A 1,153,433-nucleotide genomic window follows, 5' to 3' on the forward strand; every position below is an offset into this window, starting at 1 on the left:
GTCCCCTGGGATGGCTTTGGGGGAAGCCATAGAAAAGCTTCACCCTAATGTCCTGCTCTGGGGTGGAAACAGCAGGAGGTGTCAGCTGCCTTCACTGCAGCAGGCCCCAAGGGACAGTAGAAAAGGGAGCTGCCCTGACCCAGGGGCCGCAAGGGAACCCCAAAGAGCAATTGGGAAAGACAAAGAAGGGGGCAGACCCACCTGGCAGTTCCCACCCCTGGGCAAAGTGGCTTTTTGCATTTAAAAAAAAATTTTTTTTTTGAGTTTACGAAACCATCATGCATAAAATATGGTATTCCCGTATGCCACCCCGCCACCAACACCTTGCATTGGTGTGGAACATTTGTCACAATTGATGATGGCACTTTTTTTATAATTGCACCATTTTTTTTTAGTTGTTACCTTTGTTAAAACAATGAAAGATGACTAAAATAGTTCTATCATCCATCATTTACATTAGGTGTATTTTTTCCCATTTACCACCCTATTATTACCACCTTGTATTAGTACCATACATTTGTTATAATTCTTGAAAGAACCTTACACTTGTACTAGTAACTGTAGTCCATCATCTACAGTAGGGTGCACTGTGTTGAACGGTCCTATGTTTCATCTTTTAATTTTTAGTCTAGTAATATATCCAACCTAAAGTTTCCCCTTTTAAGCACACTTATCTACATATTTGAGTGCTGTTGATTACAGTCAAAATAATGTGCTACCATCATCGCCATTCAATTCCAAACCTTTATAATCAGCCTAAATAGAAATCCTGTACAAGTTAAGCATCAACTCCCCATTCTATAAACCCAAACTATCTCCTGGTAACCTATATTATAGATTCTAATACTATGAGTTTGCTCATTATAATTAGTTCATATCCATGAGATCATACAGTATTTGTCCTTTTGTCTCTGGCGTATTTCATTCAACTTGATATGTTCAGCGTTCATCCATGTTGTCACATGCATCAGGACTTCACTCCTTTTTTATGGCCGAATACTATTCCATCGCAAGTATATACCACATTTTGTTTATCCATTCATCAACTGATGGACACTTGGGTTGCTTCCATCTTTTGGCAATTGTGAATAATGCTGCAATGAACATCAGAGTGCAAAGATCTGTTGGAGTCCCTGCTTTCAGTTCTTCTGAGTATATACGTATTAGCAGGATTGCTGGGTCATAGGGCAACTCTATACTTAGCTTCCAAAAGAACTGCCAAACTGTCTTCCACAATAGCTGCATCATTTTACATTTCTACTAGCAGTGAATGAGTGTCCCTATTTCTCCACATCCTCTCCAACACTTGTAATTTTCTGTTTTTCTAACAATGGCCATTCTAGTAGGTGTGCAATGATATCTCATTATGATTTTGATTTGCATTTCCCTAATGACAGTAAGGTTGAGCATATTTTCATGTACTTTTTAGCCATTTGTATTTTTTCTTTGAAGAAATGTCTATTCAAGCTTTTTGCCCATTTTTAAATTGGGTTGTCTTTTATTTCTTTATATATTCTGGATATTAAACCCTCATGGGATATGTGGTTTCCAAATATTTTCTCCCATTGAGTAGGTTGTCTTTTCACTTTCATGACAAAGTCTATTGATGGGAAAAGTTTTTAATTTTGAGGAGGACCCATTTATCAATTTTTTCTTTCGTTGCTTGTGCTTTGGGTACAAATTCTAAGAAACCTAACTTGAGATCTTTAAGATGCTTGCTGACATTTTCTTCTGGGAGTTTTATGGTCCTGGTTCTTATATTTAGGTCTTTGATCCATTTTGAGTTAATTTTTGTATATGAATGTAAGATGGGGTACTCTTTCATTCTTTTGCATATGGATATCCAGTTCTCCCAGCACCATTTGTTAAAGAGGCTATTCTTTCCCAGGTGAGTTGACTTGGTAGTCTTGTTAAAAATCAATTGACCATAGATGTAAGGGTGTATTTTTTTTTTAATTATTTTTATTTATTTATTTTTATTAAATTCAGTTTTATTGAAATACATTCACACACCATACAATCATCCATGATATACAATCCACTGTCCACAGTATGATAACATAGTTATGCGTTCGTCACCACAATCTATCTCTGAACATTTTCCTTACATCAGAAAGAACCAGAACAAGAATAAAAAATAAAAGTGAAAAAAAAAAACACCCAAATCATCCCCCCATCCCACCCCATTTGTCCTTTAGTTTTTATCCCCATTCCTCCACTCATACATACACTAGATAAAGGGGGTGTGATCCACAAGGTCTTCACAATCACACTGTCACCCCCTGTAATCTACATTATTATATAATTGTCTTCTGGAGTCCAGACTGCTGGGTTGGAGTTTGGTAGTTTCAGGCATTTACTTCTAGCTATTCCAATACATTAAAACCTAAGATGTGTTATCTATATAGTGCATAAGAATGTCCACCAGAATGACCTCTCGACTCCATTTGAAATCTCTCAGCCACTGAAACTATTTTGTCTCATTTTGCATCCCCCTTTTGGTCAAGAAGATACTCTCAGTCCCATGATGCTGGGTCCAGATTCATCCCTGGGAGTCATATTCTGCATTGCCAGGGAGATTTACAACCCTGGGAGTCAGGTCCCACGTAGGGGAGAGGGCAGCGAGTTCATCTGTTGAGATGGCTCAGTTAGAGAGAGAGAGAGGGCCACATCTGAGCAACAAAGAGGTACTCAGGGGGAGACTCTTAGGCAAAATTATATGCAAGTTTAGCCTCTCCTTTGCAGTAACGAGCTTCATAAGGGCATGTCCCATGATCGAGGGCTCAGCACATCAAACCGCCATTTCCAATGTTTGTGACAACATCAACACCAGTCCAGGTGAGGATGTCCAACACATCCACACCTTCCCCCAGATCCTCGGGGCTGGGGAGGGGGAGGCTGTAAATATATTTTTTATTCTCTGCCCAAATTACTCTGGGATATGTCACTATTTCACTCCAGCCTATACTAACCTACCGTATCTCACTTCCTATTCAAAGTTCCATGCAATTGTGGTGTTCAAACAAATCGACTGTAGAGTTGTACCATTAAGAAAATTTAGATCCTGTACCAAATAGATATCTCTTCCCTTGGTCTCATATGGAAGTTGAAGTTTTAAAACACAGTCAGTTTCAACCTTTACCCTTTGGCCTGGCTTGCCCTGGTCTTAACCAGACCTGCTTCATTCATATCACTAATTGAAGTCTGGGCTCTTTTTCAGCTTTTTTTTTTTTTTTTTTTTTTTAACAGTGGCTGTATGCACTAATACTGACATTCATATCTGCCGAGCTCTAGCTCTGAGTTTCAGGTGTCTCAGAGATACACATTGTTCCAGAGACCAATCAGGTTATACGCTAAGGGATCAGCATCTCAAAGTTTAGAGATAGGCATTACAATTCAGGGATAGAGTTAACTGCTGTAAGAGCTTACAATCTAGGGACTGTTACAATAATTATGTCCATGTTAGGCTATGTTCTAAGATTCAATTCTGAGTTAACACATTGTAGTTAGTCCATATTGGTGAGGCATTAAAGTGTTTGCCTTTATTTCTGATGTACTTCACTCAAATACTGTGTACAGGATCCATTCACCTCGTGTGTCTCACAGCTTCACTCCTTCTTGTAGTTGTTCAGTGTTCCACTGTATGCATACACCACAGTACACTATTCTGTTCTTCAGTCAACGTACCCTTAGGTCATCTGCAGAGGGTGTATTTTTGAACTCTAAATTGATTCCATTGGTCAACATATCTATCCTTATGCCAAGACCGTACTATTCTGACCACTGTAGCTTTATAAGATGCTTTAAAGTCAGGAAGTGTGAGTGCTCCAACTTTGTTCTTCTTTTTCAAGATGCTTTTGGCTGTTAGAGGCCCCTACCCTTCCAAATAAATTTGAAAATTGGCTTTTCCATTTCTGCAAAGTAGGCTGTGGGAATTTTGATTGGGATTGCATTGAATCCGTACGTCAATTTGGATAGAATAGACATCTTACCAATATTTAGCATCCCAATCCATGAACACAGAATTCCTTCCATTTATTTAGGTCTATGATTTCTTTTAGCAATGTTCTGTGATTTTCTGTGTACAGGTCCTTTACATCCTCAGTTAAATGTATGCCTAGATATTTGGTTCTTTTAGTTGCTATTGTAAATGGATTTTTTTCTTGATTTCCTGCTCAGATTGCTCCTTACTAATGTATGGAAACACTACTGATTTTTGCTTGTTGACCTTGTATCCCATCACTTTGCTGAACTCATTTATTAGCTATAGTAGCTTTGTTGTAGGTTTTTTGGGACTGTCTAAATATAGGATTATGTCATCTGAAATAGGGAAAGTTTTACTTCTTATTTTCCGATTTGGATGCCTTTTATTTCTTCTTCTTGTCTAATTGCTCTAGCTCAAACTTCTAGCATAATGCTGAATAATAATGGTGACAGTGGGCATCCTTGCCTTTTTCCAGATCTTAGAGGGAAAGCTTTCAGTTTTTCACCATTGAGCACGATGCTAGCTGTGGGTTTTTCATATGTAACCTTTGTCATGCTGAGGAAGTTTCCTTCTATTCCTATCTTTTGAATTGTTTTATCAAGAAAAAATGCTGGATTTTGTCCAATGCCTTTTCTGCATCAATTGAGATAATCATGTGGGTTTTTTCTTTCATTCTGTTAATGTGGTGGTATTACATTAATTGATTTTCTTATGTTGAATTACCGTTGCATACCAGGGATAAATCCTGCTGATCATTGTGTATAATTCTTTTAATATACTGTTGGATTCAATTTGCAGATAATTTGTTGAGGATTTTTGCACCTGTATTCATTAGAGTAACTGATCTGTAATTTTCTTATCATGTAGTATCTTTATCTAGCTTTGGTATTAGGGTGATGTCAGTTTCATAGAATGAGTTATGTAGTGTTCCCTCCTCTTAACTTCTTGGGAGAGTTTGAGCAGGATTGGTATTGATTCATTTTTTTTTTCTTTTTTTTTTTCTTTTTTATTGAGATTGTTCAGATACCATACAATCATCCAAAGATCCAAAGTGTACAATCACTTGCCCCTGGGTACCCTCATACAGCTGTGCATCCATCACACTTAATTTTCATTCAATTTTTAGAAACTTTTCATTACTCCAGAAAAGAAATAAAGTGAAAGATGAAAAAAGAAAAAAAGAAAAGGAAACTCTAAATCTCCCCTATCCCTAAACAACCCCCCTCAATTGTTGACTCCTAGTACTGATATAGTACGCTTGTTACTGTTTATGAAAAAATGCTGAACTACTACTAACTGTAGTATATAGTTTGTAATAGGTATATAGTTCTTCCCTATATGCCCCTCTATTATTAACTTCTAATTGTATTGTCATACATTCGTTCTGGTTCATGAAGTGATTTCTAGTATTTGTACAGTTGATCATGGACATTGCCCACCATAGGATTCAGTTTTATACATTTCCATCTTTTGACCTCCAACTTTCCTTCTGGTGTCATATATGACTCTGAGCTTCCCCTTTCCACCTCATTCACACACCATTCGGTGCTGTTAGTTATTCTCACATCTTTCTACCAACACCCCTGTTCATTTCCAAACATTTAAGTTCATCCTAATTGAACATTCTGCTCATACTAAGCAAGAGCATCTACATTTCTTCCACAAGGCAGGAGGGAGAGTCAAAGAGGGTAGAGAGGCAAAAGAAAGAGGAAACAAAAAAATGACAGCTAGGAAGCAGCAAAAGGAAAAATAACCTTAAATCAAAGTAGAATAAAGAATCAGACAACACCACCAATGTCAAGTGTCTAACATGCCTCCCCTATCCCCCCCTCTTATCTGCATTCACCTTGGTATATCACCTTTGTTACATTAAAGGAAGCATAATACAATGATTCTATTAGTTACAGTCTCTAGTTTATGCCGATTGCATCCCTCCCCCAATGCCTCCCCATTTTTAACACCTTGCAAGGTTGACATTTGCTTGTTCTCCCTCGTAAAAGAACGTATTTGTACATTTTATCACAATTGTTGAATACTCTAGATTTCAGCAAGTTACACAGTCCCAGTTGTTATCTTTCCTCCTTTCTTGTGGTGTCTCACATGCTCCCCACCTTCCTCTCTCAACCATATTCATAGTTACCTGTGTTCAGTGTACTTACATTGTTGTGCTACCATCTCCCAAAACTGTGTTCCAAACCACACACTCCTGTCTTCTATCACCCTGTAGTGCTCCCTTTAGTATTTCCTGTAGGACAGGTGTCTTGTTCACATAGTCTCTCATTGTCTGTTTGTCAGAAAATATTTTGAGCTCTCCCTCATATTTGAAGGACAGCTTTGCTGGATACAGGATTCTTGGTTGGCGGTTTTTCTCTTTCAGTATCTTAAATATATCACACCACTTCCTTCTTGCCTCCATGGTTTCTGCTGAGAGATCCACACATAGTCTTATTAAGCTGCCTTTGTATGTAACGGATTGCTTTTCTCTTGCTGCTTTCAGGATTCTCTCTTTGTCTTTGATATTTGATAATCTGATTATTAAGTGTCTTGGCGTAGGCCTATTCAGATCTCTTCTGTTTGGAGTATGCTGCGCTTCTTGGATCTGTAATTTTATGTCTTTCATAAGAGATGGGAAATTTTCATTAATTATTTCCTCTATTATTGCTTCTGCCCCTTTTCCCTTCTCTTCTCCTTCTGGGACACCAATGATATGTACATTATTGTACTTTGTTTCATCTTTGAGTTCCCAGAGACGTTGCTCATATTTTTTCATTCTTTTCTCCATCTGCTCCTTTGCGTGTAGGCTTTCAGGTGTTTTGTTCTCCAGTTCCTGAGTGTTTTCTTCTGCCTCTTGAGATCTGCTGTTGTATGTTTCCATTGTGTCTTTCATCTCTTGTGTTGTGCCTGTCATTTCCATAGATTCTACTAGTAGGTTTTTTGAACTTTTGATTTCTGCCGTATACATGTCCAGTGCTTCCTTTACAGCCTCTATCTCTTTTGCGATATCTTCTCTAAACTTTTTGAATTGATTTAGCATTAGTTGTTTAAATTCCTGTATCTCAGTTGAAGTGTACATTTGTTCCTTTGACTGGGCCATAACTTTGTTTTTCTTAGTGTAGGTTGTAATTTTCTGTTGTCTAGGCATGGTTTCCTTGGTTATCCAAATCAGGTTTTCCCAGACCAGAACAGGCTCAGGTCCCAGAGGGAAGAAATATTCAGTATCTGGTTTCCCTGCGGGTGTGTCTTAGAAAATTGCTCCATCCTTTGATGCCTCAGGTCACTGTGCTTTTCTGCCCAGCAGGTGATGCCTGTTAGCCTATAATTCTTGACTGGTGTGAGGAGGTGTGGCCGTGTTCCCCCAGGCTCTGGGGTCTGGTTCTGAATGGAAAGGGCCCCACCCCTTTCCTCCTAGAGAAGACAGAGCCCCCAGGTGGAGGTCATTAGCATTTCAATGGTCTCACTCTCTGCTTGTGGTGTCTCCACCCTTCCCCGAGTCACAGCCCTGGAAACTGAAAATGACTGGGGTTTTCTCCACTGAGCCAAAGAAGAAACAGATAGTCCCCTTCAGACCCAGTCAAGGCGACCCTCCGGCTCTCCCAGGTCAGTCGTCACCCAAAGCCTCTGTCTGTTTTTTGGGGCTGTGTACCTGTAGTGAGCAGTTCACACTCGCTACTTAAAACCCCAGTTGGAGCTCAGCTGAGCTATATTCGCTTGCTGGGAGAGAGCTTCTCTGTGGCACCACAAGGCTTTGCAGCTCGGGCTATGGGGAAGGGGGTCTCCCGACCTGGTTCCGCAGGTTTTACTTACAGATTTTATGCTGTGTTCTCGGGCATTCCTCCCAATTCAGGTTGGTGTATGATGAATGGATGGTCTCGTTTGTCCCCCCGCAGTTATTCTGGGTTATTTACTAGTTGTTTCTGGTTTTTTGTAGTTGTTCCAGGGGGACTGCTTAGCTTCCACTCCTCTCTATGCCACCATCTTGCCCAAGTCAGAAGTCAATAATCCGGTATTGATTCATTTTTGAATGATTGGTAGAATTCACCTGTGAAGCTATCTGATCCTGGGCTTTTCTTTGTTGGGAAATTTTTGATTACTAATTCAATCTATTTAGTTGTAATTGGTTTGCTGTGCTCTTCTGTTTCTTCTAAAGTCAGTGTAGGTTGTTCCTGTGTTTCTAGGAATTTGTCCATTTTATCCAAGTTATCTAATTTGTTGGCATAGAGTTTTTATAGTATCCTCATATGATTCTTTTTATTTCTGTGGGGTCAGTAGTAATGTCCCCCCTCTCATGTCTGATTTTATTTACTTGCATCTTCTCTGTTTTTTTCTTTGTCAGTCTAGCTAAGAGTTTTTCAGTTTTATTGCTCTTCTCAAAGAACTAACTTTTGGTTTTGTTAATCCTCTCTTTTGTTTTTGAGTCTCAATTTCATTTATTTCTGCCCTAATCTTTGTTGTTTCTTTCCTTCTGCTCACTTTGGGGTTATTTTAATGTTTTGTTATGTTTTTTTTTTTTTTTAGTTCCCATAGATGTGCAGCTAGGACTATGACTTTAGCACATTCTTCTTTTTTCATGTAGGTATTTAGGGCTAAAAATTTCTCTCTCAGCACTGCCTTAGCTGCATCCTATATGTTGTGTCCTCATTTTCATTCATATTGAGATATTTACTAATTTATTCTTGCAATTTACTCTTTGACTCACTGTTTAAGAGTGTATTGTTTAACTTCTGTATATTTGTGAAATTTTTTGGTTCTCTGGCTGTTATTGATTTTCAGCTTCATTCTTTCATGGTCAGAGAAAGGGCTTTGTATAATTTCAATCTTTTTAAATTTATTGAGACTTGTTTTATGACCAAACATGTGATCTATCCTGGACAGTGATCCATGTGCACTTGAGAAGAATGTATATTCTGCTATTTTGGGGGTGTGTTGTTCTGTATATGTTTGTCAGATCTAGTTCATTTATCATACTATTCGAGTTCTCTGTTTCCTTTTGATCCTCTGTCTAGAAGTTCTATCTATTGATGAGAGTGGTGTATTGAAATCTCCACTTAATATTGTGGAAACATCTGTTTCTCCTTTCAGTTTTGACAGTGTTTGCATCATGTATTTTGGAGCGCTGTGGTTAGGTGCATAAATATTTATGATTGTTCTTTCTTCTTGGTGGATAACCCCTTTTATTAATACATAGTGTCCTATGTCTCTTATTATTCTGCATTTAAGATCTATTTTGTCCAATATTAATATAGCTACCCCATAGTGGTGTTATTTGCTGTCCTTAGTAGTATATTGTATTGTATGACGTTATTTTTCTTTTTATCATTTTTTCTTATTGCTAAAAAAAAAAAAAACAATTTTTCTTGTAGTAATCAGTATGTTCAAATGCTGATTGTGGTGATAAATGTACAACTTTATGATGATACCATGAACAACTGATTGTACACTGTGGATAAATGTATGGTATGGGAATATAACTCTATAAAATTGTAGGAAAAATATATATATAGGAGTAAAAGTGTTGGAGAAAACATGGTGAGAGGGATGATGCCTCACCAATATGGACTAACTACAATGTGTAAACTCAAAATTGAATCTTAGAACATAGCCTAACGTGGACACAATAATTGTAATAGTCCCTAGATTGTAAGCTCTTACAGCAGTTAACTCTATCCCTGAATTGTAAGGCCTATCTCTAAACTTTGAGATGCTGATCCCCTACCGTATGTTGTCACAAACATTGGGACTGGCGGTTTGATGTGCTGAGCCCTCGAGCATGGGACTTGCCCTTATGAAGCTCATTACCACAAAGGAGAGTCTAAAGTTGTATGTAATGGTGCCTAAGAGTCTCCCCCTGAGTACCTCTTTGTTGCTCAGATGTGGCCCTCTCTCTCTGTAACTGAGCCATCTTGACAGGTGAACTCGCTGCCCTCCCCCCTACGTGGGACCCAACTCCCAGGGGTGTAAATCTCCCTGGCAACACAGAGTATGACTCCCGGGGATGAACGTGGACCCGACATCGTGGGACTGAGAGTAACTTCTTGACCAAAAGGGGGATGCAAAATGAGACAAAATAGTTTCAGTGGCTGAGAGATTCCAAATAGAGTCAAGAGGTCACTCTGGAGGACATTCTTATGCACTATATAGATAACACCTCTTAGGCTTTAATGTATTGGAATAGCTAGAAGTAAATACCTGAAACTACCAAACTCCAACCCAGCAGTCTGGACTCCTGAAGACAATTATGTAATAATGTAGATTACAAGTGGTGACAGTGTGATTTTGAAGACCTTGTGGATCACACCCCCTTTATCTAGTGTATGGATGAGTGGAGGAATGGGGATAAAAACTAAAGGACAAATGAGGTGGGATGGGGGGATGATTTGGGTGTTTTTTTTTTTTTTCACTTTTATTTTTTATTCTTGTTCTGGTTCTTTCTGATGTAAGGAAAATGTTCAGAGATAGATTGTAGTGATGAACGCATAACTATGTTATCATACTGTGGACAGTGGATTGTATATCATGGATGATTGTATGGTGTGTGAATGTATTTCAATAAAACTGAATTTAATAAAAAAAAAATATAGCTACCCCAGCTCTTTTTAGTTACTATTTACATGGGATATCTTTTTACAACATTTTACTTTCAGTCAATTTGTGTCTTTGGGTCTAAGTGGAGTCTCTTGTAAACAGCACATAGTTGAACCATGCTTTTAAATCCATTCTGTCCATCTGTGTCTTTTGATTGGGGAGTTTAATCCATTAAGATTCAATTTATTACTGTAAAGTCAGTACTTACTTCAGACATTTTATCCTTTGGTTTTTATATGTCATATCTGTTTTTTCTCTCTCTTTTTACCTTTTTAGCTACGCTTACTGACAATCTTCATTTATTCACACTGCTCCCAGCCATTCTCTCCTGTCTTTTCCTTTCAGCCTATGGAACTCCCTTTGATATTTCTTGTAGGGCAGGTCTCTTGTCAACAAACTCAGTTTCTGTTTATCTGTGAATATTTTCAACTCTCCCTCTTTTTTTTTTTTTTTTTTTTTTTTGTTTTTTTTTTTTTGTTTTTTTTTATTTTTTTTTTATTTTTTTTATTTTTTTTTTTATTTTTTTTTTTAATCATCATTTTATTGAGATATATTCACATACCACGCAGTCATACAAAACAAATTGTACTTTCGATTGTTTACAGTACCATTACATAGTTGTACATTCATCACCTAAATCAATCCCTGACACCTTCATTAGCACACACACAAAAATAACAAGAATAATAATTAGAGTGAAAAAGAGCAATTGAAGTAAAAAAGAACACTGGGTACCTTTGTCTGTTTGTTTCCTTCCCCTACTTTTCTACACATCCATCCATAAACTAGACAAAGTGGTGTTTGGTCCTTATGGCTTTCCCAATCCCATTGTCACCCCTCATAAGCTACATTTTTATACAACTGTCTTCGAGATTCATGGGTTCTGGGTTGTAGTTTGATAGTTTCAGGTATCCACCACCAGCTACCCCAATTCTTTAGAACCTAAAAAGGGTTGTCTAAAGTGTGCATAAGAGTGCCCACCAGAGTGACCTCTCGGCTCCTTTTGGAATCTCTCTGCCACTGAAGCTTATTTCATTTCCTTTCACATCCCCCTTTTGGTCAAGAAGATGTTCTCCGTCCCACGGTGCCAGGTCTACATTCCTCCCTGGGAGTCATATTCCACGTTGCCAGGGAGATTCACTTCCCTGGGTGTCTGATCCCACGTAGGGGGGAGGGCAGTGATTTCACCTTTCAAGTTGGCTTAGCCAGAGAGAGAGGGCCACATCTGAGCAACAAAGAGGCATTCAGGAGGAGACTCTTAGGCACAAATATAGGGAGGCCTAGCCTCTCCTTTGCAGCAACCGTCTTCCCAAGGGTAAAACTTATGGTAGAGGGCTCAACCCATCAAACCACCAGTCCCCTATGTCTGTGGTCATGTTAGCAACCATGGAGGTGGGGTAGGCGAATACCCCTGCATTCTCCACAGGCTCCTCAAGGGGGCACTACATCTTTTTTTTTTTTTTTTTTTCCCCTTGTTTGTCTTTTTTCTTTTTTTTTTTTTTTTAACTTTCCCTTCTTTTTTCAAATCACCTGTATGAAAAAAAAAGTTAAAAAGAAAACATACATACAATAAAAGAGCATTTCAAAGAGACCATAGCAAGGGAGTAAGAAAAAGACAACTAACCTAAGATAACTGCTTAACTTCCAACATGTTCCTACTTTACCCCAAGAAAGTTACATAATATAGCAACATTTCAGTGAACTTGTTCCTACTACAACCATCAGAAATTAACAGACCATAGTCATTTCTGGGCATCCCCAGAACGTTAAATAGCTTATCTGTTCTTCCTGGATTATTGTTCCCCCTTCCTTAATTGCTCTCTACTGCTAGTTCCCCTACATTCTACATTATAAACCATTTGTTTTACATTTTTCAAAGTTCACATTAGTGGTAGCATATAATATTTCTCTTTTTGTGCCTGGCTTATTTCGCTCAGCATTATGTCTTCAAGGTTCATCCATGTTGTCATATGTTTCACCAGATCGTTCCTTCTTACTGCCGCGTAGTATTCCATCGTGTGTATATACCACATTTTATTTATCCACTCATCTGTTGAAGGACATTTGGGTTGTTTCCATCTCTTGGCAATTGTGAATAATGCTGCTATGAACATTGGCGTGCAGATATCTGTTCGTGTCACTGCTTTCCGATCTTCCGGGTATATACCGAGGAGTGCAATCGCTGGATCGAATGGTAGCTCTATATCTAGTTTTCTAAGGAACTGCCAGACTGACTTCCAGAGTGGCTGAACCATTATACAGTCCCACCAACAATGAATAAGAGTTCCAATTTCTCCACATCCCCTCCAGCATTTGTAGTTTCCTGTTTGTTTAATGGCAGCCATTCTAACCGGTGTTAGATGGTATCTCATTGTGGTCTTAATTTGCATCTCTCTAATAGCTAGTGAAGCTGAACATTTTTTCATGTGTTTCTTGGTCATTTGTATTTCCTCTTCAGAGAACTGTCTTTTCATATCTTTTGCCCATTTTATAATTGGGCTGTCTGTACTATTGTCATTGAGTTGTAGGATTTCTTTGTATATGCAAGATATCAGTCTTTTGTCAGATACATGGTTTCCAAAAATTTTTTCCCATTGAGTTGGCTGCCTCTTTACTTTTTTGAGAAATTCCTTTGAGGTGCAGAAACTTCTAAGCTTGAGGAGTTCCCATTTATCTATTTTCTCTTTTGTTGCTTGTGCTTTGGGTGTAAAGTCTAGGAAGTGGCCTCCTAATACAAGGTCTTGAAGATGTTTTCCTACATTATCTTCTAGGAGTTTTATGGTACTTTCTTTTATATTGAGATCTTTGGTCCATTTTGAGTTAATTTTTGTGTAGGGGGTGAGGTAGGGGTCCTCTTTCATTCTTTTGGATATGGATATCCAACTCTCCCAGCCCCATTTGTTGAAAAGACCATTATGGCTCAGTTCGGTGACTTTGGGGGCCTTATCAAAGATCAGTCGGCCATAGATCTGAGGGTCTATCTCTGAATTCTCAATTCGATTCCATTGATCTATATGTCTATCTTTGTGCCAGTACCATGCTGTCTTGGCAACTGTGGCTTTATAATAAGCTTCAAAGTCAGGGAGTGTAAGTCCTCCCACTTCGTTTTTCTTTTTTAGAGTGTCTTTAGCAATTCGAGGCATCTTCCCTTTCCAAATAAATTTGATAACTAGCTTTTCCAAGTCTGCAAAGTAGGTTGTTGGAATTTTGATTGGGATTGCATTGAATCTGTAGATGAGTTTGGGTAGAATTGACATCTTAATGACATTTAGCCTTCCTATCCATGAACATGGAATATTTTTCCATCTTTTAAGGTCCCCTTCTATTTCTTTTAGTAGAGTTATGTAGTTTTCTTTGTATAGGTCTTTTACATCTTTGGTTAAGTTGATTCCTAGGTACTTGATTTTTTTAGTTGCTATTGAAAATGGTATCTTTTTCTTGAGTGTCTCTTCAGTTTGTTCATTTCTAGCATATAGAAACATTACTGACTTATGTGCATTAATCTTGTATCCCGCTACTTTGCTAAATTTGTTTATTAGCTCTAGTAGGTGTATCGTTGATTTCTCAGGGTTTTCTAGATATAAGATCATATCATCTGCAAACAATGACAGTTTTACTTCTTCTTTTCCAATTTGGATGCCTTTTATTTCTTTGTCTTGCCGGATTGCCCTGGCTAGCACTTCCAGCACAATGTTGAATAACAGTGGTGACAGCGGGCATCCTTGTCTTGTTCCTGATCTTAGAGGGAAGGCTTTCAGTCTCTCACCATTGAGTACTATGCTGGCTGTGGGTTTTTCATATATGCTCTTTATCATGTTGAGGAAGTTTCCTTCAATTCCTACCTTTTGAAGTGTTTTTATCAAAAAGGGATGTTGGATTTTGTCAAATGCTTTTTCAGCATCTATTGAGATGATCAATTGATTTTTCCCTTTCGAGTTTTTAATGTGTTGTAATACATTGATTGTTTTTCTGATGTTGAACCATCCTTGCATGCCTGGAATGAACCCCACTTGGTCATAGTGTATGATTTTTTTAATGTGTCTTTGGATTCGATTTGCAAGTATTTTGTTGAGGATTTTTGCATCTATATTCATTAGGGAGATTGGCCGGTAGTTTTCCTTTTTTGTAGCATCTTTGCCTGGTTTTGGTATTAGATTGATGTTAGCTTCATAAAATGAGTTAGGTAGTGTTCCATTTTTTTCAATGTTTTGAAAGAGTTTGAGTAAGATTGGTGTCAGTTCTTTCTGGAAAGTTTGGTAGAATTCCCCTGTGAAGCCATCTGGCCCTGGGCATTTATTTGTGGGAAGATTTTTGATGACTGATTGGATCTCTTTGCTTGTGATGGGCTGGTTGAGGTCTTCTATTTCTTCTCTGGTCAGTCTAGGTTGTTCATATGTTTCCAGGAAATTGTCCATTTCTTCTACATTATCCAGTTTGTTGCCATACAGTTGTTCATAATATCCTCTTATAATTTTTTTAATTTCTTCAGGATCTGCAGTTATGTCACCTTTTTCATTCATTATTTTGTTTATATGGGTCTTCTCTCTTTTTGATTTTGTCAGTCTAGCTAGGGGCTTGTCAATCTTGTTGATCTTCTCAAAGAACCAACTTTTGGTGATATTTATCCTTTCTATTGTTTTTTTGTTCTCTATGTCATTTATTTCTGCTTTAATCCTTGTTATTTCTTTTCTTCTACTTGGTTTAGGATTGGTTTGCTGTTCATTTTCTAGCTTCTTCAGTTGATCCATTAGTTCTTTGATTTTGGCTCTTTCTTCCTTTTTAATATATGCGTTTAGTGCTATAAATTTCCCCCTTAGCACTGCTTTTGCTGCATCCCATAGGTTTTGGTATGTTGTGTTCTCATTTTCATTCGTCTCTATATATTTAGCAATTTCTCTTGCTATTTCTTCTTTAACCCACTGATTGTTTAGGAGTGTGTTGTTTAACCTCCAGGTATTTGTGAATTTTCTAAGTCTCTGATGGTTATTGACTTCTAATTGTATTCCATTGTGGTCAGAGAATGTGCTTTGAATAATTTCAATCTTTTTAAATTTATTGAGGCTTGTTTTATGTCCCAGCATATGATCTATTCTGGAGAAAGTTCCGTGAGCACTAGAAAAGTATGTGTATCCTGGTGATTTGGGATGTAATGTCCTGTAGATGTCTGTTAAATCTAATTCATTTATCAGATTGTTTAGGTTTTCAATTTCCTTATTGGTCTTCTGTCTGGTTGATCTATCTATAGGAGAGAGTGATGTGTTGAAGTCTCCCACAATTATTGTGGAAACATCAATTGCTTCCTTTAGTTTTGCCAATGTTTCTCTCATGTATTTTGTGGCACCTTGATTGGGTGCATAGACATTTACGATTGTTATTTCTTCTTGCTGAATTGCCCCTTTTATTAGTATGTAGTGGCCTTCTTTGTCTCTCAAAACATCCCTGCATTTGAAGTCTATTTTATCTGAGATTAATATTGCTACACCTGCTTTCTTTTGGCTGTAGCTTGCATGAAATATTTTTTTCCATCCTTTCACTTTCAATTTCTTTGTGTCCCTGTGTCTAAGATGAGTCTCTTGTATGCAACATATTGATGGTTCATTTTTTTTGATCCATTCTGCGAATCTATATCTTTTAATTGGGGAGTTTAATCCATTTACATTCAACGTTAAAACCGTGAAGGCATTTCTTGAATCGGCCATCTTATCCTTTGGATTATGTTTGCCATATTTTTCCCTCTCTCTATTAATATCCTTTATTGTACCCATACCGAATCTCTTTAGTACTGAACCTTTCTCCAAGTCTCTCTGTCCTGTCTTTGTTTCTCTGTCTGTAGGGCTCCCTTTAGTATCTCCAGTAGGGCAGGTCTCTTATTAGCAAATTCTCTCAGCATTTCTTTGTCTGTGAAAAATTTAAGCTCTCCCTCAAATTTGAAGGAGAGCTTTGCTGGATAAAGTATTCTTGGCTGGAAATTCCTCTCTCTCAGAATTTTAAATATATCGTGCCATTGCCTTCTCGCCTCCATGGTGGCTGCTGAGTAGTCACTACTTAGTCTTATGCTGTTTCCTTTGTATGTGGTGAATTGCTTTTCTCTTGCTGCTTTCAGAACTTGCTCCTTCTCTTCTATGTTTGACAGTGTGATCAGTATATGTCTCGGAGTGGGTTTTTTTGGATTTATTCTATTTGGAGTTCGCTGAGCATTTATGATTTGTGTATTTATGTTGTTTAGAAGATTTGGGAAGTTTTCCCCAACAATTTCTTTGAATACTCTTCCTAGACCTTACCCTTTTCTTCCCCTTCTGGGACACCAATGAGTCTTATGTTCGGACGTTTCATATTATCTATCATATCCCTGAGGTCCATTTCGAGTTTTTCAATTTTTTTCCCCATTCTTTCTTTTATGCTTTCATTTTCCATTCTGTCATCTTCCAGGTCACTGATTCGTTGTTCAACTTCCTCTAGTCTTGTACTATGAGTGTCCAGAATCTTTTTAATTTGGTCAACAGTTTCTTTAATTTCCATAAGATCATCCATTTTTTATTTAGTCTTGCAATGTCTTCTTTATGCTCTTCTAGGGTCTTCTTGATTTCCTTCATATCCCGTACTAGGGTCTCATTGTTCATCTTTAGTTCTTTGAGTAGCTGCTCTAGGTGTGTCTCTTCTGGTCTTTTGATTTGGGTGCTTGGGCTTGGGTTATCCATATCGTCTGGTTCTTTCATATGCTTTATAATTTTCTGTTGTTTTTGGCCTCGTGGCATTTGCTGTCCTTGATAGGGGTCTTTTAGGGTTTGTAGACCAGTTGAAGTCCTTATCTCTAATTTATCAGATCTACAGCTTCGTGGAGTACACTTTCTCTAACTAACCAGCAGGTGGCGTCCACGAGCCACCTGTTCTCCACAAGCCAGATCTCCCCTGCTTAGCCTTTTTGGTGAGTGGGGGAGTGAGTCTTGTGGGGCCCAATTGGTGTCCCAAGCTTGCGTGTGTAGTTGGTGTTGCCTGCCCTGTATGTGGGGCGTGTTTCTGGGCAGTCGGGGAGGGGGGGTGGCCCTAACAATCAAATCTCCCTGATGATCCTAGAGTTTTAAAGCTACTGCAATAGTCTAATCCTTCAGTTCAGTCCTGCCACAGTTTGTCTCTGCCACTGACCCACAAGTCTTTGGTATTGGCGTATGGCTCCTGAGACTTGCAAGTGGGCCCCTCTTCCAGGCTGTGCACCCCGGGTCCTCTGTTGAGGGATGACTGTGCTATGTCACAGGTGAGTGCCGTCCCCCCAGGGCAGTTCTGGGCTGCTGGGCTGTGTTGGGAGGCTCCCAGTCTGCTCAAATGATGGCTGAATGGGGCTCTGTTAATTCACACTGCTCCCCCTTCCCAGCTCTGGGACATTCAGCTGAGGTTGCAGGGAAGGCTAATGTCCACGCCCAGTTTTGTGGTGTGTGCCTTTTATTTGAAGCACTTCCGTCACACTGGGTTGTCTGGGGCAGCTCTGGGCTATGGGGCTGGCGATGGGCAGGAGTGTTTCCTGTCCACCAGGATGGTGGCTGTGAGCGGACACCCCCCTTTTCTTGGGAAGTTGTGTTGTTTAGTGAATTTTCTCAGCCACTGGATTATTGCCTTTTGTCTCAGAGCTCTCTTAGTTCTGCTCTTGACTTGACGTGCCCAAATTTCAATTCTTTGAAGCTTTCTGTATTGAGCTTCTTAGAGTAATTGTTTTAGAAAAAGCAAAAAGGATTTAAAAAAAAAAAAAAAAAAAAAAAAAACAAAAAAAAAAAAACGGCCCTCCTCAGAGATCTAATGGGTTATTGAAATGCTAATAGACAAAGCAACCAGGGCCATTAAGGAAAGGTGCCCTGGGCAGAGAGATCAGCCTTGCTTCGGGATTTGCATATGCGCCTCAAGGCCTGATCTCCGCCCTTCCCCTTTCTGTGTTCACCAGAACTCCAAAAATCCTCTGCTTTTACTTTGGAGCTTCTCGTGTTGTTTTCCTTCTATGCCCGTCTCCTCTCTGCTGGGCTGGCTGCTCTCAGAGTCTCTGGTGTCTGGCCTCAGTCTATCTATGGTTGGAGTTTGAATCAGTAGAATGAGTTTCCGATGAGAGCAGCCACTGCAATTCTCCCTTCTCCTTCCTGGAGCTGACAGCCCCTCCTCCCCCGGGACTGAGCCTGGCAGGGAGGGGCGCGGGTCCCCTGGCCGCAAAAACTTACAGATTTCGCTGATCTCAGCAGTTCCACGTTTTCATGAGTGTTGTATGAAGTATGCCCAAAGACAGATTGCTCTGTGGTGTCCAGTCCACGCAGTTCCTGGCTTTTTACCTACTTTCCTGGAGGAGTAACTAAAACATACAGCTCACCAGTCTGCCATCTTGCCCCGCCTCCTCTCCCTCATTTTTAAAGGATAGTTTTGCCAGATAAGAATTTTAGGCTGGCAGTTTTTCTCTTGCAGTACCTTAAATATATCATACCACTGCCTTCTTATCTCCATGGTTTCTGCTGAGAAATCAGAATTTAGTCTTATTGAGGAGCCCTTGTATGTGCCAACCACTTTTCTCTTGCTGCTTTCAGAATTCTCTGTCCTTGGCATTTGACATTCTGATTACTAGATTACTATGTGTCTCGGAATAGGTATACTAGGATTTATTCTGCATTTAAGATCTGTTTTGTCCAATATTAATATAGCTACCTTAGCTCTTTTTAGTTACTATTTGCATGGAATATCTATTTATTCTGTTTGGAGTTCATTGCCCTTCTTATGTCTTTCATAAGAGTTGGGGAATATTTGGCCATTATTTCATCAAATATTCTTTCCACCCCCTTTCCCTTCTCTTCTCCTTTTAGGACATCCATAACATGTATGTTTGTGCACTTCATGCTGCCATTCATATTCCTAAAACCCTGCTCATTTTTTTACATTCTTCTCTCTATCTTTTGTTCTGTCTGTAAGATTTCAATTGTCCTGTCTTCTATGTTGCTGATTCTTTCTTCTGCCTGTTCAAATCTTCTGTGGTATGCCTCTAGTGTATTTTTAATCACTTTCATCCCCATAATTTCTGTTATGTTTCTTTTTATGCTTTCAAATTCTTCTTTATTCTCACAGATTGGCTCCTTAATATCCTTTATCTCTTTAGCCATATTTTCCTTCATCGCCTTGAATTGATCTACGAGACTTGTTTGAACATCTTTGATTAGCTGTTACAAATTCTGTGTCTCTTCTGAACTTTTAATCTGTCCCCTTTACTGTGCCGTGTCTTCCTGTTTCTTAGTGCAGCTTGTAATTTTTACTGATGTCCAGGCCTCTAATTATCTTGATGAGTTTACTCTGAAGGTCAATTTCTCTCTTTGTTGCTTAACTTTGTGTTAAGACTCTTCCTTGATGCTTGGATCAAATTATTCTAGACCTTTAGAATTGCTCATGATTAACTGATCAAATTTTTTCAGCTCTTCTTCTTCTGGTTCTTGCCTGGATATATGGTACAATATTTGAGATTGCACTTTTTAGGCAATTGTTTCCCCTCCAAGAGAAAGCTTCCGTTCTCCTGTTTATTCTCAAGGAATCTGTTTGGTTTTGTTTTGCCCCTATAGTGCCTTTTCCTCTGTTATCTCTAGCTGCTTTTGCCTGGAGGGCAAATTCTGGGAGAAGGGTATACTGGTTTGAAACTATTATGTACCCCAGAAAAGCCATGCTCTTTTAATGCAATCTTGTGAGTGCAGACTTACTGTGCATGGGATCTTTTGATTAAATTATTTCTATGAGTGACCCTGCTCATTCAGGATGGGTCTTAATTAGTCTAATGGAGTCCTTAAGAGAGCTCAGGGAGAGAGAGTGAGCTCAGAGCCTACACAGACCCAGATGATTGGAGAGGAGATGCAGACAGAAAGACGTGTGGAGATGTTAGGCTAAGAGATGAAGCTAAGAAGTCTGCCCCAGAGAAGCTAAGGGAGAACCCACAGATGCAACTTTAGTAAACCAGAACAGATTTTAATACCAGAGAAGTAGGGTGCTACTGAGTTTGCAAATACCACATGTTGGAACAACTTTTTAAATGGATAAGGGGAAGATTCTGGAAGAATTGTGAGGAGTTTGATAGAAAAGGCCTAGATTGTTTGGTTCCCATGACCCCTGTTTTCCTTCCAATCGCTCCCTATGGCAATGGGAACATTTTTCCTATCACTGTCCCTCCTTGTATACTGGAAGCAAGATAACTTGTTCTAAATTTCACAGGTCTACAGCCAGAGGAGAATTTTGCCTTGGAACAGATCATGCCTGAGATTTTGTACTGTTTTTGACTTGGTATTGTATTTGTATTGTTACTGAAATGATTTAAGGCTTTGTGTATTGTGATGGAATGAATATATTTTGCATTTGGAAAGAACATGTCTTTCTGGGGTCCAGAGGGTGGAATGTGCAGGTTTGAAACTGTTATGTACCCCAGAAAAGCCATGCTCTTTTAATCCACTCTTGTGTGCACAGGTTTGAAACTGTTATGTAACCCCAGAAAAGCCATGCTTTTCTAATCCAATCTTGTGTGTGCGGACTTGCTGTGTGTGGGACCATTTGATTAGATTATTTCCATGGAGATGTGACCCCCTCCATTCAAGGTGGGTCTTAATTAGTTTAATTTAGTCGTTAAGGGACCTCAAGGAGAGAGAGGGAGAGAGAGAGAGTGCTGACACAGACCCAGACACTTGGAGATGCAGACAGAGAAATGCTGGCCTAAGAGATGAAGCCCAGAGTTTGCCCTGGAGAAGCTAAATGAGAACCCACAGATGCTTAAGGAGAAAGCCACTAGAATCAGAAGCTGAAAGCAGTGTAACCTGGGAGCAAAGGTCCAGCAGATGCCAGCCATGTGCCTTCCCAGCTGACAGGAGTTCTGGACACTATCAGCCTAACTTTAGTGAAGGTACTCTCTTGTTGATGCCTTAGTTTGAACACTTTTATGGCTTTAGAACTGTAAATTTGTAACTTAATAAATCCCCTTTATAAAGACCAACCCATTTCTGGTATATTGCATTTTGGCAGCTTTAGCAAACTGCAGCAGTGGGTCACCCTAGAGAGGACTTTGCAAGTCAGTATTTCCCAGTCAAAACTGCCAGGGATGCAGACTGGCTCTAAAATGCCCTGGGAAGGGAATCAGGAAGGATGCCAAAAGCCTCACTGACAGCTTCCTAAAGCTGTGCTTTCCTGACCTGCCTAACAAATGCAGCCCTTCAGTTAACTGTTCCCCAGCCCCTGAGGGAAGCACTGTGTCTTTAAATCTTCACTGCCTCTGTCCCTTTCTGGGGTGGGGTTGAGACATTGACTGCTGCTGCCTTTGTCCAAGGCAGGTTGAAATAGAAGCTCAGAGCAGGGACCAGCAATCTGAATTTGCTAGTAAAAATCCATGATCATTGATCATCTGTGCAATCCCTGATCTTGGGGAGGAGGATTTTTATGTCCCTTTCTGTCTCCAGCAAGGTAGCCAGGGATTGGATCTCAAGGCGGCCCACTGCCAGAGTGGGGGATGGGCACCGGCAGCCGCTGCATGGCGAGAGCAACTCACTGTTCTCCACTGTAGTTTATCAGCCTCTTATCTGACTTTACCTGGATGCTATACAGTGCTCTTTTGGCTTCCGGAGCCCCAGAACACTTGTCTCAGACAGTCCCTGCATGTTCAACAGCCACTTTGGTAGAAGGACTGAATCCTGTAGCTTCCTGTTCCACCATCTTCCCTGGAAGTCCCCCAATGTGGCTTTTTCTAAAGCAAGGGGTAGAGAAAACAGAAATTGATAGGACTCCTACCAAAGAGCTTCACCAATACTACTGCCATAAGGGGGTGTCCCTCCAAATTAGGAGTGAAGCCCCTGCAATGTGCCATAAAGCAACCGGAGGAAGAGGGCTCACAGGATGGGAAGGATTTAGCATCCCACACTCCAAGTCCCTGAATGCAGTTGGGAGAGAAGGGAAGGATATAGCCTCCCTGCACCTCAATCAGGACAGTGAGGAAGAGAATCTCACCTATCATCCCATTGCATCAGAGAGGGAGGATGATCTCTGTTGCCTAACCCTGATCTTACTCCCTTTAAGACGAATGCTTAGGGGTGGGGCCAAGGTCTCCAGGTCCCTATGGGGATCAGTGGCCCTGTGCTCCAGAAGGGGAAAGGGGGGGAGGTTCTGGACTGTCATGGGCTCTTAGATATAGGTACCTGAGTGATGGTAACCCCAGGCCCCACAGGTGCAAGGGCAAGCTGGTGGCACTGGGGGCCTTTGGAGTGGATCTGGTTATCAAGGCAGGCCAGTGCACAGTTGCTTGTGTGTGGGGCCCTTTGGACCATTCAGGAGCCAATGACACTGAGTGCATTACAGGTATTGACATTTTGGATGTCTGTGGCACGTAACACCACCAGGTCTGAGGGGGTACGCCCCCTCCTTACAAGAAATTCAAGCCATAACCATGGGGCATATCCACTCTCACCTGCAACTGGAGTTGCTAGAGCCTCTGGGTTGTTCAACAAAAGCAAGTCTGCCTCCCAGGTAGGGAAAAGGACATTACTTTGTTGGTTTAGGACTTGCTTCAGACAGGTGTGTTGAGAAACACTGTGTCACAATTTAACAGCCTGGTATGGCTGGTAAAAAAGACCTCAGGAGCCTGGAGGCTGGCACTAGATTACTGCAGATTAAAGACACCCACCCTCGGACCCCACAGCGCCTGATATCATTGCTGTCACTGAGGCGGTGGCAGCCCACACGGGACTGTAGGCTGTTTCACTGACATGCCATATATGACTCTGTCACCATAGCTGTGCATTCTCATGAGGATTCACTAATCCCACTAACAACGTAGGACTGCTCAGCAAAGCTCCATCATCAAATGGAAATAGTGTATAAGACAGCCCACAGGGGCTGCTTCTGCCCCTCTCTTGTCTAAGTGAGCCCCCAGTTTGATTATGTTCCCACTGATGTTATGGCTTGGTTCACAGGTGGTTCTGCAAAACTCAGGGCTGATGGAGTCCATTGGGATGCTATGGCCATCTGCCCCAAGGATGACCACCTACTGACTGAGCCAGGATGAGGGCCTTCTGCCCAGTGGGCCAAACTCCATACAGTGGTGATGGCTGTGCAAGCTGCTCCAACCACAACTTCCTGCTACATATTTATGGATTTGTGGGCCATTTTAAACAGGCTAGCCATGTGGTCTGGTGACTGGCAAATCAATGATTGGACTATTCAAGGCCCCCGCATGTGAAGACAAGGTTTGTAGAAACCGCATGCAAATTGGGAAGGAGATCTATTCATCACCCGTGTAGATGCCTATGGCAAAGGCCATTTGAAGCAGAACATGAAGGGAATCCTCACACTGACCAAGCATGCACCCAGCAGGAGGCCATGATTGCCTGCTGGGTCCATCAGACAGGACACAGAAGCCCACCTCAGATGCAAGAGTGGGCCAAATTACCAGGACTCACCATGGAGGAAGCAGAAGCCAAAGACATAGCACAGTCATGTGACTCCTGAGACGGTGCCCAGGCCACACAATGTGGTGAGCTGGGCCCTTTAGGCTGGAGATTAGGTACCACATGAGTGTGGCAGCTCAACCACATAGGACTGCTGTCCCCTAGCCCGGGATCTGGTGGTGTCTTGATGCCATAAATACATATTCAGGATATGGGACAGGAATTCCCATTCATCATGTGGGTGCTGAGACCACCATTGCAGCCTTGGAGAAACACCAGTGCCGTGTGTTCAGATATCCAACTGGATTCCAATCAGATCAAGGTACCTCATTTACAGGGCAAGTGACCCAGTGGTGGGCACACTCCCACGGCATAAGATGGACCATTCAAGGGGCATCGTGGGAAGATGGCAGAGGATGGAGCCCCAGGACTCAGTCCTTCCACCACAACAGCTATTAAACAGGCAGGAACTGTCTGAAACAGCCATTTTGAAACTCTGGAGGTTAGTAGAACATTGTACAGCATTCAGGGAAGACTAGAAGAGGCAGGTAAATATGCTAAAGAACAGGAAATTACTCTCTCTGTGGTGCGTTTACAACTGCCGTGGGTGTCCTGTCCCTGTCTAGCTCACTGGTGACAGAAAGGGATATAAAAATCCTCTCCCCCAATACCAGGGTGGGCAGAGCTGATCGTTTTTCATGGCTTTTAGATTAAAGACTTTGGATCACTGGAGGACCAGCTCTGAGGACAGCCATTGTTCCAACCCACTGCAGACAAAGGTGGTGGTGGTGGAGACTTGAAGATGCTACATTTCCTCAGGGCTTTGGGGGACAGTTAGCTGAAGGTCTGCATTTACTAGGCAGGTCAAGAAAGCTCAACTTTGGGGGGCCATGGGAGAAGCTCTTTGTGCCCTTCCTGATCTCTCCCCAGGGCACTTTGGAGTTAATCTGTTCCCCGTTTGTGTGTCCATGGCCCAGTTTTGGCTTGAAAAGACTGACTTGGGAAACTCGTCTCCAGAATGCCACCCCTCCCGGTATTTGAGACAATGAAAGAAGTATAAACTATAGAGACAGGCAATTTGAGGCAAAGGCTTGCCTGCTTTAAATACCTGGGTGAGAAAAGTTTGTCTCCTGGGAAATAGAAGGGCCATTCAAACTCCTGTAAACAGGACGACTCCAAAACAAACTAACAAGCAAAAGCCCAAGGCAAGAAACAGGCCAGAAAAGACAGGGAAAAGCCTGACACACTGCATTCGCCTTGAGCAGACCTTCCTGATAGGAGGGCTGGAGCTCAACAAAATCTCTGCCTTATCACCAGTTGTTTACAAAATCAAGAAGCAGACATCTCAGGCAATAAATCCGAAGGTTAACATATTAAAATATTAAAATGTACACTGTGCAAACAAAGAAATAGGAAATGGTGGCTCACCTAAAGGAAGAGTATAAAAATCCAGGAAAAACCAAAAAAGAAGATGAGAATGTAGGCATACCAAACAAAGGCTTTAAAAAATAATCTTAAAACTGCTCAAGGAGATGCAGGAAAATACAGAGAAAGGAATAAAGGATATCAGGAAAACAGTGAAGGAACAATACGAGAATCTAAATAAAAAGACGTAAATTTTTAAAAGGAACCAAAAGAACTACTAAAGTTGAAGACCACAATAACTGAAATGAAAATTGCCCAGGAGGGCTTCAAGAGCAGATTGGAGGTGACAGCAAAAAGAATCAGCAAACTCAAAGACAAGATAATTGAAATGAGTCAGGCTGAGGAGCAGAGAGAAAAGAGTTATGAGAAGCAAAAATCACCCAAGACACCTCTGGGACACCATCAGCATACCAATATACACTTTATGGGGATCCCAGAAGGAGAAGAAAGAAAGAAAGGGGCAGAAGGAATATTCAAAGAAATAATGACAAAGAACTTCCCAAACTTAACAAAAGACAAGAATACACACATCCAAGGAGCCAAGAGAACACCAAAGTGGATAAACATGAAAAAAATCACACCCCATCATATTTTGATCATACTATCAAATGTGAAGGACAAGCAAAGACTTCTGAAAACTGCAAGAGAAAAACGTGTTGTGTGTAAGTGTGTTCCAGTTAGACTGAGTGCCAATTTCTCATCAGAAACCATGAAGGCAAGAAGGTAGCAGGTTAAAATACTTAAAGTGCTGAAAGAAAACAATTGACAGCAATGAATTTTATATCTGGAGAAACTCCCTTTCAAAAATGAGGAGGAGATTATGATCTCAAATAAACAAAAGCTGAGGGAGTTCATCACCACTAGACCTGTCCTACAAGAATGCTAAAGGGAGTTCTTCAGACTGAAAGGAAAGGACACTAGACAGTGGATTAAAGCAGCATAAAGAAACAAAGACCTGTGATAAAAGTAACCATTTGGGTAATTATAAATGCCAGTATTATTGTAGTATATTGTTTGATATGACCTTCACTTCTTTCTACAAGTGCTAAAATGCAAATGCACATGAAGTAAAGATAAATCCATGGTTTTGGACATATACTGTACAAGGATATAATTTGTAACAAGTACAAAAATAGGTAGGAGGATGGAAGGGTGTAGGAACAGTGCATGTGTATGCTATTGAAATAAAAGTTGGTATCTAATTGAAAATGATTGTTATATATTTAGGATGTTAAATTTTAATGCATGGTAACTACAAGGCAAAAATATGAAAAATATATCCAGATAGAAGACAGAGGCACTCAAAATGGTTCAACACAAAAAATCAAATAAACATAAAAGTAAGCATTAACAGAAGAATTGAGAAACAAAAAAGCATGACTTACAAAGGCTAAATAACAAAATGGCAGAAGAAAATCCTGCATTATGAGTAGTGACTTTAAATTAAGTGTATTAAACTCTTGTGTCCAAAGACAGAGATTAGCAGAGTGGAGAAAAAGCATGACCCAACTATGTCATGTCTGCAAGAGACTCATCTTAAATTCAAATACTCAAGTAGATTGAATATGAAAGGATGGAAAAATATATATATAATATCATACAAGTAGTAACCAAAAGGGGGCTGAGGTAGCTGTACTCATATCAGATAAAATAAACTTGAAGTAAAAAACAGTTATTAGGGACAAATATGGTCATTGTATACTGATAAAGGGGGAAATTCAACAAGATTAACAATTATAAGTGCACCTAATAGCAGATACCAAAATATATGATGCAAATACTGGCAGATTTGAAGGGAGAAATGAATGGTTCTACATTAATAGTAGGAAACTTTAGTACACAGCATTCAATAATGGATAGAGCCTCTAGTCAGAAGATCAATAAGGAAATAAATAGTTGAATGATACCCTAAACCAAATAAACCTAGCCAATATATATGTAGAACACTTCACCCAACAAAATCAAAATACATGTTCTTCTCAAGTGCACATGGATCATTCTCCAGATAGACCATATGTTAGATCATAAAACAAGTCTCAATAAGTTAAAAAATATTGAAATCATACAATGTAGCTTTTCTGACACAATGGAATAAAGCCAGAAATCAATAACAGAGGGAGAAATGGAAAATTTCTTTAGGAATTTTCTCTAGAAACGTGGAAATTACTCTTAAGCATACCCTTAAAGAACTAATAGGTTAAAAAGGAAATCAGAAGGGAAATTAGGTAATATCTTGAGGTGAATAAAAATGAAAACACAACAATCAAAATTTATAGGATGCAGTAAAGGCATCCCAAGAGGCAAATTTATAGATCTAAAGGCTTACATTAAAAAGAAGAAAGACTTTCTATACACAAGACCTAACCTCAAAACTGGAAGAACTAGAAAAAGTAAAGCAAACTAAACCCAATGCAAACAGAAGGAAGGACACACCAAAGATTAGAGTGGATATAAATGAAATAGGGAACACAGAGAGAGAGAAAGAGAAAGAGAGAGAGAGAGAGAAATAGACTCAACAAAACCAAAAGGTGGTTCTTTTAGAATATCAATAAAATGGACAAGCTTTTAGCTAGACTGACAAAAAAAGAGAGAGGATTCAAGTTACAAAAATCACAAATGAGAAGGGAGACATCACTACTGACCCCATGGAAATAGAAGGGACTATATGAGGATGCTATGAACAACCAACAAATTAGATAACCCAGATGAAATGGACAAAGTCCTAGAAACATAAAAATTACCTAAACTGACTGAAGAAGAAATAGAAGATCTCAACAAACAAATCACTAGTAAAGTGATTGAATCAGTAATCAAAAAACTACCCACAAAGAAAATCCCAGAACCAAATGGCCTCAAAGGGGAATTCTACCAAACATTCCAAGAAGACTTAACTCCAGTGTTGCTCAAACTCTTGAATATTGAAAAGGAGGGAACACTCCTCAATTCTTTCTGTGAGGTCAACATCACCCTTATACCAAAGCCAGATAAAAATACAAGATAAGAAAATTATAGGCCAATATCTCTTATGGACGTAAAAATCCTTAACAAAATACCTGCAAATAGAATCCAACAGCATATTAAAAGAATTATACATGATGATTAAGCAGGATTTATCCCTGGTATGCAAGGGTGAGTCAACATAAGAAAATCAATTAATTTAATACATTACATTAACGTAATGAAAGAAAAAGCCCGCAAGATTATATCAATTGATGCAGAAAAGACATTTGACAGCATCCTTTCTTGATAAAAACACTTCAAAAGATAGGAATAGAAGGAAACTTCCTCAACATGATAAAGGTCACATATGAAAAACCCACAGCTAGCATTGTGCTCAGTGGTGAAAAACTGAAAGATTTCCTTCTAAGATCTGGAAAAAGACAAGGATGCCCACTGTCACCACTGTTATTCAATATTGTGTTAGAAGTTCTAGCTATAGCAGTTAGGCAAGAAAAAGAAATAGAAGGAATCCAAATTGGAAAGGAAGAGGTAAAACTTTTCCTATTTGCAGATGGCATGATCCTAGGAACAGAAATCCTGAGAAGTCCACAGCAAAGCTACTGGAGCTAATAAACAGGTTCAGCAAAGTGTTGGGATTCAAGATTGATACACAACAATCAGTAATGTTTCAATACCCTAGTAATGAGCAATCTGAGGAGAAAATGAAGACCAAAATTCCATTTACTTTTGCAACTAAAAGAATCAAATATTTAGGAATAAATTTATTCAAGGATGTAAAGGACCGGTACACAGAAAACTAAAAAAAATTATTAAAAGAAATCCAAGAAGACCTAAATGAATGGAAGGACATTCCATGTTCATGGATTGTAAGACTAAATACCAAGATTGTCAATTCTTATGGATAAAATGCAATTCCAACCAAAATTCCAACAACCTGCTTTGCAGAAATGGAAAAGTCAATCATCAAATTTATATGGAAGGGTAAGATTCCCAAAGAGTTAAAGCCATCTTGACAAAGAAGAATGAAATTGGAGGTTTACACTTCCCAATCTTAAAACTTATTATAAAGCCACAGTAATCATACCAGCATGGTACTCACACAAGGAAAGACATATAGACCAATGGAATCTAATTGATAGGTCAGAAATCAACCCTCATATTTATGGCCAACTGATTTTTAACAATGGAGAAAAGACCACTCAATTGAGAAAGAATAGTCTCTTCAACAAATTGTGCTGGGAAAACTGGAATTCCATTTGCAAAATAAAACAAACAAAAGCACCCACAAACAAGTATGAGGATCCCTACTTCACATCTTATACAAAACTCAACTCAGAATGGATCAAAGTCCTAAATATAATAGCCAGAACTATCAAACTCCTAGAAGAAAACGTAGGGAAGCATCTTCAGGGCCTTGTGTTAGGCAATGGTTTCTTAGACTTTACACCCAAAGCACAAGCAACAACAACCAAAAAATAGATAAATGGGACCTCATGAGAATAAAAATAATTTGCTCTTCAAAGAACTTTTTCATGAAAGTGAAAAGACAACCCACACAATGGGAGAAAATATTTGAAAACCACATAAGCAATAAATGGCTAATATTGAGAATATATAAAAAAATCCTTCAACTTAACAACAAAAATACAAACAACCCAATTTAAAAATGGGCAAAAGACTTGAATAGACATCTTTCCGAAGAAGATATACAAATGGCCAGAAAGCACATGGAAAGATGCTCAACTTCATTAGCCATCAAGGAAATGCAAATCAGAATGACAATGAGACACCATGGCTTCTATAAGAAAACGGAAAATTGCAAGTGTTGGAAAGGATGTGGAGAAATAGGAACACTCATTCACTGCTGGTGGGTATGTAAAATGATGCAGACACTGTGGAAGACAATTTGATGACTCCTCAGAAATTTAAGTGTAGAATTACCACGTGACCCAGCAATCCCTCTGCTAGGTATATACCCAAAAGAACTGAAAGCAGGGACTCAAACAGATATTTGCACACCGATGTTCATAGCGGCATTATTCATAACTGCCAAAAGATGCAGGCAACCCAAGTGTCCATCAACTGATGGATGGATTAAAAAATGTGGTATACACACACAATGGGATATTATTAAGCCATAAAAAGGAATGAAGTCCTGATACATGCAACAACAGGCATGAACTTTGAAGGCATCATATTGAGTGAAATAAACCAGACATGAAAGGATAAATATTGTCTGATTTTGATGGCATGAAATAATTAGAATATACAAACTCACAGAGTGAGAATCTAGAATACAGGTTATCAGGGGATGGTGTGGGGATGGGGAATGGGAAGCTAAGACTTAAAATATACAGAGTTCCTATTTGGAATGATGGAGATGTTTTGGCAATGGATGGTGGTGATGATAGCACAGCCCTGTGAATGTAACATCACTGAAATCTGAATGTGGTTTAAAGGGGAAATTTTAGGCTGTATATATGGTAACAGTATAAATTTTTTTTAAAAAAATCCATGGATCTGCACTACACAGTGAACCCTAAGTTAAACCATGGACTATAGTTAATTTTCCTCAATTGTAACAAATGTTCCACACCAGTGAAAGTTTTAAATAATAGGGTGGTATATTGGAATCCTGTATTTTATGCATCATAGTCCTATAAATCTGAAATTTCTCTAGTAAAGAAAAAGAAAGATGGACCTTGCATGCTTCCTATCATCCCCAAGCTAATGGGACAATAGAACACAGGAATAGGAATGGAAGGCTCACACCAGAACTACGCAAAGGCTATCAGGAAGAACAACCTACTGGGTGGTGACCCCATCTAATTGATGATGTTTGGACATTGAACACTGCCCTCCAGCAGAAGGGAAACCCAGCACTGCTATGTATGGTAGGAAATACTGAGCTTGGAGGGGGAGGACAAGGCGTTCACATGATTAGGCTACACTTGAGGAATCCCAGTCTCACTTTACCCAGCTGCTCTTTTTCTTTTTTTCCACTGATGTGCCCATGTAGGGCTGTTTTCTGGTCCAGGCTGCCCTAGTATTACTACAAGGCCTCCTGATTCCAACCTGGAGGTGATGCTACCCTCAGGTGCCTCTCTCTTGTGTAACTCCATGGGAATGGGGGATGGGGTGGCAGAACACCAAGGCACTAGGGTTCCTCTGGTCCACCTGGGACTCCCAACCCTTAGGTACAGGTGAGTGACATCATAGGCTATGTCAAATTTGTGCAGGATATGACTTTCCTCCCTGGACCGATTAGGGCTGAAAAGTCTGGGTTAAACAACAGAGGCAATGGGTTCCTGCAGAAGTTGTGGCCTTGGGGCTTGGATAGACAGCCTGGGTGGCCATACCTGAATTTAATGTTACTGTGGCAACACTATTGCAGTTTATGACAAGGCAGCCCAATGTACAATGAGTAATGACCACAGCTGGTGCACTGGCGAATCTTATATGCACAGTCCTGCTGGGGTATGGAGCACCATGTGTTCCCCTAGGACAGCAACACCACACAGGTGCTTGGACAGACCTTAAGTCTGGCTCACCTGGCTTGGGGATGGCAGTAACCTATTTAGCTGCACTGCCAAGACGGTTGGCCTTCTCTACCACCTACAAAGAAATGTGTACTGTTCATACAAGATGGCCGGGTGGACTTTGGCTGAGTATCATAGGGATTGAGTATGCACTGATGCCCAGCCAACTAAAAAGAAAGGTAGAGATACCCATTTCTCATCTAACTGGTGGGTCAAGGGGACTGCACTAAGCCTGGCATTAGGGGAATTTGGACTCTTTGTTTGTGGGATCATTCGCTTAAGGCCTTTCTCCCTCCCTTGTGGGGGTGATGTGGCTTAGGATATGTGGTTCCCAATATCACTCAGGAAAGAAACATAACACCTGCTAAAATCTGCAACCAGGGCTCTTTTGCACATCACAGCCATATCACAACAGACACCCCGCTTCTGCAAAACAGTGGTGCCTTCCTCTAGGCAATATGTGTCCTGATCACTGGAATATATATAACATCTCCAATATTCTAGAAAGGGGATTTAATTTAATACTTGATTCGTTGGGACTACTCCAACATGAGGTGGACAATGCAGTGGCTGTTGTCTTCCAAAACCTCAGGGTGCTGGACATTCTGATGGTGCAAGCTTGTGTTGCATGTACTATGGTAGGAGAGATATGTTGCCTTTACATCAATGAATCTGGGCATGTGAGTAGCTTGGAGGACATAACAAATGCTGTTCAAGTCCTCCACAAGATTGAAGAAATACAGCCCTTTGACCTAGTCTGCGGTCGTGGTTACTACTTCTAGGGGGAGAGGCGGCCGGTAGCCGAGCCCTCAGCTCTCGGGGCTGCTCAAGGGGTACCGGCGGCGGGGGCTCTTTCCCGGAGGCGAGGGCGAGGCGGAGGACGTGGCCAGGGTCCTCGGCGAGAGGCGTGCAAGGAGGGCGGCGATAGGGACAAGACACTCTTCATCCAGTAGGAGTATGCGCCAAAGAGATTTATTCAGGGGTGATTACAGGTTATATAGGCTGGTAAGAAGGGCAGGGCTGGAAAGGAGGTGAAGCAGCCTTAAATGGCAATATTGAAGGGATAGGGGCTAGGATTGGTTCTGAGAGAACGCCGGAACCGTTGCAGCGGGGCGGGGGTAGTCCTGGCCACGGGCATGCGCGCTGGCGGTGGCAGGAGTGGCCTTGGCACCAGGGAGTGAGTGGGTAAGATAAGGAAGTGGGGAAAGGGCAGTTGGGAGAAAGGCGGTTTCCTCCGGCAAGCCTCCCCTGCCAGTGGCATTTTGGGTGAGGAAAAGGGAGCTGCCTTGACCTCGCTCCCCAGGCTCGGGGGGGCTGCAGAGGGCACTCACGCCCGTACCTACTACCCTCCCCAGGGGGTGATATCAGGTCCCCTGGCCCAGGCCTGGTAAGTCGAGGTACAAGCTCAGACACCCGCAATTCCCCTTTCTTTTCTAATTAGAGGAAGAGGCTTTACCGGAGAGGCCCGCTCAGTGTTGGTGTGGTGCCTGGGCGCTTGACAATGGCTTCGCTGCAGCGGGCTGGGTGAAGGTGAGGGGTTTAAAGTTCAGGGGTTCAGAGAAGCTGGAACTCGAGGCGAGAGCGATGTTCAGGTGATTGAGAAGGGTCTCGTGGTTGGCGAGTCGACCGGTGGCGTTGAGGTCGCGGAGGGTTGGTTGTCATCTTGGAGTGGGGGGCGTCAGAGGTGGCGAGTCGCTGATACTGGATTTGCACGAACGAGGAAAAAATGGCATCCGTTTGTTTTCTTACAAGCTGGACAATTTTGCGGATGAGGCAAGGTCCTAAGATGAGAGCTAGAATAATTATTAATAAGGGGCCAAGAAAAGGAAGGATGTATGGGAGGATGGGAGTGAAAAAACTGGACCAATAACTGGTGGCTTCACGATCTCTTTTACGCTTTTCTAGTCCCTCTCGGACTCTTTTCAGGCTATCCTCGACGAGACCTGTGGAATTGGCATAAACACAGCACTCTTCTCCTAGGGCGGCGCAGAGGCCTCCCTCTTTGAGGAGGAGAAGGTCAAGACCTCGGCGGTTTTGGAGTACTACCTCAGAGAGGGAATTGACAGAATTTTTTAGATGGTAAATAGCGTTTTGTAAGTGACGAATGTCTTCGTCAACAGCCGCCCTGAGGTGAGATAGGGCGGAGCCTTGACTGGCTAGTGCAGCGATTCCGGTGCCAGCGCCGGCAAGACCTAGGAGGGAGGCAATTGTAAGGACGGTGATGGGCTCTCGCTTTTGCAGTGGGGCAGGAGCTGCAGTTTTTTCTAGATGGAGGAAGAAGTCTTCTTCGCTGTGGTATAAGACCCTAGGGATAAGGACAATTAGGAGGCAAGTTTCTTTATATTCATTGATGACATTCGTGCTGAGACAGGGGGTAAGTCCTGTAGAGGAGCAGAGCCATTGGGAGGAGTTATGAGGAATGAGAAATTTTGCTGAGCTGCTGGGAGATGAATAGCTGGCACAGGCAGTGAGGTCGGGAGAGTTACTGGAGTGAGGGCGGACGCACTTTCCCGTATAGGAGACTGAATGAAAGGTCAGGGGGACGGCAGAGGTATTCCAATTGCATTCCAAGGGGCTGTTTTCTGTGCTTTCTGAAAAGGAGAGGTTGGAGGCAACGGGCTCGTATAGAGAGGAAGAGGTGGAGAGGCAGAGCCAGCAGGATGAGGTAAAATTGGGGTTGGAGGAGTTTACTGAGGCAAAGGCGGCTTGGATGAGGCTGAGGAGGGGAGAAGAATAACGAGAAGGGGGCAGAGGAAGCTGGGGTGGTGGGGTTGGCGATGCGTTGTTTGTAGCTGAGGTGCGGCTGGTTGGAGCTGAGGTGCGGCTGGAGAGCTGTGGAAAAAGGGGGTTAATGACTTGGTTGGAACCTATGCTAGAGGGTGTTCTTAATGCAGTATTTTGGTATGGTTGGTTTACAGCCTCCTTTTTTATAAGAATAAGTGATTCTCGGTCGGCTCCTTTCTCATAGATTCTGAAGCCTCAAGTTTGACCGAGTAACCAGGAGGGATCAGTGGGGAGCTGCACTGTAAGATTAAGATGTGTGCAGGATCTCTTACTTTTTTGGCCGAGCCAGTTAACAGTAGGGAGTTTGCACCCTGTAGGGGCTCACTTTAGGGTAAGGTAATGATCAGGAACAGGAGGCTTCCAATTAGTGGTTAGTGTTTCACACCCCCAGTATGCACAGTAGTACTCGTTGGGGGAATTACAGTACGATTTTTCAGGATTTGAGGATGTGCACATGTAATATTGGGCCTGGGGATTACTTACCTTTTGAGCGCAGGTTTCTTCGACTCTGGAGACAAAGGTGGCGAAAGGCTTACTCGGCTCCTGGAAGAGCTTGGTGAATTTATTAGGCCGACAGGCAGAGCAATTGGCAAACGCGCATAAGGCGATTCCCCAAAGGATAGGCCAAAAGGTGGCAGGTGCATTAATATAAGCAGACGCACTTAGAAATGCTCCAGTGCCCAAATAGGCTTCAGGGGGATGATAGACTCCAAGGGCTGCGTCTTGCTCACCTTGCTGAGCAGCTTCTGCCTGGAAGTGAGCACGCCAGTCAACAAACTGACCGGGGTTAAGAATGGAACGGGCAAGCGAGGCCCAGTCTTGGGGGATGCAATAGTCCATGCCGAGATCCTGCAGTATTTGGGAAGCGTATGGGCTACCTAACCCGTCCTCCTTGACAGCCCTGCGAAGCTGCTTGATAGTATCTGAGTTAATGGGATACCAGTCATACGGTTTCTGTGGGGTGGGGGCAAGGTTAAGAGGAAAGCAGCGAAAAGCACGAGAGAAAGGAGGACGCGCTTGAAGAGGGCTTGGCGCGGAAGTGGGGGTAGGGGGAGCGTTGCCCCAAGGGTTGCCTTGAGGTGTAGAAGGCAGCCAGGGGTTGTTAGTCGGTGGGGTGGAAGGAGCGGCGGCAGCTGCCGGTAGCGGCTCCGAGGGGGAGCTCGCCGAAGGGGGAGACGGGAGTGGGAGGCCCCAAGCGTCGCAAGATGGCGGCGCGGTGGGCGTGGCTAAGACACAAGATGGTGGATCAGCCCCGCCCTGTGAAAGGGTGGGGCCCAAGGCATAAGATGGCGGACTAGCTCCGCCCTGTGGAAGGGCGGGGTAAAGCATATGTGGTTTCCGGCCCAGCTTAGGGCTGATGTCATCGCTTGGATTTAACGGGGCCTCGATCAGGGGGGAGGGAGCCTTGAAGGCAGGAGCGGATGGTTATCAAGGTGGGGAGCAAGCCGGGAGGGAAGCGCTTGCTCTCATGTTCCATGGCATTAGTGACTCGATCAATAAGACGATCATAAGTAACAGGGTCCCAAAGATGGCAAGTGGTGAGCCATGGGTTAAAGGGCAGCAGGAGGTCCCAGTACACCTGCAGCTGCCGGACAGACACTTTGCAGCTATGCGTGTCTAGGAGACCCGCTAGAGCACGAACTTGAGGTGCCTGACATGTAGACAGACGATTACCCATAGCTGAGGGGGGAAGAGGGGGGGTTACTCCCGAGCCAGGCCGGCCGGCTGGCAGGGAGGAGGAGGAGGAGTTGATTACCGAGCAGAGAGAATGAGATAAGCTGTGGCCGCAAGGCCGAAGGAGACGGCGAGAGCAGAAAGCAGTGCCCTTTGGCAACGGGAGCAGTCAGGGGGGGCGGTTGCAAAGAGGCACAGAGCACCAAATGAGGAAATAAAAATACAAAGAACTACAGCAAAGTAATGTAGGGGAAGAGGGAGAGTGTTAGGAGGAACGGGGGTCATAGAAGTGCGCATACAAGAGGACGCAGAGAGCGTGGGGGAAGGGAGGAGTTCCTACTGGATGAAGAGAGCGTGGGGGAAGGGATGAGCGGCTTCGGAGCAGGGAACCTCCCACGGCTCCAGAAGCGGCGAAGGAGAGGCGGCCCTACCTTGCAGGCGAGGAAACGGGAAGCTGGAGAGGCGTCCGGGCGAGCGATCGACCTGCTGAACTGTTGTGTGGAGACGTTCCTCACACGGGGCACCAGTTGCGGTCGCGGTTACTACTTCTAGGGGGAGAGGCGGCCGGTAGCCGAGCCCTCAGCTCTCGGGGCTGCTCAAGGGGTACCGGCGGCGGGGGCTCTTTCCCGGAGGCGAGGGCGAGGCGGAGGACGTGGCCAGGGTCCTCGGCGAGAGGCGTGCAAGGAGGGCGGCGATAGGGACAAGACACTCTTCATCCAGTAGGAGTATGCGCCAAAGAGATTTATTCAGGGGTGATTACAGGTTATATAGGCTGGTAAGAAGGGCAGGGCTGGAAAGGAGGTGAAGCAGCCTTAAATGGCAATATTGAAGGGATAGGGGCTAGGATTGGTTCTGAGAGAATGCCGGAACCGTTGCAGCGGGGCGGGGGTAGTCCTGGCCACGGGCATGCGCGCTGGCGGTGGCAGGAGTGGCCTTGGCACCAGGGAGTGAGTGGGTAAGATAAGGAAGTGGGGAAAGGGCAGTTGGGAGAAAGGCGGTTTCCTCCGGCAAGCCTCCCCTGCCAGTGGCATTTTGGGTGAGGAAAAGGGAGCTGCCTTGACCTCGCTCCCCAGGCTCGGGGGGGCTGCAGAGGGCACTCACGCCCGTACCTACTACCCTCCCCAGGGGGTGATATCAGGTCCCCTGGCCCAGGCCTGGTAAGTCGAGGTACAAGCTCAGACACCCGCACTAGTCACCTGGTTTGGGCAAGGCAAAGGGTGGGGTCACTGGTTGCAAGCCCTCCTGCAAGCAGGCCTGACTGCCCTGCACAGGATTATCCTATTAGTTGCCCTCCTCAAATGTTGCCTAAAAATTTTAGGAAAATGGTGCACAGAAGAGACATTTATCAGAGCTGTGTACATGCCCCGGACATGTAGCTCACCATCCGAAATGGATGATGGGCATATCAAGATATTTAATTTGTCTATTAGGATCCCAGGAAAAGTTGCGGGTGGACCATGGTAGTAGGCAGCCCTAGTGCAGCCTGCTGCCTCTCCCTGGGGCCCACAAATATAGCCTGGGCTCAGGACCAGGTGTATCAGCCTGGTGGGATAAAACACAAACCCCTGGTGGACACGGGGACTTCCAGTACATTCCTTCCTCTATTGTCTGAGCATATGTAAATATTCACTGGAGAAAGCCTGACTCTGGTGAGCGTGTTTTACTGCATCCAGCTTGTGCCCTGGTAGTGCATCTGTCCCTGGTGAGGAGGGTTTGGGGTTCCTCCACAAGACAGGGGTGCTGCACCTAGAACACCTCCCCATTCACCCATGGATTGAGACCCATTGGCTCTGGGGAACTGACATCCACTGGTGAAGCTGCCCTTTACTCTTGATGTGAGTAAAACCTCTTTCCATCAGAGCCTGTGGGAGTCATGCTGTTGTTAGCAACACCAACACGTGTAGGAGTGAGTTGACATCTCTTTAGGTGCCTCTCCTTTTGACCAGATATTCCTGTGCCTCCACAGAATTTATTGAGGTGGAGGCACAATTTACAGGTAAGGTGGGAAAAGTGGCATTCTTTGTCTACGTTAGTGATGGCAAAGACAAATAAGTGAGTAGTCCAGAAGTAACTACTCATTTCTATATAACAGCTCTCTGAATCCATCTCCCCTGACTTCCCCCTTTTGTGGTATTTTTGTTTTTACTACCACTTCTTCCTTGTGCATCCAGAACCTCTGGGTGACCCTTCGTAGTTACAAAATTCATAGCTCTCATTGCCTTCCACATTCAAATTCAGTATCCCTTGTACATGCTATTCCCACCCCAATTTTAGCACCTGTCCTGTATTACACATTTTAAGGATTAACCCCAGCAATCTTATATGGGACCCCAAATGGGTGATGAGTGAGGTTGAGGCAGCCCACAGCCAAGGCCAGTTCCAACTCTGATCCAGTGGGAAGCACACAGACTGAAGGAATACTCATGGGATGCTCACACACCTCAGAGTACAACTTCATCTTCCATCATGAAAACCTGTGTGGGAAACTCTGCACCCACCCAGTCTATCCAGTATGATAGGAAGTACCCACGGGAGGATGTTACCTGACTCTTTGTCTTTGGACTGGTTGGCTACCCATAGCATGAGTTCAATACTCAATATAAATGGACTGCTGCTCTGATATTTTGTGCACCACCTAGAACCCCCAATTTTTATTTCACTATTGTATTAAATTCATGAAAATGTTTCTGATTTCTTTTGGCTCCTGCCCTACCTCCTGTTTATGGTCCTTACTTGTCCCTCCAATCTTGTGCTTGATGTTCTTTGAGCAGGACTTCCTATTTCCTTCACGAGTACCACTTGTACTACCTCTGCTTCTTCCTCTCTGAGTCAACACTTATGCTTGGTCCAGCCCAGCTCCCACAACACCTATTACCTCCCATGGGAGGTATTTTCACCCTGGCTCTGTTGATAAGAACTAGCATGTCAGTCCACCATCTACTGTAAGGACTCCAGCTTCACAGCAATATCTTCTTTTTTATCTCATAAAGTCCCGATCTATTGACACTCAAGGGAAAGGGTTAAAGGGAACGGAGTCAGAAAGCACTTAAGTATGACCACTTTAAGGACAGATAGGGTACAGAAAAAGAGGAAATTGTAAGTAATATTGTTCTAGTTTGCTAATGCTGCAGAATGCAAAACACCAGAGATGGATAGGCTTTTATAAAACGGGGGTTTATTTCACTACACAGTTACAGTCTTAAGGCCACAAAGCGTCCAAGGTAACTCCTCAGCAATCAGGTACCTTCACTGGAGGATGGCCAATGGCATCCGGAAAACCTGTTAGCTGGGAAGGCAGCTGGCGTCTGCTCCAAAGCTCCGGCCTCAAAACGGCTTTCTCCCAGGACGTTCCTCTCTAGCAAGCTTGCTCCTCTTCAAAACATCACTCCCAGCTGCACTCAGTTAGTTTCCTCTCTCTGAGTCAGCTCATTTATATGGCTCCACTGATCAAGGCCCACCCCGAATGAGTGGGGCCACGCCTCCATGGGAACATCTCATCAAAATCATTACACACAGCTGGGTGGGGCACATTCCAAGCAAATCCAACCAGCACCAAAACTTCTGCCCCACACAAGACCACAAAGATAATGGCATTTGGAGGATACAATACACTCAAACCGGCACAAATATATTCATCTAACTTTCTTTTGGACTCTGGTCTCTCTGCATTTTGGAACCTATGTTTCCTCTCTATCTGTCCCTAACTCTTACCTGCTTTCTTTTGGTTGGATCCGTGGACTTACTAGCAATTCTTCTTGACTTACCTCTTTGGCTTGGTACATTAATAATGGTCCATATTCTCTCTGCTCCATCCATCCCCCACCCCACTTGCCTAGTGTCAGATCAGGTCCTGTTCTTCTAACTGTTACCCTTTCCTCTGTTCCGAAGGTCCAGTTCTCACTTGCCCAACTGTCCAACCATGACCAGAATATATGCTCCTGGGCACCCTTGCTCCCTCCCAGGCCAATATGTACCTTTTTGAGTAGTGCTAATACCCACTGGGGGGAATTTAGCAGAAAGGTAGTAAGCTATCAGGTAAGGGAATGAAGCAAAGAAACTTTAGAAAGTAGAAAAGGTGAAAATGTCAGGGAAGACCCATGGAGGGGAGGAAGAATTGTGAAGTTGCTCAAATAATATTTGGGGGATAAAAAACTTGCAAGAATGAAGACAAATGGCAAATGAGTTTTATGAGGAACAAAAACAAAGCATATGGAGGCGAGAGTTGAAAAAAAGAAAAGAAGATGTCTGTAACAATCAGAGGGGAAGTGCATGGCAGCAGTGATGGTGGGAAAGAGGGGACCCAGGGCCATTCCAAGGTGAAATTATGAAGTAGGCAACTCAAGCAATTAGCAAATGATTGCTGTTGGAGGGCACTGTAATAGTTCTTGCCTTCAAAAAAGGTGTATTCTAAAACATAGCTAAAATAAGTACACAAATAAGTATAAAACAAGGTAAGCTATTAACTGCATCAAGAGAAGTACAAATACAGGGTGATGGGGATACAAAGATATAAACCATGGGATTCAGCACTTAGTGCTGTGACTTGCATGGAGTCAGAACTCAACAAAACCAATTTAGGAGAAAAGCTGACATCAAAAAATGTATTGTGGTGTATGTGTGATTTTCATATTGCACAGCTGACATTTAATTCTCTACTAATGATTCTCAGCACTGGGTGCACATTGCCATCACCTGGGAAACTTTCAAAACCAATATGAGGGAGACTAGGCCAGTCTGGAAACCAGGAGGTACAGAACTTAGATCTGCTACTAGTGCCCATTAATTAACCTTGTATAATTTCCTCTCATCATTGCAATACAAAATGGCATATAAACTCACAGTAGTATATTATTTCTGTCACTTATAGCTCTCAGGAATTCTGAGACTTAAATTTGAGGGTTCTTGGATAGAAAGCTGCTATGTAAATATAATTAATTACTAAAAATTTTAACAAGCAAAAGAAAATCATGTTATTTTTGATAACATAAACCTATTATGATTTGGAAGTCTACTTATAATAATAAATATACATGCATTTTGACAATCATTAGCATTTGCTTTTTTTGAAATCCCTGCCAGTTAAGTATTGTCTTTATTTTCCAAATGACTGGCCTAAAATCACACTGCCTTAAGTGTCAAAACCACTTTCTGCTACGTGACTATGCACTTTTAAAAACTCTTGTGTCCCAGAGCCCACAGGGTCGAGGGGTGCCAGGCAATTTTGGGCCAGTGTCCTGCAGTGGTGGGAGGGTGGTGAGAAAGGGTGGCACCTGCGTGCCCCCAACCCGCCTGCATAACTCCCGCTCCAGGCCCGCCATATGGTGACCAGCCAAACAAAGACCATATGAAAAAATTAGAAGAAAATAATATCTTGACTCAGTAATCAAGAGCTTGCTCACCAAGATTTAGAAGGAATTTGACTCTGCAGGACATTATAATATGCACAGACATTTCCAAGGAAATTCTAAACAGTTAAGCCTCCCTCCTCCAAAAAACAAACAAAAAACTTAAGGTATATAGTCAAAACCTGGGGCACATGTTTAATGTTGGGGTAATAGAAGAGAATTGGCTAGACAGCATATTCATTTATGGAACTTTCCATTGTTGACATTTGAAAGACAAATTAACAAACTGTCTTGGAGGCTATGTTTGCCCAGCCTGATCTGCAGGGCTCCAGCAGCGTTTTCTCCTGGACATTCAACACAGTTCCTGGAGATCATGCCTTTTCAATCAGTCTCTTTTGATAGTTTTTATATATAACAAAATCCTTATTCTATTTATAACTTAAAATAATAAGGGCCTATAAATGAATTGCCCATATGTGCTGGTTTGGATATATTATGTCCCCCAAACCACCGTGTTCTTTAATGCAAACTTGTGGGGGCAGACGTACTAGTACTGATTAGGCTGGAATCCTTGGATTAGGTTGTTTCCATGGAGATGTGACCCACCCAACTGTGGGCAATACCTTTGATTAGATTATTTCCATCGAGGTGTGGCTCCACCCATTCAGGGTGGGTCTTAATGAAATCACTGGATTCCTATATAAGAGCTCAGACAGAAGGAGCTCAGAGCAGTTGCGGACAAGAGAGACAGTTTGGAGATGGCCATTGAAAGCAGACTTTGCTGACACTTTGCTCAGGAGAAGCTAAGAGAGGACAAATGCCCCAAGAGCAACATTTTGAAGAACGCACAGGAACTGAGAGAGGAGCTGGAACACAACCAAGGATCAGCAGACACCAGCTACATGCCTTCCTAGCTAACAGAGATTCTCTGGATGCAATTGGCCTTCCTTTGATGAAGGTATACTTGTGTTGATACCTTCATTTGGACATTTTCAAGGCCTTCAGTCTGTAGATTTATAACCAAATAAACCCCCTTTATAAAAGCCAATCCATTTCTGGTATTTTGCGTAATGACAGCATTAGCAAACAGGAACACCATATGAAGTAATATATTCATCTGTTATCTTTCACTATTTCTACTTATTATTAATTTTTAGCTGTAAAATCATAAAATTGATTCTTATTGTAGTCACTGTCCCCTTTTTTTCTATTTGGTTTTGTCTTTATTTAAATGTCAGAAAATTTTCTTTACTAGGAATAATGAATTACATTGTAACATTTCAAAATAAACTACTTAAATTTGCATGTCATATGCACATTTTGATTTTGGACTCATGATGGATGGTTAGTGGAAAATTTGGAAAAATCTTTACTTGTTATGTACCATGTGTCTCTACATAATACTACGATGTAAATTACTCAATTTACCAAAGTATTTCAACAAGTAAAACATTTTTATCCCTCTTTAAAAAAAACTCTTGTGTGATTTTCTAGATCATTGTGGGCATACTAAAGTCTTGTATATTCGATAATGAACTGATGGTATTGCATTTAATGTAAAGGGAAGAAATTCTGGCCTTATTTTTAACTAACTGTTTAACTTGTAGGATAAGGAAGAGAAAAAATATACATTGAGGAGTGTACATAAGAGTTATGAGGATTTGTGGCCATTTCTAAGAGGTTTAAAAAGACATAAAGAGAAGGACTGACATCAGTGGGATGGTGGAGTATGACATGCTGATGATGTCCCTCTTAGAAACAGGAAAAATGGGCAGAATCAACTTTTTCAAAACCCCGGTAGACAAGTGAGACTAGAGAACAATTCAACAAATACTGAATTGGAGATAGTAATTTCAAAAAAAAAAAACCTAAAATTGTAGGAGAGTGATAGTTGACAGGACAAATTTATTAGTCTGAGCCCCTCCCCCAGCTCAGATCCACATGGCAGTTTGTGCAACTCACAGTGGTGGCTTGACATCCTGTGCACAGTGAAGTGTGGGTCCCTGAAGAGGTTTGGCAGCCCATGCACATTTCCAGTGAGGGTCCCTGGAGTCTGATTACTGGTACACTTAAATGAACATATTGGGTGTCTTTGTACATTGACCCCAGCTGGCTACTTTGGAGACAGACTCAGGGCATGGTCCCCTACCTCAGAAGTTTCCAAGGGCAGAAAAATGCACAGAAAGGGGGATCTAAGCTGTGGAACTGCAGAGTGGACCCAAGTGCTGAAAGCTGGAGTAAAAAGGCAGAGAGAGTATAGAGTGAAGCTCAGCTGACCACAGCTACTAGGGAGGAAAAACTGTAATAAAAACAAAGAGCACAGCCCAGGGCCCTGGAAGGAGAAGCTGAGGAGAGGGACTCCTTTCCTGGAAGGAAACAGTCACATATACTGGGGAGTTCTTGAAAGTCACCATGCATGCCTAGGGCAAAATTCAGGTGCAGAGAGACCTGAGAAAAGTCAATCTGTTAACCATGGATTGTTCTATATTTCAGTGTAAACTGGATGAAGCATGGAATAAGAGCCTCAACACATGGCCAATCTACACTAAAACCTTAAGTAAGAGGGAGTGTTCAGGTTTGCTAATGCTGCTGTTATGCACAATACCAGAAATGGATTGGCTTTTATAAAAGGGGCTTATTTGGTTACAAATTTACAGTCTGAAGACCATGAAAATGTCCAAATTAAGGTATCAACACCAGTATATCTTCACTGAAGGAAGGCCAGTGGCATCCAGAAAACCTCTGTTAGCTGAGGAGGCACGTGGCTGGCATCTGCTGAACCTTGGTTGTGTTCCAGCCCCCCTTTCAGTTCCGGTGCATTCTTCAAAATATTGCTCTTGGGGCATTTTGTCTTCTCTTACCTTCTCCAGAGCAAACTCTGGACTAGCATCTCCAAAGCATTAGCAAAAGTCTGCTTTCAACAGCTGTCTCTAAAATGTCACTCTCGGTTGCCCTGAGGTCCTTCTGTTTGTGAGCTCTTTTGTAGGACTCCAGTGATTAAATCAAGACCCACCCTGAATGGGCGGGGTCCATATCTCCATGGAAATTATCCAGTCAAATGTTTCACTCACAGGTGATTGAGTTGCATCTCCATGGAAACACTCAATCAAAGGATTCCAACCTTATTAACACTAATATGTTTGTCCCCACAAAATTGCATCAAAGAACATGGCATTTGGGGGGGGGGCAGTGCATAATATATCCAAACCAGCACAGGGAGAATCTGACTTCCAGAGTTAGCAATCAAAATATTCAAATGCCCACACTTCAACAAAAGATCACAAGACTTACAAAGAAGCAAGAAGAGATGAACCATTCAAAGGAAAAAAATAAAACAACAGAGGATGCACAGACTTTGGAACCACTAATCAAAGGTGTTGTCAACTCTCCTAAAAAAGTGCAAAGAATTAAAGGAAAACATGAACATAGAACTAAAGGAAATCAATAATGAGTGAACAAAAAGAGGAATTAGAAATTATGAAAGTAATCAAACAAAATTTGAGTGAATGAAAAACACAGCAAAAGAGATTACAAATACTCAAGAGATGTTCAACAGAAGATTTTTTGAATGGACAGAAGAATCAGCAAACTAGAAGACACAACAATTGAAATCATTCAGTCTGAAGAGCAGATAGAAAAAATAATGAAAAAAAAAGTAAGCAGAGCCAAAGGGACTTGTGGGACAACCTGAGGTGTACCAACACACACATTATGGAAGTCTCAGAAGGAGAATAGAAAGAGAAAGGAACAGAAAGAATATTTGAAGAAATAATGGCTGGAAACTTACAAATTTAGTGAAAGATATGAATGTACACATTTCAGAAGCTCAACAAACTCCCAACAGGATAAACTGAAATAGACCCACACCAAGACCCACACTTTGTATATCTCTGTTAATAATCAAACTGCTGAATTCCAAAGACAAAGAGAGAATTCTGAAAGCTGCAAGAGAGAAGCAATGTGTTATGTATAAAGGAGCCTCGATATGACAAGGTCCAATTTCTCATGGGAAACCATGGAAATGAGAAGACAGTGGGAAGTTGTTTAAAGTGCTAATAGCAAAAAATTGCAAACCATGAAATCTATGTCTGGTAAAACTGTCTTTCAAAAATGTGAGAGAGATTAAGACATTCCTAAATAAGCAAAAGCTGAGGGAGTTCATCATCACTAGACCAGCCTTACAAGAAATGCTAATGAGCGTTCTTCAGGTTGGAAGGAAAAGATAGTAGATTGTATTTTGGGGCTATATGAAGAAATAAAGATCTCTGGTAAAGGTAACTGGGTGGCTAAATACACATCAGTATTACTGTATTCTTAGAACAAATTCTACAATTTATTTCCTTTAAATTTAGAATACAATTGAAAAAGAAATAATCATATTTCTGTGTTATGGATCCACAAAATACAAAGAGGTAATGTGCGACAAAAACAGCATAAGGAGAGGGAATGGAAGGGTATGGGATCAGAGACTGTGAATGTTATTGAAGTTTGGTATAATTTCAAACCAGTCTGTCACAGATTTAAGATGTTAAATATAAACCCTGTGGTAACCACAAAGAAAGTGTTTAAAATATATACAAAAACAGAAATGAGAAGGGAAGCAATCTGTTTCCCTACAAAAGTTCAACTATACACAAAAGAGGGCAGCAATGCAGGAAATGAGGGACAAAGAATGTATAAGATGTACAAGAAACAAAGGGCAAAATGATTGAAGTAAGTCCTGCCTTATCAGTAATTACTCTGAACGTAAATGGATTAAACTCTCCAATCAAAAGACACAGATTGACAGAATGGATTAAAAAAAAGGAAGCCTGATCTAACTTTATGTTGCTTATAAGAAACTCACCTGAGACCTAAAGACAGAAATAAGTTGAAAGTGAAAAGATGGAAAAAAATATTCCACACAAGTAGTAACCAAAACAGAGCTAGGGTGACTATACAATATTGGACAAAATAGACTTTATGTCAAAAGATGTTCCAAGAGACAAAGAGTGCTATATATATTTTTAAAAAGGTCAATCCATCGAGAATAAATCAAGATTACAAACATATATACACCTAATCACAGAGCCCCAAAACAAACGAAGCAAATGTTGACCAAACTGAATGGAGAAATAGACAATTTTACAATAATAGTTGGAGACATCAATACACCACTTTCAATAATGGATAAAACATCTAGACAGAAGATCAATAAGGAAACAGAGGACTTGAAAAGTACTATAAACAAAATGGACCCAACAGACACATACAGAGCACTACACCCACTGTGCCAGTTTGGATGTATTATGTCCCCCAAAACACCATGTTCTTTGATGCAATCTTGTAGGGACAGACATATTAGTGTTGATTAGGTTAGAAACCTTTCATTGAGTGTTTCCATGGAGATGTGACTCAATCAACTGTGACTGAAACCTTTTATTGGATTATTTTCATGGATACATGGGCCCCACCCATTCAGGGGGGTCTTGATTTGATCACTGGAGTCCTATAAAAAGAGCTCACAAACAGTAGGACCCCAGAGCAGCTGCAGCCAAGAGAGACACTTTGAAGAACACACAGGAGCTGAGAGTGGAGCTGGAACACAACCTGGGATCTGCAGACACCAGCCACATACCTAACAGGTTTTCTGGATGCCATTGGCCTTCCTTCAGTGAAGGTATACTTGTGTTGATGCCTTCACTTGGACATTTTCATGGCCTTCAGACTGTAACTTTGTAACCAAATAAACCGCCCTTATAAATAGCCAATCCATTTCTGGTAGTTTTGCATAATGGCAGCATTAGCAAACTGGAACATCCACCAAGAGCAGAATACACATTCTTCTCAAGTGCACGTGGATCATTCTCCAGGATAGACCACATGTTAGGTCACAAAATAAGACTCAATAAATTTTAAAAAAGATTGAAATTATACAAAACATCTTTCTGAAAGCAATGGAATGAAGTTAGAAATCAATTACAGAAGGAAAACTGGGAAAGTCACAAATATGTGGAAATTAATCATGAATCAAAGAAGAAATATCATGGGAAATAAGAAAATATCTTGAGGTGAATGAAAATGAAAACATGACATACCAAAACTTATGGGATTCCACAAAGGCAGGCTCAGTGGAAAATTTATAGCTATGAAAGCCTGCATTAAAAAAAGAAGACCTCAAACTAATAGCTTAACTTCATGTTTGGAGGAACTAGAAAAAGAAGAGCAAAATAAACCTAAAGTTAGTAGAAGGAAAGAAATAATTAAAGCAGAGATTTAAAAAACAGAGAATAGAAAATAATTGAGAGAAACAATGAAATCAAAAGTTGATTCTTTGAAAAGATCAATAAAATTGACAAGTCTTTAGTTAGACTGACAAAGAAACAAAGAGAGGGGACATAAATAACTAAAATAAAAAATGGAAGAGGTGACATCATTGATGTTGCAGAAATTAAAAGGATTATAAAAGAATACGCTGCACAATTTTATGCCAAAGGTTAGATAATCTAAATGAAATGGACAAATTAGTAGAAACACACAAACTACCTACACTTATTCAAGAAGAAATTGAAGATCTCAATTGATCTAAAGCAAGTAAAGAGATAGAATCAGTCATCAAAAACTTCCCAAAAGAAAATTCTGGGACCACTTGGCTTCACTGATGAATTCCTCAGACATTTCAAGCGAATAAACACCAATCCTGCTCAAACACTCCCAAAAAATTGAAGAGGAGGGTACGCTTCCTAACTCATTTGATACCAAAACCAGACAAAGATATCACAAGAAATGCAAACTACAGACCTGTATCCCTTATGAATATTGTTGCACAAATCTTCAATAAAATGCTAGGAAATTGAATACAACTGCATATTAAATTACGTGCCATGACCAAGTGTGATTTGTCCCAGTTGGTTTAACACAGGAAAATAAACCAATGCAATATGCCACATTAACAGAATGAAGGAAAAAGATCATGTGATCATCTCAATTTATGCAGAAAAGGCATTTGACGAATCCAACACCCTTTCATGATAAAACACTGTTCCAGTTTGCTAATGCTGCCATTATGCAAAATACCAAAAATGGGTTGGCTTTTATAAAGAGGGTTTATTTTGTTACAAAGTTATAGTCCTAAGGCCATAAAAGTGTCCAAACTAAGGCATCAACAATAGGGAACCTTCACTGAAGGATGACTGATGGCGTCCAGGAAACCTCTGTCAGCTGGGAAGTCACATGGCTGGCATCTGCTCCAGGGTTCTGGTTTTAAAATGGTTTTCTCCCAGGACATTTCTCCCTAAGCACCTGGGGGTCCTGTCTTAGCTTCTCCAAGGGCAAACGCTGAGCTTCATCTCTTAGCTAAACGTTCTTCTGTCTGCATTGCCAAGCATGTCTAAGCATCAGCGTCAGCAAACATCTGGGCCTGTGATGGCTCTTTTTAAAGGATTCTGGTAAGCTAATCAAGACCCATGCTGAGTGGATAGGACCACACCTCCATGGAAATAATCTGATCAAAATTATCACCTACAGTTGGGTGAGTCACATCTCCATGGAAACAACTTAATCCAAATATCCCACAAGATTGGATTAAAACATGTCTTTTGGAGGAACATAATATATTCAGAATATATTCAAACAAACACTCATAAAAATAGGTTTGGAGGGAACTTCCTGAACCTGATAAAGGGCATAAATGAAAAACCCACAGCAAACATGATACTCAATGGTGCAAGACTGAAAATATTCCCCCTGGGTTCAGGAACAAGCCAAGGATGCCTACTCTCAGCACTGCTATTCAACATTGTACTGGAAGTGCTTGCCAGAGAAACTAGGCAAGGCATAGAAGTAAAAAGCCTTCTGATTGGAAAGGAGGAAGTAAAACTATCTCTAATCATAAATGACATTATTCATTACATAGAAAACCCAAAAGAATCCACAAGAAAATTGCTAGAACTGATAAACACATTCAGCAGAGTTTCAGGCTGCAAGATTAACATGGAAAAATCAGTTGTGTTTTCATACACAATTTTCAGTAAAGAATATTCTGTAATGGAAATTGAAACAAACAAACAAACAATTTCACTCACAATAGATCCTAAAAAGAATGAAACAGCTTGGATTAAATTTAACCAAGGAGGTGAAAGACTTTTACACTGAAAACTACAAAACACTGCTGAAAGAAATTAAAGAAGACCTAAATAAATAACAGGACATCCCATGTTCATGGATAGGAAGACTTAAAATCTTTAAGATGTCAGTAGTACCTGTGCTTGTTTGAAACTGTGGTGTACCCCAGGAAAGACTATGTTATTTAATGCAATCTTGTGGGGGCAGACGTATTATGGGTGGGAGCTTTTAATCACGTTGTTTCCATGGAGATGTGACCCACCCAATGTGGGTGAGATCTTTTGATTAGATCATTTTTTTTTAATCATCATTTTATTGAGATATATTCACATACCACGCAGTCATACAAAACAAATTGTACTTTCGATTGTTTACAGTACCATTACATAGTTGTACATTCATCACCTAAATCAATCCCTGACACCTTCATTAGCACACACACAAAAATAACAAGAATAATAATTAGAGTGAAAAAGAGCAATTGAAGTAAAAAAGAACACTGGGTACCTTTGTCTGTTTGTTTGCTTCCCCTACTTTTCTACACATCCATCCATAAACTAGACAAAGTGGAGTTTGGTCCTTATGGCATTCCCAATCCCACTGTCACCCCTCATAAGCTACATTTTTATACAACTGTCTTCGAGATTCATGGGTTCTGGGTTGTAGTTTAATAGTTTCAGGTATCCACCATCAGCTACCCCAATTCTTTAGAACCTAAAAAAGGTTGTCTAAAGTGTGCGTAAGAGTGCCCACCAGAGTGATCTCCCGGCTCGTTTTGGAATCTCTCTGCCACTGAAGCTTATTTCATTTCCTTTCACATCCCCCTTTTGGTCAAGAAGATGTTCTCCATCCCACGATGCCGGGTCTACATTCCTCCCCGGGAGTCATATTCCACGTTGCCAGGGAGATTCACTTCCCTGGGTGTCTGATCCCACGTAGGGGGGAGGGCAGTGATTTCACCTTTCAAGTTGGCTTAGCCAGAGAGAGAGGGCCACATCTGAGCAACAAAGAGGCATTCAGGAGGAGACTCTTAGGCACAAATACAGGGAGGCCTAGCCTCTCCTTTGCAGCAACCGTCTTCCCAAGGGTAAAACTTATGGTAGAGGGCTCAACCCATCAAACCACCAGTCCTCTATGTCTGTGGTCATGTTAGCAACCATGGAGGTGGGGTAGGCGAATACCCCTGCATTCTCCACAGGCTCCTCAAGGGGGCACTACATCTTTTTTTTTTTTTTTCCTTGTTTGTCTTTTTTCTTTCTTTTTTTTTTTTTTTAACTTTCCCTTCTTTTTTCATATCAACTGTATGAAAAAAAAAGTTAAAAAGAAAACAAACATACAATAAAAAAACATTTCAAAGAGACCATAGCAAGGGAGTAAGAAAAAGACAACTAACCTAAGATAACTGCTTAACTTCCAACATGTTCCTACTTTACCCCAAGAAAGTTACATAATATAGCAACATTTCAGTGAACTTGTTCCTACTACATCCATCAGAAATTAACAGACCATAGTCATTTCTGGGCATCCCCAGAACGTTAAATAGCTTATCTGTTCTTCTTGGATTATTGTTCCCCCTTCCTTAATTGCTCTCTACTGCTAGTTCCCCTACATTCTACATTATAAACCATTTGTTTTACATTTTTCAAAGTTCACATTAGTGGTAGCATATAATATTTCTCTTTTTGTGCCTGGCTTATTTCGCTCAGCATTATGTCTTCAAGGTTCATCCATGTTGTCATATGTTTCACCAGATCGTTCCTTCTTACTGCCGCGTAGTATTCCATCGTGTGTATATACCACATTTTATTTATCCACTCATCTGTTGAAGGACATTTGGGTTGTTTCCATCTCTTGGCAATTGTGAATAATGCTGCTATGAACATTGGCGTGCAGATATCTGTTCGTGTCACTGCTTTCCGATCTTCCGGGTATATACCGAGAAGTGCAATCGCTGGATCGAATGGTAGCTCTATATCTAGTTTTCTAAGGAACTGCCAGACTGACTTCCAGAGTGGCTGAACCATTATACAGTCCCACCAACAATGAATAAGAGTTCCAGTTTCTCCACATCCCCTCCAGCATTTGTAGTTTCCTGTTTGTTTAATGGCAGCCATTCTAACCGGTGTTAGATGGTATCTCATTGTGGTCTTAATTTGCATCTCTCTAATAGCTAGTGAAGCTGAACATTTTTTCATGTGTTTCTTGGCCATTTGTATTTCCTCTTCAGAGAACTGTCTTTTCATATCTTTTGCCCATTTTATAATTGGGCTGTCTGTACTATTGTCATTGAGTTGTAGGATTTCTTTGTATATGCAAGATATCAGTCTTTTGTCAGATACATGGTTTCCAAAAATTTTTTCCCATTGAGTTGGCTGCCTCTTTACCTTTTTGAGAAATTCCTTTGAGGTGCAGAAACTTCTAAGCTTGAGGAGTTCCCATTTATCTATTTTCTCTTTTGTTGCTTGTGCTTTGGGTGTAAAGTCTAGGAAGTGGCCTCCTAATACAAGGTCTTGAAGATGTTTTCCTACATTATCTTCTAGGAGTTTTATGGTACTTTCTTTTATATTGAGATCTTTGGTCCATTTTGAGTTAATTTTTGTGTAGGGGGTGAGGTAGGGGTCCTCTTTCATTCTTTTGGATATGGATATCCAACTCTCCCAGCCCCATTTGTTGAAAAGACCATTATGGCTCAGTTCGGTGACTTTGGGGGCCTTATCAAAGATCAGTCGGCCATAGATCTGAGGGTCTATCTCTGAATTCTCAATTCGATTCCATTGATCTATATGTCTATCTTTGTGCCAGTACCATGCTGTTTTGGCAACTGTGGCTTTATAATAAGCTTCAAAGTCAGGGAGTGTAAGTCCTCCCACTTCGTTTTTCTTTTTTAGAGTGTCTTTAGCAATTCGAGGCATCTTCCCTTTCCAAATAAATTTGATAACTAGCTTTTCCAAGTCTGCAAAGTAGGTTGTTGGAATTTTGATTGGGATTGCATTGAATCTGTAGATGAGTTTGGGTAGAATTGACATCTTAATGACATTTAGCCTTCCTATCCATGAACATGGAATATTTTTCCATCTTTTAAGGTCCCCTTCTATTTCTTTTAGTAGAGTTATGTAGTTTTCTTTGTACAGGTCTTTTACATCTTTGGTTAAGTTGATTCCTAGGTACTTGATTTTTTTAGTTGCTATTGAAAATGGTATCTTTTCTTGAGTGTCTCTTCAGTTTGTTCATTTCTAGCATATAGAAACATTACTGACTTATGTGCATTAATCTTGTATCCCGCTACTTTGCTAAATTTGTTTATTAGCTCTAGTAGGTGTATCGTTGATTTCTCAGGGTTTTCTAGATATAAGATCATATCGTCTGCAAACAATGACAGTTTTACTTCTTCTTTTCCAATTTGGATGCCTTTTATTTCTTTGTCTTGCCGGATTGCCCTGGCTAGCACTTCCAGCACAATGTTGAATAACAGTGGTGACAGCGGGCATCCTTGTCTTGTTCCTGATCTTAGAGGGAAGGCTTTCAGTCTCTCACCATTGAGTACTATGCTGGCTGTGGGTTTTTCATATATGCTCTTTATCATGTTGAGGAAGTTTCCTTCAATTCCTACCTTTTGAAGTGTTTTTATCAAAAAGGGATGTTGGATTTTGTCAAATGCTTTTTCAGCATCTATTGAGATGATCAATTGATTTTTCCCTTTTGACTTGTTAATGTGTTGTAATACATTGATTGTTTTTCTTATGTTGAACCATCCTTGCATGCCTGGAATGAACCCCACTTGGTCATGGTGTATGATTTTTTTAATGTGTCTTTGGATTCGATTTGCAAGTATTTTGTTGAGGATTTTTGCATCTATATTCATTAGGGAGATTGGCCGGTAGTTTTCCTTTTTTGTAGCATCTTTGCCTGGTTTTGGTATTAGATTGATGTTAGCTTCATAGAATGAGTTAGGTAGTGTTCCATTTTTTTCAATGTTTTGAAAGAGTTTGAGTAAGATTGGTGTCAGTTCTTTCTGGAAAGTTTGGTAGAATTCCCCTGTGAAGCCATCTGGCCCTGGGCATTTATTTGTGGGAAGATTTTTGATGACTGATTGGATCTCTTTGCTTGTGATGGGTTGGTTGAGGTCTTCTATTTCTTCTCTGGTCAGTCTTGGTTGTTCATATGTTTCCAGGAAATTGTCCATTTCCTCTACATTCTCCAGTTTGTTGCCATACAGTTGTTCATAGTATCCTCTTATAATTTTTTTAATTTCTTCAGGATCTGCAGTTATGTCACCTTTTTCATTCATTATTTTGTTTATATGGGTCTTCTCTCTTTTTGATTTTGTCAGTCTAGCTAGGGGCTTGTCAATCTTGTTGATCTTCTCAAAGAACCAACTTTTGGTGATATTTATCCTCTCTATTGTTTTTTTGTTCTCTATGTCATTTATTTCTGCTTTAATCCTTGTTATTTCTTTTCTTGTACTTGGTTTAGGATTGGTTTGCTGTTCATTTTCTAGCTTCTTCAGTTGATCCATTAGTTCTTTGATTTTGGCTCTTTCTTCCTTTTTAATATATGCGTTTAGTGCTATAAATTTCCCCCTTAGCACTGCTTTTGCTGCATCCCATAGGTTTTGGTATGTTGTGTTCTCATTTTCATTCGTCTCTATATATTTAGCAATTTCTCTTGCTATTTCATCTTTAACCCACTGATTGTTTAGGAGTGTGTTGTTTAACCTCCAGGTATTTGTGTATTTTCTAAGTCTCTGATGGTTATTGACTTCTAATTGTATTCCATTGTGGTCAGAGAATGTGCTTTGAATAATTTCAATCTTTTTAAATTTATTGAGGCTTGTTTTATGTCCCAGCATATGATCTATTCTGGAGAAAGTTCCGTGAGCACTAGAAAAGTATGTGTATCCTGGTGATTTGGGATGTAATGTCCTGTAGATGTCTGTTAAATCTAATTCATTTATCATATTGTTTAGGTTTTCAATTTCTTTATTGGTCTTCTGTCTGGTTGATCTATCTATAGGAGAGAGTGATGTGTTGAAGTCTCCCACAATTATTGTGGAAACATCAATTGCTTCCTTTAGTTTTGCCAATGTTTCTCTCATGTATTTTGTGGCACCTTGATTGGGTGCATAGACATTTACGATTGTTATTTCTTCTTGCTGAATTGCCCCTTTTATTAGTATGTAGTGGCCTTCTTTGTCTCTCAAAACATCCCTGCATTTGAAGTCTATTTTATCTGAGATTAATATTGCTACACCTGCTTTCTTTTGGCTGTAGCTTGCATGAAATATTTTTTTCCATCCTTTCACTTTCAGTTTCTTTGTGTCCCTGTGTCTAAGATGAGTCTCTTGTATGCAACATATTGATGGTTCATTTTTTTTGATCCATTCTGCGAATCTATATCTTTTAATTGGGGAGTTTAATCCATTTACATTCAACGTTAAAACTGTGAAGGCATTTCTTGAATCGGCCATCTTATCCTTTGGATTATGTTTGCCATATTTTTCCCTCTCTCTATTAATATCCTTTATTGAACCCATACCGAATCTCTTTAGTACTGAACCTTTCTCCAGGTCTCTCTGTCCTGTCTTTGTTTCTCTGTCTGTAGGGCTCCCTTTAGTATCTCCAGTAGGGCAGGTCTCCTGTTAGCAAATTCTCTCAGCATTTCTTTGTCTGTGAAAAATTTAAGCTCTCCCTCAAATTTGAAGGAGAGCTTTGCTGGATAAAGTATTCTTGGCTGGAAATTCCTCTCACTCAGAATTTTAAATATATCGTGCCACTGCCTTCTTGCCTCCATGGTGGCTGCTGAGTAGTCGCTACTTAGTCTTATGCTGTTTCCTTTGTATGTGGTGAATTGCTTTTCTCTTGCTGCTTTCAGAACTTGCTCCTTCTCTTCTATGTTTGACAGTGTGATCAGTATATGTCTCGGAGTGGGTTTTTTTGGATTTATTCTATTTGGAGTTCGCTGAGCATTTATGATTTGTGTATTTATGTTGTTTAGAAGATTTGGGAAGTTTTCCCCAACAATTTCTTTGAATACTCTTCCTAGACCTTTACCCTTTTCTTCCCCTTCTGGGACACCAATGAGTCTTATATTCGGACGTTTCATATTATCTATCATATCCCTGAGGTCCATTTCGAGTTTTTCAATTTTTTTCCCCATTCTTTCTTTTATGCTTTCATTTTCCATTCTGTCATCTTCCAGGTCACTGATTCGTTGTTCAACTTCCTCTAGTCTTGTACTATGAGTGTCCAGAATCTTTTTAATTTGGTCAACAGTTTCTTTAATTTCCATAAGATCATCCATTTTTTTATTTAGTCTTGCAATGTCTTCTTTATGCTCTTCTAGGGTCTTCTTGATTTCCTTCATATCCCGTACTAGGGTCTCATTGTTCATCTTTAGTTCTTTGAGTAGCTGCTCTAGGTGGTGTGTCTCTTCTGGTCTTTTGATTTGGGTGCTTGGGCTTGGGTTATCCATATCGTCTGGTTTTTTCATATGCTTTATAATTTTCTGTTGTTTTTGGCCTCGTGGCATTTGCTGAACTTGATAGGGTTCTTTTAGGGTTTGTAGACCAGTTGAAGTCCTTATCTCTAATTTCTCAGATCTACAGCTTCGTGGAGTACACTTTCTCTAACTAACCAGCAGGTGGCGTCCACGAGCCACCTGTTCTCCACAAGCCAGATCTCCCCTGCTTAGCCTTTTTGGTGAGTGGGGGAGTGAGTCTTGTGGGGCCCAATTGGTGTACCAAGCTTGCGTGTGTAGTTGGTGTTGCCTGCCCTGTATGTGGGGCGTGTTTCTGGGCAGTCGGGGAGGGGGGGTGGCCCTAACAATCAAATCTCCCTGATGATCCTAGAGTTTTAAAGCTGCTGCAATAGTCTAATCCTTCAGTTCAGTCCTGCCACAGTTTGTCTCTGCCACTGACCCACAAGTCTTTGGTATTGGCGTATGGCTCCTGAGACTTGCAAGTGGGCCCCTCTTCCAGGCTGTGCACCCCGGGTCCTCTGTTGAGGGATGACTGTGCTATGTCACAGGTGAGTGCCGTCCCCCCAGGGCAGTTCTGGGCTGCTGGGCTGTGTTGGGAGGCTCCCAGTCTGCTCAAATGATGGCTGGATGGGGCTCTGTTAATTCACACTGCTCCCCCTTCCAAGCTCTGGGACATTCAGCTGAGGTTGCAGGGAAGGCTAATGTCCACGCCCAGTTTTGTGGTGTGTGCCTGTTATTTGAAGCACTTCCGTCACACTGGGTTGTCTGGGGCAGCTCTGGGCTATGGGGCTGGCGATGGGCAGGAGTGTTTCCTGTCCACCAGGATGGTGGCTGTGAGCGGACACCCCCCTTTTCTTGGGAAGTTGTGTTGTTTAGTGAATTTTCTCAGCCACTGGAATATTGCCTTTTGTCTCAGAGCTCTCTTAGTTCTGCTCTTGACTTGACGTGCCCAAATTTCAATTCTTTGAAGCTTTCTGTATTGAGCTTCTTAGAGTAATTGTTTTAGAAAAAGTAAAAAGGATTTAAAAAAAAAAAAAAAAAAACGGCCCTCCTCAGAGATCTAATGGGTTATTGAAATGCTAATAGACCAAGCAACCAGGGCCATTAAGGAAAGGTGCAGAGGGCAGAGAGATCAGCTTTGCTTCGGGATTTGCATATGCGCCTCAAGGCCTGATCTCCGCCCTTCCCCTTTCTGTGTTCACCAGAACTCGAAAAATCCTCTGCTTTTATTTTGGGGTTTTTCGTGTTGTTTTTTTTCTATGTCTGTCTCCTCTCTGCTGGGCTGGCTGCTCTCAGAGTCTCTGGTGTCTGGTCTCAGTCTATCTATGGTTGGAGTTTGAATCAGTAGAATGAGTTTCCGATAAGAGCAGCCACTGCAATTCTCCCTTCTCCTTCCCGGAGCTGACAGCCCCTCCTCCCCCGGGACTGAGCCTGGCAGGGAGGGGCGCGGGTCCCCTGGCCGCAAAAACTTACAGATTTCGCTGATCTCAGCAGTTCCACGTTTTCATGAGTGTTGTATGAAGTATGCCCAAAGACAGATTGCTCTGTGGTGTCCAGTCCACGCAGTTCCTGGCTTTTTACCTACTTTCCTGGAGGAGTAACTAAAACATACAGCTCACCAGTCTGCCATCTTGCCCCGCCCTCGATTAGATCATTTTGATGGAGGTATGACTCCACCCATTCAGGGTAGGTCTTGCCTAGTTTTAAGAGAGCTTAGAGCCCACATAGAGCCAGATGCTTGGAGATGCAGACAGAATATTTGGAGATGCTAAGCTAAGAGATGAAGCCCAGAGTTTGCCCTGGAGAAGCTAAGAGAAGACCCCCAGACACTTAGAGAGAAATGCCCTGGGAGAACAAGCAAGGATGCACAGGAGCTAAGAGAGAAAAGCAAAGAGAGACAGAAGCCCAGAGACATTTTGGAGAAAGCCATTTTGAAACCAATACCCAGGAACAAAGGACCAGCAGATGCCAGCCACGTGTCCTCCCAAGTACAGAGGTGTTTCGGACAACATTGGCCTTTCTTCAATGAACGTATCCTCTTGTTGATACCTTAGTTTGGATACTTTTATGGCCTTAGAACTGTAAATTTGTAACCTAATAAGTCCCCTTTTAAAAAGCCAATCCATTTCTGGTATTTTGCATAATGGCAGCTCTAGCAAGCTGGAACACATGGTAATCCCATTTCTTGGTACATACCCAAAAGAATTGAAAGCAGGGACTTGAACAGATATTTTTTTAGGATGTTTATAGTAGTGTTATTTACAATAGCCAAAGATGGAAGTCACTCAGGTGTCTATCAACAGATGAACTGGATAAACAAAATATGGTACATACACACAATGGAATATTATTCAGTCATAAAAATGAAGTTCTGATACACAACAACATGGATGAACCTGGGAGACATCATGTTCAATTAAATAAGCCAGACACAAAAAAGACAAACATTGCATGATCTCGCTTATGTGAAATACCAGAAGAAGCAAATTTCATAGACAGTAGAGTATAGGTCACTAGGAGCCAGGATGGGAGGGAGGAGGAGAGGGAGTTATTGGGGGCAGAGTTTCTGTTTGAGGTGATTGAAAAGTTGGGATAATGGATAATAGTGATAGGTGCCCAAGGTTGTGAATGTAATTAATACCACTGAATGGTACATTTGAAAGTGGTTAAAATGGAAAAATTTGAGTTGCACATATGTTACTACAATAAAAATTAAAAATAAAAAGCAATCAACTGTGTAACATGTGATTTACAGCTTTCTGGGAGAAAGTTTCATTAAAACAGTGTGATAAATATTTAAAAAAGGACAATCAACTATTCAGTGCCTGCTATCATTGTTGCTAAATAAATGTTTGTTGAAAGAATGAATGAAGGGATGGGTGAATACCTATACAACACTTATGGAAATAATGAAATTATTGAGCACTTACCATAAGCCAGACACTGTTTTTAGCCCTTTACATGTATCATCTTTTCTAAACAATATGCTAATTCTTTTTGGTAGATGCTCTTACTGTTCCCCATTTCACAGATGAAGACACCTGTGATGGTTAGGTTCATGTGTCAACTTGGCCAGGTGATAGTACCCAGCTGTCTGGTCAAGCAAACACTGGCCTAACAATTGCTGTGAGGACGTTTGTGGCTGGTTAATAAACCAACAGGCTGGTTTATTAAATCATCAGTCTATTGACTGCAGCTGTGACTGATGACTCACCAAAGGGCATGTCTTCCACAATGAGAGAATGCAATTGGCTGGATTTAATCCAATTAATCAGTTGAAGACTTGTAAGTCAGACAGTTAGAGGACCTTCACTTCTTCGGCTGCGCAGCGAAGTGTTTCCTGAGGAGTTCGTCGAAGTTGCCGGTTTGTTTCCTGAGGAGTTCATTGAACACGTTCATCGAAGATCCCAGTTCATTTCCTGAGGGGTTCGTCGAAGTTGCCGGTTCATTTCCTGAGGAGTTCATCAGACATCTTCCTTGGAGTTGACAGTTTGCTGACTGCCCTACAGAATTTGGACTCATGCATACCCACAGTTGTGTGAGTCACTTTTACAAATCTGATAGTCAGAGGCACCTCTCATTGATTCTGTTTCCCTAGAGAACCCTAACTAATACAACACCTACTGTCAGAAAGATTACGTTGTTATATTCCTAGGCCCTGTCCTCTAGTTCACTAGCAGCCCTGGGAAAAGTTCCTTAGCTTGTCTATTTCCCAGTGCAATTAGCTGGCCACACCCAGTTGAGCAAGCAGGACCCATGTTTCTGGGTTAACTGTGTGAGCCACCTCGGCATGTGGCACGACTGCTGGCGAGGGGACCTGCCCTTGTTACCACTCCCTGGCATGATTCTCTTCCAGCTCTTTCTGTTTGTGACTTCTTGTTCCAAGGGCCATTGGTACCTCTTGACCACACACCTTCTCAGCCTTAACCAGGAGCAAGTATGGGTTGGAGCAGGGCTGTTAACTTTGAAACATAATGTGGAAACTCTGGTCCAGGGCTTGGGTTCCAGTCATCTAGATTCTATCTTGTCTCTCATCTCTGCTGAGCCAAAGTAAAATCTTCCATCCTCTGTCCAGTCATTTTGCAGTCCACTGAAGCCATCAGTTCAAAGGTGTGCCATTTTTCAACTCACCACTAAAAAGAAAAAATAAGCATGCACAATTATAATTGCACAATGTCATCATTTGAAAAAGCATACCTGTTTCAGAGAAGTTAACATGTGGGATAAAGAAGAGCATCTTAAAATTGATGAAATATGGGATATGAAGTTATCTTGAGATACTTTTCCGATACTCATGGCCTGCTCATAGCCAGCTTTGGCCATGGCCACTGTTATTGCCAAATTGCAAAATTTTGTCCCCTCTTTTGGTTGCTATGAACAAATAGTGCCCTTCTCCAAAAATCAGTGAAGTGTGTGTACTTTGGGTCTGGTGGTTGGCAAAGGAGGACCAAGTGGTAGAGGCTGCAAAGGAGTGATACAGCTGGAGGTGCATGGAGTATCAGAAGACGTGAAGGTAGGAAGGCTCTGGAAGTGTCATCTTTTTCATTTTATTTTATTTTATTTTTTACTGCTTCATGAGATAGAAATATCTCCACCCCCCATAGAAGTTCCTTCATGCCCCTTATAGTCTATTCCCAGTCCAAGCTTCAGTTCCTGGCCATCACTGATCTGCTTTTTATCAATATACTTTTAATTCTTCTAGCATTTCATAGAAATAGAATCATGCAGTAAGTCCTATTTTGTGTATGGAATATTTCACCAAGCTTAATGTTTTGAGACTTACCTTTTTTGTTGTTTGACTCAGAGTAGTATCTCTTTTTATTGAAGAGTAGAATTCCTTTGAATGGATTAGACTTCAATTTGTTTATCCGTTTATTTGTTGACAGACATTTTGGGTCATTTCCAGTTTGGGGCTATTATGAATAAAGCTGTCATGGACAACAACATGGAAGTCTTGTGTGGACATATGTTTTTACTGCTTTGAGGTAAATATCTATGCATGGGATTTGGTCATATGGTAAGTGCAGTTGTAACTTTAGAAGCAACTGCCAAACTGTGTTCCCAAGTGGTTGAACCATTTTTGGATGCTAACCAGCAATGCATGAGAGTTCAGGCTGCTTCACACCCTTGTCAGCTCTTGGTATGGTCAGGATTTTCTTGTTTTGTTTTTTAATTGCAGGCATTCTAGTGGGCATATAGTATAATTTGCATTTCCTAATGACTAATGATGTTGACTGTCTTTTCCTGTGTTTGCCATTTGTATGTATTATTTGGTAGGGTTTATTCAAATCGTTTTGCCTATTTTGAAATCTGGTTGTTTGCTTTCTTATTATTGAGGCTTCATTATATTTTGTGGATACAAATATGTTATTGGATGTAACTTTTGCAAATACTTTGTTCCTGTCTGTGACTTGCTTTTTCATTTTCTTAGCAGTGTCTTTCAAAGAGAAAAAGATATTACAAAATCATGCATGAGCAAAAGATCCATTCAAATGTCAATCTAGAATAATGGCTTTTAATGTAATAGAGTATGAAAAGTTTATTGGTAAGGTTTCAGATTCCATATTGCAACTAACATTTAAAGAAACTACAGCTTTTCAATTTTAGGTCTGGTATCAAAGAAAAATATACACAATTATCAATAAATACTCTTTCTTTTCCAACTGCATATATGAGTGAGGTTAGATTTTCTTCATATACTTCAATCAAAATAACATATTTTTTGCAAGAGATTGAATGCAGAAGCAGACATGAGAATCCTGATTTCTTCTATCAAGCTACATAGAAAAGAGATTTGCAATAATGTAAAACAATACCATTTTTCTCTCTAAATTTAGAAAGTATAGCATTTTCATAAAAATAATGTATTTATGTAAATACACAATATTTTATCATTTTATTTAAGAATGAATTAATAACTCGAAAATTTTTCTCTTTTAATACCTAGTATGGTAAACATTGATTGCTGTAACCTACATAAATAAAGACTGAGGAACTTTTTTTTTTTTAATCTTCATTTTATTGAGATATATTCACATACCACGCAGTCATACAAAACAAAGCGTACTTTAGATTGTTCACAGTACCATTACATAGTTGTACATTCATCACCTAAATCAATCCCTGACACCTTCATTAGCACACACACAAAAATAACAAGAATAATAATTAGAGTGAAAAAGAGCAATTGAAGTAAAAAAGAACACTGTATTGCTAGTTCCCCTACATTCTACATTATAAACCATTTGTTTTACATTTTTCAAAGTTCACATTAGTGGTAGCATATAATATTTCTCTTTTTGTGCCTGGCTTATTTCGCTCAGCATTATGTCTTCAAGGTTCATCCATGTTGTCATATGTTTCACAAGATCGTTCCTTCTTACTGCCGTGTAATATTCCATCATGTGTATATACCACATTTTATTTATCCACTCATCTGTTGAAGGACATTGGGGTTGTTTCCATCTCTTGGCAATTGTGAATAATGCTGCTATGAACATTGGCGTGCAGATATCTGTTCGTGTCACTGCTTTCCGACCTTCCGGGTATATACCGAGAAGTGCAATCGCTGGATCGAATGGTAACTCTATATCTAGTTTTCTAAGGAACTGCCAGACTGACTTCCAGAGTGGCTGAACCTTTATACAGTCCCACCAACAGTGAATAAGAGTTCCAATTTCTCCACATCCCCTCCAGCATTTGTAGTTTCCTGTTTGTTTAATGGCAGCCATTCTAACCGGTGTTAGATGGTATCTCATTGTGGTCTTAATTTGCATCTCTCTAATAGCTAGTGAAGCTGAACATTTTTTCATGTGTTTCTTGGCCATTTGTATTTCCTCTTCAGAGAACTGTCTTTTCATGTCTTTTGCCCATTTTATAATTGGGCTGTCTGTACCATTGTCATTGAGTTGTAGGATTTCTTTATATATGCAAGATATCAGTCTTTTGTCAGATACATGGTTTCCAAAAAATTTTTTCCCATTGAGTTGGCTGCCTCTTTACCTTTTTGAGAAATTCCTTTGAGGTGCAGAAACTTCTAAGCTTGAGGAGTTCCCATTTATCTATTTTTTCTTTTGTTGCTTGTGCTTTGGGTGTAAAGTCTAGGAAGTGGCCGCCTAATACAAGGTATTGAAGATGTTTTTCTACATTATCTTCTAGGAGTTTTATGGTACTTTCTTTTGTATTGAGATCTTTCATCCATTTTGAGTTAATTTTTGTGTAGGGGGTGAGATAGGGGTCCTCTTTCATTCTTTTGGATATGGATATCCAACTCTCCCAGCCCCATTTGTTGAAAAGACCATTATGACTCAGTTCAGTGACTTTGGGGGCCTTATCAAAGATCAGTCAGCCATAGATCTGAGGGTCTATCTCCGAATTCTCAATTCGATTCCATTGATCTATATGTCTATCTTTGTGCCAGTACCATGCTGTTTTGGCAACTGTGGCTTTATAATAAGCTTCAAAGTGAGGGAGTGTAAGTCCTCCCACTTCATTTTTCTTTTTTAGAGTGTCTTTAGCAATTCGAGGCATCTTCCCTTTCCAAAGAAATTTGATAACTAGCTTTTCCAAGTCTGCAAAGTAGGTTGTTGGAATTTTGATTGGGATTGCATTGAATCTGTAGATGAGTTTGGGTAGAATTGACATCTTAATGACATTTAGCCTTCCTATCCATGAACATGGAATATTTTTCCATCTTTTAAGGTCCCCTTCTATTTCTTTTAGTAGAGTTATGTAGTTTTCTTTGTATAGGTCTTTTACATCTTTGGTTAAGCTGATTCCTAGGTACTTGATTTTTTTAGTTGCTATTGAAAATGGTATCTTTTTCTTGAGTGTCTCTTCAGTTTGTTCATTTCTAGCATATAGAAACATTACTGACTTATGTGCATTAATCTTGTATCCCGCTACTTTGCTAAATTTGTTTATTAGCTCTAGTAGCTGTATTGTCGATTTCTCAGGGTTTTCTAGATGTAAGATCATATCATCTGCAAACAATGAGAGTTTTACTTCTTCTTTTCCAATTTGGATGCCTTTTATTTCTTTGTCTTGCCGGATTGCCCTGGCTAGCACTTCCAGCACAATGTTGAATAACAGTGGTGACAGCGGGCATCCTTGTCTTGTTCCTGATCTTAGAGGGAAGGCTTTCAGTCTCTCACCATTGAGTACTATGCTGGCTGTGGGTTTTTCATATATGCTCTTTATCATGTTGAGGAAGTTTCCTTCAATTCCTACCTTTTGAAGTGTTTTTATCAAAAAGGGATGTTGGATTTTGTCAAATGCTTTTTCAGCATCTATTGAGATGATCAATTGATTTTTCCCTTTTGACTTGTTAATGTGTTGTAATACATTGATTGATTTTCTTATGTTGAACCATCCTTGCATGCCTGGAATGAACCCACTTGGTTATGGTGTATGATTTTTTTAATGTGTCTTTGGATTCGATTTGCAAGTATTTTGTTGAGGATTTTTGCATCTATATTCATTAGGGAGATTGGCTGGTAGTTTTCCTTTTTTGTAGCATCTTTGCCTGGTTTGGGTATTAGACTGATGTTAGCTTCATCAAATGAGTTAGGTAGTGTTCCATTTTCTTCAATGTTTTGAAAGAGTTTGAGTAAGATTGGTGTCAGTTCTTTCTGGAAAGTTTGGTAGAATTCCCCTGTGAAGCCATCTGGCCCTGGGCATTTATTTGTGGGAAGATTTTTGATGACTGATTGGGTCTCTTTGCTTGTGATGGGTTGGTTGAGGTCTTCTATTTCCTCTCTGGTCAGTCTAGGTTGTTCATATGTTTCCAGGAAATTGTCCATTTCTTCTACATTATCCAGTTTGTTGCCATACAGTTGTTCATAATATCCTCTTATAATTTTTTTAATTGACTGAGGAACTTTTAAGAATGGAAAGGGGTTCTGAGACCAGAAAGTTTGATAGCAGTTGTCTGAAATAATGTTAGTATTATCTGTTCTTCAAGGATTACACAGATCTTGATAGTGAAAACATCTAAATGTGGTACCTTTTTTTTAAAATATTCATTTTATTGAGATATATTCACATACCACGCAGTCATACAAAACAGATCGTACATTCGATTGTTCACAGAATATGGTACCCTTTTAAACAGTGACTCTATAAATGCCTTTTCCTTCTCTGTGTTGTAACCGATTTTTTAGATTTTCTACTTTTTCTTGGGTCAATTTTGTTAACATATTTTTGCTAAGAAATCATTCATTTTTTCTAGGTTTTCAAATGTATTTCCATAAAGTTTCAGTTAGCTTCCTCATATTTCCTAAAATACTTATTGTATTCTGGTTATTTCTTCCTTATTTCTAATCTTGATTTTCCCCCACTATTTTTCCTCCTAAAATCACTCTTTATTTCACTCATTTCAAATGTTTCACTAACAGAATAATAGCAGGGGAGTCACAGTGGGCAAGAGATGGCAAAGAAGGAGAAAAGGGGATTGATTGGGGTATATAGGCTGTATCCCTTATTTTATCACTGAGCGTTCCAGAAAAAAAGGTGTCATTGGGGATTGTCAGCCAGTCTCTCAGTTTGGGTTTCACAGGATAGATTCATATTTGTATGTCCCCCAGGATCCAAGATCGATTCTCAACTATCACCTTTCTTAATTCTTGCAAGTTGGCAGACTTGGCTGAGGCGGGTCCCTGCAGCCTGGGGCTGTGCCCACTGATGCCCCCGTGCCCTGAGGCAGCCCTGGAATCTGGTGGGTGGAGGTCAGAGAGCAACCCCCCAACCCCCCACCCCAAAAAAGAATGATCTGGTCTGAAGTTGAACAATCCCTGATCTATATTATCAACATTTTCTCCATCACGTTTTGCTCTAGACAATCAACAAAACAATAAACCAAGCTCAGATTTGCATTGCTTGCCGATTTCTGTGGTGTAAATACTTCTCTGATGGCTGATTTCAAGCTACCAGTGTGATGTCACCAAACATGGAGTTGGTAAGAGCTGTGTGGCAGCACACCATCATACAGTATCTCCACCCTAAAGATGCGAGTCACAGACAACTTCGAGAATATAAGTAATAGGAGGATGCAGCAGGGTAGTGCATAAGGGATGGGTTCTCTACATTATTACTTTTGTCTATACTATCATTTGTTTAGTTACAGACTAACTTATTCAATTTTAAATTTTGACTATGTAGAACAACTGGCTTATGAAATTCTTGAAAATTTAACCTCCGGCTTTTGCCAGCAGGTATGGACCAGTCTGGCTCCAGGGTGCTGCTGGGAATGGCTGCTCACCACTCCCAAATCCACATTTTACATTTCCTGCATCTTGGAAAGATGGACTTGAATCCAATTTCAATTTTCTAGGGAAGGGACTCTGATTGGACCAGATTGAATCACGTTTTTATGGCTGCTAATCATAAAAAGCAGTCATATATATGTGGCTGAATCCAAAGGGCTCCCACCCCGCTCCGTTAGGAAATTCCAGAGGAGGCCCCGTTGTGAGTGGGCGGGCACCCTAAGACTCGCCTGGGGACCCCCGACACCTCCTCCTCGGCTTCTGTTCCTCCGGGCCCAAGCAGACTGCTGTTCTGACTTACTCGTGTCTCCCCGCAAAGAGAATTCAAAATAGTGTGTTAGATCGCAGCCCCGTCCTGGCGGCGGGATCCCTGGGGCACCGGCAGCCACCTCACTTGAGAGCCTGTTGGACATGCAAATTCTCAGGCTCGGAAGGAACCTGCCCTATGGAATGAGAAATTCCCGGGCTGGGGACCAGCGGGCAGTCTGTGTTGAACAAGCACCCCCAAATCATTCTGGGGCATGTTAAAGTTGAGGGACCCTGTGTTAGACTATACGGCTTTTAAAAGTCATTATACAGCTTTTAAAAGTCACGTTCTATCCATCAGGACAACAACAAAACAAATCCTCCTCATCCTGATTAAATTTGTTATTTCCCTCCAGAAACGACAAATCATCTCCTAGGGTGAGTTACCCTTACAGAGGAACAATCTCCTCAATTATATATTGATTTTTACTATTTCTTCTTTTAGAAGATGATTGATCTTTAATTTCTGGGGATATTTTATTATAGACCGTATATACTACTAAATCCTTTATGTCTAATATAATTAGACTTTTTAGGATATAATACTTGATTCCCCAACTAACTAGTCATTTCCTCAAGGTAGAAACCATGTGTATGTGTATTTGGTTTAGGCCACAGAATCTAGTGTAATACGGAGCTCATAGGAGACACTTAAATAATGGACTGAATAATGTTGAAATTTTAAAAATATTTCTCTGTCTGATCCTTTGCTTTCTTTTACTGGCATTATTTAAAATGAGTCATGTAATTTCTAATGTAAATATGCTAGACAAATATAAAAAATTGCAATAATAATTAAATAAAACAGTATCCCCTAAATTATGGATATCTGGATTTTTTTTCCAAATTATGGCACTTTTACCAAATTGTAATTGAAAGAAGAAAATAAGAATCACCAGTGACTCTAATTCTCAGATAACAGCTTGATATTTCGGTATGTTTCCTTCCAGTCATTTTTCTATATATGTATATGCTTTGCTTACAAAACAGAGACTATATTTTATATTTGTAGTTTTATTATTCTACTTTTCCACTAAACATTATATCATGAACATTCCCATATCACTGAATATTTTTGAAACATGGCTTTTAATGGTTCCATATTATTTGGTTGTACACATGAACTATAACTTATTAAGCTATTCTCTCATTTAGGGCACTGGGTTGTTTCCAGTATTTCAGTTTTTAAATAACTATTTTGATTAAATGGGATGCATATTTTAAAATGACTGTATTCTCTATTAGAGTCAAGATTGACTCGTTCTGAGAGTTTCTAAACTCTCCTGGTCATCTTTTGTCCCTTCTATATCGAGAAACTCACTTATCCATTTGCTTGCTCAATCTCTCAACTTTATCGGTCTTTGAACCCAGTACTATAGAATGAAGGATTTAATGCACACATTTTGATAAACATCAAAGTAAATGACAGTTGAGTTTCTGGTCATTGAGATGACAGAGTGAGGAAATATAGGGCTCCATTCTCCAACAGAAACTTTAAGCAACAAACAAAAGCTGGAAAAATGATCTTCCTCAAAGCTCCAGAAAAGAGTTAGAGGGTTGCAGTAACAGTAGAAGTGCTGAATCAAGAAAAAGGCAACTTAAAAATGGTAGGATCTTGGGCTGCCCTGGCTGGCCACTCCCCTGTCCCCTCACTGGCTTGGTGTGGTGCCAGCCCATGATCCCAGTGTGAGTCCCTGGTCAGTGCTGGAGGGAGCAGAGTCACCCTCATGCACACAGGTGGGTTTATTTTTGAACACCCCCCCTTTCTTTTTAGCTTCTGGATTCACAGAAATCTCTGCCATAATACTAGCTGGATACAAGCTTAAAGAATAGACACATCGGTGTCTAAATTTCAGATATAACAGGGTAAAATATCAAAATATCCAAGCTGAAACAAAAGATTACAAAACACACAAAGATTCAGGAAATGATGGCTCATGCAAAGGAACAGGATAAAGAATTAGAAACCATCAATGAGGAAAAAAAAGCACAAAGAGCTAAAGGAAAACATGGACAAAGGACTAAAGGAAATCAGGAAATCAGGAAAACAATAGATGAACACAAAGAGAATGTCAAAAAGGGATAGAATGTCAGTAAGGGAGAGAAATCATAAAAAGAAACCAAACGGAGCTGAAGGTCACAGAAATAAAAAAAAAACTTCTAGAAGATTTCAACAACAGATTGGAGTTGGTGGAGGAAAGAATTGACCAATGAACTTGAAGGTAAGAAAGTTGAAATTATTCAATATGAGGAGGAGAAAGAAAAAGAATAAAGGAATGTGAACAGATCTTGAAGATCTGTTGGCTAGAATCAAGTGTACCAATATATGTATTGTTGGAGTCCCTGGAGGAGAAGAAAGAAAGAAGTAGAAAGAATATTTGAAGAAATAATGGCTGAAAACTTCCCAAACTTAACAAAAGACATGAATATACACATCTAAGAAGTTTACTGAACTCCAGCATTATAATAGACCCACACTGAGACCCACACATTGTACATGGCAATTGATAATCAAACTGTTGATTGCCAAAGTTAAAGAGAGAATTTTGAAAGCTTCAAGAAAGAAGCAACGTGTTATGTACAAGGGAGCCTCAATAAGACTAAGTGCCGATTTCTCACAGGAAATCGAGGAGGCAAGAGGGCAGTGGGATGATGTATTTAAAATGCTGAAAACAAAAAATTGCCGGCTATGAATTCTACATATGGCAAAGTTGCCTTTCAGAAATGAGGGAGAGATTAAGACATTTCCAGATAAGTAAAAACCCTAGGGAGCTTGTCAACACTAGACCAGCCCTACTAAACATGCTAAAGAGAGTTCTGGAGATTGAAGGGAAGGGACACTAGACAACATACAATTTGATCTCAAAGCCATATGAGGAAAGAAAGATCTCCAGTAAAGGTAATGACATAGGTAAATATAAATGCCAGTACTATTGTATTTTTGGTTTGTAACACCACTTTTTACTTCCAAAAGTATCTAAAATGTAAATGCATAAAAAGTAATGGTAAATGAATTGTTTTTGAATTCTAATGTATAAATAAGTAAGTATAGCAACATAGTGTATGTATGCTATTGATGTTAAGGTGGTATCAAACCAAGTGAGATTGTTATAGATTTAAGAAATTAAATTTAACCCCCATGGTAACCACAAAGAAAATATTGGAAAAATATGCACAAAAAGAAATGATAAGGGATTTTAAAAGGTTCGTTACAAAAATGGGCAAAGGGCTTGAATAGACATATTTTCAAAGAAGATATACAAATGGCCAATAAGCACATGAAAAGATGCTCAATGTCATCAGTCATCAGGGAGTGCAATTCAAAACCACAATAAGATACCACCTCATACCCACTAGGATGCCTATTATTAAAAAAAAAATTGAAAGAAACATGGATGCAGGCAAATGGGGACCTTAGTACATTGTTGATGAGAATGTAAAATGATGCAGCCACTATGGAAAACAGTTTGGTGTTTTTTCAGAAAGTTAAACATAGAATTGCCATATAATTCAACAATTCCATTTCTATGTGCATACTGCAAAAACATCGAAAGCAGGGACTCAAGTGGATATTTGTACACCAGTGTTCATAGCAGCCATATTCACAATAGCCAAAGATGGAAGCAATGCAAACATCCACCAGCAGATGAATAAACACACACACACACACACACACACACACACACACACACACAAGAATATTATTCAGCCTTAATAAGCAATGAAGTTCCAATATATGTTCCTATGTGAATGAATTTTGAAGATATCATGTTGGATGAAATGTCAGACACAAAGGAACAAATATTATATGATTCCACTTATATGCAATAGCTAGAATATGCAAATTACTAACGACAGGAAGTAGAATACAGGTTACCAGGGTATGGGAGGAGGAGAAAGGGGAGCTAATGAAGAACTGATGTAGGGCTTCTGTTTTGGGTGATGGGAAAGTTCTAGTAACCAACAGTGGTGATGATAGCACAACACTATGAGTGTGATTAATCCCACTGAATTCTATGTTGGGAGTGGCTGAGATGGGAAAGTTCTTGTTGCTTATAGGTTTCCACAACTGAAAAGAGGGAGAGAGATATTAAAGAGACAGTGATAACCAGAGGCAATACATGATCCTGGACTGGGTCTAATAATGGAGGAGAAAATTCCCAAAAAGGCATAACTGGGATCTATGTAAAAATTAGAGTAGGGAGTGTAGGCTTTATATCAATGTTTAAGTTCTTGAACTTGATAACTATCCTTAAGATGGTTACATCAGTGAATATCCTTGCTTGTAGGAAATATGTGTGGAAGTATTAAATGTTCAAGGAGCATGATGTATGCAACTTACTCTTAAATGTTTAGAAAATAGCTAGCTAGATAGATAGAATAGATGGATGGATGGATAGATAGATGAATAGATGAATGGAAGGATAGATTGGATGGATGGATAGATAGATGAATATATAGATAGATAGACAGATAGATAGAATGGATGGATAGATGAATAGAAAGATAGCTAGCTAGCTAGGTAGATAGATAGATGAGTAGACAGAAAGAATGATTGGGCAAATGTGACAAAACCTTAAAAGTTGGTGGATCTGGGTATCTGAGGGAGGTGATTTGTTGGAGTTCTCTGTATAGATTTTGTATTATTTTTGCAACTGTCCTGTAAGTTTAAAATTATTTTTAAAAAAATTTAAAAAGGGACTTTGCAGATGTGATTAAGGTTAAAGGCCCTGAGCTGCGGGGATGATCGTTGGATTATCCTGGGGTGGGGTGGGGGGCACAAAATCGAATCACATGGGTGTTTATAATCGGAGAATCTTTGCCGACTGTGGTCAGAGAAGGAGATGTGACCACAGAAGAATGGTCCGAGACATACATTGCTGCAGCCTTTGAAGATGGAGGCCTTGAGTCGTGAAATGTGGGCAGCCTCAAGGGGCTGGAAAAAATAATGAACAGATTCTCCCAAACAATCCAGAAAAGCAAGCATTCCTGCCGACTTCATGATTTTAGCCCAGCGAGACTAGTGTCAGACTCATAACCTACAGAACCACAACATACATGTGTGTTGTTATAAGTTAAAAAAAAAAATCAATGAATGAAAGTCTGAATTTAAAAGGCACCTGTTTATGCTAGCTACCTCTCTAGTTTCCCTGACTCTGTCTTACCTGGCCAGCTGCCCTTTGTCTTCTCTATAAACGTTCATGACAGTTATTCTCATCCGTCAAGCCTTAAGATTTTTGTGTCCTAATCTCTAATGTCTAAATCAGGAAAATGCAAATAAATTATTATGTGCTTATTGAATTATAAGTAATCCAGCAAAGGGCTATCCAAGCAAGACTGGTACCATTTTTAATTCAAGGACCTTTTTTTTTTTAAATAAAATATTTTAAGCTTTTGAAGGCCCTAAAAATTAGCAAAGCATCTTAGGTCAGACAGTGAATTAACTTCTATGTTTATTTATTTCTGGCAAAAGTCAGGTATCTTTGAGAAGAAATATTGCACACACGCACACAGACACATACTATAAACCTTCCTAAGCTGAAATGAACAATTCTCATCTTTAATTTTGACAAATCATCTTAACTAATTATCAGTTGACTGAAGTGAATGCTATTTTTTTCTCATTTTGAATGAGAAAAACTAACGGTCCAATTTTGTTCAATTATGATTTAATGAGAATTTTTAAAAAGCTTCAATGGCTTAGAACCAAAAATAAATGTATTGCAAACACTTTTTAGGGTCTTACATTTTTTTTAATCATTGGCAGATTATTTCCCCTTTAATTTTTCTTCTAGGGTTGGACTTTGAAAAAAAAATAATTTCTGAGCACATCTTCTCCAATCATGTCATTGAAAATCTTGATTGCTGAGCACATGAACAAAGATTTAGCTTAAGTTAAATATCCAATCGTCACTAAGATATGCAAGCATTTAAAACTGAGGGAGTAGAAACAAATTTACTTCCGAAATGGCTTAAACTTATGTGCTTGTTTAACTTTTCAGGTAATGTTAGCAGGTTAGCAAAGAACACTTCCTTTTAATCTACCTAGGAGCTAATTTTATTATTCAAGTTTTACTCGCTCTTTAATACATAATTAATTTTGACAAGCACGTAACTTCAGGAACCCTGCTATGAATTTCTGGTATAGTAAGTAAGGATCTTGCCTTAATTAACATAATCGAGGTGTTCTACAAGGAGGCTTTTGAATCTGACCTAAGTCAAGTAGGTCTGTAACGTATCATGAAAAAGTACAGCATGTCAAGTGAAATAAGCCAAAAACAAAAGGACAAATATTGTATGATTCCAGTTAAATGAAATATCTTGAATAGGCAAATTTATAGAGAAAGAAGTAGGTTAGAGTTTACCAGGGGCTGGTGGTGGGAGGAATAGGGTTACTCTTTAATGAGTACAAAGTTTCTGTTTGGGACGATGACAAAGTTTTGGTGGTGATGGGGAGTACAATATTGGAGGTGATGGGTAGTACAATATTGTGAATGCAATTCATAACACTGAATTGTACTCTTAAAATGGTTAAATGGTAACTTTTATGTTATAGATATATGTTACCACAATAATTTTTTTAAAGCATCATATCGACCTGGAAAGGACACAAAATACTGAGTTTTCAATCCTTTGAACATCTTCCTGCGGAACCCACAGGCGCTTCCGGAGGGCGCCGCCAGGGGGCGCGAACACGCAGCGGCTCCGACGGCACCAGGAGTCCCCGGAGGGCTCTGGCTACCGCTCTCGCTCATCCTGGCTTCCGCCGGAAGCGGTTCTGTTAGTTGTTGTCCTCGGGTGTTGAGACTGTGGGAAGTGGGGTGTCGGGCAGAGCTCGGTCGGAGGAACCGGGAGGGGAGCGGCGAGATGGACGTTCTCAAGTCGGAGATCCTCCGGAAGCGGCAGCTGGTGGAGGACAGGAACCTGCTGGCGGTGAGGATGGGGCTGTGGGGCTGGCCGGGGGAGGGAGGGAGCGTCGGGGGGAGGAGGTCGGTGTTGGAGGTGGGGGTGATGGTCCTCAAAGGGTTCGGCCCGGGGCGGCTCAGCGAGCCCCACCGTTTCTCCGGAGCGGCCCTCGCTCCAACCCGACTCCTCACTCGGGAGCCGTATGTTGGAAGTGTGGAAATTCCGGGAAAACTCGAGGTTTGGGCAGTTTCCCCCGAATAGTCCCTTTCCTCCAGTCGCGCGACCCCATGCCCATCTGTCCCTATTCTTCGGATGTGCCCCAATTTCTGGTCGCTCATATCTGTGGTTTTTCCAAGGGGTTGTGCCCAGCTGGAATATAGAGAAAGGGTGATCTCATAACTACTCTTAAAAAAGTCTGATTCCTTCCTAGTAGTAAAACCTAGTCTTTTTTTTAGTCCCTGGTTCCACTTCCTTTCCTCGTACACACATATCCAAAGTCTATTGGTCAGCTCGTCACTCAATGGGAAGTCTCAGATTGTTTTGGAGAGATGCTAAAAAAAAAATTGATCTCTATTTCGTTCATAACAATAACATAATAACTTAGATCATCGGTTTTCAAAGCATCTGGTTTCAGGATCTCTTTACATTCTTGAAAATTACTGAGGATCCCAAAGAGCTTTTGTTTATGTGTTTTGTCTGTTGATATTTAGCATATAGAAATTGAAACTGAGAAGTTAAGAAAAATGTATATTAACTCATCGGTCATTTGGAAGATATTGGTTTCTTTGAGTTATGCAGATCTTCCAAATGTTGGCACATTTTGTTATGTGATATATTAAAAAAATTACATTGTTTAATGTCACCACTAACCTCATGAGAAAGGTCTTTCAGTCCCTGGAAATCCTCAAGCTCATGGTGGTAGATTCAAGTTTTCCACACTTTTAATTTTCACTTGAGAACTGGAATTTTTTCATAGGCAACAAACAGTGTTAGTTGTTTCTCTAAAGCAACAGGCGTACTTTTTTGGCAACTGTTTGTTGGATTACTCAAGTCTCATAAACCAGAGTTTGTCAGATATTCTTTCAAGTAAGAATAGTGTTACATGTAAAAAGCAGCTGGTTTCATTTGGAATCCAGTCACACAAGTGCTTTCCTCCAGGCAATCATGCTTTGTATAAAGGGAAGTGCTTTTGCATACTTCCCTTTTCGTTACCCAGGATATTAAGAGATGTGTAGTTAAGGATCGAGATTTGATAAAATTTATAATTGTACTACTTCATCAAGGAGATTGCTAGGTGAAGCTGGCTTTCCCCTCCTTATTGTGAATGCTTTGCAGCAAAGAATGCAGTGGCTAATGGTACAGTTTTTTTGGCACTGCCTTGATTGTTGCTAAGCAGACTTACCGTTGCTTTTCCCCTCAGTGAACAAAACAAATGTTGTTGTAATATTGAAAATAGTTTTGACTTCTCAGGGGGTCTCGAGGACTCCCAGGAGTCTGTGGCCACACTTTAGAACCTCTCAAGTGGATGTCTGCCTGTAGTGTGTGTATGCAGACTGTAAGTCAGTTGGAATTGTTATTTCTGTAGGTGGCAGATTTCATAATCATTGAAACTTTAGAACAATTAGAAAAGTGGAGCTGATTACAAATAATGTTACTTAGCATGCAAGGGGGAAGAAGCATGTCCTGATTTGTAACTTGGTATTTCCATCTCTTCCTCAGGGACCTTTTTCTTTTGGTGAGTGATTTGGGAACATTTTAAAAGACAGACCTAGGTTTTGGAATGAATAGTTGAAGTAAAGAAAGGCAGGATTGTATGAACTAGAACAAACGAATGTCACTACTACAAGGTGTTAAAATAGGGTGGTGTATGGGGAAAAATACAATAAATGCAAACTAAGGTCTGTAGTTAACAATAATATTCTTTTGTTAGCTATAACAAAGGCATGATGGCAAAGTTAAATGTCAGTAATAGGGGGATATAAGGAGTATGGATTATATTTTTGGAAGAAATGAGGATGTTCTAATATTGATTGTGGTGGTGAATGCATAGCTATGTGAATATACCAAGACCATTTATTGTACACTTAGGATGGGTTGTATGGTGTGTGAATAGAACTTTTTTTAAAAAAAATACCTGGGTTTGGGGGGGAGAAGGGCAAGGGTGTTGAAATCTAAGTCCTTTAGAGGGAATATTGGATCATGAAGTACTCAGCTCACTCTTCAGGGTCTACAGCATGCACATTTTGCGTGGAAATGGAGCAATCATAAAAAATGATCAGTTTTTGGAAATGGCTTTGATTCTTCATGATTTAAAAAATTTGTAAGTATATATAAATTTTTCCTGGGGTATCTTTCATTGTTTTATCTGGCAGTTAATTTAATTACTCGGATAATCTGGGGTAGAAAATAAGATTGATTTCTCCAATTATAGAGCAGTTCAGACCAACAGAAGGTATACAGCCAATAGAGATTAAAATGCTGACATTCATAGTTTCTATTCATTGTACTAAATGCTTCATATCTAATATCTCAGTTTGTACAACAGTCTTGTAATGGTACTCTTCCCATGGGGAAAGTGAGGCTCAGAGAAGTCACTTGACTTTTACAGGATCACACAACTGGCAAGAGATAGAGCTCAGATTTGAGCCCCAGTCTGTCCCACCTCAAAGCCTGTGCTGTTAACCACTACAGATTAGAGTCTTGTTCATATTTACCTTATGAACATAGAACTACTTTTGATAGGGCTAGTCTAAGATTAAAGCATTTTAAAATTAGATTAATGTATGTGCTTTATGTTTTTTCAGAGCACTGAATTGTGCTGTCGCATTTGAGTTTCACAACTTTGATTGGTGCATAGGGCAAGCGTTACTGTGTTTTCATGGATGATGAAATTAAGGCTTAGAGGGTTACATGCTTTTTTCATAGTCCTGTGGCCAGCCAGGATAGATTTCAAGTTTCCCAGCCCTAATATAAGAGAACAGTGTATAATGAGACATCTTTTCATGTTGTATGCGTGAGAAGACAATCCTTTGCTTTACAGTGATGTAATTTTATATAGAACCAGTTGCTTTTATAGCTTTTTTCTTTTTTGCTTCATAGTGTCCATCACTAACTTTCAAACTTTTTTCACTGTCCATCCACAATAAGAACTATATTTTTGTCTTTTGATTTGATTTATATGTTTAAAGTTTCATGAAACAATCCTTAACCTTAATTACGTGTGAGTCTATCAGTTAGTTTTCCTGTTTTAGCCCATTCTGTTTCATTTAAAAAAAAAAATGCTGGTCAGGGATCCATAAATTGTTTTTATTACCCTACGAAAAACACGTGCCTCTGTCGTATTGCTGTTCCAGAAGTGCTGCCTCCTCTTGGGCATTTCAGCTGTGTATCCCAGCTTTTTATCGTTCATCTTTGATGGTTGAAATAGTAAATACCTAGCTTACAAGTTCCCCTGTGTCAAACAGGGGAAGCTACTAAAATATCCTTCTATCCTCTGCCCTAAAATGTTCTGCCTGGTGTAAGTATGCCTAAGAAACACTGTTTCTGCATTGTTGGAATACCAGTGCTTTGAAGCCCTGGTGAACCTTCACTGATAGAGCCTCATTGATGAGCTCCAGAACTGCCTGAGGAACTCACTGAGGAGTTATTAACAGTTTTACCAGTTGTAGTTATGAGGCTGGCTTTGTATAGAATTTTAGCCCCCCCCCCCATATTTATTGAAATTTCCTATATACAAAATACTACACTTTGCATAGAGGATTTAAAAAAACATAATGCTTCATCCTTACTGTGCTGGTTTGAATGTATTATGTCCCCCAGAAAAAGCCATGTTCTTTGATGCAATCTTGTGGGGCAGATGTATTAGTGGGGATTAAGTTGGAACATTTGGATTAGGTTGTTTACATGGAAATGTGCCCCACCCAACTGTAGGTGATAACTGTGATGAGATAATTTCCATGGAGGCGTGGCCCCACCCATTCAGGGTGGGCCTTGACCAGTAGAGCCATATAATGAGCTGAAAAACAAGGAACTCAGTGCAGCTGTGAGTGATGTTTTGAAGAGGAGCTACAGCCAAGAGGGTCACTTTGAAGAAAGCACAGGAGCTGCAGATGAGAGACATTTTGAAGACGGCCATTGAAAGTAGACTCTTGCTCTGGAGAGGCTAAGAGAGGACAAATACCCCAAGTGCAACTAAGAGTAACGTTTTTCAGGAGCTGCAGCCTAGAGAGGAAGGTCCTGGGAGAAAGCCATTTTGAAACCAGAACTTTGGAGCAGACGCCAGCCACGTGCCTTCCCAGCTAACAGAGGTTTTCCGGACACCATTGGCCATCCAGTGAAGGTACCCGATTGCTGATGTGTTACCTTGGATGCTTTATGGCCTTAAGACTAACTGTGTAACCAAATAAACCCCCTTTTATAAAAGCCAATCCATTCCTGGTGTTTTGCATTCGAGCAGCATTAGCAAACTAGAACACTTACCTTCAAGGAATTTGCATTCTATTTTAAGAGAAAATGGAAGCCAACAGGCAAGAAACCCCTCAAACTTTTTCCCTGTTAAAATGAGTAAAGTGTCTGGGGTCAACCCTTCCACCTCCGTGTTAGATCCTAGTCCGTCTTTGAGGAACCTTGATGTCATCTGTCCCTTTTCTTTGTATCTTCAGTCTCGCTACCGGCTTATCCCCATCCACAGTGAAACATGCAGTTGTCTTTCTCGTCTTTAAAAAGATGTTTTCAGCAAATGTTCTCTTTCTTTCCAGCCAAGCTTCTTTAAATAAATTCTCATCCCTGCTCTGTTCTTCATCTGATGCAATGTGGCTTCTGTCCTTTCATTGTCCTGATCCTGCTCTCATCTTGTGGACACCCCCAAGCTCCATGTTTTTTTAACTCACCTCTTGACAGCATTTGACACAATTGACCGACCACACTGTCTTCTCTCTTTCCTTGGCATCTTCTTTACCACTGCTTACAGGTTTTCCCTTCCATTTGTGAGGCTGCTTGTTCTTGGTCTCCTTTACAGGCTTCTCTTCCCTTTTTTTTCCCTCCCTTAAATGCTGTTTTTCTTCAGGTTCAGGCCTAGGCCATTTTCTCTTCACACTGAGCATATTCTCTTTTATGAATCTCATTTTCACGTCTGGATCTCAGTTATCATCTATATTAGGAGTACTTACTGGAGTCTTTGGATGGGCTTCAACATGTGCATCAAGTCCTTGAAATTGTAGATAGAGTTTAGTGTGTACATCTATAGATAAGGTTAAGAACACTCATTTCTATTTCTTGGAACATTCTTCTATAATCCTCTCCAACTCCTCTCTTTAGTTAGTCGTCAGTGCGGAGCTTTTGAAAGTTTTTTAGCATAGAGGAAAAGACGCATTCAGGAAATTTGTTGGCATATTGATACCATATTTTGACAACTTCTGCAAAGTAGATTTTTTCCCTCAACATTTTACTATTAAAATTTTCAAGTATGCAGAAAAGTTGAAAGAATTGTATAGTAACACCTTGGTTCTACAATTAAATCTACAATTAACATTTTGTTATATTTGCTTTAACATCTCACTGTGCATCTATCCATCATCCTATCCATTCATGTGTCCCATTTTTTTTAATGCATTTCATATTAAATTACAGGTATCAGTACACTTTATTCCAAACAGTTTAGCATTGTGTATCATTAATAAAAGTTCACTTTGTTTATACTTCTTTTGGTATGTATGCAAAAATTTATGTACAGAAAAATGCGTTAATCATAAGTGTATCATTTGATGAATTGGATACCTGTGTAACCAGTCTGAATCAGGATATGGAATATTACTTTCAGCCCACCTTCCCAGTTAGTCCCTGCCCCTACTGTGCCCAGAAGCACCCACTGTTCTGATTTCTTTCCCCCTGAGATTAGTTTTGCCTGTTCTAAAATGTCACATAAATGGGATCATACATTATATACTCCTTATGTCCAACTTAATTTACTCAATGTAATACTGAGTAAATGTCTCACATCAGCTGTTCATTCCTTTTTATTGCTATGTAGTATTCCATGGTAAGAATATAACCAGTTTGTTTTCTATTCTCCTGATGATGGGTACCTGAGCTGTTTCCAGGATTTGGCAATTACGAATAAAGCTGCTGTAGACCTTCTTGTACACATCTTACATGTTTTCATTTCTCTTAGTAACATTCCTAGAAGTGAATTGTTGGTTATAGGGTACATATATGTTTACTTTTATAAAAACTTGCCAGACCTTTTTCCAAAATGGTTGTACTATATTATACATCCACCAGCAATGTCAGAGCGTTCAGGTTGTTCTGCATTCTGATCAACAATTTGTGTTGTTGGTCTTTTTAATTTTAGTGCTTCTGACAGGTGTGTAGTGATATCTCTTTGTGGTTTTAATTTGCATTTCCCAAATAATTAATGATATTAAGCATGTTTCACATGTTTATTGGCCATTTGTATATCTTTTGTGACGTGTCTGTTAATATTGTTTGCATGTTTTTTACTTGGGTTGTTAGTAGTTTTCTTACTGAGTTGAAGGAATTCTTTATATATTCTGGATACCAGTCCTTTATCAGATACATGTTTTGTGAATATTTTCTCCCAGGTTGTGGGTTGTTTATTCATTTTCTTAATAGTGTCTTTTGATGAGCAGGAGCTCATCAGTTAAGCGAAGGGTTAATTTTGATAAAGTCCAGTTATCAAAATTTTTTATGGTTATTGCTTTCTGTGTTGTCTCAGAAACTGTTGCTGCCTGCCAAATTGCAAAAATATTCCCTAATGTTATCTTCTAAAAGCTTTATGGTTTTATCGTATATAAAAAACTGAGTGTTTTTTAAAATTTTGAGTTAATTTTTTGTATGATATGAGACACAGAGGTTGAGGTTTATTGTTTTCCATACAGATATCCAATTGTCCCAGTACTATTTACTGAGAAAATTTCTCTTTTCTTTTGGGATGGATTTAGCACCTTCGTCAAAAATCAAACAACTGTGTAAGTGTGGCTCCATTCTGGGTGTCCTCCTCTATTCTAGTGATCCTTGGGCCAGTGCTGCACTATCTTGACTCTGTAGCTTCATAGTAAGTCTTAAAGTCAGATATGTTCTACTGCTGCTGCTACTACTGCTTGTTATTGCTGATGGCATTTTATTTTTTTAAACAATTTTATTGAGTTATAACTGATGTATGATAAACCACACATGTTTAAAGTGTACAATTTGATGAGTTTTGACATATGTATGCCCCTATAAAACCATCACCACAATCAAAAGGGTGAACCGATATCCATTGCGTCCATACATAGACTAGTTTGCATTTTCTAGACTTTTATTTAAATGGAGTATTTTGGAATTACTCTATTTTGTCTCATTTCTTTTGTTCAGCCTGATTATTCTGAGATTCATTTATATTGTTGTATGCATCAATACTTCATTGTTTTTGTTCCTCCGTAATAGTCCACCCTGTGGGTATACCACAGTTTATTCATTAACCTGTTGATGGGCATTTGGGTTGTTTCCACTTTTTGTCTATTACAACAGAGGCTGCTGTGAACATTTGTGTATGAGTTTTTGGGTGGATATATACTTTCATTTCTCTTGACTAAATGTGTAGGAGAGGAATGACTATCATATAGTAGACATATGTTTAACTTTTAAGAAACTGGCAGACTTTGCCAACTGGTTGTACCGTAACATTCCCACTAGTAGTGTATGAGAATACTAGTCCTCTATATCCTTGTCAGCATTTGGTATAGTCATTCTTTTTAAGTTTAGCCATTTTAATATGCTGCTTATATATGTTTTTTGTTTTTTGTTTGTTTTCTGTTTTCTTTTTCTTGCCTCCCGGTAGGTTAACTTTTTTTTTCATAACTCCATTTTGACTTACCTATAGTGTTTTATTTTTTATGTTTTTATTTACAAACACTGTATACCCACTAAGCATAAACTCCTTATTCCATCTCTCCCCCATTCCCTTGAAGCCTCTAATCTGTTTTCTGTCTCTGTGAATTTACTATTTTAGATATCTCATATAAATGATAGCATACAATGTTTGCCCTTAGGTGTCTTGCTTATTTAACACAGCATAATGTTTTCAACATTCATCTGTGTTGCAGCATGTTTCAGAACTTCATTTCTTCTTAGACCCAAATTATATTCCATTATGTATGTACCACATTTTGTTTATCTGTTCATCTGTTGATGGACAATTGGGTTGTTTTCACCTTCTGGCGATTGTGAATAACGTGGCTGTGAATATTGGTGTACAGGTTTCTGCTAACTCAGTGATTCTGTCCTCTTTATTTTGCTGTTGAGCCTATCCATTGAGTATTTTATTTGTTATTGTATTTCCAAGTTCTAAAATTTTATTTAGTTCTTTGAATCTTCTGTTTATTTGCTGAGATGTTGAAATTGCTTGTTGAAGCATTTTAATGATGACCACTTTAAAATTCTTGTCAGATAATTTTAACATCTGTGTCATTGTGGTGTTGGCATTTATTGATTATCTCTTCTCATTCAAGTTGAGATTTTCCTGGTTGGTTGTATGATAAGTGATTTTTAAATTAAAACCATTGTGTTGTTCTTGAGTCCTGAGGTCCCTAGCCTTTTTTCTTCACCTTTCAGGGTCTTCCTCTACTTGTTTTCTATGAAAAGCCCAGGATTTTTGATAGTTGTACTTAGCAGGAGCAACAGGGAAAAGTACATCTACTCCATTTTTCTGGAAGCAGAAGTCCTTTATACTTCTTTTTTAAGGATTACTTTGAAGGTTTTAGGATTTTTTGCATTTATTATGTAAATTTTAGAATCAGCTTATTAATTTCTACAAAAAACTTACTGAGATTTCTATTGTGATTTGGAGAGAATTGACATCTTTAAAACATTGAGTTTTTCAATCCAAGCATGGTGTAACTCTCCATTTACTTAAGTATTTTAAAATTTCCCTCAGCAGTGTTTCTAGTTTGCAAAGTAGAGGTCCTAGGCATTCAAATTTGATTTTCTTGTATGTCATTTGTTAAATTTACTCCTAAATATTTTTGATGTTTATCTAAAAATTTTTTTAAAAATGTTTTGTTTTCCAGTTGTTTCCTACTAGTAGTATAGAGAAATACAATTAATTTTTGTATGTTGATCTTGTATCCTGTGACCATGCTGATTTACTTATTAGTTCTAGTAGTTATTTTGTAGACTCCTTAGGATTTTCTGAATAAACAGTTACGTTATCTGTGAATAAAAATAGTTTTACTTCTTTCTTTATGTGTTGTTCCCCCTTTTTTTCCTTGCCTTTTTTCAGTGGCTTGCATCTCCAGCATAATGATCAGTGGAGGTGATAAGAGCAGGCACACTTGCTTTGTTTCTGATCTTGAGGGGAAGCTTTCAGTATTTAGCTTGAGGTTCAGTTTTAGCTGTGGTTTTTCATAGATGATTTTTATCAGATGGAGACTTGACTTTTGCCTACTGTATCCTGGAGAATGTTCCTTGTGCATGTGGGAAGAATGCTTTCTGCTGTTGTTTGAAATGTTTTGCATATGTCTGTTGTGTCTGCTTTTTACTGTTGTTCCAGTCCTCTATTATCTTATTGATATTCTGATGTTCTGTCTGTCACTGAAATGGGGTGTTGTTAAGTATACAATTATTATTTTAAAACTGTCCATTTCTTCAATTCTGTCATTGTTTGCTTTATTTATTTTGGGGCTCTCCTGTTGTGATATGTTTTTAGTTGTTATGATGTCTTCTTGATGAGTGGATCTTTTTATCAGTGTACACTGTCCTTCTTTGTCTTGTGGAACAATTGTTGATTTCAAACCCATTTCATCTGATATTAGTATAGCCACCCCAGCTATCTTTTTGTTACTATTTGCTTATAATATCTTTTTCCATCTTTTCACTTTCTATCTATTTGTGTCTTTGGGTCTAAAGTGAGTCTCTTGTAAGGAGCATATAGTTTGGTCATGTTTTTAAATCTGTTCTGCCAATCTCTTTCTTTTAATAAGTGAATTTGAATCATTTACATTTAAAGTGATTACCTGTAATGCAGGACTTCCTTCTTGCCATTTTTCTTTTTGTTTCCTGTTTGTTCTTTATATATTTTTTTGTTCCTCAATCTCTCTAATACTACCACTTCTTGTTTTTGATTGTTTTTCCCCCCAACGTGCCATTTTGATTTACTCATCTCGTATTCTGAATATTTTTTAGTTATTTTTCTTAATGGTTACCATGGGGATTACAGTTAACATTCTAATATTATACCAATCTAGTTTGACTGATACCAACTTAGCCTTGATAGTATGTTAACTTGTGTCTTGTTGAACTTCACCCCCCTCCATTTATGTTGTTATTGTCACAAATGGCATCTTTATAAATTGTGTGGAAATTAACATAGATTAATATTGTTTTCTGCATTTGTCTTCCAAATCATGTAGGAAACAAAAAGAGAAGTTGCAAATGAAAATAGAATAATTTTGGCACTTATATTTACCTTGTAGTTACCTTTACCAGAGATCTTTTTTTCCTAATTTCTCTTGTTTATTTATTTAGGTTATTTACTTGCTTATTTGGTCAAAATTGGTCATGGGTGTGGTCTGTCCTGGGACACAATTCCCCCCTCATCCTCTTTTTTAAAAAGCAGTTTTATTGAGATATACTCACATACCATACAGTCCATCCAGAGTGTACTCTCAGTGGCTTTCAGTATAATCACAGAGTTGTGTATTCATCACCACAATCAATTATAGAACATTTTCATTACTCCAAAAAGAAAATCCCCATAACCCTTAACAGTCACCTCTCAATCCCTCTATCCTTCCCCAGCCCCCCATAACCACTAATAGGATTTTGTCTCTATAAAGTTATTTATATTTTCATTGTATGTAAATGAAATTATACAGTATGTAGTACTTTGCATCTGGTTTCTTTCACTTAGCATAATGTTTTTTTTTTAAGAGAGTTTGTAGGTTTACAGAAAAGTTATGTAAAATACAATGTTCCCATATACCCCCCTGTTGTTGACACTTTGTATTAGTGTGGTACCTTTGTTACAGCTGATGAAAGAATATTAGAATATTACTGTTAACTCTAGTTTACATTGGGTGTATTTTTTCCCATATACCACTCTGTTATTAACACCTTGTAATAGTGAAAGAACATTCTTATATTTGTACTATTAACCACAGTCCATTTTTGAAGGACAGTTTAGTCATATATAGAATTCTTGTTTGACAGTTGTTTTCTTTCAGCACTTTAAATATCTCACTGCCTTCTCCCCTCCATGGTTTCTGATAAGAAATTAGCAGTCAGTCTTATTCAGATTTTTACGTGATGCGTTACTTGTTTCTCTTGTTGCTTTCAGGATTTTCTCTTTGTCTTTTGACAGTTTGATTGTGAGTGTTTTGTTGATTGGAGTTTATCTTGTTTGTGGTTCATTGAGCTTTTGGGGTGTGTAGGTTCATGTCTTTCAAATTTGGGTAGAAGAAATACCTATTTCTTAAATTTTTCTTTGTGCCACTTCCTTACTTCTCCTTCTGGGACTACCATTTGCAAGTGATGGTGTGCTTGATGGTATCTCATAGGTCCATTAGGCTATGTTTATTTTTCTTCAGTCTTTTTCTTTCTTTTCCTCAGGTGAAAATTGTCCTATTTTAGGTTTGCTAATTCTTCTGCCTCCTCTAGTCCATTGTTGAACTCCTCTAGTGAGTTCTTCAGTTCAACAATAAACCCATCAAATGGTGATATAAATAATGCGTTTTTATGACAAACTGACTATATTTTCTAAAACAAAAAAAATTTAGAGAAAAGAGTGGCATTGTTTTGTAATTTACAGATCTCTTTACTCTCTGGCATTTTGGAAGATGGTTGGGTTATCCTCTCTGCTGCTTCATTGAATCTGTTGTGATATGTTGCTTTTGGTCAAGTGTATAAGGAAAATTAATCTTCACACAGATATGTAGTTGGAAAAAGCAGTAGCATTTTAGTAGTATTTTCAGACAACTGTGTATGTTCTTTTTGATACAACTCCAGAACTAGACACGTGGTAAGTTTCTTAAAGATAAGTTACAATCTGGATTCTGAAACTATGTCAATGAACTTTTTGTACATTAAAATCCATAGATCTGTTTTGCACTTTGAGTACACCTTTTGTGTATGTACGATTTTGTATCATGGTTTGCTGAGTAAAGCAGATCTCACAACTATTAACATGTTTCTGTATACAATATCAGAAAATTACATTCACTAACATTACCATTGATTTCATCAGAAAGTCTTTAATTATTGGGAAACTGTCAAGTTCACAGTGTTGGATCTAAGTTTTGCATAAGTCTGATTTTTGCTTGGAAGCTAGAATTTTATCATAGGCAGCAAGTACTGTCATCGTTTTCCTTTAAGCGACAGGCTTATTGTATTCACTTTTGAGGAAATCTCAGCCAAATATCCAAATCTGAATAATCAAATACCTGTCCAAGTGCTTTTTTTGTGAGACAACCATCCTACTCAGTACGTAACAGAAGTGCTTTATGGGCTTTTCCCGTTTCATCACTGAATATTAGAAAGTCATGAACTCAAGGATCAAGAGTTAGTAAAATTGTGCTGCTTTATCATGGACATTCTTAAGAGGAACTGACCTCTATCCCCTTGCCACTCCCACAAGTGCTTGGTGGGGAAGAATATGACGACTGGTACAGTTTGGTGCCACTGCCTTGATTCATGCTAAGTTTCCAGTAGTTTTCCCCATTGCTTTTGTACCTTCAGTGCAAATGTGAGCACTGTGATAAAGGATACATAATGTCTTAGTATTATGAGGAACATAAATAAGACCTGTGAAACCCCTGAAAGGGTCTCGAGGACTTCCAGGGGTCTGTGGACTACATTTTGAGAATTGCTGTTCTAGCTTCCGATTTTGTTAGGTGTATTCAGTGGAATTGAGAAATGGTAGTTTTAAGATACTGCTGAGATTGAACCGCAAACTCTGGCCTGGAGAGTTCTTTTACTTCCTACATATCAGCCCTTTCTGAGAAGATACTGATATGTGTCTGTCAACTGATTTATCTGAAATACAACAACTGTATTTTAAATAGTCAGAAAGAACAATTTAGGGTGCCAGAATAACATTTGGGGAGTAAAGAATTATAGCTTGGAAGGCTAGATTTAAGGTCCACTGTTCTAGTCCTAGCTTGGTTACCCATCAGGCTTATTTACTAAGTTCTCTGAATACCACCTGATGTCCCTGATTCTCAGTTTTCTCACCTCTACATGGGATTTATGTTATTTGACCCCGTCTTTCTCACAGGGTAGGTTTGCTGTTCCTTGCCCCAGGTAATCTCTTCCTCTGTATCTGTAAAGCTGTGCTTGGGAAGCTTGGTAGAAAAAGTAGATAAATGTTTATTAAGTTAATGAAAGTGCTTTTAAAAACCTTTTGAAGGTAAAAACTTTGAAGATACAAAAAAATAGAGAAAATTGTATGCTGAACCTCTGTATACCCTTCCCTAAATTAAAAAATTAATATTTGGCACATGTGCTTTGCCTCTTCTTCCTTCCATCGTCTCTGTTGCATGGTATTTTAAAACAAATCCCTGCCCTCATGTCATTTCACCCTAACGTGTTGGAGCCCTAGAAAATAAGGACGTGTTCTTATGCAACCAAAATATGATGACACTCAACAAAATTAAAAATGGTTTCTTAATTTCATCAGATAGTCCTCTCATCTTCAAATATTCCCAAATGATGAAAAAAAAATAGATATGTTTTTACGGTTGTTTTGTTCAAATCAGGACCCAAACAAAGTTCATTTGTTGCATTTATTTGTTCTGATTCTTGGTTTCTTTCTTTTTTTTTTTATTAAAGCAGAGCTAGGTTTACAGGAAAATCATGCAGAAAGTACAGAGTTCCCATATACCCGCTTCTCTTGTACACAGTTTTCCTTATTAGTGACATTTTGCATTAGTGTGATATCCTTGTTAAAATTGGTGAAACAATATTTTTAAAATTAAAATATTAACCATAGCCCGTAGTTTATATTAGGTTTCACTCTGTGCTTTACAGTTCTATGGTCCTCCTGAACTTATATATAACTTAAAATTTCCCGTATTATCCACTTTTAAATATACTATTCAATGATGTTAATTATTTTTGCAAAGTTGTGCCTCCATCACCAGCATGAATTGCCAAAACTTTTCCATCATCCCAAACAGAAACTCCATACTAACTGAACATTAAGTCCCCATTTCCCACCCTACCTGGCCCCTGGTAACCTGTATTCTAGTGTCTGACTTTGAATTTGCAAATGCTGCTTATTTCGTATAAGTGAGATCATATAATATTTGTCCTTTCATGTCTGACTCATTTTACTCAACATGATGTCTTTAAGGTTCATCTGTGTTGTAGCATGCATCAGAACATTATTCCTTTCTATGGCCAAATAATATTCCATTGTATGTATATACCACATTTTTTTTTTTTTTTTGTGTCCTCAAATCACTTTATGTTTGCCTTTATTTTTTTTTTTAATCATCATTTTATTGAGATATATTCACATACCACGCAGTCATACAAAACAAATTGTACTTTCGATTGTTTACAGTACCATTACATAGTTGTACATTCATCACCTAAATCAATCCCTGACACCTTCATTAGCACACACACAAAAATAACAAGAATAATAATTAGAGTGAAAAAGAGCAATTGAAGTAAAAAAGAACACTGGGTACCTTTGTCTGTTTGTTTCCTTCCCCTACTTTTCTGCACATCCATCCATAAACTAGACAAAGGGGAGTGTGGTCCTTATGGCTTTCCCAATCCCATTGTCACCCCTCATAAGCTACATTTTTATACAACTGTCTTCGAGATTCATGGGTTCTGGGTTGTAGTTTAATAGTTTCAGGTATCCACCACCAGCTACCCCAATTCTTTAGAACCTAAAAAAGGTTGTCTAAAGTGTGCGTAAGAGTGCCCACCAGAGTGATCTCTCGGCTCGTTTTGGAATCTCTCTGCCACTGAAGCTTATTTCATTTCCTTTCACATCCCCCTTTTGGTCAAGAAGTTGTTCTCCATCCCACGATGCCGGGTCTACATTCCTCCCCGGGAGTCATATTCCACGTTGCCAGGGAGATTCACTTCCCTGGGTGTCTGATCCCACGTAGGGGGGAGGGCAGTGATTTCACCTTTCAAGTTGGCTTAGCCAGAGAGAGAGGGCCACATCTGAGCAACAAAGAGGCATTCAGGAGGAGACTCTTAGGCACAAATACAGGGAGGCCTAGCCTCTCCTTTGCAGCAACCGTCTTCCCAAGGGTAAAACTTATGGTAGAGGGCTCAACCCATCAAACCACCAGTCCCCTATGTCTGTGTATACCACATTTTGATTATCCATTCATCTGTTGATGGACACCTGGGTTACTTCCACCTTTGGCAATTGTGAATAATGCCACTATGAATATCATTGTGCAGATATCTTTTTGAGTGCCTGCTTTCAGTTCTTTTGGAATTTGAATTGCCAGGTGTTATGGTAATTCTGTACTTTGAGGAATCACCAAACTATTTTTCACAGTAGCTGCACCATCTTTCATTCCCACCAACAATCAACTTTCCATAACGGTTTTAGCATCCATTGATGATCACTGCCTGAGTGAATGAGCTCTGGAACTGTTAGGTGCTAAATACATGCTAAATAGAAGTGTTATTCAGGCACTATTATAGTTACTAATAAAGTAGAGCAGTATCTTTTTTTTTTTTTTGAGCTAAGTTGTCAATGAAATAGTATCCAAGAGGCCAAGTTGCAGATAGTAACAAGACTCCAAAATAGGGACTGAAGATTTTTAAAATGAGGGTATTTTTACATATAATGTTCAAAGAACTACCTTTCAGATTTTTTATAAACCATGGTAGATTTAGAGGTTGTCTTTTTTTAACATCAAATCATATTTAAACAAATACCTTTTTCCTTTTTTTTAACGGTTTTTAAAAATTTTTATTGTAATATATATGCAACTTAAATCCCCCCCCCCGTTTTTTTTGGTCTTTTTTTTTCAAAATTCTATTTTATTGAGATATATTCACATACCATACAATCATCCAAAATGTATGATCAGTTGTTCACAATACCATCATATTGTTGTGCATTCAACACCTCCATCTATTTTTTGAACATTTTCCTTGTACCAGAAAAAATGAAAATAAGAATAAAATATAAGAGTAGAAAAGAACACCCAAATCACCCGCCTCGTTTTTCATTTAGTTTTTTGTCCCCAATTTTCTACTCATCCATCCATATGCAGTCCACAAGGTTTTCACAATCCCACTGTCACCCCTTGTAAGCTACATTGCTGTACAGTCATCTTCAAGAGTAAAAGCTCTTGATAGGAAGCTCTTGATAGGTTGCCATTTGATAGTTTCAGGTATTTATTTCTAGCTATTCCAAAGCATTAAAACCTAAAAAGGGTTATCTATATAGTGCGTAAGAATGCCCACCAGAGTGACCTCTGGACTTGATTTGGAATGTCTCAGCCACTGAAACGATTTTGTTTGATTTCGCATCCCCCTTTTGGTCAAGAAGATGTTCTCAATCCCACGATGTCGGGTCCAGATTCATCCCCGGGAGTCATAGCCCACATCGCCAGGGCGATTTACACCCCTGGGAGTCAGATCCCACATAGAAGGGAGGGCAGTGAGTTCACCCCCTGAGTTGGCTTGGCTAGAGAGAGAGGGCCACATCTGAGCAACAAAGAGGTTCTCAGGGGAGGACTCTTAGGCACAATTATAAGCAGGTTTAGCTTCTCCTTAAACAAATACCTTTTTAATAAAAAGATTATCTAAGATGTATTGTTTGTCTAGATTATTTTAAGAATTGTAACAGTAAGATTCCAGATGACAAAAAGAATTTGGGCAGTCCCTTGGAGTTCTCTGGGTACTGGAATATAAGATGTCGACTACATATGCCATAGTTTTTATTTGATTGTTTCTGTTAGGAGAAAATAAAGTATCTCATTTTATGTGGTTCATAATGAATCCATGTGTAGAAATTACCTTTGAAATCAAACATTGGGAAATTAAATCAAAACGATGTGAACATTTGTTAAATATTGTTAGTTTCTTCTCTTTACTGTTGAACATACCTGTTAAAAAGATACTGCAAGAGAAATGTTTCACTCTTTATTACATATCAGTACCTAGATTGGGGATGAGGGGTGGGGTGCGTGTTTGGGAAATCAGTGTAGTACCGAAATAATGTACCAAGTGTTTGAAACATTGAAGAGTATTTTCAGGTTTCTAAACTTTTTCTTCTGTGGGACATAGAATTCTGCCCAATGATATTAACTTATTTTTTTTTAAATAGGAAAATAAAAAATATTTCAAGCGTAGTGAACTTGCAAAAAAAGAAGAGGAAGCATATTTTGAAAGATGTGGCTACAAGGTATGAATGCTTGCTTTTATGTTAAATTGTTTATTTCTGAGTTTAAATTTATATAGCTGTTGTTAAAGTGACAAAATTATTGATTTCTGTTCAATTTATCAATGTTATACATTAGCCTATAAGTGAGAAGTCATCTGGAGAGGTATGAGTTTTTGGTTTTGTTTTGCTTTCTTTCAAACCTTGAATTCAGGAAAATACATGCATGACTTTTGGCCTGGAATGGTTTGGCTTTTGTGGACAGCATGAAGTGGCTTGAGATCACAGCTTGACTTTTTTTTTTTTTTTTTTTTAAATTAAGTCCTGAATCTGATACCACCTCATTTTCATCACCATCACTATCACTCTCCCCACCTCTCCCAATAAAAGTCTATTTTTAAAGGGTGCTAAACATTTTATTCATTCAGCAACCATAGTATTAGTTTTCTTCCAAATAATTCAAGCCATTGACTTTATGTTTACATTGTTAGTATTCCTTTGGCTTTAAGTCCTTCTGCCTGAAATACAGTGCTGTATAACACTTATGTGCTTTTGTGTAATAAAGTCTCACAAAGCAAATGCTACTCAGTTTACTGGGTAGAAAATGTAATCTTAACATGTTTCCTAGAAACAAATGAGTTGTCTGGAAGGCTTTTTTTAATGTATTTTAGAAGCATGACTGATACTGTCTTTGAATTACCAGTTGATAATGAATTGGAGTTTTTATTGGGAGGGGTTGAAGGTTTATGAGGTGGACAAGTTATGTTTAAATTCATAAATTTTAAATTTAAGTAAATTAAATTTTAATAAGACTATCTAGTTTAATAATATTTAAACCAAATCTAAGAGGTTCTATTAATATTTTGCCAAAGCATACATTTGAAATCAACTTTTTGCCCTTGAAACTCTGATATAAAATAATAAATACTCTTATGCATGTAATGAGGAAAATTCTGAAAATTAATTTATCTGGCATAGCATTTCTAGAAAGAAGCGTGAGGAATGCAAATGGTATGTATATGCATTTGGATTATTTTATGGTATGGGGAGAGAGCAAGTGTTAAAGAAAAATGTATTTCTGAAAAGTTTTTAAACTTGAAAGTTTTTATTTTATTTTCCATAAATATATAGATTTTGTTTGCTTCCAGTCTAGGAAACTAAAATAAGCTATATGTAAATAACCATTGAGTAGATATGCAGAAGTGTTGTCATCTTTTGCTTGCCCAACATTGCCTAAATCAAACTTGACCCGGAAGAAGAATCACTTATTCTGGGTTTAATCTGCTAGCTTGTTGCTTTCCCACATCCTTAAATTTGAACCTTTTCAACTTTTTGATAAGGTGGGAAAATGTATTGAAAAAGTGACAGCTTTTTCTTTGTTTAGATTGATTCATTAAAATGTAATTACTTACTTGCTTACACAGATGGACATCCCCAAAGCAAAATAATTACTGTGTATATTTTTGTCCAGCTGACAGAATGTCTTAGATCTTTTCCCTAGGACTATTAACTGCCATTTGTAGAATTAAAAATGCTTTTAGCCCTGAGATATTTGGAGAAATAACTTTCTGTGCGCTTAAAAAGAAAGCACAGGTTTTTCTTTCTAAAAATGTTTTTAATTTTTCCTTCTTGGGAGTAATGAAAATGTGGTATTACTTTCATTCTTTTATAGAAACTAGTTGCATTTTATAAGGCTTGATGCTGATTTGACCTGTGAAAATATGAAAATTGAGCTTTTTCACCTCAATTTTCTATTAGCATTGTTAATACTGATAAATGTAGCATTCAACCACAAACTATAGAATCATAAATTACATAATTTTAACCAGAAAGCCTTTCTTAATTGAATGTGGATTTTGTTCTTAATGTTGATCTTTTTTTTTTTTTTTTAATTCAGTTTTATTGAAATATATTCACAAACCATACAGTCATCCATGGTATACAGTCAACTGTTCACAGTATGATCATATAGTTATGCGTTCATCACCACAATCTATTTCTGAACATTTTCCTTACATCAGAAAGAATCAGAATAAGAATAAAAAATAAAAGTGAAAAGAGAATACCCAAACCATCCCCCCATCCCACCCTATTTGTCATTTAGTTTTTACTCCCATTTTTCTACTGATTTTTTTTCAATTTTTTAACTTTGTTTATCAAAAAATTAAAAACAGTCAGGCAAACAACAACCAAAAAAAAAAACCCCACAACATTTCAAACAAAGCAATGGATTAAGGAAAACAAATAACCTAAAATAACTACTTTGCTTCCAATATGTTCCTACCGTACCCCAAGAAAATTAATAAACCATGTCCAAACAGAGGAGTAAGAAAAACAAATAATCTAAAATAACTACATTGCTTCCAACATGTTCCTACCATATCCCAAGAAAATTAACAACCCCTAAGAAAACAAAGGAATAAGAGAAAAAAAAAACCTAAAATAACTCTATTGCTTCCAACATGATCTTACTATTTCCAAGAAAGTTTACAAACCAGAATCATTCCTGAGCATTCCCATAACATTGAGATTACCCTCCATAGTTTATCTGTTCTTATTAGATTATCATTCCCCCTCCACTAATTGGTATCTCTAGGTCCCCTACATTCTACAGTATAAAACATTGTACATTTTTCACAGAATTCACATTAGTGGTAACATACAATATCTCTCTTTTTGTGCCTGGCTTATTTTGCTCAGCATTATGTCTTTTTTTTTTTTTTTTTTTTTTAATCTTCATTTTATTGAGATATATTCATATACCACGCAGTCATACAAAACAAATCGTACTTTCGATTGTTCACAGTACCATTACATAGTTGTACATTCATCACCCAAATCAATTCCTGGCACCTTCATTAGCACACACACAAGAATAACAAGAATAATAATTAGAGTGAAAAAGAGCAATTGAAGTAAAAAAGAACACTGGGTACCTTTGTCTGTTTGTTTCCTTCCCCTATTTTTCTACTCATCCATCCATAAACTAGACAAAGTGGAGTGTGGTCCTTATGGCTTTTCCAATCCCCTTGTCACCCCTCATAAGCTACATTTTTATACAGCTGTCTTCGAGATTCATGGGTTCTGGGTTGTAGTTTGATAGTTTCAGGTATCCACCACCAGCTACCCCAATTCTTTAGAACCTAAAAAGGATTGTCTAAATTGTGCGTAAGAGTGCCCACCAGAGTGACCTCTCGGCTTCTTTTGGATTCTCTCTGCCACTGAAGCTTATTTCATTTCCTTTCACATCCCCCTTTTGGTCAAGAAGATGTTCTCCGTCCCACGATGCCAGGTCTACATTCCTCCCCGGGAGTCATATTCCACGTTGCCAGGGAGATTCACTCCCCTGGGTGTCTGTTGATCTTTTTTTTTTTTTTATTTTTTTATTTTATTTTTTTTTACATTATTTTGATCTTACTGCTACTCTTAGCATTTTAGATTTGTCTTGTGGTCAGGTGGGAAACCATGTTTCAGTATCTTTTTACAGACTACACAGTGGGGCTTATAAATTGTTGAGCTCAATTTTCCTAAACTGTGATTTGGACAGGAAACTCAAGAAAGTTTGTGGAGAGATTTTGTTTTCCCCTGTAGATTCATATGAGCAAGAGTATCCATTCTTTCATTGTCTGGTATGGCATTATTTTTCCACAAGGTTTTTAGCGTGTATTGTGGGAAAGTTCTGAATAGCTCTGGGGATTTTTCTAGATGTCTCACTAGTGATTTCTGTATGTTTGGAATGATATGTTTCAAAAAGTAGGCTAGGAGGAGCAAGAGGTGTCACAGGTTTTGTTGGAAATTGGTGGTTCTCATTCTTCATGTTGAAGCCAGAGCAAGGACCATATTTCCTGTGAAGTGATTTTCTCCAGGAGGAGAAAGCAAGTTAATTGTTTTTAAGAAAAAAATAAAATTCTTTAGAGTCTAGGGGAAAAAAGTGAGTCCAAATTTCAGCCCCTGTTAAGTTTTTGATTTTGGAAACAATTATAATTATGTCATTGTTTTATAGCTAGGCTGCTGTCTCCTGTGTTCATGCTTTCTATTTGTGGTGCCATGGAAATGGATGAGTTTGAGCTTGCAAAAGCATGCACATTTATTATGAGCCCTTTCCTTGGAGGAACTTTTAAGAAACCTCAGTATTTAGAACATGTTTAGTTTCCATGTATTGCTAAGACAATAGAATGATAAATCTGAACTGTTAGGTATTAAAAGGTGAATTTCATTTATTTTGGCTATTAATATAGATACAGCCAAAAGAGGAGGAACAGAAGCCGTTAACTTCATCAAATCCAGTTTTAGAACTTGAACTGGCAGAGGAGAAGCTACCCATGACCCTCTCTCGGCAAGAGGTAAGTTTATATATGAGCGTTTGGTGAATAAAAGAAAAATATCTACAGGGTTTACATTTATCTCCAATTCTTTTCAATAAATGATATGCCATTATTTCCAACGTCAGATAGCTTATTGAACTAAAAATACTGTACCACTAGATTGATTTTTCATTATGTTCGAAATTAATCTCTGCTGCTTTTCTTGATACTATTATCTTAATTTTTTTTGTAATTATATTCTTCTAAACTTTTAAATATAAGCATATATATTCTAGATGAGTGTAACTAAATGGATATATTCTAAATAGTTATATTTAAGTTAGTATTTGTCTAAATTATTTTAAATAATGTACTGTTTTGTAACTTACTTTCCTCTCCCTTATTTTTTTTTTATCATCATTTTATTGAGATATATTCACATACCACGCAGTCATACAAAACAAATCGTACTTTCGATTGTTTACAGTACCATTACATAGTTGTACATTCATCACCTAAATCAATCCCTGACACCTTCATTAGCACACACACAAAAATAACAGGAATAATAATTAGAGTGAAAAAGAGCAATTGAAGTAAAAAAGAACACTGGGTACCTTTGTCTGTTTGTTTCCTTCCCCTACTTTTCTACACATCCATCCATAAACTAGACAAAGTGGAGTTTGGTCCTTATGGCTTTCCCAATCCCATTGTCACCCCTCATAAGCTACTCCTCTCCCTTATTTAACAGTACATCTTTTAGGTCAGAATATAAAAATCTGCATCATTTTTGATGGCTGTTTATTTTCCCACTATTTGCTTGTACTGTAATATTTTTAAAGCCAATACTTTATTAATGGTCATTTAGATTGGTTCAGCATTTCCCTGCTGTAAATAATACTAAGATGGACATCCTTGTGTATAGCATATTTGCAGACACATGTCATCTGTAAGTGTACTTTTCCTCTCCTTTCACACAAATGAGATCATTTGTATGCTTTTACACTTTTTTTTTTTTTTCACTTAAAAATATATTTTGAGGATCATTTTACATTGGCACGCATACATACACACACACACTAAGTTATATCTGAAATTTTTAAATGGTAAATGAGTGATTTGGGGCAAGTGACTTAACTGTTCTGTTCCTTGATTTCTTTATCTCCACATGAGGATAATAATAGTGGTCTACATTATGAGATTTTCATGATTAAATGAGGCAGTACATGAAGATCGCTTAGAATAGTTCTTAGGGGTAAGCATTCAATACATTTAACTATTATTTTTAGTAGTTCTGTAATTTATCTCTTACCAATGGATATGTAGGTTTATTTTCAGTTGTTTGCTGTTACAAACAATGTGAAAATGAACATCCTTATACATACATCTTGATGCATCTGTATGAGGTAATTTCCTAGAAAAAGAATTTCTGTCAACGGCTGTGTTTATTCAGAATTTCGTTGAATGTTCTCAGATTGTCCTATAAAGACAGTTTACCAATTTAGATATTTCCACAATTAGTTTAGTTTATAAGAGTGCCATTTTCCTAGTAACTGTCATCTCTTTAACTTTTTTTTTTAGCCTTTGCCACTCTGAAAACAGTATTATTGTTCTTTTAAATTCTTGCCAAGACCATAGGTGAAAAAAAGATACCGTGTTTTAACTTGCAGATATCTGATAATTAGTGAGATCGGACTTGTTTTCAAGAATTCGGTGGTCATTAGTGTCTCTTCTGTAGTGAATTGCTGTTTTGCTATTGTGAAATTGGTCTTTTTCTTGGTTTGTAAATTAACATATAAAGCATATTAACGTACATGTTTATTTTCCTGTGTGATACATGTCAAGTGTAGTGACAGTGCATACTTTTTTATCAGTCTGTCATTTGATTTTTGACATATGGCAGTTTTAAATTTTTACAGGAATCACATCAAGCAGTCTTTCCTTGTTTTCTGCCATGTGTGTCCTGCTTAGAAAGGTTTCCCTTATCCCCAAGAGTTAAAAAAAATAACACACTAATACTTTTTCATATGTTTATTCTTTATGGTTTTCTTTAGATTTTGTTTCTAATCTGAGCATGTATTAATTTCAAATTAGAAAAATATATTTAAAATCCCACATTATCCATGAATTTGGAATTGTTACTTTTTGATTTAGAAAAAAAAAAATCTGTATATTAGGATTTGCTTTGTTATCTGTCTTAGAAAATTGAAAAGTTTGGATTAAAAGGCAAAATACTTTTAAGAATTGGCCTTATTGTGGGATTCAGTATTGTTTAATCATTATTACAGATTAATAATTGTGTATTTATTGATTAAGCATTTAGCATAATGTAGAAAAGCTATGGTTGCTGCCTTCACTGAAGGAGCTGGTATTGAAACACTAGAAAGTGAACTCAGAGGCTTAACTTCTATCACTGATAGACCTTTCCTTTATTTAAAAAATTAGAATAGAATTCTTGCACTAAAAGGGATTTGGAGGTTAGATAGCTTATTACCTTGCCGTTACTCAAGGTAATATAATCCCAGATAGATGACAATTTGCTGTTTGAACTCATATTCAGGAAAAAATTACATAATTTTTGTGACTTGGTCTAAGTTATTTGTAGCCCCCAATTTCAAGCAGTTTTTTTTTTTTTTTTTTTTTTTTTAATTTTAAGTGATCACTGGCTCAAATTCGTGGTTTTCCTGTTTCACTTCTTTTAACCTTTGAGTGATTTTAGATCTATCACTTATCTCGAATCTTCCTTGTGAGCCGTCAGCAGTCTTTTCTCATTTTCTGCCTTTCTAGTTGCAGATAAGGCTGAATGTAATTAATAGAAGTATGGAGTTTAGATCAGAAGGCTACGTGTTTGGTAGTTTTCACACACTGACATGTTTGGAGTACTATTTTTCATGTCTAGTTACCATATTTTTGGGATGGACACTGAACAGAAAGAAAACTTTCAGAGGAGAAGGTGATTGACTCTAGAAGCTGTCATGTGAAAAATAGGTGAAGGAATTTAAAATGCTTAGCCTGAAGAGAAGAATTATTACAGACGTTATTAAAAACCTTTAGTTGAGAAGCTTTAATTTTGAAAAAGAAGTAGATACCTCTTGTGTTTTCATAAAGAGAACTAGAATAAATGGGTAGAAGTCTGAGGGAGATAGATGTCGGTTTATTTTGAGAAACAAAACACATCTGATAAAAAATGAGATGGGCTGTTTTGTGAAGAAATGTGATTCCTGTCATTGTCAGATCTGACAAGGATGTTTTTAAGGTCATTTCTGCATCGATTGGATATAGCACTAGATGACCTCTAAGTTCTTGTTTTATACCAAGCTTCTTCTAATCCAGTGGGTGCCTTACCCATGGTTTCTAGGTGTGATATTATTTATGCTCCCAGGTAAAGTTCTTGGTTTTGCTATAGTATTACAATACTGACTCTTTGTTGTGGTCATTGAGTTATCAGTTGACTCCAGATATTTTTTCTTTATATAAGTATTATCATTCCCACCCACATTGGTCCTTTCCTGAAAAGAGTCAGCCAAAGGACCTAAACCATCATGGCTATTTAAGGTGTGACGATAACACAGTATCATGGAAAATTAAAGAAAAAACAAATACAACTTATTTTTGCATCTACTTTTCAAAATAAGTGGTCAAAATATATAACAATAAAATAATGAGGTTTTTTTTTTCCTCCTAAAATGTGTTAACATGTAAGAGATTACTATTGACTTTAGATTTTTTTTAAAGTAGAATGAGAGCAGTTATGTTAAAATGAGGACCAAAAATGTAACCTTTATTTTTATGGTGCTGCTGTATCTTTTGGATTGTATTAAAAAAGAGGAATAGTTTAAGTTAGGGGCTTGAATAGTAGGTTCACAGGTCAGACCATTTTCTAGGAGTTATTCAGTAATAAAATTCATAACAGTGTCATTTGAGTCAAAGGAGATTTTTAATGGAAGTATTTGATTTTCTCTTTGATCCACAGACATCTTTGTTTAGCATGATTGGAATGATTAAAATTTTTGTAGAATTTTATATTTCAGGAAGGAATAGCTATTTGCATACTTAAATTAGCTTTATTAAACTTAAGTTTCCATTTTAAGGTAAAATGTAAAAATCATTTGAGATATTTAGTTTTTTTCTCCTCTCAAAAGCTAAATAATCTACCGCGGATTTGTTTTCTCTTTGTAGGTTATCAGAAGATTGAGAGAAAGAGGAGAACCAATTAGATTATTTGGAGAAACTGATTATGATGCTTTTCAACGTTTAAGAAAGATAGAAATCCTCACACCAGAAGTTAACAAGGTAAGTCAAATCAAAGCTACAAACCTCTGTATCGTATAAACTAGAATAATAGGGAGTTTGACTAATTGCATTATTATAGGCAAAAATGAAAAAAAAAAGTTGCTAGATTGCTGCTGAATAGGTTTTCTTTCATTAAAATAAAAGTGCATATCTTAAGCATACAGTCCAGTGTGTTTTAACAGAGACATAAAAGCATATAACCACTGCCTTTATGAAGATACAGAACAGGTTCATCACCCTCTAAAGCTCCACAGTGACCCTTCTTAGCCAATTCCCATGTTTATCCCCACTCCATCCCCAACCTCTCATGCAACCACTTTTTTGAATTCTGTCAGATTAGATTGATTTTGTTTGTACTAGTATTTCATATTGATGGACTCAGAGTATGTACTCTTTTGTGTCTTGACTTCTTTTACTGAGCGTAATGATTTTTAGATTCATCCATGTTATTGGGGATGTCAGTTGGTTCCTTTTCATTGCCGAGTAATATTCGAGTTGTATGATTATACCACCATTTGTTTCCAAATGCTATGAGCATTCTTATACAAATCTCCTTTGGACGTATGTTTTTATTCCTCTTGGGTAAGTACCTAGAAGTGGAATTTCTGGATAATAAGAGTAATTTATGTTTTTGTTTTTTGATTTTGTTTTTTTATAAGAAATTGCCACACATTTCCAAATGTGTCAACATTTAGTATTGTTAGTCTTTTAAATATTATTAACCCTTCTTTTGAATGTGTTGTACTTCACTGTAGTTTCAACTCACATTTCCCTGATAACTAAAGGTGATGAGCATCTTTTCAGAGTTATTGACCCTATCTTCCTTTGTGTAGTGTCTGTTCAAGACTTGTTCATTTTTTAATTGTGTTGTCTTTTTTATTATTGAATTGTAGGAGCTCTGTATATTCTGGATGCAAATCTTGAGTCAGATATATAGAATTACGTTTTGTGAATATTTTCTCCTAGTGTATGCCTTACCTACCAATTCTCTTAACAGTGTCTTTTGATGAGCAGATTTTAATTTTGATGAAGTCCAGTTTATCAGTTTTTTTCTTATATGGTTATTGCTTTTTTGTGTCCTGCTTATGAAATCTTTGCTGTTCTAGTTTGCTAGTGCTGCCGGAATGCAAAACACCAGAGATGGATTGGCTTTTATAAAAGGGGGTTTATTTGGTTACACAGTTACAGTCTTAAGGCCATAAAGTGTCCAAGGTAACACATCAGCAATCAGGTTCCTTCACTGGAGGATGGCCAGTGGTGTCCAGAAAACCTCTGTTAGCTGAGAAGGCACGTGGCTGGTGTCTGCTCCAAAGTTCTGGTTTCAAAATGACTTTCTCCCAGGACGTTTCTTTCTAGCAAGCTTGCGCCTCTTCAAAACATCACTCAGCAGCTGCACTGAGTTCCTTTTCTTTGAGTCAGTTCATTTATATGGCTCCACTGATCAAGGCCCACCTTGAATGGGTGGGGCCGTGCCTCCATGGGAATATCTCATCAGAGTCATCACCCACAGCTGGGTGGGGCACATTCCAAAGCAACACTCAAAGAATTACAATCTAACCAACACTGATAACGTCTGCCCACACACGATTACATCAAAGATAATGGCGTTTGGGGGACACAATATATTCAAACTGGCACATTCCACCCCCTGGACCCCAAAATGACATTATCTTTCCATATACAAAATACATTCATCCCACAACAATATCACATAAACTTAATCATTTCAGTAATGATAAGTTAAGTACAAGATCCCATCAAAATCAATTAGAGGCGTGGTGGGTCCTAAGGCATAATTCTCCTTTAGCTTTGGACTTGTGGACTTAGAACAAGTTATACATTCATAGGATAAACATTCCCATTGCAATAAGGAGAAAGAGTAAGGAAAACAGGGTTAACAGGACCAAAACAGTTCCTAAAACCCTCAGGACAAACTCCATTAGATTTCAAAGTCTGAGAGTCATTTACAGAACAACGTTGCATCCTTGGGGGTTGAGAGAACGGGAGTCTAACCCTTCCTAAGGGCCTTTGTGGCCACCCTTTCCTCTCCAAATACTTGGGTGAGTGCTCCAGCATATCCACACATTGGGGAGACCACCTTCTTGGCCCCACCCTCCTCAAACATCAGGGGAGCTCCCGGATTCCCTTCCATCTCCGGGGCACATGGTCAACCCCTTCAGAACAGTGTGGTGGCAGCCAGGCTCTCCCCAGTTCCCTGGGAATGTGCTCCACCCTCTTTGGGGCTTGGGGTGGCAAGACATTTCCTGAGCATTGAGGCAGAAGGCCCGCCCTCGACCTCCAGGCCAAACTCACCCTTTCCATGCGTGTGGGCCACTCCACTCTCCCAGCGCAAGACCTCTTGACTCCAGACCTCAATCTCCATGGCTCTGTCTTTGAAGAAATTTTTCCTTCAATTTGTTCCTTGTCTGTCCCCTCCAGTCCAGACCAGCAGCGGCTCTGTCTATAAAGATCTCGCAAAAATTCCATTGGCTTTGCATGAAGCATACAGGGGTCAAAGCCATCAGACAATAGGACTTTCCACAAATCCTTTCTGGATAATTCCATCTCCAATCTTGGCTTGTACTGAAATGGTGGCTGGGTTCCATGTTTGGTAACATCCTCATGTTAGGCTGTAGCTTCTGGGAATCCACCCCCTGGAAGCCTGGAATTTTCCAAACCATCTGTTTCTGGTTTCTTTGAACCCAAGAGTTCAGTTCTCAGCTTATCTCTGTCCTCTCGCATTTTACTATAAGCTGCAAGGAGAAGCCAGGGTACATCCTCCATATGTAGTCTGGAGATCTCCTCAGCTAAGTATTCCAGGTTGTCGCTTTCAAATTCTTCCTTCCATGTGAAATCAGGGCTCAATTTTGCCAAATTCTCTGCGACTTTAAAACAAGGATCGCCTTTCTTCAGTTTGCAACGACACATTCATAATTTCTGCTCAAGTCCTCATCAGAAGTATCTTTAGAGTCCATATTTCCATAAACAGTCTCTTTAAAGCAGTTTTGGCCTTTTCTATCAAGCTCCTCACAATTCTTCCAGAATCTTCCCCTTATCTATTTGAAAAGCCATTCCAACATGATTGGTATTTGCAGACTCAGCAGCAAAAACCCCCCACTCTCGGTACCAAAATCTGTCTTAGTTTGATAATGCTGCAGAATGCAAAACACCAGAGATGGATTGGCTTTTATTAAAAGGGGGTTTATTTGGCTACACAGTTACCATCTTAAGGGCATAAAGTGTCCAAGGTAACACATCAGTAATCGGGTACCTTCACTGGAGGATGGCCAATGGCGTCCAGAAAACCTCTGTTAGCTGGGAAGGCACGTGGCTGGCGTCTGCTCCAAAGTTCTTCTTTCAAAATGACTTTCTCCCAGGACGTTTCTCTCTAGCAAGCTTGCTCCTCTTCAAAACATCACTCACAGCTGCACTGCACTGAGTTCCTTCTCTTTGAGTCAGCTCATTTATATGGCTCCACTGATCAAGGCCCACCCTGAATGGGTGGGGCCGTGCCTCCATGGGAATATCTCATCAGAGTCATCACCCACAGCTGGGTGGGGCACATTCCAAAGCAACACTCAAAGAATTACAATCTAACCAACACTGATAACATCTGCCCACACAAGATTACATCAAAGATAACGGTGTTTGGGGGACACAATATATTCAAACTGGCATACTAGTAATATGGGGATTCTTAAGATATAAAACATATAGCAGGATTCTGGGAAGATGGCAGCATAGAAAGAAGTGGAAGACTTAGTCTCCCCAGAACAATTCATAAATGAACAAAAAACCAGTAAATAACCTGGAATAACAGCGGGGAGACAAACGTGACAGTACACTCAACATCCACCAACACGAATTGGGAGGAATGCCTGAGATCACAGCATAAAATCTGTAAGTAAAAGTGCGGACCTGCGCTGAGAGCCTGAGAGCCGAGAGCCCCTCCCTCACGGAAGCCGCACTGTGCACTTTCTCAGGGCAGCTCCAAGTGAGGTTTTAATATTAACTGCTCAATACAGACATGGAATCCTCAACAAGCAGACAGAGGCTTTTGGTGACAACTGACCTTGGGAGAATCGGGGGACATATCTGTCTCAGGATAGGGAGCCCAGAGGATCGGGTGCTATATCTGGCTGACGGGTGAACCTGGGAGTTTTTCTGTCCCTCGCTCTCTCTCTGTGGAGAAAACCTCAGCTGTTCTCAGCCCACAAGGTGTTGCAGTAAAGACAGCCTCAGACATTCTGCATTCTGAAATGAGCTGAGAGCCCCGCGGCACAGCCCAGTGGCCCAGGGCTTCCCTTGAGGGATGGCGCACACTAATGACGTAGCACGGCATTCCCTCGGCTGAGGAAGGATCGCGGCTGGGAGGGGGGATCGGCTTGGAGAACCCAGGGGCGCTACGCCAAGTCCGGTGGTTTGTGGGACAGCGAGAGAGAGAGTCTGGGGCTGAACTGAAATGAAGGCATAGACTCTTGCGGCGGCCTTCAATCTCCTGGAACCTGGGAGATTTGGACAGTAGAACTGCCCTTCCTCCCTGGCCACCCGTACACACGCCCCACATTCAGGGCAGATGGCTCCAGCGACACACCCAAACTGAGTTCTCCAGCTGAACACACAAGAATCATTTCCCCACACACCGTGGAAAAAAGGTTGAGAACTGACTTGAGGGATATAGGTGACTCACAGACGCCATCTGCTGGTTAGTTAGAGAAAGTGTACGTCACCAAACTGTGTATCTGAAAAATTAGATTGATATCCTTTTTTTTCATACAACTTGAAAGAACCCTGTCAAGCAAAATGAATGCCAAGAGGCCAAAAACAACAGAAAATCTTAATGCTTATGATAAAACCAGACAATATGGAGAATCCAGCTCCAAACACACAAATCAAGATTTCGGAAGAAACATTATACCTCTCACAATTAATCGAAGAACTACAATCAAAGAACGAAAACATGGCAAAGGATTTAAAGGACATCAAGAAGACCATGGCCCAGGATATAAGTGCCATAAAGAAGACCCTAGAAGAGCATAAGGAAGACATTGCAAGAGTAAATAAAAAAAAGAAGATTTTATGGAAATAAAAGAAACTGTTGGCTAAATTAAAAAGACTCTGGATATTCACAATACAAGACTAGAGGAAGCTGAACAACATCTCAGTGTCCTGGAAATCCACAGAACAGAAAATGAAAGAACAACATAAAGAATGGAGAAAAAAATTGAAAAAATCACGGTGGATCTCAGGGATATGATAGATAAAATAAAACACCCAAACTTAAGACTCATTGCTGTCCCAGAAGGGGAAGAGAAGGGTAAAGGTCTAGAAAGAGTATTCAAAGAAATTGTTGGGGAAAAATTCCCCAACCTTCTACACAATATAAGCACACAAAGCATAAATGCCCAGCGAACTCCAAATAGAATAAATCCAAATAAACCCACCCCAAGACATATTCTGATCAGACTGTCAAATACTGAAGAGGAGCAAGTTCTGAAAGCAGCAAGAGAAAAGCAGTTCACCACATACAAAGGAAGCAACATAAGACTAAGTAATGACTACTCAGTGACCACTGTGGAGGCGAGAAGGCAGTGGCATGACGTATTTAAAATTCTGAGAGAGAAGAATTTCCAGCTAAGAATACTTTATCCAGCAAAACTCTCCTTCAAATTTGAGCGAGAGCTTAAATTTTTCACAGACAAACAAATGCTGAGAGACTTTGCCAATAAAAGACCTGCCCTACTTCAGATTCTAAAGGAAGCCCTACCGACAGAAAGACAAAGAAAGGAGAAAGAGATATAGAGAATTTTAACAGACATATGTAGTACCTTACATCCCAAATCACCAGGACATTCATTTTTCTCTGGTGATCACAGATCTTTCTCTAGAAGAGACCATAAGCTGGGACATAAAACAAGCCTCAAGAAATTAAAAAAAAAAAAAAAATTGAATATACTCAAAGAACATTTTCCAAGCACAATGGAATACAAATAGAAGTCAATAATTTTTGAACTATAATGCCACTATTTACTTCCTATATGATAAAAAATATTCAAACTCTAAGGACAAATCAGTGGTTTTGAACTCAATGTAAAATATGTAATTTTAGACAACTATATAAAGGTGGGGGAATGGAGGAGTATAGGAACATAGTTTATGTGTCCTATTGAAGTGAAGGTGGTATCAAAGAAAAACAAGATTGATACGGATTTAAGAGGTTAATTTTAAGCCCCACAATAAACACAAAGAAATTATCAGAGAATATAACCATAGAGATGAAAAATAGAGTATCGGTGAAGAGAAATGGGGGAAGGGGCAATGGGGAGTTAAGAAAGGAGTGTAGGGTTGCTGTTTGAGGTGAAGGGAAATTTCTAGTAATGGATGGTGGGAAGGAGCATAACATCATTCTAAATGTGATTAATCCCCCTAATGGAAGGCTAGGGAGGGGGTGGAATGGGAAGATTTAGGCTGTATAGATGTTTCCACAGTTGAAAAAAGAGAAACAAAAAGTCTAACTAGACGACAACTGAATGCTAAGGATGAACTTGGAAGGGATTGGAGGGTGGAGGACAGGTGGCTCGAAGGGACACAGTTGAGACATAAGGAAAAGGAAATATAGAACGTAAGCATTGTATCATTGTTGAATCTCTCATACTTCTTGGCTGTGCTTAATGGAATTACATAAAAGAATGTTCTTGTTCATGGGAAGTACATACATGAATTATAGTGTATGTTCAAGGATGTGTGCAGCTAACTCATATGTTCAGAAGACAGAGCAATAGAGGATGGATGATAGATAGGGAGGGAGGGAGGAGGGAGGGAAAGAAATAGTGATGTGACAGCATGTTAAAGATGGTGGATTGAGCTATCGGGGGAGGGGGGTCAGGGTATGATGGCATTCTGTGTATGGGGCTAGTATTGTTTTTGCAACTATTCATGTAACTTTGAACTTATTTCAAAACAAAAACAAACAAACAAACAAAAAAAAACAAAACATAGCAGCTGAAGCAGAGCTGTGTGGCAGAAAGCCAGGATCCTGGCTCAGCATCTAAATCCTGCTGTTCCCTCTGACCAATATATCGTTTAGACCAGAAGCCGAGTTCTGAGCAACTAAAGCACCATGCAAACTTACACAGCCAGGGGGGGCAGAGTCAAAACTGGATCCAGGGCCCTATGCTCCTGGTTCTGAGTTTTCCCACTACAGTGAGGAAATGACTATTTTTCCCTTAGACATTAATTTTTCTATTTATTAGGCAACCTACAAAGTATTGGAAAAAAATAAAATCCACGTAACAGGCCATCAATCAGAAAAAAAGTTATATGCTACATTTCCACTAAGAAATAATCTTCAATAATCTTAACTTCAGCAGCCTTAAACAGAGTTGGCTTTGCTCATATTGATTTAGATGGATGTTTGATCCTGAAACTCTGTGTGTCTGAAAACTAAGAGGTTTACCTCTTTCATTGATTCCCCTTCTTTTTGAGAGAGATATGGGAAAACCATTTTTTTAATCATGTTTTTTAATTGTAGAATATGACATAAATACATAAAAGTGATAACCTTCCAAGTGTGATTTAACAAGTAGTCAGCAAATTTCAAAGAATATCATAGGTCACAATTCCACAGTTTCAGTTATTTCCTTATTATGAAATATAACATTTACAAAAAAGCAATATCTTCCAAAGTATGATTTCACAAGCATATATACAGGAAATTTCCAAAGTTTTTATGAGTTATAGTACTATAGTTTCAGTTATTTCCTTGTGAAATATGTATGCAAAATGGTATAGCTTTCTAATTACAATTTAACAAGTAGCTGTAGAATAAATTTCAAAGGATGCTATGGGTTACAGATCCACCATTTCAATTCTTTCCTTCTAACTATTCCAACACCCCAGCGAATAAGAGAAAAAAATTCTATAAAGGTTCAGCATTTATAATCCTCTGTTATTTCCATCTTGTCTGTTGCCACACCTTCCTCTAGTTTAATCACTTTCCTCATCTTCAGGGATGTCTAGGCAGTGACCACCCCAACTGTCCACACGGAAAAGGGGTGTCAACCTTATGAGCAAAGGGGACACATCAAGTTGATGTTCTTGAAAAGGCTATTTCCTGTGGGTTTTGGGACTTAGCTGGCATAGGAGCGCTCTGAAGGATTTAAGTTTCTGACAAGTGAACTTGGTGAGTGAAACTTTTATAGAGTTTCAGATAGGGATCCAGGTGTTCTTCAAGGATTTCAGGACTGCTGTTGACTTGGGCTTATCATATTATGGTCATTTGGCATATCTAGGTGACGCTTGCATGGAAGTAACCTGCAGGACAGCCTCTTAACTCTGTTTGAGTTCTCTTAGCCTCTAAAACTTTTTGTTGTCTTTCTTTCCCCTCTTTTGATCAAAAATGCATTCTTAATCCCTCGATGCCAGGGTCAGGCTCATTCCTGGAATCCGTGTCCCACATCGCAAGGAAGGCTCATTCATCTTGTAGGTCCTGTGCCATGTTAGGGGGTGGGTGATGAATTCGTTTGTAGAATTAGGCTTAGAGAGAGAAAATCCACGTTTGAGCAACAAAAGAGGTGCTCTGGAGGTGACTCCTGGGCATAATTGCAGGTGGGCTTAGCCTCCTCTTCACAACCGTAAGTTTCACCCAAGCAAGGCTCAATATTGAGGGCTTGACGTATAAAGTGGGGAGTTCCTAAGTTCACATAGCATATGTTATATCCATGAAAATCCATCCATATCTCATTGTCATCACTTAGTTGTACAATCCTCATCACTCTCCATTTTAAGCAATTGTCATGACCCAAAACATCTCATAGCTCTTGTCAGCCCTTAATTGTATGTCCCTAGTATTTATGTAATACTAATATGGCCTTCCTATTAATTATAGTCCCTAGTATGCAATATATAGATTTTTCCCATATACCCTTCTTTCTTCAACTCTCTGTGCTAATGTCATACCTTCGAAGTACATCATGAAAGTACTTATCTATATTTGTGGTGCTGATCTGTGGGAAACTTGCCTTTAAACAACCCCTTTCATTCCTATTTGCCTTCAGTACAGCTCCGATACCTATAATCCCGTTAGCAAACAGTCGTCACCCGTATCCATTACCATGCCTTTGAATTCACCATTGTTAACATATCTGAACATATTGGATTATCATTCCCCCTCACTAGCTACTGTCTATCAGTATTCTTATATTATAGAACATTGATTTTACATTGTTCAGATAGTTTATGAAGTGGTAACGTAAAATATCTGTCCTTTTGTGTCTGAGTTATTTCACTCAGAATTATATCTTTAAGGTTCATCCATGTTGCCATATGTTTGTTTCAAGACCTTGTTGCTTCTTACAGCTGCATAGTATTCCATTATATGTATATACCACATTTTGATTATCCTGTTTTGAAGGACACTTGGATTGTTTCCATCTTTTGGCAATTGTGAGCAGTGCTGCTGTGAACATCAGTATAGAAATGTCTGCTCGTGTCACTGCTTTCAAATTTTCTCGGTATATACCTTGAAGAGGAATTGCTGGATCATAGGGTAACTCAATATCTAGTTTTCTGAGAAACTGCCAAACTGTCTTCCAGAGTGGCTGTACCATTATGCATTCCCACCAGCAGTGAATAAGAGTTCCAGTTTCTCCACATCCTCTCCAGCATTTGTAGTTTCCTGTTTGATGGCAGCCATTCTTATTGGTGTGAGATGATAGCTCACTGTGGTCTTGATTTGCATCTCCCTAATAGCTAATGAAGATGAACAATTTTTCATGTGGTTTTAGCCATTTGTATTTTGTCTTCAGAGAAATGTCTTTTCATATCTTTTGCCCATTTTGTAATTGGGCTGTTTGTACTATTGTCATTGAGTTGTAGGCTTTCTTTATATATGTAAGATGATGGTGATGGTGATGGTGATGATGGTGGTGTTGATGGTGATGGTGATGATATGACGATGATGGTGATGATGTTGATGATGGTGATAGCAGTGATGTGATGGTGGTGATGGTGATGGTAGTAATCAGTATGCACATGGTGGTATAGAATTTATAGAGTATTTCCACGTGTATTTCCTCATTACAAACGTAGAGGAAGACTTGTCTCCTGTCATATGTGGGAGGCAGAAAATCATAGATCCTACATATAGTCAACTACCATATATGAAACAATGTATAAAGCAGCATGTTTTTCTTATTTTCACAGGGAAAATATACTAAAATTTGCATTAGATTTGAGTGCCTAGGACTCTTGGGGTAATGAATTTGCAAATGGTGTTTGCCCTCAGTAACTTTCCATTTGAATGGAGGCAAATATCGTAGGTGCCTACGGTTATAATAAGAAAACCAAATATAATAAGCAACAGGAAAAAAGGCCCAAAGTACAATACTGAGCTCAGAGGAAGTAAAAAGCGTATATGGCTGGTGGTAATTGAGGAAAGACTTCATGGAGATGAAATATGAACTGAGCTTTGAAGGAGGATTGGATTTCCATCAGAGGAGATGGACCACAGTTATTCTAGGGAGAGGAAAATGTTATGAGCAAAGACATGGAAGGGGAGACGAAGGCCACTTTTGAGAGGATACTAAGTGACCAATTGGGATATTGCAGAGGCATAGGAATGAGAGTTCTGAGCAAACAGGCTGGTTGTGAAGGGTCTGGGGCAGAGGCAGTCATGGCCATTATCCCCATTTCACAGGTGAGAGGGCCGAGGCACAGAGGGGCCACGGTCATGCAGCTGGGAAATGAACCCAGTCAGCCGGCTCCAGAAGCTGTTCTCTTCAACATGCCATGACAGTGCCTTTCTTCTGGGGGTTTTAAAACCTGCCTCCATCTCTACCTTCCCTAAAGTGTGGGGAGGCTTCCTGTCACCCTCACAGGATGGCAGGCTCTGAACAGACCCCAACTCAAACTAGCTTTAACCAAAGGACCTAATGGCCTCAGAGAACTAGAAAGCCAGAGGCCCGGTTGGTTCACTAAGTAGCTCAACAGCAACTTCAGGGGCCTAGGTGCTTCCTGCCACTCTGCTTTGCCATTATCATGGGTCAGCTTGAACTCAGGTTCCTGAGTGCTTTCTCCACCCCTTTGCTGGTGGCCTTCCAGATTTCAGCTCAGGTGTCGCTTCTTCCAGGCAGTCTTCCAGGACTCTCTCATTGGGTGTCCCCACATCCAAGGGTCTTAACAGCACACAGCAGTCCCCCTCCTCGTGGCATAGCTGCACTTCCCCTTACAATGTGGTCCTGTGATCCACGTCAGCCTTCCCTTGGACCCCTAACCCTATGAGGGAGGGAACCCGGTGCAGTTTTGTGTACTGTTGTATCCCTAACACCTGCCACTCAGATATTTGCCAGATGAATAAGTGATCACTTTGTATGGGTTCCTTGGACCCAAGAGCCACAATAAATGTGCAGTATGGCAAATTACTAATTATGAATTCTCCCATGGAGCCTTTTCCCTCAGGAAATTGCTGCTGTTTCCCACATTTGTTTTGATAACCGCTGTGGAACTCACCCCAGTGACATGTGTTCAGGTTAAACACAGCAATTTTAGTACATTGATTGTATCGTATTGTATATATGTGTGTCTACGTATATAGAGACAGTGTTGCAGAAGGGGATTCTAATTATTCTACCACTCTGTGGCATTTCTCTGGCAACTGTTACTGGTCCAGGGGAGAGCCCATGACCTACACTGGCCTGTCACAGACTGAAGGGAAGGACGTAGTCTATGCAGAAGGGACGATTTTATTATATGTAAACAGAGACACCTAGAGCCCCAGCTGCTGCTGACTGTCACCTTGTGTTTTAGTTTCCTTGGCTGCTCAAGTAAGTACTGTGCAGTGGTTTGGCTTAAACAATGGGAATTTATTAGCTCAACATCTTGAGGCTAAAAGAATATCCAAATCCAGGCATCTTCAAGGCAATGCTTTCTCCCCAAAGACTGTGGCATTCTGGGACTGGCTGCCAGTGATCCCTGCTCCTTGGCTTGTCACGTGACCATGCACATTGGCATATTCTGGTCTCTCCCTTCTTTTTTTGGGATTCATTGATTTCAGCTTCTGGCTGCTCCCCTTTGGCTAGTACCTACAGCTCCAAGCAATCAACCCTTGCGTGCTGGTTTGGATGCATTCTGTCCCCCAGGAAAAGCCGTGTTCTTTAATGCAATCTTGCGGGGGCAGATTTATTGTTAGTCTTGATTAGGTTGGAACCTTTTGATTGGGTGTTTCCATGGAGGCTATGGCTATGGCCACTATAGGTGATAACTCTGAATTTTCTCCATGGAGGCGTGGCCCCACACGTTCAGCGTGGTTCTTGTTTAGTGTACTGGAGTCGTTTAAAAAGAGCCACATAGGCCCTGACGTTTGCTGACACTGATGTTTTGGAGATACTAGCCCAGAGTTTGCTCTGGAGAAGCTAAGAGAGCACAAAATGCCCCAAGAGCAGCTGAGAGGGACATTTTGGAGAGACTTTTAGAGAGATGCTTGCTGACAACTGGCAGTGTGGACAGGAGGATGTTTGGAGAAGCTAAGCTAAGAGAAGAAGCCCAGAGTTTGCCCTGTAGAAGCTAAGAGAGGAATCCCAAACGCTTAGAGGGAAATGCCCTGGGAGAAAGAAGCAAGAACACATGGGAGCCGAGAGAGAAGAGGTAAGGCAAGAGCTCAGAGACATTTTGGAGAAAGCCATTTTGAAAACACAGTCCAGGAGCACAGAACAGGTGGGGTGGAGAGGAACAAAGCTGGGGCTTCCCCCACCCTAGAAGCCAACAGGTCTGACTCCAGACAACTTATGTAAGGAACAAGGGTGTCTCTTCAGTAGTAGAAGCCTGAAGGAAAATGTATATTATATCCATTCATTACATATATATATATGAATTTCTAATTTCTAATTACAGCTTTAATACTTAGTCTTTGATTTGGATAATTTGGAAACACAGGCAACAAGTGATTTCTGAAAATAGGCTTATTTTGCAATGTCTTTTTCCTTAAGCATGGAGCTTTTTGATACAATAATGATGACGACAACGAAAGAAAATTCCATAAGCTATAGAGCATTCTTTCAGCTGGTCTTCCCTTCAACTATGCATAGTATAAGATTTTAAATAAGAGCCTGTAGTTGATACACAAGCCCTTCACCTCCCCACGGTCATTCAGGGCTGCCCTTTGGGTGTGTACTTCACAGTCAGCACGTGCTTAAACAGAGCCACTATTTAATACTCCTTTGTAAATCTCCATAATTATAATTACACCCATTGAGTGAAGATGGAGATGGATGCATTCAAGGGGTTGTCCTTTTGAATTTGGAAAGAAATAAAGCCTAATCATTTCCTTCCTATAAGCTGAGCCTGCAGAGGAAGACAGTGAGTTCCCAGGGGAGCTGTTTTTCTCTTAAAGGCCATTGGGTCCATTTAAAATCAATTAATGGGAACGAAATGCAGATGTGGGCATACCTGGCTCACTGCAGAGTGGCCCTAAGTGCTCTGGGTTTCCCACCTCCTGAACACCAGTCACAGGGAACTCCCCCTTGAATTCTCCTAAAAAGCTTTGTCAATCACGTTATTCCTGCTTACCCATCTTCATGGCTCCTAATCACCAAGAAAATTAAAATCCAAAGCGCACTCTGCTGCTTCAGACCTTCCCCACAGGGCACGTGCCCACAGCCGCCCCGCGTATCCCTGCAGCCCCCGCCTCTGCTCCCCTGTCCTTCCCACAAACCAGGTGCCTGTCGTTTCCCAACAGCGAGCATTTGCTCACACTCTTCTCCAGGCTGTAAGTATCCTTCGTCAGAGCCCTTTGCCTTTTGGAATCCTAGCTCCTTCATTCAGTAATGAAGCACCTGCAAGGTCTCGGGGGCTGTGTGGGAGCCCCACTCCCTTGTACACCTGCCCTGCAGGAGGCCCCCCTTCTCCAGAGCATATGGCGTGCAAATTGGTTATCGATCTGTCCCTTAATTGTAGGATCCTGTGACAATCTCCCATCTCTTATCGTACACTGTTCTGTTTTTTTCTGCATGTTTACCTTATCTTTCAATGAAATTTCAAGCTTCTAGTTGCAAAGATCATCTCTTTACTCTTTTCGGTACCTGGCATAATGCTTCTCCTGGGGTAGGGGTTCTCCATAAGCATTTCTCATAGGGATGAACTAATTATTAATGGCTTGATTCCGTTAAAATTCAGTCGTCATGACTTCTACATGCTGATCTTTCCCACGATAGACCCAGTCATAGCATTTCAAGATTGGCTATCCTCTAGGGTAGAGGCAGCCATGCCGCATATGCAGTCTTGCCTCCAGGAAGGGCTATGTCAAGTGGCGGCATCTCTGAGCTCCACATCTGTTCATTTCATTGCTGTCCAACAATAACAGCAGAACCGTGAGCTGAATCACAGCTTGGGGTGTTGCCCCATCATTCTGAATGGACCACGTGTCAGGGAAATCCATGGCATAGTCAGCAGTTGTAAAAAGCACAAGAAAATCAGAGTGAAAAGAGTGCCTGTGCCATGGTTTTCAGCATGACAACGGATTCCAAGATATTTTTCAAAGTATGTGATAAATCTACTCAAATATAGTTCAAGTGGCTGGATTGCCCTTTCCTTGGAAGGTCTTTCAGGTTTGCCCATTTTTCTAAATAGATGCATGCCTCAGTTATCCAAAATGTTTATTTCTGCACTCTCAGATCACAGAAGAGAGGATAATCTTACAGGTAACTTTACAATTTATAAAACCTCTCCCCTTTGCTTTTTTCAAAGACAGCAATTCCAGAGACCCTCAATGTCCTGTTTCCATGGTAGCTCATGGGCAAGAAGAAATTATGTTTTCTTTCTTTCAAATGATCTCTCTCGTCTCTTTCTAGAAACCAATTTCTCCTTATTTGGTATGCTAAACTAGACTGAAAGTTCTTGGCAGCCTTACCATCAAATCCTTTTTATACTTATATATTGGAGGCAATGTTTGTGTGATTGTAAATTTTATTTTAACCACATTTACTTCCAGTAAGAGTTTCAGTGGCTCATGGATGAAAGAGTTAGGAGTGGAGAAGAAAACATCTGTAAGGAGAAGAAATAGTGAAAACTTTCAGGTACCTGCACTGACTAGTTTGCCAATTGTCAGGGATTTTGCTTCAAGTTTGCTGGCAGCTTAGACAGAGAAACACATTGGAGTATGTGTTTTGTTCTCCAGCAGTAGAATATGTTTATTTAATTGCACTTGAGAATGGTAATTGGGTCACCTCTACTTTTGTCTTTAGATAAAAAAAAAAAAGTGCGTTTCTGTTGACCTTTCCTTTTATCCCATCATTTTGTTAATTTCTTCTCCTTTGTAGATCTTTCAGTTCTTTGAATCTCCATAACGTAGTGAACCAAACTGGATATTATGCTCTTCTAGAGAGCTGACTATTGGGAGGAATAAATGAATGATGCCCTCTCAGCCTGTGCAGTGTACGTTATCACACCAAAGGCCATGGCCTCTGAGGGTTTTTCTGCTGCGCTTTTACTCAACCAGCATTTCCTAGCCCATATTTGTTACTCAGTTCAGAAAGTATACAAATCCCTGCTATTCTGGAGGCCATGGAGCTTGGAATATTTTGCACCATTCAAATCTTTGAGAGCCTTCCATTAGAATGAAGGCACCTGGAAAAAACAGAGTGCACTCAAAATTGGATAGAGAGCAATAAAGTACTGAATTGAGTAGAATAAGTGCCCATGTGGCTGGCATTAGCAATAGGTCAGGAAGGTGAAAATCACATGGCCTGCAAGGAATTGTTATTGTATCATATGATAAAGGTGCATTTTAATAATGCATGCTTTATTATATAGAAATTATAGAAATGAATATCTGACATATTTTATTTTAATATTTAAACTCACCTTATTCTTTTCAAGCTGACAGAGTGACAGTAAATTTCTTAGGTGTCAGAAGCACGGTGGCCACCAAGACAGCATATTTATCTCTAGTACAACCCATTCCTTATGGGCCTGGTCCTGGGCCAGGGGCCCAGCAGTGGGAAGTGGGGCATTGGGCTTAGTCCTGTGAGATGAGAGGGGCTGCGATTGAAGATCTGCGGAGGACCCCACACCCGGAAGTTCTGCCCGCGGTGGGGTCGAGCTCTGATCCGACACACACACTGCATGGGGCCCTTCATCTTCCCTCCCCTGGGGCTCTGCTAGTTCATAGTTCTGAGCCCTGCTCCCACACCACATCCAGATTAAATACCAACTCACCATTTTGTTATTAAACAAATATTTATTTGTAAAATACTATCCTAGAAACTACAGTAATTGTAGCATCAATGAAATGACAGAAATTAAACTAAAGTGAGAGTAATCAATATTACTTTTAAAGACCAAAGACCCGGCAGATGTTTTGCTGTCACTGAAGACAATGGTGGGTTCAGTGGCTGGGAAAACCGATCAAACTTTCAGGCTCCCAGAGGTTGAAGTTGGAACATCAGTGGCAAAAGGCCAGCTGGGAAAAACTGGGACTCCCCCCTCTACTTCTGCAGTAGTCTCTTCATGTAATCATTTTCCCTTCTCAGCACGTTGAGCTTCTTCTCGGTGGCCAGAGCTTCCAGCTCCTTTTGTTGAGATTTCTTCACATAGTACGTAACAAGGTCGTCATTGTAGGAAATGGTTCTTTCCAATTCTTTGTCCAGGTCTGCCAGCCATCTTCTTGTAGAGGTCGTGCTTCTGATGGGCGAAGTTGATTTTTCTGTGTACTCGGCGAAGTTCCCTCTCCATTTCTGAGCAGTAAGATTCCTCCTCTGTTGAACATCTCTCAAGTTGCTGCACAAGTTCTCTTTTGACCTCAGGAAGTGTTTGAAGTCTCATCTGAAACTTCTCTATCTCATTCTCCAGCAGCATATTTTCAGACTGTAAAGATGTTTGCTCGTTCTGCAGACTTTTTATTTGCTGTGTAATCTCGTCATTTATTTTGTTTTGTTCACTCACTTTCTTGAATATTTCTTGTTTTTCTTCTTCCAGCCTTTTAAAGGAAACATTTAAGTTCACAGTGTTAATGAGTTTATTCAGCTCAGTGGTCGACTGATAGGCTAGGTGATCTCTACCTTCGGATTCTCTCTGTTTTTCTGATTCAAGTTGCTGTCACCCATATAAATGTCTCGAATGTGGTCAGGCGAGTGTATCATGTTCAGCACACTGTGAGTGAGAGGTTTTATCTGCCTCTCTTTATCCCCCACAGCCTCTTTCATTCTTGCCTCGGAGCGTTCACTCACTTTTAGCTGTTCCTTTAATTCTTGCACCCTTTGCTTCTGTCTCACAGTTTCTTGGGCAATCACTTGTAGATTCTCCTGAAGATGAGTGTTTTCCTTCACAGCCTCCGTTCTTTCCTTCTGAAGTTTTCCTACATGATTCTGTAATGCTTTTAAGGTCTCTTTTGCATCAGTCACGTGGGATTTGAGGGATTCTGCTGCCCTGTGGAGCAACCGAGTCTTTTCTAGAAGGCGAGCCCCATCGTGCCATGTGGTGGACGTTTAGGGGACTCACTCTTCAGTTCTTCTTCCAGAAGGTGTCTTGCAATCCTCGAGTGAAGAGCCGTTCGGTTTTCTGCTGAGTTCTGCTGAGCACACAGTCAGTGAAGCCAGAGGACCAGCCTCCACCAGGGAGGACTCGAGGGCTTCGTAGAGTTGTGTCATCAGGCCCAGTCTTTTCACAGAGTTTATGATGTTGTTCCACACAGGCAGAAATGATAGCCAGCTCGTGTTGCCTCCTCATAGCATCTCAGCACTTGACTGTACGAACCACCACCACAATAAATACCAGGATCTCCCAGGGAAAACCAGCCAGATCTGGGAGTTTTCTCAGGCTTTCAGCCATCGTCACCATAGCACCGCAAAGCTGCTCCAGCACCCCCTGGAGAAACACGTGGGGTGGCCACCAGCAGGCCCTCCACGGCTCCAGAGCTCACCGCAGCTCTGCCTCTGAGTGCCAGTGTTCTGTTGACCACAACTGACTCTCCGGAATCCTTGGAGGGTGCCATCTCCAACGCAAACAAGTGCCCGGCAACCAGGACACGCTGTCGGTTGGGCGGGGGAGGGGGAGGCCAGTAAGGTTCTGTAATCCAGGGCTCTCCAACTTCCTCTGCTCCCGGTACAAAGCCAAATCACAGTGTCTTAATGATAGCCAGTCCCATAGGAATATGTGCCTCCATTTTGATTTTGCCCTCTCAGGACACGTACACCCTGTGGGCCAACAGTGGCCGACTTTCGGCATGTTCCTGTGATTTAACCTCAGATTTCTGAGTCCTGGCACTGGCCAGTGGGGACAAGGGTGGTTGGGGAGAGTCTTGGCTTTATGTGTCCCTCAACCTTTGTACCCAGGTCAGGCTGGTGGTACAGCACAGATTTGGGGCCAGTGCCTGAGCAGCGTTGCCGTGGAGCCCAGCTCCAGGAGGGCATGCAATGGCTCTTCCCTCTCTGGGGAGGAGACCATCCTGGAGAAAGGGAAGCCGGCTTGGGACCTTGAAGCAATGGTAGAGAAGAGACCGAGGCCTCTGTGGCCATACTGAGTGCCCTAGGATGAGGAGTGGGCATCACGGCATAGTCCTCCATTTCCCTGAGAGCTGTGGGAGCACATAAAGGGTGTAAATAATTTAGCCACATATAAGAGGAAAACTAAGGCATATGAGGGTTAATGCCAGTGGTTTAAGTGTGATAGATCTTTATTTCTCTTTCATTGAAGATTCTGAAGGGAGGAAACCCAGGCCTGGAATGGAGGCTCCATCTGTATCAGGGACCCAGCCCACTTATATCTTGCTGCTCCACTGTCCTCCCCATATCACCTCATAGCCCCAAATGGCGACTTGAGATCTAGCCATCATGTCCATATTCCAGGCTGCAGTAAGGAAAATGGGGAGAAAGCTATACCCCTTCCTTTTAAGAGCCTTCCATTAATATTGCACCAGTCAGAACTTATTCACAGAAGGCATCTAGCTCTGCATGAGGACAGAGTTGTGTATTCTTTTACGTGGACATTGCTGATCGGGTTAAAATGCATGTTTTGTTACATGAAGGAAAAAGGATGTTGGGTTGACACTGGCAGTCCCTGTCACACTAAAGTGCCGTGGACCAAGGGCTTCAGCAGGGAGCCCACTGCTGCCAAGGCACCTGTGTGACGGGAGGCTGGTGCCGTGAATCCAAGTGTGACTGGCCCAAAGAGAGCTAGAGGAGATCATCCCATGCTCCCTGTCCTGACTTTTTTTCAAGTGCCCCTGATTTTTATAGGCTGAGGTTTTATTGTTAAAAACGACAAGTGATGACATGTTAGACCGTGATAAAGTGCCCTGTAAGAAATACCCCCTCCCCTTGCACATAATCACTGCCCCAGATATAATTGGGAGTTAATTTTATGTTTGCTGCATATCGTCTTGGAAAATTGAGCTGTCAGATCTCTTTAAGGGCTACATGCCAAAATGCGAACACCCTCGCCGTGCTCTTTTCAAGAATCCATTTCTACAGGACACTTTTTCCAGTGCAATAAGAAGCCGAATCCATCGAATTGAGCCAGCTTTTGAAGCTCAGATATTTGCTGCGTATAACATTTAGAAAACAGAGAGGCCAGTTTAGCTGAGGAAAGTTTCTTTGAGGTATCTTTCCCAAATAAATGTCCCGTAACTTCCAAAGCATTTAAATTGTGGGCTGTAATACAGACCATTGTCTTAGGCATATGTGAGTTCACCTGGGACTTCCGTAAACTGTGCTCAGGGCATCCTGACACACCTTCTGGAATCAAAAGCTTGGCTGATAAAAAATGAGCAGGCCATTTTTCAGCCTGCCTCTTCCGAGAGATTAAGGTACACCCTGTGAATGTTTATTTCGCTGTTTAAATCTTGCGAGAATGTTAGGGTCTGCAACTTATCAAAACGTCTCCCCAACTGGGGGTGTCCCGCTTGTGTTCCTGTCCTGTGGCATTTCCTGAATTCTCCTGCATCTTTTATTTTCTCAGAATATGCTTAACTGGGAAGAAATCTGCATTTCCTATTCTTCTAATTTAGGTTCTCCAGCTAGCTGAGAGATGACGGTCCTCAGACCTCCAGTGGGAGACACGCTTCAATTAGATGAGATAACCTTGGTGGTAGGAAACATGCAAACGAAAATGAAGAGGGAGAGGGAGAAGGACTTCTGTGATTTGCCCTGTAGATAGGTTTATGGTCCTTATTCATGGGGAGAGCTTTATTGTGCTGTGCTGTGTTGCATTGTGTTGTGTTGTTCTGTGTTGTGCTATGCTGTATTGCTGTGCTGTTCTGTGTACTGTGTTTTGTTGTGCTGTGCTGTGTTGTGCTTTGTTGTGTTGTGCTGTGGTATGTTGTATTGTGCTGTGCTGTGTTCTGCGCTGTGTTGTGTTATGTTGTTCTGTGCTGTGTTGTGGTGTCGTGTTTGTACTGGGTTGCACTGTGCTGTATTGTGTTGTGTTACGCTGTGTCGAGCTGTGCTGTGCTGTTCTGTGTTGTGCTGTGTTGTGTTGTTTTGTACTGGGTTGCACTGTGCTGTATTGTTCTGTGCTTTGCTGTGCTAACATTAGTAAATAGACATGAAGGCAGAAGGAGGGGGAGGCTTCCATGCAGACCAGGTCCAAACCTAAGCAGGCCGTGACCTGGGTGGAAGGTGTCTTTGCTTCTTCTTTGTCTTCTTCTTCACCATTTTGCTCTTCATCTGATGTCCTTTCTCCTTAGGTTCCAAGAGTCCATGTTTTCTTCTTTTCTCCTGTATCAAAAAATCTGCTCAAACTAATTCACACCTACATCATAATACATCATAAATGAATTTCATTGGAATTCTAGCCAATGATGAGCATCTGAGGAGGGACCTTTTGAGCAGCAGATTCTGTAGGCCTGTTCGCACGAGTAACCCTGCAGCAGGAGCTCTGGAGAAAGCAGCCTGGGACGCATCTGGGCCCCACTCCACGTCAGCTCTGCCTGCTTCATTGTCCCTGATGAGAATGAGTGTAGAAAGTTCTGGAAGGTCCTATAGTCTTCATGAGATACAGTTTTGGCAAGAGGATAATGGGTCCATGGGTGAGAAGGTCCTTAGCTCTCACCTAGCCCAGAGGCTTCAAGCTTATTTTTTAAATTATAAATTAAATGTATTTTTTTACTAGTAATATTATGGGAATTCTTAAAATATAAAACATATAGCAGCTAAAGCATAGCTGTGTGGCAGAAAGCCAGGATCCCGGCTCAGCATCTAACCCTGCTGTTCCCTCTGACCAATATATCGTGAAGACCAGAAGCCGAGTGCTGAGCAGCTAAAGCACTCATGCAAACTTACACAGCCGGGGGGCAGAGTCAAAACTGGATCCAGGGCCCTAAGCTCCTGGTTCTGAGTTTTCCCACTACAGTGAGCAAATGACTGTTTTTCCCTTAGACATTAATTTTTCTGATTATTAGGAAACCAACAAAGTATTGGAAAAAATGAAATCCACCTAACAGGCCATCAATCAGAAAAAAAGTTATATGCTACATTCCCGGTATGAAATAATGTTCAATAATCTTAACTTCAGCGGCCTTAAATAGAGTTGGCTTTGCTCTTACTGATTTAGATGCGTGTTTGATCCTGAAGTTCTTGTGTCTGAAAGCTAAGAAGTTTACCTCTTTCATTGATTCAGCTTCTTTTGGGGACAGATATATGAGAATGCCATCTTTTTTTTTTAATCATAGTTATTTATGGTAGACTATAACATGTATACATAAAAGTGATAACCTTCCAAGTGTAATTTAACAAGTAGTTAGCAAATTTCAAAGAATATCTTACGTCACAATTCCACAGTTTCAGTTATTTCCTTATTATGAAATATAGCATATAAAAAAAGGTAATATCTTTCAAAGTATGATTTCACAAGTAGATATACAGGAAATTTCCAAAGTTACTATGAGTTATAGTACCATAGTTTCAGTTATTTCCTTGTTGTGAAATATAATATAAATACAAAACGGTATAACTTTCTAATTACCATTCAATAAGTAGCTATAGAACAAACTTCAAAGGATGCTATGGGTTACAGTTCCACTATTTCTGTTCTTTCCTTCTAACTATTCCAACACCCCAGTGACTAAGAAAAAAAATTCTTTAAAGGTGTAGCATTCATAGTCCTACGTCATGTCCCATCTTGTCTGTTGCTACCCCTTCTTCTAGTTTAATCACTTTCCTGACCTTCAGAATGTCTAGGCAGTGACCATCCCAACCTGTCCACGCTGAAAAGGGGTGTCAACCTTATGAGCAAAGGGGACACATCAAGTTGATGTTCTTGAAAAGGCTATTTCCTGTGGGTTTTTAGCTGGCATAGGAGCGCTCTGAAGGATTTAAGTTTCTGACAAGTGAACTTAGTGAAACTTTTATAATAAGGATCCAGGTATTCTTTAAGGTTTTCGGGACTGCTGTTGACTTGGGCTTATCATATTGTGGTTGTTTCGCGTATCTAGGTGAAGCTTGCATAGGAATAACCTCCAGGACAGCCTCTTAACTCTATTTGAATTCTCTTAACCTCTGAAACTTTGTTTTGTTGCTTTTCTTTCCCCCGCTTTGGCCACAAAGGCATTCTCAATCCCTCGATGCCAGGGTCAGGCTCATTCCCGGTATCCATGTCCCACATCATCAGGAAGGCTCATTCATCTTGTGGGTCCTGTGCCATGTCAGGGGGTGGGTGATGAATTCGTTTGTAGAATTAGGCTTAGAGAAAATCCACATTTGAGCAACAAAAGAGGTGCTCTGGAGGTGACTCCTGGGCATAATTGCAGGTGGGCTTAGCCTCCTCTTCACAACCGTAAGTTTCACCCAAGCAAGGCTCAATATTGAGGGCTTGACGTATAAAGTGGGGAGTTCCTAAGTTCACATAGCATATGTTATATCCATGAAAATCCATCCATATCTCATTGTCATCACTTAGTTGTACAATCCTCATCACTCTCCATTTTAAGCAATTGTCATGACCCAAAACATCTCATAGCTCTTGTCAGCCCTTAATTGTATGTCCCTAGTATTTATGTAATACTAATATGGCCTTCCTATTAATTATAGTCCCTAGTATGCAATATATAGATTTTTCCCATATACCCTTCTTTCTTCAACTCTCTGTGCTAATGTCATACCTTCGAAGTACATCATGAAAGTACTTATCTATATTTGTGGTGCTGATCTGTGGGAAACTTGCCTTTAAACAACCCCTTTCATTCCTATTTGCCTTCAGTACAGCTCCGATACCTATAATCCCGTTAGCAAACAGTCGTCACCCGTATCCATTACCATGCCTTTGAATTCACCATTGTTAACATATCTGAACATATTGGATTATCATTCCCCCTCACTAGCTACTGTCTATCAGTATTCTTATATTATAGAACATTGATTTTACATTGTTCAGATAGTTTATGAAGTGGTAACGTAAAATATCTGTCCTTTTGTGTCTGAGTTATTTCACTCAGAATTATATCTTTAAGGTTCATCCATGTTGCCATATGTTTGTTTCAAGACCTTGTTGCTTCTTACAGCTGCATAGTATTCCATTATATGTATATACCACATTTTGATTATCCTGTTTTGAAGGACACTTGGATTGTTTCCATCTTTTGGCAATTGTGAGCAGTGCTGCTGTGAACATCAGTATAGAAATGTCTGCTCGTGTCACTGCTTTCAAATTTTCTCGGTATATACCTTGAAGAGGAATTGCTGGATCATAGGGTAACTCAATATCTAGTTTTCTGAGAAACTGCCAAACTGTCTTCCAGAGTGGCTGTACCATTATGCATTCCCACCAGCAGTGAATAAGAGTTCCAGTTTCTCCACATCCTCTCCAGCATTTGTAGTTTCCTGTTTGATGGCAGCCATTCTTATTGGTGTGAGATGATAGCTCACTGTGGTCTTGATTTGCATCTCCCTAATAGCTAATGAAGATGAACAATTTTTCATGTGGTTTTAGCCATTTGTATTTTGTCTTCAGAGAAATGTCTTTTCATATCTTTTGCCCATTTTGTAATTGGGCTGTTTGTACTATTGTCATTGAGTTGTAGGCTTTCTTTATATATGTAAGATGATGGTGATGGTGATGGTGATGATGGTGGTGTTGATGGTGATGGTGATGATATGACGATGATGGTGATGATGTTGATGATGGTGATAGCAGTGATGTGATGGTGGTGATGGTGATGGTAGTAATCAGTATGCACATGGTGGTATAGAATTTATAGAGTATTTCCACGTGTATTTCCTCATTACAAACGTAGAGGAAGACTTGTCTCCTGTCATATGTGGGAGGCAGAAAATCATAGATCCTACATATAGTCAACTACCATATATGAAACAATGTATAAAGCAGCATGTTTTTCTTATTTTCACAGGGAAAATATACTAAAATTTGCATTAGATTTGAGTGCCTAGGACTCTTGGGGTAATGAATTTGCAAATGGTGTTTGCCCTCAGTAACTTTCCATTTGAATGGAGGCAAATATCGTAGGTGCCTACGGTTATAATAAGAAAACCAAATATAATAAGCAACAGGAAAAAGGCCCAAAGTACAATACTGAGCTCAGAGGAAGTAAAAAGCGTATATGGCTGGTGGTAATTGAGGAAAGACTTCATGGAGATGAAATATGAACTGAGCTTTGAAGGAGGATTGGATTTCCATCAGAGGAGATGGACCACAGTTATTCTAGGGAGAGGAAAATGTTATGAGCAAAGACATGGAAGGGGAGACGAAGGCCACTTTTGAGAGGATACTAAGTGACCAATTGGGATATTGCAGAGGCATAGGAATGAGAGTTCTGAGCAAACAGGCTGGTTGTGAAGGGTCTGGGGCAGAGGCAGTCATGGCCATTATCCCCATTTCACAGGTGAGAGGGCCGAGGCACAGAGGGGCCACGGTCATGCAGCTGGGAAATGAACCCAGTCAGCCGGCTCCAGAAGCTGTTCTCTTCAACATGCCATGACAGTGCCTTTCTTCTGGGGGTTTTAAAACCTGCCTCCATCTCTACCTTCCCTAAAGTGTGGGGAGGCTTCCTGTCACCCTCACAGGATGGCAGGCTCTGAACAGACCCCAACTCAAACTAGCTTTAACCAAAGGACCTAATGGCCTCAGAGAACTAGAAAGCCAGAGGCCCGGTTGGTTCACTAAGTAGCTCAACAGCAACTTCAGGGGCCTAGGTGCTTCCTGCCACTCTGCTTTGCCATTATCATGGGTCAGCTTGAACTCAGGTTCCTGAGTGCTTTCTCCACCCCTTTGCTGGTGGCCTTCCAGATTTCAGCTCAGGTGTCGCTTCTTCCAGGCAGTCTTCCAGGACTCTCTCATTGGGTGTCCCCACATCCAAGGGTCTTAACAGCACACAGCAGTCCCCCTCCTCGTGGCATAGCTGCACTTCCCCTTACAATGTGGTCCTGTGATCCACGTCAGCCTTCCCTTGGACCCCTAACCCTATGAGGGAGGGAACCCGGTGCAGTTTTGTGTACTGTTGTATCCCTAACACCTGCCACTCAGATATTTGCCAGATGAATAAGTGATCACTTTGTATGGGTTCCTTGGACCCAAGAGCCACAATAAATGTGCAGTATGGCAAATTACTAATTATGAATTCTCCCATGGAGCCTTTTCCCTCAGGAAATTGCTGCTGTTTCCCACATTTGTTTTGATAACCGCTGTGGAACTCACCCCAGTGACATGTGTTCAGGTTAAACACAGCAATTTTAGTACATTGATTGTATCGTATTGTATATATGTGTGTCTACGTATATAGAGACAGTGTTGCAGAAGGGGATTCTAATTATTCTACCACTCTGTGGCATTTCTCTGGCAACTGTTACTGGTCCAGGGGAGAGCCCATGACCTACACTGGCCTGTCACAGACTGAAGGGAAGGACGTAGTCTATGCAGAAGGGACGATTTTATTATATGTAAACAGAGACACCTAGAGCCCCAGCTGCTGCTGACTGTCACCTTGTGTTTTAGTTTCCTTGGCTGCTCAAGTAAGTACTGTGCAGTGGTTTGGCTTAAACAATGGGAATTTATTAGCTCAACATCTTGAGGCTAAAAGAATATCCAAATCCAGGCATCTTCAAGGCAATGCTTTCTCCCCAAAGACTGTGGCATTCTGGGACTGGCTGCCAGTGATCCCTGCTCCTTGGCTTGTCACGTGACCATGCACATTGGCATATTCTGGTCTCTCCCTTCTTTTTTTGGGATTCATTGATTTCAGCTTCTGGCTGCTCCCCTTTGGCTAGTACCTACAGCTCCAAGCAATCAACCCTTGCGTGCTGGTTTGGATGCATTCTGTCCCCCAGGAAAAGCCGTGTTCTTTAATGCAATCTTGCGGGGGCAGATTTATTGTTAGTCTTGATTAGGTTGGAACCTTTTGATTGGGTGTTTCCATGGAGGCTATGGCTATGGCCACTATAGGTGATAACTCTGAATTTTCTCCATGGAGGCGTGGCCCCACACGTTCAGCGTGGTTCTTGTTTAGTGTACTGGAGTCGTTTAAAAAGAGCCACATAGGCCCTGACGTTTGCTGACACTGATGTTTTGGAGATACTAGCCCAGAGTTTGCTCTGGAGAAGCTAAGAGAGCACAAAATGCCCCAAGAGCAGCTGAGAGGGACATTTTGGAGAGACTTTTAGAGAGATGCTTGCTGACAACTGGCAGTGTGGACAGGAGGATGTTTGGAGAAGCTAAGCTAAGAGAAGAAGCCCAGAGTTTGCCCTGTAGAAGCTAAGAGAGGAATCCCAAACGCTTAGAGGGAAATGCCCTGGGAGAAAGAAGCAAGAACACATGGGAGCCGAGAGAGAAGAGGTAAGGCAAGAGCTCAGAGACATTTTGGAGAAAGCCATTTTGAAACACAGTCCAGGAGCACAGAACAGGTGGGGTGGAGAGGAACAAAGCTGGGGCTTCCCCCACCCTAGAAGCCAACAGGTCTGACTCCAGACAACTTATGTAAGGAACAAGGGTGTCTCTTCAGTAGTAGAAGCCTGAAGGAAAATGTATATTATATCCATTCATTACATATATATATATGAATTTCTAATTTCTAATTACAGCTTTAATACTTAGTCTTTGATTTGGATAATTTGGAAACACAGGCAACAAGTGATTTCTGAAAATAGGCTTATTTTGCAATGTCTTTTTTCCTTAAGCATGGAGCTTTTTGATACAATAATGATGACGACAACGAAAGAAAATTCCATAAGCTATAGAGCATTCTTTCAGCTGGTCTTCCCTTCAACTATGCATAGTATAAGATTTTAAATAAGAGCCTGTAGTTGATACACAAGCCCTTCACCTCCCCACGGTCATTCAGGGCTGCCCTTTGGGTGTGTACTTCACAGTCAGCACGTGCTTAAACAGAGCCACTATTTAATACTCCTTTGTAAATCTCCATAATTATAATTACACCCATTGAGTGAAGATGGAGATGGATGCATTCAAGGGGTTGTCCTTTTGAATTTGGAAAGAAATAAAGCCTAATCATTTCCTTCCTATAAGCTGAGCCTGCAGAGGAAGACAGTGAGTTCCCAGGGGAGCTGTTTTTCTCTTAAAGGCCATTGGGTCCATTTAAAATCAATTAATGGGAACGAAATGCAGATGTGGGCATACCTGGCTCACTGCAGAGTGGCCCTAAGTGCTCTGGGTTTCCCACCTCCTGAACACCAGTCACAGGGAACTCCCCCTTGAATTCTCCTAAAAAGCTTTGTCAATCACGTTATTCCTGCTTACCCATCTTCATGGCTCCTAATCACCAAGAAAATTAAAATCCAAAGCGCACTCTGCTGCTTCAGACCTTCCCCACAGGGCACGTGCCCACAGCCGCCCCGCGTATCCCTGCAGCCCCCGCCTCTGCTCCCCTGTCCTTCCCACAAACCAGGTGCCTGTCGTTTCCCAACAGCGAGCATTTGCTCACACTCTTCTCCAGGCTGTAAGTATCCTTCGTCAGAGCCCTTTGCCTTTTGGAATCCTAGCTCCTTCATTCAGTAATGAAGAACCTGCAAGGTCTCGGGGGCTGTGTGGGAGCCCCACTCCCTTGTACACCTGCCCTGCAGGAGGCCCCCCTTCTCCAGAGCATATGGCGTGCAAATTGGTTATCGATCTGTCCCTTAATTGTAGGATCCTGTGACAATCTCCCATCTCTTATCGTACACTGTTCTGTTTTTTTCTGCATGTTTACCTTATCTTTCAATGAAATTTCAAGCTTCTAGTTGCAAAGATCATCTCTTTACTCTTTTCGGTACCTGGCATAATGCTTCTCCTGGGGTAGGGGTTCTCCATAAGCATTTCTCATAGGGATGAACTAATTATTAATGGCTTGATTCCGTTAAAATTCAGTCGTCATGACTTCTACATGCTGATCTTTCCCACGATAGACCCAGTCATAGCATTTCAAGATTGGCTATCCTCTAGGGTAGAGGCAGCCATGCCGCATATGCAGTCTTGCCTCCAGGAAGGGCTATGTCAAGTGGCGGCATCTCTGAGCTCCACATCTGTTCATTTCATTGCTGTCCAACAATAACAGCAGAACCGTGAGCTGAATCACAGCTTGGGGTGTTGCCCCATCATTCTGAATGGACCACGTGTCAGGGAAATCCATGGCATAGTCAGCAGTTGTAAAAAGCACAAGAAAATCAGAGTGAAAAGAGTGCCTGTGCCATGGTTTTCAGCATGACAACGGATTCCAAGATATTTTTCAAAGTATGTGATAAATCTACTCAAATATAGTTCAAGTGGCTGGATTGCCCTTTCCTTGGAAGGTCTTTCAGGTTTGCCCATTTTTCTAAATAGATGCATGCCTCAGTTATCCAAAATGTTTATTTCTGCACTCTCAGATCACAGAAGAGAGGATAATCTTACAGGTAACTTTACAATTTATAAAACCTCTCCCCTTTGCTTTTTTCAAAGACAGCAATTCCAGAGACCCTCAATGTCCTGTTTCCATGGTAGCTCATGGGCAAGAAGAAATTATGTTTTCTTTCTTTCAAATGATCTCTCTCGTCTCTTTCTAGAAACCAATTTCTCCTTATTTGGTATGCTAAACTAGACTGAAAGTTCTTGGCAGCCTTACCATCAAATCCTTTTTATACTTATATATTTGGAGGCAATGTTTGTGTGATTGTAAATTTTATTTTAACCACATTTACTTCCAGTAAGAGTTTCAGTGGCTCATGGATGAAAGAGTTAGGAGTGGAGAAGAAAACATCTGTAAGGAGAAGAAATAGTGAAAACTTTCAGGTACCTGCACTGACTAGTTTGTGCCAATTGTCAGGGATTTTGCTTCAAGTTTGCTGGCAGCTTAGACAGAGAAACACATTGGAGTATGTGTTTTGTTCTCCAGCAGTAGAATATGTTTATTTAATTGCACTTGAGAATGGTAATTGGGTCACCTCTACTTTTGTCTTTAGATAAAAAAAAAAAAAGTGCGTTTCTGTTGACCTTTCCTTTTATCCCATCATTTTGTTAATTTCTTCTCCTTTGTAGATCTTTCAGTTTCTTTGAATCTCCATAACGTAGTGAACCAAACTGGATATTATGCTCTTCTAGAGAGCTGACTATTGGGAGGAATAAATGAATGATGCCCTCTCAGCCTGTGCAGTGTACGTTATCACACCCAAGGCCATGGCCTCTGAGGGTTTTTCTGCTGCGCTTTTACTCAACCAGCATTTCCTAGCCCATATTTGTTACTCAGTTCAGAAAGTATACAAATCCCTGCTATTCTGGAGGCCATGGAGCTTGGAATATTTTGCACCATTCAAATCTTTGAGAGCCTTCCATTTAGAATGAAGGCACCTGTGAAAAAACAGAGTGCACTCAAAATTGGATAGAGAGCAATAAAGTACTGAATTGAGTAGAATAAGTGCCCATGTGGCTGGCATTAGCAATAGGTCAGGAAGGTGAAAATCACATGGCCTGCAAGGAATTGTTATTGTATCATATGATAAAGGTGCATTTTAATAATGCATGCTTTATTATATAGAAATTATAGAAATGAATATCTGACATATTTTATTTTAATATTTAAACTCACCTTATTCTTTTCAAGCTGACAGAGTGACAGTAAATTTCTTAGGTGTCAGAAGCACGGTGGCCACCAAGACAGCATATTTATCTCTTAGTACAACCCATTCCTTATGGGCCGGGTCCTGGGCCAGGGGCCCAGCAGTGGGAAGTGGGGCATTTGGGCTTAGTCCTGTGAGATGAGAGGGGCTGCGATTGAAGATCTGCGGAGGACCCCACACCCGGAAGTTCTGCCCGCGGTGGGGTCGAGCTCTGATCCGACACACACTGCATGGGGCCCTTCATCTTCCCTCCCCTGGGGCTCTGCTAGTTCATAGTTCTGAGCCCTGCTCCCACACCACATCCAGATTAAATACCAACTCACCATTTTGTTATTAAACAAATATTTATTTGTAAAATACTATCCTAGAAACTACAGTAATTGTAGCATCAATGAAATGACAGAAATTAAACTAAAGTGAGAGTAATCAATATTACTTTTAAAGACCAAAGACCCGGCAGATGTTTTGCTGTCACTGAAGACAATGGTGGGTTCAGTGGCTGGGAAAACCGATCAAACTTTCAGGCTCCCAGAGGTTGAAGTTGGAACATCAGTGGCAAAAGGCCAGCTGGGAAAAACTGGGACTCCCCCTCTACTTCTGCAGTAGTCTCTTCATGTAATCATTTTCCCTTCTCAGCACGTTGAGCTTCTTCTCGGTGGCCAGAGCTTCCAGCTCCTTTTGTTGAGATTTCTTCACATAGTACGTAACAAGGTCGTCATTGTAGGAAATGGTTCTTTCCAATTCTTTGTCCAGGTCTGCAGCCATCTTCTTGTAGAGGTCGTGCTTCTGATGGGCGAAGTTGATTTTTCTGTGTACTCGGCGAAGTTCCCTCTCCATTTCTGAGCAGTAAGATTCCTCCTCTGTTGAACATCTCTCAAGTTGCTGCACAAGTTCTCTTTTGACCTCAGGAAGTGTTTGAAGTCTCATCTGAAACTTCTCTATCTCATTCTCCAGCAGCATATTTTCAGACTGTAAAGATGTTTGCTCGTTCTGCAGACTTTTTATTTGCTGTGTAATCTCGTCATTTATTTTGTTTTGTTCACTCACTTTCTTGAATATTTCTTGTTTTTCTTCTTCCAGCCTTTTAAAGGAAACATTTAAGTTCACAGTGTTAATGAGTTTATTCAGCTCAGTGGTCGACTGATAGGCTAGGTGATCTCTACCTTCGGATTCTCTCTGTTTTTCTGATTCCAAGTTGCTGTCACCCATATAAATGTCTCGAATGTGGTCAGGCGAGTGTATCATGTTCAGCACACTGTGAGTGAGAGGTTTTATCTGCCTCTCTTTATCCCCCACAGCCTCTTTCATTCTTGCCTCGGAGCGTTCACTCACTTTTAGCTGTTCCTTTAATTCTTGCACCCTTTGCTTCTGTCTCACAGTTTCTTGGGCAATCACTTGTAGATTCTCCTGAAGATGAGTGTTTTCCTTCACAGCCTCCGTTCTTTCCTTCTGAAGTTTTCCTACATGATTCTGTAATGCTTTTAAGGTCTCTTTTGCATCAGTCACGTGGGATTTGAGGGATTCTGCTGCCCTGTGGAGCAACCGAGTCTTTTCTAGAAGGCGAGCCCCCATCGTGCCATGTGGTGGACGTTTAGGGGACTCACTCTTCAGTTCTTCTTCCAGAAGGTGTCTTGCATCCTCGAGTGAAGAGCCGTTCGGTTTTCTGCTGAGTTCTGCTGAGCACACAGTCAGTGAAGCCAGAGGACCAGCCTCCACCAGGGAGGACTCGAGGGCTTCGTAGAGTTGTGTCGTCAGGCCAGTCTTTTCACAGAGTTTATGATGTTGTTCCACACAGGCAGAAATGATAGCCAGCTCGTGTTGCCTCCTCATAGCATCTCAGCACTTGACTGTACGAACCACCACCACAATAAATACCAGGATCTCCCAGGGAAAACCAGCCAGATCTGGGAGTTTTCTCAGGCTTTCAGCCATCGTCACCATAGCACCGCAAAGCTGCTCCAGCACCCCCTGGAGAAACACGTGGGTGGCCACCAGCAGGCCCTCCACGGCTCCAGAGCTCACCGCAGCTCTGCCTCTGAGTGCCAGTGTTCTGTTGACCACAACTGACTCTCCGGAATCCTTGGAGGGTGCCATCTCCAACGCAAACAAGTGCCCGGCAACCAGGACACGCTGTTGGTTGGGCGGGGGAGGGGGAGGCCAGTAAGGTTCTGTAATCCAGGGCTCTCCAACTTCCTCTGCTCCCGGTACAAAGCCAAATCACAGTGTCTTAATGACAGCCAGTCCCATAGGAATATGTGCCTCCATTTTGATTTTGCCCTCTCAGGACACGTACACCCTGTGGGCCAACAGTGGCCGACTTTCGGCATGTTCCTGTGATTTAACCTCAGATTTCTGAGTCCTGGCACTGGCCAGTGGGGACAAGGGTGGTTGGGGAGAGTCTTGGCTTTATGTGTCCCTCAACCTTTGTACCCAGGTCAGGCTGGTGGTACAGCACAGATTTGGGGCCAGTGGCCTGAGCAGCGTTGCCGTGGAGCCCCAGCTCCAGGAGGGCATGCAATGGCTCTTCCCTCTCTGGGGAGGAGACCATCCTGGAGAAAGGGAAGCCGGCTTGGGACCTTGAAGCAATGGTAGAGAAGAGACCGAGGCCTCTGTGGCCATACTGAGTGCCCTAGGATGAGGAGTGGGCATCACGGCATAGTCCTCCATTTCCCTGAGAGCTGTGGGAGCACATAAAGGGTGTAAATAATTTAGCCACATATAAGAGGAAAACTAAGGCATATGAGGGTTAATGCCAGTGGTTTAAGTGTGATAGATCTTTATTTCTCTTTCATTGAAGATTCTGAAGGGAGGAAACCCAGGCCTGGAATGGAGGCTCCATCTGTATCAGGGACCCAGCCCACTTATATCTTGCTGCTCCACTGTCCTCCCCATATCACCTCATAGCCCCAAATGGCGACTTGAGATCTAGCCATCATGTCCATATTCCAGGCTGCAGTAAGGAAAAATGGGGAGAAAGCTATACCCCTTCCTTTTAAGAGCCTTCCATTAATATTGCACCAGTCAGAACTTATTCACAGAAGGCATCTAGCTCTGCATGAGGACAGAGTTGTGTATTCTTTTACGTGGACATTGCTGATCGGGTTAAAATGCATGTTTTGTTACATGAAGGAAAAAGGATGTTGGGTTGACACTGGCAGTCCCTGTCACACTAAAGTGCCGTGGACCAAGGGCTTCAGCAGGGAGCCCACTGCTGCCAAGGCACCTGTGTGACGGGAGGCTGGTGCCGTGAATCCAAGTGTGACTGGCCCAAAGAGAGCTAGAGGAGATCATCCCATGCTCCCTGTCCTGACTTTTTTCAAGTGCCCCTGATTTTTTATAGGCTGAGGTTTTATTGTTAAAAACGACAAGTGATGACATGTTAGACCGTGATAAAGTGCCCTGTAAGAAATACCCCCTCCCCTTGCACATAATCACTGCCCCAGATATAATTGGGAGTTAATTTTATGTTTGCTGCATATCGTCTTGGAAAATTGAGCTGTCAGATCTCTTTAAGGGCTACATGCCAAAATGCGAACACCCTCGCCGTGCTCTTTTCAAGAATCCATTTCTACAGGACACTTTTTCCAGTGCAATAAGAAGCCGAATCCATCGAATTGAGCCAGCTTTTGAAGCTCAGATATTTGCTGCGTATAACATTTAGAAAACAGAGAGGCCAGTTTAGCTGAGGAAAGTTTCTTTGAGGTATCTTTCCCAAATAAAATGTCCCGTAACTTCCAAAGCATTTAAATTGTGGGCTGTAATACAGACCATTGTCTTAGGCATATGTGAGTTCACCTGGGACTCCGTAAACTGTGCTCAGGGCATCCTGACACACCTTCTGGAATCAAAAGCTTGGCTGATAAAAAATGAGCAGGCCATTTTTCAGCCTGCCTCTTCCGAGAGATTAAGGTACACCCTGTGAATGTTTATTTCGCTGTTTAAATCTTGCGAGAATGTTAGGGTCTGCAACTTATCAAAACGTCTCCCCAACTGGGGGTGTCCCGCTTGTGTTCCTGTCCTGTGGCATTTCCTGAATTCTCCTGCATCTTTTATTTTCTCAGAATATGCTTAACTGGGAAGAAATCTGCATTTCCTATTCTTCTAATTTAGGTTCTCCAGCTAGCTGAGAGATGACGGTCCTCAGACCTCCAGTGGGAGACACGCTTCAATTAGATGAGATAACCTTGGTGGTAGGAAACATGCAAACGAAAATGAAGAGGGAGAGGGAGAAGGACTTCTGTGATTTGCCCTGTAGATAGGTTTATGGTCCTTATTCATGGGGAGAGCTTTATTGTGCTGTGCTGTGTTGCATTGTGTTGTGTTGTTCTGTGTTGTGCTATGCTGTATTGCTGTGCTGTTCTGTGTACTGTGTTTTGTTGTGCTGTGCTGTGTTGTGCTTTGTTGTGTTGTGCTGTGGTATGTTGTATTGTGCTGTGCTGTGTTCTGCGCTGTGTTGTGTTATGTTGTTCTGTGCTGTGTTGTGGTGTCGTGTTGTACTGGGTTGCACTGTGCTGTATTGTGTTGTGTTACGCTGTGTCGAGCTGTGCTGTGCTGTTCTGTGTTGTGCTGTGTTGTGTTGTTTTGTACTGGGTTGCACTGTGCTGTATTGTTCTGTGCTTTGCTGTGCTAACATTAGTAAATAGACATGAAGGCAGAAGGAGGGGGAGGCTTCCATGCAGACCAGGTCCAAACCTAAGCAGGCCGTGACCTGGGTGGAAGGTGTCTTTGCTTCTTCTTTGTCTTCTTCTTCACCATTTTGCTCTTCATCTGATGTCCTTTCTCCTTAGGTTCCAAGAGTCCATGTTTTCTTCTTTTCTCCTGTATCAAAAAATCTGCTCAAACTAATTCACACCTACATCATAATACATCATAAATGAATTTCATTGGAATTCTAGCCAATGATGAGCATCTGAGGAGGGACCTTTTGAGCAGCAGATTCTGTAGGCCTGTTCGCACGAGTAACCCTGCAGCAGGAGCTCTGGAGAAAGCAGCCTGGGACGCATCTGGGCCCCACTCCACGTCAGCTCTGCCTGCTTCATTGTCCCTGATGAGAATGAGTGTAGAAAGTTCTGGAAGGTCCTATAGTCTTCATGAGATACAGTTTTGGCAAGAGGATAATGGGTCCATGGGTGAGAAGGTCCTTAGCTCTCACCTAGCCCAGAGGCTTCAAGCTTATTTTTTTAAATTATAAATTAAATGTATTTTTTTACTAGTAATATTATGGGAATTCTTAAAATATAAAACATATAGCAGCTAAAGCATAGCTGTGTGGCAGAAAGCCAGGATCCCGGCTCAGCATCTAAACCCTGCTGTTCCCTCTGACCAATATATCGTGAAGACCAGAAGCCGAGTGCTGAGCAGCTAAAGCACTCATGCAAACTTACACAGCCGGGGGGCAGAGTCAAAACTGGATCCAGGGCCCTAAGCTCCTGGTTCTGAGTTTTCCCACTACAGTGAGCAAATGACTGTTTTTCCCTTAGACATTAATTTTTCTGATTATTAGGAAACCAACAAAGTATTGGAAAAAATGAAATCCACCTAACAGGCCATCAATCAGAAAAAAAGTTATATGCTACATTCCCGGTATGAAATAATGTTCAATAATCTTAACTTCAGCGGCCTTAAATAGAGTTGGCTTTGCTCTTACTGATTTAGATGCGTGTTTGATCCTGAAGTTCTTGTGTCTGAAAGCTAAGAAGTTTACCTCTTTCATTGATTCAGCTTCTTTTGGGGACAGATATATGAGAATGCCATCTTTTTTTTTTAATCATAGTTATTTATGGTAGACTATAACATGTATACATAAAAGTGATAACCTTCCAAGTGTAATTTAACAAGTAGTTAGCAAATTTCAAAGAATATCTTACGTCACAATTCCACAGTTTCAGTTATTTCCTTATTATGAAATATAGCATATAAAAAAAGGTAATATCTTTCAAAGTATGATTTCACAAGTAGATATACAGGAAATTTCCAAAGTTACTATGAGTTATAGTACCATAGTTTCAGTTATTTCCTTGTTGTGAAATATAATATAAATACAAAACGGTATAACTTTCTAATTACCATTCAATAAGTAGCTATAGAACAAACTTCAAAGGATGCTATGGGTTACAGTTCCACTATTTCTGTTCTTTCCTTCTAACTATTCCAACACCCCAGTGACTAAGAAAAAAAATTCTTTAAAGGTGTAGCATTCATAGTCCTACGTCATGTCCCATCTTGTCTGTTGCTACCCCTTCTTCTAGTTTAATCACTTTCCTGACCTTCAGAATGTCTAGGCAGTGACCATCCCAACCTGTCCACGCTGAAAAGGGGTGTCAACCTTATGAGCAAAGGGGACACATCAAGTTGATGTTCTTGAAAAGGCTATTTCCTGTGGGTTTTTAGCTGGCATAGGAGCGCTCTGAAGGATTTAAGTTTCTGACAAGTGAACTTAGTGAAACTTTTATAATAAGGATCCAGGTATTCTTTAAGGTTTTCGGGACTGCTGTTGACTTGGGCTTATCATATTGTGGTTGTTTCGCGTATCTAGGTGAAGCTTGCATAGGAATAACCTCCAGGACAGCCTCTTAACTCTATTTGAATTCTCTTAACCTCTGAAACTTTGTTTTGTTGCTTTTCTTTCCCCCGCTTTGGCCACAAAGGCATTCTCAATCCCTCGATGCCAGGGTCAGGCTCATTCCCGGTATCCATGTCCCACATCATCAGGAAGGCTCATTCATCTTGTGGGTCCTGTGCCATGTCAGGGGGTGGGTGATGAATTCGTTTGTAGAATTAGGCTTAGAGAAAATCCACATTTGAGCAACAAAAGAGGTGCTCTGGAGGTGACTCCTGGGCATAATTGCAGGTGGGCTTAGCCTCCTCTTCACAACCGTAAGTTTCACCCAAGCAAGGCTCAATATTGAGGGCTTGACGTATAAAGTGGGGAGTTCCTAAGTTCACATAGCATATGTTATATCCATGAAAATCCATCCATATCTCATTGTCATCACTTAGTTGTACAATCCTCATCACTCTCCATTTTAAGCAATTGTCATGACCCAAAACATCTCATAGCTCTTGTCAGCCCTTAATTGTATGTCCCTAGTATTTATGTAATACTAATATGGCCTTCCTATTAATTATAGTCCCTAGTATGCAATATATAGATTTTTCCCATATACCCTTCTTTCTTCAACTCTCTGTGCTAATGTCATACCTTCGAAGTACATCATGAAAGTACTTATCTATATTTGTGGTGCTGATCTGTGGGAAACTTGCCTTTAAACAACCCCTTTCATTCCTATTTGCCTTCAGTACAGCTCCGATACCTATAATCCCGTTAGCAAACAGTCGTCACCCGTATCCATTACCATGCCTTTGAATTCACCATTGTTAACATATCTGAACATATTGGATTATCATTCCCCCTCACTAGCTACTGTCTATCAGTATTCTTATATTATAGAACATTGATTTTACATTGTTCAGATAGTTTATGAAGTGGTAACGTAAAATATCTGTCCTTTTGTGTCTGAGTTATTTCACTCAGAATTATATCTTTAAGGTTCATCCATGTTGCCATATGTTTGTTTCAAGACCTTGTTGCTTCTTACAGCTGCATAGTATTCCATTATATGTATATACCACATTTTGATTATCCTGTTTTGAAGGACACTTGGATTGTTTCCATCTTTTGGCAATTGTGAGCAGTGCTGCTGTGAACATCAGTATAGAAATGTCTGCTCGTGTCACTGCTTTCAAATTTTCTCGGTATATACCTTGAAGAGGAATTGCTGGATCATAGGGTAACTCAATATCTAGTTTTCTGAGAAACTGCCAAACTGTCTTCCAGAGTGGCTGTACCATTATGCATTCCCACCAGCAGTGAATAAGAGTTCCAGTTTCTCCACATCCTCTCCAGCATTTGTAGTTTCCTGTTTGATGGCAGCCATTCTTATTGGTGTGAGATGATAGCTCACTGTGGTCTTGATTTGCATCTCCCTAATAGCTAATGAAGATGAACAATTTTTCATGTGGTTTTAGCCATTTGTATTTTGTCTTCAGAGAAATGTCTTTTCATATCTTTTGCCCATTTTGTAATTGGGCTGTTTGTACTATTGTCATTGAGTTGTAGGCTTTCTTTATATATGTAAGATGATGGTGATGGTGATGGTGATGATGGTGGTGTTGATGGTGATGGTGATGATATGACGATGATGGTGATGATGTTGATGATGGTGATAGCAGTGATGTGATGGTGGTGATGGTGATGGTAGTAATCAGTATGCACATGGTGGTATAGAATTTATAGAGTATTTCCACGTGTATTTCCTCATTACAAACGTAGAGGAAGACTTGTCTCCTGTCATATGTGGGAGGCAGAAAATCATAGATCCTACATATAGTCAACTACCATATATGAAACAATGTATAAAGCAGCATGTTTTTCTTATTTTCACAGGGAAAATATACTAAAATTTGCATTAGATTTGAGTGCCTAGGACTCTTGGGGTAATGAATTTGCAAATGGTGTTTGCCCTCAGTAACTTTCCATTTGAATGGAGGCAAATATCGTAGGTGCCTACGGTTATAATAAGAAAACCAAATATAATAAGCAACAGGAAAAAAGGCCCAAAGTACAATACTGAGCTCAGAGGAAGTAAAAAGCGTATATGGCTGGTGGTAATTGAGGAAAGACTTCATGGAGATGAAATATGAACTGAGCTTTGAAGGAGGATTGGATTTCCATCAGAGGAGATGGACCACAGTTATTCTAGGGAGAGGAAAATGTTATGAGCAAAGACATGGAAGGGGAGACGAAGGCCACTTTTGAGAGGATACTAAGTGACCAATTGGGATATTGCAGAGGCATAGGAATGAGAGTTCTGAGCAAACAGGCTGGTTGTGAAGGGTCTGGGGCAGAGGCAGTCATGGCCATTATCCCCATTTCACAGGTGAGAGGGCCGAGGCACAGAGGGGCCACGGTCATGCAGCTGGGAAATGAACCCAGTCAGCCGGCTCCAGAAGCTGTTCTCTTCAACATGCCATGACAGTGCCTTTCTTCTGGGGGTTTTAAAACCTGCCTCCATCTCTACCTTCCCTAAAGTGTGGGGAGGCTTCCTGTCACCCTCACAGGATGGCAGGCTCTGAACAGACCCCAACTCAAACTAGCTTTAACCAAAGGACCTAATGGCCTCAGAGAACTAGAAAGCCAGAGGCCCGGTTGGTTCACTAAGTAGCTCAACAGCAACTTCAGGGGCCTAGGTGCTTCCTGCCACTCTGCTTTGCCATTATCATGGGTCAGCTTGAACTCAGGTTCCTGAGTGCTTTCTCCACCCCTTTGCTGGTGGCCTTCCAGATTTCAGCTCAGGTGTCGCTTCTTCCAGGCAGTCTTCCAGGACTCTCTCATTGGGTGTCCCCACATCCAAGGGTCTTAACAGCACACAGCAGTCCCCCTCCTCGTGGCATAGCTGCACTTCCCCTTACAATGTGGTCCTGTGATCCACGTCAGCCTTCCCTTGGACCCCTAACCCTATGAGGGAGGGAACCCGGTGCAGTTTTGTGTACTGTTGTATCCCTAACACCTGCCACTCAGATATTTGCCAGATGAATAAGTGATCACTTTGTATGGGTTCCTTGGACCCAAGAGCCACAATAAATGTGCAGTATGGCAAATTACTAATTATGAATTCTCCCATGGAGCCTTTTCCCTCAGGAAATTGCTGCTGTTTCCCACATTTGTTTTGATAACCGCTGTGGAACTCACCCCAGTGACATGTGTTCAGGTTAAACACAGCAATTTTAGTACATTGATTGTATCGTATTGTATATATGTGTGTCTACGTATATAGAGACAGTGTTGCAGAAGGGGATTCTAATTATTCTACCACTCTGTGGCATTTCTCTGGCAACTGTTACTGGTCCAGGGGAGAGCCCATGACCTACACTGGCCTGTCACAGACTGAAGGGAAGGACGTAGTCTATGCAGAAGGGACGATTTTATTATATGTAAACAGAGACACCTAGAGCCCCAGCTGCTGCTGACTGTCACCTTGTGTTTTAGTTTCCTTGGCTGCTCAAGTAAGTACTGTGCAGTGGTTTGGCTTAAACAATGGGAATTTATTAGCTCAACATCTTGAGGCTAAAAGAATATCCAAATCCAGGCATCTTCAAGGCAATGCTTTCTCCCCAAAGACTGTGGCATTCTGGGACTGGCTGCCAGTGATCCCTGCTCCTTGGCTTGTCACGTGACCATGCACATTGGCATATTCTGGTCTCTCCCTTCTTTTTTTGGGATTCATTGATTTCAGCTTCTGGCTGCTCCCCTTTGGCTAGTACCTACAGCTCCAAGCAATCAACCCTTGCGTGCTGGTTTGGATGCATTCTGTCCCCCAGGAAAAGCCGTGTTCTTTAATGCAATCTTGCGGGGGCAGATTTATTGTTAGTCTTGATTAGGTTGGAACCTTTTGATTGGGTGTTTCCATGGAGGCTATGGCTATGGCCACTATAGGTGATAACTCTGAATTTTCTCCATGGAGGCGTGGCCCCACACGTTCAGCGTGGTTCTTGTTTAGTGTACTGGAGTCGTTTAAAAAGAGCCACATAGGCCCTGACGTTTGCTGACACTGATGTTTTGGAGATACTAGCCCAGAGTTTGCTCTGGAGAAGCTAAGAGAGCACAAAATGCCCCAAGAGCAGCTGAGAGGGACATTTTGGAGAGACTTTTAGAGAGATGCTTGCTGACAACTGGCAGTGTGGACAGGAGGATGTTTGGAGAAGCTAAGCTAAGAGAAGAAGCCCAGAGTTTGCCCTGTAGAAGCTAAGAGAGGAATCCCAAACGCTTAGAGGGAAATGCCCTGGGAGAAAGAAGCAAGAACACATGGGAGCCGAGAGAGAAGAGGTAAGGCAAGAGCTCAGAGACATTTTGGAGAAAGCCATTTTGAAACACAGTCCAGGAGCACAGAACAGGTGGGGTGGAGAGGAACAAAGCTGGGGCTTCCCCCACCCTAGAAGCCAACAGGTCTGACTCCAGACAACTTATGTAAGGAACAAGGGTGTCTCTTCAGTAGTAGAAGCCTGAAGGAAAATGTATATTATATCCATTCATTACATATATATATATGAATTTCTAATTTCTAATTACAGCTTTAATACTTAGTCTTTGATTTGGATAATTTGGAAACACAGGCAACAAGTGATTTCTGAAAATAGGCTTATTTTGCAATGTCTTTTTTCCTTAAGCATGGAGCTTTTTGATACAATAATGATGACGACAACGAAAGAAAATTCCATAAGCTATAGAGCATTCTTTCAGCTGGTCTTCCCTTCAACTATGCATAGTATAAGATTTTAAATAAGAGCCTGTAGTTGATACACAAGCCCTTCACCTCCCCACGGTCATTCAGGGCTGCCCTTTGGGTGTGTACTTCACAGTCAGCACGTGCTTAAACAGAGCCACTATTTAATACTCCTTTGTAAATCTCCATAATTATAATTACACCCATTGAGTGAAGATGGAGATGGATGCATTCAAGGGGTTGTCCTTTGAATTTGGAAAGAAATAAAGCCTAATCATTTCCTTCCTATAAGCTGAGCCTGCAGAGGAAGACAGTGAGTTCCCAGGGGAGCTGTTTTTCTCTTAAAGGCCATTGGGTCCATTTAAAATCAATTAATGGGAACGAAATGCAGATGTGGGCATACCTGGCTCACTGCAGAGTGGCCCTAAGTGCTCTGGGTTTCCCACCTCCTGAACACCAGTCACAGGGAACTCCCCCTTGAATTCTCCTAAAAAGCTTTGTCAATCACGTTATTCCTGCTTACCCATCTTCATGGCTCCTAATCACCAAGAAAATTAAAATCCAAAGCGCACTCTGCTGCTTCAGACCTTCCCCACAGGGCACGTGCCCACAGCCGCCCCGCGTATCCCTGCAGCCCCCGCCTCTGCTCCCCTGTCCTTCCCACAAACCAGGTGCCTGTCGTTTCCCAACAGCGAGCATTTGCTCACACTCTTCTCCAGGCTGTAAGTATCCTTCGTCAGAGCCCTTTGCCTTTTGGAATCCTAGCTCCTTCATTCAGTAATGAAGCACCTGCAAGGTCTCGGGGGCTGTGTGGGAGCCCCACTCCCTTGTACACCTGCCCTGCAGGAGGCCCCCCTTCTCCAGAGCATATGGCGTGCAAATTGGTTATCGATCTGTCCCTTAATTGTAGGATCCTGTGACAATCTCCCATCTCTTATCGTACACTGTTCTGTTTTTTTCTGCATGTTTACCTTATCTTTCAATGAAATTTCAAGCTTCTAGTTGCAAAGATCATCTCTTTACTCTTTTCGGTACCTGGCATAATGCTTCTCCTGGGGTAGGGGTTCTCCATAAGCATTTCTCATAGGGATGAACTAATTATTAATGGCTTGATTCCGTTAAAATTCAGTCGTCATGACTTCTACATGCTGATCTTTCCCACGATAGACCCAGTCATAGCATTTCAAGATTGGCTATCCTCTAGGGTAGAGGCAGCCATGCCGCATATGCAGTCTTGCCTCCAGGAAGGGCTATGTCAAGTGGCGGCATCTCTGAGCTCCACATCTGTTCATTTCATTGCTGTCCAACAATAACAGCAGAACCGTGAGCTGAATCACAGCTTGGGGTGTTGCCCCATCATTCTGAATGGACCACGTGTCAGGGAAATCCATGGCATAGTCAGCAGTTGTAAAAAGCACAAGAAAATCAGAGTGAAAAGAGTGCCTGTGCCATGGTTTTCAGCATGACAACGGATTCCAAGATATTTTTCAAAGTATGTGATAAATCTACTCAAATATAGTTCAAGTGGCTGGATTGCCCTTTCCTTGGAAGGTCTTTCAGGTTTGCCCATTTTTCTAAATAGATGCATGCCTCAGTTATCCAAAATGTTTATTTCTGCACTCTCAGATCACAGAAGAGAGGATAATCTTACAGGTAACTTTACAATTTATAAAACCTCTCCCCTTTGCTTTTTTCAAAGACAGCAATTCCAGAGACCCTCAGTGTCCTGTTTCCATGGTAGCTCATGGGCAAGAAGAAATTATGTTTTCTTTCTTTCAAATGATCTCTCTCGTCTCTTTCTAGAAACCAATTTCTCCTTATTTGGTATGCTAAACTAGACTGAAAGTTCTTGGCAGCCTTACCATCAAATCCTTTTTATACTTATATATTTGGAGGCAATGTTTGTGTGATTGTAAATTTTATTTTAACCACATTTACTTCCAGTAAGAGTTTCAGTGGCTCATGGATGAAAGAGTTAGGAGTGGAGAAGAAAACATCTGTAAGGAGAAGAAATAGTGAAAACTTTCAGGTACCTGCACTGACTAGTTTGTGCCAATTGTCAGGGATTTTGCTTCAAGTTTGCTGGCAGCTTAGACAGAGAAACACATTGGAGTATGTGTTTTGTTCTCCAGCAGTAGAATATGTTTATTTAATTGCACTTGAGAATGGTAATTGGGTCACCTCTACTTTTGTCTTTAGATAAAAAAAAAAAAAGTGCGTTTCTGTTGACCTTTCCTTTTATCCCATCATTTTGTTAATTTCTTCTCCTTTGTAGATCTTTCAGTTTCTTTGAATCTCCATAACGTAGTGAACCAAACTGGATATTATGCTCTTCTAGAGAGCTGACTATTGGGAGGAATAAATGAATGATGCCCTCTCAGCCTGTGCAGTGTACGTTATCACACCCAAGGCCATGGCCTCTGAGGGTTTTTCTGCTGCGCTTTTACTCAACCAGCATTTCCTAGCCCATATTTGTTACTCAGTTCAGAAAGTATACAAATCCCTGCTATTCTGGAGGCCATGGAGCTTGGAATATTTTGCACCATTCAAATCTTTGAGAGCCTTCCATTTAGAATGAAGGCACCTGTGAAAAAACAGAGTGCACTCAAAATTGGATAGAGAGCAATAAAGTACTGAATTGAGTAGAATAAGTGCCCATGTGGCTGGCATTAGCAATAGGTCAGGAAGGTGAAAATCACATGGCCTGCAAGGAATTGTTATTGTATCATATGATAAAGGTGCATTTTAATAATGCATGCTTTATTATATAGAAATTATAGAAATGAATATCTGACATATTTTATTTTAATATTTAAACTCACCTTATTCTTTTCAAGCTGACAGAGTGACAGTAAATTTCTTAGGTGTCAGAAGCACGGTGGCCACCAAGACAGCATATTTATCTCTTAGTACAACCCATTCCTTATGGGCCTGGTCCTGGGCCAGGGGCCCAGCAGTGGGAAGTGGGGCATTTGGGCTTAGTCCTGTGAGATGAGAGGGGCTGCGATTGAAGATCTGCGGAGGACCCCACACCCGGAAGTTCTGCCCGCGGTGGGGTCGAGCTCTGATCCGACACACACTGCATGGGGCCCTTCATCTTCCCTCCCCTGGGGCTCTGCTAGTTCATAGTTCTGAGCCCTGCTCCCACACCACATCCAGATTAAATACCAACTCACCATTTTGTTATTAAACAAATATTTATTTGTAAAATACTATCCTAGAAACTACAGTAATTGTAGCATCAATGAAATGACAGAAATTAAACTAAAGTGAGAGTAATCAATATTACTTTTAAAGACCAAAGACCCGGCAGATGTTTTGCTGTCACTGAAGACAATGGTGGGTTCAGTGGCTGGGAAAACCGATCAAACTTTCAGGCTCCCAGAGGTTGAAGTTGGAACATCAGTGGCAAAAGGCCAGCTGGGAAAAACTGGGACTCCCCCTCTACTTCTGCAGTAGTCTCTTCATGTAATCATTTTCCCTTCTCAGCACGTTGAGCTTCTTCTCGGTGGCCAGAGCTTCCAGCTCCTTTTGTTGAGATTTCTTCACATAGTACGTAACAAGGTCGTCATTGTAGGAAATGGTTCTTTCCAATTCTTTGTCCAGGTCTGCAGCCATCTTCTTGTAGAGGTCGTGCTTCTGATGGGCGAAGTTGATTTTTCTGTGTACTCGGCGAAGTTCCCTCTCCATTTCTGAGCAGTAAGATTCCTCCTCTGTTGAACATCTCTCAAGTTGCTGCACAAGTTCTCTTTTGACCTCAGGAAGTGTTTGAAGTCTCATCTGAAACTTCTCTATCTCATTCTCCAGCAGCATATTTTCAGACTGTAAAGATGTTTGCTCGTTCTGCAGACTTTTTATTTGCTGTGTAATCTCGTCATTTATTTTGTTTTGTTCACTCACTTTCTTGAATATTTCTTGTTTTTCTTCTTCCAGCCTTTTAAAGGAAACATTTAAGTTCACAGTGTTAATGAGTTTATTCAGCTCAGTGGTCGACTGATAGGCTAGGTGATCTCTACCTTCGGATTCTCTCTGTTTTTCTGATTCCAAGTTGCTGTCACCCATATAAATGTCTCGAATGTGGTCAGGCGAGTGTATCATGTTCAGCACACTGTGAGTGAGAGGTTTTATCTGCCTCTCTTTATCCCCCACAGCCTCTTTCATTCTTGCCTCGGAGCGTTCACTCACTTTTAGCTGTTCCTTTAATTCTTGCACCCTTTGCTTCTGTCTCACAGTTTCTTGGGCAATCACTTGTAGATTCTCCTGAAGATGAGTGTTTTCCTTCACAGCCTCCGTTCTTTCCTTCTGAAGTTTTCCTACATGATTCTGTAATGCTTTTAAGGTCTCTTTTGCATCAGTCACGTGGGATTTGAGGGATTCTGCTGCCCTGTGGAGCAACCGAGTCTTTTCTAGAAGGCGAGCCCCCATCGTGCCATGTGGTGGACGTTTAGGGGACTCACTCTTCAGTTCTTCTTCCAGAAGGTGTCTTGCATCCTCGAGTGAAGAGCCGTTCGGTTTTCTGCTGAGTTCTGCTGAGCACACAGTCAGTGAAGCCAGAGGACCAGCCTCCACCAGGGAGGACTCGAGGGCTTCGTAGAGTTGTGTCGTCAGGCCAGTCTTTTCACAGAGTTTATGATGTTGTTCCACACAGGCAGAAATGATAGCCAGCTCGTGTTGCCTCCTCATAGCATCTCAGCACTTGACTGTACGAACCACCACCACAATAAATACCAGGATCTCCCAGGGAAAACCAGCCAGATCTGGGAGTTTTCTCAGGCTTTCAGCCATCGTCACCATAGCACCGCAAAGCTGCTCCAGCACCCCCTGGAGAAACACGTGGGTGGCCACCAGCAGGCCCTCCACGGCTCCAGAGCTCACCGCAGCTCTGCCTCTGAGTGCCAGTGTTCTGTTGACCACAACTGACTCTCCGGAATCCTTGGAGGGTGCCATCTCCAACGCAAACAAGTGCCCGGCAACCAGGACACGCTGTCGGTTGGGCGGGGGAGGGGGAGGCCAGTAAGGTTCTGTAATCCAGGGCTCTCCAACTTCCTCTGCTCCCGGTACAAAGCCAAATCACAGTGTCTTAATGACAGCCAGTCCCATAGGAATATGTGCCTCCATTTTGATTTTGCCCTCTCAGGACACGTACACCCTGTGGGCCAACAGTGGCCGACTTTCGGCATGTTCCTGTGATTTAACCTCAGATTTCTGAGTCCTGGCACTGGCCAGTGGGGACAAGGGTGGTTGGGGAGAGTCTTGGCTTTATGTGTCCCTCAACCTTTGTACCCAGGTCAGGCTGGTGGTACAGCACAGATTTGGGGCCAGTGGCCTGAGCAGCGTTGCCGTGGAGCCCCAGCTCCAGGAGGGCATGCAATGGCTCTTCCCTCTCTGGGGAGGAGACCATCCTGGAGAAAGGGAAGCCGGCTTGGGACCTTGAAGCAATGGTAGAGAAGAGACCGAGGCCTCTGTGGCCATACTGAGTGCCCTAGGATGAGGAGTGGGCATCACGGCATAGTCCTCCATTTCCCTGAGAGCTGTGGGAGCACATAAAGGGTGTAAATAATTTAGCCACATATAAGAGGAAAACTAAGGCATATGAGGGTTAATGCCAGTGGTTTAAGTGTGATAGATCTTTATTTCTCTTTCATTGAAGATTCTGAAGGGAGGAAACCCAGGCCTGGAATGGAGGCTCCATCTGTATCAGGGACCCAGCCCACTTATATCTTGCTGCTCCACTGTCCTCCCCATATCACCTCATAGCCCCAAATGGCGACTTGAGATCTAGCCATCATGTCCATATTCCAGGCTGCAGTAAGGAAAAATGGGGAGAAAGCTATACCCCTTCCTTTTAAGAGCCTTCCATTAATATTGCACCAGTCAGAACTTATTCACAGAAGGCATCTAGCTCTGCATGAGGACAGAGTTGTGTATTCTTTTACGTGGACATTGCTGATCGGGTTAAAATGCATGTTTTGTTACATGAAGGAAAAAGGATGTTGGGTTGACACTGGCAGTCCCTGTCACACTAAAGTGCCGTGGACCAAGGGCTTCAGCAGGGAGCCCACTGCTGCCAAGGCACCTGTGTGACGGGAGGCTGGTGCCGTGAATCCAAGTGTGACTGGCCCAAAGAGAGCTAGAGGAGATCATCCCATGCTCCCTGTCCTGACTTTTTTCAAGTGCCCCTGATTTTTTATAGGCTGAGGTTTTATTGTTAAAAACGACAAGTGATGACATGTTAGACCGTGATAAAGTGCCCTGTAAGAAATACCCCCTCCCCTTGCACATAATCACTGCCCCAGATATAATTGGGAGTTAATTTTATGTTTGCTGCATATCGTCTTGGAAAATTGAGCTGTCAGATCTCTTTAAGGGCTACATGCCAAAATGCGAACACCCTCGCCGTGCTCTTTTCAAGAATCCATTTCTACAGGACACTTTTTCCAGTGCAATAAGAAGCCGAATCCATCGAATTGAGCCAGCTTTTGAAGCTCAGATATTTGCTGCGTATAACATTTAGAAAACAGAGAGGCCAGTTTAGCTGAGGAAAGTTTCTTTGAGGTATCTTTCCCAAATAAAATGTCCCGTAACTTCCAAAGCATTTAAATTGTGGGCTGTAATACAGACCATTGTCTTAGGCATATGTGAGTTCACCTGGGACTCCGTAAACTGTGCTCAGGGCATCCTGACACACCTTCTGGAATCAAAAGCTTGGCTGATAAAAAATGAGCAGGCCATTTTTCAGCCTGCCTCTTCCGAGAGATTAAGGTACACCCTGTGAATGTTTATTTCGCTGTTTAAATCTTGCGAGAATGTTAGGGTCTGCAACTTATCAAAACGTCTCCCCAACTGGGGGTGTCCCGCTTGTGTTCCTGTCCTGTGGCATTTCCTGAATTCTCCTGCATCTTTTATTTTCTCAGAATATGCTTAACTGGGAAGAAATCTGCATTTCCTATTCTTCTAATTTAGGTTCTCCAGCTAGCTGAGAGATGACGGTCCTCAGACCTCCAGTGGGAGACACGCTTCAATTAGATGAGATAACCTTGGTGGTAGGAAACATGCAAACGAAAATGAAGAGGGAGAGGGAGAAGGACTTCTGTGATTTGCCCTGTAGATAGGTTTATGGTCCTTATTCATGGGGAGAGCTTTATTGTGCTGTGCTGTGTTGCATTGTGTTGTGTTGTTCTGTGTTGTGCTATGCTGTATTGCTGTGCTGTTCTGTGTACTGTGTTTTGTTGTGCTGTGCTGTGTTGTGCTTTGTTGTGTTGTGCTGTGGTATGTTGTATTGTGCTGTGCTGTGTTCTGCGCTGTGTTGTGTTATGTTGTTCTGTGCTGTGTTGTGGTGTCGTGTTGTACTGGGTTGCACTGTGCTGTATTGTGTTGTGTTATGCTGTGTCGAGCTGTGCTGTGCTGTTCTGTGTTGTGCTGTGTTGTGTTGTTTTGTACTGGGTTGCACTGTGCTGTATTGTTCTGTGCTTTGCTGTGCTAACATTAGTAAATAGACATGAAGGCAGAAGGAGGGGGAGGCTTCCATGCAGACCAGGTCCAAACCTAAGCAGGCCGTGACCTGGGTGGAAGGTGTCTTTGCTTCTTCTTTGTCTTCTTCTTCACCATTTTGCTCTTCATCTGATGTCCTTTCTCCTTAGGTTCCAAGAGTCCATGTTTTCTTCTTTTCTCCTGTATCAAAAAATCTGCTCAAACTAATTCACACCTACATCATAATACATCATAAATGAATTTCATTGGAATTCTAGCCAATGATGAGCATCTGAGGAGGGACCTTTTGAGCAGCAGATTCTGTAGGCCTGTTCGCACGAGTAACCCTGCAGCAGGAGCTCTGGAGAAAGCAGCCTGGGACGCATCTGGGCCCCACTCCACGTCAGCTCTGCCTGCTTCATTGTCCCTGATGAGAATGAGTGTAGAAAGTTCTGGAAGGTCCTATAGTCTTCATGAGATACAGTTTTGGCAAGAGGATAATGGGTCCATGGGTGAGAAGGTCCTTAGCTCTCACCTAGCCCAGAGGCTTCAAGCTTATTTTTTTAAATTATAAATTAAATGTATTTTTTTACTAGTAATATTATGGGAATTCTTAAAATATAAAACATATAGCAGCTAAAGCATAGCTGTGTGGCAGAAAGCCAGGATCCCGGCTCAGCATCTAAACCCTGCTGTTCCCTCTGACCAATATATCGTGAAGACCAGAAGCCGAGTGCTGAGCAGCTAAAGCACTCATGCAAACTTACACAGCCGGGGGGCAGAGTCAAAACTGGATCCAGGGCCCTAAGCTCCTGGTTCTGAGTTTTCCCACTACAGTGAGCAAATGACTGTTTTTCCCTTAGACATTAATTTTTCTGATTATTAGGAAACCAACAAAGTATTGGAAAAAATGAAATCCACCTAACAGGCCATCAATCAGAAAAAAAGTTATATGCTACATTCCCGGTATGAAATAATGTTCAATAATCTTAACTTCAGCGGCCTTAAATAGAGTTGGCTTTGCTCTTACTGATTTAGATGCGTGTTTGATCCTGAAGTTCTTGTGTCTGAAAGCTAAGAAGTTTACCTCTTTCATTGATTCAGCTTCTTTTGGGGACAGATATATGAGAATGCCATCTTTTTTTTTTAATCATAGTTATTTATGGTAGACTATAACATGTATACATAAAAGTGATAACCTTCCAAGTGTAATTTAACAAGTAGTTAGCAAATTTCAAAGAATATCTTACGTCACAATTCCACAGTTTCAGTTATTTCCTTATTATGAAATATAGCATATAAAAAAAGGTAATATCTTTCAAAGTATGATTTCACAAGTAGATATACAGGAAATTTCCAAAGTTACTATGAGTTATAGTACCATAGTTTCAGTTATTTCCTTGTTGTGAAATATAATATAAATACAAAACGGTATAACTTTCTAATTACCATTCAATAAGTAGCTATAGAACAAACTTCAAAGGATGCTATGGGTTACAGTTCCACTATTTCTGTTCTTTCCTTCTAACTATTCCAACACCCCAGTGACTAAGAAAAAAAATTCTTTAAAGGTGTAGCATTCATAGTCCTACGTCATGTCCCATCTTGTCTGTTGCTACCCCTTCTTCTAGTTTAATCACTTTCCTGACCTTCAGAATGTCTAGGCAGTGACCATCCCAACCTGTCCACGCTGAAAAGGGGTGTCAACCTTATGAGCAAAGGGGACACATCAAGTTGATGTTCTTGAAAAGGCTATTTCCTGTGGGTTTTTAGCTGGCATAGGAGCGCTCTGAAGGATTTAAGTTTCTGACAAGTGAACTTAGTGAAACTTTTATAATAAGGATCCAGGTATTCTTTAAGGTTTTCGGGACTGCTGTTGACTTGGGCTTATCATATTGTGGTTGTTTCGCGTATCTAGGTGAAGCTTGCATAGGAATAACCTCCAGGACAGCCTCTTAACTCTATTTGAATTCTCTTAACCTCTGAAACTTTGTTTTGTTGCTTTTCTTTCCCCCGCTTTGGCCACAAAGGCATTCTCAATCCCTCGATGCCAGGGTCAGGCTCATTCCCGGTATCCATGTCCCACATCATCAGGAAGGCTCATTCATCTTGTGGGTCCTGTGCCATGTCAGGGGGTGGGTGATGAATTCGTTTGTAGAATTAGGCTTAGAGAAAATCCACATTTGAGCAACAAAAGAGGTGCTCTGGAGGTGACTCCTGGGCATAATTGCAGGTGGGCTTAGCCTCTTCACAACCATAATTTTCACTCGAGCAAGCCTTAATATCGAGGGCTTTACTGATAAAGTAGAGGGTACCTAAGTTCCCATGGCGTATGTTATGTCCACGACAATCCATCGGTATCTCACATTATCATCACATTATCAAACAAATTCTCATGACCCAAAACTTCTCATTGCTCTTGTCAGCCCTTAATTATTTGTCCCTAGTATTTGTGTAATACTAGTATGGTATGCCTATTAATTATACTCCCTAGTATGTAATGTGTGGATTTTTCCTGTATACCCTTCTGTTGTCAACTCGCTGTGCTAGTGTTGTACCTTAAAAGTATGTCATGGAAGCACCTATGTGTACTTGTGGTGCCGATGTGTGGGAAACATGCCTTTAAACAACCCCTTTGAATCCTTTCACCTTCAGTTCAGCTCTGTTACTTATAATCCCATTAATAATCGTCACCCGTATCCATTACCATACCTTTGAATTCACCATCAACATCATATCTGAGTATATTAGATTAACATTTCCCCTCACTAGTTTCTATCACTAGGTCCCCAGTAGTCTTCTATAAGAAGACATTGGTTTTACATTATTTGGATAGTTTATAGAAGTGGTAATATAAAATATCTCTCCTTTTGTGTTTGAGTTATTTTAGTTAGAATTTATCTCCAGGGTTCATCTATGTTGCCATGTTGCAGGACCTTGTTGCTTCTCACTGCTGCATAGTATTCCATGGTATGCATCTATCACCTTTTGTTTATTGACGCGTCTGTTGAAGGACTCTTGGATTGTTTCCATTTCTTTGCTAATGTGAACAGTGCTGCTATGAACATTGGTGTACAAATGTGTCTGTTCATGTCACTGCTTTCAAATCATCTGGGTATTTACTGAGAAGTGGAATTGAGGGATCATAGTGTAATTCAATATTTAATTTTCTGAGAAAATGCCAAACTATCTTCCAGACTGGCTGTACCATTATACTGTCCCACAAGCAATGAGTAAGAGTTCTAATTTCTTTCTATCCTCTCAAGCATTTATAGTTTTCTGTTTGTTTGATGCAGCCTTTCTTATTGATGTGAGATATCTCATTGTGGTCTTGATTTGTATCTCCCTAATAGCTAGTGAAGATGAACATTTTTTTCATGTGTTTTTAGCTTTTTGTATTTCCTATTAGGAGAAATGTCTTTTCATATCTTTTTCCCATTTTGTAATTGGGTTGTTTGTACTATTGTCATTGAGTTGTAAGATTTCTTTATATATGCAAGATGTCAGTCATCAGGTATATGGTTTCCAATTATTTTCTTCCATTGCATTGATTACCTCTTCACCTCTTTGACAAATTCCTTTGAGGTATAGAAGCTTTAGATTTTGAGGAGTTCCTGTTCATCTGTTTTTTTCTTTTGTTGCTTTTGCTTTGTGTGTAAGGTCTAAGAAGTGACCTCCTAATACCAGGTCTTGAAGATGTTTCCTTACCTTATCTTCTAGGAGTTTTATGGTACTGTCTCTTATATTGAGGTCTTTGATCCACTTTGAGTTAAGTTTTGTATAGGGTGTGAGGTAGGGGTCCTCTTTCATTCTGTTTGTTAGGCTATCCAGTTCTCCCAGCCCCATTTGTTGACAAGACTGTTCTGTCCCAGTTCAGTGTGTTTGGAAGCCTTATCAAAAATCAGTCGACTATATTTCTGGGGGTCTATTTCTAGACTTTCAGTTTGATTCCATTGAAAAATATGTCTGTCTTTATGCCAGTACCATGCTGTTTTGACCACTGTAGTTTTATAGTAGCCCTCAAAGTCTGAAAGGATAAGTCCTCCCTCCTCATTCTTCTTTTTTAGGATGTTTTTGGCAATTCGAGTCTCCTTTCCTTTCCAAATAAATTTGATGACTAGCTGTTCCAAATCTGCAAAGTAGGTTATTGGAATTTGGATTGGGATTGCGTTGAATTGGTACATCAGTTTCGTTAGAATTGGCATCTTAATATTTACTCTTCCCATCCATGAGCATGGAATATTTTCCCCCCTATTTAGGTCCTTTTTTATTTCTTTTAGTAAAATTTTGTGATTTTCTCTGTAGAGGTCTTTTACGTCCTTGGTTAAGTTTATTCCTAGGTACTTGATTTTTTTTAGTTGCTATTGTGAGTGGGATTTTACTTTTTTGATTGCCTTTTCAGTTAGGTCCTTACTGGTGTATAGGACCATTACTGACTTATGTGCATTAATTAATCTTATATCCTGACACTGCTGAATTTATTAGCTCAGGTAGCTTTGTGGTAGAATTCTAGGATTTTTCTAATATAAGATCATATCATCTGCAATTAGTGACAGTTTTACTTCTTTCCAATTTGGATACCTTTTATATCTTTATATGGGCAAATTGCTCTGGCTAGATCTTCTAGCACAATGTTTAATAATGAAGGTGACAGTGGGCACCCTTGTCTCATTTCCGATCTTAAGGGGAAGGCTGTGGGTTTTTCTATATGCCCTTTATCATTTTGAGGAAGTTTCCTTCAATTCCTGCCTTTTGAAGTGTTTTTATGAAAAAGGAATGTTGAATTTTGTCGAATGCTTTTTCAGGGTCTATTGAGATGGTAATTTTATTTTTCCCTTTTGATTTGTTAATGTATTGAATTACAATAATTTATTTCCTTACATCGAACCACCCTTGCATGTTTAGGATCTTTGCATCTATATTCATTAGGGAAATTGGCCTATAGTTTTCCTTTTATGTAGTGTCTTTATCTGGATTTGATATCATAGTGATACTAGCTTCATAAAATGAGTGAGGTAGTTTTCCTTTTTCTTCAATTTTTTGAAAGAGTTTGAGCAGTCATGGTGTCAATTCTTTTTGGAAAGTTTGGTAAAATTCCCCTTTGAAACAGTCTGGCCCTGGGCTTCTATTTGTAGGTAGATTTTTGATTACTGATTGGATCTCTTTGCTTATGATTGATTTGTTGAGGTCTTCTATTTATTCTTGGGTCAGTCTAGGTTGTTCATGTGTTTCCAGGAGATTGTCCGTTTCCTCTAAATTGTCTAGCTTGTTGGCATACAATTGATCATAGTATCTTCTTATGATTTTTTAAATTTCTTTGGGATCTGTAGTAATTATCCCATTCTCATTTCTGATTCTGCTTATTTGGTCTTCTCTCTATCTGACTTTGTCAGTTTATCTAAGGGTCTGTCAATCTTGTTGATCTTCTCAAAGAACCAACTGTTTGGTTTTGCTTATTCTCTCTATTGTTTTTTTTTGTTCTCTAGCTCTTTTATTTCTGCTTTAATTTTTGTTACTTCTTTTTGTCTACTTGCTTTAGGGTTAGTTTGCTGATCATTCCCTGGCCTCTTCAGTTGTTCAGTTAGATGTTTAGTTTTAGCTCTTTCTTGATTTTTGATATATGCATTTGAGCTATAAATTTCCCTCTCAGCAGTGCCTTTGCTGCATTCCACAGGTTTTGATATGTTGTGTTCTCATTTTCATTCGTCTCTAGGTATTTACCAATTTCTCTTGGAGTTTCTGCTTTGACCCACTGGTTGTTTAGGAGTGTGTTGTTTAATCTCCATGTATTTGTGAAGGATCTGGTTCTTTGGTGGTTGTTGGTATCTAGTTGCCTTTCATTGTGATCAGAGATTTGCTTTGAATAATTGCAATCTTTTTAAATTTATTAAGACTTGTTTTATGCCACAGTATATGATCTATCCTGGAAAATGTTCCATGGCTACTAGAGAAGAATGTATATCCTGGTACTTTGGGATGTAACAATTTATATATGCCTATTAAGTCTAATCCATTTATCACACTGTTTAGGTTCTCAGTTTCCTTATTGGTCCTCTGTCTAGTTGTTTCATCAATAGAAGAGAGTGGTGTATTGAAATCTCCCATTATTATTGTAGACGTGTCTGTTGCTCCCTTCAGTTTAGCCAATGTTTGTCTCATGTATTTTGCAGGTCCTTGAGTGGGTGCATAAACATGTATAGTTTTATTTCTTCTTGGTGAATTATCCCCTTTATTAATATATAGTGTCCTTCTTTATCTCTTTTTTTAAAATTTTATTTTTATTTTTGTTTTTTTGTAGTAATGAAAATGTTCAAAAATTGATTATCTCTTTATCTTTTATGACGTCTTTGCAATTAAAGTATATTTTGTCCGATACTAGTATAGCTGCCCCTGCTATCTTTTGATATCTCTCTGTTCTTTTTCTCTCAGCTGGTAAAGTCCTTTAGTATTTCTTGCAGGGCAGGTCTCTGGTTAACAAATTCTCTTAGTGTGTGTTTGTGAAAATTTTAAACTCTCCCTCAATTTTGAAGGAGAGCTTTGCTGGATAAAGAATTCTAGATTGGCAGTTTTTCTCTTTCAGAATCTGAAATATGTCGTACCACTGCCTTCTTGCCTCCACGATACCCACTGAGTAGTCAGTACTTAGTTTTATGTTGTTTCCCTTGTATGTGGTGAATCGCTTCTCTCTTGCTGCTTTCAGAAGTCTTTCATTCAGTGTTTGACAATCTAATCAGTATATGTCTTGGCATAGGTTTATTTGGATTTACTCCTTTTGGAGTTCGTAGAGCATCCTTAATTTGCATATTTATGTTGTTTAGAAGGTTTGGGACATTTTTCCCAACAATTTCTTTGAATACTCTTTCCAGCCCTTTTCTCTTCCCCTTGTGGAACACCAGTGATTCTTATATTGGTGTGCTTCATGTTGTCCATCATTTCCCTGAGTTCCATTTCAAATTTTTCAATTTTTTTCACCGTTCATTCTTTTGTGCTTTCACTTTCCATCACCCTATCTTTGAGGTTGCTAATTCATTCTCTACTTCTTGAAATCTGGTGTTCTGTGTCTCAAAAATATTTTTAATTTTGTCAACAGTATCTTTTATTTCCATGAGATCTGCTGTTTTTTTATTTACTCTTACAAATTCTTCTTTATGCTCTTCTAGGGTCTTCTTCATGTCCTTTATATCCTGTGCCATAATATTGTATGTACTTCTTTGATAAATTGCTCCAAATTTTATGTCTTTTCCGGCTTTTTAATTTGTTCATTTGGCTTGTCCATATCTTCTGTATCCTTCAAATGTTTTGCAACTTTCTGCTGGCTTCCCGGCATTTGCTTGTCTTGATAGGGTTATTTTGGGAAGTGCACAATTAAGTATTTTTATATAATTTGGTTTGCTGGAGTGTAGTTTCCCAATCCAACCAGCAGGTGGTGCTCTAAGTAGGTCTTCCCCAAACTTCTCCTGTGTGGTGGGTGGAGTCCAAACTGGGTGGGGAACCAGTCAGTGCACTGGATCTCCATGTGCTCTGCGGGCTGCAACATGTGCTGGGAGCAGACAGGCAGGGAGCCTGCTTAAGAGCACCCTGCAAGTGGGATGTGGGATCTGCCTGCCGGTTCTCTGCCTGCCTTGTGCCCATGAGTCTCTGGGGTGTGGGAGGGGCTCCCAATCCTTGATATGGTGCCTCTCCCTTCCCCACTTTTCGCTGTTGCACCTCCCTGGACTTTGTGTGGGGAGAAGAATCACCATCTACTGGGTTCCCTCATGGGAGCTCCCTGCTGTCTGGCTGTGGATGATCACCCCCTAGCAAAGTGTCACAGTAGGTGGACAGGAGTGGAGAGCTGCTGCTTGCTCCTTGCCCAGCGGTGGCTTTGCTGCTGCCAGCCTTGGGGGGTGGGGGTGGGGTGGTCCTGATGGAGAACACACTCACCGCGTTTCTCCAACTGCTGTCTCTCCTCCATTTTTGTTGGGTAGCCCCTCCACATATTGTGGGGGTCCCTCTATGGCCAGTTACATCTTGGAACCACGGTCCCTGGTGTCCTCCAGCCCCTTTCTAGTTACTCTGATGGAGGAGAGGGCCGTTCTGCCTCACCTTCTCTGTCATCTTCCTGGAAGTCTCTCCTCCCTATTAACTTTGTATTACTCTCTCGATCAATTACTGAGCAATGGGTGTGGTTGTTTATGGTTGCATAACAAAACACCCCAAAATGTAGTGGCTTAAAAAAACTGTTATTTATAAAATCTGTTTTGGTTATCTGTGACTGAACCTTAGCAGCTTAAGGTAATTGTCTCTCACAGTTCTGTGGTGTGACTGGGCTAATAACCCAGGCTGTTGTCTTCCATGTGATTGCAGTCAGTAGGGGTTGTGGCTGAAGTAATCTCAAGGCTCCCTTGGGTTGGTGTTCTGGTTTGCTAAAGCTGCCCAAATGCAAAATACCAGAAATGGATTGGCTTTTATAAAGGGGGTTTATTATGTTCTACATATACATATACAGTTCTAAGGTCATAAAATGTCTAAACTAAGGCATCAGCAAGAGAATACCTTCATTGAAGAAAGGCCGATGGCGTCCAGCACACCTCTGTTAGCTGGGGAGGCATGTGGCTGGCATCTGCTGGTCCTTTTTTCCTGGGTACTGGTTTCAAAATGGCTTTCTCCAAAATTTCTCTGGGCTTCTGTCTCTCTTAGGTTTTCTGTCTTAGCTCCTGTGCACCCTTGTTTGTTCTCCCAGGGCAGTTTCTCTCTAAGTGTCTGGGGATCCTCTCTTAGCTTCTCCGGGGCAAACTCTGGGCTTCATCTCTTGGCTTAGCATCTCCAAATGTCTGTCTGCATCTCCAAGCTTCTGGGTCTGTGTCGGCCCCTGAGGTTTCTTAAATACTCCAGTAAACTAATCATGACCCACCTTAAATGGGCAGGGTCACACCTCTGTGGAAATAATCTAATCAAAAGGTCTCACTCACAGTTAGGTGGATGTCATCTCCATGGAAACAACCTAATCAAAAGATCCTACCCATAAGTCTGCACCCACTGGAGTGGGTCAACAGAGCATAGTCTTTCCTGGGGTACTCAAAGGTCTCAAACCGGTACAGTTGGGCTCCTAAATGGTGTCTTCCCTCGTGTGTCTGGCCCCTCAGTTGGAATGGCTGGGATAGCTGGGGGCTGGCCAGGCCTCTCTTTCTCTCCATGTGCCTTACCCATTGGCTAGTGTCTAGGGTGTCCTCACAGAATGGCAGTCTCCAGGTAGTTGGAATTAGTGGTTCCTGGCTTCCCCCAGTGCATGTATTCTGTGCAACTGAGCAGAAGCTGCAAGATTTTTTATGATTTATCCTCAGAAGTCATGCATTACCATACTCCACAGGTTACACAGAACCAGTTCAAACTGCATGTTGCATTTCCAGCTGTTTGCTGAACTTCTCTACATATTGTGTTTGGTTTAAGCTTATTATAGATCATGCTGTCTTATAGTTTCCCTGACACTATGCTTTCTCCTGTGTTATACTTTATGATCAATATGCACTGATTCGATAAAGCTAGGATGTGGTTCCTTTTACTTTCTTATCTCTTCCTCTTCGCCTAACCAAGTTTTATTGATTCTGTTTCTATACCTCTCATAGCCTTCTCCTCATTTACATCTCTGCTCTGCTACCACTGCTTCTATTTACAATTGACTGTTACACTGACCTTCTTATTTACTTCCTCTTCATCTCTCTTCTCATTCAAGCCTTCTAAAACACACTGTGATGGTTTTACTCCTTTGTTTAGAACTTTTAGCAACTTCCTGTTTTCTATAGAGTTCCTCCACATGGCTTCCAAAACCTTTCATTATTTTCCTCCAGGCCACCTTCCTGCTTCATTTCTCAGCATTGCCATTCCAGCCACACGACACTAATAGTTGCATGAGCCCTTTTAATTCTCTTATATGTGTAATGATAATTGTTTTTTTGTCTGCTCTGAATTTCTTTTGTGTGCCTTGGTTGAAATCTTATACCTAATGTGTATTCAGATACAACTCAAAAGATTACATCTCTTCTGTGAACCTTTTCTTGGTCCCAGTTGGAATTAATGGCTTCCTTCTCTGCACTCCTATAATAAACTTCTGTTGGTGTATGTACTATATTTCTAGTGTTTATCTCTTCCTGGTAACCAAGGACTGTTCTGTTTTTGTATGTCTAGTGTAGAACCTTGCGTAATGAGGTTTTGAGGAAAGAGCATAGGACTTAGAGACAAGAGGTCTAGATTCCATTCCTGGATTTGCTCATTATTAATTTTGTGACCTTTGGTAAATCTTTTAATCTTTTTTTTTAGCCTTAGAATCTTTGTTTGTAAAATAGAGGCCATGATACCCAGTTCACTGGGATGAAAATCAGATGAAATGACCTTTGGGAAAATCTGGCATTATAGTCTTCTGTATTTCTCAAAGGATAGTAGGCTAAAATGAGATGCTTCTAATATAATAATAACAATGAGTTAACATTTGTTAAGTGCTTACTATGTGCCAGAGGCTGTTCAAAATGCATTATATGTGCATTAACCCACTTAATGAGTTAATCCTTGTAAGGCTCATGGAAAAATCCCACTATGTAGTAAGTATTAAATAAAATAAAAATATCATCCTTGTGACAACTCCATATAATAGGTAGTATTGTTATTCCCATATCATAGGTGAGGCACCTGAGGCACACAGGGTAAGTTGTCTGAAAGCTAGTAAGTGGCCTTCATTTTCAGCACTGCACTACAGCTGTCTCCCAGTCATGACTCCATGGCTCTTAAATTCTCAAGACCATTCTTGTTCATGTTTAGGAAATGGGGGCTTTGAGTTTTTAATCAGAATAATCACGACCTGGATATGTGTGGAATGTGGAATTTGCTGGTTTGTTAGAAACAATTGAGAGCTGGAATATAGATGAGACCACTAGCTTGGACATTTCTGAATGTTTTGGGGGTTCAGAGTAGTTGAAATGAGGTTAGATATTAAGTTAACTGGGAAAATTGGTTGGGGACTCTAATGGAGTCCTGGTCACTTGCACTAGGCTTCATTGGAAAATTACAGCATTTATGAAGATTCTTATTTGGATTTGTCATTGACATCTATTTTATTTTTCTGACCATCAGACTAGTCATTGCAATGCATTCTTTCTAAGTGTAAAAATATGTTCATAAGAATTAACTTGGAAGGACAATGATGATAGCTGTAAAATGAATTGAAATCTTATGTCAGCCACTATGTGTTTTGCTAAGCTCTTAACTCGTTGTAGAGGAAAAGAAAGGAATTACAGATATTAATGAAATATCAGAGACAAAATGTCAATGAGATCTCCTATTAGGTATACTGACTTTTTCACCTTTCCTAGGGATTGAGGAATGATCTGAAAGCAGCTTTGGATAAGATAGATCAGCAATACCTCAATGAAATTGTGGGTGGTCAAGAACCTGGAGAGGAGGACACGCAGAATGATTTGAAGGTTCATGAAGAAAACACCACTATTGAAGAGTTGGAGGTAACCTCTATACCCACCCTCCCCATCCCCATTTACCTTTTATCCTGTGGAGCGGATGATTTAGTTAGAGTGTTCAGTTCAGAGCACACTATCATCTTTTCCATTGCAAAGGGCCTTTTGTTTCATACTTTTATTTATTTATTCTCCTTTTCCCTCATTCTCTACTCTCATTCCCTACTTCCTACCTTCCAAGGTAATTATTTATTCTAGTATGTTTGATGTTCATCCTTTTGTTTGTTGGTATTCCTGTAAAACCTGTAGTGTTTTGCATTCATGTATTTTAGATTTACATAAATGATAATGTGCTAAACTATTGTCTTCCTTTTTTTTTGACTTTCTTTTTTCCACTGAGCGCTATGTTTCTAAGATCCATTCCTGTGCCTTATGTGCCTGTAGCCCTTTGCTTTTCACTGCTCTGTAGTACTGCATGTACTGTGGTAGTCACTGCATTTTATATTGTTTCCCCTATAATCTTGGGCAACCAGATTGTGACAGCTCCCTGCCACTGGAAATAGCATTGTGATGAGAAATCTTGGGCTTGATCACCTGTGGACTCAAAAGCAGGGTTGCTGGATTTGTGTGTATTTTGCTGGTCTGACTCCTGCCGAATGGCTCTCTGGAGTGGCTGTGCAGCCCACACCTTACCTACATCCGTGCCAACACTTGCCATATCATGCTTTCTAATTTATGCCAGTGTGATGAATGTGGAGTGATATATGTCATCTTAATTAAAAAGCAATGCTGTATCATACACATATCTAGCATGAGAAAAAAGTATATGGCTTAGTTGAAAGCTCTTAATATGTAATAAAAAGCATAAGTTATTTTTTGTTTTTTTTATTTTTTATTTATTTATTTATTTTTATGAGATAGTCTTTTTTTCTATTTTGAGATATCACATACCATATAATTCACCATAGAAACTATACAATTAAGTGTTTTTTAGTGTTATTTATAGGATGGTGCAACCATTGTTACAGTCTAATCTTAGAACATTTGGTCTCTCCCAAAAGAAATGCTGGACCTGTTAGCAGTCAACCCCCTCCCCTCCCTGCCATTCCTCTTTTGTCTTTTGATTCATAAAAGATACCATGCTCTCTGAATATAAATGGCATATCGGTGTTTTTGTTTTTGTTTTTTGTTTTTAACTTATCTGGAAATTCTATCAGGCTTTTAAATAAAAAATGAGCAGTATATATAACAAAAAGCCTAGACCAGTGTTGATAATATATATATATTCAGTTGTTCTTCACTAATGAACAGAAGCGTTACTTCTTTTTCTTCAGGCTTTGGGAGAATCTTTAGGAAAAGGTGATGATCATAAAGACATGGACATCATTACAAAATTCCTTAAGGTATGTGTCCTTTGGCTAGGAAAGGATGACATTTTGGTTGGGTAAGAATGGTCTTTATATTTTTGGATGTTTAAGGGTTAAAGTCTGGAAAGGGAAAATGCTCAGTAAACAGTGCTTGAATGTGCACACTGTGTATTTATCATATGTTTATGATATGGCTGTGCACTCCGTTGTAGAAACTAATTAAGGAAGATGTATGCTTCCTTTTTCCACGGCCCATCCCTTTGAATCTAAGTTATTGTAAACATACAAAAATTCCAACAGCAGAATGAACAAGAGGTTTGGGGAGTTCCTTACTTTTTTTCTAGGAAGGAGGCATTTTAGTTTCTTCGGCTGCTCAAGTAAATACCATGTGGTGGATTGGCTTAAAGAATGGAAATTTATTTGCTCATGGTTTTGAGGTTAGGAAGAAGTCTAAAGGCATCATCAGGGTGATGCTTTCTCCCTGAAGACTGTGGCTTTCTGGGGCTGGTTGCTGGTGCTCCTTGGTCCTTAGCTTGGCACATGGCGGCCTCTCCTGGCCTCTCAGTTCTCTTCCAGGTTCCTTAGATTTCATCTTCTGGCTGCGCCCTCTGTGGCTTTCTTCCTCAGTGTCTGAATTTCATTCTGCTTATAAAGGACTCCAGTAATAGAATTAAGACCCATCCTGACTGAGGTGGGCCACAGAAGGTCATGCTTACAGTGGGTCCACACCGAAAAGAATGGATTAAGTTTAAGAACATGTTTTTCTGGGGTACATAACAGTTCCAAAGCAACACAGGAAGGAAGGGTTCCAGAAGCTTTTATGAGAGGCTGATGACAGTAAGGAAAGGAGGAAGGTGGAAAGACACTGGCAGCAACAAAAAGAAGCACAGTAACCTTTCAGAGACTGTTTATTTTCTCAGGTCTGCAGATTGCTGCCAGCTCTTGCTACAACTGACTCATTCCATCTTCTCAGCATTTGTCTCTTTAGTGGTCTAGGTAGAGTGTGGGCCAATCCCAGATTTACTCAGCATTTATTCATAAACTTTTATTGCGTTTAGGCCAAGAGATTTAAATGTAAGCAAAGCTCTTACTTGTTTTAGTCATCAAGATTCTGAGTCTATTCAGGATACAGCCTGGAACTAGTTAGGGTGTGGGAACTAGTATGAACTAGAGCTTCCTTTGTACTGGCTCTCCTGTACAGGACATCCACAGGTAATGCCACTGGTGGGAAATAGCCTCCTCAGCCTTCCTGTGTGCTTCTCTCTGGAAAGGGGGTGCTTTATGCAGTTAAACCCGAGGGGCCTTGGGCTAGCTTCCTGGGGAATGGGAGGGATGGGTTATAGGTTTTTTTGATCCCTCTTCCTTTTTTCCCTTCTTTTCGTCAGGTGCCTTAGTCTTTTTGGTTGATTTGTGGTCACTGTTGCATAGGTAGAAGAAAGCTCAGATGCTGCAACATCCTCTGTGGAGTAGTGATGGGTCTGTTAGTAAGTGTCATGGTACAGAACCAGCTGGACGATCCATCTAGGTTGGCTTAATTTTATGTAATAGAAATACAACCAAAGTTTATTTTTATCTAATAATTAGTTGTGAAATTTGCTAGTGCTTTTGGGGGGTGGTGGTGGATTATCTTGACCTAGGAATATGTAGAAAATATGGAAGTTTGTAATCAAGTTTGTGACTTGCAAAATCAGCAGAATAGTTCATTAGTTGAATCTTATTTGATGATATTTTAATCAGTCAAGAAATCAACTTTGAGGATGTTAATATACTGTTTTGTGGGTCAGGGGACTTTTAAACTCATTGAACCACTGGGTGGCATTGTAGACTAAATTTACCCATTCTTTCAACAGTTTCTTCTTGGCGTTTGGGCTAAAGAATTGAATGCCAGAGAAGATTATGTGAAACGTAGTGTGCAGGGTAAACTGAACAGTGCTACCCAGAAACAGACTGAGTCCTACCTCAGGCCACTTTTCAGAAAGCTACGGAAAAGGGTGAGGCTTCTCCAAACATGGTTTCTGTTAACCAACTTCTCAAAACAGGACATACCGATTTAGAATAAATGCAGTCTGTCTTTCATTATATACAGTAGTTTCCAAAATGAGTTATGTTTTTTTCTTTTCTAGAATCTTCCTGCTGATATTAAAGAATCCATAACAGATATTATTAAATTCATGTTGCAGAGAGAATATGTGAAGGTACAGTATTACTGTGCTGTGCATTGAAATTGTGCTTACAAACATATCTGTCTGGGTTATGCCCATAATACAAATGTCCATTTGTGATGGAGGTATTTTATATATTGGATTTAAAAATAAATATGAAGTGAGCTGGCGATAAAAAAAAAAAGTTTTATTTTCTATTGTATTAACAGCTCTACAGTTAGACATTGAATTCAAACAGACTTTCAGACCACAACTGTATTTTTTAGTCCTTTGTAAGGTGAGTCTAAAGGTTCTTCAGAGAATGAGGTGTATATCGGCAGTGTTCATTTTATGAATGGGATTGAATTTTAGAAGTTTGTGAGAGGTTGATTATGGCTCAGAACAAACCTTCCCATAGAAAAACAGTGTTATATAGATTCGTTTTCCAGGCCAGCTATAAAAACCCATTTAATCCACTATATCATCGAGCTGTTCTACTGATGAGACAATGGAATTTAACCACCCTTTGTAATCATTCCTATGGGAAAATGTTCTAAGTAAGGAAGCCAGAGTCCGTCTCTCACAGTTCAGTGCTGCAACAGTAGCAGACCCCTTGCAAGGGAAGACTTTCCCCCTTGTTCTGGTGTCTTTACTCCCAGATGGGCTGTGGGAGGAGGTGGTAGAAGGAGAGAGCAGCAGTGGCCAGGGGTTCCTGGGGCAGAGTTCAGAAATAGGCAGTGGGGTCTCAGTCAGAGGGAACTGGAAGAGAAGGGCCCCAGACACAAGTGCAGCCTTGGAGATGTGGCCCCGTGTGGTGGGCCGTTGCAGGGTTAGAGGAGGGGCTGTTAGTGGCTGAGCCTCCCAGGAGAGGCTGGGGAGAGGATTCAGTGCTGTGGTCCCAGAGACACTTCCAGAGCAGCACGTGGGGCTCTGTCCTCAAAAGAAGGAACTGCAGCATTCCTGGCTGTTCCCTTGGTGAGCGCCCGTGCTGGTGAGGCTGTTTACTCCCTAGAAGAGCCTGTTAGTTTTCTCAGAGAAGATACCTTTGCCTTATGGTCATAGGGTCATTGTTAGGTGGTTTCTGTTGGTGGCGTGACTCTCTCAAGGAAGAGTGCCTTGGAGTGGACTGGTGAGGCCACCACCCTGCCGAAACAATTCCAGGCACGGGCCTGCTCCTTTTCCGCATTATTATGTATCACAATCAGGTAGAAGTTTATTTTGCATAAACTGCAGAAAAGGACCAAGAAGCTGTAATTACCTATTTGGGCAGTTTTCTGTGGAAACTTAGGAAACCTAAATATTGGAATTTTTGTCGGTTAATGTCAAATGTTAAAATTTACACACAGGAGTCGTATGCGTATATGTGCATCTAAAATTAAGCTTTATACAGTCTGTTGAGCAGAGCAAGTTCAAGTTTATCTTTAGGTTAGAAAAATGGTCTTGCAGTTAGCCTGTTTGTAGTACTTGTTTTTTTTTTTGTTTTAGTTAACTCTACTTATCATTCACAAAGGTGTTTGATATTTGTACTTAAAAACCCTTTGAGGCCTGGCCATCCAAGTTTCTCTGAGATCCTTGGGGTCTTTTAAAATGTAATTGTGTTCTGTTATCTCCCCCTTTACCCCACCTTCTTCCTCACAGCTAGCCAGGCTTGCTTTAAAAGAGCCATTTGTTTTCCCTGGTCTTCCCTTTTTGTAGCTTTTGCTGTAGAACTCAACAGAGGTTTGAGGTAGCCAAAATGAGCCAATCTCAGGCTGTAGCTCTTTGGTTGGTGCACCGGCATTTACTGTGTCGACACATCTGTAAGGACCCTGTGGGTAGTCTCAGCAGGCAGGGCATCTGCTGCTTCCCAAGACCTTCTCCGTGTGCAGACAGTGGTGCAGATTTCAGGTGGGGTTGTGAAGCCTTGATGGAGAAGACTGGGTCAAAAGGAGAACCAAATTAGGGGTTTCTGTTGGAGCATCAAATGACCTATCTGGGCATTCCAGATCTAAAACAGGTTGCTCTCCATTGCACAGAAGCAGGAAAGGGAGGCTCTTTTGTTCACCCTCAAGCTTAGCTTTGGTTCTCTTTTTCTGTGGACATGTATGGTTCTGGGCAGGGCAGTCACTCGCATACATTTTAATTTGTTTTGTTTGAATAATGAGAATGGTAGTATTTCCAGCATTCCTGCGAAACGGATGAAAATTATGTCACGAAGGCCTGTGAAATACTTGAAATAAAAATTCCTACCCACTCCATAATTTTGCTTTTCTGATCCCTTCTTATTCTTCTTAGGCTAATGATGCTTATCTTCAGATGGCCATTGGAAATGCCCCTTGGCCCATCGGTGTCACCATGGTTGGTATCCATGCCAGAACTGGTAGGGAAAAGATTTTTTCCAAGCATGTCGCACACGTCTTAAATGATGAAACACAGCGGAAGTATATTCAGGTAAGCAGTTTAGAGGGAAATAAATTGTTCTGGAGGTTAGTTAGCATTCTGTGAAATTCACAAAACTAAATTTTGTGAGCAGGCAAAGAATTACAGCAGTGGACATGGTATAAGAAGATGAAAGTCCACTCTTCAGAAGCACTTGTATTTAAGACACCTTAAATGAACAAGCTAAAAGCCTTTGAAGTTTCATATGTGATGTCAGACAGAGTGAAGTATTAGGCTTGAATTACCTTAGCATTGAAATAAAACTATTGCAACTTGCTTTTTCTTGGGGGGGGGTGGTGGTACATATATTAGCAAATAAAACCTGATCTCATCACACAATTTGGAAGTTTATTGAAGAGTGACAAATTTAGAGTATTTTGCAACAACTCCTTTTCTGTTATTTTCATGGTAGATGTATCATTTATTAGGCTAAAAAGTGTGGTTAGTAAAGATTCGGCTTTGATGAATATAATAGTTTTTAAGTAGCACCTAATAGTACTTCCCTAGTTACATGAATAGATCTAAAGCCTTTATAGTTTATTTTCTTAAAGTGGTACATGCCTCATATAAACTTGCTTGCACTGTTGTGTTAAAATTTTCTTCTTAGTGGGACAGATATCAGCTGTAATCTAGCTTCTGCCAAGTGGTTGTAAACCCCCGATTGTGTCCATACAACTTTTGTTCTATGTTAATTCTGAATCTTGAAGATGATACTCTAGAATTTTACTTAAAATTTAAAGTTCACTTAAAATGCATGCATTGCATCCGTATTTTGTACCAGAGAACAATCACTGCCATAGTCACAAATGATCTTTTTGTTTGTCTTTCAGTTCCAAATGCTGGACATTAGTTTGTGTGTCATGCTTTATGCTTTCATCACAGATATTAGCATTTTAAAATGTGATTTCAACCTGACTCCCTAATATGAACTGTAGAATTTATAGAGTACAAATGTACTTGTGGAAATTCAAGCACATTTCCATTTCTTAATAAGCTCCTGTGACTGTAGTGAAGGCAAAAAGCTTTAGGTTAGAAAAAAACGGTTGTTCTGCTTTAACAACAGAAGACTCACAGATTCCAATGATTCAGTTTGCTAATTGTGTTGTTCACCTATCTGAAACAATACTGATTTTTGTGTGCTTATCTTGTACTTTGCCACTCTGCTGAATTTATTAGCTCTCGTAAGCTTTGTTGTGGGTTTTTTTTGTTTGTTTGTTTGTTTTTTTTAGGATTTTCTATATGTATAGGATCATGTCATCTATAAATAAGGAATGTTTTACTTCTTCTTTTCCAATTTGAATGCCTTTTATTTCTTTTTCTTGCCTAGTTGCTCTGGCTAGTTCCAGTAGTTGTGTAACAGTGGTGACAGTGGGCATCTGTCTTGTTCTGATTTTAGGGGGAGAACTTTCAGTATGTTGCTAGATTTTTCACACATACTCCTATTGTTCTGAGGAATTTTCCTTTTTTTTAATTTTCAAATAAATTCAAAGTTATAGGAACAGTTGCAAAAACAGTACTAACCCCCGTACACAGAACTCCATCATACCCTGACCCCCTCCCCCAATAGCCCAATCCATCAACATGCTGTCACATCGCTATTTCTTTCCCTCCCTCTCTCCCTCCCTCCCTATCATCCATCATCTATTGTTCTGTCTTCTGAACATATGACAGCTAGCTGCACACATCCTTGAACAAACACTGTAATTCACATATACACTTCCCATGAACAAGAATATTCTTTTATGCAATCCCATTAAGCACAGCTAAGAAGTACAAGAGATTCAACAATGATACAAAGCTTACATTCTGTATTTCCTTTTCCTTATGTCTCAACTGCGTCCCTTCGAGCCTCCTGTCCTCCATCCTCCAGTCCCATCCAGGTTCATCCTTGGCATTCAATTGTCATCTATTTAGACTTTTTTTTTTTTTCAGTTGTGGAAACATATAGCCTAAATCTTCCCATTCCACCCCCTCCCTAGCCTTCCATTAGTGGGATTAATCACCTTTAGAATGTTGTAATGCTCTTTCCCACCATCCATTACTAGAAATTTCCCTTCACCTCAAACAGCAACCCTACACTCATTTCTTAACTCCCCATTGCCCCTTTCCCCATTTCTCTTAACCCATACTCTACTTTTCATCTCTGTGGTCATATTCTCTGATAATTTCTTTGTGTTTACTGTGGGGCTTAAAATTAACCTCTTAAATCCATAACAATCTTGTTTTTCTTTGATACCACCTTCACTTCAATAGGACATATAAACTATGTTCCTATATTCCTCCATTCCCCACCTTTATATAGTTGTCTAAAATTACATATTTTGCGTTGAGTTCAAAACCACTGATTTGTCATTGGAGTTTGTGTATTTTATATCATGTAGGAAGTAAATAGTGGAGTTACAATTCAAAATTATTGACTTCTATTTGTATTCCATTGTGGTTGGAGAATGTGCTTTGAGTATATTCAATTTTTTTTTTTAAATTTCTTGAGGCTTGTTTTATGTCCCAGCTTATGGTCCCTTCTCGAGAAAGATCTGTGATCACTAGAGTAAAGTGAGTGTCCTGGTGATTTGGGATGTAAGGTTCTATATATGTCTGTTAAAATTCTCTATATGTCTTTCTCCTTTCTTTGTTTCTCTGTTGATAGGGCTCCTTTTAGTATCTGAAGTAGGGCAGGTCTTTTATTGGCAAAGTCTCTCCGCATTTGTCTGTGCAAAATTTAAGCTCTCCCTCAAATTTGAAGGAGAGTTTTGCTGGATAAAGTATTCTTGGTTGGAAATTTTTCTTTCTCAGAATTTTAAATATGTCATGCCACTGCCTTCTCACCTCCATGGTGGCCGCTGAGTAGTCACAACTTAGTCTTATGTTGTTTCCTTTGTATGTGGTGAATTGCTTTTCTGTTGCTGCTTTCAGAACTTGCTCCTTCTCTTCAGTATTTGACAATCTGATCAGAATATGTCTCAGAGTGGGTTTATTTGGATTTATTCTATTTGGAGTTTGCTGGGCATTTATGCTTTGTGTATTTATATTGTGTAGAAGGTTAGGAAGTTTTCCCCAACCATTTCTTTGAATACTCTTTCTAGACCTTTACCCTTCTCTTCCCCTTCTGGGACACCAATGAGTCTTAAGTTTGAACGTTTTATTTTATCTGTTGTATCCCTGAGATCCATTTCGATTTTTTTGATTTTTTTCTCCATTCTTTCTTTTGTTCTTTCATTTTCTGTTCTGTGGACTTCTAGGACACTGAGACGTTGTTCACCTTCCTCTAATCTTGTATTGTGACTATCCAGAGTCTTTTTAGTTTGGCCAACAGTTTCTTTTATTTCCATAAGATCTTCTATTTTTTTATTTACTCTTCCAATTTCTTCTTTATGCTCTTCTAGGGTCTTCTTTATGTCACTTATATCCTGGGCCATGGTCTTCTTGATGTCCTTTAAATCCTTTGCCATGTTTTCATTCCTCGATTGTAGTTCTTTGATTAATTGTGCCAAGTACTGTGTCTCTTCTGATATTTTCATTTGGGTGTTTGGAATTGGATTCTTCGTATCATCTGATTTTATCATATGGATTAAGATTTTCTGTTGTTTTTGGACTCTTGGCATTTGCTTTTCTTGATAGAATGCTTTCAAGTTGTAAAAAGAAGATACCAATCTAATTTTTCAGAAACACAGTTTCGTGGCATTCACTTCTCTAACCAGCAGATGGCATCTGTGAGTCACCTATACCCCTCAAGTCAGTTCTCAACCTTGTCCCCACGGTGTGTGGGGAAATGATTCTTGTGGGATTCAGTTGGAGAACTCAGTTTGGGTGTGTTGCTGGAGCCGTCCGCCCTGAATGTGGGGCATGTGTCCGGGTGGCTAGGGAGGAAGGGCAGCTTTAATATTCAAATCCCTCAGGTTCCCGGGGATTCAAGGCCGCTGCAAGAGTCTAAGCCTTCATTTCAGTTCAGCCCCAGACCCTCTCTCTCACTGTCCCATGAACCACTGGACTTGGCGTAGTGTCCCTCGGTTCTCCCAGTGGGCCCCCCGTCCCAGCCGCGATCCTCCAGGACCTCTGCTGAGGGAATGCCGTGCTATGTCACCAGTGCGCGCTGTCCCTCAAGGGAAGCCCTGGGCCGCCGGGCCGTGCAGGGGCGTTCTCAGCCTGATGCAAAGATGGCCGAACGGGGCGTCTCAATCCCCACCTCCTCGCACAGTTCCTCCTTCCCAGCTCCGGGACAACTGGTGGGGCTCTGGGCTGTGGGCATGGCCCCGGGCAGGAGTTTATCCAGCCCTCCGGGGAGCCAGCTGCTAGCCGCGGGGTTTCTTTCTGCTTCCAACTCTCCCTTCCGCTCCCCCAGCTCTGAGGGTATCTGCAGCGGGCTGTGCTCCAGGCCAGACACCGAGAGGCTGGCCCAGCCCCCTCTTGCTGTGTTTTACTGCGTGGGTCCCACTGTCACAACTGCAGCCGCTTCTGCGTTTTTCCCTTTATTTATTTATTTATTTATTTTTTTAAAGAACCAGTTGGTCTCCAAACGCCAACCCCTGGCTTCCCCTCACCGCCACGTGGCTGCGGGTCTTCCAGCCAGCTTACTCGTTTCAGAATGCAGACTCCCAGTTTCACCAAGTATACGGCCCCTGTGGTACTAGCAAACCTCGTCCAGCTGGCGCAATGCTGTAACCGGTATTCTAGGTCACTTTCTGGTTTTTATCTAGTGTTTTTCACGGAGGTGTTTTTTTGCCCTGTCTCACCTAGCCACCATCCAGTAAGTTTCCTTTTATTCCTAGTTCTCTGAGTGTTTTTATCAAGAACGGGTGTTGGATTTTGTGAAATGCCTCTTCTGCATCTATTGAGATGATATTGTGGTTTTGGTCCTTTGTCCTTTTAATTTCGATGTGTTACGGTAATTGATTTTCTTATGTTGAAACACCCTTACAAACCTGGGATAAATCCCACTTGGCTCTAGAATCAGTAAGTGCAGTTATTTTAATATATTTGTTGGATTTGGTTTGCTATTTTGTTGAGGATGTTTGCATGTATATTCATAAGGGATATTGGTCTGTAATTTTCTTTTCTTGTATCTTCATCTGGTTTTGGTAATAGGGTGATAATCGGCTTCATAGAATGGGTTAGGAGGTGTCTCCCCTCCTCTTCAATTTTTTGGAAGAGTTTGAGAAGGGTTCTTGTTAATTCCTCTTGGAATGTTTGGTAAAATTCACCAGGGAAGTCATCTTTTCCTTGGCTTTCTTTTGGGAGGTTCTTGATTACTGTTTCAATCTCTTTATTAGTAATTGGTCTGTTGAGAGCTTTTATTCTTGAATCATCATAGTTTGTGTGTCTCTAGGAATTTGTCCTATTTCATCTAGGTTATCTATTTCCTTAGCTTAGAGTTGTTCATAGTATCTTTTTATAATCCTGTTTATTTCTGTGGGGTTGGTAATAATGTCCCTTCATTCATTTCTGATTTTAGTTATTTGTATCCTCTTTCTTTTTTTGTCAGTCTAGCTAAAGGTTTATCAATTTTACTGATCCTTCTAAACTACCAACTTTGTTTTCTTTGATTCTCTTTATTATTATTTTATTCTGTATTTCATTTATCTTTGCTCTAATCTTTATTTCCTTCTATCTGCTAATGTTGGGTTTAGTTTGCTCTTCTTTTCTAGATCCCCCAGTTGTGAGGTTAGGTCTCTGATTCGAGATTAATCTTTTTTTTAATGGAGGCGTTTAGAGCTATAAATTTCCCTCTCAGCACTGCCTTTGCTGCATCTCATAAGTTTTAGTACCTTGTGGTTTCTTTTCATTTGTTTCAAGATATTTTCTGATTTCCCTTCTGATTCCTTTGACTTATTGGTTGTTTAAGAGCATGTTGCTTAAATTCCATTATTTGTGAATTTTCCAGTTTCTCCCCTGTAATTGATGTCCAGCTTCATTCCACTGTGGTCAGAGAAGATACATAGTATGGTTTCAGTATTTTTACTTGATTGAGACCTGTTTTGAGATCTAACATGGACTCTCCTGGAGAAGGACCCATGTGCAGTTGAAAAGAATGTGTATTCTGCTGTTGTCTGGTGAAGTGTTCTTGTATATGATTGTTAGGTCTAGTTGGCTTGTAGTATTATTCAGGTCATCTATTTCCTTATTGATCTGCTGTCTAGTTCTATCCATATGGAAAGTGGTATATAAAAGTCTCCTATTATTAATGTAGAGCTTCTATTTCTCCCTTCAAATTTGTCAGTATTTGCTTCATACATTTTGGAGCTCTGCTCTTAGATGCATATGTGTTTATAATTGTTATGTGTTCTTTTTAAGTAAAAAAGCTTTTTAACAGGCAGCGTGTCCCAAGATGACAGTGGTTTTTGTCTTGGAAGCTACCACTTGATGTTTTCAAGCCTTTTCTTAACTCTTGTTGTTCTCCTTAGAGGCTACTGTCTACAATAGTCAGTGAGGTGACAGGGAAGCTGAGTGTTAGGAAATACCTGACCCTCAGTGTCTTCAGTTCTCCTACTTTTTGTATAGGCACCGGCAGAGGCATTATTTCATTTTCCTCTCAACTCTGTTGTAAGAAAAAAAACAGCATTGGAAGCCCAGTGCAAAGTATATTGGCTGAGGCTTCACCTCAGGGTCGTTGGAGTCACTGGGAATTTGGGGGGCTGTGCCAGACTGGAGAGTGCTACTCATTTAAAGGCAACGCCTGCTGCTTTCCGTGGCTGATGGCTGCTGCACTGGAATGTGGCGCCCATCTTGCTGGAGCTTCCTTGTTTTCATGAGAAGCCAGAAATCTTGGTTTTTTTTTTTAAAGTGTATCCTACCCATTTAAAAAATGTTGACACTAAATTAAAAAAATAGTTAACATTGTGCAAAGGCAAACAGAATTCCAGTTTGTGATCTGTACCTTAACATAAACCCTTATGCAAAAGAATGCTGCGCCCCACTTTCGAGTTTTGTGAAATTCTTGATTACAGTGAACTGAGTCATCAGGTTAATAGTAATCCAGTTAATCAGGTTAATAACTAAGCTGTCTTATGAATGCTTTGGCATTTGGGTGAAGTTCATTTGAACTATCTCGAAGAAGGGACAGTTTCAGTATATTATTGAGGTTTAAATAAGAGGTAGACAAACTTGTATCCTGAGGGTCAGGTAGTAAATATTTTAAGATTTGCTGTTCATACAGTTTCTGTTGCAACAACTTGACTCTGCAGTCGTAGTGTGAGAGGCTGCTGGCCCGTGGGTCATGGTTTGCTGACTCCCCATAAGCGTTATCACCTGCAAGGTTTTCTTTGCGATTTACTGAGGAGTTAATCATGAAAGTCATTTAAATGGGGTAATTATTTCTTTTTAATCTGAGGTATGATATATATAGATATATATAGAATTGTGTGTGAAATGTGCTAATAATTATACCGCTCACTGATTCTTGATATATAAACATTTATCACAATATAGAACAGAATCTAGCTGGAGAACATTTCCAGAGGGTTTCCACTTGCCCTTTCCCAGCCAAAGTCCTTCCTTCCGTCAGAGGTTACCACAGTGCTGATTTGTCATCAGTGGTTAGTTTTGCCTGTTCTTAGACATCATGTAAGTGGGACCTTGCAGTATGTGGAATAACTATGTGAAATACTGGTGAGAAACACGTGTTTTATGAGAGATGGTAAAAAGCAATTCAGGGGGCTATTTTTAATGTGTTTATCTCTTGGTTAAATGCAAACCTCTATAGCATTTAAACTGTGAAAATTGTTGGAACTGGTTTCTTTCTCACAGAAGTTAAATGCACCACAGGGAGGGTTTTTTCACCATGCAGATCAAAGAGAAGTTTTAGAGTGTATTAGGGAGCCTCAGACTTAGGGTTAGATAGATGTAAATTGGTGGCAGTACCTTCAAGGGCTTTGTTCATTCTGCCAAATGCATATGCAACCCTTGGTCCAGATTTTGGTAATACTTCTTTTACACAGATGATAGGAAGCACTTTAGAGACTTCATAATTCCGCCATTTCGACATCTCCTGAAGAGGTTCACATATTGGGTATTCTTTACCTGCTGGGAAAGAAGACAAGGAAGAAATTCACAGCACATGCCCCCCAGATCGACTCTCCCTCTACCCTCAGCTCCCTCTTTCCTCAGGGTTTGAGGGTGGGAGAAGGGGTGGGGTTGAGGGTGGGAGAACGAGTTTGGTTAATTATCTTCCTTGCTTTCTCCCTCTGAAGTCATGTGGGTTCGGGGGTGGGGGGCTCTTCCCGTGGCCCAGCTTCTCTCAGGTGATCGTCTCCGCAGTGTTGCCCCCCTGTGTTTCGGTGACTGTTCTCCTCTTGCCCCCTCAGAACCTGGACTGGCCACGGCCTCCAGCACTGCCAGCTCTGGGCTGCTGGGCTACTGTCCTGTCCCTGGTGGTTCTTGGAACTATTAGCAGCACATTCTGCAGTTTGAGTGTGCCCTTTGTTTCCTGCTGGTGTCCTGCATGATTTAACTGAATACTTACTATAATGTAGATTTCTTTTGGGGGTTAGAAGATTAGTGAATACTAGTTACCCCAAATAATTTTTCTTAAGCTTTCACTATGACAAACAGCAAGAAGATACCAGTTGTTTTAAGTAACGTTAAGTTTCTAAATTCCCTAGTAAAGGCATCATTCAGGCATCATTTGTCATTTATTTCAATCCATATTTCAGGTGTGGGCATATTTTATCTGTACTAGCATTTTCCAAATTTATTGTACATGGAATGTGTTAAATTTATAACCATGCACTGCAGAAAATAGTATAACAGAAACATTGATTACTGCCAATAAATGATCACAACTTGATCAGTGTATTGAATCCACACCATCATGGTTAGTTGGGTATATTGGTGCTGGAATTACACACCTTGCATGCCCAGTGGTTTCATGCTGAATCCTGGCCCTCTTGGCTAGAATAAACTATAAACAACTCTCTTTCCATTTAATTCTTTTCCAGCAGGTTTAAAAGGTAAATTTTTAGAGCAAAATATTGCTAACATTTAATTTATCTTTAGTGTGTATCACCTTTTAATACCATGGAATACTGGTATTTTGTGAAATCATGTTTTGGAGAATGCAGATCTAAACTGTGGCATGCCTCTTGTTAGCTGGCAGCTTAGTTGGTGGGAAATAGTTTACTTTGGGGTATTAAATCTTACAGTTCTCAACCACATGAATGGGAAAAAAGTCAGATCATCCTCTACTGTGAAAACCAGGTAGTCGAATAAAATCTACCTCCACCCAACTTGGTTAAATAGCTGTGTGCTGTTTTCCAAACTGAATTATCAGTTGTAATTGTAATTTGTTCTTACTTTCTGAGAAATGATGATCCTTTGAACTAGAAATTTGTTCCCTTATAGAAAACAAATATATAGGCAAGTGGAAAGTGAGAGCAACTCTCTGTTTATTACCATCAGCTCTCTAAGCAAATTCTGAGTCAGTCCCAAGCTAGCAGTTTTCTTTAATTTTCCAGTAAGTCTTCCAGATACTGAAAATTTTATACCTATAATATTAGCAATGGGCCTTTTCATTAAGCAGAAATGTGGAATTACCTTTGCCATCACCCCAAGTGGCTAGATCCAGATCAGTTATTTAAGTCTAGAGTGAGTAATTTAGTTGAATTCAATTTTAATTATATCCTTCCGTGAAAAGAATTCCTCTAGCCAGTATTTGAAGGATTGGCCTTTTTATGCATGAGTACGATATTAGTTGACATTGTAGGAATGAACTTCTAAGCATTAAGTTGACAGATTTTGAATATCACTTTTCAGGACAAATGAATTTTCCTTAAAGTAGTCTGAAGTTAGAGTTAATTTCTAACTTAAATATTTCATGCTGATTTGTTCCTTTCCTAGAATGTGAGCAGTATATAGACAGGGTTTTAAATTGGTGGAAAATGTGACTTAACCTTTATTCTTTACATTCTTAGGATGTGCCACTAAATGGATGTATGCTTTTATTTTCAAGAGGGCGAACGGGACTTGCCAGTCCCCATTGGTCTGTGAGCCAGTTCCTATAATAAATCTCATAGTATTTATGTCTGTGCCTCCTGTCGGTTCTGCTTCCCTGGAGAACCCTGACTGATATACATGCTGAGAGTTCGTACTGCTCACTAAATAGTGAGTGCCCTAACTGAAAACAGGAGAATTAAGTGAAACTCTGTGAATTGAAGAATGAGACCTCTAGTTCCTGTTTGTCGGATTTGTACAGTGCTGGCAGCCAGGTTCTTACCTGCCACTCAGAAAATGGGAGGATTCCTCTCTGTGAAACTCTGGCCCCTACGGTTACTGACATTTAGTTTCCTCCAGTGAAAATGCCAGCTTGCTGCCTCCTTTTCTTGAATGAAGCCCAGAGGCAAGCCCTGCCATTGTTGATCCAGGGAGTTTCCATTTAGCCCTTTAGTACCCGAATGTTCACCTGAGGATCGGCAGATATCCTGAGAGCATCCCCAACATGAAAAACAGAGACCAAAACCAACAGATAGAAACAGAGGAATTAGAGAAAAAATTTCAGTAAAAACTGTAATATCCTCAGATAAGGTTGTAGCCATGAAACAAGAATAGTATGTTACAAAAAGAAGTCAGAGAATCCAATGGATCTCTTAGAGTTAAACATTATAGCAGAACTTTTTTAAAAAATTAAAGGGTTGGAAGATCAAGTTAAGGAAATTTTAAAAGTGGGACATGTAAGAAAATGGGATTAATCTAAGGGCTGTAACTATTCAAATCTAGAAAGAGAAAACAGAGATTGGAGGGTGGGAAATAAAGAATTCATGCAAGGAAACATCACAGAGTTGAAGGACTTGAGCTTCTAGAATGAAAAGAGGTCACTGAGTACATAGCAAAATGAATAGGAATGGTCTCATTTGAAGGCACACTATAATGAAATGTGGGAATGCCAAGGATAAAGAGTTGGAGAAACGAAACAGGTCACTTGTGAAGGCTCAGGAATTAAAATGCCATCATAAACAGTACAGGAAGCTAGAAGGCAGTGGAGCAATATCAAGAAATAATAATTTCCAACTCAGAATTCTCTTCCCAACAGAGCTATCAGTCAAGCGTGAATGTAAAGTAGAGACATTTTAGACAGGTGGAATCTGAAAGACGTGACCTCTCACAGGCACTCTCTAGGCTCTTCCATAGCGCTTGCTGTTTGCCAGGCTCTCTCACGGTCACTTGGCATGCTTTGCCTCAGAACTTCACAGCACTAGGAGGTTGGTGCTGTGATTTCCCTGCTTTACCAGTGGGGAAACTGAGGCATAGAGAGCTGTGTTCTTAAGGTGGTATAGCTAGTAACTGGTGGGATTGGAATTTGAACCTTGATAGTTATGCTGCCTCTCCTTGAGAATGTCCTCTACCAAGATGAGGGAAACAACCAAAAAAGATCAGGAGACAAGCTGCAACACAGGAGTGAGACAAGAACTCCCAGGCTGAGGGAAGAGGCAGGTTCTAGGATGGCAGCAGTGCAAGTAGATATAGAGTTCAGGTGGGCTTGATCGGAGCAGATGGACAGAGGCTTTCGGGACAGAAAACAGAACAGAGGTGTTACCTGATGTGCTTGGTCATACTGAAGGGAGTCTCACTGTTGAAGAATAATTTAGTGATAGTTATGTATAAAAGCAAAAACAAAACAAAAAACAAACAATGGGAAAAAAATGTCCATGAAAAGAGATGTAATCATAACGTACTTCGTGGCTCGGCTCTGCTTTGAAAAGTAATTGTGCAGCCATTATGAGGTAAATCCTGAATATTGATAACACTCAAAATTGCAATTTGGGGGAAGATCGGGGAGGGAAAGTGCATTTATGTGTGTGTGTGTATGTGGGGGCTGTTGGACATGGGGTAAGACAACTAAATCCTCAGCATTCTGAAACAAGTCAAGCACCATCAGTATAGTGTTTAGAAACATGGCAGTAAGTCCTGGAAGAAACACTTTAAAGATTTGAACGTGGTTGCTTTGGGGTTGCTGGAATTAGGGATTGGCAAGGGTGAGGCAGAGGACTGGTCTTAATTTGATGTAAGAGAACTATGTGCGTTTCTTTTTTCAGCAGTGTACACACAGAACACAGAATTACCCTTGACTCCCTTCTTTTGGTCACAGCCTGCTTCCAGTCTGTCAGCTGAGCCTATCTGGACTCTGGTGTCTTGTCTCCATCTCCTCTCTGGCCTCTGGGTCACTATGGGGCGGGGGTGGTCACTGCTGGGTCTCCTCTGGTCCCTGAGCTTCTGTCCTGTCCCCGCTTGGTCCACTACCAGCACAGCACCCATTGGGATTGTTGAGAACACAAATGAGGGGTGTTACTCTTACTCAGAGCCCTGCGCTGGCCCCTCTTTCACTCAGTAAGAGCCAGCGCCCTCCAGTCCCCCCCCACCCCTCCCTGCTTGATTTTTCCCCATAGCATTGATCATCAGCTAATATCGTACACATTTTACAGATTTGTTTTCTCTCTTGCCTTTTTCTACATGTTTTTTTCCTGTCAGTCTTCCTTTATTAGGCTATAACATCATGGGGGGGGGGGGTTCTTTTGTTTATGGTGTATCCCCAAAGGCTAGAACAATGCTTGGTGCATAGTAAGTGCTGAATAAAGATTTTTAAATAAATGTATTGCTTTTGTAAAAGTAAGAATCAAATAAAAAATGCAACCAGTTTTTCAGCTATTTGCAGGAAGCTAAACTAAGCAGCTCATTCATTGTCTTAGTGGTTTAAACCTCTAATAGCAACTTAAAACCAAAATCCTGAGGGATCCAATTGAAAAGATTTGTTTCTATTTGGAAAATAACCATATGCTATCCTTAGATTATGCCCCTTTAAAAATTGTGCTATATACTCTGAATCCTTATTGCAAAAATTTATTGTAATATTTTTGATAACTATTTATGACTCAAACTGTTGGTGTTTCACAGCTTTTTGGGAGCTAAGATTTTGGGCAGGATGCCAGTATATATTTTCTATATTTTTAAATCAGTTAAATCATGCTCAGTGGAGTTCAGTCAGCACCACAAATGTCTTCTATAAGGAGCAATCACCTAGGGTTCCAGATCTTCTAACATAAGGAAAATTACCTCCAGCAGTCTTAACATCAGCTTGTCTTTCATTTGCTGGTGGTGATTCCTGCCCTGCTTTGCTGCTGACTGAAGCTGTTTGTATTCCATGAGGGTGCTCTCTTTCATGACGTCGCCTCTCTTCTTAGCCACTCCTTCGGGAAACTCACGATGCCCAATTAGTGATACTGTGCATATTTCCATGGCTACAAATCACAATTCTGCATACACATGATTAGAATTTCACAGCAGGAGAAGTGGGTCATGAGAAGGGAATGATCTTTATCCTAAAGTAAATACCTGATTAGCACATAGAACAAGGCCATTGGCCTTGGAATTAGCTCAAAGATAACCTTTCTCCGCACCCCCATATTTTTAAATAATACAGTGTGGATGATCTTTGAATACACAAAGGACTTTAAGCAAAATATATGAAAATCATTTTTCTCTGATGTTGAATCTGTTAGATTCTGGCTAAATTCACAGAAGTCTGTATTTGTGGTGTCTGCTTACTAGGGAACCAAACGGCTTTTGCAGGGATTTCTTGTTTGTTTTTGTGGTTGGTTTACTTTTGACTTGGGTGGTTTCACTGAGTTTAAGAGTCGTTTGAATATTTAAGGTAATTACAGAGGACAGGTTCTGAATGCTGACTGTACCTGTGGCATCTGCATGCGTTTTGCGGCACTTTGTTGTGCTTACTTCCCAGACTGCCAGGAGTTTTCTTCTGTTGTCGGGTTGGATAATTACAGCCACATACTCTGCTTTCCCACTAGGTCATGTCACTCTTTCTTGGTTAAGGGGAAAGTGATATTTCATTGTATCATTTTGAGGAAAGAAAATGAATTTCTCTAAGTACCAGGCGATGTGTTAGACTCACTTTCATCTTCAATATTTTTCTTCGTCTGAACATAGTCAGCCTTTGGCCTATGATAGGATTTCATTGTTGTTATTAGGAAAGACTCAGTAGTTTCAATTTTTGTGAAATCAAGGTGAGAAAATTTTATGCTGAAAATTGTTGCGTACTTTTGTTCTTTGTTGTTGCTGTTTTCATAACTATTCAATATTGCTGTAGTTGTATAGATTTCAAAATTGTCAAAGTTTCTTCTTGTAAACAAGGAAATTTGTAGGCTGGTGATTAGAATAGTTGACAGGATTTATTGCTGTTGAAAAAGTCTTCCCAAAATTGTCTGCAGAGAGAGCTGTAGAGGTGTGTTGAAGGTTTCTGTCCTCATCTGTGACCTCTGCGAATGATGTTTGCAGTTTGGATGATGACTTAGAGGACATGTTTATTCAGTGGAGAATACGAAAGCTCAGGGATATCTAGAAACTAAATGCCACACATGGATTTTAAAAGATCATGGGCTGAAGAATGACTCAAAAGAGACTAATGAACTTTTTAACAGTGATGGTTCTGGTCATTTGTTAGAAAAAGACTGTGGAGATAGAGCCTGGAGAAGAACTGGCCAGTTTGCAGAATGGATAGAAAGCACTTGAATTTTGAGAGGTCCATGGGAGTTGGCTGTGTGTCTTGTTGTCTAAAAGGAGCCACAGGACCGAACTGCGGTGATATAATAGACCCCTTCAGAACTCTGCAGGATTGCCCAGACCACGTTTGGGATGCTGTATTCAGCTTTGATGAGTTTATGAAATGTTTTCATCACATAATATTGGATACATACAAAAGAATACATGTAAGTTATGGAGTAAATAATAAGACAAATAACTAGAACCTTCTGAAGACCATTGAATCTGTGTTTTCTTCTTCCTGTCCCCCGACTTCTCCCCCAGAAGTAACCACTCTTCTGAATTTGTTTGTCATTTCTTTGCTTTTTTCACAAATAATTATACCATGTTTTGCATGTATTTCTAAATAATATTGCTGTTTTACTTGTTTATGAGTTTTATTCAAATGGTCTGTACTGTATGTAGTCTTTTGCCACTTGCTTTTTACATTCAGTGTTGTTTCTAAGATTCATATAAGCCTTTCTTCACCAGGGTTCCTCATCTGGATCACAGAACATGGAAAATGACTTGAATGGCTGTTTTCTCAGTTCTCCCAAGGATGGCATATAAGCAGTACCCAAATGACAAACAAATTCAGAAGAGTGGTTACTTCTCGGGGAGAAGTCGGGGGACAGGAAGAAGAAAACACAGATTCAATGGTCTTCAGAAGGTTCTAGTTATTTGTTTTATTATTTACTCCATAACTTACATGTATTCTTTTGTATGTATCCAATATTATGTGATGAAAACATTTCATAAAATCATCAAAGCTGAATACTGCATCCCAAACGTGGTCTGGGCAATCCTGCAGAGTTCTGAAGGGGTCTATTGGATGCTTTTGGCTGGGTGGTTAGGGCTGCTATAGAAAGGCTGAATTGTTACACATAGTATACAGTTCATTCATACTAAAGTTTATACATGTATGTTCCTTTGGGGTGGACACTTAGGACATTTAGGTTATTTCCAATTTTTTTTTTTTTTTTGTCTGTTGCTGTTAAGAACAATGCTTGTACATGTCCTGGGTGAAAATGAATTGGCATTTCTCTTACATGCACTTCTGAGTGGAATCACTGGGGCCTGCTGCTTTGAGTGAGGATACTGGCAAGCTGGAGTGAGTCCAGAGGAGAACAGTTAAGAATGGGTCAACCAGATCATAGCCCACCTTTCTTTTCTTCCTTTTCTTAGGGACTGAAGAGGTTAATGACTATTTGCCAGAAGCACTTTCCTACAGACCCATCGAAATGTGTGGAGTACAATGCACTATGAGACCTCTCCATGGGGTGAAGGTGACTGGAAGCAGCTCGGAGCATGGATCAACAGGAATGAGGAAGGAAGGGAAGGGGAATTTCCCTGCTCGGCTTGCCACCTGGTTCAGCTCCTGGCTGGTTTTAAAAACTGTGCTGGCTCTCATCACGTCTGATTGCACACTGATTTTTGTGTCTTGCTTTCATTTTAAATCTTCAGAACATGAAGTTCTAAAGACTGTTTCCCCCATGATTTAAATGTGTAGGCCACAATCAAAGAAGGGGGTTTAGAAATAACTTTTTCCCAACACCCGAAAGTTGTGGTTAGGTTATTAAAAGGAAACATTTGAGGTTGGACTTATTTCTGTAAAATATGATAATTTTCACATTGTCTTTTATGTAATATTTATAGAAAATATTTTTATATATGGTCAATGAACATATGGAACCATTTAATGAAAGTTTATAGTCCTTAATGCTGCTGAGTTTTGCTCTTTTGTAGTAGAAATTTGAGTGTAAATGTTAGCACCATTAACTCAAGTGTTATTTTTGTGTTTCAAGGCTGGCTTATCTTCCAAGAAGTATAAATTTTAGTATTTGTCATCTCTCAGGAAATAGAAGTTTGAAAAACAAAGATGGTGCATCATCCTAACAAAAGTTCAAAATAAAGTAGTCCCAGAGCATCATGGTTCCAGGTGGGAAGTGGACCGTGGAGCTTGCCGAGGTTGGTGGCATGTCAGTGGTGCCTGAGTGTTCCGTGCTCACGAGGCATGTGGCCAACTGCTGCTCCCAGCTCCACTCTGTCAGGCCCAAGAGAAAGGTGCCAGGGTGGACGTCACGGCTCTTGACAGTATATCCCTTCTAGTTTTCTGCAGTGAGGCCTTGCAGATCTGGCACAGTGTCCTGCCCTGGGTACCATGAGGAGCCTGTGTCTTACATGTTAGGAGGACAAACTAGAGTGATGCAGGTGGAGCGTGTGTCTCGGGAGCCAGAGTCCCCGGCGTGGTACCTGCTGACCTGACTGCAAGGTGCTTCACCCTTCTGACCCTGGTTCATTATGGCTAAGTCAGCAGATAGTAACAATAGTACGTACCTCCTGGAGTTACTGTGTTTAAGTAAAATAAAACGCTTAGCATGCTGCCTGGCAAGCAGTAAGTGTTCAGCCAATTTAAGTTGTTGTTTCATCTCACTGTCTTTGTAGCTGTTTTTGTTGTTAGAGGGGAGTCACAGGACCTTTGATAATCCTGTGGTTAGGGGCAGTGTGTGCTCACTGGATGATAATAAGAACAACGTAGCATCAGCAGTAACACTAGGAATTATTCATGAGGCATTTCTCTGGCCCGGCTCTAGGGCTGTCTCCACAGTTCTGAGTACAGAAGGGCAGAGAATGTAGTGGGAGCTAAGGCAGCAGAGTGGGTGGGTGAAAGCCAGTTTAGGCTACTTTGGGTCCCTGGCAGTGCATATCTCGTAATTTCTGCTGGATGTGTATGTGGTAGCGGCTGAGGCCCACTGTCTGCAATTGAATCAGGGGTCCATGCCCCCACTTTGGAATGTTTTTCTTATGATTGAATTAATTAGAATTTAGGGGAGCTTGCTAGCACAAATGGGAGACAGACTTTCATAAAATACAACAACAGTTTCGACTTTCCTCATGTCTTATTGCAGAGGGTTTGTTTATAATGTTGAATGAATACTCTTCATGTTACTTGTTCTTCATTCAAAGTCAGGCCATGAAAGGGTGGTCAGTCAGTTTCATACTGTCTTCCCTTTTGCTGTTAGGCCAGATTTCATGTAAAGATGAAACTCACATGACAGTACCTCCTAAAGCTGAGCATTGTGGATAGATGGTTTGAAAAGGAAGTCGTGACGTATTCTACAGTGCTGTGAATGTCACCCATTTCCGGCTTAGGTCGAGGGGGGCAGACTCAAAGGTGTGGTTCCCTAGGAGACATTTCCATTTCCCTGAAATTAAAGATCTCTGATGACTGGAAATATGAGGATATATGGAAAAATGACCTTTTACCTTCTCCGAAACATGAACATTTTAAGTCAACAGATACTGTGTATTTTTGTTTTTGGCTATATCTAAAACAAGGCATTTCTTTTAAAATTAATCACAACCCAGAAATAACTATTCCTACCTGTCTTCCCACCTCTCCCAGACTCTTACCCCAAAGAGTTGTGTCTTTCTGGATTTGAATTTATAACGCACCGGTTTTCCCTCAGTAGTCAACACTGCATTTCCTAGGAGCGTCCTTGCCAGGTGCAAATGCTGAGCAGTCTTTTCAGCATTGCAGCACAGAGCTGCGGCAATCTAGAAGTCATGGTTGTGATTTCAGACTTTGGGGGAAATTAGGAAAATCAAGCTGAGGCCAAAGATAATTGGTACGTTGGTAGAGACAGAGAACACTCTAGGTCTTGTCGGAAGCAGGGGGGGGGTCCCCAGGGACCAGTGCTGTGGGCGATGTGCTTTCAGCAAGGATTTGGGGGAATAGGAAATATGATTGTAAGCTCTTCCTTCCGGAGACTTCCTGGCCTACTCCAGCACTTCAGATTGCCCTGGGGCTTGATCCCAGTAAATAATTTAGAAATACAACTCCTTTTACTTGAAAGTGATAATTTATTCAGAAAGTAAACAGCTTGGGGAAGACTGAAAGAGTGTTTCAGGGTCTGTGGTAGATTTGAATCTGGGGATTCATATCACTGGCTCCTTTTCAGCCACCTTATACTCTCTGATGCTGCTTCACCTAGAAGGGTGGTAGAATGAATGGGGCCACCCCAATGAAAAGGGGAGCGTGAGAGTCGGATGAGGCTGTTTCCTTTTTCTGGATTTCCTGATGAGCATGACCTGATGAATGACCTGGTGAACCCTGCCTCCTGCCTCACCCACCCTTCCCCCTGAGGTACTCCCAAGAAACCCCTGAAAGAATCACTTTATCCTGTAGAAATTTATGGTATGGTATCATATTGGAGTCTTGCACTGGCAAGTACTTTCTCACAGCGTATTTATTTAAGAGTTTCCAGCTGTCCAGAGCTGAGAGCCAGCTCTGCTCCTAGAGGGTCGCTGTTGGGAAAAATGTTATGGCAACTGTGTTTCATCCCAGACTCTGCAGTTAGATTTGCTGAATTATAACCACATGCCTGGTACTTGAAAGGTTAATGGTAACTGTAAAATCTCTTGAAATTTAAAAATAAGTTCTGGTGGTGTGGGGGTAACAGGGAGTGCAGTGTGGTTAGCAGCTGCAGCTGCTGTGTGAGTGAGCTGACCCCCTTCACGATTTTGGAACCATGTTTATTAAACAAACTTTTTACATTCACTAAAACAGTTCATTATTAAACTGTTGGTTATTTATTTTTTCCCCATCGTAAACTCCGTGGTACTTTATACAACTCGCTTAAGCCGGTCCTTTTGTTGCCTAGAAGAGTTGCCCAATTTTGCTGGGCTACTTCCTCTTGTTTAGTCTCCTCACCCTGGGCTTGAGCCCCAGTTTTGAAATAATTGCCAGCCTTCTCAACTTTTTCTCACAGAATTCAAGCTTAACTCATACTTATAACCACAGAGGGCAGCTAAGAAGTTTGGAGCCTCTTTGGGAATACTCCCGGAAATCTCAGATTCCTTCTCTGAGCTTCCCCTGGTACAGGCCAGTCATTAACACAGTTGGCAGTTGCACAGCTTGCCCAAATCAAATGCCTCTGCTGTCAAATGGCTGTAAACCATTAGTGTGTGGTCTGAGACTGGCTGACAGTTCCTGCCCTCTCCTAGATACAGAGGCAAGGCCATGGCTTTGGAAACTTTCAGGCCACAACCCACAGTAAACAATCATAAATATGCCCAATGTTACATACGTATAATACATGTGTGATGGAAACAAATTTATAGAACATACTGATAATTCTATTCTGTCCTATTTCATGAAAAATCAAGCTGGTTGTGATTCTTTAGTGGGTTGGTTTTGCAACCCATTAATACTTTGTGATGAGCACTTTGAAAACCACTGGGTGAAAGGAATTATGAGAGTTGAGGAAGGAGGAAACGATTTGTTCGATGAATTCAGGGCAGAAAGACTTGTTCTCTTTTTTATTTTTTTAATGCAAGATACAGCACTTCGCTCTCAAGGTTAGTGTGAAATTTAGCAGATCGTAAAACCTGGAGTACTTCGAAGATAAGTACTTCTGAAGCAATAATTCTGCTTAAAATGAGACTTGTCCATAGAGGGAAAGAAGGATAACCAGGCCAAGCAGCAAAATAAACCATCTAAGAAGATTGGCAGTGTGGATGTGTGACTGCCTTAGCCTGGCTGAGGATGATTGTGTACAGTAAGATTAAACAAGATGATATAAAATAAACTGGAGGGGCAGCTAAAGCATGAAGTAGGGTCGAGGCAAGGATGGATTCAAGGAGTCCAGTATATTCAGTGTCAGTGGAGGGAAAATGGCTTGTTCAGCCCTTTGGAACAGTATTTCCCAAGACTCAGGTAGAGCTAGATTACATTTCTTTTAATGTGAAATTTTAATGGAAGTCTATATAGCATATATGCACAAATCACAGCAACACTGCATCACAATAATTTTTTCTTGATGTGAACATCTCCCAAAGTAACCAGCACCCCAATCGGGAAAGAGGTTATCACCCCAGGAACCCTTCTTGCCTCCTTCTAGTCACATTAAACATCTTACTGAGGTATTTACACACAACAGACTTCACCCACTTAAAGTGTACGGTGTTTTAGTGTATTCATGGAATTGTGCAATTGTTATCACAACGTTTAGAACATTTTCATCACCTCCAAAGGAAACCCCAACCCCCTTAACACTGACTCTCCACATAGGTTATTTTTGTTTGTTTTAAAATAGTTTGTAAATGGAATCAAACAGTATTTTTGACTCTTTTATGCTTGACTTTCTTTCGTTCAGCGTATGGTTTATGATAATCATCCTTATGTGGCATGGTGGTTTCTGCATTCTCATTGATGTATATCACAATTTATCTGTTCTGTTGATGGGTGTTTGAATTTCCACTTTTTAATGAATAGTTTATATGTGCTATTTGGTGAATATACATTTCTGCAGGATATATATCAAGGTGTGGCAAGTCCATAGGCGATGTGTTTACTCAGCAATAGCAGATGCTGTCACATGGTTTTCAAATAGCAGATATTGTCAAATAGTTTTCCAGAGTGCTTGTTCCAGTCTGCTCTCCCACAGACAGACTTAAAGAATCCCAGTTACTCCACATTCTGGCAATGCTTGATATATATCCTTTGTTGTTTTCATTTTTGCTCTTCTGGTGGGTGAATAGAGGTAACACATTGTGACTTCCTTGCATTTCCCTGATGACTAATAAAGTTGAATACCTTTTTCATATGTTTAATGCAAAATTCCTTTTCAAATCTTTTGTATTGGTTCAAGTTTCTATTGAATTGTCCACCTTTTTCTTACTGATTTATAGTTCTTAATATATTCTTTGTTAGTATATGTATTGCAAATTGTCTCTCCCACTCTTGACTTGCCTTTGTCTTAGAGTACTTTTTTTGCAGAGAGGAAATAATTGTATGATTAGCTCAGATATTGACAAAGGCCTTTTTGTCAGCTATCTCTGCCAGATAGATTTTATAAAAATCATGTCAGTTGTAAGTAAGAATATAGGGTTTGAGAGAAGAGGAAATCGTAAGTGAATTTCTGCAGCTTTTGTTTGACTTTAGTTTTATTAGATTATGATGTTGTTTAGGACTTGGTTCTTTTTTCTCTTCTTTGGGTGTATAATTCTGTGTCCCATGTGTATATGGTACAGACTGTTAGCTTGCTTATTCTGTTTGCCTTTTCCTAATCTTTACTAACAGAACCCTGATTTTTTGAGAGCTGCAGTTTGCACAGTGCAGCTAAAATGACTTCTTTGTTGTTATGGTTATGATGTGGTTCTGCCAGTGAGATAGGGACAGAAATCTGTTGGGTGAGTTTGCTGGGAAAGCTCTTCCTTTCTAAGAGAGAGACAGGCTTTTCTGGCAGGCATCTTCTGCCCTTCCTCTGTTTCCTGAAGAGGCATCATGATGCAGAGATGCTTGGCATCCATCCTTCAGTCTTGATGGCGAGAGACTCATGCTAAAAATGGTGGAGCAGGAGATAGAGCCATTTCTTAGATGGCATCATGGAGTCATTGAACAAGCCCTGAACTGCCTGCCTCTGGGTTTCACATGTTCTTTCAGAGAAATATTGGTTTAACTCCTGCAGTTGGTGTGCTGGTTTGAATGTATTATGTCCCCCAGAAAAAGCCATATTCTTTGATGCAATCTTGTGGGGCAGACATTTTGGTGATTAGATTTGCATGGAAATGCACCCCACCCAACTGTAGGTGATAAATCTGATGAGATATTTCCATGGAGGCATGGCCCTAGCCATTCAGGGTGGGCCTTGATCAGTGGAGCCATATAAATGAGCTGACAGGCAGAGGGAACTCAGTGCAGCTGTGAGTGATGTTTTGAAGAGGAGCTACAGCCAAGAGAGACACTTTGAAGAAAGCACAGGAGCTGCAGATGAGAGACAGTTTGAAGTTGGCCATTGAAAGCAGACTCTTGCTCCAGAGAAGCTAAGAGAGGACAAATACTGCAAGTGCAACTAAGAGTGACATTTTTGAGGAATTGCTGCCTAGAGAGGAACATCCTGTGAGAAAGCCATTTTGAAACCAGAACTTTGGAGCAGACACCAGCCACGTGCCTTCCCAGCTAACAGAGGTTTTCCAGACACCATGGGCTATCGTCCAGTGAAGGTACCCCATTGCTGATATGTTAGCTTGGACACTTTATGGCCTTAAGACTATAACTGTGTAACCAAATAAATTGCCTTTTATAAAAGCCAGTCCGTCTCTGGTGTTTTGCATTCTGGCAGCATTAGCAAACTAGAACAGTTGGGTTCCCATTATATTCTGTTGAACTTAGTCCCTTAGTGATATGATAATACATTACTCAAGTTTCTTGGCTTTCAGAATCATTGAGACAAGTGAGTCATGGAGCTCTAAGGTTAAAATCTGACCTTGCTACATCCTCCCAAAATAGAAATAGGTAAAACCTCATTAACTTGAATTGGTTCTGTGATACTGGTATAAAGTGATCTCAGTTGCAGAAAAACTAGTTAAACTGAGTATAAAAGCAGCTCAGGAACAACTAGGTGTTAGCAGAGCAGAGGCCAAAAGGAGAGCTGCTGGCCTGTCACAGACTTTCTCAGTCACCCATTTGATTGGACAAAAGCATCTCTCTCTTGATCCTCTCTTGTGTTATTTCCAAATCTCCATTCGCGTGAGATATGACTTTGAGAGGAATAAACTTTCTTCTAAATATCTGTTACGGAGGTGAAAGATATTTGAGAAAATACATGATTGTGTTTTTGTCATGGGAAAAGTATCTTGATACGCTTTAACTTGTTATTCCTATGATTCCTTCTGAGACTCATATGAACTTGGGCCAAAAACAATGTGCGTTTTTTTGGTCCTTCATAAATTTTTTAAAAATGTAAATATTGAAAATTAGCTTGTCCTATATGGTATAACAGATTTTAGAAGTTTCTTGTTAGATTCTAGGGTTGTTCTCCCTCTGACCAGGCACTTCCAGGGAGTTGACTAGCCACAACTCAGAGAAGGCAGATCCTTCGACATTTGGGAGTCAGATTCCTGGCCAGCAGGTGTGCTGGTGGTGAAGCTTTTGTCTCTCAGCTTTACATCCACCTCTGTACTGTGCTCTGTGATGAGCCTCCACAAACCATAGCTGCTTTGCTGGCCTCTCTTTGTCAGGGTCCACCAATGGTGGGCACATGAGAAAGAAAGGGTCTGCCCCCTCCTGTTTGCTTCCTGTGGCAGACTGAGTCATATCCCACACAAAGACTATTCAAGTCCCAATCCCAAGTCCTGTATTCAGATCCTGTTGAGATGAAGCCAAACTAAAGCAGGGTGGGCTGTAATCCAACATGACAGAAGTCCGTATAAGCAAGGGAAATTTGGACACGGGGTAGTAGAAGCCACAGAGGAGACAGAAGGAGATTGCCATGTGACAGAGGCAGATTGCCAGCAAGCCACTGCCAGAAGGCTCCAGACACCAGAAGAAAGCATGGCCTGCTGAGACCTGGATTTTGGACTTTCAGCCTCCAAAACCATGAGGTAATACATTTCTGTTGTTTAAACCAACCGGTTTGTGGTATTTGTCATAGCAGCTCTGGCAAACTAAGACACTTCCTGTTCTTGACTGGCAACATGGCAATGGTTTTCCAGTCTGGCAGTGACGGTTAATTCCAGAAGCAACAGTTGGATCCACTTTGCACTTTTCCCACACTTGTAGAACCAGCTTCATCTTACCATTCAAAGATCACAGCACCAGTCAGCCGATGCCTGCCCTCTTCAGAGATTTCTCTCAGCTCCACAGTTCCTGCCAAGTTCCTAAGGCACCGTGTCCACTCCAGCTAGGCCTGACTCCTAGCTCCCTGGGGCCCCTCCCTCAAGCATCTCAGCTTTATAATTCCCAGCTCTGTTTCCCAGCTCTAGGAGTGGAAGCTGCTTCCTGCAGTTGTCTGTGTCCCCTTTTTACCCTAGCAGCTCTTCAACCTGGTTATAGTAAATCATCTGTGTTTAAATAATTGATGTAGTCTCTGTCTCCTAATACAGCAGGCCACCAGATTTTCAGCTCCTGAAAAAAGAGAATGAGACCCAGGCCCTCTTCCAAGCAATCCCAAAGTCAGGTTGATTTTCCAGTAGCACCAGCACAGGGCTTCTTCCTGGCTACATGATTCACCCCACACGGGGATAACTGTAAGACTGGGAAACTCGGGTTGTGAAGCTCAACCCCAGCTCTCTCCCTCCTTCATTCCCACCACACTGTTTCTCAGTCTCTTCTGGCCTTCTGTCTACTCACACTCTGCCTTCTCCTACCTTTCTTAGGACCTTCCTGGCTCCCTTCTCTCTTTGGCCATTCTCCCACTTTCTCTCCATTTTCATCATTGAGTTACTCTTTCCCAGTACCCTCTGTTCTATCCTCTGACCCTTCTGCCACACCCATGCCACAAAGCCCAGCATTTCCTGGGAATGCTGCTGGAGGGGGTCACAGGCTCTCCTGGGCCTCAGCAGTGACCGGAGGCCTCTCTCATCTTCCTCTCCTCTCAGTAACCATTCTCAGCCTTCCTGACCCCGCTCAAGACCCCTATCCGGCTCCCTACCTTTTCTCACATCGCACTGAATCTGCAGGCAACCTTGAGGTGTATTCCTACGGCCAGACTGACCCGCTCACCTTTTCCTACCTGACGTGGAGGAGAGTTGTTCTTCCTCCTGTGATCGGCTAAATATTCCACCTTCCTTGCTTTCTTACCACCTTCTAATATATAATTTACTGACATCCATTTTCTCTTTCCCTCCACCCTCCATGTAATGTAAATTCCATTAGAGCAGGGAATTTGCATCTCTTGTTTGCTGCAGATGTTACGTGTGAGAGAGGGAAAGGAAGGGGTCCAGGGAGGTGGTCGTTGCCAGGAACTGAATTGGGAAAGGCCAGGAATGGAGCAGGCTTGGAGGGGAAGATCAGGAGTCCAGTTTTGGTCATGTTTGCTTGTTGGACATTCCTGCAGAGCTCTTGAGTAGGCAGTAGGATGGACGAGTGTTAAAGAGGAGGTGCAGGATGTAGGGATAAGTTAAGGTGTCATCAGCATAAAGGGGGCATTTATGAGGAGACTGGAGATCTTCTGTGGGATAGACCAATAGTAGGAGGTCGGGAGATGAAGAAAAACCATTAAGGAGAGTGAAAAGAAGGGTGAAAAAAAGAGTGAGAAAAATTTCTGCAGGAAGAGGAAGCCAGGAGAAGGTGGGACCCTGGACTCTAAGGGAAGCAAATGTTTGAATGAGGCACGATGGATCGGCTCTGTCTGGTGCTGGGAAGTCATATGTAGGGAGAGCAGAGCATTATCCATTGGATTTGGCATTGTGGGGAGTCATCATTGACCTTGACAAGTGGGGTCTTGCTAGAGTAGAGGGGATGAAAGCATGATTAGAGTGGGCTTTGGAGAGAATGGATGACTGAATGAAAAACATTAAATGAGTTAGGAGCCTACTAGCTTGTGGGGATACACATTTATGAAGGGAAAAATGGGGTTCTTTCTGATAAAAATCATGGTAAAATTGTAAACCTATGGGCCCTATCAGTCTCCACTCTGTTATGCTTCTGAATTGCAGTCCAGGGCCGGGACACTGCTTTGTACAAGGCATTGAGATTACACCACCGCAGGCAGGTGGCTTTGGCCTTTGCCATCTCTCAGATCAGTCAACTCCCTGATCCAGGGAGGTGCCAGTGGGAGAACCCCTGTCCACACTTGTTGATCTCTTATCCTTGGGAATCTTTAAAATCTCCTCCTAGCTCTTGAATGTCGGTTACCACATTTCCTCTTGTACTGGGGCATTGTACCTGCTTGTCTGATCCGTGAGAGTGCAAGCTTTTGAAGGCCTGGCCCCAGCCCAGAACATTCAGTGAAGTGCCTGACGGAGGCCACTGCCTGCTGGCTAGCCCTCATCAGTGGGGCTCCTACGGTACCCCCTGTTTTAGAGACAGTTTTGGGTATGAGTTTCTTTGAACTGATCTTCTGGGAGAAAGGAAAAGGCTGGCTACTTGTAATGCCTTCTGCTGGGATGGGGGTGTTTGCATTGTGTTCTCTCACAACCAAAGTAATAATTGTTTGTCATTGATTTGATGACACCATGTAAGGAAGTGTGTGTGTGTGCATGTAAAAATTTCATGCCTGTGCATGGACCTGTGGGTAAAGGTATGTGTCTCTGTGCCAGTGTGTGCATGGTGCAGGTAGGAGGGTGGGAAAGGAATGGAAACTATGGGCCACTTGCTTTCATGGGATAGTTCGATCTTAAAGAGGAGTTAGTAGATTTATTTCCTCAGCTGTGACTTATCTACATGCAAAAGACTTAAAGAAGTTCCCTGGTTTAATATCTTTTTAAAAATCAGTGAAGATTATCATGAGATGCTGGAGTCTTGGTTGCCTCCCCAAGGAAGGGAGACCTTAGGCTTTCCCATGGGCAGTTTTGGGGGCTCAGGAAGTATAAATGTGGGCTTGTTTCCAAACATGGTCCATGCTTCCAGGGACTGTTCCCATTGTTTGCAGCCCTCTCTGGGGTCAGCCCACTCTGGAGAGACACACATAGTTTAGAATATATTATCTTTGTGTAATTAACAAAATGAAACTAGAGTAAGAGGGAATTAGTCTCCTAAACAAACAGAGCTTTCCTCTGTCATCTAGCAAGCCAGTGAGCCGATCCCATCCACAGATCATTTAAAAATTGAGCCTAGCATGGCGCCAGAATTCCACATTTCTGGAGGGAGTTCTGTAAACCTGCTGAAGCATCTGTCACAGCCAACACACAAAATCTCCAAGAGGCAATGGGATCTTTTCATTTGGAAAATGCTTTAATAAGTGTTGACAACACTGTTTTGCAAAATGTAAAGGTACTATACAAATTCTTAATACAAAAAGAATAAATTAAAAGCAGATTTCTTTTTAGTTCTGCAACTTTTTTCTACAACGTACATCTTTTCCATTGATTACAGTTGAACAGAATCCAGTCAAATCTTTTTACATGCTCGACAGCCAGTTCAGGAGCGACCTAACCTTTTCTCCGTTATTAAACTAGAGTCCATTTTACACAACCTGCAATAAGCTATCGCCATTAATGGATATGTAAAACTTTACACCTAGTTAACTAAGCAGTAACTGGTCATCTGATAGCACCTGCCTGGGATTTGCTAGATTTGGAACTAAACTAATACTGAATGAAAACAAATTGGAATTTTAACAGTTTCAACACTCACCTGCATATAATAAAATTTAAAACAAACAAACAAACAAAAAAACCCTGTCCACAACAGAGTCTGATGTATGTGTTGATCCCAGCCTTCTGGCTAAAGAGGAAATTTCTTACACATATCCAAAGAATCCAACAGGGGCTTTATATCAGACCAGGGATTTCATATTTCATCCTATTTTTTTTGAAAGAAGGGACCTACAAAGGTTTGCAAGTGCTTGTGTACAATTCCTATATCGTTTCCCTCCACACCGATAATTAAACGTCAGTCTCCAAGGACTAACACTATGTACATTTTGTATCCACTGAATGCAGCTCAACAGTAAAACCTGTTTTACTGCCAGGCCACCATGACATCTGCCTGAATTGTAAATCCCACTCCCACTCTGTTCCCCTCTGCCCCCGAATCCAAAACATAACACGAGTTTCTGGAAAGACTTTTCTTCGTCTTTTCTTGTGACTCAGTGTAATCTCAAATGACTGTACCTGAACGTAGCCTTGACGCCTTCTTTTATGTTGCACATGGCTCAGTCTGATTATTCATGCATCTTCTTTTGGGAGAGAAAAACAAAAAAAAAAAAACAAAAAAACAATATGGTCCAATGGATAATGCTTCAGAAAAGGGAAGGGGGAACAAAAAATACACCCCTGCTGTTTGTAGCACTAACCAGCAACATAACAGCAACAAAAAGATCCCCTCCCACCAACCCCCCCAGATCATTTAGTCATATTATAACCAGCTTGTTATTTCTCCTGCAGGGTTTACCCCTAAAGTGTTCTCTGAATATGAATGCCTTCTGCAAACTGGTGTCACCAACCAGGCCATGCACAGAGCTGGGGACCCAGGCCCCGCTGCTCCCAGGGGACTGGCTGGATGATAGCCCTGGTGGAGCACTCCAGCCAGATCCCACCAGACTTTCCAAGCAGCAGCATTGGAGCACAGTGACCACTGATATACTCGGAGTATCCGTTCTGAGCTTTCTGTCTGGTAGTCTAGTGTTATTCTTGGATCACACATAGATAAAAACAAAGATTTTCTTCATGCTAAAGCTAACTTGGGTTCAGCTTTCCCACAAAATCACCCCACACCGCTCCTGCCCCTGGCTGTTGGATGCCTTTCCAACAGGAAGTCATGACAAGTGAAGTCTCCCCACCCCAACCCGTGCCAATAAGCACAGCACAGCACCTCCGTGACGACAGTGTGCGTCTTGAATAACCCGACTCAGACTGTGCGCTTGTTAGTGATTAGAAAAGCATTGTTGAGGCCTTGGATGAAGACCGACGGCTTTCCAGTCACGTATGAAGCAGCTCCAACACATGTGAACATGCAGCGCCCACACACCTTTTTCTCCTTCTTCCTCTTTTGGCGTCTGCAGATAAATGTGGTGCATCGAGGGAACTGACAGTGTTGTAGGGAATTGCTTTCTTTTTCAGCCCTGCTCTGCTTGCTAGCTAGTAGACACACGAGGAGCCTCTTACAACTGAAGAGCATAGTTGGGTTCTTTGAGGAAGTGACACACTGGTATCTGGGTGCCGAGAGACATCAGATCTGAGCTCTCTGTCACACAAGTGCTCAAACATACAATGAGCCACAAAAGTGAAACACTTGAATGGAGAGCGAATGTGCTTTTCCCTTGGTTTCCCACACAAAATAAAACGAAACACCTTGTGCAAAAAAAAAAAAAAAAAGATACACTTTTACTGGATGTTTTAATGACGGAGAACCACTTTTGGCAACCATCACCTTAAGCTGACGACATGTTCCCAAAGGAGAGGAGCCACGTGTCTTGGGCTTGGGCTCAAGCACCCAGTACAGACCAGGGCTAATCGCTCTGCTTGTCCCCACAAATCTGTGTTCCTTTGGGCCCGGATGTACAGGGAGCGTGAGGCAGCAAAGCTACCCAAGGTGGCCTCACCATTCCCCTCATGTCTGGTTAATTCTTCAGGCTCTGGACTGAGAGAACTGGGACGCTAACAGAGAGGGATGAAGACAGAGGGGACAATATACAAACTCTCACTTGCGGTATGTGGTGGCAGTCTAAAAATGTAAAAGACGTCATGGCAGAAAGAACGCCTTCCTCTTGGCCCCTCTTGGTGTGTGTGTGTCTGTGCGTGTCTGTGTGTTTTGACTTATTAATTTTTTAATCTTTGGCAGCATAGAACTGATTGTGATCCTCCAATGCGTCTCTGAAGTGTGAGGCTTCCTTTTTCATCCCTTCCCCCCACCACACCTGCTCTCCCCAAGTTGTTTCCTTAAGGAGCGTCTTGGGGGAAAGCTGAATGTCCCTCAGGAGGCATGCTTCTCGTGAAGTGCTTTATTGGCCTCGAGGAGGCAGGCTGGGCACCGCTTTGTCATCTTTCTGCATCACCCTGTACTAATTCATTCCCCCTTCCTGTTCTCTACCAGTGTCACTTTCTGCAGGAGTCTTGTGACAGCCAGCCCCCCCGAAGGTCCCTGGCCTGGAGACCGACATGGCAGGGGGAAGCCACCGAGGTGCCATTGAGGACGGGCGTCTGGCTCTCCGTGGGTGAGAGAACCAGGGTACACACAGTGGGACCGGAACCTTCCAGTATGTCTCCTCAGTCAGGTGTTTGAGGATGAGGGGATGCGGAGACAGGAGAAGGAAAGTGCTGAGGGCCGAAGCTGGTGCAGGGTGACAGTGCGTCTGGGTAAGGCAAATGAGAGGCAGTGAGGCGATCCCCGGATGGCGCAGAGGCGGCGGGCCAGGGCCGGGTGGCTCATACGAGGGTCCCGGGCTTGGCTTTCTCCTGCCTGTACCACTGGACGTCGGCTAGCTCTGGATAGAGGGGAGAATCCAGGAAGCAGCCATCGCTGTAGCTCCTGCAGGGGATCCAAGAAAGAAGAGACGTTAGATGGCTGCATCCAGAAGCTTGTGTCTACTGGACAGGGAGGGACCTGTGCCGGCCATTCACGCTCCACAGGAGACACCATGTCAAAACCCACGAGGACCAAGGCCTTGCACTCCATCAGAGGCTTTCATAGATGGAAAAGAAATCACGTAAAGGGAACCTCGTGAAACCTTGGACAGCCGTGAAAGAGAAAGTGCAAGTGAGCACCCACTCAAAGCAGGGGGTCTTATTTTGGTCCTTACTAAAGATCATTAATCAGAGAAACAGCCTCTCTCCCATCTCTGCCTAAACTGGCTCTTTCTGGGCAAAACAAAGGCCAGACTCCATCTCCCTGAACGTAGGAGTAGGTTGGGAGCTGGCGAGTAGCTGGGTGGAGGGCAGTTAAGAGATGGTGCGGAGAGACCGCCTGGCTCCCTGCCGGCTGAGCTCCACGCTGCCCAGGAGCGGCTGGAAGCCAGCCTGGACGGCTGTGGGCTCGCCCCTTGGCTTTTAGCTTTTGCATGAAGTAGTCTCTGGTTTTCATTTGGGCTTGATCTCTACCTAGGCGAGATTTTCTAAAGGGCTTTTTGTCTTAGCCTTCAATCCCAGGTCTCTCGGTGCCCGAGGCTACGGCCTGGGACGCAGGCTCCGTGCCAAGGTTACATCTGGACTTTCATGTTTGACATCCCCAGAGCACATGCCTTTCAGGGGTAGAGAAATCTATATGGAAATACTGTAAGTGTCAAAACCTGATTCTGTCCCCTGCACCCAGTCTCCCCACACCAAGTGCCAGTGGTATGCCTGGGGATGGTAGCGGGAAGGGACCATTCTATGCAAGTCAAAGACGACTCTAAAGAACATTTCAGCAAGGTGCACAGCCTCATGAATCAGTTCATAGTTGAGAACAACCAGTGACCTGTTTTCTGCTAGATTTGCTGACCTCTCTAGGAACAAATGGGTGAAGGGGTTCTGGATTTTGTCAATTTTTCATGTGGTCCTGAAGCTGGAGTCCAAAGGCACCTGTGAGCAAGCTGGGCCTGTGCTTGGAGCCCCTGAGGCACATGGGGGTGGGGGATGGGGTGGGGCAGCACTGATTAAAAATGGCTGTTGAGGCCCTCAGCGATGCTGCTGGCCTTGTACATGATGCCCTCCCAACCCCCTGCCACCCTGACCTTTGCAACTGTGCCTGAGGGACTGAACGCTTTTAATGGGGAAGGTAGTTCAGCCCCGCCGAGGACACAGGCTACGTGCCCAGTTCTGTTCCTGGGGACAGCCCCCCCACCACCCCCAACTCCACACAGTCCTGGGCAGTGCTTGGTGCTGTCCACTCTGAGGCACCACCCCCTCACCCAGGTGTGGACAAGTGATCCAGTGGGCCACTTAGAGTCCTCCGACCACAGTCACTGGCTCAAACATGGGCACGGGCCAAGGACATGCAGATTCTTCCCTGAGAGCTGCTGTTTGGATGCCACCTGGATTAGAAACCCAGGATGTCAAGATCCTCCTTGGAGGGAAGGGAAGGAGAGCAGGGAGTAGAGCAGAGGATGGAAAGAGAGCTAGAGAATCCGGATCTGACTCTGCCCCAGCTTCCTGGTTATGTCAGCCCCAGAACACTCTCTTTCTGTTTAAGCTGGTTGAATTGATTTCTTATATGCAATTCATACAGACACATTTAAATCATTTTTCTTAAAACACTTGAAAATTTTGTTTCTCGTACAAATGTGATCTGAATCCCTTTGGGACAAATTTTCCTTAGGATATAAAGAACAGTATCAGACTGTGCTTCCCAAAGCTGTGCCGTGAGATGCTCTGAGGAAATAAAAAAAAGGTCCCACAGATAAAGTATTTAAGTATACTTGCTTTTGGAGTGTTACAGTGTATGTGGATATCATATCAGAGGCTCTGAGAACTCCTGCATTACTTTGTTTCACCCAGAACTTCCCTAAATGCATGAATTCTTGTTCAGTATCATCTATTACTATCCACAGAACACACTTCAGAAAATATGATCTAACACAGTCTAACAACTGTGTAAAATGTGTTCAAATCTCTCGTAATGCCATACGTTGGACCCTATAAAGTTTCTGTTAAAATTACTGTTATCGATCACCGTTAGGAAAGTTGAGGAATAATTGTGACCCAGCTACAGAGTACCTTTGTAACAATCTAGTCTGCCTTAGAGGAACGAAAGTCCTCTACATAATAAATATAATAAAGGCCCAGGGAAAGGCCGCTGAGCTTGAGCAGGAGGTGTGGTGGTTGGAGGACATGAGTTCCACTACGGTTAATTCTGTGTGTGGAGACACAGCTTGGCCCTTGGCTGACCCCAGGGCTCTGCTCCATTCTTCAGAAAGGCTCCCGAATGACACAATCCCACATCTAAGAGGCCACTGAGACGTCACTGAGTTCCCCGCCTTTCTTTGAAGCTCCTGAACAAGAGCTCATCGGACACCCAATGGATAAAGTAGCTAAAGCAGGAACTGAGTGGCGGGTGGGTGGGAGGAGCTGGGAGGGTGGGGAGCATGACTTGACTGGTAGTTTGGTCCCCAGTTGGCCCCAGAAGGGGTGCTACTCCTGCCCGAGAGGGTTACCCCCGAAAGCATCCCAGAGGGGACAGGCTGCAACTAGTTGGAAATGGACTTTTTTTTTTTCAGATTAAAATGCACACACTAAAGGACAAAAAGGACAACACCATGGCAAGATGAAGCTGGAAGGAAAGACTGACTCATCCAACCCTTTGATGTTTTACGCAGAATATATCTTAGTGATCTCCCACCGTTGTTTGAGTGGTTTCAAAGCTACCATTAAACGTTAAAGCGTAACATGTTGGCATCTTATCCTTAGTTGGTACAAATTCAATTCTACACCAATCATCGAGAAATGCCACATGCTAAGAAAGCAGAATTAACAAAATAGACCATTTAGGAAGTAATTATTCTTCACAAATAGAGTGAACAGGGTTGTGTTAAATAGTCCCCCTAGTAAACTTAAGTATAAGCCCTTCAGTGTAGCATGAGTTGGGATCCAATGCAGATCTTGAACTGAGGCACCAGGGGGCGCCCTTAGACCTGGGCCCTCTTGGCCATGGTGGGTCCCCAAAGTGTTGACTGTGGACCCACCAGGAGGGAGCCAGGCCATCCCTCATTTGCAGGAATGGCCCTGCCCTGGGATGACTCACAGACACCCAGACACAGCGGCCTGCAGGCCTTTGAAGCCAGACTCTCCCACTCTGTGTGGGTGGGGACCCCTGAGCTCCGTCACCCACAACTAATGGAGTCGATAGCTCAGAACTGCTTGATGTGGGGGTGGAGTTGGAAATGTAACGCCATGATCTCAAAGGGGAGCAACTTCAATGGAAGTATTTTTGTAAAGCTTACGAACTGATTTTGTAGATGTACATTTCAGCAACCCTTTATCGTCCCCTCTTACTAAATGTTGAGATAATGGAGAAGTAGGATTTAACTGTCAAAATCAGCTGGCGGTCTCACAGCTGGGACGACTGGGCATGGTACGGCCACTGCTCAGGATATTTTGGATCCATTTCAAGCTGACTCGACTCCATTCCTACAGCAGCTCCTTAAAACCAATGCCATCCTCAAGTCCCACAACCGCCCACTCCTCCGTGACCCTCTATGCTCCCCTGAACTGAAAAAAGAAAGGTGATTCTTCTTACTTCAGAAATGTTGCTCTCATGGCCACATTCTATCTCTAAATTCCTCTGCCTTCACCTGTCTGTTTCTTCTTTTCTCTGACATCAGAGGATGATGGGTCCATCTTCCTTTCAAAGGCTAAGCCCCTGTCTCCCTGATCCCCCATCTGCCAACTCTGGTGACTTATGGTACAATTATTCCATGTCTCTCTCCTAATCTGTGCATGATTTCGTCCTAACCTGCTTTTCAGGCTCAAGCCCAGCTTTCTGTACAACAAAATGAGACTCTGCTGTTTCCCAAACACCTCTTGCTTATGTCTGCACGTGTGATGTAGCTTCTCTGTATCTCCACCTGTCTAGCCCCCTTTGAACCTGCAGGTCTTTGAAGCCAGGCTCATAGCATCTCCAAGAGGCCAGAAGTGGTCCCTCTCACCTCTGAATCCTTTTAGCACTTTTGTTTTTAAGTCTGAGAGTGCTCGGTGCAAAAAGCTGAGGTTTTTTCCATTCCTCTCTTATTTCTCCTAATTGATTTTCAAATCCCTGATTATAGGGACTCCAGCCTCTAGCATGGTTCCTGGAATATATTCAGGGTTCAATTTTTTTTTTTTTATTGAGAATAAACATAACTCCTTATCTTTTCAGTTATCACTCAAAATGCTATTTAATTTCAATGTTGTGCTCCCCAGTGAGACTATAAGTCCCCGAGGACAGGAGCGAGACCAGGTGTTCCTATTTGATGCCCACTTCTGGGGTGCCTCGTAGTTGTCAGTGTGTGTATGATTCCCCCAGGGGTGTTGTTCAAAGGTAGACTCTGATTCCATGGGCCGGAAGGTGCCCTGGCAGCTACTGTCCTAGCGAGCTCCCAGGTGGTGAGGTGGTGGCTATGGTGATGATGAAGATGATGATGGTGATGGTGGTCATCTATGGACTACCTTTGGCAAAGCAGAGTTCTGAGCATTTGGTACCACATCCAGCTGTCACTCATGGGTGCTGGTGTGAACACATGCATGATCTTTAGGTGCCCTGGGTGCTTTAAAACTTAAATTGCAATGAGGCTGCTCTTTTTCACGGACATTGATGATTAAACCAGTAAGACCTTCCACAAACACCCATATGTATGTAGAGCCTGGGAAGATCTAACACAAAGTTTGGGGCCTTTTCTGGGAAGTCACATTGGGAATATCTAACATCTGATATAAAAACATACATATAAACATATAGTTCCACATGTAGCTAGAAATAGGACATAAAAATAATGGCTTCCACAGCCTTCAGTTGTTTCCTTCTGGAAATTATGACATAGGGGGAAGGCCATACATCTGCAGAACATCTGGGGGTCACAAACACTCACAGACAGTGCAGGGGGGATGGGCTGTAAGTATGAAACATTCCCTTACGATACCTCTATTCATCAGTACTTTGGTGAGTTGGAGACTCAGACCCATCCGTAATGGGTGAGTTTTCTGTTGCTTCTCTGAACAAAGGAAAGCAGAGGAAGGAAGAGAAAAGAGGTCATGTTAAAGAGAAGAATTGACAGACATAATTAATAGCTTATTAATACATTGGAAGGACCGGCTGATTATACGCCCAAGTGTTAGTAATCGATAATACAAGTCATGCAGAACTTTCAGTCCCCTGGTTGAGTCAGAAGACCTCTTTGATTTTGTTAGGAAGGCAGGCCTTTCACACTTTTCACCTATTGTCATATTTTCTTCTCACCTCATACAGAACAGGTGTTGTTTTGTTAATGATAATTCAACTCAATCTGGTAAAAGAGTTGACTTCAAGGACCAAAATACCTTTTTGTTTAAGATTGGTCTTGAGTCCTTGCTAGATACGTGTGGTGAAATGCAGGCAGGCTGCAAAACGAGCCCCATGTGTGGACCTGTGAGAGGCATGCAAAAATTTCAGAGACTGCTGTCAGTCAAATAATGCAATCATCTATTTGGATCAGGTGAGACTGGGTATGAGCTGGAAAGTCTGGAGGATCCAAAGAGGTATCTTGAGATCTGAAGTTCCTTATCTGAATGAGATGGTTTAGCCTCCAAGGTGCCATCCACCAATTAGAAACTGAGATACAATCACTGGATAAAGGGTCCCCATACTCCTTTAACCAACAGGTGTTGATACACTTTAACATCTACCCTAGAGGCAATTTCTTCGAACAAACAGATGGAGCATCAGCAGAGTAAAGTGGGCTGGGGGTATCTGCCCGACTCTCCAGTAGACACCTCATTATAAATGCTCATTAGACCATAAAGCTTTAAGGCCTACATTTAAAGCTATAAAAGGAGCTGGATTTGGCTTCACGTTGGCGTCAGCTTCCATTCAAGGTCTCAAGGTACTTGATTTCTTTTGCTTGTTAATTAACAAGAAGTGCCTGGCAAGGACAGGGACAGGATCTGAGCCTCTTGCCCTTTTTCCTAAGAGGCATCCTGATACTGAGTCACAGTCGACACACTAAGAAGCGTGTAGAACAACCTCTGGCTTGGGGCCAGCCCAAGGAGGTGCTTAATCAATGTAAGTTCTCTTTCTCCCTCTCCCATCCTTGCCCGCCACTTTGAAGTCTACCTGGGTATAACCAGAACCCAGTTCACAAGCTGAGAAATCACAGTCTAATGGGGACAATGTTTTCTGGAATTCTGATCAAAGAAACAGTTGTACTTCCTGCTCCTTCCTCCTCCACATTCCAGGAGGCTAACGCCTACTTACAAGAGAGTAAACAGAATTCTGGTCCAAAGGGACGGTGACAAAAAGTAGAGGGGTGGAAGGTAACAGCAACTCATTGTGCTTCTTTTGAAAAGAGAAGTTTCCCAGGGATGACGAACACTTGCCACCACAATCTTGTATTTATTAAACCCTTCCTAGTTGACAAAGCAGCCCACGGATCAGTCTAGAACATGGACAAGGAAGAGTAAGGTTCTGAAAGGAACTCACCCAGTCTGCCAGGTTAGGATGTGGTGGGGACTGCTTGGGGGAGTCGCTCCGATTTCACTTGCTGGCGTTGAGCTTCTCTGGCTTTGAGGTAAGGCAGCTGTCAGTGGTGTGGGAAAGGCAGAGAGAAGGGGATCAGGTCCAGGGGAAGGAGCTTATGACTCATTGGTCTGTACGAACCCAGTGGTCAGGAGTCAGTGTTCTAGGGATGCTGCGTATGACCTTATGGCAAGGTCACAGAGGGGAAGACAACACCCCCATTATGTAATCCCTGCCAATTACGTTCTCTCTCCAAACCACGCAGCTCTACTGCGAGTTAGGCTGACCTGGGATCCCATGTCCCGCCTCCCCCTCCCCACAGGGATTTCTGTGGCTTCTACAGGAGCAAAGAAACTGAAGCCACCAGGGTCCTTTGAGTAGACACCTGGAAAGGGCTAAGCAAGAAGGGCCTGTTTCTCTGGACATCTGGGAGCTATGCCGCAGGACATTTTCAGATGTGACCCAGGTATCAACATTGTGCTCTTCATTAGGAATAGAGGACCTCCTGAAGGGTTCTCAGAGCTAGCTGTCTTATCCATTTTAGGTTTATCATTTGCAGCCATAGCACAGTGCAAAAGGGAGCAGGGCTTTTAATAGCTCATCCAAATCTGACTACTCGGAGTTTACTGTTGTGGGCAGCATAGAAGCTAGTTAGGAAATTTTAGTAGGAAGTAAATCATACTTAAATGCAACCTTTACTTTCTTGGAAAAGGGAATTTTAGCTTCTAAGATCTTTTTAGTCTTAAACATTTCAAAAGATTTCCCTGATCTCTTGAAGTAAAGCAAATCTACTAGAGAAGTACAATTGTGTTAGAACATAAAGAGCTCTGTTCTTTCCTTGGCAATATTTACAAATCAACAGCTCTTCTAGTAGGGTCCCTGAGGATCATACCCTATAAATGGTATATATAGTGTATTCATTCATTCCTTCATTCTCAAAATCTTCCTGGGAAGTCAATGACAAGTTCCATTGGGCTTAGTTTACAGGTGAAGAAGGAATATGGAGAAGGTTCTAAGACCTTGAAGTCCAGGGTCCACTCATGATTGCCCAAGTTATTTTTATTCTGGTTCCTGGAGCTTGTTATTTGGCCAATGAGGCATGATAAATAAGTCAAGGGGGATGCCAGGCAGAATGTGGAGCATGAAGCGGGCATGCCTGGGCAGTTGGGTTGTCCTGTTTGCCCTGCTTCTTCTGGCCCCAAGACTTTCCCTCAGCCTCCAAAGATGACTCCTCCATGATCTTTCTTCAAGATCATTCCCCTTTCCCCTGATCTTAAACAACCCTCTCTCCAGTCACTAGTCAACTTCTTGACTTGTAGTTCCTTCCATTTGCTTCTGGCTTTTATTTTGACAATTTTTATCATTTTCATTATGTCTCCAAATCTTCCCTTGCTTTCTTTTTATATAGTCAAGATGTCAAATCTTATCACTTTGCAAGTCTCCCTCTCTATTACGGTATAAGGGTGTAAGTTAACATATGCTATACTTAATCAGCATCAGCACTGCTCAATAAATACTGGTAATTATCATTATTATTTCTTAGAGAATGAAAAGGGAGAGAAGGTAACTTCTTAAGGGCAAGGATGGTTTCTTCTACTTTCAATTTGATTCAGTATTACTCTGAGAGCACGAATATAAGGTAAACCTTAATTTGATTCTGAAAACTTTTAACAGGTAATAACAAGGTATTATTGAAAGTACTTTGAAAACATTACTTTGTGGTTATACTTTATCATTGCAATGGGAAAGTTAGCAGTGGTCAAGAGTTATCTGTTAAGTCACAGATATTGACTTTGTCCAATGCAGAAATTCGCTTTGTCCAGTGCAGAGTTCAGGCACTTCATTCCACTGGCATTCTACCTCCACTGGCCAAATCTTGGGGCTTCAAGACCCAACCAATCCCAAACCTAGCTTTCCTTGGCTCTAACCTGCGGGCATCCCACTCTTCACAGGATAAACTTCACCTTTGGATAAACCCGGAGATGTGACTCCCTGTAACCTTCTCAGATTTTTCTCTTTAGAGAGTGAAGTGGCTAGGAGGACAGTGAACCTCTATTAAAGAAGTTCCAAGGGAGCAGATGGGCCTCCCCCTGTGGAGGGTCAGGTGCACGTGCAAGCCCTCCAGCATCCACTGGAGTTCCTCATCCCCCTGCAAAACCAGAGCAGAGTGGAAGGGGGTGAATGGGAGGGCCTGGCTACTTGACATCTGATGGGCAGTTCCTGGAGGCGCCAATCTCTCTCCTCTCTCTGCCCGTCTTAGGAAAACTCCTGGAAGGCCTCTGATGACCGAAACATTCCCACGCCCTCCCACGCCTCACCTGACGTGGCCTTGCACATCGGGGGCATCCTGGTGACCCTGCTGTGCGCCACGAAGGTGCTCTGCGAGGAGGCGCTGTGCGGGGCGCCGCCGTCGGGAGCGGCGGGGCTGGCGTGCGCCGGGCGCCCGTGGTCCTTGTGCGCGGCTGCCGAGCGGCGGTACCACTGGCGCAGCTCGTCCGACACGGCGGCCCGACCCGCGCCCCTGTCGCCGGCGCCCTCGCGGCCCAGCGACGGAGTCCGCAGCACCTGTGAGCGCGACGGCGTCAGGCGGCCCGCGTCGGCCTCGTCGCCGAGCCAGGCCTCCCTGAAGAGGCCGCCGGCCGTGTAGGAGCTGGACGTCTTGAACTGGGCCTTGACGCTGTAGTGGCCCTCCTGGTCACTCTCCAGGCTGCGCACCACCACGGGCGTGGTGCCGCCCTCCACGTACAGCGGGTACTCCTTGATGCGGTACTGCGAGCTCGGCTGGCTCTGGCTGTGCAGGTAGACCCCGGGGCCCGCGGCCCGCGAGGCCGCCAAGTTGGGCATGCTCCCGGAGTTGGACGAGGCCAGGCCGCCCGCCGACTGGTGCCGCTGCCGCTGCCGCGCGCGGGCCTTGGACGGCGAGTCCTCGGCCAGCGTGCAGTAGTTGGGGTGCATCGGGGCTGGGTAGTAGTGCTCCGAGCTGGAGTGGCTGGTGCAGGAAGAACAGTCGTCCATGGGGTCCGAGCCGTTGCTGCTACGAGTCCTTGGGGTGTAGAAATCGGGGCTCCCCCCGTCATTCTCTGAACCCAAGAGCTTGCCCTGGGACTCCAGGCTGGAGCTCCGGTGCCGAAAGTGCAGTGCGAGGCTGTGCAGTCGCGTGGGGCTGATGTCCACCGACCTGCCGGGAGACGCCGGGGTTGGTCTGGGGGTGCAGAGGGGAGGGAGAAGGTGGGGGCTCCCAGAGGGCCCTGGGGGCCCTCCAATAATTAGACCTGGGAAACAGCAAAACACGAGGTGGGCTCTGACCCTCCCCAGAATGGGTGTCTAAGAACTGAAATTCTAAGGCAGAGATATTCTGGGAATGCAGATCCTTCATACTGATCCCATGTGAAGACAGGGGTAAGGGACTGTTTACTTCTGGGAGCTGAGTCAGAGCCCCTCTTTGATTGGGAGTGGGAAGTAGGACTGAGAGGACACAGGACTCACATAAGGTTTTCTTTTGGAAAAAAAGAGCCAGAACATGAGGCTTTAAAACTTTTTTTAAAGGGTGGATGGGGATTCTATAAATGGAGAACCAAGACAATCACTATTCTAGTATTGTGTTACACCATATGATGTTCCCACTTTTGTAGGTCAGAAAACAGTCCAATTGAGGTACTTTATATGGTTCAACCAAACACTATTAAGAAACCCACACAAATAGAGTCAATTTCCATTCCCCATTGGAGACACTAAAATGGAAGGTAGGTGGAACACAAAACACTTGAAGATGAGTAATGCACCTAAAATCCCACAAACTACCGACACTGACTCAAGGAAAAACAAACAAAAAAACCTGACTAGCCCTGTAACAAGTAAGGATATTGAAGTGGTAATCAAAAACCTACCCCCTCCCAAAAAAAACCAAAACCAACCAAACAAAGAAAAGTCCAGGACCAGATGGTTTCACTGGTGTATTCTACTAAACATTAAAAGATGAAGTAACACCAGTCCTTCTTAAACTCTTCTAAAAGTTGAAGACGAGGTAACACTTCCTAACTCATTGTATGAAGCCAGCATTATCCTGATAATGAAGCCAGACAAAGACACTACAAGAAAAGAAAACAACAGACCAATATCCCTTATGAATATACATGCAAAAATCCTCAACAAAATACTAGCCAACTGAATTCAGCAGCATATTAAAAAGAATTGTACACCAGCACCGAGTGAGATTTATCCCAAGGATATAAGGGTGATTCAATATAAGAAAATCAACCAATATAATATGCCACATTAATAGAAAGAAGGGAAAAAAACCACACATTCCTTTCAATAGATGCACAAAAACAGTTGATAAAATCCAACACCCTTTCAGGATAAAAAGCACTCAGAAAAATAGGACTGGAGTAAACTTCCTCAACATGATAAGGAGCATTTATGAAAAACCCACAGCTAACATCACATTCAATGGTGAAAGATGGAAAGTTTTTCCTGTAAGACCAAGAACTAGACAAGGATGCCTGCTTTTGTCATTTTTATTCAGTGTTGTACTAGAAGTTCTAGCCAGAACACCTAGGCAAGAAAAATAAATAAAAGGCATCCCAAATGAAAAGGAAGACGTAAAACTATCTCTATTGGCAGATGATATGATCTTGTATCTAGACAACTCTAAAGAATCCACAAAACAAAGCATTAGAGCTAATAAATGAATTCAGCAGAGTTATGGGATACAAAATCACATACAAAAGTCAGATGTATTTATACACACTAGTGACGAACAATCCAAAAAGGAAAGTAAAAGAATTCTATTTACAACAGCATCAGAAAGAACTTAAAAATTAGGAATGAATTTAACCAAGGAGGTGCAAGAGTTGTACACTGAAAACTTTAAAACATTACCAAAAGAAACTAAACCAGACCTAAGTACATAGAAGACATCCATGTTCATGGGTTGGAAGACAGTATCATTAAGATGTGAATACCACCCAAAATGATATACAGATTCAATGCAATCCCTATCAAAATCCCAACAGTGTTTCTTGAAGTCATGGGAAGCACCATCCTAAAATTCACATGGAATTGCAAGGGACCCTGAAAAGTGCACACAATCTTGAAAAGGAAGCATGACGTTGGAGGCTTCTCACTTCCTGATTTCAAAACGTACTACAAAGCTAAAGTAATCAAAATAGTGTGGTACTAGCATAGGATGGATGTAGGGACCAATGGAGTAGATCCAAGAGCCCGGAAATAAACTCTCACGTCTGTGGTCAACTGATTTTCTACAAGGTTGCCAAGACCATTCAATGGGGGAAAGAACAGTCTTCTCAACAAATTGTAGTGGCACAACTGGATATTCACATGCAAAAGAATGAAGTTGCAAAATAGATCACAGACCTACAATTTAAGAACTAAAACTGTTAAAACTCTTAGAAGAAAACAGAGGGGCAGATGTTTAAGAAGGAAGGTCTGGGAAAGGGCAGGGAGCAGCCCAAGTCTCAGCAGACTCACCTGGTGGAGCGGACGTAGTGGGGGCTGCGGACCCGCAGGTCTGGGGTGGACGGCATGCTGGACTGGGAGTTCCAGTGAGGCAGGCTTCGGATGGGGCTGCTCTGTAGGGAGCTGCTCCCCCCGCCTGCTTCTGCACAGCTACCCGTGCTGGGGAAGCGCCTGTGGCTGCTGCAAATCAAGGGAGCCAGGACGGTCACTTCCAGGCAAATCCACATCTGTCCACAGGGACGAGCCTCAGGAGACCCCCAGCCCACTCCTACACCCTCCTCTTTGGCCTCAACTTCCCCCAGAGGGTGGGGGTCCTCATCCCTGTCCCCCAAGACAATATGGGAGGAAGACCCTTGTCCCTTCTCTGTAGCATCCTCTTGGAGCTCCGTAGGGTGTAATGAAAGGAAATGAGAATAACAGAGAAATGAACCAAAAATGCTTCCCGAGAATTTCATCTTGCTTTCCAAAAAAACCTCTCTAAACTATCAGTGAGTCAAGAGCTGGTAATACAGAGCTAAAGTTACAGCTGTTTGGCTGCAGAATTCTGTGGGATGATGGCTTCGTGCTCTGAACCGCTCTGGAATTCACATGCGTGAACCCTCATTTGCCGTTTTGGACTAGTGCTGCCTGGGATTTCCTAATTAATTCCTGTGGAATTTAACAGCATTAAAGCCATCTGCCACCACGTTGATCCTGAACCAAACCCCAGCTTTCCTTCAAATGACCCATCTGCACCTCCAAAGGGCCGGCAGCAGAGGGCGCTGCGAGCATAGCACTGTTGTAAGGCGAACCCTGCAAGAAGGCCATGGTTTAATGAGAATTTTGTCATTTGTGGATGCTATTTGGAACAGCCATTCGATGGGCCCCAAGCATGCACAAGTGGCCTCGACTGGTCTCTGTGACCCAGCCCTGCTCACCTGGAATGCCCGTGGGAGGAACGCTTCTTGACCTTCTCGTAAGGCTCATCCAAAGAGGACTCGCTCCACACTTTGGGCTTTATGGGGGACTTGTCGTAGTCGTTCCGGTGATAGTGCAGCTGCCTGAGGCCCTCCAGGGACTGGGGAGGGGGGGGCCTGCTGTGCGACGGTGGCCGAGGAGGGAGTCCCTTGTGAGGAGATGGTAAGGGGGATATTGTGCTGGCAACCTGAGAATCTTCTGCACGGAAAGAAAGACAGAGGGGCTGAGCGGAACCGTGCTTCCTCAAGATCCAGATCAACCCCTTGAGCCCCCTGGCACGTTCACTCTGTAGGAGCCCCAGGACCCTCCCCCAAGTGCCAAGGAACATCAGTGCACGTCAAGCCAAACCCGGATGAGCCGATCCTCAACTTGAAGCAGAATTAAACGGGAGGAGAGGTGTCAAGCTTAGCCACAAATGGAGGGAAGTCTGAATTTGATTAAAAACCGTGAGCAAATGATCACTCTATACCAAACAGCAAAATGTAGGAGTTATTACATGGTAAATTTTCTTTCAATAGACCCAAGTGTTATATTTGCTTTGGGAGAGTTACAAGCTCCACGAGGGCAAGGAGAATTGTGATTTATTTGCTGCTCTCTCCTTGGCGTCTAGAATGACAGTGGACACACAGGAGGTGCTTGGCGAATGCCTGTTGGGAAAATGAATGTAGCTATGCCTGTTCCGTGTAATTCTAGGTATCTTCTCTGCTCATTCTTCCAGAACTATCTATATTGTTTTTTAATATCTTCCCTGTATGATATTTTAATTTTGAAACTGCCATTAAATTCTTTGGGAAGGAGATGGGCTGGCTACAAATACTAAATATGAATAGAAGCTCATCCCTGCCTTCAGCGGGGCAATAATCTAACAAAACACTGGGCTGAGAACCTTGGGAGAAAGCAAACTCAGTCCAGAAGGAGCTGTGGGCGAGGCTGGTGGTAGAGGGCATTGAGAAGCGGACTGGCACGGAGTGGGGAAGGAAACACCAGGCGCCAGAGCTCAGAGGCCTTGGGAGCCACAGGGACACCCGCCGGGGTGGCGGCTGATGACGAGCGACAAGGGTGGGAGCCATGAGCTGTGACCAGCTCGGCAGACCTACTGTGCACACTGGGATGAGCAAGGGGTGCCGACTGATCAAGGGCCTTGGATTCTGGGCACAGGGTTCAGAGTCTCGTCTTAAAGTTACAGGAAAACTTTGTAGGCATCCGGATTGAAATACTGTTTCAGGAATATTAATCTGGTGGAGTCTGCACGTGTGAAAGGCTGGGGAGTGGTTGTTGGCCAAATCTGATGACAAGAAGCCACTTCAGGGTGGCACAGAGAAGAGAGAGGAGAAGAAGTTGGCTGTGCCTCATTAAGGAAGAGGTGAGGGTTTGAGAGGAAAACACTCCCAGCCAGACCTTGGAAACACCAGCCACTTCCCCTGGGACATGGAGAATTAGTCTAATTCTCCATGTCCCAGCCTTGAAACCCAAGCATGCTCTACACTTCCTTCCTCTGGGCCCTCAATCTCTCAAGGAAAGACCTGTAGACAGAGAGAGGCCATACAGGAAGCAAGTGCTATGGGGGGTGGGTGAGGGGGCCTGGACACAGGAGAGAAACTTTATCATGTGTGATGGCTCAAAATCAGCTACATCCACTTCTCAGCTCCTTCTGTCACCAGTCTCGCCCCTTCCAGTTCCTTCCTCTGGGAGAAACACCTCGTACACATAACGTGGCCAGGGCCACCACCCTTCAAATGCCCTTGCAGCCGCATCTCCTTCCCACCCATGCAAGGAAGCAATGAAAATATTACGATCTGATTTCTCATCGCAGGGCCAAGACCACTGGGTGAAAGAGCTGCCAGGCCGCCTCCACCTCCGCGGCAATGGTTATTACTGCAATTTTCATTACTACTCTGACTCGGATAGACCTTTTATGTGCTCGATCCAAAGAGCCACTTATCCCTGCCAGTCCGGGGTTTGCCTAAAGGGCGAAACCATTAACTGCCACTTAGTGTATTTCCATGTAATTAATGCCCCGCCACCCAAGTTTTCTGCTTTGACATCCACCAGCTTTGTGGCGCCCATTTGGCGTTACTTCCTTCCCTATGGCTGAGTGTGGTCGCTTTCTGTTTTTCTAAGAATGTCCCAAGAAAACAGGCAGATAACTGCGGGGCTTTTAGAGGTCAGTGGGAAATAATAAGGCAGTTCTCACAGCCCACAGCCTGACCAGGCTTCGAAAGGGACATTTCTCCTTTCATTTTCACACAGTCTCAGGAAGGCAGAGAAGATTCTTTTTGTTCCTTCCCACCACCCTGGGCTGTACCAGTGCAAATCACTCTCAGAATATGGCCTCCAAACTTACCTATGGGTCACAGGAAAGACAAATCCCAATAAACATGTGTTTGGTAGCCCTGCCCACACCAGATCTGGGAATACCGGAGACCAGAGAAGGCTCAGAGAACGCGAGCTGGCCCTGTCGTTGCATGGCACTGTCCCGGATGATGTGTCGCCTAATCACGTTTTAATCTGTGTTCCAGATCTCCAAGCAGGCGACGGACAACCTACCGTCCTCGAGGACAAGGGCGTCTGAGAGGGAGCTGTCTTCACTGGCAATATTTCCATCTGAGAAGACAAAAGGCCAAAGTCAGTGCATTTATTAGCACATCCCACAAAGTTGTATCTGCAGGAATCGTATATTGGTCACTCTCCCCTCTCCTTCTCTTTCTAGTCAGAAATAACCCCTGAAATGTAGTCGGATTACCATTGGGCATTTCTTTTGATGATGCCCGTGGTGGGTCGTGGGCTCACCCTCTCTGCCCCAGGTGGCGGTGTGTGTTTGTGTGTGCATATGTGTGTGTTTTCTTGGAGAAGATGAAGCATCACAGAGAAGCAGACCTAACAGACAGGCTGCTCCATCCTGGTGGGCCACATTATTGTCCCAGAGCAAATGCAGGGCGTGGACCGACCGACTCAACCAGAGGAAGTCAACTGCTACTTATCCTATAAATGCAAAACTAGGGTAAGGAACTGAGCTCGGCTCGGCAGTTAAACGGCTTCACAGGAAAGTTCTCAAGTCATTAGTAGAGAAAACCAACCTGCTAAATACAGCGTCTGTCTCTCAGAAGCTAGTTTTTATAGATGTCATTCAATGACCTATGCAAACACACCCAAAGGGGAACAGTAAAGCAGTCCTCCTTCTTTAAATGCTGGGTAAACTGAGGTGCGTTTTGGGGAGAGTGGTTTGCTTGAGGCTTACTCTGCACTGCTGGCAGAGTTTCATCTCTTAAAAAAATGTAAAAAAAATAATCACATGAAGAACTAAGGAGAACTCTAATAGCTTCTCTAATTCAAATGGGTCTTAGTGATGAAAACATGATTTCAAAGAGACAGCAAAAGAGGGAAGATATATATTCTGGAGCTATTTAAAAAAATGGCTTTATAAAAAGGAAGGAAGTTCCGACACATGTGAAAACAATGGATGAACCTGAAGACATCATGTTGAGTGAAATAAGCCAGACCCAAAAGAACAGATATTGTATGATTTCTCTTACATGAAATACTTAGAATAAGCAAATTTATAGAGACAGAAAGTGAACGGTGGTGACCACGGGTGGACGGAGACGGGGAAAGGAGTTACTGTTCAACAGGGTGATAAAAAATTTTTTAACTAGATGGTGGTGAAAGTTACCCATTGCCCGTGTACTTAATGCTGCAGAATTGTCCATTTAAAAATGGTTGAAGTGATTTTTATGTTAGGTATATTTTTCCACAATGAAAAAAAGGAGGAAAAGAAAGTCTGTCGCCTTGGCACAATGAGTCACTGGTTGGCACGGCTAATGGTTTGAAAACTGACCCAGTGGCAGGTGGAAGAGGCTTCTGGGACCTCATTCAGGCAGGCTCCTGCCCCCCACCCCCAGCTCTGCTAGGCTGGTCCTGCTGGATGTTTCCTCCGAGCCGGAACCCCCCGTGCCTTTGTGGGGCAGAGAGAGCTGGGATCAAATGAGGCACGAGGCAAAGAAGGGCAGGGCTGACCGCAGCTCTATAGGGACATGCAGCATAGATCTTCAGTCTTGGCCCAAAGCAATAGGTCAAGATGGGAGCCAAGATGCTATTCCCCAGTTCCTAGAGGAAAAGCAGGCATAAACTATGAAAGAATACTTGAGAGAAATTATAAAGAATTCACTGACAGAAAATGAAGGATTGCAATGGTCTGGGGGCCTTTACGCTTGTCGATGGGTTTTTGTGTATTTCCTTCTAGTGTTTACCAAATATAATCACCCAAACTCCTAACACCTGACCCTTGCTTGGGGCTGTAGACAAGCAGAGGGGGTTGCTCCAGCCCTCCCAGCTTCAGCGCTGATGGAGGCAGTTCCAGCCAGCTGGGACAGGAACCCCTGCAAACAGCCAGACTAGGGGGCTGGGCAGAGGCGGTGGCAGGGAGAGCTGCAGGGTACCCCAGCCAGGCTGCCTTGCCTGCCACGTGGGCAGGGGTGGCAAGGTCCCTGGTCCTGCCAGTGCCTCGGTTTCCCTTGTGGCTGGGCTGCTGCAATTTGCTCAGCTGGTGGTGAGACAAGAAGAGTGCTGGGAGCTCACCACGGGAGGTTCCCTGGGGAGATGGGAGAGAGCAGTAATGACCATTTGACAGGGTTCAGTTCCTTTCATATGGATCTGGGTGTGCTTTATTGCTCAACTCTAGTATTGAGCCTTACGAGCTCTATTTCATGGAAGGAAAAATTAAGGCACGGGATGGGAAGCAACTTGCTCAGGTCCTGCAGGGAGCTGGGCTTTGGCTCCCTCGGGCCCCAGGGCAGGGGGGTGACGGGGGGAGCCTGCAAGGGGGCCAGGAGGTCTGTACCCACCGTCTATGATCAGCGAAGCCCTCTGGGTGGGCTTCTTCCCAGACTTGATGCGGTTCTCATTGATTGCATTCTCGATCTCCTGTAGCTTCTTCAGTGCATTCAGATACGAGGTTTTCCTTTGTTTCTTCAGCTTTTTGCTGACGTTGGGGTCACTGGCTAGGCGGCGGGCGGCCTCTGTGATCTGGGATTGAATGGCAAACTCTCGTTCTAGACGTTCCAGCTCGGCCTCCTGTGGGAGGGAAAGCCGGGGCTTCCGTTAGCAGGGAGGCTGAACAGGTCCCTTGCCCTGCACCTCCCTAGGGTGAGGATCTTCCCCCAGTCCTGGAGACATGTTACCAGAAACCAGCGTCCCAGTAGCCCACCCTAAGCTTGCCCACCCCTGCAGTGCAGACAGAACACCCCCTTCCTAAACCTGGGCAAACCCACTGAAACCCTGGGGACAAACGTCCATCCATACACTAGCACCACAAGGAAGCAGCAGAAAGTTCCAGGCTGCAGGCCTTGGGCCACGTGGCTTCATTTCTCCCATCCCCACAAGCTTTATGAAGATAAAGCCTTTGTGGGATTCAGGGGCCTCTGGGTTGCAATCTCCCTTCCTCAGAGCCGTAATTTCGACATCTTTCTCTTGAGTTCACTCCCGGAGTGTCCTGCCCACCCCCATGCTGCCTGCCCGCAGGCCCACTCTGTTGCACATCCTTTGGGCCCTCACTTGGACCATGTCCTCACTCCCCTGCACATCTTTTGGAAGCTCCTTCTGCAAGCTCCCGCTGTCCTCCCCAGTCTGCTCATTAGACATGCCTTCTCGGATCGGGCAGGGCGGGCCTTGCAGATGCCTGGAGGTTGGGGGCGGCTTCCCCTGCAGCCATCAGACACGCTTCGGGGCCTTGTTCTTTCCCTGCTCCTCTACCTTCCGCAGCCTCCTCCCCTCTCTCACTGGGCCAGGAGTAGATGGATGGAATTTTTCCTCATTTAGAGCTTTGGTCCCTGGTGAAAATCAACTGTAACTGCCAGAAATGCTGGGGGGACCCAGAGGACAAAACAAAAAACAGTGCACTTCCTGTGGGCATCCCTGCTGACCAGCATCTCCTCTGTAGTGGATGACCTGCTTGCCACACCCTCCTGCCAGCCCTGCCACTGCCCTGCCACACCTTCCTGCCAGCCCTGCCACTGCCCTGCCACACCCTCCTGCCACGGCCCTGCTAGGCTGGGGGTGAGGAGGCAGCTCCGTACATATGAAGATTTGCGAGGGAATGCAGAATCCTCCACAACCATCCAGCTATTCATTTTCTATTTCCTTTCTCCCCCAGTGAAAGCCCTCTGACCCCAGCCCACCCTGACCCACAGTTTTACGGGTAAGGTGGACCCAGGTCTGGCTGCTCCCAGCACTGAGCAGGCACCCGCAGCCCGGCACCTCCTAGGAGCCTCCGCCCAGACCAAATAAAGCAGCGCCCAACAGTGACGAGGCAGGGGAGGCGGGGAGCAGGCCTCTGGCCCCGGTGGCCTGACCAGGGCTGACCTGACCATCAGGGCCGATGGCCATCTTTATTTTATTTTACTTTTTGCTGTAATCAACTCATCTTCCTGTTTAACGGCCAAATAGAACATTCCTGCCTCTGGTACAATTCACCTGCCTGGCTGCCTCCACCAAGGACAAAATTCTTGGCTGAATTTTATTTACTTTTCTTTCAGCACTTTAAGCCTGAAGGGAACTGGGGGCAGGGGTGCGAGAAAAAGGCACTGGTTAAAGGGAACTGCCTAGGAGAAAATAAACTCCTTCCAGTTCCTTCCACACTGGCTGCTTCTGTGCTCTCCTCAGGAAAATGCTATCAACAGGGACTCCCACCCAGGTCTTGGAACAAACGTGTGACCAAGGACAAAGGCTGTTGTGTGACTCCGTTTGACTCCACCCAGCAGCTGGCTCTGGGCTGCTCCGAGAGCTGCGGCCTGGGACGCTGACCAAAGGGCTGCAGGAGCCCAGGCGATGCCTGCGGCTTAAGCCAAGATGGATCCGCGGGAAGCAAAGCACATTTCCAATGGAAAACGGAGAAGCAACAGAGCCAGGGGATTGCTTCCTTCCCTAGAGGAACTCTGCAGCATGCTGCCTAATTTTGTGGTACCTCCTGTCATTAATGTAGCAAAGATAACACACAGAGCAATTTGCAAAGATGGCAGTGATGCACATGGAATTCTCAGGGATCTAAGGCCACCCTGCATGGGAAAGTGTGAAGGAGCAGCAAGGGGTGGGGGACTCCCTGCAAAGGGGAATGCCACTTCCAAGGTCAGTGCCAGGCATCGGCCAGTGATGGAAGGGACAAGCTCCCGGTGCAGCTCAGAGGGCCAGGTAGACATGAAAAATGCCCAGTCAGATGCCATGCTAGATCCTGTCCCCCTCCCCAGCTCAAACCCAGGTGAAACACTGAGCCACCGCAGGCTCTGCACCCGTCTCTAGCATTTAATCTTCCCTTCAAGGCAGTTGATATTTATTGAACATCAAGCAGGTGACAAGCATGGAGTTAAATGTTTTATGCCATATACTAGCTCATTTAATCCCAGGGACATCCCACAGTCAGGGAGTCACATGGTTCATTTGACAGGAGAGGAGAACTGTCTGGTCGAGCTCTACTTTTGGATAAAGTGTTCTAGAGGGTCCACTGGTCCCTGGGGGGCTGAGGTTGCTGGGCCAGTCCCGGGAGACCATCCATCACCTGCCTTGACCCCAGAGCTTTGCTGTCCTCTCCCCCCACCCCCACCCACTCCATGCAGGTATAACATGAGAACCCCAATTTCTTCCCATTGCTTTTTTAATGGACTAAAAATGAATATGTGTTCCCCTTCCCATCATCTGGGATTCTTGTCCTTTTCCATGTTCAAATAACATTAAAAAATTATTGCTATTAAAATGTTCAATGACACGTGGTCAGTAACTTTGAGAAGACATTTTCTGGACATGATCCTGAAGCCTGCAAGTAAACCTGGCCTTTAATTGCCCTTGTCTGAGGCTCGATACTTATCACCCAGCTGGAGACTCAAGTCTTTTGGCTTGTTCTTCCCCTTCCAAAGCCACACTCCCCAGGCTCCCCCAGCGTTCCGTTCCATGAGGAGGGATGACACACGTTTCAGGGGCGCCTCTGAACACAGGGAGAGACCAGATCCCAGGCCCTGCTCCTTGTGCCCCTCTAAAGGCTTCTCCCCGCTGCACACCCCTTGATTCCTCCCCTGCACGAGGCATTTGCTCGGCTCTCAGTGACAAAGGGCTTGGTGGCCGTGAACAAGTCAAGTGTGCACGAGTGTTTCTGGAACGTTCTCCCTGGGTTGAGAGGCCCGTGATAGGCCTCTGATGCTAAACACACACCTTCAACAGATTAAAATGCTTGATCTCACGCAGGCAAACTGGCATGGAGGAGGAAGGAAGTCATCATTCTGGAAAACCAGAAAGCCCCAAGAGACAGATGCAAAAAGGACAGTGGGGGTAATGCGAGGTCCTCCAGCAGAGAGAAAGGAATTGTACCTCTCCTTTGGGCAGGACTTTCTGCTCATCCAGCTTGAAGGCAGTTCCGATTCTTCTTCGAACAACAGGCAGCTCCTCGCCGGGGCCCAGGGGGTATTCCACGGGTAGCTTGCCCGTGAGCTCCTGCGTGTGTGAAGAGCAGAGGAAGGGGGTAAAACAGAGCACAGCACACACTTGCTTTCCAGGACATGCACGCATGCACACGCACACACACACTGCACTGCCTGCAGTCAACGCCCGGGACAGAAGTTTCATGTTAGCAACGTGCCTAAAACTTACGAGGCCATGCAATGAAATTTCCTTTCAAAATGGAGGAGAGGAGCCTTTTCTTTTCAGAAGAGAGATACTTGGAAAAGTTTTTTCCAAAGCAAATTCTTGTATGGTAAGTAAGATTACCATTGGCTTTCACAATCGAACCTGAATGCCATCCATTTGTAACATGATGAGTGTCCCTGAGTGCCTGGCCTGTCCCACGGCCACAGCCAACAGACAGCCTCGGCTCTCTGTCACTCCCAGCCCTGTGCTCTGCCCACTGCCTCAGATGTTCCCTCTCAAGGATCTACATGTGAAAGTTTTTCCAGTGAGTTTTCTAGTGGTATCTAGAGGGCAGATCCCAGAAAAGTGCGTTTCCATATTATCTAGAAACTGAAGATAAATAGTAAGTGATTCCACTCTGGCCAGACGCTGAAGGCATAGGCTGAGCTTTAAAGACACTAACTGGTGCACAAAAAGGAGTTTGAATAGAAGCTGGAAATGTAATCCATCTCATTGACAAGGTCATTTGAAAAAACAAAATCTGCTGTGTGTGTATTTTGGATTCTGAAAATGTCACTGTCATCAGTATAATGACATGAAGTTGGGTGATGGAATTCCACAGAGCCTGAGGATCTGGGGGACGTCAGGTTTGGAATTAGGCTCCATCCGTATCCATGTGTACATCCGGAATGAGTAGAGATCACACTGGAATCAGCAGCTAGGCCAAGCTGTGGTGTCGGGTCATCAACTGCAGAGAGAGGCTTCCAGAGTCAACAGAAAGCTGGGGACAGCTGCAATGTGGCTCCACAGATGAAGCTGGCACTTTTTGGCAAAGTTCCTAGTCCCAAGTCAAGGCAGATGTTGCATGAAGACGTGAGGCAGCCACAACAAGAGCACAGCAGTCTCTTCTCAGGGACATTGCAGGACACCCAGGAAGCTTTCGCACCAGATGGCCTGGTCCCGAGGGCCCAACAGGTGGGAGAGCTCATAGCCTCTGACTCCGACGTAGGCCCCCTTCCCTGCCACTGCATGTGCACAGGTGTGTGTGCATGTGTGTGTGGGGCTGGGGTGGACGGAGAACACATACTCACTCACTCTCCAGGGCCTCTTTCCTTCTCTGTTCAGGTTGCCAAGAAATGAACCCTGGGACTCTCTATTCCTCGGAGTAAGCATTTCAGAGCACAATAGCCAACTATTCTAGCATGAAATGCTCTGCAATTTTCTTCCCTGATTTTTTTTTCTTCTTAAAAAAAAATGTGGTTCAAATATCTCCAGAGTCGTTATGTGTTTATCCTGTAACATTTTAACCACTTCCCTTAGGGCCTGTCTATAAGTAACACAACATCTCGAGGACGTCTTTTGCTAGGACTTCCTTTTTTACCTTGAAACTTCTAATAAGGAGGAAACAGTTGTTAAACTGGCCATTGATTTATAACTCTAACATACTTCTGGTTTTAAGGCAAAATATATAAAAAAGGAGGGGGGTGATGGTGGCTATTGATTTTTCACCACCTGCTTGTAGGTATTTGAGTCACGGTCTTGATTCTGCAGGAACGTGATCTGATTTGAACACACAACCAGAGCCACGGGGAGCAGAAGGGACGGCAGCACCGAGTGCACGGCTCTGCCCCTCTTCTCGCCGCACTGTGCCACGCACAATGCCCCCGGGGGCTCAGGGTGCTGCTTGGTCCTCGGAGCTGAGGGGAGGGATGTTTCTGATACAGAGAAACCACAGCACAGAGGAGCAAAACGAGGCTTCTCCCAGCCTCCGCCACCCACGCGCCAAGAGACCCAAGAGACGTGGGAAGAACCAGAGGGAATCACCAGGGAGCCACCTGCCAGCTGGGCGATTTCTCCCTCCCAGGAGATGTTTTCTGGTGTACCAGAAGCCACGGGCTTTTGCTTCCGTGATTTTGCTTCTGTCTTTAAGGGAGGCTGTGAAACTTGGATATCACGAGCTCAGCTTGCCCTGAAATGTTTCTTAAATTTTCCAACCTCAGTTCCCTGCTGGGTGTAGTGACTTTTACTTTGTTAAAAAGAAAACATGGCTCTACTGAGTATTAGAGACAGACACTGAGACCCATATTTATTCAACCCTTTAAGTGTACCCTTTATAAAAATGTTGCTAATATTAACAGTATTGCGGAGCACGTTCCCCCGCGGGGCCCGCTGCTCTCCTAAGATATGCAGTTGGATTTGTGCTAATGTGATTCTGCTTTGAATACGCTCCGGTTTAAATCAATCCAGACCATAATTAAGCAGAGTCGAAATGTAATGTGATCTCACTCTGTGGCCTCTGGGTTCATTCTTCCTGCTGCAAGGCATTCAGATTTGGGGGATGGGAATAGGCCGCTTCTGCTTCATTTGGGGACCTCTTTATATGTCCCCCCCAAACTGTTTACCAACAGAGCCCCTTGTCACGTAGGTGGACTAAAATCTCTCTCTGGAGGTCCCCACCATGTGCCCATGGCAAGCACATGCATATGTGCATGCACACAATGCACATGTGTGCACACAGTAACTACACGTGCACACACACACACACTCAGAGGACTTACAGATATGCATGTACACACAGCAACCACATGCACCCACACATGCACACACAGGAGTCATGAGCACGTATACAAGCAGCAACCAGGTGTGCAAACACACATGCACACAGTAACCACGTGTGTGTACACACACAGGAATCACATGTGCACATACACGCAGCATCCACATGTGCAAACACACATGCACACGTGTGCACACGCAGCAACCACCTGTGCACGCATACATGGCAATCACACAGGCATAGTGATATGTGTAACAGTAAAACATGGGGTCTCCAAATATGCTAATAAAGAGTGTGAGAAAGCAGAGGAAGATGTATGTGGACTTTCAAATAAACAGAGAGTGGCCTGCAGCAGATCCTAAATCCCAATGAAACTTGGGACCAGTGTGTACACAGGCTCTAGGAAGCCTTGCCTTCTGCATAAAATTTAAAACTACCACTAGGCTGAGATTTCATTTAAAGAGGGGGAGGGGTGGGTAAAGAGACACCAGCTCTTGAGATTTAAAGGAACTTGTGCATTGAGCAAAATCCGGGTTTCCTTGTGCCCCCTCCCCCAGTGACACTCCTCAGTACTATTTCCAGAGCCCGACCTGAAATATCCTCCGGAGAAAGGAAACCTACCTCGACAGTAAACTCAGGCACACAACCTTAAGATGATGATGGCAAACCTTTATATCCAAGGGGGTAATGCCATTGAAGGAGGTGCTTTCTACATCTTGGTGTGTCTGGCAAATAAAAAAGACCATCCTACGAGCCCCATCTCAGATCTAGCTGGGATCAGCTTTGATGAGTGTCGTCCACTCATTGTTTCGAGGCATGTTCAGAGATTTGGGCATTCCAAACGTATGCACTCAAGGGAGGCCTGGCTCCCTCTGGCCCTCTCTTTATCACCCCCACCCTGACCTTTCCTAAGGGGGCTGGGTTAGAGGCCAGTGCAGACAGCACAGTCTCTGCCCGCTCACCGCTTCCCGCAGGCATAGCCTCTTGAGCTCTTCCAGCCGCTGCCGCAGTGTCTCCTCCAGGGCCTCCTGTCTGGATCGCAAGGCCGCCAGCATGTCCTTCTTGGCCGACTGAGAGCTGTCCGATTCCTGAGAGCCTGCCGAGAAACAGGGGAGGTCACTCAGCCAGCTGATGGGGACGGGGACACTCGCCTGGAGCACGAGCACGTTGAGCTGGAGCCCGCGCTGTGGATGGGGGAGTTACCCCAGGGACAGGGGAGTGCAAAACCAAACAGGTGTCCGGGGTCCGGCGCAAAGGAGGGCAAAGTCGCGGGACTGAGAAGAATTTACAGCTCATCAAACCCGCAGGAAAATTTACACTCCCAGAAATGAAGTTTATCTTTGTTGCTTATCTTACAACTTGCCACAGACCAGGTTTGATTTTCAGGAGCAAATTTGAGTAGACTTTACACTATCAAAGAGAAAGTAAAGTTTGAGTCAGTAATTCTAATCTGGGTTTTTAATTTTTTTTTTTTTCAGTTAAAATGCTTGTCTTTTTTTTTTTTTCTGAGTAAATAGTTTGAAAATCTTCACAGGCATAAAAATACCCCATAAAATTAGTCACACAGAGAAAACCCCTGTTGATGTTTATAGGCATTTTCTTTTGACCTTTTTTCCTAAGCACACATATTTTAAAAATAAAATTAGAATGTTATTGTGTTTTTAAAAAATTTATATCATATCATGAGCAGATTCTTTTCTAATAAGCGTGATTCATACTTTCACATGCTTTCTAGGTTTGAAAGATCTATATGGTGATTCAAATAACAGGCTGCTAGATCTGAAAGCTTTGTGGGAGGCACATGATTAGCCAAATGAAAGGGAGAAGCCAAAATGCCATCTGGAGGAATTTGGATTTGACCAAAAGAATAATTTCTGGGCTGCAATGTTTGGATCCTGAAACAGATTTCCTGTAGTGAGACTATTGCCCCTTTCCTACCTAGATGTGAGAAAAGGTGTGCTGGCTTGTAGAAAAGGAAAAGCTGATGGTTACTCTCCCCTCAAACCCATGGTGACTAGAAGTGTTAGAATGGACAGGAGTGACTGGATGTGGGTACTGGGCGGCTCAAATCATGACATTTCCGACAGCTTGAAAAAACATCAAATGCAAGCCCTCTACAGGGACAATTATAACTGCTGAGAACAGTGGAAGATCCAAGCAAACGGAGGCTATACAATATTCATGGATATTAAAAGCTCAGTATTGTGATGATGCTGATTTTCCAGAAATTAAACCATTTTATTGCAATTCCAATAAAAATCCCAGCAGGGTTTCTTTGAGGAGAGGGAGCAGGAAATGCAACATTTTCATACAATTCAGGGCCTGGATGGCAGATTTGGGAGTGATCCAATCAGAACTTGCAGTGTCCACGGTTCTGTTTCTTTCAGTGACAAAGAAGGCATCTCGGAATCGTAAGTCTAGAAAGGACTTCTATGCCTTTGCATCAGTGAGCTCTGCTATACTCAAATCATCCCCCAAAACAGACTGTTTGACTCTTTTATTTAAAGTCTCTGAGTAGGAAACCCCATATTCCTTCAATTACCAGGAATCTAGGGTCTTATAGCCCTAATAATCAAGAGCTCTTAATATCTAAATGAATTTTAGACTCTGTCTTAGGCTCTTTTATTTTCCTCCCTACCCCAGTCTAGCTTGAAATAGGAGGAATATATCATCTTTATGCCTCTACAGTAGCTAATGAAGATTAGTTAAATGAACAAACATCAAATGTTGTCTGTCACCTCCTTGGATCACTAGCTTGTATCTCATTTTGGTAAATAAATCTAGTACCTGTAAGTCTTTTCATTATAGGACATACCTTCCAAACTTTCCCTCATTTTTGTAGCTCCCTCCTGGATTTGCTCAAGCTTTGGTTGCAGGTTTCTAAATTCAACAACAAACACTAACAAAAGCTTGACCCTTATGGAGACTTCAGAGACTGGAGACCTCAGAGACTTCGTTACTCATGGTTCTCATATACTAAATCCAGACGGTGTCATGCTGATGTACCCCTCACTGGGTGGTACCGCAGGCTCACCTCTTCTGAAATGGTCCAATTTTTATCTCCATAAGTCAATTACTCTCTTCTTAACAGCCACGAAGCAGCTCCAGTTAACATCCATCAAAGCAACAAGACTAACTCATTTTGAATCTTAATCTGGTTCTCTTAGTTATAGTTACCGAGCATATTTGAAGACAGGAAAATTTAATGAGGTTCTCTCTGTTTCATCATCTCAAGAATTAATAAGAATATAAAATAATCCTGGAAGGAAGTCAGACTTTAGATTTTAAAAAACAGGCCTGCAGAAACTTGGGTCCAGGACGATTAAAAGATTTCTAGCTCAAGTGAAAGAGTCATTGTTTTCCTCTCCACCCCAGCTTAACCTCTCAATGGGAAATGATGGCTTCTTAAGCCAAACCTAAGTGTTAACCGTGCCCATGAATGGCAAAAATCGCAGCACCATTAAACTCTGGGAGGTAATTTTTTACTGCTCCGGCCTGGTTATGGGATTAGTTAAGATTTGGCTGCAGGGTTCGTTAACGCTACCTAAATTATCAGTATTTACAGTAATTAGCCCAAATACCAAACCTGCTGAAGATGGAGAAGGTGGTCTTGGCAGGCTGCATGGCTCGAGAGGCCCACTGAAGCTCACCGGCAGTCTCCCCCCTTACCCTGGAAATTACTTCATGAGGAATATGTGGCCAGCATGCAAAGTTAAGTTCTTGTAAGGTCACTGAGCTGGCCTGCTCCGGACAGGCAGAGTTCCATTTTGGTGGTAATTGGACAGCTGAGGGAGCATAAGACAGGTCTGGGTTTGATGAAGTCTCAACCACTCACTATGTGTGTGACCCTGGCTGAGCTGCCACCCTCTTTGATTCATTGGGAGGACATGTGAGATAATACATACTAAGCACTCAGCACTGGGTTGGAATAGCTAAATCCTGGATCTAGCGTAGATGTAACACACACACACACACACACACACACACACACACACACACACACACACACACACACACACACACACCCCAGTTGTTTCGGTTTGCTAAAGCTGCTGGAATGCAATATACCAGAAATGGGTTGGCTTTTTCAATGGGGATTTATTGACAGTTCTAAGGCCATGAAAATGTCCAAATTAAGGCATCAAGAGGAAGATACCTTCTCTGAGGAAAGGCTGCTGGCATCTGGGGTTCCTCTGTCACATGGGAAGGCACATGGAGATGTCTGCTGGTTATTCTCCTGGGCTCTGGTTTCAATGGCTGTCTCCAAATATCTCTGGGCATTTCTCTCTCTGCTCTCTTTCTAAATGTCTCTGCCTTTTGTCATCTCATAAAGGACTCCAGTAAAGGATTAAGACCCACCTTGAATGGGCTGGGTCGCATCTCAATTGAAACAACCTAATCCAAAGGTCCCACCCACAATAGGTCTGCACCCACAAGAATGGATTAAAAGAACATGGTCTTTTCTAGGGTACAAAACAGCTCCACACCAGCACACCAGTAGAATCAGAAAGCAAGAGTTCATTGCAGCTTTATCTCCCTCACCTCCTCCCTGTTGCACAAAGAAAAGAACTTTGCCAGGCAATTCTGTTAAGACTTAGCCTCTGATGCTTCCCTTTAGAAAGGAACAAAATGCGTGTGCACAGCATTCTCAAACTATGTCTCTTGAGCCCCTGGGCTTGTGGAGGGGACTTGGGGGGCTGCTGTGCAAGAAGTGGAAGTCGGGCTCAGAGGAGCAGCAGGTTCTGGGCAGCTTCATGTTACTTTGCTTCAAGTGTTTGGATTCTGCCATACTGCATTTGAACAGAAGTTCCTGCCGCCTTCTTTTCTTTGAAGGAAACCTCCTGTTCTGGAGCAACCTTCTGAGTCTATTTCGTAGCTTGCAGAGAGCTGAGCCTGCGGGGTGTCACCTGCAGCGAAGCAAGATGTCTCGTGAGCAGTGACAAGGGAGCCCCAGGGACAGTTCCACAGGAAGGGCACCAGGAGTGGGAGACCCAGCAGCTCTGTGCTGTCAGCGAACGCCCCACTCCCTCCATAAATGCCCTTGAACGAGATGGGGAACATCTGAAAGGGAATAAGAAGCCATCAAGAAGGCCAGAAATCAGGAAGCTGAGCTCCACTCTTTGGCTGCTCTCCCGTGTCCCACTGAGTCAGAGAAGAGCTACTTGCAATCCTCGCATGCACAGGCACCTCACCAACTACAGGTTCATGAGCGTATACAAAATGATTCTAGATGCAGACATGACTTCATATCAGTATCTACTTGGGGGATGGCAGTGAAGATCGAGAGGCGCTTTATGCGTCTCCAGACGTTTGCATATATACAGACACATGCTAGAGTGCTCCCAGGGTATAAGTTTAGCCCCTTAGAAATAAAAAAATGTAAATCCACTATCTTTGAGAGGGACAGTGATGGATAAAGACCTGGATTCTGAACACACATCTGCTATTTGCTGGTGTAAAGCCTTGGCTTAACTAACCTCTTAGAGCTATAACATCCTCATCTATAAATTGACCAGTTGGCCCAGATCCAAGGATCCTCCAAACTCGAAGAATCTATTACTTCATAAACAGTGCAGGTGGGCAGTTCCCTCTATCCCCCAGCAGTCGGTTTTGCAATTTTCACAACAGGAGCCTCATAGGCAGTGCAAAAGTCCCTTCTCTTTCCTTTACTTTGCCCACCTCTGGGAGAGACAAGCATTTTGCCAACTCTCCTTCTTGTATTGGTTACTGCTCTAGCTCACCTCAAATTGGGGGGAAGGTCTAACTATCAGCCAGTGTCTAAAGGATTTACCTCTTCATCTCATCAACAGACCAAAGCCAACACTGGTACGCTAGAATGCTGCAGAAAATTTATGTTGCGCTATCCTGGTGATGATAGAAGTAGAAAGATGGACAGAACCTCTCTCTACTGCCACCTTAAAGAGTGAGATCTCAAAATTTATAGAATGACGAAACAGTAGCTGAAGGTTCCTTGGAAAGGATGGTCTAAGCATAATGGGTGATTTGGATATTTCTGGAAGAAGTAAGCAATCCACAAATACTGTTTTCTGGTCAAAGTTTCAAGCAACATCAGAGTTCACAGGAGAGAGTGAGCCAGCAATTTTTGGGAAAACATAAACAGGTACATACACTCCTGAGCCAGAATCCACAATCTATGGTTAAGAGTTAACGGGTCTGGGTTTGCCTTCCAGTTCTGCTATTTCCTAGCTGTGGGGCCCTGGGAATGTAATCCAAGTCTCAGTTCCTTCTCCTTAAAATGGGAATGAAACAGGACTTCTCCAAAAGCTGGGAGAATTAAATGAGGCAATGCTTAGAAAAGAGCTCAGAACATAATACAAGCTATGTGAATATTGGTTATTATTTTCATTAACAGGTGTTCTTAGCCTTTATCTGACCTTCAGCAAAAATGGGAGAGGCACCCCAATTCCAGAGAGCCCCTAATGTAAAAGAAGACAACTAGTCTGTGGATTAGGCGTGGCTGCAGCCCTCTTAAATTCAGGAAACTCAGGGGGAGGAGGGAGTGGGTATGGATTTTCCTATGTTGCCTCATTGAACCCTCACGAAAACCTGCGCCCCGTTTTCATAGACAAGATCCCATTTTCACAGACCTAAGAGAGGTAGACCTGAGATTCCAACTTGGTCTCCTTAGCCTGTGTTTCCTCCCTGGAATGGAAACTCTGCGAGGGTAGGAGCTTTCTGACTCAGTCCTTGCTGGGTGCTATGGTAAAAACAGTGAGCTATGCCACCATGTCTCCTTTTCAAGGCGAGGCTCTGGCCATTGCACTGTGTGGCTCCAAACTGAGGCAGAAGGAAGGAGGAGAAATAAAGGGGCTCTCTGGGTTTGTCAATGAGACAACCTCCCCTGTGCAGGATAGTGCAGAGCCCCATAGGTGGCCGAAGGTGAGCAGTGCTGCAGGAACGAGAGAGGCAATAGCTGCTACAGAAGGAGGGAGCCCACACCCCAGGGCCAACTGGGGAGCTGACCATCAGTCCCACTTGGTTTTTCTTCTCTCTGAGGAGCTAAGTGCCCCCTAGGTTTCACTGTCAGGAAACAGAACATCAGATTAGTTATTTAGTAAATCTTTCATCCCAGTTACTGCTCCCTCAATATCCATCTGAATGACACTGGGCTTTTGGTTCTGGCACACTGATCCCCATGTTCCAATACTAATGATCCAAATGATTTTATCAAAGCAGGGGAATGATAATTTGACAGGACAGGTGGAGAAAAAGATCTGATCCCAAAGGAGAGAATTCCCATCCAAACCCAGCCAGAGAGGAGTTGCGTGATTTGCTCAAGATCAGAAAGCCATTTTCAGTGGTTATTTGGAGATCTCTGGTGCAAACTCCCCCAGGCTGCTGAAGCTTTGGTGGAAGGTCAACGGAAGTCTCTTCTGCCATCCCGGGAGGAGTCACCTCTGTGTCTGCTGGTTTCTCACTTTCCAGCTGGGGAACTCCAGGCTTCCTGCCAGTGGGTGGCTGGGCCCCCCGGGTCCGGAAGTCCAGGGAACACCAGCGCACACAAACAGCAGCTCTCCTCTGCTGGCCAATGCATGCAAGGCCACCCTCGTCCAGCTGGGATGGAGAGCTTGCTCCCATCTTCTCACCCACCCAGGGTTGGTCAGCGCCGGATATGAGTGCACATCCTGCCCGGGAAAGGATCGGGAATTGTGGCTCATCTATTTTCATACAGATGGAAGACTGTCTGTATTACAGGATAGAAGGGCTGCTTTCCTCTCAGAAAGGAGGGGAAATTCGAAACAAACAGTACCTCACGGAAGAAAGAAATCTGTTGTCCTAAAAGCAAGGGGAGGAAATGACTATCTGCCTGTTTCGGAAACAAAAATGAAGACGTTTTCCCAGCAGATCTGTAAGGAAAAGTTTTGGCAGGTACCCCAGGAATAACTAAGAAGAAAAGATTTGAACTCTTTTCCATGATAAAGAGAGCTTTCTTTCCTTTACAAATCCTCTATGATGAATTCCTTACATAAAACGTATTTAAAAGACTGTGCAAAATGGAAATGAAATCCAGTGCAGGTTTCAGGATAAATGTGGCCTAAACAGCATGCCTCCTTGCTGGAGACAGGCTTAGAGAATTAAATACCACTTTTAACATGAACAATGCATGCTTGGACAACTTTTATCAGGCTTAGAAAGTTTAAGAATAAAATTGTTCACTGGAGAGAGTATGGGAATTGAATCCCCTTGAAAAGCAAGCACCTTTTTATGCTGCCTGGGCCGCTCTGATTAGCTTAACTTTCTGGCTAGATTCCAGGGCTCTGTGGTACTCACACTCGAAGAGTACAGATGCAACGAAAAAAAATTCGAAGAGAAAAAAATTGAAGTCGATTAAAAAAAATTAGCAGCATCTGGTAAAATATCTAGTTGAAACTACTGTTTCTGAGTAACTCATAAGATTTCTATTTTTTCAGGATTGTGGAATGAGGGGCTGATATTTCTGGGTCCAGAATTCTGTTACTCTATTGCAAATGAGCTTTGGAAATTAATTGTGAATTTCAGTGATTCTTGTTCTCTCCTCCCAGTCAAGTGGAGACTGGGGCTGCCAACAGAGGGCTGGCCCAAATGGGGACACCTGGTATTTTGTTGTCCGTGTTTAACAGTTCGTCGTTGGGAAGTCATTCATTTAGGCTAAGACCTGCCATTCTGTAGGCCAATATTCCTGAACTAGTAATACAGGAAGATAGAAGTATATCAGGGCCAAAGACTTCATTCAGTTTTGTCCACTATGAGCGTGGAGAAGAGATGACCACTTGTCTCCTTCTCAATTTTGACTCAAGCCAAGAAGTCCAGAAACACCCACCCCACAGAAGGAGATTCTGGAGCCCTGACTGGAGACACAGTCAAGTGTGCCCATCTGCAAAGCACGGAGAGCAGGGCCTTGGAATTCTGAACTTCCTTAGACTTAGCAGAAGGGGAGAAAGGCAGCTGAAAACGAGAGCTTTGGAAACGCCGGAGAGAGCTCTAGAAATGGATAGCGTTACAAGCACAAAGGAAGGGATGAAGACAAAAGGAGAAGAAAAAACTCCGAACACTGCGGGTTCACAACAGTGTAAGGCAGTGTGTTGTGAGCTTAATGTGTAGCCCTGACCACAAAGCTGGCAGACACTGTAGGGAGATATGTCAGATAACTGCGTCCTCATTGTGATGTGAGTTAGTCATAAACCTTCCAACAATGGAAGGAAGAGCCAGCGTTTGGAGAACGAGAACGCGTGAACCACTGAGTAATGGATGTGGACAGATCGCAGGCAAAGCTGGGATCCATAGTGAGCACACAGGGTTTCCTCCTAGAGCGGAAAGTGTCCCTGCTGGGCTGTCAGAGCAGACGGTAGTTTCTTTTTGTTTTTTAAACCCAAAGATCCATCACCCTACTCGTCCCATTTCTTCTGATCACCCTGAAGATGACTCACTGCCACCTCATTCATCACACAGCCTCATTCCTATCTGCAAACACATGTCCTTTTGTTTTGTGAAGAACGGGTCACTTTTGTCCCTGCATTTCCAGTCAAGAAGCCAACATCAGCTACATTGTTCCAATTCTTTAAAAAGGATGCACGGCAACATTTTTTGTTTGGATGACACTGCAAGCCGCAGCTCCTGCAGAATACAGGGTATTTCCTAAACGGCTTGGTGCCATTTTCTTTAAATAGGCTGAAAGGAAAAACACTTCTCCTTCAGCCTCCACACCCCCACTGAAATCAGAATTCTTCTGCGACGGCAAAGCCCCAACAGTGCTCAGGACAAGTCCCAGACTCACTCCCACTGTCTCACGCTTGTGTGAGCCACAGAGGGCCATGTGTGTTCAGCTGCAATGACCGAGGCAGATCTGGGAGCGCGTGCTTTTTTTGTTTTGTCACTCCATTTTTTTCTCCCCTCCAATCTTTTCTGGGACGTCTGGCAGAGGGGGAAGGGAAGGGAGGGATAAAGCTTGTGAAGCTCCCACAAACAACAATTTCATGGACTTTTTTTTTTTTAACAATTTCTGGAAACATCTTAACTAAATGGTTTGGATTCATAGTTTCCTCCCAAAGTTTATCTGAAGCTCTGAAAACTGGTTCCCTAAAGCAACTATGAGCCAAAGAACCATACAGAAGCTTCTACAAAGCTGGAGGAAACATCCAGTGAGCAGATTTGTTGAGTGGGAGGGAGCGACAGCCTGGGTTTTCTCAAGGTGCTCTCTTCCTGGGAGCTCGGGGGAGGCCAGGCTGTCTCACGTGTCCTCTGGACGTGTCCTGGGGCGTGACTCCTCCCATCCTGTGACAGGCTGGCCTGGGAGCCCCTTCACAGGTGGAGTTGGGACGCAGGTGCTAGGGCCACACTGGGAGCCAAGCCCCCGGCTCACCACCTCCGAGGGCCTCTACTAGGGTGCAGACCCTCCAGCTTCTATTCTAGAGGGCAGCCCTATGCACCCACCGCTGCAGGAATGGAAAAAAAAACAATCTGAACAGAACTTGGGGTGTCCTGGCCCCACGCCTTAACAAATCATTTCAACCACAGCAACCTTTTCTTTTTGAAATGCTTGCCCATGGCTCAGGGCCTTTGAAGCAGGGACTTCTGACGTCTTTAACAGATACCAATGACATTCTGTCGTGTCTTTAGCACACGAGGCCCCAGATACCAAGAACTGCACATCAGTAATTTAAGGAGTGATGATGTGCTGTTGGTTGAAAAGGAAAATCACTCTTCAAAATTACTACTAGCTTGGAAAGACTCACTGTGTCTCCATTTTATAGCAATAAATACACTGACTCTTTGAAGAGTTGAGCTATAACTTTTTAAATGCTGCTGTGTCGTGCTAGTACCTAGCAAACTTTGGGAGCTAGGGACAATGTTTATACCAGAGAAATATTCCAGGGTTATTAGTGGGGTCAGCGACCCCATGGTTTGGGTATAGACAGAGGTGGACGGCTGAGTGAGAAGATACTGAGGATGGATGCAATCTGCGGGTGGAGACTGATCTGACAATATTAAACTTTCAAGGTCTAATATGAGTATTATGGAAGGGATATACTACATTTTGGGGGAAAACGGTGGCAGGTCATTTGAGGGTTCTTAGCACGGCCCAAGATGCCACACGCTCTGGCAACACAGAGGAGTGTAAAATGCATAGCGTGCAGGAGCTCCTGGACATTCAATTTCAGAGACTGTGCATCAAGCACCTCCCAGGTGGGGTTGGAAGGAGAGATTTCCATCCAGCGACCAGTTTCTTAAAATGCACATTGATCAGCCCCACCTGTTTTTGCTCAGCACGCGGCAGCAAGTGAAAGAGAGAAAATGATTTGCTCAATTGCCGATTAGGTTAGGGGCATCGTGTTTTCTGAATGAAAAGTTAAGAATATTGTCTGACAAGGAGGGGAGAAAAGAACATTTCAAATTAGGGCTGCTGTGGGAAATGAAGGCTGTGGGCTCACCCCATCTGTGGGGACACACTCTTTAAAAGAGTCCTCACCAAGCCATGAGGCCAGAGAACACTGCAAAGGACAAAGGAAAGGGGGCTGAGGACTAACCCGTGGCTGAACTTTTCAAGCCAAGGGTTGAATCTTTCCCAGGTGGGAGATGTGAAGTCCGTCTCTCCGGGGTGACATGTCCCGGGCTTGCCTCCTGGAAGGCTTTCTCCTCCAGCAGGAGAGATGACAACATCTAGGGACCCTAGAAGTTCACTCTGCGAGTAAATGGAACGTTTCCTGTTTGTGAGCCACTGTCCCCATTGTCTTTCCTAGGGGTGGGGATCCCCAAGGAGCTGCAGCTGCTGCGTCCAAAAGACAGTCTTCAGGCTCTGACTTGCAGGGCTGGGAAAAGTCTGCATGCTCTCTGGCCTAGTTTTTTCTCTGACACTGGTTTGGGGTATGACTCACACCTCTTGGCCTCCTTACCCTGAGCTCGAGCTCGTTCCTGCTTGGCTGGGCAGGGCAATGTGGACAGGGAAGAGCCCAAGGGGGGCTGAGCTGACTGGAGGAAAGTAGGGACGTGGGCTGCCCCTGGGACCTCCACCCGGCCTGGCCTAGGCCCCTATTGCTTCATTCTTAAACACCTGAAAATCCCTTTCATATAGGGGGACAGAGAAGCTTTTGGAAGGTGCAGCGGGTGGATTCTCTGGGAAGGTTTTCTTTCGATTTATCTTCTGGCCCACCAAGATTGAGCGCTAACACCAGCCTGGCATCGCTGATAGAAATGACATGCGTTGTATTCTTAAAATGCACGGTCCCCATTTCTGATGGTGAACTGAAGGCAGTTTCCATCTCCAGGGGTCTGTTTGATAGGTCCTTGCCCCTGGGAGCAGCCAGAGATGGGCAGCCCATGTGGATGGCGTGGGGCACAGACTTAAAAGGGGGTACGTGGGCGCCTGGACCCTCTGCAACACATGCACCTGTTTGGCTAGAAGAGCAGTTCTGGAGGGATGGTCCCCTCATCTGGGAAACCTGCTAGAAATGCAGATGCTCAGGCCCTGCCCCGTTCCTGCTGACTCGGCAAATCTGGGGGTGGGGCCCACAGGCTGTGTTCCCACATGCCCTCCCAGCAGCTCTGAGGCCTCCGCTCTCCTCTGACAACAGCTGAGCTCGGATTCTCCTTCTGGGTGTTCAGAACCAGGCCAAGGTTCAGAAAGTCCCCGGATTTCCAAAGGGACTCACCCCCTCCCAGAGAAGCCAGAGGATGATTCCTTGTGGATAGATAAGGAGGAGGAGGGGCTGATAAATCCAGGCTCTAATCTGAGACTCCAGATTTCACAAGGGTTTAGGGGGAAAAAACCCTCAACAGCAACAACAAAAAAGGGATTGTATTTTGTGTCTCAAAGACAAACACAAACACGGGTGCTGGCTTTGGGCTCAGACTTTGAAAGGAATTCTCTTTGATACAAGAAGATAAAATTTCCTAGCCTTCAGTATCCACCTAAGTGCCTCAGGAATAGTTCTCATTTGGCCCATTTTACTGCTGAAAATTTCTGGAAGAAACTGAGGCAATGAGGGGCTTTGGGCAAGTTTGGAAGCTGTCCTGGAGTTAATATAATTTTGGTGGTTCTGTTTAAGAAAAAGAACACAAAATATATTACACTGGCAAAATGTCACCAAAACACGTCACAGTGTGAACCTGTTGCCCTCTGTCCCCGTCCAGCGAGGGGCCCTGAGCCTACATTCCTTTAACTTCACGGTGATTTGTCCGTCTGTCCGGGAGGGAACCTGTCCTTGGGTCACGCCAGCCCAGAGCCAACCAGACAGCTCGCCTCCTCTCTCCCCTCCCGCCTCTCCTTCCTTCTCGCGTGTTTGCTCGTGGTCACCGTTTGTAGTCACAGGAAGGGCTCTGCAAGACGAGGTGGGGTGCAGGCTTCCCGCCTGGTTCTCACGGCTCTGAGGCCAGGGTGCAGGGTTCCAAGGACAGCTGGACAATTGTCAAAGGGCCGGTGCAGCCGCTTCAGTGGTCACTCTTTTCTCACATTCCCACACTGGCACCGGCTGCCCCGCTCCCCGCCCTGCTCCCCTGTCACCTGGCTGAGGCCGCTGCGGGAAGTCAGCCGGAGCAGAAACCTCAGGGACCCGCCGCCCCGTGATGAAATGGTGCGCCCGACCCTCCAAGGGTCGCCTTGGAAGTGTGCTGAGCAGCTGTTCCACTGCACACACGGGGAGAGCCGGCCTCTGCGTTCCCGCCCTTTCGGGGTTTGCAGGAATTTGCAGCCTCCCCCCGTTAGTGTCACTTCCTCTAAGGACTCATGCGTGGCCCCGGTGCAGTCGGGGAGGCTCCTGAGCGCGGGTGAGGGGCTCCCGGCTGCCCGCTCTCCCCATCCTCCCACACTGGGGGAGGGCGCCCGTCAGTTTGGAGACCCTCCCCACCCTGGGACCCCTCCCCTGGGAGGCGCCCCGGCCCGCGCCCCGGCTCACCCGACGACAGGAGGCTGCCGCTGCTGCCGCTGAGGATCTTGCCCTTGCTGCCCATGCTGGCCAGCTTCGAGGTCTTCAGCGCCCCCGTCTCCGTGAGGTCCACGGCGATCTCACTCAGGCTCCGCGCCGCGTGGATCTTGGACTGGAGCCGGAGAGGAGGAGGCGAGGACCCGCTCGGACCCGGGCACAGCCACGCGGCCACCTGCCCAGGCTGCACCCACTGTCGGGGCCCACGGGGGGCTCGCCGCGGCCCCTCCTCCCGCGGGCGGCACTGCATGGGTCTAAGAGGTGGGCGGGCAGGGGGAGGGCCAGGGTGGGCTCCGCATTTGGGGAGTTATCTAGTTCCCAACCGGATGAGAGCGAAAACTACACTTAGCACCCGAGGTTATGTCAGGGCACAGGAGTGAGACGTGTGAAGGGCTTCCCTCCCTCCCTGCACATCACACCTCCCCTGCACACCTCCATCTCCCCTGTACACCCCCATCTCCCCTGTACACCCCCATCTCCCCTGCACACCCCCATCTCCCCTGTACACCCCCATCTCCCCTGCACACCCCATCTCCCCTGCACACCCCATCTCCCCTGTACACCCCCATCTCCCCTGCACACCCCATCTCCCCTGTACACCCCCATCTCCCCTGCACACCCCCATCTCCCCTGTACACCCCCATCTCCCCTGCACACCCCCATCTCCCCTGTACACCCCCATCTCCCCTGCACACCCCATCTCCCCTGCACACCCCATCTCCCCTGTACACCCCCATCTCCCCTGCACACCCCATCTCCCCTGCACACCCCCATCTCCCCTGCACACCCCCATCTCCCCTGTACACCCCCATCTCCCCTGCACATCCTCCATCTCCCCTGCACATCCTCCATCTCCCCTGCACACCCTCATCTCCCCTGCACATCCTCCATCTCCCCTGTACACCTCCCACCTCCCCGTACACCCCCCATCTCCCCTGTACATCCCCCATCTCCCCTGTACATTCCCCATCTCCCCTGCACACCCATCTCCCCTGCACACCTCCCATCTCCCCTGTACTTCCCCCATCTCCCCTGCACACCTCCATCTCCCCTGTACACCCCCATCTCCCCTGTACACCCCCATCTCCCCTGCACACCCCCATCTCCCCTGTACACCCCCATCTCCCCTGCACACCCCCATCTCCCCTGTACACCCCCATCTCCCCTGCACACCCCCATCTCCCCTGTACACCCCCATCTCCCCTGCACATCCTCCATCTCCCCTGCACATCCTCCATCTCCCCTGCACACCCTCATCTCCCCTGCACATCCTCCATCTCCCCTGTACACCTCCCACCTCCCCGTACACCCCCCATCTCCCCTGTACATCCCCCATCTCCCCTGTACATTCCCCATCTCCCCTGCACACCCATCTCCCCTGCACACCTCCCATCTCCCCTGTACTTCCCCCATCTCCCCTGCACACCTCCATCTCCCCTGTACATCCCCCATCTCCCATCTCCCCTGCACACCCCCCATCTCCCCTGCACATCCCCTTGAAAAGAGGGTCATTGCAGACGGAACTAAGCAAGTTAAGATGAGGTCATATGCAATAGGGTGAGCCTTAACCCAACACGACTAGTGTCTTCCTAAGAAATGGGGAGGCGACACACGGAGAGAAGACAGGCCCTGTGAAGACAGAGGCAGGGGCACCCACAGCCCAGGAAACTGGGGTCACCAGAAGCCAGGAGAGGGGCAGGGGACAGCCTCTTCCCCACAGACTTCAGAGGGAGCGCCCTGATTCAGGCTGCTGGCTCCACAGCTGGGGGACGGGAGAGTTCTGTTGGTGCAAGGCGCCCAGATTGTTGTATGTTGTTACGGCCACCCGGAGAAACTTAGATGGTATTTAAGGCAAAAGGCTTTCTGAAGACAACTCTGAGTGCTGGCATGACCCACACATTTGCTAATCTGTCTTTCTGTGGCCAGTGGCTGCAGTGTTCCTGTGGACAGAACCCAGCGACAGTCACGGCTAAAGTCCTCAGGAATGTTCCCTGTGCTGTCCTCCCCCCACACAGGAGAAAGCTGGCATGGGGGTGGATTATAAAGACCCCAGAGAGGTGTGTCCCCTGCTGCCCCTGCCCTCCCAGCTGACACGCTTCCTTCTGGGCCCGATGCCCGCCCAGGTGCCCCGAGTCATCTGTCTGGACACCGTGGCTCTGCCCTTCCTCTGGCCTAGACATTGTTGTTGACGTGATGAAAGACAACGTCTTCCTGCCCCAGGCGCTGTCCTCGTGTTCAGGGGACAGCAGGCTGCAGGCAGGGGCCCTGCTGAGGAGGGCTTGTTTTGTTCGCCGGGGTATGAACTGCCTTCCTGTCAACCCCCCCACCCTACTCCTGCAGGCCCTTCCTCTCCCCATGTCTCCTTTCTGCTTTCCACTTTGTCCCCTGCATGCAGAACCAGGCCAACTTCCTCAAGTGAGGGCTTCCTTGTTCATGAAATGATCCCAGCTGCCAGGCCCTTCCAGGATCCTGGCTTGCAGCAGAAAGCAGGAAAGGAAAGGCATTTTATTTCTTCTTGATGTAGCCTATCAACACCAGCCATCTGGTCCACCATAGCCTCCCAGAAAGCATAGTAACCCCAGTCCACCACTTCCTTTCTCTACCAAGGCCAGTGCTTTAACACAAAGGAGCCCATGGTTATGCTTATGTAATAACAACTTGGGATAGTGGTGAAGAGCCCTGGCTTTGAAGTCTGACAGACCTGGATTAGAATCTTGGCTCGTCCCAACTAACCATTGTTGGACCCTGGGTAAGATCCTTCACCTCTGCTCTCCATCCGACCTTCAGGTTCCTTCTAGTAAAACAGGAACCTTAAAACCCACTTCACAGAGTTTTGATGACAAGGACTAAATGAGAGAATGTACGTAAAGGCCACTGGAGTAGAGTGGGATATGAACTGGGGCCTGGCAGTAATTTGCTAAATGAGGTTGGATGGATGGCTCAGCCTGATGTTTTGGAGAGCTCATTAATCAACGGAAGTCCCCGTCCCACCCTCACTCCCACCACATCCATCTCAGAGGCCAGAAGACAGATATGGAGAGGAGGAGCAGCAGATGGCCTTCCTCCCCAAGGGAGACTGGATCTTTGGAGGCTTTAGGAAACTGTGGGATTCTCTCTGGAATGGAAATTTCACAAAGACCTGATTGACTCAGTTAGAGAGAAAAAAGCAGAAATGAGATTCTCTCCTACCAGAAAGAGCCTCCAAACTTGCCTTACGCATGTTACCCAATTTTATTGCTGGTATTCTGTCAACAAGGTTTAATTCCCTCCTTCCCTGCCTTCATGTGGCTCTTGATTCTAGATGACATGAATAATAGAGGACAGGATAAAAACAACAACAACAACAACAACAACAAAGATTTAAGAAGAAGGAAAGGCCTTTGGATTGGGGTCAATTCAAGAAGTCTTCCCTTTGAGTTCAGTGGAAAAGTGTCTAATGGTTACTCTAAACAATTTGAGCTTCCAAATATTTTCCTCTAAAGTCCAGAAGACATTCCTTGGCTCAGGGCTACAGAGGTTGCTGGGATCCAGCTGACAATAGCTCTGATTTTTCGGGACAGCACACATGAGTTGCCAAGTATGACTGGGGTCTGACAGTCTCTCATTCTCAATGAGCAACAGAAAAGCAACCCACACAGTCTCACTCCACTCTGTCCTTGGTGATGGACTGGTCCCCTGATGAAAACACTGAGGGGTGGGGGTGGGGCTGATGAAGAGAAAGAGGGGGAGGAGAGAGAGAGAGGAGTGTGTGTGTGAGAGAGCATCTGTGTGACAGAGGAGGGTATGTGTATGAGAATGTGTGCATGAGAGTGTGTATATGAATGTGTGTGAGAGAGATGGTATGTGTGTAGGAGAGTTGTGAGAGTGTATGAGAGATTGCCTGTGTGTGAGAGAGGTGTGTATGTGTGTGTGAGACTGCATGTGTCTGTGAGAGGTCCATGTGTATGAGAATGTGTGCAAGAGAGGATGTGAGTGTGAGAATGTATGAGTGTATGTGTATAAGTGTGTGAGAGTTGAGTATGTGTGAGAGATGTGTGTGTGAGTGTGGGTATGAGTGTGCGGGTATGTGTGTGTATACAAGAATGTGCATGAATAAGAGTGTGAGAGACAGTGTACGTGTGAGTGTGTGTTTGTGTGTGTGTCAATGTGTATGAGTGTATGAGCCTGTGTGTGACTGTGTGAGTTTGTGTGACAGAATGTGTGTATGAGTGTGTGTGTGAGACAGGAGGGTATGTGTATGAAACAGAATGTGTATATGTGAGGGTGTGTACGACAGTGTGTGTGTAAGAGAGATGGTATGTGTATTAGTGTGTGAGAGAGACTGTGTGTGTGAGAAACTGCATGTGTGTGAGAGACTGTGTGTGTCTATGGGAGTGTGTGTACAAGAGTGTGTACGAAAGTGTGTGAGAACTGTTTATGTCTGTGGGTGTGAGTGTGTATGTACGAAAATGTGTATGAGAGTTTTGAGAGAGACAGCATGTGTGTGTGTTTGTGTAAGAGTGCATGAGAGAATGTATGTGTGTGTATGAGTGTGTGAGGATGTGTGTGTGAATGTGTATGTGTATGAGTGTGTACAAGAGTATATACAAAAGTGTGCATGCCAGAATGAGTGTGTGTGTGTGTGTGTGTGTGAGAGAGAGAGAACTGTATGTCTGTGGGTATGAGCGTGTGTATGAGAATGTGTGTATGAGAATTGTGAGAGACAGTGTGTGTGTGAGAGAGAATGTGTGTATATGTGTGAGTGTGTATGTGAGAGGAGTGTCTGTGAGAGTGTGTGAGAGAGTGTGCATGGATGTGAAACTGAGAGAGAGAGGTTGCCGTTCTTAAACAATCTGCACAATGGCCAATGAAAGGAGCACATCAGCGAGCATCAGGGAAGCACTTGAGACATCCCGGCCACCCGCCTTGCTGACTCAAACCACTAGACCACACTCGTCTCCCTGGGGTTGACCAACATCACTTGGGAAAGGCCCGGGCTCTGCTGAAGTACTTCCGAGAAAGGAATGGTTGGCACGGTGCTCGACGGGAGAGTGTGAAGTACTGCCCAGCATGCCAGCCAACACTGGCTGCCCAGAAATATTTTGAAGCTTCTCGACCGGGGCTTGTCTGTCATCACTCACCAGAGCCCATTCTCCCACTGGAGATGAATTCTCATCACGGTGATGCAAAGAATGAATGTTCCAGAAAGGAAAGGTGTTGTAAGGTAATTCCTGAGGGGAATTTTATCATCTCTGATTTAATTTGGGGATCTTTTAGAGAAGTTGAAATTTAGGTGAGTGTTGGCCAGGGAACAGTAAGTTAGATTCATCATGATAATAAAAGGAGCATGAACTTTCTAAAGCAATTCCACACACATTGTGTCATTTAACCAATCAATAACTTAGGTTACGAATTTCCCTTCCTTTTCTCTAATTGGGGAAAGCAAAGCATAGGCAAAGAAAGACTTGCCCAGATTATAGGGCTGGAAAGAAGAGTCTTCCAACTTCCATACAGGGGAGCCTGCTTCTTCCGTTACTGTAGGTGGAGGAATTGCCTCCTAGGAGAAATACAAGAGCTTTGGAGCATATATGAGCATTTAAGACTTACTGGGAAAAGTTCTCCTCTTATTGGGGGTGTGTGCATTTCTTCAGGCTCCCAGGAATAACTGAGGGGGACAGCTAAAATTTTCCTGCTGCTGTGGGCAAACCCTCTTAAAAGGCACTGTGCCAGTTCGATGCATTATGTCCCCCAAAATGCCATTATCTTTGATGCAATCTTGTGTGGACAGACATATTAGTGTTGATTAGATTGTAATTCTTTGAGTGTTTCCATGGGGAGCTGAAGCCTAGAGAGGAAGCCTTTAGAGCTGAAGCCTAAAGCTGTTTTGAAACCAGAACTTGGAGCAGACACCGGCCACGTGACTTCCCAGCTAACAGAGGTTTTCTGGACACCATTGGCCACTCTCCAGTGAAGGTACCCGATTGCTGATACGTTACTGTGGACACTTTATGGCCTTAAGACTGTAACTATGTAACCAAATAAACCCCCTTTTATAAAAGCCAATCCATCTCTGGTGTTTTGCATTCCGCAGCATTAGCAAACTAGAACAGATTTTGGTACCAGAGAAGTGGGGTGCTTTTGCTGCTGAGTTTGCAAATACCAAACATGTTGGAATGGCTTTTTAAATGGATAGGAGGAAGATTCTGGAAGAATTATGAGGAGCTTGATAGAAAAGGCCTAAACTGCTTTGAAGCAACTATTTGTGGAAATATGGACTCTAAAGATACTTCTAATGAGGCCTTGAGCAGATGAATGTGTTGTTGCAAACTGGAAGGAAGGCGATCCTTGTTTTAAAGTGGCAGAGAATTTGGCAAAATTGAGTCCTGGTGTTGGATGGAAGGAAGAATTTAAAAGCAATGACCTGGAATATTTAGCTGATGACATCTCCAAGCAAAATATAGAAGAAGTAGCCTGGCTTTTACTTGCAGCATATAGTAAAATGTGAGAGACAGAGATAAGCTGAGAAATGAACTCTTGGTTTCAAAGAAACCAGAAATTGATGGCCTGAAAACCTCTGGGCTTCCAGGGGTTGAAACCCCAGAAGCTACAGCCGAACGTGAGGATGTGACCAAACATGGAACCAGCTGCCACTTCAGTACAAGCCAAGACTGGAGAAGGAGTTAAGCAGAAAAGATTTGTGGAAAGTCCTATTGTCTGATGGCTTTGACCCCTGTGTGCTTCATGCAAAGCCAACAGAATTTTTGTGAGCTCTTTATAGACAGAGCTGCTGCCAGTCAGGATGGAATGAGACAGACAAGGAACAAATTGAAGGAGAAATTTCTTCAAAGACAGAGCCATGGAGGTTGAGGTCTGGAGTCAAGAGGTCTCAGGCTGGGAGAGCGGAGTGGCCCACACGCATGGAAAGGGTGAGTTTGCCCCAGAGGTTGAGGATGGGCCTTCACCTTGAGGTTCAGGAAGGGTGTTGCCACCTCAGGCCTCAAAGAGGGTGGAGCACATTCCTAGGGGACTGGGGAGAGCCTGGCCACCACCACACTGTTCTGAAGGGGTTGAGCATGTGCCCCGGAGATGGAAGGGAATCTGGGGGCTGCCCCAATGTTTGAGAAGGGTGGGACTGAGAAGGTGGTCTCCCCAATGTGTGGATACGTTGGAGCACTCACCTAAGCGTTTGGAGAGGAAAGGGCTGCCACAAAGGCCCTTAGGAAGGGTTAGATCTCTCAAGCCCCAAGGATGCAATGTCATTCTGTAAATGACTCTCAAACTTTGAAATCTAGTGGAATTTGCCCTGTAGGTTTTAGGAACTGTTTTGGTCCTGTTAACCCTGTTTTCCTTAACTGCTTCTCCTTATGGCAATGGGAATGTTTATCCTATGAATATCCCTCCTTTGTATACTGGAAGCACATAACTTGTTCTTAGTTCACAGATCCGCAGCTAAAGGAGAATTATGCCTTAGGACCGACCACACCTGTAACTGATTCTGATGGGATCTTGTACTTCACTGTTGTTACTGAAATGATTTAAGTTTCTGTGATACTGTTGTGGGATGAATGCATTTTGTATATGGAAAGATAATGTCATTTTGGTGTTCAGGGGGTGGAATATGCCAGTTCGATGTATTATGTCCCCCAAAATGCCATTATCTTTGATGCAATCTTGTGTGGGCAGACATATTAGTGTTGATTAGATTTTGGAATTCTTTGGGTGTTTCCATGGAGATGTGATTTAATCAACTGTAGACAAAATCTTTGGTTGGATAATTTCCATGGCGGTGTTGCCTCACCCATTCAGGGTGGGTCTGAATTAAATTACTGGAGCACCAGATAAGTTCAGACAGAAGGAGCAAGCTTGCTACAGACAAGAGGGACACTTTGAAGAATGCCCTGGAACTGAGAGAGGAGCTTCAGCTTACAAAGACATTTTGGAGACAGCCTTTGAAAGCAGACTTCTGCTCCAGAGAAGCTAAGAGAGGATAAACGCCCCAAGAGCAACTAAGAGTGACATTTTTGAGTAGCTGAAGCCTAGAGAGAAACGTCCTAGGAGAATACCATTTCGAAACCAGAACTTGGAGCAGACACCAGCCACGTGGCTTTCCAGCTAACAGAGGTTTTCCGGACACCATTGGCCATCCTCCAGTGAAGGTACCCAGTTGTTGATGCATTACCTTGGACACTTTATGTCCTACAGTCCTTAGCATCAGATATGATGTTTCCTATCCCCCTTCAAAATTATGGGATCAGTGTTTGTGTGTGGGGAGAGGGCTGCCTGCGAGAGGAAATGGCACTGGGGTTCAGGACTGGTAAACCGTGCGCCCCTACGGCCTCCCCTGAACAACACAGAGGATGAAACCAACGAGCTAAGGCTTCGACCTCCAGCTCGTGCCACTGGAGAGCAAAACCCTGACACCCACCCACTGTCTTCAGTCTGGCTCTGTTTCCTTTGATCTAGGCTTCAAATTCCAGCTCCTAAGCCCATCTCACCAGGGGAGCTATGGGATACACGCCCTGTACTCCTGACAACAAAAATATCCCACCCTGTACCCATTCACCCTCAGAAGATGACTAAGAAGCGGCCAGGAAGAAGACTTGAGTGGAGGAGAAATGTGTTCCATAGGAGAAGTTCCCGGCTCCCGTAAAAGGTGCCGATTTAAGACTCTATTACAACCAGAGGCACATGGCCGCTCTCCCTCCCCTCTTCTTATTATCTTTTCTTTCCCATCTACTGGAGCCCAACTCTCTCCTCCACCCCATCACCCCCCACCCTTGCAGAAGCACCTCCATCCAAAAGGAAAATAAAGCCAAGGAGACAGCCCAGCCAGTGCAGGGTCCTGCTCCCTCTTCCAGAGAATGAACCCCCAGGGGTGGGGGTGCCAACCACAGCCCAGCACCGACTTGTCTCACTCGGATTCCCAGCGCCCCTGAACCCACAAGCTCCTGAGAAAGGGCTTTTCACCTGGAGGCCGCAGGATGGGAGTGGCTGGTGGGGGTGGGGAGGGAAGGGGACGAAGAGGGAACCCAGCGTGGATACGGCCGTGTGTGAACCAGGGCGACGGCACCTTCCCACCCACCAGAACAGGTGCCCTGCGTGTCTGGGTGGGGTGGGTGAAACCTCCCATGGGGGAGCTTGTTTACCAAAGCCCCAGCACTAGGCTGACCTTAGGGCAATGGGTTGTTGCATGCATATCCCACCCCCCCCCCCCCCCCCCCCCCCCCCCCCCCCCCCCCCCCCCCCCCCGCTTTTCCAGTTTTGCATTTTTTCAAGGGAGCTGGCAGTTGGAACAGCCTGGGGGGTTCGGAACAATTATCCTAAATGAGGAGGTGGTGTCTAGGAGTCAGGCCGGTTACTTTCTTCTTCTTTCTTTTTTCAAAAGGAAAACAATGTGCTACTGTTGGACTACCGAAAAGTGCTTGATGGCTTGCTCCTGGGCAAGTTTCCCAAGTTTCAAAAGCTGGCTCCGAATGCCTCAAAGGCCCTAGCCTGCCACAGGGACCATGGTTGGGGTAAGTGCGTGTGCAAGTTGCGTGCAAAGTGCCCCCTTGAAGAGCTGGTCTCACTCCTGCCCCTGAAAGCCCTGAGAGGCAAGTCTGCACCTGGGTGCATCGCTGGGCAAGGGGGCCGGGTGAGAGGTCTGGGGTCACCGCAGGGACCTCCCCGATGCCAACGAGGGTGGACTTACCTTACTTTGCTTTCTGTCCAGATAGAACTGGTGCTGGCTGATGGCCATGGCCCAGATGGACTTGATCAGCGCCGGACACGCATACCACGTGTGCACTGCGATGCCGCTGTGCCCAAACGTCCTCCGCGTCACAGAAGCCCTGGGGGAGGCAAGAGCCGGAAGCTTCCACCGCGTCCACCAGGACACAGTCCTTCATCGGTCAACAGCGTTGATGGAGGACCCACTGGGCCCCGAGAGCCCCAGCACAGAGCTGAAGGTCAGCTCACACATGCACATGCACACGCGCTCATGCACATCCACCCATGCACACACGTGCACGCACGCTCCAGCACTTGGGGAACCTGGCTGGCCGAGGCCATCCTTCCATTCGCTAACTCCCTAGGGTTCAGCCTCGGCCAGACCTCTGCCTTGTCTGGGATAAACTGGGTCATTCTGGGTCATTCTGGGTCACCGATGGTCCTGCCTGTGCCAAGACAAACTTCAGCGACAGGAAAAGCCTTCAGCAAGGTCCTCTACTCCCCATGCCACGCCTTAGGGTGAAAGTGGGAGAATTATTTCCTGATCACCACAGGCTACAGCCTCTGAGGGTATCCTGGTGTCTTGTTTTACTCTCAGGCAGAGCTCCTTGGAAGGTGTGATTATCCATCTCAAATACATTCAGAGGACAGGGGTAAGGAAGCAGGGGAGGGAAGGCAGAAAGAAACGAGCCCAGCCGATCCCTCCCCAGCTTCTGTGAGTGAGTTCAGTTCAGAATGGAGGCAAGAGAGAAGCAACCAGACATGAAGGTGCGAGTGGAAAACCCTGGTGCCAACATAATCCCCTGCGTTAAAGAAGGGGGCAGTTATCCGATCATATTTTCGGGGAAGTATGCTTTACAAGACAGGCAGATTATTTTGGAAGTGGAGTCTGAGGACATGGTGGGGGGAAGGGGCAAGCTGGTGGGAAAGTGGGGTGGGGTCTGTACCCAGATTGGACGTCAGAAGAAAGAGGTGAGCGTGTTCTCACGGTGAAGATATCTCATGTGGAAGAAACTTGGCATAAGGAGGACTTGCGAACAATGGCATTTTTTTCTTTTCATGGCAAATCTACCCTGGCAAAAAAATTTAAAGCTGGTCCCATGCTCTTACATTGGAGGCTAAAGATTAAATGGCGAATTTTCTTCTCCATGTGCACTTTTAAGGAGAAATTCAAATCTGGTGGTTAGCCGATACTGATTCTAGGCAAGTTCCCCGCCTGCCTCCCTCCTCTTTGGGTCAAATGAAAGTTACTTTAAAAAAAAAATGCCAGCTCAGAAAAGAACACCCAGTTCCGAATCATTGAAAAGCAAGCAGCCAGAGAGAAAGCGAGAGGAAACCCCCACGGCTCTCTGTAGATTTAAAATGAAACATCCCGTTTGGCATCCATAGCAATGGCTGCTCCTGGGAGTAAATAAAAAAATATTTTCCCCCCATAAATACCAAATTAGAATGGAAACATAATTTGAGATGTAGTTTTGTAAAGGGAGTGAGAGCTGTAAGAGGTTAGGAGCGGATATTTTTCAGGTTGGGTGGGTGAAGGAGAGCAGCAGGTTTTCTGAGGTCTGGAGTAGCTCCACGGGGCATCTAAATCGGAATATCTGAAAGTGTTTCCTCCTGGCTCCAATATTAATTTATCTCTTCCACTCTTCTCACCCCACCGACTTCTCCATTTTGCCTAAACCTTAAAAACAGAATATTTGCCAAGTCTAGAGAAATCCAAGAACAAAGATGGGAACAGAGCGAGGACCTGCGGGAGAGAAAGTCTACAGCATCCCCGAGATCCGCCCGGAAAGGAACACGGGGCTGAGCTCCAACGGGATCGCTCAGAATACCCTCTTTTGCAATGCCTGATTCTCTCATAATCTCAATTTCCCACTGATTACATCTTAACTAAATGATTGTATCTGGCACTTCCCATGTTAGGGACCCCTTCTTGACTTGGAGCAAGCAACATGTGGTCAATTGTTTTAATCTTCCCTGCTCCAAGAAAAACAAGGCACTGAGCAAGAGGATGGCAGATTTAATTCAAAAAGCAACATGATGCAGAGAAAAAGAACACTCACAGCTCTGGGAGTGAGAAGTCCTGGCTTTTACAGCTTTGGGGCTGCCCCACTCAAAGATGTGAACCTTAAAGCAACTCACTTTCCTCGCCTCAAAGTGAATTTGGAAAAGGTGACTTGAAAGCTGTAGGCAACCTGGGTTTCCACCTCTGACATCAGGTGAGACACCTCCCCTGGGTCTCTCTACTTGTCCCCTGTCCCTACTGGCCTATCTCTAGGATAAGCTATGGTACTGAGGGTGATTTCACCACGGAGGAGAGAGAATTCCCTCTGCTCAGACTGCCTCTGAGTTCCTCTAGTTCCTTCTGCCCTCTGCCCTGACATCACCTCATCCCTTTATCTCTGCACTTACCTGCCCGACATCTTCAGCCACCTGGAGGGCCCACCTCATCACTTTAAATCCCACTTGCCCTTGGAGGTTTGGCTCAGATCTCATCCTCTGAGGGAAGCTCTCCAAGCCTGCCTGGCCTCGGTGACCTTGCCTTTCTGTATTTATAGCTGGTGCCATTTGTCACTCGGCACACGCTGCCTTGTGCACAGTGTAGCAGTAAAGAATGTGAGCTCTTGAGCTGGACTTCTTGGGTTCAAATCCTACTTACTAGCTGCCTGTGACCTGGAGCAGATTACTGCATCTCTCTGTGTCTCAATTTCCCACATGGAAAACAGGAAAAGCAGGAGTCCCTATCTCCTGGGGTTACAGCAAGGGCTCACTGAGATAGTGTGTATGCAGTGCTCAGAACAGAGCCTGCACACAGAAGACACTCAAGAGATACTTAACTCCCTCTTCTGTTCATCTCCCCAGTGGTTCTTTAGGGCCCAGGACCCTGCCTCAGACTGCTTCCCATACGCCACCACACCACTGAACATACAAGCTACTCAATGAATATGCACTGGATCATTTTTGCTTAAAAGGCTAGAAGCCCACTTATTGAATTATATGAAGCTTGGATGCTGCCCTATATCCCTGGGCCTTGGAAAAGGGAATATTATGTCAGGGATAGGGCATCATACCCTGAGAACACACACACACACACACACACACACACACACACACACACACACACACACAGGGATGGGTGGCTGTCTGTTCCCTCTATTTGCCCCCTTGGATTATTCTAGCTCCTAGCTACTTTCTGTCAAACATTCCCTTTCTGCACCTGACTTACGGTGGCAAAATTTGTTTCCCTCTTTTTACACTTAGAGTTTCCCTCCTACTCCTAAAAATCTAAGTCTCAAACGGATCACCTAGAAAAATCACCGTGCCGTCCTCCCTGGCTGAAACGTTCCTTTCACCATCTCTCTCCCCACACAACTGGGTCTGCATGAGTGGATTCCTACTCTGGAGGCAGGATTGCTGACTGCGAAAGTGAAAGCCTTCTTGGGACCCTGGCAAGTTACTCTTCTGGTCGATGCTACTGCCTGTCTGCCTGCTTGCAAAGACTTGGGACCTCAGAACCCTTCTTGGATGCTAGCCCTCCAAAGGAGTGGCTGCTGCACCCAGATAAGCTGCTGAGCTCCTTCTGCGGCCGCCCCACGGGACTATCTCTGGCTGCCGGCGCTGCACCAGCCTCGCCCTCTTACCGGAGCTGGCTGGGAGGCAGAGCAACGTGTTTTGAGAGCAAAGCCCAGGAGCCATGTGGGAGGTGGGTGAGTGCCAGACTCCCCGTCCAAGGCTGGGGCTGGGGCGCCGGTGGCGTCCAAAATCCACTTTTGCTCTCCCGGAGCGTCCCATCTTTCTACTTGGTGTAAATCTGCTTTTGGACGTGTCTAAAGTGATTTATTCTTTAGGTGTCAGGCCCCTGAAGGAATTTTGCTGCTGTTTATGGGCTGCGTAACAATTTTAGGACGGCCGGCAGACAAAGCAAGGAAAAGCGGGCGTTTGTGCTGCCCGAGCCCGTTTGCAACAGCTGATTTGTTGCTTCCAAACCGGGACCTATTGTTTAGCATGTGACTACAGAACAGAGAATTTCCACACTCTGTTCTCTGGGACGCAACCTGGGGCGGGGAGGAAAGCGACTGTATTTCCTTCATACCCATGCACAGCTCTAACACCCTATGATGAAAGCTCATGGAAGAAAACAGTTTAGCACAACCGCTTCACTTCTAGATGCCTTCTGGTGTTGAGTGTCCTGCCCTGAGCGCTCCCACGAGCTCTGACAAGCAACGATTCAGGCTCAGCTCTGACAGCAACGATCTCAGAGGACCCAGAGCTCTGCTGGTTTCGTTTGGTGTTTGCCATGAAGTGTGACAAAACCTCCCCAAGATGTCCGGGCATGTAGCACAGCCTCACACACATGAGCGTGTAACACGTGCAGCCAGATGAGAAGAGATGGGGTGGGACTGCTTAGTTCATGCACACACGCACACACGCTCGCACACTTACTCTTATACCCACCATGTTTATCAACATGCATAGGACAAAACAAAGCTTTAATGTCTACTTTGAACTCCTCGCTCTGTGATCAACCACCTCTCCCCCTCCCCAAAGTGAACCAGACTGTGACAGCACAAAATATGAATATCAATCATAAACCAGGATGAGCCTTGGGAGAAGAAAAGCACTTTTCCCAGCTTACCTGCGTGGGTCATGAACTTCCACCGAAAACTTCTTTTCTCTGAAATACAGGTTTTCCAACTGTCTCCATTGGAATATCTGGGCAGAAAACAAGGTCGTCTGAATTCCGGCGCGGCGGGTGCGCGGCTGTGCTCCTCTCTGCCGGCTCACCTCCAGAGCTGGCAGGCTCCCTAGCCGAGCCGATTCCGCCCTCCGCCTCTTGCTTGAAAACACACGCACACACTCGCGCACACGCCCGCTCTCCAGGTCAGGCCCGGCGCCGAGGGCGTGGACTTCCCTGCAGCTTTCCTAACGGGAGCCCGGCCAGTCCCCGGGCAGCGGCCGCCCCCCGCCGGCCTTTGTCTGCTCCGGAGCGGGTCCCCGCGCTGCAGACTCGGCCCTCCGAGGGGCGGGGCCGGGGGCGCGGGGCGGGGCCACCTGGGGGCAGGGCTGGCCGGCTGCCCCGCCCCCTCCCGGCCTCCCGGCGGAATCCGCTTCCTGCCCCTCCCGGCGAGGGGGTTGTCGGGTCACCGTCCCAGCCGGCCCCGCCCATCCTTCTGGCTGCAGCACAAAGCGATCAAGAGTTTGGGGGCTGCAAGGACGCCTCGGCCGGGGACACCCCCCACACTGGTTGGCACAGGGGGAGATGGAAAGTGGGTTAAGGCGGTCCTGGAAAGCACGTGGCTCCCACGCCCCTTCGGTCCTTCGGAAGAGAGGAGCTGACTAAGATGATTGTCACACGGTATCCACTGCTCTGGGAACAGGGTCTTTGTCATCAGATGAAAGGGAAAGTTACTTAACCCTCTGGGAAACGCCAGGAGAGGTTAAGTTTTATGTATATAAAACTTTATATACATATATAAGTATATGCACACAGATATATGCATATATATGTATGTATATATTTGGGAGATATGGCATTGCCTTCTATTTACTTAGAATTTGAGTTCGTCTTGGGAAGGAAGATAAAATAAGCCTTCTGTTCCCATGCTTCCCCCTGGGAGTGGCTGATCTTTTTCCCTGGATGTCCCTCCCACTGAGTTGAGCAATATGCTTTTTTGGGATCCCTCATCTGAAGCTCCTGGTCTTTCCTGACCTTTAAGACTTGGCGGCAATCCCCCTGCCTCAGAGCAACCTGTCTTCCCAATTGTCTTTCCTAGCCGATGCCTTGGCGAAGCACTCTGCCCCAAATGAAACTGGACTGGAATAAATAATGGTCTCTAGGATGGCTGCATTCTTGACTCTGTAAAACCTGTTCTGCAGAAGTAATAGTAGGAGGACATCTGTTACCTTTTATGACAGAGCTACCTCTTTGGTCCACAGTTCAGATCACCTTTTGCTCTGAAGCCCAAGGAATATTGTACTTTTCTTTCTCGTTGAGGGTCTGCTCCAAGTGGGTGGCAAGATGTTTGCAGCACAGCAAACAACCCAAAGCCCTCCCTTGGCTCAGACAGCTCTGCAGGTTGACTGTCACCCTGGCAGGGCTTGATTTCCTCAAGCACACCAGCCTGCCTCTGCTGGCCCCTGGGTGGGTCCCCCTGACCCCTCTCCAGCACTACCAGACCCTGTGACCTGGACTCCAAGACGTGGAGGTAGTGTCTAGTATGAAGAAGTCGGATACACGACTGAGGAACACTGTCCCAGCTTGAGTCTGGGGTTCCCCACTTCTGAAGTGTGTGACCTGCGCCTCAGTTACCCCACCTGTTAAATGGTAATTACAGCTCCTCTCAGGTGGAGGATGAGCCAGGGATTGGGGGAGTGGGGAGCAAACAATCTGAGCAGCCACAGACCCGGAGCACAGAACCCCCAAAAAGCAAGCGGTTGTTGAACCTTAGGTCTTTTTATTCCTAATTGTTCTCACTTCTCTCACATCCTGGCAAATAAAAGGCAAAAAAACTCCAGAATGATGGAAATAATTCTTAAATTTCCTAATTCAGACACTGACTTTGGGGTTTAAAAGAATAAAATTTGATAATTGTGGGGTGGAAATTGTTAAGCACATGTAGAGATGTTCTCCCTCTCTCTCAGTCTTCCCTTTCCTCCAAAGACAGGAGAGGATGGACCGAGCCTCCCAGGGCCTGGCCCCAGAAGAGCCCCAAGCTTGGCTGATTGCCTGGCTGTCACCATCTTGATTCTTTCTTTAGCATGGGCCCTGCATTTCTATCTTGCATGGGACGCTAAGCTGACCCTTCTCAGAAGAGCTGCCTACTAGGGATCCAGCACGGGCTCAGTGGCCCTCCACAAGAGGGGCTGAAGCCCTCTTGATCCCCCCAGGAGCTTCTCCCCTCAGTGAGGTGAGCACTTGGGGAGACTCCACTTGTCCTCAAAGCCCCCTCCCCGCCCGACTCTCTGGAAGCCCCCGTGTGGATGGGAAGCTGTGAGTGGCTTCTTCTTGGCAGCCCTTTCATCCCTGCTCCTGCAAAGCAAAGCTGGAGCTGGCCTTCCTCAAAGCGCTCCCTGAGGAGTGGGATAGCTGGGTGGGATAGCACTGACCATCAGCACCCCAAACCCAACCATCTCAGTGCTTCTGCCAGTTTGGATTATTATGTCCTCCAAAAGCCATGTTTTCTGATGCAGTCTTGTGGGGGCAGATGTATTAGTGTTGATTAGGTTGGAATCCTTTGATTGAGTGTTTCCATGGAGATGTGACAATCAACTGTGAGTGAAACGTTTGACTGGATAATTTCCATGGAGATATGGATCCCGCCCATTCAAGGTGGGTCTTGATTTAATCACTGGAGTCCTATAAAGGAGCTCACAAACAGAAGGACCTCAAAGCAGCTGAGAGTGACATTTTGGAGATGGCTGCTGAAAGCAGACTTTTGCTGATACTTTGCTCTGGAGAAGCTAAGAAAGGACAAATGCCCCAAGAGCAACATTTTGAAGAATGTACAGGAGCTGAGAGAAGAGCTGGAACACAACCTGGGATCAGCAGACACCAGCCACCTACCTTCCCAGCTAACAGAGGTTTTCTGGACACCACTGGCCTTCCTTTGGTGAAGGTATACTCATGTTGATGCCTTATAATTTGGACATTTTTATGGCCTTCAGACTGTAGCTTTGTAACCAAATACATCCCCTTTATAAAAGCCAATCCATTTCTGGTATTTTGCATAGTGGCAGCATTAGCAAACTGGAACACTGCTGAACCCCGGGGTCCTGCTCCCATACAGCTCTCTCCAGGAGGACGGACCACAGACAATCTTGCTATGGGATGTAGAGCAGCGGATTTCTACTGAAGTCTGCAAGAAGCATGAATCTCCTTTTTTTGCAAATGAAATGCCTAGAAGGGAGGGCAAAGGAGGTGACTGATGGGGCAGGTTTCCAGGATGGGATTGCCACACTGGCACCTTGGAAGAGTCCCCAGAAGCGAAGGGGAGGCCTCCTGCATGATCAGGGTCTGCTCCTCTTCCGACTTAAGGCAGCAAGGCAGGGGAAGGGGCTGGAGCAGCTGCCCCAGGCCCCAGAGGGTGTCTTACAGGCCCGTACTCTCTAGGAGGAGGGGGTGTCTGTCCACCCCCTGCTGCCCATATCTTGGGGGGCCCTGTCTGGCCCTCAACACAACCACTGCAATGCCATTGCTAGGAGGGATGGCACTGGCCTTTGGGTATCCATGAAAAGGACACGGCAGACCAAGACCTGACCCCTGTCCTGACTGGCTGGGCCACGTAGAATTCCATATATCATCTTTGGCCAGTTATGGCCAAGGAGCTAACTAAAAAGCTTAAACACGGAGTCCTACCAATAATCAAAGTATGCACTCGTGAGTACCTATTATTAAACAGAGGCCTTTTTAATGCATGTCACCTGGCATCTTTAAAAAAGCCCTGCAAGGGTCTCTTTGATCTTTTGGCATTCCCCAGGAAGAGGTAGTGGGACATTTTATTTCTCAGGGAAGATGAGGCCCAGTGCTATGAGGGAAAGCTGTCTAGCTGCACAGCAACTCAGAGGAAGGGCCAGGAGTAGCAGGCAGAGGCCCCCGGCCCACAGCTCTGACTGTGCTTCTGGCCCCATGAGCCCACCAGTTAGCGGGAGCAGCTCTCCCTCACTAACGGGCGGCCAGTAGTACAAGTGGAATGGGCTGCACAAACAAGCAGCCACGGGGCTGTGAGCAGGAAGCGTGGACTCGAATTGTTTTCAGCCCTGTACAATGGCTTTCCTTTCCTTCTATAAATGATGACGAGGACTGAGCCCCTCTTAACTTGGAGAATGGCTTCCTCTGGTTTCCTACACAGCAGAGCTTTCAACCCAGGACTAACAACCCCCAAGATGACGATTAAGAAAAGCCTTCATCCTTGAAGCTTGCACTGAAAGTGCAAAGTTAGAGAAAGCATTGGTAAGTGCTTTATTGACACAGCACCTGTCGCCATCGCCGGGACAGAGGCTGGTTCCAGATGCAGAGCTTTTGTTTCCCACCCAGGGCGGCCGTGATTCCTGCCAGGCCCTTTACCACCCTTTCTGGGCTTCGGTGTCCTAAGATGTAAGAGCTGTGTTGGGAAAATGCTTATCCCACAGAGAGCCAACGTGCAAGACAAATAAATACCATCTTTGAGCCTAAGTGTGGGCGCACGATGAACACTTAATGAGCAGCTCCTGCTTCCTGGTTCCTACCAGCTTGTCTGCATGGATTCCTGCATCCTGGATACAGCTGAAGGTTGGGACGGAAAAGGGCTGATGGCCGCACTACTAATGCACAGGCAAAGGGACAGCAGGGACCGAAAAGGACCTGAGCTCCTTTAATACTTCTTCACCAACAAGCACCGATGGGGTGCGGGGGCCCCAGGCCAGGTGGCAATGAAGGATGAAGGGTAAGTCGAGTCCAGTGCTCGACTAGGACTTCAGAGAGCTTTGCTTTCTTCCTGGCCTGGAGGCTGAGTCACGCCAAGGATCACAGCCTTTCTGACAGTAATTTCCTGCTTCACCCGTGGGGTTCCTTACACAGAATCATGGAGGGTGGTCAGCAGGCCCAGCCCCCTACTTCCCAGACTGAGAGCCTCTCTTTCCCAGGGGGAGGACGAGGGACATGCATGTGTGGGAGCTTAAATAAGTGATAGATGTCAGGACTGTATCTCGTGGTTTCTGGTCCTGGGCTCTTTCTGACCGTGCCATGGAGACTCGACAATGAGCGAGGACAAAATTATTTTGAGCTGCTTGTTAAGTGCACGACCCCAGCTTCTGAGATACTTGCAGTCTAAATGGCACTGTTTGCTTTCCAGACACCAACAAAGAGTCAGACCTGAGGCCACTTATCATCTCTGCACGCAGCATGAGACAGCAAACTGCAAAACTCAGGGCATGATTTTGTTTTGGCTCCGTTCACTGTCTAGAGGCAGGGCTGCCCCTCTCTAATCTCCACGTGCCTCAAAAGACACCTTTGGGAGATAAAAATGAGCTGCTGCATCCCTTGAGGGCTGCAGGATAAGGGAAGGGAGCTGGGTGGAGTTTAATATGTTAGCGCCTAGAGACCCCAAGCCTGTGTTTTCCGGGGATTTTATCAGTGCCCAGATGAGATTCTGGATGGCGGCAGGACCAGTTCAAGGAACAACAGAAGGGGGTCTAAGTTTTTTGTGGGTTGACACCATATGCCAGGGATATTATTATTATTTTTTTATGTCAGTTGCATGACCCATTAGTATATTTTACTTCCTGCTTAAAGAAGAGAAGCAAGGAGCTTGGATTTTAGGCAACATCGAAACCCCATTCCCTTTTGGACCATTTGACATGGTCTGTGATAACAGGAAAGAGGAAGGTTGATGTGTGTTTACATTTCTAGGGAGGTTATAATCTTGCTGGGAAGATAAGACACACGCAAATTGGGTAATAACCTCCTTAGAATGCTACAGAGGCTCTGTGCCTCCTTATGAGGACAAGTCTCAAATGATCAAGATGTGTGACCATCCTCTACTCAATCTTTGGGCTCATCCGTTTCAGGGGTAAGAGCTCTGGCTGGGAAGTCAGGCACCTCAGTGGTGGCTCTGATTCTGGAAACCCAGTTCCATCTCAGCTCCCTGCTCTGTAAAACACACATTCCTGCATCTTATACCTACGTGGGTTGAAGGACGTTCAGCGCTGTAAACCCAGAGACCATCACACTCTACTCTTGGGAATTTGAAAATCAAGTAGTTTGTTTTACACGTTTCCTATGGATGTGAGACAATCTAGAGTACAGATCAAAAGCCTGGTTTTTTACCTCCAGTCTGCCCACCACTTACAGGCTGTGCCTCCTTGGCAAATTAACCACTTTGTGGCTCACTTTTCTCAATCTGTGAAATAATAATGACCACCACAATAATTTTCTCTACGGCTGTTTCATCGGTGAATTAATGCGTATGAGGAGCTTAAAATGGGACCTGATACAGAGTTAGCTCTCAATAAATACCAGCTATTATGATGCCCTTTCCCTCCATCATTTGCATGTTTGTATTACTCTTCGGGGTGAAAAATAAAAGTTCTGAATATTTTGAATACATGTTAGTGCCAAGTACAGGTCTGTGTTATTTTCTTTGAAAGCTGGCTAAAAAGGCACCAGGCACACTTTCGAATTTTTAAAAGTGTTTTCCGATCATCGGATTTTTTTTTTTTTTTTTACAGTGCAAGCGTGAACCTGACCCAGGATTCCTGCTCATTCCATGTGTCCTGGAGTTGGCTGCGTGCTCTCTGGGCTCACTGGCTCCACGTTTATCCAGCCAGTGCCAGGGGTCTCTGCAAAGTTGACAAAGAGTTTGTCCCTCCTCCTGCTACTCCCTCTAATCTCAAAGCATTTCCTCCCGAGAAGGAAGTATCTTATTATAACTTATTATTTTGCAGAATGGGCCATCGTGGCACAAAGGCAGGTCCTCAAAATATGCAGACTCTGTTCACTGTTTCCTTAGCTTTACGAGAAGGGTGTGGGCTGCAGCAAGGAAAATAATAACTAATTTTCCTCTGGCAGCCAGATCTACTAATGGAGTGAAGAAGGTCCTCTGGCGGGTCCCTTCTCCCCACTCCTCAGACAATGGGTGCTCTAAATTGATTTGGTTAATTCAGTGCCAGACACCAGAGGACCAGGATTTGACCTTCTAATGGATGGGATCCTTTTAACCCATTAAAAGCGTTTTAGCATCCTTGGGTTTAAGAGTCATTTCTAGGGAGAAAACGAGAGAAAGCGGTGGACAAATACTTATCAGGCTTATGGAGAAACGGGGCCGTTTTATTTTTTCCCATTGGACCTGACTTCCTTTTTGACCCCCTAGGGGGGTTTCTCTGTATTATTTTCTTGTGTGTACTTAGCCTTTTCTTGCAGAAAGACTTTGCCATAAAGCTTTGGCAAATCTAAATATTTTAAAGAGGAGCTGAAAACGTTTTTTCCCTTCTTATCTTCCTGATGTAATTTTCTTCCTTCCCCAGAGTGTGCCTTGGAAGTTGTATGAGGGTGAGCGTGTGAATGACAGCAAGACTGGCTGGAGATCCCGAATAGCAGGTCTAGCTCTGGTTTTTCTAGCAACGAGAACTGTGCAGCTTAATCTCTGTGTGCAACAGTTTTTCCTTTAAAAAAAAATATGAAGGCTAATTCTACCTGATCTGACTTTCTTGGTGGGATGCTTCCTGGCACATCTGGGGAAAAAAATTAGGCTGGACCATTTTGCTGGTTATGGCAAAGATTTCTCTCTTTTTGGATGGCTTTAAAGATTTTGTTTTTCTTTCTGAGCACATTTTTGACTACTTTGGAGGGCAAACTCTGGGGAGGGGGGGACTGAATTTTGTATTTTCTTGGGGGTGGGGTGGGGTGGATGGCAGTTGTCAGTCCTCGTTTTCTTGGTGGCTCTGTCCAGAGGGGTGGCATCTTGGAAATGCCCCTGGCTCCCTTTGTGGGGGTCATCAGACCCCTTGGAGGAAGGGGACAGAATGGGACAGAATGGCTGGCAACAAGCTCTACCTGGGAATACGGGGATACATGCACACCTAAAACCCTGCCTTATCAAGCTTAAAACAAAAAGATTAAACTTAAACAGTGACATTCCACATTTGTGCCATCTGTGTGAAGCAGATGAAAAAAAGTTCCTGGGCCAGCCAGGGATTCCTGGGAATAATTAAACAGCAGCTTGTCTGTACTTTAAAACATCCTGTGTTTCTAGAGCCGGCCTGCCCTTCGGGGAAGGGGGTGGTGTTGGTGAGGCCCAAAGTTTGCAGACCCGGGTGGCATGGCAGAGGAGGGTGGTGGAGGCAGGCTGTCCCCGTCCCAGGGAGCGAGGTGTCCACACAGGCCTGGTGCCGGGGCTGCCTGGGGTGTATTTGTGTCTTGCCGGCTGCCCTGTGCTTCCAGGCTGCTGCCAGTAGCCCAGGGAAGATCCAGGGCTGCTGTGACATCTGGACGTTCTGCTGGGGGTCCAATTATTTTTCCTTCCCAGAAAGGAGAGAGGGGAGGGGATGTTTTCAACTCTGCAAGGCTGGCCTTCTTTAAAGCTCTGCTTTTTATTTTCTTTCTTTTTTTTCCTAGAGGGCTTCTTCAGTGGACATCAATTTGTGGAGCTGGTTTTTGTTTGTTTGTTTGTTTTTTTTGGCAGGGGGTGGAGAGCGAAGGTGAGGGTGGGAGCTGGGGATGAAACTGCTGTCACTTAGCAGCCGGCCCTGAGCCACTTGCTTTCCACAGGGCTGTCTCTGACCCTCCAAACCTCCCAGCCCTGGTCTGGACTAGTTCTCCCAGTTGGTCCTATACACACCTCCTGTGTGGTCATTGTCTGTTTTTACTCAAATGTCTTTCCTACCAGATTATGGTAGGGAAGACACTTCAGTAAAATTATTGAAATCTTCAAAGATTATTGATGGCATTTTCCTGGAAATTAGGAGCGTTGTCAGCACTCAGTAATGGTTTGTCAACTGACTGACTGAATGAATGAATGGGGAGCTCTAAGAGGTAGGTGCTACGGCAACTGGGGTTGAGAGGGATTGTGTCACTTTCTCAAAGGCACACTGATGTTAAATGATGGGAGCTGGTATTTGAGCCCTCAAGATTTAGGTAACTCCCTCAAGGTTAAAAATAAATTCCTAGATTGCACAGGGTATGGTGAAGGGAGGTGGCAGTTTGGAGAATTCCAAGTGGGCAGGATGGTGGGAGTCTGAAACTGGAATCCTCATCTTATAACAACCCATTTTGCTAGAAAGTGTTTCCCCCAGCCTGCGGCTCTTTGTTACAGTCCTTGAGCCCCCTCTTCAGGTCTGATCCGGGACCCCAAGCTCTTAAGTGCAGAGCTGGGCACACCGGGCTGGCCATGCAAGGGTTTTGTGCTGAAACAGGTTTGCAGTTTCAGGAAGAAAGTCAAACCAGCCTGAGATTCCCCTTCGAATCATATTCATGAAACCAAAACAAAACCCAAATTTCACAGAATTCCCTAAATATTGCCTGGTTCATCAGAATCAAGCTGCTTCTGCTCCGGAGGCAACGAGAAAGTTCCCGGGATTCTAATAGCAGGACTTCCCAAACTGACATTTCCTGCTTCTAAGAAAGAAAAAGAGTCGGCAAGATTCCAGCAATTTGCTCCTGATGGCTAATTGCTGTTAGCTCTTCCCTTCCTTTTAGTCCAATGGACAAAAAATAAAATCAACAGTCTGTCGAGGTGGGAGCCACTTGGTGTGCTTTTTGTTTTCCAGCTCCAAACAAATCTAAGCTATAAAAAGCTTCAGTGCCTTCCTGTCCCCCCCTTCTCTCCCGCAGATATCTTGCTCTTGGTTGGAGTGCTCACTAACCATTTCTTAAATGGATCCTGCCATCTTACTCACGCCTGTGAAGCCGTGACTCACACACCTGTGGAGGTAACTTCACAAGTAGCCAGGGGCCAGCTAGTACACATCCTGCTCTGACCACTTTTCTTTGTTCAATAACTATTTGCCCATGGCTTGGCACTCTTCTAGACTTGGACATATAGGAGTGAATGGAGCACATGCAAATCTCTCCCTGCAGGTTATGCACATTCTCAGTGGGCAAGGAAGTAAGAAAACTACCCAGAAGGGTCCGTCAATGGATGGAGGTCTCAAGGTCAAACACAGAGAGTGAGAGAGGAAAGGACAGGGGTCTCCGCTGTAAATAAGGTGGTCTGGGAGGGCTTCGTGGAAAAGACATCTGAGTCAATATCAGAAAGAGACCATGGGCAAAGCCCACACAGCCAGCTGAGGGGACAGAGCAAGTGCTGAGACCCAAGGCTCCGTGTGTGCACATAAGTGTGTGCACGTGTGTGCAGGCATGTTCATGGGGGTGCATTTGTGTAAGCACACATGTGTGTAAGCATGTTTGGGCCTGCATGAATGTTTGCATGTGCATAGGTGTGCACATGTGCACTTCTGAGCTTGTGTGTGCACATGAATGTTACATTAATGCAGAAAGCGCTGAAGTAAACATTAAAGGGCAATGGAATATTATTTAGCCATAAAAAGGAAAGATGCACTGAAAAATGCCACCACATGGCTGCGTCCTGACAACATTATGTTAAGTCAAAGAAGCTGGGCACAAAAGGCCACATATTGCAAGATTCCACTTATATGAACACTCAGCTTAAGGCGGGCAGGGGTGTGACTATGTCTGGAAAGGTTGGAACTCCTAGAGTTTTCAGGGCCAAGGACGCTTGTGAGTTCCTGTGGCTGGGATGGGATTCTGTGGAAGAGGACAGCTGACGGAGTGTCTAGGTTCTGTCCAAGAGGATGCTGGGAGGAGACCTTGGCACAGGGGAGCCAGATGCACTACCAGCTTCTTACGGCCTTTGGAGACAATGAGTGACGAGCTAGGTCTGAGGGCAGAGGCATTTATATGGGCCACGAGAGCCTCAGGAGAGAGTGCTCCAGCCACGGGGAGAGGAAGTCTCTGCAGGAGAAAGGACAGGTTTTGAACTCACCAGATCCAGAGACTGAGGAGCCCAGCTGGGAGAGGGGAGAAGATCTAACTTTAAATCACATTTGGGGCTTTGGTTGTTAGAAAGGACTGGGCACTTCCATTTCTTAGTAAAAGCTCATTTTGCAATTTCAGGCGACCCTGTGACTTGGTATTGCCTGAGAGAGATCCGAGAAGGCTGGACCTGCCAGCATTTTTATCTCGGGGCAAGGGAAGAGCAGGCTCTCCTGTAAGTTCATTGAGAGGGGCAGTGTGAGACAGAACAGAGCTCTCTCTCTCGAGTACCATGTGCTCAATGTTCTCATTAGATTTGCAAAGTCATTGTCTCTTATACTAGAAAAACCGAATCTGTTCATAAATTACTACTGGTCTAGTTCATGGCTCCTTTTGGAGTGGATGGCCTACTGGATGATGTTCTGCTGTGGTTTGAGATCCAGGCCTATTGGATGATGTTCTGCAGTGGTTTGAGATCCAATGATAACCTTCGGTGTTGATTTTCTTCTCCAAGTTGCATCCAAGTTCAATAGGGCTCCCTGAATTGGGGTAGCGCTTTTCCATGGAACCGCTTGGAAGCGTGACAGCCTTGAGGGGCTGCGGTGCTGTCTTGGGCATTTATTTGTGTGTTATAAATACCTAGTGTTGTGTGTGACAATCCACGGGGCTGTGGATGTGGCCTGTCTTAAGTCTGGTACATGTGCCTGTAGGGAGAACAGCAAACACCGAGGAAAACAGGCTCTGAAGGCCACGTGCCACAAAAGACGCAGGCATGTCAACTAGCGGCCACAAACTCTTTTTGGTTATCTAATCAGATCTGGCTTGGGCGTTGGCTAAATTGGAGAACTGCCAAAGAGAGACAAGGCATTTTCCCTTCCACAACTTTCTTTTTGGAAACATGTTGCCTCTCGGCCTTCCTTTTATCAATTATTCCTCTTTGGCTTTATAGTGAGCTGGCCCCTGGCTTCATTTCTCTCACTGTTTTTAGTTTCAAGATCCCTTCAACCTCAAGATGCCAGACCACCTATACCAACCCCCTTGTTCATGAGGAAACTGAGGCCCTAGGGCTTGAACCCCGGTGCAGAGTCGGAGCTGGAACTGAGGCATCTTGATGACCAGGCCAGTGGGGTGTCTTGCCAGGGTACCTTAGGCAGGGGGCAGGCACAGCATCCATGGAGCTATGTGGAGCTGGAGCCTGACCCCGTGAATGGTACCCCAGGGACGACTTGGGTCTGGCCTTTCGAGCATGAGTGCATGGGGATGGGCAAGTCCAAATTCTATAGGTCAGGCTGCAAGCTGGGAACTCAGATGAAGGTTTCAATGAACTCCCCAGGAGAGGCTGGCTGGGTGAAGAGATGGAAATTCTTTCTTCTGACTGCTGAAATGATCACATCAACTGATCGGATGAGACTTCTCTTATTGTTGAAGGCAATTATCTTCAATTGACTGTAGATGTCATCAGCCATAGATGCAATCAACTGACTGATGACTGAAGTCCACAAAATACCCTCACAGTAACAATCAGGCCAGTGCTTGCTTGACCAAACAACTGGACACCATCACACCATCACCTGGCCAAGGTGGTACATGAACTTCACCATCACAGGCCCCTCCAAGAGCTACGCAGCCTGGCCTCTCCTCCTATAAGCCTCTGCAGAGAACTGGCCCTCACCAGCCAGCCCTGCACATATCATAGCTTCTCTCCCAGGACTGTCCATCTGGGTAGGGCAAACCCTATTACTCAGCACACAGACAAGTCATCTCCCTCAAAAGTGGCAATTGGACACAGCATGAGTACTGCCAAGGAGAGTGTCTACAAGAATATAAGAACACAAAAAGAAAACAACACATGAGTGCAACATGAATGCAAGCTTGGCTCCTTGGAAGACACCAGGACCAGGCTCAGAAATGGCCTTCCCAGGAACTGTGGGAGCCGAGGGACCCTGGGTTCCCAGATCCAACAACCAAGAAAGAAATGAGTCTTCTCAATGCTTGCTCTTCATGGAGATCCCGTAATGATATTTGTTATATCAAAGCTACTGCTTTTATCTTGGGGAACAGGAAACTCCTTGAGGTGTAAATTGAGTCAAGATGGCAAAAATGAGAGTATGTCCTATGTCTTACAGCCTCCATTACTGACGTCTATAAAGAAAGGTGCAGAGAAGTTAATTAAGTTGTTTGGCACACATTTGAGCCTGCTGGAAGTAAGATCAATGGCAGCAAAATTCTGCTTTGGTTGAGTTTTGCAGTTATGGGGGCCACTGGCTTACAAAAAAATCATTTTTTTGGCTCTAGGGAAGAATTTGATTTTTAATTCAGATTGAATCACAGAAAGAAACAAAGTAGGATCACATAGGGAGTTCCTTTTTAGCAGCCTTTTAGAGTGGAGGTTCTCAAACTTTAGAGTTTGTTTCCAAACCACCTTCGGGGCCCATGAAATCACAGATGGCTGGGTCACACCCCCAGTTTCTGATTCCGTAGGTACAGGTCTCTGGTGGGGCCCCCGCACTGCATTTCTGACAAGTTCCAAGGTGACGTGGATACCGCTGGCCCAGGATCCACACGTTGAGATCCACTGCGTAAAACACACCAGCTTTTCCCTTTAGCCTTCAGCTGAAGAGTTGCCTTGCTCAAGTTTATGACCTCCTCCCTGGAGGCCACCTGCTTCCCGTGATTGGCTGAGCTGGTGTGCAAGGCTCGACCCCATCAGCCTCGACAGCGAGGGCTCTGAGGGTCAGCTCCCCCCTTCGGCACTTGGGCCCTGGTTGAGTGAGGCTGTGTTGACAGAGCAAGGTAGCCCAGCTTCTCTCTCCGTCCAGTCCCACTTCCTTCACTTCCTCCATTGGTGTTTGTGGCAAACTGCGTTATGTACCCCAGAGAAAAAACATGTTCTTAATCCTCCTGTGGGTGTGAACCCATCGTGAAGAGGACCTTTTGAAGATGTCAATTTTACTTAAGGGATGGCCAACTGAATCAGGATGAGTGTTAATCCTATTACTGGAGGCTTATAGAGGGCAAGCTATGGGAAAGAGCCAGAAGCAGAGGTCAGCAGGAATCTGGAAAGGAAGAGAGAAGGCACCCCATGTGACAGGGAAGCCGAGGAACCCCAAAGATTGCCAGCCAACCAGAACGCTACTGGGAGGAAGCAATCCTTCCAGACTCCGAAACCTGAGCCAATAAATCCCCCTTGTTGAGCCAACCCATTGTGTGGTATTTGTTGTAACGTCCATGAAACTATGTTTTTCCCACTCAACTTCTCGAGTGCCGATCCACCTCTGACCAACGTGCAACTCTCTCCAAAGGATCCTCAACTTCGACGCCAGCTCCTTGGGAGACCACTCCTGACCGTCCACCACCCGTCCCACTGCTCCTCACTCAGATTTAGGGTTCTTACATGACTTATTACTCTCTGACACTAGAGGTTGCGCATTTACTTGTTTTATGCTATCGTTCGACCATCTTCCCCACTAGAACAGAAGCTCAGGGAAGGCAGGGACTTTGTGTTTTGTTTACTGTGATATCTGCATGGCGGAGAACAGGGTCCTGCATGTGATAGGCACTCAAAAAATATCTATTGAACAAGGGATGTGAAGGAACTTCCAGGCAGGAAGAGCCTCACACCCTCACCGAGAACTCTTAAGTTTTGGAGTTTTGATTCAGCAAAGATCGAAGATGTTTTCAAAAGCATTAATAAGTAATGCCTTACATTTGCTTAGGGCTTTATAGGTTGTTTTCTTTTTTCCTTTTTTTAAAGCAGTTCATCTGATTTCTACAATAACTCCATGTGGTGGGCAGGATAGCAGGTTGCTTTCATATTTTTGAGAAGGAGAAATGGTGGCTGGCAAGACTGAGTGACAGGGCTGTGTGCTAAGCGTGGTGGTGCCAGAATGCCAGCTTCCATTATTGTCCAGTCACCTCACCTCTGTGTCACTGTTGGAGCACACTCAAATCAAATCCCACATGGGAGTCTTTTCCCTTGTAATGCTCATTTGGAGACCATTTTATTGTGTTTGCAGGGCATTACAGTTCTCCAGTAGAGGCATCCGGGATTTCATTTGCAAACGGTGAGAATTCAGCTGTTTGAGGATCGGATTCCAATTTTCTGAAATGCATGATTGCTTTTTGTCCCTCTTCCTTGGGAGTTATTTGTAAATGGCAGATTCCGGTGCTTTCCTGCTACCCCGCAGTTGCCCCTCCCGCTCCCCAGCTTTGAGGCCGCCTCCTCCCCTCAGTGACCCCTTCCCGGGGATCTGGGTCCTCCAGGTCCTCAGTATTCACCGCTGCCAGATCTGAGGGGCTGATAAAGGGCGAGAGGGAGCCCTTTGATCTGACACCGTGAAGGAGCAGAGGCTGTAAAATGCGAGGAATGCTAAACACACGGAGCAGAGTTTTTCTCCCAGGAGTGCACAGGGCGTGGTTCCCACAGGAGGGTGGAAGACGGAACCCAGAAGGCGTGGACCCAGGGCCAGCCACGCTGGAGGGCGCAGCAGCCAGATGTCTCAACCAGATGTCTCAACCTGTCCACACAGCAGCTGAAAAAGCCATCCGCGGTGCACTTAACAGGGTACTTATCACCCTGCATAATTTAGCAGGGCGACTCGATGGCTAATGGAATGTTTCCTGGAAACATTAGTTTCCCTTCCTGCCTTATCGCTCATCCAGTTCCGAAATCTTTTACTAGTCTGAGGAGGTAACTGTAAAGCATCAATTCCCAGAGAGAACAATGCTGCTTCCAAAATACCCTCAGAAATCTCTGGAAGCCACTTTGGCTGCTCGGGGACAGGGAGGGGCCATTTACACTGGCTCCTTCTCCTAATGACCCCGAGGGGACCACACCTTGCTCCTAATTGCACATCTAAGTGTATATAAAAGCTGCCCTAACTGCACGTCCAATAAATAAGTGTGGTTGGGGGCATCCAAAACGAGGATGGAATTGCCATTCCTTCCGGAGTTGGGGGCGGGGGCGGTTTCATTAAATCTGAGCTGGTGCCTGGGTTGGTCTGTAAATGGCAATTTATGCAGATGGAATGTTCCTTCCGAGCTGTGCGCTTCTCTTTGCTCTCTGATGCTTCTGGCCTGCGGAAGGCATGTTGAGTCTAACTCTCTTGGCCCCATTGGAAAGTGCTTTCCGTTTTAATTTATAATGGCTTCCAACGATTAGAGGGCTTCGAGAGTAGGGTGTAAGGACCCGGGGCGCTCAGCCTTGTCTTGGCGTGAGCTGACCCTTCAGTGTGGGACAGCCGGGTCTCCCCGCACCTGCAGTGTTGGTGATGCAAAGGGAGGCTCAGAACAACCCAGAGATGAGAGCTTTTGTCCCTTCTTGGGCTTTGATGGAAGGAACAAACCGTCCTCCTTCTCTTGAAGGGGAAAGACCTGTGGAAACAGACTTGGTGCTGCCTTCTTTATCTCTGCCCCACGTGACTGCCATAAACGGCGCCTCTTCCTTATAGATCATCTAATTCCCATCCAGATGTCTGCAAGGAAGAACAGTTGCTTGTCACAGAGCAAGTGCCTGAAACTGGAGGGAGAGCCCGCTGGAGGCACCCTGCCATTGAAAGCTACCTGATGCAGCCAGCAACTGTTTCCTTTTTTTTTTTTAACGCAATTTTGTTGAGATATACGCACACACCATGTAATCCAGCCAGAGTATGTAATCAGTGGCTCATAGAATCTTCGTATAGCTGTGCATTCATCGCCAGAATTTTCAAACATTTTCAATACTCCAAAATAAAGACAAAAATATATATATAAAAGAAATAAGAAAGAACACCCAAGCCATCTCAGGCCCTTTATCCCCCTCTACTATTTATATATTTTTGTCATTATTTTATTACTCATCTGCCTTTACACTGGTTAAAGGGAGTGTCAGTTACCAGGTTTTCATTCTCACATGGTTACACAATAAAAACTATATGGTTATATAATTATCATCAAGAATCAAGTCTTCTGGATTAACGTTCAACAGATTTCCTTTCTGATGGTCTAGCTTTCTTTACTTGGACATAAAGAGATTGACCTCGTGTGCCCAATACCAAACTCACAGGGTTTCATTATTCCCCGAAGCCAGCAGGACTGGGCTGGAGAAGTGAAATAGCTCTCAATGAGCAGTGCCCCATTTCTACACGTGTGCACACATGTACACGCTAAATGGACTTTGGTAACAAGGCTAAGATGGGGTGAAAGAGTTTAAGTGGTTGCGAGACCCTCCTCCGGCTTCTTTCCCTGCTAAAAACCAAGAGACTTAGTCATGCAGATATCATCAGCTCCCCCCTCTGATTCTGTGTTCACAAGTCTGCATGAAAAACATCAAACCAGAACCATGGAGAGAGAGAGAGAGAACCCAAAGGGAGCTTTCAAAGTGGCAAATAGTATTTTACTATCAACAAGATCACAGATGTGGGGAGGCGGGCAAAGAGCAAACAGGAAAACATCATTGGGGTGAAGGAGAGAAACAGATAACTGAGAGTCGATGGGAAGACATTTAATAGCTCACAAAGCATCCTCAGATAGCATCTGGGTTTCTGCCTAATCATTTTAGGGGAACTCAGACACGTAAGCAAGGGCCAACATTTTGGGGTATGTGCACATATTGAAGATTTTTCATTTTCAGAAATTTTAAAATTATTTTTCTTTCCATGTTGTTTTCACATTTTTTTTGTTGTTGTTGACTATTCTTGTTGCTTTTTCAGGGACTTTTGGGGACTATTCTTCTGTGCACGTGGCTTGCAAACACTACCGAAGTTGGCCCTGAGTTTCTGGACACACATGAAAGCCAACACACAGTCTGTCAGGAGTTCCAGATGTCTATCTGTCCCTGACACCTGTGCCCTGCATTTCTTTTGAGGGCACGGACTGCCACCAGCTTGCTGTGAGATCTGGGTTTCAGCAAAGTGGGAAGCCCATTCATTTAGAAGGTCCGGATAGCAGAAAGGGGGGCATGAGTGAGCTGCAACTAACACCGGGTTCTTCTGTATTCCATCTCCAGGATACCCCATGCTTCACCCCCTCTCCCCCTGAGGCTGCCTGAGTGAGGATTTGGCTCCCAAGGACAGGCTTTGAAAAGAGAAGGGCAAACTAAGATCCAACTAGAGAACTAGGAGCAAGCTACCATCCTGCCCATTTCTGGACAGCCACCAGCTACCCGTTTGGCAGTTTTGTTTTTGTTTTGGGTCATATGGAAACATTTGAGCAGTTTCTCAGAGGAGCTGCTGGGCCCTTCAGGGTGTGCCGATGGTTTGCCGGCAGACTGGGGGTGCCCTTCACAGGGAAGGGGGGGCTCCCCATGCTGCTGCCTATACTTGAATGTTGGCTGTCTCACCGTGGCACCCTGTGACCAAGTGCTGTAACTGGGCCAGCGTGCCAGGGAGGGAGCTGCAGATGAGCTACCAGGTGCAGAGAGCAGTGGTGCCACGCCCTGTCCCCCAGCACTACGGGGCGGGGGGACTCCAGGTGGCCCCAGGCGCACCACCTGGAGAGCCACCTGCCTGGAACTTGCTCTGCCTGGGTGCTGCACTTCAAGGCCCCAGCGTGCAGACAGCTCTCCCTGCCCAGTCTTGAGTTTGGGAAGGAAACCAAGATGGCTGCAGATAGGGGCCTCGGCAGGGGCTGTGCATCAGGACCCCTGCTGTGGTTTTGTGAATATGCAGATGGCTGGGTCAAGGGGGGATCTGGTAGGGCCGAATGAGATCTGATGTACAGCTGAGATTAAGAGCTGGACATGGGGGCACTGGGAGCCACCATCGTTCGGCACTTCAGTGTCAACGTGCCCTGATGTCCACTGATGCACGTTTCAGAACTCTGCAAACATGGTCTGTGCCCTTTGAATTCTGAGAATGATGTGTGTTCTGAACCATGACAAATGCAGCTTGTTTTTTTTTTTTTTTTTTTTTTGTTAAATGCTGGTGATGATGTTGAGCTTGGGAAGAAGAAATACAGGCACCTGCCTAGGACTTCTTCACTGTGGTTCAAGGTTAGTCTTTGATTTTGCCTTCTAGTCTTGTCCCACATCTTAGTAGAGTGGACATGCCCAAAGCTGATGGAGGCACGGCTTCCCCACTCAGGCCACTCAAAGTCCTGCTTTTAATGTTATATTCAGAGTTGCATTCAATTCTTAAAAAGGACTCCCCGAATTATGCAAGCATCCAGTCCCATGACCCAGATCTGCCTCTGCGTCTCATGGTAACTCTTGTGATGGGGAACTGAAATATTTTATTCCCAACTACTGGTGAGTTTTCTGGATATCCAACTGGATATCCTTTTGCCTACTTGATGTCCCTTCAGACCTAAAACTCTGCATGTCTTAAACGGAACTGATCTGTTACCCCCAGACCCTCCCTTGTCTTACAGTCCATGCTTTGGTTGACAAGAAGCCCGAGAGTTACTCTGTTTCCACCCTCTTTTCTTATTGCTGCCCTCTCCATCAATAACATATATTATCTAAACACTTCATTTCCATTTCCTCTTCTCCAGCCCTATGGCTGATACCCCATCTCAGGCCCCCCACCATTTCTGGCCTATATTATCATAATATTTGATATTATGCAGACTTGCTTTGCAAGTCTGGTCCCATGTTCCTCCAATCTATATTCCTCCAACTCATCTTGCAAGCAGCTGCTGGAATGATGCATCTGTAACCACGACAATCTGATATGGCATTCACTGAGCTGGCTGCTGTGGCCCCTTCGGCTTCCTCTCCAGCCCTGTGACCCAGGCCAGTTGGCAATGCTTCCCCATCCTACAGGCTGCCCCCACCCCCATCTCCCATCACTGGGCAGTCACACATGCTCACTGCCTCCTGACTCACTTTGTCCATCTGGATATGTCTGTCCGCCCTTTAAGAGCCAGCTCACACTTTGCTTCCTCTGGAGAGACATTTCTCTCTTTCTTAAGCACGGTCAGTGACTCCTTCCTTTAATCTACCACTGACCCTTGTGTAGACGCCCATCGTGGCACTTAGCAATGCTGGTGCAATCATCACTTCCCTCTTCTGGGTGGACTAGGGAGGCCTCGAGGGCGTGATTTGTGTCTTATTTATCCCAGAGCTCCATGGTTCTCTTGACATGCAATAGGTATCAATAAATGTTTTCTGAGTGAATGAAGGAATGAATGGCTGGATGGCTGGATACTGACTTTGTTAAACTGGTTGTCCTCAAATTAGTAATAGTTTGAGAATCCCAACTACTTCCTCAGAATTATTTTAAACAAGAAACATAAATAATTTTAAATAAAAACTCAGTTGACTTATAGCCAATGTCCCAAATGAAAGATATTGACCTTTTCACATTTTAAATTTGCTGACCTGGATAAGTTCCACACAAGTTATAGTAAATTTTCTTATTTGAGGCTGAATATTCAAACCTTTGGTTTCTTATTTGTCCTTATCTTGAAGCCAGTTTTAGAGCCTTACAATCATAGTTTATAGACCTGTGTTTCTATACATCAAGTGCTAGCTCATTACCTTTTCAGCTTCATTAGTACCTCACTTAGAGTTGAAATAAACAGCAGAAATAAAGACAGCTTCAACATAAAAATAAATTAAACTGAGCAAGTATGAATACTCATTAGCATGTTTTTCAAACCTTAGTGTGAGTGGAGATTTCAACAGCTGGCTTTTAAGGAACTCTGCTGGATATCTCAAATATGTTGGCCTTGGATAGCACTTCCTCCAATGTGACAATAAAGATCCACATCCATCCTAACCAGGATTTTGTTAAAGTATCTTTTGCAAGCAGAAAAGGTGTTGGGGCAGGTTGAAAAGAAAAAGAGATTTGATGTACAAAGAGGAAAGGAGCAAGTGAAGAGAGGACTGAGAAGAAAAAGCCTGGGAAATTAAAAAGGCCGTGTGGGGAGAAGGCACCGTGGTGGTCTGGAGCTGCATGTGTCCCGGAAAAACATGTTCTTAAACCTAATCCATTCCTGTGGGTATGAACCCATTGTAAATAGATCCTTTGGATGAAGCTACTTCAGCTAAAGTGTGTCCCACCTCAGCCGGGATGGGTCTTAATCCTATTTCTGGAATCCTTTGTAAGACGATGAAATTCAGACACAGAGAATTCAGAGAGAAAGAGAAAGCCAAAGATGGAGCAGCCAGGAGCAGAAATCAGTGGAACCCAGAAGAGAAGGAAAGACCAGGAGAGGCCGCCATGTGCATGGCCTGTGGCGAACTAAGGACCAAGGATCAGTGGCAGCCACCCGCAGAAGTCACAGTCTTCGGGGAGAAAGCATTGCCTTCATGATGCCTTGATTTGGACATTTTCCTGGCCTCAAAACCGTAAGCTAATAAATTCCTATTGTTTAAGCCCAGCCATTTCATGGTATTTGCTTAAGTAGTCTAGGAAACGAAAACAGGCACAGAGCAAACAGGAAGGAAGATATGGTGAGATAGAAGTATAGACCCTGCAAACGAGAAAGACAAAGGGGGAAAAACTAAGCAGGCAGGGACGAGTCATCTCCTGCAGCTTACAAATGGAAACTGGGAAGGTTTTGGAGATAGCCATGTAACAGCCAACCCCTCCCTGCCCCAAGAGCCAGATTCCTACTGAATCGCTCCCAATGAATAATTCATCTGTCATTGGCTCAGAATCTTTTCTTAGAACTTAACTGAATTACTCATCAATTGAGAGAAGATCCTCCTCAACACAGAGGCATTTATTCCCCCTACCAGTTTAATAAAGAAGCTGGCTAAGGGCAGATGATAGCGAGATAAGCTCAGATACGTTGTGTGGGGTTCAAGCCTCCTCATGGATAACAGAGGTTGGAAAGCAATCTAGAATGACATAATGGACCAATATTGCTTTCTCTCTCCTCAAGCGAGTGTGGTTTCGATAGACTTAATCTGTATTCACGGCTTGAACTGGATACCACCTCCCCATTTTTCCCTGCCAGAGAATCTGAATGATAGCACTAGCCTTAGAGAGATTTTTCCATTATAATTTTCAATTTGTTCTGGTCTGAAAGATACGTGTAAACGAAAACAGAGAAAATTCAAATAATGCAAACATTCTGGTTTTGGTTTACAATGACTTATAGACTCCTTTCTCTTTGGAAAATGGCCATATTTTCCCAGACTTCTGATCGCTTCTGATGTGCCATAAAATAGTTACCAGATTTGCAGAGACTCCTCTCTTGCTTCTTTACTTTTCACTTCTTTTTGACTTACCGTCTCTCCAGTCCTCCCCCACCTCCCACCCAGAAACCTTTGCAGGATTCAAGAGAGGTGGCCCCTCATTTTCCCAATGAATCCAGCACCCCACAAATTAAGAGACATATGAGTACTTCGAGATATTTTCCCCCTTCTGCTTTGGGAGAGCTGAGCCAGTCACCTTATCTTAAATAATTATACCAGCTTCAGTTTCCTTAGTGACAGGGAGAAAAAATATTTACTCAGGGAGCTCAGATTGGATTACTGTGGAGTAATTTGTCTACACTTAAATAAGCAGCCCAGAGACTCGGAGGCTGCATGGTGTGAGCACGTCTATTCATTTCTACTCCCGTTCTTCTGGCAATCTGAGAGCAATTAACCCCACAGTGGAGACCACACTTACCTTCCTCGGCTTCACTTTATCATGGTAGTCATACTGGAAGATTCCTTTGTAGCTCAATCCCAGCCACCAAGGTATTCCCTGCTTGTCCTAGGACAGAAAGAGGAGTGTGGGTGAATATGGCCTTGGGGAAGATAAATACCCACCAAGAGGAGACTTCCTGGCTCATATGAAGACAAAAACAACTTCAATCTCCTTGAAATGGTTGGAGCCTAATCCTCTACTTGGTACCTTCAGAGATGTGCCCCCGTGGTGTTCAGTTATGTCAACAGGGTGCCACAGACCCTGAGCAGGGCTCAGTCAGCCTTGCTCCCAACCAGTGGCACAGCCGTAAGTAGAAAGCGAATGCCCTGCTCTTTTTTTTTTTTAAAGCAGTTTTATTGTGATATATTCACACATCATACAATCCATCTAAAGTGCAAAATCCAGGGCTCACAGTATGATCACAGAGTTGTGTATTCATCACCACAATCAATTTGAGAACATTTTCATTGCTCCAAAAAAGAAAAAATCCATACCCGTTATATCCCCTTATTACCGACACTTAGCCCTGGTGTGGTACCTTTGTTACAACCGATGAAAGAACATTAAAATATTATTGTTAACTATAGTCCAGAGTTTGCATTAGGTGTATTTTCCCCCATATACCACCCTATTGCTAACATCTTGTAATAGTGATTTACATTTGTTCCAGTTCATGAAAGAACATTCTTATATTTGTACTATTAACCACATTCATCATCAACAACAGGGTTCATTATGTTATGCAGTTCAATGTTTCATCCTTTAGCTTTCCTTATAGTGACATACATGACCCTAGACTTCCCCTTTCAACCACAACTACACGCGCTGTGAATTACACTCACAATAATGTGCTATCATCACCTCTACCCATCTCCAAACATTTACAATCAACTTAATTAAAAATTCTGCACAGATAAAGCATCAGCTGCCCATTCTCTGCCCTCATTCTATCTCCTGGTAACCTATAGTTGAAATTTTAACTCTAGGAGTTTGCTTATTGTAATTATATCATATTAGCGAGATCATACAGTATTTGTCCTTTTCTTTCTGACTTATTTCACTCAACATAATGTCCTCCAGTTTCATCCATGTTGTCGCATGCATAAGGACTTCCTTCCTTCTTACAGCTGAATAATTTCCCATTGTATGTATAGACCACATTTTGTTTATCCATTCAGTTGATGGACACTTGGGTTGTTTCCATCTTTTGGCAATTGTGAATGAGGCCATTATGAACGTCGGTGTGCAAATGCCTGTTTGTGTCTCTGCTTTCAGTTCTTCTGGGTATATACCTAGTAACATGATTGTCGGATGATTTGGCAATTCTTTACTTAGCTTCCTGAGGAAGCACCGAACAGTTCTTCACAGCAGCTCCACCATTTCACATTCCCACCAGCAGTGAATGAGCGTCCCTATTTCTGCTTATAGTTTTTCTGCTTATAGTTTTCTGCTTTTTTAGTAATGGCCATTCTAGTAGGTGTGAAATGATATCTCATTGTGGTTTTGATTTGCATTTCCCTGATAGCTAGTGATATTGAGCATCCTTTCATGCGCTTTTTAGCCACTTGTATTTCCTCTTTGGAAAAATGTCTATTCAAATCTTTTGCCCATTTTTTAAAAAAATTCAGCTTTATTGAGATATATTCACATACTATAAAGTCATCCGTGGTGTACAGTCAACTGCTCACAGTACCATCTTAGAGTTGTGCATTCATCACCCCAATCTGTTTTTGAACATTTTCCTTACACCAGAAAAAATCAGAATAAGAATAAAAAATAAAAATAAAAAAAGAACACCCAAATCACATACCCCATCCCACCCTATTTTTCATTTAGTTTTTGTCCTCATTTATCTACTCATCCATCCATAGACTGGATAAAGGGAATGCGATCCACAAGGTTTTCACAATCACACTGTCACCCACAGTAAGCTACATTGTTATACAATTGTCCTCAAGAGTCAAGGCTGGAGAACCTAAGATGGCGGCTAGGTGAGACAGGGCAAAAAAACACCTCCATGAAAAATACTAGATAAAAACCAGAAAGTGATCCAGAATACCACTTCCAGCGATGCACCAGCTGGATGAGGTCTGCTAAATCCACAGGGAACATGCATTTGGTGAAACCGGGAGTCTGCATTCTGAAACAAGTGAGTGAGCCGGCTGAAAGTCCCGCGGCCATGCTGCAGTGTGGGAAATGGCGTTTGGAGACGGGCTAGTTCTTTAAAAAAAAACAAAAAGCAAAACCCAGGAGTGGCTGCAGATACGGCAGTGAGAACCGTGCAGTGAAGTGCTGCAGGAGCAGACTGTAGCCAATGCCTTGGTGTCTGGCGTGGAGGATAGCCCTCCCCACACCTGCTGCTGATTGTCCCGGGGCCAGAGGGCCAGAGGGCCAGAGGGCCAGAGGGGAGCCAAAAGGAGAAAGAAACTGCACCCCTTGCAGCCGCCTTCCTGGCGTGCTGGCGACACTCCTGCCTGGGGCCGAGCTGTGCGAGGAGGGGGGTTGAGACCCCCCATTCAGCCATTTTTGCATCAGGCTGGGAGCGCCCCCGCATGGCGCAGCAGCCTGGGGCTTCCCTTGAGGAAAGGCGCACACTTGTGATGTAGCACAGTCTTCCCTCAGCAGAGGTCCTGGAAGATCACAGCTATCAAGCAAAGCAAATACCAGGAGGCCAAAAACAACAGAAAATCTTAAAGCATTTGCTAAAACCAGATGATATGGAGAGCCCAATCCCAAACATCCAAATCAAACAATCGGAGGAGACACAGTACTTGGCACAATTAATCAAAGGACTACAGTCAAAGAATGAGAGCATGGCACAGGATATAAAGGACATAAAGAAGACACTAGAAGAGCATAAAGAAGTTGCAAGAGTAAATAAAGAAACAGAAGATCTTATGGAAATAAAAGAAACTGTTGGCCAAATTAAAAAGACTCTGGATACTCATAACAAAAGATTAGAGGAAGTTGAACAACAACTTAGTGTCCTAGAAGACCACAGAGCAGAAAATGGAAGAACAAAAGAAAGAATGGAGAAAATAATTGGAAAAATTGAAATGGATCTCAGGGATATGATAGATAAAATAAAACATCCAAATTTAAGACTCATTGGTGTCCCAGAAGGGGAAGAGAAGGGTAAAGGTCTAGAAAGAGTAATCAAAGAAATTGTTGGGGAAAACTTCCCAAACCTTCTACACAATATAAATACACAAAGCATAAATGCCCAGCGAACTCCAAATAGAATAAATCCAAATAAACCCACTCCAAGACATATTCTGATCAGACTGTGAAATACTGAAGAGAAGGAGCAAGTTCTGAAAGCAGCAAGAGAAAAGCAATTCACCACATACAAAGGAAACAATTTAAGACTAAGTAGTGACTACTCAGTGGCCACCATGGAGGTGAGAAGGCAGTGGCATGACATATTTAAAATTCTGAGAGAGAAAAATTTCCAACCAAGAATACTTTATCCAGCAAAACTCTCCTTCAAATTTGAGGGAGAGCTTCAATTCTTCACAGACAAACAAATGCTGAGAGATTTTGCCAATAAAAGACCTGCCCTACTTCAGATACTAAAGGGAGCCCTACTGACAGAGAAACAAAGAAAGGAGGGAGAGATATAGAGAAATTTAACAGACATGTATAGAACCTTACATCCCAAATCACCAGGACACACATTTTTCTCTAGTGATCACGGATCTTTCTCCAGAATAGACCATATGCTGGGACACAAAACAAGCCTCAATAAATTAAAAAAAAAAAAAAACCACACAAAACAACAACAACAAAAAACAATTGAAAATATTCAAAGCACAATCTCCGACCACAATGGAATACAAATAGAAGTCAATAATTTTTGAATTGTAACTCCACTGTTTACTTCCTACATGATATAAAATACACAAACTCTAATAACAAATCAGTGATTTTGAACTCAATGTAAAATATGTAATTTTTGACAAGAACTATATAAAGGTGGGGGAATGGAGGAGTATAGGTATAGTTTCTGTGTCCTATTGAAATTAAGTTGGTATCAAAGAAAAACAAGATTGTTATCGATTTAAGAGTTTAATTTTAAGCCCCACAGCAAATACAAAGAAATTATCAGAGAACACGACCATAGAGATGAAGAGTAGAGTATGGGTTAAGAGAAATGGGGCAAGGGACAATGGGGAGTTAAGAAATGAGTATAGGGTTGCTGTTTGAGGTGAAGGGAAATTTCTAGTAATGGATGGTGGGAAGGTGATAGCATTACACCATTCTAAATGTGATTAATCCCACTAATAGAATGCTACGGAGGGTGTGGAATGGGAAGATTTAGGCTGTATATGTGTTTCCACAATTGAAAAAAAAAAAAGGCAGTCCAAATAGATGACAACTGAATGCCAAAGATGATCCTGGATGGGATGTGAGGATGGAGGACAGGAGGCTCAAAGGGACATAGTTGGGACATAAAGGAAAAAAAAAGGAAATAGAGAATGTAAGCTTTGTATTAATGTTGAATTTCTTGAACTTCTTAGCTGTGCTTAATGGGATTGCATAAAAGAATGTTCTTGTTCATGGGAAATGTATACGTGAATTATAGTGTTTGTTCAAGGATGTGTGCAGCTAACTCATATGTTCAGAAGACAGAGCAATAGATGATGGATGATAGGGAGGGAGGGAGGGAAAGAAAGAAATGATGGTATGACAGCATGTTAAAGTTGATGGATCGGGGTATCAGGGGAGGGGGGTCAGGATATGCTGTGTATGGGGTTTGTATTGTTTTTGCAACTGTTCCTGTAACTTTGAATTTATTTCAAAATAAAATTTAAAAAAAGAGTCAAGGCTACTGGATTGGAGTTTGGTAGTTTCAGGTATTTACATTTTCTTACAGAACGTTTGTGGTCCTGGCTCTTATATTTGGCTCTTTGATCCATTTTGAGTTAATTTTTGTATAAGGTGTGAGATAGGGGTCCTCTTTCTTTCTTTTGCTTATGGATATCTAGTTCTCCCAGAACCATTTGTTGAAGTGGCTGATCTGTCCCAAGTTGAATGGACTTGGCAGCCTTGTTAAAAATCAATGGACCATAGATGTGGGGGTCTATTTCTGAATTCTCAATTTGATTCTATTGGTCAATATATCTATCTTAATGCCAGTACCATGCTGTTTTGACCACTCTAGGTTTGTAATATGCTTTAAAGTTAGAAAGTGTGAGTCCTCCCACTTCTTTCTTCTTTTTCAAGATGCTTTTGGCTATTCGTGCCCCCTTACCCTTTCAAATACATGTGAATATTGGCTTTTCCATTTCTGCAAAATAGGCTCTTGGAATTTTCACAGGGATTGTGTTGCATCTGTAAATCAATTTGGGTAGAATTGACATCTTAATATATTTAGTCTACCAATCCAAGAGCAGGGAATGCCCTTCCATTTATTTGGGTCTTCTTTGATTTCTTTAACAATGTTTTGCAGTTTCCTGTGTACATGTCCTTTACACCCTTGGTTAGATTCATTCCTAGATATTTGATTCTTTTAGTTGCTATTATAAAAGGGTTTTTTTTTCTTGATTTCCTCCTCAGATTGCTTATTACTAGTGTATAGGGACACTACCGATTTTTTGCATATTGGACTGAAATCCTGCCACTTTGCTGAACTCATTTATTGGTCCTAGTAGCTTTTTTTAAATAGATTTTTTGGGACTTTCTATATATAGGCTCATGCCATCTGTAAATAGTGAAAGTTTTACTTCTTCCTTTCCAATTTGGATGCCTGTTAGTTCTTTTTCTTGTCTAACTGGTCTAGCTAGAACTTCTAGAACAATGTCAAATAATAGTGGTGACAGTGAGCATCCTTTTTCCAGATCTTAGAGGGAAAGATTTCAGTCTTTCACCATTGGGTACGATGTTAGCTGTGGGTTTTTCATATATGCCCTTTACCATGTTGGGGAGGTTTCCTTCTATTACTAGTTTTCTAAGTCTTCTTTATCAAGAAAGGATGCTAGATTTTGTCAAATGCCTTTTCTGCATCAATTCAGAAGACAATGTGGTTTTTCCCCTTCAATTTGTTAATGTGGTGCATTACATTAATTAATTTTCTTATGTTGGACCACCCTGACATACTTGGGATAAAACCCACTTGATCATGGTGTATAAATCTTTAAATGTGCTGTTGGATTCAATTTGCAAGTATTTTGTTGAGGATTTCTGCATCTATATTCAATTAGAGAAATTGGTCTGTAATTTTCTTTCCTTGTAGTATTTTTATCTGGCTTTGGTATTAGGTTAATGTTAGCATCACAGAATGAGTTAGGTAGTGTTCTCTCCATTTCAATTTTTTGGAAGAGTTTAAACAGGATTGGTATTAATTCTTCTTGGAGTGATTGGCGGAATTCACCTGTGAAGACTTCTGGTCCTGGGCTTTTCTTTGTTGGGATGTTTTGATGACTGATTCTATCTCTTTACTTGCAACTGGTCTGTTGAAGTCTTCTATTTCTTCTAGAGTCAGTTTAGGTTGTTTTATGTGTTTCTAGGAATTTTTCCATTTCATCTATGTGGTCTAATTTGTTGGCATACAGTGATTCATAGGCTTTTATGATCCTTTTTGTTTTTGTGGGGTCAGTAGTAATGTCATGTCCCCCTCTCATTTCTGATTTTATTTATTTGCATTGTCTCTCGTTTTCCCTTTGTCAGTCTAGCTAAGGGTTTATCAATTTTATTGAGCTTTTCAAAGAACCAACTTTTGATTTTGTTGATTCTCTCCTTTTTTTCCCATTTATTTCTGCTCTAATCTTTGTTATTTCTTTCCTTCTGCTTACTTTGAGATTAGTTTGCTGTTCTTTTCTTAGTTCCTACAGGTGTGCACATTGGTCTTTGATTTTACTTCTTTCTTCTTTTTTAATGTAGGCATTTAGGGTTACAAATTTCTGTCTCACCACTGCCTTCACTGCATTCCATAAGTTTGAAGTGTTATGTTCTTGTTTTTCATTGTCTTCAGATATTAACTGAGTTCTCTTGCAATTTCTCCTTTGACCCACTGATTTTTAAGGGTGTGTTGTTTAACCTCCATATATTTGTTGTGAATTTTCCAGTTTTCTGCCTGTTACTGATTTCCAGCTTCATTCCATTATGGTCAGAGAAAATGCTTTGTATAATTTCAATCATTTTCAATTTATTGAGACTTGATTTGTGTCCCAATATGTGGTCTACCCTGGAGAATGATCTATGAGTACTTGAGAAAAATGTGTATCCTGCTGTTTTGGGTGAAATGTTCTGTATATATAAGTTAGGTCTTGTTCACCTATCATATTATTCAAGTTCTCTGTTTCTTTATTGAAACTCTGTCTAGATGTTCTATCTATTGATGAGAGTGGTGTATTGAATTCTCCAATTATTATTGTGGAGACGTCTATTTCTCCTTTTAGTTTTGCCAGCGTTTGCCTCGTGTATTTTGGAGCACCATGGCTAGGTGCATAAATATTTATGATTGTTGTTTCTTGTTGCTGTATTGCCTCTTTTATTAATATATCATGTCCTTCTTTGTCTCTTATAACAGTTTTGCATTTAAAGTCTATTTTTTTGGTGACTGCATGGAATATCTTTTTCCAACTTTTCACTTTAAACCTATTTGTGCCCTTGGGTTTAAGGTGGGTTTCTTGTAGATGGCATATAAATGGATCATACTTTTTTTATCCATTCTGCCAATCTGTGTCTTTTGATTGGGGAGTTTAACTCATTAACATTCAATGATATTACTCTATAGGCAGTACTAACTTCAACCATATTATCTTTTGGTTTTATAAGTCAAATCTTATTTTTGTCTTTGTTTTTGCCCTTTTTACTTATCCTCACTGATATCCTTCATTTCTACACTCTCCTCCAAACATCTCTCTTTTATCGTTTCCTCTTAGCCTGCAGAACTCCCTTTAGTATTTCTTGAAGGGCAGGTCTCTTGTTGATGAACTCTCTCAATTTCTGTTTGTCTGTGAACATTCTAAGCTCTCTCTCATTTTTGAAGGACAGTTTTGCCAGATAAAGAATTTTTGGGCTTGCAATTTTTCTTTTTCAGTATCTTAAATATATTGTACCACTGCCTTCTTACCTCCATGATTTCTGATAAGAATTTGGCACTTAGTCTCATTGTGTTTCCCTTGTATGCGACAAATCACTTTTCTCCTGCTGCTTTCAGGATTCTCTCTTTATCTCTGGTGTTTGACATTCTGATTAGTATGTGTCTTGGAGTAGGGTTATTAGAATTTATTCTGTTTTAGGTATGTTGTGATTCTTGAATATTATATTTATGTCCTTCCTAAGAGTTGGAAAATTTTCAGTCATCAGGTCCTCAAATACTCTTTATGTCCCCTTTCCCTTCTCTTCTCCTTAGGCACCCATCCATGATGCATATATTTGTGTGCTTTGTGCCATCATTGAAACCCCTGAGACTCTGCTCAATTTTTCCTATTTTTTTTCTCTATCTGTTCTTCTATCTGCCAGACAGTAAGTATTTATCAAGCAGCTACTATGGACCCAGGTGCTACACTAGATTCTAGGGATATACAACAAAATAGGAGTCATTGTCTTTGCCATTAAGTGCTGCCTTTTGCAGGAGATATTGGCAAGTAAGTGTGTGCTAAGGATGTGCCAAATGTCAAACAAGCTGCCATGGATGACACAAATGTGAAGGAAACATGGTGTGTGCTAGTCTAAAGGAATTAAAAATACAGTTGAGTGGAAAAATGGGAGAAAAATTGGTGGAGGATCAAGAGAATTTCAGTTTGGCTGGTGGAAGTTTCTTGAGTTCAGAACAGATTTCTAATCTTTGTGGGTGGACTTTGGGCAATGACTCAAGGTTAAATTTTTCGTGTATGGGTGAGTTAAGGAAAACAGAAGGGACATTATCTTTTTCATCATAGGAAAAGGCTCTTCGGGACATCATTATCTCTGATTTCAAGGAAGAGATCCCAGTCTTGGACATTTTGGAAAAATTAAAGGGAATTCAGAATGAGATCAATGTCATACTGGACTCGTCTTTGCAATATTTAAGAAGACAGACATGATCATGTACTCAGTTTGTCTTCCTGTAATCCTGGCCCCCATCCTGGAAAGTTGTCTAAATGGCATTTGACCACCTAGAAAAACACTGTCATTTCTGCTTAAAGCTTTCCTTCTTTATAATTTGCTGTACGTAGACGGAGTTTTCCTAGTGAAATGTAATTCTGATCTGCCAGAATTCATCTAAGAATGGAAGTAAGTATGGATTTATTATACCCAGTTCAAAAAAGAGAGATAATGAGTTTTGGAGAGTAATCCTATCAAGTCTTATCACATTAAGGGCAAAATTCAATTGTCCCAACTTCCTAGCATGCAATCTTCCTGACCAAATCTCCCCAGTCCACAAAAAAAAAAAAAAAAAAAAAAAAAAAGTCCTTAGTAAGACTGAAAAAAAAACGAGAAGTCTTTTTCTGTTTGTTTAAGTTCAGGGCAGGCTTGGCAACCTTCGCTAAATGCATTCTCTTAGAAGATACACTCACCTTCACTGCATAGTAATGGACCCCGTAGGTTGGGAGAGACTCCACGATGCTCATGTAGCTGGAATTGGGAAGATGACATGCACACACACACACACACACACAAACACAAACAAGACAAACAAGGTGGTTATTCAGCAGAACTGGTGTCATCGCCACATATATTTTTTTTGTGATAAAGTTCTCTGAGTGGCTATTTACTTAAAAACCGAATTGAAACATCATCCCCAGAGAAATGTCTTTCCAAGCAGAATATAACCATTTTGACATATTAACACAAACACATACAGTCCCACGAGCACGGGGAGGGTCCACTTACTTTACGATCGCTTGACCTCTTGTCTGGCCATTCAGTTTCTTGTAGTACTCAATTACTCTGTCTTCACTAAAATTAGAAGAAAATAATTGGGTTATTATAGACCCAGGTCAATGGCCCAGCATCCTGCTAACTGAGATACTTCTCCTGAGCCTACTTGACCTCATGAGATGCTCCAAGGAGCCAAATTACATCACCATTTCCATTTACTTTGTGCCAGTTACTTCAAGGTTTGTCCTGAAGTAAGTGGCATGACCCCTCTCAGCCTATGAGAAATTCCTCGGTCTACAGATTTAAGAAAAAAAAAGATAAAGAAAAAAAGATAGTTTTTCTTCCAGAGGACTTGCATTCTTCTTTACCTCGGACTTATAATCAGCAAGACAAGATTTGAGTCCAGGTTTTGGGGTCTGTCCATTGCAAGATATGCCTCTATGGGAGAAGAGGAAGATGGTGGGTGCAGTGTCTGTCAGCAGTATGGGGGGCACTGGGCAGGGTAAAAGAAGAAAGGACTGAGACCAGAGTGGACACCTGTAATTAGGCTAAACTCCCTCAGGGGCCCCCTCTCGCTCCTCATCCTCCACAATCCTTTCTACCCAGCAGGGCAGGCAGGAGTAGTGCCCACTCCTACCAACCCTGAATAATTAGTAATCGGGGATAGAGTGCTTCTGGGGAGGGTGGGAAAGTTCTGGAATAGAAACCACGAGGCAATGAAAGTCCCAGGGGAGCAGGAGGAAAACGACGGCCAACTGACCACCAGAAATCGGATGGGAATGGCTTCGTCTTTCACAATCTTAGTTCTGACACAACGGAGATTCGTTCACTGGTGGCGAGACAAGGGCAAGCCAAACCTCGGTGGCAGCCTGGTCTTCTGGGAGAGGAGAGGTGGGGGGCTACGGCTGCCCCTTCTGCTGCCTACAGTACCACAGAACCCACCTGGGGTCCGGGGAAGAGCCCGCCTGCCGGGGACTCCTGCCCATCTCACCAAGACAACGCGGGATCCTTTCTGACCTCCATAGAGGCTCCATGATGGGGTTTGCCCTGGGCTGTGTACTCGGCTTCTCATTGGTTGAACCATATTGCCTATTGGTGATTTACTCTCCCAGAATTTATCCGAAGTCTTCTTTCATTCACCCTGATTTCTTTCTCTTAGTGCGTGCATGTGTGTGTTTCAAGCTAAGCCACTGTTTGTTACCTAGTACTAGGGGGTAACTTCTTTCATTTATCTTGCCAACTTCAATTAATAGTTTTTAAGTTTAATATTATGCAATTTGGTGCATGCGTGTAGGATAAGCAGAGCTCTTCACAAGAAAGTGTCTGGTCTGAGCCATTTCTGCAGTCTGGGCCACCTCTGATCATAAAGGGGTGGATTCAGCCATGTTCTCACTTGGCAAACACCTCAGAGGTGTCTTCTCCTCCGGGGGTCGGCAGGAGGCTCTGCTGCTCACCCTTCTAGCTCTCCTCCTCGCCCACCTGCAAAATCAACAGCTGTGTTTGCACGCTTCCATCACGCGATCTAGGATTCCGTGAGGTTGACTCCTAGTTCCAGGCCAAGCAGCTCGGCGTTGATGGGGGGGACTTCCTCCTGCGCTCTGGGGGAGAGGATCTCTGGGGCAATGAAAATCAACATAATGCTGCAGCTGCAAATGCACACGAGGCTCAGGAGACACTCCAGGGACAGTCAAAAACGCCGTCGAGCAGCTGTTCAGCTGTTGGTCAAGCAAATGGCCCAAGCACAGATCTGACGGCTGCAGGAATCTGAGCCCCCACTTCACCCTGGATCTCTTGCCGCCTGGGACCATTTGAGAAGCCCCGACAATGACCTGCTCCCTCCTCGGCTTTCCCATCCTTTTGCTCCAGTGTCACCAGCATGGGCCCACTGTGGAGGTTGAAAGGCACCAAGCTTTGCAGACCTCATTTCCCTGGTGCCCCAGATCTGGGAGTAACGTATCAGAAATGCAAGAGCTATAATAAACCGAATCCTACGAAGCTGACTGGAGGACATGGCTGGTAACGTGTTCTGAGGAGGAGAGAGGAGAAGGGCTGAGGCTGGTAGTGGGGTTTGGGCACCTCTGTGCAGATGGGGTCCAGGTGGGTGGACGGCGTCATTCCCTGTCTCTGAGGATCAGCAGCTGGCAGAGGCCGTGACTCTGGACTGAAAGGAACATTCCAGTGTACCCTGCAGGGGGAACCACGAGCAAAGGTCTGGCTTCTGTGGCCCTGAGCGCATTGTTCTAACTTTCTGCCTTGGATGCTCCCCTCCGCAGGGAAATCATGGGGTATGTGAAGTTCATGTTTGCTGCAGGTTGGGGGGAAGTCAGCAGAGAGGATATCCTGTCTGCATGGCCACTCAGCACAACTCGCAACCCTCATGCCTTCCCGCCGCGCGATACGCCTTTTAATTCCTGCGGTGCATTGGCACGGTTGATCCCGGGTGACAGACGGAGACATCCACGCAGTGGAGTAGTAATCAAAGTCACCTGGACTGTCACTACCCACAACTCTGAGACCCAGCTGGGAGTGGGGAACCTGCCACGTCCCTGGCCACGGGTGCCCTGGGGCTCCTTTCCACCTGGAGGTCGTCCCTCGCCCCGTGATTGCCAGTGGGGACAGGAGAGCCGGGAGAGCCGTGGATTTGTGCCCTTCATTCAGGATGGTCCAGGGCAACGTGAGACTGTGGGAGGTGTGGAGAGACCCCCAACAATGGGTCATGGCTAATCCTGCCAGCAAGGGAAAAACCATGATGAGCTCGGTCTCTGGGCTCTATCCCTCTCTCCATTCCAGATCTCTGGAAAGCCGGAATGGCATTTTCATCCTCTCTTTCAGCCTTTGCTTTTCAGCAAATCCAAACTGATAGGTTTGAGTATTAAACAACATACTTGCTACTATAAAATTAAACACCATAAACTTAAACTATTAAACGTAATCTAAATTCTACATTTAAATGATTAAATACTACATATTAAATACTAGTCAACCGTAATGAAACCAGATGAACGGACATATTTTATTTATTTTTTAGCACTGCATTATGCTGCTGGCTTGTTTGCACATGAGCTGGGCTGTGAAGCCTGAGGGGACCTGCTTCAAAAACGTCCCTCCTGCTATCCTGTGGGCCTGCTACCTTCTAAGTGCCATTTGACAGTGGCATAGGCATGAAGGGGTCTCAACGAGGCCAGGGCAGGTGCCAGCCTGGTCGCAGAGCTAGAGAGGGACACGCTGGCAAGGCAGCTACAGATGTGGCTGCAGGTGGGGATGCACACATCTGAGAAGGGAAAGGTTGTGCAAGAAGGACGGAGTTTGTGTGTCAGTGACAGTGTGTGGACACAGGGCAGATTGTGGAGACCCTGAAAGCAAAACCTAGAGAGAGAGGAAAGAGGAGCCCGTAACTCTGAAATGAGCATGGGGGTGTAGAAATTTGGGGGATGGATCAGGCCAAAGGCCACTCAGACCCTGGGTAACCCACCACCAGGTGGCTTCCAGAACACGACCCTCTCCACCCATGTAGGGCTTGCCAGTCCCTAGATCCCCCTTCCTGCAACTCCAGCTCCTTCTCCACTGGTTTCCTCGGAGGGGACAGAAGACAGGCCCCGGGAGCTTAAGGACGGGAACGAGGGTGGCAGGAGAATGCCATTTTGTGTGTGCATGTGTGCACACCGTGCGAATGGGCACCTGGAAGCGGATGTATGCAAAATCCAGGCAGGGGCAACTGAGTTTGCTCTTTGGGGGCAGATGACGATGCTATGCAGCCGTTATTTATCTGCAAATACGTAGCTGAAGGAAGACTGGCAACTGAACAGGGTGGCGATGTGAAATCGGGGAGGCCAGTTCGCCGACAGGAGCTGTCAATCCCCCTTCGCACAGTCTTTGAGCCGGGATGCAACCTGGCCAGTGAACTCTGCATCCAGACGTGCCTGGTCCTCGCTGAAGGAGGCTCGTGAAGCCCCCGGAACGCCCGGGAAATGGGTGTGCTGACTGGAGAAGTGTCGAGGCGAGATGAGCACCAGTCATCCGTGTATTTCATTCGTAAAGCACATGCAGAAAGGCTTAAAGGGATCAGGTGCTGGAGCCTTTTGATGTTGACTAGCACTGAGTTTGTTTCTTTTCAAAGCAGTGGCAAAGAGTTTAGAGAAGGGAATATCAGGGAAGCAGTGCCGTGCTCTTTAAAGGACCCATTTGAACACCCTGGGCAGGAAGGCTGACCCCCCCTCCACTGAGACCTAAAGCCTACCCTGGAAACCTTTCAGATGTTGGCTTCGTTCAGCATCATTCAGAACCCGGCAGCTGAACTGCAGCTAACTCAGATGGCAGCTGAATCAGGAGAGGGGAAACACCAAGGGAAAATGAAAGCATGCATCTCTCTCTTCTGCAAAGAAAGCTCCTGCAGCATCCTGATGGCGCAAACCCCACCAGTTCTGCCATCAAATCCTGGGGGTTCCAAAATGAAACTCTAGCAGCTCACGAAAGGCTCCCCAAGTGGGCAAAGCTGCCCAAGGAAAATGGTAGATTTTTTTTTTTTTAAGAAAGGAAACATTATGGGGAGTGCTCTTGCACAGTGCATCATTTAAATACAGGTAGGAAACAGTTTCCTGAAGATGCCATCATGTCACATGGTGTGGGGAATGTGCCCTGGTCCAGGATGGCCTGCGGGCAGCCATGGAGGGTGGTCTCAGATGCCCTGTGCCCCTGGAGGACTCTCAAGGTCTGCAGGGATGGGGACAGCTTACCAGTAGGCCAGGGAGGGGTGCTCCTTCAGGGCCTGGGTGGGAAGCGCTGGCAGCTTCTTGAGGTCACTTCTCACCACTTCATTGCTGAGAGGGAGGGAAGTAGAGGGAATGCAAAGAAGCACCGTCAGCCTTGGAGAAAATAACCACACTCTCGATACCACCCGACCCCACATCTGAGAATCCCCACATCTGTTCCCTTTTCATGCGAAGTGGTGGGAGGAAGGGGCTCTTTCTTTTTATGTCTTTATTTAATATAGATGAAGAAAACCACCCGGCCAAGCAGAAACCAGAGCAGAGGGCCGAAAGGTGGCCACGGTCTCTTTTTTTAGGCCCTACAGTCCCAGAAGAAGGACACATCTGTCCCAAGCCACCCTGGGGATGGGGGAGCGTCCAGTCTGGGGAGCGGGCTTGGGGGGCAGGAGCCCAGGAGCAGCTCCTCGGGGTGGCCGGTCTCCCAGTCCTCCAGGAAGGGGCAGCTCCACCGCCTCCTCCTCCAAAGGATGCCAGTTTCTTTGATGAGACCCACCACACATCAGCAACTCTTTCCTGAAATGTGATATTATAAATAACGTTCGCTTTCGGCAAGTCCCAGAGGTGACAGATAGAGTGGGACACAGATTGTCTGGCATTTTCAGGAGGCGTCACATATCTGGTCCTGGAAACAGAAGTCTGGTGAGAATCCAGACATGTGTGTCTCACATCTGGAGGACACTGGAACCTCACCTGGTTTATCCAACCTCCCTCGGATGCTCGACCTCCCTCCACAGCTCTCTGCAAAGGCATCGGCCCTGGGTCAGACCTCGTAAGGATGGCCATGGCACCCATTTGCCACCTCCAGGGACAGTTAGCAGCTTCTGTGTTTGGATGGCTCTGAAGCTGAAAGAGTATTTCCTTCTGCCGGTCCACCCAAGGGCACCAGAAGCCTCGACTAGCCCTGCCTTTGGTGATCAACCCATAATTCCAACCGTGGCCAAGCCAACGGCTTCTGAGATGCTCATATGACACAAGGCAAATATTGGTCACCAGGACCCTGAGCAATAACATCTAAAAGGTAGTGAGATAGGAACCCAAGAAATAAATATGGAGGAAGGAAGGAGCACTACTGTCACAGATGGGGAGCCCCTGGGACCCCCAAGGCCCCACTGCTACTGGCTGGAGGGTGTGTCATCTACGTACATGGTGACAAACATGCCAACAGAAATGCAATCAGCAGCTCTGCCTCTGGACACCAAGCAGTGCTGGGCAAACCATACAGATCCTTCCTGTTCATTATGTGGAGACAGAGGAACACGTGGCCACTGAATGATATAGTTCCTTCTAGAAAGGGCCTTTTGCACCTGTTGACTTTTGACAGTGGTGAAGAGGAGGTTTGTAAATCCTGGGTTTGAACAAGCAACCAGAAGGAAAAGCTCAATTTCTTAACTCTCTGGATCAACAAATCTATGAACTTGAACTACTGTAATCTAAGTGGTAAGGCAAGGATTTGTCAATTAATAATCAAGAAACTGAAGGTATTTATGGAGCCCCTGGTGGAGTAAAGTATTAGAGGGATACAAAAGACTGCATGCAAAAGGGGCTCACGGTTTAGCTGGAGAGGCCAAGTGTGGGCATCAAAAGACAACTGACAGCATGGACACACAAGCAACAAATTCTGAAGTGCAGAGAAAATAAAGGCCCCTGGGGTCTGTGGAGGAAGAGTAGGCTTTGGAGGAGGTCTTGAATGGCGAAAAAGTCAGAAATGTCAGTATTCTCCTCAGTGGCAGATAGAAAGTCATGGAGGCCATATCGTTTGAATGACTGGAATGGATGGCATGTGAAGGGCGGGTTAAACGCTGGATTTTCAGGACTCTGATGGCCAGGCCATGAGGGTTTGAGTTTGTTCAGTAGCCAATGGACAGCCACTGGCAGGAGGTTTTTGAACAGGTAAGCTCTGGACATTTAGGACAACTCAATTGAATTCCCAAGTACGGCTTGGCATTCTTTCTGGCATGCTGATAAGAGCTAATGAATGATTAAACAAATATTCACCTCAAATACTTGAGAACCTACGATGGTGAATTTTAGGATCTCATCTCCCCTATTTAGCTGCCCGCTCCCTAAGAACAGGATCCTATTTGATACATTGACACAAGCATTGGTGCCTAGAGTGGCACCTCAAATATTGAAAGGACATGATAAACTTTTATTGGATGAAACAGTGAGAAAGGCAATTAGTGGCTCCTTTGAGCTGAAACTTGAGTTTGGGTTTCCTCACACCCCCCACAGCTAAAATGTATTTAGGGAAGGAAGGAACTCAAGGAGGAAGGGATCTTGTTACCCACCAAACACCAGTTTGTTGGCAAAAGGCCCCCTTGATGACAGTCACAGGTCTGACTTCCTTGCCGAAGCCTGCAGAAGGTTCTCTACTTCTCCCCCAGGGCAAGGTTACACAGAAAACTATAGCAAGAAATCACCAAGGCGTGAAGCTGTCCAAACTCATTACGTTCTGGAAGGGATCCACCACTCTTAATCCTTCCCAAAGGACAAATGTGCAGAAATGTTCAATTTGCTTTCCTGCCATCTGTAAACATCTGCAATAATTTAGAGGTGTTCAACCCAAACGGTCTGGCCTCGCTCTGTCGTGGCTGGAAATCAGAAAGCTGCTGCGTGGGGGACTTGGCCACTCTACTTCCAGAGACATGTGAGTCTGCAGCCTGACAAATGTGCTCCCAACATCTTCCATTTGACATTCTGGCTCCCTCAGAATTCATCAAACCCAATGAAAGCCAACTTAAAAATTAAAGGAACAACCTCAAAACAGTCAACTGTGGTCACTTTGTGTTTTTAGGAAAAGCAAAAGGTCTCACAGGGGCAGATTTGTATTTTTAATATTAACCTTATTTTACTAAAAACATTTATGCAGTTGTTACTGTTGCCAGTAAAAAAGTGGCATCTCAAGGGTTGTTTTGGTCTTTGACTGATGGGGGTTTGAGATGAGTGTCTTCTGCTGCCCATCCTGCTTGCAAAACACGGAAAGTTGGAACAATCTGCTAAGATTTCTATCAATAGACCAAATAGGGAATTTGCCAAAAATGAACAACCAGTTTATCCAAGATGACATAAAGCGAGGGAGGCAAAAACTAAATCTGAGTGAAGGATTAGCAAAATCCATAGCACTTCTCTTAAAAAACCAAGAAATACTTTTTCAGGAAATTCCCCTTGGGTCCAATGAGAGCTAAAGCCCTTCATTTGTAGGAGAAACCTGGGGCGACTAGAAGATGCTTAGTGTGGAAGAATTCTTCCTGAAACCAGCTGTGTCTAGCTGCTCTGGTGCAAAAACCATAGATCATGACGCTCAGAAAGTTGTTCTAACAGCTTAACGAGCAGCCTGAAGCCGAGAAAGTTACGCTAGGGCATGCTAGTTCCTCCAGATTGGATGAGGGCCTACGGGGGTAGAGTTTTCCCTCGGAGAGGTGTTTCATGAGTAAAAAAGATTATTACAGGTCCCCAACCCCTTAGCCACAATTCCCAAATCCAAGCTTTCAGGAACAAATGATTTTTCTTAACCCGTTCGGCAGCAAACCTAACCTTCTTACAGGAAGGCAATGTTTGACCTTTGTTTCTCCTACTTGGCGTGAATGTTCGTATGTTTTGGGACAGGAGTGTCACTGCCATGGGCTTCACTGAGGGTGTCAATGATACCTGCCTTTTGTGCCAAATTGTCTTCCTAAATCCCAAAATGTTCTGAATTCAGAAACAGTGGGAACTTAGGGTTTTAGATAATGCACTGTGGGTTTGTATCACTATATTCAATGGTGCAACGAATCTATAGCATGCTGAGGCAGAATCATAAGGGAAGTTATAGATGTTACAGATTGTTCTTTCTTTGATGCTCTTTACAAATCACTCAAGAAACAATCTTTCTCCTTTTCTCTCTCCTCACTTCCTTCTTCCTCTCTCCCTCCCGTTCTTTTTGTGAACCAAGGTAAAGTTCAGGTTACAATGAAGACGATGAGAACATGTGGCAACCACCTCCCTACCTCCTATTTCTATTCCTCCAGGTGTCTAAGGATGTCTCTGCAAAGCAGAAGGTTCTGGAATTGCTGCCCTCGCCTGTCTGTGAAGCATCTCTTGCTTTGGTGCTTGACCACTGACAGACAGAGAAGCATCCGGAACCCTCTGAGATTTTTTTCAACACGGGATTCCAGAATGTCACAATGTGGCATGGATAACTATCTTGCACTGACTTATCAACTGTACGGAGGGGAAAATTTACAAACACGTTTTGAATTACCTGCTTTTATTCCTGATGCCCATTGTTAACCTATAAGTAAAGAATTCTTCCTTGCTCAGAGCCATTAGTATTAGAAAATTATTTAGTGAGTCTGGTGTCCCAGGGCAAAATGAAAGCTTCATGAATTTCTAAAACAGCTGTAAACTTGTAAAGTTCAAAACATGTTTTAGAATTTTAAAAATAAGTTCATAATGTAAAGAAAATAAGCTGTTGTGCTGTTGTTACTCAAACAGCACAAGAAAAAACAGCTGGTTAATTTTCTAAAATATCGCCCTTTAGATTGGGAATTGTAACTCTGAAAAACTGACATATGCTGATGTTAAATAAATGCTTCAGAAAAGACATAAGCTGTCATCATACAGAAGTTCCTTCTTACTTTATATCTAAAAATTCCCAAAGGCTTTGAAGACTATCATCTTGCAAAAATATACCATCCAAATATCTCTCTATGCTTTAAAAATGTGAAACTCTGGAGAATTACACACTTGAAAGCTCAGCAAAATGGACTTTTGTGCACAAAACAAAGCCTACTGTAACAACGTATAACTTTGCATTTTGTCTCGAATTTTCACAGATTTCTTTCTTTTCGAAAGGTCTTTCTGGTGTGGAAGGTTCCAGCCGCCTTGGAATCACACATGGCCTTCAATGTTGCTTTTCATTCATAGGAAAATACCACACTTCCCTTTCTTGGTTTTTGTAACATAATATATGAGAATTATATTAATCTAAATTTTTTTTCCACAAAAACTCCTTTTTGGGCTGACAACTGTGTTTTTAAGTTTAACGGATGCCTTTTCTCTAGGAAGTTTTCAACAGGAAAATAAGCAGGTTTGGGTATTAAGGAAACTTTTAGGTTATGTCAGTTGTATTCCAAATGCTAACTATTCCAAACTCAACTGTCAGAGTATTTTTTAAAACTAATTATCTAAAAGTCTCAGCAAATTTAGTGATATTTTTCTAATCATAAAGTCAGTGACAGCTGTTTTATTTCAAGGGGCCAATTAAAACAAGTGTAAGAAAATATATTCTAAATGACCAAATAGTCTAATAATGATTTAAAAGTGAGCTAGCCTTGAGTCATACTAGTAAAAGCGCTTATGTTAGTGCAAAGTAAACGATATTTGTAGATGAGGAATTGTGATTTATAGACTGCTGCTTTGGATTAATCAATTTTCAATGCTGTCTCTTAGCCGGGCAAGAAAAGAACTTTGCCATCTTTTTCAAGATAGCAATCTACACAAATGTTTACATTATTAAGAAAAAGAAGTCTTTTAGAAGAAAATTTCCTGCTGATCTTCCAAAATTTTTCCTTTAACCTATGATCTCCCTGAATGATGTCCTAGTGCCTGAAGAAAAAAATAAAAAAATGCCACACCTGGCGTTTTCAGATCAAATAAGCCAAGTTCAGTTTACATTAATTCACATGTACTCTTTAAAAAGGCAGAAGAGAGTTCCAGAAAAGCATAAAATCTACAGAGCACTTTTTTCAGTCATGGAAACTTCATCCTCTTTATCTTTTTGGCAGATTAGTGAGCACCTAATCCCATAGTTTATGGAAGATAAAATATTCAGGGGTCTTTCCTATTTCACTTTTAACTGCCGTCCCAGAGACCCGAGAACAAGCCATCTGTGGAAGACAGTGGGAAATTTTCAGCACAAATGAATACTCCAATTTCTCTTCTAAAATGGGGGTGAAAGTCAATTCCCCTTGTTCATGGAGGGCTGATTATGATTTCTATTAATCCAGCAATGCTTTCTCTATTTCTAAAACCAGGATTATTATTATTATTATTTTTAAGAAATAGAATTAGAAATGTGCAGATTGATAACTCAGGGGCACAATTCTATTTCTTACTGATCGCTGAACTTGGATAAGCTGATACTCCCTCCCTCGGACCAGCACTGAATTTTGCATCACTGTTATGTAAACTGACCCCAAACATCCATTAGAACCTCCCCTCTTTTCCTCTGGCCCTTTCTGTTTATTTGAATAGTGAGCCTTCCAGGTGAGCAAATGTGGCCCGGGGGGTCTTCACACGGTATTTCCTTAATATCAGCCTTTTTCAAGGTGCACTTGGCTTATGGGTCCTAAAACATCCCACACTGGGAGAATTCTCCTTTAGTGATCAGTTAGTAGGGGTGCTCTGTAACTAAGTATTTTAGGTCCCTATAGACGGCTCAGGGTTACGGCAGCTTGACTGATCTGGTTTCAATAAATCTCGCTAACAAAAAATTCTATATGACAGATGTTTTCTACTAGTCTGTTAACGTTTGGATGATTCTTTATAACAAAGTTAGGGTGATTTTTGCATTCATGATTTGAGCTGTTCAGCGTGAAGCATTTTTTGCTCACTCCGCAGACATTGCAAAATGTTTAAAGTACTTTTTTTTTTTTTGAGTTGCACATTTTGAAAGCTCAGAAGGGCTGACACTGAGGGGCAAGTGGGAGGTGATTTTCGAAATCAGAGTAAGGAGAGTGGCCCGTAGGGTTTTCCGTGAAGATCCAAAGAGAAACAAAAAATTTGAGCTCTTCTAAGTGATCCCTTATCTACCAAAGCCCAGCAAGAAGTTTTCCATCCAATTAAATGAGACTGTCACTAGACAATGCAGGAGTCCCGTCAAGTGGATTAAGTGAGGTGTTCCCACACTGACATTCTACACGAAGAGGATATTAGTTTTCTAACAATTATCCAAGATTTTTGTTTGTTTTTTTCATCAAAAACTCCAGAGCTCAGCACTCAAATCATCCAGGCCTTTGTGACAGAAAAAAGTATATATGAATCATTGAGAACAACTTATTTGGCTGATGTTCAACAGTGAGTATCAAAAGAGAACCCTTTATTTTTAAACCCTGCTGACACTTCTTAATCTATTACTGGCCCAGATAGCTGCCTTAGTTACATGCTGTTTAGCTATTTGGTTGGTTTTAAGCAGAAAGGCCAACTCTACTGATTTCCCGATTGTTGATGGACATTAAATTTCACACATATCCACCCCAGGAAATGAAACCCAATTATAGGTGTTGTGCTAAGGAAAATAAAGAAAGTGAGAAAATGCTATATTTAGGTAAGACTGTTTCCTAAACCTTAAATGAAATCTTAGAAATTTGGCCACATTGGGTAGAATGTGAATACGTATAACATCTTTTTTCCCATCATTGGCAAAACTGCTCGTCTATCTATACCCCATTCAGTTTCTTTCAGCCTTGCTGAGCCCAGCATTTCCCTGCAAAGTTCAATAAAAGCAGGAAGTAAGTGTTTCAATTAACTGGAAAGCAAAGGGAGTTATTTAAGTAGAAACAAAACAGTGTGCAAGTTTCATGAGAAAGAATAGATGTGAGTCTGGGTTGTTCTTTTGTAGTTCCTTTTCTATTAAGATGTGTCAGGCCTTTTGACTTCTCTCTTTTTGTAAAAATAACCCTTTTTCTCTTGCACTTCAAGGAAGCTGCTCCCATAATTTGTAGAGTTTTAATACCCACTCCACACAGATATAATCTGTACATATTCATTTTAATGGAAATATATAGGATAATAACCTTCTGGGAAAAATAGCTCTTTTGGAAGTTACAGATTCAGGATCCCCAGGCTGTGAGTTAATTTGCCTTTGGTGTGGGAACATTAATTTGGAAGATGATTTGATCCTCTTGATTCTAGACTATCTTAGAATCAAGTCTGGGGTCTGGTGTTAGTACAAAAGCCTTCCCCAGGGTTCTGTTTGTTCTAAACTGACATCTCATTTTATTAATGCTGTTTGGAAAGTGCATCACGTTTGCAGGGCATGGATACACACCAAAGCCAGTCCATCAGATACAATCGGGATGGATAGTCTTGTGTTAATGACTAATACAGCAAAAATAACTTTTTATAATAGCAAATGATGAGACCATGACATCTAAAACCCCTAATGTCCAGCCACCAAACCAAAGGTGGTCAACTTTGAAGTTTTGGGGAAAGAGGCACAAACAAGGAATTTCGAATTACCTCCCTTATTCCCAAACTCCAGGTCACTCCAGTCCTCCAGTTGTCACGGACCTCTGAAAAGAGTTTCACTGACCATGGGCCTGGCATGGAAAATGGGTACCAGATCCCCAGCGCCTTCCATGGAGCGGATTTTGTGCTGTGAGATGAGCTGGCCTGACCTCTGCACGCAGCAGCCCTTATGAACAGACGTGAGGCCGCCCTTTGGCAGATGAAGCTGACCCGAGATCTTTGACTCTCTGGAGCCATTCTACATGCTCCTTAGGGTCTGGGGCTGTGCTCCCCCTCCCTGGCAACCCACAGGGTCACCCAATCCCAGGATCTGGGGGACCTGAGTGGGCCGGGCACGGCTCACACTCCACCCTGTCAGGGCACGCTCAGAAATAGAGTATTTACAGCAGAGCTGGAGAAAGATGAAGGAGCAAAAAGGATCTTCAGAGAAAGGAGACCAGGCACTGGAGCCTTACGGGATCTGTGGTTTTCAAACCAGTTTTCACGGGACTCCGGATGCCTTGAAAGTAGATCCTGCCTGCGCTTATCAAAACCCCCAAATTCCAACATCAAATTAAGGGCATAAAAATGTGACAAAGGAAAAATAAAATGCACCAAAGTAGAGCTACTACAACCTAAAAATGTTTCCTCCTGCAGAATCAGGAAGCTGTGGCTGGGTGCCCACTGTGTGTGAAGTCTCCCACCAAGACCAAATTTAAAAATTTGACGAAGTCTGCTGTATCCCAAGAACTGGGGAGATGTAAATAAATGGGGGGCCGGCAACCCTGCAAACTGAGCTGAAGTGATGACATCTTGGATCAGGGATCTGCAAACAACCCATGGCCAAACCTAGACTTCCACTTGTTTTTGTATAGGCTGCACACAAAGAAGGGCTGTTACATTTTAAAATGGTTGAAAAAAATCAAAAGAAGAATAATATTTTGTGAAACATGAAAATGAAATGAAATTCAAGTTTCAGTGTCCTTCAAGTTTTATTCACACACAGACACGCTCACTCGTTTATCTGCTATCCATGAGTGTTCTTCTGGTAACAATGGGAAGATTGAGTCGTTGTAGAGGTTGTAGAGCCTGCAAAACCCAATGCATCGACCCTATCTGTCCCTTTACAGAAAAGCTTTGCTCATCGCTGTTTCAGATTGTAAAATATTTTTTTTGCTTTTGCTTAGATATCTGACTGAGAGCACGCACGTAAGTCTTAGAAATACACAGGGACAGCAAAGAGAAAGCAGGTGAGACCTGAAAACTGGGTCAAATAAGTACAGGTAGACTGCAGGCACAACTCAAAGTAGTCCGTCTGGCATTTGCAGAGCAAATCCCCCCAAGCGTGAGAAAACATAGAAGCTTCTTGATGGGGTAGAGATATGACTTGTGTTTCTTTTTAATTCCAACATGCCGATTTCCTATTCTTGGGCCAGAATCATACGTCTTGACCTTGGCTTTCCCGTACATGTGGTTTGGTCTTTCTGTCTCTAGACCTTGATTCTGAAGACCTGGGCTCTTCTGGACCTTTCTCCCAGGAATACCGATTAAAATTGCTTGGTGGATGGATTCAACCCTCTCCTCTGGGAAGGCTCAATAGTGATGAGACTGGCCGAGCAATTTCAGCCGACTGGTATGGCTCGATGAAGCTAACGACAAGATTAAAAGTTGCAGTTCTATAGGGTTAGAAAAGCAGCTCACAGTTTTCCCAGGAGCTACTTCTGCTCATGTTTTTCCAAAGGAGTATCCTAAGGACAGAAGGTGGAAGTGGGATATTTATGTGTGAACGCTTTCAGGAAAGAAATCTCCATAAGGAATAATAGCATTTTGTTCCTTGAGGATCAGGGACTAAAATTGGGAGGAGAAAAAGATGTCCATCTATTTGGGGGTGTCTGCCAGGGTTCTTGGTGGTCAGATTCAAACCGCAGCAGCCATTCAGGGACCACAGGGGCCCCTGGGCATTTGAAATGATGGATTCGAACTCAGCTCTTTAGTGACTTCAGAATTTTCGTTAAGTATAGAATATCCTGTGTGTTACGACCATGTTTTCTCCACCTGACCTCTGTGTTTCAGTGGACAAGTTTCGTACTGGATCTCGTTATTAATATACAATGTTAATAAATATTAATAAACTGTCCTCCTACAAAAGGAAAAACAGAATATTTCTCTTCAAATACAGAAGCAATATATTTTTCCACAAAAAACTTTGATAGACTCACCTGGAAAAATCTCCCTTTGCCTCCTATAAAAGAGAAAATTCAGCATCAGCCAAACAGCTTTGAAATATACATTCTAGAATCCAAACCTTCTAAACTGAATGAACTAAGTGCAGCTCATTTCTGCTCTCGGACTCTTTACTTCAGAAATATCATTAAGCAGGGAAGCACATTATTTGCCACTTGAATATGAGACACTAAATTAAACTCTAGAGAAATTTTATGCACAGAAAGTGATTAGAAATGACAAAATGCACATTCCCCCTTCTAGGAATGGCCTCACTTGTGCTGGTTCCAAGATTCTGAATCTGAACAACGGTTTCCTGGGTAGAACTGTGCATTTCCTATGTCATTCTTTAGGCTTTGTCTTGCATTACAGTTATTTTCTGACTGTACCGAAGCTGATGGAAGCAGAGGCTGGGGACCCTTTAGTGAATCTAGCAGAACGTGCCGTGGACACAGCAGTTGCTCAATAAATATTTGTTGAAGGAATAAATTCATGACATCATTTCAGTTCACCTTGCCATCGTCACATCTAATATTCAGTAGCATTCTTTTTCACATGTGCTAAAAGTCTTCTCCTTATCTCTCTAGGGGGCATGAGGTGATTCTCTTGGCAATTAATTCTTGGTATTTACTTGGTTTTCTCCCTCTCCGGGGTCAGGGGTTGGTAGCAAACTCAAAGAAAATGGGGTTGTTTAAAGAATCTCAGTTTCTTCCAGGCTCAGATTATGCACAAAACTTTCCTTTACAGAGATCTATTGTCTTAAAAATTTGGAATATTCAAATCCCCCTTTACTGTCACAGAACTGGGGTCTCTGAGAGCTCTTTCCAGCTTGTAGCTAGAAACTGTTAAGACAAATCGCTAGTGGATACAGCTCCTGGCTTGTTTTCTTCTCCGTGTGTCCTGTGATACACAGGTGAAGGGAGAAAAACTTACCTGCAAGATGTAGGAAGCTAATTCAAACACCACTTCACTGTCAACGTCAATAAGCTCCTGAAGGAAAAACAAACAAACAAGGCGAGTTTGGCACTTTAACACCTTCTTTTTTTAATGGCATCTCTCTCAAAAGAGACACAGTCTTCCTTTTCTGAGGAGATCCTTGAATCTCAAGTATTCCAAGGATAGCTTTAGTTCCTGAGACAACTGCTCTGAAGTATTTGTTGGCAAATGGCCCCTGACACCTGACCCTCCTTTTTACAGCTTGTAGCCAGAACGGACTAGTGGTCCCAGCACCATCCTAGCTTAGTTCTCCCAAAGGCCTCACCTTTAAATCCTGATAAGATAAAGAGTGCCTGGGATAGGTCCCCAGCTTTTTATAAACTTGTCAATCTTATTACTCACTGGAGTATGGTTATTTGATAACCAATTGAGGGTTTTGTTTGTTGGTTTGTTTTTTGTTTTGTGCAACTCTACTTCAGAACCAGTTGTAAGGTTTTATTGTAAGAAACATTATAATGAGATGGTGACTTTTAAAATAATAATCAAAAGTAACTAAAATTAAAAATAAGCTTCCTCAGTGGCACTCGCCTACATTCTACGTGCTCAATAGCCCAACGCAGCTCCTGGCTGCCACATTGTCAGCACAGACATGGGACATTTCCAACTTTCCAGAAAGTTCTATGGGTTGACACTGTTATAAGTTCTAAGTTCAAAAATGCATCTGTTCCTATTGGTTCTTCCCTCAAATATTTAACCACGAACCACGGACATGGTCTTAAAACTAAATAAACCTCTCCTTTTCAAAAAGTTGTAGCATATATCCTAGAGACAAAGGGAAACGTGGAATCCTTTATCATGCAAGATGATAAAACCAGTTGCTTCGATGCCTCTATTGTCATCCTTAAGTACAGATGCCTGTCTTTCTTTTCTTTTTCCCCAAATATTGACAGAGCCTCACGTCAGTGACTGGACAACAGAAAGTTAGGGTTAGGAGGGACACGGATAGCTTCCAGCCCAACCCTCTTCTGTTCTGAGAACAGAAATCCAAAAACCTTAAGGAGTTTTCCCAGAGTCACAGGCCTTGGCGGTTGCAGCCTCTACCATCTCGTCCTATGCACCCCCTTGTCTGCTTCCACAAATCAATAACAACTTGGTCTTGGTCAACATATTCTCAGAACCATACCTATTATCAAAGCTTTAGTGGTTTGCTGGAAAAGAGTTATTTTGTTCTTGAAGTTTAAACCAAATTCTGACTCGTGAATTTTCTAATTATTATGATTTTTTGCACTCTATTAGCTCCTCTTTAATTCAAAATGATGCATCTGAGCAAGCCTGTACCTTCTAAGGGAGGGATTATTCTTCAGGCTCTTTCAGGCCCAAGAATTTTGAAGCATGGGCTAAGAGAACTAGTGAGAGCACACGGAAGGCCCCAGGACAATAACTCTTTATGTTTAACCAGCTGAAAGAGCTTTCTGGTTGCTGTAATCAACAAAGACGGTCAGTGCTGGGGATGTGGAGGAATGCCTGGGATTGTGGCTCCGAGATTACCAGGTCCCATCAGAACGTAAATCATTTAACAGAGAACAAATGATTTAATGGGCACGCTGACCAGGGTTTCCACAACAGATCATTTCTACTCTCACTCCACTGCTCATTTCCGTTCCCACTCACTGGCTTCACGGAATGCATTTATTTGCATCTGTTAGTGTCGTGGAACGTGCGTGCTCTTCTGTCAAACATTTACGTGGAGGTTGCCAATGGCCAAGCTAATGTTTAACACCCCGGAGAGGCTTATCTAATGTGCAGCACAAAACCAACCATCGGCAAATAACCCTTTCAAGAGCGGGCATGGTTTTCAGTTCACTGCTTGATTCACTCACTAAATGAAAATCGTTACACCTATGTGTTTGTGTGTGTGTGTGTGTGTGTGTGTGTGTGTGTGTGTGTGTGTGTGTGTGTGTTGGGAGGTGTCAGCCATGGGGAAGCGAGAGGAGGCTCTTTTATTTTATTTTATGTGGCCTCACAGGGTAATAGCAAACTGCCATCCACAATAACTACCACATGGCACGAGTAAATTTCTAACCTGATTTAACCACATTCTGTCTTGCCATATTTGACCTCCAGGTGAGTGAGAAGTAGCACATTTAACAGGCTGAGTTTCCCACCTTCTCTGACCTTCACCACCTCCGAGTGGGACACTAAAAACAGCGGGAGTCACCCAGGGCTGTAAATCTCCCTGACAACGCAGGATATGACTCCTGGGGATGAATCTGGACCCGACATCAAGGGACTGAAAACATCTTCTTGACCAAAAGGGGGATGCAAAATGAAACAAAATAAAGCTTCAGTGGCTGAGAGATTTCAAATGGGGTCGAGAGGTCACTCTGGTGGACATTCTTACACACTATATAGATAACACTTTTTAGGTTTTAATATATTGGAATAGCTAGAAGTAAATACCTGAAACTACCAAACTCCAACCCAGTAGCCTTGACTCTTGAAGATGATTTTATAGCAGTGTAGATTACAAGGGGTGACAGTGTGATTGTGAAAACCCTGTGGATCACACTCCCTTTATCCAATGTACAGATGGATGAGTAGAAAAATGGGGACAAAACCTAAATGATAAATAAGGCAGGGGCAGGGGGGATGATTTGGATGTTCTTTTTTACTTTTATTTTTTATTCTTATTCTGATTCTTTCTGGTATAAGGAAAATGTTCAAAAATAGATTGGGGTGACGAATGCACAGCTATATGATGGTACTGTGAACAGTTGATTATACACCATGGATGACTGTATGGTACGTGAATATATCTCAATAAAACTGAATTTAATAATAATAATTAAAAAAAAAAAACAAACAGTGGGAGTAAGATCGTGGTCAGTAAGTGGGAAAAGGATTAAAGAACGATGGGCCCAGGCATCTCACACACACATGCAAAATCTGATGGAAGAGAGAGTTGCATTATTCCTTCCACCATTAGTATTTAGTATTTTTTTTAGTACAAGAACCATTTCACTGGATTTTGTCAGAGGAGTCAATACAGAGTTCTTGATGTCCCTAAGAACCAAGCTAGGAATGGCAGGAAGAAGTGTTACTGATAGTTAAGAACACGCTTGCATATTTCATATTCTTGCTATCCCTGCCCCATTGGTCGTAATATCTTTTCCCCTTTTTAAGCCTCACACTCCCAGGTTTTTTTATCTTTAAAATTCCCCTGCAGTGGAACAGAGCCCTGGCCTGTCTGCTCATTCCATAGATCTCCCCTTGCCCATCACAACCCAAAAGCTGAGACTCCAAGGAGAGGAGTTAATGAGTGTTTCAACCCTTGTGTTGGAAATGTGCAGCCATGTAGCATTAAAATGATGAGGCCACCTGTTCTCCCCTGGCTTCTCTGACAATTCAGAGGTGGCTTTCTCAGGGTTTTGGCTCCAGCAGAGAAAATAAACTGAAGGAGACCACAAAGTGTGTGCAAAAATTCCTCACTTTTCCCAGGCTCTGAATTTTCGTTAACTGAGAACAAAAGGGACCCCAAGATAGGGACGGAGGGCTCAGCGAGAGGCCAGTGGTGACTTGCCCCTGTGCATTTTCAGCCCATAGCTGCGAGTGGGGGCCCCAGGGCTCAGAGCGCCAATGGAAGTGGGGTCTGCAGGGCTGTTTCCCGAGCTGGCATCTGGCTGGGAATGGAGGGTGGTGTGGATGGCAGGCTGCGATGTCTTGGGACTCCCTGGTAAGGGGGAGCTGCTGGTGGAAATGGAGATAACGACTTCTGGTTGCTGCGGCTGTTGGCTATGTGCTTTGAGCATCTGTTTTACATACTGCTGTACACCACTTCCTTTTGAAAAATGGTATGGAAAGACAAAACGTGATTCTCTGCAGATGCGGGCTTGTGTGTTGAAAGCAGAGTTGAAGGGGACGGTTCACTTCCTCCCACTCAGCATGGTTTTTGTCCCAGTCGAGTAAGTAGCTGAAGTGAAGAGGGCTGCAGTCACGTATTAGCAAGTAACGGTCAACAGCATTCTCAGAAAGACTTCCACCCGAGGGTCTCAAGCGTTCCAAACAAACAGCCCTCCGAGACCCCATGCGGCAGGTGTTATGGACAGGCTCCAAAAGAACCGAGAGCTGGAGAACCCCGTCCTGACCTCTGTCCCTGAGGGGCTTGCTGGTGGTTGTTAAGAAGACGGAGAATTGTAATGCGCAGAGCATCCTTCCACACTCAGGGAGCACAGAAATTCAACTCTCACCTACGAACCCTGAGATAATTACAATAGGAAAGTGGATTAATAGCCATCTGCAAGGCTGAGAAGACTTATACGATGAGGACCTTGGTAAAGTCTGTTTAGAGCCTCTCACGGGGATGGTCCAAGGGTTTTTCTGATGAAGCCTTACCAATCGTTGACCCCCTTTCTTCTCACCCCCTTTCTTGCCACGCTCCTTAAAATCACTTCTACTCTCCCCTGAACAGGTCAGGAAAGTTCCAGGTTCTCACCCTAACTGTTCCGGGACATGGAAGAAATCCCTCTTTGCCCTCCTTGAGTTTCATTCCCCTCAATGGGATAATGGGGTACAATTATTTTCTGATGATTTTATGGGGTTTGGCGAGGATCAAATATAGAGGTGATTTGGAGCTAGAAAACACACTCAAATACAATGTCTCTATTATTTCAGCTCACCGAAAGCCCGAACTCCACCGTTTGGCTTCTGTTCTCTGGCATTTCTTAGCATTTTTAGGGAACTTAGTAAGCTTTTTCTAGTTTTAAAAGGTGAACAGCATTGTGTGTGTGTGTGTTTGTGTGTGTGTTTTGCACCTATCTCTACAAATGTGTGTATCCCTGACCGTGTATATCACCAAAGTAGGTCTGGATGCCTGGATTTCAACCAACTTGGCGTCTTCCTCCCTGTGGCAGTGTAACAACTACACCTCATTGCACAACTCCCACCGATGACACTAAGGTGCCCCAGGCAAACAGGGGCCACGGTGCAGGAGAAGACTGGTGGGATCTTGCACAATTCCTCTTGTTTGCCCTTTGCAAGGTTTTCAGCAATCAAGTTGCCTCACATCTGTCTAATGATCCACTGGGTTCTGTGCCTTTCATGCCACACCACGTCTCTCTACTTCTATGGCACAGAGATTTCTCGTGCCGTCCACTGCCTGTGGCCCCTCTCGGGGTCCCGAGGGAGCACCTTTCAGAGCCAAGGGCACAGAAAGGACTTGAGGTCAACACAGGGATGTGTGTGAAGCCAAGCCAAGATGGTGAGTCCATGCGGACTGGTTTCTAGAAAGGAAGTCCCTCTCCTTCTTTCCTTCCTCCCTCCGTCCATCCTTCCCTCCCTTTCTTCTTCTTCCTTTTTCCTCCCTCCCTCCCTCCCTTCCTTCATTCCTTCCTTCCTTCCCTCCTGTTTTCCTTCCTTCCTCTCTTGATATAAGCCTGGAAAATAAACCTGCTCTAATCAAACTAAGCAATAAGAACTGGGATTTTCTAAGTCTAAGACTAAGACAAGTGTTGTGACTTTGTCCTTGGGGGCCTGACCCTGGACTTTGCTTTCCCAGCTCCAGATGAGATGATAGCATCTGCTCTTTGAAGATCTTCGATAAAGACTGCTTATTTCAATATCTAACTAGAGTGATGACAGTCAGACCTAAGTAGCAACTGTGGCCCCAGGATTGTGATTTAAACTCCAATAATTTGCCAAGCTCCCAGACCAGTGCGGCCAACTCAGCAACGAAGGCCAGGAAAGCCCTCAGCACACATAAAAAGAAATGTTAAGCTTTTCCTTTCCTGACATGATCTGCTCTCAGGGGGCATATGGAGGCTCCACACTTGGTAATGGCCCAGGAAATATGCCAGCCCTTAGTCCTTGCATTTGGAAAGTAATTAATTAAAAATGATTTACTAAGTATTGGCTGGGCACCCAGGACAGAGATATGTGACAGAAGGTGCTCAGAAAAATGCTCCAGAAAAATGCTTGTGCCAACTTTTAGTCCAACCCAAAGGAGCATGATTAGGCTCATCTTTAGATGGTGGCCACAGATCTGTTTTTTTGGGTTATCGTCATTGGAGAAAAAAGTGTTGAGATCAAGCATAATTGAAATTTGACGAATATATTTAAAGAGTGGATGGTCAATCGTTTCAAGCCAGGGCAAAGTCATCCAGTTAAAGTATGAGTTTTATAACAGTGCATCCAGGCATTCTAACCAGCCCCTAACCTCACAGAATTTAAATAAAATAATGATCAAATTACTCCCATGGAGGACTGAATGGAAACTGAAGTGCTTTCTGTGTGAAAGCAAATTTTCTTGTTTCTCCGAGGTGTGTGTGTGTGAAGCATATTGGGGGCTGGCTCTAAGCTTTCTTTATTTCTCTTAAAACTTTAAGATCTCTAATCAATGGTAATCATTTTTAAAAATTAAACAGACACTTCGGCATTTTATTACTTAGCACTTGTTGTTGGCAAGGCTTTTGAGAATTATTGTGATGGCAGATTTTTGACAAGGTCATTTTGCCGGTGCGGAACCCAGAGCGGGCAGGGCCCAATGCTGCAGCTTGAGAGCCGGGGACAGCTGAGGTGGGTGGCCTTGTCCACTGGGTCATTCCTGTCAAATCTGCCGAGTCTGCTGCCTCCCATATGGGCTTAGAGATGGGCTCTCCAGTTTGGTGCAGGAAGCCACATCTGAAGATGGAGCAGATGGATGAAGATGGCTTGACAGAAGAGCTCTGCTTTCTCCTACGTTTCTTTCCAGGGAATACGCAACATCCCAGGCCAAGTTCCCAGGGGAGTTACCCAATAAATGAGACTCACATTTTCCATGCTGTACTCACAGATGGCCTGTCCATGCCCACCTGTCACCTCTGTGAGTTACAGCCCATCAGAGACGTCAGGTGGGACACCCGGGGTGTCTGTGCATCCCTACTTCCTCCTGCTCTGCCAAAGTAGACAATTCCAGCCCGCTCTCCCATTAACACATCCTAATTTTCTTCGATTTGGATAGATCATGGCTGCATTTTCCTGATCTCTCTGTAGAAATAGGGGGATATGAGGGAAGAGAGGGTGAAGGAGAAATCCACTGTGGTTATGCTTTCCGTCTTCTGGTGAAGGAAGAGAAGAAGGTGGGACAGTTGTTTGGGAAAACAGCAATGATTGAAACCATGCAAAAAAGCACCTTCCTGCACACTTGCCCCCTTTAGGAAGTCAGAGGTGGACCGGAAGCACAAGTGTTGACAGGAAGACTGAGCTTGCGGTGGGAGGCAAGTCCCACCCCAAATCCTGGCAGGGGGCAGATATGCCGCAGGCAGGAAGTTGGCAGGGTCTTCTCCGGAAGATAAATGAGTCACAGAGAAAAGACATCCAGACACTGATCTCTGGAGATCCCCGCTGAAGGTGACAGGGAAATCTGCCAGGGGTGAGCCCACGTTGCTGTTACAACATCCAGCTATCCTCAAGTGTCTCACTCTTAAACAGGAAGGGAGGCAAGGACCATTGGACAGTTGAGGGATACCTCCAACACAAAAGGCAGAGGCTGAAATAAGTAAACGGGGGGAAAGGACTGGAAGGAAGCAGAGATGATGCATGGTAACTAGTATCATCAGAGTGATACAAGAAGACATCACATCCACAAGACAATAATAGGATAGTATAAAAATAAGAAAAACCAGATATGTGGAGGAGCTCTTGGAAATTAAAAACATGACAGCAAAGATTAAAAAGATATTCGAAGATCATAGTGATGAAATCTCCCAAAAAGTAAAATAAAAATAGGAGAGACAAGGTGTCAAAGCAGGAGCTGTTCCCAGCGTCCGGTAAATAGGAGTTGCAGAAAGAGAGGATGGAGAAAACAGAAGACAACGTTATCGAAGAAATAATGCAAAAACAGCTCCTGAATGAAGGAGAACAGGAGTCTCCAGACTGAAAGTGCCCACTGAGTACACAGGTAATGAATTTGCAATGACTAGTGTCAAAGCACACCCTGAAAGTTTAGATCAAAAGGAGTCGACTGGATCCGATGGAGGAGGGAGAGGGGGTGCTATGTACAATGGACAAGACTCCACGGCAACACGGTGAAAATTCTGAGAAGAATGTTCAATCTCTATTTCTATAGTCAGTCAAACTATTATCAGAAATGAAGGTAGAATAAAAACTTTTTCAGATATGCAAGAAACCAAACATTTCACTTCACAAATACTTGATTTCTGGATTTACTGGAGGACATTCCCCAGTGAAACAACCGCATAAAACAGAAGACAAGGCTCTAAGAAACAGAGGCCCCAGGACAGAACTAGGGTGAAGGAGAGACCCTGACGGGGGTGTGAGCTGCCAATGAGGGGTCCTCAGACTGGAGCAGGGGTGGGGGGCTTCCAGGGGGAGGGCTGGAGTAAACAGCAACAGTGCAGCCAGACTACACCCAGAAAAGGAACCGATGCACTACTGGATGTACTTGGAAATTAAAATCGCCAGGCATTGGGGAAATCTGTAGGAATGTTTGGAAAAAAGCAATGGGTATGTGGAAACTAAGCAAGTAAAAGCAGGGCAGTTCTTATCTTTAGGTAAAACGACTGGTTGTCTAAAAACGGAATCACACCCAGAGCATTCTACTTGGAGCTGTCATAATAATGCATTGCTGACTGCAGATGCAACCCTGAATTGTGCTCTCACCATATTGGGAGAACAGAGAAAGGGAAAGTGGGGTGACTGTCCAAGAGACCCTAATCCTCTCCTCACCTACCGTAATAGTAATCCAATAAGCCTAAAATGGATAAATCAAGGAATAACTCCATAAGCCAATTTATTTAAAAATATTCAGGCAAATGAACAGAAGAAACAGCAAAAATTGTTGAACTGTGGCAGGTTCCAGGGGTGGCTTCTTTTTATAATAAGCAATTTAGAATCATTTCACTTTCAAACTATGCATTGTATAATGTCAATCAAAATGAATATTACTGTTTTTAAAAATGAAGGAAAAAAAAGTGAATGAAATAAGGACTTTGAGGAAGCGGGAATAATCAGCTTATTTTATCTGAACAGCAGAGACCCTAAGACACGGGAAAAATTCTTCCCCAAGGAATAGGGAGGGAGTGGATCTGACCTGTTCCGGGAAACCAAGCCTTACCTATCAGCTCCAACTGCTCCCCCTGGGCTGCTCTGGGCCTCGAAAGCACTAGGGGTAGCATGGGTGGCCCAAGGAAAACCACAGCCAAGACAGAAAACAGGTTTGAACCCCAGTCGGAGGCACTTTCCCACCAGGAGCTTATAAGGTGCCTGGCAAGGGTCATACCCTATTCCATTTAATCTTCACAAGATGGGCAGAGCCTTTTAAATCTTCGTCCCACCAAAGAGGAAAATTCAGCTCGGAGACATTACATAAGGTGAATGCATTTATTGCATTTACCCAGAAGGTGCAGGGCCCGAAGGGGAAACCCAAGTCTGCCCAACAGCCCAATCTAAACTCCTAACCAGTCCCAGGACCTTGAGATACTTACAATGGTGTAAAACAGGTTATACTACCTGTTCACCTGCTTTCTGGTTTCCCCATCTTTGACTTCCCCAGCTGGAAGTTAATGATCCCTGCTCTACCTCTCTGTAGTTAAGAGGCTCAAATAAGATAATGATGGGTGAACATTTTCTTGTAAACTCGAAGTTCAAATTTGTGCAAATGAAGACATGACTTTCGATTGTGAGAGGACAGTGGTCTTGTGATAAATCTGGTCTCCTGTAAACACTTTAGAGATGCCATTGCGTGGTGGTTCGCCAGCCAAGTTCCTGTTGAGATGCTGAGAAGAGCAAGCTGGGGTTCGGAAAGCCATACCCACATGGGGTCCAGCAGACTGCCGGCCACCCACAGCGCCCTGCTTCTGAATGTGGTTGGCACTTGGGATGGAGGGATCTGTGACTTTCAGTATTGAGGGTTTGCTCTCCTTTTCCATTGTCCATCCCGGAGTCCTCTCTGTGCATGTCAGTCCTTCCGCTCAGCCCAGGACTTGTGCCTAGACTGAACTGAACAAGTGAGAGAGGGAACCCCTTTCCTCTCCCTTCTCCCAGGTGTCTGCATAGAACGATTCTGACCTGGAGTTGAAGATGTTTGCTTGGCCAAGTGATTTCCCAACTATTAACTCTGAGGCCAAGTCTGCCCCCTGGTGGTCGGTGCTTGCCCTTTGTTTCTGAACTTTTCGGAAGCTCGCTCCCATCCTTTAGAAAAACCTCTAGATGCTCATAGAGGCAGTTGGCGAGGTATGTGAGGTTGTGGTTACTTACTTCCACTTCCTGATGAGTGAACAGAGGTGCTTAGAGAAATGAAGGGAGTTGCAAATACCCGGAACCATGCTTCAGGTTCTTACCCTCCATTCAGCCTGAGGGGGCTCTGTGTTTGGGCAGGATTTAAGCCCTGGACAACAAGAACCAGTCTGGATGATGAATGTGCACAAGCACTTCCAGAACAAAAGTCATGGGGCATTTCGACTCGTGTGCGTGTGTGTGTGTGTGTGTGTGTGTGATGATCACTTGGTAGCTGCAATCCCTGAGTTTCGTTAAATATGAAAATTGAGACAACCGGGCATTCCCAGGCTCTTCCACGTACTTCCGTGGACAACTTCACGCCCAGGTGCCTCTGGCTTGAGGGTCTAATGTGGGTTGCGTGGGGCCTTTGTCCCCTTAAGGAGCGTCCCCACCCCAACTGTGCAACTGGTGACCTCGGCAAAGCTGGTCACCACCTCCGGCGCCACCTCTTCCTCATGGGGAAAACAGACGTAAAAAGTAGAACTGACTTCAAAAGGGGTTGCAAAGACTCAGTCAGACAATTCACCCAAGCCCTCAGCACCAGCCTGCAAGGTTGGCATCGCCCATCCTTCGGTGAGTGCCATTGTGACAGGAGGTGGGAGAAGCCTGCACTCAGGAGATGTAAGTGCAAGCGTGTGTGTGCATGGCAGCAGGTGGGCTTCTTGTAGCCATGGTTCTTGAACCTGGGTGGTGCTCTGTAAGCCCGTCTCCCTGGGGAGGGGGTGGGTACAGGAAACATGGCATTTTGGGTGAGCCAATGATCGGGAATCACTGCAAACATGGGGTTGGGGGAGGTATTGGATGGAAAACATTCTGCAGTGCAACTGGTGTCTTATTCAATTAAGGACTGTCCCACTCGACATGCCAATAACATCCCTGTTGAGAGCCGCGGCTACAACATCAAACAGTGGTCAAGTATAGATGCACCTGATTGTAAGAAGCCCCTCCCTATTTGTGAGCCCTGTCTATGCTGACCAGCATCTTTGCTGAACTTGCTTAGCACTCCCCTGTCTCTGTGGCCAGAAGAAGGAGACCCTTTGAATCAGATGTAGGAAGACTCGCAAGGAGCTGAAAACGCAGTGACGGCATCGGAAGGCATCCCAGTATTAAACTGACGCCTTTAAGTTTTGTGATGCTATCACTGATTCATAGAAATTAATTTATAAATTGCTTATAACACAACAATCAATAAAATAACCTTTCTTAGGGGCAGCACCTTGGGCATCCCCGGATTCAAAGGAAGCATTCGGATTTCAGTGGGAAATGACAGTGCATACCTTGTAGATACAGGCCTTGGCATTCAGAAAGAAGAGCTCGATGGTGGCGTTATCCTTCAGGTATGAGATGCTTTCTATGTAGAACCTGAAAGAGACAAATTGCAAATAAACTGCAGGAACAAGGGAGCAGAAAATAGCCTGTCTTCCGGAGCTACGTAATTGAAGCCGGGGATTAGAACTCCTAGTTCTAAAGGAACAAAACTAAAAGGTCTCATCAACTGGTATGATTCTTTTTGAGAGAAAAGGAAGTGTTTTTCAGGATATTTGTGTTGCCGTGGGCCGTCATGCCGTACAGCTCCCGCCAGAGATGAAGAACAGGCCAGCACCAACGTACAAGAGCCAGCTCCAAATACCACCTACTCCCTTATTTCTTACCTGCTTTCCAATTTGTTATAACATTACTTGTTTTACTGTATTACTTTTTGCCCTCATCATTGTGTTGGGCTGGATTTTTTAAAAAATGTAATTTCTTCTGCTTAATCAAGTGAGGGGGCCATAATTCCTTTTTTTTTTTTTTTTTTCCTTAAGAAAACAATTCTATTTACAATAGCATCAGAAAAAAATAAAATACTTAGGAATAAATCTTAGGAAAAGGTGCAAGGCTTGTACACTGAAAACTATAAAACAGTGTTGAAAGGAATCAAACAGCAGTGAAATAAATGGAAAGATGTTCTTCTGATTGTTGGATCAGAAGGCTTAATATTGTTAAGATGGCAATATTCCCCAAACTGATCTACAGATTCGAGGCAATCCCTATCAAAATCCCAGCTGGCTTCTTAATAGAAATTGACAAACTGATTCTAAAATTCACATGAAAATTCAAGGGACCCAGAATAGCCAAAACAATCTTGAAGACAAAGAACAAATTGGAGAACTCACACTTCCTGATTTCAAAACTTACTACAAAGCTATAGTAATCGATATAGTATGGAACTGGCATAAGGATAGTCATATAGATGACTGGAATAGATTTGAGAATCCAGACATATTTCCTTTTGAAATGACCCCTAGATGTCTTCCCAAAGGTGGTAAGTGTGATTTGGTTTCTGCACTTTCAGAGGGCTGTGGTAAGTGTTCTTAGCACTGTGATCTTAATGCACAATAAATCAAATGAATTTGATTGAATTTTTATCCATAGGTAGTACAGATGGTACTTAGAAACTTTTTTCCAGATGAAACATGCTGAAATTATTTAAATTTACATCAAATGCACTGACACATCGACTTCTGAGTTTATTCCCTGTAATCAGATAATGCACACGTACAAAAATCAGCCATATAAAGAGAGTAGGAGTTTTGATGAGTGGAGGAGAGAAGAAATGATTGAAATGTGAAGCTGACTAGGGGAAGACAGCTCGGCGTGGGGGTGGCAAGTCTTGGACTGCATAATGTCTGGAAATCACAAAACAGTCTGCACCTTTGCAAACCTGGAAATCAGTGAGCTGGTGGATCTCCATCCTCCACAAAGGCACTCTCCATCTGCCCCACGCCCTCCCCAGAGCTTCTGCCTCTTGCTTTTGGAGCAAGTTTTCTAGGTCAGTGGCGTTTTCCCCCACCCCCACCCCCATAGAGTCTGCAATGACCTGAGAGGTTGTGCCAGTTTGAATGTATTATGTCCCCCAAACGCCATTATCTTTGACGTACTCTTGTGTGGGCAGATGTATCAGTGTTAATTAGATTGTAATTCTTTGAGTGTTTCCATGGAGATGTGCCCCACCCAACTGTGGGTGATGACTCTGATTGGATAATTTCTGTGGAGGTGTTGGCCCGCCCATTCAGGGTGGGTCTGAATTAAATATCTGGAGCACTATAGAAGATCAGACAGAAGGAGCAAGCTGACAGCCAAGAGGGACACTTTGAAGAAAGCACAGGAGCTGCAGATGAGAGACAGTTTGAAGACGGACGGCCGTTGAAAGCAGACTCTTGCTCCAGAGAAGCTGAGAGAGGACAAATATCCCAAGTGCAACTAAGAGTGACATTTTTGAGGAACTGCAGCCTAGAGAGGAACATCCTGGGAGAAAGCCATTTTGAAACCAGAACTTTGGAGCAGACACCAGCCACGTGCCTTCCCAGCTAACAGAGGTTTTCCGGACACCATTGGCCATCCTCCAGTGAAGGTACCTGATTGCTGATGTGTTACCTTGGACAGTTTACAGCCTTAAAACTGTAACGGTGTAACCAAATAAACCCCCTTTTATAAAAGCCAATCCATCTCTGGTGTTTCGCATTCCAGCAGCATTAGCAAACTAGAACGGAGGTTTTGGGAAAGGAGTGCAACTTTCAGCTCTCTGAAATGGAGAAGCGGAATGCAGGTGCAATGTTGACATTTCAAAGCTAAAGAGGTTAAATTTGATTTTGTTAACATACATAAATCTATATCCTTCCTAAAGGACCTTTGGCAATATAAAGAAAATATGCAGAAGGAAGGAAAGGAGGAGGGAGGGAGGGAAGGAAGGAAGGAAGATACAGAGGAAGGAAGGTACGAAGGAAGGAAGGAAGGGGAATGGGAAGAGGAGAAGAAAGAAAAGAAAGGGCTCAGAATGAAGGTCTAGAAGCAGCCAAGTCTGTTGGCCTGCAGTTGCTCCCTGCTCTAGATGAATCCCGTTCCTGTGCCTTTGCTTTAGCTATCCCTCCCACCTCCAAATCCCCCTCCTCCACAACCCCAGCCAAATCACCCTGGGCTCAGGCAGTTTTCACGGACTTGGTGACCTTCCTTATGGCTTTACCACACTGCCCCATCATATTGCCATTTTTTGATCACTGGGATGCCTTCCCACCAGGCTGTAAGTTTCTTGAAAGCTAGGACCAAATCTTATTTATTTTTGGATCTTAAGCCTGGAGCAAACATGAGCTTCATAAGTATCTGCGAAGGAAAGCTCTGATTTTTAACACTTCTCTCTGCCTTCCCCTAGTTGGAGGTCTTCCCGGACAGTGAAGTGGCTAGTGAAGTCAAGGCAAGAGGGAGGAGAGATACTACAGGTTTCCAAGATGTCATAAAATTCCAGGTTTGGTGACATATTGTTCCACACGCCCAGTCATTACTCTCCTGCCTTTCTCACCATTGACACGGAAAGTTGTCAAAACAAACCTGCTCAATGCTTAATCTTCCAACACTGGAATGACAAGAGGCCCCTGGAGACTCACAGTGACCTTAGCACTGTAACAAGAGTTTCAGTCCAAGTCTTTTTGGTTTGCAATAACTTAATTTTCATGTCAATGACATCATTTTTTAAATCCCATTTGTTTTCATTCTGGAGAATGAAGAGGTGAAGACAGTGAAGATTCTAGAAATTAGAATCCAGTCAGTCCCCTACCCGATTTTCCCTCGATGGTATGTTACCAAACCTAATGTGCCCATTTTCAGCTCTCAAAGAATGAAAACTGAAATGGAGAGACAAATTCTGCATCCTTCACTGCAGCATTCATTTCTGTGGAGTTCTATGTTGTTGGAGAGGAAGGAATAAATAGAGGGATTAGCAAGCAAATCCTATGACAAGAAAGTCCCTGCTCTCCTGGCAGAAACTGGAAAGTGTTGTCCTGCTAACCTGCGTCACCATGATGACAACCTGGAGACCCTACTGTTCCTTGGCCTTGTAGCTTTAACTTAGCCTGAACTCCCCATGGTGCTAGTGAACTGGAAAGTCAAAAACACCTAGGAGGAAACAGACCTTGGACATCTCAATTCCCACAGGGTATACACACTCATGGAGCTCAGAGGGATAAGCCTTCCGGGGCAATGTTGGTGGCTTTGGGTCAAAGTGGAGAGTTTCCCTTTTTCTTTTCTAAAACTTCTGTTATTTTTCTGAGTTTCATGGAGGCCTTGGCAAAGCTCCTTCTCTTGGGCAGCAGGGGGCGATGTTGCATTTCCTTTTGGACCAATGCTACTTGAGAGGTTGGTTTCAGTCACAAAGCAATCCGGCCTTCTGGTAGACCTGGGGAAATGATTGGTTCCTCTTGCATCCAGAGGGCTGTACAGATGCATCCAAGTCTGCATCCTTGACACATTCAGCAGGACTGAATCTCAGCCCTGCTTTTAGAGTTGGAGGGCTAGAGTTTTCCCTGAGCTCCATCAGCCACCTCACCCCCCACCTAGCCCAGAGGGTCCCGTCCTGAGAGCATTTGTCAGGCAGTTTGAAGAGGAATGATTACGTGCTGTTATTAGGTGCTTGAGAACACTACTCAACATGCCCCTTGGGCAGTCTTGTTTCTCTTCGTTAACTCGTAAGTCTCTGAAGGCAATGGACTGAATGCTGTCCAATCAGACGGTGAGGGCCTCACGTCCGCTTCTTGGCACTTGAGAATCACTGACTGTTTACAGCAAGTGTTAATTAAACGGACCAGCAATTTCATTTTGTAATCAACACAAATGTCACATTTGGCATGCTGACTTTTAGTAGCAAAAAAAAGGAGTGATAATAATGAGGAAGATAATTGACACTGCTGTGAGTTTCTGCAGCCAAAGAGCTCTGTTGTTGAGAATTTCAGCAGCTCTGAAATCTTAAGGGGGAGAACATGTGCAGGACACTCTGCTGAAACAGAGCAAATCCTGGTCGGCTGGCACTTTGTTTTAGATACATGCCATCATAGTTGCTGTGACAGACAGGACATAGCGATCGCTGTCCCAATCAGCCAGAAAAGACGTCTATAATTGGGTTCATGAACTCAGCCGGAAAATCCTTTCTCCCAGATAAAGCTTCCTGACATCTCCTCTTCTTCTTTTTTCTACTGATCATTTCAGTTTATTGTTCGTGAAACTCTAAGTTCAGGGAGACAAATTTAATCTCGATTTATTTTCTGGCAAATAGTGCACACATGATCACAGCGACAGGGACACCTGGCTGGGCATCCAATTCCCATATGCAAAGGATCATTCTCAGCACAAACTTCTGCTGACAGAAACACATGCAGACATCCTTGGGTGAAGGCATATTTTCTTTATATTTCTTTATTGATCTATTTTTTAAGCTTGCCTGGTGAGCAACAACAGAGAGTGACTATTCTCAAATTTGGGGAGCTTGCCCTGTAGCCCTAAACAATGGTTTTGTTGACTGGGGTGAAGTTGGATATGCTCTTTGCCATCCACTACCACTGGACTGCCTGTAAAGAATTGTGCATGATGGGCAGCCAGGTGGGGAAGGATGGGGCTGGAAGGTACATGGAAGTCAGAGCACACAGGGCAGGCTGAGGACATCCTTTTTTTTCTTTCATTAGGGTAACGGATAGCCATTCAAATCATGAGCAGAGGATCAGATGAGAATTTCAGCAAGATGCTCAGTGGTGAAATAGATTGGAAGAAGCCAAAACCAGGAAGAAGAGTTGTAAGAGGGGGACTTTGAGTCTAGGAAAGGTTCCTCAAGGTCTGAATTGTGGGTGTCAGGGTGACTTAAAAGGCAGAAATGATAGGAATTGGTGAATGAGAGAGCAGAAGGCAGCAGGTGGAGGGGAGAGGGCCAAGTCAATGATGACTTCTTGGTTCTGGCTTGGGAGGCAGAAGGGTGATGACTTCACTTGATTGGGCAGATGCTTGTTAGTGGAGATGGCCTGGCCAGCAGGAGAGAGGTCAGGTTGGGGTCTGAGAGTCCAGCGAAGGGACAGCTCTGGTGGCTGTGGATGGGGCGCAACCACATACGAGGGCAGTAGAGAGAAGGCAAGCAGGTGAGGACTGAGGGACCCAACACTGAAGGTTGAGCAGAGCAGGAGGGCTTCAGTGGCACCCAGGACAGAGCCAAGGAAGAGAAGGTCTAGAGGAAAGCATCTTCCCAGAGGCTGGAGCCCCAGGCAGGTGTGTCAGAGGAGGCAGGAAAATGGCCCTAGAATCTGGGTGGTGAGATGGGGGCAGAAGCTGGGCAGCCATGAACCGGGGAACGAGCCGGGTACAGGGCAGGGGGTGGCAGCTGTAGACCTGACAGGCATGGACCTGTCTTTCTGCAGCTTGGCTGGGAACAGAGTGGGAAACAAGGGAAGTAGCTGCAGGAGGATGCAATCAAGGGAGGGTGGAAGACACTTGGTCATGAAGGGGAAGGCTCCATGGAGAAGAAGAAACTGAGGATGGAGAAAGGAGAGGAGAGACTCGAGGGAGCAGGGCCTCTTGGGATGGTGGAAGGGGCTGGAAGAGGAGCCCCTGTGGGTCTATTAGCCTCGGGTGAGGGGATGGGGCTCACTCTTCCTCTGATGAATGCGTGTGTGTGCACATGTGTTTGGCTCCTGGGTGGGCGAAAAGGCCACAGAGAGGATCCAGATCCAATTTTGCAGGTAATGAAGTGGGAAGCTGGTGGCGCCCACGTGTTAACATTTTTCTCTGCAAAACTGTAAATGGCGCCACCTGCTGGGAGCAAAGGGGAGAGCGCCTGCTTTGGAATTTCTGGGAAGAGGTAAAGCCACGGTGGAGTGTGGAGGATCTTAGCCAGGTGGGGCTGGCCGGGACAGGTTAGAAATGCTGGAGAGCTAGCTGAGAGCTGGCCCAAGGCATCAGCCACAACCTGCACAGGTAAACGGGGCTTTCCCCTGCCCATACTCGGCAGCCCAGGGGTAGAGATCAAGGCTGTGGGTGTCTGCAGGGGCTCAGACAGCATGCGCGCATGTGTGTGCGTGTGTTCTCCATCCTGATGCTGTCCCTGCTGGCCCAGGACTCAGTGGCAGCCTCTGCTCCACCACACAGTCACCCTACACTGACAGAGTGGGGGAGAGGGCACCACCAGGGCGTCAGACCTACCTGAACAGACACCGTGCAATCTTGGCTCCAAGACTTTTTTTTTAAAATGAAGAACACTAAGAGAAGACTAATAAAACAAGGCAAGAATGCAAAGCAAGTTTCTTAAAAAAAAATAAAATAAAATAAAAAAGAAAACCAAAAAGGTAATTTCCAGATTGAGGTCACATCCTCTTGACTTAAGGTTACTGCCTCTATCTCCTCTCCTTCTTTTTTTTTTATTTTTTATTTTTATTTTTTGCCCCCGTTTTTCTACTCATCCATCCATACACTGGACAAAAGGGAGTGTGGTCCTTATGGCTTTCCCAATCACACTGTCACCCCTCATAAGCTACTTTGTTATACAATCGTCTTCATGATTCATGGGTTCTGGGTTGTAGTTTGATAGTTTCAGGTATTTACTGCTAGCTATTCCAATTCATTAGAACCTAAAAAGGGTTGTCTATATTGTGCGTAAGAGTGCCCACCAGAGTGACCTCTCGGCTCCTTTTGGAATCTCTCTGCCACTGAAACTTATTTCATTTCATTTCACATCCCCCTTTTGGTAAAGATGTTCTCCATTCCATGATGCTGGGTCCAGATTCCTCGCCGGGAGTCATATTCCACGTTGCCAGGGAGATTCACTCCCCTGGGTGTCTGATCCCACGTGGAGGTGGGGGGACAGTGATTTCACCTGCCAAGTTGGCTTAGCTAGAGAGAGAGGGCCACATCTGAGCAACAAAGAGGCACTTGGGAGGAGGCTCTTAGGCACAATTATAAGCAGGCCTAGCCTCTCCTTTGCATTAACAGTCTTCCCAAGGGCAAGTCCCATGATTGAGGGCTCAGCCCATCAAACCACCAGTCCCCAATGTCTGTGTGGCTCCACGACTTTTTAGCTGTGCTGGGGAAGAGTTTACCCAACCATCTGGGGCCCCCGTCTCCTCATCTTTAATTAGGAATAATAATACCTGCTTCATGGGTTGTGACAATTAATAATTGTGCTTAATAATGAATAGGTGTTTGATGATGGATAGAGCCCTTCTCTCCTTCCTTTTTCCTTTTTTAGGTAATTGGGAAAACCTGAAGCTGGGTGATTTTAGCACTGAAGACCAGAAGCTGAATAACCTGTCAGCCAAGAGGCATGCTCTCCGCTCTCCCTCCCGGCCTTCTGAAAACTCCCCACGGCATGCTGCCAGCTTCAGGCTCTCTGATGAGGACATGCTTATTACGGAAGACTTGTTAAAGGATGAAGTGGGATTCTCTGAGCTCTAATTCAAGTTATTTAACATATTCAGGTCTTGTATTTGCTAATCTGTGGAGTGGAGGCGGTGATTCTGCCCTCACTCTTGCAGATGTCTTGAGTATGTATTGCAATGAGAGAATACATAAAAGCCAAAAACCCATCCTTGGACAGAAGCTAAAACTTAAGATATTTGGTGATACAGGGTTACTATTTCCACTCGGATAATTCCTAAAACTTGACTCTCGGTGGTTGACCTTTTCCACGGTCCTCTTTTCAAGGTGGCTTGTTCTCCTTTTCCACAAAAGCTAACTGTCCATCTGCTGTGTAGACACATGTCTGGTTAAGTCAGTGGGAAAGGGTATTAGGGGACTGGGAGTTGGGCTATGCTCAAGCTATGCCCATGGAAGGGACAGCTTGCAGAGGCTGTGCAAGCCCCAGCCATGCTCTGAAGCCTCCTGGTGTCCTCCATCTGCTTTTGCAGTAGAACGTCAGCTTGGAGGGGCCTGAGCATCCTCAGGGACAGACACTTCAGCTCTCAATCTTATGGTGCCCCCAGATTTCCTCCAAGGGCTTAGTTCCCCCAAACTGCAAACAACTGGCTCATAACAGAGCCTTGGAAAAAACAGCTTAAGAGGTGAGCAGCCCTGTAGGTTCTCTTCTGGGTTAATGTTGGCAGAAAGTACCAGGGGGAAGGGGAGACACCCATCTACCTGTGATTACAGGTTAAGGAACTGCCTAATTTCAATTCGAGTCTCCTCTGACACCATCCGTCTCTCCCAGAAAAAGTGGGACTCTTTGCTTTATATAGTTACTTTCCCATTAATCTGAGAAAATGTAGACACCATTAAAGAGAATATGACGTGGAAATCATTCCCCTCCATAACAGGAGTGGCTAAATTTAGCTGATATGTTTGCAGCCATCAAATCAAAATGGCTAAAATGCAAGTTTAAATTTACTCCACCAGCTAAGTTCAAGCTGCATCCTCCAGCCTGGTAAATGGGCCCTTTAGCTATTCTGTTTTAGGCTGTTTTACTGCCTTCTGGGGTATCGGAATGGCTATATCTAAAACTTCTTTTCCGATTGAGGTCTTCAGGGAGAGCTGAATTGCAAATGGTATGTATCTTGCTCCTGAATTTCTTTCAACACAATTCAACAAAGAGGGACTCTGTCCTGGTGGAAATGCTGGTGCACACTGGAAGGTGGAGGCAGCAGAACTGTGATGCCTTGGCAGGTGTGCTGCAATGAAGGTTCTTGACAGAAACATCTGGGTGCCGGCTGGGGGGTGGAACAGCTATTCCACCTGTGGCTCAGAATCTGACTGTACAACCAACTGATTTGTATTTTGCCTATGAACATGTGGCTTGAACTCCCTCTGGTTCCAAAACACTTTCTGCAGATGGAAGTGGTAAGTCCAGCCTGACTTCCTGAGATCATTGCAAATGCCAATTATGAGATGCAAATAGAATTCTTTGCAATCACAAAATACAACTTGTTATGGCAGATCAATGAACAGAAAATGCCCACTGTTCCTGAAGTTTACTATGCTATGTCCTTCCTTAGTAGGAGAAGCATTAATCTTTAGCTTGCTGCTGGGTTCGAATTACCTGTATTTAGGATAAAATGGGCAAGCTTCAAGAGGCCAAAGTGGTACTTGTGATAGAGAGACTGTGATGTAGCTTCAAACTGTCACCAGAAAAGAATCCAAGTACGTGGGTTATTGTAAGAAACTCATTTAGTTTGAGATATATGACCCCACTCCAAAACATGCAAAAAGAAAAAGAAAAACATTTTTATCTTCATCCCATGTAGGTGTCCTAGTGTGAGGGCACAGACACATTTGTGCAAGTACATGCCCCGACATGCCATACACACGCACGCCCCATGTTTGCATCTACAAGGAACTGGGTTTACGACAACCCTTATCACCGGCAAGTAACCAAGACAAGTGCCATTTCCCTTTCCTTGTTTTCTAAAATTCAGTTTTATTGAGATATATTCCCATACCATACAGTCATCCATGGTGCACAATCAGCTGTTCACAGCACCATCATATAGCTGTGCATTCATCACCCCAAACTGGCTTTGAACATTTTCCTTACACCACAAAGAATAAAAATAAGAATAAAAGAAAAAGTAAAAAAGAACACCCAAATCATCCCCTCCACCCTATTTTTCATTTAGGTTTTGTCCCCATCTTTCTACTCATCCATCCATACAGTGGATAAAGGGAGTGCGATCCACAAGGTTTTCACTCCCTTTCCTTTTAATCACTCCACCCTCCCAGATTTGTCTGGAAAGGAAAAATAAAAAGAAAGAAGTATGGCTACCAGGGTACATACCTGACACAGAAGTACAAAACCACTGGTCCTGACTTTTTGGGGAAGTCGTGTTCCAAAACTCTTCGATCTAGCTGAAGCCAATTTAAGTGCCCCCTGAGGAAGACAGACACAATCGGTTAGGGCTTTGGGTTTTGCAGACGCTTCTTGTGGTGAACATATTTGTGTGACTGAGCGTGCTGGATCAGCGTGGACCTTCATGTCCCCATTAGTATCTTGACATTTGAAGGATCCGAAGGAATTATCTGGGAATACCAGCTACACCAGCTGGAAATACCAGGTGACCTGAGAGAGGAAAGCAATAATGAGGAAGTCGAGGGTTTGCACCTGCTGTCCATTTCCTAGACGCACCACAATGAAAATGTAGTCATAACTCTCCTCCTTGACCCAAATCCCCTCATCACTACATGCCTGGAGGACTTAAAACATGGTATAGCTGTGAGATCAATCATCTAAACTTCTTGCCGGAAGCAGACAGGGTGCAACTGATGCACACACCATCTCTTTATGACCCAGCCATGCCACCCCTCGAGGGATTTACCCGAGAGCCGTGAACATCCACACAAAATCTCCTTCAAAAATATCCAGAGATGCTTGATTTGTAATAGCTGAGAACTGGAAACAGCCCAAATGTTTATCGACAGGGGAATGGATACACAAAGTATGGCATAATCACACAAAGGCATACTATAAGGCAATAAAAGGAAGAAACGACGGATACATGCAGAATGTGGGTGAATCTCAAAATAGTTAGGTTGAGTGAAAGATGCCAGCCAAAAAAAAAAAAAAAAAAAAAGACAACATATAGCACAATCCCATTGAAATAAAGTTCTAGAAATGCAAGCGAATCCTACAGCGACAGGAGGCTCTAGGGGGAGAGAGGTGTCAAAGAGAGATCACCCAGAGCCTGAGGAAACTTTGCGGGGTGATGGACAGATTGACCACTGTGACAGCGGTGATGGTGCCACAGGTCAAAACTTAGCAAAGTGTAGGCTTTGGTATGTGGCCTTTATTAATTTGCGGGCTGTTGAAAAAGCGAACCAGAGAGAGATCTGATGACACACAAAGGGCGTCACATCTGCACTTTTTCCCCTTCCTCCCTGTCTCACTCCCCTCCTCCCTCCCTCCCCCACCCTGTCCTCTTTCCTTCCATAAATATTACCTGATCACATCTCTGTGCCCGAGTCTGGGGATGCAAAGTGAGCAAAACACACAATGGTCCCTGAGCCCTTGTACTCATGTTCTTGTAAGGAGATGGACTCTAAACCTCAGTCCACCATTAATTACATAATGACTTGCAGTATTGGTCCCATGAGTTATGAGATGACATAAGGAGTCTGGGGGTCCAGGCAGCACTTCCTGGTGCCTGAGCTGAGCTTGGAAGAAAGAGCAGGTATTAGCACAGCTGATGGGAAAGGGGAACTGCTAGGCAGGCAGAGAGAGCGGCACGTGCAAAGGCCCTGGGATGGAAGGAACCAGCATCCTGAGCTGGGGGGAGTAGAAAGGGATGAGGCTGGAGAGGGCAGGGTGCAGCCACCCAGGGCCTCGGAGGGCACGCCGAGGAGGGGTGGTCTTTGGCGAGCAGGGCAGAGCCACGGCACAGCTCTTCTTACCCACCCTCAGTTCATTATCCTGGATGCAGAGCCTGAAATCATGTTGGCTTAGTAAAAATCATATTGATGAGACAACAACACATGGCACCAGATCTCTCCAGGCCACCGATGCCGTGCCAGGCCAATGTTTATAATGCATATAAAAGCATGAAGGGCCGGCACGAATTCTGTAGATAATGAGAAATAAAATCTATTTGCAACATTGCATCAAGATGCGTGCTCCTCCATGACACACGCGTGCTCCTCCACGACACACGCTCACCTCCAACAAAGGAAAGACAGAAAAGATGCCGGAGGCTTCCAGCCCCATTTTGAGACGTCTGCCAAACCATGCTGTTTGCACAAGAACAAAACCCCCTTGGCCCACTGGGCCCACACCTGTGGCTTGTTGGGTTGGTGTGAGAATCTGCTTCAGAAGAGAGACAGCTCATTAGAGGTGCTCTGGATACCTTTTCTTTTTCTGACTCTCCGGTTTGAAAACAAGTCTCTGTTAGCTTTAGTTTCCATTTTTGGATACTTTGTTCTGAATATGGTAAGGATAAAAAATAAAGAAAAAATTTTCTAAGTAAAATGACTGGACCAACTTCCAGAAAAATGTATCTGATGAATTCCCATTCTAGTAGAACACAGCCCTGGTATCCAGAGGCCTTGACCACCCTCATCTTTGGTTCTTTAGTTATGCTTAGGGAGCTGCAACTACCCTAGGGTCACGTAGCTTCACCCTCTGTCCTCTGCTTGGAATACTTTCCACCCCACCCTCTTCTCCTCGGAAGCTCTCGTGGGTGTGCTTCTTCCAGAAAACCTTCCCTGCACACGTCTCCAGCCCCTCCCCTGGACTCACAAACCCCATCTTGGGCTCACCTCTGTAGTTGCACTGCCCATGCTCTCTGGAACTTACTCTATGCATGCATCCGGCTTTCCCAGGAGACTTGCTACATCTGAAAAATGTGGACCTTCCCCATAAGGTACAAGGGCATGTGTTTGATCAACCAGAAGGTGTTAGACCAAGGTTAGCCCTAATTATAGGGTTAATTAGCTATAGCCACTCCCATCCTAATCTGGAAGAGTCCACAGACTTCCAGGGTTTTCTCTTGGTGCTCAGTTTCTAACAACATGTCATATGCCTGCCCTTCACAGGATGTTGGTCAGTTGGCATCTCCTAATTGGGAAGTTCCCTCCACCCTCTGCCGGTGAATGCTGGCCATTGCTAGAGGTGAAAGTAAAAGTCTTACTTTTACAGAAGTCACCTTTGATTGCCTAAGTCTGTGGCTTCTTGCAAACTTGTGGTTTGTGTCATCTCTAAGGCATTGAGCATAATCTTGCACACTCATTTGAAAAATATGACCTGCCTCTCAAATGAAGTTGGAGGTTTTCAACATTAAAAATAATCATCCCCAGAACCTGACACAGTGCCTGGCAAATATCAGGTGCTTAAAAGAGTTTGCTTGCTTACCAGAGCAATCCATCAATGACTGGGTAGATTTAAATTTTAACTCGTTGCCTTATAACAGCTCCTGATAAAGGGTCTGGTTACAATAACCTTTTCATGATTTTAGCCAAGAGATATCTTTGAATCAACCAGAGAGCTGAATGGTGCAAGAGCACGATGACTTCTCTCTGGGCCCAAGCTCAGGAATAAGGAGGACTTGAATCATAGAAGGTTCCACATGTGCCCTCAAGATCAGTCAATGGAGATTCAATGCTAGAAAATCAATTAATGTCAGATGCACATTAATAGAATGAAGGGAAAAAAACCACGTGATCACCACAGTTGCTGCAGAGAAGGCATTTGACAAAATCAAGCTGCCTTTCTTGATAAAAACACTCAGAAAATTAGGAACAGAAGGAAACTTCCTCAAGATGATAAAGGGCATATATGTCCACAGCTAACATCCTACTAAATGGTGAAAGACTGAAAGCTTTCCCTCTAAGATCAGGAACAAGACAAGGATGCCCACTGTCACTGCTGTTATTCAACATTATACTGGAAGTTCTAGCCATAGCCATTTGACAAGAAAAAGAAATAAAAGGCATCCAAACTGGAAAGGAAGAAGCAAAATTTTCCCTATTTCAGGTGACATGATGCTATATACAGAAAATCCTGGAAACAAAACAAAACAAAGCTCCTAGAGCTAATAAATGAATTCAGCAAAATAGCGGGATGCAAGATCAACATGCAAAACTCAGTAGTGTTTCTACACGTTAGTAATGTGCAATCTGAAGAGGAAATCAAGAAAATAATCCATTTACAATAGCAACTAAAAGAATCAAATATGTAGGAAAAAATTTAACCAAGGATGTAAAGGACTTATTCACAGGAAACTACAAAACATTGCTAAAGAAATCAAAGAGGACCTAAATAAATGGAAAGATTCTACATTCATGGATTGGAAAACTAAATATTGTTAAGATGTTGATTCTACTCAGAATGATTTATAGATTCAATAATTCCAATCAAAATTCCAACAATCTTCTTTACAGAAATGGAAATGCCAAACATCAACTTTATATGGAAGAAGGGGTCTGGAATAGCCAAAACCATCTTCAAAAAGAAGAAAGTTGGAGGACTCACACTTCCCAATTTTAAAACTTATTACAAAGCTACGGTAATCAAACAGTGTGGTCCTGGCACAAGGACAGACATATAGACCAATGGAATAGAATTGAGAATCCAGAAATAAACCCTTTACATCTATGGCCAGTTCATTTTTTTTTTTTTTATTAAATTCAGTTTTATTGAAATACATTCACACACCATACAATCATCCATGGTATACAATCCACTGTCCACAGTATGATAACATAGTTATGCGTTCATCACCACAGTCTATCTCTGAACATTTTCCTTACATCAGAAAGAACCAGAACAAGAATAAAAAATAAAAGTGAAAAAAGAACACCCAAATCATCCCCCCATCCCACCCCATTTGTCCTTTAGTTTTTATCCCCATTTGTCTACTCATCCATACACTAGATAAAGGGGGTGTGATCCACAAGGTCTTCACAATCACACTGTCACCCCTTGTAATCTACATTATTATATAATTGTCTTCAGGAGTCCAGACTGCTGGGTTGGAGTTTGGTAGTTTCAGGTATTTACTTCTAGCTATTCCAATACATTAAAACCTAAGAGGTGTTATCTATATAGTGCATAAGAATGTCCACCAGAGTGACCTCTCGACTCCATTTGAAATCTTTCAACCACTGAAACCATTTCGTCTCATTTTGCATCCCCCTTTTGGTCAAGAAGATACTCTCAGTCCCACGATGCCGAGTCCACATTCATCCCCAGGAGTCATATTTTGCATTGCCAGGGAGATGTACAACCCTGGGAGTCGGGTCCCACCTAGAGGGGAGGGCAGCGAGTTCACCTGTCGAGATGGCTCAGTTAGAGATGGCCAGTTCATTTTTGACAAGGGTGCCAAGTCTATCTGTGCCAGTTTGGATGTATTATGTCCCCCAAAATGACATGTTCTTTGCTGCAATCTTGTGGGGGCAGATGTATCAGTGTTGATTAGGTTGGAACCTATTGGTTCAGTGTTTCCATGGAGATGTGACTCAATCAACTGTGGGTGAGACTTTCATTGGATAATTTCCATGGAGGTGTTAACCCACCCATTCAGGGTGGGTCTGAATTAAATCACTGGAGCCATATAAAGAGCTCACAGACAGAAGGAGCTCAGAGCAACTGAGAGTAACATTTTGAAGAGGAGCTGCAGCTAAGAGAGGACAAAATGCCCCAAAAGCAACATTTTGGAGAATGCCATTTTGAAATGCAACCTGGGAGCAAGCGGATGCCAGCCACGTGCCTTCCCAGCTAACAGAGGTTTTCAGGACACCAATGGCCATCCTTCAGTGAAAAACTTGGACACTTTACGGTCTTAAGACTGTAACTTTGTAACCAAATAAACCCCCTTTATGAAAGCCAATCCATTTCTCGTATTTTGCAAAAACGCAGCATTAGCAAACAGGAACACCACCCAATGGGGGAAGAATAGTCTCCTTAACAAATTGTGTTGGGAAAAATGAATATCCACATGCAAAATAATGAAAATGGACCCCTACCCCTCACACAATATGAAAAAACTAACTCAAAATGGATCAAAGACCTAAATATAGGAGCCAAAGCTATAAAACACCCAGAAGAAAATATAGGGGAATATTTTCAAGACCTTGTATTAGGCCATAGTTTCTTAGTGTTTATACCAAAAAACTCATGTACAACAAAAGAAAAAATAAATTGGAAATCATCAACATTAAAAACTTTTGCGCATCAAAGGGTATTATCAAGAAAGTGAAGATAACCCACAGAATAGGAGGAAATATTTGGAAACCATATATCTGATAAGGGTTTAATAACTAGAATATTTAATGAAATCCTAGAACTCAACATCAAAAAGACAACCCAATTAAAAATTTGGCAAAGGGCTTGAACAGAACTTTCTCCAAAGAAGATATACAAATGGCCAATATGCACATGAAAAGATGCTTAATATCATTTGCCATTAGGGAAATGCAAACCGAAACCGCAATGAGATACCATTTCACACCCACAAGAATGGCTATTAAACAAATGGAAAATAACAGGTACTGGAGAGGATGTGGCAAAATAGGAACACTCATTTGTTGTGGGTAGGAATGTAAAACGGTACAGCCAATGTTGAAAACAATTTGGAATTTCCTCGGAAAGCTAAGTTTAGAATTGCCATATGACCTGGCAATCCCACCACTAGGTATATACCCAAAGAAATGAAAGCAGGGGCTCGAACAGATACTTGCACATTGATGTTCATAGCGGTATTATTCACACTTGCCAAAAGGTGGAAGCAACCCAAGTGTCCATCAAAGGATGGACAAATAAACAAAATATGGTGTATTCATGCAGTGCAATATTATTTGGCTATGAAAAAGGAATGAAGTTTTGATACATGCTACAACATGGATGGACCTTGAAGATATCATGTTGAGTGAAATCAGCCAGACATGAGGGGACAAATATTGTTTGATCTCACTTATGTGAAACAATTAGAATATGCAAATTCATAGTCAGGAATTAGAATACAGGTGACAGGGGCAGGGGTGGGGGTGGGGAATGGGGAGTTATTGTTTAAATGATACAGAGTTTCTGTTTGGGGTGATGGAAAAGTTTTGGTAATGAATGGTGGTGATGGTAGCACAATATTGTGAATGTAACTAACACCACTTAATCGTATGCTTAAAAGTGGTTAAAATGGGAAGTTTTAAGTCATGTGTCACTAGAATAAAAAGTTTAGAAAACCAAAGAACTGCACAACACAAAGAGAGATTCCTAATGTAAGCTATGGACTAACGTTAATAACATAATTATAAGAATATTGTTTCATCATTTGTAACAAGGGTACCACATGAATTCAAAATGTTAATTATAGGGAAAACTGTGTGTGTGGGGGGATATTTGGGAACTCTGTATGTTCTGCATGATTTTTCTATAATTTATAACTGTTCTAGTTAGGAAAAACTAAAAAAAAAAATGACAGTGGGATAGAGAGAAGAGAATTGATTAATTAACTGATTAATCAATAAATTTAAAGATCAGTCAATCGGACAGGGTTGAGAAGTCCTTGGCCCACCGTGAAGGCACACAGCTGATGACACTGAGTCTCTGGGGCCGTAATTCACAGGGTAAGAAGCTCAGTGGGACATGTTGCACTAAGAGACTGGGACATGGGCTTCCTTTGAATAGTGCTCTCGTGGATTTGCCCATTCTTTTTTTAAATTCAATTTTATTGAGATATATTTACATACCATGCAGTCATACAAAGTGTACAATCAGTTGTTCACAGTACCATTATATAGTTGTGCATTCATCACCAAAATTAATTTTTGAACATTTTCATTACCACACACACAAAAGTAATAAGAATAAAAATTAAAGTGAAAAAGAACAATTAAAGTAAAAAAGAACACTGAGTGCCTTTTTTTTTCCTCTACTCATCTATCCATACACTGGACAAAGGAGAGTGTGGTCTCCTTATGGCTTTCCCAACACATTGTCACCCCTCATAAGCTACATTTTTATACAATTGCCTTCAAGATTCATGGATTCTGGGTTGTAGTTTGATAGTTTCAGGTATCCACCACCAGCAATCCCAATTCTTTAGAACCTAAAAAGGGTTGTCTAAATTGTGCGTTAGAGTGCCCACCAGAGTGACCTCTCGGCTCCTTTTGGATTCTCTCTGCCACTGAAGCTTATTTCATTTCCTTTCACATCCCCCTTTTGGTCAAGAAGATGTTCTCCGTTCCACGATGCCAGGTCTAGATTCCTCCCCAGGAGTCATATTCCACATTGCCAGGGAGATTTACTCCCCTGGGAGTCAGATCCCACAGAAGGGGAAGGATTTACCCTTTCTTGCTATCCACGTTCACAGACGACAGGGAGACACACAGACTCCCTCTCTTGATATCTTCATTCCTCACCTGTTGGGGACTGAATTATGTTGTCCAACAAAAGGCCTGCTCAGGTCTTAATCTGTGCATGAGTGGGTGTGAGCCTATTTGTGATTGGGGCCTTTGAAGACATTAGTATTGGTTAAAGTGTGGACTCCTTTGTGAATAGGATCTTCTAAGACCCCATTTAGAGGAGGCCAAATTGAATCAGGGTGGGCCTTCATCCATAAAACAGGAGTCCCTAAAAGCCAAGGAAATCCAGACACAGGCAGTCAGAAGCTAGAAGGCAGTGGAAACCAGAGGCCACGTGACGCTCTGTGACGGAGCATTTCCGGAACCCTACAGACTCCGGGAGAAAGCCAGTCCCCCTAACGCATGGTGTTGGACTCCAGCCTCCGAAACCACGAGCCAATAAATTCCCGTTGCTTAAGCCAACCTGCTGTGTGGAATTTGTCGTAGCCGCCTTGACAAACTGATACCACATTGGACTTTTTAAAGGCATGACTTCTTAGCAGTAGAATTATTTAACTGAACATTCCTTTGTTTCCAACCATCTTTCGATGGAGCACTGATCAACCAATTAAATGACTAGAAAGTGAGAAAACAGTCAAAAAGCATAAACTACAAAGGACCAGAGTCATGCTCAATGGAACAGCTGGCCTCTGAGGAAACAGACTTTCCCTTCTTCACTTGCCCTTCCCTATAAAACACCTTGCTGTCCTGATTTCAAATCTGTCCCTTGAACCCTTTTTCCCCCCTTTGAGCTAGGTTGGGATGAAGAGCAAAGCAGTAAAAGAAACATTTTCTCCATACTGTTCAAGCGATGGCTGATAGCTTGGTTTTCATCATTCTCATTGATTTTCCATTTGAGAATTCACATCAGTGCATTTGCCAATAACAAAGGAAAAGTAAAAGCCCTAGCAGACACTCGGAGTATTTTAGTTATTACTTGACTGATAAGTATCTTTAAAGCTGAGCAAGATAACATTCATTTGGTTTATGGCCATAGTAGGTCAAACTGTGAGGTCAGTAATAAATATGCAATTGCTTCTGGGCACCAGAAATTGGATGCATTTATTAAACAGATTGTTTTTAGCGTCTACATAGAACACAAATAGAGTTTGGTTCCAGTGCTGGCAGCTTCAATAGAGATGGCCTCGAGGAGAGCTTTGTTTGGAGAGAGTTACTGGAGGGTGGAGGTGTGTGATAACTATGTCTGAACTTATCACGCTTGCTGGACCTGAGGGGACCATGATCCTCTGTACCTCTTAGATGGTTTATTGTAGACACGTTATTTCATACAAATGAGCTTTTAGAGAGAATCCGGGTGAGAGTATGACGTTCTTAAGAGATGCCACTGAATGGAGGAGAGTATTTAGCTTACTCAGAAGGGTGTGTGCTCAGCAAGGACAGCTCAGGGACATTGAATGAGCTAGAAACTCTCCAAGAGGACCTTCATGTGGTATGTGTGTGTGTGTGTGTGTGCATGTGCATCAGAGAGAAAGAGTGCACACAAGAGAGAGACACACAGAGAGAGCGACTAAAGTCAGGTGTATATTGGGAAGACCAGATTACTAAACAATGGGCTATTGTGTCAAATTGAGTTTCTGGCTTTAATTCATGATTTAGGGAAGAAACGTTTGCTCCCCTATGTTCTCTGGAGGCTGTTCACGATTTTCTTTGGTAACACTTTCTACACTACACCTTTATTATTTACCTCCCAAATGAAAAGAGCAAGGTTGATGAGGGGTCAAAGGCCAATTCCTTCTGTGTCCCCAGAGCTTAGTGGCAGATGCTATATAACCATCTGGTAAGATGATAAATACATCCTCTTCACAGTCTGCCCCACATATCAATATTCCTACAGGTTCAGTGACTGCCCCCAAGTGTAGTCACCGTGCCTTCCCTAACGGGTATAAATATTCTGCAGCCTGGTCAAGGACCTCAGCCCCTCCATATCCTGTGCATAGGGAAGGGACATGGAGAGAGAAAGCAGAGCCCATGAGCCTTTTCCCAATCCCACCATTGTCTTTTATTTCTCTTAGCTACATGCAGAAAGCGTTCTGTGAAAGCACTTCCTGGTCATGAAATATAAGGAAGAAAATGCACCGTCTAAGTCTGCTGTGGGTTGTCTCACAGACAGTCACGAGCGCCGAGCGCCCTGGAGCAGAAGCAGCTGTTAAAACGCAGGTGCGGATGCCGCAAGCATCGATTTCCCTCTGATTTCAGTACATTCAGTGAACGGAAATCCCAAACCTATCTCTAAACAAATTGCTTTCCCAGGGCTGCTGCTTGTTGTTTCCTCTGCCACTGGAAGACGGCTTTTCTACTTTATTTATTTATTTTTTAAAATTCAGTTTTATTAAAATATATTCACATACCATACAATCACCCATAGTATACAATCAACTGTTCACAGTACAATCATATAGTTATGCATTCATCACCACAATCTATTTCTGAATATTTTCCTTACATCAGAAAGAATCAGAATAAGAGCAAGAAAATACAAGTAAAAAAAGAACACCCAAACCATCCCCCCCAGCCCACCCTATTTGTCATTTAGTTTTTATCCCCATTTTTCTACTCATCCATACACTACATAAAGGGAGTGTGATCCACAAGGTCTTCACAATCACACTGTCACCCCTTGTAAGCTACATTATTATATAATCAGCTTCAGGAGTCCAGACTACTGGGTTGGAGTTTGGTAGTTTCAGGTATTTACTTCTAGCTATTCCAGTACATTAAAACCTAAGAGGTATTATCTATATAGTGCGTAAGAATGTCCACCAGAGTGACCTCTCGACTCCATTTGAAATCTCTCAGCCACTGAAACTATTTCGTCTCATTTTGCATCCCCCTTTTGGTCAAGGAGATATTCTCAATCCCACGATGCTGGGTCCAGATTCATCCCTGGGAGTCATATCCTGCGTTGCCAGGGAGATTTACGCCCCTGGGAGTCGGGTCCCACGTAGGGGGGAGGGCAGTGAGTTCACCTGCTGAGGTGGCTCAGTTAGAGAGGGGGCCACATCTGAGCAACAAAGAGGTACTCAGGGGGAGACTCTTAGGCACAATTATATGCAAGTTTAGCCTCTCCTTTGCAGTAACGAGCCCCACAAGAGCCAAGTCCCACGATTGAGTGCTCGGCATATCAAACCGCCAGTCCCAATGTTTGTGACAACACCACCAGTCCAGGTGAGGAAGTCCAGCACTTCTGCACCTTCCCCCAGCTCCTCGGGGAGGGGGGCTGTAAATATATTTTTTATTCTCTGCCCAAATTACTCTGGGATGTGTCACTATTTCACTCCAGCCTATACTAACCTACCGTATCTCACTTCCTATTCAAAGTTCCATGTAATTGTGGTGTTTGAACAAACCGACTGTAGAAGTTACACTGTTTAGAAAATATAGATCCTGCTCCAAATAGACATCTCTCCCCTTGGTCTCATGTGGAAGTTGAAGTTTTAAAACAGTCAGTTTCAACCTTTACCCTTTGGCCCAGTTTGCCCTGGTCTTAACCAGACCTGCTTCATTCATATCACTAATTGAAGTCTGGGATCTTTTTCAGCTTTTTTTTTTACCTACTTTGTTTATTTTTAAATGGTAGCTAAGCTTGTGGCTGGGAGCACGCAGCTGCAGAATTCTTTCAGAGGAGGACAGAAGAGAGCAGGGACGTCTCCTGAGAGCCGCGCTTGGGGTGCGTCTGGTCCAAAGATGCTTTCCCAACGCGTCAGACCTCAATCATCTGGGCCAATCAGACTCCCCAAACAGCACTGATTAAGTGATTCAAGAACTAAGACATAAGCATGTAAAAAAGACCTTAATTGATTACCTTATAGGTTCTTAACTTGGTGTCTGCAAATCCTCTAAAATTTACTCAAAAGTGATTTTGCATGTCAACTTCTGTGGGGGTGGGGAAATAAACATTCCATTTTCAGCAAATTTCAAAGGGGTCCGTGATTAATTAAGAGGATAGGAACTACTAATGTTAGTAATTGGTATGTGGAAATGCATTCTAACTGAACCGGGCTTTTAAAGTGTGCAATAATGGCTAACAAATTCCTTATCTTTCTCCTTCTACTTTCTAAACACTACTTAAATGTTTTGACTACATGGATACTCATATATAGCATTCAAAGGGCAGTTCTTAAGACATGACAGGAGATGCAAATTCAAGTTTGAAAACATTATGATGATTGTTATTTTAACTTGGGGTGACTGTATCTGCTAAACATTAACATCTAGGGTAAAGCCTAAAAGTTGTTGAGTTATAACTTTTGAGGTTGGATCTTTCATTTTCCCTCACAATGATTTAAAAATTAAAAACAAACCCAAACAATTACAATTTGGGTTTTAAAAGAGCAGTGGCAATATTTCAAAACCAAAATGTAAAAGTAACTTTCTTCAGTGACGGATGCTAATGTTTTATAAGTGCACATCTCACTTACACTATTTGCACATGGGTGTATACGGAATCTGACCTGCTGGGGTGGCTCTCAAACAATTAGGTTTCTAGAATTTTCTAGAACGGGGGTGGTAACTTTGCAAGCCCCTGGGCATGTCATGATTGGCTCCCAATGTCCCAAATTTGAGTGGAACCAGCTTCTCTTCTTGTTTCTGGAGAGAGGGAACAAAGAATTTTACTCCAGGGGTCCCTCCTCTCTAGACTGGAGGCTTTCAAACCTGGCTGCACATGAAAACTCAGTGAGCAGCTTTGGAAAAATCTCAGCATTCAAGCCACTCCCAGACACATTACGCTAGCATTTCTGGAGGTGGGTCCCAGGCCTCCTGCTATGCAAGGGGCCCCAGGTGAGTGGCGTGCAGCCACAGTGGAGGCTCTAGCAAAGCGTCAGCAATTATCAAAGGTCAGATGTGGATCAGGTGCTTCCTTTGCTTCAGAATGTTCTAAAGGCGACCAAATGCCAACGTTACAGGCGTTATTGCAATCCAGGTCATTTATAGGCGATCATCTCTAGTGTAGTAGCCTGCATTCAATCCTGGAACAGAAGATGTTCATGGAAAAATGGTGAAATCTGAGTAAAGTTGGTGGTTTAGTGAATGTAGTATCAATGCCAATTTCTTCGTTTTGATAAAGGTAACAGAGTTTGTAAGAAGTTCACCTTTGGAAGGTGGTTAAGGGTACACGGATATTCTCCATACTGTCTTTACAACTCTTCAGTGAGTCTAATTATTCCTAAATAAAAAGTTAAAAAGATAAAGTGGCAAAAAGGGAAGGTGGAGCTAGTAATGTTGCTGCACCATTGTTGGTGAATGAACCATCTTAAATCTCCATGGGCAGAAAGTCTTGCTCTGTGGTCTCAGACACTTTATTATCGAATACAATTTATGGGGTAAGAGAAACCCAGAGAAACTTCCAATTTTCTGTCTACTTTCTGCTTTATGTATCTTCTCTCCAGGCCCGTCCAGATCCATGAATATTAACTACAGTTAATATTGAAAGAATCATTGACATTAGATGACCGAAGAGTCAGTTCCACCATTAGGAGTGATAAACCTGCTGGTAACAGCAGCTGCACGGGTACAATATTGTACTGTTTACAAGCAGGTTTCAGGGGTTAATCTTGTCTGGCAAATATGTGATAATTTGTGCAATATAGGACCTTGTTATACAACAGACAATGTAGCACCCGCATAAACAACACACACTTACATGCACGGCTGCACATCACTGTGCACACACACGCTACATTTCACAGTGCACACACTCTTCCTACACCTCTTGGTGCACACGCACATGATATACCTTGCAGTGCACACACTCACCCTATACCTCTCAGTGCATACACACACACATGCACACACTACACCTCATAGTGTATACACACGTTAGACCTGGCAGTGTACACACCCTCATCCTACACCTCTCAGTGTACACACACTATACTTCATAGAGTACATCCACACATTACACTTACAGTGCACACACATCCCACACTTCTCATTGCACATGTGCACACATGTGACACATCAAAGTGTACACACACACACTACATCTAAGTGCACACACTCATCCTACATTTTTTGGTGCAGATGCACACTTGACACATCACAATGTACACATTCATCTTACACCCCTCAGTGCACACACACACACTAGACCACACAGTGCACACACTGGCCCTACACTTCTCAGTGCACATGCACATACACAGCACACCCCATAGTGCACACATTCACACTATACCTCACACTGCACACACTCATACACACCTACTCCACCTCACTGTACACACCTCAGTGCACACACTCAAACCTTACCTCACAGTGAACACACTCATACACACTCTCTACAGCTCACTGCACACATACTGGTTACACCCCACACAGCACACACTCACAATACACCCCACAGTGCACATACACACCTACACTTCACAGCCCACTCACACACACATGCCAATCCTAACAGTGCACACACACATGCACACACTACACCTCACATTGGCTACACACAATTTTTAAACCAGGTTATTAAAAGATTGTGTGTTACTGTCCAGCAGCACAGGGGGACCTAGTGAGAGACGGGGGACTCATGGCCAGGCTAGTGCTTCACGACAGAGCCGCCATCCTGGCCCAAGTCACACCTGCAGGCGCTAAGTGGTGGTGGCAGCTTTTGATTCCTACTGGGAAGAGGGGAAAAAAGTTCAGGTCACCCAAAAGCCCACCCGCCCATGTCTGCTGGCCCAGGGTGCACGCCCTGACTGAACCGCTCCCTGCCTCCCCCTTAACCGTGTTTCCCTACCCTAGGCCCTTGGAGACCCTGGTTCCTGGTTTCCCACCAGGAAGTGGGCACACCTGCCGCCTTTCTCAGGGACCCTGGGCCGCCTCCAAGCCCTTCTCACTGGTCTCTTGTCACTGCCTGCTCCTCCCCAGCTTCCGGTGATGGTGGTGGAACCGTTTCATTTTGGGGGTGACACGCTTTCTTCCCGCCGGGCCTCTGCACACACACTCACACACACACACACCCCTTCCTGGCCGGCACAGAGGTGTGGCTGCTCACATGCAGAGTTGAAAGGCCTCTGCCGAGCACACTCCCAATCTCTGTGTCGGGTGGGTTTGTGCTCCCACCTCTCCCATGGGGAGAATCGCGTTCTACCCCAATCAGTTCCTCCTGGCCTGGGCTGAGCGGCGGTGCTGGGAAAGGCCCTCTTGCTCACTCTTCAGACTCTTGGGCCCAGGACAACACTCTCAGTCTTTGATTCCTGTTTACTCAAAACAGGGGATGAATTGGCACTCACCGTGAGCTCACAGGGACTTTCAGAAAAGTCAACTTACTTGGGAAATGGGAACAGCAGGAATAGATTAATGGAGACGTGTGGTTTCCTTCTAATTAGTGAAAAAAATATATATGAGCAGCGATTTAGAGAGTTTTCATGGATTTTCAAGAGAAAGGGTGGAAAACATTTGCATTTGTGAAATTAATTGTTCTAGGGATGCATTTGTTTGAAAAGCATCTTTTCATGTCTGCACTAGCTCCCAGTTGTGCTCCAGTTGTGCTCACTGGGCCTCACTCTGGGCATGGCCATTTCTCAGACCTGGGGCAGCCAGGACTCAGTTTCCCTTCCCTGTTCAGCTCCCCATGGGCTCTAGGCCACAGTCCTCCTTGCCCTTCTCGGCATTCTTGAAGAGGATGTCACTTTGCCCCCATTGCCTGCTCCCAAATACACTGCCACCTGAGACGTTACTTATTTTCCAGGTAACCTCACCATTCCAGTTTGCCCAAGTCAGTCCAAACTGACACCCCCTTTCACTTGCAGGGCCCTTACTTGGATAACAAATTCTACGGCCACCCCACTCATCTGCGGCTCCCTCTCCCACCCACCAAAGTGGGTGCCTCCTGTCCTGCTTCTGAGCCCATCATCTCGGGGGCCAGCAGACCCCTGGGGCCTGGGTGCCCCTGGAATGCCTTTTCTCCCCCACCCTCTGACCTAACCCTGATCTATTAGTATGGTTGGATGTCACCTCTGTCATTCTAAAGATTTGGAGGAAGATGTGCGTGTGTGTGTGTGTGTGTGTGTGTGTGTGTGTTGCAGATGTATAGCTGTGTATATGTGTCTGTGTATACATCGAGGAAAGAAAACTATGGAACATTAGGTTAGAATATTCTTATCTAGGAATTCCGGCAGGTTCTCATTCCTCTTTTGACAACAATATGTTAAAAAGAAAATTGATACAAAAATGAACTCAAAATGGATCAATGAGCTAAATATAAGAGTTAAAAGCATAAAACTCCTAGAAGAAAACAGGGAAAATATTCAGGACCTTCTATTAGGCAATGGATTCCTAGAAATGACAACAAAATGCATAAGCAGCAAAAGGAAAAAACAGATAAATTGACCATCATCAAAATTAAAAAACTTTTGTGCATCAATGAACATTATCAGCAAAATGGAAAAACCTATAGAATAGGAGAAAATAGTTGCAAAACATATATCTGATATTGTTTAACAACTCAACAACAAAAAGTCAAGCAACCCAATTAAAAAGGGGCAAAGGACTTGAGCAAACACTTCTTTAAAGATATACAAATGTCCAAATAGATGCTCAACATCATAGTCATTAGAGAAATGCAAATCAAAACAACAGTGAGATATTGCTTCATACCCACTAGGATGGTTATTGTTAAAAACATGGAAAATAACAAGTTTTGGTGAGAACGTGGAGAAATTGGAACACTGGTACATTGCTGGCAGACATGTAAAAAGGTGCAGCCACTATGGAAAACAGTTTGGCAGTTCCTCAAAAAGTTAAACATATAATTACCATAGGACCTGGCAATTCCACTTCTGGGTATATACTCCAAATAACTGAAAACAGAGACTCAAAACAGATACCTGCACACCAATGTTCATAGCAGCATTGCTCACAATAGCCAAAAGGTGGAAGCAACTCAAGTGTCCATCAACAGAGGAATGGAAAAGCAAAATATGGTATATACTCAGAGTGGAATATTATTCAGCCATAAAAAGCAATGAAGTGCGACAACATGGATGAACCTTGAAAACAGTACATTGAATGAAATGAGCCAAATGCAAAAGGACAAATATCGTATTCTTACACTCATATGAAATATCTCGATTAAGCAAATTCACAGAGATAGAAAGAAGATTAGATTACCAGGGACTGGCAGAGGGAGATGGGAAGTTAGTTTTCAATGAGTATAGAGTTTCTGTTTTTGGGAGATGAAAAAGTTTTAGTGAGGGAAGGTGGTGATGGTAGCATGACATTGTAAAATTAATTAATGTCACTTGATTATACACGTAAAAATGATTAAAATGGCAAATTTAATGTTATATATGTTACCACAATACAAAAAGGAAAAAAAGAAAGCCAGAAGAAAAAATTACAAATGGTGATCAAGAGAATAAAAGAAAATTGAAATGTTAGTGAAGATTTTCCTTACTCATATAGTGAAACACTTGACAGAGCCAAACTGGAAGGTCTTAAAAGCAAATGTACTTTTCACTGGACGCGTGACCTGAATTTTTGATTTCATGTTTTCTATTCCAGCTTAGATGGTGAAACCACATAGACGCTTTTCATTTTGAATTTATCACCAAATTCACTTCCTGTTACTGTTATTTCAACACTGGAGGGAAATGTTTAATTTCCAGAAGTTTTCATTTAACTTTAATAGAAAACAAACTCAGACAAGTCTGCTTTTTAAAACAAACATTTCAGTTCTGAACACAAACCTACTTGTTATAGGAACTAGTTTACCTAATAATTTATATTATTAGCATCACCCTAATTCTCTCCTTTGGCTGTCCAGGCATGACCACAGGCCTTTGGCATTTGGATGACGAATGTGGAATGCCCCTCCTGCCCCCCGGACCTAACAGCCACAGCTCCTCTCCTTGCTGATGGCGAGGGCACCCCATTTCAGACGCCACATGTCCCCACGTCCCGGGGCTCTTCACCACACTTACGTCTCGTCCGTGAATGCTATTCCAAAGTATTCCTTCTCCTTGAGATTGAAGTGAGACGCCACGAGGTCCAGAAGCTCCTTGGCCAAAAGCTTGGGCTGGGGAGAGAAGAAAATGGAAAAAAAAAAAAGGAAAAGGGTAAGTGACAAGAGGCTACTTCTCCCAGAACATGCAATCTCAGGTTTATATATGTTTTAAAACGGAATGTCTCAAAGCTTGAGTGTATCAACACAAATGATTTTTAAAATAACCCAATGGAGTGGACACCAAGGACACAGCTGAGGACACAGCTGAGCAGGGTCATGGACAGACTGAGAGCTTTTATGTGGTTTCCCAGTAGTTTGTTCTATCACCCAACGGCACCCACTCTTTGGCAAGGTGGTCAGATCCTTGGCGCTCTCCTTTACCACACAGTTAAGAGTAGATTTAATGCTGGGTTGACAGGAAGATGACTTATTTTTAAATATATATATTTAACAAATATATTTAGCAAACAAATACCGTATTTTCTATGTGTCAGAAGCTGTTCTAAGCACCTTACAAGTGACGGTGTCTTCAATCCTCGCCCAAGTGCTGAGAAGTAGCTTCTGCTATTATTTCCATTTTATAGAGAGGAAATGGGCACCCAGAGATGAAGCATGTGTTTAAATTTGGATTTGAATCCAGGCTATCTGGATCCAGTCTCTGGGCCTTCAACCATCCTACCAAGCTGCCATAATTTAAAATGTAAACAATAAGAGTACCCTCATAGAAGAAACGTTAAAGTTAAGGCAAAGAGCTTTGAGAAAAGTATTTAAGAATAAGGTGAAAATTCAACGTCCCTTTGCCTTTTCTAAGGAGAAGAAGAGCTGTTATTTAAGAACTTTTTTGCATCATAAACTTTTTCTTTAAAAATCTCTGCTGGGAGTGACATCAGCAAGGTGACAGAGGAAGCTCCAAAATCCAACCCCCACAACACTGGAAAAAAAAAAAAAACAGCAGAAACTGGAAGAAACAATTTTCTGAGAACTATAGAAGACAGTCAAAGGGTTACAGTAATGAAGGGAATGCTGAATGAAAAAAAAAAAACAACTTAAAAATACTAGGAAAACCTTGTGGTGCTTTCCTAGCCACTCCTTTCTGCCCTCCCTGGCTGAGTGTGGCACCAGCCCGTGCTTGCAGTACAGGTTCCTGGTGGTAGGTTCTGCAGGGAGCAGAGTAAACCTGATCTGCATATGGGGATGCAGGTATGTCTGAACCAATCTGTCTGGTGGCAGGCAGCTTGAAGGACTAATCCAAGATGCTCATCTTTTTCTCATTTGTCCTGGAACTTACTCTGGATGTGGAAGTAGGTGACAGGACCTCTAAATACACTGTGAGAAAACAGTCAAACCCAAGTTGCCTGGTGCAAAAGATTATGGTTGAGACATACAAAATAGTGCCTGGGGCTGGGAGGCAAAGTTGTGAATTTCCTGGGGAGAATGAGGCATTTAGAACATCTATTTGTACAGGGGTATTTATAAAGACACATGTGCATGCCCAGGGCAAGGCACATGCTCAGAAAAGACCTGAGAGGACCGTATGCTTTCCCCTTGGACTGTTCTGTAATCTCATGATAAGGCTGGCTAATCACTGAAGGACAGCACCAGCACAGAACAAATCCGGAAAGACCGGAGAAAGTGTTTTTTTCTCTGCTTTTCCTTGTTGTTGATGATGTTGTCATCTCCAGGCATCTGAGGAAATTGCTGTCATAACAGTCACTGAAACAAGCTAACAGGACAGAGACTTTAGTGACTATCCATGTCAGTGGTATAGCCTTTGAATAGTTTGGAAAAATTACTAAGCAAATAAACTATTGTAGCCTTCAAAAATAGGCAGGATAAAGAAACCCCAGCAAACCCTGGGGTAGAGGGAGATTTCCACATTAAAATATTCGAATGTTCAGATTTGAGACATCACAAGGCATAAAAAGCAGGAAAAGATGGCCCATTCAAAGGAACAAAATAAAATAACAGAAACCACTAATGAGGAATACCAAACATGGAACATAACAGAAAAAGATTTTTTTAAAAAACTGTCTTGAATATTATCGAAGAGATAAAGGAAATCACAGGCAAAGAACTAAAGGAAGTCAGGAAAACATTATGTGAACAAAACGAGAATCTCAATAAGAAACAGATATAAAAAGGAACCAAACAGAAATACTGGAGCTGAGAAGTATAGTAACTGAAATAAGAAATTCCCTAGAGGGTTCAATAGCAGATTTGAGCTGGAAGAAGAAAAAAAGTCAGTTAATTTTAATGTAGGACAATTGAAATTATCCAGGTTGAGGGACAGAAAGAAAAATAAATGAAGAAAAGTAAACTGAGACTAAAGTACATGGGACACAATCAGGTAAAGTAGTATTTGCATCACAAGAGCCCCAGAAGGAGGAAAGAGAGATAAATCAGAATCAAATGAAACAAGATTGTTATAGATTTAGAATGTTAAATTTAACCCCCATGGTAACCATAAAGAAAATACCTAAAACATAGGCACAAAAGGAAATGAGAAGGGATTCTAAATGATTCACTACAAAAGACCAACCAAACACAAAAGACAATAATGGAAGAAATGAGGGGAAAAAGGTATAAGGCTTGCAAAAAGCCAAGTAGCAAAATGGCAAAAGTAAATCCTGCATTATCAGTAATTTCTTTAAATACAAATGGATTAAACTCTCCAGTCAAAAGGCAGAGAGATTGGCAGAATAGAATAAAAAGCATGGCCCGACTATATGCTGTTTACAAGAGACTCTTCTTAAATTCAAAGATGCAAACAGGTTGAAAGTGAAAGGATGAACAAAAATATTCCATGCAAATAGGCATCAAAAGAGAACTGGGGTGGCTATACTAATATTAGATAAATAAGACTTTAACACAAAAACTTTTACAACGGAAAAAGGACACTATATTTTGATAAAAGGGTCAATTCTTCAAGAAGATACATCAATTGTAAACATATATTCACCTAACAACAGAGCTCCAGAAGTGTGAAGCAAACATTGGCAGAATTGAAGATTTTACACTAATAGTAGAAAACTTCAATTTACCACTTTTGATAATGGGTAGAATATCTAGACAGAAAAACAATTAGGAAATAGAAGTCTTCTACAAGCCAACCAGATTTAACAGACGTATATAGAACAGTTCACCCAACAACAGAATACACATTTTTCTCAAAAGCACATGGATCATTCTCCAGGACAGACATATGTGGGAATCACAAAACAAGTCCCAACAAATTTGAAAAGATTGAAATCAAACAAAATATCATCTTTGACCACAGTGAAATGAAGTCAATAACATAAGGAAAACTGAAAATAAGAAATCAATAATGGAAGGCAAAGTAAAAAATTCACAAGTATGTGGAATTTAAATAGCACACTCAAACAACCAATGGGGCAAAGAAAAAAATCACAAGGAAAGTTAGAAAATACCTTGAGATGAATGAAACAAAAAAACCACACTATACCAAAACTTCTGGGATGCAGCAAAAGTAGTGCTCAAGGTGAAATTTATGGCTGTGAATGCTATATTTAAGAAGAAGAAAGACCTCAAGTCATACCTTCACAAACTAGAAAAATAAGAGCAAACTAAACCTGAATTGATTAGAAGGAAGGACACAATAGAAACTAGAGCAGAGATAATTGAGAGAAAAAAAAAGAATAGAAAAACCACTGAGAGAATCAATGAAACCAAAAGTTGGTTGGTTTAAAATGTCAATAAAATTGACAAACCTTTAGCTGGATTAACAAATTAAAAAATGAAGACACAAATAAATACAACCAGAAAAGAAAGTGGGGATTTTACTACTAACCTTACATAAACAAGAAGGTTTATAAGGATAATATATGAACTATGAACAACTGTACACCAACAAATTGGATAACCTAGATGAAAAGGACAAATTCCTGGAAACATGCAAAAATTCCTAAATTGACTCCAGAAAGAAATGGAAAATCTCAACAGATCAATAACAAATAAAGGGATTAAATGCTAATCAAAAACCTCCTAACAGTAAGATATACAGGTAAATGTCCCCAACAGAAACAGTATTTAAAAAAAAGGCAAGATCAACTTTCTCAAAACTCTGGTAGTCAAATGCTGAACAGAAAACAAAAAAAACACAACTACATGGGTGAATATGAATGTGAGTATCATCGTATTCTTGGTATGTAATGCTACCTTTTATTGTTTACAAGATATAGAACACAACTGCATAATAAATAATCATATTCCTATATCATGAGCACGCAAAATATAAAGAGGTAATGTTCACACAACAACAAAAAGAGGGGTTGGGAAGGGTTTAGGAGCAGAGACTATATATGCTATTGAAGTTAGAGTGGTATCACTTCAAACTATTTTGTTATAGATTTAGGATGTTAAATACAAACCCCATGGAAACCACAAAGAAAGTATTTAAAATATATACAGAAATGGAAAGGAGAAGAGAATCAATCTATTTCACAACAAAAGATCAACTACAGAAAAGAAGGCTGCGATGGAGAAAATGGGGGACAGAAAAAGTATAAGATGTACAAGAAACAAAGGAAAAAATGGCTGATGTAAGTCCTGCTTTAGCAGTAATTACTCTGAAATGTAAATAGACTAAACTCTTCAATCAAAAGACAAAGATTGGCAGAATGGATTAAGAAAAGCATGATTCAACTATATGTTCTTTACAAGAGACTCAACTTGAACCCCAAAATGCAAATAGGTTGAAAGTGAAAGGATGGATATAAATATTCCATGCAAATAGTAACCCAAAGAGTGCTGGGGTGGCTATTCTAATATTGAAAAAAACTAGACTTTAAGTATGTCAAAGACACTATCAATGAAGTGAATAGACAGCTCTGATAAGAGTTTCATATTAAGAACATATAAAGAACTGCTACAACTCAACAATAAAGAGACAAATAAACCAATTAAAAAATGGGCAAAAGACTTGAATAGACATTTCTCCAAAAAAAAAAAAGACATACAGATGGTCAATAAGTACATGAAAAGATGCTTGACATCATTTGCCAGTAGGAAATGCAAGTCAAAATCCCAATGAGATACCACCTCATACACACTAGGATGGCTATTAGGATGGCTATTATTAATAAATCAGAAAATAATGAGTATTGGCAAGGATGTAGAAAACAGGAACACTTACTCAATCCAGCAGCACTGTAAAAGGGTACAGCCACTGTGGAAGTCAGTTTGGCCATTCCTCAGAAAGTTGAACATAGGATTACTCATGTGCTGGTTTGAATGTATTATGTTCCCCAAAATGCCATTATCTTTGATGTAATCCTGTGTGGGCAGACCTATCAGTGTTGATTAGATTGAGTGTTTCCATGGAGATGCGCCCCACCCAACTGTGGGTGATGATTCTCATTGGATAGCTTCCGTGGAGGTGTGGCCCTGCCCATTCAGCATGGGCCTTGATGAGTTTACTGGAGCACTATATAAGCTCAGACAGAAGGAGTAAGCTTGCTACAGCCAAGAGGGACGCTTTGAAGATGCACAGAAGCTGAGAGAGGAGCGCCAGATGAGAGACAGTTTGAAGACAGCTGTTGAAACAGACTCTTGCTCCAGAGAAGCTAAGAGATGACAAACACCCCAACAGCAACTAAGAGCAACATTTTTGAGGAACTGCAGCCTAGAAAGGAAAGTCCTGGGAGAAAGCCATTTTGAAACCAGAACTTTGGAGCAGACGCCAGCCACATGCCTTCCCAGCTAACAGAGGTTTTCCGGACACCACTGGCCATCCTCCAGTGAAGGTACCCAATTGCTGATGTGTTACCTTGGACACTTTATGGCCTTAAGACTATAACTGTGTAACCAAATAAACCCTCTTTTATAAAAGCTGATCCATTTCCAGTGTTTTGCCTTCCGGCAGCATTAGCAAACTAGAACACCATATGACCTGGAAATCTTACTTCTTGGTATATACCCAGAAGAATTGAAGGCAGGGTCTTGAACAGATATTCGTACACTAATGCGTATAGCAACATTTTTCACAGTAGCCAAAAGGTAGAAGAAACCCAAGTGTCCATCGACAGATGAGTGGATAAACAAAATGCATATAAGCAGTGGAATATCATTCGGCCCTAAAAAAGAACTCCTAAAAAGGAGCCCTAGATAAACCTTAAATTTATCATGCTAAGTGAATAAGCCATACACAAAAAGGTATATATTGTATGATCTTGCTTTTATGAAATATGTAGAAGCAAATATCATAGCAACAGATAGATTACAAGTTACCAGGGGATGGTGGTGGAGGGAGTTGAGGGGAATGGGAAGTTATTTGCTTAATGGGTACAGAGTTCTGTCTGGGGTGATGAAAAAATTGTGATAATGGATATAGATGATGGTAGCACAATATTTTGAATGTTATTACTACTGATGTGTACACTTGAAAATGGTTAAAATTAGAAATTCTGAGTTGTATGTATGTTACTACAATAAAATGCATTTTTTAAAAAAACCTCCCAACAAAGAAAAGTCCAGGACTGGATGGCTTCCCTGGTAAATTTTACCAAATATCCAAAAAAGAATTAACACTAGTTTTCTTAAACTCTTCCAAAAATTGAAGAGGAGGGAACATGTCCTAACTCATAGTGTGAGGCCAACACTAGCCTTCTGCTAAATCCAGATAAAGATATCACATGAAAAGAAAATTACAGACCAATATCCCTTATGGATATAGATGCAAAAATTAAGAAAAATTTAAGCAAATCAAATCAAACACCATAACCAAGTGGGGTTTATCCCAGAAATTCAACATAAGAAAATCAATGTAATACACCACATTAAAAGAACAAAGACAAAAACCACATGATCATTCAGTTTATGCAGAACAGGCATTCAACAAAATCCTGCACCCTTCTTGATAAAAAACAAACGACCAAACAAACAAACAAACAAAAAACTCAGAAAACTAGGAATAGAAGGGAACTTTCTCAACATGACAAAGGGAATTTATGAAAACCTCATAGCTAACATCATACTCACTGGTAAAAGACAGAAAACTTTCCCCTAAGATCAGGAACAAGACAAGGATGCCTGCTTTCACCACTGCTATTCAACATTGTACTGGAAATTCGAACCAGAGCAATTAGGCAAGAGAAAGAAATAAAAGGCATCCAAATTGGAAAGGAAGAAGTAAAACTGTATCATATTTGCAGATGACATGATCCTGTATATAGAAAATCCCATAGAATCCGCAAGAAAATTACTGGAGCTAATAAACAAATTTGGTACAGTGGTGGAGTAGAAGATCAAATATCAGCTGTGTTTCTACGCACCAGCAATGAACAATATAAAAAGGAAATCAAGAAAACAATCCCACCTACAGTAGCATCTGAAAGAATAAGCTCTCTAGGAATAAATTTAACCAAGGATGTAAAAGACTTGTACATTGAAAACTATAAAACATTGCTGAAAGAAATGAATAAAAACCTAAATAAATGGAAAACACTTCCTACGTTAATAGATTAGAAGACTTTCATATTGTTAACGTATCAATACTATCCAAAGTGATCTACAGATTCAATGCAATCCCTACCAAAATTCCAGCAGCTTTTTTTTTTTTTTCCAGAAATGGAAAAGTCAATCATCATATTCACATGCAATTGCAAGGGGCCTGGAATATCCAAAACAATCTTGAAAAAGAACAAAGTTAGAGGATTCACACATGCCTACGTCAAAACTTACCATGAAGCTGCAGTAATCAAAACAGTCTGGTACTGGCATAGGATAGACAATAGACCAATGAAATAGAATTGAAAGTTCAGAAATAAACCCACACATCCATGGTAAATTGATATTCAACAAGGGTGCCAAATCCATTCAGTTGGGAAGGAAAAGTCTCTTCCACAAATGGTGCTGGGAAAACTGGATACCCACATGCAAAGGAATGAAATTGGACCCTGCCCTCATACCACATACAAAAATTAACTCAAAGTGGATGAGCAACCTAAATATAAGACCTAAAACCATAAAAGTCTTAGAAGAAAACATAGGACAAAATCTTCAGGACCTTGTATTAGGCAATGGATTCTTAGATATGACACCAAAAGCACAAGCAAAAAAAAAAATAGATAAATTGGACTTCATGAAAATTAAAAACTTTTGTGCATCAAAAACATTATCAAGAAAGTGAAAAGAAAATGTACAGAATGGCAGGAAATCATTGCAAAACATATATCTCGTAAGGGTTTAATATCCAGAATACACAAACTTGTACAAGTCAACAACTAAAGAACAGACAATCAAATTAAGAAGAGGGCAAAGGACCTGAACAGACATTTCTCCCAAGATGATGTACAAATGGCTGATGCACACATGAAAAGATGTTCAAGATCATCAGCCCTTAAGGAAATGCTAATCAAAACCACAATGAGGAGCCACTTCACACCCATAAGGATTGTTATTATTAAAAAAAAATAAAAAGGAAGGTAAATATTGTCCAGGATGCAGAGAAATTGGTACCCTATACATTGTTGGTGGGAATATAAAATGTGCAGCTGCTGTAGAAAACAGTTTGATGGTTCTTCAAAAAGAAAATCTATGATTACCACGTCACCCAGCAATTGCACTCCTAGGGATATACACCAAAGAACTGAAAGTAGGACTCAGACAGATGCTGTATAACAATGTCCATAGCAGCATTATTTACAGTAACCAAAAGGTGGAAACAACCCAATGTTCCCTCAACAGATGAATGGGTAAACAAAACGCGGTGCATAATGCAATGGGATATTTATTACTCAGTCCTAAAAAGGAATGATGTTCTGACACATGCGACAACATGGATAAACCTTGAAAACATTATGCTGAGTGAAAATAAGCTGAACCCAAAAGGACAAAAATTGCATGATTCCACTTATATGGAGTATCTAGAATAAGCAAATGCACAGCGATAGAAAGAAAATTAGAGGTTTCCAAGGGCTGGGGAGGGGTAGTGGGGAGTTATTGCTAAAGGGGATAGAGTTTCTGCTTTGGGTGATAAAAAAGTTTTGGTAATGGATGGTGATGATTATAGCAGGACATTGTAAAAGTAATTAATGCCCTGAATTGTACACTTAAAATGGTTAAAATGGCAAACTTTATGTTATATGTTACTGCAATTAAAAAAAATCTCCTCCAAGCCAAAGGTGTGCACCGAGTTTCAGGCATAGAAGCAGTTTTGAGTTGGGGAGACTTTCAATACTTCGTTCACTTTAGTCTGTCACTGTTGAAATGACCCTGGAACCCTAAGCACTAAGATGGGTGAAGACAGAAGGGACATGGGAGGGATCTCAGGGAACAGTTATTTCTAAATTGGCCTCCGGGTTATGGGCTTGCAAACTCACTGCCTGTTCTTTAGGACAGCGACTTCGTTCCAAGCACACTCACTGACTTCTCCAAGCTCAGAGCAAAATCAAAGATTCCAGAAGAAGAAATGTGCATGCCCTTGTGTGTGTGTGCATGTGTGTTTGCACATGCATGTGTATCCAGGCACATCGTTTTCCTTCTTCCTGAATGTATTCCCTATTCTGATGGTTCTGATGCATTTCTCCTTGAGGAGAGAGGATAAGACTTGTAAATCAAGAGTTACGTGACATTTTGGCTTCTTATTTCACTTTTGTGTGCAGTTCCTTTAATTGAATGTTTATTGAGCACCCGCAGTATGTGCAGGGCAATAGCCAAATGCCACAAGAGGACACAGAAGTGAGCAAGACACAGCACCTGTTTCTGCGAATCTCAGGCTTTCTCAAGGGGCACTGGGTAAGAGCCAGCGTTCCTTTTAAAAAAGCCAAAGGAGTGTTTCACCTTGTGCTGCCTCACTCCTGGGCTCCACAGTGGCAGCCTCTGGGTCTAGATTACCATCCATTTACCAAGGAAAACAGCTTGAGCTTACCACAGTGGGTTAGAAGCCACAGCAGAGCTCCCTTCCCTGAAGACATAAAAACCATCAGGCAAGTCCTTCTTGAGAAATCAGCACCATCTAATACTTTAAACTTCCATGCATGCTACATTTTGAAAAGGTGAAAAACAGTGCCTGTATCCCACAAGGAATTCAAGACTTTATATTAGATTCTCCTCCATAAATAGTAGAAATTCTACCTGGGAGAGTGCAGTAGCATGGGTGGTCGTGCGGTAATGTTGGCACGGTTCCTGATGAAGTACTGAGGAGAATGCAAGGAAACGGGGGCATGCAAAGCTTGCCATGGATTGCTGCGGGCTCCACAGCCAGCACCCTTCTCACACCCATCCCCACCCCACCCCCAGGTATTTGCTCAGTTAGGAAGTGCGGGACACTGATTACGTGCTTCAACTTGGCGGGCCTAGGCCAGGGGACCTGATCAGCCCCTGGGGAGGGTGGTGGGCACGGGCGACAGCGCCCTCCACAGCCCCCTAGGCCTGGGAAAGTGAGGCCGAAGGCAGGCCCCATTTCCTCACCCAAAATATCACCGTTAGGGGAGGCTTGCCGGAGGGAACCGCCTTTTCCCCACCCCCTTATCTTGCCCGGACACTCCCCGTTGCCAGCGCAACTCCCACCACCACCAGTGCGCATACATTGTTGCCAGACACCGTTGCCTGAGCAACTCCCGCCCCTTTTCAAACAACCTCCGTGCCCTCTCAGAACCAATCCTAGCCTTTATCCCCTCAGCATTGGCTTGTAACAACCCCCGCCCTCTATGCCAGCCTATATAACCTGTGCTCACCCCTGAATAAAGCTCCTTTTGTCCTTTTGTTCTACCCCTACTGGAGGAAGAGTGTCTTGTCTTTCCCTTCTCGCCGCCCTCCACACCTTGCACGCCACCGCCGGGGACCTGGCCAAGTCCCCCGCCTCGCCCTCGCCTCCGGGAAAGAGCCCCTGCCGCCGGTACCCTCCGAGCAACGCCGAGAGCCGAGGGTTCAGCAACCGGCCGCCCCCCCCCCCCCCCGAAGCAGTAGACGCGACCGCAGGAAGCATTTCATGTACAGTGGCTGAATTTTAAAATGGCAACGGACCATAATTTATCTGTTCAAACGATCACCATCCCTTTTCATGTAGTCACAACATTTCTGTGACACCTGCTATTCCTTAAAGAATTCTTGATAATCTTTGGGGTATGCCTTTGAAGCTTGGGTCACATTTTTTTAAAAGTGTCCTAAATGGTGATAAATTCTGCACTCAGAATGATTTTTTTTTCAAATGTCAAAATCCACTTGGCATCAAGTCTAGTGAATTGGGAGTGAGCAGGGGGTGGTAGCCGCTGATCAAGCTGAGTGAGCCTGGTTGCATAAAATTAGGTGTTACTATACAGTAATTATTGTGGGTTTGTGGGTTCCTGGGGGTTATGGGGAGGTGGTCTAGCCCAAACTTGGAAGGGACAGAAAGCTGATTTCTTTCTCTTTGAGGGTTAAACTTTAAAGCCAATGTCTCCATGGAAGGGATCTGAGATGCATAAATTTACCCAGGAAAAGACAGAATCACTCCAAGGGCTGGGATAGTTCATGTATAATTGGATTAACTGTTCTCATAGCTCCACAGAAGTGGGTGGAGGGGCGAGGGGTGAGTCGGGGGAGGGAGACCATCAGCTGGGAAAGGAGGATGAGCTGGGCAGCAAAAGCAATCTTAGCCAATCAGCTTTGAGCATTGGGCTTTCAGAGGTAAGGCACTTTATAGGGCTGAAATGGAGGCATGGGGCCATATTAGCCGGCCATATTAAATGCTCAGTTTACCTAACAACACACCTTGTTCTGATTCCAGGCCATGCAAATGACTCACAGAACCATTCCTACATCATGGGTATGGTGCTGCTCTCATTATCACCTAAAACAGGGATTATCTTTCCTCTGCCAAGGAAGATTCTGAGACTTGGGGTGTCAGGCAGGCTGTTCTCTATCTCACAGCAAAGCCAGGACTCACAATGAGGGCCAGCTGGCTCAAAGTCCATGTGCATATCCCTACTGCTGACTCCACTTCCCAGGTGCCCCAAAGGCCGGTCCGAGTGAGGGTTACAGCTCTCACTCCAAATGGGCACACTGACATTAGGGGTTTATACATCAGTCCTTTGAATTTGGTTAATGTGAGTCTTTCCTGAGAATAAAATATCAGGTTTCTGAACCTATGGTACTAAAGGGCAGACCCAGCACCCTGATGTCTTCAGCAGGCAGCAGACGTCACCCTGGGAGGCCTCCTGGAGGCAGAATTTTGGTCTCTCCATGTAGCAGGTTGCCACAACCTTACATATAATGAAATTTCTACAGTAAGAAAACAAATTTCCTCCATGACTCACAAACTCTAGGCATCCAAAAGGCTCTCAGCAAAAGCAGCATCACTGGAATCAACTTTATCCTCCCAACTATTTGGATATGTATATCTTTTATAAAAAATAAATAAATAAAAAGGTCATTCCATTACTTTACACAATCGTTATAACATCATATGTACCACTCTCAATGAAGGAAAGCCTAAATTTATCACCCATAACTTATATACGGAGAAATAAAGGCAGTGAAGAGTGTGACAACAGATCTTAGAGGACATTGCCGTGACGACTCTTGGATATTAACTCCCATTAAAACTCACGCTTTGCCTTCTCCTGTCAGTGACTGGTGCACCCCAGATGGGGGTGTTCCATCAGTGAGCGAGAGGCTCCCACCTCACACCTGAAGGACATGCAATGTGCACGAGACAGGCCACTGTGTAAGCCACCGAAACTGTGGGGCTGTTTGTCACCACAGCATAACCTAGCTAATTCTGACTGACACAGGCCCCAAATCCTTAATTCCCTGCCTGGTTGGTTTAAAGCCACTTATGGCATCAGCTCCGTGATTTCCTGATCTTGCAAACTAAGACAATAGCCTATCTTGACGTGAGGTGCTTAATGAACTACATTGTTCCCAAAGTTTCTTAAACACCTTCAGAGAAAATTGCTGACTAAGCAGAAAGCATTCTGCAATTATGTGCTTTGAAAGGATGTTTACAGAATCCCTGATTATAATTTGCCAATTACTTGTGCAGTAAACATTTGCGGAGCTTTGTGGGGGTCAGGCCGGAGCTTGGCCAGCTGGGTTTCACAGGATGAGCTGGCGGAGTCTACTCACCCTCCATGGAAGGCAAGCTCTTGGAAACAGCCTCCTTGGGGTCACTGACGCCATCACAAAATTTAAGGCCGACTTTCTCTCAGCCTATAATTAGCTCTGTTCACTCAGTCGCTTCTCTCTTCTCTTTCAGATTCTTTTTCCATGGTCCTCCTAAGCTTTTACTCCCTCTTGTGTGTCACAAATAAAACATCTTTACAAACCTCCCTCTCCAAATTGCCTTCCCAAGGCAAGCCGGGCCCCAGACCTGGCCCACAGCCCTGTCCTTTGGGGGGAAGTGGGAGAAAGACACAGAAGTTCTGTGTTGCTCGTGGTCTCCGCCAGCCAGTGGGAGTTCCCCAGGGCGGTGGCTGGACTATTCCAGAAGGGACCGTGCTCAACTGAGCTTTTACACATGGGGCCCCACTGGCTCTGCCAACTTCTCGGCCAGCTTTCCTTGAGGTGGGATGTGGTCAGATTTGATCAGAATAACACGGACATGCACGTGCTCTGCCAGGGGCTGAGATAAGAACGAAGAAACTAATATTACCATGGCTACTTCAGATCTTCTTGATTTTGAATTATTATGATCAACTTCTGGATGCCGGCCTGGTTTTTAAGGTCCCTCTTTGAACCTAAGCCCTGCTTACCCATCCAAACACACCTCCATTCAATTCCCCACAAAAGTTCCAATTTCTCCTCAATCTATTTGAAAACTAAAGAAACTAAAGAAAACATCAAGCTCATTTTTATTTGCAAATCTCTCCTCCCCCACACCCCAATTTAAATTCTATCTTGCTGAAGGCCCACTTCCTCCGGGAAGTCCTCCCTGACCACCTCAACCCTAATGGGCCTCTTTCTCTCCCAATTCCTAAAGCATTGGCCACATACACCTCATGATCCTTTGCACGTATGCGCTTGCGTCGTGGGTAAATCTTGTGTGAAATGATTTGTCGTTTCACCTAATATTGAAACCTCAAAGAACTCATACCCCCCACAGTGCCCAGAATCTGGCTCCTGGATAGAGGAAGCCCACGGTCGGGTGTGAGAGGTGAGTAAACTGGGGTGTCCTCTGCTGGTGTGTGGTCTCTCTTTGCAGCACCCCTTTACACCCCGCGCAGCAAGCCCAGGTGGATGAGCTTTGTCCCAGCGCTGCCAGGGGAGGGGATGATGCAAAGAGGCTCCAGCTCAGTGCTCTCTGCATCCAGCCCTTTGTTGTGTATCCCATCCCTTGGGGGCATCTCGCAGATTCTAAATCAAGAGAATTGCCACTTCTGAATTAATCACAGTTAAAAAACCCATCAAATAGCTCCCATCTGTGCTTAGGGAGGAGTCATGGCTGTGCTCCTGTCCTCAAGGGCCTGGCAGAGAGGTCACCTCGTATTGCATGGTGAGGCCCAAGGGGCACACGTGACTGCAGGGGACAGGGGGACTGCAGGGGACAGGGGACAGCAGGGGATGGGAGACAGCAGGGGATGGGGGACAGCAGGGGCAGGGGGAAGAGAGTTACAAAGGGGCAGGGACACAGTGACTGCAGGGGACAGGGGGACAGCAGGGAGCAGGGCCATGGTGACCACAGAGGACAGGGGTCACGGTGACTATAGGGGCCAGCAGGGGACAGGAGGACCTTCACACCTGCAGGGGGCAGCTCCCACTCCCTTAGGAGTGGCCGGGATGTGGGCAGCAGCTGTAATTTGGCCACATGAGCCGAGTCCCAGGAGACAGCAGAAAATGGGGTCAGTCTACCCCTTCCTCTCCCACAGGTGGGTCTGAGGTTAACTTTTCTTAAAACCCAGAGGGAGAAAGGGGGTGCAGGGAAGGGCAGCTTTGAACCCCCGCTGCAGCCCCGCTGCCTCTTTGAAGCCTGGTGGGTCAATGGGTCCCTGCAAGCAGCTGGGAGCTGGTCTGGGCCCTGCACCTGCACCCTGGGGTGCAGCAATACGCCAAGCGGGTGCTCCTTGGCTGCTGGTGGCTTCCAGGGAGGGGGCTGGGCTGGACAGGGCAGTAGGAGGGCATGTGGCCCAGCAGACAGTGGGTCTCAGGCATGCTCACCCTTCTATGCTCCAGCTGATGAGCCGGGGAGGCTGATTTCCCTCCTGCCTCTCCGGGGACACCCCCAGATCTTGTGGTGAAGGAAGGTCAGGAAGAGGCTTCTTCCTTTATGCAGTTGCATGTGAAGGACAGTGGGGTCTTGGCTCCCAGATGCCCGGAATGGACAGGGAGGCCCTGCAGCTGATCACCCGGTTCCTGTGCATTCTGAACCTTGTGAAGCCGGGGCTCCGGGGAGCTGTGATTTAGTCCCCACTTACTGAGCGCTTCCTCTGTACCCACTGCCCAGGACACCTCTCTTTCTCACCTGCAGCCAATCCATGCCAGAAACGCCAGAGAAGATGCTGGCATCATCTCCATTTGGTAATGCCATTTGGTAGAGAGCGCTAAGTGACCACACAGCTTGTAAGTGGCAGATCGTAACCATCCAGGGAGCGGATGGAGGTCACCGAGGATCGCTGGAGAGGCAAAGGGCAGCACCCACCCACCAGGCTCGCTTCAGTTAGGGTGTAGGAAACTCAGGCTGCGAGGCATCCAGGCGCCCATGCAAGGAGAGAGGAGGCCCCTTAGTTGCCGGGGTGCTGATCCTGTCCTCTGCCAGCCCCTCTTAAGTAGGGACTGAGCAGTCGTGGAAAGACATGGCCACAAAGCTCCGAAGCAGGAAGGAAAAGGAAACAAAGGTGCATAAACGGAAGAGGGGGTTTTGGCAGGGAAAAGGCAGCCGTTGACACCAACAGATGCTGGCGTCCAGGTTTCCTGGTGCCTGCCCCTTCTCCCCTCCCTCCCCCAGTGCCCTCATCTCCACCGCCCTCCCCTGACAGCTTCTGCCTGCACGCTTTACTTAGCTCTATCTCATTTAATCCACAAAACAACCCTGCAGCACATTTTACAAATGAGGACCCTGGCTCCGAAATGCTGAGTCGTGCCCCCGAGGCCATGTCCCCCAGGGCACAGCGGGGCTTGCATCTAGGGCTGACCCTCAAGCCTTGCATTGACACACAGAGGTGCATGTCCAGCAAGGTGCAACACACTTCTCTGAAGCCCAAGCAGGCGGGAGGGCCTTTATGCTGCTTTTCCTAAATGCAACAGAATTTCTGCGGGGAGAGAATAAAGGGTCAAGCATTTAATTGTTAGGTCAGCCCAGCAGGAAGGAGACCCTGGGATAGGACAAAACCCAAATCTTCTCTCAGGCTGAAGCACAGGACACCTAGCTGCAGGCCCCAGAGTGCCAGGTGGGGACCCAGTGCCGGGGGGGCCACAGTGCCAGGTAGGGCTCCATGAGCCACATGGGGCTGCAGAGTGTCAGGTGCAGAACGCGGTGGGCAAGAGGGCATCCTCTCAGTTTTGTGAGAGTGGCTGGGTCCAACCCAGGTCTCTTCTCTCCAGGAGCCCACGAGGGAAGCCGTGACACATCCATGCCACATTACTGTGAACCAGAGAAAGGAGGCGCCCCCTCCTTCCCAGCTCAACTTCTCACCATCCCCAGTGGTCTCAGGCAGCAACTCCACTCCTCCTTTCACTCCAGATGAACACGTTGGAACCTGTAGTTTCCCAGCTGGCTTTTCTCCCTTTGGTCTCCTCCTTTTCTTTCCACAAAGTTCCTTCCCGGTTTTGCTCAGATACAGAAGAGTTGCGGTTGCTGTCCCTCCTTCTCACCATGCATTTGAATGATGCCCCAAGGGGAGGCTCAGAGCCAACCATAATGACTACGCTCCAGAAATGCAAACGGCTGCAAGAGCCGGCTGGGAGGCTGCTTTGTCTCCACCCCCTTGGGAGTCTGTGGCTGCTGTGGGCAGGTGTCCATGAGGCAGCACTCCCAGGCCCCAGTCTGCTCAAGGCGATGGCACAGAACTGGTTTTCCAGGATGTCCCCTGCCCTCCCCACCCCCGCTTCAGCCTCCCCTCTGCATTAAAGAAACATGAGGGCAGGGAAAAGACAAAAAAAGACACACTCAGCTTGGCTTTGCCAGATCTGGTTGTCAGGTCTGCAGCACAAGCTCTGAGACATCACTGGCAAATCAGGCCAGGCTGAGGTTTCCGGGGTGCCAAGCTCCACCTTCCACTCTGGTCCTGCCCTACCATTTCCACTTTTTCCTTTCAAGAGAAGCTTGGGCTGCCGACTCCAACGTGACCCTATTTTATCCTATTTTATCTTACCCAAATTACTGTTTGAAATGTAAACCTCCCACATGCTCACTGGGAGGAGAAATAAGTTCTCCAAGATAAGAAGACACGCTGGAGGATTGGTTCTCCCTTCCGTGGGCCGAATGGCACCAGGACCAACTCGATACTTTCACAACAGCGTGCACGGAATTATTCTGTTTGCCCGATGCTCAGGGAAAAGTGGGGAAGGGTGTCTCCAAGAGCGCATGGAGCAGCAGCTTAACTCAGACTTTAGGCAAGGTCCACTATCCGTATCATCAGTTTCACAGCTGACAACCGCTAGGAGCTCTTAGGAGCTTCTTTGGTAAAGGGATTGTGTAGCAATGGGGCAGAGGGGAAGCGTAAAGGCTGTTTGTGATTATGACCCCTGCAGCCCTTTGTGTAAGGCACAGCTCATGTTCAGAAGAAAGCACCTTCCTTGCTGCCACACTTGAAAGAGAAAGCCAGGCCTTCTAGAGTGCAGGTGATGGGAGTGGGCAGTGGGGAGGGGATAAAAAAAACCAGTCTAGTGCTGGGATTTATCTTACATGGAAGTAGGCAGAGTTTGGGTAGTTGATTGGCTGTGCGACCACGAGTGGGAAATTCAATTCTATCCAATGTGTAGACAGTTAACATTTTCCCTGCACTTTGAAATGTTGGAATAACAATACCTACCTCAGAGGATCATTGTAAGTGTTAAAGAGATTATCATTTATAAAGTACCCAGAGAGGCTCTCAAGAAAAGTGGGGCCCCCTTTGCCCTTCATTCAGTAACCGAGAGCCCAGCTCTTGAACAAGGGCCCTCTTCAATCAACCTATTGTGTGAACTGCGGTCCTTTATCTCAGGAAGCAGGGGAAATCATCCCAGGATGGTAAGGAGAACAGAAAGCAGACTCCTTCCCTTGGAGCGATGCTTCTTCTGGTAGAGAAAACTTCTGCCCTCCCAGCACCTGCTCAGGAGCCCCTGCTGGCCTCTGCTGGGGCAATCTGCTCTCTCACAACTGTGCCCGCCCCTGCTTCTTGGGGTTTACAGTTCATCGACTGGCCAGAGGAAAAAGCAGTCTCGGTCTGCAGCGAAGTGCCTGGCTTCCCAGCGTTTGCCAGCATTTTAATTGGAGCCCCCCCGTGGGTCCTCTCTCTGAAGCGTTACCTGCCCAGAGCTGAGGCGCACTGCTAACAGGTATATGCTAGAGAAATCCATTGTCCTTTATTGCTGATGTCATTTTCATCATAATTAAAAAAGCACCCTCACCGGGGTAAAGAGACGTGAAAAGGTGCCCAGATACTGGGTTTCCCAGGAGGCCACGGAGGGAAGAGCCATTTCTGGCTGAAAAATAGTTATTCCTGAAGGACAGTTTCATGAAAGTGAAAAGCAAGGAGGCAAAAGGCGAGGCAGGAGAGGCCCCGCCCTTCGCTATGCTAATGAAGTGTCTGAAAACAGATGATGCGCTCCCAGGCACAAAGAAAACTGTGTGTGTGTGTGTGTGTGTGTGTGTGTGTGAGCTCCTGGACTGAAAATATTGTGTGTGTGTGTGTGTGTGTGTGTGTGTGTGTGTGTGTGTGTGTGAGCTCCTGGACTGAAAATATTATGTACCCACACCCCAGCTACTTCTTACAGGTTTAGAGGCAGCTTGCAGAAGTTTAAACAGTCTAAGCTAGGACCAAGAACTTAAACAAGACACAGTCCACTTCAGAGGATTACTGAAAATGCTTGTTTGCAGGCAGAGGAGATAAACCAATTCCTTCTGCCTGGTGCAGAATCCGACTCTGTGTTGTTTCTAGGCAGGTAACGGGAGGAGAGAGAGAGAAACAACCTGTAAGTTGACGTGGGCTTCGTCAGAGACAAAAGAAACATGCAAAGTTCATTCATTTCCAAGAAGGCACTTACTGGGTGTCTTCACTCCCAGTTTCTGGGAGAGAGAAATGTGCTCAGATGAGCTTTTCCTAGTTTTGTCCCAGCAAACCCCAGCACACACTCTGTTCCCACAGCCTGGAGCGGATTTAAAGGCCATCTCTGGAAACCTGGTGGGATATTCTGGGAGAAGTCTCATGTTAGATAGTTGCACATGTGAATTTGGCCAGAAATGTGGGAAGCAATATTTCACCGGGTTTTAACACAAGCGAATGACAGCCGCCAGGCAGCTCGGCTCTGATCTTTCTTCTTGATTCTGAAGCCAAACCACATCAGAAGTACAAAGTCGGCCCCAACTCAGGCCCAATGAAACGGCCTCCTGCAGATAAGGCAAGGGCAAGGAATGTTCCAGACATCACGTTCAGAAAAGCGAAAGCAGATGAGCTGAGCCACATGCCTTGGATATCCTTGGGAGGCAGACTGGAGGAGCTCCGTGATCCTCCGGGAAGTAAGGTCTACCTGGGTCTGGAAGCAGACCCCACGGAAGTGGGAGGAGATGGCCCCCCTCCAGATGGGCGAGCTGGAGTGGAGGCAGAGGGGTCCCCTGCTCGGCAATTCTGTGCTGCACTGTTGCCCCACTGCTTGTCAAGCCTCACTCAAGACCCTTCTGCAGACAGCGTTGCATTGAGCGCCAGTATCCAGCCCCAGCACGGGCTCAATCACTGTGCTCACAGGGTACTCACAGGTACACACACGGGTCCATGCAGCCCGTGGCACTCTTCCTCTTGTTCCCAAGTCTAATGTCAAAAAGGAGAACACCTCGAGAGCAGAACATTGGAATAAGCATTGTCTTATTTGTCTGCACGGATGCTGGGGCAAATGATTGATGCCAGATGGCTGCATGGACGAGTGAATGAATGGTACGGTGGACGCAGGATTTTAACAAGAAAGCCCTTCATGTTCACAAATAAACGGGCACCCTGGAGCTCCCAGTCTGGGTCATGGCTCCTCTCCACCTTCTCATGGTCCCTGGGTAAGCACCTCCCATCATGGGGTTCTGACTCCCACCCCAATGCGAGTGGCTCCCAAAGCCTGAGAAACGCATCTATCTCCAGGTGCTTCTGACACCTCCATTGAGTTGGTCAGGGCTCTTGGAGGCCTGGGCCCTGCTTGGGGCTGGCATCTTCTCTTCCCTTACCCTGCACGGTGGGCTGAGGCTGTCAGAGAGACTGAGCACGGCCGGGAGACAGTGCTCATCCCAGCTCTGCTCTGGTCCCTGCCTGCCTCTTCCTGCCCAGTTGTTCTATCAAAATAAACCAAGGCCCTGATGGGGCCATCTGAAACATTTAGCTTGAATACTTCTAGGGAAATGATCTCCAGGGAGGGCGAGACCCCTGACCCCTTCTTGCCACTAGCACCTGAGTGAAGAAATGACCCCATCTTCCCCAGCCCCCACCCCCACCCCCCAGCTGGCCCGCACATTCTCTCGTAAGCCCTGAAATTCCCTTTCTGGGGCAGAAGGCATGTGCTTTCCATTCATCATGATGTGTCCATCTGCAGGGGAACTCGTCACAGACGGTGACCCCATGGCAGGAAGTGCCATTTGGCGGGAGCTGTCTCCCCACCCTTCCCTGCATTTCTCCGGGCCAGGTCAGACCACAGGCCAGCCACAGGCACAAAAGAGAGCTTGTTGTCTCTGCCGCTGCCTCTGAAAGTCTCTGGGACAGACTTCTTTATGGAAGTCAAGGATCTGGGGTGGTAACAGCCGTAGAATGAGACGCTGAACAATGAGTTTAAAATATAAAACAACTTCCTAGCCCGGCACCCTCCGATTCACGGTGTCGTAGAAAGAGCCCTGGCCTAGATCAGAGATGGGGGCTCTTGTCCTGACTCTGCTGCAGAATTTCATGGTTCCCAGAGAAGAGAATTTGGGACTGTGGCAGCTTCATTTAACCAGCTCCCATCCCCTGCGATGCTGGCGTGAGGCCACAAATTAACAGAATCTGGCGCTGCCACTTAGGTTTTACAAGTCCTTACAGATCTACCAGGGAGCCCAGGCCTGGATGTGGAGAAAAGAGAAAAGGAAAACTGGGGCGCATGTGCTCACAGCCAGGGTCAACCAGTGCTAGCGCGTGTGTGAGTGCACGTGTGTGAGCAGGTGTGTAGGTGTGTGTGCTTGCATGAACACAGAGAGGGAGGCAGAGAAAGCCACAGAAGCAAGGAGCTGAGAGCAACAAAACCCAGAAGAGAAGGGAGAGCCCAGCAGAAACCACCACGTGCCTTGCCATGTGGCAGAGGAGCCAAGAATCGCCAGCAGCCTGTTTTTGGGAGGAAAGCGTCGCCCTGATGAGGCCTTGATTTGGACATTTTCCTGGCCTCAAACTGTAAGCTAATACATTCTCATTGTTTAAGCTGAACCATTTCACGGCATCTGCTTTAAGCAGCCTAGGAAACTAAAACAAGGAGTGTGCTATAAAACAGATTCCTTCCCTATATGTCTAAAGAGACTGAGGTTAAACAGATCCCCCAAGGTCACAGAGCTGGCAAGGGGGAGGGTCCAAGTTAAAACCCAGGCAGAGGGCCCCATCCCAACCACAAGGGAACATGGCTTCCTAACGGTGGGAAGGGTCTGAGACGGTTGCTGCATCCATCCCAAAGAGGGGCTGGGACACCATTTAACACCCTTTCTGGACATCCCAACCCTAGCATCCTGTTGGGGGCTGGGAGGTGTCCCATGGGCCCAGGTCTTAACTCAGTCATCTGCCAGGAATCTTCCGTGCTTTCTGGAGGGAGAGCAGGTGGGGGTGGGAGGGGAGAGAGCAGCCTCTGTCCCCTTGCCTCGCTGACCTGTCCTGTCCAGGGCTCCTCTGGTGGGAAACCCTTCACCTGGATGTCACACTGCCCACGCCACCCTCCAAGGATGGTTCCAGACATCCTTCCAGACAGGGGAGAAACTGTGGCCTTGCTTCGGTTTGCTAATGCTGCCATTATACAAAATACCAGAAATGGGTTGGCTTTTATAAAGGGGGTTTATTTGGTTACAAAGTTATAGTCCTAAGGCCATAAAGTGTCCAAATTAAGGCATCAACAACAGTGTACCCTCACGGAAGGAAGGTCAATGGCATCTGGAAAACCTCTGTTAGCTGGAAGGCACGTGGCTAGAGTCTGCTGATCCCAGGTTGTGTTCCAGCTCCTCTCTCAGCTCCTGTGCATTCTTCAAAATGTTGCTCTTGGGGCGTTTGTCCTCTCTTAGCTTTTTCAGAGCAAAGTGTCAGCAAAAGTCTGCTTTCAACTGCTGTCTCCAAAATGTCTGTCTAAGCTGCAGCACTGAGCTCCTCCTGACTGAGCAATTATAGGACTCCAATGATTAAATCAAGACCCATGATGAATGGGTGAGACCACACCCCCATGGAAATAATCTAATCAAAGGTATTGCCCACAGTTGGGTAGGTCATATCTCCATGGAAACAACCTAATCCAAAGATTCCAACCTAATCAACACTAATACGTCTGCCCCCACAAGATTGCATTAAAGAACACGGTGTTTTGGGGCACATAATACTTCCAAACCAGCACAGGCCTTTTGCAGGCTGCAGGTCTCAGGAGAAGAGGGTTTGACCCATGACCGTGAGGTCTCCATGCCTCTGGGGACACCCACCTCCTCTTCCTGGGCATCAAGTGGATCCAAGAATGTTCACAAGGATACTTTAAGGCTATCAGTGCTCATGAAAGAAAGGGCGTTTTACTGGAGGCGTGGAACACCTCTTCACCTCTTTCATCTGAAGAGGCTATGATCTGAAATTCTGAGGGCAGAATTAACGTCCACCAAGACGGTCTGAGCTGTCAAGATGCTTCCCAAGAAGGTTGCCGGGGATCAGTGCACTCTGAAGGGAAATCAACTCGTCGCTGTTTTCCACACGAAGCGGGTACAGCCTAGCGGGAAGGCGGGGGCTGAGGGAGATGGGGCGGCAGGGCTTCTCCATGAGCTCAGAATCCCACGCGTGGGTCTGTTTTTATGGCCTGACTTGCACTGCAGTGTTTCATCAGTACAGGGCATTGCAAATGAAGGAATAAAGTTACTGGACAAATAAGACCCCAGCTGATCGTGTTGCCATGCTCTCATCTGAAAAACGTCTTCTTTCGCCCAGGACCAAGGGGTCACGCCTGTTATGCTATCCAAACGAATCTGAAAACTATGGATCTTTTTAAAAATCCTTTCCAAAGAGCAGTCCTGACAGGGGATCTGAATACACCCCTGTCCCCCTTCTCAGCCTGAGTCTGGGGGTCACATCTGTGGCCCCCACGGATGACACCTGCTCTTTTGGTGCCCAAGCCATGATTTTCCTTTTCAATTTTAACTGATGCAAAACTGTGCAAAAGGCCTGACTTGAGATTAACCCTGACCCGTTTCTTTCTGGACAAATCACTACAATGAAAATGAACAGCAAGCTCACACTGAGCAACTCTGGTGGGGTGAGGACCTCCCAAAAAGACAGTCACAAAAGGAATTAAAACGGAAGAGAAACACCATTTGGACTATGTTTGTTTACAAAGCAATTTATACTCTCTCAGAATCCAAGCATGCACTTTTCACTTCCTGCACTCAAACTGCACAAAGGTATCCCTTCTCTTCAGCTTGGGGCCTTCGCTTTTTCACTTGGCTTTTAAATAATGGCCTTTGTGTGGGAATCAAGGGCATAAATATGCTAAAAACGTTTGAACAGAAACTTTTACTGCGCCAAGTTTAAAAGGTAACCAAACCTTGGCAATTTCTTGCTTATTTTGGCTCCTGCAGCCACACGCCAGGGTGACAGCAGGGGCCTTCCTAAGTGTTCAGGGCCCCACCATGTGGCATTTTCCAAATACCAAAGGGAGAACAGGAGAGGTGCAGGGACAAACGGGGAGACCCTGCAGATCAGCTTCCTGCGGGGATGTGTGCCTGGCGCCCACCCAGAGCTGCCCACCTCCTGCCTCTTGGGCCCTCTTCCAGCGTCTTTCCAGGTTCCTTTCCTGTTGAAAAGCCCCATCCCAGGGCTCTCCCACCTTGTCTTCCTGTCTCAGTGCCTATGGAGAACCGAAAATCCCGCCCAAGGCCAGGGTGATGTCTGGGCCGCGTTCCCCACTCAGAGCACTCCAGCCTGGAGTCTGGGGGTAAAGGTGGGGAGAAGCAACAATGCTTGCCTTTCCTTCAAAGCACCCTGAAAATGCTGAAGGAGGCCTGGCCACCCCACGGACCGCACTGTGGGGTCTCCTGCCCCCAGAGCTCCAACAAGAAGTGCCACTGAGCAGCTGGAGCTCTCGGATGCACTCAGGGGAGACGCGCCTGTTGGCTGCGGCTGCAGGACAAGTGAGGGATGTTTCGATGTTTGCACTGGGGCACGTGCATCTCAAACTACCAAACTGTGCACTTTAAAAACGTGTGGTTGGATGCATGTCAATTATGCCTCAATAAAGCTGTTAAAAGATACTTCCAAACATCTTTTATTTTAACAAAAAGATGGTACATGGTGAAAATGCACTATATATTCATATACATATACATATACATATACACAAACACACACACATATATATGGAGAGAGAGAGAGAGAGAGCTTTAAAGAATTGGCTTCCACAACTAGGGGCTGGCAAGTCTGAACTCCGCAATGCAGGCTGCAAGCTAGAAACTTGACAAAGGTGAGACAGAGGTCCATAGTGTAAATTCCCCAGAACAAGCCAGCTGATTGGAAATTCTGGCAAGAATTTGCTGAAGTAGAGGAAGAAATTCTTTTTGACCTCTGAAATTCTCAGCTCTGGCTTCTAAGAGTGCCAACGGACTATGAGGAGACTACCCACAGGGCTGAGGGCAAGCTCCTTTGTTGATTGTAGATGCAATCAACTAATTGTAGATGCAAATCCCATCCAGGATATATCTGCGCAGTGACAAGCAGGCCAGTGCCTGACCAAACAAGGGATGCCATAACCTAGCCAAGTTGACATGTGAAATTAGCCATCACAAAAGCCCAAAGGGCTCACCTGTTAGGAAGAAAGTTCTCTCCCCCAAGGACGAGGAGGCTGGTTTGAAAAATACCAAACATCAAGGCAGCTGAGTCAGTTCACTTAAGGAACTAGTCTCTGGGTGCAAATCAGTTCAGTCTTCCTAAAATATAACCCCATCTGCAGACGCAAGCTCAGCCCTTTGTCCTCCTCTGTAAGAGGAAGAAAAATGAGGAGGAAATTAAGCTCCTTACCCCTGAGGCTCCTTTTAGCTCCTCTAACTATGAATTTATGAATAGTCAAAGGGTAGCAGAGTTTGAAAGGCTGACATTAGAAAGAAAACTTTTGAAGAGACGGATTTCACCCCCCAGGGCATATGGAGGACGAAATTGATGTGCCTGGAATTTCTGGGCCAGAGAAGTGTCTACAGGACTACAAAGGACATCTAAGGAAAAAGGCAAACATATGACCTACCTCCAGAAAGGCTAGGAAAAGTGGGTGATTTAAATGAACTCTAGAGAGAACAAATGGCTTTTTAAGCTGGTGGTTAGCTTTTTAAGCTGGTGGTCAGCTCTTTAAGCTCCACAGAACCCCCTACTCTTTCCTCTGAAAAATTCTCTGTTCAGTTTTTTTTCCTTAGCCCCACTTTGGCAGACAGACCTTTGAACACTCGGGTAATTTTCCCTGATGACAATATGTGAACAGAAAACATATCCCCACAACATCAGCTTTCTAAGGCCAAAGGGTTGGGGTGGTGGTAGTGAGAGGGCTGAGATGGAGACGGGCTGAGATGCAGACAGAGGGACATTTGGAGATGCTGATTATAGTGGAATAGAAAATAATTATAGTGGAATAGAAAGAAATGCACTTTCTTTTACTTTTCAGAATGCATTTCACCAGCAGGACAGGAGACATAATGTTTAAGAGCCAGGCTTTGATATCAGACAAACCTGGCTTTGAGACCAAAGTTCCCTCGCTCACAGGGAGCTGGGTGTCCTCCAGCAATTTACTTAGGTCTGTTTGCCTCAGTTTCCTCAACTGCAGAATGGAGATAACGATAGTCTCTCCTAGCGGTGTTCGAGAGAAGCAGTGAGAATATACAAGAAAAGCATGCAGTTGAGTGCCTGACATGTAAATGTTCATAATTTGTAGATATTGTTACATACTTGTATAGAGTTATATATTTTTTACATATTATTATGATTTTCATCATTGACTCAATAAATATTTAAAAAGCACCTACCAACGGCCTGGCACTATGTGGCTTGGCATAGAATTTAGGGTTTTAGTTTTCTACAAGGGATGGGAGTCAGTTAGTCAAAGACATTTTGGCCAAACCATCATCCTAAAGAGCTCCACGCATTCTGATGCCATTTCATCGATCTTCACAGCTTTCCAGGGGAGCAAAGAGGGTTAGTATGCATGCCCTCTCTTTTTGTGGGGAAAACAGAGGCCCAGAGAGGCTGGGTGCTTGTTAGAGTCATCGCAGTAGGAGACCCCTCTCAGAGCTGAGGGGGGCTGTGCCCGTTTGTATATATTATGTTCCCACCAGAAGCCATGATCTTTTAATCCAATCTCGTTGGATGGAAACTTTCGATTGAGTGTTTCCATGGCGATGTTACTCACCCAACTGTGGGCGACCCTTTGATTAAAGTATTTCCATGGAAGTGTGGACCCCACCCATTCCCGGTGGGTCTTGATTAGTTTACTGGAGTCCTTTAAGGAGAGCTCACACAAGAGCAGAGAGACGAAAACGCCCTGGGACATGTTAAGTCAGGATATACAGAAAGTGAAAGAGCTGACGCTTGGAGACACTGGGAGATGCATACGAAGGACGTTTGGAGATGCTAAGCTAAGAGATGAAGCCCAGAGTTTGCTCCAGAGAAGCTAAGAGAAGACCCACAGATGCTCAGACAGAAACACTCTGGGTGAAAGAAGCAGGGATGCACAGGCACTGAGAGAATTGCTGAAACACAAGCTGGGACCACCTGAGCCAGCCCCGTGTCTTCCCAGCTCACAAAGGTTTTCTGGAAGCAATCAGCCTTTCTTCAGTGAAGGTATCCTCTTGTTGATGCCTTAGTTTGGACACTTTAAAGGCCTTAGAACTGTAAATTTGTAGCCAAATAAGCCCCCTTTATAAAAGCCAATCCATTTCTGGTATTTTGCATGAAGGCAGCATTAGCAAACTAGAAGAGGGGCTCAGATGCCACTTTTCTCAGAGATTCATTACAAACAGCCCTGGTTCCACGGGACCCTCCCAGCTGCACACCCCACAGGAGGGCATGGTCTAGGAGGAGGGCTTCTCACGTCAGGCCCAGCTAAACCGGCGTCTCCACTGCGGGTCCAGCCCATGATTTTAACAGAGGAAAACTCATTGTGAGGCATTTCCCAGACTCACTGGTCCCAGAATTCTCTTCTCCTGGAGGCTCCTCTGTCCCCCGGGTTATATGGAGCACATTTTTGGAAATTCTGGTTCTGCAAATGACTCCTTCAGAGGGGTGCTGCCCTTTGGGAGAACCACCCCAAATTACAAATGCAAGTTCAAGCTTGCCACACTGTGACCTTTGTCTCTCCCTTCATATGGCCTCTGGGCTGGAAAGAAACTGCCCATGGAGCATCCTGGGCTGACCCAGCAAGGCTCAAAGGCTCCGGCCTGCGTGTTCTACAGTTCTGACTGGGCTCCTGGTTGCTCTTCTCCCACCACAGGCACCAGGAAGATAAGAATTCCTTCCAAGATTCCTGTCCTCACTTAAGGAATCCGCTGAGAGCTTTCCATGGATCAGAAGTTCAGCAGTAGGGAGCATGCAATGGTCACAAAAGATCAGGAGGCCATTTCAGCCACCACACTTTCTACAAGAGTTAGCCAGAAAAGGTAGCTTCCAATTTTCTATCCCCTTAGGTGAAATTATTACCGTGAGTCCATTTCATCTGTAAGCCCCCACCAATGTGTTCTCCAGGGGCTCCTACTCTGACATCACATACAACCTTGCCATCGATGATAAGAAATGTGTGTGGGAGATACCATCGTGACTTTCTGCTTGCTTCAGATCGAATCCCAATTCCACCCCCTCCTGTGAGGTCCTCTCTCAGCCCAAGTGTTTCCAGTCTCACAGACCCAGTGGGCATCTTCTATGCCCTCCTCACTCTTTCTGCTTTGTGTTGAGGCAACATGCGAGCACACAGGATTCTGCCTGTTGGCTTCTCTGAAGGTTGCCAGGTCAACAATTCAAAGAGGAGTGGGGTTTCAGAAAGAGAAGGCAAAACTTTTCTTCTCCAGCTGCACCCTTTTAAAAAAGTCATGGGATTCCCAAGAAAATTAAGACAACTTATGGAATGGGAGAAAATATTTCCTACCCATCTATCTGATAAGAGTTTCACATCCAGAATACATAAAGAACTGGTACAAACGAACAATACAAGACAATGAACTCAATTTAAAAATGGGCGAAGAACTGGAATTGATATTTGTTCAAAGAGATGCAAGTGGCCAAAGGGAACACGGAAAGTTGCTCAACATCATTGGTCATTATAGAAAAACAAATCAAAACCTAATTTCAATACCATTTCACATTTACTAGGATGGCTAATATTAAACAACAACAATAATGGAACATAAAACAATAAGTGTTGACAAGGATGTGAACAAATTGGAAGCTTTTACATTGTTGGTGGGATTATAAGTTTGCGCAGCCTATGCAGAGGTCAGTTTGGCAGTTCCTCAGAAAGTTCAGCGTGGAATTATCAGATGATTCAGTTATGCTACTTCTCAGTATATACCCAATGGAACTGAAAGCAGGGACTCAAACAGATATTTGCAAACTGAAGTTCATAGCAGGATTATTCACAATCAACGAAAGGTGAAAGCAACCCAAGGTTCCACTGACAGATGAACAGATAAAATGTGGCGTGTGCACACAATGGAATATTCTTCAGCCATAAAAAGGAATCAAGTCCTGATACATAGACAAGCCATGTATAAGCATTGGGGATACCATGTTGAGTGAAAGAAGTCAGGCACAAAAAGACAAATATTGGATACGAAACACCAGGAAAAAAATTCAGAGACAGATAGTATATTACAGGTTACGAGGAGTGGGAGATACTGTGTAATGGGTGCAGAATTTCTGTTTCAAGTGATGAATATGTTAGGTAAAGGATATTGGTGGTGGTAGCACTATATAGTGAATATAATTATTACCAATGCAATGTAGGTTTGAAATTGGTTAAAAAGGGAAACTTTTAGCTGCATTTATGATACTACAATAAAAATTAAAATAAAAAATCATGGGAAGGAATCTCTGCACCTGCACCATCTCACGTGTGGCCCTCTTTCATGAACTCATCTCTTGTTGCTGCACTGCTGGTTAGGTGTGCTGCTTTATACCAGGCGGTACTAAGGTTATATTCCTTTGATCGTGAGCTCCTGGGAGATGGGGACATTGCCTGTGTTCCTTATTAGACAGGTCTGAAATACTGACCGTAACCATGGCCTGATATAAAAGCCTGATGATGATTAAGGTAAACATGATGGTTTTTATGACTCTTGGGCTCAGCTGGTAGAATCACTGGTTCCAAAGACATTTTGCATAGGGCCCCGTTTATTTAGTCATCCATCTGGATGGAAGACTAAGGAAATTATATTTATGAATTTTTGAGTGACCCTCCTCCATGGTAACCTCAGCCAACAGGATTCATGCCGTCAAAGGCCCAGCAAAATAATCCTGAGGTCATTTCTGGATGTAGATGTCAAGTTCTAAGGCTTTCAGTGAGGTCCCAATTAATTTGGCTTTGGGCCTGAGGAGGCTGCCTCTCTCTTTTCTTTCCTTCTTAATCTTATAGATCACCCAGAGGTTAGGACACACGTGCATCTCCTGATAGCCATGAGGTCATCTCGATAAGCCCTGCCCAATTCCCCTCAAGCCCCAGGCACACAGCCTAGCTCCACACCCATGGGCCCCTGGCTCAGGAGAGGAGGTGCCATGTCTACAGTGAGTGGACACCAAACCCCAGAGCAGAGACTTGGGTTGGAGCAAACACTGTCCCAGCTGATGCCGGAGTCTGAGGGCGGCTGGTGAGAGAGCAGGTGGGAAGGGTGGGTGCTTCCCATGCAGCAAACAGTGCACCCCCATAAAAGTGCTGTGGAAGACTGAATGCTGACCCCCAATTCAGACATGTTCTTAATCTTAATTCGCATTCCTGTGGGGGTGAACCCATTGAAAATAGGACCTCGCGAAGACGTTATTGGCTTGGGTGAATGTTAGGGAACTCAAATCACTAGCTCAAGAATAACTGACAAGCCTGGGTCCGCTGCTACGTCCTTCCTTTATCTGAGCCCAGTGGGCCACCGCCAAGTCCATTCAGTTGGAGTCATTGCAGAATAGTCTAGTTGTCCCTTTTTCTATAAATGGATGAGGCCAAAGGTGACACTGGAGAAAAGAAGCCTTTTCCCTTTGATAGCTCTTCATTTGTTTGTTCATTCATTCATTCAGCAGCATAAATGGGGGTGACAGCAGCCCCCATTTATTGGCTACTCACTATGTCCCAGCGACCGGGTGTTTGGCTGTTTTCTCTAATTCTCACCCCAGTCCTGCAAGGTAATTACCAGAATCCCCATTTTGGCAAGGAAAAAGCCGAGGTTCATGCAAGGAAACATTTTCCCAAGCTCAGGCACCGTGCACAGGGGAAGAGGGAGAAATGGTTCAAACTCAGATCTGACTGTCCCCGCATCGCCAGCTCCTAAGCCCTGGTATGCTTTCCATGCATCAGTGGAAAAATAAGGACAAGAAAATTCATGTAGATGAACTTTTCATAAAGCTAAATGCACCCCATTTAAAAGACTGTCCTTTATTCTGCTTTCCTATCTTTTCTGGTGTTAATTATTTTTTTAGATAGATGATGGTTAAAGCAGATAGCAATAGTTCTTAATACCCTTACTAGGCAAAGAATACAATTATTGCAGCTTTGCTTTCCTTTTGTTTTAACAATTTCCTGGGTGCCTTAAAACTCAAAGTCTGGGAACCAGTGCCTGGCACTGCCATTGGCTGTGGGCCATGGTGGGCAGCTGGAAACGTGGGTATTCGTGAGCGTGTGTGAGTGAGAGTATGAATGTGCAATACAGAGTGTGTTCCTGTGGATATGCATGTGTATGCATGGTATGTGGGTGTGTGTGATTTAATGTGTGTGTATGCGGTGTATGTGTGTGCACTGTATGTGGGTGTGGATGTGACTGTGTATGTGTGTGCATGTAAGTGAATTGTGTTTATGTCTATGAGTGTGGGCATGTGTGTGATTCAGTGTGTGTGCTTGTGTATGTGTGTGGCATGTGGGTGTGTGCATGTGAGTGTGTGTGTACATGCACTCTCCTCTCTGCTCTGTGGCACGCTGGCTCAGGGCAGACTCTGCTGGACCACGTTCCCAGGGTCTAGCCCAATGAGTCGGGGCATCATTTGAGGACAGGTATTTCCACCAGGCACTCCAGGGCTGGGGCTGCCAGGCGGTATGCACGTGGAGAACCTGGGTTTAAGGCCGTCACATTAATTCTGTTCCCTTGTCAGTGCACAGACACAGGCTGTGAAGCCACGGCAGCCTGGGGTGGAGGAGGGGGCTGAGAGGTGGCCAAGGGCCGCTGGGAACCTTTTCCTGAACTACAGCACAAGGTACACAAGGAGAGATGTCCTTCCCTGCTTGGTGCTCGGCTGTGGCCACCCCAGACTCCCTGAGATCCAGGAGCCTGCAGGATTTGCCTGGGACCGACGACTGCGCTTATTTTCGCTGTGCATGGAGAGAGCAGGGCTGCCGGGAAAGAATGTTTCTGGATGGCAAGTACAACTGGGTGAGAACACTGCTGTTGAACTGAGAGTCACATGGTAGTGCCACTTCCTCAGATGTATGTGTTGTCTGTGGGTGTGTATGTATGTGTGCATGCATGTGGGTGTGTGCATGTGTGATTTAATGTACTCACTTGTAAGCGTGTGTGAGAGTATGAATGTGTAATACAGAGCGTGTTCATGTGGATATATGTGTGTGTGCATGGTATGTGGGTGTGTGTATGTGTGATTTAATGTGTGTGCATGCATGTGTGTGCACTGTATGTGGGTGTGGGTGTGACTGTGTGTGTAAGTGAATTGTGCTAACATCTATAAGTGGGGCATGTGTGTGATTCAGTGTGTGTGCTTGTGTATGTGTATGTATGTGGGTGTGTGTGATTTAATGTCTGCCAATGTGTATGTGTGTGCATTGTATGTGTGTGTATCAGTGTGTGTGTGACTGTATGTGCGCGTATATGTGTGTGCATGTGCGTGTGTGTGCATGTGTATGTGCATGGTTGAGTGTAGGCATGTGTACATATGTGCACAGCGTGTATGTGTGTGAGTGTGTGTGACTGTGCATGTATATGTGTGTGCATGTGTATATGTGTGGTTGAGTGTAGGCATGTGTACATATGTGCACTGCATGTATATGTGTGTGTGAGTGTGACTGTGACTGTATGTGCACATATGTGTGTGCATATGTGAGTGTGTGTGCATGTGTATATGTGTGGTTGAGTGTAGGCATGTGTACATATGTGCACTGCATGTATATATGTGTGTGTATGAGTGTGTGAGTGTATGTGCACATATATGTGTGTGCATATGTGTGTGTGCATGTGTATATGCGTGGTTGAGTATAGGCATGTGTACATATGTGCACTGTGTGTATATATGAGTGTGTGAGTGTGTGAGTGTGACTCTATGTGCATATATATGTGTGTGCATATGTGAGTGTGTGTGCATGTGTATATGTGTGTGTGAGTATGAGTGTGAGTGTGACTGTATGTGCACGTATATGTGTGTGTGCATGTGAGTGTGCGTGGTTGAGTGTAGGCATGTGTACATATGTGCACTGTGTGTATATATGAGTGTGTGAGTGTGTGAGTGTGACTCTATGTGCATATATATGTGTGTGCATATGTGAGTGTGTGTGCATGTGTATATGTGTGTGTGAGTATGAGTGTGAGTGTGACTGTATGTGCACGTATATGTGTGTGTGCATGTGAGTGTGCGTGGTTGAGTGTAGGCATGTGTACATATGTGCACTGCATGTATATATGAGTGCGTGAGTGTGAGTGTGTGGGAGACAGAGCCAGCGTGAAGCGGAAGGCACTCTGCTCTCACAGGGTCCATCAGTTTATCAACTTATCAGTCATCAGAGGTGGTGGGAAGGCTGTCCCTTCTCCGACTCTGTTAGTAACATGTGGTAAAATGAAATGGAGAACCAAGATAATTTGCAGGGTTATTACAGTCCTAAAAAACCTTTGCATGAACTCTACAGAGATTAGTCTACTAATACTGTGTTATTTTATAAATCACGGGGACTATTATGAGACTGAAGGAGGATCCGGGATTTTTACAGTGCCAACATATGGTCTGCTTTATCGTAGCCATATATCTTAAGATCTATCAACAATTTAAAATTTAAGAACCGTTGAACTGCTCTAGTGCTATCTTCAAAGGACTCCACATGAGATTTTAAAACCTTCTCCACTCCCCCCCTCCACAAGAATATCTGTTCACCAGTTTCAACCTGGCACCAGGCACTTCCTGAGTCACACGCTTCTCTAGGGAATCGTCAGAGACGGCTGGAATTCCAGCAGGCTAGAATGTTCTCACATGCTCTCCTGAACTTGCAGTGTTGCAGAGAATACATCCGAGTGTCCAAAACCATCCATCTCACCGTGCACTCTGACATCTGGCTAGCACACTGCACTCTGTAAATGATATGGCCCTTAATGAGAAAAAAAGTTAATACAGGAACTTGCAATAACTTGAGCTGGTGAGTAGTGGGCTGGGAAGTCCAATTGTCAACATGCTTATAAGGGACAGTACATGTCTTCAGTTTTTACCTCCCCACGTGCATTAGTCAGGGTTCTCCGTGGAAACAGAACCAACAGGAATTGGCGCACGCAACTGTGGGGATGGGCAAATCTGAAACTCAATGAAGGTGAAGTTGAATCTTGCAGGAGAAGCTGCAAGTGGAAACTCTGATGAAGGTGTCATTGAATTCCCCAGGAGAAGCTGGATGAGTGGAGTAGAGATACAAATTCTTTCTAACTCCTGAAATCCTCAGTTCTCGCTTTAAGACCTATTGACAGGATGAGGACATGTTTCTAATTGCTGAAGGCAAGTTCCTTTGTTGCTTGCAGATGCAATCAGCCATAGATGCAATCAACACTCTCATGGTGAAAATCAGGTCAGTGCTTGCTTGATCAAACAACCGGACACCCTAACCTGGCCAAGCCAACACATGAACTTAACCATCACATGAAGATGATCCATTTGTGTATAACTGTGCTTCAGTATCTCTTAATGTAAAGCATTAGCAATAGGGTCATTTATAAGATACTAGCTGGCAATCTTCAGATTCATGTTTTCCTATTTTATCCCCAAGAACGATGAGTGATTACCATGCTTTGACATATTTGGAGCACAGAACTGAATTCACTTATCTAGATGTTCAACTGTACCTGTGACCAATTCAGGTACATATAAATGCTGTCTGTCACCACGTGAGCTTGTTCCAAGAGCTGTAGATGGCACTGGAAGGATTGGCAGTGATAGCCAGTGTTCACGAAAGATCAGGGGTTGAAGGCTGGTGATCCTAGAAGGTTAGGCCATAGGCATTTTTGAAACCCAAGTCAGCCTATCACTTGTCAAAGGTGCTCACACCGAAATCTGTGAATCTGCCATAAAACCTTGCACAGACATATATTAAGCATCAAATTGTTAGGAATAATAGTACCATTAAGTTATGTAGCATTTCACAGTCTCCAAAATGCTTTCCCCAAAAGGCCGGGCATAGTTAACATTCCCATTTGACAGACAAGGTAGCTAAGGGAAATGGCTTGCCCAGGTTACCATAGCTATAGAGTGGTCCAGCCTTGCCTCTGCTCCAAGACATCAGAGTGCCCATGAGGGCCGGGGAATCGCCCAAACACTCCACAGGTTCTGGTGCGTTCAATCCCAGGCACGACTTTACAAGGCAGCTACTCTCATCAGTTAGAGCAGGGAGACGGGAGGCTGTCTTCATTCCCAGTTTACAGACAAATAAATGGTAGGAGAAAGAGATTGGGCAATTGCACAAGCACAGGTGTGGGGTCGGGTTGGAAGCCAGGAGTACTGACTGCGAGCTGCCCAGGAGCCAGATGGCCTGGTTTTGGGATGTGGATCAGGTCTATACCCTCTACCGGCTGAACAACTCAAAGTCAGTCACCTAACTTCTCTGTGCCTCAATTTCCTCATCTGAAAAGTGGAAACAATGCCAGTAGCATAATTTATGGAGGTGTGCTGATTAGGTGATTTAAAACAAATTGAAGACTTAGTGTCTGGAACAAAAATAAGTGCTCGATTAGCTGATGTAATTATTAATCGCCAAGCCATGCATTTTCCCCAAAGCATTTGAAATACGGTTTATTTCCTTAAGTCCCAATTGATGTGAAACTATTCTGAAATGTGTTTCCTTGCATAAAGGAAAGGATGAGAATATTTTCTATCATCTTGTTGCTATCTACAACAGTGAGTTCCAAGCACTTAGGGGTCTGCTAAGGCCCCTCAGAGCCATCACAGTAGTGGTGGGGGGACAAGCTGGTGGGGTCACACCTCCCCCGTTTACATATTGAACAAAAGGATTTTGCAACTAAAAGAAATTTGAGAACCGGGGGTCTGAAACACTAGAGTAGGGTCATCCAGTCATCTCTGCCCATCACCATGGGTGCAATCCCTTGCTGCTGTCAGGTCCAGGGCCCCAGCTCTGCTGGGTTGAGCATGGCAGTGCACACTCCCGGGGGTAGGTGGCTTGGGACATGGGCACCCTTGTCACCACTCTGCCTCTTGTAAGAAAGACAGGGTGAACTTGAGACTTAAAACATGCATTCAAACAGGGTGAGCTACGAGGGCTTTTGAGCAGAGCTGCACCATAAAGCAGTGCCTAAGGGAGAACAAGGTGGAGAGTTGTGCAGGCAATGAAGAGACCCTGGGCAGGCAGGGTGGGACAAGGAGCAAGAACAGTGGTCCACACACTAGGGTGGGTCCACACACCAGGAGCAGGGAAGGCAGTCTAGTCACTCAAGAAGGAAAGAGATGTGGCAAGGCTTAAGTATGGGAAGGAGTTGTGGATAAGTCAACAGGGAGCGTGTGTCCTTCAGCCTGGCTGACTTGGAGAATGGCAGGCTCCCCTTCAGTGCAGGTGCAAGAGAAAGGTGGTGTGGATTTGATGGCATGGGAATGAGGGTGCTGGGTGGGTCTGGGGGTGTTGAGGCTGCCATCTCGCTGGTCATTTGGAAATACCCTCACAGGAGCTGGAGGCTTTGGGCTCCACCGACGGGGGTTTTGGCAAGATCTGGAAATCTCTCACTTTGTTTGGAAAGCTAGATTGTTGGCTCTGTGTTGGGCATATGAGGACGCAGAGGATCAGAGAAATTCAAGGACTACATTCTGGGGAAGGCTTGGAGGGGATAGAAGGGTGTGGAGGGAATGCAAAGTAGTTGAGGCTTCCTTGGACCTTTTCATGGCTGCTGACACCTCCTTTGACACCCAACACACTGCATGTCTCAGCAGAAGGGCTGACTCCTGGTCCTGTGTGGGATGGTGACACAAGGCACTCAGGGCCTGCCAGAACGAAAAACTCTGCCTCTGCACATACTCCTACGCTTCCCTTAGAAAAAAATGTGGGTTCAGGTGGCAGAATGGCCCAGGGAATGGAGGGACAAGAACTGTCTGTCCCTGGATTTGTGAGAGATGCATGGCCAAATTCATCATTCGTCACCTCTGCAAACAGTCTCCTACCCCAACGGAAAGTGAGCGACCAGGAAATCTGCCCAGCACAGTCGTAGACGAGTAGTTGATATTTACCCAAAAGCCAGTGTCTGAATTGAGCAATGCACTGAAAATCAATTTGCAAGTTGTGGATAAAAAATAATCCCCAGATTTTGTTAGCTCCCAGTTTTCCTGTTCCCCCAATCTTGCCAGATGGCCCGTTTTTCTCCATTTCCATCCTCAGGACTATGTGCACATGTGCGTTTTTATGTGTCTTTCTCCTATAAATAAGATTATTCATATCTTGCTGGACTGCGGTGTGTGTTAAGTTTGTTTAATATTTACTTCCCTTTTTACCCCTCTTAAGTAGAAAGACAAAAATTAGGAGGATATAATTTAACAGTCATCTCCCGGGTCCTTATCTGCAAACATGCTTTTACAAGGCTGTCCCAGAGAATACAAGGAAACAATTTTGTAAAGAATCAAAGAAAAAAGGACTAAGCAGAGAAGAAAAAACAAAGAAACGAAAAACAACCTTCTTGGGGCTGTCCTTGGAGGGGAGGGGGCTGTACCGTGTTCTCCCTCCCCTTTCCTCGAGCTCCTTCACATTCTGTTTGAACCATGCAAAATTGTCACTTTGGTGAGGCAAACCCGGCCAAATACTGGTGATTTCAAATGGCTCAAAGTAATACATTTAAAACAGGGAATATAAAATGGTGCAGCCACTATAGAATGCAGTATGACAGTTTCTCAAAAAGTTGAACATAGATCTTTCTGATGTAAGGAAAATGTTTAGAGATAGGTTGTGGTGATGAACGCATAACTATGTTATCATACTGTGGACAGTGGATTGTATACCATGGATGATTGTATGGTGTGTGAATGTATTTCAATAAAACTGAATTTAATTAAAAAAAAAAAAAAAAAAAGAACTAAGTCTGCTAACCAAAACTCTTCTCCCCATATCTTTTACTTCCCTCAAGTCACGGAAGTCTTCAAATTCTGTGCAACTCTCAGTGTTATCAGTGTAATCAGCCCCTATGATTAATTCACACAGAGGGGTGAATGACTAACCACTAAAAAAAAAAAAAAAAAAAAAAGTTGAACATAGAAACACCATATTACCTGGCAATTCCTCTCCTAGGTACAAATCCAAAGAAACTGAAATCAGGGATTCAAACAGACATTTGCACACCAGTGTTCACAGAAGCATTATTCACGACTGCCAAAAGGTGGAAACGACCCAACTGTCCGTCAACAGATGAATGGATAAACCAATGGTGGTATACACACACGATGGAATATTATTCAGCCGTAAAAAGGAATGAAGTCCTGATACACGCGACAACATGGGTGATCCTTGAAAACACGATGCTGAGTGAAATAAGCCAGACCAAAAAGGACAGATATTGTATGATTCCACTTATATGGAATATCTAGAAATAGCAAATTTGTAGAGACAGAAAGTAGATTACCAGGGGATGGAAGGAGGATAGAAGGGGGAATTGTTGCCCAATGGGTATAGAATATTTGCGAATTTTAAAACTTTTAAAATAAAACTAATAAATATTTTTTGAAAAGAAAGAGGTCAAAAATTAGCATAAAGGAAAAATGGGATGCAGAAGCAAGGATGTGTGTGGAAGGAGGGCAGTTGGGGGTGGGAGATACACACACACACACACACACACACACACACACACACACACACACACACACACACACACACACACGGAGCTGTTGCTAAGCAACCAGCAGCTGAGCCGGTCAGCCCCTGAGACCCTCCCCTGCCCCCAGCTGGGCAGTCTTGTCCTGGGGCTGTGTATAATTTGTGTGTGTGTAGAGGGGGATTGGCAGATGATTGCATCCATCTGCTGTATTCTGACATCCTTCTTTCTCACCTCCCCACAGGGAGACGGGGCTCTCCTTTGTTCTTAACCAGAGTGAAAAGAGAGCTCACCAACTTTTGCACAGAGGCCCTCGCCAGAAGAGGGAGAAATTAGGGGTCTCCTCGCTGCTCACCAAGGGGAAATCGATTTAGCTGCAGATGTCACCCCAGCACAGACTTTATGTACTATTTCTTCTTCCTCCAAACCACCAAATGAACTTTTGCTTACACATAAAGGTACCAATGTGCTGTCTGTCGGTAATCCACATCTCAACACTTATCTGCTTCTTCATGTGCCTTCACAAAGTGTTTAGCGTGATCAGCCACCCCCGGCGTCTAGAGAGGCATCTGTCTGCTCATTTGGTGGAGTGCCCGGCTCTGCAGAGAGGAGCCTAATAAAAGACGACGGCCGTGGTGGTGCAGCCCGAGGCCAGCCCACAGCGCGGCTGCCTGACACCTCTGGCCCTTGGGTTTATGAGGTGGCCTGGTGGCCTGGGAGGTCCCGGACAGAAGGCTGGGAGTGCCAGGGCCCCGTCTGCTCCCGCTTCTGCTCCTGGCTTCTCAGTGCTTGGCTGAGACTCTAACCCCTGGGGATTCAGACCAGACGGCAACAGACAGCAGAGCTGGACTCACGCTTGGTGGGCAGCCCAGCGAGTGCTCAGACAGCGTCCCACCTGCCCACCCGGACACTCCGACCCACAGTCGAGAAGACATGCAATATACTGTAGGTTTTCCTGGTGACATGTGCCTCGTTTACTTGGTAGAAAACATCTTGCATTTTCATGGAAGAGTATAATTAACCACAGACGTGGCTGAGGATGGTGTGTGTGTGTGTGTGTGTGTGTGTGGATATGCATGCACAGAGGATGAAATCTATTCATATATATTCTAGATGGTGCTCTGAGAGCTGAAATTTTTAAAAGAAGGCATATATAGTGTTTATCTCACTCTACACTGTAATGATTATTTACTTCACCTTCAGTGCTCCTTTGCTCAGAGCCCATATTAACTTACTTAATCTTTCAGAGGGAAGGTCTCTAGATCATTGTTACAGAGAGAAGTGGGTTGGGAAGGCAACGGGTGCTCATCAGCTGCTGTATCCATTTCTCCCACATCTGACACCCTGAGGCTTATGTATGAGGGGAAGATCCCCCATTGATGTGTGTCTCCTTTGAATCTTCAAGAGGGAGAAGAGAAACTGAGTTCAGAGAAACAAATTGATCTGGGTAAGCCCATCTTCCCTTGAGGACCTGAGATAAGTTTCAAAGTTTTCACTCCCAGCCATTTACCAGGCTGGTTTTAGGGGCCAGCATAGCAGCCGTGGCGATGGTTAACCATACCATGTCCCAGGTTTTTATGGTGTTAATTGATGCGGCATTGTGCAAAGAGTGCACACATTGTGCACACAATATTAGAAGACCCGTGTTCAAGCTCTAGATACTACTCATCTAGCTCTGTCGCCGTGGGTGGGATATAGACCCCTTCTGAATTTCTCTTTCCTTATCTGAGATGGCACCTACTTCACATTAGCATGAGGATTAAATAAGATATGCTCCCTCTAAAATCTAAAGAATTATAAAACATAGTCATTACTGTGGGGGTAGCTGGGATTAAATCTGTGTAGCCCCAAAGCCTCCGATTACATTCATAAGCTTTTCTGCTGTTTAAAAACTTTTTCTCTGTCATCTAGAGATAGCTTTTCAACAGAAATTTCATGTGAGCCACAGAGGTGAGCCAAATACGAAATTTTAAATATTTTAGTAGCCACATTAGTGATGCAAAATGAAAAAGGTGAAATTAATTTTAAATACGTATTTTCTTTACCTTAATATTTCCAAAATACTCTCACTTTGACAAGCAAGCATTGATATAAAAAATCATTAATAAGGTATTTTACATTCTTTTTTCATACCAAGTCTTCAAAATCAGTATTTTACGTCCGTGGCACGTCCGCACTTGAAGTGGCCACAGGCGGCTTGCAGGATTCTACATCGCACTGGATGGGGAGGCCTTCCACCTTCCTGATTCTTCCTTCCCCACGGCTTTCTCGGGATTGGGGAAACCGTGCAATAGACAACAATGGCCTATGCAGTCTCTTCAATTTCTTGGAAAACATGGGCCAGGGAAAGTCCGCTCCACTTCCTGGAGTCACAGGGACGCTCTATCTCTCCAGGTTGATAGAAGACGATGACTATAAAGGTCTCCAATGGCCACGGAGGGGCTGGGTCATGGGGGAACCAGGAACACCCCCGCCTCACTTCATGGAGCAACTTCCTGAGCAAAACACGGAGTGAGGCTCACAGCGGCAGGACTCCCAGAAAGATGGAGAGGACTCCGATTTACCAAGGTCTACGTCAAGAGGAAGACGTTCTGCCAACAGAGCGCAGGCTCTACTCATCTTTAGTGAGGGGCTGAGCACCGGAGCCAGGGCTCTCCAGGTGCAGAAGGCAAATGTCTTTTCCCTGCGCTGGCCTGTTTTCCCGTCAGACAGGATTCCACATTGCATCATAAGCTCCAGGACAACCTTACAAGGAAGGGCCACACCCCAGCCATTCCAATCGAGTGAAAACCGATTCTATTTTTAAGGAATCCAAAAGAAACAGTCCAGAGCCTTCCCTAATGAACAGCTTCCAGTATGAAGTTATGCTTCCTACAGTTAAAGCACATTTCCCTTTGTTTGCTTTTAAAATATTCCTCCAAAAAGGCATTCAGATTGGGAAAACAAACAAACAAACAAAGGAAGTAATTTTAAAGGAATAACAGTAGGAAGACAAGTCTTTAGAAGTCCAGTTTAAATTCCCAACGTGCCTGTCTCCCTCTTATTTGACTCTGGAAGCCCCGGACAGAGGCTGGCCAAGAGGCATCTAGAAGGGCAGCCTCTCTAACTTTGACTAAATTTCTAGTTGGACCCAGGGATTTGGGGAGACAGAAGCAGAAGGCATTAGCTGCAGATTGTATGGGAGGGTGCCCTGTCCGGACCTCCTGCTTGGAGTTCAACCAAGCTCCTGTGGGCTTAGGCCATCTTTCCAGAAGTTCCTCGGTGGGATTTTGAGACTTGAGAGGCCACGTGGTAAAGAACTTGGCCTCCAAGATGTGCCTGTGGATTTGGAATGAGCCTTCGGAATACTCCCTCCTAGGAAGTAGGATGATAGATAAGTATGTAGATAGACAAGTATATAGACAGATGAGTATTAGATAAGTAGATAGATAAGTATGTAGATATATAGATAGATAAATAGATAGATAGATAGATAGGTGATGGATAAGATAGATGATAGATACCCTCTGCCCTTCCCCAATGGAGTCATGTGGGATTTCCTTGGCACACTGAGGCTTTCAGAGGCAGAGTTTAGACCCAGGAATCCCAAGCACTAAATGTGAGGATGCTGCCCATTTTGTTTTCTAAAGCGAAAGGCTACTCTCCCAGTAGCCAGGTTCTCACCACTTGGTGTGAAATTATCCGTGTGGCTCTCTGCAGTACAAGCATCCTTCTGATAGGAAACAGTTCCTGACTTTCCGAGCTGTCAAACAGCTGGGAGTCAATGGTAGATTCCAAATCAGCTTCATCTTTTAATTATTATGCTGGACACGTTTTCCTGCTTCTGAAGATCTGATGGATAGTCTTTGATGTCTTTTACCCTAAAAGTTAATGGCTGAAAAGCCAGACCTACCACCTCTGCCCCTTTCTTACTAATGTCTTCCTGTCAGTCACCTTTGTGCCAGTCTTTTTGCTTCTCTGTGGGAGAGAAACATTCCCTCCAAGTCTTTCTCTTGGTCTTATAAACCTCGTTAGGGAAACTTAGGTGCTGTTTCCATCCCTCCCCGCACAACAACTCCAGAGCAAAAGACTAGGATGGGAAAGGCGTTGGTCACTCTAAAGCATATTATAAATATTCTGAAAGGGTACTTAATAACAACAACAAAACTTTGAGCACTTAGTTTATTTTGTTCATTAAAGTGTAAATGAATCTGAAGGTTATCACTCAATGAACTGAAAATATCAAAAAGAAGATGGTGGGGCCAAAATGGTGTATGCTGTGTAAAACCCAGAGCTGGGTCTGAATGTGCCGGGTAGTAGGAATTCCCTTTAGAAAGGCTAGTCTGTCAAGGAACATAACCCTGCACAGCAGAACTTTGTAGAGAAGAAAGAAAGTCATATATTTTAGTTGGCTTTTGTCCAATAGTTTTAACCCTGTTTCTGCAAGTTCTCCTGAAGCCTATGCTACAATAACATAGAAGGAAGTATCCTTCCTTCCCTCTATCTATCTAATCTATCTATCTAATCTATCTACCGAGCTATCTTATCCATCCACCTATCATCCATCTAGATCTATCTACCCTTTCCATCCATCATCTATCTATCTACATATTTATCTACCATCTATCTTATTCATCCATCACTTATCTGTCTTCTATTTATCTACCTACCTACTTATCTATCTATATACTTTATCTATCATCTATCTTATCCATCACCTATCTATCTATATATCGATGTACATACTTATCTACCTACATACTTATCTATCACCTATCTTATCCATCCATCACCTATCTCCTATCTATCTCCTATCATCTATCTATCTATCTATATCTATCTATCTAATCTATCCATCTATTATCTATCATCTATCATCGATCTATTCTATCATCTAGCTACACTATCTATCTATTATGTATCTATCTATCATCTGTCTACCCTTCTTTCTATCATCGATCAATTCTATCATCTATCTATTCTATTTATTCTATCTGCCTATCTACCTACCTACCTACCTACATGCATACTTATCTATCTACCTACCTATCTATACTTATCTATCTACATACTTATCTATCATCTATTGTATCCATTCATCACCTATCTTCTATTTATCTATCATCTATCTACTTATCTATCTACATAATTATCTATCATCTATCTTATCCATCCATCATCTATCTATCTACCTACCTACCTTTGTGATAAACTACATTCCAAATGCCAAGCAGTTGGTGCCTCAGCAAGAAGTCCTTTGGGGAAGTAACACCCAGGCATCTTAGGATCTGTCCATTCTTTCATTCCACACATATTTATCTAGAGACATCTGTGCCCGGCACTGGGCTGTACTCTGGGGGTACACAGTGGTCAAGACAGGCCCAGTCCTCAGAGTGCTGGTGGCCCCATGAAATGCCAACAAGAAAATGGGCACTGGCAATGTGGGATGTAACTGCTGCTACAGGAGACCCACAGAGTGGGGCAGCCGAGGCTGGGGCTGGAGAGGGTCAGGGAAGTCTTGAGGAAAAAGTGTTTTCCGTTTCCAGGCCATGGACAGGTTGACCAGAAACCAGCAGGTACAGTGGGGTGGGGGTATGGGCACGGGAAGGAGAGCATCCCGGGGATGGGGGAACAAGAGGGGAGGTGTGTTCTAGAAAGGCGAGAGAAGCGTATGAACTTCTTTGCTTATCCTAATTCAACATTTTCTTGATATTAAAGGGTGAGCATAACCTTTCCAAAGCTCTGCAAGTCAGTAAATAAATATATGTTTTGCAATTCAAGTCCATTTCAGATGTCCTGTTCGCGTTCTCCCAAGGCAGGCTGGCCACCAGACAGTAACTTAGCTGCTATTTGAGGACTCAGTTTCCTGTTTCAGAGGGTGGCTGCTTTCCAAGCCAGTTAGCATTGGTGTGATAAAAGGGAATTAAACACAGCAGACCACTCAGCTATCAGCTCCTCACACTGACTGTTAACAGTTCAGAGCTGCCGAGGCTTTGTTAGTTCACGATTCTGCTAATTGAAGAGCTCTTACTCCAATTTGCAGTTCCCCCCGACTGCTTAGTTTCCCCAAATCCAAACTGGGAGTATGACCTGTAGCAACTTCCAAGTCTGAAGACCAAGAGAACTAGCCAAATAAGGACCCAACCCAAAATGTGGCAGAGCTCTAGACACAGAGACACATGAATCACAGCATTTCTTTGTAACGATAGTTGGAAAATTGTAAAAAATAAAAATAAATAAAAAATAAATGCACCCAAATGGGTGAATGGTTAAACAATAATGATATATTTACAGAATTCATGCAGCTATCAACAAAGATGACAGAATTTATAGTTACTTGGAAAATGTTAGTAAAAGACAATGTTAAGTGGAAAAATAAAAAGATATAGAATTGCTCATACATTATGATTACAACCATGTAAGAAATATAAATATGAAAAATGCTGGAAAGAAATGACAAAAGTAGCTGAATTAGTATGGCGTGCTTATGAGCTTTTCCCTTTTTTCTGTTACCTATATTGTATTTATGATGCCCTTATGATTTATATACTATTAAATATAGTATTTAAATTGTACACATATATACATATATATATATATATAAAACTACAATAAAGAGAAACTGAAAGGAAAAGTATTAAGACTTTAAAGTTAGCATTTTGAACATTTTCAAATCCAAGCAGTATGTCCAAGAGCTCACGAGATGAGAACTTCTAAATGTGAAACTCTCAGTGGAAGCACTTTCACCCCCAGCGAAAAGACATAGTCTCCACCCACAAATGACCTGTGGCCGCTTCCTGGAAAAATGTGATGGATGCTGAGGGTGACAAGGAGCAATGTCCCAAGAATCTCAAGTGGACATTTGGGAATACAAGCAAATCCAGTTATGAAGGGTGGGGCTGAACAACAGGTTTCTTTAAATCAGGTTTGGAAACTTCACCATTCTTTAGGGCTCTCGGTAAAACCATGACCTTTTCAAAAGCAGGTTAGGGGCAAGATGGCGGCATAGAGAGGAGTGGAAGCTAAGTAGTTCCCCTGGAACAACTACAAAAAATCAGAAACAACTAGTAAATAATCCAGAATAACTGCGGGGGAACAAACGAGACCATCCATTCATCATACACCAACCTGAATTGGGAGGAATGCCCGAGAACACAGCATAAAATCTGTAAGTAAAACCTGCGGAACCAGGTCGGGAGACCCCCTCCCCCATAGCCCGAGCTGTGGAGCCGCGTGGTGCCACAGAGAAGCTCTCTCCCAGTAAGCGAATACAGCTCAGCTGAGCTCCAACTGGGGTTTTAAGTAGCGAGTGTGAACTGCTCACTACAGGTACGCATCCCCAAAAAACAGACAGAGGCTTTGGGTGACGACTGACCTGGGAGAGCAGGAGGGTCGCCTTGGACTGGGTCTGAAGGGGACTATCTGTTTCTTTTTTGGCTCAGTGGAGAAAGCCCCAGTCATTTTCAGTTTCCAGGGCTGTGACTCTGGGAAGGGTGGAGACACCACAAGCAGAGAGAGAGACCATTGAAATGCTAATAACCTCCACCTGAGGGGTCTGTCTTCTCTAGGAGGAAAGGGGTGGGGCCCTTTCCATTCAGAACCAGACCCCAGAGCCTGGGGGAACACAACCACACCTCCTCACACCAGTCAAGAATTATAGGCTAACAGGCATCACCTGCTGGGCAGAAAAGCACAGTGACCCAAGGCATCAAAGGGTGGAGCAATTATCTAAGACACACCTGCAGGGAAACCAGATACTGAATATTTCTTCCCTCTGGGACCTGAGCCTGTTCTGGTCTGGGAAAACCTGATTTGGATAACCAAGGAAACCATGCCTAGACAACAGAAAATTACAACCTACACTAAGAAAAACAAAGTTATGGCCCAGTCAAAGGAACAAACGTACACTTCAACTGAGATACAGGAATTTAAACAACTAATGCTAAATCAATTCAAAAAGTTTAGAGAAGATATTGCAAAAGAGATAGAGGCTGTAAAGGAAGCACTGGACATGTATACGGCAGAAATCAAAAGTTCAAAAAACCTACTAGTAGAATCTATGGAAATGAAAGGCACAACACAAGAGATGAAAGACACAATGGAAACATACAACAGCAGATCTCAAGAGGCAGAAGAAAACACTCAGGAACTGGAGAACAAAACACCTGAAAGCCTACACGCAAAGGAGCAGATGGAGAAAAGAATGAAAAAATATGAGCAACGTCTCCGGGAACTCAAGGATGAAACAAAGTACAATAATGTACGTATCATTGGTGTCCCAGAAGGAGAAGAGAAGGGAAAGGGGGCAGAAGCAATAATAGAGGAAATAATTAATGAAAATTTCCCATCTCTTATGAAAGACATAAAATTACAGATCCAAGAAGCGCAGCGTACTCCAAACAGAAGAGATATGAATAGGCCTACGCCAAGACACTTAATAATCAGATTATCAAATGTCAAAGACAAAGAGAGAATCCTGAAAGCAGCATGAGAAAAGCAGTCCATTACATACAAAGGAAGCTTAATAAGACTATATGCGGATCTCTCAGCAGAAACCATGGAGGCAAGAAGGAAGTGGTGTGATATATTTAAGATACTGAAAGAGAAAAACCACCAACCAAGAATCCTGTATCCAGCAAAGCTGTCCTTCAAATATGAGGGAAAGCTCAAAATATTTTCTGACAAACAGACAATGAGAGACTTTGTGAACAAGACACCTGCCCTACAGGAAATACTAAAGGGAGCACTACAGGGTGATAGAAGACAGGAGTGTGTGGTTTGGAACACAATTTTGGGAGATGATAGCACAACAATGTAAGTACACTGAACAAAGGTAACTATGAATAAGGTTGAGAGAGGAAGGTGGGGAGCATGTGAGACACCACAAGAAAGGAGGAAAGATAACGACTGGGACTGTGTAACTTGGTGAAATGTAGACTATTCAACAATTGTGATAAAATGTACAAATATGTTCTTTTACGAGGGAGAACAAGCAAATGTCAACCTTGCAAGGTGTTAAAAATGGGGAGGCATTGGGGGAGGGATGCAATCAGCATAAACTAGAGACTGTAACTAATAGAATCATTGTATTATGCTTCCTTTAATGTAACAAAGGTGATATACCAAGGTGAATGCAGATAAGAGGGGGGGATAGGGGAGGCATGTTAGACACTTGACATTGGTGGTATTGTCTGATTCTTTATTCTACTTTGATTTAAGGTTATTTTTCCTTTTGCTGCTTCCTAGCTGTCATTTTTTTGTCTCCTCTTTCTTTTGCCTCTCTACTTTCTTTGACTCTCCCTCTTGCCTTGTGGAAGAAATGTAGATGCTCTTGCTTAGTATGAGCAGAATGTTCAATTAGGATCAACTTAAATGTTTGGAAATGAACAAGGGTGTTGGTAGCAAGATGTGAGAATAACTAACAGTGCCAAATGGTGTGTGAATAAGGTGGAAAGGGGAAGCTCAGAGTCATACATGTCACCAGAAGGAAAGTTGGAGGTCAAAAGATGGAAATGTATAAAACTGAATCCTATGGTGGGCAATGTCCATGATCAACTGTACAAATACTAGAAATCACTTCATGAACCAGAACAAATGTATGACAATACAATTAGAAGTTAATAATAGAGGGGCATATAGGGAAGAACTATATACCTATTACAAACTATATACTACAGTTAGTAGTATTTCAAAATTTTTTTATAAACTAACAAACGTACTATATCAATACTAGGAGTCAACAATTGAGGGGGGTTGGTTAGGGATAGGGGAGGTTTAGAGTTTCCTTTTCTTTTTTTCTTTTTTCATCTTTCACTTTATTTCTTGTCTGGAGTAATGAAAAGTTTCTAAAAATTGAACAAAAATTAAGTGTGATGGATGCACAGCTGTATGAGGGTACCCAGGGGCAAGTGATTGTACACTTTGGATCTTTAGATAATTGTGTGGTATCTGAACAATCTCAATAAAAATGGAAAAAAAAAACAAGAAAGAAAACATTAAAAAAAAAAAAGTCAAAAAAAAAAAAAAAAAAAAAAAAAAGCAGGTTAAACCAGAGCAGGGTCTATAATTCTAATTCATTCATGGGATGGGGTCAGGGTCTTACTCGGCCCTTAGAGAGAAGCCACAGCCAAAACACGGCTTCTGATTCTTCACAACTATGAAAGCTTAACTGGAAAATAATGAGCCGCCTTCTATCCCCTCTGGGCAAGGAAGAGGATTCAATCGGTTTCAGTTGCAGCAAGGGTTATTTAGGTTACATTGTAGCATAGTCCTTCCATGCAAAAAGAATAGCCAATAGCAGTTGTGGAATTTCCTTTTTTTGAGGTTAGTAACAATAGGTTAGATATAGATCTGGCCTTGAGCGGCTTAGGCATGCCATATGAATTAACAGAAAGAGCAAAAATAGAATGCACACACATCCAAGACTCCCCAGTGTGTCCTAGGGCTTCTCTCCTCGATTTTAATAGATACAGATTTAAAACAATTTGCATTTCTCCCCCACTGGCTACACCAAAGTCTGAACACACCGGTGTCAGAACAAATTTAGAAAGTTGACCCCAAGTAATTTACCTGTACGAGGAGTTCCAGCTTCCTGTCATCAAGAAGATGTACTTGACATCGGCGGCCCTCCGTCATCTAAGAAAAAAAAAAAATGACAGTCACCAGGAGTCTGGCAGCCCGACAAACTGTGAGAGGGTCCCCCATGCTGCCTTCTCCCAGGCATACTCCTCTGGGCAAAATTTCCCCCGGAGTTGGCCCTATATAATGCCAAAGAGAGGCAGGATCGGTTCCTTCCTTCCTTCCTTGATTTATTCAAAAACATGTGTTGAGTTGCTTCCGATGTGCCAGGCAATATTCTGGGAGCTGGGCGGGGGGAAGAGGTGAGCAGCAGACACACAAGAAGAGGTCTCTGCTCTTGAAGGGCTTAAATTCCAATGGGGGAGACGTAAAATAAACTAGCAATAACACACAACAGAGTATCAGGTGGTGATAAATGCTCTTCATTCTGATTCATGCTTCCAGCCACTGGTTTTATTGCCACGTATTAGGACAGAGCTTGATATCTCTCTCTGCCACTTGGTCCCTTGCCCCCCTTGCCGATGACCAGAGAATCTGATTTCCGAGCCAGTTAATCAACCCCTCGCTTTGTTGCAACTTGAGTCCCTACAAGCTTCTGTCAGTGACAGAGGGACCTGGAGAAGAGAGCCAAGTTCAGGCTGACCCTGTCCCTTGCGCCTTTTGGGGCAGATGCCCCTAAGCAGTGCAATCGAATAAGCAGCAGGGACAGGACATGAAAGCAGGACATGTTGGACCTCACTGGTTATTGGCTGTGGGATTTTGGGCCAGTCCCTGCCTCTCTGCACCCCAGTGGCACAGGCGAAGATGAGCCGACTGGGCCCAGTGGGATGCTGGTAAATGTTTAATGACTGGCTCTCTGGAGGAATAAAGCCCCGGTTCATAGCATTTGCTGATTTCCCGGGTGTAAATGCCTTACTATGTCTGGTTTCAAGCTACCAGCATGACGTCCCCGGCAGTGTTTCCAAAATTCAGATACCGTAGACCTACAGAACCTCAAGAGCATGCATGGATCATGGCAAAATGCAGTAAAAGAATTAGGAAGGAATGGGTCAGTTTCAGTATTTAGCACCTTTATTTTGAATATAATTTATTGAACTGTAAGTGTTTACAATTTAATTTTAATAATGGCTGTATCCTGCAAAATTTCTGAAAACATAGCAACTGGCTCTCACAAGCTGGTATGGGCTGAGTCAAGGTAACTTTTAAGGCTCCCCCAGCCCAAGCGCCACAGAGCCCCTCCATAGACAACCTCTCTCTCTCTCTAGCCCCCACTGAAGGTGCCTTCTGTTTCCTCAACTACCAGCCACTTCCAAGCAGATCAAAGGAAAGGATCCATCTTGCGGGACCATCAGAATCCATCTCCCAAGTGCTTCCTCCAGGGAAGATGCAGAGGAGGTCTCTGCCCTTCTCTCTCAACAGGGAAAATCCTCTGACTTTCGAAGGATGTCATGCACCCATGGGAAAAAGAAGCCTTTTCATCCTGCTTCTCATCAAGAAGATTTCCCCAGCTACAGGATCTGAACCAAAGACCTGCTCAGACAGGGTTAATCTCAAAACCTCCTTGAATCTGAGTTCTAACAATGACACAGCCATCTCCAGCTCTCAGATAAATCACCAAGAAAAGTCTCCCATACTCATAAGCACTCCACTGCAGAGATTAAAATGGAGAAAACATTGAGGAAAAACCTCATTCCAAAGGCTTGACATTTTGACAATATAAGCCAAAGCAGGATACTATGGACACGAGTTGGTGCAAAGAACTTTTTTAGCCTTTGATCTCTTAATTCAGGTGTTAATTGCTTTAGCAAGAAAGCAGGTTTAAGTCCCATCTAGACTCCATCAACTATGTGCACTGCAGGCGTCCTAACTGATTAACTTAATTTTAAACACCCATCGCTCTCATTTCGATTATTTCAATTGACAGTTAATTTTAAAATTAGACTGAAATATGTGTTGCATACCAAATTTATTAACAAGTCTTTCATCCAGAAAAATATACTAAAACGTTTAATTTCAAACTGCAATAGGGGAGTTCATTGCAATTGTACATGTACATTGGATAAAATCTTAGAACTACAGCAGTTCAGCTCTTCTTAGAAAGAACCTGAGGTTATTAGAGTGGAGGTGCTATAACCAGTTGAAATTCTTTTAAAAACATTTTTTACAGGTTTGAGAAAATTCTGTGAAGGGTGCTGATGGGGAGACTGTAAAGAAAGAAATATTGCTTGTCCTTTACATTAAAGCATAAAGTCTTTAGCTTCATCTTATTGTAAAAGCTTAAGGGTGTAAACACTCTCTTGAGTTACTGATTCACGTTACAGTACATTTTATGAAAACAAAGGATATCAATATCTTCCGAAAGGCATGATCGTATCAAAACTCTAATCACAGTAAAAAAGAATTGCAGTATATCATTTTCTCAAAATAACGCAAAGTATGGAAAGTGTAATGACATTGAGTTCATAGCCATACCTAAGTTTCTCTTTTTTGAACTGCAAAGTAAAATTCTCATTACATCAAATAATCTTACCTTATCTGCTCAGCAATTTAAGGAAGTCACTCTGTCTTGAGCTGCTAATATCTATACAAAGTTTCTAAATCCATCTCTCTCTTCAACAAAGAGAGAGGCTGAGCACTAATTCCTAGGGAATCTGAAAGCACACTCCATATTTTAATGCCCCCCTTGTAGAGACAAAACAGCTCTGACAAAAGTCAGTGCAGGGTGGTGAAACTCAGACAGAAATTCGCCTTTGAATAGCCATGGTTTTGTAGGTACAACTTTCTTTTGACAGCACCTCTGTGGTTTTTTCTCAAACGGGAGACCTATTGGTTGTTCCATCCTGGGATCAGAGTGGAGGATTCTGTCCTTAAACAGTTCCTAAAAGGCTGGCAAGTCTGGCTGTGCACACAGAAAGGACAGACTTCCACAGGCTCATTCAGCCTCGCCAGGCAGACTGAAATTTTCTTTTGAAGACAAACAATTGTAAATGCTACTGCTTGCTTTCTTTCTTTTCTTCCCATTTTCAGCTGCTCAGGTACAACTGAGCCTTGGCACCACCCTCAAAGGAAATCCTCTGGAGAGCAAGACTTCTTGTGGAAATCGGCAGGCTGCCATTCCAACCGGAAATCGTATTGCTGCAATGCAATTCTACACCAAGCAGCGGCCGGTCAAGTGACTGTGATTCTAAAGACTCATAAAGGATTTAGAAAAATGTTATTTTGAAAGGGAGGTGTCCAACCCATATAGCCAACTTTGCAGTAAAGATATACCCTGAGCCATGAAGACTGTACATCAATGTGGCAACGGACTGATGACACTAACTCAAGTGAACACAGCAGAATATGCAATGATGTATGCAGTACCTTAGTGGCCAAGAAAACGGACATGGATATGGCCAGGATTAGGAGGAAAAAATAAAAATAGCTGATGTGCTACATGGTAGGCTTACGGGTGACCCCCCCCAAATATTACTTACTATGTTAATCCTTTTTTTTTTGCTTTCTCAATTAAAAAAGTGTAGAAAAGCAAATGCACTGCCTGAGGACAGCCATAGAAATGGAGCCTGAGAAGCCTCTTTCTCAGCTGATTGGTTTTAGATTACATATCCATAATTGTTCTTAATAGACTTCATTTTTTTAGAGCAGTTTTAGATTCCAGAAAAATTACATGGAAAGTACAGAGTTTTCATATACCACCCTATCCCCACAGTTTCCCTATTACCAACATCTCACATTACTGCGGTACCTTTGTTACAATTGAGGAAGCAATATTGCTACAATATACGTAACTGAAGTCCATAGTTTACCTTAGGTTCACTCTCTGTGTTGTGCAGTTCTATGTATCCACCATGACAGTGTCATACAGGAGAGGTTCACTGCCCTAAAAACGCCCTGGGTTCCACCCATGCATCCCTCCCTCTCCACTCCCCCAGCCTCCTGGCAATCCCCAATCCTTCTGTTGTCCCTGTAGCTTTGCCCTTCCAGAATGTCATGTAGCTGGGATCGTATAGTCTGTAGCCTTTTCAGACTGGCTGCTCTCACTTGGCAATATGCATTTAAGGTTTCTCCATGTCTTTTCGTGGCTTGAGAGCTCATGTCTCTTTATGGTAGAAAAACATTCCATTATAGGCATGAACCACGGTTTGTCCATCCACCTATGGAAGAGCATCTTGGTGGCTTCCTGATTTGGGCAATTATGAATAAAGCTCTTGTAAGGACTCACATGCAGGTTATTGTGTGGACATCAGTTTTTGACAACTACCTACATTTCTAGTATGTAAAAATCCAATCTACTAACTTAAAAATGAGAATGACAATTGTCACATAGGCCAATTCCCAGAGTGAGTGTCAGCAAATTCTCTCTCCACAGGCAGCACTGCATGAGAAGCCAATTGTGATCAGGAGAGGTTCAAGGGGTGTGCTGGTTTGGATGTATTATGTCCTCCAAAATGCCATGTTCTTTGATGCAATCTTGTGGGGCAGATGTGTTAGTGTTGACTAGGTTGAAAACTATTGACTGAGTGTTTCCATGGAGATGTGACTCAATCAACTGTGGGCAAGACCTCTGATTAGATGATTTCCATGTAAGTGTGGCCCTGCCCATTCAGGGTGAGTCTTGATTAGTTCACTGGAGTCCTATAAAAAGAGCTCACAAACAGAGGGACCTCAGAGCAACTGAGAGTGACATTTGGAGCTGCAGCCTAGAGAGGAACATCCTGGAAGAAAGCCATTGAGAAACCAGAACTCTAGAGGAGACGCCAGCCATGTGCCTTCCCAACTAACAGAGGTTTTCTGGACGCCATTGGCCATTTTTCAGTGAAGGTACCCAATTGTTGATGTGTTACCTTGGACACTTTATGGCCTTAAGACTGTAACTGTGTAACCAAATAAACCACCTTTAATAAAAGCCAATCCATTTCTGGTATTTTGCAAAATGGCAGCATTAGCAAACTGAAACAAGCGGATTTATAGATATCCATAGTTAAGGGAGTCATCTACAGCAGCCAGTATAGTCTTCGTGGTGACAGGGACTAACTAACTAGCTAGCTAATTAACTAACAACCCCTCCACACACACACACACACCGCCTTCCCCAGCTGGCAATCTAAGGATTCTTTACACAGAGAGTTGCAGGGGATGGAGTTCCATAAGTGAATTTACTTTTTCTGGCTCGGGCTTTAGACTGGTCCAGGCATGGGGAGACAGCCTGAAAAGTACTCTGCTGGCCATACCACATGGGGCCATGGAAGGCAATGGAATGCAAGGTTGGCAAGCCTTTTCTTACAGATTGCCTATGCATTTGGGGCTGGGAGAACCTCAAATATATTTTATTAAGAATATATGCTCTTCAAATTCGAAACCAAGTAAACCCCATTTTCATATGCTTCTTATTATCACCTTTTCTCTACATATCACATTTCTCTCTCTCTCCTTGGGGGAGGAGGTTTACCACACTTCTCTCTTCCCTTTTTCCTGCCCTTTACCAAATAAATTACATACGACAGTATCTACACAGTGGAGGAAGAGCTCTGAAGAAATAATGCCAGTTCACTGTTTCTAATGTTTCTATAGAAATGTAATGCACTTGTGTAAATTACTGTAGAGTAATAGATTCTGAACTCGGGAAAAAAATCATGTGATTTGAAAAACAAAAATGAAAAAATATTCCACTGACATGTCATAATTCTATTTCTTCAGTTTCCTAAGGCTAATTTATACTGAAATTGCTATCACTGGGGGTAGAAGGGCATGGGGAAAGGAGAGGGGCAGAAGGATGTTTGCAGGCTGGAAGGCTCTTTTTAACTTAGTTCCCATGCATCTAGTTGTTTATGTGTCTGTGCAAATTTACCAGCTTGTGAGTCATACCCATTTTTGAGACAACACATTTATGAAACAATAAAATTCATATTAAAGGCTCACTAGAATCACACAAAAGAAACAATTAACATTTCCAAAGTCTGCTTTGTGTGGGAAATTACCGATACTACCCAAACTACCCGAAATTCCGGCTCCTAAAAGTCGATCATCGAACAGAAAATTCAGATTTCCAAAATGTCCGAGACAAAGCAAACCCGAGTCCTGCGGCCCCTCCTCCCCGGGGCGATGCGGGCACCCTAGGGACGCGGGAGGGATGACAGCAGCACCTTGCAATCTGCCCTTTGACCCGAGCCCTTTTGTGGCTCAGAAGGAAATTCCAAAGTCCTGACCAAAACTTCCTAGCACAGCTCGCCATTGGAGCTTCTGCTCCCTGGGTGGCCTCCAAGAGGCACAGCCCTCTCCCCACTTCACTCTCCTCCTCAGAAAGATGGAGGCTCCAAGCTGGGGACCAAAAGGGAACAGGATCACAAAATCTCAGCACCCAGATAGCACCTCCCAGCCAGGAGGAGATGAATAAGACAACGCATTCACCACCGCCCCAGGAAATCCACCGGTCAGCAAATACACATATAGGATGTGCTCCAGTCAACCAAATGTGTTAAAAACATGTCCCATTCCCTGACCACACTGAACCTACATCATGGAAGTAACAGATCAAATAACTGTGAGCACTAGGAACTCTGCCTGTAACAGTCGCAGGCCAAAGGGATCCTGTCTGTTTTTACCATAATTTGTTCCTCTGATTATTCCAAGCTTCTCCTTTGTGTTTCTAAGTGATATTGTATTAACATAAGATGATAATGGAAGGAAAGGGGATGTAAGGAGCTGGACACGAGAACCCTCATTCAAAGCACCGAACTTGCCCCTATGTTGCGTAAAGACCTCCGGTAAATCACTGCACCTGAGCCCTTGCCACATCCTGGCATTGAAAGAACTCACACCGGCCAGTCCCCGAGTCCAGGGTACCGCTGCAGTGTGTGAAACCCAGCGTATATATCAGAACTAAATTAACAGGACAACGCGACGTAACGTGAAAACCGAGGCGGCAATGGCATTGCATGCTCGACCCTCTGCATGTCTGCATCTGATGGTGTCACAACTGGGCCAGCATTTCACGGAGGGCCTTTGGGAAATGTGTTCTGGTGCTGCTGCAGTGGAGATGGCCCTTCTCTGCTTTCAACCCAAGGAGAGCAGGGAGAGAAGCCATGGAGTGCAGGCTGCTCTCTGAGGACTGGGGCAGTGCAGCGGCTGGGATGGTGGGTGGCCGCCCTGGCAAAGGGTGACCTGGCTGTGCTGGGGACGTGGCTGAATGTGTTCAGGCCACAGGAGCCCTAAGTGGATCATCACGTTCCAAGAGAAGGGAAGTCAACTCCAATCCTCTCCAGGTGGCCTGGAGGACGGAGGGTCAGAACATGCCAATAACAGGTCCCTGGACCTAAGAAGGCAAGAAGGACCCAGCCAGGCAGGGGCGAGGACAAGCAGAAAGCACGCTGAGGCCCCTGCTCACCCCGTTGGCGAGAAGCTCCCACCTACAGCTCAGGGGCAGGTGGAGGGGTGGCAGCGAGGTCAGAGGGATATGGGGGGGATGGGGCACTTTCCCCTTAAGCAGGATGGAGGACAGGCTGGTTACACAGATGCTGGGAAGCCACATCTCAGAAGTGGAAGGCCAAGGTCCTGTTGGAGGGTTTCCGGCTGGGACGAAGTCGATGTGCCTCTTCCATGCCTGACAGCCCAGATCTTGACTGAAGAGACCAGAGGAAATGGACCTTGGCCGCTCCAAGGGAAAGCACACTAGACCCCAGACACCAAATCTGTAAACGCAGAGCAGAGTGCCCAAGGGTGGGGGGCAGGCAGGGCCAGGCCTGGTAATGTGAATTACATTCTAACTCGCCCGATGCCTGAAGACCGGAATTTGATGGTTACAGTTGGGTTCTGCTGCTGCTCAAGTATCTTCCCAAGACAGGATTTTCTTTACCTCCATTTAGGCTACATTATCAATAAGAAAGTGAAGCCTGAGACTTCCAAAGAAAGCAATTATGTGCCTGGAGGACCCTCAAAGGACCCTCGTGGGGCCCTATGACACATACAAGGTGTCAGTGCACATAACCAATCCAGGACCAGTATTTTCAGAGTGGCACAAACTCACAGGGACAGAGCTGGAAACCCTCATCTGAGTGGCTTAAAAAAGGGACAGTTAAAGAGCCTTTTAAAGACATGTTCAAAGCCAGATGAGGAAGGAAAGGAGTGGATGGGTTTGTTGTTTGGAGCAAGTGATTTTTGTTAAAAGACAAACTGCTGAGCTACTCAATTCTTGCTTTTTTTCAACCTTCCCAATCCAGACGGGAAATAGAAGGGCTAAGTACCAAAAACATACAAACCAACAGCACCTCTTTGACAGTTTGGAGTTATGTACCCCAGAAAAACACACTGTAAACTTAATTCAGTCCTATGGGTGTGGATCCTTGTAAATAGGACCTTTTGATGACGTTATTCAGATAAATATTGGGTCTTAATCCTATTACTGAAGGTCTCATAGAGAAGGCCACAAAGAGAGAAAGCCATGTGGGAGCAGCCAGAAGCTGAAAACCAACAGAACCCAAAAAAGAACAGAGGCCAGGAGAGCCTGCCATGTGCATTGCTCTGTGACAGAGAAGCCCAGGACCAGGGATCACCGGCAGCCAGCCCCAGAACGCCAGTCTTCGGGAAGAAAGCATCACCTTGATGACACCTTGATTTGGAGACTTTCCTAGCCTCAAAACTGTGAGCTAATAAATTCCCATAGGGAATTTAAGCCATCCCATTGCACAGTGTTTGCTTTAGCAAGGAGGAAACTAAAACAACCTCTTACACCAAAACCAAATCCAGGGGGTTCATAAAGTTAAATATTAAAAATATGCAGGTGGTTATTAGGATTTTCTAAGCATAAAAGCGATGAATGAGCCAAAAATGTATAGACTTGACAACATTAAAAATAATTTGAAAAAAATAATAATTAGGCTCCACAAAGCACTATAAGCAAAAAGAAAACGTAAATGCAAACATGGGGGAGAGGGGAGTGATAGCAAATATAATGAGGGGTTAATATGTTAAAGATATAATTAATGATTAACTAATCAAAATTAATTAGAACACCACCATAGTAAATAAAACTAAAATTTCCTACAGGAAATAAATCTAAAATCCAAATGGCTAAAACGTTCATTGACTCAGTAATTTCTCTTCCAGGAATCATGCATCTATCTGCATCGATGAAACAACCACGCATCCAATGTTCTGAGGATGGCTAAGTAGCTTATGAAATAGCACGTAGCCACTGAACACTGTTTTCAAATAAATTTAACCCTAAATGATACAGAAATAAGATGAATCTGGAAAGAGGGTTCCAATTGCAGGTACTGAGGCTCAGTGCCTAGAAGACACACACAACAGTATTTGTAAAACTGCAACATGTGATTAAAGTATACACACACACACACACACACACACACACACACATATAAAATCTTCCCCCCAAAATTTGCAGCAAGGCACACAAGGCTTGCTTATCAAATTAACAGACAATAAAGAGCTGACAGGTTTAGACAGTAGGTTCAAAATTTAATTTGCTATTTATAGCTTTGGATGCTACACTTACTTGGCATGCTAGAAGCAGAGCATTCGCTTCAGGAACTAAGAGGCCTCCTGCACGCCACCACGGTTAAAGCATTTCTGGAAATCCATGCTCAAGTCTGGGGAGTATTTCATATGAAGGAAAGGAAAGAAACTGGAGAAGACTAAATCAGGTGTTAAGACCAGGGGAAGATCTGGACTCATGTCTTTGCAGGCTGACAGAAGAGATGTATGCTTAGCCTGGAGAGAGAAAACTCTAGTGCCAGGGTGACCCTGTAATCTATTGTCCATGCCAAGATGCTTTCACATGTGAAGAGGGATGCTGTTATTAACTACAGGGATGCAACAGGTATAAACTGGTAGTGCCCTGGGCACACCTGGATGTGGGGACTTACCAATTTGACGTGCTACAATGAGAAGCACACTTGTTTGTTTTGCTTTAGGGGGCAGAAATATAATTGATGGGTGGAAGCTCCAAAAGGCACATCAGAATTCAGTAGAAGGAAGAACCTTCAGACAAGCTTTCAAAACATAGTTCAGAGGGGTATGAGTTGCCCCCTTATCCCAGCAAGGGACTCAGTGGGTTCTGAGGGCAGCCAGCCAGGGATGCTGGAGAAAGGAAGAAGCTGGGTTAGACCCACTTTAATGAGCTGTGAGTTACAGGGCATAGTTAGATGTGCACACCCATAAACAAGGCCTTCCAGAAAATCTATTCATTCAAATCACTGAAGCATTTACTTCTAATGTATTCTGTTCCCATATTACGAAGAGTTTAATGAAACCAATGTTTGCAGCATTTGCTCACTGCTTCAGAAGACTTTAAAAAAAATTGCACTACAGACTGATGGCACATTACATGCATCTCTACTCCTTTATCCTACCAATTTCTCTTGTGTAAGTGTGTAATAGAACGTCCTCAATTTGAAATGGAATGCAGTTGCCGAATGGTCACATACGGCTCTTGTTGGTTTGGTTGAGCATTCATGCGTTTGATAACTAAGAACCTTAATGATAACATGTGGCAACATGGATTGGCTTGTTTTGCTTAAATGCATATTCAAATATGTCATTTTAAGTTTCTAATTTTTTTTGTTCATATTGTAATCAGTGGGGTGGGGCATGTCACTATTTACAATCATGGGTCTTATTTTACAATAAATTACTGCATTGCTATTATAAGTATTTTATTGCATTAAAATGATATGTGTGTGACTGAAATACAGCGGTGTGACTGAAATATAATGATGTCGCTTTGTCATAATAGGCATGCAATAAGTATTTTTGCATGAATTAAATACATATTTAACTAACGTATTCTTACACATCATTTCAAGGGCAATTATACAGTACAAATACTATACAAGTCAACATGCCTTCAATGAGATAGGTTTTATTTGCCCATCATGTGGAAACACATCCAAAACGCACATTGAGTACGGGCTCAGGAACACACGCATTCATTCTTTTTGCAGTTCCTGCACCTGCTGACCCCTTAACACCAGGTAGAGCAGACCACACATTGTAGTCAGTGGTAGCTGGGGTGTCTGGCCATGCAGGTAAGTTGTTTGGGGATGGATTTTCCTTCCCAGAGTCACTGCCCCTGGAAGATATGAAGGAGAAAATAGTATTCTTGTTTCTAATAAGCTTTTCAAAATTCCACCTGCAGGTCCTTGGTGGCTCTTGAAGCTTCGTGGGAGAAGGGTCCCGAGGAAGGGGTTTGGCCCTGGAGCCTGCTTTGTTAGGAAGGGGCATCTCCTGAGTGCCCGAGTCCCGGGCCGGGGCAGGTGGGGTTGGGAAGGAGGCTCGCCCGCCCAGCAGGCGACTCTTGGGAGACCCTTGTGCCTATACTTGCAGGGGGGCCCGGTCCTAGGGGGATGATCCTGGAGGAGTTGGGGTGGAGATTCCTTGGAGAGCAGCCCTGAGGGATGGTCCTGGGAAGATGGCCTTGGGGGTCTGCTCCTCGGGGACCAGTCCTTGGAGGGCCAGTGCTGATGGGGTGGTCCTGGGGGTCTGGTCCTGGAGGATGGATCCTCGGGTGGGGGGAAGATCACAGCTCCACAGACGGGGCAAGTCTTGCCAACCCGGCTGCTCCCTGAGCTGCCCAGTAACGTTTAAAACAGATTGGGGGGAATCAGGCTGGGAAAGGACAGGGAAGACAGAGGGGTGGAAAGGAGTGGGGAGAGGGCTCCAAAACCAAAACATTTTCCCCTCCTTTTCACTCCACCGTTTACCAGCCTTTGGGTGGAAACGCAGCCACCGGAAATGTGGCCGTGCCTTCAAATGCGATGGCCCTGACCAAAACAGGAGTTCTAAAAATAACCAGGATGCACACAATCAGTGAGCAGTTACAGAAATAAAGATGCCAGGCTCCATCTTTCTGTTAGTCAAATCAAAAATTCTAATTGGACACAGAACAATTTCTCAAAGCTTTTGGCAGGAGGTAATTATTGTGTTGACAACACATAAAAAGGGGTGAAACTGAGCCTGCTGTTTTGGCTGTTTCCATGAAAGGATGAACAAGGGAACCGTTTCTGCCTCAATCAGAACTGATTTGAAAATGGCGGGCTTCCCTCCTGGATTTAACAAGTAATGTTGTTGGCGTACAGTTGCCATATCACACCAGACCCTCTGGTAACCAAACTTCATTGTCTTTTCAGCACAAGCTTCACGTGATTAGATAACACTACAACCAGAGCCCGAATTTTAAATCAGAAGAGATACATGAGGCCGTAACAGTGGTTACATTTTATATCCTTCATAGTGTCAAGCATTGAATTTTAAACAGAAAAGATTCTCAGTAAAGAGGATCGATTAAAAGAATGGAGTTACAATTCTCAATGGTGGTGGTTTTCATGGGTGTAGACATTTCAAAACTTATCAAATAGTGCACTTCAAATATGTGCAGTTTACTGTATGTCAACTGTACATCAATGAATCTGTTTAAAATGTGAGCGTCAGAGATGCTCCATTCATGATTCAGAATGATTAAAAAATGAGAGCAGGAGGATGATGTGGAGGGTTCAATTTGTGCAAAAGCCCATCTCCACGGAGTTCTTCACACTCCAAGGAATTCATTTGTTATTATATATTCTTTTCTTTTTATTTGAGGTTGGCTGCTTGATATTTTCTCAGATGTTGTCCTATTCAGGACTGAGCTAAGGAGTTACTTGGTTTTGGTGCTGTAAATATCATCTATACACAGATGAGTCCCAACTAATATATCCAGCCACTCCACTGTCTGCTACGCTTCGCAAACTCAGCGCGTCCCAAACTGAACTCCTGATCTATTTTCTTTCCCAGCCAATTGCACCTCAGCCTTCCCCCACTCCCCTCCAGGCAATGGCCACTGCATCTTTCCATATCCTGGAAAGATTAGGCATTGTCCTTGACTTCCTTTTCTCCCATGCCCCATGTGCTGGTTTGGAGCTGTTATGTACCCCAGAAAAGACCACGTTCTTTTAATCTATCACCATGGGTGCAGACCTATTGTAGGTAGAACGTCTTGGTTAGATGATTTCAATTGAGATGTGACCCAGCCCATTCAAGGTGGGTCTTAATCCTTTACCAGGGTCCTTTATGAGAGGATAAAAGAAACACAAAGAAAGCTGTTAGAGAGAAAACACCCCAGGGAAGCAAGGAGAACCACAGGAGCTGAAAGAGCCATTGAAACCAGAACCCAGAAGAGAAGGCCCAGCAGACTCCGGCCATGTGCCTTCCCATGTGACACAGGAACCCCAGATGCCATCAGCCTTTCCTCAGAGAAGGTATCTTCCTCCTTACACCTTAATTTGGTCATTTTCATGGCCTGGGAACCATAAATTTGTAGACTAAGAAATCCCCATTGTAAAAGTCAACCCATTTCTGGTATATTGCATTCCACCAGCTTTAGCAAATGGAAACACCCCACATCCAACCCACCAGGAAGTCCAGTGGGTTCCATCATTGAAATATCCAGAATCTGAGCACTTTCCACCATGTATATACCTATCACCTCTTTACTTGTCAGATTCTTGCCACTGACGCCCAAACCTTGGAGGGGCCCTGCTTCTCCCTCCACCCACCTTGCAGTTTGGGTCTCCCTCCAGCACCCAGTGTCCCCTGCAGAGCCTAATCAGGATCATGGCTTCCCCCACCCTGCTGCGGTGCAGGGACCTCCATGTGGTCTCACTCCCATTCACCCCTCACTCACTCTGCCCCACCACTCTGGTCTCTTGGAACCAGAATCTTCTACCTCAGTCCATGAGCTCTGTCCTACCCTGGAATGTTCTCTCCCCAATACCCACACAGCTCGCCTCTTCACATCCTTCAAACCTCTGCTCACATAGCACCTTTTCATAAGGTCTCCTCCGACGACTGTATTTGAAATAGCAACCTCACCACACTTCCCATCCTCTGCTTTGTTTTCCATCAGAGCAATCATCAAGTTCTAGCAATATATTTATTTTCTGCCTCTTCCTCTTAGAACATAAGCTCCCAAGACAAGAATTTTGGCCAGTTTTGTTCACTGATGCCCAAAGAAGCGGACCAATAAGTATGTGTTCAATGACTGGCTGAACAAATGAATGATTTGAGGGACTCGAATGCTTTCTGTCATTTTGGGCTCGTGAGGTTAATCCCTTCATGTAAGGGACAAGAGCCGTATACGCCTTCCTTATTCTCTTGCCCTCTGACCCAGAAAGATGCAATGAGAAGGGCTGACAACGGGGAAGGACAACAGGCTTAAGCAGGCAAAAAAAAAAAAAAAGAATTCTAGATCTATGCAAACCGGAAAAGAAAGGGGAAGCCACAAGACGTGACAAGTCATTACTCACTTACATTTCTGAGCCCCCACCCAATGCCAGGTGTAGAGTTAGGTGCTGGGGAATCAAAGATAAGTAAGACATGGTCCCACCCCTTCAAAAGCTATGAAAGGGGTGAGGGTGGGGCACCTGTAAGCAAGTAATTGCAGTCTCCAAGATAAGTCCCTAACAGAGTTCTTGCAAGGATGCTTGGGTAGAATAAAGGAGGAAGACTCACTCCACCTGGGGGAAAGACGATGAGGGAACTTTGGGGGTTGGATTGAAAGGAGTGGGTAGGTCCTAGAGAGAAGAGAAGGGATGGGAGGAGGAGCATCACCAGCTCTAGGATGACACGTGCAAAAGGTGACAGTTCAGAAAAGGTCACAGATGTTTGGGGAAAGGAGTGTACAGCATGTGTGTACATATGTGTGTGTGTGTGTGTGCACATGTGTGCACGTGTGTGTGAGAGAGAGAGATTGGAGATAACTTAGGCACATGAGTGGGAGAGGAGGGCAGTTAAGGGGTGGGTAGGAAGGAAAAGGCTTGGATCTTCCACAGTGGCAGTGAGCTCCTCACCCCAAAAGAATCTGGGAAGAAAACACCCTGAGCCAGGAGGTGTGGAAATCTCATTTAAAGAGCTAGAAGAGTAGCAGAGTTACCAGTGACATAGCAAAGAGGAAGCACGAGCAGACGTGGTGAGTCAGTTATCACAGGACAGTTATTTTTAAGCCTCAGGCAGGAAGAGGAACACAAGTAATCAGAAAGCCAAAGGTGGAACTGGGACTAATAAAAGGGAATTCAGCACAGCATCTGTTCGCACTGGAATACTAGTCGTGAGCTTCCTTAGGGGAATAGTATTGGGGGAAAATTAATAAGTGCCCGGATAGAGAATCAGCTGTCTCACAGCCAGTGTGGTAGCCAACCTCCCACAGTGAGGGTCCGGCAGGAAGTCCGTGGCCAACACTGCCATCCCCCTGTCCTCACCTCCACGCCAGCAGGGAAAGCAGCTAGGAGCTTGGGCGTCCTCAATCCTACCTTTTCTATAGACATACAAGGAGCATGGATGCTTGCATGCTGACTTTTTTCTTCTTCCAACATAAAACCTAAAAATGAAAGCCACAGTATAAAACTTATGGTTTATGGACTTCTTTTTTTGGGGGCTGGGTTTTGTCAGCTTTTTAGGGGTGTGATCAGTTCTATTGTGGCGAGAGAAAAGGGATAGTCCAGCTGTATACGGAACAAGGCACCGTGTTTTAGGATATTATTCTCTGAGTCTTTCAATATCTTTTACGTTGGAAGTTGCAGATCTCGGGGTCCAAAGAGCCCCAAATCTCTATCGACAAAGTTACACCCTTAAGAGCTGGATGACAGACAAACTATTTGGTTGTGGGTCAAAGAAACCATATTTCCCACAATAAAGAAAGGAAGGGACCACAAAGACCGGCTTATAATCTCTCCATAAAATGACAGATACACTCCACCCTGTCTGGGCACAAGATGCCCATAAGCTATCCCTTGGGGTTTGTCTAAAATATATCTTTGTCCTGGATGTGGATATAATGTTCTATAAATACTTTGCCTGGTTTTACATTTGTGGAAGGCTTTTATTCTGCTGCCGGCGTGTGCCCGTTTAATCTGTTTTAAGAAGATGGACCAGCTTTCACTCTGATTTGTTATATTTAATACTTAGAAGGTTATTAAGTGCATAAAATGTGTCTGATGGATATTATGCAAATTGGCATGCTGATTTCTCACCCAACAAGGAAAATACTCCAGTATTTTCAGAGTGGTTGGTGCAATGTAAAAAAAAAGCATTCAATAAAGCTATGTTCTAGACTTATGTCTGACTTTAACTGACTGTGTTATTTCCTTGGGTAAAATATAAATTCAGAACTAGGAATCAAAAAATCTTCCTAATGAATTGCAGAGAATGGAAGTCACAAGAGAATTTTAGGCAGTGACTGGATTTGGACTTTGTTGTTAAGTAAAGGATGGTATTGCCATTAATTGATATGACCTTGTGGTTCTTGCTTCTGTTCTAGAATTTTCTTTCAAGATAAAAGCCCTAAGAGCTTTCTGATCATTTTAGAGAACTGAAGAGTTTTAGAAAGGTAGGGTGATATAACCCATTAGTGCAAAGGCTAAATCATCTTCCTTCCCCTCCCCCAACAGCCCTCACCCTATTAACGTCCCAGGGTCGGTGGGGCCCCTGGGTTCCCAGATCACCCCCTTCTTGCCGCCTTCCTAAGAAGTGCTTCCCTGGAAAGTAAGGATGGCTAGGGTGGTACCATCAGGGGGTCACACGACATTTGTGAAATAGCAGAGCTAATCTTTTTTCTCCTTATGCTACTTTCTCTGGATAAAATTCACTTCAATATTACAAGTATTTACTCCGGTAGTATCTTCACATCCACAACCAGTTTCCTTCTCACACCTAAAAGTGTCCTAAATCTCCCCAAATTATCACTGTTGAGCCTCCCTGAGATATAAGGAAGACAAGTGTGGGTGGAGAGGGACACCAAGACAAAATTGCCATGTGGCTCTCTTATTCCAAGAGCGTCCCCTGTCTTTTCAAATGCTAGGTGCTTCACCTCATTTAATCCTCTGAATGCAACTGTTCTGACAGATAAAAACAAACTGAGGCTCTGCAAGGTTCAGTAATTCACCCAAGGCCACGTGGCTAGTAAGTGGCAGAGCCGGAAACTGAAGCCAGGACCAGATGATGCCACAGCTCAGCTCCCTGCTTGTCATACGATCACCCCACAGCCATCCAAATCAGGAGGTGGGGACACCAGCCTCGAGTCTGCAGCGAGGACCCTGGCTAGGTCACTTAACGCTGGTAAGCTCTTCCTCATTTGTAGGAATGAGCTGTCTAGCCCGTTCTCTTCCTAAAATTCCATCCATCTCAAATGTTTGGCTCGATCGGATAATCCCCAAATCATGTATGCACAGGATTCATAGACTGCAGTGAAGATTTAATGTGGCAAGTGGCCCCTGCTGGGTCAGAGATCTTCTGCCCATGTCCACCCCCTCCTGCTGGGCCCGGCAAGCTACATCTGTGCAACTGGTCACTCTGAGGATCTTCTGTGACAAAACCCTCAACCATCCCAATCAAAGGGGATTGAGAAGGCAGAACACTGCTCTCCATTGTGCTCGGCTCTGTCTGCTTCACATCCTCATTGCCGTCCCCTCCTTTCTGCACTTTCTCTGGACAATGGAGAAATAAATATGGGCTATTTATTGGACGCACTCAACAGAAGCAATGGGTGAGCCAGTCCCCTAACTCCCCAGTTCAGCCTGTAGGTGCTTTGACCTCTCCAGATGGCTCCCTGCTATTTGGTTTCCCAGTTTGGGTTTGTTCCCATCTAGTGCCTCTTTACAGGCATGAGGTGAGGGCAGAAATGTGTGTGTTGTGTTTGGGAATGGCTGACTCTGGCACCTCTGACGGTTGCTTCCATTCGCCGTCATGGATTATCAGTCTAGTTCTCCATTGCATGCCATTTTTTTTTCATGCATTCATTTCACAGGAAGGACAGAAAAGGCAAGAGCCACTGCAAAGAAGACAGCATAACCAGGAGAATAGGCCAATTCCGACAGAGAATGTGGAGATGCGACTTCAATTTTAGGGGAATAGGTTTGGGCCGACACAGTGAAAGATACCACTGAAAGATTTTGCATTAGCACCAAGACTCCTTGGCCAGAGGTTGCCAGTGTGTTGCTCAAGGAGAGAGCGGATCACCCCACAGTTCAGAGTAAGGGAAGTTAGAGACAGGAGGCCCCAACATGCAAAGCTTCAGGTTTCTGAAGAGGCCTGTCAGTCCACACTGGAGTGTGATCTGATACATTCATTCGGCAATGTATGTATTCAACAAGGACATACTGAGAGCACCTGGTGAGCAGAGCAGACGGGTTTTGTGCTGGTTTGAATCTGTTATGTACCCCCAGAAAAGCCACATTCTTTTAATCCAATCTTGTGGGGACAGATCCATTGTGGGCGGGACCTTTTGATTAGGTTGTTTCCATGGAGATGTGACCCTACCCATTCAAGATGGGTCTTAATTAGTTTACTGGAGTCCTTAAGAGAGTTGACACAGACCCAGACGCTTGGAGAAGCTGAGAGAGACATTTTGGAGAGAAGCTAAAATATGTAATCCAGATTTTGCCCCTGGGAGAAGCTAAGAGAGGAGCTGAGACAGAAGCTCAGAGACATTTTGGAGAAAGCTACTGAAACCAAAAGCTAAACTCAGGAAAGAAGGATCAGCAGGGCCAGCCTTATGCCTTTCCATGTGACAGAGGAACCCCAGATGTCATCGGCTTTTCCTCAGAGAATATATCAACCACTTGGTGCTTTAATTTGGACATTTTCATGGTCTTACAGCGTAAATTTGTGACCTAATAACCCCCCATTGTAAAAGCCAATCCATTTCTGGTATTTTGCATTCTGGTGGCTTTAGCAAACCGGAACAGGTTAAACTTAGTGACTGTCAAGTGAGCAGAAACAAAGGAGTAACCATGGATTGGCAAATAATTGCCAGCCAGGCGGGAGTAAGAAGGAACATGGGAATATAGCCAGAGTTTGGGGCAAATGAAATGTTGTAGACCACAAACATCATGCCTCTTTTTATACTGTGTCGTGAACTGACCGGAGCTCCAATTTAAAACAAGAAAGCAAAACACATCACACAAGATAGAGACAGGGCTTCCAGCTCGGTTCTCCAGGCCACATCTTGAGTTAGTGTTAGCTGAGCTCATAAGCTTGCAGAGGAGTTATTCAGTTCAAACTCAGGCCACCAGCTCATTTATTCTTGATTGTTTTGTAGCAATAAAATCACTGCAGAGGATCAGGTCCTTAATAGTCCTCTGTTATTTTCCGACAATCATGACCTTTATTTCTTAGCAATTTCTATCTTGAAAGTGAAAAGTGTTTCTCTTTTTTGGGAAAATACCTAATTTCCACTTATATAAATAAGAATCAAAAACACACACATGCATACACATGCTTCTTAGTAGCCAAAATGAGTATTAATACAATTTACTAAACAGTAGCAGCAGCTCTGATCATATTCTGTGCAAGTAAGAGCATTGTGCTGATGGATATTTCAAGGATAATGCTATTTCCTGACAGTGGAGCAGGTTGTCTCAGATACAAAGGGGTGTCTAAATTCTTCCCTATAAGATAAAGACTTGCTGATCCTATGGGACAGAGGAAGGGTGGCTCCCAATGGATTTAGGGAACTAAAAGGAAACTGCTGTGGCCAGTATTTGTGATAAGCTGGATTTATGCTGATTTGGAAAACTTCTTGCAGAATAGAGTAGTGAAACCAGCAGGACTTTACATGCCTTGGTGACCCAGAAGCCTGGAGTTCTAAAAGTGGTTATACCAGTTCTTGAGAGTAAGAGTCTTTGGGAAAAAACAAAAACAAAAACAAAATGGGGAAATACTGCCCATGCACTTCAGTCTACTTCGGATGAACACCACAAAATGAAACACTCAAACCTCACCCACCCCCACCCCAACAGGTCAGATTTTTAGTGACCACCTTCCCCAGATTTGCTGAGACTCATTGATTTAGTTCCCTGTAGGAAAAGCTCAAGGATCTACATTTCCTGCACAACCAAAGCACTGATTCCTTCTCCTCCATTTCCTCACTCCAGCTGCTAACTCTCCAGAAACATCCAAGGGCTTCTTTTGTTCCTTCAATGACATTTTCAGAGAGCAACAGGCAGCAAAGAATTGGAAATGGGCAATGGGAGTAGATGGACAACCGTAGGTGATAAGGGGAGTCCTGACTTGCCTGCTGACTCTGTCACATTAGTTGGCTCCTCTCTCACTCTTTCATTAGTTCAAGAGGCATAGAGTTCCTAGAATTTAGATTAAGTCACCCTTGGAACCCCATCACCCTACCGTTTATCTTCCTAGAAGGCCCCAGAAATCAATCCTGGTGGATGCACTGGAATTTCCCACAATGAAAGGCCCAAAACGAGACATTCTGCCACAAATTTTATTGACACATCAGGCACAGTACAAAAGATCAATTGTGTGACCCAAGTCAATGGTGAATCCAGACTTGGCCATTCTGATATTGTGCAGAGAGCAGAGAGCGGCCGAATGTAACTTCTGGAGGCATTTAACCATTAGCATGCCTAGCTCTCATTTCAACAGATTAAAATAGAAACTCTTGAGAAGTCTGCTGTTTCTTTTTTTCTTTTTAATTATTTTTAAAATATTTACATGTGCAAAGATGTGTAAGAGCAAAGCACTGGATTTGAAGTTGCCAGGGGTTCAGCATTAGGCTAAACACAAGTCTTAAAATAGTTACATGCATGATTCAAAGGACACCGGGATAGAACTATTAAGTTTTCTCCACACACACCCCTCCAAAGCCTGTACAGTGTGAACCCAAGCAGTGTATTTACACAGCAAAGGCAGCGACAGCCCTCTTTGAAAGTGGTCTCACCCCCCAGTGCACACAAGGGTAGCCTGGCACCCTCCACTCCGCATTCCCCTGACCTCTTCACTCCTTTCTCCCTTCTCCATCACAAGCGACCACCCTTACTCAGCAGCTCACCAGGGCTGACTCAGCACTCTTTCCCTCACTATTCTTGCATATGCATTCTTCCATAGACAGGGTTTTCCTCCAAGTTTCAAAACCCTAGAAAGGACAGATTTCTTGTCTTTTCCTTTGACCTCAGTCTAGAGCCCTGCTGTTGCCACATATGTGAGCCCTGTACATGTTGGGAATGCAATTCTCTTGGATTATGAAATCAGCAGCTCACTGAGCCTCAAGGGGTCTCGGTTTCCCCCAAAGACGAGATCATGCTAACAGCACTAGCCACCTGCCAGGTTCTTGGGGATTTGTCAACGACGTCTACAAATAACCCTCCATCATAAATAACAAGGTTTATTAGTAAAACTAGTCCACCATGAATGGCAAGAATATAGTGATAGCAAGGGAAGGTCACATGAGGTCAGAACAAAAGAGGGTCAAGTGACTTTCTGGTCCTCATTCCTACTAAAATTCTTCCCTGTTAATGCAAGAACTAGAGTTTAGCTTTTTTGTTCGTTTGCTTGTTTTTTCCCTAAAAGATTCCCTAAAAGATTACTTCTACCCACATGACTCTGAATATCAGGTATTACTTCTTTCCAAATTATCTGTGGCAACACACTCACTGGCTGGACAATTTGTTGATTCTAATGTAGATAAAATATTGCTGCCAATTAAATTAATTATAGCTATTTAACCTCTCAGGATGACATGGCTTCAAATCCATCCGTCACAGCGCCCTCCTTCCTGCTGTGAAGCCCCAACTTCATTCTCAGCAGAATGACTCCCTCAGCCAACAGAAGAAAACCCACCACAAGGGCTCATCTCTTGACACTAGATCCCAAAAGACAACGGGCGCCTTCAGAATCAAAACCAGATCTCCACTAGCCTGAGGGTTTGGTCTCCTGGTCCGGGACAAGTCAAACTCCAACCTAAATGGGGTCAAACGCTATGAAAGGGGGTGGAGCAATTTAAAGACCAGAAACAAAACAATGAAATGTGCCCTTCCCCCACGCCCCTGCAAAAAACCCCACTTTACTGTACATTGGAAAGACGGCACATACAACAAGGTTCCATTAGGCACAGCCCAGAGATCACTCCATCCAAGTCCTGGGGTTCTCACCCTAGAGGCAGGGGAGGCTCCCCTGGAGCCAGGCAGCAGTGGGTTCAGGGCTTCTTGACTCAGGCTTTCCCGCATAAGGCAGTCGTGCTTTGGGGAAAGAAGGGGATCATGGGTGCTGACCGGGAAGAGGGGATAAGCAGCTGCACAAAACTCATTCAGGTAAATCCCCACCCAGGTGGGCAGAGCAGGTGCCTAAATACAGCCCAGGCTACTCCAAAACGGAACAGGCTGGCTCCGTTGAGCTGCTGAGATTCGAAATGGGTCTGCCCAGGGTTTCCCAGAATCTCTTTCATCAGAATCTGCGAGGATTCAAACTAAAATAAGCCAGAAGCAGCGGCGGCAGCAACAGCCTCCCCGGGGACGCTCCATCCGTGGCGGAGGAGGCGCCTCCTCCATTCATGGAAGGGTCGGGAGTCCTTTACCGGGTTGGATCCGGTTTCCCAGCAGGCTGCGCTTCCCGGGTTGGCCCGGCCGCCCCATTCAAAGGGAGCCTGTTTAGGAGGAAGGCGCTACCAGAGCTATTCTGAGAGCAGCGGGTCCTCGGAGACGTCGCAGCGTATCCAGGTACTCTGCTCACCAGGTACCTGGGAAAGGAGGCGCGGTTCTGATCACGCCCAGGCGGCCCGCAAGGCTTTCGAGTGAAAGCTGGTGGATCCTGCCTAGATCTAAGATGCATCAACGTTTGGGCAGCTGCCCGCAACACCCAAGCGCTGCGCCTTGTCATCTGCAAATGACGGACGGGGAGGAGGGAGGTCCCCCCGCCGCCTCCGCCGGGTCTGCGGCTCCGGGTTTCCTCTCCACCAAACTTGCTGCAGCCATTTGGCGCGTGAGCGCGGTCCATCTTGGCCATGCCGGCGTCCCCCCCGCACCCTCTGGACAGGGCTCCCTGTCACTCCCATAAAATGGCTCGAAGCAGTCCACCCGGCCGAGCCGCCAGGGAGGCCCTGGCCAAATGCAGACCGTGCACAGTGGCGGGGCCGACCGGTGCTGCGTGCGCTTTGGGGGTGGCAGCAGGCGTGCAGTCAGCGCCGCACGTGGGGCTGGCATTTTAAAAAAGGGAGCCCCGCTGCGGAAGAAAAGCCCCTCATCCTGCAGCGGGGAGCGATGCCCGGTGCTTCCCAACAGCCCAGCATTTGAAAATGGAAAGAGCAGCGCGCGGCCTCGCTGGCTGCCTCCCTGCAACCGCCACCAGGAGACAAAGGCGCGTTACCTTTTATTCCCTGCGCTGCCCAGCGAGCCGAAGAACTCCGGGTGTCCACCCGCCGAGGCACCGGAACCCGCAGCCCATCCGCCCCGCGCGCGGGCCGCGGCCCCGGCAGCAGCAGGAACCGCGTCCCCTCCGCCGCCGCCGCCGCCGCCCGCCCCCCAGCCCGGTCCCCCGCCCCGCCCCTCCGGCCCCGGCCTGCAGCCCCGCCGGGCCTCCCGCCCCCAGCTGGTGCCCCCGCCCTCCCCACCTCCCCCAGCCGGCTCCCCCGCACCTCCCCCTTGCTGGGTTTCCCGCCCCCCAGCCGGCCCCCCCGCCAACCCCACCTCCCCAAGCCGGTTTCCCCGCCCCCTGAGCCGGGCTTCCCGCCCCCCAACCGGTCCTCCGCCCTCCTCGCCCCCCTAAAACGGGCTTCCAGACCCCCAGCTGGTTCCCCCAGCCTCCCCGCTCTCCACCCCACCCCCGCCTCCCGGGTCCCCCAGTTCTTCGCGTTCCCTCCCCCTTCCCCCCGACCCTGCACTCCTGGCCCCGCCCCCATGTCCCCTCCCCGCGCGCCCCGCCCCCGGGACCCGCCCCGGCCCGCGGTCCTCTCGCGCTTCTCCCAGCCGGCCTGGCCGCGCGCCTGGGTTCCCGCCGCGGCCGCGCCTTTCGGCCGCCCGGGAGCCGCGGGGAGCAGCGACGCGGTGCGGGGTAGCCCCGGCCCTCCCTCGGCGCCTCCCCTGCGGACAGACCCGCCCGCAAGGACGCCGGGGCCAGCGGTTGGCGGGGAGCGGCACGGCAAGAGGCGCCCGGGAAAGCGAGCGGCTCCCTAGAGTTCCCGGGGTGGTTCGGCTCCAGGTCCCTTCCTGCCGCACGTGCCGGCCTCCCGGGGCTGGGTCTGGAGTTAGCAGCTCCCGGGAAGGGCTGCGCGGGGCCGGGGATCGTCTCCCAAGGAAGAGAAAGGGTGGGCGCGGGCGCGGGGAGGGGGGATCCCGAACCCAGGCCGCGGCACCCACCCGGGGCCCGTGGGCGGACGGCTTCCCCGCGAAGGGCCAGCTCTTACTCTTTCTCGAAGCCGGCGTTCTGGAGTTTGCAGCTCCCTGGCCTCTGGAAATGGAAGTTCCTGCGCGGGTCTCGGGGCTCTGGTCAAGGACTGGCAACCGTCCCGGGTAAAGCGAGACTCCCGTTGCGGGAGACCCGGGGGAGAAACGCGAGCGCACGTGTTCTCTTCCTCCAAATAGGAAACGAGCTCTGAGGCATCACCTCCAAGAACAATAACTCAATTCACATCGTAAGTCTAAATGTTTAGGGATTGTGGAGCGCGATTCGCCCTAGACACATTTTTTTTTTCATGAATTGTCACAACACGGTTGATAAAATAAACGTAGAGGGCAGGCTTTCAGCGCCCGCTTTGCTAAGTAGGAAACCCGACCTGTTTGGGGGAGTTGGGGGGCAAATCTCTGCCTACCCCCAGCTTGAACCCCCACCATCTATCCATCCCTTCACTCTCTAAAAGGAATCTTGGTTTCCCTCCTACCACGGGCTAAAAGACCCCGGTAGTTCTAGCGTCACAATATTAAGTAAAAAGGAATCTGTCACATCCTGTCTTCGAACTGATTAAAAATGAACTCATTCCTGACAGGGGGTGCGTCCTTTCCTAGAGATGTGGGTACTTTCCTGGAAACGTTTCTAAGTACGAGAGTTCTCAGGATCAATATAAGGGAAAGTTGCGTGGAGTTGGTGTTGGAGCAAAAGGTGAACAGACTGGTAGGGATGGCCTGTCTTCTGTCAAACTGTCATTGTCACAGACTCGGGATTTGATTATCTGAATCTGAGCAATGGAAAGCTGCCTTCCAAGGGGGTTTTTCTGTTCTTGTGGATTCCTTGATGATTCTTCTAATGCTAAATCCTATTCTTTCACAGCGCACTTGAGGCCTACCTCCTTGTGTTCCCAGGCCCTCAAAGCAAATATTATTTCATTGTAAGTAGACGATCTCTCCTTTGTTTGGACCGCGAATACCTAAAGGGGAGGATTAAGGAAATGTTCGGACAATGTCTCACTCTTCCATGCTCAGAAGAGCCCTGGCCTGCTGCTTTTCCAGCCTCCTAAACGGAATTTGGCATCACGCACCAAATACTCTTCCTATCTAGCACCCCATGACCCCCAAGCCAGGGATGGGGATGGAGGTGTCCCGTATCTCCTTCCTTCTCTTCATTCCTCACATCCTGTCTTCCTAAATATTTCTCCAGGTTCCTTGAGGGCAGCCCTGTGACCAGGATCCAGTCTTGCCTCTCCCACATGCTACCTCTACAATAGCACAAGGTGATCTCCCCAAACTCAGACCTGATCATGGATCGCCTTTGCTCAGAACCCTTGGGAAGAGAACCCATACTCCTTCTGATGGAGCCCCAGGCCTCCTTGTCCATCCAGCCTAACCTTTGCACCCCACCCCCAGGCTCCCTGTCACCTCTGCCCACCAGCTCTGGCACCCCCTTCTGGGTCCCCAATGGGCCAGGTTTTCACTCATCCCCTCGCCCCTCAAATAATGGCGCCACTCTGCTTGCAGGCTGTGGATGGCTCTGGAAGCATTCTCTGAGTCTTCATCACAAATCACTCTCTCCACCCCCACCCCTCCCAACTCACACCCCTCCAAGCTCTACCAGCCAGGCCCCCTTTCTGCCTTCCAATGACTCTTTCTCTCTCTGGGTTTCTGCATTTCCTGCTCCCCTTGCCCCCAACTCTTGGTGTAGCTTGCTCCTTGTCCTCCAGGTTTCCACACCAAGGCTGCCTCCCAGACAACCTTCCCTGGCCTCCCGCAGGTGCTCTTTGTGTCATCTTCCCATTTATTTCCTTCTTAACACTCATCTGCAATCGGTAGCCACGGCCCCCGTTCGCAGCACAGGTGCCAGGGCGATTGTTTCTCACCCTCTCTGTGCCTCAGTTTCCTCATCTATGAAATGGGGATTAAGTCCTGTTCCACTCTTGGAGGTTTTAGGAGGATCCAGTGAATATATGTAAGGGACTTTGAACAGGGACTTGCTGTATAAGTGTAAGCTGCTGTGTGACTTGCTCTTGTTGTGTCCCCGTGGCCTGGACCGGTGCCAAGCGTGGGAGCTCCTTTCCCCTCCCCCAAGCCTTTTGTGCCCGGGGACTGGAATAGGAATGGATGAGAATTTAGGGAAGAAAAATTGTATTTGAAGAACTTGAAGGCCCGGTAGAACCAGGCCAGAGTAAAACATGATGAATGAGATTAAACTGAAACCTAAATTATCAGACAGTTAATGAAAATAGGGAGGAAATATATTCTCTGACTCTCCAGTGGTTAGGCCTGGAGTTGATAGATGCAAAGCTTTGCCAGCCAGAGTTCAGAAAGCGATTCCACCACCACGGTGCCAGGCAGTTACTTCCAAAGGCACATGTGTAATCAAAAGATCTTTTGCAAAGTGTCAGTCCACTGACCAGCCCCAACATGTACTTCTGATTAAGGAATCTGGAGTGTCTCCATTTTCAGCCTGAGTTTAATACTTGGTAAAGAGGCTGGCTGCAAAAGAGACAAGTGTAGCTGGTTTATGGAAACTCGCCTTTGTGTGGTTGGCTTTTGCTGCTGGAGAGGAGTAAGAAAGAGGGAGGAAAACTCTCCCTTTGCCCTTCCAGAGGGCAAACAGGACTTTGAGACCTGAATATCTGGAGCTCCCCTGGCCTCTCAGCTTGGTTTTGAGAAGAGCGGAATTTTCAGAGGGTGGAGGTGCCCTGAGGCTTGGAGATGGGGAGGTGGAAAGGATGGAGAAAGATGGTAGCACCCTCAGAAGAGGGAAGGGATGCCAGCTGGCATCTGCAATGCACCCATTCCCTCTGCCAACCCCGTGCCCTCAGAGGGAGTAGGGGAGGATGGGGTGCTGAACTCTACGAGGTGGGTCTCAGGCAACATCTGCAAAGGGTCTGAGGCTGGGCCAGGAGGGATGCAGTCTTTGACCTCAAAATGGACTGCAAGGTGTTGGGCTGGGAGCAGCTCAGGGATGACTCTGTTGCATGGATGTCATGTCAGGACCCTTTTGCTGTTTCGAGGCACCATGTGAACTGAGGGAGAAGGGGTGAAGGCATTGCTGTCCCCTTGTGAGTGAGGACGCATTTAGATTTAACTGGGTTTAGAGAAATAAATTAAGGTGTTTTTTTTTTTAAATGCCCCAAGTTGTGGAGTAAAAATTATACCTGCTACACAAATTAAAAAGTTCCAGGCTCTTAACTCTGGGATCTGAAGTCACAGCTTTCCTTCCTGGCGAGCTTGGGGTGGGGGCGTGGGGGGGGACCATGTCGGGGGCAATTGGGATACAGTTCCTCAGCTCTGATCTTGGCTAGAAGACCATTGTGGGTGGAGAAGAGTGGCTCCATTCATTCACACAGCTGCCTAGCTCAGGGTGGAGGACGATGTGTGTGGGGGGGGGTGGAGGTAGAGGGGTGGAGGGGAGGAGGAGTCTGGGGTACACAGCCACTTCCTAGGAGCCCATGTCATGGTAGACCCCCACCCCCATCCCTGAAGTCCCAGTGCGGCCTCGGACAAGTCTCTTTTAGCCTTTTGCTGCCCATCTCCTCACCTTTCCAATGGGCCTGATAATAATATTCATCTCACAGCCTTGGGAGGACGATGAATTCGACACACATTAAATATTCTGAAGCCAAAGAACCGGTAACAATGAACAACAAATATTATTCCAAGCCCTTACCCTGTGCTAAGTACAAGCTAAAAGACTTTCCAAATATTAGTTATTTGAGTCATCCCAAGAATCCCATGAGGTGGAAACTCTTTTTATCCTTCTGCACATGAGGAACCAGAGATCAAGTAGGCATGCCTGAAGTGATTCTGCTACTCAGATTTGAACCCAGAGCCATCCCCTCGGAGACCCTGAGCTCTTATCTTCCATGCTGTACTACCATATGCTATACAAATGAAAGATACTGCCATTTGCAAGGAGCATGGTCACAAATATATATGCCATTGGGTAGGGATGGAATCATGGCTGGAGTTGGCTGGCACGTGGGAGCTGAGAATGTGCTGTGTGGGTATATTCGTTCCTAACCTGTGCCGTATGGAATGTAGATTTACATTCCATTTTCTGCCTTTCCGGAGAATAACACAGGCATCTTTCTCTTCTACACTCCAACTAGAGAAAGACCCCTCTGGGGCAGGTTAAAGTGTTTGGCTGGTTTCAAGCAAACCCTAGTATATTTTTATACCCAACCCTTCTTTCTCTTCACTCCTGGGCCAATTAAAAAAAAAGAATCCTACATCCTCTCAAATACTTAAAAGCATGGTCCTTGGGTTACACAAAGAAATCATCTAATCACTGTGTTTCATTTCTTTATTTTTCCCTCATGATAGCTATGTTTTCTAATTGTGCTGTGTTCTCATTACATTCAATAGTGGCTTATAATTTTTTCCTGGTTGGGAATCTTGGTTTAGACTGGTGCAATCCATGGTGACAAAAACCAAGAGCAGGGCTTTCTGAAACGAAGACAGGAATCAATCAAAACATCACAAACTAATTAATGCAACGAGGATCCCCTGGGAGCAGCTGTTTCCCAGCGACAACCTTGGGAGACATGCGAATACTGTAGGTTAGCTCCCTGGAAGACCCTTTCTGCTTATTTACTTAGAAACGTATGGTAACAACCAGAGTTGATGCCAGGCACTTAACCAGGTGCCAGGGCATCGTTTTCAGCTTCTCAACAGCCCGGTGAGGTGGCTCCTGTTATTAACCCCGTTTTACAAAGAATTCAGGTGAGTATTTGTAACCCACCCCAGGTCCCACAGAAGGCCAGTGGGCACAGCCAGTCATCAAATTCTGGCAATCCGACTGCACAGGGTGTGTTCTTAACTCTTGCTTGGGTTTTCTTTCAATCATCGATTACCTGCATCCCGCACAGAACCTAGCATTAATTCCTGCCAGCTGAAATACAATAATATTTATCCATGCATTGGCCCATTGCTTCTTTGCAAAAGCGAGTTAAGATGGAAGTATCTGTGAAATTGAATGGAAAAAATTTTCAATAAATATTCTTTTCAGTTGTGGCTTCTAACATTTTGCAGGCTTATGTGTGGGTGACATCAATCAGTCAGTCAATCAGTCAGTCTTGCAAGCAAGCAAGCAAGCAAGCAAGCAGAATGTATCAAAAGGATAAGTCAGAGCTAGCAGAGGAGCCAGGATTGAAAAAAGCCAGTGTGCTGGGGACTCAGGCAGGGAGGCGAGCATGTGTCCGTGGGGTTGGGTGGGAGCTGGAAACACTGAGAGAAGACTTGATGCGATGATTTCCCCTGCCCCCAAATAAAATTCAGAGCTGCCTCAGATTATGACGGCAAACAATTATTTAGTAAAGAATAACGTCGAGTTCAGTTCAGCAAATTTCCAGATTTCTGACTTAGTCGAATAGGACGGAGGTTAGACTGTGCAAGTGGGGATTGGCTGCACAAGATTTAACTTTTTAAGAGATATCATGGTGGAAAATAAAAAGGTTGGGCGTGTTTATCTACAGAGGGCTTCTGAACCATAGACCCTGCAGCGCTCATCTAGGGGAAATATGGAGACAGCGAGAGAGGCAGACTCAGGACTCAGCTTTAAAAAGGCAGTGGTTCCAAACTCAAACCAGCATCACAGTCACCTGCAGGGCTTGTTAAAACCATGGCTGGGCCCCACCTCCAGAGATGGTCTGAGTGGTGATGCCAGTATTTGCATTTCTAGCAAGTTCCTGGAGCTGCTGCTGCTGGCCCAGGGCCCAAGGGAGCCAGCCGTTCCACCTGTCTGGGATTTGCTTCTCCAGGCATCCCAGTTTCCTGGCTGTTCTCCCAGCTTCTCAGGCTCTGCACTTCCCCTGGACCTCAGCGGATATCACGCCTTCACCATCCTCAGATCCCTGCTCAGATGGCACTCAATTGGTGAGATCTTTTTTCTGTCCACCTTTCTTAAAAATAGCACCTCCTCCCACCCGCCCTCCCAAGACTATCCCCAGCTCTAATCCCTTCTTGCTTTATTTGTCTCCATCATACTTATCACCTCCTAACAGACTCTGCAGTTCATTTATTTACTTATGTATTTTGTTTATCATCTGTCCGTCCCACAAGAACCAGCATTTAAGTCTGTTTTGTTTATTGTAGAGTCTCCAGGGATTAGAACGGTCTGAGTACACATTAAATGTTCGATAAATATTTGTTGAATGGATAAAGAAAATAAATTGAATGAACGTTCTTGGATGTAGAATGGTGGTATTAAGAATTTAGCTATTTGTTTAGTTGGTTATCACCTTAATTCTGATGGGAAGCTTCCTAACTGTTTGCCTCCCTGTCTACTATGAAACAAGACCATGCTGCTCCGTGTCTGAAAAAAATCACCTCTTGGCTCCTTGGGCAAAGACAAAGCTTCTTGGTCTTTCTTTGTGAACAGGTGCTTTTGTTGAGGGCTGAGGCAGTCCTTGTTCCCTGTTTGCTGACAGCCTGGTGGGAAACGGGCTCACAATTCCCTGCTGGCCTCAGCTCTCAGCAAACCAGAACCTCAGGCCGCCCCTGTCTGTTGCTTTACCCAGGCTGCACCTCTGCACATCTGCCCTTCCTCCCGGCCCTTCCCCTGGCTCGCTCTCGCTCACCCCCATTCACTCTTCAGACTCAGCCGGGACCTCCTGTTCTCTGGGAAGCCTTCCCCGAGGTTCTCCTCTTCTGTGGTCCTAAAATAGTCTGCACAGATCTCTGCACTCAGCAAGTAACAACTATCTTTACTTTATTGGGAATTCCTCGAGGGTAGGGGCAAGTTTGGTTTCTTTCTGCTCTCAGAACTGTATTTGATAGCGTGTTCCAATTTGCTAAAGCTGCTGGAATGCAGAATACCAGAAATGGATAGGCTTTTATAAAGGGGATTTATTTGTTCACAAATTTACAGTCCTAAGTCCACAAAAGTGTCCAAACTAAGGCATCAACAAGAGGATACCTTCACTGAAGATAGGCTGATGGTGTCCGGAACACCTCTGTCAGCTTGGAAGGCATGTGGCTGGCATCTGCTGGTCCTTTGCTCTCGGGTTGTATTGCTTTCAGCTTCTGATTCCAGTGGCTTTCTCTTTAAGCATCTGTGGGTTCTCACTTAGCTTCTCCAGGGCAAACTCTGGGCTTCATCTCTTAGCTTAGCATCTCCAAATGTCTTTCTGTCTGTGTCTCCAAGCATCTGGGTCTGTGTCAGCTCTGAGTTCTCTTAAGGACTCCAGTAAACTAATTAAAACTCACCTTCAATGGGCGGGGTCACATCTCCATGGAAATAATCTAATCAAAAAGTCCCACCCACAATTGGGTGGGTCACATCTCCATGGAAACAATCTAATCAAATGATCCCACCCACAATAGGTCTGTCCCCCACAAGAGTAGATTAAAAGAACATAAACCTTTATGGTGTACATATTCAAACCAGCATGTAAGACATCCTATGATTTGTTCATCTGTACAGTGTATTTGGTTTTGAATTATCATTTTCTTTTGGTCCAACATCATCATAATAATCAGCTAATGTGTTTTTATAATGACATCCAGTCAGCCAATAAAACACAGGAGGAGGGTCAGCGATGCTAGAAAATAGCACCGTGGCCAGTGTTTCAATGTGGTTCCGTAGAATTGCTTTAATAAAGGCAGCCTCAGTTACATCATCCCGAAGCCACGAGTGGCCTCGTGTGTCGTAAACAAACTGTGGCCCTCCATGATGCCAAGCCCAAGGGCCAGCTGTCCTAGGTCCCTGCATTATGCCTGGAAGACTCCGGAAAGCCTTGGTGGAGGCCTTCCAAGACACCTAATGGCTGGTGTAATTTCTTTCTAGAAATGGATGCCCGGCCACTGTTCCTATGAGTTTCAACTTGGCAGCTCTGAATCGGTTTGACCTTTGCTTGCAGAAGTCTGAGGTTACACTTCCTTTATGATTATTATTTTCTGAACTTCCCTAGCGTGGTTTTTAGGGACATCTTCACAAATAGTTTCCCCAATCCCCACCCCTCCTTTTGCTCTCTCAAAAGCCTGAAACAAAGCAAATAAACCCTGCTGTGAACATCTGAGCCTAGAGCAGAGGCTGGGGACAATGTTGGCCTTTTGTCATCATAGAAGAGGGAATGCATAGTGGTAAGGAAGGAAAGTACCTTTAGAGTCCTCAGAGAATGCCTCCCAGGTGCTTTACAAAGAAAACTCCCATGGAAACCCTTACGCCCCGAACTGGGGTAAGCTAATAGTAATAATAATAATAATAGCTATTATTGAGTGGGCTGTGTTAGGCCTATAATGTATGTGATCTATAACCCTGGCAGCAACACAGCACAGTACATGGTCTTGTTTCATAGTAGACAGAGAGACAACTAGTTAGGAAGCTTTCCCATCAGAACCAACTAAACAAATAGCTAAATTCTTATACAGATCTGGAAATCAAGGCTCAGGAACATCACATATATTGCCAAATGCCCAAACCTACAAAGAGGCAGGTTGGGATCTAGGTCTGTCTCAATGTCCTAAGCGTGTTCTCCCCACTGAGGCTTAATTTTGAGCAAAAAGCAGAATCAATCAGTGAAGAGACCCCAGCGAGAAGTCTCCGTGTTGGTTTCGGGGGAGTGATAATGCCCGTGGAAGGGTTCCCTCTGGTCTTGTCATCGGAATCACCCCCAAGCAGATGGCTGGGGCAGGTCACCTGGACCCTTGTGTGCTGCCCTGGCATTCTAAGTCTGGAGGTATGGAGCTTTCAGACAGTGACTTAGGGATTCCCTCTGGTTTCAACCCAGTTCCCTCTGACTCTGCAGTGCAGAGTGGTAGACCAGATGGCCCCAGGGTGTAAGCCCAAGTCAGTGACACCCTGGATGTGTCAAATTGGGCTCAAATACCACTTTCAGGCTTACCTTCCTCCTCTTGGTATCGCTAAGAGGATTCTGTTGCATATTGTGAGGTTGTTGGCACAGGGCATGTAATAAAGTATGTGTTATTAATATTCCCATCTCTAGCACTCTTGTCAGTGAAGGCCACAGACCTGGCGTCCGTGGTCTGTGTAACACACCCCCTTGTGTGCACATGAGATGCTTGCTTTAAGGCCTGTCTGTAAGTGTGGCAAGCTTTAATGAGTCCCCAGATGAGTTAAGTCCTGTAAATAAATCAGAGGAAACATCCTTGTCCGGAATAACTGTGCCCTCAGTTCCATCCCTTTCTCTGAGCGTGCTGCCTGCCTTCTTGTAGAGAGCACTTGCCCAGCCCCTGTGGTTAACTTGAGAGAATCTGAGTCCACACAGGTGGTCCACAGCTTCATCCAGCATCTGGGGGTACCCCGTTTGCTTCAGGTGGATGCCTGAGAGCACGACAAGCAGTCACTAAAGGTGCCTGGTAGAGAGTGACATCCCTCATTAGGTGTGCTGTGTGACAACAGCCACAGCCCTACGGGAGCTTCTGGTTCCTTCCACCTGCCAAGACCCTCGCAGCCCCAGGTCACTCAGCAAGTGGGAACAGCAACCAACATGCTGCAGACCCCCCAGAGTTTCTACTGCTTTTCTTAGGAGTCTGAGCAAAAATCCCATTTTATATGGGAAAAAGCCTGCACAGAGGAGTAGAAAATGAGCTCAACTTTGGTAAGGTTATTCAATCTTCAGTTCAATGGGAAATCCAAGGGGGGTTCTAGATTCAACAAAACCTGGTGCCATGACTATCCATTTTTAATAATGAAGCGTTTGCACGATGGCACACTTGGCTGTCCGTCGTCCACAATGGAGCTGAGGGTGTGTCATTTGACAAGGGAGCAAGTTGGCACCAGCGAGCTCCTGGCCTTCTGAGGGTGCCTGGAGAGTCTGTGGGACTTTCTGAATTAGAGAAGACAGTTTCCCACTCCAGGCCATGACCATATTCACCAATATCTGTCACCTACCAGCATCTGAACAGGATGCTTGCTAGAGCAAATGTTTATACACTCAAAACCATGGGTGGTTACACTTCCCACTGTGGTGAGTTCCTCGTAATATAAAAGTACCCAACATTCCGTGGGATTTAAAAAGAAATCTGGTGTCATTCTTTAAGAAGTATTTAAAATAGTGAAACATTACAAGCATTCAGCAGAAGTACAAGAAATAATACTATTAGGATTAAACAGTAGCCTTATTTGCTTATTTGATTCCCTCTTTTATTAAAGGGAGAGGGAGCTCAAGCCACACCTTTCATCCTTTCCACTTCCTCCCCCAGAGGTTGACTCCTAAATTTGGTGTATATCATTCTCATGTTGGTTTTTCCCTTTTACTAAATATGTATGTAGCCATAAACAGTATGTACTATTGCTTTGAATGTGTCTAAACCTTACAGAAATGTTATCAGAACAGATTTATCTTTTCCCAATCTATTTTTCATTCTACAGAATGTATTTCAGATTTACCGAGTATTCATATATTTTGATTTAGTCCATTTGTCTCTTTCCGTTGTGTGCAAAGACCACAGGTTATTTATCTGTTCTTCTGAGGGGAAGTTTCCTCCTAAGTTTTCCCCTTCACAAGCAGCCAAGTTCTGTTTCCTCTGCCCGGTGTGCTTGCCTCCCAGTTTTTCATTCATTCGACAACATTCTCATAATGTCCACTTAGCTGTCTCCCTTACTCCTTTAAGTTTTTACTCAATTGTCACAAGGATTGCCAGATAAAATATAGGACATTGAGTTAAATTTGAATTTCAGATAGATGACAAGAAATGTGTACTATAAGTAGGTCCCAAATTTTGCATGAGACATACTACAAACAATTATTCATTGATTATTGGAAGTTAAAATTTTTTTTCTTTTTTCCCTTTTTTTTTTTTAACTTTTTTTCTTTTTAAAATCAACTGTATGAAAAAAAAAATACAATAAAAGAACATTTCAAAGAGACCATAACAAGGGAGTAAGAAAAAGACAACTAACCTAGGATAACTGCTTTACCTCCAACCTGTTCCTACTTTACCCCAAGAAAGTTACATAGTATAGCAACATTTCTGTGAACTTGCTCCTACTATATCCATCAGAAATTAACAGACCATAGTCATTCCTGGGCATCCCCAGAACGTTAAATAGCTTATCTGTTCTTCTTGGATTATTGTTCCCCCTTCCTTAATTGCTCCTATTGCTAGTTCCCCTACATTCTACATTATAAACCATTTGTTTTACATTTTTCAAAGTTCACATTAGTGGTAGCATATATTTCTCTTTTTGTGCCTGGCTTATTTCGCTCAGCATTATGTCTTCAAGGTTCATCCATGTTGTCATATGTTTCACGAGATCGTTCCTTCTTACTGCCGCGTAGTATTCCATCGTGTGTATATACCACATTTTATTTATCCACTCATTGTTGAAGGACATTTGGGTTGTTTCCATCTCTTGGCAATTGTGAATAATGCTGCTATGAACATTGGCGTGCAGATATCTGTTCGTGTCACTGCTTTCTGATCTTCCGGGTATATACCGAGAAGTGCAATCGCTGGGTCGAATGGTAACTCTATATCTAGTTTTCTAAGGAACTGCCAGACTGACTTCCAGAGTGGCTGAACCATTATACAGTCCCACCAACAATGAATAAGACTTCCAATTTCTCCACATCCCCTCCAGCATTTGTAGTTTCCTGTTTGTTTAATGGCAGCCATTCTAATCGGTGTGAGATGGTATCTCATTGTGGTCTTAATTTGCATCTCTCTAATAGCTAGTGAAGCTGAACATTTTTTCATGTGTTTCTTGGCCATTTGTATTTCCTCTTCAGAGAACTGTCTTTTCATATCTTTTGCCCAATTATAATTGGGCTGTCTGTACTATTGTCATTGAGTTGTAGGATTTCTTTATATATGCAAGATATCAGTCTTTTGTCAGATACATGGTTTCTAAAAAATTTTTCCCATTGAGTTGGTTGCCTCTTTACCTTTTTGAGAAATTCCTTTGAGGTGCAGAAACTTCTAAGCTTGAGGAGTTCCCACTTATCTATTTTTTCTTTTGTTGCTTGTGCTTTGGTGTAAAGTCTAGGAAGTGGCCGCCTAATACAAGGTCTTGAAGATGTTTTCCTACATTATCTTCTAGGAGTTTTATGGTACTTTCTTTTATATTGAGATCTTTCATCCATTTTGAGTTAAATTTTTGTGTAGGGTGTGAGGTAGGGGTCCTCTTTCATTCTTTTGGATATGGATATCCAACTCTCCCAGCCCCATTTGTTGAAAAGGCCATTATGACTCAGTTCAGTGACTCTGGGGGCCTTATCAAAGATCAGTCGGCCATAGATCTGAGGGTCTATCTCTGAATTCTCAGTTCGATTCCATTGATCTATATGTCTATCTTTGTGCCAGTACCATGCTGTTTTGACAACTGTGGTTTATAATAAGCTTCAAAGTCAGGGAGTGTAAGTCCTCCCACTTCATTTTTCTTTTTTAGAGTGTCTTTAGCAATTCGAGGCATCTTCCCTTTCCAAATAAATTTGATAACTAGCTTTTCCAAGTCTGCAAAGTAGGTTGTTGGAATTTTGATTGGGATTGCATTGAATCTGTAGATGAGTTTGGGTAGAATTGACATCTTAATGACATTTAGCCTTCCTATCCATGAACATGGAATATTTTTCCATCTTTTAAGGTCCCCTTCTATTTCTTTTAGTAGAGTTATGTAGTTTTCTTTGTATAGGTCTTTTACATCTTTGGTTAAGTTTATTCCTAGGTACTTGATTTTTTTAGTTGCTATTAAAAATGGTATCTTTTTCTTGAGTGTCTCTTCAGTTTGTTCATTTCTAGCATATAGAAACATTACAGACTTATGTGCATTAATCTTGTATCCCGCTACTTTGCTAAATTTGTTTATTAGCTCTAGTAGCTGTATCGTCGATTTCTCAGGGTTTTCCAGATATAAGATCATATCATCTGCAAACAATGACAGTTTTACTTCTTCCTTTCCAATTTGGATGCCTTTTATTTCTTTGCCTTGCCAGATTGCCCTGGCTAGCACTTCCAATACAATGTTGAATAACAGTGGTGACAGCGGGCATCCTTGTCTTGTTCCTGATCTTAGAGGGAAGGCTTTCAGTCTCTCACCATTGAGTACTATGCTGGCTGTGGGTTTTTCATATATGCTCTTTATCATTGAGGAAGTTTCTTTCAATTCCTACCTTTTGAAGTTTTTATCAAAAAGGGATGTTGGATTTTGTCAAATGCTTTTTAGCATCTATTGAGATGATCATTTGATTTTTCCCTTTGACTTTTAATGTGTTGTAATACATTGATTGATTTTCTTATGTTGAACATCCTTGCATGCCTGGAATGAACCCCACTTGGTCATGGTGTATGATTTTTTTAATGTGTCTTTGGATTCGATTTGCAAGTATTTTGCTGAGGATTTTTGCATCTATATTCATTAGGGAGATTGGCGGTAGTTTTCCTTTTTTGTAGCATCTTTGCCTGGTTTGGTATTAGATTGATGTTAGCTTCATAAAATGAGTTAGGTAGTGTTCCGTTTTCTTCAATGTTTTGAAAGAGTTTGAGTAAGATTGGTGTCAGTTCTTTCTGGAAAGTTTGGTAGAATTCCCCTGTGAAGTCATCTGGCCCTGGGCATTTATTTGTGGGAAGATTTTTGATGACTGATTGGATCTTTTGCTTGTGATGGGTTGGTTGAGGTCTTCTATTTCTTCTCTGGTCAGTCTAGGTTGTTCATGTTTCCAGGAAATTGTCCATTTCTCTACATTATCCAGTTTGTTGCCATACAGTTGTTCATAATATCCTCTTATAATTTTTTTAATTTCTTCAGGATCTGCAGTTATGTCACCTTTTTCATTCATTATTTTGTTTATATGGGTCTTCTCTCTTTTTGATTTTGTCAGTCTAGCAGGGGCTTGTCAATCTTGTTGATCTTCTCAAAGAACCAACTTTTGGTGATATTTATCCTCTCTATTGTTTTTTTGTTCTCTATGTCATTTATTTCTGCTTTAATCCTTGTTATTTCTTTTCTTCTACTTGGTTTAGGATTGGTTTGCTGTTCATTTTCTAGCTTCTCAGTTGATCCATTAGTTTTGATTTTGGCTCTTTCTTCCTTTTTAATATATGCGTTTAGTGCTATAAATTTCCCCTCAGCACTGCTTTTGCTGCATCCCATAGGTTTTGGTATGTTGTGTTCTCATTTTCATTCGTCTCTATATATTTAGCAATTCTCTTGCATTTCTTCTTTAACCCACTGATTGTTTAGGAGTGTGTTTTAACTCCAGGTATTTGTGAATTTTCTAAGTCTCTGATGGTATTGACTTCTAATTGTATTCCATTGTGGTCAGAGAATGTGCTTTGAATAATTTCAATCTTTTTAAATTTATTGAGGCTTGTTTTATGTCCCAGCATAGGATCTATTCTGGAGAAAGTTCTATGAGCACTAGAGAAGTATGTGCATCCTGGTGATTTGGGATGTAATGTTCTGTATATGTCTGTTAAATCTAATTCATTTATCAGATTGTTTAGGTTTTCAGTTTCCTTATTGGTCTTCTGTCTGGTTGATCTATCTATAGGAGAGAGTGATGTGTTGAAGTCTCCCACAATTATTGTGGAAACATCACTTGCTTCCTTTAGTTTTGCCAGTGTTTCTCTCATGTATTTTGTGGCACCTTGATTGGGTGCATAGACATTTATGATTGTTATTTCTTCTTGTTGAATTGCCCCTTTTATTAGTATGTAGTGGCTTCTTTGTCTCTCAAAACATCCCTGCATTTGAAGTCTATTTATCCGCGAGATTAATATTGCTACACCTGCTTTCTTTGGCTGTAGCTTGCATGAAATATTTTTTTCCATCCTTTCACTTTCAATTTCTTGTGTCCCTGTGTCTAAGATGGTCTCTTGTATGCAACATATTGATGGTTCATTTTTTTTGATCCATTCTGTGAATCTATATCTTTTAATTGGGGAGTTTAATCCATTTACATTCAACGTTATACCTGTGAAGGCATTTCTTGAATCAGCCATCTTATCCTTTGGTTTATGTTTGTCATATATATTTTTCCCCTCTCTCTATTAATATCCTTTATTGTACCCATACCAAATCTCTTTAGTACTGAACCCTTTCTCCAAGTCTGTCTGTCCTTCTTGTTTTCTCTGTCTGTAGGGCTCCCTTTAGTATCTCCAGTAGGGCAGGTCTCTTGTTTAGCAAATTCTCTCAGCATTTGTTTTGTCTGTGAAAAATTTAAGCTCTCCCTCAAATTTGAACGAGAGCTTTGCTGGATAAAGAATTCTTGGCTGGAAATTTTTCTCACTCAGAATTTAAATATATCGTGCCACTGCCTTCTCGCCTCCATGGTGGCTGCTGAGTAGTCACTACTTAGTCTTATGCTGTTTCCTTGTATGTGGTGAATTGCTTTTCTCTTGCTGCTTTCAGAACTTGCTCCTTCCTTCCGTGTTTGACAGTTGTATCAGAATATGTCTCGGGGTGGGTTTATTTGGATTTATTCTATTTGGAGTTCGCTGAGCATTTATGATTTGTGTATTATGTTGTTTTGAAGATTTGGGAAGTTTTCCCCAACAATTCTTTGAATACTCTTCCTAGACCTTTACCCTTTTGTTCCCCTTCTGGAACACCATGAGTCTTATATTTGGACGTTTCATATATCTATCATATCCCTGAGGTCCGTTTCGATTTTTTCAATTTTTTTCCCCATTCTTTCTTTTATGCTTTCATTTTCCATTCTGCCATCTTCCAGGTCACTGATTCGTTGTTCAACTTCCTCTAGTCTTGTACTATGAGTGTCCAGAATCTTTTTAATTTGGTCAGCAGTTTCTTTAAGTTCCATAAGATCATCCATTTTTTTATTTAGTCTTGCAATGTCTTCTTTATGCTCTTCTAGGGTCTTCTTGATATCCTTTGTATCCGATACTATCGTCTCATTGTTCATCTTTAGTTCTTTGAGTAGCTGCTCTAGGTGCTGTGTCTCTTCTGATCTTTTGATTTGGGTGTTTGGGCTTGGGTTATCCATATCGTCTTTTTTTTTCATATGCTTCATAATTTTCTGTTGTTTTTGGCCTCTTGGCATTTGCTGAACTTGATAGGGTTCTTTTAGGATTTGCAGACCAATTGAAGTCCTTATCTCTAATTTATCAGATCTACAGCTTTGTGGGGTACACTTTCTCTAACTAACCAGCAGGTGGCGTCCACGAACCACCTGTTCTCCACAAGCCAGTTCTCCCCTGCTTAGCCTTTGTGGTGAGTGGGGGAGTGAGTCTTGTGCGGTCCAATTGCTGTACCAAGCTTGCGTGTGTAGTTGGTGTTGCCTGCCCTGTATGTGGGGCGTGTTTCTGGGCAGTCGGGGAGGGGGGGTGGCTCTAACAATCAAGTCTCCCTTGTGATCCTGGAGTTTTAAAGCTGCTGCAATAGTCTAATCCTTCAGTTCAGTCCTGCCACAGTTTGTCTCTGCCACTGACCCACAAGTCCTTGGTATTGGCGTATGGCTCCTGAGACTTGCAAGTGGACCCCTCTTCCAGGCTGTGCACCCCGGGTCCTCTGTTGAGGGATGACTGTGCTATGTCACAGGTGAGTGCCTTCCCCCCAGGGCAGTTCTGGGCTGCTGGGCTGTGTAGGGAGACTCCCAGTCTGCTAACTGATGGCTGAATGGGGCTTTGTTAATTCACACTGCTCCACCTTCCCAACTCTGGGACAATCAGCTGAGGTTGCAGGGAAGGCTAATGTCCACGCCCAGTTTTGTGGTGTGTGCCTGTTATTTGAAGCACTTCCATCACACTGGGTTGTCTGGGGCAGCTCTGGGCTATGGGGCTGGCGATAGGCCGGAGTGTTTCCTGTCCACCAGGATGATGGCTGTGAATGGACACCCCCCTTTTCTTGGGAAGTTGTGGTGTTTAGTGAATTTTCTCAGCCACTGGATTATTGCCTTTTGTCTCAGAGCTCTCTTAGTTCTGTTCTTGTCTTGACCTGCCCAAATTGCAAGTCTTTGGAAGCTTCTGTATTGGGCTTCTTAGAGTAATTGTTTTAGAAAAAGAAAAAAGGATTAAAAAAAAAAAAAAGGGCCCTCCTCACAGATCTAATGGGTTATTGAAATGCTAAGAGACAAAGTAATTAGGGCCATTAAGGAAAGGTCCACAGGGCAGAGAGATCAGCTTTTCTTCGGGATTTGCATATGAGCCTCAGTGCCTGAGCTCTGCCCTCCCCCTTTCTATGTTCACCAGAACTCCAAAAATCCTCCGCTTTTATTTTGGAGTTTTTCGTGCTGTTTTTTTTCTATGCCTGTCTCCTCTCTGCTGGGCTGGCTGCTCTCAGATTCTCTGGTGTCTGGTCTCAGTCTATCTATGGTTGGAGTTTGGATCAGTAGAATGAGTTTCCGATAAGAGCTGCCACTGCAGTTCTCCCTTCTCCTTCCCGGAGCTGACAGCCCCTCCTCCCACAGGACTGAGCCTGGCAGGGAGGGGTGCGGGCCCCCTGGCCACAAAAACTTACAGATTTCGCTGATCTCAGCAGTTCCACATTTTCTTGAGTGTTGTATGAAGTATGCCTAAAGACAGATTGCTCTGTGGTGTCCAGTCCACGCAGTTCCTGGCTTTCTACCTACTTTACTGGAGGAGTAACTAAAACATACAGCTCACCAGTCCTCCATCTTGCCCCAACTCCAGTAGTTAAGTCTTCATTAGTTAAAATTTAAATGAATCTTCTGTATTTTTATTTGCTTAATCTGGCCACCTAAATTGTATATTCTTGGTGAAGCCTTCCTTGTCCATTCTACTTAAATTTACAACCCACTCCCCAAACTTCCTGTCTCCTTGCTCTTCTATTTTTCTTAAAAGCACTATCACCAATACACCTGTAATATATTTTCCTTATTTTCTGTCTTTGTCCTCTAGAATGTAAGCTCAGTGCAGTCAGGATTGTTATTTTGTTTCTGCAGCACCTAGAATAATATGTGAGATACAGAATGTACTCAAATATTTGCTGAATGAATGAATGAATGAATGAATGGATGCAATGACATTTGTACATGTCTCCTTTGTATATGCACAAGAATTTCTGTAGGATAAACACTTAATGGGATTGCTTTTTTTAAGTTTGTGTCTATACTAGGTATTGCCAATTTCCTGTTGAAAGTGATTGAACTAATTTACATTCCCATCAGCATGTATAAAAGTCCCATTTCCCCACATCCAGTGTCTGTCTTCTTTCTTTACCTTTGAAAATACAATAATTTAAAATGTATTTTTGGAGCAAAAGTTGAAAGCCGCATAAGATAACCATTAATAAGCCACAACGAGTGAGTTCATAGTAAACAGTAATTGTTACAGTTGTCAGATGCTTTTAGATGCTTCTTGAAAAGACGGGTTAATTATTATAGATTGTAAACAATCCTAAGCCTTGGTATCTCTTGTGTAAGAGAACAAACAATAATCATGCAAATCCATTAGTGTTACAGTGACATTTAAAAGCCCATAAAAGAAATTTTGACGAAAAACTATTTTTTACCACTTGAGAGAAGGAGTCTTGGCTAAGAGCAATAAAACAAAAGCAATGCAGACATGACAGATTACAGGACCATCAGAAACATGTAATTCACATCAAAGGAGAACATTGGATAGAGTACTTTGCTATGGAAATGGCCAATCTCTTTTAGGTCCAAAAGATGAACTTAGGCTTAAAAACAAACAAAAACTCTGTGGTCAAAGGATATAGCAAATGATACGTTTTGATGTGCTCTTAATATATTCCTGAATAGTCATGAAACAAGCTGCGTCTGCTTGATGGTTGCTGACCACCGCTGCCTGAGGGAGGCCAGAAGAACTGTCTTGCTGAGCCCAGCCTAACACGCTGAATCACACCAGCATCAGCTAAATAAATGTTGGTTGCTTTAAGCCACTACATCTCAGTATGATTTGTTATGCAGTGATGGCTAACCAACACTCAGGCTAACTGGGTCATTCACCCTAAAGAAAGCAGAGATGATAATTTATTCATTTTCTTTTCTTTCACTGTATTTTTGCTGATGAAATTGTGAATGTCTCTTGATTTGCCAAGGGCTTTATGGTAAAATAGTTGATAAATTTAATTTTTGACAAAATAGATTCATGTTTTATTTAGTACAATATCCACTGGAAACAATGGGACATAGATGTGCACCCATCAAGGACACACATCAAGGACACAGATGTGCACCCATCCATGATGGAAAATTGCTGCATCAAGCCATTTTGCCCTTGGAAGCATCAGAAACATCCTTCACCAAGAACTCCAAACCTTTAAGTCTCTGGAGATTTCATTAAAAAAAAAGAAAAGAATATCTGCTGGTTTGGAAACTTGTCTTTTCAAGGAAATTTGTAAGAAAATGCAAAGTATCTCTGAAATTTGACTTTTTTTTTTTTTTTTTTAAAAAAAAGCGTATCTTTTTCTCTCAACCAGGGGAAGATGCTGGTGGGGTTTTCAATTCAGAGACAAATTATTATTTTTCTTCATGAGTAGGAAGTAAAAATGAACAAACCCTTTAGTACAAACTTGACTACATCTTTAAGAAAATCCAAATAACTAAAGTTAGTTTTGAAGAGTGTGTCACAAAGTAGCAAGGCAGAACTATAAATGGTTTTCCTGCATGTGATAAAAGCCCTGTCATGAAAATAAAGTTCTGGCATTGAATGAAAAGAGCTGATGGCACACAGTAAATCTTTTATACCTCTAAGTTCATTTCATGTTTTAAAAACCACAGTATCGGGGGTAAATAAAGACCCCCCCCCCCCGTCATCTTACTTCACTGAAAAAGTCCTTAGATATCCGAGAAAAGAGATTGACATGCATGATTTGGCCTTGCAGCAAAAAAATGCACTTTTGGACATTTTTGCCTGCAGAAGTCTGCCTCCACAGTTTGAGGGAATCCTAGGGAATCTCTTTAGGAATTATGCTGGCACAAATGAAAAGCAGGAAAAAAATTGCTGCTGTTCACAGCCACGTATCTATGGAAGTCTGAGGTCTTCAAAATACCCAAGGCTCCAAAACACAGAGAGACATCTCTGAACACTGGAACTGACAGTTTCAGCTTCCTTCAGTTTCCTCTAATTCAGATGATTTTTCAAAATGAATAGCACAATCCAGTAGTTCCCCCCCCCTTTTTTTTCTATATTTTCCCTGATGGTGAATAATTTAAATTCAATAAATGAATTTTTTCTGTTAAGGAAAGCAATGCAAATTTATGTGAATGCAATAATAAAATGCAAATATAAAATGAACAATGGGACTAAAAAGAGACAACCTACAATAACAAGTGTGGGCGAGGACATGGAGAATTTGGAATCTTTGTACATTGTGGGAATGTGAAATGGTTCACCTGCTTTGGAAAATAGTTTGGTGGTTCCTCAAAAAGTTAGGCATGGAGTTACCATATGACCCAACAAGTCCATTCCTAGTAAATACACAAGAGAATTGTCTACACAAAAACTTGTACATAAATGTTCATAACAGCATTATTCACGTTAGCTAAAAAGTGGAATCAACTCAATTGCCCATCAGTGGATGAATGGATAAACAAAATGTAGTATTTTCATATAATTAACTATTATCCAGCCATAAGAAATGAAGTACCCCTACTTTATACTATACACAAAAAATCAATTCAAAATGGGCCAAGACCTAAATGTAAAAGTTAGAACTATAAAACTCTTAAATGAAAACACAAGGGTAAATCTCCATGACATTGGATTTTGCCATGGTTTCTTAGATATGATGCCAAAGGCACAAACCAAATAGAAAAAATGATAAATTGGACTTCATCAAAATTAAAAATCTGTGTGATTCTAAGAACACTATCAAGAAAGTGAAAAGACAACCTACTTAATGGGAGAAAACATTTGCAAAGTGTAGCTCTGATAAGGGATTTGTATCTAGAATATATAAAAATGACTACAATGCAATAATAAAAAGACAAACAGCCCAATTGAAAATTGGGCAAAGGATCTGAATAGACATATCTTCAAAGAAGATATAAAAATGGCCAATAAGCACATGAAAAGATCCTCAATATTATTGATCATTTGGGAAATGCAAATCAAAACCACAATGAAATACCACTTCACACCAACTAAGTCGATGGCTACAACAAAAAAGGTAATAACAAGTGTTGGTGAGGGTGTGAAGAAATTGGAACCCTCGTATACTATGGCAGGAATATAAAATAGTGCAGCCACATTGGGAAACAGTCTGGCAATTCCTCAAAACAGTAAACATGGAGTTACCATATGGCCCAGAAATTCTGGTCCCGGGTGACTCCAAGAGAAATGAAACACACATGCACACAAAAACTTGTACGTGAATGTTCATAGCGGCATTATTCACAATAGCCAAAAAGGTAGAAACAACTCAGATGTTCATCAGCTGTTGAATGGATAAATAAAATGTGGCATGTCTGTACAATGGGATATTATTTGGCCAAAAGAGGAATTAAGTACTGGTACATGCTACAACACAGATGAATCTAGCCAAGACTATGCTATGTGAAAGAAACCAGTTACGAAAGACCACGTATTATTTGTTTCCATTTATATGAAATGTCCAGAGTTGACAAATCTGTAGATACAGAAAGTAGACTTGTGGTTGCCTAGGGCTGAAGGGATGGGGCAATTGGAGGGAGATAGCTAAAGGGTATGGGGCTTCTTTCAGGTGATGGAAATGTTCCAAAGTTGATTGTGGGAATGGTCACACTACTCTGTGAATATACTAAAAATTTATAGAGTTGTGCACTTCAAAGGATGATTTTATGGCATGTGAATTATGTCTCAATAGTAATAATAATCAAGCATCCTGCTCTCTTTAGGGCCACTGTCCCAGGCTCCAGCTCTTCCCTGCCATTAAGATTCCTGGTGGGAAAGCTAGATATGCTCTTAGGCTTTGTGTCAAGCATGATAGGTTGACAAATACAAAGAAACTGGCATAAACCATGCATGGTCCAGGTCCTCAGAGAGCTTATATTTGTAGTTAAAACTTTGGATTTGGCAAAGATGCTTCCCTGCCCCATTGGTACAGAGGTTGCTTTCATCCCGTGATTGTAATGCCTAGATATGACCTTTTAGAGTAGCTTGAAAGGTTGAGAAAAATGGCAAGGGAATTTGCCAATCTAGACTTAATCCTCAGCTATGGAACTCCACTCTGCCCAGGGTCGGGTACTCTCCCCTAGCTCTGGACGCCTTTTATGGCAGGAGGTGTCTGCCAGCACCTTCTTCTTCTTTGCTCTTTTAGCTGGGACCACAGCTAAGTTATTTAGTGGGAAACCATTATAGTTTTGGACATGTTATCTTTGAGAGAACTGTGGAATGTCATTATGAAGATGTCTTAGACCTAAGCATATTGGCTTCAAACTCAAGAAAGGGATAGAGAACCAAAGACAATTATTTGGGAATCAACATGATTGAAAGTCATGGATATTGGTGCAATTGCCCAAAGAGGAGGTAAAGAGCAAGGAGACAGAATCAAGGCAAGAGATGGTGTCTCAAATTTGCATTTAAGGGATGGGTAGAGTCTGCAGACTCAACAGAGGGATCTGACAAGGATTTCTTTTTGGTAGGAACTCTGTGATTTCTCTCCTCTACTCAGAGCTCCCTTTGCAGGTTCAGGGAGGTAAGCCAAAGAAGGCCTCTTTTTCCAAAGTCATGTTATATAAAGCCAAGAGGGCAAATGCCAAAGATGTTGCAAAGAGAGAATACTGGAATCAGGCTGGAGAAGCATGTTCCACAGAAGTCATTATGCAAGAGGCAAGTAGAATCGTAGTTGAGTAAAATGAGCTGGTGTGCAGAGTCAAATGGGCTGGAGGACAAAGGAACTTGAGAACAAGAAGCAAGTGAGAGCAGTGGGCAGACAGGAGCAGGTTTGACTTCTAGAGGCAGGGAACACCATGGGCTTTTCTATGACATTTACCTGGTTGACCTGGTTCAGCTGAAGGGGTTCAGGGCAGGGAATGGGCAACCACCAAGAAAATGTCCTGAGAGCCAAGTAGAGAACAGTTTCAGGAAAGAGGCATGGCCAACAGGGCCAAAGGACAAGAGCTATCCAGTAACTAAGGACGGGAAAGTGCCCACTGGTTTGGCGACGAGGAGTCACAGTGACCCCAATAAGATCAGCCACAAGGCGTTTATGTGGGTGGAAGTCAGCTTTGGTGAGTAACAAATGGGAAGTCCTGGGCATCAACTCATCTTTCAAGAAGCTTGGCTGCAAAGGGAAGGAAAGAGATTAGTTCTCAGGAGAAGACAGAATGGGGGAAGGATTCCTTTTCCAGTAAAGGCAAGACTTTGGTCTGTTGCCATGCTGAGAAGAGGCGTAAATGGAGAAGAGAGTGGAGACACAGGACAGAGAGGAAAATCTTAAAATACCCAAGGCCACGAGAAAGGGGACAGAGTCACTTGCCCAGCTAGTGGGGTTAGATTAAAAGAGGCTGCAGGGCAGGTCTCCCTCCCAGGCAGGAGAGAAGGAGAAAACAGTGTCGGTAGAGCTAACTACAGTTTTCTCTTAGTTTTACTAAGGTTAATAGGCATATACTACTTAAGTTTCAGTGAAACATTTTTCAATTTTCTCGTGATATACCTGAGGACAAGACGAAAAGGTATCTATTAGGTAGGTAGCTTCACAACTGGTAAAAACGACCATATATGAAGAATGCCAATGAATGAAATAATATAGCAGATAATCAGTAAATACATGCATATGCTTAGGATGAACACTGTCAGTCATAATAATAGTAGCAGTGTGATCAATAATACTGATTAGTAATATCAATAATCAATGGCATTCAATAGAACTAACAACATTAACAGCTGTAATTGAATAAAGACTTTGCTGGCCTCTGGCTGTGTGCCACCAAGTCTTGTTCTTTGTTATGCACTGATAAATATTTTTCATTCATCACTTGGTTGAATTTATGAAGAATTCTTATCGAGTTTAAAAAAAAAGGATGGAAACTTCAAAAGAGAGCTAAACAGTAGGATTCAAAAATGTCTGAGAAGAGAGAACGATGGACTTAATGTGAAATGTGGGCTTAACCAAGCCAACTGCATAGACATCGGATGAAAGGGCAGTTAATATTAAAAAAAAAAAGTCTTGAATTTAATAATAGGCAAACTTAAGATGCAACTCAAGTATGATGTGGTGGACCCCAAAGCTAATACGGTGTTAGTAGACAAAATAAACCACGGTGTTCTCAACATAGGGTGCTAACAGGACCAACATATTCAGGACATATAAGATGAGTTTCTTTTTAAGTGCTACCTTCTTTTTTTCTGATTTTGTTTGGGGGTGGGGTGAATTTTAAATTTAGAATGGATGATTTTAATTAGTAAACAAACAAACAAACAGAAACATAGATTCCCAAGACTCAGCTCAGCTCTACAGATCACAGGCTTTGGGGTTGGGACCAGGGTTTTGAAATGTTAAACCAATGGTCTGGTTCAGGTAATTCCACTAAGACTATCACTCATGTGGTACTTATAGTACTGTGAAGATAAAACTTTAATACCCCTAACTAGTGAAATATATTGGGGAAGAGAGTAGGCTATCTTACCTTTTTTGGTTTTCTCTCTAGTTCCCAGCTCAGAAAAGGTCTCCAATAAATATCTGTTTTCTGGAGTGACTGCAAAAGTATAATCCATTTTCTTCCCTACCACATTGCATTCCAGGATAGAAGGGTCTTCAGAAATACACTTAATATAACAGAATTACAGGGCAACTATAAATAACCACTTTCAATGTATGAAGGGCCAAATGTCAACAAGTGCCAACAAAAGGTTCTCTCACCACTGTTTCTTTTTTAAAGGCTGTAGGTCAAGATAGATAGCAAAAGGCAAGAGGTGAAGTCAAACCACAGATTGTAAGATTAGAGAAACGTCCAATTTCGTCTTCTGTGAGAATGAGCAGAAGGAACAGCTAAAGGAAAACAAAAGGTGTGGACATCAGATTCCAAAGAAGTCTGATTTTATTACAGAAAGTGTAGAAAAAGCCCTTGTACTGTCCCCCTTTTAGGTAATAGATGTACGACTTCCACAGTTCTCAACCTCATCTTCTACTAGTGCTTCCTACGTCTGTTCAAGGGATTTGTTCAAGGCCCCTTCTGTGGTTGCAGGGAGTGGCAATGCTCAACCCTGAAAAGAGTAGCCCTAGAGAAGAGGAGGTATGCTCAGCACTGGAGAATATTTCCCTGAGATATTGGATGAGTTAAGGGACGTTGGGGTGCGTGAAACCAGGGTCAGAGCAGGGGAGAGTGGAGCTGGAGATCTGTACAGGGCTTTGTGAGACTCAGCGCTGTGGCCTGACGGGATGGCTTCCTTGTGAGGCGGTCAGTAGTGTACTGTTCCTGGGCTGTGCCTGCTGAGGCCACGGAGCCACTGGAGATCTGCCAAGGGCGGACAGTGGGGCATTCGACCTCCCAGGTCCCTTCTGACCCCCAGAATCAGGGAGCACCACAAACCAAGAGCCCCAGTCAGATGGTCTGCTCCACCACCGAGGTTTTCCAACACCAGTGATCTGTACTCAGAGAACAAACACCACACGGTCTGAATTCAACTATCGCTGAAGTCTCGGACACTGGGAAATTCATTGACCGTTATCTGGAATGAAGCTGAATGACTGCAGATGAATTAGAAATACAAATCTCTCTGATGGAAGCATGCTTTTCTTTGCTGGAGCTCTGCACACTGCCTGGCAGCCCGGCCTGGCTTCGCCTACCAGTGGCTTTGGCCTCAGAGCCCTTTGGAAGGTTTCACCCCATCTTCTCTCCATATGGATGTGTACCAGGGAGCCCCCTGGGCTCTGTCATCTGCCAGCCATCCCTGTAGATGCTTCGCTTTGGTTTTGCTTTCTGCCTTTGCCCTTGGGGCTTTCAAGGGTTCCTTCTCTTCCAGCTTCATCCAGCTCCCAGGCCTTGCTGCAACTTTGGCCACATGGGCCAGTTCGTCTAATCCCCGGAACAACCATTCATTGCAGGTACCTTCCCCATTTTGCAAAGGAGGGGCCTGCCCAAGTTCCCTCATGGAGCAGCAAACCCAGAACCCAAACCTCCCACTGCCTCCAAAATCTACATTTATTTTCCTAGTATACAATGCTGTGCTGCTCATACTAAAACTATGCCAGATTTCCAGAAAATATTTATTATTTCCTTTTTTGTTTGCTTATTTGTTCTTAGGAAAAAAAGAAAAATATTCCACCCATATTTTAAAAAATAAGCAATAATCTCACACAGCTTTTACACAAATAGTGGCTAAGTGTATTTAAAATGAAAGACTTGCATTTGAGAATTTTGCTTTAAAGTTCTAGAGTTGGATTGCTCTAAGTGGGAAAAGATTGGTTTCTGCAGATTCTATGATGTCTTGGCTTTTTTTGTTTTTGCGTTTTAAATTCTCTAGTCCCTATGGGAATGACTTGCCCTTCCTGATAAAGACTGGTTGGCAAACAGCAGCTGTCACTTGAAGAATAAGAAGTCAGGTGGAGGCCCAGATGACCAAGTGTGGCTGGGAGAGCAGCCTCTTAGCTGATGTGCAGTTCAAGGCTTACACATTCGGGACAGGTGAACTCGTCTATATCAAGATCATTGGGAGACTCTTCGATTTTACCCACTCCTCTCTCTTTATATCTTAATGATCCTTATAGATTTTATTTAATAATAAGCACACACTGGACTTTCACTCCCCTTTGGGAGGAATAATGCCCCATAAATTGTTAATATCTGACTCCATGACCCAGTAAGGCTGAGCAGAACATAAAAAAAGCATCAAGGCTTCCTAATGCTCCTGTGGGCAGAGGAGACAGGAAATCTGTCAAGCTGGTTGCCATCTCCCTGGGTGTACAGCTGAGCTCTCTGGACAGTTTCCAAGCCTCAGTCTCACCCTCTGTAAGATGGGGACCACTGAGACCTCACAGGCCTGCAGAGAGATCTGAGCGAGGCAGCATGTGAAAGCACAGCATCAACAAAAGCTCTTTCTGAGTAGTGAGTCCTATTAGCTTCATCAACAGGCTCCTTCCAGTGGGGAGAGGTCAGCTGACTTGCTGCCTACCCAAGATGGCCCTGGCGTGCTCTATTCCCCATCACTGGGTTAGTTTTTTCCTTGGCCCCTGTGCTGGTTTGGATGCATTACGTCCCCCAAATGCCATTATCTTTGATGCAGTCTTTTGGGGCAGATTGATTAATCTTTTTGATCAGGGAGTGACCTTTTGATTGGATGTTTCCATGGAGATATGACCCACCCAACTGTGGGTGATCACTTTGATTGGATAATTTCCATGGAGGTGTTACCCCACCCATTCAGGGTGGGTCTAAATTAAATCACTGGAGCCGTATAAATGAGCTGATAAACAGAAGGAACTCAATGCAGCTGTGTATGACATTTTGAAGAGCAACTGAGAGTGACATTTTGAAGAGGAGCTACAGTCAAGAGGGACACTTTGAAGAATGCACAGAAACTGAGACAGTAGCTGCAGATGAGAGAGAGTTTGAAGAGGCCATTGAAAGCAGACTCTTGCTCTGGAGAAGCTAAGAGAGGACAAACACCCCAAGAGCAGCTGAGAGTGACATTTTTGAGGAACTGCAGCCTAGAGAGGAATGTCCTGGGAGAAAGCCATTTTGAAACCAGAACTTTGGAGCAGACACCAGCCATGTGCCTTCCCAGCTAACAGAGGTTTTCCGGACACCATTGGCCATCCTCTAGTGAGGGTACCCAATTGTTGATGACTTATCTTGGACACTTTATGGCCTTCAGACTATAACTGTGCAATCAAATAAACCCCCTTTATAAAGCCAATCCATTTCTGGTGTTTTGCATTCCAGCAGCATTAGCAAACTAGAACAGACTCCATCACCTTCTCACAGGGTTGGTTGGTTTGTCTGTTGGCTGTTTGGCCATATTGGGAGATGATTTCCACAGAGGCATGGTTTTCATTGGTTTGGCTGCTGGTTGCATCCCCAGAGTCTTGAACAATGTCCAGAACACATCAGGCTCCACCAGTACTTGTTGAATGAATAAAACCAGATGGTATCATGCATGCAAAGAGCCCCCCTCCCAGCCCCCAGCTCTATTGTGAGTAAGCTGTCTTAAGATCATCATGCTTTGGAGCAGGATTGGAGAAGCAGGTTCTTCATCTGTTTATTCATTCACGTAGCACATTTTTGTTGCATACAGACTCAGTTTAGCCCCTGGGCCAGGCAATGGAGGAGCTAAGTGTCTGTTGTGGATGTCAATTGATTTGGGGCTTTGTAACAAAAAAGATGGCTAATACATATTAAAATGACAGGTGTCCCCCTACGTCACAGGGACCGCACTGTTTGGTGTCTTTACCCCCATTTATAGACATCTTTGCTTTCAATGGTTTCATTTTAGATTCACAACACTCATCGGGCTATCTGACTCCCCAAGTGACGTCTGCTTGAAGGCTGGTTGTAGTCTTTGGTGGCCTCCACACTTGCTTCTAGAAGAGTTGCAATTACTGTGGATATGTGGTTTGAAAAGATGACATTAATGAGTATGGTTGACGGGAGAACAAAGTCCCTTGTAGAAAGGGTTACAGAGCAAATCCCTGTTCTGACGTGATGAGTTTGAAAGGAGCCAGTTGCCTGCGACTTTGTTTATTCTGCAGTTGGGGATGGTTTTCCTTAGGAGCCTAGCTGTTCATTCATCATTGTAGTAATGAGTTAATAAGTAGCCAGATGCCTGTGTTTTCCAATTATGTGTCCGGCTTTTTTTTTTCTGGGCAGTAATAGTGTGAACAATTTGAAAGCAAGGGTCCAAGAGAGAAGGAACCCTTAGAAATATCTCTGAGCCAGAAAAGAAATAGGTTTGTAGTATATATTCCTCAAAGAATAAAATTTCATCACCAAACTTAGAACATAGAAAACTCTTCACAAGAAAACATAAACACACACACACACACACACACACACACACACACACACACACACAAACCCATAAATAAACAAAGCTGTAACAAAGGGGAAGAACTTCCAAAATCATAAATAACTTTTCAGAAATTTGGATGGGAACTATGGACCCCATGTGTATCTGACCTGCCTCATATAACTAGATAGGGTGCATCAAAGAAAACCCCAGATATGATCTACCCCAGGTCCCCAACTTCTCCTGAGTATCAGGAGGGAGGTGGGATTTTGAACATAGTGAAAGGATTTACACCATTGAAGAACACTCTCAAGTGTTAGAGCAATAAGGGGCAGACTTTTATTTTTGTTTATTTTAGTTTTTGTTTGCTTTGAAATAGGTTCAAACTTACAGGACAGCTCCAAAAATAATACAAACCCCATACGGAGAACTCCAATATGTCTCCACCCACTGCCCTAACCCCCACATACCCAGATCCGCCAATTTTAACTTTCTGATATGTTTCAAGGAGCAGACTTTTTGAATCTTTATAAATCCAAACAGTAAGATGATGAAACTAAAAGTGACGCATTTTAATATTCCTCCAACATGTAGGCTGTGTGTGAGTGTGTGTGTGTGCACACGCTGGAGCTGTTGACTCAGTGTTCTCCTTCCCTCCAAATGCTTTGGCCTTGTTGGGCGAGCACAGTCCTCCTCCAAGGCGAAGATGAGCTCAGTTAACGGAAGCCCTGGGATGCCTTCCCATGTCCTATCTGCCCTTACCAAATCCTACTGGATTATTTAGAGAGTGGAGCAAATGGGTTCATCCAAAAGGGAGACTTCGAAGGTTATCATGGGAGTTCCTCCAAGAGGTAGGAAACCACACTACAATGTATCCTCTCGCTGCATCTGATGTTTACCACATTCACAGAAACTGAATCTTAATGCTATCCATGTGTGGTGGAAAACCACTGGAATCTACAAGGGATTTCTCTGACACAACTGGGTCAGAAATTAAACACCAGGTCCTCCTGGGTGAGAATTCTTTCTTAGTGTGCCAGTTTGAATGTATTATGTCCCCCAGAAAAAGCCATATTCTTTGATGCAATCTTGTCAGGCAGAGATATTAGTGAGGATTAAGTTGGAATGTGTGGATTAGGTTGTTTGCATGGAAATGAGCCACACCTAACTGTAGGTGATAACTCTGATGAGATAATTTCCATGGAGGCATGGCCCCACCCATTCAGGGTGGGCCTTGATCAGCAGAGCCGTATAAATGAGCTGACAAGCAGAAGGAACTCAGTGTGGCTGTGAGTGATATTTTGAAGAGGAGCTGCAGCCAAGAGGGACATTTTGAAGAAAGCACAGGAGCTGCAGATGAGAGACAGTTTGAAGACAGCCATTGAAAGCAGACTCTTGCTCCGGAGAAGCTAAGAGAGGACAAACACCACAAGTGCAACTAAAAGTGACATTCTGAGGAACTGCAGCCTAGAGAGGAGCGTCCTGGGAGAAAGCCATTCTCAAACCAGAATTTTGGAGCACACGCCAGCCACGTGCCTTCCCAGCTAACAGAGGTTTTCTGGACACCATTGGCCATCCTCCAGTGAAGGTACCCGATTGCTGATGTGTTACCTTGGACACTTTATGGCTTAAGACTATAACTGTGTAGCCAAATAAACCCCCTTTTTATAAAAGCCAATCCATCTCTGGTGTTTTGCATTCCAGCAGCATTAGCAAACTAGAACAGACAGGTACTCTCCTTTTGATTCATACGATAATCAGTTATTACTCCAAATTTTTTTATACTCATCATGTTTGTTTGGCATTGGAGTTGACTTTTACATCCAATGTCTGCTTTTGTTTTCACCTTTTTACCCCCTGGCAACTCTTAGAGTGGGACCAGTTGTGTACAGGTGTACACATGGCAAAGTGCTCATTGACATTTGATCCATGTGTGTGCTAGACACTAAGCTGAGCTCTCATCCCCATTTGCAGAGAAGGAATCAAGCCATGGAGCTGGTGAGTGGCAGGACTTAGAGTCAAACCCACGCATCAGCCCCTACATTATTCTGTATCACTCCTTGTAGCAACCTTTGCCTCCTTACATGTCAAGACTTTAGAATACTATATGGTAACTAGCAAAAGTCATAAGTCTGTCCCTATATTGTGGGATATGCCCAGAAGAAGAGGCAAAATAAGGTACTAGGAAAGTAAGCAAATGGGCAATGCATAGATTATAACAAGTGTTACAGAATTTTACAGAGCCAGAGAATAGATTTGAGGTTGTGCAGTCCAATCCCTTTATTTTATAGAAGAAAGTAAAACCCCAAAAGATTAAATATTCATTGAAGGTCACATAGGAGTCATTACAAGAAGGAGACAGACAGTCATTTATTTCGTGGAACTAGAGAAGATTGTTTCCCATCTATAAGGTATGTGAACTCTGCTCTAAAAGTAATAGAAAAAGCTCTCATCCTCCTCAGAGTAGAGGGTAAAACTCCTGTTTTTTATGCTCATGACAAGATCAGACTGGTTCTGACAAGAAACAGTCAAAATATGCAATAAATTAGAATTATATGATGCCAGTTAAAATTTATTTAGAAACCAGCAAGTTCAATGCCTTGTGATTTCTCTCTCGGATGTAGTTAGTAGGACTGACTCATCACAATGAGGCATGTGGCAGAAATGTGCCATGCCTGTCTATTTATGACTTCTGTAGACTACAGTAATTGTCAGCAATAAATGGACTGTATTCAAACTGCAGGATTGATTTGCTATTCAGTATTATAACCAACTGCGAGCAGTTCATTCATTCGTTCAATTATGCTTGAAAAAAGTGAGGAAATGTGATGGGAAAAAATGTACTCAATCCATAATGATGACCTTGGGTAATCAAGTCTTTTCCTGAAAGAAATAACAAAGAACACAGAGCCTTGGGACACATCATAAATATCATGGTGGGAAACTGGAGAGGGGAGGGTCTCTGTCAAGTGAGGCTTTCCAGACATGCTTTTATCCAACGTGTCTGTCTCTTTGTTTGAAATTTAGAAACGTACATATGTGTTTCTGCGAAGGTGACGGTTAAGTAAAGCAGGGCTCCTCTTTCATCTCGGTGGAATCTACAGGGTACATATAAATAAATACCTTCTTCTTCAGGTATTAACAAAGCCCAAGAGCAAATTAAAACATCGAGGGAATTTGGATTGTGAGAGTTGGGCTCCTATTCTGAGGAAACAGAAGCTCTCGGTGCTTTGGCACACGTCCACATACATGCATGCACACACACACATGTGTGCGTACACACAAATCCAGACCAAAGAGCACAGAACCATGTACATCAGTCAATGCTTTTGGTCTGATCAGCAAATGGCCCAAACCACCTGCTTAGATGGTCAGACTTTATTCAGCTGTTTTTTAAGAAGAGCTGTAACACATATCTCAGACTGAGTTCAAGGTCTGCTAAAATCAGATTGCTTTTTTTTCCCCTACCTCAACTGTTGTAAAGGTAGGTTTCATTTTCTAATACTAAAGCAGTTGATTTTTTAAAATTTATTTCATCTTGTTGGTACTAATAAGATCACTAAGAAATTCACTGATTCCAAGAGATTTTATTGAATCCTACATTGTCCTGGACCTGGGAAGGAAGCAGTGAAAAGTTAGCATCCTGCCTCAAGCATTGGAGGGGAGATGACAACTAAATTGGAGGGTCACTGAGCAATGAGATAATGGAAGAAGGTGTGAAAGCAAAGGAAGGGACTAACCTTCAGGTGGGGGCGGTGTTGGGGGAGCAGGCAGGCTTCACACCAGAAGTTGCTCTGTAGCTGGGTTGAAAAAGTTAGGAAGAAACCTTGTTAGATTTTGATTCTGCTGTTTTCCCAGTTTTGCACTGTGTGACAGCCTCGTGAACCTGCTTCCAATGGTGTCCAATAGGAAGGATGGCTAAAGACAATGAGGCTAAAGAATCTGGCCTCCTGTAGTCCACGTCCCATTCAACAGCCAGAGTCATCCTTTTAGAAACATATGTCAGATTGCATGATGCCTTAGCTCAAATGCTTTCAGGAGCAAAATCCAAAGTGTATGCAGCAGCCTAAAAAGCTTCCGACCCCAACTCATCTCCTCCCACTTTCCCTCTGTCCCCTCCCTTTATTCCAGCTGTCAGCTGTTGGTGAAGCTCTGCCCTGCCTCCAAGCCATTGTGCTCTCCGTTCCCTCTGCCTGGAACTCCCCTCCCCCAGATCTGGTCTCCTCTCAAGAAATGCCTTCTTCCTTGACCATCTAATCTAAACAGCGCTCTCTCTCCCCTGCCACCATGATCTGACATCCTATTTAAATTGCTTTTATTTTCTTTTCAGCAGTGCCCATCATGTGACATATACGTATCCATTTTCTATGCACAAAGATCCTCTCAAAATGGAATGTCCCTGAATGCAGGCCAGAAGCAAGTTTTTTTCCTCTGCTGTATCCCCAGTGGGTAGAGGAGAGCCTCGTACATGGTGGGTGCTCAGCAGACAGGTGTTTAAAGAATGGGTCAAGAGAGAAGGCAGTCATCATGTGAATACAGGCTGCGTGTCTCCCTGGGGACCCAGGTGGCTAAGGCTCTGCATGTCCCTCCCAGTGGGTGATGGGCAGAGGCACCACTGATGTTTCCCTCAACTAGGAGAGATTACTGGGGATTGGGATTAGATTCAATCACTGAACCAATGATGGGGCTTGGAACACAGGTTGGGGGTGGGAGAGAGAGGGAGAGAGGCATTTTATGAAGAGTCTCCTCTATGCACAATTTTTATCTTCAACCAAAAATACTGGTACATTTATTTTTGCATGCAAAAATTCAACCTCACTCACTAATCTAATCCCTTCCCACTTTTTGCTTTTGCATATTCAGACTATTTTACCTAGGGGAGTTAATTTGTATAAGAGGTAGAAGGACAATGCTCTTGAATTTTAGCTTCTCTCCTGTCATAAATCCTATTTTTCCATGTGACACTGTAATGCCCTAGGAAATCCTCCACTGTAATTAAGGGTTTTGTTTTGTTTTAAATATATAGGTTCCCTTTACCTCTACAATTTCATGTTATCAGCCAGTCAGCTGATTTGATTGCTCAGACTTGGTGCATGACAAAAACTTATTCTCAAGGAAACCAACATTTCGTTTCCTCCTTTTAGGCGCCTGCTCATTGTGGGTGGTTCAAATAAGAAATTCTTGGCTACAGAGATGAAAACCACAACGAAGAAATATATTCAATTCAATTTTAACCTGCTTGTGCTTTTGTGTCTTTTTGTGTACTGGTAATAACTAGAAGTCATGTGATGAAATTGAACAGAGAAGAAAGTGAGTCTATGTGTCGGGACACAGATCTCCAGAGAGCCACTGAAAACCTCATGGCTGGAATCACTGAAAAGCAGACTGGTCCAGGTACTGGAGACTTTATTGTAGGAGATAATCCTGCCTGAGCCCGCATGGGGGAAGGGAGAGGAGGAGATGACACAGAAGGGTGTCTGCTTTTGTAATGAGTGCTGAATGACACCTAGGCAACCCCCCAAGCAGATCCTGGGTGTCTTAAAAGCAGCACAAAGCACAATGCCAACAGCCAGCAATTGAGAAGCCAAAGCCAAGGGTGAGGTCAGAAGCCTGGATATTTATTTGCAGGCTCTGGAATGCCATGTCTTTCAAACATCTGATTTTTTTTTTTGTCACACCTCTCAAGACATAAATGTTTTGAATTTCAATTGGATTCAGATGGTTTCTTCCTTTTTCCTGGATGTAAACTACACAAGATGCAGCAAGAAATTTTAAAGCAGCAAAGAAATATCCTCTGCATAAGGAAAAGTTAAGGAAAATGGTGTAGTTATTTCCATTAGTGTTTCTTCTTTCAAAAATGAAGCGACTGTGATAATGAATCAAAGGCTCTATAAATTCTATACATGCAAAAGAGAAGGTTATAATTTCATAAGAAGGCATGAAAAGTGAACACAATTTGACTCTAAAGCAATAGTTGCAAGTTCAAGAAACTTAACTTCTTTTGGAACAAATAAGCAAATCAGGAAATCACAAGAGATGATTTTTCATGGCATCATTTTTAGGGTCCGCTTTCCAAACTCAACTGAATCGTATTCAGGATTTTAAAATTATAGCTCAACAGTTTGTGTGGAAAAGCAGAAGTTCAGCCAGCAGAAAAGTATCGTTATACTTAATACAACTTTAAATGATTTCACAACTGAGTTTCTCATTTTGTTTAAAAAAAAACCCTAAATGGTGAATTGTCATCAATGAATATCAAGCTAGTTGAACAAATATTTGGAGTGGCATTTATATCTTGGGCTGTGGCAAACGGTCTAAATGCACAGTTGTTTTTTTTTTTAAACTTGTGCAATTAAACATTAAAGAACTTTTCTAGAAGATTAGAAGCTGATTTTTTATTTCAGTGGTTCCATTTCATTTCCTGTTATATGTCGTGATAAATGGAGGTGATATATCCTCCTTAATTCCTGCTCTGAGATTTCTCAGGGGTGCAGAGGCTGGCTGATGGCTGATCTGGGGACGGATGGCTGGGCTTCAGGATAGACCCGATGCTTCGAATCAGCCCCCATGCTAAGAGGCCAATGGGTTCACGCCCTCAGCCTGGACGTCCCCTGGCTCCCAGGTTATGGGGGACTCTCCCCAGTTACCCTTTTCCTTCTCCTTTCCACCTTTTCAGAGACATGTAATGGAATAATAAGAAGCAGAAGGCCTAGCTGGAACAGTGTTGCATGGAATTTTTAATTTAGTACATCCTCCAGTTTGCTCCAGACACATTGAGCAATCAGGTAGCGTGTTCAAAATTGGTCCAAAAGTACCAGGATGTGCTTGGTTTCTTTTCTTCCTGTGCCAAGCCATTTTGTTATTCTCACATTTTATTTCCTTATTATTTGTAGAAGTGTTTGGCTGCACAGCAAGCTACAAATGATCGGTGGGAGGGCAGCCGGCAGTCATTTTTTATTTTTAAGTCACTATTTGACATGCAAAATGTAAATTTTCTGCACTCATATAGGAACACTGACAGCCCCATGTTTCATGATTTGTCCAGTCGGCTCTCTTTCCATGGGAAATAATTATCAGACCGTCTGGAACACTTCCTGCGTGACCCCCCGGGCTGGGCTTCTGCAGAGGACTAAGTTGAGAGCCAAAAATGCAGGTGGGCAGGCAGCTGGGGAGGCTGGGATAGAGCCCACCCAGGTCTTGGGTCATCTGTTTATGAGACTGATGCACTTCTCAGGGTTTCCAGTGGTGAAGTCTGCAGGGGGGAAGCACTGTCACTTCCAGAGTGACCCAAATTTGTGACAAGGAGACCTGAGCATCACCTCTGGAAGAGAACTCATAGCAACTGGGCTAACAGCTGGGAACTAGCCTTTTTTTCACTCCAGAACAGCACTCTCCAAAGCTAGTTTCTGAAATCAGCTCTAAGCTGGGCCCCAAGTGTGAATTTATGCACAATTTTTTAAAATAATCATCAGTATTTAAATTCTCAGCAGTTCAAATGGCAGTGAGGGATGATGTAAAGAGATGGGATCTGGGGTCAGGCTGTTGGTTTGACTCCAGACTCTGATGGGGCAAACAAAGTTAAACTTTCTGCGTCTCAGTTTGCTTATCTGTGAAAAGGGGATAATAGCAATTGCATCAGAGGGTGATTGTCAAGGTTCAATGAATATTCCATGAAAACCACACAGAACAGAGCCCAGTAAGCATGCAGTAAGTGTTAGCTATAATAATTATAATTACTATGATTCAGTACAAAGGCATGGAATGAGAATTGACTATTTTCTCCAAGAAAAATACTTTGAGTTTCCAGAGAAAAGAGGCATGCAATGATAATGCAGTATTTTGAACTCAGCAAGAACATGTGGGGTGGGGTTGGGGGCCCTTCCTGATCAAAACTCCAGTAGGCTAAGTCCGGTATTCACAGGGCTGAATTGGGACTTTTCCTCCTTTCCCTCATTACTCCCTGCTTTAATCAAAGGCAGCTCCCTGGATATGTCGGTTTGTGCCAACCAGCTCAGAACTCTGATAGATAAAGGGGTGATGCGGGATGAGAGAACGTAGCTGCCACCACCCCACTTCATTAAGTGACTGTCCCTGGTGAATTTCCAAGAAGCCAGAAAGGAAGCTGTCAGCCCCACAGGCCACTTGGTGCCCATGGAGGCTGGCAAAGCAGCCCGTGGATTGTTTTTCAGCAAGTTATGGTTTGTCCTTAGAGTGTAGAAGATGATTCTGTTTAATCTGCAAAACCCAGTCACATGCTAACATTCTCACTTCTAGACTTTCCCAAAGGGGCTCGGGGGATGGAGGCAGATAAAGGGATTTCAGCTTAGGGGAGGAAAAAAACACTTAAATAAGAACACAGCACAGAGTTAAGAAATAATAAGGCAAACAGGCCTTTTTGTTTCCATTGAATTCTTGAGCAGTGGTTTGAAAGCTAAATTATACTGCACTTGGGCAAACTTTCTAAATATTTAACCTTAGATCCTGGGTGTGATGGATAAGGTGGAAAGGTCAGGGGAGAGGGGGTAGAGAGATTTCAGTCCAGCCAGACTGTTACCAGGAGAGAGAGTGGACTTGACAGAGACACAGCGAGTTGCCCAGAGTTCCACAGCTGAATCGAAGGCAGGCAGGGCAAAGACCCAGACATCCCGGCCTCCCACCTGGGGCCTTTGACTCCCCAAGTGCCCCTTCTGGACGAGGGTGGATCCAGCCCATGCTAGCGGACTGGACCCACTCCATCTGTCCTCTCTCAGGCTTTATGCACCGCCTCGCCCCTTAGAGCCTTCGACCCCTGACCCTGGTCACTGACTGACCCCTCTGCAATCTACAGGTCCCCTAATCAGGCATCAGCCCCCAGTCCCCGGGAAGGCCTCTCCTGCCCCAGGGTGAGGGTACCCCTCCTCTGTGCTTCCAGAGCCCCCATCATGTCCCTGTCACTTCACATCTCACACAGGCTATAATTCAGGAGGGGAACAACCAAACCAGTTAAAGAGGAACCTAAAGGAAACTAGAGAAGAAGAATTAAGAAAGAATGAAGTAGCTGACCTCTTTTCTATCCACAGAACCGTAGAGAAGTGGGCAAATGTTGTTTAGTGAAAGTAGAATGAACACAGGAATCAACTAAGAACTGATCACACTTGCTCTATGTCTTTCTTTCTTGGAGCTTAGCATCTCCACTGTTCTAACGGCATCTCATAGGATGTGGTTTCCAGGCCCTGATGCCAGCTTGAAACCCTCTTCTGGACAAACTCTGCTTCTCAGAGGTCAGTTTAACCGTTCGTGCTGCAGCTGCTATGCCCAGCTCCAGATGGAGAAGGCTGGCACAGCACAGCAGTCTGCTTCGTTCATGCTCTCCGATGAAGGAGGAACCCCCAAGCTCTTAAGATGCAGCTGTGATCTCATCTGCTTCCTTAACTGCTGGGCAACACACTGGGCTCATCTTGAACTGATAATCATCCACACCACCATGTCTTTTCCTCCAGGGACTGCTCTCAAGCAACTTACAGTCTAACAGGAAATCACAACCAGCATTTGTACTAGGATCGCGGATAACACATCACATGCGATGATCATGGATAACACATTGCATATGAGTTGTGTTAATACTTCAATGAGGAATTGGTTTTACTGACTGCAGTTAACAGCACTGAATTATGTATTTGAATGCAGCTAAAAGGGTAAATTTTAGATTTTACATGTTTCTAGAATAAAAATTTTAAAAACCCAACCACATAGGACTGTACAAAATAAACAATGAACCCAGCTGTAAACCATGAATTATAAGGTTAACAGTACAATTATAAAAATGTTTTTTCACAAATTGTAACAAATGTACCACTTTTGCTAAGATATTAATAATAGGGTATAGATAATATGGGAACTCTGTATTTGATGCATGATTCTTCTGTAAACCTACAACTTCTCTAATAAAAATAAATATTTCTGGCTACATTTAGAAGAGCGAAAGGCTGCAAAATTACATAAAAGAGAGTATCACACTAAAAATAACTGGGAGTGATGACTACAGTTATATCAGCAGGAGGATCAGATTTTATTTGAAGTCATATTTGTCTGCATTTATACAGTTCCCTCCCTGTCAATCAGTGTAAGGGAGAATTTTGTTGTTTATGTGGCTACTTTGGTTTTGTGGCCAATTTATGTTTCCTACTCCCTGCCTCTCTTTCCCCAGTGGCACCTGGGGGGATGGGCTTAGCCTTCCAAGGAGTTGGCCCGGGGTGGGGTGGAGCAGGTGGTGGAACCAAGCAGGAGATGTAGCTCATTTCTGTGGGCCATCAGGCAACCTGAACTCCAGGGCCCAGCTCAGCAAAATATGGAAACATCACTGGGAGAACTGTGTGGAGAGACTTAGTAACCTTGACGACTCTGTATCTATCATGCAGAAAATAGCAACAGTCACAGTTGTAAAGGAACGTTATAACCATTATGAATTAAGAGCTAAAAGACATTATCAAATAAAGCACCACAGGATTTGGCAAGCACCTCTATGTGGGGTTAATTAAATTTTCACACTTTAGGAGAAAATGAGTTCTCTGTCTAAAATCCATTGACTGTAACACTTGAAGGGTGGTGAGAATTGTGGCAGGGGGCTGAGAGATAGTGCTTCTTTATAGGGACAAGTTTATCTTATTTCACATCGTATGGAAATCAAATGTCTGCTAAAACAAGGAACAGATTCTAGCAAGGAGCAGAGATGTTAGCTTCAAATTCTGTTGGCTCATGGATCTGAGAAAATAATTCTTTTCTGCCCATGGACATCAGAATTTGGAGGAAAGTCTGAACTCTTTCCCTCGACAAATACACAGGGCTCCACTTATTTATTTAGTTGTGGGGTTGGAGAGATGGGAATCTAAAAGAGGTCTCCACAATCCATTTTAAAACGTTCTTTAAAATTGAGAAGTTGGCTGTCCTTTCACATTCATTGACCAGAGCATAGGGGAGGCATACGTTGTCATTTCTTAAATCTGTGTCAACAGTGAAAGCATTTTCCCTCTCTCTTGCTGAATTAAAGTGGCCATTCACTGCTGTCATTCACCTGCAAAACCATTTTGTATGTGTAGCATTGGGCTAGACTTCCAAACAGTATTTCTGTTTTGGTCCAGATGGACTAGAGTGACATTTAGTTTCAAAGAGAGCCAGGGAATCTTAAGTGTGCAGCAGGAGCTGTTTTCATTTTAGAAGTGATACCAAGCGATTGATGATTTTCAAGAAAAATCCCAGAACAATCAGCATTCAATGTGTTAGTAAGAATTTTTTTTTTTTAAGTAAAATGTGCCACATTTTCCTGAGGATTTAAAGACAATTTAACCATCTCTGACCTTTCTTTTTTCAGTGGTGAAGAGGGACAAGGCTTAGCAAGGAACAGTGTACCACCCCCACTCCCTTCCCACTGAGCATCCCGTAGCATCCTCACATCAGCCCTGCAGCTTAGGAACTGCTTCCTCCTTACAGGTAAGACATGGAGGTCCTGGAGGTCACACAAATTCTCTAAAGGTGTGCATCGTCTTTTCTTCTTAAACTTTTTTTTTTTTAAATAATTTCTAACTTACGGGACCGTTGCAAAAATAATACAAACCCATACAGGGAACTCTAACATATCCCCAACCCCCAGATACACAGATCCACCCATTTTAATATTTTGACATTTGCTATTTCATTCTATCTACCTACCTATCTATCTATTTTCTAAACATTTGTGAGTGTATATACTCTCACGTATGTATTAGGCTCCTTGAACACATAATACTTCCATATATTTTCCCTAAGAACAAAGATATTCATTTATGTAACCATGTGAAATTATAGTTATCAATTTCAAGAGGTTTAACATCAACATGAAGCTTTATGTCTATATTCCAGTTTTTTCAGTTGCACCAATAATGTCCTTTTGGGCATTTTCTCCTACATTATTTGATCTAGTCCAGGATCATGAATTGGTATGCAGCTTTTTAGTGGAAAGACTGGGAAGTGCCTGAAGTCCGTCTAATGCTAGAGTCTAGGTGGTTTCCACGGCTCCAGGTTGTCATGATAAGATGTTCTCTCTCCTTTGCCCCCCATCACCTATCGTGGTGGATTTGTGTCACTAAAGAGAGATGTGCTCACGCAAGAAATGTTTCTTCAGGGTCTCCTTTGTGCAAGGCCCACTATGGATGAGATACAAGAAACGGATATAATTCTTATCTTTGCAGTGCTGGTACACAAATAAACAACATGTGCAATCCAGGAAAGCTTCCTGGAGGGGTCAGCATGGACTCAGGGGAAGCCAATGGCATCTGCTGGACTCCTTGCTCCATGCAAGATAGTAGCAAGGGCGGTGAGATGGCAAGAGGTGCCCAGGCCCAGGGTCTGAACAGCCCGTCCTGCCGCCAGGCTCTGGGGGGACTGAGATGACGGCTCTTGATTGTATATGAGGATTCACCCAAGGATCTCGGGTGGCTTCCTCCTCCAAGGATATGTACTTATATTAAAAAAAACAAAAACAAAACTTTTTCATTTTGCTACACTCTCATCACTGGCAGCACACTCACATGCTAAGTTTTCCCATTAAAAAAGTTTCTGTGAGCTACATCTGAATCCCTTAGTAAATGCTGCCAGCAGCTTTGGTGCGGAGAGGTGAAGGAGACGGAGGTCTCACAAGATGGAAAGAATCCCGAGAGCAAATGGGAGGATGCAAAAGTTCTCCAGGGTGATGCTTCTGCCAACCTTTTGGTGGGTCACCCCTCTGCATCCTCCCTCCCTGGACAACATCGAATGCTTGCTATCCCCCAAGCTGAAAGTCCTGGGAAGGCAGCATAACCCACGTTTGACAACAGCAAACCTCAGGTGGGCTGTAAAGGAGCCGTCCTTTGATTGCAGAGGAGCTTCCAGCAAGATCTGAAATAACCGACTTGGAGAAGCAGAAAGGCAAGAGGCAAGCAATAGTCAGCAGAGAAACAGAAAACCAGCTTTAGGTTTATGTGCAGGTAGATGAACACTCTTTAAACTGGGAACACCAAGACTATTCCCCCACTCAGTGCCATGCCTTTCGAGGTTCTGCTTCTATTTAGGGTGCTGTCCCTTTAAATGTGGTCATGCATGGCGAGGAGTGTCTCTTAGGTTCAAACCTGCCTCAAATCGAATAGCAAATCCGTGGGCTCTTTACACTCGCTCCGCTTTCTGGCTGACTGCGGTTGTGATACTCGTTATCTTCTCTGAAAGAGTGCCCTCAGGCCCTTTGGACATTTGTGCCCATCAATTAATATTTATGACTGAGATTAATAAAACTGAAATGAAAAAACTGGGATTTAAAATTAAAATTTAAGAAGCTTCTTGATCTGTAATCCATTTCCAGTGACAGGGATGGAAGGAGAATTCCAGGGCCACGTGGGTCCTGGGACATTCATCAGTAGGCAGTCTCTTAATTTTGACCGTTCTACTATGTTATGAATGACCCACTAATCTCTCAATTGCCTTCTCTACCACTTCTCATTTAAGCACAGTCTTGGTTTTTTTTTGATAGAAAGCTAAAAAAGAAAACCACCTCTTTTGAAACAATTTATTTTTTTTCTTAGTATTCTTGTGTGCTTGCACACCTTGCAGATCTGTGTATCCTTTTTTAATTAATGAATAATTAATATGGAAGACACCAGTGAGAAAGTTCAAAAAGGGACTTTAAGAGAACTCTATTCTATTTGCTTGCCCCTGAACTATCCACTACATACAGTCTTCTAATTTTTAATGACTTTCAAAGAATGGCACCGAGTGTATTTCACCATTAACCATCCTCTGTCTTAGAAAGGTTTTTCTTATGGTCACGGAAGTTGCTCGGGTGGTGATTGCAATTGACCCCTTTTGCTCTGTTATTCCACAGCCTTAATAGTTCATAATATCACATGTTGGCTCACACAAATTTCAGGTTAGGTCTTTGCAAGGCTTTGTCCTGGGCATGCAGGGGTTAAATGGTGGTTGTCTACTGGGGGCAACTTTGCCCTCCAGGGGACATTTGGCAACATCTGGAGATGTTTTGGGCTGTCTCAATTGGGAGTGGGGTTTGTTACTGGCATTTAGTGGGTGGAGGCCAGGATGCTGCTAAACATCCTTTGATGCACAGAGAGAACCTCACAGCAGACAGTTATCCTGCCCCAAATGTCCACGGTGCTGAGGTGAGCGGAGCTTGGGAAAGAAGGAAGTGGCTGTTACCCGGGAGAGCCAGACACGGAAACAGCTGTGGGGAATTCAGTGCTGGCACCGTGTGGTTCAAATTACATGGAGTCTTGTGGGATCCATCAACAGAGGGGGAGATTAGGGAGAGAACCCAAGACTGAGGTTTTGAGAATTGTCGGCCACACGATTTTCATTATAGTTTGGATCTACTTATTTTCTTGTGAGATTTCCAATCCAATTTGCCTCTATTTTTCACAAGGTAAAAGCTGTAATTAATTACTTGGGAATTCCAGTTTTTCAGGAAACATTCTAGCTCGGCCAGCTCAACTGTCAGCCTTGACATGCTCCCCGAAGCGTCTGGCATAGCGAGTACGATTTATTTGTAATATAAACTACTGGCTGGTGAGCTCCTGGCTCTGATTTGAGAAACTGCCACATTTTGGGGTTTGGACTTTCCCAACACTAATGTGAACGTTTGAATGTTTTTTCCCTCCAGAAAAATGTCTATATGTCAAAGGTCAGCAATATAAAAATATTCCTAATTTAAAAGCAGGCATGACTAAGTATAGAACGGAATGCAGCCCTTGAATTGCTTCGTGGGAGCCAACGACAACACAAGTAATCTACAGTGCCCCCAAACGCCCTTCTTGCCTGACAACTTGAAACGTGCTGTATTTCTTTTCAACAGGGTGACCACAGGGAAAGTCGCCTCTTGGTGGTTTACTCTGCTACATCATATTTCCCATTCTGGCAGAGATAAAGATGATTTTCCCACCTCATCACCTTGGTAGGAAAACAGGGCTCAATGTTCTGGCCGAGTAGAAGTGCTTTACAATCTGCAAAGTGATATGCACTTGTAAGGCGTAGTAAGGCATGGCTTTCCAATTTGGAAAAGCAAATGGTGCAGATTTTGATTGAAATAAATATGAGAAAACAATCTGATGTACGATGAAGCCCTGTCCATCGTGGGCCCTTTGGGTTAGTAAGTGAGAAATATTACCACATTCTTGTTTGCTTGATGAAACTGAAGGACTTTGGGTAATGCCCTCCTTCCCTGGGACTCTAACACTGAGAGCAGTGTATTCACAGAGGTCAAAGTCTGACGCTTCCCATGAGCAACCACTAGCATTCTGTGGACAAAGCTGGCCCTCCCAGCCTTTCCCAGCAGCTCATTTAAGATGTGTGCTGCCAGTGTCAGGAAGGGGCAAGAGTAGGGGGTCAGTCCTACTTCCCCCACCGCCACCTGCCCAGGAGAGGACACCCCTCCAATCCTACAGAAGGTGCATCAATATACTGCCAATTTCAATTACAAATGATGGGAGTGGTTACGTTTAATGTGATGCTGTATATGTCATCTCTTGTTCTCCTTAAAAAACAAAACCAATGAATGTCAGTGCTGGTTTGAAGATGTTACGGACCCCAGAAGAGCCATGGTCTTTTAATCCAATCTTGTGGGTGTGGGACTTTTTGATTGAATGTTTCCATGGAGATGTGACCCACCCAACTATGGGTGAGAACTTTGATTAAATTATTTCCATGAAGGTATGGCCCGCCCATGCAGGGTGGGTCTTAATTAGATCACTGGAGTTTTTAAGAGAGCTGAGAGCCCACACAGACCCAGATGCTTGCAGATGCTCGGAGATGCAGACAGAAGACATCTGGAGATGCTAAGCTAAGAGATGAAGCCCAGAGTTTGCCCTGGAGAAGCTAAAAGAGGACTCCTAGACATTTAGAGAGAAATGCCCTAGGAGAACAAACAAAGATGCACAGGAGCTGGGAGGGAGAAGCTAAGAGAGACAGAAACCCAGAGACATTTTGGAGAAAGCCATTTTGAAACACAATCCGGGAGCAAAGGACCAGCAGATGCCAGCATGTGCCTTCCCAGCTGACAGAGGTGTTCCAGATGCCATCAGCCTTTCTTCAGTGAAGGTATCCTCTTGTGGATGCCTTAGTTTGGACACTTTTATGGCCTTGGAACTATAAATTTGTAACTGAATAAATCCCCTTTATAAAAGCTAATCCATTTCTAGTATTTTGCATAACAACAGCTTTAGCAAACTGGAACAATGTCCTTGTGTCAAAGTTAGATTTCTGCACACTGTTCATCTATTGCCAGGGAACTTTTTCCTTTGTCACTTGTGATGCTATCAGGCTGCAGCAGGAGGGGCTCCATCTCTGCTTCCACATGCCCCGTAACTCCCGTGCCTGGGGGACTCTGAGGATGGAGGAATGGAAGGTGTTGGGGGAGAAGGCTGGGAGAGGAAGGACCTGGCGGCTGCTTTGGCAAAAACACCAGCTTCCTGGTGGGCTGCTCCATCCTGCCCCTCGAGGCGGCCTGGCCCTGATGCCCAATCCATAGACTCATGGACGGTCGTAGCTCACAAGTGGCCTGTGGTGGTCTTAGCCCAGAGCCCCCATACTCTGTGGCCAAGTGGCCCAGCGATTACACAGTGGGTAGTGGCCAGGTGAGGTTAGACCTCAACTCCCCAGAGCATTTGGACTTTAAAATGGGGACACTCAATGGGAGGAGTCTAACAAACTCCAGAGGAGAGGGGGTAGGAGGACAAGGACCTGATACGCCAGTGCCCAGGAGCCATGGGGCTGGAAAGAGTCCAATTTAGTTCAACACAAAGTGTCTAAGGAAAAGAAAACATACAGCCTTCCTTTAAAAAAAAAAAAAAAAGTGCATGTTAAGGCAATAGGAAGGCTCCAAAACTAAAACAACAGGGCAAAATGAGCATCTCAGGGGCTGGCACTCGATGGGTTAACTAGGGGAGTTTTCTGCTTCCCCCAGAGGCTCAGGCTGGTAGAATGACCCCAGGATGGTTTTCCTCCTTGGGGGGAAGGTCTGCCCTCAGAATGGCATGAGGCCTCTCTCTCCTACTTTATGGGCAGAGTCACCTTGACCCCGGCTTGCATCTGCCCTTGTTTCTGGAAGGCACCCCTATGAAGGAAAGCTGTGGACACAAGGGGGGACAAAGGAGGACAGCCAGAAAGGCTGTGACAAGATCTGTCCTTGGAGGGGGATGCCCTGGAGACCTCACGTCCTGTTCTGGGCTGATCAGTAACCCCTGCCCCCAGATAGAGCAGTCAGGTGGGACTGTGGGAAAGGGCAGGTTAGGTGTGTGCCCATCCAGGTGAGCTCTGACAGGTGCGGTCTGGAGCCTGAGAGCCAAGGACAGGTGGCAGGATCCCCAGCCAGTGCTCGAGGGTATTACATTTTTTATCACGGTCTCTCTGAGATGGAAGGAGCCTCATCTTTTCTGATGCTGGTAGCCCGAGCTGGAAACAGCTCTGCGGCAGGGTAAATGACTCAGAAAGTTTCTGATTCAGCCACAAATGAAACTGGGGAAGGCTCATTAAAGGCCCTAACGAGCTCAGCCTTCCATCCTCCAGTGCCATCTCTGCAGGGGGATGGGCTGACATCGTCCTGAGCTCGGACCTTGCATGGAGGTGACCTTTCTTTCTGAAAAGCACGTCCACCTTGGGGGTGCCTGAGAATTCCCAGAGCTGGGTCTGCCAAGGCCTGACTGAGGGGCTGCCAGGTGTCCGTTCCTAGAGCAATGCATGGGGCATATAGCTTGAATCTTGCTGAGCCGCTGATTTCAAAATGTGTGTGAATGAATTCCTCTACCCTGATTTTACAAAGCTGTCCACGTTTTGTGCAAAAACAGAAAGACACCTTCCCAGATGCCCAAGAAAGGGTTACAAACTTAGGTCTCGGCTGCTTTTATTTATGGGGTCTATGTTTGGTCTTGAGCATCTCTGTTGCATCTGTGAAGAAACTGTGTTTTCTCACACAGCCAAACGTCTGCCCCAAAGCCAAATACGGCTCCTGACTGATATGGACAATTTGATTGAAAATCTACTGAAGTAAAAAATGATGTTTCATGTAGACTTATGAAGTGAATGATTTTCACTGTTTTTAGAGAATTGCAGAATTGATGAGGTCTTTACAAATACCTGATGTGGGAGCAGGGTGGCACTTAGGGGTTAAGCTGCTGCTGCAAGTCCAACTCGGAGTGGAGCGAGGGGGCCTGCCAGGGGAAGGAAGAGGGGTCCTTTCCACCTGGTGTTAGAGAGGGGCTCTCATAAATCCCCCAGGTCATCAGTGCAGGCTCTGGGAATGCTCCCTCCACCTACAGACGTCAGGATTAAAGAGGTGGGCAGAACAGAAGAGGCCAGTTGTCCAGGGCCTCCCTGTAGGTGGCTGCATCTCCACACCCTCAGGCCTGCCTGTTAGTGGGGTTCTGTAATGGGGCAAGGGCCACATACCCTTCCTTAGCAGGGCAGGACACCCTTTGGCCTGTTCAATGTCAGAGGGGTTGCCCCTAGCTTTAGAGGCAAATTCCTCTGCCCCTGTGTGGGCAGTTATTCTTGGAGGCCAAGCCTGCCTCAGTGACCGGCTTGTCACTGGGAAGTTCCTTTTGTAAGAAAAGAACGCCTGGTAAGTACATTCTGATTATGGTCCTTTTCTGCCTGTGCACGTGATCCCAAAGGGAAATGACCCAAAAAGAGTGTCTGCGAGGCCCAGGCCAGGGAAGACACTGTGGGCACCCTGTCATGGGGAGGTCAGCAATACTGGGTGAAGCTGTCATGGAGATGTCGCAGGGGCGGGGATAAAAATGGGCTTTCCCTGAACATCCTCTGTGATTCCACGGCCACCCTCCCTGCCTCTGCCAGCAATGGTTCTCACACCAGCCCGAGGAATGGTGGGGAAGCAGTGCAGTGAGCGGACGGGGGAGAAAGGGAAGGGGTTCTCCAGTGGGTGTGATGCAAGCAGCCAGCTTAAATATTTTCTCTCTAGTAAAGTTTTCATCCATTGCCTCGGGATGGGGTCTGTTTGATTATCCTCCTTCTGCAGCTGCTTGGTTTGGACATAAGATTTTTTTTGAAAGCAATGGTGAAGTTTTAACAGGTTCCTTTCTTCTCCTTCCCCTCTTGTAACAAATCAGGGAATGGAGCTCAAAACCAGAATGCCATCAAATCCTTTATGAAACATTCGGGGCTAATTACCCTTGCTGGAAGTCTCGGGTTTTTTTCCTTGCCTTTTTTTTTTTTTTTCATTTTAATTGAACATAGTTCAAGTCTCATAAATGCTTAAATATGTAGCTATAAAGTTTGAGATGTCTCAAGGGTATGGCTGGCTGCAAATATGCCAGGTAAGTCCCTGCAGAGGTTCAAATTTGAACTGGTTTTCCGCATCTCGCACAGTGGGCTATATAAGCTGGGAGGGGAGACTTTACTTGGTCCGTGCGACAAGCCATTCAATAAATCTCCCTTGCTTCTATGGCCAGGGTCACCCAAGGAAATCTGGTAGCCCCAAACTGAAGTAGCGAGAGGGAACTAGGGATTTGGCTGCAGTTGCCTTACCCTTGCCAGCCATCGCCAGCCCCTGAATCATCCCTCACTTCCTGGTTCATTCCTCCAGGCTTCGTGGAAGAAGCCAGCCCAGCCCAGACGGATGTTCCAGTTCCACCTTCATCTGGCTGCAGATAGAGCCACAAATCAGAACCCAGGCGTCACCGACGCATCCCCTGAGATCTGCCCTCCCCACTCGCGAAGTGAAGCACCACCAAGGGTTTGAGGAAGCTTTAAAAAGTAGGGTGGCCCTTATGTGGGATAACTTTGGGCCCTGCAGCTATGAGCTGGAATCAGAAAGAGCAAAGGGAGGGCCTGATCTACCCTCGGCTACTCTTAGCTCCTCTGATTACAGCTCTGCCCTGCCTCAGCCAGGTGACAAGGAGCCGGGCAGCCACGGGGGTCAGAGCATACGTGAACACTTCCTGAGTCTTGGAGGTGATGAATGGACTCGGCTGGACTTTGCAGGCAGGCCCTTTCCTGAGCACAAGGGACATTCCAGAAGGTCAAGGGTGTGAGGCTGGGACCACAAAGCTGAGGTGTGGTGGGTCCTGGAACCTCCAACCCCCAGCCCGTCAGTGAATGCTGGAGGTTTCTGGAAGAGAGGAGAGTGTTTTCCAACCATACAACATATTCTAGGTGCTCTCGTTTACAGTTACTGTATTAGCACCTAATACATTCTACCCACATCACATACATTCACCAGGCACAGCTGACTTCCTGTGGTCACCCCCACCCTGGTGGACGCTGGCACCCCTTGTGGTGGTGGTCACTATGGAAGCATAACCCAGGCTTTCTGCTTTCCGGCCTCTTCTTTCTCACTCCCTGGCTTTCACTTCTTTTGTTTCCTGTTCTGGTTTGCTAATGCTGCCATTATGCAAAATACCAGAAATGGATTGGCTTTTATAAAGGGGGTTTACTTGGTTACAAATGTTCCATCTGAAGGCCATGAAAATGTCCCAATTAAGGTATCAACATGAGTATACCATCACCGAAGGAAGGCCAATGGTGTCTAGAAAAGCTCTGTTCACTGGGAAGGCATGTGGCTGGCATCTGCTGATCCCGGGTTGTATTCCAGCTCCTCTCTCAGCTTCTGTGCCTTCTTCAAAATGTTGCTCTTGGGATATTTTGTCCTCTGTTAGCTTCTCTGGAGCAGACTCTGGGCTAGCATCTCCCAAGTGTCAGCAAAAGTCTGCTTTCAACAATCGTCTAAAAAATGTCACTCTCAGCTGCTCTGAGGTCCTTCTGCTTGTGAGCTCTTTTATAGCACTCCGTTGATTAAATCAAGACCCACCCTGAATGGGCAGGGTCCATATCTCCATAGAAATAATTTAATCAAAGTTTTACTCACAGTTGATTGAGTCACATCTCCATGGAAACACTTAATCAAAGGATTCCAACCTAATCAACACCAATACATCTGCCTCCACAAGACTGCATTAAGGAACATGGCATTTTGGTGAACATAATATATCCAAACTGGCACAGTGCCCTTCTCCTTGACTGGCAACAAAGTGAGCAGTCGGCTAAACATCAGTGTGGATGGTGTGTCACAAGGGTAGGATAAGTGCCAAAGGAGTAGTTTTTCCTGTCTGTCTGTCTGCCTCTGCATATTTATCCTGGACCTGGCTCTGTGCTCATACATACCTGGCTCAGCTGCTTGCAACTCATGGGATGTGGAGGTGGAAGGTGGACTTTGGATCTTCTCAAAGCAGAGGGAGCCCTCTCAGGGGGCATTCAAGGGCAGCAGGACTTCAGAGCAGGGCAGTGGCTGTGGGCTGCACAGGGTAAGGTGGGAAACTTCACCAAGGTGGATCCCGAAGGCTGGCTGGGAAGGCAACTATCTGAGAGGGGGCCAGTGCATTTTCTCCCAGCATTCGGGGCTAAGGACACGTTCAGAAGCAAGGCAGAGTGGTTCAGGGAACAATGGGTAGAAGAGCTTGACTAAAGTGCAGGCTGCCTCCATCATAGTGGAAAGAGATATAGCTGGGAACAACAGGGCTCCCAGTACCCCATCTTCATGGCCCTTGTAGTATCCCCAATTTAACATGACCTGCCCAAGGACTCATAAACAGTAAACTGCCAGGCTCAGTTCCAACCCAGGCAGCCTGACCCGAGTCCACTCACTTCCACCTGCTGCACTCTTGCCCTCCTCATGGAAGGCGTGGGACTGGGGTGGCCTCGACCAACCAAGCCAAGAGCCATGGGGCAAGGGCCTGCTCAGGGGGTTCTGTAAAGACTGGATTTAGTTTTTGTCCTAGAGGTGCCATGTTCCCTCTGAGGTGCCCATGCTGCAGGGGAGGCCCTGGCGTTGGCCTTGCGCTCCTCGTCTTACCTATTTTCGTCAACAAACTTGTACCCAAACTGCCATCACTTTGGGTCCTTTTGCAAATGGGGAGTTAATCTCTGTGCCATCAAGAGCCAATGAGAGCAGCTCTGTACCAGCCTTTCAAATACTCTGGCCTGTGGGAGCCCATTCGCATGAAAAAATACTTATCAGAGGGTTCCAGGATTTTCACTTTATTGTGCAACCAAAGATGGTTCCCGGTGAATGCCCTTACAATGAATAAGTGTTATCACTTTATGCTGTTAAAATATCATTTTCAAATTTGCTGTATACCCCTTATAGGGGGGTTCTGCATATGATGTCACAGAGAGAAGGGGGGTTTGCTGCTAAAACATTTGCTCCTGAAATACAGCAATAAGGAACCACTAAAGGTATTGCTGTAGTAGCAGCAGAGAGACGTGTCCAAAAGTGGATCACAAGAAGTTTCATCCGACAGTGATGGGTAAGGTGGGCAGAAGGTCAAAGGAGGTGAGTGGAGGTGGGGAAGGGTTAGGAGCAGTGCCTGGCGAGAAGGTGACTCTAAGACTGGGATGGGCAATAGCAGTCTGAAAACAAGAGGGAACGGGGTGGGATGCAAAGAAAGCACCAACAGGACTGTTAAGCCCAGGAAAAGACAGGAATTATTAAAAGTCAAAATGCAAATAGTTTATATGACCATTCAGACATCATCATGACATTTTCAATAGATGTTTCAGCTGACCTACAGTGTGACAATTTGCCGGCTGGGATTTAAGACCTGGATCGTGTTCATTTTGAGCACTAATGAAATCTTTTATTGAATAAATACAATACAAAGCATGCAATTGAATGGTCTTTCATCACAACGTGACCACGTTTAAAGAGGCCTTTCACTTCCAAGATCAATAACCCCAGTAAAGGCAGGTCTGCTACGGACACCCAGAAGCCGTTGAGCTGGGATGGGAGAGTTAGGAAGAGATGCTCTTGCTATATGCCAGCTGTTAAAAAAGGATGGGGTATGTGAGAGAGTTCCTGCTTGCATTTTTCTAAACTTAATTTTTCAGGTACAGCCCCACTCTCTTGCATGGCATTTCATTTTACGCGGGAACTGGTGTGTGTTTTCAAGTGGCTTTCTTTGTGTATGTATCCATCAGTTTGGGGAACTGCAGCATGGATCCTTGGAGCTCCTGTCTAGGCCAGCCTTAATTAACAGGAACTCTGGGAATATCCTGTTCTCCCGGCTCTACATAATAAAGACCAGAATTGCTATTGCCTAGATTTTTCAAAAGCCTCAACATACTTTACTCTGGAAAGACCCAATATGGTTTTTGAAGCAATTTCACAAACTCTCCAGCTTCATGTCAACCCTGTGAGGTTGGTTTTATAAATCCCAATTGTCTAGCCAGGATACAGTGGCCCCGACTGGGTAAGTGGCTCCACGAGTCACCCCATTACCGAGCGCCTCTGAGGGGTGCTTTCACCCTGGGTCCCCGCCTCCAAACCGCACCCTCCACTCCTGAGCTCTCTCAGCATCTTGTTTCAGAAGCTGCTGGCATGAGGAGCAGGCAAGCAATCTGCACCGCGTTTTTCTCCTTGGAATGCATGAAATAAGATGCTAGTCATTCTCCACATCATCAGGAATCAACACTTCTCATGAAGGAACCCAGCATCTCAGAAAAAACGTTTCTTTAATTAGCAGTGGCACTGACTCCGCAACTTGGAGACGATTCCCCAGGAAAGAGCCTTCTGGGTCATCTCAGGCTGATCTTAGCTGCTTAGGAATGTGCCCCCACCCACAGCGGGTCATGTGGAGCTGAAAAACATGCACACACCCTAATCCCATCCCAGATGAGGGCCCTGGGGGATGCTGGAGGCAGGCAGGGGTAGGGAAAGGGTCGCTTGCTTTACTTGCTGTGGTTGATTTTCACTGATGCTTCAGCCTGATGAGTGACTCAAAGACTGATTTTAACTGGGGAAAATAGGAATTGTGCAGATTTCATTTCTGCCTTCATTTCTGCCTTCTCTTATCGCCCTCACTGAAACATAGCTATTTAATAATGTGCTGAGCCAGTGCTGTAGCAGATAGAGCAGGAGATACAAGGCATTATGCAAATAATGCTACCCTGAGGCAGAAAGAGGAGTTTATAATAATAGGGGTGGCCGGTGATGAGGGGATTTAGAGTTGCAGGGTGGAGTCTGCCTTTCCAACCTTCTCTTCCACTCTCCCTTTGCCCCTTGTGTCCTAGCCACACTGTCTTCTTTCTTTTCCTAGAACAGTGTGCCAGTTTGAGTGTATTGTGTCCCCCAAATGCCATTATCTTTATAGTCTTGTGTGGGGCAGAAGTTTTGGTGTTGGTTAGATTTGCTTGGAGTGTGCCCCACCCAGCTGTGGGAGATAATTTTGATGAGATGTTCCCATGGAGGCATGGCCCCGCCCATTCGGGGTGGGCCTTGATCAGTGGAGCTATATAAATGAGCTGACTTGGGGGGAAGAAAGAGAGTGCAGCTGGGAGTGATGTTTTGAAGAGGAGCAAGCTTGCTAGAGAGGAACGTCCTGGGAGAAAGCCGTTTTGAGGCCGGAGCTTTGGAGCAGATGCCAGCTGCCTTCCTAGCTAACAGAGGTTTTCTGGAGGCCATTGGCCATCCTCCGGTGAGGGTACCCGATTGCTGATGTGTTGCCTTGGACGCTTTGTGGCCTTAAGACTGTAACTGTGTAGCGAAATAAATCCCCGTTTTATAAAAGCCAATCCATCTCTGGTGTTTTGCATTCTGCAGCATTAGCAAACTAGGACAAACAGGCTGCATTTGTTTCCGCCTCAGGACCTTTGCACCTGCCCTTTGCCCTTCCCACTGCCCTTTCTTCTCCCCTCTAGCTCTTTTCTTAGCTGGATCTTTTCTATCACTTGCATCTCAGTTCAGGTGTTCTGATGTCAGGAAGTCATCCCTGATGACTGGATCCTGCTTACGGGGCTACCCATCATTTTCCTTGCCCAGTAGAATGTAAGCTTCCCATATATTTGGGAGTTGGTGACAAACTATGCCTGAACATACTGGCATTCAAAAACTGTGATTCAGAGGGAGTATAGAGAGAAGAGAACAACACTGAGAACCGATCTTTAGGGTTTATCCACGTGGGTGGAATGTAGAGCAAGACAAGCAATGGGGGCTGCAAAGGGTCAGCGAAGGAAGAGAAGTCACGTGGCACAGGGAGGGAGAAGCCAAGGGGGCTGAGCATTTCCAAAACAAGCGTCCAAGCAAAGCCCCAGAAGCTCTGATGAGGGTGAGGAAATGGCAGAGGAGCTCACAGCTGGATGGTCCCTGAGGACTTCTGAGAAGAGCACAGGCAGCTGGACAGAGGCTAAGAGGACAAGGGCTTCGGGAATGGGGGGTGGTGTTCCTGAGCAGAAGAAGTGGTGGACGCTGCCTCGGGTCTCACAGGGAAGGAAGGACGGTGCTGGCCTGCCATCCAGAGAACTCAGGAGAATAGATGGGAACACTCAAATTTGATGGCAGGCTGTGAGGAAAACCACAGGGGAGAGGCACAGATGATGGGAGAGGCAAGGGAGAATTTACAGAGAATGCTCCTGAAATATCGAAGGCGGGACGGAGAGCCAAGGGCAAGGGTTCAGCTCGGTAAGGCTTTTCATTTGGGGTGGTCAGGGTTGGGGTGTCATCCCAATCAATAAGAAAGCTCAGGTACCATGACTTAAAATTGAGAATACCTGCTTGCTTTGTTTTTCCAAGATCTGGAATTCTTTCCTTAAGATTTTCTTTAAGATTTTCATCTTAAATTAGCAGTGGCTTGCTTTAGAGCCAATTAAAGCTGGTTTAACATCTCCAAGGTGAAGCAAGTGTAATTTTCTTGCAGTTTGGGTGTCTTTTTTCTTTTATATATATATTTTTTTTGTCTTCTGATTTTTCATGTAATAGATGCTCATTGTAAAAAAAATTGGAGAACACAAAAAAGTGAAAGGGAGATGAAAATGTACCTGTAATTCCACTACCCAGAAATAACTGCTATATCACCGGGCAGTGGCTAAGAGTGGAATTCCAAAATGAACCAAAAGCCACAGTTCAAATAGAACTCTGTGGCTTATGACTGAGGGACCACTGCAAATTATGTGAACTTTAAAACTTCAGTCTCCATGTCCATGAGATAGGGATGGTGGCAATAGCCACTGGCTTGCAAGGATATTCTGAGGATTAAATTATACAAAGTCTCCAGAACATAATTCCAGGGGCCTGGTACAAAGGAGAGCTCAAAGGCATCTGTGTTTATGATGATGACATTTTCCTCCAAACCCTTCCATATTAAAGTTTTTCCCCTTGCAAACTTGGCATTGCTTTGTACGAACAGTTTTGTATCCTGTTTTTGTTCCCAAGCACCATTAACTTGTGAACATTTTCCTGTAACATCCATGACATTTCCCTTTTTTGTTCTAAAGTGCAGTATTGCATAATTCACCCCCTCAAAAGAAATGCTTATTATCATTATCCTCACCATATTAAATATTTTCACCCTTTTAAAAACATAAGGACTCAGCCTGTCACAATCACACACTAAGTTTTCTTTATCAATAACCTCCATAAAGCAGCAGCTTGTCATGGGTCCTTCTTTACAAAACAAATCAGAAGCAAAAATGAATGCCCCAAGATGTCAGGGTGCAGACAGACCAAGATGCGTGTGTTTCAGTCCTCTCCTAGTTTTTGCCACCTCCCTTTAGCTTGGGTTGTTTGCACAGAAGTCAATGGAAGGAGAGTCCTCCTTTGTAATCAGGTAGGAAACCTACCATGTTCAGCAGCTCTGGCTGTTAGAAAGTAATAGGAAAGGGGATCAAAATGGGAATCACAGTCTGGCGGCTGCACCCGTCACTGCTGCTCCATTGGATTCCTTGGTGGCACATGCAACATCTCACAGACTCAAAAATTCTGATCCAAAACACCCCCAAATCCTCCCAGAGTGCCAGTGCTCCAGGTGGGGTCTTCACCCTGTTGAATTTGTAATTTGTGACAGACACTTTAGATAGATTGTAGGGAGGCTAAAACCCATCAGCTAACTGTCTTTATAAGCAATTTGAATTTTCTTTTTCCTAATCAAGAACGTTGACTTCAATTCTTTTCGCCATAGACACAATTTTCTTTCTTAGCCAGGTCCCATTTTTCAAATGTCACAGGATCTTCACAAAAGCATACATCAAATTTGATTGTGTAAAGTAGTCATCCAATCTATTTTCAATAATTTCTGCTCTTCAAGGCCATTTAACGGGTGTTCCATTTTGTCTAAACTGAGTTAGGAGCAAATGCACAAAGAAGGATCTGGAAGCTGGTGGAGCTGATGAGCCAGACGAAGTGGAGGTGGCACCTCCATTTTGCAGATAAGCTATGATATCTTTTTGCATATGGGTGGGAGCTGACCCCTGAAGTCTGGAGTTGCAGTTCCCTCCTTAATTAGACACACATTGTAATACCAGATGTGGGGCTTGCTGGCTGGCTCGTTTGCTAACACGGAGCCAGTGCCCTGCCAGGGTCTACTTTGTTTAGGAATTTCGAGGGTATTAAAAGTCCTACAAAGAAAATTGGGTTCCAGAGAAGCACAATGCAGGGGAGGAGGATGGGGCGTGGTGTTGGCTGTCGTCCAATACTGGGAGGAGGAGAAGGGCATTGTTTTATGCATAAAACAGCAAGTATGGAAGAATATTTCTATATTTCCCAGGTTCCTCCATTCTTTGCTTTATCCTTCAAAATTTGTAATGTGTGTGAAAAATACAAGATGGTTTTTGTGCTAAGTCCCCTCAAATTCATCGCTGGAGCTGCTGTAAAGGAGCTTCCTGGGAAAGCTAGATCTCCAGGAGTGCTTAAATGATGGGACAGTGATCAATAATGGAACCACTACCTTTATTGAGCACCTTACAGGTGCTATAAAACATGCTGAGTGCTTTCTGTCGTATTCCTCAACCTCCAGACATCCCTATGACAAATTGATTTTGACCCCATTTTACAGAAGAGGAAACTGAGGCTCAGAATCATGAAGTAGTTTGGCCAGGTTCATGCAGCAGGTAAGCAGTGGAGCTGGGACTTGGACCCACGTCAACCTGGCACCAGTGTCCATGCCCATCTCAGGTACGCCAGGGCACTAATCTAGAATCACGAGTGCAGGAAAAAGTGGCTGGTGGCTGGCATTTTTCCCAATGGCACAAAACCTTGTTAATTGACCGTAAGAATCTAGTGGCGAGTTTTAAGGTTCAAATGAGTTGACCTGAATCCTAGAGAAGCACTAAGAACTTGGAGACCAACTTCAGTTTAGATGAGTAAATGAAAGACTGGGCCAAATACCTGGAGGGGCAGGAGGAGGTCGGTTTTGAGCATTTCTGAAAAACTGAGGTTCACAGTAAGTCCCACACCCAGTTCTGATCTGTCCTGCAGCCCCACCCTGGGCCCTTCCTCAAGGCCTGAGAACTGAGTGCCTGCTTGTGCAGAACATTCTTGTGAAATAACTGGCTTAGTTGTGAACAGAGTCAGCAGGCTGTGAACCAGAGAGAAACCCAAACAGTTTATTAATAAGGAGATTCGCCCCCTTTCCAGTGGCTGGCTCTCACTCCGTGCAGATGTGTGTGGGAAGGCAGAACCGGTCTTTAAGCTGGAAGATTAAACAAATAGGAGATACTTTTGAGAGGTCCTGTGTTTCCTCTGTTTATGTTTGTGGGTCTTACTCTCGCCCCTCCTCTTTGGCTTGATCTTTATCACAACAGAGTCCAAAGAAAAAGGAGACAGTGCAAGAAAAAGCCTTCTTCAATGGGGAGAACACAGCCTCTCACATTTAGAATCTAAGTGGGAATCTGGAATCTTTGGAGTTATTTTTGGCAGCAGTATTAATTCATAATGTTGAACAAATGACTAGCCGCCTTCTGCCTTCAGCCCCCCATTCCATTCATTTCTACTTGCCTTCTTGCATCTCTTTGGCCCCTGACTCTCTCTCTCTCTGTGTATGTGTGTGTGTGTGTGTGTGTACTATTAGCAACTTGGGAAGTTGATCATTGATTGTGTGTTCTTTCTGCATACCTCTCTTTTGCTTGTGGTTTTTCCTTTTTGAAAACCCTTCCCTTCCCTCTCCTTTGGCCTATAGCAACACAACCTGTTCTATGGCATCTCCCTGAATCCAGCAAGGAGCACTGATCCATCCTCTGGGGAAGTCCAGCAGTATTTTGGGGGGAGTATATTCCTTGGCCTTTCAGGGGACCTCTTTTCTACCCTCTTGTCGAGTTTACACAGTTTCTCTGAATGTTGTAGCAAATATTGTATTGTATCCTTTTGGGTTCCTCTCAGTGCTAACATACTGTCCAGCATGGAGCTCAATACACGTCTGTCGATTGACATGCTGCCCACCACAGCGACAGCTAATCTTTCCTGGAATGTTTACTCTCCACCAGAACCATGCAGAGAGCTTTGCATTGAAGGTCTCTTTCATCACCACAGAAATGAGACATTATTATCCCCATTTTATAGGGGAGGAACCTGGAGTTATGAAACAGGGTAACGGTCACACAATTAGTAGGTGTTGGAACTGAGATTCGGCCCCAGGGCTCCTGGATGCCATAACCATCTGCCCTGCAGAATCAATGAATGATTGAAACAATGATGAGGTGAGGCAGGCTGATGTCTGCAATTAGGATTAGCGTGGTTGGAGAAATGGTGTGAGTCACATCTAGCACAAGGAAGAGGGGATGGTGTGAGGGGATGGAAAGGGCTTCGTTGTCAGTTGCAGTGCTGACCCATCAGGACATGCCACTTTGCCCAGTGCTTCAAAGCCTGAACTCTGGAGCCCCAGCTATGTTTTAATGCCAGTCCTACAGTTCACGAGCCGAGCAGTCTTGGGCAAGAGATGTTCAGCTCTCTATGACTAGGTTTCCTTATGCATAAAATTGGACAAAAATGGGCCCTCCCTCTTAGAAAAGGGAGCTACTGTCATCAAGAACTTCCAACTTAGACCGAAGCAACAGAAGTTGGGGTTAGAGGCAGAAGTTGAGTCTTGCACGAGACTTCAGAGGATGAGGAGAAAGTTCTCTTTTTATGGTTCAGTCCCAAACAGAATAAAATAACTGCAGATTGGCGGTTCTACAAGAAGACAGAGAAGAACCCAGTCACTGTATATTAAGGATTACCAAACACAATGTGCTGACCAGAGAGACAAGAGGCAGTGGGACAAAGGATGGGCAGAAGGAAGAGCTCAGTTGGCTTCAGATTGTTTGTTACATTACCATGGCCCTGGGCTGTGTGACATAACCTTCATTTTCTCATCTGTAAAATGGCCAATCACAGGAGCTACTCCTTGGGGTCACTGGAAGAAATCAGTGTATATGGAAATGACCTGGAACAGTACTAGATAAACATCATTATTTTAGTTTAGTTTCTTATGTTTATGACAAGACTTGACAAGTAGTTTCCCTGGCAGCTTGAGTAGTTGTCTTGGTTGAGATGTAGCCTTGACCAAAGAGAAGAGATTAGCCTAGACAAGGTTAATGAGACTTTCCAGCAATCCAAGTATTTTATTCAAAGAAAGGGCTTAAAGAGGGACATGTTAAGACAGCGTTGGCTGGGATTCTCAGCCACAAGCACTTGCCATAGGACAATGCCATCCTTTTAGCCAACATGCCCTCCCTGCTCCCCTACGATGGTAACCAGAGAATGTCCAGCCACAGTCCAAAGCTGTGGATTTTAATTTTTTTAAGATTTGCTATCATTGGGGAATCATCTCGAATATTCTGCAGAGACCTCTAGAGGAAGACCCTTTAAACAATGGCCACATTGGGTTAAAACAGCTGAGCTGAAGTTCTCATCGGCTGACCTGAGGTGTCAAGGGTAGAGGAAGCAAATTAAATATGACACATGGTGTTGAAACAGGGCCACCCCAACCTCATCCATATCTTCCCCTCCTACCCCAGCAAACCGTAAGAGCTGGCGCTTCATGCCCTTCCTGGCCTTTTCTGGACCAGAGCCTCAAGCCTGGTGACAGCCGCAATTTGCCACCCAGGGTGGAGCATCAACGGACACATCTCCTTGCTTGGAAAATGCTACGGGGTGCCCTGGGCTCTCAGCTTGGCCGGGAGAGGAAGCAAACTGCAGGTTATTTGGCCCAGGCCATCAGAGGCAGTGGGAATGCCACAGGCTGCCTAGAACAGGGCACCCACAGACAGAACGCTCGCTCGGGGAAGCCCAGGCAAAGGCGGGTGTAGGAGGGCTCTTTAGATTTCTAGGAACCTCTCTCCACTGACCTACTTTCTGCTGTTCTTGCACACTCAGGAACTGGGAGTCCCGGGTAGCCCACCTGCTTCGCCAAGATCGCCTACCTAGAATCTCGAGCAGTAGCGTGTTTATTTCCTGGTAACATTTGCTGCCAACAGACTCTGTTAAAAGTTTCCCCTGGAAACTTAAAGGAAGATATGATAGTTGTGATAAAATAACAATCCTATACGTGTTTTGGAAATTGAAGTGTTTTTTTTGTTTTTTTGGTTTTTTTCCCCAAGAAGTTAAGGAATATTGTTTTGTTTACCGACTCATTATTTCTCAGACAGGAGGATATAAAAGGAGCCGGTATCTTTAAATGTGTTTTTATGTTTTAGCAAATGAAGAAAGGTAATAATGGCTTAATATTTAATGAGAGTGTACTATTTATCAGGCTTGGTCTAAATGCTTTATAGATAATACCTATGTATTATCTGTAATCATACAGATAATACTTAGGACCAAAGGATAATAGTGTTATTTTCCTATCTGTACCTGAGAAAATTTGGGCTTGAAATGGATCAGTGGTTTGTCCTCTGACTCACCGGCCTGGAGTTGAGACTTTTACCCAATTCTCTGATTCTGGGCTGGAGGAACTATCCCGGAGAGGCTGGTAGCCCCACCAGCCCTGCACCCCAGTCTTCCTGCTGGTAAGAGTGGCCTGAGGCTGAGGTCTCATCCATGGGGGGTCAGCGTGAAATCCATTTCCACTGTGTTAAGCCACTGAGATTTCAGAGTTACCTGCTGCTAAATCAAATGTTGCTTCAACTGATGCACCCTACAAAAAAATTAATTGGCTGTCCACAGTGGCAGCATTTTTGTCGGTGGAGCCTTATGCCTCAATTCTGTCTTGGTTTCTATGCTGTGTTTGTGCTCTCAGTTTGCAGGGTGCACTGCGTGAACTAGGAAATCCTTTTCTGACTTACAAAGATGAAAAAGAGACCCCATACCTCATCACCATCTTCCAAAGGAACTTAGATAATCGGATTGCACAATACATGTTTATTGGAAACCCATCTGGTCTGGGGATGAGCTCACACTCTTGAGAAGGAGGAAAATATCCTTCTGAAGCTGAGGCGGAGGCTTCCAGAATAGGCCAGCTGGGTTTCAAAAGGTGCAGCAGTGGGTTAGGACGATGCTTAGTTGGGAGTGTCCATTGCTATCAAGCAATATGCTCGACATTATTGTAAATGACACAAAGCACGTTATATCTATTAAATAACTAGGATTTATGATCATTAGGTCTAACAAATGTAGCACACTTGTCCTCCGTCTGCCACAGTAACCTTGGGCTCATTCAGGATCGCTCCTGCCCATCCCTGTCCCACTGTCTTGTGTTGCTAACCCTCTGTGTACACACAGCCTCCTCTGGAAGCCATGTCTGACACCTAAGAACAAGCCTGGCCCCCTGGTACCCCTGGTACCCTTCTCCTGCCATCAGGTTCCTCACCATCAAAACACTGACCTTCGATTTTAATTATATCTGAGTTTTATAATTATTATATTGATGCTGTTGAATGAAGGAATGCTTGTCAGGTCTCCACCTCTGGGCTGCGACGTCTATCAGAATGTGCAGTCATGTTTGCTTGTGTTCACCATTCTATTTCCAGAACCTAGTACAATATCTGGCATGTAGTAGGTGTTTATTAAATATCTGTTAGATGGATGAGTAAGCACACGAATGAATGAATGAATGAATGAATCTTCCTTTAATTAATGGAGAAGCTGAGGTCCAGGGAGCTAAATTTGCACTACCTGGGTTCTTCAAAAAGCTAGAAATATAACTTAGGATATTTGTGCAGCTGCAGCTGGCTATCTTCTTCCAAATGACCTTGCTGAAAGCGATTGCCCTATGGTTCCCGGGACAAACTTTCTCCGGCACTTCCGTAGCAGATCGTGGCTCCAGAACAAATGTCTCTAGGAAGCTGTGGAGATGCCCCCACAGAGGTCTGTTTGACTGTGGAGTGGTGCAAAGAACACCAGACAAAGCCTCAAAGCCTCAACATGGGGCCCTTATTTAAATGGAGACGATGGTACTAACTTCCTAGGGGTGTTGGGAATCACAAATAAGAGAAGGTATTTGAAAGTACTTTGAAAACTATCGAAAGATCTGCACTCAGAGTTTTCCTTAAAGTTAGGAAGTGTGAAAGACTGTCTCTCAAATGATGAGATTTTGAAAAGACCCCCGTGAGAGAGCAATAGGACATTTTGAGGGTATTGAGCAAAGAGACTCTCCATTTAGTTAAATTTAGTCTTTCTTTTCAAGGCAATGGCAGAGAAATTCCATCATCTCCATCAGCCCCACTCTAAGAGACCCCAAAATAAACATAAATTTAAGTAAAACCTTGGCTATGTCCTTTTCAACTGGATGGCTGTCCCCATGCTCCACCTAAATGGAAATTTAGGAGCCATCACTATTCCAAGGTAGTTGGATGTTGGTCAAAGCCAAAATTCTGAGTTGATTTCCACAATGCTTCGGGAATAGATTAGAATGTGTCGGGAGGGACTGAGCCAAAGTGAGTGGTGGCTGATGTAGTATCTGATAATTTTAAACCCCAAACATAGTATTATTTTTCTCACTGGAACAAAAGAAAGTGCTTTCGAGGAGAAGGAAAACATCCCTCATGTCAGGTTCAAAAAATATTTTATGAATAAGGTAAAAGCTGAGGTATTATCTTGGCCACAATTAGGAAATTCAAGAATCAGAGTTTTGATTCCGGTCCTGTTGCAAAGTCAATATGAAAATACCACCCTGGGTATGTGAAATCCTAGCACTCTGGTGGAAATGCAAACACATCTTCCTTCACCGATAGGAACCAACAGCCTAATGAGTGGCAGAAAAGCTTAAAACAAGCAAACGCACAGACTTGACCAAAGCTAAAAGAAGTTTAGTGAGTTTTCTAATTGTTCTTTCTTGGTGCAAGCCATATTTGCCCTCTAACCGTTAACACATGTTGCAGATCATCGGAGACACAGCTAAGCCCCACGCCACATGTAGGCACTAAATAATATGAAAGGCACAGCCCTTTGAAAACATACATCGCCGTAACAAAATGATGAAAGGGGAACAGCAGAAATAGCAAATTGAGAATCAAAGCCTCACTTTCCACATGTGGAAACATTTGTGTGAATCACGGCATAATCCACTGGTCCCAGATTGGTGTATTAGTTATTTCAGCAGGTACAAGTAAATTGTGGGAAACTCAATCTCGTATTTGAAGAGCTGCTCAACCTTAAGGACCAGGGACGTCATTGTAACTAATCATGTAGACAGTGGAGAGAGTTGCATTTTTCAAAATAATTTATGTTTCTAGAACCTCTTGGTTTCAGATGCATGGTTTCTATTCAGGAGAAAGCACTCAAGCTGTTTACTGTATGGTCAACGCTGCCCCGCGTTAGCAAGGAGATCTCCTCCATTAGCTCAGTATTGCCCTGTTTTTCTTACGGGGTCTGTGGGAAATGCGACATAAAGAACTCATTGCAGGCTGACTCTGTATCCACACAGAGGGTTAGAGCACTGGGTTAGAACTATTACATAAAAAAAGAGAAGACTCTACACAAATCCCTAAAACTTGGGTCATCCTTATAGCCTCTCACCACATTTCCATCGAGAGGAAGATTCATCCCCAAATGCATCCAATTGTGCTCTCTGAAGGATGCTGAAAACAGGCCCCGTGACAGTCCTTTGCCTCTAGTTTCTCTGATGCAGCTTAGATCCTAAAACCAGAAAGAGCAGAGGACCAGGTATGTCACCCCTTTTGTGCTTGGAAGACAAAGTCGAAAACAACTCATGGAGGGTGCATTTGTACAAATAAAAAAATCCATGAAACTAACTACATCCAACTTAAAAAAAAACAGGAATCTGAAACAGGTTTACATATGCCATCCATATGTGTTATATGTCTCTGGAGCTAGCAGAAATTTACAGCAGGGCAATAGCACAGACTGTTAGCCTTATTTTGTTTTTCCTATGGTTCGTACTGCACAACTGGGAGTGAGGCTGGGTTGGGTGGGTAATGGACGGTACAGTGGTAGAGTCACCATGCAGCTGATGAAGCTTTAACTTTGGGCTCCTTGCTTCTTGGGATCTCTTCCAAGGCCTTGGGATGGCTTCTAGAATCATGTTCAGATGGTCACTTTTGCAAAAGTGGGATAATTAATTGTCAATGGTTGCTCCCAGTGTCTCTTTCTATCCTGACTTCCCCTGTGTCACACTCTCCCTCCTGCCCAGGTAGCATAGGAGTGGCCGTGGGCATTGTTTTGGAGTTCAGCTAAGGGGAGGCTGAGTTTGGGTTTAGAGTGTCATGGTCATTTACATCTATAGTTGAGTTATCGTAGCTGTACCGGGGTGGGGACAGCTTCCAGCCAAACTCGTCCCACCTGAGTGCTGACTCACCCTTGGTCGAGGTGAATGGGCCGGGATAGAGATCTCAGTGAGATATTGCTGAGTCTTAATAGCACCTGGCTGTGGAGGGATGGGGTCAGGTGAGGAGAAAAAGGGTTTCAAATGTCAGGAGCCAGAAGCTACTCCGTGGAAACACCTTCTAATCATCAGACTGATAAAATTCTAAGTGGAAGATTCCATCCTCATTGACTCCAAGATACAAGTGGAAATTTTTCTCCCATCAGGAGAATATGTTATAGATGGCATATTCAATTACAAAAGCACCATACGGTTTCTCTTTATTGAAGGAAATAGAATGTACCAGATTTTTTTTCAGAATTCCTGTGTTCAGAGGGCATATGCTGGTTGCATTACTATGAATAGCAAGAATGTCTGTAATAGATCATATATAAAAGAAACTTGACATGTCTTTCCAAATTTGACAACTGCATGAAAAATTTATACAATATTTCCAATGACAAGTTGGGGATCTGAGAGAAACCTTTCTAAACTATTAATAATGAAAGAACAAACTTTGATCAGCCATGTTAAAGGAAAGACTGATCTGTAGCTACAGAAAATCTTACAACTTCATTGCATTGTGAAGAGGAGATCAAAAAGTAAGCCATCAAAATATACAGGATGAAAGTATAATAGGGATGTACTGGGCAGTTAACTAATAAACCCCTGTTATTTTTCTGGATTTTGTGACACTTAAGAAATTTGTTAGCTTTCTTACATTTATAATTTGTTGTCATTTTACTTTCATACCTAAGTCTGCATATTTTTAAAGTTCTTTTCCTCATAAAGACCCCCTCCAATCATATAAGTTTCAAGCCCCACAAATAACTCTTATCTGGGAGAGTAACGTGATAAAGCAGCACTGAGTGTGAAAGCAAGAAGCGTTTCAGAAAAATGAAGGTTCCTGTTGAGAAGAGACTTCAACCTGTCTACAAGGCCACTGCCCACCCCTGAGTCCTTGTTTGGGAATGTGTCAGAGGTCTGGGAATAAGGAAAACTCTCTGGCACCAGAGAGGAGTCCTGCTCTAGCACAGGCTACTGCTGAGTAACAAATAGGACCGTGTCACATTTTGGGGATTGCATGGGTTCATTCCTGTAATAATAAAAGCAGCTAACATTTATGGAGTGCTTCGTGCGCACCAAGTAAAGGGCTTGATTTGAATTACGTCAATTAATTCTCATAATAACCCTGTGAAGTTATTTACATATGACCCTCATTTCTTAGGTGCCACATAATGCTTTTTGTCCTCTCTTATAGGCTCTTAACAATACGAGACTCACATGTTAAAAATACACATTGCCAGTCCTTCTCTCATTGGTTCCTATTCATTGAGTTTCTATGGGGGGGCTCAAGAAATTATATATCTTTTTTTGTGCCCCCTCCCCCAAATGAACCTGATGCTGCCAATTTGGGATTTTGTAAGCATCTACTCTCTTCCCTACGGTAGAATGAGTTTCCTTTAGCTCTGTCACTCTTGAGCTGGCTGCACATTAGAATCATCCAGAAAGCTTTTCAAATGTACCAATGCCCAGGCTCCACATCAATTAAATCCGAATCCCTGTTGTGGGGGCTGGGCATTTTTAAGAGCTCCCAGTTGAAGCTGGAGTTCAGCCAGGGATTGACAGCCATCGCTTCAACCGAGGGAGAAACTATAAACTATGAAAACATTGCCTAAACATGACACATAAAAATGGCCATCAGTCATTATGCCATTAATACATGAACACACTCTCAACAAACTGTCCCCAAGACACTAAACAAGAATGACAGCATATTAAAAAATAACAGCATTTCACATTTGTGTGTACTTGAGTATTTACAACCCACTTTCACATCTCTCTCCTTATTTAATCCTCACAACTCTATGAGGCTGTTACCCCCTGCGCCAGTTTGGGGGTATATTATGTCCCCCCAAAAGCCATATCTTTAATGCAATCTTGTGGGGGCAGGTGTATTAGTGTTGATTAGGATGGAACCTTTTGATTGAGTGTTTCTGTGGAGATGTGACCCAGTCAACTGTGGGTGAAATGTTTGATTAAATTATTTCCATGGAGACATGGACCCCACCCATTCAGGGTGGGTCTTGATTTAATCACCGGAGTCCTATAAAAGAGCTCACAGACAGAAGGAGCTGGGAGCAGCTGAGAGAGACGTTTTGGAGATGGCTGTGGAAAGTAGACTTTTGCTGACACTTTGGGAGGCTAGCCCAGAGTTTGCTCCAGAGAAGCTGAGAGAGGACTGTAAATTTGTAACTTAATAAACCCCCTTTATAAAAGTTAATCCATTTCTGGTATTTTGCATAACAGCAGCATTAACAAACCAGAATGCCCCCATTCTAGAAGGGAGGACACAAAGTCTATGGGAGATTAAAAGTTCTCTTGGTGAAGTCTTCCCCAAGCAAACTTTGTTACTCGTTGGATTGCTCTCAATGTCCCTTTTTGTTGATATGCGATTTCTCATTTTGTTGACTCTCACCCAGCTGGCTCTGAGCTTTACATGTCTGTTCAACTCAACCCTGCCTGCCCTTGTCAGTGGGGGCTGGAGGCTGGTGAAAGCTGCCCAGGAGTTGGTAGTCTTGTCTGGAACTAGGACCACTCCAGCCAGCTGCTGTTTGTTCTTGGCTTCCCCAACTTCTCCAACCTGGTTGCTTCTGTGGACACTTCCAGGGCCCCTGCCATTTGCCCAGTGTCCCAGGTTGGTGAGCTGGTCTAGACTCGCCCTCTTAGCTTTCCCCTCAGCACCTGCTTCCAAAAACCCTCTGTGGGAAGGGCGTCCTGGCTGCACACGAGGCCCTGCCCGGAGCCTCTGCCCACAGCTGACTGGCCAGCTGGGGGACCACAGTGGCAAAGCCTGCAGGGCCATCAGCTTTGGGACTGTGATGGCCATGACAGGGCTGGGGCTGTGCCTGCTGCCTGGTGCATGTCTGCTGGATCGAGCCGACCTCAGATTGGGCAGGGATGCTTTTTTCTCCAGGACTGGTAGCTAATCATGTTCTTTTTGGTACAACTTATAATGGAAGGGAAGTCCTGAAAAGGTCCTGGTGGTGGAGCTCACCTGCCATGCTTACTTGACTTTAAGAGCCTCGTTTTTATATGCAAGAGAAGACAATCAGGGAGATGGAAAGACAGTGGGAGGTAGAAGCAAGGAGCCAGGGTCCCGAAACTCATTTGCAGCCCAGTCAGGACTGGGGAAATGAGGGTATCTGCATGAAGGAACTACCCAAGTGCCAGGCTCTGTGGGGCACCCACTCCAAACAAGGCTCCAGGACCACTTCGTGTGGACACGCCATCCCTGTTAGGGCTGGGATCTCAAGGCTCCAAGGCAGATTAATTTTCAGAAGCTATTGGCTCGGTCTCCCCACTGTCTGCAGCAGGACACTGTCTGCCCTTCCAGGAGTCAGCCCAAGAAGGATGCTCTCGGCACATCCTCCGACGTGGTCCAGGCATCCCCCGAGGAAGGGTGGGGAGAGATGGCTGCAGGTCCTGCATGGTTTAGCTCTGACTGTTCATTAAGGGATTACATTCCGGCCAAATTACTGCTAAGATTCCAAAGGCCAGCTGTGCTGCCTGCTTCCAGAAGGGACTAGCAAAGAGAGAAGGGCCTAAAACATTCAAATTTGCTTAAGGAGATCAGCTGAGTTACCAGGACCGATCGCTGGCTATTTGAGAACCAGGTCAGTGCACGCTCTCCCACTCGCCGCTCGTCCTTCCACCCGCCTCGGGCAGCCTGGTGCCACTGTCAGCACTGCCCCCTCCCTGGTGAGTGGGACAGGATGGGGTGTGGGGTGGGGGGTCTGGCCTCACGCTTCCCATCTGGAAAGACGCCCGGGAAAGCTGGCGCTCTGCTCTCCCCCTTTTAAGTGCTCTGCTCCCCCAGCCAATTGACTCAGAAGTGCCAACCTCTTGCAGAACGACTTTTCTGATTTGGGTGTCAGCTGAGTGTGAACGTCTGATTTCAGAGGTCCCCGTGGAAGCCAAAGAAAGAGGGGTGGGGGAGGAGCTGAGAGGCAGTATCCCAGCTCAGTGCTGTCCCCACCTGCCCTCTGTTCTGTAAAGCCACATGCCTTCTCCCTCTTGCCACACAACCTTTGAGAAAAAAATCTATCTCTTATGAGAGAAGCTCCAAACAATATAAAGAGCACACTTTTTCTTCGTAGCCCCTCGAAACCTTGGTTTAAATCCCAGGGCTCTGCCAGTTAGTATCTGGGTGACCTTGAGCAATTTACATCCTTCTCTGAGTTCCAACCCCTGATCTATAAAATGGTGACCTGCTTTAAATGGTTTATTTATTTATTTATTTTTGAGAGTCAAATTCAATAAAGCCAGTAAAGCCCCTTTTGCAGTGTCCAGCTGGTAGGAGATGGAGCTGGAAAACGTTAGCATCTCCCCCGTCAGTGGCCCGTGCTTCAGAGCCCCTTCCCCACCATCCATCAACACTTTCCAATGCTGCAAAGAAAGGTCACTCACGAGAGCTGCATGTCCCACCTGGTAGATACTCCGGCAGGTGCACCATGGGCTCAGCTGCAGTTTCCGGTGGCTTCCCCCTCGGCACGTCCTCAGCACCCGTCCAGCCAGCTCCCACACCCAGCCTTTCCAGCCACACACCCGGTCCTCGGGGCCGGGCGGCACTGCGGCCATGCCAGCTCCAGCCCTCCTCCGCCCCTCTGTGGTCCCGGGCCCCAGAAGCGGTCACACACAACTTCCCATGTCCTGAAGATTGAATCAGGCAGGGAAAAAATGCAGTGGGAATAACTGGTGCCTCCCCCTCCATCCCCCTCTGCCTGCCTTCTCTCTCCGCTACCCCCACTGATCTTCAGGGACTGTTTTCCCTCAAGGATTAGCAAATGGCTCCTAAATCAAAAATGTTTTCTCCCACTCTCCGGGCACACACCAGGGACAAGGTAAAAATAAACACCAGCATGCAGGTCATGGCACATTGCCCCCTCTTGGAGGACCGTTGTGCATCCTAAAGCTGACTTCTTTGGCTGCTCAGACAGAATTTAGGGGCGAGGGCACATCCAGCGTCTTGACCGAGTTCTCCTGGTGACGAGGCTCGATGCAGAGCCAGAAAGCGAAGGGAGCTGCAGCCTCTCCCTGCCAACGTTCCCAAGACAGCCCATCTATTTTCTTAACTCTTTAAAACTTGCAGGGCCAAAGAGATTCTGCATGGCAAAGCATCCAATTTTAGATCAACACTGGGGAAATTGCTAGTTCTGTGAGCAGTTTGTGAAAGCCGGGTGTTTTCTTTGGAAATGTCCCAAGTTTAGGTTAGGACTCAAATGGCTGTAGGAAAACGAGCTGATAGGCTTAATATCAATATCCAAGACTTTGGAGGATGGTGGATAAAGGAGGTCAAGGCAGTGTCCCCCATTTCCCCCCATTAGAGACCCTTGAAAGGCCATCTCCTATTACATAAGCGGGATGGAGAACTCGGCCCAAGGAAAGACCTCCAGTTGAAATCTATTTGAGATTTCAGTTGAGTTGTTTTGATTTTGTGTTATTTTTTACACACATTCCAGAAGGGTATCTGTGTTCTAACTTGGTAGATTATATGCCAAAAACTGAGACTCCAAAGTAGGAAGGGAAGGTAGAAGAAGAGGATGTCACCCCAGCAAAACCTGTAGCTTTGAGACAAGGGACTGTTGGATATTAACCACGGGAGTTAATCAGGCATAGTTTGCCTTCTGCACATTTTCCCTCCTTGTTTGTTTACTTGTTTGTTTATTTAGTATCTGTCTCTTCGATGCTAACCTTTAATATCAACAGAAAGGTCGTAGAACTCAACCCGCTAAGCTGCTGCTGTCAGTGTGCAGGCATCAGATGGACTTGGGTTCAAATTTGGCTCTCCACTCACTACCTTGTGACCTTGGACAAATTAATGACCTCCTCTGACTTATTTCTTTATCTGTAAGATAGGAATAATGTCTACATTGCCAGGTTATCTTGAGGATGAAATGAGATGATGTCCTTAAGGTGGACAACACAAGGCTTTTTTCTTTTTCCTTTTTCTTTTTCGGGAGCACTTCCTATGAATCCGTAATTCAGTGTCACTTCAAAATCAAATTCTGCGGGATCATTTCAACGTTTGTGTTTCTCAAAATCATCTTCTCTTAATCTGCTTCCTCCTTTTGTTGTGGATCTTTGCATCCCATTTTACTACCTAGGTTCAATCAATATGTGAAGACCATTTTCATTCCAACTCTTCTTTGATGAGTTTTGTCATTTTTTCCATGAATAATGGCTTTAGGGTAAAGCATTATGCATGATTTCTCATAATTACGTGGATATGCATACTAGTCTTTCATTTCCACACACCCTGTAATAAAACGGGGACACTAACAAATCTTGCCTTTCTATGAACACCCCATCAATAGAGACAGTTTTATTTTTAAAAAAAAAAAGAAAGGAAGGAAGGAAGAGAGAGAGAAAGGAAGGAAGGAAGGGAGGAAGGAAGGAACTAAACTGAAATGGTATATGGGCAATAATTTTTCCATTAGCATTTTGCCTTGGTATTTTCAAGAAAAACAAGCTCAAGGTCTATTGCAGTTAGCTTCTGCAGGTGAGCCCTAGGCTGAGGCTTTCCATCCTCCAGAGGATTTTGGCTGTGAACTCAGGCCCTTATCCAGAATGTGTCATTATGGAATAATTAAGGTATTGCTGTACACTATGATTAAATAATGTGACTTAAACAAAAAGCTAAATACATGTTTAGCTTATGGTCTGGGACTCTTTTAAGTCTAAACGGGCCAAAATAAGCTTTAAAAAATGCCTGAGTGTCAACACATCAATTCCGGAGAACAGAAAGAGCTTTTCAAACTCCTGGAAGCCTTGATGAGCTCAGGGTGGTGAGTCCCCTGCAAGTGGGTTCTGGAGTTTGAGGCTGACAGTGCTCCTGGCCGCCCATCTCAGAAGCTGTAGAAACACAGGCAGACAGAGACTGGCTGTGCCCACGTGCTGGTGGAGGCTGCTGCCCACTTCTGCAGTGCCAGTCTCTTCAGTTGTATCCCTGACTTTAAGAAAAGTCTTTCTCTCATTCAGGATTTTCCCAGGGCCGCCTCCCAGATGGCACTGTAGAAGCTGTGTATGCAGGTAGCTCTGACAGCCTGAAGCCCTGGGCTTCAGAAAGGGATTTATGATTCTCAGTGCAATTTTAAACAGATAACGATAGAAGGATAGTAGGCAGATGATAGAGAGGTAGATGTGCGTGTGCATATGCATGCCCACGTGCTTGTACATGTGTGTGCGACACATGCACGTTGGGTCTGTGCATAGGGACACATCTGTACACACATACACATGTGTGCACATATGTGCTTGCTTGTGTGCCTGTGTGCACATGTGGTTTTGCTTGTATGTGTGTATATGTATGTATATGTGTGTGCCCATGCATGTGCATGCATGTCTGTGTGTGCCTTCACCTCCCAGAAGTGCAGAGTGACCTGCCCCTGCTGTACAAACTTTGAGATGGAGCTGGGGCATGACCCAGGCTCACCAGGTGGACTGATGACCCAGATTTGTCGCACTGACTCCCAGCTCCCTTTACAGAACCTGGGGGTTTTCTAGGCAATCCACCCCTTAGGAGGTTGAGCGATGAGTCACTGGGTGACCTCTGGGGGTCTAAAGGGTGAGGCACACTGTTTTAGTGCTGGGAGGACCTGACTATGGACAATTGCTGCATCCCAGGCCTTTCACGTGCTATATTTGGGGCAAAGGAGCCAAGGTTCGAGTGGGCGTTAGGGTTGGCTTGGTGGCTTGATGCCTCTGTATGCTTTGGGGCTCATCACAAGCAGAAGCCGGGTTCCACATTTGCGAAGGGGAACAGGTGGGGATGTCTAAGAGAGCTGCCAACCCTGGAAGGAGATGGGTAGTGCCCAAGCCTGGGGTTTCCACCCCAGGTGCAGCTGAGCTCCCTCCCACCTTGCCCAGCTCACGGGCGGGCTGCAGGGTGCTTGCAGGGCACTGACAGGGCCTCCTCACCCAGCTGCCCCCTCTTCACTCCTCCCACCTTGGTCCACCTCTTTCCATCTCCCGATCGCCATGCCTCTGCATTTTCCGTCCTTGCTCCCAGACCCTAGCAGAGGGATTTTCTTTGAAGCAATAGATGCCTTGACTCTGGGGATGTTTTAAGACATAATTACCTCCTTGAAAAGGACTTGAACAATGCTAAGGTGAAAGTAGTTTGTAGCACCATGATAAAATTTACAAGTGCATGGAAACAGCACCTATGCTGAGCTGTATTATTTATAGCAACCAAAGAAATTTATTCAGAATGCAGTCTAACATCCTGCATCTTCATTACCGAGTGATTATTTTCTACCATCTATTTTGGAGAATGTCAGCCATGAGGTTGACTGGAACATGCCCTCAGGTGAGGTCAGGTCAAAGGATGCATGAACAGTATTTTAAAGAGGATGTTCCTGGGTGCACTTTATCTTTCACTGATAGACTCCAAAGGCAGAGAGTAGTTTCTCCAATTTCGAAGCCCAGACCAGGTGAAGCCCGCTGTGAAGACACTACAACCAGGAATTGAGGCCTTCACACAAGCCTGATGTGTACTCTTGGAAGAAATGAAGACGATCAAGCAGTGATTTTTTTCCCAGCTCGAGGCTGAGAAGGTGAAGGGAAAGTAAATGGATCCACAGCAGTGAGGGAATGTGCTAGGTTGAATTGTGTACCCCAGTTTAGACGTCTTCTCACTCTGTGGGTGTGAGCCCATTGCAGGAGGACCTCTTGTAGATGCTCTTGTTAGTTAAGGGGTTGCAAACTGAAGCCGGGCGGGTACAATCCAGATTACTGGAGGCCATATAGGGAGTAGAGCCTGGCAGACAGGGTCAGAGAAGGCCAGAGAGAAAAGCAGGAAGCCGGTGGGAACCCAGAAAAGGAAAGGAGAGGACATCGCCGTGTGATGGAAGCAGAGATAGAAAGCCAAGGAACCCCAAGGATTGCAGTAAGCCAGCGCCAGAATGCTACAAAACCAACCTGGGAAGAAAGCAAAGCAAGCCTTCCAGGCTCCGAAACCACAAGACAATAGATTCCTGTTGTTTAAGCCAAACCATGTGTGGTATTTGTCATAGCAGTGCTGGGAAACTGAGACAGGAAAAAAGAAGGAACGCACTCAGAAATATCCCATCGACCATGTTTTCAGGTTCTGTAGAAAGCAGATTTCTTTTGGGTTCATGTACAGTTAACAGACATACCCTAGTTTTGTGCTACATATGGGCTTTTTTCAGCTCTCAGCTGCTAATTCATGTTTTATTTCTACATTCCCCACCTGCCTTCCAACACAGGACTCAAATGTAAGCTTTAACGTATTGCACACTTAGTCCTTCCCATCCACTGAGTGCTTTTATTGTTAAATGTCCAGATGTAACCAAAATGCTGTCTGGGTCAGAGTTGAATGCTCTGCTCTTTAAATGAAGATGGCCCATAACTTTTTGTCATTCTTTTTTTTTTTTTAAATCAACTGTATTGAGATGTATTTCACATACCACACAATTCATCCATTTAAAGTGCACAAGTCAATGTTTTTTCAGTATGTTCACAGGGTTGTACAACCATCACCACAATCCAATTTGAGAATATTTTCATCACCCCCCCAAAGGACCCCTACCCATTATCTATCACTCCCCATTCCCCGCCAACCCCTGGCCATTGACAACCACTAATCTATACTTTGTCTCTATAGATTTGCCTATTCAGGAAATTTCATATAAATGTGGTCTTCTGTGACAGGCTTCTTTCAGTTAGCATACTGTATTCCAGGTTCATCCATTTTGTAGCATGTATCAGTACTTTATTTCTTTTTATGACCAAATAATAATCCATTATTTATCCACTCATCAGTTCAGGGGCATTTGGCTTGGTTCCACTTTTTGGCTCATTGGATAATGCCGCTGTGAACATTCATGTATAAGCTTGCGTGTGGACATATATTTTCACTCTTCTTGGATATATACCTAGGAGTAGAATTTCTGGTATTGATTAACTGCTGATCTTTTATCTAAAGGGGATGTACCATTTTACATTTCCACCGGCAACATATGAGGGTTCCAAATCTCCACGTCCTTGCTGATATCTGTTGTTGTCTGTGTTTTTGATCCTGGACATCCTAGTGGGTGTGAAGTCATGAAGTGGTAGCATTCTTGCTTTCTTAATTGAATTCTATGACATGTGTCTGTGCGTGGGATGGGATGGGGGTAGCAAGCTGCAAGGGCTTCTTTTAGGGTCTAGACTGCTGGGCAGGGGGGCTGCCCTCCCTGATTTAGCCCCAGGCATGCTGCAGAAGATGGTTTCTGGGGTGGCAGAAGCTGGAGTGCTGAGGTGCCAGCCTATCCTCTTCTGTCCTCGACAGCCCCCTGTGTCCTAGTTCTGCTCCTGACCCTCTGAGCGCCACTACTGGGGTGAAAGTCCAAACATTTTTGGAAGTCACCATTTGTCACTTTATAATCCCAGTTCCAGCTCTCTGGGAAAAGGATCTTTATAAATAGCATCAGTATGGTTCAGTGAGTGGGTGATGTGGAAAACCCAAACCCAAACAATCTTGTGAAATCCCGAGGCGTTTCAAGACTGCTCACTAACACATTTAATCCCATATTTGGGTCTGGAAAATGTCCCAGCCCCGACAAAGAGTCATCATGGCGTCATCGTTTCTAAACCTGAGAACCCAAGAGACCCGCTGATATAAATGCTGCAGAACTCGCTATTTTCATTTTAGGGGTAGGAGGATAAGTATTTTTTTTTTTTTTCTGTAAAAAATGCTTGGCTTGTGTGTTTTAAAAATATTTTGGGTCTCTGGGAAAGTACAAGAGGGGAAGGAGCTGACCTCTGGCTTAGGCACTCCAGAGCATGGGCCAAGCTACATTTAGAATTATTTCCCCCCCCCACCCCTTCCCCCCAGCGCCACCCCCCCACATCTACAAACCACAAGATAAGTGCTCTTATGGCCACACAATGATGTCATCCTAGCAATCATCCCCGATCCCAGAGCGCGCGCTCATCTCCATGCCAGGCCCCTTTAGAAACAAAATCGGGGCCTTCTGAATCGGAAATGAAATGTGTTCAGCTTTCCTCTCTTTCTTCATCTCTACCTATTTGGTTTCCGTGGGACTCAGCAACCAAGGATGACTTTTGAATATATATTTTGCCAGCAGCTGCTTATGCAATCACAACCTGATGGGAATATACATATGTATATATATATATATATATGGTTTGGGGCCTGGAAGGAGAGAAGTTGTAAAATGAGGACTTACTCCCCCAAAGGGGACTCTGCATGCTTGAGACACGGGTCTCTACGGGCAAGGGCAGATAATGGGAGAACTGCTTCTTTCCCACGGAGAAAGAGTAAGATGAGTTCATGCACAGAGGAGAGCTGTTTAGGAGACAATTAACACTTTCCTCCCAAATAGGGACTGAGAAGAAGTTTAGAGACTCTGTGTCCAGCAGCTGTGAAGAGGTCGGAGAAATGCTCAGTTGCTCAGTGAGGAGAAAGTGAAGGTTTCCCTTCCAGTCATAAAGGGAGGAAGTCCAATTTATGAGAGGAAAATGGGGGTAAGAATACTTAGTTTGTACCTACAGCTTAAGTTCCCTTTAACCCTTGCCCTTATGGGGGTACCGGGTTGTTTATATTAAGTTTTACTTTCATGTGCTATTTATTTCTAGTAAAATCCCTTTCCTTTCCAAAACTCCTCCTCCTCATTTAACAATCTTATTTTTTGTTTATCCCTAGTGTGTTGAACTTAATAGGAATGTCATGGCTACCGAATGGACGAAAATGTGCATTTTGTATGAAGGCAGGAACGGTGGCTTGTCCTCATTGTCTTGGGTGACCTTGCTTGCAAAAACTACCAGGGAGTAACTAAGGCTCCCTGATGGACCTCTCAGCTCCCCATTCTTATTCTGCAATTAAAACATCACACCACAGGACAAAGGCAAAGCTGGAAGCTTGACGAAAGGGGCGGGATGACCCCCTAATGGGCGTGGGGTCACAGCTGCCTCCTGTAGCATCTGCAGGTCAGATGCAATTTTGGTGAGCTAATGGTTTGGGGAAGCCATTTACTAGGCTTCATTTTCCTCTTAGAAAGCTTTTCTTAAGGGGAAAAAGAAAGTCCAGGTTTGAAGGCTGTCTGGCCAATGGAAGAATTCAGCTGGGGGGCAGACTGTGGACTTGACTTCAAGTTGGCCCCATCCCAATTCTCTGGGCCATTAGCATCGCTGAGCCCAAGGGTTCCAACTCAAGAGAGGCCTTAGCTGAGCCTGGAATTCGGAGGACTCCATTCAAACCTGGCTGTGGCATGAAATCTATTTTATTCTAGTCCGTCTACTTGCTAGAGGAATCTCAGGTACTCAGTGGAGGACTTTGTAGATAATAGGTTCAAGTTAAAAACACATTTTTTTTTTAATCATTTCAACCTAAGTCCTGTCATTCAAGGACACTTATAACAACAGTGAGAGAAAAACTTCAAACAAATAAAACCAAACAAAAAGCAACCATGCGTTTTCTCTGCTGAGTCAGTCGATGGGGAGTGGATTAGCCAATGAATTGGACTTTTGTATCACAAACACAGAGTGAGCCCAGAAAGGGATCCTTTGATATGTACAAAACAAGGCCTGTTTTGGGAGATGCGTGTTAATTTAGTGAGTTTCCTAGACTACTGCTGTGTGTACGTTCTCATTAAGATCCCCCATAGATAAAAATATTTGGAGTGATGCTTTTAGGAACCATTTACAGTAGCCTGACATTTGGCACCACGGTTGTCCTGTACCAGTGGCTAACTGAGGATGGTAGATATGGTTTAGGACTGGGGCTGAAGATGGAGGCAATTTATGGATAGGAAATCTGCCCAGTGGCGACAGATATCTAGAGTCATACCATAAAGGCGAAGGTGAATCTGTGAGTATGAAGCAGGCAATCCAAGTATCTGTGAAGAATGAATGTAGAGTTCAGGTTGACCAGAAGGCCAGAATCTCAGGTGCTCACAGATCTGGTCAGAAGACTGAAAGGGAGCAGAGAGGAAGGACCTGCTCCATTGGCCTGTGCTGGAAGGACCTCAGACACTCCTGGCAGGTGGAAGCCGGTGAGTGGAAACGTGACAAAGCCATGAGTAAGCAACTGAGCAGGAAGGCAGGCCTGCCAGCTGACCTGTCAGCCAACAACATGCTCTGTGTTTGGACCTGGCAATTCTTGCGAGGCCAGGGGCCTGTTTAACTTTGATATTAACTCAGCAAGTCTTGGCCTCTGCAGAAGGTCCTTTTCCTCATTTGGAATAAAGCAAAGTCCTCCTCCCAGGTGAGGCATCCCCAGAATTGGAGAGCCAGGAGGGACAGGGAAGTGACTGATGCACAGAAATGGAACGCCCTTTGACGATGCAAGAGAAAAATGTAATTGCACCACCCAGGCCATGAAAGCCTTGGAAAATCTATGAGGAAAACCTGCTTTGTCTTTATTGCTTGATTTGTCATGGAAAATAAATATTATGAATTCCCCCCACCCAGCTTCCTCTTTTAAAAAAGCCTCTGTGTCATATAATTTAGGTAAACTTCCAATAGTGGGGAAGGAAATTGGATGGTGGTATTGGTTATTTCCCCTTGGATGGAAAAACAAAGGTGAGGAGTTAAGATTGGGCTCTGAGGAGCCTCTTTGGGGCCGAGTGTCTTCTATTTGTGCCTCTTAATAAGCCCGGACAAGGGCCTCCTTGTCCCACAGCTGGGAATGGCTCCTTGTTCATTCACGGCTGTGTTGGGCAGGTCCCAGGGCTCCTGCCCCAGGGGTTTTCTCACAATTCAGTGGCCAGAGGCTCCCCCTCCGGGGCCACCCATGCCCTCCATGACACTCCACGAGGTTCAGAATGTTAAACCAGCAACTCACAGGGCCGAGGGTTTCTGAAACTGAATGCCCTTTTGGCCAGTTTGGGGAGCCCCTAATTCATTGCACCTACAAGGTATAGCATCTTTCGCTGGCCAGGTTTCATGCCCCCATGTCCCCGGGTTTCGGACACTGAGCTTTTCGCCTACTGCTTCTGCCCGGGGTCACTCCCGAGCCCCCGGACATAGCAGCTGCTGCCCTGCAGGGCTCACTTGTGGGCCCCCGGTCACTCAGGTGGATCTGAAGCCCCCAGGTCTCACTCGCCCTGGCTGTTCCTGCATCTGCTGGGCTTGCACCCTCATTCCTGGGCTGGGCCTGTCCCCCACGCATGGTCCCCTCTTCCTGGACTACTCACTGCTGGCCATGCCACTATCCTGACCCGTGGCCGTGGTGGGAAGGTAGGCTTGTTCCCCCGCCAGGGGCAGGAAGCCAGGAACAGACAAAATACCAGGCTTGGGTTTTGGGGGAGTTGGTGGCCATAGACAATGGCCTCATTTAAATCCCCCGAGGATGGGTTGGCTTTAGATGGTGGGTGTGAGCTAGAGGTGCTGGAAGGCCAGGTTTGGCTGGATCCCAAGGGGTCTGGGCTAAGGTGTCATTCTGATGCCAAGCAAGGTCCCCACTGGAAGTAGAAGGTGGCAAGAGCGGAGCAGGCCATCAAGTTTCTAGCCCTGGCACATCCTACACATGCAAGAAAGTGCTGAGCAGATCAGAGCTAGGATTGGCCTGGGTTTGGGAAGAAACCAGGACAACCCAGCCCCTGGCTTTAGGGCCATAGACTCTGTCTGCTCTGGGAGTCAGCCTCCTGGAACTCCACCAGACTCCACCAGTGCTGATTTAGGGGCAAAGGACTTAGGCAGATTTTCATACCTGTGACTGCGGGGGAAGCTAGGATGCTGGGGTCTGGAGCCCCTCCCCACCCCCATGGTGTCCCCTGCCAACCGCATGAAGAAGCCTCCATGTGGCTTTGAATCTCCATGACTCCAAACTGCAAGTCTACATCTGCAGGCTCTGCTTGGAGGATGCACATGGTCAGCCCCTTCCCCAGGCAGTGGCATTTCTGCAGAGTCCACGACCCCTCTCCCGGCCCCTCCTTCCCACGGGCCCAGGGGCACCAACACTGGCTGCCCATTAGAACCACCCAGGAAGCTTTTAGGAACTGCTTCTGCCCGGGCCCCAGCCCTATGGGTCCTGATTTTATTGGCCTGGGGGATTTGAAAGATTTGCCCTTGTGGTCTTAGAAAAGCATCCCAGGGGCTCTAAATTACAGCCAGGAAAGAGAACCTCTGTCACTGACCTTGCCCTGGGGCTTGGCTGCCCTGCAAAGGAGCTTGTCAAGTTCATGGCACCACCTAAGGGTCTAGGCCAGTGGAGCTCACTCTTCAGGCTGGGTGAGGACTACCCAGGGTGGGGGGGTGGGGGGCTGGGAAAACACAGACCTCTGGGCATCACCCAGAGGGTCTGACTCTGGGTTTGGTGGGGGGCCCGAGAATCTGAATTTCTTTCAAATCCCCAGGAGAGGCTCCTTGGGGTGACTCTGAGAACCACTGCTCTGGGTCCCTGATGCCTCATCAGTCTCGGTTTTGGGGCCATTGAGAAAAATAGGAGCTGACAGGCTCAGATGCCTTCTTGACCATCTCCTGGGCCCCTTCCTCGATGCCCTCTGCCCGAGAGCTGCCCACTCCCCACTCTGAGCCCGTGGAAGGGGCCGTCCGGAGAGTAGCTGGCTCACGATAGGGGTTAACAAATGGTCCTTTCCCCAGAAGCAGAATGGCACGTGGCATTCAATCCCTTGTCCCCACCCCCAAGAAATAATTCACTAAAATATATACTTTGTTAGAAAGGAAAGAATTTTCCTTCCCACGACGAGGGCCCACTTATCCACAACCAGAGCCTGAATTCCGGTAGCGTGCATCTGTTTCTAAATTAAGCCAGTTTCTTAATGATGTGATATTTCAGTCCCTGACTTCCCCAATGGCAGCAATGAAGATCTGACCGAGCCCCTGAATCATTCGTGCCTTTGTCCAGGCGGCCCGGAGGCCGAATACTGAGAGGTGACGCTCTGCAGCCAACAAAGAGCATTTATGTGCCTTTTTATAGACACGAATGACTCATCCCAGGGCCGCTTTCTTGTCTGTCTCCCACTCTCTCTCTCCCTTCCCTCTCTCCTGACCATGGGGAAACTGCTAGCATCACATGGGATCTTCTTTCTCTCCAGGCACCAAAAATGCAAATGTGGCTGAGCTGGAACCCGGCTGCCTGTGATTACAGAGGTCCGTCCTGCAATTCAACCGAGCAAGATTCACGAGCAACGCCGAGAGTCTCCTGATTTCAGAGTGTGCGTCCCACCTGCAATTAACTAGGTCACAGCTGTACAGGAAGAGAAAGGAAACCACATTGCTCCAAAGCACGAACGTGCAACATCACAAATAAATACTTTGGCCTTTCTTTTTTAAAAGAGGCAGCTCTAAAGCGAGCAAAAACGAGAGCATTTGAGAGATGATTGAAAGTGAAAACAAAATCTGATCAGACAGCAGGCAAAGGCCAGGGTCTCAGGACGATTTTTATTTTTTTGTATAAAACACAGAGAGGGAAATGAGAGCCACCTTCCTATCTAAAGGCTGCCGTCTGCCTTTAAAGCACTCAGAGGATTTGGGGATCACATACAAGCCATGGGGCGACTCCCACTGACAGATTTTAAGGGTCCCTGACTTTATCAGACCTGCAGGCCTTCCAAGTTTGGCAAATGTAAAATTCTCGTCGTGGACCCTTTGGCCTTGGTGGCGTGTCAGGGACAGGGCCACATTATCCATGGAAGGAATGCTTTTCCAGAAAGGCCAACCCAAGGGCCGAGTCCCCTCATTTCCCCCAGTGACCCCTGCACCATGAGGACTTCATTTTTCCCTGAGTGAACAGTCACGATTGAGCGCATCCAAATGTTTGTATAAAAGAGTCATGGGAAAGAATTTAAATATGCATATCTCTGAAACAGATTAGAAGGAAAAATAACCCATGTGGCTCCAGCAGCATCGGCACTGGGTTAAGGATGCCAGAGCTCAGGCCCTGCGTGGATCTATGGAATCAGAGTCGGATTCGACAGGATCTCCCAGGGGTTCCTTTGCATGCTGAAGTTTGAGAAGTCCTGCCATAGCACCCAGCCTGCACCAGTGGTTTGCAGCTGCTCGATTTTCAGCAATGGAAATCTTTGCCCAAATGACACCTTTGGTGGAAACGTAAGACCTATCTTAGAAGCAGGACCCATTTAGCTGAGGCAGGGTGAGGGTTGAAGGTCTTCCCAGCACCCAGGGGTGCGTCCCACCTCCACCCACTCTTCTCAACAGTGTACCCCAAAAACCTACTGATCCAAAGCACAGAGGCCACCACTTTGGGACTTGTCAACAGCATCCAAGCCCTGGCACCATATGGGTGCTTTGGCTATACTCGATGATCACTCAATGGATATTAAAGCAAGGTTTTGTGGAGAAGTGGAGCTCAGAAGTTCCAGAGGAGAAGTCAAAGAAGGCAAGGAGACGGTACTTAATAGGAGAGGAAGGCAAGACAAAGAGTCAGAACTGTAAGCAGCCCTATAAGTCAAGGTTGTCAGATAAAATGTGGGATACCTAGTTAAATCTGAATTTCCAATAAACATGGAACACACTTATAATTATACTCATTTATAATATTATATATAATATAACAAAATTAAAATATACAATAAAGTTTATATAATATACAACATAATTATATAATAATGATAATTTATCAATAATCCATTACATGTCAGAAATTCAAATTTGACTGGATGCCCGGGGCTTGATTTGCTAAACCTGGTGACTCCCCCTACAGTTCCTCAGTCGAGATCACCTTCCCCAGTGGCGTGGACCCCAGAGACTCGCTCCCGTGCAGACCTCATCAGTTCTCCACCCTAGCAGGCACCAGAATGACCTGGATTCAAATCCTGGGCAAATCATTCCAAGTCTCCATCTCAGTTTCTCTCATCTATGCAGCAGGGAGACTGCCCAAAGCCTAACTTCCAGGGCTGCTTAGAGGAGAAAATGCCAGTGGGGTCAGCACGGTGCTCCCTGCACATAGTAGGAGCTCAATAAACACCCCTTGTCCTCCAGGTCTCAGCATCTTCCTTTCCACCTGAATCGGCTCCTGGCCCCTTTTTGGGAGACACAAGGTCAACCTGGGGGTCCCTGGGATGGAGGGGTGTAGTGGGGTGGGGGAAGAAGGGGAAGTGTCAGACAAGCCGCAGAAGGTGGGACTTCCCTCCTTTTTCCCCAGGGGTCCTGGTCGGGCTGGAGGGCCGCTCCATGCATTTCCTTCCTGAGCTTCAGAAGGAGGTGGGAGAATGTGTAACCCGATATTTGCTTCCTGACCCTGGCTGACCCTGCTAATTCACTGCAGGATGGAGCTCTGCCCCCAGCTTCCGAGCCCTCCTTCCTGGTAATCAGGGAGTGAGGCGTGGCATCCTTGACACTTGGCTAAGCAAGGAGACCCTCAAGAGTTCTGCAAGGCGCACCAGCCCTAAGAAACGGACAGCCCAACTCTCCAGCTCAGAAATTCTCAGAAAGCTGCAAAGTCCCGGAATCTGCATTTGGGAATGTGCTCTTTCTTCCTCCCTGAGTAAACGTAACCCACCACCACCAAAGCCTCATGCGTTCCTAGCTTTTGTGTGCATCTTTCTTTCCATGAACACAGGGATCAGAGATGAGGTTACAGTGAATGGACTGGTCTTACAATGCCAGCCCAGAAAGAAGAAAGCCAAGGCATCTGGGGGCAGGTGGGTGTGGCTCACAGCAGCGTGGAGGAGAGGGTGAGGAGGGTTCCCACCGGCCACCCCAAGCCAGAATCCTCAAAGCCAACCTGACTCGGGAATGCTGTGGTTTTCCTGAATGGGGGCACTTGGCCATGCACCTCCTCTTGGCGCTGGCCCATCGCCTGCAGCAGCAACTTTTTCCCAGGAAGCCATTGTTATTTGCACATCGGATCCTTTGCACTGGAGCGCACTGCGAGCAGAATTTAGAAAGGAAAAGAAAAGAAAAAAGAAAGGGTAGGGTGCAAAGGACAAAAGGGAGGTGCCAACCTCCTAGTGGGAACTGCGGGGCAGAAAACACCTCCTCTTTGGCCCTTGCCACAGAGAGTTTGGAGCCTACAGAATCTATGTCCTCAGGTGGAGCTGCAGCTTTGGTTGAAGGTGGGCATCAAACGCAGAGACACAGGATGAGAATGCGCACCTGTGACCCTCAACGTGGGACCCCTCTAATCCTTATTCTCTCTTCTCCCCAAGCCACAGGGAGAGGTCCCTCCAGATCGCGTGGCACAGAATGAGCTGAAATGGAGAGTCTCTGCTTTGTCCAGGCCTGACATCCCAGATGAATTCACTCCCTCCTGGGATAAAGCACCGCCTTGTTCAGGGCAGGATGTTCTCATGGCTCAGCTTACCTGGAGGCATTTTTGATACACCTGTTGGGACAATTAGTTTTGTCCACAGGAGCTCAGGGCAATACTCTGTTCTATTTTCTACTCTCAGTGGTCTCTGTTTCCACCATGTTGGTTTCTCTTACAGACGGGGAGGAGGAGGGAGGAAAATATACACAGAGAAGTCTATACATGGAAAATAAGGGTAAACTAGGAAGTCAAGGATAATATAAAATAAGGAAAAAAAGATGGGATAAATAGCTGTAAAAAGGCTTCTAGAATGAGCAAGCTACTTGAGGTTCAGCCCCAGCTTGAACTGTGAACTTCCCGGCAGCAAATGCAAAAGGTAAGCACGCTGAATCACATATTTCTTCTTATCTATTATAACTAACAGAGTACCATTTATATAAAGGATGCCAAATCACACTGAGAACACTGTGCCATTTCAAAGAAGCCCCAGAAGCATTTTTATGTACTGCCCTCTGCCTTGAGTCAGTTCCTCTCCCCAAGTTCTCTGCTCCCCAGGTAGTTGTCTCATTCCAGATTTCTCCAGCTCCATCTAAGTCAGGACCCCTCAGGCTTTCTTTGGAGCCTGCTCTAAGTATCATTCCCACCAGCTTGCTTTCAGGCCTTGCTTTTGCTGTATATTCTGTAAATCCTGACCACCCATCTCCATGTCCTGCCCAAGTCCCCAGGCATGCCCCGAATGAGTGGCTGCATGCCAAAAATGGGGCATCAACCACCAGTTCTCAATAAAGAGGAATTACATCTTAATGCAATAAAATAACTGCAGCAGGGAGTAGAGAAGATAGGGTACAGGTATATTAATATTTGATTATTTAACCTAATAAAGATCTAGTGTCAAGGAATTAAAGTAATGAATTGACCTGCTTCTCTTGGGTGTCAGGTGTTCCTACCACTTTTCACCAAGTACTAGGAGGCAGCCAATTCATGGTCGCCTTAGCCAGCCAAGAGGCGGAAGCGGGGATATTCTGAGATTAAAATTGAAGACATAAATCTCTGCTGTGGCAATAACAAGTGGGAGTTGACACTCAGAAGGAATGGCCAAGAAGTCTGGGTTGTGTGCCCATCCAGGTGGAACACCGTGCCACTTTTGTATCACGGTACAGTTGAGAGTTCTGATGGGTTAAGCCAATACATTTCTCAGAAAAGGGGCTGAGGAGTTCATGCAAGTTCTTGCTCAAGCAATTGGCTGCAGCCCAAGAATTCTGCTGCATCTAGCATGGCAGTGATGATTTAGCACTAAAAGGTTCCCAGTCAATCACCTTGATCATAAAAGAACCTCAGTTTGGTTTGCATGACCTCTGGTTACTGATGGCCTGTACATGTGAGTGAACAACCAACTGTACCTCTGGGTGATGGGATGGGTCTCCTGTTGGATGGTGTTTTTTGGGGAGCATCTGCCCCAAACAGCAGAGTGGTGCTGATCCTAACTTGCCCTATCAGACAAGAAGGAGCCCCTGAGCTTTAGCTGCTTCTTAATTTTTATTCCTCCTGCTAGGTAATGAAACCATGTTCTCTGCAAACAGGTTGCTGACTTCTTATTTCCCACAGCTGGAGGACATGCAGTCAATTTATTTAAATGTATTTTAAAATTTGCATTTCACCTGTCAAAAGAGGGTTTTAAAAAATTCTGATTTAAGCAGTAGGAGTAGGATGCCAGCAGGAGGGTATGAAAACTCATTCCAAGATTAGATTTTTTTTGTACCGAGATGGCATCTCTTCATGAAATTCAAGAATGGGGAGAGAGGATACTCAGATATGTGGGGTGGGGCAGTGCTCATTTTATTGCATACATTGAAAACTGGCATCTTATGGGTCAAAAACAGTCTACAAATAACGCTTGGTTTGGCATGCAAGGTTTTTTTTTTCCCCTTAGTTTGGATTAGTTGCCAGCACTTAAAAATTGAAATATATATATATTTCTTAATTATTAGAAAATTTTCTTTGGAAGTGTTAGATGATTCAGAAATGCTAGCCCCAAATGTCCCTGTGGCAAGGGGAGCAGTAGCTGCTTTCCTCTGACAGGACATGGGTTCCCCATTTGCAATGCCCAGCCTTCCCTTATGGTCCTGCAGGTAAGATACCTGCCTGCCTCCTAGGTATTTGAGTTCATAAGGAGGACTGGAGCTTGTAAAGGCAGCCCCAGGGGTTCATATGAAGGATTAGTCTTAGGGGTGCCATAGAAACAAACTCTTGGAACTAGCCCACTTCTGATGGTGGGTCTCAGAAGGAAGGAAATTTGCTTGCCTGCACTAGCCCTCTTCTAAGGCATATTATACTTATTTCTCTTGTGCCACCTTAAGGCCATTTAACAGAAGAAAGAAAGAAGTCACCTGGCTTGTAAATGTTTGCCAATGGTACGAGGGGCTGATTTCAAGTCACCCACTGAAGGCAGAGTTGGGAAGAGGAGCCCACAACTTCAGCATCTAGGGACATCCCCACACTTGACAGTGTCTGCAGTTGTGTGTTCAGCCCAGACCTCTCATCTGAACTCACAACTTAGGTGTTTGATTGCCTGCTTGACATTGCCCCTCAGCTTCTCTCCCCATCATCTCAAGTCTAACATGTCCCAAACGTGGAACTCTTCGTCTCCCCCAGCACCATCCCCAGCAGGGCTTCCTGCTGCCTTCCCCAGTGTGGTAAGCGTCCACTCCACTCCACAGCTGCTCAGGGGCCATCTGGTGACCCCTCTCTTTTTCTCTCACTCGACACCCAATCCATCAGCAAGCCCTGGGAGCTTAACCTTCAAGATAAATCCAGAATCCATTCATTTCTCACCACCTCCAAAGTATCATCTGGTCTAAACCATCGTCTCTCACCAAGACGATTAAATTAAAGACCCAATGGGTCTCCCTGCTCCCCACACCATCCCATGTTCCTCTATCAACCCGGTCCCACAGCGATTCCTTTATGACATCTTGGCTAATGCCTTCTGCCCCCAACCCTCAGATCTTTCTATTTCACTCAGAGTAATGCCCAGCAGTCCTCATCACGGTTTATGTGGCTCCATGAGATCTGGGTTCCTAATACTTCCCTGACCCCTTTTCCTTCCCTGACTGCTGAACCCCACTCCCTGCCCCTTGCCCCAGCTACTCGGCTGCCTTGCTGCTCCTCAAATGCATCAAGGAAGCTCCTACATCAGAGCTTTCTGCCCTTGCTGCTCCCCTGCCTGGGGCACTCTTCCCCAGAAGGCTGCGTGGCTGGTTCCCGTCCTTCATGTGTCTGCTCAAATATCATCTTCGCACATCATATAAAACTGGCAGCATACTGTGTCTCCGTTTGCTCCTTATCCTGCTTTATTTTTTTTGGAGCTCTATGACCACTCAACATGTTATTTATTCATGAAAGCAGAGATTGACTGTATCTCCTAGACATAGATCACAGTCTGGCATGCAGTAGGTGTTAAATAAAACCTACTGGATGAATGCATAAGGTGTTAGGTCCCATGTATTGCATTCCCAGGGGCTTTTGTATTCTGAGAATAATCTTGTTTGGTCCAAGCAGGTCCACATTTTCCATCAGTGATCAATTTACTTCTAAGCCTCATTGGTTTTCCCGATTACATGGACCAATAATGGGATTGGAGGGGCCATTTGCAAGCAATCCATCCATCTGGAAATGTGACTTGACATTTCCGAGAAAAGTCAGCAAGCAATGAGGAAATTGATCAGAGGCATATTTATAGACTCTCTTAAAATATCCACAGACAGATTCTGATTGGGAAGGAAAAGGACCCCCACTGGATGAGCCGAGGGTGCTAATTGCGTATAGGATTTCAAGAAAGATCAACACCAAGTTCTTTGCTACAAGGAACTAGCACCCCAAATAAGTCACTCTGCTGGGGTGGGGGATGACACAAATATTTATCTGCATAAGAGTACGGGCAATTTGCAGCCCTATCCCAGGAGGACAATTCTGTCTTAGTAAAGGTTTGAGGGTAGGCTCATGAAGTCATGACCATTCTTTTATCTAGTCAACATTCACTCTCTAGATATTTATTCAGTGCCGGGCATTGTTCTAGGCTCTGGGTCTTAGCAGAAAAACTGACCAACTCCTTTGAAGTGGTTATCGAGTGACCAGAAAGGAAAAACACAAAAAGAATAAAAAACCCACAGAAATGGTTCATCCACTCCCAGAACAGAAAACAGAGGTCTGGGACATAGTTTTTGCTACATCGTTTTATCTACATAAGGTGATAGTGACCTTGGAGGTGCCCACTGGAGAATCAATACAAATAAAGGTGGATTTTTTTCAACTGTATGTTGAAAGAAATTCTTCAGTTACACAGGTGGATGGAATTTACTATGCTAGAACAATTTTTAAGAGGTCTATTTTCAAAATACCTGTAGGAAGAAGTGTCCTGAGAATACCTGGTTAATCTCATGCACGTGTCTGCAAACTGGTGGCTTGAAATATACCCGGAAGGGACTTTGTGCTCTCGCAGAGTAAGATCTATGTAGGAGTGGCTGGACTGGCCCTTTCTGATCTCCAGTTGTCTGGAAGGAAGTCCTGCATGATTTTAGCCTCTGTGACTTCAGAAGGCTGCTTTTCCTTATCTAGCAAGTGGCCTCAAAGTGCTGGGCAGGGCATAGGATATTCCAGGAACATCCTATTTTTCCTATAGAGGACACCAACTCTTAATGAAAAAATCCAATACGATCAACCCATTTATGTCTCTTACATGTGAAAACAGGAGCACACTAATTTCATCACACATCCAGCCCAGTCTTCCATCTCGGTAATAACATTCCCTGGAGGTAGCGGTTCTTGGTGTTGGCTGCTCATTAGACTCACCCGGGAATTTACATGCTAATGCCTGGGTCCCAGGCTCAGAGAGCCTGCTCTCCATTGGTTTGGTGTACAGCCTGGGCACTGGGAATTTCAAAAGCTCCTCAGGTGTTTCTGATGTGAAGCCAAAGTTGAGAAACACTGCTTTAGGACATGCCACAACATCTGATCAATGACATGGGGACCATCAGATGCAGGAGCCAGTAGCCCAAGGCAGGGACCCATGGCTCCATTGCATGCTCAACTGACAGCTGTCATTTGGTGCAGGTTGGCAAAGCACCAAAGCACCTGGGAGCCCTGGCCATTTGAATCCTGTGTTGCCCACCAGCATGGGGGATGGAAACCCCCCAGTGGTGCCAGGGGGGACAGCCTTTCATTCCCAACACTGAGCCAATTCGCGACCTCGCTCTGCCTGAGGTCAGACATCATTGGTTTAACGTGAGCCAGGCTGCTCTAGGGAATGCAGTCGAGGCCAAGCCACCGAGTATAGGTCACTTAAGATGTCCCAGGACCAGCCAGTGTCAGGGAATGGCCTCCAGTGTGGCCCATGAGCCAGGGGAAGGGAGACTCTGAAAGCCCACGTTCTTTCTTCTCTAGACCAGTGGATATTTATAGAAAGAATAAAACCCTATGCAGGATGTGGGGGTGGATAATAATATGTGTGAATACACTAATCTGTCTGAACAGTTTCTTGGCTGTCTGCTTTCAATGGTAATAAATATCTCCTAAAAGCCGTCTGCTGGATGTGTTTTTGGTAAAGTCTCACACTTCCCCTGCTTGAATACATTCCAAATGTAAGCACCACACACTCCACTATAGAGACCCTGTTGTGTTCTGAATTCTTAAGTTATGCAGCTCAGCAGCTGTGATAATGTAATGGTTTGCAAAATAATAGACTTGCAATACGTCAAACTGGAATAACACATTAAATAATGAATAATGGGGGCACAGAAAGGTTTAATTTATAGTGTGTTAAAAATACTGCTCCAGAAATATTGCACCCTTTCCGTCATTCCAAGACCAAAAAACAAAACAAAACAAAAAAAAACCCAACCCTTTCACCTCAAATATTCAGATTGTGGTAAAGAGAACACTTTCTCGTTGCATTTTTTTTTTCCAATAAAAATGCTACATTTGCCCTTTCCTTTGTGGAGAGACCTAATCTGAGTTTGGATGGCTGGTCACACACCACTCATTTCGCCTCAGGATCCATGGTGTGTGCTGGAGTTCAGAATAAATGGAGGAGCATTTGTTTTCTGTTTGTCTCAACATGTTAGAGTGAACGTGTTTCCCGCCAGTAGCAATGGGGCCTGTGAGAGATGACATTGTCCTGTGTGTGCCTTGACTCCGATTCTCTTTCCAAATTCTCTCACATAGGGAATTTTATGATGCAAGAACTTTCAGATTTCATTCATTCTCGCCTTTAGTGGGTATTGGTGGAGCTCCCGTGATGAACGTCTTACCCTTGGAGAGCTTGTCATCTTGTGCAGACTGAGCTGGTGTGAACTTGGGGTGTGCCTCGGGCTATTGTAGGGGAAACGGTGCTACAGGAGCCCAGGGGTTAGGGGAGAGGTAGGGCCTAGCAATGCTTCCCACAGGAAGTCACCTCTGAGCTGAAGGGTGTGGATAGGAAATTTTGGGGGTGGAGAGGGTGGCAGACAGAGGAGCTGTCACGAAGGGTTCCAGGTGAGAGAGCACATGGTAGTTTGGAGGAGCTGCCCAAAGGGTCAGGACAGTTGGAACATAAAATATCCTGGGCAGGATGTGGGGAGAGAGGTGGGGGAGTCTAGCAGGACCCTGATTACGAAGGGCCTCGTGGTTACATTTAGATATGTGTCCTTATCCCAAGGCAGGGGACTGCGGGAGGATGTAAGCAGAGAAGGGATGTGGTGCAAGCCATGGTGAGAAGGCGCTCATTAGCTGCAGCAGTAGGAGCAAGGGCTGAGGGGAGCAGGACAAGCAGCCATCATAGAGCATCATCAGGGTGAGAGAGGATGATGGCTGGGACTGAGGTGTGGGGAGCAGAGGGCTGTTTCAGAGACAGGACTGAGAGAGCTTGGGCTGCCAACCAGGTGGAGGAGGTGAAGGAAAGGAGGTGAGTGAGGAAAACGCCTGGGCCCTGGTTTGGGTTTTCTGGAGGCTGGTGGTGTTGGAGGGGGAGCAGCATTGCCAGCAAGAGGGAAAATTCTAGTCTGGGCCTGGTGAATTGGAGATGTTCAAATGTTCAAGAGAATCTCTGGTCCATTGCACTGTAAGATAGGTGGATATGAATGTTAGAGGGGATAGATCAATGGGTGGTGAGTGGTCTCCTCTCAGGTAGCAGAACAGCTTTAATAGGTGGAGGTGACCGTGCTAACATTTCAAGAGATGTCACAGCTGGGAAATAGGTGGGTGAAAACTGAGATTTGGCAGCTTGATGATTACCTTTTGGAATGGTTCTGAGCCCTCATGGGACACCATCCCAAGTTCTAAAGAAATATACACTTCTTGGCTTCCTTGAGTCCCACCTGGAGTTGAGGTGGACAGTGGCCCAGCAGGTTTCACCTCCATTAAAAATCACAAACGAAAACAACATGGGGTGGGTCACAGAGAAGAGTTGCCCACTTATTCTTAAATTTTGGTCTTACAAAGGTGACGGCCAACATAAAATAATTTTTTTCAAGTTGTGGGGTTATTGTAGTTTGACAAACACCCCCACCGACACCACCATCACAGTTCAACTCCCAGAGAAAATTCCCACATTTTCCCTTTCCTTAACTCATTTATATGCTATGTTCTCGCATTTATTAGAATTTCCCAGGAAGTTCATTTTTACCTTTGGAATAAAAGCATCTCACTTTAGAAGGGAGAGACAATATTCCATGGAGAAGTACCTGGGCACTCTTCCTTAACTTGAGAAAGTTTAGTTCCTTGGTATTTGTGTGCAGTGAATATGGAGTGCTTTCTTTTCCCATGGATCTTACATAAAATTCAGAACCCCAGGGACATTATCACCCTGAAATACTGCTTGTCTTGGCCTAATAGTGTGACTAGCTCTAAAGGACCTCTTCAAGGTGATAGGATATGTGTGACGTGCCACAAGTTATTAAAAATACAAGCCAAGTGTTCTGCACACAGGGTTAGGTAAACATCAAAATCACTTAAGAATATTTAGTGGTTGCCTTCCGTGTCTCAAGTACTGGGTTAGACCCTTATGCATACATAATTCTTTGTCCTTATCAAGCCCTTTCAGAGGTAGAGGTGCAGAGGGATAAACTGAGGCTGGGAAAGTCTAAATCACTTTACAAAGCCACAATATTAGTAAACAGTGAGGCTGGAACGGGTTCCTGGGCTGCTGTATTCCAAGCCCCATCCTTGCCGTCCCACCACTTGCTTCTTGCAGCACCTGAACTGTCTTTATTACTTATTGTGTAGCTTAATTAGATTGACTTACAATGGCTCCATTGATATAAACCTCATGTCCCTAATCACTCTTATTTTACCCAAGTCTGGTGTTTTATATTTCTTTTCTTTTTTCTGCCCTGCCCAGCACAGCAAAGAGCTTAGGGTCATTGGTCTGCCAAAATGTACGTGCCAGAATCAAACATGGTCTCCTAACCTGAGTATTTCTGTAATCAGGGTTTGATGGGTGTCTGAGTAGCATGGCTAGAAAGTTGCATTTCCTTTCTTGCAACTCAACTTCTTGGCAGTGGGAAACACAAGCAGCTGTTTAATACTGGACCTTTAAGACAGAGTTGTCAGTGCCCTAGAAGCCATTACTTACTCTCTTTGGTTTTAAAGCATCTCTGACTTTGGTCCTGCATCTCTATTTCCTCTCTTATGACGTACTGAGGACATGTGTGTTATAACGCTTCCCTCCTGGCCAGGCTACACGGTCATAGCTGCCCCAGAGAGCAAAGTGGGGGAAGCAGGGGCCCTTGGCAGAGGTGGTTGCCTGGCAGGTAGGACACGAGGCTCCTGGGTTTAGTCACCTCTCTGTCGTGGACCCTATATCCCTGGACAGAAGACTGATCCATTCCTTGGTGACCATAACCTTGGTCTTGGGGTCTCACTGGCAATGCAGGGTTGGAAAACAGAGGAAACAGATGCACCAGCTCATCAAGGAAGGGCATTATAGAAACTGAAGGACTTCACCAATGGAATATTATGGGATGATAGAAACCACCTCCAATGTCTGCTGCCCTCTTGGCTGCCGACGTAACTGAAAAAGCTATCGCCGCTCTTAATTCAGTGATTCCCAAGGAAAGAGTGCTGGTTCTCAGTGTTTGTCCTTCAGGCAGATGCCATTTCACATCTTCTCTGCCTTTTTTTTATGTAAATATATGACTCTGATTCTGAAAATTGTCAGAAAACCACCAATAGCATAAAAGGCCCAACTCGAGCTGATGGGGTATCATATGTTCCGATGAGCCTTACCCTCTAATGATGGAGCGTGAGATGGTGGATTCCTGTGAAATGCCTGGGCACGCTTCCTGTGAGTTACGGTATCCCTGTCCCCCAGTTCACGTCCAGCAGTGGGGATTAATATGCTGTCCAGGACTCCAGTAATGTGCCTCCCTTAAGGGCCAAGAAACTATTGGAGGAGATTCCTAAGTGCGTGCAGTTATGGCATGAGCTCAAGGGCATATGGGGTTCGCATGTAAGTATATGCAAGCATCCGTAACAGCAGACATGCTTTATATATATGGCACTCTATTCACATATGGGCATTTACTCTTAAATCAGGAGTCAAGGACCAACAGAAGTAGGAACTGCCCAGGGTTTCTTGAACATACACATGGAGATTCTAACAGTATACCAGAGATTACCAGGTACCTATGGGCTTTTACCCATTTATATAGGATGACCATATCCTCAGTGTTGTCATGTTGTAGGATTTGATATAACTGTTGGTTCTATCCTCAAGAGCTGTTTGGTGTAAAAGGGAGCACACAGTAGGCACTTAATACATACCAGCTTATGAGCCCAAAGAATAGATCTCCAAGCTTGCCACAAGAAATACGTTCCAAAACAAAGATCTACACACAACGAGAACGGGCCATAGAGATGTATTTTTCATTATTACTCAAGTAGCAGAAGAAGATGGAACTTGCCAAGAGTCAGGGAGTCAACCTTGGCTTGAACTCTAGAGAGCCTCTCAGAGTTTTAAACCTTTAACTATGTTTTCTCTAAATTCAAAAATCACTGGGTAGTCAGTATACAAGCCAGAAAAACCCACTAGAAGTAAACTCTGCTCCCCTTTATAAGATGGAACAGGTGGCTGATCTATCAAGAGAGCGTCTTTGGATGTCATCTACTTTAGTAGGTCTTAGATGACATCTGAGACATCTCTCTAGACATCGACAGCTCATGGGGGCTGCCATGATTTACACAGGGGCTTTTGGCGTTGCAAGACTCAGAGGACGGCCCCTTCCCTGCGTGTGTAGTAGTGTCTGTCCCCACATAGGTGAGCCCGACCCTTTAACCATGGTCATCCCAGCAACTGCATCGGTTCCTGCAGGGAGGGACAAACGCTGGCGGTGACTTTTTTCCAGGAGCTTCTTTGCCAGGGTACAATAGACTAAAACATGCTTTCAGGAAATTACCAGCGTAATTTTGAGCCAAAATCTAAAGTATTAATGACAAACCGTAGCAGGATAGTCATTGATGTGAAAATGGCAGAGAGTCTTTTAATTAACTGGTTGCCTAATTTAGACCATCAAATCTCCAAAGTTCCAAAGCTCCAAACGCCATCATCAGCTCCTCCCAGACGGAGGAGAGCCACAGCCCGTGCGAGTGGGAATATTTCAATAAACAAAGAAGAAAGTGGGTTTACAGGTCCTGGAAATTTCTCTGCAAACACTCACATCTCTCATAGCCGGTCCTGAGAGCCAGCCCTGCCCCAATCTTTTTCCTACTATTTCATCACCAATAGCTTCCCACACATAGCCGACATAGTTCTCATCACCTGGCGAGAAAAAAGTTACATGGGACACAGTGTTCTGCAGTCACTAAATTTCCATTAGTGAAACTTGCAGGCAAACATTACAAACAGAAGTGATGCTGCGTGCAATGAAAACACACATCTCCCTTCCTCTAGAACACTTGCCCAGGGAAAAACAGACAGCCCGACACAGAGCTTACCCTCTCCACGCTGCGTCTTCTCAGAGAGCCGTACGGAATTTTCAACAGAAGTCTCTGTGACCTACTTGGAGCCACAGTTGCCTGAACCACCATGGCGCAGAACTGTGTGTGTGCGTGTGTGTACACGCGTGTGCGTGTGTGTGCCCCGAGCAGAGGGGAGAGACGGAGGCTCCCTCAAAAAGAAGTTAGAGTCTCCTGGAGATTTCCCAAATATCAAATAACTGGAAGAGTTTTTCTTTCGACCATCTGAGTCAAGATGCGGTTTGTCGGGTGGTGGGGGATGGGAAGAAAGAAAAGAAAAAAACACAGCTCAAGTTCTGCAACTTCAAACGTGGGTCTTCAGCAGTGTGTCTTTGCCTTCCTCCCTGTGTCCCCGTGCGCTGACTCTGAGAAACTGCTGTGTCCCAGAAGTGGGCAAATTACGTTTCTGGAAGAAGGATCCAAAAACGTCAACTTTGCTTCTCGTGGCTCTGGACGGTAACCAGGTCAGCTGTCTAATCGAAGCTGTATCAGGGGCAGTGTTCGTTCCGTCACGTGGCTCTGCGGCCCGCGGCTGTACAGTAGGTCACATGTGCACTTTAAGAGACTATTTGGACTATCACCATCTGGTGCGGAGATTAATGCAAAAGCCCACATTCCGACTGCACTCTCTTCTGTACGCGGGAAAAACATCTGACAAAACACTTTGGGGCTCAGGGGGATCCCTCTTTCCACTCATAAATTATATGTAGGAAACCAAGCGCCAGACATGCTTGCCTTTTTCCCCCCTCCTGCCTTCCAGCACAGAGAGAATAAATGTATGCATATAATTAATTATATATGTGAATGCGGTCCAAAGAGAGGAAGCGTGAGAGGAAAAAGGAAGAAGGAAAAATAAAATGTTTGTATCACATGGCTCGTATGAATCAAATCCAGGACAACAGGCAGACTTGCGTTTGGCACTTCCTCATTTAAATGTTTCGCAGAGCATTTATTTTTACACATGCCAGTAAACACAGAGTGGTTATGTTTGATTTTACAAGACTCTGAGAAGGCCTGTCTCAGCTCGGATAACTCCACTGCATTTGCCCGTTCTTTTCTAGTTGCACTGTAGAATCCCAGTGCAGACAACCTCCTCAGATGGACAGTACAAAGGGTAAAAAATCCTAATTTGCCTGCAATTTTTCTGTCTCTGACACACTATTCACCTACCTCCCCCATCTCCACTGGTCCCTAAATCTGCTTATTTCTGTTGCAGAGAAAATTACTATACAGAAAAACAAGTAATAAACTTGCAGGGCTTTGCTTTCCTTTTCAAAGTATTTCTATAAACACAGCCCTCTCGGTTCTGGGTTTTATGAAAGGGATACGAGTCCCATGTTATTTGGTGTCAGCCTGATGTCACTCAGATGCTTTGGGAACCAGCTAGCTTTACTCCCCACGGACCGGGATTTGGTTTATTGAAAGTGATGCAAAAGAAAGTTCTGTTTATTCAAAAAATCTAATAGGAAATGGGGGCAGGGTGCAGAGTGAAGAACCAGAGTTTTGCACTACTAGAAAATGCACCAGGGAAAGACCCAGGGAAGGGGGTTGCTGGCAGTGGCAGGGGTGGGAGGGACGGAACTGGGGGTGCAGCCGGCCCACGCAGGCACACATTAAGGGGCGGTTAAAGAAAGCATCGACTTGATGTGGGAAATTCCAAATATACAACAATCGGGCTTTGTTTGTAATTGGTTCCATATGTGCTGTTGGAGAGTGAGTGCGAGGCAGAGAGAGGAGGAGAGAGCCGGGGGAAAGAGGGAAGCCAAGCAGCTTAGGGGCTAGCAGGGAGCACAGCTTTTCTGGAGAGATGGCTCGCGGCGCCTGGCTCTTTATTTCTGGCTTCCCTCCTTCACTGCCTGGTTTCAAACTACTTTCTTGGGGGAAGGGTGCAGAGAAAGAAATCGGGAAGGACACCCAGCCATTTGGCTGAATCCGTAGAACATCTTCCCTTTGTAACTCCCCATTTGACTCTGTGATGGTTTTGAACAGAGGTTGGGCATGTTCACAAATGCTCACCGGCCCTGAGCCTGGGAGTTTTTCCTTCCCGCTCAGTGTCAGTGCCCTGCTGGATTGGACCAACCAAGAAGCTGCCATCTCTTCTCCGATCAGGCAGGGGCAGAGACCCTGGGTGCTGACTTTATTTAGATTCCACTGAATACAACTTCCTGTTTCCCAGGGGCATTAGTGAGCGTCCCCGCGAAGGGCGTAAGGCTTTCTGGCATAGTTCAGACCGTAAGGGACACTTTGATGGACTGAGTGCAAAGGAAACAAAAACATGTGTGTTTGATTAGGGCTAAAAGACATATAGAAGAGAATGTTAATGGAACAAAAACAGATCTGCGCCAGACTCCCACACACGGAGCCCCCACGTTCCATCCCACAGGGAGGGGGCAGGGGCAGGGTCCTCTCCCATTGCACCTGGAGCCTCCCCCCAGCTAACCGGGAGAAGGACATGGTTTCAGAGCCCCCAGTCGACTTAGAGCACGTCGAGTAGGTGGTCGCCTTCTCAAAGCAAACGAAGGCTCTCCAAGTCCAGTTGTCCCAGAATATCTTTCCGATCATCTTGCTGGGAATGCCTGAAATTTCACAGCTAAAATCAGTTATTTCGTTTAAAGTGTTTGTTTCCAGAAGGCTATTGTTATACTGCAGATGTATGTCCCAGGAGAGGCTGCACCCTCCTATCTGAGCAGATGTGACCACGTTGAGAGTGGCGAGGGGCCCCAGCAGTTGCCAGGCAACTTGTGGGCATTAGCAGAAGCGATCCCACTGGGTCATTGTCTATATTTTAAAGGGGATAAACCTGGGGCTCAGAGAGGCTAAATAACTTGCCTGAGGTAACCCAGCTAGAAACATCAGTGCTAAGATTAAAATTCAGGTGAATACATTTGATTTGGGGGCCACACTTTGTCGGTTACACGCTCACCTCTCATGGATGAGTTTAGCACATGATAGTAGTTTGGAAATCCAGAAAGGAGATAGGTCAGCTGGGTCTGGGAGGGGTGAAAAGACTCTGAGTCCTCAAAAAGGAGGGAATTTAAATGCAGGAAGTTGAATTAGATTGAGAACTTCTATTCTTGGGAGCTGCCTCTTTGTTTCCTCTGGGAGTGGAGCACAAGAGATGGGTGAGCTAAGGAGCCAGCGGGGTGGGGATGGGGGCCTGAGAGCAGCAGAGCAGGAAGCTGCACAGCGTCTGGGCCTGGGGGCTGGTGGGGATGGACCTGGAACCTCTGAGAATGGGCGGCCACTGCTGGGGAGGAGTGGTGGGGAGCCCTGGATCCTCCCTCCTACTGCCCTGCAGTCTCCACCAGTGTCTTCCATGGCTGAAGGTGGCCGGTTGGCACAAAGCCAAGGAAACAGCCACATAGGCCGGAAAGGGAAGCAGGGAGGAGAGGTCCTGAGGCTAAAGGGTCCAGGGCAGCACCAGGGGGCCAGACAAAAGCACAAGGGAGCTCTCTGCAACGGGGAATAGAACTTAGGGAGAGCAAGGTTTCGCAGGATGGAGGACGATGGGGTTCCCTGTGGGTCCCACAGGGTGGGGAGTCAGGGAACTGTGTGGGGACAGGGCTGTGAAGGCACTCCAGCCCTAGAGACTTGGAGTGGCTGCTTTCCATGCCTCTTGGAGAGGAGACAGCCTTAAATGCTGGGGTGGGAAGGGGTTGGTTGGATGAGTGGTTTTGCACTATTCCTTCTTGTCTCAATGAAAATATTCACATTAAAATCTGGAATGAAAATGCACAGGAATCAAGTGAACCCTATCTCAGGAAAATCAGTGATCTTGACCCACCCAAGCAGAAGGTATCAAGTCACATGGGTGTCTGTTGGGGACTGAATCATGTCCCCTACAAAAGGCAGCTTCAGGTCCCAACACCCTGGTCCTGTGGGTGTGAAGCCATTTGTAAGTAGGACCTCTGAAGATGTTACCAGGGGTGTAGCCAAACCGAACGAGGGTGGGTCTTATCCAATATGGCTGGAGCCCTTATAAGCAAAGGAAATTGGATATGGAAAGAGAAGCCAAGGGGAGGAGTCAGAAGCTGGAAGTCAATGGAACCCGGAAGAGAAAGAAGATGCTACCATATGCATTGCCTTATCATAGAAAAGCCAAGGACCCCCCAAAGATTGTCAGCCAGCCAGAAGACACGGACCCCTAGAGGAAGCCAGCCTCCTAGCCTCTGAAACCAAGAGCCAATAAATCCCTGTTGTTAAGCCAACCCATTGTGTGGTATTTGTTTTAGCAGCTGGGAAACTGAGACAGCATCCTTGGTCCCAAAAAGCAGGATGTATGGAGACGGCCTGAGATAACAGCCCCCTTGAGAAGGCATTTTACAGCCTTAATGGGAAGCTGCACACATGAAAGCAGCAGGGGCTGACATTGTGGCATCACGGTGGCAACAGCCACCCCACACATGGGGTCAGCAGCCATGCTGGTACATTCTCAAATGCTTCTCCTGATGGCATGCTGGCCTGGCTGAGGGCCCAGGACCAGTTGCTGTAAGTTCTCCAGGGTGAACCCCATGCATTGACCCTAAATGCTCATCCCACTGTTTGCCCAGTGCCTGAAATTACCACTAGTCAGGCGACCGCTGGGGCCAGGGCGCTTTGTCCCCTAAGCTCCATCACTTTGCAAATATTGCCTTCAAATTGTAACTCATTATCTTAGATTTATTTTGTTCACCTGGCAGAATGCCTAAAGAACAGACAACAAGGTTGGGCAGAGGCTGCTGAAGTACTGAATGTGGGGGCCATATTGGAGTTCCCCAGCAAAAGGTGACCTCAAAGTGCAGCACCCCTGGAAAGGGGCAAAGGACAGGGAGCAGGGGCAGTGTTGAGGTGCACGCAGAAGTGCCCTCCCGGAAAAGAAGGCATAACACAACCAGAAAAATGTTCTCTCTCATCTTGTCCTTCTTCTTCTTTCTCTCCCTGGGAAAGGCGACATACTGCTTACATTAGGGAAAAACAAAAAACACAGACAACTGACAGGATAAATGTCTTTTCTAACTTCCATCTCAAGTGGCCACTTCTTGTAAATTTAGCAGGGTGTGAAAGGGGACTGTGTCTCCATTTTTTTCTGGAGGACTCATGACTATTTCCCCCTTCTCCCACATCCAAGTCAAGGTGCTGAACTACCTCGCCTGGAGGTGTCTGAGACCTGGACATGAAACCCCAGGCTGACTTCCCCCAGGAAGAGAGAGGAGGTGTGGGAGACTGCTCCCCTTCACCACCTCAGGGAAACTGTGGGTGAGCACCTGGGAGGGTGGAACCTCCATGAGCTATTTAAAGGGAAAAAGGCTGGGAGAAGCAGCTGTGGCTGCAGAAAGAAGGAAAGAATGGCATTTGGGGAGTAAGTGTGACCCCATTGTTGGGGAACAGATGTGGGCCTCCTGGGAGAGAGGATGTGGGGTGTCCTGTGGAAGGCAGGGAACCCCCAGCTGAAAGAGGCTGCAGCTGTGGGGCCCAGGACCCAGAGGGGGAGTCTTAAATAATCAGCTGGAAGAGGTGCACCATCTGTGCCAGGCTGCAGTGGTGGGGGGCAGCCCTCAAAGAACCCATGAGGTACTCCATGAGCAAGAGTCAGGTTTGAACACCTGTCGATCCCAGAGAGCCCCCACCAGCCCAGGACAGCCTACGGTGGGTAAAACTCCCCTGCTGTGGTAGTTTGAAGCTGTATGCACCCCAGAAAAATATGCTCTTAAGCATATGTTCATTCCTGTGAGTGTGACCCCACTGTAAGTAGGATCTTTCGATGAGGTTATTTCAGTTAAGCTGTGGCCCACCTCAGTCAGGGTGGATCTTAATCTTCTTACTGGAGTTCTTTATAAACAGAATGAGAGAGATAGAGAGAGACAGATAGGTAGACAGAGAGAGAGAGAGAGGAACCATGAAAGCAAGGAGCCGAAAGCAACGAAACTCAAAGAGGAGGGAGAGCCCAGTAGATGCCGCCACGTGCCTTCCCATGTGGCAGAGGAGCCGAGGATCGCCGGCAGCCAGTCTTTGAGAAGAAAGCATTGCCTTGATAATGCCTTGATTTGGACATTTTCTCGGCCTGAAAACCACAGGCGAATACCTTCTCATTGTTTAACAGACCCATTTCATGGTATTTGCTTTGAGCAGCCAAGAAAACTCAAACAACTGCCCTGGTCTCGCTTCTGCCAACTCTGACCTTGGAGGTGCCCGAGGCAGCTCAGGGGGTGGGGGCAGAGGGGGAGGCATGCTCTGAATGAAGTTGGGCATTTTAAATTATGAGTATGTGAAATAGGTAAGAGGGTAAGCAGGATGAGACTGAACCAAACTCACGCAAAGAGAACATAGTACTAACAAATGTGGGAAATTCCTAGAGGTGGAGGTGGCAAGTTTGGAGGGAAGTCATTTTCAACATCCCACTCCTCTTTCCATGACCTCCTAATTCCGCTAGCCTGGGTAATTCACATCACTTCTCAGTGCAAATGGTGTCCGAGGTTATACAAACAGGAAGACTGCCTACATCCATAATATTCTGTTTGAAAAGTAGCCAAAATTTAGGCCAAACATGACCCCAGTATCCCCAAGAACTGGATGGAGTCATCAAGCAACACTTCCGTCACCAGAGCTCATGTGCACTGAGCCTGCAGGATTATCTGCACCCTGGGGGTGGTTTAAGGTTCTCTTGGTATTAACTTCTGCACTGAGACAGTGAACCGAGTTTGCATATCCAACCTGAGGAAGGCCATTGCCTCCTGATCCTGTGCCATTTGGAAGAAGCTGTAGCAGAACTGTAGCTGCTTGGATGGGCAGATCATTCTTCCTTTCCTTTCCCTCCCTCCCTCCTTTCAATGCTCTCTCTCTCTCTCTCTTTCTTCTCTCCCTCTCTCTCTCCAGCTCCCTCCCTCCCACTCTTTCACCTTGTCTTCTTGAGCTGCTATTTAGATCGTGCTCTGTTAGTAGCTAAAGACTATAAAAAGAGGCATTTTTCTTGTAACTGAATTGCTGTTTGACTCCTGATTGTCATTGTGAGGGAGTGGGACAGGTGAGTCTAACATAGCTTCTGGGGTGACATTGTCTGTACTCTCCTTTCTCCTTGTATTCTATTCCAAGCTCCATGATCTGACCTTGCCCTGGTCTAAACCAATTTCATTATTCCCTGTATAGCTTAGGTCACTTGTTCATTCAATAATTACTTTATTGAGTGTGTAATAAAATTATAGTAATGCCCTCATGCAGCAATTCTATCACAGGCACCGTCTAAAAGTTTTTATATTCATTAATTCATTTAATTCTCACACCCCCTTCTGAGATAGATGCTCTCCTCTGTTTTAAAGATGAAGCAGCTGAGACATAGAAAAGGGAAGTAACTTGCCAAGGTTTGCAGGGTAGGTGGCACACAGGTGAGCCTGTGTGCTTAACTGCTGCCCTCTCCTGTGTCTCCATTACGTTTCGGGGGCTGGGTCAAGATTGGGGTGTGTGTGCAAGGGAGATTTCACATATGAATAGTTTTCTTTCATCCTCAAACTCATCCTGTCCCTGTGAGGTCTGTGGTGACATGAAAGCACACCTGAGACCTGAGTGCAGATCTGGGAATGGACCAAACACCTACCCAAGAAGATGGAAGGACATAACAGTAGGAAAGTTCTTTGTGAATGGTAAACACACACACATATACATGCACATGCAAATGCATGTGTACACACATAAAAATGCACACACATGTAAGAATGCACATACAAGCACACACACAAACATGGATGTGCACAATGTGCAAATGCATACCTGTGTGTGCACACAGGCACACAACAGTGCATGTGCAAACACATGCAGACATGTGCAAATGTATAAACATGTTCATACAGACACACAAACGTGTATGTAAGGGCAAACCTGTGTGCATATGCATTCACACACAAACACACAGGCACACACAAGATGCACACACATGCATACACACCAATACATACATACATGCACACTCAGCCACATCCCCATAAAGGTACACACATGCACACATTCACACACACGCCATGTTTGTTTCTGCTCTCAGCTCTGCACGTTGTTTTTGTGCTGCTCCCATCACTCCCACAGCCTTCCCAGACCTCACTCTCCAGCTCTTTGTTTCCATACACATTCTGCTAGAAGGTCCATGTTTCATCCATCTGAACACCTTGAAGACCATTGCCTTAGCCACACATTTTGGGTGGTTGAGAGGCTTCTTCCTGGCCTCTAATAACTCCCTGTTTACCATGTTTCATTTGAGTGATGCAGTAAAGGGAATTGGTTAATTCAGATCAAGACTCTCATCTCCACCAACTCAAAAGCACACAACCATCTCAAAGGAAACCAGATCCCACATTGTTCCAGGGTAGGGAAGCAAATGCACATCAGCTGGAGGGAAATCTCACATGTCAACCCGCATCCCAGATTCTCAGTTGATCTTTACGACAGTGACCAAGCTGTAGAGAATGTCAGATGGAAGATATTACTGACCTGTATGGGGGGATCTATGTCTGTTTAGAATCCCTTGCATCACAGATAGCCATTACATAGACAAGCATCACTGGTTTATTAGGAAGATTGTGCAACTCTTCACCACTCAGGGGCAGCTGACAGCATTTATTTCTCCCCAAAGAGGTCCTGCATGTCTGGCTCTGATCTGATTTGCCCCAGTCAGAGCTCCACTTGCCCTCTCCAGCTTGAGATGAAGTCAGGTTCGGTGGCTGCAGCCCGGGCTATTGCCTCTTCTGCATGGAGAAAATGCCTCACTGCACGTGCTATTAGGAGTGGTGTCGTGTCCAGGTTCTGAGCAATCAATAATATTGCCAGGATGCTTGTGTGATTAAGCGGGTAATAAGCTGACCTGCGTGGGGCTGGCTCTGTGGTTTGGCTTTTGAGACCATTTTGCAAAGCCCTTTTTCATGTGCTATCAGTTGTGGATGGATTTTGATAACCAGCATTGATTTGCTGTGTTTATGAAGTGCAGTTTGCACAGGGTAAACAGTGTAATTGCTCCTAGAATGGCAAAATAAATAATGTCCTTATCTACTGTATTGATTACTTGGAACTGCCTGAATGTATAGTACACATCCAGATAGAGTCAATGGATGTTGACTTTTGATTTTTATTAGGCTTAGTTCTCAAATTTCAGGTGCCTTAGATAAGCATTGGGAGGCAAATGATCTATTTTCAAATCTGCCTCTAATTTCCAGGCTTCCTTTTTTCCAGGAGGAGAAATTTAACATGTACTTTTCTTCAACCAGAGGATGGTTCGTCTTGGTTTAAGTAATCCCTCTAGTGCTGCAAAGGAGGATGGCTTTCTTGTGGGTCATCAGACAACTTTCTTTTCTGTGTCCAGGGACATATCACTCCCAAGAGCAAATGCCCCTTTGCCCAGGGGCATCAGGAACAAGGCACATGGTCTGTATTTTCCCAAGGTGAAGAAAGAAAGCATCTTGACTCTGTTGGATAGATGGGTGCCTTGGGGTCTCATGCCATGGGAGTATGGTTCACCTTGAGGACATCCAACATCCCATAAGTCAAAATACTAGTTTCCCTTATACAAGAGAATGGTCAGAATAGTCAAAATGCCTTCATTGGACAAATCCTTAGAGAAAAATGAAGATGAGTGGGAGATTCTAAGTGTTACTTCTTGCTTGGGTTGCTCCAATCTATTTTAATTAACACCTATAGCATGAATGTAGTTAAAAGACTCTTGAGAAAATTGAATGAGACCATGGAATCATGCGGGAGAAGGACGGTAATAAGAACTGGCATTGAGAGCAGATTCTGACTTACATAACATGGAACAATGTAGTGTAGACTTCAACATGTGGGCAACAAGGAGCCACTGGAAGTTATTTGCAGGAGTGAAATATACCATCTAACCTGAGTTTGGGGGACTTGAGTGATGACAGGATGAATGTAGAATGGAGAGGAAAGGTGTGATACAGGCAAAGAGAGAAGTGACAAGGTTATTGCAATTGTTCAAATGAAAGATGATTAGGGTGAGAACCAGGCCAGAGGTGAGTGGGTGAATAAGAGATATTGTGGAGGTATAAATGGTAGGAGGGATGGTGGTAGTTTGGGGCTGTTATGTACCCCAGAAAAGGCCATATTATTTTAATCTATTCTTGTGGGTGCAGACCTATTCTGGGTGGGACCTTTTGGTTAGGTTGTTTCCATGGAGATGTGAACCTGCCCATTCAAGGTGGGTCTTAATCCTTCACTGGAGTCCTTTATGAGGGGATAAAAGGCAGAGACATTAGAAGATAGCTTAGAGAGAGAAATGCCCTGGAGATACTAAGAGAAGACACACAGACACGCAGAGAGAAAGCCACTGGAATCAGAAGCTGAAAGCAACAGAGGATGGAGAGAAGGACCAGAAGATGCCAGCCATGTACCTTCCCGTGTGACAGAGGTGTCCCAGATGCCGGCGGCCTTTCTCAGAGAAGGTATCCTCTTGCTGATGCCTTAATTGGGACACTTTCATGGCCTTAGAATTGTGACTTGTAACCTAATAAATCCCCACTGTTAAAAGCCTGTCCATTTCTGGTACACTGCATTTCAGCAGCTTTAGCAAACCTAAACAGGAGGTATATAGTGCTCCTCTGTAACTTATATTCTTAGAGACTAGAGGGATGATCCCATTAGCCAAGAGAAGTACACAGGGGGAGGGAAAGGTTTTGGAGGAAGATAATGAGTAGCTCTGGACATGCAGAGTTTTTGATGCCTGAACACTCTAACCTGGAACTAAAGAGGAGAGTCAAGCCTGGAGACACAGCTCCAGAAGTCAAGAGCAGACAAATAACTGCTGGACAAATCACCATTAAAGTGTGTGGCAGACACACAACAACACAAACATTTACTTCCCACACACCTCTGCTCAAGAACTAACTGGAAGGTGATGTCCGATGAAGAGAGAGTAAACCTCTCTTGGAACATGGGTTCCAAGAGGACAAATTGGAGGAAAGGGGCAAAGGAAATTCCCAGAATAAGGGAAAAGAGGAGTTCCAAGAAGACGGTCACATGAGAGGCCCAGAGAGAAGTTCATCCAGTGGTGCAGGGTGAGAAATGGCTCCAGGAAGGGCATCTCAAAAATAAATAAATACATAAAAAGGGACCAGTTGAGTACCTGGTGAGTTTGACCATGGGTGACAGTTTTGCACAGCTCTATTGGAGAGCTTAGAGAAAATGATCGAGTGGTACACAGAATATGAAGCAAACAATAAAACAAAGCAACTATTAACTCTAGGAAAAACATAAAGTTGTAAAGGCCAGGAAGGATATGCAATCAAAATATAAAATATTACATAGCTTTAAGTAATATTTTGGTAGTGGTAATCACGTCAAACCCTGAATTTTTATCAACTGTGACAAAAATGGATTGAGAAGATAGAAAGGGAAGAGATAGATGTGTGTGTAAGGATGTGGAAAAAGAGAGCCTAAGCCTCATCTTTCAGGATGGCAACACAAAATGTCAAACACTGAGTAATTAAGAAATAGCAGTATGAACATATAATTGTAAAACGTGGAGTTAACTACTAGCAGAAACAGCTGAAAGAGGTGTACATAGTTGTTGCTGGGGAGCAGGACTTAGGGGTTGGAAGGAAGGATGTGGATCCTGGAGGTTTTCTTTCTAAGCTTTGTACGATTCTCCAGCTTTGGGATGTTATGAACATTGTCATCCACGTGTAGTATTTTGATTAAAATAAAAATTAAATTGTAAAGAGAAAGAACACACAACATGGTGTTTGAACTGGACAAAGACAGAGAGCAGTAGGTGTAATGAGAAAGTCCTGGGGCCTTGGAATGTGTATGTGTGTCTCTCTAGTGGGAGCAGGTGTCTCCTGCTCTTACTGCTTGGACTGATGTGCAGCTAGATGTTGGATTATTTCACTCAAGAGAGCTTTCAGGACACCTGTTTGATGCTTCTATTTTCTTTTCCTTCAACTTGTGCCAGGGCTCTCAGTCTGTGGCACTGCTGTTGGGACGGTGGCTTTCACCTTCAAGCTATACTTTGGAATGAAGCACCTTAGATCTTTTGAAGCGAGCTGAGGAAATAAGACAATACATAGCTATCATGCAACAGCTCTGAGTTGTCCTCCAACAACAACCAGTAACTGCTGGTTACCATCCAGCAACTCTGGGGCTAGTCCTGAAGAGTCACTCATACACTTGACAGTCTCCTTGCCTGTGCTCTTTTCTTGGGTGCACTATTGGGTGTACACATTGGTGTGTGCATATGTGTCAGCTTTTGCATTGGCATGTGGATGTGCATTGGTGTGTACTGGCATGTACATTGGTGTGTGTATATTGGCATGTGTGCATTGGCATGTGCGTTGGCATGTGCACTGGATGTGTGTGCATTGGTGTGTGTTGGCGTGCCTGTGCTTCATTGGCGTGTGCATTGGCATGTATGTGCACACGTGTGTGCTATTTCCTCTCCTGAACCCAGCAGCATAGCCAAAGCCAGAATCCTGGAGAGCTGACAACTAATTAGGAAACACCAGGTCTGAGGTGTCCCTTTTGTCTCATCCTGAAGAAGGCTTGCATTCCCACCAAGCCCCCAGTGGCCTTTTGTAATCCTGGAAAAGAAGCATCAATATGGAAACAGCTGTTCTTGAGATAGTGAACTACATCCTAATGAGTGTGCTGTGAGCCGTAGAGGAGACCCGAGGCTGATGAGCTCTGACCAAATTTTCTTTCTAAGACAATGAGATGCACACAGGAAAGCATATAATCCCTACAAAGCTATGAGGGGTCACTGGCTATTGGTGTCAGGCTCCCATTGTTCCTATTTGGGATTTATCTCAAACCCTGGGGGATGTCAGACACTCATCCTGTCTCCTTCCTGGGAGGGAGCTCTGGAGAGGCAGCCCCAAATCACCTTGCTCAGAGCCCCAGTAAGGACGCTGCTGCAGGGCTGAGGGGTGCATGGTCTGTCCCCAGGGCTCTGTCCCTGCCAGCTGCAGAGCCCAGGATCAGGTGCTCGCACCACTTTGGCAGGCGATTTAACTACTGGTGGGTGCAGTTCAGGCAGGAAGTGAAGGCTGTGCTCTGAGAGAGCCCAACCTCTGGCAATTCAAGGGTGTAGGGTTAGGAGGCAACTAGAGAAGAGACTCCAGGGGTGGAAGAAAGGGCAATGGCTTTATGCCCTTTCCAGAGGAGGCAAAGGAAGAGGAGAACCCCTCTCCAGTGCCTCCTTCACCCCAGGCCCAGCCCTGGAACTTTCTCTGTGTTCCCTCTTTTATCTGCCTTACAGTCCTGCAGGCTGGGTAGTAGGATCTGCCCTTTATTGATAAGGAAGATGAACCTGAGAAAGATTAAATGCTTGTCCATGGTCAGATGACTAGGAAGTGTGGAGCTGGGGTTCAGACTCAAGTCTGGATGTCAACGCTGCTTCTCAATGTCCTTTGGGGATGTGTGACTTGGTGGGAACACCGCAGAAACCGAGGAAATGATGTCACAGTGCCAGGATGTGTTCCCTCTGGAGGGGTATATGGAGCCTTCCGGAGGAACCCCAATATTCCAATTAATCTGGGTGGTGGTTACAAGGGGTGTCTGTTTTATAACCAGTTCTCTAGTCTGCACGTCTATGTTGGATGAACTCTTTATATCTCACATATTTCTTACAATAAAAAAATTCCAAACAGAGAAAGAGCCCAGCCTCTGCTGTTTGCATTGCAGCCAGCATTTCTTTGTCACAGCGGTGGTCTCTGGAGAGTGCGTCAGAACCTACATCACAGAACTGGTAAGACACGGGAATCCTAGAGAATGCTTTCTTTTGTATCTTACTTCTTTTCTCAGGAGGCCTTCATCAAAAATTAATTTTTCCAATTAAAGTAAAATATTTATTAAAAGGTAAGCAAATTCTCAGCAAGTTATTTTTGTGGATAGTGACAAACCAACTCTAAAATTTCTATGGTAAGTCAGAAGACCCAGGAAAGCCAATATAATATTGAAGAAAAACAAAGTCAGAAGTCTGACACTACCCAACTTTGAGACTTAACATAAAGCTACAGTGATCCAGACAGGGAGGTAGTGGCAAAAGAATTGACACATAGATCGATGGAGCAGAATAGGGAGCCCGGAAATAGATCCACACAAATGGAGTCAACTGATCTGTGACAAGAGAGCAAAGGTGGTTCCATGGAGGGAGAAGAGATTTCCCAACAAACAGTGCTGGCAAACCGGATGCCTGCAGGAAATGAAAACAGATCTAGACACAGACCTTATGCTTCCCATCAAAATTAAATGAAAATGAATCATAGATCTAAACAAAAAATGCAAAGCTATAAGGTCTAGTAGATAACATAGGAGAAAATCTAGGTGACCCTGCATGAAGGGATGGCATTTTAGATGCTACCCCAACAGCACAATCCATGAAGGAAAAACTTGATAAGTTGGATTTCATTAAAAATACAAACTGCTAAACATTGTTAAGAAAATGAAAACCTAAGCCACAGACCAGGAGAAAATATTTGCAAAACATGTATCTGATAAAGGACTTGAATGAAAAATATACAAAGAACTCTTAAAGCTCAACAATAAGAAAACAAACAACTCCATTGAAAAATGGGCATAAGATCTGAACAGTCACCTCATCAATAAAGGCATATGGGCAGACAATAAGCACATGAAAAGGTGCCCAGCATCATGTGCCATTAGGGAATCGCAGATTAAAACAACGAGATACTACAACTCACCTACTAGAATGGCCAAATTCCGAAATACTGACAACACCAAATGCTGACGGGGATGTGGAATAGCAGGAGCTCTCACTGAGGCTGGGAATGCAAAGTCATGAGGCCACTTTGGAGGACAGTTTGGCAGTTTCTTACAAAGTTAAACATAGGCTTACCATACAACCCAGCAAACATGCTTCTAGGTATTTTCCCAAAGGAGCTGAAAACGGATGCCATGCAAAAACCTATATGTGAATGTTTATAGCAGCTTTATTCAATATTGCCAAAACTTGGAAGCAAGTAAAATGTATTTCAATAAGTGGATGGATAAACAAACAGTGGTACATCCATACAATGGGATATTATTAAGGGATAAAAAGAAATGAGCCGTGAAAAGACAGGGAGGAAACTTAAATGCATATTGCTAAGTAAAGGAAGCCAGTGTGAAAAGTCTATATACTGTATGATTCCAATTAGATACTATTGGAAAACACATTCTGTCTATTATAGAGACAGTAAAAAGATCAGAGGAGAGGGGAGAGAGGGGAAAGATGACTAGGTGAATTACAAGCAATTTTTATGGCAGTGAAATTATTCTGTGTGATTCCATAATGGTGGATACATGACAGTTTGCATTTGTCAAAACTCAGCACTGTACAAGACAGTGAACCCTAATGTAAACTATGGACTTTAATTAATAATAATGTATCAATACTAGTTCATTAATTGTAATAAATATACCTAATGCAAGAAATTAATTAATAGGGGAAACTCAGGGAGTGTGGGGGGGGGTGTATGTGGAGCCTCTCTGTACTTTGTGTGCAATTTTTCTGTAACACTAAATCTGTTCTAAAAAATAGTCTATTAAAAAATTAAGCCATTGATACATATTGATTGAGTCTATTTATGCATTATTCTTCTAGATGCAATGGAGCCTACAAAGAAACACAGGCTCCTTGCCTCCTGGGACTTAGTACATGAGGACAGGTCAAAGATATGCATAATAAAAATATGAAAAATAAATTGAAAAGTATGCATAATAAAAATTAGAAAAACCTGAGTTTGGGATGGTTTATCTGGAGATAACAGATGGGACCAATTAGAGCAGAGATACTGAATGCAGGGAAATAATTAGAAGGCTAGTCTAAGTGGGAGGTAGACCCAAAGTGGGGCCGCAAAATTGTGGGTTGTAATTTACAGAAAAGGACGTTGCCTGTGACTATGTTCCCTTCCAGGAATCATTTGGGGGCTTCCAAGCAAGATCATGGTCATCAAAGAAGATCATGGGGTAGAGGGGAAGAAATTCCTGGCTTTATGGTATTCAGATAAAACAGCCTCCTGATTACCTTTTTTCTCTGAGCTCACCAAACTCACACCAAGGTTCTGGATGGGTGACAGCCACCCCACCCCCCCACATGCCCTGGGTGACATGGCCCCGCTGCTGCCCCCACTGCGTCCCCTCCCAGGCAGCTGCCTCAGAAGCCTCTATTCACATTGAGATGAAGCAAGAAGGTCTGTCCAGAAAGCTCTGTGTGCTGGGGGTCCCAAAGGATGCCCACCGTGCCTGAGCCATTCCTCCCAAGGTGCGGTCATCACACAGACCCCACAGCCGGTCCCTGCCGGGCCACTCCCTCTGGGAATCCTGCCAGCCCAGAGCGGCCTCAGTCTGAAGACAAATCAATAAAGGGGAGAGCCCCAGCCTCTCCCATCTGTCAAAACACACCACTCCCTGGACGGTTCCCGAAAGGGATTCTGTGAGGGAGGGACAGAGCCAATGCGCAAGCCTTTGCCAGCTCCCAGCGCCGGAGCGGCTCATCCTCGGAGACGACGCAGTTCCCCTCCTGCAGCCGAGCCGGTGTTGTTCTTGGAGTGGAGACACCCTTCAGCTGTGTGACCACCTGCGTGGCTCACCCAGACTGCAGTTTCCTAAACCACGGTCAGTAACACGAAACGAGCAGAAGACCCCGAGAGAGGAATGAGAATGGTCATGGGTGGTTGGAGGTAGACATGATGTTTGGGTTGCTATACACGCCGGGGATTCTCAAAGACCGTGTTTCTGCAGTCGTTACAGGTTGCTTTTCTTTTAAGAGCAGCACACTCAGACCGCTTCATTAGGAAACCCACCCTAGAGGAGCTCTGGGGGCCCTAACGCTTGTGCACTGGTGGGAGTCCAGGCATGGGGCTCTGCCCTGCACCCTGGATTCTCTACCTGAAAAATGCAGTACTTCATGCTCCCGCCCCCTCATTCTGGAAGGATGATGTTCACATCACAAATGAATGTGGTTCTCCCAGAGCATGCCCATGAAGCTGCATTCCTCCCTTCCGGCATGTGCGTTCTATTACCTCACCCCATTCGTTCAGGCTCCTGTAGGCTATTTGATTTAAAGAAAAGCAGCATCTCTGCAGATTCATCAATGGAACATTCTGTTCACTCGAGCAATGAGCATGGTTCCCTCCCCCAAGGCACACGAGTAAGAAATAACAGCAGGGCGTGGGAATTGGACAATCGGGGAGAGGGGTCAGTTTCTGAAATGCGGACACAATCACAGGCACTTCCGCGGTGGCTGGCCAGGGAGAGCCTCTACTTACAAACACGTCCATGAGCAGGTGCTCCAGGGTCACCTCGAAGTCCTCCAGCTTGGCAGCTAACATCATGGCAGAGCTAGGGCTCGCTCTGGAGTCCCACAGATGGCCGGGGCCCAGACAGCCCTTGGCTCAAAGGCACCGCTGGCGTCCAATTTAGGCGTAAAGCAGACTTGCCACTAGTGGAAAGAGGAAACCCTCAAAACAAAATGGAGCATTGCAGGCAGTGCTGCTAGAACTTGTTGGCCAGGGGATGCACAGGATTAAACAGAAGAGCAATACAAATGGTGCTGCAGGGTCAGCTGGGGTGCAGAGTGACATCGACAAGTGGGGTGTCCAGGCTCTGTGTCCCCGTGACTTCTTGTGGGGACCCCAGTGGCGGGCAAGCGAGGAGACAATGAGGTAGCAAAGCAAGAGTGGGATCGCGGCACAGCCTGCCGGCTCTGATATTTATAGGGCCCCAAGCTTTTGACTTGAGCCCGTTTCTCGCTCATTTCTGACCTTTCATAAATGGTGGAGCACACTGGAGCGTATTGTCGAACGGGGGCAGAGGGTCCCGCAGAAGTTGGCTGTGACCAAGGCCGGGGCAGTTCACACAGACACGCCATCAATCGTGCTTTGTGAGCAACGCATCAGACCTTGTTCTGTCCACGAGGACAGAAAGGGACATGGTCTTGTGAAAAACAAGGAAATGAAAGTAGTGGGGAACTAAATTTTTTTCCTCAGAATATTATTAGATCCCTCATGCTCTCCCCCGTTCCCTGCTCTCTGCATCCCCTGATAAACATCAAGGGAAAACATTAATCTCTTGTGTCAACTCCTTAAGCAACGGCCAGTTAAGGAATATCCACAAATTCTTGCAAATGCCATTTCCCCTTTTTTGCCTCCAGAGTTTGCTTTTCCTAGCCTGAGAGACACGGCTGCCTGGGGCAATTTTTCAGGCCTGAGAAAGTATCTCAGGGACATCTGGTTGTCAAGGCCATAGGACTCTTCTCGCAAGGACCGCACAAACAAAATGGCCTCGGTGTCACAAGTGAGTTCTGTCCTGTAAGTAGCCTAGCCAGTTTCCAAGCTGCATGCTCCACGCAAACTCCAGCCTTGACCCAAACAGGGTATGGACACCTCGGGGCCAAAGTGATCAGCTCTTTAATAGTCAATACGGATGCCATGGAAGAGTGTGGCCAACATGAAACTGGGAAGGAAATAAAAACGTGGAAGGATTCTGCTCTACAATAAAACTTTCCTGCTTCTTGTCAGAGCACTCTAAATTGTGGACGGCAGAATCTCTCCAATTCAATGTCTTTGCATGAATTTTCATTTTCCCAAAGGGCACACAGATCGACTTAATTCAGCATGGAACATTTAAATAAAGCAACCATAAAGTAAAGACGGAGAAAAAAAATTGATAAAAAGTCTCATAATATTTAAAAAGCAGATTCAGAGTCTGTCAGAGTGGGTTTATTGCACATAAACATTCTTTGAGTTATTGTTTCTATTCTCCTTTCTGAGCTCTAAAAGGGCAATTGGAATGGGGCCCATGGCAGGGGTCTCTTGTTAGGCAAAGGCACCGTGGAGGGGGTAGCTGTGCTGTGATGAACGATGAATAGTCGAGAATATACAGAAAATGTATTTCCCCAGTGAGTGGACTTGTCTTCTCAGACCTTCCTATTGGCTAATGTGTTTGCCATGTCTGAAATAAAATCAGTAGCCAGAGGACCAACATCAGCCACGAAGACTTCTTGCCTTGCAGTTAGCATCTTAGCTGTCCTTAGTGCACCACATGAGAGAGTGAGGGTGCCACACCACCAGGGGACACTTGGGGAAGATGCGTGTGCCTCTAAATGCAGTCTCAGGGGAGATTTCAAAATCCAGTTTCCTTTAGCCACTTCTCCTAGGAATTAAATTTGGACAAAATGTTTACCTGTCTGGAATTTCATGCATTTCTTTTGCTTGCCCTCTCCCTAGGATGGATGAGGGACCAGCTGATGGAGAACAGTTGATGACTTGTCCTTTAAGGCAGCCTGTCTTCCAGTCCCTGCAATGACTGTTTTCTCAGGCTTTAAGGACAGAGCAAGACAGTGGCTTCTCTTGGAATATAAGTGGGAAATATCAGGGCCCAGGAGCCCTGAGTGATTGCTATTCTAGATCCAAGATGCTGAGGAGGATGGATCGAGAACATCCTACTTTTAGGAAGCACCGGAAGGGAAACTGATGAAGAAGCATGATTACAAAGCCAGTTCCCTGGTATCAGTGCTTGTCAATAGATGGGGCAAAGCATGGTGTGGGAAGATCTTATGAAGAAGTCTTCTACTCACTACAAATCGTCTAATTGATATATATTTTTGGTGATGATGGAGAAATTTTAGTGATGCTTACAGTTAATCTGAGCATTCGTTTGTTCAGTCACCCATTTATCATTTCAACAAATATTTATTTAGCAACTACTCTGGGCCAGATACTGTGATAAGTGCTGGTGCCACTATTTTGATGGTTAAAGCAGGTTCCTTCTTCAAGAAGATGTGGCATGATGTGCTGGTGTGATTTTACACCCTGTTTCTTCTCGGGGATATGGAAGCAGAGTGCACTTCCTTTTTGGGGAGCACTTGCTTTGGGGGATAAGGGTAAATGCACTGCTACAGGAGAACATTACTCCCACCCTCTGGGGAAGGCAATGAGCAGGGATAGACCCATAGCCCATCTCCCAAGGATGGGTTTTGTGGTACTAAATAGGAAGGGCAGGGAAGGGGCAGCAATGGGTCCTAAGGGTGTGAGCCCAAAGACCTTGGGGTCCGAGGAGGGGCCAGCCGAAATCTTAACCCTTACAGCTCAAGATCTTAATACCACCCCATTGACATCGCTTTGATGGTATAAAGCTCAGTTGAGTTAAAAAATACACTTGAAACATTGATCAAAACTTGGTGGTCCACTTGTAATGGACCTAAACCACACTGGTGACCAGTGGCTGGGGGTAGCCAGTGAGAACAAGCAATCCCCAATGTGCGTGATGTGGTAGACCAGTAGGAGGAGTCACTCTGCACATTTAAATGAGAATATTTGCATGTATTTTCTTTTAACATTAGTGTTTCTCTGTGTTTGAGTCTCAGATGACTGCCACCTTCTATCGTGTCTATGAAGAATCTCCTCCAGCAGGCTTAACCATTGGAGATAGGGCTCAAATAAAATAAGTCTTTGGAGCACGGGGATCAGTTAAATCCCCTCCACAGGTGCAAATCAGCCTTCCCTCAACTTCCACCCTGGGAAAACGGGGACAGAACAGCCTTTCAGGGAGGACGATGCTATCCTGCAGCACTGTAAATAAGGCACCCACTTAGAAAGCAGAAACAAGTCCTGGGGAGCGATGAGATCACAGTTCAACTTGCATCAGCCAGTCTCTTTTAAGGATGATGCATGCAAGCCCAGGGGCAGTAGGCAATTAGATACGCAAAACTAATTTTCTGGACATGCCTCTGCCCACCTCAGAGCAGTGATTCTCTGCTTAGCAAAGCTATTTATTTGAAATTCAAATGCAACAGTGGATCTGACTGCCATACAGGTTATCAGAATTGGTAAGATAACCTAGTTAACCATTTTAACACCTGGATTGATGAACCTACACAGCAAATTGATCCAGTTATTAAATGGCACAGGAAAAAAAATGCAGAGCCACTGGCTTTTATTTTGCCTGCTCAGTTATGTCATGCAGATTCTGTTTACAGTACAAAAAAAAACAAACAAACCCATTGATACATGTAAAAGTGACTGATATTAGTGTTCTGTTGACATGCAAGATACAATGCTTATTTACTTAAAACAGGGCCTTTTAATGGCCCTTCGGACAGCTGCCTGGCTGGGTCCAGTTATAAAGCCTCTCCTGTCCTCTGTAGCTGTCTCTTGGAGAACAGATGGGCTGATTTAAAGGTTTGCTCCACGGAGCCCCTGGCAGGCTGGCACGGCCCCGCAGCTCAGGACAGCATTCTCAGCCGTCCAGGCTCGCACTTGTCTGCCCGTCTTCTCCCTGCATGTGTGTCACGTGGCTCAAACAAACGACCTCGTCTTTCTGTTCACAAAGCATTTTAGAGCTGACAGTGTCTGAAAAGTGCAAAGGCTCTGTTCCTCTACATCTGTCTCTATGCCCCCTCCAGCCCCTGCCTCCCACACCCGCACCCCCTGCCCATTCACAAGGATGAATTGCAAGACTTTACAAACTCACAGGCAGTGAAGCTAATGCCAGGCACGTGCACTGGTGCTGAGGCTTATGATGGAGAAAAGGACATAAGAACTTGCCTGACCACCACTTACTCCACCACTTGGAGAAACAGAGGCTTGTGGGGATTCTGGGATCAAAAGCAGAACCAGGCATTGAGCAAGTACCAAAGATGGTCAACTCAGCTACACAGCATGGCCTGTCTAAGGCATCCTGTTTCCCCAGGTTCAAAAGTAGGCTGGGGAAATGCAGACCCTTGCCACATTCCCTCGAATCCTCTACGGACGTTTTGCTGGCTCTTTCCCATCTGTAAAAGATGCATAGGACCTAAAGATGTCCACACCTCCCAGGGTTTTGGGAATAAATGCAATACCTCTAGGGACAGCTCTTGGAGTGAATCTGAAATCAGAAGCTGTTGGGGCTCTGTGGAGGCTGTTATTCACACTCTCCATGTTGGGGGCTTTGAGTCACATCGTGGCCAGCACAAACAAGTCTGCAGGGTGCAAGAAAGAACCCCTCCAGAGAGTAGCCGTGCATTTCAAGTGACACCGAGTTTGACTGGTTTTTCTCTCCTCAAAAGCCTTTCCCGTGTTACCTTAGAATGATCACTGAGTCTCAACCCTCTCAGATCCAATGGCTTCTTGTGATGACAAATATTTTATAATGTTCTTTACTGTCCGCAAGTGAAATCCATGGATAAGGTCACCTATCTACATATGTGGTTTCTAAAAAAATATCAACACAATTCTCATCTTGTAAAGAAGAGGAATGGAAGGAATTTATAATCAAATGATATGCATTACTATATGGAAATTTTGCATATAATATGCCATGAAAAAACATGGAAGGGACTCCATTGCTTAATCACTGTGAATACAATGACTGCAAACACAAACTGACAATGCCTGTGTGTCTCTGACTCAAGTACCACTGTGGGATTGCTACCAGTGAAGGGCTTTTCCTGAAACGCCAACGATTTTTGGTAAAGTTCTGACAAAAACAAAGCACTATCATCCCTTAATTTGGAAGATGTTTGGATTCCTCAGAAAGTCAGTAAGTAGTGAACCAACTGCAAGTACACAATCCATCACCCACCATCTAGCATCCAGAACCCACTGTCCATCGCCTCCTGCCACCGTCTGCCGCTCACCATGTCCACCCACCATCACCACCCACCACCAGCAACCAACTATCACCCATGACCCATCATTCACCATCCACCATGTACCACCCAATGTCCACCACACATTGTCCACTACCCCCTTCAGCAACCATCGGCATCCACTATCCAAAATCCACTGCCCATACCAACTGTATCCCCCTGTTCACCATCTACTGGCCACCATCCACTACCCACCATCCATCAGCACCATCCATTGCCCACCACCCACCACCCTTGCTATTGCTGCCTGTGAACCCCTTTGCCACCACTTCCTGTTAAGACCTGTCAGGCAGGGCAGAGCATGGGAGAGCTCGGTGGAGCCTGGGTTCTGATGTGTTGGAGTGGCACCTCCAAGCTCCTCCTACCACCCATCTGTTGCTGGGAAGCAGCATCCCTGGGCGTGACAGGTGATAAAGGAAGAGGTGAGGACTTGGACAGAAGGGACAATGGCTGTGCACTTGAGCAGGAGGAGTGGAGGCTGGACTCATGCATGTTATGCTCAGTCTTGGTCACTTGCCTGGCATTTCCACCAGATGGACATGCAACAGAACTGGATATCTACTAGTCTCTAGTATATTATTGAGATACCATCTCCCTCACCAGCAAGAGCTATCTATTGAAACTTCGCTTTTCTGCTTTGGTCTCTAGGGTCCCACTCAGGACAGTCAAGGAGGCGATGATGCTGGACAACCTGACTTTTCCCCAGTGCTCACTGAAATGCATTTTCTGTGGCATTTCTGCCCTCCCTCCTCCCTCTGGCTGCAGGGAACTGGCTGGTCACTGCTGGCTGCAGCCTGCTGGAATCACAGGAGCACAGCACTCAGTGCTCAGAGGGACGAGAACCCAGAGACACAGGCTTACAGCTGGTGTGCAAGTCTCTAAGCTGGCAGAGACCTGGATTTCCACACCCATCTTCCAGTCGTGGAGCAGCACTGTCAGTGCAGCTGGCTGAAGGCAGGCAAAGGAGGGTGGCTCTTGGTCTGTGTTCCGGTTTGCCAATGCTACCTTTTTGCAAAACACCAGAAATGGATTGGCTTTTATAAAGGGTGTTTATTTGGTTCCAAAGTTGATAGTCTGAAGGCCATGAAAACATCCAAACAAAGGCATCAACAGTAGGGTACCTTCACTGAAGAACACCAGTGGTGTCTGGAAAACCTCTGTCAGCTGGGAAGGCAAGTGGCTGGCGTCTCCTTGCTCTTAGGTTGCGTTTCAAAATGGCGCTCTCCAAATATTTCTCCCTCAACTGCAGCAGCATCTGGGCCTGTGTGGCTCTTTTTTAAAGTACTCCAGTGATCCAGTTAAGACCACCCTGAATGGGCAGGGCCACACCTCCATGGAAATTGTCCAATCAAAGGTCTCGCCCACAGTAGATTGAGTTACATCTCCATGGAAACACTCAATCAAAGGATTCCAATGTAGTCAACACTAATACATCTGCCCCCACAAGACTGCAAAACAAGGCATTTTGGGGGATATAATACATCCAAACTGGCAGAGTCTGGAAACTTCAGTGAGATGAATAGAATCTCATCACTGAGAAAAGTGAAGCTTCTACAAGGCAGCAAGAGCCAACATTTTCACAAGAATTATCCAAAGAGGAAAGATGATCAGCTTCTGGGCTTCCAGTGAGCCCCCCCACACAGGTCAGTAAATAGCCTGAGCTCTTCATTCAGTTTACAGACCCCTCGTCAGGTTTAGCTAGAGTGTGACCCCTGAGAGAGAAGGGAGTGAAACATCCTGGGTTATCTCCCCATAGCAGCTCTCTGCCTGAGACCAGGTACATACATCTCCCCTCCAGCCGTCTCCAGATGGGAAAAGGGTTTCTTGCATCGCAGGTTCTCCGACATTTCTGTGGGAACTACAGTTCTGGGGGTGATTTCATGACATGACATGAACTCTTTACTGATTCTCCTGTGCCTTAAAATGAACACTGAGGCATGCAGAGTTCTCACAGCATGCTTCTATCTGAATCCCCTTTCGTGTCATACTCATTAGCACTGATGAGTAAAATTAAGTCATTTCCTAAATATAGTAAAAGGGAAAATCCGACTATGACATCAAGCCCCCATGGCAGTGAAATGTAGGAACTTTAGTAGTGGATGCTCCCTGAGTCTATTAATTATTGCACATAAATAGGAAATTTCCCATTTGCTACATGGCATGTACAATTTTTTTTTTTTTTTTTTTTTTTTTTTTGCCTCATTCTGTGGCCATTAATTTTTTCTCTCTTTTTCCATGAGGACCTTTGGCTGGAGAAGGAGAGTGAATGAACAAAGACCCATTGCATGGGGTAGTTTTAAAACAGCCTGGGATTTGGCAGAACTTTTCATGTGGCTACCAGTGGGCTGGCTGGGTTTGAGCTGGGAATGTTGGAAGCGATTTCGAAAGGGGTCATCCTCTCAAGTTCAAGTCTGGGACCCCTTCCCACACAGGGGAGCTTATTTCAGGGTGGCTGAGCTGAGGGTGAATCAGGGATCCCCTCGTCTTTTACAAGAGGGCCCTCAGCTTCTTCAGGTTTATTTCCCTCATGTGTTGAATTCCAAGCTTAGACTAGATAAGGGATTCCATACATGGTGTATGGTGGAACAGTACGATTTGAAAATCAAATTACATATCAGCAGGACCAACCTAGAGTTGTTAAGTTGGGGTGGTAAAAACAAACAGAAACAAAATTACCAGCTGCTATCACCATGATTTTATTAAAGAAAAAGCATGTTAACACACACCAAAAATAGGAGAGGTATCATCTCAGAATTCAAAGTGGAATCCATTTAGCTTGATAGGAAACTTCCTGTGTTGTCTGTATTTTTCTCCTGTCTGCAGACTTGGAGGTGACGATTACTGGCCAAGAATGTCTCTGGAGTCAGAGTGTGGGAGGGTCCTCAGGTTCTCTCCAGGTCTAACGCCTGTGAATTTATCCCGAGTTTGCTCTGCATCCTCACACTGCTACTAAAAAACAGACTAAAGATACTCAGAAGCAAATTAATGAGTGAATCACTGGAGACAATGTTCTTTCTTCTTTTCCACATTTCACTTTCTTAACCATCACAAAGCATCTTGTGAAGGAGAAAGTCAGCAAGGCAAGGTGGAAATGATGATGTCCATACCCCACCCTTATATTCAGAGGCTGCCTGGAGAGAAATAGTCCAGCCTAAGGGGATTGGAGGAGGGGGTGGGGTGGATGGGGTGGGAGGTATGCTCAGTGATGCTCTCGTTTGCTTTCAGGTGTGTTCTGATGTTACAAACACGTTCTGGTGCTAGAACCCTCTTCTCACCACAATGCAATCACTGGTTTTTCCTTTCTTCTCTAAGTGCATGCTTGAGTAACCCAATTCCTATCTGCAAGATTGAAACCCTCTTTTTCGAAACTTTTTAATGTTTTTGAATGGGTAATGTATGCAGATGATACAAAATTCAAAGAAAACAAGAGAGTAGAGATAAATCGTCCATCTCTCGTATATCCCTGACTCACAGCCACCCAGTTCTCACCAGAGGCAAACATTCTGATGGCTCTTGAGATACTCTAATGAGATTCAAGCATAAATTATCACCCTTTGTGTAGTAGATGTATATATGTACACATATGGTAACATTGTGCACACCTGTAATGAAGTGTACTTCATTCTGTTGGGAATACTTCATTTAACTGGTCTCCACTTGATGAATCACTGAACGTGAGTCTAATGTAATACGGAAATGCAATTCAACATAGCTACAAGATAGACTTCTAGAAGTGGGATTGCCGGCTCAAAGGTCGTGTATATTAAAAAAAAAATTAGATTATGTCGATTTTGTTCTCCAGGGTGGTTGTACCCATTTTTACCCCCCACAATATGGAGAGTGCCTCAGTAACCCACGGCCTGACAGCAAACTTCTGAATCTTGGGCAATGTGAGGGGTGAAAATCACATCCCATTTTCATTTCAATTTAAATCTCCTTTAACAAGCCCAAATGCTCATTTACAAAAATGCTCCAATACTAATTCCCTTTTTTTAAACCAAGGCTTCACATGGATCCAGCTGTGTCACACAAACTTTCCAATAATGCGCATAGGCTAATGATTAACAGAAAGATGCTAGTTGCTAGAACCCTCTACCCACCAAAGTCCACATTTAAGAGGAATTTGCAAGAATCTTTATTAATAGTTCTCTTATGCTTCTCTGTGTAGTGAGAACACACCTATTGGGATGAGTGAAAATGAAAACCACATCTGAGCAAGAACAAGGGCTAATTCATCCAAATATTCCCTTTGGCAAAATTTCCCTTTGGCCTTGAGAAGAGATATCAAGGCAAAGAAAGGGCTGAATCTTGGAAGACTGTGGAGCAAGCCATGTGATCAGATAGGGGCTCTATAAGATTGATAGCATTTGTCAGTCACTCTCGTTCAAATCTACCAAGCTCAGAAACTAATCTCATAAACCATCAGCAGTGCAAGCAATAAAGGTCGTTAGAGTTGCCGCTGGGCACAAAGATACATGAGAACACCAAGGTCTCCAAGTGGGGCTGCAGGTTCCCCTGTGACTTGGTTGAGCCAAGACTTGTTACAATGCCTTTTATCAGTAAACCTCACCCTAGTGCCTCCCTGAATTTATGAATGGCCTCTATTTTACTTTGTTGCTAATCTCTGTTTATGTTTCCATTACTTCTCAAGGTCACTAGCTACCTTTGGACAAAATGATAACAATATCAACCTTCAGGACACCACATCATTAAGCATATTTGGAAGGACCAGTGAAGCCACCATTAATTTCTTGGATACATTAAAAAAAATCATAAGAGAACAGCAGCAAATAATTAAGTTAATTAATTTAACCTAATTAAACTTCTTAAATATTTACTGAGCTTGTTGTTTTCATTGAAGGTCTAGTGATTTTGTCATAGCACTGAGCTATGAAATCTGTGGCTAGAAAGACTTAGACCCATGAATCATTAGAGGACTTTTTATAGAATATGACTTGTACTTAGATCATTTAGTTGAATTGTTGTTCAATAGTATACTTTGTGCTCACAACATTATGGGTGATATATGTGTTACAGGTGAGCAGGTCTTTCCCAGCTAAACATTTGCATTGTTATATATGATATTATTTGCTCACTTGCTATCTATCTTTGTATTATCTATCTACTTACCTACCTAATTATGTATGTATATATATTTCTTTCTATCTTTATCTCACTATTATCTATCTATATCTCCATCACCCATCCATCTATTCATATCTATCCATCTATCCTTCCATCCATCTATCCATTTATCCACCCATATCTATCATCTATCTATCTATCATTTATCTATCTATCTTAGTCTCCATAACCCATCCATCTGATCTCTATAACTCATCCATCCTTCTATCTTTCCATCAATCCAGCCTATCTCTTTCTATATACCTATTTATCTATATTTATCTCTACCTTCCAACCATATCTATCTCTCTGTCTCTCTGCATCTCTGTCATCTCTCCATATCTATCTATCTATCTATATCTATATATCATCTATTATCTATCTATCTATCTATCTATCTATCTATCTATCTACCCATATATCTGTTCTGGTTTTGCCACTGTTTTGCAAAATACCAGAAATGGTTTGGCTTTTATAAAGGGAGTTTACTTGGTTACACAGCTGTAGTCTTAAGGCCATAAAGTGTCCAAGGTAAAGCATCAACAATCAATCAGGTACCTTCACTAGAAGATGGCCAATGGCATCCAGAAAACCTCTGTTAGCTGGGAAGGCACGTGGCTGGCATCTGCTCTGGAGTTCTGGTTTCAAAATGGCCTTCTCTCACAACATTCCTCTCTAGGTGTCTGCTTGCTCCTGGGTTGCATTCTCCAAAATGTCTCTGTAAGCTTCAGTTCTTCCAAAGTGTCACTCTCAGTTGCTCTGAGTTCCTTCTGTTTGTTAGCTTTTAATATGGCTCCAGTGATTTAATTCAGAGCCACCCTGAATGGGTGGGGTAACACCTCCATGGAAATTATCCAATCAGAGATCTTGCTCACAGTTGATTGAGTCACATCTCCAAGGAAACACTCAATCAAAGAATTACAATCTAATCAACACTAATATGTCTGCCCCCACAAGATTGCATCAAAGAACATGGCGTTTTGGGGGACATATGACATCCAAACCGGCACACTATCTAATCAACTATCTATCATCCACCTAATATCTTTATTCTGTGCCAGGCACTGTTCTAAGTGCCTTATGAATAGGAACTCATTTATTCATCCCATAGCCTGTGAAGTGAGTATCATTATTGCTGTCCACAGGAACAGGAACTCTCAGGAACAGAGAGTTTAGGCCATTTGCTCAAAGTCACACAGCTGGTCAAATGGCAGAGTCTGGATGTGAAAACCAAGCAGTCCAGCCACAGAGTTGGTGCTAGAACCACTACACTGGGCTCATGTGTGCACCACACCGTAATTTTGTGAATAATCACTGGTTCCCTGTCGCTAAGGGCAAATCAGTCTTCTGTTGAACAAAACAGAGAGAGTTCTTGTTGGCAGGCAAAGCTAGTTAAAAAGAGGTTGTGCATGTCGGAGGGGAGGGGTCACTGGAGAATGCCTGGTATTCATTTATGAGATAATCTCAATAACATCTTATTGTGGGATGGAGAGATTCAGTAATGGTGCTGAAGGAATTTAGCTGAAGTTAATGTTGGAGCAAAAAACACAGAGTGATGCAATTCTTAAGTGGGGAAGGAGTGTGAAATCCAGCAATTTGGAAATGCGGGCACAGGCCCCGGGACTTGGCCTCATGTGGCCTGTCTGCTAAGGTCCTGCCTGGGGCCAGCAGTGTCCTCTGCATTGGAGTCCAGCCGCCCCTTCTCCAGGGGGAGGGCTCTCCTCCTTCTGCCCCTGCTAACAGGGCTGGGGAGCCCCAGACACCACGATCAGCTCAGGCTTCCCCTTTACGCATCCTGCCACTGAATTCTAATGGGTCACAGGTGGGAAGGAGACACGAGGCAGCCCTGAGTGGACACCATGACACCAGTGTCTGCTTGCACAGGTGCATTTAAGGCGGTGTGGCTGGGGGTGGTGAACCAGAGACAGGCGGTGCCTGGGACGAGAAGGGACAGCAGGATGCCTATCACCATCTGCGTACAGATATTCCTTCTTCCTGCCACAAAGCAGCACGCACCAGCCCTAATTAAGGGAATCATACGGCTCCTTTGGGAAAAAGCAAAATGACTTATTTATCATAATGAAGGTTTTAAAAGAGCAATTTGCAATACTTTGAAAAAGTCATGGAGTATTTGGAGTTACACTCAATTTTTTTCTTTTTTAGTTTTCATGCTGAAATTGGGCAATCAGAACAGATGTAGAACACTTCTGCTTTCTCCGAATAAAACAGAGCTCTCTCTGTCCCTTGAATTCTTCAGAGATGCTTTTAGGGCAGCCTAACTTGGCCATTTTCTTATGGCGTTCTTTGAAAAGCCTTGCTTTGATGTAGTGCTTCATTCCAATACTTCAACATTGTATTTACAGACTTTCCATCATTAAAATCCCAAGTTAAAGTCCTTTTGTCTGTTTATAAATTGATGTATATTTGGCACCAAAAGGGAAACACATTATACTCTTCAAACCTGAACTATTTTGTTAAACAAGGTTAAAAATTAGGAAACATTTACAGAGATGGTCCAAATCTAGGCATATGCCCCAAAGAAACGTGTCCATCCGAGCCCCAAAAGACACGACCAAGGATTTTCATAGCAGCACTATTTAAGACAGCCCCAATCTGAAAGCATTCCAATAAATATATTGTATATTCATATTGCATCATCATATAATGGGAAAAATACAGCAATGAAAATGAATGACCCACTGTTGAACTCAACAACATGGACAAATCTTAGAGATATATTTTCGAGTGAAAGAAGTTAGCACCAGGAGTATGTGCTGTGTTTATTTTTATATAAAGTTCACAAGCAGTGAAGATAAACTGTAATGTCAGAAGTCAGGATGGGCTACTTTTGCTGAGGAAGGGGGATAATGATTGGGATGAGCTGAGGGGTCTGGGGCTGACTCTGCCCTACTGTGTGTCCGGGTGGGTTGCTCACCTCAGCGTGTTCTCTCCGTGAGATTTATCAGGTGTCATCTCTGATTGGTGCCCTTTTCTGAGCATAGGCTATACTTCAATAAAAAGTCTATTTGAGTCAAGCAAACACCGAATTCCAGGGTGCTGAAAAAGAAATCAACCTGTACCATCCCCTTAACAACAATCTATACATTTTCACTGGATACTTTGCAAATGTTACAATCTTACAGGTGCAGAGATAGGACAGGACATAGGAAAACTTTTCTGGAAGCTTGCTTTTCCTTCCATGTGTTGCCATGTTATCTGTCACAAAAATGTTTTCTTCGTCGCCAAATCTAAATGTACAATGTTCGAGTTGCTGCAGATTGAATGTAAATATATTTCCATGGGGTTTTGTTTTTATGGGCAATTTTAGCCATCCGTTGCACGTTATTTCACGAAGAATTCTCGTTGGCTGGGTGAAAGTTTGTACCTCTAGAAGGGTTATTCAAAGGAGATGTCCTGGAATGTATGTGATATTTTATAAAAAGTTTAAATCACATGGCTTGTCCACATAAATACGTTCTGTCTCCTCCATGCCCTCCCTCCCTCACGTTTCCGAGGTTCCTTTTCTTGCTGGTGTAGGATGGAGCTCTTCTCCAGAGTTCTGTCTTCTTTCCTGTCCCGTTCTTCCTCTTCCACCTGGGATTTTATCCATTTGGTTGATCATTTCTCTGTTTCCTCTTGGTGGACAATAGCTGAATCCCATCTCCTTCATTGACCTCTGTCCCGCACTCCAGCTTTGGACGTCCAGCTGCCTGCACTATGTCAGAATTACCCAATTAAACGTCAAGTCAGACCAATTTCTCACCAAGCCAGCTTTGGCTTTCCACTTCCTGGAAAGGTCCTGGACCTAGAACTCTGTGTTGTCTCCAACTTCCCCTCCCCAGTGCAGAAGCAGCCCCCAGCCCAGCTTATCCTGTCTTTTGCTTCTGCCTCACGTCCATGCCCTCCTCCCCACGCCCCTGGACCGCTCTTCAGGCCCTGGTTATTCCGTCTACCGTGTGGGCTCCTCACTGCCCTTCCTTCCTGCCTTTTCCCGCCCAAATCCCCCTACATCCGGCTCCACCGTTCTCTTCCTAGAATCTTGCTTTTTGCCATCTACTTCTCCACTCAGGATCCTGCGATGCCCCTCTCTTGCCTCCTGGATTAAATTAATTAGTAACTGAGCCCAGACATGACTCTGTGCTTGGATCTCCTGCCCGTCCAGCTTCAGGTGGGTCATGCCACAGCCTAAAATAATGCTTGCTAGACTTCCTGTCTGCTCACCTCACCTCTTCCGCCCCACGTGTGTCACATCCTCTCCCTTTGACTTCGTCCTGCTGACAAGATACGAGTTTATCAACATGTGTAGATGACTTTGACTTCACCAGGCTTTCCTTCATTCAGCTTGGCGTATGTATTCCTCTTTTAATGCTCATGTTAGTGCCTGTTACAGTGCTCATCATGTTACCCTGCTTTACAGTGATTTTTATACGCTAAAGGAATTATTACAAAATATTTGATGTAAAAATGAGTATGAACAATAAAATAGATCTTATTTTAATGAATTGGATCATTAAGGCATGTTTTCAAGTTTGCAAATCAAATGTCAATAGGTCTTTTTTGGAGGCATCAACTTTGATGTATTATCCTATTGTATGCATAAATTCTGACTCACTGTCCTCAAAACTATGTTTGCTAACATAATTTAAGCATTTGCTTAAAACACAGTCACAGCTGCTCTCACATGACTACAGCAAATGGGAGCTGTGACCCTTTTCTGAGGTGAAGGCCTGCGAAGGTAGTAACACGGAAACCACTATTTTCCTCTTCTGCATTGTGCCGCAGGAAAGTTTTTAAAATATTTTACAAGGTCACATGGGAACATGCAATGCTACTCTATACATTTTTGCAAAAGAGTCATTGCTCAAACAACTTAGCCTAAAGGACCCAATTGACCCCTTTCCAAGAAAAATGAAAGGCAGGATTATTTTCGCATTTGTTAATGCCAAGACAGAGGCTATTGTCAACTCGACTGTTTTTCCAGTGATCTTGTTCCTGATCCCTGTCTGGAGGGAATCATCTGTTTGCTGAGGGTGGTGGTAGATCCTTGGCCACAGCGATAAGGCTTTGCTGGGCAGTGAGTGGGTGTTCTCTCTGGCTTTGCCAGGCAGCCTGAAGACTAGTTGGGAGAATGATGTTATACCTGTTCTAATGAGAAAAATCCAACTGGATTGGAATGGGCGGGGTATGAAATTACCGCCACATGGCAACTCCTGCCATTTTCATCAGGGAAGGTTGCTGGGGATTTTCTGGAGGGGAGAAAGAGCGAGGTGTTTACAAACTGGGGGGTTCTATCCTGGGGTCATGTTATACACATTCCTTCAGATCTTTCAGATCTGGTGGTTTGGCTTCTATCTCTGACACTGCTCTCAGAATACCATCTCCTGAGCATGGACCTCATGTCAAAAAGTTGATTTCATTAAATAGAGTCATTGAGAGAGGAATAGATTTTTCATGACCAAATCACACCACTCTAAGTTGCTTTGTTTTAACTGCTCTATCCTTTGGAAATTTGCTTTTGTTAATATTGCTGTCTGGTGGAAAAAACTTGGAAAACAGCTTTGTTACTTAGGCATGAAAGTTGCCTACAGATTCTGAAGTGTGTGTGTTGTGTAGGCTGGGATCTCAGAGTGAACCCCCAAAGAATAGTGTGGTCTTTAGGGTCCCACTTTCAGAAGCAAGTCCTTTGTATATCAGCTCCCATATGTAATTCATGGGGTCTTACTGGTCCCCCTCTTGTGCCCTGTTGGGAATGTACCCTCATGAAACTCTAGAGCAATCAGTCGTTGTGGAGATTTCCAGAATGGTGGCTAAATGCATCTGAGGGAAGCAAAAGGTCCCAGCTGTGACCACTGCGGACCACACTGGAAGGCGACCCAGGTCTTGCCATCCATCCACCAGAGACAAAGTGAAACAGGGTGTCCTTGTGTTGTCTGCTTGGACCTTCTGGAGTCAGAAGGTGACAAACCTGAAGCTACTTTTGCAAATGGCTGTGCAGGGAGAGAAGGTTCCACAGCTAGATTCACACTGCCTGGGTCTAGGCTTGGCCATCCGATTGCTTTTAGAGTATCTCATTTTAAAAAATTGTTGCTGTAATGTTGACCATGTTTACAGGTATTCTTACCTTGGGGCCCTTGGTTTTGATGGGTCTGGAAAGCCTCAAAGAGAGTAAGAAAAAATGTGTGTGGATAACTGTATGTGCATGTTTCTAGACAGAGGGGCCACGGTTTTATCCACTCATCAACACGGTTCAAGATCCCAAAAAGAAGAAAGAGAGCAACAACAGCACAAAAATAAAAACAGAAGAAAAATGGGAAGAAAGAAGAAAAAAGAAGTCAGAAAGGAAGAAACAGAATTCTCACTGGGTCACTTTTGGTCTATCAAACTGGAGCCTGGTTAGTGTCAGTCATTTTGGAGGCAAAGGGTCATGGGAGAGTAATATAAACGCTATACCATCTAAATGCTCACCAGCTGATTATCAGTTGATGGGGAAGATAATTTACACATTCCTTGCTGATATCTTCCCCTGCTGTGTTATAAAAACCCAAAGAGGAACCCCTTAGTACCAGTCCTGAATAATCCAGAAAGCAAAACCGATCCTAACATGAAAAGGGAACTTTTAGGGCTAAAATGTACTTTCCATCTTAGAAATGGTTCCCTTTGAGGGATTTCCCGGTCCAGAAAGGATGGGAGAATGTGACTTTTGGGGGCTTTACTAGCAATGAGAGACGAGGGCGTGACCTGGGCTGGAAGGAGGGTCTGGAGTTGCGGGGAGCAGCGTTTGAACTGTGCCATTGTTGCTTCCCAACCTCCAAATAGGACAACTGTACTCAGCTCACGGTCATTTTGATCATTTCATGAAAAATGTGTCATGCATTTAACATGCAGTCTGGCACATCAATAAATAATAGACATTATTTCCGATTTGGTAATCTGTAAAATCCCAAGATAAGGCGGGTGAAATTAGAGTTCTTATACAGGAGGAAGAAGTAGAGGCGGAATGGGGGGCAGTAGCCAGTCGCCCTGAATCAGGTTGAAGAATGACCCAGCATTTCACTGGGTCAGGAGTCACAGCCTGGAGCGTCCCAGCCACAGGAGCAGAATGGTCCCCATGGACACCAAGCCAGAGCCCACAACTGTGGGGACCGGAGAGGGTTCCAACCGCAAAGAAGACTTAGAAAACTCAAGCCTTGGGACTGCCTTATTCCACCCCTTTGCCTCTTAATAGTACCATCTCCCCAGTTTTCAGGACTGAGTTTTTTAAAGCCTCATTTATTACATATGACAGAGTTGTATGATAATAAAAACAATAGTAATCTTTGCAAACAGAGTTGGGCTTGTATGAAGGAATAAAACAGAATTGAGTTCCTACGGCTAAGAAAATTGTAATGGATCTGGGAGGTCCTCCCGGAGGTGACTCTTACACAGGTCTCAGCCTGATATCACAAGCTGCCCAAGTATGCAAAGCCTCCAGCAGCAGTGTTCCTCTAAACCCCAAGGACATCTGGACACCATAAACAAACCCCAAATAAAGAACTCAGTTAACTATCCAACCCAAAGGACAACTGGAGCATACCACATATACACTTACCACCAACAACTTACATAATCTTCTTTTCCTTTCAAAACCCTTGTCAAAATGCCAAGATAGGAAACGATTTCTGTTGCTACCTGAATCTGTGCTTCCTGAATTGCAATTCTAAGACCCCAAATAAGTGCCTTTGTTGCTCGGCAGATTGGTTTGTTATTTCTCAGTTGACAGGCTCTTCCTGGTAGTTACCAAGACAAACATTTTTCTTTCCTTCTGGCCCCAGGGATTTCCAGTCCTGGAATGCACCTCCACCTGCCTTAAGTTTGCTTGGGATTGTGGTGGGAGTGGAGCTGGACCATAAAATCTCTTCCAGGCCTAACATGGAGAAGCCACTGGAGAAGCCAATGATCGTGGCCACCAGAGTGTGTTCAGGAAAGCCGTGGGCTTGGAGAATTATTGAAAAGAAGTTGAAAAGCCCGGCCCAACAGTTGGAAAGCAGGGCCAGGGCTGACTCTGTCCCGCCCTGTACCCCTGACCTCCTGAAGCACCTGTTTCCATGGTTACAGATACAAGCTGAGTGCCTGTGGCCCTTCACATACTTTCTTCAAACAGAGGAGTTTAGAGAGTAAACAGAGCAATTAGACCAATTGGAATTACAAAGGTGCATTGAGGATTTGGGAGGTAGGGAGAGAGGTGAGATGATTGGTCCTATAATGAAGCAATTAATAGGGACCTGTGGGGTTTCACAGTAGACTGGGTCTTCAAAAGAGGCTGAGAAGGAAGTTGGAGAACCACAGTAGCAAGCGCTCAGGAACTTGAGGAGCAAAAGCGGACGCTGACCTTTTTACACGGGAATGTCCCCAGTGTGGCTGTTGACCCTTCAGGAAAGAGGTCAAACGGTGTCCTTCCGTTCCTCGTAACTCATAGTGGTCTGAAGTCAATCATTTTCCCTCCCACATGTCCTTAGGGGCTGTTGGATTTTCACCTTTTTAAGGTTGTAAAGATTTTATTTAAAATGAGGAATGGTTTTGCTTCTGCCCGCTGGCCCTCTTCTTGCAGACGTCCCACCCAGCCTGCTCAAGCGCCTCTCTCTGGACCACGTCTTCACACCAACACGTGTTTCCTGAGCACCTGCTCCGGGAGTGATGGTTTTGAGTTAGACTCTGGCTCCATCGCTCACAAGCTGCGTGGACCTTTGGCAGTTCCTTAACTTCTCTACGCCTCAGTTTTCTCCTCTGAGAAGTGGGGCTCATGGGATGCCCATGAGATGTCGAGGAGATGATATAAGTGGCAGCAGGACTCTGCTCGTTGTGTGGCAAAGGGACTAGAGGGGTAGCTGCCCTCACTCACTGACCGGCTTCCTTGGAGCTTTGCAGGAATGACTCATGCAATCCCCACAACCAGGAGGTGGGTAAGTTATTATCTCCAATGTTGCAGAAGACAAAATCTGAGGCTTAGAGAAGTTAAGGGCTGCACTGGTTATTACAAAGACTAATAGGGACAAGAGGCAGCAGCTAACACACAAGAAACCATAAGTTAGTGTTAACTAGGTTGATGGAAAGCTCATCATAGCATGCCTCTAGGTGTCCTGTCTTTCTCTCTTTTTAGGTGGATCTTTTCTGTCTACCTTGGGACAGCTTCTCCTTGCTCAGCATCTGTGTCCTCTCCCTTTGGTTATGCTATCGGGCTCTGTGCCTCTATGTTCCATGGAAATATGAGTCCACATGTTTTGCATGTCCATCTAGTATTTAGGCCTATCTGAGCATGTTTGGAACCCTGTTTGGTGTCCACAGTGAGGGTGCACGTGGCTTCCTGAACCTAATCCCAAAGGAAGGGAGGATTGAGTTCTTTAAGGGGCAACCAAGGCCCTGAGGTGGGAAGGAGGGCTGTGCATGAGCATATCGGGTCCCCACGGAGCTCGGCCTCGGGCTTCTGCTCCAAGGACCCATCGTGGAACTGAGCAGAAGCACAGAGAGTGGTTTCTCTCAGGCCTCTCTGGGGTCCCCACCAGACTCTGGGGATAGGCTCTGTCAGGGAGGGTGGGGAAGCTATGGCACCTTGGGAGGAGGGGTGCTGGGGGCTTTCTATACTTTACAGCTTGCCCAATAGCACCCCAACTTCATTGGCAGCCCCAGAGGCCTGGAGCTGCCAGCATCCCTCCAGGGAAAGACCCCAAGCCAGGTGGGAAGCAGAGACCAGAAGCCAGGAAACTGCTCCCACACCTTATACATTTTCCCTGGCACTGCTCAAACTCCACGGGGAAGGGGCTTGAGATCCTGCAGAGAACTCTGGGCCAGGACCCCAAAGACACTGATGTGTGATCCTGTTGTCTCTTCTCCCAAGTTAATAGTAGTCTGGAGGAAAAGGAGGTCAGGGGACTGTGTCTCTTTACAGGGGGGCATATCAGCAGGGACCCAGGCCACAATCCCTGGCCCATTAGCTGACCGACAGAAGGCCACGTTGCTGCGAGTGAGGCCGTTTCCATGCAAGAGAACACCTTTCAGCAGGTGAGTGTCTTGGGGCACAGGGGTGCAGGCAGCACATGGCACAGCTTGGAAGCCCACTAAGTCATCTTGCTTTGCTGTCAGCAGAGCTCAGCTCTGCAGATTCCCCACTAGAATTGGAATGTTCTCCCCTCCACGTCCCTTATCTCCCCAGAACTTGCTTCACATTTACCTTACCGTGAGTGAGTCCTCAACCCATTAGCCTCACCCAACTCAGATAACTCCTTTATTCTGCTTTCCCGAGCACTGGGCTTTAAGCATGTATTTGTCACCCCTCTGACCTGGCAGTCACCCCCTGTGAGGATAAAGTGAGGTTCCACTTACTTTTCATGCCCAGGTTTGTAGGGCACCAGCCAACTCCCATCCCAAAGATCTCTGCTGTTTCTGAGCCCATCCTGAGACCCTGTCTGCCATAGGCTCTGGAACAAGGAGCCTGGGCCCTTCCAACCCTGCTCCGCTGGGGGTGACCCTGGAGAGGTTGCTGCCACTCGACCCAGCCACTGCTGCCCTGGTTCCCGTTTCAAGATAGGGGACACTGCCCTTTCTTCCTTGCCCAAATCCACCCCAAGAGTGGACACCGGCCTTGCCCTGAGCTCCCAAACCCCAACTGGGAGCAGCTGAGGCTTTCCATCCAGCTTCATGAAGGATTCAACCAGAGCACCGGAAAAGTGCTCCACAAGTCCAGATGCCCTGTTGTGTCCACTCTGCGGCCAGCATCCCGCCTGGCCTCTGGACAGTCTCCAGTGACCTGCCTGGCACCTCTCCAGGCCTCAGGTCCAGGAAAAAATGGCCCTCTAGATCCCAAAAGAGGGAGTTGCTCTCCCCACCCCAAGCCAAGTCCACTGCCCAGAGTCTTCAGTTTTTGCCCTAGGATGATCCTCCATCCAGGAAGATGGGTGGTGAGGGTACTGAGTTACTCCAGAAGAAACCCAACCTCCAGCCAGAGAGAGGTTGTCCAGCCCTTTGTCCCCACTCTGTTTGCTAATAAATGATTGAATTAATGCATCAGGGCTCCATCTCTTTCCAGAGAACCTCCAGTGAACTCAGGGGATCTACAGGTTTGTCCCTTCTACTTTCACATGAGTGGTTGTGTCTTTCCAGATGTCATCTCTGTCTCAGGTCTGTATGATCTGTGGTCCAACTAGACCATAAGATCTTCAAGGATAGAGGAAGGCTATCTCTTTGTCTATCCTCCCACACTCTCCATCCCTGTGCTGTTCCAACACACACACACACACACACACACACACACAGCAGGCACTACATGATCACCAGATTTGTTTTTCTCACCAAGCTTCTGAAACTACAACTGAAGGATTAAAAAGACTAAAGTAAGGCCTGCCTTCATTTTAGAGGTATTTGCTCTTTTCAGTTTTAAAACATATATATTTTTAATTGAAAATCTTAAACACATTTTTTTTTCCCCAGTATTTCCCCAGTTCCGGTTTCCCGGGGCTCCCATTGAACCTGTGGCATCACTCATTTGCAATTGGCCTTCAGAACTGCCACTCACTCACCCTCCGCCCTATCCAACCCCCTGCCCAGGGAGACCGCCCCACCATCTGCTACTTTCCTTCAAGTGCATTGCAAATGCATTTCTAGGCTCTCAGCTGCCTCTTTGTTTCTTCTACTGAGAGAAAAGAGCTTGTGCCATAGTTCCTGCTCTCTGCCCCTCAACAATTCAAAATGAAAATAAAAGGTGGTGCTTGTGAGATCCTGTGAGAGATCATCATTCCGACATCTTTCCAAGCAACTAGAGAGGCTGTCAGGATCGTGTTTAGCCCTGTGTCTGTTCCCAAACCATGAAGATTTAACGTGTGGGCCGGGATGCCTTCAGTCTCTTTTGGTTTGTCATAATTAGGAAGCAGCAGGGGGATGGTGAAAACCCGAGTCTTCAGCAGTGAGGTTTTGGAGTGAGGCTGCAAAGATCTTTGCAGAGATGAGGTATCTGCTGTCAATAAAGATCCTAGACCCTCAGCTACTGGTGACTCCACAGCGGGAACTAAGCAGAGAACATGCTGGAACCTACTTCTCGAATTCCAATAAATGCAACAATATTCTTAATTAAATGAAAGCAATAAAAGAGAGGATTTGTTCTCTTCAGCATCTGAATATAGCACATATTGTCTCTGCCCTAGAGCTGGGTTTATGAGAAAATGTCATGTTGACAATACAAGCAAATAACAAACTCGGGCTTCGGGGTGATTTTGCATTACCGCGGCAACTCAATAAATTTCAAGGAGAGGGCAACATGAATCAAACAAGGCTACATAAAAATCATAATAATAAATGAATGCATGCTGCTGACAATTGTGAAACCAAAGGGCTCCCTTCCCATCTATTTTGCTCATTTATACCTTTGACTCTCATTTTATGAATCAGAGTCCCTTGGATTGTGTTGGTGGACAGCATTAAAATAATAATAACAAAAAAATGACCCATGAATAGAATGATAGCTTCGGTCAGGAAAGTCATATCTAGGTCCCTACAAATGAAACAATTTATCCCCTCTTACATGAGTCTTAAATTGTGTGCATAGATGTGGGTGTTTTCTGGTTCCTTTGTTGGGTGGAATTGGAGAGAGATAAGAAAAGTTCAGGCTTGATTAGTGGCTGGGGAGGTTCCTCTTACCAGGGATGTGATTTCCCCAAATGCTGGCTTCCTCTCCTTTTTCTCCCAAGCTTTCAGGGGTGGGAGAGCAGAGGGATCTGGGCTATGCCATCCTGAGGCCAGCAGTAGCATAGCATTCATTGGCTTAGGGGCAATCTGAAGTTTGAGCAGACATTACACCCTTTGCTTCTTCCAAGGAAACATCATGCTTAAATGCATGCAGTTTGAAATGCATACTTTCAAAATCTTCATTTCTCATCGTAGAACATTTTTCCACGTATTTTTTAGGTGCATTGTCTAATTGGGCAGAGACTGGGAGAGTCTGAGAGAGAAGAAATACGAAAGGTCTTTTTTAACAGTGCACCCGGGACTTTTCTTATATCTAGTGTGGTAGAAACCGGAAAAATACTCAAGTAAGTTTCACAAAAGAAAGATAAATACAGATATTCATTGTAGACTGATAACCAAATCTAGGTCAGCCTACATCGGACCTTCCAGTCCATTCCCCACTCTGTGGGTGCCCAGAGGGAGAGGCTGCTGGGGTGCTGGGACACCCCAAGGTCAGCAGGAAGCTGTGGTGAAGGACTGTGAGCTGCCGGGCTCCCAGGGTTGCAGTGTCTGCCGAGAGTGGCTGGCTGCATGCAATTACACCTTCCACCAGCTAATCCACAGGTCTGCAGGCAGTGTCCAGCAGCAGAGGCCACACACAGATTTTTAAGTCACAATAATCATATATAATGTCTACCCTGCAGTTTAGAAGGTGGGTGGGAGTAGGGGGACAATGCCCTGGTCAATGCACAAATGTTGTTTGTAGTCAAAGACAGTAATGAAGGATTTGGGTATAATTGAGGGGAAGACAGAAAAGCAAAAATGCAAGCCATATTTAATTATCTACCCAATAATTTTGGTTTATAAACAACTGAAAAGAAAAGAGCTTATCCCAAATCACATCAGGATTGAAAGAGAGAGCAAACCTAGCTCAAATCAAATTGCATTTTATGCATCTCATTGGGGAGGCTGATGTTTGTATGTAGACAAAACCATGTGCCGAGTGTTAGTGACTGCTTCCTCTGGAGCCCGATACTTCTTCCCCCAAACAAAGAATAACGTAGAGGCAGGAGGTGGACTTTCTGCCCCTCAACCTATTCAGTTGAGTGTCTCAATAAGAAAAGTTTCCCTAATTTTTCTCAATTCCCATCTCTTCTAATGTCAGAATCCAACAACCAGCTGGAATAGGTGACAAAATCCCTTGAATAATCAAAACAGCTATTACTTATTTTGCATTTGTGTCCAGGCATGCTTTGCACTTTACAGTGTCATTTACATAATACTTAGAACTTCCCTATGAGGTCAGTGGTGTTATTACTATCCCCATTTACGGATGAAGACACTGTAGCATGACAAGGTTGAGTAACTAACCCAAGGTTATTCAACCAGTAGGTGCTGGGAGCAGGATTCCCACCCAAACAGTGAAGCTGAGGGGCTGTGCCGTGCTGCACCGTGCTGCGCCATGCTGCCCTCCCTCTCAGTTTAAGCAGTTGCCATTTATTGAGCCTTCCTTTTCTGCCAGACTCCATCTAAGCATTTTACGTGAACTCTTTCATTTACTCAGATGTCAACTTTCCGAAACAGGTGGTATTATTACCACCCTAAGTTGCATAAGGGAGAACTGGAGCCCAAGTGGGCTGGGTAATGAGCTTCAAGTGGGGTCAGGGCACAGCTTTGGTAAGTGGAGGACTGGGGAAGCAAACCAGGCACTCGTGGCCCACAGCCATGCCCACCACTACGAGCCGTGCCCCATCAACCACAAGGTCAGGTCTAACTGGTCTGTTTCTACCCTCGACCTCAAGCAAGGTGCCTCCAACAATGGAGATGAGCAATAAGAGTTTGTTGGATGTCTCCTTTTTGTAAACTGGTATACATGGATCATTTCCACATATGGCAATTTAGTATATGATGAAGAGTGCATTCTCAAATTAGTGGGGAGAAGATGGATTATTTAATTAATGGTAGAGACAAATGCTAGTCACTTGAAGGAAGAAATATTAGAAGAAAACATAGGTGAATGTTTTTTGATCTTTGGCATGGACTTCTAAGTATGGTAGCCAAGCTAAATTTTCATAAAGGAAAACTCGATAAATTCGGCTACATAAACATTAAAACTCCTGTATGACAAAGTCCACCATAATTAAGCTAATAGACTAATGACCGATTGGTGGAAGTATTAGCAACATCTATGATACTAACACGGAATATTTACTTTCCATAATATACCCAGAGCACTTACAAATGAACAAGAAAAAAAAAAAAAAGTAACTGCCCAAAGGGCAAATGAAATAATTCAGCAAAATTCTACAAAAGAAGAGCCACAAAGAACTGACAAATATTTGAAAAGGTATTCAGTAATCAAAGAAATTGATATTAAAACAAGGCATCACTTTCTATGTATTATTAGTTTGACAAATGGTGGTAAAACATGTGCATTCCATGAAAATATAAGTGGCTACCATCTTTCTGGAGAGCAAATTATCAATAATAACCTCCCTATCCCAGACTTTTCTTGGTTACAAATCTCTGATTTCTGTTAGGTGTCTGACCCATTCTGGCTAAGTAATGCAAGAGGGAATTTGCTGGGAACTTCTGGGAAATACTGTTCTTGATCAAAAGAGATGCTTAGGAGGAAGTACCCTTCTTCTTCACACTGGAGTTGTCACATGATGTCTGCAACTGTGATGCCACCATGTGACCATGAGGACCAAGCCAATATGTTGAGGGTACGAGGTAAGCAAGATGGAAAGAGATCTGGGGTTTGAGGACATCACTGAGCGGCTGACTTAATCCTGGAGCTACCCAACATTTAGACTTCTTGTTACGTGATGTAATTCCTTATTTCCTTAAATTCTTTTAGTTGGATGCCCTGTTATTTGGAGCTGAAAGAATTCTAACTGACAAAATTAATCCAAACTCAAAATATGTACTCCCTTTGAACTGAAATTCAATTTTTAGAGCTTTATCTCATGGAGATAATCAGACAAGTACACAGAGTTGTATCTGCAACACACTATTAATAACAATGTAAAAACAGGAAACCATTTAAATGTCATTCACCAAGACATTGATTACTTGGTTAAACAGTTTACTTGTACATAGGCAATAAAATGATGATGCTGATTTATTTAGAGACAAAAAAGTTACTGTTCAGGGGGAAAAAGCAGGTTGCAAAAGAGAAAGATTAGTAAGATTTCAGTTATGTAAAACGATGTGTTTCTGATTAAAGAGATGTGTAGAGGATATTCTCCAAATTGGAGGTGGGGTTGGTACTGCTCAGACACAGATGCCTGGACCCAGACAACGGGCAGGCTCTATACAGCCACTGACCTTGGGAAAGGGAGTCTCAGCCACTGGGCTTCAAGTATTTCTATACCATTGGCCAGGCAGTCCCTAAGAGGGGGATGTAAACAAGGGACTGAAGCCCATGAACTTCAAATATTGCTTGTCTCACTGGCAAGACCTCCTCTTATGAGACGGTGCATCGGCTAAGCCGGATGCTATTTGTTTCTGTTTCGATGCTTTCAGCTGCAAGTTACAAAACCCAACTTTAAACAGTGAGGAAACTATCTCACGTAACTGAAATCCTTAGCTGGTGTGGTCTTTTCTGTGATCAAAGACTTTGTCCTTTCCATCTCTCCACCTGCTGTCCTCAGCATTGGCTCCATCCTCAGTCTGGTGGAAAGAGGATGGTGGAGGACATGAGTGTTGTGTCCAGCCCAGACACCGTGCAGAGAAGGAGCCTGTCTCCTTCTGTGGCGCTCTCCCTGTACTGCCCAGTAAGCTTCCTTCTCATCCCGTTGGCCACACTCCCTCTGGGGAACCTCAACCACTTGCTTGCAAGAAGAGTGGTACTGCCCTTAGCCAACTCTTCAGAGCTGGGGATGGGTTGGCTTTAACCTGAAGGGTGAGGACCTGAACAAAATCACATTAAGGAAGAGGTAGAAAGGAGGCGTGGGTGGTGGACGGGCAACCTACAGAGTCCACCAATCCGTTACACTGTTACTCATTCTATTCTTTCAGCTCCCTTGTTTTAATTCCCAGTAGTAGTTTTGTCCACAGGGACACAATGTGCTGATTATACAGATATCAGGTTTCCTGTTTTTTGACAAGGCTGCCCACGATAATCCTAATTACACAACCCATATCTTCGCTGTTATTCATTAAGCACTCAATGTAGGTCAGACACTATCTTAAGTAGTTCATGCATTATTTTGCAGACATGAATATTTCCATCCCAAGTAATAAATCCATTTTCTACTTTAAATTTAATAGCACAATAAAAAACGCATTAAAAAAGGCAGGAAAAAATTAACTAGCATTTTGGTGCCACCTCAGTCTCCTGGGTGCTGTGGTTAGTGGGTGCCCGTCTGTACAGTCTGAATGTCTCTGGGACACTGAAGAGAGTCAATCTCTGACTCTTCAAGGCAGAGGCTGGATCCAGACTCTTCCAGCTTCGGTTTGCCTCATCAAGGTGAGCTAGACATTTGCTATGCCATTTACATTTATTATGCTATCATTCTCACAACACCACTATTAAGTTGATTTTATTATCTCTGGGATTTTACAGATATGGAAACTGAGGCTCAAAGAATTCAAGTCACAAACCCAAAATTACAGAGCTTGCAAATGTGATAACAAAAGTCAAAGTTTTTTCCACTATGCTATCTTTCCTCATTAAAAAGAAAATTATGTCCTAAGCTTTAACTGGATACCTTTAGTTTAATGATAAATCCTTATTGTTTGGTTGAAATCCACCAGAGTTCAACTGAATGCTGGTCATGTAGTTATCTCTTAATAAATATCTAACCATTATCCAATCAAACAAGAATAGACTGGGGTTTACCTCTATAAACCATGCAATCTTTTATGTGGATTTAGCTAACTCCCTTCTCCTGCCAGTGCATTTAAAACTCCTTAGGATTTCCCATCTGCCTCAGTAGAAAAAGACACTGTAAGTTAAAACATGAGAATCAAGTCTACTTAATATATATATGTGTCATTTGAAAAACCACACCGTGAATTGTAGGCACAATAAAAATTAAGACTCTGAATGTAGACTTTTTATAGCTTCCCTAAGACTTTTGAGCCCAACTGAATGGTTGCAAAGCTTAAAGCAGCAATAGATCAACCAGGGATTTGAACACTCAAGCCATGTTCTTCCTGGCACTTAAGTTGATACGAAGGGTAAAGGTAAGATTCTGCAATCAAAGTTCACTCGCAATTTTCCCGGGGAAGTGCTCAACACCAGAATCCCACTTAATTCCCGCCCAGCTGGATGGGAGCCATAGCCTGACACCAGCCAAGTGCATCCCCCATAAATATGATGCAGAAGCAGTCATGGAACCAAGGAACAGAGATCCTGAGAGACTACATTATTTTTATATTGGTGTTTCCCCAACTCCAGCCCTGCTGAAAGAATTCATATGCTCACAGTTCAACATTTCCTTCTACAGTGCTTTTAAATTGCACATCGTTATGGCCACATCCAGGAGCCTCAAGGACATTTCTCATTGTAAAACAGGGCCAAGAGAAATCCACCGTCTGAGCATCAAAATTCCTCCACTCTGCCTGGCCAGGGCCAACTGAGGGACAGGGTTCCTTAGCCTTTGGAAACAATGCATGCTTATTTGCAGGAAATTATCATTTCTTCTGCGTGAACTTGAAAGGCACTCTGCCGGTTCCCGATCCTGTTGTGCTCCTTGGCAAACTTTGGAATCCGAACATTTTGCTTATTTTTGTCAAGGAGGAAATGGATCGTTCATTCATTTAAACAGCAGTAGAAGCCAGATTAGAAAGCATCAATGCAGTGGTAATAATATATTGTAGCAATGCCACTGCATATTTGTAGAATGCCACCCATTTTTATGTACTTTTATGCATCCTATCTGATTTGTGAGGTAGGGAGAGCTAAACCTATGTCATTGGTTGGTTGGTGGTGTCTTTTGCTTTCACCCATCACTGGTATTTCATGTTACCACCTCAGGGAGAAGGGCAGCCTTGGCTAATTCAGTCGAATTTTGTTTTTCTAGTTTTCTTTTGTAGTAGCATCTGGCTGGGACCCCAACAGCATCTCCCCAAACCCCACAACAAACCAAGCTGTGGCTGCTCGCTGGATTCCATGGCCAAAGGACACGCAAGTCTCAGCACATTGAAAAGGATAAGGGATCCACAGGGACAATATAAGTTAGGAAGTTATTCAGCAAACAGCCTAATATAAAAGTAGAGAAATAAAAGACTTCTAAAAGTATAAAAAGATAGTGAGAGACACAACATTTATTGTGAGAGAGTTAAATGCACACCTTTAAGGCTGACTCATGAGATAGACAACAATAATAACTGGGAAAAAATGAACTTACAACAGGGGTGTGTCGATAGATGTACATTTAACTTTTTGTCCTACATGGAATAAACCTCCTTCTCAAGAGCCTGTGCAAATGTTTGCAATGAGCTAAGTCGCATGAAGAATCTCAATAAGTCTCATGAAAATCAATAACGATGTTGAAACAATTATAACCAGTGCAGGGGAGAAAAAAGAAAAAGGAAAGCACTAAACTGATAGGAAAAAAAGCTAAACTTAGAAAAATCAGCCTTATTTATGGCAGCAAAAATATGAAATAGCAGAAGCAAACCAGTTCACTTGCTTGTGCGTTATTAAGAAGACAAACAGAGGCATCTCAGCAGGGGAAATAGTAGCAGGGCCAGGGCCAATTCTAGGAATCACAAATATGAACTGGCGTAACAAGACTGAACTTCCTTCCACTCCAAATGCCAGGTGCTAGTCGATCTGCAATTCCACCACTAGAAGTTCCTTTGGATCCACTAAGCAACGTGCTTTCTAGGATTCTGTTTCAGAGCATAACCGTGGTGCAGAGGAGGAAGGCAAGCAGCAGGTGCTGACATCAAATCAGGCTTTTCCAGTCTCAGGCCCTGGGTGGGCAAAGACTCAGCGGTGTCCATGGACGGGAAGAGTGTGACGTTTTGCTGGTGGCTTCCCTGGGTTGGGATTATACTATGTATTGGAGGAGAATGTTTGGGGGAGAGAATTGGTTATGATCAAGATCCCATAATACATACCAGATCCCCACTATTTATTTTTTTCCTGTGATTTGCGTATTGTATCTTCCAAGAGTGGTACGGAAAAATTCTATGCAATAAACTCTGAGCACTTATAAACTAGTACATTTACACTCTACTGCATCTTGCTCACTACATTTGTACATGAATCAAAATTTGGGCTGTGTTCAGCAGCTGTACTTGGAGTTTAGCCTTGCGATCTGAAAAAGGTTATAAGGAGAGGGGTGAAATTTTCCTCCCCTTTTCACTGAAAGTAATTAAATCACACAGGAAACAATGGTACCCTGCATTTGTATTCAAAGAACTCGCTGTGTATTGTCATAGACTGTTGTGGAGTAACTGACCTCAGGATATCCACGTATTAGGACATTAATTTTATTAGGGTTAATTGGGGCTGTTTCCTGGTTTTGTTTCCCCAGGCTAGCTGAGATGAAGGAAACTGTCTTAGAAAGTTCTCTGGTTCCCTGTTAAAGGCATCCCAAATGATTTGTGTGTGTATTATTCTCTCATGTCAAAGTGCATTGCTTTTATTCTCTCGCCAGAGGCACTGTTTCCAATATCCCACCCCTCCCACATCCCCATTCCTGCCTCCAGGGTGGGGAGAAAGGGAACTTGCCGAGTTACCTTTCTGAATTGTGGGGAAGTAGTTTTTGTCCTCTATCCTATACTCTCAGGGTGTTACGCAGTGTATGTGACTAGGCCAATGCTGATCTTAGGCCATGTGAACTTTATTTTCTGGTCTGCCACAAATGATGGAGCCTCCCTGTGGTGAATTTGCACAACTATAAAATTAAGATAAGATTGCAAAAACTACCACCCACTGCCAGGGTATGTTAATTCAAATGACCAACTCTCTATCAAAGCAATGGGCTCTTGGAAGTGCAGGAGTTCTTATCTTTGGGATGAATTCCCTGAAATTCTTTGCAAAAGCTTGTGTGCCTATTGCACATATTTTGGGGAGAGAAAATTCATTAGTTTCATCACACTTCACAGGGGCTGGTGTCCTGGAGCCTCAGGTCTGGGGACCTAGGAAGAATTTTTCAGTGGCCCAAGGTGAAGTGTGAAAAATAAGAACAAACGTAAGGGGATTTCCACAAGGCTAAATGTACTCAGCTTTAAAGACTATATTTTAATGACATGCATTTTCCAATTTGGGGGGCATTCAAACCTACTTTTTTATTATATGACAGTGCTGATATGTTAGTTTCCCTTCCCCCTGCCCCAATGGATTTCCTTGGCAAAACTTAAAATGTTTTGCTATTATCATGGTCCATGAAATTCAAATATTGGGATGTGTAGCTTTTATCGTGAATTCCCCTGGCATTTTATTTACCTTTCTAACTCTTGCCATCTATCTGGCACTTTCCAGAGTAGCAGCCTCCAGGGTCAGTCTATTCAACCCAGATCACCAGCCCTTAGCAGCCAGCAGCTTTGAAGAAGTAGATCTGGACAGCAGGTGTTCTTGAAGGGTGTTTGCAGGGTGTATGGTAGTGCTGTTTCCATTCCTGAATCTCACGTTCCCCGGAGCTGCTGCTCCTCTCCCTCTCTGTCCCCACCCTTGCATCCCCCTCCTCCCTATTCAGGACCCTCCACCTTGCATGTCCCCATGAGGTGCAACCCAGCACCCACTCTGGCTCCTATCCCCAATGCCCCCTCCTCTAAGTGGTCCTCCTGGATTCCTGGAAAAGAAGAGCCTCCATCTCCAAGGAAGATACCGTTCAGATAAGTTAATACTCCAAAATGATAACTATGAGCTGAATTCCTTTCTTGTTTTATTTTTTTCCTAATAGCTGTCTTCTACCAATATTTTAGTAGCAATACACAAGGACAGTCCATTGGAGAAGAACTGGATGCATAGTAAAATGATCAAGGAGGGTTGGGGACAGGAGAGGCAAGGAGGGGAAAGCTGGCTCAGTCTGGGTCAGAATGACTGGATAATAGAACAGTTTTGGAGTTCAAGGCACTGCACCCAGCTCTACATTAGGCTGCTGAGGCTCTTTGGCTAGTGTCCATGTTGCAATGTCTTTCCTTCTCACGCCTTGGCTCATTCATTTATCCAACAACTAGGGATGCTCCGTGATCAAAGGCAGATGTGATCTCTGCTGTCCTAGCACCCCAGCGTGTCACCGAGCCATGGAGGCTGACCTGGGGGAAGGCATGTTTCATGATCTCTGAGCTGACATTCATTGCCAAGGGAAGTTTCCTTAGCTTCGTAAATGGAAAGTCAAGTATGGCAGGACAAGATCCATGCTTCTGATCAAAGGGAGTCAGCGGGTAGGTGGACCAGATCCATAAAGGGAATTTTCAGGAATTATTCTCTCAGGAAAGGGTATAAACTGAGGACACTGATATACCAGGGCAAACTCCCCCAGCAGGGAAAGGGCTAAAAACCCTACCACTGTGTCCTCATCATCCCAATTCACTTTTCTGTGGCTCTGTGTGACCATTCCTCTGGGGAGGGCTTGTAGATCTCTGTTTCTGGGAAGCCAGTCAAAATTAAACACAAATCCAAGGCTGGCTTAGTCCCTTTGTAAACTACATGCCATGTGCAAAAAGGAAACCAATTCTCCAGGAGACCAAGATTAAACTGGGTCGGCATCTTGAGTCTGGTGGAGAGGAAGTCCATTTAACGCAGAGGACCTTTAAACAGAGTTCATGTCAACACTGGAGACTGCGTAAATCCTGCTTTTTCAGCTGAAAGGTAAGTTTGACCTTTGTACATCATCATCATGCATATATTACCAAAACACCTGAGAAAACTTTGTTCTAGGATGAATTATAGTTAAAAAAATTTACAGGAAAAATCTTCCTTGTGAATGATCTAGTAATTTTCCATCACCTGAAAATTCTTCATGTGAAGAACCCATTTTAGAAGGAAAAAGGACCTGCTTTTAGGAGAGGTAAAGGTGGAGATGGGATGGACAATAGTTAATATCCAAATTATTATTGTACCTAAACTCTGTTCCCTTGAGTAGAGTGGACAGGGACTTGACACTTTAAGGGAACTATCCCAAAGAAGTAAACACTTATGACTTCCAAGATCTCACTTGTACCTGAACTCAGCTCAGAGTCCTCGGTGGTGATTTAGGACACTGGGGTGGGGTGGGGCTGTGGAGAGCAGGAGGACTATGGAGCTACAAGTCACAGGGCCCATGCAAAATTATGTGCTCCTATGGGTTATTTTCTCCAAAGCAAGTAGTGAATGTGGGAAACTCTGTGAGGGTCCTGGGGGTCAGTGGACACTTGACTGGACACTTTGGTGGACTCCTGGTTGAGGTGGGAGCTGGGATCTGGACTGAGAGCAAATGACAGAATTTTTTTTGTAGGAAGGATTTCTTTCCCTGTATTGCCAGGCTGCTTCTCTCAAATTTTGTGACATTACTACGAAGCAAACAGGACTGTGGTTAGCATTTAATAAGGCTTCAATAAATGTTGATGATGAAACCTGAAATTCCATCCATTAGATACTGAACTATGTTTACAAGTTCCGCTTTACAATAAAACATACTCTTGGGAAGGTTAAAGCCAACAGACCACTCTTCCTTGAGGATGAATGTTTAATGACTTTCTTCTGAGCATCTAGTTGAGATCAGCTGAACAGTGAGACTTGGATGGCAAAGTGGATAAGAAGGCTCAAGGCCATTCAGGTCATGGAGACTTTGGGCTGAGTTCTGGTGCAAGCGGGGTCTTGGCAATCAATTCAGAAGTTTTTACTTCAATGAGATAATCTCCTTCAAGTGCGAAGGGATTGGGCAAGGGAAGGGGGATTTCAGAAAGGACAGGACAAACATAACAATCTATGAAAGCTATGGAATATTTGGCAAAAGGTAGGATTCATATAATCTTCTCTCTCCTGAGTTGTAAATATTCCTCAAGAAAAATCTAAAATGTTGTGACATTAAAATGTCTGTGAGTCAGAGTCACCTGACCTTTCAAAGCCAACAGCATGGCTCCAAACTGCAAGCATCCAGATTTGTTTTGCAGAGCTGCTGCACATCCTAATTTTCAGCAAGATGGGAAGTGGGCGTTTGACAGCCCTAGAGCCAGCCCCACAACCATCACTACAAAGGACCATTTATCAGTTATTTTGGGAAAGAGGAGGACTTTTTTTTTTTTTTTTTGAGAAAAGAGGAAACTATGCTAATAAGCTTTTTGCCTGCACTCCTTCCTCACTGAGACCCCATAGCAGTGCTCTCAGTTTGCTCCATATTTAGCCTTAAAGGGAAATGAGGTGAGAGGGAGATATTTGAGTCTCCAAAGTAATAAAACATGCTTCTGGAAAATAGCTTTTCTACCCTTCCTCCACCCATTATGAGATTTGTTTCTTCAGTGAAAGCCTGGGTGAAGTATAGCCAGGGATACTGATTACTAGAAAAATATATCCATATGTTTAGAATTTATATGTAGGGAAAGAGAGAGAAAGCCAAAGAAAGGGGAAAAAAGAAAAACAACACAGCATTGAAAGAAATGAAGAGAAATGAGGACAAGGCTTGCTCTGTGAGGACATTCTGACCTGTACCCTCACAGTCACCCTGGAAGCCCCATGGGCTATTCTTGGCTCTGAGGTTGGTGCCGGACAGCAGACAGCTGTCTTCTACTCAGATGCTCCCTGGGAGGGGGAGACCTTACTGACTAGGGCACTTCTTTCATTCCCTGGGGTTTGGAGTGAGGGTGATCTGACCTCTGGGTTCGTGATGGAGCTGAGAGGGGAGGTCCAAGGAGATTGAGGGGATGAAGCTTAGAAGCTTCTTTGGTATGGAAGGAGGCAACTGGGTGGTGAAGAGCTAGATGGATCCATTGCGTTGTCAACAAGAAGTGTAATATTGCTAAATCACCCAAGAACTTAATTTGCCCATCAGTCTTTGGATGGCGGATTTATAGGGGAAACTAGACCCAACTGGACCATGACTCTGCTCTCCAAAACCAAAATCTAATGACTGGTATCTCAAGATATTGAGATGATGGCTGACAGCTGACTTGGTTAGGGTATCTTGGCTTGCCCAGGGGCTCTGGGATGAGTGTGTGTATGGAGATGGAGTGAGGGACAGTCCAGGGGAAAGGGTACACCATTGTCATGCAGCTTTCACCACCACCAGGATCCAGGCATGACTGCCCCCTCTCCAGACAGTCAAGTTGAAATCCCTGATAACTTGGGTATTGGAAGATTGGGGGTTGTCCTGTACCGGTGGGGCCACCAAAAATTTCATTTAAATTTTATGACCTACTACAGTCATCAACAAAGTCCTTAGGTGGTAAGTTCAAGAATTGTCCGAGCAAGTTGCAGGTTGTAGAATAGATTCTCAGCTATCAGAGCAAAATAGGAAGCAGTGTGTGGGGAGGGGGCATGGATGGGTGGGAGCTGGGGAGGTGGCAGCTGGAGTGTACCTCAAGGAGGCACCAACTGCACCCCGACCCAGGTGCTGTGCCCCAATCTTCCACTTGTCTAGAGGTTGAGGATCACATTCAGGCAGCACAAGTGTTTAAAACCTGGGTCTCCAACCAGGTGGATCATCAGCTATTCGATGGCTGAGATGCCGGAGAGACACAGATGATGGGAGCCTCGGCACTCAAAGTCAGCAGCTGACAAGACCTCACCAGGCTTGTGAATGCTGAGATCTGTGGTGGAGGACGAGAGGAGGTCTCATTCTGGCGTGGTGCCCAGGGGACTCAGGTTTCCAGAACTTCTGAGCCCGCAGAGGAGAAAATGCCAAGCAAGCAGGGTGATTGCTTGATCTGCACGCAGTCTCATGGTAGAACTAGCTTCTTCCTTTAGAAAAAGTTTTGATCCCTTAAGGTGTCCAGAAATTAGTCAGTGTGCTTCCTAATGGTTGCACACCTGGAATGGAGGCAGACTCCAGGGAGGGAGAGAAGACTCACACGGGGCGGGAGGGGTTTTCCATATAATCACCACCAAGCTTAACACGTGGGGCTGGGATGGGGGTGCTGCAAGAGACAACAGCCGTAGGGTCTTGACTTCAGGGAACTTAACCTGGACACCACAGAGTTTACGATGCAGCAAATCCTACAGAGGGGGAGGGGAGATGCCAGGATTGGTTGACAGTCTACATAGTCCACAGAGCAGGGTCAAAGACAGAAATCCTTAATTTTAGAAATCTGCAACAACTCAAACCAACTTCCAGTGCTAATGAAGCACCGCCAAGGAAAGGTCCTGGGAAAACATCATCAGTGAACAGATGCGGCCGATTTCAAATCATAATCACATTTGCATACAAACAATAAATGGTCTATATTTCTTTAAAAATGTTCTTTATCTCTCCAGTAAGCAATTTATGGCACAGTGAAATCTTGCTCATTATTTCACTACATTGGGGAAAGGAGAGTCAAGGCATAAATGTGTGTCTGGATTTATTAGCACCTAATAAATCCAGATAAATATTACATGTTTTATCTCCATTGTCTTATTCAATCATCAGAACAATACTATGCATTACATATAATTATTTGTATTTTCCCAATCAGGAAACCAAGGTCTAAAGAGATTACACAGTTTTTCCGGTCAGTAAGAACAACGAGAACAAAAATTCAAGTTCTGCTTCCCAAGTCGTTGCTCCTTCCACTAAGCCATGTTGCTTCTCTAAACCAATAATGGAAATGTGTACTTTAGCTTAATCCATGCTAAAATATTTTAGGGATGAATGAATGAAGTTTCACTGGCTTTGTATAATGTAAATTCTTAAACATAGGCTGTCTTTCTCTCTCTCTCTCTCTCTATATATATATATACACACACACATATGCATTAAACATTAATCTAGGAATCACAAGTTTTCATTGATGATGCTTCTCAGGTTACAGTACAAGGAAAAAGACACGGAATAAGACTTCCCCAAGCTCCAGGAACAGGCTCTGCCTCTGCATTTGTGCATCTGTCTGCTGATAAAGTTTCTGTATGTTGACAGAATTGAATATATGACATACTTTCAGTGTAATACACCACCTACCTTTCCCACTCTCCCCTAACCATAGGTGGGTACTATTATGTAACTGAAGAATCGGACCCTAGCCAAATGGCTGCGTTATCCTGTGGTTCTTTGTGTTTTTTTTTTTGCATGACCTGAACCTCTGCAAACCAGGCCTCCTTGCAATGAGCCCGGCTCACTGCATGTTCCCACCCAGCACAGGCCTAATCCTGTGTCAGGGTGGCCTGTGGGAGACCCCTCCTGAGTTTTCTGGATCATCTGCTTGCTCACCAAGGGCCTGGTGAGAGAACAGGACATGCATGCTCAGTTTATCATTTCCGAGGCTGGGTTGAAGCCATCCCTTTATTATTATTATTTTCAAACTTTTTATTGTAGTAACATATATGCAACTCAAAATTTCCTATTTTAACCACTCTTAAGTGCACAATTCAGGGCCATTCATTACATTCACAATATTGCCCTCTCATCACCAATATCCATTACCCCAACTTTTTTCATCACCTCAAACAGAAACTCTACTTTTGAGAAGCTAAAAGCCCAACATAGATAGTTGCCAAACAACTGAGTTGGGGAGATTGTGTCCACATAGATAAAATCCTCTGATTTGCCTTTCCCTGAACTTGTCTATATTTCCCCCTAATCATTATTGAAACATTCTTTATTGATTCATTCCATAAACATTCACTGAGTCTCTGTTGCTTGCCATGGAATATAAAGCTGAATGCAATGTGGTCCTTGTCCTTAACGAGCTCACAAATGAGGGGGAAAGAGGTGAGATGGTAACTCATGAGGAGATACAGGGGCTAAGACAGCAGGTGTCCAAGGCCAGGTGAGCACAAAGGGGAAGGAGGATCTGAGGGCTGCAGCAAGGGGAGCATGTGAACTTTGCACTTTGACCCTCTCCACCAAGGGGCTGGTGCTAAGAGAGCCTGGCATTTCCATCCAGACCAGCTCGGTGTCATCCAAACACTTAGAGGGAAGAGGGAACCCTAGAAGCCCCAGGATCTGCTCCAGTGCCTATTTAGATTCCTCATGGGATGAAGAACATTGCTTGAAACTGAGGATGATGACAAGAAATAGATGTCACAAGCATCGTTCTCTGGTCCCCAAATTGCTGTTTCTGCAAGGAAGCTCTCCTTGAGGACTGGGATACGAGATTTGGACCAGGCAGCTTAGATTCAGATCCTTCCTTTGCCACTCGGGGCTTGTGGAGCCTCTAATGGGAGCTTGACTGCTTGGACCTTTGTTTTTCTCATCCATCAAGCAAGGATAATAATGATAATCATGAATATCCCACTGACCTCTCGGGGTTGTCAAGGTGATGAAGGGGGATAATGTGTAAGAGTGCTTTGTAAACTCTAATATGTGCCACCAATGTTTGCCATCATTATCAGTAGTATCTGCAAAATGTCCATGTCTGTGTCCCTTCAGCCTGAGTGGAAAGCCTTTCCCAGCCCTGCTGTTAGGAGGTTGCCCAAGATGATGGAGAGGTCCACTGCAGCGGGGGAGCTGATGTTGCATCTCGGGAGGAAGAACCCATTTGGAGTGACTGCCCCTTAAGTTTGGACGAATGCGTTAATTTCTAGATGCCAACACAAGGGGAAACGGTACTGTTGGAGTTGAGAATTTATTTCTAATGCTCAGAGGATTATATAATTATATCAGATGCCTAACTGCAACTTCTGAAATAATAAGAAATACCCCTGTTCTTATATAGGGTCACATCCATCTCATGTATTCGGTAGCTTGTTGCTAGGAGATGTGTGTGTTATGTGGTGTGTGCGCATGAGTGCACACTCAGCATAGGGTAGGAGAAGAAGGAGAAGATGAGGAAGGGTCTCATAAAATGATCCCATTGTGAGAATATTACATCATGGGGAATAATTTCAGCCTCGATTCCCCTGATGGTTGCCTTGTCATTAGGGTTCTGAGGCATTTCCATGAATGAAGAATCATAATATGCACCAACTCGTGGTCAGAGGTTTATCTTGCACCATCTGCTTAGCAGGAACCTGGTGAGGAGCAGCCTTAGGTCACATCCTCGGAGTCAGTTTTTGGAGTCCCCAGAGTAGGAAGGAGCTGGAAGGACGTTTCACTTTGCCCCTTGTTTCAGGCAAGAGCACCCCAAAACCAAACCAGATGGGCTAGAAACCACCTTGACACTTGCGAAGGCTTTGGAACCCTGTCTCTCAGGAAGTCTTCCCACTGTGGCTCTGACATTTGATAGGGACCAGGCTATCTCCAGGGGCAAAGGGCAGAAAGCCTCCTTTTCCCCCAGAAGACAAATGGGCAGTGACTCAGGTGGGAATTGCCACATCTGACCACTAAGTAAGCACCTAATATGTGCAAGCGCTCTCCTAGGTGATCCTGGACATTGTTTTCTTGTGTGACCCTCACTATGACAACTTTACAGTTTAGGGCATGGAGGGGTCATGACCTTTATGTGACAGATGAGAAGGTGGATGGGTGGGACTCCATAGTTCACGTTCAGGTCTCCCAGCCCCAAACCTGTGGGTTTCCTGGTGTACCTAGGAGATCTCTCCCTATCCCACTGAGCACATCCATATTCAGCCTCTTCCAATAAATTAGGGATGTATATTCCAGAGGCCTCCTAAGAAATTCCTGCTGAAAAAGGGCAATGTGGCGAACCCCAGGCCTTGAAGGATTCCCCTTAGAGACTGGGGGTTAGGGTTGGGTTTCCAGGTTTGGACACAGAGAGATCTAAGCTCTTCCTTCCATGGGCCCCAGAAGTCAAGGGTGGTAGGTAAACTAGTTTCTAGCAGAGAAGGAGGACCCGGGAGCCTGTACCCACAGTGTGACAGGAAGTAGGGGCCAGAGGAGCTCCAACCCCACCTCTGCCGCTCACCACCCATGAAAGTGAACTCCATCTGCTTCACTTTCCCATCCACATAATGGAGATAATAACCACAAACACCTCATGAGGTGTTGAATCTGTATTGCCACATAAAGCTAGCAAGGAGTAAGTGTTCAGCAAATGCCAGCTTTCTCCTATCTCAAAAATGAAGTTAAATGAGGTTAAAATGACAGAAGTGTTTTCTAATATTTTCTTTGAAGAAAATTCTGATTCCTTATTCCATCGTTTTCATGTCAGTGGTGGTTTGGAGCTGTAGGTACCCCATAAAAACATGTTCTTAAACTTAATTCATACATATGGGTATGAACCCATTGTATGTAGGAGCTTTGGATGAGGTAAGTTCAATTAAGGTGTGGTCCAACTTAAGGTTGGTCTTAATCCTATCACTGGAGTCCTTTATAAGAGAATGAAATTCAGACAGAGATACACAGAGAAAACTACAGGAAGGAAGAAGCTGAAGGTCGATGGAACCTAGAAGAGAAGGGAGAGGCCAGGAGAGGCCGCCATATGCATTTTCATGTGACAGAGAAGCCCAGGACCAAGGATCACCAGCAGCCAGCCCCAGAATGCCAGTCTTTGGGAAGAAAGCATCGCTTTGATGATGCCTTGATTTAGAGACTTTTCTAGCCTCAAAAATAGGAACTAATAAATTCCCAGTGTTTAATCCAACCCATTACATAGTATTTGCTTTAGCAGCCCAGGAAACTAAAAAAACATCCAACATGAATTTTCAGATAATCAAGCCTACACCTTAATGGCATTTGACGAAACAGCCAAATGTGGCACGGCTTTAGGGCAGGGCAGTAACGGGTCATGCTTCCGCGATGCCGTGTGTCCCAGGGCACGACAGATGCCTTTGGCCCTCAACAGGCTTTGCAGGAATGGTGCTCAGCAATCATCCTACCCAGGATGAGGCTGACAGGCTCACAACCTCGTGCTTTCACTTTTCAGCATTAAACACCCATGACTGTTAAATGTTCTGCTATAAGGGCCAAGGGCATATTGAATGCCCACAGAGGAAATCACAAGGCCCAGAGACAGAGGGCTGGAGCCCCCTCCAGCTGGTAGGGCAGTGGGTCCAGGTGATGAAATCACCCCCATTTCCAGCTTTCTGGGCACATAGTGACCCTTGGGCAGCTCTGGTAGGGAGGAAAGGCTGACCTGACCTGAAACGCCACCCTGCTGGGGATGGGGTGCCCTTCGGAGCATAAGGAGTACCCCCCACCTGGAAAGCCATTTCCAGCAACCCTTGCCCCACTACTTCCCACTTCTGACTGAATTTGTCATTTTGTACAGACTGGGGTTTTCATGGTGCCCCACCTTCCCCTCTTTCCTCCATGACTTTCCAGCCTGTGGATGTTGGAATGGGCCCTCTGTAGGGTTTCACCTGTGAAGGGACTCCAACCTGGTCTTATAAGCCCTCACACCCTCCGGTCCAGATTACTGGGGAGCAGCAATGCCACAAACACAGAATGTACTTTCTCTGGTATCTCACTCTTCCTTGTGCCACACTGGTCCCTGGCCAGGACACTGGGTCCCTCGTGGGCTGGGGATTGTTTACTGACAGTTTGCTGTGCCAGATGGCCTTTCAGATCCTGGGGGTGGCTGCAATTATGGAAGGGACATCAGAACCCTCAAATGCTGAGTTTGCAGACAAAGCAACTGGAGCCTGAGAGGGGGATGCCCAACCTAAGTCAGAGTCGGCAAGAGGCTGGGCCAGGAAAGAAGCCTTATGGGGCAGGTGTGCAATCTCTGTGCTCACCCATCCAGAGGTTTCATACAGAACTCAGGCCTTCTTCCTTAAGAGGGCTAGAGGCCCTCTGATATGAGAGGGGAATAGGGATTCTGGAAACTGCTCAGGTAAGGTGGACCTGGCACTTTTGGGTGTATTTGGAATAGATCTCTCACGAGATGTTAAAGTTGGAAGAAATCGCAGGGTTCTTTGAGCCCAACATCCTTATTCTACAGAAATCTGAAGCCCACAGAGTTTGGGGTGCTGGCTCCAAGGCTCCCAGCAGGTTGGCTACAGAAGTGGTTTAGAGCTATACTAGCTGCAGCCCAATGGTGAGGCTGGGTGAGGAGGGGGCATCTGAAACTCAGTGCATTTAAGTTAGTGACCCGTCTTCAGGGGCACTGTGAACAGAGAATAGCTTTATGAAAAGAGAATAGCTTTATGGCCCACAAACTGAGTCTATAAATGATCTTTCCCACGGCTTTTCCAGACCTACTCTTGACTGTGATAGGTTGTCAGGAATTTGAGGGTGGGGTGGGTTGGGTTGACTGTGAATCATCTGAGACCCTGCAGACAACTGACAGTCTAAGCAATGGATTTTTCAAGAATGTTCACTATTATGTCCCCTGGCAGAGTGTCTGGCATAGAGTGGTCACTGATATTTGTGAACAAGATAGACATTAGTATCTCAACCTGCGGCTACTGAAACACAGACTCACACAAGCTAAATGAAGTAACCTGTTACATAGCACATGGTTCTGAGAGGTGAGGTGGGATGTGAAGTCAGGTTTCTCTGACTCCAAAGCTCAGGCCCCAACCACTTTGCAACCCTGAATTCTCAGGAAGGGCACTTGGGCAGGAGTGGGCCGAGGGTACGTAAGATCCAGCTTGGTTATGGGATTCGGGGGCCTTCCCTAGAAACTCTGATGCTGCAGGGCCCTTGTTACAAGCACCTCCGTTAATTCCAACACAGGTGAGCCATGGGCCACACTGGGAAAACCATGGCTCTAGATGTGATGATAAGCTGGCACTACTGAGCTCTGCTGATGGCCCTTGCTTAGTTAGTTAACTCTCTTACCAACCTGTTGTCATTATCCTTACATCCTAGGTGGGGCAAACCGTGAGGCCCAGAGAGTTTAGGGAAGCAGCCTGGGTACAAAGTGGGTCATCGATAGAGCCAAGAAAGGAGACAGCCACTGTGTACAGAGCCCTGCCCTCACCCCCACATTGGTGAGAAGTAGTGGGATGGACTGTTGTCCCCGTGGCCTCTACTCAGTTTGTCTCAGCATAAAGGAAGCTGGGTCCTCAGGACCCTCCAAATGGGGGCGGCTGACAAAGGCTGGGCACACACTTAAGGCAGACTAGTATGAACCCAACAGAGGATTCTCACAATGTCTCTAATCGTCCCCATCACTGCAGTGTTTTAGTGTCCAGCCACGCCATGGAGACCCTCGAAGTATTTTTCTCTGCTCCCCACAATTCCCTCATTTACAGCAGCCAAGCTGGCAGGTAATTGCAAAAGATGTCAATGGAGCAGACAACCTTGGAATGAACATTGCTCTTCAATAAGCAGCTTATGACATAAATAACTACGTTAAGCACCTTCTCCCCACCTTCACCCAGTTGAAACTTCAGGTATGAGGAAGCAGGCAATCATATTTCCAAAGAAATATTGCCATCATTCCAGGACCCAAGCTACAAAAGAATCATTTATGAGAGATTCAATGCAGAGAAAGAGTTGATGGGCACATGTTTCAGTCCTCTTAGACTTGTAAACAATCCATTTACAACGTGATCCGAAAATGGCACTATATAAATGCCCCATAAAATATTTGTAGGCACAACTGCTGCTTATGTCGTCCTGGGGGAAAGTCAAAAAGGCACAAGCACAAAGGGTTTTTTATGCACCTTCCTTACTAAAAGCCAAGTGAAATTCTCCTGATTTTTACTAAGAGAATTTCTCCTCCTACATCTGTTTGTAAATCAAGAACTGCTGGTCACATGCTCTGAAAAAGTCCTTCCAAAGTAGGCCACCTCTTGCCACCTGGGACAGCAGGGCAGGGCATGGATGTTGGTGACAGAGGGAAGTGGGTGGATACCTGCTCCCACTGTCCAGCTGTGGACTTGGTGCTGGTTACTCCTCTCAGTCTGAGTTTGCACATCTGTGCAATGCTTCTCCGAATGTCCCCTCATGTGCTTGCCGGTTTACGTGAGATGCATGTAAAACACGGTGGTAGATTAAGTTTTGTACCCCAGGAAAAACATGCTCTTCATCTTAATCTACATTCCTGTGGGTGCGGACCCATTGTAAATAGGACTTCCTGAAGATGTTATTTGTAGTGAAGTGGGGAGGGGAATGAATAGGGTGGGTCTTAACCCATGCTACTGGGAGCTTTATAAAGAAAATGTGGAAGTCACAGACAGATGCAAGAAACGAGAGGACATTGTCATCTGGAGGCAGAGATACAAGCCAAGGAATCCCAAGGATTGCTGGCCACCATACCAGAAGGCTACAGATTTTCAGGAGAAAAAAGCCTTGCTGATACCTTGATTTTGGACTTCTTCTAGCCTCAAAACTGTGAGCCAACAATAAATTCCTGCTGTTTAAACCAACCTATTGTGTAGTGTTTGTCGAGCAGCTCCAGCAAACTAAGACACCCACCCAACATGGTGACTGGCTTTCCATAGTGCCACACCAATGGTAGCTTATAGCGGTTGTTATTTTGTCAGTACCATCACCCAAGAGTACCTGAGCGAGGCTCTGGCATATTGCAAGGGTACGCTCCCTTATCATAAAGCCTTTCTGCGGCAGAGAGATTGGTTGTCCTCAATAGCTCATATGCAGAGAGCTCCCCTTTCTACTTGATGCCCGTGGGAATGCTGGGAAAAAAGGCTGCCCCCCCACTCTGGACCAGGAGCTGAGCCGGTGTAAGCTCAGGGGGAGCTTGCTGCAGTTATCTGCCCATCTCCTCATTTGTGCTCACTGTCCTGTGACAATCTGCTCTCTCTGAAATTGGCAGAGTCATGATTTGGGGATGGACGGTCTGCCTGGTCTGATAGGGATTCATGAACTTGGAGGAATTTGCAATAACTCTTCATATCAGGAAGAGGAATGATCGGTTCACTCCACACCTTGAGAATGTGCACCTTTTTGTTGACAGTTGCAGGTATGCGTGGGCTCTGGGGTTTCCATAAGAATTGCAACCATATTTCCCCTGTTGAAAAATCTCTACCTCCCACTTTGACCTACTAGGCAGTAAGTCCTTTGCACAGTTTCTCAAGGGCTTATACTTCCACCCTAGATCTATATTTCTCTAGTAAATGTCCATGTTTAACAGAAGTGTAAAATTAACGAAAGGTATATACTTTTCTATCTATCTCCAAAGCAGTAAAATTTTAATGAGTGGACTGGGGAATGGGATATTCTGGTTAATCTAATAAAGGCTAAACAGAAAACTCATTTCAGTTTCCACCTTGTAAGAAAAAAATCTTTCAAATGTTCCAGCTTGCTTTTCTCCCTTAGTCGGCTGAACATTTGATCAATCTGTGATAATTCAGCCTTGGGACAGTGCCTTGAATTTGAGAATATGAACATCAAGTCTGTCACCATGAAAGATTTAATTGGATTTTCACATATTCTATACAAATGCTAGAAGAATGCATTTTTCTAAATTCTTCATAGTTTATTTTTTATGATTCACATTTTACCCCGTTTCGGTTTGCTAATGCTGCCATTATGCAAAAACAAGAAACGGATTGGCTTTTATGGGGGGAGGGGTTTATTTGGTTACAAAGTTATAGTCCAAACTAAGGCCATAAAAGTGTCAAAACTAAGGCATCAACAATAGGGTACCTTCACTGAAGAATGGCCAATGGCATCTGGATCACCCCAGGTTGCACTTCAAAATGGATTTCTCCAAAGTATCTCTCTCAGCTCCCATGCATTCTTGGTTCTTTCTCCCAGGATGTTTCTTGTTAAAGTACCTGAGGGTCCTGTCTTAGCATATCCCAGGACAAACTCTGGGCTTCATCTCTTAGCTTAACATCTCCAAATGTCCTTCTGTCTGCATCACCAAGTGTCTCCAAGTGTCAGCATTAGCACGCGTCTGGGCCTGTGTGGCGCTGTTTAAAGGGCTCCAGTAAACTAATCAAGACTCACCCTGAATGGGCAGGGCCAACTCTCCATGGAAACATTCAATCAAGAGGTCGGACCCTAATCAAAAAGATTAATCAGTCTGCCACCACAAGATTGCATTAAAGAATATGACTTTTTTTAGGGAAAATAACATATCCAAACCGGCACACACCCTGTAAGGATAATATAAGACTATTCCCCACTAATAGAATTTAGGATATTCAAGTTTGTTTAAGCAGTATTTTGTGATAAATTGCCCTCATCTTCAGACAAAAGAGAAATTACTGTTTCCAATGCTGGTTTAATGGATTCCTGTAGGGCCATTTCTGGGTGAGGTTTGTGCCTTTCCTTGACCAGGGTAGAGTTTAACATTGCAGAAAAGCTTATCTTGAAAATCTTTCCTGTATAAATCCCTGACGGGAATTTATTTACATAATTTAAGGTTTCCTAGATTTGTGGTGTTTACAGCGGCATGAAAAAATGCCTCCGAGGAGACTCGTCCTTGGTGTTTTGTCTGATTCCGGGATCTGGATCACGGCTGTCTCCACCACCAGCCAGCAAGAGGCGAACGCACTGCCCTGCCTCTCCTTGCCCCGATTTCCCCATTTCCAGACCTTTGATGACCTCCCCAGCTCTGGATTTATACAACATGTTGTGCTAGTTCTGTGAGTGTGTGTGTGTGTGTCTGTGTCTGTGTGTGTCTTTGTGTGTCACTGTGTCTGTGTGTGTGTCCTTGTATGAGTGCATCTCTGTGTGTGCCTGTGTACATGTGTCTGTGACTATGTGTGTGATCTGTGTATGTCCCCATATGTGTGTCTGCATGTCTGTGTGTGTAAGTCAATGTGTGTGAGTGTGTGTTCTATTTGCATGTTTCTATGAGTGCCTGTGAGTGTGTGTCTTGGTGTGTGTGTCAGTGCACACCTGTGAGCATGTGCGTGTCTGTGCATGGTGACCAGCCATGCCTGCTTGCCTGGGATAGAGGGGTTCCTGGGATGCATGAGCCTCAGTGCTCCCCCTGGGGACGCCCTGGCCACATTGGGACCAGGTGGCCCCACGAGTGGGGAGGGATTGGGTGGGCATGAGGTGAGGTACGTGAGAGCACAGGCTCTGCTTCACATTGTGTGTTATTAACTGTATTTGACTCTGAGGGCTGTGGAGAGTGTGAAAATGAGACTACGCATCCAGGCAAAGTACTTCACATACAATCTGCACATTTGCACTAAGTAAATGTTAGGTATGATCGTTGTTTCTCTCGAGTGTTCCCATGGGTTTGCATGTGAGGCTGAAGCCCTTGGCCTCTGGAAGGTGAGCTGACCTAGTCAGTGTCGTGGCTGAGGGTGGGATCAGGGGGAATCCAAGAATTCCAAGCCGAAGGGCGGGAACTCACGCCAGCACTGCCACAGTATTGCGGCTCATGTCCCTGGGAATTAGGAACTGAAAGGGAAGACCCACTTTAGAGGGTGCCACGGAGTTAGCTCAAAAGAGCACTGGGATGTCAATAGCCCATCAGCAGTACTGAGTGTCAAAGGAATTCATAATCAATAATTAGTCTAAACACTAGTGCTATGTCTGCCATATTATTAAAATAGAAGAGGAAACAAAAGGGAGCCTCCGAGAATTACCTGTAAAGGGTCGCGTGGCAGTGGCTTGTGAAGGATACATCCACGAGATGGCTACTGGGATTCCTTTATGCTTACAAAATCACCTTGGTGTCTGGAAGGAGGGCAGAAGCTACCAGAGGCTACTGAACAGCCCAGGACGCTTGTTCATTTGCCTTTTCTTATATTAATGTTGGCCGGCATCAGTTATGGACCCCTGGGAGTACAGCTGGGGCAACTATAAAGCCTGTGCAAACCAAACACAGCCTGGGCATTCAGGAGCCTGCCTCCCAGCTGCTCACACATCTCTAAGCTCAGAGCTCAGACCCATCTGTACTGCCTCTAGGAAGTGTGCTATGGACAGTCTGAATATTGCCAACCTATCCCTATCCACTTGCCTCCTAAAATAAGGCTAGGCGCCAGGTGCTCTATGCATTTATTTCTATTGCATCCACAGCCCACATACCTCCCACTACCACCTACCTACCTACCTACCTACCTATCTATCTATCTATCTATCTATCTATCTATCTATTCATCTATCCATCCATTCTATCTATCTACCTATCTATCTATCTATTCATCTATCCATCCACTCTATCTATCTATCTATCTATCTATTCATCTATCCATCCATTCTATCTATCTACCTATCTATCTATCTATCTATTCATCTATCCATCCACTCTATCTATCTATCTATCTATCTATCTATCTATCTATCTATTCATCTATCCATCCATTTTATCTATCTATCTATCTATCTATCTATCTATCTATTCATCTATCCATCCATTCTATCTATCTATTATCTATCTATTCATCTATCTATCCATCCATTTTATCATCTATCTATCTATCTATTCATCTATCCATCCACTCTATCTATCTATCTATCTATCTATCTATCTATCTATCTATCTATCTATCTATTCATCTATCCATCCATTCTATCTATCTATCTATCTATCTATCTATTCATCTATCCATCCACTCTATCTATCTATCTATCTATCTATTCATCTATCCATTCATTCTATCTATCTATCTACCTATCTATCTATCTATCTATTCATCTATCCATCCACTCTATCTATCTATCTATCTATCTATCTATTCATCTATCCATCCATTTTATCTATCTATCTATCTATCTATCTATTCATCTATCCATCCATTCTATCTATCTATTATCTATCTATTCATCTATCTATCCATCCATTTTATCATCTATCTATCTATCTATTCATCTATCCATCCACTCTATCTATCTATCTATCTATCTATCTATCTATCTATCTATTCATCTATCCATCCATTCTATCTATCTATCTATCTATCTATCTATCTATCTATTCATCTATCCATCCATTCTATCTATCTATCATCTATCTATTCATCTATCTATCCATCCATTTTATCATCTATCTATCTATCTATCTATCTATCTAGTATCTATCTATGTATCATCTATCTATCTTTGATGGCTAAGTTCATTTGTCATCTTGGCTAGGTTATGGTGTCCAATCATTTGGTCAAGGAAGCACTTGGATTTAAATCATCTATCTAATCATCTAGCTAGCAATCATCTATTTCTCCATTCCCCACTGACCCGTCAGAAGCACTTCAGACTCTTGAAACCATGAGGAAGGAGGGGGTCCCCATTGTATGATCAAACCCCCCCCCCCCCAATGCTTGTCAGCATCCACATGAACACCTTAGAAATGGGGAAGTCCCTGTCTCACCAGGCCTCCAGGAGTTCATGCAGTCTTTGGAACATTCTGACTGTAGGAAACATCAGGAAGAAATTCCATGCAATGTCCTGCCACCAGGCCTTCCCGGGTTCAGCTTCACCCTTTCTTTCATATGACAATTCTTCAAGCATCTGAAGATAGCTGTCCCGACTGCCTTAACACTGGCCAAACACCCCCGGTCCCTTAATCCCCACCAAAGTCATGTCAGTTTTCTCCTCTACATGTAATATTCCAGATTGCCCATATTATTCCTTGGGGGCAGTGGTAGGAACTGAATGTAAAACCCCCAAGGGGGACAGGTAAGCTTGGAGCAGGACACAACTGCTGCTTGTGTTGTTCTAAAAGCAGTTGTTCCTTCAATGGGGCTAAAATCTGTGTTGGCCTTTTTGCTGGCTTTAACTGCATGCCGACTTGTGAGGAGCTTATCTTCCATGTTTTCTCCAAATACTCAGGCTTGGCAGATTTTCCCCTGTCATGTCCACCCCCTGCTCCAGCCTGTGGTGGTCCTTGCAGACACAATTCTGTCATCGACAGCTCCCCCCCTCTCCCCCGGCTCTGTGCCCTCTGTCCAAGCAAGGATTGATCCCTCTTGACAACCAGCATATGTGCACTGGGCAGAACCGGAAGGAGTTACCAAAAGCTCCCTAAATTCCCTGTTCTAGACACTTCATAGGTATCCACTCTTCAAACCTCACCCTCAGGTGGAAGACAGCTCTGCTGGTGCCCCCCAAGACTGCTGTGTGTGCCCACCCCCCAGCTTCTGCAGACAGGCTTTGCTGCTAACAGCTTGCACCTGCCATGGTCTTTAGAGGCTCGCTCTTGGGGCAGCTGTTTAGGGAGAGAGCCAGAGGTGCATGGGAGATTAAGTGCACCCCGCGGCCTTCCTAGAGACACCCTGGGAGGGAACAAAAGCCAGGAGGACCCAGTTCCTCAAGAGGAGCAAGCCCTGAGTACACCCCTGGGATCAGGGATCTCACCTGCACCCTGACGTGGCTCCTTCTCCTTCCCTATCTTACTAACCCTATCTTAGCCGGCTGTCCTGGGGACGCACCTTGAAAAATCACTTCCATGCAAAGACTTGTTTGAGGCTCTGCTCCTGGGAGAGCCGACTGGGACACCCAGGTTTCCACCTGAGGAAACAGGGGTAAGTATAGGGTAAGGACTGGCCAAATCCTTCTGCTAGTGGGCAGAAGAGTGGGGTGCTAACCCAGCAGTGGGGTGGGGGCTGAGCACTCATGCCCGCTCTCTGCTGCCTCCAACCATGAGCTTCCTGCCAGCTGCTCTGGTGAGGGTGTGGGCAAAGGCAGGGCAGGCTGTGCAGTGTTGGGCAAGGCCTGTATGATGGGGCTCCTTCAGCCCACTTCTGGCCACTGCAGCTTGGAAGCCTCTTTTCTGGAATGTTCCTCAGCACTTGAAACCATTCCTTTACTTTCTCAGCAGATTTTACCATCACAAAGGTGGCTGTGGACTTCACCTATTTCCCACAGCTGTTGGCGATGGCTTTTAGCAGGTTTCCTTTCCACGGTGGGGTGGGAGGTGGGCAAGGGTGAGAGAGCTGCTGGCTGCCTTCCCACCCATTATTCATTCTTTCCCACACCCGGGCAAAGCTGCTTGCTTATCAGCACGGTTCCCAGAGAGGATGGGCTGACCCAGCTCTCCACCACCACCTACTGCAGGGAAAACAAAGCCCTCTCTCCCCTGCGCTCCCAGAGTGTGGGTACAGGGCCAGCCCCCTTCTATGTTTTTAATACTTTTTCAAACATGCTAGGTGCAGTGGCAACTCTCACCGTGATTATCTCATTAGGGTCTTGGCCCCAAAGCACATTTATTGTGGATAAAAAAAGTTCACCCTCTTCAGCACTAAAAAAAAAAAAGGCTGTACTTTCTCTGGAAATTTTCCACTTGTGGGAAAATACCTACCTGGCCACTTGAGAGATGCTGTCACCCACAGTTGGGATTTATGGGATGGAGTCCAGCTTGTGGGACAGGAGCCACATTCCAGACATCCAGGTGGTTTCCAGACCTTATTTATTTATTTTTTTCCCATTAAACCTCATGGACTGAGAAGTCCTGATTGCTTTGTGATGTAGACTACCCAGAATTTTCATGAAAAAAAAAAATGAAGACAGAGGAGCTGGGACATTCTCCAGGAGCCCGAGGAATTGTGGAAATGGCTCGAGGGTGGATGGTGGAGCAGTTGTGTAAGCCAAACAGAGATGCTCAAGCAGGAAAGCACCACCTGCACCCGGGCAGAGGATGTTAGAGCAGGGCCTCGAGGAAGCCACAGGGGTGAGTCTCCTGTGTGACGGGGAAGAATGTTAGGGGCAGCACTATGACTGATGTCCTTATAAGAAGAGGAAAGATAAAGACAGACAGACACAGAGGGAAGATGGACATGTGAAGACAAGATGGAGATTGGAGTGATGCAGCTACAAGCCAAGGCAAACCAGGAGTTGCCGGGAACACCAGAACCTAGAAGCAGCAAGGAAGTCATCTCCACTACAGGTTGCAGAGGGAGCCTGTCCCTGCTGACACCTTGATTTCAGACTTTTAGCTCCCAGAACTGTCAGAGAAGAGATTTCTGTTGGTTTACGCCACCCAGTTTGTGGTATGCTGTTATGGCAGCCCTAGCTGCCATAGACGTCTATTTTAACTGCAAAGCATGAACAGGACTTCAAGACAGGGAAGGATGTTTTCCTAGTTGCAAACAAAACCCTTCTTAAATCTCACTCCTAAAAGTCTTCTTAAAAGCCCCCCACCCGCAACAGAATTTACTCGGTTTCTTAAGTAAGCCACTTTATCTCTCAAAAAGACATTAACAAGCAATCAGAACAAGCAAGGGTTCCCACTACCTTGATTTTACCTCCTCCACTTATCATTGTCCAGGAGTGGTGAGTCCACTCTGACTGGGGAGTGTATAAGGAACCACGAGTATAGACAGCTGCATTCTCTGCATACGGATATCATGAGTTATACTGATAGGGTTCCTTTTGTTTATCACAGTGGCATTACACCTTTCTTCCCTGACCTTTGTCAGTATCTCCACATAAGGTTGAACACATGGTATTCAAATATAATAAGAATATGGAAGAAAATATAAGATTTTGTTTCTGGCCTTCTGAGAAAAAAAATAGTTCTAAATTACTCACTCATTAGGTATTACATACCCTTATTAAAATTCAACTATCTGGGGAATGTACTGATAAATTATCAGCTATTAACCTTTGCTTAAGATTGCTATGTTTTGGGGTTGAGGTTGGGGAAAAGTTGCAATGTAGGGTATTATTGGAAAAAACAAGTATGGGTGGGAACTACGCTTTAGAGTTTCTTGGGTGCCTAGAAAAGAGCAGATGGCATACATGAATGAAGAGAGACAAAGCAAGGGAGACGTAAACACATTAGAGATGATCTTCTATCTGACAGTTTTGCTTAGTGCTACCCTTGACTCTAACAGTCTTTAGATTTGAGCTATGCAACCTGGTCACGATCAGTTTTTAAATTAGAGCAAGAGACTCTTTTGTCTGCTACAAAAACACAGTGGCTCTTTGATTCTTGAAGCTCTGGATGCTAGAAATAGACACATTAAAAAAAGTAGTCAGGTATGTGTATATGTATACACATGTATATACAGTGTAAAAATATATACAGTAGAAAAGGTATTGTCACACAGCATTTTTTTAAAAAAAGCACTACCACATCTCAACTTTGGAGTAAAAAGCAGTTTGAAAAATTACACCATGTATACAAAGGTTGTCTCTCTAATGAGCATCCCTTTCTGAACTGATTTTTCAAATTTTAGTTTTCCTATCAGGTTATTTTTCTATGCCTGCCTTATTCCAATGGGAGAACCAAAGAGAAGATTGACATTTACTTATTTGCTCTCTAGTTAGTCCATCATTCAGATTTATTGTGTGTATCTTTCCACCCCAACTGGAATAGCCAAGGTCATTAACAACCTAGACTCCTCACTTTTGAGATAATTAACTCAGTCTGCATAAGCCCTGCCTCTGGAAGATACCACTACCCACCCCATGTAAAAATTTAGCCTCATATTACGTCATCTTCTTTGAGAGGGATAGATTCTATTCCCCCCAAACAACCTCAAGGTCTCTTGATCAACTAGATGACTAAGCTAAGACAGAAATCACTATACACTTCTGTCATTTTAATCTCTCTTCTAGCAAATTAACCAGGGATAAGTAAGTGGTCCCGTGTTTCACATCCCAAAGCAGGATGACTCCCCACTGGCTGCTGGGGACATCTAAGTGTGCGGACTCCGGGAAGACCAGTGACTAAGCAAGAATTTAGCACTCAGGTCTCCTTCTTGTGCTCAGTCGAGGCAGCACTGGCCTGCCTGTGGACAGCCATTGACAGAGTTTTCCTTGGGACTGAGTGGGAATGGGGACCTGTGACACTTGAATGACCTTGGGGAGGGCTGGGCACAGCCCAGTGTGCTGCAACAGGACAGGGAAGACTGGGAGTGGCTGGGCATAGAGAAAGGTCTGCCAGCTGGGGTGGGCTGGGGCTGGGGATGGGCTCTGCCACTGGCCTGGGTTGCAAGTGCCAGGCAGAAGAGAAATCTGGAGGGGGCCGCGAGCTCCCTGACTACTTGACTGTCTGTGTCTTCTTTCCTCTGCGTCCCCAGGGCCAGCTCTGAGCCCGGCATGGTAACGCTTGATAAATGTTGTTGAATACAGATGACAGGCCAAGCTGGCATTAGTAATGGGGGGGTGGGTTCAATGTAGCATCCGATGGGAGCTACACAGCTCAGCAGAGCCCCAAATTGGGAATGGGAATTGGCAATATTCAGTGGTTCACGGGTGTGTGGTTGGCACTAGGGACCAGACGGGGTTCCAGAGGCCAGGCTGGGATGCAGAGGCAGGACTTCAAACACTGGAGGGTAGCTGGCAAGAGCATGGCAGGACAAGGGGTCCCAAGGGGGTCGACCAGTACCAAGAGAGGGCCTCAGCTGGAGCAGAGACCTGGGCACACATAGGAGCCAGGCAACGGGGTGGGGCTGCCTTGATGAGGGTTAGGTCAGCAGGTGCTCTACACAGCCATGCCACTGTGCCAGGCATGCTTGGCCAGAAGCAGAGCTCTCAGCATTGCTTCTGCCCCGGGGGGCAGGACCTGGGGGACTGGGGAATCTAGGGTGGGTGTGGGAGGGGGAGGAGGTGCAGAGGCTGTGGATGGACAGAGCCTGCACTCCATCCAGTGAGGCCAAGTGCTCCAGGCTGGGGAGGCCCAGCAGTTTATGAAGCGGCTTTGCCAACTGTGCACTTAGGTAACAACTGGGCAGCACGACAGTAAACTAACTGAAAGGGTGTGAACTAAGGTTTTGGTGTACATGAGAGAACTTGAAGTTCTGGAGTCTTCCCAAAGCAGAGGAATGGAACGTTCCAGGCTTCACTGGTGGGAGAACTGGGGCCCTGAGTCTAACAGGGGAAGGAGGGTCCTCTCGCCTGAGTAGCTGATGGCAAAGTTGAGAAACTGATCGAAGTACGGAGCGCCCAGGTCCTTGGAGAAACATGAGCCTCTCCTGCCTTCTACAGAAGAGTTTCACACACACACACACACCCATTCACACATAGCCTCACATGCACACACTCACTGACACACACATTCACACATAGCCTCACACTCACACACACTCACTGAGACATACATTCACAGATAGCCTCACACGTTCACTGGCACACATTCACAAACCCACATGCTCACATGCACGCACAATCTCACACACTCACCAACACACATGCACACACACCCCCAAACGCACACTCACATTCATTCATACCCTCATCTACACACTCACACTACACATTCACACAGACCCATACACACTCACTGACATGTAATCTCACACATACTCACTGACACACATTTACACTCACAACTCTGTCTCACATACACAGTCACACATATTCACGCATATACATCTGCTGTGTGTACAATGGAAGTTTTGAATGAATGGGTCAGACTTGCTTCCACTCATTTCTGTGTAGGAAACATGTTGACAGACAATAAAAAAAATGTGTGTGATTCTGACAATATTACAAATGTAACCAGAATGGAAGTGATCAGAAATGTGCTAAGAGGAGGTTCATAATTACCCTCGGCACGTCATCGTTTATCAAAGACCAGGGGCTCCCCGTAAACTGCAGATTGTCTTGTCTTAGTAATGAAAGTCAGACCCAGGCCCTGGAAGGATCTGTAAATTCGTGCCTGGCTTCCCACAACGCTCCCTCCCTCGGCTTGCTCAAAGCAGCAGCCCTCTTTCCCTCACTGCTCACTGCCACCTAGTGAATTTATTTGGGAAAGAAACCCTGGCTAGAAAGTAAATGCTCTTTAAAAGGCAACAGCTGGAGCCGGAAGGTGCTGGAAATCTTGGCAAAAGGGCCACATGAGAGAAGATGACATTCAACCCCCTGGAACAGAATGTGCGCGCGCGCGCGCGCACACACACACACACACACACACACACACACACAGCCAGAGTTCAGAGGAAGCTTCCAGAAGGTGCCGGCCGGGTAAGCGGATGGTGACATTGTGGGTTGTCGCATCATGGTAGTGGGCCAGGGCTCCCTTGGGTCCTTCTTGCTGCACCCACGCACGGGCCAGGCCACTGCCAGGGGTGCTGAGGGGTTAGGATGGCACCGAGGACTCTGCGGGAAGATGGGGAAGTGGAGGGAGGGTCACGAGATGGGGGTGTGGCCACTGCCACTGACCTACAGTCCCCGCTCGATGCCCTTGCAGCGCTGTGACCTCCCCAAATCACCACCGGCTGTGGTGGCCTTCTGCCTTCTACCAGGACCAGAGAGTGATGGAGGAGGCTCGTCCCTCCATCCCCCTGCACAAGGCTGCTGAACGTGGGGCTCAACCTGGCAATACCTTAGAATCCCGTTGCTTCAGAATGCACCTTGTCCCTCTCCAGGGATGTGAGGTTTGAGACATGGCCCTGCCCAGGTTCTTGAGCATAGGCTCAGGAACGCATTGCTCAAGCTTGGAGTGATACCTGGGCAGCCCCCTGGAGAGAAACACTGGAGATTTGCAGTGTCTTTGGTCATGGGAGGGTGTGTGTGCATGCACATGTGTGTTTGTGTGCATCAGAGTACGTGTGTGCCTGTGTCTGTGTGTGCACGTGTCTCCATGTTGCTTATATGTGCATGCAAGTGTGTGTGCATGTGTCTGTGTGTGTGCATGCTGCATGTCTGCATTGCTTGTGTGTGCATGCAAGGTGTCTGTGTGCATGTGAGTGTCTATGTTGCTTATGTGCATGTGCATGCAAGTGTCTGAGTACTTTTGCCTGTGTGTGTGCCCTTGTCTTTGTGTTGCTTGTGTGCTGCATGCGTTTCTGTGCATGTGTGTCTGTGCACACATCTCTTGTGCTTGTGTGTGCATACAAGTGAGTGTGTGCCTGTGTGTCTGTGTGTGTGTGTTCACATGTACACTCAGGAGCTGACCACACTGTACTCTTGGTGAGGTACATTTTCTCTGCAGGGTGAGTTTTAATGATTGTGATAACAAAGAGGATGCTCAGATCGTTTAGCTTAGAAATGAACAGCCAAAGAACCCAGTGAATTTAATAATTAAACAAAGCCAAAATGAAGCTCTCAGATTTGTTTTCCCCTCAGGAGAGACCACTGACCCCTCAGGAGACCACTGAGTCACCTCAGGACGACTCTTCGGAGGCACCCTGTGGAGTCAAAGTCCACCGGCCTGATTGAGAGAGGCTGTGAGAACCTCGCTGTCCTGTTCTTGGGGAAACAAGGGTGGCCATCGCCATCGTTGAGTTCTTTCCCCGGCACCAATTATTAGGACGTTCTAACATCTCCAAATCCCATGAGCTACAGGGACTGCCTAGATCTGAGCTCCTGCAGGGATCTCCCAGGCAACTTCGGGGCAGCTTCCTTCTTAAGTTACAAAGGACAAGTCACCTATAAAAGACTGAGTTTTAAGCACCTAATTGTGCATGGGTCTCTCCCTGAGAGGCAGCAAAAGGAGTCGGGCCTGGGCTACGCCGTCGGGGAGCCGGGGACCCAGGACAGGTACATGCCTGAGGCAGAGCAAACCTCGTTTCCCACCCACCCCAGGGACCACCGGCAGCACAGCGTGTGGAGCTGCACTGCTTGTGACTAATTCACTAACAAGCAAAAACGGGTCAATTGTGGAAGACACCACATTCCACCCACAGATTCTCTACTCTGCTGGTCTGTAATAAATATTAGAAATACAATTTTACAACAATTCTTAAAATTTTTCAAAAAACAGTTTTATGGGAGATGTAAGTTTACAGAAAAAAAATAATGCAGAAAATACAGAATTCCCATACACCACCCTATTATCATCACCATGCATTGGTGTGGCACACTTGTTACACATGATGAAAGCACATTATTACAATTGTACTACTACATAGAATCCATGGTTTACATCAGGGTTCCTTGTTTATGAAAATTTTTTAATTGTTTAAATGAGTCTCAATGAAATTTTAAAAAAAAGATGGTTGCTTTCTGTTAGACAAGAATGAGGGAGGCAGTAGGGTTTATGAATGATTAGGTGATGGTTATTATTATTGAGCATTCACTGTGTGTGAGGCAACTGTACCAAGTGCTTTTAAGAGAAACATCTTTTTTGATGTATTTAATTTTCATGATACTCTTTAAGTTACTACCATGATCACTGATTTGCAAAGGAGGAGACTGAATACTCAAGATTAAACAGCTAATATACGACTGCACTGCAATTCAAACATGGGCCATGGGGTGTAAGATTCAGTGCTCATAATTGTTGTATTTACAGATACATTGTCTTAGGAATGAGTTGCAGATATTGTATTCCTCTTCTATTCCCATTTCCCCAGCCCAGGAGGCTCTTGCTGGACAACCGTGTTTGCCTTTAAATGGGTCACCCCCAAGTCCTCTCTCTCTTCCAACAAATCCATCCCTGTCAACGACCGTTAGAGTTATCGTCTTACCATGCAATGCTTCTCATTCTCCACACTCCCCAAAAGCTCTCGGTGCTCAGGCCCCCACAACCCTGACTCTTGTCCTATCTCTGAGCTCCTACATGGCACCTGTTAACATCCCCAAGACCCAGGCTCGGGCCATGTCCCCAACTGGCTGGTCTTCGGGGCTGGGAGCTTTCCATGGGTTCACCTGGACCTGAGCTCCAGCTGGTGGCCTTGGGCAGCCCGCATCACTCCTCTAGGATTTGTTCATCTGAAAACACGAGGGATCGAGAGCATTACATGAAATAACAGATGCTTCTCACTCAGCCTGGTTCCTAGCACACCGTTTTCTGTAGATGGATGCTATTGTTATTTGCCTTGGGAAATTCTATGCACTTTCTTAGGTCTTTCTTACAGGCTCTGCACCATCTCAGCTGAGCTGCAGACCCCATTAATGCCAGTTTCAGGTCTGACTTTTCACCTAATTCCCAAACCCACACCTGGCGTTCAACTTTCCTCTTAGACCTACTTCAAATATCTCCATGGCCTCTTCTAGGTTTATTCAGTAAAATACTCATTATAGCCTCAGTTTACAAGGCAGGGTCAGGAGAGGGATGGGAGGGAGATAAGGGTAAATATCAGAAAATGGTAAAGATAACTATGATCAAATTAGCTTATATTTATTGAACACTATGTGTCTGGCCCTGTTGTAGGTGATTTATGGGCATTTACTTATTTGATCTTCAAAAGATCAGTGCAAATTTTATTGCTCCCCTTCACAGTGGGACACTAATGCTCTGAGAGGTGAAAACAGTTTTTAATGGAGAGCCAGGTTGGAACCAAGGCTCCAGAGCTAGCTTCTGAACTAGCACCTTCTCCCTCCATCTGCTGCCTGGCTATCCTTTCAACTCCCTGTCCCTGTCAGTGATGCAAAGCCAGTAGGAGACCACAGCCTCTTGCTTTCACTCCAAATGTGCCAGACTTTGGTGAGTCATCCCCTCCTTGGTTTGCAAAGTCAGCTACACTTGGGTTGATTGCCCATCAGCTTGTCAGCCACATCACCTTCTTTCCCATTCTCATCTGGATTCACAGGCATTTATCAATGTAAAATCATTTAATGCATGAGGTGAAAGAAGCATTTCATTTCTATCTCCTATCCCTCTTTTATCTGAAGTAGCATCCACTTTGGAGCCTCAAGGAATTTGTTAGAAATATTAAGCCCTAGACAGAGCTTGATACACTCGGACACTTGGGAGAAGTGCCTAGAAAAACTCTGCATCACAAACATTTTCATATTATTTTAATGTTATATGCAGGGATAGGCAAAACTTGAATTCTGGGAAACCCAGTGTGGTGGTTTGAAGCCATCTGTACCCCAGAAAAACATGTTCATTAATCCACTCCTATGGATGTGAACCCATTGTAAGCAGAACCTTTTGATGAGGCTACTTTCAGTTAAAGTGTGGCTCACTTCAAAGGGCCTTAATCCTTAATTCCTTAATAAAAGAATGAAATTCAGACATGGAGAGAGAAAGCCACAGGAAGTAAGAAGCTGAAATCAACAAACCCTGAAAGAGAAGGGAGAGACCAGGGGATGCCACATGTGTATTGCCATGTGACAGAGAAGCCAAGGATCACCAGCAGCCAGTCCCAGAACATCACAGTCTTCAGGGAGAAAGCATCACCTTGATGATGTCTTGATTTGGACTTTCTTGCAGTCACAAAACTGTGATCCAATAAGTTACCACTGTTTAAGCCAACCCATTTCATGGTATTTGCTTCAGCATCCTAGGAAACCAAAACACCCAGCATGGGAGGTTTTAGGAAGGGCTATTCAAAAAGATGGTTTCCCAAATATCTCTTCCCAAAAGAAACTGAATCAATGAAAGAGGTAAACCTCTTTGAATGCATCTACCACCTAGGATGGGAGATGCTTTAGTTTCCCGACACAGAAGGTTTCAGGATCAAACATGCATCTGAGTCAATATGAGCAAAGGCAAAACTATTTTGCCAAAGTTAAGATTATTGAAGATTATTTCATACTGGAAATAGAGCATATATTTTTCCCCTGATTGATGGAATTTTAGGCAGATTTCACTTTTTCTCAAACCTCATAGGTTTCCTAATAATCAGAAAAATTGATGTCTAAGGGAAAATCAGTCATTTCCTCACTGTAGTGGGAAAACTCAGAACCAGGAGCTTAGGCTCTGGATCCAGTTTTGACTCTGCCCCCCGGCTGTGTAAGTTTGCATGAGTGCTTTAGCTGCTCAGCACTCGGCTTCTGGTCTTCACGATATATTGGTCAGAGGGAACAGCAGGGTTTAGATGCTGAGCCGGGATCCTGGCTTTCTGCCACACAGCTATGCTTTAGCTGCTATATGTTTTATATTTTAAGAATTCCCATAATATTACTAGTAAAAAAATACATTTAATTTATAATTTAAAAAAATAAGCTTGAAGCCTCTGGGCTAGGTGAGAGCTAAGGACCTTCTCACCCATGGACCCATTATCCTCTTGCCAAAATTGTATCTCATGAAGACTATAGGACCTTCCAGAACTTTCTACACTCATTCTCATCAGGGACAATGAAGCAGGCAGAGCTGACGTGGAGTGGGGCCCAGATGCGTCCCAGGCTGCTTTCTCCAGAGCTCCTGCTGCAGGGTTACTCGGGCGAACAGGCCTACAGAATCTGCTGCTCAAAAGGTCCCTCCTCAGATGCTCATCATCGGCTAGAATTCCAATGAAATTCATTTATGATGTATTATGATGTAGGTGTGAATTAGTTTGAGCAGATTTTTTGATACAGGACAAAAGAAGAAAACATGGACTCTTGGAACCTAAGGAGAAAGGACATCAGATGAAGAGCAAAATGGTGAAGAAGAAGACAAAGAAGAAGCAAAGACACCTTCCACCCAGGTCACGGCCTGCTTAGGTTTGGACCTGGTCTGCATGGAAGCCTCCCCCTCCTCTGCCTTCATGTCTATTTACTAATGTTAGCACAGCAAAGCACAGAACAATACAGCACAGTGCAACCCAGTACAAAACAACACAACACAGCACAACACAGAACAGCACAGCACAGCTCGACACAGCGTAACACAACACAATACAGCACAGTGCAACCCAGTACAACACGACACACCACAACACAGCACAGAACAACATAACACAACACAACACAGCGCAGAACACAGCACAGCACAACACAACAAAACATACCACAGCACAACACAACAAAGCACAACACAGCACAGCACAACAAAACACAGTACACAGAACAGCACAGCAATACAGCATAGCACAACACAGAACAACACAACACAGTGCAACACAGCACAGCACAATAAAGCTCTCCCCATGAATAAGGACCATAAACCTATCTACAGGGCAAATCACAGAAGTCCTTCTCCCTCTCCCTCTTCATTTTCGTTTGCATGTTTCCTACCACCAAGGTTATCTCATCTAATTGAAGCGTGTCTCCCACTGGAGGTCTGAGGACCGTCATCTCTCAGCTAGCTGGAGAACCTAAATTAGAAGAATAGGAAATGCAGATTTCTTCCCAGTTAAGCATATTCTGAGAAAATAAAAGATGCAGGAGAATTCAGGAAATGCCACAGGACAGGAACACAAGCGGGACACCCCCAGTTGGGGAGACGTTTTGATAAGTTGCAGACCCTAACATTCTCGCAAGATTTAAACGGCGAAATAAACATTCACAGGGTGTACCTTAATCTCTCGGAAGAGGCAGGCTGAAAAATGGCCTGCTCATTTTTTATCAGCCAAGCTTTTGATTCCAGAAGGTGTGTCAGGATGCCCTGAGCACAGTTTACGGAGTCCCAGGTGAACTCACATATGCCTAAGACAATGGTCTGTATTACAGCCCACAATTCAAATGCTTTGGAAGTTACGGGACATTTTATTTGGGAAAGATACCTCAAAGAAACTTTCCTCAGCTAAACTGGCCTCTCTGTTTTCTAAATGTTATACGCAGCAAATATCTGAGCTTCAAAAGCTGGCTCAATTCGATGGATTCGGCTTCTTATTGCACTGGAAAAAGTGTCCTGTAGAAATGGATTCTTGAAAAGAGCACGGCGAGGGTGTTCGCATTTTGGCATGTAGCCCTTAAAGAGATCTGACAGCTCAATTTTCCAAGACGATATGCAGCAAACATGAAATTAACTCCCAATTATATCTGGGGCAGTGATTATGTGCAAGGGGAGGGGGTATTTCTTACAGGGCACTTTATCACGGTCTAACATGTCATCACTTGTCGTTTTTAACAATAAAACCTCAGCCTATAAAAAATCAGGGGCACCTGAAAAAAGTCGGGGCAGGGAGCACGGGATGATCTCCTCTAGCTCTCTTTGGGCCAGTCACACTTGGATTCACGGCACCAGCCTCCCGTCACACAGGTGCCTTGGCAGCAGTGGGCTCCCTGCTGAAGCCCTTGGTCCACGGCACTTTAGTGTGACAGGGACTGCCAGTGTCAACCCAACATCCTTTTTCCTTCATGTAACAAAACATGCATTTTAACCCGATCAGCAATGTCCATGTAAAAGAATACACAACTCTGTCCTCATGCAGAGCTAGATGCCTTCTGTGAGTAAGTTTTGACTGGTGCAATATTAATGGAAGGCTCTTAAAAGGAAGGGGTATAGCTTTCTCCCCATTCTTTTTTACTGCAGCCTGGAATATGGACATGATGGCCGGATCTCAAGTTGCCATTTGGGGCTATGAGGTGATACGGGGAGGACAGTGGAGCAGGGTTGGGTCCCTGATACGGATGGAGCCTCCATTCCAGGCCTGGGTTTCCTCCCTTCAGAATCTTCAATGAGAGAGAAATAAAGATCTGTCACACTTAAACCACTGGCATTAACCCTCATATGCCTTAGTTTTCCTCTTATAAGTGGCTAAATTATTTACACCCTTTATGTGCTCCCACAGCTCTCAGGGCAATGGAGGACTATGCCGTGATGCCCACTCCTCATCCTAGGGCACTCAGTATGGCCGCAGAGGCCTCGGTCTCTTCTCTACCATTGCTTCAAGGTCCCAAGCCGGCTTCCCTTTCTCCAGGATGGTCTCCTCCCCAGAGAGGGAAGAGCCATTGCATGCCCTCCTGGAGCTGGGGCTCCACGGCAACGCTGCTCAGGCCACTGGCCCCAAATCTGTGCTGTACCACCAGCCTGACCTGGGTACAAAGGTTGAGGGACACATAAAGCCAAGACTCTCCCCAACCACCCTTGTCCCCACTGGCCAGTGCCAGGACTCAGAAATCTGAGGTTAAATCACAGGAACATGCCGAAAGTCGGCCACTGTTGGCCCACAGGGTGTACGTGTCCTGAGAGGGCAAAATCAAAATGGAGGCACATATTCCTATGGGACTGGCTGTCATTAAGACACTGTGATTTGGCTTTGTACCGGGAGCAGAGGAAGTTGGAGAGCCCTGGATTACAGAACCTTACTGGCCTCCCCCTCCCCCGCCCAACCGACAGCGTGTCCTGGTTGCCGGGCACTTGTTTGCGTTGGAGATGGCACCCTCCAAGGATTCCGGAGAGTCAGTTGTGGTCAACAGAACACTGGCACTCAGAGGCAGAGCTGCGGTGAGCTCTGGAGCCATGGAGGGCCTGCTGGTGGCCACCCACGTGTTTCTCCAGGGGGTGCTGGAGCAGCTTTGCGGTGCTATGGTGACGATGGCTGAAAGCCTGAGAAAACTCCCAGATCTGGCTGGTTTTCCCTGGGAGATCCTGGTATTTATTGTGGTGGTGGTTCGTACAGTCAAGTGCTGAGATGCTATGAGGAGGCAACACGAGCTGGCTATCATTTCTGCCTGTGTGGAACAACATCATAAACTCTGTGAAAAGACTGGCCTGACGACACAACTCTACGAAGCCCTCGAGTCCTCCCTGGTGGAGGCTGGTCCTCTGGCTTCACTGACTGTGTGCTCAGCAGAACTCAGCAGAAAACCGAACGGCTCTTCACTCGAGGATGCAAGACACCTTCTGGAAGAAGAACTGAAGAGTGAGTCCCCTAAACGTCCACCACATGGCACGATGAGGGCTCGCCTTCTAGAAAAGACTCGGTTGCTCCACAGGGCAGCAGAATCCCTCAAATCCCACGTGACTGATGCAAAAGAGACCTTAAAAGCATTACAGAATCATGTAGGAAAACTTCAGAAGGAAAGAACGGAGGCTGTGAAGGAAAACACTCATCTTCAGGAGAATCTACAAGTGATTGCCCAAGAAACTGTGAGACAGAAGCAAAGGGTGCAAGAATTAAAGGAACAGCTAAAAGTGAGTGAACGCTCCGAGGCAAGAATGAAAGAGGCTGTGGGGGATAAAGAGAGGCAGATAAAACCTCTCACTCACAGTGTGCTGAACATGATACACTCGCCTGACCACATTCGAGACATTTATATGGGTGACAGCAACTTGGAATCAGACAAACAGAGAGAAGCCGAAGGTGGAGATCACCTAGCCTATCAGTCGACCACTGAGCTGAATAAACTCATTAACACTGTGAACTTAAATGTTTCCTTTAAAAGGCTGGAAGAAGAAAAACAAGAAATATTCAAGAAAGTGAGTGAACAAAACAAAATAAATGACGAGATTACACAGCAAATAAAAAGTCTGCAGAACGAGCAAACATCTTTACAGTCTGAAAATTCGCTGCTGGAGAATGAGATAGAGAAGTTTCAGATGAGACTTCAAACACTTCCTGAGGTCAAAAGAGAACTTGTGCAGCAACTTGAGAGATGTTCAACAGAGGAGGAATCTTACTGCTCAGAAATGGAGAGGGAACTTCGCTGAGTACACAGAAAAATCAACTTCGCCCATCAGAAGCACGACCTCTACAAGAAGATGGCTGCAGACCTGGACAAAGAATTGGAAAGAACCATTTCCTACAATGACGACCTTGTTACGTACTATGTGAAGAAATCTCAACAAAAGGAGCTGGAAGCTCTGGCCACCGAGAAGAAGCTCAACGTGCTGAGAAGGGAAAATGATTACATGAAGAGACTACTGCAGAAATAGAGGGGGAGTCCCAGTTTTTCCCAGCTGGCCTTTTGCCACTGATGTTCCAACTTCAACCTCTGGGAGCCTGAAAGTTTGATCGGTTTTCCCAGCCACTGAACCCACCATTGTCTTCAGTGACAGCAAAACATCTGCCGGGTCTTTGGTCTTTAAAAGTAATATTGATTACTCTCACTTTAGTTTAATTTCTGTCATTTCATTGATGCTACAATTACTGTAGTTTCTAGGATAGTATTTTACAAATAAATATTTGTTTAATAACAAAATGGTGAGTTGGTATTTAATCTGGATGTGGTGTGGGAGCAGGGCTCAGAACTATGAACTAGCAGAGCCCCAGGGGAGGGAAGATGAAGGGCCCCATGCAGTGTGTGTCGGATCAGAGCTCGACCCCACCGCGGGCAGAACTTCCGGGTGTGGGGTCCTCCGCAGATCTTCAATCGCGGCCCCTCTCATCTCACAGGACTAAGCCCAAATGCCCCACTTCCCACTGCTGGGCCCCTGGCCCAGGACCAGGCCCATAAGGAATGGGTTGTACTAAGAGATAAATATGCTGTCTTGGTGGCCACCATGCTTCTGACACCTAAGAAATTTACTGTCACTCTGTCAGCTTGAAAAGAATAAGGTGAGTTTAAATATTAAAATAAAGTATATGTCAGATATTCATTTCTATAATTTCTATATAATAAAGCATGCATTATTAAAATGCACCTTTATCATATGATACAATAACAATTCCTTGCAGGCCATGTGATTTTCACCTTCCTGACCTATTGCTAATGCCAGCCACATGGGCACTTATTCTACTCAATTCAGTACTTTATTGCTCTCTATCCAATTTTGAGGGCACTGGTTTTTTTCACAGGTGCCTTCATTGTAAATGGAAGGCTCTCAAAGATTTGAATGGTGCAAAATATTCCAAGCTCCATGGCCTCCAGAATAGCTGGGATTTGTATACTTTCTGAACTGAGTAACAAATATGGGCTAGGAAATGCTGGTTGAGTAAAAGCGCAGCAGAAAAACCCTCAGAGGCCATAGCCTTGGGTGTGATAACGTACACTGCACAGGCTGAGAGGGCATCATTCATTTATTCTTCCCAATAGTCAGCTCCCTAGATGCCTTGCTAGGATCCAGTCATTCAGGGCTCTGACTTAACTCCCAGCCCCAGCCCAGCAAGCAGTGAAATATCTCTTTGCTCTTCTTAGTTCTCTGTGAGTATACCTTCCTAGAAACCATCACTTGGAAGTGTGGTTGGGTATATTGGGTGCCAAATGCTGTCTTAACCTCGCACCTATTGCTACTAACTTCCCAAATGTTGCGTTACCTTACGTACAATTGAATCTCCTTTTCCAGAGCTCCCTTCCCTGGTAAGAACGCTTAACCTCAAAATGTGCCCAGGGAACGGCAAGAGGCAAAAGCCCTCCTGAAGCAACAGAAACAGCACAGAGCCCAGTCTCCAAGGCCCGCGTCCTTGGTTTATGGGGTGGTTCCTCAGACCCTCTCCTGCAGCACATGAATCCTTGGTTTTTAGACACACTTCTGAAGAGCCCATTTTTCTGTTTCCTTGGTCCTCAGTCAATCATACCCTATGAATCAGGAGACGCAGGCCCACGAAGAAGAGACGGCCACTGAAAGCCTGGACATGAGGGATGAGTCACAGGAACGATCGAAAGCCAGAAAGACAGGCACAGGGCCAGGCCCTAAAGCCCCAGTCTCAGAGAAAAAGGGAGAGAGGCCCGATGCCTCTTTTGGATGAAACTAGAATTTGAGAAATTTCAGTGAAAAACACAGAGGGAAATCTGAGTGTCCAGGGTCAAGCCCCTTTGGGAGTGTTTCTGAATCCAGCAGATCCCTGTTAAGTGCCTCAGCAGATTCCCCAGGTGAGCGGGATCCGAGATGGTCCCCAGGGCAGTGGAGCCTGGAGATCAAGTGCAGAAAGTGCCTGAATGCCGTGGGAGACGGGAGAGGCAGGTGCTCACGGAGCGAGGAGGGGTGTCTGACAGCAAAGGATTGCCGAAGTGCAGAGGAGGGCACTGTCAACCGAGAACTAACAAACCAAGCTGCCAGGCAACAAAGGCATTTATTTGGGGTCTTAGAATTGCAATTCAGGGAGCACAGACTCAGGTAGCAACCCAAATCGTGTCTCACCTTGGCATTTCCAGGCAAGGGATTTTAAAGCAAAAGAAGACTGCGCAAGTCGTTGGTGGTTGGTGACTACTCGGGGTGCTGTAATTGTCCTTCAGGTTAGATAGTGAACTGAGATCTTTATCTTGTGGTTTGTTTCTGGTGTCCGATGTCCTTAGGGTTTTGAAGATCACCCTTGCTTGAGGTTTTGGATACTTGGAGGGTTTGTGGTATCTAGTTGAGATTTGCTAAGAGTAACCTAGAGGAGGACCTCCCGACCATTTTAAACCTCTTAGCCATGGTAACTTTGTTTTGTTTTAGCAGCACTGACAAGTGCTGTGCCTGCCTTAGGATTCAGCATGTGGCTTACATTTACAGTGCACCTCAACTCAGGAGAGTCAAGTTTCGATTGCACTACAGCTGGGGTGGCCGGGGGCTTCCACACAGCACATCACAATGCCAAGACATGTGGTCCCTCCTTGAGGACAGACTCATGCACTGGTCCCCGTCCGGCTGAGGCTGCACTATTAATATTTATAGCTTGTCTCTTAGCTCTCACGAAATCACAATCATTATAGGAAAAATAATAATCACTCGCTCCCCTAGTTGGCTGTGCCACAACTAGTCTTGCAGTTTTCTTACCGTAGACTAAGGTATGACTTCCATGACTGGTTTCCCCTCTTATTCCTAGAACTCGACGTGAAATCCATTTATGCCCACCCCTTGGTCTGCCCAGCACCCCCCTGGCTGGACTGTATTCTCTGAAAACCACAGCTGTGCCCATCCCAGACACTTCATAAATAACCTTAAACACACGTCGCCCCCACTTATCAGTTGCAAGGCACCAGGAATGCAACACTGACGTCGAGGCACACTTCAGATCTCATGTGTGTTGGCTGGTTTTCTTCTCTGGTGTTCTCCGCTTTCACATGTATAGATGGTAGTTATGAAAATTTCATGCCCTGCCTGTTAGGAACCAGAGCTGACAAGGGAAAGCAGGGACACGTTTCATTCCGGAAATGTGTGTAGCATCTGTTGGAAAAACCTGACACGGCCTTGACAGCTTGTTTTCCACCTTGGATTCTAGCTAAGAATGCACACTGGTGGGTGGTTTCTGCATGTTTACTCTTCTGTTAAGATCAAATTAGACCCATTGGAAATGGTGGGCTGAGCAGACGTGTTTCCTCCTGCCACTGAAAGCAGGTCCTGAGACTCACCCCATTTGCTTGTGCTGGGATCTGCCAAGCTCCAGCCCTGCAGATAATACAGCCCTGGCATGGAAGGTGGTGCAAAGGGCAAGAGATGGCTTCCAGCATTGGCTCACAGGACCTGTGGGCAGAGGAGCCTGGTTGGTCACTGGACATGACACCTTCACCCTATTTACGGCAGCTTAAGAAACAAGCAGCCAACAGATGGCATACTATGAAATATCTGTCCAGTCCATCCTTCCCTCATAAAGCAGCAAGTGCTCTCAAACCAGAACCTGGTACCTTTGGGAGGTGGGAAGTGGCTGTTGGCCAAGCAAAGCAAAGCCATCCCAGGCAGATGGGCGTAACTTCTCTCGGGCCCAGCTTCCCCATGCAGAAGTCTGCTCGTGCTCCCTTTTCACCCTGGTTTCAGTTCAGGTGTCACCCTGTGGGGTAGGAGGGCACACCCAGCAGAGGGCTGAAGGCTGCGATGCACAGAAACCCCAGCCACGACTGCACTAGGGCCTCCCCTCCAGAGGGCTGCCCCCATCCCTGGTCAAGTGCAAAGGGGATACCGAGGCAGACCCAGTCCTGGAAGACGGGCTGGCACACCTCCCAGTGCTTTGTCCGCCCTTCCTGAAGGCATGCAGTCTCGGAAACTTCTGGCCACCTTCTCTCACTCTCACCCTCCCTCATGCTCAAACCTGCATGGCCTCCTGAGGACACCCCCAGCTTTCCCCTCCTCCCAGTTTCCACCATACAGCTATCACCCTAATAAAGTTCCTGCCAGCATCATCCTGCCTTGGTATCTGTTTCTCAGAGGACCCAAACTAACAGGCTCCTTTCCACTGACCCAGGAGAAGGGCCCATCATAGAGCAGGATGAGAGCAGGGCTGAGCACAAAGAAGGCACCCAAGTTAATACTTGCTGGATGAATGAATCAATCAACGAGAGACCCCTAAACAGCTAACGATGGGGCTCTGGCTATGAAGAGAAAGCTTCTATGAAGGGTGTAAGCAGTTGTTTGCAGTTGTTTACCCTCTGTGCCTGAGGGTACAGGTGCCCCGCTTCCTGGATTTTAACACAAGGAGTTTTAATGCCAGGGGCTGGTCTCTGAGACACTAACTTGGAATCTTGCCACCTTCTCCACTGAGTTCAGGGATCCTAAGGCATCGAGCAGTGAGCACTTCCTTTCCATTCGGTGGGACCAGAGGAAGGAGGGTGCCCATGTGGCCAGGTGAAGGCTAGGGATCACTAGAAGCAGGACAGGTTGGTGGAAGGAGGGAGGATTCGTGGACTTTGAGGGCCGGCTTTGTCTAAGCAGGGTGGGCACCTATGGGTGCAGGGAGGCCCTCAGTGACCTCCACAGAGTGCCCCACTGACCCAGGGGAGCACATTTAGGGTAACCCAGGTGTCTCAGCAGCTGAGGATGTGTTCCTTGGCTATGGGAAGGTGATCCTGTGTGCAGCCTGGGCTGAAGCAGATGCCCCAAAGGTTCAAGCAGCTAACAGGGCAGCACTTGAGAAATAGTTATAGCTGGGAAGACTGTGAACTCACCAAGAATTTAAGCTCTAAACTTCTGGGTCAGTTTTAGGAAGCTTCTAAAGCATCACCTCTGGATTGAGAGCTCGGAAACCTTACCTTTAACAAGCATCCCAGAGATTCTTGGCTCTAAATGTCATCCACAGGGCCAGAGTTGTTAGAGATGTGCCAACTGACAATCCAAAGAGATAGAGCCCTTTCTGGGCAGCAAACCAGCAAGATAGGGAGACCACAGACAGATGTTTAACTGACAGGCCTTCCATGGCTGGCCAGATAGAATCAGGACCACAGGCCCTTCCTCCCCATACTACCCAGGTCAAAGTCAGACAACCTGACAGCAGGTGGGCAGTGGGACAGATGGACGGAAGACATCTGCAAGCGAAGATGATGGGCAGCACTGCCTGTTAAGAATACAGCCACCAGCCACCTGGGGTTTACTTATTGCAACCTCATCTCATACCACAAAGGCATGAAACAGAGGTAGCCCCACACCTAACCCACTTCCTGTTTGGGCATGACCCCCATATGAGTCCTGGGGAGCCAAGAAGCTGAAGGCATTTGGTACTTGCTCACTTTTCCACCTGCCAGCTGTAGGACGTGTGCTCCCTGGGCTCTGCCAGGTGGATCATCAGCTTTTGACCTGCATCAAGGGCTGGGTCCAGAGGTCCTGAGGACTGAGAGGCTCCCCAGGACTGGGAGGTGGGAGAAGCATGTGGCTGTTAGCAGGGGTCCCAGGGGTCTATTTGAGTCATGGGGGAGTCTGTGCATGTGAGCTGCAGGGTCAGAGATGGGTGTGGATACAGAGGCATCCTCCTTGGACCCACCCAGAAGTGAGATTTGGGGAGTCTTTCCTGGCCAGATCACCCCAAATCCCAGCAATCCTCTGGCCTCCCTGGAAGTTCACTGAACTCTGCAATACCCTTTACCCACATTCCTTTCCTGCATAATCAGCCCAAGGGGTTTCTCCTGCGAGGGGCCAAGAACAACAAATGACTGAATTGCCTTTTGTTGGAGGGGGCCTTGGTTTCCAGGTGATGTGCAGCTCAGGGAGGCAGGAGGGGTGGTGAGCAGTGTGGAGCTGTCTGCCAGCAGCTGGGGAAGCCAGAGGAGCCCATGTGCAGACAGAGTGTAGGATGACTCATTCTCTCCCCTGCTGCCAGAGAAGCACTGAACAATTTATAGGCTTAGCAGAGAATGGAGGGCACAGCAGAGGGGGATTGTCCTCCCAAACAGGACTTGAACCCTGTGATGGTGAAATCCATATGTCAACTTGGCTGAGTGATGGTGTCTAGTTGTCTGGTCAAGCAAGTGCTGGCCTGCTTGTTAGGAGGGTATTTTGTAGACGACCTTGCATCTTTACTCAGTTGATTGCATCTACAGCTGACTGCATCTACAATTAACAAAAGTGATTGTCCTGAGCAATGAGGGGAATCTCCTCATTCAATTAGTTGGAGTTCTTAGAGCCAGAATGGAGTATTTCAGCAAAGAGAAAGAAGAATCCTACCACTATTCCAGCCAGCTCGATTCTCCTGGGGAATACCACTTCACCTTCATCAGAGCTTCCAACTTGCAGCCTACCCTACAAAATTTGGACTTGCCAATCCCCATGGCTGCCTGAACCAATTTCTATAATCTCTTAATATTTAAATATATAAAAATCTTTATCTTTATCTCTATCATCTCATCTCCTATCAGTTCTATTTGGAGAACACTGAATGACACAAATCCAACCCACTGGACAAGAACCTGTGGTTTGCAGGAGGTAGCACCAAAGAACTGCAGGCGGTGGGGGCTGAGCCCTGGGGTCCTCAGGTGGGATTAAACTCAGGAAACTCCCCACCATGGGAAGAGGTGGGGATGGAACAAGACTCCATGTTTTGCAGACATTCCAGTCCACTTCCCAAAACACTCACCTAGAAATAAAGGCTGTTTCAGTGACTGTGGTGTTTGCTGAGACGTAGCTGCAGTGTTTTGTAGCAAATCCAGACAGAGTGGCAAGGTGACGACACTGCTAAGCTTCAAGCCAACCTGTCTCTCTTGCCTTCAGAATGTCCTGTGATTAATGGGGACCCTTAAGCCCATAAATGAGATGAGATGACAATGCGTGTGCTGCTGTCTGTTCTGATTAAATAATTAATCATCCCTAATAATGAACAGAATTTTGCATCCTGTCCCACGGACCTTCAAAAGAATGTACTTGGGAGTGAGAATTTGGAGAAGGCCCGGTTTCCAGTTTTTCAGAAAGCACAGCACCATCCAGGACCCAGGGAACCTGTGAAATCTGCATCTCCCTTTCTGAAGTAGAGTTCCTCAGGGCACAGCAGCTGATAGCTGCTCTGCAACTAGAAAATACAGGTTAATATAAAGCAGCTCACATCCTCATTCTTGCAGGCTTTATAGGGCACTATAGTGAGAACGCTCATTGTGGTATTGTAGTGTTTTGTTTTGTTTTGTTTTGTTTACTTTTTCTGGACGACTAGGCATGAAGGTAATGTGCAAGTATATGGATGGAATAATTTGCATCTTTTTCCTGCATTCACTTTTCTCCATCTCCCAGGAGAGCGGCCCATCAGCCACTTGTATTTTATTCCTCTGCATCTCTCTTCATTCTCTGATACTACTCATTAGCCTACTAAAATCTCACAATTCTCCAGTTTCTTCTTGGCTCCCTAACTTTGCATATGCTGCTGTTCTGAAGTCTTGATGCTACATTCTTTTCCTGGGTTATTCCATTCATATGTCTAAGTGCAGCTGCAGTGCCACTTCCTCCGGGAAGCCTTCCCTGATGCACCTGCGTGAGGCTGATTCCCTCGCAGTGTTCCCAGGGCACACATGCAAGCTGTCATCCGTCATCCACATCACAATCCCCTCTAGATGCTAAGCTCTTTGAGGGAGGAATGATTTTATTCACCTTGGTATTTCGAGTTCCTCTACGCATCAGGCATCAATACATGTCTGTTGAATGACTAAACGAATGAACTGATGAATAAATGAAATTTACTCATTTTTCAGTATTAGGCATGAGTTTATTAACTCATTGACTGAATAAATGAACTTTCAAGGGCTGAAAAGTTTCAAGTGAACTGTGGCAGAGACTGCTGACTGTCCCTGAGTGTTGCTAGACCACCTTTCCCAGCTGGCCTTGCAGTTAGGGGGTTACATGGAGAGGAAGTGATGCAGGTCACTTCTAGTTTGGGTGCAGCAGAGCCCTCCCGGCTGGTTCAATTTTACACAAGTGAGAAACATCAGTGCCATCAAGTCACTGAGACTTAGGGGTTTATCTGTTCCAGTAGCAGGTGTTACCTTAACCAGCAGACAAGCCTTCTAGCCAGAAGCGTGCCTCTGCTGAGCCCCTAATTTAACACTGTAGAGGTGCAGCTCATTGCTAGCAGGAAAGCTGCTTTGCCCCTGTTTGGGAAGTAGAGAGATGGAAGGACAGATTGGTTGGCATGATCTCCCTCTGTGATAGCCTAGGACAGCACTGCTCACAATTCAAGGTGCATGCAAATCATCCAGGGGTCCTGGTGCAATGTAGATTCTGATTCAGTAGGTTGCGGCGGGGCCTAAGATTCTGCATTTCTAACAAGCATTCAGAGGAAGCCAATGTTGCTTCTCCACAGACCATGCTTAAGAAACAGGGTGTCACCTACTGCCACCTGTTACCTGGAGAGAATACCACCTCCAGGTGTGAAGGGCAAGGCGAGATCACTTGGTGGGTGGTCCTCCAATGTAAGCAAGTCTCAGAATCCTATGGACTTGTTAAAACAGATCCCCCACCCTCCCATGTCTGATTCTACTGGTCAAGGTAGGGATCAAGAATCTGCATTTCTAACAAGTTCTAAGGTGATGCTGCCACTGTGGTTCCAGAGACCACACTTTGAGAACCACTGGTTTCAAGGCTGAAAGCACACACTTGGGAGCTGTTCCAGCCACCTTGAACCTTGGCCCTGCCATCTACCAGCTGTGCACACTTGAGCATGATACCAAACCAACCTGTACCTCAGCTGTGTCATTAGTTACATGGAGATGATGCTAAAAGCTGTACCCCCAGATAAGGGTGCCATAAGGATTACAGTAATGCACAGAACAGAAAGCACTTGGAACAGTGCTGGGCACGTACCAGTTCCGTATCAGGGGTGGATATCACATTGCACTGTTAGAGCCTGCAAGGGTGGGCTTCAGGCAGTGAGTCATGGGTTCAAATCCCAGCTTGTGCCCTACCAGCTCCCTCCCCGTGCAAATTACCTTATTGTTGCCCTTTGGTAAATGGAAATGAAAGTACTTGCTGCATTAAATGAAATGGGGATTCAATGAGGGAATGCACACAAAGCATTAGATGATTCACAAGGCACTGCCTCTATAATCCTGACAGCAGGTCATTTTGCAGCCTGCCCTTGCCCTGCCTGAACAAGCCAGTGAGGCTGCACAGGCCTGGGAAGCTGCCCCCGGAGGGCAGGCGGGCCGGGGGGCCATTGGCCAGAACCGCCCTGCAGCAGCGTTTGCAGTCCACCGAGGGGAAGCCAGAGCTGAGCCTGCAAGAGCAGGCCTGCCCATCGTTCCAGCTCCACTCCTGACGTTCTCCTTGGTGCTAGCATCTTGGGTTTCTGGCAGAACCTTTCAACAGCTGCGTCCAAGTCCATTTCTCCAATCAGCTGGGTGGGATAATGTGCTGAAAACAAGCCCAGACCTCTTGTCTGAAGCCAAAGAACTCCTTGACCTCTCCCTCCACGAGACAACAGCTCCCCACTAAGGGATGGTCCCACAACAGTCTCTGGGCCCTTCGTCAGACTCTCCCAGCACCCCCCACACTCCACAGCCAATCTTTATTTCTGGTTGTGCAGGCCCTGGGCTGGGCCTCTGCTCAAAGTCACACTCTAGGTGCTGAGCCTTCTTCAGGGAAAAGCCTGCAGGCACACTAGAAAACCTGGTCACCTCTCAGAGCCTTCATGAGCCCTGATGATTGCTGGCTCTGGTTACCAGGAGACAGACCATTGAGGTGTTTTGATCTGAAGTTGACAGTTTTAGGGTCCACTGTCATTACGAAGAATAGCTAGCAAATAGCCATCAGATATCTAGCTCATAACCAACATAATTAGCACATAACTAGTATAAACCAGCTAGCATAACTAGCACATAACCAGCAGAAGTGACATATAACTAGCATAACAAGCCCAACTAGCATGTAACTAGTGTATAATTAATATAAACCAGCATATAACCAGAAACATTAGTATGTAACCAGTACAACTAGCACACAACTAGCACAGAACAACCACAACCAGCACATAACTGGATATACAACCAGCACAAAACCAGCACAAGTAGCACATAACTAGCACAACTAGCAGCACAAAACTAGTGTGATTAGCATGTAATGAGCACATAACTAGCATATAATGTATACACCAGCACCTAACTAGCAAAACTAGCACATAACTAGTATAACTAGCACATAACAAGCACATAACATTCCCAGCATGCTCAGTGGTCACCTAGGCTTGCTGCTGTCTAAATGGTGCGGTCCTCACTCGGGTGAGCCCCTGAGTCTTTCACACTGAGATGTGCTATTTAACTTGCAGCTCAAGGTCCCACCCATTTACCACCCCCCCCACCCCCATCGTCCCTTGGAAAAACAGGGAGGGTTCTGTTAAATGCTGTGAAGAGCCAGGTTTGGGGCAAGTATTCCACCAAAGGCCCACCTGCCCACACAGTGCTCCCCTGCAACTTGCACGAGGCTAGGCTCTGGGTGCAAAATAAATGGATCTCTTTCCTGAGTAGACATTGCAAATGCCTCAGAGCAGAGCTGAGAGACTGCAGTCAGGAGACCTGAGTCAGAGTGCCAGCTTTCCTGCAAGTTTTGTGACCTCAGACATAACGGTGACAGCATAGGTAGTGAAACCCTGTTCTTGGCTGCTACGGTGATCATTGCTTTACCTGTGATTCTCACCACAGCCCTGAAGGGCAGGTGCAATTACCCCCATTTCACAGAGGAGAATACCAAGGCCCAGAAGGAATGAAGTGGCTTAATAGGTGGCACGTGTCAGAGCAAAATTTTGAACCCAGGGCTCTCTGATCACCAACAGGATTCTCCCCAACACCAGGCTCTCACCCTGCCTGGCCTCATCTTTCTCATCTGTGAAAGGCCCAGTTGGGAAGGTGTGCAGATCACTCTCACCTCCACTGGAACCCTTCCTTGATGGCCCACAGTGGGACCCATGAGTCTCCAACTACAAGTATGCACTGCATTTGGTGAAGGACAGAGAGAGAGGAGATACTATTTTTTGGTAATATCCATTTTCTCAGAGCAGGGGAGCATGAAACCCTGTGCAGGGCTGTTTCCCAGCTCCCTTTACAAATGAGGTTGGAGAAAGTAAAGTTAATGAAGCAACTCAGCCAGGACTGCGATGAAGCAGGGGGTAATCAAGTCGAGGCTGTGGGACCATTGCCATGACACCCCAAAGCACCCCCCCCCCACTCTGTGATTGCTGTCTATGAAGATCCCCCACTGATGGATGGAGGGTGCCTCTTGTTTCTTGTAAGCAAATGTGATGACAATATAAAGCAATTACAAGTAAGGTCCCCCAGCTGCTTCTCCACTGCCTTTGAAATATTATTTTAGATCTGCCAGAATAATTACAAACCTATTAACAAGCAAGGGAGGAGGGGGACAGTGTATGGTACTTCACCCAAAGACAAAAGGAGAAGAGTTTCCTTCCAAGACATTCAAAGACAGTCCCCGTGCCAAACAGCCTGAGGCTTACAGAGGCCCAACCCCATTTTTAAGAAGCTTGCTGAATGAACTTCTAAAAGTGCAACCACTAAAGGCACAATCAGGAGAGAGAGAAGCTCACAGCATGGGTGTTTTGACAGCTCCCAAGGTTAGAAGAGAATTTTTCCACCAAGGTGTGGCTAGCTGAACTCCACAATGCTTCAGCCCAGCTAAGTACAGCAAATAGTTATCCAACACTTATTATGGACAAAACAAAAATTTACTGTGGGGAATGCAACAACAATACACACACACACACATCACACACAACTGCTATCTCACAGCTCTCAGGCTAGGAGAAGAGGAAGTTCAAACATTAATTAATAAATCTGATAAGTATTACCACGAGCACCCAACAAAGAATTACGGAATCAAACAAGAGGCAGAGATTAATCCTGACTCGCTTTAGTTTGTGGAAATGATTATGGAGTACTGCATGCCTGCTCTTGAAAGATCTCCCTCTAGCTGGTATTTTCTATACCAGAGGCACCTCCATTCATCTACACAGCTATCCATGCTGGAAAAGTAAGAGTCTTCCTTAAGATCATCCTCTCCCTCACCCCACCCCTGGCCTCATTCACCACTGAGCACTGCTCATGTTTATCTACTGAATTTCTCTCCTTCTCTCCTTCCTCCATCTCCATGGCCACTACCTTGGTTACAAGGTATGATGGCTTGGAGCTGTAGGTACTAGCCAAAGGGGGAGCAGCCAGAAGCTGAAAGCAACAAATCCCAGAAGAGAAGGGAGAGACCAGGAGACACTGCCATGTGCATGGCCGTGTGACAAGCTAAGGAGCAGGGATCACTGGCAGCCAGCCCAACACCACAGGCTTTGGGGAGAAAGCATCGCTTTGATGATGCCTTGATTTGGATTTTCTTTTAGCCTCAAAATGTTGAGCTAATAAATTCCCACTGTTTAAGCTGAACCATTGCATGGCATTTGCTTGAGCAGCCAAGGAAACTAAAACACAAGGTGACAGTCAACAGCAGCTGGGGCTCTAGGTGTCTCTGTTTACATACAATAAAATCGTCCCTTCTGCGTAGACTATGTCCTTCCCTTCAGTCTGTGACAGGCCAGTGTAGGTCATGGGCTCTCCCCTGGACCAGTAACAGTTGCCAGAGAAATGCCACAGAGTGGTAGAATAATTAGAATCCCCTTCTGCAACACTGTCTCTATATACGTAGACACACATATATACAATACGATACAATCAATGTACTAAAATTGCTGTGTTTAACCTGAACACATGTCACTGGGGTGAGTTCCACAGCGGTTATCAAAACAAATGTGGGAAACAGCAGCAATTTCCTGAGGGAAAAGGCTCCATGGGAGAATTCATAATTAGTAATTTGCCATACTGCACATTTATTGTGGCTCTTGGGTCCAAGGAACCCATACAAAGTGATCACTTATCCATCTGGCAAGTATCTGAGTGGCAGGTGCTAGGGATACAACAGAACACAAAACTGCACCGGGTTCCCTCCCTCGTAGGGTTAGGGGTCCAAGGGAAGGCTGACGTGGATCACAGGACCACATTGTAAGGGGAAGTGCAGCTATGCCACGAGGAGGGGGACTGCTCTGTGCTGTAAGACCCTTGGATGTGGGGACACCCAATGAGAGAGTCCCGGAAGACTGCCTGGAAGAAGCGACACCTGAGCTGAAATCTGGAAGGCCACCAGCAAAGGGGTGGAGAAAGCACTCAGGAAGAGTTCAAGCTGACCCATGAGGATGGCAGGGCAGAGTGGCAGGAAGCACCTAGGCCCCTGAAGTTGCTGTTGAGCTACTTAGTGAACCAACCGGGCCTCTGGCTTTCTAGTTCTCTGAGGCCATTAGGTCCTTTGGTTAAAGCTAGTTTGAGTTGGGGTCTGTTCAGAGCCTGCCATCCTGTGAGGGTGACAGGAAGCCTCCCCACACTTTAGGGAAGGTAGAGATGGAGGCAGGTTTTAAAACCCCCAGAAGAAAGGCACTGTCATGGCACGTTGAAGAGAACGGCTTCTGGAGCCGGCTGACTGGGTTCATTTCCCAGCTGCATGACCGTGGCCCCTCTGTGCCTCGGCCCTCTCACCTGTGAAATGGGGATAATGGCCATGACTGCCTCTGCCCCAGACCCTTCACAACCAGCCTGTTTGCTCAGAACTCTCATTCCTATGCCTCTGCAATATCCCAATTGGTCACTTAGTATCCTCTCAAAAGTGGCCTTCGTCTCCCCTTCCATGTCTTTGCTCATAACATTTTCCTCTCCCTAGAATAACTGTGGTCCATCTCCTCTGATGGAAATCCAATCCTCCTTCAAAGCTCAGTTCATATTTCATCTCCATGAAGTCTTTCCTCAATTACCACCAGCCTCTGAGCTCAGTATTGTACTTTGGGCCTTTTTTCCTGTTGCTTATTATATTTTGTTTTCTTGTATAGTTGTAGGCCTCTATTATATTTGCCTCCACTGAAATATAAAGTTATTGAGGACAAACTCCATTTACATATTCATTATCCCAAGAGTCCTAGGCACTCAAATCTAATGCAAATTTTGGTATGTTTTTACTGTGAAAATAAAACTATTATGCTGCTTTGTGCATTGTTTTGTATATGATACTTGAGCAAATCTAGGATCTAAGGTTTTCTGCCTCCCATATATGACAGCAGACAGGTCTTTTTCTAGTTTTATAATGACAAAATGCATGTAGATATACTCTGTAAATTGAACATCACTATGTGTATATTGATTACTACCATCACCATCACCACCATCATCACCATCACCATCACCATCAGCTGCAGCTGAAACATCACCATCACCACCATAATCACCGTCATCACATCACCACCATCAGCATCATCACCATCATAATCGTCATCACTATCATCATCCCATACCATCCCCATCATCACCACCATCACCATCAGCATTACCACCATCAACATCACCATCACCACCTTCATTGCCACCATCATCACCATCATCACCATCATCATCATCATCCCCATATCACCACCATCAATATTGTCATCTTTATCACCATCACCATTACAATCTTCATCACCATCATCATCATCACCATCATCACCATCACAATCGCCATCACCATCACCACCACCATCATCACCATCACCATCACCATCACCATCATCACACCATCATCACCATCACCATCACCATCACCATCACCATCATCACACCATCATCACCATCACCATCTACATCAACACCATCACCATCATTATCACCTTCTTCATCATCACCCCCTTCTGTCATCATCATCACTGCCCTCAGGCCTGACACCATCCCCAGCTGTGACCTCAGCCTCCTTGGATCTCCTATAACTTCATCTGCCCCACTTTCCCCATCACTGTAGTGCGAGCTCTGGATGACATGATAAATGTGGAAAAGCACTGGGTGCCTGAATCCAAGACACACTGCTCCTGGAGGGAGACTCCACAGTGTGTTTTGTTTTCTAGCTGATAAAATAAGCTTTGCTGGTGAGTTTGCGTATCAGCAGTGCAGGAGCTGTCCCCAAACACTGTGTTCTCTTCTCCCCTCCCCTTGTCCTCCCTGAACCCCTGGCTTGCCTGATACGGATCTGACCTTTTCATTGATCACAGCTCCCATCTGAATAGCCTGTAACCTCTCTCCCTTTCTCTATCACCATGAACTGGAGAGAAGCATCTTATTACAGCTTGTCTAGTTAATAATTCAAGGAACCAAAGCAGAGAGACAGTTTTCAGTTTGTTCATTTGATTTAAATTAGGGGAAGGAAAAAAAAAATACCTAGCCACTCTTAGAACCTCAGGTGTTACTTACTGATTAAAAATTGCCAATAATTTATAAAAATTCCATTATTATTCTAAGAATATATGAATTGTAGAACAGAATTTAGAATCATCAATTTAAAAACTAGCTTCAGGTTATGGAGCATGTCAACACCAGAGTAGAACTAGCACTCAAGAGAGTGTCTAGGAAGTCCAGCCCTGTTGGGAAAAATGAGCCCCAGGCAGCCCTCCTCCAGGCGGGAGGCCAATTATGTACCTGGGAAAGAGGGTCCTTTCTGTCACCTCTGCCAGGGAGGTCTCGGGTCGATCTCCTTGGGTAATTGGGCTTGCAGAATGTTGCTGGGTTGACATATTCCTACTCTCTCATCTTTCAGCACTGCTGGGAAATATGTGAAATATGGGATAGGAGCTCTCACCTTTGGGTGATGTTAAGGGTCTTAATTAACATTAAGTCACAACAAGTCCATGGTTGGTATTTGAAGTTGCAAACCTCCTTGCTTGCATGAGGCCAATTTCCCACCTTGTGGTAACCTGGCAGCTGTTTCTGTGGCTGAGTGGTGGGAGGTGTCCTCCTCAGGCCTTCCAGGCTGCAGCATGCCAGCCTTTTTCATTCTCTCCCCTGAACCTGTCCACACCCCCACCTCTCTGAGCTGTGCTCCTTCCATGGGGCTCTGGTGGCTTCAGTGGCATTGCTTGGCTTCTCTGACTTGAGGAGTCCTCCTCCCTGGGCCCCTGTGATGGAGAAGCACATTCACAGCCTTTTGCTGTCACAGATGCTTTCCCCTCCAGCCCTTACTGCCAGCTGGATATCACTGCCAATCTCCTCCAGAGATCTTTTTTTCCTCTACCAACCTGGAGACTCCTTCCTTTGTTTATTACAATGTGTGGTGTGTAAATAGCAGTTCCAGGTGATGTTAACACATGGCTTGCACTGTGGCTTTTCATTCAAATTTGTAAAACCATGTGATGATTATAGTATTTCAACCTTGTACATAAATGGCCCGGCTTAGGTGTGTGCATTGCTACCTGTGCCAGTTTGAGTGTATTATGTCCCCCAAAACACCAGCATCTTTGATGTAATCTTGTGGGGCAGATATTTTAGTGCTGATTAGATTGTAATTCTTTGAATGTTTCCATGGAGAAGTGACCCACCCAACTGTAGGTGATAACTCTGATGAGATAATTTCCATGGAGGTGTGGCCCCACCCACTCAGCATGGGCCTTGATTATGGGAGCAGTATATAAGCTCAGCAAAAAGGAGCAAGCTTGCCACAGCCAAGAGGGCCTCTTTGAAGAATGCACAGAAGCTGAGAGAGTAGCTGCAGTTGAGAGACAGTTTGAAGATGGCCATTGAAAGCAGACTCTTACTCCAAAGAAGCTACAAGAGGAAAAACACCCCAAGAGCAACTGAGAGTGACATTTTTGAGGAACTGTAGCCTAGAGAGGAACGTCCTGGGAGAAAGCCATTTTGAAACCAGAACTCTGGAGCAGACACCAGCCACATGACTTCCCAGCTAACAGAGGTTTTCTGGACACCATTGGCCATCTTCTAGTGAAGGTACCTGATTGTTGATGCATTACCTTGGACACTTTATGGCCTAAAACTGTAACTGTGCAAGCAAATAAACCCCCTTTTATAAAAGCCAATCCATTTCTACTGTTTTGCATTCCAGCAGCATTAGCAAACCAGAACACTACCTATACGCATGTATGCTTTTCTAAGTAGTTTATATATCTTTTACATAAGTATTAAGGTTTTATATATTCATCTCAGGCTCCCTAACTCCTGGCTCACATTAGAAAGCTGTTTTACCTGGGGTCAGGTCCACACAGGTTTTAGGTTCTCCAATGTGACACTCCACTTGTTGTCCAAGCCAGAGCTCCTCTTTGGCCTGAGTTTAAGTGCCGGGGTGGGATCTTAGCATGCTCGGACCCCATGCTGGTGCCTGACGAGAGGCAATGCTGCTGCTCTGTCAGAAAAGCTCAGCAGCACCAGGGCATGTCAGGTTCTCCTGTACCAGTCTCACCGTCCTCCCATCAGCAGCCCCATTACCCAGAAGCTCCTCACTGCAGCAGCTGTGATAGGGAATCTAACCATGCAAATCTCCAGAATATGCTTTTGTAGAACAAAGGAAACAACACATTGCAGACCTCACAAATCTCTCTTCTTCTTATGACATATCCAAAATACTAGGATGGGTCAAACCAACAGAGAGAGGAGAGTGAAGGTGATGCAGAAGCATGGCTTGTAGAGGGAAGATCTCTGGAATGGATCAGAGATGGGAGGTGCTAGAAGGAAAGTGACCTGTGGCTGCATGAGTGGGTTGGCTCACATCACCGTCCCCCAGCAGCTCTGCTGGTGGATGCTCTATCTGGTGTCTTCCTGGGTCACCATGGTCCAGGACCCAGCCTTAATGATGAAATCCAGTTAAGTGTGACTGTTCTGGAGGCCACTGGAGAGGACACAGATCCCAAACATGGACGGAGCAGACAGCATAACTTAGTTAAGTGTCTGAGGCTCAGCTCTGTGACTCCTCCAGCCTCCATAACCAATGCCTGTAGATCTGATCTGTCAAATCCACTTGTCAGGCCACTACAGGAAATTTGGCCATAGATGGAAGCACATTTTAAAATCTTGTTCCAGGAGATACAGTCAAATGACATATTGTGACCCTGGACGGATGGGACTGTTTTCTGTGCAACTGCCCATCCAGGAAGCCTGGCTCTTCCCTTCCTGAAGGGCCTGCAAGAGGCCGTAGTAAGGGGTGTCTGGGCTGTTGAAATCACAGACCCATGTCTTTCCCTTCTAACCATGACAGAAGCCTCTTTGCTCTTGTCCGCAGCACCCCACCTCTGTACCTCACTGAAGACCCAGCTTCCTTCACAGCTGCCCTTGGGTCTGCAGTCACAAAGGCAATATCCCTGGGCAAAGATGCATAAAGGTGGGAGTTTCCCGAGAGCCATGCTTTCTTTCCACATTGTCAGCCAACCAGACTGGGAACGTGGAGGGAAAGGTGAGGGAAAGAGGGGTGAGCTATGCTGAGGGAACACTGCCGAGGACTTCTGGGTGCAAGGGGGCAGCACCCCTTTCAATATCTGTACTCTGCTGAGGTTGTTGCTGGCCACGTGGGGGCCTGTTGAGTTTGTGTCTCCCCCCAGACCCCTGGGATATTTGGGAAGCTCTCTCATGGGAAGAGGGGGGAGGAGGAAAGAAGAAATTGCTGGTTCCAGTGTTTCCCACTGTGCTGATTTGAATGTATCATGCCCCCCAAACACCATTATCTTTGATGTAATCTTGTGTGGGCAGACGTTATCTGTGTTGATTTGATTGTAATTCTTTGAGTGTTTCTTTGGAATGTGCCCCACCCAGCTGTGGGTGATGACTCTGATTGGATAATTTCCATGGAGGTGTTACCCTACCCATTCAGGGTGGGTCTAAATTGATTAGTGGAGCTGTATAAATGAGCTGACATAACAGAAGGAACTCAGTGCAGCTATGAGTGATGTTTTGAAGAGGAGCTACAGCCAAGAGGGACACTTTGAAGAAAGCACAGGAGCTGCAGATGAGAGAGAGTTTGAAAACGGCCGTTGAAAGCAGACTCTTACTCCGGAGAAGCTGAGAGAGGACCAATATCCCAAGTGCAACTAAGAGTGATATTTTTGAGGAACCACAGCCTAGAGAGGAATGTCCTGGGAGAAAGCCATTTTGAAAACACAACTTTGGAGCAGACGCTAGCCATGTGCCTTCCCAGCTAACAGAGGTTTTCCGGACACCATTGGCCATCCTCCAGTGAAGGTACCCGATTGCTGATGTGTTACTTTGGACACTTCATGGCCTTAAGACTATAACTGTGTAACCAAATAAATCCCCTTTTATAAAAGCCAATCCATCTCTTGTGTTTTGCATTCAGCAGCATTAGCAAACTAGAACACCCACCATCACTCACTCCTGTCTTATAAACCCTTTCCTTTGGTGTTGAGTCTTACTTGCCCAGAGCAGCAGGTGGGCAGTGGACGTCTGATGAGCTGAGGAGCAGGACACATCCTGCCCACTGTGGACGTGGACCCAGGCGGGCCTGGCTGCAGGAGTGACCCTCGAGGCCCCAGCCCCGTCCCATGAGTCATGCTATGAAGAGAAACTAGTGTGTTCAGCAAAAATATTTTCTTGTACCATTAGTTGGCCATCATTTATGAATAGCCAACCTTGCTTTATCCTCATGCTGTCATAGGAAAGAGGAGAACACAAAGGGGAAAAACAGGTGAAATTTCAGTATGTTAATTCTTACTCAACTTCAGAAGATTTGGATAAAGATCTGGCTCTGGAAGGAGGCTTTTGCCTTCTTGATTAAAGAAACCTTCCAAAGGTGGTGACTGACATTGAATTAGCAGGAAAAGATGATGCCTTCTAAGGGGTTCTTGAGACATTGCTTTCTTGAGCTTGGGGCCTGCGTGTAAATACCATTTTTGTAAAAGCCTGTAGGTTGCAAATATAAAGTGGGCATATGCAAATAGCTTAAGTAATGTAACAGTTTGATTGTAAGTGCAATGTTGTAGTACAAATAGTGTACAGTTGCTACAATTGAGAAACCAATATTAATGCATTCTTAGTTAACTAAAGTCCATAGTTTACATTAGGGTTCACTCTTTGTGCTGTACACTCCCATGGGTTTGACAAATGCATAATATCATGCATTCATCATGACAGTGTCATACAGAAGAGTTTCACCACCCTGAAAACATCCTGGGTTCCACCTATTAATCCTTCTCTTCTCCCCGAGCCCCGGGCAACCACTGATCCTTTTATTGTCTCTACATTTTTGCCTTTTCCAGAATGCCATATAGATGGAATCATATGTATGTAGCCTTTTCAGACTGGCATCTTTCCCTTAACAATGTGCTTTAAATGTTCCGCTATGTTTCGTGTGTGGCTTGATAGCTCGTTTCTTTTTATCGCTGAGTAATATCTCATTTTATCGATGTACCACAGTGTCTATCCATTCACCTATGGAAGGGCATCTTGGTGGCTTCCAACCTTTGGCATTTATAAATAAAACTGTTGTGAACATTCATATGCAGGCTTTTGTGTACAGCTAAGTTTTCAATTCCTTTAGGTAAACATGGAGGAACACAAATATGATTGTCTGGTAGCCTAGGTTTATCCTCATGAGAAACTGCCAGACTGTCTTCCAAAGTGGCTATTCTGTTTTGCATTCCCATCAGCAATGAGCAGTGCTCAAGGTTTTCCTGGCATCCTGTGGTTGTTAATTAACAATCAGCAGCCAGAGTGTGACAGGCACCCACCCCAGAGTAATGCCATCTGCAGGCTGGTGATGCTGATGAGAAAGACCCAGGCTCTGTCAGAGAGGAACACCGAGTTCCAGTAAGCCTCCTCTAGATGCTCACGTTTTCTCCAGGTAACAGCCCCATCCAGTACCCAGTGAATTAGCATTGGCCATTTATTCAGCTCACCAAGAGCTGTGCCATTCAGTGGATCCACCCAGCTCTCACTCCCCCGACCCCCGAGAAGCCAGCGCCCATGGGCACACTTCATACTCTCCTGCAGGGAGTTTTCCTACTTCAACTTTGTTGCCCATCAGCTGAACTGGAGCAAATATCATTTGGACCTTGATTCGCTAAAGCCCGTCTTTCCCTGCAGGAATAACACCCCCATCCCTGGTGAAGGAAGCATTCTGATCTGAAACGAGATCTGTCATCTAAACCTAGCACACTGAGCAATTTGAGCTGGGCTTTAGCTTTGCCGGGAACATGTGTGTTTTGAAGTGATGAAAACTGACAAAAAGATATTGGGTTTGACTGAATGGAAGCTTTTAGTTGGTTTGGCACCTTTCTCTCTTTCTTCCTCTCCCATTGAGACCCCTGCCCTTTGAATTTTACCTTGTGACTTGCGAGCTATCAGCACATACTGATTTCAACATCAAGCAATTGTTTGCCTAATACGAGCGAAGTGATTGAAGTTGAGTAAAGAGGCATGATAAAAACTCATGCTCCACAGCCCAGGAAAGCCTGCCCTCCCTGAATATAAACACCTCCAAGGTTCCCCGCCCCCTCCCCAGCTTCCTGCTGTGGATCTGCTTCTCGTTCCTACTCTGGAGAATCTCCCTTCTCACTTGCCACCAATTGCTTTTTTATTTTACCTCTGAATACACAAGGGTATTCTGCTTCTCTCTTTCTGTTATCAAAGTTAATTTTAATCGTATCTGAACACATTTTCATTCCTGCCTCCTTCCCTTCTCTTTCTCTTACTTGCATGAGATGGGAGTATTCAAGCCCCAAGCACCTTTCCTTTGGGAAGCATTTTGGGGCTGGGCACAGCAAAGCACTTTGAAAACAAAGATGTTCTGTGTGCACCCTGCTGAGACGCAAGCGATTTTGTTCTTTCCAATACAAAGACCACCTGGGCTGCTCAAGTAAAACCATGCAATGGGAATTTATTTGTTCATAGTTTTCAAGCTAAAGGAAAGTCCAAATCAAGGTGTCATCAAGGTGATACTTTCTCCCCAAAGACAGTGGCATTCTGGGGTTGGCTGCTGGTGATCCTTGGTCCTTAGCTAGTCACATGGCAATGCACATGGCGGTGTCTCCTGGTCTCTCCTTTCACTTCTGGGTTCCACTGATGTTCAGTTTCTGGCTACTCCCCCTGTGGCTTTCTCTCAGTCTGTCCAAATTTCATTCTGCTTATAAAGGACTCCAGTAATAGGATTAAGACCCATTCTGATTGAGGTGGGCCACACCTTAACTGAAGTAACTCCATCAAAAGGTCCTACTTATGATGGGTTCACACCCACAGGAATGGATTAAGTGTAAGAACATGTTTTTCTGGGGTACATACAGCTTCAAACCATCACAGACCCTCAGCAACTCAGCTGAGGGGCCAAAAGGATCAAAACATATTTATCTGGAAGGAACAAGAAATGGGAAACTGAGTTTTTAGTTAGCCCTGGAATGTAAAGGAATCAAGGATAAGCTTGTTTATTCATTCATTCATTCATTCATTCACAAACATTTATTCCTTGCTTTCCATGGGTTACCCCAGTGTTAGGTACAGGGAAAACCCAGGTGACCTTTTGCTTTCCAAGATTTTACATCATGGAGAGCCAAAAGACACAGTGATTCTAACTGTGCCTGGTGGAAAGGCTCCTTTATAGCCTTGTCAGTGGCTCCTCTTCTCCCAAAGATAACGACCCATATCTAGCGATGCAATACATGTTTGATGACAATGACAACAAGATAAATAAATCCAATCTGTTTTATTTTCTTTCTAATGTTGCTGGGATGACAGCCCAGTAGAAAATTGGAGGCCGAGTAATTTTAGCCTACCCCCTTGCATCTATGAAATCCAGCCAGCGCCTGCCAATATGTTTGCACTTGTTAAAATACTGAAACACTTCCCCGCTGGTTGGTAGATAACCATTGTCCTTGAGCCGCATGAGCATCCCTGTCTCTGTAGCCTGGGCTGCCCATCCTCCCCTGCCCCTCCCCTAAGAGCTCTGAATCCCCCTAGAGTCCAGCATGGTAGGGGTCTCCAGGGCCTCACCCCAATGTGAGTGACAAGTACCTGTGTCCTATTGGTTGCTAAATATTTTTGTAATCAGCCTTGTTTGAGTTATGGTCTCACCCAAATAGGAGAGGCAGAAAGAAATACGTGTGGCAAACAGTGCCAACAGTTGTTTGGAATTTGGCGGTAACAATGGTAGGAAATCAGAGATAGCAGTGATCATGAAATAAACAGCATCTTAAGAGCATACTTGTTTCACAATGTGTAGGCGTCAGTCAACTGTATCATTCTGTTTCTTAAATGGTCCCCAGAAAAAGTTGCAGATTAAGCAACACCCTTATCTCTATTGACCAGGAAAGCTGATAAAGTCTACTAAAAGCATCTTACAAGAGATACTGTTACCCTTGGCTTTCTGGCCAGCAGAGTTGGTTCAATCTTCCTGGAAATCCCTGGAATTGTCTATGTATATTAATTGCCTATTATACTGTTATAATTCTTTTTCTTACTCCTTGTGTGTGCTCATATACTGCTAGAAACATTAGAAACTCGATGACAGAAAGGTAGGCTTTAACAAACATATTGTTTATGTCCTTTAGTTACTGATTTTAAATTGTTTTCCTGTGTATTTTGAAGGACACCTATATCCAAGACTCTAGGAAAGAATGAAGAAAAAACTATTTAAACCAGGATTTGAGTTATCTACCATGTCAAGGAATGTCCTGAGCATTTTAAACTTATTATTTAATCCTCACCATGACCTGTTGAGGCGGGTGTTATTGTACTAGGTGTTGTTTTTAAGGACTTTGATGATTGAGATATTAAATTTTACAAACCCCTTCCTCTTGACCTCTGAGGATGGGATTCTGTCCAGTTCCTTGACATCTGCCCTTCCCTCCCCTTGCTTGTCCCCGCCACTGTGTAGGAAATGGGAAGTTAATGCTTAATTGGTGCAGAGTTTCTGTTTGGGGTGATGGGTAAGTTTTGGTCATGGGTGGTGGTGATGACAGCACAGCATTGTGAATGCAATTAACAGCACTGAACTGCATTATTGAATGTGGCTAAAATGATTACTTTCAGGTTGTATATACGTTACTAGAATGGAAGTGCACAAAACAAAGAGTGAACCCTAATATAAACCAAGGAATATAGTTAATAATATAATTACAATAATAGTGTGTCATCAATAGTGACAAAGGTATCACACTAATGAAAATATTAATACCAGCGAAAAGTGTTTGTGTGTGCGGTGGTGGGGTGGGGTATATGGGAATGCTGTACTTTCTGCACAAGTTTTCTGTAAACTTACAACTGCTCTGATGAAAAAAAAATAAATTAAAAAAAACAACACTTGGCTCAGAAGGCACAGAGAAGGGACACGCCACAAGTGCCGAGCACTTTGAGAGTAATGAGAGGTGAGCACTGGGCTCCCCGTTCTACCTGCTGGGAGAGCAGAACACACCTGGGCTGTCCATTCAGCCCGGCTCCCCTCGCTCCCTGCCAGTGGCTGAAGAGGGAAAAGCCACCACTTTCTCGCAGAGACTGGTTCCATTTTGCAGCGCCTTTGCTGTAATGCCCCCATCATAATGGAGCCCCTCTCCGATATCCTCCATCCTAACCACCAGCGACCTAACCCCACTTCTGCACGAACCTTCAGCCCTGAGTGCATAACCCATTCGAGTTCTCTTGCTTCACGACAAGCACTTGCACGCCTCGCTGCACTGGTCCAAGTTGTTCCCTCTGCTCAGGACACTTTCCCCACACCCCACATCCTCCCACCATGGAAATTTCATTTCCCCTTTCAGGCACCCCTCAGAGATTACCTTTCTTGACCCTCCGCCATTGTCACCCCAGCCCCCACGCCTCACTCCCAAGCACACAGGAATTCATCACTTCTGTCTTCTTCACTTGCATATCACAGCAGTTCTACTTTGTTTTTTTTTATTTTTATATTCATTTTATTGAGATATATTCACATACCACGCAGTCATACTAAACAAATCGTACATTCGCTTGTTCACAGTACCATTACATAGTTGTACATTCATCACCTAAATCAATCCCTGACACCTTCATTAGCACACACACAAAAATAACAAGAATAATAATTAGAGTGAAAAAGAGCAATTGAAGTAAAAAAGAACACTAGGTACCTTTGTCTGTTTGTTTGTTTGTTTCCTTTCCCTATTTTTCTACTCATCCATCCATAAACTAGACAAAGTGGAGTGTGGTCCTTATGGCTTTCCCAATCCCATTGTCACCCCTCATAAGCTACATTTTTATACAACTGTCTTCGAGATTCATGGGTTCTGGGTTGTAGTTTGATAGTTTCAGGTATCCACCACCAGCTACCCCAATTCTTCAGAACTTAAAAAGGGTTGTCTAAAGTGTGCGTAAGAGTGCCCACCAGAGTGACCTCTCGGCTCCTTTTGGAATCTCTCTGCCACTGAAGCTTATTTCATTTCCTTTCACATCCCCCTTTTGGTCAAGAAGATGTTCTCCATCCCACGATGCCATGCGGTCGCAGTTGACTTGTCTGGGGGGGGGAGGTGGCGGCCGGTTACCAAATCCTAGGCTCTCAGGATTGCTTGGAGGGTACCGGCGGCGGGGGCTCTTTCCCGGAGGCGAGGGCGAGGCGGGGGACTGGGCCCGGTCCCCGGCGTAGGCGTGCAAAGTATGGAGGGCGGCGAGAAAGGAACAAGCGGGACACGGTTCTTTTAGAGTGAAGAAGCCAAGAGAGTTTATTAGGGGAGAGTACAAGCTTATATCGGGCGTTTAGAGGGCGGGGTAGCTGTAGAGGTTAAAGGCTTGGATTGGTTCTGAGAGGGTGCGGAAGTTGATTGAAAAGGGGCGAGAGTTGCTCCGGTAACGGTGTCTGGCAACAATGTATGCGCACTGGTGGTAATGGGAGTTGCACTGGCAACGGGGAGTGTCCGGGCAAGATAAGGGGGTGGGGAAAGGGCGGTTCCCTCCGGCAAGCCTCCCCTAACAGTGTTATTTTGGGTGAGGAAATAGGGCCTGCCTCCGGCCTCACTTTCCCAGGCCCGGGGGGCTGTGGAGGGCGCTGTCGCCCGTGCCCACCACCCTCCCCAGGGGCTGATCAGGTCCCCCAGCCCAGGCCCGCCAAGTCGAAGCACGTAATCAGTGTCCCGCATTTCCCCCTTCTTTTCTAATTAAAGGAAGAAGCTTACCGGAGAGGCCCGCTAAGGGATGAGGGAAGGGGGAGGCCGGGGAGGGGAAAAAGGGGTTGACGGTGGCTCAGCGAGGCTGGAGCTCGGCGTTGGTGTGGCACCCGGGCGCTCGACAGGGGCCTTGCTGCTTGCGGGATGGACGAGGGTGGGGGGTTTAAAGTTGGAGGTTTAGAGAAGCTGGAGCTCGAGGTTGGTGCGATGTTCAGGCGATCGAGAAGGGCCTCGCGGTCAGCGGGTTGACCGGTGGCGGTGAGGTCGCGGAGGGTTGGTTGTCATCTCGGAGTAGGGAGCGTCAGAGGTGGCGAGTCGCTGGTACTGGACTTGCAGGAACGAGGATGCAAAAGTCCATGCTGAGATCCTGCAGTATTTGGGAAGCGTATGGGCTACCTAACCCGTCCTCCTTGACGGCCCTGCGAAGCTGCTTAATAGTATCTGAGTCAATGGGATACCAGTCGTACGGTTTCTGTGGTGTGGGGGTAAGGTTAAGAGGAAAGCAGTGAAAGGCACGAGAGAAAGGAGGACGCGCTTGCAGAGGGCTTGGCGCGGGAGTGGGGGTAGGGGGAGCGTTGCCCCAAGGGTTGCCTTGAGGTGTAGAAGGCAGCCAGGGGTTGTTAGTCGGCAGGGTGGGAGGAGCGGCGGCAGCTGCCGGTAGCGGCTCCGAGGGGGAGCTCGCCGAAGGGGGAGGCGGAAGTGGGAGGCCCCAAGCGTCGCAAGACGGCGGCGCGGTGGGAGTGGCTAAGGCATAGGATGGTGGACTAGCTCCGCCCTGTGAAAGGGCGGGGCCTAAGGCATAAGATGGTGGACTAGCTCCGCCCTGTGAAAGGGCGGGGTAAAGCGCTTGCGGTTTCCGGCCCAGCTTAGGGCTGACGTCATCGCCGGAGCACTTCCTCCCCTCGATGGAAGAAGAAGGAGGAGGAGGAAGTTCGCCATCTTGGCGAGGCTCAGTGTTATTTTGTTTTTTGGGAGTCACTTCGAGCGCGTTGTTAATCTGCTCGACTAAGGACTCTGTGTCCGAATCGTGGTCTACATTAGTATCGCTGTCTGAATTTGTTGACTGGGTTGATAGGGCCTCCTTGGATTTAATGGGGCCTCGATCAGGGGGGAGGGAGCCTTGAAGGCAGGAGCGGACGGTTATTAAGGTGGGGAGCAAGCTGGGAGGGAAGCGCTTGCTCTCATGTTTCATGGCGTTGGTGACCCGATCAATAAGGCGATTATAAGTAACAGGGTCCCAAAGATGGCAAGTGGTGAGCCATGGGTTAAAGGGCAGCAGGAGGTCCCAGTATACTTGCAGCTGCCGGACAGACACCTTACAGCGATGTGTGTCTAGGAGACCAGCCAGAGCACGAACTTGGGGTGCTTGGCGTGCAGATAGACGATTACCCATAGCGGAGTGAGAAAAGAAAAAAAGGGGGGTTGATTATTGAGTAAAGAAAATGAGGTAAACCGTGGTCGCGAGGCCAAAGGAGACGGCGAGAATAGAAGGCAGGAGCCTCTAGTAGCGAGAGCAGTTTGGGGGGGGGCGGTCGCAAAGAGGCACACCGCGCAAAACAAAGAAACAAAGACATAAAGGACCACAGCAAAGTAATGGAGGGGAAGAGGGAAAGCTACTGGAGGAAGAGTGTTAGGAGGAATGGGGGGACATAGGAAGAGAAGACGAAAGGTAGTCGGGGGTAAGAGTTAGGTTAACGCGGGAAAGGAAGAGCGGCCCGGGCGCGGAGCGGCGTGGGAGAGGCGGCTCCGGACGTGGAGCGGCGAGGGAGAGGTGGCTCCGCGGGGCGGCGAGGGAGAGGCGGCCCTTACTTTGCAGGCGAGGAGAAGGGGAGCTGGAGAGGCGTCCGGGCGAGTGGGTGGTTTTACTGGACCGCTGCGTGGAGAGGACTTTTAATTCCAGGGGCCCCACGTTGGGCGCCAGTTGCGGTCGCAGTTGACTCGTCTGGGGGGGGGGAGGTGGCGGCCGGTTACCAAATCCTAGGCTCTCAGGATTGCTTGGAGGGTACCGGCGGCGGGGGCTCTTTCCCGGAGGCGAGGGCGAGGCGGGGGACTGGGCCCGGTCCCCGGCGTAGGCGTGCAAAGTATGGAGGGCGGCGAGAAAGGAACAAGCGGGACACGGTTCTTTTAGAGTGAAGAAGCCAAGAGAGTTTATTAGGGGAGAGTACAAGCTTATATCGGGCGTTTAGAGGGCGGGGTAGCTGTAGAGGTTAAAGGCTTGGATTGGTTCTGAGAGGGTGCGGAAGTTGATTGAAAAGGGGCGAGAGTTGCTCCGGTAACGGTGTCCGGCAACAATGTATGTGCACTGGTGGTAATGGGAGTTGCACTGGCAACGGGGAGTGTCCGGGCAAGATAAGGGGGTGGGGAAAAGGCGGTTCCCTCCGGCAAGCCTCCCCTAACAGTGTTATTTTGGGTGAGGAAATGGGGCCTGCCTCCGGCCTCACTTTCCCAGGCCCGGGGGGCTGCGGAGGGCGCTGTCGCCCGTGCCCACCACCCTCCCCAGGGGCTGATCAGGTCCCCCAGCCCAGGCCCGCCAAGTTGAAGCACGTAATCAGTGTCCCACAATGCCAGGTCTACATTCCTCCCTGGGAGTCATATTCCACGTTGCCAGGGAGATTCACTCCCCTGGGTGTCTGATCCCACGTAGGGGGGAGGGCAGTGATTTCACCTTTCAAGTTGGCTTAGCCAGAGAGAGAGGGCCACATCTGAGCAACAAAGAGGCATTCAGGAGGAGACTCTTAGGCACAAATACAGGGAGGCCTAGCCTCTCCTTTGCAGCAACCATCTTCCCAAGGGTAAAACTTATGGTAGAGGGCTCAACCCATCAAACCACCAGTCCCCTATGTCTGTGGTCATGTTAGCAACCATGGAGGTGGGGTAGGCGAATACCCCTGCATTCTCCACAGGCTCCTCAAGGGGGCACTACATATTTTTTCCGTTTTTTTTTTTTTTTTTAACTTTTTTTTCTTTTTTAAATCAACTGTATGAAAAAAAAGTTAAAAAGAAAACAAACATACAATAAAAGAACATTTCAAAGAGACCATAACAAGGGAGTAAGAAAAAGACAACTAACCTAAGATAACTGCTTAACTTCCAACCTGTTCCTACTTTACCCCAAGAAAGTTACCTAATATAGCAACATTTCTGTGAACTTGTTCCTACTATACCCATCAGAAACTAACAGACCATAGTCATTCCTGGGCATCCCCAGAACGTTAAATTTACCCACTATAGTTTATCTGTTCTTATTGGATTATTGTTCCCCCTTCCTTAATTGCTATCGCTAGTTCCCCTACATTCTACATTATAAACCATTTGTTTTACATTTTTCAAGGTTCACATTAGTGGTAGCATATAATATTTCTCTTTTTGTGCCTGGCTTATTTAGCTCAGCATTATGTCTTCAAGGTTCATCCATGCTGTCATATGTTTCACGAGATCGTTCCTTCTTACTGCCGCGTAGTATTCCATCGTGTGTATATACCACATTTTATTTATCCACTCATCTGTTGAAGGACATTTGGGTTGTTTCCATCTCTTGGCAATTGTGAATAATGCTGCTACGAACATTGGTGTGCAGATATCTGTTCGTGTCACTGCTTTCCGATCTTCCGGGTATATACCGAGAAGTGCAATCGCTGGATCGAATGGTAACTCTATATCTAGTTTTCTAAGGAACTGCCAGACTGACTTCCAGAGTGGCTGAACCATTATACAGTCCCACCAACAATGAATAAGAGTTCCAATTTCTCCACATCCCCTCCAGCATTTGTAGTTTCCTGTTTGTTTAATGGCAGCCACTCTAATCGGTGTTAGATGGTATCTCATTGTGGTCTTAATTTGCATCTCTCTAATAGCTAGTGAAGCTGAACATTTTTTCATGTGTTTCTTGGTCATTTGTATTTCCTCTTCAGAGAACTCTTTTCATATCTTTTGCCCATTTTGCCATGTTTTTCTTAACAGACAGTCTTTCTGGTTCAGGATTTGTGGTGTGCGTGTGTGTTGTCTGACCCACATGTCACCAGCTTCTTGTATCTTTCAATCCTCTGATGCCTGGCATAGTCACTGAATTCAATCAAGGTTGGGTGACTGAAAAATCTCATTTCCCTTTAAATGCCACACAATGTGTATTTGCTCTAATAGCTTGTATTATTACAAAGGGAAGTTCATGAAAAAGGCAGGATTCGGATCACTGGTTATTATTAGGATCACGAATGTATGAGAAGGGCTTCGCTTCAGATGGAGATGTTACAAAGAGCTGGTGTTATTTTTTTAAAACCAAAGTGCCACAAACAGGAATGAATTTTTGCAAGAAAGTTCCAGCATTTTTGTCTATAACCCCTTGCGTATGCTTCCTCACTGACATGCAATAATGGTTATTCAAGATGCATACATCATTTTTATAAACGTTCTGGTGACAGTCTCTAAATTGTTGAGTGCAGGTTTTCTAAGTAAAGCACACTGTTCTGCTATTAAGGGAAACTGCAAAGCAATTTAAGCAGAAAATTTGACCGAGTAAAATGCTGACCCTTCAAAAGCTGTAATCTCATGGAAACTGCTTCTTAAAGTATGAACACTGTCAAAAATCCATCAAAGAGAATTAGGAGAAGCAGAAGCACTGGGATAAACTGGAAAGCTGGCTCCAGATTTGAACACCTTGCATACAATTCTGTGAATCATTACACAGAATTCACGACTTTCCAACCAGGAAGAGACCTTGGGAGATGACACTGTTTAGCACCCTGATTTTACGGATCAAGGAAACTGAGCCCTGGTGTGTAGAGAACTGCTTAGAGCCACATAGTTTTCCGGTGGATGGAATTCAAACCCAGCCCTTTCAGTTCCCTGTGCTGACACCCTCCCACTGCATCAGGCTGCCTAGAAAATGCTGCTGGAATATAAAAATGGAATGAAAAGGTAGAATATATATATATCTTTCTCACTGAGTGAGGACATATAGGGTGGGAATTTAGAAGGGCTAGAATCAAATGTAAATCCTGGAAAGATGCTAAAGTGTGGAGAATCCATGTGGGTGAAAGAGGAGGGCACTTGCATGTCCCCCAAATTCCTCTCCACCTGCTGGCTGAAATTCTTCCTTGAAATGTCATTCTTTTTGACTTGAGGTTGTGTTAAAATGCAAATCAGCGGGACTCCTGGGAAATGCAGCACCATCAGGCACATCTGTCACCAGTGGTGCCTTAGAAGAGGGTCCCTGCTGTCCTCTGAGAGCTGGTTCTGAGGGGAGGGGGGGGGAGCCGGAGTCTAAGAACCCAAATAATTTTTTCTTATTTCTCTTGTTTTTTTAATTTCCAGTTTGCATCTACGGTGTGGTCAGGTGAATCTTCCAAACACCGCAAATGAGTATCTTTGCTCTGCATCATACGCAATTTACTTCCACAAGTTGAAAATTACAGAACCCTGAAGGTTTTCTGCTCTGAACCACCCCACTGGCAATAAGTGTATCTTAACAGCATTTTTTCTCTCTGCTGTCTGTGGCGTTATCATATGTTGGATAATTGTCTCAATACAATGTGACTCCCTCAGAAGGTACAAGTATTCTGGGGGAGCGTATGGGTATTTGTTCTGAAGACGGAATGGGCATCTACAAGCACGAAAGAGATGGGGCAGTTCCCCAAGTCCTGGGTGGAGCAGGGAGTAGCTCCAGAACTAGAAAACCTTAGATTATTTCACTTCGTGCTTGGTTCTGGGGCTGAGTAATGAAGAGCAGTGGATGGGACAGTAGTGGGTGCAGAGAAGGACATGGGTTCACAGGAAGACTTGGGAAAAGGAAATGGCTGGATATAGACAAAGACATGGAAACAAACTCTTTGAACTGAAAGGTCCTGAGAAAGCATCTGATACTGTCCCTTGCAGCTCTTGGTGTTTGGCTGGATGCTGTTGGCGGAGAAGAGAAAAGGACCCCAGGTCACTTCCAGGTGCAGCACTTCCTGCTGCCATGAACAGGCAGAAGCAGAAGGACAGACAAGCACATCCACATGTGTCAGGACACGTGGGAATAGCACCAATAAACACTGAGGGGGTGGCAACCGTGGAGCAGAACTGCTATGCAAGCAAGAAAGCCACTTAATTATCCTCCCCCAGATCACCCTCATCCTTCTCTTTTCTATATAAAGATAAAATACACAATTAACCAAAGCTCATGGGTTTGAAAAATGAAGTCAATTTGTACGTCATTGAAAGAGTGTCCCAGACCTTATCTGTGCCCAGTTCTGGGTGCTGCTCTGTAAGAGGGTCATGGGTCATGACAGCCTCCAGGTAGGGAAGGGAGGTTAGCAATAATGACACTCACATTTTGCCTGGCCTCACATCACATATACAAATGGATTTAAACATTGTGATGAGGCCCTTTTACAGATGTTACTGCTAGCTTATGATGAAGAAGCTGAGGCACAGAGAGGTTGAGCAACTTTTTCAGGATCACACAGCTGGAATTTGAACTTCAGCTGCATGCATCCAGAAATCAGGCTCTTCATTTCTCACTCCAATATGGAGAGGTGGGGAGTGGCTGAAAAAATTGGGAAGTGTTCCACTTCCCTAGAAGCAAGGATTTTTAGGGTCTCTGTTGTAGTATTGGGGACATTTTTGGTTGGAGGAGGAATGGGCTCAATCTGTACTGATGTGACAATAAGATAGGATCAGTGGAAACAGGCATTTGAAGGCAGACTTCAGATGAATTTTAGAACATTTTCCCAACAATGCCATCTATAAATGAAAGGACTGTCACCAAGAGCTGCAGGGTGAAGCTCTGCTCTCTGCTGGCTGTGTGGCCTCATGCAAATAACTTAACATCTTGGTGCCTTGATTTCCCCATCTATGAAATGGGTGCAGTGCAGCACCTACTTCATAGCATGAGTGTAAGGGTTAAGTGAGCTGCTACATGGGAAATGCTTCAAGGACAGCGCATTATAAATGCTCAATAAACATGAGCTCTTGTATTGATAACCAGTCCCCTGCTACTCTGAATGTGCATATGGCAGCTGGGACACTACTGGGAGGAAAGAATCCTACATAGTGTGGAAGGAGGGATGGAGGGCATGTCCTCCTAAGACTTGAGTCCAATAACATTGCAATGTAACACAAGCAACCCAACGCAATGCAATGCAATGCAATGCAACACAATGCAACACAATGAAATGCAATCTATACATGGCACAACAAAGTCAACCGTTTTCAATGAGCTCTCTATTTATCCTATAGCTATTGGCTCCTAACATGTCCACTGTCAATATATGAAGAGGTGGTCAATGCTTGTTAGAATGCTGTAGATCCAGGGAGCAACTCTCCAGACCTGACTGATGTTTGACTTCTCAGAACCCTCACTTACAACACACACCCCATGGATGATACCACAAGGCAGCAAGCTAAATGCAACTTAATTTTCAGCCATGGGTTCATGAGTGCCAGACATCCTCAGGCTAGCTGTCCATTGCTGGGGGACAGAGACAAGCACACCTTTAACATCTTTGTCTCACTACAACACCATGGCTGCCTGGCACCCAGGAGAGTCCCAGGAAAAAGAGTTGACGGATGGATGGAGAATAAATACACAGTTCCATACATAATCAGTTGAGGTGAATGACAGATTAATAACTGAATGCAGTGCTTAATTGCAGTAAATATAATCATCTATTTGTTCCATTTCCTTTTCACTTTTGCAATTTTCTATTTTTAGTTTAATAAGCATATGCATACCTGTCTTTATTATAACCTGTTTTAACTTGTTTTTTGGCACAGGGTATAAATTATAAATAAACCAAATGCCAGAGGGGCTGTTCATGAAAGACAGCCTGGATTTTGCAGATTAGGAGCGCTCAGGCATCTTGTTTTCTTGGAAAAGATGCAAATTCTTTCCTTCTGCCAACCTGCAGTTGAAGAGCACCTTACGAGGTTCAAATCCTGGCTCTTCCACCACTGTGTGGTCCTGGGACTGTTATTTAAATTTTCTGTGCCTCAGTTTCCTTGTCTGCAAAGAAGGAGGTGGTCTAAATAGTTCCTATATCAAGGTGTGGGAGGATAATTTGATTCCAGTCATGTTCTTGGGAGCCAGTCTGGGTCAGTGTGAGCTCTCAACGCTGAGCACATCTTCTTCCCTGAAGAATTACATCCAATCTAAATATGTATTGTACCATGGGCACAGTGTCACCCAGGGAACTGTTAGGGCATTCTCAGCTCCACCTCACCTTTGACAATCTCCTATGCCCTGTTAGCATTCTGGTGTCCGGGAAACTAGACCAGAAACTAGATGTCCAAAGGAAAGTGAAGTGTTGTAATTACCTTTCTTCTGGTTCCAGCTTAATCAGCTCTGGCGAGTTTGTATGTCACATCTGTTTTAGTCTGTTCATCTCTTTTATAGAAACTACCATTTCATCTTTATACATAGCTGACAGGGTCCCATGACTTCAACTAGGAAGGCTCCTTGCAAACAATGAGTGAACAAAGAAGACATTTCTCATAGAGATTAAGAATCAAGGGAAAACATTTATACTTAAAGAAACACTGAAAATAACTTTTTTTTTTTCTTTTTCTGTGAAGACTTTTAGATGCAGGAATGTTCAACCTCAAGATCTGGGGAAGACTTTCTAGCATTAATGAGACCTGTCGCTTGTTAGAGGTTTACACTAAGACTTTCCTCCCCCCCGCCCCATACATACCCAGAGATATGCAAATGCTCACACACTTGTAATTACAAATGAGCTGTGATACATGATTATATACACATCACTGAAAAGAAACCTAATTCACACACCAAAGCATAGAAATGATGAAATGTTGATAGGGATTATTCTAGGTATGCATAAACATTAGGAGCAAGCCAAAAGCCGACTTCATGAAACTTACCGAGCTGTACCTGTTTACACTCAACTACACACATTCAGGGGCCGTTACGTTCACAGAAAACCCCGGTCATATAAGTATTCCGGTTGAAAATTTAATTACAATATTCATCAGCAAAGTGGATGCCTCCCATAAGATGCCTAATATTTAAATAGCAATTGCATTCAGTGGGTTTGATGTGAAGTAAATGTCTTTTAAGGACTTCGCCTCATCCCCTAACACACATAGTCAGTTATGTCAATACCGTGCTCCTACTGAAGGCCTTTTCTGGGGGGGGCAGTGGAGTGGAGGAGAGTTCTGCACTGGTCAGAGGGAGGGCTGGGCAAGTGACCCCATCCCAGCCAGCTCTCTTTTGCTCAGGTCCTAGGTCTCTACTGCTGGTCACAAAAGGAAGAAGCTGAAGGAGTTTGGGCTGAACGATGCACCTTCAACACACAACCTCCGTTTGTAACCCAAACCACAGCTCGGGACTTGCCGAGTGTAAATAGCATCTGCTTCCTTCTAGGAAGGTAATTAGATTGCTATTTTCATTTACACTGCGAACCTGAATTAGAGATGATGTTATTCTTTCATTGGTACATGGCTTGATGCTTTGTATGTAAATGGGGTTACGCTTTCCTGCATCGTATTGCTGACCAGCCAATGGGCCCACTTTTATTTCTCCCACTCCACCCCGCCTCTACCTCATCTGCAGTTCCAGAAGATTTCACTAACAGAATATTTTCTTTATTAATTAAAGACCTAAGGGCCCAACCAGTGATTTATTTTCCCTTTCCCTGTACGTATACGCTTCGTATGTCTCACTTCTCCTCTCACGTTTCAGAGAGCCTTCTGCATTCAATCATAGGTGGTTTCCTAGGAAACATGCTTGCAGCTAGGAACCCCAAACCACACATTTCCATTTTCCTCCCACCTCCTCTCCCAACAAGCTTCAGCTAATGAAACAAGGTGAAAAGACATCAGCAGTTTTAAAAATTACTCCACAAAGGCAGCTTATGAATTTCATACTCATTCATGGAAGACCATGTAATTGCCAAGTATGGGCTTTTTCTAGAGAGATCTCCTCTCGGAATCTTAGCTAACAGTCTAAGTATTGGGCTTGTTGCATGCCTAGGAGTTGCACCTGCTGCTCAGAGGCTACATCTGAGGTTTTGAGACTCCTTGACTTCCCAGAACCTAGCTCCATGGGGGGGAGGGTTCTGGTAGTTTCCATCTACTTGCTCAACTCCTGTGCCTGGAACAGTGTCTGCTCATTGCAGCAGAATCTGATTGAAAGCACAGAACCTCTACAGTGAGAACATCTCTCCTTCCTCTACCTCCCTCCCTTCTCCCTGCCTCCTTCCCTCCCTCCGTCCCACCCCCAGGATGATGCTCTTGGAAATGTTGTAAGTTAATGTTTGGAGATGTTGACTTGGTTTCTTTTCTCCCTGTTTTCCTCTCTCTGTTCCTAGAAGGCAGAGACCCCTGTGCCCCTCACCAAGGAAAACTCTTGCTGCCCTAAGGCAGCTGCTGCTTACAGGACACCTTTCACCCCAGCTTCTATGTTCTGAAGACCAAGCTTATTGAATAGATGTCACCAGGTTTCCCAGAGGGAGGGGTGGGAGAGGAAGGGACTTAGAGCAGGATCAAGGAAGGACAAATGAAGTGTCTGTGCTCTCTCTCTCAGTACTCTAGAATCTGCCAGAAAATGCACAACAGGTAGCCAAACAAGGATGTGCTCACTGATTGCTAAAGATAGTAACTCCATGTAAAAGTGAAATAAAAATGTCTGCCTGGCATCTTTGTGCCACCACCCAGGACTGACCCCTAGAGTAGCAAATGCCCCCTTCTGGACCCTGTTTGTGGTGTCTCTGCACTTAAGAGTGGACAGAAGAGAGACTCCTCCAGCCTGGCTCCACGAGCAGTGGGGATCTTTATCTGATTCTCTCGAGGTGCCCCAGGAAGGAGACGGGGTCCAAGGGGCTTCTGTAGATGCTGGGCTCTGAGTACTGTCATTCTCGGCCATGGGATAGACTCATGGGTCGCCCAAGGCAGGGAAGCAGAGAGTGACCAGACTCCCATGTACAGGCTTGACAGCAATTCTGAGGGATGAATATGGTGGATGGGGCTGGAGATCTCTTCCCATTTTCCAGGCACAAGGTGAGAATAGTGGCAAAGCTGAATTCCTGCCCATCCACAAAGAGGAAGACATGGAGTCAAACCAATTACACTGAAGAAAATACAGACATGGGCATTCCTGCATTCCTGAGTTGATGGATGGACTAAGGTTCAGATCTGCTACCTATAAATGCTAACACTGACTTTTCTCATGAAGCCAGAAGACAGGTGTTTCAGTTTGCTAATGCTGCCAGGATGCAAAACACCAGAGATGGATTGGCTTTTGTAAAAGGGGGTTTATGTGGTTACATGGTTACAGTCTTGAGGCCATAAAGTGTCCAAGGTAACACATCAGCAACAGGGTACCTTCACTGGAGGATGGCCAATGGTGTCCGGAAAATCTCTGTTAGCTGGGAAGGCACGTGGCTGGCGTCTGCTCCAAAGTTCTGGTTTCAAAATGGCTTTCTCCCAGGACATACCTCTCTAGGCTCCAGTTCCTCAAAAATGTCACTCTTGGTTGCTCTTGGGGTGTTTGTCCTCTCTTAACTTCTCTGGAGCAAGAGTCTGCCTTCAACATCCATCTTCAAACTATCTCTCATCTGCAGCTCCTCTCTCAGCTCCTATGCATTCTTCAAAGTGTCCCTCTTGGCTGTAGCTCCTCTTCAAAATGTCACTCTCAGCTGCACTGAGTTCCTTCTGTTTGTCAGCTCATTTATATGGCTCCAGTGATTTAATGTAGACCCACCCTGAATGGGTGGGGCAACACCTCCATGGACATTTATCCAATCAGAGTCATCACCCACAGTTGGGTGGGGCACATCTCCATGGAAACACTCAAAGAATTACAATCTAATCAACACTGATAAGTCTGCCCACACAAAATTACATCAAAGATAATGGTGTTTTGGGGGACATAATACATTCAAACAGGCACAACAGGGATGGTATTTCCCAAATACAAGTGGTGCTGTTACTCCCCCTTCTGCACTCATGGCAGACGTTATGTGCCAATCAATCATTCATTCCTCACTACGTACACATATGGAGTCACAGGAACTTCTATGCTGGGCTTCAGCCAATCACCCCCTTTAAGCAGAACAGGTTACCCTCCACAAATCCTCTTTGACTTTCCAGCTACTGGGTGGGGCCACATCAGTGTGCAGACTGTGGAGTGGCTCATGATGGGATGTTCCCAAGATAAGGTACCTGGGGGGAGAGCAGAGTCACCAGACAAGAAACCAGAATGAGGGGACGTTCCTGAATGGACTGTTCCCACCCTTCCCCAGCTCTGCTCTGGGTGACAGGGAGATTCATTTCTCAGGCTCTTTTCCCAATCGGCTTCGTCAACTGGAAGAGCTGGAGGGTGGGGGAAGGGAGAAGTTGTCCCATTTCTCCCATTCTTTCTGTTTCCAATAGGGACTGTATCCCCTTCACAGGGCCAGCCTTGGCCGAGCCGTCCCTTCCGCCTGGACTCAGCTCTCCCCAGGTAGTCACCCCCGTGACTCTAACTCCAGACAGATGGCCCAGGCTTTGGGACTCTGTACCTCCCTCCCCACTGTGTCCCTGCAGCCTAAGCATGGCAGTCCCTTCTGCTGCTGCCTCACCACCCCCGCTTGGCTTCTCAGCTCTTCGCCTGCACGTGACCAGCTCTCTGTCTTACACGGTCTCTACTGGAAATCCTTGACTGGAGCCCAATGGAAGCAGGAAATGACCTCAATAGGTCTGTCTTCAAGCTCTTGGGTGTGGATTTTGAGGAGCTGCAGCATGATGCAGAAAGAGAACGTCTGCCAAAGAAGGGACGTATAGTGCACTGCCCAGGCCCCAAGCTCAGGATGTCTGATTTCACCTTGTTGTCCAGACAACCACGGCAACTCGGCCTGTCTCCCTTTTGATGTCGAAGAGATACAGAAAATCACATGCAAATGCTCCAGCTGGGTCTCAGCTACGCCAAGAGGTTTGTGTTCACATCAGAAATGTATGGCCCCTGTCAAGGACAGCCTTCTCCCAGACTCCCAGTGCTGACTTCAATCACTTTTATCACAATTTTAGTTACTTAAATATGTATAATCATAAAACTGCATAGAATCTCCTTATGTTTGGGGTCCTTATATAGCTATAAAGCCAAGCAAATTTGTAAATTAAACACACACACACACACATATATATTCACACATACATATGTTATGTAAATATCAATAAAATTTCAATTTACAGCATTGGCTTAGTCTAAGGATGATATTTTTGGCTAAACCAAATTGCAGCTAAATTTCAATCTACAGCATTGATTTAACCCAAGGATGATACTTTTTGACTGAAACTAAATTGCAGCTCTCGGCCTGAATAAGTTTCTGACCCCAGCCAGTGGACCCTTTCTCGGGGTGTCTGCTTGTATCCCCATGGGCTGGGGGAGGATGCAATTCTCCAATCACACTTTCCTACTCATGCCTCTGGAAAAGTTTTTAATAGTCCAAGGGTGATGCCCTTGGCCTACATTTGGGAGAACCATGTCATTTATCTCTAAGTAACTTCTGCTCTATCCTCAGGAGCCTCAAAGGAATATGGCAATCAGCTAGGGGGTGTCCATCAGATGATCCATGATGCTCTCATGCTCTTACTGTTTCTAAGATTACTGTATTGAAAAAGTAAAATAAAAATTCTTACAGAGGCCCCCTGAGAAGCAGGCTGGTAACAGCTCTCCTGAGGCTATGGTGATGGCGATAAATAAGGAACAGTCCCAGGGAAGCTGGACCTCAAGGTAGAGGGAACCAAAGCTCCAAGGATTAGCTGCTGCTTCTACCTTCCCTTGAGAACCTTCCTCTGAGATTCTCCTTCCTTTGAGAACCTCAAAGGATTCAGGCTTGGTTTTGGTAACTGGGTCAAGAAGGTTTCCTTACATTTTTATATAGAGATGATAAAATCCAGTAAACCTTGAGCAGGCAGTACTGATTAAAGCCTCCAGGAATGCAAAGCACATGAGGGAGGGTGTGGAGATGAAAGAGAATGAAATTGAGAGTAAGTATTGGAGTGGAATGACAGTGGACGGAGGTTTGGAGGGAAGTGACCAAATATTTCTCTTGACTTTCTTTTTCAGGACACAACAAAAAAATATAATAAATGTTCTACATGGAGACAGAAATATTCACATTATTTCCTTTTTGGGGCAGCATTCTAATTGTGTGCAGATATACATATCACAGAACACAGTGAAGACCGAAGTGTGATTTAGGGAAATAAAACATCTTTTAATGGTCACCATCCTTGGGGAGCAATTTAATACATGTTAAGATGCTCAGACCACACAGCAATTCCCTTCGCAGGTGCAGACACTGGGGAGAACTTTGCACGTGAGCTCAAGGAGGCATATTTAAGAATGGTCAAGGCGGTATTGTTTGTGATGGAAAAAAAGATATGTATATAAAGCAGCAAACTAAATGTCCAAACACAAGAGAACAGGTATATGAATTGTGGTGCAGTCATAGAATGTTGTACTCCAACAATTCACACTGTAGGGGAAATGAATCAACCACAACTATACACACCCACATGGGTGACTCTCCAACTGAACTGTCACATGAACACAGCAAGTTGCAGAGTGGAAAAGAACAAGTCAGAGAATTCATATACTTAGAATATGCACCATTGGAGACCATTTCTGGAAAGCACTAAAACATCCATGCAATATGACTTAGTTTATTACAAACATTTTGACTACACATTTGTGATAAAAACATAGATAAAGGTAGGAGATGATAAATGCCAAATTCAGAATAGTGATTACCCCTCGGAGGGGAAGGTCCACAGGGGTTTCAACTTTATCAGCAATGTTTTATTTCTGGAGGTGGATAAGACATAGGACTAGATGTTTTCTATCCCTGAAGTAAGGCATGATAAACAAAAACATTTTAGTGAATAAGTCATTTTACAAACAACTCAACTCTGCATGGAAAACATTCCATGGAAGACTTTGGTGCATTCATTGACTCTTGGGGGGTCTCTGGAACACAGCTGGTAAATCTGAGGGTAAGCTTTGCCTGAGAGCTTCATTGAATCTCTCTCCAAAAAAGGCTCATTTACCTGTGTTTTTCTACTGGAACTCTCCTCAGGAAAGCACTAGTCAGTAAAGCAAACTGAACTCAGAATAATCTGGGTAGGTGCTGCCTTGCAGCAAATACACCTGTGTTACAGAAGTCAATTTTATGGATGTTGTTGCCTCATTAGCTGATAAAGGGAAAGCTCCTGGGAACACAGCAAAGGACACATTTTCCCTGACAAAACTCCCCCTGCTTTGAAGCCTGGGGGTTCAGCCTGGAAAGCTGTGGCCAAAGTCTAAACTGAATCTAAAACGAAGCTGCAAGCAACTCCCTGCGTGCTCCCTGGAGGAAGCCCCCGTGTGCCCGCCAGTCTGGGCAGGGTGCTCCCAAGGCGTGCAGCCCCGACTTTGCACAGACCCCTTTGGGTCATCTCCACAGCTCCTTAGATCTCTGCACCCAAGGGGGGCCCGGGGCTTCTGTGATCGGGCTCCCCCTGCCTTCTCCCTTCTGAAGAGTTGGACTGTTGTCATCTGCATATCACACTCAGAATGTCACCATCCACCAAAAACACTGGGGACGCATTTTGTAATGTGGAAGGAGTGTTGGCTCTGCAGTCTGATTTGCTTTCATATCCTGGCTCTGTCTTTTCAAGGCAGTGGGTACTTGGGCAAAGTGCTTCACTTTTTGGAGCCTCAGTTTCCTCGGCTTTCCATTGGGGATGATGGCATCTGACTCATGCGCTAATGATGGTGGCTGGAACTCCACCAGTGCCTCATCATCCCCATCTCCCTGGAGCCTGGGCAGCACTGACACAGCCTCTGCTCCACGTGAGCCTGGCCCTGGCTGAGGGGAAGGCCATGTGGTCTTCTGCTTCTGGAGCCCATGTGTCAGTAGGTGACTATGAGCCGTATATGTTCCAGCAGGCAGGAGGCATGAGGCCGATGTTCAGTGGATGACATTTTAACTCACGCTCGCTTCCACATGGGAGATGCTGAGAGCTCCATCTTCAGGTGAAGGGCTGCCTTTCTCCAGCTCTCTACTGCACACCTGGGGAGCAGGTGTAGTGTGAGCATAGAGGATCAATAGAGGAGACGTGAGTAAAGAGAACCCACTCTGCCCTTTAAGTTGGGAAGGGTTTACAGAAGAAGGGATGCTCGAGCTGGCTTTTGGAGGACTGCAGGCTTTTCAGGAGGACAAGGAAGGGAGCAAGATCTAGGCACGAGACGCCTCCTCAGAAGTGGTAGAGGTGAGGGAGTTGCAGTTTTTTGGTGGACCAGCAATGGAGCTGGGACACAGCATCCAGGAAGCAGGGACAACAGCAGGGATGCAACAGGTACAAAGGGCCTGATGCCACCCCAGGGAGAGCCATGGTCTTCTGCAGGCAATGGGTGCTACTAGGAAGACTTTTGAAATGAGAAAGGACACAATCAGTTTTGATTAGTAATGGTAGTAGCTCTATTAAGTAATGACCGGACAGGTTAGAGAGAGTGCACCCTGGGGACAAGGCAGCCAGCTAGGAGACAGACCAAAGAAGACCACTTTACCCTGAACTGTGAGCATGTGGATGGAGAGGAAGGGACAGAGACAAGAGTTGAAGCAGCAGGGTGGGAAATGATTGGGCATTCAGAGTGAGGGGGAGAGGTGTAGGTAAAGACCTGGGGTTCTGGCCTGGATGCTGGAGGGAGTGGGCCACCAATTGTGAGACGACGGACATGGGGGTGAGAGCAGCTTGCACTGGGGGAAAGGTGAGTGCACTCTCATATTATGGTAAAAATGTCTCTGGAACTTCCAGGTGTCAATGAAAAAAAAACAAACAACAACAAAAAAACAACCTGGGAGTGTAACCAGGAAACCTGAGAGGGACTTACGGGGGAGAGATTCTGGAAGACTCACATCATTGGGGCATCTTGGCCAAACTTGGACCCAGTTTTCTGGGGAGGAAGAGGGAGATGGTCTGCAGAAGACTGAATGAAGTGTGCCCAAGAAAGGACACGTCCTTAAGCTGTGTTCCTGTAGGTGTGAACCCATGTGTAAATCGTTGCCTTTGGATGTGTGAAGGTGAGTCCGGGTGTGGGCTCATTTGTAAACAGGGTCTTCTAAAATCCTATTTAGGTGTTGCCCAGCTGAACCAGAGCAGGCTTTAAACCACATCACTAGAGGCCTTATAGAAAGAAAGCCACGGGAAGTCAGCAGAAACTGGAAGGGCAGAAACAGAGAGAGAGAGACGGCCATGTGCTGGGAGAGCAGAGGGGCACGCCAAAGAGCCCCAAGGAGTGCACCAAACCACCACCGGAACACCACAGACTTTGGGGAGAAAGCACACTCTTGCTGGCGCCTTGAATTTGGACTTTCAGCCTCCAAAACTGCAAGCTGATGAATGCTTGTTGTTTAAGCCAGCGCAGTGTGGGGTCCCTGTCACCGCAGCCCTGGAGAACTGAGTTGCCGTCCTTCAGCCAGGCATCCCTCGACAGCTCGCTGAGACAAACCCCGACAGGAGACAGCGGGGCAGGAGGGCGGCTCTGAGACCACAGCATGAACAGCAGAGGAGACAAACTCAACACTAGTGCTCACCTGAATGGGCAGACAATCAGGCCAGCCAGGCTGCCCGCTCAGGCCTGCTCCAGCCTCCTCTGCCCCCACAGGCCCCTGGCTTCTGTCTCTCCGTAGGACAGGAGTGCTGAGCTCATTCTTTCTGTGTGTGGAATCATCAGCTCTCACTGCAGTAGTCAAAGCATGATGGCATCCATCCCCCCAGATACAATTATACGGGAGGCCCCAGGCTGAGCCCAAATCCCAATTACAAAACAGCACTGGGGGAGGCTGCATGGTCAACATGAGCTATTAGTACCACAAGTGCAATTTTCCAGTATTCGACAAGTTCAGCTTTATGGCTTCTCTAGTCAGGGTCAATAAATCAGCTGAGCTGCCCTGTCTGGGATGGTAGCCAGTGAGCACATGTGGCTTCTGAGCCCTGGAAACATGGCCACGCTGCATCAAAGTAGTGCTGCTAGTGTAAGATGCACACTGGATTTTAAAGGCTCAGTATGAAAAATAAAAGAGTGTAAACGATCTCATTAATCATTATATTCACTGCAGGATGAAATGACAATATATTAGATATTTTTAGTTAAAGTGAATGATTGAATGAATGAACAAATGAATGAATGAATGAATTACCAAATAAAATATATTACTGAAATTACTTTCATGTTTCTTTTTATAGTCATGCATTCATCACCCCAATCTATTTTTGAACATTTTCCTTACACCAGAAAGAATCAGAATAAGAATAAAAATAAAAATAAAAAGAGAACACTCAAATCACCCCCCATCCCACCTTATTTTTCATTTAGGTTTTGTCCCCATTTTTCTACTCATCCATCCAAACACTGGATAAAGGGAGTGCCATCCACAGGGTTTTCACAATCACACTCTCACCACCTGTAAGCTACACTGTTATACAATCATCTTCAAGAGTCAAGGTTACTGGGTTAGTAGAAAATTTAAAATTGCATGTGTATGGAACTTTGAATAGGAAGTGAGCTATGGTAGGTCTGTATAGATCAGAATGAAATAGCAATACATCCTAAAATAATTTGGGTGGATAATAAAAATATATACTCAGGGTCCCCCTGAGGAGCTGGGGGAGGATGCAGAGGTGTTGGACTTCCTCACCTGGTTTGTTGCTGATGTTCTCACAAACACTGCGGACTGACAGCTTGACATGCTGAGCCCTCTGTCATGGGGCTGGCTCCTATGAAGCTCTTTACTGCAAAGGAGAGGCTAAACCTGCTTATAATTGTGCCTAAGAGTCTCCCCCTGAGTGCCTCTTTGTCGCTCAGATGTGGCCCTCTCTGTCTAACTAAGCCACCTCGGCAGGTGAACTCACTGCCCTCCCCCTACATGGGACCCGACTCCCAGGGGTGTAAATCTCCCTGGCAATGCAGGATATGACTCCTGGGGATGAATCTGGACCTGGCATTGTGGGATTGAGAACAACTTCTTGACAAAAAGGGGGATGTGAAATGAAACGACATAAAGTTTCAGTGGCTGAAAGATTTCAAATGGAGTTGACAGGTCACTCTGGTGGACATTCTTACACACTATATAGATAACACTTTTTAGGTTTTAATGCATTGGAATAGCTAGAAGTAAATACCTGAAACTACCAAACTCCAACCCAGTAGCCTTGACTAGAAGATGATTGTATAACAATGTAGCTTACAAGGGACAACAGTGTGATTGTGAAAACCTTGTGGATCACACTCCCTTTATCCTGTGTATGGATGGGTGAGTAGTAATGGGGACAAAACCTAAATGAAAAATAGGGTGTGATGGGAGGGGGGTGATTTGAGTGCTCTTTTTTTATTTTTATTTTTTATTCTTATTCTGATTCTTTCTGGTGTAAGGAAAATGTTCAAAAATAGATTGGGGTGATGAATGCACAGCTATAAGATGGTACTGTGAACAGTTAATTGTACACCATGGAAGACTGTATGGTATGTGAATACATCTCCATAAAACTGAATTTTAAAAAATGCACATGTAGCCCACATTATAGTTTGAATTATGTTTCTCTTGGAGGACACTGAGTTAGAGAACTTAAATACTCTTCCCCACAGGCATATATTATGCCTCATTGTCCTATTTACCCCTAAGATTCAAAATAAGAAAGCAACTTCGAGAAAATTTTAAAATCCTTCAAAGCTACCCATGATAGACGTGCCCTGCCCAAGAGCTATCCATGATTTACTCAGCCTGTAAAATAACTTAAATGGAAAGTTGTTTTGGTGCCTGTAGGGTAAAATGTGAACCCTGTCCCACCTCCCTAGCATGTAGGATGGCCAATCTATTGAACTCATCTTCAGAAGCATCAACTCTGAAAGTAAATGACAGCTACACACACACACACCACAAAAGCTAGATATGAATCTCTACCCCCAAACCTATGTAGAGCAAACAACAATAGAAACGCACATATGTACTTGGATTAGCCTGGTTCTCAAGGCTAGTTGTTTAACTAAGGGTTTTGGTCTTTATTAAGTTTCATGGCATCTACATTGGTGTTCTCTAAACTGGTTTCCCTCATGTTAAGTACAGTGTTTGACTTTGAAACAGTAGGAAAAATGACTTAATTCCAGTTCCCTCATTTATTAAAAAAAATGTTCAAGTTCGTGCTCTTTGTATAAGATAAAGAGGCCTCATAAGACTTAATAGGATCCCCCAAGGGCATTTTTATCCCTTTCAAGACTCTCAGTTATTACCATTAACGTAATTCCCTTTGAATATCAATGTGGAGTTAATTTACCCAATTGCCATCATCCACTTGTATTAAAAGCATCACACTTAGTGGAAAGTAACGCGACTATTGGAAAAACCACTTTGCCCTGCTCCTGGCTTATAGAGCTCGGGCTGGGATTTGTTTTCCAGAGAAAGTGATGTGGGCTGCTTTGTCCTGTCTGTGGGCTCTTTGTTAACACTTCCCTTTTGTTTGTACAACCTTGACAGAAGGAAACGTGTTTATTGCCTGACAATTGATATAAGCACTTAATAAATCCTCACTGGATGGATTGGAGAATGAGGTACAAGAACTACTTGAATATTTTTTTTTTCCTTCTCAGCACCTTTGCTGCAAAGACTTGTCTTTTTCCCCTGCTTGGGATACAGCAAATAGCTCTGACAGGAAAATGAACAGAATTACCACAAATACATCAGCTTCCCAATGTTTTATATATCGGCTCAGCCCTCGCCTCATTCAATTGTGTTACGTTGGACTTGCCGAACACGTATTCCAGTTTAATCATAAAGCACGAGGTCAGTGGTGTTGGGATGTCCCACCCATCTTCCTTTCCAGGCAAACCTCTCCCTCTGCAAGTCCAGCTTGATGTGCCTGCCCTCTGGGGTACCCTCTGGGGACCAGCTATCCCCGTCTGTCGAAGCCAATGACCCACGAGAGGTGTCCCGCCGGCTTCTGGTGTGTTCATACTCTCCCTGGGCCAACAGGTTTTTGTTTGCACACGAGGGAACAGGCTTTAAACCAGCCGCGGCTTTGATAGCTGGTTTGTGCTCTGTCCCTCCTCTTTGATCTGCCTTCTGGGTGTGGAATCAGCCTCCATCCCGTACTTGCCCAGCTCTGCCACTGACAAATAGGAGAACTGCGTGGCTGGAAAGCTGCTCTCTCCACGCAGTGGCCACAGACCACACCCCGGCGTCCTGAACCCCAGGCCATCCTGCAGCCGGCTTCTGCAGCTCCTGTAATTAGGTTTTGTCATGAATCATGCTATCCCAGGATTCAAACGGTAAAGATAAATGAGCTGGCGGATTAAACAATAAGCAAACAGTGAACATTTCAACCTCCCATTTTTCTAAGTTCACAATAAGGCGATGGAAAACTCAGCCTCTTGCCTCCCTTCCAAGTTGGGCCAGGGAGCAGGGTGACACCCGGAAGAAGGGCTCTGAAGCCAGAGAGCCTCGGGTTCAAATACCCACGTTCCCCACTCATCTGTTCCACGGCTCTGAGGCACTCAAACTCTGGGAGCTTCCGTTTCCTCATCTACAAAATGAGGTTAAAAATACCTGCTTTGCAAAATCCTTGTAAGGATGAGAGATGTTTAAAAAGTCAAAAACTTGATTTTATAACAAATACTCAATAAATGGCACTTACTATTATAAAAGAAGTCTTATATTATTCAATATATTATGTATTAAGAGTTTATAAACATACATCAATATATTACACTCTATTAATATACTATATTAATAATTATAACCAATATCAGTATTTTATAACTAACATATCACTTTGTTAGTAAATATGAATTGCAATGATTATTGAATATTACTGTGCTACATTAAAATATAATATATAGCATATCTAATGTAATATAACTATTAAAATAATCATTTATATATTATTACATTAAATTAATATATATTACTGTTATTGCACAATTATTTCAAAGTATGGGTAACATTGTTTTGAAATGAATATACCACATTTACTTGCTTTTACCATTTTTAGCTAGTTTATTCTCTGCATTGAGATAAACCGGCAGTAGAAGAAAGTAAAGTCTGTAAGATTTCCCACTTGCCGAGACGTCGTGTTTCATTAGGAAAAGTCATTTGCTTTTCAACAAAATCAAAGTCATTAGAACATCTCGGGATCTAGGGTTTTGCATGTAAGTCATGGATAGCCACAAACCCAACCTGAAGTCCGGGTGGCTTCTGGTTATGGTTTGCTCCCCTGCAGAGCTCGTCTGGGAGGTGCTGGCTCTGTGTATCCCCGGGAGGCCCCAGCCGGCACCCGAGGGCCAGGACACAGGGGATGCTGGCTTGAGTCCCCGCTGCAACTGTCCTGCAGCCCCTCCATGTTTCAGTTTCCTTTGTCTATAATACCCTTTTCCCATCCACATCTACCCCATGGGGTCATTCTGAGGATTAAATGAGGTTATACATGTAAAGTCTTAGCCTCAGTGCCTATTAAAACACTCAGTAGACATTAGGAGGGACTGGGTAGGAAAAGGCAATGGCCCTTCTGCCCCTGGCCTCTGAGAACTGCCTTAGTGACAGGCCCTGTTGGAGTTGGCTTGTCCCATGCCCAGCTCCCGGCAGCGGCTCGAGGCCCAGTGTTTAATGCACCTGCAGCTCTCAGCCAGCACTGCTTGTGCCCCTGCATTGAGGAGGTGGACAGGAACTGAGTCCCCAGGATGTGGCCGACACCTGCTGTGTGCCAGTCCTACGAGAGAGAACAAGATGCAGGGAAGACGCTGGCCCTCCAGAGGCTCGAGCACAGCACAAGGACACAAACGGACAGCTACAGGATACAACAGGTATGGGGACAGTTTCCACGGAGTAACCAAGGTGAGCATGGCATGCCCTGGGAAGGGATGGGAGCACCCTCCCCAGGCTTGGGACTTCAAAGGAGATTTCCCTGCTAAAGTGACATCCCACCTGCAACCCAAGGGTAAGGCAGGGTCAGCCAGGTGGACGGCCAGGGTGGGGTGGGTGTGCGATGCTTCCTCCAGAGAGATGTGGGGGTGTGGGTGTGAGAAAGCAGCATGTGCAGGGATGCTGAGTGGGTCCCTGTGGCTGGAGGGCAGATCACAGCCTCTTCACCATGAGCATCTTGGTCATCCAGCCTGTGTGACAGCGCAGGTTCTTGGTCCCTCCCCAGGCTTGCTTAAGAGAGGTCCTGGAGTCTGCCCCATTGGCTTCAACACTCATGGAAGCCTGAGAGCTGCTAAGACAGGGTGTCAGGGAGGAGAACGAAGAGTCGATGGCCGGGTCACTGAGACCCACGGAAACCCAGGTGCAACCCTCGGACTTGCCCCTGAGGACACCCAGCAGGGGAGTGCTGCTAGGAGGGAGCCACCGGCTCTCGGGAGAGGGGGAGGAAGCCTTGAATTATTCCGTGCTGATTTCCAGGTTGTTGCGACTGTCTGTGAGGTCCCCATGGGGCAATGTGTCAAAGTTAACCCATAGAACATAATGCACTGAAGAAAGGTGTGAGTTAGAAGATGAGAAAGTCAAGGACCAGAATAGAAAAGTGATTTCCCCACATCCCAGAGAAAATACCAAAGTCTTTTCTTCTAAACAAGAGGAAAATCTATCACAATTATTTGTTGCCAAAGGCTTTGCTGTAACGGGAGCTCACTGTGCTACAGGGACAGCAATTTTATTTCAAGCGCCCCGAGCTGTACCAAGACAGGCAAGGACCAGACTTTCCTTCTGGGTTGCAGCTCACAGCATCACACTGTCTGCTTTTCCTACTTGTATTCCTGGCTGTGACCCCCATTTTACAAACCTTTGTCGTGACGTTTGCACTTCTCCCCATACCCATTGGCATATCTGTTCATACAATCATACGACAGCAGCCAGCATTTCTTATGATGCGGAGACTAGTAGGCATCAACCTACTTACTTCTCACAGCAACCTATGAATTAAGTCCTATCATGAGACGCATTTTACACCTGCAGAAAGTGAGACTCCAAGAGTTACACACTGGTAGATGGTAGAGCTAAGATTTTAAGCCAGGCAGACTGACTGGAACAGGCACACTACCTCTTCGTCAACCAAGTAAATTGTCCTTCACTCCCCAACTTCCTTTCCATAGTCTATGGGTGCCTTGAAAGGGGGGATTTTTGGAAAAGAATAAAACTGTTTCCTGTTTGCACCCAGCCAAGTTCAGTTTTGCCAGTAAATGTAGTAGAGTAGCCTTTTGTAGGAAAGCCTGATGCATGCTTCAGAAACAATGTCTGGTTTTATTGGCTTTATGGTATAAATTTCACAGCACCATAAAAACTCTGGATGCCTTCACCGGCTCCTCCTGCTTACCTGTCCCAGAGCCTCCAGGTTAGAAACTGTCTCCACATTTCTCAGGAAAACATTTCCATGTCAAGAAGCATTTCCTTGAATTTAACCTAAACCTGTCATGCTCCAGCTCTAGCAAGTTTCTTCTCACTCAAGGCTCCACTAAAATAAACTATAATCTGCTGTTAGCATGTGCATAAATCTTGTGCATAATAACAATTAATATATTTGAAATTAATTGTCAAGTCCTCCTTGGTCTTCCCCACTCAGCTTAAACAACTCTTTAAGCCTTTCTGATTTCAGGCTCACAGAGATCTTTGAAAGGGAAATTCCAGTATTTTATCAAATCCATGTATGATGGAAGTGGGACACAATGGACCATTTCTGTTACTCTTCTCCATGGAGTCCTGGCAAAGTTTCAAGCAGATTCAGCATAACTAAATGATTTTAAGGATTTCATGTACTGTATGGTAATTGACCTAAAAAGCCAGAGAGCCCAGCTGTACTCTCTGGAGTCCTTCTTTTGCTATCTATATTATCTGTAATTTTATAATTTTGACATCTATGGTAGATCGAATTATGTGCCTCAACACACATGTTCATAATCTTGAATTGTGTCTTTATGGATGTGAACTCACTGCAAATAGGATAGTTTGAAGAGGTCATTTTTAGTTAAGGTGTGGCCAGCTGAATCAGGTGGGTGTTAATCCATATTACTTGAAGCCTCATAAAGAGAAGAAAACACAAGTCCGGGATGGAGAAGACCACACCACAAGAAGGTGGAAGTCAGCAGAAACCAGAAGATCAGACCCAGTGGGAGGGGGATCGCCAAGTGACAGAGGGAGAGACGCAAGACAAGGAACCCCAAGGATTGCCGGCAGCCAGCACCAGAATGTCACAGTCTTCAGGAAGAAAGAAAGCCTTGCCAACATCTTGATTTTGGACTTCTTCTAGCCTCAAAACCATGAGCCAATAAATTCTTTTTTTCTTTTTAAGCCAAACCCATTGTGTGTTATTTGCCTTGGCATCCTGGCCAGCTAAGACAACATCTTACATCTCTATCTAATGTTTTTCCAAAATTGCAGTATGGCCAAAAAGGGCAAGACTTGAACCAGCTGCATTTATCCCTGCGTACATAGAAAGGGACTCACCAGACACAATTTCTGCATTAATTTCAAGTCCTCTTTCTTTCTAACCTGAACTTCCATCTCCCTTTGGGTATCCCTTTTAGGATATGGTCTAATCCTTTCATAAGACTTCCCTTGGAAAGTTTTAAGCCACAAATTAGATGTCATTCCCTTAAAAAAGTAGCAAAAGAGCCATAAATGACATGGTATCTTTGTGGCAGAAATAAGACAGACTCGGGCATATAAAAAAGCATCTTCCCTGGGTAGTTTGCAGATCATAAACCAAAAGCAGTTATTAAAGGCACCAATATCAGGGTGTTCTAAAAACCCTAATTAGCTTATGAAATATTTACTGAGCTGCCAAATAATACTTTTTTAAAGTTAATACTCCATCTTTTCTAGAGAGGTTCATTTCAAGTCACTCTCCACATATTGCATAAACATCTGCTAAAAAAACATCTGCAACCTTCTTTAGATATTGAAGATGTAACCCCAAGCAACCTATCCTTTTTTTCTCCCCTTCCCTCCCCTCCTCTCTTTTTCTCTCCATCCTTCTCCTTCTCCTCATTTTTCTCCTTCTCCCCCTCCTCCTTCTTCTTTTGCAGTTTCTTTGGAATACAGCCCTTACATCCATAAAAAGTAAAGACTTGGCTTGATTTCACGTGACCTTAGCCAGGTGTTCACTGCAAATTTTTGCAGCAGGCTTTGGCAAGCAGGAGTCACAAGAAGATGAAAATGAGGGAAATTTTTTGCCAGCCTCATTCACTGGAGGCAGTGCACAGAGGATTAAAGAGAATAGGAAGGTTGGAGGATTAAAAATCAAATTAAAAAAGCACACATTTCAAAAGTGCCCCAGGATAATTACGAATAAAATTCTCTCCTCTACCTTCCTAGGAGAAACGACTCCATCAGCTTCTCTCGTTTTCCTTTCTTTTTTCCTTGCCTTTGGAAACATCATTTATTATGGTTTGAATCCTGAGGCCTGGGTCATGACCTGCCAGGAGGCCATTCAGAAGTGTATCCATCAGCCTAGAGACATTCCAGATTGCACTGTATATAAAAAGAAAAATAAGGAGTTGCCCAAGTGAATCCAGCCGAAGCCCAGAAGCTGCTCGGAGCCCTGTGCCATGGACAACACCCAATCAATTGTGAGGAGGGCAGCCCGCTGCCACCCTGCTGGTGCCCAGGTTATGACAGGTGCGGCCACCCACCCAGGGGACAGGGTGGGCTCAGGTGCCCTCTTTGCAACTGCCTTAATTTTAATGCTCATGAACATTTTGCCACCCCATTTTGCCACTTCCAGTTACTCACATGCATATTTATGGGCCAATTATGCAAATCCCAAGATAAAAGTGCATTGGGTGCCCATGATTTGGACTGGTTAAGTCTATTAAATGGCATAATGAAATTAGGGCGCGATGTCCAATTTACCTCAATGCTTGCTTTAAACTGTCAGTAAGTTATTAAGCAACCACAACACACCAAAATTTAGCACTAGGAGGTTTCCTTTGTCTAACTCATCATGTTACCCTGTGATCACAAACTTCAAACTAAATCTCCACTGAACGGGGAAAATATTCTTAGACTTAACTAAGCATAATGTGGATCAAAGTCTACGACTGACAATGCATTGTCACTAATATGCCTTTAGAGAAATTTAAAAATCAGTGGGTAATTTCACCAACATAGGATGAAGCAGTTTGGGAGCTGAAGCTTAGTCTTAGCAATTAGATTCTTCTCTTTCATCTTACACAATCAGATCTTGCTCCCTAAGTCATGACGATATTGTAGGTTACCAAATTCAAATGCTATTGGAAATTTTAAATATGGGAATGGCGATTTCCAGAGATTTAAAAAGGAATTGACAGAAGTCATTACACACACACACACACACACACACACACACACACACACACACATCTTGAAACCTATAAACTAAAGGGCTTGAATGAGAGACTTTGGGTTATGTACAGATTTTCTGTTTGAATTTTGGTAGGACCCCAAATCCCATAGTTTCTACATTCATTAGAAGATATGATGGTTCACTAACAAGCTGTAATGTGAAATAAACTGATAGCCATAATATATGAGCAGCCTGACGTATTGACATCCATTTCTCCCACTTGCATGCAGTTGTGATCAGCTGGTGGGTGATTTATACAGGGCTGGGTCCTGATCCATTTGCATGGGGAACTCCCCTTGAAGTCTCAGACAGTTTTTACTTGGTGAAGGTTGTGAGCTCAGATCCACAGATCTGTTGGGAGCCCGGAGAGTGCACACAATACCGCGATCGTTTGTCTGAGGGAACAATTTCAAAAGGCGGCCAAGTGAACAGATTATGCCATCCCCTAAAGCATTCAAACCTCATCCTGTCAATAAAGAGAAAGAAGAACCCAGTGCCATTTTCTTTGCAATGGTACCTGCTGTTTCCACAGCCCCTTGTAGTGGAGTTTGCTCTCTGCAAGCATGCCTGCTTCAGCTACTCGCTCGCCGAGAACAAACGGTCACAGACGGATCTTTCAGGACACCAGAGAGCCGAGGCGCTGACACCAGAACCTTTGGAAGCACGATCCCACTGCAGGCTCTCCTTCTAATGAATGACTGACAGGCTGACGGTAGAGCACAAAAGGCATAGGCGATTCTCCCAAAGGATGCTTAGGACCTCAGTTCCAACATTCTCCTAAAACACTGTGGTCAAGTTCACTAACTAGCAGAAGGAACAACAACAAAAAAAGTTCAATGACAAAAGAGTCTATTTGTGTCCGAATCACCTAACAGAGCAATAAAATGATGAGGTAAACCAAAGGCTTATCCTATTTGCTTTAACTCTGCTCTGAGTTTATAAAGCTATTGTTTCCCTGATTTTTGGAAACTTCTGATTGATAGAAAAAAGAAAAAGTAACATGACCAGCATTATTAGAACACTTTTGGCCAACCCATATAGTGTTATATGTGGACATAGCAGATATCAATTAGCCCCCTCATTTTCTGAGCTTTTAATGGAAAGCCTCAACAGCCAGGCATCCCTTTCTCAAGTGAAAACAGCAACAACAACAACAATGACAACCTAACTCCCCAGAAGAACAAGCGCTCTGAGTTCAGAAGACTGTAACCAGCTCCCTAGGAACATTTCTAAATGTTAGAGAACCAAGCTAGAGATGTCAGCTTGGTCCCCAGTTTTGCATTCTCCGCAGGTCCAGTTCTCCCAGGACACCCGGCTTGCAGAATGCATTAACTTCCACTTTCCACGGAGAGGATTCCCTGCTCCTCCTGCTCCCGAGGAGGAGGGGGAGGAAAGCGGACGTTTCAAGCCAGAGCCAGGCAGGCTCTTTTGCCACTACCAGGAAAGCAGCCTGAGAAATCGGTACTTCCCCCAGCGAACAGCTCCGAGGGCTGCGCGGCCCCAAGGAAGAGTTCGTGCAAACGCTGCTAAAATATGGCTGTCTGCTCCACCGAGGGGCGAACTCGGTGACTACGATCCCCTTTGTCCACACCGACAGCTGGTCCCCCCACCCCGCCGCCCCTTCCCTGGGATCGCGCCGCCTTTGAGGCCCGCCTGTTTCCAGAGCTCCAGGCGCCTTCCCCAGCCCTAGTTCTGCAGCAGACAAAAGCCCGCGAGCCGCCCGTGCACGGAGGCGCCTCCCAGTAGAATCCCCCCCAAAACCGAGGCTCACTCCCCTACCTTCGTCCTCATCGGAGACAGGAGCCCTTCCATTTTGGCTGGATCCTCATGCCGGTCTCTCTGGCCTCCAAGTTACTCTCCCTGCGCGCCGTCCTCAAGCATCCCGCCGGGAGAGAGCCGCGTCGGGGCGGCGGGCGGCTCCCCTGGGCCCCGGCCCCTGTCCCCGCCGCCGCCCGCCGACCTGTCCACCTGGAACCCCCGGGGCCACGAAGCACGCTGCCGGGGACGCCGGCTCCTCTCCGCCCTCTGCCCTCTCCCTCGCCCGCGCTCCCCTCCCTCTCTCCTCCCTCTCTCTTTCCATAATCTGCCTACCGCGCTCGGCGCACCATGCTCACTCGGCAAACGGTCCCTGCTCGGGGAACGCGATGGAGCCGGGGAAAGTGAGCTGAACCAATCACAGGGCAGAACGCCCCGGACCGGAAACGCGCGGGCTGCGGCCTCCTGCGCCCCCAGCGCTTCCCGGCTCAGCTCTGCGCTCGCGCTCCCTGGGCTGGCGGCTGGAGGCACAGCCCGCAGCGCTCGTCCGTTCCCCTGGGAGGAGACAGGACCCACGCAGGAAGGGATGCAGTCGCCACCGGTACTCGCCTACACGCCAGAAAGCAAAAAGAAATCCCATCACCTGATCTTGTAAATACCCATTTGCTTAGCCCACTGTCCACACCACATCTGGATGGCTGCCTGGCTTTTTCTGTGGTTGACCAGATGTTTAGGAGCCTATAGGCACAGCGTCTTCTTAGGGAAAGTTTAACAACAGATTCATGGACTAAGTTCCTGAAGAGCTGAGCATGAAATGGCAAGTGTGTGTGTTGTCCAGCACCCCCACTAAACCAGGATGGACGGCTTCATTCAGCACTGCTGGGCACTTGTGAAAAGTAATGACACCACCACCAAAAAACACCCAGACCTGGGTCAGAGCCTAATGAAGTTGAAAAGATGAGATTTGCCTGTCCTCTTGTATGCTTGAGAAGTTCTCTAAGTGGAAATGATTCAAGATTTCTCCTGCAAATGGTGTCTCTGTCCTTGTCACTAGGAGCATCTTTGTGATCACAAGGACATGAGGAGAACTTCCTATCATGTATGTCACGTGTGCATGGCCCCACATATGTGGGCCTACCAATGGAGTTTAAGGCTCATGTCTACCTGTCCTCTGTCCCATGCATGGAATTTGTCCCCCTTCTTGCTTTTCTGCCTGAATCCCAGTATATATCTTAAAGATGGGGTGATTCCTACACTGTCCTGCACATACTATCATACACTGGCCCTCTGACCCTGCTTCTTTCTTCATGGGTCTTTTTAATCCTTGATTAACCCACCTTTTCTCCTCCAGTTTATTTATCTGCTTTTTAATAATTGTGGAAATGACACCAACTATTTTACCCCTGGATCCCCCCATTGGCTGGTCTCCAGTTCTCCGTTCTCAACTTTTCTCTACTACACATTGGGTTCATGAGTGCAACCTCATCCTCAACCAACAAGGTATTTACATTTTTTGACCACAGTCTTAAATCCCAGCCAATCTTCAAGAACCCAGTATATTGAGTATAACACTGACCTCTTGCAAAAGATTCCTGCCATTTCCAGGAGCCTCTGGACTTAGCTTCCCTTGTTATTATCTTAAAAGTTACTTTTTCTTGTTCAGGATCCTAGTGTTTGGGGCTCCCTAGACTTTGGGTTTATTCATTCTGTCATTCAGCAAATATTTGATGTGCCTGATCCTGCTCTAGTTTCTGGTGATACAGTAGGGAATAGGCCCTTGTATTCTCTGGCAGATTTGATACAAATTCAAGCACTCATGAAGCTCTACCATCTGCCATTTCATCCTTTAGATGGCCCTCTCCCCATGGTATCAGGTCTCTCTTTTCAATTGTCAACCCCATTATGAAATCCTCACTTCCACTATAGCTCCAGTCTGTGTGTGACCCCCTCTCCTACCTGGGAACCCATTCCTGTCTTTCTCTAAAAATGAATTTGCCTCACAAGAATTCCATTCCTTCACTTCAATCTTTAATTCTATTTCCTTTCCTCTTTGCATCTCCTAACCCTTCCTCTCTCCTATCTGCTTTTAAAGTTTTTTGGGGGGGAGTAGGGGTGGTGGTGGTTAGGAAATCCCTCTTGTTTATTCAAGACAAAGCTATTCTATCATTCATCATCTTCCCCAGTCACTGCCTAAGACATTGAAACAGGCTTTTACCCGCTCATTGCTGAGATATTGGACATGCCATATGTCACACAGACCTTTCATCTTGCATGATTTCTCGATCACTTGGGCAAGCTGTATCCATTATTTGATTTTGACTTTAGACAACTCTTCTCTGAAGCATTTGTTTCAATCGTTGTCTCCCTCTAGAAGCATTCTGTTTTGGTCATTGTCTCTAGCTAATCCTAGAAATCCTCTCAACAGAACTTCCAAACATTATCACTTCTCAAAGATTTTTTCCTTGACTTTTTTTGTTTGTTTGTTTTTACTTTGGCACAGCTGATCACCCTTTGCCTATGGGTATTTTCTCTGACCTGAATTACCCAAAGGTTAGTTAAGTGGGTTGAACAGAGTGGGACTGTGTCAAGGTTAAAAAAAAAAATTAAACTGGTTTTATTTTCAGGGTTGGTTGGTATCTTACAAACACCCAAGGATGGATTTTGGAACCAGAACAACCTTCCCAAGTCAGAAGAAGAGCCTGTAGGGAATGATTCTTAAGGAGAGCATGGCATTTTTGGTTGTTCACACTCCAGGCCACCCCTTGGGGTCTATGGTCACTCATATGTTTTCATAGTAGTGTGAATGGATCCTGACTAGACCAAACCACAAGGAACCAAATAAAGTTCTTTTTTATAAAATATGATTTTTTATTATTAGAGAAGTTTTAAGTTTATGGAGAAATCATGCAAAAACAGAGTTCTCATATACCTGCCCCTCTTATTAACACCCTGCATTAGTGTGGTACCTTTGCTATATTTGATGAAAGAATATTATTATAATTGGACTATTAGCTGTAGTCCATAGTTTACATTAGGTTCACTGTTTGGGCTGTACGGTCCTATGGGTTTTTAAAAAAATTTTATTCTAGTAACACATGTATAACCTAAAATGTCCCCCTTTAAACCTCATTCAAATATGTAATTCAGTTGGTGTTAATTATGTTCACCGTGTTGTACTAACACCACCAACAGCCATTACCAAAACTTTTCCATTACCCCAGTAGGAAATTCTGTACCAATTAAGCATTAACTTCTCATTCCCTACCTCCACCCCAGCCCCTGGTAAACTGTATTATAGTTTCTGACTCCATGATTTTGTTTATTCTAATTATTTCATATCAGTGAGGTCATACAATATTTGACCATATGTATTGGGATTATCCTACTCAACACATTGTCTTCAAGGTTCATCTATGTTACATGTATCAGAACTTCATTCCTTTTCACAACCGAATAATAGTCCATTATATTTATATACCACATTTTGTTTATCCATTCATCTTTTGATGTACACTTGGCTTGGTTCCATCTTTTGGCCATTGTGAATAAGACTGCTATGAAAATTGGTGTGCAAATATCTGTTCGAGTCTCTGCTTCCAGTTCTCTTGGGTATATACCTAGAAGTGGGACAGCCAGGTCATATAGTAATTCTCTATTTAATTCTCTGAGAAACTGCCAAACTGCCCTCCACAGTGGCTACACCATTTCATATTCCTACTAGCAATAGGATATTTCTTTATATACTTTTGTTTTCATTTTTAAAATAGTTGGTGTGAAATGGTGACTCACTGTGGCTTTGATTTGAATTTCCCTTATGGCTAATGATGTTGAGCACCTTTTCATGTCTTTTTTGACAATTTGTTTATTTTCTTTGGATAAATTTCTATTGAAGTCTTTGGCACAATTTTTAATTGGGTTGTTTGTTTTTTTGCTATTGATCTGTAGGATTTCTTTATACATTCTAGATATTAAACCCTTATCAGATATGTGGTATCTGAATATTTTCTTCCATTGTGCAGGTTGTCTTTTTATTTTCATGATGAAGTCCCTTGAGGCACAAGTGTTTTCAATTCTGATGAGGCCCCCTTTATCTATTCTTTCTTTTGTTGCTCATGCTTTTAGTATAGAGTCTAAGAAACCATTGCCTAACGCAAGGTCTTAAGGTTGCTTCCCTGTGTTTTCTTCCAGGAATTTTATGGTTTGGGTCCTTATATTTAGGTCTTGGGCCCACTTTGAGTTGATTCTTGTACATGCTGTGTGGTAGGGTGTCCACCTTCATTCGTTTGCATATGGAGATCCAGTTTTCCCAGCACCATTTGTTGAAGAGATTATTTTCTACACTGAAAGACTAGGTACCCTGGTTGAAAATCAGTTGGCCACAGATGTGAGGATTTTGGCTATTTGGGGCCCTGAGGTAGTTTGAAGCTCTAAGTACCCCAGAAAAACATGTTCTTAAAGTTAATCCACTGCTGTGGGTGTGAACCAACTGTAAGTGAGGCTTTTGATGAGGTTATTTCAGTTAAGATATGGCCCAACCCAATCAGGATGGGTCTGAATGTTATTACTGGAGTCCTTTATAAGCAGAGTAAAATTCAGAGAGAAGGCCACAGACAAAACAGTCAGAAGCTGAACATCAATGGAACCCAGAAGAGAAAGGAGATACCAGCAGACATGGCCAGGTGCCTTCCCATTGTTCAAGTCATCACATTTCACAGTATTTGCTTGAGCAGCCTAGGAAACTAAAACAGATTTTGGTACCAGGAGAGCGTGGTGATACTATTGCAAATACCAAAAATGAAAATAGTTTTGGAGTCAGGTAATGGGTAGAGGCTGAAAGAATTGTGAGGAGCTTGACAGAAAAAGCCCAGATTGCTTTGAAGAGACTGTTTGTAGAAACATGGATGCTAAAGGTACTTCTGATAAGGCCTTAGAAGGAAATGATGAATTTGTGATTGGAAACTGGAGGAAAGGCAATTCTTGTTTTAAAGTGGCAGAGAACTTGACAAAATTGAATTCTGATGGCATGTGGAAGGCAAAACTCGAAAGTGATGAACTTGGATACTTAGCTGAGGAAATTTCCAAGCTAAAGGTGGAATGTGTAGTGTGGTTTCTCTTTGTAGCTTATAGTGAAATGAGAGAGGAAAGGGATAAGCTGATAACTGAACATCTGGGTACAGGGAAACTAGAAATTGACAGTTTGGAAAATTTTGAGCTTCTAGAAAGTGAGTCCCCAGGGAATAGTGCCCCTTGTGAGGGTCTAACTGACGGTGGACCCAATCAGCCATTTCAGCGCAAGTCAGGATCAGAGATGTGTCATCCAGGAAGGATCTGCGGGAAGCCCTACTGTCTGATGACATGGGTCCCTATGAACCACACGAAAAGCCGGGAAGTTTTTTGTCTAATTTGCATGAAGGGAACCACTACCAGTCTGGACTAAAAGGGAAAGAAAAGGGACAAATTGAAAGAAGAATGATTTCAAGGGCAGAACCATGGAAACAGGTCTGGCCTGAAGAGATCTCCTTGGGCCAAGAGAGTGGAGAGAAGGGGAAAAAACAGGAGATGCCACCAAGTGCCTTGCCATGTGACAAACTAGGGACCGGGCATCTCCAGCTGCCAGCCTCAGAACACCACAGTCTTTGGGGAGAAAGCATCGCCTTTATGACGCCTTGATTTGGACTTTCTTTTAGCTTCAAATCCATAAGGCAATAAATCCTCATTGTTTAAGTTGATCCATTTTGTGGTATTTGCTTGAGCAGACTAGGAAACCAAAACAGGCCACTTATCCTTCCGTATAGATTTGATGATTGGATTTTCTGTACAGAAGTACAGAAGAATGTGGCATTTTGAATGAGACTGAATTGTATCTGTCAGTCATTTCAGGTAGAATTGACATCTTAACAATATTTAATCTTCCAAGCAATGAAAATGGACTGTCTTTCCATTTATTTAGATATTCTTTGATTTCTTTCAGCAATGCTCTGTAGTTTTCCACATACAAGTACTTTACACCCTTGGTTAGATTTATTCCTGGATATTTGATTCTTTTAGTTGCTTTTATAAATGGGATTTTTTCCTGGATTTCCTTTTCATATTGTTTATTACTAGTGTACAGAAACACTACTGATTTGGGGGTTTTGATCTTGTACGTGTCACTTTGTTGAATATATTTATTAGCTCAAGCAGCTTTGTTGTGGATTTTTGAGGATTTTCTATATACTGTATCACATCATCTGCAAATAGAAAAAGTTTTACTTCTTCTTTTCCAATTTGGATGCCTTTTAGTTCTTTTTCTTGCCAAATCATTCTGGCAAGAACTCCAGTATTTTGTTAAATAACAGTGGTGACAGTAGGTATCCTTGTCTTGTTCCTGATCTTAGAGGGAAAGTTTCAGTCTTTCACCATTGTGTATGATATTAGCCCTGAGTTTCTCATATATACATTTTATCATGTTAAGGAAGTTTCCTTCTGTTTATAGTTTTGTAAGCATTTTTACCAAGAAGGAGTGATGAATTTTGTCAAATGCCTTTGATGTTTTTTTCTTCATTCTATTAATGTGGTGTATTACATTAATCAATTTTCTGATATTGAAACAATCTTGCATACCTGGAAAAAAACCCACTTCATCATGGTGTACAATTCGTTGTAAGTATTTTGTCAAGGATTTTTGCATCTATATTCATAAGGGATATTAGTCAGTAATTTTCTTTTCTAGTGGCATCTTTATCTGGCTCTTTTATGAGGGTGATGTTAGAATCATAGAATGAGTTAGGGAGTGTGCCCTTCTCTTCAATTTCTTGGGAGAGTTTGATCAGGATTGGGGTTAATTCTTCTCAGAATGTTTGGTAAAATTCACCTGTGAAAACATCTGGTCCTGGGATTTTCTTTGTTAGGAGTTTTTTGATTACTGTTTCAATCTCTTTATTAGGTTTCAGTTTGTTGAGATTTTCTGTTCCTTCTTGAGTCAGTAAGTTGCTTGTGTGTTTCTAGGAATTTTTCCATTTCAGCTAGGTTATCTATTTTGTTGACATATGGTTGTTCATAGCATCCTCTTACATTCCTTTGTATTTTTATGGGGTTGGTAGTAATGTTTCCCTTTCATTTCTGATTTTAGCATTTTGTGTTCTCTCCTTTCTTTGACAGGGTAGCTAAATGTCATTCTAGCTAAAAGTGTGTCAATTTTATTAGCTAAAAGTGTGTCAATTTTATTTGTCTTTTCAAGGAGCCAAATATTTTAATTCTCTCTACTGTGTTTAAAAATTTTCTATAGCATTTATTTCCACTCGAATCTGTTATTTCCTTCCTTCTGCTCATTTTGGGTTTAGTTTTGCTCTCCTTTTCTTAGATCCTGACGTTGTGAGTTAGTTCTCTGATTTAAAATCTTTCTATTTCTTTTTAATGTAAGCATTTTGAACTATAAATTTCCTTCTCAGCACTACTTTTCCTGTATCCCATTAGTTTTGATATGTTGTGTATTCATTTTCATTCACCTCCAGATATTTCCTAATTTTCTTTGTGATTTCTTCTTTGACCCATCGGTTAAGAGTGTATTGTTTAACTTCCACATATTTGTGAAATTTCCAGTTCTTCCTCTGACATTTACTTCTAGCTTCATCCCATTGTGGTTAGAGAAGATACCTTGCATGACTTCAATATTTTTGGATTTAATGAGACTTGTTTTGTGATCTATCATGTGGTCTATCCTGGAGAATGATCCATGTCACTATCGAAGAACATATATTCTGCTGCTGTTGGGTGAACTATTCTATAAATGTGTTAGGTCTGGTTGGTTTATAGTATCATTCAGGTCTTCTATTTCCTTATTGATCTTGTGTCTAGATGTTCTATCCATTATTGAAACTGTTGTATGTAAGTCTCCTTCTATTAATTTAGGCCTTTCTATTTTCCCCTTCAAATCTGTCAATATTTGCTTCACATATTCTAGGGTTCTATCATCAGATGCATATATATTTATTATCATAATGTCTTCTTGTTGAAGTGGCCCTGTAATCAATACATAGTGATCTTCTTTGCTCCTCATAACACTTTTTGATGTAAAGTTTAATTTATCTGATATTAGTGTAGCTGTCTCAACTCTCTTTTGGATACTATTGGCATGGTATAGTTTTTCATCCTTTCACTATCAAACAACTTGTGTCTTTGAATTTAATGTGTCTCTTGTAAACAGCCTGTAGTTGGGTCATGCTTCTTTATATATTCTGCCAACCTCTGCCCTTTGATTGGAAAGTTTAATCCATTTACATTGAAAGTAACTACAGATAATGTATCACTTTCTTCTTCCATTTTGCTGTTTTGGTCTGTGTAAGGTTTATGCCTTTTTGTCCCTCAGTTCTTCTGTTAATGTATACTTTTGTTTATTTGATTTTTTGTATTGTACCATTTTGAGTCTCCTCTCATTTCATTCTGTATATATTTTTCATATCTTTTCTTTGTGGTTACCAGGGGGCTTAAATTCAACATCTTAAATCTATAATGATAACATTTGATTTGATACTAACTTAACTTCATTTGCATACTCGTACGCTGCCCCTTTTTGTTGTACTTGCTATAAATTATATCTTTATAACCAATATAAATATAAACAAGATAATGGTACTGGTATGTATAATTGCTCAAATGGTAAACTTTATTGGAGGTGTTTATTACTTTTTGTTTCTTTAATTCACTGTCTTGAGCCCTTTCATTTCCGTCTGAAGAACTCCCTTTAGCATTGTTTGTAGGGGAGGTCTAGTGATAACAAACTCCCTCAGTTTTTGTTTACCTGATGTGCTGGTTTGAATGTATTATGTCCCCCAGAAAAGGCCATATTCTTTGATGTAATCTTGTGTGGGCAGATGTATCTGTGCTGATTAGATTGTAATTCTTTGAGTGTTTCCATGGAGATGCACCCCACCAACTGTGGGTGATGACTGATTGGATAATTTCCATGGAGGTGTTACCCCACCCATTCAGGGTGGGTCTAAATTAAATCACTGGAGCCATATAAATGAGCTGACAAACAGAAGGAACTCAGTGCAGCTAAGAGTGACATTTTGAAGAGGAGCTACAACCAAGAGGGACACTTTGAAGAATGCACAGAAGCTGAGAGAGTAGCTGCAGATAAGAGACATTTTGAAGATGGCTGTTGAAAGCAGACTCTTGCTCTGGAGAAGCTAAGAGAGGAAAACACCCCAAGAGCAACTAAGAGTGACATTTTTGAGGAACTGCAGCTTAGAGAGGAACATCCTGAGAGAAAGCCATTTTGAAACCAGAACTTTGGAGCAGACGCCAGCCACGTGCCTTCCCAGCTAACAGAGGTATTCTGGACACCATTGGCCATCCTTCAGTGAAGGTACCCAATTGTTGATGACTTACCTTGGACATTTTATGGCTTTAAGACTGTAACTGTGTAACCAAATAGACCCCCCTTTATAAAAGCCAATCCATTTCTGGTGTTCTGCATTCTGGCAGCATTAGCAAACTAGAACACCTGATGATGGTTTAATCTCCCCCACATTTTTGAAAGACAGTCTCACTGGATATAAAGTTCTTGGCTATCAATTGTTTTCTTTCAACACTTTAAATATTTCATCCTACTGCCTTCTTGCTTCCATGGTTTATGGTGAGAAATCAGCACTTAATCTTATTGGGACTTTCTTGGGCATAAGATGTTGCTTTTCTCTTGCAGTTCTCAGAACTTTTTCCTTGTCCGTGGCAATTGATGGTTTGACTACTATGTTTTGGGGCATGGTTCTCTTCAAGGTTATGATGTTTTGGGGTTTGTTGTGCCTCTTGAACAGGCATATTCATGTAATTTTTTTAATTTGAGAAATTTTCTGCCATTATTTATTTGAATATTCTTTCTGCCTCATTCTTTCTTTCTTCTCCTTCTGGGACTCTGATAATATGTATATTGTTATTCTTGATGATGTCCCACAGGTCTCTTAGGTTCTGTTCACTTTTTTCACTCTTTTTCTTTCTGCTTCTTAGCCTGAATCACTTCTATTTTCTTGTCTTTTAGATCACTGATTCTTCTAAAAGCTCCAATCTGCTGTTGAATCCCTCTAGAGAATTTTCATTTCAGTTATTTGTGGTCTTCAACTCCAGTAAATCTGTTTGGTTCCTTTTTAAAATTTCAGTCTCTTTATTGAGATTCTCGTTGTTCATCCATTGTTTTCTTGATATCCTTTAGTTCCTTTTCTATGTTTTCCTTTATCTCCTTAAGCATAAGAAATTCTTTGTACAGTATGTCCAAAGTCATGGATGGCTTCTGTATTTTTATCTTTTTCCTTTCAATGGGCCATTATTTCCTGTTTCTTTGTTTGTCTTATTATCTTTTTTGAATACTGTACTTTTTGATATTTTAAAGTGTTAACTCTAGGATTTAGTTCCTGAATCCCATTCCTTAGGTTTATATACAACTAGTGATGTGACAAAGATTTCCTTGAGCCTTGGAGCTAATAAATACAAACCAATGCAAAAAACACCTTTCACAGCTTTGCAAATTTGTTCTGCTTTGGCTGGTGTTCACTTTAATAGCCCTCTTATCAAGAAAATCAACCTGTGGTGAATGTGAAGTACAGGATCCTTTTCCTCTTACATGCACCCACAGGGAGTCTTCTTCTTGTCCTGGGCTTGTGCTTTTTCAAGGCCTTAAGAATTCCCCAGTTTGCAGGAATTTGAATGCCCCCTTTATTCCCTAAGAAATAAAATTTCTCCCTTCTTGTGTGCTTTGTTCTATGACTTAATGCAAGTAACCTTTGGCCTCAAGCCACTTTGAGTTCATTGTTTCTTACACTGCTTTAACTATCTATAAGCTGCTTCTACTTTCAGGACAAGTTCTGGTAGCATAAATCTGAGACAAGCTTCCTGGTTCAGTGTTTCAGGTTTACACACAATAGAGTGGCATCAGCATACAGTACCCTAGTATGCAGGTAGGGGTTACTGTGTTCCCTCCAGGACAGGGCCAGGGACCCACAATGGAAGCTCATGCTGGCTCCACACTGCACTGGGGGTGGGTTGGGTGAGGGGCCAACAAGAGCACCTGGAGCTTCTCCAACTGTTTTTAAAGTTGTATTTTCTACATTTGGCACTTGCCCAGTTACTGCAACCCTTTTACTATTTTCAGGAAGATGTTTTGAGGAAGATGGTTTTGCTGGTTTTTACTACTTGTTCAAAGATTCTGTTGGGAACTGGCATTCTAGAGCATCTTATGCTGCTATCTTGGTTGACCAAATTAGGTTCTTGAAATGATGATGATGATGATGATGAAAAGGATGATGATAATAGCAGCTAAACGTGTATCATGTGCTAGGAACCGTACTATAAGACTTTTATGCATTTGCTCATACAATTCCTTCAACTACCTTATGAATTTGGGTACTATTATTATTATTGCTATTTTGCAGAAGCTTTAGTTAAGTAATTTGCCCACACAATGGGTCTACATTTAGTTGTAGCAATTCTTTCTCCTCATCCTGTTCCATTTTTTCCATCTCCCCCACCAATCAAAAAAATGAGTTAAAAGCATATTTAATTTTCTGATATTTGTTAATTGGGGGCTGCAAATTAAGCACTTGGAGATATATTCATTATTTGAGGACATTCAGTTAACTTTTGGTGCCTCCTCCACTTATTTATTCATGAAACCAATACTCATTGACCATCCAGCTCAAGCCAGGTGCTGCATGAAACTCCTATCAAGTACAAAATCAGAATCTTTTGTGTGTTACTGATAAACCAGTTACGTGTAAAATGGAGCACACCAATTTTTTACCAATCATTTCCAAGTCCTTCAAATACCAATTACTTTACCTCTTATGTTTATGTGTAAATTTGTTAAACTTATTTGAGAATGGAAAGGTCAGGAGAAGGATGGTGGTGGAGTTAGGGACTATTCCACTTAAGCCATAGGTGTGTACAGGTGAGCAATAATCATGAGACAGTTCAGCATCCAGACACTCCAGGAGGATGATCAATGATGCCAAAATATTCCCCAGAATCCATATGTCCCCAGTCCAGATTTCCTTAAATTGGGGTTGTCTCCACTTGTATCTTTTGGATCTTCCACTTACAAAGGGCCAAGTGTACACTCTGAGACTAATGCAGCCCTAGAAGGAAAAGTTAATGAATATCAAGTACATAGAAATAAGTAAAATTTCAAATAGGTTTGCCTTGCAGGGAAAGGGAGTCTTTGCAGAAATCTGGCTCCTGGAGCATCCACTGTGTAGGTGCCTTTTGCCCTTTGCGGGAACGCTCTGTCCCAAGAAACATCTCTTGGCAGTTGCTTTGTCCTTTGAGCCAGTCTTCTTTCCCATTTTGACCTTAAAAAATAACTTCATTTAAAAACCGCTCTAGACCAGAAGCACTTGGACATGTCACAAAGGCTCAGATTTTCCCTCCCTCTGCATTAAAAAGCTGACTCTTTCTTCCTCCCATCTTTGATACTTCTGACATTAATTTCTTGAGGTCTCTTATAGTCTCAGGGGACAACAGCTAGCTGAACAATTAAGGTTCATTATCTGAGGATTGTCTTGCCATACTTCATAACTGTTTTCAATTTATTAGGTAAAAGGATTGTTGGATTTGTATTATTTTATTTCAAACTCTGAGCTGACAACCATCTAGTTTCCACTGCTGTGGCCTGCCCATCACTCTTTGCTTCTTATTTGGAAACAACCTTGTTAAGACTTAGGCTTTAGGGTCATAAAGGATAGAAAACACATTATTCCTGGATTGTTTTCAGATCCCTTGAGCAACACAGAGGGAGGCAGTTAAATAACTCTACAATCTCCTCCCCCTTTCACTCTCCTGGCCCTGGCTCTCATTTTAGGACACACATATCTGTTTTGATTGATAATGTAAATGCCAAAACACATCACAAAGAAAATTTCCACTTATTACATGCTAAAGTGCTCAATAAAAATTGTGATTTAATCTCCAAGCACTTGAATTTAGGTGTGCATGTGTGTCTATAAGTTATTGTAATATTAAAAATTATATAGCAGTTGACAGTTCTTCAAAGAGCTCTTGCCTGTTTTTACAAACTCATCATTATCCTGCTAGGAGCAGTAGGTATTAGTTTCCATTTTACAAGGTTGGAGAGGTGAATAGAAAGAAAGAAAGGTGTATTGAGCCTCAACTTTGATCCAGGCCTTGAGCTAGATAGTCTTAAGTGCCATCTCATTTACTTTTCAAAGATGTGTTATTCCCACTGAATGGATGAAAAAACTAAGATTGAGAGAATTAGGTACTGTGGTATCTTGCATCATTTGACCTCAATTTTTCATGCATTTTCTCATCCAGGTCATTTGAAATGTAATTTTGCCACACTGTCTCACTTTCTCTGGGCATGCCTATTTGACATGTTTGGCCAATGGGATGTTGACGAATGTGACACAAACAGAAGCTTGGAAATGCTTCACAATTGAGCTTTTCCTTGCTCTTGATTCTCTCCCCTTTTCCATTGGAAGGATATGCCCAGGGCTGTCCATTGATCCATAGTGATTTCTAGTTCACAGGAGGAGGTGGAGAGCAGACCAACTCCAGACTTATGAGCAAACTAGAGGATCACAAACAAGCAAGCCCAGCCAAGATCAGCTGAGCCCAGCCTAGATCAGCTAAACTCTGCAAACTCCTGAAAAATCAGTGCTTACTCAGTGTGCTGTCAGATACTGAAGTTACTGGGTGTGCAGCTAATGGATACAGTAGTTAACTCAAGGTCACAGAGTTTCTAAGTAGTAGAACTGGAACTGAAACACCAAGCCCAGATCTTCTAACACCAAATTTCAAGTTCTTTCCACTCTTCCTTAGCCTTGAAGGCAGCCAGGCAGAGTGATGGATTGTATGATCATTAAAAGATTTTCCAGATTTCCACATCCATGTCTGAGCTCCACATTTCCGTCACTGTATATCAAGGATAGGACCTACTACATTTACTTCTCAATGTTTATTTCCTCCAATATTTTCATCACAAAATGTGTAAAATCGGGGAAAAGAGTGGTATCAGATTCTATATCTTGGTTGGTCAATCACCTTGTTTTTATGATCCCTTAGATTCTATGTCCATTTTCTAAAGGACTCTGACTGCCTAAAGTAATCAGCAATCAATACAGAAGTTAACTGGAATCTAGCCCTGGGAGACTTCTTCCTTCAGCAGTTCTTGTCTTTCTGAAAAAAAATGCCACCCAGAGGGAAAAATACAACTGCTTATTTCATAGCAATGAAAACTTTGGAAGTTCTCCCCCTTCCCCTTTTATGTAAATGTATGAAGAACAGAGTGACATTACCTTGCAAAATGTTTGAAAAGAGGTATTTACACCCTTGGGAAGACGGTTGCTGCAAAGGAGAGGCTAGGCCTCCCTATGGTTGTGCCTAAGAGCCTCCTCCCGAATGCCTCTTTGTTGCTCAGATGTGGCCCTCTCTCTCTGGCTAAGCCAACTTGAAAGGTGAAATCACTGCCCTCCCCCCTACGTGGGATCAGACACCCAGGGGAGTGAATCTCCCTGGCAACGTGGAATATGACTCCCGGGGAGGAATGTAGACCCGGCATCGTGGGACGGAGAACATCTTCTTGACCAAAAGGGGGATGTGAAAGGAAATGAAATAAGCTTCAGTGGCAGAGAGATTCCAAAAGGAGCCGAGAGGTCACTCTGCTGGGCACTCTTATGCACACTTTAGACAACCCTTTTTAGGTTCTAAAGAATTGGGGTAGCTGGTGGTGGATACCTGAAACTATCAAACTACAACCCAGAACCCATGAATCTCGAAGACAGTTGTATAAAAATGTAGCTTATGAGGGGTGACAAGGGGATTGGGAAAGCCATAAGGACCACACTCCACTTTGTCTAGTTTATGGATGGATGAGTAGAAAAATAGGGGAAGGAAACAAACAGACAAAGGTACCCAGTGTTCTTTTTTACTTCAATTGCTCTTTTTCACTCTAATTATTATTCTTGTTATTTTTGTGTGTGTGCTAATGAAGGTGTCAGGGATTGATTTGGGTGATGAATGTACAACTATGTAATGGTACTGTAAACTATTGAAAGTACGATTTGTTTTGTATGACCGCGTGGTATGTGAATATATCTCAATAAAATGAAGATAAAAAAAAAAAAAAAGAAAAGAGGTATTTACAATTTTTTCTTTAAGGTTTTCAGCTAAGTGCTTTTGTCAAGGAGAGAAAATCGACAGCTGCTGCTGCCCCAGATCACTGCTCCAGCATTTCATAGAGGAGCTTGGGGAGCTCTGAGGAGAACGCTGAGAAGGAAATTGGGATGGAGGAACCGAGAAAGCCGCTGGCTCACCCTTCCTTCTCATCCCCTGGTGGGGCGGAGTGTTGAATATTCCTTTAACCGCCCCCCCCCCACCCCTCAATGACAGTTTCTTTGCTATGGGTCATCTGCTTCTGTTGGGGTAGTTATTTCAAAGCACCAAAATGTGGAATTATGCTAAAGGGAATTGTATAGGGAAATGCTTTTTTCTTCATATTTAACTAAAAATGTTCAGGAAGGTCAGCTTAGACACACACTTTCATATATCTTGTTTGCTCATTTTCTATTTCTCTATAAGAGGCAATCCTATCTCTACCACCAAATTGCCTGGTAATTGTTACTCAAAATCTAGACTGGGAGGGGACAGAAGGGGACAGCAATCGACAGAGATGGAATCAATGTGGTTTCTATTGCTGAGAGTTCTTTGAACCCTTGAGCTGTGTAAACACAACAAGAACTCTCTTCTCCAGTGAGCCCACCCCATACTTGGGGGTGTGAGAGAGACCCCAGTTTTCTAACCCAGGAGTGCCTTATTACCATGGAGCCCATCTAAATGTGATGTCTAGGCTCATCTCAGGTGCTACAAGTTTCTTCAAGCCACACACACTGAGGCTAAGGAGTTGGATAATACCAGCCACTGGCTCTTGAGGAATTTAAAGGATTGTCTCCTGGGGTTGACAATGCTGAAATAAACCCTCTGAATTATACAGAGTGAGAACTATCATTGAAGATTGGACCACCTGGAGTGGAACCAGAGGGAGGAGGGGGTCTGATGTCACCTGGGACTGTTGGTTAAGGCTTTGGAGTTGGGCTTTCTTGGAACTGGTTTCTTGGGCACACAGAGGACATTAGTATTACAATGTCAGGATGGTGGGTAGAGGTGGAGCAAGGAAGGAATTAGAGACAGGATTTTAGGCAGAAAAACCAACATGTGTAAAGGGAATACAGAGGCATAAAATAACATAGTAGAGGACAAAAGTAAGACTATTGAGGCATGGAGAGTGTCGATAAATGATCTCCAGGTTCTATAATTGTGATGGTTGATTTCTCCAGAGCAAGAGTCTCCTTTCAACAGCCATCTTCAAACTCTCTCATCTGCAGCTCCTGTGCTTTCTTCAAAGTGTCCCTCTTGGCTGTAGCTCCTCTTCAAAATGCCACTCTCAGCTGCACTGAGTTCCCTTTGCCCATCAGCTCATTTATATGGCTCCACTGATCAAGGCCCACCCTGAATGGGTGGGGCCACACCTCCATGGAAATATCTCATCAGAGTTATTTGAAATAAAGCTTGGTTGGGTGATGGTGTCCAGGTGTCTGGTCAGGCAAGCACTGGCTGGATTGTTACTGTGAGGACAGCTGATAGCGACTTAAGCATTCACCAGTTGGTTGCATCTGAGGCTAATGACATCTACAGTCAAAGAAAGAGATTGCCCTCAGCAATGAGAGGTATCTCCTCCTCAGCCAATCAGTTGAAGATCTTAAAGCAAGACCTGAGTATTTCAGCAGTTAGAAAGAAGAATTTCTATCTCTACTTCAGCCAGCCTGTTTCTCCTGGGGATTTGTCATCACTTTCATTTGAGTTTCCAACTTGCAGCTTGCTCTACAGAATTTGGACTTGCCAATCCCCATGGTCATGTGAGCCAATTCCTGTAATAAATCTCTTAATATTTACAACACCCGCACACAACACACACACATGTATCCTATTGGTTGGTTCTGTTTCTCTGCAGAGCCCAGACTAATACATGCTGTCAGACACTTATATTTCTTAATTTAAAATTTAAATTTATACCTCAACTTGTTGGAAAAAATTTATATGCCATGCACATATGAAATAATTGCAGGCATTGTTCAGTTCGATTCATTAGTGTCCTCTTGAAAAGTTGCATTTTCATTTATTTAAAAATCTGAAGGAAATCCTTTTATGTTATGAATGCTCATTCTTCTGAGTTTATTTAATTTTACAATTAGCAACGGGCATATCTGCACCATGTTTGATGGTCTCTTTAACTAACAGTGGTGGGATCACATACTAACGGAAGTATGTTTACAATGTGACCTTTTAACAACAAATGTGCCACAATGTGCATTATTTTCATAGCTCTGAGGAGTTTTTCAAATCGATCCTTCATCTTAAGTTTCCTTGGCCACTTTTGACCTGAGGCACAAAAGAAAATAATTGCTTGATTCAAATTTTCACTGTGTCAAAATAATGCAATTAATGACTGATACAATGGGCATCTTTTATCTGAAAACCTGAACATGCAGTCTGTTTTGCAAACAGTATCTTAACATTGATCTTTAAGTATGTGACTTAAAGGCAAAACTACCAATCTTTTCTCACAAACAGAAACAGAGGCACTGGCGCCCGAAGTCACAACTTCAGTTGACATTTTTACCTGACATGAAGAATGTTTCAGCATCCCATCCAATAAAAACGATTTTCCTGACTCAGAACCTCTGCCTGAATCTGAGAAACTAAACTTTGCATGTGAGGAGTATTGACTTTAAACCTAATCATTAGAACCAGGAGAAATGTGGAGTTGGTGGCGTTGCTGTAAATAAAAGCTTTAGCTGAAAATGTTGCTGTGGTGTCCAAGGGTGATTTACCTGGTCAAATGTCTTTGTTTTCCAGGGCTGCTGTGCCAAGTAGCACACCCTGGTGGGCTTCAAAAATAGAAACTCAGTGCCTCACAGTTTTGGAGGCTAGAAGTCCAAAGCCAAGGTCTCCATGGGCCGTGCTTTCTCCGGGAGTCTGTAGGGTTCTGGTGCTGCTTTGTTGTCAAGCTCTGCCTCTGTCATATGGCCGTCTGTCTCCTTCCTTCTTGTCCTCTGGCTTCCACATCCATGACCAAATTTCCTCTGCTTCTGAGGACTCCAGAAATACAGGTTTTGGCCCAGCCTGATTCCGTTTAGCCTCATCTTCATAGGGTCTTTGAAGATCGGCACTCAACCGGGTTCAGGAGTGAAAAAGTCTTCTAGGGGCATGATCCATTCCCTGACATCATGTTCTAGGAAAATGGGTTGACTTCTTAAAACCAGGTCACCAAGGCTCTTATAGCTGAACCCAGTTCTGTATCGAGCTTGCTGAGTAATTCTGGCAATTCACCCAGCTTCTCTTAGCCAACTCTCTATCCTATTAGATGTAATATGGGAAAATTACTACTTCTTAAAATGTTCTAAAACCTTCTGAATAAAAGATTTTTTTTTCCAATTTAAGGGCATTCATTTGCTCCACAAAGACCGAAGTACTTTGGGCAAGATGCCGCACCTTCCCGAGAGGGATACACTGAGGGCAAAGCACCGCGCCTTCTGGGGAGGGGTACACTGGGGGTCCCAGCAGCACATGTCCAGTCCGGCCAGGCCTAGCTCCTCTTTCACTCTCCATGAAGCTGCCTTTCAAAGATGATCAGATGTGTGGCTGTGTGTCAGAAATGAAAGGAAAGAAGTTTGGGGAATAAAGGAGCATTTTCTTTTTTTGTAAGGGAACACTGGGTCTCTTTATCATATCCTTGGAGCAGATTTCCAGGATATGACTGTGTGGCCCACTGTGGCCTAGACAAACGTGACCAGAATGGAGTCAGGGTGTTTCCCTTTCGTGTCTGAATGTGTTTGGACAGTTCTATAATTGGAGAGCTTGGAATGAAGGAAAACAATACCAGGAGGGAGAAATGCTTTGACCCTGGGTCCCAGGGCCTTGGTGTCACTTACTTTTTCTTTGTTACTCCAACCCAAGGCCATTGCATACTTTATTGCCCTTTGTCAGAGTTTGTGTCTGGACAGGTTTTTTCCTGGGCATGTAGCTCTGAAATAACCTTTTGTCCTTCTTTTCCTATTATATTTATAATGCATTTCAGACCAAAGACATTGCATGTCTTATCTGCAAGTTTATTTCAAGATTCCCGGAAGATCCCATCTACACAAGCCTCTCCCTTCCTGGGAGACAATGGAAGAAGGAATTAGAGATAAGTTCTTTGCATCCACAGGTGAGATATGTACACTAACCCCGACATGGTATGAAGTAGTCTTGGGGAAAGAGGCTCCACCCTCAATATGTGGATAAAAACTTGTGGAGTGAATGGAAAACCATAGGAATGAGTACAGAATAAGACCCAGTCCAGTCTTCAAGGAGCTTGCAGTTTAGTTGGGTTGGTAAGAGTCAAGAAACCAATCACAAATGATAGAGAGCCCTGAGGGTAGACAATTGCAGCAGAGGGAGCCCATGTTGCATTTTTCCTGATCCAGTATAAACTCTTGAGGACTTTCTAAGTCCACCAAGGTGGGGAGGGGAGGTACCACACCAGACAGCAGCTGCAGGGGCAGCAGTTAGCTTTAGTGGTAGGGCTGGTAGTGGCAGCCACACCATGGAGGTTCCCGACAGGGGAGGTGATAGGGCACCAGGGGGTGGAGGGGGCAGAGCGGGAGCCAGAAGTGAGCCCGGGCATGAGTGGAGGCAGCATGGGGAGATGACAGCATGGTGGAGGGTCCCTGCGGAAATCTGGGAGCAGTCACAACAGCAGCCTCAAGGTGTGGCATCTTCAATGGTCCTGGAGGGAAGTGATGGTGGCAGCAGTGGAGGAGGGTGGTACCAGCCAAAGCAGCAGGGAAGCATCATCCAAATCAGTCTTGGAAGGTGTGGGCTGAGTTGGGCCTAGCAGGAGAAGCAGTGCCAAGTTCTGTATGGAGCTGGGAAGGGAAAGGTGTAGCAGCAGCTCCAGTGTAGCAGCCGGCAAGAGCACAGCCAGAGCAGAAGGCTTCTGGGGTGACAATGGGAGCAGGCCCAGGCCAAGTACACAGGGTTATTGGAGCACTGGAGAAGGAAGGGGTGGGGCTGGGGCCAACACGTAGAGTGAGGAAGCTTGGGTGGCCTGGGAATCCTACCGAGTCATTCTACCTTCCCACTCACGTGTGACCCATCTTCTTTCTTAGCTAATTCATATTTTTATGAGATAGGAGTGGGTTTGTCAGTTTCTGAGCCTCTGAGCCCACAGATGTTAGATTGCACCCCAGGATTTTTGGCTAAAGGATCCAGCAAAGGAGACTGTGGTTTTGATTCTCAAGGCCCTGGACACGAGATGTACCCTTAAAGAATAATTTACAGTAAGGAGTGGCTTACATTCTATAAATGCAATGGTGTTACTTCTTAAAGACATAATAGGCCAAAATCCATGATATCAAACCATAGGATATTAGAGTTGAATTATTTATCAACTGGTTTGTCCACTCATTTCACAGAAAAGTAAATTGAATCCTAGGGGATTCAGTGACTTACCTAAGATTACACAAGTACTCAGCCCTCTTAGTCCAATGTTCTTTGTCCTCCAACATACTGTATACTGTGTGAGTGGCTTGATATGCCCTTTGTAAAAAAGAAAGTGAGCCAAGGCTTTAAAAATGCTGGTGGAATGACTAAGAAAATTGCCCTTGGACATTTGCAATGATCTGACATTTCTCTACTCACCCTTCAGTGTGCATGGGGAAAGAAGAGCTGATGTGTGATGGGTGTAAATGATAGAGGTTGTGGACCTGTCATAGAGACGGAACTCAATGGATACTTGCTGAGTGACATATTTTGGGGTTAGAAATTGTCTTAGAGAGTTTGATTGTTATTTGACTCCACAATTCACTAGGGAAAGAGAAAGATATTAAAAGAAAGAGAGAACAAAGAGAGATAGAACTAAATTGAAATATATGGTCCATAGTCCCCCAAGATATTGGCCTGAAAATGAAAGCCAGGTACAATCCTGCACCAGTAATTAGGCAGAATTCCATGATGTCCAAGCAGGAGGCAGTTTCCAGTGGGGACAATATCCCTGAAGAGAGAATATAGGAGATACCCTTAGACCTCTGGCCTTGGGGCTGTGGCTTCTCAATTCCCCTCAAAGAAGGTAATGGGATGTGCTCGAGCAGCTCCCACAATGCAATTCTCCCATCTCTAACATCCTCTAGGAGAAATATCTTCATCTGCTTGTAGTCCCTCAAATTTGATACGTGCCAAACTCGACTCTAACCACTTTTTCCCAAGCAAGCTCCTTCAAGCTCAGACTTTCCAAGTCTTGTCATCAATGGTAACCATTCTTCTGGTCAACCTTATACTCACTCTTGTCTTCTGTCTCTCCTCCTATATTGAGGTTCCATGACCAAATGCCTGGGATATTTTCCCAGTTTTGAGTGTTTCCCTCTTCAATCATACCATTGGGTACACAACATTCCCTACTAAAAAAAGTATAAGGGCTCCCATTACATTTAAATCAAGTTCAAATTCTTTAATTTGGCTCTTTCCCTCCCTTCCTGCCAAACTCATTATTCATTCACTTACACTTCTAGGTCACCATTGCAACCTCTTTGTTTTTATTCCCTTATCATGAATCTATCCCTCAACAGTTAAGAGAAAGCAAGTAAAGCACCTAGCCCAATGCCTACCATGTAAGAAGCATTCAATGAATATCAAACCTTTTCTAAGTCCACATCAACTCTCCTCTCCAGGAAGCTTTCCCACCACAGCCCAGCTCATTTCCGCTAGCTCATCCATAGTACTTATTTGACATAGCACAGATTACCTTGTGCTCTTGTTATCTTTTCACCTTTAAGTGACCCTCAAGTACAAGTCTCATAGCTCAGTGCATTTCCATCTCTATGTACTATGTATAGTGTCCCATAGATAGTGAGAACTTCATAACTCACATTGATGATGATGGAGTAGAATAGCTGGAATATTATCTTTAGCGTCCAGCGTGCTTATATCCCCATAGCAAAATACCATAACTACAAGAATTTTAGGTGGAGAAAGGTGTAAGAGGAATAGGGGAACAAATGCTTATTGACTCCCTTCCACGTACAAGGTAATACTCTCTGTTCTTTTATAAATTTCCTCTCAGATAAAGAAAAAATAAAGGACTGAATTAATTCAGTGAGGATACAGTGTTTACACCATCACTTAGAACTAGAACTCATAAACTTCTAACTCCCATTGAAAAACTGCCTGTGTCAAGGTGAATTTAAATGGATCTCATCTCAACCTGGAGCTCATTAAAGAGAATGATGGTAAAAGTGCTGGGAGCTCGAGTCTGCCTTGGTAAGAGAACCCTTGTAAATTATTGAGGGCTCAAGAGAGATTTTTATCTGTCTTACTTATGCTGGCAAGCTTTATGGCATTCTCTGAGATACTAGGCTAAGATACACAGCCCCTTAGTACCCCTCACACTTAAATCTAAGCTGGTTGGGGTTTTCTCAATATGTACGTTACCTTCCAAACTGCATTTGGCAAGAGTTGTCTGAATGTTTTATAGATATAGTCCTTTGAGTAAGTGAAAAGTCTTGATTATCACTTCCATTTCACAGATGGGAAAGCTGAGGCACAGACAATTACAGTGACTTTTCTAATGTTTCATGACATGACAGTAGGTTCCTAACCTCGTAGACTACTCTGTCCTAATAGACTACAATGGGGCATCACAAGTAGAAGGAGTACTCTGCTTGACAGAATTGCGTCTAAATGTCCATATAATTCCTGAAATACCACCAATAACACTTTTGATATGGAGTAATGGTTAATCCAGACAAAGGTTAACATGCCTTGTATGTGTCAGCTCGGGGAAGGAAGGCTGTCATGGGACAGCTCTAGTTTACAGAGCCCAGGACCAATTCTTATCCAATTCCTTATCAGGGGCCTCTGGTCTCTGTGTCACTAATTAGGACATACACACATCTGCTTCTGTATGTTTCCTGTGCAGTGCATTAGGTATCACATGACCCCACAGAAGAACAAAAAAGTAGCACTGGCTGTTGCTATGGAGACTTAAGAACCATCTGAATTGCCATGGCATCATAAATGCAAAATTCCGATCATCAGTCTTTAACTATAAGGCTGTTGAAATCTAACATATTTTTAGAATGTGTGACATTTAACACATTGGTGTATATTTCTAGCTTCAAAATACATTCCCTGCTTTCATATGTAGATGGATTTTTGAGGCAACTGGTTGGATTTTTTTTCCCTCCCAGTAAATGCTCCATCTTCTTATGAATGATTGCAACTCATATGCTTTTCTCATTTCCTAGATGTTGCTTTATTCTTGCATTCCATTTTCTTTTTATTCTATAGTTACTCTCATTTTCTCACAGGCTGCCTTTCTCTACTTCCGCCATACTTCCTTTTCACATCCTTAGTTGAAATTCTTCTCCAGGTAGTAATCCCTGCTGGTCCTAACTGATCACTCTTTAAGCCTCAGTTGCTGATAACCAATAGTTCAGAGCCTCAGACAAAGGTGTTAGCTGCTTCACGGTGGTTATCTCTGAAGCTGCCATCTGGTCCTGTTCCGATCCATGGTAATCCCAATTTACTGGCTTTTCCAAGGGTATGGAATAAAAAGACATGTCCTCTCCACTTTTCCTCCTGAGACTGTTAACTACAGGATTTTGTTTTCTTCTGTGCACACAGTCCTTTTGGATATAAGTATGTGTATGTGTACATACACACACACACGCTCATACACACATACACAGACATGTTATTTATCTCATTTGAATGATGTTAAAAGATGTTGATTAGCTTGTTAAAAATAACAACTCTTAACCTACCTAGCTTAGAAGAAAAACTTGGGAAATTATGGATATAGAGTAAGGAAAGATACACTCGTGTAACAAAACTGATAAGGGAAACTTGTCAAGTGAGTACACTGCTGCGTGATAAGTTTCCCCCACAGTTTTCTCATTCATTCAGCACTGGCTCTGCTGGTTTATGTAAGAGCCTTCTCCTCTGAACTATAAGAAAGTGTCAGGATCCCTAGGGCTTGTTTATTTTCTTCTCCTCTTTAAACCTCCTCATAGAAGAGCCTCCTTGTTCTCCCCATCAGTGTCAGACAATAAACTCAGGTACCTGGGTGAGCCTGGCATTTCCCAGGAGTGACTTTGATTCTTTGAGTTTCCAGGAACTGACCTTTCTGCCTCTATATTACTAAATATAAAAACATAATGAATTCTTTAAAAGAGTTTTAGGCAACATTTTCTTCTGGAGGTGGCCAAAGGATGAATTATTTATTCACTGTTATACTGATAGTCACCCCATAGGCTGTAGTTGTCAGTGCTGTGTACATAGCAATGTGAAATAAATATATTTGCACAGAGAGTAATGCAACAAAAAGAAAGAATAACCATCTATATATCTGCTGACCCCAACAATCAAGGGATACACTGATATCCTTGTCAGTATCTAGGTCAAGTTAAATACTGCTTTCAGAAATTCCACTCTGGCCAACCACAGCTAATTTTGTTTTTTGTTTGAATGGGATTTCTGGCAAGCATGATCTGATGAAGAATGCTCTCTTACTTCAGATGATTTTTAAATGCATTTTGATTGTCTGTACACTAGTGAACAGTGCTTTACCTTGCTTTTTCTCTGATGGATTGGCTCTTGATTAATCAATCAACTAAGAATGATATGCCAAGTACCTGTGATTTGGTGCCAAAACCTATGATTGCAAGCACATGCAGGAAGTTTTCAATTTAGTTGGGTAGAGAAGAGACATGAACCATTCACAAATAATAGAAAAGGGCCTATGAAAACATGCAAAGTTAGACTGTAGAGACCAGAGGTGTCAAAGGGATGCAGAGGATGTGGAAATCAGCTAAAGAAGGCATCATTGCAGAAGACTTCTAGATTCCTAGGTGAGGTGGTCCATCGGGAGATGCAGAGGCAGAAACAGCACAGTGGAAGGATGTTAGGATCCCAGGCTGGATGATGTCAATGGAGAGCCCTACACAGATCAGAGTAACAGAAGATGCACCCAAACCACATGGTCTTGGCTTAGACATCAGTGCAGAGGCATTCTCCTTGTGTCTGAGTTTCTTGGATCTCTATGCTTCTATTTCACCTCTTTGACAATAATTGAAGGGGCTCTTTAAGCCTGAGGCTTTAAAAGGCAAAAGGTTTCATAGGAATAAACTGAATTCTATGGAATGAATGATGTAAACTATGTTCACTGGTTATCTTAACACAAGCACATTAGTAATAAACTAAAAATTATATGTATATGGTCTGATATACGCATGTACTTACCATTTTATTACTATGGTATTTGTAGTTTCCTGAACAAATATGTGGGCTTAAAGATGGTGCTATGTCGTTTTATTGTCAACCCCAGACCCCTCTTCTCAGATACTGGTTTGCTGCTGAGTGAAATGTATTGGATCTATCCATTCCAGTCTGCCAGAGCTGCTAAGACAAATACCACACAATGGCTGGCTTAACAAAGGGGATTTATTTTTCTATGGTTTCAGAGGCTTCAAGTCCAACCTCAAGGCATTGGAAAGGCCATGCTTTCTCCCCAAAGTTTGAGTGTTCCAGTTCTGGCTTGCCCAATCGTTGAGGTTTTTGACTCCCTCTCTGCCTCCCGTCACATGGTGATTTCTCTCTGTCTGCATCTGCTCTTCCGATTGATGCCAACTTCTGGCTGCTGCTTCTGGTCTCTCTGACTCTCTCTGACTTCTCAACATCTGAATTTCTTCTGCACATAAAGGCCTCCAGCAACATGGATTAAGGCCCGTCCTGATTCTGATGGGCCACACCTTAACTAACGACTCATCGTCAAAGGGTCCTATTTACAATGAGTCCACAGGTACAGGAACCCAGGAATGTGGGTTAAGATTAAGAACAAGTCTTTGTTGGGATACATCATTCAACCTACCACTCTGTTCAAGATCTCTTCTCCCTTGCTCTCAATTGCTTCTGTTTTGAACATTATCCTCTCCACCCCAAGTCCTGTGCTTATCTGACATCTCCCCTGTACCAGTGCTGACTCACATGAACTTCAGAGAATCCCATTCTCCCTGTTTCACTTCCATCCCCACCAGCTGCCCAAACCCCACATTTTTCCATTAAACTTCTTCACATTCTCTATACACTATGCTGGGCACTGTGCCTTAGCTCCAAAAGAAATTGAGCTCCCCCTGAACATTTGGAATTAAGCTGGAAAATACTGTGATCTCCAGGGAATTCTTATGCAAAGTCCTAAAAGAAGGTGGATAGGAGAGGACTGGCCGGGTGTGCTTCCCGACAGGGAGGACAAGCTTCACCTTCCCCAGTGAAACCAGCTCCTAGGGCAGAGGCTGGGAACAGGCCCCAGGAGGAGGGGGGTAAGAGGCCACGGAGCAAGGGGATCCTGACAGCAATAAATAAGAAAATGTCAGCACTCAGGTGGGTCAAGCAAATCAAGAGCTTGAAGAATGACTTCCCTTTTTATGTCCATGAAACTAGCTTGAGGAAATGACCTAAGATGGTATAGATGTTTACATACAAGGAAATCACTTAAGGAACTACTTTAAGTTGTAAAAACTTAAACATACACCTCCCCAAGAAAATTTAATTACATCAAGGTAAATTGAAGCATATTTTTACAATATTTTACCTGAGAAAATGTTGACAACAGAATATTAATAGCAGAAAAAATCACAATGATATTTATGGTATGCACACTAGTAAATGTTCTAATTTTCAATACAAGCACCCATATATATGTGGGTGCTTGTGTGGGCACATGTTTGTGTGTGTGCATGCAAATGTGTGCATGTGTGCACCTGTTTGGTGTGTGCATCTGTGTTTGCATGTTTATGAGCATGTATATGAACATGAGTCTGTGGTGTATGATTGTGTGAGTGTGCAAGTGTGTATGAGGGTGTGTGTGACTATGAGTTATGATTATATGAGTGTGTGTGAGAGAGAGTGTATGTGTTTGCATGCACTGAAAAATAGCAGGAAATATACCAAAATATTTACAATGGGATTATCTCTGATTTTTATTTTCTTTGTTGTACTTATTGGCATTTTCCAAATTTCCCACTATGAGCTTCTATAACAACAAAAAGTTAAAACCAAACAACGAAGCACTGAGGTGATGCCACTGCAGTCACTTACTTTTTCATTACTTCATCTGTCTACACATTCTTTCATTCACTCACCAATCATATTTCAAGTAATTTTCTTCTCCCAGGACTATGCTGGACACTGTGGGTGGTGGAGGTGAAAATAAAAGGGGGTTCCTCTCTTCAGGAACTTTTAATTTCTGAGATGTTAGAGTATGAAGTTGTATTTTATCATCCCTGTGCCAGTTTGTATATTTATGTCCCCAGAAAAAGCCAGATTCTTTAATGCATTCTTGTGGGGGCAGACGTATCAGTGTGGACTGGGTTGGAACCTATTGGTTCAGTGTCCATGGAGATATGACCCACCCAACTGTACGTGATGACTCTGATTGGATAATTTCATGGAGGTGTGGCCCCACCCATTCAGTGTGGGCCTTGATTAGTTCACTGGAGCACTATATAAGCTCAGACAGAAGGAGCTCATAGCGAGCTGGAGCTGAGACAGACATTTCGGAGATGGCTGTTGGAAGCTGATGCAGACATTTTGGAGAACACCGTTTTGAAACACAATCTGGGAGTAAGCAGACACCAGCCACGTGCCTTCCCAGCTAACAGAGGTTTTCCAGATGCCAATGGCCTCTCTCCAGTGAAGGTACCCTTTGTTGATGGACACTTTATGGCCTTAAGACTGTAGCTGTGTAACCAAATAAACACCCTTTTATAAAAGCCAATCCATTTCTGGTGTTTTGCATTCCAGCAGCATTAGCAAACTAGAACAATCCCCTATCATGTATCTCCTTAAACTTGTTTTAGTTTCCTTGGCTGCTCAAAGAAAATACCATGAAATGGAACAGGTTGAACAATGGGACTTACTCATTCATGGTTTTGAAACTCAAAGAAAGTCCAAATTAAGGTGTCATCAAGGTGATGCTTTCTTCCTGAAGACCAGCTGCTGGTGATCCCTGGCTCCTCCGTCACATAGCAAAGCACAAGGCAGCATCTGCTGATCTCTTCTGTGTTCCATTGATTTCAGTTGCTGGCTGCTTTCTATGGCTTTTCTCCCTATGTGTCTGAATTTTATTCTCTTATACAGAACTCCTGATTGAGGTGGGTCACACCTTAACTGAAGTAGCCTCATCAAAGGGTACTACTTACAATAGGTCCATGCCCACAGGAATGGGTTAAATTTAAGAACATGTTTTACTGGGGTACATACAGCTCCAAACCACATTTTTTTTCAAAAAATATTGTTCTCTTTATACTTCAAAAGTTATTCAAAAGTACCTACTTGGGTTTTTCAGATACCATTAGGTGAAAATGATGAATCGTATCCAGATTTTGGAGAACTATCCTCCACTTCAGTCCTTCTGGGTTAGACATGACACAATCATCTCTCAGCTCACTTTTATTTTTCCCTCATTCCTTAAAATTTAAATGGCAATTTTTGTTCTCAAGCCAGGTTTAAGGAGAACAAGAATTATTTTAGTAGTATATATTATTTTTTTGTTCCAAAACATCAAAAATAATCTTCCATATTCTTTTGATGTTTCTTTTATGCCAGCTAGATGTCCTAATCCTTATTTTTACTTGAGTGAAAACTGGCACAGAGGGGTTAAGGATATTGGACCAAGGACCAGAAACCAAATCTCCAAAATCTGGCCTAAGATTTCAGTGAAATTCAAAGAGAAAAACATACCTGGGAAAGAATCATATCTACCTGAAATAGAAAAATTTTCTGATAAAAGTAAAACGTCTCCTGGTGTGTTTCTTGCATACAAAAGCAATTTGTTATCAGGAGACAGCAGAGAGACCTGAGGCTGCAGTTAAAGACTGAAAACTACTTGTAACACTGATTTCCCTAAGGTTCCCCACTTACTTTGTTCTATCCTCAGATAAAAATACCCTTCTCATTTTGTAGCATCAAGACTGACTCTCCTCGTGGTGAGATCTATGGGTGTTCCTGTTCCAGGAGAAGTCACACTGGGTCCAATCAATTCCTTGCATGAGTGCCAGGTGTGAAGGGGCAATATTCATGACTGAAGAGACCAGAGCAAAATCAGCTCCCTTTCTCATGATGTGCCCCTTTGGAAAATGAATCACAACACCTCGTGGATCGGCTACAGCAAAGCCTAGTGCCTGAACACAGCCCTGAGAAGGACCTATGGGTGGAGGTGGCAGCCCTACAGCACAGCTTCTTGGTGACCACACTGAAGATACCCAAACTAAAAATGTGAGCCAGGTTGCTCTTTACCACTTCACAGCCCTCTGACATCTTTCATTCTGTTTATTCACAGCACAGGGATTTTCTTTCCTTTAGCTTTTTGTGAAAGATCAGTGGGGGCAGAGATTTCAACAAAGACTTTCCCAGGGAAGGAACACCAAGTAAAATACTCAGGATCTGTAAAATCCAATTCTGAATCTCTTCCTGCTTGACCACAAGCATGCACATGCATGCACACACACACACACATTCTTGTGTATGCATAGTCACAGGAATATGGCAGGTGTGCCAGTTTGTATGTATTGTGTCCCCCAGAAAAACCCATATTCTTTGGTGCAGTCTTGTCGGGGCAGACATGTTAGTGGGGATTAAGCTGGAATGTTTTGATTAGGTTGTTTCCATGGAAATGTGCCCCACTCAACTGTGAATGATAATTCTGATTTGATGGTTTCCATGGAGGTGTGGCCCCACCCATTCAGCATGGGCCTTGGTTAGTTTACTGGACCACTACATAAGCTCAGACAGAAGGAACGAGCTTGCTATAGCCAAGAGGGACATTTTGAAGAATGCACAGGAGCTGCAGATGAGAGACAGTTTGAAGACGGCTGTTGAAAGCAGACTCTTGCTCCGGAGAAGCTAAGAGAGGACAAATGCCCCAAGAGCAACTAATAGTGACATTTTGAAGAGGAGCTGTGGCCTAGAGAGGAACATCCTGAGAGAAAGCCATTTTGAAACCAGAACTTGGAGCAGATGCCAGCCACATGCCTTCCCAGCTAACAGAGGTTTTCTAGACACCATTGGCCATCCTCCAGTGAAGGTACCCAATTGTTGATGACTTACACCGGAGACTTTATTGCCTTAGGACTGTAACTGTGTAACCAAATAAACCCCCTTTTACAAAAGCCAATCCACTTCTGGTGTTTTGCATTCTGGGAGCATTAGCAAACTAGAACAGCAGTATCCCATTAGAAGAGACCTGTGATACCTGAGAATGGGTAAGACCAGCAATTAAAACCAACTCCACCATGAGCTACTCAAACTTCATCTACTCTCCAAGGATTGATCCCAGAGTCTGCAGCCAGGCAGGCATTCAGCCATGTTATCTCAAGCAGCAAGAGTCCCAAATAGGTTGAAAATATTAAGATGCACCTACCATTAAACAGCTTTGGGGCACCTGAAGAAACTAAATTAGTCAAATCAAAGGCTAAAATTAAATTTAAATTAAAATCTGAAGACTCTATTTACATAAAATAAAAATATCAAGCCCCAGCCCAAATGAACTTTCTAACATGAGTCTTGAATATGGATAGACTGCAATCTCAACATGGCTGTGGAGTGTCCATCACAACAGCATCTACAGTGAGCTCCTTATTTCCAAGTATAGTTATTTGGTGTTGATTAGAATTGCCTTTCTTAACACCAATAGCTGGAACATAGATATAGCTCAATAAATGTTAACTATTATTGTGACAAGTATAACTGTGATAACTTGAATTCAACTACATAGTGGTAGGTGATTAGTTCCCATCCTTTGTGTCCAGCTCTAGTTCTCAGAAGAGGGTTGGTTGGCTAAGTCCTACCTTAGCCACGACTAGGCAGGAAAAGCAGGCAATCCTGTCTAGGACAAGGAGAGCAATCCCAGGGGTTTTCAGCCTAATCTCTGTGGTTTGCTAACCAGCTCATTGGGAGACTCCTGGAATTGCCATCATTGTCCTCAAAGACCCAGCATTGTCCCCATGGATATTTAAGCCAGCTCAGAAAGCTGCCACCAGGTGGTTCCAACAGAAGGCTGGGATCAGGACCAATTTGGATCCAAAAGCCCAACTCAGAAACTTCCTGGTAGATCCTTTGTTTAATTCATTAGCCTCACAATAAAAGAGCCCTATATTTTATATGATTGATAGATTGGGACCCCGTTACTGTATTATTGCCAGCGTGACCACATGGCAAATTATTTTTTTTTTAATTTTAATTTGAAATAAATTCAAACTTACAGGAACAGTTGTAAAAACAATACAAACCCCATACACAGAACTCCAGCATACCCCAACCTCCCTCCCCCAATACCCTGATCCACAAACTTTAACACCCTGTCACACCACCATTTCTTTCTTTCCCTCCCTCCCTATTATCCATCATCTATTGCTCTGTCTTCTGAACATATGAGCGCAAACTGCACACATCCTTGAACAAACAGTATAATTCACATATACATTTCCCATGAACAAGAACATTCTTTTATGCAATCCCATTAAGTGCAGCTAAGAAGTTTAAGAAATTCAACATTGATACAAAGCTTACATTCTATATTTCCTTTTTTTTTTTCTTATGTCCCAACTGTGTCCCTTTGAGCCTCCTCTCCTCCATCCTCAGATCCCATCCAGGATCATCATTGGCATTTAATTGTCATTACCTATTTAGACTGCCTTTTTTTTTTTTTTAATTTTGGAGATATATACAGCCTAAATCTTCCCATTCCAACCCCTCCCTAGTATTCCACTAGTGGGATTAATCACATTTAGAATGTTGCAATGCTATCATCTTCCTACCATCCATTACTGGAAATTTCCATTCACCCTAAACAGAAACCCTACACTCATTGCTTAACTCCCCATTGCCCCTTCCCCCACTTCTTGTAACCCATATCTACTTTTCATCTCTATGGTCATATTTCTTTGTTTACCGAGGGGCTTAAATTTAACCTCTTAAATATAACAATCTTGTTTTTCTTTGATACCAACTTAACTTCAATAGGACACATAAACTATGTTCCTATACTCCTCCATTCCCCCACCTTTATGTAGTTCTTGTCAAAAATTACATATTTTACACTGAGTCCAAAACCACTGATTTATCATTACACTTTATGTATTTTAGATCCTGTAGGAAGTAAATAGTGGAGTCACAAATCAAAAATACAGTAGTATTGGTATTTATATTTACCATGTGATCTTTACTGTAAATCTTTATTTCTTCATGTGGTTTCAGTCAATTGTTTAGTGTCCCTTTCTTTCAGCCTGCTCAGTTCCCTTTAGCATTTCTTATAGGACTGATCTACTGGTGTTGAAGTCCCTCAGCTTTTGATTATCTGGGAATGTTTTCATCTCCCCCTCATTTTTACCCTCCAGTTGCTTGTGAATTTTCTAAGTCTCTGATGGTTATTGACTTCTATTTGTATTCCATTGTGGTCAGAGAATGTGCTTTGAATAAATTCAATTCTTTTAATTTATTGGGGCTTGTTTTATGTCCCAGCATATGGTCTATTCTGGAGAAAGAACCGTGATCACTAGAGAAGAATGTGTGTCCTGGTGATTTGGGATGTAAGATTCTATATATGTCTGTTAAATTTCTCTATATCTCTTTCTCCTTTCTTTATCTCTCTGTCAGTAGGGCTCCCTTTAGTATCTGAAGTAGGGCAGGTCTTATTGGCAAAATCTCTCAGCATTTGTTTGTCTGTGAAAAAGTTAAGCTCTCCTCAAATTTGAAGGAGAGTTTTGCTGGATAAAGTATTCTTGGTTGGAAATTTTTCTCTCTCAGAATTTTAAATATGTCATGCCACTGCCTTCTCGCCTCCATGGTGGCCCCTGAGTAGTCACTACTTAATCTTATGTAGTTTCCTTTCTATGTGGTGAATTGCTTTTTTCTTGCTGCTTTCAGAACTTGCTCTTTCTCTTCAGTATTTGACAGTCTGATCAGAATATGTCTAGGAGTGGGTTTATTTGGATTTATTCTATTTGGAGTTTGCTGGGTATTTATGCTTTGTGTATTTGTATTGTGTAGAAGGTTTGGGAAGTTTTCCCTAACAATTTCTTTGAATACTCTTTCTAGACCTTTACCCTTCTCTTCCCCTTCTGGGACACCAACGAGTCTTAAATTTGGACATTTTATTTTATCTATCATATTCCTGAGATCCATTTCAATTTTTTCGATTTTTTTCCTCATTCTTTCTTTTGTTCTTTCATTTTCTCTTCTGTGGTCCTCAAGGATGCTGAGTCGTTGTTCAGTTTCCTCTAATCTTGTATTGTGAGTATCCAGAGACTTTTTAATTTTGCCAACAGTTTCTTTTATTTCCATAAAATCTTCTATTTTTTATTTACTCTTGTGATTTATTCTGTATGCTCTTCTAGGGTCTTCTTCATGTCCTTTATATCCTGTGCCATGCTCTTCTTCATGTCCTTTATATCCTGTGCCATGCTTTCATTGTTTGTTTTTAGTTCTTTGATTAATTGTGCCAAGTACTGTGTGTCTTCTGATCTTTTGATTTGGGTGTTTGGGTTTGGGTTCTCCATATTGTCTGGTTTTATCATATGCTTTAAAATTTTCTGTTGTTTTTGGCCTCTTGGCATTTGCTTTACTTGATAGGGCTCTTTCAGGATATAAAAAAATACTGATCTCTAATTTGTCAGATCTACAGCTTGGTGGTGTACACTTTCTCCAACTAACCAGCAGATGGCATCCGTGAGTCACCTATTCCCCTCAAGTCAGTTCTCCCCAGCTTTGTCTTTGTGGTGTGTGGGGATCTGATTCTTGTGGGGTTCAATTGGTGCACCAAGTTTGGGTGTGATGTTGGTGCTGTCAGCCCTGCATGTGGGGCATATGTCTGAGTGGTTAGGGAGGCAGGGCAGCTTTAATAATCAAACCTCCCAGGTGTTCCTGGAGACCCAAGGCTGTTGCAAGAGTCTAAGCCTTCATTTCAGTCTTGCCACAGATTGTCTCTGCTGCTGACCTACAAGTCCTTGGTATTGGCGTAGGGTCCCCGGGATTTCCGAGCAGGTCTCCCCTCTCAGCTGTGCTCTTCCAGGACCTCTGCTGAGGGAAGGTCATGCCACATCACTAGTGCACGCTGGCCCTCCAGGGAAGCCATGGGCTGCCAGGCCATACAAGGGCATTCCCAGCCTGCTGTAAAGATGGTTGAATGGGTCATGTTAATTTCCCCCTTTTCCCACAGCTCCGCCTTCCCAGCTCTGGGACAATTAGCTGTGAGTGTATTAAAGGCCACTGTCCATGGCTGATATTGTGGTGTGTGTGAGGTGCTGTGGGAAACACTCCCTGTCACACTGGGACCCTTGGCACGGCTCTGCGCTATAGCTCCGGCCCCAGGCAGGAGTGTCCCCAGCCCACTGGGAAGACGGCAGCAAGGGGTGTGGTTTCTTTCTCCCTTTGGCTCCCCTCTGCTCCCCTGGCCCTGAGACAATCAGCAGCAGGCTATCCTCCATGCCAGACACTGAGACGTTGGCACAGCTTGCTCCTGCCATGCTTCACTGTGTGGTTCTCACTGTTGTAACCGCAACCGCTCCCGGGTTTTTTTTCCTAAATAGAACTAGTCCATCTCCAAATGCCAGCCCATGGTTTCCCCATACTGCAGCATAGCCACTGGCCTTTCAGGTGGCTCACTCACTTGTTTCAGAATGCAGACTCCTGGTTTCACCAAATGCATTGTCCGTATGGCTTTAGCAGACCTTGTCAAGCTGGTGCATCACTGGAACTTGTGTTCTGGGTCACTTTCTGGCTTTTATCTAGTATTTTTCATGGAGTTGCTTTTTTGCCCTGTCTCAACTAGCCGCCATCTTAGGTTCTCCTTCACGTGGTAACTTTTAAGGGTAAAAGGAGAAACTAAACTAAATTAAACTAAAACTATCCACAGCAAACCAGGATGTAAAGATCAACCTAGTTATAGCAAGGTTTTATCATATTATCATTATACCATTATATTGCCTAGAAGTCATTCTTCAAGCTAACGCCTAAAAGTTTGTCCATACTTTACTGAACCTAGAAAATGAGGATGTTGTGTCCACAATCCTTGAGAAACAAATATCCCCGAACCATTCAAATAAGAGGCAGAAAAGACATGCTCACTCATTACCCCCAACATGTCAGGTCAGCTCAAACTTGCTTCCCTATATTTCTGCTCTGGTTGTTTGGTGAATTGGGAATCTGTGTGACAGTGCTCACCCTCAGGACAGCAAAGCATATCCCATTAGGAAACACACCTGCACAGTCTTCCAGAAATGGCTAGACTTTCAAGTAAATTCTCCCAATAGCCTATGAGTTGAGATGGTGGAACAGCTAAAGGAACATTTACAAGGGGGAGCAGGAAGCCCCTTTCTTGAGGATTCCCAGGTAAAGCCCAGGAGCAGATAAGGACTGAATGTCTTGCCTGATCTTAGGGTGAGACAGCTGAAGGTGTGAATGCTAACATGACCTTATCTGTACCTATAGGCTGTGGGGCCTGGGATGTGCAGCCAACTGTTGCACAATCACCTGCTGGGCAGCCGGGCAGGTGTGAGCCCCACCAGGAGGACATGTGGGCTTCTCGGGGAGCCGGGGCTGCTTCAAAGATAAAAGAGGCCCAAGGGGGGGGCCTATGAGATTTCATCAAGCTTGTGGCAAAGTATGTGGGAACACCCAAGGCCCTTTGTGACCAGGGGACAGGAGGACAGAGTGAGGACTCTAGAGTGAGCCAGTTCTCCCTTCCATTTCCCCATATCCTCTTTTCTGATATCAACCTCATTCTGTTTATTTTATCACAGGCATGTTTTGTTGAATCACCAGTATCTCAACATTACTTTGGGATCTCACTGAACACAATATGTGCTGACCACCTTTACGTTGTCTTTTCTTGTTCCCACTCTACATTATCTATAGTTTTCCTGCAAAATTTGGACTCCACAACTGGACAGAGCTGGCTGAATTTAATTCCCAACTCTGTGATTTTATTAGCCATGAAACTGCTCCAAGTCTCAGTTTTCTTACCTCGGAAATATGGGGATAAAAAAAGTACCTGTCTCAAGGGAATATTGTGAGGTTTACGTGAAATACTACATTTAAAGCACTTAACTCAGTGCCTGGAATTCATTCTTCAACTGCTATATAAAGGGTAGTTATTATTATTTGCTATTAGAGTTAAGCTCTTTGTTTCTATCTTCTTTCCATGATTTCTCTTATCTTAAAATTATTTAAAAATTAATTTCCCTTCTTACCCAAACAATTTTATTTACAGTTTACTAGTTTCAATGTTAAAGTATTTTCTGTGATTTTAATTTCTGTCTCATGCTGCTTTAAGTTTCATTTTTAAAACTTTTTATCTCACTTAGTTTTAGATATTTATTTTTATGCTCATTTATTTTTATTTTATTTTTTTATCATTTTGCATTAACATTAATTGTATTAGATTTTAAATTCTGTTTCTTAAAACATTTCTCTATTCTCATCTTTTAATTTCCTGTTATCTCATTACAATTTTTTATCTTATTTTTTAAATCATGGCAACACATATATCACAAAAATTTATCATTTTAATGATTTTTAGGTGTACAATTCAATTGTATGAATTACATTCACAATGTTGTGCTACCATCACCACCATCTATAACCAAAATGTTTTCATCATGCAAAACAGAAACCAATAACTCCCCATTTTCCATCAGCCCTCCACCGCTAGCAACCTCTAATTTACTTTATTTCTATGAATTTGTTTATTCTAGATATTTCCTATCAGTGAAATCATACAATATATGTCCTTTGTGTCTGGCTTATTTCACTCAACATGATGTCTTCAAAGTTCATCCATGTGGTCCATGCATCAGAACTTTATTCCTTTTAATGGCTGAATGATATTCCATTGTATGATTATACCACATTTTACTTATCCATTCATCAGTTGATGGACACTTGGGTTACTTCCACTTTTAGCTATTGTGACTAATGCTGCTATGAACATTGGTGTGCAAATACCTGTTTGAATTCTTGCTTTCAATTCTTTCAGATATAAACCCATAAGTGGAATCACTGAGTCACATAATAATTCTAGGCTTAACCATTTGACTTGCTATTATCCATTTTTAAAATAATAGTCATCTCAGTGGGTGTGAAGGGGTATAACATTGTGATTTTAATTTGTGTTTCCCTAATGACTAATGATGTTGAGCTTTTTAAAATGTGTCTGTTGGCCATTTGTATATATCTTCTTTGGAGAAATGACTATTCAAGTCCTTTGCCCACTTTTAATTGGTTGTTTGTCTTTTTGTTGTCAACTTTTAGTAGTTCTTTATATATTCTGGATATTAAACTCTTCTCAGATATAGGATTTCTAGTGTTTTTCCACTTTCTTGATAATGTTCTTTGATGCACAAAATTTCTAATTTGGATGAAGTCCAATTTATCTATTCTTGTTGTTTTTTTGCTTGTGCTTTTTGTGTCATATCTAAGAATCCACTGACAAATACAAGGTCCTGAATATTTTTCCCCATGTTTTCTTCTAATCTCATTCCAATTTTAAAAATTTTAATCTTAGCATTTCATTCTTTTTTATCATTTATGCTGACATGAGGAAAGATATTATTTTTTGACAGAAAAAAATATTTTTTATAGTCTTCCTCCACCCTGAGAATTTTTGTTGATAAAGTGATGGGTAGGGGTGTAAGGTTAGAACAGGTAACCTGATTTCACTTTAAAAATGGAAGAGAGCTATAGGAAGGGATAGAGAGAAAAGAGACAGAGAGAGAGATTTAAGGGGGATATTATTTTGTGACAGGGAATCGTACAATGCTGAGTGCTATGCAATGTACATCTCCTCATCCGACTCCTCTACAGAAACGTCAATAAAAATCTTAACACTCACTGTGCTCGTGAGTAATCTGTTGTGTCCTTTGCAAACCTATGGCCCACACCACAGGTCGCCCGGCCCTGCGTCTCTGATAGGCTCTGCCACCAGGGGGCCCTGGGGGGGGGGGGGAGTCAGACCTGCCCCTCCCTGTTGGACTCCACCTCCTGTCACTGCAACCCACCTGGTGACTTCCCTGGCCAGGGGCATCGACGTCCAGCAGCAGCTCAATCCAGTTTGTGCTTTTTCCAACACTGGCAGAACCAGCCTCACCACATTCCCTCAGAAACGCCAGCCCCTGACCAGCAGCCCCTCATCTGAGCTCAGACGCCAACCCCAATGAACAGCTCCTTCACCCGAGCTTCTGAGTTTTAATAATTCCCGTGTCTTCCCTTATTCCCTCAGCCTGTGGAGTGGGAGCCTCTCCCTCTAGTGCCGCTGCTGTGCGTTCTTACTGTTTCTCTCTGCTCTTTGGGTTGCCTGCTCAACAATTCTTTATATCAAATTCTCCCTGCTAAAATAACTGGGGTGGCTTCTATCTCCCAACTACTAATGCCTGAAAGTGGATTTTATTCTAGGGCAAAAGCAAAGACCTTTGGAGCCTTGCTTCTGGGTTAGCTTGGGGAAAAATAATAGAGGTGGCTCACCAGAAGACATCAGCATCTGAATTGTCCTAATATGGTCTTCCCTAGTCTATCCCCTTGTAGTTTTCACTACCTTATTTATTTATCATAATGTTCAGCAGAAGGTGTGGTCCTGGAGGCGAGAGCCCACTCACCAAAGTGAGAAAGCTGCTGCCCTTTTTCCTTTGGCTGTTACTGAAAGCCCTCGCTCTGAGAACCAAGGCAGCCCATGGGGTCAGCCCCCTGAGCTGTGGCCCTCTCCGGAAGGAAGCACACTGAGCTATTGCAGTAGGGTTGCTTCCAACATCTCACACCGCCCACTCTTTACGAGGACCTTTGTGTCTTGAACTGCACGTGGAGCCACTGGAAGTCGGCAGGCAAATCCCAGGATGCAAGGCAGCCGTGGGTGGGAGACCCTGCTGGAGAGGGCCTTCCTGCATCCTTAGCTGGCTTTGGGAAGGAGCAGAATGTGGTGCTGCTCATCAGCAGGAGAAGGTGCAGCAAGGGGCATCTGGAGGGTCTGTCCAGGCGTGCCGTCCTCCTCCCAAGCACCTGGTTGAGGCTGTGGTCTCCTTGAGTTCTGTAACTGGGTGTTCCTCGCTTTGCATTGGGTGCTCAATGGCTTCGAGTCGAGCCTGTACTTGACATCTCCCCGGAGTGCAGAAACGAGCACGTGGAGTGAACACTTACTGGCTGTCCAACTTACTTCCTTTTTGCCTTGATTGCTTAATTTTTTAATGTGAATTTTGATTATGATATGTATATATTTATAACACAAAATGACAGTAATTTGAATATTTGACATAACTCAGAAGAAATTGACAACCGATATAATTATTTTCTCATTTTCCTTCTCAATACTCCATCAGAAGGAGTGCCTTTATGTGGTTAATGTAGAACATTTGTGCAAAAATCACATGAACAACAGGCAAACTTCAATAGACATTTGACTGAATTCCAGGCACTAGATGTATCTAGATACCAGAAAGGAGGCAGGGTTGAAGCACAATATACATGTCAAGAGGTGCTTGCCCCTGTCTCATAAACACAAGGAACAGCTACTAACTCAGCTGAATCTGCTCTTATTTTCCCAGAGTCCTGATTGTTTGATTTGGGTGTCAGGAAGTACTTCCCATGGAGGTCACCCATCTTGCTTGTCTTCTTGTCACTTGCCTCTCTTCCAGCATTGTCAGAAGTCTTTGCATTGTCCCCTGTCTCTGGTTTCTGCATTTTTAAGAGCAGATCCTACTGAGAAGAATGTGCCAACCTGGATTGCCCTGGGATTGCAATCTCCTCCTCTTTCTGAAGTGCCCTTCCCTAGAACCACAGATTCCAGCAGTGTCTGGAGTTATTCCAGCTGTCCTGATGGGTTGTCTCACTGAATCTTTCTTGCTGGTTGTAGCTTGACCATCAGTGAGTCCCGACAGCCTCACTCGTCCCCTCGCAAGTAACTCAGTACCATAGGAGGACTTTGGCGACATCCACAGAAGGGGAAGGAAGAGTCCTTTCATAGGCCTTAGGAAAGCTCGTGCCAGCTCACATTTGCAGCAGAACGAGCACGGAGGAACGGAGGATATAATGCCAAGAGTGCTCAGTGCCGGACATAACCCGGCTGTGTGAGAAATCAAGCCCATTGAAGATGAAGGCACCGGGCCACCAAAATCACAGTGACTTCCACCAGGTCAGAAAGGAACACACACCCCAACAGACTGCAGAGAGCCCACAGCTCGAGCTGCATTTCCAACAAACCCATTGCCTGTGCCACAGCTCTGCTGGCTCATCCTTCTCCTTTGAATAAACGGTTGCACTTTACCTCTTTGAGGGCACATCCTTCAAAAGCTTTCCTAAAACAGGATCTGGGCTTTCAGCAATGTCAGCCAATTACACTAAAAAGGGTTTTATTTTTTGCAATCTCCACACTATCCAATACAGCAGCCAAGAGCCACAGGTGACTATTTAAATTTAAATTAATTAAGATGAAATAAAATTTAAAAATGGGTTCCTAGCTGCACTGGCCATGTGGCACGAGCTCGGTAGCTGCACGTGGCTGGCGACTGACGTGTGACAGTGCAGGTCAGTGAAAAGTCCCAGAACTCAGCTTCCAACATGCACCTGCATTTATGTTCCTACCTGCTTTCTGGACCTTGAAGAATCTGCCAAACCTGTTTCCCAGTTGAGCTTCTGATACTACTGCTGATGGGGACTAGGCTTCTGGGACTTCCCCACAGCTGTGGGATTTGGGTTTCAAGTCTGGCATTATATGGAAATTGCATGAAGTTTTGCAGGCTCCAAGGCCTCTGCTTCATTTGGGATGCAGAAGGAGATTCCTTCCCTAATCTTTACAGCAGCCTCCACAAACCACTCTTCCCCCCACTGCCAGCATGTGATGGAACGTGACCCTTTGTAAAGGCCACCCCATAGCCCCAAGCTCTCCACACAAAGTGCAGGTGCAGGCCCAGGCCCCTGTTCCTGGAAGGGTGTCCATTCTTGCACAAGCATCATGACACCAAGCAGTTCGAGGGTATCTGCCTCAGAAAGGAAGGTTCCCACTTGCAGTCTTTTAAATGCAAAAAGAATAATTACAAGCCAAGGATAAGTAGAATCTTGTGGGGTGGCCGGCCTGGTTCTGGGGATGGGGGTGTCCCTGTCTCTTCTGGTCTGGTTTGGTCTGTCTGATTTGCTGAGGCTCCTGTTAGACAAGTATGATGCCTAACCCCAGGACACTTCACTTCTAGAGACCCCGAGTTCTGCCTGGGGTTTAGAAGGAGCAGGCAAGCTTCCTGGGGACAGCTCTCTTGCCGGTGACCCGCTCTGCCTCTCCGTCTGATTTACAGCGTGTCCAGCCATGTACAGTTGTTCAGTCATTTTCAGAGTGAGCTATAGATACTCACACAACCACACAGAAGCCCCAGGTTCTCACAGCCCTGTCAACACCAAAGTTCACATTTCTTCCTCCCATCCTGGCAACAACCTGACAACCAGCTAGCTCTTCAGTTGAAAAAAAATTAATTAAAAGACGTATCCATCACCCAGAAGCTTTTTTTTAAGTATTGCAGCTGTCTTCCCTACACCAGAAGGCTGTGCTTTGACTGTTTTATTTTTTTAATCACCACCATCCATTCTGGCTTTTAATATAATATTCATTTCCTTTCTGCTCTGTGTTCTCTTTCTTTTCCACTGGGTATTATCTGTAGATTAGAATTAAGAAACGGATACCTAAAGAAGGTAATAACAGGGTCGATGTTCAGCCAGCAGACGAGGGGACTGCAAATGGGCACTGGGATATTGAAATACTTCCAGAATGGATGGAAATAGTCTCTGCCCTGGGTTCCCTCTTGCCCCCAGCTTTGCCCCCCAACATGGTGCTGCAGCCCCTCCTCCGGGTCTGGGGGAGCCCTGAAGTCAAGGAACTAAGGGAAGAGCAGAGAGCTTCTGGGAACCTGGGACCAGGGACCGGCCTGGGCTTGGCAAGCTGGTTGGGGCTGGGAGGGGCTGGGAGGGGCTGGGAGAAGCTGGGAGGAGCTGAAAAAGGCTGGGCCAGGCTGGAAGGAGCTGGGAGGAGCTGGAGAGCTTGGTGGGGCTGGGAGGAAGTAGGGAGGGGCTGGGAGGAGCTGGAATGAGCTGGGAGGAAGCAGGGAGGAGGTGGGAGGGGGCTGAGGGAGCCGGGAGGGGCTGGGCAGGGCTGGTTGTTAAATCCAGATGTGCTCCCGTTCAGAGAAGACAGATGAGTGAGGGCCATCAAGGGAGAATTATGTGCCCTAGTCTCTCCCTCTGGAAATAGAGACACCACCACATGTCCCTCAGGCCTGCAACAGGAAAATTTAAAAATCTTCCTAAGTGAAAAAAAAAAAAGCTTTAAAAGTCACCGACTTAACCTATGAGGCTGTGTAAACATCTCTTTAGCAGCAAAGCCCTGTGAGATATGGAGCTGCCCATTCTCCCTTTCCAGGGAGTGGGTGAGCAGGGACCCCTCCCCTCTGCTTCAGGGTAAGGCCACGGAAGGCACAGAGCCCCAGCAAATCTCATGCCCTCCTCCTCGTTGGGTGGGGAAGAGTTATAGGGCCGCCGGGCCAAAATTTCCACAGCTGGTCTCCACTGAATGTGTGATGAATGAGTGAATGAGTGAATGAGTGAATGAGTGAACACATGAGCAACTGGGGCGAAGGACTCAGAGCCAGGCTTGGGTCAGGCTGTGCAGGACGGATGGGATGGGAGACGCTGCTCTGGCTGCGCACTCACGGCCCTGCAGCTGTGCCGTGGACTGGGGCCGCATGCGTTTTAGCAAAGTGTCACCATATGGTGGAAAGAAGTGGGATTTTCACCCAGAAGAACCGAGTTTCCATCCCAGCTCCTTCTCTTCTCCTCAGATGTGTCAATCTCTGTTCTCCAGACAAGGAAACAGGTCCACAGATAATTCTAGGCGGCCATGATGGGAATTGAACCAAAAACCAAAGGTTGCATGTGCTTTGTAAAGAGCGCCTTCCCTGCCTTTCCCAGCCCTGACAAGATCTTTAGGGAGCAAAGATTGTATTTAACTCATCGTGGGTCCCCCCTGCAGCTTTAGCAGCTGCCCCTGACAAGTCAAATATCAATTGAGACTGGCTCAAAATGAATTTCATCTTTCCGAGGACCAAGAAGTGTAATATTTAAACAAGAAGCACAAGAACGGTTCAAACCGAGTGACCTGAAAATCTGCCACACGTTGTAACACATTCTAAACCAGTTTCCTAATGGAAGTTGTAGAGAGGCTACCACGAGGGTATTTCAATGTGAAGGGCTTGACATCCCGGACGCTATCTCAGTGATGCCTCAGTGGAGGGAAATGAGCTGCCAGGTTTCTCTCTCCCTTTCGTGGAAACCGACTTGCATAATGAAGCAGAAACAGGCTCTCAAGTGATGCCCTTTGATGCCTGGAAACGATATGTCTTGGTTTGAGCTAAAGAAAAGTGCTCCGGGATAGCACCAGATTGGCCCCTCTCAGGAGGAGGAGGAAGGCATGTGGGCCCTCTCCGCAGCACCAGCTCCTTCCTTTCCCTACGGGGTCCCCACTAATGAGGGGCTGCTCAGCAGGGTCCACACCGTGATTCTATTGGAAGCACTGGGAAGAAAGCCCTTGGGGGGCTATTAGCTACCAGTAGCATGGGCACCCCACGATCTCCTTCAGAACTTTTGCTGCCAGTGAGGGCTGGGACCCTACAGCTGCCCCTTCCCCCCACCCCCCATCTCCTCAGGGAAGAAGGGGGCCCTATTGGGTGTCTTCTCTGGCTCCGGCATCTGGGGATCTTATTTCCCCATTACTGGAAAAGCAGATCGACACTCCTGATGGTGGAAATCCCTGGGTCTGTGTGTCACCAGCCAGGAGCTCAGCTGCCCTGCTCTGCCATCAGAGTGAACTGCCCAGTGCCCTACAGTCACCAGGGAAGGATGCCACAAAGGCTGAATGCTCAGCCAGGGTCAGGCTGCCCACTCCTGGTGTTGTGTGTCTCTGGAGACAAAAGTGGGGCAGATTTCCCTCAGCTATGAAGTGCTCAGAGCGGTGGCTCAGGGCAACTCCTGATGGGTTCCTAGATCTAGGGTGGATCAGAACTGTTATGGTAAAATTCGTCATAAAAAGAAATAGAACAAAATAGAGGCAGTATGGCTGAGAGATTTCAAATGCAGTCAGAGGTTATTCTAGAGGTGACTCTAATGCAGGTTTCACCCAGACATCACAAACTGCCACGGGGATGCAAAGCCTCAAGCAATGACGTTCCTCAAAACCCCGAGGACACCCGGACCATAAGACAAACCACTAGACAAGTAACTCAGTAGACTCTCTAACCTGAGGGACGATTGGAGCACCCCAAATATCCACCAACCACAACTTGTCTAATCTTCTTCTTTTCCTTTCAAAACCCTTGCCTGGAAATGCCAAGGCGGGGCACGATTTGAGATGCTCCCCGAATTGCAACTCTAAGACCCCAAATAGATGCCTTTGTTGCCTTGAAGCTTAGTTTTGCTATTTCTCAGCTAAGATAGTAAACATTTATTTCCCATTTCCCATGGATCCAGTGCTCTGGTGATAGCTTTACAAGCAGGCTGTCATTTCATTTCCACCACAACCCTGTGAGATGGTGCTGTTATTTTAGCTCTGAGTCTCCAAGGGGTCACTTTACTGGCCCAAGGTCATGCAGACAGTGAGCAGCGCTGCTCAGATTCAAGCCCTTATCAAGCTCCTAGCCATACCACGGATTCCCGAAGTGACCAATCCTAGGAGTGATGTCCTGCCAAGCTGACTAGGTCACCCCTCGGGTTTGCCCTGGGCTAAGGTGTCTATACAAACAAAACCACCCTACCACAAGGGAGAGCTAGGGTGTTAAAGAATACTAAGGCCTCGGGAGCAGGTGGGAGATTAAGACGCATGCATTTCCTGTTCTCTGCCTGCGTACTCCCACACTTGGCTTGGAGGGTCTTCCCCACTGGGAAGTGGTCTTCAGAGTCTGTGGGAAAAGGCACCCACTAGAAATGTACAGTGCACAACCTGCCCAACTGTACCTGGAGTCCCTGCATGGGAATACCCTTCAAAAGCCCAACTCTAATCCCACATCTGTGAAGCCATGGTACATAAAGGATGAGGTTGGTAGTTACTGACACTTGATGTAGCTTTGGCTCTGCCACACACAAGCTGGGTGACCCTGGACAAGTTATTTAACTTTTCTAAGCCTCAGTTTCCTCTTCAGAAAATAAGGGAATGAGTATAGATGAGTCTAAAGTTCTTGCTGTTTCTAAAATTCTAGACCCATCTCTTCTGGTCGCAACATTATCTTCTGCAGCATTATTATTTTCAAAAATCTTTATTTCTCTCTATCATGTTTCTCTAAACAACATGAGCTTCTTGAAGGCAGGGGCTCTCTAGACCCTCAACCCACACTTACTGATTTTGATGCACATAGCCCCTGCCCACAGATATATTTCCCATGAGCTGAGACATATTTCCCATGAGCTGAGAGTCTGCAGTTTGCTGTACCACACAGACAGACCAAAATTGCAGGACTCTGAGAAAAACAGGCAGGAAGAAAACCAACTTTGGCTCCTAAAAATCTGCATTGTATTTGCCTAAGTGTAAACAAAGAATCATCTAAGTCAGAGCCCCTTGCTAATTTTCACTTTTGTAACAATCTGTAAGAATGAATCGCATGATAAAGCTAATGAGCATGTTCTAAAAAGCACATTGTCCCAGGTTTTTGCAGTTTATTATTGTGGCTGAATTAGAGCAAGTATGATGAACCAGGTCACTTAATCAGATTACATTTAAGTTGAAAAAAAAAATGTGAAATGAAAACATACAAATGGTTGGCCTGTTGAAATGGCCTGATAGCAGCCAGGTAAGTAGGAAACAGGTATATACCATCAGCAATAGAAGCCATTGTCTCGACATTAATGGAAACACTATGGAAAATAAATAGACTCCAGGGCTTTAAAAGTTATTTTAAATTCCACATGTATATGTAAGCCAAAAACAAGGCGGGTCCTAAAATAATTAAAGCCATCAATATGTACCACTTGGGTTTGAAAGCCCCAACATATCTTACTCATAAAAAATGAAATAATGTGTGCAATTTGCTTTCTTTGCCGTCTGCTCTTTGAATTGCAGGGTATTGTTAAGAAGTTAATTTAACACTATATGTAATCATTAGAACTATATAATGCCGAGTCTTTGCCAAAGCATTAAAAAATGGATTTTTCTTTCTTTTCTTATTTGCTGTATTTTTTTTTTTCCTTTATAAACTAAAAGAAACTAAAAACTGGCTTTTACTCTTTTAAAGGAAAAGAATATTAAGGAGGTAGGGAGGGAGCAAATTTAATAAAATTGAGTGTAATAACACAATTCCCTACAGAATGCTACGGTGAGGAGCTCAGCTGTTTCTCCCACTCACACTGAAAGCTTTTCTTAGAGGTTCTATCTGAAGAGCTTGGGGGAAAGCTAGAAAGACTCGTACAACCATGCAAGGGAAAATCTATATTAACCAATCAGTCAGTAAATTCACCAACTTTTCCCAAAGAGCCAGGAAAGCCTACTGTGAAATTAACCATTTCACACTCTTTAATAGCTTGGCTATTTTCCTTGCTTGGTAGCTGCCTCGCATCCTGAAGGGGGGAAACATAGCTAGAAAACCTTACTATCCTGAGCAGGTAACTCCATTTTCTTCTTGGAATTAAAAAAAAAAATGCTTTGATTTATTTTCCTCTTGAAAATCCCATGAGCTGAGATAGCAGTCCCCACTGGGGAAAGAAGTTCAAGGTCACTTTCTGATAGCAGCCCCTAAGGTCAGGATCTGCTGATTTTGGACAGGAGCTCCATGTTGGGGTGCAGGAAACCCCATCAGCTTCGCATAAACTGGGGGTGCTCCAAGTATTCCGAGATTTGCTGACAAAGTATGTGTTCACCCCTAATTACCATTTGCGATTGACTTCAAACTTATTCCAACTCAGTTCCATTTTCTCTTTTCTCAACCATCCTAAAATTTTAGGGCTTAGTGGTGGTTTGCACCCCAGGAAAACATGTTCTTAAATTTAATGCATTCCTGTCCTGTGGGTGGGAACCCATTGTAAGTAGGATCTTTGATGAGGTTACTTAGTTAAGGTGTGACCTACCTCATATAGGATGGAGCTTACACTTCTCGCTGGAGTCCTTTATAAACAGAATGAATACAGAGAGAGAGAGAGAGAGAGAGAGAGAGAGAGGGAGAAAGAGAGAGAGAGAAAGAGAACACCATGGAAAGAAGATGCTGAATGCAACAAAACCCAGAAGAGAAGGTCGAGATTGGCAGACACGGCCATGTGCCTTGCCATGTAGCAGAGGGGCCAAGGATACCCGGCAGCCAATCTTCAGGAAGAAAGCATCACCTTGATCTGGACATTTCATGGCCTCAAAACTGTAAGCCAATAAGTTCCCATTGTTTAAGCCAACCCATTTCACGGCATTCGCTTTCAGCAACCTAGGATACTAAACAGGCTCCTTCTCAGTTTCTTTATTTCCTTGACATACAACTACAGGAAGAGCATCCAGATTCCAAGTGGCAACACCACCTGGGTTTGCCCAAAAGTAGAATAAATCCTCCAAGGAACACACAAATGGCCAGACTTGTGCCAATTACCTATTGACTAGCACATCCTTCCCCTTAGGGAGCTTGCAAGAGCCCCTTGGCAAGGACCAGCTCTTTGTATCTGGCACCTTCTTTATTTCTCCCCTTCTCCTTCTTCCCTGTCCTTCCTTTAGTTTTTCATATAAATTCCCGAGTGTCTATTATGTGGCTGCAAAATAACTGGGTGCTGAGGATGAGGAGAGTGCTCCAATCTCTTTTGGCATGCCCCCCACGACTTACTGCAGGGCTGACTTCACCAACCCCTCCTTTCCCGCCATTATGCTTGAAGCAATCATCTTTTTTTGTTGTTCAAACTTATTACTGCACAGAATAAGTTTTCAAAATGCATGAATATACACTCTTCCCTGTAGCCAATTTAGAAAGAGATCAAGTAACCCAAGTGTTCATCAATGGATGAATAGATAAGTAAAATGTGGACTATGCACATCATGGACTATTATTCAGCCATAAAATAGAATGACTTCCTGATACATACGACAACGTGAATGAACCTTGAAGGCATCATGTTGAATGAAATAAGCTAGACAGAAAAGGAAAAATATTGTATGAGCTCACTTACATGAAATAACTAAAATATGCAAACATACAGAGACAAAGTTAGAGTAGGGGTTACCAGGGGTGGAGGTCGGGCAGGGAAAATTTGGAGTAATGATGGGTGCAGGGTTTCTATTTAGGGTAATGGGAAAATTCTGGTAATGGATGGTGGTGGGGGTACTGCAACATTGGGAATGTGATTGATTTCACTGAATGGTATGTTTAGGATTGTTTGAGATGGAAAAGTTTACATTGTATATATATTTCTACAATTAAAAAATAAATAGGAGTAATTAAAGAGACAATGACAATTAAACACAATACATGATCCTGGACTGGATCTAATAACGGAGGAGAAAATGACTCAAAGAACATTACTGGTACATAAGAAAAAATTGGAATATAGATTGAAGCTGTGTGTCAATGTTAAATATCTTGAACTTGATAACTGCCTTAAGGTGATTTCATAAGTGGACATCCTTGTTCTTAGGAAATGTACATGGAAGAAGTAAATGTCCAATGAACATGATGTATATAACCTACTTCCAATGTTTAGAAGATAGATAGATAGATAGATAGATGATAGATAGATAGGTAGATAGATAATGGCAAATATGGCAAAATGTGAAAAGCTGGTAGATCTGGGTATCTGCGTATGGGGTGTTGGAGTTCTCTGTGTGGGTTTTGTGTTATTTTTGTAACTGTACTATGTTAGAAATTATTTCAAAATAAAAATTAAAAAAAAAACAAAACCAAAAACAAAGATGTCAAATAAAAGAGTCCCAGACCCTGATCCTTGGTGGCCCCATGGTTTCTTCTGGACCCCAGCAGGCTGATGGGAGGTGGCTGCCCTAGGACACCCCATCACAGGGCAGCAGGGCTGAGACGCAGCCGGCTCTCTCTCTCCAGTCCCAGGCACCCCTCCTGAGGCAGGCTCCTTCCACCTAAGAAGGGCTGCCTTGCAGAAATTCACACAGAGATCCTGTGAGGGGCCAGAGGACCCCTTCTGCATGGTGATTCCATTTATTTAAAGTGGGGTCAAACCCAGTTGAAGGTTTTTGTAAAAATTATAGAACTGATTTCCTCAGTCTCCACAAGCTCATTCACCCCAGCAGAGAACATAATTGATGAGCTAGGACTAATTTCTTCTTCCGCCCAGCAGGCACACTTCTTTAACTGCTCATTAACTGTCCAATATACAACTCAAAACTGTGGAGCTGTCATCGGAAAGGTAACACTCTGGGCTTCGGGCCCAGCTGCCAGCATCAAAATCCCTTACCCGGGCATCCGAGAATTTATAAAGTGGCTGGAGTCTCGTGGAGTCTCATTGATTCACTTAAGTCCTGAGAGGCCACAGGGCTGGATTAAGATGGATCTTAGCTCTGGAGTTGCTAAGGATAGAAGGAAGAGGGCGATACGAAAAGGCCCAGGAAAACAGGAAGTGGGAGGAAGCCCAGGGGGAAAGCCAGGTGTCCACGACTCAATCTGTGACATGAAGAGAACTAGAAACAGGCAAAAACTACATCTCAGAAGCTGGGGCTTCTGCTTTATTTTGCACAAGAGTGAGTTCTATTTGTCACCTTGGGCACCTTGAGTCTCTAAATGCCCTTCTCGAGGGGCAGCCATTCTTCTCTGTTCCAGGACACGCCTTTTGCCCTCTCTGCCCGATGCTTTTAACGAGGACATGGCTGTCCTGGAAACTGTGTCACGACTGACCTGGGGGACATTAGCTGATCCCCAACATTCCACAAATATTTACTGAACACTTACTGCACGCCAGCACATTCTAAGCCTTCCACCGTGATGCAGAGTGAATATTGCTGCCCCCATTTCACAAATGTGATACCTACAGCCCAGAGGCAGTGCAGTCTCTATCTGAGGTCAGGGTGGCAGCCAGTGGCTGACTTGGGACGCTGTTGGGGTTTGAATCCTGTCCCCCATAAACACATGTTCAAGACTTAATCTGCATTCCTATGGGTGTGAGCCCATTTGCAAACAGATCTTTGAAGATGTTCTGGTTAGTTAAGGCATAGACTCCTTCATGAATAGGATCTTCGAAGATCCTATTTAGATGAGGCCAAATTGAACCAGGTTGGGTCTTACTTAGTCCATAAAACTGGAGAGGAAATTCAGACGTAGTCAACAGAGAAAGTCCCAGGAGCCCAAGGAGGCAGATTGCCATGTGACAGATACAGAGATACAAGTCAAGGAACCCCAAAGATGGCAGCAGGAGAGCACCAGAATGCTACAGATTTCAGGGAGAAAGCAAGACTTTGATGTTGGATTTCCAGCCTCCAAACCATGAGACATTAAATTCCAATTGCTTAAGCCAACCCGTTGTGTGATCATAGCAGACCCCACCCCCATCAAGTCTGACACCACAAACCTTTGCTCTTTCCGTTGAGTTGGGCCACCCCATACCATCCCAATTGTCTGCAGCAACCAAGAGTCCACAGAGACAGCCGAGCTGAGTGGGACCATTCTGACAGGGGGTCAGAGAACTTCAGAAGGGCCAAGGGAGACTGCCTATACCTGTGTTCATCCTAACTCCAGACTCTGCCACCCCCAGGAAGAGGCTTGCTGTCAGGAGCAAAACCTGATGACAGCCAAGACGAGCTTTGCTTCTGGTCATGGCCTGAGTTTTTAAGATGATTTTAAAATCATGAACCATGTTAGTTCTGCCTGAAGCCCTGAAGTGTCTACTGTTGAGAAGGGTGAAAGTATGTTTTCCTTCATTTCAAGATGAGAGAGGAAATTTGAGATTCCTAGAATGAATTTTTATGTGATCCATTGTGGAACTCATCACAGAGATGATGATTACCTGGCTGTGAACTCTTCAATCTTCACGAGGCAATGGTCTGGTTTTCAAGCCAGGGTCTCCACCACCCAGGATGTGCACAGGCCCTGCACATCCTGGACACTGGATCTCTGCCGTTCTAGAACTCATGTTCTAGTAATTCACACACATTTTGTCTTGGCCTTCTAAGTGATGAAACTGCTTGGCCAACTATAGTTCATCATCCTCTTTCAAAAGGGGTCCCCAAACACCAAGCCAATGTCACCTAACTGCATCAAATCAAGCCCCAGAATGCTCGTTTAGACCACTCCATACTAGAAGCAATTTGAACTCTACTTGGTAGTAATAGTACTCATTTGTTATGTCCATTTGAAAATCAGATCTGTTGCCACCATGAACTCTCTCCAGTCCACTGTGGGCAGGGCAACGCGGTTTGACTTCTAGGCAGGCAATGCTCCCTGATCATGTCCCTGCTGGCTTCAAAGGGGTGCCAGGATGGCCCCATCTCTACCCACTTCCTTGGGCTTGCGTGCTCTTCCACTGATGTTCTCCCAGTGCCTGCTCACGGCACTTTTCCCCTTTAGCAACTCTTGTCTTCCTGCATCCGAGTCTGTGAGTAAATTCTTTTAAACTCACTAAAATCCAAGAGGAAGTGGATGAGTCAGAACCAGGGGTCTTTCGGGAGCAGGATGAGCAGGACAGGGTGTGAGGGTGTGAGGGTGAGAAGGAGCTGTCCCTGGCTGGAGGAGGCAGGAGGTAAGCAGAGAAGGCAACAGATGGAGTTGTGTGGGGTTCCCAGCCTCAGAGGCAGGTGACAGCCCACCGAGGCAGCACATGGTGGAGCTGGAGAGCAGAAACATCACCCATGATGTGGTGAGGAGCAGCAAAACTGGTGGAAGACACCCTGAAATAACTAGGGACTTGCAGGGAATGGTGGCTGGTTCTAGGCACGGGGATCCTGCTGCTCTACCCCACCAAGGAAGCTGGGTCAGGCTGGAGAACTTTGGAGGAGGAAGTTTGGGGAGTTGTGCGGGGTTCCTCAGAGAGGCACTGAGTAGCTCCCTTACCCCACTCACCAGCCCTGGATGGTGAGGTGCAGGGAGATGAATCTCAGGACCTTCCTTTCTTCAGAACAAAATCAATTATGGCTATCAAATTCTTACTTCAAAAAATGATTAGTGGGAAACTCTGGCTGCATTTGCCTTTCTTAATTCATACAGTTTCCACATTGGTGATTTTGTTCCTGGGCTTGTCTGTGTTGCTGGAGGGGGGCAGATGGGTATTGAGTAGGAGAGTGAGGTTTATTTTTCTAGGTAGGTAGGTAGGTAATTCCTTCTAGTGGGCTCCACTGCCCCTGCCCTCCTAGGAGAGACAATGATTGTCCTGTCCCTTTGCCCACTAGCAGACAAATACCGTATGTGTCCAATGGTCCCCTTTTAGTTCATCAGCGAAGTATGAAATTATCTTAAAATGACATATCATTCAATATTTGAATGAGAATCAATCTGGCAAGGAAAATTACATGGTGCTAATTATTCTTTGTGCATATAAATCAGCTGTGAAATCATTTGAAATGCCTGTGTATTTGGGTTTTTTATTGGCAGTGCAGAATAATTATCAGCAAACCTCAGAAAGCCACAGTGAGTGAAAACTCATTATTCCATGAGAGCACGGCTTTGTGCTTTAAAGTAGGGGTGTTCCCTGACAAGCAAAGCACGTGGCTGACCTCAGGGTCATCACTAAGCACACCTCAGAAAGGTGTGTGATGGTTATCCAGCTGTCAAATCATCACAATCACATTTGGAGAGCAGTAGATACAAGGACCTGATTAAGTAGAGAGAGAGAGACTCAGCCATATGTAATTGCAGATATTGTAAATGGAGAGCAGGAAGAGACACTTAGAGTAAGAAGCTACTTTTTATAATGGCATTCAAAGTATAATTGTCAAGTCACATGTGACCCCTTCACATTTAACTTTTGCTATTCAAAATTAGACCGCAGCAATGAAGTAGAGAATTCCATGGTGTAACTGCACTGAATGCACCCTGAATAGACAAAGACTACACATTGTTTTCCTCTTGCTTGCAGGAGACATTTCTGGCTATTGATTCTTGCACTGAGGTTCTGAAATTGATAAACTGGAAAAAACTGTTGGTCCCGTGGTTTTCTGCTGGCTCTGCCACAAAGACCTCTATGTGGCCCATGTCTCTAGATAGAGCAGGTATGATGGCTCTGCAATGCCAGCAGGTGCTCTTCCCCGAGCTCCACAGCCCTCTCCTCCCACTGTTCCAAGCAACATATCCAACTATGGTGAGCAGAGGTGAAACTTCCTCCTTCTCTCTCCTATACTAAGCACAGAGGCCAAACCCGTGCTCATCTCTGGGAAGAGATGCTCCCTGGAAGGTAGCAGATGGTGCCGCCATTGACTCTGATGCATTTTTGGGGGGGTCCTTGGAGAAGTGCTGGAAAGAGCCAAATGCGAAGTATACACAGAAGCAACTGTGCCTAGGAGGGGGTACCCTGCAACCCTCCACCTCCCCATCCTTGAATTCTCCTCTTCAACTCTACCCTGTGACATGGGCTCTCTTCCCACCATAACTAATTCCTGCTAACAGGCTAGCTGAAAGATCTAAGGGACCCCTCTCACAAGTGGATCATTTCCAGGAGGAGCTTTGGCCTGTGTGAACTCCAAAAGTTCCCGTTTGAAAGGCTGTCCTGTGTCCCACACATCTTGCAAACAGGACAAAGTTGCTCTGCTCCATATGATGGAAAGAACCAGCTCCCCTCTTTAAAGCCCAAGCCCCCCAACTATCTGCAGAAATCCGACTCTATGGAGAGAGCCCAGGGGTTTAGTTTCCTCATAGCTCAAGCAAATTCCTTGCAATGGGTTGGCTTAAACAATGAGGATTTATTGGCTCATGGTATTGAGGCTAGGAAAAGTCCAAATTCAAGGTATCATCAAGGTGATGTCTTCTACCCAAGACTCGTGTTCTGGGGCTGGCTGCCGGTGATCCTTGGTTCTGGGCTCCTCTGTCACATGTGGACTCTCCTGGCCTCTCCCTTCTCTTCCAGTTTCGTTAACCTTCAGCTTTTTGCCCCCTGTGGCTTTCACTCCCTGAATTTCATTCTGCTTATAAGGGACTCCAGGAATAGGATTAGGACCCATCCTCACTGAGGTGGGCCATGCCTTAACTGAAGTAGCCTCATCAAAAGCTGCTATTTACAATAGTTTCATGCCCACAGGAATGGATTAACTTTAAGAACATTTTTTTCCCCTGGGGTACATAGCTCCAAACCACCACACCCAGTTTCTGGGGAGTGTCTCAGAATCACAGTCCCTGACTACAGGTCTGTTGTGCACACCTGCAAGACTAGCTCCTTTCTGCATGGCCCACCTTCTCCAATCTGCAGGGTACCACAGGGCTCCAGGGACATTGCATCAGGTGGCTGCCTCCTTCATGCATGTGTTTCCATTAGATGGGGATGCCGTTGATAGAAGGAGTCATGCTTTATTCCCCTTTTTCTTTGGGTTCTCACTTCCACCCTCAGACAGGGAAGAAAGATTTTGGGTCTAGCAATTGAAGGACCTATTAATATATTTACCAAGGAAGTGTTTTCGACTGTGCAGATGTTTGTACTTCAAGTCCATTTTGAAACACTTTTCCTGTTAAGAGCTCCCAAGGATCAGCACCTTTGCAAGTGAGTTCAGCTGGGTGAAATTCCAACTGTAAACTCAACCCTGCAGCTGAGATCACCATCGTGAAGCCACAAAAGGCAAGTGAGACAAAGCTTAAAAGAGACTTGTATTTATCTCCCTGGAGATACAACTTTTGATGACAAAACTGTGTTAAGAGAAGACACTTAATAAATTTAATTTCACTGGCCTGAAGCTAGTGGGGAGGAAGACCTGAAGTTCTGTCAACTTCATTTCTAAATCCAACTTGCAAATGATAAAGTGCAACCCCAGAGGAAACCATTGCTCACCTATTTAAGGGGAAAATGAGTACATTCAAGGAGTTTCTCAGGAATGAAATGGCTGGCCCTTTCTTCTGAATTTTAAAAATCCTAAAAGCAAAAGTGTTCTCATTTTAAGAGACACTTGACTGCAAGGAAACATATCATTCTTGCTAGGATTAGTAGGAGTGAAATATAAACCAGATGCTTGCAATTAATGATATTTTACAAACTGATGTTTTAAAAATCTTGTTGAAAAACATTTAGCCTAAAATATTCACTACTGAAATCATTGCTACAAAATATTCAATTTCTATCTATTTATGAAATTTAAATGAGAGCCACAGTGAGACCTCATCCCCAACTCCCAACCCCACCCGTTGGCCAAGAATGAGGCCATGAGGGTATGACGGTTAATTTCCTGTGTAAACTTGGCTAGGTTATGATATCCAGCTATTTGGTTAAACAGTGGCCTATGTGCTACTGTGTGGGTATCTTGTAGATGGGAGTTGCATCTGCAATTAGTTGATTGCATCTAAATCAAACAAAGAAGAGTACCCTGAACAATGTGGGTAAGCTCCTCATGAACCAGTTGGAGGTCTTAAGAGCCAGAACTGAGGGTTTCAGAGTCAGAAGAGGAATTTCTGCCTCAATTTCAGCATTGACTCTTGCCAGAATTTCCATCCATCCAGCTTCTCCTGGGGAATTTGGGCTAAGGGCTTCAGCATCACCTTTACTGGAGTTTCCTACTTATAGCCTGCCCTGTGGACTTCATACTTGCCAGCCTCCACATTTGCATGAGCCAATTCCTTATAAAATATCTCTTAATATAACCTGTTGGCTCTGTTTCTCTGGAAAACCCTGACTAACATGGTGGGAAATGAAACTTTCAAATCAGCACATCCTGGATTAAAGCAGAGAGATTCAAAATTATCTCAAAGAAAGTGAATGGGTCTTGGGCAGCGAAACAAGTCTTTAATTTGATTGAAGTCATTAATATTCAAAGAAAAAAAGCATGTTAGTGAAAATGGAGTGGATCCTCTGTGGAAGCCTAATAAAGGGAGGTTTGCAGAGACAGGAGCCGGTCATCCTGCCCAAGCATCATCAGGGCAGACAGCAGCTGGTAGCCACTGGTGGTTCAGCTCCACTTGCCATCACCTCTGATCCTGGATCCTGGGAGTGCCGCATCAATCTATCAGAGCCTGAGCTCATTGCAACTGCAAATCATAAAGCGCACTCCCTTGTTGGGATTCCCTGCTCACCCAAGAGCCTCCTGGTAATTTGCTTTTCTCAGCAGCTCTTCTGCAAGTGATAGAGAAGCTGGTTAGACAGACACGTGTATCTGTTCCACCTGCCAGTTCTATTTCTCATTATAAATTAATAATTGAGTGTTCAGGTTCCAGATATTGTCTCTCGTAGACTTTCTGAGTGTGAGTCAGAATCTCTAGGTCTGTCCTGGAGCCTGTGCAGGGAAGGGGATTTCTGAGCCCATGGGATAGCCAACATCAGCCTCTGCATGGCCAGAATTCCATTTGTTAAACCTGATCGTGCCGCCCACTCTTTTCTGGCTAATTTCTAAAAGTCAATAATTTAGAATAAACTATAAGGAGGCCTTTGTAATCTATCTGATACACCTGTAGAGGTCTCCCAGCCCCCCTCTCACTCACACGCTCTCCCTGAGCTCCCCCGGGGGTCAGTTACTGTCTGTCCACATGCTGATGCCCCTCAAGGCTCTATCTCCACCCTGGTACCATCTCCTGAGCTTTGACTAATCAACTGCCAACTGGACCTCTAGGTAATTTCCTAAATTATGAGAAATGATGACCAAAACCCAAAGCTCAGAGCAGAGGGCTGGGTGGGGATGCCGGCCAATTTTCTGGCAGCTCCGGGGTCACATTTCAAAAGGTCACTTTGTTATTAAGTTCTGAGTGTCAAGTTTTCCCATTATACCAGCTTAACTATGATAAAATATAAGCACAAAATACACTCCACATTCTGATGTAAACATTGCTGGGATTATCTGCTCACCCAGATTTTCCTTGCCTCTGTCCCCCTCCATCAGCTCTGATGCTGGAGATATGTTTTTATGATAAAAAAGGGACCTTTTGAATGATTTTATGGGGGAAGGAGGTTCATTTCTGTGATAATATTATCATTTGACTGTATAGTTTTAAAGGTATAATCAGGAAAATATGATCTGATAGAGGTATTGAAATGAAGAGTCACTGCACACATATTGGCACAGGGTTTAAACATGAGATCATAAAGCTGACTGGTGAGCATGGTAGATTTGTGGGGGTGCATGACTTTCCATGGTATCATTTAAACCTGTGCTATTAAAAACATTGCACTTCTTTAAATGAATCTAATTTTAAAGCTGAAATCAGGTTTGGAAATATGGCAACCAGAGAAACTTACATACTCTTGAAAAATGAATTTGAATTTATGGGGCTTTTTAAGCCAATTACACATGGCTCTCCTAGTATATCACACACATAAATTTGTATATCAAAAACCAAGCAGCTGAAAGCCAACAAGTTCTGTATAAAACACAAAACTAAAATTCTGACTCTCCAGAGCTACCACATTGAAACAGAACTGAAAACTCATACAATCTAGCTAGGCTATCGTCTCTTCATAGGATCATTCCACTCCAAATCAAAACTTGAATTGTGCTATGAACTGTAAAAGTTGAGTTCATGCCCTTTGAGAATTGGTGGAAAATCCAATTTTCTTCATTCCCTCAATGTCTGCAGAAGACAGGCTGATCTAATTGTAAGAGGTTTCAGTTCCAGACTGCTCTGGGAACTCCTGGAAATACCATTACCCAACTGTCTTTTTGAACACTGCATGTGTACACATCTCTGAAAAAAATACAAGCCAACAAGTGTGCCTCTTCCTTAGAATTGCAGTGGTTTGGTAGAGGGGCTCATTTTCCAAATCAGAAATGTGGGAAACTCTTCCCCCAGGCATCATGAAATGGAAACACTTCCTTTAGGGAACTTTTGCCATTCATTGACTTCACTGACAAGTAGTTAAGAACTTGGAATCTGGATACTTTAGACCCAGCTCCACTAGTTGTGTATCCTTGAGCAAATGTCTTTTGAACCATTCTAGGACTCAGTTTCCTTGTTTGTTTGATAGGAATCAAAATAGCATCTAACTCACAAAATTATTGTAGTGATCACAAATAGAATGCACAAAAGGATCCTGGCATCTGGTAAGTGCTCAGTCAACATCAGCTGTTATCATTTTTGTTTATTTTTCTTGCAGCTGTTCTTATTGCTACTCACAAGAGCTATCACCGGCCTTCAGCCCACACACAAACTTTAGTTGCACAGAAAGTGTAGTATCTTTGAAAATGCAGGTTTTGTGATCACACAGGCATGTATTTCAACCCAGTTCTGACAACTAATAGTTGTGTGATCCCATGCCATTTTCTCCAAGACTCAGTGTCCTAATCTGTAAAATGAGGATACTTTGTACCTTCCAGGATAATTGGGAATTAAAGATAATATAGATAAAGTTACCTGGGACATCATTAAATGGATGCTGTTGATGTTCTTCTACTTCTACTGAGACTACACACCCTCAAAACTATGGCGCTCTCCTAACACAAAGCACTGTCACATGGGCACTTTGACAACCCTAGTTGGTCTAGGATGTAAGAGCTTTGCACATTCTCAAGAACAAAAACAGACCATAAAAGAATAAAAGCAAGTGAGCCAAAAGGAGATTGTTGGCTTTGCGTCCCTACAAAGGATGCTCATGGTCCAGTTCCAAGACCAGAGGTGCTGAGGCAGCTGTGATTAGCTGCCTGACCATGAGGTTGATTGACTTTTTTAATTGGAGGAGCTGAAGTTGTAATCAGAATCTGTTTCAGGTTATGATTCAACATTTCAAAGGCTGGACAGATGTTTCTAAGAGAGTCTGAAATAATAAATCAATGTTAAACCAGGAAAAGATACTAAACAGGCAGCATTTTGCCATTGCTGAGAATGTAAACATCTCATCTTTGCTGTTGTGCCAATATGGAGGGTTGAGAAAGGAATGCCAGGCTGGTGGCATTAAAAAAAATGCATGTAGTCCTTCCAGAGGCTAAACTCAAAACATGACATACTTGCACTGTCGTCAGCAAAAGACAAGCAGATAAATGAAATGCAACTTTCTTGTCTGAACTCTTGACACAGGAGCTTTGAAGATACGCATCTAGTATATTGATTCCCTGTTTGCTAGGACTTCAGGGAAGAGGGACAAATTCAGCACCAGTTGCATCAACCACTGCAACTCCATGTTTCTGGATTGGTTTGTGTCATCCCCTGGTGAGATGCAGAGTTCCTTGGGGGCCATGATATGGTAAGAACATCAGAGCATGATTCTGTTTCACCTCTGTGTTTGCATACATTTCTTGTCAGCAGCCTCCTCCCCACTGCTGCGCCCTGAATCCTGCAGTGGATCCGAGGTTAACTTGTGTGCCAGTTTGAATGTATTATGTTCCCCCAAATGCCATCATCTTTGATGTAATCTTGTGTGGGCAGACATATCAGTGTTGATTAGATTGCAATTCTTTGATTGCTTCCATGCAGATGCAACCTGCCCAACTGTAGGTGATGACTCTAATTGGATAGTTTCCATGGAGGTGTGGCCATGCCCATTCAGCACAGGCCTTGATTAGTTTACTAGAGCACTACATAAGCTCAGACAGAATGAGCAAGCTTACTACAGCCAAGAGGGACACTTTGAAGAATGTATAGGAGCTGAGAGAGTAGCTGTAGATGAGAGATGGTTTGAAGACGGCTCTTGAGAGCAGACTTTTGCTCTGGAGAAGCTAAGAGAGGACAAACACCCCAGGAGCAACTGAGAGTGACATTTTGAAAAGCAGCTGCAGCCTAGAGAGGAACGTCCTGGCAGAAAGACATTTTGAAACCAGAACTCTGGAGCAGATGCCAGCCACGTGCCTTCCCAGCTAACAGAGGTTTTCCGGATGCCATTGGCCATCCTCCAGTGAAGGTACCTGATTGTTGATGCATTCCATTGGACACTTTATGGCCTTAAAATGGTAACTGTGTGACCAAATAAACCCCCTTTTATAAAAGCCAATCTGTCTCTGGTGTTTTGCAAAAAGGCAGCATTAGCAAACTGGAACAACATGAAATTGGACACAAGGGAATCCCTCCTAAATAGGTGTTTTAGTTTGCCAGGCTGCTACAACAAATACCACACAGTGAGTTAACTTAGCAACAGGAAATTTATTGGCTCCTGGTTTGGAAGTCTAGAAGCCCAGACTCAAGGTATTGGTGAGGCTCACTTTCTTCCTGAAGACTGTGGGGTTCCTTGGCTTGCGTCTCTGCCTCCAGCCATGTGGTAAAGTCCTCTCCCTGCACCTGCTCTTCTGGTTTCTGCCGACTTCTGGCTTCTGGCTTCTCTTCTTTATAAGGCCTCTACTAGTAATATGGATTAAGACCCAGCCTCATTTGGTTAATCTGCACCTTAACTAATGATAACATCTTCAAAGGTCCTATTCACAATGGGTTTCATGCACAGGAATACAGATTAGAATTAAGAACATGTGTTTGTGGGGAACATGATTCAACCTCCCACAGAAGGAACAGGTCCACTTCTCAGGGGATGTTCAGCCTTGCTGTCCCTAAATGGAGCTGCAGAAGCCAGGATTGGGGGCTCTGGGGGCTCACTCGGGGCACCAGCATGGCTGAGGGCCACGGCTTTGTGATGCACGCATCAGTGGAAGGGCCCTAACCTCACCCTGGAGATATAACTTGGCAACCACAGTGTGAGCTTGACATTAAAGGTCCTTCTCCCTCATTAGGAGGGCTGAAACTTTCAGCCAAGATTAGCGAGGGAAATGTCTTTATGCTGGCCATTTCCATCTCCTTTCATGGCCAAATTCTGCTTCCTTCCTGATCCTGCATCCACAGGCCCATGGGTCCACGCTAGTCCACTCACTTCTCTCGTGCAGGATACACAGAGTACGGCTCCAAATTTTCCTTTATCAGCTGTGCCTTAGTAGCTCTCGCTCCTTTCTGCTGAGCTGCAGCTACACAGATGTGAGTGGAAGTGGAGATGGTGGCTGTCCCCGATCCTGCAATCTGTGCCCCTGTGGCTGGTCACTGTGCTTGTATAATGTGGAATCCCTGGGCGTGCTGTGTGGGTGGGGATTTTATATGCACCTGGCCTGTATTTCTGTCAGCAGCCCCCTCCCCAGGCACTGCCAGCAAGCGCTTTCCTGGAGAGCTACTTCCGGTCTCACACAGTAGTCCATCTTCTGGGCTGGGATTAAAAGCTCCCATGTGTTGCTTCAGTGGGGTTTTGCCAGTGAGCAGTTGCTAAGCTGCTAATATGTGTGTATTCGTCAGGGTTCTCTAGGGAAACAGAACCATCAGGAGATAAATGTAAATATGAGATTTATAAAAGTGTCTCATGCAACAGTGAGGATGCATGAGTCCAAATTCCATAGGGCAGACCTTGAGCTGACAACTCTGGTGAAGGTCCTTGATGAACTCCCCAGGAGAGGCTGGCTGGCTGAAGGCAATATGAAGGTTCTCTCTTCCCCCTTAAAAGTCTTCAACTGATTGAATTAAATCCAACTGATTGGATTCCCTCATTGTGGAAGACGTACCCCTAGTTGATTGTAGATGTAATCTGCCACAGATGCAATCAATTGACTGACGATTTAATAAACCAGCCTTCTGTTTTATTAACCAGCCACAAAAATGTCCTTGGAGTAATAGGTGAGGCCAGTGCTTGCCTGACCAGACACCTGGGCACCATCACCTGGCCAAGTTGACACATGAAACTAACCATCAGAGTTTGTGTCACAGGGTCAGCCTCTGCCATGTGCCCATGGGTCATCTCTCTCTCAGGGCTCTCCAGGTGGCCTGGGATGCTGTACGGCTGCCATGGCAGAGTCCATGGAATGAACAGACCATCCTGGAGTCCAGCAGGTTGACACCTGCCTTTGGGAATATTTTCTGGTTTTCCATGTGGTGGGCAAAAAATTGATTATGACTGAGTTGTCATGACTTTCTAAGCCGTGTACAAAATAAGCACAGACTACAACCCTTATTCCAAACTATATTCACCCAGGATTCCACTCAGATTTAGGCAGCAAACCCAACCTCTGGCACCTAAAGATGCCACGACCCAGGACAAAAGAGGGCATCTGAGGCCCAGGCCATTGCATGGCCAGAATTCAGCAGGTCAGGAAGATGGTGGCACATCCCCATGACCCCATCTGGCCTTAGGCATAGCCTTGGCCATCATCAAGTCTTTTGGAGCCTGCATTCATGTTCTTTAGGACTTTCTAAAAGGGAGGATGTGCTTACTGCTGCACTTCCCTCCCATCTAATGGCAAAGAAGAGCAAAATGAAACACTTTCTTCAGTCCTGTCCCCTTCCTCAACCTTGTCCCTGTTCCTTTAGACTGCAGGGAGATGTCCTGCTCCAGCTAGAATGCCCTGTCAGGAGCATGGGTGAGAGCTCTTGGTTGTATTCCAAATAAAGGAATTCTAGCTGATTCAAGCAGAAGAGGAGTCCTTGGATGGATGTAGGTTAGCTCCTGGAACTGTCAGGGAGCTAGAGAATCAGAGTCACAAGATGAGCAGGGAGGAGCCAAGGGGGTCGGGGGGGGGGGGGCAGAGGGAACATCTGGGCCCCAGCACTGTACTGTCAGATTACGATACCACTGTGGATGCCCACCGCTTAATGGGTGCTTGAGGCTGCTGCTGAGGCCTCCTCCACCTCCTCTAGCCTCTTGCTGCCTCGATGTAGCTGCATTGCCTCCCTAGATGCAGAGAATCAGGGGGAACCCCCACAAGTGGGTTGGGGGCCTGTGCCCAGGGCCCAAGGGCAGAAGCAGGGAACAGGTGGCCTTTCTGCTGTTTGTAAGGATGTGGGCCTGCCTTACATGTTGGGGGGAGGCTCCCCTAGGTAGGCAGGTGCTTCACAGATGGCCAGCTGTCTTAGTTTCCCAGCTGCTAAAACGAGTACTGCACAATGGGTTGTCTTAACAACAGGGATTTATTAGCTCTTGGTGTCAGAGGCTAGAAGGCTGGCTTCCTCCTAGGGTCGGTAGAGTTCTGCCTAGAAAGCAATCCTTGGGTTCCTTGGCTTTCGCATCACACAGTGACATCCTCTCCCTTCTCTTCCTGGTTCTGTTGACTTCCAGCTTCTCCTCCTCCACATGGCTTTCTCTTTGTAAAGCCTCCAGTAATAGGATTAAGGCCCAACTTCATTCAGTTGGGTGACACCTTAACTAAAAACAACAACTTCAAAAGGTCCTATTTACAACAGCTTCACACTCACAGGAACATGGATTAAGGTTAAGAAGATGTCTAAATTGAGGGACTCCATTTAATCTACCACACCAGCCAACAAACAAACACAAAAGATCCAACAGGCAAACATTCAGAGAAGAAGACATTTCAAATAAGGAAAACAGATGTTTTGAGGACACCCCACCTCAATCCTACATGAGCTTGGGCCAATTCCTAGGGTTTATTCCTGCCTCAGTCTACTCACCTGTAACATACGGGTGATGAAACCTCTATTTCCAGAGTTGCCGTGAGAGCCAGAGATGCAGAATGCGCATTGGAGGAATTCAAAGCACATCAACAACTATTCACTGTTATTTCTCAAACATGAAAAATGACTTCACCAAAGAGAGTGGTAGTAAGAGTAGGCTCAAACCCTGTTTGCTTCATTGACTTTTCTACAGGACTTAGAAGCAACCTAACATAGTCCAAAGATTTAAAAATGTGAAGTTGCAAATCCCAGGTATTAGCCAAATACTCTGTATTTGAAGCCCACCAGAAGTTGGATTTATTTATTTACTTACCTTTTTATAAATTTTAAATTAAGTTTTATTGAGATGTATTCACATACCATACAATCATCCATGGTGTACAATCAACTGTTCACAATACCATCATACAGTTGTGCATTCATCACCCCAATCTATTTTTGAACATTTTCCTTATACCAGAAAGAATCAGGATAAGAATAAAAAATAAAAATAGAAAAGAACACCCAAATCACCCTCCTCATCCCACCCTATTTTTCATTTAGTTTTGTCCCCATTTTTCTACTCATCCATCCATATACTGGATAAAGGGAGTGCGATCCACAGGGTTTTCACAATCACACTGTCACCCCTTGTAAGCTACATTGTTACACAGTCATCTTCAAGAGTCAAGGCTACTGGGTTGGTGTTTGGTAGTTTCAGGTATTTACTTCTAGCTGTTCCAATACAATAAAACCTGAAAAGTGTTATCCATGTAGTGTGTAAGAATGTCCACCAGAGTGACCTCTTGACTCCACTTGAAATCTCTCAGCCACTGAAGCTTTATTTTGTTTCATTTCACATCCCCCTTTATTTATTTACTTACTTTTTAAATAAGTGTGCTCAGTTTGCCCAACCCCACTTAGGACCTGGAGTCCTCAAGAGCTTTGGGGCTACACATGGATAATAATTTGACATCAACTTCAATTGAAGGCTGGCCTCACACTTTTCATAGTCTTTTTTACTTTATTCATCAGGAAGAATCAATACCTATCATTGAACAGTTAGGAAGAGCTACTGGTTTGAAAGCTACAAGAAAATAGACCCATGTATTAAATCACTACAGACATTAGTCCCTGTAACTGCACTGGGCATGTTTTACTGGAAATAAATCTGACGGAAAGGTTTGGATACAGAGTTGTCATATTTCTGACACATTTTCAGGTATTTTTAAAAAGATGCATATTGTGCACACACTGAAATTTCATGACATTCGGTCTCTCCCATTGTCGTGATGCTTACTGTATCTTCAGCACTGAATAAAGCAAAAGATTTCTTCCACCAAGTGAAATTAAGATGCAGGGGGAACTTGTTATTAAAAGTTTACTACACAGGGCACTGATAAGATAAGCTACTGTGGCATTTCTTTTTGATATTGACACGTTTTCAGAAGGCAGTCGTATAATAAAGACTTGGCTTGTCTTTATCTCTGGATCCTGGGTGGCAGCCTCTGAATTTTTGGAATCTGCCCTGTTGGGAGTCTTTGTTATCTCTGGGAAGTTATGCTAATCATGACTCAAGGTGGGGCCAGTCACACCTGTAGTCTCAGGCATGTGTGTGATGGGGTGGCGGCACTGGCCATGCTAGAAAGGCCAACCATGTGAGTAGCAGGTGGGGCTTTGGGACAGTCAAAAGACACGTGCTTAGGTTCTGTTTCTTACGTTTCTTAGGCTGTTTCATTCAGTCTGGGCAAGTCACATTCTGAGCATCAATTTCTCTATTGGAAAGAGGGAGAGGGAGAGGAAGGGAAGGAGGGAGGGAGGGAGAGAAGAACAGAAGGAGGTGGTGGAGGAGGAGAAAAAGAAAAGGAAGAAGAATGTAGAAAAACGAGGAGGAGGAGAGGAAAAGAAGGATAAGGAGAAGGAAGAAGAGAAGAGGAAAAGGAAGGAGGAGGAGGAGAAGGAGAAGCAGAAGCAGGAGGAGAAGCAGAAGAAGAAGCAGAAGAAGGAGAAGGAGAAGAAAGATAAGGAGAAGGAGGAGGAGGAGGAGGAGAGAAAAACAGAAGAGAAGAATAATGCATGTCCTAAGGCTGTTGCTAGGATCAAACAAGAGAATGACAGGAACTGCACGTGTTAGGCAAAGTTATTCATCATGTTGACTGCTAAAGGCCGCATCTGGGAGTCCAGGATCTCCTCTGGTCCGTGAGTACAGGCGGTTGCTGGGCAAGGTGCTGCCTCTAGCAACCTCCCCTGGCAGCAGGGCTCACTCCTCCAGACCCCACAGGGAGCCCAGTGTGCCCGAGCACGGTTCTCCCATTTGAACACCACCGCTGCAGCCTGGAATGCTGCTGGAGAGCTTCTTTCCCAGCAACTTCCCAGTGGAAATGAGGCGGCACCAACATGTCATTCCCGTCTGCTGCAGGATCTCAGGGCGCCAGGCCCTACACGAGCGCCTTATATGCTATTTGTCGTCCAATTCTCACAATAGCTCTAGGAGGCAGGCATAATTATAAGGGAGACAGGCTTTATCCAAATTAAATAACTTGACTAACGTGGTGCAGCAGTAAATGACAGAAGCAGCCAACGAGTCCTGGGCCAGGCACTAACCACTGTGCTCTATTCCAACAGGAAATGGGATCGTCACTGCTTTGTGTCTTCCTCGGGGAAATAATTGCACACTCTCTCCCTTCACTTCCCCAAAAGACCCTCTTAAATATGTTTCTCCCCCCACCCTTGTTTTGTGAGCAAAATTCACTTTTCTGCTTTGATTCATCTCTCCCTTCCCTCGTAATGTTCCATAAAAGTGTCTTATAAATGCACTCCTGCTGCTCAGAACTCGGAAAGCCAGGTGTGACATTTCACCCTGAAGCTACTGTCATTTTAATTATCTGGCACATCCATAGGAAAAAAATGTCTGGGAGACGCCTTTCCTTTCTTTTTGTTTGTGGTAATAGGGCTGGATCATTTAAGAGTTGGAACGTCTGAAACAGAAATGCCACTTCAGTTGGGTAACGCGGTAAGGGATGAAGGAATTCATAACCCACCTTAATTTTCTCTAATTAAAAATGGCTTTTTAATTGGGAAAAAGTCTTGTTGGGAATCGTTCCTTTAAAACTGGCCGAGTAGGGTGGGGTCAGGCAGGTTTCTCTCTGTCTACAATATAACTACCCAAACCACAGGAATCCCAGTGCCCCTGCTGAGATCATACAGCCTGGCAAGTGGAATAGAGACGAGGGGAGTAAAAACCATGCAGTTCCAAGCCTTGGCTCCACTCAAGGATGGGAAACACCCACCTCTGGCCCTGACCGCGTTGGGCTCATCTGCTCAATGAGTGGCGGTGACGTTTCTGTTGGAATAGATGTGACACCTTTAAAGGAGTCAGTCATCTTGCAAGAGGGCCTTTTATACCTCAAAAGGTGGATTACACCATGAGCTTTCCCGTGATCAGCAAATCAAATCATATATTCGTTTAGAGGATGCTCCGAACACGTGCTCGCTCAGGCCACCTCGAGGATTCCTAGAATCACAATCTGATAGCGATACAGCCACGGCTCACTCTTCCTTATTCAATTTCCTTCCTTCCGAGCATCCCCTCAAAGAGGCACCTGACGCCGCTGCACGGCTGCAGCGCTGGGCGGGACGTTCCCGTGGGAAATTGCACCGGCTGCTTCATGCTCCACGCCAACCACTGACGAATTGTTTCCCGAGCCTTCCCCCCATGTGTTCCTATCTGGGTGTGTGTGTGACATTTCCATCGCGTGGCAACCTCAGTGTATGTGTCAGGGCTCTCGCTGAACAAGAGTGCTGGTGTACCATGATAAATCGTGCCGCGATCTGCAGCGATTCCCAGCCCTCCGCAGGCTGGCAAAGGTCGCCTAGCAACCGTTGTTAGGGGCAACACTAGCATCTTTCCTTTAATCTGGCGGCGACAGAACCGCTTGGGTCTCCTGATGGAGGTTCCAGCGTCTGCCCCAGGGAGCAGGGCTCCCGCGCAGATCCACACGGGTCAGCACGTCGCTTGAACCTGCATCAAGTTGGACCATTATTCCTAAATTTGCCCATTTCACCAGATCAAAACTGTCAGTCCAAAGAGCTCACGCCTTCCACACAGGTGGTGGGGAAGGCTGGTGTCTGATTGTTTTAATGAGGTAACAGCTTGGCCTCACTCCCTTCCCTGCTTAACATTCACAACACTGACTTCAAAAATGTCTCACAAACTATGAAGCTCGTTAAAAAAAATGAAAAGTAGAAAAGAAAAGAAATGTCCTTTATTAAGCCCCTGCTGGGATGCTTTTCTTTTTAATGCACTTTAGAAAAGAAGAAGAAGGGAAAAAAGAAAAAAAACAAACAATAACAAACCTGGAACAATTTTGCATTCAGAGGCATCAACAGAACCTGGCTGAAAATGCCAGCATTTGTGGATTACACCACCCCCTACTGCTTGATCCTTTAAATGGCTCAGCGTTTTGCAAATGAAGCAGTTACCCCATTCTGTGGGGCACTAATTCAGTCTGCATAGGTTTCTGCTGGTTTAATGAGAGCAGAACATCTTTCCCCAAATGCAGGGCTTTTAAGGTACCATAATATCACCCATCTAATGTAAAATTTAATTTCACGCCACCATGTTTATAAAATAGCCAGTCAGACCCCATTCAGAGAAAAAAGAACAGACTGGCTTTGCCCTGAGCTCTTTATAAAAAACAACTCAACAGTTGCTCCATTGGAACTATCTGAACCTGTTATTTGAATCAGCTTCTGGAACCTTTTTGCTACCATCAGCATTTTTAAGACAACTTTGCATTCAGGTGAGGCTGATGACCCAGCAATGACTAAGGTTCCTATTTAGCCCAAACGGGATTTCAATTATGAGTTTATTTTTAATGCTTGGTAAAAAAAAAAAAAAAAAAAAAAAAAAAAAAAAAAAAAAAAAGTCTTATAGTCTTAAAAAGTGGAAATCCACTGGCTTGATGGGCATTTGTGAGTTCAGACAGTTTTCTTTAGAGTTTACATAATTTACATTTAAATGGCTTTGTTAGCCAAGACAGAACATCACAGTGATTTTAATCCCCCTCTCCAGGATATTGGAGGGGATTTGGTTTTCCCTTCTTAAAAACAAAGAAAAGAAAAACAACCTAAGCATTAAACAGAGGCATTGTCAGGTACACAACTTGCAACAACAACAACAAAGAGCAGAAGAAATATCAAGGTTTTGCACCTGTAGCTCTGCCTGGGCAGACGGAAAAGCGGCTTGCCGAGCGCCCTGGCTCCATGCAAGCCGTTTCTGGGGTGGTTTAGGGAGAGCACAACCTGAGTTCTCACTGTGCTTTCCTAAGCTGTGCCGCCATGAAGCTGCTTTCCCAGGGGTGCTGAGGATGTGTGCAGGAGGCAGGGCTGGCTGCCGAGACGGTGCCGTGGAGTGCTGCCCCACGGAGGGATGGGGTACCCCAGGGTGGGAGAACTTGGTGCTGACATCGCAGCACCCACCCTCACAGCATTGGCACCTGTCACACAAGCCCGAGTGTACAATCTCAGGAAAGTAAAACCCCTCAGGATTCGGACCTAAGAGCTGGGGAAAAAGCGACCATTACAAATGGAAAAAGCGAACAGCTTATGTCCAGAAAACTAAGACCAATTCCACTGGTAGAATATTTATTACCACCACGAGTCAGGGAGGGTGGAGAAGGGGGAGGAGAACAGCTGCTGGATTCCCTATATCCCCCCAGTGTTCTTTTTCTAAATTGTAGTCTTTTTATACGCATAAAATACGCCTAAAAGCCAGATGCCAACTAAACATCAAAAGCATTCCTCAAAGTAATTTTATTCCCACAACTCTCTAAGGGACTGCATTTCTATATTAGATTTTGAGATATTTCTTACACATGCTTGTTAAGGCAGTTGCAGAAATTCAGTGATAGAAAGCCCATAGGCACGTGTAGTATATTAATGGTAATAAAAAATGACAAAAGTCCAATAAAGACATATGAAGGATAACTTCTCTGTTCACATGTTCTCTGCAAGGATTTGAAGTATAACCCATGCCTCTGGCACTGGACCTCTGAACAGAATTATAAACCAAGGCAGGGATAAGGAGCAATAAATGCCAAATTATCCTGTGATGGATGAGATGCAAGGGGGACTCTCCTTTCAACAGGTAATTTCGGACAAAGCAACTAATACTGCCCAGCTCTTATTGGGGAGGCCAAAGAAAAGGGGTAAAGTCAGGACTGGGACTGTGTGCCAGTTTGAATGTGTTATGTCCCCCAAAACGCCATTATCTTTAATGTAATCTTGTGTGGACAGACGTATCAGTTTTGATTAGATTGTGATTCTTTGAGTGTTTCCATGAAGATGCGACCTACCCAACTGTGGGTGATGACCCTAACTGGATAATTTCCATGGAGGTGTTGCCCCACCCATTCAGGCTGGGTCTGAATTAAATTGCTGGAGCACTATATAAACTCAGACAGAAGGAGTAAGCTGCTACAGCCAAGAGGGACACTTTGAAGTTTGCACAGAAGCTGAGAGAGGAGCTGCAGATGAGAGACAGTTTGAAGACAGCTGTTGAAAGCAGACTCTTACTCTGGAGAAGCTAAGAGAGGTCAAACACTCCAAGAGCAATTAAGAGTAACATTTTTGAGAAGCTGCAGCCTAGAGAGGAACATCCTGGGAGAAAGGCATTTTGAAACCAGAATTTTGGAGCAGATGCCAGCCACGTGCCTTCCCAGCTAACAGAGGTTTTCTGGATACCATTGGCCATCCTCTAGTGAAGGTAACTTTTGTTGATGGACACTTTATGGCCTTAAGACTGTAACTTTGTAACCAAATAACCCCCCTTTTATAAAAGCCAATCCATTTCTGGTGTTTTGCATTCTGACAGCATTAGCAAACTAGAACAGACTGCAATCTAACTCCCTGAAGGTCAGTGGATGGTGCAGGCCTAAAATTAAGTCCCAATGTTATGTGTGCTTTGACCTCAGAGGAAAACCAAGGGGGTCTCAAATGGCCTAACTGCAAGGTCCCCTCCCCACTGCACTTCCAGGGATAAGGTCCCCTACCCAAACAACCCTCCTTATCCCAGAAACCAGCTGAGGGCATCTTATCACCCAGTAATGGATTTCAGTTCTTTTCTAGCCCATGGAATTATTCAAACAAGACCATCACATCCTCCTGTGGGAGCCAGGGGGCACACCACCCTCTTGTCATTACAAAGCCTGCCCCCTCACAGCCCCTGCTTGTTCATTCTATTCCTGAGGGCACCCCCAAAATGTCCCAGTGTGATGTATGGGGCCCTCCTCCTCCAGGCTGAGTCCATGTGACTCATAAACTGCTGTCATTCACATCTGTCCAGGGTTGGGGGGCGTGTGTCTGACCATCCCTGAAACCCTGGGGTGGACTCCCTCCCTCATCAGTGGGGTGAAGGGGACAGCGAGCAAAACACAGTGTTAAAAAGCAGTTGCTCCCTGCTAAGCTATACCTCTAAAATAGAGGTGACCATCTCTGGGTTCCATTCCCTGCTGGAAACATACAAACACTTACACAACATCATGTATCCATGAAACCTTTTCAATGTGTGCTCAAAAGGCCATCTTTTTATAAATGAATCTACTTGGTCTGCCATAGGAGCTCAGAGAATAACAGCTGACTTTGGGATATTCATAGATAATTGTTCCCAAGAGTGAGGAAGGAAGGGGAAATGCAGTCGAGTCAATTGTTCCACTTAATTAGTGTTAATTAAGTCTTGCTTGAAATTGAGGGAATGGAACTGAATACAATGGCTTTAAGTGAAGGCAGGATCATGTTTCTCATTTTCTAATGTTGGTACCGTTTTCTGAACTCCTGCTCCTACTAGTAGAGTCATTCCTGCTATTAACCAGATGCTCCGGGTTCTGCCTCCCAGGAACGTGATAAGATTGTACCCCATGGCTCTCATGAGCATGTGGAGCCCTGTGATTGGGTCTGGCCAACGAGCTGTAAGCAGCAGTGACAAGGGTCACTCCCAAACTGGAGCATTTGATTGCTGATGCAGGATTCTCCAGAGCTCCCTGGGAATCGATGACGTTTGAGAAGGCAGCTCGTCAAGCAAAGCCAAGCTGAGTCAGGGACAGACATGTCAGATGAGATGTAAATATTTGCAGTTGTGAACCACCAGGCTTGGGGTGATTTATTGCTGGTCTATTTTAACCTGGCTTATTTTTACTAAAATCAAATAAACAGAGACCTAGACAGTTTATATATAGACATTTTATATATAGAATCTATAACCCTAAAATGACCCTGCAAGAAGATATTATACACCCATTTCTCAGACGGGGCAATTGAGGCCAAGACTTCAGATCCATTAAGGCAGCCTTGGGATCAAATGCAGACACATCTGACTCCAAAATCTGTGCTCTTGCCATTACTCTATAATGTCCCCTTAACATTGATTTTTATGGTTTCATCAAGACCCGTTATGGGTCATTTTCTGCCACCATTAAATGGTAAAAAGAAGGTTTCTCTGCCTCACTATATCAGCCTCTAAAGAAGCACGATCTTCCCAGAAGAAGAATCTTCCTTGGTCCAAGCAGAGACCTACTGAGCTCCTGTAGCCCTTGAATACAGAATGTTGCATGAAGAGCTGTACCTCCTGGTCCCCAAGCTGCAATGTGGGCTTAGTAACAGCCTAGTACTCATTCTCAGAAAGAGCTTGCTCCCAGCAACCACAGGATTGTGCTTGGGTCCCGAGGAGGGAGCTCCTGAGCCTTCTGTGGCAGTGCACTGCACTGGGGTGGGAGCCTGGGTGCAGCTGTTGGGTCTCTGGGCTCATCGGCCAAGGACCAGCACAGCTTACCCATCCCCTCCTCACTCCCTGTGGTAAAATAGGGATGGCAGTGGGACCGCACCCAAGGATTGAGGTGTGCAGGACATTGGTCCATGCATGTAAATTACCCAGGTGCTAAGTCAGAGAAGAACATCCGGGGTCAGAATTTAGGGCAATAGAGGAGAGGGAAGTGCTTTCTGGAAGCTGCTTGAGTCCCTCATAGTAGCCAAAAGACAGGAACTCTGAGACCCTCCTAAGGTACCAATTCTGGACAGCTTAGCCCGCTTTGCCCTGAGGCCCAAAGTAGGACAGAGTGGCTCATGAGCCAAGGAGACCTCCAGCTCTCATCTGCCCAAGCTGTAATCACTATGAATAGAGGTGTGCTGGTTTGGATGTATTCTGTCCCCCAAATGCCATTATCTTTCATGCAGTCTTGTGTGGGCAGGAAACATATTGGTGTTGATTGGGTTGCAGACTTTTCATTGGATGTTCCCATGGAGATGTGATCACTGAACTGTGGGCAAGATCTTCCACTGGCTAATTTCCATGGAGGTGTGGCCCTGCTCATTCAGCATGGGCCTTATTAGTTTACTAGAGCCCTATATAAGCTCAGACAGGAGTGAGCTTGCCACAGCCAAGAGGGACACTTTGAAGAACACACAGGAGGTGAGAGAGAAGCTGCAGCTTACAGAAACATTTTGGGGATGGCCTTTGAAAGCAGACTTTTGCTCCGGAGAAGCTAAGAGAGGACAAACACCCCAAGAGCAACTGAGAGTAACATTTTTTGAAGAGCTGAAGCCTAGAGAGGAGTGTCCTGGGAGAAAGCCATTTTGAAACCAGAACTCTGAAGCAGATACATCTGACTCCAAAATCTGTGCTTCCACCACTGCTCTATAATGTCCCCTTAACATTCATTTTTATGGTTTCATCAAGACCCGTTACGGGTCATTTTCTGCCACCACTAAGCCATGTGCCTTCCGAGCTAACAGGTTTTCTGGAAGCCATTGGCCATCCTCCAGTGAAGGTACCCAATTGCTGATGTGTTACCTTGGTCACTTTATGGCCTTAAGACTGTAACCAAATAAACCCCCTTTATAAAAGCCAATCCATCTCTGGTGTTTTGCATCCTGGCAGCATTAGCAAACTAGAACAAGAGGGAAGAGAGCTTCCAGTGTGGGCTGACCTGCTACTGAAAGGAGCTCCCCCAGGGGTTCCCCCAAATCAGCTCCCAACTCCCCAAGGATGGATGAGGTCCCAGGTTCAGAAGTCATCTTTTGGGCAAACTTCTTGCCAATGCTTGGTTCTCTTGTTGAATTTAGGACAGTAATAGAAAAATGAAGACAAAATCCACTTACCAAGACAAAATTTTTATCACAACCAAACACCAAACCTAATTCCATTCCTATCAGGAAAGTGCTTTTTGAGACTTGCATAGTCCTAAGAAATGCTGGTTCAGAAACAACTAAGAGAACACACATGTGTACACATGTGCGCGCACACACACACACACACACACACACACACACACACACATGACCTTTATACCACTAAAGGGACAAGCCAGAAGTAATTAAGCAACTTTGACCAACATCAAGTGCACAAGTCAAAAGCTTTAACTTCATTCCCAAAGGAAGTTATGGGGCCAAAAAGCAAAAGAGGGAGGTAAGGCTCCCCTCCAAGGAAACAGAGAAGAGAGAAAGTTTGGAAACAATGAGGGACTAAAAATGTGCAGAGGAAGAAAGACTGCTTCAAGAAGTGGAAAGAGAGCAGAAGGGGAGGCAGGGATGGGTGGGGCTTGGAGAGAGCCGGGATGGCTGTGCTGTGGGGACAGAACCCAGAGCAGGGGGCTCTGGGGAGAAAGACCTTGGGGGTATCAAGCCCTAGGCAACTTTTCTCTGAAGAAAGCCCTTTCTAAATTATGTAGCTGCTGATGTCAGTTCTGTACTTCACTGCATTTGGGTATGGGTGGGCCCCAAAGTGGGTGGGACCTCACAAAACGGCTGCCCTCTTCAGCCTTGCAGATCTTGGATCTCCACTGTCACCCATGTGTATAAATTGTATAACGAGACCATCGGTGGATGGTGGTGACCCGCCCAGAGTCACCTGGTGACATCCTGCTAGAAGCCAGTGTGCTCCCTGCACAGCTAGAGGGGGCTTTCGAGAGAGGGTCAGCAACGTCCCAAACAGTCCTCACTGCTAAGCATCACATCACAGGGACTGGGTGCAGGCCTCGGGCCCTGGGTACAGGTGTTGTACAGTGCCTAGAACAAGGGCCAATGGGAAAGTCAGCTCACAGGGCCTCCCGAAAGAGATAAGATGCATTAAAATTCTTGCCATTGCCTTTTTCTGCTAAACCAGCTAGCTTAACATGCAGAAAGCCCCCCCCCCCCACCCCGTCTCTCTCTCTCTCTCTCTGCAAGAGCCAGTTCTATCACCACTCCACAGTTTCCTGGAGAGTGGCCTGAGGATCTGTATGTTCCAGCCTGGCACAGGAAGCTGGAACACAAGATACGTACGTGCAATCTCAACCTTTCAAGATGACTGGGGAAATTAGCCCCACTTAGGAAGGCTCAAAGCAAGATAAGGGAGGGAGTGGAAGGCCTCTGAGAGTGAATGGCTGGCTATGAATGTCCACTCTTGGTTCATATTTCTTGCAAGGGAATAGGGCATCTTGGTTGTAATTTTTAAGATGCTTTCAAGCATTGTACATGCAACAGAGTGCTCTGCTGTATCATCACACAAAACAGTGCTTTCACGAGCTTAAAAAAAATACAAAATGGAAGCAGGCAACTATGCATGGCCAAAACCTGCCCTAAGCCAAGCAAGAAATAAGCAGAGTTTGCCTTCTGTCCCCCTATTTTAAAAACTTCCTGCTTCCCTCCCACCCGGCACTCCATGGGTTTCTACCTAGAACTCCGTTTTGTCATCTGGCTTTCCACGGAACATGAGCTAGCATTATTTGAGCACTTGCTGTGTGCTAAGCAGAGGGCTAAGCACTTTATAAATGTCACATTTTCATTTGCACACAAATTTATGAGGGAGGTAGCTAATAAATCTTCTGAGATCTAAGGATAAACCCATCTTTCCCAATAGAAGATGGCCCTAATGATACCTTGTATTCAATTGATTATATAAATCCTCAGGGATGTGGATAAATGTGACTTGAAAAATTAATTCAGTTGCACACCCATGTTTAAAACCACATGCTATTTCAATACTTAATGTAGAAATATTGCCTTTTTCCAGTCTTACATATCATTACATAATTTTATTCATCAGTGTCTTTGCTATCTCTACAACCAACTTTTGAGTCATTCAATTTGTTTTCCAGGCCACATCATCCTCATTTCCATCTCAGCTGTCACCGGAAATTTTATCTGATGCTGCACATACCCATCAGTATAACATTAAGACAGTTGTTTTATTTATTCATACATTTATTCACAATGGAGCTATGTACCTTATCATCTTCAAAAGGAATGTTTAGAAGGCTTGGGTGGTCATTTGGAGCTGTACATATCCTAGGAAAAAACATGTTCTTAAACTTAATCCATTCCTGTGGGTGTGCACGCATGTAAGTAGGGCCTTTTGATGAGGTCACTTCAGTTAGGGTGTGGCCAACCTCACTCAAGAGGGGCCTTAGTCCTGATTAAGATGGAGAGAGAAAGCCATGGGAAGCAAGAAGCTGAAAGTCAGTGGACCTCAGCCAGGAGAAGCTGCCATGCACATTGCCATGTGTCAGCCCAGGACCACGGATCGCTGATACCCAGCCCCAGAAAGCCAGTCTTCAGGAAAAAAGCATCACCTTGATGATGCCTTGATTTGGACTTTTTCTTAGCCTCAAAACTGTGAGCCAATAAATCTCCATTGCTTAAGCCAACTCATCACAAGGTATTTGCTTTAGCAATGAGGAAACTAAAGCACCTTGTTTACATGGGCTCCAATGCTTCATTCATGAGGTCAAATTCCAAGAAATAACTGCCAACTTGGAATTCAATTCATTTTCCTCCATTCTGTTTGCTGATTCTGCAGCAAACGTCTGTAAGCATCCTGAATAAGCACTGATAGAAGTCATTTCAGATCAATGTATTGTCCTCAAATAATGCCGAGTTCTCTAAGTTAAAGGAAATGAGACAGCCTTCTGACATTTGCAACAGGTTGCAAGGATTCTGAACTATAGAAAGAACTCCTGTGGTTTTGGTGAAATAGCTCACCCCATGCTTAGGCTTTGCCTTAGTTTGCTAGAGCTGCTATAACAAAGTACCACAAACCAGGCGGTTTAGAACAACAGGAACGTATCTTTCACGGTTCTGAAGACCAGAAGTCCAAAATGAAGGTGTCGGCAGGGCCGTGCTCTGTCTGAAGCTGGTAGAGGCCAGGCAGGGCCTTCCCGGCAATCCTTGGAATTCTTTGGCTTGTGGCATCACTCAATCTCTGCCTCCTTCATATGACCATCTTCTCTTTCCTTCTGTCTGTCTGTGTCCAAGTTCCCCTTCTTCTAAGGACCCCAGTCATATTGGATTAAGGACCCACCCTAATCTAGTTTGGCCTCATCTTAACTGATCACACCTTGAAAGATCCTATTTCCAAATAGGGTCACAGTCCTGGGATCAGAGGTTTGGACTTGAACATGTATTTTCAAGAAGGAGATCACTCAGCCCGTATCAGTCTTCCATGGCGTCAGTAACTCTGTTTTCCAGACAAGGACACTGAGGCTTAGAAGGGGACTAACTTTCCTAAGGTCAAACACCTGGTCTCTGAGTGAAGTGGAGCCGGGACTAGAGGCCTGTCTGCTCCCCCACCCCAGGTGTGGAGTCCCTGGAAGGCATTGCCCCATGGCTTGGTGCTGCTCCTGTGTCCACACCCCACAGCCAGTTCCCTTCCAGAGCTTCTCTGCTGCTCAGTGCATGCTCCTACCTCTGACCTAGTGATTCCACTTGCAGGAATTTATCTACAGAAAATCATCAGAGAAGTGCACTATGATTTTGCATGAGGATATTCATGATAGCATTATTTTTAAGGGCAAAGCATGGAAACAAACTAGACATCCACAGTAGGGGATGTTTTAAACTAAGCTATATGCATGCAGGGGAATACTAAGCAGCCATGGAAAAATCATTTTTAGAATGTTTACTATTCATGAAGTGTTAAGTTTAACAAAGGGAAATTGCAACAGGATTCTACTTCTATTTTATTTTTAATAAAAGCATACATACATCAAAAAGACCAGAGCGAGGCACACCAACAGATTAATTTAGTTAATCTCTGGGAGATGGAATAAAATATTATTTTCTTATTTGTTCTTTTCTGATTTTGCCCCTTTAAAATGGATCCCCTCCAAAAACAGCCATCTAATCCAAAGTAAAACCTCAATAGTGAGAATCTGGGGGCAAAAAAGAGGAAGCATGTCACACAGGATGGCAGGAGAAGTATCTGGGTGGAAATGGTGTCTTGCTTTATAAGCCATGGCCTGCTCTTCTTTCACAGAGGATATGCCTTGCAAAAGGATTTTCCAACTAAGGAGAAAAGATTAAGGTTGTAATCCCTGGAAGTTATCAAGTACATAATCTGTTTGGTCTCTATTACAACTACACAGGTATAATAGCCCTGCAAACGGAACTGACAAAGCGTGGAAACCACTTGGCCACGTGTCAGACCCTCAACTGGAGCCAAACGTCAAGCAAGCCCTCCTAGAGCATTGTCTGGGACTCTTTTAACCCAGCCCCTGGCTTCAGGGCTGTGCTAGGTGGGAAGTAACAGATTTGGCAAAAGTGAACACATTCTCTCCCCTCAGGGCATCCTTTGGTCCAGCGCATCCTTGCTGATGAAGACTTGCACATAACGAGCAGAATGGGGACAGCTCTCGAGGGGGAGGCCCAGAAGTCACAGCCAGGACCTTGCTTGTATCTGGGAGCAACATCCAGTGCCTAGAGGGCTAATGGGCACTGGATGAAAAACATAATAGGAGGCCCATTTGCAGTCAATGCCAGGCAAAAGCAAAGCTGCCTCTCAGAAGTTACCATTCCACATCCCAGTCACAAGTTTGAAAACTGGCCTGTAAGAGATCATGCCATGTTGCCCAAAGAGAGCAGACAAAAATATGTACACAACCAATACTTAGACCTTGGGGAGGCAGCCTCTAGGGTGACCCCCAGGATCGCTGCCTCCTGGCGCTCACTCCCTAGGGTAACGCCCTCCCCTTGGGAGTGGGATGGACTTAGTGCCTTGCTTGTCATGATGAAAAACAACAGAAGTGATGAGGGAGCTTCTGTCTTGGACATGCTCCCTCTCCTGCTCTCTTGGTTTGCTCTTTCCTAAAAGAGGAAAAGAAAGACACATGCAGCTCCATGGGGAGGTCCACGGGGTGCAGGACTGAGGCCCCCCAGCAGCCCGTGAATGGGTGTGGAAGCAGGGACCCCAGTCAAGCCTTCAGAGGAGACCCCAGCCCCTTATGTGAGCCAGAGGCACCTAGATTCCTGACCCATAGACACTGTGAGATAATCAGTGCTTGTTTCATACCGTTCCATTTTGGAGGAATATGCAGATACTGATAACTAATACAGACCCCAAATAGAAACTTCCAAATAGGGGCCCAGGTGGTGTTAATGGAATTGAAATAAGAAGTCTACTGGATTCACTAAGTCCCAGCATGGACTCTGGATCCAGAATCCCAGATCCCCTATTCAGTTACTATCACATGATTTAACCTCTCTGTACTGCAACCCCCTGCTCTGCAAATGGGAATAGTAACTCCTAGCTCATAGGATGAAGATCAGAATGAGTTAATAGGTATGAAATGCTTGAAACAGTGCCTGGCAAAGTGCTATATGCATGTGTCTCCTCATGATTATTGAAACATGGTAATAGAAAGTGAGATGTCAACACCCTACTTTGCATTTTATTTTTAAACTTTATTCATTTATTTTGGCATAATTCCAGACTTTCAGAAAAGTTGCAAGAATAGTAGAAAGAATTCTCAGATACTGTTCTAGTTTGCTAATGCCAGAATGCAAAACACCGAAGATAGACTGGCTTTTAGAAAGGAGATTTATTTGGTTACACAGTTACAGTCTGAAGGCCATAAAGTGTCCAAGGTAACACATCAGGAATCAGGTACCTTCACTGGAGGATGGCCAGTGGTGTCTGGAAAACCTTTGTTATCTGGGAAGGCACGTGGCTGGTGTCTGCTCCAAAGTTCTGCTTTCAAAATGGCTTTCTCCCAGGACATTCTTCTCTAGGCTGCAGTTCCTCAAAAATGGGGTATTTGTCCTCTCTTAGCTTCTCTGGAGCAAGAGTCTGCTTTCAATGGTCATCTTCAAACTGTCAAATCTGCAGCTCCTGTGCTTTCTTCAAAGTGTCCCTCTTGGCTGTGGCAGCTTGCTCCTTCTGTCTGATCGTATATATAGTGCTCCAGTAATTTAATTCAGACCCACCCCGAATGGGCAGGCTGACACCTCCATGGAAATTATCCAATCAGAGTCATCACCCACAGTTGGGTGAAGTGCAAAGAATTACAATCTAATTAACACTGATAGGTCTGCCCACGCAAGATTTCAACAAAGATAATGGCATTTGTGGCGACATAATACATTCAAACTGGCACACATACCCTTCACCCAGGTTCTCAAAATGTTAACATTTTATTACATTTGCTTAAGCCTTTTTTCTCTCTCTTTCATATATTTTGATCAATTTATTTTCACCCCTAAATACTCCAGGGAGTTTTTCCAAAATAAGAGAAATTGTCTTACATAATCACAGGAAATCATTGAAATCAGGAAATCACCATTGAAGCAATATTATCACCCAATCTACAGATCTTAATATGATTTTGTTAAGTGTCCCAATAATGCCTTTTACAGCAAAAGAAAATTCAAGATCAGGTGCTGCATCCAATTGTCACATCTCTTTAGTCTCTTTAATGTGGAATGGTTCCTAGTTCTTCTGTGTATTTTATGATATTCATTTTTTTGAAATAAATTCAAAGTTACATGAATAGCTGCAAAAACAATACTAGCCCCATACACAGAATTCCATCATACCCTGACCCCCTCCCCCGATAGCTCAATCCACCATCTTTAACATGCTGTCATATCGCTATTTCTTTCCCTCCCTATCTATCATTCATCATATATTTCTCTGTCTTTTGAATATATGAGAGTTAGCTGCACACATCCTTGAACATACACTATAATTCACATATGTACTTCCCATGAATAAGAACATTCTTTTATGTAATTCCATTAAGCACAGCTAAGAAGTATAAGAGATTCAACAATGATACAAAGCTTACATTCTATATTTCCTTTTCCTTATGTCTCAACTGTGTCCCTTCGAGCCACCTGTCCTCCACCCTCCAATCCCACCCAAGTTCATCCTTAGCATTCAATTGTCGTCTAGTTAGACTGGCTCCTTTTTTTTTCCTTTTTTCAATTGTGGAGACATATATACAGCCTAAATCTTCCCATTCCACCCCTTCCCTAGCCTTGCATTAGTGGGATTAATCACATTTAGAATGATGTTATGCTTTTTCCCACCATCCATTGCTAGAAATTTCCCTTCACCTCAAACAGCAAACCTACACTCCTTTCTTAGCTTCCCATTGCCCCTTCCCCCATTTCTCTTAACCCAAACTCTAATTTCATCTCTATGGTTATATTCTCTGATAATTTCTTTGTGTTTACTGTGGGGCTTAAAATTAACCTCTTAAATTCCTATCAATCTTGTTTTTCTTTGATACCACCTTCACTTCAATAGGGCACATAAACTATGTTCCTATACTCCTTCATTCCCCCACCTTTATATAGTTGTCTAAAATTACATATTTTACATTGAGTTCAAAACCACTGATTTGTCCTTAGAGTTTGTGTATTTTTTATCATGTAGGAAGTAAATAGTGGAGTTACAGTTCAAAAATTAGTGACTTCTATTTGTATTCCATTGTGTTTCGAGAATGTTCTTTGAGTATATTCAAATTTTTTTTTTTTTTTTTTTTTGATTTCTTGAGGCTTGTTTTATGTCCTAGCTTATGGTCCCTTCTGGAGAAAGATCTGTGATCACTAGAGAAAACTGAGTGTCCTGGTGATTTGGGATGTAAGGTACTATATGTGTCTGTTAAAATTCTCTATATCTCTTTCTCCTTTCTTTGTCTCTCTGTTGGTAGGCTTCCTTTAGAATCTGAAGTAGGGCAGGTCTTTTATTGGCAAAGTCTCTCAGCATTTGTTTGTCTGTGAAAAATTTAAGCTCTCCCTCAAATTTGAAGGAGAGTTTTGCTGGATAAAGTATTCTTGGCTGGAAATTTTTCTCTCTCAGAATTTTAAATATGTCATGCCACTGCCTTCTCGCCTCCATAGTGGCCACTGAGTAGTCAGTACTTAGTCTTATATTGTTTCCTTTGTATGTGGTGAATTGCTTTTCTCTTGCTGCTTTCAGAACTTGCTTCTTCTCTTCAGTATTTGACAGTCTGATCAGAATATGTCTTGGAGTGGGTTTATTTGGATTTATTCTATTTGGAGTTTGCTGGGCATTTATGCCTTGTGTGTTTATATTGTGTAGAAGGTTTGGGAAGTTTTCCCCAACAATTTCTTTGAATACTCTTTCTAGACCTTTACCCTTCTCTTCCCCTTCTGGGACACCAATGAGTCTTAAGTTTGGACGTTTTATTTTATCTATCGTATCCCTGAGATCCATTGTGATTTTTTTCAATTTTTTTCTCCATTCTTTCTTTTCTTCTTTCATTTTCTGTTCTGTGGATTTCTAGGACACTGAGATGTTGTTCAGCTTCCTCTAGTCTTGTATTGTGAATATCCAGAGTCTTTTTAATTTGGCCAACAGTTTCTTTTATTTCCATAAGATCTTCTATTTTTTTATTTACTCTTGCAATGTCTTCTTTATGCTCTTCTAGGGTCTTTTTTATGGCGCTTATATCCTGGGCCATGGTCCTCTTGATGTCCTTTAAATCCTTTGCCATGTTTTCGTTCTTTGATTGTAGTTCTTTAAGTAAATTTGCGAGATATAACATTTCTTCCAAAATCTTGATTTGCGTGTTTGGAACTGGATTCTCCATATCATCTGGTTTTATCATATGCATTAAGGTTTTCTGTTGTTTTTGGCCTCTTGGCATTTGTTTTGCTTGATAGGGTTCTTTCAAGTTGTATCAAAAAAAAAGGGATATCAATCTAATTTTTCAGAGACACTGTTTGGTGATGTACGCTTTCTCTAAGTAACCAGCAGATGGCGTCTGTGAGCCACCTATATCCCTCCAGACAGTTCTCGCGTAGTGAGGGGAAATGATTCTTGTGTGTTCAGTTGGAGAGCTCAGCCTAGGCGCGCCGCTGGAGTCGCCCGCCCTGAATGTGGGGCGTGCGCATGGGTGGCCAGGGAGGAAGGGCAGCTCTCTCTCGGTGTCCCGTAAACCACCGGACTTGGAGTAGCGCCCCTGGGTTCTCCGAGCGGATACCCCCTCCCAGCCGTGATCCTCCCTCAGCTGAGAGAAAATGCCGTGCTACGTCATCAGTGTGCACCGTCCCTCTAGGGAAGCCCTGGGCTGCTTGGCTGTGCCGCGGGGCTCTCAGCTCGTTTCAGAATGCAGAATGTGTGAGGCTGTCTTTACTGCAACGCCTTGTGGGCTGAGAGCAGCTGAGGTTTTCTCCAGAGAGAGAGAGAGCGAGAGACAGAATATTTCCCCTGATTCTCCCAAGGTCAGTTGTCGCCAAAATCCTCTGTCTGCTTGTTGAGGATTCGCTGTCTGTACTGAGCAGTTATTATTAAAAGCTCACTTGGAGCTGGGCTGAGAAAGTGCACGGCGCAGCTTCCGTGAGGGAGGGGCTCCCAGCTCTAGGTTCTCGGCTCTCAGCGCAGGTCCACAATTTTACTTACAGATTTTATGCTGTGATCTCGGGCATTCCTCCCAATTCATGTCAGTGGATGTTGAGTGTACAGTCACATTTGTCTCCCTGCTGTTATTCCAGGTTATTTACTGGTTTTTTGTTCATTTATGAATTGTTCTGGGGGAGACTAAGTCTTCCACTTCTTTCTATGCTGCCATCTTCTGCCTTCGATATTCATAGTTTTTAAGAGTACAGACCAATTATTTTGGTGAGTAGTCCTCAGTTGGATTTGTCTGATGTTCATGAACATGACTGGGTTCAGGTCAGGAACAGCCAGAAGTGATGCTGATTCCCCAGCCCATCTCACCAGGGCCACGTGCTGTCAACTGGGCTCGTTTCTTGAAGTAAACACTTTGAGCTTTGGTTAAAGTGGTGCCTTCCATGTATCTCTGCAATGAAGTCACTATTTTACCCCCTCCTTTTGTTTTTTAACAAAAGGTAGTTTGTGCAGGAACATTTGAGACTATGTAATTGTCCTTTTTTTTTTTTTTCTTAAACTTTGATCCACTATGATAAAACTAATTTTTACCATTCTGGCTGGAAAACAGTGTATTTCTAATTCCGTCATTCATGCTACTTTTGTTATTTGGCCTTCTACTGTCAGGAAAAGCATATCCTTCTCCCTAGTTTATTGATTGATTCATTCATTTATATCAATGTAGGCTCATGGATTCTTACTTTATTCACTAGGTTATCATCTGTTCCTATCCATAATTTGATTTAAAAATATATATATATCTGAGTAGCTCTAAATCAAACAGCTTCCATTGACAATTATTGACCGAGAAGAGACACTGTCACCCCTAAAGGACATGGGTATATTTTCCTTCATTAAAGCAGAGATTTTGTCATTTTAAGAATTGTTCTTTGTCTTTGTACATGCTCTTCTCAAGGTTAACACCAATGAAGAATGAGAAACTGGGTTGGCCCCATTATTAATCATTCCTGCAGAACCTGACAGCAAGGAGCAGTCAAGATAAATAGTGAGCATCTCTTGTAAGAATTTAAGGTACCTGGTTTTACCCCAATATTTTATCAGCAGTTTGGTGAAGAATTCCAACATAACTTTCTCTTTTTAAATAATTGTGCATGCAAGTGTATTTGGTATAGTAAGTGGATGAAATTCATAAGGTGAAAAAGGGGAAATCCACTTCCTTTAAACAAGTTCCACCTAATTTCTCTTCCCTGTCCCTGGACAGATCCTATGGCTTTACCAGTCTTTTCTGATACCAGAAGAACCATTATGATGTGGCCTGTTTTAGTTTGCAAGGCTGCTGAAAGCAAATACCATGAAATGGTTCTGCATAGAGCAAGGCTGCTGAAAGCAAATACCATGAAATGGTTCTGCATAGACAATGGCGATTTATTAGCTTATGGTTTGAGGCCAGGAAAATGTCCAAATCAAAGCATCATCAAGGCTTTTTTCCTGAATGAAGACTGGCTGTTGGTGATCCTTGGCTCATCTTCCACATGGCCAGGCACATGGTGGTACCTGCTGGTCTCTCCCTTCTCTTCTGGGTTTCACTGCTTTCAGCTTCTCACTTCTGTCTCTCTCTCTCTCTCTCTCTCTCTCTCTCTCTCTCTCTCTTTCTCTCTCTCTCCCTCTCCCACTTATAAAGGACTTGAGTAACAACATTAAGACCCATCCTGAATGAGGTGGGTCACACCTTAACTGAACTTGCCTCATCAAAAGATCCTACTTACAATGGGTCCACACCCAAAGGAATGGATTAAGTTCAATAACATGTTTTTCTGGGGTACCTACAGCTTCAAACCACCACACACTCAAAACCAGTTCCAACAGAAATAAGCATTTCACTCTCTCATCGGTTTAAAGTTTCCCCAACTACCCAGCTCAGGACAAACCCATGAATTTCCCAAACCTGCAGTGGGAAGAGAAAACATGGTCTGTTTCTTCATCTGTTCTCCTCAACCTTCTACTGGTTGTGTTGCCCTTGGCTCCTCCAGAACCAGGGATAGCGAGGAGGGAGGGGTGAGGAAGCTGGGTCAGTGGGCAAGAACCTACTTCACTGGTAAGGTTCAGTTTGCCGTAGGTTCCTCTGTGAGGCAGTTGTCGAAATGCTGACTCTCTATTTCTCTTGGGGTCCTTCTGTGGTCCACTGGAGGCAGCTCCCTGTCAGGGACCTCCAGCATGTAGTCTTTTTCCTCAGTTGATGCACTTTCATATGTGCCTCTGAACCTCTCTTGACTCTGCCCACTGGGCTCCTCTGTGGGCTTCTGGGACAGTCATCAACTCAGGGTAAATCTCAGCATCTTTGCCTGTAACTCTGGTAGAGCATGCTGGTACCCTCCATCCTTCAGTGAGCTCCACTCAGTGTTCCACCTTAGATCTTCTTCCAGGCAAATCCAGACAAAAGCCATATATCTCATGGCAACTCCTCTGCCCATGATCTCAACTCCAGGGAATAAAGGTCACTCTTCCAGAAGCTCATCACTGCACCCCTTGGCATGGATCTATAGGTTCCTCCCATTCTAAATGCATCTAATGAGGCTGACCTTCAGTGTCTCCTCCTGGAAGATATACTACTCTCTACAAGGGAATCTTCTGATGTTTCCCATATTAATTTCCTCACTGCTCTGATGAATTCCACACAATGGATTGGCTTAAACAACAGGGATTTGCTGCCTGACAGTTCTTGAGGTTAGAAGTTCAATATCGAAGTATTGGCCAGGTTAGCTTTCTCTCAGAATCTGTAGTGTTCTGGTGGTGGCAACCCCCCATCATGTAGCAATCTCTCTGGGTTCTACTTCTGGCTTCTACTTCTGTGTCCAATTTCCTTTGTTTATGAGGACTTCAGCCTTATTGGATTAAGGTCCAATTTCATTCAGTTTGGCCACATCTTACTCAATCTCTAAATATCTTACCTACAAATGTGTTCACATCCCTAGGACATGAACGTGTTTTTATGGGGTCCAAGATTCAATCCCCAACATGGCCTTTGCTTGATTTGAGGTGGCAGAGGACATCTATCAGCAGGAAAAACATGCAACACCCTGACAACTCTCTCCAGGAAGCCCTGACTATATCCAACCATCTCAGTGTCCTGCCTTCTCTCACATTAGCCTCAAAGTGGGACACCTCCAATCCTATTCATGTCTAGCAACTTTCCTTAGAATACGAGAGGTCTTATCTCCCTCTGGAACTCAAAATAGGTACTCTTCTTTAGAACTTGTTGCAAAAGAAACCCTTTGTGAGTTGCATCACTCCTTATTATTAATTAAATTGTCATGAGAATGTAGCTTAGCTTCACAAGGAAGGGCAGGTAGGCAGTGGGGGGTAAGGTCATGTACAAATATTCAAAACTCTCTTTTCATGAGGTTCATGGGCCTTGGAGGATTCCAATCTCTAGAACACTAGTTTCAAGAGTGTTACTTCATTTGCCTCCACATTACTTGCTTTGTACTTCCTGTTATGAATGGCATCTGGCTTGCAGCCCAGGAAACAAACTCCAGTGGTTATCCACTGAAATACCTATGAAGTACCAGAAAATGTCAAGATTTACAACCATCTCAACATTAGAAGTGGCAAAGTAATTTGTTGCTAAAATCCGGAGGGATTTCTACTACCTTCAAGGAAGTTGGAAAATGCTAGCATAAGAACCAAACCAGCTGCCTAAAAGTGGAAGGAAAACCATTCCTGCTTCTCCCATTGTCTGCTTTCTTTATTTATAAGCCTGAACTGGGATGGAAGCCAGGCAGTCACCACTCCATTGCCTGCTTGCTGGTTTTTAAGGGGATCATGGTGCTTCCTCTTCACCCCCACCAGCTCTGCTCCCTGTAATTGCACAATTAATGCTCAGGAAAACAAACTGGGCATGGACCAGGATAGAAGCTGGTAGCAGGACATTGTTCTCTAGGATGGTCTCCATAAGGGAAGCCCTTTTGGTGGGACAAAAAGAAAAGCCTGGTGACACTGCCCACAGAGAACTGTACACTTTACAAGCCATGATGTTCCCAGTCTCAGTGAACAAAGCAGCAGGGACAGAGGACAAGCAGACCAGCAGAAAGGCACATTCAGGTGCTGGGGATGTAGCTGCAAACTGGAGACAGAACTGTGCACTCTAATTGCAGATCTGAGAAAGGACACTTAGTGGATTGGATTGCATAGCCCAGTTTGGACATGTTCTTTGTCTTGGTGCATGTTCTGCTGGGTGTGGACCCATTATAAATAAGATCTCTTCAAGAGGTTATTTCAGTTAAGGTGTGGCCCCATTGAATCAGCATTGGCTTTAATCCAGATTACTGGAGTCCTTCATAAGCGGCATGAAACGCAGACGGAGAGAGAAGCAGATGCACGGGGAGCAGCCAGAGCTGGAGGTCACCAGAACCCAGAGGTGCAGGGAGAAGATGCTGCCATGTGCATCGCCATGTGACAGAAAAGGTACGGAGTCACAGGGTTGTCACCCAGCCCAAAGATGCTGTCCCCGGGAGGAAACAAGCCTTCTAGCCTGTGAAACTGTGAGCTAATAAAATCCCTGTTCTTAAGTTAACCCATTGCATGGTTTTTGTTTTAGCAGCTAGAAAACTAAAACAGATATTAATACAGCCACCAGGAAACAAATCACCAAAAGGACCAACAAACTTAAATGGAATTATATACCACACTTCAAAACTTACTCCCGATTTTAAAGTTAATTCACTTAAAACACTGGAATAAAACAGGGCTTAATATTTAAACTGATCCTAGGAGGAGCAAGAACTTAAGAAGCTTAAATGCAATGACCCAAATCACAATGTATAAGTAAGTCTATAAGTGTGACTGCATAAAACTGATGGACAATGCAAGGAAAAAAAAAAGCTACAGTAATAAAGATGGTGTGGCACTGGAGAAATAATCAGTGAACAGAATAGAGTCTAGAAACAGATTCAAACATGTGATCAATTGATTTTTGGCAAAGATGCCAAAGGGATTTGATGGGGAAAAGGAAATCTTTTTGAGAAATGATGGCATAACTATTGGTCAGCCTCATGCAAGATAACCCTTGATCCTTACCAAACACTATATATAAAAATTAACTCCAAATGAATCACTTTCTGCAACACTTTCAGAATTAAACATAGTAATCTTGACTGACTTTGGGTTTAGAAAATATTTCTAAATTAGGACCCAAAAAAGCACAGACCATAAAAAAAGAAATCAGTAAATCTGGTTTCATCAAAATTTAAAACTTTCACTCTCCAAAAGACATGTTATTACATAAAATACAATCCATGGGGGAGGATACTTGCATAACATATATATGACAAAGGGATTTTATCTAGAATATATAAGGAACTCTCAAATTTCAATGATAGGAGCACAAACAGTCCAAAAAATATGGACAGTGATTTGAACAGGCACTTCACCAGAGAAGATATGAGGATGGCAAATTAGCATGTGAAGATATGCTCAACATCCTGAGTGATTAGAGAAATGCCCATTGAAACCACAATAAGAAACCATTTCACACCCAATAGAATTGCTAAAACTTAAAAAGGAGCCCACCAAATGTTGGCAGTGATGTTCAGCAAATGGAACTCACCTATATCACTATGGGGAAAATAAAATGGAACAACCGCTTTGGAAAACAGATTGGCAGTATCTTAAAAACTCAAACCTACACACCCCAGATGACCTAGTTATTTATACCTAGGTATTTACTTAGGAGACATGAAAGCAAATATTTATAGGAAGACATGAGTAGGGATATTCATAGCAGCCTTGTTTGTGATATCCCAAAACTGGAGACAGCTCCAATGTTCATCAATGGGTGAGCAGATAAACAAATTGTCTTACAATGGAGTATACAACAGAATACTATTCAGCAAAGCAAAGAAATGAAATATTGATATATGCAACAACATGGATCAATTTCAAAATAATCACACTGCATGAAAGAAGCCAGAAATTGAGAGAGTATATATTGTATGGATTCATTTATATGAAATTCTAGATAGTGTAAACTAATGTAAAGTGACAGAGTGGTTGGCTGGGTGAGGGAGAGCTGTATGAGGGAGGGATTACCAATGGAACAAGGAAACTTTTGTGGATGCTGGATTCATTACCTCGATTGTGGTGATGGTTTTATGACTATATGTGTTTGAATGTATTATGTCCCCCAGAAAAAGCCATATTCCTTGATGCAATCTTGTGGGGCAGACATTTTAGTGCTGATTAGATTGGAATCTTTTGACTGTTTCTTTGGAATGTGCCCCACCCAACTGTGGGTGGTGACTCTGATTGGATAATTTCCATGGAGGTGTTGCTCCGCCCATTCGGGGTGGGTCTAAGTTGAGTCACTGGAGCCATATAAATGAGCTGATGGACAGAGGGAACTCAGTGCAGCTGAGAGTGACATTTTGAAGAGGAGCCACAGCCAAGAGGGACACTTTGAAGAAGCCACAGGAGCTGACAGAGGAACTGCAGTTTACAGAGACATTTTCGAGATAGCCTTTGAAAGCAGACTTCAGCTCCAGAGAAGCTAAGAGAGGACAAATGCCCCAAGGGAAACTGATAGTGACATTCTGGAGAGAAGCCAAAGCCTAGAGAGGAATGTCCTGGGAGAAAGTCATTTTGAAACCAGAATGCTGGAGCAGCCAGCCACGTGCCTTCCCAGTTAACAGTGGTTTTCTGGACACCATTGGCCATCCAGTGAAGGTACTCTGTTGTTGATGACTTACCTTGGACACTTTATGGCCTTAAGACTACAACTTTGTAACCAAATAAACCCCCTTTATAAAAGCCAATCCATCTCTGGTGTTTTGCATTCTGGCAGCATTAGCAAACTAGAATAATGTGCATACATCAAACCTCATCAAATTGTGTATGTTAAATATGTTCAGCTTATTGTGTGTTAATTAAACCTCAATAAAGCTGTAAAAATAAGTAGAATCATAAGAAAATAATAGGCAAATAGGGTGCAAGATTGGTCATACTAATGGCATATAAATGATTAACGTACTACACATATAAAGTGGCCTTCAAATCAATAAGAGTACATAAACAGCTCAAAAGAAAATAGTCAAAGCATAAACAAATAATTCAAAACTGAAAAATATACAAATTTCCAATAACTATATTAATATTCAAAGCAATGATTTGCCTATCAGTTCTCATTTCTAAAAATGGCATTTCTTTTTTCAATTTTACTAGTCAGTGCTGGTGATGATGGTATACAATGAGCACTCATATTACGGCAATAGTAATATAATCGGGAAAACTTTTCAAGGGACCTGTTTGCAAATATCATTAAAATCTTCTTGTCTCTAAGTATTGGAACCACAGTTCATTTTAATTTTCTCCTTTACAGTTTTCTCTATGTACATTTGAACAATGACCATACATTTTTAATCAAAGAAAATATTCCTTAAAAAGGAAAATATATTGTGCCAGTTTGTATATTTATGTCCCCCAGAAAAAGCCATATTCTTTAATGCATTCCTTGCGGGGGCAGATGCATCAGTGTTGATTAGATTGTAATTCTTTGAGTGTTTTCATGGAGATGCGCCCCACCCAACTGCAAGTGATAACTCTGATTAGATAATTTCCATGGAGGTGTGGCCCTGCCCATTCAGCATGGACCTGGATTAGTTTACTAGAGCACTATATAAGCTCAGACAGAAGGAGTGAGCTTGCTACAGCCATGAGGGACACTTTTGAAAAATGCACATGAGCTGAGAGAGGAGCTTCAGCCTACAGAGACATTTTTTTTTTTAATCATCATTTTATTGAGATATATTCACATACCACGCAGTCATACAAAACAAATCGGACTTTCGATTGTTTACAGTACCATTACATAGTTGTACATTCATCACCTAAATCAATCCCTGACACCTTCATTAGCACACACACAAAAATAACAAGAATAATAATTAGAGTGAAAAAGAGCAATTGAAGTAAAAAAGAACACTGGGTACCTTTGTCTGTTTGTTTCCTTCCCCTACTTTTCTACACATCCATCCATAAACTAGACAAAGTGCAGTTTGGTCCTTATGGCTTTCCCAATCCCATTGTCATCCCTCATAAGCTACATTTTTATACAACTGTCTTCGAGATTCATGGGTTCTGGGTTGTAGTTTGATAGTTTCAGGTATCCACCACCAGCTACCCCAATTCTTTAGAACCTAAAAAGGGTTGTCTGTATTGTGCGTAAGAGTGCCCACCAGAGTGACCTCTCGGCTCCTTTTGGAATCTCTCTGCCACTGAAGCTTATTTCATTTCCTTTCACATCCCCCTTTTGGTCAAGAAGATGTTCTCCGTCCCACGACGCCGGGTCTACATTCCTCCCCGGGAGTCATATTCCACGTTGCCAGGGAGATTCACTCCCCTGGGTGTCTGATCCCACGTAGGGGGGAGGGCAGTGATTTCACCTTTCAAGTTGGCTTAGCCAGAGAGAGAGGGCCATATCTGAGCAACAAAGAGGCATTCAGGAGGAGACTCTTAGGCACAAATATAGGGAGGCCTAGCCTCTCCTTTGCAGCAACCGTCTTCCCAAGGGTAAAACTTATGGTAGAGGGCTCAACCCATCAAACCACCAGTCCCCTATGTCTGTGGTGATGTTAGCAACCATGGAGGTGGGGTAGGCGAATACCCCTGCATTCTCCACAGGCTCCTCAAGGGGGCACTACATCTTTTTTTTTTTTTCCTTGTTTTTCTTTTTTCTTTCTTTTTTTTTTAACTTTCCCTTCTTTTTTAAATCAACTGTATGAGAAAAAAAAAAGTTAAAAAGAAAACAAACATACAATAAAAGAACATTTCAAAGAGACCATAACAAGGGGGTAAGAAAAAGACAACTAACCTAAGATAACTGCTTAACTTCCAACATGTTCCTACTTTACCCCAAGAAAGTTACATAATATAGCAACATTTCTGTGAACTTGTTCCTACTATATCCATCAGAAATTAACAGACCATAGTCATTCCTGGGCATCCCAGAACGTTAAATAGCTTATCTGTTCTTCTTGGATTATTGTTCCCCCTTCCTTAGTTGCTCTCTACTGCTAGTTCCCCTACATTCTACATTATAAACCATTTGTTTTACATTTTTCAAAGTTCACATTAGTGGTAGCATATAATATTTCTCTTTTTGTGCCTGGCTTATTTCGCTCAGCATTATGTCTTCAAGGTTCATCCATGTTGTCATATGTTTCACGAGATTGTTCCTTCTTACTGCCGCGTAGTATTCCATCGTGTGTATATACCACATTTTATTTATCCACTCATCTGTTGAAGGACATTTGGGTTGTTTCCATCTCTTGGCAATTGTGAATAATGCTGCTATGAACATTGGCGTGCAGATATCTGTTCGTGTCACTGCTTTCCGATCTTCCGGGTATATACCGAGAAGTGCAATCGCCGGATCGAATGGTAGCTCTATATCTAGTTTTCTAAGGAACTGCCAGACTGACTTCCAGAGTGGCTGAACCATTATACAGTCCCACCAACAATGAATAAGAGTTCCAATTTCTCCACATCCCCTCCAGCATTTGTAGTTTCCTGTTTGTTTAATGGCAGCCATTCTAATCGGTGTTAGATGGTATCTCATTGTGGTCTTAATTTGCATCTCTCTAATAGCTAGTGAAGCTGAACATTTTTTCATGTGTTTCTTGGCCATTTGTATTTCCTCTTCAGAGAACTGTCTTTTCATATCTTTTGCCCATTTTATAATTGGGCTGTCTGTACTATTGTCATTGAGTTGTAGGATTTCTTTGTATATGCAAGATATCAGTCTTTTGTCAGATACATGGTTTCCAAAAATTTTTTCCCATTGAGTTGGCTGCCTCTTTACCTTTTTGAGAAATTCCTTTGAGGTGCAGAAACTTCTAAGCTTGAGGAGTTCCCATTTATCTATTTTCTCTTTTGTTGCTTGTGCTTTGGGTGTAAAGTCTAGGAAGTTGCCGGCTAATACAGGGTCTTGAAGATGTTTTCCTACATTATCTTCTAGGAGTTTTATGGTACTTTCTTTTATATTGAGATCTTTGGTCCATTTTGAGTTAATTTTTGTGTAGGGGGTGAGGTAGGGGTCCTCTTTCATTCTTTTGGATATGGATATCCAACTCTCCCAGCCCCATTTGTTGAAAAGACCATTATGGCTCAGTTCAGTGACTTTGGGGGCCTTATCAAAGATCAGTCGGCCATAGATCTGAGGGTCTATCTCTGAATTCTCAATTCGATTCCATTGATCTATATGTCTATCTTTGTGCCAGTACCATGCTGTTTTGGCAACTGTGGCTTTATAATAAGCTTCAAAGTCAGGGAGTGTAAGTCCTCCCACTTCGTTTTTCTTTTTTAGAGTGTCTTTAGCAATTCGAGGCATCTTCCCTTTCCAAATAAATTTGATAACTAGCTTTTCCAAGTCTGCAAAGTAGGTTGTTGGAATTTTGATTGGGATTGCATTGAATCTGTAGATGAGTTTGGGTAGAATTGACATCTTAATGACATTTAGCCTTCCTATCCATGAACATGGAATATTTTTCCATCTTTTAAGGTCCCCTTCTATTTCTTTTAGTAGAGTTATGTAGTTTTCTTTGTATAGGTCTTTTACATCTTTGGTTAAGTTTATTCCTAGGTACTTGATTTTTTAAGTTGCTATTGTAAATGGTATCTTTTTCTTGAGTGTCTCTTCAGCTTGTTCATTTCTAGCATATAGAAACATTACTGACTTATGTGCATTAATCTCGTATCCCGCTACTTTGCTAAATTTGTTTATTAGCTCTAGTAGCTGTATCGTTGATTTCTCAGGGTTTTCTAGATATAAGATCATATCATCTGCAAACAATGACAGTTTTACTTCTTCTTTTCCAATTTGGATGCCTTTTATTTCTTTGTCTTGCCGGATTGCCCTGGCTAGCACTTCCAGCACAATGTTGAATAACAGTGGTGACAGCGGGCATCCTTGTCTTGTTCCTGATCTTAGAGGGAAGGCTTTCAGTCTCTCACCATTGAGTACTATGCTGGCTGTGGGTTTTTTTTTTTTTTTTTTTTTTTCTGACTTATGTGCATTAATCTTGTATCCCGCTACTTTGCTAAATTTGTTTATTAGCTCTAGTAGGTGTATCGTTGATTTCTCAGGGTTTTCTAGATATAAGATCATATCATCTGCAAACAATGACAGTTTTACTTCTTCTTTTCCAATTTGGATGCCTTTTATTTCTTTGTCTTGCCGGATTGCCCTGGCTAGCACTTCTAGCACAATGTTGAATAACAGTGGTGACAGCGGGCATCCTTGTCTTGTTCCTGATCTTAGAGGGAAGGCTTTCAGTCTCTCACCATTGAGTACTATGCTGGCTGTGGGTTTTTCATATATGCTCTTTATCATGTTGAGGAAGTTTCCTTCAATTCCTACCTTTTGAAGTGTTTTTATCAAAAAGGGATGTTGGATTTTGTCAAATGCTTTTTCAGCATCTATTGAGATGATCAATTGATTTTTCCCTTTCGAGTTTTTAATGTGTTGTAATACATTGATTGTTTTTCTTATGTTGAACCATCCTTGCATGCCTGGAATGAACCCCACTTGGTCATGGTGTATGATTTTTTTAATGTGTCTTTGGATTCGATTTGCAAGTATTTTGTTGAGGATTTTTGCATCTATATTCATTAGGGAGATTGGCCGATAGTTTTCCTTTTTTGTAGCATCTTTGCCTGGTTTTGGTATTAGATTGATGTTAGCTTCATAAAATGAGTTAGGTAGTGTTCCATTTTCTTCAATGCTTTGAAAGAGTTTGAGTAAGATTGGTGTCAGTTCTTTCTGGAAAGTTTGGTAGAATTCCCCCGTGAAGCCATCTGGCCCTGGGCATTTATTTGTTGGAAGATTTTTGATGACTGATTGGATCTCTTTGCTTGTGATGGGTTGGTTGAGGTCTTCTATTTCTTCTCTGGTCAGTCTAGGTTGTTCATATGTTTCCAGGAAATTGTCCATTTCTTCTACATTCTCCAGTTTGTTGCCATACAGTTGTTCATAATATCCTCTTATAATTTTTTTAATTTCTTCAGGATCTGCAGTTATGTCACCTTTTTCATTCATTATTTAGTTTATATGGGTCTTCTCTCTTTTTGATTTTGTCAGTCTAGCTAGGGGCTTGTCAATCTTGTTGATCTTCTCAAAGAACCAACTTTTGGTGATATTTATCCTCTCTATTGTTTTTTTGTTCTCGATGTCATTTATTTCTGCTTTAATCCTTGTTATTTCTTTTCTTCTACTTGGTTTAGGATTGGTTTGCTGTTCATTTTCTAGCTTCTTCAGTTGATCCATTAGTTCTTTGATTTTGGCTCTTTCTTCCTTTTTAATATATGCGTTTAGTGCTATAAATTTCCCCCTTAGCACTTCTTTTGCTGTATCCCATAGGTTTTGGTATGTTGTGTTCTCATTTTCATTCGTCTCTATATATTTAGCAATTTCTCTTGCTATTTCTTCTTTAACCCACTGATTGTTTAGGAGTGTGTTGTTTAACCTCCAGGTATTTGTGAATTTTCTAAGTCTCTGATGGTTATTGACTTCTAATTGTATTCCATTGTGGTCAGAGAATGTGCTTTGAATAATTTCAATCTTTTTAAATTTATTGAGGCTTGTTTTATGTCCCAGCATATGATGTATTCTGGAGAAAGTTCCATGAGCACTAGAAAAGTATGTGTATCCTGGTGATTTGGGATGTAATGTCCTGTATATGTCTGTTAAATCTAATTCATTTATCAGATTGTTTAGGTTTTCAATTTCCTTATTGGTCTTCTGTCTGGTTGATCTATCTATAGGAGAGAGTGATGTGTTGAAGTCTCCGACAATTATTGTGGAAACATCAATTGCTTCCTTTAGTTTTGCCAGTGTTTCTCTCATGTATTTTGTGGCACCTTGATTGGGTGCATAGATATTTATGATTGTTATTTCTTCTTGCTGAATTGCCCCTTTTATTAGTATGTAGTGGCCTTCTTTGTCTCTCAAAACATCCCTGCATTTGAAGTCTATTTTATCTGAGATTAATATTGCTACACCTGCTTTCTTTTGGCTGTAGCTTGCATGAAATATTTTTTTCCATCCTTTCACTTTCAGTTTCTTTGTGTCCCTGTGTCTAAGATGAGTCTCTTGTATGCAACATATTGATGGTTCATTTTTTTTGATCCATTCTACGAATCTATATATTTTAATTGGGGAGTTTAATCCATTTACATTCAACGTTAAAACCGTGAAGGCATTTCTTGAATCGGCCATCTTATCCTTTGGTTTATGTTTGCCATATTTTTCCCCTCTCTCTATTAATATCCTTTATTGTACCCATACCGAATCTCTTTAGTACTGAACCTTTCTCCAAGTCTCTCTGTCCTGTCTTTGTTTCTCTGTCTGTAGGGCTCCCTTTAGTATCTCCAGTAGGGCAGGTCTCTTGTTAGCAAATTCTCTCAGCATTTGTTTGTCTGTGAAAAATTTAAGCTCTCCCTCAAATTTGAAGGAGAGCTTTGCTGGATAAAGTATTCTTGGCTGGAAATTTTTCTCACTCAGAATTTTAAATATATCGTGCCACTGCCTTCTCACCTCCATGGTGGCTGCTGAGTAGTCACTACTTAGTCTTATGCTGTTTCCTTTGTATGTGGTGAATTGCTTTTCTCTTGCTGCTTTCAAAACTTGATCCTTCTCTTCTGTGTTTGACAGTGTGATCAGTATATGTCTCGGAGTGGGTTTATTTGGATTTATTCTATTTGGAGTTCGGTGAGCATTTATGATTTGTGTATTTATGTTGTTTTGAAGATTTGGGAAGTTTTCCCCAACAATTTCTTTGAATACTCTTCCTAGACCTTTACCCTTTTCTTCCTCTTCTGGGACACCAATGAGTCTTAGATTCGGACGTTTCATATTATCTATCATATCCCTGAGGTCCATTTCGATTTTTTCAATTTTTTTCCCCATTCTTTCTTTTATGCTTTCATTTTCCATTCTGTCATCTTCCAGGTCACTGATTCGTTGTTCATCTTCCTCTAGTCTTGTACTATGAGTGTCCAGAATCTTTTTAATTTGGTCAACAGTTTCTTTAATTTCCATAAGATCATCCATTTTTTTATTTAGTCTTGCAATGTCTTCTTTATGCTCTTCTAGAGTCTTCTTGATTTCCTTCATATCCCGTACTATGGTCTCATTGTTCATCTTTAGTTCTTTGAGTAGCTGCTCTAGGTGCTGTGTCTCTTCTGGTATTTTGATTTGGGTGCTTGGGCTTGGGTTATCCATATCGTCTGTTTTTTTCATATGCTTTATAATTTTCTGTTGTTTTTGGCCTCGTGGCATTTGCTGAACTTGATAGGGTTCTTTTAGGGTTTGTAGACCTATTGAAGTCCTTATCTCTAATTTATCAGATCTACAGCTTCGTGGAGTACACTTTCTCTAACTAACCAGCAGGTGGCGTCCACGAGCCACCTGTTCTCCACAAGCCAGTTCTCCCCTGCTTAGCCTTTTTGGTGAGTGGGGGAGTGAGTCTTGTGGGGCTCAATTGGTGTACCAAGCTTGCGTGTGTAGTTGGTGTTGCCTGCCGTGTATGTGGGGCATGTTTCTGGGCAGTCGGGGAGTGGGGGTGGCCCTAACAATCAAATCTCCCTGATGATCCTAGAGTTTTAAAGCTGCTGCAATAGTCTAATCCTTCAGTTCAGTCCTGCCACAGTTTGTCTCTGCCACTGACCCACAAGTCTTTGGTATTGGCGTATGGCTGCTGAGACTTGCAATTGGGCCCCTCTTCCAGGCTGTGCACCCCGGATCCTCTGTTGAGGGATGACTGTGCTATGTCACAGGTGAGTGCCGTCCCCCTGGGCAGTTCTGGGCTGCTGGGCTGTGTAGGGAGGCTCCCAGTCTGCTCAAATGATGGCTGAATGGGGCTTTGTTAATTCACACTGCTCCACCTTCCCAGCTCTGGGACAATCAGCTGAGGTTGCAGGGAAGGCTAATGTCCACGCCCAGTTTTGTGGTGTGTGCCTGTTATTTGAAGCACTTCTGTCACACTGTGTTGTCTGGGGCAGCTCTGGGCTATGGGGCTGGCTATGGGCAGGAGTGTTTCCTGTCCACCAGGATGGTGGCTGTGAGCGGACACCCCCCTTTTCTTGGGAAGTTGTGGTGTTTAGTGAATTTTCTCAGCCACTGGATTATTGCCTTTTGTCTCAGAGCTCTCTTAGTTCTGCTCTTGACTTGACGTGCCCAAATTGCAATTCTTTGAAGCTTTCTGTATTGGGCTTCTTAGAGTAATTGTTTTAGAAAAAGAAAAAAGGATTAAAAAAAAAAAAAAAAAAGGGCCTTCCTCAGAGATCTAATGGGTTATTGAAATGCTAATAGACAAAGCAGCCAGGGCCATTAAGGAAAGGTCCACAGGGCAGAGAGATCAGCTTTTCTTCGGGATTTGCATATGCGCCTCAAGGCCTGAGCTCCGCCCTTCCCCTTTCTGTGTTCACCAGAACTCCCAAAATCCTCTGCTTTTATTTTGGAGTTTTTCGCGTTATTTTTTTTTTTTTTTCTATGCCTGTCTCCTCTCTGCTGGGCTGGCAGCTCTCAGATTCTCTGGTGTCTGGTCTCAGTCTATCTATGGTTGGAGTATGAATCAGTAGAATGAGTTGCTGAGAAGGGCTGCCACTGCAGTTCTCCCTTCTCCTTCCCGGAGCTGGCAGCCCCTCCTCCCCCGGGACTGAGCCTGGCAGGGAGGGGCGCGGGTCCCCTGGCTGCAAAAACTTACAGATTTCGCTGATCTCAGCAGTTCGACATTTTCATGACTGTTGTATGAAGTATGCCCAAAGTCAGATTGCTCTGTGGTGTCCAGTCCATGCAGTTCCTGGCTTTTTACCTACTTTCCTGGAGGAGTAACTAAAACTTACAGCTCACCAGTCTGCCATCTTGCCCCGCCTTATAGAGACATTTTGCAGACAGCTGTTGAAAGCAGACTTTTGCTCCGGAGAAGCTAAGAGAGGACAAATGCCCCAAGAGCACTTGAGAGTGACATTCTGAAAAGAAGCTGTGGCATAGAGAGGAACGTCCTGGGAGAAAGCCATTTTGAAACCAGAACTCCAGAGCAGACACCAGGCACGTGCCTTCCCAGCTAACAGAGGTTTTCTGGACACCATTGGCCATCCTCCAGTGAAGGTACCTGATTGTTCATGCCTTACCTTGGACACTTTATGGCCTCAAGACTGTAACTTTGTAACCAATTAAACCTCCTTTATAAAAGCCGATCCATTTCTGGTGTTTTGCAATCTGGCAGCATTAGCAAACTAGAACATATGTAAATTCACTTCTTTTTGCAAATTTACATGCAGAAAGGGTAGGCCGCTCCCTCCCTCCTGATTGCTGGGTTCCCACTGGGGTGGGGGGAGCATGGCTCATTGTCATCGTGGATTCCACCTCTGCATGGCCTGTAGGATGAACCACAGCCCCCACGGTGCCTCTAGCATCTCCCAGTCTCATGGTTCCAGTTTATTTTCTTGCTTATGCCTCTATCTCTTCCTCAAAACCACAAACACACTTGTCAAGGGTTTAGGCCTTTGAGGCAGTCAACCCAAGCTTCTCAAGACACACAGACGATAATCTCTAAAGAGTTCTGTTCACAGATAAGGTCTAGAGATGGCAAAAAAAAAAAAAAAAAAAATCATCTTCCCTCTCCCCACTGGGCAAACATGTTTTTGCCCTGTTGGCTCACGCAAACTTAAAGGGCAGGCTTTCCCTGACCTCGTGCCCAAAGTGCAGCTCCAGACCAAGGCTGGGAGGAAGATGAATGGGTGGAGTAGAGCCTCGGCAGGCTGAGTGTGGCCCCAAATGCCATCGTGCCACGATCACACCACTGCCTTCTATCCCTTCCCTCCATGTGGACTCTTGTTTGGTTTTAGGGTACTCAGAGTTTTGGAAGGGGCTCAGTTTCTCTTGAGTAAACTAATAAAGATGCTTTAGTTCTCACAAGCAAAACCATCTAGCAGAGGAAAATGGTTCAGTCTGCAAATATTGACACCCACAGTGTCAGTTGACAGCCAAGCAGCTGCAATTAACTCTAGGAAGAAAGGCAGACAGGGAATGTCCTCTCTGGCTCAGGGCTCACCTGCTGCCCACCCAGAGGACTATCACTTGTCCTAAGTACTCATTAAAGCACAAGGGAAGAGTGTTCCCTTTCATGGTCTGACCCTGGATGACAGTGTTGGATCCTTGGTAGGATCAGAATCAAAGCCAGAGTGATTGCTGTTCAGGGCACTGGCTGCTCTCGATCACTGCAGATCAGCCACCCCTGGCCACTTCCCTGCAAGCTGTGGAGTAGATGGAAACACTCACAGCCCATCTCACCATCCTCACCTTCACTCATAAGGAAAGGCCCTGGCAATGATGAACGAAGGATTTTTGCTAAAGGAACTAGAACCCTGGAGTTTGCACCGGGCTGATTCTAGAAAGCAGGAAGCTTATGCCCACTTTTATGAGCGGGTCCAGCATGGCTCCCTCCTGCTTCCCTGTCTGAGCGGGGTCCCTGCCCAGAAACAGAGCCCGTGGCCTTCCCAAAAGCCCTGCAGGAGGCTGGGATGGCCACAGAGATGGCTGCCAGACTGCTGGACAGCTGGCAAAGGATCACCCAAAATCTCTCTTCTTCCTCCTCTGCTCCATGATCTGGTTATATTTCTTTTTTAATTTTATTAAGTGGATCCACCCCATGTGCTTTGGAGCCTTCAAATATCGGGGTGGTTCATTGTACATCAGCCTCGCCCATCATTTGAAAGTTATTTCTGCCCACAGGCCACAGATTTCCAAACCTGTTGTCTACCACAAACCATCTGCTGTGCCCCAGAAGGCACTGCTGGGCTGAAACTGAGGCCTCTTTGGCCCCAGAGGGGGAGTCCCCAAGCTCCTCATGTTGTGGGGTTGGGATTAGAGGAGAAGACAATGTTCAAAGGAGACCCACGTCTAATTTCCACCTTCCCTCCATGAGCCCATCGCCAACCTAATGAAGACGCTCCTGCAGCCAGGTGCACTGTTGGCATCACAGAGGAAGGGTGTGCTGGGTCAGGGGGCAGCATCCGTGGGAACCAAAAGGAAGAGTGGGAGAGAAGCACCGGGCTGGCCTCCCGAGTGAGCGTCATTGGTCACAGAAGGGTGCATTAGTTACATCATTTCTTTGCTAAAGATTCACCCCAGAGTGTCTAAAAAAACTAAAGGGTGCTGTCATGGTCCTCTCCAGCACTTTTCCACTGCCAGTACTTTACAAGATCGGCTCATTCACCCATACCGCCCTTCCGTGAAGCTGGGCAACCGAGCAGACAGGAAGCAGCTGCCTGGGGTGCTGGGGACACCACAGCCCTCCTTGTCCCATTAGGCAGGACACAGGTCTCCGAGCGGCATCATTTCCATTCTGTCTTTGATCCCAGCTTCCCAGGGATACCAGCATCCCTGAGTAAGGTGGAAGATCTATGGGCTAGATTGACATTTCATGTAATTACTGATCAATTCCTCTTACAGCAATCATTTTTAAAATGTTAAGCTTTTATAGTTGAGGCATCGTTAGACTCCAGCCAATGGCCCATTTATGTCCAAAGCCATGAATTATTTCAATCAATGGGTATTTATTGAATGCTTTGGTATTCCTAACACCATCCTATGCACTGTATATGGCGCTACTTTAGTTTAAAAGTAAGACAGATGCCCCTTCAACTTTGTTGTAATGTTATTCAACCTGGATATAGGGGATTCCTATAGAATATTTCTTTTGAGCACCTATTAATTATACCATGTTCCCACTCCAACTGTTGGTTCCTCTAGATTTCACAGACACAAGAAAGAACTAACCCTTTAACACCATAACTCATTAACGGCAACCTAAGTCTTGGGAATAAAAGGCGTCTTTGCCTTTTAATGGCTCTGAACATTGTCTATTTCAAACACTGGGGCCAGCAGGGCTTTCTCCCTGGGGTTCTGCATGGCTGTATTCCTAAAGGGCCATGATTCCCATATCAAGGTGGAAGGATACCTTTGGCTAACCACAGAGCACCATCTTGAAACACCCTCTCTGGTCAAAGCTTTGGGAGGCAGAAGCTAATTAGATTGCCTGGTATATAATTTAAAATATGGATTTCAGAACAAAACAAGCAAGGAGGTATCATGGAGCAAGCTCAACCCAAGACTCTAGGGAAATGTCAAACTCAGCCTCCCCATCCCTCCAGGAGGAAGAGGGAGGGGAGCATTTGTGGGGTGCTCTGCATCCAAACCTCCTCTGTGTCCCAGTTCAGGGCAAGCTGAACCAGCCCCAGAGGACATCTCCGAAGGCTTAAGGTCAGGCTGAGGGGCCACAGTCAAAGGGGACACCAGTGTAGACATCAGCATGGGTGTGATGTTCACCGTAAGCAGAGTCAGAGCATACAGGCATCAGGAAGCCACAGAGATGCAAGGATAGAAGCTGACCTCGACACATCCTGTGGAGTCAGGGTGGCCATGCCACTGCCCCTCCCAGCCCCCTGTGGGTGATGCAGAGCGCACAGCTGAGAATCCAGATTCTGACCCAGTGGCTGTGGGTTCCAATCCCGTCTCTACCTCTTAATGTGTCCTGGCCCTGCGTTTCTTTATCTCTAAAACAGATCAACAAAAACAGGGTTTCATGGGGGTGATTGTGAGCACTAAAGAAAATAATCCACATGGAATGCTGTGTGCCTGATCCATAAGATCCACAAAACAATTGTAAGCCTTCATGGTTTCTACGTTGTAAAGTGCCACGTAATTACAAGGAATTATGTCCCCTTTTGTTATTATCATCATCCTTTCTTGTTTTAATCTTTCATTAAATGCCCTTAGTTTAAGGTTAAGCCTGATTAAAAGGAACAGATGGTTTTATCCCTGGTTATATCTGTAGGATCGTAGTGATAAGATTGCTTTCTTTTCATAAGGATTTGGCAGCTATCCTTGGATTTTTGCTATCTTCAGTAAAGCACATCGTTTCTTGGATTAAAACCTAAAAAAGAAAAGCACATAACCTTTGGATAAAGAACCCACATACCAGGCTTTCTAGAAGCTACCAACAATGAGATATATATTTTCTTTAACAATTAAACATATTCTGAGGGCAGAAAAACCAAACCCATTATTTCTATGGTTGTATCTGATAATCCCATGGGATTAAAATGGAGTGACCTGTTATCGGCATGAGAAGGATAGAGAAGTGGGTCGATGTGGAAGGATGGAGCCGGAGCATTCCTAGGAAGTTGAGATATTTCAGACCTGCACATTTAAACCAAATCAGTCCCCTTCAGATAGGGAAAGTGGGCTCACCAGAGAGGGTGCCTGGAGCACACATCCCTTCTCATCAAACGCATCATCTGCACTTCCCCCAAAGCCTCCTAATGAGGACTGGGTGAAGTGTGCTGTGTCTGCTCTCCTACTATTTCAACAGGAACTATTCATTCAGACTTAAAAAAGTTGAATCTGCTGAATCCTGGACCTTGTACCATACAGTCACTGGCAAAAAATGACCAGATGTCAACTAGGAAAACAGCAGCGGTTTAGGGGAGGGAGATGTGGAGAGGAGGTTGTGACATCCTTTGAAAACACAGGCGTGAGCCGAGGAGTTGAGCTTCCTGCCTCCCAATCCACACCTCAGTGCAGTTCTCAAGAACAATTAGCAAAGAAAGGAAGCATAAAATATCCAGTATAAATACTGCTGGACCACTGGAACCCGGGAGTAAGGCCGACTGTAGGCTGTGAGCTTTAGTCTGCTGTGTTAGTTGGGGTTCTCTAGGGAAACAGAATCAATAACAGATATCTGTAAATATAAGATTTTATAAAAGTGTCACACGCAACTGTGGAGATGCACGAGTCCAAATTCCGTAGGGCATACAGCAAACTGGCAACTCCAATGAAGGTGTTCAATGAACTCCTAGGAAACACTTCACTGGCTAGCCAAAGAAGTGAAGGCCCTCTATCTTTCTTGCTTAAAAGTCTTCAAATGATTGGATTAAATCCAGCTGATTGCATTCTCTCATTGTGGAAGACATGCCCTTCATTGATGTAATCAGTCACAATGATTACCTGTTCATGTGTCACCTGGCCAAGTTGACACATGAACCTAACCATCACACATGCTTTAGTGGGTTTCTTAACCTTGGCACCACTGACAGTGGGGCTGGATGATTCTCTGTTGTGGCACTAACTTGTGCCATGGAGAATGTTTAGCAGCATCCCTGGCCTCTACCCACTGCCCCCAGCTGTGACCACCAAAAATGTCTCCAGACATGACCAAATGTTTCCTGGGGCAAAGTTGTCTCCCAACTAAGAACCACTGCTTATCCCTCAAGTAGTTTCTGTAGAACTCAATAGAGTTTGGGGAGCTGATTTAAGATTAATAATATTTCTTAAATGCCATTAAAATACTGAGTTAAATAATACCATTTCTCACTCATTTAATTCTTAGAACTCCCCTGTGTGTGTCGTGTTCTGTAGAGGTGTTCTGTGTGTTGTGTTTTTGTTATGCTGTGTGTATGTTGTGTGTGTTGTGTCTTGTGCTGTGTGCTCTGTGATGTGTTGTGTGTTGTGTGTGTACTGTGTGTGTTGTGCTGTGTGTCCTGTGTCTGTGTTGTGCTGTGTGTTATGCTATATGTATGTTGTATGTCATGTGTGCTGTGTGTGTGCTGTGTGTTGTGCTGTTTGTGTGTTGTGTGTGTGGTTATACCAGGTTGCTTCACACACTCAGAAAAGCATGAAGCAGAAAAAGCTGTTTGAAAAATGTTCCTCAAAAGATGAATGATATACATACAACACATTCATAAAGGAGAAAAAAAAGGGGAAGAGGAAAAAGTCATATTTTCATGCTTGAGAGAACACATTCATTTAACTGCTTTTATTTTCTATCTTATCATGAAAAAATGTAATTGCAAATAAAGTCAAAAGTTAATTATACTATTATAAATTTTATCCTTTTACTGCTGTCTGGGGAACACCAGGAATTTTAAGATAAATAGATGTGTATAAATGTACATGTTATAGTCAATCTATAATTTATATCATTGAGGTAGCATTAAATATAATGAATTCCCACACTGAGTCATGGAAATAACCAAGAGCAGAACTGCTTCCTTTTTGGAATTCCTAAGCAGCATTTAGGTTTTAGTGTTGCTAGCACTGGGTATTGACAAAACACCTTTTATTCAAGAGCCCAATGCCAGATGCAGGAGCAGAGCCAGGACAAAAGCCTACAGAGAAGACATAATTGGCTCCGGTTCTACAAATAAAGTCAAGGGCTGAAGAGAGAAAGGGGGTTAAAAAGGTAAGAGGTCAAGACCTAGGGATATTTTAATTCTTATTTTATAACTCGCATGTCCCTTCCAGGCAAACCAGGCTCTGTGTGAGTGTGAGTGTGAGTGTGCGAGTGTGTTGTGTGTATGCTATGGTTACTATTTGCATTGGGTGTAGGTATAAAAGAAGGAAGAGAAGGTGCAACAAAGAGCAGTTGCATCTAGAAGGTATATCTTCATATATTGCCTCATTAAATCCTTACAAGATTCCCAGGAAATGGGTTTTGTTCCATTTTAAAGGTGAGGAAAGCAGATGCTCAATAACTCTAGAAAGTCAGAGCTAGAAAGTAAAGAAGCCACAGTCCAAACTCAGGCCTTCAAACCTCCAGGCCCTCCTCTTACCTATAAGCCATTCCACGATAGCCTCCCTGGCCAAAATTATCCTTTTTATATCCTGAATGGATCACCACCTTCATTTTCATTTACTGTCTGCAATTCAATCAATTAGGAATTCAGGTTAACAAATAACTTCTTTCAAAAACTACAAATAACCTTAAGTTTTGTGCTTATAAATCGTGTAAGCATAATGTAAACAAATACAAGTAGATGAACATGTTTCTGGAATTCTAGATTTGGGTCCTGGCCATTCTCTCTACCAGCTGTGTGCCCTGGAGGACATCACTTAGCTTTGCGGGGACCCTAACCCCTTCTTGGGGCCTAAACAGACTTTGTGACCTAGCCTAGAAACCCAGCCACTGTGTAAGGTGATTTTATAGGAAATAAGGCAATCTGGACTCTAAATAACAGATTTCCAAATTTTATAATATAACCCAGTGGTGAACAGAGGACACTTTGATTTGAAAACTGACTCTGGTTTAGCCATTTATGAATGGGACAACCTGCCTGCCTCATAGTTTGTAAACTACTTACTCCCCCTATCTCATGATCCAGCTGTGGGTATCTAAAGGGATAATAGATGTCAAAGCACTTGGAAATGAACAGAAGCGTGCTCTTATTAGTATTATTATCAATTAAAGGTGTGTGTACACACTTTTCAGCTAAAAAAAGAAAATTAATTACCATGTTCATAAGAAAATGTATGTGAAAATACCACATACACACACAAGTCTAAAATACAAGTCTAAATCATAACTGCTAACCCATGCTATAGTTGTAAACTAAGAAGTAAAAGATTATTTTTAATTAAAAAGTCATACATCAAAGGCAGTTTCTCCCAACCTATAGGTCACTTGTACTGTCCACAGCAACACACACGGCAGATCATCGAACAGGCTTTCTTTTTGTGGATGTCTTAAATCTGATCAATCAACACCTCAAATTCTGTACATCCATATTGTGTCAGCCCTAGGTCTATTTATTTTCTGCAACTAGGCCTAAACACTGCAAATGCAATATATTGCCAGACTACCTTCATTCATTTATTTTTTCATTCATCTTCATAAAGAAAAATATAGTAATGAAATCACTATAGTTTTTCATGGGCTACCTACCTGCCAACAACTTGACAAACTAGTGAAGATTAAATAATATTTGGAAAAAACCAGTTAGTCTGAGATATTTGATACATTATAAAATCTACACCATATCCCCAAGGAAATGCAGAGCTCTGTGACTCTTCATTTGCAATTCATCAGGAAAATGCCCACTGTCTTCCCAGTTAGCTTAATATTTTTTTCAGATGCTGGCCATTAAATAAGAAAAAGTATCTAATACAAAGTTATCCCAAGTCCAGTATTATAAGAAGATGTTGTTTTTAAGAACAAAGAAGAAGGTAGAATATAGCTATACTCTAACATTTGTCATAATGGCCTCTGTTTGCAAAGTTCTGCTCAAGCTAAGCCAATGGCCAGCATTTCCTGAGATGTCAAACCATCCAGGGGGCTGATGCTAATTTTTCAGCATTTCTACACATTTTGTACTTATCTTCAAGTTTATAAATTCTCCAAATCGAATGGCAATTGCATTTAAAAATTGCCCCATATTTGAAGCATTGACACATTGAAGTAATGGTTGTTGGTTCATGAAGCAGATCCTTTTGGGAAAAGAGCCAAGGCTGGGCAGCCAGCGATAAAACTTTGAGTGTTAGATAAAGGAATTAGTTGTTAGGGGAAGGAGGGAACAGTGGATATACTTCTATTTCTTTTTGTGTTTAGATGACTGAATATTTAGCCATGGAGTCAAACTACAATTACTCTGAGGTTGCCATTGCTTGGGCAAGGCTACGGGATAGAGTGGTGGCCATTCCTGAAGGGCAATATCACCAGGTCCCTCTACTCATAAACTCAACAAGGAGTATGCTTAAATGGTGACCCTACCGTGGGTTGTTGGATTAGAAAGGGCGGCTCTATAGGCAGCCTTATGAGAGTAGTAGTTTTGTGTTGCTGCTATAACAAACCAAACAAATCTGCTTTAAACAAAACAAATTGATTCTCTTACAGTTCTATAGGTCAGAAGTCCAAACTGGACTTATAGGACTAACATCAAGATGTTGGTAGGGCCATGTTCCTTTCTGGAGGCCCTGGGGAAGACCCTATTTCCTGGCCTTTTCCAGCATCTGGAGGACACCCACATTTCTTGGCTGTGACCCCTGCCTCCATCTGCAAAGTCAGAAAAGTAGCCTCTGTTTGAGCCTGCTTCCCTGGTCATCTCTCTCTCTCTGACCTCAGCTGGGAAAAGTTCTCCACTTGTAAGGATTCATGTGATTACAATGGGCCCACCCAGATAATCCAAGATAATCTCCCCATTTTCAGGTCTTTAACCTTAATCACATCTACAGGCTCCTTTTGCCATGTAAGGTTACATATTTATTGATTCAGGGAATTAGGACATTGACATCTTTGGGGAGGGGCCATTATCCTGGAACTGCAGTGGTTCATGATCTGAAGATTCCCAAATCCTTTACTCATACATCCATTTGAATGGGACATTCTTTCCACCTACTGCAGTGAGATGTCTGGAGACAGTCAGATCATAAATGCAGAAGCCATTCGTCCTGCTGCATATTAACCCTAAGAACCCATTATTATTATTGATCATTTATATAGCAAACTCTCAAAGGTTTTCCAAACAGAGGCCATTATGACAAACGTTAGAGTATAGCTATATTCTACCTTCTTTATTCTTAAAAACAACCTCTTCTTATAATACTGAACTTGGGATAACTTTGTATTAGATACTTTTCCTTATTTAATGGCCAGCATCTGAAAAAAGTATTAAGCTAACTGGGAAGGCGGTGAGCATTTTCCTGATGTTCTGTGGATTGATCTGCATTTTTAACATTTTCTTTTTCAGTGATTGAGTGGGATAAAAGTAACCTGCCATGCTCTGAAACTCTGCTCAGTAGTCAGCATCACAGCATTTATGAAGTCTTATCAGGCTCAGTTTCTTAATAGCTACCTTAAATACTGAATTTAAAGTTAACTTAAACTAATAATAATTTAATTTAATTAATAATTAAATTTATTTTGTTACTTTACCCAACCACCTAGGCTGGAAAAATCAGAAAAAAACCTATTCTATCAAGTTGGTTAGGTCAGGCTGTGCTGCAGCAACAAGCAAACCCTGATGTCTCAACAAAATCTTATAAAATAAAGAAGTATTTTTTGCTCATGCAAAGCCAATGCAATTTAGGTAACTCTTCTTCCATCTTGTAGATTTTCCATGCAGTAATTCGGTTGTTGGGGTTGCTTGGGCAGGAGGAAACAGATGCAAAAGGTGCACCAGCTCCTAACTACTGTATTGGCCAGGGTTCTCCAGGGCAATAGAACCAACAAGACTGTTGGGAATGGGCAAGTCCAAATTTCATAGAGCACAGCATAAGTTGGGAACTCCGATGAAGGTTCTGATGAATTCCCCAGGAGAAGCTGGCTGGCTGGAGTAGAGATGGAAATTCTCTCTTCTGATTGCTAAAATCATCACTTCTCCATTTATGACCTTCAGCTGATTAGATCAGATGCCTCTCATTGCTAAAGGCAGTCTCCTTTGATTGTGCACGTAATCTGCCGTAGATGTAATCAACTTATGATTTAAACCCATGGTAACAATTAGGCCAGTGCTTGCTTGACCAAACAATTGGAGACCATCACCTGGCCAAGTTGACACACATGTGAATTTAGCCATCACAACAGCCTCAGCTGGAAACTGACACTGGTCACTACCTTTCACAGTCCCTGGGCAGGAGGTGGGGAAATATGGGGAGCACTTGGGTCATTTGTGAGGATGAACTGTCTATGCCACTTTGTCACCTTCATCCCTTTCTTTGATTTCCATTGTCTTCTTATTGTGAAAGATGAGCAAACAGCAGTAGAAATGGAGAGTGATCTGTTGCTGAAACAACCACGCTGCCTTTCATCCTAACACCTGCGTTAAGGCTCAACCTTGTGCAGCCATGGACTTTTCAGAAGGTCAGATCTTTTCCTCTCTTTAAAGAGTCTCTCAACATTACCCAATATGCCCAATTTCCATTCAAGCCATGGCCAACTAGTGACAATCACTTGGAAGCCATATTTTGTCTTTCCGCGGCTGATTTTCCTTTGGGGCGACAATATGTTGATGCACTCAAGGCTCACATTTCACAAAGGGGCTTTCTCAGATATATTTGAAGCTCATAGTTGAAGCAATTTAATTTGCAATTTTTTTTATTAAATTCAGTTTTATTGAAATACATTCGCACACCATACAATCATCCATGATATACAATCCACTGTCCACAGTATGATAACATAGTTATAATTTGCAAATATTTTTGCTCAAATCAACATCACGGGCTCTGAAACACCTTCTGGCTGCTTTTCAAAACATATCTCTTCTGGGGGCAATGTAACAACAAGTTAATATAATAAGCAATGGAGTAACCCTCAGAAAGCTATGGTGATGTTATTTCACACATCCCAATTAAAAAATGCCAGTTCTCTGGTTAAAGACTCCCCATTTTCTTTTGACACTTGTTCAAGTATTCAACCTTTGCCTCTAGTCATAACACTTGCTTCCTTCCATATTCAACAAAATTATTTCAGCAAATTAACTATTTAAATGGGTGATGTAAAATGGATCAGCCCATGTGGGCTTGTGAATTTTTTGTTTCAAGTGAATAACATTCTTAGTCTTTCCTACTCTCCTCTGAACATAAAAATAGAGCCGGGATTAAAGGTAGAAGTGAATTCTCACCTTCTCATAGACCCTTGATCCAAATGCTAAACACAGATGAAACAAGAATCAGGGTAGGATCTGTTCTCCACACACCTACTGCTCAGGGCTCCTGGGTGGGGGCAGCCCCCTGAGGGCACCAAGCACTTCTGGGAAGCATGGGGAGGGGCTTTGATAAAATCCTGGAACCAAGATTCTGACTTCCACAGGTGAGATTTAGTCAGTCTTTCAATGAATATATCTGAGCACAGTGTAGTGCCAGACATGGTGCTGGAATCTATATATAACAATGGACAAGAAAGACATCACCCTTGACTCTGACCTTTCAAGGTTAGAGCCTGGTGGAAAAAATGATGTTGAGAGCCAGGCTGGGAAGAACAAACCATCTCGTCAGAGAATCGCAAACAATGCTGAAGGCCATGGAGAAAACAAGGATACTTGATATCAATCTCTGTAGCTGAAAAAACAAGGGCTGACCCTCACCAGGGGAGCCAAAGGGAAGGTATGGAGAAAGGGAGGGACAAAGGAAGAGGCTCCCTTCACACATTTTAGAAGCATCGTAATCAATGCATACCTCAGCCAAAGTGTATTCTCCAAGGGCCTGCTGTCCCCCTAAGTCCCCGCCATTGTAGAGCCCGCAAAGTGATGGAGCAGCCAAGCAGGCAGACCAGGGGTACTTAGGAGCCATTTGACCCCTAACCCCGAATGGGCTCTCACTCTCCCTCAAGGTCCAATCTCAGATCATTCAAGCACTCTTCCCTGCCTCCCACCATCTCCACGAGGACACTTCCTGACTGGTTTTCCCTCCATCTGAACTTGACTTCAGCTGCAGGCCAGTGGTGAAGGGTTTGGCCCTGCCCGTGTGCCCTGTTCCTGCTCCTTCCCAGGCACACAAGACTTGGAAGGGAGCCTCTGGACCACTGACCCCCAGGACTCACAGTCCGACCATGAGAACTGGATTCCCTGAGAAATAGTCCTGGCGGCCAGTTAAAAGTGATTGCCAAAACCCCAGTTGTTCCCACCACGATTAGGGATGATAAAATCCACTTAAAAGTTAGAAGTAAAGTATCAAAATTGCACGATGTCATATGCCATAGATGGACAACACACACTGGAGAGTATAAGGAAATATTGCCTTTTTTAGCTAAAATATTCAAACAAAATTTGTATTTCCATAAGCAACCTCATGGTTAGTAGCCGTTTGACTATTCTGAGCTATGCGAAGACATCATCAGGCAGGACCAAGAAAGGGAGTACAGCAGGAAAAACAAAAAAGAGTATAGGCAGTTTACACTTTCCAGGATGCTACTTTTTAAGTTGTTTCAGTTTGTGTGAAGTCCTTGCCTTTGCTTATATCCAACCAGACTACCACGCGAAGAGAAAGGTGTTTAAATGCAAATGTCTCCTGAATATTGGTCCACCAGGAGTCACCCCTAGTCTTTAAAAGCGCAACATGTCAGGGTGGGTCAGGAGACATAGGCTCCAGACTCAGCTCTCTGTCTTTGACTTTGGCCAAACCATAGACCTGTATGGGATGTTTTGTTTTGTTTTGTTTTGTTTTCCCGTTGAAAAACAGTATTTTGTATTAGTCAACCCATAAGAATCCTTTCAGCTCTGACATGCATGCTTCCATGTCAATGAATGCCCTATTTTCAGAGATGTTTGATTGTCTGAAATGGGCAACACAAAGGGCACGGAGCAGAGCAGATGAGAAGGCATTAAACATGGTGGCTTCACAGTCTGCTCCAGTTCTGATCCCACCAGGAACTTCTGTGAGACCTCCACAAAGAGCTATGTGTACAGTCCTCAGCAAGTGCCTTTTGATTGCCTCCCCATTTCTTGGGAAACCCATGCAGGGAGGGTGCCCTTTAGAATCGCTGAAGGAGAAGGCTGCTGTCTTCTGGTCTTTCAGCTCAGGAACACCATGACCCCATTTCCAAAAGACAATTTGTCATTTTGGCCCTCTGCCTCTCACTCCCTTTCATGTCCAGTCAAGGCCAAAATTCTGTAAAACAGTGTGAGAAAAGCTGGCCCTGGTCCCTGCCCCACAGGCGGAGGGGAAGGTGAGAGCCCTTTCATCACCAGAGCCAGACAGGACTGTTCGTCTTTTTGCTTATTTGCTTGTTGCTCTTTGGTTCTGAGTCTCGACCCTCCATTCTGAGGTGATCACACTTGACTTTCCGCCCCCGTTCCTCAGGTCCCACAATTTCCATGTTGAAGTGGGGCATTGTGGGCACAGAGCCCTGCTTCCCCTTACCAGATGAGATTTTTCCTAGAAGAAGCCATCACAGTTGTCAAGAAGGAAGGTCTGGACCAGAACCAGATTTTTCCTAGAAGAAGCCATCACAGTTGTCAAGAAGGAAGGTCTGGACCAGAACCAGAGCCCTGGGAAAGCATGAGAGGAAGCAACTCAGCAACTGGGAGGCAAGGCTTTCCCACACTCAGCCTGCCCACCCTTTCCAATGCTCTGCAGCTTGTGCCAAGCTGCCTGCTGAGGAAAACCCTGTGCTCATCACACAAGTCCTTTTTCTACCAGGGAAGGGGCCCAGCCCAGCAGAGCCCAAGTCTGCCAATTGGGAATACGGGACCTCAGAAATTCATTGACTTCTCAAGGTCATTTCTTCTCAATGGTCTGTGCAGTTTGGTTGCAAAAACAGCAGTTTAAATTCAACACCAAGGGAGCCAATCACAACTTGCAGTCTCTGGAATGAAGCCCAATTACCAATGCATGTTCCTAAGCTAACATCTAGCCTGGCATGTTGACCCAGCTCTTAGCAGAAGGCCCTCCTGCAAAACATCAGTCACCTTTTCTGATGTTGTAATTGCATGGGCTTCTTTGACAGGTTGGAGTCCTACATCTCAAATAATTGGGGAGGGATTCTATGACTTTGAAATTGGGGCCCCTGGACACAAATCTACCCTGTTTGCCCCCATTTTCAGGTCACTCAGTAACTGAGTCCAAGAATAAGGATTAAGGACAGCCTTACTTGAAATTGCCTTTGTAGGAACCCAACAGATGAAGATATGGTGGACTGAATTATGTACCCCAGAAAAACACGTTCTTAATCTTAATTTGTTCTTGTGGGTGTGAACTCATCTTCAGTAGGACCTTTTGAAGAAGTTATTTTTAGTTCAGTCATGACCGATTGAATCAGTTTGAACTTTAATCTGGATTACTGGAGTCCTTGTAAGCAGAATGAAATTCAGACATAGAGGGAGAAAGCCATGGGAAGAAGCTGGAAGTCAATGGAACCCAGAGGAGAAAGGAGAAGACAACACCATATGCATTGCCATGTGACAGAAAAGCCAAAGACCAAGGGTCACCAGCAGCCAGCCCTGGAACACCACGGTCTTCAGGGAGAAATCATCACCTTGCTGACATCTTGATTTTGGACTTCTAGCCTCAAAACTGTGAGTCAATAAATTTCCATTGTTTAAGCCAATCCACAGCATGATATTTGTTTTATGAGCCAGGAAACTAAGAAAGAGGGTGAAGAACTTATTTCCAGATTTTCTTCTCCACTCTATCCCTGCTCCTCTAATTTATAGTCAGTTTCCCAAATCCATATTGAACTTTGTCAACACACTACAATCCCCAACATCCAGAGAAATCTCTAAGGTCCTGGCTGGGCCATTGGGGCTAAGGCTCTATTTAAGGTTTTAAATGCAATAAACATTTTTTTTTGGTAGTGTTTTGAATATGCTTATTTAAGGTCATCATAATCCAGCATGGAAATTCTAGCATCTCCCATATTCACATCAGTCTACATTTTAGCTACTCCTCTAAATAGCTTTGTAAACATTTAATTTTGCAATCTTTTGCCAAAATAAAAAAATAGAACCAGACCCATTTTCTTAGAAACAGAAATAGAGGACAAAAGAAATGGAATATGTCCAGAGGATCTATGGATGCAGTGGAAAGGAATCCCCTCAGACTCCCACCTGGAGCTTTAATGGGTCCTGTGTTTCCAGCTGACAATGTGAAACAGGCTGTGCAATCTTTACATTTCCCAGAGCTTCGTGCTTGGTCTATTGAAGGTATCGATTTCCTGCTGTCTGATAAATGCTACAAGGAGATCTGCAGCCAGGGAAGCCAGAGAGCAATCTTTTAATTTTTTTTTTTTTTTTGCTTTTTTGCCTTTAATTGTGTGTTCTCAGGATATAATTTATGGATTTTTCTCCTTCCAGTTAATCACAGCTGCACCATGTAACTGTCTCCTTTCCTGGTAGGTCTTCGGCTTTCCTGTTTCATCACTCAGGGACATCTCTACCCTCTGACATATCTGAAAGGGCTGGAGCCTTCCCAGGGCATGCTGACATGCTACAGCTAGACTCTATGGCAGTATACCCATGGCTATGTGGAAAGTGTGAGGTATATTCATCCCAAACCCACTACAGAAGTAAATGGTTTCCCTGAGGAAGTAGGATCTTTCAACTTTTATGAAACTCAGGTGTCAGGGATTGAAACACGTCCCTCACAAAGATATGTTCAAGTCCTAACTCCTGGTCCTGGGGATGGGAACCCTTTTGCAAATAGAATCTTTCAACACATTATTAGTTAAGGAGAGGCCAAACTGAATGAGGGTGGGCCTTAATCCAACATGGCTCCTTCTGTTTGCAATGGACTTATCCATATGCAACACAGCCACCTCTCTACTCTGAGACAGCAAAGCCTCTTCTCACTTGATTCCAACACAGATTGTCAGAGCAGGTTGATAGTTAAAAGAAACATGTATGAGGATATTTATTAGGGGTGGGTGTATAGTGGCCCTTCCAAAGGTACTGAGGCTTGAGTCATTCCTGGATCAAAAGAAACTCATGGACTACTACTAAGTCAACTCTCCTGCTTTTGGACAACATAAACTAGCAACTGTGGTTCATCTATCCTTCCAGAAGGCCCCATAGTTTCCAGGAAACTACTCTAATAAAATGGGTAATCACCATTGCTTCAGCCATGAGGAAGAAGGCAGGCACAGTTCAGCAGATTAAGTAAAGGTAGGGGCAATGGGGAAACTAATAAATTCAAATAGTAACCCTGTCACAGGCTTCATAATTGATCCTCTTTGGTTAACCCAAATGCTAAATGGAGCTAAACAGAGCTAACCACAGTTCCAGGAAATGGAACCTCCAGGAGAAAAGGCAGAAATGAACTATGTAAAGAAACCATGAGAAATCAACAGGGCTCAGACTCCAATTTTCAAGACACAAGGAAAGATGAATTTGGGAAAACACTGGTCCAAGCAGCGAGGTTCACCTGGGGCCCTGGGAACAGCAGCAAGTCTTTGTCATAGGCTCTCCCCGTAACTGGATGGAGCTTTGCAAGATTTCACTCATGTGCCAGTTCTCATCTGTGGGAGTCTAGCTGACCCTCCTGCTCTCATCTCTACCATTGCGTAGTTGAAAGGGGACAGCTTCAGGGTGTCCTTGCTCTTCACCCCGATGAGCTACTCAACCACAAGCAAGTTATTCAACTTATGTGACCACCTGTGAAATATGACTCAGGGTTCTTGTGAGGTTTATATAAAGTACTATCACCCGACTGACAATCCACAGATCAGATTCCCAGTTTGCCTCAAGGCCCAGTAAACTAATCAAATGATAGTGACCACATTTTCTCTGAACTAGTTCCACAATGTTTTAATCAGAAACACAAAATGGCAGCCCGTGAAAGAACTTCAGAGTTCCTAAAATATCACAGCTGTGAGACATGGCACAGAGACCATTAGAATTCTCCTTGTGGATTATGGCACTAATTTAAGATCAAAAATTGCCTTTGCAGATTTTGATTTTCACAGCTTTGGCATTCTTATTTAAGCCCTAATTCTTCATGGGTTCAAGAAATGGGTTTGTATTTGGCTGGCTGAAAAAAGGAATTGCAGATACTCAGTAGGTATTTCTTCTCCCGTCCTCTCAACATTGAGAAAAACAGTTAAAAGAGGAAAGAGCTCAGCGATCTCCTCAATTATGTCTGAAATCAAAGCCCAGGCCCCTCAGCAGGGTCGTCAGGCCTCCGGGCTGAGCCGGCCTCAGCAGCTTGGCTTCTCGCCATCCCAAGGTTTCTGCTCAAATTGCTTTAATCAGATTCATGCTGCTCTCTCTTAAGTAAGAGCTTGAGGAACAATGCACCAGAAAGACTGAATTTTTTACCATGGGGAGACAGCTACATGGAGAGAAATGGAACAACTCCCAACTCAACGTGAGTCAGTGCGTCTAAGGCCCTGGAAGTCAGGCAGTGGCACTTTCCAGCCGTGGGCCCTGCAGTGACACTCACTGCTGGAAAGGGGCCATGGCAGGCCACCACCCTTCTCCATCATGGGGAGAAGGGAAAGCTCCCAACCTGCTCGGAACAGAGCCTAAAAAGCAGTCCTTCAAAATACCAGTTTGGTTTGTAGACAGGAACAAGACCCAAGAGGGGGTGGAGGAACGCCAACCCCACGTTGGGAAAATGGTCAGTGACTGTAGAGGGGCAGGAAGTCCAGTCCTGAACTGGTGGGGCAGTTAAGGACTAGAAATGGTGGACATTTCACAGCCTCCCGCTAAGTGGTGGGAAGCGCATATTTGCATTCTCCCAGGGGATCTTTCCAGTTGCTCTTGTGAATCAGTAGTCTTAGGGCCAATCCTTAACGCAATTGGAAAGGAGGCAACATTTATCTTCTAACTTCACGTACTTGAGCCCATCTTCCATGTCTCCTCTGTGACCCATTCACGCTCCCAAATGGCAGCGGGTCACCCCGACTGAGCGTAGACTGGTCATTTAGAAGTCCCTAGTGTGTTTCTAGAGATATTGTGTGTGTGTGTGTGTGTGTGTGTGTGTGTGTGTGTGTGCGCGTGGATGCTGTCTCATAGCTGGAATTACAGAGTACTGCACCAGCCTGCAAGGTCCTTTAGGAAGAAGACTGTTTCCCTCCTATTTATATCCCTAGATCTTAGCTCTGGGTTTGGAACTTAGCAGTTGCTGAATGCATTTTTAAAAAGTGAATTGAACAAATTGGTTAAAGTGTTTGTTGATATTAGCTTATATGATTCCCCCCTGAGAGATAAACATTTAAAAAGACAAGTTCAAGGGCCACAAACTCTTTAGGGTCCAAGGAGTGAGATGGCATCAGGGATGGCAGGACACCCACCCGGCAAAGCCAGTCTCATCGGCAGGCACCAACACTGCTCATGAACAGAACATCCCTTCGCATGGAGATTTGTCTTTCTCTAATAAGGGAACAAGATCGCTCTTCCTCCTCCCCCATCCTACTAGGCAGTATTCTCAACCTCCTCAAAGCCTTCCTCTCTCTCAGGCCTTGAGGTCTCTTGCAAAGGCCCAGCAAATAGGGAGAGTGGTAAATGTCAAGTTTGAGAAACACAGGATGCCAAGACAAAAATTCCTTAATGTCAGAAATAACAAAGCAACTTTTATCCAAGAAGCTCAAAGCGCCTTGCAAACTAACCACACGAATCTCCCTAGTCCCCTATGGAAGAGCTGGGAGTTTATCCTCTCCAGAGAAAATTCATTCTCCAGATGAAATGACTTTCTACAGTGGAGGAATGGGGATGACAGAGACTGGCCCTGAGAAACAAGATGTATGCTGATCAATCTCCCCTCAACAAGCATTTCATCTTCACCATTACTCTTTTCAAGAAACATGAGTACTGCCTGGAGTGTTTAAACAGGTAGCTGGGAACAGGTGGGTTCATAGCAAAGCCCCCATCCACCTTCCCAATAGAGAAACAGTAGGATGAGCTACTGCTCCCAGAGAGAAATGGCAAGTCCTTGCTTTAAAGGGAGCCTCTGGCCCTTTTGGAACATACCAAATAAATGTTCTTTGTCTACAAGAGGGAAAGGGGAAGGAAGGGATCATATGTGATCTAATTCAATTGCAATGTGGCATGCAAGATGGAAGTGTGTACAATTTTCACTGGGAGATTAGTCTTCTCACAGTCTAAGGGTGCCATCTCCATGCATTAATTATGCCCCAATAATACTGAAGGTGTCAGCCTGTTGGGTAGAAGGAAAATGGTCTCATGTGGCTCCATCTTGCTTGATCTGGCAAGTTATCAATCTCTTTTAAACCTAGTTTCTTCATCAAACACTATACCTACCTCACAGGGCCTTGGGTTCCAAAATATGTAAACCTCATGAAAAATGCATAGCATGTGCATGGTGTATAGTAGGGCCTCAAGAGTGCTGTTCCTGCTAGGGAGATTGGTGTCTGACTCCATTGTTATGAATTGAAGTTCTAGGGGTGTGGGAAGGGAAATAAATGAAGCAAACCCTAACTGTGACTGCTTATACTTCCTGAGTGGCTCCACAGAGTATGGGAAGATTCAGGTCACACCAGAGATTTTCTTGCTATTTTCAACCTGTCTCAAGATAGTATCATTGTTCCAGTTTGCTAATGCTGCTGCAATGCAAAGCACCAGAAATGGATTGGCTTTTATAAAAGGGGGTTTATTTGGTTACACAGTTACAGTCTTAAGGCCATAAAGTGTCCAAGGTAACACATCAACAATCGGGTACCTTCACTGGAGGATGGCCAATGGTGTCCAGAAAACCTCTGTTAGCTGGGAAGGCGCATGGCTGGCATCTGCTCCAGAGTTCTTGTTTCAAAACGGCTTTCTCCCAGGATGTTCCTCTCTAGGGTTCAGCTCCTCAAAAATGTCACTCTTAGTTGCTTTTGGGGCTTTTGTCCTCTCTTAGCTTCTCTGGAGCAAAAGTCTGCTTTCAAAGGCCATCTCCAAAATGTCTCTGTAAGCTTCATCTCCTCTCTCATCTCCTGTGCATACTTCAAAGTGTCCCTTATGGCTATAGCAAGCTTGTTTCTTCTGTCTGAGCTTATATAATGCTCTAGTAAACCAATCAAGGCCCAAGCTGAATGGGTGGGGCCACATCTCCATGGAAATTATCTAATCAGAGTTATCACCTACAATTGGGTAGCTCACATCTCCATGGAAACACTCAATCAAAGAATACAATCTAATTAAAGAATTGCAATCTAATCAACACTATTATGTCTGTCCACACAAGATTGCATCAAAGATAATGGTGTTTTGAGGGACATAGTGCATTCAAACTGGCACAATCATTATCCCTGTTTTACAGACCTGAAGGTTATAAAATATGGGAGCCCTCTTTATGAAAAAGAATATGAAATTGTTTCAAAAGTAAATATCTCTACTTCTAGGTATATACCCCATAGAATCGAGACGGGGTTCAAAAAACACATGTGTACACATGTCCATTTCACAGCAGCAGTAGTCACAACAGCCAAAATGTAGAAACAGCCCAAATGTCCATCAGTGAAAGAATGGATGAACAAATTGCAGAATATACGTACAACAGAATATTATTCAATTACAAAAGGGAATGCGCTTCTGATATATACTACCACATGGCTGAAATTCAAAAACACACGCCAAGTGAGAAGAAGTCCAAACACAGAAGGTCACATACTGTATGACTACATTTCTATAAAATATCCAGAATCGGTAAATCTATAAGAGACAGAATGTAGATAGGAGCTGGGAGAAGGGGGAACTCAGAGCAAATGCTCAATGGATAACTAGTTTTTTTTTGAGGGTGATGAAAATGACTTGGAACTAGATAGATGTAGTAGTTGTACAACATTATGGATGAACTAAATACCATTGAGTTGTTCACTTTAAGTAGCTAATTTTATATTATGTGAATTTCACCTGAATTTAAAATAATTAGTTAAAAATCAAAAACTACATAGAATGAGAAGATAAATAACAAATTGTAAATTTTGAAAAGCATCCAGAAAAATAAAATTATTATCATTAGCCTTATTCAATAATTTTGTTACTGGTGCTACCTAACTGCTTGACCCACCTTTATAATATTTATTTTCCCTTCATTTTTGGCTTCAGATTCTTTGATCCCTCTTCATAAGACAAAGATTTTATAATCCTGTTTTCTGTAGAAAGTTTAGAAAGATAATTTTGTCTTTTCTCTGGCATAGCTGGTAGAGAGATGCCAAAAAAAAAAAAAAAAAAAAAAAAAAGAAAAGAAAAAACAAACCAACAAAAAAGATGGGAAGAACCAAGAACACAGACATTTTTCTGGACATGAATCCAGAATAATGGTAATAATAACAATATAACAAGTTAATGTATTTGTAACACCATGTAAGAATGTTAATGAATTTTCCATTTTTTTTTCAAATGAAGACACAGAATTAGAAGGTGATAAGCGAGAAGGAAATGAATGCTTATTCAATTAAAATATGGTGACCCGATAGCAACACCAAGACATGGGTTTTATTATGAAGAGTAGGCAGGAGGGTGCCAACCCAGAGTCTAGATCTTTCTCCACTGCAATGTGCAAAAAAGGCCATTGACTGTGTTTTCCTGGGTTTATGCCAGGAATGCAAGTTTGGCTTGATGGATTAATGCAATTTGCCTTATTAACGGCTTAAAGGATAAATACTATCTGATCATCTCTGTGGATGCAAATCAATAATGATAATTCAACAAAATTTAACATCTATTTATGATAAAAATAATCTTAGAAATTTAGGAAAAGAAGGGAACTTCATTACTCTAATAAAGTGTATTTTAAAAAACCTATGAAGTCACATCTTGAATGGTGAAAGATTAAAATTATTCTATTTAAGAGCAGGAACAACCTAAGAATATTCACTGTCGCTAATCCTACTCAGCGCTGTCCTGGAGGTCCCAACAAGCACAGAAAGATTAATGCACACGCGTGCGCACACACACACACACACACACACACACAGGAACTGGAGTGGAAGAAAACAAAACTGTCATCATTTACAGTTGATAAAAACGCCTACATAAAAACTCAAAAGAATCAACAGATGAATTATTAAAATTAATAGGGGAGTTTAGGAAGATTATATTAGTCTATTAAGTATAATAATTTTTAAGTTTTTTATTAGAAAAATATACTAATTTTTAAGTGTTATATGTTAAAGTTTCCATCACAATAATTATACTTACACACACATATTTCTCAAGAATATATGTAGATTATACAATTCATGGGTAAGAAGACTCACATAGTAAAAATGTTCATTTTCCTATATTGTCCCATGTATTCAATGTGATACCATTTGAAACCTCAAAAGGTTCTTTTTTTTTTTGGAACTGGAGGAGCTGATTATACAGTTCATATGGACACACAAAGGGCTAGGAATAACTATGATCATCCTGAAGAACCACTTACAAGTGTTCATTAATTATGCATTAATATCTTGCGGATAGCACACTTATTATGAAGCTACAGTAATTAAGACAGTGAGTCTTGGTACGGGGCATGGGAAATAGGTCAATGGAACAGAATAAAATGTACAGAAATTGCCAATGGAGATTTGATTTATCACAGAGGAGCATGATGGATCCATGGGGAAAGGATGGACAACTCAATAAATGATGTAGGGACAGCATCCCATATGAAAAAATTTAAATTGCCTGTCTTCCCCCCACACTGCACAAAAATAAGTCTCTGGTGGATTTTATTAACCACAATAGAGAAAATGATAGAAGTTTTGGAAGAAATAGGAATTTATCTTTATGACCTCCAGATAGAATTTCTGAAGCACACAAATGTGTATCACTCCATAAACAAAAAGCTTTATAAGCTTGACTACATTAGAATTGAGAATTTCAGTTCACCAAATAATATAATCTAAAGAAGACTGAAACCATAAAACATCAAATGGGAGGTAAGACAAAACTTATAACTGACAAAGGATAAGTATATATGAACATGTAAGACTAATAAAGATTAATAAAGAAAAAGACAATTGATAGAAATATGAGCAAAAGACAAGTACAGGAATTTTACAGATGTGATGGTTAGATTCATGTGTCAACTTGGCCAGGTGATGGTGCCCAGGTGTCTGGTCAAGCAAGCACTGGCCTATCTGTTACTGCAAGGACATTTGTGGCTGGTTAATAAACCAAGAGGCTGGTTTATTAAATCATCAGTCAATTGACTGCATCCATGGCCAATTACATCAACGAAGGGCATGTCTTCAGCAATGAGAATTCAATCAGCTGGATTTGATCCAATCAGTTGAAGACTTTTAAGGGAGAAGAGAGAGAACCTTCACTTCTTCTTCAGCCAGCCAGCCTCTCCTAGGGAGTTCACTGGGGACCTTCATCAGAGTTGCTGGCTTGCTGCCTGCCCTATGTAATTTGGACTTGTCTATCCCCACAGCTGCATGAGATACTTTTAGAAAATCTCATATTTACCGATACCTCCTGTTGGTTCTGTTTCTCTAGAGAACCCTAACTAATAGCTTGGTACTGAGAGTGGCTCTTGAGAAACAGAATCTTAAAATGGGGTTTTATAATTGGTTTTCTACTCTGACTAGATTCAAAGGTGCTGATGACTCCATTTCCAATAATCAAGATGACACTGACAGTCCATGGCATGAGTTGGCAATGGAGATACACAAAATATCACCATTTGATTCTCCTAGTCATACACTTATATGAGGCAAGGCTCTGGGTGACAGTGTTTTTTTTTTTTTTAATTCAGTTTTATTGAGAAATATTCACATACCATATAATCATCCGTGGTGTACAATCAACTGTTCACAGTCCCATCTTATAGTTGTGCACTCATCACCCCCATCTATTTACGAATATTTTCCTTACACCAGAAAGAATCAGAATCAGAATAAAAAATAAAAAATAAAAAATAAAAAAATAAATAAAAAACCAGATCACCCCCCGCCCCATTCCACCCTATGTTTCATTTAGGTTTTGTTCCCATTTTTCTACTCATCCATCCATACACTGGATAAAGGGAGTGCGATCCATGGGGTTTTCACAATCACACTGTCACCCCTTGTAAACTACATTGTTATACAATCACCTTTAAGAGTCAAGGCTCCTGGGTTGGAGTTTGGTAGTTTCAGGTATTTACTTCCAGTTATTCCAATATATTAAAACCTAAAAAATGTTATCTATATAGTGAGTAAGAATGTCCACCAGAAAAACCTCTTGACTCCATTTGAAATCTCTCAGCCACTGAAGCTTTATTTCATCTCATTTTGCATCCCCCTTTTGGTCAAGAAGATGTTCTCAATCCTGTGATGCCAGGTCCAGATTGGGTGACAGTGTTTTTGACATCTTAACATAGTTATGTGGAGTCAAGAGATATAATGATGGCTGGTTGTTCTTAGATATGGTGGATAAAGTTATAAGAGAAAGGGACTAGCTGAATTCTTCAAATTTGAAACTTAAATGACGTATAACAGATGTAAAAGTTTCTAGTGTGCCCTGAAAGAAAATCTTATTTCCTGTGGCCGCAAATTTGAGATTTCTGAAAACCAGGTCCAGAGTCTCATTGTACGAGTAGCAGATTTGCAATGTAAACTAAAATCTCAATCTCACAGAGTGTCTGCTGTTAAAGTAAAGGCATTGATTGGAAAAGAATGGGATCCTGAAACTTGGGGTGGGGACATACAGAATGATAATAATGGCAGTGGAGACATTGGAACCCTGGATTCTGCTGAGTCTTTGTTAGATTTACCTGTAGAGGGCTGTCCTGAGGAAACAGCTTCCCCACCTCCAGTCTGCCTGAGAAGCCTGCCATTCAACCTCCACCTAAAGAGATTAACCCTTCAGTGCCTGCTAAACCTATAATCACTTCTCCTGAGGAAGCATTCCTGACTCCTCTGTCTAGAGAGATTAATTTTTTTTTACAGGATGAAACTGCCACAGAATGTTCTGAGGTAAATGGCTTGAGGGATACTTCTAATTCTTTTCATGACCCACGCCCCACCACTCTTTTCTTTAAGACATATAACTAGACTAAGATTAAGATAATCCACTGTCATCCCAACAGGCCCTGAAGGGTGAGGTATGAAGTGTGACCCATGAGGAAGTACGCTATACTCCAAAAGAACTGCATGAGTTTTCCCATTTCTATAGACAGAAATCAGGGGAATATGTGTGGGAATGGATATTAAGGGTGTGGGATAATGGCGGAAGGAATATAAAGTTGGATCAGGCTGAAACTGTTGATGTGGGCCCACTAAGCAGAGATTCTGCATTCAATATCGTAGCTCAAGGGGTTAGAAAGGGTGTTAACAGTTTGGGTAGTTGGCTGAAACTTGGATCAAAAGGTGACCAACATTACCTGAGGTTGAAATGCCAGAACTGCCCTGGTATAATGTAGAGGAGTGGATCCAAAAGCTTAGAGAGACTGGAATGTTAGAGTGGATTTATCATGGAAGACCTGCTCTCATACCTGAGGAATGTCCAGAGGACACATCTTTTACCAGGACTGTGAGGAATAAATTTGTGAGACTAGCTCCATCATCTCTGAAGAGCTCTGTAGTCACCCTTCTCTGTAGGTCAGATATTACTGTGGGAACTGCTGTCACTGAGCTGGAATCCTTAAACACAATGGGGATAATGAGATCCTGAGTCAGCAGAAGCCACGTAGCAGCAGTTAATCACCAAAGACAAGGTGGGCATGGCTACCATAATGGACAGCAGGCTCAAAGCAGCAGTCAAAATAATCTGACTTGGAGAGACTTATGGCATTGGCTGGTAGATCATGGAGTACCTAGCAGTAAAATAGATGGGCAGTCTAATAAGTTCTTATTTGATCTGTATAAGCAGAAGAATTCTAGGTCAAGTGAACAGAAGTCTCCCTTGAATTAAAAAAACAGAGCATCATGGCCCCTTAATCAATTCCCAGACTTGAGACAGTTTATAGACCCAGAGCCCCTTGAATGAGGGGAAGATTGGGTACCCTTGGGGAAAGACCCTGCTACACTGCCCAAAATTTATACTGTTAATCTTCCTCCCAGCCTTCCGCAGGGGGACCTATGGTCTTTTACCAGGGTAGCTGTGCACTGGGGAGAAGGAAATGATCATATATTTGGGGGATTATTAGACACTGGCTCAGAAGTGACATTAATTCCATGAGACCCAAAATATCACTCTGGTCCACCAGTCAGAGTAGGGGCTTATGGAGGTCAGGTGATTGATGGAGTTTTAGCTCAGGTACATCTCACAGTGGGTCCAGTGGGTCCCCAGATCCATTTTATGGTTATTTACCCAGTTCCAGAATGATAATTGGAATAGACATACTCAGCAACTGGCAGAATCCTCACATTGGTTCCCTGACTCATGGATGAGGGCTATTATGTAGGAAAGGCCAAGTGGAAGCCACTACAACTGCCTCTGCCTAACAAAGTAGTAAACCAGAAGCAATACCAGATGCCTGGAGGGACTACAGAGATTAATGTCATTCTTAAGGACTTGAAGGATGCAGGGGTGGTGATTTCCACCACATCTCCATTCAAGTCTCCTATTTGGCCTGTGCAGAAAATAGACAGGTCTTGGAGGATGACAGTGGATTATTGTAAGCTAAACCAGGTGGTGACTCCAGTTGCAGCTGCTGTTCCAGAAGTGGTATTATTTCTTGGGCAAATCAACACATCCCCTGGTACCTGGTATGCAGTTATTGATCTGGAAAATGCTTTTCCTTAATAGCTGTTAATAAGGGCCACCAGAAACAGCTTGCATTCAGTTGACAAGGCCAGCAGTACACCTTCACTATCCTACCTCAGGGTATATCAACTCTCCAGCCTTATGTCATAATATTGTCCGCAGGGAACTTGATCATTTCTTCCTCCCACAAGACATCACACTGGTCCATAATATTGATGATACCAAGTTGGCTGGACCTAGTGAGCAAGAAGAAGCAACTATTCTAGACTTACTGATAAGACAATTGCATGACAGAGGATGGGAGATAAACTCAACAAAAATACAGGGACCTTCCACATCAGTAAAATTTCTAGGTGTCCAGTGGTGTGAGGCATGTCAAGATATCCTTTCTAAGGTGAAGGATAAGCTTTGCATCCTCCTATGACCAAAAAAGAGGCACTATGCTTAGTTGGCCTCTTTGGATTTTGGAGACAACATATTCCTTCTTTGGGTGCGCTACTGTGGCACATTTACCAAGTGACTAGGAAAGCTTCTAGTTTTGAGTGGGGACCGGAACAAGATGAGCTCTGCAACAGGTCCAGGCTGCTGTGAAAGCTGTTCTGCCATTTGGACCATATGATCCAGCTGATCCAATGGTGCTGGGAGTGTCAGTGGCAAACAGAGATGCTGTTTGGAGCCTTTGGCCAGATTCTATAGGGGAATCACAATGCAGGCCCTTAGGATTTTGGAGCAAAGCCTTACCATCTTCTGCAGATAACTACTCTCCTTTTGAGAAACAGCTTTTGGCCTGCCTTTGGGTCCTAGTAGAGACAGAATGTTTAACCATGGGCCACCAAGTTACCATGAGAGCTTAGTTGGGTGTTGTCCATTCCACTACACCATAAAGTTGGGTGTGCACAGCAGCACTCCATCATAAAATGGAAATGGTATATACGAGATAGGGCTTGAGTGGGTCCTGAAGACACAAGAAAGTCACATGAGGAAGTGGCCCAAATGTTCATGCCCCCACTCCTGTCACATTACATTCTCTTTCCCAGCCCAGAGCTATGGCCTCTTGGGGAGTTCCTTACAATCAGTTGACTGAGGAAGAGAAAACTTGGGCCTGGTTTACAGATAATCCTGCATGATATGCAGGTACCACTTGAAAGTGCACAGCTGCAGCACTGCTGCCTCTTTCTGGGATGTCCCTGAAGGACAGTGGTGAGGGGAAATCCTCCCAGTGGGTGGAAGTGGCTGTTCATTTTGCTTGGAAGGAGAACTGACTAGAGGTGCATTTGTATACTGATTCATGGGCTGTTGCTAATGGTTTGGCTGAATGGTCAAGGATTTGGAAGGAATATGATTGGAAACTTGGTGACAAAGAAGTCTGGGAAAGAGGTATGTGGATAGACCTTTTTGAGTGGGCAAAACATGAAGATATTTGTGACTTCAGCAGAAGAAGATTTTAATAATCAAATGGGTAAGATGATCTGTTTGGTGGATACCAATCAGCCTCTTTCCCCATCCACTCCTATCATCGCCCAATGGGCTCATGAACAAAATGGACATGGTGGTAGGGATGGAGGTTATTCACGGGCTCAGCAACATGGACTTCCACTCACCAAGGGTGACCTGGCTATAGCCACTGCTGAGTGCCCAATCTGCCAGCAGCACAGACCCACATTCAGTCCTGTATATGGCACCATTCCCTGAGGTGATCAGCCTGCTACCTGGTGGCAGGTTGATTACATTGGACCACTTCCATCATGGAAGGGGCAGCAATTTGTTCTAATTGGAATAGACACATACTTCAGATATGGGTTTGCCTACCCTACACACAATGCTTCTGCCAAAACAACCATCCATGGACTTACAGAATGCCTTATCCATCAACATGGTATTCCACACAGCATTGCTTCTGATCAAGGAACCCACTTCACAGCAAATGAAGTGCAGGAATGGGCACATGCTCATGGAATTCTCTGGTCTTACCATGTTCCCCAACTTCCAGAGGCAGCTGGGTTGACAGAACAGTGGAATGGCCTTTTGAAGACTCAATTATGGTACCAACTAGGTGGCAAGACCTTGCAGGGTTGGGGCAGTGTTCTCCAGGAGGCTGTGTATGCTCTGAATCATTGTCTACCCTGTGGTGCTGTTTTTCCCATAGCCAGGATACACAGGTTCAGGAATCAAGGGTGGAAATGGGATTGGCACCACTCACTATCATTCCTAGTGATTATTCCTAGTGATCCTCTAGGGGGTTTTATATACCTTTTTGCAAGTATGATTTATTTCCTCTCTTATAGTAAAAGAAACATGCATGCTTTGCTTTAAACAACAGGGATTAGAAAAGTCAAGGCCTTGCAGGCCAGAGGCTCAAATGGCCTAGCACAAATTCATAAAATAGGGACAAATAAACAAACCTATGGGGTGCTCCCATTGTCCACAGGGCTGGAGGCAGATGACATAACAAGACAGATGGATACTCAGTAATGCAATATATCTGAAAAGCATTGCAGTCTGTAGCTTGCTGACCCTTGACATAGGTCCATGTATAGCATGAGCTGGCCCAGAATTCTTGCAAAATGTGTGAAATGGAGGCCTTCGGTCTCTTTCAAAAGAAAAACAAGCCTAGAAGGCTGTGACAACAGTGAGCACCTCAGGTGTTTTGTCAACCTGCTGCCACTCTTTGTAATGGCATGGAAATCCACTGCGCAACATTCCTGCCAGTCTTCTCACAAACATGGGTCTTGTCAAATACCAGGACTCATCATCTCTCCAAGGAGGGTGCCGTAGGGGGCATGGGCTGCCGAGGCACGTGGGATGGGGCCTGGTCCCAGCCTGGGAGGCACCCAGTAGGCCTCGCTCATGGTCTCGTGGCCTTCCTCAGCCCAGCAGGGGGACAGGAGGGAGGGCCAGGGTTCTCTGATCTTTGTAAATGGAGCTTGTGTTGGTTGGCAGCTGTATGTACCCCAGAAAAGATCATGTTCCTAAATCTAACCCGTTCCTGTGGGTGTGGACCCACTGTAAGTAGGATCTTTTGGTGAGTAGGATCTTAAGTTGATATGTGACCCATCTCATTCAGGATGGGTCTTAATTCTTTTACTGGAGTCCTTTAAAAGAGCATAAAAGAGAGAAGACACAGAAAATACCCTGGAAAAGCTCCGAGAGAAAAGCCAGAGAAGCTGAGAGAGGACACAGAGAAAACAGAGAGGAAGACACTGAAGCCAGAAGCTGGAAGCAACGAAACCTGGGAGAGAAGGGAGAGACCTGCAGACACCGCCAGGTGTCCGGCCACGTGACAGAGGAGCTGAGGGTCTGCTGGTAGCTGGTCCTTGGGGAGAAAGCATCACCTGTTGATTTGGACACTTTCATGACCTCAGGACTATAAGCTTGTAAGTTAATAAATCCCCATTGTACAAGCCAACTCAATTCTGGTATACTGCATTTCATCAGTTTTAGCAAATAAAAACAGGGCATCTAAGGTCAGAAAGAGACAAAGCATTTTAATCATGAGACGAATGCCCCCACCTGAAAGGGGTGATTTCCAGAGGGCCAGCTCTGTAAACTCAGGCTTTGGCACAGTGTACCCAGAGCAGGAGAGACGGGAAAGGTCCAAAAGCCATGCATGCTGGTTTGATGCTGTTCTATACCCCAGAAAAGGCCATGTTCTTTTAATCCATTCCTGTGGGGTCAGACCTGTTGTGGGTGGGAGTTTTGGCAAGTTATTTTAATTTTAGATGTGACCCACCCCATTCAAATCAGTCTTAATCCTCTTTACTAGAGTCCTTTTGAGGTGATGAAGGACAGAAAAAGCCAAGAGAGCTTACAGAGAAAGCCCTGGAGAAGCTAGGAGAGGACCCACAGAAGTGGAGAGATGAGACCACTGAAGCCAGAAGCTGAAGCAATGAAATCCGGGAGCAAAGGACCAGCAGACACCAGCCATGTGCCTTCCCACATGACAGAGGAAACCCGGATGCCAGCAGCCTGTCTTCAGAGTCCATGTATTATCCTCCTGATGCCTTAATTGGGCCATTTTCACAGCCTTAGAACTGTAAATTGTAAATTAATAAATCCCCTTTGTTAAAGCCATTCTATTTCTGGTATATTGCATTTCATCAGCTTCAGCAAACCAGAAAACCACATGATGCAGGGGCCCAGCAACCGTCCTGACAGCCCGAGAGGGTGAACCCCTCAGGACTGCATCAAGCCTTGGGAAAGCCCCCATAACTTCACACCAGCCTAGACACGGAGCCCAGTTGGCTGGATTTTCTGCAACTACCTCCTCAAAACATCAACTTCATTGGGAGGCTCTCATTTGTTCAAATGCCAATGTGGTTAAAAAGCTATCAATCAAGAGGAAAATGCAGATGGATTTCATTTCTGTGTTGCACATGTGGGTACAAAGAATAAGCCCATGATGCTCTCCCCATGTATTCCTTGAACTTTCTATTTTAGCTTCTGCTACCTCAGCCCCTACCCCTACCCTATGCTTCCCAATTCCCAAGGCCAGACCAAGGAATGTGCCACATGCAGCTCCCACTTTGTACAGGTTTGCTGGGGCCACGTGGTGTGGACCCTGTCTACTCCCTGGGCTCCCCTTGCCCAGGGAATGGGGTAGGAAGACATGCACGGGGCTTGGCACACAAACCACAGCTGCAGTGTCAGCAGTGGGCAGAGAATTCTCTTTTACAAAGGGTTTTGTGGAGGGAGTGGGAAGAGACTCTGAAATCATTGTTTCATATATATTTTTAAAGAATATAATATATTTCTCAATGTGAGGAGCTTCTGTGTACACTAAAATGCACATAATTTCGATATAGTAAGTTTCCAAGATGGCTGCATTATCTTGAAAACGGGCCACAGCAGTGGCCAGTGGAACAAAACAGGTGCATGAAATCATCCTTTAGGGAGTGTAGCGGCATGCTATGTCTCTCTCTGTCTGAGCACTTTACTAAGAAATTCTTTTCCTGTTACCGTCTCCACCTTTTTAATTACCACACGAGAAGGCTCTTCATGTTTAGGAGAGAAAATACAAAAATGAAACACCCAGCATGGGACTGAGCTACTTGTGGTCATAATTTACCTCCTGCTCCCCCAGAGGAAAAATACAGCCAGCAGGGATCATTTGGTGTGGATAGAAATGCTTTTTCAGGCAAGGATATTGCCTGTGAAGGTCTTTGGTCAAAAGCAGTAAAATTCTGACTTGACCTGATGAGGCCACTGGAGGCCAGAAGCCCTCAGAGAGAACAAGGGGACCTCACTCAACTCGAGGAGCTGGTGCTGGGCCTCCGCTCCCAGAGTGGACGCCGAGTGCCCTGCAGCCTGCAGTAGGGCCACTCTACTCCCATTGCCCTTTGAAAGGCTTGCCTACCTTTGCCTCTGTCCATCCAAGGCATCTGTCCATCAGATCCCAGGCTTTGCTCATGAAACCCATTTGTCACCTCCAAACTGCCCTCCTGGGCTCGGTCAGACCCCTCTCCCTCGTGTCTACCAACTCAGATGGCCTCAGACGTACCAGGAAAATGTGTCAGTACTTTTATTTCCCACTCACTGATGGGAAAGCCACGTGAATGCAAGAGAGGCCAAGGGTATGATGCCCACAGGGGATCCAGGGAGGGAGCCTGTCCACCTTCTCACCTGCATTCCTGGGCTCACCTCCATAAATTACCCCCACCCTCCCACCTCCTCCTATTGCCTTCCTCCATCACAGGATCCTCCCTCCTTGTGGAAAGGAACAGCCCCCTCTTCCCTGCTATGCCGGCATCCAGGTACATTGGGACCAGGAACTCCCCACAGCAAAACCTCATCCCACAGGCTCCACTGATGTGGGGCAGGACTGTGGGCCAATGGCTGGCCAATGAGGGGCTACGAGGATGGGAGCCAAGCAGAGGTGGGGAAGGCTGACCCCGAGAGAGTACGAACCTGGGCTAGTATTTCACTTAGTATTTGCAACAACTCTGTAACAGAAAGACCACTCCAGGCCATTGGCACACAGGTGGCTGCAGACATCAAGTGACCTGTCCAGTGTCATAGGGCTACTAAGTGGGGGAGCCAGAATTTCAACAGAGGGTGATGTTATGCCCCCTGCACCCAGTCCCCCAGCCATCACCAGCCATTGTGATGTACCCCGGAAAATCATGTTCTTAAATTTAAACCATTTCATTGGTGTGGACCCATTGTAAGTAGGATCTTTAGGTGAGTAGGATCTTAAAGATGTGACTCACCTCATCCAGGGTGGGTCTTAATCCTCTTACTGGAGTCCTTTACAAGAGGATGAAATACAGAGAGAAACACATAGAAGATGGAGAAAGACCCAGAAGCTCAGAAAGAAAGCTACAGACTGAGCAGCCAGAAGCTGAGGTCAATGAAACCAGGAGAGAAGGACAGCAGACGCCACCACGTGACCGAGCAGTCCAGGGCTGCCAGGTCACCTGCTGATGCCTTGATTTGGACATTTTCAAAGCCTCCGAGAGGTAAGCTTGTAAAGTAATAAATCGCCACTGTTAATAGCCAGCTCATTCTGGTATATTGCATTTCAGCAGCTTTAGCAAATTAAAACAAGCACCAACCTACGAGCACCAAACTCACCTCCCTGGAACCCAAAGAGCTGCCTCCTACCAGAGCCTGCCAGAAAGGAGCCAGGGACCTGAGGGAATTCAGAGGAGAGTCGTATGAATAATTAAGGGCCAAGAAGGACTGATCTGTCAGGGAAGATTAGAGGAATTCAACATGTCCACTTTGGCTAAGCTGAGACCAAAGGAGGGGAAGCAGGGGCTGGGGAGGGGCAAGAGAGCAGAGTGATTGCAAGATGGGTGAGCTCTCCACTCGCTACAGCAACAAGAGGCACAGCTGAGCAGATAAGAAAGATCATTCCAATGATCTCCCAAGGGACTAATTTTGCCACAGAATTCAGAGAGTAGATCAGTCTAGGCACCCTGTATGGAGTCCTCCAGAAAGAGTCACTGTAGGTGTAAAAGCTCTGCTCTCCCTAGTGCTAAGGGGATGTGTTTCCTTAATGCAATGTCCCTTCCATTCCCCTCCACCCACCTCCAGCCCCCCAGCTCCCTGACCTCGGGGACCAGCTTCTCAAGTCAACCCCAGTCCCTGGAGAGGGGCAGCTGGAGGTGGCCCTGCATCCAAGTTCTGATGAGCATCTGATCCTTGACGCAAGTGCACAGGTCACCCAAGCACTTCTCCAGCTGGCCGATCTGTTGTTATTCCAGGCCCCGATCTGCACCAATTCGTCCCTTTGGGCATTTTTTGAAGCCAAGCCCCATGGGGTCCATGCAGACCCGTTCCTGCTCCCAGGCAACATAGCATCCAATGAGGGAGAAACATAAAGGGATGACTCCACAGGTGGTTGATGTGAAACGGGGGGAAGCACTGTGGAGGACGAGAGTGCACAAGACAAGAAGCGCTCAGACTGAGGAGATGAAGGTTCCCTGAGGAGATGGTGGTAAACTGAGGCTGGAGCATCAGGCAGGAGGTGAATGCCCCAAAGGAGCCATCTCCCAGGCGGAGGGCCAGGTGACACACACCTCTGCTTACTTTGAGTCTTGGGCCTGTTTGCTCTTACCCGCAATAATTGTTTTCACACCTCACCTTTACTAAATTGACTGAATAGCAGTTATCACAAAAAACACACAGTGCCCAATGACTGCTGGGGTGGTGGTTGCAGTTATTTTTTTGTTACCATTTTTCTACCATCTTAAGATGGTACGATCACACTTCAGGTATAGAGCTTATTTTTCTATTAGAAAGCATGTTTTCCAACATAAAGTTGAGCTCCAGAGATGCTCAATTCACAATGGATCAGGAAAGGTTTATAGGCAGTGAAATCTGATGTCAATTCAAGGAGAGGGAATTGAGCCAGTGACTTAAAGCTGGTAAGAGGGACCAGCCTGAAGCTGGAGGAGGTGGAAACCCATATGATTGGGGACAGCTAGAATAACCCTGTCAGTGCCAGAAAGCAGGGCAGTCACTGACCCAGGGAAGAAGCTAGGAAAGGCTTGAGAGGGGCAAGCCATTCCCACAGCAGCTTTCCAGAAAAATCTGGGGAAAGAGACCAGAAACAGGTCACATCGAGGTGGAGAGCTCTTAAGGCTCTCTTCATGGACATCTCAGACTCTTCAACCCTTTTCTTAAATGCCAAACTGCCTCCAGGGTCCTGTTCTCCACCCACTTGCCTGAAACCACTTCTAGACACTGACAAATTCAAAACTAGCTGAACTAGCTGAGCAAGGGGATGCAACCACTAAGAACCAAAGATATATGCTGCACAGAGCCAAGCTGGATTCAGCAAATGAGCAACACATTGAAATCTACCTATAATATGTCCACTGAGATCCTCTCATTTTGTACAAAAGAACTTTGCTAAAAAAGTTAGCATCATGGGCAAAGTGTGGACTCTAGAGTCAGACTCCAGAGGCTAACTGTGCCTCAGACCAGCTGTGTGACCTTGAGCAAGTTACTTAACGTCTCTGTGCATCTGCGTCCTACAGTACATAATGGGGAAAATAATAGGAGCCACCTTATAAGGTTGTTGGGAGGCTTGTGTTAGTTTATACAAGTGGGCTTAGAATATTGTCTCGCACATAATAATTGCTTAACAAAAGTTAGATGCTATTATTTATTATTATCATTATTACAATGATAGAGGTCGGTGTGCTAAATTTCCATCATCTGTCCAGTCACCCCAGCCAATAACGTGGAGTCACTGTAGTGTCACAATGTGGGATGATTGTTTAAATCTTAATTCTCGAAAGGGCTAATGTAAGGACTTCGCCTCAGGTGCCAGACGGGTGGGACACTTGTGAATTCTGAGAGCCAGTGGGTGGGTGAACTCCATCCCAGAACCAATCAAGTCTCCAGGTCCAGGGAGGGGCCCTCTGCAAAGCACCACGTGACCACAGGTCCCTTCACAAAAAGGGCTTTGGTCTTGGAGGAACATCAGTAGGGAAAACAGTCACTACAGAGAAAGATGTCTCAGGCAGGGGCCTCCTTCCTCAGACAAGGCCAGCCTGAGACTTGCCCTGTCACAGTGGATCTCACCCTTGGCGGCACCCTAAAACCACCTGGACAGCTTTCAAAGAATACCTACTACTGTCAAAGCCCTTCCCCAAGGCAATGCAGTTAGAATTTAGTGCACTGGCAATTCTTAAAAGCTTCCTCTGGCCTCCAGACCCCTTGTTCTGATGTGTCCCACGTTTTAATAAATCACTGTTCTAGAGTCTGCCCAGCAGGAATGACTGGGGAATCTTGTTAAAATGCAGATTCTGGTGCAGTAGGACATCTGGGACAGGGCTTGAGGTTGCCTGTTTCCAACCAGCTCCCAGGTGCTACTGAGGCTGCTGGTCTGTGCTCTGCACTTTTAGTACCGAGACGCTATGTCCAACAGCTCAGGTGGTGTTTCGTGAGAAGCCCAAAGTAGGTGCCTATGAGGTTCTCGGGTGGGAAACGTGAGTGGGTTCTAAGTCCTCATAGATGAGGACAGACATGTTGAAATCCAGCACACCCTTCTCAGGATGGTCACACCTGGGCAGGTGTGCAGTTGCCCAGGTGGACAAGGGCTGCCACGGGGTGCACCTGTAGCTGGAATGCAGAGACCTAAGACTCCACTGTGAAAAGAAGGAGAAGGACAAGGCAGATAGCTGCAGCACTTATAATAAACATGGAAAACCTCATTCTTGGCATTGTCAGGCAGCATCTCCTGGCTTACTACTCAGTTACACAGCCTCTTGTGTTGTTTGCTGAGGTCCGCCATGAGCGTTCATCTTGGCTGCTTGGATTGAGCAGACGTGCCATGTCTCTCCTGTGGCCTCAGAGTACCTAGAGTCCAGCTAAGCTCAAATTGTGGGCTCCACTAATGGATCCCGTGGTGGAAGCTGCCCAGTCCCTCCAGCTCCCTGGGAGTCACCCCGACACACTGCAGACAAGGCCTGCGGCTTGGCGAGGGAGAACCCTCGTTCACCACAAAACAAGTCCCGAGTGCCCAATCAGAAGTGCTCGAGGACAAAGGCCCCATGACAGCCCTCAACAGTGCTGGGCAGGGAGTGGTGGGCAATACCCCAGCTGACTCCCCCAGTTGGAGTAACTGTGCAGTGTAGCTGCCCCTCACATCCCCCAAACTGTGGGTACCAAAATAGGAGCTCCCGGTGGAAAATGGTTCGTGTACGCTTGCTCTTCTGACTTCCTTTCTTCCCCAGTTTGGCTCCCCACTTCTCTCCAAGTGTCTCCTAGAGTCGTCTCCTAAAATAAACAACCTGCCCTAGAATCCTTGTCTCAGGGTCTGTGTCTGGGGAAACCCACATCAAGACAGACGAGACTGTGCTCTATCAAGTACCAATACTTACCGCTAGCACAAGCCTAGTGTTGCTTTGTGTGAAAAAAAGTGAAAGGTTTTTAGGTCTGCAAAAATGCTCAGAACAGTCTATGTTTTTTCATTCCCAGAGCTTCCAAGTTCCATTATTAACATTTCTCCAAAATACGCACGTGCCTAAAGGAAATTCATATGTCCCTGACGCTCACCTGTAATTATAAAATACTTCAAGGGAGCAAATCATACATGGGAGATTGCTAAATGCAGCAAAGCAGTTTAAGTGTACCTGTAAGTAATATGGTGTGTGCCCTTTCCCATTAAAAATACTTAAATCCCAGTGGAACAATATAACACACATCAGAACCCACATATCACCCAAGCCGAGGAAACAGCTTTGTAAAGTTTCATGCCAGCCCTAAGGTAACCAGTTGACTAATGAAGGCAATTGGAAAGCCAGATGTTCTCACTGCTGCGTTCCCTTTGGTGATTAGCTGCACCTTCATAAATATCTGGTTCACAACTATTACCTCGAGAGTGAGAATATGGAAAATAACTGTTACATGAGAAATGTAGAAGATTTTCCTTTAGGGAATCATATACATGTTTTAGAGTAGGAGAGTGAAAATTAAAAGGCACTGAGTTCAAGATGGAAAAGAGGGGGAGGCGTGGGGAAGTGCCTTTTCAGAATGCTGAGAGGGCATCAGTGCTATCCTTGTGGGAAAGTGAAGGTTTACTCAAGAGAAGTCCACAGACTGCACCAAGAAGGAGCCAGAAATAGGAACCAGTTAATCCTCAATGTAGACCAACAGCTGAGCAAACTGAGCTGACACTGGAAAGGTCAAGGGTTCTGTTTCAAGGTTACGGGCATTTTAATTGCAGGCAGTGGAGACACCTTGGTAACTCTGAATTGCAAGATGTGGGAACCCAGGGATGGAGGCTGCCATTTCTGCCATGCAAAGAGGGGTGGGGGAGTCGGTGACAGTATTTTATTGCAAGTCCTTGATTTAAACCTCTGCCACAGTTAGGGGTATGTATAGTCACAAAAGAAAGAAATGCAGAGTTTGCTCAGTAAATATACAGCCCTGTCTCCTCTGTTTCAGGTACAGTGGTTAAAATTTTAAAGTACTCCAGCTCTTAAAAAGGTAAAATGATTTGTCCATCAGGCAAAAGTCATGATTTTACATTGTATGTCTGAAACTCTGGTCCTAAAGCAATGTGTGTGTGTGTGTGTGTGTGTGTGTGTGTGTGTGTGTGTGTGTAAGGAGGAGAACCAGGGAAACCAACTTTAGCAAATTATTTAGCCTCCAATAAGTAGCTACTCCTTATGACTACAGTAGAAGGCAGGAACATGCAAAATATCTGAAATACAGCCACGCTGGTAAAAGGCAAACACTTTTATCATTTGCAAATTCATTCATACTTATTAGCCATTTTAATATTGTTTTTAAATTATTCTTCAATTCTTGGCTCCTGCCTTCTGACTCTTCTCTTTGACAAAATGTTTGCATCCATTCATCATCAGAAACAAAATACATGTTAGCGAAGCAACAGATCTCAGAGTCCATGGATGAATCAGAGACAAGTACACAGAAGAAAATCAACACACAGAGAGGTGGGGTGTTTGCATGAAGCCATCCAACCAGGTGAGAAGAAGGGTCCCCCAGTGAGAGACCATTCCCTCCAAAAGTGAGCCTCGAAAGGAGGGCGCGAGCACATGTACACGAGTGACATTTACACAGTGCTTTTGAGTTCTATGTTGAAGAGCAGAACTGAGCCTCTCTTTCTTCTCCTTTCAGTTCCACAAGGTAGATCAACACACCTTCCAGAGCCAGGATTACAGACCTGCTCTTTGTCCCTCCTGCCACTCTCATCCTATATTTGTGAAGCTAACTGCAGAAGGGGGTCTAAAGGAGAAAAACAATGTGGCCCCTTCCCAGGGTGACAGATGGGTGACAGGGACACTCTGGCTCCATTGAGGGGGCTTTAAGAGACAAGGAGAAAGGATTGGTAAAACTCCATGGACAGTTTTCATCCATCAGCATTTATTACCTTCCAAGCATCCCTTCCCACCCAACTCCAGAAGACATATGGAGCCTGACTCTGCAGGCATGCTGCCGAGAGGAAAAGAGGAGACATTTGCCATGGCCCTGTTCCTAGGCTCTCACTGGATACTGATCCCTGATCCTTCCCACTCTCCCTACCCCTTCCCTTCTCCAAAGACTCACTATGAGATGGATGCGTTCAAAGTCAGTGGCAAAATCTATTTCGGAAACTATCTCATGTGCACCAGATGTGGTTTCTCCTTGCCAAATTGACAGCCTCTAAATACAACCAATATAGGAAAAATCTGGTTTTCAGTGCCCTGAAGTTCAGTCTTTCAATCTTGGATAGACTTGCACAATGAAATTTTATTTTCTAGCCATTTGATTGTGGTTAAATGCAGCCATTTTTGAAGAGTATTTCAAAATCTACTGATGGACTGATTGTACTATTGATTTATAGCAACTGTAAACTTGAAGCTTCTCATCCAAATCCTTATCATTGGTAATGAATGACACATTTTTTATGACTTTGGGAAGAGGAGACTAAGAAATTTGCCAAAGATAACTCTCAAAGAAATTCACATCCCAGCTCTGCTTTCCTTTCTGTGGCACAAGATACTGACTACCAATTTTATTTTCCTTGAGGAAACTACTGAGAATGCTAACAGCAATCTGGACTTTTCTTGTTCCGCTACCCTAATTAGAAAAAATAGACTAAAATTATTCAGGAGCAGATTGAAGTAAAAATAAATGCTGCTTTCCTATAAAATATGAAATAGCTAACACTCCTTTTTAATTCAGAAGTCTTTCTCACCCTGCATGTATCTTTCATCTCTGCATGGTTACTGTACCTCTTTTAAGTCCATTTTCAGGTGTAAGGACCAATATCCTCCTTGAAAAAGTTCAGATACTGACGGAAAGTGTGTTTATGAATGCAGGCATGGTTCTTACAGAATGGTACCCAGATGCACCCTGGCCGTTCCTAAGGATGTCGGCAGGAGATCACTACCCATAATCAGGATGCTAATGATATCAGGCTGGAATTAAAGACTCCAAGAGAATTATCTTCATGTAAATTCAAAACGGGACCAATAAAACACCCCGTATGTTAATTATCTCACGGACACCGTCTGTAGGCCACAAATGATATTGGGAGCTTTGGTGAAAATTACTTCAGCAGATGTACACGTCATATATATCTGAAGCGTCCTCCAGGGATTCAACAGTGTTTTCTCACTGACACCTGCCTTTCCCTTCATCCCCATCTTCCTTGAAAAAAAAGTTTTTCCTGCAAGCCGATTTTCAAGCCACACTCAGTTCACAGATTGACATTAGATACACCTATTCTTTTCCATTTTATTTAATACTAGCCATTCTAATGGGTGTACAGTGGCATCTCATTGTGGTTTTGATGTGCATTTCCCTAATGTTTAATGATGTTGAGCATCTTTTCATATGTTTATTGGCCATTTGTATATCTTCTTTGGAGAAATTTCTATTCAAGTCCTTGGCCTATTTATTAATTGAGTTGTTTGTCTTTTTGTTGTTGAGTTGCAGTAACTCTTTAAAGATTATGGATAGTAAACCCATATCAGATATACAGTTTCCAAATATTTTCTCCCATTCAGTAGGTTGCCTTTTCATTTTCTTGATAACATCCTTGGATATACAAAAATTTTCAATTTTGAGGATGTCCCATTTATCTAAATTTCCTTTTGTTGCTTGTACTTTTAGTGTAAATTCTAAGAATCCATTGCCTATTATTCAAAAAATGGAAAATAATAATTGTTGGCAAGGAGAAATAGGAACGCTCATACATTGCTGGTGAGCATGTAAAAAGGTGCAATGACTGTGGAAAACAGTTAGGCAATTCCTCAGAAAGTTAAGTACAGAATTACCATTTGACCCAGTAATCCCACTTCTTGTTATATACCCCAAAGAAAGGGGAGCAGGGACTCAAACAGATATTTGTACTCAATATGCACAGAAGCATTACCCACAATAGCTAAAAGATGGAAGCAACCCACATGTCCATCAAGAGACGAAAGGATAAACAAAATGTGGTATATTCATACAATGTAATATTATTCAGCCATAAAAAGAATGAAGTTCTGATTTATGTAACAACTTGGATGAACCTTGAAGATATCATGTTGAGTGAAATAAGTCAGACCCAAAGGAACTATGATTTTACTTATATGTTAAAGTATAAAATGCAAATCCATAGAGACAGATAAGGTTACTTGGGGATAGGCCAGGGTGGGGGGATATGGGATGGGGAGTTATTGCTTAATGGGTGCAGAGTTTCTGTTTGGGGTGATGGGAAAGTCTCGGTAATGGATGGTGGTGATGGTAACGCAACATTGTGAACATAATTTATACCACTGAATTATATACTTGAGAGTGGTTAAAATCAGATATTGTATGTGGTATATATGTCACCACAATAAAAATTCAGAAAAATAATAATAATAGGGGAAACTGGTTGTGGGTATATGGGAACTCTCTGTACCATCTTTGTCTTTCTCCTGTAACTCTAAAACTGTTTGAGAAAATAAAGTTCATTAAAAAAAGCCAAAATACAACAAAACAAACAACGATAAGAAATATTAGGTACAGAGAATCTCCCGAAGTGCAATCCTTGGACATGCTGCTGCAGAATCCTCTGGAGTGCTTTTGAAAACGTTCCTGCATGGGCCTGCCGGACACCCAGGGAGTTAGCATCTGAGGTTCAGGTCCCCACACTTGCATTCTAAACACTCTCCCAAGGTGGCTCTTCAGCTGTCCAAATGCTGAGACAGTCCCCTGACATTAAGGCTGGCCCTGCAAAGGCATCAGAAGCTCCAGTGACACTTTTTCCTGGTTCCACCTCTAAAGGCGGTGACACACATTCCCCGACTCAGGCTCCTTATCCCAACCTCATTTCTGCAATTATTTCCACCACCACTATCCCTCCCCAATAAAGCCCACTCATCACAGAACTCCCCTGCCTCAAACCTCTAGTGGACCCTCACTTGATCCTTAATTTAAAGCAAACCCCTCAGCTAAGAATCCAGAGACTGAGAGAAGCTCTCCTTCTGGCCTGACTTCCTCCGCATCCTCTCTACCTTCCCCGTACTCCATCTCTCCAACTCTGGAGCCACTGGTGCTCTTCCAATGTGCCCGGGGTGACCTTCAGCTGCTCCTCTGCTCTCGCTCACCTCCTTCCCAGCCCCTCTTCTCCAACCCTACAGGTGTGAGCTGGTTTGAATCTATTATGCTCCCCACAAAATCCATGTTCTTTTAATCCAATCTTGTGGGTGTAGACTAATTGTGGGTGGGACCTTCTGATTAGGTGTGACCCCACCCATTCAAGGTGAGTCTTAATTAGTTTACTAGCATCCTCTATGAGAGGATAAAAGGCAGAGACATTCTGAAGAGAGCTCAGAGAGCTTAGAAAGAAATGCCCCAGGAGAAGCCACAAGCCCAGCTACATTTTGGAGAAAGCCATTTTGGAACCAGAGCTCAGGAAAAGAAGGACCAGCAGACATCGCCGTGTGCCTTCCCATGTGACAGAGGAACTCCAGATGCCATCAGTCTTTCCTCAGAGAAGGTATCTTCCTCTTGATGCCTTAATTGGACATTTTCATGGCCTTACAACTGTAAATTTGTGAACTAATAAACCCCATTGTAAAAGCCAGTCCATTTCTGGTATTTTGCATTCTGGCAGCTTTAGTAAACCAGAACAAGGTGGAACACCAGTGTGTCCTCATGGCCTGCCACCTTGTGTGCCCCCCAACTCCCCAGCTGGATGTGACTTTGTCTCCTTCCAACCTCTGCAGCACGCTACATACCCCTCTCTTATGCACGCACCTCCAGCTCTGTAGGGGGCTGAATGCAGGAGCCTCTCAGCAGATATTCATGGGCTTGTTTAATAGACTCTTCCTGTGCCACTCTCACAAAGCCCAGTGGTTTCTGACTTTGAAATGCCCTGAGTCCACCCTGCATTTCCAGCTTGGACCTCCATTTGAACTGGTTCTTGGTGGCCCCAGGCCTGGAGCACAGTACAAGCCACCAGGCTCACCTCCCTCACATCGCTCTCCTTCTCCTCTGCACCTCCCACCCCAATTATTAGTTGAAGACATGTTTCTTGGACAAACATCCAGGTCCTGGAAGACAGCTGCCTCAACCTCTAAAGGCTCGACAAGTTTAGATAAGATCACAAAGCTTTGGCCCAGTAAGAAGGGTTGCATTTTATAAATGGGGTGCTAAGAAAGTTCCACTTCAAATTCAAGTTGCTGAGTGTGAGAGCCCAGAGAAGGAGCCATGTGGTTCTACAGGATGGTTCTGCTGTCTTCTGTCCCCAAACTTCCATCCAGAACATCACACTCGCTTTGGATCCTCCCCTGTGTTGTTCCCACCAAGCACAGCCTTTCACTGTGTCCTCACCCCACTGGGTCTCAGAAGTCCTTCTCCATCTCACATGGTGCTCACTCCCCAGCCCAAGCCTCCCTCAGCTCCACTGCTCAGGGAATCACCCTCTGCTCTAGGTGCTTCTCCAGCAAGTCCCTCCTGCCCCACAAACCAAGCCCAATGCTTAATCTGACTCACTGAAGCCCCTGATAGCTCCACTGCTGAACAATCTTGTCCTTCTTTGTGTTTCCAACCACAGACAGTTGGACTATACAGCTAGCGCTTAGACAGTCTATTCCATTTGGCCTTTAATTGTTGAAGATTTATACATAGATTTCTCACCTAGAGCTTATGGTCTTTGAGGGTACAGACCATAACTTATAATTTTCTCATGTGCCTCTCCCCAATGTTAAACAGATTAAATCACAAGCCCTGATATCTGCTTAGTTTAACTGAGGACAAAAATGTTAAGCTACTTTATGCTTTATGTTAAAATTAATTTGATAGTTGAAGAGGGCAATAAACCATTTTCTTAGTGAGAGTGGAAAAGCAGGGGGGAGCAATTGGAAGAAAGAAGTGAGATTTGGGCATAATTCTTGGGATATAAAATTAAGAGGCCATCTGCCTTTGAGATGTAGCAGATGTGCAGTTGATATGCACCGCTCAACTAGAATTTTGCCAACATTTAATGATGTAATTGTTTATATGGTAAGATTCTAAATACCCATTGGAGAACACCTCACTTTTCCTGCAGTCCCTAGCAGCAGATTAGAATTGGTTCTTATTTTCCTAGAGCTCCAAAAGTAGAAATTTTTAAAGCTAATTTGCATGGTGCCTTTCTGAAGATGATACTTTGACAATATCTATAAAAATTTAAAATGATATACCCTTGATCTGGCATTCCCCATCTAGAAATGTGTCTTACAGATATACTCAAACCACCTGCACAAAAATGTATACACATCTGTTTGAAATTGCAAAATACTGGAAATAGCCTAAAAGTCCACAAATAAAGGATTGACCAAATAAATTATGAGACATTCATACAATAAAATAGTATGAACCTTTAAAAACAATGAGGTAGTATTATATGAGTTGACAAGGAAAGATGTTGCATATGTCTAGAAAATTTCTAGAAGGATACACTAAAAGAACAAAAGAACGAAGGGAGTGAGGACTTAAAGTGAGAGACAAACATGTTTTCATCACATACTCCTTTGTATTAAATTTTTTACCATGTAAAAATATTTTTATTTTTAGAAATTAGCTAAAAATTGCAAAAAAAAAAAATGGAGCTATGCTATTAGTAGTTGGGAGGATTGGAATCCAAGATCGGAATAGCTAAATCTCTACCAAGACCTCCAAAAACATCTTTGTCATATTGTCTATCTAAATAATTAGAATTAAAATTGTAGTAGTTATTAGAAAAACACAATGTTCTTTTTTCCCTCTTATTGTTGAGCAAATTCTAACTGCTTTGTAACTGTCATCATTTGGATTTGGCCATGTGGTCTGAGAGGTGTTTCGGAGGCTGATTTCAGCAATAATGATAGAGATGAGATGGTTTTAGGCTTTGTTCTGAGAGCTCTTTCTAATATGCCACTTCCATAAAGAAACAGCTAGATTTTTAAAATTTCTGTGTCCCCTAGAAAATTCCTGTACCACGCAGAGCACTTCCCAAGTCTGTTCTAGTTACACCCCTGTCTGCAGCAGGCCTTCTGATTCCCTACCCAGCAGCCATACATGCCCCCTTTCTCCCTACTAGAAGAGCCTAAAAATGCTAGCCACTCCCTTCCCAGCCCCCGTTACAGCTAGCACAGCCCTGTGTATTATTCAGGGTTCTTGGTTGCAGACAACAAAATCCACTCTAATTAGTTTTAGCAGAAAGAGATTTACTGCAGGGAATTGGGTAGCTTAAGAATATATGGGAAGACCAGATAACCAACTCATCTTCCACAGAGCTGAAATAAATGCCCATGTACCCCTTGCAACAATTACAGCAGAGACCCCACTCTTGTCAGTGAGCCCCCACCTCTGACATGAGAGACCTCTGCAAGAGCTGGCCCCAAAGAGCACTTTGCCATCTTGCTTGTAAGAAAATCCAGTCTCCCTGTGTGCATGGACTGCTTTAAGTTACTCATTTCACCACCCCAAGTCCAAGTGGAAGTGGGAAATGTATTTTCTAGATTTCCAGCCTCTGTTGTTCAGGAGGGCATTCTAGAGAGGGATTGTGGGAGGAGCCTGAGTGAGCCAATTGGCAATGTCGGTCACATAGGTGGTCCTGCCTGGCCATTGAAAAATGAGGGCAGAGAGTATTATCTCCTGGGAGAGATTTTCTTCCTTGGTAAAAATAAAAAGACAAAATGAGAACTCTACTGCTGCTTTTCTTCCCACTTTTAGACACATGTGTAAGAGGACATGATGTTGGAGCTGCTGCAGCCCTCTTGTAACATGAGGCGAAGCACTGCCAACTCACTGGGAACAGTAAAGTGAGTGACTGATGATACTGTTGAGCATGTAGTCATTCATATTTTTGTTTTGCATTAAATAAGCAAATCTTGATGATAATCGCACCCTAGGCTGTCCCTAATTCATCTCATCAATGTAACAAACTTGTAAGAGAGAAGCAACACAGGATTTCAAATATTAAAGGCTTCTCCAAGACACTTATCTCTAGACTTCTTGTGTTGCAAAACCATAATAAACTTCAATTGTGCAAGCCACTTAAAATCAGGTTGCTGCTTACTTGCAGCTGAAATACGAATTCATACAACTTTCCTCACTCACCTTTCAGAGAAAGAAGTTAACGGTGAATATTTGTCATGATTTGCCTGCTCAGCATCTCCATCTGCTTCTTGTATTGGGGGAATCACCATTGATGGGGCCTCTCCTGCCCCTTCAGAAGCCAAAATGGGCAGGAACTTGCTCTCCCTTTGAGAGCTAACTCATTGACATGTGACCTGCCTTCTGCCCCCCGCCACCCTTGCGCGACCAGGCCCCAACCCCCATTCTTATGGCCAAACCAATAAACGTCCTTTTCTGTGTTTATCTTCCCTAATCTCTGCTTGACCATAGTCTTGATCACACCTCCTTTGTCTTTGTGAGATTCTCTCCTCTCCTTTCATCAAAAGCACCTCCCTCCCTCTGATTGCTCCTCTCTCCCTCCCCCTGCACATTTTGCCCACAGCCCACTGCCCCTGTCTACACGCCCCCATCAGCCAAGTCCTGATGACTCTGAGTAGTTCCTCCACGCCAGGAGCTGCCTGAGCCTCCTATGCACACATCTGCCCACGGCCATGCACCTCCCCGAGGATGCCTCAGCCCCAGGGGCAACACTCCAACTTTGAAGCCAGTCCTTCCCCCTGGGATCTCCACTGGTTCCCTCCTTACCCAACACCAAGATCTGTGGACACCATTGATCCCTTCCTGTCTCATGCCTCACATCCCATCAAAACCCAATCTGCTGCTGATTTCACCTCACCCCTTCTGATCTGTGACCACACCGCAGTTTCCACACAGCACCAGCAGAGTGATCTGGCCAAGGTGCAAATGTGAGTCTTCTGTTCCCTTTCGTAAAATGTTCCCAGCATTTCTTGTCTTAGTTTCATGGAGCTGCCGTAAAGTACCACAAAGTGGATGATTTAAAACAACAGAAATCTATTCTGTCACAGGTCTGGAGACTGGAAATCTGAAGTCTACAGGGAGAATCCTCTCTCACCCCTTCCTACCTTCTGGTGGCTTGTCGGCAGTCCTTGGGCTTCAATCCTCAGTCGTCACATGTTGCTCCCCTGTCTGCCTGTCTGTCTGTTCCCCTAGTCCAGTTTGGTGCCTTTTAACTAATGACATCTTCAAAGATCCTATTTTCATTAGGATCACATCCACAAGATCAGGGCTTACAACCTTAACATATCTTTTGTGAGAACACAGTTTACTCCATCATGTTTCCCATTACCTAGGACATGGCCCATGTCTTCTCGGAACCCAGCCCTTCTTGGCCTGCAGTATCCTCCCCGCCTCTTCCTGTCTTGGATTTTTGCTCCAGCAACTTTGAACTCCTTGACTTTTCTGAAACATATCCTGCAATTCTGTCATCCTTTACCTTTGCCAATGCTCTTAACTCTTCCTGAAAGCTTCTGCTACCCCATGATCTATATCTTAAACTCAGAAGTCACCTCCTCCTAGATGCCTTTACTCATTCAATAAATGTTAACCGAGAAGTCGCTATGTGCCAGGTGCTGAGCTAGGAGCTGAAGAATCGATGGTAAATGAGACAGGGCTCCTGCTCTTGGGAACTTATGGTCCATGTCCTGACTCCCTCTTCCCCAACTCTTCTGGATGGGCTGGATGCTCTCCTCTGGATGGGCTGGGTGCCCTCCTCTGTGCCCCAGTGGAGGACACACATAGTTGGGTCCTATGCAGCCAACGTACTCACGTTCAGACAACTGGACTGATCCCATTCCCAGCTGCAGCCATGAATGCTGGTGGTTCTGAACGAAACCTGGTGATTCCATTCTTTTGGCTAGTGGCTTGTTCAGGATCCCAGGTTTCCACTCCAGTCAGTATTTGTCTTTCCCCTGGGGAGGGTAGATGGCCGATCTCAAGGAAGCACCTTGAGCAGCTGCTGTGGCCAGCCACTGTGGCTGTGTGTGTGAAGCCAGCTTGAAGACAGGGCTTACAGGCAAGAGCAGAGCCAAAAGATCACATGAGGGATTGAGGGGGTGGGTTGGAACCAGAGCCAGAGACCACATAGGAGCTAAAGAATTTCCTTATTCGAAGCCAGTTTAAGCAGATGTGGATTTTACATTTTAGTGGGAGTCACCACAAATCATCCACCTCTGTCTCCTGCTTCAGCAGCTCATGAATTCATGCTATTTACTCCATTTTCACCTGCCTTGCACCTTATTGCTCAGTTGGATGAGTTGAATATCTTCATACCCTTCAAGCTCACCTCCACCCTCAATTCTCTTTCCATATTACTTCCAGAGTGATCTCAACACAGATTATTTCCCTACATAACATCATTAGTGGCTGTTATTATTATTCAACATAAATTTCAAACCTCTTACCATTTATTCAGAAGATAATTTGTGTCTGCCTCCAGCCAGGATCTTGGTCTCATCTCCTCTGTTCCCTTTTGCCTACCAACACCAAACCTTCAATAAAATTGCTGGAACAGGCAAGTGCCTCATTTGCATTTTCCTATGTTGTCCCCTAAACCTGGAAGTACCCACCACCATCATCCACCTTTCCCACCTCTAGTCCTACAAAGCTCACCCAAATCACCAGGCCGTAGTAGAGGTTCCTGTTCTGTGTTCCTGGGCTGTACAGTGCTATGAGCGTTTCTCTAGAATAACCTTTATCTCACTGAGTTGGAATTATTTGTTTGTTTATTTTTTTGGCCTCTTCACCTAAGCTGTATACACTTTGAGAGCAGGGCCTATGTGGTATTCACATATATATCCACCCATCCTCAATACTTACCACAACACCTTTCTGATCGTGACCCTCCAAAATCCTTTTTAAAAAGGTAGAAAAACAATGATGAATTCTACCAAACATTCAGAAAATTAACCCCAATCCTTCTAAAACTCATTCAAAAAATTGAAGAGCAGGGAATGCCAACTAACTCTTTCTAAGATGTTGGCATTAATTAGTCTGATACTAAAACCAGATAAAGACATCACAAGAAAAGAAATTACAGCCCAGTATCCTTTATGAATACAGAGGCAAAAGTCCTCAACAAAATACTAGCAAACCAAATCCAAAGGATTGTACACCATGACCAAGAGGGATTTATCCCAGGAATGCAAAGGTGGGTCAACATATGAAAATCAATCAATATAACACACCATGTTAATAGAACAAAGGGGAAATAACAACAACAAACGGTCATCTCAATTGTTACAGAAAAGGCACTTAACAAAATCCAAAATCTTTTCATGATAAAAATACTTAGAAAACTAGGAATAGAAGAGGACTTACTAAACACAATAAAGGACATTAATGAAAAACCCATGGCTAATATCATACTTATGCTGAAAGTTGAAAGCTTTGCCCCTAAGAGCAGGAACGAGACAAGGATGTACAATTGCACCACAGCTATTCAACACTGTGCTGGAAATTCTAATCAGAGCAATCAGGTAAGAAAAAGAAATTAAAAACATCCAAATTAGATAGTGTGCCAGTTTGTATATATTATATACCCAGAAAAAGCCATATTCTCTAATGTAATCTTGTGGGGGCAGATTTATTAATCTTTCTGATTAGGGTGTGACCTCTTGATTGAATGTTTCCATGGAGATTTGACCCCACCCATTCAGGGTAGGTCTTGATTGGATCACTGGAGTCCTTTAAAGGGAGCCCAAACAGAGGGCAGAGAGGACAAAACCCCCAAGGGATGCTTGCTGATGCTTAGAGATTCTTGGAGATGCAGACAGAAGGACGTTTGGAGATGCTGAGCTAAGAGCAAACCAGAGACACTTTGGAGAAAGCGATTTTGAAACATAACCCAAGAGCAAAGGAATAGCAGACACCAGCTACATGCCTTCCCAGCTGACAGGGTGTTCCAGACACCATCGGCCATTCTTCAGTGAAGATATCCTCTTGTTGATGCCTCATTTTGGACAGTTTTATGGCCTAAGGACTGTAAATTTGTGACCAAATAAACCCCCTTTATGCAAGCTAACCCATTTCTTGTATTTGGCATAACAGCAACTTTAGCAAACTGGAACAGATAGGAAAACACAAAGCTACCTATATTTGTAGATGACATGATTGTATGTATGGAAAAATTGAAAGAATCTTTAAGATAGTAGAGATAATAAATGAATTCAACAAATTTGTGGGGTCCAAAATTAACAAGTAAAAATGAGCAGTGTTTAAAAAATGAGCTGTGTTTCTACATACCATCAAGGACACTCCAAAAAAAGAGATAAAACAATTCTATTTACAATAGCATCTAAAAGAATAAAATATCTATGAATAAATTTAAACAAAGAGATAAAAGACATGCACACTGAAATCTATAAAACATTGCCAAAAGAAATTAAAGAAGACATAAATAGGTGGAAGGAAATCCCATGTTCATGGACAGGAAGATTTAATATTGCTAGGATGTCAATACTACCCAGAGTGATCTACAGATTCAATGCAATCCCAATTAAAATTCCAGTATCCCTTTTTGCAAAAATGAAAAAACTAACCTCAAATTCATATGGAATTTCAAGGGGCCCTGAAGAGCTAACAATCTTTAAAAAGAAGAACAAAGTTGGAAGACTCACATTTCATGGTTTCAAAAGTTACTACAAAGCTACAGTGATCAAAACAGTGTGGTTCTTGAATAACAACAGATGTATATACTAGTAGAATAGAATTGGAAGTCCACAAATAAACCCACACATCTATGGACAATTGACTTTCAACAAGGATGTCAAATCTACTCAATGGAGAAAGAAGAGTTTCTTCAACAAATGGTGCTGGGAAAACAGGATTTTTACAGGCAAAAGAATGAAGTTGGGCCCCTAGATCACACCATATACAGAAATTAACTCAAAATGGATAAATGACCTAAATGTAAAAGCCAAAATCACTAAATTCTTAGAAAATAACATATGGGAAAATCTTCATGACATTGAATTTGGCAATGCATTCTTAGACTTTATATCAAAAGCATGACCACCAAAAGAAAGAAAGAGATAAACCGGACTTCATCATGATTAGAAACTCTATGCATCAAAGGATTGTCAAAGTCAAGAGACAACTTGTAGAATATGTAGAATGGGAGAAAATAGTTGCAAATCATATATCTGATAAGGGTTTAATAGCTAGAATATATTAAGAACTCCTACAACTCAACAACAAAAAGACAAACAATGTAATTTAAAAATGGGCAAAGGACTTGAATGATAGACATTTCTCCACAGAAGATATATAAATGGCCAATAAGCATATGAAAAGATGCTCAACATCATTAGTCATTTTAGGGAAATGAAAACAAAAGCCACAATGGGATAACATTTCACACACACTAGATTGGCCATATTAAAAAATGGAAAATAACGAGCAAAGATGTGGAGAAATCAGAATCCTCATGCATTGCTGGTGGGAATATAAAATGCTGCAGCTGCTACAGAGAACAGTTTAGTGATTCATTAAAAAGGTGAACACGGAATAACCATATGACCAAGAAATTCCATTCCTAGGTTTTACTCAAAAGACCTGAAAGCAGGGACTCCAACAGGTACTTGTATGCCAACATTCATGGCAGCATTACTCACAAGTGCCAAAAGGTGGAAGGAACCCAAGTGTCCATCAACAGATGGATTAACAAAATGTGACATAGACATACAATGGAATACTAATCAGCATAAAAAGAAATAAAGTGCCAATACATAGTACAACATGGATGAACCTTGAAAATATTATGCTAAGTGAAATAAGCCAGACACAAAGGACAAATATTGTATGATTCCACTTATACAAAATATCTAGAACAAGAAAATTCATAGAGACAGAAAGTAGATTAGAAGTTATTGGGGCTGGGGTGGTGCAGAATGGAGAATTATTGCTTAATGAGTAAAGAGTTTCTGTTTGGAGTAATGGAAAAGTTTTGTTAATGGATGGTGGTGATGGTTGCACAGCATTGTGAATGCAATTAAGGTCCCTGAATTGTGCATTTAAAAATTGTCAAAATGGCAAATTTTATAATAGATATATATAAAATAAAATTTTTAAAAAGAGAGAGAGAAGAGAAGAAAAAAGTAGAGAGGAGAATGGACAAGAAAGGTAAAGGGAGACAATCCACAAAAAAGAACCACTAATTTTTGTCTGGAAGCCCAAATAACTAATTTCCCTGTCCAGATGCAGAGTCTGAGTTTTTAAGCATTCTTTGCCAGAAAAATAAATGATTTAAAGTAGAAGAGTGTGCCCATTTCAAAGACCATCAGCTTCAAATTTGCTCTGCCCTTGCTGCTTCTTGCCTTCAAGATGGGTGTTAGAAAGGCTGTGTCACTCAGTAATCGTGGAGCTCGGAGGGGAAACAAATCGCTATGGATTCAGGTAATGTCTGTGTTTTCCAACTGGAGCAACATATGGTAGTAGTTGCAGTGGCCTTACATAAAGCATTCCCGGACAATATTAATGACCAACTGGGTTAATGACCGCAGACTAAGCCTCGGTCCGTCAACTCTTTCTCCCTGCCATTAATCCCTGCAAAACAGCCCCCATCTTGTTCTTTATGGCTCAGTTATGCTCACACTGCACACAAGGAAAAGAAACATTTCAGTCCAAATACCAAGCTATGTCCCCTCTCTTACTCTGATACATGGACAATAAAGACACAAAGCAAGTTATCTGCCCCAATACTGAGCTTGTAAGAGGAAGCAATGCTATTGCTTTGTTACTCCCAATCAGTAATGTGAATGAAATCTGGGACCATTGGGGTGACAAAGCAGGTGAATTGGGCCATTCCCCATGATTCATATATTCTCTGAGTACTAAATACATGTTACTTTCCAGACGTGTAAGGTTTAGATAAAAATCTGAAAACTCAAAAATCAAGACTTTGCAGGTAGGCAAAAAAAAATTTTAATAAAGCTTCTTCACATATCAACCTGTCAGCCAATCAGACCACATTTTGGAAAGTTTCCTCTGAGAAAAGCCCAGAACACAGGCTATGAGTAATGCAAAAAGCAAAAGGAACATGAAATTGAGTTACATAGGTTGTGCACACTGTGATGGTTTTGAACATATCCAAAAATACTCAGACACTCTTTTCATCAAGCAGTGGGTCTCCATCCTCTCCCTGACATCTAGCTTTTGCGACTCACTTATTACCAAGAAAATGCAGTGGAAGTGAGTCTGCCTGGCTTCTGAAGTTAGGGCACCAGAGGCCATGCAGCCTCAGCCTTGCTTGCTCAGACTCTTGTTTTTGGAGCTGTGTGCTTGGAGGAAGCCAGGCCATTTGAAGATGCCCCATATGACTGCTGAGGTCAACAGAACCAGCTGTGGTCTGACTGAGAGTAGCATCAACCAACAGATGTCATCCCAGACCCATCATCGTGTCCCCAGACATTGTGGAGCAGAGACAAGCCATTCCTACTGTGCTCCGTGGAGATCCCTAGTCTGTAGAATTGGGAAGCATAATAAAATGGTTGTTTTCCATCACAAAATTTAGAGTAATTTGTTGTGCAGCTATGAGATTAGACCACATACACACATATACACATATGCATACAACCCACATGTACACACACACTTGCATGCACACATTACACACATGCACACTTGACACATGCACAAGTGCACACAGTGTACACATGTACATGCACACACACGCATGTACACACCATGCACGTATATTTACACACGCACAAACCACATATGTGCACACACGCACACACCAAACATGCAAGATGCACACATGCCATGTGTGTACAAATGAACACATGTACACAAGAGCACACACTGCACACTTGTGTGCACACATGCATGCACATATGCAACATGGATGTACACATGCACACATACACATGTGCACACACCATACATGTGCATAAATGCACACACATACACACATGTACACACCACATATGCACACACCACACATACAGACACCACACATATGTACAAGTGCACGTACACATGTACACACATGCACAGGCACACTCACACATACACACACTAGACACATGCAGCTGCTTGATGCTTTGTGAAGGTTTGCACTAGCCTGCACGTGCATGTTACTGCTCAGCAGAGCTCACTTCGATCCCTAAGGAAGCGCAATCATCTAATGGTGCTGCTTCTAGCCTGCACTTAGTCAAAATGTTCCAAGACTGCTTCAGTGAGGCCATCTGGTACCTCTTACATGAGGAAAACAAATTCCAGGGTCAAGGTAGTGTTGACCTGGAACAAATGCAGCCTGGGTACACAAGATGACGTGAACTCTCTCTAACCCTGGTGTTAGATTACCCTTCTTCTCTCAAGCCTGGCCTTCTCCTCTTTTCTCCCATTGATCTTTCTTCAGAATCCCTGGGCTTCCAGTCTTATGCCCAGATCTGCCCCTGTGTCTCTAACTGCCCATCAGCCCTCTGCTGGGAAACCCACTGGAATCACAATCTATCCTTCACCTTGAATCTCCACCCCTAAGTTGATCATAACTGGAGCCACTCTTTGCAGCTCCAAGATGCAAAACGACATAGTCCTGGTTGACTCCCCCCAGGCATGGTCCCCTAGAACCAACCTGCCCCATGCTCCCGATGCCTCTTCCTGCAGAAGTGCCATGGGTTCATCCCCCTCCTCCTTTTTCACTGCCCCACCATGCTGTCTTTCACCTCCCACCTGACTCCAAACTGGTCCTCTCACAGCAGTCTCCCAGGCACACTGCATACCCCCACCAGGCTGCACTCCCGACTCCATGCCCCTCCATAAGGGACACCTGAGATGTTGCCGGTGGGCTCCGATGCAGGTCCTCAGGTGAGGCGTAGCCCTACTTGGCCTAGCCAGCCCCTTCCTCCCACTCTCCAGTGGGTTTCCTGTCCTCACTCAGTCCAACGCCCTTCCTTCCAATTTCCCGCTTCACCCCCAGCCCTGCTTCCACCCTCACCCTTGATGGATGCATGCACACACATACACACCATACATGCAAATATACACACACATGCGCACATCACACAGGTGCACAAGTGCACACACAGGTGCACAGACACACACATACCATGCACGTACATGATCACTTCCTCCTGACTTCTCTGATCATTTTTTTTCCGTTTTCTGTGAATATTGGCTCTCTCCTCCCTCCCCTATCTAAATTATCTCCAGCCTTCAAGATGGCTTGATCGCATTGCTTTGCACATACCCTGTCTTAGCTGCTCCATCTATCCCTCCTCACCCCCTCCTCCAGATTCCCTTCCACACCTATTAATGTACCCTTTCATGTGGTATTTCCTAACATGGGGCATTCCCTAAATGTTTTCTGTCATTCTTATTTCTCTAATGAGATATAAGCTCTGGGGTAGGGGCTGTGTGATGTACTTACCCGAAATTCCTCCCAGGGCCTGCCTGGTTCACTGCTAAGCTGTCAGGATGTTCCTAGTGAGTCTCTTAATTTACTAAATACATGGAGAACAACACAAGCGCTGGGGCAGCTGAGCACCTTCCTGCCCCTGGTGTGAACGAGCCTCCCAGGACTTCCATGCCATTGGTTCCTTCTTGTCATTCACCTTGAGCCTAAATGTCACTTCCTCTGGGAAGGTCTCCCTGGTCCCCCACTCTAAAGCTGTCACCCAATCACGGTCCACATCATCATCCTTAATTCTCCATAAGGCACTGATTGCTCCCTGATGTTCCTCCTCTCTGTTGTCTTATGTGGTCACTTTTTTGTCACCCCCACTCCTGCCCCAGGACAGTGTAAGCTCAATGACAGCAGAAGCCTTGTCTGTCTTATTTGGCACTGAATCTCTCAGGTTAAAACAGTGTCTGGAAGACACTAGGTGCTTAATAAATATTTGTTGAATGAGTGGAGCAGAAATCCTTCAAAGTTATGAGGCACTCACAACCTAGTAATGACAATGGAAGCAAAAGCCAACCATTCCATAGCATTATCAGTAAGTGGAATGACCAAAATCTATCTCTATCTCTCTATCTATAGATAGACTTAAAGGAGAAGGCGAGGACGGAGGAAAGAACAGTGATTCAGAGAATGGAACCGGCACTGTCAAAGGCATACAAGTTTGAGCCTACATGACATTGTTGGGGCATAGAAACAGTCAAACACTTCTGGAGTACAAATTTAGAGGGGGCTGGGTGGTAGATGGAATCACGTACCCAACAAAAGACATGTTCTTAAAATCTGTTCTTGTAGGTGCAATTCCATTTGTAAATAGGACCTTTTGGAGATATTATTATTAGTCAAGATGTGGCCAAATTGTACCAGGTGGTCCTTCTTCCACATGACTGGAGGCCTTATAAAGAGAGGAAATTCAGATACAGTCAGTAGAAACCAGAATCCAGAAGAAGCCAGAAGATGTGGAATCCAGAAGTCAGAAAAAGCCACAGGAGGAGACCAAGGATAAGAGAAGACCAAGGATGTGTTGGAGCCAATGAGCCCCAAGCATTTTGCCAAGCCAGTGCCAGAATGCTAGATCTTGGAGACAGCGTGGCCTTGCTGATGCCTTGATGTGGGACTGCTGGCCTCTAAAACTGTGAGCCAGTAAGGTCTTGTTGTTGAGCCTGTCCACCATGCTGTCCTTGTCACAGCAGCCCTGGCAAGCTCAGGCAGGGCAGGCAGAAGGAAGAGTGGAGATGAGACCAGGTGTTGAAGCGACTGCTGTAGGAGAGGAAAAGGCTTGTGCTTTATCCTGTGTAATCACATGTAGCTAGAGGGTTTTGGTAGAGAAGTTAGACCTTCATTTTAGAAATACCATTCTGGAAAAAGCACGATGGACAGACAGTAGTGAAAAGAGACTGGAAGCAGGAAGTCCAGGAAAGTGGCTCTGCAAGTGGTCCAGGTATGAAAGCAAATGGACTTGAACAAGGGCAGGAGCAGGGAAGACGGCAGGAGGGGCAGAATGGAGGGAAGATGAGGGATATGATCTGGCAACTGCCCCTAGGCAAGGTGGGTAAGGACAGAATCAAAGGGGAATCCTGTTGACAGGGAAAATGGTGCAGGAAGCTCACAGATCCCCAGGAGGTGAGCTGAGGTGTCCCTGTGGGACAAGCCATCGGAAGAATCTGGAAAGCTTTTGGATCTGTGTGTGTGATGTTGCTTGGGGAGACTGAACTGCATCTGCTGCTCAGGAAATTGCTTCTCCAGGTCTACACTGTGAGGTGAAGATTTCAATACACAGGTTATAAAAGAGCATTCATTACAGTGCGACATGAGTTGACGCTGGAATTCGTCCTCCCCACTCCTGTGTCCGGCGTGGTCTCAGTGAAGCACGTTTCCAGGACCTTTGATGATGACTGGCCTGAAAACATGAGATGTTCCATTAGACTTCATGCTTTGGCATAGGATTCAATGGGAAGCTGTTACCTGTACCAGTAGTGTATGTTCTGCAAATCACTCTGAAGCTTTGCAAAGCAGCCATACAATTAATTTTTAGCAGAGATGAACTAATCGCCTCCTGATTGCATGCAGCAGGTCTGGATGGCAGACATTTGGCATTTCCAGAGAGAACATATTGCAGCCTGTAGTTTAGTCATCTCCCTTCAGAGGGTAAGAAAATTTCGTTCGATTTTCAAGGTAGGAAGGCAAATTTAGACTTGCCTGTGACTGGAAGGGTTCACTGAGCCTTGGGGCATCTGTTTTTCTAAAATCAGTGACTGGTTGTCTAGGGGTGGTCATTGGTTGTCCAGAGATGGGGATCCAAAAAGCAAGAATTGGGAACATTTTTTTGTTCTCTTAGATTGACTCTGGCTCATGCAGGAGTCCAGGGAGGTGAATTTTGGGTAGACGGTCATTTGATATCATCTTAGAATTAAACAAGCAGCTGCTAATACTAACTGTTCATTCACTGTGGGCCAGAAGGAGTGCTGAGCATGTTACATGCACTACCTCATAGAATTACCCCTAAATCCTACACGGTACCTACTATTATCCCATTTCAAAGAAGGCAAGGCATGCTCAACTAGCATAAAATTTTTAGACAACTGGGCTTTTCCATTTATATTTATTTTTAAAGAAACCATGATTTGGGATTCCCTGATGCTTTACGCCCCTGACTAGTTTTATAGGAGCCCTGCAATGGTGTCCAAGATGCAAAGGCCATTGTAACAGATGTCTATTGTTCTTGCGTTCCTAGCAGCCCTTCTCTGCTTCTGGTAAACTAGCTCCTCTCCTGAGGAGCCTACCTTTCTCACTCTGTGTAATTTGCATGGAGCTTTCAGCAAATTGCTCCACCTCCCCCCCCCCCCCCATCCAGACATGGAAAACAACTTGCTTCATCAGAGAACCCCACCCCTGGGCTTGTGTTTTTCACGTGACAAAACTACAAAGAAACTCCCCACATAATTATTATTCCCTAAATTTTCATAAAGATTGCTAGTGTCACCGTATTTTCAAACTCATGATGTTACCGTCATGGAGACCTGGGTAATATCTCAATCTCATCACAAATTATCCGAGCCAACATGGCCAAGCCATTGAACTTCTCTGCATCCTAGCACATCCTATGATGGAAAGAGAGAGCATCTGACCTGCCTGACTTGTAAGAACATCCAGCGAGACCACAGCACACAAGCACTTTGAAAGACGTAAGGGTTATTACGATTAACTCAGGAGCGGGATTCTCCAAGGCAGAAGACAGTGTTGCCAACTGGGACACAGGGAAAAACCATGGCCTTATTAGAAACTCTGAATGGAGACCTGTCAGATGTGAAATTTAGAGGAAAGTTAGGTGATGGTTCTATTAATAGTAACAGAGCTAGGCCCTTGGTGGCACGCCCAGCCCTCCTTACAGAGCAAGCATGTAACCCTCTACCACCCACAGCAAATCCCTGTCTGAATCATGGTGCTCACCATTCCCCAAATGCCATCTAGACTCAGTGGAATAAGTCACCATCCGCCTCACCCGAAACTTTCTCTCCTAGCTCACCCAGCTCTGAACATCTCACCTAAGCCTCAAGAACCAAGTTTTCCACAAAGCTGTCTCATCCACTCTGACCACCAGGGCATTTTTTGAACTCAGAGCATCCCCAGGGCTCCCCTGGGATGAAGTCTTCTTACAGCTCTCATGTGTTTCTCTGAAGTCGTCCCATGACCCCCTCATTGGTATATTTTCCATGTATCTCTATCCTGACTCTCCAATTAGATTGTTGGTCATTTAAAGCCAACAACTCGTTTGCATTCTTCTCATACAGAATACTCAGTTAAAAAGTGTTGGCTCATTAAAATACTTGAAAATGTCCAAATAAAGAAAATGGCTGAGGAAAGAATAATCTCTAATGAAATGAAATGAAAGACATAAAGTAATGAAACAGCGGGTTATTAATTGGAATCTATTCAAAATAAACCAGAGGAGCTATCTATTCAAAAGAATCCCAGAACTGAAATCAAATTTTGGGATGGAAAGAACCTTCAGGACAATCTAATTCCAATCTTTCATTCATTGAGAATAATCACCCGTTAAGTTCTCTGACTTACGAGAGTTTTTGCATATTTAATTGTCTTATTGTAAAATATGACTCTTGGTAATTTCTGGTCTTGGAAACCTGGCAAGTCTTTCATGGATGTAAAAATATTTCTACCTGGTACAATCAATCCGAAATGTCTTGACCCAATTTTGTGTGATCCTTTTTTTTTCCTTTTACACGTCAATGTGGAAAAGAACAGATGATAAACAGGAAGTCAAGATTATCCACCTAGAAATGTGGGCAATGCAGGATGGCTTAGTGTGGGGCCCCTTCAAGGGGCTGGTCCAATGTATTAAGAGGTCTGGGGAGGTTAAACTCTTAAGCTCTGCTTTGGTTTCAGAGAAGCACTGGCTTGGGGATAAGAGCACCTAGATTTTGCAACTTTGCCCCATCCATTGTGTGATCATTGACAAGTTGCCAAATTGTGCTGATCAGTTTTCTTGTCTTAAATCTAGGGCTGTTGAAGGGATTAAGTGAGTTAATGTTGGAAAGGCACTTTGCAGAAAAGCATAACGTGCATGAACTAGTCAGCAACTTACATTAAAAGCCATTTTAATCTAGCTGTCCCAAAGGGTGGAACTTTCAGACTCTAAGATATCAAATATCCTAATGCCACCTATGTGTCCCCTTGGTATGTGTTCCTGTCCTGACATTAAGGAATTAATCAACAAATCCCTGGCTTCAGCCTGTCCCAGCACTTGCAGCTTTCCATGGATGCATGTGACTTCAATAAATTGCACACAGCCCAGGGCTTCCTGTTCCACAATTAGCCCCATCAAGCTCACGGCTTCCAGCAGCGTGGTGAACACAGCAGCATCTCCACTTGCTCCTGAGATTTCTGCAAAGATGGAGGTAGCTGGCCTTTCAAGGAGTATGGGCCATCGGAGAGGCCACCTGTCCTCCCCCTGGCCTACCTCCAGGACAGAATCCATGCCTCCTCTCACCGGGAACAGCTCATGGCCCGGCCCCTCCCAGCACCAGTGTGCCAAAGCTCTTCCAGTACATGGCAGAGCCGTGGGCTCTCGTTCCACAGAGTAATTTAGGCTCCTCTGGGACAGGAGCCCCAACAGCAGAGCATGAATGAATCTTAATGGTGGCCAATTCCACCTAATAATATAAAACATACATGCCCTGAATAAAGGCCATTGGGTGGGAATCCTCCCACCATTCCAAGGAAAAGCAGCACTGTGCACAAGCTGGGCTGGAAAAGGCACAAAGGGTCGATAAGGTGCCAGAGCTGCCATCCAGGAGGGCTTTCCAGACCCCTCAATTCATTTCTAGCAGAGCTGGGATGGCCCCTGGAGATTTGTACGACACTGTCAGGCTGTCAACGGCAGAGAGGGGAAGCCCAGTGAGGGCAGAGCAGGAGCAGAGCAGGTGTCCTGGAAGCCTCCAGACTGTTGCCACTTCCATAATGAAATAACCACGTCCTGCCCAGAATCATTTAGTCTAAACTGAAGATCACCTTTGGCTGCCTCCTCATCCAAAAGTGAGGGGCTTGGCCAAACTGCCTGCCCAGCTCCTCTACCTTCTGCCTGGCTTCACTGCAGCCTGCCAGGTCCCCACAGAGCCTTCTCAGTCCCCCCACGGCCTGCTCGGTCCCCCTACAGATTGTGTGGATTCCCTTCAACCTTCTCAGCTTCCCTAGAGCCTGCCCAGATCCCCCACGGCCTGCTTAGTCCCTCTACAGCCTGTCCAGTCACACAATGGCCTGCCTAGCCCCCCCAACAACCTGCCCAGTCCCCCCACGGCCAGCGTAGCTCCCCTACCTCCTGCCTGGTCTCCCCACGGTCTCTCTGGCCCTCCACGGCCTACCCAGTCCCCTCACAGCCAGCAGGGCTTCCCTCTACCCAGGATCCGAGCTGTGATCCTCTAGCTGAGTGTGGCTGTGCTCCCCCAAGCCTGGGCCTGGAACTCCTGCCTGGCTGTGACTGCCTGGTGCCTGGGGTGCCAGGGTTCCACCAGGATGTCAAGAGGAGTCCCCTGACGGTGTGTAGGCCATTGGGAATCCAGGCAAGGCTGGTGCTGGCAGCGTCTGAGGGCTGAGGCCACAGAACAGCCAAAGGGAAGGCCAGAGGCAGAGACAACCCAGCGGGCAACTTTCACATTTAGAAGCCACAGAGACGGGAGAGGTAGAGCCTGTGTGCAGCTATCGCTGCGACAGAACACGGTGCTGCAACAGGCTCCTGGGGGCACTCTGTTTGGGAGCTTGTGATTTACACGTAGGGCTTCAGAGTGACAGGCACACAAATACATGTGCGCTCCCTCCCAGGAGCACAAGCACTGGTAGTGGGGAGGAGTTCGGAGCAGCGGCCAGGGGGCCCGCAGGCCTGGCTCTCCCTGGAGATGTTTTCTCGAGCATGTGCTTGCGTCTCTCTGGGGGCTGGCGAGTGTAAATTCTTTTGCACACAATCCAGCTCCCAGGCTCCCAACCATGGACACCGGGACTTCCCTGTCTGCACAGTCACAAGGACTCGGGGCCTTTACCATCCACTTAAGTGACCAACGTGAGACCGTGAAGATAAAGCATCATCAGACGACAGAATCAGGGCAGGAAAGAAGACAGCGCAGGTCTGCTGATCCAGAAACTTCCTTTACCCTCCTGCTCCCCCTGAACCCAGAAGTCACCAGGGCCCAGGGGTGCCAGGCATCTGACTCACAACACCAAGGCCTCTGCCCCTCTTTCCCTGGCCTGGCTTATGCCCCCAAGAGGCAGGTTCCCCACAGACCCCTTCTCCAAGCCGCCTTAATGAACTCCACAGGCCCCACAAAGCAAAGCTGTTTCCCCTCCCTGGTCAGCAGAGACCAGCTTGTCCAACACAAGCAGCACTCAGGCCTCGCTGGCCAAACCTCTAGTGTCGGGTTGGAGACACTCCCACGCCACTCTGACAAGCTACTTCCGGCAGGGTGACCCGCATAAGGGCTTCTCAGTCCAGGAGGACAGGGGAGGTGAAGAGACAGCAAAAGCCAATTCCGAGCCTGGCGCCAAGCAAAAAGCTACTGGTGTAACATGAGATGGGCTGCCGCCTGGTTTGCTGTCATACATTAAGGGCAAGAGGCCTTCTTAGCACGATTCAACTCACACAGCAGCACAGCTAAGCAGGTCCTCACACAGATGAACATCGGGACCAGCCCTGGCCCTGACCCCCTCCCCACACTAATAGGGAAATGAGCTCCCCCAGCTCACTGGGTCCCTCCCCAGCCGCAGCACCTGGGAAGGAGATCATGTTCAATCAGCTGTGGATGACAATTCCCACGGCTGCCATGCGAAGACAGAAACAACCCAAACACGAGTCCCTCCTTTAGATGGCAAGGTCGGAGGGAAGGACGCGGGCGCCAGGGGGAGGCGTGGATGGGCATCCTGTCCAGGGGCTCCCAGCACCTGTTTGCAAGCACGCCTCTGCAAACAGCGCTGAGCAACAAGTTGCTAAAATGGCACACCAGAAGCCGCTTTTTCCCCGAGAGTGCTCTGTCATGGCTGATCCTCTCACCCAAGCAATCACTGCCCCCGCGCCCGCGGAAGGGAGCCCGGCGAGCACAGCACGGGCGGAGCGTCGCCGCAGCGGCGGGGAGGGCCGAGGGGCCTGGCGCCCCGGGACCCCGCACTCACCAGCAGCAGGCTCAGAGCCGAGTCCGGTCCCAGCTGCACGGCCATGGCCCCCGCTCCTGCGCGCGCCCGCTCCGGCTGAGTTCCGGGCCGGCCCCGCGGCGGCCGCAGCGCATCCACAAGCACCTGCAGCAAACCAGCGGAGATCCAGGCTGAGGGCGGGAGAGGAGCCCGGGAGGACAGGCCCGGCTCACATGCAGTGCGGGCCGCTGAGGAGAACGGTGGGAAGACGGGGTGGGAGCAGTGCTTGGGGGAAAAATGCAGGCAAATAGGCAAAGCTGCAGGTTACTTAGAGGTGAGCCCCCTCTACCCCCCCCGCCGGCCCCACTGAGCTGCACCAACGCAGAAACTGCACCAAACGCCAAGGGCAAAGCTCTGATTTTTAACTGGTACCTTAGCTTAGGCAGCAGCCCTTCTTTGAACTGACAATTAAACCTTCCCTGGTGCAGATAAACCCAGCAGCCCGAGCCGCCCCCTCTTGCTGCATGTCTCAGCAATTCTGCGGCACAAACATGCTGTAATTCACAACCTACCGCCTGCAAGCCGGTCAGTGTCTTCTTTCCTGCAGAAAGGTGTGTTCCTGATGCAAAATCCAGTATCTGGGAGCCGGAGAACTGAAGCTGTCCATAAGGCACCAGGTGGTCACTGCAGGCCAACAAATGTTCTCATCACCCCCAAGGGAGGGGTCTGTTCGGAGCTGACCCTCTCCCACCTCACCAGATCTACTTTCCTCTTCAAGTGGCCCGGATCTGGGTACCCCTGGGGCTAACACACTTGCAGGAATCTGGAACCACCCTGTCTGCTCTGCTAGCCTTCCATCTCCCTGCCTGCAGCACGTGGACGCAGCACACAGACACTCTACCTCTCTCCTCCCTTCCTCCCCACCTCCCACCCGCCCTTCCCTCCCATCCCTCCACAGGCTGCCTGGTTGGATTTTGAAGAAGCGTCCCTGGATCTCTGAGAGGCATAGGAGGCTGGTTTGTAGCAAGGGACAGTGCTTAGGACAAAAAGGCAAAATGAGCCCTGAAAGTCCTATAAGGCAGGATTTTCTCTGGAAGATGTCAATGGGAAAGAAGAAGGAAGCCTGCCCAGTCTTGAGGGATAATAAGTGGCTCAAAAGGTTTCCCTGAGTCAAAGATTTAAGGGCACTAAAGCATCATTTTATGAGCACTGCCAGGCTTCTTATGGAGTCCAGACACTCAGCTAAAAATGGCGGTTACTAGAACTGCCGGATGTAGTTTTTCCTTCCTTGGCAAATTTCTTCGATCACTTATCTCGTGGTAATAACTCCCTAATTCCTTGAAATGAATTGGGCAGCAGGAAATGTAGCAACATGGAAACCAATTTTCTAAATGGTGACCTTTAACTGTTCCTATGCACAAATATAGTTATTGTACCCATATATAAAAGTTATACTTTTAAAAGTATTTATCTGACCATCATGATGCTTGGCACTGAGTATGTGCGAAAAAAGTATTCATCAAATGAATGAAAAGATTCCTCCTTCACTGTTCGTCCTTATAGGGGCTCAATAAGATTGAACCCATGTTGCACATTCCCTGAATGGATTTTCTTCCAGAATCCCTGGATCTCCTGGGAGGATCCCATCCCACTCTCATGTCCTGGAAGGCCAGAGTGTGAGCTGCATCTCAGGAGCCTGGCCCTGCATGGAGCTGTCAGAACATTCCGGACATGCTGGCGGGTTTCATAGAAGACTTCAAAATAGAAAAACAATGATGCAAGGAACACGTGTAGGGTATCACCTTACCTTAACCCAAACTTGAAGTTAAGTTTTCAAATGTATTCAGCTGATATCTGATGACCATGTGCAGGGCTCTGTGGTAAACCTTCATTGAAGATTCAAAGATAGATCGCTGTCCCTGCCCTCAAGGAGCTTTCAGTCTGGTAGATGGAATGAGATATGTACAAGAATCATTTATAATACAAGACAATATGTAATAAATGCTACAAGGCAGCTTAAAAGCAAATAGTTTGGGTAGCTTAGAAAAGGGAGAATTTTTATTTTGGCTTTAAGAACATGCTCATGTTTGTGCTGAAACTTGAAGAATAAGCAGAATGTCTTTTTTTATGACTCTTTTTTCTGATTCTAAACAGACTGTATGCTTGGAAAATGCAGAAAACACGAAGGAAAAAAGAGTTAATATTGGAGAGAGGAACTGTGGGAAGATGGTAGAGTAGAAAGCTCCAGGACCCAGTTCCTCAACCAAAACAACTATTGAACTGCCAGAAACTGTCTGAATCACCTATTTTGAAACTCCAGAGTCCATACAGCATCCAGAGAAGAGCAGGAAGAAAGGCTGGTAAATTATCAATTACCAGAGATAAAGATGGTCATTATATACTGGTAATGGGGTAATTCAATAAGAAAATGTAACAATTATAAATATATATGCACCTAACAGCAGAGCCCTAAAGTATATGAAGCAAATGCTGAGAAACATGAAGGGAGCAATTGAATGATCTACATTAATGTTAGGAGACATTAATGCACCACTTTCATATTGGATAGACCATCTAGATTGAAGATCAATAAGCAAATACAAGACTTGAACAATACTCTAAACCAATTAGACCTAATAAACACATACAGAACACTTCAACCAATAACAGTAGTATAGACATTATTGTTGCATGCATGTGAGAGTACACTCCTGGAGCGCACATTCTCCAGGAAAGACCATATCTTAGGTCACAAAACAAGTCACAATAAATTCCAAAATACTGAAATTTTACAACGTATGTTTGGTCACAATGTAGTGAAGCTAAAATCAGAGGAAAAAATTAAAAATTCACGAATATGTGGAAATTAAACAATGTCTTTTAAACAACCAATAGGTTAAAGAGGAAATAACAAGGGAAATTAAGAAATATCTGGGGCAAATGAAAGTGAAACTACAATATACCAAAAGCTATGGGATGCAAAAAAGACAGTGATGAGAGGGAAACATAACTCTAAAAGCTTACATTAATAAAGAAGAAAAATTTCAAATCAGAGATCTAACTTCAAAACTGGAAGAATTAGAAAAAGAAGAGCAAACTAAACCAAAGTCAGCAGAACCAAAGAAATAACAAAGATCAGAGCAGAGATAAATGAAATAGGGAATAAGGAAAACAATAGAGAGAAACAACAAAACCAAGAATTTTTTCATTATAAAGATCAATAAAATTGGCAAACTGTTAGCTAGACTGATGAAGAAAAAAGAGATGACACACATAACTAAAATTAGAAATGAAAGGGTGACATTGCTACAAATTCCACTGAAATAAAAAGGACTAAAGGAGATACTATGAATAGCTGTATGCCGACAAATTAGATAATCTAGATGAAACGGAAACATTCCTAGAAACACACAAACTACCAACACTGACTCAAGAAGAAATAGAAGGTCTCAACAAACCAATAACTAGGAAAGAGGTTGAACAAAAACTTCACAACAAAGAAAATCCCAGAACCTGATGGCTTCACAGGGGAATTTTACCAAGCAGTCCAAGAAGAATTAACACCAAACCTGTTCAGATTTTCCCCCAAACTGAAGATGAGTTAAGATTGCCTGATTCATTCTATGAAACCAACCTCACCCTCACACCAAAGCCCGATAATGATACCACAAGAAAAGAAAGTTATAAACAAATATCTCTTATGATTATAGATGCAAAAATCTTCAACAAAATGCTACTAAACCAAATCCAGCAGCACGTGAAAAGAATTGTACACCATGATCAAGTGTGTTTTATCACAGTTACGCAAGGGTGGTTTAGTACAAGAAAATCAATTAACATAATACACCACAGTAACAGAATGAAGGATATAAACCACATGATCATTGTTCTAGTTTGCTAATGCTGCCAGAATGCAAAACACCAGAAATGGATTGGCTTCTATAAAGGGGGTTTATTTGGCTATACAGTTACAGTCTTAAGGCCATAAAATGTCAATCAACAAAGGGTACCTTCACTGGAGGATGGCCCATGGCATCCAGAAAACCTCTGTTAGCTGAGAAGGCACCTGGCTCGTGTCTGTTCCCAAGTTCTGGTTTCAAAATGGCTTTCTCCCAGGACGTTCCTCTCTAGGCTGCAGCTCCACAAAAATGTTACTCTTAATTGATCTTGGGGTATTTGTCCTCTCTTAGCTTCTCTGGAGCAAGAGTCTGCTTTCAACGGCCGTCTTCAAACTGTCTCTCATCTGCAGCTACTCTCTCAGCTTCTGTGCAATCTTCAAAGTGTCCCTCTTGGCTGTAGCAAGCTTGCTCCTTCTGTCTGATCTTATATAGTGCACCAGTAATTTAATTCAGACCCACCCTGAATGGGCGGGCCAACACAGAGTCATCACCCACAGTTGGGTGGGTCGCATCTCCATGAAACATTCAAAGAATTACAATCTAATTAACTCCGTTAGGTCTGCCCGCACAAGATTACATCAAAGATAATGGCATTTGGGGGGACATAATACATTCAAACTGGCACAATCATCCCAATTGATACAGAAAAGGAATTTGTCAAATTTCAGCTCCACATCTTGATAAAAACACTTGGAAAACTAGGAATAGAAGGAAATTCCCTCAAGACAATAAAGGGCATATCTGAAAAGCCCACAACTGTCATCCTACTTAATGCTGAAAGACTGAAAGCTTCCCTTCTAAGATCAGAAACAAGACAAGGATGCCCACTGTCAGCAAGTTATTCCTAATTGTACTGGAAGTTGTAAACAGAGCATTCAGGCAAAGAAATGAAATAAAAGGACAGACAGAGAAACAAAGAAAGGACAGAGAGTCTTGGAGAAAGGTTCAGTACTAAAGAGATTCGGTATGGGTAAAATAAAGGATATTAATAGAGAGAGGGGAAAAATATATATGACAAACATAAACCAAAGGATAAGATGGCTAATTCAAGAAATGCCTTCACGGTTATAACATTGAATGTAAATGGATTAAACTCCCCAATTAAAAGATATAGATTCGCAGAATGGATCAAAAAAAATGAATCATCAATATGTTGCATACAAGAGACTCATCTTAGACAGGGATACAAATAAATTGAAAGTGAAAGGATGGAAAAAAATATTTCATGCAAGCTACAGCCAAAAGAAAGCAGGTGTAGCAATATCAATCTCAGATAAAATAGACTTTAAATGCAGGGATGTTTTGAGAGACAAAGAAGGCCACTACATACTAATAAAAGGGGCAATTCAACAAGAAGAAATAACAATCATAAATGTCTATGCACCCAATCAAGGTGCCACAAAATACATGAGAGAAACACTGGCAAAACTAAAGGAAGCAATTGATGTTTCCACAATAATTGTGGGAGACTTCAACACATCACTCTCTCCTATAGATAGATCAACCAGACAGAAGACCAATAAGGAAATTGAAAACCTAAACAATCTGATAAATGAATTAGATTTAACAGACATATACAGGACATTACATCCCAAATCACCAGGCTACACATACATTTCTAGTGCTCACGGAACTTTCTCCAGAATAGATCCTATGCTGGACATAAAACAAGCCTCAATAAATTTTAAAAGATTGAAATTATTCAAAGCACATTCTCTGACCACAATGGAATACAATTAGAAGTCAATAACCATCAGAGACTTAGAAAATTCACAAATACCTGGAGGTTAAACAACACACTCCTAAACAATCAGTGGGTTAAAGAAGAAATAGCAAGAGAAATTGCTAAATATATAGAGACGAATGAAAATGAGAACACAACATACCAAAACCTATGGGATGCAGCAAAAGCAGTGCTGAGGGGGAAATTTATAGCACTAAACACATATATTAAAAAGGAAGAAAGAACCAAAATCAAAGAACTAATGGATCAACTGAAGAAGCTAGAAAATGAACAGCAAACCAATCCTAAACCAAGTAGAAGAAAAGAAATAACAAGGATTAAAGCAGAAATAAATGACATGGAGAACAAAAAAACAAAAGAGAGGATAAATATCACCAAAAGTTGGTTCTTTGAGATGATCAACAAGATTGACAAGCCCCTAGCTAGACTGACAAAATCAAAAAGAGAGAAGACCCATATAAAGAAAATAATGAATGAGAAAGGTGACATAACTGCAGATTCTGAAGAAATTAAAAAAATTATAAGAGGATATTATGAACAACTGTATGGCAACAAACTGGATAATGTAGAGGAAATGGACAATTTCCTGGAAACATATGAACAACCTAGACTGACCAGAGAAGAAATAGAAGACCTCAATCAACCCATCACAAGCAAAGAGATCCAATCAGTCATCAAAAATCTTCCCACAAATAAATGCCCAGGGCCAGATGGCTTCACAGGGGAATTCTACCAAACTTTCCAGAAAGAACTGACACCAATCTTACTCAAACTCTTTCAAAACATTGAAAAAAATGGAACACTACCTAACTCATTTTATGAAGCTAACATCAATCTAATACCAAAACCAGGCAAAGATGCTATAAAAAGGGAAAACTACCAGCCAATCTTCCTAATGAATATAGATGCAAAAATCCTCAACAAAATACTTGCAAATCGAATCCAAAGACACATTAAAAAAATCATACACCATGACCAAGTGGGGTTCATTCCAGGCATGCAAGGATGGTTCAACATAAGAAAATCAATCAATGTATTACAACACATTAAAAATTCAAAAGGGAAAAATCACATGATCATCTCAATAGATGCTGAAAAAGCATTTGACAAAATCCAACATCCCTTTTTGATAAAAACACTTCAAAAGGTAGGAATTGAAGGAAACTTCCTCAACATGATAAAGAGCATATATGAAAAACCCACAGCCAGCATAGTGCTCAATGGTGAGAGACTGAAAGCCTTCCCTCTAAGATCAGGAACAAGACAAGGATGCCCGCTATCACCACTGTTATTCAACATTGTGCTGGAAGTGCTAGCCAGGGCAATCCGGCAAGACAAAGAAATAAAAGGCACCCAAATAGGGAAAGAAGAAGTAAAACTGTCATTGTTTGCAGATGATATGATCTTATATCTGGAAAACCCTGAGAAATCAACGATACAGCTACTAGAGCTAATAAACAAATTTAGCAAGGTAGTGGGATACAAGATTAATGCACATAAGTCAGTAATGTTTCTATATGCTGGAAATGAGCAAACTGAAGAGACACTCAAGAAAAAGATACCATTTTCAATAGCAACTAAAAAAATCAAGTACCTAGGAATAAACTTAACCAAAGATGTAAAAGACCTATACAAAGAAAACTACATAACTCTACTAAAAGAAATAGAAGGGGACCTTAAAAGATGGAAAAATATTCCATGTTCATGGATAGGAAGGCTAAATGTCATTAAGATGTCAATTGTACCCAAACTCATCTACAGATTCAATGCAATCTCAATCAAAATTCCAATAACCTACTTTGCAGACTTTGAAAAGCTAGTTATCATATTTATTTGGAAAGGGAATATGCCTCAAATTGCTAAAGACACTCTAAAATAGAAAAATGAAGTGGGAGGAGTTACACTCCCTGACTTTGAAGCTTATTATAAAGCCACAGTTGTCAAAACAGTATGGTACTGGCACAAAGATAGACATATAGATCAATGGAATCAAATTGAGAATTCAGAGATAGACCCTCAGATCTATGGCCGACTGATCTTTGATAAGGCCCCCAAAGTCACTGAACTGAGTCATAATGGTCTTTTCAACAAATGGGGCTGGGAGAGTTGGATATCCATATCCAAAAGAATGAAAGAGGACCACTACCTCACACCCTACACAAAAATTAACTCAAAATGGACCAAAGATCTCAATATAAAAGAAAGTACCATAAAACTCCTAGAAGATAATATAGGAAAACATCTTCAAGACCTTGTATTAGGCGGCCACTTCCTAGACTTTACACCCAAAGCACAAGCAACAAAAGAGAAAATAGATAAATGGGAACTCCTCAAGCTTAGAAGTTTCTGCACCTCAAAGGAATTTCTCAAAAAGGTAAAGAGGCAGCCAACTCAATGGGAAAAAATTTTTGGAAACCATGTATCTGACAAAAGACTGATATCTTGCTTATATAAAGAAATCCTACAACTCAATGACAGTAGTACAGAGAGCCCAATTATAAAATGGGCAAAAGACATGAAAAGACAGTTTTCTGAAGAGGAAATATAAATGGCCAAGAAACACATGAAAAAATGTTCAGCTTCACTAGCTATTAGAGAGATGCAAATTAAGACCACAATGAGATACCATCTAACACCGATTAGAGTGGCTGCCATTAAACAAACAGGAAACTACAAATGCTGGAGGGGATGTGGAGAAATTGGGACATCGTTGGTGGGACTGTATAATGGTTCAGCTACTCTGGAAGTCAGTCTCGCGGTTGCTTAGAAAACTAGATATAGAGTTACCATTCGATACAGCGATTGCACTTCTCGGTATATACCCAGAAGATAGGAAAGCAGTGACACGAACAGATATCTGCACGCCAATGTTCATAGCAGCATTATTCACAATTGCCAAGAGATGGAAACAACCCAAATGTCCTTCGACAGATGAGTGGATAAATAAAATGTGGTATATACACATGATGGAATACTACGCCGCAGTAAGAAGGAACGATCTCGTGAAACATATGACAATATGGATGAACCTTGAAGACATAATGCTGAGCGAAATAAGCCAGGCACAAAAAGACAAATAATATATGCTACCACTACTGTGAACTTTGAAAAATGCAAAACAAATGGTTTATAATGTAGAATGTAGGGGAACTAGCAATAGAGAGCAATTAAGGAAGGGGGAACAATAATCCAAGAAGAACAGATAAGCTATTTAGTGTTCTGGGGATGCCCAGGAATGACTATGATCTGTTAATTTCTGATGGATATAGTAGGAACAAGTTCACAGAAATGTTGCTATATTAGGTAACTTTCTCGGGGTAAAGTAGGAACATGTTGGAAGTTAAGCAGTTATCTTAGGTTAGTTGTCTTTTTCTTACTCCCTTGTTATGGTCTCTTTGAAATTTTCTTTTATTGTATGTTTTTTTTTTAATTTTTTTTCATACAGTTGATTTAAAAAAGAAAAAAAGTTAAAAAAAAAAAAAAACGGAAAAAATATGTAGTGCCCCCTTGAGGAGCCTGTGGAGAATGCAGGGGTATTCGCCTACCCCACCTTGATGGTTGCTAACATGACCACAGACATAGGGGACTGGTGGTTTGATGGGTTGAGCCCTCTACCATAGTTTTACCCTTGGGAAGACGGTTGCTGCAAAGGAGAGGCTAGGCCTCCCTGTAATTGTGCCTAAGAGCCTCCTCCCGAATGCCTCTTTGTTGCTCAGATGTGGCCCTCTCTCTCTAGCTAAGCCAACTTGAAAGGTGAAATCACTGCCCTCCCCCCTACGTGGGATCGGACACCCAGGGGAGTGAATCTCCCTGGCAACGTGGAATATGAACCCTGGGGAGGAATGTAGACCTGGCATTGTGGGATGGAGAACATCTTCTTGACCGAAAGGGGGATGTGAAAGGAAATGAAATAAGCTTCAGTGGCAGAGAGATTCCAAAAGGAGCCGAGAGGTCACTCTGGTGGGCACTCTTACGCACAATACAGACAACCCTTTTTAGGTTCTAAAGAATTGGGGTAGCTGGTGGTGGATACCTGAAACTATCAAACTACAACCCAGAACCCATGAATCTTGAAGACAGTTGTATAAAAATGTAGCTTATGAGGGGTGACATTGGGATTGGGAAAGCCATAAGGACCACACTCTACTTTGTCTAGTTTATGGATTGATGAGTAGAAAAATAGGGGAAGGAAACAAACAAACAAACAGACAAAGGTACCCAGTGTTCTTTTTTACTTCAATTGCTCTTTTTCACTTTAATTATTATTCTTGTTATTTTTGTGCGTGTGCTAATGAAGGTGTCAGGGATTGATTTAGGTGATGAATGTACAACTATGTAATGGTGCTGTGAACAATCGAATGTATGATTTGTTTTGTATTACTGCGTGGTATGTGAATATATCTCAATAAAATGAAGATAAAAAAAAAAGAAATGAAATAAAAGGCATCCAAATTGGAAAGGAAGAAGTAAAACTTTTTCTATTTGCAAATGACATGGTCCCATATAAAGAAAATCCTGAAAAATCCACAACAAAGCATTTAGAGCTAATAATTGAATTCAGCACAGTGATTGGGTGAAAGATCAATACGCAAAAATAAGTAGTGTTTCCATTCGCTAGTAATGAATAATCAGAAAAAGATATCAAGAAAATCATTCCATTTACAATGCAACTAAAAGAATCAAATACTTAGGAATAAATCTAACCAAGGATACAGAGGAATTATACCCAGAAAACTATAAAAAAATTCCTAAAAGAAACCAAAGAAGACCTAAATAAATGGAAGATCATTCTGTGTTCACAGACTAAAAGAATAATATTGTTAAAATGTCAAGTCTACCCAAAGCAATGTTCAGATTCAGTGCAAACCCAATCATAATTCCAATAGCCTTCTTTTCAGAAATGGAATAGCTAAATATCAAATTTATGTGGAAGGGTGAGGGGTCTCAGATAGCTGAGGCCATCTTGAAAAGGAAGAATGAATTTGGAGGACTTATATTTCCTGATCTTAAAACTTACTACAGAGCCACAGTTATCAAAACAGTATGGTATTGTCACAAGTACTGATATATAGACCAACAGAACTGAATCGATAGCTCAGAAATCAATGCTCATATTTATGACCAGCTGATTTTTGAGGTGACAAAGACCACTCAGTTCATAAAGAATAGACTCTTCAACAAATGGTGCTGGGAAAACTGGACCTCCATTTGGAAAAGAATGAAGGTGGACCCCTACCTCACACCTTATACAATAATCAATTCAAAATGGATCAAAGACCCAAATGTAAGAGACAGAACTATAAAACTCCTTGAAGAAAATGTAGAGAAGCATATTCAGGATCTTGTGTAAGGCAATGATTTCTCAGACTTTACACCCAAAGCACAAGCAACAAAAAGAAAATATACAATGGTACCTCATCAAAATAAAAAAATAAAAAAAAAAACAAACAAACAAAAAACAAAAAACAGAAACAAAGTTTTTTGCCTCCAGGGACTTTATTATGAAAGTAAACTGACAACCTACACAATAGGAGAAAATAGCTGGAAACCACATGTCTGATAAGGGTCTTTTTTAAAATCATATTTTTAATTGTAGAATATAACATTTATACATAGAAGTGATAACTTTCCAAGTGCAATTTAACAAGTAGTTAGCAAATTTCAAAGGATGTTATGGGTTACAGTTCCACAGTTTCAGTTATTTCCTTATTGTGAAATATAACATATATGCAAAAAGGTAATATCTTTCAAATTGATTTAACAAGTATATAAGGGTTTAATATCCGGAATATATAAAGAAATCCTTCAACTCTACAGCAAAACAACAACTGAATTAAAAAAATGGGTAAATACTTGGATAGACATCTCTCTAATGAAGATATACAAATGGCCATGAAGCACATGAAAAAAAAATGCTCAACATCATTAGCCATTAGGGAAATGCAAACCAAAACCACTTTGAGATACCATTTCACACCCACCAGAATGGCTACTATTGAAAAAATAGTATTGGAGAGGATGTAGAGAAATAAAAACACTCAATTGTTGGGAAGGTAAAATGGTGCGGCCACTGTGGAAGATCATTTGGCAGTTCCTCAGAAAGCTAAGTATAGAACTACCATATAATCTGATAATCCTACTACTAGGTGGGATTGAAACTCCAAAGAATCGAAAGCAGGGATTTGAACAGATATGTCCAAACTGATATTCATAGCAGCACTATTCACAATTACAAAAAGATGAAAGCAACTGAAGAGTCAATCAACAGATGAATGGATAAACAAAACGTGGTATATATGCACAATAGAATATTATTCAGCCATAAAAAGGAATGAAGTTCTGATACATGCAACAACATGGATGAACCTTGAAGACATCATGTTGAGTGGAATAAGCCAGACACAGATGAACAATTATTGTATGATTTCATTGATAAGAAATAATTAGAATAAGCGTATTCATAGAGTCAGAATCCAGAATATGGGTGATCAGAGGATGGGGAGGTAGGGAATAGGGAATTAATGCTTAAAATGTACAGTTTCTATTTGGGGCAATGGCAGAGGTTTGGTGATGGATGGTGGTGATGGAAACACAACAATTGTGAGCATAATTAACAGCACCGAATTATATATTTGAATGTTGTTAAAGGGGAAATTTTAGGTTGCATATAGGCTACTAGAATAAAAATTTTCAAGTAATCCATGGAACTACGCTACACAAACAGTGAACCCTAAGTTAAAACATGGACCACAGTTAACAGTACAATCATAAAACTGTGATCTCATCAATTGTAACCAATGTGCCACATCAATGCAAGGTGTTAATAATAGGGTAATATATGGGGATCTTGCATTTTATGCATGATTGTTCTGGAAACCCACAAAAATAAAAGTTAACACTGGTGCTCTTTCAGCTGGTAAGTGTGGGTGGAGGCAGGGTGTTCCGTGCAGTGGGAGAGCAGGACAGTTCCAGCCTGAGGTCACCCCAAGAACTTTTGTGCCAGTTGTACATTAATATCGTCCTCAGCACACCTGTCTTCCTCTCTGCACTTTGCTCATGGTCCCTTTGTTTAGAAAGCCTCAACCCATGTCTATGTGTATCCTAGCCCAGATTCCCTGAAAAATGGAGCCTGTGGCAAATCTCACATGTGAATATTTTGGGGAGAGGTGCAATCTCAAGGCAGCAAAAGGGAAGAAATGGGGAATGAGGCACAGGAGGAATGCAAGCAAGTACAAGGTGGTGTCTGCCCAGTGCATCGTGGTACAGGTGCGCGGTCATAAAGCAGGCTCCGGATGGTTGCTGGAGAGGCACCACTCCCCAGGACGTCCATCAGGGAGAGCCAGGGGGATGGTGGTACCAGCTTCTCCCCCAGCACTTGACCCAGGCTGGCCCCCTTTACTCCTTAGGGTATTAGCTTCCTTGCACTTTGGTTGTCATACCCAGTTCTTCTGGGCAGTTGATGGAAGGCATCCAACTAAACCCAGATGTGGTAGGAGAAACCACAGCCTCTGGTCAGTCAAGAGAGTTTGGATGCCAGAGCTGCCGAGGGTCCTGCACAGTGCATGTGACGGAATCCACCATGAAACCTGCTTCCATCCAGTGCATGTGATGGAATCCACCATGAAACCTGCTCCCATCCAGTGCATGTGATGGAATCTGACCCTCAGCTCAGTGCATGGGTTGGAGTCCTCCAAAGCCTGTCCCTCTAATGCGTCTCATGGAATCCACCCCAACCCTGGCTGGCAAGCTGGGGGAGGCTGGGGCAGCCAGTGGTATTATGAGTTGAAAGGACATTGGCAGCAGCTAACCAAGTGGCTAAATCCTGGAGGGCAGGAGATTCTAAGCCAAGCCAGGAGGCCCATAAGCTGAGCCTGGTAAAATTGAAAATGTGTTACAAGACTTTCAGTGCCAAAGATTATAGTCTCCAGGAAGCCTTTCCTGACTTTCATTTGAGCATTTGTAATGGCTGTTTTTACATTTCTGTTACTTTATGAGGCTTGTTCACTTACCTTTCTATTCACCTACCAGAGAGAAGCAACCTGATGTCAGAACTGGGCATCCTTTTTCTTTCTGGACACGTGTAGCTCTGAGAAACAAGCTCAGAGAGCAGTAAGAGCTAGAAAATATTAAATTGTCTCCAATGGAGATGCCAAAATGTTAAGAAAGAAAAGAAAGTGCTCAAGGAAAACCCCATGAGGAGAAGATAGAACATGAGGAGTTTGTGAGGAAAATAACAGTCTGACAGGGCAGGAGGAGGAGAGCCATACCCAGAATACAAGCAACAATGGCTGATCCACAAAGATGCCTGGAGATTTTAGTGGAGTTATGGACACAGAAGTGAAGGTTCAAGGGACTATGGGGCAGCTTGTGAGGAAGAAGAGTTAATTGGCGTAAAAAATCCGTACTGTATGTGCTGGTTTGAATCTGTTATGTACCTCATAAGACTGTTCTTTTGATCTACTCTTGGGGCAGACCTATTGTGGGTGGGACCTTTTGATTAGGTTGTTTCCATGTAGATGTGACCCACTCAATTGCGCGTGGGACATTTTGATTAGATTATTTCCATGGAGATGTGACCCAATCCATTCAAGATGGGTCTTAATTAGTTTACTGGAGTCCTTAAGAGAGCTTAGGGAGAGAGAGAAACTCAGAGCTGACACAGATCCAGATACTTGGAGATGCAGACAGAAAGACCTTTGGAGATGTTAAGCTAAGAGATGAAGACTGGAGTTTGCTCTGCAAAAGCTAAGTGAGAAACCACAGATGTTTAAAGAGAAAGTCACTGGAATCAGAAGCTGAAAGCAGCACAACGTGGGAGCAAAGGACCAGCAGACACCAGCCACATGCCTTCCCAGCTGACAGACATGTTCCAGACATCATCAGCCTTTCTTCAGTGAGGGTATCCTCTTGTTGATGCCTTATTTTGGATGCTTTTATGGCCTTAGAACTGTAAATTTTAACCTAATAAATGCCCTTTAGAAAAGCCAATCCATTTCTGGTATGTTGCATTTTGGCAGCTTTAGCAAACTGGAACACTGTATTACTCTAAATTTAGCAGACCCTCATCAAAACCCATTGAAATATGAGCTATCTAGCTCCTTTTAAATCCTTACTCAAGAGCAATTGAGACCAAGGAGAGAAGAAAGCATGGGAGGCAGAAATCCTTTCCTCTAAGTAGCCAAGTCCCATCCTTGGCCAAAGTTACATCCCAGGAAAGCTGGGTATGTGATCCATTTCAGCATAGCCCTTCCTGAAAGCTCCTCACTGGAAGGACAGTTCAGTATCAGACCCATTCGAAAGCCGTTACAAATACCAGCCATTGAAAACCCTTTCAGGATTTAGTGTAAGGCTAAGACATCAATCATTTGATCACTCGGTGGTGTCTGCATAAGTGGCTCCATGTGAGATGTTCCTCTCAGAACATACTACAAGGAAAATGTCTATCCCTCCTGAGGTAGCCTCAGCCTCTGAGTCCTTGCTGTGCCCTTTATTCTTGGAAATCTGAGTGCTTCTCGTGCCATTGCTGTTTGACTCCAGGCAAGTGTCACAAGGGCAAGGTGAAAACCTAAGAAAATATTATTATACCTTTTGCTGAGATGCACACTGCAAGCATTCAATAACTGTTAGTTCCTATTTGTCCCTTTGTCATTCTGATTGTGAGAAAAACATAAAAAATCCCAGTTGGCAGATTTGACTGCCAGAATGCCCAAAGCCTAATTTTACTTTCAATTAAAGCAGATGTTATCATAGTTGGGATTACTGTGTCCCTCTGTTTTTTTTCCCCCTCAATGTTGTTTTCCATTTTAATCCATACTGTATTACTCTCATTCAGCAGGGCTTTGTTTTTAGTAAGCTATCTGAAATTATTTTTTGGAAAGAGGACACATAAATCATTGTTTTAATGTGCAAAATACTCTTAAAGTTTGGCACACTGTGGCATATTTTGCAGCTACTAAAATAGCAATTGTGAAAACTATTTGGAAATATGAAAAATGCCTGTCTGAGATATAATGTTTACTTGGCCATGAAATGATACATAAACTCTAATTACAATCATGGAAATATTTGTATTTCAAAAGGACATGAAGGAACATACGCTTCTAGCTAAAATGGAGTAACAGGGACCAAATTTACCCTCCCACCCGAAATGAATAAAAAATGGACAAAGTATATGAAACAGCCATTTCAAGGCACAGGACATAAGGCAACAAAAGACAGTGATCCATGACAGGTGGGAAACAAAGGAGATAGATAAGTCTTCCCAGCTGTTAGTCCTGAGAATATTTCTAAGCCCCCAAACAAAGGGGAACACCAGGTGGAGTCAAGAGGACTCCCCAAATTAAGGAGCCAGAGCTGAGAGTTGGGGAGACCAAAATGGCGAGTCCACAGGACAGAGCACCCAACAGGACAGAGATACAGAGAGGGAGCTCCAGAGGATGGCAAAGAGGCCCCTGTGAGTAATAGTCTGGGTACTATCACCAGGTGCAGGTGAAGGATCCACATAAAGATGGAGAATAACCACCTGGAACCTTCAGAAGGAACAGCACCCAGTGCTCACCCGGAGCCAGGAATAGTGCCTGTCCACACCAGCCAGACCGGAGGCAGGGGGCACGTAATTCATGGTCATTAGGGAGAACACTCACAAAGCTCTTGGCTCAGTAAGGCAGAATACTTAGCTACAGATGATCACCATTCTGGACCTGCCCACCAAATCCAAAAAACAAGACCTGAAAGCATCACATTGCTTCCAAGGAACTTAATTGTGTTCCCAAGCAAAGGTAAAAAATGCTTATACAAACACAAAAATATCTAGCACCAACAAAGGAAAATTTTCAATGTCTGGTATCTATGTCAGGTACGGAAAGAAGTAGGAAAATATGACCTCTAAATAAAAGAAAATTCAATCAGTCAAAATCACTCAGAGCTGACACAGATGTTAGAGTTAGTAGACAAGGCATTAAAAGTTATTGTTGTATTCCATATGTACAAAATAAAATACAAAAGTAAATAAAGACATGAAAGATATTTTAAAAATGAAATAATTTGAGCTTCCAGACATGAGAATTACATTGTCAGAAATGAAGAAAATATTAGACAGAATTAATAGGAGATTAGATTAGACATTGAAGAATAAAACATTAGGAAAACATAGCAACTATCTAAACTGAAACACAGAGAGAAAAAAATTTTAAACAGAATAAAAAGAGCATCAACAAACTGTGAGGCAACTTCAAACAGCCTAATATACATGTAGCATGTATCCCGGTAAAAAAGGGGAACAGAAAAAATATTTGAAGAAATAAAGGCCAAAATTCCCTAAATGTGATGAGACCTATAAATCTACAGATCCAATATGCTGAACAAACCTAAGTCTAAAAAACATGAAGAAAATGGCACCAGAGAACATCATTCACAAATTTCCCAGTACCAGTGATAAAGAGAATTTCTTAAAATATGTTAAAAGGATGGGAGCAGATTTTTCATTTCAAACAAGGCAAGCAAGAAGACAGTGAAGCAAAATCCTTAACAAATACTGGTGGTACAATAGAATATCTGCATACAGAAACAAGAATGTCAATCCATACCTCATATCATATACAAAATTTAACTCAAAATGTATCAAACACCTAAATATAAAACCTGAAAATAAAACTTCTAGAGGAAAATATGGGGAAGAAAATCCTTGTGACTTTGGGTTAAGTAGAAATGTCTTAGCTACGACACCAAAATCACGATCGATTAAAGATCAAAATGTAAATGTCTGTTCTTTGGAAGACACTCTTCAGGGAGTAAAAGCACAACTCAAAGAGTGGTAGAAAATATTTGTAAAGCTATATCTGATACAGGTATTGTATCAAGAACATATAAAGAATTCTCAGTGCTCAGTAATAGGAAAATGAACAACCCAGTGAAAAATGAGCAAAGGATTTGAACAAACACTCCATCAAAGAATGTACATGCGTGGCTAATAAGCACATGAGATGTTGCTCAACTTGATTAGCCATTAGGGAAATGCAGATTAAAATCGCAATGAGATGCCACCTACTGGACAGCTACAAATACAAAGTCTGACCACACGAAGTGTTGCAGAGATGTGGAGGTCTGGTGGGAAGGTGAATGGCACAACCACTTGGGAAAACATTTTGGCAGTTTCTTACAAAGTTGAACATACACCTACCCTATGAGCCAACCATTCCGAAAGAAATGAAAGCTATGTCCATACAAAGATGTGTATGTGAATGTTTATGGCAGCTGAATTTGTAAGAGTCAAAACCTGGAAACAACCCAAATGTCCATCAATGTATAAATTAATGTATAAACAAATCACATATCTGCATAATGAAATACTACTCAGCCATAAAAAGGAATCATACCGATACATGCAACAGAATGAAAGAACCTCAAGAACATTACGCCAAGTGGAAGAAGCAAGATGCAAAAGACCACACATTCTGCGTATATGAAACGTCCAAAGAGAGCATTAGAAATTAGATTAGCGATTGCCTGGGGAGTGACTGCAAATGGGCCTAAAGGGTCTTTTGGGGGGATGGCAATGTTCTAAAATTGGATTGTGATGATGGTTGCACAATTTTTAAATTTACTAAAAATCATTGACTTGTACACTGAAAATGGATGAATTTTCTCATACATAGATTATATCTTTAAAAATCTATTTGAAAACAAAAAGAATCAACTGTCAATACAGGAAGAATATGGATGAATCTCTAAATAATGATGTTGAGTGAGAAGAGAGACCTAAAAGAACACTTATGGTGTGGTTCCATTTATATAAAATTCTAGATAACTCAGAGGGAGGGATGACAAAGGGGTGCAAGGAAACTTTTGGGGATGGTGGGTATATCCACTTTCGATCATGGCTATGGTTTCATAGGTATACACATATGTCAAAACTTATCAACTTGTGCACTTTACCATCTGTCCATTTTACCTCAATAAAGTCACTCTTCTAAAGGTCCTGAACGGCAAGATATTTTCAAAATAAAATAAAATAAGTTCTATCAGAATGGTGCAATTAAGGGTGATTTTCCCCAGTTCAAAGTTTTTTAAGTTGGTGTTACATCATAGTTTCAATAATGAAATGGCAATGTATTTAGAATCATTTATCTCTTATTTAAAAAGAAGGTGTGGCTTGAGGAGCTGGTAGGAGCAAGACATGTTGTGGTCTCTGTCAAAGGCAGGAGAGCTCTGGGGGTACCTAATGGCACATAACAAGAAACCAGGGTAGACACCAAGTTCTGTAAAACCTGAAGGAGATCAGGGAGGACGGCATCACAGGTGGAGGGACAGTTTTCATGGGGAAGAGGGTGGCCTATTCCCATGATATGAGAAGAAAGGAAAAGAAAGGTAGAAGTGCAGAGGAACATTGAGGAAACCTGGAGGAGGGTAAACAGCTATTTTAATCAAGAAAGGATACCCTTGAGGATTGCTTTATTCAAGGGTATTCATCTCAGCCAGTTCCTCCTTTCCCCTCTCTTACCCTTGCCCTAGGAATTTTTACCCTGCAGCTGCTGGTGGATGCCTAAGTGGTTGAACCCAGCAGACCCACAGGTGCGAGAGCGGATGAAGGTGTTCTCTGTAACCCACTGAGCTTCAGAGGTTGTTTTTTTTTTTTTTTTTTTTTTTTTTTCCCTTGTTTGTCTTTTTTCTTTTTTTTTTTTTTCTTTTTTTTTTTTTTTAACTTTCCCTTCTTTTTTCAAATCACCTGTATGAAAAAAAAAGTTAAAAATAAAACAAACATACAATAAAAGAGCATTTCAAAGAGACCATAGCAAGGGAGTAAGAAAAAGACAACTAACCTAAGATAACTGCTTAACTTCCAACATGTTCCTACTTTACCCCAAGAAAGTTACATAATATAGCAACATTTCAGTGAACTTGTTCCTACTACAACCATCAGAAATTAACAGACCATAGTCATTTCTGGGCATCCCCAGAACGTTAAATAGCTTATCTGTTCTTCCTGGATTATTGTTCCCCCTTCCTTAATTGCTCTCTACTGCTAGTTCCCCTACATTCTACATTATAAACCATTTGTTTTACATTTTTCAAAGTTCACATTAGTGGTAGCATATAATATTTCTCTTTTTGTGCCTGGCTTATTTCGCTCAGCATTATGTCTTCAAGGTTCATCCATGTTGTCATATGTTTCACCAGATCGTTCCTTCTTACTGCCGCGTAGTATTCCATCGTGTGTATATACCACATTTTATTTATCCACTCATCTGTTGAAGGACATTTGGGTTGTTTCCATCTCTTGGCAATTGTGAATAATGCTGCTATGAACATTGGCGTGCAGATATCTGTTCGTGTCACTGCTTTCCGATCTTCCGGGTATATACCGAGGAGTGCAATCGCTGGATCGAATGGTAGCTCTATATCTAGTTTTCTAAGGAACTGCCAGACTGACTTCCAGAGTGGCTGAACCATTATACAGTCCCACCAACAATGAATAAGAGTTCCAATTTCTCCACATCCCCTCCAGCATTTGTAGTTTCCTGTTTGTTTAATGGCAGCCATTCTAACCGGTGTTAGATGGTATCTCATTGTGGTCTTAATTTGCATCTCTCTAATAGCTAGTGAAGCTGAACATTTTTTCATGTGTTTCTTGGTCATTTGTATTTCCTCTTCAGAGAACTGTCTTTTCATATCTTTTGCCCATTTTATAATTGGGCTGTCTGTACTATTGTCATTGAGTTGTAGGATTTCTTTGTATATGCAAGATATCAGTCTTTTGTCAGATACATGGTTTCCAAAAATTTTTTCCCATTGAGTTGGCTGCCTCTTTACCTTTTTGAGAAATTCCTTTGAGGTGCAGAAACTTCTAAGCTTGAGGAGTTCCCATTTATCTATTTTCTCTTTTGTTGCTTGTGCTTTGGGTGTAAAGTCTAGGAAGTGGCCTCCTAATACAAGGTCTTGAAGATGTTTTCCTACATTATCTTCTAGGAGTTTTATGGTACTTTCTTTTATATTGAGATCTTTGGTCCATTTTGAGTTAATTTTTGTGTAGGGGGTGAGGTAGGGGTCCTCTTTCATTCTTTTGGATATGGATATCCAACTCTCCCAGCCCCATTTGTTGAAAAGACCATTATGGCTCAGTTCGGTGACTTTGGGGGCCTTATCAAAGATCAGTCGGCCATAGATCTGAGGGTCTATCTCTGAATTCTCAATTCGATTCCATTGATCTATATGTCTATCTTTGTGCCAGTACCATGCTGTCTTGGCAACTGTGGCTTTATAATAAGCTTCAAAGTCAGGGAGTGTAAGTCCTCCCACTTCGTTTTTCTTTTTTAGAGTGTCTTTAGCAATTCGAGGCATCTTCCCTTTCCAAATAAATTTGATAACTAGCTTTTCCAAGTCTGCAAAGTAGGTTGTTGGAATTTTGATTGGGATTGCATTGAATCTGTAGATGAGTTTGGGTAGAATTGACATCTTAATGACATTTAGCCTTCCTATCCATGAACATGGAATATTTTTCCATCTTTTAAGGTCCCCTTCTATTTCTTTTAGTAGAGTTATGTAGTTTTCTTTGTATAGGTCTTTTACATCTTTGGTTAAGTTGATTCCTAGGTACTTGATTTTTTTAGTTGCTATTGAAAATGGTATCTTTTTCTTGAGTGTCTCTTCAGTTTGTTCATTTCTAGCATATAGAAACATTACTGACTTATGTGCATTAATCTTGTATCCCGCTACTTTGCTAAATTTGTTTATTAGCTCTAGTAGGTGTATCGTTGATTTCTCAGGGTTTTCTAGATATAAGATCATATCATCTGCAAACAATGACAGTTTTACTTCTTCTTTTCCAATTTGGATGCCTTTTATTTCTTTGTCTTGCCGGATTGCCCTGGCTAGCACTTCCAGCACAATGTTGAATAACAGTGGTGACAGCGGGCATCCTTGTCTTGTTCCTGATCTTAGAGGGAAGGCTTTCAGTCTCTCACCATTGAGTACTATGCTGGCTGTGGGTTTTTCATATATGCTCTTTATCATGTTGAGGAAGTTTCCTTCAATTCCTACCTTTTGAAGTGTTTTTATCAAAAAGGGATGTTGGATTTTGTCAAATGCTTTTTCAGCATCTATTGAGATGATCAATTGATTTTTCCCTTTCGAGTTTTTAATGTGTTGTAATACATTGATTGTTTTTCTGATGTTGAACCATCCTTGCATGCCTGGAATGAACCCCACTTGGTCATGGTGTATGATTTTTTTAATGTGTCTTTGGATTCGATTTGCAAGTATTTTGTTGAGGATTTTTGCATCTATATTCATTAGGGAGATTGGCCGGTAGTTTTCCTTTTTTGTAGCATCTTTGCCTGGTTTTGGTATTAGATTGATGTTAGCTTCATAAAATGAGTTAGGTAGTGTTCCATTTTTTTCAATGTTTTGAAAGAGTTTGAGTAAGATTGGTGTCAGTTCTTTCTGGAAAGTTTGGTAGAATTCCCCTGTGAAGCCATCTGGCCCTGGGCATTTATTTGTGGGAAGATTTTTGATGACAGATTGGATCTCTTTGCTTGTGATGGGTTGGTTGAGGTCTTCTATTTCTTCTCTGGTCAGTCTAGGTTGTTCATATGTTTCCAGGAAATTGTCCATTTCTTCTACATTATCCAGTTTGTTGCCATACAGTTGTTCATAATATCCTCTTATAATTTTTTTAATTTCTTCAGGATCTGCAGTTATGTCACCTTTTTCATTCATTATTTTGTTTATATGGGTCTTCTCTCTTTTTGATTTTGTCAGTCTAGCTAGGGGCTTGTCAATCTTGTTGATCTTCTCAAAGAACCAACTTTTGGTGATATTTATCCTTTCTATTGTTTTTTTGTTCTCTATGTCATTTATTTCTGCTTTAATCCTTGTTATTTCTTTTCTTCTACTTGGTTTAGGATTGGTTTGCTGTTCATTTTCTAGCTTCTTCAGTTGATCCATTAGTTCTTTGATTTTGGCTCTTTCTTCCTTTTTAATATATGCGTTTAGTGCTATAAATTTCCCCCTTAGCACTGCTTTTGCTGCATCCCATAGGTTTTGGTATGTTGTGTTCTCATTTTCATTCGTCTCTCTATATTTAGCAATTTCTCTTGCTATTTCTTCTTTAACCCACTGATTGTTTAGGAGTGTGTTGTTTAACCTCCAGGTATTTGTGAATTTTCTAAGTCTCTGATGGTTATTGACTTCTAATTGTATTCCATTGTGGTCAGAGAATGTGCTTTGAATAATTTCAATCTTTTTAAATTTATTGAGGCTTGTTTTATGTCCCAGCATATGATCTATTCTGGAGAAAGTTCCGTGAGCACTAGAAAAGTATGTGTATCCTGGTGATTTGGGATGTAATGTCCTGTATATGTCTGTTAAATCTAATTCATTTATCAGATTGTTTAGGTTTTCAATTTCCTTATTGGTCTTCTGTCTGGTTGATCTATCTATAGGAGAGAGTGATGTGTTGAAGTCTCCCACAATTATTGTGGAAACATCAATTGCTTCCTTTAGTTTTGCCAATGTTTCTCTCATGTATTTTGTGGCACCTTGATTGGGTGCATAGACATTTACGATTGTTATTTCTTCTTGCTGAATTGCCCCTTTTATTAGTATGTAGTGGCCTTCTTTGTCTCTCAAAACATCCCTGCATTTGAAGTCTATTTTATCAGAGATTAATATTGCTACACCTGCTTTCTTTTGGCTGTAGCTTGCATGAAATATTTTTTTCCATCCTTTCACTTTCAATTTCTTTGTGTCCCTGTGTCTAAGATGAGTCTCTTGTATGCAACATATTGATGGTTCATTTTTTTTGATCCATTCTGCGAATCTATATCTTTTAATTGGGGAGTTTAATCCATTTACATTCAACGTTAAAACCGTGAAGGCATTTCTTGAATCGGCCATCTTATCCTTTGGATTATGTTTGCCATATTTTTCCCTCTCTCTATTAATATCCTTTATTGTACCCATACCGAATCTCTTTAGTACTGAACCTTTCTCCAAGTCTCTCTGTCCTGTCTTTGTTTCTCTGTCTGTAGGGCTCCCTTTAGTATCTCCAGTAGGGCAGGTCTCTTGTTAGCAAATTCTCTCAGCATTTCTTTGTCTGTGAAAAATTTAAGCTCTCCCTCAAATTTGAAGGAGAGCTTTGCTGGATAAAGTATTCTTGGCTGGAAATTCCTCTCTCTCAGAATTTTAAATATATCGTGCCATTGCCTTCTCGCCTCCATGGTGGCTGCTGAGTAGTCACTACTTAGTCTTATGCTGTTTCCTTTGTATGTGGTGAATTGCTTTTCTCTTGCTGCTTTCAGAACTTGCTCCTTCTCTTCTATGTTTGACAGTGTGATCAGTATATGTCTCAGAGTGGGTTTTTTTGGATTTATTCTATTTGGAGTTCGCTGAGCATTTATGATTTGTGTATTTATGTTGTTTAGAAGATTTGGGAAGTTTTCCCCAACAATTTCTTTGAATACTCTTCCTAGACCTTTACCCTTTTCTTCCCCTTCTGGGACACCAATGAGTCTTATATTCGGACGCTTCATATTATCTATCATATCCCTGAGGTCCATTTCGAGTTTTTCAATTTTTTTCCCCATTCTTTCTTTTATGCTTTCATTTTCCATTCTGTCATCTTCCAGGTCACTGATTCGTTGTTCAACTTCCTCTAGTCTTGTACTATGAGTGTCCAGAATCTTTTTAATTTGGTCAACAGTTTCTTTAATTTCCATAAGATCATCCATTTTTTTATTTAGTCTTGCAATGTCTTCTTTATGCTCTTCTAGGGTCTTCTTGATTTCCTTCATATCCCGTACTAGGGTCTCATTGTTCATCTTTAGTTCTTTGAGTAGCTGCTCTAGGTGTGTCTCTTCTGGTCTTTTGATTTGGGTGCTTGGGCTTGGGTTATCCATATCGTCTGGTTTTTTCATATGCTTTATAATTTTCTGTTGTTTTTGGCCTCGTGGCATTTGCTGTCCTTGATAGGGTTCTTTTAGGGTTTGTAGACCAGTTGAAGTCCTTATCTCTAATTTATCAGATCTACAGCTTCGTGGAGTACACTTTCTCTAACTAACCAGCAGGTGGCGTCCATGAGCCACCTGTTCTCCACAAGCCAGATCTCCCCTGCTTAGCCTTTTTGGTGAGTGGGGGAGTGAGTCTTGTGGGGCCCAATTGGTGTCCCAAGCTTGCGTGTGTAGTTGTTGTTGCCTGCCCTGTATGTGGGGCGTGTTTCTGGGCAGTCGGGGAGTGGGGGTGGCCCTAACAATCAAATCTCCCTGATGATCCTAGAGTTTTAAAGCTACTGCAATAGTCTAATCCTTCAGTTCAGTCCTGCCACAGTTTGTCTCTGCCACTGACCCACAAGTCTTTGGTATTGGCGTATGGCTCCTGAGACTTGCAAGTGGGCCCCTCTTCCAGGCTGTGCACCCCGGGTCCTCTGTTGAGGGATGACTGTGCTATGTCACAGGTGAGTGCCGTCCCCCCAGGGCAGTTCTGGGCTGCTGGGCTGTGTTGGGAGGCTCCCAGTCTGCTCAAATGATGGCTGAATGGGGCTCTGTTAATTCACACTGCTCCCCCTTCCCAGCTCTGGGACATTCAGCTGAGGTTGCAGGGAAGGCTAATGTCCACGCCCAGTTTTGTGGTGTGTGCCTGTTATTTGAAGCACTTCCGTCACACTGGGTTGTCTGGGGCAGCTCTGGGCTATGGGGCTGGCGATGGGCAGGAGTGTTTCCTGTCCACCAGGATGGTGGCTGTGAGCGGACACCCCCCTTTTCTTGGGAAGTTGTGTTGTTTAGTGAATTTTCTCAGCCACTGGATTATTGCCTTTTGTCTCAGAGCTCTCTTATTTCTGCTCTTGACTCTTGACTTGACGTGCCCAAATTTCAATTCTTTGAAGCTTTCTGTATTGAGCTTCTTAGAGTAATTGTTTTAGAAAAAGCAAAAAGGATTTAAAAAAAAAAAAAAAAAAAAAAAAAAAAAAAAAAAAAAAACGGCCCTCCTCAGAGATCTAATGGGTTACTGAAATGCTAATAGACAAAGCAACCAGGGCCATTAAGGAAAGGTGCCCTGGGCAGAGAGATCAGCCTTGCTTCGGGATTTGCATATGCGCCTCAAGGCCTGATCTCCGCCCTTCCCCTTTCTGTGTTCACCAGAACTCCAAAAATCCTCTGCTTTTACTTTGGAGCTTCTCGTGTTGTTTTCCTTCTATGCCCGTCTCCTCTCTGCTGGGCTGGCTGCTCTCAGAGTCTCTGGTGTCTGGCCTCAGTCTATCTATGGTTGGAGTTTGAATCAGTAGAATGAGTTTCCGATAAGAGCAGCCACTGCAATTCTCCCTTCTCCTTCCTGGAGCTGACAGCCCCTCCTCCCCCGGGACTGAGCCTGGCAGGGAGGGGCGCGGGTCCCCTGGCCGCAAAAACTTACAGATTTCGCTGATCTCAGCAGTTCCACGTTTTCATGAGTGTTGTATGAAGTATGCCCAAAGACAGATTGCTCTGTGGTGTCCAGTCCACGCAGTTCCTGGCTTTTTACCTACTTTCCTGGAGGAGTAACTAAAACATACAGCTCACCAGTCTGCTATCTTGCCCCGCCTCTCCCCAGAGGTTGTTTAGCAACACAAAATTATGCAATGTTTTGTTTTCCTAACACTTATAAACCAAACAGAGCAAAACAAAAAATGGTGAGTATTCATAGTCCCAGCTTAAGGGTGGGAGGGTGGAAGGAAAGTGGGTTTTCAAGGTCTGAAGAATCAGCTCACCCTCTCCTCCCCTTCCAGCCCCAGGCTCCTCCACCAGGCTTCAGCCTGCTCCTCTGGTGTAGAGCTGTCGATGGGACCCCCTGCCCCTGCTACCCTGACTTTCCTGGGGGGCTCTGGGTCTTCACCAGCAGGCTCAGCCCTCTTGTCCCTGCATCAGCCTGAACCCCAGCAAGTCCTTCCTCTGGCACCCTGGCCTGGCCAAAGGGCCCTGGGATCTGTAGCCTTCCTCTGCCACTTCCGTGCCGATGGTGCTTCTGCCTCATTCTCTCTCTAGCACTGTGTGTCTGCACAAGCTTCTCACCATCATGTGGCCCTGGACAACCCTTACCAGGCCCCTGCTGAGACACGCTGCATCCTCTCCCACCCACCCCTCTCCACCCTACCCCACTGGCCCTGGAACTGCCCTCAGATGGCTCAGCCGACGATGCCCCTAAGGCAGGGCACCTTGCTGCCAGGTGCCTCCCAGGCAGCCCAGCAGCTTGGGTCAACTTTCCCAGCCCCATGCCACCCTCAAGCCCCCAACCCATTTCCCAAAAGCCACAGAACAAACGTGCCAGCACCCTGGGGCTTAAGCCCACCCCAGTTCCGAAATGAAATGAGCAATACTGTCTAAGAAGTCAATAGGAAATGTGCAGCTCAATATACTTCTTCTAACACCCAAACATCTTCAATCCATCATTAATATTTGTAGATGTTTACATTAATTCATTCATGACTACTTTTAAAATTTTACACAGATTACATCCCCAATTCACCTAGACCTAACTACCGGTCTTCATAGCGTCGTCCTCTTTTAACCACAGCTGGATGTTGCTTTCCTACATTTGGATCGTGGTAAATTTGGCAATTTTGTGTTCTCTTATTCCCTCCCCCCCCCCCACCCCATAACTCTTATCTGGTACTGTGTAATTTTCCACCTCAGATTCACAGTAAATAGCCTTGCTCCAAATTATCAAACCATAGATTTCTCTTTTATTCTCCAAGTGATGCACCTTTTATTTAGTTTCTATTGCTGTGGTTTACTATTACACATGGCGCTACTAAAATGCATCTTTGTACACCTGGCATTTTTTTTCTTTTAAATTATTTTCTTACTGAAAAATCTCCATAATAGGATTCCCAGGATGAAGCTAGAAATATTGTCATGAACCCTAAAATATTGCCCCAGTTGATGGATTGAGTCCAGATATGGCATCATCTCCAAGCATGAGATGTTTTTCTTTGAAGATTCCTTAACACTTACCCTGATTTGGGGGTTTGTAAAGGTGTGAAATTTACTTTGGAACTAATGTGATTTCTATTTCTTTCTTTATACATGAGGTTGAGTACTTTTGTTCTTTTGCATCACTTCTTTGTATATTTGACTATTTGTCCATTGGTGGCATGATGGTGATTTCAGAGATTTTCTAGGCTCTTTACATATTTTATATGTCAAATTTCCACCTGTTGTATTGGTAGATTTTTAAAATATCAGACACACTAAAGAACATTTATTAACACTTCCCATACAATGCTTGAGCTTTCTGTAGTTATTGAAAAAAAGTATTTTATTTATTTGGCTGCTTTTCTTTCTCTTTTTCTTTTTTTTTTTTTTTTTTTTTTTTGGTCTTTATTTTATTTCAAATATACAGGTGTTTAAATTTTATTTAAATACCTTTGCCTGTCTTTTCTTCATTACTTGTTTAATAATCTTAAAAGGCTCCTCTCCTTGTCAAAATTTTAAAACAAAAACTATCACATTGTATATTAATTTATTTTTTATTTTAATTTTGAGGTAATTTTTTGCTGTGTATAAAATAATGATTATGACTTCTTTATTATTTTATTAATCTAATTTCCCAAATGTTATTTTTCACATGTATTCAGAATAATTTATGCATGCTCTATTTTATTTCAATGTTCATATTTCTCCTTCTAATCCAGCATTATAATGTTATTGCTGTTTTTTAAAAAACAAGAGATAGTTATTATTCTCTCGTAGCCCTTTAATATTCTTGCCTATTTTGCCAAGTATACTGTAGAATCAATTATCTTGAATTCTATAAAATACCAATGAGACCATTGGTGTTTTAATTGAAATTGTGTTATAACTACAAATTAAACCAGGAATAATCACCACTTTTCTTTGACCTTCCCATCCAGGAGTAGGATATATTGCTCTATGTTTTCAAGCCTCTTATCACCCATTAAAGTTGTGTAGCTTTTGCAGATAGATATTATATGCCCTCACACTAGGTTAATTAACACATAATTCATTTTGTAGCTATGGTAGTTCGGAAGTCTTTTATTATATTTTCAGCTGGCTAATAACAGCACTTGAGTAGAGGACTGATTTGTGTTATTTTCTTTTTTTGACCAGCAGGTTTTTTCCCCACTGTTCTATTATCTCTAATAGCTTTTCGGTTGATTATAGTAGCTCTTCAAGGTGTACAGCCATATCATCTTCTAATTCCTTTTAATGCTCATTTCTTTTTTGTACTTCATTATGTCGACAAGGAAGCATCAATCTCTATAAAGCCGTCTTTGTGAAAAGCACTCCATCCTTCTCGTGGCTCATTCTGAAAAGAAACTCATATCCCCCATTAAATCTGTTAGCAAAGCCTGCAGGCTCTGCCTTCAAAATATCTTCTACTCCCTCTCACCGTCTCCACCGCTCACCCTGTTCACAGCCACCATCCTCTCCCACGCAGACAATTGCATTGGCTTCCTCAACACAATCCACTCTCAAAAGAGCAGCGAGAGTGAAAGCTTAGGTCAGATAATGTCACACTTCTGCCCCACACCCTCCACGGTCCTCAGAGCTCCTTGCAAAGCCCTGCAAGATCTCCCCTCCCCCTGTCAACCTTACCTCCTACCATTCTCACCCTGCTATTCTTTGAACACTCCTTGGTATGCCTCTGCCTCAGGGCCTTTGCACTTGGGGGACCCCCTGCCTGGACAGCTTCTCCCAGGTATCTGCTGAGCTCACCCCTTCACCTGCTCCAGGTGTTTGTGCAAAGGTCAGGTTCTCCGTGAAGCCTTCCTTGACTAAAAGACAGCATCCTCCTCTTCTGTGCTCCTTAAGTCTTCCCTGCTTCATTTTCCTCCATTGCCCTTCTCACCACCTGACATTTTATTTGAGTATTTAATTCACCTCTCCTTACCTGTCTCCTCCCCACCTCCTGCTAAACTGAAATATAAGTTTCAGAGAGCAAGCAATACCATCTGTTTTGCTCCTTAGTGCATTCTCAGCATTAGAAGATGCGTGAAAGTACATCTATGCTTTATATCTCACTGAGGCTGAGTCGCTCTGAACATCTTGAAATTCAGTTCAGTGACTTTTACTTATGGTATTAATTGGACCTTTTTATCATGTTGAGGAAGAATTCTTTCCCTACTTTTCAAGGTTTTGATTAGGAATTTGTACTGGATTTTATTAAACACTTCATCAGGCAGGTGTGACTTATGTACCATGTCATCCTACAGAGGGTTAATATTTCACAAGAATTTCTCCCTTCAATGGTTAAATAAGATGAATCTCCAGGGATATTCCTAAAAATAATGGATATGTTGCTCTTCTGGGCTCATTGCCTTCTCCTGGATACAGGCCAATGGCTGATACGTCCAAGAGCAAAGAAAAAGGAATCCTAATGATCTAGCTGGCATGGATATTGAGCAACATGGGGGAAAATGCATTTCTGACATATTTCACATTGACCCCTGTGAATACATTTTATTTATTTGTGTATGTAATATTGATTAATGACTGAGTCTGGGTTAGTTGGTGGGAGTTCCAGTCATCAACAACTGCTTTTATGCAGACAATATTGGACCGTCATGTTACTATCACAGACTGTGAGTTATAATTTTTTTTAAGCTCCTTGAATACCTTTGACAGTATTTGGCAGTTTCCCTATTCCCCGCTACTTCCTACAAATAATAAGCCCACAGGTAAGAGGAAGTAAAAAGTAAACTTATCAATTTAGGTTTTAATTCTGAAACATCTATCTGTGATATCAGCCCTAGGAATCCTGGGGGGGAGCCTGGAAGAGAAAAAGGACATTAGGTAAAAACTAAGGAAATCCGAATAATGTGTGGACCTCAGCTAATAATTATGTGTAAATGTTGGTTCACTGATTGTGACAAATATATCATCCTAACATAAGGTGTTAGTAATAGAGGGAACTAGAGGTAGGGTGTATGGGAACCTTGTACTTTTGCAATTTTTCTGTATATCTCAAACTCTTCTAGAATAAAACAGTGTATTTAAAAAATAGAATTGCTAGTGTGACTGAAACTTGACCAAATATCATAATTGCCATTTGTCTTTGTAATTGAGATGGAAAGAAGTTCCAAACCTCTAAGTCAAAATTTGAGTAACATATTTTACAGGTAAATTATAATATGGGGATTTCTGGTGTACTTTTCCTTCAAATTTGTGAATATTTCAAAATATTTTTGGCTTGAATTATCTAGATGATTGTCTTAATAGTCCATGTTGCTTATATGTGAGCACATAGCCTATCTTTCTAAAAATGCCAACAAGTAAGATAACAAAACTACTCCTAACTTGTACATGGAACAGTAAATAAACAATAGGTATGGACCACACTTTTTAAGGAGAACACTATGATAAATGTTTTTGGATGCTTGATGAGGTTTTAATAAAATATATGACAGTAGCTGGGTTTTTCTCTTTGCAACTCTTGATTGTTGTGCACTATATTTGCTTAAACTAATGCATATCTCTACAAACAGAAAACAATACAGTATATCCAATGGGGTCAAACCAAAGATCACCCCCCATGCCGGGAAAACAGGTGTCAGCCAGCCAAGTAACAACCACAAAGATGGAAGAGCCCTGGCCCCGCTCGTGTGATGAAAAGGGGAGCACCTGCCACTCAGCAATGAATGGTTATCCAGCAACATCCCACAGGAACTAAAGGGGCCGGGTCCTCTCAGGTCCATAAGTTGAACATGTATAGTCTCAACATGAAGTTGGATTCTCTACTCATCACCTGAGCAAGTGCCAAGACCAAAGTTCAAGCAAAGAGCTGGGAGCAAGGACGGCTGTAGGTGTACAGCTCAGCTTTGCTATAAAGCCTAGTGGACCTAGTCCCAAAATTCAACTCCCCATGCATGTCTCTTTCAGGGAGAACCAACAGGAGAATTGAGGCCAAATAATCTCTAGCAAAGCGTTTTAATATCACAGAGGGTGCAAAGGAGTTTGGGAATGAATCATAGGAGCTAATTCTAAAGTTCTAGTGTCTATGATCTGAGCAAATCCACCACTGGTTTGTTAATTAATTTTTTAAGTATTTTAAGTATTTACAATATTTACCAATGTAAAAAGATAGAAACAAACATTTCAAAGCCATGCACTAAATATGAGTAGCTCTACTAAAGCTCTCAAGGAAAAGTTTACCTAAAAATACAAAAATTGAATAGCGGTGATGGTAGCACAATACTGTAAGTATAATTAATAATGCTGAGTGTGAGTATGGTTGAAAGGGGAAGTTTAGGGTCATGTATGTCACCAGAAGGAAAGGTAGAGGATAAAACATGGGACCATATAACATAGTGAAATCTTTTGTGCGCAGTGACAGTGGTTAATTATACAAGGATAAAAAAGTTCTTACATGAACTAGAACAAAAGTTCATCACTATTACAAAGTGTTAATAATAGAGTGGTATATGGGAAAAAATACAATTAATGCTGTTCTAGTTTGCTAATGCTGCCAGAATGCAAAACACCAGAAATGGATTGGCTTTTATAAAAGGGGGTTTATTTGTTTACAAGGTTACATCTTAAGGCCATCAAGTGTCCATAAACAAAGGGTACCTTCACTGGAGAAAGGCCATTGGCATCTGGAAAACCTCTGTTAGCTGGGAAGGCACGTGGCTGGTGTCTGCTTGCTCCTTGGTTGCATTGCAAAATGGCGTCCTCCAAAATGTCTACATCAGCTTCCAAAGGCCATCTTCAAAATGTCTGTCTCAGCTCCAGCTCGCTATGAGCTCCTTCTTTCTGAGCTTATATAGTGCTCCAGTGAACTAATCAAGGCCCACACTGAATGGGCGGGGCTGCACCTCCATGGAAATTATTGAGTTATCACCTATAGTTGGGTGGGTCACATCTCCATGGACACTGAACCAATAGGTTCCAACCCAATTCACACTGATACATCTGCCCCCACAAGAATGCACTAAAAAATATGGCTATTTCTGGGGGACGTAGTATAGACAAACCAGCACAAATGCAAACTAAGGACTATAGTTAACAGTAACATTGTAATATGTTTGTATCAGTTGTAACAAAGGAACTATACCCAAACTAAGAGTCAATAAAGGGGAACATAAGGAGTACAGGAATTTTTTTTGGAAGAAATGAGAATGTTCACATATTGATTATGGTGGTGAATGCATAACTCTGTGATTATGTGATTCTGAGAGCTATTGATTGTACGCTTTGGGTGGATTGTATGATGTGTGAATAAAACAGTTTAAAATATATATATATGTATATATACATAAAGGGACAAATAAAATTTAGAAACTACAAAAAAAGAACTAAAAATGCTAAAATTATTAAATCTATTAAATTTATTTTAAATATATTACATTTAGTATAAAATGTAAAATTATTGATTTATTAATGTTAATGAATTAGACATATACAATATAGGTAACTTCTGTATTTCAGAATATTTTTTAAAGCAACACTATATAAGTCATGTAATACAGCAACTGGGGGAAAGTAACCTAAAATATCAAAATCCAAGAGAAAAAATATATATAATGCTTGCTTGCCCCATTTTCTCCTAGTTAGATCACACTGTCTTGTGAAATCGTCTCCATGAAGCCCTTATTTCCAGTTCATCAAAAAGCGTGGACTCAGTCGTGACCTCTCCTGGGGCTGCAGAAGTGCAGATCAGCCTTGACACGGAATTTAAATATTGGGTTTCCACTTGAGAAGCAGGTCAGCCGCTGCAACCAGCAGCTCCCTCCTGCTCTGGGCTGCTTCCAAGAGGGCCTGGGACACCCCAAGCTGCCCCAAGGCAAGAACCAATACAGTGGATGAGAGAATAGGAAAGCAACAGGGATATTTTCACTCCCTCTTTTTTGCTAGAATAAGAGCTAAAAAAGGATCATTACAGAATGCCCAAAGGTAACCCCCCTACCCAGTTCAGCTCCCAAATGGAAATATAAATGCAGCCTTATTAGACCCTGGAAAAATGCAGAGAATGTGCAAGCCCAAATAATTAATGCCAAATGCCCAAAAGGTCAACAGTTAGACGGTGCATTTCAATAGCTCTAGCCATTTATTGTGAAGTGGTCTTAGCTGTGCAGTTACAATATTAATGTTCTTACCCACCATTTGTTCACAGGGAGGGAGAGAAGACGTACAAATTTTGGGAATTCTACTCCAGTTACTACAGTTTTATCCATTTATGAGTATGTGGCCGGATGTGGGTGATTATGATAAAGACCAGTGTTACATAATAACTGTTCACCCTCTCATTTTTCCACCAAAGAGGTCAGCCATGTCCCATTATGCCCCAATTATCTGCTCACAATGACTCTATAAATATAAAACCATTCCCAGGCTCTCAAATGTTCTCAAGTTTTGTAAACCAGATCAGCCCTTCCTTTGGAACCCTTCTTTGGAATAGGTTTGAAAAGAAATGCCCGGTATCCTCTCTGAGTGCCCAGAGTCCACTTCAAGGACTTCATTTGCACCCTGGGCCATGCGTCTCTCTGCTCCTTTCCCAGGACACCATGCCCGCTCCCCATGGGAGGGGACTGAGAGCTCCAGCTGGGTCACTCAGGTTGTGTGTGGGCTCACTACTGGGCCAAGTCCCCGGTGACAGCCTTGGAAGGGAGGCACTTCTGGCCAGGGGGTGGTTGTGCCAGCAGGGAGTCGAGTCTACAATGGCTTCCTGCAGTTTAACCTTGAAAACTGAGGACCACTCACATCTGTGGGAAAAGATCAGATACCAAGTCAATCCTGGCTGCTGCTCCCACAATCCAAACCCTGGCAGGCCCTGAGTGCTCCCTGCTCCTACAATCCAAACCCAGCTTCTTGACCCAAATACAAAGCAACCACTGAGGGCCTGGTGGGCACTGGGCAAGGCATTACCAGAAGGTAATGCAATGAGTTTTCTTTCTGGTTTGCCCACTTTCTCAATCTCCCAGACTGCCAGATTCATTACTAATTTTTAATGATAGCAAGCTCTTTATAGATCAACTCTGCTCACCTTCAACATTGCACCTTTGGAGACCCTCATGTTTCCTGTGCCTGTAAAGAGTCTAATCTGAGATCCTTTACTCAGAAATCAAATTAGAGAAAATTGTTTGTCCAGACTTTAATAAATGCAAATCAGCATATTCAGTGCAAAGAGGAATTTATCTCCTCTTGAGGAGAATTCTCCTGCTAATAGATAAGTAGATTCTTGATCACAAATAGTACAACATACAAATACATTTTCTTTCTGATAATATAAGCATGGAGAGATAAGAGATGACAGACAGAAAAACAGATGATAGAGAGATGATACATAGATTAGGTAAAGACAGATGATTTGTAGATTAGACAGATGATGGTAGATGGATATAGATACATTTATAGATATGGATATGGGCATGGATACAGACATAGACATAGACGTAGATGTAGATATAGATACAGAGACAGAAAGCATGGATGGATGGATGGGTGGATGGATGGATGGATGGAGGAGGATGGAGGGATGGATGGACAAATGATGGTAGATAGAGTTAAAGATGATGATGATGCTAGATAGACAGACAGGTAATAGACACAAATATACAATAGAAGAGGGTGTGAACATGTCTTTGGATTCACATTATGGATTCACATTGTATAAGGACAAAATTCCAATCAATCTTGGACAATGTCTTACATTAAGACGGGAATAAAATGGAAGGGTAAATGATTTGTCAGCATAGGGAGAGGCTCCCATGCAGGGCTGGGGTGAGAACGGTGGGGAGCTCTGTCACAGGTGTGTAAGGGATGGCCGACAGGCACCAGAGGGAAGATGAAGCAGAATAGTGAGTTTTAGTCTTAATTATGTTGACTGAACCAAGATCATTAAAGATCAATGCCAGTAAATTCGTAGGGGTTCATTTATTGTAGCCATTGTTTGATTCATTTGGCAGGATATCCAAGGGAAATAGTATTTATATGTTATGACATATACTTGATTGTGGGCATATGAATTGTTCAAACATAATTCATTTGCATGCCCAGAAATTCTTTGTAGCTTAGTATAAATTAACATCCATGATGTTACATGTGTGGAGAGTGAGGAGGTCCCCAAATATGCTCCTATCCCTAGGCTTCACCCCCTCTGTCAAAAGATATAGAAAGAAATATTGCAGGAAAACCTGATTGAAAAATCATCTTTTTGTTTGTTTTGTTTTTGTGACTGAAGTCTTCTCACTAAATAATGATGGTGTTTTCCCAGCACTCCTCCCTTAGCAAAGGCAATCCAAGGCCTTGGAACCCTGGTAATCAGAGCTCATCTTGTCTGGGGAGAATTAATAGACTTTAGTTTTCAAAAGTGTAGCCTGTAGTGGCATAAGAGGTGAGTTGTCCAAAAAGAGAGGGTTCTGGGGTTGGGAGGAGGGCACTGGCCCCACCCAGGCCATGGTGGGGATATTTCAAGACTGGAAAGGAGGGGAAGAGAAGCCCAAAGGGATGACACATCCATGCAGGGGGGAATGCCCCCTGTCCTCATACAGCTCCATGGAGATGGGATGTCTGCAAGACTGGACACTGAGCTCATGGCTCCAAAAGCTGTAGCCAGGGAATGCCCTGTCCAAGACCAGAGAAGAACTCCATGGGAAACTCTGCAGCTGAGCTGGAGAGTCAGCTGGAGACCAGGTCAATGATGGCGAGCCTATCAGGGTGCAATGGTTGTCAGCAACACAAACAATGGACGGGGGATCCTCACAAAACCAAAGAGAAAACGGATAACCCCAAGCCTCGGAAGGGAAAGAAACCAGGGAAGTTTAGGCTCTCTGGCTTCCAACGTTGGGATGAATTGGTCTCACCTCTTTTCTGTCTAATCACTCAGCTCCAATTCAAACTCCAGAAAGCTGAGTGCCATTGGGTTGGTCAAGGAGGGGCAGGGATCTTAATGACAATCCCTCCAAGGATGACCAAACAAGAAGGAATCTTTTCTCAAATGAACACCAGGTGCTGTTTACTAAAAGAAGGGAGCATGCCGGCAAAAATGCAGAGCTCCATGTCAGATAGTGGCTTCTGCAAGCTGGGGAGATGCCCTTCCAGTCTTTGCCATATGCACAGATGATCCAGGATTGTCATAGGATCCAGTGCTTGAGGGGAGCCTCCTCGTCATAGCTATTTGATTTGTGATCAACTCTGATAATGGTATCTTGAGCCAATTTTATTTTAAGCTAGAAAAATAGAGCAATGAGACATTTCTTGGGTCCAAGTATTATGGGGTAAATTCCATCCTACTACAGTTGCTGGTTGTTTTCTATTTGTTTCTCCACATTTACTGTCTCCCCTTCATTGGTACCACAAGAAGCTGACCTACATAGGCTGCCGTCTGGTTCTGGTTGGGTTTGATCAAGAAAGGGAAGAGATTGGAGGGCTGGTGGGTGTGAGGTTGGGGTGGTATTCCCCCCCCACCCCGTCCCCACCTTGCATGAACAACTGAACCTCTGAACTGAAGTCACCACCCCTAGACAGCCCTTTCCATTCCACTGTCATACCACTTCTCAGCTCTTATAATTCTCCCCGTCCCTTGCCCCTTTAGGGAGTAAGCGTTTCAGCTCAATACAGCATCTCCCCATCTTTAGTTAGTACCCACACTGTATAAAAGTCTTAACTCTCTGCAATTACCCTGTTTGCAGAGACCATCTGTTTCCTACCAGAACCCCAATGGACATATTTAATGGAAATGAGTTCAGGTTGATAAATCAAGAAACCGAGAGGCAGCATGTCTCAACCAGTCATACCTTTTGTCCAGCACTTGTGCCAGCCCCTGACTTCCAAGACTCAAAATTATCTGGGCAGCTGCAGCAGCAAATCTATGTCTGGCAAAGAGCTCAGAAAAGTCAGGGAGTAGAATTCCGTGAAGCTTGCCTCTCAGGAGAGCATGGAGCCAACACGAACCCAGAGAGCCCCAGGCCACCACCTCACACCAAAAAACGCAGATGCAGCTCAGCTCATCTGCCATCTTCATACTCGGAACTGCTGGATCTGGGTACCACTGGGACCTCATGCTTGTCCTTGCCAACCACAGCATGTGTTGTTTATTCTCTTTCAGAAGTGCCCAACAGTCAGCTGCAGCAGGGGAGAAAATAAATTGGGGCTGTCAGAGGTAGAGGTTGCAGCAGAATGCTGTTGTCAGGCAGAGCTGCAGATGGTCCCAGGAACAGAACAGCAGAAGAAAGTGATAGCAGAGGGCATGGTGCTTAGAGGTTTAAGGAATCTCTTCTTGCTCTAACATGTGGGAAACAGGCCACCCAACTGTGCTCCTGGTAGTCTCCCCTATGAATGGGGAAATAGCTACTATAAGTTGGCAGAGCTTTTTAAACCAGAGTGATAATGTAACCTTGAGACACCCAAAAATGGGCATTCTGCATCTTGAGGGAGAGTACTCCAACCCCTCAGGGTGTCACCCACAGCTGGCACCATAGCAGCCCCTTTGAGGGGCCAGTCCCTCACGCAGGCTGGAAATTTCTGGTCCCGGGGTCACTGTCTCTGCCATAAAGTTGTTCCCTCAGTCTAAGCATAGTTAGGCAAGACCCTACAACATGAGCAAGCCCTTGAAGAGATGAGCTACAGAATGTCAGGTCCTCATGGAGGAAGCCCACCTACAGAGACACCGAGGCATGTATTCTTCAAAGATGTCAGCATCATGGAACCCAGAGAAAGGCTGTGGGAATGATCTAGATTAAAGGAGACTGCAGGGATACAGGCAATCAATGCAGGAACTGATCCCAGAAGGGACCCTATTCAGAAGGGAGGAATAAGCTATCAAGGATAATATTGGAACAATTGAGAAAAATGGAAAACAGAGATGATAGAGTCAATGAAAATACTATAGCAATGTTTAATTTACTGAGGTTAAATATAGTTTTATAGAGACTATTTCTATTTTTAACAAATATACACTTAAGTATTTAGGGGTAAAAGGTTATGATATATGGAACCTACTCTCAAGAGGTTCAGGAAAAAATAATACTGGGGGGGTGGGGGTGCAAATAAAGCAAATGTTAGTAATAGATAGTTCTGGGTATACTATATATAAGTATTCTATGCACTATTCTTTTTCTTGCCTCTTTTCTGTAAGTTTGAGATTATTTTCAAATAAAAGGTTAAAAACCCCAAAGCAGTCCCACCTGAGCTCAGTAAACAAATCCTCTCAGATAGAGTCTGTGCCAGACCAGGGGCTTGACGAAGAACCAGCCTCTGCTTTTCAGGAACCTGGTCTAGTCTGGACTAAGGAACAGCCCCTGGGAAAGGACAGTTGGCTTCAATTAATCTTGCATTCATTTTCTCCAGGACCAAAGTTTCTTTTTTAATCCACAGGGATGGATATGATCTTGCTTCCATCTCATCAACTCCTATGCTCACCGGCCTAACCTCTTCTTGAATGTCCCCTCTGTTGTCAGTGTATAAAAAACATCTCTCACCTGCCAAATTCCCATGGACACCAAACAGACAGGGCTCAGCAGAGAGGGTCCGGCGTGGGGCCCTGGTGGGGAGTCACAGTCCAATCCAGCCTGCGTGGCCATGTCCACCTCCCAGGGGTCCATTGCTGAGCAAGAGAGCAGAAGGCGTGGGGGGAGAGCAGTGTACCCACAATGTCAGGGGTCTCCAGGGGCTGAGCTGCCCACTGGAAGGCTGACCTCCACCCAATATATTTTAGTTCCTCTGTTTCATTTTTCTTTGTTTGTAATGATTTTGGAATAATTTCAAACTTACTGGACAGTTGCAAGAATAATATAAAACCCATACAGAGAATGCCAACATGCTCCCTATCCAGATGCCCAGATCCACCATTCTTTTGCCACATTTCCTGTATATTCTCCCTTCCTTCCTTCCTTCTCCTTCTGTTTCTCTCTCTCTCTCTTTCCTCCTTTCTTTCTCTATCTCTTTTCTACCTACCTATCTAATCATCTGTCATCTATATCTTTGTCTGTCCACCTTTCTTTCTTTCTTTTTCTTTCTTTCGTTCTTTCTTTCTTTTCTTTCTCTATTCTTTCTTTCTTTCCCCTTCCTTCCTTCCTTCATTCCCTTTCTTTCTTTCTCTACCTATCTGTCTAATCATCTATTATCTATCTGATCATCAACTATCTGTCATCACTATCTATTTTCTAAACATTTGAAAGTAGGTTGCACACATCTTGCTCCTTGAACACTTAATACTTCCAACCATATTTCTTAAGAACAAGGATATTCACTTATATAACCACTTTAAGTACATTTATCAAATTCAGGATGTTTAACACGGACATGAGCTTTCAGTCTATATTCCAACTTTCTCATATAGAACAAAAAGGTCATTTTTAGACTTTTCTCTTCCATTATTAGATCCAGTCCAGGATCATGTATCACATTTGATTGTCCTTGTCTCTTTATTCTCTCTTTTATTGTTGTTGCAGAAACATATGTACTATATAAATGTTCCATCTCAAGCATGCCCAAATATATCATTCAGTTGGATTCATCACATTCACAATGCTTTTCTACCCTCACCATCTCCATTACCAGAACTTTCCCATTACCCCAAACAGAAACCCTTGCACCATTCTGCATTAACACCAGATTCTCCCTCCTTTCCCTCTCCCCACACCACTGGTAACTTTTACACTATTTTCTGTCTCTCAATTTTGCATATCCTAATTATTTCACCTAAGTGGATTCATACGATATCTATCCCTTTGTGTCTGATATAACACTCAACATAATGTCTTCAAGCGCCATTTGTTGAAGAAACTATTCTTCCCCCATTGAGTGGACTTGGCACTCTTGTCAAAAATCAGGTGGTCTTAGGTGTGAGGGTTTACTTTTGTGCTTTCAATTCTATTCCACTGGTGTATACATCTGTCCTTGTGCCACTATCACACTGTTTTGATTACTGTAGATTTGTAATAAGTACTCAAATTGGAAGTATGAATCCTCCAAATTTTTTCTTTGTTTTCAAGATAGTTTTGGCTATTTAGGGTCCCTTGCCCTCCACGTGAAATGTTTTAACAATGATTATATATATATATATATATATATATTTTAACTTTTTATTATAGTAACATATATACAACTCAAATTTCCCCATTTTAACCACCTTAAATTGTACAATTCAATACCATTTAATATCTATTACTGCAACTTTTTATCACCTCAAACAGAAACTCTGTACCCATTAAACAATAATTTCCTATTTCCCTCTTCCTCTCCCTTCCCCTGCCCCCTGGTAACTATCTGTCTCTATAAAATTTGCTTTCTTGAGGTATTTTATTTAAGTGAGATCACACAGTGTCAGTCTTTTTGAGTCTAGCTTATTCTCACTTATATCACTCAACATGATGTCTCCAGGATACATCCACACTGTAGCATCCATCAGCACTTCATTCTTTTTCCAGCTGAATAATATTCCATTGTGTGTATACACCACATTTTGTTTATCCATTCTTCTGTTGATGGACAGTTGGGTTACTTCCATCTTTTGGTTACTGTACATGTTGCTGATATAAACACTGGTGTTCAAATATCTGTTTGAGTCCCTTCTATTGATTCTTTTGGGTAAATACCAAAAAATGGGACTGTCAGGTATTACAGAAATTCTATTGTCAACTTTCTGAGGAAACAGCAAACGAATTTCCACAGTGGTTGCACCATTTTACAATGTTACCAGCTATGTAGGTGGGTTCTTATTTCTCATCAACACTTATTATTTTCTGTTTTTTTTTTTTTTAAATAATAGCCATTCCAGTGGGTGAGAAGTAATGTATCATTATGGTTTTAATTTGCATTTCCCTGATGACCAATGATGTTGAGTGTCTTTTCATGTGCTTATTGGCCATTTTTATATTTTCTTTAGAAAAATGTCTAAGTCCTTTGCCCATTTTTTCATTGGGTTATTTGTCTTCTTGTTGTCAATGGAACGGTAGCAGTTCTTTATATGTTCTGAATATTAAACACTTTTCAGATACATGGTTAGAAATTAATTTCTCCCATTCTTTAGGTTGGCTTTTCACTTTCTTAATAATGTGTTTTGATGTAAAAAAGTTTTAATTTTTAAAAAGTCCATTTTATCTATTTTTTCCTTAGTTGCTTCTGCTTTTGTTGTCATGTCTAAAGTATCACTTACAAATCCAAGGTTATGAGGTTTTCCCCCTTATGTTTTTTTCTAGGAGTTTTAATGTTTCAGCTCCTGTGTTTAGGTTCTTGATCGATTTGTATATTGTATGAGGTAGGAATCCAACTCTATTCCTTTTATATGGCTATCCGGTTTTTTCCAGCACAATTTCTTAAAGAGACTCTCCTTTCCCCAACTGATATACTTGGTACCTTTGTCAAAAATCAATTGGCAAGAGAGGGAGAATATGGCAGCATAGAGAGGAGTGGAAGTTAGTTAGTCCCCCCAGAGCAACTAATTAAAAACCAGGAACAACTAGTAAAAGATCTGGAATAACTGCTTGAGAGACGACTGTGACTGTCCACACATAGTGCAACAATCTGGATTGGGAGAAATGCCCAAGATCGCAGCATAAAATCTTTAAGTAAAAACTGTGGACCCAAGCTGAGCGCCCCTACCTCATGCCAGCTTCAACTGCAAAGCCTTGCTGTGATAGAGAGGAGCACTCTCTGAACAAGCAAATATACCTCAGCTCAGCTACAACTGGGGTTTTAATTAACAAATGTTAACTGCTCAGTACAAACTATGAATCCCCAACAAGCAGACAGAGACTTTTGGTGATGACTGACCTTGGAGAGTCAGGGGAAGTATCTGTCTCAGGACCAGGAGCCCAAAGGATCAGGTGCTATCTCTGGCTGATGGGTGAATCTGGGGGTTTTCTGTCCCTTTCTCTCTCTCTCAACCTGAGAGGCTCAGTGGAGAAAGACTCAACCATTTTCAGCTCTCAGTGCTCTGCAGTAGAGAAAGCCGCACCCATTTTAAACTTGCAGCACTCTGACCCAGACAAGGGTGGAGTTAGCAGAGTCAGAGAAAAAAGAATCAATTTATATGCAAATGACCTCTCTCTAGGGGGCATATCTTCCCTAAGAGGAGAGAGGTGGGACCCAGCTCTATTACCAGCCTTCCATTCAGAACCAGACCCCATAGCCCTGGGGGAAAACAGCCACAGGCCAAACCTCCTTATACCAGTCTGGAGTGACAGGCTGACAGGTGCCACCTGCTGGGCAGAAAAACACAGGGTGTGTCAATCCTCTAAGACACACCATCAGGGAAACTGGATTCTGAATATTTCTTCCTTCTGGGACCTGAGTCTGTTCTCATCTAGGAAAACCTGATGGAGGTGGCCAAGGAGGCCAGATGCCTAGAAAACAGAAAACTATAAACTACACTAAGAAAAACAAAGTTATGGCCCAGTCAAAGGAACAAACTTACATTTCAACTGAGATACAGGAATTGAAACAACTAATGCTAAATCAATTCAAAAAGTGTAGAGAAGATATGGCAAAAGAGATAAAGGTTATAAAGAAAACACTGGGCATACATAAGGCAGAAATTGAAAGTTCAAAAAAGCAACTGGCAGAATATATGGAAATGAAAGGCACAACACAAGAGATGAAAGACACAATGGAAACATACAACAGCAGATCTCAAGAGGCAGAAGGAAACAATCAGGACCTGGAAAACAAGGCAACTGAAAGCCTATACACAAAAGAACAGATAGAGAAAAGAGGTTTTCTATTTCTTCTCTGGTCAGTCTAGGTTGTTCATATGTTTCCAGGAAATTGTCCATTTCCTCTACATTATCCAGTTTGTTGCCATACAGTTGTTCATAGTATCCTCTTATAATTTTTTTAATTTCTTCGGGATCTGCAGTTATGTCACCTTTTTCATTCATTATTTTGGTTATATGGGTCTTCTCTCTTTTTGATTTTGTCAGTCTAGCTAGGGGCTTGTCAATCTTGTTGATCTTCTCAAAGAACCAACTTTTGGTGATATTTATCCTCTCTATTGTTTTTTTGTTCTCTATGTCATTTATTTCTGCTTTAATCCTTGTTATTTCTTTTCTTGTACTTGGTTTAGGATTGGTTTGCTGTTCATTTTCTAGCTTCTTCAGTTGATCCATTAGTTCTTTGATTTTGGCTCTTTCTTCCTTTTTAATATATGCGTTTACTGCTATAAATTTCCCCCTTAGCACTGCTTTTGCTGCATCCCATAGGTTTTGGTATGTTGTGTTCTCATTTTCATTCGTCTCTATATATTTAGCAATTTCTCTTGCTATTTCTTCTTTAACCCACTGATTGTTTAGGAGTGTGTTGTTTAACCTCCAGGTATTTGTGAATTTTCTAAGTCTCTGATGGTTATTGACTTCTAATTGTATTCCACTGTGGTCAGAGAATGTGCTTTGAATAATTTCAATCTTTTTAAATTTATTGAGGCTTGTTTTATGTCCCAGCATATGATCTATTCTGGAGAAAGTTCCGTGAGCACTAGAAAAGTATGTGTATCCTGGTGATTTGGGATGTAATGTCCTGTATATGTCTGTTAAATCTAATTCATTTATCAGATTGTTTAGGTTTTCAATTTCCTTATTGGTCTTCTGTCTGGTTGATCTATCTATAGGAGAGAGTGATGTGTTGAAGTCTCCCACAATTATTGTGGAAACATCAATTGCTTCCTTTAGTTTTGCCAGTGTTTCTCTCACGTATTTTGTGGCACCTTGATTGGGTGCATAGACATTTACGATTGTTATTTCTGCTTGCTGAATTGCCCCTTTTATTAGTATGTAGTGGCCTTCTTTGTCTCTCAAAACATCCCTGCATTTGAAGTCTATTTTATCTGAGATTAATATTGCTACACCTGCTTTCTTTTGGCTGTAGCTTGCATGAAATATTTTTTTCCATCCTTTCACTTTCAGTTTCTTTGTGTCCCTGTGTCTAAGATGAGTCTCTTGTATGCAACATATTGATGGTTCATTTTTTTTGATCCATTCTGCGAATCTATATCTTTTAATTGGGGAGTTTAATCCATTTACATTCAATGTTATAACCGTGAAGGCATTTCTTGAATCAGGCATCTTATCCTTTGGTTTATGTTTGTCATATTTTTCCCCTCTGTCTATTAATATCCTTTATTGTACCCATACCGAATCTCTTTAGTACTGAACCTTTCTCCAAGTCTCTCTGTCCTTTCTTTGTTTCTCTGTCTGTAGGGCTCCCTTTAGTATCTCCAGTAGGGCAGGTCTCTTGTTAGCAAATTCTCTCAGCATTTGTTTGTCTGTGAAAAATTTAAGCTCTCCCTCAAATTTGAAGGAGAGCTTTGCTGGATATAGTATTCTTGGCTGGAAATTTTTCTCACTCAGAATTTTAAATATATCATGCCACTGCCTTCTCGCCTCCATGGTGGCTGCTGAGTAGTCACTACTTAGTCTTATGCTGTTTCCTTTGTATGTGGTGAATTGCTTTTCTTTTGCTGCTTTCAGAACTTGCTCCTTCTCTTCTGTGTTTGACAGTGTGATCAGTATATGTCTCGGAGTGGGTTTATTTGGATTTATTCTATTTGGAGTTCGCTGAGCATTTATGATTTGTGTATTTATGTTGTTTAGAAGATTTGGGAAGTTTTCCCCAACAATTTCTTTGAATACTCTTCCTAGACCTTTATCCTTTTCTTCCCCTTCTGGGACACCAATGAGTCTTATATTCGGACGTTTCATATTATCTATCATATCCCTGAGGTCCATTTCGATTTTTTCAATTATTTTCCCCATTCTTTCTTTTATGCTTTCATTTTCCATTCTGTCATCTTCGAGGTCACTGATTCATTGTTCCACTTCCTCTAGTCTTGTACTATGAGTGTCCAGAATCTTTTTAATTTGGTCAACAGTTTCTTTAATTTCCATAAGATCATCCATTTTTTTATTTAGTCTTGCAATGTCTTCTTTGTGCTCTTCTAGGTTCTTCTTGATTTCCTTTGTATCCCGTACTATGGTCTCATTGTTCATCTTTAGTTCTTTGAGTAGCTGCTCTAGGTGCTGTGTCTCTTCTGATCTTTTGATTTGGGTGCTTGGGCTTGGGTTATCCATATCATCTGTTTTTTTCATATGCTTTATAATTTTCTGTTGTTTTTGGCCTCGTGGCATTTGCTGAACTTGATAGGGTTCTTTTAGGATTTGTAGACCAATTGAAGTCCTTATCTCTAATTTATCAGATCTACAGCTTCGTGGAGTACACTTTCTCTAACTAACCAGCAGGTGGCGTCCACGAGCCACCTGTTCTCCACAAGCCAGTTCTCCCCTGTTTAGCCTTTTTGGTGAGTGGGGGAGTGAGTCTTGTGGGGTCCAATTGGTGTACCAAGCTTGCGTGTGTAGTTGGTGTTGCCTGCCCTGTATATGGGGCGTGTTTCTGGGCAGTCAGGGAGGGGGGGTGGCTCTAACAATCAAATCTCCCTGGTGATCCTAGAGTTTTAAAGCTGCTGCAATAGTCTAATCCTTCAGTTCAGTCCTGCCACAGTTTGTCTCTGCCACTGACCCACAAGTCCTTGGTATTGGAGTATGGCTCCTGAGACTTGAAAGTGGGCCCCTCTTCCAGGCCGTGCACCCCGGGTCCTCTGTTGAGGGATGACTGTGCTATGTCACAGGTGAGTGCCGTCCCCCCAGGGCAGTTCTGGGCTGCTGGGCTGTGTAGGGAGGCTCCCAGTCTGCTGAAATGATGGCTGAATGGGGCTTTGTTAATTCACACTGCTCTACCTTCCCAACTCTGGGACAATCAGCTGAGGTTGCAGGGAAGGCTAATGTCCACGCCCAGTTTTGTGGTGTGTGTCTGTTATTTGAAGCACTTCCGTCACACTGGGTTGTCTGGGGCAGCTCTGGGCTATGGGGCTGGCGATGGGCAGGAGTGTTTCCTGTCCACCAGGATGATGGCTGTGAGCGGACACCCCCCTTTTCTTGGGAAGTTGTGGTGTTTAGTGAATTTTCTCAGCCACTGGATTATTGCATTTGTCTTAGAGCTCTCTTAGTTTTGCTCTTGACTTGACCTGCCCAAATTGCAAGTCTTTGAAGCTTTCTCTATTGGGCTTCTTAGAGTAATTGTTTTAGAAAAAGAAAAAAGGATTAAAAAAAAAAAAAAAAAAAAAAGGGCCCTCCTCAGAGATCTAATGGGTTATTGAAATGCTAAGAGACAAAGCAACCAGGGCCATTACGGAAAGGTCCACAGGGCAGAGAGATCAGCTTTTCTTCGAGATTTGCATATGCGCCTCAGGGCCTGAGCTGGGGCCTGAGCTCTGCCCTTCCCCTTTCTATGTTCACCAGAACTCCAAAAATCCTCCGCTTCTATTTTGGAGTTTTTCGTGTTGTTTTTTTTCTCTATGCCTGTCTCCTCTCTGCTGGGCTGGCTGCTCACAGATTCTCTGGTGTCTGGTCTCAGTCTATCTATGGTTGGAGTCTGGATCAGTAGAATGAGTTTCCGAGAAGGGCTACCACTGCAGTTCTCCCTTCTCCTTCCCGGAGCTGGCAGCCCCTCCTCCCACGGGACTGAGCCTGGCAGGGAGGGGCGTGGGTCCCCTGGCTGCAAAAACTTACAGATTTTGCTGATCTCAGCAGTTCCACGTTTTCATGAGTGTTGTATGAAGTATTCCCAAAGTCAGATTGCTCTGTGGTGTCCAGTCCAGATAGAGAAAAGAATGGAAAAATATGAGCAACATCTCCAGGAACTTAAGGACAAAATGAAATGCAGGAATGTACATGTTGTTGGTGTCCCAGAAGGAGAAGAGAAGGGAAACGGGGCAGAAGCAACAATAGAGGAAGTAATCAATGAAAATTTCCCATCTCTTATGATAGACATAAAATTACAGATCCAAGCAGTATAGCATACTCCAAACAGAATAGATCTGAATAGGCCTATTGCAAGACACTTAATAATCAGATTATCAAACATCAAAGACAAAGAAAGAATCCTGAAAGCAGCAAGAGAAAAGCGATCCATCACATTCAAAGGAAGCTTAAGAAGACTATGTGTGGATTTCTCAGCAGAAACCATGGAGGCAAGAAGGAAGTAGTATGATATATTTAAGATACTGAAAGAGAAAAGCCACCAACCAAGAATCCTATATCTGGCAAAACTGTCCCTCAAATAGGGAGAGTTCAAAATATTCTGTGACAAACAGACAATGACAGAGGCTGTGAACGAGATAACTGCCCTACAGGAAATACTAAAGGGAGCAGTACAGACAGATAGGAAAAGACAGGAGTGAGAGCTTTGGAACACAATTTTGTGTGATGGTAGCACAGTAATGTAAGTACACTGAACAAAGATGACTGTGAGTATGATTGAAAGAGGAAGGTTAGGAGCATGTGGGACACCAGAAGCAAAGAGAAAAGATAAGGACTGGGATCGTATAACTCAGTGAAACCCAGAGTGTTCAACAATTGTGATAAAATGTACAAATATGTGTTTTCATAAGGGAGACCAAATAATGTCAACTTTGCAAAGTGTTAAAAATAGGGAGGTATTGGGGGAAAATATAATTAACAGAAACTAGAGACTGTAATTAACAGTATTATGTATTATGCTTCCTTTAATGTAACAAAGGCAATATACCAAGGCTAAATGCATTATAAGAGGGGGGTATAAGGGAGTGGTGTGGGACTCTTGGCATTGGTGGTGTTGTCTGACTCTTTACTTTAATTTAAGGTTATCTTTCCTTTTGCTGCTTCCTAGCTGTCATGTTTTTGATATTGTTTTTTCCTCTTTCTTTTTTCTTTTTCTTTTGCCTCTCTACCTTCTTTGACTCTTCCTCCTGCTTTGTGGAAGAAATGGAGATGTCCTTATATAGATAGTGGTGAGGGTTGTGAACACATAAATATGTGACTATACAGGGAACCATCTATTGTTTACTTAGGATGAAATGCATGGCATGTGAACAAAACCATATTAAAAAAATGGGTTGATGATGAAACCTTGAGGGCAATATACTGAATGAAATAAGCCAGACACATTAGGACAAATATTGCAGGGTCTCACTGATGTGAACTAATTATAATACGCAAACTCACAGACATGAAATATAAGTTACCAGGATACAGAACGAGGCTAAAGAATGGGGAGCAGTTGCTTATTATGAGCAGAATGTTCAACTAGGGTGAACTTAAACATTTGGAAATGAACAGAGGTGATGGCAGCACATTGTGAGAATAACTAACAGTGCTGAATGGTGTGTGAATGTGGTGGAAAGGAGAAGCTCAGAGTCATGTATGTCACCAGAAGAAAAGTTGGAGGTTAAAAGATGGGAATGTATAAAACAATGAGCCTTGTGGTGGGCAGTGTCTGAGAAGAACTGTACAAATATTAGAAATCTCTTTCATGAACCACAACAAATGAATGACACTACAACTAGAAGTTAGTAATAGAGGGCAAATAGGAAAAAATATATACCTATTGCAAACTATATACTACAGTTAGTAGTATGTTAATATTCTTTCATAAACAGTAACAAATGTACTATACCCATAGTATGAGTCAACAATGGAGGGGGCTGGTTAGGGATATGGGAGGATTTGAGTTTCCTTTTTTTTTGTCATTATTTCTTTTCTGGAGTAATGAAAGTGTTCTAAAAGTTGAAAAAAAATCAACTGTGGTGATGGATGCACAGCTGTATGATGGTTCCGGGGGAAATTGCACACTTTGGATCTTTGGAAATTGTGTGAATTAAAAAGTTAAAAAAATCAATTGGCCATTGATAGATGAGTTTATTTCTGAACCCTCAATTCTATTCCATCAGTCACTATTTTGATTATTGTGGCTTTGTAGTAAGTTTTTAAATCGGGAACTGTGGGACCTCCAACTTTAGCCTTTCCATTTCTGCAAAAAAGACTGCTGGAATTTTGATAGCTATTGAATTAAATCTGCCTATTACTTTGCATAGTTTTGGCATCTTAATAATGTTAAGTCTTCCTATTCATGAACATGGAATGTCTTGCCATTTATTTAGGTCTTCTTTAATTTCTTTCAGGATTGTTTTATTGTTTGCAGTGTATAAGTCTTTCACCTCCTCGGTTAAATTTATTCCTATGTGTTTTATTCTTTTAGGAGCCATTGCAAAAGGAATTATTTTTTAATTTCCACTTCAGAATATTCTTTACTGGTGTATAGAAAGTAGCCTACCACTTTGCTGAATTCATTTATCAGTTCTAGCTCTTTTCTTGCAGATTCTTTGGAATTTTCTATATAAAGTATCTTGTAATCTGTGAATAGAGAAAATTTTATTCTTCCTTTCCAATTCACATGCCCTTTATTTTTTTCCTTGCCTAATTGCTCTGGCAAGTGCTTCCAGTTCAATGTTGAATAGCAGTTGTGAAGGCAGGCATCCTTGTATTCTTCTTGACTACAGGGGGAATAGTTTCAGTCTTTTACCATTGAGTATAATATTAGCTGTGGGTTTTTCATATATTGTCATTTATGGTGTTGAGGAAGTTACCTTCGATTCCTATTTTTCTAATGTTTGTACCATTTAAAGAGTGTTGGATTTTTTTTTATTAAATTCAGTTTTATTGAAATACATTCACACACCATACAATCATCCATGATATACAATCCACTGTCCACAGTATGATAACATAGTTATGCGTTCATCACCACAGTCTATCTCTGAACATTTTCCTTACATCAGAAAGAACCAGAACAAGAATAAAAAATAAAAGTGAAAAAAGAACACCCAAATCATCCCCCCATCCCACCCCATTTGTCCTTTAGTTTTTATCCCCATTCCTCCACTCATCCATACACTAGATAAAGGGGGTGTGATCCACAAGGTCTTCACAATCACACTGTCACCCCTTGTAATCTACATTATTATATAATTGTCTTCAGGAGTCCAGACTGCTGGGTTAGAGTTTGGTAGTTTCAGGTATTTACTTCTAGCTATTCCAATACATTAAAGCCTAAGAGGTGTTATCTATATAGTGCATAAGAATGTCCACCAGATTGACCTCTCGACTCCATTTGGAATCTCTCAGCCACTGAAACTATTTCGTCTCATTTTGCATCCCCCTTTTGGTCAAGAAGATACTCTCAGTCCCACGATGCCGGGTCCACATTCATCCCCGGGAGTCATACTCTGTGTTGCCAGGGTGATTTACACCCCTGGGAGTCGGGTCCCACATAGTGGGGAGGGCAGCGAGTTCACCTGTCAAGATAGCTCAGTTAGAGAGAGAGAGGGCCACATCTGAGCAACAAAGAGGTACTCAGGGGGAAGAGTGTTGGATTTTTGTCAAACAACTTTTGGGCATCAATTGGGATGATCATGCATTTTTTTCTTTCATTCTATTAATGTGGTGTATTACATTGATTGATTTGCTTATGTTGAATCATCTTTGCATTCCTGGAATAAATCCCACTTGATTGTGGTGTATAATCATTTTAATGTGCAGCTGGATTTTGTTTGTTACTATTTTGCTGAGGACTTTTGTATTTATATTCATAAGGGATATTGGTCTGTAATGTTTTTCTCATGATGGTTTCATCTGGCTTTGGTGTTAGGGTAATGCTGGCCTCATAGAATGAGTCAGGAAGTCTTCCCTTCTGTTAAATTTTTGGAAGAGTGTGAGCAGGATTGCTGTTAATCCTTCTTTGAATGTTCGGTAAAACTCACCATTGAAGCCAACTGGTACTGGTCTTCTTTTTGCCCTATTTTGATTTCAGGATAGGTTTGTAGGCCATGCTTCCTACCACGCCAATTCAATCATGAAAGGGATGAATGCTCTGAGCTCCAACTAGAAAGGAGCTGCCCTTCCAGCCAAGTTAACCAGACGTATTGTCACTGCGTCATTACCAAGAGATTATTGAAAGTTGAATAAAGCAATGCATGCTGACTCACTGCTTTTCTCTCTGAACTGAAATTGGTGCTTTAAAAACCAGCTCTCTGGCAAAGCATTTGAATAGACATTTCTATAAAGGAGATAGATATACAAATGGCCAATAAGCACACGAAATTTGCTCAACATCTTTAGTCATCAGGAATGCAAATCAAAACCATAATGATATAATAATTCACACCATAATAAGATGGCTATTATTTAAAAAATAGAAAACAATGTCTTAATGAGAAATAAGAACACTTCTACATTGCTGGTGGCATTGTAAAATGGTACAGCTACTATGGAAATCTGTATGGTGGTTCCTAATAAAGTTAAGCATAAAATTACCACATGACTCAACATTCTACTTCTCGGTACATATCCAAAAGAATTGAAAGCAGGGACTTGAACAGACATTTCTATACCAATATTTATAGGAGCAATGTACACCGCAGCCAAAAGGTGGGAGCAACCCATGTGCCCATCGACAGATGAATGTATTAAAAAAACGTGGTATATACATATGATGGAATATTATTTAGTTGTAAAAAGGAATGATGTTCTTATGCATGCTGCCCAATATGGATGAACCTTAAAGACATCATGTTGAGTGAAATAAGCCAGACACAAAAGGACAAATATTGTATGATCTCACATATAAGAAATACCTAGAAAAAGCAAATTTATATAGACAGATAGTAGACTATGGGTTACTGGGGTTGAAGCAGGAGAAGGGAAATAGAGAGTTATTGCTTAATGGGTGCAGAGTTTCTGTCCAGAGTGATGAAAATTTGTGGTAAGGAATAATGGTGATGCAAGCACAGTATTGTGAATGTAATTAATACTACTGAATTAGATACATGAAAGTGGTTAAAGTGAGAAAGCCTGAGTTGCATGTATGTCACTACAAAAAAGTTTAAAAAATTGCCCTCTCATGGTTCTGGGAGCCAGAAGTCCAAAGTCAAGGTGTCACTGGGGCTCGTCTTCTCTGGTGGGTATCGGGGGAGAGGCCTTCTTTGCCTCTTCCAGTTCCTGATGGTGGCCACAGTCTGTGGCCTTCCCAGGCTCGTGGACACATCACTTGTCTCTGCCTCTGTCTTCCCGTGTCCGTCTTCCCTGGGGGGTCTTTCCCCTTCTTACAAGGCCACTGTCATATTGGATTAGGGCCCCACCTGACTCCAGAATGACCTTCTACCTAATTCCATCTGCTACGACCCCATTTCCAAATAAAGTCACATTCTGCGGAGCAGGACTTGAACTTATCTTTGAGGGGCCCAGTTCAACCCATAACTGTATGTGACTTGTTTTCAGTCCTGACTCATCGTCTCTGTCATGAGGTGCAATGGGAAGACAAGAGCATGTGGCTGAGGTGGGATTCTCTTTAGACCTTTAGAAGAGCACATCTCTGGCTCCTCCTCAAATGTAACTGAGGGAATATGGCAAATGCATTACTGTGACTTTTAAAGGCCTGCCTCTGACCAAATCATCAGAGGTTCAAACTGCACAGATCTTAGAACGTGGAGAACATGGTAATAGATGAGTCCAGGGGGTCCGTGGAAACTGCCATGTGTATCAGCTCCCCCATCAAATGGGTTCCAAATGATACACTTTCAAAAAATTCATCATGCATCCTTTTTACTAATTTACCTCTCCTCTCAACACCCAGTAGTTGCCCAAGAGGCTGGCTAGATCCCAGCCAAGCCTGCTGTGACCACAGAAGACTGAGATACACACCAAAATCACCCTAAATTGGGGTTGTTTTCCTTTCTGGGCAAGCTCTGACCCTCCTACCCTCCTGAAACGCTCCCCTCCAGCTCCTCCTCCCCTTCTCTCCTCGTTCTCCCCACAAACCTCTCGCCTATCCTTCTGGTCCCCCTCAAGGGCATTTGCAGAGTTTTAATTTCAAGTCTCTTTTTCGGCTTGACCTCCCCCCAGCCTCCCTCCCCAGCTTCAGACTCGCTAACACAACAACCACCCAGGACTTGCCCGTGGAGGCACCGTGCACAAAACAGGGTGGGTCCAAAACAGACCCCTCCCAGACCACGCAGGGGTGGGTCTGGGAATCGTCCATCTTCAGTAGCTTTTGACCTGTCTAGATGCCTGAGGCTCTCCTCCAGGTCAGGACTCCTCCACTTGCCAAACTGTGGTTCCAGCTTCTTGCCTGCCATCAGTTCTTTGTTCAATGAACCCCTTATGCATCCCTACCCTACACCTGCCGTGAGGCTCAGTGCATAACACCTGGCAGTTTTGCCCCCTCACCATTCACCGTTCACGCTCACTGCAAGCAGAGGTTTCTAGCTAATCACACATCTAAAGCCTTTTCCATTTGGGGCAGTACATTGGAGGGTACATGTGTGGGGTTTGGAGACAGGTGGTATAAAATCCCGGCTGGCCTCTCACTAGCTGTTCAATCTGCAGAAAGTTGACTTATCGGTACTCTGGGTTTCTCCTTTGCAGAATGGGAGGCAATAATACCTTAATCATAGGGCTACTCCTAGAATTAAATAAAGTAGGTCTGTAAAGCACTTTGATATTGCAGAGTGCATAGTAAGTACCCATTCATAGTAACTGTGATAACATTATTGCTTATGTAAAACCCTTACATAGTGTGCCTTTGCCAGCAGAAAAGCACTGAGGGCTCCTGAGAACCAGATCTGGCCCTCCCTGCACCTCTCCCCTCACACCACCCCCTCTGTGAAACCCCATTCCCCTTCCTGGAATGTTTCTCTCAGCATCTTCACTCCTGTGCTGTCTCCCAGCCAGGCCAGGGGGCCTCCTGTGTGACACCGAGCTTGCACACAGCCACATGGCTGCAACGTGGTGGAAATATCCAAGTGCAGCAGAGCAGACTGCACAGTCAGAAAAGAGCTGCTCTTCCGAGACCACCAAGTGCCCCCACCACAACCACCCTGGGCTGCCTGTCCAATGCCCCACCCCCACCTGTCCTCCCAGCCTGAGTGGATCTGGATGGTGGCGAGGGTCAAAGGCTACCCTGGAAGGCAAACACCCATTGCACCCTGGCCTGCTGAGGACAGGCCCCCCACCACCATGCAGTGCTCCCCAGCACACTGGGCCTGCAGCCTCCCCATGACACTGTACAGTGGACGGGTGTTCAGACCAGCCTCCCCGTCCCCCATGCTGTCATTCGGCATGTCACCCTCAAGCTGCCCACTCGCCCTCCTGACCGGACTGTGGGTGGAGTCAGGAAGGGAAAGGGGCTTCCATCAGCCTCACTCTCCAGCACCCAGCCAGACCGGTCCATTGCAGCCCTGGTGAAAATGCAGCTTTACCTGGGGCTGAGCCACACTCTCCTCCTCAAGGGGAGATACGAGTCGGCTGCATGGAGCAGAGCCGATCAGGAATCAGGTGCTCAGACATGAGGTGATCACCCAGCTTCTCCCAGGCCCTTTCTGAGGACAGAGGCAGCTGCCCCCAGTCCTCTAAGCTCCAGCAACGGCCCCCACCCACCCATGCCCTGGTGCAAACCCCACAGCACTCACCCTCAATAGAAATACAAGCCATCCTCTTGCACCAAGCACTCCCCATCCCATCCCATTTAAATCACACTGTCTCCAGGCTTGTAGGTGCACTCAATTTTAATCCCCAGCCTTCTCTTTTAGATGAGAATGGAGCTATCTGCTGTTTTCAAACCAGCTTCCAGTGCTCATAATTAAGCCGTCAAATCTTTCCCTCCCAGCCCTTGCATACCTTAGTGTGGAAATATTCCTGTTTTATTACCTTCGGTAAACAGTTTATTTGCCTCAAACAGAGCTGGCAGGCAGCCAACGATCTGCCCCACAGCCTTGTTTATTGGTGGGGCTGTTTCCCCATTCCTGGTGCTGTGTGGGGGTGCCTTGTCACTGGCCAAAACCCACATGCCACCTCCACCCCCCCCCCCCTCATGCTTGTCCACAGCTGCTGTTTGCTGCTGGAAACCTTCGATGGTTGAATACTCATGACTGACAAGTTTGTTTTCACCCGGACTCTGCTGCAGCACAGCGGAGGGGAAAGTGCTTCAGGGCCAGGCAAGCCTGAGTTCAAATCCCAGCTCCACTACTTAACATCTGTGTGACCTCAGGCAAGTTATTCAGCCTCTCTGAACCCCAGTTTCCTCTTCTGCAAAAATTGGGCTAATCACACCCTTTCCTTAGGGCTCAGAGGATTAAATATGATGACATAAATAAGGTCCAGAACATGGTAGGCCTTTGATAAATGCTAGTTCCACTCTCCATTCCTTCCTCTCAATTAGGGTGACATTAATTTGTGTTTTATGTCTTATGAACCACTGAGAAGATTAGAGCTGGAAGGAGACTTTCTTGAGCATCTCTGTTGCAAGCTGCTCATTTTACAGGTAATAAAGACAAGGTCTAGCAATCCCCCCTACTAAAACATATGAGAATTTGTGGCTATGCAAACTCTCCCCTCCCCTCCTGCCTGAATAGCAGCTGAGCTGCCCCAGCAGAGTAGAGCAGAGACTTAGCCTCACATCCATGTGAGGAAGATTGTGCCAAGGCTTCAGGACTGACATATACAGTTGCACAGGCTGTGCACTGCCCCATCAAGGGAGTGCACTCACACAAACAGCCACATGAATGGCACCCTAGAACTGGTGAATCTTGGTTCCCTAGAGGTCTCCATGAGGAAAGGAGCACAACTTCTCCTTGTAGGTGGAATCCACAAGAGGGCCAGGCACCTTACTCCTGGTCACTGGTGGGGAACCCATGGTGATGAGGAGAGCTGACTAGAAGGCTGGACTTGGAGAATAAAGTGGAGACCCAGAAGCTTCTATCAGCTACCCAGCCTGGAAAGGGGAGCAGGGTGAAACCACACAACCAGTGAGCAGTTATTAAAATTCCTCATGAGGGGCTCACCTGGATGGTTGCAGTAAGGGCATCTATCTGTTCATGACTCATGCAGCCCACACCCTTGGGTCTCCCCTCCCCAATGAGCTCTGGGCTGGGCCATGTGACTTGTGGACAATAGAGGAGTACAATATAAAAGTATGAAGAGTGCAGGCGTCTCAGAACTTGCCTTCTCTTAGTACTTTGGACCCTACATTCCAGCAGACTGGCAAGCTCCAGCTAGCCTGCTGGAGCATGGAAACCACCTGGAGAGAGGCCCCTGGAATCCAGCCATCCCCATGGGGACTGAGACAAACCAGTCCACCACCACCAGCCCTCCAGCTGACCATGGACACGTGAGACAGTCCAGCTGAGGTCAACTGAGGCCAGTCTGGACCATGCACCACCCAGCCAAGACAGCCCAAACTGCCAACCTGCAAAACAAAGAGCTAAATCAATAGCTATTATTTTAAATCTCCAGGTTTTAAGGTGGTTTGTTACACACCAAACGCTGATACATATGCCGTGCTAGATACAGGCAGGGAGCCCCGAGATTTAAAAACAAAGAAGGAAACTCTGGAGCCCATGATATAGTCAGAGGAGAAAGATCTGTGCATACAAAGGAATACATAGAACAGAGCTAAGAGAGCAGCTAAGTACTCAGGGAAGCATGCCCCAGAGGGGAAACCCTGATGGTCCCTTGAAAGACATCACTTAGTCAACCTAGAAAACATGAATCGCATGTTTACTGGGGGCTGGGTGCCCTGTGGAGCACATGCTTCACGTACAGTCCTTCTCCTATCTCCAGGCCACCCAAGGGAGGCATGTCGGCCCCAGTAGAGAGGCGGTGGTGTCACCCGTCCAAATTCACACAGAGAGAACGTAGTCGAGCCAGAACTGGAACCCAGAAGACTCACTCCAGGACCCAGAGTCTTCATCAAAATACAGCACTGCCTCATTTTTAAAGCAGTTTTCCCAATTTGGGGGCAATATATGCCCAACTCAGCAGGTACCTCCCACCAGCCGTTCCAGCGCCCCACATGGGGTGTATCTCAGAGGAGCTGCTGCATAATTCCAGATGGAACATGCTATGCTCACCCCGTTCTTTCTGCCAATGAGAACTAATGTGTCCGTCTTGGGGTGGGGTGAGGGTCAAGGGCGGTGCAGAGTTGGGGCCCAGTGGTTGGTGGTGATGGAAGGTGGGGGAAAGGGGCCTCCCTCCCCCCAGCGAGGCTCAGTCTCCTGCGGAGCCCAATAGGAAAAGGGTAGATGGTGACTTCAGGGCAGGAGCCAAGGGCCAGAGCTCCGAGACCAGCCTGCTAGGAGTTAGAGGAAGTGGGGAAGGGAATGAAACCGAGATCCATCCCCCATAAGGCTCTGCGTGACTTACAGCTTCCTTTCTTATGCATTATCTTCAAAGCAGGGACTTGAGGATCTGGGTCCCATTTATGTTCTGGCTTCAAGGGAAACACAAGTTCACGTCTCTGTACCTATAAATAGATATGAAATAAATATAATTTGCTCATTTGGCTTTTGGCCAGGAGTTTTGGGTATGTTGATGACACTATGTTTGAAATGTGCTTAGATCTCCTTAAAAATGGAAGACACTTCTAGATCATAAATTTAACAGCGGCTGATATTACTGGGCAGTAACTAAGAGCCAGGGATGGTGCTAATTGGGCTACATGGACTGTATCAGTTGATCCTCTTTGCAAGGCCATGAAGCAATCACTATTTGTTTCCTCATTTTAAAGATGGGGAAATTGGGACTAATAGAGGATAAATGATATGTGGGAGGTCACACAGCTGGTAAGTGACAGAGGCATGATTTTCATCCCGGCAATTTGGCTATACACCCCACACTTTTAGCCACTCTGCTGTACTGTCTTGATTTAAACAAATGATATTGAGCCTACAGGAGATTTTTTTTTTTTCAGTGATTCAAAATACACATAACAAACAGATAGGAAAACTAAGATGTTCATCCAAAGACACTGTGCAGACAAAAAATATTCATTTGCCTAAACTGAGAGTTCCTAATTTGCGAAAGAACCATGAAATGGAAGTTACGAATTTTCGAAATATAAAACTAAACCACTGAGGAGAATATACTGTAGAAATTTAAAATCCAGGTTAATTAGTATTGGATTTAGCAGAAAAGGACAGAAAATCCTTGCAGTGACTTAAACACATAAATCACCTAAATGTAGGCACTTACATCTAATTACTCCTCCAATGCAATGCACATCTCCCATCTGGCCTGAAATGGCTGCCTTAGCTCCAGCCAGCGTATCTGCATTCCAGCCCACAGGAAGGGAAAAAGAAGAAGCAGGCTCAGCCATCCCTTAAAGGACACTTTCTGGAAGTTGTACACATCACTGACTTTTATATTCTGTCATTCAGAACTTAGTCAAGTGGCCATTCCCATCTGGGAGAGAAGCTGGGAAATATAGTGTTTATTCCAAGAGGCCATGTGCTGAGCAAAATGGATGATTGGATAAAGGGAGAACGATATTGGTGGCCCAAGCAGCACCATCTGCCACAGAATATGACACATAGGGACCTCTGTGATTTGGTCACTTTACTCCTGCCTGCGACATCCCCCGATCCCACATGTATTAATTTCCTGTGGCTGCTGTCACAAAACACCCCACACTGGGTGGCTTAACACAACCGACATTCATCCTCTCACAGTTCTGGGGGTCGGAAATCCGAAATCATCATGACTGAGCTGAAATCCCAGGCCAGCGGGACCCGACTCCCTCCTCAGGCTCTAGGGGAGAGCCCGCTCCTTGTGTCCTCAAGCTCCTGGCAGCTAGGACAATCCTAGGCTGTGTCCAAGGCCAGCCCCTTTGAGTCTCTCTGTGCTCTGGCTTCGGATCACCTCTCCCTCCATCTCCTTCTCCTGAGGATGCTGTGGGTGCATGTGGGACCCACCCGGGTAACCCAGATTCCTTCACTAAATCACATTCGCAAAGACCTTTTCCAGAGAAGGTCACGTTCCCCATTCCGGAGCCATTACCACCTCCATCTCTGCCGTGCTGAGCGACTCACATTTCCCCACATGCACAGCCCACCCCCCATCTGGCCCTCCTCTCGCTGCCTGGCCCAGCCTCTGCTCCCTCCTTCCCTCCTCCTTTACACCTTCAAGTCGCATAGACCCCCACTCTCCTTGGGGAGCTGGGTTGACCCTCCCGTCCCTCTTCCCGTCTGTCTCCTGACCCCATGTCCAATCTCCTCTGCTAATAAACACTCCAGGCATAGGGGTTAGGACCCTCTCTGATTCGGTGGGGCCTCCTCTTGTAGAACAGCATCTTCACAAGTCCTGCTCACAAATGGGTTCGCACCTGCAGGGCCAGGGCCAGGATTCGAGCTGGTCTTCACGGAGGACGTGAGTCCATCCACCACATTCTCCTTGTAAAAAGTCGTTTGAGGGGATAATACATTTATGTGATGCTGAAATCAAAACGCTCTCAAAACAAATGCCCTGGAAAACTGCACGGCGAGTGGACGGCTTCCCCGGGAATTGGAAAGGGTGCGGACCGACCGAGACCTAGGGTTGAGGTGCTACACTTGGGACTGCCTTTGAGAGTGACAAAAAGAATAAAAGGCATAAAGGCTCAAGAAGGGACTTCTGCATTCTAAAGAAAAGGCTCCTGTGGAAAAGTGTCTCAGAATCTTATTCTGAGAAAATGAAAATGAACACTTTGGAGAAGAGATGACACAGTTAGTGAGACAGATACAAGCAGGTAAGAGCAGATCAAGAAGCAATTGAGGAATCTCCCGCCCAAGAGCAGCTGGCAGTTACCCAAGAACTATATGAAACAGCGTTTTCGGGGTCTCCAGTAACCAGTCACACATTGGACTCAAGTTTGGAATTGGAGGAAAAGCTGAGATCGCAGCGAACATTAACCGTGTCCTGCCTGTTCCTTCTCGCCGCCCTCCACACCTTGCACGCCTCCGCCGGGGACCGGGCCCAGTCCCCCGCCTCGCCCTCGCCTCCGGGAAAGAGCCCCCGCCGCCGGTACCCTCCGAGCAACGCCGAGAGCCGAGGGTTCAGCAACCGGCCGCCCCCCCCCCCAGACAAATCAACTGCGACTGCACAGGAGAGGAAAAGCACCAATTCTAAAGGCCTCATAGGAGGGTCTCATTCTCAGGAAAACTCCATACCCTCCCAATGAGACCTGGGCCTCACTGGACTGGGAAAATCTGACTAGGGTCGACCATATCCAAGGAGACCCACTCACAAAAAGGTTACATAGAGGCAGAGCAAGAAACAGAAAAAACAAGAGGGGAAAAATTGTGATCAACTAAATAGAACCTAAGTTAGAGGTCTAGAATAAGTTGAACTGAATAACAGAGGCCAGAGAACAAAGCCAACCAACAAGAAAACCACTAGGTAAAAGACAGAAAACAAGCTCCAAAATAAACTAATCAAGAGAATCAGATGCCTAGACAACTTAAGATAACAAGCCATACCAGGAAACACGAAAACATGGACCAGCCAAAGGAACAAACTAATAGCTCAGCTGAGACACAGGAGTGGAGGCAACTAATGCTAAATAAATTTGATGAAATGAAGGAAGATATAGCAAAAGAGCTGAAGGATATAAAGAAGACACTGGCTGACCATAAAGAAGAATTCATAAACTTAAAAAAACAAATGGCAGAACTCATGGGAATGAAGGCCACAATGGAGGAGATGAAAAACACAATGGAGGGACACAACAGTAGATTTGCACAGGCAGAAGAAAGGATCAGTGAACTGGAAGACAGGTCATTCGAATTCATACACACAAAAGAACAGCTGGTGAAAAAAATGGAAAAATATGAGCAGGGTCTTAGGGAGCTGAGTGACAACATGAAACGCACAATATACGTGTTATGGGTATCCCAGAAGGAGAAGAGAAGGGAAAAGGGGCAGAAAGAGTAATAGAAGATATATTCACTGAAAATTTCCCAACTCTTATAAAAGACAGAAAATTAGAGATTCAAGAAGTACAACGTACCCCAAATAGAATAGATCCCAATAGACCTACTCCAAGACACTTACTGGTCAGATTGTCCAATGTCAAAGACAAAGAGAGGATTCTGAAAGCAGCAAGAGAAAAGCAATCCATCACATACAAGGGAAAGTCAATAAGACTATGTACAGATTTCTCTGCAGAAACCATGGAGGCAAGAAGACAGTGGCATGATATATTTAAGATACTGAAAGAGAAAAACTGCCAACCAAGAATTCTATATCCAGCAAAACTTTCCTTCAAAAATGAGGGAGAGATTAAAACATTTTCAGACAAACAGACACTGACAGAGTTTGTGAATAAGAGACCAGCACTACAAGAAATACTAAAGGGAGTGCTACAGGCTGATAGGAAAAGACAGGAGAGAGAGAGTTGGAGAAGAGTGCAGAAATGAAGATTATCAGGAAAGGTAAAAAGAGAGGAAAAAATAAGATATGACATATAAATTCCAAAAAACAAAATGGTAGTAGAAAGTACTGCCCTTACAGTAATAACACTAAATGTAAATGGATTAAACTCCCCAATAAAAAGACACAGACTGGCAGAATGGATTAAAAAACAGGACCCATCTATATGCTGTCTACAAGAAACTCACTTTAGACACAAGGACAAACATAGACTGAAAGTGAAAGGTTGGAAAAAGATATTTCATGCAAACAACAACCAGAAAAAAGCGGGAGTAGCTATATTAATATCAGACAAGTTAGACTTCAAAAGTGAAACAATTAAAAGAGACAAAGAAGGACACTATATATTAATAAAAGGGTCAATTCATCAAGAAAACATAACAGTCATAAATATTTATGCACCAAACCAGAATGCCCCAAAATTCATGAGGCAAACACTGCGATCACTGAAAGGAGAAATAGATACCTCTACAATAATAGTTGGAGACTTCAATACACCACTCTCATCAATGGATAGAACATCTAGACAGAGGATCACTAAAGAAACAGAGATGTTGAATTGTATGATAAATGAACTAGACTTGACAGACATTTATAGAACACTACACCCAACAACAGCAGGATACACTTTTTTCTCAAGTGCTCATGGAACATTCTCTAGGATAGACCACATGTTGGGTCACAAAGCAAGTCTCAACAAATTTAAAAATATTGATATTATACAAAACACTTTCTCAGACCACAATGGAATGAAGTTGGAAATAAATAAAAGGCAGAAGGTCATAAAATTCACAAACATATGGAGGCTAAACAACACCCTCTTAGAAAACCAGTGGGTAAAGGAAGAAATTACAAGAGAAATTAGTAAATACCTCGAGGCAAATGACAATGAAAACACAACTTATCAAAACTTATGGGATGCAGCAAAGGCGGTGCTGAGAGGGAAATTTATTGCCCTAAATGCCTATATTAAAAGAGAAGAGAGAGCAAAAATTGAAGAGTTAACTGCTCACCTGGAGGAATTAGAGAAAGAACAGCAAACTAACCCCAAAGCAAGCAGAAGGGAAGAAATAACAAAGATTAGAGCAGAAATAAATGCAATTGAGAACAGGAAAACAATAGAGAGAATCAACAAAACCAGAAGTTGGTTCTTTGAGAAAATCAATAAAATCGATGGACCACTGGCTAGGCTAACAAAAAAAAAGAGAGAGCAGATGCAAATAAATGCAATCAGAAATGGGAAAGGAAATATAACTACCGACCCTGCAGAAATTAAGGAGATAATGAGAAGATACTATGAGCAACTATATGCTAATAAACTAGACAACTTAGATGAAATGGACAACTTCCTAGAAAAGCATAAACAACCAACATTAACTCAAGAAGAAATAGATGACCTCAACAAACCAATCACAAGTAAAGAGATTGAGTCAGTCATCAAAAAGCTCCCAAAAAGGAAAAGCCCAGGACCAGATGGTTTCACATGTGAATTCTACCAAGCATTCAAGAACGAATTAGTACCAATCCTGCTCAATCTCTTCAAAAAAATTGAAGAAGAGGGAAAGCTACCTAACTCTTTCTATGAAGCCAACATCACCCTAATACCAAAACCAGGCAAAGATACTACAAAAAAAGAAAATTATAGACCAATTTCTTTAATGAATATAGATGCAAAAATCCTCAACAAAATACTCGCAAATCGAATCCAGCAGCACATTAAAAGAATTATACACCACGACCAGGTGGGATTTATTCCAGGTATGCAAGGCTGGTTCAACACAAGAAAATCAATTAATGTAATACACCACATCAATAAATCAAAGCAGAAGAACCACATGATCATCTCGATTGATGCAGAAAAGGCATTTGACAAAATTCAACATCCTTTCCTGATGAAAACACTTCAAAGGATAGGAATAGAAGGGAACTTTTTCAACATGATAAAGGCAATATATGAAAAACCCACAGCTAACATCACACTCAATGGGGAGAGACTGAAAGCTTTTCCTCTAAGAACAGGAACAAGACAGGGATGCCCACTATCACCATTGCTATTCAACATTGTGCTGGAAGTTCTAGCTAGAGCAATTAGGCAAGAAAAAGAAATAAAAGGCATCCAAATTGGAGAGGAAGAAGTAAAACTTTCACTATTTGCAGATGACATGATTCTATATGTAGGAAATCCGGAAAAATCTACAGCAAAGCTACTACAACTAGTCAATGAATACAGCAAAGTAGCAGGCTACAAGATCAACACGCAAAAATCTGTAGTGTTCCTATACACAAGTAATGTGCAACAAGAGGAGGAAATCAAGAAAAAAATCCCATTTACAATAGCAACCAAAAGAATCAAGTATTTAGGAATAAACTTAACCAAGGACACAAAAGACCTTTACATCGAAAACTATAAGAAACTGCTAAAAGAAATTGAACAAGACCTGAAAAAATGGAAGAACATTCCATGTTCATGGATTGGAAGACTAAATATAGTTAAGATGGCAATTTTACCTAAACTGATTTACAGATTCAATGCAATACCAATTCAAATCCCAACAACTTACTTTAAAGAAATAGAAAAACCAATAACTAAATTTATTTGGAAGGATAAGGTGCCCCGAATAGCCAAAAATGTCTTGAGAAAGACGAATGAAGTGGGAGGTCTCACACTACCTGACTTTGAAGCATATTACAAAGCTACAGTGCTCAAAACAGCATGGTACTGGCATAAGGACAGATATACTGATCAATGGAATCGAATTGAGTGTTCAGAAGTAGACCCTCACATCTATGGACAACTGATCTTTGATAAGGCAGTGAAGCCAAAGCAACTGGGAAAGAGCAGCCTGTTCAATAAATGGTGTTTGGAGAACTGGATATCCATTTCCAAAAGAATGAAAGAGGATGTCCATCTCACACCTTATTCCAAAATTAACTCAAAGTGGATCAAAGACCTAAACATTAGCACCAAGACCATAAAACTCTTAGAAGAAAATGTAGGACAGTATCTTAGAGATCTTGTGAAAGGAGGTGGTTTCTTAGACCTCACACCCAAGGCACGAGCAACCAAAGAACAAATAGACAAATGGGATCTCCTCAAAATTAAACACTTTTGTACATCAAAGGACTTTGTCAGAAAAGTCAAAAGGCAACCTACACAATGGGAGATGATATTTGGAAACCACATATCAGATCAGGGTTTAATATCCCAAATATATAAAGGAATCCTGCATCTCAATAACAGAAAGACAAACAATCCAATTAAAAAATGGGCAAAAGACATGAACAGACATTTTTCTGAAGAGGAAATACAAATGGCTCAAAAGCATATGAAAAAATGCTCAACTTCACTGGCTATTAAGGAAATGCAAATCAAAACCACAATGAGATATCATCTCACACCTACCAGAATGGCCATTATCCAAAAAACAGAAAATGACAAGTGCTGGAGAGGATGTGGAGAAAGAGGCACACTTATTCATTGTTGGTGGGAATGTAGAATGGTGCAACCACTCTGGAAGACAGTATGGAGGTTCCTCAGGAAGCTAAATATAGATTTGCCATATGACCCAGCTATTCCATTGCTGGGTATATACTCAGAGGAACTGAAACTTAAGACACAGACAGACATTTGTAGACCAATGTTTATTGCAGCATTATTCACAATTGCCAAGAGATGGAAACAGCCCAAATGTCCATCAAAGGACGAGTGGATAAACAAACTGTGGTATATACACATGATGGAATATTATGCAGCTGTAAGACAGAACAAAGACATGGATCATGTAATAATGTGGCTGAACCTTGAGGACATTATGTTGAGTGAAGTTAGCCAGAAACAAAAGGACAGATTCTGTATGGTCTCACTAATATGAACAGATATTAATGAACAAACTTTGGGAGTTAAAAGCTGACAAACAGGCGACCAGGAGATAGAAAGAGGGCAGAGATCAGCCATTTGATGCTGAAGGACTACAGAATGTTTAGGATTGATCGCATAGATCCAGAAATAGATAGCATAATGCTGTGTGATGGTAGCACGGTATTGTAAGTACACTGAACAAAGATGTCTGTGAGTAAAGCTGAAAGAGGTTGGATAGGAGAATGTATGACACCAGAGGTAACGATAGATGATAAAGACTGGGACTGTATAACGTGGCAAAAACTGGAGTGGCCAATGACTGTTACTAAATATACAAATATAAAAATGTTTTTGCATGTGGGAAAGCAAATGAATGTCAACCATGTAGAAATTTGAAAAAGGGATGGTATTCAGGAAAAAACATAATCAAAGCAAACTGGAGTCTATGGTCAACAGTAACATTGTAATATACCTCCATTAAATGTAACAAAGGCAATATGCCATTGCTAAATGTATATGAGAAAGGGATATAGGGGAGTAATATGGGATTCTTGGTAGTGGTGTTATTTGCTGTCCTTAGTAGTATATTGTATTGTATGACATGTTATTTTTCTTTTTAACATTTTTTCTTATTGCTAAAAAAAAAAAAAAAAAAAAAAAAAAAAAAAATAGATTGGGGTGTTGAATGTATAACTATATGATGGTACTGTGAACAGTTGATTGTACACCATAGATGATTGTATGGTATGTGAATATATTTCAGTAAAACTGAATTTAATTAAAAAAAAAAAAAACAAAACAAATGCCCTGGGAAATAACAACCTTCATCCACTCTGTTCTTCTCATCCCACAAAGGACCCAATTTTATTTATTTCTCTTTTACCTTTCAGTGTTTTATGCCTATGCAAGCAAATATGAACATGTGCTTATTTGGCTCCATCCTTTATGCAAAAAGTTACCACAATTCTTCTTGCTTTTCCTGAACGGCATATTCCAGCAATTGTACTATGCCAACAAGCAGAGGTCACCCCAATTCCCTGTCATGGCAGCATCAGCTGCTAGCATGTGCATGTCAGTGTTCTGTAGCCAGCCCTCTCTCTGTTACACCAACAGGGATGCAGAGAACAGCCATGCACAGGGGTCATTTCTTACACAGAGAAGTAAACCTGTAAAATGAATTCTGAATGCAGGATTTCTGCAAGAAGGGGTAAAGGCATTGGCCATTTGGGAGACTTTGTGACCCAGTATTTGCAAACCTGCAAAAAAAGCCCAGCCTGAAGAAGACTCTCATTTGAGCATTTTAGAAAACAGCTTTTCTAAGGAAATAGACCATGAAGATATGGCAAATTCCATCATTGTCACTGGGACATTCCGTCACATTTGCGGTGGGCGGGGTGGACACCAGGTGGGAGCAACTCTGGCTCAGCAACTCTTGCAAACAATGTATCTGAGCCACTGATTTTCTTGGCATTTACAAAAAGGCCATTTCTGCCTGCGGTTTCTACCACCACAAAGCTTTGAATGACACTGTGGTCAAGACAACCACTTCCTGGCTGGAGGCACTTCTGCACCCAAGGTTGAGTGTCCTCCAGCCCACGAAATCATCCTCAGCACATGTCTAAAGTCACAGGGAGAGAGCAACCAGAGAGGACATGGAGAGTCGCAGCCTCCTGCTCTGCCCCCAGGGTGACCAAGTAACAGCCTGGCCGAGCCGGGGTGGGCAGTGGCCACCAACATCTTCTAGAGGATTCTAGAGCCAGGCATGCCCAAGGAGGCAGAGGGATTTGGAGCTGAGTCATAAATGGATAAAGTTATGAAGAAGGTGGTTCTTGTCTTGTGGGCCCCCAAATCCTCTCCTGGGTGCCTCCTCTTCTCAGCGTCTCCACCTGGACCATGCTGTGGACCCACCTGCCCTCACTGCTTGTTGGAAACACAGTGGGCAGCATGACACCTTGCATTTAAGCCTGGCCCTGTCAGTCCTCAGCTCCACAGCCCACCATGGAGCCCACTTCCCTCAGAGATGTGGGCTCTGGCTTCCCCACAACTCAGCCTCAACTACTTCCCCAACCCCACCAACCCAGCCACACTGGCCTCCCCAGTGTCCCACCTCCTACCTCAGGGCTCTGCATTCTCTGTCCCTCTCCCTGGAAACTCCTCCCCCATAACCACAGATCCGCCCTCAGGCCTTTCCTTCCCCATGAGGCCTCCCCTGACCCCCAACTCCTCTCCTTCCACTGGCATCCCTCACCTCTCTGTTTTGTTCCTACCTACACTCCATCTTCCTGATTTCTTCATTGCCCCACTCCTACTGGAATACAAGCTGGTGTTTGCTGAAGAATGGACACATGAGTGAGGGGACATGGCCCCACCAGCTGCCTCTGTGTACCGCCATGGCCCCCTCCCTGGCCAGCACGCTGGGAAGCGAGGAGCTGTCTTTCCCTGCATTTTAAACGAGAAAGGGTGATGCCCAAACCCCTCACATGGGCCTCTCAGGCAGCAGTGAGGGCAAACGCCCGGGCAGAGCTGACCTTCGTGTCCAGAACGCCCAGCCCCCACTGCACCCCTCCACCAGCGTGGGAGTGACAGCAAGAAAGGGCCCACCTGGGTCTCCCTGGTGGGCAACATGGTGTGAGGTGGGCTTGTCTGAGAGGTAGCAGTTACAGAAGTGCAGGGCCCCCTGCTCCTCGAGGTCGCCTCGAATCCCTGTAGACCTGCCTCCCCATGGGGCATCACCAGTGGGCCCAGCCCCAGCAGCTCAGGGGTGGGACCAGGCATGAGCATAAAACATAGGACATGGGGTCTCTCCACCACCAAAGCCAGCCTCCCACAGCCATTTGGAACATCAAGCTCCTACGACAGTCACTTTCGAAATATTTACTTTCTATTCCGAACCATTGGTTGGCATATCTTTTAGCCTGCTTTTTCTAATTTGTTTACTTGTCTCTTCTATTTTGTGAGCCTTTTGATACTATCCCTTCATGGTCTTTCTAGAGAAAGGTAGGGCATCAAACAATGAAGTATCTCCCTAACCCAAGGCACATTTTCTCTTCAGCACAGGCTGCTGCAGTAACGAGAAGACGTGCGAGCAGGTGACAGCCCCTGTCAACACAACTTGGAGCCCCAAAGTGATGTTGGGGGGTGGAATTCCATAAAGGACCCCAGGGTGTGGTGGGGTGCAGCAGGAGGAGCACGGAACAGGGGGTCCAAGTCCTCATGTCCCACCCTGGCTTTGTCCATCCCGCGGTGGCCACAGGACCTGGGTGGTCGTGGCTCGAGCTCCCGCATCCTTGTTTGATGGTGTTACTGGGATGCCCTCTAAAGCCTTTTCAAAATGCCTGTGTCTCATCAAGGCTGAAGTAGCCTATCCTTTTAGGCACTGTAGGAGTCTGTAAAGAAATGATTCTAGTCACTCCAAAGGCATTCCAATAAAAATTCCCTGGTGCCCAAAGCACCAGAGCTTCCAGCTCGACTTCCCTGGCTTGACCCAAATGGGGTCAAGGGGACCGTCAGGTCTAATCTGATATTTGGATGAACATGTGGCAGTGGTTCTCAGGGAGCCCACTGTGGAGTCAGACTTTGCTCTCTGCTCCAAAGCTTGTTTAAAGGAAGAAAGACCTGACTGTAAAGCCTGTAGCCTTTCTACCACAATATGGAGAACCAGCTCTCCTCAGTTCTTACCACAATAATTGTCACTTAAACAATTACATTAATCCAATAAGTGGCCCTGGGAAACCACAGTGTCAAGGTTAATTTGAAATGTAATAAAAGTTCTCGATTCCGCCAACCCCTGCATTCTTAGATGAGCCATATCCTGGCTAAGACCTGAATGCCTGGTCTACACCCCCAAAGGTTCCATATTGCTAATGTGAGTCATTGGTCTTGGTTGCCCCTTGCTTTGTGCTCGGTGGGGTTTGAGGTGCCCCCTTCTGTGAATTCTCTCCTCTCTTGCCTTTCCGTGTGCCGTGTGTGACTGGTTTCTCTCTGCCTTTCTGGCTCTTCCTTCTCTGTCCCCTCCAGGTATGAGATGGGGTCATCCGTTCTACAGAGAGAAGGTGACTCTACAGCTGACGACACCCACGTGTCCAGCCTGGACCTGGCTTCTGAGTATCAGGCTCAAACCAACAGCGCCCCCTCCTCCTGCATATCCATCGGGACCTCGGACTCAGTGCATCCAATGTGGCGGCACATGGACTGCCTGTGCCCTGCCGGGATGGTCCGTCTTAGTAAATGATGCCACCCTCCTCCCAAATCACTCCACCTGTCAACCCTTCCTCAAGAATACTCCAGGACCTCCTCCATTGCTCTCTGTTTATTGCCACCATCCCATGCAAGCCACCACCAGCTGTGTCTGGTCAACGGCCTGGGCCTCCTGACTGGACTCCCTGCTCCTACTCTGACCCTCTTCCACTCCATTCTCCACTCAGGAGCTTGGGAGATAGTTTAACATGTGAACCAGGGCTATCCTGTGCTCAAACCCTTCAATGACTTCCAGTTGCTTTTAGAATGAACTTACCATCTGCCAGCCTAGCCCAAAGGCCTGCTGCCCCAAGCCCTCCTCCATGGCCTCTCCCACTGAAAGCCTTTCCTCCCAGGAGCCCCCCTGGACTTCCTGCTCCCCAAGTCTGCGCACCTCCACCAGCTGACCAAAGCTCATCCTTCTAGTATCATTCCATGTCGCCTCTTGAAAATGGCTTCCCCTGCCCACCCTCTGAACTTGGCCTTTCCCAGCCATGTTCTACCAGGTTGTCCTGTTGATTCATTGTCTTTACCCCACTGGTTCTCCTGTTTTCCTCCTCCACTGTGTTGGCTTCCTGCCAGCAGGAGTCTTGCTGCCTTGTCCACCGCCGTGTCTCCAGTCCTGGCAGAGCACCTGGCACATAGTAGGGGCTCAACAAGTAGTTGTTGAATGAATCAGTGATCTTAGGCCCCTACAAAATGCCATGTTCTTCTTTGTTCTTCATCTTCCCTCTGTATCGTGGGCATTTCTTCCAGTAAATTCTTCCAGCACCTAATTAAAAGATGTTTTTCCTAAGCCAGTTTGGTCCCAAGCATCTGCTCTCATGCTGCTGTGAGCAGTCAGGAATTACACATTGCCGAGCAATGGTCAGGGTTCCGGGTGGACTGGTGGAGTTCAGCACTCGCTGTCAATGTGCACATCTGCTTTGCTGAGGAAGTGATGTGTGAAATGAGGTCAAAAGCAACCACTAAGTCAGACACACAGCCTGGTGAAACCAGGTGTGTGCGCTGCTTTGGAGCTGTTACGTACTGTAGAAAACACCACGCTCTTTTAATCCATTCCTGTGAGGGCAGACCTACTGTGGGTGGGACCTTTTGATTAGGTTGTGTCAATTGGGATGTGACCCATCCAATTTCAAGGTGGGTCTCAATCTTTTACCGGAGCCCTTTCTAAGAGGATAAAAGGCAGAAACACAGAGAGAGGGAAGAGAGATGAGAAATGCCCAATGAAGCTGAGAGATGAAATCCAGAGTTTGCCTCAGAGAAGCTAAGAGAGGACCCATGATGCTTAGGAGGAAACACCCAGAGACATTTTGGAGGCAGCCGTTGAAATCAGAACCCAGGAGAGAAGCGCCAGCAGACATCACCAGGTGCCTTCCCGTGTAACACAGGAAACCCGGATGCCAGTAGCCTTTCCTCAGAGAGGGTATCTTCCTCCTGTTCCCTTAATTGGGAGATTTTCATGCCTTTAGAACTGTAAACATGTAACCTAATAAAACCCCATTGAAAACATCAACCCATATCTGGTAAACTGCCTTCTGGCAGCTTTAGCAAACCAAAATACAGTGACAACCGTGCTACAGCCCCTCCTGGTCCCTGAACCTGCTCAGAACCAGGAGGTTTCCTGGACTGACCCTCCTCACCTGCATCCACTCCTATCTGGGGATAGGGGTTGGGGGTCTCCCCTTCCCTCAGTGGGGCCTGGTACCCCACTCTCAGTGACTCACAGGTGCATTCTTGGGTTTCATTTCCTCCTTTCCAATCCCACCACTGCTACTGCTTCAGCCCTCTGAGCTCTCACCAGGACTCCGCAGTCATCCCCTCACAGGCCCCTGACGTTGTCAGAACAGTGTCCCTTGGCTCACTGCAGTTCAGTGTAACACTTAGTGTGCAAGGTCTGGTGGATATAAAAGGTGGGGAGGGAGGACAGTTTAAAGGGTTTTAAAGGCCCCCAATGATGGCACGTTCACACTGACTCTCTTCTGCTTTTCCCTGGCTAATCTTCAGCCTTGTTTCCAGCCATTAGCTGTCCCACCCCAGCCTTACGCAACATCCCCCACTCTAGCCTTACCCAACCACGCACACCCGACCACCTCCAGGTTCCATTTGTGCTCCCCATCTGTCTCTTCTCTGCATCCTTAAAGACTCTCTCAGAACTTCATCTCCTTCTTAAGCCTCTCCTGGTTGCACCAAATTTTCAGTCCAGTGTCGTTTAGGTTCCTTCTCTGATGCCCCTTTGTTCTCGGACATGATGTGACTAAAGTTCTTTACCCATTGTCTTCATAGTGCATTTTACTTATATTGCTTATTTTCTTGTCCATCTTTCCCACTGGGCCAGGCTCTTTCAGGACAAGTTTCATTTTATTTTACTCATCTTTCTACCCATAACCCTTGTATAGTGCCTGGAACCAATTAAGCCCTAAGTAAAATTGTTTTCCATAAATGAATGACAGCCCCTTGAGGTGAGATGAGTGTCTGCTTCCTTCCTTAGATGGTGTACACTGCACGGCCGAGGTTGAGCTCTTCAGCTATTAAAGGGTGTGTTACGATACACAAGGTTCTGGCACCGCATCCAGGGATGGCATCGCTGCCCCAGCTGCCTCTTGTCTATTTGCTCCTCCTACATCTGCCTTGCAGGTGGAGGACACCAGGCACTCATGTTGGGATGATAGACTCCAATTCACACAAACTTTTCTCTTTTAAAGCTATTGTAACTCTACAGAAAGCATCTATCTATATTTAAATAAAAACACACTGCACCTGCGTTTGCAGCCTAATGACCTATAATAAAGGCATGACCAGTCTCAGATGGAATGGACATAACTTAGAGAGCCTCCAGCACCTCCTTTTAAAATTTTTTTGGCTTCTCTCTTTTTTTTTCTTTATTGTTTTAATCAGAGCAGTTGTAGGTTTATAGAAAAATCATGCAGAAAGTGTAGAGTTCCCATATACCCCTGCTCACACACACGGTTTTTCCCTATTATGAACATTTTGCGTTAGTGCAGTGCCTTTTTTACAATTGATGAAACAATATTATTGTAATTGTACTATTAACTATAGCCCATAATTTTTACATCAGTGTTCACTGTGTTGCATTCTTCCTGCCCTCCTCTCCATCCTCTCTGCCCCACCCCCCAGCCAGGCCCCTCCCCACAATCCAAAACTGGATGAGCCTCTTCCTGTCCAGGAGGTAAAGGTTCTTCAGCCCCCAAGTCACGACTGGGCAGGAGAAAGGAAAGAAAGGGTTGAAGTGCTCTGCACAGGAAAGCAGGGCATATTTGAGAATATCGTGTCTTCAGGAACAGCAAGCAGCCCAAAACGGGGGAGAGGAGGAGAGATGGGAGAAGAATCTGGAGGAGGCGAAAGGGGCATGAGAAAATCAGCAGCACGTAAGACTCAGCCCACGAGCCACTTCCAGAGGGAGGGACGTGATTTTTGAGGTAGTCACGTTAATACTGCAGCTTGCCACTGCTGTCTTCACTGCACCGTTACCCCATACCACGACCCAGGACACTCAAAGAAATTCCTCTGTGCATTAGCCCAAGGTTAGTGACACTTCTGGGTACAGACAGACACAGGGACATGGTGGGTAAGGTTGGTTGGCAAGGAAAAGAGCAGCCAAGGGAACAGAGGCTAGAAGCAATGACGCTGAGCTTGGCTCTGTGAATCTGTAAAAAACTGCTTTAGTTATTGAGCAAAAGGACATCGTGTTGGGAAGCCTTATTTGCTGAAATTTTAGGTTTTCAGAAACGTTTTGGTTGGAAATCCCACCAGTGAGAACGGAACATCCCGCTCCTGCCTGGGGCACGTGAGATCTCTAATGCAGAGAAGAGGCTTGGTTTCCAGCCCAGGTGCAGGGCTTCAGATGAGGGCTTTGGGGATGCAACACTCTAATTTATTTAACCTCATAGTTGCCAAGGAAACGGGTCCCTTTTTCTGCTGCTCAGCCCAGGCTGGGTGGAATTCCTTCACACACAGCCCTGCTTTGCTTTCAACCCATAAAAACACAGTGCCTGGAAATTTTAGCTAAATTGCCCCATTTCCCTGCATTCCCCTCACAACCATGCCCCTGCCTTTGCTCAATGAGGCATGCCATGGTCCTCCCTGTGGCAATTGGTTAATAAACCTCACTCTGTGGGCTCCATCCCTGGTGGTCTCTGGGCAGGGAAGGTGAGCCCTGAAAGTCCACAGGAACATCCTGGAGGGGAGAAAGCCTCTTGGTACAAGAGAACGGCAAGGATGGCTCAAAACCTGGACGACGTACGGCTCTCTGGGCTACACAGACATGAAACAATGAAGGCGAAGACATGCAGCGTGGTAGGTAATGACAGATGGTTAGAGTCAGGCAGCTCTGCTCTCTAGTTGGCGTCGCCTAATTGTCTAAGCATGTTTCACCTTTATTCTGGGGCATACGGTTTTTCCTCCCACAAACGATGTCGTGAGGATTAAATGGGGGCAATGCATGTAAAATGCTTTTCCAGAGTGCCTGCCATATATCACCCACTCAACAACGTCAACTAGTGCTGTTAGTAAAACGTGGATGGCGAAGAATACAGCACGGGAGGAATCATGAAAACATAAAAACCTCAGCTCTGTTGAGGTGGCAGGATTTAAGCGATTTTCCTGTTACATTTCCCCCTTTCTCCTGGGTGTCCTGCTGAGACCACAAACCCACTTCTTCTGCAGTTTCCCAAAATCTCAAGTGTGGCTTGCGGGGTCCTCCACCATCGGGCCCGGCCCCGCTGTGGCTCACCTCTCTCCCTCCCCTTTCTCTCTCCTCCGCCTCCGCCGCACCAGCTACCTGCCTGCTCCTGGAAAGGCCAAGGGTGCCCTCGCCCCAGGCCGGGTGCAGGTGCTGTCCGGGTGCCAGAGCTGCTTCCTCCCGGTGTCCTCAGGCTCCTTCCTTCCAGCCTTCACGTCCGGGCTCGGATGTCACCTTGTCCAGGGTGACCTCTGACCAGCACACACGTGCACACGATGAACATGTGCACTCACACACACATACACACACACTCATATGGATATGCACATACACGCAGACATATACACACATACACACCCGCATTTACACATACACACAGACATGCACTCTCACATACACACACGTGTGCACATGCACAGAGGTATACACACATAATACAGATAAATATTTATACATACACACATATAGGCACATACAGAGACATACAGACATACACATATAACACATACACTCACATGTACTCACACACGTTTTTAACTACACACAGACATACACATGTGCACATGCAGAGGGATATATACACATATACACACCTATGCACAAATACATACAAATACATATATCTACAGACATACGCACCACATATACACACACAGACACAGACATACACACAAATACACATACACATATGTGCACATTATACACTCACACATACAATCAGACACACATCCACCCATACACACTATACACATACACACTCATGCACACACATACATATACCAATACACACGTAGGCACAAATAAATACACAGACACCTACACACACATGCACACTTACATACCCTGCACACATACACACCCTCAGAAATAGCAAATCCCTCACTCCCCACACACCCTCTCTCCTGTGCTCTGCTTTACTTCCCCTGCAGCATCTGCCACCATTTGGCACCCAGTATGTTTGCCCTTCCTTGTTACTTTCTGGCCCCACTTCTAGCACACTGGCTCCCCTTGGTCGGGGCTCACTGTGTTCCCTGCTGCCCCTCCTGCACGTGGAACAGTGTGGGCAGGCAGTGGAGGGCCAACTGCAGTTTTTTATGAACAGAATGAATGAAATCATAGACTTTAATGGACATTGATTAATTCCTATGTGCTCCTGACAGAGAGAGACAGAGAGAGAGAGAGAGAGAGAGAATCATTGTCCCTTTTTATCACATGAAACAAACAATGATCAAAGGGCAAGTGATCTCCCAGCTGTATCAGCACCGGGAGCCCTTCACCTGCTGCTCCTGCATGGAAACCCCATGGTCTCCAAAGACTCCTTGGGGGTCATGTGCTCACAGGTCTGTGCACACACATGTGCACACTCATACACACACACTCACCCTTGCAGAAGAAAACCTCACAAAAGGAGATACCTGCCTTGGAGAGTGGCAGCTGTGATTTTTTTTACCTTCCAAGGACTCTAAGTCAACAACTTGCTTCCATTCCCCTAAGAGCTGGGCTCTTTGTCTTCACGTGGTGGTTTGCAAAGGGTGGTCCCAGATCAGCAGCATCGTCTGGGAACATTTTAGAGCTACAAATTCTTGGGCCCACCCCACATTTACTTGATGAGAAGTTTTGGGGTTTGTGTCCCACAATCCATGCTTTAGCAAGCCTGCAGGTAAGTAGCCATTTGAGAAGCACGGCCTTTCTACCACAATGGAAAGTGGGCAAACTGAAGTGCCATGCTAATCTAACACTAGAGTCCTGGTTTTACTGCATGGTCTGCATAGACTGAGACGAGGGCATTGGGAGTGAGGGGAGCCGCCTCCTGCAGGAGAGGGAAAATCCGATTGCTTCCCCAACACTGGCCTTTTACCCCAATCCAGCTGTTCCCAGGGCTGGCATGAAATGATTAGCAATGTCACCAGCTTTCTGAGAAACAGGTGTCTCTGCCATACTCACAGCAGCCAATATCACTACTTGCACTAATTGGTCCACCTTCTCAGGCTGTTGAGGAGCCAGGAGACAGAAGGGGCCTGGAACAGAGCCACCTGCTGACCAGCAGATACTCAATTGGACTTTGTGTCAGTGAGAAAAAACTTGTCTGAGAGCCATTATACATTTTGGGGTTTCCCTGTTGTGATGGTTTGAAGCTACTATGTACCCCCAGAAAAGGCCATTTTCTTTTAATCCATTCCTGTGGGTACAGACCTGTTGTGGGTGGGACCTTTCAGTTAGGTTATTTCAAATGAGGTGTGACCCAGCCCATTCAGGCTGGGGCTTAATCCTTTAACTAGAGTCCTTTATAAGAGGATAAAAGACATAAAAAGCACACAGAGCTCAGAGAAAAGCCCCAGAGAAGCTAAAAGGGGACCCACAGAAGCCCAGAGAGGAAGGCACTGAAGCCAGAAGCTGAAAGCAATGAAATCTGGGAGAGAAGGACCAGCAGACACCAGCCATGTGCCTTCCCATGTGACAGAGGATGCCTGCAGCCTGTCTTCAGAGTCCAGGTATCATCCTGTTGATGCCTTGAGTTGAACATTTTCACAGCCTTAGAACTGTAAATTTATAAGCTAATAAATCCCCATGGTAAAAGCCAATCCATTTCTAATATATGGCATTCTGGCAGCTTTAGCAAACCGGAACACCTGTTCAACTATATAATGACTACAAAGCTAACGTTCCTCTAACTAATACAAGTCTTGGATGGGAGCCTTCTTTGTCCCACCAATGTCAAAGAGTTTCCTCCCCAAACCTCAGCTGGCTCCCAGCACTCCCGGGTTGAGCGTCCTGATTCCTTTCCATTCTCCGCCTCTCCATGTTGTTTCTTTCCTCTTTCCGTAGCTTGTGACTAATTTATTTGTCCATTGTAACTCGATGCTTTTGTTATGTTTCCCCTGCTAGCTGGTAACCTTCTTGGATGTGTGGACTGCACGTCTTGTTTGTCACTGTTTTCCTCTGCACATAATACTGGCTAAATGAGTGTGAATGGCACGAATGAATGAAGGTAGGAGTTTCAGCCCAATTATCAACGGCACTTCTCCATTCAATTGGACCATCCTCTGCCATTTACAGGATGCCGCATTAGTCATCCCCTCCTTGATCATCTCAGAGCTATTTGAAACCTACATGCTTGACTGTTGAAACTGTCAACACGGTGTTTTGTAATACTGAATTGAATGCTGTGATGCGGTACTGCCTGTCTGTGCCCCTGCCTGTGTCCCTCAATCACTGCACACTGAGTTTCTCCCAAGTGTATTTGCATTCCTAGTGTCTAGCAAAGTAGATTGTCAAAGGAATGAATGGAAGAATGAATGAGTGGGTGAGTGAATTCATCAAGGGAAGACTTGGAGGCTGGTCCTCACTCAAGTTAGAGACAGGGCACAGAATGGAACCTTTGCAAAGATTGACCCATTCCTTGTCTAGACAAGTGTCATTAGTCACCACAGCTCAGAGAGGCAGGAGAGCCAGAAGCAGGGAGCAGTGGCCTGAGCTCAGAGCCCCTCTGTCTTGCTAACTGCATCCTAGCAAGGCCCCTCATCCAGACTTGCTCTCTTATCCATGAAACAAAGCATTTGGGCTAAACAAATACTGAAAACATGTTTCTGCTTTAAAATGACATTATTTAAAACCTGGACAGCCATAGAGGAAGTAGAAAACAATATGCACTGTCAAAATCAGATACCGCTAAACACATGTGGCTGGTCCAAGTTGAGATGTGTTGAGAGTGAAAAATGCACACTGAATTTCAAAAGCTGAGTACAAAAAAAAAAGAACGTAAAATATCTCATTAGTAATTTTTATACTGATGATATGTTGAAATGATCACATACTGGATATATTGGGTTAAATAAAATGTATTATTGGAATGAATTTTTCTCATTTCTTACTTTTTTAATGTGACTACTAGAAAATTCTAAATTACACCTGTGGCTCTCATGGTTCTTATTATATTTCTAATAGACAGCACCATTCTGTGCCATTAGTAGTACTTCCATTTGGCTAGATAATCCAAATTATTAGGAATAACATTGTTCCTATGGATAATAATTTTTTTTTGATTTCACAAAATTCATTAGATATTTTGCACATTTATTTCATCATAGATGGGTTTTAGTTAAAAGCCATCAAAGGGAAAGAAAAGAGTTCCAGCAATGGAAAAACTATAGTCTGAAATAAGCTCAGTAGAGGCAAAAAAAGATGCAAGATGGAAGGCTGTCTTTTCTGGATGTCTGGCAGCCCTACTTGCTCCACTAAGAGCCAGCTTTAGTTACCATGTTATGGGGAACACTAAGACACTATCTTTTCTTTGTTTCACTCATTTCCGAAATGGCCAGAGTGTGAGCCGAGATGGAGGTGGGGGGCAGGCAAAGTTGGAGAAGGGAGAAACAGTGATAAGAAATGTGGGTGAAAATGAGAATCCAGGTGAGAAATGAGCAATGTGTGGGAGGCACGGAGGGTTCAGAGAGAAATGAGGAGAGCTTGGAGGTTGCTTGCAGGATCATCAGAAGCTGTACCACCTGGGAACTTGCTAAAACTACAAATCCTAGGGACATCTCCCTCTTCACTGAGTACAGGAAAAATGTTCATCTAGGCTGAGGTTTCCAAGAGGTAGGTCTCAGAGCTTTTCTTGGTAGATTCTAAAGCCAGTTGCTGTCACATGTTCGTCTCCTTCATGTCACCTGCTGGAATTACCTGTAGGAATGGGGTAGAGAGTTCACACCACTGTCTACTGGGGCTTAGTTTTCAGCAGTCTTCCTCCTACCACTTTTCTACCTAAGCCACTATCCCTCCTCAGGGGCCTCACCACCTTTGCAGAAAATGCCGATCTGTAGAAGTAGTAATCTGGCACCTTCCAGGAGAATTACTCAGACCCTGGAGACATGATGCTAAGAAATGATTTCACTCTGAATGCTTCATGGTTTATTGGTCTCAATAATCAAAAACTGAAGGCGAAAGGGATGGAGAGCAACTCTCAGCCAAATTTATTTTCAACAATGACCAGACTTGTTGATGTTGTAATTGTTGTTTGATTTTCATCGTGCTCTTTATGGCAGTGGAAATGAAACACTGTGCAAAAAGAGAAGTAATGCCTTTTGTGCCAGAAAGCCATCTCCTTTGGGAAGCCCACAGTGCTTGTTTGGAGCTGTTATGTACCCCAGAAAATGCCATGTTCTTTTAATCCATTTGTGGGTGCAAGCCTAATAAGGGAGGGAGTTTTGATTAGGTTGTTTCCATGGAGATGTGATCCACCCAATTCAAAGTGGGCCTTAATCCCTTTACTGGGGTCCTTTATGAGGATAAGAGAGAGAGAATTGCCCAGAGACGTTTGGAGACAGCCTTTGAAATCAGAACCCAGGAGAGAAGGACCAGCAGACATCTCCACTGCCTTTCCATGTGACAGAGGAACACCAGAATCCAGCAGCCTTTCCTCAGAGAAGGCATCTTCCTCTTGATGCCTTAATTTTGACAGCTTCATAGCCCTAGAACTGTAAATTTTGAACTAGTAAACCTCCATTGAAAATGCCAACCCATTTCTGGCATATTGCATTCCAGCAGCTTTAGCAACCTGAACACCCACCAACTCAATCAGAACCTGTTTTAATCTTTCACTAGACTTTTCTTCACAAATTTGAAATTCTTCACATAATTTGAAATTGTGTGTATGTGTGTCCATATGTATATTCACTTGTTTAATATAGTTCTTTTCCACTTAAGTCCCTTGTGCTCAAAAGCCTTGTCTATCTTTGTACTTTTGTACCTTTGTACCCCCCAGGTCCTCCCAGTGCCCCCCAGGGTCATATTCAGCACTCAATAAACACCTTGTTGAAGAAATACATATCCAAGAAGATCTTTATCATTAAAAAGTAACTATAAGACTTAGTGTTCCAATTTCTTCTGGAAAGAAAATTGGGCCTGTAGAAGTTTTGTAGCCGAGAGTGTCAGACTGGCAGGGAGACAGGGTCAGGGCTCTGAAAGCCTTGGCCTCATTTGTCCACAACAGCTCACAGCATGTATCAGACAGCCTGAGGGTGGAGCTCAGGGCCAGCACCCTACCTGGTGTGAAATGGAAGGCAAGTAGTTCTGAGAGAAGCAGCTCCTAGGCGTAGGTGACCCACAACCAAAAGAGGAGAAGAGGGACACACTATATAGGTCAAATAACAAAGAAAGCCAATGTGCATGGTGACATTTCCAAACATGAGTTAAGGAATAAATTCCTTCCTCAGCTAGCTTTAAGTTGGGTCAATACACAGCTGAGCCTCTTAAGTATTTGTTTGATTTTATTTGCTGAAGCGCGTGGGAAACTCTCCCCTGTCACTGCTGTCTGCACAGCGCTGTGATCTGAGACTTCCCAGTGACCTGGGCTGACACCATGTGCTAGGAATCCCCAAGGTGAGGTCTGACACAGTCAACCTATGGGAACTGTTGCTTATTGCCACTCCTGTCTCACTTCTACTGGAACCTTCTCTCCTGAAGGCAGAGGAGTGGGCATCAGAGTCACATATCTGGAAACCCCCAGCAAGCTGTTCATCTGTTTTCTCCACAGTCTACAACCATGATTTTTCAGCTGCAGACACCAGCAGGCCACTCCTCTTGTCCTAGATAAGTAAATAAGCTTTGCAGAAATGAACAGATGGAGGAAAATTTAAAAGCAGCATGTGGGCGTTTCAGGCTCAAATCCCATTAACAGACAACAGGATTTATAACAGCAGCTCCCACACAGAACTTTGGAAAGTTTAAACTTGAGTGTAATGGATTGGGTTCATCCTCCCCCAAATTACATGCATTGAATTCAGAGATGCAATATTTCTGTATCTGGGTGGAACCTCTTTCTCCAAATTAAAGAGCCCACACTGCCCCACCAAAACCGTATGTCAGGGGTACATAGCCGTGTTGATAGGTGGTATCACTCATACTGTTTCTCAGTTCTCTTTCTCCCCAGAGGAGTTGTGTCAAGTTCTAAGTGGGTGATAGTTGGTTGTGGTAGACTGGAACCTGAACTCAAGAGGAAAGGAGAGTACAAAAACAAACAAATGCTCGTAGTAACCCAGAGCCCTACAAAACAAAACAACCTAGACCAGAGTCAATGCCAGAGTATTCAGAGGTGCCATCTCACACCATAGCAAAGACATTGACATAGTCCAAAATCCATACAGTGAAAGAAATGTTGGGGACCACTGGGGGTAGTTGAGGGGTAGGTGGGAGAGGCTCAAGTATCCCTGAATGGGAGGGCTGGACTCTTGAGGGAGCAGTGGACTGAAAGTCACTGTTAGTGAGACCCAGAAGACATGATGTCCCCCCTCAGTCTGGTGGGGGCAGTGGAAACCTGAATTACTATAAATTTCGGTCCTAAGTTTGGAAGGAAGGCTCTTGATAAGTTCATGAACTATCTTGAAACTGTTATAGGACCATAAAATCCCTAGTACCCATGAGTCAAGATTGGAGAACACCAGCAGTGTCACCTCCAGTCCCCGACCCAGGCATGACACTCATGGTCTCACACATGTCTTATTGAATCACTGGCCTCCAGAAATCCAGAGATGAGCAGAACAGCTTTATGACCTGCTAAAGTAGCCACTAGAGTTCAGTAACCTGGGTCTGGTTTTCAAGCATGTCTTAAAACCCAGTGAAACTAGCACCCATAGGACACCCTGACATCCAGAAGCACCCATCCAAAGTCAACTTAGACTTCCTCAAGGAAAAATTCCCTGTCATCCCTGACACATATATCCCTGATAAATGTTCCCAAAGTACTCAGTCCTTCTTCTTCACAGCCTTCCTCTGCCTGGGATGGTGTATTTAATTAGTTTCCCTATATACTTAATGTCTTTCTCCCCTGCTTGACTGCCAGCTAGGCCAGAGTGGAAAGCGTGTCTATTTTTCTCACCATTTTATCCCCAGGGCTCAATAAATATATGTTGACTAACTCTGGACCAATAAAGTGTCCAGAAGGATGACTAGAAGAATGCATACATTATTTATTAACAAAGGACTGAATGAATGAATCAAACAGTCAATTAATGAATAGCATTCAATAAGAGAGGGTAGTGTAGGATGTTCCTTCAAATAAGGAAGCATTCAGTGTGAAGACATGGCATGAACCCTAGTGGTACACCATAAGAACCAAAAGATGTTAACAAACTTGCTTGGGGTTGGCTGGGGACATTGACCTGGATGAGAAACCTCAGTGGAAACAGATAAGCCAGGAATTAAACATCAATGTTTGCCAAATGCATATTTCTCCAATTTAGTGCACACTGAGTGGCTGATGGTAAGCAGGGAGCATCTTGAGAGGTTTGCCTTGTTGAACAGGATCCCTTGAGAGAATCCAGATATCATTTATAACAAGGACCACTTGTGAGTTCAGTAAGGCTGATGGATATTATTCAAGAGTACAGAGTGTGCACTGTGTTGTGTAAAAGACACAACACAAATCCTGGAAGGAAACTTCACTCACTGCACCCCCTCTGCCACACACATACGAATCATCAGTGAGGCCGTATTCAACCCCAAAGATCTAGAACATGGCAGCCTTAAGCCTGTTAAATATTGGATGATTACAGAGAGTGCCCAATATTCATTAAATCATTTTAGCTTCCTGTTTTTATTTAGGGTAAAATGAATCAGAGTCCCAGTAGGATGCAGAGAGACAAATGACCCATCAGCACATTCATCTCAGTGAGTCCAGTGAGGTTCTTGTCTCTGACATGAGAGGAGCATGTGCGTTTTCTAGTTCCCAACATCTGCTCAGTGGCCGTCATAGACCTGGTACACTTGACTTAGGTTCTGGGGTGGGACACATCCTGGAAGTAAAGTACTTTCCATGTAGGCATAAGAACAAGGTTTGCACAGCCCCATCTGAGACTGTGTAGGGTCTCTATGGATCTCTTGTGATCCAGGGTAAAGGAGAGAGTCCCAAGAAGGACTAGATTCTACCTCTTTTGGGGTGGGAGCTGCAGAAGAATTCACTTCTCTGGTTGTGGTTTTGAAAATGAATTTTTCATAAAAGGGATCTTACCTTGCTTATCCAGCTGGCACACAAGGATGAAAATCTGAATTCAGAGTCTGAAATATTTTTCTGACGAGCGAGAGAATTGACCCAGCTTTTATTATATAGGACTATAAAATCCTAGCAGCACTTTAGTTATTAGTGAGCAAATTCAATTACCTTTGACAGAATTTAGAAGTGTAAGTGAATAAATAAAATGTCCCTTAACAAGTACATTTGAATAAGCTTTGAGGTTTATTCAGACTGAAGATTTTAGTTTCCAGCCTTGGGTGATAATGACAAACAAATAAACTATCAGTCAAGTAAGTACAGGCCAGCTCCCAGCCAGAGAATTCCATGCCCTTCATTAATTAACATTTAGGAAGAACTTTCTTAACTAACTTTATATCTACCATAATTAGAACACGTATAAACTTAAACTTAAAAGACCAAGCTTCTTCTTTTGACTGAGGGTTGTTTGACCATTGCATTTTAATGGCCACCAAATATAAGCACTGCTTGACTTCATCTTTCTTATCTTGTTGAGACATATCAGTGCTTAGCCCTGCATGTTGGATTCTTGAATTTGTTTTATCCACAAAGTTTATTCTGTTTCATAGTTTTAACCCATCAAAGTCATCCTAACCTTGTTTTATTTCCCCTAATTTCATCCAAGAATTCCACAGTGTAATTTTAAGTTTATCATTTTTATTTCCACAGGGTTCAACCTAGTTTTAATTCCATTTGGGGAAATAAGGAGACAGGATAATATTTATACCCCAAAGGCTACAGAACAGCTCAGATCTGTTATTTTGAAAATAGGTGTGGTGTAACATTTATCATTCATAAACTCTCTTAGAATGACTTTTGTGGGAAGGTCCCCATTCCACTTTCAAATGGTTTTGGAAGACCTGAGAAAGGCTGAGGCACCCAACAATGGTGTATGGAATGCGTTGGCTATCCCTCCCAGGAGCACGTGCCCATCGATAAAAGAACAGGCTTAAATCAAAGTAATGGATTTCTGCTGGTAACTTGTCAGTGCTCGTCCATCTGGTGGCCGTGAGTGGCTTCCCTGGTGACCTTGACTTCACTCTATGGAAGGCCCCAAGCTCCACCAGCTTCTTGTCGATTTGCCAGCTATCCATTTCCCCAGCACTCCACTCATGGTTTGGCTAGCTGCCTCTGCTTTGAAATTCCCACTCAGATCCGGAAGACTCCAAGTTCTGGAACCATAAAAAGCACAGGGTATGAAAGTCAGCTTCAAGCATTTCTTGGATTCAAATCCATTCAGAATCCATCCAAAAACTGGAGGCGAGAATGGCTCCATCTCCCTCCAATTCCAGGGAGGGGTAGGCGGCATAGGCCTGGAAACAGTGAAACTATCAAGACAAAAGCATCAAGAGCTCACAAAACATGATTATCATCTACAGGCCAAGGGCCAAAGAAATTTAGAAGTCACCTGAGTGCTGAAGTCTCCCTAAATATGACAGTGATAAAAATGTCTGCTACTGACCTCATGCAGCCTGGCTTACATCTGATCCATCTGCTGTGCCTCTCATCCTAATCAAAAGCTATTTAGGGTCTGGAAGGTTACCACCGAGCTCAAGCTGACCTGCCAGGGCCCACAGCTGCTCAGCTGATGATGCCGCACCAGGACTGGCAGCCTCCCTTGCACCAATGCTCAAGGCACAAGCTGAGTGGGTTCAGCAGCCTGGCAGCCAGCTGGGTTCTCATATAGCGACCATCAGAGGACCTCACCTTCCTTTTTCCTTGACCCACTGAGTTTCAGCTTCAAAAGACACTAAAGCTGCAAATCTATACAATGCAGAGAATGGGGAATTTTAGCACCATTTCCTGCCCAAACTGAATACTGGGCCCTCTTTGCAGAACAGTCCTGAAGGAGCCTGGGCTTGAAAATTCCTGCAGGGATCCCAGAAAAATGTCCAGTGCATTTTTATGAAAATGGGTAACTGAAACTTACTTTCTGTACTTATGGCATCTAAGTAGAGGTGGCTCTGTTTGTAGCACTCAGCACCTGGCAAGCAAAAAATGAAAGATAATGAGTAATGAGGCAAATTTTCTTTTAAAACTTTAAAGGAGATGGAGTGTGGGGATATATTCTGGGCATAACTTGACTTGTGCAGCCATCCTGAGGCACTTTGTTAACAGAAGGACTGAGCTCCGCTGGGTGCCATCAGCTCACAAATATCAAAGGGCAGTGACCTCGTCTGCCAGGGCAGCTGTCACAATAGCGCAGACTACGTGGCTTAAACAAGAGGAGTTTGTTGTCTTGTGGTTTTGCAGGTGTCGCCAGGGGCTGCTTCCTCTGTAGTCTGTAGGGTTGCGGTGGTGGCTTCCCAGAAATCCATATCTCAGTCTCTGCCTCTGTCACATGGCTGCCTCTCTCCCCATCCATCTCCTACTCTGCATCCAATTTCCCTCTGCATATAACTCCAGATATGTTGGATTAAGGCTCACCCTGATTCAGTCTGGCCTCACTTAAATTGGGTCTCCTAGGGTCCCATTTACAAATGGGTTCACTCCCACAGGACTGGGGGTTGGACCTGAGCCTGTCTTTGTGGGAGAAATGACTCAATCCATAACAGGGAATTTCCGATGGAAACACCAGGTGCTTATTGAGTGCCCAGCAATGTGAAGGGGCCTTACTGGCAAACCACTGCCCGGTGTGTTTCCTCTTGATCTCAGAAAGCAGGTGACAAAGGCACGAGAGACCACTGCAAGTCCCGCATTACAAAAGGAGACACACAAATGAGCCCTGTGACTCATTCAAAATCGGAGTGAATGACTCATGGATCCAGCTCCCATTCTCTTCCCAGGATTTCCTGCCATGCCAAGTGGTCCTCCCAAAGGATCTGGGAATCCAGCTGGGAGGAAGAGACAGGCAGGAAATAACTAATGCTAAGTATCATCTAAAAGCTGCCTCATGACAGCACGGTTAACACAAACCAAAGGAAGTCAGGAGAGGAAAGCTGGTGGCTGAAATGGTGGGGAAAATTCACAGAGGCTATAGGACATGAGTTTGGGGCTTGACAAGGTGTGGAATAAGTATAATCAGAGTGGTTCTGGGATGTAAAGGGGCTATTTGGGCTAGTCTGGCTATAAAGGATGCTTTGTAGGAGAATAATTTGAGGAAGGTAACATAAAGTCAGACTAGGAGTACGGATTTTGTCTTGTAGAAAATGGAGTCACAAACAGTTTTGAACAAACGAAAGGTATAAGATCTATAGGAACATATTACCCATTGAAAGCGTTGATTTTCCTCCCCAGGAACTCCATGCTACTTTGGCCACTGAAACACAATAGGGTGGAGAGTTGATTAGAAGTACAGATGACATATAGACATATCCCATTAAGTCTAGTACAAAGTGATGAGGTTCTGAAGTAAGGGGGGAGTGAAAAGCAGAGAGGGTGCATTGAAAAATGACAGTCATCAGGGTTTAGAGACGGATTATACGTGTGAGTCAGGCTAACGGAGATCAACAGTGCTCTTGGTTCTAAGTCCCTGCTCTGCCACTAATTATCTGTGTGCCTTTGGATAAGTCAATTCGAGTCTAAGGTTTTATGAGCCATCAATAATCCTTGAAGCTGAGTTTGTCTTCTTTATTGTACTAAATTTCCTTTCAACAGCATCTTGACCTATGACATCTTCACTTGACTTACATTTTTCATCAAAGTGGGGCTGGTGAAGAGCTCATGAAAGTAATCAGTTAAAATGAGGAGAGTAAAGTTATTGTTAATAAGTAATCGGCACCACACATTTAATTAAAGTTATTGTTATAAGCAATCAGCACCCTGTATTTAGAGGCACTCTGCGCTATACTCATATCAAATCAACTGCTACCTTTCTCTCCCACTCTCTCAGCACCTGCTGGCCTCTATCCCTCTCCACACCTGATCATCTGAGCTTCTCTCTTCTCTCTCTCTCAATTCTCTTGCACCCGGTTCATCTTGAGCACCTACCCTCCAAACCCTCATCCACGTATCAGTACTGTGCTCTACATTCTCTGCTCCTGAACTCAAAGGGGAAAAGTGAACAATAATGAAGATTGGACAGTAGGTCTACAAAGTCATGATCTACAACTGAAAAGGGTCCTCAGCCTTGCAAAGCAATCAGACTTACTTATTGGTCAGCTCCCTTTTTTCTCAATGACAATTCCAAATGACAGCCACAGCCACTGACAAACTTGATAACATCCACCCACCTTCTTCCCGAAGCTCTCCATCTTCACTTCTGTGGGGCAGCCTCTCCTGGTTCTGCCCACTATCTCTCCTTCTCCCACCCATGGGCTCCCTTGACTCCACTGCCCCAAAAAGTACGTATTCTGTTCCCATCCTGCTACCCCTCCTTGAATGAGCGCATCTACTCCCATTGTTTTAAATACTATATACATGCTGAAGACAAATCTTTGTCACTAGCTTAGCCCTCTCCCCAAGCCCCAAACTCATCTTCCAACTTGCGTCTGCATTTGACTTTTCTTTCTGGATGTCCTACAGACAGTTCAAATTCAACATGTCCATAGCAGAAATCATGATCTTCCCTTCAGAATCTGGTCTTTCTTAAACTCTTCACTCATTTGGGGCTGCCACCAGCCTTCCAATCACCCAAGCTTGAGACATGGAAGTCACATTTTTTCTTTCCTTCTCTCTCACAATAACCAAAAACTAAATAGATGTTTATCATCTCCTTGAGTTTCTGCTAAATCCTCCTTGACTGTTCTCCCTGTCCTCATTCTTGTCCCTTCCTCAAATCTCTTCTATGTAGCCACTGGAGTGTGCCTCTGACTCTCTACTATGCTTAGAATTGTTGAACCCTCTGGAATTTCCCAATAGGATAAGCACCAAAGCTTAGAATACATGAACCCTCCAGGGTTTCCCATTGGACAGGCACCAAGCTCTGAGCACAGTGTGTGAGGCTCTCAGCTGTCTGCCTGCCCATGTCTGCCCACTCCCTGCCTCTATCTGGGCTCCAAGAACCTTGAATTGCTTCTGGGTCCTCACATTCATTGACTTCACCCTGTGCCTTTCTGCCTGCAGTCTGTCCCCTTTGCCTGGTAAGCCCTTTTCCTCTTCTTACTCTTCTCCTCTGTGGCACATTTTGCATCTGATTTCACCCCCTCTGTCTTATTTGGCTACTGTCACCTCTGCAGGAAGACTGAACTTGCCCACCAATCAATCCCCAACTGGGCTTTGGCTCTCTCTCTTGCTTTGTGCTCACCATATTGTATTATATCTTTTTGTTTACATGTCTGTTCAAACCCAAGAGGAGAGGAACCATGTCTCCTTCATCCTTGTATCTCTGGCACCAGCACATAGTCATTCCCAGACATAGTAGGCTGTCAATAAGTGTTTGCTGAAGGAATGAATGAATGAATGAATGAATGAGGGTCCACCTTATTTACTGGTCACAATCCATGTTTCATTTTGATCAGTCAAATAATAAATCCAGTCACATATCTCTTTCTAGCATTCATGGCCATCTAAGTGCTAGAGACTATGGCAGGGCTAGGACAAAGTTCAACAAAGCCTCATCTTTGGGTCTAACTCCTAGTCTTGTTCCATTCCCAATACCCAGAAATTATCCCAACAACAGCTGCCATTTTAGAACTGCACTCTACTCTCAGCAAGGGACACACAGCAGGCAATGCAGGTGTCCCCACTCTAGAAAAAAACAATTGAGAACAAATGCTGGGTCAATAGTAAAACAAAAGTATATTGCTGTTATTAAAAAACAGTTCTGGTTTACCTCTATTGAGCTCATACCAAGTTAGGCGCTGTTAGAATCGTCTCATGCCAACTAACTCATATTATTCTCCTGACCACCCATGGGACAGCTCCTGTGAGTGTGTCTAGTTTACAGACGAGCAAGATGAGTTCAGAGGGTCACTCATTAGCCCTGGTTCTCACTGCCCATGGGCAGGGCTCCACAGGGACGCCTTTGCACACAGAGCAGTGAAATGCTGAGTCATAGAACACAGTTCACTCCGAGATGGCCTTGGTCTCCCCAACGCCAACTTTCTGGGGCCTCCCAAATCCAGTTCCAAAATGCTATGTTTTGCAAACCAGGTTTTCTTTCACATTTGTATGGTGCCCTCCTGCCAAAGTCTGGATGCCGGGCCCACCTTGTGTAGCCAGAAAGGAACTGGCATCAGCCTGTTCCCCAGCCAGATCGAGAGGCAGTGAAAAATGCACCCCATATTCTAAAACCCCTTTTTCCTCCTGCAGCAAAGCCTCATGACAAAGCTAGGGCTGCCAGGGAGCCAAGCTGCCTTCTGTTCTTATATTTAAATTTAATTTAACCATAGCATCACCCTGCATGTCAACAGTTCAGTACAAATTGATGGGTTCTAGTTTAACTGTTTAGCTGTGCCACTGGTAATATGTTCAATCATGCATTAAATTAAAAATGACACTTGGAAACATGTTTATCCTGGACCCCAGTTCTGTGCACCAAATAGGAAAAAGATTTAAAATGCTGTCTAGTGGAGGATTACCACTGTAGAAGCATGAATCTCATTACCGTGCGCTGCACTGAACACATTTGCAAAGCGCCGTTTAAGAGGCTCGCTGAGGGAGCAGCCTGGCTATCTGGCTGGCTAAACATTCCATTTGCTTCCTGTAAGAGAAAAGCCAGCTGCTGCCAAGGCAAAGAGGCTCTCAGTGCCCCCACCTGCCCACACCCACCTCGATCCTGGGCTCATGTGTCTCCTGCCCCAGGCATCCTCTCTTCCCAATACCCCCCCCTGCCCTACTCCTTCCTACAGACATGAACCAACTCACCCAACACAGACAATGAGTTCCCTGCAGTGTTACCACTTAGCAAGGACCCAGGCTGTGCTGACCACTTCCCCAGAACTGCTTACGAAACCTCATTTAACAGCCCTGTGAAGTGGTTATTATTATCCTGCTCTGGCATCTGCAGAAATGGATGCTCAGAGAGGGTAATTGCATCTTTCAAGGTTGCACAGAGATTAATGGCAGAGACAGGATTCCAGCCCAGGTATAACTGCAAAGCCCAGGCTCTTATCCATGGGATGCACAGCTACGTAAACCACCTCTCTTCAAAATGCCCAGTCAACCAAGCATCTATCCACCCGTTCTAGTTTCCTAGCTGCTAAAACAAGTGCCATGCAATGGGTTGGCTTAACAACAGGAATTTACTGACTCATGGTTTCACAGGCTAGGAAGCTGGCTTCCTCCCAGGGTCTGTATCTTCTGGCTGGCAGGCAATCTTTGGGGTTCCTGGGCTTTTCTGTCACATGGCAATGCACATGGCGGCATCTTCTCCTTTCTCTTCTGAATTCACTTGACTTCCAGCTTCTGGCTGTCCCCTGTGGCTTCTCTCTCCATCTGACTTTCACTCTGCTTATAAAAGACTCTGGTGACTCAGATTAAAGCCCATCCTGATTCAGTTGGGCCACACCTTAACTGAAGTAACATCTTGAAGAGATCTGATTGACTATTGGTCCATATCCACCAGAATGCAGAACAAGACCAAGATGTCCAACCTGGGGTACACAATTCATTCCACCCCAGCCCCATCCATGCTCGCAGATGGGCCTGTGGTACCTGCCAGGTGAAAACTGCAGAACAAGAACCATTTGCATGACCTTTCCCTCCAATGGCAACAAGCCCTCAGTGTGGACTCCTTAGGGCAAGGAACAGTGTTATTTATCTTGATACAACCAACACTTACCACAGTAAGTGTGAACTTGGGTAAAACAAGCAAGCAAAACAGCATACATGGAAAGAAGGTAAAGACAGCGGCGGTTGTCTGGTTGTCATAGAATCACTGTCTTCCCACTTCTCCTTATAGACACATGGATGTCATCATGGCAAAATACAAATAAGCCTTACTGCTCCTTAAAAAGTTCAACCACTTGACCTAATTGAGGCCACTGTTCTGGAAAAAATCGTATCTTGCAGGAAATGAACGCACATCAGTTCTAATACATGTTTTCTAATCCACCTGACTCACTTCTGCCCATTTGTCTCCTATGTTCTATGCTTCATCCTACCTCCATCTTCTAATGATAGGCTGGCAACCTATTTCCTAAAGAGACTTTCTACGGCTGCCCAGGTTTGCATTTATTTAGCACACGCCCTGCTGAGATAGGTCCATTAGTGGAAGTTTCACCATAGCCTGACCTTGCTCAGTTTGGGGTTGAATTGGCATTGGTGGCGGAAGGGCAGCCACAGGTGAGGCTGAAATTTATCTGATTTTGCAGTCAGCCTCAGGGTGCGTTGTGTATGTTGCCTTAATGGGCTGCAGGCCTCCAGGCTGTCTTCCAGAATCTTCCCTCAAGGTTAAGGATGTGGCCGGCAGCCTGGCGGGAGCCGGCAACCCAGATGCTTGGCAGGCACTGCTGGTCAGTTCTACAATGCCAGGCATATTTGCCCAGAAGCCTTCAAACTCCCCAGTTTCCCATTTTATTTTAAAAATAAAGGCACCATTAAACATGGACTGAGTTTGTCCAATCCAAACAAAAGTGAACATTTTCATCAGCCTCTTTGCCCAGGGATCTAAATTTTGGTGTTTTGCCCACGTGAGACGGCAGGAGAATCTACACACAGGATTTGCACTCCAAGCCAACGGCAGAGCAGACCTGCAAGAGAACTGGACCTCACAGAGGGGGTCTCTCAGGTCACATGGAATGTGTGCAGTCTGGGGCCCTAAAAGAAAGATGCAGCTGTTATCATTATTTTAAACAGCAATTATTTAGTGAACATCAGCTGTGTTCCAAGCTTTATGCTAAGCCCTTTAAGTAGCTCTATTATTGTCTCCATATTACAGAAGAGAAAACTCAGGTGAGCAGAGCCACAGAGTCTGCCCAGGGCCGTGTGTGTGCGAGTGGAGGAGCAGGGCTGGAATTCCAGCCCAGCCATTTGGCTCCAGCCCCCTCACAGCCTCCTGCCATGGGCATGGGCTCTACTCTCAGGGACCACTCAAGTGGCTGGAGCTCTGCAGAGCTGAGGTCTTGTCTGAGTCTCATTCTTCTGCTCCCCTAACTTCCATCCTTTTTCAGTATTAGAATCCCCTTGCGTTTTTCTAAAAATATGATAGTCACTATGCTCCTTTAGTACACATAGAATAGGATACCACAAAAAAGGCAAAAAGCAACCATGTATTTAAAAGTGTTTATAAACAAGTTCGTACAATACAATCCGGGAACATAATGTAAGTGTCACATTATCCAGTCAACACGCAAAGCTCGGGGCACATGTGAATTCTTGGCTCCCTTGAGCTAATCTAGAAACCCACAGCCCATGTTGATTTCTACCCCTGTTCCTTCTCCCATTGGCACCCGAAATAAATGGTGTTAAGGTTGAATAAACAGTCTGCTTTAAAAATAACAATCCAACAATAAAAATGAAGCACATATCCATGTTTAAATAAAGGGGTAACTTAAGGAGACACTGAGCCTATTTTCAATGCTCCTTCTTAGGGACAGGCCCACAGTCAGCCTGCAGAAGGATTAGAAGTTTCCTTGGCTGGGAGAGGGTGTTTTTTTGAGCCCCGAAGAGGTGGCCCCCATCCAGAAAGGCCCACTGCTCCGTGGTCTTACCTGGATTCTGGGTCGTGTTGTTGGGTTTTGTTGTTTTTGCTGGAACACCAGGTGGTTTGAGGACAAGCAGGTAAATATTTCCCTTCTTTCGGCTCTGACCAGCCGTGGATCAGCTCTAACTAAGAGAATGGCAGCTTCTTATGACTTTTATGATTCTGTTGGTGGAGTGACTTTCCTTCTGAGTTTTTCAGTTTCAGACAGCTGCAGGGGAGCTGGGTAATCTACCAACACAAGCCAGCTTGACACGAAGACCGGTAGATCCGGTGGCCTTCCCGCTGCCAGTGATGCTGGATTCTCTCGTTATTAAGATGAGTTTTGAATAATTCCTGGCATCAAAGAAATAACTACCTTCCAAGCAGTCCCTGAATTATGATGAGGTCCACAAAGGGAGAAACATCCCTCTGTTGGGTGGGTGTTTATTCTGAAATCAATAGGGTAAGAGAGTGCACTCTGAATTTATTTGGTCAGAACCTAGAATCTAAATCCATATACTGCCACCACCACTTACCGGGCAGAGGAAGCTAATGAAAGATTGCTTATGTGTGTAGCGTGTCAGTGTCCCTGTGCAGAATCCATCAATTCATGCCTCTGTGTTTGGGTAGGGTTTATTCTATGGGGTCCTGTGCTCCATCCCACAAATCCTGCTAAATTTTCATTGGGGAGAGCATTCCTGCCCCCAGCCCTTCTCATCTCCAATCCTCACACCGCAGAGGAGCAACTTAGATTCTGAATTCTGCCTCCATAAACAGAACCAGCGTACTGATCAACTCTTGATTTGCCAAGCACTCATGCAGGAGAGGTCCTGGGAGAATGCAGGTTGACCTTGGGAAGGACACTGGTCCTTGTTGCTTTCACTAAGTGCTCTTCTCCTAAAGGGTTTTAGAGTGGGCTTGATTTGCTCATCTCCACAAACTCTCTGTGAGGCTGAGAAGAACAAAATTGTTCATGGCTCTTTTTCACTTGGGAAGTTCCAAGGCCCAGAAATTTTAAGCCACCTGAGGTCCAACAAGTCAGTTGGCAAAGCTGCACACACAGCTGACATTTCATCATTCATCTTCCAGTTGGACATCTCATGAAGGGGGACAGGAAAGACTTGCAATCTGAGCTCCAAATTGAAAGAACAAGGAATCCAGGCTGGATTTAGAAGTTTTTTTGGAAAGGAGGAGGGGGTCAAAGCATGGACACATCAGATATAAGATACTAGCTGTCTGCACTCAAACAACACATGCACACTCAGTAAACCTTGGTTCTCCTTGCCCGTCAATGAGACTATGATGATACCTTCATTGTACAGTTGTTACGAGGATGAAATAACACAAGGAAAGTCTGGAATCAGCAGGCTTATGTCCTCCACCATGGATTTAGCTGAGGGTACAGCCATTCTGCTTTGACGGTCCTGAGAAAGCCCTGATCCTCACTGTCCAATTGTGGATCAAGGTCAGAAAGAAGGAAGAATGGCCTGGTGGGAATTTGAATCCTTACTGCTCTCTTACATGTTTAAGTTGGTCAGAAGCTCTTCTTGAGAACCCTCTCCAACCCCAGATCAATCCCACTGGACTCGCTCACTCTTCTGCACTGACCTGGCCCCGCCTTTGTCCCCACCTCCCTCTCTCCTCCCCACACACCTGAACCACATCCCAACGTTATCTCCACTCTCTCTGCCTCCAAGGATCTACTCGTGTAGCTTTTGTCCTTTTTTTGCCACAAACGAAAAAGACAGGGAAGCAGTAGAGGAAAGATGCTGAGGCAAAGGGGCTGAGGAAGCTGTGGACACCCACACACTCATAATTTTTATACCATCTCATAGAATTAAAACACCAGATCCTTTATTTTCTCAAGCATTATTTTGATAAATATCATTTTTAAATTTCCCAGGAGTTAAAATATAACATTTTATATGGTTCATAAATTGTGGTATTAGCCATTGGATGGCATGGGGAATGCTATAATTTTTCCTGGCCATCAAAATCATAACTAGCATCATTGCCAGCACAGTACATTTTATAATCCTCCCTGGATTCTTTTCATTCCAGCTCTTATTTATATTTTAACACTCATTTGACCAAGAACTCCTTTTTTTTCAAACTTAACTGAAAACATATTTTTCACACTTGACATGGCCATGCTGAATTCTACAGTGTTAGCCTATTTCTGTGGATTATTATAAAATATGAAGTTTCGTTATTAAATATACTCACACCATAGGGAACAAGCTTGGAGACTGTAAAAATCATAGGAAACAGATTTATTATTTATCAAGACTGACTGATAAGGGAAAGGATGACACTAGACAGTCATAGATGACTCTAAATAGCCAAAAAAAAAAAAAAAAAAAAAAAAGCAGAAGAAATTAGGTTTCAGGGGAAACCAATATCTTACTATTGAATTTAAATTATAAAATTAGATAGAGAAAATTCCTGAGCCCTCTCTTTTAGCTTCTTGGCCCCTTTGCTCTAGCGCATTCATAGTTTCCTTGATTTGTACCTTCACCTCATCCCTATGAAAGCCTCACCACCCTGCTCATCCACAGCCTTCAACCTCACCTCAAGTCTCCCATCCTGGATGTCCATTGAGCAACTGTCTCTTTTTTGTCTGCCTCTCTCATCCTCTTCTCCTCAGATAGTTCCTGCCTCCCTCACTAGTTACTATGACAAGCTAAAACAGACTCGAAAAGCTCAAGTATAAAATCCAGTTACATTTTCACTAAAACTCTACTTATAACACCAAGCAGGAAACCCATTCATCTTAGGATGTGTAAGTTGAAGCAAGAATGCTATGGCTTCGAGTTGAGAAGAAGAAAGAGAAAGATGAAGCCAAGTTGGAGACAATGTCATGATGAAAACTCTTGGTGTCAACCAACAGGGTGGAGAACAGATCATATGGAATCTAAAGTCCTTGATTGCTTATGTAACTCGACAGGCAACAGTTTATCTCTCACCCAGTTAGACCACGCCCTTTATTATTCTCATCTCCGTTTCCTGCTGTTTGGCTAAAAATGGTACAATCACCCCATCTTCAACTGAGTCATCTCCAGTGGGGAGAGCTCTGAAAGTCAATAGAAATCAGGGCAGCTCATGTCAGCAATTGTCATTGGCCAAAACAGAATCACACAGATGTCCTTGAATCAAAACCATGAAAAACAACAACAACCAAAGATTCTTTTTGAGTCATGGGATTACAGCAATTTTACAGATATTCTTCTTGTTTATCTGGATGTTCTAATTTTTCCTAAAGGGACATATGTAAGAAAATTGCAAATAATTTTAAGACAGTTTTTAATAATATCTACATTTTTTTTTACCATAGACATTTGTGTCTGTTCTATTCTAAACTATATATTATTTTATTTGAATTAGTAACTTGATTGTTACATCTATTGACAAATGAACTGCTACTGGCTTGTCAGTCTTTCTCAAGCATGCTGAGGGAACATCACCTCATCATTTGAGATAACCAGAGTTTTTATCAAGGGCCTGTTGGTCCTTGTGCTAGAATTAATGGCCCATGTTCTGCCAGCTCTATTTACAGCCCCGATGCCCTCTCTTCAGTACTTCAGGTGTCAAGCAGGCAGCTGACACAGGAGGGCTTCATTCACGTTTCTCCCAAGCCACCTGACTTACTCAAAGAATGAGCATCCCCTGTGTCCCACCATTGAAAAACTTTAGGTTTTAAATTTATTTTTTTTAAATCATCATTGTAATGAAAACAGACAAATGTGAAATTTAAGATGACTATACTAGGTAGTTGTCTTAGCTTTTATTAGACAATGCATACACTGACCCAAAAATATCACAACAAATGGAAATTTATAATGACAATTAACAGAAAAAGCTGTTGCTTTTATGCCTGTCAGATTTCAGTGTGCTTCAGCTGTTATATCACCACCAAGCATTATGGAGGCTGCTGGCTCCCTAAGAAGGTGTATTAAGAATCATCCTAGTACCTGTCTGATAGGGTCATAGTAGGATCAATCACACGAATATTCTCAGAGTTAGAACAATGACCAACTCACACAAAACACTACCAAAACAGTAGTTATTGTCTTCTTGGGATCACAAAGGTCTATAAAGCTGACCTGTGCCCCTATCCTTGTGATCCTCCTCTCACTCCTGGCTCAGGATTAAACTCTAGAAATGTGTGTTACAGTGAAGTTAGTTTCTTACAACCCCTGGAGTTATGCAAAAGGGTCTGGGCAGGGTTTGCACATCCATCCAAATATTTTGATAGCAGCTAGATCTATGTTTGGATGCTAGGTTCATAGGTTTACATTCTGAGTCCAGTTCTTCTGTAAAATAAGGGCAACACCTGTATCATGATGTTATTTTGAGCATGTGAGTCAGGGTGTATAAAGATTACATCACAGGAGCATCATAAATGGGGACTTATAAATATCACTATTACTTCTAATGCTAAAGATGACACCAAGTTTAATACAAACTCTTTTGTTTCCCTAATTTCCTACCTTTGATCTTGCCATGGAGGGAAGTAAGAAAAGGCTGGAGAAAATTCCTGTCCTCTAGAGGACACAGCCAGTGAGAGCCTCTCTTTGAAACAGCTAAACTCTGCATGAATGGGAGGTGTGTGTGGTGGTTTCAGTTTTCTTGTCTGAATCCTTGCAGATTCAGAAGTACCTTGTGGAGGGCCCTTGGTGAAACAGCAGCTCACTAAATGTGACAGCCACATTTCACTCTAGTGGAGGATCAAGACAAACACACAAACGGTGATGTGTGTATTACTGCACATTTCCAGACCCCAAAGCTACCACAATAAGCTAAACCCAAGATCACTGGAGCCCAGAAAAATAAATTGTACCTGTTCAAGTGCCCTTGGGAAGTTACTTTAAATGTGATTGTCGACCCACCTTGTGTAGGTTTCACTTGATTTAATTATTTTATTTGTGAATGGTCAATGTTATTGACTGCCCAGCTGCCCATAAACCCTTCTACTTAATAAAACAGTAGCCTATTAGCAGTTCAGTAAACAATGTTGAAGGGAGCAGTCTCACTGGGGACAACAATTGCATGGCTGGGGACAACCAATTGCATGGCTGCAGACTCCCTGGCTCCAGGAGCACTCTCCCAAAGAGTAAAGACTTCACTTCAGATCTGTAGATGCCTTATTGGATTTTGCATAAAGAAATTACTGTGTGATTGAATAATAACTTAGTCCTTCTAAATAGCAGTGAATATTTGAAAGCTTTAAGAGCTCTGCTGAAAATTTACCCAATATATGGACAAGTTTTAAAAGAGCACTTTCATCTTAAGGGTCACATGCCAAATATTACAAAAGAATTAATCCCCTCATGTGGTACTGGAGCTAATGCTCCTACAGATAGAGCAAAAACACATAGTCCATGCTAAGGAAATGCAGGGTTCTCTAAGATGGTCACCCCATCAGCGAGGCAAATTAGATGTTGGAAAAACGTTTTGCAGACTCGGTGCAGGGAGGGGGAGCGTCTGGTGAGAACAGCTCCTGAAACTGTTTTCAGAGTAAGATACATTGTTCAACCACACAGCACAGACCAATCACAATAACCCATTCACAGCCCTTGATTTGAATGTATATTCTGCCTATGGCAATAGCTTGCTTATTCACAAACATTGGGTTGCACGTTTATGAACCAATCACAAGAATGTATAGACAACCAATCGCAATAGCCTACTTACACTACTAATTTGAATGATTACTCACCAATCACAAAGTTCCAAGTGTACCAATGTCTCAACCCCACCACCCTTTGTTCGATTTGATAAGAGCCCTTGGGCCCAACCACACGCAGCTTGTAGTTCTCTTCAGCACATGCCACACTCACCCCTTAGAGCGTGCACTTTCACTTTCCTCAATAAACTTTTCTCCCTTGCTTATACCTACTTGTCTCATCTTTGAATTCCTTCTTGCAATGGGACAGTGAGCCTAGAATGGAGCTCTGGTCACATCTTTCTCTGCAAAAGGGAGCTCTGCTAATAGCAGGAGCCCAACGCCTGGAGGTCTGTGTGTCTGCTCTCTTTGAAGATTTCCTGCATTTCACACTGTATGAAAGATACAACCCTGGACCGTCAACATAATGAAATGCTCCCATTCCCTGGTTGGTTTCTGAATTCCCACCCCTTCCACTAGGAGTTCTCATTTTGAGCACATATAGCAAAGATCAGAGTTGAATAGTTGTCTCTTGTTGTCTCCAAACAGATTGTTCATCAGTCTTGCAATAGAAGAGCACACTAAAAATTCCAAAAGCCTGACATCCCTCACTAGAAACGTTGTCTAAGACCCGCTTACACATCCCACAGTGGCACGCAAACAGAACCGTTTCTTTCTCCCGCAGGGCGGAGTCCAGCAGAAAGCTTCTGCACGTTGTATGCAAGAGTGTCAAAAAGCATGCACACCCACGTGGACACGTTATAACCCCAAGACTGTGTGTCCTCCTATGAGGACTGGGAAAGGCATGTACTTCTGGATGTTGTAAATAAATGTTATCAAATAAATCCCTGATGTGAATTATTTTGCTACTGGTCAGCAAGTCCTGGGGTGGGCTAGGCTGGGGTCTCCCGTGCCAGGACAGGATTAATTTTTAAATGTGGCAGTGACTGAGGAAAAGCAGTGACTGGAAGCCATTGAGACATGCAGGAGAATGGAGAACTTCCAAAAATACCTCTTTTCATCTTGCTGAATATTTTTAAATACATTTTTTTAAATTTATAAGGCAATGTTTAGGAACTGATCCAATGTTCTTGGTTCAATAATACTCACTGCTTTGCATGAGTTTTCATTTTGCAACATAAATAATTTGTACCTTAATTTGGTTTTCATGGTACTGCATCATTGTTATTCATGGAGAAACTGAGAAAAAAAGGTTTTATTAACATTTGCTGTAGTATTATAAAACTCTTGTAACAAGGAGAGAAGGAGGGCATCGCATATGCATGTCTGGGTGACAGCACCCATGTTGTCGTAAAAGATAAAGCTACTGAAAATTGCTTGGAAAGTTGTATTCTATATGTAACCCACAATACTTCAATGTATTAGAACATAAATTAAATCCTCAAATAACTGAAATGTTGTTGCATTCCACTTTTGAAAGAGATAGGAAATGAAAACAAAGCAAAATAATTCACATCAGGGATTTATTTGATAACATTTATTTTACAGCATCCAGAAGGACATGCATGTTGTACACATCCTACCTATGCAAAACTTCCAGCTGTACAAGACAGCCTTCAAGTATTAAGTAAGGGCTGAAACAGACCTCTTCTGCTTACCAGGAGGCCCACGAATGGTAGGACACCTTGTCAGAGCACCATACCCTGCCCAGGTTTTGAAGCCGACACAGAACGGGAGTGTGTGTGTGCCTTGGTTATGACCACTGGGCTCCACAGAGAGATCTAGAAAGGAAGAATGGTACATGTGTTTAGTTCAGTAGATGCCAGACACTAATCAGAAACTGTGAGAGGATGCTACAGGTTACAGCCAATAAAAGTCAGTCAACCTGGAGATGGGAAATCATCAGTGGATGCTAAAGCTAGCAGGTGAAAGTTCATGAGGAACAGGATATTTATGGGTCTCATAGTACAGCCCCAGGAATTAATTATTAATTACAAAGAGAACAAAAGTAGCTTTACAACAGAGGAAGCTGGAGGATGCCATCTGAACCAAGCGAGCAAAGCCAATGTCAGCAATGCTGGGGCAAACAGACACCAGGCACCTCCTGATACAGAGCCCTGAGAAGGATACAGCATCGCTCCGGCAGTATTCCTGCCAAAGAGGCGGAACCCGAATCTAATCCAGAGGAAGCACTGGACAAGCCAAACAGAGGGACGTTCTGCAAAATAACTGACCTCTACTTTTAAAAAAATGCCAAGCTAAAGAAAGAAAAAGGAAGACGGAGGAGCTTTTCTAAATGAATAGAAACCAAAGCTATGAAAATTAATGCATTCCATGGATCTTGCATTGCATCTCGAAATGGGGAAAATAGCTATAAAGACAATATTGTTATAACTGAAAAAACTTGAATATGGATTTCAGATTCAATAATAGTATTGTATGTGTTAAATTTCCTAATTTTGATAATGATAGTATGATTATGTAATAGAATATTCAAGTTTTTAGGAAATACATACTGAAGTACTTAAGGGTAAAAGAGCATGATGTCTCCAACTTTCTCTCATATAAGTCAGAAAAAATATATATTATATGAATATAAATATAAATATTTTGTGTATGAGTATATATGTGTGTGTTTACAGATATAAAGATATAGATAGAGACAGAGAGAGATAAGAGAGAAAGAATGATAAAGCAAATAGAGTAAAATGGAAACGATGCATCTGGGAAAAGAGACTTCAAGAGATCTTTGTACCACTCTCGTAAGTTTTCTGTAAGCTTGAAATGATATCAAAATAATATCAAGGAAAAAATCAAAGATTGAAACAATTCAATCTGCAAATATTTATTTGCATCACAGTGAGCCAGTGAGGGAGGAACTTTAGAAATGCCCCAGCTTGCACTCTCCATCAGAGGACACCACGCACCATCTTGGAGCTGGTTTCCATCACGTCATGGACAGAGTCACTCGAGGGCCACCCTCGGCCCCGTAAATGTGGGGTGATGCTTTGAAGAATGCTTCTCCCAGGGTCCCTGATGTAGGCAGACCTCAAGGGAGGGGCCAGACTGACCGGCTTATGGGAGGGAGGGACACAGATCAGTTCCAGAAAGGTTGTATATAGACCATCAAACATTTTAACCTTTTAATTATATGTCCTATAGAAATACGTTTGGAAAATTCCCTTAAAACAACAATGCAACATGTATTTTTATAATGTAAGCCCCTAAGCTGCCATCACATCATGACTTTTTTTTAAAACATCAGACTAGCTTAAAGCAAGAGATATCTGCAACAGTATTTATATTTTTCCAGTGTAAATGGAGAGATGTTTGCTTTGCCCAAAGTCAAAACGAGTAAAGCTAAAAATCTACTCTCCAAACTTGCTTACTCATTTATCCAATGAGCATTGTATAATCCCCTACCGGGTGCTCCATAGACAAAGTCTCCAGGGGCCCTTTTACATCCTATTCCCTGACATTGAGTATTTGTTTGCTGGCTCTTCAGTTATCACACCCAGATTATCCTTCCAACTCCCACAACCCCCTTCTTGCCCTTATCTGAGATTCTCTTTTTCCCATCTCAATTAATGGCAACTTCATTTTTCTAGTTCTCAGGCCATAAACTTTGGAGACCCTCTTGACTTCTCTTTTACTCATGCCCAACATCTAATCCAACAGCAAATCCTGTCATTTCTATCTTCAGAACAGATTGCAAATCTGGCCACTTCTCCACACCTCCACTCCCTCTCTTGGAACCAAACCATCAATTCCCACCTGGGGTATTAAGATGGTGGGTCTCCCAGCCTTGACTCTCACCCATCTATACTCCACACGCATGTGGAGCTCATGGGATCTGTTCTAAGAGGAAGGTCGGACCACACAGTCCTCTTGAAAGCCTTCAGTGGTTCTCCATGACACTCAGCATAGAAGGCAAAGTTCTTAGAGTGCCCTATAAACTCTGCAGGGTCTGCCCTCCAAGATCACCTTGTTTCCCCATTATTCCCCCCTTCGCTCACTCCACTCAAGTCACAGTGGTCTCCTTGTGTCCTAAAAATAGGCCAGGCATACCCCACCTCAACATCTTTGCACTGACAGTTCCTTCTGCCTGCTTCTCTCTTTCTCCAGATTCCACTTGGTCTCTAGCTCCTTTCTGTCAGGTCTCAGGGCAAATGTCACTGTATCAAATGAGGCCTTCCCAGACCCCTCTCTATATAAAAGCAAACAACTCCCAGTGTTTCCTCCCCCTCCTTCAATTTATTTTTTTTCCATTGTACTTACTACATCATATACATGTACTCATTTATTTGCTTCTATTCTCTTCCCCCCATTCAATTGAAGTTTCTTAAGGCAGAATATCTATTTTTTTTTTTTTTTTTTTACCACTTGTATCCCCAGCTCTTGGTACACTGTCACTGTCTGGCTCAGAGTAGGTATTTGGTAAATATTTGCTACGTGGTTGGATACATTAACTTATTTCATTGACTTGACCCAGGCCTTGGGAGAAATATAAAAATAACTAGCACATTTTTGCCTCTGAATAGAGGAATTTATAGCCTTGAGTGTCAGGAAATCACTTAACAGTTGCCACATCTTCTTTAAAAAAAATTAAGAAATACAGAATGAAAGCAAAACTTGCTTCCCTTCTGCAAGCTGTCCAAATGGTATTTTCTAGCCTATTGGTTTTCTTGTGGTGTCTAACGAGTTCTAAGACTGCATGTACTTCTTTATTATAAAGTTTGTGAGCAGTAGAGAACACATTTTTAAAATAATTATGCCTGGCGAGTGGTGTAATTGTCCCTCTCTATAGAACCAAATCTGCTCCCAAACATGTCACTGCTCTCAGGGTGTTTTTAGGTTTCCTTTTTTACACGATAAATATATACAACTCAAATGGCTTCCACCCACTCTTGTTAATTCTGCCTGGATAATTCCTATTTATACCACTGGTTCCAGAGACCTCTAAAGAGATCTTAGTGGGACCAGGAAAATTGTGTGAAAGGTCCTACTAGGTTGATCACTTCATTTAATGGTATTCTGAAAGCCTCAAATGGCAAGGAAACCCTTAATTCTACCTCCAATTATCCTGATTAAGTAAAATTTTGACTTCTGATTTGCTTCTTTTCCTCGGGACCCCCACTGTCCTGTGCCATCTACCATCAGTGTGCTAGGAAGGCACTGGGAAGCAATGAGCTCAGCCCCAGCCAGACAAACCAACAGGCTCTACATGCAGCCCAGGAAAACCATATGTGCTTCCCCCAGTGAGGCAGGCCATTGTGAGCCCTAAAGCCTCTACCCAGGATGTTTCTTCTACATTGAAGCTCTTCACTTTCCTCTCTGTCTAGCTATATACCTCCTGACCATTTTCATGTCCCTTCTTGAGAATCACCTCCAAATCTCACTGTTTTACTCCCTTATGCAGTGCATTCATCATTCCACTGTGCTCCTATGGCATTTAATTTTTTTTTAATGAAATTGTGGAGTTTGTTTGAATCAGCAATTGACATTTCCCTATCCAATGATCTTACAAGCTGATCAAATATATTTTAAATTCAGTTTTATTGAGATTAATTCACATATCATACAATCATCCATGTGCAATCAACTGTTCACAGCACCATCATATAGTTGTGCATTCATCACCCCACCCTATTTTTGAACATTTTCCTTACACCAGAAAGAATCAGAATAAGAATGAAAAATACGAATAAAAGAGAACACCCAAATCATCCCCCCCATCACCCTATTTTTCATTTAGTTTTTGTTCCCATTTTTCTACTCATCCCTACACTGGATAAAGGGAGTGTGATCCACAAGGTTTTCACAATCACACTGTCACCCCTTGTAAGCTACATTGTTATACAATCATCTTCAAGAGTCAAGGTTACTGGGTTGGAGTTTGGTAGTTTCAGGTTTTTACTTCTAGCTATTCCAATACATTAAAACCTAAAAAGTGTTATCTATATAGTGTATAAGAATGTCCACCAGAGTGACCTCTCGACACCATTTGGAATCTCTCAGCCACTGAAGCTTTATTTTGTTCCATTTTGCATCCCCTTTTGGTCAAGAAGATGTTCTGAATCCCATGATGCCAGAACCAGATTCATCCCCGGGAGTTGTATCCTGCGTTGCTATGGCACTTAATTTATACATGAATATTAACTTTAATCACTATGTCAATCAGGTTAAGATAGGTTATGCTGCAGTAACAACCCTCAAAATTTTTGGCATCACATTAAAATAGGCTTATTTGTCTTCAGAGTAAAGACTGCTCAGATCAGAGTGATTCTCCAGGACATCTGTGTGCCACTCAGACTCACATCCAGGCTGATGAAAGCCCTTGTCGCCGTATTATCTGGAACGTGGGGCCTATTCAGTCAGCCCGGGGAGAGGAAAGAACTCTGGCCCAGAAATGATGCTGTCACCTCCAACCACAGCCCACTGGCCAGAAATAATCACTTTGGAGCTGCCTGACTTCAAGGGGTAGTGTTTGCCCAGGAGAAAAGCTGAATGTATGGGTGAGCTTGCAAGCCTAAACTACAATTAATCTTTATGTAGTCCAGTCAAGGAAAAGGTCTCTAATGAGAGTGTGTGGGCACCTTAACTGAAGGAAACATGATTATTCTTCTCATTGCAAGATTCTGGGTTCTGGAAACAGTGCTTGTAACCTAGTAAGTGCTCAATAAATATTTGTTGAATGAATGAACAAATGGACGAATGCTTTAACTAATTGAGATCCACTGCCTGGGACTGAAGAAGAGCCCAGCATCTCCAAAAGTACATGGTCACCCAATACGAAATTAAATCAAGGTTTTTTGAAAAAATGAGGAGGACAAAATGGTTGTTGAGGAGGCATTGGTGTTGGCTTTACAGCATTTCACAGACATTTGTTGATTGACTAAATGGATGGATGGATGGATGAAGTTTGGGCAGACTGCTTCCCCATCCCTATTTCTAACACCAATATCTATTTCGCTTAAGTAATTACAATGGCCTTTATAATGAATGTCATTTTTTCCAATCTCTTTTCTCCCTCACAATACATCTTCTACACTGTTGCCTGATTGATCCTTTTAAAACTCAGATTGAGTCACATGATCATCTCACTTTTAAAAAAATTCTCAATTACTCCATCAGAAAGTTAAAAAAAAAAGTCAAAATTCTTCACATGATACCTGAGTCTTCAAAATTTGATGAGAACTTGCATCTCTCCCATCCTCCTCCTAGCTCTCCCTATCCTTGCCCTCCCACACACACCCGGTCAGCTGCAGCCACGCTGGACCACGTGCTCTTCTCTCAAGAGCGTGCACTTTCACATGTGTGACCCTGCATCCATTCTTTTCCTTTTTCTTCCTAGCAAACGATGACTCAGTCAAGTGTTGTTTCTGCTGTGGAGACTTCAGCTCCCTTCAGACAAATTGCTCCCTTCTCTGTGCTTCCAGTTTATCTAGTTTATACTTTTAAATACTGCCCTTGGGTAATATGCTTTCTATTTGGAACACAAACATTAGAGCTGGAAGGACTTTCTAGTTGTGGATGTGTATCCAGTAGATTGTGGTTTCTAGAGAGCAGGGATCGTGTTTGCCTTTCTTGATTAGGAGAGTGCATTGTCCATCGTTAGCCTCAGTCACTCACTCTTTTATTCAACAAGGCCTTTTGAGCGCCAATATGTGACAGGTGCTGTAGAAATGAATCAAATCCTAGGGAGGGCTCCATTCACCCAAAATCTTTTGGTCATTTTCACACAATACACAATGCTGTATGGCGGTTGCATCATTAATTAAGCTTGTCACATCATTAACGGTGAATGTCATTCTCTTGCGGGTGATTCCTTTAGAAACTGCTAAACAGAGGCCCTCACTTTGAAATACTTCCCTAGTAATATCTCATATTCATTTGTCAGGATATTGACGAGTGTGACTTTGGGTGATGGACTTGGGCTGGTTATGAGATGCGGACGTGGGCAACCTGTAGCTGATGTGCGTGTATTGCCACACACACCCCCATTTCTCAAGCAAAAACATTGATTGTGTTTTTAAAATGATCTTTAATCTTTTCAACAGCCATACAAAATTGTTCCAGTGCACACTGGGCTTTCCTTTTATTTCCTTTTAGGGCACTGATAGAGAAAAATGAATGCTTTCAAACAGCTTCTATTTTCTTCAGGTGCGGCAGTTGGGTGTTGAAACGCACACAGCATTTCCTCTGTGAATTCAATAAAACACATCAGCTGTAGCTATCCACTCTCCCTTCAGACCTGGCCCTGCTACTCGCATTCAAGTGAATGGAGACAATTATGTCTACAAACCAAAGGGAAAATAACCCCTTCATTTGTAAATTAGCTCAATTCCAGTAGATTTTCTGTGTGAAACCAAGAAAGAATCGCATGAAAACACATCAGTCATGAACCCCTCTGTTTAATTGTCTGAGATAATGTTCATCTGGGAAGCTTTCCATTCCCTCTAAGACAAAAAGAGAAACAGCAAACTCCCCATTGCTCCTTGGGGACTTTAATCTGTGAGATCCTCCACTCTTCCCTTCCCCAAAACTTTTTGGTGGGTGGCAAAGGGCAAGCCTCTTGATTCCTTTCGGAACTCGCATAAATCCAGAGGGGCTAAATCCCACTTTCCAGAAACCATTCCCTGTTGCGATACATTGGTTTTGCTTTCAGTTGTGCCCATTTTTTGTTAGAAAGAATGGAAGTAAACATCTCTCTTTTTTAAGTTTGTAAAAAAACTGAAAAGTGTTTTCCCCTTCCTAAGAACAAATGCATTTAAATCCAGTTCTATCCTATGAAAGTCGTAGGTTGGCTATGACAGAGCTGAGATCTCCAAGAACACCAACCAAGAATAGTACCTATAATTGAACTTGAGGATTTCTTCCTGTCTGGGGAAATACTTTGGCAAGCATCGCATCATCCATCAGATATGGTGATTTGACAGTCAAGTTCCTGCCCCTTTGCTCTGACAGTAATATGTATTTCATCAATGAATGAGGTGTGGATACCTAGTCCCACCATGCCTAGTGGTTGCCCATGCAGCATCCCCATGTCATCCGATTCCATCTTCCTCTTCTCACCCCCTGCCCTGGCCACTCTGCACCTGCACCAGAACGACACAGGGCACCATCCACAATAGCAGCACATGTGCTTTCCCTTCTGGGCCCTTTGCCCTCATCTGGGATGTTCTGCCCAAGTGTAGCCATAGCTATGGCCTCTTGTCCCAACAAAGTCAAGCCTTTTATACTTCAATAAAAAGGTGTTTTAAAATCCAAACCCAATAGGAAAGCTATAAAAGATAATATGAATTGATACTTGAAATATATTTCATAAAATTACTCAATTGGAACAACAGTTAAGAAAATAAAGACTTTGACTGGTAAGGATGGTCATAACCTTATTTATAATAATGTGAAATGGTTTCTGTCACATTCACCCAATCATCAGTGTCTATGTAATATTTATTCTAGGGTAGTCATTAAGTATTTATTAAATTAATTAATGGCACATAAATCATGGTATTTTGCTAGCTTAAGTCTTTAAATCCTTTTAGATAAGAAATATAATGTTCCAATGATGACAGAATCCAGAGGTTATCTACAGAGTGATGGGGTACAGACTGAGAATGGACATCTTATGGGGTGCTGGAGGTATTGATCTGGGTGGTGGTTATGGGATAAATATAAATACAAAATGTCAGCCAGCTAAACACGTAAGGTTAGTATACTTTTTGCACTTTACTGCATCTACAGTAGCCACAATTTTTTTTTAAGTAGATGTCTGCAGTAAGATGCTTCTGATCTGTAAGAAATCCTGTTTTGTTCTCCATTCAGGCCATTTCCCTAATTTTGATTTTTGAGGATCCTTTATTCTTGGGCCTGTCCATCTGCTGTATGAGCAGAATTAACATATCAGTCCCATTTCCCACTACCTCTTGGTTAAGTGACTTATAATTCCTCTGAATCTGTTCTGCTTTTCTGGAAAAAAAGAAACTTGAAGCTACAAAATAAAGACCTAAAAGAACAAAAACAACATAAATTTTCAAGGATACTTAGACACACTAGGTCAAGAATTTTAAAAACAATATAAAGTTGGTCATTTTGCAAGGTTCCTGGAATCCTGGAACCTTAGGGAAGCATCAAAAAATAATGTGGACACAGTTTCACGCTCACACTGTTTGTGGGTGCTCTTTATCAAGCAGCTTTCCTCTCTACCTAGAAAGCAACCAGCAACTTCAGATCATAGTTACCAAGGAAATAGTGTGGTTCTGGAAAGACACACATGAGCCATGTAACATTGAACTCGTCACTTACCCCCTTGATCTAGCCTTCAGAAGCCTCTGAAAAACAGGAGTCTGAGATTAGAGCTAAGGTCAAAATCAGCTCTAGCTATCCATATTGCGACAAAAAGTGAGTCATAGTTGCATTTGCAATACCTCTGGAGTCTTCAATTTGACTTAGAATAATAAGTAGAAAGACAGAAGGTCTTATTTTTTTTAACTTTCTGTTAGTATGAAAATAACGGTTTAACTTACATTTCCCAATTGAACAATGGAAATGATGACTTTCTTGCATGATCAGATGGTTCAACAAATAGCAGTTAGAAGCAAAGAATTTGATTCTTTTCGACAGTGCATCAAATTAAGCACATCTACCTGGCTCTGGACAAGTATTAAAGAATGTCTTTGAATCTATTAAAATGAAGTGTCTTTAACGCCTCAGAGTTAATGCACCACCACAACATAAGTGGCCCATCTCCCTTTCAGAAGTCTGGACCATCCCTAAAATTTTCTTAGAGTTTATGACCAGACTACCTTTGACATTATAAGTTAAATATTAATATCATGACCAAACCAGGTGAAAATCAGGAATACTCAAAAAAAAAGCTAAAAACTCAAAATAAATCTAAAAGCTAAAAACTCAGCTTTGCGCTTGCTCTATAATTATAAAGGGCTGGAAAGGAATGAAGCACATCATCTTAAGCCTCTCTGCACTTCACTAATCTGCCAGCAGGATTAGTTTAGTTGCTTTGGAGGAATAATGAGCTCAAGATATTTTCCTACTCTTAAGCTGGAATTTTCTAATATTGATTAATTGTCACTATGAACTAAATGGACTTGTGTTGCTGGACCAAAGATAGCTGTTCCTCCCCAACAACAGCCTCTTTTAAAGACTCTGCCTCGCCCACAGCCTGGAAGGGACCACTCCACATACTACAGCTTCTTGGAGGCAGAGATGGGGCGGGCACCTGACCTAAATGTGGCCAACCAGATCCTCCCACCCAGGAATCTGGAATTGGGAAACAGTCAATGAATCAGTCAGATGTGTTGGCCCTGGAGCTGAAGGGTCATGTAAAGTTAGATCCCGAGTTGACAACCTGGCATTCTGGAGCCAAAGACAAGCCAAAGTTAGGGAGAGCAGAACTGGAAGGCTGGCTGAGGATGCAGGGCAACCAAACTGGGAATCCAGCAGATCACCGAGGGGGAAAGATAGGAGTGGAGCTGGAAAGGGCAGAGTGGAGATGGTAGATGCCTGCGGCTTCCTAGTTCCAGGACACACTGCCGTACTCCTGGCCTTTGGGTTTTAAAAGCTTACCTTGGGGGGGGGGGGTGCCCCTAGGCGAGTCACGATGATGGCGGCGACCACCCCGCGGTGAGCTAGCGGATTCTCTGCTCGTCCGTCGGAGACCCTCGCGCCCCCTGCAGACCCGGTGGCTGGGGCCGGGCGCGTGAGGGAGCGCGGCGACCCCGGGGCCCGGCCAGGCCACAGCCCCCGCCCAGCGGCGGAGCAGCGCGGCGGCACCACGCGGGTCACCCTGAAGACCCTCCGGCAGCAGACCTTCAGGAGCGACATCCACCCGGAGGAGACGGCGAGCACCAGCAGGAGTGAGCGAAAGAAAGGATGAAGATGAGGGGAGGCACGGGCGCGATTCATTTGTTGGTCGAGTGAAAGCACTGAAAGAGAACATTGAACCTGAAAAGGGGAAAGATGCCTTTCCAGTGGCAGGCCAAAAATTAATTTATGCAGGCAAAATCCTTAATGATGATACTGCTCTCAAAGAATATAAAATTGATGAGAAAAACTTTATGTTGGTTATGGTGACTAAAGCCAAAAGCAGTGACAGCACCAGCACCAGCTACAACTCAGCAATCAAATCCTGCCACTGCTGCTACAGTCACTCCCTCTGCAGCAGCAGCCACGGCTGGGGCTCTAACCCCTGCCCCAGCTTTGCCTCCCACTTCCACACCTACACCCATTACTCCAGCATCACCAACAGCATCTTCTGAACCTGCACCTGCTAGTGCAACTAAACAGGAGAAACCTGCAGAAAAGCCAGCAGAGACACCAGTGGCTTCTAGCCCAACATCAACTGACAGCACATCAGGAGATTCTTCTCGGTCAAACCTTTTTGAAGATGCAACAAGTGCACTTGTGACAGGTCAGTCTTACAAGAATATGGTAACTGAGATCATGTCAATGGACTATGAACGAGAGCAAGTAATTGCAGCCCTGAGAGCCAGTTTCAACAACCCTGACAGAGCAGTGGAGTACCTTTTGATGGGAATCCCTGGAGATAGAGAAAGTCAGGCTGTTGTGGACCCCCCTCAAGCGGCTAGTACTGGGGCTCCTCAGTCTCAGCAGTGGCTGCAGCAGCAGCAACTACAACCGCAACAACGTCAACAACAAGTTCTGGAGGACATCCGCTTGAATTTTTACAAAATCAGCCTCAGTTCCAACAGACGAGACAACTCATTCAACAGAATCCTTCCCTGCTTCCAGCATTGCTACAACAGATAGGGCGAGAGAATCCTCAGTTACTTCAGCAAATTAGCCAACACCAGGAGCATTTTATTCAGATGTTAAATGAACCAGTTCAAGAAGCTGGTGGTCAGGGAGGAGGGGGTGGAGGTGGCAGTGGAGGAATTGCAGAAGCTGGAAGTGGTCATATGAACTACATTCAAGTGATGCCTCAGGAAAAAGAAGCTATAGAAAAGTTAAAGGCATTAGGATTTCCTGAAGGACTTGTGATACAAGCATATTTTGCTTATGAGAAGAATGAGAATTTGGCTGCCAATTTTCTTCTACAGCAGAACTTTGATGAAGATTGAAAGGGACTTTTTGTTATCTCACACTTCACACCGGTGCATTACACTAACTTTGTTCACTGGATTGTCTGGGGTGATTTGGGCTCATATCCATAATATTTGGTATAAGGTAGTAGATTGTTGCGGGTGGGGAGGGAGGGATCGAGGACATAGGGCAGAGATAAATACAGTGCATGTCTGCTTATTGGCAGATGCTGCAGATCCACACAGTGTAAAATATTATACAACCAAAAATCAGCTTTTGCAGGTCTTTATTTCTTCTATAAAATAGTAAGTAACTTTTCCTAGGTTTCACTCTTTTTAGTGTACTAGATCCAGAAATTTAGTGTAATGCCTTGCTTTATATTTCTTTGACTTAACATTGGTTTCAGAAAGAATCTTTGCTACTTAGAATCTACAGTCTCTATTTCTTGGCAACACTGGAGAATGGCTTTGTGAAATTGGGAAAATTTTTGGAGCAACTGTAAACAGAAATGCCAAATTATTGATGGTTATTGTTGCTGCTTCAAATATGTATGAAATTAATATGTTAGGAAGCCCATTCTTTCATGTTAAATACCTGGGGTATGAGGGTGGGGAAGAAGGGGTACCTTTTCTTAAAATTAAAATAATTAGTGCTATTTTAAAATTCTTGATCATTGAATGTGATGAGACCCTTCTAACATGATTTGAGAAGCTGTACAAGTATAGGCAGAGTTATTTTCCTGTTTACATTTTGTTTGTTTGTTTTTTTGGGAAAAAATTGGTAGATGTCTAATTACTGTTTACTTCATTGTTATATTGCAGTAAAAATTTTATAACAACCATTGCATGTTTGTTTCTGATGTATCACTTTATGAACTGAGCACTTTTGGGGTTAATGGAGAAATGCAGCATTGTCTCTCTCTCTTCCCCTTCCTGCAGCAGAAACGTGTTTCACATCAGTCATGAGTTCAAACTGCTGCCTTCTTTAAAACCCACAAAATGCTGATTCAGTTCAAAAGTAATGCAGATGTTTCAAAACAGGGTTTCTGGTATTTGTAAATGTTTTTTTTTTTTATTAGATAAGAATGTATGACCATCGAAGTCATTAGTATTATATTTCTTTAAAAAAGATAAGGTGGACAGAACCATATCCAGAACCTTTTATTGCACTGAAAAAACTGGCAAAATCTTCTGGAATGGTTGGGAAGATGCAGCTGGAAAAGTACTTCAGAAAATATACAATCAAGATATCTCATGGCATATTAAAAGAAAAATCTTAATAGCAGTGTTGACTTCTATTTGGATTTTTTTCATCTCAGTTTTTTCTGTTGAATCTCCTTTATTGGCATTGTTATTTGATCATAAAGAAGGGACAGATGTCTACTTGTTCAATATTTCAAATGTATTTTGCCTGAATATAAGCGACCTATTTAAAGAAATAATATTGGGGTCCTCCCCACCAACTGATACTGAGTGAGAAGATGAATTTGCACAGATTTCTCCTTGCATAATCTCTTGCAATATCCTTAGCACAGTTTGGTGGTGATTTTTAAGCTTTTACATCATGCACTTGTAAACTGTCTCTTATGAAAAATAAATGAAACCATGATTTCTCCCCACAATGTTATCATGTAGTTTACTTTTCATGTGTTTACTTCATAAATATGACATGACAAGCCTTTGGACTTTGTATTACCTGCATGTTTTATCATGGATTATGCATAATATCTCAGGAGAATAAAATGATGATTCATAAATTAAAAAAAAAAAAAGCTTATCTTGTGGCCTTGGGCAACCCCCCTTACCTTTACCATTGTAAAAGATAAAAACTATCTTTTGTTTGGGGGAGAAGTTCTAGATATTTTAAGAGAATAAAATAAGAATGAAAGCAACTGAGATACTGATTGAGACCCTGGGAAGGATTTTTACCAAGTTTTACCATTTATTTACACACAATTCTCCTTTGGAAACTCTTCAAGTTGTCTTAGTAAAGATTTAACTTTTTAAGACCTTCTTAGGTACACACTTGGCATTGCTTTCTTAACAGGATCCTGTGCTGAGACTGGGCAGAGGGCAGCTCAGTTTTCCTTGAGTTATGTTAAACCTCTCTTTCTCTGCACTAGAATTTCTCAACAGGTCACTAATAGCATCTTGAAAAGGACAATTATTTGCTGTGCAGGACTGCTCTTTACTTTGTAGAATGTGTAGCATCACTGGCTCCTAGACATGAAATGTCAGAGCATCCCTCACCATTGTCACAACTCAAAACACCCTCCTTGCATCTCCAAATGTCCCTGTGGTGGAGTAATACGGCCCACGGTTGAACACTTTGATATAGACATTGATAAATTGGTTTCCATGCCTTGCAATGAAATACTTCTTGATAAAGACAGTGGCTAATGAGAGGAAATGTTGGAATTAGTTTTATTTTTCCCTAAGGCACTCAACACCATGATAAGTGGTGACCCAGAAAGCAAACTTATAGCTGAGTATTGAAAATAAAGCATATGATATTATTATTTCTCTTGCACAAAACCCTAAAACTAAAAGCGGGGAAGAATAACTAAGGTCAACAGGCAGGGAGTGGAGTCGGCCTTCCATGAGGACCCCTCTATAATGAAAAGGGGCTTTGGTCTTAAGATGAGGACCAGGAGGAGATCTTATGAAAATTCATGACCTCAAAAAGACAAAAATAGGGCATACACACACTTTTGTATCAAATCTTAGAACAGCTGGGCTAAAAGCATAATTGGGAGCTAACATTTTGCATTTCACTGTGCGAGACACTAGGTAGATGTTATAGTTCCTAGACAAATAAAGGAGAGTAGTGCTTCATAAAATGAAGTTCTATATAAAAATATATTTTAAAAGCAAGATTTGTGCGCTTTTCCTTCTCTCTACCTAGGATGTCCTTCTTCTAGATAACCACAGGAGACTTTCATTCTCCTTCATGGTGTGAAACATCAGCTCTGTGAAGACACCCTCTCTGGCCCTCTTCTCTCATCTGTTCTCCTCCATGCTTGCACCACCCCTGATGTGCTCTGTGTTCAGTCACTTGTCTAGCGGAAGGTGATACCTTTTGCTGTAAAGAAGCACCATGAGGACAGGGACTTTTTGTTTACTTTTTCACTCAGTGCCAAGAAGAGTATTGGCAATAGTTATCAGTTAATAAATGCTTATTGAAAGGGCAAATGAAATCATGAAGTAATTCAAGATGCATTCAGATAGATCAATAAGTAATAAATCCATAGTGAGTGATTAAATAAAGTTAATGATGTTTAGTGTAGCTCCTTATGTCCTGGAGGTGAAAACATGGAAAACAGATATAATTCCATGAAATTGTTCTGTAATTGTATGGCCCAGGCTGGCTTTGGCAATGGGGAAAGACCAGAGATCTCAAACTTCCCATAATAGAGGATTTAATTGGAGCTGTGCCAACCCCACCATGCAGAGAGAAGGACATTCCTTCCCTCCTTTGGAAGTGGTTTCTTGACTGCTTACTCTGTTTTAGGAACAGTACTAGGCAGTAACAACACAGACTAAGTCCCTGCTCTAGTGTTTTCAGGCAGTGTTCCGGTTTGCTAATGCTGCTGTTTCACAAAATACCAGAAATGGATTCGCTTTTATAAAGAGGGTTTATATGGTTACAAAGTCACAGTCTTACAGCCATTAAGCACTCAAAGTAAGGCATCAACAATTGGGTACCTTCACTGAAGAAAGGCCAATGGCACCTAGAAAACCCATTAGCTGAGAAGGCACATGGCTGGTGTCTGCTTGCTCCCAGGTTTTGTTTCAAAATGGTGTTCTCCAAAATGTCTGCATCAGCTTCCAATGGCTGTCTTCAAAATGTCTGTCTCTGTTGCAGCTCCTCTTCAAAATGTCACTGTCAGTTGCTCTGAGGTCTGTGAACTCCTTTATATGACCCCAGTGATCCAATTAACACCCACCCTGAATGGCCAGGGTAACACCTCCATGGAAATTATCCAACCAATCATTTCACTCACAGTTGATTGAGTCACATCTCCATGGAAACACTCAATCAAAGGATTCCAAACTAATCAACACTAATACATCTGCCCCCACAAGATTGCATCAAAGAGCATGGAGTTTTGGGGGACATAATACATCCAAACTGCACAGGCAGGCACAGAAAAAGGGAGACAGCCTTGGAGAGGAAGTTGACAAGGAAAGCTTATATGGAGGAACTGGGAGTGGAGAATTGAGGAGATGAGGAGTCTCCTGCCTAGCATGGTGGGGGAATCAGGGGAGCTGTCCCTCCACTGAGGTCACGTAATCCTGTCTGCTCCTTGTTTTCAAGGCAGAAAATATAGGTTCACATTCGAGGATTGCAGGGGTTTCCACTAGCAGATAAATGTTAGCCAGACACTGAATGCTGGGTTAATCTTTCCCTCTTACATATAACTGTGATATTTCACTTCCATAGCATTTTAATCAGGGTAAGGTGTTAACATTAGCTGCCTCAACAGATGAAGCCCAGAACCACAGGGGCTCAGCACAATAGGTCCAATGCACATGTGGGTGTGACTCTTTTCCACCTGGTGACTGAGGGTTTGAGGCTCCCTCTGTCCCATGTTGCTGCCATCTCAGCAAGGTCACTGCTGCAGGGACGAGAAGGATTGATCTTACCTGTCTTAGCCCAGAGGTAGCGTGGTCCCTTGGCCAGAAATAGTCACATGGCCCAACCTAATGGCAAGGTTGACTGGGACACCCAAAGGAGCTAATGTAATACTTAGTGAGCACAAATTGTCTCAGCCCCAACTAGTTAAGTCTGGCACATTATCATTACCTGGTGGAGACCCATTCAAAGAGAACAAGAGAAGCCTTCGTGAGCACCTCTGTGTGAAAGAGAGCTTCCAGTTATTGCAGTCTAAAATCAGAACACCTGTAGAATTGTCTTAATCTCCTCTTACACTACGAAAACTGGCTCTGATCATAGTAAAATGACTTTAAAAGACGTATCTTCCAAAACGGCATTTTGAAGAGAGCCAGTTTCCTGGAAGAAAGCTGTAGCAGCGCATTGAGGGTCCCAAGGCCATGGCCAGCCAATGGGAGAGCCAGAAGGAGCGGCCCTGCTGGTCACATGCAAGGGAAGGGGGAGGAGTCCAGGTGGCCCAGGTGGCGACATCCCTGCCCTCAACTCCGATCATGGCTGCGACTCCTGAACCCCCTTGATCATCAAGCCTCAACGGCAAGCATCAGTACTGGATGAACTTCTTTCTAAACCACCTGAAAACAAACGTGGCATAGAATTTATCTTAAAATTAACAAAACCAATTAGAATGTAGAGGAGAAAGCCCAGTTGTGCTCTTGCCAGTACTGTGATTCTGTTCTGATTGACAAAACTTCCCTGTTGGGAAAATAAATGAAAAGCCTAATAATGGAGTTTAAGCCAAAAGATTTCAGAAGAAAGACCCACAGCCACATAAATTATGTAATATATGTTACTTCAGACACCACAGTAACTAGTCTTTGTTTAAAGAATAAAGCAGAGCGACTTAGACATGAATGGAAATGTACCAGAAAAAAATAATCTTGGCTCTGTTGAAAAATAGAACATTTCTCTGAAACCTCAGTCCCTTCTTTACTGCACATGCCTGTACCTGATTATGAAGTCAAGTAATTATGTTTCATTATTAATTGTATTGCTTTCCAAAGCTGCTATATTCTTGGTCTAGAGACTGCACTTGACCTACTTATTGGAATCTGCAGCAGAGAGAGATTTTGTTTTGTTTGTTTTTTCTTTTTCTTTGAAGACTTATTTTTTAATTGGGATGAGGGCAAAGGGGGATAGAGGTAGTGGAGAATCACAGGCTTTGTCCCTAGTGAGGGGCCATGGCTTTTAGAAATGTCCGGAGTCATTCAACATATTTTTATCGAGTACCCATATGTGCCAGGCACAATTTTAAACCCTGGGAATAACTAGTGATCAAAATAGACAAGTATCCATTTCCTCCTAAAGTTTCCTTTCCGGCATAATATGATTTTAGGATGCTTTTTGATTTTTTTTACCTGTTTCTGTTTAGAAAAACATATTGTGACAGTGTTGATGGTTGGGAAAAGTTTTTTGTTTTGTTTTGTTTTTTTTCCTCTAAATTTTCTTGTATTCACTTAGAAATTATCACTAAAAATTCCATCTTTGCTTCTTTTTTGAAAGCACTTTAATCATACCAGAAATATATATTGAGAGATTTTCCAGTGGTAAGGAATTCTGCTAAGAACTTTAGGGATAAACATTCGTAAGTCAAATCTGTAAATTTATACTGCAGTGGGCTGTACCCACACTATGGTTTCAGAGGAAATTATGATCATCTCTATGTTTGATGTCATACTACTTATGGTTGGGCATGCCCAGATTGAGCCGTGCCATACAAGCTTTGGTTGGGCATGCTTGGGTTGGGCCTTACCATACTACCTATGGTTGGGCATGCCTGGATTTGGCCGTGCCATACAACCTACGGTTGGGCATGCCCAGGTTGGGCTGTGCCATACTACCTTTGATTGGGCATGTTTGGGTTGGGCCGTGACATGCTACTTATGTTTGGGCAAGCTTGTGTTGGGCTACACTATGGTTGGGCATGCTTGGGTTGAGCCATGCCATACTACCTGTGGTTGGGCATACTTAGGTTGGCAATTTCATACTACCTATGGCACCTCCACTAAATAGTGTACAGAATTGTGACCTTACTTTTGCTAAATAAAAGCCCCATAGGGTTCACACATGTGGTCCGTGGGGACCAACTGAAAGCAGGAGCGAATGGCAGTTTCTGTGACATGGAGGATCATTCAACCCTGGACCTGATAACCAATGTCCTGAAGGCATAAAGACCTTCCCCAGGGTTACCAGAACTCCTGAGGCAGGAGATGGATGCACACAGCCTGACATCTGATCTTCAGTAACCATACATTATTCTTTCTATTTAGATCCATCATTGACAATTATCTTTAAGGCAGAAGGCAATCTTGGAAAAAGTGACTGATTTATCTTTATTTGAACACAGTGCCAGTCTGCCACAACTAAAGAGAGCTGACATATTTGTGCATGGGTGTCAGTAGGAGAGCATGAGTTCTGATACCCTGGTGAACCTAACAAAACTTGAGTTTAAAACCACTTGAGTTTAAAACCACATTCTACAATTTCTTGTTTTCACATATTTAGCCTAATATTCAATTTTCTATTTTTAATTTCAGCAAAAAGGGCTCAATAAAACTTATAGAAGAGTTTCTGAGATTTCTTTAGACCTCAGAGGGCCTTTAAGAATAGTATTTTTATGAATTAGGTATAAATGACTCCGAAACATATGGATTGGACTTAATTTGATATATCAGAATTTAAAACAAAATGGTTTAAAAAGCTTGGTCCCAGGTAGCCAAATGTTTGAAAAAAAGTGGCATCATGAAAAACACTGGCTGTTACCCATGCTCCCCTGCTCCCCTATATATTTCATTGTTTCCTTGAACGTTACCTGGAAGTGGTACCAGACTTCAGATACATCATAAGGAATGATAACCAGCAGTGTAAGAGGCCTCCACATCCATTCCCAACAGGAATCTGGATTTTCCAGAGATGTTATGTGCAGCAACTATGAACAAACAATGTAAAAACCCGTAGTGTGTTCTCAACCACTTAGACCTGGTCTTTTTTAGAGCTTCATCCATTCCAGTTTTCAGCTTGTCCAAAAATGAAATAGATGGGTGTGGGTGGTGACAGAACAAGCTACATAATTTACTGAGCTCAGTGCAAAATGGAAAGGCGGGTCCCTTGTTCAAAGATTATTGAGGATTCCAAGATGGCGACCGCAGAGCCCTCACCAAGCACGGAGACTCCTGAGCATGGTTGTGCAAGGCGGTGCACTGAGGAATTTTCTGCTTTCACATTTATTATTGAAAATAAAAACAAGAGGATAGCAGAGCAATAAACATGAAATCAGATTTAAAATGTATTTTTATATGTTATTGTGATTTAAGGATTTGGATCTCCCAAGCACTGCTGACTTAGATTAAGGGGTCGAATCTGATACCACCAAAGTCTCCAAAAGGTATCAAAGAACTAAAGGTCTGAGGTTGTAGAGGGCCCTAGCTGAACCCTAATTAGCAGGGAGGTCAGTGGAGAAGGGCAGAGGCTGAGTTCTGGAGGCCTTGTGCTGGGTCCCACATGGGCTCTGAGGAAGCCAGTTAAGCAAAGAAAGGAATCTTGAAACTCAATGGCACCATAGTATAATAACAGCAAGGAATGATTTAAAGGAATGTTAAATAGCTCTGAAAAGTTTGATACATGAACAAGTCCCACCTTTCACAATTTTTAGTTTTTTCACATACCTTATTCAGTACTGTGATCTCCCCTTATTCCGTCAAAGTTTCCAGAGATCAATAAATATGCAAAGCAACAACTGGCTTACGCAGAAGTTGCTTCATGACAATCTCATTTAAGATGAGTCTTCGGGAATCCTGATCTCTAGATGCAGGCACTACCCCTGAGCATTGGTTTCAAAATTGTCTGTACCTGGCAAATTTGTATGTATTATTTTTAAAATAAATATCTTCATTTTTCTTCTGTTGATAAAAATTCAAGCAATCATGTGGAAGTACGTAGAGTACAAAATATAAAGCCCATGGCTGTTTCATTCTCTCTTTTTGTGAGGAGACTGTGGTATCTTTTCTAATTTTTCTGTGAGATTTGCTTATATTACAAACAGTTCTTTATATTTTAAGTGTTTTTCACTGCTCCACATTAGTCTTTTTTGTTTATTTGCCTTTGGTGTCTATGAAGGTTGGATCTTAGGTAAAAAAAAGAGACCCAGACAGATGCTGTTTTCTATTCTTTACACACTGCTCTCTCTCATTTTTAAAAGACATTTGGGCTGTATTACAGTAGTTTCTATTTTGTTAGCTGAACAGCATGAGGTCAGTTACTAAGAATTCAATGGTATCATGTGTTTTTTCTTATTTATTTGTTGAGAAGGATGAATATGTTTGTACGTGTCCATGAAGAACTATTAAAAAAAGCAACCAGTGCTTCATATATTGCAGATGATAAATGTCGATTCATTGAACAAACTAGGAAATGTTCAATAGGCAAAAGACTTGGCCTTTGATAAAATATCAATTTAATTCCATTCAATAAACATTTGTTAAGCATCTACCAGGTACCTTTCTGAGCTAATGTTGCAGACCTAGAGATGCACTGGATATGACTATCTCCCTGTGCAGCTTTGCTGGGAGTAAGTGCTTTTTGGCAGTAGAATCTGCAAGCACTGCAGGCTAAATGGAGTGTGAGAAAGAAGGAAGCCTGTCCTAGCATGGTGGACCAGATGACTTAATAAGTCTTTCATTTCAAATCTATTTCATCTCATAAATAGCAGTGTGTGTAACAATACAAAGACTTCATTCCTTTCCTAGACTCTGCTAGAGGATACTTCCTCCCAGACTGGAAAGTATTTCAGATAACATAATCTACACTTGTCAGATTGAGTGAGGAAAGAGCATCTGAGGACACATTTCTTTGCCTGGATTTGCTTCTCTGGAGATTTTTGATTCGTTGCAAATTTTCAAGATTTGGTAGCTGATGATTGATCTCAGAGCAACTGCAATAAATTAGCCAAGTCTGACCGCAAGCCCCAGGGGCACATTCTATTTATACTGAAACTATCCAAGTTAGAAGTAATAGAGCCAGTTGGGAAACTCAGGATATATATGAACCCCTACAAAGAAAAAAAAATGTTATGGAAGTACATGCTCTGCTTGAGCTGATCCTCATTGCTTCATATTTTAGTAAATTTAGTTGACAAAAATGAAGGTGACGTACTTTATCACCACTGAATTGATTGCAGCTGAAGGCATGTTTGAAATTTGGGGACTCACATGGATGTCTGTGTTGTACCTGTGTGTATGGCTGTGTCTTTGGGAAAGAAAGGAGAAGACACATTAGGGTGAGCAAGCCCAGCTACACAGGGACCCACAGAAGTAAGGCAGAATACACTGGAATGTCTAAAGGATGCACGACTGTGTTGGTGCTACTCTTTATTTCTCAGAGCCTTGTATGAATCCATCCTTTGGCCTGGCTTATTTGTGGGTCAGGCAGAGCAGCCTCTGGACAGGACTGTGGTCTGGGCCAGTGGGTGGAGTGAGTGGAACAGAAAGCACAGGACCACTGTGCTTTCCCCTCATCCTCAGCCTACTGGAGACTTTTGACCACCTTGACATAACTGCAATGATACTGTCATCCTGCCTGTTTTCCAAAGTACCATCTCTCCCCTGACCATCTCTAAACACTTTAAGTTACTAGGAAGAGAAAAATGACCTGAGCTAGTTTAATCAAAACAATGTAGTGGCAGTCAGGAGCAACAGGCTGACAGGTGCCACCTGCTGGGCAGGTTAGGAAAAGCACAGTGGCTGGGGACCTCACAGGAAAGTCTGTCAATCTCTAAGACACACCCTTAGGGCAACTTGACACTGAATATAACCCCACTCTGAGACCTGAACCATGCTGGTCTGGGAAAATCCGATTGGGGTAACCAAGGAAACCAGATGCTTAGACAACAGAAAACTACAATCTATACTAGGAAAAACAAAGATATGGCCCAGTCAAAGGAATAAACTTAAACCTCAATAAAGATACAGTTGAGATATTGTTTCACTAATGAAACAATCAATTAAAGATATTCAAAGAAATATGCTAACTCAAATTAAAAAAAAAAACAAATCAGTGAGTTCAGGGAACATATGGCAAAAGAGATGAAGGATATAAACAAAACACTGGGCAAGCATAAGGTGGAAATTGAAAGTTTGAAAAAACAACTGGCAGGATCTATGGAAATGAAAGGCACAACACAAGAGATGAAAAACACAATGGAAACATACAACAGCAGACCGCAAGAGACAGAAGAAAATACTCAGGAACTGGAGAACAAGACACCTGAAAGCCTATACACAAAAGAACAGATAGGGAAAAGAATGGAAATATATGAGCAATGTCTCTGGGAACTGAATTACAACATAAAATGCACGAATGTACATGTCTTGGGTGTTCCAGAAGAAGAAGAGAAGGGAAAAGGGGCAGAAGCAATAATACTGGAAATAATCAATGAAAATTTCCCATCTCTCATGAAAGACGTAAAATTACAGATCCAAGAAGTGCAGCATACCCCAAACAGAAAAGATCTGAATAGGCCTACACCAAGACAATTAATAATCAGATTATCAAACGTCAAAGACAAAGAGAGAATCCTGAAAGCAGAAAGAGAAAAGCAATCCGTCACATACAAAGGAAGCTTGATAAGACTATATGTGGATTTCTCAGTAGAAACCATGGAAGGAAGAAGGAAGTGATGTGATATATTTAAGATACTGAAAGAGAAAAACTGCCAACCAAGAAGCCTATATCTGGCAAAGCTGCCCTTCAAATATGAGGGAGAGTTTAAAATATTCTCTGACAAACAAACAATAAGTTTGTGAACATGATACCTGTGCTACAGGAAATATTACAGACAGATAGGAAAAGACAAGAGTGAGAGGTTTGGAACACAATTTTGGGTGATGGTAGCACAGCAATGTAAGTACACTGAACGAAGATGACTGTGAGTATGGTTGAAAGAGGAAGGTTAGGAGCATGTGGGACACCAGAAGGAAAGAGGAAAGATAAAGACTGGGACTGTATAACTCAGGGAAACCTAGACTGCTCAACAGTTGTGATAAAAGGTACAAATATGTTTTTACATGAGGGAGAACAAATGAATGTCAACCTTGCAAGGTTTTAAAAATGGGGTGGTATTGGGGAAAAATATAATCAATGCAAACTAGAGACTATAGTTAACAGAAACATTGTATTATGCTTCCTTTAGTGTAACAAATGCAACATACCAAAGCTAAATGTCTATAAGAGGGGGACAGAAAGGAGGGGTATGGAACTCTTGGCATTGGTGATGTTGCCTGACTCTTTCATTCTACTTCAGTTTAATTCTATCTTTCCTTTTGTTGCTCTTTAGCTGTTATGGTTTTTTGCTTTCCTTTTCTTTTTCTTTTGTCTCTCTACCTTCTTTGGCTCTTTCTCCTTCTTTGTGCAACAAATGGAGATGTCCTTATATAGATAGTGATGATGGTGGTGAATACACTAATATGTGACTATACAGGGAACCATCAATGGTTTACTTCAGATGGAAATCATGGTAGTGAACAAAACCATCTTAAAAAAAAATGGGTTGATGAAGAAACCTTGATGACACTATATTGAGTGAAATAAGTCAGATGCATAAGGACAAATATTGCAGGATCTCACTGATATGAACTAATTATAATATGTAAACTCATAGACATGAAATATAAGTTACCAGGATATAGAACAAGGCTAAATAATGGGGAGCAGTTGTCTATTATGAGCAGAATGGTCAACTATGTTGCGCTTAAGTGTTTGGAAATGGATAGAGGTGACAGCAGCACGCTATTGTGAGAATAACTAACAGTGCTGAATGGTGTGTGAATGAGGTGGAAAGGGGAAGCTTAGAGTCACATATGTCACCAGAAGGAAAGCTGGAGGTTAAAAGATGGGAATGTATAAAACAGTGAATCTTGTGGCAGACAATTTCCATGATTAACTGTACAAATGCTAGAAATGTCTTTCATGAACTAGAACAAATGTATGACACTATAACTAGAAGTTAATAATAGAGAGGTATATAGGGAAAATATACCTATTGCAAGCTATGTACTACAGCTAGTAGTATTTTAACATTCTTTCATCAACAGTAACAAATGTACTATGCCAACACTGAGTCAATAATGGACAGGGCGTGGTTAGGGGTATGGGAGGATTTGAGTTTTCTTTTTTTGTCTTTATTTCTTTTCTGGAGTAATGAAAAGTTTCTAAAATTTGAAAAAAAATTAATTGTGGTGATGGATGCACAGCTGGATGATGGTACTGTAGGCAATTGATTGTACACTTTGGATCTTTGGATGATTGTATGGTATGTGAAAAATCTCAATAAAATTAAATTAAAAAACAAAACAATGTAGTAGGAATCAGAATGTATTGTAAAACTATGGGCATATATCATGGGACAGAAATTCATTCATTCAATCATTTATTCATTCAAAAATATGTACTGAGTAACTAATTTGTACCAGGTATTCATCAGATGGGGCTTCATCAACAACAACAACAAAACTGGACATACTCCCTGCTTATACCTGGTGGGAAGACAGACAAACAACCACACAAACATGCATATAATTATAAAGTGCTTGGAGTGCTCTGAGGAAAGTGTATGGGGGGGGGGGGTCTTAGAAAGTATAACGGAAGAGCTGGATTTAGATTGGGGACTGTGCCAGTTTGAATGTATTATGTCCCCCCAAAATGCCATTATCTTTGATGCAATCTTGTGTGAGCAGATGTATTACTGTTGATTAGATTTTAATTCTTTGATTGTTTCCATGGAGATGTGACCCACTCAACTGTAGGTGATAACTCTGATTAGATAATTTCCATAGAGGTGTGGCTCTGCCCATTCAGCGTGGGCCTTTATTATTTACTAGAGCCCTATATAAGCTCAGACAGAAGGAGCAAGCTTGCTACAGCCAAGAAGGACACTTTGAAGAATGCATAGAAGCCGAGAGAGTAGCTACAGATGAGAGACAGTTTGAAGACAGCCGTTGAAAGCAGACTTTTGCTCCAGAGAAGCTAAGAGAGGACAAATGCCCCAAGAGCAACTAAGAGTGACATTTTTGAGGAACTGCAGCCTAGAGGGGAACATCCTGGGAGAAAGCCATTTTGAAACCAGAACTCTGGAGCAGACACCAGTCACGTGCCTTCCCAGCCAACAGAGGTTTTCCTGACACCATTGGCCATTCTCCAGTGAAAGCACCTGATTGTTTATACCTTAACTTGGGCACTCTATGGCCTTAAGACTGTAACTGTGTAACCAAATAAACCCCCTTTATAAAAGCCAATCCATTTCTGGTGTCTTGTGGAAAGGTAGCTCTAGCAAACTGGAATAGAGACTCGGGGAAGACATTTCTGAGGAGCAGATGGCTCTACTGAGGAATTCTACTAAGTGCTTCAGGGAAAAATTATACCAAATCTACACAAATCCTTTCAGAAAATCAAAGAATAGGGAACATTTGTCGATCAACTTTATGAGATCAGCATTGCTCTGATACCAAAGCCACATAAAATGTCACAAGAAGAGATTACTAGAGAGCCTCATGACCACATGTAATAGGCTGAATAATGCCCAGGCCCTTATTCCAGAACCTGTGAGTGCTCCTCACATGGCAAAAGGGATGCAGATGCCATGAAGTTAGGAACATTCACGTAGAGAGATCACCCTGGGTCATCCTTGTGTGCCTCTCCAGCATCCTTCAAAGAGGGAAGCAGTCAGGTCAGAGCCAGAGGACAAGGCAAGGTGGCGATGGAAGCAGATGTTGGAGAGGTGTGCTTTGATGGAGGAAAGAGCCACAAGCTAAGGAATGCAAGCAGCTGCCACAAGCTGAGAGAGCAAGGAAGCAAGTCATCCCTTCAGAACCTCCCAAGGAACCAGCCCTGCAGATTCCTTAACTTTAGCTCAATGAAGTGGAACTCAAAGTTCTGATCTCCAGAACTGTAAAGAACTTGAGTTATTTTAGGCCACTGAGTTTGTGATAATTTGTCACACAGGTGACAGGATATTAATGCAGCATAGTTGTAAAACTCCTTAACAAAATTTTAACAAACCAAATCCAGCAATATATAAAAAGGATAATAGTTCATGAACAAGCAAGGTTTATCTCAACAATGCAAGGTTGGTTTAACATTCAAAAAGTAATCAATGTAATTAACCATGTTAATAATTTTAAGAGAAAATTCATACGTTTTATCTCATATAGATCCAGAAAAAGCATTTGACAAAATTCAACACCTCTTCATGATTTTAAAAAGTCTCAACTAGAAGGAAACTTTCTCAACTTGATGAAATGCATCTACTAAAAATCTACAGGGAACATCATGCATAGTGATGAAAGACTGGATATGTTTACTTTAGGAATAGGGAGAGAATGCCTATCTTCACCACTTCTATTCAACAACGTACCAGAGTTCCTAGGCAGTGTAACAATGCAAGGGAAAAAAAGCATAAAAATTGGAAAAAATAAATAAAACTGTCTTTTTCACAGATGACAAGATCTTAAGGGACTGCCCCCTCCCTCCACAGAAAATTGCTAGAACTAATAAGGGAATTTAGCAAGGTAACAAGATACAAGATCAATACGCAAAACATCAATTGTATTTCTATATACAAGAAAAAGACACTTGGGAATTGGGACCAGAATTACACTGAAAATTGAAAAATTTCAGAAAAATTAAAGAAAAATCTCAAGAAATGTAGAGAGAGGGACCATTTCATGTATTAGAAGGCTCAATATTGTGAAGACTTCAATTTTTTCTAAAATGATCTCTATCCTTAATGTAACCTCAAAACTCCAGCAGGCTTTTGTATAGAAATTTTCTGATTCTAAAAGGACCTAGAATAGCCAAAACAATTTTGAGAAAGAACAAAGTTGCAAGATTTACACTAAGTGATATCAAAACTTACTATAAAGCTACAGTAATCAAACAGTGCAGTATTAGCAAAAGAATAGCCATGAAAATCAATCAAATCAATAAAACAGAATAAAGAGTCCAGAACAGACCCATGCACAAACATATGGTCATTTAATTTTCAACAGAGAAACCAATGAAAATAAGTAGAGTAAAAAGTATTCTTTCCAATAATTGTTTTCAAACAATTGAATATTCATATGAGAAAAAATTAATCTAAACCACCATTTCACACCATATTAAAAAAAAAAACTTAAAATGGATCAAATACCTAAATTTAAGAGTTGGAAGTACAAAACTTTCTGAAGAAACCACAGGAAAATAGATTTGGGTCTCTAACCTAGGTTACAAAAAAAATTCTCAGATAAAACAGAAACAAAAAACATCAAAGAAAAATTTGATAAATTGGCTTTCATCAAAATTTAAAACTTGCTCTTTGAAAAACACTTTAAAAAATAAAAGGGTAAGTCACATCTTTGGAGAAAATATTTTCAAAACCTATCTGATAAAGGACTTTTATCAGTAAGTTTAACAAACTTTTACAACTCAACAATAAGAAGAAAAGCAACCAGTAAAACACAAACTATACAAAAGATTAGAACAAATACTTTACTGAAGATTTAAGGATGGCTAACAACACGTGAAAAAATGTTCATCATTAGTCATCAAGGGAATTCAAATTAAAGCCACAGTAAGATACCACAATACATCACTAAAGTGACAAAAATTTAGCAGTGGACAGAATTTTTATTGGTGGAGATATGAAACTGGAACTCTCATTCCTCAGTGCTGGGAACGCAAAATGTACAGTCTCTTTGGAAAACATACTGACAGTTTCTACTAAAGTTAAATACATGCCTAACAGTACCCTTCCTGAGTACTCAACTAAAACAGTGAAGCTATATGTCCACATAAAGTTTTGTGCATAATGTACAGCATTATTCATAAGACCCCCAAATTGGAAACAATTCAGACATCCTTCAATTTGTAACTGAACAAACTGAATCCTACCCAGCAATGAAATGAATGAACCACTGATACATGCAATGACACAGGTGACTCTCAGAAGCATTATGCCAACTGAGAAGTCAGACACACAAGACTATATATTATCTGATTCCATTTATATGGAATTCTAGAAAGGAGAAAATAGAGGGAGATAGAAAGCACACCAGTTGTTTCCAGGAGCTGGAGGGAGAGAAGGGATTGAATATGGAGAGCCAAGGGTGATGGAAATATGCTGTATCTTGATTGTGATGGTGGTTACATGATTATAGCATTTTGTCAAAATTCATCAAACTGTATATATAAAGAGAGTGATTTGATTGTATATAAATTTACATCAATAAAGCTGGTTATTCAGAGTCTTATAAGAATGCATACAAGCCAAAGCAAAGGACATTCATTATATACTTTAGAAATATTGCCTATGGGAAAGAAGGAAGGAATAAAAGGAGGGAGGGAGAGAGGGAAGGAAAAAGGGAAGTAGGGAGGGGTGGAAGAGGAGAGCAGACAGAGAAAGAGGAGAGAGAGAGAGAGGGAGAGAGAGAGAGAGAGAAAGAAGGCAGTAGAAGAGCTCACATAGACCAGTAGTAATAGAAGCTGAGGTATATGATGATTAACTTCGCTCTCTGCACCTGGTATGAAGAGGGCAGAAGTTCTTAAGCCAATGGACATAACGGAGAGCCTGGAGATGATACTGCAGATCATAGGAGAAAATGGATAATTTTTTTAATGGTGGTTGTGGTGGTTTGAAGCTGTAGGTAACCCCCCAAAAAACATATTCTTAGGTCTAATCCATTTCTTTGGGTATGAACCCATTGTAAGTAGGACCTTTGAAGAGTTTACTTCAGTTAAGCTGTGATCCACTTCATTCCAGATGGGTCTTAATCCTCTTACTGGAGTCCTTTATAAACAGAATGAAATTCAGACAGAGAGAGGAGAGACAGCCATGGAAGCAAGAAATGCAAATCAATGAAGAAAAGGGCGAGACCAACAGATGCCGCCATTTGCCTTGTCATATGACAGAGGAGCCAAGAGTCACCAGCAGCCGGTCTGCAGGAAGAAGGCTCTGCCTTGAGGATGACTTAATGTGGACATTTTCACAGCCTCAAGCTGTAAGCTAATAAATCCTCGTTGTTTAAGCCAACCCATTTTGTGGTATCTGCTTTCAGCAACCTAGGAGAGTAAAAAAATGGCAGGACATTTGTTATCCATCTGGAAAAAAAATAACGTTTGACCTCTACTTCACAATATACACAAAAATTAATTCCAGCTGGAATAGCAAATTAACTGTAAAAGACAAAACTTTAAAAATTTTATGAGAAAATTTTCATAGCTTTGGGTAGGAAAGACATTCTGAAGCAATATGCAGAAAGAGCAACCCATAAAGTAAACACAAATTTGACATTAAATTAAAATCTTCTCTTCATCAATCTGAAGATATTAAAAATCATTCCATAAACTAGAAGATATTTGCAACATACACAACCAGTAAAGAATTAGTATCCAGCATACATAAATGACTAACAAAATATTGAGACAAACAATGAATAGAAAAACAGACAAAAGATATGAACATTTTCCCAGAAATAAAGACACAAGTGGCCAAGAAAGATACACAAAGATACGCAACCTCAAGAGTAATCAAGGAAATGTAAATTAAAGCCACATCGATATCACTTTACACACCTCAGAGAGGCAACCTTTTTTTAAGTTAGAAAATGCCAAGTGTTGGCCAGTTTGTGGAGAAAAGGGAGCTTTCATACACTGCTGTTGCAAGTGTAAATTGCTGCAACCACCTTGGAAGATAATTCGGCATTATCTGGTAAAGGTGATGATGCATGAGCTATACTGTTGTGCAGTTCTGCTCCTGGAGAAAACCCTTCCTGGGAGCATCAGGGAGTGTGATCAGGAGTGCTCCTACCAGCACTATCTGTAAGGGGAAAAATGGAATTGATCCAATGCCTTTCAATATGAAATCAGAGAGATCAACCATGGTCCATTCATTCTCTGACAGAAAAATAATTATAACCATATATACAACAGATTTTTCTAAAAATGAATCTATGAAACACTTATGGGAAAAAAATTAGCCACAGAAGAATATGAACAGTGTGATACCAAATAAGGATCAAACATCCACAAAAACTAAATTAATTTAAGGATTCATACTTATGTGGCAAACCTTTAATAAAAAGCAGAAAATGATAAACCAAAATCAGAAAGAATGTTTATCCCTGGGGAGTCAGGAGGGGAAGGTTACCCCTATAGGAGCTTCTACAATGTGGTAATATTTCTAAGCCAAATGACAAGTTTGGGTTGTTAACCATTGTTTGTACCTTTAATAATTTTAGCATACGAACTGTGTCATAATATTTTTTAAATTAACAAATAAAACTATAAAAAGAAATAAAAGGGAAAATGAGAAGCCATGGGATTCAGTAAAAAAGTTTGCCTTTGTGTGAAATGTATCAACAGGACATTGTTTATACACTGCTCTGGGGTAGGGGGACTTTTCTTTGTGCTACTTTCAATTTCTCATGGTCTCAACCTTCGCTTTAGGGCTACCGGCTACAGTCAGGAGAAAAGTCCAATAATTCCCCTTGTTGACATTTTCTTTTAATCAAAGCATATATTTTATGTCTTCTTACAAGAGCAGACACTGTTCAGCACCCCTTTGGGTTAGAAAGGCAGTTTATTTCTCAGTGGTAAACAGATTTGTCAGGCATTCCAACAGCACAAAATGTCAAAGTGCCTGTGTGGAATGGATGCAGTGAAAGGGAGATTGAAGCAGTATTTATTTGATGACCTTGTTCAATCATTGACATGTGGAAGACCCAAATGTATACGGACTTTTTTTGTAATAACATGACTGCACTATAAAAAAAATATTTTCTTGTAGCTTACTCTATCATTACACAGAAACCATCCATTTCGAAGTTTATACTCTTGCTTCTTTTTTCCAGAAACTGCAATCACTGTTTTATCCATTGTTCCAACAACTGCGTGAGAGAGGAATTATACATCTAATGACATTCTGTTTATAAAATTATTTTGAGTAAATAGACAGCTGTGTTAGTTATCACTAATTATTATTCTCTCTCTTCTTCAGATGAAAAAAAAAGTGAAGCAACAACAAATCCAGTGACTTGCCACAAGTTAGACTTTGGCTGAGTGTTAGAAAAGGACATGGCAGGCTGCCATCTCCTTCTGCAACTGAAGCTGATTCAGCTGATTCAGGATGGGGGGTTTTAATCATTTTTTAAAACTTTACAATGGTTTGCACAATGAAATCTCCTAAATTGCTAACAAAGAGTTAGAAGTTGAGCAGCACTGATCAGACAGAGCTAGAGGATCCAGGGACAGCAGCTCACCCACTTCCCTGGCCAGGGACACCGAGGCCACATCCAGTGCATGGAACTCAAATTCCTCCTGACCATGATAGCTGTGAAAATGACAGGGAGCCTGAGTCAGGGTCTTCCCGTGCTCTCAGTTCAGGCACCAAATGTGCCAGGGTTGTTGAACCCGAACGTGCATCCCTTTCTCAAAGGTCCAATGGCGGTCCCTGGGAGGCTGAGTCAGGAGGGCTCAGGGTCCCCGGGATGTAGGACAGCACCTGGCACAGAGGAGACACTCAAGGGCTATCAGCAGGAGTGGATGAATGAGTGAATGTGGAGGAACAGTGGGGCTTAACTCCATACCCAATGGGGCATCTAAGCCCTGGTCCAGCTCACAGCCAGTCACGCATGAGTGGACCTAAGACCAGGGCCCTCCATGTCTATTTGATGCTCTGCACCTGAAGCAGTTCCCTCCCACTTGCCCCTTGCCCTCTCCTGCTAGCAGTGGCACAGTCAGGCAGCTTGGAGATCCCTACAGTGCCTGGGGCCTGCCAGACAGGCCTCCCTGCCCGGGGCTGTCCCCCTCAGTCACCAGCGGGTGTCACACACTCTTGTCATCCCTGTAGCAGCCACCCACCAGCACCCAACCTCCCTCTCTGTGAGGAAACTAGAGGACCCCTCATCTTCTGGCATCATCCTTTTCTACCCTCTTTCTCCAGTGTATTTACTTTCAATGATGGGTCCAAGAACCAAAAGAAGAAATGTTCTCATTTTAAAATTTCCTCAGCATTCCATATTCATGGATTGGAAGACTAAATATTGTTAAAGTGTTAATTCTAACCAAAGCAATTTGCAGATTCAATGTAATCCTAATCAAAAATCCGACAGCCTACTTTGGAGAAACAGAAAAGTCAATCATCGTATTCATATGTAAGGGCAAAGGGCCCTGAATATCCATCTTGAAAAAGTAGAACAAGATTGGACAGCTCACACTTCCTGATTTTAAAATTTACTGCAAAGCCACAGTACTCAGAGCAGCATCTCACTGGGACAAAGAGAGACCAATGGAATCAAATTGAAAGTTTAGAAGTAAACCCTCACATCTATGGTCAACTGATTTTTGACAAGGCTGCCAAGTCTACTCAATGAAGAAAGAAGAGTCTCATCAACAAATGGTGCTGGGAAAACTATATATCCACATGCAAAAGAATGAAGATGAACCCCTACTTCACACTATATGCAAAAATCAACTCAAAATGGATCAAGGACCTAACTAGAAGAACCAAAACTATAAAATTCCAGGAAGAGAACATAGGGAAACATCTTCAGAACCTTATGTTAGGCAATGGTTTCTTAGACTTTACACCAAAAGCACAAGTAACAACAACAACAAAACAAATGTATGTGACCATCAAAAGTAACAACTACTGCACATCAAGGGATATTATCAAGAAAGTAAAAAGACAAGCTACAAAAGGGGATAAAATATTTGGAAACCATGTGTTTTAGTTTCCTTGGCTTCTCAAGCAAATACCATTCAGTAAGTTGACTTAAAAATAGGAATTAATTGGTTCACAGTTTTGAGGCTAGAGAAGTCTAAATCAAGACATCATCAGGGTGATGCTTTCTTCCCAAAGACTGGCACTGTAAGCCTGGCCACTGGTGATCCTTGGTCTTAGGCTCCTCTGTCACATAGCAATGCATATGGCGGCCTCTTCTGGCCTCTCCCTTCTCTTCTGGGTTCCATTGACCTATACCCTCTTGGTTCCCATGGCTTTTTCTCTCTCTCTCTGGAATTCATTCTGCTTAAGAAGTACTCCAGAAAGAGGACTAAGACCCATCCTGATTGAGATGGGCCATACCTTAACTGAAGTAACCCAAATGTTGGGTTCACTCCTACAGGAATGGATTCAGTTTAAGAACATGTTGTGCTTGGATACATACAGATACAAATCAACAGACCATATATCTTATAAGAGTTTAATATCCATAATAAATAAAGAACTCCTACAATTTGACAACAAAAAGACAAACAACTCAATTAAGAAATGGCCCATTAATAAATGGGCCAAGGGCTTGAAGAGACATTTCTCCAAAGAAGTTAAACAAATGCTCAACATCTTTAGCCGTCAGTGAAATGCCTATCAAAACAATGAGATACCATTTCACACACAATAGAATGGGTACAATTAAAAAGAAAAAGAACAAGAGTTGGAGAAGATGTGGGTAAATAGAACCTCGTTTTCACAGCCTCTGTGGAAAATAATTTGCAATTTCTCAGAAAGTTAAGGATATAATTACCATATGATCCATAAATCCCACTTCTAAGTATATACCCAAAGAATTGAAAGCAGGGACTTAAACAGATACTTGCACACTCGTATTTATAGCAGCATTATTTACAGTTGCCAAAAAGTGGAAGCAACCCAATTTTCCATCAACAGATGAATGGATAAACACAATGGAATATTATACAGCCATTAAAAGCAATGAAGAGCTGATACATGCAACAATATGAATGAACCCTGAAGACATCACTTTGAGTGAAATAAGCTGGGCACAAAGGGAAAATATTTTCTAATCTCATTTACATGAATAAGCAAAATGTGCAAATTCAAAAAATCAGAAACTTGATTATAAGTTGCCAGGGATCAGGTGGGGTGGTAATGGGGTATTGATGTTTAATTGGCATAAAGTTTCTGTTTGGGATGATGGAAAAGTTTTGGCAATAGATGATGCTGATGGAGACACAACCTTGGGAATGTAATTAACACCACTGAATTGTAAATTCGAAAGAAAATAAAATGGGCTTTTTTATGCTGTATATAAATTACTGGGGGTCTGGGTGGGGAATAACATAGAACTGTAGAACACAAAGAGTGAACCCTAATGTAAACCATGTACTATAGTTAATAGTATAATTATAATATCGTTACATCAATTGTACAGAAGTACCACACTAAAGCAAAATGTTAATAGTAGGGAAAACTGCCTGTGGGGGAGGGAACGCATATTTCCCTCACTTCTATGCACTTATCTTGACTTTCTAAACACTGTTTAAATGAAGCTTTCGCTTAGGAAGCTGTGGATCCTGTATGTTACTTCATTTTGGAAACTGGATGAAATACATGTTTCACTCCACTCAGACATGGAGTAACCCTTAAGTGCAAACGGTCAGCTCAGATGTAGAGTGTCCCTGAGAGAGGTCACAGAGCTGCAGAGTGCCAGCAGGGACCCTTAGGGTCAGAGGCTCCTCACACTCCAGGGCGAGCTCTGCCAGCCAGCAGGTTCCGGGCTTGCTGGGCATCTGAGGCTTTTTGTTTGTAGGGTTTCCACACCTGATGTCATCTGAAGAAAGACTTCCTGAAAATATTTGGCACAGTAGTGTGGTGGCTTGGAGCACTGTACCTCAGAAAACCTTGCTTTTAAACTTAATCCACTCCTGTGGATGTGCACTTTTGCAAATAGAACCTTTTGATAAGGTTACTTCAGTTAAGGAGTGGCCCAGCTGAATCAGGATAGAACTTAATCCCATTAATGGAAACCTTATAGGGAAGGTCGCAGAGAGTGAAAGTCACACGGGAGCAGCCAGAAGCTGGAAGTCCATGTAACTGAGAAGCAGAAGAGGCTGCCATGTGCATTGCTATGTGCCAAAAAAGCCAAGGACCAAGGATCACCAGCACCCAGTCCAAGAACCCCACAGCCTGCTGGAAGAAAACATCATCACCTTGATGATGCCTTAGTTTCAGATTCCTCCTAGCCTCAAAACCATGAGCCAATAAATTACCATTTTTAAGCCAACCCTTTGATGGTGTTTGCTTTAGCAGCCAAGACACTAAAAACAACTAGTGATGTAGTCCATCCCTCATTTTGTATTGGGAGATGCAGGCAAGTGGAAAGCAGCTGTGCCTGCAAGCCTAGTGCACAGGCAGCTTCTCTTGGAAGACTGTGTCAAAAGGATGCTGAGGCCAGGCAAAGGGCAGGTTCTTGGGTGGCAGGAAATCAGACCTCTGCCCAGATTGACCCCCACAGTTATGAGGGATACCAAGTCCCAGAAAAGCTGCTGGAGATTCCACAGCTGATTAGCAGCAGAACTGGGTCAGCAGCCAGGCCTCCCAATTGCCAGGCCAGTGGGCCTTCCCCTGTGTTGAGCAGCTCTCCATGGCGCAAGGTGAAGAGCATAGACTTACACTGCAGGACTCAGCTCCAATGGCCTGCTCCTCCCCAGCCCCAGCTGTGAGCTCTTGGACAAGGCACCTGCTTCCTAACTCCCTCATGACATATAAGTGCTGGCCAGAAGCAGGCAGAACCTGAGCTCAGGGCGTCCAGGAAAAGTCAAGGAACTGGTCTGGGCACTGGGACCCAAAGACCAGGCCCAAGTGAGCCTGTGAGGGGCTGGAGGGTGTGATCTGAAAGGAATGTAACCTTCTGCCTGGGGCCTTGGAAATGCAACCAGATAACAGAAGGCACACATCTGGGTCTCCACCCCATGTTTTTGCCTTGTTTATGGTAGAGAGGCTCTTCGGGAGCTTCCTGGGAAAGGGGCAGATGGCTGCAGAGAGAAAACAGGAGTCCTAGCTGCTCTTCCACGGTGCCTTCATGGACCTGGCCCTGTTGGGTATTAGGGAGGAGAATGAAAGGTGCAGCATTAATTTCCCAGCTGCTCAAACAAATACCACACAATGGGCTGACTTAACAACAGGAAGTTCTTATAAGTGCATGGTTTCAGAGGCTAGGAGGCTGGCTTCCTCCCTGGGGTCCACATCTTCTGGCTGACCATCAATCTTTGGGTTCCTCAGCTTTTCCGTCACATGGCAATGCACATGGCGGTGTCTTCTCCATTCTCTTCTGAGTTCCACTGACTTCCAGCTTCTGGCTGCTCCCTGTGGCTTCTCTTCTGTGTCCAATTTCCTTTGCTTATTAGGACTTCAGCCCTATTGGATGAAGGCCCACCCTCATTCAGCTTGGGCACCTTAACTACTAACATCTTCAAGGTCCTGTATACAAATGGGTTCACACCCACAGGACAAGGGGTTGGGACTTGAACATGTCTTTTGTGGGGCCATGATTCAATCCCCAACAGGAGCCAAGAGCCCCTCCCAGAGATAGGCTCCACTGGGCTCCACTGGGCCCCGTTCCCAAGTGGGGACTTTTCTGCCCATGGGGCATTCCCACCAGCCATAGGGGGCTCCTCACTGGAAAGAGCTTGGGAGGGGGCAGTTTGATTTTAGCACAACAACTCCATTCTAGCAGGTCTTGGAATCCATCTCCCATTTTGGAGACACAGCTGAAGGAGGATTGGGAAGATTCGTGAGTGGCACAGGGGGCTGATGAACCCCAGTCACCGATAGAAGGACTGGGTAGGGGGCATCCCTCTGAGAAAGTGGACTTGCCTTGTCCTGTGGATGGACCCAACTGCTACAGGGCTCGGGTCTGAGGGGTCAAGGAGGGGTCTGCCCCCAGAGCCATTCTGGAGCAGTCTTCAGACTTCCCCAGTTTAGGCCAGCATCCAGGACCCCCGCTGTGAGAGGCCTTTTCTGAATTGGCTCCTTTCCCAAGTGGGGACTTTTCTGCAAGCTGTAAACCCAGGATTCTCTCTATAAGGCACAGTCTAATAGATCCACTTGAAAACCAAACCCTTAGATTCAAATCCATCATTTATTAACCACTTGTCCTTTGAGCGAGTCTTGTGTCTTCAGCTCTGGCACTTGGGGGGCACCCTGGGGACCCCATACAGGTTTCACTGAATGAACACAATAGAGGAAGCTACGAGTGCAAAGCTGCACCTCTCCTGAGACACGGCAGCCTTGGGGACGTCCAGTCCTTAGCTCCAAAACTGGAGCCCAAGGGAGTGGGAAAATAGCAAATAAAGTTGTTGATGAGAAAACCACCTTTTTGAGCCTCAAATTTGACACCCTTCAGGTCTCCAACCATGTCCCAGCTCAACCCTCACCCCTTGAGACAAGAGACATCGCAGCCGTGCCCACTTGGGCCTGAAAGTAAGGTACTCAAGGACCCCTGCAGTGAGAGCTGCATTTAATCTTCCTTGAATAGCCAGGACTGAGCCCATTATTTCTCTGTCCAGAAGAGCAGAAGTTATTCTTCAAAATCCCATGGTGGAAAAGCATTCACGATGGACCCTTTCATATCTAACAAAAGACAATTTGCACATGCCTTTTCCATGGGAGCAGGTCATTTAAACTAGAATGAGCTTCCTTTAAAAAAATCAGAAAGAAAGGAAGAAAATTAATGAGACCTTGAGGGAAATAATCACCCAGAAAATGCCACACTCCATGTCAGAATGGTGATATCCGTATTTTTTTGTAGTCCCCTTGCCTGTCACTCTTTATGTTGTAGAAGACTTAGTAAGAATCACGAATCACTCTTCTGCACTTGTGTAGGTTCACATCCTTACTGTAGGACTCTCATGAACAGCCTGGAAAGTCATGGACATGGCAGAGTCTTTACTGGAGTGGATTCCAGCTCCAACGTGGTCATGATCAGATATCTTTGGCTCCACATTTGCCTGCTGCAAAGTCTGACCAAGAAAGAGAACTGCCTGGAGAACGTATTTCCTTTTTACCCCAATATTTCCTTTTTATCCAATATGTTAAAGGAAAATTGCTGGCTTTGCTGGTGTAAACAATTGGCCCTAAGTTAGAAATGAATATGTGATATCAAAATCCAGCTTTCACAAAAACTATCACATGAAAGCAAAACCACGTCATCACTCCATATGTCCAAAGAAGGCGAGCAGTAAGAAGCAGCAAACGATCCTCTCGACAACCAGTGACTCTAATGCTACCACCCTACGTGGTTGCACTAATTTGCACTTGTCTAAGTGGGTCCATCTCCACTTCCAATCTGTAGCCCAAGCCCCAACCTCCCTCACTGGCCTCTCCATCCCCCTCAGGGCTGGGATTTGGGTGAGGCAACAGCAAAATAGAAATAGTTTCCAACAAACTCAGTAATCAAGGTGAATAATATTTTAAGCAATCTTTTAAAAACTCAAAATTAATTTTAATATATCCAGGTCAAAAGTTTAGATAAAGACAGCCTGCCACAGTGCCAGCAAGTAACAAGCTCCTGCTGCAGACCTGGGCACCAAAGACAGGAAGGCACAGGTGAGAACAGAAAGAGCTGGATGCTGGGCTAGTTACCTAAACAGAATGTTCAGGTGCAAGGATGGAGTGGGGCCAGCTCCCTGATTGCAGAGCATAAAGGCGGGGCAGGATTTGGATAAGAAAACAGCAGTCATATAGACTAGCAGGCAGCCCCTTGATGCTGATGCCCAGATGGCAGAGCTGCTGAAGTAGGCTCATAACCTCCCCACTGGCCCAGCTGCCGCCCTCCCCCAGGGTGAACTGAGCAAACCCAGCTGGAGCCTGTCACTCTGGGCCCAGACCCGCCCTGGCTCGTCCACCTCCCTTCCCACACCTCTGCCTCCTGCCTCGGGCTCCCGCCTTGCACACTCTCCCTGCAGATCTGCCCCCACTGTCTCCCTCACCTATGGCCTGGGCAGAGCATCCTTCCCAGACTGCCCTATAGAGAATACCAGCCTCCTTTACTCTCTCTCCCTGTAAGTCTGCTACGGGTTTTAGTAGCACTTATTACCATCCTTTGTATGTCTTTTTGGTCAGTCTCCCTGTCAATCAGGTTTAAAGACACCTAAAGGGGTGTCATCCACTCCAATGCAGGTGTCAGGGTCACTGAAATGTAAATTCTATAAAACAGGGACTACATTGTTCATTTCTATATTCCCAACATGTAGACTGACACACAGTGGGAGCTCAGTCAATCTTTGTGGAAGGAAGGAAGGAGGAAAGGAAGGAAGGGAAAGAGAGATGGATGGGGGGATGGAGGGGGAGGGAGAGAGGGAGAGATGGATGGAGATAGGGAGGAAAGAGGGAGGGAAAGAGGGAGGAGGGAGGGAGGGAAGAGGGGTGATGGTGGAGGGAGAGAAAGGGAGGCAGAAGGGGGAAGGGAAGGAGGAGGAAGGGAAGAGGGATGATGGGGAAGGGAGGGGGAGGGAAGGAGGGAAGGAGTCATGAAAAGCTGGTCCCAGCACCTGGCTGTGGGACAGCTAGTAGAGGGGAGCAGGACAGGAGATGACATTTGCGATATACATGTCCTGGTACAGATGACCCTGAAATCAACGAACAGGCACAAAAGGAGAATAAGACATAAACCAGGACATGGAGAAGATGCCAAGTGGAGAGGCAGACCCTGAAGCATCGGGAAGCCCCCAGGATGGTCTCTATGTCCCTCGCAGCATTATCAGGGCTGGCTCCGCCCTGGATACAGCCCTCACCCTGAAAACTGCTCTTTAGTTGGGCACACTGACAAGTGGGTGCTCCCCACAGCCAGGGACAAGGGTGCTCATCAACACAGAGAGCGAAATGTGGATGGAAGCAATAAAACTCTTAGAACATCATCACCCCAGATTTCCTGAGGCTTCACTAAGCTGGTCCATCCATCCTTACATGCTCTCGGCTCCCACTTTGTCAGTTCTTGCTGAATATATATATCATTAAAGAGAAGAAAGTAGAGCAAAGAATGCAATTTCTCTAGCTTTGATTTTCTTCTTTCCATTTCCATTGACAGCCTGATATTTCCTCGTGCTCCAGTGAGAGAGGAAGTCACGTGGTGGCTACTCTCAAATCCTGGGCAGTTCTTTATTCTCTGTCCTCATGTTTGTAACATTTGAAACCATGCCTAAGACACCACCATTGTGGTTTTCTGGAAATGTGCTGCCCCCAGGGATGAAAAACAACCAGGATTCTTGAGTTCACATCATTCCTTTCTTGAGAACATGTTAATTTTTGCTGTTGATCTGAAGGTCAGACTGAGCTGGTGGGCTTGGAGGAAAATAAAGCACTGGTAATTTAAGGCTCTGGGAAACATCAGAACAGTGGTCAACCAGGGTGATGGGTGGCTTGGATAATAGAAGCTGTGGTCTTTGGCCTCACACAATCTGCTTTTAGCTATCCTAGGTTGTTACCTGGAATTCTTTCCTAAATGAATCTGAAGCTGGAAAAGATCCCAGCCTTACCAGAGCTTCCCCCACCACTTACAGCAGAGATGACAAAAACATAACCATCCAGATATTGCCATTAAGAATGGTATGTCAATAGGTTTAATTTCAAGGCAGAAAAGAATGACAAAACTTGAAATTTAAGATATAAGCAAATAAATTATTTCAGATGAGGTAAATGATATGATTTTCTGTCATGGTGTTGGGCTGATGATAGTGCTTGTATGCTCATCTGAAGGGTTTTCTCAGTTGCTAGTCTTGGAGTCAAAGAATATAGGGATCCATTCTGCTCTAAGGGCACCCCTGGCTCTGCAGCCAGCTAGAGTCAGAGAGAGGATGCACTGCCCTCAATGGTGATATTAAATGGGAAACTCTGCAAGAGGAACAGGGATCCTTTGAAAATCCGTGCAAAGTTCTGCATGTATGTGTGTGTGCATTTTTCTGGGAGGAGGTTCCACAACTTTAATATTAGATTATATGACTGTCCCCCTCACAGCAAAAGCACTGATATGTTCCAAGAAGATGAGAAAGCTGAGAACTGGACCTCAGGTGAACATGAGCACAGAAGAAACAAACAAACACAATTTTAAAGGTTAGATATGGTAGGTTGAATTATGGACCCCAAGAAACACTTGTTCTTAATCTTAATCCACATCCCTGTGGGTGTGAACCCACTGTCAATAGGGTCTCTTGACAATGTTACTTTTAGTTAAGGTGTGGCCCAACTGAAGCAGGGTGGGACTTCATCTGAAAAACTGGAGACCTTCTTAAGAGGATCTGGAAGTCACAGAAGGGAGAAAGGAGAGGACATCATCAAGTGACAGGAGGCAGAGATACAAGCCAAGGAATCCCAAGGATGGCCAGCAGCTAGCTCAGAAGGCTACAGTCTTTGGGGAGAAAGAAAGCCTTGCTAATATCTTGACTTTACACTTCTTCTAGCCTCAAAACCATGAGCTAATAAATTCCTGTTGTTTAAGCCAACCCATCGTGTGTGATTTGTGATAGCAGCTTAGGCAAACTAAGACAGCAAGAGTGGTTAGTGAAGTAGCAAGGCAAACAGGCATAGAGTAGTTTTGTGCCTGGGAAAGCAAAGTAAGGAAAGATATTAAAGAAGGAGGGGGGAGTAAATGGGGTCAAATATTTTAGAGCTACCTAATAGGATAGGCCCTGGAAAAAAGCCTGTGGATCATTAGAAGATTATTGCAACCTTATAGAATATCATCTTAAGGAACTGTTGGGAAGAGATGCCAGAGTTCAGTGGATTAGGAGGAAATGGGCATTCAGGTGGCTGAGATAAGAAGCAAGTAGCCTTCTTTATCCAGTTAGTGTATAAAAGGTAACATCAGACCTACACACCCATTAAAGCAACTAGAAAAAATACATAAATTAAAATATCTCTATTTTTAAAGACATTGGATTTCTACAGATACAAAGAAGTCCAAAGGAACTAAATTTTAAAGAGGTGAGCCCTCCCTGGGTGGGCAGAGACCAGAGGCTGCTTTCCTCCCTGGAGCATGTGCTGAGTCTAGAAATCGGCAAGCAACCATTGTTAGAAAGATTATTGGGGTGGGGAGAAGTCAGTAGAGCTTTGAATAGCTGCACAAACTGATGTGATAGACTGGAACCTGTAGGATCCCAAAATGTAAACTAATTCTCTCCACCCACTATTCTCCCCCATGGGAATTTTTTGTGGAGTGCGGAGTTTGGGAATTTTATATTAGGATGGGGACTAGTCTGGAAAAAAAGAGATCCTCATAGTTTCACAGTGCTTGGACCCAAAGTCCTGCTAGAGGGAGAGGCCTATATACACACAGGACAGATACTACCCTTAAGATGTTTGGAAACAGAGGTGAACCAAATCTAACTAAAGCTACATCCCACCCCTGACTCAGCTCAATTCCTAGTTGAATTGAGTGGTCTTCCCCTCTCTTTAGCTTTCTGACAGAGAAAGGGATGTATTATCCCTAGAGGGAAGAAGTATTTACTTCAAACTCTACAGTTTTTTAAAAACATAGTATTTATCATAAAATCCAAAATTTTGGCTCATGTGAAGCAGGAAGATGTGACCCATAACCCAGAAAAAAATAGTCAACAGAAACAGCTCTACTGATGACTTGGATGATGGATTTAGCAGATTAGAACTCAAAAATAGCTATTACAAATATGATAAAGAAATTAAAAGAAAATATGGACAAAATTCATATACAGATGGATAATTTAATAGATAGTTGAAATCTCTGAAAAGAAGCCAAATGAACATTTTAGAACAGAAAAAATATAACATCATAATTTAAGAATTCAGTGGATGGGCTCAACAGCAGGCTAGGAAATACAGAAGAAAGGATCAGTGAACTTAAAGATAGGTCAACAGAAATTACCCAAACTGAAACACAGAGAGAAGACAAAAAATGAAAAAAAAAAAAAATAGAAAGGGATGTGAGAGATATATGGGACAATATCAAAATATCTAACTTACATGTAATTGACATTCCAGAAGGAGAGAAAGAATAAGGCATAATGAATATTTGAAGAAATAATGACTAAGAAATCTCCAAACATGGTGAGAGACATTAGCTATCAGTTTCAAGAAGGTAAGATAACCCCAATCAAAATAAATCAAAATAAACCATGCCAAAACACAGTATAGAGAAAAGTGCTGAAAACCATAAATAAAGGGACAGGAAGCACAGATTGTTTGTTTGAATAAGTTTCACAATAAAAGGAAACAAAATAGGAGAGGTGGAGTTTATTTAAAGGAAAACTTTTGCTTTGTTTATTTTGAAGATAGGGGAAATTTTTAGTGTGTTTATAAGCAAAAATGAATAGAAAATCAGAAGAAAAAACACTGGTGTGGAAGAGTATCACAGAATCTGTGGATTTAGAGTGATAAAGACCTGGATACGAACCTCTGTTCTGGCAATTAATAGCAATGTGGTCATTAGCAGGTAGCACCAACTCTAAAATATGTTTTCTCTTTTTTTTTTTTTTGACTGGGCAAACTGGTTTTATTAGAATGTTTTATCTTCTTAAAATGGGGGTGGAAATAATAGTCAATAACTTGGGGTTGTTGTGAGGCTTAAACTAAATAAATCATATATCGTGATTGTACTGAGATTTAATAACTAGCAGACTTCCACTACAAGAAATACTAAGGGAGTTATTCAGGAAGAAGAAAAGTTATCTAAGATAAAGCTCAGTTGGAAGAAAAGTAGAACATTGAAAGGGGTCAATATATGGTAAATATGAATAACTTTTGACTATTGAAGCCAAAAAATGTTTTGTTGGTGTGATGGTTAGGTTCATGTGTCAACTTGGCCAAGTGATGGTACCCAGGTGTCTGGTCAAGCAAAGCACTGGCCTAACCATTGCTGCAAGGACATTTGTGGCTGGTTAATAAACCAGAAGGCTGGGTTATTAAATCATCAGTTAATTGGCTGCAGATGTGACTGATTACATCAACAAAGGGTGTGTCTTCCACAATGAGAGAATGCAGTCAGCTGGATTTAATCCAATCAGTTGAAAACTTTTAAGCGAGACAGATAGAGGACCTTCACTTCTTCTTCGGCTGACCAGCAAAGCGGTTCCTGAGGAGTTAGTTGAAGTTGCCAGTTTGTTTCCTGGGGAGTTAATTGAACATGTTCATCGAGTTGCCAATTTGTTGTCTGAGGAGTTCATCAAACATCTTCATTGGAGATGCCAGTTTGCTGCCTGCCCTACAGAATGGAGACTTGTGCATCCCCACAGTTGCATAAGACACTTAAAAATCTTATATTTGTTGATATCTATTGTTGATTCTGTTTCCCTAGAAATACTAATAGTTGGATATAAAATATAAAGAGAATTAAAATACAAAATAATGATGATGTATAAGATAGAAGTGGTTAAAATTAACTGTACACTGTCTGGTTCATAGAAAATATTCAGTAAATGTTAGTCAGGAGTCATATTAGCAGAAGTGGCACTAGCAGAAGTAGACATTTTACAACATCTATATAAAAAGAGAATAGAGGTAATTAACAGAGAAAATGGTCTTAGAAGAAATAAGAAAGGATGGATGAAGACCATATTTTATCAATCTATTAGAAAGCTATTAATATGACAGTGTAATGGAAGACTAACTAATTTGGACTAATTTTCTCACTGTGGACACCTATAACACTGAAAGAAAATATAAAATATTTCCTTGAAGACATCAGAGAGCTAACAAGACAGTGAATAATTACTGGGCTAGGGTCTGTGGGAGGACAGAGGTCCATGGAGATCAGCTAGTATTTAGGATTGATTTACCCTGGAGTTCTTTCCCAATTTCTGATGCCATAGCCAAGAGATTGAGTACTGCATTTGATAGAGTGAAAAGTCTGGAGTCCAGAGTCCAACAGGGAGAGGTCCTGGAGAGTGCCCCTTGCTTTTGATTGGGACTTTAAAGAGCAACATTCTAGGCATAAGGAGATCTGAAAGTGTAGCCCTCACAGGCAGGACAGCTCACTGGAATGGTCTCAATCCCTGAAATTATACTGCTGTAATTCACATTGTTAGGGCCACTCTGCTACTGGCACAGGAAGAGAAAATCATCATAGGCTTCAAATATTCCTACAAACAATTTTATAAATTTACAATAAAAATAGCCCAGCATGTGAAGATATAAGACAAAATTAATGAAAATGAGCAGAAACAACAGACAAGAAACAGACCCACAGAACTCTAGGTATTGCAGTTATCATACACAGACTTTATGGTCAGTATAGTCAATATATTCAAGGAGATTACAGGATTGAGACTTTCAACAGAGAACCCAAAACTATTTGAAGTTAAAAAGGAGCAAGTGAAAATTCTAGAGTTGAAAAATACAATAACTGAAATTAATAATTCAAAGGATGAGTTTAACCACAGATTCAATGTAGTCAAAGAAACAAATGTTGAATAAAATATACATGAAACAAAAGATCTAGAATGAAGCACAGAAAGACAAAAGGACATAAAGCACAAAAAGAGGGTAAGAAACATATAGAATGCTGTGTGAAGGTCTTCACATGTAATTGGAGTTTCAGATAGAGATCAAAAAGAAAATGGGGAGAAAAATATTTTACTAAAATTGTCTGAAATTAATAAAACACAACAAGCCATAAACTCAATACATCCAGGCTCCAAGCAGAATAAATAAAAGAAATATTCAACTAGGTCCCTAATAACAAAACTACTATAAAAAAGGAATAAAATTGAAATCTTAAAATCAGTCATGAAAAGTGACATATTACCCTTAAAAGAGAAATAGTTAAACAGATGAAATAAAAAGACTGGAAGACAGAAGATAAGGGAATGTAATAACAGCTAATTAAGGTGAGATAAAGATATTTTGAAACAAACAAAAACAGAGATTTCATCACTAGCAGACTAGCACTACAAGAAATACTAATGGAGTTATTCAGGCAGAAGAAAAGTTATCTCAGATAAAGTTCAGTTGGAGGAAGAAATATAGAACATTGAAAAGGGGTCAATATGTGGAAAATATGAATAACTTTTGACTATTTGAAACCAAAAGTGCTTTTTTGGATATGAAATATGAAGACACTTAAAATACAAAACAATGATGGTATATGAGATAGAAGGTGGTTGAAATTAAGAGTTAAAGTATCAGTAGAGGATTGTGGGAAGATGGCGGAGTCAGAAGCTTCTGGAAATAATCCCTGCACCAGAACAGCTATTAAACAGGCATGAACTGTCTGAATAAACTATTTTGAAACTTCAGAGTCTAGTAGAAAACCTACAGCATCCAGGGAAGAGTGAGAGGGAAAGGATGGTAAATTATGGTCAACACCAGTGAAGAGCTTTCTCCATGCAGTGGTTATTATTGCACAGCCCCCACTCTCATGGCAGAGAAGAGTGGGGTTCAGCCCCTGGCATGGCTTGCTAGTGCCAGAGAAGGACATGAAAATCCAGTCCCCCATGATCCAGGGGGCAGGGTACTTGGTAGTTCACTGGGAAACCACCTCTGAGGGCAGCCATTGCTCTAACCACCCCAGACAAAGGCAGAGGGGGAGACTTAGAGACAGTTCACTTCCTCACAGTGGCAGAGGACAGTTGAAAGGCTGCTTTAGCTCAGCAGGTCCAGAAAGTGCAGCTTTAGGGAACTGTGGAGGAAGCTCCTGGTGCCCTTTCTGGTCTTTCCCCCACCCCTCCCCAGGGCAGTTTGGATCCAGCAGATGCTCCCTTTGTGGGTCCCTGGCCTTGTACCAGCAGAGAAAGACTGACTTGAGAAACTCCTCTCCAGCATGCTTTCCAAGCATCCTGCCTCATATCTGCCATCTGGGCAAAAGCAGCTTAAGACAACAAAAGTAATGCAAGAAAAAACTGAGGCAGATGGCCTGGGGCAAAGGCTTCCCTGCTTCAAGTCCAGCAGAGTGGAAAACCCAAGAAAGGGAGAAGATCTGTCTGTTAGTAAGTAGAGGGCCACCCAGACTTCTGGAAACAGAGGAACTCCTGAGGTCCCAAGAAAGCACAAGCCCTAGATGAGACACAGGCCCAGAAAAGACAGGGATTTGCATTTGCCTTGGACAGACCTTCCTGGTAGGAGCATTGCCACTTGAGAAAATCTCTGCCATATCATCAGCTAGCTATAAATTCAAGAAACAAACATCTCAGGGAATTAAACCCATAATTAACATTTAAAAATATTAAAATGTAGAATGTACAATACAAGATTACAGGACAAACAAAAAATGGGAAATGATGGCCCATCCAAAGGAAGAGGATAAAAATCCAGGAAATATCAACAAAGGAGACCAGACTGTAGATATACCAGACAAAGATTGTTTTAAAATGACCTTCAATATGCTCAAGGAGATGAAGGAAAACAGGGAGAAAAAAACTTAAGGAATAGGAAAAAAATGAATGAACAATATGAGAATCTCAATAAAGAGATATAATTTTTTGTTAAAGGAACCAAACAGAACTACTGGAGTTGAAGACCAAAATAACTGAAATGAAGAATCCCAGCAGGGTTTCAGGAGCAGATTGGAGCTGGCAGAAGAAGGAATCAGTGAACTTGAAGACAAGACAAATCATGCTGAGGAAACAGAATCTCCATTTGCAAAATAATGATGGCAGGCCCCCTACCTCATACATATACAAAATGAACTCAAAATGGATCAGAGATGTAAATGTAAGGGGCAGAATATAAAACTCCTAGAAGAAAACACAAGGGTGCATCTTCAGGGTCTTGTGTTAGGCAGTGGTTTCTTAGACTTTACAAAGCACAAGCACAAAATAAAAATTAGATAAATGAGACCTCATCAAAATTAAAACATTTTTGCCCCAAAGGACTTTATCATGAACGTAAAACAACTTACACCATGGGAGAAAACACTGAAACCACATATCCGATAAGAGTTTATTATCCAGAATATATAAAGAAATCCTTCAACTCAGCAATGAAAACACAAACAATCCAATTTAAAAATGGGCAAAAGACTTAAATAGACATTTCTCCTAAGAAAAGATAGGAATGACCAAAAACCACATGAAAAGATGCTCAACATCATAAGCCAATAGGGAAATGATAATCAAAACCAAATGGTTATACCATTTCATAACCATTATAATGGCTACTGTTTAAAAAATGGAAACTTACAAGTGTTGAAGAGGATGTGGAGAAACAGGGGCATTCATTAACTATTAGTGGCAGTGGAAAATGAGGTAGCCACTGTGGATGACAGATTGGCACTTCCTCAGAAAGTGAAGTACAGAAGAACCATATGACCCAGAATTCCCACTACTGGGTATATACCCAAAGGAATTTCAAGCTGGGATTTGAACAGATATTTGCACACTGATGTCTGTAGCAGCATTATTTACAGTTTCCAAAAGATGGAATCAACCCAAGTGTCCATCAACTGATGAATGGATAAAGAAAATGTGGTATATATACACAATGGAATATTATTCACCTGTAAAAGGAATGAAGTTCTGATACATGCAACAGCATGGATGAACCTTGAAAGCATCATGTTGAGTGAAATAAGCCAGACACAAAAAGATAATATCATATGATCTCACTGATATGAAGTAATTAGAATAAACAAACTCAAAGAGTCAGAGTCTAGAATATAGGTTAGAAGGGGATGGGGAGGGGTAAGGAATAAGGCATTAAAGCTTAAACATAGTTTCTATTTGGGATGATGAAAAAGTTCTGGTAATGAATGATGTTTTGCACAACAATGACTGTAATTAACAGCACTGAATTATATATTTGAATGTGATTTAAAGGGGAAATTTTATGTTGAATATATGTTACTAGAATAAATTTTTAAAAAATCCATGGAACTGCACAACACAGTGAACCTTAAGTTAAACCATGGACTATAGTTAATCATACAATTATAAAAATATGTTTTCATCAATTGTAACAAATGTACCACACCAATGCAAGGTGTTAATAATAGGGTGGTATATGGGAATCCTGTATTTTATGCATGATTGTTCTGTAAACCCACAACTCTCCTAATTAAAAAAAAAAAAAGCAGTTAATGCATCACAAGGATCTTGCATTATCCAGGAAGACCTGAACATACAAATTATTAATTAGGCTTTGAGAAGTCAATGACATTTTGGTGTGAGATCTAAGATAACCACTAAAATGATAGTAAAAAGAACAAGAAAGAAAAGAATGCCAACTTTCAAACTAATAACAATTGTCTTCTAACATCTTCTCTAAGGAATTTAGCAAACATGAGGCAAAGATGAATTACAAACATGTTCACTGTAGTGACATTTATGATAACAATCATTGGAATCAAATGTGCAAGAAGAGAAGACTGTGTGGTAACCTACTATACAGCCATTAAAAACGATGCCTTCAAATAATAGGTAATGGCATTGGGGAAATGCCATGGTGATAACAAAAAGTGAAAGAGCAAAAATAAAAATTGTAGTGTAGCATGGCCAAATTTAGTTATTAAAGTTCATGTGCCAAGAGAAGACACTATAACAAAATACAACTAACTGTTATCCCTACTGGTGAAATTATAAGTGAAGTTTACTTTCTTCTTCCAATTTTCTATAATTTTCTACTATCAGTGTACATACTTTATAACCAAAAAATTGTTTCTTAATGAGCAATAAACAGATTATCTTCCTTTTAAAATAAAGAATTAAAATAACTCTTAGTTTTAGACAAAAGGGAGCTCAGTCAAAATGTGTGAAAATACAGATTTTTTTTTCTATATACGTGTTTTTAAATCCCTTTGAATAAAAAAGAGGTATCCAATATCAACTAGAGCTTTTACCTGTCCGGCGCCTCTCTACCCCGCCTCGAGTCCTCGGTCGGCCGGCGATGGGGACCAGAGAGATAAGGGGAGAGAGGGTGCGGACAACGTCTTACCCGGAGCACTTGTGATCACTCAGGACTCGCGGTGGTAAAGCAGATAAACTTTTAATGGGACTAGGCAATCATCATCTTTACAGGTTCCACCCGGGGCGAGACACCTCGGGGGAGAACAACCTCGATGCGGCCGTCAGGCGCGGCTCCTTGTGGGCTGTCTCCCCGAGCTCTGCCCGGGAACTTTCTTATAAACCTTGCGTGTATCCAATGGGCTAACGCCACGCACACAAGCATGATTGGTGAATACAGCGGGTGGTTACATACATCAGAAGCCGGAAGCAGGATGTGGGCGCCATCTTGGCTCCACTCGATGGGCGGGGGGACTTTGGAGCAGGTTTACAGCGCATGCGCTATGCCCCTCCCGGGAGACGGCTCTCCACATTTACCCAAATACTTCTAATTACATGTAGGTTTACCCAGTCAATTTACTGTAGTTGTAACTCAAAATCTCAGCCCCTCCCCCTTCTTTCTACCTTTTTTTTTTTCATCTTATAGTACAAGTGAACACAATAAAATAAAATGGCTATTATGGGGTATGGGAATTCTGGGTGTTTTTTTTCTTTCTTTCTTTCTTTCTTTTTTTTTTTCTGTTTTGGATGGGTTTGGCTCATTCCCTGCTGCCCTCTGGGAAGGGTAAGTGCAGCCTTCCCTAACCGCTCATCAGTTGTCCCCACTTGGTGAGCTCTTGGAACACAGCAGCATGGGCTCGCTGTGACCAGCCGTCAGTGACTCAGGCTGTGCCCTTCACAGCTCTTGAAAACCAAAGCCATGACATGAAGTCATCCTGGACGGAGACGGCGCATGCTGAAACTCTGGAACGGTGCCCAAACTTTAGAGAGAAACAGACATTCCTACCATTTTCAAAATATTTATTTTGGTGCTAATTGTCTTCTCCATTTTCAATCTCTGCCTCAAGTTCACTGTCAGTGAGGGCTTCAGAAGATTATGGGAAAGATACCCTAGAATGACTCAGAGGTTTTAAACACCCTGGTTCTTTTTCTCAATATCCCTACCCACAATTTATATTTAAAAAAGAAAACCTAAATCCCTAATCTCTGAATTTAGATGCCTCAGTGAAGTTGATTAAAAGGCAATATAAATCAGAATGTGCCAAATGAGAATCCTGCACCCACATTTTCTCAACATTGCCTCCTAAAAGAGCAGGTTGGAGAGAGAAGAAAAAGTGGGTGGGGTCAGCACTCTGCTGGGACCATGTGCTAGTTTGAATGTATTATGTCCCCCAAAATGCCATTACCTTTGTTGTAATCTTGTGTGGGCAAACATATTAGTGTTGGTTAGACTGTAATTCTTTGTTTCAATGGAGATGTGACCCACCCAACTGTAGGTGATGACTCGGATTGGATAGTTTCTGTAGAGGAATGGCCCTGTCCATTCAGCATGGGTCTTGATTAGTTTACTGGAGCACTATATAAGCTCAGACAGAAGGAGCAAGCTTGCTACAGCCAAGAGGGACACTTTGAAGAATGCACAGGAGCTGAGAGAGGAGCTGCAGATGAGAGACAATTTGAAGATGGCTGTTGAAAGCAGACTCTTGCTCCAGAGAAGCTAAGAGAGGACAAATGCCCCAAGAGCAACTGAAAGTGACATTTTGAAGAGGAGCTGTGGCCTAGAGAGGAATGTTCTGGGAGAAAGCCATTTTGAAACCAGAACTCTGCAGCAGACGCCAGCCATGAGCCTTCCTAGCTAACAGAGGTTTTCCGGATGCCGTTGGCCATCCTCCAGTGAAGGTACCCTGTTGTTGATGCACTACCTTGGACAGTTTATGGCCTTAAGACTGTAACTGTGTAACCATATAAACCCCTTTTATAAAAGCTGATCCCTTTCTGGTGTTTTGCAATCTGGCAGCATTAGCAAACTAGAACAGACCACATACGGAGTGGGTCAAGGCTCACAATGAGCTGCGCATGTCTTCCCCAGGGAAGAGCTGCCTGATGCCCTGGTTTCCACACAGCTCGTTTCCCCATCGTCCAGAAAGGCATTTGTGGGTAACCACAAAAACCTTGGCAAAAGGAATGCAAATATTTCATTAAAAAGAAAATGTACTACAGGTCCCAGCCTGTGTTTCAGCTGGGATTTGTTGGACTCATCTGGTGAACTTGGTGGAATGGACTTACTATTTGCCCCAGGGACTGGGAGAAAATTCATTCTAAGGGAGAAGGAGCCAGACCCAGACAGCAAGAGTTGTCAGAGGGTCTAGAGAGAAAGGGTATAAGCAAAACTGGAAAGGCTGCTTCATTCAAATATCTGTAAACCTTCATGACTCAAATCTGTGATTCACCCTCCCCCCCACACACACACATGCGTTTGTTCTCCCCCACTTTGCCATAGACCTCCCCTTGTCACCGTTTTGGCCCCAGGAGGGCCCCTGTGAATTAGGGGTCATACCCAGAGAAGGCGCAAAGGCTCAAGTAGAAGACAATAGGACCCAGCAAGAGACACTAGGCACCAGATGTGCCCACAGCAGACCCCACTCAAGGGCAGGTGGAGCATCCCCGAGGATATTCAGAGATGCCTGGGGAGAACTTTAAAATGGAAGAGGAGATGGGGGAAGGGGAGCAGAGGCACAAGGGGGCATTGGTAAAAGACAATAAAATTTGAGTTATGACTTATAATGTGACCCCATTAGACACACAGGCTGGCACAAGCTACAGGAATGCATCTGAGGTTGCAATTATCGGCCCATTTATTCTCAGGGTGACAGCGACAGAAGCACAATAATTGGAGGAGAGTTGTGCAAAGATGCAGACAAATCTCTATTCCATATTTTACGAGGACACCTACAACCCGATGAACCCTGGAACAGACTCTGGCTCGTTACTTTTGACAGGTTGTGCCAGAAAACATGTACCACCAAGTGATTCATCATTGCCTATATCAGGATCATAAATCTTTATTTTCCAAAAGATGTGCTTTGGATTCAGGGTAGATCGTGGTGTTTATTCATTCTGGCTGGCTGTCATAAAGAATAGCCTCGTGAAGTCCTTCTTTATGGATTTTATTATTTCTTCAGAACCATTTTATGCACTTTCTTGTGACCTGTTTTCCAGCCACATTAAAAAAAAAATACAGTTGCTGTAATCATGGAAAAGACTTTCACAAGTCATTTTTCAAATAACTCTGGGGCAATTGTGTTGGCTTGATCCTCTGCTTAACTGTAGTTCATTGGTACATCTCGTATATAGAGTTATAAGCAGTGCCTAAACCTAAAATAAACCTTCCTAAATTGCTATGGCAGTGAAATTACTTTTTTCAACTTTATATTTTTAAAGAAATTATTTTAAGACCACAAACAACAAGCATGAAGTAAACTTTGATTTATCACTTACCATGTACCAGGCCCTTAACATAGATATAATAAGACTCATTTAATCTTTCCAATATCCTTCCCCAAGTACCCACTGTTACCAGTGCCAGGACTCCTTTCTCAATAGCTGTAACCCTACAGGGTTGCGATGTCACTTAAAGATTGAAATGGATCTGGCCTCAAGGGGTCCAATGACATTTTGTTGGTGTGATTGACGTCAGCTGGGTATGATGGAAACCAGCCCATGGATATCCACATCCATATGGACATCTGGACTGCGGGTAGCTGAGCTTGTGCCTCGACTTACCAGGCCTGGGCCAGGGGACCTGATATCACCCCCTGGGGAGGGTAGTAGGTACGGGCGTGAGTGCCCTCTGCAGCCCCCCCGAGCCTGGGGAGCGAGGTCAAGGCAGCTCCCTTTTCCTCACCCAAAATGCCACTGGCAAGGGAGGCTTGCCGGAGGAAACCGCCTTTCTCCCAACTGCCCTTTCCCCACTTCCTTATCTTACCCACTCACTCCCTGGTGCCAAGGCCACTCCTGCCACCGCCAGCGCGCATGCACCGTGGCCAGAACAACCCCCGCCCGCTGCAACGGCTCCTGCGTCCTCTCAGAACCAATTCTAGCCCCTCTCCCTTCAATATTGCCATTTAAGGCTACTTCACCTCTTTTCCAGCCCTGCCCTTCTTACCAGCCTATATAACCTGTAATCACCCCTGAATAAGCCTTTTTGGCGCATACTCCTACTGGATGAAGAGTGTCTTGTCCTTATCGCCGCCCTCCATACCTTGCACGCCTCCCGCCGAGGACCCGGCCACGTCTTCCGCCTCGCCCTCGCCTCCGGGAAAGAGCCCCCGCCGCCGGTACCCTTTAAGCAGCCCCGAGAGCTGAGGGCTCGGCTACCGGCCGCCCCTCCCCCTAGAAGCAGTAACCCCGACCGCACTGGACCATGACTTGTTCCTAAAAACCAAACCCCCCCCTCACTTCTCAGTGTCTTCTGAATTCAGCCTTACCCCAGAACTGTGCAGCCCATAGCCTGTGTCTGAAAGGACTGGGGGAGCCAGAGCAGGGGAATTTTAGGCTATGAAAGCTTGCCTCCAAAACCTTCACTCTTAACTCTGACACATTTATCCCAGAAGATCCCCTCAAGTTCCTGTTGTCGCCTTGTCACTCTCAGATAGACATTTGATTCTCAGGAGCCACCTTTACATCCAAATCAAATGGAGAAGCCATGACCAAAGAGATGCTTCATGTCAATTAGGGGAAAGAAGAAGGCAAAATCTTCAAAGACAAAAAGTACTGTAGGTTATCATGAAGGGTATCTGTTTTAAAGATAAGAAAATACAGGTGTCCAGACAGCAATGGGTAAGAAACACAAAGGAAAGCAGCTCTGTCCCAGAATTGCTTCCTGTATGAAGAATGGGGAATCAAGGCTATTCAAGTAGATGCTACATGCCCTAGAGGGTTGTATTAGTTAGTGTTCTCTAGGGAAACAGAATCAATGAGAGATATCTATGAACACAAGATTTATAAAAATGTCTCCAAACTTGCAAAAAAAAAAAAAGTGTCTCACACAACTGTGGCTCTGCACAAGTCCAAATTCCATAGGGCAGGCAGCAAACTGTCAACTCCAATGAAGATGTTCGATGAACTCCTCAGGCAATGAACTGGCAACTTTGATGAACTCCTCAGGAAACGCTTCGCTGGGCAGCCAAAGAAGTGAAGGTCCTCTATCTGTCTCGCTTAAAAGTCTTCAACTGATTGATTGGATTATATCCAGCCAACTGCATTTTCTCATTATGGAAGACATGCCCTTCGTTCAGTCATCAGTCACAGCTGCAGCCAATTCACTGATGATTTAATAAACCAGCCTGTTGGTTTATTAACCAGCCACAAACGTCCTTACAGAATGGTTAGGCCAGTGCTTGCTTGACCAGACAGCTGGGCACCATCACCTGGCCAAGTTGACACATGACCTAACCATCACAAAGGTTATAGCTGGCCGTGTGTAGAGGAAGAAACTGACCTGAGTGGTTAAGTCATGGGTTCCAGATCACATGGTATATTCTGTGCTGACTTAATGGAGGACACAGTGACACATAACTCAATGCCTGTTACAAGAAACTCAAACTCAAGATTAGGCTGACCCCTCAGACTCTAAGGTTGTGGTTGATGAAATGACACCCACCACCCAACTCCATACTGAAGTCCACGGACAGAGAGAAGCACACACATTCTGATTGCATTTTAAAATTCATGCCCTGAAAATCATGGCATTACTTCCAAACAGTAGAGCAGGGCGAGGAAAAAGCAGTAACTGTGCCGTGGAGAAACCCTCAAGCACTTCCTTACCTGAAGGATGAGGCCACTCCCCAGGGACGTCAGGTGGATGTCACCCACCCCTTCACCTCTGTGCTCATCCTTCCAAAATCCCATCACCCGATCATGAGAAAGCCTCAGACAAACCCAAACAGTGGGACATTCTTCACAAAAACCTGAGCAGTCATCATCAAAATTGTCAACGTCGTGAAGAAGTGGAGATTGAGCAATTGTCACAGGCCAGAAGAGACCAAGAGGATATGATATGACCACAAAGCATGAGGTGGGATCCTGGAGTGGATCCTGGGACAGAAAAGGGACATTAAAGGCAAATCTGGGGAAACTGAGTCCAGGCTAGAGTCTAGTTAACGGTAAGCAACAGTGTTGGTTTCTTGGCATTGACAAATGTACCACGATAATGAAAGATGATATCCTTAGAGGAAGCCGAAAGTGGGAGAGGGGCAGACGGGAACTCTGTACCAGTTTTGCAACTTTTCCAAAAATCTAAAATTATTCCAAAATAAAGTTATTTTTTAAAAAATGTAGTGGACCCTTCCTCAGTAAAACACCATTTGGAATTAATTTTTTCTTTAAAAAAAAAGTCTTTTATTCACACACAGAGCAATAATAAATTAAATAACAAAAAATGGCTAATTAAATTAGTGGGAACTGGAAGGAAAGAGAGGCTTCCTGTTGGGGGCTCAGCCCCTTTTCTCTGCTGAATTAGGAAAGGCACCCTGTGGAGGGAAGTTTCAGGAGATGAAGAGTGACCTGGGACCCAACAGAGCCAAGCTTGAGGAGAAGCCAGCAACTATGGGACGAAGGCCAAGGGCCGTTTGGCCCGTGGAGGTGACACAGCAGCACTTTAGACCCCACACACGCACACGCCATGCCTCACCCCCACACCAGGGCCAAGAACTCTGAAGCTTAAACCTTCACCTCCTCCCCATTGCCATTACCACTGCCCTTATTCTGACTTTTAGGATCCACCACTCAGTCTTGCAAGAGTCTCCCAGATCTCCTTGCTCCCAAGCTCCCCTTTCAAATCCCTCCACTCAACCCCCACAGTGATATGTAGAAACCAACAGTCTCTGTGCCCTTTCTGAGAGCCCTTCCCTGGCTCCTGTGTCTGGGACAGCCTCAGCTGCCCCTCACCAGCTTCTAGGCCTCCTTCAGCCTCCTCTCTCACCACCTGGCACCTGTGCCTCACACTCTAGAACCCCAGGTGCTCCAGGGACAGCTGGTCCCTGCCCCAGAAGTTCTTTCCTTCATCCTTTGCTGAGTTAACTCCACACAGCCTTGGGACCTCTCACCCATAAACCTCCCTGAGTCTCTTCCTACCAAACAGTCTCTCTACCCACAGCACCTTGTTGGTTGTGAGAAACTCTTGGCTTCAAGGGTGTGTCTCCTTTACCACTCTGAGCTTCTCAAAGATGGTGGCATCTGTCCATCCATCCATCCCTCAACCAGCGTACCTGGCCTGTGAGGTCCCTGAGCTGGCTGAAGTGGGCACAGAGAAGTCAGGGTCCCCAAGCAGAGCACAAGGACTGAGACCCCAGCTGTCTGAGGGAGTAGTCTGGGGTAGATATAAGGTCAACAGGGGCAGAACTAAGGGGAGAAAGTGACGATAGAGCCCAGAACAGAAACACTCCATGAACCAAATGAAGGAAGACAAGGGCTGGGGCCAAGACTGTGAGAAAGGTGCAGAGGAGCTCGATTCCAATGAGCAGGAGATGCCCAGGTTTGGCCCCAAACCCTTTCAAGAGCCTCCTGTGGTCTCCAGCCCTCTGATCAGTGCTTCTCAAGCTATTTGTAGTGATGGAACCATAGGTTTTATTTGCTATCTGTTGCAGACTGATCAAAACCAAATACATACAAAATACAAGCCCACATTTTTTATTATTACATTCAGCAAACTTAAATTACTGTGTCAATTGCAGTAAGTTGTGTTTTTTTTTTTTTTGCCAAGCAAACATTCCCCTATCCTCTCTCTCCCTATCCCCAGTAACTCTAATCTACTTGGTATCTCTGCAAACTTGCCATTTCTAGTCATATTTTATAAGTGATATCATACAAGATTTGTTCTTATGTGCCTTGCTAAATTCACTGAGCATAGTGTTTTCAAGGTTCTTCATGTTGCAACATCATTCTTTCTTCTGGCCAAATAATATCCCCTTGTGTGTATGTACTGCATTTTGTTTATCCATTCATGTGTTGATGGCCATTTGGGTTGTTTGCTATTGTGAATAATGCTGCTATGAACACTGGTTATGAATATCTATTTGAGACCTGGTTTTCACTTCCTTTGGGCATATAATTAGGAATGGAATTGCTAGGTCATATGGTAATTCTATAGTTAACTTTTTGAGGAACTGCCATGTTGCTTTCCATGGTGGCTGCACTATTTTATCTTCCTGTGAACAAGGCACTAGAGTTCCAATTTCTCTGCATCCTCTCCAACACTTGTTATTTTCCATTTTTAAAAAAGAAGGCATCCTTGTAGGTATAAAGTGGTATCTTGTGGTTTTGATTTGTATTTTCCTAATGGCTAATGATGTTGCTGCAGTAAGGCTATTTTTCTGTATTAGAGAAGTTGTGGGTTTACAGAAGAATCATGCATAAAATACAGGATTCCCATATGATACAATAAGTTTTTTGAACTCTTAGTTTTAATTCTGCAATCATCTCCTCATGGACCAGTAACAAATGTCTTCAGTTTGCCACACTGCTCTATATCCTCTCTTCCCTTGTCCTAGATACCACAGTAAACATGCCACCTGAAGGGTGTCAGTGCATGCTATTTATTGTGATCCCCCTGCCAAAGACTGTTGGTGGTTAGAAGACCACATCTGCAGGAGGACAGACAACCAAGGACAGAAGAGCTGAGTAACCCTCAGGTCCTCATACTCTGCATTGCAGAAAGACCCATAAGCAGACAGCACTGTGTGCAGCCTTGTCCTCCCCTCACCTGTAAGTGTTACATTCATGTCCTGCTGGGATTGCAAAATGATCCCCAATGGTCCATGCCTCCCAGTCTTCACACTCCTGTTAGACCCTAGCCACACTGAATTAGGGCTGTTCTTGTGTGACCAGTACAATGGTGAAAAGATGGCACCAATGACTTCCAAGACTGTGTCATAAAAGTTCTTGCAGATTCTGCCTTGGTTTCTTGGAGAGCTGACTCAGCATGTAAGAAGTCCAGCTACCCCAAAGTAGACAACATTGGAGAGAGCACCTGGAGAGACCACATGAGGATACTATAGAAAGACCAAGGACAGGTCAGTAGAGAAACCACAGAGAGAACATAGAAGGACCAGAGAAAGAACAATGGAGAGAGAGACCATAGAGACACCACAAAGAGAGACCATGGAGAAATCACAGAAAGACCATGGAGAGATCACAGGAGATCATGGAGAGATCACAGGAGATCAAGGAGTGATCACAGAGAGAACATGGAGAGACCACAGAGAGAGCATGGAGAGATCACAGAGAGACCATGGAGAGATCACAGAGAGAACATGGAGAGATCACAGAGAGAGACCACGGGTAGACCATGGAAAGATCCTAGAGAGACCACTGAGAGAACAGAGAGGGCGAGAGGGAGATGCCCAGCCATCCCAGTTGTTCCAGCCCCCAGCTTGACTAGCCATCCCAGCCAAGGTCCCAGATATTTCGGGGAAAATGAGCCATCCCCGCGAGTTCTGCCCATACTTGATGGTAAACAAATATTGCTGTTCTAAGCCATTAATGTTGGAGGGTAGTTTATCACACAGCAATTTGTAACCAGAATACCCCAACATCCCAGAAAATACATATTTTTAAATTACTGGCATAAGAAAGGTTCTACAAATTCCATTAAAATGCATTTCAGGTAGAGAATTTATTCTGGTGGTTTGAAGCCTCCATTCTTACTGAAGAGTAATGTTTGTGTTGCCTGAGGAGGGAATATGAGGGGCTTCCTGGGCACCTGCATCTTATACCCCCACCCCAGCTGAGAAAGAAGGGGAGCTGTGGTGGAGAACTCTGCCTTCCAGTTTCCAGCTTTCAAGGCTGCTATAAAAATGAAGTTAATTGCCAGGCCATTAAAACGCAATGATTATTAAGTCCGTCAACGTGCTGTTATCTATTAGCATCATGATAACTGCAGAATTAGGGGAAACACTTGTGCTTTCCAGTTTCCCAGATGAAACACTCCTAAAGGTTAATTGGATTTCACTTCAAAATCTGTGCACCTCATGAGAGGTTGTACGTGCGCATAGCAAAAAAGGAAAAAGATGCTCAGAAAATTCAGCTCATTCTGGGGTCCAAAATTGCACATTGTGGATCCCTGAATTAACAAGAACGCCCTTGTCAGGTTTTGAACTTTTTTTTTCCATAAGTTCTCAAGCCACTAGCAATTTATAGGTATTCCTGCTCATTGCTTTTGAAATTGCAGAGGCCTCCAAGTCATATGTCTTTGTCGGAAAGATAAAAGCAGTGAGGAATCAGCAAAAGAATTTTCTGAGTTATTTCACCACTGTGGGTGAGCCTAGAGTTGCCAATAACATGTAAAACACATTGATTTCCTCCCAATTTGTGGCCCCATCAAGGCCAGCTGAGAGGTTCTGCCAACTCCCAAGCAGAATTCCAGGGTGGCAAACTAACAGGGCAATGAGCTGATGCACAGCTTTTGAATGGGAAGTGTCAGAAATTTCTGCAGCATCCTTTCCAACATCAACAGTCAGCTGTGCACCGTCCCTCCTGCGCCTTGGTGCTCTTTGCTCTCCACGCCCCTAGGAGAGGGGCAGTGGGCAGGCCTTGTTGGCCTTGTGGTTGTGAAACCCTTTTGAAGGCTCTCAGCCCAAATGTGTGATCTCATCTGTTTGTGCAATCCACTTTAGGACTAGCCAGGGCACCAACAATAGAGAATTGCGCTGATAACTTGTGCCATTTTCTACCACTTTCAAACGAGTCTCAACCTCTCCATCAGAAGAAACCTCTCATTGACCAGATTTGCTGGTTCAGATTCCCTTTACTACATACATTTTGTTCTAAGACCAAAGCCACTGGATTTTCTCAGTCTTGGCCATGGGATATGAGAAAAAGCAAACTTGATTAGATTACTTATGGGATATTTCTTGGTTCTGAGCTAGGAGGACTCCAGGAACTCTGGACATGGATACAGAAGTCACGGGGACTGAGAGTGGGTCCTTGGAGACACCCAGTACCACCCTGAGCCCTGGGCACCCAGGGACTCCACACCAGGCCTGAGCGTGTCCTTCTCCAGCCAAGCCCTTCACCATGAAGAGAGGAGCTCAATGACGAAGGGGGAGTTCATGAAGCCAAGGGGATATTCCCTCCCTGAAGCTCATGGTCTCACGGCTACGACCCCAGAATTCCCTGACCAAGGAGCCCTGAGCCCCTTCCTGGCCACTGTCAGTCTCTGACCCAGTCTGTCCTCTGTGGGGTGGGCTGTGCTGCCCAATACATCACCTGGATACAAAGAGTGGCCAAGGCATTGGTGCTGCAGGGCAGGCCCCTGTGGGGCAGCTACAGAGGGGCAAGCTGAGGGCGGGGTCTGCAAATGTTACTGCTGGGAGTCCCCATAATAATAAGCCTGAAAAGGATATCTGTTTTAGCAACACAGAGGCCATTGGCAAGCCTTTCTCCTTCTACCCACTCTTCTTTACTAATCCATCACCACCATGACAAAGAACTAAAACACCATTTTCTTATTTCTTTGAGAGTCATCTTTCTGTATATTTTTAACATAAGTTAAATTTTCTGTGTCTTGTTGCAAAAAATAATAATTAAAAAAAATAAAACTGTGCCCTTTTCATGGATGCTTCCACTGGTCTCTCTTCTTACAATGTATTGATCCTAGATGGAATAAACCACACCCTCCATCCTTGTGTCTGGGACTTGCTAATTGCAGGGTGTCTCAGTTTGCCAGGGCTGCTATGACAAATACCACAAAATGGGTTGGCTTAAACAACAGGAATTTATTGGCTCACGGTTTTGGAGGCCAGAAGTCCAAAACAAAGATCTCAACAGGCCACGCTTTCTCCCAGAGTCTGTAGCATTCTGGTGCCAGCTTTCCGCCATCCTGGGGTTCCCTGGCTTAAATTTCTGCCTCCATTATATGGCACACCCTATCCTTGTGATGCTCCTCTGCTTTCCACTGACTTCTGGCTTCTATTGACTGCATTCAAATTTCCTCTGCTTCTAAGAACTCTAGTCTCATGGACGAAGGCCCATCCTGATTCACTTTGGCCTCATCTAAATGGGATCTTAGAAGATCCTATTCACAAATGAGTACATAACATAACTAATCATAGCATCCTCAAAGGTCCATTCACAAATGGGCTCACACCCACAGGAACGTGCATTAAGACTTGAGCTTATCTGTGTGGGGGACATGGTTTAATCCCCAACATGGGGGAATAATGAAAGTTGCTTCCTTGCTGCAAGGATCCATCCCCCTAGGGGGCAAAGCCAGCCCTGGATAAGGTGCAGTCTGGGCTCCTGGGTCCTGCTTATCCTGCATTTACCTCCATGTCCTCCGTGCCCTTTCGAGGTGCAGAAACATGATTACTTGCTCATACTACACAGAGCTCTGGTGTAAAACTAGCAACCAAACCCAGATGGCCTCCCAGATGGGGAGGAGATAAAAGAATTTTAATAAAGTCATATGGCTAATTCAAGAGCCAAATATAAATAGAATAAACCAGGGCTAGGATTTGGGGGAAGAAAATAGCCCCTTTGCTATGGCTGTGCTACAGCCTCAGCAATTCAGGCCTGATGTAGAAGGTCTAATTTGCAATGTCAGAAAGAACTCACTGGTTCAAATTTCCTTTGCTCCTCACTTTTGGTTCCAAGCCAGAAGCCACCGATCCTGGCAGCCGTCCCTGGCAGGGCCATGCTTATATGGGCACAGGGACCTCTAGTGTTGAGCTACTCTCCTGCCACACAGCACACCATCTGTTCACGTACATCTCTATTTATATTTCATTATTGCAACATTCTTCTCTCTGAGAAAACCTTGATTTGAGTGTTTAAAATAAGCATTTTTCTTTCAGTTCTGGGATAACTTAAGACATCTAAAAATAGCAAAACATAGGCTGTAACATACAAGATTAAAGAAAGTCTTAAGTAACCAAAAAATCTTGGTTAAGGAGCAATTAAACCCTTGAGGATTGGAACCAAAAGTAATTCAAGGGGCCTACGATAAGGCCCTTAGATAAAGAGACCATGAAAATACCCAATGAAAAGTCCCGAATGAGTATTGAAGATATGAAGTGTCTATCTTTCACTTATATACTCATCTGATGTTTGCTGACTGTAAAGATGGACGGGAGCTGGACAGGGAGTGGGGAGACTTGGCAAGGTGGCTGCTATAGCACCAAGGAGAAAGCAGGTAGGATGAGGAGGAGCTCCAGTTTCCCCTCTGTCGCTTGATTCATCCTTGATTCATCCAACTAATTTGCTGAGCACCTTCTATCATCAGACCCTGCTGCACAGAAGCCGCCCAAGCTGAGTGAGACACGGTCTTCTGAACCCTCTAGAAACTCACAGTCCAGTGGGGAGGGAGACAGACAAATAACCACCTGTAACACCAGGAAATACCAACAAGCTGAGAGCTACATCCCGGGTTCAAACACCACACGGGGGGACAGACTGGCTGCCTCTAAGCCAAGGATGCACAGAAGAGGCCATCACTGAGCTGTCTAGAAAGATGACCAGTGGTTTCCCAAGTTGAGGAGAGGAGGACCCAGGGGCTACAGGCTGCTGGGTCTAGCTCAAGAGTCTGGGCTCTATTCTGAAGGCAACTGAGAATTACAGAATTACGGGGTCAACATAGGGAGCCCTCATGAAGAGATCTGGAGGCCCGAGGATGGAGCAGGAGGAAACATAGTAATTTTCTCATTTTTAAAATACTCACAGGTATGCAAGATGGGTGGGGGACCCAGCACTGAAGGCCAACAGTCCCGTGTGTATCAACTGCATTCATATACCACGAGGGATCCTGAATTGGATTTTGGGGAATTCAACTGGCCAGTGAAAAGATGGAGTGAATTTTATTTTATTTTATTCTATTTTGCTTTGGCTAAAATTTCTTCCCATTTTCTCCAGAATTAATGATAATAGTAATAACCAAACAATTGCAATTATGTACTGTGTATTTAGAATATGCAGGACCTGCAACTAAGAGCATTACATGAGACCCCCTGTGAGTGAGGATCCACAGTTAACAGATAAAGAAATTGAGGGCTCAAAGAAAATAAGTAATTGGTCAAAGTTCACATAGCTCCCAAGTTCAGTCTCCAAGCCCATTTTTTTACTCTATACAATTTTCCATTTGGTTACCATTAATCAGATTCCCTTTTTGTTGCCAGATTTTATGCAATTGTATTATTTGTCTGAGATATTGCACCTGGATGGGAGGTTGGGCTCCAGGGATATCTTTGTTGTCAGGATGCTAAATGAAGTATGGAGAGTTTGTAGGGCTCATGGAAGAGCATTACAAAGCATAAAAGATGGAGTGCTAAGCAGGACAGGGAGGACTCCCATCCTCCGTGATAAATGCTGTCCAGGATCATGGCATCCGGGTTGGCATGATGTCAGCAGGGGGAGCTAAACAAAGAGGGAGTTGTGAAACACTGTGATGGGAGGAGGGCTTTCTCCTGAACTCCACTTTCACCAAGATGTACCCTTTGAGCTAAGTCTTGGTATATCCATATTCTACTCCTACGTGGCGGCTGGTATGTGGCCAAAAAAAAATCCTGCAAGTCATTCTGGGCGCCAGGCAGGTTCCAGCTTCACTGTATTACTAATGTAGAGACTTTTGCACATCAGTAAACAATGTAAAGGACTCAATTTGTAATGGACAAAGGTGGGATTCTTGGCTAGCAATCAGGATTTTCTCTACGTCTGTCCACTGGTGGCAGCTTCATGGTACAATTGGAAGCTCCTCAAGGCCTGTGAAGTCCCGCCCTCGAAGCGGAAGATGCTAGTGCAATTTTGCCAAGATCAATGCATCTTGCAGCATTTTCCATCAATTTCTTTCTTATTGTCTCCAGAAATCAGTGGAATCATGAGAACAGAGAACAGATTCTTGCCCTACTTACTAAGTGTTCTAAATAGAAGACTTTTGTACTGAGGACAGTAAGTAAAGTTCTGCTACTGGCATATTCCATTATTCCCCCATAAAACAACTCCTCTTTTCACTCCTTCTTTTCCCTCCTCCCTCCCTTCCCACTTGTAATTTTTGTTGCTGACGCCTCTCCCCTGGAAAACTTTCAGTAGCACCTGCAGTCTCACCACCAGAAATGCTGAGAGAGTGTTCACCTTGCCATGACCTACATATGGCTTTGGGGGGGCAGCCTGCAGGGTGTAGGTGGGCTGCACCCCCTTAGAGCTTCTCTCCCACTTTCACACCTCTTGGTACTTAAATTCTACTTGTAGCAATTACTTTCTAACTTACACAGCTGGTTTCCCCTTGAATAGTCAGGGGAGGTAGTCAAAGTGTGACTTCAGTGACTGTTTACCACTGTAGAGCTGCTTTCATCCATGAGCCTACCACAAATCATACCAGCAAATAACAGAATGGCAAAGAGCAATTGCTGTTTTCAATAAAATCACATCAGCACGGCCATCGGGAACAGCTGCATTGCCTTATTATCTCTGAGTGATTGTCCAGCTGGCGTTTCAGGGCTATGTGCATGTAAACAAAAGGTGACACTCTGAGGGACACCCCGAAACCAAGAAGACCCGTGTCAGGGCTTAGACCTCTGACTTGGTTTCATCCCCAGGCTTTGCAAGCTCAAAAACTCAATAGCACAGAGGGCTGGTGTGTTGACCATGCTGTCGATTTATAACCATGCAATGAAAAGCTAGATTTTTTTATATCTAGTATAATAAAGCAAGTTGTATTATAAAACAAGTTGTTTCATGAATCGGGCATTACAGAAAGTGGAGTGAGGAGTGTGGGTAAGGAAGGCACCCAGACCAGTTCTCCTCCACTACTAGGGATTACAAGGGAACAAAGAACCAGTTCCTCCCATTTCGATATATTGACAGAGGGCCCCTGCTGGCCAGGCCCTGCTCCAGGTGCTCAGGATGGAGAAGTTGGCAACCGAGTCTTGCCCACTTAGAGTTGGCTCCTGTTGAGGGGAAATTGATAGCAAATGGGCAGATGAATTCCTAATGCAATGGTAAGGGGTGATGAGTGCTGAGAATAAAACTAAAGCAAGGAAGGAAGGAGGGGGTAAGGGGGAGCTGATGGTACTCAGAATCAGACCCTCTAGGAGGGAGCATCTGAGCAGAGACACTGTGAAGAGGGGATGAGCTCTGGGAGCAACTGAGGGAAGGGCTGTGCTGCCCAGCAGAGGGTAGGGCAGTGCAAAGGCCCTGGGGACACTGGCTTTGGTGCTCAAAGGAACGGGCTTTGGTTTTTAGCAAACATACCGTAACAGACTTGGTGCACCCGAGTGGGGGTTTTTACCCACAAAGTAGGCGAAGTACACTTACTATAATGAGGTTGCCGTTTTGGAGTTCCCCTTTAAAAACCCCTTTCAGATTCCTTCTTCCATCCCCTCCCTCCCAGACTTCCACAGAAACAACCAAAACTCATAAAAATAAGTCAATAAAATGGGGCTGGAAAATGGCAGAGAGGCCATCAACAAGCCAGAAACTGAGAAATTTCTGGAAAGTACAGAGCAGATGAGATTGGACTGACAGAAATCAGGACGGCCTGACCTTTGACTCTGTAAGGGCACCTCACTGAAAAGCAGAAGGATGTCCCCAACGAGGCCTGAATATCCCAAAGCTCAGAGCTGCTGGGGGCAAGGATGAGTGGGGAGGGGGCAGCTGGCAAGGACCCTGACCACTTCCACAGCCTCACACAGAGAGGGCAGCCCGCAGGATAAGGGGTCTCACCTGTACAGTCCCTGAGATGGATGCTGGGCCAGAGGGCAGAGAGAGGACACACCCCAGGTAACTTGGAAGAGAGAAGAAATACTTGGAAAAACCGGCAAGTGCTTTGACGCCCTAAGAAAGGAAGATCCTCCCAAGTAGCTGAAGCTGCAACCTTGTCTTAATACTGAGCTGTCTTTGCAAAAGGTGGCCTGTCCTGAGCTTCCCCGTTTCCTACTGTGAGCAGCAGATGGAAAGTCTCATGAGCAGGCCGGTGGGAGGGATGGGGACAAGCCAGACTTTGCAAACACCCCAGGGTCCCACCCAGGGAGCCGCTGTCATCTTGAGTCCCCCTGCCAGCACCCTCACTCCCAGGAACTACTGCCATCTGCTCCCAGGCATGTACCCCTAAAGGAGCACCCCGGCCTTTCCTACCCCCAGCCTGCCCTTCATGGGGGAATTAGCCATTGCCCTGCTAGGTTTCACACCTGATTCTCCCCAACTCCATTTATGTTTCCTATTTGTATTGCCTCCATGTTTCTCTTTCCTTTCCTAACATATGATGGCTTGGTAATGTTGTCTTTTTTTTTCTTTTCTTATACACATTTGGAATTTCTACATCCTATTCCTATCTTACTAGTAGTTATACTTAAATTTTTAACTAATTTAATTATTTTTTCATCTATGTCAATTATTAAACAGTATTTGTAACCTCCCTATTCTCCGAGTCGAGTAAGATCAGATGTTCACAGCCCCTTACATCCCTTCCTTTTACATCCCAGCCCATAAGCTTTGTTTAAATGATTTGAAATTTTCTTTCCAAGACTGTAATTATTATGATGGGGTTTCTTTACATTGTACCATGTCATTTTAAAAAAATTCTTTAAAAATACCTTAAACCTCACAACTACATTGACATCAATTGTTTAAATTTAGCTTTAATTTTAATGATTTCTTTGCCCTCTACCTGATAGGCCAGATCCCTCCCCACACCTTTTTAACATAATTTTATTGAGATATATTCACACAGCAAACAATCCATCCAAAGTATACAATCAGTGGTTCACAGTATCATCACATGTTTGTGATTTTGTCACCATGATCATTTTTAGGACATTTGCATTACTCCAGAAAAAGAAATAAAAAGGGAAAAGAAGAACCCAAACATCCCATACCCCAACCCCTCCCTCTTATTGATCACTAGTATTGCACTCTACCCAATTTTAAGACTTACAATAGAGGTAGGTTAACTAAGACAGTGTACTATTGTCACAGATAGACATATAAATCAGCGGAACAGAACACAACATCCGGAAGAAGATCCATACAAACACGGGCAACTGACTTTTTTTATTTTTTTGTTTCTATTTTTATTTTTTTGCTATACAGTTAGACAATCATTATCAAAAATCAAGGCTACTGAATTACAGTGCAACAACTTCAGGTATTACCTTCTGGCTATTCTAAAACACTAGACACTAAAAGAAATACCCATATACTGAGTCAGTATTTGCAGTCATTTGTTAAATCCAAATTTCTCAGTTACACCTCCTCCCTCTCATTTGATCTTTCTCTCAATCTTCTGGGATATCTGTGCAATGACCATTTGAACTTCATTCTGGAAAGGGGTGTTGACCTGATGGGTAGAGGCATGAAACTGGTTGATGTTTGTTCAGGTTTGAATCTGTTATGTCCCCCAGAAAAGCCATGTTCTTTGATGCAATCTTCTGGGGGCATGCTGATTAATCTTTTTTATTAGGGTGTGACTTTTTTGATTAGGTTGTTTCCATGGAGATCTGACCCACCCAACTGTGGGTGAATCCTTTTGATTAGATTATTTCCATGAAGGTGTGGCCCTGCCCATTCAAGGTGGGTCTTAATTAAATCACTGGAGTCCTTTAAGAGGCTCAGGAAGAGACAAGGGAGCCAGAGCTGACAGAGATGCTTAGAGATGCTTGGAGATGTTGACAGAAGGATGTCTGGAGATGCTAAACTAAGAGATGAAGCCCAGATTTTGCCCTGGAGAAGCTAAGAGAGGACTCCCAGATGCTTAGAGAAAAACACCCCAGAAGAACTAAGCAGAGAGCTGAGAAAAGCTAAGAGAGACCTAGAGACATTTTGGAGAAAGCCATTTTGAAATGCAGCCTGGGAGCAAAGGAACAGCAGATGCCAGCCACGTGCCTTCCCAGCTGACAGAGGTGTCCTGGACACCAATGGCCTTTCTCCAGTGAAGGTATCCTCTTGCTCATGCCTTAGTTTGGACACTTTCATGGCCTTAGGACTGTAAATTTATAACCAAATAAATCCTCTTTATAAAAGCCAATCCATTTCTGGTATTTTGCATAATGGCAGCTTTAGCAAACCAGAAAAATGCTCTTGGAGAGACAGGTACCTGTGGGTTTCAGGGCTTAGGATCAATCTGGAGGCCTTAAGTTTCTGAAAAAATAACCTTACTAAGAAATGCTTTTAAAGAGACTTAGATAGAGCCCAGTGCACTCCCTAAGGCTTTCAGGAATACTATTTGTTGGGGCTTGGCATACTGTGGCAGTTTGCAATATCTGGATAAAGCTTGCATAAGAGTAACCTCCAGAATGACCTCTCAACCCTATTTGAAATATCTTAGTCACTGAAACTTTATTTTGTTCCATTTCTTTTCCCCGTTTTGGTCCAGAGGCATTTTCAGTCCCATGATGCCAGGGCCAGGCTCACCCTAGGAATCATGTCCCATGTTGCCAGGGAGACTTACACCCTTGGGAGTCATGTCCCACATATGGGGGGGGGGGGAGTGAGTTTATTTGCAGAATTGGCTTAAGGAGAGAGGCCACATCTGAGCAACAAAAGAGGCTCTCTGGAGATGACTCTTGGGCATAATTACATGCAGGCCTAGCTTTGCCATTGCAGAAATAAGCATCAAGATTGAGGACTTGGCTTAATCAATTGTGAGTCCCTAGTGCCTGAGAGAATATCAGGAATTCCCCACCTGCAGAACCAGCTTAATAGTTCTACAGTTTTCCCCAGTCCCCCAAGTAGATTTGCAAACACTCTTTTATCTTCTGCCCCAAATACTCTGGAATGTATCTGGGCATTACATTAACCCTTACAGATAATAGGCTCTCATTCCCTATTCTAGGTTCCATGTATTTGATTGTTTAAATAAACTAGGTCCTTCCCTTCTTGAGCTCATGCCACAAGCATTGACTGGTGGTCTCTAGTGTCCCCAGTGTGGGGGTATAGTGGCAAGCAGTCTTGTTCTTCCTGGAGCTCCTGTCCAGTGACAGCCTGCAATCACTCTCTTTGGCTGGTGTGTGCCCCTGAGTGATCTGTTTCAGTGGCTCTGCTTGGGATACGCTTTCCCTGGAAGGAACCCACTCTTTGACCTCCTTCAGTCTCCACCCAAATAGCTCCTTCTCACAGAGCACATCTTATGCCCACACCATTCAAAACTGTACCCCTCCCACAGTACTCACAGTCTGATTTTTCTCCACAAGACTTCTAACATCCAGCATATTTAAGATGCCATCATCCATTGCTGAAATAGAAGGGGGTTGCCAAGTAGTTCAAAGCATGTTGCCTTCAAGTGAGGTGGCAGCTCTCAAATTTCATTTAGTAACTTGGAGGTTGTTGGAGACTTCTCCTGCCTTTGGTTGGAAACCTTGGCAAGCAAGAGGCCATACTTTTGCTAATGCAACTCAATAAGACAGGACACAGCTTCATCTACTTGGTGCATCTCTTTCTTAGAGTGATAATGTACTTGCTGGTTAGTTACAAGAAAAATTAGAATTGGGGTCATCATTATGTCTTCTTTGTATACAATAAATTCTTGTTTCCATGTGAAATCATGGGGTAATCTTTTTTAAGATATTTTCAATGGCAAATTGGAGTTGACTTTGCAGACTACAGCATTTTATTTGGGACACCAAAGTTTTGCTGCAGCAAAGCCAGAATGGAAGTAGCTTCAGGGTTCTAGAGATGGCAAATGATTTTTATAGACATAAAAAGAAACTTAGCTTGACTCCTATTGTTGGACAAGGGTTTATCCATCTTATAGGGGCAGATTTCAGCAGGGGGGCTTTATTTTGTATTGGGTCAAAGGTAATGAACTAAGGGCTTGATTGGCTAACTGGATCAGCTGCCTTGGTGGGGATTCCAAATTTCAAAAGACAAGAGGAAACTTAAGAGGGCATTGTGTTAGCTTGAATCTATTATGTACCCTAAAAAAGCCATGTTTCTTTAATCCAATCTTGTGGGTGCAGACCTATCGTGGGTGGGATATTTTTAGATTATTTCCATGGAGATATAACCCCACCCATTCAGGGTGGCTCTTGGTTCATTTACTGGGGTCCTTAGAACTCACAGAAACAGAAACTCAGAGAAGCTGAGAGACAGTATAGAGAAAAGCTATATATGAAATCCAGAGTTTGCCACCAGGAGAAGCAAAGAGGACCCACAAGAGCCAACAAAGACAACAGAGATGCTTAGAGAGAAAACATTTTGAAACCAGAACCAAGGAGAAGAATGACTAACAGATGTTGCCATGTGCCTTCCCAGGTGACAGAGGAGCCCAAGATGCCATTGGCCTTTCTTTGTTGAAGGTATCTTCTGTTGAAGCCTTAGTTGGACACTTTTATGGCCTTAGAACTATAAATTTGTAATCTAATAAATTCCCTTTATAAAAGCCAATCCGTTTCTGGTATTTTGCATTTTGGCAGCTTTAGTAAACTGGAAGAGGCAAGTTGTGTTTTTCTGGGTTTGTTTTTGCTTTTTTTTGTTTCTTTTTTTTTGCTCTGGTGTGCCCCCATGGCTTTCTTTATATGATTTTATCAAAATGAACTCTACAATGTAGTCCTGACAATGCAGATAACTGACTTCCTGGCAGCAAACTGGTCAACAGCAATTGTGAGATGCCGAGATTATAGAATGCGCCCAATTTTCAGAGCTGCTAGAGTGAAACACTATGCTTCCTGGAATCAGGAAAATAGGTAAGTTACTTACTTTGCTATTATCTAGCTCTTGTTTACTAGTTTGTAAGCTCCATGAAGACAGATCTATCACCAATGCCTAGAAAACACAGTTTGCACTCAATAGATGTTTGTTAAATGGGTGTATAAATTTAGCAGACTCTAGCTTCACTTGCCTTGGAAGCCATGCTCTCCCACAGCCTCCAGACTACACAACCTCAGGCTTGGAATGCAATGCATGGCCATATTCACTCCATCCCGCTTCCTGACCGTTTAGCTAATGGAAGCCTCTTTTCAGGTAAAGGAGGAATAGCTGATTGGCACATGTCATCTGAAAGATGACTGATGATTTTCTAGGCTGCTGTGGGTTTTTTATCAAATACAAATGTCCCAGATGATTCATCCACAACACTCTCTTCTTTATAGATAAAAACAAGAGCAAAAGAAAGAAAGGAGAGGAGAGAGAGAGAGAGAAAGAGAGAGAGAGACAGAGGGAGGGAGGGAGGGAAGGTGGTAGGGAGGGAGGAGAGAAAGCAGACAAGACTCATTCCCTATGCTCACGAGGAAGTTCACTCATTGATGCAATTACATTTTGGTTGGATGGGTTGTGTGTCACCAAAGGTGTTGATTCCTGGGGTGCTGTGATGAATTAGAAGCCAAGGAGGTTCCCAGGCTACCCAAGAAGAACTACAACTCTAGCAAGAAGAATGAACCAGGCATTACTTGGCCTCCCATGCTTTGGAGGAGGTACCTGTGCCAACCTGCTCCCAGTGGGTGTCCTGGAGTCCTAGAGTCTGGTCAGACTAAGTTTCAGCTGCTAAACCCAAAGACAAAAGACAGGGGAAAAAAAAAAGGATTCTCACTGACTGCACCTTACCTTAAATTCTTATTCTTGTACTTTTATTTTATGGAACTCTGTGGTTGGGAAACAAAATGAGTGTCTTCTATGAACAGATTCTTGTTTTCTTGTAAACACAGGAATTTTTTCCTGTAATTGTCAGGAAAGCCATTAGTGGTTCTGGTGAACCCTTAAGATCTAAAGCACATTTCTGAAGCCCAATAATGCAGATTCCTTTAATTACCTTGATGGGCCACGCAAATTCATTCATTATATTTACATATCAATTAAATAAAACCCATTTTATGTAAAATAACTGAGGTTATTTATGACCTTAGTGTTTTGTGTCATTGCTACTTTATTCCCTTCAAAATTCACGGAAGAACAAACTTTAAATTAATCTCTCAAGACAGTGACACTAACAGTGAGCTGGGGCACCCTAGCAGTCACAGCCTTCAGCATGTGACTTCAGCACGTTCGAGAAGCCCTCCCAGCTGCACAGGACAGGAGGGACCCACATGACAGAGTCAGCTGTTGGAATGAATACAAATTTTACAATATTTATTCATTCCCCTCACATGGTGCTCTTGTCAAAGAAACACATTCCTTCTATTAAAATAGTGGTGAAATCCTCCGAGAAGGGAGCTGATTGATTAGGATACCACTGCAAGGATTTTATCTCACCAGCTGGTCCTACGCAGACCCTTCTGTCAAATTTCTAACAGGAACACCTCAAAGGCCATCCTCAAAAGACAAAGGAGAATCCAACCTCCAATGGCCATGTGTTCCCCTGTCTCACATCCCTCAAAGGCAGAACTAATCCTTTAAACATTGAAATCAGACATGAAAACAGACCTCAGGGCCAAAAGAAATTACAATGGATAAGATGAAAGTGAAGAAGTAATTTGTTAGGCATGGACTTTCCTTCCCCCAACCCTCATTTGTTTATGGGAATGTGGTTTTGCAAGAGAATCCCAGATGAAATTCCTACAAGGAGATATTGTACTCTCTTGACCTCGTGATAGGGGACCAGCGAATGGAGCTGAAGATAAGGGGGTCTTGGGTTTGCATTGAAAATGGGAAAGTCCCATATGCATTCTGCAGAGCTATTACAATTGTTTCCTGCACTATTGACTTCAGGAACTAACAAGTAAAGTAAATCAAATCTGAATCCCTTTGCCACAAGATTAATGAGTGCTGAATTCCTCACCTTGTCCCTTGGAGCAATGAAATTGCATTTATCCCACTGCACATTGGCAGTTGCTGGGACCCACTGGGAACACTGGCTGATAAGCAGGGTGTGATTGCACAGCAGTGGGAGAGAGACCTGCTCTGAGATGAGATGAGATGAGATGAGATGAGATGAGATGAGATGAGGTGATCCTTTCTTTCAAGACCATCATATTTCAAAAGCTCTTGGTAGGCTTCCTGGCATGAGCCCCTGATTTCCTTCTCCTCTCCAGAGATGCTAGGGTGTCCACTTCCCAGATGAATACAAATCATAAGGTTCAGTGGAAAATTCTCCTTTGGAAAAAAATTTTAACAAGAAATATTTCATTCTATAAAAAAGCATATAAAACATATATTGACATTGTAAATAATAATAAGGCAAGCACTTATATAGCCATGACCAAAGTTAAGAAATAAAACTTTGCAGTCACTTAGATGTTTCTTGTGTTCATCTCCCTGATTGCATCCTACTTTCTATTCCCTGAGAAGTAACTACTACTTGTACTTTTCTAAGAATCATTCTCTACCCTTTCTTTAAGTTTTACCATTTTAATGCATCCCTATACAATATTTTGTCTCATTTTGTCTCATTTTGTCTCTAATTAAACCATATATTGGATCCAAATTGTGTATACTCCTTGGTAGATTTCTTTTTCTTAACATTCTTTGCAGGATTCTTCCTATTGGTAAATGTGAATGTAATTCATATATTTCCACTGCTGTGCAGAATTCCATTTTATAACTATATCATAATTTATTCACCAGTTCTTTGAACATTCTTGTACCTGGGTTCTGATACAAATGTACACTAGGTTCTTGCAGGTACATATGGGGTAGGCAGAATCCTGACAGGACTGCCCAAGATTTCTCACCCTAATTCCCAGGACTGTAGACATGATGGGATATCCTACCCAGAATAATGTTAAGTTATATGGCAAAACAGACTTTGCAAATATAATTAAAGTTACTAATCAATTGACTTTGAGTTCATCAGAAGGAACATTAGCCAGGGGGGTATAATCTAATTACATGGACCCTTTAAAATCAAAATGCTTTCTCTAGAGAGTCATTGAAGGGAAAGGCAGAGAGATTTGAAGCATGAGAAGTATTCAATGGGCCATCAGTGGCCAAGAAGAGGCCTCTAGGACCTGAGAACCACCTCAGGCTGACAACCAGCAAAGAACTGGAGATCTCAGTCCTACAACCACAAGGAACTGAATTCTGCCAACAACATGAATGAGTTTAGATGCATATTCCTCCCAGAGACTCCAGTCAAGCCCATTGGATTTCTGATGTATAGAAGTCTGAGCTAATAAATGTGCATTATTTTAAGTCACTAAGTTTTTGATAATTTGTTATGCAGCAATAGAAAACTAATACAACATCAACACATGTTAAGTACTTAAGTCATAGAGCATGCATGTGCACAAATTTTCAAAATAATACCAAGAGAAGGAAGAAGATGGTGGCATAGACAGGAGAGGAAGCTAGTCAGTTCCCCTGGAACAAGTAATAAACAACCGGGAGCAACTAGCAAATAATCTGGAAAAACTGCAGGGGGACAAACGTGATAGTCCACACATCATACACCAACCCGAATTGGGAGGAATGCCTGAGATCACAGAAGAAAATCTGTAAGTAAAAACTGCATATCCAAGCCAGGAGACCCCACCCCCCACAGCCCAAGCTGCAAAGCCTCCTGGTGCTAGAGAGCAGCACTCTCTGGAAAAGCAAATATACCTCCGCCCGGCTCCAACTAGGGTTTTAATAAACTGCATGGACTGCTTGCTACAAGCTATGAATCCCCAACAAGCAGACAGAGGCTTTTGGTGACAACTGACCTTGGAGAGCTGGAGAACCTCTCTGGGAGGGAGGAGAAGTCCAGAGGACCAGGTGCTGTCTCTGGCCAATGGGTGAAAGTGAAGGGGTCCACAGACTGACCCTGAAGGGGGGCTTTCTGTCCCTTTTTCAGCTCAGTGGAGAAAGCTTCAGCCATTTTCAATTCCCAGTGCTCAGACCCAGACAATGATGGAGATAGAAGAGTCAGAGACTATTCAAATGCTGATGACCTCTCCCTATGAGATGCATTTTCCCTAAGAGGAAAGAGGAGGTGCCAAGCTCTACTACCTGCCTTCCATTCAGAACCAGACCCCAGAGACTGGGAGAAAACAGCCACAGGCCACACCTCCTTACACCAGTCTGGAGTGACAGGCTGACAGGCAACACCAGCTGGGCAGAAAAGTACAGTGATTTGAGGCGTCACAGGGTGTATTAATCTAAGACACCCTCAGGGAGATGTGCTACTATTGCCTCCTTCTAGATCTGAGCCTGTTCTGGTCTGAGAAAACCTGACTGGGGTAACCAAGGAAACCAGATGCCTAGACAACAGAAAACTACAACCTACCCTAAGAAAAATGAAGGTATGGCCCAGTCAAAGGAACAAACTTACTCTTCAACTGAGATATAGGAATTTAAACAATTAATGCTAAATCAATTCAAAAAATTTAGGAAAGATGGCAAAAGAGATGAAGTGTATAATGAGAACGGTGGGCATACATAAGGTAGAAATAAAAAGTTTGAAAAAACAACTGACAGAATCTATGGAAATGAAAGGCACAATACAAGAAATGACAGACACAATGGAGACATACAACAGCAGATCTCAAGAGGCAGAAGAAAACACTCAGGAACTGGAGAACAAGGCAACTGAAAGCCTACACACAAAAGAACAGATGGAGAAAAGAATGGAAAAATATGAGCAACGTCTCCAGGAACTCAAAGATGAAACAAAGTACAAGAATGTACATATCATTGGTGTCCCAGAAGGAGAAGAGAAGGGAAAAGGGGCAGAGACAATAATAAAGGAAATAATCAATGAAAATTTCCCACCTCTTATGAAAGACATAAAATTACACATCAAAAAAGTGCAGTCTACCCGAAACAGAATAGCTCTGAATAGGCCTATGCCAAGACATTTAATAATCAGATTATCAAACATCAAAGATAAAAAGAGAATCCTGAAAGCAGCAAGAGAGAAGTGATCCATCACATACAAAAGAAGCTTGATAAGACTATGTGCAGATTTCTCAATAGAAATCATGGAGGCAAGAAGGAAGTGGGGTGATATATTTAAGATGCTGAAAGAGAAAAACCACCAGCCAAGAATTCTATATATGGCAAAACTGTCCTTCAAATATAAGGGGATCTTAAAATAGTCTCTGACAAACAGACAGTGACAGAGTTTGTGAACAAGATACCTGCTCTTCAGGAAACACTAAAGGGAGCACTACAGACAGAAAGGAAAAGACAGGAGTGAGAGGTTTGGAACACAATTTTGGAAGACAGTAGCACAGCAATGTAAGTACACTGAACAAAGATGACTGTGAGTATGATTGAAAGAGGAAGGTTAGGGGCATGTGGGACACCAGAAGGAAAGAGGAAAGATAAAGACTGGCACTGTGTAACTCAGTGAAACCTAGGGTGCTCAATGATTGTGATAAAAGGTGGAAATATGTTTTTACATGAGGGAGAACAAATGAATGTCAACATTGCAAGGTCTTAAAAATGGGGTGGGATTGAGGGGAAAATACTATCAACACAAACTAGAGACTATAGTTAACAGAAACAGTGTATTATGCTTCCTTTAATACAACATAGGCAATATGCCAAAGCTAAATGCATATGGTGGTGGTGGTGGGGACATAGGAGAAGGATATGGGACTCTTGGCATTGGTGATGTTGTCTGACTCTTTATTCTACTTTAGTTTAATGCTGTTTTTCCTTTTGTTGCTTCCTAGCTGTCATGTTTTGCTTTGTTTTGTTTCTTTTCTCTCTTTTCTTTTGTCCTTTTTCTCTTGTCTCTCTACCTTCTTTCACTCTTCCTCCTCCTTTGTGGAAGAAGTGGAGATGTCCTTATATAAACAGTGGCAATGGTGGTGAATACATAAATACATGACTATATAGGGAACCACTGATTGTTTACTTAGGATGGAATGTATGGTGTGTGAACAAAACCGTCAAAAAAAATGGGTTGATGAAGAAATCTTGAAGGCACTATACTGAGTGAAATGAGACAGACACATAAGGACAAATATTGCAGGGTTTCACTGATATGAACTAATTATAATATGTAAACTCATAGACATGAAATGTATGTTATCAGGATATAGAATGAGGCTAAAGAATGGGGAGCAGTTGCTTATTATGAGCAGAATGTTCAACTAGGGTGAACTTAAATGTTTGGAAATGGGTAGAGGTGATGGTAGCACACTGTGAGAATAACTAACAGTGCTGAATGGTGTGTGAATGTGGTGGAAAGAGGAAGCTGAGAGTCACATGTGTCACCAGAAGGAAAGTTGGAGGTTAAAAGATGGGAATGTATAAAACACTGAATCTTGTGGTTGAAAATGTCTGTGATTAACTGTACAAATATTAGAAATCTCTCTCATGAACTAGAGCAAATGTATGACACTATACCTAGAAGTTAATAATAGAGGGGCATATAGGAAAAAATGTATACCTATTACAAACTATATAGTATTTTAACATTCTTTCATCAAGAGTAACAAAGGTACTATACCAATACTATGAATCAGTAATGGAGGGGAGGTGGTTAGGGGTATGGGAGGATTTGCATTTCCTTTTGTGTGTGTGCCTTTATTTCTTTTCTGGAGTAATGAAAATGTCTAAAAATTTAAAAAAAAGTAATTGTGGCGATGGATGCACAGCTGTATGATGGTACCATGGACAATTGATTGTACACTTTGGATCTTTGGATAATTGTATGGTATGTGAACAATCTCAATAAAAAATGTTAAAAAAAAAACCAACTGTTTTCCAAAGTGTTGCAACAATTTTAATTCCACCACCGCCACCACCACCCCCCAGTACTTGAGAGTTCCAGTTGGTCCATATTTTTGTCAACATGTTATACTGTTGAAATCATTTTAAATTTTCAAATTTTGTGTGTGTGTGTGTGTGTGTGTGTGTAATAGTATCACATTGTGATTTAAATTTTCATTTTTATAATTTCTAATGAGGCTGATCCTGTCTTCACATGTATTTTGGCAATTTGAGATTTCCTTCTTTTGTGCAACATATATTCCCCTCTTTTAACTCAAGTTTCTATTGGCTTCTTTTCCTTTTTTTTATTCATTGATAAGATTTATTTCCATATTCTGGATGCAGGTCCTTTGTCAATTATTATTTTGCTAATATCTATTTAAATTTTTTTCTTAAGAAATTCTCTTTCCCAAAGTCATGAAAATATTTTTTCAAATGTTTTATATTTTTGCTTTCACATTTAGGTTCTTTAATCCACCTGGAACTGATTTTTGAATATGTTATGAGGTAAGATACAATTTTATTTTTCCCTATCAAGATAACTAATTATTTCAGCAGCATTTATTTAAAATTTCAGTCCTTCCCCCACTGATCTGAAATATTGAATGTGGTATATATCCATGTGCACTTGAAAAGAATGTGTCTTCTGCTGTTGTTAGGCTCAGTGTTCTAAATATAGTTTTCAATAAAGCTTTAGAATTTTTAGAAGTATGATGCTATTATAAATGACATCTTCATAATTTTTTTCTAAATCTTTGCTGTCAGTACATATTTTTGTAGATTGATATTATATCCTCAATTCTGGTAAATTTTCATTAAATCTAATCAGTTTTCTAAAGACTTCTTTGGATTTCTCATATATATATAGTGGTATTTGCAAATAATAGCATTTGAATTATTTTACAATCCTTCTACCTTCATGGTTTGTTTGCTTATTTGTTTTCTCCCTTACTGAACTCTCTCAGTAACTTCAGGACAATGATGACAAAAAGTGTGATAGCCCTTGCCTCATTGCTTATCTCAAAAGAAATCTTTTCCCAGTTTCACAATTAAAAGTTGTTTCTGAGAGGATTTTCCTTTGTTTTGTTTGTTTTCTAGATATATTTTATCATGTTAAAGAAAGTCTTCTAGTTTACACAGAAATTGTTAAAATCTTAAACGATGTTGAATTTCATTGAATATTTTTTCTGTATCCATTGAAATAACCATATGATTTTTCTCCCTTAACCTGATAATTTAGAAAATTATATTAATTTGTTTTCAAAGTTAAAGGAACCTTATATTCCTGGAATAAAAAAAAAAAATGGTCATGCTGTATTGTCCCTTTGATACATTGCTGGATTTTATTTACTGATATATAGAATTTTTGTATCTGTGATCTTAGGTGTTATTGACCAGTGATTTTCCTGTCTTCAACTATCCTTGGTAGATTTTATTAATGAAGATTTTGGAAGCCTCTTAAATTGAGTGGAAAGTGTTTCCTTTTTTGATCATTTCCCTATAATCAGAAATAGTTTGCATAAAATAGGAATTAGTTATTCCTTGACTATCTGGTAGAACTTGCCACAGAAGTTATCTATGCATGGACTTTAATTTTTTTTCCATTCTTCAATTTCTTGAAAGAATGTAATATTTAAGAAAATTCTCAGTTTTTTAATGTTATTTCTCCCCAATTCCAAATGATTTCAGGTAGAGATATTTGCATTAGAAACTGAAAGATGGGCTGCGAGAAAGCCTTCAGCTTGCTAGTTTTTGAGTCTGGAACTATTTGCTCGGGAAGGCCAGAGAACTGATGAGACAGATCTGCCCAGAAACGAGAGAGGGTAACAATGAGAGAAAGAAGGAAGACAACCTTCTTAGGGAACAAGGAACACAGTTTCTAATGCCGTAGATTATGTAAATGTTGGGTTGTCACCCCACAAAGAAATGATTTCAGGTTTCACCTACCCAACTCATATTCCAGCAAAGAGAATCAGCCACCGCTGGGGAACCATCCTTTTTAACTTACCACTGGGCAACACTCTGTGCTCTTTTGTTCTTCCCTGTAATTAGTGGATTTTAACTTGCATGAACATTTTACATTAATATGTCTCTGCAATGCCCACAACTTTCCTCTAAGGTAAGCCAGCTCCGATTTATAGGCAAGGAAATGGATTTCCAAAATCCATTAAGGGACTGCGAGTAACGAGGCTGCAGAGCCAAGACCTAAATTTAAGAATCCTGGAATTGGAAGGGACCTCAGAAATCATTTTGAGGTTCCACAGAGAAGATTACTGAGCGCCCCCCCCCCCCCCCCCCAGCCAGAACAAGCTCATGATGCCTCGGCCAGGGTCCCTTCCATCACCTGGCAGGACTTCCCCTCAATTAGAGTCCCTTAACTGGTGGGTTTCAATCTCTGCAAGGAGGGTCAGAACTGTTTTTGTGCAAAGTCTGAGTAAGCATAGTTTCAAATCTCTCTGTCTCTGCAAGTTAAAGGAACATTTCCCCAGGGACAGAGTGGCCTGTGGTTAAAAGGGCAGAAGCAATCCTTAGTTGGTATATAAAGGGGCCTGAGATCAAAAAGAAGAAAACGCTCAAGCACAAATGAATACTTCCTAATCTAAATCTGTTTACATTTTATAAAGAATATTTTAAAGTGCTTGTTGGCTTAGGTGTCTCTGATGTTTTACGGTTGACAGAGCACTTGTTTCCTTTAATACAATTCCGCCAACCTTTGGTTCAGACTGTATTTAGATGCTCAGCGTTGCGGATGTTTACAGGACACTTGCAGTATGTGGAGAGAGACAAACGTGTTCAGCCTCTGTCATACATGACAGAGCATGATGCAAACAGATGACTCCTCTCCGGCCATAGGTGTGCTCCCCACATGTAAACGGGGGTGATACCAGGACAGCGCCCAAAGGGCTGCAGTGAGGGTTAACAGGGAAAGCCTGGCACAGGGCCAGCCCTCGATGACATCACCTGCTGGAATTTCAGAAAACCCTAAGGAGCTTCCTGAAGCTGGCCGGGTGATCCGGGCTGCAGCGTCCACGTTAGATAAACTGGAGTTCGTTACCGTGACAAGGAGGTCTCCGAGCAGGGCAGTAAGGTGCTCAGAGCTGAGCTTCTGGGAAAGGACGGGCAGTATTCCAACAGGAGACACATCGGAAGCAGGGATGGAGGGAGCGAGCCTTGTACTAGTCAGAGCGAGCAAGGATGCAACGGGGTGACCATTTTCTGTTGTCTTTTCCCAGCAGTTGTTCTGACCCCTTTTGCTCCTCTTTGCAACACGGACGAGCCTGGTGAGTGAGCGGACAGAGCGGCGACTCTCCCCCAACTCCGCTGCAGACTTGGAAAGGATGGTTCACCCGTTTCACAGAGGAGGAAAACGAAACCGTAGGAGGTCGGGGGCTTTGCCGACAGCCCCCCGGGAAAGGCCGCGCCAGGATGAGAAAAGAGGACTTTTTCGTCTTTGAGCAGGAGGAGTCTATCCCATCGAACTGACGGGTTTAATTATACGCCTCCTCGTGGTGCAAATCCGTTCATCCCAGACCGAGAACGGGAGGTTAGGGTTCTGGGGGAAAAAAAAAATAGCCCGAGACCAATTAGAATAATAACGAGGATGATGACGGTGGTGGCGCTGCTGGGTGAAGACGGAAAGACAATTCTAATTTAAACATTAAAACTCCCCCCGTCGCACACTAGGGGCAGCACCGTGCGTCGTTTTGCAGGAAGCGGTAGCGCTCGCAGCCCGCTGTTGAAGGTCTGCATAGACCAGGCCCAGGCCGTGTTTGGCTTTTTTTATTTTATTTGGGCTTCAAAACCATTCAATGCTGTGGATTAAAATATCTAGCAAAAAGGATAAATCCCCGGTTGCAGAAACGTTGCTCTGAAGGAGGAAGCCCTTCGGGGAAGCCTGGAGTCCTGGAAGCTCCTTAACTGGTGGTTTCTCTTAGCTGAGAAGGTGCAGCAGGGACATCGGCTTCCCATGGTCTCAGAATGGACCGGAACACCTGCCCTTTGCCCTCATTGCTGGCCCTGGTCCTGGGCCACACCTGACAGCCAGGCCTGCCAAAGCCCATGCCCTTTCGTCCCAGGACCTCACAGCAGGTATCGAGTGAGCACCTACTGTGCGCCGGCCGTGAGGCCCGAACCAGCGTCCAGCCCCCGTGTCCTTCACCCAGACAAGGCCCATCGCTGCCATCCTCCAACTCCAGACTCCTCGGGGCTCCACAAGGCCCAAGGCCTGCCTGGTCTCCTCCCTCCCCAAGATGAAAGTGCTTGTCCTGGAGGTTCCCCGGGCTTACGGCTGCGTCGAGGTATCCCTGCCACAAGGTGAAGGGTGGACGCATTCTCTCTCCTGGGCTGGGGATTTGAAGGCCAATGCTGTAGGCCTGGGGGCCTGTGGACATTGACAGCCTTGGGCTGGGGTCTGACCCCCACAGTGCTCTGTGCCTTGGTTACGTGGGCCTTCAGGAAGCTTTCCAAACCTCACAGGTCTCTGGTGACTGCTCGTGATCTTGCTTGAACTTCATTGGTACAACATATAGATAAATATGAATAACAAGAGCAGCAATAACTGCTACTGTTTATTAGCGCTTTACATGAACTAACTTCTTCAACCCTTAAAACATCCCAAGGAAGCAGATATATCCCCATTTGGAAGATGAGGAGACTGAGGCCAGAGAATTTACTTTCCCAGGATCTCAAAGCTGCAGTGGTAGGACTACGATTCAGACCCAAGCTCTCCGATTCCAGAGCTGGCACTCCATGCTCTATTGCCCACTCAATTTTCCCCACAAATCCAAACCGACATCCATGAGTCCTTATTTGACCTTGGTTGGAGAAGTCAAGCCCCCCACCCCCAGTGCTTCTACTGAAGGAGCCCCAGATCCTTCCTGACCTCGGGCTGTCAGCCCAGTGGTTGGGGAAGGGGCCACAGATTCCCAGGAGCTGGCTGTGGCCTTTGGTCCACTGCATTTTGTTCTTACACAAAACAGCCTGTGTGTGTTAGACTTGGGAAAAGAAACAAAATCACCAAATAGTCAAAGCTGCAGGTTGACTGAGAAAGAACCTGCTGGAGCAGGGGGATCTCAAGATGGGAGGGTCAGTCAGAGTGTCTCCAAATGGCAGTGGTTACGGCGGCTCATAAAGGCAGTTAGGGGATTCTGAGGGGGAAGCTACATGATTGGTTGACAATTCAATTTTTCATTACATAGGAGGGTCGTACGCATTGGGGAATAGATATGCATTGGTTAGTATAGTATACTCATCCACTGTTAATAGGCTACCCCTACCAGACTGAACCGAGACAAGCTTATTATTAAATGTTACAAGAAATTGCAACTTTTCGGGAGTGTTGCACTTTCTGAGGGAGTCCCATTCTAGGTAAAGTTTATCTTTTGGAAAGCCCCTGACACTTCTTGGAAAGGGGCTGCTCCCGGCCTTTTTTCCCTTATTTAACAGACCATAAGTGCATTAAAACTGTGACAGCTGGCTTTGAACTGCCCTCCTGGTCTCTCAGAACACTACAAATTGTACTTCCATGGGCCTCACAACACTCCATAGCCCCCTCTTTCAGTGCCAACTTGCAGGCAGGCTTCAGGACTCTTGGGGATACTGATTGATTGAGGGACTTCCCAAGGAGGATAAGCCCAAGGCCTCTTTCCCACACACTTTCTATCCTTGTGCCCACTCACACATAGCAGGGGCCCAATAAACGGGAGCTAACACAGAATAAAGTGGAACACATCCTGGGGCGAGAAGAGCATGGTTGCACTCGAGAGTGGCCTTCTTTTGACTCCCTGTCGCCCTGGCTGCCTGGGGAGCCTGCCCCTTACCTTCGCTGCCCCCTGCCGAGTCCTGGGGCCTCCACACCTGTCCTTTCTCCCTGCTCCATCATGGAACACAGACACAATGCAGGAGGGGGGCACAGAAACGAGTGAGATGCACAGCCAGAGCCCAAAGCCATCCTGTGTAGAGTAACCTACATACAGCTCTGCAGAAAAGGCCAATGCTGCTGGCAAGTCTTCAAGCTCTTGCGTCAAAAACAGGCCATTGTAGAAAACAACACAAAGGACATTAGGTGAACGCGTTAGAGCCTCAAGGTCATGGTTTGAAAGAAAGAACTTGCCTGACTACATAGCAATTTATGATCAGCGGTTAAGATGTTTTGTTCATTTGTTTCACCATACAATGGGGAGGAGAGGAGAAGAAAGAAGGGAGGGTGGAGGACAGTTAATGAGGGAGAGGGGACTTGTTTTTATGATTACTATCTAATCAGTGAGAGTAAATGAATAGTCTAGATTTGGGATCATCCAAGTCTTTAGTATATATTAAATTCCTTTGCCTGAAAAATAGAATGTGGATGAGAAAGGACAATTATCTGCATTTGATTTTGTACCATTCAGACTTGACCATGGTCTTTCTGTCAGTGTAGTAGTTTCATATTGGCTGGATTTGTTGGCACAGAGCTACTATGGGTTGACCCTTGTGCCAAGGTGCCTGCTTCCTCAGGGGGCTCAGGGGCCTTGGTCACTCGGCGGTATCAGTCAAGTATTAATGAGTGTCAATGAGAGTCACAGAGCATCAGGAAGTATCAGGGAGAATCAAGGAGTATCGGTGAGTATCAGTGAGAATCGGGGAGTATCAGCAAGAGTCAGGGACATCAGGAAGTATCAGGGAGAGTCAGGGAGTATCAGGAAGTATTAATGAGTATCTGAGTATTAACGAGAGTTGGGGAGTATCAGGAAATATCAGTGAGAATCAGTGAGTATCAGTGAGAGCCAGGGAGTATCAGGGAGTATTCAAGAGTAGTTGAGTATCAGTGAGAAATGGGGAGTATCAGGGAGAATCAATTGGTATCTGAGTATCAGTGAGAGTCAGGGAGTATCAGGGTGTATTCAAGAGTATCTGAGTATCAGTGAGAAATGGGGAGTGTCAGGGAATATTAACTGGTATCTGAGTATCAGTGAGAGTCAAGGAGTATCGTGGAGTATCAGGGAGGGCCTCTTACAGCCCAGCCAGCATCCACACAGAGAACTCAGGGACAGCTCAGAGGTAAGTAATAATTCTGTGATGCAAAAAGGACCATTTATCAGTTGCCACAGTCAATACCTTGTATTTTTAAATGTTGTATGTGTCTTGAAATATCTGAAGGGCCCAATTTGAGTTGGTTGGGTTTGTTCAACTCTTCAACCCTAGATGACTTTTACTGTGAAAAGAGACCTCCCTCCGCATCCTCATTAGTGGGAAGTCAGTGCCCTGGAGTTGACGTGCATTTTCTTTAAGGAAACAATATATCTCAACAAGAGACAAAAAAAATCTCAGAAAAATCTTGATAAAACAAAATCACCTATTCAACATTTTATGTCATTTCATTGGTCATGAGACATTCTCAAACCCATGAATAAGCCAGCTGAGTGACAAATTAGCGTGGAACAGACATCTGTTGGTTTTTTCTTTTTTTTAATTTTGAGGAAGTACAATGAACTTTTGGAAAAATTAATTGTTATGAGCCATGCAATATAAAGAAATGCAGGACATAATGTGGATGATCAATGAATGTATCTGCCATAAAAAATGCTTTTTCGGGGAAGTTGATTGTTGGTTATATCCAGTATTTCTACTGACCCCACTCCTGTGGCAAGCAAGCTCCCTATAGGTTGTCCTCTAAGAGAAGATGCTGCTGCCTACCCTCTCAGGCAGAGCTCCCAAAACCCAGCACCCAAGATTTTTGTGGACTGGGACCATGGAAGAAGGGTGGTTTGGGGAGAAGACCTTGATTTTAATGCTTCAGCTTTTGGAGAGCTTTGGTTCTCTCTTCTCTAAAAAAGAGATAACAGATGCACTTCATGGGGACTGGGTGAAAATTAAAATAGATTCCAAATGCTAAACATGCAGAGGGCCCCACAAGGGCTCTCTGCCCCTCAGCTCATTGGGCACAGGGGAAGGGGGTGCCCAGGCTCTTGAACCTCATGCAAGTCATTCTCTTACATGGCACTTATCATAGCTGTCATTTCACATTCGTCTGTGTGATTCTCCAAATAGTATTTTTCTCCTCACTTGATTCTAAGCTCTAAAAAAGGCCAGGACCAAATATGATTTTGCTCTACATTATCCCCAACACTCAGCATTGGGATGAAAACATACAAATGGCTGGGACACAAATGCCCACTTCCCCAGAGCCTCTTTCCTTCCCACCCCACATACCTGCCCCAGTGCATGGGGACAGGCTGCCATGGCCCTGGCAAGTCACACAGTTCTTCAGATTTCACTGCTAGGGAGCAAACCGAAGCCCACCCAGAGCCTATCCCTGGCCCTTCCAGAAGTTTGTTGTAAATAAGCAGCAGACATTCCCTATCAACATGCAAGCTGCTGGGCCTGGGGGAGGCACCGCCTCATTTGCTACCCTTTTTCACGCACACCAGTCTCCTATCACAGGTGCCCAGAAGAACCTGGGTTTTCCTGCTGTCCAGTCTTATTATTTGGAGACGAAACTGTGAAGCATAGAGGGAGATCATAGATAAATAAAATGCCAATTTAATTTAAAATACCATATGAACCATTAATTTCCACTGCCTCTCTCAGGGAACATTTATGTGCACATCTACCTAGCAATGCAACCATCTGATTTAGGGTGCTTACTTTCTTTTTTAATTTGCTCTATAGTTCTGCTCTTCTAGGAACCTATGTGACTTTCATTTCCTGCTTGTTATTATTTACCACATTTTTTTTTCATTTTTGAGATTGTTCAGATACCATACAATTATCCAAAGATCCAAAGTGTACAATCACTTGCCCCTGGGTACCCTCATACAGCTGTGCATCCATCACACTTAATTTTTGTTCAATTTTTAGAAACTTTTCATTACTCCAGACAAGAAATAAAGTGAAAGATGAAAAAAGAAAAAAAGAAAAGGAAACTCTAAACCTCCCCTATCCCTAACCAACCCCCCTCAATTGTTGACTCCTAGTATTGATATAGTACGTTTGTTACTGTTTAGGAAAAAATGTTGAAATACTACTAACTGTAGTAAATAGTTTGTAATAGGTATATAGTTCTTCCCTATATGCCCCTCTATTATTAACTTCTAATTGTATTGTCATACATTTGTTCTGGTTCATGAGGTGATTTCTAGTATTTGTACAGTTGATCATGGACATTGCCCACCATAGGATTCAGTTTTATACATTCCCATCTTTTGACCTCCAACTTTCCTTCTGGTGACATATATGACTCTGAGCTTCCCCTTTCCACCTCATTCACACACCATTCGGCGCTGTTAGTTATTCTCACATCTTGCTACCAACACCCCTGTTCATTTCCAAACATTCAAGTTCATCTTAATTGAACATTCTGTTCATACTAAGCAAGAGCATCTACATTTCTTCCACAAGGCAGGAGGGAGAGTCAAAGAAGGTAGAGAGGCAAAAGAAAGAGGAAACAAAAAAATGACAGCTAGGAAGCAGCAAAAGGAATAATAACCTTAAATCAAAGTAGAATAAAGAATCAGACAACACCACCAATGTCAAGTGTCCAACATGCCTCCCCTATCCCCCCCTCTTATCTGCATTCACCTTGGTGTATCACCTTTGTTACATTAAAGGAAGCATAATACAATGATTCTGTTAGTTACAGTCTCTAGTTTATGCTGATTGCATCCCTCCCCCAATGCCTCCCCATTTTTAACACCTTGCAAGGTTGACATTTGCTTGTTCTCCCTCGTAAAAGAACATATTTGTACATTTTATCACAATTGTTGAATACTCTAGATTTCACCAAGTTACACAGTCCCAGTCTTTATCTTTCCTCCTTTCTTGTGGTGTCTCACATGCTCCCCATCTTCCTTTCTCAACCGTATTTGTAGTTACCTTTGTTCAGTGTACTTACATTGTTGTGCTACCATCTCCCAAAATTGTGTTCCAAACCACACACTCCTGTCTTCTATCACCCTGTAGTGCCCCCTTTAGTATTTCCTGTAGGGCAGGTGTCTTGTTCACAAAGTCTCTCATTGTCTGTTTGTCAGAAAATATTTTGAGCTCTCCCTCATATTTGAAGGACAGCTTTGCTGGATACAGGATTCTTGGTTGGCGGTTTTTCTCTTTCAGTATCTTAAATATATCACACCACTTCCTTCTTGCCTCCATGGTTTCTACTGAGAGATCCGCACATAGTCTTATGAAGCTTCCTTTGTATGTAATGGATCGCTTTTCTCTTGCTGCTTTCAGGATTCTCTCTTTGTCTTTGACATTTGATAATCTGATTATTAAGTGTCTTGGCGTAGGCCTATTCATATCTCTTCTGTTTGGAGTACGCTGCGCTTCTTGGATCTGTAATTTTATGTCTTTCATAAGAGATGGGAAATTTTCATTGATTATTTCCTCTATTATTGTTTCTGCCCCCTTTCCCTTCTCTACTCCTTCTGGGACACCAATGATAAGTACATTATTGTACTTTGTTTCATCCTTGAGTTCCCAGAGACGTTGTTCATATTTTTTCATTCTTTTCTCCATCTGCTCCTTTGCATGTAGGCTTTCAGGTGTTTTGTTCTTCAGTTCCTGGGTGTTTTCTTCTGCCTCTTGAGATCTGCTGTTGTATGTTTCCACTGTGTCTTTCATCTCTTGTGTTGTGCCTTTCATTTCCATAGATGCTACTAGTAGGTTTTTTGAACTTTTGATTTCTGCCGTATACATGTCCAGTGCTTCCTTTACAGCCTCTATCTCTTTTGCGATATCTTCTCTAAACTTTTTGAATTGATTTAGCATTAGTTGTTTAAATTCCTGTGTCTCAGTTGAAGTGTACGTTTGTTCCTTTGACTGGGCCATAACTTTGTTTTTCTTAGTGTAGGTTGTAATTTTCTGTTGTCTAGGCATGGTTTCCTTGGTTATCCAAATCAGGTTTTCCCAGACCAGAACAGGCTCAGGTCCCAGAGGGAAGAAATATTCAGTATCTGGTTTCCCTGTGGGTGTGTCTTAGAAAATTGCTCCACCCTTTGATGCCTCGGGTCACTGTGCTTTTCTGCCCAGCAGGTGACGCCTGTTAGCCTATAATTCTTGACTGGTGTGAGGAGGTGTGGCCGTGTTCCCCCAGGCTCTGGGGTCTGGTTCTGAATGGAAAGGGCCCCACCCCTTTCCTCCTAGAGAAGACAGACCCCCAGGTGGAGGACATTAGCATTTCAATGGTCTCGCTCTCTGCTTGTGCTGTCTCCACCCTTCCCCGAGTCACAGCCCTGGAAACTGAAAATGACTGGGGTTTTCTCCACTGAGCCGAAAAAGAAACAGATAGTCCCCTTCAGACCCAGTCAAGGCGACCCTCCGGCTCTCCCAGGTCAGTCGTCACCCAAAGCCTCTTCTGTTTTTTGGGGCTGCGTACCTGTAGTGAGCAGTTCACACTCGCTACTTAAAACCCCAGTTGGAGCTCAGCTGAGCCGTATTCGCTTGCTGGGAGAGAGCTTCTCTGTGGCACCACGCGGCTCCGCAGCTCGGGCTATGGGGGAGGGGGTCTCCCGACCTGGTTCTGCAGGTTTTACTTACAGATTTTATGCTGTGTTCTCGGGCATTCCTCCCAATTCAGGTTGGTGTAGGATGAGTGGATGGTCTCGTTTGTCCCCCCGCAGTTATTCTGGATTATTTACTAGATGTTTCTGTTTTTTTGTAGTTGTTCCAGGGGAACTACTTAGCTTCCACTCCTCTCTATGCCGCCATCCTGCCCGAGTCCGTTATTATTTACCACATTTTATGTAATGTCTCTGAACAAGATTATAAACACCTGAAGGGCTGTGTGGGGGTTTGAAACTGTCTATACCCCAGAAAGACATGTTCTTAAAGTTAATCCATTCCTGTAGGTGTGAACCCATTGTAAGTGGGACCTTTTGATGAGGCTCCTTCAGTTAAGGTGTGACCCACTTCATTCAGGATGGGTCTTAATTATATTACTGGAGTAGTTTATAAATTGTTCTAATTTGCTAATGCTGCCAGAATGCAAAACACCAGAAATGGATTGGCTTTTATAAAGGAGCTTTATTTGGTTACACAGTTAAGGTCTTAAGGCCATAAAGTGTCCATCAACAAAAGGTACCTTCACTGGAGAAAGGCCAGTTGGCATCTGGAAAACCTGTTAGCTGGGAAAGCATGTGGCTGGCATCTGCTTGCTCCCAGGTTGTTTCAAAATGGTGTTCTCCAAAATGTCTGCATCAGCTTCCAATGGCTGTCTTCAAAATGTCTGTCTCAGATCCAGCTTGCTACAAGCTCCTTCTGTCTGAGCTTATATAGTGCTCCAGTAAACTAAACAAGGCCCATGCTAAATGGGTGGAGCCACGCTTCCATGGAAATTGTCCAATCAGAGTTATCACCTACAGTTGGGTGGCTCACATCTCCATGGACACTGAACCAATAGGTTCCAACCCAATCCACACTAATACCTCTGCCCCCACAAGAATGCATTAAAGAATCTGGCTTTTTCTGGGGGACATAAATATACAAACTGGCACATAAATGGAATGGAGAGTGGGGGGGGGGGCAAGAAATTGAAAGCAACAAAACCCAGAAGAGAGGGGAGAGACCATAGATGCCATTCTTTGCCTTGCCACATGGCTGGGACCCAAGGATTGCAGGCAGCTGGTCTTTGGGAAGAAAGCATCACCTTGATGATGTCTTCATTTGGACATTTTTCTCAGCCTCAAAACTGTAAGCTGATAAATTCCCACTGTTAAGCCAAACCATTTTATGTTATCTGCTTTGCTTCAGCAGCCTAGGAAACTAAAACAGGCTGGAACTGGCTCCTAGCAAGGTAGCTTGTAAACAAGCACGGTATGTCTACCGGTGCACAGTATCAACTTTCAGCTGATCAATCTGACAGCTTATCTTTGAGAAAGCACAGAACTCACTAAGGGAGGAAAAGGGAATGAAAATGAGGAGTGTATACTGGGACAGCCCCTCCAGATCATAGAGCACCAGCTCATCAAATCAAAGCCAATTTGCAAGAATCAGGAAATCTCCTTTGCTCATTGGATTTTATGTGGTGAATCTTCTTGTTCAGTCCTAGGGTGCATATCAGCTCCAGAGAGCTGCCTCTGTACTCTGACTCTGGTTCAGGGTCACACTTCAGCATGTAAGACATTGCTTTCCTGGTTAGCAGTAGATGCTTTTGGTTCTGCTGCTTTCCCTCTTGGTTGGCACCTGGCTGACACAGGTGCAGTTGTTTCCTGGAGTCTCTTGAATGAGTCAATAGTCATGGGAACAGCCCCGGAGGTGCTTCTGGGAATGTGGGAATGCACCTCAAGCTTCCAGGATGGGGTAAGCCCAGGCGACCCTGCCCATTCCATCTAAGCCAGTGGCTGTGACAGCTTCTTTTAGGCCTTCAAAGAGGGCCAAAGAGTCATTATTTTTCCAGTCCTTGGCTCGCTCCATTGACAAGTTTTAATCTTAAGCATTTGACCAGAGGAGCAGAAAGGAATAAAAGTAATTTTAGTATTAGGATGAAGGCCCCACCTGAAGTCAAGGGAGGAGGTAAATAGAAATGCCTTGAAACCCTGTATGTTTCATCATCATCCAACAGAGAGAGAGCATCTGCCAGGAGACTTTGGCCAGCTAACTTGGATCTCCTGCAGGCCCTGCAGGTCCCAAGTGCCAGTATCTCCTGCTGAGATGACACCTCCTCCCAGTCCAGTGGGAGGATAGGAATGGTAGTGGGGGAAATGGCAGCAGATCACTGGAGCTGCTGTTCCTACATTCCAGCAGGAGAGAAGAGATTGCTTCCACGGGGAAGCTGAACCCTGTGCACCTCACCAGCCCACTCAGGGTCTGCCCCTCCATCAGGGTCCCCCAGGCCGTGGTGGAATCGGAGCTTCTCATTACTCCTCCCCTGGGCCTCTCTTCCTTTGGCTCCATGTCAATTATAAGTCTGTGCCCTCAAAATAAGTGGATTCTTGACAGTTCCATAAGACGGATTCACTTTTACTTCACTGTTGGGGGAACATCGAAACAATTCTGTTGTCATCTCTCACGACACGTGCACAAATGCGTCTGATGCAAATTGCATTTAAATTTTAAGAGATAGCGTTGTAATTATTTTCCAAGTTTTTTCTTTGTTTCTTGGGACTTTTTTAAAAACTAGTGATTTGAGATCACTTTCCTATTGTATAAAATTTTAAGATATGGAAATAGACAAATTAAAACATGGAAGTCTCCTTTATTGCTGACCACTGTCAACAAAATGCAGAAGCTTCCAGTCCTATTTCTTAGCATTTATATAGACAGATGGATATAAACACTTCTTAAATTGTTTTCATGTAAACAGTGTTAAACTATGAGCATTGTTCTGCAACTTACTTCTTTATGTAACCGTATAGCTTCAAAATCTTACTTCTGTGTATTTGAAATAATACAATAATAATATCTTATTATTTTTAAAGACCTGCATCATATTCCATAGTAAGGATGGATTATACTTAATTTGGTAAACTACTACCAGCTAGATGGGGTCTTTCCAAGAGGAGTTATGAGAAATGCTTCGACCATACCTTTGAACAATTTTTGTGCACATAAATATTTCTGAAGGCCTAATTCCTAGAAATGTAATTTTTGGATCAAATGATATGTGTATTTTAAAACTTTATTAAAGTATAATTGACATACCATAAAAGTTACCCATTTTAATTATACAATTTAATGATTAGTAGTTTATTTGTAGAATTGCACAACCATTACTACAATTTTGTCTTAAATTATTTTCATTTCCCCCAAAAAACACATCTCTTGTCCATTTGCAGTCACTCCCTATTCCAACTCTACCACCCTTTCGAGCCCTGGGCAGCTACTAATCCACTTTGTGTCTATAGATTTTGCTTATTCTGGATATTTTATGTAAACAGAATCATACACTATGTAGTCTTTTGTGTTTGGCTTCTTTCACTTAACATAATGTTTTTGAGGTTTATTCACAGTTTAACACCTATCAGTACTGCATTCCTTTTTATGGTCTAATAATATTACATGTTATGGCTATACGATGTCTTGTTTATCCATTTATCAGTTGGTGGACATTTAGGTTATTGCCACTTTTTGCCTATTATGAATAATGCTGCTATAAACATTTGCATGCAAGTCTTTGTGTGAATGTATATTTGCACATATTTTGGAAAATATACCTAGGAATGGAATTGCTGGGTCATATGGTAAACCTGTTTTTAACTTTTTAAGAAACCACCAAACATTTTTCTGAAGTGCCCGTACCATTTTGCATTCCTACCAGTAATATATGAGGGATTCAATTTTTCTACATCCTCAGCAACACTTATTATTGTCTGTATTTTTATTATACCCATTCTAGTGTGCTTGAGGATATGTGTGTTTTTAGATTGACTTCACCAATTGGCACTCCCACCAAAAGCATATATGATAATGAGTTTTCCCACATCCTCACCAACCATAGCTATTATTAGTCTATTTGATTTTTGTTTTGTGAATGTGTGTGAAAAATTATCTCATCATTGTTTTAATTTGCACTTTCTAGATATTAGTGACATTTAATATCTCTTTATATGTTAAAGGGCCTTTTGTATTTCTTATTCTGTGAACTCTTCAGTTTTCTTATTTGATTCACATTTGGCATGTAGTCTACGTATTACTCATTTTATATTGTATATGTAGTGATTCTTATATTGCTTCTTGTCTTTTAACCTTTTCATGTTATCTTTATTGTAAAAAAATGTTTAATTTTCACCAGTTAAATCTATCAGTTTTCTTCTTTATGGATGTTGAGCTATACTTCTTGCTTAGGAAAGCCACCTTCGTCCCCAAGGATTATAAAAAATTTCCCCTTATAATTTCTCCAATACTCCCATTGTTTTACTTTTATAGTGAACACTTGAATAAATTTGTAAATTATTTTTACATACGGTGTTAGGTAGGAGGGTATATATTTATTAGGTTCCAATTGCCACAAACCTTTTCACTCAATTATTTATCCCTTCCTAACTAACTTGCAAATAAAATTCTACCTTGATCATAAAGTAAATTTCAATATGTAAATGGATTTCTTTCTGGACTTCACATTCTGTTCCTTTAATCTATTTGTCTACTCCTGGACCAACATTGGAACAGCTAAATTACTATTGCTTGAAAGTGTGTTTTGGTATCAGGTAGGACAAATCCCACCATTCTTCTTTTTAAAGAAAATATCTTTGCTAGTTTTTTTAAGTGTAATAAAAAAGGCTTGATTCAGTAGACCTTGTCCCATGAGGAAATTTGGGTAGAATCTCATAAGGAGTTAAAACGGAAAAACCAAGGTGCTACAGCTTTATCACTAGTGAAAGTGCAGGAACAATTTTGTCACCTAGCAACTCTCTTGTGCACCCCTCATGCCAAGATTTTTATCTCGATTTCTATTCTCCACCAAGAGAAACCAGGACTCCTTGAAGGGTACATGGTCCTATGTGTCTTGTATTTGGAAACATCAGGATGCTTCAAAACATCCTGCTGTTATAATAAAGCAAGGTTAGTAAGGTTGTCTTCAAAACAGTCAGAAGCCAGTGATGTCAGCAGGATGGTGGAGTGAGAGGCTCTGGGGTTCTGCCCTACAGCAGCACTGAAAAACAAACACAAACTGGCACAGTATGTCCTGAATTATCATTAATTACCTTAAGTATAAATGGATTAAGCTCTCTAATCATAAGTTAGAGATTGGAAGAATTATTTTTAAAAATGGCATGACCTAACTATATACAGTTTATAAAAGACCCATATTAAATTCAAAGGCACAAATAAATGGTAAGTGAAAAAATTCCATGCAAACAGTAACCAAACAAGAGCTGGGGTGGCTAAACTAATATCAGATAAAATAGACGTTAAGTCCAAAACTATTACAAGAGAGAAAGAAGGACATTGTATATTGATAAAAGGGTCAACTCAGCAAGAAGATATAACAATTATAAGCACCTAACAACAGAGCCAAAAATATATGAAGCAAACATTTGACAGACTTGAAGGGAGAAAGACACTCTATTGTTAAAGTAGGAGAATTCAATACTCAACTTTCAATAATGCGTAGAACAACTAGACAGAAGATCAATAAGGGAATAGAGGATTTGAACAATACTATAAACCAACTAGACCATATATATATATATAAAACACTTCACCCCAAGACAAAAGAATACACATTCTGCTCAAGTGCACATGGATCATTCTTCAGAACATACCATGCAATAGATGACCAAACAAGTCTCAATATATTTAGAAAGATTGAAAGTTTTCAATCATACAAACTCATACAAAGTTACCCCATTAGAGTGAAGCTAGAAATCAATAACAGAAGGAAATCTAAAAAATTTACAAATATGTGGACATCAAACATACATTCTTGGACAACCAATGGGTCAAAGAAAAAATCACAAGGGACATTAGAAAATACATTGAGATGAAGGAAAAGTAAAACACAACATACCAGAACTTATGGAAGCCAGCAAAGTCAGTGCTGATGGGAAATTTTTAGCTGTAAATGCTACATTAAAACAGAGGAAAGATCTCAAATCAGTAAACTAACCTCTGACCTGGAGGAAGCTAGAAAAAAAGAGCAAACTAAACCAAAAGTTAGCAGAATGAAGGAAATAGTAAAGATTAGAGTGGGGAGAAATGAAATAGAGAAGAGAAAACCAATAGAGGGACTTCCTGAAACCAAAAATTGGTTTTGTGAAAAGATCAATAAAATGGCCAAACATTTTGCTAGACAGAAAAAAAAAACTAAAATGGAGAACACAAATAATTAATATCATAACTGAAAGTGGTGACATTACTACCAACCTTACAGAAATAAATAGAATTATAAGACAATTGTATGCCAACAAGTTGCCAACCTAGATGACATAGATAAATTCCTAGAACATAAATTCTCTAAACTGACTTAAGATGGAATAGAAAAATCTGTGTCCCAATAACAAATGAAGAGACTGAATCAGCAATCAAAAAACCTCCCCCAAAAGAAGCCCAAGACAGGATGACTTCGCTGGTAAATTTTACCAAATATTCAAAGAAGAATTAATGCCCATCCTTCATAAACTCTTCCAAAACACTGAAGAGAAGGGAAGACTTCCTAACTCATTCTATGAGGCCACCATTATCCTAATACCAAAGGCAGATAAAAACATCACAACAAAGAAAATTAGAGACCATTATCCCTTATGAATATTGATGCAAAAATCCTCAACAAAATACTAGCAAATCTAATCCAACAACACATCAAAGGAATTACACACCATAATCATGCCATAGCCAAATGGAACTTACCCAAAATTTGCAAGGGTGGTTCAATATAGGAAAATCAATTAATGTAATACATCACATTAACAAAATGAAGGGGAAAAAAACACATGATCATCTCAAGTGACACAGAAAAGGCATTTGACAAAATCCAGCACTGCTTCTTGATAAAAACACTGAGAAAACTAGGAATAGAAGGAAACTTTCTCAAAATGATAAAGAACTTATACGAAAAACCCACAACCCACATCGTGTTTAATGGTGAAAGGCTGAAAACTTTCCATCTAAGATCAGGAACAAGACAAGACTCACCACTGCTATTCAACATTGTACTAGAAGTTTTAGCCAGAGCAATTAGGCAAGAAAAAGATTTAAAAGGCATCCAAATTAGAAAGGAGGAGGTAAAACTCTCTGTATTTGCAGATGTTATGATCCTATATATAGAAAATCCTGAAAAATCCACCCAAAGCTACTAGAGCTAATAAACAAATTCAGCAAAATGGTAGGGTCCAAGATCAACATGAAAAAATCAGAAATACTTCTATACACTCTAACAATCTGAAGAGGAAATCAAGAAAAAATTCCCACTTGCAATAGCAATTAAAAGAATCAAATACCTAAGTACAAATTTAAATAATGATGCAAAGGATATATACATGGAAAAGTAAAAAATGTTGTTAAAAGAAGTAAAAAATGACCTAAATAAATGGAAGGATATCCCATGTTCATGGATTGGAAGACTAAATATGGTTAAGATGTTAATTCAAAGCAACTTACAGATGCAATGCAAACCCAATCAATTCTCCAACAGCCTTCTTTGCAGAAATAGAAAAGCCAAAAATCAAATTTATATCAAAGGATAAGGGGTCCTGCATCACCAAAACCATCTTGAAAAGAAGAAAAAGTTGGGGAACTCACACTTCCTGATTTTAGAACTTACCAAAAACTACAAAAATCAAAACAGCATGGTATTGGCAATAGGACAGACGTATAGCCCAACAGAATAGTGTTGACAGTTCAAAAATAAACCTTCACATCTGTGACCAATTGATTTTTTACAAGGCTGCCAAGTCCAATCAATGGGGAAAGAATATTCTCTTCAACACATGGTGCTGGGAAAGCTGGCTCTCCATATGCAAAAGAATGAAGGTGGAGCCCTACCTCACACCATTAAAAAAAAAACTCAAAATTGTTCAAAGACTTAAATATAAGAGCCAGAACTATAAAACTCCTAGAAGAAAACATGGCAAATATCTTCAGGAATCTGTGTCAATGGTTTCTTAGACTTGACACCAAAAGCACAAGCAACAAAAGAGAAAAATACATAAACAGGACTTCATCAAAATTAAAAACTTTTGTGCATCAAAGCTCTTCATGAAAGTAAAAGACAGACTAAATAAAGGGTGAAAATATTTGAAAACCACATACCCAATATGGTTTTAACACCCAGAATATACAAAGAAATCTTACAACTCAACAACAAAAAGACAAACAACCCAATGAAAATATGGCCTAAGATTTGAAGAGACCTTTCTTCAAAGAAGATATACAAATGGCCAACAAGCAATTGAAGAAATGCTCAACATCATTAGCCAATAGGGAAACGCAAATCAAAACCACAATGACATACCATTTCACACCCACTAGAATGGCTACTATAAAAAATGAATAATAACAATTCTTGGAGAGGATGTGGAGAAATAGAAGCATTCAATCATTGTTGGCAAATGTAAAATGGTGCAGCCACTGTGAAAAACAGTTTAGCATTTCCTCAGAAAGTTAAGTGTGGAATTACCATATATACTGGTTTGAATCTATTATGTACCCCAGAAAAGCCTATGCTCTTTTAGTCCAATCTTGTGGGGACAGACCTATTGTGGGTGTGACCTCCTGATTAGGTTATTTCCATGGAGATATGACCCTGCTCATTCAGGGTGGGTCTGAATCCCCTTGCTGGAGTCCTCTATGAGTGGATAAAAGGCAGAGACATTTTGGAGAGAGCAGAAAGAAGCTAAGAAAGAAAGAAAACATCCCAGGAGAAGCAAGAAGGACCCACAAGAGAAGCTGAGACAGAAGCCCAGAGACATTTTGGAGGAAGAAACTGAAACCAGAAGCTAAACCCGGGAGAGAAGGATCAGCCAAGCCAGCCGTGTGTCTTCCTGGGTGACAGAGGAACACTGGATGTCATCCGCCTCTCTTCAGAGAAGTTATCCTCCTGTAGATGCCTTAATTGGAACATTTTCATGGCCTTAGAACGGTAAATTTGTGAACTAATAAACCCCCATTGTAAAAGCCAATCTATTTCTAGTATATTGCATTCTGGCAGTTTTAGCAAATTGAAACACTATCTGACCCAGCAGTCCCACTTCTAGATATATATGCAGAAGAATTGAAAGTAGGGACTCAAACAGATATTTGCACACCAACATTCATAGTAGCATTATTCACAATTGCCAAAAGACGGAAGCAACCTAAATATTCATCAACAGATGACTGGATAAACAAAATGCTGTATAGACTTACAATGGAATATTACACAGACATAAAAAGGAATGAAGTTCTGATACATGCTGCAACATGGATAAAACTTGAGGACATCGTGTTGAGTGAAATAAGCCAGATACCAAAAGATAAATATTGTATGGTGTCATTTATATGATACAATTAGAATATGACAATTCTTAGGGTCAGAAACTAGAATACTAGTTACCAGGGACTGGGGTGGTGGTAGGGAATGGGAGCTAATGCTTCATAGGTAGTTTCCATCTGGGGTGATGGGACAGTTTTGGTGCTGGACGGTGGTGATGGTAGCACATTATGAATGAAATTAACATCACTGAATTGTGTATTTGGAATTGGTTAAAATAGGAAATTTTAGGTTGTATATATGTCACCATAATAAAAATTTTAAAAGACCATAGAAATGTACAATGCAAATAATTAACCTAAATGTAAACTATGGGGTCAAGTTAATAGTATAAATATAAGAATATTATTTATATTGTAACAGAAGTACAAAACTAATACAATGTTAATAACAGGGAAAGCTGTGTGAATGGTGACGGTGGTGGGGAATTATATGAGAACTATATATTTTCTGCATGATTTTCTGTAAACCTACAACTTCTCTAACAAAAAAAAGGAAAAAACTGTATGCACAAGAATCAAAGACTAATCACCACCAGCGGTCCCATATAATACCTAAGTAGAAAGGGAATCTAGCATTGATCTTATATACAAATAAATGAAAATAGATTCCAAAAGTGTGTCCATGGTAAAAAACAGCCAAATGTCCCAAGGAAAAGGATTCACCTTACACACTTGTTGTCTCCTAGTAGACAAACTCTCAGAATGATACTACTAATTATAATGAGATATTGATAAGGTGCACATAATGGATGAGATCAGTGTATCATAAAGGCAGGACAATGAGGTAAGTAATGCTGGCCATGAAAAATTAAAGCATTCACTATTTCTGGGAAAGACACTAAGTTTCAAAAATTAAAGTAACATGAAAGGCAAGGTATTGAAAATTTGGTGACAAAGCAAGTGAGAATTATTTCTAAAAAAAGACCTATCCTAATGCCTGTGGTTCATGGTGGGGACAGCTTGGCCTGTGCTTTCAGGCCCCGTGACTAAGGAATAATCAGTTTACAACCCATCAGTCTGAGGAGGTATTCCTCTCTTTTTGCATTTGGCAAGATTACTATAAGCCCAGGAAGATAGTGAAAATAGTATTACCAAATCCCTAGGAGAATATGAAAATAAACACAGCCATAATTCTAGGAATGTATTTTTAAAGTATAAGAATAATGGACATGAAGTTCAAAAGTTGGTTTTCTTTAATTAGGTTCATTTAAGTTATGAGAGTCTGTTAATCATGTAATTGAGTACATGTCATGAACTGTAAGATGTTTGAAAGGTTCAAACCAATCAGGCACACTCAAGCAATTTAATTAATTAAATTCATAACAGGTGTTTAAATGCTAAAAATATAAAATTCCTTCCTTCCTTCCCTCCTGAATAATTCAGCTCCAAACCTCTCAGGCAGGGCCTGAATGAGCAAGGAGGATGAACAGGGCCAGAAGATCAGGTATATACAGGGGGTTTGAGGAAATCAGTATCTACATGGAGGCTAATGGCAGCCAGGTTAGAGAAGGCTGTAAGCATGGAAAGGAGGAAAGCTAGAATGTGGTATTGGGTTGGAATTGGAGGTATCAGTGTGAAGTCATCATTTTCAATAAATAAATATAGTTGTGAAAATAAATATCTATGAAACTGTGTGAATGCACATTTATACTTACACAGGTATTTCTAACTTTGAGAGGGTGTGGGAGCCACAAAACCCAAAGATGTGAGCACACCTGGTGCTGAGATCTTGGTTTCTAAACATCATTCCTCTAAAAGGAACCAGGGTAGGGCAGGGCATCTCCAAGATGTGCCAACTTGAAGGGCCTCCTGCTAATGAAAAACAGAACAAGTCAAGCATCAATGTAAATAATGAGAGTAAAAAAATATAATCTGCTGAATAAAATCAGAATCGATGAGTCCACACTGATATAAAGAAATGAATATAAATGGGGAGAAGAGACTGTGCTGGTTTGAATGTATTATGTCTCCCAAACCACCATTATCTTTGCTGCAATCTTGTGGGAGCAGACGTATTAGTATTGATTAGATTGTGATTCTTTGAATGTTTCCATGGAGATGTGAGCCACCCAACTGCAGGTGATAACTCTGATCAGATAATTTCCATGGAGGCATGGCCCCGCCCATTCAGCATGGGCCTTGTTTAGTTTACTAGGGCACTATATAAGCTCAGACAGAAGGAGCAAGCTTGCTACAGCCAAGAGGGACACTTTGAAGGATGCACAGGAGCTGAGGGGAGCTGCAGCTTACAGAGCAACATTTTGGAGACAGCCTTTGAAAGCAAACTTTTGCTCCAGAGAAGCTAAGAGAGGACCAACACACCAACAGCAACTAAGAGTGACATTTTTGAAGAGCTGCAGCCTAGAGAGAAACATCCTGGGAAAAAGCCATTTTGAAACCAGAACTCTGGAACAGTCACTAGCCACATGCCTTCCCAGCTCACAGAGGTTTTCTGGATGCCATTGGCCATCCTCCAGTGAAGGATGTGTTACCTTGGACACTTTATGGCCTTAAGATTGTAACTGTGTAACCAAATAAACCCCCTTTTATAAAAGCCAATCCATTTCTGGTATTTTGCAAAAGGGCAGCATTAACAAACTGGAACAGAGACCATTCAAGAAATGTTAGGGTCAGAAAATCATCATCTGGTAACCATTCAGCCAAAAAAACATGAATAAACGCTAGAGCTGGTGGATGAGCTTTGGATGAGGAATGGAGTGTCCACATCGTCTCAAAGTGTCTTTCCCACACTAGACATTAATTATAATAGGAGAAAGTGAAACTTGTCAGTGGGGAAACCTGAAGGACACCCGCTTCCTCAAGTGATTCGAGTGGACATCACAACACCTGGATAACCACATAGTGTGACCCTTAGTGGGGCAGTGAGAAGGTCCCACTTCTGGATCTTCCTGTGAAAAAAATGTATGACCTGCATCCAAACATGAGGAAGCATCTCACACACACACAAACTGAGAGACATCTGATGAAAGAGCTGGCTTGGAATCTTCAAATCAAGGTCGGAGCGGTCAATAAAGAACTAAGGAACTGCTCCAAATTGAAGAAGACAGAAAAAGCAGGATGAGGTGCAACACGTAGTTCCAGGTGGGATCCTTTTGATATCTTGCCATTGGGACAGCAGCTAAGACTTGTATGGGGTCTGTGAAGACTCGATTGTGTCTTCCAAAAAGATACGTTGACATGCTAAGCTCAACACCTCAGAGCATGATCTTATTATTTGGAAATAGGGTGGTGGTGCACAGAGTAAGTTAAATTAAGATGAGATCACACTGGAGTAGGGCCGTCTCCTAATTCAATTGGACTGTTTCCTTATAAGATGAGGAGAAGACATGGAAGGGGAGAATGCCATGTAAGGAAGGAGGCAGGGACTGCAGTGCTGAAGCTGCAAGCCAGAGAACACCAGGGAGAACCTGCAGCTGCCAGAAGCTGAAAGAGCAAGGAAAGGCTCGGAGGGAGCATGGCCCCACCTTATTGTGGACACTGACCTCCAGGACTGAGAGGCAATAAACTTCTATGGTTTCAAGCCACCTGGTGTGCGGTGCTTTGCTACGGCAACTCCAGGACATGACGACACATGAAGAGTAGGTGGGGGTCCTTTTTGCTCGTCTTGCAACATTTCTATAAATTTGAAATTATTTAAAAAGAAAAAAACTTTGACTTGTTTTCCAAGGTTTTATTTTGTTTTTTATTATATGGACAAGTTGCATAAATTCAGCTTTAAACTAATAACAAATAGTGGCTGTTCGTCTTCCTGAACAAACGCCTCTCAGACATTAAAATATCTGAACATTCTTGAGCACTTTTTGACTGGTAAACTTTAGAGATAATCAATCATGCCATTTTTTTTTTTTGTAAAATATGAGATTTCTATCTGGATTGCATTGATTCTAAGATTATTCTGGAAGAATCAACATCCTAGAACAACTGAGTATTACCATTTAGTAACATTCAGATTTTATCTGGTTCTTTATATAAAATTTTATTGTCATCTTATAGGCCTTGGACAGTTTTTATTAGATTACTTCAGAGAAAGAATGTCTTTTGTACATACTGTGAATGAGATACTCCTTTCTGTTATATTTTTAATTGTTTATTTCTGCTATAGAGGAAAGCTACTGATTTTTATAGCAAACTTACAAATTCATTAATCCTGCGTTTTTCAGTTATCTTGGATTTTTTAGGCAATCATACTCTCTTCAAATGGGAGTTTTATCTTTTTTGTTGTTGCCTTGAGCAAGGAAATGATGTTGAGTATCAGTGAAATGGGCATCCCCCTTGTTCCTACACTTCGGTGGGAGAGCAAGTGTTTCCAACGTTTCACCATTAAGTCTGATATTGGCTGTAGGTTTCTGGTAGATACTGCTAATCAGGTTAAAATACTTGTGTGCCTCTGGGTGAAGCAGTCTGCTGGGTGCTGACTGACCCCCCATGGGTAAGTCCCTGCCCTTATGGAGGGAGCTCAGCGTTACATGAATAATCCATCACACTGAGGACAGCACGTGTACAACCGGAAGTCAGTGCCCTAAGGAAAAGGAACACAGAACCCGGCTCCCTGGGGTCGGGGCTCGGCCATTCGGCCTGCAGATTCCCCTAGAAGACCCTCCTTAAATAGTGAAGCCACTGTGACACGGATGACACCTTTTATTTTTGTTGCTCTCTTCCCGTTGTTCTCTTGCTCTCCCCTCTTCGCCTATCTAAATACCGCCCAGCTTTTTAAGGCAGCGTCATGCTCTCCACCTGCAGGAAGGCTCCTTTCTCTCCATCGCTTGGCCCGAGACAGCCCACTTTACTCCCGATGTGCTGTTGTAATTGCCAGCAGTACCCCCTCTTCAGTCTCAGAAGTGTTCTGGTTTGGAAGATAAATGACACAGCTTCTCTGGTCTGCAGCGATCTCTCCCTCCACCAAACTAGTAGCACTTAATAATAATACCATTATTTGTTAATTAATAGAGAAGGCCATGGGACATCTCAGTACTCGTTAGTTTCTCAGGAATCCATGATGTGTAGTCTGACATCACTAGTAACACATCATAGGGCTAAAAAGAAAAAAAAAAAGCACAGACGTGGGAACTCTAAACCCAGAGTTCAAACTGAGCCATCGGAGACACCTAGGGCACGGCATGTTTCCTAAACCTTGTGGAGTGTTTTCCTAACCAACCTTAAAGGGAAAGCTGTTGGTAAAATTAAATGAAGGTTAAGTGACCATCTAGAAAGATGCCATCATTTAGCTGTAACACCTGTGAGGGTAGGACATATTTTTTTCACATCCCCATAATGCCAAATAAAGCCTTGTTCAAAAAAGGTACACAAATACTTAACTACATCATCAAAAATAATTTCTTTAAATATATATATATATCTGTAAGTTTTTTTCCTAAATCTCAATAGAATGATAAGCGTTTGTCTCCATACAAATCACATCACTTCTTGCTAAACCTTAAAATGCCATGCTGGCCCTTCCAAAACACCAGACAAGTCCATTTTAATTGAATTTTACAGGATATTAGTAATTAAGCCAGAACAAATGCTATGGAAGTCCTCCTATGGTTCTAGAATACCAAATGGGTATAATTTATACAGGGGTCACGGGTGATAGGGAGCGTTCACTAAATAGCCAGACTCTGGTTGGCAATTCCCATTTGCAGGGAAATCCAGGGGCAAGAGGGGCAGGGACATTTGAAATATCCCAGCTGATAACCACAGTGCATTCTCTCATGAGGAAAAGAAAGTAGAAACTGTGATTGTCAGGCCAGCACAGAAAGATTTCATTTACCCTAAAACCTTGGAAATAAAATATTCTATTAGCAGATGCAAGCCTGGAAGCACTATTCTAATATTTTTCTTAGCTGTACATTTCAGCATTTTAAATCTTAGCAAAACAACACTTCAACTCTCTGCTTTTTTCCTTCAAACTTATTATCACTACTTTAAAAACCCACATAGTGGTCCAATTAAATGTACTGACTGTCTCAAAATTGTCACTTAGGAAACTGTCTATTCATTCCAAGAAGGCAGATACTGCTCAAATTGTTTTTGGAAGCCAGCTTCTTCATTTAGAGCTCAGGGCAAAACCTCAGAGGTAGCAAATCTTTATTCTCCTGAGTTGATATGATTTTTTTTGAGTCTAAAGACACTGGGAGTTGAGTGATCAAGCTGAGTAATAATTTGAGGTTGGAAAATAAAGGCATAATTATAAAGTAAAGACATTTGAACCCTCCAACTATTTTAGTGAATGATGTAATAGAATCATATATATAGCTATCCAAAGTAACTCCTTTGATAACATTAGTTTAGTTGAATAAGCAAAACAATTTCACAGTCACACTCTAGATGTGCCATATGTTCTTGCTCACGAGCACTAAAAAAGGGCCCTTCCCAAATTGTATCTCCCACTGCCCTACCAAGCTACCAAAAATGCAGAATACTTTGACCTGAAGGGCAGGCGGCTGCAAAGTATGGCCTACAGAGCCACTAATACCATAGTGTGAATTTGACACAATAGTTAGCCTTGACTGACACAAGTCAACAGGACATATTGATTTGGGGGAAGGCTGTCAAAGAGGGAAAAGCCCAAGGGAGACCCTGAAGCCAAGTTCTAACCATGCCCTGCACACAGCCCTTTGGCTCCAAGTATATATCCCAACAAATCTGGCAACCACAGTATGGTGGCTTAGAGCCTTGTGTACCCTACAAAAACATGCTCTTAAACTTAACCCATTCCTGTGGGTATGAACCCTTTTAACTAGGACTTGTCGAGGAGGTTACTTCAGTTAAGGTGTGCCCCACCTCATTCTTGATGTGTCTTAATCCTATTACTGGAGACCTTTATAAGCAGAATGAAACTCAGACAGGGAGAGAGAGAGCCATGGGAAGCAAGCAGCTCAGGTCAACAGAACCTGGGAGAGGAGAGAGAGATCAGCACAGGCCGCCATGTGCATTTCCCTGTGACAGGGGAGCCCAGAACCAAGGATCACTGGCAGCCAGCCCCAGAAAGCCAGTCTTTGGGAAGAAAGCATCGCCTTGATGATGCCTGGGTTTGGACTTTTTCCTACCCTCAAAACCATGAGCTAATAAATTCCCATTGTTTAAGCCAATCCGTTGCATGGTATTTGCTTGAGCAGCCGAAGAAACTAAAACGCACAGCAACGTGGTCCAAGCATGTGGTGATTTTTATTAAGAATAACTTTGGTTCTAAGAATTCCACCCTCGATTCTGTAATACTTTCCGTTAAAAACAATTATACAAGAGCAAATACAAAAAATATTAAATTATGAAAACAAATCCATTAAGGCTCCCTTTATATATATTATATACACTCAAACAAGTCAAGATTTTTCAGAGTAGAAGAATAAAGTCAACTGTTTTAGCTTAGAAAGCAATGCTACTTTACTACTAGGAAACTATAAAACACTGAACTATTTTAAGAAAAGCATTGAGTGGAAAATGGAGCCAGTTTTGTCAAAAAGTGGCTCAAAGCACAAAACTGCTCAGGGGCTCGGGTCCTGGGGATGGGAATGTACATTCAGGTGTGAGGGGGACTGACCGCCTTTTTAAACTTAAGCTTGCTTGACCAGACCACTGCACAGCTTCTCTGTGCTCCCACAGCTCACTCATATAACATCACTTCACACTATTTACAAGTCATCTTTTGCCCAGACCTTGTACTTTTAACTACAAATAATTCTGCAGGTTTCTGTGGGAAATTAGGAGGGAAATGCTTTTGTAATTTCTTTCCCCCAGCAAAGACTGAATTCTAGGTAAGTTCTAGGAACAGAATTGGTCCTTCTAAAGGAGGCTGTTGGGGTCCTTGAGAGTTTTATCAAGCAGCAGAACTGCTTCTGGGGTACAGAACTAAACAACTGATATCCAGTTAGATAAAAGGATATCAGCCAGGCGTGAATCTTAACCACATCGTTAGTCCATATACACACACAAAAAAAAATTCCAGTTAGTGTGGAGTCAGAAATGCACCAGTCACCACGCTGGCTTCCCTCAAAAGGAAGAATGACAGAGAGAACCATTAACTGATCCATCCTTCCAGAGCAAACTGTTACGTAGCAAAATTTTATCTTAAGCATCTCATATTTTATCCAAATAATACTTGCTGATGAGATAAAACAATCCATTTCAGGTGTAATTAACTAACATGTCGTCTAACTAGCAGTATCACTGCATTTACTTTTCTCTTGTTCACCGTGGGAATCGACATGAGCCAGTCGTCAACCATTAAGATGAAAGCATCTCCATAGAAAGCAAATTTCTACTAGGTTGATTCAGGATTCAAAAGCTCAGGATCCAGCATTCAATGAGCCTTTAAAGGAGATGTAAGAAGAGTCTTGAATGTAGGAATTACTGGCTGCCTCGTCCGTATGGAGAACATCCTGAACCATGCACCACTCAACTGAAAGAGCCCCCTGTGCTGATCACCCCTATAAAATGGATTTTGCTGTTGTCTGTCACTTGGTCTTTCCTTCAAAGTGTGCTCTGGCTAAAATGAGGACCTTGGGCAGCCTCTCCCTTCACTTCAGCTTTTCCTGAGACACGATACAGTAGTCATCAACATCTTCAACAGTGTCACCACACGAAGGCTGGCGAAAAGTCCTTCTCCATGAGAAACAGATGAAAGAAAAAATACAGGCAAAGAAACATGTGACCACGAACCAGAAACTTCCAAACCTTGGATTCTAATGATATTCAAAATGTATGAATGCTACAAATCTTCCAACGAAGTCTCCTTGAGTCGACACTGGCTTCACATTAAAACACACAAAGAACGCATTGCCCAGCTCCCAATGGGAACTTTCCTTACACTCTCAGAAGAAATCAAAAGATTTTGGACCCTCTCCTTTTGACACGGGGTTGGGCTGTATGGACTAGTCTCTATTTGCCAAAGGAACAGGAGAATACATCATCTAAAAGTATATGTCTCATCTAACGCTGACATTTTAAAACAAAACAAAACACCCTTTTCATTACTCAAAGCAAGAAACGGACCTACACAATGCACCTCGTCTGTGCCGGAATATCATCATGTAGCATACTATTATATAGAGAACCAAAAAGGATGAAAATAAGATGGAGACGGATGTTAACACATTTTGGTTCACATGGTTTTAAACCTTCTCACCCTATTTCTGAATTCTAGTGCTGGGCCCAACAGTAACATTCCCTGGTGTCAATTCTAACAGGGATGGACGTATAAATTGAAAAAGAAAATGTTCGGTTCTCAAAAGAGTTCACAGATATTGGCTAGAACAGAATAAATGCAAACTAAGGCAAATTAAACTATCTTACAGATAACAAGAAGGATTAAACATAATTTCTTTAGCTTTAAACAAAAAAAAAGGCTCTGTGCCCCACTAAAGTTGGATTGGAAGGAAAACCAAACAGTGCAACCCTCAAGAATTTATTCCAGTGTCCTCTTCTTTTTTTAAAGTCTCTGAACACAGGTTCATTACCCCAATGGATGTGCTGGTCAATGTCCTTCATTTGGCGAATGGGAACTGCAGCCATCCCAGGCGACTCACCCACCCAGACGGCAGGGGGAGGAAAACCCAAACCTGTCCTCCGGACAGCGCGAGAGTCCTGTGGGCTGGACGCCCTTGCAGGGGCTCGTCCTGAGAGGAAGCGCTGAGGAGGGTCCCACGGACACGGCTGGGTGCGGACGGACTGGCCGTGCCAGGGCTCCGTGCAGCCCCTTAGGACTCCTGGGCCTGGGCGACCTCATGGCCTGTTCTTCGGAGATTGCCTTTGACCTTCACGAACTCCGGGGCATTCTCTTGCTCTTCTTGTGACTTCTGCTTCTCGAGTTCCAGCTAAATGGAATTCAGAAACAGAAAATGGTTTATAATCATGAGGAGGCTTTTCAAAGTATTCCTCTTTCCAATGGCCTGAACAACTTCACTGCCTGTGCTGGTTTTAATCTATTATGTACCCCAGGAAAGACTATCTATCTAATCTATCTATCTATCTGTCTGTCTGTCTGTCTGTCTGTCTGTCTATCTATCTATCTATCTATCTATCTATCTATCTATCTATCTATCGATATATTTAAGGTTAAGCAACATTTTTAAAATCGTGATACAGTAATATGTGTGCTTCTTACTTATATACTAAATAACAGAAACTAGTGAAATTAGAGAAATCATCATAATTTCAGAGTAATAATATACACAGTGTTTCAAGGTATCTGCAACAACTGCAATGAAAAATAAAAACACTTGTCAATACTATCTCTGACAAAGTCACCAGTACTGGCACTGCTATTGTGGTTTGTTGTCCTCGTATATATTGGAACAGAATGCTAAATTTCAGTTAGATATTAGTGGAAATAAATCATGTAATTTTTTTTTCAATTCAAGTTCATGGACTCTTTGAATTTTATCCAAGCATCACTCCGTGTGGGTTGGGGATTAAGAACTTCTCCTCTGTTGAGTTTCCAAGCCATCTTTCATCACTTTCTTCTCCGAGATGGTGTTTTAGTTTGCTAAAGCTGATGAACTGCAATATACCAGAAACGGGTTGGCTTGTACAATGGAAATTTGTTAACTTACAAGCTTACAGTTCTTAGCCCGTGAAAATGTCCACATCAAGGTATCAACAAGCAAGGCTTTCCCCCAGAAGATCCACTTCCTGAAATCCTCAGATCCTCTGTCACACGGCAAGGCACAAGGCAAAATCTACTTGTCTCTGCCTTCTCTCCCGGGTTTCACTGCTTTCAGCTTCTGGCTTCAGTGGTTTCCTCTCTGTTTCTGTGTGTGTCCTTGTCTCTCAGCTTCTCTGGGGCTTTTCTCTCTTTTAGCTTTTGTGTGCTTCTCCAAATTTCATCTCTTAGCTTCTCTGGGGCTATTTTCTGTCAAAAGACTAGGCTCTTTTAATCCAATCTTGTGGGGGCATAAATATTGTGGTTGGGACCTTTTGATTAGGTTGTTTCCATGGAGATGAGACCCTGCCCATTCAAGGTGGGTCTTAATTAGCTTACTGGAGTCCTCTATGAGAGGATAAAAGGCAGAGACATTTTGAAGAGAGCTCAGAGACACTTAGACAGAAAATGCCCACAGACATTTTGGAGACAGCCGTTGAAACCAGAACCAGGAGAGAAGCTAAGAGATGAAGCCCAGAGTTTGCCCCAGAGAAGCTAAGAGAGGACCCCCAGTTGCTTAGAGAGAAATACCCCGGAAGAAACAAGCAAGGATGCACCAGGGCTGAGAGAGAGAGATGTTAAGATAGAAGCCCAGAGACATTTTGGAGAAAGTGATGGAAACAAGAAATTAAATGTGGGAGAGTCCCAGCAAACTCCAGTCTTCCCATGTGACAGAGGTACCCCAGATGCCATCGGCCTTTCTTCAAAGAAGGCATCATCCTGTTAAGGCCTTAACTGGGACATTTTCATGGCCTTAGAACTGTAAATTTGTGAATTAAAAAACCCCCACTGTAGATGTCAATCCATTTCTGGTATTTTGCATTCCAGCAGCTTTAGCAAACTGGAACACTGCCCAAGTGGAGCAATTCTCTCCTGGTCACTGCATTTTGAAAAAACAAACACCTGGATGCATACAAGATGAGGGGTAATTGAGCACAGAAGAAATCAACAGACTGTTACTGCAAACAACATGAAGAGATGATATGAATCCAAATATCAAGGCTAAGAAAATAAAATCCCAAAATCCACCCACAGCTTTCTGGGGTCTCTGAAGTTGACTGTTTGAGGCCCCCCGCTTGGCTGTGACTTCAGGGGTGACCTTATTTTGGCTTTGCCTCCTAGCTCTCTTTACTGCCCTCAGTGGAACCCCTGCCCCTTCCTGAATGCATTCTGCCCCAATTGCTAACATTTTGTCCTGTCTTCTTGTGAGGCATAAGCACAGACTGACACGTCGGGCAGATTCTTTCTCCAACATCTTTGTCTCTCAGGACAAACCCAGAACACCCTCATCCCCCCACCCTCACCTGTTCCAGCTTCTGTTGCCGTTTTAATAGTTCAATTTCCAAGTCGGATTTCTTCTTTTGTGCTTCTTCTTCCTTCTGCTTTATTACTTGGTCTCGTTTTCTCTTTTCCATTACCTTCTGCAGTTCTGGTTTATTCTGAGGGGCAAGACCTCTGCAAAAAAGGATTAAAAAAAATAAAAATATAATGATTTAACCTAATGGACACATCTTTCGTGAATAAAAATTTAGTTTAGGCATCAGTCATAGAAAAGGGCTCTACTGGGTTAGTATGACGGTAAGACTTAGTCCTAAGCTAAACCCTTAACCAGCAACACAGTTTCAGAAACTCACGAGCATGGGAGAAAGGGCAAGGGCCTCCTCCAAAGACCATGTGAAGTTCATTCGCTGGATAAAAATTACTCAGCAACCACTGTAGTGCCAGACACTAGGAAAGCAGGCTGGTGGGAGCGGGGACGGGCGGAGAAGGTGGGACAGCAGCTTAGATGATGGGAAGGAGACGGGGACAGCACACACACAGGACAGGGGACAGAGCACTCCCAGGACGGGGGAGGGGACAGAGCACTCCCAGGACGGGGAGGGGACAGAGCACTCCCTGGACGGGGAAGGGGACAGAGCACTCCCAGGACGGGGGAGGGGACAGAGCACTCCCAGGACGGGGAGGGGACAGAGCACTCCCTGGATGGGGGAGGGGACAGCACACTCAGGTGAACATGCAAACACCTAAGTCCCACCTAGAGTTTCGGGAACGTGTTCCTAGTTCTTGGCCTTGGTACCATCTACACAGGCCAGCACCGGGGCTGGGAGAACACAGGGTCCCGGGAACATCTCCCAGCCTTCCTTTCTCTGGCCTGCCCGAGCTCCCTGCCTGGGGTGGCAGGACCACTGCACCCATGTCTGGCGGCCCGTCCAGCACTCCCCTCACCCAAACCATTTCGAGGTTCCTTTGCTATTGATGTGTTGCCATCTCCTCACATGGGGAGAGCCAAAAGCCAAACTCTGGCCATCCACCAGCAACCCTCCATCTGACATGTCTGAGGCCAGGAATTCCTGGGTAGCACATCTGTCTGCCTCTCCATTAGCTAGGATTCTCTTGCTGTCCCTTTCTCCCGCCACTTCCTCAGGATTTCTCATACGCCAGGCTCTGCCTCACAGTCATCCATATTTACTGACTTTAGCCAGCTTCCACAGGCTCATAATGATTCTCAACAGGACATTAACATTTGCTAGGAGCATTTAAAATAGAAAAGAAACCCACAGGACAGGAAGAACACGTACCTGGTTAACAACAGGTGCCCTGCACCCCCACCCGGGAACCGGCCTCTCTGGGCCATGGGCCACGAGCCCCTGAGCCGGCCTCCTGCTCCAGGAGGGCCTGTGCCTTCCCATCACCTGCTGCCCCCTGGGATGACCGCCTGGACACCCGGGAGCTCTAAACCACTCTTCTCTAAACTACCCGAGTAAACCTGCGCAGCTAACCAGCCTGGAGTGTTCTGAAGAACCGAGATATCAAATACCAATTTCAGGACTGCGTGCTCTGCTGAGTTAACACCATCACGTCGGGTCGTTAATCCTTAATTTCACACTTCCTCACTTATCTAGTCAGCGCTTTAGAAGTTGCTGGCATCCCACCTCCCTAAAAATATTTTAAAAATCATAATAAAAATTTTTTTCAAAGTCGTCATTCCCTACAGAGTAAAGATCAGCATATTCCATCACCGAAGAAAATAAAGGACACACGGTCAAAATACACGTGTCTCTCCTTCCCCATCTTCGTTAGCAAAACTTTTGGTTAAAAAGAAAAATATTAAATTCAGTCAAATCTGTAGTGAAACGAGAGGCAGTTCTCTTCTGTGATCCAATTACAGTTTGTTTCATGGTTATTAAGATGGTATGATGGGGACAGAAGTGTAGAAGGAGTATTCTGGAAACTAAATCCTTAATTGGTGACTAGAAGTTACATAGGAATATTTTAACTGCTAACAATAGAGGTAAGTATTATTAAGCACAAGAAATTTTGTTTTTAAATCATCTGAGTAAATATCCATTCAGTGTCATCACCAATGAAAGCCTCGACACTACAGAGTGATGGAACAGAGATTTTAGAATTAAGAATTTGTCTATCGGCATAATTTAAATTTCAAACACTTTTCTTTCCCTATATTTCACTGGCAAAATTGACTTCCTCTGGGTTATGCAAACTTTGATATGTGATACATTTAACTGACATTCTATTGCCATATATATGGGTTTAACTATTACACAGTATTCATTTTCTGTTCTAAGATTTTATGCAATGGTGACAGTAAGATAAAATATTTAGCAATAGAAAACTCAGGAAAATGGTGCCTGCATGATAAATGTTCTGCACTTAGAACAGTCACGAATTCATGCAAATTTAGTTAATATTTTATCACAATGGATCACTTATCCTTCGGTGCTAAATGGAGAAATGCAAGCACTGCCATGCAATTCTCTAAGTCTAAAAATGGGTCAGATTGAAGAGATATCATCAACAGACAGCAACAAGTAGCTCCATTTCATCATAACTACGAGAGGATGCACTTGCATGAGAAGAGTTGATCTTCTTTCAGGAGCTCTGACATTTATAACTAACAACCCACCCACCCACCCCTGACTGTCAGGTGTCCTGGTAGCTTTAAACCTCCCAAGATCAACTGTTCCTCCCAGCTCTGCTTTCTCGACATGGGGCAACCGGGGACTACTGCAGTGGGCAAAGCCAGTTTTCAAATTTATAAAATTATTAAGTGGTCTTTGCAAAAGGAGTCAAGTGATGCATACATACATGTAACATGAGAGGTGAAAGCACATCGAACCCTTAGCCATGACACAAATTGTGGGAGCACTATTTGCATTGTCTTCTGTGTGAGTGGCGTCCCCAAAATTGGTGCCAGGTGGAAGCTCTGCCCCATCCACCCCTTCCCACTCTGGAGTAAGTCTGGGCTCTGCTCCTCCACCCCTCCCAGGCCCCCAAAAAGAGAGTGCCCTCCTTGTCCTCAGCAACCACACACCACCTCATGGGACAGAAGGGCATAATTCTGCCATTCCCCTATCAACAGGCATTTGGGTTGTTTCCACTTTTCCACTATGAAAAACAATGAGGCCCTAAACTCCCTGGTACATTTGTGCTAGAATCCTACAATTGTGGCCAACCATCTGCACACTGGGTGTTATGATATGTGTTGCCAACTGCCTCCCATAAAGGATGCAGCAACTTATACTCCACCATGAGACTGACAGTCACCTCTTAAAGATTCATTTCACATTACACCCCCCAGGGGCTGACTGGAGGAGCCCACATCGATCCCACCCACCCCCTGAACTCCAGGTGGACACAACCCACAAACACGAACTTCCTCTCACCTGTGAGAGCATGCACCTGGCCAGGGACAGGGCTGGCTCAGAGGGTAACACAATGTGCTTGCCTGCCCACCCAGCCACACTCTTCTGGACATATATATATATATATTTTTTTTTTGGTGGGGGTTGGTTTTACATTTGGTCTTCACCTCTTGCTCTTTAACCTTAGAATCTTCAGAGTTGTCTGGCCTCATCTATATTCTTGGCTCAGCCATTTTTATCCACATGGATTCATGTGGAAGCACTTCTATCCTGTATCATGAGAATCTCCCCTGATTTTTCCATGGTGTACAGCAGCAGTGTTTATGGAGGAACTATTTGTCTAGTCAAACATGCCAAAGGAAGACCAACTAAAAACACAGCAAACTAGAAATCGTTTGTTGCAGAACATACAAGCTAAAGGAGCAATTTTAAGGATGCATTTAAATAGCTGGACATTCTGTTTGCCCAAAAGAGTCTTCTCTGTAGAGAGGACAGAATTTCTCTAAATTATGTTACTATTATTTTTTAAGATCTAACACTGACCTTTTAACTACAAAAACTAGTGCCTCTTATCAACTGCCCTCTTGTGCACCGATGGAAACTGAGAACTTGACAGAGAACCTTAACAATCAGTGGCACACTGTGACCAGATCAAATCTGAAGACTTTTATCCTGAAACTTAGCTGGGTTCATCAAAATGGGCCATGTCAGACACCTGAAGAGCCGAGACTTCAGCTGTAGAAGACCTGGGAGTGTTTGTGCTCCTGAGCAAAGGGTTTTCTTTTATCTTGTGATCTCTGAAAACCAACTCTAAATGCTCTGTGAACTAACTGCTACTGAGCTTGGACCCTGATCTGTGGCTATTTGGAGAAAAGGTGCAGGCTCCAGGTAAAGCCTGCTTTGTGTGACCTCTCTCATCTTCCCATACCTTTTTATAATTTATGTTATCAATGTATTTGATTTTCCTTGATAACTACCTTAAAGCCATATTTATTTCTTCTTCACTTCAAAAAAATGACAATGTGATCTTGACTTACTGTGCATTTTCCTCCTCCCATGTTGAAGTGAGGTAATATTGAGCTAACACACACTGTGCTACTGGAAAGATCACTGGATAATATATGTGAATAATACAATAAATACAATTTATTTTCACAAATTGTAAAAGTGTAAGCAGATTTCATTTCGGTATAGATCATTCCAAAACTAAGCATGTTATTCCTTAACAAAACATACAAACTGATCTGGTGCTTCCTGTTTATTTGGCATCAAAATTTTATAAACAAAAAGCCTAAAGTATCTAAAAAGTATATATGTATGATAGAAGAGGAACAAAAGGGAAGAAACTGCTCGGGAAGTTTTCACTCTGAAATCAGTCATATATCTAGTAAGAAAACTCTACCAAACTAAGGCTGTGCGTTGAGATACCTGAAGACATGAGACGAGATGTTATCAACATTTTGAAATCAGCCCTTTCTTTTTTTTTTTTTAAGACTTACTTCCAGGCAGACCAAACCTTACAAGGAGGTTACAAGATGAAAAAGCAACAGGAATTTCTGGATGATGCCACATGGGAAGTAGACGATGGACAGAACCAACATTTCAATTGAGCACTTCCCATGTGCTGGTCTTAGCATGGCTCAGGAGATGTCCTCCTGCCACTCACAAATGCAAATTAGGTTGCGTTTACCTAGGGTTTCTGTACTTTTCCGAATGTCTAGGGAAAATTTGGAGATTTCACATATTTCACTTCTATCTGTTCACCTGCATTTTAAACCACACATGCATTTTAGAAAGGGGAGCCCTGGGCAGCACTGGCTGAGGGCCGCACCTACAGAGCTTTGCTTTACGGGGTGCTGGCCTGGTGCAGGGGAGCCACAAGGTATAGGAAGTCTGAAGTGTGGTCAAGCAGTAAAGGAGAAATAAAAATGGAATCTAGTTGTCTCTTAAGTCCCCTAAGGAAAACTGCTTCAGAGAGCATCTCACCTTTTCTGATTCATGAGAAGTTCTCTGTGAAGATCCTGATGGTTCCGAGATGTTTTGACAGGATTGATTAGTTTCTGAGGCCGAATCAGCTCAGGATTGTCATCTTCAATGTAGTCTGGCTCGGCCATGATGCTCCTCGGAATGAGATATGGACCTTTAAGGCCAGAGTCCTCAGACAGGCTGTCTGCAACAGAAAAGCGAGAAGTGTGGGTTTTCATCTCTAAGACTTCTGGCGTGGATGCTTACGGCACGGTGCGTCCACTGACACCTGCCAACATCTCGGGCCCTCGCTGCACCAGTGTGACATGAAAAGAGAAGCTGCCTGGCAGCTCGGGGCTGCCCACCTGGCCTGGGCATGCCTTGGGGTCTCGGTCTCAGCAGGGCACTTCCCCATCTTATTCCCCACCTCCGTCTCCTACATGAGCGAGCATAAGGGCACACAGCTCCTGGGCTCCAACCCCAGGTCCACTCTGCTCCCTTTGGCCTTGGCACACTGATGCACACTGGAACGCACCGACGCCTGGTCCTGCATCAATGAGAGCTCACAGCCGGGCCCGACCTGGCCTTTCCTCAAGTGCCACCTTCTCAGAGAGGCCCAACCCGCAGCCCACCCTGTTGCAACTGCACCCTGCCCCACCTGCAGCCCATAGATTTCACGTTTGCTACAGGGCACAGGCTCCTGCAGGCAAGCCCTGGGTCTGCATTCCCCACTGCTCGATTCCCAGTGCCTGGAATGTGCTGGGCAGGGACGGCACACTGGAGGAAGGAAGGGAGAAAGTACAGTGGCAAGAGGGCATGTCCCTACAGTGCAGCAGAGAGGACGGCTTGATGGCACACCTGGGCAAAGTCACTTAACCTGCTGAGCCAATTCCCTGCCCCTGTTCAGTTTTTTATTGTTTCTTCTATGATTCACATGTGTCTCCGGCTCAGCAAGAGGAGCTCCTGTGGAGCAGGTGGCTCCTCCCTTATATCCTGTAGCCAGCTGTCTAGGGCAGCGGGCAACATGCAGGGAGGGGCCTCTGAAAACACGATACATTTAATGAGATGGGGGTGAGAGGGCGGTGGTACAGGGAGCCAGAGGAACAAGGCTGGCTGAGGGAGCGTCAGGCTGCAAAGGGCCCCAGCAGGTCTGTCCACAGGCGGGTGGTCCACAGGTGGGGGGCCTGCAGGTGGGTGGTCCTGCAGGTGGGGGATCCACAGGTGGGCGGCCTGCAGGTGGGTGGTCCTGCAGGTGGGGGATCCACAGGTGGGGGGCCCGCAGGTGGGGAGCCTGCAGGTGGGTGGTCCATAGCTTGGGGGCCCGCAGGTGGGGGGTCTGCAGGAGTGTGGTCTGGAATGGGGTCCGCCCACAGGTAAGTCATCCACCTGCATCCATCCCTGCAGACCCCTGCGTGCCTCCAGGTGCTGACCCCATCATTGCCCCACACCACCCCCACCCCCAAAACTAACAAGGCAAATATGTCAAGGTAATTAACATGCCCCTTTACGCAACCTGTCCCTGAATGGCGACTTTATTTTCCAAACCAAAGATCCAACCGAGTCCTATACAGGGCAGAATGCTGGACACTGGACCTCCCCTAGAAAATTCAGAGCCCATGGTTACAACTCCCAGGCTACTGCCAGGCCCGCAGGTGAAGGGTGATCAGGAAGGGGCGAGGGGTGGGAGGGAAAGTAGCACCCAAGCAGGTTCATGTGGTGCAGGCCACCCTCCCTCACTCTCCAAGCCGTGCGTCCATCCAGCACAGAAAGGAACCACAGGTTTCTGCTGTGCTCTGCAAGGGCCACCACCATTTCTTTCCCAGTTTTAAATCCCTGGGCCCACCAAAGTGCCTGGCACGTGGCAGAAACTTAATACACGTGTGTTGACCCAAAACAAACCTGTACTAAAAAAAGTGGACAGGTTCTCCATGAACAAGCTCCTAGACCGAAATCAGTTCACGGCACACATGTCTAAGTCAAAGCGTGTGTTCATCTGCACACTGGGGCAGGGGGAGGGAGGCGAGAACACAGGGTGTGCTTCCAGGGACTCTACGTGTGAGGCAGGACATTGGAAAAGAATAAAGATGTGCTTTCAACGCAAACAGAAAGAAAGGGCCGGCATTTTGGTTTCACAGGCATCAGTGATGTTTCCAAGAGTCCCTGAACTGTCCCAGCACACAGCTGTACCGTGAGACACCCAACAGGACACCCAGCCAGGTGGCAGCCAACAACCTCCTGGATTCTACGTGCAGCGCACAGACGCGGATGCACAGTCTAACTCGACCCAGGCACCAACCCCGCGAGCAGAACTAGAGCTCTCGCTCTACAGATGACGGTATGCAGAAACAGAAATCAAATAACTTGCCCATGATCATATCACTAGCGGTTAAAGCTGAAAGTAAACAGTGTCCTCAGATTTCAAGTCCTATCTTCTGTTCACACTACGATGCTTCACGTATTTATGGCAAAATAGCTTAAAATAAATGTGAAACTAAAGAGAATAAAAAATGCCAAGAATAAAACAGCTAAAATAGAAAAGCTGCAAATGTGCCATTTATTTAGGTAGAACTGCATGATTAAGGCTCAAACTTACCAAACAATAAGAGACAGATGACAAATCGTACCCAGTGCTCCTTAAGATCAATCCAAAGCATTGCTCTTTTAAGGAACCCCATTGAGAATCACCCACCTGGCAGGTGGCGAGTCAGCGAGCCCGTCGCAGCCAGCCTGGCCCATGAGCCACCCTCAGAGAAACGTGCTCCTTGGCTGCGATTTTAAATGCACAGACGCACCTCCACGTGGAAACCAAGGCCTTTTAAGGCCCACGGCAAGCAGTTTCATTCTAGTTAATCAGTAGACAAGAAGGCCCACGTGCTTCCATAAAAGGACAAGTCTTTCTGCCCTATACGTGGATAATCCCTAGGATGCCCAATCGAGACAGACTGCTGCCTCCCCAGGCCGACGTCCCAGCAGGATGTGGTGACAAGGGACACGCATGGCCCTTAGCCACAGTGGGGTGGCCTGTCCGTGTGCCCCGGGCTCTGTCCCCATCCTCCTCCTTCTCCCCCTGGAGCTCTTCCAGATCCTGCTTCTCCTGCTCCTCCATTTTTTGTTGTTTGTTATTAAGAAGCACAGTACGTGCGATCCCTTCTTTCTCAGAAAAAACACCCGGTGTTCAGCTGCCACAGCTAGGGGATCCAGGCTGTAAATGCCCTGTGCAAACAGAAAATGCCCCAAATTGTTCCTGTTTGAAGAGAGATGTTGCAAAGTGATGCATTTTATTACATTTTTCCCACTTAAAGGAAAAATATGCTTATCATAGAATTTTGGGAATACAGAAACATAAGAAGGAAAATAATCATTTAAAAACACGTGAGTATATCCCCTGCCAGTCCCTTTTCTTTGTATTTGAGTACACACAGACAGACAAATATGCATTCTTCAAACAGAAAACAGGACTGTCTGCATTTGTGAGGCTCACACTCCAGTGTGAGCTAAACAATAAAAATAATGAACAAGTGGTTATCTGGTCTATCAGGAAGCGACTAATGTCACGGGAAAAGAAAAAGTAAAGCAGGTTGATGCGAGGCAGGGGTGCCGGGGATGGAAGGACTTACAGGCTTACTTCTCAGGAGGGGCAGGGTGGGGAAAGCTTGTGGGAGTCGGGGGAGAACATTCCAGATGGAAGAGCTGGTGCCGAGGAGGAGGAGGAGCAGCCAGGAAGCCAGGGTGCTGGAAGGCGGTGGGAACGGAAAGGAGGTGTGGGGGGCAGGTGACCTGGAACTTGAGGCCACAGTAAGGATTCTGCCCATATCCTCGGGGCCTTGGGGAGCTGCTGCAGGGCTCTGAGCAGAACAGTGACAAGACTCGACTCAGCTCACCAAGCAGCTGTGTTTTGGAGACGGCAGGCTGGTAAAGCCTGAGGGAGGTGACTGTTACCCTTTCCTGGGCACCCGAGGATGACACAGGTTTCTTGCCCAGGCAAATGGAAGGTCACAGCCGGGAAGGCTGTGTGCAGAGCAGGCGCATTGCACATGAGTGCAGCTCTGCTCGTGTGGAGCTGGAGATGTCTGTTGGCATCCTGGTGGCCGTGGTGAGAAGGCAGAAGGAGTCGGTGCCTGGCCCATGGCCTTCCTCTGTCTTACGAACTGGCTTCCATGCTTGCTTTCTTCACCTGCCTTCCTCCCACTCCCCATCTTCTGTCCTTGCCCACCCACCTACCCCCACCCTATGCCCACTACTTCCACACCTGGAGGCAACCCTGGGTGTCCACTCCCTGTGAGCTTGGGCTGTGGTGAAAAGAGGCCCGCTGAGCTTCCACTGAGCAGAATGACGAGGCTCCAGCTCTGAATCTACTAAACAAGCTTTAATCTTGGGATTCTTTTCCGACTTCTCCTTATATTTAGTTTTTGAAAGTCTTTCTTCTCCCACAGGACTAGAGTAGTCAGAAGGGCCCAAGGCGGCCCCTGACTGCAGAGAAGTGGATGCAGGGGCAGGTGGGTGGGGGCTGGGGGAGTCTTGCAGTGAATGAAACAAGCAGTGCACCACATTCTTCCTTTCCACCGGTTTGCCCCCCTCCCTCCCTGGAGCTGGGAAGGGAGCACGGAAGCCCTCGGCCTGCGGTGCTGTGTAGGCCTCGGGCCTGCTGGTGGCCCAGGCAGGAGAGAAGTGAAGGGGTCACCTGGCTTGAGGCACCCTCTCTGTGGCCTGTTTCTCATAGCAGCGGAAGGGGCTGGGGAGGCGCCTGGGGTCTGCGTCCCAGCTGTATCCAGGGACCCTTGGAGAAAGGATCTGCATTCCAGCTTCATCCTTGGAGAAATGACCCCCACACGGCCGTAACCATCTAAATGGCCATTCTTGCTCACCTTTCCTCCCTCACTGGTTAGAAAATGCACATCCCATCCTCCAATCAAAAGGAAACAAACATGCCCTGCTCCCAGGTACTCAGTCTTGTATCCCCACAAAGCCAAATCTATGGAATTTTCCTCTGTTTCCTTCTCCTAGTCCTCTAACATCCTCACCTATGGCAATATGTACAAGTCTTATCACCTCTTTACTGCAAAACCACATCTGGTTTGTGCACATACTGTACTTTGTTCAATACATAATAAGCAAATGAATGAAGTGACAGAGTAACGGAGTTAGCTAACAGTAGAGGGAGCTGCCGAGCTACCTGGATTCTGAGCAAGATAAAACACTGGAAATAGGGCTCCAGGCCAGGCAGGTTTCCTTACTGAGCACTGGAGATCCAGAAGCCAAAGGAGCTGGAAACGACTGGAAGTTACGGTACTATGACATGAAACCCCTCTTCCAGAAATAAGCATGAACACATTCTTGTCACGTTTACTCCACTAGTCGAGTAAATGATTCACGAAGTCACTTTTTAAAGTATCACGTCAATGAAGTAAAACTAGTGTCGGCTTGGTATAGGAGAAATAAAACTTGTTTAAGATCTGAACAAAGCTCAGAGTCCCTGATCTTCAGCTCTCCTACCGGTTAAAATGAGTAGCAGTGTAAGAATCGACACTCTGTCACACCTGACACATATACAAGCACCTGATAAATTAAACAGAAGCTATCACTGGCCAAACTCTGCAGCCAACACCATTGCCTATTTTACTTAGATGTTTGTTTATGTACCTTGTGCACATAATTCTGCCTCCCTACACCTTGGTTTCTTCCAAACCACAAGAGTTCAATCGAAAGACCCTCACACCCTCTCCCTGGTGACAGTCAACAGTTCAAAGGCCCATCCACGCCATGAACACTGAACATTCAGAACCTTGTGGAAAGTGTAAGAGGTAAAAAGGCCCATCACACCTTTCAGGGGCTCCACAGCGTTTGGAAGGGCGTAATTCAGATGGGCCTGATCTCAGGGGCCTGATTTAATGCTGTTCTGAAGTGGACGGATGCACAGTGGAAGAGGAACACAGAATTGCATTTAGACGCTGGAAAACACCAGCTGATGAGCGTTCTGCTTCAATGTCTGCTAATCAACAAGCAGATGTGATCACGGTGCTCCACCATCCCAGAGGATGAGGAAATCCCATCGGTGAAGATGGGATGTGAGCCCTTATTTTGCACATTTCCGCTCCTCATGATTCACTCTGGGCCCAGCTCTTTGCCAGCCCTGCTTATCTGTGTGAATTTCTTCCCATCCCAATGAAAAGGTCACAACTGGGCTAGTACAACAAACACTGACTGCAGTTGAGGTTCCCCATCATAGTATTTTGGCTCAAATAATAATTTCAAAGCTACCAGGAGCTTGTTTGCATATTACCACCTCAAAATGATCAAATTCTAAACCTAATCTATGAAATTTAAAAATCGTAATTTGGGAATTCTGCGAATTTTCACATTTACCTAAATACTTAAGACACTTCTACCTATGAGCACTAATCACTGAATCTTTTTAAAACCAATCTCCTGATGCATGACAACATATGCAGTTTACAGATACACTACAGCCAATGAAAAGCTAAACAGTTCAATGTTTGAACTGCTACCACAACTTCTGGAAAGCTAAAAGTAACTGCAAGGCATTCTTTAAGAGAACTTGCTTCCCAGGCTGACTCTAAGAGAGTCTAGCAGCCTTCGGGTGATTCCTGGGGAAATTCAAGTGACATAGATGGCAGGCTGGCAGAGGGCAGGCCCACAAAGAGGACGACACAGCCCTGGGTCCCTTCCATTCACCCTTGGCTCCCACCATCCCCAGGTAGGGCGGGTGGCCGTGAAGAGAAAAGAGAGAAGGAGAATGAGAAGACACAAGAATTCCTCCCGAACAGCAAAGGGCATCAGCTGACAAACCCCTGACTTGCCCTGCAAGGGGCTGGCCATGATGCCCACCAGAGCCACCGGGGGTACCTGCACAGAACAGCACCTTCCCACTCAGCCAAGCTCCCCCCTGCTGTAGGGGGGCCCCCTCTGCCCCCCAGGCTGGACAACTAAAAGAACTCCGCAATGCTCAGTAAATTTGCTGCAAACAGGCTGCTGCACAAATGCCAGATAGCGACATACCTGGGAAAACATCAAACTCGGTTTCTCATCTGTTTTACCATCCCCCAAACATGTATTTTCTTTTTTTCAAACAAAGCCCTTCTTTTATATTTTGGGAACTGGAAAGAAGGAGGGAGAGGCTACTAACAAAAGAAAGAACCGTCAGAAAGCTAGGACACAGCCTGATGTTCCAGGCAGGCTGGCCTGGAGGTCGGCCAGCAGGTGGCGATGGCGCCACAGGCAACTCGGTGCCCATTTTCACAGTGACAGCCGCACTGTGGGCACTGCTGGTAAAAGGACACCCCTAAAGAGCGTTCTGCTCTTTAGAGGTGCTGCACAGAGGGGCTCACTCAGGAGCCGCTGTGTACCTGCCCTCGGGTCTGCCTGGTTCCACCGTTTGGTCTGTGGCTATAGGTTCTGATCACACAGGAGTGCTCACTCTGCAAATCCACGTTTGGCTCCTGCCGTTCTCTGCGTGTGCGTTCTGGATGCCCACTAAGGGCGGACACTCTTAACCATTCCACTATTCTGGGCAGGGATAATGGGCGGAAAAACTGGGTTTGATTTAACAGGAGGAGTTCAGCTTCTCTCGGAAATGATTTTAGAAGCTTTGGAACGTCATAGCTGTATGATCTCAAAACACATCTTGCAGACCATCTCACAGAAGTGGGGGAGAGGAGGCAGGAAAGATACATTTTCTTTAAAGCGCATAAATGTCTGTAAGAACGTTCACAGCAGCCGAAAGCTGGAAGAAACCCAATGTCCGCCAAGAGTGGGATGGATAAGTAAATGGTGGTGTATTTATACGTGGGATACGATGCAACAGTGAGAATGAATGAACTGCAACTACAGATAAGAGCACAGCAGAACCTCGCGAATACAATGCTGAGCAAAACAGGCAAGAAAGAGTACATACTGAGTGATCCCAAGTACATACCACCCTAAAACAGGCCAAGCCCATCTTTGGTTGAGATGTCAAGATAATGGTATCTTGGGAACAGGCAGCGAGTGGAAGGGGGTAGAAGAGGGGCTTCTGGGATGCTGCCAACGTCCTGTCTCCTGATACAGGCTCTGCTTTCGTGGGCATGTTCGCTCTGAAAAGTCATCAATTAGCACGCGTTCTTGGCATATGCCCTACTCTGTATGTATGTTCTGGACACCCACAAAGCAAATGACTGAAGCAGACCTCAGAGCTTACACCAAGATCCTGGGGCCTGAACAGAAGAAAATGATGCTGACAGTCAACAGGTGAAAGTCTGGGTTGGATTTCCACAGAAATCAGCAGCTCAATCCAGCAATTCTAATTCCTTCTATCTCCCCAAAGCCCAAATGCTCTGCCCCCCCCCCCCAAAAAAAAAAGAATTTTCTCTATTGCTTGGTTATATTGTGCTCAAAACCAAAGCACCAGTTTTTTTTTGTTTTTTTTATAAATCCTTTTTGAATATCTGGTTTTGCTAGAAAGCTCAAACTATGTTGGAAAAGTTTAAAGATAAAAACAGAGAAAATGAAAAGAAAACCACTCCATAGTTGTGAGAAAAAGAAGTCTTTAGGTGGAACAAAACTAATGTAAAATCTTAAAAATTCTTAGAGTTGTTGGGTGGGAGAAAGTCAAAGTGGGTTAAGAGGTGAATGAAATCCTCTGAGGACCCTTAGCCAGTCAGAACATCCTCTTGTCCCAGCAGGAGACTGAGTGAGGCCCTGCAGCACACCCCGGGGCAGACCCCGCCCTAGCTCTGGCAGAGGGAGAAAGGAGAGCTGCTCAGCCTCGGCCAACACACACCTGGGGAAGGAAGGTGGCAGCCGGGACGGGGTGGGGGGACTCGGAGGAGAGCGGATGTCAGGCTCCTCACGCCCCAGCCGTGTCGGCCCAACCGAGTGCCACAGACCACATGGGTTACCAACCAGATGGGTGCATTTGGGTGAACTCCCAGGAGCAGGGCTCAGCCTGAGTACCAAGTATTGAGCTAGAGACATTTCAACCGAGAAGGGCCTTGGAAACACCCTTCTGAGGAGACGCTCTCTGCAAGCCACTCGGTCACATCGGTGCTCCTTCAGATGGTGCCCCTTTCTTCCGGCCCCCGGGTCTGCTCCCAAGGAGAGCAGAGGCAGCCCAGAACACAGAGCAGGTGCCAGGAAGAGGCCCCAGGACCAGTAATGCTCCTGCCCAACTGGCAAAGGGGTCTCATGCAGGGGTTTGCTTAGGGGTCCCAGGGCGCCGGCCCCTTCACGGGGAACAAGCTCCACAGCCTCTCCCTGGAACGTGGCGTCATTGCCCATCTCCCTCTCGGGTGAAGGTCAGCCCTGCACCAACCCTCTTGTGGTTCTTTCTTCTCCCACCTTTCCCCTCCCAACGCCCCTGTGCTAACGGCTCTCTGGGATGCAGGCCGTAGCCCTAAACTCTTCTCTCGCCTTGCTTTGGAGACCCCACTGGCTCTCACCCTCTCCTTCCACCACAGGGACGGTTTCTAAAGTGTGTATGAAGATTGTTCCCTTTCTCGAGGTTCTGGGTTCAAAGCATCAACTAACTACTGGTTGTTTCACTCAGAAGCCACACGTTTAAAGGTGAATGCACCCAATTTAAAAATCAAGTCCTCAGTCTTGAGGCTTGCACTTTTGAAACTTATTTCTGCAAAGGAGAAGCTAAGTATACTTATAATTGTGCCTAACAGTCACACCCAGAGAACCTCTTTAGTTGCTCAGATGTGGCCTCACTCTCTCTCAGCCAACTTTGCAAATAAACTCACTACCCTCCACTCCTATGTGGGATATGACTTCCAGGGCTGTAAGTCTCCTCGGCAACACGGGACATGAATCCTAGGGATAAGCCTGGCCGTGGCATCATGGGATTGAGAATGCCTTCTTGACCAAAAGGGAGAAAAGAAATGGAATAAAATAAAGTTTCAGTGGCAAAGACATTTCAAATAGAGTTGAGAGGTCATTCTGGAGGTTGTTCTTATGCATTATATAGATATTCTTTTTAGTTTCTAGTGTATTCAAATAGCTAAAAGGAAATACCCAAATTTTTTGAACTGCAATCTAGTAGCCTTGATTCTTGATGATGACTGTATAACTATATAGCTCCTATCATGTGACTTTGATTATGAAAACCTTATGACTCACACCCCCTTTATCAAGTGTCTAGGGAGATGAGTAATAAAATACAGACAAAAGAAAAATAAATAATAGGGGGGATAAGGGATATGGGATGTTTTGGGTGTTATTTTTTATTTTTAAAATTACTTTTATTTTTGGAGTAATGAAAATGTTCTAAAATTGACTGTGATGATGAATGCACAACTATATGATGATACTGTGAGCCACTGATTGTACACTTTGGATGGACTATATGGTGTGTCAATATATCTCAATAAAATCGCATTAAAAAAGGCAGGTATAAAAAAAAAAAAAAAAAAGGTGAACGCAACGCCGCCTCGCTGGCTGGCTGAGCATCCCCATGTGCCAGGCACTGCTCTGGCTGCAGGAACGGATCAGCCCCTAGGACGCTGAAGGGCTTCTCCTTTAGGGGAAACCATCCCAGGCAAATTTAAGGTCCAGCTATTTCTTTTTAAATAGCTACAGAGTAGACACCACACACACACACACACACACACACACACACACACACCATTCTCCCACTGTCAGAGACAATCTCTCATTGCCTTCCCTTCCTCTCCTTACTCTTCTAGAAGATACCACCACCCAGGCTTGGAACCCTTTAATTCAAATCTGCCAGTGCCCTATTCTTCAGCCTCAATATGTCATCAACCCACCATCATTTCCTTTTCATAAACCGGCCACCTCACCCCTGCTGCTGTCATCCCAGCTCAGGCCCTCACCCCTCATTCTCAGGTCCTTGCAACAGCCCCTCGCTGCGCTGCACTCCCCTGGCCACCTCACCCCCGGGCCCCTCTGCCAACTAATTTAATCAGGTTGGGAACTGCCAGCCGAGCCTCACCTGGCAGCATCAGGATGAAGTTTAAAACCTCTTGGACTTACTTTCAAGGCCCCTCTACAGTCCACCATCTTTGCAAACTTCTGGCTGCAGCTCTCTGCCATCCCCCTAACTCCGGTAAACCAGTAACACAAACCTGTGGGCGCACCTCTCTCTGTTGCCAATTTCTACCAGGGAGAATTCCCTCCTCGAGGCTGGTGGGAACCCAGGCCCCTTTGGAAGATGGAGCTCAAAGCTCACCTCTCCATAAACCTTCCAGCGGTCACCCAGAGACAGCTCCCAGGGCTGAACTGCTGGGCAAGTGTTTAGTTGATGGACTTCAACGCATGTCCTGAGCTCCTCTGCGCCATCAGCTAACTTTTCACAAATACCCACGCTGTCTCCTTGCAAGGACACGGCTGGAGTCTCCTCCGACAGGAAGCCTCTCACCGCCTGGAGTCATCTTCCCCAGGCCCGAGCACGGTGCCTGCCACACAGCAACCCAATCGCTTGCTGATGCAGCCCACACCAGCGCAGGAAGCCAAAGTGGAAGCTGCCACGCTGTGACCCCAGGAGGCCAAGGAGCAGCAGGAAGCCAGGCTGCCGATCGCCCGTGCCCCTGGCTCAGCTCTGTGGGGCTGGTGCTGCATCTGGCTCACTCCTGGCTGTGTCCCCAGCCCCCCGCCTGTGACCGGGTCACCCCACAGACACTCTAGAAACTTCCCCGGATGAGTGGAGGAACAAGGCCCTTCCTGAGTCCCCGGAGCGCCCCATCCTTTACCGGACGCAACACCCCAATACTTCTCTCAAATCCCATTTGGGGTTTATTTCTCACACTAAGCTCTCAAAGGGGAGGCCTGGCTCATACTTATTTCTTATCTCCAGAAACACCTGTCTACCTTCCCTGTATTGATCAACTGAACTTGACCTGTCACCACTCAAGCAGAGCCTAGAGGGGCAGGGCTCAGAATAAAAGGGGCCAAAAGCGGGGAAGGTTCTACCCATGCTTTGCATACAATCTCTGTCCTCATCTTCTCAGTACAGACCATCCAGGGACCCGAAAGCCCATTTTCCTAGCCAGGAGGTTATGCTCCCTCCTGAAAGTGTCCCCATAAAGCTCTCCCCAAGAGCCCACAGCATCAACTCCCGTGTGTGAGCAAGGAGATCCTGGCTACGCAAAGTCACCCCAGACACGGTCTCTTGGGAAGCAGACACTAGAGGATGTGCAGGCGTGAATAATTCCAGCAAGTAACACTTCAACACCATGCAGTACACAAACCTGCACAGACCTCCAAGCACCAAAATTCTGTCCAACGACCAGATTTCCTTAATAATTGATGACCTTAAATTCACTGGCCTTAAAACTGCCTTAGACTGATAACTTACACTGATCAAGTAACATTTGGTAGAAGATGATGAAGTGATTCAGGGTGCCTCCCTCCTGCCTAAGGTAGCCTGGGGGAACCTGAGGTTCTGGGACCCCGACTTTGCCAGTGAAGACTGCTGTGTTCTAACGGCGTCACCCAGGGCTGAGAGGCACAGGCCGGGTCCAGAGCGGCTTTTGCTTTGTAAAAGGATCGTGTTTCTTTAAAAGAAAGAAGGAAGCAATTCTGGGAACTGCACCAAGAAAGCTGGTGAGTGTAAATTCTAAACAACAGAGATGGCACCAGAAGACAGCTACTCCATGCCAGGGGCTGCTCCAAAGTCCAGGGGCCCCAAACAGTTGTGTATGACCCGAGCTGGGAGGTGGCCCCGGCCCCCAGCTCGCCCCCACCCGCGACTCAGAGCAGTAGGGGCCTTACTTTCCATCAGCAGCTCCCGACTCTGGGCTGAGCACCAGGGCCAGGCCAGGCTTGTTCCTGGCTTTCCCAAGAATCCGAGGAAAAGGAAATAAAGGCCAACTGACTCTGTCCCAAGGTTGACGATCTGATTTTTTAAAAAACCAAAGGAAAAAAAAAAGAAACACAAAACTTTATGAAGAGGAGTTTAATCGAAAATACTAAATTATTTATCTTCCTTATCTGTAACAAGAGACGGCTGGGCCAGATGACCCTAAGATCCCTTACTGGTTTTAAAGCTCTGATAGTGACAAGAGTTCAGCTTCGGTGCTGATCACCCCTGCAGGCACTCATCGCCCAGGGCTGCGAGTTCTGGGCCACCCAGGGGCCAGCCCCCACCTCGGAGCCCTGCACCCCTGCTCAGCCCTGGGCCATGGTCCCAAGGGCTCCTGGCTGCCCACGTGCAACCCACCCACGTCCAGGAGGCTCCCTGGAAAGGGTGCTGCACTTCCCAAGATGCATCTACTCAGATTCTGGCAGGAGAAGCCCAAGCAAGGATGGAGCAGGCAGCAAATTTCATTAACCCCCCGTCACCAAATCCTGGGGCTCTAGGCCAGAGATGTATTTTTCTAAGTTAAGACCCTTGAACTAGCAACGTCGTCACATACAAACACATACCATATACGGCAAATGAAATAAGGAAATGTTTATCCTTGTTAACATAAAATTACCTCTATCAGGTATATACTGCACTGCAATTAAATTAATGGGAGTCTGAATCCTAAACGAAAACCAATCCATGTTCCAGCCCTATTAAACCCTGTTCCAGTTTGCTAAAGCTTCTGGAATGCAATATGCCAGAAATGCACTGACTTTTCTAATGGGAATTTATTACTTTACAAATTTATAGTTCTCCGGTCATAAAAGCATCCAAATTAAGGCATTGAGAGGAAGATACTTTATCTGAGGAAGGGCAGCTGGGATTTGGGGTCCCTCTGTCACATAGGAAGGCACATGGCAACATCTGTGATCTCCCAGCTTCACATGGCGACATCTGTGATCTCCTGGCTTCTGGTTTCAAAATTGGCTCTCTCTCTCCAAAATGTCTCTGCCTTTTATCCTTTCACAGAGGACTCCAGCAAGGAGATTGAGACCCACCTTGAATGGGCGGGTTCACATCCCCATGGAAACAACCTAATCAAGAGGTCCCACCCACAATAGGTCTGCCCCCACAAGATTAGATTAAAAGAACATAGACTTTCTGGGGTACATGACAGATCCAAGCCAGCACACTCTTCCCCAGTACCTCTGGACGTTTCTTTGCCCGTTCCCCCCCAAATCCAAGTAAACATGAGTTACAAAAAGTAAGTTCTTTCTTCCCCATTCCCTCACACTTAGAAAATCAGTGTCCATTCTCCTATTGCTTCTGAAGAATATGTTGGCATTAAGTGATAAATGGCCTTAAAACATACACACCTAGGGAATCGGTAATTCCACTTCTAAGGATTCACCCAAGGGAACAATCAGAAGTGTGGACAGCAATGCATGTATAAGAGTATTTACCCAAGTGAAAGAAATGGAGACCACTTAAATATCAAATCATGGAATACAATGCAGTGTAAAAAATTATATAGTATTAAATTAAATGATGAAAGGGAACATACCCATGCTGTATTAAATAGGAGAGAAATACCAGGCTACAAAAGTCTCCCTTTATGTTGTAAAACAAATGCCCGTGTGTGCATGCATGTACAGAGCACGACGCGGCGCTATTCCAAGTGTGGTCGTGGGACACACATCAGCTTCATCAGCATCTCTAGGAAACTCCTTAGGTGCAAACATTTACTCCGAGACCTAGGGAATCAGAATCCCTGGGGGTGCGCCAGCCACTTGTGTCTCCATAATGTTTACTATGTGCCACACGACCCTGGAGTCAGATCCCAAAATGAGGCCTGCTATGCAGGCAGGAAAACTGAGGCACGGAGCAGTAGGGTCACTCCCTTCGGCCTACAGAGCCAGCAGGCGTCAGGGTCACCCGCTGGCTCCAGAGCCCATCCTCTTACCCCCTATGTTAGCTCTCCCATATTTGGAAGCTCGCAGTGTCTCAGTACTTCTGTCACCAGGTTACCGACTGGGATGCAAGCGTGCATGCACGTGCGTGTGTGTTTGTGTGCATGTGTGCAGGTGCGTGCGCAGGGGTGGCACTGTTCCAGCACTGCCACCGACATTCCTCTCGATGAATACCTGAATGCCATCCACGAAGGCTATAAAAATACGTTACATTTAGGAGAGCACTGAATACCAGTGCCACAGGAGCAGAAGCCTTTATGAACTAAACCAGAGAAAGATGGGGGGCACTCGTCCTTGGGGCCCAGGTGGAGCTGCCGAGAGGTGGTCACATGGCCCCCTGGCTTTGACATTCAGCAACTTGAGAGGAATTTTTTCACTTTTTGGTGTCTGCGTTATTTCAAAATGCATATAAAGTAATACCTAAATTTTTATGGTAGGCTGGTTCATATTCAAAACATTCAAATTTGAAAAAAAATAAAATATTTTTCCCTACATTGCAAATTCCTGACCAAGGAGGCCTCGTCTGGCCCTTTTATTGTGTGTTATTTTCTAAGGAGGAAACACCTCAATCACTCACTTCAGGAAACAGCCAAAGGGATGCACCGGGAAGATGGGTGACTTAGGCCCATCATTCCTGAGAGGAAGGAAAGGACACAGACCAGCAAAACCTCCTGCTGGACTATCTTTCAAAGGCCTCAAATATGCCTGTCCTCAAGAGCTGAAAAATAACTCAATAAAATGCACGGGCTGGCCCGACCAACCCAACGAACTAACATTTTCCAAAAAGGAGATTTTACCTTCAAGAGGACTTAGTGACGGAAACTCGAGGCACAAAGGAACACAACACACTGACTGTTTGCTCCACTTCCTCGTTATTCCAGATGGGGAAACTGAGGCCCAGGGAGATGAACTGCCTGGGCCACGGCCACGGCCACGGAAGGGTGGGGAAGGAGCTGGAAGAGCATCGAGATGTGCCGCCTGGTCCCGCTTCCCTGTCCACACTGCCTCTCTCACCCCCTTCTGCTCTCTGAAATCGTCTAAACTGACTTTCTAAATTTCCTGCTGACCTTGGGTGTTTCTCGGCACTATCACTAACACAGCTGTCAATGCCACCTGTGGATGAATAACCAGTGGCCTCTTCGAAGGCTGTGGAAATGGGTTTAAAGTGCAAGTGCGGAAGCAGAAGAGTTACCTCTGCTTCCCTCTCTTGCCAGACCTCAGAGTAGTACCAGCTCATGGCGATGATTAAAACAAGGTCCCTCCAGGGAGCCTTTCCTGGCTCGAGATGTCGCAGCTGAGCAGCCACAAGCAGGGACTGCGCAGGCACAGGACGTTCGGGAACCTCGTCAGACGCTCCTTTCCCCATTAAAACCTGCCCCTCCGCAAGCACAGCATTCAGGACGGAAGTCAGCAAGATCCCTGACAACCCTAGAGGTCGAGACCGGCCTCCCCGCCAAGAGGACTCCAGCATTCCCACCAAACGTACAGAAGGCTCAGGCACCCCCACACACCACCACTGAACGCCCCCCTTCTGACCAGCAGGCGGGCCGCTCATTCCGCACAAATGGCAACTCACACCCACTTTAACCTCCTGCCTCTTGGGTAAGGGACCCCATCAGGAAACTGGGCCTGCTTCTCGACAACGTCCAATCCAGATCTGGCCCCATTTCCCAAATCCCACCTTCAAGTCACCCAGCACGAACCCCGCTCCGCCTTTCCAAGGCAGCCCCAGGTTTACCAGGGCTCCTGCCCCTTCCACAGCAAACGCTGGCAGCTCTGGGTGATGGGACGCAACACGTAGTTGTCTTAACACGCTATTATTTGGTCGTAATGGGTCATAGCGTAGAAAGAACCCTAAATAAAAGGTCCACAAACCCAAGTCCCGGCTCCATCACTCCTTGGGGTCTGTTTCCACACTGGCACAATGATAGCCAATAATCGCATCGCTTTACAACTCTTCACTTCAAATCTGCCACATTTCAGCCCTACGTTATAGGTCAAATAGATTTGTTTCCACAGAGGAACATGTTGTGACTTTTAAATAATCCTTACCTAACTATTTCTCTTTTGAAATATGGCACAGTTAACAATCTGTCTGGAGAATCTTATTTTTTATTCTCAGAGAAAAAAGCTAGAAGAGATCTTCCTGCCAGAAACAGTGTTTACGATTACATGTTTTCCTGTGTGGTTAAAATGCTTCATGGTTAAAGGAATATCTAAGTCAACTCTTACTTGGTTTCTGCCTCCACCGTGATAAATGAGTGTGAGGACTGGGGATGTGTGTGTCTGGGTCTGCAGAGGATTTTCTCATCTCCAACAAAGCCCCAGAGAACAGCTATTTACAGGCCCTGTTTTCCCACCTTCCTGCCTCTAGGGCTTTCTGAGAGCAACAAACAGGTGTCGTCACAGAGGACACCAATAAGGGTCAGCTAGACTGGCACCAAGTGCAAGCTCTCCGTTACCCAGATGTTCACGTCCCTCCTGGGTCAGGGCCAGGGTCAGCCCCGGGGGTCCCGGGGAGCAAGGGCATGAGGGGCTGAGCCCCGACACAAATGACAAATGTGCACACCCTGGGGTGAGGGGAGGCATAGCCCCCAAAGGCACATCCGAGTCCCACCTATCCCTGCTTGGAAATAGGGTCTTTGGATTTGTAAGGGTTGGGGTGAGGCCCAACTGGATTCGGGGAGGCCATTTATCCGATATGACGGGCATCCCTGTAAGGAAAGGAAAATTGGTCATAGATGGAGAGAAGTCCAAGTGGCAGAGGCAGGACTGAGCCGTGCCAGGAGCCCAGGCCCACCCTGCGGTCCTCAGAGGGCAAGTGGCCTGTGACGCGGTCCTCTCCCCCCTGCCGGCCCTTTCTCCCGTCTCTGTCTCAGGGCGGCTCCCCGAAGTCCCTGGATTTGGCTGGCCTGTGACACATGGCTGCCCGATGCCAGGTACCCAGGGGTGGGTGGGGAATGCTGCATAACCCCCCCAGGGAGGGATGCCAAGGGACAATGGGCAGCCACTGTTACCCACAGACCGAGCCCTGTCCTACAAGGGTGCCATGAACCCTGACCCCCACCGACAGGGTTTCCGACCCTTGGGGGACCCCAGCCCGAAGACAGCTCCCAGGAGCTATCAGGATGTCGGCAATAAGCACCCAAGAGAGACTTCTTAATGGCCACCTTAGCTCCTCCATCTCCACTCAACCTCCCTTTTTAAACTCTGGGATGTGGGAAAGGTTCCAATGCAAATGCACAGGTAGTGGGAGCCCCAGTGCTAACCTGCTCTGCTTGCACCACCCGCTTGCCCTTGCTATGCTCTGCCCACTTGCAGGGGGCGGGCCTTCTAGGACGGGGCCCACGTCTCCCACTGGGGCCTGCAGGGTCAGAGGAAATAGAATTGAGGCCACCGAGCCGACCAAACCACCAACACAGCCAGTTATTCCAGCCACCCCTGACTCGCAGGCACGCCCAACTCAGAAGTCGGGTTTATCACCCCAAGAGCCAAGCCTCCGACTATTGGTACTAGTAGTAAGAGGCACGAAAACTTTCAAAATTAGGATGGGGAAAGAAACAACAGAAACATACTTGGCAATCAAGGAACACAAAAACAAGGGCATAAAAACAAATGCCAGCATTTAAATAGCCATCCCTTGAGCGCCACAGTATCTGAGAAGCAAAACAGACTTTCCCCTTACTGGGAATGGGAAGGTGGTCAGTGTTTTAGAAAACATTCACGACTGTAAAAATTCATAGAATGCTGGAGTTAAAAGAGGACTCTGAGAAATAATCACTTAATTTTAGCGACGAGGAACAGATTGATTAGTCTTAACCCAGAGCCTAGCGAAGGTAAGTGACTGCGTTCACCTTCATTCAAGCAGACGCTTTTAGGGAACTGTACGACTACCGGAAGCCTTGGATTTCATTTGTAGCTTCCATCCTGCAGTGAACTGTGTCTCTCGTATGCCTTAACCGTCACACCCTGTTCCGGTTTGCTAATGCAGTCATTATGCAAAATACCAGAAATGAATTGGCTTTTATAAAGGGGATTTATTTGGTTACAAAGTTATAGTCTTAAGGCCATAAAAGTGTCCAAGCTAAGGCATCAGCAATAGGGTACCTTCACCAAAGAACGGCCAATGGCGTCTGGATCACCTCTGTTGTCTGGGAAGGCACATGGCTGGTGTCTTCTTCTTTTCCTCCCAGGTTGTGTTTCAAAATGGCTTTCTTCCAGGACGTTTCTCTCTAGGTGTCTGGGGGTGTTCTCTTAGTTTCTCCCAGGCAAACTCAGGAGTAGCAAAAGCCTACTTTCAATGGCCGTCTTCAAAATGTCTCTCTTGGCTGCAGCAGTGAGCTCCTTCTGTCTGAGCTCTTATATAGGACTCCAGTGATTAAATCAAGACCCATGCTGAATGGGCAGGGTCACACCTCCATGGAATAATCTAATCAAAGGTATTACCCACAGTCGGGTGGGTCACATCTCCATGGAAACAACCTAATCCAAAGATTCCAACCTAATCAACACTGGTATGTCTGCCCCCACAAGACTGCATTAAAGAACATGGCGTTTTGGGAGACACAATATATCCAAACCGGCACACACCCTCTTCCCCCACGCAACTGTGTGAGAGCCCAAAGCTCCACCAAGCCCTCGGCCCCCAGGTCCTAGGATGCTGCCCCAAGTGCCTTCTTAGCATCCCCCAGCCATGCGCCCTGGCAGCCCCTGGCATTTCAGTCAAATCTGTTACAGCCTAAAAACACCACAGGCAAATTGTGCTTTCCCAAGTCTAGACACAGCATCAAGTCACTTGAATTCCAAAGCTCTCCGTGATGAAAAGAACAGAACGGGGAGTAACTGTTCAGTACCAGCTCTGCCTGACAGCAGCTCCACGGCACATGGAGAACGCGGTTCCTCCAGTTACTCAAATTTTAATGTTTTCATGTCTATTGTTGCAACAGGATTCGTTACTCAAGGACTCGGCATCCAGAAATGTCCCATCCACTGTGACTTCTCTCACAGCTCTTGCCAAAGAGTTCAGAACTTTATTGTAACCCTATTTGTTTTAAAGGCCACACATATGGGGCTACTGGTTACTTTAAGTAAATGAAAAGGACGGGGACAAATGATATGTCAACACATTCATAATGAACGCCTGTCCTTCCCTTACAGCTGATTATAAAGGAAACCATTCATCACTTCCGAAAGAACACTTATAAAATAACTTTCTCATAAGAAACTACAGATGTGTCATGATTACTAATTACTTCCCTTCTTAAAGGAAAAAAAAACTAAACTGAAAAGCTTTATTAAGGTAGGATAGTTTTACCTGCTGAAATGTAATTTCAGTATTAAATTAAGTATTTGAAATAAAATGTAACAAAAAAAGGGCCATGAAAAATGCAGCACTTCTTTTAAAAGTTTTTTAAGGCAATTCAGAGGTCAAAGAACAAAACAAATAAATGCACTACTCTTTAGTCTGTTTCTTACAAATGTCAAACCACAATTCCAAGCATTTGGGAGTACAATTTACCAATGGTTTTTTATTCAGTTCACAGTAGAGAAAACACACACACAAAGGGATATATGACATGTTAATTAGGAAGGACATGAACAACTTTATTTTCCTAATTTCATCGACAAAGCTTCAGAATTGAAGCCATAAACCTATTCTCCATCTACAAAATGTATATGGAAAAAAAAAAACAAATCTCTACCACCATTCCAAAAATCATTGGGCCTGATAACACAAACGTTAAGGGATCTTTTTCTCCTACAGTTTCATCCTCTGATATAACTACCAGTCCCAACAACAGTTGTTATTTCTACCTCGTTTGGCTTTACCAGATTCTCCCAGGACCCCCGGGCTCTCAGCCCTTCTGGATGGAGACCCCAGTTTCCACGAGTAACCCACAGCAGTGTGACCACCTTCTTTTCGGTCCCCTGTTGCCCCATATAAACCCTTCTTGGCGGCCTACCTTCCTTTGTCATACATGGTCCAGCCCTATGGTGAAGGGTTGGGAGCTATTGTTTTCAGTGGAGAGAAAAGGAAAATGATCACCTTCAGAGAAACAAGGTATGCCTTGAATCTGAACCATTTGGTCTGTGTGACCCCTGCAGTCTGGGATGGGGGACGGCTCTGTGGGACTCTCCCCCGGCACATGACACTTGGGAACACCTTAGTGGGAAACACTTTGTGGGAATTAAGAGCATCCATGGCAAAGCCCTGTGGTGACTGGTCTGAAACAGATAAAGGGCCATGTGGAATCATAAAGAGCCATGTGGAATCCATTCAGACTGGGACAGACAGAGAGGTAAGACAGACGCCCTCATAAGCACTTTCCTTCCGTGCCACAATCAGACTTGGTCTAAAGAACTCTGATAACCTTTCTAAAATACCCCAGGTCAAAGCAAACTTTTCTGTCTGCAACCCAATACACAAACACACACGCTACACACATGCTGTAAACATACACACTACACACATGCTATATACACACTATATGCACACACTATAAAAAGCATACACACAACACACACACACTATATACAAATATGCATGTATGCACGCACACACACACACACACACACGAAAGTACCTACGCAGAAGTTTCTGGAAGCAATATGCAGCCTTTACTACATGCTATACACTCTGATATTTTTATCATGTCATTTTTCTGTATCGCTTGTTGTGGCCCACTAAATTGATTTCATGACCCACTAATAGACAAAACTGCAGCGCAAAAAGCCTCCCCGCTTTCATTTACTTACACTTGCCACAGTGACGAGGCTCTCTTATGACTATCTCGGGCACAAGAAAGTTTCCAGCATAAATGCAAATTAGATGAGCTACCGTGTGTACACCAATTGTCATCATCCCTCCAAATGGGAAACACTTAAAAACCATGACCTTTTACAAGTTTTATTTGGGCTTGTGTTTCTGATACCACAGCCATCATCTTCTCTTCTGTCTAATCTTTAAACTACCCTTACTCCCCCTACTAAAGAATAACTTCAAATCCTTTTATCTGTGTGTGAACGAGGGGGGGAATACAAATTAGAAAGTACTTAAAGAATTATATTTGGTCACAGTCAGATAACTTTTTCCCTACTGTGATGGCACAGGGGTGGCTGAGAAAGCGGTTGCTCCTCTTTACTAAAATATTTTAAAAGTAATTTCAAAAGTTTCTCCACCCACAATAAAATGACAGACATCATACAGCAAATATTTAAAATTAACTTCAATGGCATTTACTATTTTTAAACTACAGTGTAACTCACTTAATAAGATAAGTTCACTGATACCAAAACAATAATTCCGTTTGTATAATTTTTTTTTAAAAGCCAAACAAAATCCCACACTCGGAGTTCGAGTTAACAATGGCTAAGAGGAAGTTTTCCAGTCCCAGGTACCCAGAACCAACCAGCCAAAGATCATGCACCAAAGACCACCTATCCCATCACATGGGAAACTAGGCAAAAGAATGGGAAGGGAGAAAATGAAGAATTAGTCTATTTTTCTTCCTGATAGAAAAGATGGGGCAAATCAAACATTGTTGATTAACAGTCACACAGACTTGGAGAAGGAGCCTAAGCTTTAGAGTCTGTGAAGAACAGGTTCCCAGCCCCACTCTCCCACGTATCAGCCATATGCCCTTAGATCCACAATAAAAACAATCAAATATGCACTCAATCAACATTAGCTGTGGGCTGGGCAGCACGGTGCTCAACACCCACATTTATTATCTCATTTACTTTTACAGTGCTCTGTGGTGGGTTCTAAGGGCCAGGCAGGTGAAGGACCTTGCCTGGATTCCTACAACCCACTATGGGAAAGCCAGAACCCCGACGCAGGCTGGCAGACGTGGAAACGCCCAAGCCAGGCCCCTCATCTCCACCCCACAGGGCTGTCCCTGCATGAGGGCACTTTGGGGAGGCTGGAATCACCGGGTCAGTTAGGAACACACCTCTTCTTTTATCTGTATCTGTACCCTCCCAATGCCCAACTCTGCAAACACACCTCCCCGCCAAGGCCTCCCCCAGACCTCAGGACACGTGGCCTACTTCATCAGTACATCAGGTGGCACCTGACACTAGTCTCTCTGCTAAAGTAAGGGGGGTGGGTGTCTAACGCCTTAAGACAAGGTGAAGTTTTTGGGCCGAACTCAAGGGCTGAGCCTCGGCGAGCAACCAGGATGCGCTGCAATACATCTTAAGGGTGGCACTTATTTACCCAACCACACGTTCACCAGCCACAGAATCAGGGAGGAAGGTCTGGCACAATCCGAGGGGCAGGGCCTCAAATATGACAGGAATTCAGCTTAAGGCAATAAACGGTCTCAGGATGTAGGGTAGAGTTGTGTTAACTTCAGTTTTGGAAACAGGAAGTACCGGGACAAGCAGCTAATAAGTTTCGACAGAATTTTTCAAAGTAGGGTTAAATGCTCCCTTTCTTCCCTGCCCACATTGCTTAGCAAATCCCCTTCACTACCTTATAAAAATAAAGTGGGTAAAAAGGGCCAATGACAGGCTGTTAAATGGGGTATCAACCAAGTTAATTCAACTTCAAGTTGATGAAAGACCTCTCAATAAATCATCACATGTTTATTGAATGGAGGCATTTTTTTTCATACAAGGGTAGAATAACTGGTGAGTGTGTATGCATTTGTGGGATAATAATTAATCTATAATTATCAGACAAACTGCTAGTTGCCAACCAGTGGTCAACGAGGCCTGCCCATTAAGTGTCTTCCCCTAGAACCAGTATTTAGCAGTTTAGTTCTTTTCTTCCCTCCGACCCCAGGGTGGTTTTTTTGTTTGTTTGTTTTTTGTTTTTTGCCCCCATTTTTCTACTCATCCATCCATACACTGAACAAAGGGGAGTGTGGTCCATATGGCTTTCCCAATCCCATTGTCACCCCTCATAAGCTAAAGTTTCATACAATCGTCTTCAAGATTCAAGGGTTCTGGGTTGTAGTTTGATAGTTTCAGGTATTTAAGCAGTTTAGTTCTTTGTTTCACATTACACAGACATAGCATTATCATTAAAAACTACTTTTAAAGTATTAGGAAATGATCAGTCTGCCAAACCAAAGGGGAATTCAAATGCTTATCTTGACTTGCAAAAAAGCACCCAAGCCGAATTTATGAATGTTCAGGAAACACAACATCGTTGCTATAAAGCAATTTAATAATTTGAAGAAATATGTTTGTTTTCACCCTGTTTTAGTTTCCCACCCACTAAAACAAATACCATACAATGGGTTGGCTTAACAACAGGAATTTACCGGCTCACGGCTTCAGAGGCTAGAAGGTTTGCTTCCTCTGTGGGGTATCTTCTGGCTGGCTGGCAATCTTTGGGGTTCCTTGGCTTTTCCATGACACGGCAATGAAAATGGGGACATCTCCTCCGTTCTCTTCTGGGTTCCATTGGCTTCCAGCTTCCAGCCGTTCCGAGGCTTCCTGTGTCCAATTTCCTTCGCTTATAAGAACTCCTGCCATATTGGATTAAGTTCTACCCTCATTCATTTTGGGTACATTAACTAATAACATCTTTAAAGGTCCTATTTACAAATGGGTTCACACCCACAGGAGCAGGGGCTGGGACCTGAACCTGCCTTTTGTGGGGGACATGGTTCAATCCCCAACAATCAGCCCTCTGGACCCCCCAAAAGGCATGTTCTTCCCACATGCAAACTACTTTCATTCCATCACAACACCCCAGAAGCCGTCAATCATTTCAGTAACAATGCTAAGTACAAAGTCCCATCAAAACCAGATAGGGGCATGGTCTGTCCTGGTGCAAAATCCCTCTGTCTCTGGACCTGTGAAACCTAAAAAGCAAGTTATCTGCTTCCAATATACAACGGAGGGACCCTTCCAAAGGACTGCCCCCTTCCTCAGCTGTGAAACGCACCTTGAGCCAGGTGGGCAGCATTCTTGCCTGTCAGAAGTCTGATCTAAATTGGTACACTTCCTGCAACACACTGCACGCAGCGACGCAGGCATGCTGTGGGGGACAGGCCCTCCAAAGCTACTCCCCCCTCACCCCAAACAGGGAAGTGACAAATCCGTTACTACCTGTCTGAAGCTGTAATATAAAGTGACAGGGCGGCTCCTGAGACACCCGTAGCCCATAAGGGCCCACATTAGAGCTTGCTGGAAACGCAGCCCTCGCTGCACTGGGTGCTTTCAGGGCTTGGAAGTGATCAAGCATGGAGAGGATGCAACTGTGCCAAGAGGGCATTCCATTCCTTTTCAATATGCAACATAAAAAAGGAGCACTATTTAATTATTCATTTAAAATGACCTTCCGAGGAGTCCCTCCCAGCCCCCAGAATGGACTGATCTGAAGGTCAGTGACCTGCTGTTAGAAGTGAACAAAGGATCAAGTGGGCCTGGCCACGCCCCTCAGATGCACAGACCCGGAAGTGCTGACCGCAGAGTTTCTGGACTGTTCTGGGCTTGGCCAGCAAACCAGGGTTGGAGAAGAACTGCACCGGTCAGCACCGGTCAGCACTCAGAGGGCCTAATACCTGTGTGTGCCATGATCCGGATTAACAGAGAGTTCTGGGCTCATAAAACAAAGCCGGAGGCCCTCCGGCCTAACAGATGCCTACTGGTGCTCCCAACAAAGGCCATTCTTGGCAGGAATCTGTAGGAAGCCATCTGGGCCCCAGGCCACCCTCCTCGCTTCACGATTTGGCCTGCGACGTGATTTCAGGGTCCAGTGAAAAAGCCGCTGGGCAGTGCCACCTCTCAAAGACACCCAGATATTAACATTTCTTTGGCTAATAGAGCAGGACCAATGTTTTCATGACTGAACAGAGAAGCATCACAGCAGGAAACGTGCACAAGGAGTGAATGCATTTTTTTCCATGGAATTCTTCTTACGATGTAAACCAGATCAGTTCACTCCCCCCATAGCTTCTCACTGCACTTTGGATGAAAACCCCAGCAGCTGCAGGCCCCTCCCTCCCTACCTGCTCTGCCTGGCCCACCTCTGGCCTGCCCATCTCCCTGCACATGCAACCCTCTACTCAGGGCACCCCCAGCCCATCCTTCAGCCCAGACCTCTCTACCACTGTCTCCAGCTCACTCTTCTTACTTCTATCCCCCTTCCCTGATCACCCATCCAGCACGGGCCCTCCACTGCCCTCCTCTGCCCCGAGCTTGGTCCCCGCCTCTCACAGCCTGCGATTATTTAGTTTCTTGCAGGATACGTGTTACTTGTCTCCTCTCTAGATATTCAGCTGCAAGAGTGGCAGGCTATTTCAGGTTGGCACATTCCCCTCTCTCCAGGGCATACAATATACGGAATGGTCAACTGACATGTCCCAAAGTGATCACTTCAATGTCTCAGTAAACTCCGCATGGAGAAGAGATGCAGTCCACATGCATTTTTATTTGTCCTGAATTGGCTGTTGCGCAAAAAACTGTTGTTCACTGGTCTTGGGCAACTGTACTTTCTCTCTGCCCCCCTCCACCTTCACCGTGGTTGGGTCTGTGCTCTTCTGCAGTCTCCTGATGACTTACCAAGGGGTCTGCTACCCAACTGTTTGGAAATCATATTGCCAGTGACGGTTTGGTTCCCAGGTAATCCATGAAACTCGACTGCTACACCAGCTACCACTGAGTGCCTGCTGCGTTCCAGGCACTGCTGTAAATGTGGATGCATCCTTCAGCCCTCGCAGCACGTCCAGAAGGAGGTGCTTGCACCCGTCCCGGGCTGGGCGGCTGAGCTCCCGGGTAGCACCTCGTCTGCAGTCACAGGTCACGAGGCTGGTGAAAGGAGCCGGTGCCACTCCATCGGGGAGGAGCTCCTCACTGCCACACCATAGTCTATCCCTGCCAGCACAGTTCCCAGTCCAAGGGAGAGAAATGACGTGGAGATGTCTCTTACTGTTTTGGAGCCAGGCAAATCATTTAAAAAAAAAAAAAAAAGAAAGAAAGAAAGAAATAGGAACACTTCTCCACTGTTGGTGGGAATGTAAGATGATGCAGCCACTGTGGAGGACACTGTAGTGGTTCCTCGGGAAGCTAATGTAGAATTGCCACATGATCCGGCAGCCCCGTTCCTAGGTCCCTGAAAGCAGGAACTCAAACAAACATCTGCACACTGATGTCCATGGCAGCACTGTTCACAATTGCCAATAGATGGAAGCAACCCAAGTATCCAAAAACTGATGAATGGATAAACAAAATGTAGTATGCACATACGATGGACTATTATTCAGCAGTAAGAAGGAATGAAGTCCTGATACATGTTACTACATGGATGAACTCTGAGGACATTATGTTGAGCGAAATAAGCCAGACACAGAAGGACAAATATTTAGTATGGTCTCACTGATATGAACTAATTATAACTAGCAAACTCAGGGCGTAAATATCTAGAACACAGGTTCAGCAGATGATCCCGGAAGGTATTAAACAGAGAGGACAAATCTGCCTCCATTTCTGAGCTCACAAAATCAAAACACTTGCAACTGTGCACCTGGTGAGGCCAAGAAAGGACTGGAAAAATGGGGGGGGGAGGGGGTTCCTAAGTCCAGTGTTTGGAGCTGGAGGCTATACTTTGTTGCTGAATTTTAAAAAACACATCCATACCTCAATAACAATGCTCAGCCAGGTATAATAAAGTATGTGCCCAGAGAGCTGAATGTTTACTAGCTGCCAGAGCTAAACATGAAGGGAAGCCCAAATTAGCAGATAAAAATGTAGGGGAAAAACACAAAACCTCAACTCCTGAGATGTGTGGATCAACTAAAGCAACATGGCACCCCACCCCCAAAAGAGGCCATGCTGATTTGTTTTACTTACAGACAGACCAACGGCCTGAAGTGAGCCTCCATTCTCCTTCGAACACTGTACAACTGCGGTTTTCAACCCTGGCTTGCACATCAGAATCACCTGTGGAACCTCAAAAACATAGTGCCTCTAGCTCCAGGGGAGAGCCAGTAATCGAGAATAACAGAACCATGTGAAAAGGAACACCTGATAAGACCTCCAGGAGCCTTTCCACACTTCTCCTCCTCCTCCCCTTCCTCCTCCCCCATCTTGTCCTCTTTTCTCTCCTCCTCTCAACTCCTTCACTCCATCTCCTCCTCCTACCCCATCTCTTCCTCCTCCCCCATTTCCTCCTCCTCCCCCATCTCCTCCAGCTCCTCCTCCTTCCACACCTCCTCCTCCATCTCTGAGACCAAGCACCCAAACCACCCACCCATCAGTTACTGAGCACCCCTTGTACCAGCCCTGTCCGAGGCCTCAGGGTGCCGTGGTGAACAACACTGGCAGACCTGCCCTCAAGAACCTTCTCTTCTAGTGGAAAACACACTAGGGGGATTTTAGTTGCCCTACCCTAGAAAGAAGAACCAAAAAGTAACCTCCCAACAGTTTCAATACAGTCTTACCAAACTCAAGTCCTTTAAATCCATCGGTTCTCATTCAGTTCTCAGAAGGGTTTTGTTTTGTTTAAGGAACAGGTACGTGCCTTCTCTATATGTGAAGGTAATTGTACTAGTTTAAACCTTATCCTCCTCCTCAGGTTGAAAAATTCTAGTTCTTTTCATTTTTCCTTCAATCTCCACTTTTATAAATCTACAACCCCTGCCTATCCAATCCCATTTCAACCGGTAGCACTGCCCCGTACACCACCTGGCCAGCTGCTCCGTGCCCGAATGTGGTCCACACGCTCAGATGGGGTGACCAGGGGGTTCCAAAGTCAAAAGACGTTCTACCAGCATCCTGGGTCTTACATTTTTTCCTTTTCTTTTCTTTTTTTGCATCTGTGACAAATCCCCATCACAGGCTTAGGGGACATTAAAGATGTGTAAGAGCCTCTTTGAGAAGCATTTGATCTTTTTGTGAAAACTGAACCAAGATACGTAACCCAGTAAGATCACACAGCGTCTGCAATGACTTCTGAATCAACTACCTAGAGTGGGCCAGGTTCACAGGTCCAAGGCACAATCCCCCCAGGAGGCCCCCACTCGGACACCAGCCACCAGCCCAGGGGGTCCCAGGCCACTCACCCGTCTGACCAACTGGCTACAAATTCAGGGGTTGGTTCCACTGCCTCCTCAGGTTCGTTAACTCACAAAAGAACTCACGGAACTCAAGAAAGTACTCGCCTCATGATTATAGCTCATTACAGGAAAAGGCCACAAATGGCCACCAGCTGAAAGAAGAGCTGCATGGGACAGAGTCTGGGAGGGTATCCAATGCAAGCTTCCGTGTCTCTGCCCCATGGTGTCAGGACCCATCACTCTCCCAGCACATCCGAGGGTGATGACCCTCAAAGAGCGTGACCCACCAGGGAAGCTCCCCCGAGCTTCAGGGTCCAGGGTCTTCACGTAGGCACGGTTGATTGGACTCGGTTCCCAGCCCCCTGCCCCTCCCCAGAGGTCAGGCCATCAGGATGTGTCCTGAAGGCCCACCTCCCCTCCCAGGCTGGGTCTTTCTGCGCCAGCTGCCCCAACCTGTGTCACCTCCTTCCATCCACTATCCAGGGTGGTCCAAGGGACCCCACCATGAGTAACGGAGACCCTCCAATCACTCAACAAATTCCAACAGCTTGGAGGTGACTCCCCGGACACCAGGGCAGAGGCCAGCCAGACATTTTACTTCGGGGCAGGAGAGAAAGCAGTCCCTGCCCTTGCGAAGCTTGCACTCCAGGGGGCAGGCAGATGACAATGAGCGGGACAGACCAGGACATCAGGCAGGGGTTAAGTGCCACAATGGGAAAAAACACCACAAGGAAGGAAAGAGAGGGAAGGAAGCCCTCAGGAAGAAGGCGGGTGCCTCGGAGGTGTCTGGGGGGAAGCCATCCAGGCAAAGCAGCTGCGGCAGGGAGCGGCAGGAAGGCGAGATGCGAGAAGCACCACGGGGAGCATTTTGGATTTCATTCTCGACATAGCAGGGAGGCAACAGCAAAAGGCTCCTGCGGTCTGGTGTTACGGTAGTGCAATAATAACGTGCCTCATTTCTTCTTCAGAATCTGCAGACCCTTTCCAGTCCAGTCGAATCCATGGTGCAAGAAATAATTAAAGGCAAATAGTGGTTTCAGTCGTAAAAGGAAGAAACCATCAGAAGACGTATTTGGAGTGCATTTTCTAATTAAATTAGAATATTTCCAAATCTCAGGATAACTCAGCCATCAGGGTGCCCCCGAGTCTAACACTCTCCATTGTTTTAAGCAGAGGAGTGAGTGGCACTAACTGAGAAATGAGACAGCGGCAGACACCTTTTCTCAATCCGGGGGTAAGCAGGGATTCCTGAGGCTGTAAAACTGCGAAGAGAAATGCGCAACGCTCCCGCCGCTGACCAAGCTACCCTGATACAATCAAAAACTGGGAACCGATCACACGCTCGTTCTGGATTACCTCTCCACTGAGGGCGGCCCTATTAGCCCTGTCCACTAAGACACCCTGTGGCCATTTTCACCTGGGTGGGAAACAGCACTGGCCTGCAAGAGGTGCCATGGAAATAACAGGAAGGAAATGACAAGAAGCAAACGATGCCTCTGCTCCAGATGAAAGTCACCATTAATCCCATTTCTTGATTAATTCTTGAGTCACATCTCTCTAATAAATCAACTAACTGCTATTAAAATAAATACAACAAGGTCTGAGGCACAGATCAGCCCCAGAAAGAGTACACTGACTATTCAGTAAACAAGAATGTGAGGGGGGGAATTAGATCTTTCTTAGCACGGCAATGGGGAATACCGGGATTGCATGCAGAAGGCAGGCTACAGATAAAAACAGGCTCATTTGTCTCCTTTAAAAAAATAATTGATTTTTTTTTCTCTGATTTTAGATGCAATATACCGATCGTACAAAATGTAGAAAATACAGACAAGTATGAAGGAAATGAAATATCACCCACAAAGTCACCACTGAACATATCCACACTTTGATGCATTTCCCGTCAGTTAATATAACATAAACCTCTTTGCATTTTCTCAGCAAATTTAGGGTCATACTGAGTGAGGCTGGAAGGAGCCTGAGAGCAAGTCAGAGCATATGGCAGGAGACCTGGATGGAGGGAGCAGTGGGGCAGGGCAGGTGAGGCTGGCCGGCCAGGGGGCTGGGGGCTGGGCAATCCCATCGCCAATCTGCAAGGGGCCGGGACCTGCGGGTGGAGGGGGTGTGTGGGTGGGAGGTCCACTGAGGGTGGTCTGTGGGATGGCTGGCCAGGGATGTCACATTTTAGTTTCCTGGGCTGCTCGAGCAAATACCGTGCCAGGAGACAGCTTACCCGATAGGAATTTAATGGCTCACAGTTTTGAGGGCAGGAAAAAGTCCAATCAAGGCATCATCAAGGCGAGGCTTTCCCCCCGAAGACTGTGGCATCCTGGGACTGGCTGCAGGTGATCCCTGCCCCTGGGCTCCTCTGTCACATGGCAGAGCACACAGCAGCTTCTCCTGGCCTCTCCGGGTTCCAGAGACCTCAGCTCTGGCTGCTCCTTCTGTGGCTTTCTCTCTCTGTCTGTCTGAATTTCATTCTCTTATAAAGGTAATAGGATTAAGACCCATCTTGACTGAGGTGGCTCACACCTTAACTGAAGGAACCTCATGAAAAGGTCCTGCTTACAGTACGTCCACAGGAATGGATTAAGTTTAAGAACATGTCAACATGTTCTGGGGTACACAGAGCTCCAAACCAACACACACAGTAAATGGCAAGTTGTTTGCAGGGGAGTAGATTCCCCAGAACGTCTGTAACATAAGCCACGGTGTACACTAACACACCGAGACTGCTATTTGGTTCAAAGATCTGTATGTATCCTGAAGGAAGGAGGCTAGGGATCTTCCAGGCTCTGGAAGGGGCTCCTCTGTCCTCATCAGAGGCCCTAAAGCTGAATCCTCTCCTATCAGGGTCCACATCCCAGATGTGTTTCACGAATAATCACGCTGTTTCTGACATTACAACCTTCACCCAGTCCCAAGGTTCCTCCCAAACCCCTTTCAAGGCACTAATGTATTCATTAACTGAATCCAGAAAATGTTCATGGATTTGCTGATATCACTACACTACACTATATTATACTAACAAAGAAAGGGATATATCCTACAGAAATGTATTTCTTGATAATAAAAGTCAAAAGGAAAGAAGATTCATGTTATCACTTCACAAGGAAGGAAGGAGAAGGAATGTGTTGTTTTGCATGTTGTGTTGCTGTGTGCATGCACACACACAGAAGCACACATTAAGGTTACACTGATTTATAATTTAAGTCCTGTGGTAGCTAGAAGGACTTCACAACAGAACATATTACTATAGCAAATACTTATTTTTTTAGCATTACTTGGAAAAAAAAAAAAATATATATATATGCAGGAAAGTTACCTATATTCAAGGCCAACTTCAGTCTAACCTCACCCTCCAACCAGGCCCAGGGGTGTGGGACCCACCCAACCGAAGGAGGGACAGACAGGAGCTCACCCGTCACTAGGAGAAGCAACGACTCTGGGACACCTTGGCTCTTGGAGGGACAGGGAGGGTCCTTTGACCCCTCGGAAGCACCAGCGAATCTCAGCTCACTCTCCCTGCAAGCTCTCTTTCCACCTTCTCCCTCAAGTCAAGGCCAGGCTTCACGCCAACTAGAGCTGGGCCTCTCGGGCCTGTTTTGAGGGGACCCAAGCACCTCACAGGTGTCTTTCACGGCTTCCCAGGATCTGGGGGGAGGGGGAGCAGCAGAGCCAAGCACTGTCCCCAGCCTTGGCCCAAAAACCAGCCACTCAGGCAGGGCGAACCTAGAGGCCGGCCAAAACCAGAATATGGAAACCACAGCAGGAACCACTTCTTTCCCCCAGCTAAGCCAAATTTCCTCAAACCGAGCCACCAATAAAAAAATATTTATAAATTTTTTTATTAGCTATGGAAAGAGAATACTTTTGTAAAATAAAGCTTCCAAATGTTAGGCCAGTATTACATAGGAAAGGATGGCATGTATCACTGCTAGTCAAAATTTTATCTTTAGATATAAATAAATAGGAACGTGCATAAGGCAGGTGTATACCCTATGTTAATAAGGGCAAGCCATACATATATATAGATATATATATATAGACTTTTTTTCCCAACCAGAAAGACAATGAAAATGCACCTTCCATGTATGCATGAGCGAGCGAGCGAGAGAACTGTTTGTCATCCAGAACAACACTACAATTTCACCAAGTACTTGTGCAAAATGAGGCCGAGCAGGCTGAGTGGCAACACAGTACGTGGCAAGACCAGCCAAGGCCGCTGTGGAAATTATTACACCAAGATGAAGGAGGGCACTGAAATCCTTTTCTCATTAGACAGGCCATGGGACCATGTGAAAATCCTGTGTCCAGAAGGAACACTCAAGAAATGATCTCTCCTCATCCAACCAAGGAATAAGAAGCAAATGAAACTCGGAGCATGTCAATCAGGGTGTTCTGTTGTTATCCCTTGTTTGTTTTTTTAAATCACCAACTATTAGGGAGAAAGTAGAGGCAATGAACCAATAAATAAATATTGGTGCGCTTTTGCCAAGATGAAGTACTAGGAAACGAGACTCAGTCCTCTAATTTCCACTGACAGTCACATTTCCCCTGAAATGAAAATCCTCAAAAAAATGTACAATGTAATGATCAGGATCTCAGACATTTAATGTAGCATGGGGGAAACAATGGAGACAAAAACTATGGAATATAAAAAGATTTTTTAAGGTAAGCAAAGGGCTTGACAGAGATGCTCACAATTTGAAGAGACATTAGAAATAAAATAGTTTCTGACTGCAAAAAAGCCTATCTGCCTGACAAAAACACGGTGTCCAATATGCTCATTGGACAAGGCATGGGTTTCTTCTGAGCCTCTTAGAGGTCTGTCTTCTTCAGCCCACAACTTTAAGTTCACGCATTTTCTACTGAAGGAGAAGATTTGAGTAGATTAATAAACAGCCCATAGGAAGAACCCAAGGTTTCTTCTTACTTTGGATACAAAGGAAATTCAAAGGAAAAACACCAGCGTATGCCTGTTGTCCATCAAGACCGTGGCCTCAAAAGGTTATAAAACTCAGCACTAACCTCTCTGGGCGTTTGCAGGTTCCTCGTCCCAGGCGACAAGGAAAAAGGTCCCGGTAGGAACGTGGCCGTGGACCCACGTATCCAATAGCCGTGGATGCTGATGGCTGTCTATGAAAAAAAGCATCCAAAACAAGAGCTTACCACCACTACCACCCAAAAAACAGCTCTCCTTCTGGAAATCAAGAAAGCCACAGTTCAAGTTGGAAGGGAAAAGCTGCGGCGACATCAGAAAGTGGGGAAACTGGCTTCTGCATCTCTGTGTGCAGCTGAGTGACCTCAGACAGCCCAGTAACCAGAGCAAACAATGGAAAACAAACTGCAGACGTTGGTACCAGCGACAGACCTTCCAAGCCAGTGCAACACGCTGGCACTGGCAGCACAGGAAAATCTAGATTTGTATCAATAATCAGCTACCCTGCCTGAAAGCAAACACTCTTCAACTGAACTCTATTACCGAAAGCAAACATTTACCCCTCCTAAATCAGCTCCCTCACTAAGTGCTGTGGCAACACATGACAAGTCAAACACAGAGCTCCATCCCCCCACCACACTGGATGGGCAGGGCACCCTGCCCAGCGTCCACACAGCTGAACCTTCGGGACAAGTGCTCGGGGCTCCTTTCCACTCGTTACTGAAACCCACCCTGGCCAGAAGTGTTGGGTTTTTTATGCCTTACCACATCAGCACAAGCCCTCCAGGCTTGAGAACTAAAACCTGCATTCCCGAAGATCCTAACTCATGACATTATGGCCCATTATGGAATGTGTCAAGATTTTCCTCTTGTTTGGGAAGTGTTTAATATACTGGGAAAAGCTGTAACCAGAGGAAGAAGGAACTTAGGTTCTAGGCCCATTCTGTCCAGTGGCCTCTGTGATCTCTGAGCTGGGTGTCCTCCCCTATAGGAAAGATGCTTCCTTCCAATCCTGGATGCCGCTCCTAAATTATCAGGAAATAATTCTAATTCAAGGCAGAGAGTGTGACACTTCAACTGCAGAGGCCTACGCAGACGAGGGACTGCTCCATGAGTGCATGTTAACTCCATGCCAAGTGGACATCCCAGACGTGCCACGTCTCCAAACACAGCAGTGTCCCACCCAGGGCTGCGGGGGAATAGGGCAAGGCAGGTGCCCTCAGCTTCTGTGATGGTTTGGATCTGTTATGTTCCCCATAAAAAGCCATGGTCTTTAATCCACTCTTGGGGGGCAGACCTATTGTGGATGGGGTCTTTTGATTAGGTTGTTTCCATGGAGATGTGACCCCACCCAATTATGGATAGGACCTCTCAATTAGAATATTTCCATGGAGGTGTGACCCTGCCCATTCAAGGTGGGTGGGCCTTAATTAGTTTACTGGAGTCCTTAAGAGAGCTGAGGGAGAGAGAGAGAGTGCTCAAGAGCCAACACAGACCCAGATGCTTGGAGATGCAGACAGAAAGACATCTGGAGACGCTAAGCTAAGAGATGAAGCCCAGAGTTTGCCCCAGAGAAGCTAAATGAGAACCCACAGATGTTTAAAGAGATAGCCACTGGAATCAGAAGCTAAAAGCAATGCAACCCAGGAGCAAAGGACCAGCAGACACCAGCCACGTGCCTTCCCAGCTGGATGCCATTAGCCTTTCTTCAGTGAGGGTATCCTCTTGTTGATGTCTTAGTTTGGACGCTTTTATGGCCTGAGAACTGTTAAATCTGTAACCTAATAAATACTCTTTATGAAAGCCAATCCATTTCTGGTATATTGCATTCTGGCAGCTTTAGCAAACCGGAACAGATTTCCTCCACCTGTGTCACTGTGTACACGGAACACTAACAAGATAATAATGGGCTCTGTGAGTTTACCTGCTCTCCCCGTTCCTCCTTCTGTATTCTATCCCTCTCATAACCCAAGAAACATCACACAGTCTCACAAGTGGTGGCAGAGCGCCACTCTGCTATTGAGAAATGTAAAAGGCAAATTCACTGAGCATACAACACACAGACTCGCCACCCAAAATGTAAAACCCCCCAAAAAATCTTTAGTTAGTATTTAATCAATGGATAAAAGGATACTATTTTCTCAGGTATCCTGACACAGCTCTTCCCAATTCAATCTGTAAGAACAAACTGTGACTTTCTGAATTCTGTACCGTGAGCCACTGAATTTACACAGCTATATAAGAAGTGCACGAAGTTCTCTAAGAATACTTTTTAAATTTTATTTGCTAAATAAATAATTTCTGCCCACCATACCAACTGGAGAGACTTCATCCAAGGTATCCAAAGTGAGCAGTGGTTTCCGTTTTTGTTTTCACCTCTTTAGTTCCAAGAAGGCTCTTCGGGAGGACATTCTGCAAACTGGTAAGACATACCTTGGTCTAAACTTGCAGAGTTCCTATTCTGAGTTCCTAAAACCCAAGCATTACCACAGTCACCCCAAAACACAGGACAAAGTAGCTGCAGATGGCCATTAACAGTCCACCTCTGCAGGAAATCAAACCAGTCCACCAGACTCCACAGCTTCTGGGTGCTCCAATGCACCAAAACTGGCCAGGATGAGAGACTGAGAAAAAACTCAGCGTTAAGGGTCTCTCACACAGAATCATTCATACATTTTAATATGCTCCTGGAAAAGGATTTAGGAAACTGCATTCTTAGTTAGTATGAAGTGTAGGAAATGAGTAGCATTTCAACCAGTGGTTCTCCAACACATCTCCACCCCCACCACAGGGCCCACATGGTCTGATGCATTCTGCATGAACATACCGGAATCCCTTCCTAATTAGTTCATAATTAGTCACTGCTAACAAGTAAAAGGATATGTGACTCTGGGTCTGCTTTATTCCAAAGATCATGCTGCCCTATACTATACTGAGAACACCAGGAAAAGACATTTTTTTAATAAACATATTCTTTTAGGATGACCTTTAATAAAAATACTGATTTTTATTAAATAAGTTGTCTGTATCTCTCTCAATAGTGAGCACTGAAAGATAGGGCTGCTTGCGCTGAATAAAGTAGGAGGTCTATTTGCCAAAAGCTCTATCTTCAGTAGTTTATGTTTCACAGTAGGGTACTTTTCACTAAAGAGGCACACAAACTTGGCAAAGAGAAAGCAAAGTGTCCTGGCCGAACTGAAAGGACCTCTAGGGCACTGCTTCCAAAGTTTTCTGAAAAACATTTTACGTCACAGCGAGCATGTGCACACACACCCACACACACACGTTTCACAAAACAATATTTACCCTGAATTTGGGCACCCATTTTCTAACCTATTTTATGTTTTAAAATGCTGGTTGTGACTCAGAATAAAAACCACTGAGTTAGAAAGTAGTTAACAATTGGAACATGTCGCTAAAAACTGAAGGCTTTCTATAAAGTGAAATGAGCACAATTGGAAAGAAATACTTACGGTGATATTCTGCAGCTTCTGAACCCTAAGAGTGCACCGACTACTACTTTAGTTTTTTAATCTATAAAATTGGAAAAAGGACGTTCGCTGCGAAATTAAGGAAGATACAATGCTCAAAAAGTATTGGTGGGTGGGAAACTTCAAAACGCTATGGAAACTTAACAGTCAAGGATAGAAATGATCAAATCACTGACTAGGAAGGGGTATTTTATCAGATTGAACCCTCCCAAAGTATTCTGAATTTAGTAATGTGTCATCTCTTAAAATTAGGAAAAAGAAGACATGAAACAGAGTTCAGGCAGTAGATCAAAGAGTATAGTCATGTAAGGCTCTTTTTGATCAAAAAAATTGTTTCTTTTCCAAAACTTTTATTTCCAAGGATACACTGATTAATGTCACAGTGTTTGCCCTTGCTTTTTAAGGTGAGATCCTAGGATTTCAGCTTTCAAAACGGCAGGAGAAGCCCTGTGCTCTTATATCCTAAACTGCCCTTAAACTGAGATCTATAAACCTAAATTTGCAACATGGCAACACATGCCAAATTGGGAAGTCTGGTTAAGGAGCCCGATGTTCTTTACCGCACATGTGAAGAGAAGTATTTACTTGTAATTCAGTTTCCTGTTCACATACGGACACAGAATAAAGTCATTTTTTTCTCCAAAATAAACATTTCAGACAGACAGTACTGCCGTGACTGAGGCAGGCCAGGAAACACGTTTCATTAAACAAAGTTTTACTACCCGTACTATCACCAAGGCCATGCAGGAATGGCTCCTTTCCCCCAGCTCTTCCGTGCTGAGCTCCTCCCTGAGTTTCACCCGAGACGTAAAGAGGGTTTCCTGGTTCTCCACCTCTAGCCCAGGGCATGTGCAGGTGCCCAGAGCTTTCCCTCCACCGAGAAAAGTCCAATAAACAAAACGGTCACGACTCCACCTCCAGCAGAATAGGCAACCAGATCTACTTTATCAAACATTTTTTGTTCAACCCTTTCAGCGTGCGCCTCGCCTCTCTGACAGACTTACGTTCCCTGAGGGTCAATATCCTACACACTTACTTTGTCTATGATGCTGGATCTTCCTGAGGATTTTCATGAACGTTGGCTGAGTTAACACATCCCACACACTCCATTTTTATTCACCTGTCTTTGCTTTTCTGGAATTTTCTGGTTAGAAATACAGCCACAAAAAATCAAGAATAAACATGTTCCTTCCCCATAACAGTCAACATTTCTTTTTGAGATTCTGAAATAATAGCACTGGCTTATAAATACAACACGTCTTCACCTTCATCTCAGACTTGACAACAGATGGGATCGTGCCAAATTGTTCACGTTCTGGTCCTGTTGATAAGGTACATAATACCATTCTTCATTTTGGAGACATTTCCCATGGTTGGAAGCAGCTACTAATGTCCAGGAGGTGAGAAGTCTTCACAGACATTTTTAGTCAAAAGACAGAAGTATTTACTAAGGAATCCCTGTTTAGCAAGAGAAAACCATGACTGTTTTAGAGGAGATTAAAATGAGGGGAGAAAGAGGCAGAAGAGAAAAAATGCACATCGTGTCTGACAAACCACCACTGATGGCTAACATGGAGAGAATCAAATGTTGATTTCAGGGAAGCAGCTATTTAGTTCCCTGAGGTTTATCACCACCTCACGTGCCTTTTTCAATCAGACTCCCCAAAAAGCATAGAAAGTTTTCCTTCACACACAGACTTTAATGAAAGCCTGGTTTGCATATTTCATGTTAAGACTACTAAAATTATAATGAAAAAACACCATACTTGTTTTCCATTAATTTTTATGGGCCTCTCGGGAAAACTCCAGAAACACACACCTGGAAAAGTCATCATATTAACATTAAGCATTAGGCGCACGTTAGTAAATAAAATGCTTTCCTACAGGGAAAGATGTTTCCTTAATTAGCCTCACACCAATTCTGAAAACTAATTTATTAAAATGTAGGCATCTTGTATGATACCAAATTGGTGGAGTGAGACATTACACATTTGTCAAAACCCAAAAAACTGCACACGCAGCGAGAACCCTAATGTAAACTAAGGACTTTAGTTATTGAAAATATATCAACATTGGTTCCTCAATGGTAACAAATGCACCACACTAATTTAAAAATTCACTAATAACAAAATCATAAAAAAAAGTAAGCATCTTGAAAATAGGTTGAGCTATTTCAGCATCATTTGTAAACATCCACAGCAACTTGCATAATTCTTTGAACACGGGAAGACACTCACTAACTCACTGAATGAAAAAAACTCAAGTCCTCCAGCAAAAGCAATGCTTAACGACACATCCCAAAGTAATTTGGGCAGAGAATAAAAATATATATGCAGGGCCCCCCTGAGGAGCTGGGGGAAAATGTGGAAGTGTTGGGCTTCCTCGCCTGGATTGTTGCTGATGTTCTCAGAAACGTTGAGGACTGACAGTTTAGTGTCCCATGCCCTCTACCTTGGGGCTTGCTCTTATGAAACTCATTACCACAAAGGAGGTGCTAAACCTGCTTTTAACTGCACGTAAGAGTCTCCCCGAGTGCCTCTTTGTTGCTCAGATGTGGCCCTCTCTCTCTCTCTCTAGCTAGACCAGCTTGGCAGGTGAACTCACTGCCTTCTCCCCTATATGGGACCTGACTCCCAGGGGTGTAAATCTCCCTGGCAATGCAGGATATGACTCCTGGGGATGAACCTGGACCTGGCATCGCGGGATTGAGAACATCTTCTTGACCAAAAGGGGGATGCAAAATGAAACAAAATAAAGCTTCAGTGGTTGAGAGATTCCAAATGGAGTCAAGAAGTCACTCTGGCGGACATTCTTACGCACTATATAGATAACACTTTTTAGGTTTTAGGGTACTGGAATAGCTAGAAGTAAATACCTGAAACTATCAAATTCCAACCCAGTAGCCTTGACTCTTGAAGACAATTGTATAACAATGTAGATTACAAGGGGTGACGGTGTGATTGGGAAAACCTTGTGGCTCACACTCCCTTTATCCAGTATAAGGATGAATGAGTAAAAAAATAGGGACAAAAACTAAATGAAAAATAAGGTGGTATGGGGGGTATGATTTGGGTGTTCTTTTTTACTTTTATTTTTTATTCTGATTCTGATTCTTTCTGGTGTAAGGAAAATGTTCAAAAATAGATTGGGGTGATGGGGGCATAACTATGATGGTACTGTGAACGGTTGATTGCATACCATGAATGACTGTATGATTCGTGAATATATCGCAATAAAACTGAATTTAAAAAAAAACAACGCTTAAGAAATTGTATTTTAATGTTCAGAAGTCAGTTATTTGGTTTCTCCAAGGCAGTATATATTTTAAAGCTGTCTGCTGAAAAGTAACAAAAACTTGCAACTGGAGTAAACCAAATAAAGCTACTTAGAGATTCACTGCAAAGCTACACTGTATTGTGAGTACTTAATATTTTCTACCTCTCTACCCAGCTGGCAACAACCTGAAAACTGGTGCACCAGACTTCTGAGCCAAAAAAATGCAATTTCTACCTTAGCAAATACAGAAAGTTCTGTTGGTAGTATTACCCAAGAAAAATTACACAAAAGCAACAGAATTTCAAAACAAGTTCTCTACTCAATACCTCTACTGGGAGATGGGAGGGAGATAAAAGTGTTCTTGTCATTCCCTAGTTATTTCCAAACAAGATCTAGGACACCTTAAAATAACTAGGTCAAAAGAAAAGGAGAGAAAGGCAAAGCCACGCTACAGAAGAAACAGCCAAAGGACCACACGTGAGGGCTCATCATTTCTGGAGTTAAGTGTTAAATGTGGTTTTCAGCTTCCTAGAGGCCAGGACCAAAAAAAGAAAAGGAAAAGTTACATACTTTTCATTATCAGAAAAAAGTAGCCTCCCAATTTCTTAGGGGAAAGACAAGATATCGTGGCATTCTAACAGAAGTTTCCCACTTACATAAGGAACTATGCATAACAATATGGATGATATTCTTTATTCAGTTCCTCACAAATAAAAATGCGCTGACCACTGCGCTATTTTGTTTAAAAAAAAAAAAAAGACAACTTCAACTTCTTTTTAAAGGTCAAAGGCATACGATTATGCCTGGCCTGTAATTCATTGGCCTTTAATTCATTTTAATTCATGGAAAGAAAATGCTAGCCTACTCTCCACACACAACCTCCCAGGGCTCTAACTACACACCCAGATGGACTTAATGTATTCTGCAGAATTTTCTTCTCAAACACTGTTTCCCTCTGCCAGCCTATTGAAAAGACAGAAAACTCAGCTATCCTCTGTGACTAAAATCTAAAGAACTCTTATTCTGCGTTGCTTTGGAAGGATAAGCAAGCCCGCTTACTGGAATGACACCTGAGCCGCACAGCGAAGTACAGCGAGAACAAAACTGATGTCAAGGAGGCCACGTTCTAGTGGTGGGGGGAGGGCAGGGGAAGACAGGCAATGGAAAAATAAACAAGCACGCAGCATCTCTGCAATGCCCCTAGGGAGGTGCCAGGGAGCAAAATAAAGCAGGTACAGAGGCTGCAGCAAGTCAAGGGGGTCATTTTATAAAGTGTAACCGAGGCTTCCAGAGGGCAGCGTGCCCCAAAGGCCCCCGCAGCAGGCACGTGCTTGGGTTGTGCAGGAGAAACTGCCAAGAGGCCAGTGGGCTGGTGAGAGCTGGGAATGAGGTGAGTGCAGTGGCAGGCAAGACCAGCTCCCCACTCAGACACTTGGAGGAACCGTTGGTTTAGGTCTCAGAGCTCTTGAAGCCAATGTAGCAGAAACCTGCTGGTCTGAAGATGCTTAAAGCAGCCCCTGGCACAGCCTTCTAGCAGCTCTGGGTGCCCTGGGGACACCTCCCTGTGACTGGCATTACTGCAGGGCCCTCAGCAGGAGCAGTTTTGCATCCATCTGCAGGGTGCCTGCCCACAGAGGCATTTCAACATCATCGGCATGCTCTAGTGACACATTCTTTTTGGAAGCAGTTAAAACCCCAGGTTTTGGTGCATTAGAATAAAACCCTGCCTTCTGCCATAGAGGACACCATGGGGACCCGGATTTTCTGGGACACTCCCAATTTCTAATGTTCTTCCCTGCTGGCCCCATAAATGCAGGCCTGGTTCTCAAACAATCACTCTCATCCCTAGGAGACAGGGAAGGGCTCTTCGAAAGAGGGTACCAGAGCATGCAGGTTTGAGTTAACACATCCACACGGTTAATAGGCTACAGAGTATTTACCCATGCAGTACTGATGCACTGACTGTAATGCTCTAGAATGTTAAGAAGCAGGGACCACTGGTACACCCATTTTACAGATAAGGAAACTGAGGCCCAAGCAGGTCACAAAGCTGGTAAACTGCAGAGCCTGTCCAACCATCCTACTTCTCTATTTTAAGACACTGGAAACATTAAAACTTTTCATTTGGCAGAGGAGGGGGGGAGGGCATATCCCTTTCCACTTAGCTGATAAGACAGTCTGGGTCTTATTTAAGACTGAGAGCCAGGACCCTTTAGGGAAATGTAGGTAAGCCAGAGCTAAAGGGGCCGCAGGGAGAGTATCTGCTCTCCTTAGTGACGAGTGATATGAAACGCAGAAGCACAGAACTCTGAAAACAGGATGTAAGTCACCGTCCCAGGCATACACCCACCAGCTGCCCTTCTTTTACATTTTATTATTCTTTCACCTATAAGCGATCACAAGCATATTCTGTAGGTCTCCATTTGTTCTGCCTTTTTAAAAAGGAGTCCCAGAAGTTGTGGTCAACACCCACCCCATCCGGATCATAGAGAAGTGGGTGGAGATGCAGAAAGAAGGCCGTACGTGGACTTGCCAATCTCGGCTGCCACGAAGGAGGGGAAAGCTCATGCTGGAAGCAAGCAGAACAAGCAACGAAAGCAACGCCACACACACACACGTGCAGGTGTCCACTTGCTAGAAGAATCTTCTGTATTTTAACATGGCCAGGACATGACTAGGTATCGCAAGGATACATACCTCTTGGAATCCAGGGCCTGGGGACATAACATAAAGTACAAGAGAACACTTCTCCATTGAATGATTTGTTTTGGTGGTGGTGGTTGTGTGGTTGTGTGTGTGTGTGTGTGTGTGTGTGTGTGTGTGTGTGTGTGTTTCAAGGCAAGTCCTCAGGAGGGTGGGTTTCAAGCTCAGGAAATGTGGAACTAAAACGATACAGAAACTGAAGTAAAGCAAGCCTTTTAAAAGGAATTCCCAACTATTCCTACGGATCCCAGATGCTGGCACATACAAGCCAAAAGCAGACTGGCTGCAGAGGCCAAGCAGGACAAGATGTAATGAAATCCAGCCCAGCCCCACCTACCCAAGGGCAACACCCGGGGTCTGAGCCCAGACAGGAGCCCACGCCTGACCCCGGACAGCAGTAATTCCTCAGGAAGCACTTCCTCTCTGAAGGATGACAGGCTCCCTGTCCTCGGCGTTTCCCATCAGTTATGGGAAAATGCAACACACAGTCCCATGGCCACCAGAGAACTCCACATGTGGGAAGCTCTTCCCAGCAGGGGCAGGGTGACATGCAGGCTGCTCAAGCACGGAGTCTTCCATTCCATTTCATCTTAAACAAAGGAGTCACAACACATGGCAACATCCCGGGAGAGGCCAGCATCCAGACAACATGGTTCTTGTGGAAATCCGAGGAAGGGCATCAACCCTCCCCAAAAGGGAGGGAGAGCCCACACTGCAGGGGACAAGAACACACGTGGGGTGCCCGCCTGCCAGTTAGAGAGACAGAACCACTGGGGCACACCAGACCTGGCTAACCCCTCGCCCACCTCCACTCCTTCTCCTCGGGCTTATGACAGTGTGTCCTCTCGCTCCTCCCTTCCCCTCTCCTGATCCCACCAGTCCCTTCTCCCCAGGGTCCTGTAGAGCTCTTGCACCTGAAAGCAGTACAGTCTCCTGAGGAAGTGCAGGCCAAGGGGTTCAAGTAAAGATGCCGCTGTTTTGCAATTTTATTAAAGTTTATATCATCAGCTGATCATTGCCAAAATACAGTCATCTAAAATCCACACAGAAAAGAGCTCAGAAAGACATAATCTAGGCTGTTCTTAGAGCTCAAGGAAGAAGCAAACCAAGATGGCAGCCAAGCGGCCCCAAGGAGGCAGGTAAGCTTTCGATGCAACCCAGAAACTTATTTATATCAAATCTTTGGTCGCACAACAAATATTTATCTGCTACCAAGACTGTCTAAGTTAGGATAACCACATGATTTATCTATCAAGTCAGATCACTTTCGAGTGTGAACTAGGGCTCTAAGAAGAATTACTCCCAGACAAAAATGCCCGAGCAGGCCTGCCAAGACAGGAGGGCTGCTCTCCCTGTAGGTTAGGTGGCATGGGGACTGCCTCCTGCCAGCAACTCCTGACCCCAATCCCCCTTGCTTGGGAGTAGAGAAGCAGCCCTCCTCCAGCCGTCAGCTTCTGCGTTTAACAGGAGCCCATAAGCAAGAAATCGACGGGGCCAGAACTTCCCCTGGCATCACTGTCAACTCCTGGTTACTGGTGTGCTGACCTGATTTTCCATCTGCTGCTTCAGATTCCCATCACAGCTCCACCCTCCTCTCCACCAAGCATATCCTCCATACATCTGCTTCCATCCTCGGCCACTTCTTTGCTTCTAAGAAACCTGCATGGCTACAGATTCTAAACTTCTGCTCACCTTTAGACACTGTTCCACTCTCCAGCGAGACCCCAGAGCTCCAGTTGTGGCCCACCCACTCCCCGCTGCCCTGCCGAGCTCTACATTCCATCACGGCTTCTGGACCTGGCTCATGTTGACAACTGGAGGAGGCACGTGAGGATGGGATGGGTCCAACAGGCGTTCGCACAAAATCTTGGACAAACTCTAACGGAGCCCTGGTGGCTCTGCACAGTCTTCTTCCATTGGGTGAGGGTGAAAACAATCGGGTACGGCATCATATCCAGATGCAGAGTAGGGAGGACACAGGGCGGACGCCCCACTGGCAGCCGTGTGTGCAAGCTGTGCCTGTGCTCTAGCTGCATCATCCGGCTAAAACACGGCAGGGGTCAGAAGTCAAGGAACCCACTGCAGGCCACCCACGTCTCTCGGCATACGGCTCAGGTGCTCTCTGGTATTCCAATGTTGGAACTAATTAATATGTGATAATACATACCTGTGCCGGTTTGAATGTATTATGTCCCCCAGAAAAAAACATATTTTTTGATGTAATCTTGTGTGGGCAGATGTGTCAGTGCTGATTAGATTCTAATTCTTTGAGTGTTTCTGTGGAGATGCACCCCACCCAACTGTGGGTGAGGACTCTGATTGGATAATTTCCATGGAGGTGTTACCCCACCTGTTCAGGGTGGGTATAAATTAAATCACTGGAGCCATATAAATGAGCTGACAAACAGAAGGAACTCAGTGCAGCTGGGAGTGACATTTTGAAGGAGCTACAGCCAAGAAGGACACTTTGAAGAATGCACTAGAACTGGCAGAGGAGCTTCAGCTTACAGAGACACTTTGGAGACAGCCTTGGAAAGCAGACTTTTGCTCCAGAGAGGCTAAGAGAGGACAAACGCCCAAGAGCAACTAAGAGTGATGTTTTTGATGAGCTGAAGCCTAGAGAGGAACATTCTAGGAGAAAGTCATTTGAAACCAGAACTTGGAGCAGACGCCGGCCACATGCCTTCCCAGCTAACAGAGGTTTTCCGGACACCATTGGCCATCCTCCAGTGGAGGTACCTGATTGCTGATGTGTTACCTTGGACACTTTATGGCCTTAAGACTATAACTGTGTAACCAAATAAACCCCCTTTTATAAAAGCCAATCCATCTCTGGTTTTTGCATTCCAGCAGCATTAGCAAACTAGAACAATACCTGAAGAAGTCTCGTGGGGCACGGGCACCATATCCTTCAACAACCATGGGAAGAACTCATATTAAATCACGGGGAGTTGCTGAGCCCTAGAAATCCGTCAAAACACGGACAACTGACAACTGGCAGTGAGCACGGAAAGTTCTCATACTTTTAAATAAGTACCTAGGCTTTTGTTTATGGTATAAACAGCTATTTTTAATGTTTAACGTTTTGAGGACATTCTATCAATACCAACAAGAACAAGTGCATGTACATATTTTATTTAAAAGGTTTTGCAGGATGACAGAATGGTGTGGGTTTTTTAACATCATTATTATTTTCTTGCAATGACATGGTCATCCTCATCCCAGCAGCTAGGAAGTTTTGTTTTAGAGTTTTGCTCTCTTGTGGAGACAAGCACCAGCTCAAGGGTAGGGCAAGCCGAGGAAGGTCAGGGCAAAGCAGACAGTGCCCACGAGCAGCCACACGGAGAGACTCCCGTCTCCTCTATAAACAAGAGGGCTGCGTGTTCTCCAAGGCCTGATCCAGCGTGAATATCCTGTGACTACTGTGAAAATGCCTGCAGGGACTTTTCTTTAGAACGACAAACTCAGAGAAATGCTGAGCTGTGTATTTAAAGATGACTGCCAAGTTCATCATCCAAGAGTAAACAAAAAAATAATTTGCCTCTCCGTAACAAGTCGTGCTCATCTACATGGTTTTGGTAGCGAGAGCGTCTAAAGCTGACAATTATTCTGCAGAGGCTATAAATAGGCAGAATCTGAAATTAGGCAGCTCTGTGCTTCGGCTCCCCGAGAAGCACATGTGCCCAGCACATCCCAGACTGCATTTGCTGGCTGTTTTCTTTCTAGCACAAATGGAGAAGGGGTGGCGGGAGGAAGTATTGGTAGATTTAATGACTACATATTTCAGCTCTGTGCAAGAAGCAGGAAACTCACAAAGGATTTCCATTTAGAAGCCTTTAAAATAAACAACAAAAAAGACCTACTCCAGGCACATGGATGGCCACAAAGCCAACCGTGTTTTTATTTTATCACAGAGAATCTGAAGTCACCCATGAACCAAGTGCAGGCCACATCCAAGTGGACCGCACTTGACATTACCAGAGCTTCCCCGTGTTCTGCTCCCTTCTGTGTGTACCTTGCACAGGTAATGAGGCATGAGGGGCACCTCTGTGGGAGACGCGGTAGGCTCTCTGCAGGTACAAGGATGGAGCGGGCGAGTCTGCCCAAAAGTCCTAAGAAACATGAGGCAGATGTTCCGAAAACCAACGGCTTTGCTATGGGACTTCTCGTCATCCCTCCATACAACCATCTCCCAAAAGTTGCTTGCTTGCTCTTCATGAAATCTCTGCCTTCTCTGTTCCCAGTGTTACCCAAGGGGGGAAGAGGAGGAAAGGATGGAGGGAAGGGGAGGGGGGAGGGAAGGGGGAGGGGAAGGGGAGGGGGGAGGGAAGGGGGAGGGGAGGGAGGGAGGGGGGAGCGGGTCTCAGGTAAGAAACTTGTGCTTTCCTAACCCATCACAAAACCTTGATGATGTTTTCAAGTATTTAGAGGATAAGTGGTGATTTTTTTAAAAGAGAACGAACGAAAGAATTATTTTTAAAACTCTGGCTTGGCACAAGGTATTTATAAAAAGAAAGAAGTTGTTCGTTCAAACCTATCTAGACATCGTTAAAGAGTCCTGAGCCATCTATCGCCCGAAAGCTCTTTTAAACGCTAAAAAGCCAAGCAAAGTTACTACTTAAATAATAATATAGCTAGTGCATCACTTTCCATTGACCAAATTTATAATGAATTAGAACTGGTGGGTTTTTTCATATAGATGTTAAGAGTATACAGAAGGGCCTGGCTAAGCAATGTTTAGGGGTTGTTAGGAGCAAGGCACTCAGGGAAAGTTAAAAAATAATAATAACAAAAGAAAGGAAATGAGGGAGGGAGGGAAGACTGGCCTAGAAAGCAGTAACATAGGGTGGACAGACAGCACATTCTCTGTGTTGAGCATTTCTGAGTTCTGCATGATCCTAAGTTATTAAACGTTTCTATGTCTCCTCAATAAAACAGTCAATTATAGTCCATCATGAGGTTGTGGTAAGGATCAAATAAGTGATGCACACACAGCATTTATCACTTGCATAAGAAACTGTCAGGCATCAGCGATTATCATTCTAGAACCGGTTTTTACTCCAACGCCAATGATAATTAGCTGTGCAGTCTCGGGCAAACTATTTAACCTCTCTGAGCCTCAGTTTATTCACCAAAACATGAGTCTGGATTGGCTGACCTTTTGATCTCTGCAGCTTCTCCAAGCTCAAATCCTCTAGAGTTCCTGATCCCAAGTTCTTTCAGGTTTCTAGTTTCCACGCCCTTCTTTTATGACTTCCTTGTCATAGCCATGACTTATTCGATGACAAGTGATTTGTCAAACTCCTACCTTGGCTACTGGGCCCTGGCGAATCCTAGGAGCAGCTTTACGATGACCCTTCCCTTTTCACAATTTCAGAGGAAGAACCACCTACCAGAGGTGGAGTCACCGTCCTCCTCTCCCAGTCCTCCTCTCCCCGTGACCTCCAGACGCTGAGGCTTTCCCATTCGTTGCTGGTGCAGCACTTCGCAGTGTGGCCCAGAAGGGATGGGCCCCATGAGTTAAATTCATTCCCCAGGACCACACTCCTTCAGAGGGAGCTCCTGGTAACTTCCTGCTGGAAATACTGCAATCACCCACCCTTTCCAAACACTTTCCACGATGAAATCCTAAGTGCCCTAGTAGAGGTTCATTTCTCTCCTGTCTTGGCAGAACAGAAACTAAACTACTCCAGATTTATCACTCTCCTCCTATTCTGTAAACTCATCAGTGACTTACATTTTCTTTTATAAGGACAGACTGCGCATGAATGTCCTTACATACCAGAAAAGTTAAAATATTAGTGAAAAAGACCATTGTAGCTCATAAACCTATGTAACAATGTAATTCAGGTATTAAACAGGCACCCAAGGGATACAAACAATAGAGTTGGCAAATATGGCCAGAATTTAGTGTTGCTGTTAAATAAGACTTAGAATAAAAATTCCCTGACATAACAACATTCATTCAATATTGAGCATACGGTAATTAGCTTTAAAAAAATGCACGCCTCACCACAACTGGGTAAAGCCAAATCAATCTTGGAGATTCCTGACCTGCTGCAGTGTTGCCAAGTTTTCCCTGACAGCCTGGCCAGTTTCCTCATCTCACGTTCGCTAACACGCTCATTAAGAGAGAAGAATCAGCAACCTCTAATGAAATAATCCATTCCGGCAACAATCTTCAATTGAAGCCAACAGGTTGCCGGGAAGAAGGTTGCTGAGGAAATCCACAATGAAAGGACCAAGCTGCTACCACTTGAACCCAACGATCAATCTCAGTATCACTACAAACGAGACAACAAATTTCCTGATAGATGCAACATGAAGCACAGCTTGCCACCAACAAATCAATCTTGCCAAAAAAGATGAATGGGAATCTTATCAAGCTTTAGTGCTAACTTCTAGTTTGCAGAAATGCAGGGACTAGTGGAGCAAGTTTGAAAAGAAAATATGGGGGGAAGGGCCGGGGGGGGGCAGATATCAGCCGATCCAGAAGACCGACCTGATGTATTCAATGAATCAATAGCATGGGAAGAGAAGGGGGAAGTAGTTTCTAGCTTAAAAGAGATTGAGCAGCCATAAGAATGGGAAGCAATGTGTCGACTTCGTTTGGATCCTGGTTCAAAGAAACCAACTGTTAAAAGACATCTTTGAGCTTATTAAGGAAATTTGAATATAGAATGATTATTTGACAATATTAGTGACTTTCCATTAATTTTCTTAAGTATGAAATGGTATTGTGGTGGTGTGAGAAAATAAATATGGATGTATTTAGGGGAAATAATGTCAAGGATTTGCTTTAAAATACCACAGCAAGGTGAACAGAAAAAGAAAAGAAAGAAGAGGGCTTTGCTAAAAGAAGCAAGTGAGAACTGCTGAACCTAGGATCAGTATAAGTTACCTGAATTTTGTGCACATTTGAAAATATGTCTATTAAAACTATTTAAATAATTGGAATCTTGACACTAGCATCCCAAAGGCTTCCCATGCTCAACCCTAACTCTTTGATCATAAGATGAGGTGTCAAGATGATTTCAGCTTTACATAATATTAAGCTCAACCCAATCTAAATTGAGCAACTTATAAGTTCTCACAGCTGGAAATCCAAGTCCCTAACTGGGTGGACTTCACAGTTAACCAATTCCAAGGGCTCCAGTTCCATTTCCCTGTGATTCTCTCTGTTCTGTCCCCTCTGGGTGATGTTTTGGCCTCAGGCTGCAAGATTGGCTGCAGCAGCTCTGGACCTCACATCAAACACAAAAATGCCCTGTCTCCCAGAAGCCACCAGCGAATCTCGTCTCATTTCATTGGCTAAAAATGAGTCATGTGTCCATCCCTGTAAAACTGCTGTTCCAGGGTAATGCCACATGCTGACAGGTGTAGGCCTGGGCTCCAGAACCTTCACTGCCAAGGGGAAGCATCGATCCTGAATGGCTTCAACTAAGATAATCAGGGCCCGTGCACTCAAATGGGGTCAGGGACAATGCCCGGTATCACGGCTGATACGCATTTCTGGCCCATATGACATAAGCAGCAGCAGCCTGGGGAGGCTTCCCAGCAACACCCTCCAATAATGGAGAACGTACTTGCATGCCTGCCCACCCCCCACATAACTCCGTCATGCCAAGTGAGGCGAGGCCCAGAGCATTGCAACCACTTTGCAGGCACGAGAAGAAATCCAGAAGATTCAAGAGGATGCCAACTGAGGGGCCAGACGTCACAGAGCCTCCAAGCCAGCCCTGGAGCCACACTTCTTTTCAAGTAAACAGCCAGCGCCCTCGCTGTTAAGTTAAACAAGCAGTGTCCCTGGGCTTCCTGTTACCAGCCTCCCCTCATGTCCTTAACTGACAGTCTCCAAAACCATGACTGATTCATGGTCGGGGAGGGGTGGGATCAACGTTGGGAGATGGGGGTTTCGACAAATCCTGGGTTCCCCACCCCTCACCTTCGGATGTTCTCAAATGGCACGTGAAGCCTCTCCCAGTTGGAAGGACAGGCCACATGGGAGAAGACAGGCTACAGTGTCCGGGTCCCACCCAGCAAAGCTCAGGATGGGTCAAGAGACAGCTCCCAGGGCTGCCTGGAGAGGAAATTTACAGGTCCCTCTGCCCATCAGTTCTTGCCAACAGATTTCTAGCAGCCCTAAGCGTCACCTAACCCATTCATGTAGAAGCATAAAATCGCTGCTCCGAGATTGCCAGTATTTGACTGGGGTGGGGCAGGGTGGGGTGGGCTCCAACCAGCATTTGAAGCAAGCAGCTGTCTAGGAAGTTGGGAGAGAAAAAATAGAGATGAACATCATCAGTTCTGCATCCAGAACGGTGCTGCCCCCAAGGAGGTTTTCTGTTTTCATCTATCTTAAATAAATTGTCCATTTTAAATAACTGCGGCATAATCTTACATAAAGCCATGTGTACAAACTTTACATGTACAGCTCAGCCAGTTTTTACTCCCTGCAATTTAAATTTTGTTTATTTAGTTTGGCTTTCAAATCTCAGATCCCCTCGCCTCAAGGCTAGTGCCAGTCCAAAGCAAAACTGAAGTGGAAAAAGATACAGGTGGGGATCTGCTCCTGAGGTCTGTGCTACACAGGCCAACGGCCAGGACGCTGGAGCGTGCTGCCGGGCAGAGCACACAGTAAGGCTGAACCGAGTACAGTGGCAACTAAAGAAACCACTTTGCTGGCACTTCTTTATGGCTCCATTTCCGTCAAGCCTCTACCTCTGCCCCCAATCCTGCTTTTCCACTCTCCAGCACTGCCCGACCGTTCTGGGACAGTGGTTGCCACCTTCCAGCAATTTCGCAGTTAATCTTCTTTCAAACATTAGTGTATTCCCTTGTAGTTGCAACCATATGAAGATATAAACAAAGATCAGAAGAAAATCTTTTGAGATTTAAAAGTAATATTGTTAAATTTTTATTCTTAAAGCCAGGTAGTCAAAAATAAAAACAAGCTTTTTTGTTTATTATTTTAAACTAGTAAACTGGGACTATCCTGAAAAATCCTTAAAACTGAAAAATGTACTGCACTCAAAGAACAAGTTGACCAACACAGAATTCCAATTTAGAAAGTAAAGAAACTGTGACACCAGTAAACAGTGGCTTAGCAAAACCATGGCAGAATCCAGTTTGAAATCAGTCCTTATTCCAAAGAGTTTATTGCTCACCAAGCTAAAATAATATAACCAGTTCTTACCAAGCTATTTAATAATCTAAATTTAAAAAAAAAAAAACATGAGTTAAAATCCTTTCAAAAATTTTGGATTACTTGTATCTTGTAGTAACAAAACTTCCTCTAGAATACAAAATATGAAATCTTCCAATACAGACTATATGCGGAAAGGAAAATACATTATTTAAATGGAACTTTCAGAAATAAGAGAGGGAAATGTATAATATATAATACAAATTATATAAACATCATGAAAAATGCACGATGTCCAATTAAATGCACTCCATTAACAAGCTAATAGCCTTGGGATACATCCTAAAAAACAGGATTTCTGATAAACACAATATTTATGACACAACTCACAACACACGAGCTCTGCCTAATAGCATAATGATGTGTTTTTGATTTGGTCCACCCTCACACCGTGCCTTAGAGAACTACCTCCTAAATGGATCACTTTAAGAAACTGTAATTTCCTATGATAATTCCAAGTTAAAATTCAATGCAAATATTCCCCCTTAAAACTGCAATTTTAGATTCACCTGCCCATGTATTATTCCAAGTGGCATTCCAAAGCCCCTTCTGAAGCTCAGGGAGCCAAAAGCTTTATATACACCATGCAGGGAAGGCAGAGTGGTGCCTACAGGTAGCTGTGCATTGCCCACCTGCCTGAGCCCAGCTCTACAGCCCAGAGGAGAATCAGGTTCCTCATTTGTCAGAGGCCGATAACAGTCCGTCCCTCCCAGGAGGATGTGGATGATGACCACGACAGTGCCTGCACACGATAAATGCTTAGTAGGCACCCACTGTTACTGTCACTGTCATCTGAGGGCATAAAACAGAAGAAGCTCAGAGTACCTCTTTCAGACCCAAGCAGACTGTTCCTTTAAAGCAGATGTGTTCTGCAACAACAGATGGACCTCAAAAACATTAAGTTACACGAACAGAGCCAGGCAAAAAGACCACAAACCGGGCAATTCCATTTACTGGAAATTTCTGCAAAAGGCAAAACTCTAGAAACAGCAAAAAAGATCAGTGGTTGCCTGGGGCTGTAGGTCTGACACCATACTGGGTGATGGTCACACAAATGTGTGAACTTACTAGAAATCATGGAACTGTACACTTACAGTGAAGGGTACTGTACAGTATATAAGTGATAACCTCGATAAAGCTGCAGTAAAGAAAAGCAGATGTGCTTCCAAAGTGTTTGTGCAGATGCTTTCACACCCATCCGGGACAACTGGAAATTCAGATATTTTGCAGAGGGTAGCAAAAGAGGTTGAGAACACAGACCCAGATCCCAGTCGTGACTCAGCTTCTTGCTAGTCATCTGACCTACTCCTCTAAGCCTCAGCTTCCTCATCTATAAAATGGGAATAACAGCAGCACTAATTTCACAAAAGTAAACCTCTCCCCCCTCCTCTGGGGCTGCCAGCTTACGGCTTCCATTCTGGCTCCTGGGCAGCCAATTCTCCAGGTGTAGCCAGGCGTCTTTATTAAAGGCTCAGAACCCCCACCCCCACCCCATGGTCTGTAACCGAGGCTCCATCGGGATGTCCTGCTGGGACCTCATTCCATCCCCACTGGACCCCATCCGCACTGGCCTTCGCTCTGTTCCTTCAACCCAGGCCCCTGCTGCCTCTTGGCAGGTCCCTCTGCACAGATGCATCACACCCCCCACCTCACCCGGATCTCAGATTCCCCTCCCCCCAAGCCTCGCCCTAATAAAACGCCATCTCCTCCCCTGCCAGACTCCAGCCCTGTGACCAGATTTACTTTCCTTCCCAGCACTGCCCATTTGCTGCCTGTCTTCTTTCTCACTAGACTATAAATCCAAGCAGGGGGAGATTTCGTCCATCCCGTCCACTGCTCTCCCCAGAATCTGGGGCAGCACCAGGCACAGGGTCACACTTGTTAAATATTTGCTGAATGAATGAATGGATCTCATAAAGCCTGCCACGCAGGGGGTGCTCAAGAACCAACGGTGCGCAGATTTAACAGTAATAATAATTATTGTTCTTCCATTTGACAGATAAGAATGTTGAAGCCCTGTCAGTTAACCGACGAACCTAGGCAAGCTTAAAGTCTGATCTTCTGTGATGTCCACAACACCCCCATCCCATGGGCACGGGAGGGCCTCCACTGCCCTGGTGGGGGGTCACGTGGCATGGGGGATTTCGGGGCACACGGCACACTGGCACGGGTGCTTCCCCAGTTGTAAGAAGACAGGCTTCCACCTCACCCCCCGACAGTGCTAAAAGGAAGGGCAAGTCGACTGTCTCCATCTTACAGATGAGGAAGGTGAAAATCAGAAATGATGTGCTCAAAAATGATGAAGCTAATTAATGGTGGAGCTTGCCCTTAACAATTCTAGAAACTTGGAAAGTCTGGGCCTCTTTCTTTCCAATACAAGACTCTGCTCTGAGCTTCCACTAAAAAAAGAAAGAAAGGGAAAAAAAGAACCCAGGCCACTGTCTTACCTATATTAAATGGCACTAAGGAATAGGGGAAAAGAACACTGTAAAGAAACACATATCCACAGTGACGTTCTTCACTACCTCTTGGATCTGGGCATTTTAACACATCTCCAACTTCTGGTTATTCACACATCAGCATTTTATAATATGACTGTATGGCTCTGTAAAATGTGAATTCTACCTTCAACACTCACAGAGTATGCTGTTTCATTTATTAATAATGACCGAGATGAAAAGAAAGTTACAGTAATGGTGGTGAAGGTACCACAATACTGTGAATGTGATTAATCCCACTGCTTTGGAGGAGTTGGGATGGATAGATTTATGTTGTATATGTGTTTGCAAAATTTTAAAAAATGAAAGAGAGACCAACTAAAAAGATAATGAAAATGCAGTGCAATACACAACACTGGAAGAGATCTAAGAATAGAAGCAAAAAGGCTGAAAAAGACATTATTGGGTTATGAGAAAAAATTGGAAGATAGAATGTAAACCTATGTATCAACATCAAATTTCTCGAACTTGACAACTGCACTTAAGGTGATTACATAAGTGAATATAATACTTGTTCACGAGAAATGTACATTTATTCAAGGACTATGATGTGTGCAACCTGATCTCAAAAGTTCAGAAGATTAGATAGATAGATAGATAGATAGATAGATAGATAGATATAGATAGATAGATAGATAGATAGATAGATAGATAGCTGGATGGACAGCTGGATAGATAGATAGATAGGATGGATAGACAGATGGCTAGATGGATAGATGGGATGGATAGATGGATGGATGGACGGATGGATGGATGGAGAGAGCAAGACAGAGATAAATGGACAGGTTAGATAGAATAACACAGCAAAGGTGGTAAAATGTTGAAATCCGTGGATCTGGGTGTCTGGGGACTTTGGTGTATGCTGGAATTCTGTGTAAGGGGTTTGTATTGTTTTTGCACGTGTCCTGCAAGTTTGAAATGATTACAAAATAAAAAGTTTAAAAAAATAATAATAATGACCCAGAAAAGCTTACGCCACAGTATCATAGCCTACACGCTCTCTCATGATACTCCCCTAGAACGCCAGAACAGGTGTCTGAAAAGAGAAAAGAGCAAGGCACTTTCAACATGAGGAACAGGCCATCCCGAAAGCACTCCTGGCCCACGGCGAGCGGCTGACTCACACCCTGGGAGGAAGCCATCCCTAAGTTCACGGCAAGGAGCTCCCATGTGGCCCGCTGGGGGTCCCAGAGCCAAGGCCCGGACCCCATAGCAGCCATGTCTGCCTTCAGAGTGGCCACCTCTCTACCACTCCACAGACCCGGGGCTGGAGTCTCCTGTGTGACACACGCTGGCCTCGACGGCAAAAAGGAGAAAGTCCTCCAGGCCACAGGTGCTGGCCGTGATGATGGGGACAGCCAGTCTATAATCTGCAGTTCTTCTCGCTTGTTTTCTGGAGACTTCACAACACTCACTTAGCACAGAAAGGTGCAGCGGCTTGGCACAGAACTCTGGGTCTAATGACTTCCAAGAAAGGAACAGCACTGCCATTTCCTGTCCTCCAAAGGGGCTTTCCTCACGCCCCCTCTCTGTCTGCCAGCCAGAAACCCCAGCCTCAGCAGGGTGCAGGGCACACGATCGCCCCCACTTCACGCCATGTCTCCCTCCACACCTCTCACATCACAAAGACCAGAGATCACGGACCACAGCTACAGCTTTACCGTCACCCTGCACCAGCTACCTAATCAGGACAAAATTGCCAGAAGACATGCATGGCCGATGGGGTCGCCGCCTGGTCAAGCACCATTGGTTCCTGGTTCCGTCTCTCTCCCGCTTCCTTCCCACGGCTTGCTGCACCACGTGACCTTGAAGAACATTCTCACTCTTTCCCCACAAACCACCACCAACCCTCACTCCTAGAGACCCTCCAGCCAGCCGGGACACCCTGTGCTCACCCACCCCTGGCCTCCTAGGCCACTGGCCTTGACGGAGAACTGCAGCTAGGACAGCTGCTCGCCTCCTTAAAGTCTCCCAGCCCCTCCTCAATTCTGCATGACAACGTGTCCCAACCCGCCGGCTGAGTTCCAGACAAAACCAACCGAAGAGACCTCCTCATCTGTCCATCCACAAGTCTACCTCTGTGTTCTAGAATTGACCATCCGTGGAAAAACCACATGTGCCTCCCTCCCCGCCTCTCCCCACCCCAACCCCACCCCAAACCCACCCTACCCAACCAAAGCCTGATCCCCGTCCTTGGCGGTGATTTACATCTTTCTTCCTCAGGGAGTGTAGTTCATGAAGTGCTACTTTGCCCTCAAAGCTCTGAATGTAATTAAACCATTTCTGTGCAATTTGGGGCAGCTCTGTAAATATCCTCCTCACTGCCCACCGTCAGTCTAGTTAACTCCAGCACCCCCATACTAGCCAGTTTTGGCCCCTGAGAAATGCTACATAAATGTATGCCAAGTGAAGGGGTGCATGGAAAAAAAAGCAAAGCCTCCCCTTAAACTGAGAAACAACCCCCTGTCGATCTACCACAGCTAAATGGCAACCCTACACCCAGTTGCCAATTGGGTCTACTACCTCTGCTGAGGGGGTACAAGAAGCAATCATGCCAGACGGGCAAAACGCCGAATCCCTTTTCTACAGCATGCCCGAGGTTCTTAGGGCAAGGCCCAGCACTGCTTGAACTAGAAAGTCAACTGAGGGGAAAAGGGTTTGCTTGGAGAAGGCAAAGCAACAGTAGGCCAAGATTAGACAAGCCAAGTCCCGAAGACAGGGACCTCGTCGGGTCATCCCGACAGGCACGTGCCGGGTGCAGCATGCTTCAACAGCTTTCCCGGCACAACCTGCGCTCCAAGTGAGACTCCAGGGGTCGATTCCCATAACCACTGTCCCTAGGCTCAATGAAGGGTGACAGTGCCCCAGGACACCTGACATAGACATCTCCTTAACCAAACTCCCCGAACCACATTCTCACTGGTAAACGAGGGTTAAAACACCTGCACAAGAATGTTTAACTAGGGTAAACTCAAACGCTGGAAGTGGACAGAGGTGACGGCAGCATGTCATTGGGAGAATAGTTAACAGTGCTGAATGGCGTGTGAATGTGGTGGAAAGGGGAAATTTAGAGTCACCTATGTCAGCAGAAGGAAAGCTGGAAGTTAAAATGTATAGCTCAGTTGATGCCTGTGATTAACTGTACAAATACAAAAAAGCTCTGTCATGAACTAGAACAGATGTATGACACTATTACAAGGAGTTAATAACAGAGGGGTTTATGGGGAATAAATGTCCCTATTGCAAACTATGGACGGATAGTTAACAGTAATATTTTAATACTCTTTCATCAACAGTAACAAATGTACCACACCAACACTATGGGTCAATATGGGGGGGAGGGGAAGGGATAAGAGGTATGGAAGGATTTTCTTTTTTATTTTTATATCTCTGCTGGAGTAATGAAAATGTTGCAAAATTGATCATGGGGTTATATACCCGACTATGTGACGACACTGTGAGCCAGTGATTGTACAGTTTGAATGGTTTCTATGGTGTGTGAATATATCTCAATAAAACAGCATTTTTAAAAAAGCACATGGTAAGGAGAAAAAAAAAACTATAATTTAGACAAAAAAAAAAAAAAAAACACCTGCACAGACGATTCTGGAGGGCTGGAGCATGGCAGACACTGATGGCAACACTAAGCCGCATGATTAATCTATTCTGTTTCCTCTTTGAGTTGCAAGGACCAGCCTCCATCCCCCAACCACTCCCAAAGGAAATCAGTAGACTTCTTTTTCTCCTTTACTTGTGACACCTAAACAATTACAAATCTCATGAACGGCAAACAGCATCCATCCTCCCACAGTACAGATATAAGAATGCTCACGGTGCTTCTCTCACATGCAAACCACATCTACTTTCGAGCATCCCAGAAACGGAATCTCCAGTCCATGAGGTAGAAGACTGGGCAGGCAAAAGAGCCACAGATTGCTAGTCCAGACAGGGGACCACTTTCAAACTTTCTCCCTTCCCTGAGAGGCAAGAGAAGAGAAGAGCAAGCCACTCAACTGTGACCCCAAGTCCAGCTCAGCTATGCAACTTACATCGTACAAGTTGCCCCAGGAGAGATGAAAAATCAGACTTAAAGATTCTCATATTTCCTACTTGAGTTTCTCTTGACTTTCCCATGTAGAAAGGTACCATTACTTCAGAAGGAACGCTGACCATCACAGCAGACTAGACTTCACTTACAGGTGTACCCCAAGCTGCACCCTAAGCATGGAAGCAGATTAAGGGGCCCCCAACATTTGGAACAAAAACAAAAAGGCACCTGAAAGTACAAAACCACAACTTCCTTCTTGTAAATTCTTCTAACTTCAAAAAGTCTTGCATCATCCGAACGATCGACCAACCTCTAAACGGGTACTTGCAACACCTCTTTCTACTTTGCATATTTCACAAATGGAGAATAAACTGAACCCTAAATTAAACCAGGGACTACAGTTAATAGAACAATTCTACAAATGTCCTTTCAACAATTGTAACAAATATTACACAACAATGCAAGGTGTTAATAACAGGGCGGTATATGGCATGCCTGTTTTTATACATAATTGTTCTGTAAACCCACAACTTCTCTAATTAAAAAAAGTATGTAATGACAACACTAGCCAGATGCTTAGCTGAGCAATGCTAAAAGCTACTAAGAGAAACCCTTCTCAATTTACTTTTCCAGTGCAGTCTTTGAGAAGCAAGCATGTATCCAGCTGAAAAACCACTGCTCTGCCTTCTTATCCCAAAACAGTCCCTTTTCAACACATGTTTCAATCTCAACACACAATTATACTTTTTCAGTATTTTAAAAACTGAAAGACTTTTTATTAAAAAAAAAAAAAAAAACCAAAACTACTCCTGAAATCCAAAGAAATCCAAGAAACTTTTCCATCAGCCCGTTTTTCCAAATCAAATGGAAATTACATTGTTTTCCCTGTCTTGTCCATCACGGTTATTTACCAAGCTATAAGAAAATATATTTCAAAACAACATATGGTTATTAATCATGCGTGAAAATGGCAAAGCCCTACTGGAGAAGTATGGCTATGAGGTGCCACGTTTGAGACTGATGTGGCTGGAAAAGGTCAAGAAACAGAAAAAAATCTCATTTAGTCACACACTCACACTTACACAAATACACCATGGCAACCAAACCACAAATCAAGCAAAACATGCTTTCATTCCCAGGATGTGTTTGGGTGGTGGGCATATGAGTGCTTTTTTTTTTTTTCCCTATGTTTTCTTCAGTTTTTAATAAACATATATAACTCTATACTTAAACATTTTAAACTTGGAATCACTAGTACTAAGGCACCCCAGACACTCTTTCAAGTTAAAGCAACTTGGACAGGTAAATTTTCCAAAGTAATAGAGGGAGGACATGACCACAGCAGAAAACTGATGTCCCTGTTAACAAGAAATCCTCAAGTTTAAGAATGTCAAGTGCAGTTTTTCTACACTTTGCTTTAAGTCACATTCATTTTAATCTAAGAACTTTGCTCTAAGTTCCAGAATGAAGTTCTGTCAGAGGGAGGGACAGTACCCTCCCAAATTTGGTACTTGGCTGCATCCAAGACCTGTCTCCATCCTCTCGCAGGAACCCTCCCCAAAGGCCAAGGGCTGTCACGCCTCGGCCGTGCGCACCAACGGTCCCCCAGCCACCTGAGGTCCTGGGGCCCACCAGGACAAGAGCGGGACCCCTGGGAGCCCGACGCCCAGGGACCCTGGGCTCCCCGGGCACTGGGAACCAGCGCGTTTACTTTCAGGCTCTTGGGAGACAATACGCGGCCCCCCGCACCGCGGGGCGAGCGCCCCCAGCCCGCTTTGTGCGCGTACGCCCGACCCTGCCTGGGGCGTCCGTGGCCCGGGGGGCTGGCAGCGAGGGGCGCGGGGCTCGGGGACTCACCGCGGGAGACGAAAAGGCGGGTGTCCCGGGGCCCGGGCTGGGCGGGGCCCCCCGTGGGCAGGCCCCGAAGCCGCGGCGAGCCGAGCCGGCCCGGCCCGTCCGCTCCCCGCCCCCCGCGCGCGCCAAGGGCCCCCGCCCCAGCGCCCCCGCCCCTCCCTCCCAGAGCCCCTCCGGCCTCGGGTCGGGGTCCGCGCTCTCCCCGCCGCGTCCCCACCCCGGAGCCGCCGTCTTTGTGTGCCGAGTAGGGGCTGCCGACCAACCTCAGCGCGCACAAAGGGGCGCGGCTCCCGGCGCTGCGGGCGGCCGGCGGGGACGACCCGAACGCGGGCGGCGGGCGCGGACCGAGCAGCCTCCGGAGTCCGCTCTGCGTCCAGTTCGGGCACCTCCTGCTCCTGCCGACCGCGCGCCCGAATTAAGCGGTGGGGCGGGGCGGGGGCGGGGCCGGCGCCGGGGAGGGGCGGGGGCGCCGAGTCACAGGCCCGCCCCCCGCGCACGCCCGCTGGGGGCCCGGACCTCGGAGCCACGTGGGCAGGCGGCCGCTGGTGCGCTCCGCGCGGGGCAAGGGCGCAATTAGGACCAATCCTTGGGAAGGGGCTTGGGGAGGATCTGCTCTGTGGGCCCAGCGGGGCTTGCTTCTAAGACCCTGGGAGGAGAAAAGGGAGTATTTCCAGCAGAGAGGAAGGACCGGGAATAGGTGTGCAGCGCCGCGGCCGCAGAGGTCCCGAGCGCGCGCGCTCCCCCGCGCACACTCACCCGCACGACCACAAGCACGCAGCGGCGCCTTCCCTGCCGGCGTCCACGACGCTGCCCCCGTGGAAGTCCTGCCAGTACGTCACGAAATAAAATGCAAAAGGACCGCGGGAGGAAAAGGAAACAGGTTTGTTGACGTACAAATACAGGGTCAAGGCAGGGCTTTAAAACCCAGGGATGTGGGTATTTACTCATATCCCCACTCCAATCCCTTCATCGAGGGGTAATTGGAGATTTAAATGTGTACCTAAGGAGGAAAAGGTTTATTTCACCTCGTTCTAACCTCGGACTTTGCCCCACCCCAAGGCTCTAAGATTACTATCTACCTGAATCACAGCAGGAACAAAAAACAGGAGTTCTCTGCGTGAACAACCAACAATAAAGGCAGCACGTTGATGGATTTTAGATCAAAAGCGTTTTCATTTTCTTGGCACCAGGTGGCTAAGGGTTTACTCATTGAGAAACTTTTCTTAATAAAACAGCCGGGACCGGGATCATAAAGAGAAGTATCAATTATGGATTTCTGTAGATAAGGTACCTATTCCAAAGAGGTCGATCTGAGTCATTTTAAATCACAGTCTCCTACAGCCTACCCACCCCCAGGTCCCTGGAGCTCTCTGTGCAGTGCTGTCACCTGCCACAGGCTTTAGAGCAAGAAGCTTCTTCCCAACAAGAAAAAGAAGTGGGCCCACTTTATCCCTGGTGCTTTCTCCAATGCTGGCCTCAATGCCTGCTCCGAGCCTTCCCTCCTGGTGGTTTCCTTGGCTCTGTGTTCTTCACCATGGCCTCACCTCATCCGGGGGCCAGCCTGGATTTCTCCCTCACTCCCCGCGTAGGAGTTGATCCTAAATCCTGCACATTGTACCCACACCTAGAGGCCCCGCTGCCCCACTCCACCAGCACTGCCATGGCAGGCTTTTGGAGTCTGCCCCCTCCACTGTGGCAGTGGTCACTCACTCCTGCCTCCATCTCACTCTTCTTCCAGCTACTTCCCCGGTGAACTTTCCATGTACCCATCTGCTCAGGCTCATCCTTGGCTTAAACTCTTTAGTGGGTCCCTAATTCCTAAAATAGGGTCAAGTCCAAGCTTGGTTCTGCAGGGTCCCCGAGTGCAGCCTACTTTTTCTGGGCATGGCGTCACCCCTCTGCGTGCTTCCTGCTTCCCCCACTGGGCAGCCTGCCACCTTAGGTTGAGTTCACCTTGCTGTATCCTTCCCATGTGTCCCCCTCTGCCTGGCACACTGTCACCTGCCCTACACCTGCAAAGAGTTCCTTTCCTCCCTGAGAAACCTTCCCCGGCCTACCCCGTCTCTCCTGCCCACAATGTCCTAGCACTGTGTTGTGAATAGTGCACTGCTTGTAAACCACATGCCCTCCTAGAACATGTGGTTTAGGGTAGCTGTATACACAAGTCTGATGTCCCTGGGCCAAACACAGGCTGTGGCACAGAAGAAGAATGCAATGAACAATGAACATGTGTTAGATGGGGTTGGATTCCAAGTTCTAAAGCACAAACTCATTGTTGGGCCGAAACTGTCCCCGCAGAACCTCCTGGACAAATTTCTGCAATCTCAGGTCATGGGGCAGTGTCTAGAAGTGGTCAGGGGCCACTGGGATCCCCCTCCACCCTGCTCTCTGAGGCTAACAGGGTAGGCTCTTACACAATCTGGGGAACAAATGCCCACGGGCCCTACCTTATCAGGAACCATAATTTCCTCTAAACCTAAAACAAGTCAGTGGAGCTCAAATGTTTACTTTGAACTTGTCGATTCAAGAGCCTCAATACCCAGGAAGTCAATGCTAATTTACTAAAGTCACTGTTTGGGGCTGACAGCTTCTCATCCATTGGGTAACATCAAGTATTGATTTGGTTTGGGGTCCCGGGTACCACTGTGGGTGCGCCCCGGAACTGAGAAGGTTGAGGTTAGTTGTAGGGTGGAGTTTGTATATGTAATTCTACTTCTGCCACAACGCAGGGGATATAATGGGGGCCTGAGAGAAGCCTGTCACATGAATAAGCCGAGCTTTTCAGGACCTGGCCAGGCTTCCCAGGTGACGCCAAACTTTCAGCCCAAGCCTGACCTTCTGTTCCCTCCATATCCTGACTCTGGGCAGGACTCCAAGAAAGGTCCAGTAGGCCAGTAGCCTAGGGACTCCCTGTTCTGTGTGGAGGCTTTTGTTCCCAGGCTGATACAGGTTATCAGTGGCACTGAGTGTCTTGCTGGCATGCTCTCTCCACATATAAAGAATCTATCCCTCTGAATATTTTCTGAGTCATTTAACCTATCATTGGTGATATAGTCTCTAATCTCACATTACTGGAAAACATGCATAATAATTTTCCATCTTACAGCACTCATCAACAAGGACACCCATATACTCAGCTTTAACCCTTTCCTTTGACATGTGAGAACCTTTTTCCCGTTTTTCTTTTCTTAATTAGAGAAATTGTGGGTTTACAGAACAATGCAGGATTCCCATATACCACCCTATTATTAACACCTTGCAATGGTGTGGTATATTTGTTACAAGTAATGAAAGCACATTTTTATATTTGTGTGATTAACTATAGTCCACGTTTAACTTAGGGTTCACAGTTTGTGTTGTGCATTTCTATGGACTTTTTTTAAAAATTTTATTCTAGTAGCATATATACAACCTAAAATTTCCCCCCTTTTAACCACATTCAAATATACAATTCAGTGCTGTTAGTTATGTTTACAATGTTATGCAGCCATCACCCACCATCCGTTACCAAATCTTTTCCATTGTCCCACGTAGGAACTCTACATTTTAAGCCTTGACTCCTTATTCCCTACCCCATCCTCATCCCCTGGTAACCTATATTCTAGATTCTGACTCTATGAGCTTGCTTATGCTAATTGTTCCAAAGCAGTGAGATCATAAATATTTGTCCTTTTGTGTCTGGCTTGTTTCACTCAACATGATGTCTTCAAGGTTCACACATGTTGTTGCATGCATCATACTTCCATTCCTTTTTACGGCTTAATAATATTCCATTGTGTGTATACACCACACTTTATTATTTTATTTTGTTGATGGACATTTGCATTGCTTCCATCTTTTCGCAATTGTGAAGAATGCCACTGTGAACATCAGTGTGCAAATATCTGTTTGAGTCCTTGTCCTCAATTTCTTTGTGTATATACCCAGAAGTGGGATTGCCGGGTCATATGGTAATTCTATACTTCACTTTCTGAGGAACCTACAAACTGTCTTCTGCAGTGTCTGCACCATTCTACATTCCCACCAGCAATGAATGAATGTTCCAATTTCTCCACATCCCTGCCAACACTAAAAGTTTTTTTCATTTTTTAATAGCAAACCTTTATCAGATATGTGGTTTCCAAATATTTTCTCCCATTGTGCAGGTTGTGGTTTTACTTTCATCATCAAGTCCTTTGATGCACAAAAGTTTTTAATTTCATGAGTTGCCATTTATCTATTTTTTCTTTTATTGCTTGTGTTTTGAGTATAAACTCTAACCATTGCCTAACACAAGGCCCTGAAGATGCATCCCTACATTTTCTTCTAGGAGTTTTATAGTCCTGGCTCTTAAATTTAGGTCTTTGATTTTTGTATATAGTGGGAGGTAGGGTCCACCTTCATTCTTTTGCAAATGGAAGTCCAGTTGTCCCAGCACCATTTGTTGAAGAGACTATTCTTTCTCAATTGAGTGGATTTTGCCCCCTTGTCAAACATCAATTGGTCATAATTGTGATGGTTGATTTCTGAGCTCTCAAATAGATTCCATAAGTCTATATGTATGTCTTTGTGCCAGTACCATGCTGTTTTGACTACTGTGGGTTTGTAATAAATTTTAAGATCAGAATATATGGGTCCTCCAACTTCGTTCTTTTTATTCAAGATGGCTTCAGCTATTTGGGGCCCCTTATGCTTACATATAAATTGGCTTTTCCATTTCTTCAAAGAAGGCTGTTGGAATTTTGATTGGAATTGCATTGAGTACTTTGGGTAGATTTGATGTATAAACTATATTTAGTCTTTTGATCCATGAAGACAAATGTCCTTCTATTTATTTTCATCTTCTTTGATTTCTTTTAGCAATGTTTTGTAGTTTTCTGTGTACAAGTCCTTTCACATCCTTGGTTAGATTTATTCCTAGATATTTGATTCTTTTAGTTGCTGTTGTAAATGGAGGTTTCTTTTCCGAGTGTTCATTACTACTGTGTAGTAATGCTGCTGATTTTTGCGTGTTAAACTTGTACCCCGCCACTTTGCTGACTTTGTTTGTTAGTGCTAGTAGAAAGTTTTGCGTGGATTTTTCAAGATTTTCTTTATATAGGATTATAGGAACTTTTTAAACTCATCCCTAAGGTAAATTGAAGAAAGCAGAAATGAACTTCCAGGGGCACAAAGTTGGGTAAAGCAAATCAATTTGGAATAAGGTGTGTTGTTTTTTTATCTTATTCCTTGGTCATTTACCCTATGTACAATCTTGAAATTGTTACTTTATGTCCTACCCATCATCCCAAAGAGCTCCAAATAGATGAAAAAGCTTAACAATGCCCTGAAGGAGGGAAATTTATTTTTACTTACATAATATTTTGTATCTGATATTTTGCACTGTGAACATGAACATTTGAACAGATAGCAATCTATTTCAAAAGAAATAAAATTTTAATTTTAAAATCACATTTTTACAGCCATGTCCTTTTATATCAGGGTCAGTTGCCTAATAGTGAGTAACAAGTCACCTTCGAAACTTAGCGGCTTAAAACAAGAACGTTCTATTTCCTCACAAGTCTGTGGGCTGGCAAATTGGGTGGGATCAGCTGCTCTGTGTGGTGGTGGCCAGGCTCCCTCATGCTGGCCAGGGGCCGGCTGGTCCTGAGTGACCTCAATGTCACTATCAGCATGGGGCCTTCAGATCCCCTTTGCATGGCCTCTCAGCAGCTGGCTGGGACTCTCTCACATGGAGGCTGGGCCCAGGGGGACTAAAGAGGACACGGTAAGGACCCCTGAGGTCTGGCCTCAAGGTCATTCTGCTGCATTCTTTTGATCAAATCAGTCACAACGCCGGACCAAATCCAAAGCTTAGGGAAATAGACGCCATCTCTGGATGACAGAAGTGGGAAATTCGTTGCACGAGGCCTGAGAACTAGCATGAGAGGAATTGCGGTGACTCTCTTTGCAAACACTCTTCCCCTGAATCAAGAGTTGAGGAAATACACAGGGGAGGGTCACAGCAACAGGTGATGAAGATTCCTCAAGGGAAATCATTCTGATGATAAGCAAGTTAAACACCCTCAACAAAAGATTCAACAAATTGGTACTAACTTCCTCTCCTGCACTGATAGATGAAAGTAAACACGTGATTTCTGCTTATTTATTTCTGTTCAAAATAAGAGAGAGATTTTTTTTCTTTTTTTTTTAAAAAAAAAAAAGAACATGGGCTTTACGACTCTTAAGAAGCTAAAGTTGACCAGGCGCTAAGTCAGTGAATTAGTTATCTATTGCTGCATAACAAATCGACACAGATTTAGCACTTAAAATAACACCCATATGTTAGCTCATCCCATCTATTGGTCAGAAGTCCGGGCACAGCACGACTGGGTTCTCTGCTCCAGGCCTCACAAAGCTGACATCTCCGTCTTAGCAGGGCTTGCATCTGATCTCATCTGGAACATGAGGTTCTCATCCAGGCTCATTCAGGTTGTGGGGAGCAATCAGTCCCTTGCGGCTGTAGGACTGAAGGTCCCCATTTCCTTGCTGGCCATCAACCAGGAGCTGCCTTCAGTTCCTAATGGCTGCCCAAAGTCCTTACTGTGTGGCCATCTCCATCGTTAAGTAGCAATGGCACACTGAATCCTTCTTGTACTTCAAATCTCTCATTTCCTCCATCTCTAGACCCAGATTTAAAGTGCTCATGTGACCAGGTCAAACCCACCCAATAACCTCCCCATTTCAAGGTCAACTGATTTGAGACCTTCATAAATCTGAAAAAGCTCTTCATAGAAATACCTAAATTACTGTATGATTGAATAACTGGGAAAAGGTGTGTGTGTTCCAAGGGCCAAGAATCTTAGAGGCTGTGGAAGATTTAATTATGTACCCAATTTAGACATTCCTGTGGGTGTGAACCCATTGTGAATAGTATCTCTTTTGGATGTTATTTTTAGTTAAGGTGTGGCCCAACTGAATGAGGGTAGACTTTAATCCATATTACTGAAGTCCTTTATAAACAGAGGAAATTCAGATATAGTAAGAGAAAGTCATGGGGAGAAGCCAGAAGTCAAAAAAAGTTAGAAATCAACAGGACCCTAAAGAGAAAGGAGAGGAAACCACCCCATGACACAAAGCAGGGGATACAAGGAAAGGAACCCCAAGGATTGCCGGCGGCCAGCCCCAGGATGTTACAGAGTTTGCAGAGAGAGCATCCCCTTGCTGACAACTCAGTTTTGGACTTCTAGGCTCAAAACTGTGAGACACCCCCTGAGTACCTCTTTGTTGCTCAGATGTGGCCCTCTCTCTCTCTAGCTAACCCACCTCAGCAGGTGAACTCACTGCCCTCCCCGCTATGTGGGACCTGACTCCCAGGGGTGTAAATCTCCCTGGCAATGCAGGATGTGACTCCCAGGGATGAATCTGGACCCGGCATCGTGGGATTGAGAACATCTTCTTGACCAAAAGGGGGATGTGAAATGAAAGGAAATAAAGCTTCAGCGGCTAAGAGATTTCAAATGGATTTGAGAGGTCACTCTGGTGGAGATTCTTGCACACCATATAGATAATCCTTTTTAGGTTTTAATGCATTGGAATAGCTAGAAGTAAATACCTGAAACTATAAATTGCAACCCAGTAGCCTTGACTCTCGAAGACAATTGTATAGCAATGTAGCTTACAAGGGGTGACAGTGTGATTGTGAAAGCCTTGTGGACCACACTCCCTTTATCAGTGTATGTATAGATGAGTAGAAACATGGGGACAAAAACTACATGAAAAATAGGGTGAGAGGGAGGGGATGATTTGGGTCTTCTTTTTTACTTTTATTTTTTATTCTTATTTTCACTTTTCTGGTATAAGGAAAATGTTCAAAAAATAGATTGGGGTGATGAATGCATGACTATATGATGGTGCTGTGAACAGTTGATTGTGCACTGTGGATGACTGTATGGTATGTGAATGTATGTCAATAAAAACTGAATTTAATTTAAAAAAGAACAAACGGTGAGACAAATTCCTGATGTTTAAGCCAATCCATTGTGCTGTATTTTTCATAGCAGCCTGGAAAACTAAGACAGAGACCATTCCACAATCAAGAATATGGATACATGGACAGACAGACAGACTGACAGGTGTTCTTACCATAAAAGTTATCAAATGTAAGGACACGCAGATGGTCAGGGAAGCATCACATACAGAGCTCATCAGTTACTTAGCTAAACTAGAAGCAACCAGAACTAAAAATGAATTCTTATTAAGTAATAGCCTAGCTCCCACCCAGCTCAGTGGATAGTAAGTCTTCACTGAACCCTGATGACTTGAATAGCAGGTACTGAAAATAATAGAAAAGCAAAGTTAAAGATATGACAACCCAATTTTATCACTTAAATGGCATGATTATACAAGCCAGTAGTGTTTCCTTTATTTTGCTTAACTAGTTTGCACTCCTGTTGCATAACATTAAAGCAATGTTTTTTAACCCATGAAGATAATGATTTTCAGTGAAGTGACTTATACAACTTAGTTGTGGAAAATCTGGTGAACAGAGTTCAGTTTGCAAGCAAATACACACACACACACACATACACACACACATATATATCCTTTAAAATAAATAGTACTTAGAAAGGATCAAAATGACAGACCCAAATTTGAAAGAATGTACTATCAGCCAGAGGATAAGCTGTAACATTAGAATAGCCTCTTTTCATGAGCATTTTTGTGCAAAAGAAGGGAATCACCTCATTAAATATGCTAATAGCACCAGAAGTAAAGGAGAATACTGTCCCCTGGAGGAGTTATCTGCAGAGCAATTTGCAAGCTCCAAACAGAGCTGTATTTCATAATCTAACTGGACACTTTGCCATTTCTGTATAGTTTAACATTTAGGATGGTTTTGATCTGACACATTTAATACATGGGTTGCCTGAAATGCTTAATTTATTTTTCACAAAACACTCTCTCTTTGTTGTTTATAATTCTTAAATCAAAAGGATTCTTTAAAGTGGTGAGTCTAACTTGTAACTAAAAATCTCTTGAGAATCAAGAGAAACAGCTGTTATTCACATAAACAACTACTGAATGATGCAAAGAACTAGGTTTTACGTCGTTTTTCTTTACATGAATCCAATACCAGACAAAAGGATTTCCTGTGAGCCTTCCTGTGTATTTAAACTAAAATCTCTAAAAAGCTAAGTTCAGGGGAAAAAACCCTCACACCCTCATCCTGTCAAAAAATATTACAGTATCTTCACAGGGGATATTAATGAGTGAACAAACCATCTCTGCATTTAAGCAGAACAAAGAAAATTCTTGTATATTATTTAGTAATTAGAATGGCTAACGTATAATACAAATGGGCAATTTACTGAGAACATTCTACATTTTGTCCCAACTTTTTCTTCTCTCTGATACCCAATCCAGATACACACATACACATTTCCATCAGCAGGATGTATCCCTTAAATGCTTGCATTGGTAATAATTAGTTGAGTGCTGTTTATCCAAGATAATGGAAAACCAGAGGCCAGCTAGGACTGAAGAGATATGCTTTCTTATCATGGTTCTGCTACCAACTACCTTGGTGATTCTGGACAAGGTATTTAACACATTATTGGCTTCAGATTCTTCTAGATCTAATAGTTTAATGATTCCATCCCATTTCTGTAGGCTCCTCATATGTCTAAAAAGTCTAGCACAGATAGTGTTGCTCTCCAGACTTGGCTGCAAAAGGGCTGGCCGAGCCACGTTGAGCTTACATCTAAAGTCCAAACTGCAGCGAAAGTTAAGTCTTGCCCAAGAAAGTTTGCTTATTAACTCTGCCTGGAGAAGTGTGTCCCCACACGCTTACCAGGCTTTAAAAAGCACTTTTTGAATGAAAGCATTCTCCTGTTTGCTCTACCAAGTTTCACCTGAGCTGTAATTCTGACTAATGTTAGCTTTAGCCAGCTAATGTTGAATTAGGAAAAGTTTGAGCTTTATAAGGAAGAAGATTGAAAGAAAAAATAATAGAAGAAAAGAGTCCTTCTCGGATGGCCAAAAGTGGTTTCGGGAGATATTTCGTAATTCTTCCCTCAGGCAGCTGCCATCGTTTCCCAAACGACCTGCTCTGTTCCGAGGTCCACCTGACCCTGATGACCTTCCTCCTCAAAGTCAGCAGCTGAGACGCAGTGTGGGACACTCTGCTTTGGCACGCACCTGCCTGTCCCAGATCATTTCTCCTTACGACAACTGCTCAAGCCATGTGCTCTCATCCACATAGAGCATGAACTATGACTTATAATAGATAAAAGAAAGAAAATGCAAAGATGTAAAAGAAACTATGTTTTTTCTTTGACATACCGATAAAATTGACAGACTTCTGACCAGAATGATGAGATAGAGAGTCAGAGGATGGAGGAAAGGGGAACAATAAGTAAAGGAAAAAAAAAAATTAGGAATGATATGGAGACATAACTGTAGAAACTCAAAGATTTTTTAAACAGGACATAAAAATACTGTGAACAACTGTATTTGAAAATTTAGATGACGAAGAAAAGTTCCCAGAAAAACAGTCAGCTGCAAACAACTCAGGATGAAATAAAAAATCTGAAGAGCCCCGTAGCCGTTCAGTGAATTGAATCAGCAATTAAAATCATCTCACAGAATAGAGGGAATCTAGGACCATGAAAATTGATTTTAAGAATGGTTTGCTAAGGCCAACTCATAGCACTGTGGGAATTCATCTTCTTCTTTTGAGAGATGGTTTATCAGTGTGACTAATGAAAAGCAGAACATCTTGTTTTTACTCTTACCTTCCCTACTTGCCCATCTGCGCCTTTATTAAGAGTATCCTAACAAACTTCAGGATACTCCGTGTCCTTTCTCAGACCCCATATCCATTTAGTCCTCAAACCAACTCATTGCTTTTTCTATAATTTCTCTCAAATCCACATTTTCCTCTCCATCTCTATCAAATTCTGTCTGGACCACAGACACATAATCCTCATGGACTGCATATCCCTGAGGATTTCCTTCTGTCTGCCCTCCCCAGTATTCACTATCCCCCAAATCATACCACAAGCAGACCATGCCAATTAGGCTGATCCCTTATAATAAATCACACAGACCATTGGGTTTTCTTGTAAAATCATTTCTTTCTTTAAGAAATGGTTTTCTTTCTTCCCTAACAGCTGCCCTACAAATCCAATGTTAATGAGTTTGGCTGAACTGAAAATTAAGAAAATATATGGAGGTCAGGGAAACTTACAGAATAATGTGTTATCTCATGATTTTCACATGTTAATCAGAACTAGTACTTTGAAAGAAGAACTCCACACATCTCCAGAAGTAGTTGCTTCTTAAGATTTAAAAGAGTTGAGCCTTAAATGTTGTTTATGAACAATTATCACAGCAAATGTCTAGATAATTGTTTCCAATTTGTTTTTTTCTCTGTATGCTTCAGATGAAATAGATAAGCCTAGGTCATTACTTTGGATAATAGATTTAATTCAGTTCCTGATTTTTCCTGTCTTCTCAAAATAGAAGTAAATCTCAAGTAAAATGTCATTTGGCTTTGGAATTAATATGCCATTTTAGCATCTTTATTTATTTTTGAGCAAATTATTACTCCCACTAATAGCAAAGAATAATACATTTTTCAAGTTATAGGGAAGTCATTGAAAACATAATAAAAAATGACCTGGACACTGGTAGCATGCCTTGTGCAAGATAAAGGGGAAAAATGCTTGCTGTGCCCACCAAAAAAAGCCAGATATTTTAGCAATAAGGTTCTCAGACTCAGAGGACCAAAGAGTGTGAGTTTGTATCCCATGTCCCCTACTTATTGGCCAAATAACCTTGGCCAAGTTATTAAACTTCTCTAAGACTCATTTCCTCACCCTGAAATGGAGGTTCATTCATTCATTTATTTAACAAACATTTATCAAGCACATCCCATGTGCCAGGTACTATTCTAGGCCCTGAGAATACGGAAGTGCACAAAACAGACAAAAAATCCCTGCCTTTATGGGATGTATATTCTAGAAGAGGAGTCAAGCAGGAGAGGCAGAGATGAAAGGGGGAAGGAAGGAGGAAGGAAAGCAGGCAAGCACATGGTATTCAGATTGCTGTGGGGAAAAGTAAAACCTGGAAGGCAGATACAAAGTGGTGGAGGGGACTGTGCAATTTTAAATAGAGCGGCAAGAGAAGGTTTCTCTGAGAAATACCAGAAGGCCATTTAATTGTGCAGATATCTGGAGAAAAAGCAAGTGCACAGGTCTTGAGCTGGGCACATCAGAGGCACATCTAGGAGGCTGGAAGTGTGGGAAGAAGGGGGTATGATAGATGAGGTCAGAGTGGAAGGAGTGGGGGCAGATCACCCCACAGGCTATTGGAGGGACCCTGTGGGAGATGGGAAGCCTGCGATGGGTTGGGGCAGAGGGCTCCCTGGTTGCTCTGTTAGGGGGAGACCCAAGGGGAGCAGAGGTGGATGCAGAATGACCAGTCAGAGGCTGTTGCATCAACCTAGGAGAGAAGAGGGGGTTAATTGAACCAGAGTGCTGAGTATTAGTCAGATTATAAGCCTATTTTGAATGTAGACCCAATGAGATTTGCTAATGGGTTAGATTGTGGGATGAGAGAACCAGAGATTCAAGGATGCCTCTAAGGTTTCTGTCCTGGGGACCTGGAGGGATGGAGTGTCCTCCACGGAGAAGGGGGTGTCTATAAGAACAACAGTTCTTGGAGAGAAGATCAAGAGTTCAGTTTTAGATATGAGTCTGAGATGCCTAAGGTCGCCCAAATGGAGATATCCAGCAAGTAGCTGGGCATGGGCTTAGAGCTAGGAGAGGAACTCTGGGCTGGAGCTCAAAATCCAGGGTGCTCAGCATCTGTGTGATACTGGGTGCCAGAACTGGATTTTGCCACCAGGGGATGGCCGAGGTCTAGGACTGTATCTCAGGACACCATGCTATGTAGAGGTCAGGGAGACAAGCAGGAATCAGCCAAGAGACTGGGAAGGAATGGCCGGTGAAATAGAAGGAAAACAAAGAGGAGGGTACTGGAGGACAAGGGAAGCAAGATAGCAAGATAAGGCAGGAGGAGACAGTGATCAGCATCTCAGACACTGCTGACAGGACTCCACCAATGGGTTGACCAACCCAGGAGGTCACTGGTGGAGCCCTGGGGATGGAGGGCTGGCTGGGGTGGGTTCCAGAAAGAATGGGAGGAGGGGAACTGGAGACAGCCAGTGTAGGCAACTTGTGTGAGGCCATTAGGCAGAAGGCAATATGGGGCCAAGAAAGGTTTTGTTTATCTTCTTATGTCTTCAAAATGGGAGAAATTCATGGCACATTTCTAAGTAGGTGAGAATGATCCTGCAGAGAGAGTATTCCAGAATATCCTGTAAACATCAAACCCAGTCCTCACTGGAGCGAACTCTGCTCCAGATGGCTTCCTCACTGTGTCGTGGCCTCCTCCTCTGAATTTGTGTTCCCTCAGGTGGGGATGCTATTCCACACTCTTTGGACGGATCAGCATTCTATCCATAGATTAAGGTTTAGCTCAAGTCACAAGGCCTTTCCTAACTTCTGTAATCTATAAGAATGCTTCCTTTATTTTCCTTTTACAACACTTAACGTTTATAAAAGACATTATATATCTGTGAACAAAGGCATGAGCTACATTTGGGAGGAGAATAAGTTATACAAAAGGGACAGTCTCTACACGCAAGAAACTAACACATTTTTCATCTGTCATATATCATAATTTTTGTACACATCTTTTAGTCAGTTATGCCATTGCAAATCTTGAAGGCTGGTGTGCTGGCTGGGATATATTATGTCCCCCAAGAAAAAGCCATGATCTTTTAATCCAATCTTGTGGGATATTTGGATTAGGTTGTTTCCATGGAAATGCGACCCACCCAACTGTGGGTGATACCTTTGATTAGATTAGTTTCATGGAGGTGTGGCCCCGCCCCCTCAGCATGGGTCTTGATTAGTTTACTGGAGCCCTGTAAGAGCTCAGACAGAAGGAGCTCAGTGCTGCAACTGAGAGAGACATTTTGGAGATGGCCATTGAAAGTAGACTTTTGCTAGTCCAGAGTTTGCCTGGGAGAAAGTAAGAGAACACTCCCGGACCCCTAGAGAGAAATGTCCTGGGAGAAAGCCATTTTGAAACCAGAACCCCAGAGGAGACGCCAGCCACGTGCCTTCCCAGATGACAGAGGTTTTCCGGATGCCATCAACATTCTTCACTGAAGGTACCCTATTGTTAATGCCTTTGTTTGGACACTTTTATGGCCTCAGGACTATAATTTTGTAACCAAATAACCCCCCTTTATAAAAGCCAATCCATTTCTGTTGTTTTACATAGCAAACCGGAATAGCTGGAGTCAATGTCTTCGTTCCTCAGGGCCCAGTGCAACAGAGAGGTGATAATAAGAGTTGTATAAATATTTATTGCATTATATTAAATCTGAGTATGATGAAATTATTTAAAGCCTCATTGTATTACTTCCCAATTATATGAAATCATCACAGAACTTACCTTAATAGTTTATTCCTTCAAACATTTTACAATTATTTTGGGTCTTTCTAAACAATGTTAAAAATGTTTCCCTGTTGTGTTAAACAAAGGTCCTTAGAGACATTGTTTTTAAAAATGATTCTGATCTTTTTGTAGGTGGCAGAACCAGTGGCTGTTGGGGAATTTTGATAAACTTGAACTTAGGGCTCATTGCTGGAAAGTTTGTTCTTAAGACTCCACTTTAATTATAGGAAAATAACCTGGTCAGTGGCTCTGCAGAGCTGGGGGAAACTGGTGCTTCGCAACATATCAGGACAAATGAAAAGACAATTCTTTTCCACAACTTCCACAATTCTCAGGGTTCTTCCTATGACACAGGATACACCTGAGGGAATAGTAACAAGGTAGAAAATATGAATATGCATGAGCTGGAATTCCACCAAGAAGCTGGTAACAGGTATTGCTGCATTCCCTTAAGACATACAAAGGTGGGAGATCCAGTGGGTATATCATTGGCAAATTTGTGGCAGATCTTCCAGGCTTATTGGAGAGCACAAAACGTCATTAAGTTCAGCGATAATGAAAGACACATACCAGTCCCTTATAGTAATCAAAGAGAGGGGGTTAGTAAATGAAAGAAAAATTGGGTTGGGGGCTGAGAGCAGGAGGAGGAGGAGAAGGAAAGTGAGGGCGGTGGGTGAGGAGAGCCTGAATGTGAACAAGGATAGGTTGGAGGAAGATGGGAAGAGAGACTGGAAGGACAAAGGAAAATAGCAGGGGAAAGAACTTGGGATATTTTAAGATTTTATTTGAAGGCGATACCCCGCTTTTGCTTGTGAACTAAGACCAGGAAACAAAGCTTCCTGCTGAGGCACGTGTGCGATTCTTGTTTTGATCCTTGTAAGGGATGTTGCGGATTCAGACGAAAAAATCCGCAAAGGGAAGCGGGTTGCATCTGAAGCCCGAGTCCCTTTCGGGCTTCGATCCCTGGGGAAATGCACTGTTCTCAAACTGCAACAGGAAGCGAGCCTATGGACTTGCTTATGATGGATTCAACCTCTCCAGAGACACTGCCTAAAATAAAACCAGTAGCAATAGAATATAATTTAACATACAGTTGTGTCTTCTACCATTTGACACTTACGATGGTATAATTTCACAGTTGATGGCTTCTTAGAATTAAGGAAACATGGACGTAGCTATCTATATGTGACTTCGGACAAATGTTGAACCGTAAGCCCAGAAACAAGCTGTGCCTAGGGGACAGCTGTCAAAAGAGAAGAAATAGCATGTAGGGAGCAATTCAAGTAGATGCCAAAGAAATAGCCCAAGGCACACACAGGAACCAGGGAGGAGCCCCGGTGTCCCTCAACACTCAAGGCGTTTCCCAAACTCTGCTCCAAGTAACAGTGAGACCATCATTGCCCCAAGACCAGACCCTTCCTCCTAGGATATTTCCTTCCTCCAATTCCTACCAGGGGAAGCTCTACTGATTTTTGCTAACTGCAGTTAACCCTAATATGTCTAACAATCTTTGTTAGAAATTTTTTAATTCCCCAAATTAGAATACTATTAAATAGAGATTGTCTCCGTGGGAGCACACAGAATCTTGGGTCCTGCATTTTTTTCAACTACTTTTGGTTTTCAAATTGTAGTATACAAGAATCGTTTTTGAAAGTCAGGTTTCTTGGGGGTGTTACTTATGTGCAATGAAATTCGCTCTTTTTAATATGCACTTCTATGAGTTTTGACAAATGTATACAGTTGTGTAACCACTGCCGTGATTAAGATAGGGAATATTTTCCTCTGCTGAAAAGCTCCCTCGTGCTCCATTGTGGACAATACTCTCTTCTCGCCCCCCACTCCCTGCAACTACTGCTCAGACTTTTGCCCCATAGTTGTGTTTGTTTGTTTTTGTTTGTTTGTTTGTAATTTACCTTTTCAGAAAGTCAGATAAATGGTAGTATACAATTTGCCGTCTTTTCTATTTGATTGTTTCACTTTAACATAATCCTTCTGAAATATATCCATGCTCTTACATGTACTGGTCTGTTTCTTTTATTGCCAAGTGGCATTCATTGTATGGATGTACCGCAACTTATACACTCACAGTTGAAAGGTATTAGAGCTGTTTCCACCTTCCGGTAACTATATGAATAAAACAGCTGTAAACATCCTCATATTGGATTTTGTGAGGACTTGTGTTTTCATTCATTTTGGGCAAATACCTAGGAGTGTACCCACCCCTAGAAGATGGGGAAAGAGTTGCTTGTTTGGAAAAATAAATTTTAAAAAACCAAATGCTTCAGAGTCGGATTGTTGGATTGTATAATTAGTACCTAATTTGCTTTATGGTAGTTGCCAAACTGTTTTGCAAAGTATCTGTATCCACATTCCTACCAGCAATGCATGAGGCTCCTAGCTTCTCTGCAACCCCATTGCCACTGGGTGTTGTCAGGGTTTTTATTTTAGCCATTCTAATAGGTATGTAGTGATACCTCATTGTGGTTTTACTTTGCATTTCCCTAGTGGCTAATGATGTTGAGCATCTTTTCATGTGCTAATTTGCCATCTGTGTATCTTCTTTAGTGAAGTATCTGTTCACATCTTTTACCCATTTTTAACTGGGTTCTGTGTTTTCTTATTCATTGAGTTGTAAGTGTTCTTTTGTCCTCTATCAGATATGTGTTTTGCAAATCTTTTCTCCCAGTCTGTGGCTTGCTTTTTAAAATTTTAACAATGTCTTTTGAAGAGCAGAAATTATTGAATTTTATTAAATAAAATGCATTATTTTTTTCCTTAAGGTTTGTTTTTTCTGTGTGTCCTAGCTACAAAATGGTTGCCTAAGTCAAGGTCACAAATATTTTCTCCTATGTTTTCTTCTAGAAATATGATAGTTTTGCTTTTACATTTAGGTCTATGATCTATTTCAAATAAACTTTTGCATGTGGTACAAGGTAAGCATTGAGTTTCACTTTTTTTTAAAGCGCATGTGTGTCCAATTGTTGCAGCACCATTTGTTGAAAGACCATTCCTTATACATTGAATTACCTTGGTGGCTTTGTCAGAAATCAATGGACCATATGAGTTTGGATCTATTTCTAGAGTTTCTATTCTGTTCCATTTATATATATATAATTCATATACATATATGTATATATACATATATATACACACATATCATTTACATTTCATCAATACCACACCATCTTGTTTATCTTGCCTTATAGTAAGCCTTAAAATCAGGTAGTCTGAATTATCCAACTTTGTTCTTCTTCAAAATTATTTGTCTATTCTAGGTCCTTTACTGTTCAATACATCTTTTAGAATCAAGATGTTGATTTCTTCAAAAGCCTGCTGGGTTTTTAATTGGGATTATATTGACTATCTAGATCAGTTTGGTATCTGTTTTAATTTCCTAGCTGCCAAAACAAATACCATGCAATGGGTTGCCTAAAACAATGGTAATTTATTGGCTCATGGTTTTGAGGCTAGGTGATGCTTTCTCCCAGAAGACTGGAATTCTGGGGCTGGCTGCTGGCAATCCTTGGTCCTTGGCTTTTCCATCACTTGGCAATGCACATGGTGGCCTCTCCTGGATTCTCATTTCTCTTCCAGGTTCTGTTGAAATTCAGCTTCTGGCTGCTCCCTGTGGCTTTCTCTCTCTCTCTGACCTTCCCTATAAGGACTCCAGTAATAGGATTAAGACCCATCCTGATTCAGCTGGGCGACTCCTTAACTGGAGTAACTTCATCAAAAATCGTATATACTAGAGTTCATACCCACCAACGTGGATTAAGTTTAAGAACATGTTTTTCTGGCATACGCAGCTTCAAACCACCACAACATCTTAACAATATATGCTCCTTTAATCCATTAACATGGTATCTTTCTATTTATTTAGGTCTTCGTAAATTTCTGTCATCAACATACAAATCCTGCACGTATGTTGTTAGGTTTATCCCTAAGAATTTCTCTTTTTTTCTATTGTGAATTATAAATTTTAAAATTTAAATTTCCAATTACTCATTGATAGTACATAGGAATATTATTGATTTGCATATTATGACTTCTTATCTACAAATTTTGCTAAACCCACATATTCTCGTAGCTTTTCTTGAGAATCTTTTGGGATTTTTAATACAGACAATAGTCTCATTGGCAATAAAGATAGTTTCACTTCTGAGGTTCTCTAGATCTTTAATTTGGTATTTCTTTCAGGGGAAAGAAGTGCCCACAGCAAATAAGAAGAATGAGATCCAGGTCCACAATTCAAATGCTTTGAAAGCTCAAATGGAAACTGTTGCTTATATTACAGGGATTTGTTTTAAAAGTTTGCTGTTAAACCCTGCCTGTGTCATTTACGTTCTATAATTGACTCCTATTGCTGACTATTTGATTTTAAACTCTTAAGAGTTTAAACTGAAGGCTCACTTCAGATGAAATATTTCCTCTTGTGATCCACTTTTAGAAAATGTATACAAAACAGAACATTTCATGGCTAGACATAAATCAGATGCCACAGGGTAAGGGTAAATTAAACCAAGACATTTGATTAAAGAGTTAAGACCAAGGACTTAAAGAATATAAACGACAAAAAAAAAAAAAAGAAAGCTAATGCTTAGGCTGCAGCTCTATTTAAGGAAACAGGATACAGGGATCTGAGAATTCCCTCAGGTTTCCAGACTAGAAGCATGTGTTGATTTGAGGTTGGAGAAGAGGGGAAGGAGAATAAAAAGATTGGAAATGGAAGGATTCCGATTCCAAGACTTTCCCAGCCACAGTGGGTTGGCACCAGCACTGCTTCACTGCTGGCTTGTTACCTGCAGGAAAGAGAACGCAGAGCAAAAACGAAGGGAAGGAAAAATTCTGCAGGACAAAAACAGACTTACAAAACTATCCTGCAGTTAAGGGAAGATGTGCCAAGAGAATGAAGATTAGCAATAATATATATTCAAGTTGCTCCGTGACCTCCAGGCCAATTCTTGTCAAGCTACTTACATAAGAGGTTCTAAATACCAAAGAAATGACCCCCTCGCATCAACAAAACTTTTCCACATTATTTCCATAAAATGATGCACCCAATTCTTTCCTTGCTTGTTCCACCAACATCTTTAGAAAGTCCGATCTTTCAACATTCATTCAACAAACATTTGTTCATCCGCTCCGGAGTCAGGCACTGTTTCAAGCCCTGGAAACAATATGAAGATTAAAAGATGAGTTCCCCTCCCCAGCAAGCTCCTAGTCCAGTGTAATGAAACAGTTATAATATGATAAAATTCTATGACAGAGAAACACTGGGAGCAAGTATGAGGGTTTCTCAACCCAGACTGGAAAGAGGGGTCAGAGAAAGTTCCCGGAGATCACCTCTAAGCTTATGGTTCAGATAGACTGGTCAGTTGATCAGAGTGGGAAGTTATATTAAAATAATGAATACTTTAAACATTTAATTTTAACTTAAACATACATTGGACATTCGTTGATGAATTCATTTGATTGGAGGGCCAAGTTTTACCTTTAAGCATAAGTCTTCTCATTGGAATGTCCTGTTTTCCTTCTTGCAGAAATCACAACCAACATGCATTAACTACACAATTTCCAGTTTGTTTCTTTAAATGGGAGCAAGAATATGAAGGTAGTAGCAAAGCAATCTGAGTAGAGGCGTCTTCCTGAGTTAAGCTAATTTACCAGTCCTATATGATTCTCTTGTCCGCACCTAACTGGACAGCAAGTTGTCTTAGACAGCTCTTCTTCCTTCTTTGCAAAGCATTTGACTCGCTTGTCACAACAACAACCCTCTTTCTTTTGGCACTTGTATGTTGTTGATTGACTTGATGTTTAATTATATTACACTGTCACAATAACAAGTACAGCTGACATAAACGAGTTAGAAGAAAGTACACCTAATTCTTAGCAATCAAGCAAACAACCCAACACCTGCAAGCAGCCTGCCAGCTACAAGTTAGCCTGGGCTGGGCCTCGCCTGCCTGGTCCCCAGGGGGAATTCAGAGTGGCCGGTAATCCAGGGAAGTAACTAAGTGAAGCTCCATTAAAAGAGCATCTACTACAGAAAAGGTACAGGGATTCCAGGAAGAGCCAGCAGCATGGAGACATGGACAGACGGACAGAGAACTCAAAGAAGCACAAAGACTTGGAGGGCTGTGACGAGGTCAAGTTTCAAACTAACATCTCACCGTGGAGCTTTATATTCTGAAAGTATATGAAACTCCATTTTCCTTAATTTTTCCTATGGCTTAACAAAAGCATCAAACTCATCTTTGCTAGCACAAACACTAAATGTGGCTGAGGACACTACTCTTGAATGAGCTTGCCCACACTCATTACAAAGCACTCCTCTAAAAATACATGGTTGTGCAGGTCAGCAAGCTCATAAGATTGGGGACCTTCTCACACCATAAGGGCTCATAGGAATGGGGATCATCCCAACAGATCCCAAGTAAACACAAAACAGTGCACCATTTAAAAGCCACTGGAAATACCCATAAGCTTTGAAAGAGATCTATTGACAATGCAAATGATGTTGTGGTCATGGAAGCAATAAATAAAACCATGAACTTCCCAGACAATGGGAGGCTATGCCAACACGTCGGGTGTAAAGGCTGGAGAAGAAAAGGCACAGCTGATGCCCTCTGTCCAGGTTTTGTTCACCCCGCTTTATCTGTACATGTATCTGTGTATGCATGTGCATGTGTGCTTATACATGGCACATGTGTATGTGTTATGCTATGTGTACAGATGTGCATGTGTGTACACATATGTGTATGTGTGTGGTGTGTATGTGTTCGTATGTGCATATACATGTATGCATGCAGATGTATGCATTAGGATGTGTATATATGTGTATGTTTGGTGTGTACATGTGTTCAGATGTGTGTATACATGTATGCATGCAGATGTGTATATTGTGATGTGTATGTGTGTGTATATGTGCTGTATGTGTTCATATGTGTATGCATGTGTGTATTCATGTGCACGCACGTGTGTGCATGTGCAAGTATGATGTGTGTGCCTGTATATGTGTACACATGTGCACACATGCACATATATGTGTTATGTATATTGTGTGCTGCGTGTATGTGTTCATGCATGTGTGTATGCATGAATCTCTTCCAGTCCAATCCATGTTCCTTCCCGGCACTAATCCTCTGCCTTGGTCCAGGCTCATTCTTCATTTTCTCCCCATGGACAATGCCTCACTCTGCCCCACATGCCCTCAGGGCAGTGAGCAGGGCTTGGTCTCTGTTCTGGGAAGAGGATGCAGCCGGGATCCAGCCAGGACCCGGCAGCCCTGTGGGGAAAGCATAAGAATGGGGAAGCAGGGGGTAGCCAGCCCTGTTCGCAGCTGTGACAGGGTGTGCCAAAATAGGCATTAATGCCACGTGCAGGAGAAGCAGGTGGGAGGGACAGAAAGTGTCTGTCTCATGTTGGAACTCAGCCGCAATGTACAATCCAGATCAAATTTCTTGGTCACTTTTATGGGGAAATTCTAGTGGTTTCAGAAGGTTGCTTGGAAGAAATTCTAGTGGTTTCAGAAGGTTGCTTGGAAGAAGACAGAAGAGGCATGGAGACCTAATTGAAATAGATAAATAATCAGGAGTGCTTGAGCCCAGAACTGCAAGCCAAACTGTCCAACCCTGCATGCAGCTGCCGGTGGATAAATGAACAGCTAATTTCAGCAGGGCTGCTGAATAATCAGGGCTTAGAAATCCAAATGCAAGCTGAGCACTCACTGACCTCATTAGAAAACACACAGCTGAACGTCAAAGCCAGGCAAATCCTCCTCCCTCCTTAAGGCTGAGGTGGGGAGCCGGCCCCCAAGGTCCACTTGGGCTCCTTTAAGGTAGTGGTTGTCTGGAAGTGGGCAGAGCAGAAGAGAAGAGAAAAGCCATCTCCTGTTAGGGTGGGGATTTTGATGGCTGGCCGCTGCCCATCCCTGAACAACTCGGATTTGCAGCACGAATCCACTGAGCCCTCGCTTCTCTCCTTTGTCTTCAGTATAGAATTCATTAGAGGAATAATAAAAACAAGGCTGGTGTATATTTGGATGACAATTTGTAGCTTTCACTTGTACCGTACAATTGCTGGAGAGCTAAACACCTGTAATTTAGGTGCAAAAGAGCATATTCTCCCCTGATGCTTCTGCTGCTTGATTTCTCATTGGGGGTCGCAGTTCTCACAGGGCCTGCCTTGCATGGAAGCTGCCTGTGACACTTGAGATGGATCATTTTGCATTTTGAGGTGTCATGCTGTGCTCGGTCCCCGTAAGAGTCTCCACGTATCTCGGCAAAGCTATTTAGACTGTGTGTACAACGGGACGCCGAGCACGTGATCAATAGTAGCCTCAGGATTCCTTTCTGCTCTGCCCCATATGATCTGTTTGTACCTTGCTCCAGCTCTTGGCCATCCCATTATAAAACCTCATTTGTTATCTGGATTTCCTTCTGCAACAATTGGCAACCATTCCTGTTCTGATCTCCCACAAGAAGCTCTAATTAGATATGGCCCCACCCCATAGGTGAGTTTCAGGTGGGGTATCTACCAGGCAGGCACCAATTTATGTAAATTGCCATTGTATAAGCAGTGAAGTCTAAATTGTGGTCACATGATTAAAAACGAAAAATTTCCTAAATGAATGGTAACTAATTCATAAAATATTGCAATCTGATTCTACCAAAACAAGCTTTTATCACAGTCCCAATTTACTATGTCCTAATATGCTTAAAGTGAATGTTATAATTGGAATGACTTTAGAAACTGACTGTACAGCTAGACAGGAGAGGTGTGCAGAATAAAAGGATGCACTTCAAATATCTGTTTAAAGTAGCATCTCAGCTAGAGAGAAAGATAGAAAGAATATAAGAAAGCGCTCCGAGTAGAAACAAGCATTAAAGAGATTGGTTGAATCTGCTAAGGGGGTAGAGCCATTGGGGAGGGGGCAGCACTGGGGTTTGGAGGGAGGGTCAGATGATATCACTTACCCCAATTAGAGAACACAAATGAGAGTAGTTACAAATAGATGTGAACTCAGGGACCCCCTGTATAAGTCATGGCCTTGGCGGCCACTCTTGGTGTGTAGCTCTTTCTTTCACACCCAAGCCAGTCGCAGCTTTTGGGCATCTCATAAGCTTGGAATGGAAATCCCAGCTTTCTTGAGAGAGTACTCCCAAATTTCTTGGGAAGACAAATGTAATTAACATGGGATACTGGCATTGTTTCCTTAGTGGGTATATGTGTTTTAACCCCAGTTGAGCTTAGAACCAAGTTTAAAGATGATGAAGGAAATCCAAACTCATACTATTAATATTTTTTTTTGTTAAATTAGGGAATAACACTTGTAACTTGTACTTAACATATTTTTCTCTAAAAGCATGGCATAGTAGAGATTCTGACAAATCAATTCTGTGACTCCAATTCAAGATCAATAATTGATTTAGACTTATGATTGTAAGTTGACAAGGTAAAATCAGGTATGTAAACTGTATTGAAAAATTTATAAGAATGTAAGATTTTATACACACACAATTAGATTTATCGTACATAAGCTTTGGGAAGATTTTGGTTTTATAGAAAAACTGAGAGACTTAGAAAGAAAACTGAGTATATAAAATTTATAAATGTAAAAATAAATGCAATTTGAAGTGTTTAAGAAATTTTAAACCTGTAACTGGGACCAAATATTAATCAAAGAACCTCTAAAAGTGATTTTAAAAATTTATTAGCATCACATGTAGCCTAAGATTCATACACTTAAGGAAAAATTATGATTTTAAATTTACTTTATTAAATCAAATATTAATATTTAGAAACACATAAGTCACATAAGTGCAAATGATCTTAACATCCAAGATATGTGGAAATATATGTATCTTCTCTGATATTACACAGGAAGTGAACAATATGTATCACAGTATAAATCTCTAATGGAGTTTTATCTTCTTCCACAGGATGCTGTAGATGGAGGGGGCTTTCCTTGGTTACAGAATTTCCTGTTCTCCGAACCTCAAGCTCAGTGCAATAATGAAGACTTTCTAGAATATGTGCACAAAGGGCTTCTCATTGCTGATCTCAGCAGTTTATCTAAACTAAGCTCTTTATGCCCCATACACAATGCTAAGACTTGGGGGGTGCACTGACTTCTCCCTCAGTGTTAAAAGACACAATGGAAATAGAATTGCAGAAAAATCTCTGAAACACAAGATTTATCATAGTAATCATTAGCAAAATACAGTGTCAAGAGGGGAGGGGTTTCCAAGATGGCAGAGTAGGGAGCTCTACGATTCAGTCCGTCCTCCAGGGCAGTTGATAAACAGCCAGAAACTGTCTGAAACAATGGCTTGGGGGCTCTGGAGACCAAAGGACATTGTACATAGCCAGGAATGAGTGGAAGGAAGAGACTGATAAATTGCGATGAAGAGCTGTGAGTACCTCTCTCCACACTGGGGATGCTGGTGTCCATCTCCCACTCTCATGGCAGGCTGCCTTGGGAGCACTCCCAGGCTGGAAATAGAAGCCCTCTCTCTTAGGAACAGAGGAAGGGAGGACTCAGCCAGGCACAGATTGTGGCTTCTGATTAGCAAACATGGATTGCTGGGTTCCAACTCTGGGCACAACTAAATTTACAACCTGCCCAGGACAGAAAGCAGCCTCTGTTTCAACCCTGCCCCTGGCAGGTGAGGAAGTGGGGCTGGTTTAGAGGCACAATAACTTCTTGGAGTGGTGGAGATCAGTTTCCTAAAGGGCAGCTCTTCTCCCCAAAAAGGGGGGTAGGGCACAGCCCAGCACAGTTTGTGGCTGTTGGTTACTGAGTTCAGATCACAAGGTCTGGGATTGGAGCAGCAGTTTCAATCTGCTCCAGCCAAGGGCAGCTGGCAGCCTCTGCCCAACCTTGCACCCAGCAGAGTTGAGTGCCACCTCAGGACTGTGGGTAACAGTTAGCTGAGGAGCACCATCTGCTGGGCAGGACAGGAAAGCACAGATTTGGAGGGCTGTCAAAGAGAAGTTTGGTGTCCTTCTGTGTTTCTTCCCCAGGGCACACTGGAACCAATCAACACCCCCTTTTTGGGTCCCTTGGTTTCTCTGGACTAGGACAAGCTGACCTAGGAAGGTCCTCTCTGGGGAGCCCACCTCCCAGAATTAGCCTTTCATGTAAAGGCAGCCAGAGATAATGAAAGGAGTGTTAAAAACATATAGAGGCAAATGAAAACCCAACAGAACAGGTCAACATTCCTGGGGGATGAACAGGGGAAAGGAAGCTTTCTCCAGGGGGTGAAGTCAATGCACAAATAGTGCAATCTCAAAAATCATACCATATTTCCAAAGCAAGAATCAGATTAATAAGAGCTGAAAAAAATCTGATCAGTTAAGCACGAGATATTCTAAAGGTCTAAAATAAGTTCAGCCAAGTGTCAAAGAGATTTAGCACAAAACCAATCAACAAGAAAACCCTAGGAAGGGAAAAGAAACTGACTCCCAAAGTAAATTCATCAAGAAAATCAGATGCCTAGACACAAGAAAAAATTACTAGCCATACTAAGAAACAGGAAAATACGGCCCAGTCAAAGGAACAAATTAAAACTTCACACAAGGTACAGGATTTGAAACAACTATTTAATGACGTCCAAACCAATCTCCTAAATCAATTCAAGGAAATGAAGGAAAATATGGCAAAAGAGATAAAGTACGTTAAGAAGACACCAGATGAATATGAAGAATTTAAAAGCATGCCAAAAATACAAATACAAATAAAAATAAACATAAAAATAACAGAACTTATGGGAATGAAAGGTACAATAGAATAGTTTTTTAAAAAATACACTAGAGGCATACAAGAACAGATTTGAATAAGCAGAATAAAAGATCAGTGAACTAGAGGATAAGAAATCCGAAATCTTACTCTCAGAAGAACAGATAGAGAAGAGAATGGAAAAAATGGAGCAGGGAATTGAATGATAGGAAGCATACAGATACATGCCATGGGTGTTCCAGAAGGAGATGAGAGGGGAAAGCAGGCAGAAAGAATATTTGAGGAAATAATGGCTGAATATTTCCCAACTCTTATGAAAGACATAAATATACATGTCCAAAAAGTGCAACATACTCCAAACAGAAAAAATCCTAATGCACCTGCTCCAAGACACGTACTAATCAGAATGTCAAATGCCAAAGACAAAGAGAGAATGCTGAAAGCAGCAAGAGAAAAGTGATCCATCACATTCAAGGGATTCTCAGTAAGACTAAGTGCTGGTTTTTCATCAGAAAACATGGAGATGAGAAGGCAGTGGTATGATATATTTAAGAGACTGAAAGAGAAAAACTGCCAGCCAATAATTATTTCTCTGGCAAAAAAAGTCCTTCAAAAATGAGGGACAGTTTTATATATTCTCAGATAAACAGAAACTGAAAGTTCCTTAAAAAGAAACCTGCCTTATAAAAAATTAGAAAGGGAATGCTACAGGCTGAAAGGAAAAGACATAAGAGGGAGGCTTGGAGGAGAGTATAGAAATGAAGAATATCAGTAAGGGAAAAAGGGTAAAAAACAGAGAGAAAAACAAGGTATGACATATGAAAGCCAATGGATAAAATGACTGCAGTAAGTACTGCCTTTACAGTAATAACATTAAATGTTAGTGGGTTAGATTCCCCAATCAAAAGACATAGATTGGCAGAATTGATGAAAAAACATGATCCATCCATATGCTGTCTACAAAAGACTCACCTTAGACCCCAAGACAAAAATAGGTTGAAAGTGAAAGGCTGGAAAAAGATATTCCATGTAAACTGTAACTAGAAAAGAGCTCAGGTAGCTATACTAATATCAGACAAAATTTACTTTAAATGCAAAACTGTTATAAGATACAAAGAAGGACATTATATATTAATAAAAGGGACAATGCACCAAGAATGAAAATCAATCATAAATATTTATGCACCTAACCAGGGTGCCCCAAAATACATGAGGCAAATACTGGCAACACAGAAGAGAGAAATAGCTGTCTCTACAATAACAGTTGGAGACTTCAATACACCACTCTCATGAAAGATAGAAAATTTAGACAGAAAATCTCTAAGGAAACAAAGACTTTGAATAATATGATAAATGAACTATTCCTAACAGACATGTATAGAACATTGCACCCCAAACAGTCAGATACACCTGTTTCTCAAGCGCTTGTGGATCATTCTTCAGGATATACCATATGTTGGTCCACAAAACAGGTCTCAATAAATTTAACAACATTAAAATTGTACAAAGCCCTTTCTCTGACCATAGTGAAATGAAGTTGGACATCAATAACAGCCAGAGAACTGGAAATTCACAAACATATGAAGGTTAAACAACAAACTCTTAAACAATCAGTCAGTCAAAGAAGAAATTAAAAGAGAAATCAGTAAATATCTCTAGAAGAATGACAATGAGAACAAAGTCCTAAGAGGATACTAAGAACAACTGTATGCCAACAAACTAGACAACTTAGATGAAATGGGCAACTTCCTAGAAAGACACAAATAACCTACACTGACTCTAGAAGAAATAGAAGACCTCAATAAACCAATCAAAAGTAAAGAGATTGAAACAGTCATCAAAAACCTCCCAACAAAGAAATCTCAGGACCAGATGGCTTCACACAGGAATCACACAAATCATTCCAAGATGAATTAAAACCAGTCCTGGTCAAACTCTTCCAAAAAATTGAAGAGAGGGATCACTACCTAACTCATTGTATGAAGCCAACATCACCCTAATAACAAAGCCAAATAAAGATACTACAAGAAAAGAAAATTACAGACCAATTTCTGTAATGAATATAGATACAAAACTCCTTAACAAAAATACTGGCAAATTGAATGTGACAGCACACTGAAAGAATTATACACCATGACCAAGTGGGTTTTATCCCATATATGCAAGGATAGTTCAATAAAAGAAAATCAATTAATGTAATATACCACATGTTCCAGTTTGCTAATGCTGCCCATTATGCAAAATACCAGAAATGGATTGGATTTTATAAAGGGGGTTTATTTGGTTACAAAGTTACAGTCTTAAGGCCATAAAAGTGTCCAAGCTATGGCGTCAACAAGTATACCATCACTGAAGGATGGCCATTGGCTTCCGGAAAACCTCCATTAGCTGGGAAGGCACGTGGCTGGCTTCTGCTCCAGAGTTCTGGCTTCAAAATGGCTTTCTCCCAGGACATTCCTCTCTAGGATGCAGCTCCTCAAAAATGTCACTCTTAGTTGCTCTTGGGGCGTTTGTCCTCTTTTAGCTTCTCAGGAGAAAAAGACTGCTTTCAAAGGCTGTCTCCAAAATGTATCTGTAAACTGCAGCTCCTCTCTCAGCTCCTGTGTGTTCTTCAAAGTGTCCCTCTTGGTTGTAGCAAGCTTGCTCCTTCTGTCTGAGCTTATATAGGGCTCTAGTAAACTAATCAAAGCCCACGCTGTATGGGCAGGGCCACACCTCCATGGAAATTATCTAATCAGAGTTATCACTTACAGTCGGGTGGGTCGCATCTCCTGGAAACACTCAAAGAATTACAATCAAATCAACGCTAATATGTTGCCCACACAAGATTGCATCAAAGATAATGGCGCTTTGGGGGACATAATGCATTCAAACTGGCACACATTAACAAATCAAAGGGGAAAACCCACATGATCATCTCAATTGATGCAGTAATGTATTTGACAAAATCCAGCACTCCTTTTGATAAAAAAAAAAAAAAAAAACTCAGAATACTAGGAATAAAAGGAAACTTCCTCACCATGGTAAAGGACATATATGAAAAACACACAGCTCACATAATACTCAATGATGAAAGACTGAAAGCTTTCCCTCTAAATCCTGGAATAAGACAAGGATGCCCACAGTCAACATTGTGTTATTCAACATTGTGCGAAAAGTTCTAGCAAGAGTAATTATCCAAGAAAAAGAAATAAAAGGCATCCAAATCTGAAAAAAAGAGGTAAAACTTTCACTATTTTCAGATGATACGATCTATACCTAGAAAATTCCAAATAATCTACAACAAAGCTACTAGACCTATACATGAGTTAAGCAAAGTGTCAGGATATAAGATTAACACTCAAAAATCAGTAGTGTTTCTCTACACTAGTAATGAGCAATGTGAGGAGGAAATCAGGAAAAAAATTCTATTTTCAATAGCAACTAAAAGGATCAAATATCTAGGAATAAACTTAACTACAAAGCATTGCTAAAAGAAATCAAAGAAGAGCTAAATAAATGGAAGGACTTTCCTTATTCATGGACTGGAAGACTAAATATTGTTAAGATGTCAATTAGACCCAAACTGATTTACAGAATCAATGCAATCTCCATCAAAATTCTAAGAGCCTTCTTTGCAAAAATGCAAAAGCCAATCATCAAATTTATTTGGAAGGGCAAGTTACCCTAAATAGCCAAAAACATCTTGAAAAAGAAGAACAAAATTGGAGGACTCACACTTTCTGACTTGAAAGAATATTAAAAAGCTATAGTGGTAAAAACAGCATTGCATTGGTATAAAGATAGACATATTGAACAAATGCAATCAAATTGAGAGTTCAGAAATAGACCCTCACATCTATAGTCAACTGATTTTTGACAACGCTGCCAAATTCACTCAACTGGAATATAACAGTCTTCAACAATTGGTGCTGGGAGAACTAGATATCCATATCCAAGAGAATGAAAGGACCCCTGTCTCATGCCTTAAACACAAAGTAACTCAAAATGGATCAAAGACCTATATATAAAGCTAAGGCCATAAAACTACCAGAAGAAAACATAGGAAAGCATCTTCAAGATCTTGTGGTAGGAGGTGGTTTCTTAACCACCAAAGCACCAAGCAACAAAAGAAAAAATAGATAAAGGGGACCCCCTCACAATGAAAGATTTTTGTGCTTCAAAGGATTTTGTCACGAAAATGAAAAGGCAGCCTACTCAATTGGAGAAAATATTTGGAAACCACATATCCAATAAGGGTCTACTATCCAGAATACATATAGAAATCCTACAACTCAACAATTAAAAGGCAAACAACCCAATTTAAAAATGGGCAAAAGACTTGAGATAATACTTTTGCAAGAGGAAATACAAATGGCTAAAAAGCCCATGAAAGGATGCTCAACATCACTAGCTATCAGGGAAATGCAAATCAAAACCTCAATGAGAGATAATGTCATACCTACTAAAATGGCCACTACCAAAAGAAAAAACAAAAAACTGCAAGTGTTGGAGAGGATGTGGAGAAATAGGGACACTTATTCACTGCTGATTGGAATGTAGAATGGTGCAGCCACTGCAGAAGACAGTTTGGTGGTTCCTCATGAAGCTAAGTATAGAATTGCCATATGATCTGGCAGACCTGCTACAAGGTATATACCAAGAAGAACTGAAAGCAGAGACACGAACAGGCACCTGCACACCCATGTTCATAGCTGCATTATTCACAATTGTCCAAAGATGGAAACAACCCAAGTGTCCAGCAACTGATGAATGAATAAACAAAAAAATGAGATATGTACGTACGAAGGCATATCATTCACTATAAGAAGGAATGAAGTCCTGATGCACATGACAACATGGATGAACCTTGAGGACATTATATTGAGTGAAATAAGCCAGACACAAATGGACAAATATTGTATAGTCTCACTAATATGAACTAATTACAATGAGCAAATTCTTGGAGGTAAAATCTAGAGTATAGGTTACCAGGAGACAGAAACAGCATAGAGAATGGGGAGCTGATGCTTAATTTGTATGCAGTTTTTAATAAGGTGGATTGTAATTGTCTGGAAATGCATAGAAGTGATGGTAATACATTATTGTGAGTGTAATTAACATCCCTGAATTATGGGTGTGATTATAGCTGAAATGGGAAGTTTAGGGTTGTGTTTTTCACTTAGAAGGAAAGCTAAAGGATAAAACGTATGACTGTATAACATAATGAACCCTGTTGTGAATGATGACTGTGGTTAATTGTACAAATATAAGAATGTTCTTACATGAACTAGAACAAATGCACTTCACTATTACAACATGTTAATAATAAGGTGGTATCTTGGAAAATACAACTAATGCAAACTATGGACTATAGTTATTCTTTCATCCATTGTAACAATGGTACCAGACCAATGCCAAGTGTCAATAAGAGAGGTTAAAAGGGGTATGGGATTTTTCTTTTGGGGGCAATGAGAATGTTCTCAAATTGATTGTGGTGATGAATGCATAGCTCTGTGATTGTACTGACAGCCAGTGATAGTGCACTTTGGATGGATTGTGTGGTATGTGAGTAAAACTGTTTAACAAAAGAAAAAGAAAAAAAAAATACAGTGTTGCCTACAAATGCCCACTGCTACCAAAGCATAAGAAATAAAAGAGTGCACTTAAGCAGAGCTGAATTTTATATTATACTCAGCTACCATTTCACCATTTTATAACCTTGGTTTGAAATGAACTCCTTGAGAGTGGTTGATTCAGTGTATGAAAAGAAAGAACCTCAGGAAGAACCTTCAAATGCTATTGTTTTCATTGGTTGCATTGTTGCTGTTGTTTGAAATTCCAAGAATTAAAATGGGATCTGATCTGTCTGAAAACGATTTACCTAATGGACATTTATTATCATTTTATTTATTATTTTTTTATTATTATTTTACATTTATTGAGAGCCAACAAAACAATGAATACAACACAAACAGAAAGGCATAAATTTTATCTTATCTCTGTCTTTCTTTCCATGGCACTGATCGTTACATAAATCATCCTGTTTAGATCTTTGCTTTCCAGGAGAGTTTATACTTATCTCACATGGTTTCCTGTGTTTCTTTCTCCCATATGAATCTCAATATCTTGCCTGGACAGCATCCTAGCTCCTGTGCTACCCACCATAACATCACATTATCACCAAAGCACCTTACTGCCATTTCTAATTGCCACAGGACAGGTTTTTACTTGTGGTTTCCTGGGATGAACTTGTCTAGCTTTTTATATTCAGTTTTCTGTTTAGATGGAAGAGATGGACCAGTGTATAAATTCCATGACTCAGCTTTTAGGACTGATGTAAGGTTTTAGAGATGTATTCCTTCTCCAGAACTTGGCAGGGGTTCCTCAAGTGTAGGTCAGAGCTGATGGTGGTGATCAGGACAGTTCCCTGATTGGTTTACAGGAAATCTATCACCGTGCTCACCCCCACCTTCCTCCTTCTCTAACCTCCTGCTCTCTCCCCCCAGTTATTTCATCATCATCCTTCTTCCTCCTAGTGGACTGTATCCATCTCTCAAGGCCATGAGCACCTCTCCCTACAATAGGAGAGACTTCAGAACTTTGAGGCCCAGAGGAAAATGAAAATGTGTGTCCCTGTGCAGACTAAATTATGTACCCCAGGAAAAAAACATGTTTTTAATTTTAATTCCAATTCTATGGATGCGGATCCATTGTATATAAGACCTTTGAAGATGTTATTTTTAGTGAAGGTTTAGTTCAACTGAATGAGGTTGGGTCTTAATCAGATTACTGGAGGCTAAGGAGAAAGCCATTGGGAGGAGCCAGAAGTCAACAGAAACCCAGAAGAGAAAGGAGAGGACATTTCTACATGACAGGAAAGTCAAGAAACCCAAGGATTGCCAGCCAGAATGCCACCAACTCTGGGATGAAGCAAGCCTTCCAGCCTCCAAAAGCATGAGCCACTAAATCCCTGTCATTTAAGCCAACCCACTGTGTTGTATTTGGCATAGGAGCCTGGAAACTAACACAGTCTTCCCGTTAAAAAAATTAAGAATTTCAAGATGGTGCCTGCCGAGCATTAACAAAGCACAGGGCCCTTCTGAGCCTGGGGCCCTGCGTACTTCCTGGTCACACACCTACGAAGAAAAGTGTCAATTCCTGAGCCACCTGAATCAGAATCTCCTCCAGTCGGATTCAGAAATCTGCATACATGAATTACTACATAATGGAAATCCAGAAGTACCATTTTCTCAAGGAAAGGATGGGAATGAAGGAAGGCTGAGGAGAAAAGCAGGGATGAGATGGTGGGGACATAGGGATAGGGAAGGAGAGACCCAGGACACAGTAGAGGGATAGAGACTGACCTGGCAGGCAGAGAGAGAGATAGGATTGCAGAGCAAGAGCCAAAGAGGGCAGGGAGAAGTAATGAGACTGAAGGTCCATTTATGGGAGTCGGCAACCGGTTTCAATCACACAGCTGGTTAGACAAGCTTCCTCGCTATCTCCCCTTTAATGAGAGTGTAGCTTTCCAAAGTCCCAGCTTAATAAGGGCTCAGTTGCAGCACTGTACCTCTTACAGAACCCAGGTCTTGCCCCTGCAGCCAACAGGCTCTTGGGGTAGCTCCAGGATGCCCATCTCTTGGGGTTTGTGCCCTGGTGGGATCCCTTACTCCTTGAGTGTGAGTGGGGCCTGGGATTTGCTTCCCAACAATGGAACACAAGAAAGACTCCAGGATGGACATTATTTGTACATGATCACCGAACCTGAGATGGTGGTCCCCGTCTTGCTGGAGCTCTCACTCCAATGAGTGTGGGTCCTTCCCCAGAGGGGACTGCAGCCTGGCAGCCATTTGAGACCCAGACATTTGGCCCACTGGAAACTGTGAGATAATAAATGTGTGTTGTTTTAAGCCACTAAGTTTGTGGTAATTTGTCATGGAATATACTCCCCCAACTCATATGGGCATCAAAATCCAAGCCCTGAGATTTCCAAGACCTCCTGCCCTGAAGGCAGACATGTCATCAGTTGCTTCTTTATTTGGAGCCCCTAGGAATTTCCATTATTTGCTTTAGCAATTAGCTGCATATTTACAAAAGTCTGTCTCATTTTTTAAACCACATATTTGGGTGTTTTATTTTTAAACTGGATGGTTTTCACATCATAAAATCTTCCATGTTGCTAGAAACAGAAGAACTCATGAAATGTTTCCAGTCAAACTGGGAGCATCACGCTCCTTTCTCTTTATTTTCTTCCCCTCAGAAAACTTAACTACTCCCAAAGTTGAAATATAACCTCTATGTGGTTGCCAACCAAACTTTCATCTCAAACACTAACTTTTTCCTCAAAACTACAATCTACATCTTCAGCTGCCTCTTACAGATATTTTTCTTTTGGAGGTCTTATCTTAACATTGAGCAACCCCTTCCCCCTCCAATTCCTGGTACCTATTTTTCTTGACAAGTCTTCCCAATTGACTACTTCCCCATCATCTCCCAATTTCTCCTTTCATTTCCCTTTTATCCAATTGGTGACCAAGTGCTCTTGATATTTCCTTACAATTCTTCTCATATCTGTACTTTCCTCTTCATTACTACTGCCAACCACCCTAGTTTAGGCTCTCACAGTCTCAACTCTAGACCACTGTATTATTTTCTCTTTGGTTGGGACAAATTCAAATTCGCAGCTAGGGTTTATATTTTTTACTTTTCCCAGATCCCAGCTCTCCTTATGCTTAACCATTTCCTAGCCTTTGCTCAGGTGATTACTGCCATGGAGATTGTTCTTTGCATTTCAAAATTTTACCTATCTGTAAAGATTCAACTCAAAGATGGCTTCTTCCATGGAGCTTTCTCTTACTAACCCAAACCAAGGATATCTCTTTCTCCTCTGAACTCAAACAGACCAATGACTTCAGGGCTCGGTACTGACGTGCAACGTTTCTGCATACCATTTCCTGGTATAGCACTTTCTGGATTCTAAGTGTTCAATACATTTTAAAAGATTCACTCATTATCAACCTGTATTAGTTAGGGTTCTCTAGGGAAACAGAAGCAATGAGAGGTATCTATGAGTATAAGATAAAAGTGACTCACGCAACTGTGGTATGCATGAGTCCAAATTCTGTAGGGCAGTCAGTAAACTGTCAACTCCAATGAAGATATCCAATGAACTCGTCAGGAAACCAACTGGCAACTTCAAGGAACTCCTCAGGAAATGAATTGGGATCTTCAACGAACATGTTCAATGAAGTCCTCAGGAAATGAACTGGCAACTTCGATGAACTCCTCAGGAAACGCTTTGCTGGGCAGCTGAAGAAGAAGTGAAGGTCCTCTATCTGTCTTGCTTATAAGTCTTCAACTGATTAATTGGATTAAATCCAGCCAATTGCATTCTCTCATTGTGGAAGACACGCCCCTTCGGTGAGCCATCAGTCACAGCTGCAGCCAATTGACTGATAATTTAATAAACCAGCCTGTTGGTTTATTAACCAGCCACAAACATCCTCACAGCAATGGTTAGGCCAGTGCTTGCTTGACCAGACAGCTGGGTACTATCACCTGGCCAAGTTGACACATGAACCTCACCACCACACAACTGGACTCAAAAGGCTACCTGATCGGGGAGGTGGGGCAAGATGGCAGCATAGAGAGGAGTGGAAGCTAAGTAGTCCCCCTGGAACAACTACAAAAAAACCAGAAACAACTAGTAAATAATCCAGAATAACTGCAGGGGGACAAATGAGACCATCCACTCATCATACACCAACCTGAATTGGGAGGAATGCCCAAGAACACAGCATAAAATCTGTAAGTAAAACCTGTGGATCCAAGTCACGAGACCCCCTCCCCCATAGTCCGAGCTACAAGCCTCGTGGTGCCAGAGAGAAGCTCTCTCCCAGCAAGTGAATATAGCTCAGCTGAGCTCCAACTGGGGTTTTAAGTAGCGAGTGTGAACTGCTCACTACAGGTACACATCCCCCAAAAACAGACAGAGGCTTTGGGTGACAACTGACCTTGGAGAGCCGGAGGGTCACCTTGGACTGGGTCTGAAGGGGACTATCTGTTTCTTTTTTGGCTCAGTGGAGAAAGCCCCAGTCATTTTCAGTTACCAGGGCTGTGACTCTGGGAAGGGTGGAGACAGCACAAGCAGAGAGAGAGACCATTGAAATGCTAATGACCTCCACCTGAGGGGTCTGTCTTCTCTAGGAGGAAAGGGGTGGGGCCCTCTCCATTCAGAACCAGACCCCAGAGCCTGGGGGAACAGGGCCATACCTCCTCACACCAGTCAAGAATTATAGGCTAACAGGCATCACCTGCTGGGCAGAAAAGCACAGTGACCTGAGACATCAAAGGATGGAGCAATTTTCTAAGACACACCCACAGGGAAACCAGATACTGAATATTTCTTCCCTCTGGGACCTGAGCCTGTTCTGGTCTGAGAAAACCTGATTTGGATAACCAAGGAAACCATGCCTAGACAACAGAAAATTACAACCTACATTAAGAAAAACAAAGTTATGGCCCAGTCAAAGGAACAAACTTACACTTCAACTGAGATACAGGAATTTAAACAACTAATGCTAAATCAATTCAAAAAGTTTAGAGAAGATATTTCAAAAGAGATAGAGGCTGTAAAGGAAACACTGGGCATATATATGGCAGAAATCAAAAGTTCAAAAAAACAACTAGTAGAATCTATGGAAATGAAAGGCACAACACAAGAGATGAAACACAATGGAAACATACAACAGCAGATCTCAAGAGGCAGAAGAAAACACTCAGGAACTGGAGAACAAAACACCTGAAAGCCTACACGCAAAGGAGCAGATGGAGAAAAGAATGAAAAAATATGAGCAACGTCTCCAGGAACTCAAGGATGAAACAAAGTGCAATAACGTACGTATCATTGGTGTCCCAGAAGGAGAACAGAAGGGAAAGGGGGCAGAAGCAATAATAGAGGAAATAATAAATGAAAATTTCCCATCTCTTATGAAAGACATAAAATTACAGATCCAAGAAGCACAGCGTACTCCAAACAGAAGAGATACGAATAGGCCTACGCCAAGACATGTAATAATCAGATTATCAAATGTCAAAGACAAAGAGAGAGTCCTGAAAGCAGTAAGAGAAAAGCGATCCATTACATGCAAAGGAAGCTTCATAAGACTATGTGCGGATCTCTCAGCAGAAACCATGGAGGCAAGAAGGAAGTGGTGTGATATATTTTTAAGATACTGAAAGAGAAAAACTGCCAACCAAGAATCCTATATCCAGCAAAGCTGTCCTTCAAATATGAGGGAGAGCTCAAAATATTTTCTGACAAACAGACAATAAGAGACTTTGTGAACAAGACACCTGCCCTACAGGAAATACTAAAGGGAGCACTACAGGGTGATAGAAGACAGGAGTGCGTGGTTTGGAACACAATTTTGGGAGATGGTAGCACAACAATGTAAGTACACTGAACAAAGGTAACTATGAATACGGTTGAGAGAGGAAGGTGGGGAGCATGTGAGACACCACAAGAAAGGAGGAAAGATAACGACTGGGACTGTGTAACTTGGTGAAATCTAGAGTATTCAACAATTGTGATAAAATGTACAAATATGTTCTTTTACGAGGGAGAGCAAGCAAATGTCAACCTTGCAAGGTGTTAAAAATGGGGAGGCATTGGGGGAGGGATGCAATCAGCTTAAACTAGAGACTGTAACTAACAGAATCATTGTATTATGCTTCCTTTAATGTAACAAAGGTGATATACCAAGGTGAATGCAGATAAGAGGGGGGAATAGGGGAGGCATGTTAGACACTTGACATTGGTGGTACTGTCTGATTTTTTATTCTACTTTGATTTAAGGTTATTTTTCCTTTTGCTGCTTCCTAGCTGTCATTTTTTTTCCTCTTTCTTTTGCCTCTCTACCTTCTTTGACTCTCCCTCCTGCCTTGTGGAAGAAATGTAGATGCCGTTATATAGATAGTGGTGAAGGTGGTGAACACATAAATGTATGACCATGCAGAGAACCATCGATTATTTACTTGGGATGGAATGTATGGTGAGTGAACAAAACCATATTAAAAAAAAAAAAAGGGTTGATGACAAAACCTCGAGGGCAATATACTGAGTGAAATAAGCCAGACACATAAGGACAATTATTGCAGAGTCTCACTGATAGGAACTAATTGTAATATGTAAACTTACACACATGAAATATAAGGTACCAAGATATAGGACGAGGTTTAAGAATGGGGAGTGGTTGCTTAGTATGAGCAGAATGTTCAATTAGGATGAACTTAAATGTTTGGAAATGAACAGGGGTGTTGGTAGCAAGATGTGAGAATAACTAACAGCGCCAAATGGTGTGTGAATGAGGTGGAAAGGGGAAGCTCAGAGTCATATATGTCACCAGAAGGAAAGTTGGAGGTCAAAAGATGGGAATGTATAAAACTGAATCCTATGGTGGGCAATGTCCATGATCAACTGTACAAATACTAGAAATCGCTTCCATGAACCAGAACAAATGTATGATAATACAGTTAGAAGTTAATAATAGAGGGGCATATAGGGAAGAAATATATACCTATTGCAAACTATATACTACAGTTAGTAGTATTTCAACATTTTTTCACAAACAGTAACAAATGTACTATATCAATACTAGGAGTCAACAATTGAGGGGGGTTGGTTAGGGATAGGGGAGGATTAGAGTTTCCTTTTCTTTTTTTCTTTTTTCATCTTTCACTTTATTTCTTGTCTGGAGTAATGAAAAGTTTCTAAAAATTGCACAAAAATTAAGTGTGATGGATGCACAGCTGTATGAGGGTACCAGGGGCAAGTGATTGTACACTTTGGATCTTTGGATAATTGTATGGTATGTGAACAATCTCAATAAAAATGAAAAAAATAAAAAAAGGCTACCTGATCTCTGGTGCAGGAAGTAGAGTAAAAGAGAGGAAATCTAGCACAAGGAAGTAACATGGAGCTGGGAATCGTGAAAGATGGAAAACTTAGAAAGATTTCTTACCCCCACTAGACTAACTCCAGGATACACCAGACCTTGAACCCAAATCCAATCCCATTCCTTGATTTCTCTTCTCATTCCAGTTTCAGCCTGAGGGCTCCCTGGTTGTGGCGTCCGTGTAATGTAGAGTACCCTTATACGGTTCCCCGGGAACTCACTGCTCCATCTCCCACTGTGCTTTCCCCTTTCCCTTCACCTCCAGCCACACCGGATAAGGTCCTCTGAATCTAAGAAGGGTTTGATCTTCCTGGTTTGGCTGACGTGACTTCTACTACCAGGATAACTTTTTCCTTTATCTAGCAAAGGCCGTTCTCAATTTTGGGACTCAGCTGGAGCTACCTACTCTATGAAGTCTGCCCTGCTCGCCACGCCCTCCCTCATTTACATGCCGATTGTCATCTTACCCATCATCACCCCTCTCAGAGTACCCATCTGTGTCTAGCAGAGCTTGGCTATGGGAATACTTAACCCTCACTGATCAATTGTTATGTGTTGAGCACTGTTATGAGTATCTGACATGTATCGACCCATTTAACCCTCACAACAAGCCTTTGAGGGAGGTGAGGACTACAGGTGAGGATGCTGAGAAGTTGAGGATGCTGAGAAGTTAAGGCTCCTCGGGACTACAAAGCATGCACATGGCGGACCGGGCTTCGAACCCAGGGAGTCGAGCTCCAGCACCTGAACCATTAACCACACACAACATTGCCTCTCAATAAATGGTGGCTACATGAAAGAAGGAATGAGCGAATGATTGGAGGTAATCAGCTGTTCTCTCTCATCTGCCTTTGTTATTCCTCATTTTAGCATATCCCACGTGAACTCTGTTTGGATTCATTTCTCTCAAGTTTCTCACAGGCTTTAGTTCTCTTGGAAATAGAACCCTAAAATGAGCCCGATGTGACCTGGCAAGGTGGGATACTGGACAACAAAGGTGAGTTTTCCTCCAGGTGAAACAAACCCAGCAAGTTTTCTTTTTGCTTGCTGGATTTCCTAAGATAGCACCTTGCCTAAGTCCTAGCTAGCCTCATGGATTTTCAGAGCTGGAAGGACCTTATTGATGATGCATTCCAACCCCTTAATTAAGCAACAAGGAAACTGAGGCTCAGCTCGGTAGAGCAGTGAAACTTCCCATGGCCACACAGCTAATCAGTCATTCTTGGGCCAGAGTCAAGACAAGACCAAAATTTCCAAAATATATTAGTGTATCTTTTTTCTCCAAGGGAAATGCCCAATTCTCACATTTTTTTCCCCATTCCCTTTTCAATAGAAAACTTGCTTTACGGGAGTTTTAATCCAGACGTATTTATTTCACCCTTTACCTAGCACAATTATCTATTGCTTCCATTTCCAAGTGGGCTTGGATTCGCAGGATTTATAGTAGTTCTATAACATCCTACTAGATATTCTTTTGTCTCACAAATGAAGAGAGTACTTTGCTTTCCTCACCAACAGCTTTAGCAGTAGGGGAAAATGTGCTCTAACCAAATATGTTTGCTTAAATAATATAACTGATCTCCAACAAAGCCCAACAATCGTCTATAGTTCCTTCCAAGGTAGATAAAATAGCCAAGTAGGTACTCTCCACTCCTAACAGCTAAGCTGTGTGATAATTACCTATTTAGATAGACATCCAAATTAAACACACTTTGGAAATTTGGGATGCTCTGCCACAGGAGACTTCTGAATAGTTTAAGCCAACATTGTTTTAGGAAAATGAACGCAGCTGCACTGAGCATTGTACTTAGACTAGACAAAGAGAAGGAGAGCTGCTTACAACCTGTGCTTAGCTCAGCAGCATTCTGGTGGTCAGGAAATAAGTCCAGAGGGTGATTGAAACAGTCATTTTGGGCAAAGACAAGAAAACAGTTGCCCAATGGGAGATTTTTTTAAGCTGTTGCCATATTATTCATTTAGGACTTATCTAGTGGTACCACTGATGAGGATGGGAGACCAAGTATAAGTGAAATATATTTCCTCTCCATCTTTCTCTTCCTCTCCTCCCTGTCACTTAATCCTGTTACTGCAACCAGATTTCAGAGCTGTGGGAGAGAGACCAGTCTTCACTGACCACCTGCAACCCCCCACAACAGACCTAAGGAAGATGGGGGCCATTATGGAACACTTTCTGGGTTCCAGGCACTCTTCTCACTGACCTTTCTATGCAATCTTCGACTCTGTACATGCATCCCACGTTATCCTCACACCTACTCTATGAGATAGATCTCATGGTTATATTTTACAGATAAGGACATTTCTCAAAGGTGATCAGTGGACCAGTGGTTGAGCTACTGGGGCGTGTCTGATTGGAAGCCCATGCTCTGTTCCAGAGTGTGGCAAAGGCTTGTTATCATATGTCAGCAGCAATAAATACTGCAAACATGCTTTCTTTTGTGCTAGAGGTCAGAAAATGGGAGGGTCTCATCCTGGTTTTACTTCTAATTTGCGCCATGAACTTAAGCAAGTCACTTAATTTTCCAGGACCCAGTTTCTTACACTGAAAATTATATTGGCCCCATCCTATGTCTAGGTGTTACTATGAAGAAGTCCAGTAAGATTATGAAAGTATTATGAAGAATGCCTTACAGATGATTATGCTGACTACAAAACACAGAACTCTTTCTGCTTCTTGGGACAAGCGGAAGGTCTTTCTTATATGTATCTTCTGTCCTATCATCTTCATGCCCAGCTGTGAAAAGCAGGAGATGAATTCTCATTTTAGCTTTAGGAAGTGATATACATATAGTCTAACATGGTAGATGCTCAATAAACAGTAATTTCCTTATGTTGTGTGGATGGTACTGGAAGGCAAAGCATCCATTGTCAGCACCTGAAAAATAATAAGCAGCCATGACTTTTTTTTTTTAAAGGCTAAGTTCAAAATTGAATATATGAATCCACTGAATGTGGTGGGGAGCGGCAACTAAGCTCCGGGAACCACTTCGTCACATCCGAATCCCAGCTTTGTGATTAGGGGTGTGTCCTTGGGAAAACTCAGTCCTTTTCATGCGACGTCCCTTGCTGTTCTCCCTGCCCTCGGATACTACAAAAAGCTTGGCCACAAAAAGCTCCTCTATTGCCTGGCTTGCATTCTCCACTTCATAAATCTCTGGTAGGTGTCAACTCTACAGAAGGCAGTGGCTAGATCAGTAAGTCTGAAAGGATCCCCAAGGGCTTGTCACCTGGCTGCATTCAGAATGACTTTTAGAAACCCGCTCCTCGCGAGTCTGAGCAAGCCGGAGAAAGAACACACAGTGGCTGTCAGATTTCAGAGGATGCTTTCTTCCCCCTCCTCACCAATCACCTGTAACTTTCTTTTTCTGATTAACCATGCCTGTGGCCAGGGATGGGACGCTGCTATTAAGGAGAGAGCCTGGCTCGCACGGGATCCCACTACTGAGGCGTAGTTTAATTCATTTCTCATTTACTAGAGGAAAATAATGCCTGGGAGGAAAATCAGATAAACAGTGGCAATTTAAACTCCCCTCAAGTGAGGGTTTATTATTTTACTTTTCCCAGACCCCAGATAAATTCTCTACCTGATTTCTGTTTTACATCCCTTTGGTTGACATATGCCAAGTTCTCAACAATGATTAAAAATAGCCCATTTAGGGAGATATGGAATATGACGACTCAAGGGATTTCTGCTGTTTTGCTTTAGTGTTTTGATGAATTTAAGGTTAATAAGAAGAGCTGGACAAAGAGACTAGGAGACCAGAGCCTCTGTTTCTCTCCTGAACGGATGGAACCTGCTCCGTGCTGCTCACACTCACACTTACTCTAGGGTGGATTTGCAAGGTGGATTTGCCCAGCCCCCCACCGCTGCCCTTTCACAGAAAGAGCTGATTAAAGAGAAAGTCTGTAACAGCATGGCTCGTCTTTGGCAGGCGGCCGTCTCGCTTGACAGTTACACGGGCACATGTTTCACCTCTGAGGTTACAGGTTGCACTAGTCAGTCATCTTCCCAGCAGCCTCCCTGCTGGCTTCCACATTGGAGGCATGCAGTTACAATCACTTGTTGGTTGAATGAATGAATGCATGAGTGAATGAATAAGCATATTTCAGAGTCTAGAAGAATTCTGCAGGTGGTTTGCCTCGATTGTAATTAGCTCTACCCTGCTGTTCACCAGTCTTAGCCAGACCTGCAATGCAATAAATCGATTCCTGGCAACAGGTAGGTGGAGATACCCAACCACCCGCTGGAAAAGCTGCTGTCTCATACAGGTGGCTGTTTGTAAACAAAACAGGGCACTTCCAGTGGGCAGCTGTGAGCCCATGAGAGAGTAGGTATGACATTTGTACAAAGTACACTTTCTAAAATTAGACACTGGAGCTGGAAAAGGAAGGGGACCAATGCCCCCAGTAAAGACCAACTGGCTCTAGAACCTACTATTTTGCTAGAGTGAGGCAATAATGTAATCATTCCCTAAGAAGATATTGTATCGCCCCAATCATCTTACATAATCAAATACATATTCAGGTGCTGATATAGGTAAAGCAAGAAGAATTTGTTTTGCTTCTGTGGAAAACCTGAAAGCAAAATGGGGTGGAGAGTCAATTCTCCAGGAAAAAAAAACACAACAAAGGTCTACTAAAACCTTTTCTTAAGAGATTTAGCACATTTGAGAAACAGGCAAAAAATAATATCAAAAATATCAATGAAAATTTTCTTCAGGCACCTCAGTATTTTCCATTGCTGGTCAAAATATGAAACACAAAAGAGGAACTCAGATCTGAGGTAATTATTCTGTAAGTAGGAGAAAAAAGGCCCCAGATCTTGGGTCAAGGAAGATTGGCCAAGAAAGGAACAGTGTCCTCGACTTAGTCAAATGGACCTGTCGGAGTTTAATCCGCCAGCCTTAATTCAGAGCAGGTACAATCCCGCAGGTCATTCTCAGACAGGCTACATGGAGGAGAGAAAACAGAAAGTAGGGCCGAGGCACTGAGTGTAAGAGGCTTGCAGAGGCACCTGTTGCTAGGGAAACCACTTCCTCTCCATTCATACAGAGTAACTCAAGCTGTTCAGATACTGCTAGAATAATCTTTCTTAGGCTGGGGAGGAAGAGAAGCAGCTCTCAGCGACACCAGGCAAGGCCCGGCTTTTCCAGCAGAGAGCCGAGGATGCCGGGAGAGAACAAGGGTGAGCGGACATCCTGTGTTGTTTCCAACAGACAGGGGCTGGCCCCTTCTGCCTTCACCTGCCCGGGAGTGTCCACTGCAAACGGTGATGCACACACAAACCCAGAGCAGAGGCAGTGCTTCATTTATCTTCAGATCCCATATTGCCCAACACAGTGCTTTACTCATTACATGTTGTCCTCCAAGCACGCTGAAATGAATTCCTTCATTTCCCAAAGACTTATTGAGGACTTGGCTCCATGTGCTCTGTGCAAGGTGCATAGAGACAAAATTCCCCCCTCGAGAAGCTTCCTGGTCTTGTAAGAGAAGCATGCGAGTTAGGGTCAGGCTTGGCCATGAATAGCAGAAAGGCAAGAGTGGAGTAAATGAGGCAGCAGCTCTATTTTCCGATCTCTCACATAAAGGAAGCCATGGGTAGGCAAGTAGAGTGGGAATTGCAGCTCCACAGTCATCCGTGGCCTTGGATGCGTCTGTATTTTCCCTCCACTGTCCTTAACACACGGTTCCCAACCTCAAGGCCACCAAGAAGTCCAAGGTGGCCGCCTTAGTATCCTGTCAATGTTCCACATGGGGGGGAAGGCGGAAGTGTGTGCCCCTTCAGGGAGCTTTCCTGGAAGCCCCACTGTAGGAGATGATTAAGGGTTCCAGCCATCTCCCCTCACTCTTACCTCTTCAGTGCACACACCCAAAGTATAGAAATAAGAATGTGAAATGGCCAGCCCCTGTGGTATACTCAAAGCCCCAGGAGGGTGAAGCCCAGTCACTCAAAGTAACGATTTTCTTAATAAATAATAGTCCTTCGTTGTCACCTGTTCTTGCCCTGTTTCACCTCCCTCTCTCCTACCTGTATTTCCCAAGATCTCCAAAATAGGCAAGCTATTCTAGAATCCTTATCTCAGGGTCTCCTTCTGGGGGAACCAAACTAAAAACCCACCTGACAACTTCAGCTTGTACATCGTTGGTGAATGGTGTTGTTTTATAGCTGCACCCATAACTGCACCCAATAATTTCAGGACTCGTGTATAAAAAAAAGAATATGGGTATTGGATGAATACTGGCAGTCCCTCCCAGGAGATGAGACATGTTCACACATAGCTATAGACATGGATCCTACAAGAGGCTTTAGAGAAATGACATCTCGAGATGCCCAGGGAAGACTTCATGGAGACCACAATTCAACTTGGACCTTCAAGTCTAACTAAAGTTTTGGCGGGTGAACAGATATACCGAGGGTGGTGTATGGGGTGCATAATGGCAGGCAAAACCTGCAGGCAGAAAGACTAGTTAGGTAACTACTAGAATAATGACTGAAACTAGAGCTCAAGAGCAGGGCTAGAGAAGGCAGAATAGGCATGAGAAACAGGCAAAGGAAATCAGTGAGGCTGCTGCAGCGGTCCAGCGGAGAGAAGACTCAGACGTGACCTTGAAGCTGGAAGCAAGTTTGTTGTTGTCTTTGATTCTACCACATTTAAACATCATGACTTCAGAGAGTGTCAGCAGATTTAAACCATAGATACGTCACCAAATCATAAAAACAACAACAAAAAACACATTAAAGCTCTTATTTTTATACCTTATCTCCATCAATGCCTGACTATTCCATGCCCAGGACAAATTCCAAGAACCCCACTCTACCCCAACGCCCCCTTCTTCCAGGAAACCAGGAGGGATTAGGCTTGCAAATGGGCACCAATCTAAGATCCTGCTGATAAACACTCTCATATCAGAGGAGTATAAAACCAACTCCCCACCCTCTCAAGATTGTACTGCCCAGAGACTCTCCACTGCCTCCAGAAGACAGAGGGTTTTGCAGAGTTGGTGAAGGGGCAGAGAGAATGGATTTGGGGACCAGTCAGGCCTGTGCAGAGTCCTGGCTCCAGCCATCCTTGCTGAATGGTCTTGGAGAATTTAACTTTTTAAGCTGGACTTTTTTTCACCTACAAAGTGGGGATGATATGGTCCCTGCTTCACAGGGCTAAGAGGATCGAATGAGAAATCCACAGGAGGCACTTAGCGAGGTGCCTGGAGTGGTGAGTCCTTCACTGATGTCAGCTACTATTATTGTCATAGAACCAAGGCAGGCTCAGTCACCAGATGTTTTATATTTGTGGCTGGCAAAGACCCGTGAGGATTCGATGACCCAGAATATGCAAAAATCAAAAATGGCAGCTGGAACAGATTAACTCCAGATGTAATCAAAGGGTTGGAAAGTGGTAAGGACCAGTGACAACAGTAGTCACCTGAAGGAATTGTCATGACTCTTCATTTTCATTAAGCCTTGTCAAGCTGTTGGGAAGAGAAATGTACCATAAGCCCCCTTAGAGCAGACAGCCATGGAAAGAAGCCAGGCACAGAAAAAAGAATGAAGCCTAGACTTCTGGAAGCATGGCCGTTTGGGTTTAGACCAGTAACGAGCTCTGCATGAGTGTATGACCACAAATGCAAAACCAAGTCTCGCTCTATCTCAATGCCCAGCCTGGGGGAGGCGCCACAAACACTCGCTGAAAACCTGAGCAAATTAAACGTGCTCCCCAATGAGTGGTCAAATGCAAGACCTGAGCCTGTGCAAAACGTGCCTTGGCTTTTTGACTCTTCGATCGGTTCTGCTGCCGTGACTCAGAACAAACCAAGAGCAATTTGTCCCTTTTGTTGGTTTCTCCTTGGACGGGGAGGCTGGAATCTTCCATGATTTCTGTACAGTCTGGAGTCATGCTTGATCAAGATCCCTCTAAAAGGTGCCGGGGACTAAGCCAGACAGGCAAACGCTCGCAAAGGGAATCTTACACCATTAGCCTTGCCGGTAGGAACAGAAAAAGGCCCCTTTCGTGGTGGCCTCTGGGTCCCCTGAAAGTGGAAAGCCAAGGAGGAGAAGCCAGTAACCTGCCACCTCCCCTGAGAGCTCCGACCTCCAGTGTGGCATTGCCCTGCGAGCTGGAAGTGCCCTTCCCCTAAAGGGCTCCATTTCCTAGTGGCACACCTCATAGTTTCAAAACACTCTGGAATCCTCCCTTACTGAAATCCCGAAAGGCCTCTGAATAGTCTAGCATTAACTTCTTATAAGGAAGAAAATTACACTGCAAGAGCTTCAGGGAACTGTGTAAATATCCGGGTGAGGTGAGGACACCTTGGCTTCCACCGTTTGTATCTCCTCCCATTGCCATAGCAACGGTCAGTCCCTCACACTCTTACCTGCCCCGCAGACTCAGCCAAAGAAGAGATTTCTGATAAAGGAGCAAAACCACAGCACTGTCCATAAAACATCAGAACTATAAGCATTTGAGGAAGAGCTGCTTCTTGCCTGAAAACGCGTAAGGCTTATTTTCTTTTGTTTGTGTTTTTTTCCCCCTTCTTCTCATATTTCTCACAAGCCTGGGGTTTAAAACTCAAATGCCTGCAGGGGACAGACAGCCAGGGTTATAGCATCTAAAGGAACGAACTCAGTGGATTTAAAAAAAAAAAAAAAAAACACTTAGGAATTCAGGCCCGGTTTGGCCAGTTCTTACAATTTTTCTCTTGCAATTTTTCAGTGCTTAAACATTGGCAACAAATTTTTAAAAATGTTTTTGAAGACCATAGGCTGAATTTGCTTGGACTGGAACATCAGGCCTGGGTAGTTAAAACCACTGAGTCAAGTTTTCAGAATTACTGTTTTCCAGATAACTGTTGAGGTGTTCATCCTGGCCCTAATTCATTAGGGAAAGGTCCTCTGTAATGTCATATTGTCATAGTTTATCATTGCTTTCTTTCTCTCATCATCTCTCTGTGATGAAGGATAAAAAACCAGAGATGCTATTTTTTAAGCCAATCTTAAAAACAGGCTCTAAAATAGGGTAAAGATGATTCAAGTTTGCACAGAATCAATGAGCAGCTAAGCTGAGTCTTAGGGTCCATGTTTGGGGGTTCAAAAGTAAATGTTTTTATGATTCAAGTCCACTTATAAACTCAAATCCAGCATACTCCAGTTGAGACAAAACAGGGCGGTATCTAAGCAAATAATGCTTTGCGATAAGCAACTTCCAGAGGGAAATCGTATTCATTTTTTTTCATCATTATACAACCCTCAATGGACAACTAAGAATAGAACATTCCATCTGGAAAAGGTCAGAGCATTTTTAAGAAGCCTGGGAATGCCTCCATTTTGACAAGTTATAAAGGTAGTAATCAAAGCATCTACTTGACGTACATTTAGTTTCACAAATGACTTAATGTCAGGGTCACGTTATGGTGTGTCTAAAGCCGAGACACCCAAAGGGCCCTCTCTTCGTGTGGGTTACCCCTGCAAAGTGGACCCTGGGATAGGGACTTGGGTGGAAGCCGTTTACTGGGAGGTGAAGAAAGCACCAGAAGGGGTGTGGGGAGGAGGCAGGGGGGAAAGCAGCCCACACCGGGGCAAGGTCCAGCCGTCTCCCCCTGGGGGTGGTGGGAACCCCCCCTGCTGGGAAGTCCTGGGAGCCAGCCTGGAATAAAGTGGAGGCAACTGAGCTCAGTATTCACCCACCAAGTCCCAGCAGCGGCTGGCTGAGGGCTCCTCCTGGGGGACGTTAGGGAGGGTGCTGGAGTGGGAGCACGTCTTGGCAAACACGTGAGGACGGAAGTGGGGTTGGAGCACACGACCTTTGATGCACACAAGGGACATTTCCCCCAATCTCTTCTCAACCATATTGCTGACCCCGTGCCCCTCTGTGTAGAAATTCTACCACAGTGGCTTCTCCATCACCAGACATTTAAGTGTAGAGTGAGGTGTGGGTGCCATTGAGCCAAGCTGAACCAGAGTGGGAGTGGGGTGCGGTCGCAGCTAGGGGCGGGCACCCACGGAACCCTCTGCGGTCGGGGTTGCTTAAGGGGTACCGGCGGCAGCTCTTCCCGGAGGCGAGGGTGAGGCGGGGGACTTGGCCGAGTCCCCGGCGGAGGCGTGCAAGGTGTGGAGGGCGGCGAGAGAGGGACGTGAGACACTCTCCTCTCGAGGGGACAGAACAAAAGCCTTTATTCAGGGGTGAGCACAAGTTATATAGGGTGGCATAGAGGGCGGGGTCGGTGTTAGGGGTGTGGGGTCCTTACATGGCAATGTTGAGGGGATAAAAGCTAGGATTGGTTCTGAGAGGGCGCGGAGGTCATTTGAAAAGGGGCGGGAGTTGCTCTGGCAACGGTGCATGCGCACTGGCGGTGGCGGGAGTTGCTCTGGCAACGGGGAGTGTGCGGGCAAGATAAAGGGGGCGGTTTTCTCCGGCAAGCTTCCCCTAGCGGTTGTATTTTGGGTGAGGGAGATGGGGCCTGTAGCCGGCTCCACTTTCTCAGGCCCGGGGGGCTGTGGAGGATATTACTGCCCATGCCCACTACCCTCCCCAGGGGCTGGCCAGGTTCCCTGGCCCCGGCCCGCCAAGTTGGAACTCAGCACCAGCAACCCGCAGTGGGGTATATAAAGAGGCTGACATTTTAGGGGATCTCTAGGTCCAACAATTTCACTTCATTTAAATGTTTTCAGGGAAAATGGGGAAATAGCAGAAAACAGGAAAACCCAACTTTGAGATTTAAGAGTTTTGAATTTTCTCTCCTATGAAGCTTTGTGACAATTGGCTGGAATTTCCAGATGATGACTTCCATGCTATGAGAACAAGAGAAAGGCACATACGCTCCAGAGAAAGCCAGCTGGGTGTCCCAATCCACAGCACGTAATCCAGGACCCATTTTTTATTCCCACCCAGGGAGTTACTTAAGGACTATGGCTTTACAGTTTTTTTTAATTTAACACAGGTACTACCTTAATAGTTTCTGATTTGGCATGGTAATGTCTCCTCCATAATTCTTAGTTTCAAGATTTTATGTTAAATTTTGAACAAGCCAAGCCAAAATAAAATAAGAGAAGGAAAGTGAAATATAAGAAAATAATAAAAGAACGTGAAATAATGTGGAAACACATCCTGTGCCTCTGCCCCCCGAATTAGGCAATTCTGCTGTAACCATTACCACATTGAAACTTTTGTTCCTGGTAACTGATTCACCCTATGACCAATGTGACCTTCTGGAAAGTTCCGTACCTCTGTGCCCACGGTGTTCAGCTCCTGGGTGTCTCGTGGGCTTGTGGGTGTAGTACCAAAGCTAAGTGACGGCTACGAGGAGCATCACAGGTGCCCAGTGTAACAACACGTCAGGGGGACCTTGAGCTCACAGCGCTGGATCAAATGCCCATTTTTATTTAGACTGTCTTTTCTCTCTTACAAACAATAAGCAGTTGGTTGAATTTCCTGAATTAGAAAAAATCTGGAAATAGTGAACTTTCTACCCATGGAGAGAGGAAAAGCAGTGATTGCTCTCTGTGGCCTTGGGAGGAGGGAGGCTGTGGCTTCAGAGCCATGGGTGGTAATATCACTCGACTGATTTCGCCTGGAAAAGCGCTGAGAACTCTGAAACTGTATTTTATTATTAGACACCTCCTCAGTAGAGCGTGGTGGTGAGCGGGAACCAGAGGGCAGGTCCTTCAGCAATGGAAAAGGAGGTCCTCCTGCACCTCAGACGCAAAGTGCACCAAGGCTTTCTCCTAGAATCCCCTCGGATTCCAGGGCAATTTCAACTGATTTAACAGCTGGAGAAATCCAGACAGAAAATAAAGTGACTTTCTCCTGGCCATTTTTTCCAGTTTGCTAATGCTGCCATTATGCAAAATTCCAGAAATAGATTGCCTTTCATAAAGGGGGTTTATTTGGTTACAAAGTTACAGTCTGAAGGCCATGAAAGTGTCTAAATTAAGGCATCAACACAAGTGTACCTTCACTGAAGGAAGGCCAATGGCATCTAGAATACCTCTGTTAGCTGGGAAGGCATGTGGCTGGTGTCTGCTGATCCTGGGTTGTGTTCCAGCTCCTCTCTCAACTCCTGTGCATTCTTCAAAATGTTGTTCTTGGGGCATTTTGCTCTCTCTTAGCTTCTCTGGAGCAAACTCTGGGCTATCGTCAGCAAAAGTCTGCTTTCAACGGCTGTCTCCAAAATGTCTCTCTAAGCTGCAGCTGTTCTCCAAAATGTCACTCTCCACTGCTCTGAGGTTCTTCTGTTTGTGAGCTTTTATAGGACTCCAGTGATTAAATCAAGACCCACCCTAAATGGGCGGGGTCTGTATCTCCATGGAAATAATTTAACCAGATGTTTCACCCACAGTTGATTGAGTCACATCTCCATGGAAACACTCAAAGGATTCCAACCTAATCAACACTAATACATCTGCCCCCACAAGATTGCATTAAACAACATGGCATTTTGGGGGACATAATACATCCAAACCAGCACACCATTCAAATGTGACAATGCAGAATCTGTAAGTAAATTCTAGAAACATCCTTGTCTTTATGAATACATGTTAGAGCCCATGACCTACTATCCAGTGCCCTTTTTCAGTTTGTGGGATAGGGAATGTGTTGCTTGCACAGGTCTGTGTCCCTCTGGTTAATCTCCAGCAACAGGCATTTGGCACCTTCACTTCTTTGGAAGAATTTATATTGAGTAAGAAACCAATCACAGTTATTTGAAATAGCGGCACAATAGTGGGACTTCTTGAACTAAAATCAAGATAAGACCCATAAAGAAGTTCTGGGATCCGGTCTTTGCTGAACATCAGCTACAACCCCCAACTGCACTTTCTCTAATTTAAAAAAGGGCTCCATGAGCCATCACTCTGTCTGTCCTAGAGTCGAGGGATGGATTGAAAGTGAACTCAGGGCAAAGGAAGTGCACTTCATTCCTGGAAGGCAAGATTCTTGTCTGATTCTTCCTTGACTTCCTGTGGTATTAGCAAGGTTCACTTACGCATGTTAAACATGAACAACAGTTTTTATATTCAGAGTTGTGTTGTGAAGCAGACTTTAGTCAAACAACCATTTATTTTGAGTTCTTACATATTCCAGGCATTGTGCTAGGAGCTGGGGGAAAACCAAGTAGAAGACACTCACAGCTTTCATTCTGATTGATCTAGTTCCTTTAGCAAGATTTTAAAGACCAAGCATTCCTTCTTCACTCAACAAATATTGACTGGGCACCTGTTTTGCAAAACATGTGGTTCTGGGCCTCTGTCGTGTACACAGCAGCAAACAAAACAGACCAAAACCTTCGTCTCCATGGAGCTCACGTTCTAGGAGGGGAAGACAGACCACAGCCAAGCACACTTGACATCTGTCAGTTGATGATGGTGGTTGTCTGCAGACACATGATGTGCAGGGAGGTACAGACGAAAGGGGGGTGCCGTTAGCACAAGGTGGCCAGGGGAGGCCTTGCTGACAGCGGAGACTTGAAAGGGGACAGGGAGCAAGCCACGCAGGCCAAACTCTTGACCGCCTCCCAGAACAGCTTTCTATCTGCTCTTGGGCCAGGGCCTTGGAAAAAAAAATCTGTGTGGGGAAAATAAGCCACCTTTCTTTTGCCCAACCAAGCAGAGATGTGACTGAAATATAGTTGGTTATGGTGGAGACCTCAATTTAACTGCTTTACATGACATGAAAGAAAAAGAAGACACTTTACTTGTCTGAATTATCAAAATAGGGGTCTCCTTCTTTCAGCAACCACACCACCCAGGAGGATGGCCTGAATCTGAGCGTCACAGACCCAGGGGGACTGGGGGTGGGGGGTCAGCCACGGCCATGGGGCCACTCCCAGTCTACCCTGCTCTCACTTCCCCCACAGAGGTTTCAAAAATACACATATTTTTTTGCCTCACTGTATCCATTTTTGATTGAAGAATTTTAACTGTTTGGGGTTTGTTACTTCACATTTCTAAAGAAACCTACAAAAATACACACTTTTTTTTTTTCCTCACTGTATCCATTTTTGGTTGAAGAATTTTAACTGTTTGGGGTTTGTTACTTCACATTTCTAAAGAAACCTACGAACCACAGGAAATGAAGATTTGAAAGCAGATGGCTTAGACAGCCGGCTCTGAAAATGTGCAGGCCCCTCATGGGTAGGTGCCTTCAGTAAAAAGAGAGAGCTCTGGTAAAACCTTCTCAGTGTCCCAATGTAGCCAAAACTCAGAGGATATTCCCCTCCCCCAGATGATGGGAAGATTGCAGCCTCAGAGGCCCTGCAGCACAGGCAGTAGACAAACCGAAAGACAGTGAAGATTCCACAAGGTGTGGGCTTTTAAGTCCCTACAAAGCTGCTTCAGCATTCAAAAATGCTAGGCCTGTTGCTAATGCAATGCATGGCAAGAACAGTGGCAGGTTGAGCCAACATTTTTAAAAGCACACTTCGCATTTATGTTTTAAAACACAGCCACTAGAGTGGATGCAATTCTTTTTTAAAGGAATTCTCTAAGAAGCACAGCTGCCCACCATCCATCTTCTGCCCACAGAGAGTGAATGAATGAATGAAGAGGTGCTGTGCTAACTCTGGAAGGCTGTCAGCCTCTCTGTCTAGAAAACTGGCACAACATTTGGCTCTATTCATTAAGCTACCGATAAAATTTAAAAGGCAGGATCTGCAGGATTTTAATTCATGTCATCCACAAACCTGAGTCTTTGTACTAAAAAAGAAGTATTCAATTTTGGTCTTATTCAATATTAATGTGTTTTACAGGCTGTTGTACATACACGTGGCACAAGAGATTAAATGAAGGGTCATCATAAAATTCCTCTCTAAAATACAAAGGCAGGGCAGCTGTAGAAGCTTCTGTGAGGCACAAGGCATGGTGGAAATGCCCACCAAGAGTTTGCCTGGGGCAAGGAGAGTCATTTGTCTTAGCAGCTTCTGAGAAATGAGGCATAAACCCAGGTGAGAGCATGCAAACTAGTTCTGTCCTCAGCCACCCTCAACCACTAGTTTGTCCTTGGGGAGTCATGTTGTGAGCTGTCAGATGGTGCCATCTCCCTGATACACAGCTCTCTGTTTGGGGTTGTGGCCTCCTCCTTGTCACTGTTAGTAAAGCCACTTTGTTTGACTCTATTGTAGAACATCATGGCCACACCAAGGACCTCTTAAGTGTGGACGATGTTCATCCACAAAGCCTCGCCTGAACTAGTGCCTCTTTCCAGGGGCCCTTCCTTTCTTCTGTGTGGAGGTGATGTGTGCTGACTTATAAGCTGTTTTGGGTTGAACTGTGTCCCCCAAAAGATCTATTGAAGTCCTAACCCCCCGAATCTCAGAACGCAAACTTATTTGGAATTTGGAAATTACTGGGGTCATTGCAGATGGAATTAGGCTACTTAAAATGAGGTCATACTGGAGTAGGGTGAATCCATAATCCAGTATGACTGGTGTCTTCTAAGAAGGGGAGAGGAGGCATAGAGAGAGAAGACAGCCATGTGATGTCGGAGCAGAGATTGAGTTAATCCATAAACCAAGAAACGCCAAGGGCTGCGGCAACCACCAGAAGCCAGGAGAGAAGCATGGAGCAGATTTTTCTCTATAGACTTCAGAGGGAGCCTGCCCCTTCTGGTGTCTTGATTTCAAACTCCTGGCCACCAGGACTGTGAGAGGATAAATTTCTGTTGTTACAACAGCCCTAGCAAACTAAGACATAAGCACAGCCCAGAATTAATTTTGCATTCTTTGTAAATTTTTTACATTTAATGTTTCATCACAGGAATGCAATGCATCTTTAACACAGCACCTTTCAATAAAGGCTCCAAGCTCACTTTTCAGCAGACCTAACCCCTGCTCTGTGGGGCAGAGTCTGATGGAATCTCCATCCAGTGCTCCCATGACTTGCGGCCTTCTCGAATTCAAGTGGAGAAGGTGGCAAAGATGCAGTGTGGTCACAACCGGAAATGCCTCCTTGCACCACTGCCCCTTCCTCTTTTCCTCTTGGCTGATGTTTCAATTCCTTTGACAGACACCAAGTCTTTTCATTCCATAGGTAGCTTTGGGCTTAAAATACCCATAGCCTGAAGAGTGGAGACACTGTGACCTACGTGAATAAGTACAAGGTGGGTGGTGCCTGAGAGCAGGCCCTTGGGAAGGGTGGAGCTGTGAACCAGAGGGAGAGAGGAGGGAGCCATTGGAGCCAGGCAGACATCGTCTACCTGACGATCCTGCTCAAGTGGGCCCCTGTTAACAGGCCCCCTCACGTTAAAAGGGACTCGTTAAAAACAGCTGCCCTGTCCACTCAACTAACACATCCATGGAGTCAAGGGGAAATGCTAAGCATTAGTTGTCTCCATGACAGGCAGACTGTTGACAAATAAAACTCAGAGGGACACAGAGGCCGAAGTCTTAGAGAGCAAAGGACAGGCAATGATGTGGTAAAAATTAAATGTACCCCCATTAACCTGCCATTGCCCCCTGGGTGGTCACTGCAGGTATAAATTATAGACCTCAGGATCAAGTGACAAATGCCTAAGGATTAGGGCATCAGACAAAAAAAAAAAAAAAAAAAAAAAAAAAAGGGGTTAACGCCAAGTAGCTATCACTTTGGATTCAGTTTACAGTATTTGGTTTTCATTTTATAAATACCCTGGTTTACATGTCTCTCACAAATGAATTTGTGTGTAACTCATAGGCCACACCCCCATGGAAACTTCTTGGACCCCCAAACAGAGTTCACCGCACCTCAGTGCTCCCACCCCCTCCTCTTGTCTCTGTATTAACACATGCCATGCTCTATCTTTCATCTTAGCTTGCCATGTCCAGGTTTTTCTGGTCCTATTTAATGTGATCTCTCTGATGGCAAGACTCACAGAGCACCCTGCTTTCTCTGTCATTTGCAGTTTCCTGTTCACTTGTGTAATGGTGGCGTTTCCTGTTTTCCTCCGGGCTCAGAAGGCGTGGTGCCGTCCACCATCTGTACCTCTGTAACTTTCACATGGTTCCCAGCATGGTGTCCAGCACGTAGCAGACATTCAACAAACATTTCCTGAAGTAATGTATGTTCATATTTGCCAAATAATTTAGCAGACACACCGTATACCTAGCAGGATTTCCAAGAACAGTTAATAAATTTGGTAGATCGGAATGGAGCTGACTAAAACTAGAGACACTGTACACCGAGGAAGATGATGTAAACATTCGGGAGTAAATCCTGAATAAAGAAGACGGCTCTACAGTGAGCTCCAAAGCTAGCAGACCCATGCTTTCTTTAGGCATGGGGAATAACTTCTACATTTTCCACTTGAAGTTTCTACTTACAGTGCGGTTATTATCAGAAGAGTGTTTCCTGAAGACGGCAAATAAGCGGTTTCTTTGTATGTTCAAAATCTAAAACCATGCAAGCTGATCACACACACACAAAATGGGATTATAGATCTGTAATGAAGCTTCGCCCCTCCTTTTTTGGCTGAATTATTTCCCATAGGGGTCCCTGACTCCAAATGTATTTGCTGAGGGAGAGCTCAACCACTGCACTAGATTGTAGGAACACACCCCAAGGGCTTGAAGACCTGGCCCCTGGCACACTGTTTGAGGACGGGGCTCTGGCTGCTCACCTGTGATGCCAAGGGAGGACACACTGAAGTCAGCTCGTCCTAGAAAAGCCCTGGTCCACAGTGGCACCCTAACCGGGGCGGGCACCAAGGCTCTGGGTGTGAACAGAGGCCCCCAAAACAGAGCAGACTCTTTGCCAAGAGGGCAAATGATGCCCCTTAAAGCAGCAGCTGGAAAGTGTTTTCAGAATTGTTTACTCTCCGAGTCTCTGTGGTAGACTGAGTTATGTACCCCAATTTGGAAAAGTTCTTAATCTCAGTCTGCATTCTTGTGGGTGTGAACCCATTGTAAGTAAGACCACTTGAAGGTGTTATTTTTAGTTAAGGTGTGGCCGAGCTGAATGAGGGTGGGTCTTAATCAACCGGAAGCAGGTAGTTGGAGAAAGCCACTTAGAAAGAAGCAGAAGTCAGGGGAAACTGGAAGAGCCAAAGAAAGAAAATGACATTGCTGTGTGTCTGGAGGATGAGATGTAAGCCAAGGAACCCCAAAGATTTCCAGCAGCCAGCACCAGAATGGGGGGAAAAGAAAAGCCTTGCCAATGTGTTGGGGGGTGGGGGGAGAGCCTTGCCAATATTGATTTTGGACTTCTAGCTTTGAAACTGTGAGCCAATAAAATCCCACTGTTAAGCCAAAACCGGTTTGTGGTATTCATGATCGCAGCCTTGGAAAACTAAGATACTCTTGGTTGGCCAAATTTGCATTGACCAGGCAGTGACCATCATCCCAGTCTCTGTCTCAAGCTGCGTTTGCACGTGGAACAATTTTCAGGAAAATGATATGCATGCTCCAACCCTGCCCCTACTTTCAAACTCCAACATCCTTCACAAGGATCATGACCTTGGAGAATTCTTCAATCCTACTTCCCCAGAGCAAATCCAACTGTCCCTCATGCTTCCAGGAGTACTTTGATTATATTGATCTTTTCATTCTGTTTCTCATGTTCTAGACACGTCTGCCCCTTAGATATAATTTTGTTTCTTTGAGGGCAAGTGCCATGTCTTATTCTTTTTCATATACCAGGAATCTAGCAGTAGGTATGGAGTTGGCTCACATCAAATCCACCCCACCATGTCCCCCTTGCAGAGAGAGAAAGAGTTCCTTGCACAAAGTGGGTACAGGACTCATCTAACAAGATTATTTTTGTGAATGACCACTACGTGCTCTCTCCATTAAACAAGACAGGGCAGGTCCCTGCTCTCCAGAAGCCAATAAGAAAACAAACCAATCAAGAGAAAGGCAAATTGGGATACTGATGAGTGTAATGAAAAAATTAAAAATGGGCAACGGGATAAAGGGTGATCCAACAAGGTGATCAGGGAAGTTCTCTCTAGGATGGGGCATTTGAGCTGAGAAAAAGCCAGTCATGCAAGGCCCTGAATGGGGAGAGTGTCCCAGAAAGAGGCACAAACTAAAGCAAAGTCTGTTATTGCATGCTCTTACCACCAGGAGAGGAGAAGGAGGGTAGAGCTGGTTAATTGTGAATTCTCCCTCTTCCATCTATATCAGTGCCGGTGCCACCTTTTCCCCTCGGCTTTGCAGAGTCTTTTTGATACCATTTCCAATTTATTAACCCTGCCTCCTGATTTGCATTAAATTATAAGAACTGGAGCCTCTGCCAGGAGCCAACACATCTGGAGCCTTCCTCCAACCCTAAATCACATCAAACACCAAACTAAAAGCTTTCATTTTAGATCCATTCAACTTGCATTTATTTTTGACAATTACTTTGCATTATCATTACAGATCTTCATCATAAACTAAGTTTAAATTCACCTGTCATGTGCTCCTTTACATATTATCCCATAGGAATTCCTATGATGAGGTAAATAGCTTTAGCAAAGCTGCATATTTAATACCAACATCAAAAACCGAGCAAACGTGCATCTAAAATAGCATTTTCCAAGATAATCATAAATATTTCACTAAATAACTGCAGCACTCATTTTAATACTACTGAATTTGAAATGTCTGCCTCATTCTCATTACATATCTACTTCTTTGCAAGTATTTGTTAATCGAGAACTGTAGTCAATCAAAACAGAGACGCCACAGCAACTATTTTTCTGCCTCACACCAGATGGCCTAGAAACCGTGCCTGGAATACATCAAAAGTGACATATCTAGTCATGTTTCCAATCACTGGGAAAGGACAGATTTTTCTCTGCAGTCTGCAAAGCTTTCGGAATCTGTGAGCCAGTCGTCCACAGATTCATCACCCTGAAGTACAATACCTGCCGTTGTCTTCTCTTCCAGCTCGAGGTATCGTGACTCTTCATGAGATCCCTCTTCTTCCTGAGCGCCAGCCACAAAAAGAAAAACAGAAAAGCAGGGAGACATGGAAAACAGTGCATCAATTTACAGCCATGCTTTTGGCAAATCTACTGATTAACATGACATCAGGACCTGAAAAATTAAACCAAGCCCTTAAGAAATGAGGCTTTGGACAAGCAACAATTCCAACGATATTGCTGACAGGGCGACGCAGGAATGAGACACGGACGCAAAGCTAAGAGTTAAGGGAGCAGGGGGCCCACTGCCTCTAGGGCCAGTGGATGCCACTGCATCTTTGCTCCCAGCCATTTATCAGAGCAGATCACGTGCATATGCTCGAGGTGCATCAGGTGTAGTTACATCAGGTGTGTACATCTTGTTTACATCAGGAACGTCATAATCACAAGTCCTACATCAGGTGTATATCGTCATACATCAGGAACATCATAGTCACAAGACTTACATCAGGTGTTTACATTCATCATCATAGTCACAAGTTACACATCTTTACAGCGCAGGCCTGCATGGCATTCTATGCAGGCCTGCGGCTCAGCATTCTAAGCCACCACCCTAGATATGCCTCAGACAACATGGAAAACTCAGTTTCCCACACAACGATAGATGTCAACTCGAGTAACTCTGGAGTCGGTTCCCCAGGCCAGGGAGCTGCCCCTCTGGGGGTGTCTAGAAATGTGTCCCCTGGAGTGATGGAATCCTGAGCCCTCTGGGACGAATTCGTGGGGGGCTCCAATTGCTCCAAATGGTGGTGGTGGGTTTCTCCATGAGAAAGTCTGCCAGTACAGCAGAACCAAGAGAAGTATGTTTTATTTTTCACACTTCAAGGAGCTGATTTAATGAACTTTTGAAACTTATATCACAGTTTGTGATTCCTTTCACCTCTGGGAATCTGGAGGTACCCATTCTTCCCTGAGTCCTGATGTGATATTCCTTAAGCTAATGGTACTTACTGTCACTGCTGTAGCACTAAGAATAGACCAGGCTAGGATAGAGGGAGCTGAATTGAGAGGAATGGCTAAATGGTGCTTTTCTGATTTTGTATGCAAGATGACTCTATGCTGATTCTTTCATTTATTGTTTTTGTTCCTTGAACAGACATTGGTCGCATGGCTGTTATGGGCCATTTCTGCAGGACCTTCATCTCTAAGCACAAGCCATCCAGCCTCCCTTGAATTATGTTGCAGGTAATTGTCTGGTCAACTTCCTCCTTAGCCTGGAACACTTCCTGTGCATATTTTGTTCTTCCTAAAAATGTAGTGCAATACAAAATGTTCCAGACCATAATAAAGCATATGGATATTGGTTTCCGTAAGTGATAACTGAGGCTGCTTTGTAAGCAAAGTGAAATAATGGAACTCAAAACCTGGTGTTATCCAACATAGGAACACTCCCAAATTTGCTCCAGGCTTGCTGATTCCTGGGTACTATCTTATGTGATTGAGAAAAGATGAAGCTCTCAAGCTTAGTTAGCAAGATAAGGAAGGATATATCTTTCAGTTCAGAAAGAGGTTTCATTTCATCACCATCAGTATTGACTCATAGGGTAATCGATTTTACCTGTGTTGGGAACAAATATTTTTCCAGGGATAAATAATCATCTTCAAATGTTCATCATCAGGGACCAGTTCCAAAAATGTGTCCTACCTTTAAAACCCATGAAATATCATTGGCATGGGCAATCTGGATAAACAAGCCCTCAAGCCAATTATCTCAAATTCATATGTTATGAGCAATTTTAATGAAAATTGTTAGCAAAATTATATTTCTGAAAAGGGTGTAAATTAATAGTATGCCAAAGGACATGCAAATTGTAGCAACTAAATGCAGTGAATCATTTCATATTTCACAGACCCAACAGGACCGTATGTAACGAAAACATGAGGAGCTATTTTATGACATCATATTTTATACCAAAGTCACAGATAAAGTCTCCCAGGATACCAAAATAATCCAAATAAAGTTATTTCATAGATGAAAGGATTCTTCTCTCTAAGCCAATAAGACTATTTACTTTATAATTGCTCTGAATTCCAGAATTGTGAAATAACTCACCCCTTTGGCTTTCCTCTGAACGTATTTATTATTTCATTTTAACTTGCCTCTCGCCACATTTCCTCATGAGCTAGTACAAGTTGCAAAGCCCTGGAACAATCTGTCAAGGGGAGGATATTTGGAACCCTCTTGGCTGGAGAGCTCTCGGCACTGAATAAACAAGCATCTGTCTTCGATAGTATAAACTGCGCTCTGTTTAGTGCAAAGAGGATGCCCTCCCCGGACTCTTATGTTCCTTCTCTTCAGTGCAAGTCTGTGATCTGCTGAATTTGTTCTTAGTGGCCTTTCCCCAGCAAAGCTAGAATAAAGCGACCACAGTCCCACTGCAGTGGGCCTCTGCTGATCCTGCTGCCGGGTGTCCACTCACTCTCTACCAGTAAGGGGGTCCTGATCTCCCCTCCTTAAAGCCACCCCTTCCCCCTCCTGCTAACTGTGTCTCCCATGGGACTGAGGCCACGCCCACTGCCGCACAGGGATGGTCATGTGACCTGGACTGCCCACTTACCCTGCCTTCTGCAATTGATACAAGGTGATCATGTGATTGGTACAGGCTTGTCATGTGACCTGATCAGAGATTTTCTCTGGGATTCTGGGAACATGACCCCCGGACCTGAAACCAGAAACGCTGTAAGGGTTGGAGCTGTGACCACCATCTTGCTGTCACACAGCCCAGGCCTGCAGCCTGTGCAAAAGAGCAGAGTCAAGAAAGGTCCTGACAAGTCCTGACAATGTCATATCAGCCCTGATTCAGCCTCACCTGAAGCAAGCTAATGCTGGGCTTTTCAGCAAATGACAGCTAACATGTTCCTTTTTTTTTCAATTTAAACACACTGATACATATATATTTTATTGAGATTGCTCACACACCATACAACTATCCAAAGATCCAAAGTGTACAATCAATTGCCCATGGTACCATCATACAGCTGTGCATCTATCACCACAATTTTTTTTTGCAATTTTTAAACATTTTCATTACTCCAGAAAAGAAATAAAGACAAAAAAAGGAAACTCAAATCCTCCCATACCCCTAACCACCCTCCCCCCTCCATTATTGATTCATAGTATTGGTATAGTACATTTGTTACTGTTGATGAAAGAATGTTAAAATATTACTAACTGTAGTATATAGTTTGCAATAGGTATATATATATTTTACTATATGCCTCTCTATTATTAACTTCTAGTTATAGTGTCATACATTTGTTCTCATTCACAAGAGAGATTTCTAATATTTGTGTAGTTAATCATGGACATTGTCCACCACAAGATTCACTTTTTATACATTCCCATCTTTTAACTTCCAACTTTCCTCCTGGTGACATACGTGACTCTGAGCTTCCCCTTTCCACCTCATTCACACACCATTCAGCACTGTTAGTTATTCTCACACATGCTACCATCACCAATGTCCATTTCCAAACATTTTAAGTTCATCCTAGTTAAACATTTTGCTCATAATAAGCAACCGCTCCCCATTCTTTAGCCTTATTTTATATCCTGATAACTTACATTCCATGTCTATGGGTTTACATATGATAATTAGTTCTTATCAGTGAGACCCTGCAATATTTGCCTTTATGTGTCTGTCTTATTTCACTCAATATAATGCCCTCCAGCTTTCTTCATCAGCCCATTTCTTTTAAGATGGTTTTGTTCACACACCATACATTCCGTCCTAAGTAGACAATCATTGGTTCCCTATATAGTCACACATTTATGTATTCAGCACCATTGCCACTATGTATATAAGGACATCTCCATTTCTTCTACAAAGAAAGAAGAAGAGTCAAAGAAGGCAGAGAGACAAAAGAAAATGAAAAGAGAGAGAGAGAGAAAAAAAAAACCTGACAACTAGAAAGCAACAAAAGGAAAGATAGCATTAAACTAAAGTAGAATAAAGAGTCAGGCAACATCACCAATGCCAGGAGTCCCATACCCTTCCCCTACCTCTTCCCCCATATGCATTTAGCTTTGGTATATTGCCTTTGTTATTAAAGGAATCATAATACAATGTTTCTGTTAATTATAGTCTCTAGTTTGCATTGATTGTATTTTCCCCCCAATCCCACCCTATTTTTAACACCTTGCAATGTTGACATTCATTTGTTCTATCTCATGTAAAAACATATTTGTACCTTTTATTACAATCATTGAGCACCTTAGGTGTTTCCTTTAGTTACACAGTCCCAGTCTTTATCCTTCATCTTTTGTTCTGGGGTCCCGCGTGGTCCCAACCTTTCTCTTTCAGCCATACTCACAGTCATCTTTGTTCAGTGTACTTACATTGCTGTGCTACTATCTCCCAAAATTGTTTTCGAAACCTCTCACTCCTGTCTTTTCTTTTCTGTCTGCAGTGCTTCCTTTAGTGTTTCCTGTAGAGCAGGTATCTTGTTCACAAATTCTGTCATTGTCTGAGAATATTTTAAGCTCTCCCTCATATTTGAAGGACAGTTTTGCCAGATATGGGATTCTGGGTTGGTGGTTTTCCTTTTTCAGTATCTTGAATATATTACCCCACTTCCTTCTTGCCCCCATGGTTTCTACTGAGAAATCCGCACATTGTCTTATCAAGCTTCCTTTGAATGTGATGGATCACTTTTCTCTTGCTGCTTTCAGGATTCTCTCTTTATCTTTGATGTTTGATAATCTGATTATTAAGTGTCTTGGCATAGACCTATTCAGATCTATTCTGTTTGGGGTATGTTGTGCTTCTTGGATCTGTAATTTTATGTCTTTCATAAGAAATTGGAAATTTTCATTCATTATTTCCTTTGTTATTGCTTCTACCCCTTCTCCCTTCTCTTCTTCTTCTGGGACACCAATGAGACATACATTCCTGCTTTTCATTTTGTCCTTAAGTTCCTGGAGACATTGCTTGTATTTTTCCATTCTTTTCTCTATCTGTTCTTTTGTGTGCAGGCTTTCAGGTGCCTTGTTCTCCAGCTCCTGAGTGTTTTCTTCTGCCTCTTGAGATCTGCTGTTGTATGTTTCCATTGTGTCTTTTATCTCTTGTGCTGTGCCTTTCATTTCCATAGATTCTGCCAGTTGGTTTTTTGAACTTTCAATTTCTACCTTATGCACGCCCAGTGTTTTCATTATACACTTCATCTCTTTTGCCATATCTTCCCTAAACTTTTTGAATTGACTTAGCATTAGTTGTTTCAATTCCTGTATCTCAGTTGAAGTGTAAGTTTGTTGCTTTGACTGGGCCATAACTTTGTTATTCTTAGTGTACATTGTAGTTTTCTGTTGTCTAGGCATGGTTTCCTTGGTTACCCCAATTGGGTTTTCCCAGACCAAAATGGGCTCCAGTACCAGAAAGAAGAAATATTCAGTATCCAGTTTCCCTGAGGATGTGTCTTAGAAAATTGGTACACCCTGTGATGCCTCAGGTCAGTGTGCTTTTCTGCCCAGCAGGTGGCACCTGTCAGCCTATAACTCCAGACTGGTATAAGGATGTGTGGCCCGTGGCTGTTTTCCCCAGGCTCTGGGGTCTGGTTCTGAATGGAAGGTGAGTAGTAGAGCTGGGATCCACCTCTTTCCTCTTAGGGAAGATAGACCCCCTAGGGAGAGGTCATTAGCATTTGAATACTCTCTCTCTCTTTGCCTGTGCTATCTCCACCCTTGTCTGGGTCAGAGCACTGGGAACTGGAAATGGCTGAGGCTTTCTCCACTGAGCCAAAAAAAGGGACAGAAAGCCCCCTTCAGGGCCAGTCCATGGCCACCCTCTGGCTCTCCAAGGTCAGTCTTCACCCCAAGCCTCTTTCTGCTTGTTGGGGATTCATAGCTTGTATTGAGCAGTCCATACTTGCTAATTAAAACCCCAGCTGGAGCTCAGCTGAGTTGTATTCACTTGCTTAGAGAGAGCTGCTCTCTAGTACCATGAGGCTTTGCAGCTTGGGCCATGGGGGGAAGGTGCTCCTGGCTTGGATCCACAGTTTTTACTTATGGATTTTATGCTGTGATCTTAGGCATTCCTCCCAATTTAGGTTGGTGTATGATGAGTGGATGGTCACATTTGTCCCCTGCAGTTATTCTGGATTATTTACTCATTGTTCCTGGCTGTTTATTTGTTGTTCCAGGGGGACTAACTAGCTTCCACTCCTCTCTATGCTGCCATCTTAGATGAGTCAATCTAAACACACTGCTTTTTAGTCAAGCAATTTTCTGTCACTGCCAACAGAATGCGTCCTAGCTGATGCACCAACATAAAGCAGCTCAGTTCTGGCAAGTCAGGAGGCAGATGTGTATTTCCAGCCTACACCTCACACACCATCAGCTGTTCCACAGTAATTAAATAACACTGCTCATGGCCACAGGAGGTGCTATTGAACTTGGCGAACAATTGCACTTTCCATCTTTTCCCTCTGAGGGCCAGTCCCAAATTATTTTATTGTGAGGCCAGACTGAACTACTACTGAGTTTTTATACTTAGTGCATTCAAGATATGTTTTGGGTGCAAGTAAGTTCCTTTTTCCCAAGATTCTGCTGGTTGAGCTGTTGTAAAAAAGTACTTTTAAAAAAACATTAACAACATAATCTCGCTGACATACTTCAAGTCATTTTGACTTGGCCTCCTAGTTTTGCGACACTGACAGCAGGGATTTCCCTGTGTGAAGGCATATTTAGAAAAGAGAAGTCAGTTTCTTGAGAGAGAAATAGAACTTCTGACCAAGTATTGAGGAGGCCTGATTCCACTCGTCTCCAACAGATGCAATAAGTCTGACCCTGACTCTTGGCCTCAACTTCCTCTGTTTGAAAAATGGGTCTCAAGTACGGCCCGTTACTTTCCTTTCCAAGAAATTTGAATTTTAATTTGAAATATCTGTTTCCCTATCACCAAACATTTAAAGAGTTATAAATTTTTCTCTTATAGTGGATGATATTGCAAAGAACATCTTTCAGTATACAGCTTTTTATTTTTTCCTATTTCAAATTTTTTTGTACTAAAGTCTCAACGGCAGAATTATGGATTGAAGTTCATGCATGTTTTCGAGGCTCTTGATGCAGACTTCAAAATTCCCCTCCCCCAGCCCCCAAAAAGAGATGTTTCGGCAGGTTTATGCTGCTGGCAACACTATCTAGGTGTGACAATGTCATTGGAACTTCCCTAGCAGGACCTAATGCAACATTTTTATGGATACGAAGGGTCTCTGATTGGAGGTAATCTTAAAACTGGGTATCCATCACCTACCACCTCTCATATCATGTTGCATCACTACGAATAAATATATATTTAATGTCCTTGGAATCACATATCTAAGCTCTGCCTATCTTACTAAATTGTGGGTTCTGCCAGAGCAAAGACTTTGCTTTCCTCTTTCAAGCTTCATTCAGGGACTACCCTCTCTCTTAACAGGTACTTATTAAATGGTTGTCAACTGAATTGAGTTGCATGGCTACTTTCGATTTTTAATGCCCATCCTAATATCACATTCCACACAAATAATTCAAACATTGTCCCTCCCAGGAACACTGATCAGGCAGCAGGTCCTGCAAGGAGTTCCTGAAGCAGCTGCCTTATCCATCCCAAACTCTACCTCATTCTCACTGTAAGATGTAATAGCTGACATTTCTTGAGTGTTTAAAATGCATTAGACAAGTTGTGCTTTCAATGTAGCAGTTCATTTCATCTTCAACAACCCTATGAGATATTATCGTCAATCTTGTTTTAGTGTTGGAAGAACAGAGGCTTAGAGGGGTAAGTAATTCACCCTGTGGTGGATGCTGTGATTTGCTGCCCAGGTGCACTTCCAGGACTGAAAAGTGTACTCTTAGAGCTTCAAGGAATGCTCTTGGCAGGCAGCCCTCAGCTGTCAGCCTCTTGGGGGATGGCAGCCCAGAGCAGCTGGCGTCCAGTGACCTGTTGACATGAAGGTAGAGAGCTCAGTCCCCTCACCCCCAACTCAGGACAACTCTGAATGGCCCCCCAAGCTCCAGAGCCTCCCGGGGAGGTGGCCGAGTCCTTCACTGAGACTTCATTACCACTTGACTTCTCCCACTGCCCAACCCTGCTCCCCTCCCTTCCCTTCCGTTCCCTTCCCACGGGAACCCCTGAGAACCTTTGTACCTGCTCTTCTCCATTTCAGAGTCTGCTTTCTGGGAACACATCCTTTGACATACCTAAAGTCACATTCCCGAAAGTGACAAAAAGGGGATGCAAAACCGAGTTGACCCAGCTCCAAAACCCATGATCTTAACCACTGTACTAAAATCCCTCCCTAATATCGGTGCCTCCCCCTTGTTAAAGCTACAGATGCCTGAGCCCTGCACACAAAGATTCTGATTGGGTGAGTCGGGGTCCACCATGAACAGGACACATCCTGGCCCTCCACAAACCCATAAACTAAGAGGGGAGACAGAGCGCATTGATCTTTTTATCCCTTTATTTGAGAAGTTGTAGTTTACAGAACAATCATGCATAAAATACAGGATTCCCATACACCACCCCACCCCCCCAACTCCAACACCTCGTGCTGGTGTGGAACATTTGTTAGAAATGATGATAGCACATTTTTATAATTGTACTATTCATTAAAGTCCATAGTTTAACTGAGGGTTCACTGTTTATGTCCATTGATCTTAATCTTGGGGAAAGAAATCTCCTCACACTAACAAATAGTTTCCTCCGTTCCCCTCTCTGTGCGGTGTGTGGTGTGTGGATCAGGCAGGATAAATCATACAAGAGTTGCAGTGTGAGAACCTGAGAGAGAGCTGGCTAGCCCTCAGGAGAGAGGGAAGGCGCTGTAAATAAAGCAGGCTCCTGCGTGTCCTCCCTCCCTCTGTCTGTGTAGGAGGCAGCCAGCACAAAATCTCCAAGCTTTCAACATGTCTTTGAGCTTTCAGAGAGGTGTTTCTGGACCCCAGGACACGGAACAACTTAGCAGGGAAGAGGCATCCGATCAGTTCTAGAACAGGCTGAGTGCTGCGGCCTTAAAGAATGAACGCAGCAGGTATAATTATTCTGAAATATGCCAGGAACTTTAAAGCGAGGGGGCAGAGGAGCACGCAAAACCCACAAGCATCCCACTGGGGTGGTGGAAACACCGTGGGCCTTGGAGTTAGAGAGACCAATTTTCAAATGCTGACTTTGCTACATAAGAGCTGTGTGACGTTGGAGAAGTTACTTAACCTTGCTGAGTCTCATCAGTAAACTTAAAGTAATAGTAACGACCTTGTGGGATTGCTGCGAAGATGAAATGAGGTGATGGATGTGAGACTCCTACAATGGTCACCAGCACTGTGAGACGGGGTGCCACCATCTGCTGTCCAGCATCCTACTACCCCCTTCTGTAAAAGCTGCTACCCCTGGGCACAGGAAGTGTCTCAGACAACAGTATATAACCCAATCCAGCACAATCCTGGATCCTTTCAGCTGGGTTGGTGAAGGCTCACAGGCTCTCAGGGAGGAGCCCCAGAGCTGGTGACGGCCACCACCGGCTAGAAGGGAAGGAACCCAGCCCTCCTGGGGAGAGAGGCAAAAGGCAGACGGAGTCCTGCGTCCCACAGCTACTTCTCATTCCTTAGTGGTTTATTGCTCATTTCCACATTCCTCCGCCAAATTCTTCATGGTTTAGGAGGCCACTGACTTCTCCCAGCTCAGTGAGCAGCCTTAGATGATGGTGGAGAAGGGCGAGGCACCTCCCCTGATTTTCCCACGGTGGGGCTCACTCCAGGCAGCCCTGGGTCCACAGAGCATGTTCCTCATGAGCCCAAACTGCAAGTCACTGAGCAGCTGCCCGAGACCAGGGAGGCCAGGGTCCTCACCCAGAAGTCTGCTACATTTGCCTGCCGAGTGTGTGGGGCTGGTCTTATCCCTGCCTGTGGGAAACCCAAGTCGCCGCAGCAAAAGAGGGGGATATGCTGGTTCCCACGCTCGCAAAGCTGTCCTCAGGCATCAACAAGGACCCAAATCACCAGGAGGGTGTGCTGAAAGCACAGAGGGTCTGTTTCCACCCCACTCAGACGGTCCTGGGCCTCTGTGTTCTTTGCCAGCCCTCCAGGAGAGGGTGGCACACACCCACCAGTGTTGGAGAACCACTGTGTTGAAGGATGGCAGTTTGGTCTGATACTCAGACAGCAGCATTGAAACCCTCTCATTTCCTCAGTCTCTCCTCTTTCCTAGTACTGGCTGAGTGTCACTTCTCAGGTTCTTACTTTAATGCAGGGACACGTTTGCAGGAGCTCTGAGGTCACAGCCTTTCAGTTCATGTTTGAAAGAGAGAGAAGGAGGCTGTTTGGGTTTGCTAAAGCTGCCAAAATTCATTATTCTAGAAATGGATTGACTTTTTTTTTTTTATCTTCATTTTGTTGAGATATATTCACATACCATGCAGTCATACAAAACAAATCGTACTTTCGATTGTTTACAGTACCATTACATAGTTGTACATTCATCACCTAAATCAATCCCTGACACCTTCATTAGCACACACACAAAAATAACAAGAATAATAATTAGAGTGAAAAAGAGCAATTGAAGTAAAAAAGAACACTGGGTACCTTTGTCTGTTTGTTTCCTTCCCCTATTTTCTACTCATCCATCCATAAACTAGACAAAGTGGAGTGTGGTCCTTATGGCTTTCCCAATCCCATTGTCACCCTCATAAGCTACATTTTTATACAACTGTCTTCGAGATTCATGGGTTCTGGGTTGTAGTTTGATAGTTTCAGGTATCCACCACCAGCTACCCCAATTCTTTAGAACCTAAAAAGGGTTGTGTAAAGTGTGCGTAAGAGTGCCCACCAGAGTGACCTCTCGGCTCCTTTTGGAATCTCTCTGCCACTGAAGCTTATTTCATTTCCTTTCACATCCCCCTTTTGGTCAAGAAGATGTTCTCCGTCCCACGATGCCGGGTCTACATTCCTCCCCGGGAGTCATATTCCATGTTGCCAGGGAGATTCACTCCCCTGGGTGTCTGATCCCACGTAGGGGGGAGGGCAGTGATTTCACCTTTCAAGTTGGCTTAGCCAGAGAGAGAGAGGGCCACATCTGAGCAACAAAGAGGCATTCGGGAGGAGGCTCTTAGGCACAACCATAGGGAGGCCTAGCCTCTCCTTTGCAGCAACCGTCTTCCCAAGGGTAAAACCTGTGGTAGAGGGCTCAACCCATCAAACCACCAGTCCCCTATGTCTGTGGTCATGTTAGCAACCATGGAGGTGGGGTAGGCCAATACCCCTGCATTCTCCACAGGCTCCTCAAGGGGGCACTGCATCTTTTTTTTTCCTTGTTTTTCTTCTTTTTTTTTTTAACTTTCCCTTCTTTTTTAAATCAACTGTATGAAAAAAAAAGTTAAAAAGAAAACAAACATACAATAAAAGAACATTTCAAAGAGACCATAACAAGGGAGTAAGAAAAAGACAACTAACCTAAGATAACTGCTTAACTTCCAACATGTTCCTACTTTACCCCAAGAAAGTTACCTAATATAGCAACATTTCTGTGAACTTGTTCCTACTATATGCATCAGAAATTAACAGACCATAGTCATTCCTGGGCATCCCCAGAACGTTAAATAGCTTATCTGTTCTTCTTGGATTATTGTTCCCCCTTCCTTAATTGCTCTCTATTGCTAGTTCCCCTACATTCTACATTATAAACCATTTGTTTTACATTTTCAAAGTTCACATTAGTGGTAGCATATAATATTTCTCTTTTTGTGCCTGGCTTATTTCACTCAGCATTATGTCTTCAAGGTTCATCCATGTAGTCATATGTTTCACGAGATCGTTCCTTCTTACTGCCGCGTAGTATTCCATCGTGTGTATATACCACATTTTATTTATCCACTCATCTGTTGAAGGACATTTGGGTAGTTTCCATCTCTTGGCAATTGTGAATAATGCTGCTATGAACATTGGCGTGCAGATATCTGTTCGTGTCACTGCTTTCCGATCTTCCGGGTATATACCGAGAAGTGCAATCGCTGGATCGAATGGTAGCTCTATATCTAGTTTTCTAAGGAACTGCCAGACTGACTTCCAGAGTGGCTGAACCATTGTACAGTCCCACCAACAATGAATAAGAGTTCCAATTTCTCCACATCCCCTCTAGCATTTGTGGTTTCCTGTTTGTTTAATGGCAGCCATTCTAACCGGTGTTAGATG

The 1,153,433-nt window shown here is 43.7% G+C and overlaps 3 protein-coding genes, 3 long non-coding RNA genes and 1 pseudogene across 18 annotated transcripts; 4 read left to right on the forward strand and 3 right to left on the reverse strand.

The window, feature by feature from the left end:
• Positions 1-73,663: 73,663 nt before the first annotated feature.
• On the forward strand, positions 73,664-186,992 carry PRPF18 (pre-mRNA processing factor 18). Of its 4 annotated transcripts, none has more exons than XM_037845145.1 (11): positions 73,664-73,797; positions 91,082-91,159; positions 91,275-91,301; positions 95,374-95,478; positions 99,619-99,732; positions 159,847-159,993; positions 161,280-161,348; positions 163,163-163,303; positions 163,436-163,507; positions 165,728-165,883; positions 180,881-186,992. In XM_037845145.1, the coding sequence occupies exons 1-11, from the start codon at positions 73,732-73,734 to the stop codon at positions 180,956-180,958; spliced, it is 1,053 nt and encodes a 350-aa protein (XP_037701073.1). In that variant the 5' UTR covers positions 73,664-73,731; the 3' UTR covers positions 180,959-186,992. The 4 variants fall into 4 exon arrangements, with proteins under 4 accessions (XP_037701073.1, XP_037701072.1, XP_037701074.1 ...); XM_037845144.1 differs by having other exon boundaries at positions 181,574-186,992; XM_037845146.1 differs by lacking the exon at positions 91,275-91,301 and having other exon boundaries at positions 181,574-186,992.
• Positions 186,993-193,046: 6,054 nt separating this feature from the next.
• FRMD4A (FERM domain containing 4A) lies at positions 193,047-642,500 on the reverse strand. Of its 9 annotated transcripts, XM_037847305.1 has the most exons (24): positions 478,943-479,101; positions 401,307-401,374; positions 385,999-386,064; positions 336,916-337,010; positions 318,927-319,019; positions 308,656-308,740; positions 297,104-297,160; positions 296,167-296,189; positions 285,707-285,790; positions 280,986-281,051; positions 280,670-280,727; positions 271,143-271,229; positions 248,770-248,846; positions 244,117-244,255; positions 234,420-234,561; positions 221,493-221,626; positions 217,719-217,841; positions 214,211-214,439; positions 211,917-211,973; positions 209,330-209,567; positions 208,425-208,592; positions 205,253-206,112; positions 202,899-202,995; positions 193,047-196,304 (listed from the first exon to the last, which is right to left on the reverse strand). In XM_037847305.1, exons 1-24 carry the CDS (start codon positions 478,968-478,970, stop codon positions 196,202-196,204), a joined length of 3,177 nt encoding a protein of 1,058 aa, XP_037703233.1. In that variant the 5' UTR covers positions 478,971-479,101; the 3' UTR covers positions 193,047-196,201. The 9 variants fall into 9 exon arrangements, with proteins under 9 accessions (XP_037703233.1, XP_037703238.1, XP_037703236.1 ...); XM_037847310.1 differs by lacking the exons at positions 401,307-401,374; positions 478,943-479,101 and adding an exon at positions 642,383-642,500; XM_037847308.1 differs by lacking the exons at positions 401,307-401,374; positions 478,943-479,101 and adding an exon at positions 521,936-522,287.
• On the forward strand, positions 302,165-316,844 carry LOC119542497. The gene is made up of 2 exons (XR_005218484.1): positions 302,165-302,363; positions 316,410-316,844. It is a non-coding gene; the product is annotated as an uncharacterized LOC119542497 (long non-coding RNA).
• A 246,440-nt stretch (positions 642,501-888,940) lies between the features above and the next one.
• LOC119542183 lies at positions 888,941-891,562 on the reverse strand. Its single transcript, XR_005218431.1, has 3 exons — positions 891,512-891,562; positions 890,234-890,287; positions 888,941-889,475 (listed from the first exon to the last, which is right to left on the reverse strand). It is a non-coding gene; the product is annotated as an uncharacterized LOC119542183 (long non-coding RNA).
• Positions 891,563-914,949: 23,387 nt separating this feature from the next.
• On the forward strand, positions 914,950-916,546 carry LOC119542958 (annotated as a pseudogene).
• A 94,740-nt stretch (positions 916,547-1,011,286) lies between these two features.
• On the reverse strand, positions 1,011,287-1,082,615 carry FAM107B (family with sequence similarity 107 member B). Of its 2 annotated transcripts, none has more exons than XM_037845151.1 (4): positions 1,082,477-1,082,615; positions 1,021,431-1,021,614; positions 1,016,085-1,016,235; positions 1,011,287-1,013,953 (listed from the first exon to the last, which is right to left on the reverse strand). In XM_037845151.1, exons 2-4 carry the CDS (start codon positions 1,021,556-1,021,558, stop codon positions 1,013,837-1,013,839), a joined length of 396 nt encoding a protein of 131 aa, XP_037701079.1. In that variant the 5' UTR covers positions 1,021,559-1,021,614; positions 1,082,477-1,082,615; the 3' UTR covers positions 1,011,287-1,013,836. The 2 variants fall into 2 exon arrangements, with proteins under 2 accessions (XP_037701079.1, XP_037701078.1); XM_037845150.1 differs by lacking the exon at positions 1,082,477-1,082,615 and adding an exon at positions 1,055,228-1,056,588.
• Positions 1,082,616-1,129,805: 47,190 nt separating this feature from the next.
• Positions 1,129,806-1,139,502, forward strand: LOC119541329. The gene is made up of 3 exons (XR_005218230.1): positions 1,129,806-1,129,894; positions 1,137,421-1,137,490; positions 1,138,271-1,139,502. It is a non-coding gene; the product is annotated as an uncharacterized LOC119541329 (long non-coding RNA).
• The last annotated feature ends 13,931 nt before the right edge of the window (positions 1,139,503-1,153,433 follow it).

Source organism: Choloepus didactylus, chromosome 8 (assembly GCF_015220235.1).
Source record: "Choloepus didactylus isolate mChoDid1 chromosome 8, mChoDid1.pri, whole genome shotgun sequence".
Lineage (NCBI taxonomy): Eukaryota > Metazoa > Chordata > Mammalia > Pilosa > Megalonychidae > Choloepus > Choloepus didactylus.

What these genes read in the sequence shown, in the direction of transcription:
- FAM107B (XM_037845150.1), bottom strand. Translation starts at nt 1,055,453, where the DNA reads ATGTCGCCGCAGCTTTTCCCTTCCAACTTGAACTGTGGCTTTCTTGAT. An exon ending in ACCTGCAAACGCCCAGAGAG is followed by an intron (nt 1,021,615 to 1,055,227) that starts GTTAGTGCTGAG and finishes TTTCTGTTGCAG; the next exon opens with ACAGCCTGTCTGAGGACTCT. An exon ending in GGCAACAGAAGCTGGAACAG is followed by an intron (nt 1,013,954 to 1,016,084) that starts GTGAGGGTGGGG and finishes AATTCCATTTAG; the next exon opens with CTGGAACTCGAGAAGCAGAA.
- PRPF18 (XM_037845144.1), top strand. Translation starts at nt 73,732, where the DNA reads ATGGACGTTCTCAAGTCGGAGATCCTCCGGAAGCGGCAGCTGGTGGAG. An exon ending in AGGACAGGAACCTGCTGGCG is followed by an intron (nt 73,798 to 91,081) that starts GTGAGGATGGGG and finishes TTTTTTAAATAG; the next exon opens with GAAAATAAAAAATATTTCAA. An exon ending in TGCAGAGAGAATATGTGAAG is followed by an intron (nt 163,508 to 165,727) that starts GTACAGTATTAC and finishes TATTCTTCTTAG; the next exon opens with GCTAATGATGCTTATCTTCA.
- FRMD4A (XM_037847303.1), bottom strand. Translation starts at nt 479,095, where the DNA reads ATGGCCGCAGTGCCGCCCGGCCCCGAGGACCGGGTGTGTGGCTGGAAA. An exon ending in TCCATTACTATGCAGTGAAG is followed by an intron (nt 271,230 to 280,669) that starts GTGAGTGTATCT and finishes TTTCTGTCCTAG; the next exon opens with GACAAGCAGGGAATACCTTG. An exon ending in TGGACAGAAAGCAAAGTAAG is followed by an intron (nt 234,562 to 244,116) that starts GTAAGTCCACCC and finishes CTCCGGCTCCAG; the next exon opens with TCCAAGATCCACGCGGCGCG.